A 1,148,390-nucleotide genomic window follows, 5' to 3' on the forward strand; every position below is an offset into this window, starting at 1 on the left:
AAGATTTCAGGATTCAAGGGTGGAGTGGAGGAGAAAAAAACCTCACATAGACTCAATTTACACACTTTTAAAAAGTTTATTTTATTTTATGGAGTGATTTTTTCCACGTGTTTCAATTTTCAGATGAACTGCACACTGAGAAGCAGAAGAAATAAAGAAAGAAACTGCTTCAAGCCTAAAGTTTATCTCTCAACTCGCAAGCTTTCACCAACTAACTATGGTTTAAATGTTTCATATTTGAACAGCCAACTCAGTGTTTGTACCTGCACCAACCATATATTCACAAATTCAGTTTCTGTTTCTTTCACTTTTTTTTTTTTAACTTTAGTGCTGCATAGTTTCCAAGAACAATTGGGAATAAATGAACTATTTTTCTGTTTTATTTTAATACCATTATAAACTTTTTCATGGTTTTGATCAGCTGATTGCATGTTTTAAAGTTTTTGAACTTCACTCTTCTGTTTTTATCTTTTTTATAATCTTGTTTTTGTCTTCGCTCAATTAACTATAACTTTGCATATATGGTTTTCTCCACAACTAATGATCCAAACATGATAAAATCACAGCTGTTAAACCCTGTTCTTCCACTGCTTCACCCTGAGTCCCTCCACATCTCAGGTAGGCCAGCTGTGTGAGCCAATCACAACCTCAGAGCGGGTTATTGACAGCCTGGCCCCGCCCCCACGTCCACCTGTAATCCAATCCGCGGCCCTGTCACAGGTAAAACCGGCCTCAATTTCTCAGCATTGCCCCAAAAAAGCGAGAAAAGCCGACAAAACCCGTTCTCTCAGTAGGGGACCTTGTTTGTTGCCGCAGCCCTCATACAGTGTTAGCGGAGGAGTCTTCCACGGTAAAGAAGACGGATCGGATTTTCAGTACCAACTAGAAAGTCCAGTTCGACCGACCGAGATGTCACAGGAGCATGACAGGTAAGTTGTCCTGACTCTCCACTTTTACCCTGCTCAAGAAACAGGTTGACACTATAAGCTTTTAATACTGACTCTAAATACTTCTTTGGATTTTCTTTTTACACTGTTTTTGCTTTTTCTGAGCTGATGGCACAGGTGGATTTTAAAAGCCCGCTGCGGTCCACCTCTGACCTGCAGCTGCTGCCTGATATTTTAAAAAAAAAAAAAAAAAAGTTCTCATAGCCTATTTGTACAGCATTTTATTGAATATTTAGGATTGACATAGCTCCTTTTTGTTGTTTACTGTAAGACTGCCTGCCAAGAGGGAAAGTGATTACACTGTCTCGTAGTTTCCCATGGTGTAACTCCGCTTATTTCACCTGTCATGTTCAAGCCTGTACAGGTGTATCTCCACCTGTCGTGCGAGCAGAGGCGCCTGTTAGAATAAAAAAAACTGTCCCATGATACAGATGGGCGGTTTAGTGTTTGATTTTGCTTTAAGCTCTAACAGTTATGTGTATAGTCTTAATGATGTTTGTTCAGGAATAAACATCAGCAGAGAGCTGTCAGCTAAAAAAAAAAAAAACTATCTGCAACTCGTTTTTATTTCCATTTAAGAGGTTTGATCATCCGATTCACTGAGCAGGATGTAAATAAAAAATTTTTCATGCTGTGAGAGATGTTTAGCTTATATGTTCTGTATGGTTTTTGAGGGCAATGAGAAGGAGACTTTTGACAGAGGTGAAACTGTACACCTGCTAGGCGTTGGCCAGACAGACAATGTAAGCAAGCACAGGGCTGTATGAGGTTTTAGTGGATTTAACTCAAATGTTTTGTCAAATTTGGGGCTTAAAAATTAGACAACTAAACACACACATCTCTAAATGTTTATACAAAAGAAAAATAGTGTATATTTGTGATATGTGTGTGCTCATGTACATTAAAAGTGACGTACGTCTGTGAACTCATGCTGCATTACTGACTTTATTTTCTAAATCTGAACGTTAATTTTTTTGACAGCCAAACAAACACTCTTTGTTTTACTAATGGATTGCATTTCATTGAGAGTTTTATTGCCAGTAAATACCGAATCTTATCAGGTTGCGCTTTATGAATGGCACAATTAGATATAGGATTACTAATTATCACTTTGCTTTGACCATTGAGAGGAAAAAGGCTGTATTTGTTGTAGATACTCCACTTGGAAACTGAGCCAGTCTGTTTACACTTTGTCATAATTACTTTGTTGTGGCAGAGAATCAGCAGATGGATTTTGGTGCCAGGATGGTTGAAGATGTGTTATAGGGGTTTGAAGTTTGACAAGGAGGGCTAATGATCTAGATGAAACTTTAATAGCAAGAACTCGACTGACTTTGATCTAGTCATCAGGCCTAACACATCTGAGTAAATATAAGCTGTGCAAACATTTACTGTAAATTTCAGTGTTGAAATGTTCACGTTGTTCTTACATGTTGAAACAAGGTGCCTTATCTACATTTTCACTTAAATTTAAGGCAAGTTCTGTAAGTTGAATTAACATATAACTTAACAAGCACCTGATAGACACAAAAAACACAAATGCTATGCCAGTTGTTTTCTTACTGGTCCAAGTCAGAGTTCAGTTTACAAAGCAGTGACACTCAAGGCCTCTCGATGTGCAGGAGGATGAGAAGGCGTCACCTAGGCAGTGACAATTATTGCTCACGATTATTTTTTCGTAAGCAGGATGTCTTACAAAAACATTAGCACAGAGCTGTTAAAACACAGGAATGTAGCAGAGTCACATGCGTCATTTGCGGTCAACTTCTCAGCCAATAGGTAATCTGCAAACGAGTCGTCACACTGGACAAGCCTGTAGAGCATCTTTCTTTCAAGAAACCCTGGCCGTTCGACGGCTGAGATTTGTTGCACAATCATTGAAAAGCTTGAACAACTGGTCCGATAAGAAAGATAAAGAATATCTATGTCGTTAATCTCTCTCTTGTAACCTGTTTGTCTGTTTTGAACGAGGCTGTGATTGTAGGTCTTGGCTTTGTGGACTTGTATGAAGTGAGTGAGGAGTGTTAGTCTGTTGAAAGCTTGAGGAGAAGCTCATGAAGGGATATATCATCCTAGGCTCTATATTATCTCTTGTAGTGTCCATGCAGTACTGTCTTCAAATGCTGACATTAAACATACTTTTTTAAAAGAATATAATTTTGATAAAAAGCTTAAAATGAAACCACATACGCAGGTATCAGCCTTAAAGTTGCAGTGTGTAGAATTTAATAGCATCTAGTGGAACGGACTTGGCAGAAATGGAATAAAATATTCATGAGTATGTTTTAATTAATCACCTGAAAATAAGAATCATTGTGTTTTCGTTACCTTAGAATGAGCACTTTTTATATAAGGAACGGGTCATCTTCCATGGAGTCCGCCATGTTGCACCGCCGTGCAGTAGCCCAAAACAGACAAACCAAACACTTGCTTTAGAGAGGGCCTTTCACATTTTTTGCGAGTTTCACAGCCACCGTAGGTTCTCCTTTGCGCTTGGAGGAGTATTCAGTTGTTTGCAATCTGCCACTTCAAAGCTAGATGCCACTAAATTGTACACACGGGTCCTTTTTAAGAGCTGCTTTAACTTAGTAATTGGTTTGTACACAGTAACTTATAAAACGTTCTTCTCTTGCAGCAAGCGTGCGGTCCTGGTTTCCGGCTATGGCGGCCAGCGTCGCTCCTTCACCACAGAGGACGAAGCCTGGAAATCATTTCTGGAGAACCCGCTGACAGCAGCCACCAAGGCCATGATGAGCATCAATGGAGACGAGGACAGTGCTGCAGCTCTCGGCCTGCTTTACGACTACTACAAGGTATCAGGAAAATGATTCTCCAAAAAAAAGATTATGTGAGGGGATTAGTTACCATAGACTGTAAAAAAAAAAAAATGGACGTAGCCATCGTGACATCACCCATTGTTTAGTGGACACCCATTTTGAAGCCTTGAATCTGGCATTTTGACCGTCGCCATCTTGGATTTTTGTAGCCAGAAGTGACCATATTTGGACGAGAGGGTGGGGCTGACCCTTTCGCTAGCTGCTAGCTGCTAGCTTTGTTAGCACGGTGCATTTACAGTCTATGGTTAACTGTGATAATGCTAATACTAATGCTAATTTTCGCTAGTGAAAAATAAGCTTAAAACCATTAAACAAAATGTACTCACTGGAAAAACTGAACATCAGACCCCTTAGAGGGTCTGAACAAAACTTTTCTAGGCAAACAAAATGTTGCAATTAACTTACATGAACTGAAAACACACTAAAATAGGGACGGCTATGGCTAAGCCTATACTCTGTGAATCTAGGGTTACGCCATGGTGATGTTACCTAACCAATGTTGTCATCATGGTAGCGACTTGTCAATAACAACATAGCAATGCCCTAAAGCATACCCTGCTGTATCATCTATTTTGCTCTAAATGGGACCTTAATTTATAAAATGAGCATCAAACTGTATTGAAGACTTGAAACTAGCGATTGAGACCATAAACTCATTATGAAAGTGTTTACTGAGGTAGTAAATTAAGTGAGAAGTATGGTCATTTTCTCATAGACTTCTATACAAATGGACTTCTTCTTGGAGCCAGTGGAGTCGCCCCCTGATGGCCATCAGAGAGAATGCAGGTTTAAGTCACTTCTGCATTGGCTTCAGTTTTCAGACCTGGAGCTACCTGCTTTTGAGTCACCAAATCCTTACAGGCTTTACCTATATGATCTTCCTTAATAATGAAATCCCACCAATACACAACATCTGCGAGGCAGAGCGCATGCCATGTAACTGATCTAGCTACCCATATAGACAGCAGGATGACCCCGGCTTGTTGGATGTGATGTGGTCAGACACTGAGCGGCTGTGTTTACCCTCCTATACAGGTGCCCAGGGAGAAGAGAACAATAACGCAGAGCAAGCCAGATGCACTGATCTCTGATGTGGATCCCAACAAAAGGTAAGCGGCAGCCCTCACCTAATACCCCCTTTAAAAATGAAAGCACAGCAGAAGGGAACCAGCGCATGAAGGGAATGGAGAGATTCAAGCTCTTCACATTCTCTCAGTTTTGTGTGCTCATTGCATATACGAGGGAGCTGGACATAGTAGAGTCTGCTCATCTAACTGCACTCACGTTTGTTCTTGTGTGAGCACTTTGCTTCTCCAAACCTTTTCAGCAAGACAAAAAGCCTTTTACAAGAGTCATTAATTAACAAAGCTGTCAGATCTTAGAAGAGGATGAAAGAATTTAGCTTGAAAGCTGTTTAAATATGTTAAAATGATATGCTTTTTTGGATAAAGTCGTATGCTATATATCATATTTTTCCCCTCTCTTTCTTGTTGCAGACATCAGCTTCAGGCAGGACACTCTCTTGCTCCTCTCCAGGAAGCCGGTATGGAGAGCAGAATCCAGGTCCTCAAGGGGCCCTTCAATATTCTTCAGCTGGCCCAGGACAAGAGGGCCCAATTCGCCTCACCAGGTCTGTTCACATTTAATCACATAAACAGATAAGAGCTTAAAAAAAAACAGAAAACCTGATCATCTGATTTTTGTCTGTGTTTTTTGTATTTCAGACACGACCGTCACAGTTTCCATTGCGACCTTGCCAAACTACACACCCATCAAGACGGAGGTGCCCACCCACGGCTTCTCAGTGACCGTGCCAAACAACTGCACTGAAACCGACAGCCACGTGAGCGTCTTTGACCGGCAGCTCACCCACAACTCGGTCCAGTTCAGCCCCAGCACCCACTCCCGCACGCCCCCCGACTCCACCTTCTCAGAGAGTTTCAAGGACGGTTCCCAGGAGGTGAGTGTTTCGATCCAATACCCCCTCTTTCTAAATCCCGCTAATGCTCTCCCACACCACCCTCCTCCTCCTCTCCTTCGCTTTCCTCTCCTCTCCCCCTCTCAGATCTCTCCCATCAGACAATAGGATATTCACCTGATCCCATGGAGCCAGCGGTGGGCTCAGCCTTCCCTGGTTTTATTTGAACATGCCAAAATAGCGGCCAGTGTGTTATTATGCCATTGTCTCACCAACACAATAAAGTGCTGTACTTTTCTCCTACAATAGCCAAAGCTCTTTCTCTCTCCTCTTTCTCCTTTTAACCTGGAGGGGAATTACCTCAGAAAAGAGTAACCCAACAAAACCCCTGTACAGGAGTGGGTGAAGGGGAGGGAAAATCCATTTGAACTAAAAGAAATGAGGATGACGGGGAAGAATGAGTTAATAAAATCACAATAAAACTGTGATAAGAGGTGGAAGAAAGAGAGAAAGTAAATCCCTGAGGGGCACTATAATAAAATACTGATTATTCCTCAGGTCATTTATCAGAATAAATCATTTAAAATCAAAGCAAGTAGCTGTTTAATATCCTTTTTTCCTGTATCTCACTTCTCCCTCTGTCTTTCTCTCTGTCTTCTTTGTGTGGTGCAGGTGTTTTCCTTCCCAGGGGATCTCCAGTTACGTATGGCCTCCATGGCGCCTGAGGACTACACTCATTTTGACACCGTGTCGGGGTAAGTCGTGCTGCCGCCGGCCCACCGCCCGGCTTCCAGCGCCACACCACCATTCAGCTCTGACACAACACTTGCAGAATGGCCTTATTCATTGCAGTCACAGGGGAGAAACACCAGACTCCACACCGTGTGAAAAGACAGAGTCTGCACACGTTATCTGGCCCTCGCTGTGACACCACACTGATTTTAGGTCACGATTAGGCCACAGCGGCTAAATGAAGCGTGTTACATTCACTTTTACCATATTGTTTTAGTTTCTCTTGAGCCATACATACATTTCCTGATTATATAATTGCAGAGTTATCCAGTTTTACATAAAAGAACTCATGTTTTTTCTTGATTTTTACTTGAGTCTGCTCTCTGTATGTTTTAGGAATAATTTTGAGTACACTCTTGAGGCATCCAAGTCTCTGCGTCAGAAGACAGGTGACGGGACGATGACGTACCTCAACAAGGGCCAGTTTTACCCAATCACCCTCAGGGAGATTGACAACAAAGGCATGCAGCAACCCATCACCAAAGTCAGGGTAAGAAATGAAGACATAAGAACTTCTATATGAGCATTATTGACAATGAAAAAACAGATTTACATGAAATTATTCGTATTTACAATTGTCATTCTGTTTTATTCCATTGCCAGAGTGTCGTGATGGTGGTGTTTGGAGAGGAGAAGTGCAGAGATGATCAGCTGAAACACTGGAAGTACTGGCACTCCAGACAGCACACCGCCAAGCAGAGATGTCTTGACATCGGTAAGAATATTGAAAGTTTTTTGATTCAACTAAATAAAAATGTGCAGTATTTGGTAGGAAAAAAAGTGTTATGATCCAATGATTCATCCTGAAACACTGATTGACTGACAGCTGAGGCATTTAGGGTTGTATTTTTAACACGATTAATCCTTGTGTGTCTGCACAGTTGAGTGGTTGCTTGAAAGGGCAGCTTAGTGGTAGCTGACAGAAAAAGGTGTGTTGTTTTGGTTTTGACAGGTTCACTTAGTCAGGCAGGAGATTAAATCTGCAGACTTTAAAACCACAGAAGGTCACACACAGTCACTTAGTAAATAATAACCAGGTGTTGATTTGTTTATGATTGAATTTTGTCTGCTGTTACAGCCGATTACAAGGAAAGCTTCAACACTATCGGCAACATCGAGGAGATTTCCTACAACGCCATCTCCTTCACCTGGGACACCAACGAGGAGGCCAAAGTAAGATGATAAAATAAACATCTGCACACTAACCTTTTCCTCTTCAGTATGCATGTAAGAACAAGTGTAGTGTTTGGTTCATAAGATCGCTGATTTCCAGACACTTCCTTCTCTTGAACTCTCAATATGAGCGGAGAACGGGGGCTTGAATAGAAGAGTGATGATGCTGTCAATCTGCTGCCCCCTCCACGTGTGTTTGGTCAGGTTACGCAGTGACAAGGAGGTGTGTGCATTCGAGTTTTCCTGCGCTTTGCACACGCTTTCTTGACTGGTCCAACCTGCCTGTCACCCCTATTGTGATGCTGTATGTTGAGGTATTTCCGCACAACCACACAGGAACAACAAAGAGTGTAGGAATGAGGAAACTCGGCGGGGGGCACAGGGACCAGATTGAACGGTTCTACCGTCCAGCCTGTTGAAATCCTGTTCGACTGGTAGGAGAGGTGACAAAGAGGAGGAATGAATTTCTTCTTTTCTCTTGAGTTGGCTTCCTCTTGAGTTTGTTGTTAACCTTCATGTTGCTCTCTGGCACTGTTAGTCTGAGATGGAAGATGACTGACAGGCTCACAAACAGATAAAGAGACAACATGGTGCTGCGGCTAATCTCTTTCGCAATAGTTTTCTTTAGGCTACTTAGTATAAATACAGTTGCTTGCACAAACATTCCTCTCTCGCTCTCTCTCTGTCATACACACACACACCCGGATGTGGGTCTAACTGTCTTATGACTTGAGGCTTGTGTTCATAGGATGTTCATCCTTGTGTGTGTTCATGACATTACTGAGTGTGTGTTTTTGTAAGCACCGCCACGCCAGGTTGTTTGAGCCTCTCATCAGTGAGGTGTTACATGATAGATGGAGATGTGTGTGTGTGTGTGTGTGTGTGTGTGTGAGCAGGTGTGTAACTGTGGCTTGCCCCCGGGGCGATTTCCCTGCAGTGTATATATGTATTTGCAAGGGGCAGCCTCTCCCTAACGTTAACCTGCTCTGGGGTTAAATACAGAAACTGTATATTTTTTTAACGTCTTTTAGTGAGAATGATCTCGTTTCAGTTGATTGTTTGTTTTCTGTTTTTAAATGTTTTGCCATGTAGCTGCTATAAGTGAAAATGTCCACTAAGAAAAATTAAACTTGATTTCTTGAACAAGGTAATAATAATAATCTAGTTTTTAAGTATACTGCTTAAATGCACAAATGAATTCAGGTACATGTATTTTTTTATTTTTTAAAATTAATCTCATTGTCTATATGCAGCGTAGCTCTAGGATCCACTCTGCAGGGTGTTTTCAATTGCTCTGTTATGATAGTGTGCTTTGTTGACACAATGATGTCAACCTGTTTTCAATACAAGCACCAGGAGGACAAAGGAGCATCCCTACCGTAGGAAAATAAGCATGTGATCACTTGAGTCGACCAATAGAGGTCAGCACAGAACACTGAAAGCAGCCTGATGACTGAACAATGGCAGTGCTTGCTGCAGAAACGCAGCTGTCAGTGATCCACAATGATGCTGCTTTGAAAACTTTATGATATAAAAGCTGCTGTTGTATGATTTAAGTATCACTAAAAGTTGCTGTTGGTTATTTTTGACAAACAAGGCTTGTAAGTGTTTAACTTTGTCACTTTCATTTTGCTTTTAACTCTAGTCTCCTCTGTCTAATTGCTCCTGTCTTTCTCCCCACTTGCTCTCTCCTCTAAACCACTACAGATCTTCATCTCGGTCAACTGTCTGAGCACAGACTTCTCCTCTCAGAAGGGTGTGAAGGGCCTTCCCCTCAACCTGCAGATCGACACCTATAGCTACAACAACCGCAGCAACAAGCCCATCCATCGCGCCTACTGCCAGATTAAAGTCTTCTGTGACAAGGGGGCTGAGAGGAAGATCCGGGACGAAGAGAGGAAACAGTCTCGCCGGAAAGGGAAGGTGCCTGAGCACAACCCTGGCCTGTCCTGTGAGTCATTCAGGAATAGTTAATAATATGATATGAATAAACAGGGGTGTGAAACTTCTGTTATTTGATCCTCCCTAACCAAAACCTACCCATTCAGGAGTATATTAGGTGTATTGTCATAGTGATGACACATAGATATGTAATGATTCCTTTGAAAAAACATCAGTTTTGGCATCGGTTACACTTCATGACAGACAAAGAAACAACAGTCAATTTGACAAGTTCAGACATGACTGCCTGCATGTCATCTCAAATCACCTAAAACACAGTCATAAGATGATCTTTTTTGTCTTAAAGCTGCACTATTCAATATTTCTATGTGAACCAAAGGTTAAATGTTTAATGAGAAAGAAAACCTAGAGAGAATGATCACCTGATTTTATAGTCTGTCTCAGCTGTATGGATGGTTTTAGTGACTTTCAGCTCATTGTTTTGGTTTTATGGCCCAAAACTTCACTGTTTGATTCACTTTCACCACTCTTGTGAACATCAACCTTGTTTCCAGGTGGAGCAGAAGTTGTTTTCAGCTAAAAAAAAACAAAGTTAGTGACTAGCTGGTGAACATAGTGGAGCATTTAGCAGCTAAAGTGAGAGGTTATTGGAGAGAGAGAGACAGCTAAAAGAAGAGTGACTATTGCACTTACTTTTGTCAGATAGCCAGAGGAACATCTTAAAATAAATGCTAATGTTGTTCTGTGCCTGCTGACACATTTACCAAAAACAGCTTTATGAGATTATAATGTGTCAGTGTTGAATTTACAGCTTGTTGTGCTGCCCCCAAGTAGCCAAAAAAATCACTTAATGCACACTTATTAAACTGCACCCTGTTGTGTCTTCTTTTTGGCTCCTAGATGTGGATGTCAAAGTGCCCATCCTCCAGAAACGCAACGATGTGACCATCTTCAAGATGATGACCGACATGGAGACCCAGCCTGTCCTTTTCATACCCGACGTTCACTTCTCTACCTTCCAGCGTCATGTGAGTGTCAGTTCACAGACATGAAGCTTGAATTTCAGCAGTGTTGTTTGTCTTTAATGGCATTTCTGATCATAAACATGTCTTTAGCTGTGTTGATTTAGCACTTATGGCACATCTTAGGTGGTCCATAAACAGTTTGTTTTTTTCCAGCCTCCACCCACACATCAGCAGCCAGCAGGGTCGGAGTGACCTGCTTGCTTGTTTGTTGGCAAGAATAGAGAGTTCTGGTTGTTCTGATAGGAGTCGTAGATACTGATGGCGGGATTTCAGATGCTTACTCACAGGATGAATCATTTACCAATGACTCAAAACAAACCAGGGTGTTTAGAAGATACTGCCTGCACTGCTACCTTTATGCTCAGAGCAAAGGGAAGAGGTTTTGTTAATAATGTGTGGATGCTAAAAGTGGAAGAGGAGAGAAGGACAGATATATATTCATACATATATGTATAAGTATAGAAAGATTTGTAGTTTGTCAAGTTTTTATCAGTGTTAACCTGCAGCAGCCATCTTCTATGTGGCTGGACTCTGAGCTCTGCTTCTTCCAGCTAAGATGAACATGTCACATGACAGTTACAGAGGTGTGTGTGTGTGTGTACATGTCGCCTACACACATATTAGATTTTTGGTTCATAATGAGGCTTTTTTTATGTTTTCCCTGAGCGGACATGTATGATGAGTTGTTTTATTTATGTGGAAGATCACTTCACAGGGAGAATGATTTACACCCATTCAGAAATTTGACTATTTGTGAACTTTGAGCCCCCCCTGCTGGTCACATTCTGAGCAGTCCGACCAACAAAAAAAAAAGGCTTCTCTCATTCTTTCTCTCACTAAGTGTACTTAGCTAGCAGTGGGGCAGAGAGGGAGGGACAGGAGGTTATTTTTGGTGTTACCAGTGACATTGAACCTGACTAAACCCTCCATGGCCCTGCTATCAGTTTCTGATAAACTGGGTTTACTGAGTTCCCGCTCAGAATAGAATTCTATTAACAGTAACGCCTGCAATCAATACAGTCGCAAGGCAAAAAGTGCAGAAAAACTGCAGCTTTCCAAGAATAAAAAATACATTTTTTTCCCCACTGACTTCATGCATTTTTTAAAATAATTAATGCGTTGAAGAAGATTTGTTCGCTTTGTGGTTTACAGCCCCTAAAAAAGGAGCAACTGTGGAAAATAACTGAATTCATGATGAGATAAATAATGTCCTATCCAATTAATAATGTTCTGACTCTCAGAAAGTAACCTGTGACCCCAGCGAGGTCCTGACTTGCACTTTGATCACTGTTTCTCCAGCTGTAACTGCACAGGCCTTGCTCCACATATAGCTATACAGTGGAGGAGCTGGATGGGATCAGTTCTCAGTGATGAATACAGAATAAGTGGGTCAACATAGAGCACATGTAGGAAACCTTTTGGACTTGGCTGCTGACATTTTCTTTGAACTGTTTAGCTGATGTAGCTGCTCCACACAAAGTGTTAGAACTGCAGCAGTTGCAAATTAGTACATTTTCAAACTGAACTTCCCTAAAAGAGTTCAAGCACGTTTCATACGACACACGTAGTCCCAATGTGCTTCAAGATAGCAAGAAAAATAGGCAAAGATCATACATGACAAAATCATACATGACAAAGTATTACATATAAAAAAACATACATATTATTAAAAAGGGAATAATAATAATAATAATAATAATACTGATTCTAAAATAAAAGTTTTAGCTGTTAACCGTATACTTTAAACCTAACTAAAAGCTTGTGAAAAATGTTTTTAGTCTGCTTTTAAAAGAAGACACTGTTGTAGCAGATCTTAGATCATGTGGAATTCCAGAGACCAAAATGACTGACGGCACCATAAGCTGATTTATTCTAGGTATAGTGAGGAGAGTTTAGATTAAAATCATATTTAAGTGCATTTTTATGTCAGTTACGATCACATATACAGGATACTTGGACACCTACAGCTGATATTTTTAGCATTTCAAGTTAATTTCTGATATATGGTTGGTTGTTTGTTACTTTTAAGTTAATTTCTGTCCTTCTGTTTCTCTTCCAGCCTTTCACAACAGAAGATGGAGAGGACAGGTGAGTTCATGGAAGCCCTGATTTCACATTTCCTCTTTTCACGTGCAACCTTTGGCAGCTTCCCAGTAAAAGGCATACAGGGTTACATACGTTGTCTCTGAGAAATATGTGTTGTGTTTCACAGCCTGTTAGCTGGTCGTAATTTGTGTATCTGTGTCCACTGCAGCTCAGGGATGAAGAGATTACCCTTCAGCGATGAAGAGTTCGGTTCTCCCCCCAACAAGATGCCGAGAGTGGATGAACCAAAGAAAGGTACTGTGTGTGTGTGTGTTGTGCGTGTTTGTGTGCACGTGTGTTGCTGCAGTGCAATGCTTCCACTGTTCACATGCTGATCAGGGGTCTTGCAACGATGCTCTTCTCTGGGGCTAAATCAGCATGTAAAAGAGTGTGCACATGCATGTGTTTGCTGTGGTCGGCCCCTGAAGGCCCCCCCCCCCCACCCCCCACCCACACACACACACACACACACACACACACACACACACACACACACACACACACACACATACTCTCTGGGCCATGTGATTATTCCAGGTCTTTCAAAACACACACACGTGGCCAAGGCCTCCAGTGACCCAACAAAATACTTCTGATCACTACATGCACACACACATGCAAACAAGCCAGTGCCCTTTACTCTAGATCCTATTCATAGGCAGACAACTGGCTGTTACTGTATGTAATACATACTGAAAGAAGTGTGAAGGAAAGTTTCAAGCAGCTTAGTACTTCCTTGATTATTAAAAGCTTGTTTCACATAGATTCTGCATGAATACACCTGAGTTTGTATAATCAGTGACAAAAGTCAGACTGGATCCAGTAAGACAGATTTTCACTGCCGGATTTGACTCTGGAGACTATCAAAAGAAACTCTGTTGAATCTGATCAGATACGAAACCAATCAGAGAACCACTGTGAGTGTTTAGATCAGTGATTCTCATCAAGAGGATAGTTAAATTATACAAAACAGTGTATACTCTTTCTGATTTTTCTTTAATATTTGCTTATTTTGTGAAATACTGAATACTTTCACCTCTTCAGGCCCCTAAAAATCCCTCTTTGGGATGAGTACACAACACATGTCCACACTAAGGCCAAAACCCATGATGAGACTCTGTTTATACTGTGTGAACATTTGCACATTTCCAGTCAATATCTTGTACAATGTATTTTTTTTTAAACTCTAATAGCTCTTTTCATTTAGAATATATTTTTACATTTTTGTGGAAAATTTTACTTGTATTTTTTATGATCACCTACCACAACACCAAGGCATGTATATGCAAACCTGCTCAGCAATAAACCTGCTTCTGATTCTGAATCTGAATCTGAGGGTTCACAAGTGGACATGACTTTATTTTAAGGAGCCACAAGCCAAAAAGGCAAAAAGGTTGGGACCCCAAGCCGCTGCAACTCAATGAATCTAGACACCTCGGAACCTCTGTACGAGCAATTTCTCACCTCAAATTTACTCAAAATCAAACTAAATTAACTGAAAGGTTAAGCGGTTACTTCTATAACTGCTCCACAACAGCTGTCAAGTTTTTTCCAGTTAGAAAATTGATGGTTTGTCAAGTAAGCGGAGAGAAAGGTTGTTATGATGATGTCTGAGTAAAGGAGAAAACAGTCAATCATCTGCTGCATAGCTTTCCTGAAATGACGTCTGTCTCAAACAAAGTTATGCGTGGCAGCTCTAGACTATAATGACCGAAACAAATCTGTGGCTTGACCACAACATAGCAGTATGAGGCCAAACATGACCACACAGTCATCTACGTTACTCTTCCGCTTCTTTACTTGTTTCATGTCCATACACAGAAGCGACTCAAACTAGCAAAAACGTCACTGAGTCTTTAAATAGAGGCATACATGAAAAACAGATTTGTCTTATTCAGAGGCCACAAATATCGCAAGTTCCTGCAGCAGGTTCGGAAAACAATACGAGAAAATCTATTTAGAGTGTGATCTATTTTGAGGAGACTCAGTGTAATGAATGAGAGGTCTGTTTGTTTGTGTGTGTGTGTGTGTGTGTCTCTCTTTCCAGCAATGCGTATGGTTTCTGGGTGTGCTTTGTCTGGGTCCTGTAGCACCTCTTTACAGTCTGGATCATTAAGTTGAAATGGCTTGCAATGTAATATATATTTTTAAATTTAATAATGGATCAAACATATGTCAAGCCTCACCACTTCAAAATCAAGACAGGGGTGCATCAAGCCACAAATCCTAAAACCGCAGACGCAAATAAACTTTCTACGTCTGCCAGTGACCTTTGTCTGTGGTTGAATGTGTGTTTTATATCCCATCCATGAACATACATGCTTTGCTTTGACATTGCCTGCCTCTTCTCATTCCCCCCCCACAGTCTTGCTGTACGTGCGCAAGGAGACAGAGGAGGTGTTTGATGCCGTCATGCTGAAGAATCCCACGCTGAACGGCCTGGTGGAAGCTGTAAGTTGTCCTCAGTTTGTTGGTATTACACTTTCTGTTTAATCATCGTTAGCGACCGTGCACACTGCAGCTTGAGACCTATAGTCAATAAATGAGCTGTGACAGGACACCGACCCTGTCCTCCAGTGTCCTGAGTACCAGAGGAGGATGAAATAATGGAGGGAGAGAATAAAAACAGGCAGTTTCTTGGGGATGATAAAATCAAGAGAGAGTACAAAAGGGGCTACTTGAAGGGATGGATAGGAGAAAAGTTGATAAAAAGAGGAGGTGGAGGTGTCCTGGGGGGAGAAAAGAGAAGAAGAAGGTGAGAAAAGTGTATGTAAAAGGTAAAAGGTAAATGGAAGTAAAGAAAGAGGCAGGTATAAGGTTACTTTAGGGGTTGCTGAGTGTGAAGACAGAAGGAGTTCAAGGGTCATGTACAGTAGTTATGGAGAACGGAATAAGGAGCTGATGAACTAAAGCCAGGTGCCTCTTAGATGGAACAACTGGCTCTTTTTTGTGTATGTTGTGTGTTCAAGTAAGAATTACTCTGTTTTTAAATGTTCCTTTCAAGAATTTAACACTAACTTGTATTTTTCTCTCAATCAGATTTCAGAGAAGTATGAATTGCCTTTGGACAAGGTCGGAAAGGTTTATAAGAAGTGCAAGAAAGGGTGAGTATCAGCCATTAACACATTACTGTATGCCTGAAACTTTTGAAAGACCAAAAAAAAAACCTGACATATTTTGAAATGAGTGAACTGATACAATTACTTTCACATCATGGTTTGTTCTCCTTCTGTAGGATTTTCCTCCAGGGTTTGCTCAAACATTTTTATCTTCAATATGCAAATGAAGCTGCAACCTAATTTATTCAAAATGAAAATAATGACGGTGTCAGTCAAACCAATGGTTTTCTCATATTTATGATTGGCTGATCTATGTCACATTCTCCGTTACTCGAAGGTCAAACACAGTGTGCAATAGAATCACCACCGAAAAAAGTGAGCATTCAATCATATTTCTAAAAGGTCTTTAGTTGGTAATTTGCAAGTTGATTGAGCTCTAGCAATCAAACTAGCTGCTGTAATACACATCAGCCAATCATGAGCTGCGGAGAGATTCATACAGGCTTGACTGGCATCGCCATAATTTGGATATTGAACACAAATTAACACAAATTAAATTGTGTGATGATTACATTTGCATATAGAAGGTAAAGCCACAGCAAATAATAAATCTTGTAGCAGTGAAACTTGTTGGATTTCTTTTACATACATACACACAGTTGACTGATTTCTTGGTTTCTTTGTGCATTCATTAAATTGTCAATTTATTTCCAAATAAGTCAGGATTTGTCCTTTTTTAAAGCTGCTTTGTTCTGTGGGATGAAGTAAACAAGACACTCACATTCACATCTGTCCTATAACAGGATTCTAGTCCACATGGACGACAACATCATCAAACACTACTCCAACGAAGACACCTTCCAGATCTCCATGGAGGAGCTGGGCGGCATGTACAAACTCACCCTCACTGAAATCTGATTGGACAGGACCATGTGACCTCACCCAGAACAGAACAGAGGGATGGAGGATGAATGAAACGGAGCCGCCAGGAGTAGTGGTTTACATGCCTCGCTATCTTAAATCATGTCGTCTCTGTGATGTAACAAACAGATTTTTAAAGTCCCACAAGAAGTATTTAAGAAGCCATAGCTCTTAATAAACCACAATGTCAATTAGAGATTAAGTTATACATTTTTGATTAATTTTAAAACCTTTTTGTGCATAGAAATCAACAAGTGAGGACCAGTTTGGTTTTTATGACACTTCAATTTTGTATTCAGTGAGTGCCTGGTGCCTTTTTTTGTAAAAAAAATGTGTTGTGCAGAGCGTTTGTGGCGCTGCTATACCTCATGCTATGCAAGCAGCAGTGTTTCTCAAATATTTGAACATTATGAGGAGAAACGGCTTGTCTTTTACTTAAGCCATAGCACTGATTATTACAATCTGTAAAGTTGGGTATTTAGCGCATAAAATGAAGGCAGCAAATTGTTGTTGCTGGGGCCCCTGTGGTTCAGTGTATTAATACTAAACAACATGGCAGTATTTAGTGTGTAAATTTTCTTCGCCATCATACAATTAGGGTAGCGTTGTATCGATGTTTGTTGTATTGTTTAGCATATAGGCTACATGCTGTTTGTGAATGAAATGGCTTTTTTCCTCAGATCAATTTAAATAATGGCTTCTTTGTAAGTATTATATAGGCAGTAAAGATAATGATAGTGATACTAAAATGCAGCTACCCTTCCCCCGTAGTGTAATTTTCTGAATGTTGATGAAAAAGGTCAATGAATGTCCAGCACAGTCCGCACAGACCGTACTGGAAGTGCAATATGATATTTAGGTTCAGAAAAATGTCCTCTGTTGCCATAGCTACAGTATATAATACATATTAACTGATAAACCAGATTTTTTATGAAAATATTGATGTATATATCCACAGAAAACATGCTAAAAGGATCTATATGATCCATCTTTTTTTATCTCAGTACTTATTGTGTATATATTTATTAAGAGAATGGATGTGGGTCATCATTTTGGTTTTTTTTCTACAATATATATCCAAATTTCTATTCTTCCTAATATAATGTTTTTTTTCCTTTTTATATGAAGTTATTCTAACATTACATGTCATGGCACAAAAGTTATTAAATATTTTTAATGGATGTTGTGTTCTCCATTTTTGTAAAGGATTTGATGCACAAAGTGCCCAATAAAAGCTCTTTAGCAGCTGTCCTGCTTGTCTCAGGCTTCTTGATTTACTGATGTTCACTCACACTATTTTATTCCCTTTCAAACATACGTATTAACAACTTTCCATGTTACACTAGCAGATATTAACTGTGCCCGTGCCAGAGTCTGTCCACAGGAGCAGATGTCTGGGCATCAACCCTAACCCTGTGGCCAGGAAACAGGCATGACAGGACGGCCTGCTGCAGAGAAGCTGCCCTGTCGGAAACTGGCCACAAATTCCTACATACACTCGCCTCTCAAAATGTCTAGCAGATTGATTAAATCAAAATATGGTCAATTGGATTATTTCTCAGGGTTAGGGTCCTTTTGGGGGGGGGGATGTTAGACATTCATGGTGCCCAGAGGATTAATCTAATTACTTTGATGAACTGTAACTTTTCATTTAGCATCATCGTCCGGTCAAATTATTAACTTGACTAACGCTTTCATTCCGATCAGCCTCAGCTGTGCTAATTAGCAAATTTTAACATGCTAACATGGTGAACATGGTTAACATTATACCTCACCCTACATTATACATTAACAGTCATCGTAAGTCTATTAAGATAAGGACACATAAGGCTGCCATATAATTTAACAGCAATACACATCATAGATCTCACAAACACCTAGATAAAAAGTAGTTTTACAATAAATTACTCAGGATAAATATTAGAAATAATAATAATAAATACTCTGAATTGTGAAATACTCAAAATAGAAGATAAAACACTCAAGAATCTCATCTAATATCTATAATATATGTAATCTGTTGCTTGCACTAGATTTGAATAACCCATCAGAATAAAATTTGGTCATCAGCTCTGAGTGTTGTGATATTGCTGTTAACCCAAGGTGACAAATCACTTTCCTCTCTCCTGATGTTTTATAAGGTGTCACTTATAAAACTGCGCTTCACGTGTTTATCATAAGTGTCACCTGTTGGACTCTGAGTGATGAGTGTGAGCGCCTTGCCGGCATCTGTACAAGCAGAATCATAAAAGATGAGGTTCAGGTGTGGAGGTACAGAGAGGCCTGAAGCCTCATTTAGTTATAATTTAACCAACCGGCGACGCCAACGTTACCACACTGTCCTCCTATTGCCCTTAAGTGCAAAGCCATCTGGTCTCTCCATCTTTTACTGTCTCTTTCGTTCTGTTTCTCTCTCTCTCTCCGTCTCTTCTTCCAGTTAACAGTTCATTCCTGAGATGTCCTCGTTTCAACCCACAGTTGGTGTCAAGATGCAGCTTCTGTCCTCGTATGGACGTCCAACTCAGACATATGGTCTCTCTTCTTTTGCTTTCTCTCATATTTTCCTATTAACAGTTTATTCAAACGCCACATTAACGAATTGGAATTAAGCATAACATGGATGTTGGATGGATGTGTGACATTGCTGGCCAAACATCGAATCCTCACGCATTTCTACATTAAACTGCTGATCTCTGGAAATTTTCTGATGGCTGGAAAAACTCCCCCAACACTGAAAATTCAGAAAGTCAAATGTAAAGACTGATGACTCACTGTTGTGTCCTGTCACATAGTTGGTGGAGCACTGCAAAAAAATGTAAATGTGGCTGTATGATAATCTGAAGTTGAGGCATTGGTCAAACTGTCAGTAAATGCATGTATTTATTGCACCTTATCTGCAGCCTTGCTTGTGTTAAAGCATATCCAGTCTACATGGCTGTGCAGCTGTTTTGTTTAAGAGCCTGACGTGGTAATTCACTCGCTTTTGTAAGATTCAGTCAAAACAAATGAGTCATATTTAATCTCACTGCTGTCTAGAGCTTGACGTCTCTGAGTTTTTCTGAGGTTAAATGCAGCAACAGTTTGGGTTCTGCCCTGCTCAAATTGCACATTATTATGACAGCATAGTACACTCCCATATACCCCTGTTAGACCAGACCACAAGTGACCTACTTTAATGCTGTTCAAACATCTCAAGTGCAACTCCGTTTGGTTTCGCACTTTGAGAAAACTAAACACATTCCTCCCGCTGCGCTGTAATCCTTCTCAGGTTACCTCTGATAAACGTGCTGTTCCATATCTGGTATCAGGCTGGAGTCCAGATAAACCTTTTTGCACATGCAGTTTAGGGATAATCTCTCCTTCAAAAGTTTGTATGAAATACCTAACAAAAGTCTGGTTTCTTGCACAGATGTGCAGATGAGTTTTAATTTCTTATATGAAAAATTACAGCAGTATGTGTTGCCTTATCTTCCTGTCCATCACAGATCTTGTTTTTTGATTGTTATTTGAATGTCAATAGAGACATGAAACTTCCAATCTTAATCACAGGGATTCAAAAAAAGTCTGCGTTGTCCTCTCTGTTTGAGTCAGTATGTTCCAGCGTGTCTCTGGATGATTCAGAGCAATTTTAACAAAGCAACTCTTTAAAGTAAAAAACTCCCTCCTTCTGTGAAATGATTCACTAGTACACTTGGTGACATAACAGGAAGAAATGGCTCTTTATCGTGCATCTGTGATTCAGTCTGTACTGAAAATAGCACTTATTATCGTGTCGATGTTGATTTTTTCAACACACTGAAAATAGTCTCACACCTACTGTACCCACACAGATCTATACTCTTCTCAATTGTAGGAGTGTAGATACTAACACAAAAACTAGCATATGTGACTATCAGATTTGAGTTTTTTGCAGATTCATAATGGGCTTTAGCAATCGCTCAATATGCTACTGTAGGCCTCTGAAAATTGAGGTGATGTTGAATGTTTTCCTTAGATAATGCAGAAGAACATATTTCTGTCATTGTATGCTGTGCGACTGAATAAAATTTCCCCGAGGCAAACAACCAGACTGAATATTACTGAAAGTGAATTATTTTTTAAAAATCACAGATTTCTGTGCCTTCAGCATCATCATTAGGCACCACACATGCTCACACCGTCTCCAGGGGACCTCCTCCAGGGAGCCCTCAAACCTGCCTCCTGTTCCTCATGTTGCCAGGACAACAGACAGCGAGCTAGCAGCACATGAATCAGTGTCGCATAGCAACAGATTGGCTTTAGAATCCAGTTCTGACCAATCAGGAGGCAGGTGCTTGTAGAGGAATCCCTGTTGTCTCCACTCTAATGTGCGGGAGGAGAGAGGGGGGCGGGGCCACGTGCTGTGTGGTACACAAAGCATCCTTCAGTGTGGAGTTTGATGGCTCGCACAACAAGTCATCTGTGGTTTGTTTTCTGACCATCTTTACTACCTATAGAACACAAAAAATAGAAATAAAATTGCCATTTGTCACTTAATTAACTCACCAAAAAATGCTCTCTAACATCGACTAAGCACAAATGAATCTCCAAATGATTACGAATTGTATGTAATGTGTAACAATGGAATAGTTTTCTGAATATTAACTAGAAGCTTCTGAGTTTCTTTGTATGAACTATCAAAGTACTGAGACAGTATTTAAATGACATCCTCATAAACATGTAACTTGTGTTTCAGTGTGGTTTGAAATCATGCCAAAGATTGTCAGTGCATAATCTGAATCTCTCAACTCTTAAAAACATGTCTTCGGTATTAAAGGGTTCCTCAATTAAAGTCTAACCATCCACTGAAGATATAAGGCCAATTTCTCAATATAGCTTTTAAAGCATATTCCAGATTTTTTTGTATTTTACTTAAAAGCTACATGATTGAAATGTGCATCTAAAACACCAATATTTACCACTTTATCTCTGAAGTGTTCCTTAATAGCGTTGGTTTGAAGTATGCACATGTGATGTGACCATAACATGAATTATTATTGAGTTATTGAGGTAAATTTTTCTTTCTATTTTTTAGTGAGATGACACAAAACAAGGGATACAAGACAAGACAGAACGTAATACAATAGAAGACATAACACAACAAGACAAAACATGCAGTTAGGACGTACAGCGGTAATGGCAGAAAAGAAAGAAATGGTTTCCTGTGTGTGTGTGTAGGCGTAGAGGAGCAATCGGGGGGGGGGGGGGGGGGGGGGGGGCTATAAGCGCAAAGAGAAAAAATAAAGAAATTAATAATAATTATGATAATAATAATAGCAACAAGTAAATAAATAAATAAAAACAAATAAATAAACAAATAGGAAGAGGAACAGAAAGGGAAAAAGAAAGGAAAGAAAAAGAGAAATTTTATAATTACAAAGGTAAGTGCTGACTATCTTACATGTTCTGCTTCTTTTGACGCCATACAAAGATTAGGTTACAGGAACTGAGCATAACTTACAGAAATTAGGGGAGTCAACATTCTTTCACTTTTTCAAGAAGGGCTCTTTCCCACGCTATCTCATAAACTTTAGATGTTTTCAACAGAAAATATCTGCAACAGTAAGCATTTTTTTTAAATGTTTTTTTCCTGCTGTGATTTCTGACATTTTTTATACTTAAAAACAGGGCAGAGTAGGATATTTCCATGTTTCTATGTCCGTGTCCAGTTCCGTTGATCTGATATTAACAGAACAACCAAAAAAGGCAACGAAAAGAAGAGCGGAAAGAAAGGAAGGCCGAGGGGTTCATTTACAGGTTTTCCATTCTCTCTACTCACTGTGTCCTTTCACCCAGATGTCAGCTTCCAGTGTTGGCGGGGAGGATCCACTGGCTGACAGCGTTTTACACAAGTTCAAATGACTTCACAAGGCATTCTGGGTATCTGTGTCACATTGGCATCTCTGATACAAACACCCTCACCATACAAAAGTATGTAATAAACAATAAGTGTTGAAGAGGTAATTTAGAGCCCAGCATTGTTACATTTATGGCAACAATAATCTGTAAGATCCATTTCGGCTCTGCATTCCATCAAAACAAAAAATGTAAACCAGTTGACAAATGCACGGGAGGGATTTCACAACACTAAAGTATTCCTCTTTTTGTTACATGTGACGCAGGTTTTTGTTTCGTTTTTTCCTTTTGCTGTCCTCCAAAATATATGAAATGATAAAGCTGGATATGACTGGTATGGTAACAGCTATCGGTAAAGATCACTGTACTCCAGTGCAGGCAGTATACCGTATACTAAATACAATTTCGGTAAAGTTTACCTGTAAATCTTTATAATATACAATATAACATAACAAGAGGAGGCATAAGAGGTATCAGCTAAGCCTTCACCCCCTCTATATACAGTGTATTATCTATATTTATGCATTAACATTTTAGCAAAATCTTTGCAAAGATGTGCATCTGTTGCCTCTATTAACTATTAGTGCAAGTTTAGAAGAAATAAACGTGTTTACTTTTACATAACTTCAAAACAATTTGAAACAATGTTAATGAATGAACATTTCAAGGCCTCATGCTGTTCGTCTTGGCAATTTATAAATGAATACCGCAACAAGATTAGATTAGAAGTTATGTGTCGATTATGGTCAAACTGATTCCGAAAGTGTAACTAACATAATCAAATTTTTCATTTTGAGTGGAAATACTTCATGTGGAAGTGACTCTCTTGTCTACATGACCCTGCTCACAGCTGCCTGTCAGAGCTCAGGGGCTGTTATTGAAATATAGCCCCTGGCTGGTAAATTTAACCCTGTTGGGGCAACTCCCCCCCTTTCTGAGTCCGCTCCTGGAGTTCCTGAGTAGGGGGGAGTTGGCTGGACACGGGAGGTGTGCATGTGGAGGCCCAGATAGGGCCAGCATAACCTTTCCTCCAGATTCCCTAACTAAGTTGAGGCGGACTGCCCCACTTATATCACAAACAGGCTGCTGTACTTAGGCCCGGGCTGCCTGTCATGCCTGTGTGCTAACTCGTTTTCCCTGTAGCTCCTCCTTCTTCCCCTCTCTTCTTGCTAACTGCTGGCATCGAAGCTGCTCCGCCACACCTCCAAAGCCCTCATTGCACCCTGAGGTCATGCTTATGTGAGTCATACCGAGGCACAGGTCTTCGTTAGCAGCCAGGCACTGCTAGTGCCCGGCCCACACACCTGCTACACTCCCTTCTGCTGCGGGCACAAACAAAAAGCAATTTAAGAGTGACATTAGGTAATGTGTGGCCATAAAAGGTTTGTTTATTTATAAGCAGGAGATGCAGAAACAGTATGAACTAATATGGCTGATGCACATGAATCTAATGATATGAATGTGCCTACTATTATTTTTAACCAAAGCATCTTGATTATATTCAATAATTCATGCTTTCAAAAGCATCTAATTGCCGCCCTTTTCATATCATGGCTTCCAGAAGTTTGTTGGGACTCGTGACACATTTTCCCCTTGTGCAAATACAGTTGGGTGGTGATATAACTTCATATATAGGTCAAGACTAACTTGAATTCCCATTAATGTATTTGTGGAAATGATCTCACAGAAATGAACAGACACTATGTTACAGGAAAAGTGACCTTCCATATATGAATATTTCAATAAAGTGTTAATTATATTTTCAATATCAGAGGATAAAATTATTTGCTTTGCAACCAAGTTAGCAGTTCATCTGCAGACTTGAATGCCTATGAGACACAAACACACACACAGACAAAACAAATGTCAAGATCATGACCAAGATTGGGGTAAATATCAATGACATTGTTGCCTAATTAATTTCCTAATGTAGAGTTTAATTGTTGACCTCTCCTGAAGTTCTTTGTTGTGAAACCACAAAAAATAACAGATGTTAAAATAACTTGCTTATAAATTGCTTTGGAAGAGACGATTATAAATTGATACACTGATATGGTGGTAACATGCATAAAACTGAGCATTTTACTCACTTTGTAGATTAATGACTTTGTGTTTGTGTTATGGGATGTTAAATGACGACAGTTAAGCATTTGTCTATCTGTTTTTTCTAGGAGAAAGCTGCACAACCAGTTCCAAAAAAACAAGTCAGAAACCCGCGCTTCATCTGGCACTTATGTTGCATTCACGTGTTGTGGGAGAGGTGATATATTTGACTTTCCTGCACGTCTCATCGCTCTCAGTTACACAATGCAGCTTGGCCTATATTTACAATCGCTGGTCAAGTAAAGCAAATAATACATCCATATCTAATAGCATTAAAAAACCCCACAATGAATTGTTTATGGGGTGTAATAATCTAGCCAACCACAACTTTCACTTTAAGTATTTCAAAGTGTGAGCTAAAAACTTCAAAGAATCCTACAGTAACAACAAAAGACTTTTATTTGTCCTTTTATTTCAACATGTACACATATAATACAGTAATAAATGTATTGTAGTAATTTGTTTCAAAAACATACATGATCAATTTGTGACCCACATTTGTGGATCCACAAAACCTCCTTGCAGAATGAAACTCTCAGCAGACTAGTTTGTACAGCAGAAACACTGCAAAAAAAGTAAATCTTCAGCACAGCACCGCAAGCCATTTATGTCCAATATTGTGCATCTTCTGATGGTGTAAAGGAAAAGACCTTTGGGTTTGTTTTACTATGTAATATTTTAACGTATAATTACACTTAGTCTATCAAAATCAAAATAAATATGTTGCTATATATTCATTTTGATTAGAATGTTTTTGAGCAAATAATTATGTTTATATAATAAGTTCTGATTTTGGTTCACTTGTACACTACTTCTAGTGGTGGAATCTAACAAAATATATTTACTCAAATACTCTACTAAAGTACAATTTTAATGTGCTTTGAGGTACTTGAGTTTTTCAATTTCACTAAACTTCATAGAGACATACTGTACTTTTATTTCACTCCATTAATGTGCGAACCATACTTTGCGGATTCAGATTTTACATACAAAACATGATTAGTTTATTAAATTAAATGATACATTGTTAGTGAACTACCCAACAGCATATAAAGTATTTGCTTCACCTCCACCAGCTGCACCATGAAAATGCCATACTTACACAGTAATGCAACAGTAATATTAATCCAATATTATTATATATAGTCACACTGAGAGGGGTTATTCTGCATAATAAGTACTTTGGATACTTTAAGTACATCATGTTTTACAATACTTATGTATTTTTACTTAAGTACATTTTTGAATTCAGGATTTTTACTTGTAATTGAGTATTTTTATATTGCGATATAGCTAGTTTTATTTAAGTAAATGACCTGAATGAATCTTTTACAGCACCAAACATGTTACACATATAATCAGATATGAGCGTGCGATAATAATAACAATTTTGTACTGCACTTTTCATTCATAGTGGATCTGAAAGAGCTACAGCATTAAAAACATACAACTCACAACATAAAGAAAATAATAAGAGTTAAGATGAAAAAGCCCTCCTGAATAGAAAAGTTTTTATGCCTTCTTTAAAAGAGCCTAGGGTCTGTGCTGCCCTCAGATGTTCTAATATTAACCAGATTGTTGTAACAATAAACAACAACAAATAAACTATGTTATTGTTGGGGTCTAGCTATTATACAGTTGGAAATGCCTCTACTATTTTATAGTTTCTAAATATATTCATCATGGACAAATAATCTAAGACACAATAAAGCAAATTCTGAGGAGTCTTTTTTCTAATATGCAGAAAAATAATTTTTAAAAATCCATAAAAATTTGCAACAATACAGTAGGTTCTCTTTTACTGTGAAGATAATATTTGGTTTGTGTTTTCCCCAGAAACTATACTAGAAACTCTTCAGAATCATCAAAATACACAATGTGTCTATATATATATATATATATATTTATTTCAATTATAATGCGCATGATTGCGTTTACACAATAACTTTCATTAATTGTAAACGCTTAAAAAATGTTTCATTGAACCGTTAAGTCGCTTTCACCAGGTTATTCCCACAGCCCGTGAACGCAGCATAGACTGGATCGACCTTTTGCCTAGTTTAGCGGACGACAGTTCATCGGGTTTACTTGACACTGCTGACTCTAACGGCCACGCCCACCAACGGCCACGCACCCTATTTCCTCCAACCGCCCTGCGAGCACGCACTGTTCACGCGCCTTCTGCCCTCTTATTGGCTGAAGCTCCTCACACACTTGATTGTGATTGGCTGAGTGTTGCCACCCGCCGGTGCTTGTTGTGAGTTTTGTTTTTCTTTTTTTTTTCTCCTCCTCCTCATGTTTTACACACACAGCTGAGAGAAAAGGGAGCCAGTCAGAGAAAAAAAACGACCACTGGACAGGCAGCAGCACTGGCAACCGCCGTCTCTTTGTTCTATACTGGCTTTGACAACAAAAAAAAGTGATATTTAAATATTTTGTTCCTCCATGCCATCGCGAAAATTTATAGAGATGGACTCACACGGGGTAAGAAAAATGTTTAAATACTTGTTTCAGTTTAGCGCTGTATTGATTTTTGTGTTTTCTCTTCAGTCCGCTAGCATCCAGTTGTTTACTGACTGATTTGAGATGTCAGTTAATCAAGCTATGTCACCAGCTAAATTCAACATACTGTATATCAAATTGTATCTATTTTTTAAATTATTATTATTTTGTCAGCGTCCCAGTGGTGCAAAACAAATTATATTAAATTATAATGTAAACACAATTTTTAAAAACTCATTTATTTACATTAAGCATTGTATGAGTCATGCCTTTGTGTGATAATTTAACATTTTAATGTAATTTAAACATATACGGAAGCTTGGCAGTGTCGACAAACTGTTTCATCTGAGAATCAGTCAGCTCCTGTAATATGCTTTGCTTACTGGAAAAAAAATATTTTAAATATTGTTTTTTAAGAAAACAAAGTTGTAATGTACTGTATAAGCTTACTTCCTGATGCAAACCCGCTTTATGGGGATTTCACATGGCTCATCTCGGCAGCACGTCACACTTTGGTCTATATTTGGCAATGGGAGGTGTCTTGGCGCTGAGCCAGAGGCAGTCCATGCTGGGCTGGGGTGTAGTCACCAACACCCCCCCCCCCCCCCCTCCCCTATTGGCAGCATCTTGCGGTTTGGCCCGGGAAGTTTAGATACAGGAATAGTGACGGAGCAGATGATAACTATTAGAATAGAAATTTTTTCTTTTGTCTGCGAATGTGTCATGATCAAATCTGAGTTACAGCGCACGGTGTATCATACAGCTGAAATTACCCAGTGATGTGGCACTACTGAAGTATTTATGTTTATGTCATTGTTCCTTTCAGACAGAGTACACAGACCACTGTGGGTCCCACGCAAAGAGAAGGAGGCATGACAGCGAGCAGTCAGTCTCCAGCGGAACCAGCAGCTGTTCCTCCGCTCTGGAGTACACAGACCTGGAGGCGGCTGAAGCGCTGGTGTGTATGAGCTCCTGGGGCCAGGGCCACTTCCTTGCAGGCAACAGACCGAGCCCTTGCAAGCCCAGACCCCTCACCCCGGCTTCGGACTCTTGTGACTCCCTCCTGCCGCCAGAACTCCCAGAACCCCCAAAAGACTTTGTATCCCTCTCCTCCTTGGTAAGAGATGTTTATTTCAGACAGATTTCTGCCTCTTGCTATTAATAATTTCAGCTGTGAGGAGGCACTGAAATGAAAAAGGGTGATGTTTGATGAGTAAACATATTCTAGCCAAGGTTTGTATTGAACCCCTTGGCCTTTTTAATGTGAATGTCTAAAGATAACTGAGGTTTATGACAAGAGGAGTCTGGGGCAGGTGAAAAAACCTTGATACAGTAAGGTGGTTTGACCTTCAGACAGAGTTCCTCCTCTCAGATGCAGGGTCATAAAAATCTCAGTTTATAGCTTAGAGTGATCATTATTCTTCTGTACCTGCTTGCCACCTGGGATACTTATCTCTGCAAACAGCAGCCCCTGTAAAATTAGACAAGAACATCCATTACCTCTGTTGATTTTGGTATTATGGATGGAATAGAGCACACTGTTTCATTTTTTTGTCTCTCCCTTCTCTTTCTAGTGTATGACTCCGCCTCACAGCCCCAGCTTTGTTGAGACTTCAACATCCAGCTCAGCGCTCCAGTCAACCTCCGGCCCGTCTGTGTCCACGCAACGCTGTGGGCTCCATCATCCTGGGCTGGCACCCATTGCTGAAAAGACCCCCTCCCTCCCCCCTCCGTCACAGCCCTGCAGAGCCATGGCGACGAGCGTCATCCGCCACACCGCAGACAACACCCCCTGCCAACACCACATTCCATTGGCCCCCAATCCACAGAAAAATAGAGACACGGTAATGGCTGCAACAGTCTGCCAGCAGCAACAGCAGCAGCAGCAGCAGCAGCAGCAGCAGCAGCAGCAGCAGCAACAACGTATTACAAAGACTGAGCTCATAACCACACCTCCATCTCCTCTTGCTCCTCTTACACCCACATTGTCCACATCAAAAACAGAGCAGCAGGTCAGTCCCTCAAAACCTTGTTTGGACAATGTCCCCATGCCTGCTCCTGTCAACACCCAACTTCAACACAGCCCACCCACTCCCCCTGCTCCCGCTACCCTATCCCCACCTCCAGTCACCAGCCCCCAAATCATCTGCCAGATGTTCCCTGTCAGCAGCCAATCAGGTATAATCTCAGCCTTCATCCCCAGTGCGGTTCAGGCTTCCAGTCCTGGAATTCGGACCACCACCACTCCCATCCTCCCCCAGCCCGCCTCAGCCAACACCGCCTCTGTCCAGCAGTCCCTGATTGTGGGCTCAGCGGTGCCCCAGGGTACGGTGATGCTGGTTCTCCCTCAGTCCTCCGTCTCTCAGGCCCCTCACTGCCCTCAGACTGTCATGACCCTGGGCAACACCAAGCTGCTACCTCTGGCTCCTGCCCCCGTGTACGTGCCAGCGGGGCCCAGCGGCAGCACCACAGCCACAAAGATGGACTTTTCCCGCAGGAGAAACTATGTCTGCAACTTCCCAGGCTGCAGGAAGACATACTTCAAGAGCTCACACCTCAAGGCTCATCTTCGGACACACACAGGTGAGCGTTTTACAGAGTGGTGTTTGTGCACTCATGAGGATGTGGAAATAAATGTGACTACCACAAATGAGTGTTGCATCCTGTTTGTAAAACATTCTTTCCTTGACCTTGTTATCCATGATGGGAAGAGAGTGAGCTCATTGTTGTATCTCAGACAACACACTAGGACGTACAAGATTTTTATGACTGCATCGTGACTCATTCGCTGACTCCCTGTTTTTTTTCTCCTTTAGGTGAGAAGCCCTTCAGTTGTAGCTGGGAAGGTTGTGATAAGCGGTTCGCCCGCTCCGACGAGCTCTCCCGTCACCGACGAACACACACCGGTGAGAAGAAATTTGTGTGCCCCGTGTGTGACCGGCGCTTCATGCGCAGCGACCACCTCACCAAGCATGCACGGCGCCACATGACCACAAAGAAAATTCCCTCCTGGCAGGCTGATGTTCGGAGCCTGAACAAAATGGCTGCTGGCAAAACACCTCCTTCAAAACCTGGCCTTGCCACAATAAGCATGCTGGTACCTGCAGGCTCTAAGTAGACAATAAACACTGCCATCCTACCCACTCCCAAGATACCACAGGGACGCTGGGAGCAGCCCAGCACGCAAGGCTGCTGCTATTTTACTCACGGGAATTAAAGAAAAACATGCACTGGACTCTATTTTCCTCTCTACTGCTCATGTGTACATTTTTTTGTTTACTTTTACATAATTGATAATATGTATGCACTCTTGCCAAAGCCTTTGTATGAAGTTTGTCTTATACATTTCATCTTCTCCACCCTTCCTTCATCTTTATTTGTCTTTGTTGTGTTAATACTGATATATATGTCTAAGTGAATGTATTGTTTGTTGTACTATGAGATGCATTTATTTGTCATATTTGGGAAAATGTTAACATGAAAAACTATGTAAATATGAATATTAATCCTCAATACTATGATTATACCTTGATTATATCTCCCTGTCTAACTTTTCATATTATTTAATACAAATTTGTAATTAAAATTAAGATTAAATGAGCCATTTTTGGTTCTTTCTGTCCACTTTTGCTCATGACCTTTCCAGTATCTAATGCTATGAAAAACAAGACGTAGGATGTAGATTTAGTCAGCAATCTTTCCCGGTTGTCTTACGCAGAAATGCAGTGAGTAGTACCTTCCCACATCCTGTGTGCGTCACACTGTGACTCCCTCCCCCACCACCGCCCTCTTTTGGTCAGCTGAAACTCACTCGTGTTCTTCCAAATGTGCTGACTAGCCTGTGGGTAGCTTCCTGCTGGCTGAATGAATTTTTGGTGTTATAAAAGCTCTGTTGGTGAGACCATCTGGGGACAGTGCGTCCTGTTCATTAGCTCAGAGCCAGAATGCTTGATGAGTCAGGACAGACAAAACAGACAGAGATTTGTTTTCCCTGTATTATGAGTTCATTAACAAGATCATTTAAGCTCATTCAGCTCTGTCACATGGGAATGAGGAGGAGAAGACGACGAGGCTGTGAGATTCTTGCATAATAGAATAGCAACAGCGGAGTTTCACTCATTCAAAGATCTCACATCTCTCTCCGCAGCCTGGTGTATGTTAGAAAACACCTGTTCTTGTGGTTAGCGGTTACAAATGAAAGGAGAAAGTTCGTGTTTATAAAATCTACCCTTTCCCCTAGAAATAACATGTAAGATGAGGAAGAAATTTAATTGGAGAAACTGCAGCGTTTTAGATTCAAGAGATTTATTGTCACATGCACAACAATACAGCAGATGACAACACTGAAGGCAGTTAAATTTACCTTCTTTCAGCTCTAGTTCCACTTAAAATATATGAGAAAGATTTTTAAAAATGACAGAAGAGGAGGATAAGAGAGAGACGAATTAAAATATATACAAATATACATTATATTGCACATTGGTACACAGGTGTGGTATTGCACATATTTATATAATAGTACATAATATTTATATAGGAAACAATAAACTATTTGGATGCTGACTGGTCATCTCTGAGGCTTCTATCTTCTGTCTTTCTCACACACTTAAAGCAGCAGTGGTCTCATACCCAGTAACAGCACACCTCTTCCAATCAGACAGGGAGAAATATGAACTGTTGGGGGTGCGACCAATCACGTCTCTTCCCTGCATACCCGCCCCTTTGCCTTACTGACCGACATACTGGCTGGCCGCGTGCCATCTGAGCTGTGGTCAACAGCGACACCTGCTGGTCGAGAGATGTCACTTCGCTGGTGATATTTCAAAAAGAATGTGTTTTAAAATATGTGTAAAAAAAAAAAAATGAGTGAAAGATAAACAGTGGATTTGTGTGGCTTTAGGCTGGGATTATTGAGGCTCCTTTCCCTTTTTTTCCTCCTCAGTTTAGCTTGTTGTGAGTTCTCTTGTGTTTTTCACTTGCTCCTTGAACATGTATTGTTGTTTTCAGTATATGAGCTCAAAGTTTGACAAAAATCCCACTTCTTAAAAAAGTACAGGTTAATGCCATTTGTTTGTTGTTGTTGATTAATTGAGGGGTTTTAGTGTATGAATCAACGGGGTTATTAATGAGTTGTTAATGTCAAAAGGTCTATTGTATTTATTCAAAGTCCATTACATGACCCCGAACAGAATACCTTAAGTTGTTGTAAATTTGACATTTAAAGGTAATTGTCTTTATAAACATTAATTAAATGCACAATTTTACATGTAGTTGTACGTTTTAGCACACAGAGACCCTTAAAGCTTAAAATGATAAATGTGATTTTGAGATAAAACTAGTTTTTAGGTAAAAAAAAAAAAAAAATTATTGGCATAAACGAACAGCATGGCAGGAGTGGGCCCTGTTTGCAGCATGTAGTGGGACACAGTGACTTCTGGAAACATTGAGCTCTTTAACTATTGCACTTTTTTGGTAGTTAAACCTATGACGCTAAATGACATGAAAACACATTTGGTTTTCTTTCTCTCTTCCTTTCAAACCAAATCAACGACTGAAATCTATCACTTATATAGACATTCAGGCTCTTTGTAACGATGCTCCAAGTTGAGCTCAGGTGCTTCCTGTTTGCTCTGATAACATTAAGACGTCTTAACATAATTCAGAAAGCCACCTGTGTGTGTATGTGGGGTCCCACAATCCACATCGCCAAAAGTACATTTGAGAAATTATTAGATCAAATCTATTAATAAAATACGTAACACCATTAGTTAATACTTTTTGAAGCCACTGTAGTGTGTGTTCACCCTCCACGCTATGATTTTATTTTTGTTAAGCTTATTTCTTTTTCGAGTAAATTGATAGTTTATTCTTAATTTTCTAATTTATTGTTGAAATTAATGTATTAATTAAAAGCTGTCGGAACTGAACTGTAAAAGAAACATATTTCTCGGGGAAGTGTTTCCTTGTTGCACCAATGACTCTCGTGTTGCTATGGTTACAGGAACACAACTGGGAACGTTAGTTTGCTGCCGTTTGGCGTTAGTGGTCGACCAACAGGAGATAAAACACACATTAATGTACATAAAACAAAACTAAAACAGTATTTTTCGGTATTTTTGGCGAGGACAGCTTGTGACAATTAATGTCTGTTAATTTAAACTTCGCGGCTGAACAATTTTTGGGCATTTAATTCACGGAAATTCACGAAAACATCATGGACGTGGGAGAAAAACTTAAAGAACTTAAGATGACAGCGGATGAAATCAGCAGATTCACTGATGCCTTTAAAGATGAGAAATTCAGGGAAATGCTGCGCGACTACGCACAAGAAATATCAGACCCTGCGAATAAGAAAAAATATGAAGAGGAGATCAAACTTCTGGAGCAGGAGAGAGGAAACAACATCGAGTTTATCCACCCGGAACCATTCAGGGCTCTCAGGACAAGTGTGAACGGCAAGCAGAAGTGCTACATCAACATCTGCGCCAATGAAAAAGTCGGTAAACCTGAATGTAAGTGGGGGGTGTCTGAGGAAGGCCGCAGAGGACAGTGCTGGTCCCTGCCTCACAGTCTGCACCCCGGGAGACAAGACACAGACCCAAAGGGAAACAAAATCATGATCTATGATGTTATTTTCCACCCTGACACCCTTCACATAGCAAGGAGAAACACCAGATTCATGGATATGGTGGATAGCACAGCCATTCAGGGGATCCAGGATGCTTTCAAGGTGACTCTGGACAAAAGCAACGTGAGAGAGATGAGCACCAAATATAAAGGCACACCTCAGGCTTGTGTCATGCGAAAACCCATACCTGGGTATAAAGCCAGGGTACCCTCAGAGCAGCCTGACCCTCTTGCCTTCCCATACCCGGATGAAAAAAAACCTACCACATCCCCAGCAACAAACAACAGCAAACCTATCCAGCCTCAGAAACCCAAAGAGCCCACCAAGCCAGACTATACAGTAAAATATAGATCATTCATCGATCTGCAGGACTTCAGATGTTCCAGAGACTCAGCCAGGAGCCCCAGGCCTAAAGCGATTGTGGTCACCATCTACGTGCCGCTTCTGAAGTCAGTAACAGATGCCAACCTTGAAGTAAAAGAGAAAAACCTGCTTCTGGAGTCCAAGACACCCGCCTACAGACTGGAGCTGCCCTTAGCCTACCCTGTGGATGAGGATAAAGGAGAGGCCAAGTTCAACAGACAGAGAGGACAGCTGACAGTCACACTGCCCGTTCTTCCTTCTGATGAGGCATTTGAGTTCGCAGTAGGGACCGCTCAGGCTGTTAGTGATGACGATGAGAGGCAGGAGGAGAAGGTGGAGGAGGAGGAGGAGAAGGAAGGTAACAATGGTGAGGAGGAGGAAAGAGAGGTGGAAGAGAAGCAGCAAAATAGAGAAGTGGAGAAAAGTGAAGAAGAGGACAATAAATATGAGATGGAAGAGGAGGAGACATGGAAGCAGCAGATGGAAGTTGAGAAAAGTGATGAGATTTATGAAAGCAGAGTGGAGGAGGAGGAGGAGGAGAAATTGAAAGAGCAGAAAACTGAGAAAAGGGAAGCCAAAGAGAGAAAAGAAACTGGGAAACAGAAACAGCAGGATGAGCTACATGAAGATAGAACGTTACATAACAGAGCAGCACTAAAAAAGGATTATTGCGGAACAAGTTCTCAGTGTGATACGAGTGAAAAGCACCAACAAACAATACAAAAAGAAGAAAAGACAACAGAGACTGTAGATGGAAACTTGAAGGTGAGTCATTTTGACAGATCCTGAGGTTGAAGACATTGTGCTCAAACTAAGCTTCTGTAAACTGTTTTTTCTTCTGTGCTAGGTGGAAATCCATGCCGCATCAAACCAGGAATCCCATACTGATGTTGTTTCTTCCAAACCTGCGACGACCAACACTTCAAGCCCAAACAGCGTGGAGGACTGCTGCGTTCCTGAGCGGGCCGAAGAGTCCAGCAAAGCGCCTGCACTGGATGAAGAGAACAAGTCAAGACTAGGAGGCAACAGGGTCACCCGCTTCTCCGAAGAACACACTCTGGGCTCAGAGGAGACAATTGAAGATGACCTGCCAACAGAGCAGATCATCCAAAACCCAGAGCCTGATAAGAAGCCGCCGCCTGTCTTATTAAGGGAAATTGATCAAGATGGAAATGAGACGGTCATCAGTGATCACTCCACATCGGCTGACTTCACCTTCCAAAACTCCCTCCTGTATGAGCTGGACTGAGCAGATTTTGAAAGTCGTATCAGTCAAAACTTCAGCAGTGTCTCATATTAAAAGGACGTTCATATTTTCACTACTTGTGACTCTTCTTCAGTCACTTTAATTCAGACACATTACAAAAAAACTCCACTCATAGCAATTTATTTCAAAGTCCTGGAATAAACTACTTAGGACAAGACAGTGAGTATTTTTATTTTATTGAATTTTCCACATATATTTCATACATTTTTTTAATATCATATAAAAAAAATTTGTGGGTCATTAGCACAGTAAAAACCAACTCCTTTTAGCCAACGCTCATGGACCCAGAGGCACTGTGTTCAGGCATTAAAGAAACTCAGATGTGTCTAATTTCTTTATTCCCTTGCCTAATAGAAGTAGGTCAGTAGGGGAGACAGGAAGAGCAGAAAAAAAGACGTGAGACTTACCGGCAGCACAGGCAAACCGTCACTTTGTGTCAGTGTAGCGGTCCATTATTATTACATTTTGTCACTGCCACTCTGTTACAGATGGAGCAGGTACAAAGGTACGCTTGTCTCCCCAATGTTTGATATGTGAGATGTGCATTATAAGTCAAATGTAAGTGTAAAACAGGTAGCTTGGAGTGCTTTTAAAAACAAAGCTTAAAAAAAAGAGAGTTAATACTGTCCTTTTATTTTGAAGGCGTTGCCACCAAAAATTGTACCTCTGCGCTATTCACTACTGCTGTTCCTCTCGTCTCCTCAGATACTCTCCTATGGTATTTCACAAATTGCAAAAACTATTGCAGTATCACAGCAATATCCAGCTGTCCGTGTCTTTGCTGTCAAACGAAGAAAAAAAAAAGTTTGTTCCTCCCTCATCTGATTCCTCTCTGGAGTGAGTTGTCCAAGAATTCCGAGTAGCAGGAGAGGGAACAGAAGTGCTGCTGCACCGGAGCATCTGTGCCTCCCATGTTGTCCACCAGGACCACTGTGTGGGACACTTGGTGAAGGTTCATGCTCACTGCCGTCTTGATGTAGAAACTGATGCACGCACGGCCACAGTCGCAGTTCTTGGCTACTTCAAGGTCCCGACACAAGTGGGCGGGGATGAGGTGAGGTCCGTACGGTATTCTGTAATGTAAATCAGAAAGAATAAGCAAAGTTGTGGCTAAGAAGAAAACAAAAGTATGACATACAGAAGGTGTTGAATTCTAACCTGAGGTTTGCCACAGCTCTGGAAGCTAGTTCTTGAAGTGGAAGGGGGAACGTGAGCTGCATTGTGTGGTCCAGAGGGTTGGATTGGATAAACGGGTTTCCAAACAAGTCCAAGTTCTCCAGACTCAGCTTGCGGAAGTCACCAGGCAGCACGGCCAGCTGGTTATGTGCTGCCGACAGGAACCTCAGCTTGGAGAGGCGGCCGATGTGGAACGGCAGACAAACCAGCTCGTTGTCGTCTAGTTTGAGGTTCACCAGTTCTCTGAGCTGGCAAAACTGAGCAGGAAGGGACTGCAGTCGATTCTGGCTCAGGTCCAGAAGCTGGAGGGTCCGCTGCAGGGTGGACAGACAAAGGGCTTCGCTGAAGGCCTCCAGGTGGTTGTTGTGGAGGATGAGCTCAGACAAGCAGCTGAGGTCGCCGATGGTGGCGGGGAGTTTTTTGATGTGGTTGTTACTGAGGTCTAGCTTGCGAAGAGCTGCGAAAACAAAAGAAACAAGAGCACAACTGAACGGAGAACTCTTTTAGTCCCTTGTATGTGGATCCTACATTTCCCATAATGCAATTCACCAAGGTTATTCTCTCAAACTTTAAAACAGAATGTAAAATAAAGCACTACCAAACTCTAAGAATATTTGGCAAAGAATAAATTGACACTACAGACAAAAACCGCACTGCATTTGTGTACCTTTGAGGGACAGCATTCGCATGTCCACACGAGACAGTTTGCAGTAGGAGACCTGCAGCTGCTCCAGGGAGTAGGGGAAGTTGGAGGTGAGCGGGTAGTCCTTCTTGGAGACGATAGTGAGTTTCTTCTTGGGTTGCTCTACATCTCTGGCGCGGACAGGAGTGAGCGTGGAGAGGGGGAGGCTGCTCGTGTCACTTCCTCTGTCGGCCAGACGAGCGGCCGAGAGGAAGTTCTTTAAGCTATTTGCATCAGCCTATAAATAAATAAATAAAATTATGTATTACATCTATAGTCACAGCATATCAATAAACAGAGAAAGCGGCCTCAGAGCGTCTTCTGAGGTGCTCCTTCTGTGTGACCAGATTTCTTGAATTATCTAACCTAAATTCACTGGCCTAAAATATCATGACACACTTCCTTTGAAAGAACATGATGAACTTTATGCTGTAGAGAATAAAAATGAATGTGTGACTCAGAATGGAAACTACTGGGGTTGGACACAATATCATGAACACCTCCATATGTATAATGCAGTACAGTCGAAAATCATAGATCTGTTCATTTAAATTTAGTCATTTATGACAGTATACGTTTGTGGCCAAGCAGGTCAGCAGGACTCAGTTATGGATTTTGTGTTTTCCCTGCTTACTCGCTGTCACAATGTCAGTTAGTTTGTGTATGTGAGAGTGTGTTTCTGTCAATGTGACAGGTTGAACTATGTTAGAATCTAGGTAAAAGGTCACCGCCGCTTCAAAACAACCAGGAGGGCTCAGCAGCCGCTGGAAACAATGCGGCTGCTATGGCATCTGTCCAGGCATCCCCTGCAGTCAAAACACACGTATGTGTGTCTGTCTAGTTGATAAATGAGTGAGTGGACAGTTTGACTGTTGTGTTGTTTTCTCACATGCTAAAATCTTATTTAAAAAGAGTTAACGTTTGTACCGTTTGTGAATCATCTGTGACAACACTTCCAAGGAAATGAGAATGAAGTTGCTTCATCATAAACCTGAAAATCTTGTTCTGGGCCAAAAACAGAGTCCTTGCATACAAACATCCTTCATATTGAGACTGTAATTACATCAGGCTGGCTGGATGTCATACCTTGCTCAAACAGATGTCAACAGCTGGTTCCCTTAATCTCACGGTGGCCTTGCCTTCTTCCACAAACCACGTGAAGAACTTCTCTATGTTGTCTTTTAGCTGCAAGACAGAGTTGGCACATGTCAGTAGTGGAAAAATCCATTTCACAACATCAGGGCACATCATCATTCACAGCAGAGTGAATCACTGTCTCAACAAGTTTAGACAGGAACAGTGAAGAAATTCAAACCTTTTTGTTTACATCTGGTTTTGAAATCTATGAGCTTTTAAAATCAGAAGTAGGGGCACCTGAAGGCAGCATTTGAACCCATGAAAACAACATCTATGGTTTCCAATCTGGGTCTATCTGGGAAAGATGATGATGAATAATTTAAGAAGTAGATTCAAGTGACTCCTGTGATTGAGCTCATTGAAAAGTAAGAATACAGTCAATAAAAGTTGATAAAAATGTTTTGAAAAGTTTTTGTTAATGCTGCTTTTATACAGTTAATTCAACAATACGGTTGAATACGCACAGTTTTCATGACTTAACTGTACTTAACTCATGTAATGATTATTACAATATAAAAATAATAACAAAAATAGAAGGCTTGTCTCGCCAAAAATGCATGCTGGGATAGTCTTCAGTCACCCTGCCACCTAAAACATAAGCAGACCCTCAAAATGACAAAAGTTTACAGACATGAGATTAGTAAATGTAAAGGGACCAGCGATTTAATACACTATATAGAAAGACAGATGCACCTGCATGTTTTGTGAACTATATTTCACATTATTATTAATATGGCGCTATTGTTTATTTACTTGTAAGGCATCCTCCTATTGCATCTGTGTATCCTGGGCAGTTTATGATGACGTGCCTTGTTTTCAGACATTGACCAGGCCTTGAATGCTAACTTATTTGGAAGGATGGACAACACGTCTCTGAACTACATCTGGATCGAAACAACTTAATAAAATATATATAACAAATATAACTTGCAATTAGCCTAATTTGGAAGAAAACAACAACAAACTGAGGACACACGCCCTTTAAGTTATGAATGAATGAACAGCTTCGAGCTTTGAACAGCACACCTTGTACTTGGAGCCCGCTCTGTCTTTAGCTGTGCAGATCATCATGTATATGCTGCTGCGTTGACTCGTCTTGTCCAAATGCTTCCCGATGGAAAGCACCGCTCTCGCCCCTTTCCCTCGACTCTTCATCCCGAACGTGGGCAGCATACGATTTACGACCTCGACATCACACTGGAGCTTCATTTCAATCACTTAACTATTATAAAAAAGACTGACTCCACGGCCTCAGCGCCCAGTCAGAGTGAAGTGAAGGGTTTTTAAACGCATGCCAGAGGAAAACTTCCGCGGAATGAAGCTGGTTAACTTGCTAGTGACACATCCCTGCTCGTCACGGATGTCAACAGCAGCTGGAACCGTGTCTGAACGGCCGCCGAGGACACTAAAGTCAGTCGTCAGTAAGGTATGTTAAGTCTTTCGTGTCCTGCCGCGGTTTGCTCGACGGTTTCTTGACAAATCGTGAAGGATCCTGGAGAGTTTTCGGATGACAGTTGGTCGGTGAGGCTACTGTTAGCATGATCCCGCGCGTGGGAAGTGACGTCACGTGGCGCCTGTTAACTCACCCCGGTCTCACGTTAGGTAAGAGACAGGCAGATAAACAGCTGCTGTGATGAAAGATACTCATTAAAACAACAGTCAGGAGCCCAATATGAACAGTTAAAGAGGTTTCCCTCACTGTAATCATTCCTCCTGTTTATACTGGCTGTTAAAAGATCCCCTTCAAATTGTGCTTTCAGTGTAAGTGATGGGGGCCAAAATCAACAGTGTCCACACAGTCATTTTGTGCAAAGATGCATTTAAAAGTTTATCTGAAGCTTATATAAGGCTTCAGCAGTCTGAGTTAGTCACAGCAAGTTGATATCTGCCACATTTACGGTCTTTTTAGCATCAAATTCCCTCTTTGTGTTTCCTTGGACAGTGTTTCCCTGTTACATAAAGCAAATTTGGCACAAAATCGACTGTAACGTTGAAAGATATCTACCAGATTTGACTGATTAGGATGGCTGAAGCTTCTTATAAGCTTCAGATAAACTTTTAAATACATTTTTGCACAGATGGAGGAGTGTGAATTTTGTCCCCCAATACTTACATTGTAAGTGCATTATAAAGGGATCTTCTGATGGTAAGTGTGAATAAAGTGTGAAGAATAATTACAGCAAGAAAAACCTATTTCAAATGTTATGTGGGAACCTGACTGTTGTTTTAAGATGGACTTGAAAAACTGTGAACCTGTCCTTTAACTGGAGGTGGTTAAGGTTATTATTATTATTATTATTATTATTATTATTATTATTATTATTATTATTATTATTATTATTATTGTTGTTGTTGTTGTTGTTATTAAAAAACAAGGTGTTTTTTTTTTAAATTAGGCTAATACATGTGTGTTACCCAGTGAAGATGTATGTCTCTAGATATGAACTAGATTTGGATACTTGGTGTGTTTTTTGTGGAAGATGTGATGAAACCTGGATTCATCTGTTTTGTGAGTGCACCTACATTAAAATCTTCTTCTGACATGAAGAAGAAGAAGAAACATAGCTGTTGATTTTAAGGAAACATTTCTGCTGTTCAAAGTTAAAAAGGAATATTTGAAAGACTGTGATGTTGTACACAGTGTAAACTGATAGATTAGATTATAATCACAATATATTGAAACACTTAGAAACGTTATTACCTTAACTTTTCATTACCTTTATTTTTAATTTTTATATTTGTATATTTTTTGTGATATCTGGACAGCTTTCATTCTGTGTTCTTTGTCAAAAAAGCTTCTTTGGTGTAATATTTACCCTTTAATTAGATAAATATATAATATGTAACACAATTATGTGGTGGTAAAGTCTCTCTGCAGAAAATATGAATAATAAAAATGACATTTTAACAATGCAGCCACATGAAAGAACAAAACCTTGTCTTGGCGTCACTTTTTATAAATAATGTACCTGTAGATGTTTGATTTAAAGGGACAGCTTATTCTGGAGCTTCTTCCTCTGCAGATGAAGCTCACTCTGATGTATCTCCATGGCAACAGTGGAGCAAACACCATCTACTGATGAACACTGTGAGATGTGGCTGACAGTTCTGCAAAAAGCTTGTAAATGAATTGTAATGGGTTTCATAAATGGTTTAGTAAACATTTCAATGAGACGAATACTTGAGTATATCCACAAAGAAATATAAAAACACATGAGCAGAAATTTCCTGCATAAAACACGAGTAAACATAAACATAAACATAAACATAAACATAAACATAGCCTAGTCTTTGGGAACTGTGGCATCTAGTGGTCAGAAGAAAGAAAGGCCTCCCCAAAAGGTCAAAAGGTATTATACCATATAATGCATATTATAATATACTATACACTACTGTACTATATTGCTTTATTATATTATAGTAGGCTACTATACTATACACGACTATACTATAGTGCTTTATTTTACTATACTAGGCTGCTATATTATATTGTGTGGAAAGTAAAGTTACTCAAGTACTGCATTTATAATTTTCAAACATTTTTACTTAACTTTAGTAGAGGTTTTACTCCACTACATTTGAGAGAAAATATCAGACTTTTACTTCACCACATTTATTCAGCAGCTGTTGTTACTTTGCAGATTTAGATTTCAGATAAAACATTACGCATCCGCATTGATTAAACAACTCAGTACCAACTACGGCATTAAAATGCTGCTCACAAATTAATACATCAATAATTATAATCCAATAATGTAAGTAATAATAATATAGCATTCTACTGTTGTTACTTTAAGTATATTTGGCAGGTAATACTTATGTATGACAGTAAGATTTTGAAGGCAGGACTTTTACTTGTGTTTTTTTTTCTTGTGGCATCGATTTGAAGTAAAGGATAAAAATACTTTCTCCTCCCCTGATCATGATTTTCTTTCTCTGCCCGTTGTGGTTTTCACTTCATCACACAGTGTAAAAATACACTGATGTCATGATAAAACAGAAATCTCTTATAATGGAGTTAACAGACTGAAATATTAGCCATGAAGTTTAAAATGAAGGTTCATGGCCTTATATTTGAAATACTCAATTCTGATGTTACATATACCTTGTGTACAAATGTCTATTAAGTTCATATGTGTTGAGAAATCTTTAACACAACAAAAAAAACTCATGAACATAATACCTTACATAATGTACCGTATATGGTCTCAGATTGAGACCATTTGAGGGAACTGTACTAAAATGCAAAATATTTTATTCTTGTTATCCATTAAAAAATAACAGGTTGTATTTTTATAGTCTTATTTTTTTCTAACCTATTTCTCTGTTTCTCTCCTCTGCTCCATTTGTTTCTTTCCTGCACTTTGTCCAGAAGCGGCACTTCAGTTAAAATTACTTTACTGAATTTAAACTTTTGTGTGCATATGTTTTATTTGTACCACCCTACTACAATGGAAAAGGTGTTAGTTGAAGTGATTGGATGTCAGTGAAGATATTTCTGAATCTATCCTCAGTGTTTCTTCCCTTATATTTATACATGAGGACAACAGAGGTAGCAGTGAGTTGTGAGACTGAGAATGTCTGACATCGTCACCTCAGATCAACTTGATCACAGGAAAAATCTTACTCTGATCTCTCTTTTCCATCTTTTTTTTTTTGCTCTTTTTAAACTTCTGACACACACTTTTAAAACACTCAATACTAATACTGTTTTGATGCATTTCCACTTTGAAAACATGCTCTTCATAAATCAAACTGATTCATAAATTAATTGAACGGAATGAAGTTATCCTTCAGAGTGACCTTTATTGCTTACAGTTTGACATTCACTTCAGCATATCTCTCATCAATAAATACTTTATAATGTTCAATACAATTCTTTGGAAACAAAAAAAATACTCTTTGGCTTCACCTTGCTGTCTATTAATTAACTAAAAGACAATACCTTTGGTAATAACATGCAACTTTTCTTTTTTTTGTAGTATTCTTACATATACCTCTGACAGGGATGTATATGCCAATTTTCAGCAAGTATTCCTACACACATACTTAACACAAATAAGGTCAGTGTAAGAAGTGGTTAAGTTTTGTTTCCCATGATCAAACTTTTCTGAAAAATATGGGTGGTAAACACAGTGGGATGCTCAGATCGTGCAGTTTTGTGTATCAGTGGCAGGTATCAGATTTAACAGTTATTACCGTAGTTACACACACTCCTGACAGAGAACGACACTGCCCAGGTGTGACACAACACACTGTTTGCCCCACACCTGTAGCTGTAGTGTGGACATGTGCGATACAACAGCAAGACTTTTTTGAACTTTTGGTGACAGATCAAAAATATAAAGTCTGTATTTAAGTTTCTTTTAGTTCATATTCAAGTGTTTCCTGAAAGAGCACAATTCCCCCTCTTATATCACTAATTGTCTCATTTCTCATCTCTCTTAACTAATCAATCAGTCTCTGTTTATCCTTCACAGAGCCGTCTCCACACACGACGACCCTCTCCGTATGTAGTAATGCCGCACTTCCCTCCGCTCCTCGCTGCCACAGCCGTCAGACCGATGCACAATGAGAACCGGGAAGAACCGGGCATCCCTGTAAGTGGGTGGACTATCACTGAGCGCCAGCTGACTGGAGTCTGAGCAACAGCACTGCTCGTCCACGCAGCAGGGCTCCGTCAGGTTGCTGCTGCGGCTCCTCCACGGAGCCACGGTGCGGTGGGAGCCGTACATGCGGCAGAGCGAGAAACGAGACGTGTCCGAGGACAGGTGGGAGTGGAACAGCGCTCCCCGACAGGAGAAGATGGAGGAGCAGCTGGAGCTGGTGATGGTCCTCCTCCTTCCCCATCCGTCCCCTTGTCCGCTCAGCACGCTGCACTGCTCGCAGTCGTCCTGGCTCTGGAGAGCTCCGTAACTCTGAGTCGTTTGGCTGCTGTCCAACAGGAAGCAGTTGGAGGATGTGGTGTATTCGGTGTCGTGTAAAGAGTTCGAGTCTGCTGTGCTCATGTTTATCAGCATGGCCTCTGAGTAGCTGGGAATCACCTGGCGGTTGCAGCGTATGTGCCACTCCATTTCAGTGCTGTCTAGTGTGTCTACTCTTGGAATAATGCAGCCAGTATTATTCCCAACAGGCCTGTTTTCATCAAGAGGAGAAGGGCTGCTGTGGCTGTACTCTAACCCAAACAGTTTCTCTATTCGGTAGTGAACATATGCAGTGCGGTACTCTATTAGCACTCTCAGAGGCCAGGACAGCATGAGGAGAGCTGCCAGCCAGAAGGCTACCTGTGAAGTGTACCAAGGCATCCTGTCTGGGTGTACATAAGCTATCAGGTTTTCCCTGAAGTCCATATTCTTCAGCTGCATCCCCTCCCTGGCCTCCATGTAATCATCCAAACCCTCGATTTCAGAGAAGAACCTGGCTCGCTGGTTGAGGTAATCGTTTTCTGGTCCGGCCTCGGTGAAGCTGAAACACTTGGTAAAGCGCAGGCGAGTTGCTGGATGTCCCTCCAATCCTCTGAGGTCACGAGATACATCTTTCATCCCACAGTGGCTGTAGTCAAACTCGCCCTCAGCCACATGCGTGTTGACCCTCTCGTGGTACACCTGTGTGGTGGTGTAGGCGTCCCCGTTACGGTACCGGGTGACTTGCCGCGTCCGCCGAACAAAATGGTAGCTGATAGCCTTCCACCATATGCAAGGCTGGGCCTGGCGCATCTGCAGCACGCGCTCATACACGCTGTCTACATCTGCTTTGCACTGCAGGTCGCTGCGAGCTCGGCAGTGCCAGCACTCCACCATGTACAAGACGTAGAGCATGAGCAGGAAGGCCAGAGGGATGTAGATGTAGCCGTCAGAGCAGGGGCTGTCGTGGTAGATCATTGAGTGTCCACCAACTCCCATCCCAGAGGCTCCCCGGAGGGAGGAGGTGAAGGAGGCTGTGAAGGAGGAGGTGAGGGCGGAATTGAAACTGATCTTCGTGACCCGGGTCAGCTGACACCAGGCCACCGCACCCAGGCAGCTGTACATGAGCAGGGAGAGCAGCAGGCAGCGCCAATGGGACTCACGGCAGACACAAGCACCCAGGGACTGCTTCACTGGACGCTGCTGCAGAGAGAGAGAGAGAGAGAGAGAGAGAGAGAGAGAGAGAGAGAGAGAGAGAGAGAGAGAGAGAGAGAGTAATGAGGAATAGGCACTTAGAGCAATGAGCCCCTGAAACATGGCGGTGATATCATGACTTGCAGCAGAAATGCAAATGAATGTGGCTGCATTATAAATTGCCAAGCTTTTCCATGCGTAAGCACAAAGTAAATCAAACTAAAGAAAGCTCAGTGGGATTCAATTAAACCATGTAGTGTCCCTCGGAGGCTGTGTGTCAATGCAGCTGACAGACAAAATATTTTATTGAGGTGTTTTCACACATCTGTCTCTGAAATTAATATAATTTATATTGCACAGGGGTAAATGTACTTGCTAGTAAACTTGTCACATTAATATCACAAAGTGTATCTTTAATCCTTAGATACTAAAATCTGTGTAATAAATGTCCAAACAATAGAACTTATATTGGAGCTATCTTTGCTATACTGTAACACTATAACCAGCCACTACAGGTTAAAACATGACACTCCTGCTGAATTTATTGATTAATTCATCAAATAGTAGACTCAAAAAATACATTTTAAACAATCTTGATAAGTGATTAATTGTTTAAGTAATTTGTCTGGGAAAAATGCCAAACATTTTCTGATTTCAGCTTCTGAAGTGTGAAGATTTACTGCATCTTCTATTATATATATGCTTTTTTAATTAAATACCTTTTAGTTTTGGACTGTTGGGTCCAGCAAACTATATGAAGTTGTCACACCAGGCTTTGGAAACTTGTAACTGGCATTTTATTTTTCACAATTTCATGATGTTTTTATAGAAGAATCAAAAAAAATAATTGAGCCATTAATTGATGACAGAAATAATTAGTTGCAGCCAAACATGACACACTTAGGCGCATACAGGCGCTTTAGCTTTCATGCAAACACGCACACACACAAATCTCTCTCTTTACACTTATCTGATGAGTACTGGGCGGTTAGCTCAGGGTAGACAAACAGAAACACAAAGTGCTCACATTTGCAATACTGACCAGAAGTCAAATTATCCCATTCAGCAAAGACACTGGCCTAAAGCCAGTAACACTTTCATCAGTAACACTGACAGTAAGAAGAAGCCAGTGTGTGCTGCTTTATACATGAAGAGATTCAATCAGAAGTGGATATTATTTAAGGTATGTATCTCTGAGTAGTTAAGGAGTTTCATCCATTAAAAAATGAATTTAATCCTAAATATTATCGAGACTTTAGAATCACTTTGTAGTTCTTTCTGATATTTTTTGTCTGGATCTTCCTCCCCATGAGATCCTGTTTTTTTGTTGTTGCAGCCTACCTCCTGTGTTTTATGGAGTGAAAGGATTAATGCTGACAACCAGCCATCCATTACTGCACTGACACAGGGGTGGGGATGTCACTTTGCTGGTTCCACCTCAGTTATTTATGGAACAAACAGGGATTTCATTTCTTGTGTACCAGAGAGGACGGACTTTTCTGTAGTCCAGGCCTCCTGACTGCAGATGTTATCGCCCATACATAGATTTTTACTAATTTACCTAAAAAAAACACACCTAGAGGTCTGAAAGTCAGTCGATCCACCACTTCGGTCCAGAATTATCTCAACAACTACAGGACGGATTGAGACAGAAATTTGTACAGATATACACGATGCCCAGAGGATTCATCCTAGAGACTTTGATGATTTCCTGACTTTTCTTCTAGCGCCACCATGAAGTTGACATTTGTGGTTTTGAGTGAAATGTCTTGACAGTTATTGGATGGATTACTATGACATTTATTTCAGACAGTCTGGTTCCCCACAGGAGGATTTGTAATCACGCTAAATGAAGATGTGTTAGCATTAAGCTCAAAGTAGCACTGTGCAGAGGTGGAGTCTCACATAGCATGGCTGTAGATTTCTGGTCTTGTTTACACTTTAGATCCCTTTATAAATACTTCATCTGGTGAAACATCCACGGAGCAGACTTGTACTTTAATCTATCCCACGCTATAAAACAGAACTTAGTAGTTGCATGCACAGTGGATCTGAAGTCATTTTACTATCTGTCCATGGCTGACTGCACACAGCCAATTCCCCAGAGTAATTACTCCATGACAGAAAAGACAGAGAGCATGGTAGAGCAAAGACACACACACACACACACACACACACACACACACACACACACACACACACATACACTCAAATGACTGGTCATCACTTGAAACAAAGGCAGGGTTTTGAAAAATAATTGGTGCAGAGACAGAATTTCTATACTCTGTATGCAACTCTCTCCAGAGCTGAATTTATGTTTGTCAGTGAGAGTAGCTTTCCACATCACTGGACTCTACTGCCACTACATGAAAGGGATTATTCTGGCATTTCAGCGAGCAGAAATGGTGTTTTGGCTGCAGGTGGAGGCACTTGCACTGTGATACTACAGAGAGCAGGTCAAAAGATAAGAAGGATTATTTTTCCAGTGACATACTAGGAAAAAAATCTAAATGCAGTGTTTCCACGTTTTATATTTTAAAGGAACATAACAAAATGAGGATAGGAAACTTGCAAACTATGGCCATATTTATGTTACACTAGTGAGTTTATGGCTCACAATTGGTTTCATTGTATATTTATATAAAACCTTTTTACAAGTCATTCATTCATCAGAATTATGTCTACTCCCAGTTTCTGTTTGTACAGTTTATTTTTTTTATTTTTTATCTCTTCTCTTTTAGTAGAGATAACGAACCGAGGGTCTGATAATACCTACCTCCTCCTGGACATCACTCTCAGCCGGTGAGCCCTCCTCCTCCTCTTCCTCCCCGTGCTGCTCTCCCTCAGCATCATTGGGAGCGCTGGCTCCCGTGTCTTCCGCAGAGTCCAGATCGGAGGAGAGCATCCTGCACTTTTCGCATGTCAGATTGTAAAGATCACTCCTCTTTATTAACTTGCTCTGTTCTAGGTTTCCCTCCGTTTGCTCCCCCTTTCAGCCCCGCAGCTGGTCTGGAGCCAGCGGGCTGCTGCTGCACGGAGCGGGGATCCCGCGGTGGTCCCGGCTGGGCGGACAGAGGGGGGCGGGGTTGAGGGATTTCACCGCAGCAGAGGCAGCAGAGGTTAACCATGATGCAGTCAGTGAAAGCGGTTCTCTGTGGCCAGCGGCAGGCAGTGCTGGGGAACAGTAATATAATATTGTTAGCAGTAACTACGTAATATAACGCGTTACTAATAGGATTTCAGTAATATTACTATACAGTTACTATGTCAAATGACGCGTCACCAGCATCGGTGCGTGAACCGGAGAGCTGTTAATTTGTTCAAACGGCGGCCGGAAGTCGCCGGTTTCCCGCTCACAGTAAATAAATCCTCACGTTTAACGGCGCCGCTGACCGGTTACAGTTTAACCCCCACGCTAACTGCTAACAGCTAACTGCTAACTGTTGTTGTTATCCGACGTTCTATTGACCGGAAGCTTCAAGTTCACAGCTTCCGGCCCGAGACGAGCCTGGTTCTTCAGAATAAAAGCACCAGTGGTTCTGCTTTGTTTGTTTGTTTCTTTTTTTTTTTTTTTAAATGTATATACCAGTACTTTAGTGCAGTGGTGGGGTCCTGGGACCCCCAGGGGTCCTTGAGGGGATTCCAGGGAGAAGAAACACAATGACAGAATGTATGACTATTTAGGCAGGCAGAATCACCTAATAAGACCCACTCATCATCTTTTACAAACACCACCGCAGCATCCAGATGTTGAAGCAATGTCCAGTATGATCAGTTGGAGGAGGAAGTAGAAAACCCTTCATGTACTTATCTGTTTCCTAGATTCAAATGACACAAATAAGCAAAAAAGCTCTGACATCAACTCAGCCAAACATCTCGGGCTCTCTAAATTTTGGGAGGAAGGTGAAGGAGCCGCTGACGTCATGCCTCGCGCTATCTTTATATTGGCAGAGCTTTTATTTTGAAAGTAGCGTGTGGTGTGTCATAGTAAAAATCGTCCGGGTGTTCGTACTTCCTGTCTAAATTCAAGACTGAGCCGCCACTTAACTGAAGGTTAGCCAGCGCTATTACAAACCATTTTAAAACGATTTTTAAAAAGCTGCTCTGTGGTGATACAATGTGTGATTAGAATGATTTTAATGTTTTGAATATTGCAGCTACATTAGAGGAAAGTCTGGGGCTTCAAGCTAACGTTAAGCTAACTGTTACGTTACATTCGTTCCCGGTGCGTGTTGGATGTAAACTTAAAGACATGTGAAAGCAACAAAGCTATATTTAAGATAGCTAGGTATAGACAGTTTATTTAGGTTAATTAGTTTTACTTTGTCGCTTCTCGGTTCTTTCTTACACTCCTAGATGACGGTAATTATTGTTTTTAGCCTCTAACGTTAGTCGTGGGCAGGTGAGACATGATGTTGAATAAGTTACACAATATAATCTTAAATGAGGATGCTATTCAATCTACAAGACCTAACCATCAGCTAAACACAGAGTAATGAAACAGAGGACTCCTTGAATGGGTTTTAATTCATTCAGATCCCATCTTTTATAAGTCATCAGGGGCGTAGCTGTTGTTCTTTGGGTCCCCTCCAGCTGTGGGCCCCTTGAAGGACCAGTGTGTAGGATCTAGTGGCATCATGGGGTGAGGTTGCAGATTGCAACCAGCTGAATACCTCTCCCCGTCCCCTCCCCTTCCCTTCAAAGTGTATAGGACAACCTATGGTTGCCACGAAACTCACGAAAAACACAAAAGGCCCTCTCAAGAGCCAGTGTTTATTTGTCCGTTCTAGGCTACTTTAGAAACTTGGTGAGTTACATGGAAGAGGACCCGCTCCCTATGTAGATATAAAGGGCTCTTTTCAATGTAACATAAATAAAACGATTCATATTTCCAGTATTTTTCTAAATAAAACATACTTATGATTATTATATTCCATTTCTGCCAAGTCCGTTCCCCTAAATGCCACTAAATTCTACACACTGCACCTTTAAATCATCATCACCTCTCATTCAAACAGTGATGGTCCTGTGTTGTCTCTTAGGTTATGGTTAAGATTACTTGAGATGACTGGTTGAGTTTAGGTTAAAGTAAGGGGAAACACATCATTGACTTTGTCTTAACATTGTCTGTGTCATTTGAAGGGATGTTGCGACGTCCCAAGCCAACTGACTCGGAGGCAGACCTCCTAAGAGAGCAGCAGAAGTTTCTGACCTCTGGTGCTCCATCTGCTGCCAGCGTTGTCCGCCGACCTGACAAGAGGAGAGGCGAGGCAGGAGGAGGAGGAGGAGAAGAAGACCACAACGGGGAGAATGGAGGAAGTCAGAGGGATGTGGTCACCATTGAAGGTTAAATATATGTTTGTTTTTCCTCATCCTCTCTGGGTTTATTTTCAGGGTTTATCATGGGACATTTTCAGATGTGACTTCTAACAGCATAATGAGCCATATATCAGTAAGATTATTAAATACTGAAACTCCACATCTAATATAAAACTGTAACATTTTCTCCAGATCTTCCAGACCAACTCCCTTCTCTGACGCCAGCCCCTCCTAAGAAGTCTCGCTTTAAAGCCAGCCGCGTCACCTTCGAGGATGAGGATGCTGAGGCAAGGCTGGACAGACAAGACACTCACATCAGTGCTGTTCTCTCCAAGATTGTTGTAAGCGTTATAAAACCGAACCCCTACTTTTCCTCAAGGTTATAATGTAGCTGGTAACACTTTACTTTATTTAGCATTTATAACAAATATATAAACATTTAACACATACTTTATAACACTTTATAATCTATTTGTAAGCTGATATAAGGACATTTTTTTAAAATGTTAATTAATGTACATCATTTGTCAACAATTAACTTCTCCTGTGAAGACATATTTTATAGTATTACAACTGTGTTTTACTACATTTTCATTCATTATCTATCTATATGTCAGCATCCAAGGGAAGAGTTATAGTTCTTGACAAATACTTTCATAAACACTTATCTGCTTACATATCTGCTTACAATTACATTATAGTGTGTTATAAACCATTTATTAAATGTTTATATTCTGCTTATAAATGCTAAATAGGAGGGCTTGCAGATTTCTCAGTTCTTCAGAGTTGGCTGGTGTCTCGTTTAGTTTTACACAATACACAGTTTTAGTTGTTATTTTCTTAATTTTTCCACTCATGGATCTGTAACATTTGTTCTTTCTTTCAAGGAGAGAGATACCAGCTCTACTCCAATATCTCTACCAGCATTTACAGGCATGGCTTTCCCCAAAGTAATGCACCGCTCAGCAACCAGCAGTCAGGTAAAAAGGCATTAATGACTATTCCTCTGAAATTTTGAATGTTTAAGTGCATAAAAAACTAAATTTGGAACCAAATTGCAATTTACTATTTAGACAGATTGCTTCTTTCTATGTACAGAAATACATATTATCTAAAAAGTACTTATAAATATGTGATATTTCACCGTTCATCTGTCAACCCTGTTAAATGATTCTGGTTTACATTCATCTTAATTTTTAAGCAATCCCTCTTTCAACCAGGTGCTGCCGCCCTCAGCTGGTGGGAAGAAGAGCATCTTTGCTTGTCAGATTGCAGCTCAGAGACTAATGGAGGGAAAGACACCATTACGCTGTGCACCTGCAGCTGCTCAGAAAAATGAACCCAGAGAGCAGAACCTTCCTCCTGAGACCAGTATGGATACAGATCGTAAGTAAAGTACTTGATCGTGTTATTCTGAATGCCAGAATAACTGATGCTGATGTTGCTGTGCTTCTTAATAACCAGTCTGTTTGCCCAGATCACCCTACACTTTTGCTCTATGTTTGACAACAAAGTCTGTGGTGAAACATGTCTGGAAATGTGTGTTTTTCTGTCCCCTTTTCTCTGTCTACTCACTCCTCTCCACTCTCCAGAGCCAACTTCAGTCTCAAGCCCAAGGTTAGTGTCTGGTCAGGGGCTTGTGGGCCCAGGTAGCTCAGGAGACATCGTGAGGATCCACAGGGAGAACCAGGCCAAGATCCAGGCGATGTCTCAGTCTGAGATACTAGAGGAACAGAAGAAACTCTTATCTCAGCTCGGTAGGTAATGATGTTGTCCACTCTGATAGTTAATAAGTGTATGTTGAAACGAAGACATGATCTGCATTGAGTTTGTATCTTGACTAGTGAAGTACATAAAAAACTTTTTCTTTCATTTTGTCGGTACTGCTGTGTATAACATGATTATTTCTGCGTCCCAGATCCTAGACTGGTGGAGTTCGTTAGATCTCGTAAAACCCAGAGCGTCCCGTCCTCTGCTTCCCCATCCAAACACCCCGAGGGCAAAAGCATCAAGGAAAACTTTCCTCTCGAAAATCGTAGCGCAGAGTCAGACTCCCCGAGTGCTGCTGTGCTGTTTCAGAAACCCCAAGAAGTAGAGATGGAGGAAGAGGAGGAACTGTCACCACCACCTGCTGTGACGGGTATGATGGATTCAAAATAAACCCTTTTAAAGCTTCTACCTTGTCGGTTGCTTTTGATCTCTGCTGCTGGAGATATAAATGAATCTACATCACTTCAGTTATATGTCTGACAAAGCTATATGATTATTTCATACCACTTCTTGCTTTTTTTGGCTTGGTGAAATTGTAACCTCATTGCTGAGCTTGTCAAAGTCTTTGTCAAAAAGAACAGCACACCTGACTGTCTGCCAGCTTCCTCTCCCTCCTTTCCTGACCTATCTCTGTTACCTGATCATTTTCCTTCCCTCTCTCTGCTTTCTCTTTCTCTCCCCACTCTATTAAGCATCCATTCTCTAATTGTATAACTAATGTGGGATGTTTCTGCTGCATGGCTAACATCCAAACATAAAGCTAATCGTTGGCTCCACTTTGTGTGATTAGTAGAAGAGCCAGAAGCAGCCACTCTCTGCAATTAAGTCACTGCAGATCATTCAAAGACAGCTCCCAGCCCTGATGAAAGTGTTGCTAATGGTATACTGCATATTATTGCATCGTGCATATAAAGACAGATCTTGCACATCAGTTAAACAGTTTCCAAAAAAAACAGAATAAACAAAGCTGTTTTTGTCACTTTGTTATTGTGGCTAAGATGATTTACTGTCTCCTCTTCGGTACCTCCCTTTCACAGAAAACCACTGTGTTAAGACTGCAATTGTGGATTGTTTTCACTGTGTAGAAGTTGTTTTTTTGGATTTGTCGCTTTGTTTGTGGTGGCTACAACAAATGACAGTTGTACTATGTGATCTGAGCAATTCTACATTGTTTCTCAACATGCTCTCGCCCCTTGTGTGTGTGTGTTTGTGTGTGTGTGTGAATTCAGAGAAGGATCTGCCAGTGAAGCCTCAGAAGGAATGGGTCCACATGGATAAGCTGGAGCCAGAGAAGCTGGAGTGGATGAGAGACTTACCTGCACCCAGAAGCAAAAGAACCAAGCAGGTAAGGAGTGATTCCTTACAAGACAGATACTACTTTGATTTATTTCTATTCAAATATGACACTCTATTTAGTTTAGTTCTCTTGAGTTAAACCTGAGTTGTTTACCCGAGCCAACACATTTTGTGGTTTTGTGTTCTGACAGGCTATGCAGGCTCGTTTTGATTTTAATGGGACTTTAATCCCCCCCACTGAGGATCTGCCCACCCACCTGGGGCTGCACCACCATGGGGAGGAGCCTGAGGTCAGTAGGCAATAAGTCTTTTTTAATGCTTTTGTGTCATTAAAAAAGAACAATACCTTAAAGTCTGTTACTCATGATGTTATTGTAGTTAAAACAAGTTGAAACAAGTAGAAATTTATGTTTAAATCATATTTGGTTTTGGAAATTTAATTAAAAAGTCGAAATAGTAATTGGATTGTTGCAGACAAAGACTGGATCTGACAGCCTCAGCATTAACCAACTCTTGATTGAATTGTTACTGGCCTTTAAAGAGTATTGTGCCTCTATTTACCGCAGTAAAACAGTAAAGAGTGAGGCACCATGACACTGAAAAGCCAGAGTCTTCTCAAATTGTGCTTTTTAGGCTGCTAATCTGGCTCTTTGAGACTGGCTCCTGCTCTTTTGGTTTTTCTTCTGTTTTAATTTCTGACATTGAGGCTCTCTCTCCAGCGGGCAGGTTACTCCCTGCACGAGCTCTTCCTGCTGTCTCGGAGTCAGATCTTCCAGCAGAGGAGTCTGGCACTCAACACTCTAGCCAACATCCTATCAAAGGTACAGAAACATGCACACACAGTCATGCGGATACCTTCAGTGGCACATACTCTGTTGTCATTCATGCTCAGCCTGCATGTCTTACCCTCTTAGGCACGTGCCGGAGAATACCTGCCAGTTCTGAAAGGCAGCGTGATGTCCACTCTGCTCGACGCCGGCCTGCTCTTCCTGCTCCGCTTTGCGCTGGACGATGGCGTGGAGGGAGTGATGTCTGTGGCTGTGCATGCGCTCAAAGCACTCCTAGTGTGTGCAGAGGATGAAGTAAGACCACTCTTTCAGTAATTTTCATTTACAAATGGATGTAACTCAGTCCACACAAATTTTCAGCAATTGTTGTAATTTCCTTTTGCTGGGTAGCTCCTACCAAGTTTTACCAAGTTACCTACCAAATTAATTTATCCTTTAACTACAAGAAATAAAAGAAATAATTGTTACGATGACCATTACAAAGAAAAGGCCCGTAGTTTAAGTGTTCACTAACAGCAAAGACTATTTGACACAAAAAATGTCATAAGAAACTAAATTAAAACTGCAAGCAGCGTTGAACAAGTCCTCGCACCTCTGCGCACGTTGGGCTGCGGCGCAATCGAAGGGCTTCTGTGACAGGCATGTAGGTGTCTTCAGACCCGGGCTGTTTTCAGACAGTTCAAGATGGAGATAAACATCACTTCCTTTGTCCTCCAAAAAGAAGAAGATTTTTTTCCCCCCAAACAGAGTTGTACATCCTGGCAGCCGAGCTGTTCCCTATCTGTGCAGCTGAACACAGCTGCTCGTCCGCGGACTATTTCACACCGATGGTCCTGGTGTTTCCTCCGCAGGCTCCACTTCACTCAGCTGCCCAACAGACCCGCTGCTTCTTCCCTTTTAACCTGAATAACTAACTGGGGCTCGGTGCTCCGGTTGGATCCACCTGGAGAGCCGGAGCTAACCTTAGCTGGGAGGCTAGCGGAGCATTGGCCGCAGCATAACCATAAAGACGCACGACCAGTTAGCTTCCGCTAGCCTCTCAGCTAGACCCAGCTCTCTGTTTGGATCCAACCACACCACCGAGCCCCGGTTTGTTATTCAGGTTAAAGTGGGAAGAACCAGCGGGTCTGTTGGCCAGCTGAGTGAAGTGAAACCTGCGGAAGAAATACCGGGACCATCAGGGTGAAGCAGTCTGTAGAGGAGCTGCTGTGTTCAGCTGCACAGATAGGAAATCCCTCGGCTGACAGGATGTACCCCTCTGTTTGGAAAAATATTTTACTCTCCTCTTTTTGGTTTATAACAGCGGTTGGCAACCAGCATATTAGGTGCATTACTGCCACCCTCCACTTCGGACTGTGTACCAATGATTAAATCCTACACATTATTCCTGTCTGTCTAATAAACTACAAAACAAAACTGCTGCTCCACCGTCTTGGCAGGTCCATTAAAGTTTTAATGCTGAGCTCCGGAACTCCAGTCTTCCTGAGTTCTTCCCTCATATAGCCTACAGTCTTTCTTGTTCATTAGTACAATATATGATTGCATGTGTAATAGTCTCCTCAGCCAAGTGGGAAAAAATATGTGCATATATGAACATCGGCAACTGGCAAAAATTCAAAAGTCAAAAAGTAATTGTGTTAGATAATGGTGATCTCAATATTGAACAAGATAATTTTGCCAAAATCGAGAAAAAACAACATAAATTGTGATTTACACACACACACACAAAGAGTTTAAATATGTATGTAATGAATTGTTTTCTTTAAGAAACTGTTACTTGAACATTTTTCAGTGTGCTCCTAAAGTTATATGTGTGCTCCTAATTTTTTTAATTTAGGAGCACATGTACTCCTTGAAAAAAAAGTAAGAATTGAACATTGCTGTCAGATGTGTAGAAACACTAAGTAACTGGAGTGTGGCGCAGTCCAAGGCCTTCTGTCACAGGCATGTAGATGTTTTCAGACCTGGGCTGACAGGTCTTACTTTATCCATCCACCCCTCCCATTCTCTCTCTCTCCCTCTCAGTTGGAGAGGAGAATGTCACTCTTCTTGTGAAACATCCTCATAAATCTCATGACTTTGGCCAAATCCTACATTAAAAATCACATTTTTAGGGCCTGATCCCCAAAGGGGCCCCAAAGGGCCCCTAAAGGAAATTTCGTCGCTAATCCATTGATACAGGTTTCAAAGTGGTCAGACTTAGAGTTTAGACATCAGAACCATTTGTTTGACACAAAGTCCATGCCTAGAGATTGTCTCCCTATTGGTTTACATTGTAAAGTGTGATGTGGCACTACAACTTTCAGGGCTTATTATATCTAAACCGTTCAAGTTATTACAAAGTTTTTAATAACTGTTGTTCAGCATAGTGTCATAAGTCATGTATTCAAGTTTGAAGCAGATACCATTAACGCCCTAGGAGGAGATAAAGTTTCTTGAGGGTCCAAAATTGGTGCAAAGTCATACTTTGATGGGCATATTGCGGACTTCCTGTTGGATTTAGGTCAGGGGTGTCAGCATATGATTTGTAGGTCTTGATGAGACGAATAATTGAGTTTTGGTTCGATCTCTCTACGACATTCCTACGGGCCGTGGCAGCCATATTAGATACATAGGTGGCGCTATAGAGCACATTTTGGCACTTTGGGGGATAATTTTTACATTTCATCAAATTTTTCACCAGACCTGATATGTGTGCCAAATTAAGGGTTGAAGTGGCGTAACAATAAAGAAAGAAGAAGAAGAAGAAGAAGAAAGAAACAAACACACAAAATACAGCCCTTTTGGGGCTCAGGCCCTAATTAAACACCTAATTGATAGAAGATTGAATAAACAGTAGCTTTCCATCACCTCAATCCAATATCTAGTCCTTCAGATTCAAAAGATTTGTTCCCTTCTCAGGAATGTTTGGACTGCACCTTCTCCTGGTTTCGCGGCCTGGCTTCCTTCCCTCTGCTGCCGTCTGCCCAGGAGGAGGAGGAGGATGATGAAGGGCTGGATGAAATTATGAAGGTGACAGCCAAGGAGAAGGAAGAGAGGAAGAGTGATCATGATGTGGCCAGGCAGGATGTCGTCAAGGTAAAAAACCCAACAATAATGTTTACTCTAGAAAAGCTAGACAGAAAGTCATTTTTCCTTTTTATCTTTTTACTTGTTTGCCTTAACTTTTCTGATTTATTATGTATTTTGTAAATCTAATAAAGGAGTCGTGTCTGTTTCAGGGTCTGCTAAAGATGAAACTGCTCCCCAGACTTCGTTACATCCTTGAGGTGGTCCGGCCCTCTCCCCGGGTGGTACAGGATGTCCTGGAGGTCCTGACCCGTATTGCTAGACACTCCTCCTCATCTGCCACTCGGGTAACAACAGTAACAGCTACAATACCAGTCACAAATTTAATTAACACTGTCTATATTTTTCTTCAAATTTCATTTGTTATATTTTATCCTTTCAGGTGTTGGACTGTCCTCGCCTGATGGAAACGGTGATGTCAGAGTTCCTTCCCACTTCCTGGACAGCGCCGTCTTTTCCCCTTCCTCAGTCTGTTTATGGACTCCCACTAGCCAGCACCATGAAGCTCTTAAGAGTTTTGGCCACCTCAGGGAGACATGCCTGTGCCAGACTGGTAAGTGCCATGTGGAATCTGTCAGGTTCAGTGCAAGGTGTTTGTTTCATCCTGCAGTATGAATGAGAACAGCCTTAAAGCAGCATGTTAGATTTGACAAGGTGCTACTTAGTGACCGAGAGATTATCATTATTCTTTATGTTATTCTTCAAGCCAACTGGCATGCATATTATCAATAACAAACTTTTGGGATTTATTATTTGTCTGTAAGACATAAAATTAAGAGTCAAGTCATCTAACCATCCTCTTTCGAAAAAAATCTTTATGACAAGTGCTATATTAGATGTAGTTTTAAAGAGTCATTCCAATTATTCCATCATTCCTATGTGTGTTAACATCAATAGTATTTCTTACTCTTTTCTCCCCCAGTTAAACTCTCTGGGAGTGAGGGAGCGTCTGTCTTGTCTGCTGAGTGCTGAGCCCAGTGAGCTGCTGCTGGAGCCGAGTGAGGCCCTCAGGATCACTACTGAGGCCTACAGGCTGTTGGCTTTAGCTGCTGGCTACGGACAGGCCTGCAAATTATACATGTATGTTACTTTAAAGCTTTATTAAGCATTTTGACCGTTAGGGGCAGAAAAACAATAAAAGAAACTCACAAGGCTTAATATATGCTTAATTTTCACCTCAGTTCCTCCCTTACAGTGCTTGTTTTTGATTGCTGTACCGTCATTTTTATTCCCCAGAGACCTGTATCCAGCCTTAGTGAAGGCGTTGCAGTCTGTTCACCGAGTGCTGGCCCCCTCAGATCCTCTGCTGCCTCTGCAGCTGCAGCGGGTCTTGGCCCTGCTCTCCCTGCTCACGCAGGTTACACACACCGCCGGCTGCCACCAGGAACTACAGGCTGGCATGGTCAGGTACAGAGGACCTACATAGACTGATGAAATTATTCATTAACAGAATCTTTAATCGACCAAACTATTTTCCTTCTCATGTTCCTTTCTCTCTTTTTTTTCAGCTCTCAGGGAGATGAGTGTCCTCCTCCTCCTCCTCCAGTGTCATGGGGTCATGTCACAGGGTTGCAGGCAACTCTGTTGGGGCATTTTAAGGGCTTTGTTAAGAGCCTTGATAATCCAGTTCAGAAAAACAGCAGCCTGACTCTGATACCAGCTTATCTCCTTTACCTAGAAGCTTACTACTATCAGCTCTCCAGACAAGTACGTCTTCCTACCTTGTACTCATTACCTTGCAGGGAAATGTAAGTGGTAGCACCAAATGTTGGTTGTTCATTGCCACTGGAAAGTCATGTAAATTAACATAAGAAGTTAGCAAATATAAGTGATTCTTTTCATTGCAAATTCATAAGACTAAAAAACAAACAAATACCAAGAAAGAAGATGCTTAAATTTTTTGGAAATCTGGCCACACCGGCATAATTTAACTACTAAAATTTACAAAACTACAAATCCACGAACAATATATATTAAATCAAGCAGATTGTTGATGAAGAAAAGCTTCTAAGTCTCATCATATACTAGCTCTGAGTACACTTCAATTGAAGTGTAACATGGAAAATACCAAATATTTACAATCATGTGTCTCTCTTCCTCAGAACTGTTTCAAGCCAGTGGAAACCCTTCAGGAACTAGAGCTGCTGACGTCTGAGGTTCTCTTCCCACTGCTGTCCCACAATGCTGTTCAAGACTTGATAAAGAACCTCAAGTATGTTTCATTTACTAAGAAGTCACTGTAGTCATTTTAGTTCTTATTACTCTGTTATATTGTCACATAATACCAATTTTTCTTAACTCTTTCATCGCTACTTTTGTGTTACACCAGGTCTTCCTCAGTGGTATGTAATGCCCAATCTCGTCATCTGGGGCCAGAAAGCATTCCTAGCCTCCCCAGTTTGGCCTGCCCAGGATGGAGGGACCGTCCGGGACTGGTTGTTCCCAGCTCCCCCTTCCCTCTTCTCACAGGCCTGGGCCTCCTCCTGGAAACAATCACAGGCATCCACAAAGGACTCAGCTGCAAGGTAAGTCTTTATCATGCTAGGACAAACATAGATTTTGCTGCCACCTTGTGGTAGCATATAGAAAATCCTGTATATTTATCTCAGCCGTCCCCTCACTATCTCTCACTATCTAGTTCACTGGTCTCCTCCTGTCTGAACCTGTGATTGGTTACCTGCGGAGCTGCAGTCAGGCCAGGCCCACCCTGTCTCACACCAGGGCCTGGCTTCTCCGTCATGAGCACCACCTTCTCTACCTGCTGCTGCGGCTGGCACATAGACTGGTAAGATCAAACTCCAAAACACCCTAAATATTTTTTTTTGAAGTTACTTGTTACTCATTACCTTGTGAGATGTTCTGCTCCAAGCTCATACACTCTGCATGTCTGTAGTAAATGCTAAATCACTCATTTTATATCATTTAAAGTCTTGTCCAAAAAGAGATCATGAGAAGGTACAGGCCAGCGTGACTTCCTTTCTATCTGATCTTTGGATGGTCTGTGTGTAATCTCATCTTTAATGTTGGAATAAACAGATTTTTCTTTATCCTCATACTTGGGTCCTGGACATGTTTCATCCTGAATCTGTGTTTTCTCACCTCACAAACCTCATTTCTGCTGTGTTCTTTCTCCTCCATCCTGTTCTGACTTTTCTCAGGTTCCCATTGAGCGTGAAGTTGCAAAGCATGCATCGCTGTACCACCAGGTGGCGCTGGTTCTGCTGCCATGGTTACTACCAGGCAGTGAATACCTGGCGCATGAACTGCTTTCCACCATCATCTTCAGCAAAGACTTTATATCGTGAGTTTAGCTTTAACTTGGCATTAAGTACATGCATGAAGTTTTCCAAATTGCAAGAAGAAAATAATCAACCAAAAGAGCCTAAAATGTCTATGTTCTTATATTCAATGTTGAATTTAAAAATAGCAGGCGAGCCATTTTCATCAAAAGTGATGTTCTACATTATTACAGCAGTTTATGTCTCTTTATCTTCCAGAGAGGGCCACAGCGGAGGGCCCGAGGCTGTCGAGCTGGGGGAGCTGAAGCTCCACGAGGAGACGCACCATCACGCCTCTCCTTCCCTCCAGACTGTAGGAGCTCTCCTGAGAGAAGCCTGCGCCCAGCTGCCGTCTATCCGGGGCTGCTTCCTCACTCACCTGGCCCATCTGGAGTCATCAGTGCTGGTGTCCCAAGACGCTCTCCTCAGCCGCAACCCGTGGATCAACTCCCATCTCCTCCCGGAGCTCACCGGTCCCACCCTGCCGTCTGATTGGCCTTTCCTCCCGCTCGTCAGCCTGTACGAGCAAACGGGAGTGTCTGACGGGGGCGGGCTGGCGGTGGAGGATCTCCCTCAGGGGGCTCTGAGGACGGTGACCCACTGTCTGCAGTGGCTGCTGCTGCTGGAGGTCTGGAGGGAGGAAGCTCTGAAGGTACAAACCAAAATTAATTCTGATTTTTAAAATATCTGCCTTTCAGCCTCTCCCTCTCAAGTTAAACTTGATTTAAGTTTTAAATATAGATATTAGAGCTAAATTGATACTGGATTGAGGTTTATTTATGGGTGAATAATAATAACGATATAACTTTGGTAAATAAACACTAATCATTAATACTGGTTGCCTTCTAGTCTACATCATATCTGTTTCTGTAACTAACATAAAGAGCATTTTGTCATGTAGGTGATCCTCCCCGTTGCCAAGCTCGCCCACCTGTCCTGTGTGTTCCTGTGTTCCAGTGACTTGTTCCTGGAGAGACCAGTTCAGAAACTGGCCTGGGGTCTGTTCAGACTGCTGACCAGGTTTGATAAAACATGTTGAATATCTTTTTATAGCACAAAGAAAGGCGGCTAAGCTCCTGATGATAAACAAAAGCTCTTCTGTACACAGGCGATCCAGGCTGGACTCCCTGGACCTGAATGTCCCTCCTCCAGGTCTAGCTTCCTTCCAGGATTTGTATTCTGCTCTTTTGGCTCAGTATGAAGCCGTGTCCTTTGGAGACCGGCTGTTTGGATGCTGGGTCCTCTTGCCCCTGCAGAGGAGGTACAGCGCTACCTTGAGGCTGGCTGTGTTTGGAGAGCATGTAGGGATGCTGAGGTCTTTGGGGGTCACTCTGGAACAGGTATTCAAGAGGATGTTACTACTTTTTATTTTCAACTATAAAAAAATGTCTTTTGGAGTCACAGTTGCTGTCTGTCTCTTTTCATAGCACACATATTCTATGATTATATAACACATGATTTTATTTTATATTTTCATCATCTCTTTGTTTCTTCATCCAAAGCTCTCCATCCCTATCGAGCGGTTCACCTCTCCGCCTGAAGACTCCCTCCCTCTCCTGCGTCTCTACTTCCGCTCTCTGGTAACAGGCACCCTGAAGCCTTGTTGGTGTCCTGTCTTGTACGTGGTTGTCCTGTCTCACGTCAACTCTTTCATCTTCTCTCAGGATGCTGCAGCACAGGTAAGGCACTCCACTGCAAACATGTAGTATTTGTGTGAAGCATTGAATGGAAAACATACCTTAGAACAGATGGAAATGTTTTATATTTGTATATCATATGAAAAACAGCTTCTCCAAAGGCTACAAACAGGGAATCCAATACTGTCTCTTGCCCTGCTTTCTCTGAATGATCTTATTATGTTAGGCTTGTGCTTTGTGGGTTTCTTTAATCAGCCACAGTGAAACAGACACATATGTGATGATTTAGCAAATCTAGAAGGTGCTGCAGCTGTACCGACTGGGAGGCTGGATTTGTGGGAAGCCGTCAGTGGTTTTATGCACATTTTCTGTGTCAAATATGAGCTCATTGAATGCAATATCTTGAAGATCTTACCAGTCCACAAAACCAGTCCTCATGTTATTGATTAACTGTCAATGGAGCAGCCTCAGAGCAGCTCCTTCAAGTCATGGTATGTGATTTTTATTTAACTGTGAGGATTTTGGGATTAATGTCCCAGAATAAGAAACACATTTGCCAACTCAAACTTATTTACTCCATTCACAAAGACATTATTTTAGAGCAGTGAAGCCGAAAACATACATACATGCAGGTGGACTTTTAGTAAATACAGAGACATAAACTGAAGTACATCAATGAGGCTTTTGATCTTTAATCCCCTGGTCCTTACAGGAGGTTGAAGCAGCTCGACATGGTATGCTGAGGAAAATCTACTACCTGACTGATGAGGTACTCCTCTCCCTCGTTTTTTTCTTCTTCTGATGTTTACACACTGCGAGTTGTTTATTCATTGTACTCAATGCTTCCCTCGCTGCTCACGTTACTCTCTGATGATGTTTTCTCCACAATCTGTCCTCATTCCTGTGACAAACCAATCTGTTTCTTGCTGTTATTCATCTTATTGACCACCGGCCAAGTCGCTGTTATCCTGCTGGGACTGTTTTTTCTTACCATTTATGGTTATGGTTTTAAATCTTCTTTTGTTTTTATGTCTCAGGCTTAATTATGTGTCATGATACTTTCATCTTTATTCTCTTTTTTATAAGTTTTACATCTCAAAGTTTTTGTTTGTCTTGTTTTTATGTTTTCAGTTTCTCTCTGTCTTTATCACCTCTTCCTAACTCTCTTCTCCTCATATCCAGGTGTTAAAGAACCACTTGCTACTTTTCCGCCTGCCCCAACCACGCTCAGACGTCGGCTTCGACATGTACGAACAGTTGCCTCCCATTAGAGCAAAGCGTTTGGAAAGCATTGTGGGACTGCAGGACAGCAGCGATGATAAAGGAGACTGAGGGGAACAGGGAGTGGAAAAAAAATAAAGGTAGTGAGCCAAAAACAGAAGATGCAGTAGGAATGACAGTATAAGACTGAGAGCTCGAGGAGAGGATGCTGGGAAAGAAAGGTCGGAGGTGGGAGACAAAGACATTTATTCCAACTGCTAAGAGGCGGCTCATCAAGATGGACAAGGAGGCAACATGGTAACAAGAACATTTTCTGTGGCCTCTTTTTCTTAGCGGAGACCCAACTTGAGGTCGATAGCCAGTCAAATTCTTGGATGATGAAGCATTTTCAAATTATTTTTAGCACTTAATAATACAGGACTTTCACTGGAAATGATATGAAAGCTTCTTTAATCTATTTTTTTTTGTTGGTTTTCTAAGGATACTTGAACATGTCTGAACTGCAACACAACCAAAGGTTAAATACAAATACTAAAAAGTGCAGTTTCAGAGGAGCATGGATTCCCTCAAAGGAAATGGGAGGAATTAAATGTTCTTCCTTGTGACTCCAGCTTCTTTTGCCACAGTTACTGTGTCTGCTGTGCTTGAAAAACAGCCCAGGATGATTCTTGGCATCTCAGAGTAATGACAAATGTCCTACTTTATAAGTGCCTGAAATTGTCTTTTTCTTTGTGAATAAAACATGATTCTAAATATGTGTAATGTTAACTTTTCTATACCGTTATCACTCTTGTAAGGCTCAGCACTGCAACAATAGACAACAACAATGCTTAAATTGAGCTTGTAGGGCAAGTTCTGATTGAGACATCACTAACCCTGAACACACACACACATTTTGATTACAATTGAAAGAAGAATGTTGTTCTCAAGTGTTTAAATAATTAAAGATTGGATTAAAAACCCAGCAAACAACTCATCCAGACTGTGTCTCTTGGGAACTATCGAGACAAGCAGAATGCATTGTTACTGCATATTGTCACTGATCAATAACACTCACTCTGACGTCCTTTTCCAACAAAGACCCTATTACTTTTCCATTGAAGCTAGCTTAAGTGTTGCCAGTGATCAGATTTGGAAAATGCCCATAAGGGACCAGTAGGTAGTATTTTCGGTGCATGTGTTTGAACATTCCCTGCTTGTGCCAAGTTTGATAAGTTGTGGGAATGAAATTAGTCCAACTGCTTAACAATAACACATTTTCACATACCCCATTGCACATACCAAACATCATGGCTATTTTTACAAATAACTCGAGGGAGTGAATATAGCTTTTGCGTTACTTGTGCATTATAATGTTTACAGTACAGGCACATTAGGCACATTTATGAGTCAGGTTTTGGTGATTTTAAAACCGTCCTCCACTCAAAAATGTGTATCGCTTCTTGTTACTTCATTTTAATGTTTGAGCTTCACTGTGTTGAAGGACGTATTTGCAGAGTTTGACGCTAGAAGGCTGGTTTCACATTCACATGATGAAGGGGGAAAGTTTCTCAGTGTTTACCGAAAATCTGAGTTTAACGTGTGTATCTATGAGCGTGATTTGTGACATCATCATCTTTTTTTTCATAGTTTTGAGCCAATCGTGGCAACAACTAAACTTGAAGCCTCTGGTGCACATACTGCACACTAAGATGGACTTTATAGTTAAGTAGGAGAAATCTTGTGTCCAGCGTTTAAACTTTTTTTTAATTTAAATATTTACAAATAGATTTTGGATTTTTAATGAGGTAAAGGGGTAGATGTGTTTTTTTAAGAATTTCTAATCAGTCAATTGAATTTTCTTTTTCAATGAAAAAAACATCAGACAACACACTCAGACAAATTATGAATCAAAGAGTATTTTTATATGTCTTAAAACATGTCTGGAGCTGATCTTGAATATTTTAATCAGTTTAAGGATTACATTCTCTGAGTAAAGCAAACTCTTGATTTACATTATATCCATCCTTCTATCTATTCACTTAATCTGGTGTACTGGAGCCTATCCCAGCATGAATTGAGGCAGGGTACATCTCTATTATAACATTTTTAAAGCCACAAAATGACCAGATACACTTGGGGGGAAAAGGTAGTTTTTCTAGAGGAGATATTGGCATGGTTCCCAGCAATAGCATAGCAACTCAAAATACACAACAACACGATACAATTACACGTAAGTAGAGTTGTTCTCCAACAGGAACTGATTTAAAATGATGGTCTCCAGGAAAAGGAAGCTCTTGCCAATAACAATAACTAGCATAACTCATCATATCAAATGAATATGAGCATAAATTCCTTGGCATAGGTCGCAATGAGGTGTGAAAACGACTGGACCCTTTTGTTTCCGTTTCTGTTGAGAGTTTTCACCCGGCAGAAGTTGATGTCGCTAAACAATTTCTGGACAATAACTTTCACTCTTCTGAACTTTGAATGTTTAACAGCAAACCTGACACGTCCAACACGTCTCATTAAGATTTTTACTGCAGCTGTAAAATCCACTCTCTCTTCTGGAGCGAGATCAGTCTATTCCAGGCTCACACACATTTCTTGACAGACTATTCATACAGTCATTTATCTGGTTTTGATGCCCTGTAAAGCACATGCTGAGATGAAATGAGTGTATGGAGAGTGTCATGTGGCTGCTGGTTTGATCCCTACAACAGGTGGAGTCCATCTTTGTCAAACAGAGCAGGATGTTTACAGTTAAACACCAAACTCCAGCGTGCCTTAGGGACGGAACAAATTCGTTCTTGCACTATATACGAGAACCTCCGCATCACAACCAAACACACAAACTCCTTATGAAACACTCATAGGCCTCTAATCCACTTTGTATTTGTCTTTCAATTCATTATGCAACGCCAAGGTTGTTGAGGGGAATTTCTGTTTCTTATTAAACTGATTTGTTTTCCTTTTTCCAATTTCACCACTGTGCAGATTTTTTCACATAACATGTCAGAGCATGGACTGGCACCAGGCAGTTTGATGTCATGTTCTTTATTCATTTCCTTTGTTTGACTCCCTCTGATTAAGCTGACCTGATCTTGTTTTCATAAGACAAAATGTCTATTGATTTAGCGTCTGCTCCAGATTCTTATTTCCCAGTGAAATTCTTTAGCATGTAATTAGCCGTTGAAAGACAATGGCACCTCCTGTGGGTACTAATAGTAGTCACAAGTTTCACTCCACATCTGGTCTGTATTTTGGTGTCATTCATGAGGAAATATGCAGAACTGTTCTGCTACAAAAGTGAGGAATCTGCAAACAGCCTCACTTAATTTAATCGTAAAGTTGACCAATGCAGCTCAAAAGTAAATTATCTACAGGGTTATAAAAGACTTATTTTCACAAATTAGGCAATTACTGTGACATATTTTTTCCTAATATAACACAATATTTCATAATGTGCCTCTTTATTTTGATACCAGTAGTAAATAAGTTTAATAATGATTGAAAATGACTGAAAATGATTTTGAAGACAATAATCCCTGTGTGTCCTGCAACTCTCAAGCCTTTTCCAAAGTCTTTTCACTGCAGAAAAATAAATTTGTAAATTCACATTTGGATCCACACTTGCTACCACAACAGCCCAGCTCAGTGGGACTATCACCGATTATCTTATAGCTCTTCAATGCAGTGATGATTGCATTGGAAGATTTATGAACATGTGCTGGACCTGGAACATGGATTATTGTTGATAGACAACATGCCTTGGCACACGCTACTTTCCATAAAGTCAGTGGAGGAAATAATGTGATTGCAGTCTTCGCCTGCTGGCAAAGTAGTTAGTTCTTTTAACGGTGAGATCATAATTTAATACTTCTAAAACTTAAGCATTAACTGAGCTGAGGACAGTTGGATTCATCTGCCTCCAAAGTCGTCAGACAGGATTATGTGTGATAAGATAGCACACGCAACAGTTTATCTCAGGGACGTCTCAATCTTCCATCAGCTAATAAAGCTTTTTAGGGTTTAGGATCAGATAACATATTGAACACTGGAGAATATTCAACACTCTGACATTGCTGAAAACTAATCTCCTCTGATTCACCCTCTTTCACTCAGCTGCTTTAACTCAGGAAATGAAAAAGAAACAATTGTAATATCCTGAGTAATTATTATTCTAATAAAAGTCATGCCTTAAAATTCTTCCCAGGTAAGTGGGAGCCAATAAATGCACCGTGAAGTGAAATCTAATTTAAAACAGTTTACCATTGTTTTCTCTGATAGTTCAGTCAATTCCTCCAAAAATGGGCAGCTCTGCAGATAGAGTTTAGTTACGAGCATAGATCTAGATGTTGTGCACCACACAAGGAGTACGCTGGCAAGGAAGCTTGCTGTCATAACATAAAGGGCTGGAGAAGTTGGGACGCTGCATGTTTCTTCACGTATTCACGGATCCTGCTGGATCAGCTCTAGACAGTGAAGATGTTACTCAGAACTACTTTGATACTACACCAAAGTTTCTACTGTTTGGTCCAGAAAATGATACGTGCCATTGAGTTTCAGCTTATTCTGATTTGACGTCTCTTACTGTTACCAATTGGCAGCCTACTAAAGGCCAATTTAATGTGGGGGCGGCTCTGGACTCCTGCCCTGGAGACGTTTTATAGGATCAGGAACATATTTCAGAGGAAAGCCATCATCAGTGGCTTCTCGACTGTCACTAGAATCATAATATGATGATGTGATTAAACTGTTTTTTATTAATTTTATCTGCAAGATTTTTTTTTTCCATTTCTTGATTGCATTGAACTTATTCTCATTTGTAACTAAACTGTGTATTTTCTGGTTTTATGTCGGTGAAGCTCTGTGTAAACTTGTTTTTGTAAAGTTCTATATAAATAAAGGATATTATGATCATTAATTATTATATCTTATTGTCCTACAGTTTTCTATTGTCTAAATTACTGATTCTGAGCAAGCAAACAAACAAAATGAGTTTTGTTTTATGCAATCTGTATGATGTTCATTGCTTTGAACATTGTTTTGTTTATTTCATATGTGATTTTGCCCACATTTCCATATGTGATATATACTTAGTATATAGGAAAATATCCCGACTTCCTTGAACATTCTGACTCTGATGAGAACACAGTAGTTTCGAAACGTTAGTGTAAAGGCTGTAAATTAATCAGTGTGCTCCACTCCCTGTTCTCTGGAGGTCTGTTGTCCTTGAACTGAGAAGTACCTGGCTCAGCTGCATTTTGCTGGAAGATGCATGGAGAACCCCTTTTCCTTGAACATGCTATTCTAAAAGCATTTTAATACCATGGTGGTGGATACCTGTCAACATTAATGATGTAACTGATAAATATTTTCATAATAACAGGTACACTGTAGAAAATAGGAAAAAGCAAACTATTTATCAAGTTATTGCTTCAATCTGCTGCTCTGCTTTCATTAATTCCTGTAGTTTGATTTGTAAACACAGCATGAGAGGAGTCATAAAAGGTTAATATATGAGGTCATCTTCCTGAAGAGCTTCTCCATGAACATGCTGAGTCAAAGAAAACTGCCAGCAGGGAAAAAACTGTTTTTATTTGGTATTTTACATATTAAAGGCTTCATCAGATACTCAACCTGGGTCTTAAATCTTGTCTTTTCTCATCAATATGCCAATGATTAGATATGGTTTGAAGTGACTGCAGTGCAAAGGTCTGATGTTCATTCCTGCTGGACACATAAGGCACGACGTCCAACAAAATGGCTACTGAGGTTTCTGTGATCATGAAAATCATGAGCTGTTCATTCAAGAACCCTGGAGGATTATTAACAGTACATACTGTATTTCTGACCTCAGAGTGTGCCTGTTATTTATGACCAGTGTTGTTTACTAAGTAAGTCCGCTGCACAAGTTGAATAATAATACATCTATGTTTGTATGTCTAAATGATGACACCCTTGAGCTCACAACTATCATCACTTACTGTTTTAGTTCTGCCTTTGGCGTAAAACATGTGAGCTTTGATGATTTGAATAATAACCCCTTGTAATGTTGTGTGTAGCTCAATCTCATTAGTTTCAGAATCACATACAGAGCATCTTCAAAGGTATGTCAATGCATGCTATGTTTAACATGCTAAGAGCAAGCGCCTCTGAATTTTATCACAGCATTATGATAGAGCCTCAGCTCAGGTATGAAGACATGATGGTGGGACTTTGGCCTCTGCTTACGTGTACTTAATCTGAAAAAGGTGATTATGTTAGAAAAAGGCAACAGTATCTTTTTGGCTCCCTTTATTTCAAATAGTTCAAATAAATCCTCTTGAGAGAACGTTTAACAATGTAGTGCCACAGATGAGATTGTAATTCATATTTTGTGTGTGTAGAGTGGAGCTAAAACAGTTGATTAATCAATTTGTCAATTGACAAAAATATTAATTGGCAACAGTTTTGACAAATGATTAGACAGATGTCCATGCCCCCCTCAGAATTAATTGTTATAAATTTAATGAACATGCTGAACATTACAGCTGCTAAACATCAGCATGTTTACATTGTCATTGTGAGCATATTAGCATGCTAACATTAGCATTTAGCTCAGAGCACCACTGTGCTTAAAGGGGATATATTACTTTTTCTAATTTTCTGTATTTATATACAGTTATGATGTTGGATATCTATGTTAAGTATCATCAAAGTTCCAAAACTTGAGGTTAGCATATGTAGAAATGTAGTCAAAAGCCAGGGCTTCAGCCTGCACTGAACGCTTCATCTGTGATGTTTTCTTTCTACCTCGCCGACAAACTGACGTCGGCTTGTCATACCAATGCATACCAATAAACAGATGTCTGTTTCATAGCTTTGATTGCTAAGGTTGTTGCTAAGTTGCTAATTTCAGATCGGATTCGACTCCAACATGTATAGATTATCTGAGAAGTTGACATTTCGAGTAAAAAACAACAAAAAGTAGTGAAATCCTACTACTATTGTTTGTTTCATGGTTTGTTGATGTAGCTTCTGCAGTTGGTGAATATCTATTGAGGTGCAGCTTCCAAGAACTGGCCAATCAGAACAGAGTGGGCTTATTGGGAGGGGGGCCTTAAAAGAGACAGGAGCTAAAACAGCCTGTTTCAGACAGAGGCTGAACTGAGGGGCTGCAAAACCTGTATGATGACCAGTATGAGATAAAAAAGTTTTTTGTACTATAAATCACGCACAGATAATCCACTAGAGCCCTTGAATAAAAAAAAAAAACCTTGTAAAAACCTTTGAAAATCTTTGTGTTTTAGATTGTTTGTAAGGGGAAAAAAACTATTTTTATACTTCACCTTGGACTCTAGGAGATTGCATTTTCCACCATTTTATAATCTTTATAGACTAAACGATTAAGGGAGAAAATAATCACTAATTAATAATCTTTAGTTGAGTGGAGGGAGAGGAAGAGCATTCCTCTCTCTCTGAAGTTAGTGATTTTGGATTTGCATTTTGGACAAATATTTTGAATTGTGTATATCCTTAAAAGCACCTCCAGACAGATTATTGTTGCTAAAGATTCAACTAGTGCCTCAAGTCAAGATAACAGATCTTCTTTGAAGAATTGGACAGTTTTGGAGCAAGATTTTTTAATAGTTTTTTAATACTTAGTGTTTCAAAGTGAAATACCCTCAGTGTAATTCTCCCGTCTCACCAGGAAGAGATGCTGTTTAGACAGCTGTCACTCTCTCTTCCCTCTGCTCCAACTTTCCAAAGTCTGAGACATGCAGAGTCTAAGTGGACTAAATGAGTGTCACCAGGTCCTAATGCCATTAGGCGCTGTTGTAATTCACTGAAACTGATTATATTAGAGGGAGGACATGATGCTCTCACGATGTCCCACTAACAAAGCCTGCCTTCAGGCCACAGCTACTCTTATGGCAAACAAGAAGAGAGAGATAGAGTAAGGGGAAACGAGGCTAGAAATGCAAATTCAACTTAACAAAGCTGCTGATATGAAACTTTTCTGAAAGGGGGTCTGTGCAATGTATATTGTTTGCATTTATAAAACCTCAGCATGCATTTGACTGTCTGTGCATGTTTATCTCCATATGTAGTATGTAAATTAACTACATCTATTAAAATACATAACATACACCAAAGCTTTAATAATGAATACAGATTTGTGCCTATTGCAGAGCCTCGCTGATGTCAGTGTTACATATAAATACACTGAATATATTAATGTTAATACTGGTGTGTGTTATTAATGTGTGTATGTGTTAAAAACTTATAATATACCATCACCTGCTCTCCCAAGGCCATTCATAAAAAAGTATAAAAAACCAGACAGAAAGAGGAGAGGAAATATTAATCAATGTCTACAATTAAATAGATAATATTTTATTATCCCAATAAAGCTGACTTTGTGTGCACCAACATCCTCAAACTACGTCATCTTCTGGGTACAGCACATAAAAGCACAGAAACACAGACTTGCTGCCACTTTGTGTTTTTGTCAGGTTTGCTGCTCATATCTCTTTCTTTTTTGTCCACTGCCTCTCCTCCTTCTCTGTAGTTTGAGGAGTATTAAATATTTAACACCCAGCTAATGAGGGCCATGCCTCTTGAGCCAGGCTGAGATGTGCGAGCTGAAGGGGCTGCGTGTCCCGGCATGAAAGGGAGACAGTGGGATTCACCAGATTACTCTTTCAAAGGCCCTGTCGAGTGATGAGATGTTCAATTTAAAAGAGATGAGTTTTTTCTTTTTAACTCGGAGCCACCTGGGAATTCCTCCACTTCCACTCTCTGTGTTGTGTGTTTGTTTGAGTTGAGAAAGATGTGTGTGTGGGAACGAGAGATGAAGATGAAGATAGGAAGAGAGGAAGATGGAGAAAACAGTAACATATGGAAAGAAAACAGTAACATATGGAAATGCACAAAGAGAGTTTCAGGGGTTATGTAACTTCAGTATTCCTTATTTTCTGTGCCAGGTATATGAACCCCGGTGACAATAGCCAGACACAGTGTTGATTATCTATGTAGGCTGGAAAGAATTAGACTGGGGTGTAGTTTATAAGTTGTACATGTGCACCATTGACCACCTGACCTACAGTGCATTTTTCTGACAATACTTTGCAGATCTTAATTGATTTAACATGAAAACACCCACAAGAGTTAAAGTTTAATTAATTTTTATTACAACTTGGGTCTCATTTTTTCTATCACTTTTGATATTGTACTCAGGTTTGGTAGCTGCACTGACAAATACTTGACTCATAAATTAATTGATTTTTTTTTGGCCACGTGGGGTAGCTGAACAACCTGTAAAAACAACAGTGACATATTATCACAGTATAAAGTAATTATGAGTGTTTTATAGCAAAAAAATACCTTATTATACATCAGCAGTCACTCAGCAAAAAATGCATTCATATGTTTTCACATATGTTTCACATGTTTGTTCACCAGCCGGTTGCTAACTTTTTCTTTCAAACAAAGTTGATGAGATCTGTGAGACTGAACCAAAACAGTAAAGCTGCGTGCAGGGCCATAAAACCAAAACAGTCATCTGAGAGATACTATAAAGCTCCACAGAGCTGAGAGGAAATGGAGAGTTGGATGATAATTCGCTTGTGGGTTTGTCACTACAAGTGACCACTTTCACTTTATATAGTGTCATTTGATCTGTTGTTAATATAAGGATATTGATTTACGTAATATGGTTCCTGGATCCTGGATCTCAGCAATTAACTTGCAGAGTAGAAGGTTATTACTGGTAGGAATGATGTGCTTGTGGATTTATGCTCTGAAACAACAAAGGATTCATCCTCCTATAACCTCTGTCAGTCTGCACTGCACAGCCCTGAATCTTCCATCAGCACCTCTTTGTTTATCTTTGTTGAACAGGAAGGATCCGAGCAACATGTGGATTCCTTCTGCATGAATTTCATTCAAACGTCCTCAGTGTTCATGAGGGTAGTTTGTCATCTCAATGTGCCCGTATGCATGAAGTTTCATGAAGCCTTTAAAGGCCACATATGCTCAATGATTCATCAATTCTCACTTGATTGCTGAAATGAAGCGACCCAGAGCCGAGTACGGGCTTCTTCTTTCATCTATCAAATTAATCAAGATAAAGCTTTTGAATTCCTATGAGTTACTGAGATACAATGAATCTCTCAAGATAAGACGGTTTCAGTTATTTAATGACATAATGGAATCCATATTAATGTTTTTTTTGTCTGATACAGTGTCTGCTTACATCCACCACATGTCCTGTGTCCTCCTGTGAGAAAAAAATCAGAAGACAAAAGGGAGATTTTTTTTTTATATATATATTTTGGGTTTCATGATGATGGCCCCAAGTTTTGTAGAAATTTTTTGGAATATCTTTCTCCGTCTGTGTAGATGGAGACCTTGTTTCTATACATCAAACACAAACACAAGAGCTACAGACTTTGAACAACAACCCACATTAGCTGCCTTGCTGGAGTCTCCTTCTTACGACAGCTGCTTGGACAATAAAGAAGCATTTTTGATATTTCCCCAAATACTTTCTTTTTTCCATTTAATGATTAAAAAGTCATTGACAATTTTAAAAAAATACAGAAGAACACTGACATTGTTTTAGACTGCAGAAAGCAATGACCAAATGTGACTTCAGATGGACTTTAATATCAACTTTAAGGAGGCAATTTTTATAACATCAGCTGTCGTATCTTGACAGTATGACTTTGCTACATTCAGTATGGAAACATTTTACAAATTCTGTCTTTGTTCCTTATTGAGGTTTTTGTATTGCATGTATGTGTGTAACTGTATCCTCGTGTACCAACCCAGTGATGGTCTGTCTGTCTCTTACAAAATAGACTATTGTTTGTGAGAGTGAACGCCTTTTGCTATCAATTTATCTCAAGAATTTACTCTAAAATACATCATATTGAAACCAACTGAAGATATGAATAGGAGGCATAATCATTTTAACACATCACATCAGAAATGAACAAAAGAATCCACATGTCAGCATAGTGTGAGAGTTCTTGTCTTAGTTCACTTGGCTGCTTTGGGTACTGTATACTTTACATGTTCAAGTGTTTAAACTTTGATGTATTTCTATACATTTTAAAATGATTGTGATCAAAAAACAAAGAGAAAATGCCCAGAGTGAGTTACAGCTGTTGTAGTTTCTCCCTCAAAGATGTTTTGATATAAACAGGCACACAAAAGAATATTATACACTCAGACTTTTGACAAATGTTACCTGTCAAAAATACACAGGTTAGACTTACAAACTCTGCTATATCACTACTGTTTTATGTCTATTGTTTCTCTGTGGGAAAGCTTCAAAATCTGACCACCGCCTCTCTTTATACATTTTTTTTTAGATTTGTTTGTTTTCTCAATTTGCTTTTAAAGCAGTGAATAATAAATGTCTGATTGTAAAACCTCTATTGTAGCTGACCAATGCTGTTCATTGCCATCCGGCTTAATATGACCCACTTTTGTATCAGTTCATTATCGAGTGTTTTATGTCTTTGTCTAACCTCCTTGGAAGTCACCATTTATTATTGGGGACATTTAAGATTGTTTGCTCATGGCATCATAGTTAAAATCAGCCATGCTGATTGTCTCTTTTCTACCCCTCTGAGTCTGTGATGATGGCACCGCAGACGACTGACCTCTGTTTACACGACTCCCTGAGAGTGTTAAAAACACATTAACATCCCCGTAAATGGAAAAGGTGGAAATGTAAATGAAGCTTTCCCATTATAGCCATTAACCTACAATAAGGACAACTTCACTGTGACACAACAGGAGGTTAGAGTGAATGAGTGAGTGCACACTAATTAATTAGACCCGAGTGTGTGTGTGTGTGTGTGTGTGTGTGTGTGTGTGAGTGTGTTTGTGTGTGTGTGTTAGGGCCAGTGTGTATGTATAGATGTGCTTATAAACCCATTAAAACAATCAATACTGAAGTGATCGCTTGGAACAACAGATTTGTGTTAATCATTACCTCTTAAACAGCCTTAGTGTGATGCACACACACACACACACACACACACACACACACACACACAAAAGCACTTTCAAACACACAGAATTGATTGTGTGCGTATGTGCAGGACGGCAGGATCATCCCACTTTAGTTGACCGAGGCAGCGACCCAGCCAAACCCAGGACTGTGTTTCACTGAGGCAGACTTTTGGAAACATTGAAAAGACACAGATGACTGAGCGAGGTTTTGCTCGTTGATTGATTTCAATATAATGAGTGTGACTGTTTTGTGTTAGTCACAGCTCTGAAAAATTGCATTTAAAACTGCTCTCAGAGTTACAGATCAGTTTTCATTGGAGCATTACTTATTTTTTACCAAAGAAAACATTCCTACGAAAACTGTTGACAGCGTGTTTTATGGATTATCCAGAGCAGTGGAGATAATGTGGAGTTCAACTTCACTTGAAAAGTTTTTTCATAGCATATTTTGTATCATTTGAATCGAGCCAGTCATGAGATCCCCTGACTTCTCCTGCACCAACCTGCAGGTTGATATTTCAAGGTTCAACTTTATTGTCATTATACAATACAGGACTACACAATGAAAAACACGCTTCTTGGGGGTGGCAGCAGACATATCACCTTTTAAAGATCCCCTCCAGACATGTTTCAAGACGTATAAAAATACACTGCTTTGACCAATAATTTATGTCTGGTATGTTTTTTCCTTAAAAATCCTTAAATTTACATTTCCTTCCTCTCCCTCACTGAAAAATCCAGAATCTCTGAATGTTTTTCATTTCAAAAGTTTAACTGCTAGGCACAAAATGTCTCCTACTTCACTGTAAACTTCATTCCCAAAGTCGTCCAATACAACATTACGACCTATTGTGTCCTTTTTCTTGGGAAGAGAGTCAGTGTTTGCACACTTCAAGTTTCCACATCTCAGTTGTGTAAGTTGCATACTGGACCATGACTGGCTCTAAAATTGTGATATAAATACACGCCTTAAATTTTTGGTGGGCAAAGAGAAACTTTCTACTTTAGGCAGATTAATGTGAAAACAGCTAAACTTGGAACAAGAAGAAAAACACATTTCTGACTGGAGGAGAACTTTAAGTCGATATGGTGAACTTTTTAGTAAACATTTGCCTATTTACTCATTCAACAGACATGGAGCGACATTATCATTCTTTAGGAGTTGTGTTTCTGGCCTCTTGATAAATACAAGTCCAATATTCACTCCCTTTTAGGTCTGCATTCGGTCTCCACCAAATCCTGACGGAAATATCTGGCTTCTTAGCCGCTAAAGCTCCACTGTGGTCACCAGCTGCAATCTTTGTCTTCTGTTTGGTGCTGGTTGTGTGGGTTTCATCATAGCTTTTTTAGCGGGAAACAGCTGCCTGCCACAGCTGAAAATGAAGTTGATGAAAGCAAAAAGACTGAAGGCTGGAAATCCAAAACAATGAGCTGAAATGCTCCATAGATCTGAGAGGAACTGTAGAGTCAGGTGATAATTCTCTACAGATCTGGCACTACAAGTGACCCATTAGATACTTTACTATTTACTTTGCTATTTTTTAATACTATTATATATATTATATACTATTTTTATACTACTATACTTTATACTTTAACAACTTTGATTATGGCTGCTTTAACTCCTAAAATAATCCTTATTTGAACTTTGATCACCAAGCAAAGCCTAAAGACCAACCAAACCTCCTCACTTTTACTTATACATGGATTTTTTTAAGACATTTTGTTCACATGGAAGTGCGAAAACACACACATGCACACACAAATATGTGTGTATGTTTGAACAACCACATACACACCACTCTGTGCACTGCTCTCAAGCTCGGCCTTTGCAGGCAGCTCATGCTGTTGTGGGGAAATCTGGAGTTTAACTTCCTTCCTTCCCAGCTATTTAACTCTCACACCATTTGACGTGATTTGTGATGAGATTTTAATTTGTTGTCAATTTGGGAGATCTTGAACCATTCAGGCTGAGATTGATAATGCAGTATAAATGTCCCCCCACCCCCTGCTGTTTTGGCTCTCTCTCTCTCTTTTACGCACTTACATCCAGCTGGCAGGCCGAGCCACATTCGTTCTGGTGACTTGCGTGCGTGTGTGTGTGTCATGTGTGTGCTTGTGTGTGTATGTGTTGACATTCCGTGTGTGCAGACGTCCATGACATTCCTGGCTCTGTAAGGACCGCATCATTCCCACCCTGCAAAGTCCATAAACTTCAGAGAGAAATGCTCCTCACATCAGTCAGAATAAACAATTCTCAGACCAGATTCAAGTGTAATTTGGGGCTGTGTCTTTCATGATAGCTTTGTGTCTGAACTGTGTACATGTTGTGGTTGGGAAAAAAAAAGAATGTTGTTGGTGAATAGGAAACCTGCAACATGAAAGAAATAAGTAAACAGAATGGAGCTATTTAATTTAGGAGCTATTTTAAACCTAAACTATTTGCATTTCTAGCCTCCTTTTTCTAGCCTTTTTCTGTTATGTGTTATAGAAATCTTGAGCTCGTTAATTCAGAAATATCAGGAGTCTTGGATGTCTTATGCAAAAAGATTTACTGAACATTTAATCAATTAAAGAGTCATCTGGGTACACTCAAAGTGCAGTCCTGACACCATGAATGCTACTCCAGAAGTCTGGAGAAAAAGCTGTCAGCCTGCATAGTTAAACTCCAGATAAGGATTTGCTCCTCAGATGGCCAATAACACCCTGAAGAGAGGTCAGCTGGATAATATGGACAATTCCTTCAAATTATGTAATGTGGACACTTTTTATATTTTTTTAAATAATTTGATATGAACATGTATGCAATGACACATACCTGTAAGTGTACACACTGTATATCAATGTGTAAAAAAAACAATGTCAAAAATATGAGAAGAAAAGAAATAAATGCAATTCTTAAATCAGTCACACAAAGACACAAATAGAGTAAGAAAAGTACACATTTTTGGAAGGTGACCTCTTAAAATACAGGATTAATCAACCAGATAGAATATTTTTTACAATATATTTTACAATTCATTGACAATTTTTCCATCTTCTTACTTTTTATCCCTCATGTCCAAGTTGTGAACCCCACAGAGATTTGAGCTGAGATTTGAAACGACCAACATCGTTCAAAATGATACATTTATGAAAATGTTTGGCATGATTTCTTCTAGGCAGGAATATCCTTGTATCTATTTCACTTCCTTTCAGTGCTAAATTTTGCCAGAAACACAGAGATCATAAATTATCTCTGAACAAGTGATCCCAAGACTCTTTGCTTTGACCGGAGAAAGGGGCCTGAAGACAAACTACTTGTGCTAACTTATCACCACACTCATCCATCACCCTCCAGTACACATTAACAATGAAATGCACATAAGAGAGTTGCACGGCCATTAATGACAGCAGCTGTGTCATTCCTGTCAGACCCATGTAGAAAACACAGCCAATGATATACTTTTAATAAATCCATCTGAGTGCAGGTTCTCAGTTCAGAGGAACTAGGCGAGATTCTTTGTTTCCTCTTGGACCAAAATCCTCTTTTTCCTCCCCCACTATACCTCCTGACATGAAGCTGACACAGCGAGGCATAGCCTCCTCATGCTCCACACTCGAGGTTTATATAGCTGTCAGATTAACCAGCTACTGTAGACCGGGTATGTACATCCTCATGGATTTATTTCCTGTCTTCTGTATGGTGATGCAAATACTGTAAAAGTGGAGTCCAGAGGGAGGAGACGTCCGTAAGGAATGGTGAAAGCCTGTCGAAGTTATTCCTTAAAGCTGCTGCATGTGTTCAGCTCACATGGAAAAACCCCTTGGATTTACAGTTTCTAGTTGCCTCTCTTGGCTCCAGCACGCAGAGTCAATTTGTTGTGGAATTTCACAATTTCCTCTTGAGTCAGGAAGGTGTCCCACTTTTTTTTAATGTATCCATGAAGACTGGCTCTGTTGATGTAACCTGAAATCTGATGAGTGACTGAACTGCGTAGTGTGTGTCTGTGTTGTAATAACAATTCCCAACCAGCGGTACTTCTGCAGTTGCCAGGGTGTGTATATGAAAAGATTGTGGAACAAATTGTATGATGCTGATCTTTAATATATTTACTGTCACAATAACAATAAACTACCAATATGTTTCCCACCGACTTGAGTCAACTGTAACACCTTCAATGAATGGTTTGACATTTTGGGAAATATTTGCTTTCTTGCTGACAGTTACACCAAATCAATATCACTCTCACTTCTGTATGCTAAATATAAAGCTACAGCCAGGAGGCGATCAGCTTAGCTTAGCATATTAGTTTAGCAATTGTTTAGTTTGACATTTTGAGAAATATAATTATTCGCTTTCTTGCCGAGGGTTAGTTGAGACTGATAACACACTCGCGTCTGTGCGCTAAATATGAAGCTACAGCGGGAAGGTGATTAGCTTAGCTTAGCATAAAAACTGAAAACAAGAGGAAACAGTTAGCCTGGTTCTGTCAAAAATTAAACAAATCTGCCTAGCAGCGCCTTTAAAGCTCACTAATTAACACCTTTGGAGTCTTGTTATCATAGTGAGGTTGCCAGGGAACCAGCGGGATTTTGTGCGGATTAAACAAAGATATAACGTGTTATTTAATGAGCTTCAGAGGTGCTGATAGGCTGGTAGGATAGCCGTTGCCCCGTTTTCAGTCTTTATGCCAAGCTAAGCTAACTGCCTCCTGGCTGTAGCTTCATATTTAGTGTACAGACATCAGAGGGTAATCAATCTCATGTATCTCTTGGCAAGAAAGCCAAAAAAGCATATTTTCCCAAAATTTCAAACTGTTCCTTTAACACCACATGCTGCAAATGAGAGTTTGTGAAAACAATTTATTACTGAGTAGAGATGTCAAAATAGATTGTTAAAAGTAATGGGAAAATGGTTGAAATGTCCAGTCTGCCACTCCAGATGGTACAGTTGTAGTGCTATCGTAAACTTGACCAAACATCAAAAAAGATAGACCAGTCATTGCTAAACACGGTAATTGTAACAATATACACTTTTATATGATTTATAATATTGTAATATCCATTAGAACATGACAATGAAAGTGTACGCTCATCTGATCGGGCTTTGCGTTTTCATCTATCCCTCCTCAGAGCTGAGAAAACAAACAAAGCTTCAGTTGAACAATTCACATCTTTTCTGTTAGTTGTTAGCACTTCAGTGTTGTTGATTTCTAATCAAAGGGTCTTTGTCTGTTGTAGGAGACACAGTTTCTGTGTGTGATTGTTGATCCTTGCTGGCAGCTGTTTATGAGTAAATATTGATTTAGAATTCAAAAATGCTCAAACATGGGGATTAACGCAGGCCATGCAGCTCCAAGTCTTTTATTGCTGTCAGATTAAAACGATGGGAGATATAAAACTGGGCAGCCTGAAAAGCAACTGTTGGTTTTGATGGGAAAGCAGTAAAAAAATGCAGTTTTAAACAAGCATGCCCATTGCCTAACTGAAACACTAGCACATGATATAAGATACAAGACAGAGTTTCTTATATCCTCAAGTCATCCATGTACACACAAAAATGTAATGACAGATCGCAAATGTGAAAAAAATACCAGTTACACTGCAGTATTCAGTGGTGGAAGAAGTATTCAGAGCCTTTACTCAAGTAAAAGTGCCAACACAGCAATGTAAAAAAAACTCCATTACAAGTAAAAGTCCTGCATGAAAAATCCTACCTAAGTAAAAGTGCATAAGTATTAGCAGCAAAATGTACTCAAAGTATTGCAGTAAAAGTCGTGGTTTGGTCCCTCTGACTGATATATTATTGTATATGACATCATTAGATTATTAATACTGAAGCATCAGTGTGTAAGCAGCATGTTACTGTTGTAGCTGCTGGAAGTGGAGCTAGTTTGAACTACTTCATATACAGTTAGCTAGTTTAGTCCCGTGGATCCCAACCTAGGGGGCGGGCCCCTCCAAAGGGTCACCAGATAAATCTGAGGGGTCGTGAGATGATTAATGGGAGAGGACAGAAGAAAAAACAAAGTTCTGATACACAAATCTGTTTTTAGTTTTTTTTGACTTTTTCTCTGATCTTTGATTTTAGGTGAAATATTGGATCATTTGAACATTTATTGAAATGAAAACATGTGAGAAGTTTAGAGGGAAAAATCACTATTTGGTGGAGCTGTTAACAACTCATAGACATCTGAAATGTGACCCCGACTGCACACTGCTTTTTGTAAGATGTCAAAAGCCAAAAAGGTTGGAAACCACTGGTTTTATCTTTAACATTGTGTTGTATTTTAATTTTAGCCTGTTATATTGTCTATTGTGCAAAATCTTTATCTGAAGAGTAACTAAAGCTGACAAATAAATAATTAAAAAGTTCAGTAAAAAGTACAATATTTCCTTCTGAAATGTAGTGGAGTGGAAGTATAAAGTAGCATAAAATGGAAATATTCAAGTAAAGTACAAGTACCTCAAAATTGTACTTAAGTACAGCACTTGAGTAAATGTACTTAGTTACTTTCCACCACTGGCAGCATCTGCTCTTTGGTAATGGCATAATCATCACATCAAACACAAAACCTCAGCTGACCGCTCGAAACACAACAGTTTCCACACATCTGTCCTGTATGACATGGTTCTCTTGGTCACAGAACGTCACTAGTTTGGTTTTCAAGGGATTAATTGATCTAGTATGAATAGAAAAGTCCATCTATGTGGGAAAGTAAATCCATGGCATCAAATACAATGCATGGATTTATTCCATTGTATGAAATACATGCAACAAGACCAGTCCACGCTGTGCCGAACGCAGATTTAAACCTCAAATTAGTATTTGCCCTGCAGGTCTCTCTGCAGTATGCAGTTTGTGTTGACTAGGGAGAATTCGCAGCATCAGATTTTTGCTGCTTCTGCTATGTTCAAAAGCCAAATCCTGGAGAAGAATGAGAGGTTGGCTAGGTGAAGGACAAGCAGGTCGCTCTTTCAGCCTGCATTCAGCGCCGTCATTGTATTCCTATTACCTCATCGCTTCCTTTAAGGGATAGAAAACAGACAGTCAGCATTTCTTAAGTAGTTACGCTGCACTCTTTTGGCTCCCCAGTTCGTGAAAGTTGGATACTATTCTGCTCTATTAGATTATAGATTTTTACAAAGAGAGCACTTGTGGAAATAAATACGAAAGGCAAAACAAGCTCATATGAATGAATAAACGCGTTAGTTGCACAGAAAAGGGCAAACAAAAGTAACAGTTGTAGACATGATTCAACAGAGTATTTGTTATATTTCATTTCAGAATTACAACTTTTGTTCAAATACAAATGTTCTTCTGAAGCTTTCATTACATGTTTATGAACAAAAATGCATTAGTTTTACCAGCTGTGGCCAAATTGTTAACATCTTTTTCCTCTCAGCTATTTGTTTTCAGTCATTAAAACACATTAGGTGAACACAGTTTAACAACCTCTAATAAATCATTAGTGACCCTTGTGTTGAAACATTAGGCTCACATTGCAGCCCTCTGGAGTTTTTCTGATGTTTTAATGATGCAGTGGTTGAGATATTGATGGTGTCCACATTTTCTATTGAAACCATTCCTATTTTGAGTCTGTTTTGTATCACTCTTTTGCACTGATACTGAACACACCAGCTGCTTGTAACATATTTATGTTGTACTTTTAGTCAATGTCCCTTGAGTTTTTGAGCATTTGACCCACACCCTTTTATAAATGAGGAGATGCCTTCATATTTACGTCTTTTTGAAGTCATGAAAATGCAGAAATGGATGCTCACTCTGAAACACAATCACATATTTCATGTCTCCCACATTGGGTTGTTATATTTGAGTAATTACTGAAATATTTCTTTATTATTCTTACAATATTACATCATTACACATCCACACTCTCTGAAGACTACAAACACAGTGGTGCTTTGAGCAAAATGCTAACGTCAGCATGCTAATATGCTCACAATGACAGTACTAACATGCAGATGCTGAGCAGGTGTAATGTTAGCCTTGTTCACCATCTTAGTTTAGCATGTTAGCATGCTAACATTTGCAGTACAGCTGAGGCTCATGGGAATGTCACTATTACAAGTCTTAAACCAAAGTATTAGGGCATGTCAAGAGATCACCAAAGTCTGTAGGATTAATCATCTGGGCATCAGGAATGTCTGTACAAAATTTCATGGTAATCCATCTAATACTAGCTATTTCGTTTTGGATCGAAGTGGCCGACCATTCACAGATTGACACCACTAGCTTGGCTAAGAACATCCATCAGAGCATTAAATATGATTTCTTTTTTCCACATTTCAGATTTTTATATCTCTATCCACCAATCTTCACTTTGTAACACTGATCAATTATTCTTAAATACATTTGTTACATGCACATCCTGGCATTTCCTGCCACAGACGTAGAAAAACATTCTGGCGTGTATTGCACATCTAAAGCCACACTGGTGTGATTAAAGGAGCCTTTATGAGGCATTGAAGTGCCTGCATGGCTTCAAATCGACATTTTAATGGAACTGTTTGTTGCAAATTGCAAAGGCCTTAACAGGTCAGTGAGCTTATTTGACTTGTTTTTAATTATGGCAATTATGCAGAAGTCTGGCTGTGAATAGCAGCGAGTTTCCTATTGACCATGATGCACATTGTCAGTTTGTGAGTCTGGTAAACAAGAGATACTAGTTTCAGGTCTGCAGCCAGGCATAAAGAAAAGAAATATCCAAGCTACAACCAGAAACCTCAACAACAATAAGTATTTATTTACAGAGTTTGTAAGAAACATCAGAACATACAAACATATCCTAACATGCTTACTTGTTAATTATTGCACTGAAATGCCATAAAAGTTGAAATAATAAATGCAATACATGCTGTATAATGATGTTTTTCAAGCTGAAAATATTCAAAAATCCCATAACATATGTGAGGGACTAAGCTTGAGGGCATGAGGTGGATTAAAAAAAAATCAGACCATTAGACTGTTTTCATTTTCAAAACAAATGGTAATATAAAGACACTAAAAACTAATCACTAAATTACAAATACAACGACACTGGACAATGTTTATATCAGTTTAAATATATTAACAATAAACCTAAACGTAAATAAGTATCAAAAAGCTAACACTATTAGTTTTACCTTGTTGTACACTTACTAATACAGAAAGTACCTAAATGTGCTCACAACAAATAGAAGTAATGTACTGTCAAAATACTAGACAAACTATGAGTATGATGTATGAGTCATATCATTTATCTGTTTGCTGATGTATGTGAATGTGATGTACATAAGGTCAAATAAAGTCAACTAAAGTAAACTAAATGAGGACAAAATGAACAACAAAGTGTAAACTATAGAAAAGCATGTGAGGCGTTTGAGTGCAGGAGGGTTACCGACATTTAAATTAGCTGTGTGGCTGCAGGTGCGGCCATCACAACATCTTTAACTTATCTGCTTGTCTGCTGTACCCTCAGAGTGCACAACGTGTCCAGACATAAAACGTCTCCATCAGGTTACTTACACACACTGCAGTAAACATTTATTGCAGGTCAAAAGACGTCTAGATGTCAAGGTTGAAACTGGGTTAAATTTGATTGAAACATTGTTGTTTTTTTTTTGCTTTATAGCCATCATTTCAATAGCATTTAATCTTCTTTGACAGCTTTTTTTCAGAGTGAAAAAGGACAACTTGTCCTGGTGTGACCATTAGGAAAAGCAAATCACTGCCCTTTTTTTTAATATATTTTCATAAAAGCTGTTCACCATCACAGTAAAGATTGCCTTAGGGTACCTTTTGAATAACTGTATTTCAAAGTGAAGCAGCTCCTAACTACACATTGAAATGGTCAAATTTTGCTCTGGGTAGATGTTTTGACCTGCAAACCATAAAAAATTAATGCTTAGTGGTAGGTAGCTGAAGTTTATTGTCAAAAAAATGACTCTGTCCTGTAAGCACAGCAGATTTACACAACAGTCCCTTTGTCACACTCCTGTCTTTTTCCTATTTGATGGATGTGAGATAAAATGAGATAACATACTCAAACTCTCTTGTGATTAAGATGGAGATGCTACATTGGTATGGACGATTTTATGGGCTGAAACTAAATATATAAATACATACATAATTATATAATTAAATGCTTAAATAAATGAATAATAATTATGTAATTTAATGCTTAATTGTCACCATGAATAAATAAATCACAAATTAAACGAGACATTAAATATATAATCTTCAACTTCGTCCATCAAAATTCAGGGGTTGGACTCTGCCCTGCGATTGGTGACTGAACTTCAATCTGTTTCTTTTGCATAATTCAAGATGGCAGCATCCGGTGTGGATCTTAATGAAATCTTGCATGTTACAATGGTAGATGTGTTGGCTGTAGCTGAACAGATGGAAGCAAATGCCAATGCCTATGCTTTTTTAGATCAGACTGAGGGCTTCGCTGAACAAATTGGAATGATGTCGGCCCTGACTGACACAGAAATGAATGGAGCTGTATTCACGATTCTCACGGAGATAGTACAGCAACTGAGGCTGCAGGGTGATATGATGGAGTGCTGCAACAGCAATGTTGATCGACCTGGCCGTCCTTCTTTTGATTCACAGGCTGACACAATTGAACATTACGTGCTGTGTGGCCTGAAAATCCATGATCTAGCAAAGCTGTTTGGTGCTGAGTCTGTAATACTGTTCATTCACCAATCAGAGGCTTTAACCTGCCCCCTGACTTTTGATGGAGCTGTGTAAACTCTTACCTGTGTTGCCTTTTATACCTCATTTATATCTGGTATTACATGTGATCTGTTTCTCGATATGTTATGTGGATAAGGAAAACAAATGTTAAAGCTAGGTGTAAATACAATCTGTACATCTACGTACACGCGCATCACATGCCCTATGTGTAGGGCAATAAAGAAGCCTAATGATCATCATGCACTCGCACCAGTGCAACCATGTGAAATGATTTATGCAAACTTTCCATCACTTTACAGCTGTTAACTGTTAACTACAGCTGGCTTCCTCCTGCACTTTCTGTTGTAACCTCTAGGAGCACTAGTTTTGTTTTCTGTTTGAACACTGTATCTTTGTATGAGACACAGAGATAGCTGTTACTCTTAACACGGACCAACCAAATGGGTGGTTCTGGTTCTGAAAAGTGAAGCCAATGCAGAAGTGCCTTAAACCTGCATTCTCTCTAATGGCCATCAGGGGGCGACTCCACTGGCTGCAAAAAGAGGTCAGATTGTATGAAAGTCTATGAGAAAATGACCCTACTTCTCAGTTGATATATTACCTCAGTAAACACTTTCCTAATAAGTTTATGGTCTCAATCGCCAGTTTCAAGTCTTCTTTAATACAGCATGATGTTTATTTTGTAAATTATGGTCCCATTTAGAGAAAAATAGACGATAAAGCAGGGTATGCTTTAGGGCATGACTACGTTGTGATTGCCAGGTTGCTACCACGGTGACAATGTTGGTCACGTAACGTAAACATGGTGTAACCCCAGATTCACAGAGTTTAGGTGTAGCTACAGCTGTTGCTATTTCAGTGTGTTCTCAGTTCATGAAATTAATTGCAACATTTTGTTCGCTTAAAAAAGTCTTGTTTAGTGTTTGATTGTACTAAAAGAACCTCTAAAGAGTTGGATGTTTGGTTTTTCCAGTAAGTACATTTTGTTTTAATTGTTTTAAGCCTGTTTTTCACTAGCGAAAATTAGCATTAGCATTATCACAGTTAACCATAGACTAAATGCACAGTGCTAACCAAGCTACCAGCTAGCGTTAGGGTCAGCTTCATCCTCTCATCCAAATATGGTCAATTCTCATCACTTCCGGCTCCAAAAATCCAAGATGGTAATGGTCAAAATGCCAAACTTGAGGCTTCAAAACACGAGTGCACAAATCAATGGGTGATGTCACGATGGCTAAGTCCATTATTTTTATACAGTCTATGTATGAGACACAGAGACAGCTGTTACTGTTAACATGGACCAACAAACCACCGCCCACCTGTGCTATGCTGGTTTCATACTGGAGCCGCTGTCATGAAACAGACAAGAGTTCAGAGGATGATATAAGACTTTAACTAATGTGTGCAGCATCAAATAATAATCCGTTAGACAAGATACAATGAAGTAAGTAGCTAGCAAAAACTCTTAAGTGGAGCATAACTTTTTAAAATTAATATTAGTATTGTTTTAAACATTCAGTTTATCTGGTGCTGCTGATTTCAATGACAGTAATGATGATGTAGCTTGATAGTTTTGATAGTTTGACTACTGATGTATTCACACGGCGTGTCATTTGTCCACAATTTCACACGTTTGTCTATTGTAATTAACAACATACAAGTTAAAGTTGTGCTTCAAGCTCACTCAGACTTTTAAAATAAAAGCTTTTTACATTTTCAGCTTGAGTGAAGGAATCAGGAGAGTGAGGAAGAATCACAGGATGTAACGGTGTTGAAAGAAAAACAAGGAGAAAGTAAAGAACCGATTCAAGATTCAAGAAGGAAGAAAAAGTTTAAGAAGGAAAGAGAAACACACAGAGGCAGCCCAGGCATCAGATGATGGAGAGACACAAACACATTCAAAGCAGAAGGCAGAAAAAACTGGTAAGGTCTGACTTGCGCCTTTATCCAGATGAATTACTGTTCTGGTAAATATTTTAAAGGCACGATCTGTTATCCAAATGTAAACTATATAGCCGATGTGGCTGAGGTAAAGTACGGTTTACCCAAGCTTTTATTTACCACTACAGCTATGCTTACAAGCAAACCAATTTCAAAGTCATCGCCAGATTCTCACGTACTGACGTTGATGGCTGAGTCGGTCAAGTCCATCAAGTCTGACAGTCTGACAGTCAGATCGCTAGATCAAGGACGTTTAGACAGATGTTTTATGCACTGTCACCATGGCTTCCAAAAGGACTCATCCTTCGATGATGATGATAACTGAAAGCCTTCTGTTTTAATCTTAATAGTGATAATTGTGTGTAATTTGTTATTTGTTCGTAGTTCAGTAAACATAAAATTAAGTATTATAAAGTGACACTAGCAAGATCAAGATAAAAGTGCAAAATCATTTCTCAAATCTCAAAGTATTATTTATAGGGCCTGGTGAAACTGGCATAAAGATGAAGGTGCAAATGAACTACGAACAAATAACAAATTACACACAATTATCACCATGAAGATTAAAACAGAAGGCTTTCAATTATCATCATCATCATCATCAAAGTCCTTTGGAAGCCATGGTGACAGTGCATAAAACATCTGTCTAAACGTCCTTGATCTAGCGATCTGACTGTCAGACTGTCAGACTTGATGGACTTGACCGACTCAGCCATCAATGTCAGTACGTCAGTATGTGAGAATCTGGCGATGACTTTGAAATTGGTTTGCTTGTAAGCATGGCTGTAGTGGTAAATAAAAGCTTGGGTAAACCGTACTTTACCTCAGCCACATCGCCTATATGGTCCTTAATATAATCAATGTTTGTAATATATCAAAATAACAAAACTGACTTATAGGGAATTAATTTGCTCAAACTTAAAGCCAAATCAAGACAACAGTTTGACTCATAGATGAATCAGCCTTTTGTGTTTCTTAACAGAAACTATCTGTCAGCTTTAGTGATGTGTTTACAACAGTTACTGAGGTCAACAACCTTTTATCAGCTTAAGAAAACATGTTAATAGAGTTGTTGTGTAGTGTTAATACCTGCATTCAAAGATCTGTAAGTTTAGTTTACCTTTAGTTTACATTTGGATAACAGATTGTGCCTTTAAAATATTTACCAGAACAGTAACTCTGGTGTAAGTCAGACCTTACCAGTTTTCCTGCTTTGAATGTGTTCATGTTTCTCCATCATCTGATGCCTGGGCTGCCTCTGTGTATTTCTCTTTCCTCCTTAAACTTTTTCCTCCTTCTTGAATCTTGAATCGGTTCTTTACTTTCTCCTTGTTTTTCTTTCAACACCATTACATCCTGTGATTCTTCCTCACTCTCCTGATTCCTTCACTCACTCTGAAAATGTAAAGAGCATTCCCTTTAAAAGTCTGAGTGAGCATGAAGCAGAACTTGTATGGTGTTAATTACGGTAATTGTGGACAAACGACACACAGTGTGAATACATCAGTAGTCAAGCTATCAAAACTATCAAGCTACATCAACATTACTATGATGTCATTCAGCAGCACCAGATAAACTGGAGGGTTAAAACAACACTAATGTTAATTTAAAAAACTTTAGCTCCACTTTTTGCTAGCTACTTACTCACTTCATGTGGTCGCATTCGTGTGAGTGCATGATGATCATTAGACTGTTGGGTGCCTCCTCCGGCACTTAGTGCCCTACGCACAGCGTGTGATCCACATGTATGTAGATGTGGTGCTGACATAATGTTGAATACAGCTGCAATTAAACCACAATCCACTGATTTATATTGGGATATTTAAGCCACAGATGACAGAAACTGCTCTTCTTCAGTTGAAGAGAATCCCAGATGGGTCCTTTGAGAGTATTAACAAAACGCTCAAGCTACACAGCAGTCACGAGTCTGTCTGCGTCACCTCTGTCACTGTCTCCCATTACTCTTCAGCTCCTTCATTATTTCATGGATGCTGTCGTCTTCCAGCCTGCAGTCTATTTTATGTGAGGCAGGGTGTTAAAGTAGGCCACTTGGAGTTTGAAGTGAAGCCTGGCCTGAGATCAGTAAAGCTGCTATTTTAGGCTGTAGCTGAAGTCTACGAGCCCCTGCCCCGGCCCCTCAGACAGGTCCTAAACAGTACTCTGCCTAAGCTAGTGGCTGAGGACTGTGAGCACTGTTCTGCGCTCCGGTTGTCTCTTCTGCTGTTTGTGCATGTCAGAAAAAAGGTCATACTCTGTCTTATACGACATCTGAGTTTGAAGAGTGTGAGTGTCACTATCTAATACCTGGGGTTCTGGTAGTGATCAAGGTGTTGAGGTGAAGAGTCTTTTACTTTGGCCCAATCCCAATGTCCTCTCCAAGCCCTAAACCCTGAACTCTTACGGACTTAATTGACGTCACCTGGTAAGTGCTTGAGCGTGAGAGGCTGCAAGGGCTCAAAATGGTTTAAATAGGAATAGGACAGCACTTTGCGACATATCATGTTACCTTGACGACACCAAAACATGTTATGATTGTGGGTTTGGGACTTTTTATTCAATACTTTATTGCCATATCAACATGACTGATTGGGACTTGTCTCAGTGAGCTCATTGAAACAAAATAGTAAAACCACTAACTCATAAAGAACATAATACATTAAACAAAGTATAAAACAGGTAATATACCCATAAAATAATCATGTGCACGACAGTCAAGTGAGGGACTGACTGTCTAATTTGAACATCTTCCAGGCTCTTGCCTAACAGAGTGGATGAGAGGAATTGTCAAATAATCAATTTACTCCTTTTTGTCAAAACAGCATCATCAAAAAATAAGAGATGTTTGATGAGAGATCCTTGTTAATAGCTTACCCCGGTAACCCCATATTTAACACTGATTTAACGTCACAACGCTATGAAGTGTGGGTAATTCCCTCAGGCAAAGTCTACAGAGATGCAGACTTACAGAAAGTGTGCATAAAGGGCTCAAAATGTCTGTGTGAGAGCCCTCACGCACTTGATGAGTTGACAGTGGGACAGCACTCCCAGACTTAACGGGAACACACCTCAAAGTCCGTGAGTGTGGACATTGGTACTGAACCTTTCAATCTACCAGCCACTCATTCAAAGCCTTCAGTGGAGGATTGTTCATGAGGTTGTTACAATAACGTGGCTCCTGTAACACAGTGGAGTAGCCTTTATCAAGCACAAACAAAAAGGTTCTACTAAACTAAATGTTTAGTTTAAGTTTAGTTTTAGAGGGTAGCATAATATTTGCGTGGCTGTTTAGTGAAGTCACTCATCTTTTGACATTTTATGTGACAAATGGTCACCTGTGAAGAAAGACAAAATTAGACAATGGCCTTATGTAGCAAAGGTATAACATTTTTTCAGCATGCAAGAGCCAATATATTGCTTTTCCACTCTGTTCTTCCCTCATCAAACTATTTGCGCCTGGACTTTTTACATCGTTAGAGGGTGAGAAACTCAAACATGGTGTCACAATCCTGTGTCTCCCTAACCTGCTGTCATTCCCTGAGTAGCTCTCTCCCTCCCTCTCCCTGTGTGTGTGATTGTCTGCAGGTGTGCCAGACTCAGACAGAGTCACACCAGCTGCACCTCATCTCAGTAATCAAATCCTCTACAAATACTCAGCGCTGCCACTTCCACTCTGCCAGATGGTAGACTCTGCTATCCATCAGTGTTACTACGCTTTGAGCCAACTTTGTTACCAGTTTTTCTATTTAGTTCTTGTTGCCCGTTGCTCTGGTACTCGTCCTGTTCTCTTGTTCCCTGCAGACCCATCTGCTCTGTCTCTTGTCCCTTGTCTCGTCAGCCCTGCTTCCCTGGCCTGGATCCCCGCTCATCTCAGCTACCTGCCCAAACCTCCCCAGGCCTGCATTCCCTTTCCTCCGCCTAAAAATAAGTACCTTGTTCCTACCATATCCCTGTCTCTTCACCTGTGTATGAATTTGGGTTCACCTAATCCACCCCACGTAACACATAGACTGGATTATCATCCACGAGAAGCAATGTAAACTAGGGCTGCTAACATTTTCATTGTTCATAAACCTGATGGTTATAAATATGTCGAAAAATGGTGAAAACTGTCTGTCACATTAGGACTTTTTCATGGAGGATGTATTACCATGTCACAGTAGGGAAAGCACAGGTGCTTAATGATGGCTGATTCTATTTAGCTGCTTCAGTTTCAGGGTCCTGATATTGTGCATCATCACTGTCATGGCTTATTGGTGCACTTAATTAGAAGAGAGCCATTGTTAATGTTATTAGTAACACCTGTGCTTTTCCTACTATGACAAGTCAAAATGTCTGATAAAGAAAAGCAGAAAATCGTCACAATTAAGAGGCTGGAAATAAGTAATATTTTTCATTTTTACTTAATAAATGACAAACAAAAATAATTTCAATTTTAATTGTCTAATTAATTAACAGACTGATAATTTAAACAGGTCTATTTGAACTCTTTTCACCAGCATCCTTGGTTAAACAAGTCACTTTGACAGTTACCTACTTATTTTGGCTCCTACTGAGCAGAGAAAGCATGCAAATGTTCTGATGGATAAGCCAAAAACAAAACCCCACAGATGTTGGCAGGATCTGGCAGAAAGAATGCACTTCACTGCTTAAGGGAAAAAAGTAGCATGTTATGACAGTGAATACAAAGTTGCTTGTTTATTGGATTTGTCAATAAAAGACATTTAAAATTCAAAATTAATCTTACATGCACAGTAATGAATACTTAACCATGTGCAAGTGTATGATGTGTAGGCTTCCAATGAATCATCCAAAATTGATTTATGTGCATGTGTTTATGTCTAAATTTTTAATTGTGTGTCTGTGGTTACTGTTTTGTCTGACAATGCAAAACCTTTCCTGCAATATACATATATTGCGATGAACTGATGAGAATATTTTATACTGTTTCAGAAAGGATTTTACCCCTACAGAGGCAGCGCTGCTCTACCTGGAATGTTATTGTTGGAAAAAAATAAGACACAATAACCGGGCCAACATGTTAAATATTTAAAATGGAATGTGGACATACCGTATCTGATGGAAAGAGAAGAGATGCTTTCTCCTGTGAGCTGAATGGTCACTGCCAACATGTGAGTAAATTGTGTGTTATTATGTGGATTTCTGCACAGGATGTCATGCTGGGAGAGACAATTTAGCCTGCTGGGAACTGTGGTCTAAGTACAGGTAATAACAAATACAAGCATGCCCACTAATGCTGTATAATGCACTCCCTTATGCTTGGTGATAGATTGCTTTATGCAGCTCTTGTCTGTGCCAAGACCTCCTCCTACTGTATAATAATCAGTAGAAACGGAGATATGAGCTGAAACAAACATTTGGCGGAATGGCAGATGGGAATATGTCTTCAAACACTAGGACAACATCTATCTCTGCAAATGCTCAGACACTAGAGATATGTCTGTGCATTTGCTCTTCCAGGAAAGAGGAACATTAGTGTGTTTCTGACTGATCGAACGTTGCAGTTTCCTTCTATGGAAATCATATTTTCCCCAGCTCTGTCTTTTTGACATTCAAACCTCTGGAAGGCCTTGAAAAAATATTCCCTGCTGAGCTCAAAATTCTTGTTCTCCTTTCTCAAAAGGTTTTGATTTGGGTGATTAGCAGCGTGGCAGAGCGAGCTGCTAAAAGTAATATTGACAGAGACCTGATCACAATGCTGGATTTGACCATTTTTTAAAATTTATTTATTTTTTTATTGGTGATACTGTTAACAAGACATTAATGGATTTGACCATTAATAAACACTGAAACACGCCCTCAAACATGTTCTCTGGCAGTCTGGTTCATTACATCAACTCAAATGATAAAGTTAATTTAGTTTGACATGTTGGGAAATACGCTAATTTTCTTTCATGCTGTGAGTTAGCTGAGAAGACTGATAGCACTCTAATATCTGTCTGAAACTACAATTAACAGCCAGTTTGCTTAGCTTAGCATAAAGACTGGAAACAGGGGGACACTGCTAGCTTATACCTCTGTCCAAAGGAAAAAAATCTGCATACCAGCACTTCTAAACTTCATCTATTAACACATTGTATCTCCTGTAAGCGTGAAAAGGACAATTTGTGATGTTAAATACCAGTGGTGGAAGAGGTATTCAGATCCTTTAGTTGAGTAAAAGTACCAATACAGCAATGTCAAAATACTAGTAAAAAAAATGGTTTGGTCCCTTTGACTGATATATTATATATGACATCAGTAGATTATTCATAATGAAGCATCAGTGTGTAAGCAGCATGTTACTGTTGTAGCTGCTGGAGGTGGAGTTAGTTTGAACTACTTTATATACAGTTAGCTAGTTTAGTCCAGTGGTTACCAACTTGGGATCGAGTAAAGAAGAACAAAGCTCTGATACACAAATCTGTTTTCAATTTTTGGACTTTTTCACCAATCAAATGGAAATACTCAAGTAAAGTATAAGTTTCTACAAGAGGGGGGTTGGACCACTGGCCTAAAATGTCCTCAGGTACCAGCTGGCCTTATCCGTGGGTGAGACACGTCTGTCGGTTGCCTGCTGGCTCGTCCTCCCCAGGGCTGGGGTCCTTTGGTGGGATGCCCACCTCTGCTGGTACCCTGATGGCACGAAATAACTGGCAGTAACTAGTCCCACCACAACCAGCCCACCCAACTGCTCCCCAGAGTACTGTTGTCTCCAGTACTCACACAGTTGGGCAGAGACATCCGTGACATGCTGCAGTACTCTGGGTGCTCTACTCTGTTTGGGGCTGGCCAGCCTGCGGCCACCATTCATGTTCTGTCTGACTCAGTTGGTTTCCTCGTCTTTCCCCGCTGGACACTCTGCTCTCCTGGACCCTCTGTGGCTGCCTGGAGGGTAATGATGCTTTGGGGAGACTGGGGAGCGTCACCCCACTTGTGGTTCCTAGTCACCATGGGCCTTCTCTCTCTTCCCATCTTTCCCCATGATTCTGCTATGATGTGCCGTTTCCTGGGTTTCATGACATATCTGTCAAAGTTCATTCCAAACCTCACTGAAGAAGGCATCCCGCTGCGGCAACTCCTCAAAAGCAAAGTGGAGTTTACATAGCTGCCAGCGCAGCAGCAAGCTTTTGAGAGGCTCAAAGAATTGTGCACACATCCTCTAGTGCTCAAATATAATGATCCAGCTGAGCCTATGGACATATTCTGTGTTGTGGTCTTGGTGCTCTCCTCAAGATCATTGACAGATCCTGAAACACAATATGCAAATACAAACTGAAAAGGAGACGCTATCAATTGTCCATGAATGTATTAAGTTTCATCACTACACATTTGGAGAACATGTCATGATCTATAACGACCACAAACCACTTGAGGATATGTTTAGAAAAAAACACTCCTCTCTAATCCTGTACATTCTGAGGATGCACCTCTGATTCCAGCAGTATGACCTCACTGTTAAGCACAGGAGGGGAAATGACATGGAGCTGCCGGATACATTGTCAAGAGCGCAGCTGAGTGATAGTGCTCTAGAGATGGAGCCCATGGAGTCCATGCTCAGCTACATTTCAGTTAGTGACCAGAAGTAGATATAACTACAGGAACATACGAAAGACAAGTTAAGCCTTCTCCAAAAGTTAATTCAGCAGGGCTGGCCAGATCACAGGCGGGAGATTCATCTTCCTGTTCATCCATACTGGGACTCAAGAAGCCAGTTGGCTGTTTCTGATGTGTAGTGGACATAGGACTGTGTATAGTGGTGCCTCCTGCAATGCAAGGACACATGCTAGGGCTTATACACCATTCTCACCTTGGAATGGTTAAGAGCAAACAGCGAGCCTGTGAAGTGTTTTACTGCCCAGGCATGTCTGCAGAAATAGAGGAAATGGTCAGAAACTGCAGTAAATGTGCAGAGTTTCAAAACAGCTACTCAAGCCGACAGAGACTCCAGGACTGCCATTTGGACAAGTATCCTCAGACATTTTTGAGTTTGAAGGAAAGCACTGGTGGACTACTACTCAAAGTTCATTGAAGTTGATTAACTGAAAGACCAGCACAGTTGTACTGCCACTGAAGCTTTAAAAGGTCAGTTCAACAGACATGGCATTCCTGTCATCATCTGAACTGATAATGGGCCGTAGCCAGGTCATTCCAGGTGGTCTCCAGAGGTTGTTATCTGACCACACAGTGTTCCCAGGTCTTACATTGTAAACAGCGTTGGCTGCAATCTACAATGAGTTCAAAGAGTTCCATCACAACAGTCAACATCTCTGAAAGAGTACACCAGCTGCGAACTAGGCTCGTTACATCATCCTGGATGAGCCTTGGACAGAGCCGGTTGATTCATCACAAGGCAGGGAACCACAATCTCCATCCTCCCCCGACTCACCCAGTTCACCACCCAAGAAACACCTGAGCGCCGCCCAGACTCAGCCAACTACACTGTACACCGCCAGACGAGGCAGAGTGGTAAAACACCCTGATAAACTGAACTTATAATTCATTCCAGCTTCAAGAGACTGTGTGATAGTTAGAGGCAGGTGTTTAAAGACTCCAAAGGAAGTGGTTGTCCTGGAGACCCCTCTTTCCAAGCTAGCAGCTGTGATGCAGATTGTATTATAAGTTTGTTGTGCATTCAGAGACACTTGCATGAGTATGTCGTTATTTTTGTAGACAGCATTAGTGACAAGAAGTATTTTGTTATTTTTGTGATATTCCTGAAACGTGCTGTAGCTGCATTTATTGTGGTGATCTTGATATTGTGTTGTATTTCGCTAGAAGGGGAGGTGTAATGTATTGTTGTTGGGAGTTGTGCTCTATTTGACTAGGTAGGCTTCCGTAATTGGCCTGTGTGTATTCCCCCAGAGTTATATTACTGCATGGTGTTAGCAGAGATTTAGCTGTAGGCTAAGTGCCAATAAAAAGCATTGTGGTTCAGCGTTAACTCTGACTCTGTCTTCTCTCACACACTTGGTATCTTACAGTGGGTGTGTATGTTTTTTCAGGCATTAGAGTAGTATCGATCTTCCCGTTTAACTCTCAGGAAGAAAATAAATATGATTTTTTCCCAAGGGTGGATTGCACATTAGCAGGTTTCTTCACAGAACAGAAAAGTACCAGCAATATTTCAGTCTCTCTGATATGATTCCTTTATTTTTCTTCTTTCACTTGGCTCATTGCTCTCTATGAAAATGTCTCCACCCTGTTTTTTTCTCTCTGTTCTCTTTCATGTGTCCTTCTTTCCTCTCTATCTCAGTTCCATATTTGCTGGGTTGCCCCTTGTTCTCTGCTTTGTTCTGTCAATTTCTGCTAATGTTATTAATGTCTCGTATGTTTCGGTGTATAATAGTACAATGGTGGAGTTAAGGTTAAAGGATAATCTTGTGGTATTATAAATTGTTCTTACTGTGATCAATTCCAAAACCACCAATAAATTGATTGATCCCACTCACAAGTATTGTCTGTGTAGCTAAAGAATAAAATAGCTTATTCCACTCCAGTGTTGTCAGAAAGTTTTAAAAACTCATCAGTGCACCACATCATTGCGTTGAGAGACATGTTTCTTGATCACAATTAACATGGACACTGTAGTTTACTTAATTATGTACTCACCACAGCAACAAATTTATGAATATGCGCTAATTTATTAAATTTTTAGGAATAAATTATTTATTTTCATTTATTTATATTTTTTACTTATTTTCAAATAACTACATCTTCAGTAAGAACAAATGGGTTTGGGACTGAGAGCCACAGACAAGCACATTGCAGGTTTCAGTCTTTTCATGAATTTGTTGGCTATTAAAAATATATAGAATAACATAAATCATATCTTTACAGGTTGAGTGAAGAGTATAACCATTTTCTCTTCTAAAATTCTCCACTCTGGTCCTCAGTTATACAATACCTTTAAAAGCCTCCCTTGACTGTTCAGGAATTTTCCACTTAGGAGAGCATCACCTCATTGTTTGACCAGCATCAAGGTCCTCGACGGCCCTTCCAACAATTTTAAAATTTGCCTCAGGATTTGGTGTTTTGCCAGAAAGAAAATCAAATCCAGTCATAGATTTTCCTCCCATGCCAAGATCTTCTACGCTATCAAATCTTAAAACTTCCAGCAGCAAAACAAACCACAATTTTGGAGAAAGTCTGATTTTTATTTATTTATTTATTTTTTAAAACTGATTTTACATTTCTGTAGTTCTGTTGTTGTAAATTAATTTGCACTACATGATGTCCTTGTAGGAGATTAAATAAAGTGATCCTGAGCTAATGGGCACAAAATCAACTGGGAAATGTGATCTTTATTGCCTTAGATATGGTTCTTGTGCAAACCTGCACAGATAGGGAATCTGATCTGCTTGGTATTAACTGTTCTGTCATGTCCAACAGTTTGGACCAATGAGACGGCAAGAGGGATGGGAACAAGGAGAAAAGAGAGATGAAAGAAATTACTTTTCCACCTCCTGTGGATGACATATAAGGTGGGTTTTGGTCTGTAAACTGTCATGTCAAACAGAGGACTTTCTTTGAACAATTCTGTGAGGCCTCAACCCCCACCCCTCCTCACACACAGAGACCCAGACAGCTCAGTATTTCACATTTATTAGATTAGACATCAAGAGCAAGTAGCTTCCTGCCGACTGTGGGGGTAAACAACATGTTCGCCGCTGCATGACAACATCTGTCAATACATCTTTCTGTTAGCTAATAAAGTTAGGTGGATTTAGAGAGGCTTAGCATATTGTAAACTTTTACAGTAAGTGAATAGGAAACACATGCATCTATAAATCAAGAATTCGTCACAGCTTTAAAGGTCATCCTCGTTATCTTCAGCTCCAAAGCTTTGTGTGCTACATTACTTTTTTCAGTTTTTTGGATATGCAGAAAAATAGAAGTAAAAATGCTGCGAACATATAGCAGTTTCTGGGTTGAATCCAACAGAAAAAAAAAAAACATTTCCAGACTGTGCACACAGGTAAATTTATCATCCTAAATGATGTTTTTGACATTTAACTCGTAATATATCATGACGAGCATGGACTTCTACAGTGAATAACTGTGTTCAGCTCATGTCATATTAGATATTCAAGCAATCTGCATGATCAGCAGCGTGAGTGGAAAACATTTCTGGACAGCTCAAGTCAGATTTAATGTACGTAGGAGGTTTGGCAGTGAAATTCCACTTCAAGTCATATTAAATTGACCAGATGTAGTGCACATTTATTTGGCTGCAGCTCTGCAATCAAAGGATCAAGTCGTTCAAGTCACTGCGGGATGCATCCACCATGTCTGAAGTGTCCTTGAACAAGATATCAAATCCCCAACAGCTCCATAAAAAATGTACTTGACCCAGAACGCTGACCTCCCTGCAGAGGAAAAATGAACAATAAAATGTCAGAATGGATATTCATGGCAAGTTTAGCTGAATGTGAATTATTGTATATATGTAACAAAGGTAAAACAAAAACAGACAATGTGATGTCAACAAAAAAAAGGCCTGTTTTAATCAATGTGTTTCTTTTTTGGCAAGTGATACATTCTTTCAAATGCACAAGTGGTCAGAGACTTTCCAAACACATTGTGTTTCCACACATTTTGTCCAAACAATGCTAAATGGAATAAGAAGAAAAACATGTCACATCATTGGACTCCAGGCTAATCAGATGTGGCTCATAGAAAATTTTAAAACCACATGGTTGGCTGGTGTAATGCAACTTTTTAAACACTCATCATTATATTGCAGTCTAATTTAACAAACTGTGTCAAAAAGAGTTTAATCAACACCTTTCTCATACAGTCAAATCAGATATTAAACATAATAAGCTTCAAAGTGATCATTTAAAAAGGAAAAAAGGAAAAACTTGCTTAAATTGCTGCATTTAAGTTAAGAAATACTGAGAGAGGAAATGCCTGGCGGCTGTCAGAGGGATCATGCTCCTCTAATAAGAAAAAGACGATGTGTGGTCTTGATTTCTCAAAATGAAGACCCCCTGTTTTTGTATTTCTCTCTCAATCTCGTCCCCCATCACCCATCCTGCTGCCAACAAGCCAGACTGCGTTCATGGAAGGAGAAATGTCATGTAATGAGACCTGAGACAAAGCCTTAATTCTGCAGGCGATTCAAAGTAATGAGGTTCTTCTAATCGAATTACATGATTAGATTTGAGATCATCCTGAGAGATGGTATACGTAGTCAAACAAAGGTCAGGGGAACATGGTGAGAGAGACGACAGCTAGGTGCCTTAATGCTGGACTAGCTGCATGATGTTGGAGGGTTATCACGAAATGCTCTCAATGAAGGGAAAGGAACAAATCCCAGTGACCGCAGAAGACCTCAGCAGGACATCACAGTGTGTAAACAGAGCACTGAGGAGTGTTGGAGGAGGAACCATGGATGTATAAAGAGAACTGGATACAGCGTCAGAGGCAGGGCCCTGTTCATTCCTATGAAAGTTGCTCAGTGGCGCATGAAGCCAAAAAAGTTCAACTTCTCCCGCATTGCTTCTGCATCTGTTGGGCCCATAAAGCAAGCACACTAGTGACTTTTGCTGGCCAAGCTGGCTACTTCCAGTTTAGCCCTCCGGCTAACTTGAATGGGGATAAAACAATTCAATCGTGCAACTCTTCTAGACTTTCCAAATGTGATCAGCCCGAACGGATCAAATTCTGATAGTGAGACGAGTCATTTTGCGGGGCTTGTTATGCTCAAAAAAATTATCTGCTGATTTACAGACGTCTCTTTCACAATGTAAGTCTATGGGAAAAAGTCTATTTGGGCCCAATATCATCACGTGACGTAATTACACGGCTTGGCCATTATGTCAAATTGGCTTCACAACCCGGCGCAGTTCCTGGGGGCTTGGGAGGAACCTACAGAGCACTCTGTGAAGAGTTCAGGACACTCCATAAGAACAGCCCGCCCTCAAAAGAAAAACAACAGTATAGGTCAAAAATTCAGCTGGCAAAAACGACCCATAGTTACGTTTGAGTGGCAGACACCATCTCACGGCCATAGTTGTTGCACGTTAATATAAGGTGACAAATTTCCATAATCAGAGGTGGCGGGCTGGGTGGCTGGCTGGCTAAATAGATAGATGGCAAAAAGTGGATTTATTTGCTAGAGACTGCTGTTCACTTCCTGTTTCCAACCGCAAGTGTCATGTTTCCAACTGCGAATCATACCATGTTTCAAGTGATCATTTTAACCCAAACCATGATCTTTCAGTCAATCAATAGTGATTTGTGATGGTTTTGGAAAGCACCAATAGAGGCGGCATATTAGAAAACGCTCCTACAGGTCACTCTGGAGTATATGGTGCAATTGACCTATGTGGTTGTTTAATTATGAGGATGTGTTGTGTAAGAATACTTTATAGGGTAGCGCAAAGAGACCCCAAAGAAGCATTTCAGAGATTTGGAGTAAAGCTCCAAAACATCTTAAAGGGGACATATTATGCTTTTTGTGATTTTCTGTTATCTGTTGCAATGTCAGATATCTATTACACATTGTCCAAGTTCCAAAACTTGAGGTTAACATTTGTAGAAATGCAACCTATAAGTTAAAAGCCCAGTTTTCAGCCTTCACTGAACACTTCATTTGTGACAGTTTTTTCTACTTTGCTGACGAGCTGACCCCATGCCCATAAATGGCTGTTTGTTGCTAAGGTTGTTCCATGTGTTGTTTGCAATGTCCACTTGCATACTTTGTGCAGATGTATTTGAGAAATTGACATTTTGAGTAAAGAACGTGACAAAAGTGGTGAAATCCCTCTACTATAGTTGGTTTCATGGTTTGTTTACGTAGCCTCTGGAGCCAGCGGAAGTCTGCCGAGGGGCAGCTTCCAAGAGCTGGCTAACCAGAAAGAGACAGGAGCAAAAACTGCCCGTTTTAGACAGAGTCTGAACTGAGGGCCCGAATAAAGGGACAGTATAAGATAAATAAGGAGTTATTTGAACTGTAAATCATGCAAATGTATTTCAGTGGAGCCCCAGAATATAAATATAGACCTGGAAATGTGCATTATATGTCCCCTTTAAACTTGCAATAACAGATTGTTTTTTGGCTTCTTGTGAGCAGCAGAGACAAGCTGCAAAAACAACTCTAACATATGGTGAACTTGTTAGCAAACAGCTGCTTATTTATGTGTCCAACACATACAGAGCAAAATTAACATTCATTTGGTGTCTTTAAACATATTGTATAACATATGGAAGCTGTATCTGCTGATCTTAATTTGTGTTAGCCTAGTAGGATAATTAGGCAGCACAATAATTATCTCTTTTACACACTGACTGGATACAGATGAAAATCCAGTCTCTGATACCACCCACTTCATTCCTGAACTGAGCTCCACATCTTATTGCTGGAGTTGGTGAATATTTTCACTTGTAGTATCTATGTCTATACATCAGCATTTACTGAATAATTACATTTTTCTATACATTATCACTTCCATTAAAACACATTGGAACCATATTGTCTGATCAAAAGTTTTTGGTTGATAAAACCAACTGAAACATATTGTTTTATCTAAATAAAACCGTACATACTGCACATACATTGGAAATAGAGAAATGTGATGATCCTACACCACCCGCCTGTCTCATTTTTCAGCTGGAAGTACATCAAATCAAGGAAAATCTTTCTCCATTGTGCATTCTCCATTGCTATATCTCCTCCTGGTCCATTTTAAAACATGTGGTGTCATTAACATCAAGTTGTAAAAGAAAAAGAAAGGATAACAACCGGCTTTTCTTTTTCTCTGCCTGGAAGAAAAGAAAAGCCTGATGGTGTTTTTATTCACACCAGCATCTTGTATAATTGTAACTTGAGCATAGTTTACTCTGCGGGGTTGAAGCTTTAGTGACAGCAGTATGTCGCTCCCCTCACCAAAAATAGCAGTGAAATTATCATTTTTTGGCATAAGTGGAGAAAAGAAAACATTGAGTTTGATCTTAACTGATTTTGTGTTTAGAGTCTGATGTTTTTGGAGTTTCAACTGAATTATGTTATGTCTTCCAGAGCCCTCTTCCATCAAGGCAGATAAAGGAAAATACTTTTTATTTTTATAAGTCTCAGTAATTTAAGTGAGAGATGTGTTCCATTACTGTGGTTTATAGGATTCCCTGCTCAGTAATCAAGGTAACTCATACCGCTGAACTAACCTGCTCTGTAGCGGGCTAACTGTCTAGCTTAATTTAGCTGTGTGTCAAACAATTTCCAACAGGTGGAAACAAAATCCCAGAAGGCAGTTCTGTCAAGTGTCTTTTCACGTTCATATCACTTTTGTCATGTCTGTGTTTGGAAACACAAGTTCAGACCTTTTTCTCACAATGTGACCAAGCATGAATTTATGTGTTTACTTTAGTTCCAAATAATGCATTAATAAAAATAAACAAAGAAAAACATGTCTTACCGCTTTCTCTGTCTTAAAAAGCCAATAGGTTAACTGACATAGGCCTAGGCTATACAAGTGGTGCATTTAAAGACTTGTTACAACCAACTATGGCATGTCCATTCCTCAACAACCTTGTGGATGAAGGCGCACAGATTCTACACAGAGTGTTTACACCATCAGCCCCAAGGGTCTTCAGAGACAGTTTGCCTATGTAGTCTACTGGAACCACACATAAGGAAGCAGACTCAGTGTAGCCAAGCCTTGACCACTGTTCAGTCTGTCTGCATAACTCTGTGTGTCTTTGCATGTGGGGCATTCTTCTACAGTGTTGGTGATGAAGAAGGCGAAGGCAACTGTGTGCCGGGAAATAAGAAGGGTATACCTTGCTCTAAAGCAGTACCTGAATATTTTCATCACTTTTCCTGGTCATCTTGAAACACAAAGAATCAAGGAGGCCTTTTACTCAGTTGCAGGTATGTGACTTAAAATGTTAAGTAGGCGACAGGTTGACAATCCTCTCCTTCAGGCTTCGCCAATGTTATAGACACAATAGACTGTTCCCATGTGTGTATCCAGGCCCCATCTGGACCTGGAAATCTTTCCATAGCATAAATGTACATGTATGTACTGGGAGCAGCTGTCCATACACTGTCAGGCAGAATAATAATAATTGGATTTGGATGAAATGTGCACATCTGTGATAATAGATCAAATTAGATGTCAACACTTCTTTGGCTTTAAATCCTGTTACCCTGGCAGTTGTTCACAGAAATGTCCATTTCAATGTCATCTTTACACAAAGAAGCAACTGTACTGTACAGAGATAGTGATTCACTTTATCTTATCAGCACAGATCAACGAATAAAAACAAAACAAACAAATCACTAGAACTCGTCAGCACTAACATGTAGCTGCAGAGGGCCTACGCAAAACCAGATTTGAAATCTTACACAATATTTTACATTTTCAAAGACACCACTGTATCCACCCTTCTTAGTCATGCTGAGCAATTTTTAATAAATGCTCTGCCAAGCAAAGTGTTCCACGTCATTAAAGGTCACTCTCTATGCTGTCAGATGATCTGCGATGGAAGTTGCCTGATTCGCCTATTTTATTTGAAAGTTTAGCATTTATAATTTAAGAAAAAAGTGCCAAAGTTGTTTTGAAGTTATTCTGAAGACCTTCAGCTGTGTTTATATTTATACTTGCATCTTTCTCCACTTTCTTTATCTCTCGATGTCCAGTTTCTGACTTTCAATGCCAATAAGCAGATGATGCTTGTAAATCGAACTGACATCCTGTGAAAGAGAAAATGTGTCAAAGAGTAGCTGATTATATAGTTGGTAATAGCAACATGAATAATTACTTACTTCATTCCTTGCTGAAGTACTTGTTTCTTCCGGTCAAGACCTGCAGCAAGGTGTATGGTTTTACATAATTTGAAGAATGCAGACACATCCAAAACATTTCACATTTGGTCTCTTCTCTGACGTTTCTATGACTGCAGAAATAGTTTCCTCATCAAGAGCTCTAGACATGCTGGCGTCATCTCCCTGCAAATAGAAAAACACTGCAGTTGTTAAAGCAAAAGAAGAAAGAATTGCATAAAATGCACATTGTTTTTATTGTTAAAAATAAGGACTACTCACACATGGTAAGCCTTGGGCATCTTGAGTTAGGGGATCTAGCAGGCAAATAGTGTCTCCACTCAGTGAATGATATAGGCCAACAGATCTTGCTGCTGCTCAGGACCAAAGACTTTTGTTAGCACTTAATCTTCAATATCATCTGCATAACAAATACTTCTTTTTGCTTCATTCACTTGTCTCTCCTGATTGAAATACATTTCACATGTCATTATAGGCTACTTACCACTCAGGAAAATGTTTTTATACTTCATTTTCACTCGTTGTGACATTCTTTTTTGGCTTTTGAGATGGTTCCTGTTGAGATGTAACAGAAGAATGAATAGAGGCCAAGGGTCACTATCAGATATTCTTCAAACACCTCACTGAATTAGGCTAATTAACAGTAAATGTATTGTAGTTATGTCAGTTCTTCTAAGTTAGCTGACACCACAATTTTAAACATACATCTGATATTATCAAGCTTACTGATAATATAGCCAGTATCTTCTTTTCAACAATCGCCTGCTCTGGGCTGCTTATGTACTCTGTGCGTGCGTACAATGCAAAATTGTTCAAGCCTGGTTTCAGTTAACATCGACAAGACACGGTTAAATTGTGTTGATGGAACAGCTTGAGCCCTAAAGTGAAAGTCGACGTTAATGCAAACCGGGCTTTTTCAATTAAGCGCAGATTTCATCAGCAGCGTTGATGGAATACTCCACTGGACTGCTGCAGAAACCACCTTACTGGAAAAAAATTGTGAAGCCATTTTCTTGTATTACAGTAGATTATCCTGAGCACAGGTTGGAGGCTGCGTATAGAAAGCTCTCAGCCTCGTTAGAATCCACTCCGGAAAGAAAACCATACTGTGTAGCTGTAGCAGCATGAGTCAAGCGGTGTTTATTTTGGATGTAAATCTTAAGAAAAAAAGGATGTGGAGACACTGGATGCTGAATAGCAGCCGTATAATTTGAACACAGGGAATTCTCCTTTACAACAGCAGATGTAGCGAGGAGCAATTTGAGGTGATTCATTGGAGACTTTGGTGGAGTGCTACATGAAACTGACACAATCAGTGGTTTACAGTGATTGAGGTCTGTAGAAACCACTGTGGCCAAATCCCCCTGTGGAAACACTTTTACTCTCTACTCTTTTTTTCTGACAGAATAATGATGGCAAAAGGATCCCACAGAGTACATGAGGGACATTTTGCAATTGGGTCGCCTTTGACAGGACAATAACTAAAACGCAAGAGGTCAGCTCTGCAGCTTTAGAGATGGCAGAATGTGGTGGAAAGAGGATACTCAGAAGTTGAGCCTATGGAGACACTTGCTGAATTTTCTTGTCAGACCTGCTGCCAACATTGGAAGACTTGATGTATATATTTCAAATGTGGTGACGACATGACAACTGAGAAGGAATAATCTCCCACTACATCTTCATGTTTGGCAGTTTGCTTAGTGCCAAGATGATTAGAGTTAAGGAGGAACTCAGAGGATTTGGTGGTCAGCTAGTGATGTGGTTTGTTTGTTGAAGGTTCAACTGCGTTTGTTTTTTTTTTTTTTGTCTGAATCTGATGAGACATTAGATAGTGGAGAATTTCTTGCCCTCAGCCATAAATTAAATTTAAGAAAAATATATCTTATTATACATGATCTATCATTACAACCTGAAATATAAATTGGACAATATTCCAGGAAATCTGGATTCCTTTCTATTCATTTTTGGAGAGACAGTGATCAGGCCCTGGTGGGTTTTTGTTTGTTTGTTGTTGCTTTTGTTTTGCAGCATTATGTTATTTGGGTAGGGGACATTATTGTGGTTTAAGTACTTTTTTAAATATTATGTTTGTGTTTATAAAGTAAAAAATGCATTAAAAGATATAGGATTAATATAGTTTAAGTTTTTATTACTGTCATTATTATGTGGGTAAGCACTTTCGGACTTAAATTCACATTTATGAATGAAAGAATGTTTTGTCACTAAAGACACATTTTGACGTTTTTTATTATTAAGTTAAATTAAATTCAGTTCACTGTGTTTCACCAAGATTTAAATCCCCTCAATATCAATACTGATTTCCAGGAAGTCTTGCATACAAACCGTGTGTTAAATACACACAAGCAAACAAATAAAACAGTGACAGTCTGCAGAGAGTCCAAATTGCAGTTAATAGTTTCATTTATATCTAAGCCTGAAGACTATTTTGTTCCCTCGTAAAAGTGTCAAGTTGATTGATAGATATTCATTAAAGTATGTTTAATGTTGTTTAAAGATTGTATCTTATTGACATAATATTGTGCAGGGAGATGACATTCAAACTGTTGAAAAGGACACATTGTTAAACAAAATGTAAATACATAGTTAGAAAGTGGCCAATTTCTTCCTTTGTCTTTGCAGCAGCTGACACCTCTCGGTTCAACCCTCTCACATCGGCCTTCGAGGGTGAAAAGAAATCAATCCTTTGCAGTGCTGCGTATGTTAAGAGGATTAGAAAAAGGATATTTCTTGTTGGAAACATCTCAGACCAATTTATTCAAAGCAGCAGGAAGCTGGCGTTTATCAGTAAAATGCCAAACAACTTCTGATTTGTGACTTTGTAGTAATTTTTGTTCTCTGTGCATATTACATGTGTCATAGTGTTGGTTCAGGCAGAGCACTGACGTCATTGTCTTCAGTGCTCTGTTGCTCATTGGCATCAGCTGTTACATTCATGCTACCCAATCATCATCTCATTCACAGCTGACTAGAAACATACAATCATATTCATGCGTCTGTACGGTTTGGCCATTGTAACCTGTTCTCACTACTGGCACATCCCAAATCTGTACTACATATTAATTCTATACAGCATGTACTACATACTGACTGTACATACAGCAGTATACTGTTTTAGTAGTTAGAACTTTGTTCTTTGTAAGATTTATTGCTGGTTTTTTTTTTGTTTGTTTGTCTATTTTCCAAGACTAGTCTGGAGCTGTCACACCACTATTTACAATTTGCTGATGTTTTTCAGCTGTGAGCAGCTCCTTCATTTCCTTTGTGCATTGCACTGTGGGGGAATAGAGTCAATTGAAAGCATTATTACAAAAAAGCATACATTTATACAAAATGCCATATTAATATGCATTCTGTCTGGTTTACATATATTTAAGGACCCCCCCCCCCCCCATCTGTGTTGTGAGAATGATTTGTGACTTTTCAGAGAAGGAGAGGATTTAAACTTTTGATATTAACAATATTTTCCTATTCTGCAGTTTTCAATGAGGGAAAAGGAGGAGATATAATTTTAAGAATTTTCGACGAGATAATTAATCTTCTTTGTGGAAAAAAACTTAGACATAAATCATTAGTCAAGTATTTTTTATGTCTTAAAACAAATCTTTAATTTTGTCACTTTCCCGATGTGACCACACTACGAATGAAAACCTGCTTATAATTAATATGTTGTATGGATTTGGGACACACTGTGCTGTTACACTCATGCATTGCCTTTGGCTGCTGCAGCTCCCTCCTTATATTTTTGGCACTGTTGTTTCAAATAAAATTGAATATTCATGTGTGTGTTTATTGAGCAGAGATTTGTTTTCCCAACGGAATCCTTGTTGCTGCTCAGATTATTTGAGAGCTTCCTCAAACAGCAAAGCTAACTGCGTAACTATAAATGATTGACTTCTTGACATAAGTATCTCCAGCTGACATACTGAGGTATATCAAGAAACCGCAATGGCGGGTATCTGATAAGGTGCATTTTAACATGATGTTCATTAGAAGTGTTTCTCACATTCAAACTATCCAAATGATCCTGTAGCAGAGTCTGAATCCAGGTGAGGATAGCTAGAAGGACAACTTGGACATCAGAGGTATCTGCCTTTTTCTTTATCAAAGACTGATGAGAAGCAACATCTGTGGCTGCTGCTGCACAGTCTGGTGCCACTGATTCTGGGCAAAGTACTAAATTATTAAAAAATCATTTCAAATCATATTTTGCTGTATTGGACAATTTACAGAGAAGGAGGAAAGGCAAGCTGAGAGTGTGAAACACAAACAACAAAGACTTGTCACTTTCAAACTGTGTGTCTTGGTACAAACATTACTTGACTGAGTCAGCAGGATGCCATCTGACTTCTTTATATTATCTTTACATAGAATGTCTTAAAAGCATTTTAATGAACAGAGCACATGGCGTCCTTATGGGTACTCTTCCTTCTGCACATTTCTTGTGCTTATCATTCCATGTGGATGCTGCATTGGTGACAAATTCTTATTTGTTATTCAGCGGCACGTTCATGCACTGTAGGTGAGTAAAGAGGAGTATTTGAAGAACTCTTTAGAACCCGTGGTCTCTTCCTACAGTGTTTTCCATTCAAAGATACATCTCCTGTGAGCTCTTGAAGCCTCTGAAAGGATGACCCTTCAAAATCAGGAATATGTCCTGGTGCCTTTCTAACTGCAGTGACAACAGCAGCATTTTTCATCCTTAAAAGAAGACGCTATTATTCTCCTCCACATCTTCTATGTTCCTCGATCCTGAAGCGATTTTCCTCCCACTCCTGAGCCACCCAGTCACTCTGCAAATCTGCAGTGTGATGTGCTCTGAAGGGAAATCCATTTTCCTCAAAATGTCTTTGATTGACAGGTTCACGGATGAACATAAAGGTTGTCTCCAGAGGGCTGATGAACAAAGCCAAGTATGACTGAAGTGCCAGCATCCGTTTGAAGAAGACAGAAGGACTTCCACATAAAGCAGTTGTTGCATTAAGAGAAAAAGAAAAAGAAAAACAGAGGGGCACTATAGTGCAGAAAGAAATATGTATTAAAATAGGATGTTTAGTGAGTCGGAAACAATTATCATTTGGCTTTTGCATATTTGTCCATTTTCTTCCTCAACTATTGTCATTCCACCTTTATACTATACACAGTAAGAGCAAAATTTATATTCTTTTTGTGTGTCCTAACATTGGCTGTGGGTTTCCATTTTTTCAGAAAATACATCACGTCAAGCTTCAGTACTGAATGTATTATTTGATCTCTGTAAAAACATAAAAAGTCAGAAAAAGTCGATGTGGCAACATTTCAAATTCTGCTTGATGTGCATCCATACATTTACTCATTAAAAAAACATTTCTTCATGCTGTCTTATAACATACAAACACTGCAGTATATTTAGACATTATTACATAAACATTAAAATTTACGTTACAAAAAGGTGTAAGTTGTGATTATATTATAGACTATACAAGACTCTGAAATACACCTGAATTATGCAAACTGAGCTTAAATATTATGTTTGTGAACCACATAATCCACACAGTTTTGCATGTTCACCAGTGGTTATTCGTGCCACATCTTCACTTCTGTATTAATGTAAAACACCAGTTGTCATTAGTCCAGGACTGTAGTATTTTGATCTTTGTTCTTCAAAGTTGGAAAACCTCTTCAAAACAGAGGTCATGTGTGTGTATATGTGAGTTTAAACAGTAACTGTAATTAGAAACACATGGCAGCACCTAAAAGGTGAAAAAAACATGGTTGAATGTTTGGAGTACAGAAAGTAACTAAACTAAACTTTTTTACTTCTAAGTAAAGAACATTTAATGCAATTTTCAGGTATTTTCATTTTATACTTCTTTATACTTTTCAGAGGGAAATATTGTACTTTTTACTGTCTTGACTACTTTTGCTCCACATCTGTTGTTACTTTGCAGATTAGGACAAAATGATCAGTTTATAACATCTGATGCATTATTACACAACAAACTACAGTGTAAGGAAATGACTGTACAGCTCCAAGAAATTACTATTTATTTAACAATTAATAAATCTTTTGATGTATTACATATTTTAAAAAGTGAACAGCCCAACAGTCCAAACCCCAAAGACATTCAGTTTACAGGGATGTAAAACTGAGAAAAGCAGCAAATCCTCACATCAGAGAAGCAATAACAAACGTAAAAAATTGTTGTCCGTTATTTTCTGTTAAGAAACAATGAGAAGAGCTCCTGCATGCTGTCTCTCTTACTGCTGGAATATTTATTTATTTCACAACTTTTTGGTCTGTCCGACCTTCATCAGGTGAAGCATCACAAAACTTCCATACATAACACCAATACATCTTACAAAATTATCATACATAAAACATGATATCATAGCAAACATCCGTATTACCCCAAACTGTTCAATGGTCAAGTAATAGAAAATTACAAGTTTTTAAGTATTGTTTTTAAATTAAGAAAATAACAATAATCTTTGTTTTTGTTAGTAACAATGTGTATCATACTGTAATTGCTTAAACTCTAAGAATTTCCTTCACCTTGACCAACTGAAACATAAAAATGTTGATAATGATGATACCCCCATTGAGCTTTTTAAACAATTCACAGTTCAGTGGTTTTATTTGTCACATGTTCATACAATCTGTCCAGTGAAATTCAAGGTTTCTTTTGATACTTAAAGTACATTTTACTAACACTTCTGTACTTTTACTCAAGTAAAATGTTTAATGCAGGACTTGTAACAGTGTATTTTTACACAGTGTTACTGCAACTTTTACGTCTTCCACCACTGTGAAAATAACATTCTTTGGTCTCCTCTCTCTGCTTTTGTGATTTTGGCTTTATTTTGTGCGACAAGCTGGTGTCACCACCAACACCCTTCATCAGCACACACACACACACACACACACACACACACACACACACACACACACACACACACACACACACACACACACACACACACACATACATGCATAGGATATACTATTCATATAATGTTCATATTATTGTTCTTGTGAACTGTCCAAATATTTGGACAAATTGCATTTTGATGCTTTGGCAACATTGTTCTGGAAACCTTCATGCCAATAAAGCCCCTTTGGATTGAAGTGAGAGAGAGAGAGAGAGAGAGAGAGTGAGACACACACACACACACAGAGAGAGAGAGAGAGAGAGAGAGAGAGAGAGAGAGAGAGAGAGAGAGAGAGAGAGAGAGAGAGAGAGAGAGAGAGAGAGAGAGAATGTGTGTGTCTGTCGTCACTAAGAGCTGCAGCAGCAGCAGCAGCAGCATCAGCAGCGTCACCGGAATGAGTAGCAGTGCGCAACTTGGAGAAACAACTACAGTGTCCGGAGGGGCGAGCGAGTGTCCGTTAACCGTGTTTCACGAGCCTGTTTGTGACGGTCTGTTGAACGTATAAATGAGGACGTAAAGGTGCAAAGAAAAACAACAACAACAACAACAACAACAAAAAACCTGCACGGACTTCTGCTGAAAAAGGGAGCCATGGATTATATAAAAAACCACACCACTTTTCTCTCCATCGTCATTTTGATAAGTAAGTAATTTTTTTTAAAGTAAGATGAAATATTTAAATCTCTGCAACTTTTCCTTTCTCAACCCCTCATCACTTTTTTTCTCTTTAAATTGCTGAATTAATCAATTTGCTAACAATGTGTCAAATTAATTGGCTGCTGCTGCTGCTGTTCTGCAGGGCTCTGTATTTTCATCGTGTTTAAAAGAATCACCAGTTGACTGTTTGGTCCAGAATTTAGTCTGAGCCTGTTGCAGGTTTTGATTTCAGAGCCTGTGAATGTGTAGCAACTCTCTAATTGCCATGCACACGTACAGTACATCCAAAGGTGTTTTCACATCCATCGTGAGAAACGGCATGAGGCGAGGTGTCATATTCTCTTGAAGCACAGTTTGATTTACATTCATTTACACTGCAGCACGACCACAAGACTTGGCAAGAAATGGGCTCTGCAACTAATCTCAGAACAGCTCATTTGCAGAATATTGGACCTTTAGTTTTAATTAGATTAAAATACAGAGAAAATGATGAGATATTCCTCTTTAAAAAATCAGAATATGGTGCTAATGAATGTACTTTTGTTAACTTTTGTGTGTTTTGTAGTAGCATAACTAAAAAGACTAAAAACAAATGTACACAGTGATCAGAATAGTTCACAGTGTCAGTTTCTGTTCACCTTTTCTTTTTGTATCTAATCCAAATGACATTGTATACTGGAGAGAAATAATGTTTATTCGTGCTCCTTGCTCACCAGATTTAATCAGGCTTAATGTCATATGAATGGAGTGAGTGTTTGCGTCCAGCAGAGGCATGTCATGTGGGCACAGAAATTATGATGAGCTCACTTCTATCACTGTGACTTCATCTGGCTTTAAATGTTCCCATGGAGCACTTTAGTTAACCTTCTACATGTAAGTGCGAGATTTGATCACCAACTGATTCTTCATGCTTGTTTTCTGAGAAATTGTCAGCAGCTCTGCACATAGAGTTTGCGCTGTTATTACACTATATGTGCTAAGCCAATCAGGATGAGCCTTATGGTATCCATTACTCCTTATCCACTTCTCTTCAGCAACACCTTATTTTACAAATTGAGAGACACAGGAAGCCTCCCCTCAGCTTTAGTAGCCACGCTGGCTAGACTAGTGTAAGTGCCTCTGTATTTGCTCACTGCAGTCAATCCAGTGACAGGAGAGAGCCCGGGGTGAGCCCTGCCAAAACTCACAGCATTATGTCAGATCCTCCTCCATCTTCTACCCTGAGTCGTACCCAGCATGCAGCCCAGTTTACCAAGCGGGTGAGAGAGAGTTCTCTCGTAGCAGCATGCAGACTAGGCTACTTGGCTGGATGCCAGTGAGAGCTGAGATAATGTGTGAGTGGTCCTTTGCCATGAGCGAGTTTGCAAGACAGAGTTGCTGCTCCTTTTATCATGTGACTGCCCTCATTATTCTGCTGCTTCTCAAGTAGTGGACATGTTAGAAGTCAGAAAGTCGAATGTTGTGAGGAAATCCACCTTGTTTTTGGAATACCTTAAAGGGGCTACATGTAAGAAGAGCCTCAGCCTGTCCTGTCTCATAATACCACTTTGTACCACAAGAGGCGACAGTGAGTTGCTGTAGCGTCCAGTCTGCCGTCAGTCTAACATGAGAGGATGAAGAAGAAGCGCTGCCCCGAGGGTGTATTCTAACCAACTGGCAGCAATGACTGAGATTTTGAGCATGTTGTAATTTTCGATCCAAGACCATTATTATGTCACTTTATTAAGTTTTAATATTTTTCAGGTGAGAAAGTAACCATTTAGATTCTTAATATGTGGTCAGTTTATCCAAATAACGCCTGGAAATTCGCTGGGTGAGACCAGCCGGTCATCTCGATTGCAAGCAGCCCGGCTCCTGAGTTGATCGGCTGGTCAGCATCTGTCGTCATACCGGGGGAGAACATGATCTGATGAACTGACCTGTGCAGCTCTTTGGTGATTTACCGCTGACACTAATGTCTCTCTAGCCTTTTGATATCTTGATGACGCCATATCACAGATTCACTGTAAACAGTAGATTTCTTCATCCCTTCATGTTAGACTGAGGGCAGACAGGACGCTGCAGTGACTCACTATCGCCTCTTGAGGTACAAAGTGGTATTACGAGACAGGACAGGCTGTGGCTATTCTAACATATAACCCCTTTAAAGGATTTGCTGGTGATTTTCTATATTTTTCTCATTGTCATGTGCAGAACCAAGCCAACAATGAACTGTACCTACTTACATGTATCATGTGTGTATCCAAAGTCTGATATATCATATTCCTCTGTTATTTGTACTGAAGTTCTTTCTATAATATAGTACAAAGTCACGAGGTTATAATATGTAGCACAGCATGCTAGTGAAACTCCAGTGACTACTGGCTCACAAAGAACTGCTCCCCGGAGACTGAAAACATGATCTCTGTTATTACTCTCTGGAGACATTTCTAAACAAACTACTGTTCACAAACACTTCTTAATACAAGAAACCTGTCAGCCAGTGCAGTGGTGTGGCTCACTGACATGTTTTTAATAGTTTTTGGCTGGACTGTAACAGTGGGGACAACCCTATAAAGGCAAATGTCTGTCCCTGACTGACTGACCAAATGATGAAGATGCACCATTGGTTGGCCAAAGGCAGCCAAAGCCTGAGACAGCCAAGTATCCCAGAATGCATTTCGCACCAACTGGCAGTGATGGCGGAGATTTTGAGCCAGAGAAAAAGCTGTTGTAATTGTTGCTGTAGGACTGTTATTATGTCCCTTTATTAAGTTTTAAGATTTTTTCAGGTGAGAAAATAACAATTTAGATTCCCAATATATGGTCAGTTTATCCAAATAATGTCTATTTGGAAATTTGCTCTGACATTTTTGGACATGTTTTGGAGCTGCTGTCTGGGTGATGTCTCAGTTGCTAGCAGCCCAACTCCTGACATGATCAACTGGTCAACATCCATCGTCATCCCGGGGAGAACATGATCCGATCAACCGATCTGTGCACCTCTTTGATGATTTATGCTGTAGCATTTTGATATATGATATAATTCCTTTTGGAAGACAAATGTTGGTCTCACAGATGAAATATAACAATTGTAGCTGCCACATTAGTTTGTCTGAATGTAAAGTGAAACTTCATGTTTTTACTGGACAGAACAACAGTGCTGCCTCTGGGGCTCCATATATACATATATCACCACATTTCAATACCTATAAATGTATTAAAATGAACCGATCAGTCTATATAAAATTTTGTTTGGATTTGGATTTTTATTATAGCTACATTACAGACAGAATAAATGTCAGGTAGTTGTGTTGAAACTGAGCTGCTGCTGTCAGCAAGTGCACTGCTCTTCCAGTTGCAGAATGACCGTACTGCATCCTCCCGTCCTCGGAAGTTTGTACTCTCGAGTCGAACTTGGCAAGTCTGAATTTGGAGTACTTGATATTGAGAAAAGCCCTGCGTCAAATTGGCTTTAGTAAAAGCCTGGTGCACTTCCTGGGGGCTTGGTCGCCATGTGTTGCCAACCATATACGAGGCTTTGACTCAGTCTTGTTAACAACAATGGAGGTCTACAGCACAGAAGAATAAAATATATCAGGCTTTGGATACACACACACAATACTTGCAAGTAGGATGAGTTCATTGTTGGTTTAGCTCTGCATGTGAGATATGTTGACAGTAAGAAAAATATAGAAAATTTCCGACCTTATCCTTTAAGGTATTCTAAAAAGAAGATGGATTTCCTCATAACGTTCAACCTTCTGACCTCTAACATGTCCACTGCTTGACTATAAGAAAAATATGAAATGAGATGTTGTTAAAAGGAGAACACAGGAGACATCAACATGAATATAGAAGGCGCCACCTGTTTTTGTAGAACATATGTAAAAAATATTTTATTAACAAGTTTGTACAAATTTATTTAACCTTTATTTAAACAGGAAGTTTTGCGAAATACATGATCTCTTTTCATGTATATTCATATGAAGCATATAGCACAACAATGAAGTACCTGAGAGTCATAAAGGAGAGAGCGCTTAATTATTTATTCATGTTTCTCAAGAGACATGTGAATGTAGTGTTTGAACATCTGGTATGAAGGAAATGTTTCCAAATGAAGTTTGTCTTGTAAATTATTCCATTATTCAACGCCAACAACATATTTGTCTTTTCTACGGTGCATTAGGATCCTGGCACATACCTGTATGAAATTGCTTTGCTTTGCAATTACTTTGCTACTATTATATCATGAAAATATTTAACATGTGGCTCCTTTTGTGGTTCATCTCAGCCTAGAATGGAAAGTTGTACAGTGCATACAGTAGTGCTATTAACATCACTGTTTCAGACCATTAACTGTTCCCTTCTCTCCTCCTCTAACAACTCTGCTAAAAGCCAAGTTACATCTTTTCAAAATGGCACAGAGGGGAACACGGCCAAAATGCAACTACACCGTTAGTCTTTCACGAAAGCATTTTTCACACTGACTCATGCCATCATTTCTGCTGATTACTAGGAAGCCTCTGCTAATTTCTAAAAAAAACCCTGAGGATCAGAAGGAATGGTTTTGTCATCTTGAAAGAACTTAAAATATGCAGAAAGATAGAAAAGTACAACCTCACCCTGTAATTCTGTGTCTGAGTGCATACATTCATGCGTGAGTGTGTATATGTACCTTTTCAGTATGCTACCCTGCTTCCTGCCTCAAATAACAACAGAAACCACAAGAATAATATATCCCAGTTTAGGTCCCAGTTTGGATTTGAATTAAGCTTTTAGCGTTATTGAAGATATCGGCTGACTGAAACAGAGCCTAACCAAACCTAATTTGAGGTTACTTCAGTGAATATGACTAACTCCTTCTGAAACCAGCAGGGTATGACTGCAATGAAAATATGTGCTTCAGAAATAAATATCAGGTAATAACTGAAGAGTCTGATTGTTGATTGAACAGCAATGACTCTCAAACAGCATTAACGTGCTGTGTGTGCGTGTGTGTTTGTGTGTGTGTGCATGCAGCTTTAATGATCCCTCTCAAACTAATCACCTGTGTTTATCTTGTACCTCTCAGTTTCCCGCGTGTCTCTATGAATGTTAAAAAAGACGGGCTGATGTGCACTTAATCAGAGGAGTTTGAATCTCATTAGTGCAGGCAGTGCACACAGGCGCAGGCAGTGTGTATCGCACAACCGTGTCAAAGCTTCTCAGTTAGTCAGCTCATCACTTGAGTGATTAAATTTCACCAGGTGTGGGCCTTTTAGAGTTCATGCTTTGATATATTTTGCGATAAATACAAACACACCTCCAACATTTACGTTTTGTTTAATTTCATTTAAATTGGATTAATGCTGTCGGTTGAATTTAGATACAGAATTCACCCTGAAATGAAGTGATATAAATGGTAATGTGATCTTTTCTTTAGAGATCAAAGGAAGCCTTAAAGGCTGACCCTACCTTGACCCAACTCTAAAAGAGGAGCTTGGTTAAGGCGAAAATTGATTAGGCCAAGTTTCAAACATGGTTTGGAACTAAGTGCTTATTCACTAGAACATCTCATGAGTCAGATGTCTTGCTGGTGAGTAATGTGATCGCTCAATTCAGCTGTTTCTCAGAGGTGCAAACTTGATCACTTTTGCATTTAACTTCATCATTTCCTTGCTGCGAATCCTCAGTCTGCCTCCTCTCAGAATTTCTCTGACAGGCTTTCGGAACAGATCTCATTTTCTTGTGATTGCGTCTCACTTTTGTCTTTGAGCTCTTTGTGTTTATCCGCCTCCTAAACCAGCAACAGTCTGTCACACAAAGAGCCAAGAGAGAGCATTTCCTCCTGTGTCCTTGTAGTAAAGTTGCTGGATGAGAGTCTAATGTCTGTTGCTCAGGTGTAGTTAGAGTGTAATGATGTTTCCACAGCCGGCAGAGAGAGAGAGACAGCAGATCAAAGCGCTGCCTCAGGGGCTGGGTAACAGACACATGAGCAGGCAGCTGTGCATCTCTCTCGTTCAAGGGCGACCAGAGGTCGAAGCAAAGCTAGTTAGGTGTTGTTTAAAGTTTTTTATTATTATCAAAAACAACAGAGAGAGAAAGAGAGAAGGATGAAAATAGGTAAGAACCTGCAACATTTAGAGATAAAACATGACATCAAGCTGACCGTTGGCAAGAAATTCCCATCAGGAGTGAGATACTTGACTTCTGCAGTATTTCACTGTTTCTTCCAGTGGCAATACTGAATAGAAATTCAAGCCATGAAAAGCAGGAACAGAATAATCGCTTCATTGATTCTGCTTTGTGTAAATAGGTTTTATAGTTCCAGGGCAGCACACTTTGCACTTTTCGCATATTTGACTTTAAGTGGCAGTAATCAAAACCATATCTGCTCTGTTTTGTCTAGCATATTTTATGACTGTTTCTTTTAAGTAAGAGCACAAATCAAGTGTTTTTTCTTAATTGTGCCTCTTTTCATAAAGGGTTAGTTTAATGCAAATACAAAAAGACAAACAAAAAAAAAGACTTCAGCCTGCTCTTTAAGCACCAGGGCTAATAATACAGGCAAAAATCCTGTGTTTTTTACTCTGGAAAGAGGCATTGCTGTTGAGTTTCTACAATTAATTCATTGGCACATACAGCACTGTTGGGCTTCCTTGAACTGAGGTTGACCGCACACAGATAATAAGCTCCAGACCTTAATAGATCACACCAAAACTATCTCAATAAATAGATAGAATTCCAAAAAATACTTTTTTCTTAGATAAAACTGTAAAATAATGACTCTCAGTGGGATACTATCAGGAGGACTATAGTGAATTAAAGAACATTTCTCAGTGAAATTGATCTTGAATATGTCGAGGCACAGATCGTGCTAATCTGTCTGTTGTTTATAGCTTTGTTTCATCAGGTGAAGTGAAACTGTCTTGGAGCAGCACAGTGAGCAGAGAAACAAGCAGATGGCAGGTCATTTTTCCTGTGATTTATGCAACAACAAATGCTAAGAGAATCTGTGTCTCTGGGAATAAAGTTGAGTAATACTGGAGAATTATAAGCTTGATAGGCAGTCATTATGCGAGAAACATATTTACATCCAAAAGACTTTTAGTGATGATGATAATATTTCAGCTTTATTACCCCTCATTTGATGTTTAACCTTCAGCAGGAAGCTTGACAATGACAGCCACAGTTTAGCTCACATTGATAAATACTTTCCAGTTTATATAGGAGGTGCTAAAAGATGATATGTAGATCTGTTTGTAAGAAAACGTTTTGCAAGTAGAGCTGAGAGTAGAGAAAAACTATTTTAATAACTGATCAATCATTTATTTGTGTTTTGCACTTTCGATTGGACTAAAAAATATTGAGGATTTAGCTTTGGGTTCTGAGAAGTTGTGATTAGATTTTTTAACATTTCATGTACTAATTGAAAAAAAATATTAACAGATTAATCAATAATGAAAATAACTGCTACTATTAATTATTTCATGGTGTGAAAAAAAGGAATGTTGTTTATTATTAAGATACTGTATGTAATCTGTGATTAAAGACATATAAGATATATATTACAGAAAGCTGACACTTAAGTTCTTGTTGTTTTTTAATGACTCTGTTTTGTGCATTTTCCAACATCTGTGCAACTGTCTTCCACTGTTTTTCTTCTTTTTTCTGTACGTGACATGGAGTTGAATGAAGCTCGCTTACAGACTTGAAATGCTTTGCATTTCACGGACCCCAACTTCCATGTGGCGAGGAATAACTTGGGAGTGACTTGACATTGTTGAATGAAAACAGGCCGCTGTCAGAGGAAGCAAAAGGACAAAACAGAATAACAGAGTGTGTGATGTCAAGGACTCAAGGTTACATGTTAAATTCATTACAAGACTTTCATGTTTGGAGTCTTTTCGCATTCTGGTCAATTCATTGACCGAGTTTCCGCCGTCACACAGCTGTGACTCCTGGCAAAAGTTTCAAAGGTGGAGAGTTAATAAAATGATAATATGACAGAATAGATTTGGGCTATTTGGTAGAGAATGAAAACATCAACCAGGGCAGTCACAGACCGCTGTTCGTCTCTGTCAGTCTATTAAGGAAATCATAAACAAGGTGGCTTTTTTGCATTTCTGGTGGTCAGAAAGCTCAAAGAGGAAAACCATATTTTGTAACCAGGCAGCATTTTAATATATTTGACCTCATGTTTTCAGTTTTCTTCATGTTACAGGAAACATTGCTTTAACACACCGTTAAAAAGAATCAGTCCTAAATTACTGGATAGCAGATATTCATTCATGTCCGCTAAAGCAAATCAGTGAGTCATACAGAAGACAGCACTGGCTCTGGTTGGTCACACTGATGTTCTGGCCTAATTTATGCGTCAGTGCTGAACTGAAAGACATAGTTTATGAGTAAGGTGTGTGCCACTGCTAGACACTGCTGTTTGATCTCAGTGAAGGAAGGTCAACTCACCAGCCCATTCAGACTGTGTGGGAGTTTGACTTTGTGGTTAGAGATGAGAAGGGCTGCTTTAGTCCCCCTAACACCCCTCCACCTCCTCAGGATGTTATCCAGACAGATGACAGTAGGCCACTGTTGGCAGAATTAATGGCTGCAGTGCTGCTGAAGTGCTCTCAAGCAGGGTGCTTATTTGTACATCATGACTGCTTTAAGTAATAGAGCACAGGATATCATTTCAGTAAGGAATGCCCATATGAAGATAAGACAAAAAGGACAGAATGTGATGATGGAGTGAAACGTGGTGATAAAGTAAAGCCAGCAGGTAGTTGATGGAAACTTGGGGAAACTTGGGGGAAGCAAAACAAGCTGGAAACCAACACTGACATATTATCGACTCACAAAGTTGATATGGTGGGTGTGTTAGCAAACCGTTGCCTATTTAAAAATCCAGCAGGCACAGAAACCATTAGCATTCATTGCAGTCATTTTTCTTTATTTAAGTCAAATATTCACTCTCCTTTTAACCTCATTTTTGGTCTCCACCATCTCCTGAAGGAAATATCTGGCTCTCTAGCAGCTGAATGTTTACACTGTAGTCAGTAGTCTGTTTGTCAGAGCTTCTTAGCCGAAAACATTGAGTTGAGAAGTTAGATTGATGAGAACGATGAGAGTGAACCAAAGCAGTAAAATTGTGTGCTGAAAAAAACACTACCTGAAACATGCTGAAACGCAACGTAGAGAGCTGAGTGGAACTGTAATTATAAGTTATTCTCTGTGGGATCATTACGAGAGACCCCTTTCACATTAAACATATTCATTTTTTCTGTTGGTGATATAAAAATATTGATTAGTGCAGCTTTAAAGTTTGGTTTGGTTTAGGCAACTAAAACTATTTGATTAAGATTAGGGAAAGATTTTGGTAAAATAAAAATAGAAACCATCCACCCCGATCTTCACTTTTTAACGCTATCATAACGTCACACTACTGTCATTATATGCTCGGCTACAAGCAGTTTTCTTGTCGGGGAAAACTTGAACATGAGTCATTTTAAGTGGTACAATAAACAACCATTGTTGTTGTTATTCCAGTAAGGACAGTCACCCAGTTCCAAGGCTGTTTCCAAGAAAGTGGCTGACTTAGTTATCTGGTACAAATTTGCTGTCAAACCCAGAATATGTCTTTTTTACTTTGGTTTATGTTCCAGGTTTCACTCAGCAAAGTTATCCAGATAAACTCACTAAACCTGGTACTTGCAACAAGCCCTTGTTTTACTTCAATGTATGCATTAAAGTATGTAATGTCAAAAAACATTACTGATCTGAACAGCCCAAAAAATACTAACTTAGAATTACGTTTGGGAGTGATACCAGATACTACTCCTGATTTTTGCTAGTGAGGTGACCCTTTCGGATAATAGATTGTGCATTTAACTACGGCAAAAGACAAATCCCCATATTTTTTTATGATTCTATTCTAGGCTTGGGTGATTGGACAAATATATTGGCTGAGTCCAATCTGCAGTTGTTTTTTTTGGCCGATTTTTGTCCTTTTATTTTGCTAACATAATGGCCTGCCTCCTTGGGAATCCAACTCGGTAAATAATTAACCTGTAAAGTGTGTGTGAATAGGAACTGGCAGCTGGAGTTGGGCCATATGCATGTTCTTGTTGCACTGATTTCCGATGAGTCTTTCGCAAAACAAGACAGTGACTGCAGTGACTAAATGACAACTAAGCCGTCTTTAGAGGTTGCTGTCCAATCGATTGGTGCTGAAAAGCAAAGTCAATTCATAAATCATATTTGAGAACTAGACCAAAAACTGTATGTGCAGTTGTGCACCCTGATCATTTAATAGCATAGTTTTGTTATCCCCACCTGTTTGTTCATTTGGAGGCTGCAAGCAGAGGCATCCTTCATCTGACGCCATCGAACAGCTGTTCAGCCTGTCTTTACAGCTTATCACTTAGCAAAGATCTCAAGGTGATTTATCTTGCTTAATTGAGAAGAGTAGCCTATAGGCTGTGATGTTTCAGTAAAAAACACATTAAAGACTGTGGATGTCAGAGGACAAATTTATTCGAACACAATAAATATTTGGTCTACAACAATCACACAATTATAATAATAATGATAATAATAATAATATAGGCTACGGCCTATCGTAATGTGGGCTATTGCTTAAATAAAGAACTATGACAAATAAAGTGCAAAATAATCATGCCATTTGCCATGCCAAAATAGTGATAATGCTGCTTGGGCCAAAAATGCCCTTTAGCTTATTACTTAAATAAAGAACAAAGAATAATGTAAAAATGAAATGTAAATGAAAATAAATCTAAAGAAATAGTAGGCTATCCCTATGCCAAAAATAAACAAATTGTGTCAAGGCCAAGACACTGAATGGCGTGTGTCAAAACAGCCGCCCCACACTGGCAGCTGTGTGCAACAACGCACCACCCTGCGACACTTCATGCCACTGTCCTGTTTCCAGCTGAAAAAATGTATGTTTTTCCCAATGAAAAAGCTGTTTTGTACTTCAATACAATGCTGGCCCAACTACAGACATTATTTGCTGGTTTGTTGCTTGCTTTTCAGTGTAGTTTTTAGGCTATGATGACGGTTGATGCAAGCTGAAAACCTATGTTTAAATAAGACCAATTAGGTGGAACAAATGTGCTTTATTAGTATTATTTCTGAGCTCTATAGACCTGGCATGGGTTTACCGTTATCAGGGAATGTAGTAGAAGGTCAAGGTCCTCGGAGTCGCCTCTGCCAACTATGCGCAAATGCTCCATTGACAGATCGGCATACACCAAAGGCTCGATCAGTGTTTGCTTTCTCTTTCTTAATGGCATTTTTCACAGCCACGTCAAGGTTATGTCCAAAACAATTAAGCCTTGGCTAATCAAGGTTCCTGATGGCATTAGCAATGTTGGCTCCATTATCTGTGTTGACACAAGACACCTTTTTCTCCATGATCCCCCATTCTTGAGCCCACTCTTGCAGTTCTTCAGCTAGCACCACAGCTGTGTGGTCATCGGGAACATGTGTCGTTTCTAGACATTTCACTTGCAGTTCCCAACTTTCAGTGACATAGTGTGCTGTAACACTCATAGTGGACCACATTGGTAGTTGACCACATGTCTGTAGTCAGCGCAACAACAACAACAGTCTGCTGCCTCCAGCTCTTCATTTATATCAGCCCTGATTTTATTGTAGAGATCTTATCAAAAGTTTTGAGCAACTCCTTGAAAGACTCCTTTTCCACAGTGTGAAAAGACATCATATCCTTTGCGAGATATCTAGACACAGCCAACGTGCATTGCAGCCATCTCAGACTGTCCTTCTTATATTTATTACTTTTGGCAAAAGCACCAAGGACTGAGGGCTGGTGAAGTGGGGCTTTTCCAGTGGCAGACTGCTGTCTCAGTCCTGCTCAACAGACAGACTGAGGAAATCTTTTGTCCCCTGGGACATACAGCCATTCAACTCCTCCCAGTCAATGGATTAATTGACTATTAATTAATGTGATGCTGCTTCTCCATTGCTACCCACACTCACCTGCTTTCAGTCATTAGGCTGCTGGACTGACAGTTACTGGCTATGAGAGCCCTAACCTGTATTTGTATTTGTTTATATATTTATCTCCAATTTCTACAGTAATTATTATTCTTGCACTATTAATCACCTTGCATGTGCACTACTTCTATTGGCACATATTAGTGACAGCTCTCTGTAGCAGTTCTGGTGGCTAGATAAGCTAGTGGATGCCTAAATTTCCTTTGGGATCAATAAAGTATCTATCTATCTATCCATCTATCCATCCATCTCTCTATCTATCAATCTAGAAAAGCTTTGATCCTCCAGAGCTTGACATTTACAGACATGTGCTGTTTCATGATACACATCATACAAATGATGAAGAATGCATTGCTAAAACACATCACATTAATGGAATGAAAGCTCTTCACCATCACTCCAAGCTTTTAGTCGATGCAACTCATCAAAATCACATGTTCTGCCTCCATGTCAGCTATCTTGCTGCAAGTCACCTTGAATTAAAATGCTTATTAGCCTATGTTACACTGCCTTTAATCTTCATATCCATATCTGCTTGTCAGAGAAAGGGAGAAAGCACACGGGGTGTTTTTGTTGAAAAAGGAACGTCTGAGAAGAACTGCATACCGGTACCGTAAACCAGCTAACTGAAGCCAAGCTGTAACCAATTAAAACATAAATTGAGTTATGGGACTTAATTCTTCTGGAAATACCAAAAGCCTGATTCACTGCACATGAATGGGTCTTCAGAAGTGTGTCTGGATCAGTGGCGGCTGGTGACTCAAAAAATTGGAGAGGACAGGAGGAAAATGAACCCATGGCGTCATGTTATTTTACACTAGTTGGCTACTTATCTCTACTTTCTTATGTTCAAGTTATGTTATGTTCTTATGTTCAAATGCAGTGCAGAGACATTTAGAGGGGCAGGTGCTCAAAGTTATAAAGGGGCACATGGAACAAAATTTTAAAACACCATACACCAACATAATTTTTAGCTTAACCTGTTGAAGTATAGCAACCCATATTCAAACTGAATGTACCATGGAATCTAACAACAATCCACATCATACTATGTCCCCCTCCTTGGATTTCATCGAGTGGGGGAAAATTTTATATGCCAAAAACCCCTGAGTGGTGAAAAGGCTTCTTCTTTAAAGACATTTAGCATTTACATGTTGTTTCTAAACAAAGAAGTGCTCATTTTAGCCCTGGAGTCGTTCAGATGTGTCATTTTACCAACAAAGTTAAACAAAGTTAACTTCAGATTTATAGTATTGTTCTGACTCGGCAAAAGATTTATGTTCTCATCAAAAACAGACAACATATCACATGATTCACATGTGTTTCCTATGTATTTTCTTAGTATACTGACATATATAAAGTACCACAAAGTTTATAATCTGATACAGGTTCAGATCAGTGCTGAATACTAAAAACATTCACAGATCTAAAAGTGTAAGTTCACATCAAAAAAGTATTAATACATGTATCAAATACATGACTTACACACTCTTATCTATATATAGTCATACAAAAAATAGCCTACAAAGTTGACAGTGTTAACACTGTTGTTATTCTAGTTGCTTTTAGTATTTAAAAAGTCTTAATTCTAGTTACTAAAACTTAACTACTCAATATAGGGCTCAGCTTAAACACGAACAACTCTGAGGAAATTCTCAAAAGCAAGCAGCCAGACGTCCTACACACTCATTCACAAATCACACAACATCAACTGGTGACTGAACAACCACTCAATTAAAAACTGGATAAATTCCAGTTGAATCAGGCTCTTTCCATGTGAGTCCAGACAGCTCACTGTAACTCTTCAACAGCTTCAGTGTCCAGGAAAACTACCTACAGCACATTATATGATCTTTGCTGCATTTTTGTTAAGGAAATGAATTCATACAACAGCCACAGAGACATTTAGCTAGAGAAGAAAATAGTGACCAAAGAGACAGAGAGAGAGAAGCTGTATCTAACTCATGTTATCTGATGTCATCTTCTTGTCATCTCATAACGTGTCACGTCATAACGTCCCGCTGCATTTGTGGCTGTTGGTCATCTTGTTTGTATCGCTGCTGGTTAACCAGTCTGATATCATTAGCAACAATGACCAGCAGCACTAACTCTCCCAGTTGTTTCATTTAAATTATGCTGTTAACTTTCTACTGTTGTAGAACCTTAAGAACATAATAGGGCCACCGCACCCCACCGTAGTCCCGCCTGGAGTCCAGCCCGGACAGCTGAGGCAGTGAAGCCTGAGGCCGTGCCAGCAGAGCGGGGCTCTGCATCCGCTCCCCACAGTCGCATCCTGCCACTGTCACGCCGCCCAGTCCAAATCCATTCTCCCGTTAGCTTAACAACAGTCCTTTACAGTCCTTCAGGGCTGCAACAACAAGCTAACTGTTGTGTTGGCTAACACAAGTAGCTAACATAAATCTGAAGAAAAAACAAAATAAGGAAATTTGGACTCTATTGAAAAGGCCTAAATAAAATGTATTTTTTTTATTGATGTGTTTAAAAGTAGTTCACAATTTTCATGTTATAATTTCTTTTCTAATATGCTACTGTATGAATTTATCTATCGCTTTACAGCATACAGTGATAGAGAGTTCAAAATTTTAAAACTGTCATTAGACCAACGCAATGTCTGTGTTGTGGGTGTAGGTGGACGTCCTCCCTCTGATTGTCATTTTACGTGTTTTGGCCAATAACAGATTAGCATGAAAAAAATTAAATACATTAAATTGATATAAGAGATCCCACCCTAAGGAGGAAAGCAGGAGCCCGTCCTCCCACTAACCCTAACCACTGACTTAATGGACAGAGTGGGTCAGTGTGAATTAATGGACTGGTATAATATTTATCTGTGAATCAGAGGAGAAGATATTTCCATACTGTTTATTCACTTCAAGTAGCTAAAGACATATGCAATACCTATTAGACACATATTATTAAGTTGCATAAATGGGAAATTTTAGAATTTTTATGCAAGTATTTTTTCTTTCTTGCTGGCCAATTTTCTTGCTGTATGTCGTTCAGTTGTCACATTGAGAAATCCCCTACTGAAATCACTGCAAAAATGACTCTCCTCTCCAAATCTATTTTAAGTCTTCACTGTCTAAGAACAAGGGAGTGTTTTGAGAAGTAAGATGTATGTCATTGAAGCTTTAACTTGATTTTTCTAATGTGTTTCTTCAGGGAGCTGCTCCATTTATTACCAGTTTACTTTCATAACCTTTTTTGTATGTAGAAGCTGAATTAGGTCCAGCGAACAATGTGATTTTTTTCCAGATGATTTCTGTTGTAGCCCTTAAGTGCTTAAAGATATAGAATTGTCACATAACTTCACTTGAACACAGTATAAAATACAAAAGAAGTGTTATAGACATTATGTTTCATAATGTTCAAGTTCTGCACTCTTCTTAACCAGCTCGTGTGGCCATGTGAGTTTTAAATGTAAGTTGTGTAAGAGCAGCCTTGTAGGTAATGAACAGAAGGAAAAATAGAACTTCACAGTCAGAAATGAGAAATCTTTGATGCTTCCCAATGAAAAGTTTTTTGTCATGGATTTTGTCATACAGCATTATGTTTATATTCTTCTTACAAATTACTGACAGCACTTTTGTAATTTCTTTATTCTGTCAATTAGATGAGATGTTTTTAGGTGTTTGAGGTGTTTTTTATTCCCTGTTTCTATTTTCCATTTTTAACAGAACATAATCTAATTCTAGTCTGTACTTAGATATGGGCTTTGCTAAGTTCCATAAGTCAGTGAGTATCATAGCACTTTTACACAGACGACAGTTTGACATGTAGGAAAAGCACATGTGTTAATAATAAAATGAATGATGGCTGAATTCCATTTAGCTGCTTCAGTTTCAGGGTCCTGCTATTGTGCATGCTGGCTCCCTGGCATGACTTAATGAGAAACTTGAATAAAACAGTTATCGTTGATGTTATTAGCAACACCTGTGATGAGTCAAAATAACTGCTGTGAAAAAGGCCCATTGAGGACACACGTCCTCTGGCTTGTTTCTGTTAATTTGAGGTTTAAATAACCTGAGGAGAAGTTACATAAAAGTTAACTATTAGCTAAACCTTGGCCCCCTGTTACTGTTGTTAAGCCTGTCAAGATTTCCATTCGAGCTAATATAGGAGGAAGATTTACCACTTGAAATCCACAGTCATTTTTGAAAATAGCGTGTCTTAGATATCATGCAGAGGTAGACGAACACAGAGCACAATCTTAAACATTTGCCATTCATTTCTGAATGTGTAAATCATAGACTGTATATAAAGATGAATGTAGCAAGATGTGATGCTACCCATTGGTTTGCATTCGAGCCAGTTTGAAGCCCAGAATTGCAGCTTATGGTCAGCACCATCTGTTCTGTTTGGAGCTAGGACCTACCACATAAGGAAGAAAGAAATAAGGAGTGCAGGTTGTTGCCTTCCACACTCTGGAAACACACCCCGTTACCTTGGACTGAAGCTAACAATAACTGACTGGGAACACCAAGCAGTGCACACTGGGGCTAACAAGTTACCTAACCAAAGTGTGCTAACAGGGCAGGTATCGTAATCAAGTAACTTTAAACTTATCAAAATATCGCAACAACAGTCCGACTCGAGTCTTGGAGCCGGGGAGAGCAGCAGGTAAGCCAACAGTCAATCACAGCTGTCAATCAACGCCCACACGGCAGACATCAAAGCCACTATAAGTCTTAAAATCTATTTAACAGAGCAATAATTTCCTAAATGACCACTAGCACACTTACTAGAGGGCCTGAATGTAGAGATTGAGACCATAATGACTCATTGGAAAAAAAATTGACCTAATATTTCTAGAGAGAAGTTGACGCTTTTTGAATGGGAGTAAATTGGAACCAGGGATTTTTTGGAGCCAGCATCACGGTACTTCCTTGGCTCAAGCCATGGTAGTTGTTGCTTGATGTAAATATATCCACTATATATAGTGCCATCAAAAATTCCAAACTGGAACAAAAAAAATGTACCCTACTTTCTGCTAACAGTCCCACAATGCAATGTGATAGTGATGAGGCAAATGATGATATTTGGTGAGTGTCCAGAGAGTAGTGAATGAGTGAAGGAGGGAATGATTTTGGACCCTGTTCAATCCATTCCTTACAATTTTGCCTTTGTACTTTTGGTTTTGGAAAGGTTAAAATGTGGTGAAATCCAAAGTTTGACAAATCTGCTGTACATAGTTACGGTTACTAAGTGATGTTTGGGGGTTGAGCAAAAGGTCAGTTAAACTGATTCTGTCATTCTTTATTCATTATTCTTAAATTTGGCTGTTCTAGGCCAAACACATACAGTAAAGTAAAGCTATTTTGTATTTCTTAACCAGAATTAGATGAGAAGGTTTTTAAACATGTTGGAAGTAGAAAGAATAAAAATGAATGTGAAAAAATACTCTTTTGGTGACTTGAAATTGGATGAGGTTGGGTCTCAAAATTTCTAAAATCCTGGCTACATCCCTGGGTAAGACACCTGACCTTCTACCAATTATGGTAGCATATAGTTTTGTACATACAAATACACACACAGCAGCCTACTGAAGATGGTCTAAATGTTCAATAATACAATGATGATTAAATAACTGTGAACATAACTATGAGCAAAGGTTTGCTTCAGTTTCCAGTAGTCATGAAAGCTGTCAGAAATTGCTCCCAAGATGCCTAAACATTGTTCTTTTATTTGCCCTGTTTAAACCTCAGAACACATTAGGACCCATTTGGGGGCCTTGAGAAAGTTTTTAGTTTGCCTGTACATATTTAATACCCCTATTTTCTAATAAACTTGCACATGACTGACATAAAATCAGAGTGGAGAGTAGATTTATGGTTCAGAATCATGCCGGTATGTACAAATGGTTTCCAAATATGTGTGCGATCGTCTGAAGCTGAGGTTTTTGGAAGATAGGAGTGTTTGCTTCTTTTGGACAGACCTCTAAGCCCAGAAAAGAGCACAGATGTGTTTTGCTGTGTGTGACGGGCAGATGAGAGATATGAAATGTCACAAATAATATGTTTAGAGTTTAGGTTTAATGTTTTGTTTAATGCTACATTGCTGCACATTGTAATTATAAAAATAAACCCTCAACTGTAATGATTACCATAATGTTTTTAGACCTGAAGCTCCCTCATATGGAAGGTTTTTTGACTGGTAATGTATCAAACACCTGTATAAACAAGCTATTCCCTTCTGGAAGAAAAACTTACATGCTTTGAGCTGCACATTTGGTGTCTGATATTACCGGAATTACCAAGACAATGTGCTGTACTTTTCCCATGAAAGGGTTTTGGAGGAATTTGTCTATTATCTGAGTCAAGGGTTTAAATTTCTCAACCTTTTCTTGCCTGTAACCCTATTTACATGTCATAAAATCATCATGACCCCAGCAATTTCTACAATGTATGTATTTTTAAGAGTGTGAATGGAAATCCAATTGATTATATGGAAATAATGACATGCTTTTACTTTTAATATATTTATTTTTGCCATTTTTAAAAGTTAAACATCAATGTACCACCCAAGGTTGAGAGGTTCTGGGGTGTGAGGGTGTCATGTGTACAGATTGTAAAGCCTATATCGGGCTACATAAAAGAAACTGACTTGACTTGACTTGACTGGAGGGTTGTCAAATACTATATTTGACTAATTCATCTATATTTTACAAAAACAAAAAGATAGTGCAGTTAGTGAAGTATGCCTGTATGTGCAAACTTGTTTTCTTAAAGTTTTTTCTTTATCTTTTTGTAACATCTTGCACTGAATCCAATACTGTAAGAACTAACTCACTTATGACAAATAACTTGCAGTATGCATGTACAAGAATTTAATTAGATCATTTTGAACTTTATTGATCTCAGAGAGGAAATTGGATTTAGGCTGTATTATTATTGCAACAATAAAGACATACTGTATAGTTCTACCATACAAGTTGAAGCTGAGAAAAATGCTTGTGGATCATTTGTTCCTGGAAACCTATTCATTCCCAGTAACTTATTGATTAATGAAATTTGCAACAAAGCAGAAGTTGAATGAATATTGAATGACTGTACACTCACATTTTTATCAGCATTGGGCCCTGACTCCAGATGCCACTAATTACTCCTCAGGGTCAGTCTCAGCATTGTGACTAACACTCGCTCGCTCTCTGGTAGATTTGTGTCTTTAATTTTACCGTAGGTGCATGAATTTAGTCTGTGATGAAACTGGAGTACTGAGAGGATATGGTTTGGAGTGGTAGAGAGGACACTCGGGAAAAATCAGGGCCAAGATGAGTCATCAAGTCAAGTCAGTTTTATTTGTATTGCCCAATATCACAAATCACAAGTTTGCCTCAGGGGGCTTCACAATCAGTACAGCAATACAACATCCTCTATCCTTAGTCCCTCGATTTGGATAAGGAAAAACTCCCCCAAAAACCCCATAAACAGGGGAAAAAATGGTGAAAGTTGTAAATCACTGACACCATGCCATGTGCCTTCCAACCAATGTTATGTTTTAAAAGATCAAGTAATGCCATGAGCATTGATTTAACTGATTTTTTAGCCACTTTGGGGAAACACAACATTGACCTTTGAAGGTTGATTTCTCAAACTTGTCATAGTTCGACTTGTTATAGTCTTGTTTGTGGCCACCTGGCCAATGTAAGTCCAATATTCACTCTCTTTTAGCTCTGTTTTTGCTCTCTACCAACTCCAGAGGAAATTATCTGGCTCTAAATGCTCTTCTAAAGCTAGTTGCTAGTGTCTGTTTGCTGTTTGGTGCTGAGCAGGTAGTGCACAGCTGCATGCTGCAGCAGAAAACAAAACAATGAGTGTGCTTAAAGTGAACCAAAACAGAAAAGTTGTGGGCCGGACAGCTAAACAATAAGCTGAAACTCACTATAAAGCTCTGTAAAGCTCAGCACTATGAGCGATGCCTCTGATATTACAAGTTGTCATTTGATACAATGTTTTTAAAAAATATATTGATTATAGTCACTGTAAATAAGTTCAGGTTCAAGGAGGGAATGTTGCGCATCGCCGTTCTTTATAAATGGTACGAACATGGAATGGGAGGGCATTGTTGTTCTGCCATTAAGCCAGCAGCGGAGGCGGTCACATTGCCGGATCAACGTCTGTGTTAAAGGGACAGCTGGCATGGCAGGACAACACTAGACTCTGACACTGTTGTGTTACGTGTCACGCCTTTGATTCTGGAGCTCCGGCATGTTATTGAAAATCACTCACAGGGGCGACATTATGCTGACTGTGTTTGGTTCAGTGTAAAAAAGCAAAGCTAGCATAATGAGGGGTGTTCTTTATGGCAATATTGCTCTAAAAATATTCCCTTTTGAAAACAAGTCCTGTCTGTTCACCAGACTCACCCACTCAATATATTTTGTTTTACAGTGTTTATTTCATTTTTTAGTGTAAAGAACTGAATCATACTTGGGTTTTTGTCCTATATCTTGAGTTAAATCGTATCCAGAATAACATTTAAAAAACCTCAACATTTTAACCAAGAAGAAATACAGTCTCAGATGAGGTCTTGGTATACCGCACTAAAACTGAGATTTGTGTCTAAGTATGATGTGCTGACATTAAATGGACATTGAAACTACATTTGATTGGATTGAACCCAGCCTTGAGCGTTGTTTCAGAACCTAGAAACAACCTCACATTCTCATCGAAGAAGATAAAAACAGACATTTATTTGAAATTGCTTTCCCAGTGAATGATAAAGTGAGTCTCTCCAATTTGTGTCCAGTTTGTGGCAGTGGGGGTTTAATTTTCTTCTCTCTGCGAAAGATACCTAGTAAATCATAGCCTTTAATTTTAAACATGTGCAGTACTCTGTTATACTGCAGAAACTGCAGACATGGCATGCCATGTCTGTATTGTAAACACAGTATGAAGCTGGAGCCAGCAGCTGGTTAGCTTAGCTTAGCATAAACACTGGAAACCAAGAAGCAGCTACTGGCTCTGTTCTAAGGTAACAAAATGTGCCTACCAGCACCTCTAAAGGTCACTAATTAAGGAAGTATCTGCTCTCAGCCAAAACATAAACTCGTGCAAAACCGTAGCTTGTCATTTTTACACTTCAATTTTTGTATGGATTAAACAAACAAGATGCATGCTAACATGCTAAGCTAACTGGCGCTGGCTGCAGCGCTAAGGCAAAGTGTCAAATGTCAAAAATGTCAAATTATACCCTTAAAGGGGATGTAACATACTTTATATGATATTCTGTCATTTATACACTGTTGTAATGCAAGATGTCTATGTTAAACATCGTCAAAGTTCCAAAACATGAGTTGAATGTATGTAAAAATGTTTGCTGAAAGGCAAATGCTCGTTTGCAAAGTTACTTCTACTTCCCCATCAAACTGACGTCAGATTGTTCGCCCACAAACGGGCGTCCATTCCATACTCTTTGTTGCTAAGGTCGTTCCGTAGGTTTTTAGCGTTGTCCCCTTGTATATTTTGGATCGTATTCAGGCTCAAGCATGTACGAATGTATTGGAGAAGTTTATATATTGAGTAAAGAACGAGAAAAAGAAGTGAAATCCTAGTACTATTTTTTTAATGAGAAGCCTCTGGAGCCAGCAGAAGTAGGCCGTGATGCAGCTTCCAGAAGCTAACCAATCAGAACAGAGTGGACTTATTGGGAAGGGGGCATTAAAGAGACAGAAAACTTGGAGAAACACCATGATCTTAACTGCCTTGAATACATGGACATATTGTCAAAGCTGCTGTAAGTATTCCACCCTGGAGGATCAACTTTCCATAACACTAACTGTGTAGAAATTGTTATGTGCTGCACTTTAAGCTTGTGTTCTCTGTTGCCTGTTTAGCTACTGTAATGTGTGACCTCTGGCAGGGTCACTGAACCTCTATGTTACTGTTTATGTGTCTGGTAGGCTGGTGTTCTCTCTAGCTCTGTCTCTCTTTACATTGTGCTTCTCTGAAAACAATTTGTGAGTGATTCACTGCTTATAAAAGAGCAACATCTACCTACGCACTCCTCTTACCTCAGTGGCTCCGCTAAATGGCAACGACGTATTGGAGCACTGTAATTTTACAGTCAGTTTTTCACGTCATCTCTTTGTCACCATTAAGCCATCTGTCTCCCAAGAAAACCCTCATCCTCTCCAGCTGTTTCAGTGATCTTGTTGACGCTTTGCAAACTTGTTCTTAGGGTTTGGTTTAGTGACAGACACAACATTAATACCCTCTGAAGCGGTGCTTTGATCATGCTGTAAAGTCAGTCAGTGCAAAAGTAGACTCCTCTCAGAGGAGATGATCGAGTGAACGTTTTGTGGGTGATGCTTTTGTATTTCAGCTTGTTTTGCTTCTTAAATGTATTTTTTCTTTCTCAGACTTTTTCGGAGGGTTCTGAGACACACTTAAATGTGTGTAACAGCTCAAACTCACATAGCTATGTTGACAAGGACATGGGTAAACTACTTACAATATAAGCCAGTGAGTACTTTTATTATGTGAGTTTCTATAAAAAAAGCTTTTTGTGTGTGTGTACATGTTTGTGTAGGTGCAAGTTGTGTATAATTTGTGTCCTGTGTGTTTCATTGCCATATGTTTTTCTTTTCCTTGTCAATGAATCCACATCTAAGCCTCCATCTGTCTCCATACTTGATGCAGTGAAGTTGTCAGTGGATGTTTTAGATTGTTGATCTCTCTATAGTCAGTTCAGCTGTGATTGTGCCTCTGTGGTGGGAATCAGGGATACACCTGGGAGGGAATGAGTGATTCAAGGGGATCAGGACTTGGTTAAGTAGGTGGAGAGAGAGATGAAGTTTGACTCTCAGATGATGACTCAGTGTACACAGGGATGGATTCTGGACCTTTTAGACCTCCTACTGCACTTACAAATTTGTTAAAAATGTTTTATTTCTTTTTGCAACATGACTCATTTCTACACTTTTGTGAGGTGCAAAAGCCACATTGAAATATTGCCAAGATGATGAGCTGCACCCCTGTTGTAAAGGAAATATGCATGAATTTCAATGCATGTTAATGATACAATAATCTCAGTTGTCTTTTTACGCCAGTGGCATGACTCTGAATGGCCATGGTGTCTGTCTGTCCACCACTTTGATCCAGACTGAAATATCTCAAAAGATAGGATAGATTGGCATGAAATTTTGTACATTCTTGGTCACCAGAGGGTTAATCCTACTGACATTAGTAACCCCCTGACTTTTACTCTAGTGCCACCATGAGGTTGACTTTTGTGGATTTGAGTCAAACATCTCAATGAGATTGATTGCCATTACATTTGATTCACACATTCAGGATTTGTTCACACATTTCCCCACAAGATGAACTATAATACCTTTGGTGACCCCCTGATTTTTCCTCTAGAGCCATCATCAGGTTAAAAAAAAAAAAAATTTTCATGGATACCTGCAAGACTAAAAATGAAAAGGAAAAATTTCCAAAAGGATAAACAACTAATTCCCACCAGCCACAAGCTGTACTTTATTTTTGCTACTTACCAAGTGTTAGCATGGTAACATGTTGAACAAAGATGGTGAACATTATGCTAAACTTCAGCATTTTAACACTGTCATTGTGAGCATGTTAGCAAGTAGCTCAAAACACTGCTGTGTCTAAGTACAGCTTCACAGAGTTGCTAGCATGGCTGTCAGATGTCTTTCATGGGTGCAAGAAGAGAGGATGTGATTATTATAAAGTGCTGAAACACTTGCAAAAAGGCTTTTGTTTTGTTTTGTTTGTTTTAGTTTGTTTTTTTTATTTTATTTTACATATGGCCTAGCTTTCAGTATTATTTGACATGACAACCAGCCAGTATTCACACAAAAATTTGCCAAAAAGCTACAAAAACAAGCCCAGATGTTCTCTATTCTCACACATTTCACTGTGGCGTGAACTAACATTCTGTGAGGGGAAAATGAAAGATGAGATGGAAGATAGCTGGAAGATGGTGAGGAGAGGAGACATATTGCTGGTGGCCAGGTCTATCAGTGGCAAAGTGGCCCTGGCTATTTTGCGACCACTGAGCATCTTGCTGCACTGTTCCAACTTTTATTACAGAGCCTTGAACTAAATTGAACTACATCCAGCAACCATTTCCAGTCCAAAAAAATGTTTTGAGTTTCTACAACATGACTCACCTTGACTCTTTATACAGCCTTTCTCCTAACAAAGTACTCAAAGTCAGCTTTTGCTTTCTATAGAACTGACAGCATTAAAAAGTCTCTGTTACAAAGCCCGTGGTACAGTAGCACAGCCAGAGATCTGGATCACCATCAAAGCTACTCTGCTGGCTTATTCCATCTGTTTCATGAAAGAGAGTGTCATCTTGTTTTCTTTTTAATTCTCTATCCAAACTGTAATAGGCAAAAAGGGAACAAGTGGGAGACTTTGGAAGGAAGTTGATTTGAATTTAAGGGAGATTCCCAAAGAAATGTTTGATATTTTATGTTAATAACAGTCTGTTAAAATGTTTTTTCTTTGGTCTGAATCCCCCCTCATTTTGGACTATAAATTGTTCCGGTTTCCGTACTCAGGAATCTATCCATAGCTCCTTTTATTCCATAATTACCAATGAATAGCTAAGCTGCCATTCAACTGCATGACCCCCCTAACTGCTTTTAATAAACTGTCTTTACAATAATTCGATTTGTCCTGCTTGACCTGTGTGACCTTTCCTTACAGGCATCGAAGCACAATAATGTCACTGTTGGGAGGCCATTACAGGGGTTAAGTTGCGATGACCCACTCAGATATGATCATCTCCCTCATTGTCTGCTGGTCATGCTAGTTAATGTGTTGAATGTCATGTCACGTGTAAAGTCCGCTCCCTCCTAGTCATCCTCCTTCAGCGTGTTAGTCCGCAGCCATGTCCAGTGACGTTTCTCTCAAAAACAAGACCATGTTTGTTGGCTGATGAGTGTTTGGTCAGTCTGCAATAACCCTATTTCTGGATCAACTCAGCAGTTCATACATCCATCAAATATCAATAACACTTTCTATTCACAGTTATGGGGACTGAGGCGACTCAGGCAGGGTGCACATTAGACAGTATACCAGTCTATCAATGGTTTAATGGAGAAAGACCAACCAAGGTTGTAGGTTTGGATTTAGTCATGGAGACTTGGGTTCTTCAAAAAAAAAACTGAGCAAAACATGCATTATAACACATTCGTATCAATCTAGCCAATAACACATTATGATTAAATTGTTTGTCATGGTTTCCATAATAATGGTAGTTTAACAAAAGAATTATAATGCTATTTAAATTGTTGTATTAGTAATGCACATGTTTCACTGAATTAATACTTAAAGGTGCAGGATTTTCCTAAAAAGGAGGGGCCAACTTTGAATGCTGTTTACAAACACCAACTGACAAATCCTGCATATTACACCTTTAATGATAATTTGCTTCTTTACTCTCTTTATTGCCTCATCTTCCATTGATGACAATGACAATATTGATGTTTTTCCGCAATAAACATCCAGAGGAGGTTGTAATTGGTGTTGTTGTTGTTTAGCCATACTAGCAGATGGCTAAAGGGATGGCAATGTCAGTTTGTTGGTTGGCCTACCACTTTGGTACAGGATGAACTGTTGTGAGTTTTGAACAGACACTCCCCAGAGGATGAATCCCTCTGATTTGGTTGATCTCCAGATGTTTTCCAGGTGCACCATCATAAGGTTTTGTGTGAAATGTCTCGAAAACTATTGGATAGTTTGTCATGACATGACATGACCTTCATGCAACCATCAGGATTATTTAAATTAACTTTAGTGATCCACTGACTTCTCATTTAACAACATCATCATGTCAAAATTTCCATTTTTCCAATACTTTGGTTTATGACGAAATACCTGCAAAATTTGTTACATTCTTATCATCCTCAGCTGCACCTTGTGTTTAGTACTAATTAGCAGATGTTAGCATGATAACACGCCAAACTAAGATGGTGATCATGGTGAACGTTACACCTGCTAAAAACAGCATGTAAGCATGTTAGCATGATGTTAGTATTTTTTTTACTCAGTCACTATAGACTTAGTCACTAGTTTTTGTTTTGTTACAGATCTTCCTGGAGGGCTGCACTTGGCCCAGACCAATTAAAGGGTTAGCCTTTACCTTTAGAGGCAAAACCCTGCGCAATGTCCGCAAAGTACTTGTGCTGCTCATAAATCTTATTGCTATGAGTGCATGATGATAACTGAAGGAGACCTAATCAGGAATTTTTATCAACTTAGTGCTTCTGTCATCTGTATGATGACAGCTGGACAGTAGGATGACACTGTTTAGACAGATTTTAGTGAGTAAATCAAACTGAACCAGTAAAAATGGAAGTACAAAAAATAATTTTTAAAAGTGTGGGGGACATGTCCACCCCTCACCCCTCACCCCAAGTGGAAATGATGCCCTTGCAGACAACATTATTCTGACCAGCATGTTTTTGGATGTCGAACCATTGAGCCTCCATATTGCCCTGCTATTAACCCATGTGCTATTATTTTCAATAATAAGGTTGATTATCTTACATAACAGTGCATTTCTAAACCGCCAAAGCAAATCTTGATTTGTAGGATTTAGAATAATAAGAAACTCTTAGCAGCTCCTAGCAGGAAGGGCATCAAATGATCCACACTACGGCGCTGGTAAATTGCCTCCATATTGCCTCATCTAATGCACTGGGAGGCTGGTCATAAAGTGCCATGAGGTAAACATGTTGCAGGGATTTCCATCGTGTTGAGTATTTTGTATAACACTAGTAATTGGTGGTTTGAAGGATTCTGTTTGTTGACAATTAAGCCTAATAAATCCAGTTTCATGTATTCAAGAAATGCTGTAAGTAAACATATTGATGTGTAAAAACATTGCTGTAGCTTCCTCCCGTTTCCATGTACAGATCGAGTAGGTTAAGTTGTGCCAGAACCCCACTTTGTTCTTTTAAAGGTTTACCCACAACAAAACTGATTAAATTTAAATTTTATTTTAATTTTATTGTTCATTTCATTTTAAAACTATTTTGAACTGTTAAACCATATTATATGTTATAAGAGAAAATAGGCCATTAAATCCCTTGAAAATGCATGTGTGATGTTTTAATGTTCAATGATCATTTACTAGAAAAAAAAATAACAACAACATAAAATAGCGTTTTAATTGTCACATGTCCTCTTCCCAATCCAAAACCTTGATGTAACTAAGTAGTCATGAAACTTTTATTTCAACCTGTCTCTATTCCAGCCATTATCTGTACCCACTTTATCCATTTGCAGGGTCGTGGGTCCTAGAGCTCATACCAGCTCACATTAGGTAAGAGGCAGAGTAAATCCTGGACAGGCTGCCGGTCTATCACAGGGGTGACATGTTTACACTGACAGTCACACTCACAATCATGCCAGCAGGCAATTTAGAGCTTGGATTTCACCTAACCTCTTTGGACATGTCTTTTCATTCTCTCAGTTTGGATTGGCAAATTCTCCATGATCTGCAGTTGGTGTCATTGTTTACTTCTGCTGTCGGGCCAGTGTAGTTGCAATTACAACTTAAACGCCTTGGAACATGAAATGCATTGTGCAACAGCTTTAATACCGTAAATATGACCTCCCTTCATGAGCAAAAAGTGAAATCTCTGTCTCTTTCTCTCTCTATGTTTGTCTCTCCTCAGTTAGCAGTACCTGCCATGCTCTTCTGGACAGATTTCTGGAGGAAAACTTCTCAGATCAGCTGTTTCCTCATCACTTGGACTCAGATGATGACAGCCAAAGTAAGAGTTACTGACATAATATGTATTACCATGATCATCATTATCTTCACTGGTAATGTTTACCTGCATCAACGTACGCAGCTTGATCTGATTGGCTTGGTTGGAAAACACAATTAAAAGGGGAAACTGTGATAGTGTGTAGTGCACATACACAGCACATAAAAACTTGAAATCTGTTTAAAGGTCAACTATGACTATGTGGCTAATCATCCACCACGAGAAACTTGACCTTTCAGGAATGGAAAACTGCTCAATATGAATTTCAGGTACAAGTTTGGCTCGAGGTGTAACAACACTGGGTTGTTAGATTGGGGAATTGAAAGAACAAAGCAGCACACAAGCAGCATGCTGACACCAGTGAAACTATTTGGCAGTGAAAAAGAAAAGCCGCCACATTTTTGGGTCATTTATGATCAAAGGAAGCTTATTTTTAGTTGATTTATGACAGACAGAAATGAAAGTGGGTTTCAAAAGAAATAATGATTTAATAATGCGCCTCATATTTCTGTCCTTTTATCCCCCAGAGGGATTCGTATGGCTGTTTGCCATATTAGTCGTAGTGGCAGTTTCCTCTCCAGCCATCACATGATGTCTCGCACGCCTCCTTCTTTCTCATCCTGTTCATCATTGTGTTCAACACAGACAGACACACAATCACTCAAAATGAACAAAGAGTCTGCCTGTTTGGCTGTTACATTTCAATTAAATTTAGACGAAATTTAGGCCATGGACCAAGGACTTGGAAGTCCCTAGTGAGTCCAGGACTTTTTAAAACATTATTTAGCATTATCATACAGATTATTTAAGCATTATTAGTGTGGACTACTACACTCACATGAAAAAAAACACTGGCACATGTATCACACTTCTGGATCCAAAAAGTTGAAAATTTCTAAACTTTTGTTTGTTGTCAAAATAATACAGTTAGAGGGTTTTGCAGGACTGGTGGACGGCCTCGTGTATTTACTTTTTTCTGAATGTTTTGTTATCTCAGAAAAACAGCTTGTGATGTTGAAATCATAAGATATATTTCTCGTGACCCAAAGAAAACAAACTAAAAACATCATCTTCGAAATCAGTTTTGCCTCGTTTTTTGGGGAGTCATGGATGCTGTTTGTTCTCTCCAAAGTTTTTTTGACTACTTGGTTTTGAAAATTCAATATTTATCCTGTTTTAAAATCCTATTTTTATAGCTAACAGCTGGCAAATACTATGTGGAATTTGGCAATTTATGAAAGTAAAGAGTGTATAAACATTGCTTTGGCAGCTGTAAGTCAGGTAAGTTTCATAGGTATACTTTATCCTTTGTTTCTGCTCCAAGCATTCATGTTTTGTGTAAACAAGACAAAAATGACATTTCCATCAATCATAGTGATTTCTTTATGTGTTTTATCCCAGCTTTTTTTTTTTTTAAAGTGTCCATATCTTTGAATAACAGTCTTTTCTTTATGTCTTACAGTTACCTCCTGTGATTTTGAGTCTGTTTGCTTCTGGACTTTATCAAATCACAGCCACCAAAGTGACTGGTCAGTGGTGTCTCCACAGCAACCAGAAAACACAGGCGCACAGGCTGGGATGATGCCTGTGACCGACCACTCAGTGGGAAGCTCTGACGGTAACAATACAGGGACTCACTGAGGTTCAACTAAATGAGTGCTTCAGGATACATGCTTTTTTCATTTGTAAAACATTTTTCGGAGAGAACATGTAGACTTCTGTTGGGAGAATTTACATAAAGCTTTTCTGAATTTGTAGTTGATATGTTCTAATACAAAGTCTGAAATTTTTCCTAATGTTGAACCATTTATCAAATGAATAATGGGGGTGACAGTGTTATGAGGCTGCTATAAAACTGTCAAGCATGAAATTTCTACTTTGTTTCATTACCCTAGGGCACTTCCTTCTCTTAAGTTCCTCCCCTGTCGCTGAGGCTTCTGGGAGATGTGAGTACCACTTGACCAGCCCGGTCTTGTCAGGAAGTGACCCGCACTGCATTTTGCATTTGGCTCTTTATGAGACTGTTCCAGCTGCGGGGAACCTCACACTCCTGATCAAACCAGTTCTCTTGGGTTCAGCTGTAAAGTCTGTGGACCTCAACCACAGGAGACGAGATGACCTCAGGTCAGCAAACACACTCACTGCTGTTTGTGCAGAATAATTATATATTAAATATGGTGCCTACTGCATTCTTTATGCCCAACATGCCCATTTAATTATTGTCAAAAAGCAAAACCCTGCATCTTCGCTGATTGAAGTGCTTGTCAAGTTGAGGTACAGCCTGTAAAATGAATAAAAGGGAGCTTAGATTCAGTGCAATGAAAGGTGACACAGGCTTTCAGGCAGAGCAAGGGCACAGAGACTAATACATTTTACTTCTGTGGTACTAAAGTTACATGAAGAACATTTTTCTTACCTGCCACATGGGACAGAACTGCAGAATTGTGACCATATGGGGACAACAGTCCCCTGAGTATTGTTTGGGAAATGTGGACAGGTATTTCCTATTGATCTAATGCTGAAGCACAGCCATCTTTAGACCAGCTAAAAGCATTCTTGTCTCTAGATGTAGACTCTGGAAATGAATTTATATATAATTGGTCAGGACAGAAGAGGGATGGGTGGGCATATGCAATAAGTTTGTACATTGGCTTTGTTAGTGTCTGTGCGGTAATGGACTAAGCAATTCCATTATGCGACGTACACAGACAGTGGTTTCATTTATTCAGCCCACTGTTCATCCCTTACTAACCTGTAGATCTAACTTGTGGATGTATTCTCCATTTAAAGCACAGTTCCCATAAGATGTGAAGCAGCTCTTACTGGAGTGCTATGTGTGTTGTGCTGTGACGTTTCACCTGTACTGACTGTTCTCAGAAGCCAGCAGCTGTCCTAACCTAACCATTTTCTTGCAAAACAAAGGCTTAATGGCCCAAATAATGGCCCCTAGATTATGTGCATTATCTTCATTTTACTGTATGCGCCTTATAGTGAGACATTACTCACCCACTCTACTGTATGTCTGAAGTGGCGACTTACAGGAATAACATGGGTGTATTTTTAGAAATGGGCTCCACTTCTCAGCTTCATTAAGTAAAGCTTAATGAAGCTTGCACTGGGAATTCAGGGTGACATACTGGTACAAAAAAGGCTCATCTTTATTCTGTGATGGTCACTGTAATCACACTGTTGCACAAGCGGAGATACTGCATGTGTTCTGCTTTGCACAAGTTGTGGCAGGAAAATTCTAAAGTGTCATGTGGGAACCAAACAATAACATCATAAGGTGACAGACGTATTAAAGGCACCCTGTGGAGGTTTTTTTTTTTTTTTTTTTTTTTTTACTACTGCTGGCACTCTAGAGAAATATAAAAGAGGTAAAGATGAAGATTGCAAACTCATATTAACAATACAGGTTTCAAAACAAGCCAAAAAGCCTTTGGAAATGTTTTATGAGGTAGTAAATGTACTCAACATGTTTGCTAGGCCTTCAGGAGGCATTTTGGCGAGAAGTGATGCATGTTTAAACAAAGTCTTTGTTTACAATAAAGAAAAATTCTCAAGGTAACCATTATACCTGGTTTCATTGAGCCTAACATATCACAACGCTGGTTGTAAACTGCCTCAGTTAATTCTGGGTTTACTGATGAGCTATGAGTTTATTCACATGAAGAAGGCAGAGTTCTTAATTACATGCAACGTCATCAGAACTATGAGCTGAGTAGTTGATATGATATGAGATGAAACGGTGATGCCCACAGGGAAATTTGGTTATTGCAGCAGCAAAAATGATATTTAGCAAAGTGAATGTATTCAGTGTGATTACACAACACCAGGAATAAATATTTAAAGTAAAGCAATGACTAAGTGTGAGAATCATCACATATGTCGGAGATGTTTATGTGTTCAGTAGTAAGCTGTGGAGTGAGTATTTTTTGCTTTTTTTCTCATGATGAACAAACTATTATGATACACTTAAAATGTCTTATGTCTTATGAGGTCAGTCTGGACGTGGATTTATTTTATCCTAATAAAACACAACAGTGGGTGTACCTTTATTTCCAATAATCATCACAAAATTACCTCATTTACAATGTCAGCCTGTCATGACTGAAAAAAACAAAATTCAGCTATAATCACTATTATGTTTTTAGTTCAAATATTTTCATTTCTCTTTATTACATGTCACTATTGTAAGCTCTATGCTACAGTTTTTCCACTTCAAATTTTGCAAACTTTTGCTTCAAGAGACGTTTTTGTGTATTTAATTTAAAAGGATTTTAAGGAAACTTGTAAATAATTAAAAATAAAGCTGAGTCTGCCCTAAATCACTGTGACTCGTCTTAAATGTCCAAACAGATACAAGCAGAGGCACACTTTTTATTCTCTAAGATGTGTTATAAAAATGGAAAATGTAGAAAATATTGGTTGTTTCTGTTTCTGAAGCCATTTTCAGCAATAATATCATAAAAAAACTACATCAGGTTTGGAGAGCTGCAACTGACATCCACGGTAACCTTTTTGTTTTTCAGTTTGCTAATGACATTAGCTAATGTTATTAACCATGTTAGCTCAGTGATTGACAGCAGGTGATTGTGGTTGCCTAGTGACAGCAAAAGGATGCTGCTGGTACATCTGCCTGTGCAGGATTTTATAAAATTCTCTTACTAATTGCTGGTACATGGATGTTTACTCACCCCTTTTAATAGAGTAACTTTAAATGTATCCATACAAGCCAAAATCACTATTAAAGATACATGTTTAAAAATGAAAAAAGGTAAGAATTCCTACAGATGACTTGAAAAGATACTTTTTTGTGATTGGTTGATGCAGGGCTGAGTGGGAAGTTCTGGAGACTGTGATTGGCCGGGTGGACGAGCCCTTTCAGGTGACTCTACTCTACACTGCCTGTGTGGGTGAAGACGGAGCCACTGTGGCTCTCGACTCTCTGGAGCTCATAGACTGTGAATCAGGTCAGTTCATTTTGTCCTCTGCAGCTATGATTTACAGATTTCTGTCCAAACTAAACACTTCAAAGGTTGTTTCTTCAGTTAAGCATCTTTGACCAAACAGAAGGAACCAGCTGTGCAGTTAAAACCTGCTGGTTCACAGTAGTACACGTTTTAGAACATCTGGTTTAGAAAGCAGATAAGTTCATTATTAAGATTTCCACAGTTTGATGTAAAGGTGATTACTGGCAGTAGGGGCTTTGTTGTTATGCTCAATATTTGCACAGCTTTACATGCCACCATAATTAAAGCCCAGGTTGATCCTGATGAAAGCCACAAGCCGAAATCCATCGTAAAGTCTGGCAACAACAGATAGTGAGGGATTACAACATGTAAGCATCCATTGTCCAGCGGTAGTCCATGAGTACCGCACAGTGCCGTCATTTTGTTCTTGCAATTCAGAAACTTGCAGGCATGAAGCATTTTATCTCGTCTACTCCAGCATAAAGTTACGCTAAATGCAGGCTACTCAGGACCTCACACACATAAAAAAGCCAATATGGAAGTTGCCCCGGATTTTCATTCAGACTCAGAGAAAAGCGTTTGAAATGATTCATGAAAAATCGTGTTTATTTGGAAAGCTTTAGGAGTGTGGCGCATCTTGTCCTGATATATGTTGTTTTGTGCAAGTTAGCATGAAACATAGAGCCACATTTATGAAAAATACACCAGGTTGAAATAAACTGGAATTATCCTCTAATACTACAAGTATTGTTGGAGTTGTGACCCATGCATTATTTTGAACGAATATCAGCGCACAGTACTGTATAAGACATTGTTAAGAGATCAGATCTGGTGTCAAGATAATCACTCAGATCACACACAAAATTATTTACAGTTGATTTGCTACAACAGGTACAATTGTCTTACCTGTTTGGCAAGTTGGTTGGCTTAACTTGTGTGAAGCAATAGTTTTACAATCTGTGAAATACACCTATCCGCTCTCTGGTGAAAAGTTAGATGAGAAAATCAATACCACTCTCATATTTTTTCGTCAGATATAAGGCCAGCAACCAGTTAGGTGAATTGTCATCTTTACAGCTTGGTTTTTGTTTGGGTTAAACAAGTGAATTGTGTTCATTAGTGAGCTTTAAAGGTGCTGGGAGGTGGATTTTGTTACCTTTGGACAGAATCAAGCTAGCTGTTTCCCCCAGTTTTCAGTTTTTAGCTAAGCTAACTACCTGCTGGTTATAACTTCATATTTACTGTTCAGAGATGAGAGTGGTATTGATCTGCTCATCTTACTCTCTGCCAAGAAACAAATAAGCATATTTCCAAAAATGTATAGCTATTCTTTTAAAGAGACATGCTTAAATGACTTCTAAATATGGAAATATGTATTTCAGTGGGTTAGAGTTGGTTCTCTATGATATAAAGGATGTGTGATTACTGCGTTGTATAATGACTGCTGTGTGATTGCTGGGATTCAGAACACCAGGACATCGAGCTGGATGTGGATTGTGGGGAATCTTTCCACTGTGAAAACTCAGGAGGCTGCATCGACCAGAGCCAAGTGTGCAATTTCCACACTGACTGTCCTTTAGGAGAGGACGAGGGCTTCATCTGTGGTGAGGTTTTGCCTTTTCTTTTAAAAAAATAACTAAATGCAGTAAAGGCTGCTGCTTTGAGTGAAATCAAGATTGTGAATTTCGATAAGTAATAACTTAAAAATGTACTTCTGCAGTTGCCTTTAGAGGTTTCCCCTTCTACAATGATCTGCACTGTTAGATTTCTGAGAGCGGGAGTGGGAGAACAATATGAAAAAACAATTAGGTTTGAATGTGTTAGTGCTTTAGATTTGGTGTTTGTGGGTAGAGAGTTAAGTGAGACCAGCAGTGCAGCAGTCCTAAGGCAGAGTGTGGGGCTACTTGCAGGCTGTAATCCATTTGCATTAGCTGTTAAAGTTTAAATCCATGATAAATTTTTAATCCGTTGACCCGAGGTACCAGATTATTCAACCAGCCAAGGGCCTCCGTTGCCCACACATTATATCTAAAATGCAGAAAGTAACTATTATATGGCCATTCTTCAGTCCATGGATAATTCAATCCAAGTGTTCCTATCAGCTAGTGTCTCATTAGCTGGAAATAATTATCCTCCATTTTCTGACAGTTTTCTCTTGAAATCATGCCTTTAAGATGTCCAAATATGAGATATTCAACAATTTATTATCCTCATGGATTTATTCATGTTTTGAAATCCCAGATTTGAAAAAAAAATGCTGCTGAGGGAAAAAAAAGCGTGTTTTCAAACAGTCAATCAATACCTTTAATTTCCTCCCACTTCAGTCCCAAATGCAACAAGCTTTCTCCCTTCTCTTAGAAAACATTAATCATCCAGTGCATAGAAAAACAATTCACCATACAGAATCAAAAGGCCTCGCTTCACTCAGTAATGAAATCAATGTAGTCAGGGCTATTTAGAGTCCTTGAGTTGTGGATCCCCGGGGGGAAAAGACCTGGGTCACAATGGTGGTGTAATTTCTTCAATGGCCCACCAGTAAAATCTATCCTGTGTGAGTGCTCATAAAATACTCTTTTTGTGATGTCAAAGGGACACTCCAACATTTTATATAATGCTTTTTTGCCATCTTATCCAAAATGAGATGAAAAAAACTCACCTCTTTTGGATGTTATCACTTGATTGAATGTGTGTCATTGGTTGTTATCAGCCTCACAGATATGGGTTAGAAGAGACCTGCTACACCTACTAGTAGGTGCATATCAGCCCACTGGATTAGGACCGTGGCACCTACCAGTTGGTAATATGCTGCTACGTTACGTTACGCTACAAAATAATTATGTTTTGTTGTGTGACAACGCTGTGGTTAAGGTCTAGTTAGGTTTAGGCACAATAACCACTTGGTTAGGGTTAGGGAAAGATTATGATTTGGGTTAAAGTGATCAACTGAGACGTGGTTAAATGTGGCAACAGTAAAATGCAGTAAAAATGTCAGGTTAAACGGCAGTAAAATGTGGTAAAAATGTCCCAACAGAGGCAAATAGTGGTCTGGAACTGTCGTCTCTTGCCTGCAACTTGTAGGTTCATCTAGCCTTCCACCAGCCAAATCGCCTTCTCTTCCTAACAAGGGAAAAATCATCCTATCAAGTCATCTTATATTGACGTGATCTGAACTATGTCACTTCCCCGGGTCATAATTACTACAGCCGCTAGATGGATGATAATAGATGGATGGATAATGGACGATAATGCCCTTCTGAACCTAGCTTGTAGGTGTAGCAGGCCCCTTCTAACTCATATCTGTGAGGCTGATAACCCCTGATAACGCCCATGCAATTGGGTGATAATATTCGAATCGTGTGAAAAATGTAATATGATATATTTATATATAATATATATATTTATTTAATATGAGAAGATCGACACCGTTCTCATGTTGTCAGGTGAACTAGCTTATTAGCATAAGGACTGGAAGTAGAAGGAACCTGCAAGCCTCACTAAAATTAAAAAATATGCCTATACCTCCCATTAGCCTGCTAAGCTGGGCTAACCAGCTCCCAGCTCTGGATCCATGCTTAATCAGTACTTAAGTAGAAGTACAGTACAAGTATTATCAGCTTGATGTAGTTAAAGGATTGCAGTAAAAGTAGTGGTTTGGTCCCTCTGACCGATGTGTTATTATATAGAACATCATTAGATTATTAATACTGAAGCATCAGTGTGTAAGCAGCATGTTACTGTTGTAGCTGCTGGAGGTGGAGCTAGTTTCAACTACTTTATATACAGTCAGCTTGTTTAGTCCAGTGGTTCACAACCTAGGGGTTGGGCCCCTTCAAAGGGTCACCAGATAAATCAGTGGGGTTGTGAGATTATTAATGGGAGAGGGAAGAAGAAAAAACACTGTTTTCAGTTTTTTCTCTAATCTTTAATTTTTGGTGAAATATTGGCTCATTTGAACATTTATTGAAATGAAACCATGTGAGACGTTTAGAGGGAAAAATCACTATTTGGTGGAGCTGTTAACCACCACAACAACCATGTTCAACATCTGAAATGATTTTATCTTTGACAATGTGTTGTATTTTAAAAGCTTGTTGTATTATCCATTGTGTCAAATCTTCATCTGGAAAGTAACTAAAGCTGTTAAATAAATGTAGTGGAGCAGAAAGAACAATATTTCCCTCTGAATGTAGTGGAGTGGAAGTATAAAGTAGCATAAAATGGAAACAAGTAAAATACAAATACCTCTTGTCGCTTTCCACCACTGTGCTTAACACACAGACATATGATTGCTATCAATCTTTTAATATTGTTCTCAGGAAAAAAACAAATAAGTGTATTTCCCAAAATATTAGAACAATGTCTTTAAACTGTGTAGACGTAGAAAGTCAGATATACCTAGTGGTTTTAGACACATTTCATATCAGGGGCACATTAGCTTCATTATGACGCTGTAACTTACCATATTAACCCAGTGACTTTTGGATGTATTGGTGACTAGCATGCTAGCTAACATGATACAACATGTAAATAAGACAGCTTTGGAGTGGTTGGAAGGTGTGTTTTTTCACAATTGACAGTTCCTCCTGCAACCAGACTAGACACATAAGCTGTCTTTCAGAGATAAAATAGATATTGATCATGTGACCGACTAACACACATAACTTCTGTACATTTTACACAATCAAAAATATGGTACTGCTCTTTTTCCTTGTCTTACATCAGGGAATTAAGATTCGAGGGGAATAGATGGATTTCTTAACAGCTGTAATCTCTGTTTCAGTAAAATATGATAATGATCTGCATCTTCCTCAGGTGCTCTTCCGTTTGGCTCACACTGCTCATTTGAATGGGATGCATGTGGTTGGTCCGTGTCCAACCAGCAATCGGCCTGGAGGAGGGTCGCTGGAGACAAACTCCTGGAGAACGAAGACATGCAGGGAGTCACTCTGCAGAGTACACAAGGTTGGCAGTGTGTGTGTGTGTGCATGTGTGTGTGTACATGTGAAACATATTAACACTTCTTACCCTTAATTTATTTGATGATATATTAATGTGGTGTGGAGAGATAGAAGTTAAAAACTCAATATTTAATCAATTTTCTGACCACAAATCTCACATTGCCAAGTGTCAAAACACATCACACAGGTTTTTCATTTATTGTTCTTTCTAGACCCAGCTAATAATAGGTACGCCTTGTGAGATTAATACCATATGAAGTTATACCACATGACCTTGAAGAGTTCATATGGATCATTTAAATCCAGCTGCAGAACATATTTGTGTTAGCAGAGCTCAAGATGGGTTTATATTTAACCCTCTGCTACTAACTGCCTTCATCCCTCTGTGTACAGTCAAAATGTATGTACAACATACAAGTACAACATAAAGTATTCAAACTATTCCTCTGTCTCCAATATCATTGTTTTCTTGGCAATTTGTTGTACAGTATGACCCATTAAGCTTTTTGCTGTCACTTTTACTGTGCACCCTGCAGGGCACTTCCTGTTTCTGCAGGTGAGAGAGAGTAATTCCCTTCAAGAGGCGTCCATTCGGAGCTCCTCTTTCCCTCCTCCAGTCTCCACTAATGCCTGCCAGGTCAGTTATATAGTAGCTAAATAATTCCTTTAGGTATTTTTATTCTCTTGTGAGGCTGTTCTTCAACAAAAGATTTTGTCAGTGTTCTAACTATTTCCTGAAATTGTGTTTATCTGTGCAGATGCGTTTTTCTTTGTACCTGTTTGGAGACTTTAATGGTTCACTGTTGGTGGCTATAGAAGAGAATGAGAGCGCCACCACGCCACTGGTCTGGGAGCGAAATGGTCCGTGGACAGACGACTGGGAAGATGTTGCCCTGCAGCTGACTGGCCTTCATCATGAGTATGTAATAGGAGAGCAAAAGGGTAGAGGAGCAGACAATTATGTAACAAATGAGAATCAGGAACGGTCTCTTGTGCCTTAAAAGAACTGCTGTTCAACTTAACTCACTTCTTTTCCTTCCCAATCCCTCAGAAACAAAAGTTCTTTCACATCAGGCTCTGTCATATTAATTTCCTTTATTTTCCTGTTCTCAAGCAGCAATTTTACAATCATGGTGAGGAGGTTGAGGATGAGTACATCTTTTAGATTGATGATGGGAAAGACAAAAATTGCTGCTTTCATCTAAGAAATGTGTAATCATCTTGAAGCATTTTGACCCATTCTCTACTACAAGCTGTGATTATACATTTACAGGATTTATCTCCTGTTGCCATGAGACAAAAGTAGACATAAAGACAAAACTATGATTCTCTGAATACACAAATGGTATGTGTTTTGCCCCAGGTTCCATATTAAGGTGACAGCTGTGTGGGGACAAGGCTCCAATGCTGACATTGCTCTTGATGATATTGCAATTGGAGCAGCCTGCTTTGATACAGGTAAGCTGCTGCTAACACATCACCATGATATGCTGGACACAGTTAAGTCACAGTTAATGGCTTTTTGGTCTGTTAAGTCTCAGTCAAGAAATCTCTTTGGCCACCTCAGTTTAGGAGTTAATAACCATGTAAGTTAGAGGTCACACGAGTTGTAAAGGGAGTGTGTGTAACCTTCGGATGAATTGTTAACAGCTCCACCAAATAGTGATTTTTCACATGGTTTCATTTCAGTAAATATTCAAATTATCCAATATTCACCAAAAATCAAAGATTAGAGGGAAAAGTCAAAAAACTGAAAACAGATTTGTGTATCAGAACTTTGTTTTTTCTTCTTTCTTCTCCTATTAATCATCTCATCATCTCATCCCTTTGGAGGGGCCCGACCCCTAGGTTGAGAACCACCGGACTAAACTAGTTATCTGTATATAAAGTAGTTGAAACTAGCTCCACCTCCAGCAGTTACAACAGTAACATGCTGCTTACACACCAATGCCTCAGTATTAATAATCTAATGATGTCATATATAATAATATATCAGTCAGAGGGACCAAACCACTACTTTTACTACAATACTTTAACTACATCAAGCTGATAATACTTATGTACTTTTACTCAAGTAGGATTTTTCATGTAGGACTTTACTTGTAATGAAGTATTTTTACATTGTTGTGTTGGTACTTTTACTTAAGTAAAGGATATGAATACTTCTTCCACCACTGGCCTCAGTGATAAGTGTTGAAATTCTATATCATTATCTCTGAGTTTGCAGTCCTGGATTTCTTCTCCCCTCATTCCTTGAAATGATCTGTACATACACCCGATGGAATCAAACTGTTGCTGACTGAAATAGGGAGTCGAGGAGCACAGAGAGTCCTTGAATGTTGAGACTTACAGATGACTTAACTGCTTGACGACTGCTGTCTTTCGTTCAGAGCTGCAGTGGTTTGTTTCTTTTACTGGCTGTGACATGAGGGTTACCGACATTAAAGGCTTTGCTACAAATGCATTACCACAATACAGCAGTAAAAATATGAGCCAACATTCCTGTGTTATTGTCATTATACTTTGGTTTTTTACTCTCAGAATTATGTGAAGACTTTTCAAAAACCCTCTACTGAATGCTAAGTGATGAATTTTAGTATTTAGTGTGGTATTAGAGTTGATACACACGTGTGAATTGCGATTAAAGGGATAAGTCTGTTTTTGTTTGTGTTTCATTGAAGGGAAGGCTGATTTTCAGTGGTTTATGACTGTAGCTTAGCTCCATTTGGGCAAGATCACAACATTTTCTAACTGATATCAGGGTCAATTCAGGGTCCTGGAGTAACTTCAGTAAGCCATAACGTAAATTAAACATTTATGTCCTCTCTCTGTGCTGGCTCATGCAAATTCAACAATACTGAATTGGTTTCAGGAAGGGGTCTGCTAAAGGACAGCACATTGAACCTCAGATCTAGGGTTGGGAAAAGTGAGAACAACACTAACCTGTAACAGTCAGCTTTTACAGAAAGTACATTGACTGACTGATAAATGTAAAGGAAATAAATGCTTCTTTGTCTAAGGAAATCCATCCATTTTACTTAATTAAAATTCTTTAATTTCCATTGATCTTTGATGATGCAGGTGGATGAATGTGACTCCTTTTCTCTCTTTCCTCCCACCTTTCTCTGCCTCTCCTCAGATCTCAACTCTCTCCTGCCCATGGCTGACTTGGAGGATTTCTTAAGCCCCCTTCCAGAGCCTTCAGCCTCAGGTAGTTACCTTGGTTACCTTGTAAATTTCCAAAGCGTCCCTTGTCTATCGTGTCATTTTCAATCCATTCTGCATGCAGAATTTACATACCATGTTGTGGACAGTCGCAATTTCCCTTGCGGCTTGAGGCTTTATCTACTGAATCAACCGACCAGAAGCGTTTAATCCATTCTGCATTCAGCACTCACATACCAGGTTATTCATGCAGTTTCTAGTGACCGTCCTAGACGCCATATGTGTGTTTCTTTGCTCCGATGTTCAATTGTTAATCTTTATTGTGTGACACTCACAGAACAGGACTTATTTCTTTGTGTACTTTATTCTTTGCATACTTCCACCCACAGTGTTTTTTCTTTTGTTTCCATTTTTCTAGAGGTTTCTTTGATGACATGGTGGTTTAACTCATGTGGTGCCAGTGGACCCTATGGTCCGACCCAGGCCCAGTGTGACAGTACCTACAGGAACAAAAATGTCAGCGTTACTGTGGGAAAGGAAGGCCCCTTGAAAGGAGTCCAAATATGGAGGGTTCCTGCTACTAACAGATACCTGTAAGTAATAGAGTGCAGGGATTTGATGTTCATCTATGTGAGATTTAAGGTTAAAGTTACCCCTGTCTTTGTAATCTGTTTACAGGTCTTGGGGAGTATTACTACTTATATAAAAAAAAGTTGTATAAAGCCTTTTGTGGTTTGGGTTGGGGCTGAAGACTACAAGTTTGAAAATGGAAAAAAATCTGAAGATGTGGAGTTAGAAAGTTAACAGATGTCTGGAGCATGGCCCTCATGTCTGCAGCTGCTTGAGTCTAGAAGGTCAAGGCTACATTAGCCGCTACTAGCATAACACACCCAAATTTCTGAACTGATCTTGTTGCATTTTGGGAACTATAGACTCCAATTTTTGACAAGGAAGAAAAACACATTGAATAAAAAATATATCTGTTTCTGCTGCATTGATTTTGAGTCAGAAGTCCATTGGAGTGCAGTGCTAAATGGGTGGAGTACTATTTTAAGAGAAAGAGTTAGTCTTTATGAATGTCATCCATGACGATACAAACCCACATACGTTTATACTGTTGTGTGACTCAGACAGCTGGGCTAAGTGACAATTTAGAGGTGCAACTGCAAGCTTGGGGAATAAATTGTTCTGGCCATGCTCAGTGTAACTGATTATTGTCCTGCCAAATCAAGACGTAAAGCAATTTGATTGTCTTTGCAGAGCCAGTCGTGGGACCTCATTACCACACTCACGACACAGGATGTGAGAACAGGAAAGTGGCAAGATTAATCATGGGATTTACAGGGTGTTAAATTACTCTGGCTAAATTACACTGTAGTCTCTGCCAATATCAACACAGGGCATCTTTATGGTCAAAGGAAATCTTTATAAAACCACAGGTGATTGTGTCTCCTGATTTGTGAGTTCTGATAGATGTCTATAACTGTTTTCTCAAGTATACTGCAGTGTATCCAGTATGATATATACTGTGGAGCCTGGGCCAGAAAGCAATTTCTCTCAGTCACAGCATTTAATCCCCTCGCGGTGCAATGATCTCCCTCAGGATCTCTGCCTATGGGGCTGCAGGAGGGAAAGGAGCCAAAAACCACAACAAACGCAACCATGGGGTCTTCATATCTGCCATATTTCCTCTGGAGAAAGGAGACATACTTTACATCTTGGTGGGCCACCAGGGAGAGGACGCATGCCCAGGGGTGAGTAGGGTGAGCGCGAAGACAGGCTGGATGGATTCGTTGATGTGTTTGATGTCCCGGTGGGATATCTTTTGCCAGAGAGAGGATGACCTAGATAAAAAAAATTTCTTGCCTGCTGGATTCATTTTTTTGTGTGTGAAGATGGCTTTTCTCTGAAGCTTGACTCTCCTTCTTCCTTTGGTGCAGAGAAATCCCCACACCCAGAAGATCTGCCTGGGAGAGTCGTCGGTGATTGAAGACGACCTCAGGGGAGGGGCGGGCTCAGAGTGGGCTGGAGGAGGAGGTGGAGGAGGGGGAGCTACCTACATCTTTAAGGTGAAAGCAAATACTTAATTCTGTGTTGTTCCGATATTGTGTTTTGCTACTGTGCGCTTGTGTCATACCTTGTAAAGGTTAAGTCTACATACTGAATGGCATCAAAATGTCTGTGGGCATACTGAAACGATTCAACGGTATCTTACACTTTAATCCACAGGTTTAAATGTAGATTGGACATATACTAGGGATGGAAAAGCAACTCTATCATATAATTTGCAGAAAAAAGAAAGAAAAGAAGGTTCTCGTCCATTACGATCTGCCATCTATAATAAAATGGAGCTTTCCTGGGTCACGTTCAATTTGCTCTAATTTGCCCTGCTGAGACTTATGCCTTGCAAAACTCTAATGCTTTCCCATTTGCAGTAAAGGATGTATGCATGCAACGCTAAGCATGTTAATAGTTGAAAAGGCCTCAAATGAATGAGATTTACTGTGATGCTGTGCTGCCAGATGGAGGGCAGTGAGCTGGTTCCTTTGCTGATTGCGGCTGGCGGAGGAGGAAATGCCTACCTGGAAGACCCGGAGTCCAGTCTGGACCAGATACCACTGGAGCAGTACGAAAATAGCACCATAGCTCCCAGTACCAACGGTCAAACCGGCGCTGCAGGTACTTCAATATAAGTTATATTGTTACCAATGCAAACTATAAAAACATATATTTTCTCATTTACCTGTAGTGGTGTCTCGCCATGCAGGTAGTTTCATTTTTATGTGCCCAGGTTTTGAGATATCTGTCTTTGAGATTACTCCTTCCTCTCTAATACAATGCAGGTAAATGGAATCTTATGTTTAGTGCTTACAACAATGAAAAATTACTTTTCAGAATCAGTGTTCATGTTAATCGGGATGTACAGAACATGTGGTCAAAAGCTTTCATAGGGACTATTTCTTTAATAAAAGTAGTTCTAATGAAAACTGTTGATGGTGCAAAATGGCATTAAGTTTACCTCTTAAGCAATAAACTGGACATTTTTTGTGGAGTATACCTTGAGAACAGCATACATTGAATATTGCACAAAAAATATATATTTAAAGATGAAAACTGTGTTTTTTCAGTATACTGTATATATAGTTTTAGTTTAGTATATACAATATTTGTTGTACCTCTTAAAACCCTCCAAATCATTCTGACTTGAGGAGGTTTAGGGCAACAAGTTCATATAAATGCTGCAAAAGAAAGAAATTTCATTTTTCATTGTAGGTGCATGAGTTATTGGTGTTTACATAATGGTTAAAATAAAGACTGTTTTACTGACACTTGATGGAGTATGGGCAGCACGAAAGAAAGAACAGAATAAAACATTAAATAACACATTACGTACAGTATAAATTATACATAAAATGACACTGAAAGATGGTTGCTATTTTTTTGGTCATGTTCTGTTATTTTTCTCCTTGAAACTAAGTGAGCTTGAACTGTTGTTTATAACTGAAAACATGTTCTTCATTTCTGTTAAAAGTAGCGTTAAATCCTGCACATCAGGACACGTTGGTTGAAGGCCACGAGAGGATTTGTTTGCTCTTTATATATACACACAGACACACACACACACACACAGTCGAAGCAGCACACATTGGCATGCGTGCATGCTCTCACACAGCAGGATGTGTTTGTCCTGTGGATAATGGGATCTATGTGGATTATATTTTTAGTTGCCTGACAGGTCTTGACCTTTGCAGCAGTACATATATGGCAGAGAGGTCTCTCTTTGCTCCTGGAAATGCCTGCTGGAACGTTCTTGGTAAATCCTCTCTGACCCGTGGAGTCTCAACACAGACCATCTATCAGCTCATCTCATTGAGACCTCTGTGGGACTGTTTAGATAAAGATCTGAGTGTCAGGGGAAATATGTACCTCTTAACAGTGTGTGTGTTTATGCGTGTTTGTGAGAGTTGCGTATTTGCTGGTGTGTATTTGTGAACTGTGTCTGGGGGTGTTGAAACCGCTCATCCTGCAAAACACATGAGTGTAGAGCTTCAGTAAACGTGTATGTCATCAAAAATCACAGGTGGGGATTTAAAGAATTTGTGAAATTTGCAAAGGCTTAATGGCTCCCGCTGCACGTCTGCGATTCATTTAAAATCTGCTTTTATGCTCATCAGCGTTGACTGGAGGCCTTGATCACCTGTGGATCTAACATGTTGATTCACTGTACTGTGATGACCATACACGCTCTTCTCTTGTATCCTTGCTCTCCAACACACAACTTTAACATAGTCTGGGACTGACATTCAAAAGTTTAATGTCATCTGCTAAAAAAGCTGCTATTCAACAATAGTATTAATCTGTAAGTGACATCAGTGTGAGTGGATTACTGAAAAGTGTTGACATGTTGTGTGCTGTTAAACAAAAGGCAAAAACAACAAAGACTTGTGTTCTCGTGTGACAGAGAGAGACTGAGTGGACCAGGCTTTACTGATTATCCTCTCATGTCTGCCCACAACCTGTCTTTAAATATACAAATTACATAAGACAACACAACAAAAACTGCTGGACACATCATGAGTTCTGCTTTTATTGCTGCTATGCTGCATATCTTACTTCACCATGTTCAACAAGACTGAGCTCCACTTTCCTTGAAAAATCTTACCTTCATTGAGACTTCCTGATAACTAACACAACAAGCTGAACCCGAACAGCTCTCTCTCTCTCTCTCACTGAATGCTTCCACCGCCAATTTAACCTGCTTGGAGCCAGACGCACAGCAAAAACTACTGGCGACTGTCAGCTTTGGCCCTTTCACCGTTCATGACACAGTAATCATTGCCGCCCAGACTGTAAACAGTCTCAATGAAACCTTTTGAGGTGAACTAATCAGACTGTGAAAATAGCTGCATAATGTCTTTTGTGGCTGTGGAGGCAATTTCGTCAAATCTAAGAAAAGTATTCAAGTGATTCAAGCGACTTTATTTATAATCGAAAGCCTGCATTACAAACTGGAGACGTGAAGTTTGACAGACATTGGTTTTCGCTGAAAGAACACTGTCAAGTTGCCTTATGGGAAGTGTAGGATCATGCATTTTTGGAGATGGACCGATAGGAACTAAAAGGATATCTCAGCCTCTCTGTGCATCATTTTAAAGAAAATCTACCTCTTGTGAATCCCCCATCTTTATGGAAGTGCAATTCTAATTTACTGGAGTACCCCCGCAACATCTCTCTCTACCCGCTCACTTCCAGTAGTTGGAATGAAGTTCACTCCATGTGAAGACTATCTAAAAAATCAGAATTTCTTCACATTAAGCTCTAATTGGTGAATAATTTTTTTGTCCATGCTGCAATCAAACTTTGCAAAGAATGTGTTTTTTCCTGCTTTTTTAATGTTTCTAATCAAATTTTCAAATCTCACATGTTACAAGCAGTGGATGACCCCAAAGGCTTCTAATGATGGATATGTTAGTGTTTAATTTTGGGCTCATGTTTGTTTCCTGGAAGGTGGAGGTGGAGGCTGGAAAGACAGTCCTAGTCCACACTTGAGGGCTGGCAAGTCTCTGGTAGAGGGTGCTGAAGGGGGGTCCTCGTGTCCTTTGGCCCTGTCCAAACTAAGCTGGTCCACCTTCGGGGGTTTTGGAGGTGGGGGCGGGGCCTGCACAGCCGGAGGAGGGGGAGGAGGGTACAGAGGTAACAATCTTCTGCTTTGACATGACATTAATTTACCATTTTTCCCTCCTGCACTTACAACAGAAATCACTTTTATGTCTACCCAAGTCTTTTCTTCTGTCTGTCTCCTTATTGATCTTCTGTCTCAGACACTCTACAACTCCTTAAAGACGAGTATTTATCCCTTTTGTGACATCTCTGTCTTTCTTAAAAGATTTACCCGTCTTTGTCTGAATCATACTTACATTTGGTTGCTCATTCTTGACAACTTTTGTGAGAAATTTCACATTATTAACTGAAAAAAAAATTTGTGGGGCATAATAGTCACTTTTACATCCATGTCTAAGTTTGCAATGTTATATCAAGGACAGTCTTGCAGTGTGTTTGGATAGTTTGTTAGTTTGTTGCCGTAGTAATGGTACATAATAGCTATACATTTTATTTTTGTTCATTTGTATTCTCTTATCTTTGAGTGACATAATAGCCAGCCAGAACTAGCGGGATGGAGGAGGTTAATTGTAACATCACTTTAATTTAATCACAGTTGTGTATCTTTCAACTTTCTGTTGCCAGGGTAACAGGTAGACAAGGTTTTGTGCAACATGGTATTTTTCATCGGGTGGCGACAAACTGACAAGCATAAACTGCTATAATTGGAAGGTTTTGACATCACTTGTAATACTGACTGATAGGAGAGTTCACAACATAAATTCTGTGACAGGAGGAGACGCTGCACTGACGGATGAGATCACAGCTGACGGTCAGGATGGAATCTCATTCATTCATCCAATGGGAGAGATTTTCCTCCAGCCTCTAGCAGGTGAGACCCAGTCTGACTCACCACGTCTTGTCATGATGATATGAAGACAATGGTAAAATAATGACCAGGCCAGATGAGAATAAAGAAGAATAAAATAGAATAAAGTGCAAAGAGAGCACACTGATGAAGACATACAGTTGAAAGCTCTGTATAAAAGCTAGTAAGTGGACATTGGGTTAAGATTATTTTGTCAAGCTAGAGTACAGTAGTGTCAAGAAGAGTAGAATAGAAAAAAAGATAACAAAATTCCATCTGCTAATGAAGACCATGAGATGCAGCTGATAGCCCCAGAAAAGGCGAGTTAAGTGGACCTTTAGTCACACTTGAATACTGCACCACGATTGGCTCCAAACTAGTTGTGATGTCACAAGTCATGCTCATTAGGTACACGCCTTAACCTTAGACTTTCAGTGAGCACAAAGAAACTTTTCTACTTCAGCAAATTAATGTGAAAACAGCCTTCTAGTGTCAAACTCTGCACATACATCATTCTGCACAGTGAAGCTCAAACATTCAACTGAAGGAACAAGAAAAAAAACACATTTTTGAGTGGAGGGGGACTTTAACTCCATCATCATCTCCATGAATGTTACAACTTATCAGTGGTGAGTAATACTGTGGAAGTACCGTTGAAGGTTTCATAGCACTAATAAAAAATTAAACACAGAGATGAATTTGTAGATAAATAGGAAAAACAAGTTCAAACAAACTTATACTACATAAGTATTGGTAGTCCAAAATTACTTCGATAGAAAATCAGGAGAAAAAAAAAATGAAATTGAAAATTGGCATAAAGTTTTTTATTCCTTTGCAATTAGGCAAAGCAAAAAGACACCCTCAATTTTTATTTTTTTTTGAGACAAATATATATAGAACATACAACATAAACTGTATGTACATAGATACACACAACTGTCCTCGAGGTCATGGCCAAAACAATCCCCTGACCACTAGTCTAAACACATGACATGATATGACCAAAAGAGTCAATCTAATCCACCTAAACAAATCACATATACAATACATACACACACCCACATATATCCACACAAATAATGTAATACATAATAATACACACACTCACACATACACACACACATACACAAATATAGTTGTATTAAATCAGAATATGTACAGAGGTAGGTGAACAGGCTAAAACAAATAAACACTCTGTGCACTTTGTTCTCCAAGAAATTGATCGAGTCAATGCCTCAGCGTGTACCAGTGTGTGTGTTTACATGTGCTTGAACCTGTTTGTGCCAAACTATCTGTCTGGGCAGTTAGCCTACACACTCACACATGCGCAGTGCACACAGATATATGTAGTGTTGTTTTTTTTTTTTACTGTGAGACTACCGGCCATCTGATTCTCATTATTTAGCGGGAGGAACAGGAAGGCAGTTGACTAATTCACAGCCTCATGGAGCCTGTTGCCTTCGGCGCCGAACATTCTCAAGAGAAAGACACTGTTGTTGTCACTGCGTGTGCTCCCAGTCATTGCATTCAAAACACAATGGCTGCCTCTGCAACTTAAAACACATTCAAAGTGAGATCTGGGAAAGAAAAAAAAACGGATTAACTTAAATGATCATAATTGAGTTTTCAGGCAAATATGTTTTTCCGTAATGCAGTTAAACCATCTTCTGATGGAAGTTTAACGTATGTCGCATATGGAGCACATTCTTCTTCATAATTTGCGTCTAGAAACAAATGAGCATTGTTTAGGTCAGAAGTTAGATGTAGTAACTTAATAACAAACTACAAACTGATGTATTGTGTTAATGCTAATCAAATATACTACAGAACTGGGGTTTTGCTTTATACATACTATTTTACACAGATGCACACAAAATCTATCACACACATACTTATATCAGATCCATAGCTACTGCTGCATAGTGGTTGAAAGTATCGTGTATTGTTCTTTGCTTTATACAGTTTTTGCACTTATACTAACGCCAGTTTCTTAAGTTACTGTACTTGTATAAGCACTGCAGACTGGTTATGTGCTGCTTATTGCTGTATTGTTTCCCTTCTGCCTATGTGCCATATGACACCATATATGCTTTGTACCTCCACAAACCAGTTCCCCTCTGGGATAATAATCAAGTATACCTTAGTACAATCAAGGAGAAAATGTAAAACATCTGTTGTATCTTGGTTTTCCATAGATTTAACGATTTCCCTCTAACACATTTTTGTCCGTGCATCTTTGCTTTCGTGTGTTTATGTGTTTGTGTGCGTTGTTTCTCTTAGCCATGGAGAGTCACGGCGAGTGTGAGATCAAGGTGCAGCTGAACTGCAGCCACTGTCAGACGCAGAGCTGCAAACGAGAGGAAGACACTCACCTTATCCTGTGTCTTTGCCACGATGACGAAGTCCTAGCCAGCGACAACGTTACATGTATCGGTGCTGTAGGTACGGAAATACATCCAAAAAAACTGTTTACAACAGCAGCATTTCTACTGTTTTTTTCTTTTGAATTGTTGCTATTATTTGATAGAGCTTTAATTTTTATGTCACACCATAATCCCTTAAAATTATTTCCATCCAAAAAAAATAACTCTACACTCTATTAAGCATATTATTCAATCATCTTTTCTTCCAGCAACTCCCCAAGGCCCGGCTCCACAGGGCCAGATGTCCACGACGTTGATCCTGGCGGTCGTGACCTCCACCATTGCGAGCGGCATTGCGCTGATCTGCGCCAGCGTCATCCTTAGTAAGAGACTCTTCCAGTTCTGTGTGCAGTCTGTGCCCTCCACCTTCCACCGGCTGTGAGCTCAGCTGGACGTACAGATGCTTCCATATGTTACTGATAGCAGAGACAGGAACAGCTTTGATAAGTGTTGGTTGAAGTGCCCTCCATTGGCTGTGCGCCAGATGATTAAAGGAGCCGTGAGAGAGAGATGGTTCTGAATTTTACCTTGCTTACAAATCTAGTGAGCACAATATGAACATTTTTATAATAAGCACTAATTTCAGGTGATTCTCTCCTTTCGCCAACTGTATGCAAATACAGTGGAAATAAGTTGTGACTTTTTTGTGCCAAAGAGTGCGAAACAAGATTATACTGTAGATGAGAAGTGAGATAATGGAGGTTAAATACCGTATTGTTTATGTGTCGTATTTAGTTCCTACAGTAGAACAATTGCTCTCATAGAGGCATGAAATGGCACTGTATGGATTTAATATGAAAATGCATCTTTGGCTATAAAAAGGACAAGCAGAAAGGTCTGACATTTAACTAGGAAGTTTCAAAGGATTCTCTCAGTTGGAGATGTGTTCTGATGAGTGAGATTACATAGCTGTAAATGTCAGGCGTTGCGATTCAGTGGCTGAGAAAGGAAGAAAAAATAGGAACAGTCATGATTATAAAGAAAAGAAGATCAGTACAAACAATATGGGAATATAGAAAACTGTGATGGAAGATTGTCATTTTGATCATTTTGGGATGTGCACAGTGTTAATTTGTTTATTTGAACCCGTGGGCATTGATTCTTTATGATAAGAGTCTTAGGATTAGCAGAATGACTTCAGCTGTGATACAGCAAAATGCTATTTACACAAAGCACTGTGATATGGAGTATTTGGAGGAGGGTAGGAATCTGTTTCTGAAAGATTTGCTCTGTTGTCTGCAGTGTTTCTGTAATCTGATACAAGCTGATTGTCAGATATGCAGTAAAATACTTTACTGATCATTCTTGCACAAATAAACGGCTTAAAGTAGGAACAATTAGGGAATTAACAATTAAACTGTTTTTGTAGTTTCAATTATACACTCTAGGAAAAGAGGAAAGAAAGACAACTGAGGGATAATTAATAACCATAATCTAATTAAAATATGTTTTATGATTATAACATTAGCTAATAATGTTGCATTAGTATTAAACTTCGTCTCAAAAGCTGCTATTAACCACAGACACTTTACATAAATACAGTTTATATATAGGACAGTGAGGGATCATACAGATAACAATACTTTTTTGCACATTTATCACCTTTTTCACAACCGTCTGCTGCAGAGAAATGGGAAGGGAATCCTGACATTTTGCTGGACCCACTGATTCTCCACCAGGTGCTGTTTCGTGTGTTTGAACACAGCAGATTCTCTCTTTTTCTCTCATCCTCTCCATAACCTTGTCAGTTTCAGCTCACTGAAAGCGCTGAATATTAAGTGAAGCTCGGCTGTGGAAGCTGCTCAATCTCTCTTTCCCACAGTCAGTGTTTGGTGAATCTATACATTGTGTGAAGGCCTCTGGAGGGAATCTGCATAGCGCTGACTTCCTGTAAAATATCAATTACGTTTTCAGCTCTTGGGGGTTTGCACAATGTCTGACAAGAAAAGCAGGCATGACAAAAGCAGTTTGAGTTTTGACTGAACCAGCACACACACAATTATATCACATTCCTGAAAGTAAAGTGAATCTAACAGCGTGAAGAAACTGTATTTTTCCCTAATGTCGACGCCTTTGGAAGGTTTCATCCAAACAGGAAATCTTAAAGACCAAATTGGCAGATTTAGACCAACATTCATGCTCCAAAGAAGTGGATTCTTTTCCATTGTGGACAATCCATGAGCTTTATTCTTTATTAACATTTATAAGTACTAGTGGTACACCATCATATGATATGATATTTATATTGGATGTGGTTGCTAATATGAATGTGTAAATGTTTATTGGAAAAACACTATTGCTTTCTTTACAACAGTACAGCAGAGTGGAGTACAGCACTAGAACAATTTGAGAAACAGTGATAAATCCTGCAGATGCAAACTATTAAAACAAGAGAGCTACTCTAGAGAGCTTTGTCCTTTCAGGAGACAGTCGTATTTTTATAAAAATAGAAAACGTATTAAAGTGAAAAGGACAGCTAGCTAGGGATCAGGTCGGCAAGGTCTGGAAATATTAGTCATCAGATAAATAGTCTTTTTAGCTGAACATACAGAACAGTAGATTCACTGTATAATCAGCAGATTGTCAGTGATAATAATTGGACATAAGGTGGTTATTTTGTTAATTATGACTGCAACTGCATGACATTGTATAATTGCAAACTGAGCTGACTTCTATGCAGAACATACTTGGGCAAACCTCTTATTTTATGAAAAATGGATGAAGTATTTAGAGTGACTTCTTCACTAGTTGCATTGAGTGTAATGGTGTGAATTTGAAAGTGAATAAATCAAGTACTAAAACAACGACTGATGCCATTATATTTGTTTAATTTCATACATTTGCTATCCTTTAAAATAAAAAGAGGAAGTTTTGTATTTAACAAGAGCTGGTTTATCAGGCAGCAAAACACACAAACACACACACACATACACATGCAAACCCTCCAGGTTAATGGTGTCTCTTCACCTGAGCTCTCCCCCATGCAGGGAGGTAGTCTGTTCCCTGGGCGCCCCATCTCCTCCTCTACCCCTTCCTCCTCCTCCTCCTCCTCCTCCTCCTCCTCCTCCATCTCAACCCTCCCCTGATCCCAACCCCCCCCTGAGTCCCTAGCATCTGCACCGGGCGATGGCTCGACGGCACCTCTTACCTGCACGCAACGCCCCCCTCCCTGGCAGACTACCAACCTGCATCGGGGACGTGGGCTGCCTCCACGGCGGGTGAGTCCAAACTCACTGGCACTCACTGGTCTAGGAGCAGTAACCAAGGAGAGGACATTCCCACATGCATTGTGCAAAACATTATATTTGTGTGCGGAAGGATTTGTCTTCTTGAGAACAAAATGACTGTCTGCGCACCTTTTTTTTTTGACAAATACTCTCAATTTTTTACAATCGAGAATATAGCATCCAGCGGTTTGATGCAGCTTGACCCCTCCTTGTGTTACCGCTCCTACAGTTAGCAGAGAGTCAGGAAGTTGCTTGTGTGGGGTCCTGATATCAGTCAGGGTTATGATTATTTAAAATTTCATAGACTTTGAAGTGAAACAATCTTGTTTGTGTCTCTGTCTTGACTTTGTCTCCAGTGTGGTACCGCAGGAAGAACGATCTACATGCAGTGAGGGGGCGTCTGCAGAGTCCAGAGTACAAGCTGAGTAAGATCCGCTCCTCCACCATCATGACCGACTACAACCCGAATTACTGCTTTGCAGGGAAGGCTGCGTCGCTAAGTGAGCTGAAGGAAGTGCCACGCAAGAACATCACGCTTCTTAGGTACAGCAGTACGTGGACACAATGTCAATACTAATGTTACACAGAGTGCCTGTGTGCTGATGTTTCCATCTAAACTGTTGCTTTTGTCACTTTATTTTTTGCAGAGCTCTTGGCCATGGTGCATTTGGCGAAGTCTATGAAGGGCAGCTTCTAGGAATGAGCGGTGATAACAGTCCCATGCAGGTGGCCATAAAGGTCAGCTCGGATTCTGTTAGGCACACAAGGACAACTTGTACCTAAATATTAGATGAGAGCACCTCACCAGGAGTTATGTTCATTACATGTAATCCACTCAGCAACACTCCACGGGGGTGCTCCTACTGATCTAAAGGTCACACATGCATGTAGGATTTAACAAGATGGGTTTTTGTGATGCATATATTGGCTTTTCTTATTCCTCCAGATGAAAATGTGATACAGTGGTTTGTTGTGTAATGAAATGAAATCACATACAGCGTGACTGCACAAAATGACTGATGATTTGTGAAAAAGATCAATGGAAATTTGTTCAGTCAGTGCCATCAGGCGGCTCAGGCTTATAAACTACACAAGTGTAAAAAAGAAAAAGCTGAGTGTGCTCCACATGGGTTTGCCTGCTTTTCAGTAGTCTGCTGATTGCGTCTAATGATGTCTTGCCCCATGATAATGGCAGTCGGTTATATTCATACACAGGCACACGCTTACCTCAAACTGCTTTCTGATTCTCTCTGCTCCACAGACTCTTCCCGAAATCTGCTCTGAACAGGATGAAATGGATTTCCTGATGGAGGCGCTGATTATGAGGTGCACCTTAATGCAGCTTTACACTTCCTGTGTCCATTACACACATCATGGCCACCAGATCACTTAGTTTACTCATCGATTCACCCGGCGCATCCTTCTGACATGTGTGAAGACACAAAAAGTGTGCTCACATCGTCAGACAGCAACTGGCTTTGTTTTATAGCTAAACATTTTCTTCTGAGTTACAATAACAGCTGGAGCGAGATGTGACACTTAACTTGAAGTTTAACCAGTACTAAAATGTAACATACATTACATATTGTAGCATATTGGCCTCTCACAAGTAGCTGTAACACAAGTTGTTTCAGCTAATTATCATCGAATTAGCCAAAACGCCACAGGATTATCGTGTCTGCTGGGATATATTTTGATCTCCGGAAAATAACTCTAATTCACTTAATTTAATTTAATTTTATGACCTGAGTGATGTTAGTCGATAAATACCAGTAATCAGTCTTTTTCCCAAACATCTGTTTGGCATTTTTGCTTTACTGGAGATATGTTTTTAGCGAAGGCTTAATCAAGATCAGAGAACTTTCCTAATTCAGATTAGATTCTGATCTGTGCTCTATTACTCCAACAGTGTGTTTCCAGCACAGGCGAACTCCATGTAAGAGCAAAGTAAAATCCATTAGGTCTGAACTGGAAGTGAAACATCATCCTTTTAGACTTCCCATCAGCTTTTCAATTTATCCCACTGTGAAAAAGAAACTGATATGGCTTTTTTTTAAGCTTGTCAGCAAAAAAAGAAGTTGAAAGGTCCCTTTTTACATTGTCATTGTCGCACTCCTCAGAATCTGCCAGAGCAATTGGAAAGAGTATTTTAAATTCAGAGAAATCAGAGAGAATATTTCTAACTGAGCATGCAACAAATCCAGATTTTTTTGCTCAAAACTTATATCATGCTGACAATTCTGTCCCTGTGTGTCTTAAAATTTCACTTACGGAGTGATTAAAGCTTGAAATTGTTTTGTGGTTGCTTCATAGTATTATCATTCATAAACTTCCATTAATTGCCAGGAGATTTGGGATGCATTTATCCAAATGTGCATCATCAATTTTGTAGTACTGCAGAGCACATCATACACAAATTGCACACTTGCTAACCCAGATTTTTGTCACTGTTTGTCTTTGCAGCAAGTTCAGCCATGAGAACATTGTGCGCTGCATCGGCGTCAGTCTCAACATCCTGCCGCGCTTCATCCTGCTGGAGCTGATGACTGGAGGAGACATGAAGAGCTTCCTGAGACAGAACAGGCCACGAGCTGTACGTCTTTCCTACACCTTGATTTGTGTATTTGTGTATCTGAGGTGTGCTTGTGTGGCACACACTAATTTGAACTGTGCTGTATCCAGGGCCAAGCCACTTCTCTCACCATGCGGGAGCTGCTGCGGATGGCCAGAGACATCGCTTGTGGCTGTCGCTACCTGGAGGAGAACCACTTTATACACAGGTTCGGATCCACACCCACTTATTATGGCTAAGAGTTCAATTTGAATATAAACTGAACAACCACTTTTCCACCCAGGCACAAAAACACAATATGTTACTACTGTTACGGCTGAGTGTGCAACTGTGAGAGTTATTAAAAGATTCATTGTGTAGTTCCGGCTGAGAGAATATTTTGGCTGAAATGATGCCACAGACACTGGGGCAAAAACACTTCATTAGGTCTCACTATTTTTTTTTTCACACAGGCAAATCCAGGAGTATATTTGTTCTTATTGTAAATGCTTAAAACTGTGTGAAATTCTGATTTAAAAAATAATATTACAAAAATATGGCAATGATTCTGCAATTTCACTGTCTTTTTTTTAGACTCAGCAAATTTTATACATTTTCCTTGTGAGTGGACCTAGTTTGCTGAAAAATACAATTGTTACCATCTTCTTGCAGCAACAACACACCATTTTTTAGCTGGATCTAAATCTTTAAATACATTTCTCAAAAAAATCATAAAATGGGTATTTATTAGAGATGTACCGATACTGATATCGGATATTGGCCCGATACTGACTCATATAGCTGGATCAGGTATCGGTGACATTGGGCTGATCTGGTATCGGATACCATTATTTTAATAAATAACAATTCAGTAAGTTTATATCTATGTATATATTTGTTAAATTTTGTTTTACAAAGTTAGGAAAACAATGCTTAAGTCAAGGCTGATTTTGTCTTACACATAAAAGAATGATCCCAGTCTCTTCCACACAGTGACGCATACAGCTTATTAATTAAACACTGGTATCGCATCAGTACTCGGTATCAGTCGATACCCAAAGCCCAGGTATCAGTATTGGTATCAGGACTGAAAAAGTCACATCGGTGCATCCCTGGTATTCATAAACCAACATACTATGAGCTTTATTTGTCATACAGTAAATTATATTGGTGTGTTTGAGAGTTTAGTGCAATCGTGAGGCTACAATATGTAACAAATCTTGTGTATTTCAGAGATATTGCTGCTAGAAATTGCCTGCTTACCTGCCCTGGACCAGACAGAGTTGCCAAGATTGGAGACTTTGGCATGGCACGAGACATATACAGGTTTGTCTGTCTCACTGGCAGTTCACACAGCAAAACCCACAAGATGATTTACGGTGATGTGTCTCATGGGAGCAGGAGTCCAGGCAGCACTGGGCTGATGTGGTAAATGGGGGGACCAGTTGAAAAGCAATCTAATTTTCCTCCACATTCTAAATTTGCTTAGAGAGTTCATGGCCTTTTGGTATTTACCTTTTCTTCTAAACTTGATGATAAATGGACATTCTTAAATCTCATAGCGCTGCTTTTCCGTTCCCAGAGCCAGCTATTACAGGAAAGGTGGCCGTGCCATGCTGCCAGTCAAATGGATGCCACCTGAGGCCTTCATGGAGGGAATCTTCACCTGCAAAACTGATACATGGTATATAAATTCAAATAATAATAATTCAAATAATGTATACAGTAAGGCTGAGTGCACAAAGAGGAACTGTTTCAGTTTAAAAAACTAATACAGCCCATCCATGCCAGATGCTGTACTTAACATTTGAAAACAGATTTGCATTGAAAAATATTTTCCATTTTCCAACCTTGTCAAAGAGTCAAATTGCTCTCTTGAGTTGTGAAAAAGTATCAAAGCACCAAATTGCAGCTAATTTGAAAGCGATGCGATGCAATCAGGACAACACAAGCTGAAGACATTTTCACAAGCATTTTTGCAAACCAAGTCATTTTTACATTTTAAACAAAACCAGGCAGACCTACAGAGAACCCAACATCCTAAGAACAGTGTTTCAAGCGAACATCTTTACAAGACACAACAGCATCTGTATTCAAGACAGAGAGCCAACTGGACAAAGAATGCCCTCCTACTGTTAGCAAAAGTACAGTCAAAACACAATTGGCACACTGTGGCTGTAATGGGAGAGTAGCGAATTTCCAAACCACTTCTTCTATGACAAAACAAGTTAAATATTTAGCTTGGGCCAGAAAAAAAGCAAAATTGGACTAGACAGGAGGAAGTTTGTTAACAGATTAACATTTTGAACTTAAAAGGCACAATCAGATTTTTAATGAGACAGTTGCAAGGATTTATACAGCAGTCAATAAAACTCATAGATCAGCATGAGCTACTCTTTGACCAAAAGTCACCACTGAGCTCTGCAGAGAGGCCTTGTCCCTTCAGACTTAAAGCTGTGTGGATGTGGAATCATTTTCAAACTTGGTGACCCAGAACAAATGAAAAAAACAAGGAGCGCTGGCTTGTGTGGCCTTCCCTCCACAGTTACCAGAAATCAAATCCACTGTGAGAACATTTGTAAAGGGAGTTATTGCAAACACCATCAGGGAGACTCTAACATGGAGCTGGAATAATATGGATTCTCAAATTCTGCAGAAACTTGTAAAATGAACGTCATACAAACAAACAGTCACAATGACACAATAAACTCTGATTATAGTGAATAGTTAACAAGATATTGGAGATTGTTTTAATGATTTAAAACGATATAAATATAACTGTCTTCTATAAACATTTTCTATTTGGATATATCAGAGTTCCTGGTAATGCACTCAGACTTTTTGGCCTAACTTGGTATACCATACTGTTGTAACTGCTGATGAGAAAGAAGTGGGACTCAGCTGTCAGAAAACTGCAGGATACAAACAATCATTTCACCAAAAGGAAAACCACATGACCAACTGCTGGGGAGGTTTGTTGTTTGAAACAAAGGAGGTGAATTTTTTCACCATTCACAATTCACCATCTGCTTTTAGTCTCAAAATGGCATTTCTGGCTTTTTCGAGTATTCTTTTGTGCAATTTACTATAATGATTCTGCTATTCTCATTCTGAGGAACACCAGAGCAGAACTTCAGCATGTGACAAACATGATGAAGTCTGCTCAGTAGTTGATCTGTGTCTCCCCCTGCAGGTCATTTGGGGTGCTGCTGTGGGAGATCCTCTCTCTCGGTTACATGCCGTATCCTTGTAAGACAAACCAGGAGGTGTTGGAGTTTGTCACCAGCGGAGGCAGGATGGACCCTCCCAAGGGCTGCCCAGGGCCTGTGTGAGTACTGACTGAGATGTGTCTGAATGTAAACATCAAGCAGGGCCAAATTGGGATGGTTTTAATCAGGCTCGCATGAGTTTTCGTCAGTGTGAAGCAGGTTTTCTCAGTGGAAATGTCTTAACGTCTATTGTCCCTATTTCAGCTCTTTATTGAAATGGGATGCAGTGATGATGCAAAATGGATCCTCAGTTTGTGGAGTCAAAGGTCTTTTTTGAGACAAAGCTAACATTAGAAATACATTTATAAAATGTTGTTGTGAAAACTATTCCAAAGTGGAGAAAGTAGCCCCTGCTTGTTTTTCACCACAAATCCTTGTGGAACTAATAGCTCAGAATCAGTTTGGTCTACCACCTTTGAACAGGACTTGCTTGAACTTTCCGAAACTCATCTCAACTTCCTTTCTTTGTTATAAGTGTTACATATGACCTAAACTATATGTCTGGACTCTGTATCTGTATAGTTATCGGATCATGACCCAGTGTTGGCAACACTGTCCCGAACACCGGCCCAACTTCTCAACTATCCTGGAGAGAATCAACTACTGCACTCAGGTATTCTTTATATTACAACTGTCTGTAGATACATAGAATTTCACTTATTATTACATAAATATATGTTGAAATATGTTTTTTATTAATTCTTTGCTTTTTTTTTTTTTAATTGCCTTTTTTAAGGACCCAGATGTGATCAACACACCCCTACCAGTGGAATATGGCCCCACCACAGAGGACGATGGCAGCACAGTAATCCGTCCCTCTGACCACACCCCCACCAGCCTCTCTCCACTCCTGGTGTCCCACCCTGTTTCCCAGGATGCCTCCTCCCAGCTGGGTCTCTCCCCTCTGGGCCTGGGTCCCACCCCTCTTCCTCCACAGCCCACCAAACCCCGCCTGCTCCTCCAGAGAACCCAACCTGTTCACCACGAAGTGATGTCGTGCCGCGAGGCACTGGAGCCATCCTGGGCCGAGCCTGTTCCTGCCCCCGGTTTAGCGCTGTCAGCGGCAGTGCCGGGTGTGTGCACAGGAGGCCACTGGCTCCACCCTGAGCCTCCTCACCACCGGCCGTGCTCCAGAAACAGCTCCTCCTCAGGGAGCCAGAGGCTGAAGAACAAAACTAAAAACCTGTGGAACCCCACATATGGCTCCTGGGTCTTAGAAAACTTCAGAGGGAAGAAAAGCCTTGCTCACACTCAGTCTATGCCACTCTCAAGCTCCACGTCCTCCACCTCCAACACACAGGCTCCACAGACCTGCAACACAACCTCAGAGTGCAGCGAGGCTGGGTGTGACAGCACCAACTGTACCCACCTAAGCCCTTCCAGCCTCTGCACTTCCTCATCTCCCTATCCTTCCTGCCAAGCTGCTCCAAGCACTTCCTCCCATAAGAGCCCAACAGGTGGCACCACTGCCAAAGCTGGCATGGACCTGGCTAAGCTTCAGAGTTTTCCCTGTGGCAACGTCAACTACGCCTATGATGAGCAAAGCTACGAGGCAGAGAGCCTACCTTTGGTTATGCCTAAAGCCCCAGAAGCCGTCACAAACACCAGCTCTGCCCCCAGTGTCTCCTCAGGGACCAGCCTGGGACTGGCACTTGGCCTCCATACTTCCTCATCTTGTATGCCCAAGCTGCTGCTGAAGCGTCACGCCAGCTACGGACACGAGGACGTGAGGAGACACACCAAAGCTGAGAAACCAACACGTGACCGAGACTCAGGCTTTTCTCTGTCAGAAGACCTCAGTGTTACTCCTATCTAAGAAACATTTTGACTGATATTAAAACTAAAATGTCAGCTGGAGCCCCTTTTCACTGTAGGACACGCAAACTGAGACTTGCGTTTGCTGGAATGAAGAGCATGACCACCAGGCCTCTGCCACGGTGTGAGAGGCGCCACATCGAATTATTAGAGCTCCTGGAATGCTGGAACACACACACACACACACACACACTCCTCTGCACTGTGATAGAGAGCCTGGACTCAGAGCCTTTTGGGCTTCTGGTACACTGGTAGCTGAACACTGACCCTGAAACACTGGACGAAATGCAGCCCTGCGCTTTCTCACTGTCTACAACACTGGTGAAAGCTGCCATAAAAAACACTTCTGTGGTTGGACTCCTTTCTGTTTTTCTTTCTTGAAAGCTTTAGTATATGTTGCATTATTGTAAACAATCGGTTGGAATTTGTAGTATTAACAAGCCACAAATATTGAGCCATTGGGAAAAGAATCTCCAAGCTTTATTATAACTTTTAATTTCAGACGTCACAAATTCAAAAAAGGTTTTTTTAATGTAGAGTAACTAAAACCCTTTTCATGTGTTTCATCTTCACATTTTCACTTTTGGAACATGCGGCACTAGTAGGTGCATTTAAGTGATTCTGATTTGCTTTCTCCCCAGATAATGTGAAAACACACATCCTCCCAATTTACTGCAATAACATGTATTTTCTGAAAATGTTTTCCTAGTTTTTCTACATAGATCTTGTGCTTGAAACAGCAGTAAAAAAAAACTTGGTGTTACTGAAGTTTTCAGACATGTCTTGTGGCCTTCCTCAGCAGATGGAGTTGCTCCTCAGTTGTCATAGAGATGGTTTAGTGTGTTATCACGTGGCCTAAGTATGGAAATGTAAGTGGTAACAGGTGGTCGTACAGTATCTGGGGGGAGAATGTAATCCCTCTCTCTGTTCAAGGATGGTCTCTGGTGTCAGATGTGAATGGACTTGTCTGTTTCCAGTGTTCATTCAGTCTCTTGTCCAGGGTCTTTTGCTGTTTTACTGATGTAGCAGTGTTCCCCACAGTTGTTGCAAGTGATGTCATGCACCACTCCAGGTTTCCCCTCCAGGGAGGTCGTGTCTTTAGGTTGCACCAGCAGAAGATCTTAATGGAATAGTTCAATATTTGTAGTCTTGCAGAGAGTCAGATGACAAGATCGATGTCATGTCTATAAAATGAATAGCTTAGCTTAGTTTAGTATAAAGACTAGAATCAAGGGGAAAACAGCTGGGCTCTGTCTGAAGACAACGAAATCCACCTACTATTAAATGTGTTATATCTTGTGTGTTTAATTGTGATTTTAAAAGGGTGGGTGTGTGTGTGTGTCAGTTACTATGTCGGGCGCAATGACTTCCTGGTTGCATGTCAAGTCACTGTGTCCCTGCAAAGAAATAGTCCTGCACGTAACCCCTCTGTAAAACCACAACTTCTCATTTCTACAGTTCAGTCTGGACTAGAACAAACACAATGTACTGTGTAAATTAGTGCTGGTAGGCAGATCGTCAAACTTTGGAAAGAACCAGGCTAGCTGTTTTCTCCTGTTTCCAGTCTTTGTGCTAAGCTAAGCTAATTGGCTGCTAGCTGTAGTTCAGAGTGGTATCAATCTTCTCATTTCAAATGCAAAGCAAAAGCAAAAGCAAATAAGCATGTTTTTGAAAATTCGCAACTATTTCTTTAAGATGTTGAACTGTAAGCGCTGACTCCTTGTGACTTTAAATCTATGGCTGGATATTTGTATATACTGTAATAATACTGTAATACTGTAATAGGAGCTTGTGCTGAGAATTATTTTGCCAAACTAGCTTACATTGATCTTGATTTATCTTTGCATAATTCAGAGTATTCCTGACTTTCTTTCCCCGTGTCCCAATATTTACTTGGACTGCAGGAGGTCTCATAATACATGTACAAGTCTAATATGATGACCATGCAGCTGTGAAAATATTTGCTATTTTTGTACTCACTTCCTTACACTGGACTAACCCCATTGCATTTGTAGTTGTTTATTCATTTATGTTTATGATGGATCTGTATTTGTAGTTGATCACTGCCATTAGATGCCACTGCACTGCATCGAGGGATGTAGTGCTGGTAGTACCTATGTTTACTCAGCAGGGGGAGGTATTCAGCTCTGAAATACCAAACAAGCTGCTGCAGGTGTCTCAGTCTTATACAATTAATCAAAGATTCAATTCAGTATTTATGTTTTAGGTAATTCTTATTTAATCGACTTGGTAGTCCAATATGTGTCTTTATTTTGAGCCTAAACATGTTGATAGTTTATTTTTGAATATGTTAAGTGAATGGTTAAATTTATATAAGGGTTCTGAAGGCTTACTGTATGTTTTTATGCTCAGACCTGCTGATGTTAGTGTTTTTCTTGGTTGCTCAACTTGAAAATAACTAAAGTACATCTTACTCTTATAGTTTTCTTAAGACTCATTTGTGCCATTTAGAAATAATTGATTACTGTGGAATTTCTTTTAGAGTTTTAATGGACGGAAGAAGAAATCACCCTCACCTTACTCACAGTGTATATTTTTTACGGCCTGGTGCATTTTTTTTTTTTTTTTTCACATTGAAACGTTTCTGTATTCTTTATGTAGCTGGTGGTGTTACGCCTCAACCAAAAGTGCAAAGACATTCTATGCAATATGCTGTCTTTTACACTTTCATCTAACCTAACTGTGCCCCAAATAAATCAACATATATATTGACCTCATTTGTGTGGGTTTGATCAGTAACACACAGTTTTGTCCCACTTATAAAATAAAAACAAGTGTCCTGGCTAACATATTAAGATACCGCAATAGAGTTTTACTATTGAAAATACGAGCAACAGTTTTTTCCCCTTTTTAATTCCACACATATTTTCATTCATGTCATTTGCAAAAAAACTGACATGTTGTATTCTGAGCTACAGTAATGACCCAGACCAAATAAATGTGCTCTAACAAACAGAGCAGCATCTATATCCAACAAGTTCTGCAACAACACAAGAAATTACTCTAATTACATGTTTGATTATAAGAATAAAATCAGTGAAAGAAACATAAATTGATATACAGTGAAAGACAGTTTGTCAAACAGCAAAATGGATGATCCACTCTAATCATTATGCAGTATATAGCACTGTAATGACCATGTGTTTTAAGATGTAGTCATGTGACTGAGGTCTGTGAGCCAGTCGGAGTTTCATATTGAACAGAAACTTCAACATTACACTCACAGATGTAAAAACAAGCTCAATGGATATGGTCTGTGATTTGTGATTGCTCATTTTTTCCTTGTTTTAATTCAGATTTTACGACCGTTCCCTTGACATGTAACATCTTGTCCCTGAAACTGAAATACAGAATCCCTACACTTTCACTTCTTCTCATTTTGTAGGAAGCTGAATTAGTGTCAGTTCATTTGCTCAGTCATTCAGTAACAAGCTGCCTCCTCTCTGTTCAGTGTCCGTTACTGTATATCTTTTCTGTCAGTTTAGTATCAAATATGGTCACTTGTACCTTAAATTGGTAAAAACCAGAGCCCGGGATTACTGTGGGTTCTGGTCATATCTGCACTTTGTTAATGAGCTTTATTGAGCTCTTCCTGGACTACACAAAACCTCTTTTTAACATTGCTCACAGAGCACCCAAAGCATATGTGACACCTCTCTGTGGTGTCCATTAAAACAGTCTGAGTTCCTTTCACGCATCTATAAGTCAAAGGTCACTGACCATCTGTTTCTGTACTTTGGCTATTTTCTTTGGTAACTGAGCAAAAGGTTTCCTCGCTGCCCCCTTCACAGCTTACAGACTCCAGTGTGTGGATGAGGTTTTCCAACCCCCACAGGTAACCATCTTCCCGGTTGCCCTCTTGCCAGGGAATGTCATGGTTTAATGTCTGGCCTTCTGGTAACGCCGTGGTCTTGCCAAAGTCAATAATCCAGACCTGTGCGTTGCCAGTGTGGTCATGGATGAAGAGGAGAGAGCTGCCAATGACCTGAGGAAAATAAGAAGAGTTTAATATTGAGCTTTCTTCTGCTTCTATCAATCTATCAATCCATATATGCAGATGGTGACAATAGGTGCTTTCGGGCTGCAGGAACTTTTTCACATTTCTAGGAACTGTTGGAGGAACTACCCCTTTTTTACTGCGTCTGCAGTGCAGGAACTGGGAACGCCGTTTTGAGGGACTTTTCTAACTCCTACTTCAGGGTAGGTACTCTCCCAACACAAGAGGAACCCTGAGTGACGTAAGTGTACAGTGATTTGTCGAACACATGAGCCAATGCAGCTCCAGAAACCACCATTTTTATGTATTTACATATACATATACATATTTTCATCTCCTTTCCAACTCCTTTCCATTATTATAACACACAACTCTGATTAGCATCCTCCATCTTTTTGTTGTTTTATCTTGCGCAGAAGTGACATTGCTATACCAACCGCCCGCCGGCTTACGTCACTTCAGCGTTGCTATTGGCGCTGTGAATGCAAACAGAAAAAAAGCCCTTGAAAGTATGTAGTTTTCAGGGGAGCTTCTCCGTGGGTAGTTCCTCACAGGGAGTCCCCAGAACTGTTTTGTCCAAAAGCACCTAATATATAGGAAAACCTGACCTCAAACCTGGCTCAAGACCTTACTTTTAATGTTAATGTTTGTTTTCCCTTTAATTTGTCACCCATATGAACTGTAAATTAGTCATCACCTCGTGTTGCTTGAAGAACTCTGACATTTTCAAGGCCTGCTGGATCTCCGTCAGTCTGCTCAAGTAGGACTTCTGTGTTATACAGAAACAGAGATGGATGTATAGTAAAATATTAACATCACCTGAACTTTAAAGCCATTAATCTCAAATAGCATTTAAACTGAAGTTAGAATCTAACTAATAATGTTGTAACATTAAAAGGTTTAGACACAGTGTATATTTGGGAACCTCCCATCATAATAGATAACTCAAACAGTATTACGGTGTGAATATTTGCTTTGTGACATGCGGTTTGCTTATGCAGTTCAAACACCTTCAAGCTGTTTTTATTCATCATTAGACTAGCTTCAACCTTCTTCAAATGTAAACACTGAATACACAAAATAATTACATGAATGTACACGGATGTGAGACCAAACTGATCTGGCATGTTTGTGTAGCCTTTCAGGTAATGCCTGGAAGTTTGCTCTGTATGTATGCACAGAACAGTGTGTTTTCTGTTTGTCCATACATGCATGGGTATGTACTGTGTATGTGCAGAAGATGACTGGCTGCCACGTACTATGATGTCGATGTTCCCTCCAACAAAGTCTTTGAACACCAGGATGACATCCTGCTTTGATCTGGTTTTCTTGAAGTCAGTTCGACATGTGCCATCACATTTCTGAAGAGAAGAAAGGGACTGAATAAGAAGATCGAACAATAAAATGACTTTAAACCAGGTCTTTTACTTAAGCTTTGTGCATGTGCTGTATTTCTCATAACATACAATATATTTTAGCATTTTGTGACTCTGCAGCACAGGTCAAGACATAGGCAGACAATGTACCTCTGATTTGACTGCATTTATATGCATTCTTTAAACCTGCAATGATATATTTGGCCACTTGGGGGCAATCTGTAAACAAAACATTGATATGTAATCACCTTATAAAAATTATTTATGCATCCAGTAGACACATAGAAACATTAGTATTAATTTGGAGTTGTGTCTCTGGCCACCAAACAAATTTAATTTCAATACTCATTCTTCTTTTAACTTTCTTTTAGATTCTGCAAACTCCTGATGGAAAATATCTGGCTTTTTTAGCTGCTAATTGCTCCACTGTGTTCACCATCTAGACCCTTAATTTGTGGCTTTCTCACATCTGGCTGCTGCAGCCAAAAATGACAGGTTAGAACTGTGGGACTGAGTCAAAACAGTAAGGTTGCTGGCGTAAAACCAAAACAATAAGCTGAAAGACATTAAAACTTTCAAGGAACTGGAGCACAGAGTGATAAGCATGGGCGGGTTTATCCTTATGAGCAATCTTCATCGCATTACACACAGTCATTTAACCCATTGTTCAACTAAAAATATTGAATAGAGCAGAATAGTGCAATTCTATGTTTTTAGTGCTTCATTAACTGTGTAAGTGTGTTTTCATTCATATTTAACCTCACCCCAGAAATCATCCAGTCATTAACAAGCTTTCCTTAGCTTTACACCATAATTATCCTGTTATTAACACTTTCATTGTGGGTAAGTGGCATATCACTCCCCATATTCTGTCTCCCTCTACCTTGATCCCTTCTATCCTGAAGCCCAGGGTGTTGGTGGAGCTCATCGTCTCCCTCCACTGCATGTAGCGAGGTTTAGTGACACCACGTTGGGTATGCTCCTGGGGGGTTGGCCCTTCGCTGTCTACCTCCACCATCTTCTTATACAGGTCCTCCCTCGGCTTGGGCCGTTCCCGCGCTCGCACCAGCTCCTCCTCCAAGTAGGTTCTGAAACAGAAGGAGGATGACTAAATCCTTCAGGTGCAGGAGCTGTATTTTTACATCTGCATTGTATCTTTGTATTTGTATTTGATCTGCATTCACATGAACAGGAATGGCTGTTTACTTTCAGGGTTTGTCTTGTATTCACACCTCAAGTTATCAACATGCAAGACACATAGTTAACAGACTCATGCTGTTCTTTTTATGAAGCCAAAGTGACTTCAGTATATTTGCATTGGATTAAAAAATTAAATGGTGCTTTGTTAAGAATATAAAAAGTACTTTTTGCTACAAAATCAACATTTTCAGTTCTCATTAAGAGAAGGAGGATAGATTTTCTTTTGCTGAACTAAGAACCAGAGTAGAAGGAAGAGAAGACACAAGCACTGCATAAAGATACCACTAATGAACTGCACGGCTGAGAGAAACTCTCTGTACAAGAATCCACTTCTGTTGAACAGTAGAGTAATGCACGTTCACACTTGGCTTATTTATATTAGGCAGTTATGGACAAACATGAAAATTTCAGTTTCAGTTTGTGAGCTGCACTTCCTCTGTGCTGAAGAGGGAAGCTGAGAGGAGACTCCAGAGCACAGAGTTTAACTATGTGAAAGTCTCAGTGTGTGTTTGTGCAAGTTAGCGGTTTTGCAACTTTGTGGTTAGAAGTGTTTTTGACAAAGGGGAGTCTCCAGGGACACCCTGAATGTGTGAGTGTGTGTGTGTGTATGTAGCTTCAGAAATACAGACATAGATTAGACAAATAAAGTGATTTGTTTATGTGTGTTTTATCATGTGTGTGTGAGTTTTGTGCATATGTGCATGTGTATTTGTGTCTGTGTGCATGATACAGTGAGGCACCCCGCCCGCTGTGGCAGGAAGCCAAGCATATAGCCTGCAGTTACAACAGGTGTTCCCTTGTAGAGCAAAAATGCTTTAGACAGCACGCATTGTCACCAGTCTGCACATGTCTCATTAATCCATTTCAACAGAATAACAGCATTAAACATTAATATAAACAGCAAATACATAAATAAACAAGGATATTGTAATTATCTGACATGATCATTTTAAATTTGCACTTAGTGTAGAAGAAATAAAATACAAAGAAATGAAACACGTGTATGAAAGATTTTAGATTATTAACTAATCAAAATCCATACAAAGAAATTAAACATAAAAAAATGAATATTTATCATAGCAAATAAATACCTTACTTCCTTACCTAATTCCCATCTTGCAGTCCATGACATTGGGAAGGTCAAAATTCGCTAGCAGGTCAGTCATATGAAGGAAAGACTCTCCGTCTTTCTCCACAACGCCATGGTAACCGGGTACAAATGAGAGCAGCGCGTCACCCTTTAGCTTCTCAAAACACTGCATCTCGTTTTCTGAGAACTTCTTCAGAATAGTGCCCTCATCTGCTGCTTTGAAGTTACCTGACGTGAGATAAAGGCATTATTGTACGAGCACTCAAGAGCACCAGATGTAAGAAAATGCCTCAGCATTTTAAAGATACCCTAATGTTTTTATCAAGCGATGATCCTAAATCTGAGGATTAGAGGGAAATTTTGGCTCTGACTTCCAGCAACTTCTCCTTCTTACAAATCAATCAATGCTTGCGTCATGTGCAGGGCAGCAGTGGTAAAACAACAGGCCAAGCTTCAAGCATCTATGACAGCAAGTGTTTTTTTAATGTCTGATCTATGACCCTCTTTTGTTCTTATTTCATAAAAATGTAGAAAGAAAATTTGACACAACGCAACAAAAATCACACAACAAGATCAAAAACAAATATCTTACTTTATGTTAAAGACTGCACACCAAATACTCACAGTAGAGGGAACAAGTGAAACAGGACATTAGATTTCATCACAAACAGTGATGATCTGAACAGGTCATACCTTTATGCCCAGCAAGCTGCACCCAGTTTAGTTTTCTCCTCTGCGTAGCACTGAAGGGCCAGTGGACGATGGTCTTTAACTTCCACCATGGCTTGCTCTGATGAAGAAATACAAACAGAATTGAATAGAATACAACAGAGGAAATTAAATGATCTAAATCTAATCAATTGTAATGTACTAAAGTGAAGCATTGTTTCAAGTTTTGGGTGTATCCGTGTGTCGTTGTTCACATAAATTATCTGATGAACAGGAAGAGATAATGCAGGTCACCGACCTAGGTCCACTCTATACTGTCTGAATAGGAATCTGATTACATAAGCTATTCTACCCGGTAAATCTGATGCCAGGGTTTGATTTTCCACTGTGGGAAACCTCTGATGTAGGTCAGCTAAATGCCATTTCTGTGGAAACTCATATCTGCACTCAACATCTCTATTCAGCACCTCCATTTCGGTGCGATGGTGGGCTCATAACTTGGATTCACACAGAGAGAAGCCTAAAATTAGGAGCAGGACCATGATTTTGACATTTTTTGGTTATACAGGAAAGTTCCTGCTTTTATACTCAAATAGGATTGAGAATTTCACACTCTAACATTGACATAATTTACAGACAAATCTGAAGGTTTGATGCCAAATAATCCAGGGTGACACTGCCCTCTCAACTCTGAATTTTCTTGGTGTCATATGATTGTTTGCAGCAAACAAAGTCCACACTGAATCCTGAACAAAGAAAAAATATGACTGAGGGAGCAAATTATCTTTTCTTTGCAGAAATGTTTATTTTTCATGGTTGTTTGTTCAAGGACTCCTTTTTCCCACCCTTTCTCCTTCTTTCTCTCCCTTTCTTACCTCACAAACACACACACACACACAGAAAAACACAGTAACAGCTTGTATATTTCACAGAGACACAGCAGTGCTTCACACTTATGGGGAACTGCCTGTTTTATTCCCTCCCAGAAAAAAAAAACTCAAATGACACATACTTAGCTCAAATGCAAAATAAACCAAATAAACTCATTCTCAGTCGTTGGAAAGCAAAACCAGTGTTCTTAGATCCTGTCTTTAGGTGTTGAAGAGGTCATTTCATTCTGCATGCTCTGATTGAAACAGGAAATGAAACAGGGACTCTTGTGTTAGTGAACACTGAGCTCATGTGTGTGTTTCGCAGTTCATCATTCACACTAATAGCAGAACTCTGCAGCAGCCAGCCAAGTCTCTCTTAAATGTCAGGCGATATGCTTCACTTAGTGCGTCTTGTTTACTGATAATATCACACAGCAAAGGTGTCAGACTTCCACACAGGGCAAATCATTGGCTTACTTATTGCAAGCAAATATGGCGAGGCACATATCAACTACAACTTGAGTGCATTTTGATTGAAATACAGTAGAGTTATTTATCCACAGACTGAGAGGGAAAGGAACACCTCGACAACACAGCAACATAACAACCCCACAGCTCTTTGGACAATATTTATATTTCAAACATAGTCTGACCGCGGTGTCATGGTCAACCTTGATGACAGAAACCACAAGACTTTGTATTGATAATGCTTGCAATAATACTGGTTTCACTCTCAAGCTAGAACTTAAATAACAGGACACAAATTAAAAGAAACTAGAGCTGCAAAGATTAGTCGATCAACAGAACATTAATCAGCAACTATTTTGATAATGGCTTCATCATTTTGAGTCATTTTTAATGGAAAAATGGCCAAATTCTCTTGTTCCAGCTTCTTAAATATGAATATTTTCTAGTTTCTTTAATTCTTTATTATAGTGAAGATGAAGATGGGTTGTGGACAGTTAGTTGGGACAAAACAAAGCTTTGGGAAACGGTGATTGACATTTCTCACCATTTTCTGACATTTTATAGGTCAAACAAGTAATCAGTTAATTGCGGGAATAGTTAAAATAATCGTTAGTTGCAGTCTTAAAAGGAGCTGAATATTTCAAGCAGACAAAATGTTTGCTTTCTGATTGGTTTCCTCAGCACCCTACACCCTGCTCTCTGCTCTGCCAGAGACTCCATTTCTTTGTAGCACCTGCCCTGACAAGCTGACACAAAACCGTGCTGGTCTGAGCAGCCAGAGTAGTCAACAGCAACAACATTTCCAAGACATTTCCAGGGAGTGATTAGAACAATGCTGACATGACGTGACTCAGACAGACTGGTTTTGTTGGCCAGCTAGCACACGTCTTCCACGTGCAGCTGTATTGTCATCTTGAAGCGCTAATGCATAAACCAGAGCAAGATTTAACAAATTAATCCTGCTGCAATGATGAGCCTGTTTGTCTGTTTTGAATCTCCATCAAGAAAAGCACTGTCTACTAGGAATTCATCTGTGTCATAAGTGCTTTAAAGTCTGAACTACTACAGGCTAAGTGCCGATACACAAGTGTTTCTAACTTCCTGAAGTGGTTCTTTGTTAAATGTCAAAGGACAAGGCTCAAATTGGCGACTGACCACAAAAAAACATCATTACACAATGACATGCTAGCCTTTGCCTTACTGTGTCTGTGTGTGTGCGTGTGTGTGCGTGTATGTGTGTGGGCTGATGTGTGGGCTGACGTGATCAACATATTTCCATTTAAATTACAATGTCCAAAAGAGCAAAATAAAGTGGCTGGAAAGAGCTTCTGTTTAGGAAAGAATTCACACTGAGAATGACTTGATTGGACAATGTTACATTCAGCTACGCTAAACTCTCCTTCACATGAAGGCACAGGCTTAAAAAGCAATGTGTATTCAGTCTGTTTGAAAGAAAGTGACAGCCACAGATCCTGTATGGCGAAGGCAAAGAGAAGCGATAAGAAAATAAACACACACACACACACACCCAATGATAGTCTGAAACAAAGTCTAATGTGGTGACAGTGTAGACAAAAAGCAGATTATGTTGTTAACTAAAGGGCAGAAACGCTAAGGTGACTCACTACGATCACACTTCCCCACAATTCACATGGAAAGATCATTTTAAAGCTTTAAAAGCTGCAGAAACATTTTTTTTCTCTCTTTGAAAGGAAGCAAATATCATTAGAGGTAAACAGCGCTATTCAAACGCATATACGAGCATGTTCAGTCAGACCGAGACTTGTCTGCCCCAAGAAGAGTTTTATCAGCCAAGAATGTCAAAGGCAAACAAATTTCCACCGTCAGCATCTATTGAGCTAAAGGCCAGTCATTCAACACTAGTGTGTGTGTGTACTGAAGGAGGGAAGCATAGTGTCAAAGGTCATACTTACAGTTCCAAAATACCAATTTAATGACTTGTTTTTGACATGCAACAGATGCATCTCTATTATTTTCAATGTGCATATTTTGTGCACTACTGTGCAAAAAACATGATTATTAATATAGCAGATGGCTCAAAGAATACTAAGAAAGAGGATGTTTGTGGTTTTTGAGTCATTAAATCATTAAAGCTGCTGTGTTTTATTTGTCATATATGCACCATGTGGTCGATAATATGTCACAACAAAGGTTTAACAGCTTCTTCGCTTCGATTTTTTCATGCAACAGCCGGGATCATTAAGGTGATGTGAAAGGTTTTGATAACCCATTAAACATAAGGAGAGATAACGTGATTTCAATGGGCACAATCAAATTACCTGAAGATTATCCTGCACTCTCTGTAGCATCAATCCTCAAGCTTGTCAAACGTTTCTTTTTTTTACATGATCTCAAACTGACGAGAGCGAATTAACATATGAGTCTGATCACTGCATCTGACGAATGAAATTTCCCAGATCTCAAAACAACATGAGGACAAAACAGATTTGCAGGAGAAAAAAAAACCCTCTGAAATGTGGAAGTGACTAATTTCCCAGGAGGAGTCTTTACTGGAGAGCTCACTTACACATTCTTATGGGGAATCTACAAACTTTACACAAATACTAACACTGTTATCACTCTGTAACTATGCCCCTTCTTTGAAGTCAAAGTGATCCCACTGGTCTTCCCGTGAGGAAGTTGAGTGCTCACTGTTGTCTATGTGCTGCTGTGCTTCACTGTTTATTGTTTTCAAAGCATCAGCTATTAGACCTATACTGTAACGGGCTTAATGTAGAAGATGCAGACTTGCAAAGATACACAGGAGGTCAAGAACCACTGCCAATTTCAGCTGTTGTTGATTTAGTAATGCATTACATAGCAGAAAGTAGAGGCAAAAGAGTGTATTGAATTATTTTATATATTCTGTTATAGGAAAATACCATAAAATCAAATAAAGGTGACCCCACAGAAATCCTGTCTATGACCCCTGCATGGAAAATCAACTTTGAGAACCACTTATTGCCTTCTTGCAATAAAACTTGATGTCTTTGCAGTTTACTCACCTCTCCAGTGTCCACCAGATGCTCTAGAGTGATGATGCCTTTACTTTTGCTCTCGTTGTCACTGAGTAAGTCATCCTCGGACTCCACGACAGAGGAGCCTGTAGAGGAGATGGAAGAGTTGGACAGTTTCCTGCGCAGGCTGCCGTCAACCGCATCATCCCAGTCCTCTTGCTGCATCTCCCGGGAGGAGCCGCCTCCCTCCGGGGTGATGGTAACCTGCGGTACCCGGCGCGCGTCCATCACCGTCGGCGCTCCGCTTGCGGACGAAGGGGCGACTTGAGCGGCTTTTTGAATGAGCTCATCGCAGATCTTGGTTGACTTCCCGGCTGGTCTTCGCTCTAAACGAGACCCCTCGTTGTTTATACCAGTCCCAGGGAGCCCGAGGTCCTTGGAAGTCTTCCTTCTGCACTCTTTGGGCATTGGAGCCCTGAATCCGCCGTGAGGGCGCACGACGAGATGCGCAACGCCGCTTCTCTTAAAGCTCGAGAGCTTTCAGATCAAATCATTTCACTTCCAGAGAGTTCAGACGCAGCCCGTCGTGAGTTCTGGTGTTCACTCTGCACTTCCTTGTTGTTTCTTTTCCGAGATTTGTCACTTAAAATGCCTCCGTCAGCCTCTTTACTTTTTGCGTGCTGTCGGTTAGGGGAACCCCTCTCTGATGGTGGTGGCGTGGCTCGAGCGTCTGCGTGGTTTTACCGTGCACACGCACACGAGCACGCGCCGGCGCACTCACTCACAACTGTACCAGGTTTATTATCTTCCGCATTGACTTCCCGACTGAAGCAGCTGGCAGGTTATGTGTTTGAAATGTAGTTGAAGAAGAGATCTGTCACCAAAATGACTTAAACTAGAATTTATAGTCGTCAAGTTGTTTAGCCCTCTAACATTTTTGTTATTTAAGTTGCTGCGAGTTTATTAGAGACACAACGTTTCGGTTATGGGGTGCCTGACGGTGCATGCTGTCTCTATAAACTCACTAGTGGTATTGTGCGGGAAATACATAAAAAAAACAAAAAATATTTGAACATTAAATTATCAGATGGGTGACGCTCCTGTGCTGTTATACTGCTGACACATATCTTCAGAAAATCCCTCAGAGCAAAGATTGAGTGTGAAGAATGTGAAACCAGATGATAAAACAGAACAAAAAACGAAAGAACTGAAACTTAAACTTTCACTGAAAGTGAGATATGTATCAGCATTATGTGTCACCAGGCTACATGTGCCTGGTTTTGATTCAGTGAGATATGATTAGGTTGTTTGTCTTGTATTAACATATTGTAGGCGTGACAAAGGCGTGATGTAGCAGGTCAGGTCATCTTAGATCTGTGAGGGTTCGGCTTCAATGAAACTGGGCTGAGGTGTGATACACAGTTAAAGAGTAATGATGAATGAGAATAGAAGAGAAGATGGAGTGACAGTGACTACACAGGCTGCTTCCTGGGCTTGACCTGGAGTTTAACTACACTCTGACTTTGACAGACTTGACAGTAGTGTCATGGAAACTGAGATGCCTACACAGAGCTTTCACTGATGGTGAGATAATGGTTTGAGAGCACATTTGATAGAGATGAAAACATCTTTCCAAAATGCTTAAAAGACATAGAAATTGAAAATAAATGTAGATTAAACTTTTGCATTTTGGGAATTCACTTATGACAGACCAACCTCCTGAAATCCATATTGTGGATCAATGTTAAAAGGCCAATTTAGGACTTAAAGGACGAGTTCATAATTTTTCAAGTCTGTATTAAATTAACAGTCAAGTACCCAGATGAACATTTAAGTTTTTCTTGCTGTAATTATCCCTCCTGTTCATACTGACCATCAGAAGATCATTTCATAATGCATTTAGAATGTAAATGATGGTGGACAAAATCCACAGTCCTCCTTCTGTGCAAAAATGTATTTAAGTTTATCTGAAGCTAATACGAAGCTTCAGCCATCCAAATGAATCAAATCAAATAGATATCTTTCAACGTTACAGTCTTTTTAGTGCCAAAGTTCCTCTTTTTGTTACTATACTTCCACTGCAGCTCAACAGGGAAACACTGTCCGAGGAAACACACTTAATATCCACTTGATATGACTAACTCAGACTGTTGAAGCCTCATATGAGCTTCAGATAAACTTTTAAATGCATTTTTGCACTAAATGACTGTGTGGACACACTGTGGATTTTGTTCCCATCACTTACATTGAAAGCACATTTGAAGGGGATCTTTGAATAGTCAGTATGAGCAAGAGGAATGATTACAGCGAGCAAAATCTCTTTCACTGTTCATAATGGGCACTTGACTGTTGTTTTAAGACAGACTTTAATCATTGCAGGCATCCATTGATTTTCACTAATTTTAAATATGTATGCAATAAAATAAATCAGCAGAGAAATCAGTTTTAAGCAATTCATTTAATAGTTTAGTGGTTAGTGATTTGAAAAGTCTGCTCTGCATTACTTTAAAACAAACATGAACTATGATGTAAAGTAGGCTTATATGTGAAGTAAATGGTCTAACTTGAATTTGACTTTAACTGTGACTCCAACTTTTCAATTGTCGTTTTTTCATTCCCACAAACACAAAACAGCAATTGAAAATTTGGATTTCAGAACACAAACAGCACTATTAGGAGATAAGATCTAACTTATACTATAGCAAAACAGTTTCTAGAACAAGCTACACAATTTCTAGTCTACACTTTCAAGGCAATGAGAAAGTGAATTGCAATAAGCAAGTTGGCGATCTGGATCTGTTGCTTTTGAAACATGAGGCATTTCGGAGACATCAATTAAACACATTATCACCACATGGACTGAATGAAGAGTTAGACTTGAGGTGTTTCCTTACTCCTTAATTGTTGGACATTACACTGGACTTTGATTTTTTGTTTGTTCTTTTGGCTGGATTGATTTGTTTTGATTTTACCACAAGATGGTGCCATAAAGTGTAAAGCAAACACTGATAACAATAGAGGTGACACAGATGATGATTTGATGACTGAATGATGTGATTATCCTACAGGATGTCTTATGTGATGTTTGAAAATGTATAAAAAGTGGTTTTCAACCCAATGTTCCTGTTTGGCCCCTGATAAGTTGAAACGTTGGACTTTGATTCAGCACAATGCTATTTGAATCAAGAAGAAGTTGAAACAAACAAGTCTGTGTGTGGTCCTCCTCCGTCAAGCAGTTAAGGCTACCAGCAGAAGCATACATTTGATGGGGCTGAGGTGCTTCTTCATTTGAATTAAATAGGCTAAAACATGCAAAACAGAATGGCCCTTTATTGTAATAGAGCTGGCGTCTGTTAAGTGAGCCAAGACCCTCTACTTGATAAAAGTGTATGAATTTGCAATCACCATCTATCTTTAATTTTTTTTTTTTTTTTTTTTGTGGTGTCTGCTGCAATGATATGAAAAGGTAAAAATAGTATTGCAGTGTTTTCAGGCATACTAACTAAACTATGGGAAAATGTGGCATTGTCATCAACTCATGTACATAGTCATATTGTGCATCATGGTTTTGGCCACACTGAACATCATTGCAAAATTTATATTATACTGTCAAGAGAAATGTGCAGAAAATGGACTTTCTTAGCTCTCTTGAGATGTAATGAAGATGTTTTAAAGAGGAAAAAATGCTTAAACATTACCTTGATTTCTAGAGAAATTCACAGTTTGACAGGACTGGCTAAACTGCATCAGTGCACACAGCACAGAGCACACGACAGCTTCATTATATTTTGCCAAGAGAGTCCCAAAAATCAACCAGTACTCCAGTACCTTTGACACACGACCCTTCCACATGACAAGTTAAAACTGGAGGAGCTAAAGGCACTTATGATTTCAGTTTATACTGTGTATTAGCATCCCAATCCCAAACAAATGTACAATTAAAACAAAGAGGCCCCTGTTTTGTGTGAGAGAACTCGGACATCAATCCAGCCATACTGATGGCTGACTCGGTGCCACAGTGACCTTGAAATCAGATCATCGGCATTCAATTTAGGGAACAACTATAAGGATGCCTGAGTCCTTATAAGTGAACATCATAATCTATTCACCTATAGAATTGGTAAAAAAAAATGCTTGATTAAGAAACTGTTGTCAAATGTACACTGTAATTCAGAAAAAGAAAAATTCCTATCATGTAGGTCAATTTTGCCTGAGCAGTAGGTCAATTTGGTCAAACATCTTTATTACATCTCAAGAGAGCTAAATGATGACATTTCTGAGACGTGGGTCAATTTTTCATGAGTGGAAATAATACTGACCTTTTGAACACTTGTGGATTTTTCTTGTAAACACACACAGTTATGTTTTCTTTTAGTGTTTATCTAGATATAAGTCTAGATCACTGATGTCTAACAAACGTAATGATTTTATTTCCTTCTAGTACAGCATTAGACAATATAATAGTAATCAAATATTGCTCCATGGAGCCACTAGTGGTCAAAAACTCCACATGATACCTTTAAGATACATGAGTGGGATGTGGAGTCTATTTTAATACCATCAGAATGCTTGATGTAGTTTGCTGCTGGTGGACATCGGTTCAGGTCCCACCCTGTACCAGGTACAGGGTGGGAGTTCAACTGACAGGACCTGAGGCGCTGGCTCCAGGGTGAGGGAGACTGCGGTGTTGATTGGACACCATACCTGCAGCACGTCTGCAAGCTGGAGGGACCACAGTATGAACAGATTAATTATTACTTCTGTGGCCTATGTCTGAAAAGTTGCAATCCACAATGAGATAATCATTGAGACAATAGAGGTGTAACAAAGTGTTGTCATCAGGAAGTGATTTGCATTTACAAGGTGTTTTCTTTAGTGGTTTCATAATGCTATCACTAATCTTAAATCATATCAAAAGGTCCCACAGCTCCACTTATTTGTTGCTTTCTGTTCCAAATATGAGTATAAGATAAGATCAAATGTAGCATATTATGTAGCATGGAAAGAGAAAACTGCAAGACTTTGTCTGGTCGCCACCAACATCCTCCCCACTGATGTGCTGGCTGCCTTTAAGAGAGCTCTGGGCCACATCCATGGGCTCCTGACACCTGCAAGAGAGTTACTATGTCATGGGGCCCAGGGTAAACATCTCTGTGGTCCAGCTGAATGAGACCCAGGTCTGTGCAAGTCTGAAGGAGATCGGCTTCACTCTGATGAGGCTGGAGGTTTACACATTACCTCAAGACATGAGGGTAGGGTTGGATAATGTGACTGGGGTGTTATTTGCAAAGGCAAGAAAGGAGTAAAGGACTAGTGAGGGGCAGAGAAGTTGGATAAAAGGAATAAAAGCAATAATAATGATTCAGATAAGAATATAATACACTCCACTTAGGTAGATGAATGATTTTAGTATCTAATCTTAAGCAAATCTGCTGTGTAATCAGTCAGATTGAGGCCTATTTTCTGGCAGTGTCCTCACTCCACGACAGTCCATATACATGTACAATCCTGAACAGTTAAAAACATCTTTAATAAATCTCACTGTCTGCTCTATTTTGTCTTAAGTTGCATCATTTCTGTAACATCCACGTGTATTATATGGAAATGACAAGAAATCCTTTACAATTTCTACTCTTTTACCTTTTGGTTCTCAAATAAAAAGTACAGATGGGAACAACCTGTACTCATACAGAAGAACTCACAGAATGACAAAAACACCAGCACTTCATTTAAGTTTTATTAGCAGTCTAGCATATACATGCTTTCTGACATCAACATGATGCAAGGAGGAACTTGGCCTTGGCTTCTGACCAAAATACCATCTCCTCTTCTCCTCTTCTTTTCATACTCATCTTACTTGTCACATGCATGCACACACACAGACCCACATACTGTACATAAACACCTGCATCCACATGTGCGCTATGCAACTTTACCCACTGTTATGAAAAAAAACATGCTGTGGCACTTTTTGTCCTCTTCTCTGTCTTCATCACAGCCCTGTCTTTACAGTTGTTCCCTTCCTCTTTTTTTTGGGACCATTCTTCCTCTTTGTGGTAGTGACTGAGATTGGCACTTCCTGTCAAAAACAGTCTCCACACATCCCATGTTTACCGGGAAAGTATTTGGACCTGGACCATACCCTCACAGATGACAATACAAATAGACAATTGATACATGCATTAGTAGATCCACAGCTGGATGAGTCTGATGCAAAGGCTTGAAAAACCAATGGTGATGTCCTTTAAATGAGCCCTGGTTTAACATAGGGGGTGTTTGTTAAGTTAGGTTTTTTTTTGTTTGCTTTGTTACTTAAATTTCATCAAATATATTAAACACAGATTTCTATTCAGGTTGGTGAAAGACAGAAGAACGAAAACAACGTTGAGAGTCACCACAGTGTGAACATGCATTGTAACCGAGGTTAAGTAACCACAAAAAAAACAACCTTCCCTTGGTGCTATAAAGCTAACTTTCATAATACTGAGGCCAGCAGTGGAAGAAGTACTCAGATCCTCTCTTTAAGTAAAAGTATAAATACCACAATGTAAAAATACTTCATTACAAGTAAAAGTCCTGCATTTGAAATCCTACTTAAGTATAGAAGTATTATCAGCTAAAATTACTTAAAGAACTAAAGTAAAAGTACTTGTTTTGCAGAAAATCAGACTGTGACTGATAAGTTAAATAAATTTACCAAAGTACATAATTAATACCAATGAGTCAGTGCATAAGCAGCATTTTACTGTTTTAGCTGGTCGAGGTGGAGCCAGTTTGAACTGCTTTGTGAGGGTCATGAGATGAATCTGAGATGAAAGATTGGGTTGGAAAGAAGAAAAAACATTGTTCTACTGTAAAATTTGGATACATTTTCAGAACATTTCTTGAATCTTTGCATTTTGGTAAAATATTGAAAAGTTTTACCTCTTTGGGCCTCAAACTGTTATTTATTTTAAACCATGTTGGAACTGCAGACATCTCACAGACATCTGAAACATGACAAAAAGACACAAATACACATATTTTTTGGAAGGGGCCAAAAGGCAAAAAGTTTGGAAACCACTGTTTTAATACATAATAATGCATTGTAATTTATAAGCTTATCATTATGTTATAAACATTTAATCTGAATCGTAACTAATAACTAAAGCTGTCAAATAAATGTTGTACAATAAAAAGTACACATTTCCCTCTGAAATGAAGTGTAGAAGTATCATGTAGCATAAAATGAAAATCCTCAAGAAAAGTTCAAGTACCTTAAAATAGTATTTAAGTACACTACTTGAGTAAATATACTTAGTTACATTCCACCATTGACTGAGGCAAGGCTGACCTCCAGGGGCCGCAAATGCTCAGGTTTACTCTGTCAAGTGGTTTGTGCTAATTCAATTCAAAATTTGTTTGGGAATATGCAGCACTTGTTGTTTACAACCTGGTCAAAAAATATAGTTTTAAGGAATTAATTGTTTCAGCTATGTATCTATCTATACGTTGGATATTCCAAAATCAATGTATTTAATAAAAATGTCCACACATCAAATCTGGAGTCGACTAAGATTTCAGCATAGAGAAACTGTACACAGGGACAGGGAGAGACAATAACGGATTTAAAAGCCTTCTATAAATCCTACTATAAAAATGGATACTTTAAAAGCAGATTTGTCCAATGTGCTGTCTAAATAATACAGAAAATGAGTTTAATTTTGTTTTCTACTGTCCTTTTTATTGGGAACTGTGCAATCCTTTGTTTAGTAAGATAAAAATATATATTGACTTTGTAAACATGGATGATGCACAAAGACTGAGTTGGCTGGTCAAATGGAAACATATGAATTAGCCAGTTACTTGGAGAAAGCCTGGGAGAAGATGGGGGGGAAAGCCCTTACAGAGATAATCTCTAGATATGTTAAACTTTTAATCTATGAACAGTTCATTTGGGATGTTTGTTTTGTATTGTTTCAATTATTTGTTTGTGTTTCTTCTCTTTTTCATGCTTCTGTTTATGTATTACTGGAAGATGCATGTTTTGCAAAATAGTGGTGTCTTGTAATCTCATACAGGATGGGCCAAATGTTTGGCATGACATAGAAATAAAAAATAAAAAATAAAAACTACAGGCATTTGGGGAAACTATATATCGTAGTTTAATTTACTGTATAAGCTGGTCTGTTTGTGTTTGTTTACCGTCAGTTTAGTCTAATGATATACACTCCAGTCCAGTTGGTGGCGATAATACGTCAAGATGGTACCGGAGATGGGACGCCTGTGTGGATGACGTTTGTGGTACCAAGAAATATTGCCAGAGTGAGACCTCTTGCTTCTGTCTTGCAGAGGGCAGCTTGGTCGTGTACAGATGGTAATACCAGACCCGCGAAAGGTCTCGCGAGAGTGATCATTTTAACCCAAACCATGGTTTTTCCCTGACCCTAACCAAGTGTTTTTGTGCCTAAACCTAACAAGACCTTAAGCACAGCATTGTCACATCATAAAACATAATTATTTTGTACAACGCACAAAATTAAGAAACAACGCAAACAACTCTCGCGAGAGTTTCTCAACTCTAGCTTTGGTAACCATCGAGACACGTCCGGGGCTGCTTCCCCGGGGTACCTATTACGTAACTTTCGGCACTATATTCTCCATCTCTCGGTCCCACAAGCAACATCATGTTTGCCGTCAGAAACGTCCTCCGCCTCGGATCCAGGTTATCCATCCCCGCGGTGGCGAGGAGGGGATGCGCCGGGGCTGCAATCCCGGTGGACGATGTGGTGAACGGACTCACCGAAGAGCAGATACAGGTTAGCCTAACGAGCTAAGGAGCAACACAAAGTCCACCTTTTCTCTGCAGTGTAACAGCTTGTGGTAAAAAAAAAAACAACTGCTCCAGTGATATGAAAACAAAGTTAAATTACAGGATGGTGTAAGTTTTAAGGACATAAGAAGGCTGTTATTTAAGGACGTAGTGCACATGACGTGATGACGTAACTAGCTAAGGGTAGCCCTTGATATTAGCAGACCTTGCTAACCATTTAAACAGATTTTAAGCACTCGACAGCTATTTAACGTAAATTGACATTCATTATGTGTTCGCTTAATTTAAAAAAATGTTTGCGGTATCAATAACTCATAGGGCCAGCGTTATATTTAGCTTGAACTAGCATTAGCCCTGGTAGCTAAAACAGCTGGCCGGTGTGTTTTGAAAAGGTAGCGAGGGGTTAAAGGTTCACACGAAGCTACTTTCCATTAAGATTTATATATACATTACAAGGTGACAAGAGGTCAGTGGTAGATAGTTGGTACCAAGTGGCAGTCTGGACACTGGTAGGGAGGAGAGCAGGGGGTGGGGTTCATATAAAGGATCTGATTGGATGAAAGGGTCTGCCCTCCAATCCTGGTCATTTATAAAGTTTAATATAATGTCAAGTAACACATTTATGCATGATTGCCTTGCAGTTAAATGAGGGGAAAAACAATGATATATATACATTTGTTAATTAATAATATATCCTTTGTGTCTTTTGCACAGCTCAGGCAGACTGTTCGTAAATTCTGTGCAGAAAAACTTGCACCTCATGCTGATGAGATCGACAAAAGTAATGAATTTCCAGGAATGCGGGTGAGTTGAAGTGCTTCATTGTGCACATAACCTGTTGTTCACTGGTTGAGTTGCATAATTCAGGAAAGTTCAACATGATCCACCCACACCCTTGCTGTATATCTTATGGAAGATCTGTATTTCCATTTAACATGAAACCTATTGAGCAGCATTTTTGTTTTGGTGATAAAACCATCATAAGCTGTTGTGGTACTGTAATTATCTTTTTATGTTGCCTTTCCACCAGGAGTTTTGGAAAGATATGGGGGAGATGGGACTCCTTGGGATCACTGCTCCAGGTAAGACAGCTGGAGGAAAAAAGTGATCAGAGTTAATGATTCAAAGCTGTTCTCTTTTGTTGTTGTTGGTGTTTCCCAGTAAATTTACACTGTATGTTTCTTTCAGTGGAATATGGAGGCACAGGACTGGGCTACCTAGATCACGTCATTGTTATGGAGGAAATGTCACGAGTGTCAGCAGCCATTGCTCTTAGTTACGGTGCCCACTCTAACCTCTGTGTCAATCAGATGGTGCGGCACGGAAACGAGAAACAGAAGGAAAAGTACTTGCCAAAGGTCAGGAACAAAGCAGCTCATACAGTTTGAAAAATGCCTAAAACACAAAAGGAAAGTTGATTTAATCCTTTGTTGTTATCTTTGCCTTTCCTTTTGTCAGTTAATGACAGGGGAGCATGTAGGAGCTCTGGCCATGAGTGAGCCCAACGCTGGTTCTGATGTCGTGTCCATGAAACTTAAAGCCAAGAAGCAAGGTGATTCATTCCTCTGCATCAGTGCTACATACTATAATTATTCAACAGTGTGCTGACTTGTTAATATATTTACTCTACATGAACAGATCTATATTCATTTATGTATATGGATGCCATCCTTGCCACTAAATAGTGCTAGTTTCTGTAGTTTCTCTGCTGTTGATCAGAATCATCATTTTTTTATTTTACTGAATCAAGGCTTTAAAAAAAAAACCCACTGATGGCAATTATTCCTTTTTACACTGAATATCACATTTACCAAGTGACTCTGAAACAGCAGGGAGGCATGTGTGTGCTACATGGCCAGACTGTCAGTGTGAGCAGTGTTTAGAGAGCTGAAAATATTTTCTTCAGAATTCTTTCAGTCAAACAAACAACAAAGCAAAACATTACAACCTGTTTATAATTTAGTCCTGTAGGGCCACAGACTAGTCCCCCCTGAGATAGATGGTCTATCCTGCATTGTATGTATTTAAGTTAACACCATCTCATGTCACATCGAGTCACTGACAAGCTGTGCACCCTGATAAGAGAACTATTTAGGCTGCTCATTTTGCAGCCCGGCAGAGGGTTCAGGAACAGAGAAGAAGTGATGTTTTAATCTCTTTCACAGCATGCACAGAGCTAAGTTTAGAACCTCCTAAGTTGTCTCTTCCCAACATTAACTGTGACTTATTTCACAAACCTGCTTCTAATTTGGTTTTTAAATTATCTGTCATAAGTGTAGTCTCTGTTTAGAACATAGCTACATTTGCATGCTAGTGGTGGACAAGTGGACGTAGACATGGATCACACATTGCTGCATAGATAAGTAATAAAATCAGCAATTTGTATTCCGCCAGCTGCTAAGCATGATGACAGCCAGTCAAGGAAACCATCAAAAGGAAACAAAATGGCATAAAAGAAGATACATAAACATGAATTTCAGATGACATGTCAAAGTGCCATCAGCTCTAGGATGTGATCATTTGGTGACTGCATCTTACCTCGTGCCTTATAAATACTATTTAGAAGCTATTGATGGTTTGCAAGGTTAATGATAGAGTAATGGTGAGTGTTATGATCTGTGCAGGTTTGACCAAAGAGATTGAGGTTTTGTCAGGATGAGAGAAGTTATTGTTGAGGTGTCTGAAAATGTGATTGCCTAAATGTTTTATGAGAAGGTACTTATTAAATGCACTCATGCTTTCTCTACTTAAGCCTGTGAGTAACACCTGTAAATATGTGCTCATTCAAGATTATGGTGTAAGGGATTTTACCATGGATCTAGACAGGTGTTTTCACAATCTTAATTCTGCAGTGTAACTCAGTTTTAGTTCCACTCGATCTTTATTTTAACTGAAGTTTTTCCACAGGTGACTATTATGTTCTGAATGGAAACAAGTTCTGGATCACAAACGGGCCAGATGCCGACGTCCTTATTGTTTATGCCAAGACAAATCCTGAGGCCCATCAAAAAGGCATCACAGCTTTCATTGTTGAAAAGGTAAGTCCAGTCAAGTGCAGATGTATTCTGTCCCCGCCTCAGGATTCACTCGTGGCCAAGGGGATGTGATGGTTTACATGTTTTCATGGTCTGTTTCCTGGTATGTGACTGCCTCAGCCGTTGAATGCATGTGTTTGTCCTGCAGGGAATGCCAGGTTTCTCCACAGCACAGAAGCTCGACAAACTCGGCATGAGGGGATCCAACACCTGCGAGCTGATCTTTGAAGACTGCAAAGTCCCAGGTGTGTTAAAGTGCACACTCTGCCATATTAGGGCTATGCCATATGACAATATACAGGCGGGTGACAAATGAAAGGAAAAACTGGTACAGGTCTGAATGCTTGACCCCTACAGTGAGGGGATCTGGTGGCTCTGTTATGCTTTGGGGAAGGGAAGGGTCACTGCGAATCAATACAAAGTTATTCTGAGTGATCACCTTTATCCTATGATGAAACATTTCTATCCTGATGGGAGTGGTCTCTTCCAGGATGACAATGCCCCATTTCATAGGGCACGAGGGGTCACTGAATGGTTTGATGAGTATGAAAATGATGTGAATCATATGCTGTGGCCTTCACAGTTACCAGATCTCAACCCAACTGAACACCTATGGGAGGTTTTGGACTGATGTGTTAGACAGCGCTCTCCACCACCATCATCAAAACACCAGATGAGGGAATATCCTTCTGAAGAATGCTGTTCATCCCTCCAGTAGAGTTCAGACACTTGTAGAATCAATGTCAAGGCGCATTGAAGCTGTTCTGGCAGCACATGGTGGCCCAACACCTTACTAAGACACTTGATGTTGGTTTTTCCTTTAATTTGTCACCCGTCTGTAAATTGTGTGACAATAGAAAAACGTCTGTCGTTTCATATTATGCTCTATCGTTTATTTCATCATGTTGCAAATCACACTGTTACTGCAATATTTGTCATCATTTGGACGACGCTTTGCGTTCTTCTGCACGGCACGGATGGCAGGCAGGAAATTTGCATGAAGGCAACACAAACGAACATGGAGGAGAGTGAACATGACACAGATCAGGGTAATTCTGAACAGGAGAAGGACTCCAACCAGCCAAGACAAAACGAAGAGCTTGTACCTAAAAGAGGGGCTACTTCCTTTGCATTGACGTGGTTTGGCTATGAAAAGTCTGACACAGACTAGAACTGTACTTTGCAAATTACGTTGCAGACCTTTCCCCACAACAGACTCGAACACATACACAAGAATCATGTCAAACAATAAGTTTCTACTTACCTTTTATATTTTATACATTAATATTTCATATTTTGTTACATGCTTAATTGAAAATTTGCACAAAGGTTCTAAATAAAAGGAGAAAAATAATCAAATAGTAAGTACCTTTTATTTGTGGAGTATATAATTCAAAATGTAATAAGAAACAGGCCTTTCCATGTGGTCATTATATATAAACTATTCATTGAATTTACAGAAAATGCACTTTATCGTGATATGTATCGTTATCTGGATATTAAATGACCCATATCGGGATATGAGATTTCTGTCATATCTCACAGCCCTACATCATAATGCACTTGTGTAAAACAGGAGGATCCACGGTTCAGTACCATCTTTGTTTCGGCTCATTTCTTTGCATGTGTGTGTGTTGTGTGATCCGTGTGCAGATTTAACTTCTTTTTTTTTTTTCTTTTTTTTTTCATGTAGACCTTTAATTTATTTTGATTTAATTTGTTTTAGAGAAGAACATCCTGGGTCCGTTGAACAAAGGTGTTTATGTGATGATGAGCGGCCTAGATCTGGAGAGGTTGGTTCTCTCATCAGGACCTATCGGGTAAGTTCATACCAGAACTAGGCTTGAATTACAACACGGACAGAAATATGAAAATGATGCATAAAATGTGACATGTCTGGTGTAATGTTTATGTCCTCTAGCATATTTGCAAAACATTTAGCTGAAGTTTTGCGTAGTGCTGTCCGTTAGTTGCCTGAATCCAGTCCCCATGCTCACTCATTCATTTTCCTAAGTAATTGCTAATTAATCTGACCTTTTGGTTTTGTGTATTGTACCTCGTAGCACTCCCTCGGGTTTTTCTTAGGAAGTAATTAAAATGTAAACACTGTGTCTGTTGGTTAGATTTTTATGGGTTTGACTGGAGCCAAAAACACAGTAACACAGTTAGTTTGCATGTACGTGCAGTTTACATGCGTCTGCTGTACATGAATGAGGATGTCAGTGTTTAAATTTTATTGAACCCTTTGTTACTGTTTAGAAATGGTTGTAAAGTGAGAGTTGGAACATTATTGCTTTGTTCCACATGCTTATGGAGCATGAAAGAAATGAGCAATAAATCCAAGAAAACTCCATAACAGACATCAAAATGAATGTTTTCACTTTTTTTGTTGGTGTCCCAGACTTAAATTGTTCTGCAGCCTTCAACAGTATCATTATTTTTCAGCATCATGCAGGCGGTTTTGGATTTTTCTGTTCCTTACCTACATGTCAGAGAAGCTTTTGGACAGAAGATTGGACACTTTCAGGTTTTTCAGTCTTCACTTTATACAATAAATTAAAGTCAAATAGAAAAACGTGTTTTTAATAGATAATACCTCAGATGTGAAGCTGTTAGCTACAGAATTAAAAACTGTAATTTGACTTGAGTGAAACTGACCTAATGTGTATTGTTCATCTGTCTGACAGCTAATGCAAGGCAAGATGGCTGACATGTACACCAGGCTGAGCTCCTGTCGACAATATGTGTACAATGTTGCCCGGGCTTGTGACAAGGGACACTTCAGTGCAATGGTGAGAGGATTTCTCGCTCATCTCCATTTTTAGGCATTATATAATTGGTATATAGAAAAAAAGTCATTTTTAAATTTAAAGCGTTGAAAGGTGTTCAATATAGATTATTTCAGGCCTTGGATCTTAAAAGGTATGTTATAAGCTTTGAAACAGTGTGTTTACTTGGTTTATGCTAATGCTTCTACCAAGAAAAATAAGCTTTCAAAATCCCAATCTGTTACTATTTTTCCCACCACTGCACACAATGACTGTGTTGATTTGTGTTGCCATTGCAGGATTGTGCTGGGGTGATTCTGTATTGTGCTGAGAACGCCACTCAGGTTGCTTTGGATGGCATTCAGTGTTTGGGTAAGTGCCAAGAAAATGATGACAACTGAACCTTAAACTGAAGGCAACTGTCATGTTTTTGTCATAGTAGGAAATAGAAGTGGAACAGGAGCAGCTTGGATAACTGGAGTTGGGGAGATGAACCTTTTGTGACATTTTCAATGGACACTTTGCTAGAGCTGCTTCCTGTTTTGGTTTGACTCTCTTTCGCTTTCAGTTGGTGTGACATTTTGAATAAAAATGGTCAGTTCAAGTAATAGCTCAGGTGGAGAGTTCCCTCTTAAATGCCTTCAGTAATCTTTCACTGGGGATAGGTCTTCCCTCCTCAGATGTGGCGATGTTAGCTGTGCTGATGTCTTTCAAGGACATGTCAGAGAGTCGTCTTCCTGAAGGTGGTCAAACTATTAACAGTGAAAACAAGCTCAAAGGGAGGGAAGATGTGCTTCTTAGATTTTAAACTCCTATGATAATAGAGAGAAATGGGAAAACACTATAAACAGTTTGGAAGCCAAGAGATGTGGCTTAGTGGAAGTAATGACTGAGAGTGTAGAGAAGAAATAACACTCAGTTTTACAGTGACATCCATTAATTGTATTGTTAACACCTACTGTGGAGTGGTCTTTCTGATTAAACTTTTGATAGATGTCATTTAATGAGAATGATTGACAGATGATTTACTTTTATGTCGCATGCAGTTTTTAAAAAGACTGAGATACTTTATGCTCATGTTGGACCACCTGTTGCTATTTTTTACCTCATGCTGAGCTGTGACCAGTGCCTTAATTTTCTGTATTTTATACAGAATGTAATAATCTGTGCAAACAAATTTGCATGTCAACTTAATTATGGTTTCATTTCATATCTTTCCTTTTTATAATCTTGCTTAATTTAGACCTCTTCAGCAAATTTTAAACAGCTCCACATGCTGCAGTTGGCTGACTTGATTAATGATTGCATGCTGCAAGTAATGATTATTTTTGAAGATTAATCTGGATTATTTTTTCGATTGATTGATTAGTTGTTTGGTCTTTAACATGTCAGTTTAGGGTTTTTTGTTTGCTTGTTTTCCTTAAAAAGTGACTTGAAATCAGTTGTCTAAATAGTCGGTGATTAATTTTCAGGCAATCGACTAATCGTTGCAGCTCTAAATGTTTGTAAAGTCAGTCACATTTTCAAATAGCAATTTATATATAAGGTTGAATCAGGCTTTTAAATGGATGGAATAAACTTTATTTGTGCAGATGATCACTATTTTAAGCAGCTCAAGGGAACATTGTGTGTATTGTGCACAAAAATGCACACTAACCTTATAACTTTGTTGCACTAGAATAAAGTTAAAGAGTAATGATCTATGTGTCAATGTAGCTTATTTTAGTCACTCTGTCTACCTCATCAACAGGTGGTAATGGCTACATCAACGACTACCCTATGGGACGTTATCTGCGTGATGCAAAGCTGTATGAAATCGGTGCGGGCACAAGCGAAGTACGCCGGCTCATCATCGGACGAGCCTTCAACGCCATGTTCAAATAAGCTGAACTGATCTCTAAAGACTGAATGAGCTGTTTGCCGTGAATGAACACAGTTACTCACACACAGGGCCTTACATCGTATGAAATGTTGCTGCTGTTAGGATGTTGTTGGATTGTCATATGTCTCAGAATCTGTCACCTAGGATTTTAATTCATATATATATAATGTACATGAAATCACTCAGTAAGAGTTAACAGTTACTGACAGGCAAAACAAATTAAATGATGATTCAATGTGAAGTGGCCTTGATGTCATTTTGTTTTTCATATTAGGCTAACTGTAGTCTCCGTTACAGTCACTTGATGACCATTGAAATGCCAATAAAGCAGTAAAATTATTATTATTTAACTTTTTAAATAGGCGGTATCGCACATATAATATTTTCCTGCCATGTCATGAAAATAAGTAAGCATGTTAAAATCTTTGAGGTAGTTGTAAACCAGTTGATACATCTTTTAATTTCAACTGGACTAGATGAAAGCTGATTTTTGTGCCGTGTTGAACACTCCTGCTAGAGCTCCAAAAACTACTGCTGCCAAGAGTTTTGGCTTCAGTATTTGGACGGAAAACATGTACTTTCTCCTTCATCCAGTCAAATTGGCATTTCAACTGCTGTAAGAACAAGTGGTTTCTGATTACTGTTCCATTATTATCAATGTATGAAATCAGCAAATTGATGATTTTGAGGCTGCAGGCTGAGCTGGTAGGAGCTTGGTGTCGCTCCAGGACACTTGGCTACACTACTGTTGCTGGAATAAAACTCAAGTACATCCAGTAATGACTTTCTCCAACCTTAACAGTGTTTATCACTACAGTTAATTTAAAAAAAGCCTCATGATTCTACTTTAATTACTCATAAATGTGTGGAGTTTTGTTTTGTACCTTCCCCTTGGGTTAAATCTTCAGAAACCTCCTTTCATGATTCAGTGCACACTGAAGAGTTTTTCATCAATGAGGAAAAAAGATGTCTGTGGGAACTCTGTTGTAGAGAATCATTAGAAACCTGTTTGTTCCTTTTTGGGAGCAAACATATTCCACTGTTGTATACTGTCTAAATCAGTCCAACAGGAGAAACCCTCCTCATTTGTTTGTCTTCTCCTCTCCAAAGGACTTTGATTTTAACTGTCAGTATGTACAGATTGTATGAACTGTAGTAGTTTTGTTTGCGGTAAATAAAAATAAAAACCTTTTTTTTATTTCTTGACTTGAATTTGTGTGAGTGGTGTGTTAGTCCTTAATTTTATGTCCCACAAGCAGTCAGAATTCAGAGTCTAAGCTGCATTTCACGGAATTCAATCTGCTTTGATTTATAATCAACTTCAGATGGAAGAAGACCTGTGGGGTGTTCCATCAACGCTGCTAATGAAATCAGCGCTTAATTGAAAAAGCCCGGTTTGAATTAATGTCAACTTTCACTCAGGGCTCATGCTGTTCCATTAACACAATTTAGCCGTGTCTTGTCAATGTTAACTCAAACCAGGCTTGAACAAATTTTGGTGCTGGACTGGATCAGCCAGAGGGAGGATTTACCAAACTCTTGCAAGATTTGTATGCAGTGTGTTTCTTCATTATGCATGTAAACTTAACTTTAACCCTAACCCCAACGTTGACCTCAGGCCTAACCCTAACCTTAACCTCAACACTAACCTTGACCCTAACCGTCACCACACTCGCTAAAGTTTGACGCTCCAGCTGATCCAACCTAACATTTACCTTGAACAATCTTATATTATGTATGTGTACAGAGTATATAAGCAGCCCGGAGCATGCCATTGTCAAAAAGAAGATACTATGTCGCAAAAAGAAGCAAAAAACTAGAGCTTCTGTTCTTCTCAGCAGTACTGCAATATTGCCGCAATTAACAAGCAGGGGAGATGGCTTGGCAAAAAATTGCTGGCAGATTAAATGTGTAAGTTATACTAGGCTACTTATTGTTTTATTTTTATTTTTTAGTAAATGAACATTCTGATCACTAGATACAGTAAGACTGTGGCTATATTATCAGTAGGCTAGATAATATCAGATATATGTTTAAAACTCTGGTGTTGCTAACTTAGAAGAACTGACATAACTACAATGCATTTACTGCTAATTAGCCCGATTCAGTGAATTGAAGAATATCTGATAGTGACCCTTGGCCTCTATTCATTCTTCTGTTACATTTCAACAGGAACCATATAAAGAGCCAAGAAGTAATGGAGCAACAAGTGAAAATGAAGTATAAAAACATTTTAAATATGTACCATTCTTGCCACCAAAAAAACAGATGCCACTGCTACTGGTGGACCTCAGACCCACCTGAAGACCTCAGACCCACAGAAGAGCTAGTGTTAAGCTACAACCAGGAGCACCCACTAATGGGGAGGGGACCTCATCAGACATCATTCTCCAAGGTGCTCTGGAGCAATATGTGGAAGCTATTGTCTACTGCTTTTCCTCATAAAGTAGGTCTCCGCTGGCCCACATCATTCACTGAGTGGAGACACTATTTGCCTGCTAGATCCCCCAACTCAAGATGCCCAAGGCTTATCATGTGTGAGTAGCCCTTATTTTGCAAAAACAATGTGCATCTTATACAATTCTTTCTTATTTTGCTTTAACAACTGCAGTGTTTTTCTATTTGCAGGGAGATGACGCCAGCATGTCTAGAGCCCTTGACGAGGAAACTATTTCTGCAGTCATAGAAACGTCAGAGAAGAGACCAAATGTGAAATGTTTTGGATGTGTCTGCATTCTTCAAATTATGTAAAACCATACACCTTGCTGCAGGTCTTGACTGGAACAACAAGCACTTCAGCAAGGAATGAAGTAAGTAATTATTCATGTTGCTATTACCAACTATATAATCAGCTACTCTTTGACACATTTTCTCTTTCACAGGATGTCAGTTCAATTTACAAGCATCATCTGCTTATTGGCATTGAAAGTCAGAAACTGGACATTGAGAGATAAATAAACTGGAGAAAGATGCAAGTATAAATATAAACACAGCTGAAGGTTATGGTTTTGACTTTATTTAATGTCCTCACAGCTTGAACAACATGAGTGAATGAATAAATTACCTCAAAACAACTTTGGCACTTTTTTCTTAAATTATAAATGCTAAGCTTTCAAATAAAAAGGGTTCACTCCAAAACAAAGATGACCATTAATAAAATGGGGATTAACTGAAATAGGTATTTTTGTAAAGGTCCCTCACAGTTCTTCCATCTATGGGTTCCTGATGGTCTGGGTCAAAGTCTTCCCATTGCTCTTCTAGCGACATACTGTGCAGTCTCTCACAGCGTAGAGTGGCAATGTTGTACAAGACTTCAAAGCCTATGGTGATATCACATGTCTGGAGTAACCCTGAGGCTTTTTAGGCACTGATACCTAGATTTCAGTTGGCCAAAAACCATCTCAATTCGTGAACTGGTTTGTGTGTGGGCATGGTTGAAGGCCGTCTCTGCTTCTGTTGCTGGATCTGTGTAGGGTGTCAGCAAGTACGGCATACAGGGATAGCCTCTGTCCCCAAGCAGAACTCCATTAAACTCCCCTACAGAATAGAGTTGTTGGTTAAATATACATGAAACTCTTAAGGTTTCATGTGGATTAAGTAAACTTGGGTAGTAACAACATTGTCTTGCCTTCTGCAAACCTCTGTGACAGTGATGATGCTCAAAACATTCTTGAATCGTGGACAGAGCCAGGCCATTTTGCTTCGATGTTGGATATCAGGCAACTTCCATCATAGATCATCTGACAGCTTAGAGAGTGACCTTTAATGACGTGGCACACTTTGCTTTATTAAAAATTGCTCAGCATGACTAAGAAGGGCTGATACAGTGGTGTCTTTGAAAATGTAAAATCCAGGTCAGAATTATCTGAACATTTGTCATGCATCCCAGAATAATATTTTGAACTTTGGGTCTGACATTGTGTAAGATTTCAAATCTGGTTTTGCAAAGACCTATGCAGCTACATGTTAGTGCTGACGAGTTCTAGTGATGACTGATTTTTCATTCATCGATCTTTGCTGATAAGATAAAGTGAATCACTATCTCTGCACAGTACAGTTGCTTCTTTGTGTAAAGATGACATTGAAATGGACATTTCTGTGAACAACTGCCAGGGTAACAGGATTTAAAGCCAAAGAAGTGATGACATCTAATTTGATCTATTATCACAGATGTGCACATTTCATCCAAATCCAATTATTATTATTCTGCCTGACAGTGTATGAACAGCTGCTCCCAGTACATACATGTACATTTATGCTATGGAAAGATTTCCAGGTCCAGATGGGGCCTGGATACACACATGGGAACAGTCTATTGTGTCTATAACATTGGCGAAGCCTGAAGGAGAGGATTGTCAACCTGTCGCCTACTTAACATTTTAAGTCACATACTTGCAACTGAATAAAAGGCCTCCTTGATTCTTTTTGTTTCAAGATGACCTTCTTATTTCCTGGCACACAATTGCCTAAGCAAGACCTTCCGCATCACAAATGCTGTACAAGAATGCCCCACATGCAAAGAAACACAAAGCTATACAGACAGACTGAACAGTGGTCAAGGCTTGGCTACAATGAGTCTGCTTCCTTATGTGATTCCAGTAGACTACATGGGTAACCCAAGCTGGACCTACAGAACCTGAACCTCTCCCACAGATGCTCATCAGTGAAACCAAGTGGATTACTTCTGTCTCTGAAGACAGTAGTTCTTTGGAACTAAAGTAAAGACGTAAATTCATGCTTGGTCACATTGTGAGAAAAAGGTCTGAAATTATGTTTCCAAACACAGACATGACAAAAGGGATACAAACGTGGAAAGACACTTGACAGAACTGCCTTCTGGGATTTTGTTTCCACCTGTTGGAAATTGTTTGACACACAGCTAAATTAAGCTAAACAGTTAGCCCGCTACAGAGCAGGTTAGTTCAACGGTATGAGTTACCTTGATTACTGAGCAAGGAATCCTATTAACCACAGTAATGGAACAGAAATAAAAAATTAAATTAGCGAGACTCATCAAAATAAGCCTGGATTTTCATTTATCTGTCTTGATTGCATACAGTTACGAGTTGTGGAGAGCGCTGTCCAGCCTGTTAAAAACAGTTGCATAATGTCCCCCTGATGATGTCATCATGTTATCTCCACTTGGAATCTTGAGGCCACATTTATAAATAAAACTCTGCAGGGGTAGGCTACTGACAACATGCAGTAGCTTAATGCAGTGGTTCTCAAAGTGTGGTCTGGGGATCCCCAGGGGTCCTTCTGGGGGGGTCCAGGGGGTCCTCAGCAAAAAGGGGAATCATTTATTTTCACTGTATTTCCATCCAAAAGTAACACAATGACAGAATGCACGACTATTTTGGTCATGGGTTTCATACACATTCTGTAATAAAACATCCTAAAGCAAAAATTTTATCTGATGGGGGACCCTGGAACAAAATCTTACAAAATGGGGGTCCGTGGTCTAATTTGTGTCAGTTTAGGGGTCCATGACGTGAAAAAGTTTGAGAACCACTGACTTAATGGCATCAACATACAAAACTACAAATAACACCATGATTCATACTGTCAGTGCTCATACTAAATTCAGTAAATTCAGAAATACTGCTGAAATGCCGTATGTGGAAAAAAGTGCACACCAACAAAAAACAAATTTGATCAAATGGAAACTGTAAATATCTACATCCTCATTCAGTCCTGTAGGTTGAAGGCACTCATCACACAGAGGCTATAATTAAGCACAGGAGCACTTTGAGCTAAATCCTGAGGCCACATTAGCAGTTTTAACAAAACAGTTTTAACAGCCCTGAAATGTGCAAAATGAAAACTGTGGGTTTGAAAAGCCAAAAAATACAATGGAAATGTAACTGTTTCTTCTAATTTTCTGAAAAGTTGAGGCACAAAGCTTCTTTTCAAAGCTTTTTTTTCATGAAAACACTTGTTTCTGAGCTGATAAAAAAACTCATTAATTCTGTGTAGGCCTAAAATAATTAACACGAATAAATAAAATAAAATTGAAAAAAAGTTTTAAGAGGTCTTGCTGTTGCCATGTCACACTCTTCTTTCTTGAATGGATCATTCTTGGATGAATACTCTTTTGGTCAGCTCTCTCTCTCTCTCAGCAACCTGCTGCAGAGACCAAAACTCTGTCCGTCACTTGTTAAAATGATGGATCATCAGCTTATTGCCTCTAATCCATCTATTGTCATTTCATTTCTGTCAGCTCCTCTGACTCAGGCTGATTGATGCGCAGAAGATTGTTTGGTTGGACTTTGATACAGCTCAACGTGTGTCGTAGTCAGCTCTCTGCGATAACAACACTGCACTGGGCTGAAGGATTAACAGTATTCAGAGTCTGTTGTTTTATTCTTTTACCCTACAGTGGCATTTCTGGCATTTCAGATTTGAAGATGCTTCTCAGCACGCTGCAGAAATGTAAAACACACTGCATCTTCTCTTTTGACTGTAATCAGAGATGACTGCACTTGCCCTGAAATATGGGTGAATTTATGGTTCAGATGCATCTGTGATCTAAAACAGAAAACAGTCTAAAGAAAACATACATGTTTCTGTGTATCTGCTGAACATAGAACTCCTTGAAAAGGCAGAAGGGAGCCAGCAGTTCAAACAATGATTGAACCATCCCAGTGCATTTGAATAATATATGGGAGCTCTGTTTCAGGGTGGAGTTTCCCTTTTACAGGAAATAAGTCAGCGTGTAAACAACATTATCTGTAACTGAGATGTTGTCAGTTAGAAATTAGATTTTTCTTTTGTGAGAGTTTAGCTCTCAAAAATCCAACCTAAAACCTTTACATGTGTTAGTGCAATAATGCATGTAGGTGTCAGAATAAGCCTTTTTCCCAGCAGACAGTTTGACACATCAAAGCAGGAAAAGCACAGGTGTAATCAATAACAGTAACCCTTCATGACCCTGGTACAGTGCATGATGGTTCTCCATTACGGCCTCCTTTGACACTTTAATGGAACAGAGACATCGTTAATATTATCACTTCCACCTGTGCTTTTTCTGCTATGATGAGTTTGTGAAAAAGGTTAAGTCAAGTTAATTTTATTTGTATGGCACAATATCACAAATCACAAATTTGCCTCAGGGGGATTTACAGTCTGTACAGCAATACAACATCCTCTGTCCTTAGACCTTTGATTCGACTAAGGAAAAACTCCCTAAAAAACCCTTTAATGGGGAAAAAATGGAAGAGCAACAGAGGAGGGGCGGGCAGACATGCAATACATGTTGTGTGTGCAGGAGAGAACAAGAAAGACAAATTACAGAAATACAGCATGGAAAAGGATAACAAAATTATGAAGGATTTATAATTTATATTAAGAATGTGATGAAAGACAAAAGGTCTGTTTGTCTCAGTAAAACTAATGAGTTAGCACACAGTAAATGCAAGAGATCACATCCTATTAATTGAAGGATATGGTGATTTTCTAAAGTGCAAAATTCAAGCGATATAATCATGATGAAGGGGATATATTTTCTCATTTTTATATTGAGAGAAGTGTAGGTGTAATAAAATCTGCTGTAAGCCTACACCTTTTTAGTCATACTCTTTAATTGACAATGATACATTATTTTTCAAAATGTAAGTAGTTTTTGTTTTCAATTTTTATAGTAATTAATCTTAACTTAAACACAAAATTAAAGATCGATCAATATCCAAGCGAAAGGTATTTACAATTATATTACAATTAAACAAGTTGAGTTTTATGCCCTCTCGTTTTTGGACTGATTTCAAGTTTAACGCAGGGAAAGAAGACCTCAGATAAAGTATTTCTGCCAGCTTTCTGTCCTGATGTGGCCAGTGGCCCGTTCTCCCATCAAGAACACAATGACAAGATGAAGGATGATTGTTTAGTTCAGAGATGATCGAGCATCTGTGGCACACAGCAGTGAGTTTATAGAAAACTAATCATATATGCTTGTCTTTTTGAATCTCTTATGATTAAGCATTGTCACGCCACAGTTATATACACATAGACTATTACTGATTAGAAGTTAATTTATAAATATATATTGTACACTTTATAGGCATATTTTCAGATTAGGAACCACTTTACGGTAAGCTACACAGTACTAATGAAGAGGTTCTAAGATGTCACTATTCTCTTAGGTGTTAATGAATCATTTAATGCTCTACAGATCAGTAATTAGTGATTATAACTTATTGCCAGGAGTCCACATCTCAGTGGAAGAAGCTCTCTTGTGTACTTTCTGTCAGCTCTTCATTAAACTGGAAGGAGCCCTTGCATTGAGGGAGAGATGCAAACTGAATTCCTTATTGTGAAGAGAAGATTTTCGATCTTAGTTCATATCAAGTCTAAACTTAGTTGATAAATGCTTTAACCTTGATGGCAGTCAAAGGATCCATGGGAGGTGTCCTACCTGATTAATAAAGAACCGGCTAAAAGGAAAACCAGGCTACTCTGATAGAGGATAGACATGAAAATGTGTATTTGCCAAAATCTGCTTCACAACTCAAAAGCGCTTTTTATGTCTGCATCATAATGGCTAATTTATTTGAGATAATGAATACCCTTTGAAGTAAGCACATAATAAAGATGAGAAGGGCATCTTGCAGTAGTTGTTTTTTTTTCTCTCTGTCTGCAGACTAAATGTTAATGTATGCAAACGTGTGTTATATCAGCACCTGTCTGTGTGGGGTTCAATCATGCAATGTCTCTGTCAGATGACTGCATTTATGATGCAGTGGTCTAAAATACATAGAAAATGAATGATGAAATGCATGTGCTTTTCCTTCAGTGTGGTGTAGAAATTGGGGGGAAATCTGAACAAGAAAGTTTCATTATGACAGCCATCACGTGAGGACAAAATATTATTCACACGGGCCTATTACGACAAAATCCCAGCTTCAATTAATTAAAATAACACTAAATACAATGTCACATGTAAGAGACAACTTCTTCTCTGCATCAGTGCTCCAGGAGGCACCATGCAGTCACATGTCAGAGCAGGTTTGGTCATGAACAAGGCGCCGATCCCTCATTCAGCCTCAGCTCTTTCTGTCACTGCTGCCAGGGTTAATACATGTGTCAAAAGAACAGGGCTTAAAGACATTAACTAGGTGGCAGCCATCTGTCAGCCACAGCGGGGGCTGCCGGGGACGGTGACATGTGGACGGCGCGTCCGTGGCCCTTTAAGAAACTCCATGTTTTCGCTACATGATGCGTCAACATAAAAAGCGGATGATGCTGTTATGTAAAAACATGCTGAAGTGAGCCGTAGTTTGCTGGAGCGCTGCTGAATGCTTGGCACACCTCATTTCGTCTTCTCAACCGGGATTGTAGTTGAAAGTGTAAAAACGACTGGCGATTTTTACGCGTAGCGCATGGAGCAGCGCAGTTTGGAGTAGAAAAAAAAAGGGCTTCAGCCGATCAACTCAACATGAGTCGCCCTCCACTCTGTTTTCCTCCTTCACTTGCGGGAAGCGTACACCTGACGCATCGCTCTCTTGCCCTGTGGAAGTGATCTTCCTTTTAAAATCGTCTCTGCTGGGTTATTCTCCAGTCTGCAAAAGCGGTAAGACACAAAGCCTTCAACTCTTTATCGCGTTTCAAGCTAAACTGAAAGTGTCAGGCAGGACAAGAGCGAGCGATGAGACTGCTCGGGGTTGGAATAATGTGGCAGCTACAGAAATAACACGATCCTTGGTCCTGCTGATCTTTAAAGCTCAAACTTTTAAAGATCCTTGTTATACATGTGCAAGTGGCACAGTCGTCTCTTTTTTTCTCGTCAAAATGGTGAGTATAGAGCCTCGACTGAGTCTCCGGCTCGTGATCGCAGAAAATGTCACACAAGCAGCTTCTGTGCGGCTCAAGTTTGAGGCTCGACTCTGCCGCCGTGGAGTTTTTGTTTGTAGGTTGTTTTGTTTTTTTTTTGGTTGTTTGCTGAAGATGAAAGATATGATGGAAAATAACTGCAGTGTTTTAAGTGTCTGGAAATACCAAAGCGCGTCTGCTTAGCCAACAGATGTAGAGACACTTTAAAGGTGCAGCTGGAATTTTACAGTGATTGTTTTTATGATCCAGAACTGAAACTACTGGACTGATCGATTAGTCAGCTGACAGAAAATGAATCAAAAGCAATGTTGATAATCGATTAATTGCTTATGTCATATTTTTTTTTAATTTAAAAAATGACAAAAGTGAATATTTGCTGGTTTTCTTTAGTCTTAATTGACTTTTGGTTTTGGACTGTTGGTCAGCTGTAGTAATTTTACCCAAGTATCCTATTTAGTACAATTTTGAAGTACAAGTACTTTACATGTGTATTTTTATGCTGAGTTGCTCCACTACATTTCAGGGGGGAATATTGTACTTCACGCTCCTTTGGGCTATATTTAAGTGACAGCTGTAGTTACTATGCAAATTAAGATTTCAAAAACCTCTAAGGAGCATATAAACTATGATGCATTATTATACAGTCAACTGAACTTCCCAAAAGCATTAGTTTCAATTGGCTCCACCTCAACCTGATATAACATCAAATTGCTGCTTATTTAAATGCTTTTGTAGTAATAACCCAGTGATATAATGATAAAACATTTGAATGCAAGACTTTAACTTGTAATGGAGCATTTTCACACAGAGGTATTTGTACTTTTACTTAAGGATCTGAATACTTCTTTTGTTGGTCAGACAAAACAAGCAATTTGAAGACTTCAGCTTGTGCTCTGGGAACTTGTGTTGGACATTTTACACCTTTTTGGACATTTCATAGACGAAACATTCATCAGTAATAAATTGAAAATGAGTCATTAGTTGTAGCCCTTTAGTATTTGGATAAAGAACATAAACCTCTACTTTGTTTAAAGTTTTTCACCTCCTGCTGTAAAGCACCACTGGAAAATGTGGCTTTTGACATGACATCAGGGTCATGATGCATGAAATACAAGTTGCCTGGTGAGTTCCTCAGTATAATGGCATTTGTAAAGCCTCTCGTGAACAGAAAAAGCCAGACAATAGAGCTTCAGTTTTGGAGGTCGTGGTAGATTTGTGTCTAGTCGGTTCTCCACAGCCTACCTTGACAAGCCTGTCATAGCAGCGTGTTGAATAGAGGTGCACTGCCCACACGTGAGCTATAAAGCTGGATATCAATCCTGGACATAATCCCATTAATTCTGAAGAAGTGTCCTGTTGTGGCTATAGACAGAGAGGAGGGGGGGGGAGAGAACGTGCCTCCTGTCACCCAAACACACTGTCCCTGCTGTCCTGAAGGAGACAAATACTTCCTGTGGTGGAAAGGAAGCAGACAATAGAATAATATGGAATACTGTAGGTGTTGATACAATATAAACAAACAGGAAGGCACTGAGATCGCTTTGACACGAGAACATTTTAAAAATCAGCGGCTCATTCTTGTCACTTTGCGCCTTAATCACTCACAAATATCTTTTAGTATAGGGAAAGATTTCCTGAAAGCGAAAACAACATGCCACACAGTATGAATGGCTTATTGTTCATAACGTTGCAGGAAAAGTACACAGAGTGATGTTCAAACAGGAACTCTGATGGCTCAATGGGTTTGGATACCACTCAGTACAGGACACCTGGTTCCTTCTTTAATGAACAAAATCACTTTTCAACCTATTGCTGTCACTTATTGATAATTACTTCCTCCATTTTCAGTCACTTCAGCTGCTAGAGTCACTTACAGCAGATGTAAGATGTGGCTGCAGGGAACTTGTGTATTTATACAAAATACACAAATACAGAGAATCTTACTAAAGATGTCCGAGCTTATGGTATGACATTAGTAAAAAATATGTTACAGCCTAATGTGAAATTGAATAATGTTTGCTAATTGCACAGGTTTCATTTTAAAGGATAATTCAGGTTTATTACATCTTTGGTCTTATTTTCATAGTTTTGGTCATCATTTCTATTGGTAATTATAACACTATTCAACAAGTTAATCACTGAGATCCAGGAAAACAGCGATATCATTAAAAAGACTTCCAATGGGGAAAGAAACACAAGCATGCAGGACTTAAACGACTTATTTGAAAAACGAAGGAGAACAGTAAAATTATGACCCAAACTGCCCGTCGTAAACATTCATCACAGTTTATAGACCCACTTCCTGGCTCAACTTTGACCTATTGTGTGTAGTTTTTCCTGCGTGACGAGAGATTATTATTACAGACATTTTGGGTGTGCCCGGTGCCCATTTGAAGCAGTGTAAAATAATCTGGCATGTTTACAACTTGTCTGATCACAACTGTTAGTTTCTTGCCTCACTGGACTTAGTTGTAGTTTGGTTGGCGTGTTCCCAGACCACAGCAGTTACTTATGTGAATACAAATTTAGAAATAATGTTCAAAACTCAGTGTTACTCAACCTTGGGCACCAGGACACCCAAAGGGTTTCTGAGAAAAACCTGAGGGGTCACCAGATGATTAGAGTGATAACTGAGAAAATGATATTTCCTTACTGGATGTCCACACTCAGGCCGTAACCTGCAATGAGGCATCACAATGGTTGGGAAACACTTTTCATAAATACAATAATAAGACCCAAGTATCTTTTGTGGCTACCATACGAACCACACAAATTGCAAGATTTTCCGCTTGTATGTTTTGTAATGTTAGTGAGTTTTGCAGTTGGATCTTAATCTTGCTCAGATGTTTGAATATTTCACCGGTTTGAATGAGCAGTGAATCTTGAGTGGTTCAGGATTAGCAAAGCCGTGCTGTAGCCTGTAGTCCTCTAAAAGCCATTAGCCAACCCCTTTCTCTCTCTCTTCTCTCTGTGTCTCTCTTTCCCTGACTCACCCTGGCACAATGCCCGAGACACAGCTGTGAAAATTACAGGTCTGTTTCATCGAAACATAGGAGAAGAGGAGGCAGGGTTGGTGGAGAAGGAAGGAGAAAGAGAGCATAGATCCACAGCTCGGCGTCAGCTGTCAGCCGGCCCACAGCTGCAGTGGATGTGGAGCTTACAGAGCCGGTGTGTCGATCACTTATCACACACACACTGGGATTGTTTACATGGGGTGGGAGTGTGTGTAGGATGGGGGGGAGGGGGGCATTAAACCCTGTTTGGCTTAGACCAAAACAGAACAGAAGCCCTCACTGTGACTGACAAACGTCAGACTCCTTCAGTGAAAAGCACATGGCACCAAGCGTCCTTCACTTTGGCAGATGCTAAAAGCATGACTGAGGCCCTGGCAGGTGGGCAGGCGGGCGGCCGTCCCCCTCCTCACTCCTTGCTCAGCTGGGTTGAAAATATACAGCGACAGGCTTCCTCTATCAGGGAGTCATTGTTCATGATGATGATGACAATCTCTCTCTGTCTCCACTCTCTGTGCTATCTCAATCCATCACTCTCTTGTCCCCCCCCCCCCCCTTCCTTTCCGTCGCTGTCTCTCACACTTTCTCTTAATTTTTCTTCCCTCTTGTTCTCGCTCGCTCTCTCACAAAGTCTATGTCAGACGTCTGTATCTTTGAGGAGCTGTCAAGCAAAAGAAAACCAGGAGGGTGAATGTGAAAAATTGCCCCTCTGATTTCCACCAAGTTTGACTTTTCTCCTGCTCGATGAGAGATGTGAGGTGTGAGATTCCCTCTCCACTTTCCCCACTCCTCTCTAGCACTTTTGCTTCGATCTTTTTTGAATTCAGTCGTCATCACTATCTCTCTCTATCTGGCTCTCTTCTCTTTCTTTTTTTTTTACCCTTCTCCCGCTTTGCCAGTCAGGCTGTCTGGCATCTTGCCCCGTCTCTTTGAAGATGAACAGTAGGAGCAGATAATTACACTTCCTGTCCTGCATCTGCTCTGTAGTGCTGAACTGTCATCTCTGCATCTGCGGACTACACGCTGAAGCTGAGAAATAACAGCTTACTACTTGTTCTATTGTGTAGCAAAGTTACGGTTTTCAGCTTGATGTGCTATTCTGTGCTCGTGTCAATTTATACCTTTTTAAGTTGTGTTTTGATTTTAAACATGTGCATTTAAGCTGATGGTCTATTAAGCTGAGTCCATACGATCATTTTAAGAATATTGACTTTCATCTACTTTTGCGGCATCTATGTCTCAACTATTTCCAGGCTTAAGCATCATTCTGTGTCTTCTCTGCTTCATCTGTATTTGCTTTCATTTTCCACATGTAGTTAATCAACTATCAGTTTTGTTTTGATGCCACATTCCAACTGATTTTATTTATCTTTTGTAAATTTCAAACAGACATGATAAATTCCAGTCCTTAATTTTCAGTATTCTCCCTCAAAAGATTTTATTAACCCACACAAACACTATCTTGCATGAATAACGTTGTTGTCACATAAACAAATTAGTCATGTATCACATTGCAGCTACCAGAAATTTATGACACTATTACAGCTGTATAACTGGCTGAATGACAGGTTGCTAAAGTGGTTAGAATGGATGAAGCCTTCCTGAATGATTTCACTGGTGTGTAGTGTGTGGATCATCATACTGACACTACATTTCTATTTAATAACAAAAATGAGCTGTACTCTTCCTCTCTGACTGTACGGTGAAATTGACAGTAAGCACTCAACCTCACATTTATGAGTACTGCCAGTCCATTTCCAACGGCTATTTTCTGCTTTACTCTATGTGCTGAAATATATGGCATTGACAGGTGGTTTAGGTTTAGATTTCAACTTTTGGTCCGTCATGCTTCTTTTTGTGATTTTCTGTCATTTATATACTGTTATGTTGTCAAAGTTCCAAAACGTGAGGTGAAAGTATGTAAAAATTTCACGCTTCAGCATGTTCTGAACACTCTTATTGCTCTTTTTCTACTTCCCCATCAAACTGACATCAGATCATTCTCACGCAACCATAAACGGCCGTCCATCCCGTAGCGTTTGTTGCTAAGCTTGTTCCATGGGTTGTTTACATTGTCCACTTGCATATTTTGGATCGCATTCAGCCTCAAACATGAACCGATGGATTTGAGAAGTTTATATTTTGAATAAAGAATGATAAAAAGAAGAGAAATCTGACAACATTTGTTTATTATGTAGCCTCCGTAGCTGGTGGAAGTCTGCTGAAGGTCAGGAGAAGACAAAACAGTGTAAACCTCTTCTGAATGGAAAAGCTGCTGTCATTGAGCGGCAGGAAGTGATAAATAGTACGAATGGGGATAGCTTACTCTTTTTGACAGTCTCACCTCACAGGTTGCACTCGGTTGTAGACACAAAAAGTAACAGAAATAGTTGAACAGTTGAGAGAAACTTTTGTACCCTGCAAACTTCCTGCCAGTCACTGTGTGAAGCGGGTGGGCTTTTTGTATTGTCAGTTTCAGAAAGTTACAAAGTTGTTAACTTAAGTTGGACACAGCTTCTCCGATCATGATATCAGGAAACGGTGCTGTTCCGACATCTGACAAGCCCTTCGTTTGATGCATACATTTAAACCCCATTGACATACTGAGTTTCCAGTGAGTTTCCAAGGGTGAATTTTGAGGAAATGTGTATAAAATGATGCTCAAGGCAGCTATAATATTTCAATTTGTTGGAATGATGCAGCCATAATGAATATATAGCTTCATGGAGAGATTAAATTAGCACATATATAAATATATACATGATACTGTTAGACTGTGTGTGATTTTTCCAACCTTAAAGCTACTTAAGGTGAAATAAAAGGAGAAAGGGACTCTAGCAGTTGCAGGATAATTGTAAGTGCTAAAATGTAACAGTAGCACATACTGTATTTAGAGGAGCCATAAAGTCAGTGAACTGACTTAGAAATGTCAGTTATACAGCAATATCCAGCTTAAGTATGCTAGCTGACATTAGCCACCATAAGATGTGACATCAAAACCCTTCAGAGTATTGAGTTGAGTATTTTAGTTTTTATGAATTCAACTTTTCATTTGTAAGAGGATGAAGGTTTTGCTTTAAGGGGTTAAATGCAGCTCTGCTGTGCTGTGATTCATACGTCTAACATCTTTTTAAATGATTAAGCAGAGCTCACATGGCAGCTGTTTATGTTTTTTTTGTCAAAGGTGCAGCTTGTCAATTTGTCTTTTTATATAAAAAAAATCTTTCAGTCCAAGTGAACTGAGCTGAACCTCGGGCAGCTCGAGGGCAGCTGGTCTGTTGCAGAATCTGAGCTCTGACTTCTCAGGCAGGGACGAGCGCAGAAAGGGATCAATAAAGTATTACAGTGTTATTTCACTGGCCTCATTGCTATCTCTCTACCTTCAGTACGAAGAATTAATCATCTTCAGCAAATATCTCCTGAGATGAGTTTCTGGGGGTAAGATCTTGTCGGATGGGGGGTACGTAGCCTAATGTAGATGAGTTTGGAGATGTCTGAAGTTGAAATGATCCAGAACACACCAAGACGACAAAAGACCATAGAGCTCTGAAGATATACTGTTGAAGAAAATCACACTGTTTGGTTTGCTTCACATTAGTTGGCACTTTAAAGAATCAGATTCGCAGGCTAGTTTTCACAGTGAATGCATACGCTCACTTTTATCAGGGAACAATCACAACTCCCACAATGACCAAAGTACTGAAACCCATAAATGTGTTATTTCTATAGGAAATGTGTCTTTAAAGCTTCCAGTATTTTTAATATGACAATGGATTAAATTGCTGTGTGTAATGTGAAAGCGACTTTGCCGTTTTGTTTGACTCTCACAGCTCTGATCAGATAGCTGGTGAACATAAAGGAGCATTTAGCAGCTAAACAGCCAGATATTTCCCAGATGGAGTGCAAAACAGAGGTAAAAGGAGAGTCAATATTGGACTTACAGTCACCAGGTCGCCAGAAACATGACTCCAAATGAATGTTAATGCTGCTCCGTGTCTGCTGGATGTGTAAATAGGCAACTGTACTGTCCATAAGTAGGCCAAAAAAACATTATTGCGGTTTAACACTGGATGAAGGAAGTATTAAATATCTTGTAAAAGCTTGAGATATGCACAAAATAAATATCATATTTAGCTCGAATGAAAGTGTCTTGATATCCGTCATTTTCAAAATCACATTTCAGTTGTGGATTTGTCTTTGTTTCAGTTGTTTGGACAGCATTGTCAGTCAAAATGACAGTTGTGCTCTGTGTTTTTAATTGTTTTTTTTGTTTCAGATTTCATTTTGTGAGAGATTTTAATTAGTATTTGCTTTTTTGGCAATTCTTTAGATGTCAGAACTGTTTCTGTATTATCACCAGTAGTGAGTGAGTGAGTGAGGAAGGAAGCATTTAGTCATGCGGGTCGGTGTTGTGCATCTCTCCGCGGTGTGTTTATTGCAGTGCAGGTCAGCTCTCAGCAGCCTATACTCCCTCAGTGCTCACGCCTCATTAACTCAACACATTCAGCTCGTTTACAGCTGTTAATTACACACTGTAAAGCTGATATTGATGAGGACAATCAGCATTTATCCCAATTAAGCTTGATTCTGACTACATGCTAACTTGATAACATAGTGACTTTCCAATTAGTTTGTTGTTTCAGGATCGAACCTGCTGTTTGATGCAGATATTGAAGTTTTCCTGTACTGTAAATTAAGTGACTCCAGCAGCTGAGTTGTCACCGCTGACAGGGTGTGTGTGTGTGTGTGTGTGTCGTAACAGGTCGATCTTATCTGTGTTTCCTCAAGAAGTAAGGTAATAAATGATGAGCAGCCACTCGCCGCCATTATCAGATTTCATGTATCATTAAGAGGATATACAGTAAATGAGTCTAATTAAGAAGGATGAATGCTTTTATTATCTGCTGTCATTAATCTGACTAAAAGAAATCACTACAATACTCCTCGAGGGTTTTATATCATGGATGTAACACTCATTAGTGAGTTGAAAGTGATCTTATATTTAAAGATGTTTATATTGCTGTTACACCGTAAAGGGATGTTTGTTCATTATGATCTTGTGTAATGTAATCATCATATTTTATAGTGTCTATTCAGGGCTCTGACTAACGAGTATTGTCCTTATTGATTAATCTACCAGTTGTTCAGTTCATTTAGTCTATAAAATGTCAGCAGATAGTAAAAATTGCCCAATGTGACGTCTTCAAATTTGTGTAACAGACTAAAACTCAAAGATATTCAGTTTACAACCATATATGTTAAGAAAAAGCATCAAATTCTCAGTGTTAAGATGGAACCAAATACCATTTTTGCTTGAAAAAAATACTCAAAGATGAATTGATTATCAGCATTGCTGCTCATAAATTTCTGTTGACCGACTAATCAATTATATGTTTATGTTGCTGTTAACTGTATACATATAGAGACTTACTGTGCTTTTTACATAGTGAGTTTATAGTGAATCAATAGTTTATATTATATTATATTATATTTATATTATTTCAGTATGGACTTAGACGTTCAATCTACTTTATCAGAATCAGAATCAGCTTTATTGGCTAATTATGTTAAAGCATACAAGGAAATTGACTCTGGTTTCTAGTGGCTCTTAATGTACTTACAACAATCTTCAGAAAGATACACAAGGATAACAAGGACAACAAGCTGAACAAAGATAATTAAATATAAACATATCAGTATTATGTAGAAGCAAATGGGTGAAAAAATACATACATACATATAATTAGCCGGGTAGTAAATCTATTCAGATGTAATTTTCTACTTAGGTTTGGTCTTTTTTTTTTTTTTTTTCCTTGCGAGCAAGGCAAGATTTGTAAGGAAATACTAATTTTAACCCACACCATGTTTCAAGTGATCCTTTTAACCCCAACCATAACCTTTCCCAACCCTAACCAAGCCCATATCTATACAGACCTTAACCTTACCGTTGTCACATCATAAAACCTGGAGATTTGCCAAGTGGACGGTGCTGTGACCCTGTTGTGTAAAGTAGTAGGTAAATACACACTTATCTTGTAAAATATTCCTGTACAAATACTTAAACTATGTTATCTGTTGATATTTTAACAGCATGGTTTAGATTTAGACGCTACTGGAATTCATATCCTGGAAATTTGGCACCAGCTGGTGACTACTGTGTTCTCAATTGTAAGGTAATGTTAGCGTGTATAAAGCCACACCGAGCTATTGTAATTTCTTACTAGAGAAGTGGTGCAGGTTTTACATTAATGTCAACTCTGTTTGAAGATAAACAACAGTGTGTTGAGTTGTGTAATCACTGGGAAGTTCCTCGTGGGTTTGATGGAACGTTTTGGAACGTTAGTGTCCTTTACAATTATACATTGTTTGTAACCAGGTTATTTTTGTGCATTTATGGTTGTTAAATATGTATTTATCTGGTTTTATTTTATGTTTTCTGTCGACAGTCATAGCCCACTGCCGTATTTTGTTTTCATTGTTAAAAAACTGCAACAATCTGTGAAAGCACATAAACTGTCAGTAGCTTAAGCACTCCGTTAAAATGCCCTGTTGAAAATGTGGTCAACAATAAAATTAAAGATACAAGAACTGCTGAGGTAATTGTGTCCTGAGTGGCATCTAATTCCACTTACTGTGCTTTATAGCTACAAAGTGAGTTTATAGTGAATCGATAGTTTTTTATATTATTTCAGTATGGACTTGTTAGACATTCAATCTGCTTTATCAAAATCAGCTTTATTGACCAAGTATGTTGTACAAGGAATTTGACTCTGGTTTCTAGTGGCTCTTAATGTACTTACACACAACAATCTTCAGAAAAATACACAAGGACAACAAGCTGAACAAAGATAATTAAACATATAAAATCACAATTATGCACAAGCAAATGGGTGAAAAAATAGATACTCGTTTTGCTCATTTTCCTGCATTTCTCGTGATTTTCCCCGCGTGTGGAGCTTATTTTAGGTGCAAAAATGAATTTCTTTCATTGCATGGCTACCAGATGATCACTTGTTATTTTCAAGGAGTGATTTTATAGCCTATTGAAGGAAGTTTGGTATTTTCCAGTGGGGTGTTTTTTTTTGCTCTCAAAATAGAGCTACTTTCCTCTAATAAAAAAAACGATATTATAGAACACATTGCAGGAGAAAAAAATACAAGTGCCTATTCTATTAGAGATTAAACATACTGTGAAGTGTGGAAAAATCCCCACTAGATGATTGCAGGCAGTTTAGTCCCTGCAGGACTATGACGGGAACATGATTTCGCGTTATACAGAGGGATGTCCCGGTGCATCGGCGAATGTGAATGCAGGCAGCGCATGAATATTATCTCCAGCATGCCACTTCGGAAGTAGGTCACCGCTCACCGATTTGTTCACCATGTCTCCGGCTACTGTGGGCTGCTCGGTCCGCGGATCGCTCCCCAGGTCGACACACGGAGCCCGAAACTGACCACCAGAAAACTGGACTTGATTTTTTTTTTTTTTTTTTTTAATTTTTTTCCCCTCTTCATTCCCGACGGGACACACAAGGTAATGATGAATCCGCGACTGTAAATTCCCGTCACAGTTGGAGATGATAGGGTCGGTGGGTAGCCTGCTTTCTGACAACTCGGCTGTAACACGAGCTCCTAATGATATTGGTATTAACTAGCAGCCCGCTCCCAAACCCACAACCCCGATTGATCGCGGATGTTCGGGTGTTTTTGACTCGTTTACCCCCGTTGAGGAGATTTTTTTTGGGACTTCTGATAGATATCACAGCCTGCACTCCTGCTACGGCATGCTGTCAGATTAACACTGTCCACCACCACCACCACCACCACCACCATGGCCAACTACAAGCTCCCGTTGGCGAGTCTGCTTCCACAAACCCTGCTTCTTTACAATATATGCATAACGCTGCCCTTAATTGCTTTTCCCCCCCTTTGCTTTGCTGTGTGTGTGTGTGTGTGTGTGTGTGTGTGTGTGTGTGTGTGTAACTGCTGCTGGTGCCTCAACCTGCATGGAGGTGGAGGATGGTGGTGGAGGATGATTATTATAGTGTGTTGGTAGTGTAGGACTGTACTAACTGCTGATTATTTGCTCCAGGAAAGTGTGTGAGTGAAGCTACACACACACACACACATACACACACACAGCACAGCAGTTGAGATGCCTGAGAGCTATCCTGCCTCAGGGCTTTTTTCTCTCTCATGATGACAGCTCTACACCATGTCCTTCTTCTGAATGAATCTGTGTGGCAGCCAGTCAGCTCCGACGCCTCTTCTGTGTGACATGAAATTACATTTAGTTAATCAGGAGGAGAGAGAGAGAGACATCCACGGTGCAATATTATTCTTAAATAGGCTTTTTATGTCTATTTTAAATATCCTAATTGTTGTAGGAAGGCTTCTCGAATTCTGTTACAAAAATGCTCTGTAATTAAGTACAAGTATGTGTTTCCATTTGATCTTAATCAGTGGTCCCCAACCCCGGGGTCAACATGGAGTTGCAGGATAAATCTGAGAGGTCACAAGGTAATTACAAAGATAAGGAAGATGTTATGCAAAATTATGTTTGATTTTTCTAACTTTTTTTTCTCTTTTATTGCTTTTTCACCCCTTCAAGCCTCTAAAAATCTAAAAAAAATTTAGGCCACAATCTGTGATGAGGGGTCACAAATTAACGTTGTCTTATTTTCAGGGGTCACAAGCCAAAAAGGTTGAAAACTACTGTTTTAAATCACTGGCTCCCAACTGTTTCTGGCTTGTTTTCCCCTTGAAACAACTACATGTGTGACTCCTCATCACAGGTGTAATATGTGTTTTGACCAGTCAAAAATAAGTGATTTTCCCTTCTCACTTTGTACCATTTGAATCATGTTTAGAGGCCTGAATGAGTAAAATTATTCAGGATTTCACAAGAAAAAAGAAGTTGGGCGGGTCTGGTCCACCACTGTTCAAAATAACAAAATTAAGCCTCAGAGATGTTACTTAGTTTGTACCATTTCTCGCACACCTGTAGGAGCTCTTTTAGGTTAAAAATAGAAGTAAAATTGTTGAAACTATGCACTTGAGTTTACCATTTGTTAAGAAAAAAAGAAAAAAGAATGTGTTTAACCAATAGTCAGTGGTTCATCTATACATTTTAAAGGTGAAAGCATCCACAGTTTTCTCTCTAAAGGGGGCAACATGTATTTGATAGTCTCTAGAAATATAAGAAATTGGTATAAAAATAGAGAAAATGTAAAAGTGTGATCATGTGTGTGTGTGTGTGTGTCTGTGGCTACAGGTGTATGTAAGGCTCAGTGTGTAAAGTGAAAAACACTTGTAAACTACCATCTCGATATGAGAAAAAACCAGCAAATATATGACCACTGTATTAATTTTACCCAAAAATCTATTGTGTTATTGGTTGTGGTCAGTGTGGTAAAGGTCTAGCTGGGAAATAATGACGATGTTCTTCAGTGAGCTCCTGTCCTTGCATTGTGCATGCTTGTCTTATTCAAATGAAGCAACTTGATTTGATATCCACAGACAGAAACTCAATGCGAGGCTCCTTTTGTCCTCTTGTTATCTGGAAATTAAATTTCTCTCTCATGGATTGCATTTCACGGTTCACTGAGTCATTCGGCAGTAAGGGCAAACTGAGCTATGAGACGGTTTTCGAGACGTCCAGCCGGAGAGTTCTGTCCACTCCAGAGTCAAAGTGTGTTTTCAGTACCACTGCGCTCAGGGTATGTTCTCAATTTTATGAAAAATGCTGCAACAGATCAGACAGCTTACATGAAAGTAAAGGATTTCTGCTGATTCCAAATGTTGGGAAGGATTAAAGGAGTCAAAATATATTCAGATTTTAGAGACATCCTGTAGATGTTTCCAGCATTTTTGTGGAGAATATCTTACATACGATGAATATTGTTAGTGACAGACAAAAAAAAAAATCCTGGAGGAACAGAATAAAACTCTTCACTCTGTCTGTTCTTTGGAGCTCTTCAACAAGAACCACACTTGGTTTTGGTTCTTCAGCCCTTCATTAGGTGTTACATGATAGCGAGTCGTCATAGTAAAAGAATAGCAGATTTGTTGCATGTTCAGCGATGAGGTGAAGTCGTGTAAATTCTTGGAGCTGTTGATTAAATGACGCTGTTGTTATTATTATGCAGTGCAGAAACAGCTTCTAGCAGAATTTGCATCTCTGAGTCAAAACACGTCATTATTCTCTTTTTTGACGCATTTTGCTTGGCTGCAAATGGTTGTTACCAACATCAAATCTATTAAAATCTAAGAAAACATATGGTACAGTGCAAACAGATGTGAGCATTGGGATGTAGAGCATGAGATTTTTGTCACGTTTGTCATTGCTCACTGCCACTCCACAATCATTTTAAGCCCAGTTGCAACAATGGGCACAAAAAGATTACAGCATGATGTGATGCACTTTGATTTATAGAAAGAAAACATCAGTAATGACATAAACATTGTTACAATGAGCTTGTAAGAGCTTCTTGCTTAACCATCAGCTGCAGTCAGTTATTGTCAATAGTAGTCTTCTACCTAGAGATGTTGCTGGGAATCATTTTTGCCCAGATTTATGATTTTTAGAAAAACTTTTCTGGAAATTTGACCCAATTGTCGAGTTAATACAGGTTATGTGCTTCAAAAAAAAGTATTATTGCAGATGAAGCCTTTTTTTTTTTACATCAAGTTGGGATTTTATATGTAAGATGATGCATTCTCATTCAAAAATAAAATAGAGGACATCAATATAACATGTCAATGAGGTTTCCATACTGTCTGCCTTTCAAGGTCACATCTCTGCACTTGTGGATCATAGAAAATCCCAACTTTCGTACAGCAACCGGAGAGCAGCATAAGGTTCGTTTGATTGATAGACTTTAAGTACAGCACAAGCAGTCTGTCTTGTCAGTCTGACATAGGAAATGTAATGTAATACCTCTTTTAAAAATGAAGTTTGCAGGTGCAGAAAGACTTAACAAAAATATATGAGATTGCTTGACAGGTACGGCTCCAAAGAATAATTCTTTTCATCATGCACTAAGCCTATAAAATATCTGAAAATGGTTTGCCTGTTACAATTTCCAGGAGCACGAAGCGTATCTGCGTCTTCACATGTTTTTTCCACAATCTAAAATCCAAAGATATGAAATTTACAATTTATAACAGATAAAAGCAGTAAATCCTCAAAGAATGTTTATCATTTTTGGTTGGTAATTGACTTAATCAATTGACTTATCAAAATTTCCAATTTATTTTTTGTCACTCCACTAATCGATAAATCAACAGCCAATCAAACAGTACGTATGCCATCGAAAGAATTTAGAAATGTGCTACTATAAGCAAGAGTTTTTTAAAAAATCAGTCTCCACATTGATCATACACGTGTCGGGTATTAATGGAAACCGAGCCGGGGACTTAATCTTTTCTGAGAGAGTGTGTAATTGTGTAAGCTCAATGGTTTTCTGGCTCAAGAGTCACTTAATATAAAATAGACCCATGTTGACTTAGTTCTTGGAGGTGAGGTGTTTTTGTGTGTTGTGAATTACGAGAGGTTGTAAAGCTTGTTATGCATCTTTTACTATAAAGTTGCTGGAGATGCTTTGATACCAGCCTGTTGACATGGAAACTGAAGAAGCTTATGTACCACCAGTATGGGTGGAATAATGATCAATTAACAAGTCATTTGATCATGTTTGTTGTTTAATTTCATACCACACAGTGATTTAAAAGAGTTTGTTGCCCCTTTGACCTTGTAGATGATTGAAATATGTTCTCCTTTGGAGTGAAACGGTCTTTTCATGTTTAATCTAATTACGTACTCTTTGGTAAGCCATACCAATTACTGTACTGAGATCAGCTGCAGACTGTAGCTGTAGCTAAAATTAAATTGGTGTGGCATTGTGAATTACAGATCCAAATCACTTCTAAAAGCATCCATCATATTGTACATTAAACACATCACCTAAATGCCTGATCTGTTTTTGTTCTGATCTGCTGTGAGTGGGTGAATACTTGTAATGTTGGGCTCCTAGTGGATTGTGTGAGTCATTAATCTGCTTCAATATGGGTTCAATGAGCTAAAAATGCTCTTTAGTGATACAAAGGATGAAAAGGCAGTGGTTTTTTATTATTTTGGCTGCAATCCTAAATTAAAACAGCTAGAATACAGAACAATTAATATACTATGATCTAAGTGTTATAATAAGAGCGGATTTTACATAACTACAAAAGAACTGACACATGAGAAAGAGGAGAGCATACAGCTTCAGGCTTAAATCTATACCCTAACACAATATTATGTGCTCTTTATCTCAATTTCTCCACCATCCTGTGTGTGCAGAGTATTTGCATGTTAAGGAGAAGGGTTGTCTAAGTGGTCATATGCCCCAGGGACCTGGAAATTGACAGCAAACTAAGTAAAACCGGTTGTTAAATAATTCATCAGAAGATCTTGTCTGATCCTGTCTCTTACATTAAGTCACACTCACATAAAGATTGCAGGAAAGGAGGGTTTATGTGTGGCTCGAGCTTAAAAGTTAAATGTCTACTCTTGTCTCTCCCCAGAGAGTGTATGGACCCAAGTGATGATCCGTGATGATGCTCGCTGAAGGGCCTCTTTGAGCTCAAACGCGCCATCGTATCACCCCGTGGATGAAGAGGTGGTGGATCTGCCCCAGGACAAGATCATGGTGAAAGCTCAGCGGAACCAGCCAGTGAAAGGCAGGACGCCCCGGAGGGAGAAGGGAAGCAAGGAAAAAAGAGGCGGTGTGAAAAAAGGGAAGGAGGGAAAGAATGAGCTGAGAGGAAAGAAACAGAAGGATAAGAAGGAATCACACAGACGTAAGAAGAAGACATTGGCAGTTGGCGATGGAGATGCACTGGACTGCTGTGTCCTGCTCACCCGTCTGGAGGAGAAAAGGGTTGTGGGTAAAGTAAAGGATGTACCAAAAACTGGGAAACAAAAGAGCATTAAAGTCAAAAAGAAGCTGCACTCCAGCTCCACTCAAAGAAAGACCAAATGTGGTAAATCTGGACTCAAGAAGACTTCCACAGCCAATCAGAAAGCACTGGAACCAAAAATCAACCAATCTGGCGCCTTACTCATGTTGCCCACGCCCGTCTTTGAGCCTCGCAGGCGGAGAATGGCCTCTCTTAATGCTGAGGCTGTCAATAGCTTGCTGCTCTACAGAGACGATTCTCTCACATCACATCTCATGAAGAAACGGCAGCCTTCCAATGAAGATTCCACTAAAGATAGTCTCGCTAAAACTGAACATAGAGATCATAAAACCAAAAAGGTTCCTCCAGGAGTGAAAGCAGACTTCAAAGAAAGACCTAAAAAACAGAAGCGGTCAGCAACGGAGGCTCAGAGCATCGACTGGTTGAGTTTGTTTGCGCCGACGCCTCGGCGTCAGGCAGGCCTCACTGCTGCAACGCTGCTCAAACTCACCAGTGCCCAGTACGGGACCAAGCGGCAAAAAAAGCCAGAGTCCAAGAAAACGAGTGAAAGTGAAGCTACAGCTATGACTCAGGATGAGATTAGCGGTAAGCCTGTGTGTGGAGGAACAACACAGACCAAAAGAACAACACATCCAAAACATGACGAGCAACTTAAGCACAGAAAACAGGGTACAGAGGATCCGGTCCATTCCCAGCTGGGCTCTACTGTCCAGGGATGCTGTAGTTTATGTAGGACAGAGGCTTTGGATCCAGAGTGGAAGGGTGCCTCAGGGGGGCAGGAGTGTCTCAAACATGCGCTGCACCATGGCTCCACGCTGGGATTCTCCTTAAAAACAATCAAAGAGGAGCAGGTAGAGACCGAGGTGTCTTCCTGCTACTGCTGCTCCCAGGAGAGGTGTGTTGAGTACTGTCACAGACTGGCCCTCTTCCTGGAGGACAAGACCTTCAAGGAACCCGAGGACGGTTCTGTTTCAGAGGTGTTCCACCACCACCACCACCACCATCATCATCATCACCACCATCTCCAGTCCCCTCACTCCGTATCCCACCCAGCAGCCATAACCATCAGCCCACACTCATACACCTGTTTCCCTAGCTACTGCGTTCACTTCAGCCGCCCGGACACCTCATCCTCCTCCATACCACCCCTCACTTTATGCCCAAGGAGCGGCAAGAGACCCAAGCTGCTCCCCAGCTCTGGTCCACAGCCCTCAGGGATTTCCCATCCAGTATACTGCTGCACCTCAGTGGAGGCGTGCTACGGAGAGCCCTGCAGGATCAATGGCTACTCCGCCTATACCAGTGTGATTCCAGCCATCGCTAGAGGAGGCTGCTCCTTCAGCCCTGCAGACTGCACCAAATGTAACCATGGCATCAAAAGAGGTGAGCATACACGAGGTTGACTTTACTTTTTGTGAGCATCCAGCAATGTATCAGAATTGTTTTTGCAGAAATCTCTAAGATGTGTCAATGCACAGGTATCTGTCTTTGGTGGCACACATGCACAAACACTGACAACTTCCTTAGTTTGAGGGCATTTTCAACCTGTAGTTCGTTTGCTCCAATCCAGATCAGTGGATGAGTTGGTGCACTCTCTTCTCACACAGAAAAAATATGTTAACCGATTGCGCAAATCTGCCCAAACAAATCGCACCAAGAGGGAAAACAAACCAGAGTCCGAACAAGGCAGGTTTTAAAACATCCTTAAAGGCTCATTCCTGACCTTAGAAATTGAGGTCTGACAAAAAGAAAAAAAAAAAACTACCAACGGTATTATTTGTGGAATAGTGTTTATTTAGTTGTTTAAAGGACCAGTGTGTAGGATTTAGTGGCATCTAGCAGTGAGGTGCCAGATTGCAACCAACTGGATACCTCTCCCCTTCCCCTTCCAAGCATATAGGAAAACCTATGGTGGCTGCAAAACTTGCAAAAAACGTTAAAGGCCTCCTACAGAGCCAGTGTTTGGTTTGTCCATTCTGGGCTACTGTAAAAACATGGCGGTGCAACACGGCGGGGTCCATGGAAGAGGACCCGCTCCCTATGTAGATATAAAGGGCTCATTCTAAGGTAACGAAAACACAACAATTCTTAGTTTCAGGTGATTATACACTAATCAAAACATACTTATGAATATTATATTCCATTTCTGCCAAGTCTGTTCCGCTAGATGCCACTAAATTCTACACACTGCACCTTTAAGCTAGAGTCTAATGATGTAAAGTCACTGTAGAATAAGCTGCAACATACTCATAAAAGGGGGGGTGTCTCTGTGTCCTAGTGGTCTACGACGCTGACCATGCAATTGCAACATCCCCAGTTCGATTCCTGCTAGGGACCTTTGTTGCATGCCATCCTTTTTGCTCTGTTCCCATGTAGATTAAGGCATTAAATTTGAGTGTCAGCTCTTGGAATATACTGGCTTGTGCAGATATTGAGGTAGAAAAAAACCTGCAATATTTGATTATACAGTATAACTACACTGCATGGCAAACGTGGGTGGTGTACAAACTGTTTTGTCAGATGGTGAAGACCAGAGATCATGAAGCTGATCAGATGGGCTGATTAAGACAATAGGATTACCTGATAAGTTTAAGTATTAACTGTTCATGAGCACACTGTAGGTTATTAGGTTATTCTGTATGCTGTGAACCCCTGTTATCCTGATGCCAAAGCAGTACAATGCACTGAGAATAGCATTTTTATCTCCCATTTTGGAATGTCACTTGAGTGGGAAGTAACAAAAAAATATCAGATAAGGACAAGACCTCTTTTGTCTCCGTTTTCAATACAAGCCGCCGGACGGTGAAAACAAGGCCTGTGCATTTGAAACCTAATGAGCTGATTGTATGAGTGTCAGCAGTTTGTGACTGAGCTCAAGTCAGAGATGTGAAGCAGAACAGGAAAACTCTGTGGTGTATCACACAAACAACGTATGCACATGAGCGTCTGCGTGTCTGCTCGTATAATGTGTGAATACATGGTTAACAGCACCTGAACGTGACCTCAAAACAGCAATAATTACACATGAACACACCCACATACACACACACACACACGTGCACACACACACACACACACAGACACTGTCTCTTTCTGTGGTCTCCAACAGTCAAAATCAGGTCAGGCTGTGAGGGTTGAGCTGCTTCACTTTTGTTTACAAGAGCGCTGTCAACCTTCATGTCAGTGGAAGTCTTTACAAATGAAATCTGTTGTGTGTGAAGCAGTAGCCCTTAATAAAAAAAAAGGGAGGAACAGTTGTGTAGCTTTAATGGCCCTACACACCAAAAGGTCATTTTCACGGAATCCATTTTGACATGTCACAGTAGGAAAAGCACAGGCGTAAATAATAAAGTTAATGATGGTTGAATTCCATTTAGCTGCTTCAGTTTCATGCTCCTGGTAGTGTGCATACCAGCTCACTGTCACCCTTTCATTTCTTATTAGGACACTTGAATAGAACTGAGCCATTGTTAATATTATTAAGAATAACACCTGTGCTTTTCATACTATGACAAGTTATTGTCATGGATCTCTGGGACTGTGTGGCCATGTACAAATCAGGTTTGATTGACATCTCCCTTGCTCCCTCTGTTGATTTTGTTACACCTATTGTGGCAGGACAACTTACACCTTATTAGTATGTGGATTTTGGTGACTGGATGTAATTGCCAGCAAGACTTCACCCACCTTCAACTTGAGCAGAGGTCTAATTAGCCAGTATGAGTGAAAACACCTGTGTGGAAGTAGATGCAAAGCATTTAAATTATAGCTAATAAAATAATTAAGTCACCATCTGTATTCCAATCTTTTACTCAAAGCATCACTTTGTAACTTTTGTCAGAAGAAATATCACATTCTTCCTTTTAAATTAAAAAAAATCACTGTTAGCAATAAAATGCACCATAGTCAATTTAACAGACTGGGGGTTTTGCTGCTACAGTCTTTCTTGGTCTGTGAGTAGCTTAATTACATAACATTGATGATATTTTTGTGTAACTGACATTACAGAGTCAGTTCACTGACTTTACAGCTCTCTTCTACTTGTGCTACTGTGATGCAACATTTTTGCATTTACCATCATCCTGCAGTTGGCACAAGTGGCCACTGCTCAGCAAAAGTTGCAGGGTCTTGCTTTAAATAAAAGTTGCAGCACCACAGTTTAAGATGCTTCCAAGTAGAACATCTGCATTTAAAGTTTCACGTAAGTAAATATAGACGTATTGGTAGCGAAATGTACTTAAAACATTGTACTCACTGGATTATCATTACTGCAAGCATTACTTAAATGTTGTAGCTAGTCAGGGTGGAGCTAATTTGAACCACTTTAGAGCATATACTTTATCAAATGCTTTGTACATAAAATCTTAATCTGCAAATTAAATACAGCTAGCAAATAAAGAGTAAAAAGTGCAGTATTTCTCTCCAAAATGCAGTGGAAACAAGTATAAAAAGGAAGAGTAAATGTACTTAGTTTATGATCTACCGCTTCTTCTTTGTATGTATCTAAAAATATGTTTTCCAGAAGTTCAGTTGGCTAACAGTTAACGGAAATGAAGGCTGCTGATGAAGTTTGTTTCCAGAGAGCTGAGAGATCACACACACTGAAATAAATTGATCATGAATTCACTATAATACAACAGTTGTATCATGGGAGTGCACATAACCTATTCTTGTTATCACACACACAGGAAAATGCTAGTGTTTGCGCTTTTCAGTGTCAGTTTTATGGGGATGTGCATTTGTGCGTGTGTACGTATGTGATTGTGCACGTGTGTGTGTCTGTCTGTCATATGCTACGTTTGGGGACAAATTTCAGACTTAAGACCAGTTAATTGGAGACAGCTTGTCCATTTAGGGACAAAAGTGTCCCCAATTGGGAAAAAGCTGATTTTTGGGTCAGTGGTTAAGGTTAGGGTAAGGGAAGGTCTCCAGGAAATGAATGTAAGTCTAGGTAATGTCCCCATAAGTGAGATAGGATAATGTTTGTGTGTGTGTGTGTGTGTGTGTACACATGTGGCTGCTCTGTTAAAAGCTATAATTGACCTTAATTGAGGCTCTGTTTGTTTTTTCTGTTGCTTCAGTGGAACTGATAACAACTGAGTGTCGTTCATGTCTATTTTGTAACCTTGTTAAACGCTGCTCATCACCGGGGCTGCTCCATAAAGGACTATGTGTACATGTATTGCTGTCACTCTTTCTTCTTCATTATCTTGCCTTTTCTGGTCCACAGATGATTATTCATCAACCCTCAATGACCATCACAGCCCCTCCTCCATCCCCATCTGTCCCAGCCCAAGAATACTCACTGGATGCCCCATTCCCACTGTGCCTCCAGCCGGCCAATCAGTGCCCCACGTTCAGACTCCGCTGTCCGACCCCAGCCAACCCCAGCCTCCGCTGCAGGTGGCGAAGGAGTGTCCGCAGAGTGCCAAGCAGCCCAGCGGGTCGAGGTCTGGCGCGCGCAGCACCGGCAGCATCAGCTCGGCTGTCTGCCCTCTCAACAGGGAAAAGAAACAGAAGCTCAGCTCTGCCAGCATTGGAGGGCGAACGGTTGCCAAGCAGCTGAAGAACGGCCGCCAAAAAACCACCAACGGCTGGCGGCCAGTTGGCCTGCCCTTTCAGAAGGAGGTTTTCTCTGTGGTACGTTGATAAAGTCATGCTGTTGTTTTTTGATGCAGCCATGATGGCGCCGCTTGTAATTAAATTTGGTGTAAATTAACTTGACTCTCCTAAGAGAGTTTGGAATGATTTATCACACCCGCATCATTGTCACATCAGGGCTTATTCACTGTTTTCTGAATTTCATCCAAACAACTGACTGCCCACATTACTGTGGAGACACAGAAGTCACTCAATACAAATCACATCCTGCAGCTTTTTACTCATCAGCCTCTCACAGCTTATCAGTTTCTAGCTGTGTGTGGAGTCAGTATTTCCTGCTGCCTGTGTTCCCAGGGAGAGGAGGCTCTGGTGCTGAGGAAGTGTTTCGAGGGAGTCCAGAGGGACGGGGAGCTGATTCGGGTCAGAGACACTGTTCTACTGAAATCTGGACCTAGGAAAAAGACTCTGCCTTACGTGGCCAAGATCTCAGCTCTGTGGGAAGAGCCAGAGTCAGGTAGGAAATGTACTGTAACACAATGTTTACTTACACCACAGGAAATGCAGAATTACTGCGATAAACACTAGATGAAGAATTGATGTTAACTTTATGTTTAAGTTGGCCTTGATTTGTAACTGTGTGTTTGTGTCTTTTTTTTTCCTCAGGAGAGTTGATGATGAGTTTGTTTTGGTACTACCGTCCAGAACACACACAGGGGGGACGAAACCCTAGTGTACATTGTGAGGTGAGAAGCAAATGACTTTGTACCAAGGCCAGCTAGTCAGAAAATTGTTTCTGACTAGTTGGTAGTTTATTAAAATTGTGTACTTGGGCACCTGAAAATCAGTTCTAGTCAACAGTGTGCATACTCAAATCAGCTGGCAAGGTATTTAAACTGCATTTAAGCATAAATACAATATTTATGCCTCATGCTGTGTTAGATTTTATGCCTGTCAGCTGAAACTAATATAACCATGAGCTTAAGTGACTACAGGCATTGTGGAGGACAATTTAAAAACAGCCTCCCTTTTCTGTTGAAAAGTGTAAATGTAAGTGCTGTATATAAGAAAATAATGGTCATGTAAGGATGCTTTTCACCCTGACCTTGAGATCGTCAGTCAATCTACCACTAAAGTCCAGACTGAAATATCTCAACAACTATTTGATTGACTTGCATGAAATTTTGAACAGACATTCATGGTCCCCAGAGGATGAACTCTAATGACTTTCATCCCCTGACATAAAATTATTACAATTCAAGAAAAGAATTCTGAGTTTTTTGCTTAACTCAGTGACTGACAATGTGACTCAAAGAGACACACACACACGCACATGTTGAGGAACTGCTTCTGTTGTGTTCGCTTCCTGTTGTCAGTAATCTCCCAGAGGAACAAGTTGCACTTTATTCAATCTCCAGAAACAATAAACCACATGAAGTCTGTCATTTCTGTTGTCAGTGCTGTGCTAACAAACAACAAACACATCAGAACAGCACTGTGAGAACAGTAATAGGGCTTTGGCTCAGAGGAAAAAGTATAACATCTTCCTCCTGTGAATCTGTCTTTACATCTGGAAGTGAAGTGAGACAAATGTTCACTGTCGGAGAATGTAGTCTTTCAAGGTCCCACTTTACATACGCAGACTGTGAAGGTTCACTGGGATCAAATGTTTCATTTTGAGCTTTTTTTGTTTGTTTCTCCAGAATGAGATCTTTGCGTCTCGTCACCAGGATGTGAACAGTGTGGCCTGTATTGAAGACAAATGCTATGTCCTAACATTGGCACAGTATTGCCGGTAAGAAACAGAGAATTTTTACACTTTGTAGTAGTGTTTTCCTTTGAAGTATGTTTCTTTTGCATTAAACATATTGCCGTTGAAAGATTACATGGCCCTGCTGTGAAAATACTACAGTGCTGGTTTGTGAAGCTTTTTTCAAATGATGATGTTTAATATAAAAAATAGGCTTGGTTTTCTCAGTTCTCAGACAGTTTGAAGCTACAAAGAAACACTTATTGTTTTTTCCCTGAATGCTTTTTGAAGGTGATTGAGTTTGATGTCCTATATTTTGCTGTTTCCAGATTTTGTGCCTTGGTAAAACGCCGTAGGGAGGGCGTACGCGACAGCGCCGCCTCCCTCGTGGTGCCACCTGTTGTTGGCAACACCATGCCCACCCACCACTGTGTGCCCGATGACGTCGACCCAGAGCTGGTGTTTTTCTGTCGACATGTCTATGACTTCCGCTACGGACGCCTCCTCAAGAACCTGCAGTAGCTTCTGACAGGGCATCACACATGCAGTATGCTACGGGACGTGAGATAATGTTACTCTGGTTTCATCCTCCACAATTTTAATTAGCTACATACCTACCTGCTGCTTCTGTGAGAGAGGAACTGGAAGTTTAGGATGAAGGATTTAGAGATGAGCTTCTTTTGTTTTGAAATTTCATATTTACATGCCACACATTTATGAAATAAGAATAATGGTCTGATGTGTTGTGTAAGAGTTATTATGGCAGTGTAAATGGTCTTAATCATACTGGTGTTGTAGCAGCTGTGTGCAGAACCTGGAACTTAATCTGCTGTAGAAAATGCTACTGTAGCTTGTAGACATGTGAGATTTCATAGATATGAAGAGAGGTCGGTGTTACATGTTGAATAATGTTACTATCTGCCTGACAGACAAAGTGTCTCAATGATACGCCATAGACAAAGAATATTTGAGGCATATCTGCCACAGCGGTTCTTGTGAAGAAAAGAGAAACCAAGAGAGAGATTTCTGACTGGCTGAAGACTTGATCACATTTGTCATTGGACTCCTCTGTAATTTACAGTTGCTCGGTATCTGTCTGTGAATGTAGGAACATGCAGTTTCCTACAAGGCACTCTATAGTGAAGCTTTACAAAAAAGCTCAAAAGCATTTTTTAAGGAATAGTTTTGGGAACGTGCTTTTAGGAATAGCTTAGTTTAGCACAAAGACTGGTTTGGACATAATCAGAATAGCTGTTTTCCTGTGTTTCCATTCTTTATGCTAAGCTAAGCTAACTAGCTGCTGGTTCTAGTATTTGCAATATTCACCATATAGACATGGAAGTGGTGTTGATCTTCTTATCTACAGTAAATCTGTGCAAGAAATCTATTGTAAGGTTGTAACTAACAATTATTTTCATTGCAGATTGATCTGCTAGTTGTTTTCTCAAATAATCAGTTAGTCGTTTGGTCTATAAAACGTCAGAAAAAGTTGAAAATGCTCATCACAATATCCTAGAGTACAAGGTCAGGTCATCAAATGTCTTGTTTTCCAAAACTGAAAATGTCCAATTTACAAATGTAAGACCAAGAAAAACAGTGATTTCTCACATTTGAGAACCTGGAACTATCAAAAGTTTGGCATCATTGCGTGAATGACTAATCAATTAATCAACTAATCGTTGCATTTCTAAACTATTCCTTTTAAATTTTCCATATTCATGTAATTGTGATTGACTCTGAGGTCGTTGAGGAACATGTCCGAAACCCTGAACGCAGCTGTGAGGAAAGTTGTTGATCAAAAGGTTTGATTAAAGGTGCAGTGTGTAGAATTTAGAGGCATCAACCAGAATGGACTTGGCATAAATGGAACATAATATTCATAAGTATGTTCTAATTAGTGTATAATCACCAGAAAATAAGAATTGTTATGTCTTCGTTACCTTATAATGAGCCCTTTATATCTACATAGGGAGTGGAGCCCGCCATGTTGCATCACCAGTAGCCCAGAACAGACAAACAAAACACTGGCTCTGGAGAGGGCCTTTTGCGTTTTTTGTGAATTTCGTGGGCACCGTAGGTTCTCCCACATGCTTGAGGGTTGGAGGAGGGGGGCACTATATCCTACACACTGCACCTTTAAATCCAATTCTTTATTACCACTGATCACACACAGCACACAATGAAATGCTCTTTTGGCCACATCTCTTGTGAATTTCTGGGAGCATTAATGGTTTTATGTCACATCTGTAACTCCAAAAGCCCAGTTCAGTTTGTTTGGTTTTGCAATGTGAAGATGTCCAATGAGCTGAGCATTGAGGGGATTTATGTTATGCCATTGCTGAGAAATATTTTACTTTCTCAAAGCTGTTTGCCAGAGGTGTGATTTTGACTTTGGTGTCAGCTAACTGTATATTTGCATTTATATATCTGGATGAGTGTCATGTTCACGGCAGATGGCCTCAGTTAGTCACCTATATTCTTGTTTCTTCACCGATGAGATGGTGAGTAATGTATTCAGTGTAGCATTTAGATCTGTGATGATGATTCATTCCTATGTTTGAGAGAAGATATGTATTTATTTCTGTACTGAGAAAATATAATTTATTTTCAAAAGATAATTTTAAAGAATAGAGTTTTAGATGAGTGGCTTTCATTCCTGATTAGAAAGGAGGTCGAGTTTGTCTCTCCTTCTTAGCTGCACTGTCTAAGATGAAAAGTGTGTGAGTCATTTGCAATAGTATTTCTGTGACTGATTGAGCTTGCTTGCCCAGTAAGAGCCTACTAAATGTTGTGTTGCAATGATGAAGTCCTCCAAGCAGATTTGAGGACGCATTTTGAGTTTTTGAAAGGATCTCCGATACAGTTTGAAGGACGTCTGTTAACATGTGACCAGAGATGCTTACCTGCAGGACCAAAACCTAGTTTGGCCTCTCCCAGCTTCCTGTCATTCTCCTTTCACTTCTCCTCAGATTCTAAAGCTTTGCCGCTTCACCTTTAAATGCCGAATGCCACAATGATTTAAAAGTACCTTGCCATTAGCCTGTGCCCTTGATCTTGCTGCCTTATAGAACATTCCCAGCCTTTCATTTAGAAATGTGCACCCATCTCAGACTGGAGTTTTGAATCTTCTTAGTGTGCTGACCTTGATTCCTGGATGCTTGAGACGCATCTGAGGTCCATCTCATTCATCTGATCTGTTTGCTCAAGTTTGAGTCAAACTTAAAATGGTTTTTAGTATCAAACTCGACACCTGTAGACTTAATGGCTGTTAAACAAATAGTTGTTTTGAGAAATATGCTTATTTGCTTTTTTGACGAGTTAGATGAAGCCAGTTAGCTTAGCATAAACACTGGAAACAGGGGAAATAGCTACATCAATAACAAAATCAACCTACTAGCACCTCTAAAGCTCACTAATTAACAAGTTATATCTCATTTCTTTAATCTGTACAAAAAGTAAAGTGTAAAAATGATCAATTATGGTTTTACAGGGGATGATGTGCTCGGCTGTTTCTTGGCCGGGTGCAGTGATTCTTTGGAGTCTTGTCATCACACTGAGGTTGCCAGATAACCACTGGAATCTAGTCCAGTCTGATGCATACTGTAAACTCCCATAAAACCCAAATTGTCGTTAGCTTTTTCCCCTTGTTTCCATTCTGTATGCTATACTAAGCTGACCTGCCCCTGGCTTTAGCTTCTTGCCCCTACATATGAGAGTGGTATCAATCTTCTTGTGTAAATCTCAGTGAGAAACCAGTTAGCATATTTCCCAAAAATGTCGAACCATTCCTTTAAAAAATTTTTTTGTTTCATTCCTCTCAAGTAACAGCAGCTGTGGTCAGCTTGAATTGTATCAGTTGTGACGAATTCCAGTCGTGACAAGTTTTCATGGCAGACAAAATGTATCAAAACGTCCGCAGAAACTTCTCAAATCATTTCTGCAGCATAAGCCACCTCTCAACTGTTTGACCGTCTGCTCACTATCTCATTTTGCTAAAATATGACACAACTTCTAACCGAGCTTCAAGGGTGATAGCACACAAGTTATGACACACTGAATATACTGGACATGCAGAGAGACAACAGAGAAGCTGCAGGACTGGTTTGAATCATTTCTATGGATATTTTAATACTTTTATTGAAACGTCATCATTTTGTATCTGACATTAGACAAGCTGACCACAGCCCCTAGAAGAGGAAACTGCAAACTATTTACAGCCACCTTACATACACAGGGGCCAGGAGGTGATTATTTGATAGTCAAAAGATAGATTTTGGGTGGAGTATAACTTTGAAATAACCACATCCTGCCTACTTCTGCTTTATTTCCTGCACAAAGTATGGGACTGACTCATTTTGCTTAAATTTTATTTAAATTACATAATGGATAAAAAATGATTTTCATATTACATTCAATGCCATTTGGCTGAATTGGAAAGACTCCAACCCATGTGAGTCTGCCTTCTCTGTAAACCAAAGTTTCTCAGTCAGTCTCAAAATGAAAACAAACCTTCTCCACTGACTAAATCATATTATTGAATATTGATTGATTGTGGATGTAGTGAAGCCCACATAGTACAAAACAACACAGCAAAATTAGGCAAACTACATTTGGTTTGATTTAGTTCAGCCATTTTAAATCCCACTGGGTGTTCTGGATCAGAGTTAGAAACCACACACAGCACATACTGTGGCCTTAGGAGTCACTCAGCAAACTAATTATGTTTAATCAAGATGTGTGATACTTATGTCTTAATTGGTTCTCTGTGCCTGTTCCTGGTAACCCGTGTATATTCCAAGTGTTTTCCACAAAGAGAAGGACAAGCAGTTACTGTTGTTTTTACGCACCTTCCAAATGCCTTTCATTTTTGTCAGATGACGCTGGTCCGATCTTGAATCACAGCAAAGAAATGTTGCACCAAAAAGAGAGAGAGAGAGGAGGGAGGAGGGTATTGACACATGAATTTAATTTCATTCCCAGGTGTACTAAAACCTAAACTTTGGTTCTTCTGATGTGAATTTATGTTCATATTCTTTGCATGGCATTTTGGAAATATCTTGGAAATATTAATCACAGCACAGATTATTTGTATGGTTTCAAATGGACCTCTGTAATATAAGAAAGATATTTAATTGTAATAAATAATATATGAGTTTGAACATGTGTGCGAGAGTTTTATTTATTGTTTTGTAATACTGTATATAGTATATATATGGCATAGGTTGACAGCTGTAGTAATAGTTTTTGTCCACATGGTGGCTCACTCAGCCAATTTTTTTTTTTACATTTGATAAGTTTTATCAAAAACAGTCATTGCAGTGACCAGGACACTGAGATTTTAAAGGGTTTAAAAGATTAATCCTAACATTAATGTGTCAAATAATGCATGAAACAAGTTGATTCTCTGCAGAAAAGGTTAATACAGGACTTTTAATTAGTTACATCTTGCAGCATAATTGAGGCAGTGAGCTGTATCCATATATTACAAACCTAATGAGATTTGTCAAGCTCCATGTGTATTCAAGATGGAATCAATTAATTCTCACAGCATCTAGCTCGCAGCTCTCTTTCAGCCACGTGTTTATTGTTTGTTTCTTTCTGTAGGGACGATTTAATTCGAAATCTATTCAGATTCCTGCATTGAGTCTGGGGGGTTTAATTGTGTTTGTGTTAGAAAGTATGTTCTTTTAGTCCTTATACCTCTTTTTGACACCAGCAAAAAAGATATAGCCTTCATCCCTCTTATTTGCATTTTTATTCAAGTGGATAAAAACACAAGGAAAAATATGTTTTATCTAAACAAAATGATATCACTCTCCATTTTCTTGTGATGCAACAGGCCTTTCCCTTCTGTTTCTACTTTTGTGACTCATTTACCTTTCTTTTTTGATGTATATATATTTTTAGGGGGCCTTTTTATGCTTTTATTATAGTGACAGTGGAGAGATGACAGGAAGCGAAGGGAGAGAGAAATTGGGGGTGACATGCAACAAAGATCTGCTGCCGGATTCGAACTGCAGACAGTGCAGTTATATGGCATCCTTCTTAGCCAGTGGACTACTGAGGTGCACCTTATCTCAAGTTAAAATGATCAAAAAATACATAGAAATTATAAAATTGAAAAAAATTGCTGCAGACAAGAAGACTCTAGTTGGCAGTGTGAAAACTTTAGTGAGCCAACAGCAGCAGAGGGTTTCTCTGTTTCAACATCAAAGAGCTCACAATCCACTCACATAACTGAGGTAGTGTATGTAAATAGAAAAAAATCAAATTCATTATTATCCAACAGAATCCAACAGCTCAAATTTAGCAAAGTACTGACATTAAACAAAGAAATGTCAATCAGTAAATTCATTCACAACCATGCTCTGTTGGTTGTCGAAGTTATTATTTTAGCCAAGACAAAATTCAAATTTACTTTGACTTATTATATGGTAAAATAGAATAGTGATGTCAGTCACTCTCAAATGTCAATTTTGATTTCCTGGAAAGGTGTGTACAAGTCATTTGTAAATATCAAGTACTAGCCGCAGTACATGAATTTTAAGTCCTTGTTTAACTCAAAATACAAATTCTGGAAATTATTCTGGAAAACTTCATACATGCAGACTTCTGTTTTTTGAATCCATAACATTTGGCACCATCACTTTCACAGCCATTACTGTGCACACATTGTGAAACAAAAATTTAACCAAGATTTGGAAGATTGTTGTTCTTTTAAAGAAATGCTGCAGGCTACAGTGACATGAAGGAAAAGTTTAATTAAATTTGATAGCGTTGTGGACAACGTACAACTTACATAAAGACATTGTCAAAAAGGCCTTATAGCACCATATTGTTCCCCTATACTCTCTCTTCCCCCACCTGAGCTCTGCCTCACATTACACGGACTTTGGGCCAATCACTATTGAGCTACGTTGGCCCACAGTTTTCCTCCAAAAATATCGTGAAGTCCCCCATATTTCAGATGCTTTCCTGGATTAAGGACTTAACTGTGTACTATCTGTCGTCTGGTGTTAAGTGCATCTAGTGAGTGAAGTGTTTGAAAATGTCTGTTATAGCTGATAACTATGGAGCTAATTTCCTGCCAAAACTCAACAAACAAAACATTTTTACAAATGCCCTACAATTCACTAACGAACACAGTGTGGTTTGCAAATACAAAACAGCATTAACAAACTAATGCATTTTGTTTTGCAAATACAAAACATACCTATCAAACAAATAAACAACATATTTCTAATACATCATGCTTCAGAAACAAAGTCAGTATAGCTTACAAGTACACAAAAAAAAAAAATCCTACAAAGACAAAAAATATCTTGTGGCTTTTACAATCTTTCCGCTGTCATTGTGCAGATGATTTTCTCATAAATGTCCTGAGTAATTCGCCCTCCACAACAGCAGGAGGTGATATGAGTCAATTTAAACCCACATGGAGGTTGAGCAGAGCAGATTAGATTTAACAGCCACTGCCAGCCACTGTGGACAAGAGGACTTTATTTATATAGCACCTTTCTTAACAAAGTGCTTTACAGCAAATAAAAACAAACACAGATCCTATAACACGAAGGGATTTATGAATTTTGTTGTAGATATTGAAGGTCTGAAGATTTGATTGTGAAAGTTGTTTAAGGTGCTTCTTTATTCTTGGACTTTTTCTGTTGTTTGGAAATGTACATGAATTACTTTGTGGTGTCCTGTAAGTATAAAAGAATAAATAATTGTATGCATGGCACAATAATAAAAAAAACATTTATTCATTCAAATTAAAAACTAGTTTATTAAAATTACTTTTTGTAGTAGGAAGAAAGGTCTAATTTGGCAAAAATATGTGAAGACCTGTTGATAAAAAACTACAGCTAAGGTTAATTGATTCCATCATGTATTGATTTTTATCAGGAAATTTAGAAAATGATAATAGTAATAATGAAAGAAAAATGGGAAACACTTCAACAATTTACACCTGTAACTAATAATATGAAAAGAAAGTTATACACGTCTCTGCTCATATTTTCACAGTTTATCATTTGGTCTATAAAATGTCAGAAAATAGTGAAAATACCCTCAACAATTTCCCAAAGTTTTCTTGGACCAGCAGTTCAAAACCCTCTGCTCTGCTCTGCTCAACATCCCTGCAGGTTTAAATGAACTCATATGACTACCTGCTGTTGAGAGCGAATAACTCAGGACATTTGTGAGGAAATCCTCACCACATCGGAAAGATAATACCAGAAGTCACTTGAACTTTTTTGTCTTTGTAGGATATATATTTGTGTACTTGTAAGCCACGCCATATGTGTTTCTGAAGCATGATGTATTAGAAATATGTTGTGTATTTGTTTGATAGGTACATTTTATATTTGTAAAACAAAATACATTAGTTTGTCAATGGTGTTTTGTGTTTGCAAACCACACTGTGTTTGTTGGTGAATTGTTGGGCGTTTGTAAAACATGCTTTGTTTGTTTGTTAAGTTTTGGCAGAAAATTTGCTTGATATATTACTATGTGCTGGATTTGTTCAGGGAGAACCTGCTGCAGGTGATCAATCAGAATCACACTGATGTCTTCAATTATTATGCCTTTATTGTCACCACCACAACCACAATCCTTGTACAATGGTCTGATGACTCAGTGGTGCTGTGTAAATGAACATAATAAAATCTGAATAAACATGTCAGAAATCTGTATGAAAATATAACAGGCACATGTTGACAATGTAAACTACATTGCTTTCTCAAATGTATGACTTTACACTGTACAAGGTAATACAACTGGCAAACAGCAACAGCATATTCTGTCTTAAACAGTGAATTAATATCCATCAGCAGCGCAACACCCCCCTCTATTGGCCAGTAGTATACATGCACAGCATCAGTGCCAGTGGCTGAACTAGCTGCTGACCTACACGTGTTGTGCATGCTCCATTAATTAATGAGCAGACGTACAAGCGGCCATTTGGTCCACTATTCTATGGGTAAAATAGTAAACCAATGTAAATCAAACATAATTTCCTAACGGTACACCTAACTGGGAATCCATATAGGAAGCGAGATGTGAGCAGCGCGTAAGCGTTCTGTCATCCAATCCACACTGACTCTGTCTTCCATAAGCAGACATCTGTCTATCCTGGGTAGCTGAGTGGATAGCGGCCGGCTAAATTGCTTTCCCCAGGCTGACAGACAGCAGATATTTACTGAATCAAAACAGTTTTCATGTCAGCTCCATGTCAGGGTATGTCCATGTCAATGGACATACCCTAATCCAAGAGAGTTTGCTGGACTGAGGATTGCTCTGGACAATATCCTGCCTAAAGATGCCACAGAACATTTTAAATCCCAGATATTAGTGGAATATCTGAAGCTGGAAGAAGCTCTGCTCATTGTTGACTCTTACAGCAATTCTCATTACCCCTTCACAGACACCATGGCTGCCTTGAACCAGCAATATGGGCAACCACATCAGCTGGCTCTTCAGCATATCGCAGAGTTTATGGATGCCCCCAACATCGACAGTGGTGACACCAAGTCATTCAGAATGTTTGCCTTGCGTGTAAGATCTTTGGTAAGCTTGTTGGAAGAGCTGGGGAGGAAAGGAAGAGTGGAACTGGACCATGGATCCCACATTTCTCGCCTTCTAGGTAAACTTCCACATGATCTAAGATCTATCTTAAGATGTTTCATCCACCATCCAAGGATACCTATCCCCACACTAACGATCTGGTTAGAATATGAGCTCCAGCAAGCAATCGCGCAACAACTGTGCCATCTTCAATCTTCTCAGTGCCATCAAGAAAGGCCTCCTCAAGTCTGCAAAGTGGTGCTCAGAAGTGTGTTTTAGCCAATCTAAGGGGGCTCATGTTCATGTGTTCTGCCAACTGTGTGGCCTCATATTAGTAGCGACTGTTACTCTCAGTTACTAGCTGTAAATAGGTATCATGTCTTAGGTATATTGTTAGGACATTATGTTTATGTTGGTTTACTATATTACAGATTAATTAATGACGCATGCACAACATGTGTAGCTCAGCAGCTAGTTTAGCCACCACTATTGATGCCGTGCATGTATACTACTGATAATAATGGGCATAAGGGCAGTGTTGCACCACTGTTGGCCGTTAACTCACTTTTAAAGAGGGATATTGCTGTTTCAGCCTTAGATATGCCTGTTTGATACACAACCACATTATTCATCTGCTGTTTGCTAGTTGTATTGCCTTGTACAGTGTAAATTTATACATTTGAGAAAGCAATGTAGTTTTCATTTTCTACATATTTTTATACAAATATCTGACATGTTTATTCTGATTTTATTATATTCATTTACACAGAACTACTCAGTCATCAGACCATTGCACAAGAATTGTGGTTGTGGTTTTGACAATAAAGACATAAAAATTGAAGACATCTGTGTATCGATCACCTGCAGCAGGTTCTCTTTGAACAAATCCAGCACATAGTAATAGCAAGGAAACTACACCTTCCTCACAGACATTGTGACCTCTCAATCATGGATAATATTTTACATTCATATAAAAAGATATTTAGCTATTGCAAGCTATTGCAAGAGTATTCTCCTCAGTTGGTGAACACTTGCGGACAGGAGTTTCAGCTCAATTGCTTGTTCCATTTTGCCCTTGGTTATGTTTATGGATTTTTTTTTGCCAACGTGCTGCCATTACATGTTCTTGTGTGTTTTATCTATGAATCACTACAAATGAGTCCTCTCCAGCGTTTTGCAGATCTAAGGCTATTTGTGCTTGTCAGACACATGACAGAATCTTTTCACACAGGTGTTCTTCTCATGCAGATTGTAAAGTCACCACAAAGTCTGAAAGCTCTCCCGCATGTTTTGCAAGTGTACGGGTCTCATCTGGATGAATTCTTATGTGCCTTTTCAAGTCTGGCATGTGACCGAATCTCTTCCTACTGCGTGCATTCTCATGTGGATCTTCAAGTGATGTCCAAGTCTGAAATCTCTTCCACAAGTTTTGCAATTATACGGCTTCTCACCTGTGTGGATTCTCATACACACTTTTAATGCTCCTTGCTCAGAGAATCTTTTCTCAAAGGTGTTACATGGGTACGGCTTCTCACCTGTGTGGACTCTCAGATGTGCATGCAATTTTGACTTGTACTCAAATGTTGTCCCACAAGTGCCACATTTAAAACACTGTTTCCCTGTATAGGTATTACCCCGAGTCTTTAATATGTCAGGGTTTTCTTCATTGTTGGTGTGATTTTCACTCTTGTGATGTCTCTTCTTTGGTTTTGTCTCTGCATTTCTTGTTGATCCTGAGTCTTCATGTCACCTGCGTAGCCACGGGTGTGCCCGGATTTGCCTGTGCTATCTAAATCTCAAGCTGGCACACACAGCATAATCATAGCAGCCTGTCACAGGCTATCAGACAGGCTGTGATGCTCAAGTGATCACTGTGATGTGACCCAGCTGATGCACTTGCAATGTAACGTTAACATCATTAATTACAAGTAAGACAACTCCTTATCTTGCTGAGAGACTTCTTCCAAGCACAGGACACCAACCAGCTAACAGGACTAGCTTCTGTGTTGTTTACTTCCGCTGGATGTCATTTACGTTTCCACCTGAAATGATTACGATCCCATTTATCTACATAGATCATGACAGGAAAGACAAGAGTGTGAGCATCTTGAAAGCAGACACAAGGAGACATAAATCATCTAACTTCAATAATCAGACCTCCCATGAATATTTATGAGGGTTCTGGCACTATTCAATCAGGTTATGAGGTTTTAAATGGCACAAGGAGGTAAATAATTTGCATAAAAAACAGCGGGCATGTGTGGGATGAGAGTCAGAAAGTTCAGCTGCTGCTTCAATTCATGGGGCCATGGTGTGAGTGTGTGTGTGTGTGTGTGTGTGTGTGTGTGTGTGTGCGCAATAATAGTGTGGTAAATGTGTGTTTATGACTTTGCTGCTATCCCTCTTGAATATATTGGTCCCGTTTTCTGCAGTGACAGCTAGTACAGATATTTTTTTAATGATTATTTTATTGAAATAGGCAGAGGTAGAATAAGTGCTCAGATTCTTTACTTAGCCAAAGTAAAATTATCAATACCACAATGTAAAAATACCTCACTACAAGTAAAAGTCCTGCATTTAGAATCCTACTTAAGTAAAAGTATAGAGGTATTATGAGCTAAATTTACTTAAAGTACTGACGTAAAAACACTTGCAGAAAATCAGACTGTGACTGATATTTTAAATAAATTTACCAAAATATATAATTAATACTAATGAATCAATGCATAAGCAGCATTTTATTGTTTGGTTGGTCGAGGCAGAGCTAGTTTTAACTGCTTCATGAGGGTCACAAGATGATTGGGTAGGAAATAAGAAAAAGCATAGTTCTGTTGTATAAATATGGATTCTTTTTTTCCTTTCTTTAATCTATATTATATATATAATATTAATTTCTGAAAATATTGGAATAATAAGAGTACTACCTCTTTAGGTCTTATTTATTTAAAACCATGTAAGGGGAAGTGTTTCTTTGGTGGAATTGCTCATAACTCATAGACATCTGAAACATGACAAAGAGGCACAAATAGATTTTTTTGTAAGGGCCCACAAGCCAAAATGTTTGGGAATCATAGGTTTAATGTTTAATTGTAATTTGTAAGTGTGAGTGTAGTTTATAAACTCATCATTATAATATTTTATGTAAAAAAAATAAAATAAAAAAAAAAGTAACTAAAGCTGTCAAATAAATGTTGTGTGGTAAAAAGTACAATATTTCCCTAAAATGGAAATACAAAAGTACAAGTACAAGTACCTTAAAGTTGTACAGTACTTGAGTAAATTACTTAGTTACATTTGTGATGACCCCTGTCATCTTTGGCTTACTGTTTATTCACCTCACTGTCTGCTCTGCTCCACAAGTGGCTCATTTGCTCAACTGCGGACACCTGGTGTGGTGTTCCCAGGGGATAAAACCTGGCCACAGCTAACAGGCTCTCTCTTATTCTCCTCCGACTGCTGGTCGCTGCTGCTTGCGGCTCTCTGCTCTCTGCTCTCTGCTCTCCCCACCAGATACCCATTTTGGTTTGGTTTAGTTATATTGTGTTAGTTATTTACTTTGTTTTCATGCACCTGAGGACACCTACACACAAACACCCTCTATTCATGCATCACGCACCTCACACTAACTACTAACATCCCACACCCCATATTGTAAATGTTTAGTTAACTTGTTAAACTTTGACAAGGTGTATCTCCCTTTTGTTGTGGCCACTTGAACCAGGTCATAACACATTCTGCCACTGGAAATAGGTAGTTAAAGATGTGACCAATTAAATCACTGAGATTATCCATTTTTTGGAAATACAAATACTTTGGAGGAAAAACTGCATTTGTCCCCAAAGTCTTTCAAACAAAAGATGTCAGAATTGTAGGAGAGGTGAGACACAGAGGCTTCAAATTCATGGCATGGCAGGGGTTGAGCTGAGTGAAAGTGTATTTCAGCAAGAGTCCATCTTGAGGTGTTAAAATTACACACTTGCCACAGAATGACTCATTCCAATTTTGCACCACTCTCCTGGCTTTTGAACTTTTCCTGGCCTCTGTGCAGCTGTATACACCAGTGATGTAGTGAATCACAGTCACATTGGCTTTACCTTTTGGAAAGTTTCAAATTATCATGAAGGTTTGGTGCTGATTTTGTCTTTTCTGCAACATTTACAGGAAAATCAAAAATGCTATACACTTTCTGCTTGTTAAGTTGTAAAAAATATATATAAAAATATGGTGCTGGTTTAAGAGCTGAAGCTGAATGCTTGTCACATATTTGTTTTTCTTACAGCTCTTTTTTGTGTGCAAAATCCTCTCCACATGGAGGCAGAGGAAACAATTAAGCCATTACTTCTCTAACATTCGAGACTGTCATGCTCCATCAAAACTCTCACTAATTATTCTGCAGTGTTTTAAAACCGCTGCCTACAGTTTACCCTCCAGGTGAATCTGTGACTCCATGGGAGGTTTTTTCTTCTTCTAAGAGTCTTGTGAGTCTAGAGGGAAAACAATGTTATACAAGAGCAAGTGAAAGCCTGCAGATTGTTTTCTTCAACTCACAATGCCCTGCAAGGTTTCTCCAGAATTGTCTTGTTTGATGCTCACTGTTTTGTGCTTGTCTCGTCAGACAATGAGAGTAGACATCAGTACAACACCATAGTCTTTTAAGAACTGATTTATATTGTTTCCTCTCTGCTCATGAGTTTTTCTTCCATTTTTCTTCGTTACAAATGCAAAGCGTTCAACAGCTTCAAAATGAAAGAGAATCATCATCACCTAAATTTATACACACGGCACACAACTACCGGCACTTACTTTATCAAGACCACTGACGTTTGAATGTGAAGACTTTATTAAGCCTGCTCACATTTGCATTTTCATAAAGGATGCTCACAACTCAAACAGACATGAGGACAGCAGGACACATTAGCAGAAGTGTCACTCCTTATCCTCTGTTACTCATATATTTAGACTCAGCAGCTCATCGCCACTTCCACTGCCTGCTCTTGGCAATCTTCTCCCAGACATCAGCTGCTAAAATGTATATGGTATATTTACTCTGTAAACTGGTCTGAAAAGGAGTTCTGTGTGGCTAAAATTTAAACACATATCCTGCAAGATTACAAATTTTGTGGGAGAAAATGAGATTCACAAAAAGGAGCTATTAAGAGAGTTTAAAATGCAATGCATTAGGTGGCTTTTGTTTTATTTTTTAAAATCACGACTCAGCTGCTTAACTTAATGTGGAATAAAGTGATAACTGTGCGCACAAACTGTTCTTTTTCCAGATACCAGACTGCATAATTGACTGCATTATATTCTGATATAATTGCACTTTAATGACTTTAGTCAACAGACTCACTCAGAAATATTACTGATTATTTTCAGTAGTTTTTCTTGTGTCTCATCAAAATGATAATATAAAAAAATACCTTTTCAAAAGATCTTACAAAATATGCCTTCTTTAAATGATATTTGGCTTTCATTAGAGAGCAGAACACCGCAAATGTTGAATAACATCAACTTTAAAGTGATTACTAAGAATACTGTTCTTGAACCTTGGTGTCATAACTCACTGTGGGCTTGCTTGAGAGGAAATTTTCCAGGTTGTTTCATATGTTAGGTTTGAAATATAACATTAATCTTTACATTATATTTAATTTGCAGCTCCATTTATGCTGTTGTAAGAGGAACTTACCGAAGAATGCCACAGTCGCATTTAGATGACAACTTGACAGCTCTCTAATGGCTGAGGTCATGTCATCTTCAGGCCCTGCAACGCTGCAAACAGGGTCGACAGGTCAGAAAATGCTGAGAAACTCTTCAATGGTGTCTTACTCAGCAGACTGCTAGTTTTCTTTGCTTGTTGTCAGTGAAAGGTGACTCATGATTCAGTAGAGCTGCTCTGAGCTGTTGTTGTTAGTGTTACAGTGTTACAGTGTTACAGCGGAGAGTGTGAAAAGCAATTGTTGACTCAAGGCCAGACTGAATTACAGAAATTGTTCATTCATTATCACACATACAGAGACATGTTCCTGTTTTATCCTTTTACCAGCATGAAATAAATGGAGAAAGAAAGATGATTTAAATCAACCTATTTATTGAGTGACATTTATCAAAAATGATGTAATATTACACATATACCACACTTGACATACAATAACCCACTACCGCACTGTCCCACTAACCCACTACCACTATAAACATACTCTCAGTTAAAGTGGGCAGCAAACAGCACATGCATATGTACATAAACAGGCTACAAAGATGAAGTACAGTGTAGAAATGCACAAAGATATGAATATGTACAACAATTAATTGAAGAACAATGAAAAATTCTAAAATCTATTGTGTATTAATACAAAGACAAGTTCAAAATCACCGTCTAAAGTATATTTTTAAGCTTACAATTGCACATATATAATATAATATCACAAGATGTTTAGTGTCAATGAAACATTCAATCCATAAATATCCATACATGTTAAGACTATAAATCATCAGTCACATAAATCCTTTTAATCATAGCAGGCTGATGTTTTTACACCTGTACAGAACCAGTTAAAGAGAACTTGTGTAGTTTTGTTTGTGACTCTGACCAACTGTATACACTGTGGCTGGTGTATCACTGTAAAGCTTTGCTACCTAACTCTGTGAATTTTGGTGTTTTTGAATATCAATGTGCTTTAAATAAATCCTCCTTTCAGTCCATCTGTCTGTCAGTATGAAGACAGACAACATTCCCATCACATCTGGAGTTAATATGCAATTCATCATATCTGATGCAACAATTTAACTGAGCTGCCAAAAACACCAATGTGTAAAATCATTGTGCCAATACAGCTCGAAATCATTTTAAGCATAGTTGTCAAGAGGAACAATATTATTTACAACAGCACCTGGTAAATCTGCCACAAAAGACGAAGTGTGAATGCGTGGCACTCTGTGCGACATTGTCAGGATGCTTGACCCTTGACCCTTGTCCTTTCCTTTCCCTCTCCTCCGGGACAGAAAATGACGACATAGGTAGGACAGGAACTTGTCGTGTAATGAGGCGTAAATAAAAGGGTTGTAGCAGGCAGAGCTCATGGCAAACAGGTGACTCGACACCTGGATGACGTTAACATAATTCTTCCCCAAGATGGAGAAGTCCGTGTCCAGGTCACGGATCAGATTCACCACCTGCAAAGTTAAACTACATTATCCAAAGCATTCATTCAAAGATGATTAATTCAATAATTAATTCTTTCAGGAATTTAAAAGTAGATGGATATTTTAGGAAATAAGCTGATTCATTTTCTTGCCGCAAGTTAGATGAGAGGATTGATACCACACATGACAGTACAATAATTCAAATATGAAACTATGGCCAGCAGCTGGTTAGCTTAGCTTAGCATAAATACAGGAAACAGCTAACCTGGCTCTGTCCAAATGTAACACTAATTAGCATGTTATGTCTCATTTGTTTAATCCATACAAAAATCAAAGAGTAAAAACAAAACCTTGTGGATTAATGCAGAGTCTCCACTTTTTGGCTGGCAACCTCACTTTGATGACTTCTTGAAGTAACTGTTCCCAGTCAAGAAATGGTCTGGCACATAACCCCCACAAAACTAAAACTTGTTGGTTTTGTACGGGTTAAACCGTGGACTGCATTTTACATAGCGCTTTTCCAGTCTCCCGACCACTCAAAGCACTTTACAATACATGCCAACATTCACCCATTCATAAACACATTCATACACTAATGGCAGAGGCTGCCATGCAAGGTGCCAACCTGCTTTACAGTGTTTCTAATGCCGCACACCTATTCAACCACACACTCACACACCATTGGGAGCAATTTGGGGTTCAGTATCTTGCCCAAGGACACCCACTCTACCTCCTGAGCCACAGCCACCCCAAAACAAAGTAGATGTAACCTGTTAATGGTAGGTGGATTTTGTTACCTTTCTATAGAGCCAGACTAGCTGTTTCTAGTCTTTATGCTACACTAAACTAACTGGCTACTAGCTATAGTTCCATATTTACCATTTCTCATCACAATTAACTTTTGGCAAAAATGAATGAACTACTCCTTCACTTATTAATTTTTTCACATCAAACCATCAGTCTTTCTTTCCATTCACCTGTACCTGTAAGGGGAGCCAGGAGAAGGCGAAACAGAGGACGGACACCAGCAGCAAGAAGAAGGTCTTCCTCCTCCTTCTGCTCCAGGTGGCCCGTGCAGATCTCAGCTCTGGACACGCTGTCAAGCCTGACATGGTCCTCTGCTTCAGCTGACAGGATATAGCACAGTAGGAAATTGAGACAGCAGCCAGTGGGACAAAATAAGAGAAGAACAGGATGAAACAGGAGTACATGAGACGGCCTTGCTCTTGGCCATCCCAGAACTCCTCACACACGGCCATATCCAGGCCCGCAGCCTGCAGGTCCAGGTATACGGTGTGCAGCGCTGTGGGTATGGATAAAGCCAGAGAGGACAGCCAGATCAGGACCACTAGGCAGCAGCAGAACTGGCAGCCTGCTCTTTTGCGGATGGGATATGCCACAACAACATAACGATCCACTGCGATGGCCATGAGGGACAGGACCGCCGCGTAGACAGCCGCAGACTGCATGACAGTTACAAAGTGACACATGTAGGGTCCAAACACCCATCCACGCTTGTCAAATGCGTAAGATGCAGTCAAAGGGACGCAGAAGATGCACATGACCAGGTCAACCAATGCAAGGTTGCTGATGAGGAAGTTGGTGGTGTTATGTCTTTTCTTGTTGTGCCAAATGAGAAAGAGCAGGAGGAGGTTGCCAGAGCAGGCGATCAGGACCACGACGGAGTAAAGAGGGATGAAGAGAAGCTTCAGGTTGAACAGGAGGTCCAGCCCGGAGAAGGAAGAAGCAGAGAACGGTGAGGTGGAGAAGAAGGGGCGAGAGGAGTTGCAACAAGAGGAGGAGAAGGAGGGTGATGAAGGAGAGACTGGAGAAGAAGAGTTCACCCTGGATTGGTTCTCCCAATCCATGACTGTAGACAACACAAGACAGAATAGCAAACAATTCATTGTGAGATCATTCCAAATAACCTTCTTAATATTTTACATATATACTGTAAAAGTATATAATTTGTTGAATAATATGATTAAACAAAGTTAGCCTATATCAAGTTCAAGATGAAATACAGCATGAAGCGTGCACTGAGACACATTTGGAGAGACTAATTAGTGATAATCTTCAAAACCCTCAGCCAGTCAATTTCATTAAGAAGCTGAAGTAGGGCTTGTATGTCCACCATTAACAATAATAAATCTGTTTACTTTCATCTTAACAGCATCTCATCCCCCTACACTGTTCACTCTACATCACCTTATATTTCTTTCTGCCTCTACAAGTCTTTTCCATCTCCTCTTTTCATCTCTCTCTCTCTCCTCTTCTTCTTTTCATAACCAGCAAGCAATCATCAGTCCAATCCGTGTGAGCTTTTTTTTGGCACCTCTTTTTCTCTTAGCTCCAAATGTCCTCCCTTACAATCAAACTGAGTCTTGAAGATTGTCATCCTGAGCATCTGCTGAAACACCTGCTCATGTAATCTACACTGACATCAAGGATCCAGTTATTGCTAAGCAGCAATACTCACAGTCTGACACTGTACAATCAGATGTTATGCAAGGGCATGAAAATGGGCTTGATTGCTGATTTGTTCTATATTTTTTCACAAAAGGTTTGGAAAGCGAGCTGTTTCTGACTTTGACTGAACTGTTTGGTTAAAAAACATATGTCAGACAGGTGCACTTCATTGTATTTTCTTTTTAAATTTGCAAGATTGAATGAGAATGATACAATCTGCCATCCTCATTTTATCAGTTTCATTCATAGAAAAGCAATAAATCTAATTGCATCAATTGTACAAAATCAACAAACACACCAGGATCTACAAAACACATATCGTCTCACCCGAATTCCAAATAGTACCAAAAGAAACTTGGAAGCTGCATCATTACATGTTCATCTGTAAATGAAAAAACTTCTCTGGCATACTGTAAAACATGAATAAGTGCTTATTAATTACCTACTTAGACTGAACAAGACCTCCTGACCACAGTATTTGTCATAATGTTATTCCTCTTGTTAAACTATCTGAATTTTCCCAAGAAGATTTGTTGAATCGTGTCCAAAACTGAGTTAGATCATTGTCTCATTGACCTGACCTGATAAGAAATCAATTGATTCACGTAAAGCAATGACTAAGACTTAAAGACATTAAAAATATTCTAACAAACTCCTAAATCTTATAATTAAATAAATGTTTAATCTAATCAAATCTAATGCAAATTTGACAGTTTCATAATTCTTCATTAAGTAGAAAATAAAAGAGTACCTCTGAGAGATGTCATGAAGACTTTTTTAAAATGACTTGCACAGTCCAGCACCTGTTAGTGTCCTCTGTCCGCAGGGAGTCCCACTGCTGTGCACTGCAGCCTGCTCTGCTTCAGAATAAAGAGGTGTGCTCTTTCTCTCCCTCTCACAGCATACAGTACGTATTCATGTGAGTCACCTCCAGTATGAAATAAAAAAACATGCCTTGTCTGTCATTTAAATATCACTCAGTATCATCCACAATGAATAGTCATTGTTATGATATTCCTCTTGGGACCTATAGTGGCTCCCTCCTAATAAACAGTGCATTTATAATGATCTTGCCCCTTTTTATGATTTTTTTTTTTTTTATCTCCCTTACAATCACTATAATGTTTCTACTGGGATTTATGTGTCGGTGGTATTAAACAGTCAATTTATAGTGACCCTGACACATTTTATGATATTATTTCTCCTTATATTGTCACTTATGTTAGTAGGTGTCCTAAATTTATCCTGTTACAGACATCTCAACTGAGTGAAAGACCTGGCTTTGTTTGAATATTATGAGGAGAAAAAAAACATAATAAAAAGTCTGCACCCCACGTACCATGAATAATTTTTAATGCTGCATGTTACATTTCCAGCTGAGATTTTTCAATTTGCAGCGACATTCTTGACAAACAGACCCAGAAATCCAACATTAAGGAATAGAACAAACAATTAACAGGTAATTGACAAACCACAATGTTTCTCCATGCAGCAGTACACATTTTAAATATTCATAATACTAAAACAGAATTGAAAATTATGATGCTTGTTACCAGAGCTATACCCAAAACCAGTGTGACGGTGTGATTCATCAAGCGAGTATCTGCAAAGGGTAGATCCAGGACAAAATTCATTAGCATAGAACTACTTGAAAGGAAAAGAGGGTTGATTGTTAATTATATTAAGTTAATTATGTCTGTGAACTGGAGGATGTGGAAAACATTTAAAGCACTTTTATCATCATTGATTTTATATGAATTGAAGAACAGCGTTTGTGGTCCGTCTCAGTCTTGTTTATGGTCGGAATCAACACAATTATGGGTAGCAATCAAATTCACAGCATGTATCTTCTAATTCTGATGTCACAGCTTATGGGCGCAGTAATGATCTAGTATTTAGTAATCGAGTAGAGCCACATTGTTCTTGGAGATATTGAAACAAGGATGTTATACAGTATATCACTAAGATTAGGCTACATTACATTGCAATCACCTTTTTCATACCATTGTTTTAGAAGTCATGTTAATCTAAATCAAAAGATGGAAAATAATTACAGTATTTGTTTTAGCATTTATAGTACATGTATCATGAATGTTAAAACAAATACTGTAATACTGTAAAAAATATTACGGGTCTGTAGTATTTTTATGTATTTTTCTGTTCAGTTCAGTTGCTCTGTTTGTATGAATTTTGCCTGATGAAGGTCTGAGGACTAATTAATGTGGGTTAAAATGATTGACAGTATGCAGGATTCTTCTGTTTTCAAGTTAAATGCTTTTGATCCTACACACTTGTCACCAGAACCTTATGGTGTGCAGTATCATCAAAGTTCAGTGCAATGTGTTAAAGACTCATTTTAGATAGTGGACTTCAAGATTCACCTGAGTGCCTTGGAGCCATTTTCCAGAGGATAGGATGGAGTTGTCTATAAGAAGAATCTTTGTGAGGAGCTGATGAGAAAAATTAAAATAGACAGTAAGTAAAAGTAAGTTATTCTGAAAAAAAATGCATTTAATGAACATAATAATACATATATAATCCAATTCTTTGGAAACTCTATAAATACAAATTATATAAAATATCATATAAATACATATACAAAAATCTATTTGAAGTAAAAAAAAAAAAAAAACTTAAAAAGAAAAAGATTCATTTTTTCATTATTTTCCCAGGGATGACACTCTTTTTTTCCCAAGAGACATCACAGGTGGATTTCCTCATTAACACCTTCCAGAGATGAAAATGACATTTTATTCAAATATGGGTGCCAAACAAATTTTTAATTTCCTGCCATTTGTGTCATCTGTCATCCCAGTCCAACCCACCATCACAAGGCAGGGGTCTATGAGACCTTGAGGATTGACAAGTCACTAACGATTCTTAATGACATCGTAAGTGTAACAAAGATCCTCAACTTTCAGTCCAAATATTATGTTGAGAAAATATAATGATTGAAAAATGAGGACAAACACTATTTTACTTGTGCTGAATTCATTTAATTCCACACTTAAAGTCTTCTGGGTTTACTAAGGTAAACAGCAGGCTAAAGACGGGGTCCCCAAAGGATTTCATGTCAAGGACCCCAATTAAAACTGATTCATAATAGAGAATGGAGCCATGTTTTCTGTCATTCAAATCTACTCTATTTGAGAAGATTTCCCAGTTTGATTTCATTCAGAATTACACTGTGTTGCCCGTTTATTAAGTATATGTGGCTAAAACTAATACAATGAATCTGCAATAAAAACTAACTTTGTGAAGTTATACTGTTTAGTTGTTGTTGAAAATGTTTTAGAGAGGTGTCAATTCAACTTTGTCATATTTTGAGGCTGCAGTTTGTGATATAGTACTGCTACTGACATGTGTTTCCTATGTTTTATCCACCCCATTTACATGGATGAGGGTAGACTAGTTTGGTGTACATAATAAACTGGCAACTTAATAAACATTGTGTCTAAACACTGTGTGAGCAGGAACTTTTACCATTCTCTTTCTACCAATTTTCAAACAATAATTTTCACTAAGTTACTATTGAATCAAACTTTTCCTAATATCTTGGAAACTGCCTGGGTATCCCCTCACAAGATCCTCAAATCTCAGTTTGTCAACCACTGGCCTGACAACAAAGATGTCTTGATGCAAAGGCTTAAGGGATCATTGCCTGGTAGTAGGGAGCAGGCAGAGACCAGGCAGAGACCTAAAAGCAGAGATACCCAGGTGATATATCTATGTTATTTTCTCAGACTTGACAAAGCTCCTCAAGAATTACACAAGACATTATTCTACTGTTTTCACAAGTGGTGTAGCACTCACTGAGACTTGTAAATTGACTGTGACGAGATCGGTGGAATTGTGATCTACTACTCATTGTGGATCAACAAAATTTAGTTCTTTTCTGCCATTTAAATATACTGCAGTCAAAAAGGTACACAACTGGGGACTGAGCTCTTTTCACTGACGCTGTATGTCCCCTTTCTCTCTCTCACACACACATACACATACACGTTTGGACTTCTATATTTGAGACATATCTTAATACCAACCCTTACCCTAAAACTAACCTGTAAACAGCCTTTTGAGGTTCCAGCCCAAAGCGAGGACAGGCCAAATGTCTTCACTTAGTATATCACTCATATTGGTCCTCTTAGAGATCGACAAGTCCACACACACACACATACAATTAAGTGTCTGCTTATGTGCCCTGGCATACAGTATTTCATAAGTTTCAATTGCGTTTCAACTTCTCAGACATCTGGCTAAATATAACAGAGCCCTTGTTTCATCTTAGAAGCAGACAAATGAATATAATCAGTTCTACTTGTTTTTATTGGATAAAACTTCATATGTAAAATCAACATGGCAAAAATAAAGATGTTACACAATATGTTACAACATTTTCAGGAACATATCACAGAGTATTCCTACACTAGATATCACAATTTTTAAAAAGAGAAAAATAACATCTCTGTAATATAATGCATTGGTTACATTGTTGTGAGTCTAATTTACAACATGATACTGCATGTGGTCCTGGATTAACATTTTCATACATATTTAAGAGTCATTCTTGTGACAGATATAGTAGGAGTCACAGATGAAATGCTAATTCTGCCATTACAGGATAAACTAGTCTAATTTCCAAATCTGTATTATATATTTTTATGGTGTGATGCATTGAAAGGATGAGTAGCAAGGACAAAAAACACATGTGACTGAAAAAGTACTTAAACACTCAGTTGCTGGGGATACAGATGATGATGACAGGCTGTAATTGCTTCTTTTACAACTGATAACAAAAGCTTTGGCCAAAACACAGCTGTGACATAACGCAGCTCAAAATGAGCGCACAAGTCACCTTAACTGAATGCACCCTTAATTAGTTCTTCTTTCAGTGTTACTATTTCAACACACTCATTTCTCAGGGCTGTGCTCTTCCTCAGAATTGTGTCTCTCTCCCTCCGCCTCCTCTCCATCCTGTGTTTGGTTTGGTCCAGCTGGTTCCGTATTCTGCGATGGCCTCAGGAGATATTCCAGCTCCTCTGCGCTGATGGCCACCTTCTCAGGAATCAACCACCGCTTGAAGTGTTCGAGAGCACTGTAAAGGGAGGTACACAAAATGTCAAGAGTATTAAGATGAAAAGTGGTCTATTTCAAGCTCTTTACTCTTTGCAAATGACACAAAGCCTGGCTAATTTAGAACATACTAAAGGAGAACTACACCTGAAATTAAATGTCAAGTGTGTAGGATAGAGTCTTTTATTTGGGCTTTAATTGGGCAGCAGTTGGCTGACTAGACAGTGAATTGAGAACAGAAGCACTATTCTACCAGAATGATCTTTTAGGTCATGTCCATGTCCTATCAGTGTGTCTGTGTGGCAGCATAGTCCCACCCTACCTCTCATCCATGTCACTGCCTTGGAAGAGCTCTGAGGTCTGTGCATCGTGCAGGAATCTATCCCAGCATTCCTTCTTGGCTTGAGACAAGGAGCGCAACATGTCCCTGGAGGTCACATCACTGGACTGGCCTTTCAATTTCTTCAGGCGGTTCTCTGAAGCAAAATATAAACAAAAAAAAGTAACTGTAAAACAAAGTTGTGATTGACATTTTTATTGGGGGGTCTAACTTTGTGAAGCACAGTGGGTTGAGTTAGTCTAGATGTAATCACATGTAGTGGTATATTTTGTATTTGTGGTTATTTAAAATGTTTCATTGTGGAGGTGGGACTCATGTTAGCTGAAATGAGTGTGGTTATTGTTTAGACTAGAGCTGCAACAATTAGTCAATTAATCAATTAGTTGTGTGTCAGAATATGAATCGGAAAATTAATAGCTACTGTTCTGATAATTTGATTAATGGTTTCAGCCATTTTTCAAGCAAAATTGCAAAATATTGATGGTTCCAGCTTCTCAAATGTGAAGATTTGCTGTTGCTCCTTTTTGTATGAATGAATGAAAGTTAATTGAATATCTTGACATTTTAGACTGTTAGATAAATCAAGTAAACTGAAGACATTGTGAATGTCATTTTTTCACCATTTTTTAAACATGTCATAGACTAAACTATGAATTGACTAATAGAGATAATAGTCTGGAGATTAATCGATAATGAAAATAATTGTTAGTTGCAGCCCTATTTCATAATGTATTTTACTCAGAAAACAGTCAAAATTCAGAAAAATGTATCACTGATCTGTAATGTAGGAAAAGACAACATGTCAGTTATATCATATATATCTACAAATGTAATAGACATAATAATGTGCAGATGAGTCTATAATGTAAATAATCATTAGTTGCAGCCCTTTTTCACACTTTCTATAATCTGATCTGTAGCTCATCCGTCTTAAAGACAAGGAAAAGACTGAGGGATATATGATAGATAGTATGATCAGGTGGATGGAAAACAAGGTGAGCTAAATGAGATATCAAATCATGAAGGGGACAGACAGAAGCAGGGAAGCAGGTCAATACCTAAACTGGCAATGTAAATCTCTGAATCTTCCATGGGTTCCCATTTGGCGCTGGGAGAACTGGTATTTGTCCCATTTGACTGTCCATTGACCTGCACTCCGACTTGTGCTGCCGGCTGGAATGAGTCTTTGAACTCAGTGTTGTTCTCCGGGGTTGCTTCAGCTTGCACCTCGGGCAGGCTAGAGCAGATCTGGGACCACAGCTCCCCGCTGGTGAGGACCTCCTTATTCTCAAAGTCGTCAATCATCCTGCTGCAGTGTCTGAATTAAACAGATGTCAACATCACTTATCCTATGTAGATTAATGGCGTGATTATTCTAGCAACATTAAGACAGGTGTGCTCTTGAGACATTCAGATAAAAGACAGAAACTGAAAATATGAGAGAAATCAAAGCTGATTTTAACTTCATGTACATTAACATACCTTAGCTAAACTGAGTTTAAACCTTTGTTAAATATATTTACGCATTTCAAACTGTTCGTCATTGTAATAACACACAAACATGCCTGAACCTCTTACCTGTGTTAAATGTTCGACAGGTTGAATAATATTTCCTCTAATGTTTGAATTTAAAGATTAAAGATTAGCCTCGCTAGCTGGCTGACTGTGTCCATGATCCACAATACTGCACAATCTTTTAACGAGCGACCTGCCCATGTTCTTATTTGGGGAAATGTGATTGGACGTTGTAGCTGCCCATCAATCTATTTTGCAATGTGATTGGCTCTCTACGGCTGCGGGCCAGGAAATGTGTCGCAAGTTGCTTGAGGAAACGGTGGCCAGTGACATAGGTAAACAAGCCCAGCTGACCTCCCCTGAATGACTTTAGTGGTGAGTGTTGCTAGTTCTAACAACTAATACCAATATTAACAGTTACTCTCTGATAGTGTCTGTTTCTAATGTAACGCTAACTACTTATATAAGCCGTAAACTGTAAGGTTGGAGCAGCTAACTGTCAAGCTTAGATTAACATATGAGTAATTTGCTTTGGCACTGTTTAATTTCCGCTTGCTTGGGATGATTGACAAACCTATTACAAATTACCTAGTCTGTCACCTTTATTACCACATGGAGGATACAGACAGACATTTAAATGCATGTTACAGTGATGTGTGTGTCATATACTCAGGTTTGCGAGCGCTGATCATCATGTCACTGCAGGGAGATCCGGTGTAGGAGATGCGAGCAGCGTTGAGCCTGGCAGCAGTGGCAGTCCCTATGGGTGTTCTGCTGTCCCGGACCATGGCGTGGATGTCCAGTGGCAAAACACATCCAGAGCTCATAAGCAGGCTGAGGGGTAATAGTCTGATGTCAGGGCCTTTGATAAAACCTTGACTACTTTAAAGGATAGGTTCACAATTTTTCAAGTATGTCTTAAAACAATAGTCAGATGCCCAAATGACATTTGAAATAGGTTTTTCTTGCTTTAATCATTCCCCCTGTTCATACTGGCCATCAGAAGATTCCTTTATAATGCACTTACAATGTAATTAACAAAATCCACAAGACATCCTTCAGTGCAAAAATGTATTTAAAAGTTTATCTGAAGTTAATATGAAGTTCCAAATGATAAAATAGATATTTTTCAACATTACAGTCTTTTTAGTGCCAAAGTTCCTCTTTTTGCTACCATACTTCCACCGTAAATCAACACGGAAACACTGCCCGAGGACACACAAAGAGGGAATTTGATGCTAAAAAGACTGTAAATGTGGCAGATATCCACTTGATCCACTTTAATAGCCAGTATGAACAGGAGGAATGATTACAGTGAGGAAAACCTCATTCAGTGTTCATATGGACACCTGACTGTTGTTTTAAGACAGACTTGAAAAATCATGAACCTATCCTTTAAGGTCCAAAATGTCAATATATTTATGTGTGAATGTTGGTGCTTTCATACTAGAGCTGCAACAATTAGTCAATTAATTGATAAGTCGTTCATCAGAAAATGAATCAGAAAATTAATAGCTACTGTTCTGGTAAGCAATTAATCGCTTCAGCCATTTTTCAAGTGAAATTGCCAAATATTTGATGGTTCCAGCTTCTCAAATGTGAAGATGTGCTGTTGCCCTTTTTCATATATGACAGTTAATTGAATATCTTAACATTTTAGACTGTTAGTCAGATAAAATAAGCAGGCTGAAGAAATTGTGAATGCCATTTTTCACAAATTTTTAGCATTTCATAGACTAAACAATTCATTTACTAATAGAGAAAATGCAGATTAATTGATAATGAAAATAACTGCTAGTTGCAGCCCTGTTTCATGCTGTATATAATCTAATCTGTATCTCATCAGCCTTAAAGACAAGGAAAAGACTAAATGTAAGCTATATCATGAGAGTATAATGATCAGAACCCCCCACAGAATAATCAAAACAGGATATTGATATACTACCCAGGTCAAAATATTTACCTTTCATTTAGAGTTGAAACAATTAGTCAATTTATTGACTGGTTGAATGAGAGAAATATAATTGGCAGCTTTTTTATTGACTAATCACTGAAGACTTTTTCTAGCAAAAGTGCCAAACATTCCTCATTTCTGCCTCTCAGTTGTAACTTTTGGCTGCTTTCCTTTGTTTTGAAATTGCGACAGATGTTTTTTTTTTTACTTTTCTCTGACAATTTATTGACAAAACAGTTAATCAAATAATCAAGAATATATCTGGCAGATTAACAATGAAGTTAATTGTGTTTTTTACTCAGAAAACAATCAAAATGTAATGCAGGAAAAGACAACATGTCAGCTATACCATGATATTATGATGACCACAATCCCATATAAGAACAGTTCTGATGATCCAAATATTATTAGTATATTGATCTTAAAAGCCTGCGTTCCTTTGTTTTCCCCTTCACATAGATTTAGAATCCAATGTTGGGTCATTATATCGCAGATTTCCTGAAATATATCTCGTGTCGAAGTCTTTTCCTTTCGCACAGTGTTTTCTGTACTTCTTATTCTCCATGGTTGGGGTTAGGTCAGGGTTAGAGTTAGGTAAAGGGAAACACAAACACAAAAGACTTCATTCTTCACATATTTCACATTTTTTCAACATTTTTGCAGTTCAGTTCACTGCCTCCTCTTTTCTCCTTCAGATCATGGGGTGATCCACAGCGACAGAGTGTTCAATGCCATGCTGGCTACAGACAGAGGGCTCTACTCCAGAGATTATCCTTATGCAGACTCTCCGCAGTCCATAGGTATTCATTCCACACATTCTTTACAAATACATAAACATACAAGCTTATCAGTGTGGTAACAGTTACTTAGTTACAGAGAGAAGCTGTTTCATGAGCAGTTATTTTGTAATCCTTAACAAATGACAGATGTGTGCTGTGACTCTGTGTTATTATGCTTCTTATCACAGGCTACAGGGCAACTATCAGTGCACCACACATGGTGAGTACCATCAGGTGTGTCAAATACTGTATCGCAGTGATGTATTATGCAGTTGGGAGAATGAAACATTTACGCATATACATGCACATCATTCACTGAATGTTTTCTTGACAGCATGCCCATGCTTTGGAGCTGCTGAGTGACAAACTACATGAAGGGGCGTCAGCTCTGGACGTGGGTTCAGGAAGTGGCTATCTCACTGCCTGCTTTGCAAGGATGGTAAGTTTTACAAAAACTGAGCATGTTTGTCACCATACGCTTATTACTATTGAGTTGTTATTTCCAGACGTGAGTTGACATAAAATACATGACAACAGCCGCATTTTTCTGCTGTAATGTAGACAGGACCCAGTGGCAGAGTGGTTGGCATTGAACACATTGATGAACTGGTTCAAATGTCAATAAAGAACGTTCAACGTGATGACCCAGAGCTGCTCTCCTCCGGACGCATCAGACTTTTATGTGAGTCAGAAGTTGAAAAAATCGTATCTTCTCAGATTTACAGATACACAACACTGTAATGACAATGTATGTGATGTGCTATTGTGTGTAGCTTTGTATTTTGTATTATGTGTCCTGTGTGTTTTTTGCTTTGTACTGTTTGTTATTGTGCTGTTATATGTTTAAATTATGACCCGCCGAAGGGACTGGAGATGAAAATTAGCTATAAGCTAACTCTGGTACAGTACATCAAATGGTAACATTTATGTTTAACACTGTACATTGTCTCAATAAATACATAAATAAATAAATAATAAAAGTCTCATCTACGTCTGTCCACAGTGGGAGATGGAAGGCTCGGGTACCCAGAAGGAGCACCTTATGATGCCATTCATGTTGGAGCAGCTGCAGCTACTGTTCCTAAGGCTGTATGTATCGCTTTTACTGTCATGAAAAAAGAAAAGCATAAAATAGGCGAAATCATTCACTTATTCACCAACTGCCACAGTCCTCAAACAAGCATAGTGAATACAAGGATTGAACATATTGCAGTGTATTTACAGCACATACAGTAGTACATCTAATCTTACAGTCTGTGGTCTTTTCTCAAGTGCTGTAAGCTGTGAATGAACTTTGACATATTGAGAACAGAAGTGTTTTGACTTTTGAACTGGACGATCACCTCATGTGAAACTCCTGCTTTCTTCTCTCTCTCTGGGAAGCTCTTGGAGCAGCTGAAGCCAGGCGGGCGGTTGGTCCTCCCAGTGGGCCCCGACGGTGGCAGTCAGGTGCTCGAACAATACGATCGTCAGAGTGACGGGACCTTTCTCAAGAGAGCTTTAATGGGAGTGGTCTACGTCCCCTTAACTGACAAGAGGCATCAGTGGCCTGGGTAATTCACAAATTACTCCCTATGATTCATAAATGAAAAGAGGGGAAAGATGTATTGCCAAAAACTTGCATTTTTGTGTTTTACCTTGATCAGGTGCAACTATAATCTTCTGTATTCAGTCATGAGTCACATCCACCTGCACCTTTTAGCTTGTTCTTGATGACATCCATGCAATCCTTCTCTCCCCAGAGGTGAGCTCTGACTGCAGTGTGGTTGCCCCTGCAGGAGGTGGCGTTGGTGCTGCATCTCCGGGTCCCCATAACCTCCTCATGTTTTTACTGAGCTCTAAGTCTTACGGCCACCTGCCCCACTGGTTTGTCACCTAGCAACGCACGAGGAGGAACTCGCTCTGTTTGCCTGACCAGATTGTCTTCCTAGAGTGCTAAAACAGTGAGTGACTGAATGACTGACCACATCTGAACCGTCTCCTGAAGACGAAGAGTCCTTGTAGTCAGAGAATAGTTGTAGACAAGGAGATAATGAATGACAAAAAAAGCTTGTCTGAGGTTTTAGTGATTCACAGAATTATTTGTGAAGTCTAGCAGTGTGAGCTTTGTGTGAGCTGCAATATAGCTTGAATAGCTACAGTGTTACATGTTTTCCTCTGGACGCTTGTGGGAAATTCAGATGAATGGTAAACTTGAATCTTGTGTAATCTTATGGGAATGCTTTGGTTTTGAATGCAGCCATACTTAAAGATGAACCCAAGTTCACGCCAAGGAATTTTTAATTAAAAAAAATAGCAAATTAACAAAGTAATTTCTATTTCATGGTAAGAATTGCCACTTACTTGCTTCCAATACTGTATGTATATGATATGTCCTGTTTGAGACTGTAACCCAATAGAACAGGGGGGAGGTTGTGCCAAAACATGATTCATTTAGGCACTTAGTATTTTGAGACTGTAAAATTGTTGATATTATATGTATGCTTATAAGATTTATTAATAAAACTCAAAACATTGATACTGTATTGTTGTCTATCTTTACTGAAAATCAATGCATGATTATTGGCACACAAGCAAAGAAAGAAATTTTCTTGTTACAACTGGACTGTTATAAAGGGGAGAGAGGTACAGTTCAAGGAAAAGGAAAAAATTATGTCAAATAAGAGCAGGATAGACAGAATGAAATTGTTTTCTACAAGTAATTAAAAAAAACACAGGAAAATGTTACCAATGTCCGCAGAGGAAACATAATAATCACTTCTGTGTACATATCCAACACAAAATTGAGGTAATTATTAAAAGTAATACACGTATAATGATCAAAAATGAGCAGCGAGATGAAGCATCTTACGTTACCTGCCCCCTTCTCACAATAAATAACATAAACGGTCTGCCGTAAATGTCTGCCAATACTTTCAATAACCTTTTTTAAAACATATGCTCACATCCAAACATACACACATTTACACAAACGACATAAGGCATAAGCATAACATATTAAGTTTTGATTTGATCATCATTTCCCAAAGATTTCCACAGACAAAACATTAGAACATGTTGTACTCGAAAGCCCTCACTTCTCACACAAAAAAACAAACCCTTCAAAACCTGAAAAACTGTGATCATGACCTCTGCTTGTTGTCATCCACTGGATTTAGTAAATATTTTTTTAAAGTGCTGGGTATGAACAGTTGGTGGTGATAATGTCCCGGTGAGAAGATTATTTGCAGTTAAGGAGGAAATAGAAGAAGAAATGGGGGGGACTACACGCTGGATTGCTTGGACTACATATTGACGTCATCACTACGCGCTTTTGGTGAAAAGGACCTTTAGCGAGAAAGCAATACACGTGAGTGTTTCTGGTTTTACAAAATATACCACACAGTCTTTCTTTTCAGGTGAACGAAACGGTGCACTTTTTGAACAGTTTCGTCGTGTGTAATTTTCAGAAAAGTTCTTTGCGTTGAAATATCCAGACTGAAGTTGTTCGCATCGACTCCCTCTTTAGTCTACATGATACAATTCAGCACAAAAGTTAACCGGCGCGTTTTTAATCAAGTGCATCGTCTTCTTATCACGCATTATAACGTAAATAATCCTGTTGGTTTTCTACGGTGTCAACAGAGCAGCTCGACGATGGAGCAGGCAGCTGTCGGCACCGAAACACCGGCGGAGGTAAACAACAGCCCGGTGTCATTGGAGGGAGTCACGGTGAAAGACGCCACAGTGACCGGCAAACGCAAAAGCGACGAGCCGGACAACCCCGAGACGAGTGGCCGGGGGAAGAGGCGCAGAGGAGCCGGAGGAAAGAAGCTCCGCCCGGGCGAGAGGTACATCCCTCCGCCGCAGAAGAGGAACCCCGGTGTCAGCTTCAGCCAGGAGCACTTCGACGAGACCTCTTATTACTTTGAAGGTGGCCTTCGTAAAGTTCACCCATATTACTTTGACTTTAAAACCTACTGCAAAGGTCGATGGATAGGGAAGACCCTTCTGGAGGTGTTCAAGAGCGAGTTCAGAGCTGAGTCCATAGAGTATTACCAGAAAGCTGCAAAAGAGGGCCGCATCCGGCTGAATGAGACCCCTGTGGAGGACCTGTCTGTGGTGCTCAGGGTCAGTATCATCAGTACAGTTGTGTGGTTGTATGTCTGAGGTTCTCAAGCTTGGGGCAATTATTACGCATGCATGGTTTTGTCAGTATAACTCAGGATTAAAGTCAAATCAGGTCGGGTTTCAGTAAATGTTAAGTTTGTGCCTCTCATGTAAGAGGCTTGAACTGTAACCACACAGTGTGCTTGCATACTGAAAATGCCATACATCCCTGGAGATTTTTGAGGTAACTAATTATTACCAAAATTATTCAGCAACAATTTTGATATTGCATACAAATGGCAGTAACACTTTATTTTACAGGTCCCCTAATTTTATTCTCATTTCTTGAAAATGTTTTGAGTCATTTTCAGGTATTTAATGGCTAATTTCTTTAGGACATTTGGTTAGGGCTGGGTAATATATCGATGTTATATCAATATCGTCATATGAGACTAGATATCATCTTAGATTTTGGATATCGTAATATGGCATAAGTGTTGTTTTAAAGTCTGCATTACTGTAAAGTGATGTAATTTTCTGAACTCACCAGACTGTTCTAGCTGATATGTTATTTGCCTTTACCCACTTAGTCATTATATCCACATTATCAATGATTATTCATCAAAAATATCATTGTGTAAATATTTTGTGAAAGAACCAATAGTCATCCCTACAATTGTTGCAATATTGATATTGAGGTATTTGCTCGAAAATATTGTGATATTTAATTTTGTCCACATCACGTAGCCCCACATCTGGTACAAATTATAAGAAAAAACTGATGTTTAAGTTGTGTTAAGTTGGTTTAGTTGGTAAGAACTCACTCGTTATAGGCTATTTGAGTTCATACATAGATGTTCTTTTTCAAAATTTTCTCATTAAAGTAGACTTTTGTTACTTCTTTAACTGAAAGACTCAGTTTCCAGTGTGTAGTTTTGTGTGCTAAACCTCATTAGCATATTAGTTTTTTTTCAATAACTTCCTAAAAGTAACTGCCGTGTAACTGATAATTCTTTGGACATTTCTTTGAAAGTGTAATTAAGTATTACAGCAAACGTGCTTGTTACAGAGTTTTTAAGGAACAACCTAACATGCCGATATGTAGTTTGACACACAAAACTACACACTGAAAATTGAGTATTTTATGTCAGTTACAGAAAAAATACCAACTAAACCAACTTAACACTGTCTTATAAGTTGTTTCTAATCATTTGTACCAGATTGCATCACCCTTTCTGTAAGATGACCTAAAAAATAACTGTCAAAAAATACTCAGATCATTTCCAGGAAATTAGTATAAAATTAAAGGACCAGTAAAATAAAGCATTACTAAAATGACAAACATTGGCTGGTTCCAGCTTCTCAAATTTGAGGATTTGCTGCTTTTCTTTGTCACCTATGATTATTAATTGAATAACTTAGAAAATAAAGTAAATAAAATTGAACAAGACTTAACAAGCAATTCAAAGACTTTGCCCTGAGCTCAGAGAAATTGTAATGGAAATGTTTTTCACCATTTTTCTGAAATGTTTAATCAAGAAGATAATTTACAGATAAATTGATAATGAAAATAATTGTTATATGTAGTCCTAGTGTTGTTTTCCTGTTTTATTATGTTTTTTGTTCTGAATTGTGATAAACGAATGTGTTGTCCAAGACAACAAAGTAACTACAGAGTCCGATTTCTCCCAGAATAATATATGAAATACTGGACAATGACAGGTCCAGATTATTTCCCATATAAAATCCTGTTCTTATGCAGTAAATTTAACTAGTATTTTTCAATATCAAATCTGTCGTACTCTCAGTTCCCAGGGACACTGAGCTAAAACTAATGCAGTCTGATATAATACCTCCACAATAAACTCTACCTTCATGAAGGTTATAGTGTTCAGTTTTTGTTCAAAATATTTTAGAGAAGTGTTGGTTCAACTTTATGCCCTTTTTTTAGTTTGTGGTGGTGTTCACTTGTATTGCTTTATACGAAGAGGTGTTTCTAATATTTTGTCCTCACCTTTTATATCAGTGAAAGTATACTTAGATATTAGAAACATCTCAGTGTTCAGCACTAGTGGTGAGCAAAAGTTTTCATTTTATTCTGTTTCTTTAATAACTCTCCGCAGAATAATGACCATATGAGGAACACTGTGCACCGCCATGAGCCGCCTGTTGTCGGCAGACCCCTGGAGGTTTTGGTGGATGATGGTGAGGTGCTTGTGGTTGACAAGCCTGCCTCCATTCCAGTCCACCCCTGTGGCCGTTTCCGTCACAACACAGTGATTTTCATTCTGGGTAAAGAGCGAGGCATCTCTGAGCTGCATACAGTCCACAGACTGGACAGACTCACCTCTGGAGTGCTGCTGTTCGCCAGGACACTGGAGACATCAAAGAAACTGGACCAGTTGGTGAGAGACAGACAGGTAAGTTCAGGAGTCAGGATTCGTCTGGGGCTATTCTTTAATATGTCCTATACTATTTGCATCACAATGTATTTGCAATATGATACAGTACTCCAAAAAGTCCTGTGTCTTTTTAACAGCTTGAAAAGGAGTATGTGTGCCGAGTGGAAGGGGAGTTTCCAGAGACTGAGCTGGTCTGCGAGGAACCCATCCTGGTCGTTTCCTTTAAAATTGGTCTCTGTCGCGTTGACCCCAAGGGAAAGGAGTGCCGAACCGTCTTCCAGAGGCTTAGCTTTGACGGAAAATCCAGCGTGGTCCGCTGTTTACCCCTTACTGGCCGCACACACCAGATCAGAGTGCACCTTCAGTACCTGGGCTTCCCCATCATCAATGATCCCATCTATGGATCCTCAGCCTGGGGCCCTCACAGGGGGAAGGGGGGACTGGTGGGAAAGAGTGATGAGGAGCTGCTGCGGGCTCTGGTGGAGGAACATCAAAGTCAGGAAAGCCTGCACCTGCTGGACATACCTGATGGCAGCATTGAAAGTGTACAAGAGGCAGCGAAAAACAAGACACCTGAGAAAACGGATAGGATAGAAGACTCCTGTGAACCTGACAAGAGTGGAGAAAATCATGAGACACAGACAGATGTGTGTGGTGGTGACAAAAAGCCAGATGCACAGGTGGCGACAGATTGTAGCTCTGGCAGCGAGACAGTGAATGAGGTGAGTCACAGCACCAGCTGCACAGACCTGAACAGTAACAATACCTCACTCAAAGAATCTCAAAGCCCTCTACCAAACAATCAAAGAGAGGAAACCGACTCTACTCAGAAAACCCCTCGAGTGGCAAGAGACAAGCTGTGTAGTGAATGTAAGCTAGTGCGACCAGACCCCACAGAGAAGGAACTCATCATGTATCTCCATGCTTTACGCTACAAAGGACCAGATTTTGAATATTCTACACGTTTACCTGATTGGGCCAAAGAGGACTGGGTTGAAGATGATTAGAGCCAAACTGATGAACTGCTGATGATTTATGAGGGTATTTAGGCTACTGCTGTCATGCACGTTTATCAAACACTTTGCAGTATGGACTGAAATCCAGTTTTGATTTACTGTGATGCATTTCTGTTTATAATTTAGTAACTTCTCTGGAGGTGGTAACAAATGCCTCAAAATAATTGATGATTATGAAATGTGTTTAGCATACTCTGTTTTTTCTAGAACTGAGCATGTAGATATATATTTCCTTTTCTGGAAGGTCTGCCTTAAGCATAAATTCAATATGGAATTGGATTCCCTCTCATTTTACTTTGGTTTTAATGTCAAGAATACAGATTTAATTTAAAGCTCCCTTCCAGACATGTTTAAAGACATAAAAACACCCTGCTTGGAATAATAATGCAGGTCTGTTATGGTTTGTTTGTTTTTTTAACCAAAAACGGTACAAGTTATGATGTTATAATCCTTAAAATGGCATCTACGCCTTCTCCCTCATTGAAAAACCCTGAATGTACAAATATGCAAATAATTTTAATTTCAAAAAGTTTTCAAGACATAAGATGTGTCCTTCACTGTAAAGTCTGCTCTCAGTGTATGTGTAGCTTGAAATCTGTCTGGCACTCCAACCAAGATGTAAAATGAATTAAAAACCAGTCTGCAGGAAAATAAATGTTTTATTTTATTCCAGTTTTGTGAAAAATTACAACATTGACACCTGTAAATAAGAGTGGGTGGTGACCTTTTTACTTATTTTGTTCATAGAAAGCCTGTGATTGGTATAATTCACCTCCAAGGCAGGTCATTCTGCTGAGTGATTTGTAGTGAAGGCTCATTGAAGAATTGTGATTATACAGTCAAGATGTCAAAAGCAAACACGTCTTACAATGAGAAACAACCCTGCTCATAGGCACATTTGACTCTTCTTGTTAAGGTCTTTGTGTTAAACCACCTTCTCTGGACCTCTGACACCTCTTTATTCCATACTTAATATAATATATAAGACTATAAACACATACCTTATTTTACTTTTGTAAAGGACACATCCTTGGCACAAAAACACACAGATACAGCTGTTTCAGCGTTCGAAACAATCTGTTGAAAGAAGTTTGGCACATGCTTCACATGTCTTCTGTACCATTATTTGAGTGGTAATGAGACATGTAGAATCAGCTGACAGTAGGGGAGGGAGGGGGTGTTAAAAGGCTTTCTGTTCCTTTAGATATCTGCCAGTTGGAGTTTCTCTTAAGAGTGCTGCAACAAGGTTTATGTACAAGTCAAAGCATGTGATGGTAAAACTACTGCTTTAGTAATCTCAATTAGAGCTCACTGCTGCTCACTAAAGGCAAAGGTATACACAGCCAATTGACAGATCCTGGGACAGTACGCACCAACTCACCAAAATTGTATAAACCCACATATAGTGTTCTATCTGTATTAAAACCCTTTTTTGCCTTTTTAAGTAAACATGACATTTGTGGGCACTGACACTGGAATAAACAGCATGACTTTTTCAATTTGACAGCGAAACAGTAAATGCAAACAAGCCATGACACTACAAACAACACATCGCAAACCGCAGGTTTCTGATTTTCTACATCATGGTCACAGAGGACATACTGTACACATTATCATCACAAACCCAACTGTAGGATCTTGGCTATAGTCAAGTCACAGTTGACGTGATAATGACTGGTTCTGGCTAACATACTGTATGTAATTCTGTATGCAGGCACATACAATGCAGCACTTTCTCTGTATTTCTCACATTTATCTTTTAACATGTTTTCAGTCAAGTCCTTGAATGTAATATGGCTTGTTAAGATAAGTTCGAGCACGGAGAAAGGCCAGCGGTTGGATGCTGGTGGCATTGTATTTGTTGTAACCCAGTCTGTGCAGATGTTAGAAAGTTCCAGGCACGAAGTAAATTCTGCAACAGCAGGCAGCAGGTGCAGTACTTGATAATTCTTTTGTTGACCACATACTGTAGCTTTAGTTTCTTCAAGTGTGATACTGGTGCAAGGTTAGAGCTGAAAGGAAAGCTTAATCTTTTACTGTCTTCTTCTGAAAATGCCGGGATGAACAAATCATGCTTTGATTTGACCTTTTGCTGAACAATTTAACTTTCATGCTCTGAACAGAAACGGTAACAACCTTAGCAGCAACACTAGACAAACATGCTGTCACATGTTAAATTTGCAGTTGGCTTATATTTCCCTTTAGTATTATACAAAAGGAACAGCATTGTGCTCCCTTTGTAAATCCTATATGCTTGTGTAAGTACAGTGATTCCTCTTCATATATTCAGAGCAATAAATGCACAGTGTTGAAAAAGATTCCTCCAGCTTTGCTCAACATGTATCCTCCCGTTGTCCGTCTCTCTTTATCCAAACGTCCGGCAAGTCTGGCTTACTGTTGGGTAAAATAACGACTTCTTCACTCTGGCTGCTGCGGCCCTTACCACAAGTCTCATAAACTGTTTCTTTCAATGAGAGACGAAGCGTGTCTCTTTTCCCATTTAGGTGTCCTGGTTGTAAATGAACTTCCCCTTCTTCTTCATTTTGCTGTGTATTTGAAGGCCCTGGTTCGATGTCACTCAGGCACGTTTCGTTGGAGTCCTCCAGACCCTCGCAGGAGCTCTGAGACTGGGAGGAGAGGTGATAGTGATGATGGTGATGGAGCTCATCTGTGGTTTGTTCCTCTTTGCAGAGGGATGGCTGGTCGATGGTCTCAAGTGTGTGGCTGATTATAGTCTCCTCTATGCTAGAAGATGAGGAGAAAGATGTATTGCTCCAGTGTTTCACCCCACCACACTGACTTCGGCAAGTTTTACACAGCAGCCTGTCCTTAGTTAGGTCCTCTTGTGCTAGACCTGCAGGTCGCAGAGTGTTCTCTTTGTAAGGAGATGAGGTCTGGAGAGCTGGAGGCGGTTGGCTGATCTTATGTTGACGACTTTGCATCTCCTCACTGTCCCCATCCACATCTCTCCCAGAGTACTCAATCTCATCAGAGAGCACAGAGGGCCGGTTGGACAGCTTACTGGTGCAGGTGCTGTTTTCAAAGCTGTCACTCAGCCGGTAGGCCAGCGGCTGCAGCTCGTACTGCTCCTGCCCTCTGCCCCCTCCTCCTCCCGCTCCACTCTGTTTCTGCCTCTGCTGACGCTGGTGGTTGGGGTACAGATAGCCACCTGCGTCTTTGTCATAACTCCTCCTCACTCTAGATCTGCCAAAGGCCCCATTAGCAGCTGAGGCAGATGAGGAACAAGGTTCTGCTGCTGCTGAGCTTGATGACAGCACACTGTCGGTCTGGTCTGAAAAGCATGGCAGCGTGATCTTTCCACAGTTTTTCTGGGGTCCAAAAAAGCAGCACAGGGACTGAAAAAAGAAGGTTGCAAATCCACATGCTACGCATTTCACCAAAAACAGGAAAATCCCAAGTTTTCTGAATAGCAGGACTGTGGCAGGCAACATGATGATCCCCATGCTGAAAAATGCACCAGAGACTATTGCTACAGGACATCCCATCCTTTTAGTGGAGTGTGCTACTTTCCCAATTTTGTCTGAATGAGGAGCGGAGCTGTAGGATATGCAGTAATTAGCAATAAAATCAACAGACAACCCTGCTGCCGATGATATAAACAGAGCCTCAATGCCACTCAGCTGCCATTCAAGAAGAACCAGGAGGCCGACCGTGACAAACACACTGCCTCCTACAGCCACAGTCCCATATATACTCAATGGAATATTCCATGTGGTTAAGAGAAGCAAAGCAAATGTGAGGGCCACTGAGAAGCCAGCTACCACCAGAGTCTCTGAGCTTAAAGACTGCTGTAGGTCAAAAAGAGACAGCTGACTTATGAACCAGCCATTCTCCAGCCCTTGTGGTGCCCCTGATATTTCTCTGTTAAACCACGTCAGGATATCTCTGTAGAAAAGACTGGTTCTACTAAAGTTGAAGCTGTAGAGGTATGTGGTTTTGAATGCCAACACGAGGGCAGCGACCTTGCCATCTGGCTGGAAGTACAGACCTCCACTGTGGGCCAGATGGCCCTCAGCGTACCTCTCTGCCAGCATCATACTGAGGCAGTTCTCAAAAACGCTGGGAGGGTAGGGGAAAGGGATGTCATTACAGCAGAAATGAAGGGCATCATCACTCTCTGAGCACCTTCTGACAGATACCCAATGTATAAGCTGCTCCACAAGGCAGATATGGTCTGTGGTTGCATCTTTATCCTCTGGTGATGGCGCAGCATAGAAGCTTTGGTTCTGAACCCGTACACATAGGTCCCTCAACCAAACCTGCGCGTCTGGTCGGCTCATGTTAAAGTCTGGGTCAAGAACCAAAGAGCCGTTGCTTCTTGGGTTAAAGTGATCCCCGTTATCAGTTGGTTTGACGCCCCAAACAAGCATTAACCTCACAGGCTTGTCCTCTCCATTCCTCTGTCTCTCAAACATAAACATGTGGCGATACTCTGCGTCGTATCTCTCAAACGGGTGACTGGAGCGGAAAAGCTGGGTGACCTTGCTGTCAAGGGTGGGCAGTTTCATACCTGGGTCAATGCAAGACATGTACGTACCACCAGCAGCAAGCACTGCAAACCAGCACACCCATATGTATCTAAACTTCACCACTCCGCAAGGCAGGATTTTGAGAAATAACAAATTGGAGGTGTCAGCGAAACCTCGTTTCAATTCTCTCAGCTTCTGCCCGAGAGTGAAGAGGCATCGCTTGCGTGAGCTTGTATCCCAGAAGCCACCAGTGTTTTTGGAACAGCATGGTTTCCATCCCTGCACTGCTACAGATGCAGAGGATGCTTCTGTGTAGCGCTCACGCAGAATGAAAGAGCACGGCAGCCACACTAACGCTAAAAGTGAACTGATGAAAGAGGAAGTTCCGAGGTAAACAGAAAAACATCTGATTGCTGTAATGCTGCTGAGATAGCCAGAGAAAAATGCTGCGCTAGAGGTTAATCCTGATGCTAAAATCAAATACCCAACTTCTTGCAAAGCTCTGTTTACTCTCTTCTCCAGGGAAGCCATGGGGTTCTGAGATAGCTGCAGATTCCAGAAATCAGCAAAGATGAAAACCTGATTGGAGCAACTTCCCAAGAGAATAAGAGCTGCGGAGAGGTTGACCAGGGGGAAGAACGTCAGCTGAAATGCTACTTTGTAGAGAAAATAGGAGGTAAGGAGGGAGCCTGCGATTGCTATCACAGATAATGCTACTATGAAGAGAGAGTGGAGATACAGAGCCATGGTGAAAAGAAGGGAAACAACAGCTAGGATAGGGTATACTGAATCTCTTGCCAGGTAATACTTGAAGAGTGTCTGCTTGATGCCAAAGTCCATGCCAGTGATAGTCGTGTTGTTGTACGTCAGGTCCCTGCCTTCAAGAGTGTTCATGTATATCTCCATCATGTGTTCTCCTTTGTCCACGGGTAAGAACAGAAGGCTGTACTTCAGCGTTGGGATTTGGTATTCAACAGTCTGCGGCCCAAGGAAGTCTTTATCAACCAGGAAGTGTAGGATTTGGAACACCACGCGGGATTGTTTGCAGCGGGACGGGACAGAGGAGCAGCTGCCATGTTTAGGTCTCTCAACACAAGCCTCAACCAGATGTCCCTCATGATAGTACAGAGCACACTTCCGGAGAAGGTTTAGAGATTCAGAGACCTGACGTGAAAAGGAGAAAATTGAATGACATTAAAGGCCTTGATAAAATCACCCTTCAAACAGATCATTAATGCACTCCAGGAGTTATGTTATAATGTAGAATTATAAATTATATCTTTTGTGGCATCGTTAAACATTTTTCTTATTGTTCACAATTCATATGAAAAGCCAAAACCAACTATTTATTTGAGAAAGTTTTTGTCTCTATGAATGTTAAATGGTGAAAAACTGAGAGTGGAAAAGAAGTTCAATTTCTTCTTTTTGTGTACGACTTGGAATTGGTATAATATACAATAATACCACTTTCTAATAAGCTTTCACCAGCTGAAGAGGTTTTTCACTGCCTTGAAACCCAACAGTCATTCTTATTAATACATGTAGCCTATTACTGATTGAGACAGAATTAGTAAATAATTTAGTCAGTTTATAAACCCTTTATAAAGGTATAAAGGCTTTAGAAAGTGGTACCAATATCTTGATATCACTCACATAGTTCATGTTAATTCTGTTATTGACAAGAATTAGAAAAAACATTCCTCCAAAAAACTAAATGGACCTTTAAATGTAAAATAAAAAATGTTAAATCAGTGGTAGAGTATACTAAACTCCAGCTTCATTTACTTAGCTATTTTAACTAAGTAAGTGAACATTGTGCTCAGAATATTTTACCACAGATATGTCTCTTATCAAGGTCAAGAATGTATCTGCATGCTAAAAAAATGTTAATTTGTACCATGCACCTCACATCTCACTTGCAGTGCAAGATTGGCTATTGCTTTGAACTTAGAAAAACTTTGTGGTAATTATTCCAATTAATGAAGTAATTTGTTTCTCTGGTATTTTTTAATGGAAAGGATATGGAAAAGAAAGCTACCTGGTGGGAGGTTAGACTGAGGCAGCAGGAGGCATTAGTGAGGACAGCCAAGTAATTGCCCAGGGACCAGCTGGGGCAGCAGCCGCTTCTGGACGTTCCCTCTGCCTCCACCCTCACATGCTGCTGGCACAGGTCCTGGAACTGGGCCTGGGAGCGTATCTGAATCAGACAAGGGAAATATTTTTTGAACACATGCCCAGTTTTGAAACAAATACACAAAAAATGAATTCATTTCATATGAGGTAATATACTGCACATAAAAATCATGTTTTAATTCCTGCAGAGAATTTAAAGGTTTGGATATGGTTAAGGCACGAAAGAAAGAAAAATGAAGTGGTGATTAACAGAAGATGGTGGCTAAAGAGATGAAGAAAGAAACAAAAAGCAGAGGACTAAAGGTGAGGTGGAGGGTTGAGTAAATCAGAGCGAACCCTGGATTGCTCCATCTCACACATGGCATGGATGGCCTTCAGGCTCCAGAGACTGGCTGAGTTTTCTGAACGAAACACCAGCTGGGACAAATGCTCGCCTGCGTGGAGAAAGACAGATGGATTCAAAGATGACTGGCAGTGAATCATCAATTTGTAGGGATGATTGGAAATGTTCAGAATAGCTTAACTGTTAGTAGAAGATTTACATTTTGGGGGTATAAATTAATAAAAATAAAACAAGGCAAAAAACATATTTCATGTGTCCTGCTGTCTGTTTTGAGTATAAATTAGGCTTCTAAATGAAATGCAAACCTCAAGGCTTGGAATTGCTAATAAATTCGTTTAGGCAGTTTCTGGTGTTTTTATGAGGCAGAAACAGAAATATAGTCTTTGATCCAACAGCAGTCTATTTCAAAGTAGAACTTTAAGAGGAAAATGTGGAGTAACTGAAAATGCATTCAACAAACTTCTTTCTTTGAAGCCACAACTGAAAGCTATTACACACATCTCAAAATCTCACTGTTTTTGTAAATTTGTACTTAACTAGTACGTTCTTACCGTTGTTTTTATGCTGCACTGTTTTCATTAGTGTGCTGGGAGTGCTGCTTAATCCCTAACAAGCTGAAGGGTTTTAATTTACATATTTAAAAGTATCTCAGCTTCTGAATGGGCTTTGATTACAGTGTTATAATATTTCCATTTCATTGTCTGCTCTGATGAATGTGCCGGAGCTAGCGGTGTTTATATTCCTCCTGGCAACTTGCTTGAATGTGCTATACAAGTCTAGATATTGCAATTAGGAATAGAATTGATATTTTATGCGAACTGATAGAATACTTCATTAACCCTAAATTGGAAATTGCAGAATGTATTTTGAAAGGTGTTTGTATTTTTATTGTTGCTGTTATCAATGGAGCAGCAGTTTAATTTATATATTTATTTTCTGTGATTTACGAGTGTGTCGGCAGGGATGAACCGACTAGGACTGACCCACCAGGAGCGTCGCAGAGGAAGGTATCTGGAGATGAGTCCCTGGCCAGCATCCTCTTTTTCCGAAGTCTGGAGGCGTCCTGGCTGCCGCTGCCATCTCTACTGACAGCAGCCCCGAAACTAGCAGAGATAGAACAAACACACACACACATTTAAAACATGATGTTAAAAAGTAATAAGGATCATTTTTAAATCTACATTAATTTATTGTTGGCCATTAGGTGATAGTGCAATAAGCTGTAAACATAATATATTGTCACCTTATAATGTTGAACGAAACAAACAGCAAACAGCTGCTTATTTACACATCCAACAGACTTGGAGCAAAGCAACATTATCATTCATTTGGCAGTGTGTTTTCTGGCCACCTGGCAAATGTAAGTCCAATATTCACTCTGCTTTCGGCTCAGTTTTGGTCTCCACCAACTCCAACTGAGAAAAATATCTGACCCTTTAGTGGCTAAATGCTCCACTATGTTTACCCGCTAGTCGCTAACTTTGTCCATCTAACATTTAGTGTTGGGAGTCTAGTGTACTGTGGGTTTATCAGAGCTTTTTCCATGAAAACTGCTGTCTGCTGCGACTGGAAACAAGGTTGATGAGAGCAGTGAGAGTAACCCAAAACAGCAAAGTCACAGGAGGGAAAACTGAAACAATGACCTGAAAGACACTAAAACGCTCCCTCAGAGCTGAAGGAGAATGATTTGATTATTGTTAATATAGAGCAACTTAAATCATTTATTTTATTATAAAGTTAATGATTGTGCATACTTTTAATTACATGTTCATATCTATAATAACATTTATTTGATATTTCTATATTTAATGAGCCTTTATTTTATATCTATTTTGAATGTGTTTTATGCTATATAAAGTTAATACATGTAAAGTTATGTATATTAGGTGCAGCAACAATACTTATAACCTATAACCCCACACCTGTATACACATAAGTTGACAGGACCACCATCGCTGCATGTGTACAGCTCGTTTCCATCTGTAAAGCATCTGTGTGCAGCAGTCAGTACTGCAGACCGGCTGTGTAGAAAGTCTGCATTCTGACCTTTTACTGAGCTGCTGTGGTAAAGGAGACAAAATTTTCCCCGGGCCAGTGTTCTCCAGCAGCTCAGACAAGCTGGACTGGCGGACTCCAATGTATGTTCCCCGTGGCTCAAAGCCCTGAAGAAAGAACACACACACACACATACAAACAGACATCAAAGCTAAAGACAGCGTGGATGCTGGTGCCCATCAATGCACTGCAGCATTTTACTGAATAAATCTGCATCATTTGTACCTTGTAATAATGTCTGAATTGCCATTAAAAAACACTCTTGGATTTTTTTTTGGTGATGTGTTTGATGTTATTTTAAAAGAAAAGAAGGAGAACTACTTGGACATCAGACTCCACACTTAAATAATCAGAAAACCCTTGTGTTGGCCCAATTATATTTAATTTGTATGTAAATCCTTTTTTTAATATTAGTAATGACTCATTGTTGAGATTCACATGCTGCATTTTCAGAATCATTCATTAATCAGTGTTTATCTTGTAAGCACCCATCTCAAAGGTGAGAAGATGTACTTAATTAAGATGACAGCAAGTGTGATCTAATTCATAGTGGATCATTGAATTTGAGATGAGGTTGAGGTAAATGGATATGCCTGAGATCATGAGTCATTAGGGAAACAGTAATTAACACTCAGCCTAAGGTGATGAGGGAGGTTTGTATTGTAGATTTGACAGTCGAGGTACATGAGCTGCACTAAGGGACACCATAGGAATAAATGTAATAAACAGTATGCTTTTGTATGAGCGTATGTCTCAGACATGCGCCTGTTCCCCAGAGTGATGACTTCTTCTAAACTGACTCACCAGCAGCGGGTCAGAGAAGTCTGGCAATGGACCAATGAAGAGGCCAGCCAGTGAGCAACCCAGAAGCAGCACAGCGCAACCAATGAGCACTGCTAAAGGGTAATCCACTATCACCTGGGAATAACTGCCAGATAGAAAACCACAGAAGAAGAAGCTGTCAGTGACACTGAGTAAAGATTCATTATTATGATCATAACAAGTGTGACATGCATTACCTCTGGGTTTGTAAAGTGAAAATGGGTTTCTGTGCTTACTTTCTAAGGATGCAGTAGAATCCTCCATCCCTGTTAATAATTGAAAACTTTATTATAATAATGATCCACACAAATTTGAAAAGGATGAACAGAAAATGTCTGTAAACACACCTGACTGCCACCACGTGTCGCTGCGTCGGTTTTTGTGTCCTGCCTTCGTTTGAACCGTGCAGCCAGTGACATCTCACAGCACTGTGACGTGATTGATGTGCAGAACTACAACTGTGTCCCATTTTGACCACTACAACTCCTTCAGCATGAGGCCCTGTTGTGTTTGAATGACAGTCCTGGCAGGTGTTTGGTTTAATTGGCTCCTGATGGCTGCAATGGGGACATTTCCGGGGCTGTAGCGAATCGTAGGCCCCGGCACGAGGACCCTGGGGAACCTAAAGAAAAAAAAAAAGATAGATGAAACAGAAATATTGCATATTATGATCTTCTCATAGAGGATTCTTGTTTCTTGTATCACTCATGCCCCAGTATTTTGAGTGACACACTGACTATTTTTGTCACTGCCTCCCAAATCCAACATCTATTTCTAACCTATTTTTGAGACAGTCCGACTTTTAATGGTTCCATATATATCTATCCTTAACAAGATACTGTACAGTCAGTGCTCATGCATACTTGGTGATAAAGCTGACAGGAGGAAGAGGGTCTGCCAAGGCTGCTGCAGCTGTCACATAGCTCCCCTTCAGTCTGGATGACTGTCAAATGGGCCTCAGCAGCACACACACTGTCGGGAGGGCACAGAGAGACCGCCGGGATCTCGCTGAGGAGGAGAGAGTACAGACGGGAGGAGAGAAAGATGGGTGTGAGGAAGAGAGGAGGGAGGAAAAGAAAAGAGAAGAGGAAAATGTGTCAGCAGAAGAGAAGAAATGATTGGCATATAGGCAACAGTTCTTTTAGACTGAAGGTGCAAAAGTTCTGTCTGTGAAACAGTGCAAATATGCAGGTGATGTCTGTAAAACTTAGGCATAACAATCTATCTCCCCCACCACACACTGATTGACATCTCAGTTTCTTGACTATATTCTTGGCTCAACTTTATCTCATATTCCAACGGAGAATTGAGCGAGCCAGCAGAACTAATGAGGTAAGGAATGGATTTCTGGGTAACGCACTGTGGCTAGTGGAAATAAGGAGGCCCAATTAAAAAAAAAAAAGAAAGGTATGTGAGAGACTGTACATATCATGTCAGAGACCCCATTATGAGAGAGAGGTAGCTGGCTGTCCAGGATAGATAACATGAGGCTGAGTGATGACTCATGGGTAATGGCAGCATTCAGGAGAAGCCTGGAGTGACAAGTGTAATGATATGTTTCTCCCCTCTGAGTAATGTATTTCTTTCTCATTCCTACAGTATGGCTAGGTTGCGCAGTTTATTAGTCCATGGAGTGTTGTGTTGGGCCACCGCTTTGGTCCAGACTGAATTAACTATTGGATATACTGACACGCAGTTTTATGCAGACATTTACGATCCCCAGTGGATGGAACTTAAAGTCCCTTGCCACTCAAAAATATGTTTTTCTATTCATTCCTACAGTTGAATGTTTGAGCTTCACTGTGCAGAAAAATGCATGTGCAGAGTTTGACTTTAGAAGGCTGTTTTCACATTCATCTGCTGAAAGTGGAAAGTTTCTCTGTGCTCATTAAAAACCTGATTTTAATAGGTGGGCCTATGAGCAGGATTTGTGACTTACAACTAGTTTGGAAGCCAATCCTGGTCCAATATTCAATTTACACAAGTGTGATGTGGAAACTTAAAGCCTCCATTGCACATAAACTAAGAATGGACTTTACAGTGAAGTAGGAGACAACTTGTGTCCAGCAGTTAAAACTTCTGAAATGAAACAATATTCACATATTCATTGATGATACTGTTTTAAGAATTTTAACATCGTAATTATACGGTTTTGTGGAAAAAACATATCAGACACACATTATTGTTCCAAGCAGAGTATTTTCATGTCTTTATACATGTCTGGAGAGGATCTTTAATGACTTTGATGGTCTCCTCTAGCCTCTAGCACCACCAGTGGGTCAATGTTTTTACTTATCCTGAGAAATAGCTCAATATTCACTACATGGATGAAAAAAACTTTGTACAGACACTGTTTTTGGTGATCCCCTGAATTTTCCCTTAGCACCACTATGTGGTGCACATTGTTGGTTTTGAGTGAAGTGTCTCAACAACTGTTGGATGGATTGCCATGAAATGTGGTGCAGACATTCATGTTTCCCTCAGGATGAACTGTAATAATTTTGGTGATCTCCCTTTATTTTTCATCATTACATTTAATTTTTTATTTGTCCAATACTTTAATAGTTACACAGGTTCAACTAACGTTAATGATGGCTCAGTTTCATTCAATTGTCCAAGGAAGCTATATACTGCTAAACCATGCACCATACAGGAGTTAATAAATTTGGACAAACTAAATGTGATTCAGCCATCATTAATGTTATTAATTGTAGCGGTGCTTTGCCTGCTTTGAAAATGTCTGCTGTGAAAAACATCTATTAGTCTAAATGTCAGCATGCTAACATGCCAAACCAAGATGGAGAACATGGTAAACATTTATAGGCCTACGTCAACATGTTACTATTATCATTGTGAGCATGTTAGCATGATGCTGAGTATATCAACTAAAATTTAGGGAAATCTGTATAAAATGAGGTACAAGACATCTATAAAATTTCCATTTGAGGAAAGATGATGTGCAGCCACAAGAACTTTATGTTAAGAATTGTTTATTATCACATTATAGGATTTTAGCTTCATTCAGCCTATTTCCAGATTTTTTTTTACATCTCATGATATTGAAACTGGACTAATTAGAGACCAAACTGAACTACTGAGTACTGTTGTAGTTACATCTCAGTAAAAAGAGGGCATGAGGTCTGTGTAGTCTACCACATGCTTGTTTTTCCACAGTCGACTGGATGCAACCGCACTTCTTCCTGTCTTGTCACTATGGCGACAGAGTAAGTCAACATAGGCTAAATGACCTCACACAGTTTTATTTGGATTCCATAATAAGGCGCACCGATGATGAGTAGTCTGTTGAACTGGTGGTAGACAGTGGCAGAGGGATTATGGAGCTGATTAATGGTGGAGCTCAGTGAGGAACTGAACCTCAGTATTTTGTCTTCGTATTACAATAAAACTGTAATGTGATCTAAATAATAAATTGCTTACTGTGTACTCAGCAGCTTTTAGTTACATAGCAGATGTTTTTCAACTGATTGAGCCTGTTTAGGTGCTGGACTGAGTAAATAATTACATTCAATAAAGGGGAAGTCAACACTGTCAACTCATTTAACACTATATTTTATTGCTGTAGCATTATAAACCCCATTCAGTACTCTACGTCGGCTACAATACACAGGTACACTAAATTATTAGCAAATACCGTGTACTGTAACCTGCTGTGAATATTTAAGCCTATTACTCCTCTTTCATGGCTTTTCACAGGCCAGCCAATATAAACACACACAAGAGGAAAGAAATTCATGAAACTCATCAATATTTCAGCAGATGAATACAAAAATACATCCAGGAAGGTGTCACTGAGCTGCTCCCCACAATAAAAAAGGACACTGACATTGTGCACTGATGCCAGAATGACCTCTGAGTTCACCTCAAAACATGCAAGAATACAACATAAAAGTTACTCTCATTTCATTTTAAATGCACTCAGCTGCCGCTTTATTAGGTATTTAATCATCATTCCCTCTTGTCAAAACTAAGCTTGACTGGTAGTGTCAATTGCTGAGATGCTTGTTTGGAGCCAAAGTAACGTCTAGGGGCACTCAAAAGACTCCAGCAAGGAGAATCACAAAGAATCTCTGAGGTTAAAGACCTTCATCTCTTTCTACTCTCTCCTCTGTTTGCCTCTAGGTCTCTGTCTCACTCTCTATCTGCATGTCTCTTTCATCGACTCTCCGGATGCCACTCAATGTCACGTCCTCGAACATTTCCTGAACCCCCAATCACACACACATGTACATGCACTAGAAGCTCAATCTGTATTCAGGAGGCAAACTATTAACCTTAAGGCAGAGATGGATCTGTGTGGGTATTATTAGAAGATCTGCCTTCTGTGTTTAGAAGAGGAAACAAAAAGAGGATATCTTTCTGGGAGATACAAAAATGAGGCGTGTTGTTGAGGTAAAGGGTGTCAGGCCTCAGCTGCTTCCAGCCCCACTTTCATGTTTGAAGCCCCCTCAGCCATTTGATGTTTTTTTTTTTACATGCAGGGCCGTTGCATCAGTGGGGAACAGAGTGAGTGACAGGGTGACATCAGTGACCCAGACTTCTCGCCTGACCAACAGAACAGATCTCTCAGATCTTTGTCAAGTCAACTGAGTGTGAGAAAGTGTGTGTGATGGATGCTGCCCTGATTTGTGGAGCTACCGCATACAGTAGAGCACAAAAGCCTATTTATATGATGATGAATTAAAGAAGGCACTGAAAGCATTGTCTCTCCTTTATCATGTTCCTAAAGTACTCGTGTACTAAATAATGATATTCCCTGAAATGCTGTGATCACTAAACATACATTTGTAAAAGTAAGTTGACAGAAGATCCTCTCTTGGTTTCACCACCAGTAGAAAGAGAGCAGCCTAATCAGGGGTTAATGATGTAGTTATCTTGTAAAGACAATTATTATAGTGTTATGGAAAAATAAAAAAGAGTAGAAACCATATCATGGCACACAATCTCATTGTCCACAGTATAAACACAGCTAGATTGAGTGCTGTTGAACAATAGCGGCCACAGGAGACACATTCACGTCTGCTGAATATCAATTTTTTCTGTCAATAATCAAGTTACACAGAGAGCTACAAATAAACCCACAGGCAAGAAAAAAACAACAACCCACCTTTGGCAAGCCTCTTGAATTCCCCTTTCATTTGTAGGAGAATCATCCATCACAATCGCATCCGTGCTTTCTCCTATTGTCGAGCAAGCATCCATCTCCCTCTGACTCGGCCTTAAAAAATGAAGCAAGAAAAAAAAGGCAATTACAAATGTCTTGTAATTTTGGACTGGGTTAGATAAACAGTCCCCATCTGCCCAGACTGAGTCCACGAGGATCAGAGGTACGGGCTTGTTTCTGCTACTACAGAGCAGCACCAGGGCTGTTTGGGTTAATCTGCCCCGAGCTGCGCTCTGATTGGCGGAGCCGCGGTGATGCTGAGGACGCTGCTTGGTCGCTGTCCAACCGGCCGCGGTGCTGGAACACAAAGTGACGGGTAGAAGGCATCAGTGCCTGGTTAATTGGCTCAGACAGGAGCTACAGCTGCTGTTTAATGTTTGTTATGAAGGTCCACAGACAGTGATGCTGTGTTCAATTAAAGCCATAACTTAATTGAGACCTCCAGCTGCTGATCAACGGTGCATCAATACCGAATGAGTTGGCAACATACTGTATTATTCTTGTCAGGACTGACAAGGTGAATTCAGGTAAAAGCCACGGTACCTCAACACTTTCTTTTATTAAAGCTTAACTAGCCAGTAAAGGTGAAGTCTGATTTAATCAGAGTGCACAAGGGCTTAAAGGATTAATTGATTAGTTGTTTGGTCCATAAAATGTCAGAAAATGATGAAAAATATCAATCACTGTTTCCCAAAGCCCAAGATGATGTCCTCAAATGTTTTCTTTTGTCTCAACCAAACAGTCCACAACTCATAAAGTTATTCAGTTTACTATCATAGAAACCAGAAAATATTTACATTTGAGAAGCTGGAATCAGAGAATTTGGACATTCTTTACTTAATTAAGACTCCAAATGATTCATCGAACATCAAAATAGTTGGTGATTAATTTAATAGTTGGCAAATAATCTATTCATCGACCAGTCGTTGCAGCTCTAAACAAAAGTGTAAGAAATAGTCTCATTACTTAGCCTACACATTGTCACATCTTTATTTAAGCTTTTAAAGGACCAGTGTGTAACCATCTGAATACCCCATCCCCCACCCTCCCTCCCTCCTGGGCTACTATAGAAACATGGTGATGCAACATGGCGGCCTTATATCTCCATATGTAGATATAAAGGGCTCATTCTAAGGTAACAAAAACACAACAGTTCTTATTTTCAGGTGATTATACACTAATTAAAATATACTTATGAATATTATATTCCATTTCTGCAAAGTCCGTTCTGCTAGATGCCACTAAATTCTACACACTGCACCTTTAAGTAGTATAAGTAGCACATAAGTACCAAAATTTAGTCTGAAGCCTGGTCCCTTTACCATCTTGTTGTATTAACGAAAAAAAAGCATTTAATGTCAGCGAGTCCATGTGATACTACTGACATAGTATTGAGCAGCATGGTTGGTACTTTATTCCTAATAAAACACAATTTATAAAGATATTACATGCTATAACTAGTGGTTTTGTCAATGGTTAATAAATAATTTACTAATGCTTTATAGATGCAGTTATAAACTGTTAATAACATATTTTGGGTTACCAGGTCATGACAAATCCATTTGAAGGGTTTACCCATTTACTAACATGTATAACTGCAGAGATGATGGATAAAAACATTTATTAGTTACCTATAAACATTTCTAGCTGCAGACTAAATGACTCATTAGAAAGTGAGAAATCCATTAGCATTTATTAATGGTTTACTAACATTATTCAACAGACCAGCCAAAGGGGTTTTTCACAAACTGGCAACCCCAAAAGTTGTTCCTATTATTAGCTTATAACTGTAGGCCTACTCTATAAAGCAGTTATAAATGATTCATTAACCAATAATAAATCCATCACTTGCAACCCTTTATGAGGTGTGCCACACTAGGAAGCTGTCTAGTATAATCATATTTATGAGATTTTCATTAGATGTTTTACATGCAACATTTTTTAATAAGCCTACAGTCATTACATAGTGAAGCATGAATAATATTTCCGTCTGAAATATGGCGGAGTACAACCAGAAGTGGAAATTCTCAAGAAGTATCTCAAAAATCTCTTCAATAGTGTATTTTATACCTTCCTCTGCAGCTAAAGAGATTTGGCTTTTTTTGGTAGACTTTGCCAAAAAAGGGAGTTCTTAATATTTTTTTTAAATGTATTTAAGAATGACATCAGTTTGACGGTGATGTATTGGCCAAAAAAGTAGCTTTAGTGTTTCTCAAGGAAAAAAAATTGGGTGAATTAAGTTTTGGTGGGTTTAGAAATTGTTCTATTTTTATCATAATGAAGAGAACAGAAAAAAAAAACAGACTATAACTTAAGGCTACTTATTAAGAAGTGAGAGTCAGTCGAAGCCGACTGGCTCAAAAGGAAAAGGAGAAACTGTGACACAGCAGACCTGCGAGACTCGCTGCTAATGAGGTGGCCGCTGGTCTGGCTCTGGTTATAAATATGAATCATGGCGCAGGACGCTTGTCTCTGAGGGGCCACCTTGGGGTAAAAAAAAAGGAAATGATTTATTGGAAGAAGAAGCAAAGATCAGGAAAAAGAGAGTGTGAGAAAGTTTTGTAGGAGAGATCAAAGTCCTATTTCAAGGTTTTAAATGAGAGGCAGACACAGTTGGAGGGTGAATATCTTTATTTTCATCTCAAAGATGTAGCCTAATAAAAACTGATTCATACATGTGTCTGTTGGGTTGATTAAGTGTTTGATGAGAGAATCAGACTGATCTACAATCAATCTGATTATGTAAGGATATGGCCTTGTAGAGGCTTTATGCTTCATGCACAAGGGATGCAGTTGAAAGCTCTGAATACTAGTAAGTAGATCTTTGAGCTTAGATTTTCTTTACTATATACATGATCCTGTTTGGATTGTTGTTGTGCACCAGTGCCCCCAAATTCTAACAAAAGCCTGTTGTGTTGTTGGCATGCAGTTATCTGAGCTGCCTGAGTTGCAGCTGACACAGCTAATGCCTTATTGACTTCAGACACTGATTAACTTACACTGGTTAACTGCTCTGCCTGCCAAACACACACACACACACACACACACACAAGAAAAAAAATAAACACATACCCAAAACCTGACCGTAAACCCAGATACACACACACATAATGAGAGGCTGCTGAGAAGGGGTTTGTCTTCTGGCTGGTAATGAGGCGACAGCCATTGTAATTTCCTGTGGCAGATCTCTGCCAGTAAGGGGTGATGCGAAGGGAAACGCTTCATTACAGCTCCAATGCTGCCTCAAGATCTGTAACACAGTTGGATAAATAAAGGTACAACAGGAAATACACCACGAGAGGCTGAGTGGAAACAAGGAGTACAAAAATGTGTTTATGTGTAAATTGGATTGCACTTTTTGGTGCCATTTCTTTCTGAACACATCAGTTTCTTAAGGTGAGAATAAAAAGGTGTTCTGCTGCCACCTGTTGGACAGATTGTGAAGGTGATACCAGTCCTCTACCTCCCACTGTGTCTCCTTCACACTGCAAAATAAATACATGCTGGTTGTTTGATGTGGAACAACATAATCACATTATCACTAATTGTATTTCGAGCTCAGTTAATCAGCATATAAACAGAACCACTTTGGCTATTTATGATCAAATTGTAAGTTCTAATTTAAACTTTTTTTTAAAAAAGTAAGTCTGTTTGAGTGTAAGTCTGTGTTCAATACAACATGTAGTATATTATCAGACTGTTGCATCTCTTTATACAGTCTGATTGCAGTTGTGAAGGCAGCTGTGTAAAAGTGCTTGAACATGCGGACTGAGTGACAACATGAGGTCGAGCTCTCCTGCAAAGTTGTTCAGCGGGTGTAAAGTTACGAGCGGACAGGACACACCTCTAGAGGGAGTTCCCGGGGAGGTGGAAACAAGGAGCTGATCACTTCTCCTGCAGAAAGTCAGAAGCCCTTTCACTTGTAGCGAGCGGTCGTCTCAGCCGGCGGCCGTGCGTCTTTTTCCCGCAGCAGTAGCCGTGCCACGAGAGGAAAATGCCCATAATGGGCAACTCTTTACGCGCGGCTGCCCTCCTGGCTTTCGTGGTGCTTTCTATTCTGGTGTCACTCTTGATTAGCAGCGTGCAGCAGTTTGGAGCCACAATATCTCACTTTTCCAATGCAACTCTTGCTGGTGATGAAGAGAAGTTTGCGTCGCTCCGCGGGGCGTTGAATTCCCAACTCAACGAGAGGCGCAAAGAAATTATCCCGCTGCTTTTATTCGATAATGATGATGATGAAAACGGACTACCAGGGGAAAGTCGACATTTTTCCCAACGTGATGAAGCACTAGAATCGAGTTTGGATTATAATCTGTGGAATGAAATCACACATGGCTCCAGGAAAGCGCATATGGATGAAATGGGTTGTGATTCTCTGGTGGACATGCAGGCGGTGGAGATCCTCGGCTCTGGATACACCAAACTGGTTGTCAAAGTGAATTTGGCTGGAGGTCAGCCCGTGGCGTTAAAACTGGTCAATGAGCAGGGCATAGATATGGGAAAGTGTGTGGAGGATTTTAAAGACCCTCAAGGCTGCCGTGAGCTCGTGTCTTACAAGTTGAAGAAAGAAATGGTGTTGTTGCAGAGACTGCAGCATCCAAATATCATAAAGGTAAAGAGCTGACTGCCTTCATTTTGTGCATTCATTTAAACTCTATTTTTTTATCCACTTGAGAAGTTTTACTGTCCAAATGCCAAAGCAACATTATGGAAAATATATAATTTAATTGCAAAGTTAAGGAATATATGAGAGATTCAAAACTCCTGCTCACTTTAAAGCACAACAGAAACATTATAGGAAAAATCCTGTGTGAATATTACTAAAATTTTCTAGAATTTCCCACTGCTCACATTTCCCTTTGTCTCGCACACAGTGAACTGCATGAAAAGCCTCCCTGGCTCTGCAGGACCTTCCCATGTAATTTAATTAAATTCACTGACCCTCTTCTGACCTTTTTGGGTACAGTTTTGCAAGAGCAGACAATGTGCCTCTGTCCTCTCTACTATCCCTGGTTGCATCTGAAACCCCTAGCGCTTATTCACTCAAACCATTATGGCCCAATCCAGAACTAGTTTGAAACTAAACGGATAGGTTTGCTTCTCACATCCAGCAGTTCTCCTCGACTGTGTGACAGCAGTGTGTCCAAAACAGCTCAATCGATTAATTTCATAGGGCTCATTCCCTTGGCAGGATAATGTGATTTTACTGTCACAAGTCTGCGCCGGAGAGAGCAAGGTTGGCAGAACATCATGTCCTTGCAGCTTACTTCTACGTTCAAGAGCTTTAAGACACTTTAGCCTGTTGCTTTCTCTAATTTCTGCAGTTTTAAAATCAGCAAAAAGTTGCAAGGTATTCCATCAGACAGTGCAGTCACACTGGCTCTGTTTTACTGCGACTAACCGCCGTTATTCTCCAACCCGCAGCTCAGAGGTCACTGTGCAGGAGATGCAGGAGGGCAGGGAGGAGGAGGACAAGGGGGAGGAAGAGTCACAGTCATTCTGGAGCAGGGGAATCCTCTCCAGATGATCCAGCTGCTCCAGAGCCCCTGGGAGGACAGATTCAGGGTAAGCACGATATACTACTGCTCTCAGCTGTTGAATACACATGCTCTGTGCTTTATCCTTTACACTACACTGCACTCTGGGAGGCCGACTGTGTCTCTCACACATATTGCACGTAATACATGTGCAGCCCTCGCCTCTTGGCAGAAGAGATGGAGAATGAAAGACGAGGGAGGCGGACATTTGAAACTCCTGGAGGTCTGACATCTGTCCCTCAGTGTATTTGATCAGGCCATGGTTGGAATGGAGATGGGTCCTGGAGTTAATCCACTGCAGGCTAGGAATGTCATTTCATCTGATATACACACACGCACACACACAAAGCTCTAGCTCAACCTCATCGCAGGTATGCTCACAGTGGGAGTCAACAGAGGCTGAATTTACACTCCAGGGATCCAAGAGTGTGTGTGTGTGTGTGTGTGTGTGTGTGTGTGTGTGTGTGGGTGGGTGTGTTCACGCATGGATGTGTTTGAAAGAGAATGAAAGAGAAAGAGAGAGAGAATTAGTGGGAGGGAGAGAAAAAAAGAAGTCAGAACACGCATTCTTCTGTTTTTGGATTAGAAAGTGTAATAACAAATTCTGCAAGTATCATGTCAACTGCGGGGCCTCATGCAACATCACCCAAATAGCCGTTCATAATACCCCCCTCGAGCTGGGCGGCCTCTTTCAGTTTCAGCTACGTTGCATCTGCGCAGGCTACAGTAATCCGGGGGTGTTTGGTTTCACCCACCCCTGTTTTTACAGCACTTCGATCCCACCAAGTGACGTCCAGGAGACCCAGAGCATTACCTAACACTGCAGCTATGTTTGTAGTGTGACAGTCATTTCATGCTCTGTCAGTGCGTTGCTAATGCCTTTATTTTCCTTTTAGTAGCCCACTTATTTTTTTATTATAGGATTTAAAGAGTACTATAAAAACCGTCTCAGGAAATGGCTTGCAAGTGTGGTTGGTGAAAAGTCTTAAAAGCCACCAGCACCGTGTTTTTGTGAGACCGGAGGTTTTTATATTTTACCATTTTTAGCTATATAATGAAACTTAATTATATTGTCAATATGTCACATTTTCAGGAAAAAACAAGTCAGTTTTAGCTTGAACACCACAATTTTTTTCAGTTATTCCAACTTTTTAGGTTTTTTGTTTGTTTGTTTGTTTTGTTTGTTGTTCCTAAAAGTTAAAGCACAAAAACTAAACCCAATATTGGAGCTAAAAGTTAGGCTTTAACTATAGACTATTATAATCATTTAGTTGTTGTTTTTTTTTAATTATCAATTTAATATTTAATCTATTACATCGCTGAAAATTGTGAAAAAGTTTCCAGAGCCCTAATTTTCTCTGACCAACAGTACAAAACTCAAAAATATTTCATTTGAATTTAATTTTAAATGGGGAAAAAAAACAAAAAAACAGCAAATGCTAACATTGGAGAGATGCAACCAATGAATGACTTGCATGATTAATCGATTATCAAAACTGTTGCTGATTAATTTTCTGTTGATCAGCTAATTGTTTCACTACTAGTTACAAGTTTCTTGGAGTTACAATGATCTTACTCCGTGACTAAGTTTCAGTGCTCTTAAATAAATCATCAGTCCAGCTGATCAGGTTTTGGCATGTCTGGTCTCCTCCCAGGTTTGTCTGGACCTGGTCAGGCTCCTCCACTTCCTGTCCCAGTCTCCACTGGGCTCTGTGGCTCTGCTGGACTTCCAGCCCCGGCAGTTTGTTACCGTTTCGGGTGAGCTAAAGCTCACAGACCTCGACGACGCCAGTGCAGAGGAAACTGCGTGTCAGACAGACGCCGACTGCTCCCTCCAGTTTCCACACAGAAATTTCACTCTGCCCTGCTCGGCTCAGGGAGTGTGTGAGGGCTTGAATGAGAAGATGAACATTTACAACGCCTACAGGTAAAAAGCTAAAAGTGACAGTTTTACTACATGATAAATGTGCGATTGATGATGGAGTGTGAAGCGGCTGCACGGCTGATTGCTTAAATACAGGCTCAGCTGACACCTAAAATGTTGTTGATAGCAAAGACATACAGCTGGAAGTTTGTGGTTTTGATGGAGAAGGTGTGATGAATAAATTGGTAGTTTCAGTGGAAAAAAAAGTCTTTTCCCTTTAAAAAGCCTTCAGATTTTTGACAGCTTTATGGACTTGTGTTTGTTTTAACACCAGTGTGAGACAAGTCATGTTCTGTGGGGACTATGTGACGGGGCTTGTCTGTCTGTCTGTCTTTCTGTCTGACTGACTGAGTTGTCTTTGCTTGGCCCCAGGTATTTTTTCACCTACCTGCTGCCTCATCAGGCCCCGTCTGGCCTCACACACCTGGTAGACCACATCATGAACTCCACAGGTGAGGATGAGAGACGTTTTGACATGACAGGATGTTAACTATTGAAGATCAGAAAGCAAATCATTCGGTTATTGTAGTTGTGTAATGACATGCCCTTTTCCTTAAGTGCCTCATTTAATGAGCTCAACAGGATGCTTCATGACATGTAAAACAAGGTAATGAATACAAGTTGTTATCTGCTGAAATCACACAGCTGGGATTAGACAGGAGAGCATAGCGAGGAGAAAACAAATCATCCATATTGGCTGACTATTACTTTATGCCTTCAGTCACTTCGTTTACCAGACTGAATGCATTGTGTGTGTCTAGGGGAGCTGAAAGCTGACATCAATCAGACGCTGGAAGCCTTTGAACACATCCTCCTCCTCTACAAGTCTGGCCTGCACCTGGACAACCTGCCTCCATCAATAATCAGAGGTAAGAGCTTTTGGAATGAAAGCTGCTTCTTATAAAGTACAGTGGGCTCTCTTGTAGACCCCTTTCTCCTCGGAGAGAATGCCTAGCCCTTTTTTTTTTTTTGATCCACTTTCAGAGAAAGAGGCAGACAGTCTACACCCCTGTTTTCATTTTGTATCTTTAAAAAGTGAAGGGGGGGGGATAGGTGGGTGTTTCTCCCGCTCCGGCTGTTTTGACAGGTTTATTAGGCAGCTGGAATGAGAGGACAAAACCAACAAAGTGGGATTAATCCTGCATGTCTCTGGCTCAGAAAGCACAGTCGGCGTTCATTTAAAAAAACAGTACAGGGACTGGCACACACAGAGAGTTTTGCTTCTCAGGAAAGTCACCTAGAGATTTTTTTTCCTGCATGCTTTTTCCTTCATTCATTTAAATAAGAATAATTTTACTTTACACCTAGTTTTTTCCATTTCAGAATATCCATACAGGGTAAATTTTTTTTTTTTTTTCAAACTTACCGTCTCGCTTTTGTATTCTCTCCATATAAGCACCGAAAGTCCTTCACTTTTCTTCCCTTCAGCTCGCCACGACTCCACTGCAAACCCCTCACCCCCTCCCTCCGTTCCTCTCAGCTCTATGAAATATTAATAACAGAATGACTTGGTTGCCTTCCTGTGGTGAGATTTTCCATCCCCCCAGATGCTGGACTGTTTATATAGCAGCACTTTGTGAATTTAATCACAGATTCAGGGTAAAGAGGCCCGGGCGCTGTGGCTGACACCAGAAAGGAATGTTTTAGCTTAACAAGGAGGTGCAATGAGTCAACCCTGCTGCTGAGTGTGTGTGATAAGACCTGCAAAAAATGTGTTTGGATATTATTTTTCCATATTGTGGGTTAAGCTAGAAACGGGTATGTTTCTGTGTGGTGGAAGAAGCCTGGTCACACTTTTTTTTGTCGTTTTATAGTTTAGTTTAGTTTAGTTATTTCCAAAGTTAAAGCAATAATTCAAAACTTTGGGAAATACGCTTATTAGATTCCTTTCCGAGAGTAATATAAGAAGATGTATACCACACTCTCATGTTTGTCTGGCTAACCAGCTGCTGACTGTAGCCTTGTGTTTTTATCCAAAGGGAACAAAATCTGCACCGCTAAATTCTGGTACATAACACCACCTAAAATCACAACTAGTTGCTTTAAAAATTTGTTTTTTGATGGGATTAAACAAACCAAGACTTTTGAGAATTTTGTGAGCTCCAGAGGTGCTAGTAGGTGTTTTTTTTTTTTACCTATGGACAAAGCTAGAACAGTCTTTATGCACAGCTAAGCTAACCAACTGCTGGCTGGTTATATATATATTTATTAGTCTTCTCATTTAATTCTCTGCAGAAAGCAAATAGTAGTTAGTGTATTTCCCAAAATGTCTTTTAAATCCCTTTTGCTTTAAAGGGACAGTTCACCCCAAAATCAAAAATACACATTTTTCCTTTTACCTGTAGTGCTATTTATCCATCTAGGTCATTTTGTTGTGAGTTGCCAAGTTTTGGAGATATAGGCCATAGAGTTGTCTGCCTTCTCTTGAATACAATGGAACCGGATGGCACTTAGTTCATGGTGTTCAAAGCACCAAAAAAATATATATTTGAAAAACTCAACAGCAATGTCAGCAGACCTTGTTGACAGCAGTTTCATATAGGAACTATTTACTTTCTATCGAACTACACCCGCCAACCGTCTCTCCGCGCAGAAGGAAGCGTGCATCTGCTCTAATGGTTGGTGGGTGTAGTTCGGTAGAAACTGGAATGAACTGTCGCTTTAAATGATTAAACAATCAGAGGAGAAAAACAAAATCACAGATTGTGCAATTGTGTATTAAAAAACACATGGGCTCATTAACAGGTCTCCCCTAAAAAGAGAAAAAAAATCAGAATGGCAGCCAAAGACACAACTATGCTTTATAAAAGAGGCCAAGAGGAACATATTGTAGTAATATATGTGTGTGTGTGCACGTGTGTGTGTGTGTGTGTGGGAGAAAGACACTTATCAGGTCCCAAGTCTTAATTTGAAATTGCTGACAGATGTAGATTCATTGGTAAAGTGGATGTAACTTTTCCACAGCTGAGATCATCTGGGATTTGATGGAGGAGCGCTGAGTCTAAGTTTCTTAAAAGGGCCGGTGTTCAGTTATGTGAGGCAAAAAGACAAAGAGTGAATTCATTTAAAAGTAAACTCTACAGGTCAAGCGGAAAAGATTCTGGACACTAAAATAAATAAGAAATATGTTTGACAATCTGTATATTATTATGAGAGGAAGACAGTTTCCTGTCCTTCATCTTAAACACAAAGAGCTTATATTCATACGTCTCTGTCTCCTCGACAGCTGAAGCCAGCCACCCTTTAGCTCCGCAACAGGCCTCATTTTTCTCTCCCCAGAGAAGGATCCTCTAAACACTCCTTTTCCTTGTTCCCTTTTCTCATACCCAGAAGGCAGATCCTCGTGTCTTGTTCCTCTTAACAATACCCACACATACACACACACACACACAGACACACACCGGCTCCTGCCATTTAGGAAGGTTAACAGTTTGTAACAGTGTGCCTCCTCCATACAGACTCACAGACGAGGCTTTTGTCCTGTTCTAGTGTGTGTGTGTGTGTGTGTGTGTGTATGTGTGTGTGTGTGCAAGCGTATGTGTGCATGCCTCTTTCTCGTGGCTTCTGCTAATGTGCAGCAGATGATTTAAAGCCAGATCCACAAGACGTCTGACTGAAAGAATTATAATGATGAATGTAAGACAAATGTTGGGGAGGAGAAAGGTGAAGTGATTTTTTTTTTTTCAGTTCATTGTGAAAGAACTGAAACAGATTTTTTTTTTTTACATAGACCAACATGGACTCAGAAGGTTCTTGGTAACAATATGTTTAAATGAAGGAAGAATTAATAAACTTAGTGTCCATCTTTTTTTTTTAGTACACTGTGAACATGTACAGTATGTGGATGTAGGAAAATATTTCTGGGTGTCCGGGCTATGACATTGCAAAAACTCTGTTTAAATGATTGCTTTTTAGTTTTTTTCATGCCAAGAACACATCCCCCATTTGTTAAAGGATGTGATATTTTATGTTTTTGTTATTGTCAAATCAACAAATTAAAGTGCTCCTGCTTATCGTAAGGAAGAAACACGTTGGCCAATCCTGCATGCTGCTTCTAACTGATTCTTGTTTTTTTTGGGTAACAGTGGAGCTTTATGGCACAGAGGAATTAGCTTTTTCATGCTTTGGCTACACAGATAATACTAGTTAGTCGGATCAAATCATTGTTGTTTGTGGTCTTTTCATGGAATTTGTTGAAAATAAGAAAAATATGGAATATCACCAGACTTAACTAACTGGATCCTGCTGTTGCCAGCAAGTGGCCACTAGACATTTTGATCAATGTAAAACCACTGAATTGAGTTCATATATCTTTAAGCTTTTAAAGCTGTCAGTCATAACCACAGTAATTCTCCTTCTACGTCAGTAGGAGCTTTGAAACCTCTTTGTTGTTCTTATCTGAATTCTCTTCTTTCGATGCTGCTCTGTATCAGTTTCCCCGCAGGGATCATTCAACTTTCATCTTATCCTCAGCGAGTGCTTCAAAAATCATTCAGTAGCCTCTTGTATTGAAGTGGCATCTCCTCCTCTTGTGTTTAGATTACACCATGATGCGAGGCATGGGGACCTCTGGGAATGTGGAGTACCGCTGCTGGCCGTCCTACAGCCAGCAAGGCTGCGTGCTGTCGGTCCACAGCGCCAGAGAGGCAGCGTACATCTGTAATTCTCATTCTCAATGCAGCAGCTTCAGTCTGAGTGGACACAAAACCTGGACGGGTTAGTAAAGCCACAAATGAACTACTTTCTTTCTTTTTCTTTTTTTTTTTTTTTTTTGCAAGTTCTCCACTCCCTTCTGCTCTGTTATCTGATACACAAGTCTGAGAAATGTTATGGTTTCCCAGCTCGCTCTAGTCTGAATAAAACGTACTACTTAAATTAAAGAGGTTTCATGGACAAACAGGGAAAATGCTCCACACTCAGCTGCTACTTCTTTAATCTGTTGATGAAGCTTTTAAAGTAGGAATGTATAGTTATTGTGATCATCAAGTCAGAACATGTTCCTTGTTAGTGTTGCTGACTTGTTAAACATTTTCCTCTCATCTGTTTTCCTGCTTTTAGGTCGCCTCCTGGCCTCTTTCAGGAGCAGCTTCAGTCATCTGGTGCCTGATGGGACATCGGAGGTGTATGTGAAGAAAACCAAAACTCCTGAAACTTCTACAGTGTGACGTGAGGAACGAGCCTGTTTCTGGAGTTATTAACAGAGTGGGACAAGGGGTAATGCAGCCGGCGATGTGAAGCAAAGCAAAATGTTGCGCTTAAGATGAGAACTGTGTCCTCCTCGGAAACATGTCGAATGCAGCTCGGCTCTGTGATTTGCAGGAGGAGCGTAGAGGCTGGGCTGAGGAGAAGGCGTTTGAAGTGAGGCAAGTGAATGTGATGTATTTATAGGGCTTCTGCTCAGTGACTGTTTGATCTGCCTGCCAGCTCACTGCCTCTGCCAACTACTATTTAAAGGGATTTCCCTTCAGGTACAATTAAGGAGGGGAGAGCCTTGTGCCCTCGCCATGTTTTTTTTTTTTTCTACCTTGTCTTTATTTTCCCATGTGTGTTGGCTTTTGTTGCAAGGCAGAGTCACCATAGTAGGATTTTTTAAGCCAAAGAGGCAATAAGAACAGCCGCTGCAGCTCGGCGTTTGAAGCCTGAGGACGAGAAAAGAAAACAAGCTCTTATACAAATACACTTTGATGTTAATGCTCTGAGGTTGCATCTGTTCTTTCATGGTTCCCTGGCTTAGCTGCGCTGTGGTATGAGACGGCAACAAGCATGTAAGCATATACACATCAACAATGAGCAACGATGATTAAAACCATTCCAGAGCAGTCTGTCCCTGCATACTTTTGTAAACATAGTTTATAGTGTTTAGTTCATTAATATTTATATGATCAAATGAAATGTAATTGTTCTTACATGATTGTGCATTATAGTTTATGTGCACCTTGTGGGTGAAACCTTTATTTTCAATGAAAAATTATTCACTTCAGTGTTTTTTTTATACTTCACTTATTGTAACTGTACAGTTTTACAATTTGTAATTTTATAAATGTATTGTTTCTACTTATTTTTTTGCTGTCGTGGTCATTTTTATTGTATTAAGTGTAACTATAACTAACAGCCTGTTTTTTTTCTCATTAGCACCTTTGTGTGTGTCCCTGTGTGTGTGTGCGTGTGTGTGTGTGTCTGTGGGGGAGGTGAAACTTGCATGTCTATACTGACTTGGTTTTGTGTGTGTGTTTAAGTCCTTTATCTGCTTGCATGCCCCCACATCTACAATCTGCAGCCCATCTGAATAGGTGAGACTGCAAACCTACAGAGCTCCGCAGAGTTTGCACAATACCAAAGGAATGCATTCAAATGCCCTGTCATGCTGGGCTCATTATGAGCCTTAATTAATACTTGTAAATGAGCTTACTTACCGTCCCTTTCTCATGGTGAGAGAGGGGGCATTACTGTAAGACAAAGGCAGTCATCAAGACAATCGGAGCTTAATCTGCGGTTTGCACACGAATGGGCTTGCCATCTGTGCCTGCCAGGAGGAGCCTGGTGAGGTTGAGATAAGGGCAGGAGTGCAGGGTGGCAGACAGAAGTATTTGTAAGGTCAGGACTTCTGGCATCAAGATTCAACAGTCACAGAGTTTGTGGTGGAAGAGAAAGAGCAGACCAAATACCTGTGATGTCCTGACACAACCCAAAGACTTTTTTCTTGTCATCTCCCACTCTTCACATGTTCCCTGTTGCATTTGTAAAGACAGAAACGATCAATAACTTAAATGGTGATGATCATATGACCCAGTCTCAAATAAGAAACAAATTACCCGCTCTTGGTCACATTGAAACATAAATCTTTTTAATGTTCAATTATGTTTAAATTGACCAACATCTTCGCCAAGACATTTTCTAAACCATGAAGAGAGGAAAATTGAATTACAAGAGTTAAAGTATAGTACAAATATCTTTGAATGTGGTGACTTCTTTGCCTCTGACTTGAAAGGACATGTCCTGTCTACAAATTACACTTTTATGGCTGAGACACTGGGGAGGCCTCAGGGTCCTCTTTGCCTCATGTTGGCCCCTTGTTGTCTGGACAAAGCTGGCTGATTAGAGTCTGATTATGGAGATAAGGAGTCTGAGTCAGATTAGATAAGACCAAACCAACTCACTGGGTTAACACAGCAAGACGGACTAGAAGGACTGGTTGCATGGTTGGGAAAGAATCCCCCACAGTTGTCTGTTTTATCTGTGCCAGAGTAAATATACCTAAAATCCGACTGGAAGAACTACAGATCGTTACAAAAACCTGAACACAAAAATCAACATTAAACTTGTTAGATTGTTTTATTTCTCCAGTGCACATATGTAGGTTAGGACTCAGCAGTAATATCTCAGTAATTTAGAAAAGCAACAAGATGGTAAATAAATGGTCGGCTAATATAGGCTAAGTCATTTAAAGGATGAAAATTTAGGGAAATTTGCTTTCATGCCGAGCAGTAGATGAGAAAATGGATACCATACTTTCATGTCTGTATGGTAAACATGAAGCTACAGCCAGCAGCTGGTTAGCTTAGCTTAGAATAAGACTGGAAACAGGGAACCAGCTATATTGTATTTGTGGTATTTGCAAAACCACAACTTTTTGTTTGTTCACTTTGGTTTTTGTACAGACTAAAACAAATGTGAAATTATGTGTTTGTTAGTGAGTGTAAGAGCTGCTAGTAGGCTGATTGTTAAACTTAATAAAGAGCCAGGCTAGCTGTTTCCCCCTGTGTCCAATTTTTATACTAAGCTAAGCTAACCACCTCATGGCTGTAGCTTTAGTATCAATCTTTTCATCTACCTTATCTGACAGTCAGTGTATCATCCTAGAAATGTCCAGCCATTCCTTTAAAAGTAGCTGTAAACTGGTCATGTTCCATAACTTTCCAACAAGCTACTCACAAATAAGATAATACAGAACATATCCCAGTTTCTTCAGTAATAGGCTTTAATTCATTGAAGCTTCCAGCTGGGGTTCATCCTCCTCCACATCAGCTCAGAGAATAAAACGTCTGGCGTCTGACTGGTTTGTCTTGGCACTGTTTTTGACAGAACTAACGGATGTTCTGGCTTCGTTTGAGGCTTGCACATGTTGTTTTATGCTCAAATGTTTTGAAGCGCATCACGCATGCAGAACACTGATAGATTAATTAAATTACTCAGTTGGATGTATATTCACTGCACAACAATGCATCTTTCTTCATATTCAGGTTTTTTGGAGAGCCTGAGGTTGGTGAATCAGCCCCTGCGGTTGTTTGAGAGGAGGTCTTCACAGCATAGTTTTTGTATTCTCAGTTAAGTCTGAAAGTATTCCCTTTCTTCCCCTGACTCTGTTTATTTAGCTGGAAAAAAATGGGTGGAGGTTTGAAGGTTGAGCTACTCTGAGCCTCTTTTTGTTTATTTTGTTATGAAAGTCACATTTTGTTTAGGGATGTTTTCATTTTTGCATCGCGGTGAAACATTTAAAATGATCATATGCTGTTCTCATGTTCATGTGTGGTACAGTCTTTCTCTGTTTTTAACCGTGTAATTGACAAGTTGCTCTTTTTTAAAGGTTCAGGGAAGGAGAGGGGGAGGAGAAAGTCTGTGTTTTTTTACTCAGCTCCATACCCCTCCATTTCTGTTTTTTTTAGTTTCCAGTTTCACCCGACTTGTTTCCGTCGGGTTTTATTCATGACCTCCATCTGGAAATAATATATGTTCATGAAAACAAGCCATCAGCAATTTTAGGGAAGAGTCTGTGTGTGTGTGTGCATATGTGTGCATGTGCAGGGAGGGGACATTAGGGCCTCTTCTGCGGAGTTCAGGCTCCTCTAAGGAACCACCGATGTAACAGTGTTAACACAGTGAGAAAGACGTCTATGACTTAGCTAAGAACCAAAGCCTCCATCATCCTCTCTTAAAATCCTACGGCAATGCATTTGTGGTCTGGCTAAAGTCTCTGATTCAAATGTAAAGTTAGTCATCAAATGTTTGAAACCGCAGCTGCTGGGAGAAATTATGTGTCAGACAGGTCTTTGGCAAAGTGTTTGACCTTGGCTCAGACTAGAAATATGCATTAACTCAATGAAAGCCTGCATAGTTCTGCAGGAAAGAAGATCTGGCTTGTGTTTGAGCTGCTTGCAGGAACGTATGCAGCCTGTGACGGAGAGATAGAGCAGATATTCACTCGACTCCAGGCTCACAGAACACCTCTGTGCCTGTCTGCCGCCTTGGCTGCGGCACACAAGAGACCGGCCGGTCACACCTGAGAGCCTCTGAAGAGTAGCCAGACATTTAGCCGCTCTGTCCCCAGCACAGAGGCCTCTTAGTTTGCAGGACACTGTCTGTATATCTAACTAACTATTTGTCAGTCTGCCTGTCTGCCTGGAGCCGATACAATCTCTTTTAAAGCCATAATGGCTTTAGCAGGCCCTGAAGGAGAGAGAGCGAGTAGGTGTGTGTGAGGAGAGGTTTTCATTTCTGCCTGTCTGCGTTGGGGTGGGGGTGTGGCTGGATCATGTTTTAAAAGCCCTGAAGTTAACCCCAGTCAAAAGGTTTATGCCTATACCACTAAAGCCACAGAAGCATCTTGAAAGGTGTAATAGCTCTGCGTTGTATCCAGTGACATCTCCATGGACCCACTGCATAGTTTCCTGGCGTATGATAAAACAGATTACTGCAGTGTTGAACAAAAACGGAGATAATTAAAGGATTTTTCATTTTTTCATTTACCAAGCTGCAACAGCAGATTCACATTTAGCTTTAACACATATTTCACAAAAGCCTGAAAATACTTAATTTATGTGGTGTTCAGTGTTTAGTCTGAGTGTCTGTGGTGTTATTGCAAAACTTTTTTGGTTATGAGATCCCCACATGTTCTGCTGCCTTGCATTCCCTCCCACTACATCCAAGCAGCAGCAGTCCGATTCATTTTTCTTTTGAAAGAAAGACAGACCTCTCTTCCTCACCAGTCATCCATCATATGGAGGCTCTGGAGCCTCCTTTCACCCCACCCATCCTCCTCTGCACTGCCGCTGGTCTCCCCTCTCTCTGAAACACTCCTTCAGCCCAAAACCTCGATAGCCTTACTATTAATTTAGGCCTCCGCCGCTGCTGTTAAAATTTTCCACTTCATACACAACTCCAACCTTCCATCGGTGTCCTCCTCCTGCCAGTCTTCCACTATTCCCTTCTTCTTCCAAGTCACAGCCCACAACTTCTATGAAGCATCTGGAGTTTCCCCTGACTTTCAGCTGGCTGAGACCTGAGGGCAGGGCTGCTGAGGACCAGGAACTGCGGTTTGTGTGTGTGTGTTGCTGCCTACCACTGCTGTTCAAATCAAAGTGGCTGCCTTTTGTTGCATGCTCAGGAATCCCCTCCGTCACACCTCGGTCGTTTCCCAGCGGGGGGGGGGTCTCTTGCCCCAAGGCAGAGGAAGACTTCCTCCTCTATAGTTAATCTTCTAGGCTACTAGAAATACATCCTCTGACCACCCTTCTGAGTTACAGGATTATACTCAAAGTGTATTCAACACTTTTAATTTTGATAAGATTACAAAGTCTTCAAACATAAACAAGTTTAACCATTTTCTTAATTTTTCTCATGACAGCTATGATGAAGTATAAGCCTATAAGGAAAAAAGCACATCAGAATTATTATCGGAATAAATAGTAGTACTTTCTTTTTCCTGCTATTTGATGTCTTTATTTTGGCTTTTTATATGTGTCTTACTGTATTTTTAAAGTTGGATACAGTATACAGCAGTAATCCCGGGTGGAATAGGCCAAACTTTTGGTATGACTAGATAAAAATTAACTTAAGTTACTGATTATAACTACAATTGCAGAAGTTGTTTGTATTCTCTCTCTCCCTTTGGCACAATTAAAGTGCAGTTTCAACAGCCTTGTTCAGGTTGTTAAACCTGTGGAGAGCCGTGAACTGCAGCTCTTTGCCACAAGTCCCCAATTTGGGTTCTGCCCACACGGTCATAAAACAGTTAGTGGAATCATTCGGAGGCTGTTAGATTTAACACTATTAAGAGTTCATTAGTACCTGCATACACAACTGCTGCTGCCATAGGAGGATCATTAACATACAGCCATTAAATGGGTATTTTTACACATATTAGTTCCCCTTTGGCTATCACCTGTAAAAAAAAATCAGTGGGATTTATTTTAATATATACACACATTTTAATTCACTCTTGTATATGAGTACATTACTGTTGTTTGATATGAAGCAGTCCAAACAACACAGGTTTAAATTTAAACTGCAGGTCTTAAACTGAATAATTATACCCTGCATAATTACAATTAATTAATATCAAAATAATTAAATTTACATTTAAATGCTAATATGAATATTGATTAAAAAACTATATAATGATAATTAAAGGACTTCTATTAAAGGTATTCTGGCTGTAAATAGAGTTTTCTAATATTATTCTCAGAGCTTTAAAGGCTTTAAAACCTTAAATAACATGAGACTCCTGAATATGTAGCACTATAACACATCAACACATAAAGATTACACTGCATTTATGTGCATAACATGATGAATATCAAAGTACCTGCTACAGTATGTGTCTACAACACAAAAATTGATCTGCAGATGAAAAACAACAAAACAAAACATCAGGATGAAATTATATTTACATCAATATATAACATTAAATAATTAAATGTTCATTAGGTCTATATGTCTACATGATATTAAACATCTGGCTAATTAATTTGAATAAATCCGTCATTAATCTTAATGTATACAGGCATTAATTTTGTACTTAAGTACACGACACTGAGAGACTAGATAACAGTTTAAATCAGCCATGTCTAATTACACATAAACACGGCTAGAAGACAAGCGAAAAGAGACAGTCTATACCCAGGAAAAATAATTAGGGCTGCAGGTAACTTGATGTCAAGGTGGACATGTGAACTGGAGAAAGTGGCAGCAAGTTGTAGAGTGACAATGAAAATAGACAGAACTTGCCAGACACAGGGGAGGGGAGAGAAAGAAAAACATCTCAGTTGACAGAGATTTAGCTACCGTAGAGGTCGACTAAACATGGAGAGAGAATAACATTTTCTTATGGTATCATGACAAAGTAGCTTAATAATAGGCAGCACCGTACACTCTTTTTTTTTATTTAGTAAGGGTGATTGACACAGTTGACCATGTACAACTCGCAGATACAAATCAAAGAGTGTAAATTTAGTGAATTTGTCCTCTGAATTTGTAGAAATTACCAAACATGTCTCACAAGGATCCATGTTGGGTCCCATTTTTTTTCCTATATAAATAATATGTCCTTAATCCTACATGATAGCATCATTTATTTCTATGCTGATGACATGGTTTTGCCGATTTTGTTAAGCTGGCGATTTAGAACATATAGTGTATGTATTACCGTTCAGAAGTCAGTTAACATGTTGAACACTTAAACTGATTAAACCAAATATTTTCAGAATTGTAAATAATCATATAAAATCATATTTACATCTCGGATTGTCACATATTTAACATGTATTATATCATACTGGATATATTTTGGCATTTGGCTTGATAAGTTGCTCAAGTTGAAAGGTCAACAAATGTAACACTTATTAATTATACAGAAACCAACTTTGTTTTTCTGCTTTCTATAATGATCTACCACCTTTTGATGCTGTTTATCATTATACTCTTGGTGTTACTCACCATGTCTTATACACAATGGCCTTCTTTGTGCGTAGAGGATAATAACATTGCTATTTTTTTAATATAAATCCAGTCGTCACAAGGTTCCTCCAGCCCTCACTTGTCTGATGTGTTGGAAAGTCATTTCCCACAATACTCAATCATCAGAATGACTCATATGTTATTAAAGTTCTATTGTAAAACTCTCAGCTACTTTTTCATCACCTTTTATTACCATTTGATGGCTTCTAATTTCTCTTGATTGTTCCTTTCACTGTTGTCAGTGTCTTTTTGCTGAAGTAGCAACTTTTAATCTCACAACCTGTTTTATCACTTTTTTGTGCTCTTATTTCTTCACTCATTGCTTCATTGTAACATGACACTATTAAAAATGAGGGATCATCCTGAGTGTGCTTTGCTGGATAAAAGTAATGTTACAGAATTGAGTTTTAAATTGTAAATGTGACTGGCTGATGCCATTCTTCTAAAGGTGTGTGTACTTCAGCAAACAGGTAGCATAACATCACTCTATTGATGTATATAAATATTTTCTCAGATTTTCTGCTTCTGCCTGACTTTTCCCAGTGACCTGGTTTCTTGTGTGCATGTTAAAATACCAATGCAAGATAAACCCGAAAAACTCATATTAAACCACTTAACAATCTAATTAAGCATAATTTGGGCACCATTTTGGACACTGTGTAGTCTATTACCTCAGCCGAAGTAATTGCATTTAATAGTCACAGTGGTGGATGCTCCACTTTCTGTTTGCCAGAGCGAGAGGGGTCAAGAGACCTTTATGGTGTGAAGGTTTGGGTTACGTTTGCAAAAGGACCCTCAAGCTCTTCTGCAAACAAGAGTTGGAGATCAAACATCAAAGCAAAGCTGGCCCCGGTGTGAAGGCAGGGGTGCTGTGATGGGTGGGGGGGGGTCACTGACAGGTCCTGAGGACAGATAACGGAGCAGGAAACCCTCCTACATCTCATCCCCCTGTGTTCCCTCTGAATCTCAAGATAACCCCGGTCCCTGGTCCTAAATCCTAACCTCTCTGACACTAGTGTTGCTGGACAACTATACCATCTGACCCCACTTAATCACATGCTGGACCTTTCCCTCGTGATAATCCTCCCAGTCAAGTGACAAAGGGTCAGCTGAGCAAGCTGAAAAGTAATTCAGGAACTAGTTTACGGAAAGGTTGGCGGTGAGCTTAGTCAAAGCTGCACAACGTTAAGTATGTTCTGAGGGACATTTGTACGCACAAGTGGGGCAGTAATCTGCACAGAATTATGAAGTGCCTGGCAAGCTCTTTTCTTTGTCTCCTCTGTTATGAAAGGCTTTAGCAGGAGAACCGAAGCCGGCTGTGGTCTTTTATTCTCCTGCTTTCCTCCTTCGGTGTTTTCACTGATTCTTCTTTTTTATGTTGCCTCTTAACTTCTTGTCTCTCTACCCCTCCACTAAAAAGATAACTTCATTTCTGCTTTTCTGTGTGCTTGTCTGTCTGTGTTTGGTAGACATTGGCGACTCTACTGATAAACATGGCCCCTGGTTTATTTAGAAGAAGAAGAAAAAAAAAAACATTGAGATTAACATAAGTTGTCAAGATTGCAGTCTTGAGTCGCTTGACCCTGGAAATTTCTTGGTATCCAGGCCACTTAAAGAACTGGAGACAACAAAGGATTTCTCCTTATGAGAGGGAGTTACTATTTAATGAGACACCAGCGCCCCTCACAGGAATGAAAAGCTACTACAGCTGACCCCCCAAAAATACAGAATCTTGCTGGAACAATGCCAGGTTTTGGCCAACCTGTCTTCTAGTGGATAAGAAGTTCACTGGAACTTTCTGTTATCTGCAAAAGACTGATGAGATAAGGAGAAGAGGCAAGAAAAATATGACGGAAAACATCTGTGGCTCTGAAAATGTAATTGCGAGTGTGTCATGAGAGAGTTAGGCCTTGTTTTGTTGCAGGCTACATGAAAAGAAAACAGTTTTCTTAGTTTTATTATATTTTAATGGTGTGATAAGTGTTGTAGACATATGAGAAAGTCAGTGAAATTATATTTAAAAAGGCCTGCCATATCTGAGAGAAACAGTATCCCAAGGGAGGACTGTTGGTTACAAATTTACTGTCCAATAGCACAGCGTGTGAAGTTTGATTGGCATATCCACTGGCCACTGGTCACCTTGTTGAGAGAATGTGAGAGAAAAGGAGGAAGGATAAGAAGATAGAAAGTAAAGTAAGAGAGCTGGAAAGCTAAGAGTGTAAAGCAGAGAGAGATATTAAAAACAGGGAAAGGTTATATACAGAAGAGGCTGCTGTAACTCAGCTAACAAGACACTGTCCTGATCCTCATCTATTTCTGTGGCCATGTCTGACTGTGAGGGGCTTCCTACGGGTAAGAGAAAACAGAGAGTTTGCATGTATGGAAATGTGCACATCTGTTTATGTGTGTGTGTGGGTGGGTGTTCATTCAAGGGATGCATGCCTGTAAATTGTTTAGATTGGTGCGGGTGTGTGTTTTCTGTCATTATGTGAGTGTTTGTGTATATATTTGAGGGAGGGGTGTTTCTGAGCCCATCCTGTTTTAGTCTGAGCCCTCCACTGGGACAACTCTCCCAGCAAGTACTCAGCTACAAAGGGGAGCCGGTTCAGTTTGGGCCCTTATATGGAAACGTGGAGTGAGTTCACTCTGGTTTTGTCAAAATAATACAGAATGACTTTGCAGATGTTTTAATCAGACGTATGTGGAAGATGAAAAAGAGGATAGAGATGGGGGGTCAGGTTGGATGGAGGGGGAGGGGGGGGGACATGCAACGTGAGCTACAGATGTTCTTAGCAAGTTCCCGTAAGAAAGATTTGTGGATATAACGTGTGACTTGGCTGTTGGGGATAAATGGTATAAAGATGTGTTGTGTGTACGTGCAGGTGTCTGCTTGTCTATGTGTGTGGCAGCGTGTGGGGCAGTCAAGCGTTAAGTGAAGGGTCATTTCCCCCAAGTGCAGCCAAGCTGAGAGGAGAGCTGAAGTGCTGCTACCGCCTGGCTGACACACCAACAAAAACAATCAGTTATAAATAGAAACCTTCCTCTTGTCTTGTTCTCTCAGTCACTCAGTCAGTCTCTCACTCACGTTTCATGTGGTGGCCCTTCCCTCTATCTCCTCTATCTCCCCTCAATGCCCTGTTATCTTCTGTTTTTCCTGTTTATCCTCTTTCTCATCCCCCTTTTGCCTCCCTCTCTGGTTCAGTCCATGCATGATTCCCTCTTCAATTTAATTCAAGATGACTCAGCGGTATGAGAACCGTTTGATGTTGCTCAAGCCCTGGCAACAACTGCCAAGATTGTGGTTATTACATTAGATGGGCAGCTGACCAGTCTCTGACCACACCTTCATTATCATATCATGTCAAAGCTTCATGCATTTAACAGGAAATTACATCAAAGTTAGTAAATTAAATCACTGATGCCAGAGCTTCTTTACCTTGCAGTTGATCCCTTTTTTGCATCCTCCTGTCCTGATTCACTCCATCAGCTGATAAAAATAAGCTTTTTGAACCCCAATATTACAAACAAATTTCCCTTTTGTACGTAATTTTGCACACAGTTTGAGAATATGTGTAGCCTATATTCTCTATCTGCTTATTGCAGCACTTTAATGAAAAAAAAATCATAGTTGAAGTTAATTAAAGGAAAAAACCGAGACAGGTCTGAATGCTTGACCCCTGCAGTGAGGGGATCTGGCATTTTGCCGTCATGGGGTCCACTTGTCCCCTCAGGGGGAAGGATCACTGCACATCAATACAAGTTGTTCTGAGTGATCAACTTTATCCTATGATGAAACATTTCTATCCTGATGGGAGTGGTCTCTTCCAGGAGGACAATGCCCCAATTCACAAGGCACAAGGTTACTGAATGGTTTGATTTGTATGACAAGGATGTAAATCATATGCTATGGCCTTCGCAGTCACCAGATCTCAATCCAATTGAACACCTACGGGAGATTTTGGGCAGACTTGTTAGTTAAATGAGGGAATATCTTTTTGAAGAATGCTGTTCATCGCTCCAAAAGAGTTCAGAGACTTGTAGAATCAATGCCAAGGTGCATTGAAGCTGTTCCGGTGGCATGTGGAGGCCCAATATCTACTAATACACAGTGATGTATTTTAGCAGTTCATGCTAGTAAATGGAAAAAGAAGAGCCTGATAGTGCAGACTCAGAGGAGCACCCCCTCTCCTGTCACAGAGGAGTTTCATTAAGTTGTAATTCTTAATGTTTTGTATAACATTTTAACCAAATGTTCCTTTATACAAATATTTGAAATACATGGAAACCTTGTAATGTCCCCTAGAATTTAATAATAAGTTCTGTAAGTGTACAGTGAACAGAGCAAAGATGCAGATGTAATGGTGGACCCACCAAGGATCTGTGGGACTGAAGAGGTTAACACTGTGTGTATGTTATAATTATCTAAAGCAAGCAGTACTTGTAGAAATGAACTGTTTAGAAAAAGAAGCCTTTAAGAGAGTCTGATACTGGGAATGACTTTTAGGCATTGCACAAAAAACTGCAGCATTTCAACAAATCTCCTGCAGGTGGCAGTATTAACATACTTTATGAATGATGGCACTGCTCATGGAGTCAGCACAGGGTTGTGCACATTGGGAAGTTAAATGGGGGGAAAAGAGAGTGGGAGTGGGAAACCAAAGGGGAGCGAGGAGGACAGGAGGTAAGGAAGGAAACAGGATGGAGTAGGGAGGATGAAGGAATGAAGAGCAAGGCAGTGTCTGTCTCCTAGGAGATCATGGTGAAAAATAAAATCAGCTGCTGCTGTGTGTCATGTAACTGAGACTCATGGGGGCATAAATGAGTGCTGACAAGTCTTCGTGTGACAGAAGAGAGTCATCAGCATCCAGTTGCCACCGCCTTCAATACAGATGCTGTATGCAGAGACTGTGTGTGTGTTTGTGTGTGTGTGTGTATGTGTGTGTGTGTGTGTGTGTGTGTGTGTACTAGAGTGAGTGATTTCTGAAATACAGATGAGAGATGAAGACTGCGTCACGGCTCGCTGACGTCAGCCCTCCATCTGTGCCCTGAATATGAGGACAAGTAGCTTTGCTGATGTTAAACCTATTCCTCATGTGAGCAAACTGGCTGAAAATGGGTCCTTTGTCACAAGAGTTTGAGCATAATCACCTGCAGTTTTGTGTGTGTGTGTGTGTGTGTGTGTGTGTGTGTGAGAGAGAGAGAGAGAGAGAGAGAGGGAAAGACAGTGCAGGGAGGAGCCTGACTGCCACAACATATGTATTGGAGCAAACTCTGCAGCAGACACCTGATTTCCTCAGCAGAGTTTATTTTAGGCGTTATCGATTGAAGGGTTTGAGCTCTGACTTTGAAAGACAGAGGGTGAGAGGAGAAACCGAGAAGTGCAGAGAGGAAGAGTCATTTGATGCAGAAAAAAAATGAATGAAAGAAACATGAAACAGAAAGAGAATTTATAATATAAAGCTGTGGGAGGTGGTGCATGAAAAGCAAGTGAAAGGTAGCACTGTGTGATAAAGGGGTATGCATTTTAAACTTAAGTCAGATCAGGTTTGTGTGTGCATTCACAGCATATATGTATACATATATGTGTGTGTGTGTGTAGGCTTGTACAGGGAGAGAAAGTGTGGAGCAGAGTTCTTGGTTGTTCAGGAAATGGGGGGAAGGGTGTACATGGATGTTTCAGCAGCCTGAGTCAGATTTGATTAATGTTGTCGTCGCTTGAGAGAACACACAGCCTTGCTTAGTCTGGGATACACTGTGTGTTTGTGTGTGTATGTGTGTGTGTCCATACAGTTACACACACCAGTGTTGATTTTCATGGTAGTGATGAGGTGGCTTTAGCTTGCCGTCCTTAAGATAAATGGATCATTTTCACATCAGTAGCGAGTTTGACGAATTACAGTGTCTCCCACTGACCTGTGAGTTGTTGTTTTCTGGTTTTAAATGGGCGTACACAGCAGCGGTCATATTAGTAGATTTCCATGGAGTGCAGTCCAGAATTACACCAATCTGGTTCTACTCCTGTGTCCGAGTTATGCCTCATTAACATATAGATTAGATGTAGAGAAGTCAGTGTACTTTCTCTGTCTTTCTATGGCATCATTAGTGTGCAGGCGAGGAGGTCAGGCAGGGAGGAAGGAGGTGGGAAGAGGTATTAAAGGTTGACACAGAAGCAATGAAGGCTCAAGTGATGCCTACAATAGGATTTGATATGGTGTCATGATGTTATGAATGTCATACATTAGTGCAGAATAATATAGCAGCTCCACTTAATTCTCAAAGTGTTTGTGTGCTACCTGGAAATCTAATCTCTCTCTATACATACAACATCCATTGCATCTCCTGGAGGAGGGACTCTTCTTCTTCTGCTGCTGCTAGCTGACACCGATTGATTATCACTTGACATTTACTGACATCATCAGTTCTTTATTTAGCACCATTTTCTCTGTAGTTAATAATATTCAGTTTGTTATTATCAGACCATTAGTTGAATTTTAAAGTTAAAGCTGGAGTGTAGGACTTTTACATATAAATGAATGTCTGTTACATTCAAGCCCTTTCCAAACGAGTTCACACAATGCTGATTAAGCCTATCACTGCCAGGTAAACCTCTCTGTATTTCACAGTATACAAAGTTTTTAAACCTGGTGTCTATGGCGACTTTCCCGCTCTGGCGCACTGGTAGTGGTGCGTTTTATGTCAACCAGCAATGATTGGGTTGCCAGAGCTGAAGGGTGCTCATAGAGCAAGTGCACCAGAGACTTCCTCCAGCCAGCTAACTTCTGGTTTACCGTGTTGCCAATTTAGCAACTTTGTTGCTGGATAAAGCAACCTTTCAGACCCGTTTAGCAACTTTTTTTCAAAAAAGTGGCTAACAACATATCTAGCTATCTATTTTTTGACAAGCCATAACTTCTCTTCTCTTCAACCAATCATCAGCCAGTGTGGTGAAAAACTGCCTTTCCATGATCAAACAAATGTGCCAGTGAGAGTGCAAAATTGACATTATGCCAATAAAAGACAGTTCCCAGGGAGTTAGCAAGAAGGCTAATCTGTGATATAGCAATTTGGTTTTCTGTGTAAAATGGTTAAAGGCCGCCAGGTCCATTTTTAGTGTGAGAAAAAGGTGGAAGATGCTGAGACAGTAATTTCTAAGATAAGTCACACTTGTATTATCACCAAAGCGTCAAGGTCACTTATGAACTCAGAAATAATGAACAGATGGTTGAATATAGTTAAAAAATGAGGTGGAGTCTAGAAACTAAGCTCCACAATAGGAGGGGTTATGAAAAGTATATAATATGAGGTTTCATGATTTTGCATTAGGTTTTTCTTTATCCTGAGATAGAGGCCTTGGTTTGCTCTGTATCTCTTTATGCACAGTAAACCTATTCACATTGAACTCTAACAGCTTCCAGTGGGGTTTTTTTTAGTTTTTCTCTTATAAGTTTTGAGTTTAATACTAAGTTGTGGGTCACCTGAAGATTTATTGGCCCATTTGAAGGTTTTTCCAGGACACACATGAATGAGCTGTGAACGTGCCCCAATGATCAATGATCAATCCTAATTGTTTTTATTCTGAATGATTTAACTTTACTATCTAAGTTTGATTTTGTTTTGTCAAAACAGAGAAATCAATAGTGAATTTATTCCAGTGCATGATCATTTCTCGATTCATGATACTTCATTTACAGAGTCAATACAACAGCCTGCATAAAACAGTTTTCTATTATTAGAGGTAAATGAACATTGAGGAGCTGCTTGAAAAAAATAGCAAATGATATAGCTAGTTACAGTCAGTTTAGTTTAATTCAACTTAATCTTCTTTAAATGTTTTAAAATATTGTATGTAATTACATCATGAAGTCATAGATATGCAAATTAGCAGTTGGCAACACTGCCAGTTCAGTCCTCTGCTAACTTGACTATTTAACTATTTACTCTCACTGCCAGAAGGGGGAGACAAAAATTCCACTATGCAGGTTTAAAGCGCATTTTGGGAAATACGCCTATTTGCTTTCTAGCACAAACATAGATGAGAAGATCAATATCACTCTTATATTTGTATGTTAAATATCTCCTGGGTCCAGCTTCACACCAATTAAAGCAGCATCATGCTATAATGACAGCTTGTGACAGTTAATGTTGGGAATCAACACTGGACAAGTTAATGATGCTAAGTCAAAATTCACAAATGAGATAGTAACAGGTGTAATTTATGTCATACAACAAATAATGAATTTGTGTCACATAATACTAAGCTGAGTATTAACATTAGAAAACCCAGTTGTTATCAATTAACCTACATGATAGAGATAAACAGTATATTATAATAAACAGATAGTGGTTTCATGATCTATAATGCATCAGTGCTGTTCGACTTGTGAGTGACAGAGTTGTATATTGCACCACACAGTGCAGAGGAGCCAGAGTAGGACATGTAACTCTGCTCCATAGCCTCAGGATTAGGAGCTATTTACAGCCCAAAAGCAGATTCTCCTCATCCACACTCACATGCCTTCTCCATCTCTCTCCTGCTCTAAAAGGTCTGTCTTGAGACGGCATCCATAGAGACTTAACAGGGGAATATGACCTCTTTCCTTTAGGCCTAAGCCACCAAACACTTTTAATATCATTCAGTTTGAATCCCATAAGACATTTTGTTTCAGGCACCATATCAGGGCCTGTATTTAGTATTTATTTTAAGGGCTTGCGTGCTGATCAAGCATTCCTTTTTACCGATACAGTGCTGAAAAGACAAACTGATCTGCTGACATTTAAAATCTTTAAAATGCGTTATCATTAAATTAGCAGCACAGTAAGGCTTGCAAAATACATGGTCATTACTCCCTCTTTCTGTAAAATTCTTAAATATGGGTAAATGTAGGCCTTTGTAGTCTGGCAGTGGATTTCTACATACATAATGCTATTAGAGACCATGACCAAAAGACTGCACTAAAAACACAAGTGGTGACCCAGTTTTCCTGAATCATAATATTCAACTCTCATTGTTTGTCATTGCTGCTGCTTGTGTGGTAGTTTGCTGCAGTGTGTTGCTGCCATTTGCGCATGGAGCTTGTGCTTGTGTCTATGCACTGTATAATCTTTAATTTTTTGGGGTATTTCAGATGAAATATTCATTTTTAGAAGGAGAGTTTGGTGCAACAGATGGCACAATAAAGTATTGATACATGTTTTCATATAATTTGATATTCTACATTTTTAGCTTTGCCTGTGATGTGGCTCTAATGTTGGTCAGTCCTCCAACTTGGCCCAAACTGAAGTATCTCAACTGTCGGATGAATTGCCATGAAATTTGGTGCGTAAATCCCAGAGGATGAATTCTATAATGACTTTGGTGATGCTCTGACTTTTCCTCCAGCAGCACCAGTAGGTCAAAGTTTTTAATTTGCCATTATGACCTGCAACCATTCTCATTAGCCTCAGCTGTACTGTGTGTTTAGTGTTGATTAGCTAATGTTGGCATGCTAACACACTAAACTAAGATGGTGAACATGGTAAATATTATACATCAGTATGTTAGTATTTCATTGTGAGCCTGTTAGCATGCTGACATTAGCATTTAGCTCAGGTGAAGCGTCACAAAGCTGCTAATGTTGACTCTTGTACAGTCTGTAAAATGCACCAGTGTTATTAGAACTAAAAATGTGTGCATTGTGATTGTGAGCATTAAGTTAGCATTTAGCTCAAAGCTAAGTTCAGCCTGATAAAACCACTAGCGTGACTGTAATTCTTAGTCGTGCTTAGCCTCTTTTAGTGAAATATGTCAGGCAAGATGATAAACAATATACGGGGACAGATCGTGTTTTGGGTTTGAATGCAGCATCTATGCTGCCATGTGTGATGCAGCACCTTCTGGTTTCTCTGAAGCCGAGCTCGGGAGAAAAAGTAGGTCACAGTTTCTCCATTTTCTCACATTTATAGTGACAAACATTTTCAAAATGGCACTTCTTTATGGATTTGGTTGTTCTGCTAGGTACACGATTTGTCTCTCTTTGACACAGGTGACAGAGGTTGTGTTGCCAGTTTCCTAAATAATGTTGGACCATCTATATATTCAGTCTCTTTACTTTCAATTACTTCCAGTTCTTTAAGCTAATAATGTCTGACGTGAAGGAGCCCTGGTTCATAATTCATGTGTCATAAAATGAGTTTTAATCTGGATTTGACGACTGCTCTGATAAGCATCTATTAGAAATGACAGGTTATTTTCCCCAGCACATGGGAAATGATGTATTTTCAACAGTCACTCAGCTGATTTACTCCCCACTCACATTCAATCTATCTCTCTGTGTGTCTATCTCTGCTCTCCTGTCCGGACAGTTAATAAAAAGGCTGAACCTGTCAGTCATGGACAGTATTACATCCTCTGCCACTGGCCTTTCCTCACCATATAGGTGCACAAGTAGCACAGTTACTGTTAAGAGGTGTCGCACCATCACACCTTGAGGATTGATCTAGGTTGTATCAACCAATAAAGATTAAGTTAAGATATGAAAAGATCAAACTTTTATGTTCCTAGTGGGGAAATATGGGCGTGTTACTATCAAGAAAAAAAATACCTACCATATATTTAAATAGTCATTCAACTAAGAGACAGCTACAGTCATGCTAGCAGCTCTGTGAGGCTTAGAAACGGAGGTGCTTTTGCTAAATGCTAATATGCTCACAGTGACACTGCTAATATGCTAATGCAGCAGGTATAATGTTTATTATTTTCACTATCTTAGTTAGCATAGTTATCACTAAACACAACTAATGCAGATGTGAATGTCATTAGTGTTGCAGGTATTAGGTCATAATTTCACATAAATTCACTGCAACCTAAGGGAAACATTATTGTGTGCACCAAATTTCATGGCAATAATTCTAGTAATTGTCAAGACATTTCAGGCAAAACCATAAATGTCAACCCCATGATGACGCTACAGTAGATGAAAAAACGAGAGGTCAACAAAGTCAGTAGGATTCATCCTTTTGGACCATTAACGTCTCAATTTCATGGCAATCCATGTGATAGTTTTTGAGGTATTTCAGTCTGGACAGAAGTGGTGGAACAACTAACTCATAGATGGATATTGCAATCCTCTGAACTATATATACCACAAGTGTGGCTTAAAAAAATTATTATTTCAGGTTACAAAAAATGAATACCAGCCCTGCAGTCTGTCACTGTTAGTTGCTACACTGAATGTGTTGGTATAATGGCTAGATATTTGAACTCATAAACCTCATGTGAATGTTATCACTAGTTAGTAAATGAATAGCAGTTGTTTCACAGTGAGGATATTCTGCTCACTGTTTCCTCTTGGCTCATTTTCTTCACCTTGGCACAGGCTCATATTGGGTGACCTTTACTACCTGCTGCTACATTTACATTTTACGTTTTACACATTCCCCTCTCATTTTTCAAATCACTTCAGTAAAAAAATAAATCATCCCAGTGTTATGTTTGACATGGGCTTTTATGAATTCTAATATTTTGTTATTTCAAATTATTCATTTTTTAAAAATCTTATTTCCTTATATCTTGCCTGTAAAGGACTGTAATTGACTGTAACTGATTGTAATATTGAACCAGTTGAAGCATATCTCAACTTATTGTTGTATGTACACTGGCATGTACAATACTTAAGTAGTAATGCAGTAACGCTGAGCCCAAGAAAAAAAATCCCTGAGGGGACAATAACATATATTTTATCTATATCTCAACACAGCAGTCCAAAAACATTGTCATGTATGTGTATACAGTATTTAGCTGACAAGTAAATCTATTTAAAAAAACATAGGCAACCTGGTCATGCATGTGTCCTAAGGCTTTATCTAAATTCTGTGTTTATATGAATCATTAAGACCCCAGGTTGGATTAATTCATGGTGTAAAGCACAAAGCAGCCCAATAACCAGGACAGACACACAGATGGTGGCTGAATCGTACAGAGGATTGACCTTGTTTCCTCTTCAGCTCTGGATTTGATTGTGAATAATCCTGGCCCACTGACAGACTGACTGATCATCTGTGGATAAAATGATTGTCAGCAGTTTCTTTCCTTTCTTTGGAAAGAAAAGAAAACACGTTCAGTTTGATTATGACCTTCAAGTGCCTCCTGAGAGCCAAAGCTGTAAAAACAGTCAGCAGGGCAGGTGAGAAAGCAACAGGGACCTACAGGCCTAACGCCAAGCCTTGTTAAAGTGCTCTTGTGCAAGACACTGAACTCCTGCCAGTTATATTATGGTATGATAGCTGGATGTGACTCACACAACTGACTTTTTAACTGAGTGAATTTTTGCTTCTGCATGATAAAATAGTCAAACCAAGTGGTAACTACCACAGCCTGAGGCTGAAGCCAGTGCATTGCAGATTAGTGCTGGCATAAAACGAATGAATGAATCCAAAGTGCAGATTCATTCAGCCCCGTTCACACCTGGCATTAAAATGCGTCTTGGGTGATCCTATCAAAAATGGACAGCTCTAAGTACAGTTGTGAATGCACCCAAGATGCACTGATGACACATTGAGATCTGATTGCTTAGACTACATTCGGAGGTGGTCTGGGCCACATTCTTTTAGTAGTGTGTACACGAAGGTGTCCTGGGCCACATTGAAAGACCGTCTTCAACTGACGTCCTCTGCATAAGCGGAAGTACGTTCTCATTTGTGCACCAACTTCATCATATTAACGTGTGAAACAACAAGAAGAAGCCATAACAACAGGCAAAATAGATTCTCGTGGATGAGATACACACGACATACACGCTCTGATTTCCATTTGGGACGAGGAGTTTTGTTTGCATTAAAGTGCAACGCCACCAATGGTCGCTAGATGCTGGCTCTCATTCAGAAAGTGCCAACTTCTCTCTAGAAATACAAAGTCAATAATGTTTTTCAATGAATCATTATATGTATCTATGTCCATCTTTACATACACTCTATGAGTCAAACCCAAGGCACCGTGTTTGATAGCTGTGTCATTACACCAAATGAAAATATTGTGGATTGGGCTTCATTTTATACACTTTTACACTAAATTCAGCTTTGACGCACTACAAATTCTTTAAAATTGAGCCAGTGGTAGAGTTTAAGAGATTGAAGTAAATATGTAAAAAGTAGCTTTCCCTGTTTGCACATTTGACTGGGGCTCACAGATTGTCTGTTTTTGGGACGGGCACTTACAGTATTTGTTAGTAACAGTGGGACATCCTCACACTCTCCAGCACCATCCTGTTTATTTTATAAGTGTGTGCACCCTCTGGATTCACTGATGGGCAGTGGAGACGGGGGAACAATGGGGGGTGAGGCAGGGTGGAGCAGCGGCGGTTCCACCACCTGCCACCCACTGTGTTGTAGGTGGGGTTTAGGGACCCATGGGGTGGTGGCTAGAGGGGTTGGGGGTGTTAGGGGGAGGGTGGTTGGCGGGAATACACTCCAGTTTAAGCTGCCTCTTCCCACGTGAGCATATGCACAGAGAGACAGACACTTACAAAAACCAGACCTGCCCCTAATCTAGATCCCAAATCTGCCCCAGAATGAGATTTACAATAATCTGAACCCCCTTCAGACAAAACACCAGCATGACTCACAGTCTTTGCAGCAAAACACAATAGATGTTTACAGTTTGAGCTGCTTGCATGGAATTTCTTTTTGTGTCCGAATCAAAACACTGGAATTAGCTGCATTTTAGTGGTTAAAAACAGATTTCATGTTACCTAAAAAAATGCAAATTACTTTTTCCACATTCTGTATTTGTCAATAAGAATTTTAAATGTAAATCCAGAAAAATAGAAATGTGTACAAATGGTGTAAAGGTCATGTTTTGACATTGTAATATCCTTGTGATTTCACAAAACAGCTATTGCACTGTGCAAACGCAACATGCGTCACAAAGAGCACCTTGTTTTCTCCCATAATCCTGCCCCGTCGCAGAGCTCGATAGATCTGTTGGTGGCTTGATGTTATTGTGTAATAAGTGAAGCGGAGTGCAGTGTTTTCCTGGGGGAGAGGAGGGAGAGACCAAAAACACGGGCTCTGAGGTCAACAACAAAAAGGCCTTGAACCATAAACTAATCAAGGCTTCACTCATCTGCTGTTAAAAGGTGCTTCACTGCATCCCTTTCATCCTCTTGTTAAAGGTCAAATCTAGCCGGGGACACCTTTGAACCAGAAAAGATTTGAGATATCATGACAGATACCTGCATGGAAAGAGCTTCATATTATATCACATCAGCTTGGCTACTATAAAAACATTGAATGAAACAAATATATGCTTAGAAGCTCTCTCTGCTTCTTTAGAGCAACTCCCCCTTTGTGTAATTTTGTCTTGTGATCTCAGAAGAAAGGGGGGAGTGTTTCCGACGTGAATATAGGCCACAGACACTGTCTTCTTTGGGCATATTATTTTTTCCTACAAGCTTGAACTATAAATAATGCAAAGAGGCCCCCCCCCTCACATGCACATACACACCCCCGCTCTGAATTAAAAAGATCTTTTTTTTTCTATAGGGTTTCCCCTCTTTCTCTCACTGAACTCCCTCCCTGCTCACTTTTTAATTTGCTCCTTCTCTCTACACCCCGCACCCTCCTCAAGTTCTCTCTCTCTTTCAGTTCTGTCCCCTCCCCCCTCCATCCCATTTATTTCTCTCTTTCCTCTCAACCCCCTTTCATTCTTTTCTCTCCCTCTTGTCCTTGTTTTAAGGATCCCTTCGTCTCTGAGCAGTCTGCAGCGGGGCAGATAAGACAGACAGAGGACAGAATGATAATCGTGTTTAGCCACAGCAGCGATCCTCTGGCAGTGTTCAGCTCCCATGTTTGGTGGCGGCTGCAGAGGGCGATGTGACGTCGGTTTGTTGTGGTGTCCCCATGTGACTCCATACCACTACAGTATGTGTGACTCCATGTCTGTGTTGGTGTGTGTGAAACTGCTCCTTGTAGACCAATAGCTCCTCTGTCATTTTGATAACTATTGGTTTGGTTTTCTTCATTTCTCTGCATTTTGGTGATTCCTCTCCCCTCCTCCCTCATCTATTTACTGTATCTCTACGCTCCTCTACTCTCCTTTCCTCTCCTACACTACTTTGACCTCTCCTCTTTTCTCCTTTCCTCTCCTCCTCTGTCCTCTCCTCCTCTCCCAAATCTTGTCCTCCCCTCTCCTCTTTTCTCCTTTCCATTCCTTTCCTCTTCTCTTCTCCTCTATCCTCCTTTTTCCTCTACTCTTTCCTTTCCTCTCCTCTCTTCTCTCATCTCCTACTCTATCCTCCCTTCTCCTCTCCTCTTTTCTCCTTTCCTCTCCTCCTCTCCCCAACCTTGTCCTCCCCTTTCCTCTTTTCTCCTCTCCGTTCCTTTCCTCTTCTCTTGTCCTCTATCCTCCTTTTTCCTCTCCCCTCTTCTCTCCTCCCCTCCTGTATCGTCCTTTCTCCTCTCCTCTTTTCTCCTTTCCTCTCCTCCTCTGTCCTCTCCTCCTCTCCCCAACCTTGTCCTCACCTCCCCTCTTTTCTCCTTTCCTTTCCTTTCTTCTCTCATCTTTAGTCCTCTCCTCCTCTTTCCTCTTGTCTCACTACCTTGTCCTCTCTTCTCTTCACTTCTGTCTTCTCCTCTCCTCTCCTCTTTTCACCTCCCCTTTCCTTTCATCTCCTCTCCTCTCCTGCATTCTCCTCTTCTTCTGTCTTCACTGCTCCTCTCTTCTCCTTTCCTCTTCTCTTCTCTCCTCCCCTCCTCTATCCTCCTTTCTCCTCTCCTCTCCCATCAAGCAGAGGAGGAGGATCTATCCAACAGGCCCAGCCCCCTGCGCTCTGACTCGTCCACACTGTGTGACAGGGGAAGGCTGGGCTGTCCCAAGCATTATCTAAACACTCTCTCACACACACACAGGCTCTGACACACACACACACACATATAGAGACACACACACACAGTAACTGCCTGTGCCAGAGTCCGCCTGCATGCACGCTCAGCTCAAGCCCTCTTAAAGCTGTTTTTCTGCTGGAGATCAGTGAGAGCTAACGACACACAGCTGCCTCTGCTGAAGACAGAAGAAGGACAAGAGGAGGGGAAAAGAGGAGGAGGAGAAGGGAGGAGAGGACAAGCACAGAGGAAAACAAAACCACCAGCAGCCTCTCTTAACTTCTGTCTCTGTGTCTCCGGCGGTCCAACGCAGTCATTCTTCAGCGGGGAGTGTTTGCTGCTGTAGTTTAGGAGTTGTTTTTTTTTTTTTTTTGTGAGAGGGGGTGGAAAAAAAAGAAGAAGAGAGAAGAGAGGTTGGAGTTCACATGACATAATCGGAGTGAATGGGTTGCCATGGTGACTCACCCAGGGAGCCTGACCCGTGCAGAGTGAATGGAGGGAGCGCCTTGGACACCAAGTGAACGATAAACTAACGGAGGGGAGTCACCAGAGAGAAAGAGAGAGAGAGAGAGAGAGAGGGAGAGAGAGAGAGAGAAAGAGAGGAGAGCAAAGGAGTGGTGGATAACAGAGGGAGCAGAGGAGCAGAGCACCGAGGGCTGAGAATGGAGGACGGGTTTTCCAGCTACAGCAGCTTGTATGACACCTCATCACTGCTACAGTTCTGCAACGGTAAAACTAACTAATCCTCTCCTCACTCTTTCCTTCTCTCCCATCCTGCCCTTCCCTCAGCTGCATGTCGTTTCTCTGGACTTGACATGTCACCAGCTGACTGGCTAAACTTGACACCAAGTGTGTGTGTATGTGTGTGTGTGTGTAACAGACATGAGCTATTTTAGCTGCAGCTCTTATGGGCTTTGGCAAAAAAAGGGAGTTCAGTCTTTATGCTCTTGTGTAAAATGTCTCTCACTGTTAAAAGCTATCAGCTCTTTACATTAACCAAAAGATGTAGAAGAGATTTAGCACGAGGAAGCATTTGATTTTGAATATTTAAGGGTTTTTTTGGACTGTGAATCATGCAAAGCTACTCTAGTGGAAAGAACATAATAGGTCCCCTTTAAATATTAACTTCAGAGGACATTTACAGAATAATGTCAAAAGTCTCTGTGAGCCAGCAGATACCAAGAGAGCTAATAAACAAAGAGAGAGGATGAGGAACAGTCTGTCCTGATTACTCTGGTTCATGTCTGATATGATGAAGGGGTATGTTATGCATATATTTCTCCCCTGTCGGCTGATTACGGATCTGTTTGCTGAATGAATGACGGAACAGAACACTATTGCTCATGATTTTCTCGCCATCCTAATGTAATTTATTTGCTGGCAGAGGGAGAAACCATACTTCAGGCTGCTAATGTTATGGGTGGGAGAGGAGTGACTCAGGGAAGAGAGAAAGCAGCATGACACATCAGTATGACATCAGTTTAGGATTTATTGCCAAGAAGCTGAATTTAGAAATTTATCACATGCTGTTTAGAGTATCACTAAACTATGCTCATAATGGTCCCATATTTAATTCCAGTTCAACATGTCGTAAGGATGTATCATTCAAATGATGTATTGTTTTTGAGTGATGCTCTACAGTTTGTTGCCCAGTTGGGTGATGCCATCACTGCCGGCATACTGAAAAACTGAGCCCCCTGCACAAAGGGGATTATCCCCAACACAATAACCAGTGTCTCTAACAGAGATTACTACTGTAGCAGAGGAACTTAAAAACAGGCTTTCCGTTAAATGAAGATACAAATTTTATGTTTATCATTTACAGGGTGAAACCCCCCAAAAAATCGTCACTCGCCCCCCTCAATGAGATATCACCATTGTGTACATCTATGATTTTTTACAGTGATAGCGGTGCTGGTTAGTGAGTGTAAGCTATCATTGTTGAACCACAGAGGAACGTAATTGGCATTGGTGGATAATGAAAAAATCAATAATATTTACTACACTGTCTAAGCAGTAGCAGTGGAGGGATGAGGGGATAGTAGTGTCTATCAGAGCAAATCATGAATGTGGAATTACAAAGAGGTACCTCCTGCCATAGATACATTTCATGAATCACTGATGAGATGAATCCAGTTAAAAGCTTTCATTCTGTATAGATTTCACTCATTAAATTTATAGCAATCATAAAAGAGGCAAAGAGGCAGGATGAAAATAAAGTGCTGCATTAGAGCAAGAATTTAAAGGTTTGTGAAAGTTGTAAATTGTACAAAATTAACCAAGGTTGACTAAAGATATCTCTCTCTATACTGTTATAAAGAGACATAACAGACGACTGTTCTCCTGTACCTGAACAGCTTCTCTTGGTACATCAAGGCTATAAATTACTAATTAAAATGGCACAGTGGCAAAGTTTAAGGTCATGAGTGACAAGGAAACTGGAATATCTAACAAAGGTGAGGCATCAGATTGAATCCAGTTCATAATTTGTATGTTGGAGTTCGAAGTTTTCAGATTTCAGTGACGGTTTGTTGCCTTCCAGTGAGGACAGTATGCATCTTTTCTACTCACATGTCATATTCCTACATGATAAGCAAAGTGCTGATGGCGCCAAGGATAACTTCTGGGGTGGGCCAGTTGGATTTACCTGAAAAACAGGTGTAGCAGTGGTGCACAGTGTTACAATAGTTTTACGAGTTCCTCTAAGGTAGTGACTGACCTTTAAAACCTCCTACAAACAGTGCAGTGGCAGTGGCACAGCTTTTCTGTAATACAGTATGAAACACCTTTATTGCTCATGAGGCTCGGTGGTTTGGTGACAGGCTTGACTCTTTTATTTAACATCTGGAAAATCCAAACTATCCTTTGTCTACTCTGTCTCCATTTAATAAGCAAAATATTAAGTCTCATTTTTAAGATTCTCCCTCGTTCTTCCTGCCATATCATGCCCAACAGCTGAGAGAGAGCCAGTGAGTTTGTTTGTAATCCTTCGCAATGTCATGTTTCCTCTACAAGAAAGTCGATGAAAGAAGACATGCTGCTCAGGGGCTGTTGCCAGGGATTTTCCAACCTCCAGCCCCCTGCTTTTTCTCCCTCTCTGTCTCGCTTTCTCTTTCCTTCACACACACACACAGAAACACACCCAACACAGACTTAACTTCACGCTAAGGGAGCAGCGCCTTGTTCGCTGTTCCAACAGACTGCTTAATTGGGTGAACTATAGTTCAAATAAGTGTGTGCGTCTGTGGCTGTCCGAGCTACAGCTGATTTGAATGTATGGAGCGTGCGCACACATCTGCAAGACCAGTGTGTGTGTATGTGTTTTTATTATGCGTGTGTGTTAGGTCCTTAGGCCAGAGTGACATCATACTGTTCTGCTGCTGCCGTCCAGATCCACACGGTGCAAAAGGCAATGATGCCATTCATTCCCTCTTTCTCTCCGTCTCTCAGCCTGTGTGTTGTGGAGCATCCAACCAGACTAATGTTCAGAGACTAGGTCAGCTAAACTGCAGAAACACACACGCGGGCTGCATGTTTGTCCTCAGGAGGTCAGGGCTAGCTCAGGCTAACTGAAAATTAGCCCCATTACACACTCGGACACACAGACACACACACTGAGGAGGCCTCTGTAAAGGAAGTGAATCCTTTTTTCTGTGTTAAATTACATTTGGGTTGTACTGGTTCCGGACGAGAGGACAGTTTTGATCGAATTAGTCTGTGTTGTGTGCCTGGTAATGAGATTGCTGTTGTTTTTATATAATTTGCCAATTTTCTGACATCAGATTGGCAGAATTCTTGGTCATTTTAAGGGATAGAAAGTGATCATTTGATGTTATTGTGACTTTAAAGCACCGTACTGGTTGTTTTTGTTGGTCTTAACATTACTTCCAACCATTTTCCTAATCCTACTATATCACATGAGTTTGATTTTATCCTGATTGATTTCCATTAATTTCTCTACAGTTTGGAAGTCGTCTGTCCAGCAGCATCCATTGTGCTGTCTGCTTATTGTTTATCTTTGAATTACACCATGAAAGAAATGCTTTTAGGAAGTTGAATGTCAAATAGCAGATGTTGGAGCATCCTTGAAAGCACCACAAAGTGATGTTTTAAACATACTCTTTGCTCACAAATGCATTACCAGAGAATGTTAATTTTGATGAATTACAATGGATATCATTGGACTGTTGTTTAATCTAGAAAGTATTTATACGATTAATCAATTATTTGTTTAGTTTATAAAGTGACAGAAAGTATTGAAAAATCCATCCATCACAGTTTCCCAGAACTCTTTTGTCTTATTAGAATCCCAAAACCCATAAAAAATATATAAAACAGAGACACTGACATTTGAGGACATGTTTGGCCTTTTTCTTACCTTGACTTAAACCCAATTATCAAAGTTGTTGGTGGTTCATTTTCAGCTGACTAATCAACTAATCATTTTAGCTCTGATATGAAGTAAGTTGAAATTTCCGCAAGTTAATTTTCATATCAGAAAAAATGAATAGAAGTCAATGGCTGCATGGAAGATAAGAAATCATTCTAAAAACCTTTAGGCGATGCTTTGGAAATTGATTGGCCATTATGTTGAGCACATGAGATGTGCAGCTAAAACATGCACGACCGGTAGAGCAAAAACATCCTTTAATGCGATTTCTTGTTCATTAGCTCCTGATGCACCAAAAGCTCCTGATGTATTAACAAGCAAATCTGTTATCAAGTAAATCCGGCTCACTTACAGTCCCCAGTCTCTCCATCCTGATAAATCCATTCACCTGCATTCATTCATTTACCTTTTGAGCTAATGATCTCTGCTCTGATTTGGATCAAACATGCCTTTATCTCTGCGCTCCACACTCATGCTGTACACCCACAGGCACACTGGCACTGCAGCACAGCTTACCGGCAGTGGCACTGTTGCAAGATGGCACCAAAAGACAGACAGCTGAGGGGGGCAGGGCGATAAACCAGTTAATGTGAAGTGCATAGAAAGAAAACCAAAAGATAACCTTTCTAAACAAAAAGCAAAGACAGATAGAAGTGCAGATGGATGAAGCAGACGAAGGTGAAGAGGGAAACTAATAAAGATGGAGGCTCATTTTATGTCTTGCTGTCAGCATTTTGATACACAGCAGAGGTGACATGAGTCCATCCGGTCTCCTCACGTTCTTGGCTGTACATCTATAGGTATCGCCATCCAAACCCGGATTGATGATGGCACGTGTAGAGGGATTAGGATTAAAGCCCTGCTCACGTTATCAAACACAGTAGCCAAGGCAGGATGGCAGGGAGGAGGAAGAAGAGGGTATCATGTGTGCAAAGCATATTGGAGTGTTAATACAGCAAAGTTTAGGGTCCACTGACTTGTGTTGACTCTAATGTTCATATAGTAGCAATAAAGTCTTTATTTTCTTTCATTTATTTATGAATCATGAACTTGTTATGGTCCAAAATTGCTTTCCAAATATCTTCTCCTCTTTCTCAATGTCTCCTTATTTCCTTTTCTGCCCTCTTTATTTTTTCACATTATCCACCAATGACGAGTAACACCCGCTGGGGAAGCTGACCTGCACTTTGATATTTCCTCGGGTCTCCACTCAAATAAAACTGCACAAAAATGTCAACGGAGAAACAGTGAGAGAAGGCGTTATTGGGAAATGATGTGTCTCTGTCCACCGTTACACATCTGTAACTTTAGCATGTATCAGAGCAGCCGTCTAATAAATATCGACCTGAATGGGCTAACTCATCCACTAGTGCTGATTCATTTAAAGGTTCGCATTGATTTCCTATAGCTGTATCAGTGAGAGCACATGCACACTCTCCATTTCTTTTTATCTCCTCTCTCTCTCGCTCTCTCTCTCAGTGTGGTTGTATTTCTTCTATCTTTCATACTTTGACTGTGTCCGTCCTTCACCTTGCTTCACATTCCCTCTTACACAGGCTGTGCTTCTTGCCATTTTCACTTCACCCTCATCCCTACGTCAGACTCTCTCACGCTCTTTGTTTGATCTTGTGTGAATGCCCCAAGTGGAGCTTAGAGTGCTTTCTGGGTTTTTTTTTATCTCCAGACAGTCAGATATTGAGCAGAGCAGTTTGGGTTTCTGTAGTCACGAGTCATGCTGCTGCCCCCCCTCTTCTTCTACTTATCTCCCTCACTTTTTTCCCTCCTTTTTTCCTGATAAGGGTTCACCCTGCACTTTCTTTTTCATGCTGCAGAATAGAGAGCCATTAACTGCTAACACTTACACAAAGTGACAGTGTGTGCTCATTAAACGTGTACAGCTTTATTGAATGGGTACAGCAGGCTACTGAACAAACCTCAGGCTCATCAGCTACACTGCATCTCCTGCTCTGTGGTGTATGTTGTCTAAAACAGCAGTGTAGAAAAGGCCCCAGTTAGATAGTTACGAGTTAGAGTATTAATTACTGTTGCCCATATGGGGCTTCTGTGTCTAATGTGCTGGCGAGTGTCTGTTTACGGGGAACCAACCCAGGTGCTGATGGTATATTTTAACTGACGTCACGCAGTTTAGGGTGCTTCAGTGTGTTGGTCGAGTGATGGACTATGGTTGTGCAGTGCAATAACTTTCATTAAGTGATCTGTGCGTGAATGAAAAAGTGAGTATTTATCCGCTGCATTACTTGTGATATTGTATTTCCTTGTGTTGATGCAGCTATAGATCACTTCTGTCAGCCAATGTGGATGAGAATTCGGAGCTTAGGTGCTCACCATGTGATCACTACACTAATTATTTCCAGTTTCACGCACGCTTGTTTATGAGAAGGGTCTATCTGCAGTCTTGCAGACCTACAAGACACACCCACTTTACTACATGACACGCCCACTTTATTACACGACCCTCCCCCACCCCACCCCGATGTTGTCACAGTAACAGCGTGCTAAATGACACCCTCCCCCCAACCCCTATCCTACTATCCTATCCACTGCTCATGCCTAACTTAACCAAGTTCAAAACATGTTCATGCATTTATTACCTTTTATTACTGTAAACACTGTTTTATGGTTGAGCTACAATACAAAGTGGCTAATGTCAAGTGTTGTTATCTGTACTGCTATTGAGGCTTTGCTAACTTGGTGACAGGACATAGCATTCCTGTAGATTTGTCACAAATAATTCATTAGCAGGAGGATTTAACACAAATCATAAATAATAGGACGTGTTATGTCAACATTAGCAGTAACTTAACAGTGTTATATCTGTCTGAGAATCCCATGTAATGAGTGTTGTGTAATGCTGTGATAGTGTGATTATTTTTTATATTAGGTTTGGTAAAATTATGCATATTACTGCATATGGGTAAACTAAATGTGTGCATATGTTATAAACACCCAGCTGTTATTGCATGACTACTGGAATATCTGTGTATGTGTTACTGCAAAGGGAAGAAGTAAACAGCACATCAACCATCTCTCAGCTCTTTGTTTCATACTGTGGAAGATTTGGCTTTAAGTGGTGTTGTGGCCGACACAGCAGGGTGAACCTAGTGAAAAACACAGAACTAGCACCCAGACTGAGCGCATTACTATTCTCTCCACTACAAGCAGATTGTGCTGCAGTAGAGTCAAGCTGCGTGTTTTTCTAGATCTGGTGGAGCCAGCAGATCTGTGGCTGGAAAATGATGCGACTTACATAATGAAAATAGTCCGGTGTCCTTTTAGTGCCAGCCCTTCGACACTGGTATCCTGATGTCCTCATGAGTTTTCTGCCTTAAATACTTTTACCATATCCCATGGATACTATACAAACAATATATACACAGGAAGCTTAATCTGCATTTTGGTGTATAATATCTGCAAAGAAGACTGTATACAAAAATAGGCCACAAGCCAGGATCATACTGAGCCAGGATCAAAGGATGCAGAATAGAAATCAGCAATGCAGGTGGGCATTTTGGCATAAATGTGTACAGACCCATTAATAAAGCGTTACTGACATGTGTATCTACATACACGCAGAGGTCAGTGAACAGACATTTTTGCCCCACAAATCTAAAGGGCAGCAATGAAGTAAAACCAAGTCTGAGTGAAATTAAGTGACGGAATAACTATTTTCATATTCATAATCTGCCTTCTTTACAAAAATATTGTGATAATATGAAATGTTTTAGGGTGAGAGGGGTATATGTGCAGACCGGAGCCAGCTCCAAAAAGGCAGGGCTTGAAGGGGATACAGAAATAACGTGTCTGTGATAGCTTAAGTCTCAAATCACGGATGACCCTTTAGGCAAACCAGTAAACCAAGTCGTAAAAATGCGCTCAAGCAGATAGACAGACTGATGATACCATTTGTGTGTGTGTGTGTATCATGTAAATTAAGATGCTGAAACTTAACTTATTTATTTTGTCAGTTTTTTCTTGTTATTTTCTCGTTATTTTCCTGTTATTACCATGTTATGCATGATATGTTATGCATGGTATGTTATGCATGGTATGATCGTCTTACATTTTATTCAAGGACAAGGTTACCAGCACGTCAGTGTGCTCATGGAAACAGCCTCTTAGTGAGCCAGCAGGCAGAAGATGCCATTTGCTGTCTGAACTGAGTATTTCCCCTCTCTGCTCTCTCTCTCTTTCCCTCTTATCTTTTCCTCCACTGACACACATTCACGCAGCCTCATCCCATGACCCACTAAAACAATCAGGCATGTAAAGCAGGAGTGTGCGAGTTCCTGTGCTAAATATATATACATACTCTGACTATGTGTGTGTATGTATGTGTAACTAATGCTTCTGGCAGTGGCACATGAGAGAGAGAAGTGCTTTCTGGTTATGGGTGTTTGTGTGTGTGTGTGTCCATCTTCAAGTTCACCATGCGTGTGTGTGTGCATACCATTAGAAGGTCAAGAGAGGAGACATGCAGGCTGCACGAGTCCTTGAACAGGATGTCATGGATGCGTAAAAATACCATGAAAGAGCCAGAAACAGAACTGTGTGCTCCAGCGGGAAGTCGAAAGCTTCCACTCTGCATGGTAACTCTAAATGTGTTAAACAGAGCGTTGAATTCTACCTGTGGGGGAGGGTAATAAATCATACAAGTCAGCAGAATCCCAAAGAAATGCTGTTATTTTTAGCCTTTGCTTGTTTCCTGAAAGTGTCATTGAAGCTGCTTTGTACATTCAAGACAACTGTAAACAATAACAGAGGGATTCAATTATGAATTCTTCAATATGACTATGAAGCACATTCAGTTATTCAAATGTGTTTCAAATTAGTATGCAAATGATTTCCAGCACAGATCATCAGTGTGTGTCTGTGTGAGCACAGGTATGCATGTCAGCATTCATGTGTGCACATGCATGTCTGTGCATAAATCTCCCTTTTAATCCCAGAGTGCATCACCAAACCGTTTAAGATTAATTAAAGATAAATTAAATTACTGTGACAAGGTGAGTGTTATATTTTATGGTAATGATCTCCATCAGCGTATTGTCTCCACTGAGGTTGAAGTCATGGCACATCGATTTGGTTGCTCCTCATCTTTGAATCCTGGCCAATATTTCTTCTGGCCAGTTGTGATGTGAACAGATATAATTAACCTCTCTGTGCCCGTGATGCAGCTCCCACAGACTGCTCAGCACCCTAATTGATCTCTTACATCTGCTGTTAATGGAAGAACCAAGAGGGGAACCCCAGCTCTCTGTGTGTGTCCCGTTGCATGCGTTCAACCTGCCTGTAACAGATGGAGAGGGAAAAGAGGAGAATCCCATTAGAAATTCCATTAAAAATAGATTCATCAAGAACACAGGTGCGGAGATGAGAGGAGAGAGGACGGACATGATTATTTTGTTTGTTTACCCCTCTGTTGTTGTCACTTTTAATAATGAGTTAAAGGGAAACCATGCATTAACATCGATAAAAATGCCTTAAAAATGTTCCTTCCTTTGATATACCATAATTCAGTTTGATTTCAAATTCTCATAACATAACTATCAAAGACAAATGTCACTTTTCGTTCCTTGAACCGAAGAGAGGATTTCCATCTAGACTCACACTTAAACAGTGACATTCAACAGTCATGCAGGTAGAAATCCATCATAGAAGATAAGAAGACGATCTCTCCACTGACTGTAGCATCAATGAATGTAGAATCCAATATGGATCAACATCTGTTACCTTCTAAGTAAAGAGAACAACTAGTGTCAGTTAAGCCACAGTCTTTGTACATTAATAGAATTAAAACATTAATCAACAAAAATGTTCATAACTCAATAATCAAATCAGTGATGGAGAAAAATGTCACATATTCTCTTGTTCTCAGCTGCTTTTCTTTATTTTATATCATTGTACATCGAATATTTGGGTGTTTTGGACTGTTGATCAGACAAAACAAGTCATTTGAAGATGTCACCTTAGGCTACAGAGATTGCCATAGGCATTTCTCACATTTTCTGACATTGCATAGATAATGAAAATAATCCTTTGTTGTAACCACAAGTACAACTCATTTTTGTGCAACGGAAAACTTTGAGACGTTTCACACTGTTACTTTTGGTTTGGCACTTTCTAGCTTCTAAAAGTCAGCCAAAATCTAGTGATTTAAGAGAGAGATTTACGTTGGGACAGCCACTGGCCCAGCTGAAAAGTGGGGTGTTAAGGTAATTACATAAGCATTTAAAAAACTATTTAAAAGCTATTAAAACAATCAGGTCTTGTAGATAAAACATAGCATGACACAAGGACTGTTTCTTGTCTCAAATGTATTCATAAAACTTTCCACCTTTTTCCATGGAAAATCTTAGGAAAAATATGACATTTGCCAAACAAGTTAAGACCTACAACAGTGAGTGATGTTTTAGTTTCATCAGATGTAGGAAGTGTTCAAGCTCGTGCATCAGTCAAGGAACCATCTTTTATACAATACTTGAACGGACACCTGTTACGAGGAAACTGAGCCTTTCAAGACAATGAGCAAGGAGAAACTTGTGTGATGTAGGTTTGCAAAGCTACTCGCACTCATGCAAAACATACAATGAGGACATTATCTGGTAAAACAGGCTGCTGTAGATGCAGACATGGCAGGTTTTGGGGAAATCGTGTAAAGCAAAATAGAAAAACTACGAAACTTTATCACAAAATCACTAGTGTGGAGGTGCACTACACAATAGAAACCAGTGTTGTTGTGTAATAATGTTGTGCCATTGTATGTTCTCTCCCCTCCAGATGGTAAATATACGACTGCGTGATGTTTAGTGCGACAGTCTCTGGCACACTGTCTATGTGTGTGTGAGTCCATTATCTCACAACATGGAAATCTGGTTTCCCATAACAACACAGTTAATGGATGGAACAACATGAGTACACACACACACACACACATTGGATGGAACAAGTGTCCCGCCTCCTGTTCCTTCCTGGTTGTTTGTTACTGGGGGACAATGCCCTGTTTTATGTGGAGAAAGGTTGAGACTGAGAAAGAGGCTTGTGTCAGAGCCTGGAGCCGCTGCCAGAGCATGACTTAGTGCTTCTGTGGTCTGATTCTTCCCTAAAAGTCACAGCAGTAAGAAGGGTGTCTTTCTTTTGAATTTACTCAATTCTAACTTGGGCAGAGACATATAGAGTTTAGCGTGTTGTGTCCATGTGTCCCTCAGTATCAACCTCATGTCTGACAAAAAAAAAAGGAAAAGAGGATAAATAAATAAAACATCTTACTGCCAAGTCCTCTTTAAGCGTAATCCTTTAGTTTCACTCTTTCCTCCCACATTCCTGTCAGTACATTTCTGGTCTTGTTTCAAGAATCCACCAGAGAGGGAGACAGATAAATACAGTGCAGAAATAGAGGTGAAAGATGTTAGGCAGAGTAAGACAGAGAGAGTATAAATCCAGCCTGCTGCTAAGCCCAAACCTCCTGAATTTAGGGATCACTAGCATTGAACAAGATGTGCTCCACATATCCAGCATAATCCCTCCGCCACACCATGAACACATCCTCTTTGACAGAGGAAAGAGTGTGTAGGAGTGTGTGTGTGTGTGTGTGTTAAGGAGTTATTCATGTATTTCTGCTTTCTTTTCTTTTTCTCTCCTATCTCTCTTCATTTTTATTCCTCACACTGTCTCAGAAAGGCTTGTGGCAGGCAGACAGAAATGCTGATTGTGTTTGTTGCGTCATCTAATTATGCTCTCAGCCCTCAAGTGGCTTAAAAACAAGCCGCACATACCAGGTTCAGCTTGTATATCAGTTTTTTCCCCCACATTATTTCCTCCAGTATCTCTCTTCTTGTATTTTTGCAAAAGTACACGTTAGTCATGTGTGACAGTGAGAGCAGCGAGGTGGGGGGAAGCTGCTTCTCATTTGACCTCAGTTTGACCCCGGGAAGGATGTAGTTGATGGGAGGAAGGAAGGGTTTAACATGTTGGTACCTGGTTTGTACAAGGACAGTAAGATCTCTCACGGGGGTCGTTTTGCCTCGCTTCGTGCTCCTCTCAGACCCCCATGTGTATACTTTATGACCCTACACTCATACATAATCACTCTGTCCTTCTGTCATTTCTCTCTCTATCCCTCAGCTTCTGTTTTGACATGGAAACAGGCTCTCCTGCCATGTGTCTCTCTCTCCCTGCACTGTTTTCTCCTCTTTAATCTCTACTTAGGTCGAGTGTGAGGGCTTCCCCTCCTCTGATCCACCTCTGTCTATTTATAGCTCTTAAGCCTCGGTCCAGCAGGAGACATCAGAGGGCCGGGCAGCTTGTAAACCAAGTGTCCGTCACCTTAATCTGGCTGGTTGATTAGCTAATACACCTCTGTCAGGTGATCCACTGCTCGCTACAGATGACACGTGGGATTGATGACATTTTAAGGGACACTTTTTTTCTTTCTTTTTCCTCCATTTCTCTCATTCTCTTTGCTCTCTCCAATCTCCTACTCAATTGGTTTTGCAATTTTTCATTCTGCTGACAGGTACCTGATAGATGATTTTAGACATAAGCGGGGAAGACTATAATTTTCTAAAAGTTGCATTTTCAAGCATGATATTTTTCTTGTCTTGTACTGTGAATGAGATCAGGGAAAAAAATGGAAGAATATGCAAGTTGACAACACATATTGAAATCGTTTTAGCCACATTGCTTGCAGCATGGTGGTTTGGTTTATGGTCAAATACCTGCAAAACTTCCTACAGCCTCAGTTGTACTTTTTTTGAGGGGGCACAGTTTCACAATGCATATAATGTTCACACTAATGTTGTTACCAGTAATTATCTCCTAGTGTCTATGTTTACGACCAAACCACTCCCCTATCAGTAACTATCTAAAGCTATAATTGAAACTTAAACTTATTAATACTACATGGCATTTAATAGCCATATTGAATAAGAAAATGTTAGCAAAAAGGCTTTAAGCTCAGGGGTAATGTTGGCTGGTTAGCTAGCAAACACTGTTGACTATTTAACATAAAGTAAAGGAAGCTCACAAACATGTAGCAACTGTTTTTACTGACAATATTTAGCTCTTGACTGTAAAAATCTCCTTATGTCCATCTCCCATTTTATAGGACACGTTTCAGTGCTACAAATTTGTTTTGACAAAAACAATAATTTAGCTGCTAATAATAGCAAAGCACAACAAGCTAACACTAATGTTAATTACTTGTGGGTTCTCTAAGTAATACTGAAGCTCTAAGTAATTTATAAATTAGGTCTGGCTGTACTCTGTGTTTAGTGCTAATTAGCTAACATGCTAACATGGTTAACATCATACCTGCTAAACATGTTAGCATTGTCATTGTGAGCATGTTAGCTCAGAGCATTGCTGTGCCTGTACAGCCTTACAGAGATGCTACTGTAGTTGTAAACGCTTTAGTTTTGATTTATTATAAAGGGGAGTCATTTCCCCGCCTTCATTCACTCTCATCCTTATGCCTGTCTCCCTGTCTGTCTCTAAATCACTGCCTCCTTTACTTCTTGGCAGAAAATTAAATCCTGTGTCCCACTTGATTATGATTAAGTCCAGACTTCCATTAGTGAAGCCAGCAGTGGACTGAATAAGTGTGACTCATCGGTCTTTGGAGAAATGGCTTTTCTGAAGACATAATCTGCAGCAGCTGAACTGGTACTCTGGCAGCACCCCATTTGGCCGAGTGCATCTGTGTTATGAAATTAAAACCAGTTGGCAGTGGGGACTTCTGCAGCTAGATAGATGTGCCAGCAGTGTGGTATCAGCGTTACGTCTCTGTCACTGAAAAACAGGAATCGCTGTCATAATGTTGTGACAGGCCGTTTCCCGTTGCCTCTTGTTTCTTTGATCTATTGGTTTTCCGCAAACACTGGTTGTGGTTTTTCAAAAACCTCCCATTGAGGTGCAGTTTAACCTGGCAGCTGAACTTTCCATCAAGTCAATTGAGCTTTATTGTGTGGCTTCTCTGCACCGCTGACTGAAAAGAAAATGGACATCAATCACTCCAGTTGTGGATTATTGTAAAAGTGTGCAGGAACACTCACACATGTTGCAACAGCTGGTTTTTATCACATTTCCACAGGGGGGATCTCTTTAATGCCACTTTTCTTCTATTCCTCCAGCATGTGTTTATGTTGTGTAGAGAAGTGCACGTCTATAAATGTGCCAGTGCATATGTAGTGAAGGAGTGAGTCAGCTAGAAAGCCAGACAGCACAGATCAGCACGGGGCTGATGCAGAAGATATTTTATACATGAGGTCACCGTGCATTGCCCAAAATGTGAAAGTGCTCCCTCTGTGTTGATCAACAGTGTTTACCCAGAGCTATTTTAGACGTTTTACTCCTTCATTGTATTGATCCTTGTTGCTGATGAGAGTGCAGAAGAGGGAAATGGGTCAGAGGACGCGTGTGCACGCTCCAGTGTTCATTATAGAGGTCAGTGAATGACTCAGAAATATGGAGGAGATGAAGGTAGGGGCGGGTGAGTGTGTTTTTTAAAAGCAAGAAAAATGAAGAGCTGAGTGCCTGTTTTCTATTTGCCCTTCATTGAGCCCCTGTGGCTAAAGTGATGGACAAGCACTTACTTTAAGCAGGCAGGTGGTCCTGCCAGAAAGACAGTGCCTTGCAGAGGAAGGTAATAGGGAGCAGCGTGTCACGATGCATTAGGTTGAGCAGATAGATAGGGCTCAGAGATCCGTCTCAGATTTGTGACTCAGCCAACATATTGACCAGATAATGAAAAGGGGGACAGGAAAAGAAAGTCGGGCAGATGCTGAAAAGGACTGACAGAAATGAAGTAATTTAAGCAGCCGGCTGACAGGTGTGAATAGCGCACTGGAGCAAGAGGAGATCGGTGGGGTGTGATGATCTGCTCTGTGGGGTTGAAAGAGGCACAGGGGTGCCCAAAGGCTGCATGTGGAGATGGATTTGTTGCTAAATGACGATTGACATCTCACTGATACTGACTCATGTGACCTCAGCCCTTGAGAGTGCTGTCACATCAAGAGCAAATTTAACCAAATCTGTACTGTCTGAGCTGCGGTCACATTCTTCTGTATGAAAACAAACACCAAACCTAACCCTCACTGACCTTTTTCTGATTTTCTTCCTGAATGTGGCTGTAAAACATGTTATTGGGCGTTAACTAGCCCCCAGAGGTTTTAACCGGAGAGCAGGGTGACAGAGACGGGGAATCACAGCCGTGACAGCCAGTCATTGTACTTCAACGACGGATGGTATCATGCTGTCATTGTGTCAGTGTTGGGAGCAGACCCACGACAGATGCTGAGCAGATAATAGAAGCCTTATCTCTGGATATCTCTCTCTGTGCCACATATTCATTTATGAACAAGGACTTGCTTCTAAGGAAGTGTCTCAGGTGAGCAGAAAGTATTCATTTTATTCCTGGGAAAGGCTTTGTCAGTGTTTGTTCAGATGAAGAAGCAAGATTGCTGTTATGAAACAAGACAGCATTTCCTTTGAGTAGGAAACGGTCTATAAGTGAACGTATAAGCGTATAAACAGAGCCAGATATATTTCTCATTGCTGGGAGTGTAATGTATTCTGTATTCATCTAACTCTGTTCCTCCAGATGGGGAGGTTTTCATTATAAGATTCTCACTTGGTGGGCAGGTGAGAATATTAGATGATGCATACAAACGCTGTTTCTATGAAGTGTCACAGAGGTATTGTTATCATAAAAAGGCAGCCTGTCACACTCTGTGAACCTTGAAGTCTAACTCCAGTCATGCTCTATTCCTGCTGATATTTTTAGCCACGCTATTGGCATGGCTCCAGGGGTGTCATTGTCTGACTGCTGGTCAGTTGGTATCTCAACAACTAGTGGATGGAGTTCCATGAAATTTTGTACAGACATTCGTTTATCCTAGAAAATGAGGTCATCTGACTTTGCTGATCTTCTGATTTTTCCTCTTGAGCCCAAATGAGGTCGACCTCTTTGGTTTGTTAATGACATGTTTTAACAGCTATTGAATGGATTGCAATGACATTCGGTGGACTACTGTCCCCAAATGCAGCCTCACAGAGCCGCTAGCATGTCTGCAGACTCTTAGTTTCAGTGTGATGCAGTGTCTAAATGAGAGCTGTGGATCTCTTCTTATGTGTACAAAGAGTTATTCATCACAACACAGCAATAATGGCTTTGACAGTGACTAAAGGGATTCCAGCTAAATAAAACAGGGCACAGGAGGACACTTGTGTGTGTGTGTGTGTGTGTGTGTGTGTGTGTGTGTGTGTGTGTGTGTGTGTGTGTGTGTGTGTGTGTGTTATTCAAACAGTAATTGGTTGATTCATTCTCTTCTACAACCGTCAAGCGTCCCATCTGCTTAATACACCAATTTACCATCCTGTCTCATCGAGGGTCGCTCCAACTAAAAGAATTCATAACCAGTATACAGGCAGACAGGTTTTTTTCTCACTAATGGAATTTGTCCACTCATAAACAAATGTGTGAAATTACTTTCCGAGTACGTTATGCCAATTAAATTGAAATGACTTTATTGGTCCTTATGGAATTATGTCCTTCAGAATATTGTTGTGAAGCATAAAGTCATGAAATGATATATGTGTGCAATTACACACATCACACATCTTTTTAATTACTATTCACACATCCAAGACAAAATATGTAAGATTGTCATGTTTTAAGTATGTGTACCAGGTTGATATTTTTGGGGATTTTGCTACCTGAATATTCTCAATTTGTATCAAATTTGACATGACATGTTTACAGCGCGATTGTATTTTTTTATAAGTTGAAATTGGTTTGGTTGTACCAACTACAACTAATCTACTATATTAACCATTAGTTAATGTAAGTAAGAGCAGCAATATATATTAATCTTACGTTTCTTCCATGATATTAGGTTGAAAGTCAGCTTAGTCATCTGGCAATAAAACAACCTATTGCTACATTTACACCATCTAGCGGCCTTAGTAATGCACTCCAGAACGACCCATAGGTCCGTAATATGCCGCTTTCCAAAACCATTACAATTCACTTTTAAAAAATAATTATGTTTTATGGTATGACAACATTGTGGTTAAGGTCTGGTTAGGTTTAGGCACAAAAAACACTTGGTTAAGGTTAGGGAAAGATCATGGTTTAGTTTTAAGTGATCACTTGAAACATGGTTTATACTTCTTTAAAAAATAAATTTCCATCCTGACTCATGGTTGGATACGGGAAACAAACAGTGGTCTCCTGCTCAGCAAAGCACTTTTTTTCACTACTAGTCAACTAGCTAGCCATCCACCCAACATGCCTCCTCCTAATAAGGCAAAATCATCTTATCAAGTCCTCTTATATTGACGTCATCAGAACTGCGTCACTTCCCTGGTTCATTTTTACGACGACTGTTAGATGGCGTAAACGTAACTATAGGTCGTTTTTGCCAGCCTGAATTTTAGACGTACACTGTTGTTTTTCTTGTGAGGATGGGCTGTATATATTGTGTCCCACATTTGTGTTGCTGCAGCAATGATAGAACATTTCTGGTAATATAAACAGTATTTAGTATTTATGTCAAACAAATATTAGACAAAGCTTTGGCCAGAGATGTCCTCTGAGACTCAGAGGTTCATCACCTCACTTTGCTTTCACCCAGTTGTCTGAATCGTCTCACCGTGTTTCACATACTGCTGTTTGAAAATGTTATTTACGGAAGTCAAGAGCTTCTTCAGATTTCCATAACATTACCAGGCAGTCTGGGTTTTAACGCAGATTCTCAGAAGGAACACACACTGCAGATCTGCCTAATCACCAGATGCCTGCTCTCTAATGCATAATTCATCAGATTGTTATTACAAGTCTGCAGGGAAAACACAGAAGTGATTTACATTAATATTTCATCAAGTCACTGTGACATCAAAGTCTTAATGGAGGAGACCCTGCATATGTGTGTCTGTGCTTGTGTGTGTGTGTGTGTGTGTGTTTGTGCGTGTGTGCTCATTAATAAAGCAGACCCTGGTGGCCAGTGCTTGGCCTCTATCAGGGTGTCAGGTGGAGAGGTGATAATAATGTGTTAAGTTAGTTTAAACTCAAAGAACAGACAAACAGACTGGTGAATAAAGGTTTTCTTAGGAAAGCCGTCGGCTCTTTGTCTCATGCGAGAGAAAGACTCTCACCAACAAAGAGTCTGAAAGTATAAAAGCATAAAATTGAGCTCCGGGTTTGAAAGGAGTCTTCCTGTTTGTATTTTATTCCTGGCTTTGCCCTTTCTATCCTTTTTAGTCTCCATCTGCATGAATTAAAGGAAAGGTACAATATAATAATATAATACTGTCAAGAATAGACTCTAGATATGATCTGCTTTAGGCAGATGCAAATATCAATATTTGAGTGTAAAAAAATGATAATGATATACCAGCTTTATGCAAGCACTTAACATAAAGAAACATTTTTTGAGAATTATCCTTTAAAAATGGTTATTGACGAGTGGTGACAGAGACATGTTGCAGTATGAGAGGGATATTTTGAAAAATATACTTTGCTATCAAAAATGATCAGTATAAATTGCACAGTAACTTTTCAACTGCACTCAACTGGATGTATATAATTATACTTCTTACAAATAACCATAGATTAAAAACACAAATACATACAAATATATTGTAAACTTGAAATCAAAGAGCAACATAGAAATGCATAAAAATGCTGCCCACAGACATTTACGCAACATAATTTCTATTTGCAGATATGTTAACTCTCCAGTCTTGCTTAGACGAGATGCAATAAAGTTTATTAAACAGAAGTGTCCTCTATGAACAACTCATCCTGCTATAATCAAAGCTATGGACAGCACTAACTGACTCATATTGGATATACACTATATGCCTGACATATTATCCTGCTGACGTTAGCTCATTGTGTTTCCTCAGATGACAGTGCGTCAGCAGCTAGCAGTATGGAGGTGACCGACCGCATTGCCTCCCTGGAGCAAAGGGTCCAGATGCAGGAGGATGAGATTCAGCTGCTGAAGTCCGCTCTGGCTGACGTGGTGCGCAGACTCAACCTGTCTGAGGAGCAGCAGGCCATGGGGTCACGTAGAGGACCCACCAAAGGTAACATACAGTACATAAGCTTATTTTTTCTTTTCTTTTTCATAGGGGTATCAAGCAACAGGATGATCAGGTTCTCTGGTATTACAGTTTCTTTTCACATTTACACAAAGAGGCCTCTTCTCTCTCCTTTTCCACTTTGTTCTCTTCCTCCTGATAATCCTGCTTATTGGCTGACTAGTTGTCGATCTCCTCTTCCTCTCCCTCCTTTCCTCTCTTCTTCTGGACTGTGTTGTGTTGTTAAATGTATTGTGCGTCACGTGTATAGACCCTGCTTTGATGAGAAAGTCTCCCTCAGCAGACAGCAAAATTGGGAAGCCAGGTAGGCTGACTGCACTAACCAGGCCTGGTGTTGTGTGTACAAAAGCAAGCACATTTCTGTCACTGCCTGCTAGTATTATGTTGTGTATTACATAGTATTTCACCAGGATACACACAGTTACTTTCAGTGCTACAACACCCGAAGTCAAAGATAGAGATAGATTTACTGTCAATGAGGGGAAATTTGTGGCCTTAAAATAGTCACTACACCTGCTTTTTTATTATTTCCAAGAACTCAATGATAATTTTAAGGCTGCTAAGAACACATTTTGCATTAACCTCTGTGTATGCAGCCTTTCTCTCAAAGGGCAATTTTTTCCTCCTTTTCCATATAAAAGAAAGCTGCTGTTGTTGATTAGCTTTGTAAAAGAAAAAAGCAGTTTGGCCTCAATAGTTCAGAATGAAAATCAGCTATATTGCAGGTTTCCTCACTAGTAAAGACACAATCCTTAACTCGAAAAGCATTCACTGTCTTGTTCCTTTTACTATTGCTCTCTCCGCCTGATATCACACACCTGAATGCAGCATGTTCCCATACAGTCTCTCAATAAAGTCTCTGTGAGAAAAATAGGGAACAGACATTACAAATGTAAATAACAGTACTTCATTACAGAAGAAGAATCCACATCATAGACTGTTGATAGGGTTGTGCTTTTTTGTAGTGGTTTTATTGTGCAACAGTTCTGCATGTGACTGGAGCAAAATCGATTTTCATCTGAGGTGTGTTTGTTACAATCTGTCTCTCGAATATAATCCTCACTCCAGAGGCTGATGAAGCCTGCATGTGAAATCAATTGCACTTAATTTTTGCGTTTTATGTCCAAAAATGTGCATTTGAGTGATGAAACTGAGGTAGATTTGTAGTCTGCTGCTATTTTCAGCCTCCAGAGTGACACTGTGGTCGGATGAAGTTTCCGTTTGATTTTAAAGCATGGGAGAATGACTCAGACTCTTGCTGCTTTCCCTTATACTCTTCTCCACTTAAAGCTGCAGGGAGCCAACAGCCTGCGTCCCTCTGCTGAAGCACAATGATCTGCTTCAGAAAGCTTAAGCCATGCACACAGACTGCACATGGACAGTCACAAATACACGCATTCATCTTCTTTAACACGCAAACAAAATTACATCTTCAGTTCGTCCCTGCTACATAATTACTACATGAAAGATAACAGAGCAATGTCTCTGTGTGTGTAGGCCTGAGTGTGTATGTGAGTGAATGTGTCTATCTGCCGGATGAAACGGTGTCTATTAAATATTTATCACTGCAGATAAAGCCGCAGCTTGGATTTGTTATTCTGGGCTTGCCTGACTGGTGTGTGTGTGTGTGTGCTTGTGTGTGTCGATGCACCTTTTCTGTTGTCACACCATTTCCTACAAATGATATGTGAATATATTGTATACTGTAGCATCTATAGCCTATAGAAAATAGCTTCTCCTGCTCTACTCTCCTGCGGACCAGACATAGTGGGGTCTCAGTAAATACACATTTATCATAACAGAAGTTTTTGGGCAAAATTTGCACTTTTTTGTTCTTAAAGCCACTGAAAACCTGGTTTTAAGTCTTTTAAGCATTTCTCTAAAACTTAAATATGACTAAGTATGCAACAATCAGAGTTATAATTTGAAAGAAAAACATTGTCAAGAGTTTAACAGTGAAAGACGTTAAGCTAACCTGCTTCATCAAGGCTGTGTGGATGTGGTTTGAACTGTGGATTGACAGTGGCTTGGCTACATCAACAACTCAATCAATCAATCAAACTTTATTCATACAGCACCTTTCATACAAGTTGAATGCAAATTCAAAGTGCTTTACAAGTGATTTACAAACACACAGGATGGTAAATATGGATTGGGAGACTAATGCACATCAAGATACAGGTAAAATACCAAAAATGACTGACTGAGTGACTTGTAAAATGTAAATCAAATGAATACTAAACTAAATAACAAAAGATAATAATAGATTAGAAAGAAAAGGGTTTAATAAAACCTACTCTGAATAAGACAACAATAAAAGATAAGTAAACTATCATCACAATTTGATTGAAATATTGCTCTGAAATACGTGACATCACAGTTTTTCATCTAAACGCTGGCCAATTCAAACCAGCAAGAAGAGCCCAAACTGTGGCAGTTTGGCAGAAAATGTTGTGTTCATGTAGGACCACATTGCTCATACTGTAGTAGGACGCTGATTGAGAAAGCAGGCTATCAGGGCCTATAAGAGAGTCCATGTTTGTGCATTATTTCCATTAAAAATGCCATTTTCTTTGTTTTTAAACGGAAAAAAACAATAGTCACAACAGTTTTTAACTCAATTATCAAGATTATCATGCGCTTAGAAATGCGACCTTTCTGACCAGCATACTATAACTAATATAACTGCTCACACACTGACTACTTGATCTGCAGTATATGAAGCCTTTTCTGAACATGCTCTGCTGTTGTCATTTTTCTTCCAGCCAGGCCAATGATCGCCACTCTGCCGTTACGGCCCACGGTAAACAACGGGACCATCCTACCAAAGAAAGGCACCAGCACTCTGCCCTCCCCATCTGGATCTGGATCCAGGAAGGACACCAGCACAGCAGCCAACAAGAGGTGAGAAAATTAGTCTTTTTTAAAGGTCTTTAAGGAGGTTAATCAATAATATTTGAAGAGAAATATTGACCTACTGTTAAGCAGATGATTGACTGGAAGGTTTATAATACTGTAATAATACTAAATAATAGTATACAGTGTGTTTTCTGACAAATTCAGCAGATTTTGTAGTGTTTTTTAAGTCCAGATATTGCTGCACGACGTCCAGAGTGTGAGGTCATATTTCTCTCTCAGCATTTTATTTGTCTCAAGACATTTTTTCTGTCAGCACCAAATCAGATAATTCCAGCGATAAATCGTCACATTTCTGTCTTTTCATCAGCAGAAGCAAGTGACATTTATCAGAGCTGATAAACAGAGAAACAGTATTGTTATCACTGTCTCTGCTTCTCTGTTGTGTGTGTGTGTGTGTGTTTGTGTGTGTGTGTGTGTGTGTGTGTGTGTGTGTGTGTGTGTGTGTGTGTGTGTGTGTGTGTGTTTATACATGCAAGCGGAGCACAGGTTATCAATCTTGTCTGTCAGGGGAACAATAGCCTTTTCCCAGCTCTGGGTGACATTACCATAATCAGATGACACTCAGCAGACAGCGGGGACCAGTTCCAGTCCAAACAGCTGTTAACTCCCTTGTGTCGTTGTTTCCTTATTTTTCCTCATCTGTACTTTTATTTCCTGCTGTGAGTCAGGGAGGAGATGTTTTCCTGTGGTGGGAGCTGATACTTTTAATATGCACTGTTTTTCATCATGAGGTTTACTGGAGAGGACAGAAAAGAAATAGCTCTGCAGATTGAAACGTAACCAGTACGAGGATGGTTGATGGAAATAAATCAGTTGGGTCAGTCGTAGAGGGAAACACCATGAAACACACCAAGCAAGCAAGACAGTATCAGTGCAGGAAATGTGATTTGGTCTTGTGTATTTCCTTGTTGTTGACAGAGGTTACTGAAGTTTTTATGAATTGCTTTAAGCTTGACTTCTTAAACATTGAACTTGTACTTAAAGGTAATTTGACTATTTGTTGACATCAAAGCCTTTTTCCGCATTCTAGTAGGAAAATTCTGTCTCCTTTATTTATTCATTCATTTATCAGCTTAGAATTTGTCAAATTTAAGTGCGAAAAATGCTAAAATTAGCATATAATATACTAGTTTAGTATGTTTTATTCCTCCCAGGTTGTTAAAATATTTCCAGAAAGAATACATGAGATTTGACCTTGATCAAAGATGAAGCTAATAAATGAGTTTTCTTGCTGCTGTGCTGAATGAAGTGTTTGAATTTTGACACATTTTCGTGACACAAACCACAATCCTCACCATGTAATCTGATTTCTGATTGCTATAGCAGTCAGCAGGAGATGGATTTTAGCTGGATTGAGTTTTAACAAGCGTGACGAGGCCTCAGTCATCAGTTGTCTCCTTTGTTTACTTCTGTGCGCTCTGTTGTCTGTCTTTCCCATCTTTCCTGTCCTGCCTGTTCCTGTATTGTCTTCTCTCTGATAACATCTCTTTTCCACTTATGATGTTATATCCTGTTTATATCCCATCCACCTACACTGTGATGTCCTGCCAGTTTGTCCTCTCTGTCCACCAGAATTCTCTATCTTCCCCTCAGGTGAGAGTATCACCGAGTTATGTCACTGGTCACAATAATATAACATCGTCATCACTACATCACAGCTACTATGGATACTAACCATCATCTCCTGTTAATAAATCTGTCTCCAAATTACATGAAAATCCATATGATGACCATTTTTTCATTCATTCATTGGTAACATTAACAGTTTGCTGTTTAAACTGTGGTTCTTTGGAGCAGTGTGTGTTTTTTTTTCTTTCTGTGTATCTAGGATTAGTCTAAACTGCAGATTGGTCACAATCCCATCAGTGTTGGCATACACATAACAGCCTTCCCCAATGCCCTGTGGCCCAATTATTATGATTCCTCACGGGATAACATAGCAAACAACACTTTCCCTCTTTTCACTTTTTAATTCTGCTCTGTTCTTTAGCGAACAAACACACACAAGCACTCCAGAAGGGATAACGGCCACTGGCCAGTTTCAGGATTTGAATAGACTTTTCTCCCATAGGGTGGATTAGGTGACTGGGCTTACTGGCCATTTGGATTGCTGATGGAGCCTTTTCATTGTTGCGAATAGGCAGGCTGTCTGCACCCCCAATATGCAGATCTGCACAGGTCTATACTGGTGCTGTAGTCAAGATCACCACAGCGGAGTAAACAGAGTGGAAGTGTGAGGAGGGAATAAAATATCTGCATTTCTTTCATTTTCTCTGGCTTTGGGGCAATTCTTTTTGATATCGTTGTAAAAGGGCACACAGTTTCAGACTTTTTTAACATGTGAAGATCTAAGCTGAGTTATGAAATGAGTAAATCGTCCCTGTGTATGTTTTTAAAAGCAATTTCTTGGATGAAAGCTTTTTTTTAGAAAAGCAGCGTCATGTATTTTTATGACCTATTTCTTTTTGTACTCCCCCACTCCCTTCTGTCTCTTTCTGCCTCTGTCCACCTTCACTCTCACCACAGCACTGTGAGGAGAGCCAACTCAAACGAACACGTGGGAACTCTCACGCGGAAAGATTCAGGCGACTCCAAAGGCAACCGGACTCGCGCCGGATCCACCGGCAGCAACTCCAGTGGCAAAAGAAGCGACAGGTAACACACGTAAATGATGAATGGAGCTCATGGTGAATCAGTTTTCCCCATTCAGGACGTTGCTCTTCTATTAAACCACTTTCAAATCAGAAACATACAATAAACATGGTTTATCTTGAGGGGGATACTGATTGACAGCTGTCTGTTTACTCATTTACTTTGCAGCAAACAGAGGGATCCAGTGTTCAATGCAGGTAAGAACTGTAGCCTGATAGTTTATAGAGACATGATACAACACAATGAGAGCCATTACACGCCATATGCTCAGTGGCTCCCTGTGTCAGTCACAGGTCAATGCATTTTTTTATTTATCTGCCTTTTGTATATTCCCAAAATATACAAAAGTTTGAATCAGTGCCTTGAACTGGTTTCTGCACACAGGGGACTACAAAGGGCTCTGGTCCATGAAGTTGTGTTTTAAACATCAGTGTGAAAACATTTGTTCTTCATCTATAATCCACTTCATCCATTACTACATCTTCACATCCAAACTCCCATTCATTCGTTTCTTTTTAATAAGCTCTTTCTGCATTTTTCAAATCTTTTGGTTGTGTACAATTTAATTTTTTTCCAATTAAGTTCAATGATATTATATTTTCCAGTAAGAGTCTTATTCTCCTAATTTTGGCCATTCTGACTATGGGTCATAATAGTTTTGTAACACCACCGTTGTTGTAGAAATTCAGAAAATCAATATTATATTGAGCAGTTTCTGCAGCTAGGAGACACACAAAAGAAGGAACTAAAAACACACAGGATCAGCCGCCCGTTCAACTGTGAGTTTAAAGTCTTCCCAGAAATATGCATAAGGCAAGTGGAGCATCTCCGACACTTTTCTGTAAACTCTTCTTTAAGCAATAATAGGAAACACATGGTAACAAGACAATAGTGCTGAATATGAAATGAAATGAGTATTGATCAGCATTTTCCTCTCCAGCATACTATTGATTTTGTGCAAATTGAACTGCTGTTTTTCATTTGGTTTACACACCTGGCTCCAGATTTCTGCAGTTTTGGCAGCATCCTAACAAAGCAAACCTCAGACTCACAGAGAGCCAGATGCATACAGCTGGCTGACTCAATCCTTCTAACAAATCACCTTTTAGCTTGAGGACCAATTCTAGAAAATATGATCATATAAAACAGACTTATGTATGTTCCTTGGATATTTGCAAACTGAAACCATCAAATTACAAAGCAGAAATGTTGATGCAGTCAGTATTCTCAGTAAGGAATCACATATCATCCTGTGACTGTGCAAGTCAAACCTGTTAAAGGTCTTTAAACCTTACATACTGTTCCATTTTTACATTTGAGAGCAGTAAAAACATCTTAAACACATTTTTTTAGCATGAAATTGTATGATTTTTCCTAAAGTGTCCCGGAATACACAAAAATAATTATTTATACATAATTATAAATATATAATTAAATATAATTATTTTATAATTATTTTTTTTGCAGCTGATACACTTTTTGTACATAGAGAGTATTCCAGGTTATTTATTCAGAAATTCAAAAATTGCCATTCAAAAATGTTTTCCGCATTCAATTAAATTCATGCATGTTCTCCTGTTTTAGGTAACATAGAACCATGATATAGTGAAATTGTGAATATTTTTTCTCCATAAATAAATAGTGCAAAACCTAAAGAATACACTCTCTCTGCTCTTTGGAAGTTTCATTAAGGATTAATCATCCATTTATTCATGACTGATGATGAAAAATAGATTTGTGTATCAGAAGTTTGGTTTAGAGACTAAATATGAGGGGATACTGTGAAGGGTCAGAATATGAACATTATGAAAGGGTTAAATACCTCTGAGATGGTTGCTATCTGATGTAGTATGCAAACTATTAGGAGAAACTGTGCCACAAAGATAATTATCACCACTGTAAAACACTTATTGGACATCTGAATTAATTATAGAGTGATAATATCCTGCAGAGCAGCATAATCAAGGCAGTATCACAGACATAAACTACCACTTGCTGACAATTAGCCGATACAAATGATAATTGCAGCTATAAGTTTTGTCAGTAGAACGCTTTTACCTGCAACACATGAAGTGATTACATGCAGAGTGGTTAATTTGATACAAAACAAATCTGTACTGAAAGCCAGTGCGAGCAGGTTTAGTAGTAGTAGTGAGCTTTAGTAGGCTTTTATACCACAAAGAATATACAAAAAACAACAGCTGATTCTTTTATGAAGGGGTACACAAAGACACTCACTACTCACCATGTAGGAGCAGAGGGTGGGACACCATTAAGCAGGAAATGAGCATTGATTCATTAAGACCGTTAAGGAAGGAGCAGTGATTCATTAAGACCATTAAGGACAGAAGCTGCTGTTCATTAATACCAGGAAACAGGAAGTTCACTCATATTAGGACAGACCAGGAAGTGAGGAAGCCATGCCACCCCTCACCTGGTGCTTGTGTCTCTCTCTGTGACCTTTACAAGGGATGCGACGTGTGACCCACTGCAAAGGTAGGCTGTCCCCTCCCTCCCCCTCCCCAAACGCTCCCCGGCCTCCACAGCCCTCTGGACACTGCAGATGATTTGTTGTGATCCGTTTACATGCATCACCTCGGCTCTGAGCTGCAATGCAGGGGCAAAGGATAAAATCTGGACTGTTGTTGCGAAATTTAAACTTCAAAAGTTTCCGCCTCAACATTTGATTCATGATTCCCTTTCGGTGCAGTGATCAGAGAGCTGTCAAGACAGGAGCAGGAGTGGGTTGACAAAGTGTGTGTGTGTGTGAAAGTTACCTTCCCTTGATTGTTTTGAGACTGAATTAACTAACACACACACGCATACACATACGCTGCGTCAGAGTGTGATTGCAGTGGTTACAGTTCACTTGTGTGTGCGCACACTTGCTGTCCAAGTACAGATGAAGCTGCTGCTTCACCAGACGTGTGTCTGTTTGCTCACAGCTTCACTCTCGCTCATAGGCATTTGTCACCATAGTAACAACACAAAGATTTCTGACACTTGCTTCCCCGCAGTCGCTTTGAGTTTTCCTGCAACCTCTTAAATCCTCTGTTCTGAGATTCCTCACTGCAGTTTGGAGCGAGTAGATTTGCCACTGCTCTTATTATCTTCTTGCCCTCAGAATGAATATTTGCATTACAAACACACTCAGTCTCTTTTTTGGGGACGTAGTTTCCATTGAAGTCTGTTTGATTTTTCTGCTTGTAGTTTTCTCACACGGCCTGAAGTGTCGTCTGTTTGTGTGTAGTCCCCTTCAGCGAAGTATTCACAAAGCTGCCAAGAATTTTAAAAAGACTGGGGTTTAAGCCGTGCTCATTTCCCTTACAGATATATTGCTGTTTGCCCAGTCTTATTACAGGAGGATTTATTCTTTAAACAACCTTTTTCTTAGAAAATCTGAACATTGTGTCATTGAAAGCATGTAGACCATTGGTTCCCAACCTTTTTGGCTGGTGATGAAGCTTCAACCCTTCGTTAAAAGTTGTGTACGTCTTTGTGTTGTGAGCAATTCAACTAGAGAGTGATTCTCCTGTTTTGGCCTGAAGAGGAAAAACTATCCAGTATTTCATAAGAAAAATCAAAGAAACTGTTAATTATCTCATGACACCTAGATTTATCCTGAGGCCCCTTGCAGGGGTCTCAACCCTCAGGGTGGGAACCACTGATCTAAACCAGTGAAACAAAAAGATAATTTTATTGAATTAATCCAAATGTTACTTCGTAAGCAACATTCTGGTGTTTTATAATATATATCAACTTCTGTAGTTTCCTTTTGATAGTCTGTGTTTTGCCAAATTTATGATGCTTTAACTAAATGTATAATGACAGGAGGAAAAAGCCATTTCTTTTGTCTAACTTATTCTACCAACCTCCTCCACCCTTGCTTCTTGGCTCCTCTTTGCGCCCTTGTTTGTCCCTTTTTGGCCCCTTCACCCAACTGGCCCCCCGACAACCTCCGCCACCCCTCTCCATCATCGGCTCTGTGCCCTCTCCTCTCTCCCCCATCTACAATAGTCACAGTACAGATTTACCTCAACTGCTCTGCCAAACGGACGGGGACCAGTGGCAGCCCTGTGGCTTCGGCTTCGGCTGTAACGGCGCGTTCAGCCGCCAGCCCCCGCCAAACCCCAGAGAGCAGTAAGGCCAGCACGGCCAGAAAGAGTGGCAGTGCTGCGAAGGTGCCGCCGATTAGAAAGCCCCCAAATTTTAACCTCCAGTTGAGGAAGTCAGGGAGTCTGTCATCATACTCCGCCCTTGATACACCCAGTTACCGCAGCCCCATCAAGTCTCCCAGCCAGTACTTCCAGATTTGTTACTAGCCAACAGGAGCCCATTTCTAGACATATTTGTTTATCAGTCGGAACCATTTTATGCCAGATTTGTACCATTAAAACCATCTTATGGAGGTCTCAAGATGTCCTCTCATATCAAAGAGAGATTTTTGAGCATCAACTTATAAAAAGCCAATAAAACAGGTTTCCAATTGCATCCATTAGTCCATAATTATACACTAATAGTGTTTTCTTCTAATGAATTTTGAAAAAAAAAAAACATGTCGACATTAATGGTTAACTTTGTTTGTTTTGGTTCCCTTGATGTTTTCTGCATAATTTGCTGTATTTTTCAGTGTTAGCATGTTTTAAATTGATGAGTATTTCTCATTATTTCCTTTTCTAAGCTTGGATTTGTTCTTTTTTTTTTTCATAACAATTCCATCGCTCTGCTTGTGTCTGCATTTTATGTTGGTTAACCTCTGCTGTGAGCTGAATATTTATGAGTTGTGAGCGTTTTTAACAATGTGTTTTGCAGTTGATTTTGCGCTCTGTGTTGTCACAAGAATGTTTTTTGAAATGACTAATAAAGTCAGTTAAAAAGCTCATTTGTTTGTGTTTGCAAGTTCTGTCATTCATTGTCTTTAATTTAGTCCTTTTTCATAGTAAAAAAAAAAAAACTCATCACATCATATCACATCACTCCATTATCCCCTAATTCTGTCGCAACATTCAACGTGTCACACTTGTCATTCTCATCAAAAAAAACCTCATTATATTACGCTTCTGTCTTGTCTGTGCTTCTTGCATACTGTCACACATTTTAAAAAGCGTGATACCGTAAAATCTGACATAATTCCACAAGCCTTATCTCTATTTGTCTACATGTGCAGTATATTATCTCACTGATCCTCTCTGTTGCTTTTTCTAGAGGAAGGTTATGTGAAAATGTATTTGAAGGGTCGTCCCATCACCATGTTCATGCCCAAAGACCAGGTGGACAGCTACTGCCTGGAGGCCAGAGTCGACCTGCCCAGCAACAAACTCAAATTGGACTGGGTGTATCCTTTTACAGCCTCTTTCCAGACAGCAAGAGACAGAGCTTAGTTTAGCTCGTATGAGAACACCTCAAGTTTTTGTTTTTTTTAATCCCACATAGGAAACTTAAAGTTCAACCACAATCCTTGTTCTGATTTGTAAAGTTTTGAGAAGCAATCTTCTGAGGAAAGTAAATCCAGATTGTCTTGTGATGTAGTTAAGAGAGGAAGCTACGAATGCGTCGTCTAGCTCTCCTTGCTTGTCAGGATAGATCTGCTCAGATGTTCATTTTCTCTGCCGCAGTCGGAGCTGGGCTCATCGCTCTGCAGCCCTGCAGCTAATAACCTGCACACAGCTGGCAGGCTGAGGCGCAAGCAGTCAGCAGCTCCTCTTGTGCTACTTTATTTTTATTTTGTTTCACTTGTGGTTTTCTTTCTCGCTGTCGTTTGTCAATGAAGGAATGAATGTGGTGTGTTGTTAAGTCTAGCGGAAACCCAAAGGGAAAAAGCCATGAGGGGAAACAAAGAAAAGATTAAATTTGAGGACAAAAGCTTGCACATACACACACACACACACACATACAAAGAAATAGATATGTGGGCTGCATATACTGTACAATATATGTTGAATCCGTGCAGCATGGACGGGATTACAGATGGTTTATAAGAATACATTAGACAAATGGACATCAGTCTTGCAGATAATATGATTTCATGTTTGACAGAATGTTCTGAACATGCATTTAATGTCTTTTTGTAGTTGCTGACCTTCACTTTTATTGAATTATTGAATTACAGAGCTTTCACCTGCTCCCTTGAGTGTCAGCAAATAGATTCTTGACCTTTTCACCCTTTGGCTGTCGTTGCTGTTTTTTCCTTGACCTTCGTCATGTTCAGCTACGGTTACCGTGGCCGAGACTGTCGCTCCAACCTTTACTTGTTGCCCACTGGAGAAACGGTGTATTTCATTGCCTCGGTGGTCGTCTTGTTCAACGTGGACGAGCGGCTGCAGAGACACTACACTGGACACACAGATGACATCAAATGGTAAGAGACACGAGGAACCGTTTCCACATACAGTCACTGTTTTCATCATCAACTGCAGCTCATATCACATCTGTCATCTACCTCAAGGCTCAAGAGTTTATTCACATTCATGTTTTCTTTTCCTGATAACTAAAAAATGCACACATACACACACAGCTGCAGAGTGAGGGAAGTAACAGCAACTAGGTGTATTTGTGTGTAAAAGTGAGACTGTAGAAAAGTGTGCAATGAGCAATGTCATAATTATGATATTACACTCAGGGGTTAATCAAAGTTCAAATTATTAATCAACAGGATTGCAGGCAGATTCTTCCTCCTTTGAAGAGTGTGTGAATTTGTCTTAAACTGCCTCATTTCCCCGTCACCACATTAGTGCAGACAGCATGTGGGAGCTAACAGTGAATATTGTATTCACAGCTTTATAAACCTCACTCACAAAACACACTCTTTCATGTTCTGTGGGCATGCTGCTCATCTTTATTCAAGCAGTCCTTTTGATGTTGAAAGGCTTTTTTAACAGTTTTCATGTCTGTTTTCACGTCTCTCTTGCTGCCAGCCTGGCCGTCCACCCCGATAAAATCACCATAGCAACAGGGCAGGTGGCAGGCACCTCTTCAGATGGAAAAGTAAGTGAGGTCTTTTTATTGACATTTTTTTTATCGCTTTAGCTTTCGAGATTTCAATTATTACTGTAGAGGGGAGTTATGGTTTTTCTATTTTCTTTAAGAAATTACGTTTACCACACGGGTTCAGACAATTCTGCTAAATAAACAGTGAAATATTCAACATTCACTCTGTGTTCTCTTATATATTCATTGAATTCAGTGTGCGCCTCAGTAACCCGTAAGCTTTATATCACATCATACTGATGATATACCTCTCCTGGTGTTTTGTCAATGTGTGTGTGTGTGTGTGTGTGTGTGTGTGTGTGTGTGTTTTTCTTGGCAGCAGCTGGCTCCTCATGTTCGTGTGTGGGACTCTGTCAGCCTCAACACCCTCCATGTTCTGGGTGTAGGTTTCTTTGACCGAGCCTTGGTCTGCCTGGCTTTCTCCAAGTCGGTAAGGAAACACAGTTGATGCACTTATTAAAGAATGGGTTCACAATTATTAAGTCTGTCTTAAAACAATAGTTGGGTGCCCTTATGAAGATTGAAGCAGTTTTTGCTTGTTCTAATCATTCCTCCTGTTCATACTGGACATTAAGAGAGCCATTCCTTACGTGCTTCCAGTGCAAGTGATGGGGGACAAAATCAGTCTTCGCTCTGTGAAAAAAAATTTTTTAAAGTATATTTGGAACTAATATGAGACTTCAGGAGTCTGAGTTAGACAAATAAAGTGGATATCTTCCCAAGTTACAGTCTTTGTAGCATAAAATAGCCTCTTTTTGTTGTTGTCCACCGTAGCATTCACTTGAATGGGAAACTTTTTCAATGCTCATGTTGGCGCCTGACTTCTTTTAATACAGACTTATCATTTAACAGGTAGTTTAAGGCCATTTCTGACATATTTTTGACTGTACTTAGACACTCAACATATTATTAACCAATTTGTCAGCAAACAAACATGGGTTGTCTGTTTCTGCATATCAGAATGGAGGAAACACGCTGTGTGTTGTAGACGACTCCAATGACCACGTCCTCTCCGTCTGGGACTGGCAGCGAGAAGACAGACTGGCCGAGGTCAAGGTACGTGTGTATATGTGTTGATATAGCATCACTTCATGCTCAAATTATTTTTCTATTAAACCAGTCTACATCTCAACTGCACTCACTGTTTCATGTTTTGTGTGTTTTGGTTTCAGTGCTCCAACGAGTCCGTGTTTGCGGCAGACTTTCACCCGACAGACAGCAACATCGTAGTGACCTGTGGCAAGTCCCATCTCTATTTCTGGAACCTGGAGAAAGGCATGCTGGTGAAGAAACAAGGACTGTTTGAGGTAAAACACCACACTCTTCCTCACACGGTAGCTTCATACTTACAATACAGTTTGATTTAGAGGCACAAATTCATTCACAATAACTTGTATAGACAATCATTTGTAGACTACATGTATCAAAACTGAAACTTACGTGTTCTTGTCTTATTTTTTTTACAGAAACAGGAAAAGCCCAAGTTTGTGTTGTGTGTGACCTTTGCAGAAAATGGAGACACCATCACTGGAGACTCAAGTGGGAACATCCTGGTGTGGGGAAAAGGTAAATTACAGTTCCCACAAAAAGTCACAAGCTCTATGTTATAATCATCATGTCTGTAAGGTAGATTCTAAGATAAGGAAGTTTTCCCGGAAAGTTTTGGCATGAGACAGTTTGTTGCTATGAACAATAAAAGAGAAGGAGTGAGACAAAACACCTTAAGAACACTGCGTCTATAAACTCATTTTGTGGTCATAAGCTCAAAGATGTTTCATTGTACTGGAGTTGTCAGGAGATCGGGGATCAGGGCAGGGTCATACCAAGGATAGAACAGAGCTGCGTCTTGTGAGCAAACATTTAGAAGAAGAAGAAGAAGGAGAAGTGCACTCCTCAGCTACACAATCTCTCACAGTCTCTGCTCTATCTATCGATCACCGCTCTGTCTGTCTGTCAGTCCATTAATCTGCTCTCCTCATGCGGTCGACCTTTATGTCTGACTCTCTGCTACTGAACTTTCTCATCCATCTCATCCCATCTCTGTTGCACAGGCACTAATCGCATCAGCCACGTCATCCAAGGAGCCCACGAGGGCAGCATCTTTGCTCTGTGCATGCTGAGGAATGGCACGCTGGTGTCTGGAGGTAAAGACCGCAGGCTCGTCTCTTGGGACAGCAGCTACCAACAGATACAAACGGTGGAGGTGAGAAGTCGACTGCTGCTTTCAGAAAAAAGCTTTTACAGATGAAACTCAAACTTTAAATAAAGAATCACACAACATGTTATGGGTGAGATGCATTAGTCGTTCTTTTAAACATGATTTAGTAGCAAATATGCTTTTTAATGCTCAGCTATAGGGCTCTGATCAGCTATAACTACCTTCTGTTAATATGTATTAATAAAACGCTAAGCTGCATATTCAGTTCTTTCTTTTAAAGTAGGTCTTGGATGGTTATATGAGCTAGAAACTGCACTCCTGCCCGAGGCGGCAGACTTTGCATTCTGAGCACTGCACCATATCATAAATATTACAGAGGATGAGATGGGTTTGTGCTCTCAGTGAGATTCATGGATATTTATAGTGACAAGAATTGTGGATCACTCATGTCTTATTTTCTCTAAAGAGGCCACATTATGCAGTAAAAGATTAGTTGATATTCATTCTGATAAATGTTGGATTTCAGGTGAACAGGTGGTTTACATGATTAATTATCTTTTTCTCTGCAGGTGCCTGAGCCATACGGTCCCATCCGGACTGTTGCAGAGGGCAGAGGGGAAACTGTGCTCATTGGGACCACCAAGAACTTTGTTTTGCAGGGCAGTTTGGACGGAGAATTCATGTCTATTACACAGGTAGGTGCAACTCCTTAAACATTCCTACATTTACGCAGATGAAGAAAGATACTGAGCGAAGATATCGTAAAAGAAAAAACTCACTTCTCCTCTCCAGGGTCATACTGATGAGTTGTGGGGTCTGGCTGTCCATCCCTGGAAGCCTCACTTCCTCACCTGCGGTTATGACAGGCAGGTGTGCTTGTGGGACTCCAGTTGCCATCAGCTCATCTGGAGCAAGAGCATGGAAGTAAGTTTAGTCAACACTGCCCCCTGGGGTCACTCATGAGAATCACGTAGCACCCAAATCATGATAATTCTACCCCTGTTTTGTAAGTAAGTAGTAAGTAAAGTTTATTTATAATAGGGCACCTTTCACAAAACAAAGCAAAATTATTAATAATAAGATCATAAAGAGCAGTAAAGAAAGAGAAGCAACAGAAAGACATTAAAAACATACAAAATTAGAAAGACTAGACAGCACATGCACAAGGTGAGACAAAGGCCAGTTTGAATAAATGAGTGTTCAGCTGCTTTTTAAAGGCGCCAGCAGAGCCCGCAGATCTTCTGTCTATAGGAGGAGCGCTCCACAGTGTCAGAGCCACAACTTCAAAGGCACAATCACCTTTTGTGTTTAGTCGAGAGTTAAGGACAACCAGTAAGCCCTGGTCAGAAGACCTACGTGACCTTCTGGTGATAGAGGGATGGAGCAGGTCAGAGATGTACACAGGTGCCTGACCATGCAGAGTCAAGTCACGTCAGTTCTGATGTCCTTAAGAAGCAGAGGGAACAGTAAATTTAGTGATTAAAATGTACACATGTACATGGAAACAACCATAATTTCAGATTTGCATGAATTTGGTTAATAACAAACCTTTCCTTTGTTATTTTTGTTGACATTAAATATCCTCTTATTCCTGTTTCTGACAGGACACTGCCCAATCAGCAGGCTTCCACCCGTCTGGAGCTGTGGTTGCCATAGGAACCCAGAATGGCAGGTAGGGAAACCCATCCTCAAAAAACACTTAGTGGCTATCTAATCCAGAAATGGATACGTTTGCCTGACTGCTTCGGTCAAAATCATTAATAAATACTTAATGTTACACTGAGAAGTCTGCATCAGCCGCTACAGTAGAGCGGAAATCATGAGACTTGATGATGAGACGACAGATTATTCAGCAGTCTGCCATTAATCCTGCAGGTGGTTGGTGCTGGACACGGACTCTAAGGATTTAGTCACAGTGCACACAGATGGGAATGAGCAGCTGTCTGTTGTGAGCTACGGGCCAGGTATGTTGATAGATGTCGACAGTGTGTTGCCAGTGTAAATGCAGTGTTGATTTATCATGAAGTTTACAGCACAGCATACAGCATACATCATGGAAAAATATTTACGATAATACAAAAAAGGCATTTGTTGTGATGCCACCGCAAGAAAATCTAGAAGTAATTATTTCATGTTTTAGAGAATAATATTTCTTAACACCATTAAAAACATTAAACCCAGTAAACTGGGAAAATATGGGTTACACATAGTCTTCCCTTATAGGGCAACACTTTCCACCTAATCTATCATTAATAATCAGTAAATTCAGGATATTCCGTATTTAACTGGTAGTTTAGCTCTATTTCTGAAAGCTGTAACCTCAAAACAAGTTAAATGCTTTTGCAAAGCTTTCTACAAAGTATTTAACCTCCAACCAAGATGAGACCAAAGTCACACCTGTTGTCAGATATACTGTGGAGAGTATGTGGAGATTTATTGGTGCCACATGGGAATACATATTTGAATAGGTTATCAAGATTATCATAACTGTAACTGCACCGTAATCCTTACACAATAACCATAATAATACAATTTTTGCCACATACTGCATCCACAAAGTACATCCTATGTAATAAATTAACTTCTGCAAACATTTACATGTTCTGCTTTCCTATCAATAATCTTCCTGTCTCCCTTTATTTTATTTAGATGGTAACTTCCTGGCCATTGGTTCCCACGACAACTATATCTACATCTACGCTGTGGCAGAAAATGGGAGGAAGTACAGTCGAGTGGGGAAGTGCTCGGTGAGCACCTGTATTTATAATCCCCCTTCATTTGTGGCTCCTTTATTTTTAGTTCCTCCCCATATCAGCTTTTATATATAGTTTCCCCACTCAGGTCTATATATGGGCCTCCTCTATGTACACTTTGTCCTCACTGTGTGTTGATAAGCAGGCCTAAAATGATGAATGACAATGAGATGAGTCATACGGTGTGGTGTCTATGTAAACATCATGACTAAGAGTTGGTATATCCAATTGGAACGATATTTTTAGGAATATGTCAGCTGCTTGAAAAACCATATTGCCTCCACTCCACTGGAGCACTGTGAAGTTTGTTCTTGTGTGTCTGCAGTAAAAATAATCCCTCCTCTTTATTTATTTTCTCAGGGTCACTCTAGTTTTATCACCCACCTGGACTGGTCAGTGGACTCTCAATACCTGGTATCAAATTCAGGAGACTATGAGATACTGTACTGTAAGTACATCCTCTTGTGTCATCCTCTCACCGCCTCTGTTATGATATCTTTGTAACTTTACAGTAGAATTAACACCAAAGGTTTCTGCCTCAGTTCATTTCTTTATCCTAACTTTTTCAGTATAATAAGCTCCAGGCATATCAATGCATGCACTGAGCACTGAGCGTGTGCAAAATTGTCAGTGTTAAAAATCACATGTGTAACAGTTCTTAGTGGACACACTTTCCAGTTGAAACACGTCAACACTAAATCACTGAAAAATGTTGATATGTTCATGATTGTTTTTTAAGAACCAATTTTCTGCTCCACAAGAAATATTACATTAACTGCACATTTTTCAGTGACAGTTATTTGAAGCTGACGTGCGTTGGTTCTGCTGTGGTGCAGGTGTGCCAAACCTATTAAAAACGTGTCAAAATAACTCACGGGTGTGATGGGCTTGCATTATATTAACACTGGCATACAGTAGTGTTGGTTTAAAGTACCCAGCATGATATTAAAGTACACTAAGACACGGTGTGTGTTTCTGTGTATTTTCTCAGGGATCCCATCAGTGTGTAAGCAGGTGGTCAGTGTGGAGACCACCAGAGATATCGAGTGGGCCACCCACACCTGCACTCTGGGCTTCCAGGTCTTTGGTAAGTGGGTTCTCTCCCTTTTTTCTTTCTACATATCTTTGTATGTATGTGTGTTTGTGTCTATTTAAAGTTACCACCGCCCTCTGCTCCTCTTCAGGCTTGTGGCCCGACGGCTCAGACGGCACCGACATCAACGCCGTATGCAGGTCCAACGATAAGAGCCTCTTGGTCACTGGAGACGACTTTGGGAAGGTCCACCTCTTCACATACCCCTGCTCACAGTTCAGGGTAAGTTACTGTGTACTGTTAGTGAACGTTTTCATCTCAGTGATGTTGAGAAGGAGCTCATGTGAAACTGTGATTCAGTAGTTTATGAAAATGTAAAAGGATGTCAACATTCATCATTTGTTTTCTCCTTTTCAGGCTCCTAGCCATTTTTACGGTGGCCACAGCAGTCACGTGACCAATGTGACTTTCCTACACAACGACAGCTACCTGGTGTCAACAGGAGGGAAGGACATGAGCGTGATGCAGTGGAGGATAGTCTGAGCGAGAAGTTGAAAACAGAAACTGTCGACTTCTTACTGCTGCTGGCGCCTGACACCCAGCTGAACTGAACTGCACTAAACTGAACTGAACCAAACTCAGACGCTTAAAAAAAAAAACGTGGATCTGATTGAACTGAAAAGTGAATTGACAGAAGAGGAACCTGCGGGTTTCCTTCCTGATCTGCTCTCAGATCCCAAATGAGATGAACTGTTGGAGGTGTAATGTGCGGTTGCTTGAAATACAAAAAAATCCTGAATATTTCTCCTTTTTTTTTTTCCATTCACACTACATGTAAAGAAAAAAATCTCTTCTCTCTCTCACGTTTGTACTGTAGCCTACTCACCAATGACACAAGACAAAACAAATCAAAACGGATCCAATCCAACAAAACAGAACCAAAGGCTGCATTTGTCCAGTTTGGCTTTCACTGTTCTTGTATTGTGCACACTCCTGCCACAGATAATGGACTGAAGAGGGTTTTCTGTTGTTTTCCAGCCGCTCCAGACTGAATATCATCAAGCTGGAGATCCAAGCGCAATGGAACAAAAACTGTGTATGGAAAGAAAGAACATAGTGATTTTCTAATTGTTAAACTTTCTTTTATATTGTATTTAACAACTCAGGAAAGCACTAGTGAAGCAGGATCCTTCCCTGTTGTTAACATTGACATATCAGAAGAACAAGCCTCTGGCTGCCCTTAAACACATCTCGCTAAAACACGGTTAATATCAGATTCAACTGTTATTCCACCATTATTGATTTATGTGCACTGACTAACTGTGTATGAAAACTACTATCAAGTCAGGACAGATGCTGAATTAGGAGGATATTAATAAATTACGGAGAATAGAATTGATCAACAGGATACACACAGGTACTGCATTGTTTATCCCTGTCAGATGTGATGTCAAGAAGCTACAATATTTTTGGGAAATTATTTAGGGCAATGAAAAATTACATTCTGAAATAGGATATGAACAATTTTCCACAACATTATCTCAACATGTTCCAAGTGTTTGTGCTTCCAGGTCTTAAAAAAGACACATTTTCTATTATTATTTATTGATCATGAGTCAAATCTTTTATCACCAATTTCAGTTCCTTTGAGGTTTTTTTTTTTTTTTTTCTATAGTAAATCCCTGTTTAGTTCCTGATGTGTAAATATACTGAGAGGCTTGAAACAGAGAAAATTTGGGTGAAATTACAGTATTTGAAACCATTTCAGATTTTTGGGATGAGTTGAACTGAGCTTATTTTATCTTGCTTTTATCAAAATCAAGCATGTATTTAGTTTTTGTTTTTTGTTTTTTTTTCACCGATGTGAAGCATTTTCAAATCTGTATCTGACCGAAGTTTATTGCACCCAGATCAGTTTAGGAAGAGGAAGGATGAGACCATAACACTGTAACTGTTTACGTCTGATGTGCTCCTCCGTTGAGCACCATCAGTCACTGGCAGGATATTTAACTGAACTTCTTGAGGTGTTTTTTTCTTTCCTATAATACACTGCTTCCGCCTGATAAACATACAGCAGGTCTATTTACAGAAGAGCAAGCAAATCACCATTTAGCACTTACTTTACTGGAGCTTTTCACACAAATTAATGATGTCTGCTTTCAACTTTCCAAGCTGTGTACCATCCAGTCGCATCTACTGTACGGCACATAGCATGTCACATTCCTTAGTTTACAGTTAACAGCAAGACAAGACGACACACGTGCATGAATAAAAAAAGATTTCTTTGATTGGGTTAAAGCAGATTTTAGTATGATGGTTTGAAATCCTGAAGGTTGTCTGTTTTGTTATCAGAGAAACCAGTGAAATCTTCTAACAGCAGTGATATTAAGTCACCACTCAACAGAGTGAATGTAAAATGATTTGTCTTATCACTTAACACTCGGGCTGCAGAATACCATTGAACACTTAACATTTGTCTGGAAGTAAATGCAACATGAAATTCCTATGATGCTGTGTCATATTTTCACCTTTTTTTTTCTTTATTTTTATTTTTATTTTTGTGTGTTTCTTGTCGAAGAGTAAGAAAGATCAAATCTTTGGTGTCATGTTTAAATATAATTCACTTTTATATTCCTTCAAGGGTTTATATTCCTTTATGAAAATGATCATATAGTTACGAGTTATGACCCAGCAGTCTTCTTTCTGTGCAAAAATGTATTTAAAAGTTTATCTGAAGCTAACATGAAGCTCCAAATGAGTCAAATCAAGTAGATATCTTTCAATGTTACAGTCTTTTTGGTGTCAAAGTCCCTCTTTTTGTCACTATACTTCCACCGCAGCTCAACAGGGAAACACTGTCCGAGGAAACACAAAGAGGGAATTTGATGCTAAAAAGACTGTAAATGTGTCAGATATCCACTTGATATGACTAATTCAGACTGCTGAAGCTTCATATGAGCTTCAGATAAACTTTTAAATGCATTTTTGCACAAAATGAGTGTGGCTTTTGGCCCCCATCACTTACACTGAAAGCACATTTGAAGGAGATCTTTTAAAAGTCAGTATGAACAGGAGGAAAAACATTTCTGTTCATTTGCTCACCAGACTGTCGTTTTAGGACAGACTTGAAAAAATTGTGAGCCTGTCCTTTAATCTTGGGGTGGGGTTGGGAGGGGGGGGGGGGGTCGTCATCGTCGTCATTCCCTGCATGTGCGTGTCTTCGCCGCAGGTGGGCAGCATTGAACCGGTCAGCTTTCCCCACCACCTCCCCCTCCTCCTCCTCCTCCTCCTCCCCTCCACCTCCTTCTTCCTTCGCTCTCCGTATTAGCATTTTACCCCCAAATCTCTCCACCTCATCACAACACTCCGAATGGGAAGAAAATATGGCATGAGGGAGACGGCGGCTGACAACCACAGTTCACCGTCTTCTACCGAGCGCGAGCCCCGCCTGAACATGGACTTAAGGATACGCAGCGGCGCGTGCGGAGAGCAGAGACAACGGAGCACAAAGCGGATGGGAGAAAAGGCTCGCGCTCTCGCTTAGCGTTTCTTCAACAACGACTCTCATCATCAGCTTGTATTATTCCAAGAGACGCGCACAGGCGACACAAGGTGGAGGCCGGCGGGCTGATTCCTGCCTCCCAGACTGTTCATTCAGACATTTAAAGCGGACTGGTGTTCATACCGATCAGCCTCATCAGTGCCATCATCTCCGGTTGAATAAAAAGACGAGAAAATGAGGTAAGCGGCCATGCGCTCTGTTAGACGCGTCATGACAGATGCGCACCGACACACAGCCCCTCTGCCTCCAGTCTGCATCTGCATTTATGCATTTATCTCATAAGGATAAACAACAGCTAATCATGTATTGAGGAACTGCAGCATCTTTTACATCTTATAGCTCATTTTTCTCCATGCAGGGACAGTATTTTGAGCATCCAGGGGGCCCACCCACCGGGCCTCAGCTCCATACAGGCGTCCTTTACAATTCGCTTAATATACAGGCGAAATATTTACATCAATTCTCTTGTCTTCCCCTCATTTGTCCATCTTTTGTCATCGCCGGACCCGCCCATTGTGCTGAATGCAGCATTTAAGCCGGGCTAATGTTGTCATGGAAACGACAGCATCACGTTATTTCTCCACATACGGTGCACCAGGTGAAATAAAACGCTGGATGTGAAAGATGCACCGGCCAGTGTAAGTGTCTGCAGGGGGGGGGGGGGGAGGATAAGTGAGGGTGCATATAACCAGAGGAGGAAGAGGAGGAGGAGTGTTTATTCTGGTGGTTGCCAGGCAGGTTATCATCAGACCCCCCCTCAACCCCACCCCTCCTCACACACACCTACATAAGCCTACTTACTCCACTACGGATCCTCATATGCACCGTTCAGCTTGTGGAAAATGTGTCTGTTTCCTAAGTCCACAGTCTAAATTGGAGCCTATGGGTGGTATTTTGAGCCTTTCCCTGCTTATGTTGGTATGCAGAATGCGCCGGGCCCCAAATCTTCTCCAGCAGCCTCCAGAGTCTCTGTATTCTTTTCTATTTATGAAACAGGCCTTTTATATTTCCCCCCCTGCGTGTAGTTTGACTCCTCCGTGTCTCTGTAGCTGCAGCCTGCACCATTCTGTTTTATGGCTTCAGATTTACTCTGACAGCTCTCCTCGGATACAAGTGCACTCTCCCTGATTTTACTGTAGCTACTGGTGTCTGTGTGTGTGTGTAAGTGTGTGTATTAGTACTGTCTTGGTGTTTTTTTTTCAGAAAGGAAAAGGGAATAAGAAAAAGAGAAAGCCATAGGTGCTCTCACATCTGGATATCTTGAGTGGACTGCCACTGTTCCAGTTATTTTTATTACATGTGCTGATCTACGCCGGTTTCCTGTAACCTCGCACAACTCAGAGCCAGTAGCTGAACTATTTTCTCAGACAGTAAACATGTAAGATTCATATCCTCCAGTCCAGTTGGATGAACACGCCTTCCCTGTAAAGCTGTGCTACTTGTGTCCCGTCCTGTGTGTTTGTTTTTGCCAGAGGCAGATCTGCTCTTTGACTCAAGCCCAAAAGGGAAGTCTTAAATCTCCATAAAGCAACAAGAAAGTGACCAGGTTTTTTTTTTTCAGGAAGAAAAAAGAAGAATTAAGTCAATGTGATAATTTGTTCAGCATCACCGCTCCCTTTGTAGCATTTATGTAAGCGTGCATGTGCATTTATGTATGTGCGTCACCATGTCACACGAGCGCGCGTGTGTGTGTATATATATAAGTTATTTTTAGTCTAGTAACGTTAGTGGTTTCATTATGCAATGGTAATTCTGTGTTCTCCTTGTCAGCCTGGCTGCTGTCATTTGGTTGCTTTTGGATGCATGTGTGTGTGTGTGTGTGTGTGTGTGAGAGAGAGAGAGTTAGAGAGAAGGTTTGGAGGGCAAAAAGCGAGGCGTCCATCCTGTACTATTAACGCAGGATGATTTCTGAAGCGCTTGTTGTGGTGACTCATCGTAACGAAGGTAGACTGAGAGCGAGTGCAGCCAGCGGACGGTAAAACGCTGAGTTATGCATCTTACTGCAGGCTGCTGCAAGCTGATCAGCTCCACGTGAGCCGGCTGACAACACTCCCATTCTCCAGCTTTTCCTTGACAGCTATAATATATTAGTTCAGCCTGGAATTCAGGGAGACCAGTTAGAATCAGGGGAGAGGAAAGTGCCTTTTAACCCTGATGTAACTTTGTAACTGAGTACCAATACCGGAACTGCTCCTCTCAATAAATGTTTTTCTACAAAAGTCTCTGTTCATTTACATTTTTGACGAAATTGTGATTTAAATCAGGAAATATCTGATTAAAGAATAAGTAAACAAGGTTTTGAATCTGATGACACGTTAAACACCAGCTTTCAGAACTTTCAGCAGTTTCCGATACTCGATGCCACGGACACATCTGAGTATTGGTTTGATATCCAGGCCTAAACACGGCTCATCTTATATCAGTTTGGATCCAATTTAGCAACATTTCTCATGTGTTTAGAGGTCTGGTAATCAACCCTTTTTTTCAAAGCAACATTAGTACAAATGGTACAAATTATATGTGTCCAAACTGCAGGTACATTTTTCAAAAAGTTTCTCATTTTACTTTAGTTTATATGAAATTATGAGAGGGAAGACGTATTATCACACAAAGAAAATAATGCTAACATACTGTATGCCAAACGCATGCCAATACAATATTCAGAAACTAGAGCTGCAATAATTATTGGATTAGGTGATTGACAGAAAATGACTGATTAAACTTTTAAGTCATTTTTTTAAAGCAGCAATAGCTTCAGTTTCACAGTTTTTCTTCTTCATGTGATAGTAAACTTTAAGTTTTGGTGTGTCGGTCGGAAAAAAACAAACCTTTTGATGACATAGCCTTGCGCTCTAGGAAATTTTGATGGGCATGACATTGTGATTAATTGGTTAATCAAGAAAACAGCCTGCAGATTACCCGACAATGAAAATAATTGTTAGCTGCAGCGCTGCTTGCCGGATACTGCTGATCAACATGCATCCTCCTTTGTAGCAGTGTTTATGATTGCGACTTATATTCTTCTGTTGAGAATCAAGCCATTTCCTCTGTACATGTCAGCAATAAATGTGAAGTGACATTGTATACAGTTCTATAGCACATGTAAAATACAAACTGTTGATATATTCAAATAAACAACCAACACAATGTTTGCATCATATTTGCATATTCTTTTAGTTGATCTTTATTTTATTTGCAGTGCATTGGTTCCTCAGCAAACCATAATTCTCCTTTCATGATCTCATGTTGACCTTATCATGCCCCATATACAGTTCATGCTCTGTAAACACCACAAAACCATTAAACACATACCCTTCATATTGTAATCTGCTCATTTCCTAGCATATCCCATACATCCTCATCATCATACAGGCTTTGTATTGTTGGAGATTTAATGATGAATCTGCATCATGCGTCCTTTGGCTTAATGGAGGTCCACCAGGCCACTTCAAATGACCCCACCACATCATGTGGAGAGCATTTACAGCTAAGCATGCTATTCTTTCTTTCTCTCTCTCTGAGCTTTCTCTCCCCAGGTTTTTGAATGCAGCATCCTCCAGTTGAACTCTACAATATGTGTTCTGTAGTTCTGGATCAGCTCACTTCTGTAATATATTTCAGTGAGGGAAGTGAGCGTGCATCATACAAACCTAGTTTTGGGAAAGAAGATTATGTTCTGTCTGACCTTCCAGGCTGAGTTTTAGATCCTGGGTCTGTCTGCATGTTTCTTACTATTTTCTAAACCCTCAAAGCCCTTTTAATCTTTTAGTGGACTAGATTGCTCTTTGTTTGTTACCCCACACCTACCTCGGCACGCTGTGGCAAAGAAGCTTAATAGCCTAAGTTTGCTTCAGACAGATGGACCATCGTTGAAGACAAACTGTGATAAAGCCACAAGGAAACAACAAATGTTGCACTTGATGAATGTTGCAAGAATATAAAACGCAATCATTACATCTGTTCATGCTGTTCAGTGTTGAGCTGGAATGCTGTTTCCTTAATGAAAGCCGAGCTGAATGAATGAACTGGTGTGTTGCTGTTATTTCCTCCTCTGTAGTTAACTTGTGATTGAGGGTTACGGTTGCATGCATGCATCTTTGACCGTAAAAATCCTGTTAGCGTGGAATCTCTTTAAAGCTTTCTAAACTGTATGTGCTATAGAGAGGCGGGTGTATACGCTCTCTTGTTGGCTGTATAGCCTAACATGTAATTTCCATCCAGTGGAAATGATTCCTTGGAGGTTGAAAGACAAATCCTCGCAGCGGAGAGAGGTGACTGGTCTGTACCGGTCACATGTTCTCTCTCTCTCTCTCTCTCTCTTTCGCATTCCCTTACTCTGTTGCAACACTCCTCATCTCTCTCTCTCTCTCTCTCACTCACTCCTTCCCTCCTACTCTCTCTCTCTCTGTGTCCCAGTCTTATGTCTGCTCTGTTGGCGTAGGGGATTTTCAAGCCTTTTTTAGAGGATGTGAAGAAGGGAAAGGTTGAGTTTTACGACAGCGTTGGACAGCATGTGCACCGCTCTCTCCTCTCAGGCTAACACTTCCCCCTCTCCTCCATAATCTCCCCCTTTATACCTCCTTTCATCCTTTGCTTGAGGACTTGTGGACTGTCTTCCTCAGCGACATGTATTCCCTGGACGATTTCGGGTAAGGCAACACAACTCCTTGTCATCACCTCTGTCTCTTTTATTTTTTTCAAACAGCAGTTGTAGGATAGTTTTGTACTGTGTTTCTCTTTCTCTCTGTATCTATCTCCTTCATTCTCGAGCTGTACAGTCTGTTGAATGGCTTTAGTTGGAGAGAAAGCGAGGGGAAAAACGGGAGAGGAAGGAAAATCTCCTCCAGGAATTGCTGACTTTCTCTCGTCTGTCTCCTTCTTTCCAGCCCCTCTGTCTGTGTTTTCTCTCGAGCCAGCTGTTAGCGGGGAAGCCTGATTGGTTACCCTCAGCCAGTCTTTCATTGGTTCAGTCTTTTCCTGGGAAGAAGGAATGAGTTTCTCCCTGGCTGTCAGTGTGTCCGCTCAGCTGCTCTCGGTCGTTCACAGGATTGATCCCATCTGACTCGTTGCATGTGTGTATGTGTGAGAAAGAAAGACAGGAAGAAAGGGATAGAGCGCGCTAATCTCTGAGTGGGACTATCAAAAGCCAGATGATAGAGGGGTCTCTGTATAATATGGTCTCGGTAGATTACAGCGGGGCGTGGTGATTTGTTGAAGCTCAAATACAGATGTGGGGCAGAAGAGATAACATCAGAGGTTTACGCTTAACCGCATGCACTCTAGTAATCTACTGTAAAGTATACAGTACACCAAAGTGAAATCCTCTCTCTCACAGTGTGTTCATTATTTATGAGGGACTGCTCATATTGACATGGTTGTGCAGATTAGCACATTGTAAAATACTACAAAAAAACCAAAATATAATTTAGAGCTGCAACAGTTTTTAGCTCATCTGTGTCATACGTGATGGTAAACTGAATATCTGTGAATTTCTCACTGTTCATCGGACAAAACAAGACATTTGAAGACGTCACCATGAGCTCTAAGACATTATAAGGGGTATTTTTCCCAATTTCATAGACAAAACGATTAATCAATGAATCAAGAAAATAATTGACAGATTCTTCCAAAGTTTGCTTGTCTGAATATATTTAAATAGTTCAGAAAACATGACCTTGAAGCTGTTATTTGTAGGTTGTTGAAAACTATCTCTGCTCAACTCCTCATCCATACTGTCCTATCATCATTTCTTCCTGTTCCCTCCTCAATTACTGCACTATATTCCTCATCTGGCCACTTTTCTTCTTCTCCTTCCCTGTCATCCTCCTGACATCTCCGCTGACAGATCCGGAAAAGCATAGTCACTCTGTCTACCGTAGGTCTACATAACCTATGAAGTATATTTCTCCAAATGGAAGCAGCGTTTCCCTTTAAGGATCAGGATTAGTGACAGGACGAGGACTGAGGAAGGCGGAGTGAGGAGGAGGAGGAGGAGGAGGAGGAGAAGAGGAGGTGGGGGAGGGGTGGCAGTGAAGTGGGGGTTGCTATCCATATTGTGTGTGTCCATGACAATCAGCTTGAGGGCCAATTGGCATCAGTGTGGAATGAATAAGTGATGTCATTATCGGGGTCGATATGTTGATTTCAACCTGTTTATTGCTCCTTGCTGTAGCTGTGCCATCAACAAATGACCTCCTTATATTAAGACAATGGTTTCTAATCAACCATTTGTCAAAGAATTCTTAAAGCTCATTTGAGATATTTACATACTGTATATAGCACCGCAACAATTGGTCAAATAATCAGTTAGTTGATGGAAAGAAAATGAAATTTTTGCTGGTTGCAGCTTCTCAAATGTGAGGATTTAAAGCTTTTCTTTGTCATACATCATAGTAAACTGAATATCTGTGGATTTTGGACTGTTGATCAGACAAAACAAGACATTTGAATACGTCATCATGGGCTCTAAAAAGTTATAACGGGTATTTTTCTCTTTTTTTCTGACATTTTATAGACAAAACAATTAATCGATTCATCGAGAAAATAATTGGCAGATTCAGCAATAATGAAAATAATCGTTAGTTGCAGCCCTACATGCATATCAATATGTATCTGATAATGCGATGTGAGGCAAGGAATATACATCTTAGACTTTATCTACTCTTTTCCTGGTCTGAACCTGGCTGCGTATACGTTCTTAGAGTTGTAAATTTTTAGATAATAATTATTCAAATAAAAAATATGTGCCATGATATGTGACATGATATGCTGATATCTTTGGAGCTCACAGAAAGAAAGAAAAAAGGAAACCCCGGAGCAAGAGTTTCAGTTAGAATCAGGGTATTAAAAAGTGTGTGAGGCCTTTTTCAGGAGCCGTATTTAAGAAGTATGAGGAAACAAAAAGGTCAGTTATGTCACAGAGAAAGATAACATCTTTAAAACACTGATATCCTCTCGTTTAGTATTTACACTTGTATTTTATCACCTAGGTTTGTCAATTTTTCCAACCATTACCTAAACTTATCTATAAATAGTGAAAATATTCAATGATTTGAAGACTAACATAGGCTGTATAAATAGTATTTCTTTTTATAGTATTTCTTTCTATTTCTAATAAGAATCATCCCAGGTTCTTTCCATGTCCCAGGGCGGCACATTGCTTCACATTCCCTCATTACCATCACATGTTTAATGCTCATTTTAATCTCTTACCCCCGGGGCAGTTTAGCTGTTGCCTGTTATCATTTTATGAATGTTAGTGAACAGGCAGTGTGCCCTCCTCAGGGCACGACAGAGCCTCGTCTGTCACAGATCAAGCTCGTTAACATTTGCCCGGCCGGCCACAGAAATGTCCTGCAGTCCAGCTGGACACTCAGAGCCACAGACGAGCCAACGTTAATTTAGCTTGGCGCAGGCGTTACTCCGAGCCCCGAAAAAGAAATCACTGTTGACTGGAGCTCCTCTTCGACCAATCAGTGTTGACTATGACGCTCATTTACCCAATCACGAGTGGCATTTTCTGCCCAGTCACACCCCCTCAGCGATGTTGTGTCATTTGTGTAGTTTGCTGTCAACGCGGCATATGAGGTCAGCCATTAGAGTGGAGGCCAGCGAACCAGAGAGGTCGAAGTTCAAAGATTAATATTCTGTCATACTAATACTAGAGTACTGTCAGTCCTGGGATTTGCATGTGTATTTTTAAAAGAGAGTGAATCTGAGTGTGTGTGTGTGTGTGTGGTATTCTTGATTTGAATATTTCGTGTTTTAAAGCCCGATTGAAACTGGATTTTTCAGTCTGTTACAGATATTTGAGAAGTTCATAATGATACCGTATATCAGCTGATAGTCTTTTTCTTTCCATTTATTTTTACATAAACATACACACACTTTTTTGACAAGGATCCATTAAATCTGTTTTTTTAAAAGAATTGTGACCAGTATACAGTATGTTCAGTCCACAGTGATGCTAGAAGCTGTACTTTGGCAGAGCAGTGCTTTGAGCTAAACACTAATGTCAAACATGCTAACATGCTCACAGCTGATGTTTGGCAGGTATAATGTTTACCATGTTCATCATCTTAGTTAGTATGCTAACATTTGCTAGTTATCACAAACACAGCTGAGGCTGATGGGAATGTCATTGGTTTTGCAGGTATTTGGTGATAAACCAAAGACGTTATGATGCTGGTAGATGAAAAGTTAGTAAAGGATCACCAAAGTTATCACAGTTCATTCTGAAGGAGACATGAATGTTTGTACCAAATTTCATGGCAATCCAGCCAATACAGTAATCATTGAGATATTTCACTCCAAACCACAAATGACAACCTCATGTTGGTGCTAGAGGAAAAGGATCACTTAAGTCAGCATGATTCGCCTTTTGAGGACCATGAATGTCAGTATAAATCTTTTTGCCAATCTATCTAGTAGATGTCAACCTGATGGTGGCACAAAAGGAAAAGTCAGTTATGTTAGATGTTTCACCGGATAAATGAAACTCAGTGGCAGTAGATGAAAAGTCAAGGAACTGTCTCCAAAACCTGAATGTCTGAACAAAATTTCATGGGAATCCCACCAATAGTTGTTGAGACTTTGGAGTTTTGGATCCACCAACATTGCAAAAAGGAACTTGTCAGTGCTCTCTGGTGGACAAACTCTCTAACAGAGACACTGTTTAGAAACCACCACAAGCATATCTTTGGCATTTCTCTACTGAAATTTCTTGTTAGTCATCAGCCGCCGTATATACCAATATATCTGTAATAAGCTAATATGGGCAGATACAGTATATCATCTGGGGCGATTTATCTGTCTAGTCTCTAGTTTTAATCTATCAGGATCACATTCTGATTAAATTCCCTCCAGCCAATGATCAGGCTCATGACTTCCAAAATGCCCCCCTGCTCCAAGTGCGTGAAATTGCGATTGAGTGTGAATTACTAAGTAGAGGTTAATGGGCATTTAGCACACACGCCACTTCCAGTTAATGCGTGTTGTACATGTTTGTGTATACTCACCCGCTACATCCGTCCTCTGAGGTAGAGGGCATTCCAATCAATAGGATCTGACCACAGTGGGTTAATTAACAACTACACAACTACACTGGGTTGTTAATTCAGACTCTGCTTAATACTGGGTGGCTATGGCAACAGCAGGCAGAGTCAAGAGGAGGGGGGGTTGACAGCAGCAACCCCAATATCCCCCCACCACCACCACACACACACACACTCACTAAACATTACTGTGTGTTGATGGGGGGTAAAAGCTGATTGAGACGGATATGAGGTAATCTCCCTTGGGTTAAGAGTATGACAATAGCACAGAGGTTTCAATGACACACACACACACACACACAGAGACACACACACAAGCTCATCTGTTATGCTGTCAGACAACAGGCTGGTCAATGACTTCATCTCTGCCAGTCTGTCTGTCATCTCTTTGTTGCTAGATGGATGGATCATGAGTCTCATAGTGGATGCAGGAGTGCAAGAATTCAAATCTGCGGGACGATTTTAATCTCATTCCATTTTTAAGTGGATGTTTTTGGTTGTTTGTACAGCCATCGCTCTTTTTTTGTCATTTATGTTACGGACCTTCTGCAGGAGGATTAAATAGCTTTTAATGAGTTTTAGTTTTATGGTAATGGGGCAGAACCAGAGGGAGTTTGTGCCATAAACTGCTGCTGCTGCCGCCGCCACTCCTGTTATTGTGGTTTTTCCTGTTCACCAAAATGGATATACACCGGCTCCAAGTGCTGCGTTACTGCCTCCCTCAGAGTGTCAGTGACTCGGGGTTGTTTTACAGCCACATCGCTGCCAGGTTTGTACCGACACTTTGTTCTGACAGCGTGTGAGTTTGTGTGCGAGCCGGTCACTCGTTTCGACTTCCAGTATTTGTCAGTGGTGAGTGATCGATGTTAAATGTCAAAGAAAGCAAGTGGAATCAATGCGAAGAGAGAAGAAAACATAAAATAAGGACCTTTCAGATTGTGTGCACTTGACGACTGATAGTAAAATTATTGTGTGCGAAGAAAAGTGTTGTGATATGTCAGCAGCACAGACGGACAAATCTTTCCCTGTTGTATTTTAATCAGAACTAAAATACTAATCTGTAATCTTAATCTGGCCTCAACAAACTGTCGTTTAGCCACAGAATTGAGGTTATTTTGGATTAGTTATTGTGCGCACAGATAATTTAATGTGGCACCAAACTGCAAACAAAACCATATTTTTTTATCTTGTGTTTAAGAGTAGAACTCAAGTGTCAGATATTTAGACTCTGATCTATTTTGATGATCTTTTTTGTGTGTGTGTATAGTTGTTTCCTCCCGCCTGGTCGCATCTTTTCAGTCAAAGCCTGCGATGCTGCCCGCGAGATGCAGCCCCGCTGTGTGACATTACACCGAGCATCTTCTTTATTCTAAACACTCGGCAGCCGCACATAGAGCATCTCTGAATAGCACGGCGCTGTAAGGGCTCCATACATGTTTAATTCACACAAGTATTGAAGACAGCATAGCTTCTGGCTAAAAAGACAGCCTTTCGGGCCAGTGCCCTTCTCTTTCTTTCTGTTTTCTGCCGGGAGAGGGGAGGATGGAAGATAGGGGGAAGAGATGGAGAGAGAGAGGGGAGGGAGGTTGGGTTGCTGCTGCTGCTGCCCCACATGAGAGCTATAGGATCAAACAGCTCTGTTGGCCGTCTCGTTGTCATGAGGGAAAGGAACAAGGACAATAAGGTTTTATGTGTACAGTATGTGCAGCTGCTGCTTCAGTATCTGCCAGGCCATTAATACTTAATATTATGAGTTATTTAATGATAAAAAAAAAAAAATCACAAAATTTAAACAAACATTTAAATTTTTTGTAGAATTTATGAAGTGCCAGTGGAGCCGTAATGAGAGTCATTAACGCAGCTGCAGTATGTGTAACTAACATGTATTTCAGTGAATTGTAATACATGCAAATCACTCAGTAATGGAAAGGCAGTATGTAGGTCATACATTGACTGTCACTGGGTTGTGTTTGAATTAAAAGTAGCAGCGCTGCAAACTGATACATCCTGGCATGAGATTGAGCTTTTTTCACAAAACAAGCGGGACATTTAGCTAAGAACATAAGCACATTAATGCGGTTTGCATTAATGCCATTAAGGCCGCAGTACTCTGCTCTGTTTCTCTCTCTCTCATACACACACACACACACATTATTTTGGGCTTAATTGTGCACAGTCGCACTGTACTTTATGTATCAGCGTGGAAAGGGTTAACACACTATAGTGTAGCACAGTGATCACAATCTGGACAGCATGATGGATCGGGGGCACTGAGGCTTTGCTGACATGTATAGATTATGAGAGTCTGAACTGCTTTGTGTGTGTATATAACAGGCTTGTTCTTAGTGAACTGTGATACATTAGTGGAAGAGACATTTTTATGCCATTAAAGCTTAGTTTTAAATCTTCATTATTCTGCTCTTAGTCACTGCACAAAGCAGATTCCTCTGTGTTCAGTACTAATGTCTCACATAGAAAGTATCATATTCATACAATAGAAATAAAAATGTAGAATTTGTCTCTATATGACAGATAAATAGGCCTTTGGTGCAGGAAAAGATGTGACTCTTCACCTTTTTATTGAGTGTAGTCGTGTTTGATGTTTGATATTGTTTTTTTCAAGTCAAGTCAGATTTAGTTATAGAGCGCATTCAAAAACAACAGAAGTTGACCAAAGTGCTTTACAGAAAAATGGAAAATACTATTAAATAATTAAAACAAAGCAAAATAAATAGATGAGTAAATTGTAATAGACAAAGTTAATAGTTTTATCATGCTATAAAAAATTAGGGGTTCTCAAAAACAATTCTATAAAGGTGGGTCTTTAGCTGGGATTTAAAAGTAGTGATAGATAGGGAGGATCTGACAGTGAGGAGCATATTGTTCCACAGTCTGGAAGCAGCGATGGAAAAAGCTCGCTCACCTTTTTGTTTTGACCGGGAATGGGGAACAGAGAGAAGTAACTCGTCAGAGGATCTTAGGGGTCCGGGTGTAGAATATGGACTGAAGAGATCAGAGATGAAGGCTGGTGACAAACCATTCATAGCTTTGACAAACAAAAGAATATTGAAATCAATTTTGTATTTCACTGGTTACCAGTGGAGGGAGGCCAGTACAGAGGTAATATGGTCTCTTTTCTTGGCGCTAGTGAGGAGTCTTGCTGCTGCATTTTGAACCACTTGCAGACAAGACAGGGAGGACTGACTGAGTCCCACATAAGAGTCAAGATCTGAGGTGATAAAAGCGTGTAAAACTGTCTCCAGATCGCCAAAAGAAAGAAAAGCCAGCCTCATGTCTCTACAGTAAATATGTAGCTGGAGCCAACAGCCAGTTACCTTAGCTTAGCATGAAGTCTGGAAACAGGCAAAATCGAAGTGTGAAAACGACAATTTGCCATTTTACGGGGGCTTATGTGCCAGGCTATTTCTTGGCTGGGACCAGTAACTTAGTGGAGTCTCCGCTGGTTGCCTGGCAGATGGTCCTGGCCAAGAAATAGTCTGGAATATAACTCTCATAAAACAGTGATTTGTTGTTTTTACTCATAGTGTTTTCTAGGTTAAATAAATGAAATATAACATGTAAATTAGAGAGCTGTAGAGGTGCTGGCAGACAAATTTTTGATACCCTCTGACAGAAGCCAGCTGTTTCCCCCTGTTTCCAGTCTTTACGCTAGGCTATGCTAACCTAACCAGTTTAGCTTAGCTAATGCTTAGCTTAGCTTAGCATAGCATAGGATAAATTTATGGTAAAACAACAGGATAAGACAAGTTACACAACCATTGGGTAAAAGCACTTCAGGAGAAACCAGTGGTGAAAAGAGGTGTCTTTCGTTTGAAAGTGTCAACAGATTTAGAGTCCCTTAAACACTCAATTTTAAAATTAACAAAAAGTTAACAAAAACATCTTACATTATTTTTCACTTGAATTCCCTAGTTGGGCATCCTATAAGCAGGGCCATCTGCTATTTTAAGCTAAATATCACCAAATTGAATTCAACATGCATGACAAAATGACAGGGAAAATGTAAGCTAGATGTAGATACAAGTAAAAGTACTTTAATAATAACTCAGAAGGACATTAAGTGACTCTTGTTTAGCTTTATTTACTGTGTTACATATAGTTTGGCAGCAGTGTTAAATCACATTACTGCAATCCCTGAAATCTGGCATCTATCTTATATGTCGCTCTTTCTTTTAAAATCCAGATGAAACGGCATTTCAAAAGTATCTAACTTCCACATTGTGACGTATTTTCCAGTGAAACAGGATAGACAGGTGAGACGTAACGTTTGGAGGTATTTGAAGATTGATTAATGGGTGGATGTCGTGATATTATTGGTTGAAATGGTTTGGTCCAATCCTACGTAAACACACATCATATTGTGTTTTACAAGAGAAAAACATGATTGGATTTTCATATTTTCATAAGAGTGGATTTTTTTGTATTTTTTGGCATATATTGGCAAATAGGTGCAGAATATAACTGGGGATGTGATCTTTAAAAGTTGGAAAAAGGCATTTCATCTCGACTTTAAACAAGCTAACTGTGTGTCGTTTGCTCACTTACAAATGACCAGGCTTCACACTGATTCTCAGTAACAAAGTGTGCTTGTGCTGTTTTTAGTTCCCGCAGGCCTCTTTCCCTCCTTGTGCCTGTGAACAGTACTTTCCCCATGGAGCAGATTAGAGGTCTTGTACGAGAGTTAAGTCCTGGTTAATTTAGATTTAAGACTGCAGTGAGGTAATGATCTGCCTGTCAGGCTCTGTCTCTAATCCAGCCAGTCAGACAGACCTCTTCCTTCTGTCAACTACACCTCAACACCCACCCAAACATCCATACGGTAAATGTATACACCCCCACCCATGCTATACACAGGCGGTGGCCCCAGAAACCTTGTGAACCCTAGAGGCTGTAATCCTCATGGTGAGCATAATAATAACAGACGACTAACTGAATCCATACACAGTAACCAATGTGTAAGTGTTTGTGTGTGTGTGTGTGTGTTTTTGTTGCCCTAAGCTGGCCTTTCACTAAAAATATCTGTGACCGTTATTTTGGGCGTACGTACATGTACTGTATGGGCACCATAATATACTGTGCGTGGGTGTATAATTATGTATTTCTGTTCCTGTTTGAGAAAAGAGAGGCAGGACATCACAACATACTGTGGAGCCTCAACAAGACGAGGTTTAGAGTGGAAATTGTACTTGAATCTCTGACTGTGTGATACGTTACATTTCGCAGTCGTCTGTTGGGTTATTGGGTGTGTTTGCATCTCTTCTGTCCAGCATGAGCACAAACAGGATGGATAATTTAGAAGATCGGTTTGCACAGACATAATTTTGAGTCTCCCTCCACCCATGACAGTGAGATATATGAGTTGCAGCATATTCCTCTGCTGAGATAAATATTGCCTACCTGAGGATGGCATTTTTTATTTACCAAGCATCCCCCGGACTGAGTCAGCTCTCCCTGACACTGACTGTATGTCTCTATTAGCTACAGTAGCGACCAGGGATGCATAAAACTGTGTAATTATCTCTCCTGCTGCACAGGAGGCCTCTCTGGATGCTGTTGTCTCCCTCAGCTGGCTTTTATTGTAAACAAGGTTATGATTTTTTTCAAGCTAGTTAATTAGCATGAAATTAATTGATTAATTCAGTTAAATGAAGCTGTCACCAGCTGTGAAGATCGACGGCTGCACCTCTAAGATACAGCAAACAATTTGGGTGGATTCTTAATCTGTGTATGTGATGTGACAAATGAGAAAATTACTCATTTGGATTTTCTGTTTGCGTTCATTAACCTAACATGTAAATGCAGGTGATGCCTCTAAAGACACACGTTTGGTTTTGAGGTCACTGAGATATTTTTTCTACTATGATCCAGAGTCCGAGGAACTCATGGATGCGTCTTTCCAGTTTCTGGATGTAGTTTGTATGATGATCGGTGAGATTAGCTTAGTTTAGCTCAGTTCCTGGATGTCTATGGGATCAAGTAGCAGTTGTGGTTGGAAAAAGCAGCCTCTCCAACACTGAGGGTTTAATACTTTGTTCTCATCTCAGCATTCATTCGTAGTTAATAGTCATCAGAAGTAATACAAAATACACGCTGGGAATGGATTGGACGCTGAATATGTTAAATCTTTGATAGTAGAGAAGTTATCGACTTTTAAGAACACAGAAGCGGTAGGGCACCCTGGTGGTCTACAGGTTTAAGTTGGAGACCCTGAACCGCAACATCTTCGATTCCAGCTGGGTACCTTTATTGCATGTTGTTTCCCATCTTCCCATTTCAAAGGATAGGTTCACAGTTTTTCAAGTCTGTGTTAAAACAATGATCAGGTCCTAAGATGAACACTGAAACAGGATTTTCTCCCTGTAATTAATCCTCATCTTCATACTGACCAGCAAAAGATCCCTTCATAATGCATTTTCAGTGTAAGTGATGGGGGATAAAATCCACAGTCTGTAGTCCTTGTTTTGGCTGCAGTTTTAAGACAGAATTGAAAAAATTGTGACCCAATCCTTTAAATGCCTAAAAACACTTTAAAAATAGAATATAGAAGTGGCAATCCATTTTTCCGTCGATTTTTGGAAAAAGTATTTGAGTACATTTGAGTGGCGCTGCTGTTTGACAACATAAACCCAGCTATAATTAAGCCACACAAGGCTAATTTCACCATTTTAGAAAACTTCTAGGATGGCAAATCCTCCAAAAACTGAACTATCACAGATTAATGACTCTCATACCTGTGACAAGCCTTGTTTTTGTGATTCCACATGAATAGACCTTTGCTGACAGCACACCTCTTTGAAGCTCAGATAGCCAACATGTTTTTTTAGGACATTTCGTTTTCATCACAGAAACAAACTGAACTGCTGTCATGAGCCGGGCTGTGCAGGGCTGTGTTGAATGACTCATCATTTGTTCGGGTCTGTTCGGGTGCCTTCCACTGTGAGCCAGCAGGACGAAACAATTACCCCGGCAACAAAAGCTAATTGCCATGATAACAGAAGCTCTGCCCTCGGGTGCTACCCAGAGAGGACATCCTGCCACCCCAACTCACTCTCTCGGTATGCCAAGGAATCACTTTCCCGGCCCAAATACGTCCAGACATCTAATCATGAAACTGCCCAATCTCACATAAACATGACATCTAGTATGCACATTCAACCTATCATTTGTACAGTATTATTTTCTGGACAGGATCAAGTTCAGGCATCATTTCTTTCAGCACTGAGAGTTCTTCTAATGTATTGATCTGGGAGGGAAAACACACTCAAAGTGTGTATGTATACTGTAGGATATGTGTGGAGGGGAGGGGGGGGGGGGCACATATGTCTAACCATGTGTGCAGGGAAGTGCTTTGCTTAATTCAAAAGCCTGGGAACGTGGCCTCCTTTTCACCACTCGCCTATGAGGCTTATTTGACATGAGGAAGTGCTCAGTGTTGCAGAAGCCTTCATATCCTCTCTGCTCTTGTTTTTCTCTCTGCTGTCTTTTCATCTCTTTCTCTCTGCCTGCTCTTTACTTCTTCTCTTTTTCTTTGCTTCTCACTCTTCTCAGCCTGTCTTTTGAGGTGAATATTATTTGTCCTCCACTGAGAAATCTGCATAGTCCAGCAAAAACAAGATGAAATGCAGACAGGAGCTGTTTGCCAAAACTGTCAGGTTGATCCTTTTTTCCAGGAAAGAAGAAGACTGGAACTTAAAAAGAAAAATCAAAAATACATGTGTTTTCCATGTAGAAATATAAATATATGGACAACTAATAAGAAATGCATTTTGGGATACAGATAGTCTGAAAATATGTACTTGCTTCATTAGTCTGTGAATGTGTTGGAAGTGTATTTCTTTTTTTATTCATAAGCTGGTAGTGGGGAAGGACTTATGCATTTTTAAAGATGTAGTCTATCAAATACACAAGAGAAAAAAGACCAGCAGGCTTAAACCTTCAGAGGATTGGAGTGTCCAGGAATGGAAAACTGTCCAAATGTTCAGTCTGCTGTAGTTCATAAAAGCATTCTGCACATTTATAAAAACAGCTTTAGTCACCTGTACAGAGCAGGAGTGAACTTTTGAACGTTACCCACTGACATTCTCTTGTTTTCTAGCCATGTTAGCAGCATAGCTCTAGGCATGACAGTGTTGGTTGGTCAGTTCACGCCTTCGGTCCAGACTGAAATATCTCAACAACTATGGGGTTGATGGGTTGCCATGAAATATACACATTCATGGTCTTCAGAGAAGCCTCCTAATTACTTTGGGGACCCCCTGACTTTTCCTCTTGTGCCACCATCAGGTTGACATTTGTGGTTTTAAGTGAAATGACTTGTTAGATATTTGATGGAAATTTTGGTTCAGACGTCCATGTCACCTTCAGGATGAAATTTTCTAAACTTTGATCCCTCAACTTTTCCTCAAGGGTCATTATCAGCTCTAAAAACGATTTTATCTGATACTTTTGTTAATGATCAAATACCTGCAAAACTAATGATGTTGCCATTAGCATCAGCTATGTTTTGTGGTGGTGTTAATTAGCATATTTTAGCATGCTAGTAAGCTATGACAAACATGGTAAACATTACACCCTCTTAACATCAGCATGTTAGCATGCTGACATTAGCATTTAGCTCAAAGCACCACTGTGCCTAAGTACAACCTCACAGAGCAGCTAGCATGGCTGTAGACTCTAGACTGTAGATTGCGTATCAGTTATCATCTGGAGCACACAGTCTTGTAGCAGCAGCAGAAGAGCCAATATAGAAGTATAGAATTTGGGTTTGTTAAATTGGCCACATAGTATATTATTTATGATTCATATAAATTCTAAAATAAAGTTTTCTAGTCCTTCAACTTGACCTTCAGTTGTTCTCTGAACATCAGGTTGATTCATCCTGTTATTTTAATGTCATGGATTGTGATTTTCAGCAATGGTTGACCTTTTTCAGATTATACCATATCGCCTGTCCTCCCTTCATCACAAACACACACTGTAGTCACTCTGTTTGTTTTGCCATCTCCTCTCTGTCATCTCTCCACTCAATCACCCTTTTCAAAGCTGAAGTGAGCAAATTGGGCTTCTCGATTGTTTTGTTTTTCCGTTTTTTTTGTGGTAGAAGCAGCTGTGATGTTAAGCAGCTGTCATGTGCCCTATTGTGCCTTGTCCCCTATTTTGCATGTGACCTAGAGAGTCCACCACCCTCAGTAAATAGATTACACACAGAACCATTTAGCACGCTGTCAGAAGTGGTGAGAAGTCTTTGTTTCACTGAAATTAGCTGAGCTGCTCTGCGATGGTCTAGATTAGCACGACAGCTCGTGAAATCAAAGAAACTAATGAACAGAAAGTCTCTCAGCCAGATCATCATCCTCTTTCTCCGCCTGTTCCTCTTCTTTTTTTTAAAAAGCTTTAAATCTCATGATGTGTTGATTGAGCAACGTACATAAAGAAGGAATAGTCGAGACGCCTCTTTATTTCTGACTGCTTGAAGAGAACTGAAACCGTCAGCATCAAGCTGGAGGCGCTCCATCCCTCTGGCCCAAACTGCTCCAGAAATAGGGCTTGTTTTTGTAAGAAGATCCATCACAGTGATGCAGCCACCTCCCTCCTCATTTCCCAGTGAGACTCTGGTGGTCTGTCGGGTCTCTGAAGTGGAGACAAGTGTCTGTTACGTGATTAGAGAGTCTGTAAAACTTATTTAGGGTTGTAGGAAACATGAGGTCTGTAGTTGTACCTTGTGGTTTTTCATTTAGAAGGGGAGCTTCTCCTCAATCTTAGGGGAAGGGGGCTTAAATCCATAATCTATAACCTCCAGCCTGGCTTATTAGTGATGAAATTGATTACTATTTTCTACTTTATGTATGAGAAGGAGGACAACGTTTGCTTGAGGTTAAGTGTGAACAGGATTTTAGATTTTATCTTGAGTGATTTATTGAATTTTACATTCCTTGCTATTTGTATTTGAGGAACTTCTGCTTGTGTTCATGACAAATGTGTTTCCTGTTTGGTTTGGAAGTTCCTGTCAGTCCCTTTATGGAGGGAGGTTATTGTGTAACCATTCTCCAGCCATCAGCATCTACATTCATGTCTTCTGACTTTAAACTCTCTTTGATTTCTGTGATTTAACAATAAACCGCGTCTGTGTGTTTAGAGGCTTTGTCTTGAATAAATTGTCTTTTGATAGCTTCGGTATAATATGGCTGCTGTTTAACTCGACAACAGTTGTGCAGTGGGGAGTGATGGATATTTGACAGAGGGAGGGTGGTTGTATTCGTGGGAGTTGCTGCTGAAATCCATCTGTCAAGTGAGCTTTAAAGGCTTCCTCCATAGGAACTACATGATGTGCTGTGCGGTTTATACTAAGACTTTCCAATATTGTTGCACGGAAATAAACATCTGTTTACAGCTGTTGTGTGTCAAATAGGCTCTTTTATGCAGAGCTTAAGATGAGAATAGTTTTAGAAATTAATATATGTTGACATCCAGCCATCTGATTGATAGATTATTTTGTAGCATTTAGAACATTTAAAATGTCTTATTCATAATGTGAATTTTGGGGAAATTAATCCAAAATTAACTCAATTATTATCAATTCTTCTTATCTGCTGGATATTTATGTCACCCCCAGAACCTTGTCTGACTTTAAAAGCTATTTATTGAAGAATATGAGGATGCAGCATTTGAGTGAAGCCAGTAAAAGTGCTGCGATCTCATCACTGCTGAGTTATTTGAGGCCGTTCAGATGACCGCAGGGGAACCGGAGAGCAGATGACAGCAGGAAAGTGAGAGGAAGCCGGCTGAGAGGGACCACATTATATGGATCTGGGGGGGAGGGGGGGGGGGGGTCTCTTAGGTGTCATGCTGTCTTCCTCCTGCAGAGCGGCACATTGAACGTAAGGTTGTGGGGGGGTCATGTGTTGGCATTTGAATGTTACTGGTGTCCTCTGGGCTTTGGAAACAAGTCCCTGATAGCCCCTCATAACTGCTATGTGGAGGCCCTCACGCACATCTGCTTATTCACATTTCTCCCTCCTCGTTGTGATTATTTTTGCCAATTTTATTGTTTGTGCAATTGTAGTTAATTGCTAAGGGTGTAATATTACACCATATTATCTCATTTACTTCAGTCTCTATTCAGTAGTCCAGTGAATGGAACAATCAGTTAAACAATGCATTGCTGTTGTAGGTGAGCTGAGGAGATATCGATTGTTTTTGTTGGCATTTCTGCCTTTTTTGTACTGTAAAGCGCTGCCTTTGTTTTTTCTAATACCTTTGCCTTATTGAAAATGTAGCAAATCACAAGAAAACTGTAACAGGTTATATGAAATTGTGAATTGAATTTTAAAGATGCAACAGTAAGTCAATTTATCAGTCGATTGAAGGAAAATGAATCAGCAACTCTCTGATAAGTAATGAATTGTTTCTATCTCTTTTTAAGCAAAAATGGCAAACATTAGCTGGATCCAGCTTTTCAAATGTGACGATTTTTTGCTTTTCTTTGTCATATATGATAGTAAATTAAATATCTTTGCGTTTTGAATATGTTACTTTGGGCTCTGGGATGCTGAACTTTCTGGCATTTCATTGACTAAATAATCAATAGGATAATCGTCAGAAGTAAACCTGCTCACTTTTGCTGCTGCAGTAATTGAATTTATGTTATATTTTATTTTATTTCATTTTATAGACACTATTGATGAGATTAAAGCACTAAATTGCCTTGACAGTCAGTGAGCATGTCAATAATGCACCTCTGCTTTTTGTGGCCCTGGCACCTTCAGACTGCTAATGTGAGAAACTCTAGAGTCTGACTGCCGGAGAGAACAGGTCCCTGAGGTGATGAAAGTGAAAATTAGAGAAGCATTTAGTCACTTCACAGGCTTTGCAAGCAGAGAGTTCACATCACCTCTCCACCTGCTGCTGTGTGTATTTCTATACTGAGGCTATTCTCCCACCTTCAGGCACATATGGTGCTAAGATCATGACAGTAGTCACACATTACACATGTGGCTCTTTATAAACTTATAGAAACTCAAGCTCTATGTGGTATCTATGCAGTTTTATGTCCTGAAAATGGTAATTTTGTGATATGATTTGTGATGGGGCTAAAACACATAAGTCGGGTGCCAAATTTGTCTTTTCTTAATGAATTAGCGGTATGTTTGCTGATCAAACACTTGTGTGTTTAACACACTGTATCATTACCAGACACATCACACACACCCTCCTGCGCTGATGCCTCTGAGCATTTCGTCTCCACACCACAGTAAAGGCCACAGGGGAAAGGGGGAATTTTCCGAGGTTCAGATTTAGTTTGAGGTTTTCAGTCGTCTTGTTTTATAGCATTTTAAAATGGCAACCCACCCTCCCCTCAGTACACACAAGCATAAACTACAGTGGCAGTGTGTTATTCCTGATGTGGTAACGTGAAGAAAGGTGTGGCTCCCGTCAGCTAACCAGATAATCATACAGTAATTATGTTTCCCTGGTTGTGTTTTATTTACCACCGTCACATTTGCACTGTTCAGTATGAGGATTAAAAGCACAGTGCAGCACCTCTATAATTGAATATTCTCTACTATATGGAAAGCAGATCTCCAGCCCCACTTAAAGGTTATTTTATGTTCCATTAGCGTTTATTGCTCAACTTAATTTCCTATAAAAGGCTTCTTTTATTGCTCTTTTTGAAAGACATGAGACTGAAGTTTTCTGTCGACATTCAAAGATAGACCGAACACGTTTCCTGAAAAGAACAACTTAATTTGGTAGTAATCATAGTGAAAATGGACACGTGCTTAGTTAGTACACTCCCAGTCAGAGTTACAGTGAATTAACAATCAAGCATGCGTGCAATTCAACACATGTGAATAATAAAGTTTCTAATAGTATTAAACGGAGCTAATGGGTTTAGATGGATCTTTCCATTTAATTTAATGTAGATTTGTGCTCAACTCTCTTATTTATGAAATGCTCGGGTACTAGAACTTAAAAGCCGAGAAGTCTGCACACCATGACTTATGTAGAAAATATTTCAGGCCGAGCCCCTCCTCACTGTGCCTATTATTAGAACTTCTTTGTCATGATGTGCAGGCTTTTCATTCAATGAAATGCTTGTATTTGCTGTAATCAATGTCAAATTATGTAGTTCTGGGGCGCCCTGGTGGCCTAATGGTTAATACCACATAACTGCAGAGTCCACAGTTCAACTCCCAGCCTGAAAAAATAACCTATAAATAATAAATGATGTAGGTCTTTCCAGGTAACTTCCTAGGAAACTATTACAAAATCATTAGCAAATTACAAACCAGTAAATAAAGCATTGTTATTTATCTACTAGGTATTTACCAGCCATTAAAATTTAAACTTTGGGTTTCTGATGGATTTGAAATTTGGGCCAGAGTATGTCAGAGTGGTGCCTTTCTTCAATCTATTATCCAGAACCTGGCCTAAATACAGCACTGGGTGTGCACACTACTACCTCTGTGCATCTTCTGTGGCCAAGACTTGGATATTTTGTTGTTGCTGATGAAAACAAAATGATCAGTATGTTTGTTAAAAGCTGTACCTGTAATTCCTGCTTCTCTTATAAATATAGGCAGGAAGACAGATGAAAGAAATCCTTTATGTGTAAATAAATTCACTGGATCTTGTGTCTCCACTGTCAACAGATTAATATTATGATTTTTAAATGGACTCTTCTCGTGTTTTCTCTCTTCTTCCTCCAGTGAACAGAGTATCTGCCAGGCACGGGCCTCAGTGATGGTCTATGACGATGCCAGTAAGAAGTGGGTGCCTATCAAGCCTGGGCAGCAGGGCTTCAGCCGCATCAACATCTACCACAATACTGCCAACAACACCTTCAGAGTGGTGGGCGTCAAACTGCAGGACCAGCAGGTGAGAGACGCAAGGAAGCAATCAGCACCACACACTGCAATGAAAGTCTGTAATGCTGATTCAGTTTAATGCCAGCAGTCAGTAGTCATGTCAGCGTATATGGACCTGATATTTTCTTCAAATTTAAAAAAAGTCCATCCCAGATACATGTTCATAACATGCCAAGATTTATTTTGTGTTAATTTTGTGTTTATTGTTTGATGTATCCACTTTTGCTCAAACAGACTCATCTCATCTTTCTTCTTCAGTTAGTGTTTTCCTACATATCCCATAATGACTTGTGCAAGTAGATTCATTGTAAGCTTTTTCTCAATTAAATATTTGTGGCTTTACTCATAATGCAACATTTCTTGAGGTTGCATTGCACTCTCACTTCTTTAGGCGTTTTTCAATGCAGAAATTGGTGACTCTTGCTGTTCTGTGGTGGATTACTTGAATGAATGTTACATGTGCAAAGTCATGGAGTCTTTGATTGACCACAAAACAGGATGCTTAAGTTCATGATTAAGGCAGTTGAAAGAAAAATCGTGCATTGGACAACAGAAACCCTGGTATTAAATGTTTAATGTGGGTGGGAAATTGAGTAAGACTCTCTATCTGCTCCCTCAAAAACTTACTACTGAAGTACGCCAACAATTCAACCAACAATTGTGTCAGCTATTCACACTACAAACATAACACACATCATCCATTTTTTTTGATCTTTAAGCACATCAGACCTACTTAACATTTCAATTTATAACTTCTGTCTTCCATTGAAGGTGGTGATCAACTACTCTATAGTGAAGGGTCTGAAATACAATCAGGCCACTCCGACCTTCCATCAGTGGCGTGATGCTCGCCAGGTCTACGGGCTGAACTTTGCCAGTAAGGAGGAGGCAACCACCTTCTCCAACGCCATGCTGTTTGCCCTCAATGTCCTCAGCTCACCTGACAGTGGAGGTAGGGATTCATAATAAATTAATAGTATAAATGCATCATTTTGTCATTTAATGCACTGTTTACTCCACCCTATTATACAGTTCAGTCTGAGATCCAGATTTGCATTTGACTTCGTGGCAGGAAAAATTATTCTAAAATATTTTCTGAATGTGTGGGTGAGATTAAATGGCTCATCTCCATAGAGAAATGGAAGTTTTTGAATCTTTTGCTGGTGTTGGAGACCTGCTCATGTGGAACCTTAAATGGACTTCAGGTCAAATACAAATAACTGTCTTTTACCATAAGTCTATTATTGTTCTCAGATGTCAAGTAACCACAATCAAATTATCTGCATAGTTTTGAATGTTTTTCAGTTTGATTTAAGTACCTACAGTATTATAGTACAATATTTCATCCAGGTAATCAATATACAGTATATCACACTATTTTTTAACTTTAAGGTTAGTTTAGGATTTCCCTTCAAGCATTACAGGAGACTAGAAAGTACACGTACACAAACGTGGTTTCCTAAAGTGCAAAGTCAGAACACACTGTTTTTTTTTCAGCTTTTAAGTTTTACAGAGAGAATAGATAAGTATAACAAAGTGTCCCCTTTGTGCAAAAAGAGAACAATGTACAATAAATAACCAAAAGAATTACTAAAATCTGAAATATTACCAGTCCAGCAGCCATCCCAGACTCACAGACATGTTCAAGTCAACAAAACAAAAACACATGATTTGTGGCTGTAATATATACCTGACTGGGCAAATCAGGGTGTACCTTACTGACTTCAACCTCATTTTGAATTAATTGCAGAGTAAATACGCTGATTCTTCTGTTCTGGGCAGCATATTATTTAGTATTCTTAACAATAGTCACCCCCATTAGATTCTTTTCAACTCTTCTCTCTCATCACATCCTGTTAAACCCTCCTCTGTCAAACTGAATGTATATAGGCCACTTAACCATGTTGAAGGAGATGAATATAGACTATGGACACATTTAAATGACTTGTTATACTGAAGGTCTCGGCTACACTGAGCATCATTGTCTACATTATTAATACACTGGGATGTTCAAAGCGTTTCAAGTGTAGCTGCTTAACTGAGCTGTACTACCCTCTGCTGGTTCATAAGGTTTACTGCAGCTACACTCCTCACAGCCAACCTGACAGGAACAGTATCAGGGACAGGAGGTTTCTGACTGCAGATCTGTTTTATTATCCCAATTTAAACCTATTGTTGTATTACTTTCCATTGATATTGGATGTATAACATAACAGGCCTGTTTAAAGGGGAAGCTGCAATATTAAAGATATATTGTATATTGTAATAAGTAACTATGTTTTCAGGGTTTTCATACATGGACAGTGATTTTGTGACAGTGATACATGTTTTTTTTGTGGAACCCTGATCTGCACCTGAAGCCAAACTCAAGCCTACTCTTCATTTACTAAATAGCCTCTGACCAGCTCTGGTTACGAGCTACTTATAAGCTGCGTGTGTGTGTGTGTGTGTGTGTGTGTGTGTGTGTGTGTGTGTGTGTGTGTGTGTGTGTGTGTGTGTGTGTATGTGTAAAAGAGACCAAGACAGAATATCTCTGAGTGTTTAACTGTGGTGTCATCCCACCCTTGTGACCCTCCTATTGGTGGCTAAAATATCACATAAGGAGCCGTAATGTCGTTCCCTGCTGAGCTCACATGGCAGAGCTCCTTTTTTTGGGTGCGTTTGGATGTTGGATCATGGCCCTCGTCATGCAAAGCAAAAGCGTCTCTGTTCATGGGAAACACTTCCTCGCTACCTTCAACATGTTGTTTACAGAGTTTCTTGTTGAAAGAAGTCTTGGTCTACTATCATACGGCACTAATCCTAAGTAGCCTGTGGAAATATAAATGGTAGGCAGGGAAAGTGTCACCATGCTGACTCCAGAGATTTCACCTGGTGTGCTCAGACGAGTTTCTTCAACCATCATCACCCTCAGTAAGTGTTGTGCCACTAGCCATGCATGCTCTCCATGGCAAAGGACTGCTTACCAGATGGAAGGAAGTTGAGCATCAGCCATTTTCTCACTATGATAAAGAGACCATTTGTTTGGTTGTGTAAGTAGCTGTGCATTATGTTGCTAACATACTAAACATTTCGATTGTAGCATTGCATATCAGTAATTTCTGGAAATGACACAGTAAATATGATGTGTTTTGTTTTGTTTTTTTTATCTCCCACCCGCTTCAAACAGAGTTAGAGGGAGACATGAGAATAAGAACTAACTAGTATATTGAAGAAGAGAATTATTGCCCAAATAGTGGCTTCTGATAATGTTGGGGGTAGTTAACCCTTTTTAAAGGATTCATTGTACATGTCTGCCAGGATAAAGGAAATAGAGCCCGAAAATGCTTTGAAGAACTCAACACTGTATCTGTCCGGACCAGGAGATTCACCAATCTCTAATGAATTTATGGAAATTTGTTCTTCAGTAACTGAGACAAGAAATCCTAAACTGGTTTAAGAATGATTTGGGGAAAACTAAGAGAATCAAAAGGGTTATTACAACACCAGAGATCTGCAGAGCATTCAGAAGAGTCAAAATCAGAAGAGACTTTTAAGAGAGGGCGACAAAGTGATTGTGTCCATCTGTCAGTGTTGTTAGTAATTCATCATCTTTTAATTGTGTCCTCTTGCATTTGTCTAAAGAAAGAAGATCAAAGTACATGAGGGAGGAATAATTGATTTTTCTTGATCACGATAAGATGACTCACATTCACACACACCCACATCAATCTCTTGAGGTTCCATAAAATGCCTACAAGTCTGATCAGGCCCTCTTTTCCCCGGGGCTTCCTGTTCTTCTTTGACCCTTCACCATGACAACAGCCAGAGGCATATACCACACGTCATGTCAGCAGTAGACAAACACACACACACACACCCGCATGTACCCATACGCATGGATACACATGCAACACAGGGTGATAATTGCCTCCTTCACATCTTCCCTATTAATAAAATGCAGATGGGGTGTGAAGTGTTAATAGAAAGACTTGCAGGTTATATGTTTGAAGAGTGAATCCCTTAAGTCTGATCTAACAAAAAAATTAATGTGGTTTTTGGCAGGTGGACCACAGAGTCAGCTGCATGCAGCATGTAATGTTTTTGTTGTATTTGTATCTTGATATTCTTGAATCATTTCTCAGAGATTTATGTCTCTGCAAGTAAATATGGCTGCTAGTACAAAAAAAATATCACGAAGAACTGAGTGTCACGCTGTCATCAGTCGCCTTCTTCTCAACATCTCATTCTTTGTCATCTGGAAGCTTATTCTAGATCAGCAGTGCTTTGCTATTATGTTTAGTCAAGCTCAATCAAAGCAAACCGTTATCATTTATGCGTCCTCTCTTCTTGCAGAGGGCGAGTTTGCTTTTAACCCTCAGAATATTTGCTCAATTTAATGCGCAGCTTTGCCAGCAGAGCAGATAATTACTATGAGCTAACAAGCAGAGTTCAGGGGAGTGTCAGAGAGCGAGGGAAACACAGACATCCTCCGGGCATCGCTTCTTTCGTCTGTGTGACTCGTTATTGTAACACCAAACAAAATACATTCACCAACCAGGTCGAATTTGTCATTATCAGCAAGTGAAACCTGCTTTTATTCAGTTACTGCCTAATTACAATAAAAAACACCTCATACACAATAAGGTTTTGATGCAAAAGTTAAGTGAATTAGCCCAAAATTAGAAATTTGTCTCAGAAGATTTTACAGTCATAACAGCACACATTATCCTCTACATAATGTATTATATGAAGTAAATATTTAGTTTAATAATTTAGAGTTTGAGGCAAAAGGAGCCTGTGTCATATTATAGCCAAAAAAAAGTGCATAAGACATTACTGGAAAGCTCTTGTAGCACCTTATGTGAAAATGACACATTTGATACAAAATTACAATAAATGTAAAAATAAAAAAGACTGAAATGAAAAGTGTGATTTTAATTTGGTTAAAAAAGCAACCTAACAATTTAGTGTTTTAAATAAATCACATGTAGATAAAATCAGACTGTGCTGAATCAGACACAGGTCTGTCTCATGTTGACTGACCCCATCGCTCCGCCTACCACCCCCCCCATGCTCCAGACCCAGCGAACGGAAATATCACCCGCGGGTGTTCTTGGTGTCACGGTGGGCGTTGAAGTTTAATGACCGGTATTCTGGTGATATGTGATAAGTGCTTTCCCTGCTGATGCTCCCTGTTAATAGCTGCCCCAGATTGAGGCTCTAACTCCGTCACTCAGAAGGGAGGGGGGGGGTCTGACTGTAGTTGGTCAACAAGCACGGCGCTAAACTGAGATGATCATGTGGCTGATGTTGATTATTCAACATTAAGCACCAGCTGTTAAGAGAGAGCCTGTGCTGACGTAACTTCATTCATTAAACATCGTTGACATAGTGACTGAAACACTGTCATTACCTTTTATTTTATGGCTCACCACTCCCAGCTATTTTCTACTCTTAAGTCTAGTAGCTTTTGTTCAATATGGTTTGATTTGGTTCGTATTTACATGATATTTCCCTCTGATATTCAATCTCTGTTTATTCTGCTCTCTTAGATCCTTTTCTACTGTGATTTACAGTTTTCTGTGGTTGGCAACATGTTGAGCAAACTACATTATGAACAGTATAAACAGCTTGTCGGCTCTCGGGGGCAAAGTCACAGAACCTCACATGATGCCTGCTGTGGTTTGTTCCTTCAGTAAACACTCACTACTGTTTGATATAAGATTCATTAAAACTTGACGGCTCACGCGTTTTACGACTGAACGTTTTTTCACATTTTTTTCATTCGGATTGAAAAAGAAAACAAGAGTAAGACGGTAAGGTGGTCGTCTTGTGCCTCTTGCACAAGACGACCACCCATTTCAACAGTAAAGGTGCAATAGAAAGCTAAGAGGTAATAAATGCAGAGTGAAAAAGCTGCTAATGCTGTTAAATACCGTATGTATCAAACAAAAGTTGCTTAATGGTCTTTTCAGTGAAGGACGACGCTGCAGGAAGAGGTAGAATAGAAAAAGGGAAGCAAAGAGAGAGTATGAGAAGAAAGAAGAAGGGAAGTAGAGCCAGAGGTGACAAAAAGAAAAACCAGAGGAACAAGAAAGAGGCAGGAAGGGGGAAGAGAGTAAATACAAATAAGAAGTGAAAGAGCCGGTTTAACAGAAAAAATAGGGAAGGAATGAAGAGAGGGAGAGGAGGAAATATAAGAGACGGAAGGTTGAGAGACACAATTTATAGCACTAACTAACCACTTGTCAAAAATTGGTGTGTTATTTATGATGTTGTGTCATTCAGTCATGTTTCTCCCTCTGTGGTGCTCTTAAATTGTATATGCTTTATATGTTTCTAATGGTGTATCCTGCAGAAAAAGCTAATAGTCAGAGCTGAGGCAGATTATAATGGAATTATTTAGGACTATAACTAATGACTTCCACTGTTTGTAAATCTCCACACCCAAAGATATTCAATTGTCAATGATTTAAAACAGAGAAAAGCGGAAGAAAATCACATCTGTGAAGCTTGAACCAGCAGACATTGGCTTGATAAACGACCTAAACGATTAATGATTATCTTAAACATTTTCTGTTGATTGACTGATTGTCTAATGGACTAATAGTTTCAGCACTGAAAATATCAAAAAGATTCATACTGTTTTCTGTTCACATGTAGCTGATCTGTTTTTTTTCACCCCGCTTTGTGTCTTTCAGGTCCAGTTGTCCAGCGCCAAAACGGGCCCTCCTCAGAGGAAAATGAGGCACAGAGGAGGTACGTTTTCTAACAAGTACATATGTGAAGTTTGCACAGTAAAGCAGACAACGGAACAAGACTTTTTAGATAGAAATACAGAACAAAGCCCCATGTTACTCTTCAGTGCAGAGTAATCCCTAGAAACCCCTTCAGATCTTAATTTAAGAACAACTTTTTAATGTTTTGTTAACCAGGAATAATAATGTTATAAACAGAAAGACAGTCAAGCTATACATTAGTCTTGATATATGAAGACAGGCTGATTGAAAACCGGTGTTAAAGAGCAGGGACATCTTTGCGATTCATAGGATGATGGAGCAACATCAGATGCAGGCACACAAGGAGAGGGAGCGACGAACGTCAGGATCAGGTAAACACACCCACACCCGGCTATACACACACACACAAACACACACATTCTCTCTCACACACACACATGCTGCTCCGGAGACCAAATTGAATTGAAGGCTGCATAGCTAAACAAAAATTTTAGACAAAGCTGCCAATGAAAAAACCTGAGAGAAGACTCCAATTGTCAATAAGCAACATTGCCGCGGGGGCAAATGGATATTTGCTTTGCTTTGTCTTTTTAAATGAAGGGAAGTTATCAGCGTTGGGTCAGGCAAAGCACGCTTTACTTTCCTAAAGCAAACAGGTTGTTTCATCATTGATAAATACCAGAGATTCCAGACCCTGATACAGCAGGTTTCTAGAGGTAAAAAGGCTCTCCCCGTGTGGTTTGTGTTCCCACTTTAGTTTCAACCACTGCTCCCCAGTCTGTATACCCTTATGCTTTTTTATCCATACACATATATAAATGTTCAAGTCTGCCCCTTAAATACACATTACAGACTTAAACATCCCCCTTTGTCCCTATCAGTGGTGATATCAGTACCCCTGCCCGTCCCTGCAACATGCCCTACTGCCATCTCTTTTCTTCCAGCTACTGTTGGGGGGAAATGCCATATGCTTTCTGATCATGGCTCAGTCATGTTGCATTCTGCTGCTTGTTCTTTTTATGATATTTTAATTCTTTCTTATTTGCGATCGGCTTCTGTTTTTTGGATTGCTCCTGATTTCTCATCTTTTACTTGCTTGGTTGCTCAGTTGGTTGCTTTTCATTCTTCTCACGTTTTTCTCTTTTCTGTTTTCCTTTGTTTGTTGCCCTCCTTTCGTCCTTCTCTTCGTCTGCATCTCCTCCTCCTCCTCCTCCTCTTCTTCCTGTCTCTCCTCTCTCTGTCTTTCTCTCTCTGCCCGTCACAGTCGTTTCCACCCTCCAATATAAAGTGTCCACTCCTCCCATCCACCCAGACACTCCTCCCGAGTACAGACAGTACAGAGCTAGCACACTGCCACCCTCCTACGTTCGCGTGGCCTCCTCCTCTCCTCCCTCCTCCGCCTCCTCCTCTCCCTGCCAAGAGAAAGAGGTGGGGGCTGCTAGGGACAAGGCCCAGCTCTCCTCCCAGCTCTCCACCTCGCTCGCCTCAGCCTTTTCCCCAGTCCAGGCAGGAGTGACCACCCAGGGCCGACAGGTCCGTCAGATCCCCCTGTCTCCTCCCACAACAGCCCGCCACCTACACCTCCAACAGCAACAGCAGCAACAAGACATCATGCTCCCCCCTAAACATGGCACCTGGTCCGCCTCTCATTTGCAGCAAATGTATGCCCAGTTGCCCCCCTCCACCTCCCCTCCAGTTATGATGGCCATGCATGTGAGGCAGGGTATGCCCCCGCAGCCCGTCCTCCCGTTGGCTCACCCCCTCCCACCCGTGAGCGCTAGGATGAAGCCCCCACCGCTTGACCCGAGCGCCGTGACAGGCCCCCACCAGTACCCCCACTCTCACTCCAACGGCCAGCCAGACGACTGCTACTCTCCTCATTCTCAGCACCTGCCACTCACCCCGCAGTACTGCGAGGCCATCCCCCTGCCTCCTCTGATAGGTCAGACTGGCCCAGGTCCCGCCCCCAGCCACCAGCCCCAGTACTCATCCACCTTCCACCCACAGCAACAGCAGCACCAGCATCAACAGCAGCAGGTGTACCACCAGCAGGCCCAGCCCCCCACCAACACTTCCTCCTCCTCCTCCTCGCCCCCCTCTTACACTGCCTTGTCTGACGGGGGCTCACCCAAGAAGACCCCCTCCCCCATCCCCCAGCAGGCCCCCATGGCCAGCAGCAGTAAGTATGAGGTGGAGAGAGGAGGAGGTATTCTCTCAGCAGAGGAATGTTAGATGTGTATACTGTGTGTGTGTGTGTGTGTGTGTGTGTGTGCGCGCGCGTGTGTGTGTTTGTGAGTATGTGTGTGTGTGTTTGTGAGTATGTGTGTGTATGTGTGTAAAAGAGTGTGTTGTGACTTAAGCTCTAGTGAATGCACCTCACCAAGAACATGAGCAACAAAAACATGCACAGTATAGCCCCACCCACACAGCTGTTTTCACTTATCTGGCCTGATTAGACCTCTTTAAGCTCTGTTCACACCTGGCATTAGTCTTGGGTGATCTCATCACAAGTGGACGGCTCTGAGTACGTCAGTTCACACTTGGCATTAAAATGCGTGTCCACATGCGTCTTGAATGACCACTTGTGATCAGATCTCACTTCCCCGCTCTGTATGCAAATAAACACGTACATCATTACCGTTTGCAAAGACCAAATGCACGTTATTGTTGTTATTGTTTTATTTTTATCAGTTTTTTTGTTTTGTTTTGTTTTTTTGTTTTTTGCATTGACTCTTCGACCCAAATAGGCCTCACTCGGGAGAGACTCAGCAGCCAATGTTTTCTGTTTAGAGGTGGCTGAGATTGTCACTAAATGAGAATAGCTGGTCCACCTTAAAGGTCAGTCCACCTTAAGGTGGGAGCGAGCGGATGTGTGATGGTGAGGCTGGCGACCTTAAGGTGGACTGACCTTTAAGGTGGACCAGCTATTCTCATTTAGTGACAATCTCAGCCGCTCTCAGACAGAGAAATGTTGGCTGCTGAGTCTCTCCTGAGATTTGCTCAGTCCCCCCTAACCCTAAAAGAATGTGGCCATATGCAGCCCAGACCACCTCCAAATGTGGTCTCAGCGATTGGATCTCAATGCGTCTTGGGTGTATTCACACTTGTACTTAGAGCTGTCCACTTGTGATCGGATCACCTAAGACGTATTTTAATGCCAGGTGTGAACAGGGCCTCAGGTCTGTGTGGGTGTGAACAGCCTGTGCCTGATCTCCCTCACCCTGTTGCCCTGACAGCTCACCCTTGTTATTATTATTAGTGCATAGAGTTTGGTGACATCATGTTTTCCAAGATAGCTCTACCCAACTTTAATCTGTCTTCAGGTCTAATCAGCCAGAGTGATTGAAAACGCCTGTGTGATTGTGCTGCGCCTTAAAAAGTATTGATAAACTTGCACAATGCATAGAAGGAAAAGCACAGGTGTTACTAATAAGTGTCACAGTAAATCATGACAGTGTGACAGTGAGCCAGCATGCACAATACCAGGACCCTGAAACTGAAGCAGCTAAATGAAATTCAGGCATATTTAATTTTATTAAACATTAAACATACCAAAAATGCAACCAAGGAGTTTTTATGACCCAGCAGTGCTATATTCTTGACAGGCCAAGTCAGTCACTTGACTTCAGTAGGTGTTTCACTTGCTTAAAACCAGAGAGAAGGAAAAAAAAACAAAAAGCGTAAAAAAGCGAAGACAGTAGCATCACAGGCACAGCAGATCATCACCAGGCAGGGTACCTAATGCGTCCTGATGTCTGCGGCTTGTAGACTCTAGCCAGTTATTAAATGCAAAGGCTCTGCAAACAAATTTTGAATATGATGATTTCATTTAACTTTACCCTTCACTGTGCGATTACTCTCTGTCCCAAGTACCATAAAAGGGCTACAATTTCAACACTGTTCATTAGACACGGATGTAAACAACCTCAAATTCAGGGTGCGAACTACAGGGGAGCCAGGGTGAACTTTGCTCCTCTTAATAAGACATTAGCTCCCTTGAAAACATGATTTGTGAAAATTTGGGGGGTCTCTAAAATATTGACAGTATGCTATTTTTGCCATGCATTTCGATTTTTCTTTATCTGCATCGTCATGGATCATGCATAAAATTAGGCTATTATTGATGTATGATTCATGCATGAAGATGATTCATCACTAACTCACTTTAATAAAGATACTGGCATGCATGCTATTTTTGCAGTCACCATCGAGGCAGCATAACATCATAAACTCACTTTATCTCAAAGATCAGGAAAAAAACAAACTTTTTTAGTCCCACTCAGTCTGTGCATTACTCTGCATTTCTCTGAATCACCATTACTCATTTCTGTTTTGTAGTCAGCACACAGATATGTCAAAAAGAAAACAAGGAAGCTTACTCGCAAATTTACCCCAAATTTCTCCCCCAATTTAAAAAAGAAAAAAAAAAAAAAGTGAGCTCCCCTGAAAGCCAAAGCATAGTCACACACTGCTCAAATTAAAACTGAAAGTCAGCACAACCTTTAATCCAGTAATTGTTTCATTCCAAATCCAGTACAGAAGCAACACAATTGAAACATATCATTGTCATAATGCTATGAATTCAATGCATTCTGTACATTTTACATATATACATTTTAAGATTGACTATTTGAATCTAATGAGTTCAACATTTTGTCACCATTATCTTTTCTTTATCAGTCATTCACATGGTAAAGCGGTTGCAGGCAGTAACTGTTTTGATAGCTCTTCTTGATGATGCACTCAAGGAGTTTTTTATTGTTTTATTTTGCTGCCACTGTCACTTTCTCCAGCTGCGTTGCAAACATAGACAGTGTGAAAAAGAAAGTATGCAGACTTAAGCAGTTTGCCTTGAATATTTCAGTTTCCCACAAGCACTTACTGAACCACCGAGTTGGAGTCAAAACTGTCCTTGTTTGTAACTGTGTTACCATGAGATGATAATGTAACTTTGCCAAATAAAAATGATTTTATAGTAAAATAAGCCAATACTGTGATGGATGACCTATCGCAAGCTAATTTCAAGTCTCTGCAAGTTGATTTACACACTGAAATGAAATAAAACTAATGGCTGCCACAGTTTAAGGCCAGTTTACCAAACAACAAAGGTCACTTCACCTTAAATACCTTTAATCACACCGCCAATCATTTCTACTTGCTTCACTAGCCCTTCCCAAAGACAAGCAGCCTTGCACTAAGCAGTTAATAGGTGTAGCTTATCATTTCTGGGACTGTGTTCAGTCAACCTTCCAAGGGGCAAAAAGGTCAGTCAGCTGATACTGTCATTAACCAGTCTCTAATTTTGCCCCTCCCAGGCCCCCCTGTCTCTGCAGGTCACCCGGCTATGCTTTCTGTGGCGCCTCCTCCAGCTGCGGCCCCGCCACCCATGGCTGGTCCTCCAGCTCCACCGCCACCGCCGGGTCCACCTCCCCCAATGGCAGTGCCCCCACCCATGCCCCCTCCACTGCCCACTGGTGGAGGGCCTCCTGGGGGACCGCCTGGGGTCCAGCACCAACCCTCAGGACTGGCTGCAGCATTGGCTGGAGCCAAACTACGTAAAGTTCATAGGGTGAGCCTCCCTGGTTAAAGTGTTTATTGTTGGAGCCTGTTAATGGTGTCTTTTTATGGGGAAATCAAGTGATCTATGTTCTGTTCTTCAGGATGAAAGCAGTCCGCCCGGATCTAGTGGCAAAAGTGACTCCAACCGGTCTAGTGGTGGCAGTGGTGGTGGTGGGGAGGGACTGATGCAGGAGATGAATGCCTTACTAGCTCGCAGGTAAAACAGCTACACAAACACACACACACCCTTTACCATTCACCCAAATGAATCATGCAAAGAAAATCCCTGTTCTGTCAGCCAGTTCATAACATATAACACCAGTATTTCCATTTTAGTCCCCCTGGTTCTCCGTCCTTGCTGTAAAAGATTATCTCAAGAAGGAAATAAGCTCTTTTGAAACAGTATTTTATCCACATCGCAATCTTGTTACTGAATCATGTTACTGTATAATACTGTTTGCTTACATTCCTAATTTCTCTCTCTCTCATAGACGGAAAGCCTCAGAGAAACCTGATGAAGTAAGTCTTGAGCCTTGATATTTGTCTGTGTGACCAAATGTTAGTTCTTCACTGTTTGTTTAGTGTTAATCACTCGAGGCATCATTTGCAGTTTATTGCCGAATGAATATTTTGAAATGATCATTATTTTCTCTCTCTCTCTCTCTCTCTCTCTCTCTCTCTCTCTCTCTCCTGTAGGACGACTCTGGTGGTCGGGGGCAGCAGAACTCAACAGGTACAGAACAGCCTGAATTGCTAGATTGTGCATTAGTTCCATAAAACTACAAGTTTTAAAATATATTCTCTTTTGAATACTTTATATTTGTGGGACTGCTTGACTTAACATAATTCATTCTCTCCTGCTTATTAGATGCTGTGAAGAAGCCATGGGAGCGATCCAACTCTGCAGAAAAGTCCTCACTGGTGTCCAGGTCTGCAGATAAGAGGGGAAGGGGGTGAAGGGAGTGTGGTCTGAATATGAAATAAGCCCCTTTCACACATGCACTGTCTGAATCAGTTGGACCAGACATTAAACAGACTTTATCCTGCCAGCTCCCTACTACAAAGTCCATGTAATGTCTGATTGAGCCCATGTGTAGTCCACAGTAGTGGATTTTTCGCAGAATTCACAGCGAGCAAGTGGGCAACAACTGCTCACTGCCGCAAGTGCAACAAAATCCAGCAGTAAGGGAGATAGTACAAGCAATTATCAAACAACTGTTGAACAAGCAGAACATAAACTCAAATACGACGTCTTTGACTTCCAGCTGTCAACTTCCCTCTAATCCACAGCCACTATTTTACATATGTGGGTGGTGCTGGATAAACACAGCAGGCCAGCTTAGCTGCATTGTTTTGACTGGGCCTATATGCTCCACTGTGAAGCCATCGCTGTGATTTCTCCTAAAATAAAAGCAGTTTTATTTTTGATGAAAAGCTTAAAAATGCTGAATTACAACCGCAGTGTATTTTTTTGCATCATGTCCTGCCTCCTGTACCCCTCGCCTAAACCAAACAGAGCATTTCCAGCAGGTGAGAACGTGTCTGACACGGACAATCTCCTGCTGTGTGCTACATGTGTGAAAGGGCAACTCCAGAAAATGTCCGCACCTGATTCTCAGGACTTTGTACAGAGTTCAGTGAAAACGGCTATTAACCACAGGGATTTCAGCATAAATCTCCTCTGTATTGCAGGAACTAGGACAGAGAAAGAGTCTGAACTGTGGTTACATTTTATAAAAATAAAAAAACCTTTTAACAACACATAACCCTTAAATGTGTTGTCTGTTATACTCTGCTAATGCTGCTTTTATACTCATCAGTTTATCCTTTTGTGTTGCAGAGTGAGACCCATTGGTAGCACTGGTGAAACAGACACAGAATTCGATAGGATGAAACAGGTTGGTTTATTTCTCCATTGTGTTACTTGTTTTATTACATACATGGTTTTATGGGTTTTACGCTTTTTTGTTGATTTTATGCACCCTGCATTGTTGAAAAGAGGCTCACAAGCAGGTCTTGTTTCGCAGGAAATTTTGGACGAGGTTGTACGCGAGTTGCATAAGGTGAAAGACGAAATCATTAATGGTAAGCAATGCAGTACTTTTAAAGGTCATTGCAGTATCCAGTGGTGCAAAGCTTGTTTAATCTTTATTCTTTCCCACACGCTCATTTTTACATCTCACTCGACTTGAACCCGAACATCAAAAAGCTTGTTGACATCATTAATAATTCATATCAAGCCTTGTTGTTTCATTCTCTAAAATGCCGTGCTCTTTTCTTGCAGCCATCAGACAAGAAATCGGCAGAATCAGTACATCCTAATCTCATCTGAGCAACAGTAGGAGGAGAGCAAGAGGAGGAGCTGGAGGAGGATGGACACACAGATGCACAGACACGAGGACCGGGGGGCGGGGGGGGGGGAATGTTCTCTCAATGTTTCTGTGACCTCACGTTGCCAAGATGCAAGTTGCAGAGATGTTGTGCCAACATTTGAGTCTGCTGGACAGCAAAAATGGAAGAAAGAAACAGAGATAAGAGAGAAGGGATTAATGAGAAAGAGGCAGCAGAAGGAACAGAAGTATGTATAAAGAAAGATTAAAGGACTGATGAACTCAACAGAGGATGAAAAACGTACTAAAAGATGAATTGAGGGATGGACGGACATTCGTGCTGAGTTTGGTGTTGTGGTCCTCTCTGTGCACCTATAGACTCAGTCAGCCCGGTGTTGCAACTCTTTGTTCTCTGTTCAGTCCAAGTCTTAAGAAGAAAATATTTTTGTTTTCTAAGTTTTTACTGTTTTATTATTTAAAAAAAACTGTGGTGATAATGATGATGCTGTTGATGACAATGAGTATTTTATTGATATTATAGAAGGAGAAAGGAAACTTGCACACCATTTATGTCAGCCTTTTATATTTTCTATTATTTTGTTTTTATTTTGTTTAGTTTATCCCTAACTATTTGATGATAACAAGCACAATATGGGCAAAACGGTGCTGCAGATACACCTGCCCTCAACTGGCATATTTTAAAAAAAAATGGCTTTTTATGACCTTGTTCATACTGGTGTTGTGTGTCTAACCTTTTCTCTCCAGAGATGTTGGAAAACTTCAATGTTTGAATCACAATTAGCCTTTGAAATTACCCCTTTCCTCCACATCCAAGGCATAACACGTTACAAATGAGCAATTTTTGGCAATTAATCAAGGAAGTCAATAACATGAGAAATAATAGTCTGCTCTATGACTCCAGTGTGACCGAGGTAAAGGTTTCTCTCTACCTGTTCAGATGTGTGAGATCATTTAAAACTTGGGGATCATTCACAAAACAGGCCGATAACTGTAAATGTGCCACCTGGTTTTACCTAGATATAAAACAATGTAGTACTATCTATTAGTCATCCTATACTTTGTGAACCTCCCGAGTATGCATGAAACCCCACCTCTATAAATTAGTTTTCATTTGGTTTGAGAAGTAATAAAAAGGAAAAAAAACACACAAACGGTGGTACATTTATTATAGTGGTTTGTTTCCATGAAGATTTCCCTCTATATATATGACATGTTGAACTTGATAATGGTAGCAATGTGAAAAAAAAATGAGGGGGTTGCTCTGGCAATATGCAAATTTTACCTAGATAAGAATGTGCAGAAAGTGAATGGTACAGTAGGCCTATGTGATGGTAGCTAAATGTGTCTTTGAAGGAAGGATTTGATTGAATATCGGTTGTTGCATTCTATCCACTCTGTTCGCTCTCAACTACGTTCTGATTTCAAAGCTGGAAGTAAATTCATTCAAACAAAACCAATAGACGTGTCAACCATCTGCGCAATATCCTGTTCTGTGTGTGTGTGTGTGTGTGTGTTTTCACTTACCATCTCGAGCGGAAGTCCCATGTGTTTTGGTACATACAGTATGTGTGGAAAGTTAAAGTGGTTTTCACCTTCAGGGTGTATTTTAAATATGTATGTAAATAAAAAAAGGGTCGCTTGAGAATAAGACATCTGGTTACCACAAACAGGAAATGACAAATAACAGTAAACTCATTATTTTTAGTAGTTATTTATAACAATCTTTTACTTTTTTATATAGGATATTTATATAGGACACAAGATCATGCTTATCATAACACATCGATTCAATTATACATACAGTGAGTGGACAAAATAACAAACACCATACAATACAGTAAACCAACACTACTAATTTGATTAAGCTCTTTTTTTAACTCAGATGGTCAGAAGTGTTGATTTGCTGCAGTTTGTGATGCTGTCATTATCCTGTTGGTGAGGGACTACTGCTTTTCTTTGCAAATGCGGTTTTCTTGAGACTTTGCTCCTCACCTTATTACATAAAATTGTATATTTTGTCCTGGACAAGCAATTGAGGGAGTATGTCCTATTTCTAGCCCTGTAGCATGTTGTTCCTGTATATTTGCATGAAAATGGTGATGGGTACTCATCCCAATAAGTCTCATTTTTATAAAATTGGCACTACCTTAACACTCTATGGGATTTTTGATGAGCAACATATGAAAAATGCAGCCTCAAAGATGACCATCAACTTCATTCAACACCCCTAAAACAAAAAACTAACTGAAATGTTCAAAAGAACTACTTTTTTGCATTATAAAGTTTTTGTTATTTTGTCCGCTCCCTGTAGACATAACCAAACAGTTTACAGCAAGACAGAGCTGTGAACAAGCAGACTGAGGCATCACTGAAGAAAAGGCTCCTCTTACTGACAGGTAAGTTTCAATGCTCATTTTCCACCTCAGCACTGTTCTGCGTGATGGATGTGAAATTGTATTGGGTAATCTGAGAGGCTTTGTGTGCCTAATTATCACATTGAGAAATCCTTAAGAGGCCTGACGTATTGCTTGTAGGCAGGAAAAGAAATCTATAGAGGCAGTCATGTCTGGAAAACTTAATGAGAATGTGTGTGACCTTTACCTTTAACAAAAATATGAGGTTTATTGCTGTTGAATACTATCATCTGTTGTCTCAAACTACAGATAAGAAAATCACAGCTTTTCAACATCATTTTGGGTACAAAGAAACGTCATCACTACAATGACGGGTCATCTGTTTATAGCAGGAATAGAATCATGAATAAATAATGGTGTGAAGAAACCATCCAAGCTGTATCTGAATTCTGCCCATTTTGATGAACTATGTATTACTGTGATTTAAGTTGAGGATGTTCAACATGTTATACGTTTTCCATACAGTGACAACCACACACTACGTGGGAAAAAACATTTAAACTAGAGGATATAATGGTATTTAACAGTAGTCCATAGATTTTTACGACTCAAATTCCCTTTCCTGTCTTGGAGGGAAACACAGTCACAGATTTATTCCTGCTTGCTTAGCTTGTATTCCCGTTTGATTCTGGCATAGGGGCCGATGCTGTCGTCAAACACAAAGTCCCATAATACCCGGGTCCAGGAGGTGTGTTGAGGCAGGGAGTCGTAATACTCTGCTGCGATCTGCTTCACCTGGCAACCAAAAAAAAAAACACGAGTGAGAATCAGAGCTTAGAAAAGTGTAAGAATGGAAATCAAAAATCACATAGAATACATCTGACATTTAAAATGCAAGTGTAATGTGTCAGGAGCACATCTCTAAATTCAACACAACACTTTATTTCACTATGACAATCAGATACAGACACATTGAACCGGAGCATGACAGTGCATTGCATGGTATCTATTTATAAAGGCCTCGTATCAAAACACCACCAGGTACATTTCTGATAATAGCAGTGGCCACAGGCATCAACACAGCCTGATTTTAATACTCTGCTGTTTTAGTACAGGATGACATTTTTAAGTGACATTTTGAAATAATATCCTGAAAAAGTATATTTGATAGTTCAAAAATGAATTATTGTGCCTAAAAAAAACAAATATTCCCTCTGTTAATATGAAAAATAGTTCATAAACTAAAGGTGTAGGCAGAGAACTCACTTTGAAACAGACCTCTTCATGTTCTAGTGGCGCTACAAAGGCAGCAGTTAATCAGTTACAAAACCTGTCCTTTCATCTGCTAAATATTTGCAGTTGATAGAAAAAATCTGATGTGTGGCATTTGCTGATACCTTTTTGTTTAGACTCTGAAAGACAGGAGAGGCCCATCTTATCTGCACACATCTAGCAGTGATGTTAATGTTGTAAGTGTCCTTATTGTCAACCACTCAACTAATAATAGTCTTGGAAAAAATGACTCCAGAGACCAAATTTTCCCTGTCATGGAAAAAAAAGCATGGTTTATCACAGCATCACAGCCTCACCTGAGGTAGTTTACTGCCAGGTATGCTTGGGAAGTCATGGTGCTCCATGTGATACCCAACATTGAAGGTGATCCAGTTCAGTGATCCATAGTAAGAATATGTCTCATGACCCTTCAGAAACATGTAATGCTCAGCTATGAAATGCCCAGAGATAGGATGCAGTCCCATACACAGGATAGATCCTGCAATGAGGTAAACGATGGGCTTCAGCCCCCACAGATAGTAGATAATTAAGTCTACTGTGAGCTGAACAACTGCATTCTGGATCTCCAGCTGTGACACTGGTTTGGGATTGACCACCAAGGGGCGCAGGGCATAGAAAAAGGGCTGGAGGAAGAGCCAGAGGATTTTCCTGGCAGGTGTACAGAAGAACCATCCCTCAAAGTCTGTAGGGATGTCGACATCCAGTTGGTCGCCTCCCAAATACCGATGGTGATCGACGTGGTACTTCTTGAAGGAGGCGGAGTAAGGCACCCCAATGGGCAGGTTGGCCCACATGGCAAACCAGCGGTTCCACTTTGCTAGCTTGTTGCCAAAGGCCACGTTGTGAGAGATGTCGTGGATAGCCAGGGTCAAGGAGTGGTTAATGCAGCCACCGAAGGCATAAGCCCAGAAGAAGATCCACTTCCAGGAGAGGTCGCGAACCAGGTAACAGGCCAAGAGCTGGGTTAGGACCATGCCTGATACCACCCACTTCAGCTGGGGGTCTGGACCCATCAGGGACTTGATCTCTGGATATTTGGCTGAGGAGAGAGGCAGGTAGAAAGAGATGGAAAGGAACACGAGGAGGTTGTAGGAAAGAAAAGAAGTATCAAATGTAGAAGGGGATCAAAGGTTTAGGAAAAACAACAGATAGGGAGGTGAAAAGCAGAGGATAGTAAAGGGAATAAAATGCGAAGGTGATGAAGAAGGAGAAAGAGAAAATGAAAAGGAAAATCAACAATAATTTCAAAACCTTGTTCTCATTTTATCAACCTGTCATAATGTGACACGATACTGTGCAGATGAACACAATGAAGCATGCTGTATGGTACCAGCCCTTCTCCTGGGAAAAGTCGTCTGACAAAAGTTATTTTTAATTGGCAGGGATGTTGTTTTACTGAGGGACATGAAACACGGGGAGATATAAGGGAGTGGTTCAAAAACAGTAACAATTACTGTTACAAAAAGAACTACAAAAAGACATTTCTGACATGATCCACTCATTTGGATGTACAAGTTCTGATCTGTTGAGCTGGTCACACCTTAATACAAGTAAAAGATTTAAAGCAAAGAAATTAGGAGAGGCTTGTCAGGGGATCCAAAATTCAGGATCATGGCGGGTGATGAGCCAACCCCAGCTTTAGATGGGAAAGATGCACCATCAGGTGATGGCGCATGCAAATCTAGCCTGCTTCTTTGCTTTCAGTCCAATTATGTAATGGCTCTATGCAAATTGGGCTCACCAAGGTAACAAAAGGTTTAGGACACCAGAGACTGGATTCAGTGGCATTTCTGCATTGCACGCTAGGTCTCCCCTCTACAACCAGACCCTATTTATTCAGTTAATGTTTAGCTAAGAGGAATTCCCTACAGTCTGTATTTTAATAGGGTAATTTGTAAATATACAGTTCCAAACTAAACTTTAGAGCAAACTCCTTTATAACGTACTGTATGATGAGCTCACTTTCAATTAGTTATTTGCTTGATTTACTATTAGCAATGTTTATAGGCTACACCTCTTGACTTGATTCTATTGTATCCCACCCATCCAGGGCATAAAGTTGAATCAATAACCAGACGTCATAAAAGAAAGGGCTTAGACTTTTTAAAGCGGCTGTGTGGAACACCTTGTACAGCCATCACTGGATTGCAGCTTCACCACATTAGAGAGACAAGTAATTTTGTTCAATTTGAGATACTTGTATAAGGTTTCGGCCTCAGGTTTCAACTAAAAATGATTTCAGTTAAAAGTACAAGTCAAAGCAAAGATTAAATTGTGCATTGTTCGGAACTCATTTTTCTAGAACTGCTGAAAATGATCAAATATCAAAAAGTGTCACAATAATTAATCCTTATGACCTCACAAGCTACTGTAATGGCAGGTGTTAATGTCCAGTGAATGTGCAGGATAATATGAGGTCTATGTGAGTTGAGCCTACACCTGCCAAACAACAAGCCATCCAGTTCATAAGACCACCTGTCCGTTAAAATATCCCACAAGACAATGTAAAAGCAAATGCAACACAGCGACCTCTGACACGCACATCCGTTTGCCTCTCCCCTCAGGGCAGGGCAGAGGATAATTAAAACAAAACGCCTTAATAATTCAAGGGTCAATGGTGTCAAACAACCCAACACCTTCTAGATCTTTCCTTCACACCAGAGCAGTCATGCAACAGCTGGACAAAGCCAGGATCAAATATATATTAGCAGGTTGAGACCTAATCTCTTTTTAAAATCGAATTACATAATAAATCACAAATTATATCCTTGATCATGCAATCAATACACAGTTTAGACAAGTATTCTTTTGCATTAATCACCTGATGACAGCAGCTGTGGTTTAAGTGAATAAATGGTATTGTTTCAGGGATCCTCTCACACCCACAAAGCCTTTCTTCTCACTTCATGCAGGGTTTTCTATCTGTGTTTGTCGTTAGCGGGGAATGTGTCTTGTTACTTAGCAAGCCCGGAGGCATTATGAACTGCACCTGTTATCAATGTGCTGTTATTGTCTGGCAGGTCAGAGAAAAAGATGACAGAGGCGGATAGGTTTACATAAAGAGAGACTAAACCCCTGCTTTTTATTTAATTATGAGCATTATCAAGTTTTTTAAGTAAGCTTCTGGTATTAAATAGTCACTTGACTGAGACTGAAATATTTCCACACCTCTCATACTTATCCGAGTATCTTAACTTTAACATCATGCCTTTTGCCCTGGGGTTGGGATGGGTGGGGATGGGTGGGTCGGGGTCCAGGAGTCACTTGTTTGTTTGTTTTTTATTTGTTTGTTTTTTTACAGGCACTTTTCTGACTTTGCTATTTCTAAGAAGAACTGACGTTTGCTTACAAAATAAAAGTAAGTAAATAAATGATGCAAGCCTCAAAATTTGAGTCAACTGTGAGAGGAGGCAATGTGATAAACAGCCATAAATGTGATCGATTGAAGCTCACATTTTAAAAGGAAATAATACTGTATTTTCATCTTTAAGATCCATATTCACTGAATTACATTAATTAATATCGTGACCTTCAAAATCTGCAGTTTTAAAGGAATTTTAACAGAATATTTCTTCTTATGCTTAACGCTCATTAACATGTAAGTTACTTCGTCGAAATGGTGTTCATCTTAATTAACAAGGCAGTTTCTATAGGATATTTCCATTGCATCCATTGTTGACCGATAGTTCGTTAAGCAACAGCTAGTAAACAGGTTTAACCGGCTACGATTTTATAAGCAGGCTAAGAAAAACTCACACTTAAAACTTCTCACACAAATAAACCAGAAATTCTCTCGGTGTTGACAAAGCTTTTTCATCCCATTAAGAGTTCTTACCCAGTATTTCTTTTCTTCTTGAAGTGTGCGGCTGGTCATTGTAGACCCATTCAAAGTCGCCTCTTCCACCTGTCTTCCCCATGACTGTCCCGTACTACTGTGTACGAAGCAACTGTGGCGTTATGTGTGTCATCAAAGCTTCTCAGTATCGGGGCACACCCACTCAACACAGGTCTGCAGGTTTGCAGGCTGAAGGTGTAACCACAAAAGCCCCTCCCCAGAGCTGAGGGAGGTACAAAGGTGGCTGTGCACCTGCTGAAATGCATACAAACTGGTGCTTTCTGACATGCAAAGTTTACATTGTTCGATGAGAAAATGTTATGATACTGCAATAAAAAATTTTTTTAAAGGGTTGCTAGGCTGCTACATTTAACATTTAAATGGAGCAATAAAAAAGGTAACACAGTACAGATAACATACTTCCACAATTTTTAATGTTTGTTGGCAACGTTTTGCTGTAAGCTGTTCATCAGCATCTCATATAGATGTTTAGGATTGCTTTATCACTGTGTAACACATGAACTTGTTAAACATCAATGGAATTATTATATATGACACCATAGCAGAAAGTTGTATTTTCAACCATAAATAGCCCACAGTTCCTTCCATATGATGGGCAGATCCGCATTGTTAAGTTTGACTTACATTACACAGTAAGTGTAGACTAGAGACGTATTAATTTTAATCATTAAAATTTGAAATCAGTATTAATTTGTTTAATAGCATAATGACTAGTAAGAGTTTCAGTCATTTTTTCAAGCAAAAATGCCAAGCATGTCTTGATCCCAGCCTCTGAAATGTGAGAATTATCTGCTTTTCTCTTTTTTACATTATTGTAAATGTTAATACCTTTGTTATTGTTATTACCTCTCATATTTTCTAGACAAAATGATTAATTGAGAAAATAATCAGCAGATTATTTGATAATTGATTGATTGGTCTGTTTGAACTCTTACATATCACATGGTATAAATAAGGAAGTTAAGAAGTGGTAAAGATTTAGAATAGTGGTTCATTTACAGTAGCTTCAGCTATCAAAAATGTTTTGAAGCATTTATACATATTCTGATTATTATGATGAAAAATGTTAATTTCTTTATTCTAATCAATAACTGATAACAAACACAATTTCTTCATGACCATAATTGTAAAAGATCCCATCCTGACATGTATTAAGACATACAAAAATACTCTGCTTGGAACAATAATGTGTGTCTGATATGTTTTTCTGAGAAAAAAAAGTATAATCACCATGTTAAAATCTTTGAAATGACATCTACTCCTTCTCCCTCACTAAAAACTTCAGAATCTATAAATATGTAAATATATTTCACCTCAAAAGTTTAACTGTTGGACACGATATGTCTCCTACTTCACTGTAAAGTCCATTCTCAGTGTTTCAAGTTTCCACATCACACCCTAGGCCTACACCCCTTAAAATTAAATTTTCAATGAGCACAGAGAAACGTTAAGCTTTCATCAAATAAATTCAATTGTATTCAGATTTTATTTGGATAGCACTATCTCATGCAAAAGCAGTTCAAAGTGCTTTACATAAAAACGAAACAGCAAAAAATGTGCTTATAAACAGAAACATCCATGCATACATACACATACATACACACACATACATACATGCATACTGTACAAATACGGTGTGTTCATTTAAGAAAATGCTTGACTGAAAAGGAAGGTCTTTAGTTTGCTTTTAAAAGAACAGTTTTGGAGCAAGTGTAAGATCAGCGGGCAAACTGCTCCTTTCTTTAGATGCATAAATGCTGTCATCTCACCAGACCTGAGAGCTGGGATTGTAAACTGATGGCATGTCTGAAATGTACTGTGGAACCAAACCACTAAGATTCAAGATGTTTATTGTCACTCCAGTTATACAAGTACAATTGTGTGGAATACTTTGGTTGGGAGCCTCCATTACAGAAGAACAGTACAAATAAATAAATAAACATATATATATATATATATATATATAGATATAGATATAGATAGATAGATAGATAGATAGATAAAATATAACAAAATATAAAAAGCAATAATATATATATATATATATATATATATATATATATATGCACACACAAAAACATACAAACATACATATATATGTAAAGATGGAATCAAGGCGCAAAAAGGTTGCATAAAACCTATACACATTCATCTTAAGTGCTTAAGATGAAAGTGAAAACAGCCTTCTAAAGTCAAACTCTGTACATACATCATTTGCGCAATAAAGCTCAACCATCCAACTGTAGAAACAAGAAAAAAAACACATTTTTTGAGTGGAGGGGAGACTTTAAGCTAAAAAAAAAATGTACAAGCTGCAGGTAATGTTTAAATGGACTTGTAGGTCCAAATCACGCGATACTTCATAACTAGAGCATAGTGGCGACGAGAGCAGTGAAGAGTTGTTGTCGAAGAGGGAGGAGGACGGCAGAGAGTAGAGAGGAGGGAAAGCAAGAGTGGGGGAAAAATACAATTTAGATAGGAGGAAATACAAAATTAATCATGGCATCGGGGGATACCCTGTACATAGAGACGGACGGGTCAGAAATGCCAGCCGAAATAGTGGAACTGCACGAAATCGAAGTGGAGACAATCGAGACAACAGTTGTTGGAGACGACGGAGAGCACCAGCCGATGATCGCCTTACAGCCGCTCGACACGGACGATCCAAACTCCATCCACCCGCACCAAGAGGTGATTCTGGTGCAGACAAGAGAGGAGGTTGTGGGCGAGGATGACTCCGAGCTGCACACAGACGACGGCTTCGAGGACCAGATCCTCATCCCGGTGCCCGCCGTGGAGGAGGACTACATCGAACAGACTCTGGTTACTGTTGCGGGGAAAAGCTCGTCGACGGGCCGGATGAAGAGAGCTGGAAGCGGGAAGAAAGCGGGCAAAAAGAGCTACATGAGCTCAGGAGAAATGGGCAGAAAGTGGGAACAGAAACAAGTCCAGATAAAGACTCTGGAGGGGGAGTTTTCCGTCACTATGTGGGCATCGGGTAAGTTGAGAGTGAACTGAGTGAATTCCTGCAAGCTGGCCCGTCGCTTTGTTCTCAGCGTGTGTGCCGTGTGACCGGGCCCAGCTGGGGCCTTGTCCTCCGCTAAAGTTGAAACTATTTTCCCGACTAAGAGCCACTTAAACTCCATTTGAAATGTTTTTGTTTTTATGGGAAGCCATGTTTTATGTGTCGATGGGCGCCGCCATATTTCCCCGGTCGAGAAAGTATGGCGGCCCGAAAAAATGGCGTTTATTTGGCCGACGAAGATGGCGGCGAGAGTGGGAGCGAGTGCAGCTGGCTCCGCTAGGCCGCTGTGGCGCAGTTCAGTTCAACGGTAACAGTGGTGCCTTCAGGAACCCCTCAGACTTTACATTGCTGAGGCTTTGAACGCACCGTACCCGTTTAAATTGTTTAGAAAGTTTAATTACAAGCGGACTGCATCCTGTGATCAAAAGTAATTCCTATGTTTTCTACTAACTTAGTGCTGCACAGCACTGGTCTAAATTATGGAGAGCATAACTCAATTTAGACGAGGTATATCCCAATTAATTTGTATCCCACTGTACAAAATGTTATCTGCAGGGTTTAAAAGAATAATAATACCTGTTATTTATATAGCACTTTTAATAATAAGGTACAAAGTGCTTTACATAAAATTAACAAAAAAAACAATATAAAGCTAACAATGTTTCTTTTTTAAAATCTTTCCTTGCACTAGTAAATGTACAACATATACTTACATTATATATGTCATTGTATTTACACATGTACCAAAACCCACAATAAGCAGAAGTTTAAAAAAACACACAAAAGCTAACAATAAATAATAATAATAAAATAAAATACATTGAAAGATAATAAAACCAATAGCAAAATCAACAAAACACATCTAAAAGGCGGTGTTCATAAACAAATTTAAACTCTACTGCCTAAAATGTATTTCCATTGTTAAATTTAATATTTGTCAGTTGTATTTCTGGATATTTGAAAAGTAAGTACACGTTTGTAAACAGTGAGACCACGTCCCCTTGAAGTTGTTTACTGATGTGGAGATTTGCCAAAAAAGGGTACAAATACAAAATTGTGTACACTCGTTTCACTGTAATAGCTACAAAATGGTGAAATATATTTTTAAAAACTCCCCACTGAATAACAATATCCTCAAATAACTATATTTACATCAGTAGTATGTATATAGACACTGTTTATAGTTGGTTTTGACTGTATTTTGTTGTATGAAAAAACTGATATTCTTGCTAAAACCAATTTTCTTTCATTTTTTTTCTTTTGGTAATAAATTAGTAACAGTAGAGAGCTAAATGAAACGCAGTAAACAGTAAAAGGAGGTGATGTGATTAAAGTGTAGCATTAGATGATAGCATGTGTTCTGGTACTGTTTTAATTATTGACGTCTCTTTCATACTATCTGACTCTCTCATCACTCAGATGACAAGAAAGACATAGACCACGAAGAGCAAATCACGGGTGAAAACTCGCCTCCAGATTATTCAGAGTACATGACGGGGAAGAAGCTTCCTCCAGGAGGCATCCCAGGAATCGACCTGTCAGACCCCAAACAGCTGGCAGAGTTTGCACGGTAAGTGTTGACACAGATGTTGTTGTTCACTCAGGCTGAATGATGGCGAGTCAGATTCAGTGGTTAGATATAAAACAATGTTACTCATACAGCACTTCTCAAAACTAAAATGTACTTGCTTCACAAAACGTTATTAAAAAGCAAAAGTTTGAGAAATAATGCAGTTATTAAACCAACTCTGCACACTCATTTTTAATGTGAAATACAAAAACTACAGTATTGAATATATGGACTTAAATAACAGTGTCATCTGACCTTTTACTCATACATGTTAAACCAAATGTAATGTTTTTATAAGCAAACATTTTTTGTATTTTCCTGGACCAGGAGTGTTGATAGTTGTAGTTTCTAAGAATGTGACCACTTTTATTTTTATAAACAGAATGAAACCAAGAAAAGTAAAAGAAGACGACGCACCCAGGACGATAGCCTGTCCACACAAAGTGAGTAGTGTTTCCTGCATTACATCATAATCAGTTTTCAGTTACGGTTTTCAAAAGATACCTTACTGTCATCTCTTCACTTTTGATATTACCTTTGTAAAAACACCGCTTGTACTCATTTTATTGGTTGGAGGAAAATTTCAGCACTTTCTGCTGACTTGAGTTTCTAAAACTACCGTGTTAAGTGATTATACCCTGCGTAATTAGCTTCACCCTGCACCTCTCTCCTCCTCAGGGATGTACCAAGATGTTCAGGGACAACTCAGCAATGAGAAAGCACTTGCACACCCACGGGCCTCGCGTGCACGTTTGCGCAGAGTGTGGAAAAGCCTTTGTGGAGAGTTCAAAACTGAAGAGGCATCAACTCGTACACACAGGAGAGAAACCTTTCCAGGTAGGTTCCTTTTTTTTTTCTCTTCGTGTCACACATTTTCTTCATTTTTGGATGATATACTGAAACATGAACTTGGCTTTGTGTCAGAGCAGATACAGTATTTGCAAACCTTTCTGTCATCTGTTGAAAAATGATATCAGTTTATCTGTGAGCCAAGTTGAGACATACAGTGGCGTTAACCCTATTCTCCATCTCTCTTGTCTCCAGTGCACATTTGAGGGCTGTGGCAAGCGGTTCTCTCTGGACTTTAACTTGCGCACACACGTGCGTATTCACACTGGAGACCGCCCGTATGTGTGCCCCTTTGATGGCTGCAACAAGAAATTCGCTCAGTCAACCAACCTGAAGTCTCACATCCTCACACACGCAAAAGCTAAAAACAACCAGTGAATCAACCCCCGAACCAGGTGAACAACAACAACAACAACAACAACAATGTTGAGCATACACTGGAGGATTTGAGCTGTATCTCCGCTCCTTGACAGACAATTAATGTCCCGTGGCCTGCTTTGTTGTGAGATAAGAAGTCCCCGTTGTATCGTCTCTAGAAAAAAAGGTTTAAACAGAGAAATTACCTTTTCACAGACTTTCCGATATGTATGGAGGTTTGAACAAGAAACTCGTGAGAACCCCGACCCCCTCAGGCCTCCTACTGTACCCTACTTTGGCGCTACCTGAATGGAACAATTTACGGTTTCTTCTTGTGAAGATGTTAATTCATGGTTCTGCACCTACAAACTTATTTATACCTTAACACAGCCAGATAAAAAAATGTTTTTGCAATAGAAGTCAAATTTGCATCGATCCTCAGCAACGACACCTTTTCAATTTTGTACTCTCCCCAAGTGTGCATATTGTACACTGTTTGACATAAGCTCTGTGGTAATGTATGTAGTAAGAAAGTCCCTGTAGCCCCTGTATGAAGAGATTTCACAGTTCCTCCCCCTTTCCCCTTCATGTGAGTGTGTTTCGAGGGGGAATTGGGTGGTCTTTGCATATTTTCATTTTGTACAACGCAATATCACAATTATGTAGATAATAGCCATGTGATTTTCAATAGTGATCAACAATTAAAATGTTTTTTTCCCCTTGCACTACCCAAAACAAAAAAAAAGTGTCATTTGTCTTAACAATGAAAACTTGTCTTAAAATATTATAAACATAACGTGTGTTACGTTTATAATGTTATTCAGGTGTTTTAGTAGCAACGCCATAAACAAGTCTAATCCTGTGGCTGCTCTGTAGACCTTGAATAATGGAGCAATTCAGGTTACTGCAGCATTGACGACAATGTAAATATGGTTTTAAAAGTTAATTTTTCTCTTGAAAATCAATAAGCATTTTTGCAGCTAAATAATGAATGTGTCACTGCTATTTCAGATTGCCTCCAGCAGTTTAATAATGGATGTTTGGGAGAGTATTTCATGTCGCATTTCCTCTTTAGTAAAATAGGAAAGTAACAAGGAAGTGTAACAAACTGTGGTTCTTTTATTCTTCAGCATATACAGTAATTGTATCCAGTAGTGAAACTTATGGTTTGAAAATGACATCTGACTGTACATTGTATAACAGTGAGTTGAACAAAGTCATTTTCTGCCTGACATGAGACACACAAGACATCACACAGACTTTGGAGGGAACATCAGATTTGCATTGGAAATTAAAGGATTTGTTCTAATGCTGTCTGTTTGAGATATTGTACTATAATGTCTCACTTTAAATAACATGAATGCAATCTAAACTGTTAGTTTTTGCTAATCTTTGTTAGTAACAGTATAATTTAAGTCTTATTTCAACACAGCAGCTGTTCAATCTAATATATTTCTTTATCACAACACTTCACCTCTTTAGCATTTGGCTTATTTCTGAAAACTGCAGCTTCACATCCTCTCAACTCCGGATAATCTCGAACAATCATGTGACATCTCAAAGTAAAAATCCATCTTTATTACATTTTCTCAAACAACACAATACAGGCAGTCTCTCACATTAAATGTAACTGATTTGAGGATTTACACGGTCAAAAGATAAAAATGAGTGCAAACACAATAAGCTGGTGGGTAAAATTGCTGAATCACTTTTAACCCACATATTTTTTTTACTACAGTGCATTTGGTTGGTTTACAGCCACAGAGCAAACGGCAACAAACCAATTTCAAAATCAAGTTTTACAGGTCCTGTCCACCTTAAACCACAAAGTATGTTCTAGCTTTATTACAAATAATGAGTTGCAAGCGAAGATGTTTGTCTTTAAATGAAATGACTTTCGTAACAGAATAATGTCAAAATCTTACAACAAACCAAACATGTCCATAGACATGCTAAATGCTAAATTTCCTTCATCTGAGGAGATTGTTGCATCCGGTATGCAGATTTTTGACTGACATCTAACGTAGCAATGTCTTAATATACTGAAAAAAACTAGAAATGCAGCACTTTTGTTTTTGCTCCCATTTTTCATGAGTTGAAATAAAATCTCTTTAGTCAATGCACACAAAAGAATTATTACCCTCAATGTTTTTTTTTTCCATAAATTTGTTTAATTCCGTGTTAGCGAGCACTCCTTTGCCAAGATAATCCATCCACCTGACAGGTGTGGCAGATCAAGATATGATTGAAGAAGTGCACTCATGCATGATTATCGCACAAGTGTGCCTTGGGTTGGTCATAATAAAAGTTCACATCGCCTTTGCATAGAGTTGATCAAGTTGTTGATTGTGGCCCTGAAAAATGTTGGTCAACTCCTCTTCAATGACTGTGCAAATTTACTGGATACTGGCAGGAATGGGAACAAGCTGTCGTACACGCCGATCTACAGCAAACAAGCTCAATGCGTGACATGTCTGGTGAGTATGCAGGCCACGCAAGAACTGGGACGTTTTCAGCTTCTAAGAATTGTGTACAGATCCTTGCAACACGGGGCCGTGCGCATCATGCTGCAACACGAGGTGATGGCGGGGGATGAATGGCATGACAATGGGCCTCAGGGTCTCATCATGGTATCTCTGTGTGTTCAAATTGCCATCAATAAAATGCACCCATGTGTAGTTTATGCCTGCTCTAACCATAACCCCACCGCCTCCATGGGGCACTCTGTTCACAACGTTGACATCAGCAAACCACTTGCCCATATGTCGCCATACACGCCATCTGCCCGGTACAGCGAACACCAGGATTCATCCATGAAGAGAACACTTCTCCAAAGTGCCAGACATCATTGAAGGTGAGCATTTGCCCACTCAAGTCAGTTATGACGACAAACTGCAGTCAGGTGAAGACCCTGGTGAGGACAACGAGCCCGCAGATGAACTTCCCTGAAACACTTTCTGACAGTTTGTGCAGAAATTCTTTGGCTTTGCAAACCAACTGTTGAATCAGCTGTCAGGTTGCTGGTCTCAGACGATCTTGCAGGTGATGAAGCCGGATGTGGAGGTCCTGGGCCGGCGTGGTTACACGTGGTCCGCGGTTGTGAGGCCTATTGGATGAACTGCTGAGTTCTTGGAAACAATACTGGAGACTGCTTATGGTAGCGAAATGAACATTCAATTCACAGGCAACAGCTCTGGTTCACATTCCTGCAGTCAGCATGCCAATTGCACACTCCCTCAAAACTTGCAACATCCGTGGCGCTGTGTTGATAAACTGCACATTTTATTAGGGTGGCCTTTTATTGTGCCTAGCCAAAGGCACGCCTGTGATATAATGATACTGTTTAATCAGAGTCTTGACATGCCGCACCTGTGAGATGGATGGATTATATTGGCAAAGGTGTGCTCACTAACACGGACTTAAATAAATTTGTGTGCATAGAAAAAGTCTTAGATCTTTTATTTCAACTCATGAAAAATGAGAGCCAAAACAAAAGCGTTGCGTTTATATTTTTGTTCAGTATATAAAACATCCAAATAGACCTTTGTGTACATCTAAGGTGATTGGTGTGTGTATTTCAGCATTATTTTAAGTTGTATGCATAGCAACCAGTTTATCCAAGCTTCTCATTGCTATATAGTTAGCAGCATGATTTGAGAGCACAAGATTACTGTTAACAGCCATCTGCCTGCAAGTTCATGTGTAAGAGATTCACAGAAAAATCTGGGTCAGATAAAATTCAGTGAACAGCAGAAATAGGCAACTGCAGTGAAGCAATAAAAATCCCACCACTAACCCTGATCTAAAAATATTTGAACAAGTTTTAAGCCTTTTGGAGGAAAAAATTGGTATGATAGAGAATTTATCCTTAAATGGACAGAATAGATGATGACAGATTCCTGCAGACTGTTAATAATGCAATGTTTCAATCTCAAACGAACATCTGAATAAAACAAAAAGGCATAAATTTAGAGTGTAGGCATCATTTTCCCTCCATGTCAGCATCCTGCCTTCGGCATCCGGCGCCTGGTCAGGATGTGTCTAATACCTGCTCTCAGGGTAGAAGCTGCCCTGACTGTTTAACTTTCAGGAATTGGGGACCGTCAATCAGCCAGAAGCACAGCCAGCAGTTCAGGGTAGTTTGGTGTTCCCCAGCCGGTCACCGGATCCCACAATGGTGCAGCACAGAAACCCTCTCCCTGAACTTGCTCGTCCAGGCAGCCCTCGTGACAACCTTCAGTCACCTGGAGACAGGAATGCATAGACTTCATGCCTACAAAATGTACTGCAGAAGCTTTTCTTCTTGCCTCTTCAAAAAATGCCTTACTGAATGTACAAGCTTACTACTTCCATCTATCATCGTGGTTAAGTAACTGAAAACCAGACTGTTTGTCTTGTGGCTTTCATGAAGAATGTTGCACAATACTGCATGTTTTTTTTGTATCGGATGCCTAAAGAAAGAATCAAATTTCTATGCAAGAATGATAACTATTTGACTCCTTGGGCTTGGGTCATGAAATTGTCGCTTGTATATAAACTCTACACTTACACATAAGTAAATAATATCAGTGAAGAGAATTAAATCTCCCCAAAGTAAGAACATAACTCCCAAAAGATTTTGGAAACACTACCGGATCACTACATCAAACAAATCTTAAAACAAGGAAAACATTCCTCCAGCGAAGAGCAAATACTAGAATATTGACTTACATCGAATAGAGCCTGTCCCTTGAGCTTGTAGAGACGAGGGTTGAGGAAGCCCAGGGCGGGCAGGCCCTTAAGCAGCCGCTGATCATTAATGAGAGACAGCATGCCGCCAACCACCGGGGTTGACGCCTGGAGGGGAGATCAAGAAATGTAATGTTGCACAATGAAGTGAGCATTCAGAAAAAATATTGCTTAATAAAACTATATATTCTCTCAGAAATGCTGATGGTTCTATATCTGTTGACATCTGTATTCTACCTGTAAATGTACAACTTTGTGTAGCCTATTACATTAAGCTCCTGCTCCAGCAGAGCCATACTGACTGTCCTAAAAACTAGGTTGAGAAAAATAGAGACAACTAGGGCTTTTCCATCAGGGCTCTGAGATCCCGTAACAACTTGCCTGAGGACTATAGACTAGCAAAAATATTATATTTTGAATGATTGACCAACATGATTGAACAATTGACTTATGAACATATTTTTGATATGATACTTTGCATGACATTTTGTGCTCATCTTACGTTGATTTCGTAAAGTTGACCAGTAGTTTTTACATATAAAAAGTACTTTGTTACAGATGTGTCCTCCTGTATTTGTATTCCATTGTGTCAAACCATCAATTCTCTATTCACTAAAAACTATAAATCAAGTGTGAAATATTTTACCGAAGTCCCTGAAACCCAGGGGACAGGTACTCTGTTGATGACCACCCAGTAATTATCAGACAGGGCAGCCATGTCTGGATAGGCCCTGCCGCTGATATTGAAGTACACCTGAGGTGGGAGGGATGTTGCTACCGTCTTCAGATAGCTGTCCACTGCACTGACCTGTGGGAAAACAATTACTCTGCTTAAATTACATTGAGTAATTAAGCATCAAGAAGCACATTAATGACCTGATGTGATTACCTGATAGTCTGGCATCTTGAAGACGTTGCTGAAGCCTCCTCCACTGATGTAATCTGTAATTTCATACGTCACTTTAAACGGATTCTTGAATGAGGTTCCTCCTACTGTAGTCACATAGGGGCTGAGAACAAGGAGCAGGACATAGGGCGTTAGACTTCTAGTGCTTTTTTGAGACTAGCAAATGAAGGAGTTTGTTTTTGATTCATTTGAATTCAGTTTAATTCCCCTATCACTAATATAATGCATGAGACAAATGCATTCAGAGGTCTAGTAGCAGTGAAGAAAGACAAGTTCAAGTTTTACCTTGAGGCAGGAAAACTGGGCCTGAAAGAGTTTTGCCCTTTACCCAAATGCTTACAGCCAGCACCACTGTCACCTGAACATGAAACAAGATCAGAGATAAAAAATAAAGATGTAACACATATTAAACATGATCAGAGAGATTGAAAATTATGTAACATGCAGCATATTTTACTGTCAGCCTCTAATGTGTTGTTGTAAGTCACGGAAAAAAAGGTCACATATGAACACTTTTTTCCAGAGCCACCATACCATCATGGGTGTTTTATTTGAAACAATAGTGGTGTATTCATGTTTCAAGTGAGATAATAATCTAACAATGAGAATGGAGCAAAGCCAAAGTCAGTTGACATGTTACCAAAGAGACCAAGGCGGGTCTCGTTTTCATCACTGGCTCACAGGATGTTACAAAATTATAGTTTACTGTTCCCCATTTATTATAATTATAAGTACAGTTTTTTGAGTTCTGCACCACTAAAAAAATAGGGATTAGTTTTTAACTGACTGGACTAGATGCATTAAAAACTAAAACAGACAAATGTGAAAGGTCACAGACCTTAACTAATAGGAGTGGTAAAACTACCGCAGAGTTTCAGTCGCCTCAGTTTTAGGAACTAAATCATAATCTGAAGATAATAGGCTGACGCTTTCCTGTAGACAATCAAGGCTTTATTCTGTGTTCGCTCTCTGACATTCATATTTTGCTGATACGATATGAATTAGGTGTTTTTTGTGAATGTTCTTGAATGTCTTTGTGTTCTATAAGTATACATTATCTCGATGAATTTTGCATACTTCTTCCTATTACTGACCAGAAGCAAAGAGCAAAGAGATGCCCCTGACGCCAGCCTTCATGAACTCTGTGTTGATGCGCATCATGTAGGCAGTAGACAGACTGTCCTCATCGTCCCCGTAGCTGATGGTGTGAACCCAGGGCAGGTCAGACATGTTGCTGAGCAGAACCATCCACTGGAGGAAAGGCTCCTGGGACTCATGACGACCTGGAAAACAATGAGGAAGTGTGAATGGGCGCGTGTCTATGTTGTTTCAGAATGTGACAGTGAGTCACATAATAATATCGTTGATAACTCCTCTCACTGATATCTTTACTTTTAACATCATGCTATTTTACTTTTGTATAAACCTTTTGGCTTCTTTCTATTAATCTTTCAATATGATTAAAATAATAGAACACAGAAACTGTTTAATGCAGCTGTCAAGAAGATCAGCAGGTAAACATTTTAATCTAATGCTTGTATGTTGTATGCAAATGACAAATACAAAAAATTCTTTTCTCCTATTTTTAATTTTATAGAAAGGGTTGAGACATTATACATGTAAACACACAAACACAACTTAAGCCTCACTTTCTGCTACAGACCTGGATTAGTGAAGACCCACGTGGAGACGTTAGCCCCTGTGCTCATGATGTACTCCACATCCAGACTGGCCTCCAGACCGGCCTTTCCTGCTCCCTGGGTACCTACAACCCGGTCCACCTGAGACAGATGCTGGAAGCTCCGACCAAACATCATCATGAACTCAGCCAAGTCTGCAGGGCTGTAGTACTGCTCCAAGAACTAAAAAGAGCAAACAGCCAGCTAAAGTGACAAAGTACACTGAGTTGTAGTGAGATTTTAGTGTGAGCTAACAAACATAATAGCAGCATTTCATCATGAACTGATACTGTGAGAGGGGGCACACCTGAGCGACAGCCTGGCTGTTGTTCTGAGCTTTTCCCACATCAGTTGCTGATAGGTTATAGCGGGCCCTCAAGATGGCAGGAGTCACTCCCAGGTGTATCCCGGCCTCAGGCTGCTTTTGCTTCCTGTCGGATGAGGCTTTGCTGGGGTCCTGACCTTTAGGAGGAAAGCGGTGAAGCCCTCCAACTGTCGCAGCAGGGAAAAAAAGAACAGTAACCCATCCCAAGTTAGTTCAAATATACAGCAGAAGATAGATGAACAGTTGACAGCTAAAGGAAAGGTGCTTACCAAAGTCGAGATGCTGGTGAATATCATCATGAACAGAGTACGGAGCTGAAGACCTCACTACAGTATGGCTGTCTCTGGCATAACGATGGAATTTGCTACCTGGAAGCAGTGTCTCTGCGACCCTTAATACACAATCCAAACAAAAACAATCAGCCTAAATGTCAAGAAAATGCATACCCACATTATGCAAAACAAACACAAAATTCCAGTTATGCATATGAGAAACCCATAGCTTATATCCAAAACTGATGCAAATCCAAAAATGCTCTCCAACAGTGTAGTTTTTTTTGACATCTAATAACCTTGAGCTAGATTTATAAAATTACAAAAACCTTACCCTCAAAGTTAGTTTGAGTTTAACCACAGAAAAGAGGAAGTGGCTCACAAGATAAGAGCCGTGTGGCCTTCGCATGATTTACACACTGAAGCAGAAAAGTACCTTTTTGTCTGACTTTACTTCAAGAGCAAGTGAAAATTACTGTTGAGTAAGCAGAACAAATTTTGCTTTAAAAAGATATGCTTACTTTGCAGTCATGGTGCACTGTAAAAAATCGTGAGTAATAACAGTCTGGCAGTTTGTAATGCCATGACTCTGCAGCCAGTGACGCACCACCTTCTGGGTCAGTTCAGATGGACGCACGAGGGAGGCTACTTCCTCCAGGTGGAGGTGTTTACCTGCAGGGGACAAAACAGGCTTCTGTCACTACATAACTACATTATATGAAGCAGTGAGGTAACGAAGGGTCTGTTTGTAGGAGAGAAAGAGGTCAAAGTTAAGAAAAGGCTCCTGTTTTATCAGATGAGAGCTGTTTTTTTTAAACTGTCAGGTCAGACCAGGCCGGTTATTTTTATACCCCCTGTGATATTCTGCTCACTATAAAGGCCATAAAAAGAAATACATTTGAATACATTACAAGCACTGCTGTAAAGCTTATCAAAGCAAGTGTATGCAGATTTTTTGGGTCACTTGAGGACAACCAGCAGTAATCTGACACAGTCCTACCATATTGAGCTGAGTCGGGGTCTGACACAAGTCTGAGTGTTTCCTCCAGCAGGTCGACGTTCTGCTGCTTGAGGGCAAAGGTCAGCTCCAGCTCCTCTTTTGGCTTGACCCGACCAACATGAGTCCAGTCCTCTGGTGTCCTGAGGAAAAGAGCAAAAACATTTTATTATCCTTTTACTAAAAGAGACTATGAAAACATTATTTGTCTCTACAGAAACTGAATATACAGCTACTAACCAACATGTAGAATTTAAACTGTATTTATTAACTTTTGGAAACCTCACAGTAATTTGACCGACCAAGTTAATGTATTAGTCAAGATTTTCACTCTGTCCTGCAGTTCAGAGATCTTTACAAGGTTTCCATATAGTTTACAAACAGCAGCCACACATTTGATGGAAGACATTACAGGTCCTAGACACAAAAAATGTTTAACTTTATCAAATCTGCACTAATGTTTACTTTTTCACAACTAACTGCGCAGCAGATTTGAACCTTTGGGTCTTATTAAACCCTACTTTATGTGCAAATCAGAACTAAATCCTCACATACTTAGAGCAGTGATAATACTGTAGATACAAAAACAGGCAGTTTCCAAAATAAACTATGTACACATCTTATTCAAGACCTCTGATTTAGGTTTTCACTGCAGTATTTGGCAGTCAAGATTGGTTTTAACTACGATTTAAGTGACACAGAGATAATGGAAATGGCTTTTAAAATAATTATTCTCACAAGACATCTTGATTATATTCCAGGTATCCACTCCAGACCAACGAGCTGGATAGCAAGGGGATGAAGAAGGTCAGCCTGCTGGGAGGAGAAACAAAACATAAAAGAAGACATTTCAGAGGTTCGTACGAACAAATGTAGCCGAGAAATATTAAAAACAGACCCTTACGTCAGTGTATTATCTCAGGGTCAACAAAACAAAGTCTAAATGTGACTGACTAGCTAAGTAGGTCAAATAAAACGCGTGTAAACACACACATGGAAGTGTTTGCTAAGTCACAGCAGCAGCTTTCACCTGCTATGTTAGCAGGCAGCTAAGTCGTTACAAAGGTGAAACACATGAAACACGAGCTGTGCTACGTTCGAGATAAAATAAATTAACGTTATCTGAAGAAAAAAATAATAACTTTGGACTCGTTTACAAACACTCACAGGGTGTTCATCATGTCCTCGGCTGTTGCAGAGGTCTCCAGTCAGCTGTTGTGTCTGCTGCTGGGCGGGCGGTTACAGACGCAGGAGTCACGTGACATGCGTTCACGTGATCAGCTAAACAACGAATTCTGTTATTCAAGGATGGTATAACCCCCAATAATGCGTTCACACAGGCCTAAAAGACTCAATTTCTGATGTATTTTACCACCTTAAAGTTTTTATATACTTTTTTTCTTTCTTTTCCAAAGCATTTAGTCTAGAATGTGTTTTTCTTCTTGTTCCTACAGTTGGATGTTTGAGCTTCACTGTGCAGAGTTTGATACTAGAAGGCTGTTTTCACATTAATCTGCTGAAAGTGGAAACTTTTTCTGTCCAGCAGTTATACTTTTTAAGTTCAAAATATTTGCATATTCATTGGTTCTGTGTTTTCAATGAGAGAGGAGGTGTCATTTTAAGGGTTTGTGTACAGAAACAATGTCAGACACTAATTAGTCAAAGCAGAGTATTTTTATGTCTTCAAACATGTCTACAGGGGATTTTTAAATGTCAGAGCCAGACATTATAGAGAAAAATGTGTGATCCAGCTCATATGCAGTGATGGTTATGTGTTTGAGTTTCAAATCTACCTGTAGGGACGTCCCACAATAAAGGATAAATGTGACTCTCTCAGATCTCTCTCCCAGAGATGGGTGAGTTCCTGGTCCAACCTGTGGGTGAGGAGGAGTATCCTCCAGATGCACCACAGAGCAGGGCCAAAAATGCAGGCATGGCACCTGTAGGACAGGTACTCAGATCTGATTGATGCGTTATCATTTCCTTACACTTATATGCTGGTATAATAACCTTATAAGACAATGGAATATCTGTTGTCTAGAAGTGCAAGGGCCTAAATAACAATAAGTCTCTACTAAATCATCACTAGTGAAAGCAGAGATATGTTTAGGTATTAACACAGGACACATAAACATCACACACACTTTTCCTGTATTACTATCACTTCTAAATATATTGTTAAGCTTACTGCAACAAGTTGTGGGTGATGTCAGACGGTTGACATAGTATGTCCATTAGTAAAATGTAGAGTTGGAAGGTTGAGGCAAATGCAGTTCTGGATCTCCAATATCATTAGGCCCATAAATCTGAGGGTTCACATGATGGTTAAATGGGTAAGAAAAGAAAGAAGAAAAAAAAAAAGGTTGTTTTGAATATTTGACTTTCCTCAAATTTTTGCTTTTCTCTCAAGAAATACTGGAAACTTTATCCTTTTCAAGTCTCTGAAAACTTTAAACAATCTGGGAAAGAAAAATCCTTCTCACAGTTCATGTCCACAGTTTGACAGTAGCCTGTGATGAGGGGTCATAAGTTAACTGTTTAGGAGTCACAAGACAAGAAGGTTGGAAAGCTCTGCCTTAAATGACTGTAAAATCTAAATGTATAATATATAGAAATAAACCATAACTAAGAATTAAAGAATGTTTATTAAAAAGATCATTACAAAAGACTCAAGACTAGGACTTTGAACAAAAAATGTATTTATAGAGACATACTAGAAGACAGCAGCATAAGTCTTTAACAGCATCTTACACGTCTTATAACAGAAACTATTTTGAAACAATTTTTTACACATTTTGATGTTCTGTTTAAAAAGCTCAAGCCAATCAGTTGGGCCAGTGTGTGTTTGTCACACTGACTTGAGATCCTGAGTTAACACATTAAACATAAATCACCCCACATTTCACACTCACATGTGAAAGACAGGGGAGAGCAACTGTAACTTTTTATTGTGCACATTTGATTAGTTAAACAAGAGAAAAAGTCACATCTCTGCTCGTTTCCACTGATTTCAATTCAAGTTAACAACTTAAGATTTTTTTTAAAAATCATGACATTTCAGCTCTGACTCCAATCAGTCATTGTCTGAGAAGTAAAAGTCCTCTTCCTCTCCACTTTCAGGCTCTTGGTCTGGGAACATCTCCCAGACAACAAAGGTATCGTTTTCTAGTGAGAAAAAATGAAAGAAATGGTTTGAGATGGAAGCAACATGTTACAAAGAAGGTGTTGCTGTAACAGGCTTTAATTACAACTTTTGAAATCTGTCCAACAAAAGACATTCATGTCAGAATTCCGTCTACATAGAGCGACATACCTGACACTTTACAATGTAATAATCATTCAGTAAATAAAAACACCCTCAAGGAACATCAATAAAACAGTTTCAACAAAAACCAGGCATTGTGGCATTTACTTTAACAGTGTTATTTTGAGATGTAGTGTGTAGGTGTAAATTCAGGATCAGCGCAATTCTTAGGAAACCTACCTGTGTTTCCACATCTTCTCATTTTTCGTTTCATCGTTGGCGTGGGTGTGAAGCTCTGTGAGAAACAAAAAAGCCAATTGTAATCTGTACACATTAAGTTTTGGTTTGTTTGTTTTTTTAAACCACAAGAATTTTGATTTGAATTTAGATATGCAACTGGTACCTTTGAAGACAAAGCTTGTTTGTTGACATTGAACTGATTTTTTTTCATCCTCTTCTGGAGTTGATAGACATACTTGTCACCATTGTTCCTTGAAATCAAGAACAAGATGAGTCAGTTTTGCCACCTAACAAGCTCCTTCCAAAACATACAAAGAAAGCTGACATTTGGATGGAAACTGAATACAACTCTTCCTGTTAGTATCTGAAAATTGGTTAAGCTAGAATACAAAAGTCACCTGCTTGGAGAACCCATCATGCCAGGAGTGATATGTAGACACTGAGGAGTCTTCGCTTCGAGGAGACGTGTCGACATGGGGGTCACGGGCTCCAGGTCTGACAATGCGATGTCATGGTCTTCACTCAGACACATGGAGGGGATCTATCCATCAAGACGGACACATCACTCATCTTTTATAGTGCCAAAATCACAAAACAGGGACTCCTCGCAAAGAAATACTAAAACTTAGATAGAGACAAACCTCAAACCGTTTATTCTGCATGTATGCCGAGCTGAAAACGTCCTCTACATCGTCTCTGGGCATGGCCTCCAAGAACTGACGCACCTGCTGCTTTCTCTTAAAGGTTCCCACGCCGGCAGATATCAAGGGACAATCTGGAGCTAGACATATGTAGATTCACATCTTGTCAAAATCTCAGCAGCTAACTGTGCCCATTTTTTTTCCATAAACATTTTGATAATTTCAGTCTTTTATCATTTTAGTTGTAGGGTCAGAGAACAAGTTAACACCTTACTAGATGCAATTATTCTGTAGGTCTCATTAAAAAGGTACAATATAATACAACACAATATTATATCCCCCACAAGAATAATCGCTTTGAAAACATTGTTTAATCAGAATGATGATGATGTGACTCTAAGGTACATTTTAAGACTAGCTCATAATGATGTTGTATTGAATTGTACTAAATTGTAAGGTGTTCCTGCATTCTTGTGTGCACCATCTTTATATTTACATGCATGACTTTTCATTACCTGACTTTTTTGGTGCTTCCACATTCTCCTTTCTGGTTTTCTTTGCTGTCTTGGCAGGAGTCTGGGAGTTTCCCTGCGATGTGTGCTGGTTGTGGCACTCCTCTGCAGAACGTGTTCCCACCATCCTTGCCACCTTTGCCCAGTAACCTGCCATATGCTTGGGATAGCAGGACACGGCCCTGGAGAACACAAACATAGAAAGACGCACACATAGATATTTACTGCACTGAGCCATGAGGTTACGATACAGAAATATATTACTCTATTCCTCCTAAAAGCAACTTTCTCACCCTGCGGGAATATGACACTTACTGTTGTAGTTTTATAAGTTCTGCTTCTGTCCACTCGTCTTCATCTTGCTCTTGTGGAATCACTTTGTGTCCCTTGTGTTTCTTGCTAGATTGTGTCGACTTAGGCAAAGGCTTTATGGGTGGTGATGTTTTGTTCTGTTTCTGTTTTGTTACCCTGGTTGTCTTCCTCAGTTCCTTCTCACTCTCCTCTGAGGACTGACTCCGTAAAGACATACGGTTTGGCTGTGACTTGTTAACAGCCTTCCCGCCCCTCTTCCTCTGCGCCCCTTTGTCCCGCTTCTTTCTCTTGTCAGTAAAGTCATCATTTGATGACGACGTCTCAAGACGCTGTGATACTTTATTATGAGACGCGGGAGATTCTGAGGGCGGATTCTTCCTCGAGCCTCTCACTGAAGGCCTGTTGGTGTCGTGCGTCTCTTTTTTGGACTTCCATGTTGAAGGCTTTTTTCGGCTGGACCTTCTTATATTGCCAGACCATTCCTCAGGGCTGCTAATGTAATGGCTCAGTGTCTCCACAGGAGGTTCAGCTGCACTGGAGGGCTTCTCTTCAGGGTTAACCTTGGCTCTGTGACGTTTGCGGAGTGGAGGTTTGACTCTTCTCAGTGGTACAGGCATCTCACCGTCACTGGTTGACTCATATTGTTTACTGCCTAGAAACAAACAGAGTTTGTCAGCATGCAAATCACAGCTAATCCCATAATATCAAAGCCATAGCACCTTTATGCTGCTTATATTTACCTTCACTGCAGAGCACTCGGGCAGGTTTCTGTGAACTTGCACACACCGTTGTATTGACTTCCTGCAAGATATAAAATAACTCATAATGACATTCATTATAATCAGGTCTATCAACTGCAAAACTGCAGCCCTCAAAGACAAAAACATCTTCAGGATCTTTATTAATGCGGCTCAATGTCTCTCTCCTCTGCTCTGTGTGCCTGTCTGCACGAGGGTGGTGCTGAGCCACACACCTGCACACGCACACAAAGAACAGACAGCAGTCTGCTGCAGAGCATAGAGTCCACAGCGGACAGAATGGAACGGACTTTACTTGAGTCGACCATGGCTGCTCGCTGCCCTAAGTGCAACAAAATCCGGCAGTGAGGGAGACAGTACGAGCAATTTATCAAACAACTGTTGAGCAAGCAGAACATCAGTGCTGTGTCTGCCATTTTCATAGCTTCCTTTTGGATGCGTGCTTATGATCTGGCACCTGGTCACTACGTTCTTATACACTCACACCCTGTGCACTGTTACTGGCTGGGGGCTACACACCCACTGCCCAAATGTTGCAACCCAGAAACATCCCGAACACAGCAAAATAATAATAATAATAATAATAATAATAATAATAATAATAATAATAATAAAAACAGAAAATACAGGTAGAGGGCTGGGTCTGTGTATATAAATACACTGCCGCACACTTCTAGTGGGTCAGAATAAGTGATGATTGAGAGGGATTACTTTGGCATGAGTCTATACATTGTTTTTTTAGGAAAATCCTGCATAGTACACCTTTAAGTAACCCATATGAGCTAAACGTTGGGTGCTTACAGGTTGGCAGATGGAGGTATCGTAACCTTCGTAGATGGTAACATTCATGTGCGCATCCAGAATGACTCTTCCTCCTTTCCAATACTCCAGAGGTGGCTTGATCACCCGACCACTCCGAGACACTTTTGTAGAAGAGGAGGAGGGGGCAGGAGGACAGGAATCAGCTGCAGAAGAGAGAATGAACATGCAAGTAAACAAAGCTGCTGTCCTTGAATACTCCTGTGCAGTGCATTTATTGCTGCTTTAATCTACTTCTGGAGCTTTTTTCTTGCACTTACGTGTCTTGAAAGGTTTTTGCTTGTGCTTTTTCACACTACAGTTGCGTGCAGAACTCTTAGATGTTGTCTTAGCCACAATGCTTCTCCCTTCACGGTTCCTTTCTGTTTCCCTGTTGGAGTTGCTACATCAAAACAAAATCCAGCTCTTCAGAAATCATCGTTTGAATGACCTACCTATTTGCAGATATGGTTATCATGCAACAGTCTTTTCATTTTATGCATTATATTCAGCATTCTCAGCAAAAGCAGTCATGTGTCTTACTTTCTTGACTCTGACCGAAACTTCTCATAAAGCTCCTTCCAGTTCGGAGGGAAACCTTTAGCGAACTCCTTCAAAAACCACTTGGGAAACTCTGCAAGAAAAGGTGATAGAGTTAAATACCAAGAAAGCATATTAGTCCATGTAATCATTACAGTTATATTGGCCTATGTTACATATATCATAAATGGAAATTATAGACCCTTAAAGATTCTGAATAAGTGCCAAACCAGCTTACCAGAGTCCGCAACCCACTGCATCTTGCCAACCAAGATGTAAACCCTGCCGGAGACAGTCTTCAGTACAGTGTTAGAAACTCTCTCCACAATGATGTTGCTGTTCCATGGTACGTTGCTCTCCCTGAGTAGAAGAAGAAATAAAAAAAAAAATCCTAGTTTTCACATCACACCAAACAAAGAAAAATCTGGAATCCAAACATGTCTGTATTATAGAAGCAATTAGAAAATTAACTATAATGAGCTTTGATTACATTGTGTTCTTTACAGAAACTTTTGAAACATTCACAATGGGCTGAATATTAAAATCATATCATGTCTTACTTGCAGAGTCCATCAATAAACAGGCCCCTTCGATTACTCCTCAAGAACCACTTTGTAAGATGAATCACACTCTCCTGCCAGAGACAAAAACACAAGCCCAGTAAGGAACGACAGACAAAATCCTCCAAGAGAAAACAATAATTAAATGTTTATTAAAGATGTATTCTTCATTAAACAAACTTCTACTCACGGTGGGGAATGTTGTCTGCTGGGACCATTTGTTGTGCTTAAACATAGCCTTGTTTTTCTTCGGGATGGAGATCCGTGGCGAATTGAGTACAAGTGAATCTTCGAACAAAACAGGTTGTGAAGGCACAGCAGGGGGTGGGATTTCAGATGGTTCTGTTTCTGACCGGCTGTCAGCTGACTCTAATCTGGACCGGTTGACTGGACTCACACTTTCTGAAACACCTCTGGAGGCAGCATCCTCCGTCTCACTTGTAATGTCAGCTGTGGAGAGCGGCGTGTCTCCGGACTGATGATAATTACCTGTGGGAAAAATGTAAGGTATAACCAGAACCAAAAATATAAACAATAAAATACACTTGGGAGCCTTGACTTAAAAAACAAGACAGAGAATTTGATTTTGTGGGCAACAAAGACTGTACATACACAGCTTAAACTAAACTTTATGGCCCATGTACATGTTTTGTCTTTGCTGGGTCGGACTCCACTTCATAATACACTCACCCCCATCCACGAGTTCCCTTGTGCTGCTGCTGACTTTATGAACTTCCTGCTGCTCTTGCTCGTTCTCCCTCTCCTTCATCCAAGCAAACATCTTGGCAGGAGACATCGGAGGAATTCTATCCAAAGCGTCTCTGCACCCTATTCAAAACAGCAAAGCCATAAACATCAAGCCAATTTGTTCCCAGTACAGATGAAACAAGAAAGAGTTTCACTGAGTTCAAAGCTGCAATAATCTCTCACATGTTTGTGCGATGGATCTCGGTTGTGCAAACGTGGGTTCATGGGTGATTTGGTTCATCTCTGATTGCTCAGCAAGTAATGAACATCCTCTGACAGTACCCAAATCCTCCGCGCAGATGTTGTTGTGAGTGCCATCCTCACTGAGAGCAGTGGAGCTTTTCCTTGCCCTCTGCTGACTTATGACTTCATTGCAGACCTCCTTTGTGCTGCTGCTAACTTTGTTCATCTCTTGTTGCCCCCATTTTCTCTTCCTTAAACTCTTCCTCATGGGGGAAAACATCTTGCCTGGAGACATCACTTTCTCCAGAGGAGCACATTCCTCCTCAGACATCCAGTTTCCACAGCCTTTTTCTACTGGCAGTTTCTTCACTGGAGTCCTGCTGGTCCCAGTGAAACCATTGACCAGAGGATGAAACACATCTGTTGACTCCAGGAAAGCTCTCTTTGTTGGTGAATGTTGATTTCTTGACTGCAGAGCATGTCCCATGTCAGTCACAGGTGGCAATTCCACAACAGGCTTGAAATATGAATAACCGATGCTTTTCTGAGGACTGGTTATGGGCGAGAGTGTCAAGGCCTCCGCTTCATTGCGATAAGTACCAAACCTCTGATTCTCCTTGAGCTCATCGGGCATCCAGGTGCTCTCTGTTCTCCTCCTGGGCGAATTAAAGTCTGCTCCATGTTTCTCTCTAACGTTAAACAGCGGATCCCTGCCTGTACAGATGCCCTCCTTCGCTTCTCGCTGCACTTTAGATTTCAGTTTGGCGAACACCTTGGCCGGAGATTCATACCGAGTGTTTACGTGTTGCGATAAATTAAGAAACGACGCCATAGTTATCGGGGAAAAGAAAAAAAGAAAGATTAATATGTTATCGGAGACGCATGCTAGCAGCTAGCTCGCTAGCTAGCCCGCAAATTTCAAATGTCTCATTACTGCCGCCTTTGGCTGGAATTATGTGACGTACTTCGAAAACAAACGCGTCACTTCCGGTGGAGTAGTGCGCAGCCGTTTGAATCTTCATGGATGTTATTATGAGAGCTTTTACATCCATGTTTGAATTACATAATGAAGAATTGTATTATAATTACTAAATAACCTTCATTAAAATGTGAAATGAGTATCTAATAATAATGAATGAAGTCTATTTCAAGTTTTTACTTAAAAGACGGGTTCACAATTTTTAGGTATATCTTAACCCTTAAACAGGCAACGTGCACCAGGAGATACACATTCTTTAACATCCTGTTGGGGGCATATTTGAAGGTTTTCACCCAATCAAGTTACCATTTATCAAAAGTTTTATCTAGTACTGGTATGCAGGTCACATGACTTTGTTCAGGTTATCTGTCGTTTATTTGTCAGCCTGATCAGAAATGTTCATGGCCGCCAATGGTACAGGACATGCTTACCAGGCGGTAAGTAATTATATTTTAATCATAGTTATTTTCAATAAAACAATATAAATTTATAACACTAACTATGACTAATGTCTTAATATGCTGATGAAGAAAAAATGTCTAAAGGTGTTCACGGTGTTATTCAGCAACTTTTGAAATGTATGTATCCCACTAGATACGTTGCCAGATTAGGGGTAAAAAAAAATTGGTCAATGTGTAGTATTCAAACTTTTGTTTCAAACTGGACCACATGTTATTTTCACTGCAAAAACAGATATTATCATGCACAGGTATGTACATTATGACAATATACCAATTTTATTTTACACACACACACACACACACACACACACGCACACACATATATACATATATACACATACATACATATATATGTGTGTGTGTGCGTGTATATATGTATGTGTGTATATTTATATTTATATTTATATTTATATTAGGAGTGTGCCCGAATACAAATATTTTATTTGGCAAAGCACAAATAGTGGGTTTTTAATGAATATTTGTTTCATAGAAATATTTTAGAAATTATTTGTTATCGGGAAGAAAAAAATTCCTTGTCAAATACCAGCGTGCAGGTCGGTTACATCCTATGTCAGTGTCTCTCCTCTGCTCCGCTGTTATGTCTATCAGCAGATCTCAATTAGGGGAGTCACATCCACCTGCTACATGACGCATATTTCCTTTTTTGGACATCACTCCTGGAGTTGGGGGTGTTCCCCAGAGATAAAGCTGAGCCACTGACACACACGAAGTGCTCCTAAGGGATTCTCCATAACCTGTTGTTCCTCCTCTCCTTTCCACAAAGTTAGGTTGCAAAAAATAGGCAATAAATGAAAAGTGCAAAGCAAGAATCGCCTTTTAAGTTCTTCCCTACACGTTATATGCTGTGCTGTCTGTGTGTTATGGTGTATAAATAGGTAGAGGTCTGTCTGCAATGAGGTGATGAGTAAAGTTTTAGCTCAGTAGTCAGCACAGTCGTCTATGATCTGGGAGAGTCCAGTTTGAGACTCGGAGTGGAGACCTCCTTCGTAAGGTAGTTTATTTATGAACACTTATTGTAATACTTTAATTTTGTAAAATTAAAAGCGCATCTTGGTGCCATCATGTTGGCACGGTGTTGGTAGTCATGTCTGGTATTTTGCTAACCTCAGTTGCTTTTGGTTGGTCAGGTGGGAAACTGCGTGCCAAGGTTTTGGTCTCAAGAACATAGCACTGAGCTTCAGTATTTTGGGGAAAAGAGATAGGTACACCGGTAGACCTTCAGGATAGGTATACTGGCAGAGGCCGGTGTACTTGAAGTCAATCAATGGCTTGAATCAGTTGAGATGGTTGTTCATTTGAGTGTGCCTTGTCCTTTTTAGAATCGGTAGAATTGATAGAACTGGATTGGAAGAACTGGGTGGTAGCCTATACTTTGATAGAAATGATGAAATCAGTTTAAAAACTAGTATGTGTGATGTTAATGACCAGGGAAACAAAAATATATCACTTCTCTTCATCAAATAAAACATCAAAATGTTTACCATTATGACCATTTTTATACCTTAATAGGGCAACATATCCTGAGAGATACAACTCATAAAATCCAAAGTATACAAAATATTTAGAAAATTTGTGTTGAAATGTTTTACTTAGGTGCAAATGAGATAAGTAATAAGTAATAACATTGAATTATTTTTTACAACTCATTTTCCACTTCTGCCTGTTTGAGGGTTAAAACAACAGTCAGGTACCCAAATGAAATTGAAACAGGTTTTTCTTGAAATCAGGAATAACCAGAGGGGAGCTGACGTGTTATTTATGGAGGCAGGATTAGGAAATAGGGATAAATTACATTTCATGAATCAGAAATCGGATGATTTTAATGCTATTGTTCTGCCCACTCGATACAGTGAGTGGTCCGCCAGTAAAACCAAGAGAGAAAAGAAAGAAAGAAAAGAAAAACCCTTCAAATATATTGTTATAATTCAGAGAGGGAGACATTGAGAAATACAGGACATGAGACAGGGCAGAAATTGAGTTTAAAATCATTACTGAGCAGGACAGGACTTCAGGGAAATGCATATGGTACAGTAGGTGGCGGTATGCACCTTTAAAGTTGGTTTGCGAGCCGCCAATAAAAACAAAGAAGAAGAAGAAGAAGGACTTAATGTTATTTTCGTGGTTGTTTTGCCACAGGTGGTAAATGTGTTGAGAATGATTGTTAAGGAGACTGTGAGAAAGATGCAGAGTGTCTTTGCAAAGGGAAACATACAGCATGGGAAGATAACTGTTCAAAGAGAGTAAGGGAAGCAGAAATAATCAGTGTCAGATCTAAGACTTAAGCATGAGGAAGTAGGTAAGAAATATTATGATGTGGGACAAGAAGCAAAGGAGGACAAATCAGTCATGAGGCATGATGAGTTTTGCCTTTTGAAAGGATCAGGTGAAGTTTTTGACAATGGTAATTAACTGTACTGCTGGCGTAGAAAGAAAATATGAGGAAATTGACATAATTGTAGATGCAGCAAGGAGATTTCTAGGTGTCGTGGGAGTTTCCGGAGAAGGTGTGCAGCAGATGTTGAGAGAAGCTTTCCGTTTCTCTCAAACACCTGAAAAAGAGTGGGAGAGGGGTGCAATCAGATTATTTCATTTAGTCAGTGGATATTTTAGTTTAAATCCAGTAGGTGGCGGTATGCACCTTTAAGGTTGGCTTACATCCGCCAATAAACACAACGAAGAAGAAGAGTAAGCAGGAAATATTTTAGTCTGAACTATCGCTAGCTTTATGTGTCGTTCAAGTTAGATGACATCGAAATTGAAAGGAGGTGTTAGAGTTGTTTTTTTTTGTTTTATTTATACAAACAATTGTTTTAAACCAGGCCGTTCTCACTTCGCGTATATTTTGGATATAAAGTGTTTTAAAGGCTCTTGAAGCGGTGACAGAACTGATGCAACATGTCAGCAGCTGCTGTCAATAGGTGTTTTCTATCAGCTCTGAGGAGACACACAGGCTGTCAGATCCGTGGACTAAACTCTGCGGCAGAGAGGACAGTCAGCCGCGTGTCCTCTGTCTGGACATGTAGCCACAGAGGAGCAGAGGGACACACCAGCCTGGACAGGAGAGCTGCAGCCGGGTACAGGAGGAGAGGTGGTCGGGACAGCAGCAGCTCTCTTCTCCTGTCTGTGTCGGTGGGTTTGGGGCTGTGTGGTGCGGCGCTTCTGGACAGAAAAGAAGACGAAGAAGAAGAAGAAAAAGTGGACGACAGAGGCGCCTCAGTATCCCAGAGGTTTCTTGAACTCATCCTGCCATCAGCTCACTGTGCCTCCCCCTTTAAACCTGACAGCCCCCGGTATAAATACAACTTTATTGCAGATGTGGTCGAGAAATCCACTCCAGCTGTTGTTTACATTGAGATAGTGGGCAGGTGAGCAGTCAATTAAGGTGTTATAAATTTAATAATCTACACACTGATTTATTTGGATAAAAACATATATAGTGGGGTCCAAAAGTCAGAAACTGGGAAAGTGGTCTCTGACTTTTGGACCCCAGTGTATCTACAGTATATCACAACTTAAATACAAGAACAGCTACTTGTTTTCAGATTCAGTTGCTATTAATAATAAGTCCAATGAATCTGTAATTCATGATGGACTTTTTGTCATCTGATTTGATAAATGACACCTGATGATGAATCAGTATAAATATAATTGTAAGCTGATGTCCTACCTGGCAGGTGTTACACCAAATTCTGTGACCTGTTTAGCCAGTGCAAGTGTTTGATAGGTGTTACCAGAAAAGAAGCCCCCATATTATTTGGATATGGTCATACATTTTGACCGCAGTTACTAAAAATTGTGACCCCATAACATTCAGATCTACAGAGGTCTGTCTGTAGAGCACCAACATCTAACCTGACACCTTGTGTCCACCAGTGTCACAACTATCAAAACTTGCAACACTATCTAAATATTATTGGGACACCTATTTTGGTAACATTTATTAAAATGAAGTATGTGATTGTATGATTTTTTTTATTTTTTTTAAGAAAAACTTGCAGTAACAACTTGTCAACAGAAACGTATGTGTCACAGAGTTTGGTGTAACACTTGTACAGTAGGACTGCAGTTGAAGATTATTATCAGTATCAAGTTGATAATTTATCATATAAGGTGCCAAAGGTCCATCATAAATTATAGCCTCACAATTTCTCGTCACTTGTTACTGGTAACACCTGAAAAATCCTGAGTGTTGTTTTAAGACAGACTTGAAAAATTGTGAATCTACTTTAATGCTTTAAAACAGCAAACATTTATTGTGACATAAGAAATATAGAGTAACAGGTTATAATTATTATAATTTGTTATTTCTGTCAAATAATCAACTAATTAAAGTCTTAAGCACTAAAAAACATCTTTAGTCATGAGTATTGACAATCAGTAGATTGCCAGACTGGATAACCAATTGGCCCTCAAAAGCCTCAGGTTCACTGGGAGGGTATCAGTTGTGTTAAGGTGATTAACTTTGTCTACAAACATGGGAGTGTGCTCTATTAACAGCACTTTATCAGCTGGCATTAGAAGGGCCTTATGACATGTTCTGCTTACCTCATCGTGCTGATGCTGCCTGTTTGTTCTCTTGAACCAGAAGTGAAAGGCAAAAATGATATTTTGATTTTCCTCTGTGTGCAGAGTTTTTTAGTTTTCCTCTGAAGCCAAATATGACCACCAGCTTTTACTGTTTTACAGGAACCCATTTTCAGGACGGGAAGTCCCAGTGTCCAATGGCTCTGGTTTCATTATCAGCAGCGACGGTCTCATTGTCACCAATGCTCATGTTGTGGCCAACAAGAGAGGCGTCCGGGTGAAGCTCACCAATGGAGAGATGTACAATGCTACTGTGCAAGATGTTGACCCAGTGGCGGACATCGCCACCATCAAAATCACTGCCAAGGTGAGAAAAAAACTAGGATAATATCTGCTCATGCCTATATGTTTATGTTTTTATTAGTGGGCTCCTGTTAGCTTGCATCACAGTGGTTGCTAATTTTCCTGGAGTCTACACATTAACACACAGCTCCTCACCACAGACACTGTGACAGAGAAATCAGAGAAAGTAAAGTAAATAAAATCAAGATAAAGGACAATAGTAACAAAGCTAAAATATGATCAAAATTAGTGACATTTATGTGGCATTTTAATGAGAAAACTTATGCTTTGTTCTTGTGACTGTATCTATCCATTAAAGGAGGGAATCTGTATGTATGTATGTCCTTTGCGTATCTCTTGAACCGTTCATCGGATCAACTCCACCCATGGTGGGTGTAATGCTGAGGACCCAAGGAAGTGCAGTGTTGAGTGTGAAGTTGTTTTGACATGCAACACGTATAATAAATTTTGAATAAACAAGCTAACAGTGAGCTGCACAGCTCCGTGTCTGAGTGCAACAGGGACTGTTTGATACAAACACTGTCACATCACAGCAGTGCGGGGCTTCTAGGCTCTGACTCGCTGAGCAGGACAGAGGCCCTCACCCCGCCCAGTTAAACTGCCAGAGAGAGAAGAACAAGCATACACAGGAGAAAAAAAACAGAGGCGGAGGCAGTAAAACTAGCCAATAGGAGCACAGACATGTTTGATTGGCAGCAGAATCAACCAATGGAAGGCCGTAAATGGCTTCTATGGTTCAACCTCAGTTTAGTCTCACTGGTGAAGTCTCTGCATTAAAATCATTTGATTTATTAATTCCTTATCATTTTAATATATACATTTGTCAGTTGATACATATTTATATGGTTCTTGAGAAATAATAAGCAATCAGCCCGTTCCGAACAGGCGCTGCACTAGTATAGTATAAATTCTAATATATTGTGAAGTTTTGCTATTTGTCCTCAAGGGGGCATGTTTATCTCTTAGATGACAAAAAAGTGCCCGTAAGCGTACAGTATATAAAACAATAAGGGTCAAGTTCCTCTCATACATCAGAGCATTGAACCTCTTTTGTGTAATCAGTTAAATTTTTCTAATAAAAATAACATTCATACAATCTAATGAAACAACATAAAAGCAAAGCTCATTAGCAGTCTTCTGTTTGTCCCATCGATAACGACTGAAAGAAAAGACTTCTCTATGTAGAAGACTCTTTGTTGCAATGTGTTGTATGCTGTATTGTGATAGAAAAGCAAAAGGTTAATCCAACATCTGTATATGACATCTGTTAAACTGCTCTTTGTCCCTGCTTCCTCTCCTCTGACATGCAGAATCCTTTGCCCACGCTCACACTTGGTCGGTCAGCTGATATCCGACAAGGAGAGTTTGTGGTTGCGATGGGAAGTCCGTTCGCCTTAAAGAATACAATCACATCAGGAATCATCAGCTCGGTACAGAGAGGCAGTAAGGAGCTGGGCCTGTCCAACTCCAACATGGAGTACATCCAGACTGATGCAACAATTGATGTGAGTTTTTCCACTATAATGCTATATATTAAGGTGTGTGTGTATATACTTTTTATGTATGCATTTTCACTTTAAAATAATTTGTTTTAATGTAGTGTCTGGTACAAATGTGTGATGAGTAATCAAAAATACGCAGACTCTGAGCTTAAGAGAACTGAGCTTACTGTGACTCAGAAATGTGTCATATACTTCCGAGTGTCACGTGTGACATATTTGTTTTACAGTTTGGAAACTCCGGAGGGCCCCTCATTAATTTGGTGAGTCAGTGATCCTGTTGAAATGTTGCCAAACCTGCTCTGGCTGCTGTGACGTTAAACATTTGACTGTACAGAGGATTTTTAAGGAAGGGTTAAATGTACTACACATACAGCTTTTTGTCAGTTGTTGTGGTATATGCATTGTATATACTGTATAGTGGGTGTTTGTACATTATGTATTTGTGTTTGATTACAGAAAATGAGAGATTTTATCACAGACTAATAGTATTTGTGCGAATAATGTTCAAGCATCCTATCACTATCAGTAAAACCACTAACTACTTTACACTGGCAATTACCTATTAGGTCGTATCTCATGCGTTACATTATCTGAACGCCTCATCTTTTATCTAATTAGGACGGTGAAGTCATCGGTATAAACACCATGAAGGTCACTGCAGGGATCTCCTTCGCTATTCCATCTGATCGCCTGAGACTTTTCCTGGATCAAGCAGCAAAAAGAAAGAGTAAAAACGAAAAGCCACACAAAACACCCTGTTTCTCTCTCTCTTCCATATTCTCTAAAGCCTCCAACTGCGTACTTGCCTGTCTTTATAAAAGATAAGTGAGAGAATCAGATGTTGCAAAAGAAATTATACTCATACCCTGTTTTTCCCATTTTCTCTTAGATTCCTGGTTTGGTGAGTCAGACACTAAGCGGCGGTACATTGGCGTTATGATGCTGACACTGACTCAGAGGTAAGTGCTTAAGCATCAGTAGTGCCTGCGGTCAAACAGCACAGTCTAGTTAGAGCAGCACTCTAATATGTTTTTTTTTTGTTTTGTCCTGTTGCTGTAGCATCATCGCTGAGCTGAAGTTGAGAGACCCGACCTTCCCTGATGTGACACATGGCATCCTGATCCACAGAGTCATCTTGGGCTCCCCAGCAAACAGGTAAGCTACTGTGGGTTTAGATGTGTGGTAAAGGATCTTCCTGCTCTTGTGGTTGAATATTTATCTTGTATGTTTCATAGTATTTTTCTTTAAGTCAGATTTAGATAAAAGTCAGTCAGCTTATAGACCAACTGAATATGGACTAGTAAGAAAATTTAACCTGCACACAGGCATTGTGAGTGAGTATTTGAACAGTAGGCAAAGTATTTAGCACGTATGATGAATTGTTGTTAACCCACAGTGCTGTCATCTTTGTTTCAGAGCTGGCATGTTACCGGGAGACGTTGTGGTGGAGATCAACGGGGTGAAGGTGTACACCTCAGAGGAGATCTACCAGGCCGTCCGCAGCAGTGACAAAATCACCATGGTGGTACAAAGAGGACAAGAATTGCTTCAACTGCAAATGACACCTGAATACACAGAGTGACACTAACCTGACGGACAAACAGCCACGTCACTAATTCATGTCTACAAAAAGACTATGTGAAAGAGTTTTTTTAACTTATGATTTTGTTGTTGGGTTACAGTTTTTGATGATTTGTTAAATATGTTGATACTGTATGGTAAATGAGTTATAAGACTGCGTTTACCGCCTCTGAAGCAGTCTGTGAGATTTTTCTTAGTTTGAACCATGATGTCAGGACCTGAAGACTTGGATGGATTACCAAATATCCCAGTTTTTATTCTTGGGTTTGTTAAAGTACATTAACAACAGTATTGTCTTAGTTTCTAGTAACTTCTATCTGGTGGAATAGCAAAACTACTGTTTCATGATATGATTTGTGTTTCTGCCACCTAACATGCAGTGTTTGTAAAGTGCAAGTTAATGAAACTTGAAACAATATACTTTAATAAAGCCATTTAATGTTAGACAGCAACAAGAAGCATGAGAGACCCACATATATGGCATGGACCAACAGTATTAAACTGACTACTTATTAACACAGCAAACAAGTTTGACAACTCACGAATGCTGCTAGGATGACGATGATCACACAGGTAAAATATGAGTTTTTGAGATCCCACTTATTTAAACTGGACTGTTTTGATTATGTCACACAGTAAAAGTAAAAACCAAAAACATGAATTCATTTCATAATAGAGAAAAATCTTTCATGATAAGAAGCTAACAAAAAGGTGAACAGATTTAATTTTGACAGTAAAAGTCAAAGCTGTGAAGCTGAACTGAGTAAATTAAAATTTCCCTGGTATATGTACAGTAACACACACTTACAGTAAAGTAATATAGTGAAATGTACTGGACTGCTACACAATTAAATGCATTTACCTCAAAGACTGATAGCTATTAAATGGAGATAACATTCAAACCACCTTAGGTTTAAACAATATGTTCATACTTCTGGACTAAAGACATCTTGTTAGGTACGAGTTCTACAACATACAAGTATGGGAGGAAAAATAAAATTGTTCAAATCCCATTAAAACTACTTTAAAAAGGCTTAATATATATTGCTGGTAATATTTTTCTTTTTAAGAAAATATAAATTGTGCGACTGAAGCTTACAATACACTGCTGGCAGTAGCGCCAGGTTCTGTGGTGACCTGCTGGAAGAGGGTCATCTGTAGAGGCGCTGTGTGCTGACAGACTCCCCGGAAGAGAGAAAAAACAAAACAATAACAAACAATTGGACATCTTATGATGCCTGAATCCCTTGCACCAAAACCCAGATGCTGCTATGGTGTTTGTCACGGTGGAATGCTGCGGAAATCACATGATGTGCGCAAACAGCAGCCAAACTATAATCAAACTCATACAGATACATAAATAAGGGGCAGTAGGGTAGAGTTAGGTAAGGGGGATGAGGAGGGGGGGAGGCTTTGGAGAGGGAGTGACAGTGTGAGGGAAAAACTGTAGTGTCCAGTCTAGTCCAGCAGTGAGCAGGATAAGCATTGACTCAGTTGACATGGTCCAGAGCGCGCAGCAGCTCCTCCCCCTGCAGCAGGTACTGGCGACCCTGTAAGGGGGCGTTGACCTCGCAGTCGTAGCGGGTGAGCTGTGGCAGGGTGAAGGGGGAACTGGTGCCCTCTGACGTGCTGCCAAGCAGACGACTCGCCAAATCTTAAAGAGAGAACAAGAAACATTAGACTTCTGATTCTTGTGATGTTAAGTGTCAGTATAAAGTATTTACAACACATCTAGTTTACTCACCTGAAGGCAGCAGAAGTATGGTCCTGGTTGTGCCGGAGTCTGAGGCCTTCAGCTTTTTGCCCTGCTCCAGTTGCTCCTGCAAAGATCCCTGGAAAAAAAAAAAATCATCAAATACATAAACTCAAATTCACAGTCTGTAAATGTGAAGTCTGATCTGTGAATCAGGTGTGGATGCGGAGGTCTTACATTTCCAAATATCTCCCTTATGTCACCCAGTTTTCTTTTGCGCTGTGCATTCTGGGCTGCCAGAGTCCTGAGGGAGACTTCTTTGTCCAACTGTGGGGTCCTGCAGCACAGTAATAATGATGCTTAGCAACCTCATAAAAGGCCATCTAAATATGTTTTATTACATAAACATGATGAAAACTTTACCTCTTAGCAATGATGGTGGCAAGATTAGGGGGGTTTACTGGTTCGGGTGGTGCTGGGGAAGAGGTCTGACTGCCTGGTGAGCTGAAGGGGGAGTTGGGATAGCTGGGGACTTCCTGTGCGACGTGGAGAGGAGAGCTTTCAAGGGATTTGACTGGTCCACAAGAAAGAGGCTCATCTGGGGTCAAACTGCGCAGCTGGAAGTCATCATCCATGGGGATGTAGGGTGCTAACATCTCCAGATCCAAGTCGTCTATTGCCTTGAAGTGAGGAAAAAAAGGTTTGATTATTCTGAATACAGACAGGTTTTCATTTATTAGATCAACTATGATCTATTACAGTGATCTCTCTCTCCTGGAATTGTTACCTGTTTGGTGAAGGGTGTCTTGGGTTGTGTATCAATGGCAAACAGCTTCTCCACCAAGTCTAGTTTGAAATCTGAGCTCATATCCGACTCAATGGGGAAACAAAAGTCCAATGGGCTGTCAGGCTGAAGAGGAGAGACACAGGTCAGAACATATTATTAAATGCACTAAGGGCTTGTTGTCTGTGCAGAAAAAAGCCAATAATGGATTTCAGTCAGTCTTACCTCTGAGGGGCTCTGGCTGGTTGATGTGGTGGACGGGGTTGGAGCAAAGCTCTCAGTTTTTGTGTCCTCAGAGGCGGTGGTGGTGACATGGAGAGGCTCACTGGGCGGCAGAGGGGAAAGAGGCAGAGCCAGCTTGTCACTGGTGGAGGGAAGCATTACATCGTTGTAGAGAGGGACATCCTTCAGCAGCTGGATCTCTGAATCTGTACCACAGGACAGAATGTGATTAGAGTGCTTTATCACCCTGAATATAAACACTGAAGAGACATTTGTGAGTTTAATTGAGTGCACGAACCAGGGCAGCCAAAGTCCAGGGAGATGATTGTGTCTCCGGCGGCTGGGGCCAGCAGGGTAAGGGCCTCAGGCTCTTCCTTCAGCTGATCATACAGGCTAACCAACGGCTTGGCATCAGCCGCCTGGGTGAACAGCTTGACCACATCCAGCTCCGGGGCCTTCTCCTCCTCCTTCTGCAGGATCGGTGACATGTCTGGCTGGCTGATCTCGACCACAGCCTTCTCCTCTTCCTGCTGCTCCTCCTTCACTGGCTTCACATCCTCGGTCTGCTCCAGAGACATGATCAGTTTCTCCTCCTGGATGCCACTGTAGAAGAAGAGAAACATGACACAGTTATGGTGCTGTACGATTGCCCTCACTGCCATTTCTCTGAAAACAACTCAGTTAGAACTGGAGAGAACATCATCATTTTTATTTTCAGCATCATATACATGCAAATTCTTTAATAAAACAGTCTACTCTGAAAGTACTGACTCTCTAGTACCTGAGCACAAAGTTGACACAGACAACACACTGTGGCTGAGAGTTCTTGTTGTTGTAGATGACAGTGGCCTGGGTTTCCACCCACACAAAGCCTCCTCTCTTGGCTAACATCCGGTATTGGCCTGTGGTGACTTGGCCCTTTGCGAACACTAAGAGCAAAAAGAGACAAAAAGGGGAAAAAATTAGAAAAAATTTGGTTTGGGACAAAATGACACAGCTGGAGTTCGTTCTAGACTTGCGAGACATTCCGAGTTTCAATTTACAGGAAGTCCCATGCACTCTTTGTGGTTATGCTTACAGTTGTGGTGAGTCTTGGTGAGATGGTCTGAGTCTAGAGCATGATAGTACTCATACACAGAACGATTCAGCAGGTCCTCTGGATCGTAACCCATCAGCTCAGTGATCCTGGAGAAGGAAAATAAAAAGGTGAATGTTTCCATCGACCCACGAAGGGAAGTTAGAGATCAAGCTTCTGCAGTATCTACACTGACCACTAGGTGGCTCAGTATGACTATACTTTAACAGCCTCAGCAATAATAGTCAATGAAAAGTACAAAGTCAGATTAAGAAGCTGAATCTTGTTTGATCCGTGTTAAGCTTTTTAAGCACAGAACATTCACTCAGAAAGGCAAACTCACCTCTCGTCACAATATGTGAACTTCATGTCCATCGTGTGGCGGCTGAGAAAGGTCTTGGTGTCCAGAGGGACCTCAATGTTGGAGGGGTGTGGGATGGGGTCGCAGATCAAAACCAGGTAAGGGACAGGTGGCTCCTTGTGGCCGTTGGGAGTCTGCTCAGTGTGGCTGTCATATAAGCGCACATGACCTGAGCAGTGGAGCACCTGGAGCGAGAAAACGAGATCAGGAGGGTCATAACACTTTATGACTTCCAGACTGCAATGATGATTAATGATCTCCTAATGCAGCAGACAGATGATTATTAGACTAATAAATACATTTGTTCAGACGTTCAAATAATATAATGACTCCGTGTTTTGGGCATGGGGGTCACTTTTGTGTCATTTACACAACAGCTGCATTTAGTGCTGCAGCATTAGTTGCATAATTGTGTAATAATTACAGATTCTTCTGTATAAGCAAAATCAGTTAGTGTTTTCCTTGTTCATTTGTACTTTCGCAACATTAGAGTAACGTCAAACTGAGGTTAAATTTCACATCATTTGACAATATGAGTGTCAAGCAGTTAAGTCCTTTGAGTTCGTAATTAAGGCTTGCAAATATGTTAGGGTTCTTTCAATCCATAATGTTATAATAAATCTGCAATGCTTGAAGTTCATCATTATTAGATTTCTCCTTTACCTGCTTACTCAAATGCTTTTGGTCTTTTTGATAGGACTGATGCTTGATCCATAACAGACTGGCAATGGCTACATCTAATGTAGGTTTTCTATGTGTATATACATCAATTATTACACTGATGACTTAATCGATATTAAGACTGATTTACAGCATAATGGTGCATTTCCTTTGTACATTAGGTTATTAGATTACTACCAATAAAGACATTTGCTATAATGCAGTTTGTACATTCTAGTTTGTGGATGCAAACTGCAATTCTTAAGTCTCACATTATCATTATGACAAATGCTGAACTTATTTTACATTAAGTAGATCTTCACCAGTCAGCACTTAGAAAAAAATCCTGACTAAAATGATTCCAGCTGCTTACTTGCAGTATTGTGGGCTGAGGGTGTTGGAGAACAATTAAAAAACCCATTAACTGTCATTAAAGAGCATCCTGATGGCCTCATAACTGTAATGAGATTCAACATGCCATACAATATTGCAGGGAGCCATTCATATAATATTTAGAAAGTTATAAGAATAATCAAGAAGATATTTCACATTTTCAACACAGGCCTTTTAAAAATGTTTTTAGAAATAATTGCCCTCACTAGCAGCTCTAGTGTTGACAAACCTTCTTGCGCATGATGACTAATATTAGTAGTAAAAGTAGTAATCTATTATGTCGGGTTCATTTCCTCCATGTTTCCACTAACACCCACCTTCCATGTAGCCGACTTGACATTGACAGTGCGGCCTCTGCTTGTGAGAGTGCACTTCATTCGGAGGAAGAAGCTGCGCTCTGTGTTTTGTTCCTTGGTCTTTTTGGAGCCTGAAATCACACAAGCAGGGGGAGAAGCAGTTTAAACCAGCGTCTTCTGTTGTTCTGTCATTTCTGTGTTGACTATTAGCTTTTTTCGTGTGTGGTTTTTGTGGGTTTTAGTGTGACGTTCTGTTTCCCCAGCAGCTCCGTCAAATTGTAACACAGCTACAATGTTTGAGGTTGAATATAACCGGTGGCCAAAAGTTCACATTTGCATGCAGAGAAAAGATTAAGTTGTAAAACCTTTGCACTACGATGAGCTGCAGCAAGTTGAATAAAGGAAGTGGCATTACCAGCCGTTATGGCTGAGATAATATCAGCGTCTACTAAAGTGCAATTCCTGGCAAAAAAAGCCACGTTGCCCTCCAATTAGTGTTATGAAGTACATTTCAGAGGCAAGCACCAGAGTTTTAGCTAAATGAAAACAAATTCTGTCCACTGACTCAAAACAAAAACTGTGTTGTTCAAACGAAGCAGGAAATGTGCCAGTGATGTAGCGTACTCTTCCAGTAAAGCAGAGTGAAGGGTCACTGAAGTTCACACACTGGCCAAAGTACTGCGACCTCAGTGGGGACAATGATAACTTGTTCTGACAGCCTCCTAGTCTGTATTTGCCAGCTCAGAGTGAACTGGGCTCCCTGCTGACTGGAGCACTGGCAGACCTAACAGAGCGCTTGTGTGTGGCCGTCTCTCCATTAGAAACGTCCTATGATGCGACACTGCTCACTTTTGCTGTCTCTCACCTGTTCTGTGAACCAGCATCTCCCTCAGCTCCTCCTGGTCACAGGGATGTGTGAAGTCGAACACACTGTGTCCAGTCAGGTCAAACTGTGACAGAGTAAGAACAGTCCTTTCAACATTTATATGTACATGGAACAGCCATAGTGAACATTGTGTGAAGGTTTCCAACCTTTTCCCATCAAAAGCTTAATGTATCTGTTGCATAACACTGGAAAACAATCATTTCTTAGCCTTAAATTTTCTGTTTCAGGCTCCTTTCCTCACCAATCTTATGCTCTTTCATCATTTTTGAGATGCAAGTCAAATCATACAAACCTGTGCCAGCCCCAGGCACTTGTTGACATTCTCAGAGAGATAGATCATATCTCCGTCTTCAGACAGCACCATGAGAAAGCCTTCCAGAGCCTTTAGGTAGGAGCTGTTTAGTTGGATATCCAGCTCCGTTTCCTCTTCTGCCACTGGCTCATCTGGAGAAGATAACAGCGAAGGGGGGGGGGGGGGGGGGGGGGGGGCAATGGGAATGAGAGAGATAAAAGGAGGGTAGGGAAAGCGAAGCAAAGCATGAATTAAAGAAGCAGTCAAGACTCTATAAATCAGGCACAGTGCATTTATAGTGTCTGTTGCCTGAAGTACACGGTTGCGGGGCAGGACGCTGCAGTACAAAGAAAACACATTGTACCAACAGTTGTATCTGCAAAGGAATCTATATCTGCAGGTGTCTGAGTCAATTTCTTAGAACAGCTGACTCAGTGTCTATCACTGATTTCCTCTGCATGTAAAACTGTATTCTCTATTTTACTAACTCTCAATAGGGTGTCCTTTCTTTCCTCCAATAGATCCTTTAGATTTTTTAACTGTGGCTCCCTACAGCGCTAAAAAGGTATATATAATAAAAAATTAAATACAACAATTTGCACAATTCAGTTGACATTTGGGACTAAACTGAAGAAATACAGATGCGCCTACACCCCAAAGCTCGTCCACTGTGTCTACAACAATTACAGATACTAACCAGTGCTAAGAAGTTTTCTCATGCGCAGGTAGCTGATGATGAGTCTCATGATGGAGGCCTTGTCCAGACTGGAGCTGACACTGTGGGGCAGTGGCAGCTCCTGGGCCAGCTCGTAGAACACCTCCGACTCCTTCCCGCGCCGGCATCGTGCAGCATCCCTTGACTTCTCCTTCCTCCGCTCCGAACTCACTCTGCGGGAGACAGGTGGTGGGTCAGTTTGGTCACAGTTTGGTTCTGAACCTACTATGTACAGTACGAGAGGTGACATCCCTCCTTCCTGACCGAGTGTGTGCACAGAGACTGGTCAGCCACTGGGGGAAGGATGCAGCTGGAGTCTGCAACAGCCAAGCTACCGTCTGAACCCCCGTCAAACTCATTTACATACATGGCTATCTGCGATCGTCTTATTGGCTGTTGACCAATGAAAGTGGAGTAGACCCCCTTGGTGATTGGCTGGGGCGAGACAGGCATGGATTCTCCTGCTTGACTCTTGGTGCGCAGCCAAGCTACAGTGCGACACCAATCATTCAGACATTTACGAGCCTGGCTCAACAGATCTGAGGGGAGGAGAACGATAATATTGGCACACAACACAGAGCACATACAAACAGAGAGAGAGTGATACCTTCAACTACCAACACACACAACGTCATATTTTCTACTATTTTACATTAGTATCCCTCATAACTAGTTACTGCTCATACAAGCTCCATTTTAGATCAAGCATTTATCCAGGCATTTATCCCAGATCTGGCTAATGGACTCTCACCACACTGTAAACAAGACCGTAAGACCTGGCAGTAGTTTAGACTGACAAAGTGCTACTGACTTTAAAGGGACACAATAAGATTATTCTCTAGATTTTATGTCTCTTCTCACAATGGAAAAAGAAACCCTGTCTTTTAAACTAAGCACCAATGAGTTTTTATTTGCATTGTAAACTGGCTAAATCTTCAACATTAATGCATTAGTCTGCCTGTTTGTGAACCTGAATGTTGCTGAATTTCTACCATAACTCTCCTCACAACCACTATCTCATTACCTCAAATGCATTTAGATCACCGTGGAGCGGCATCACGGCAAAATGGATGACAGTTTAAAAGCCCTTGGCTCCGAAATGTACACCTAATTGAAATCGATTTGTTATGCACTTGCAGTATTGACCAAGGCCATATTGTTATTTGAAGCTCTCTGACAAAAATATGGACCACCTAACTAAAATTAGCCTACTGTGTATCAAACCACCTGGCAGGGTGGCAAGATAGGTTTCTTTTGGGTTTAGACCAAACTTTCCCATGGAATACAGATGTTTATACAAATTATATAATTACTCCTCCGGGGTATAAAGATCTAAATAAGTCTGAGCATGCCCTTTGTCTCTCAGGAAGGCAAAGACCTGGCACAGACCTAAGCCTCAGATAATTACTTGCAAGTCTGTAAACAAATGAGGGTTTCTTGCACCGACAAATAGCACAGGTGTCTCCCAACATGGTTGCACACAGTACAAAGAATGCATTAGGGGGTTGTGTCCAGATTGTGCAGAAAACAAACAGGAAAACTCAAATAGAAACCACTTGCTGGACGATGGCCCTATTTTTCATAGCAGACATTTTGAGGTCTGGTGTCAGGTATCACCGATACACATTAACAATGACTCTATTCTATTCAAGTGTCCCTGTAAGACAGTGCGATAGCCTGCACAGCACCACAACCTTGAAACTGAAGCAGCTAAATTGAATTCATAATTTTATTATTTACACCTGTGGTTTTCTCACTGTGACAACTCGACACACACCTATTTGATGAAAAACGCCTGCAGACACGAATTAAGTGCGACTGAGATTTTTGGAGGTGTGCTCATCAGCTCTTTCTCTCAAAGATGTTTATGTGTACTGTAATATAAACATGCTTTGACCCAGACTGTATTTACAGCTACAGGCACAAACATACATTCATCCACATGTTTTCACATTCGTCAATACCACTGACAAATATTTACAATATATTCTGTCAACCCCACAGGACAACCCCGCAGAATATCTGGACACCATGTAAGGTGATCACAGTGTTATGCAACCAGTTCTGTATTGCATCAACAAATTTCCCTCTCTCTAAGTCTGACTTTTGGCTCCTACCGTAACAACAATCATCAACAGGCTCTGCTGCTGAGTAAAATCCATTCATGTAAACGTCAATTCGTTTGTCAAATTATCACAAGCCATTGTAAACAAGGCACACAAATAGGTAATGTCCTCTCCCTGAACTAAGCCCCCAACTAAGCCTCTGTTGATCTAATGACAGATAAACTCTGTGCATTGTCCTACAGTGTTTGCTTCCGTACATGGTGTTACAGACTGTTGCCATTGCGCACTGTAAACACACTAGGATGCTAGATGATTGATAAGTACTAGCCATGCACAAACTGTATCCAAATCCTGTTCAAATGAAGTTTAGCTGTAGTATTCCCCTACGACACCACCGCTGAATACAGAGGTACAATACAAAGAAAGACATTTACCTAAACCCACATTCAACATGACAAGCAGCACAATGTTTCAGCCACTGTATGCATTGCTACGATACCAACGCTCTATAAACACCCCTGAGAAAAGGAGATGTAGTAAACTTATGTAAACTTGTAAAATCAAAACATCAAAATGGCAGTAGATCATGTCGAAAGCATAACCTGCTATTACTGAAGAAGTGTACAGCCCTGCAACTCAGGTGTCTGTCTAAAACAAATCCTTGTTGAGTAAAATTTCAGCTTTTTGTGCCTCCAACTTGAACAAACTGCTTTTATTCCTTAACATGAAACATGCAATGAAAACCAAAGCGTTCCCTTGATGTTAAAACAAAGGCGAGTAGAGAGGCCACCGTTACATAACGTGATTAATGCACATGGTCATGCATGCCCAGCAGTCCTCTGCTTGACAAGCTTCACTGCAAACACAATCACATTTATCACTTTAATTATACTCCTTTTGTTTTCTAATAAGAACGAGTACCATTATATAAAACAACATTTGTTGGAGTCGTTTACAGATGTGAAAAAGTGGACATACAAGAGATTAGTGGAAAAATAAACCAGTTTACAATGATCATTTATCATTATGGCCAGCAGTACACGGGTTGCTTGTGTATTTTGTTACTAGAGGCTGACCTATTTAAACTAGAGAAATATCCTCACTATCTGTCAGTCCTGTTTAGTTTGACAGCAAACATGGTCTTATCTATTATATAATTCAGTTCAGGGAAACACCATAACTAAAACCTCCCTGCAAAAAAAGAGAGAAAAGCAAAGTAATACTGAAAATATATTTAACATAACAGGCAAATGAAGCCAGAGCTCCACATTAACATTTTGAGGCACTTGTAAGACATTTCTTCTTTCACTTATCCAGGCATAAATGTCACTTGCCCCAGTAAACATAATGCTCTAACTTCCGTTTTACTGGACTTTAATGCTGTCGCCATCCGGGATGTGAAATATCAGATTTCCACATAATTAGAAAAATAACAAGTGTGCTGGTATTAGTTCAGTTTTTTACAAAAAGAGTGCAACACACAGCATTTTTCCTGCCTGGCTGCAGAAGAGTTAACCATAGCGTCTGGTTCAAAAGTAGTTTCGTTTCTTTATTATATCATTCACATTTACATTGACCGAGGTTAAACATGGAACATAGATATGATAATATTACAATAAGGTTTCCTATGACCTAGGCCCAAAAAATGTAAATGTAATTATTTACTGGTCAAAGCAAATTATGTAAAATGTGTGTTTACAGTACTTACTGACTGTCAGGTTTTGAAAGGGAATGGACTGTGTACAGTTTAGACAAATAGTCTAAACTGTACACATATTGCACTTGTTACGTTCATGGCTACACTGCAGCTAACTATATACTCTCTGGTCCATCCGCCAGCCTCATGGTCACACGTCCACTCTCTCTCAACCGCACACAACCTACGCACTGAGCTATCCCAGTCTGAGTTGGACGTATCGTGGGGGAAATGTGCATCCGTTTCAAGTCGGCATTCTGAATGTATTCATTTAACTTAATAGCAGAGTAACGAGAGGCACATAACGTGAAAACACACATTATTTGTTTGTTTATGACTTTTAACTTGTCCAGTGGGGCAAGTAAATTTCTCTTCCAGTTGTCCCACAAAAAGTCCACTTGTCCCAGACAAGCAGACAAGTCCTAATGTCGAGCCCTTGTCTGTACTGTAATGGATGAGCAAATGAATATTATGACCTATTTTGGTCGCTGATCGCCAGTCGCCATGCCTGTTCAATACTGAATGAGTTAGAGAAAACCCAGACATATTGCGCAGCTAGAACCAAATAAAAAAGGACATGGTGAAGCCCATGATGCCGCTGTACGTCTTTCACTGCCATTCCTCTGAGGAGAACTGTGGGAGAGTACAAAGCTCTCGTAAAGTGTGCACCAATGCCAAGCAGGGGGTCCTCCCCCGCTGCAACATATGCCTGTGTGATAGCTTCACACAGCCAGTGGGCCAAACGCTGTGGTTTTCCCTGAGAATGCTCTCTGTAATGCACAAACAGCTGCTGTGTCTGTCTGAGGCCTGCTGTGCATGCCACATAATGGAACAACGTGCGCACTGGACAGAGGCAATATGATGTTTCTTCCATCTCATTCCTGTGAGGAGGGGAAAAAATCCTTCCAAGGAAATAACTCCCTTGCTCTGAAAGAGCTAGTTAATGACTTTGGGCATGAACGCAGGATTCTGCCTCAGAGTGGCTGAGCTCCCCTCATCTCTGATAATGACACAAGACAGAGACTGAGAGCACACACAGATCGCTTACTCTTTTTGCCAAAGTCAGGGCTAAGAGATGTGCTGGGACATTAGTTTTACAGAGACTTGCATAAGTGGTTCAAAAGAGGGTTTCTCCAGAGCACGTAAAACCAGGGGTAATTCCTACTGTGGTGCCAAGGAGTGCATAACAGGTCGCCGTCTTCAGACTCCTTTTAAGTGCTTTATCAGCGGATGCGCAAAGAAAGATCTCTCTCCATAGCCTTTATGACAGGAGAATATGTTTTAACCGATTTAGATAGAGCCAGCTGGAGGGAAATTAACACATGAGATAGAGGGCACATAGTGGGATCTGTGCCCCTCTCCATACACCAGCACTAAAAAAGTAAACCATTACGTTTTGTAAGAGTCCATTGCAGGGTCTTTGCACCCTGAATAGTGCGAACTTCTTCAGGAGGCAAACATAACCTTTCCAAGCGCTGACGTTCAGGAGCCAAACCCACAATCCACTATCACTGGTAAGTGTCGAGCTGAGAGAGTGCATCTCTGCACCAAGGAAGTTGCCATGGTTTCCCCAACAGAAGCTATATCATTCATAGACATATATACATCTATATGTCTATGGTATCATTGTCGGAAACTACAACGCACTTGTGTGTTCTGGAGCCACCGGAATATCTGCTAAACCCTCTTCCTGAATACACGCTAAAAGGCGAGGAATCAGGAAAACTGAGGGAAAAGTGTAAAGGAGAGCTCTGGGCTACAGTCGGTGGGAGAAGGAATCCACTCCCCGTAGAGGAACGTCCCATGCACTTATGGAGAACCACAGTGCACTCTGTGCATTTTCTTGTGAGGTGAACCAATCCACTTCTGCTCTTCTGATCTTGTCCCACAACATTTGAATAAGTGTGGGATTTAGCCTTCATTTTGAGAGGGACCTCCGCGCAACATCAGATCTGAGATATAAACCACTCTGATGTAAGTACATATCGCCGGGAGGTCACTTCCGTCCGAAACAAACAATACATGGGTCAATACGTCAAGAGTATTGACCCATAAGACTGGTAAAAACTGGTATTTTGGGTAGTGGCAATTTCTCAATTGTCAAAACTACTGGATTTCTGGTCGCTGCTACTGGAGTGTGTCACCAGTTATAATTACAACAGGTTACTTATATGAATATAAGAGAAGCAAAGTCATGTTTCTGTTTATCTCAAAACGCAGTATACCAGCCTTTGTGTTTAAGGCTTTCAACTACAGTGGTGCCATAAAGTCTAAGATTACAGTGTGTAATAATAATTTATGATTCCCCGTAGAGATTCTTGTCTCCACTGCATCTTCACTGGGAGGTCAAAACGTCCTTGAAGCTTGTGAGGATTCAGTGCAAGGTAGGCTCTAGTCCTAGCAACAGACTCAAAATTGTCATCATGGTGAATTGTTCACCAAGCTAATTTAACTTGTATTCCCTCCTACTATGCTCCACTCCTGAGAAACATTACGACATCTGCTTACATTTGGCCAAAATACATCCACTAAGTCCATCCTATGAACTTCCTCCAAAAACAAAAAGAGCCTCTCAGTTGGAGTTCAGCAAGTTTGACTCACCAGACATGATGTACACATAAGTCTCCAACTGACCCTGCATTTTTATTTCCTTCAGCCTACTACAAAGCGCCATCTTTGACGTGTGTTCAGTGATGAAGAGGTTTTTGGAAATGTTAAAAATGCTCAAAGAGAAAAACTGACCTATATTTTGCATGACCACATGAAAGGGCTCATTCATACATGTGGCATTTCGCAAAGGTATTTTTACTGAAATGCGTCTGGGCGCATTTTGGATTAAATAACTTAATTCACTTTACAAGACTAAAGTGGAAGTATTTTAAGAACACACCCAAAGACAAAAGTTAGCGGAGCACCACACTCAAGCAATAACAAATGAGACCAGCTGACCAACACACACAGCAAAGAAAATAACTTGATCCACAATCAGCTTTATTCCTAAAGCCCTTCGCCTGTACAGCAGCTCTGAAAACGATGGCTTTCCCCAGCATTAGTCTTGCAGTAGAGAGGCTGCGCTCCACTGCTGGAGACAGAACTCTTTTTGCCTTCTACACACAGACCTACTTCTGTTTTAACAAAAACAGTCAACCTCTTTCATTTCTTCATTCTCATACAAGCTGAAGACTGTAAGATGCTTCCAAATTTATGCTGTTAAATCTTCAAACTCTCACACACTTTCCTCTGTTTTTTTCCATTCGTTAGACAGGAACCAGACCAGTTAGCTTAACTGTCAGTTATGTTTTATATTGCAGTTCAGTGGACTAAGGACAAGAGCAAATGGTTTGGTGTCATATTGAACTGGAGCAGGAACCTAAAAATAGTGCCCCCCTTTCTATTTATTGAATCAATAATCGGTTGTGAACTGAGTATCAAATCAAATCATGAGATTCCCAAAGTTCCCCACCCCTACATACAAGAGCCAAAAAGGCATTTAAGCTTAGGAATGCATCAGGGCTGGTCCAGGCATAACTTACTGGATTGTATTGGCTGAAATAAACCTGATCAGATGCTGATCCTTTCTTTGCTGTACTCTCCCCTGTGTTTTGTCCACCTCAACCTTTGAGGATTGTTGCCCTGCAGTGTGAGCATTTCATTGCATATAGGAGTGAATGTTAAGGGCTCACTAGTTTGACTGACTGACACCTGGATTGGCAAAAAACTCTGATATCAAATCTGATATCAAATCTTGTATTTCTCCTCTCTCTTATTAGCAAAGACAACTGTACATAACATTCAGGCAACAGCTTCTCATTTTTTGCTGGCGCTGACTGTTGCTTTCACTAGTTAAAATAACAAACATTGCAGGCTGCGGGTCATATCAGCTGTTGCTAATTAACAATAATTCCATCTTGATGTCAGGCCAAATGAAACTTGGCTGTAGTGGTATTTCCTTCAATTGTTTACAGCAAAAGACAGTCTTAGCAGATGCTTTCTGATATGAACCTTCATCTTCCAGCAAAGAACAATCTTCCAATTCACCAAACCACTCAGTCTTCCCAGTTAAATCTTTGTAAGCCTAAACCTCTTATTTAGGAAGAAGCCTTTGCATTTTTCTAAACATAGTAACATGCTAACTTGATCTGTTGCGAGGACATCCACAAAAATCAATGATTCAGCAGGCTGGTAAAAGCAACCCTTCAGCAACACATGATATCTTAATTTTTGTTTACAATCACAAAACATAAAAGGGAGAAAAAATGAGCACACAAGCAAAAAAAAAAAAAAAATACATGTAATAGCAAGTAACAATTTCTTTTTCAAGTTCCAACTAGCCTGCATACAAGTGGCAATTGTATTTGAGTGTCTCAGGGCAACCTGCAAATTGCCAGCCAGTGAATCGCTACACATTTGGCCACTCCTATTGACGTCAAATCCTGGTGATTAAGAGATGAGACAGAAATAATACCAAGGGACCTCATAGATACCAGCCAAAACAGCATTAAACCAGCCCACAACTTGTGATTCTTTTTGGTGATAGAGCTCCAAACATATGCAAATAATACGACTCAACTCTTTCATCCACTAGTGCATTACACCATCACCCTTCATATCATCTCAGTGGGTGTTTTGCAAAAACAAAACTATATGGATTACGTTCTCAATGTGGATAGAACAAGGATCTCAGATTAATTCCATCATTTTCTCAATTTATCTATTTGTTATCTAGTCTATTACATCGGAAACTTGTGAAAATGAGCATCTCAATTTCCCAGAGCCCATAATGGTCTTCAAATGGCTTTTTGGTTTTTAATTATGTAAGAAAGGGAGAAGGGGAAAAATACTTAAATGATTACTAGATAATCCAGATAGTAGCAGATTCATTTTCTATCAAACAAACAATTGACTAACTGTCTAATTGTTTCAGTTCTAAATTTTACTACTCTTGTCTCTTAAGACACTGCCAAGAAAACCTTGATACAAAGTTCATCCTCCCTGTATATTGTGTACCACTCCCTGTAAGAGACAATAACAGAGCAAAGCTTTTTATTATAGAGTCCTCTGTGGGAGAATATTACTGTTGCTGTTTAACCCCAGTCTGACTGCAGAGGAACCTTACATCCACTGCACACTTATATGACTCTGCTGATCACCTGTTGATCACTTTTACCTCTATTTTGATTATCTCATGGCTCGTGTATATACAAATTATCTTTTTCTACAGCAAATATTAATTAGCCACCGATTACTTTAAAGAAATAGGTCAAGAAAAACCTCATGAATGCCACCAACAATTTACATTCAACATAGACTCTTCCGGCTTGATTCACTGTTATTGCTCAATGACAACTAGCGCAGATACAACTTGTCAATCAGTCGGTTAGACAAATTTATTCCATTGTTGACCGCTCTCTGTTTATTGCTTTTCCGTATTTCATGAGATTATAATTTTAACAAACTGGACCTTTTTTCTTGTTGGTCTAACTAAATATGTACTTCTAACACCACTTTGGGCTCTGATAATTTGCAATAGTCAATTCTATTTTTTTCAGCATTATATACATTAAATAAATAATCACAAGTGATCAATTAATTTAAGATAAAGAAAGTTTTAAGCTGACCTGTTGTTGGCTGTCACCTCATAAACCTGACTCTTGAAAAACTATAGAAACCATTGTCGTGCTCCCTGTGGTATGTGGTATCACTAGTTCCCAAAACACTTTCACTATTTTTTTTTTTTTTTTTAAGTAGATAGACCTTCAAATGATGCTTTGGGCTTCGATACAGAAAAACCTAGGAGCCACTCTCAGTAGTTTTGGTAGCTACTTTAAGTCCCTAAAAAAGTTTTGTGGAATTAACAGGTTCATTTTAAAATGTAATAACAAACTTCCCTGTGAGATTATAGATATGTAGATAAAGCAGATTACCTCTCTATCCAAACTTTACTATAAACAGTTCAAGAAACAATCCAGAAACATAAAAGAGACTCAAACCAAGGCCATCCTCACTAATCCTTAAATATTTCATAAGAAACCACACACCAGCACTGATCACATGAACGCTGCCAGCTTTTTACTTTCAATTTTGACAAGTCAAACCTCATAGTACACCACTGTTTATATAGCTTACTATTAATAGGATATTTTGAAAAAAAGTGTCATATTCAAAACTTATGTAAATAACGTTAACACCAGCGTTAGTTAACTTACCTCTAACGATAGGAAGTCTCAACACTGACCATAAAAAATGTAGTTTTAACAATAACTGTCAGGGTAAAAATTCGTTTCAAAACATATTTAATCAAGGTAAACAGATAAAAATCAATCAAACTCGCTACTACCTGTATCAAATCGATAACGTTAGCTCCAGTCTAGGCTATTTCTATGCCTGCTAGCTAACTGTTAGCCACATGCTAACGATAATAGCGTCGCTAGCAAACGCATTTTGTCGAACAAACACGCTTTAACTAGCAGACAACCTTCAAATAAAGCCCACAACGTCACAACAATACTAGTGATCAAATCCCAAATGAAGACTAAAGTTGTTCAGTCCGCTTTTTAACAACGAGATAGCCTACTGCGCAGCATTAGCTAGCGTCAACATTACCTTTTCTTTTCGGGTACAATTCCTGTGTCCATGTCAGGACGAAAGGACCTGAGTTGAGTCTCTCTATCGGTATCAAGCTGTATCCGGGCCCGTCGAGAAATAAACCAAACTCCCACGATTTTTCGCTGACGTGAATCCGTAAACCCTCAAGCGGGTCACATAAGAGTTATCACTGTGTATATTTCGTCAAAGAAATGGAGCTTTCCTCCTGTAAACGCAGCTCGGTCGTTGACTCTTGAGTAGCTACAGTGCCACGCTGCAGAGAGGACAATGTTGCACCGGAGTGGCTCCTGACTCCGCCCCCTGCCTCTGCGGGTACGCGCAGTCACATGCCTGCCCCATCGAGAGCGCGCAGAAAGTACAAGCCACCTAGTGTACACCAGTGGTTCTCAACATTTTTTGGTGTCAAGGACCCCCATACTCATACACATCAGGCCGCGGACCCGTATTTGATAGGATCTAGTCTCAGGGATGCCCATCTGATAAGATTTAATTATTCCATAACTGTCTATATTGTAGATTGGCAGATTAGCAGTGAGGAGTGTGAAACTTATGAACAGAATAGTCATTCTTACACATTCTCTCATTGGGCTAACTTCTAGTCAATGAAATAATTGTGAACTTATTATTATTATTATTATTATTAATGTGTTGCTGTTAAAGGCCTTGTTTTGTAAGTATCACAGGGGAGAGGAAGACTGCCCTTTTGGAGAGAGAGCGAGCTCACTTGGAAGCTGCCACTGCCACTACTTGAGGCAGGCCTCACTGCCCTTTTGGATATTTTACCAAAAACAGCTGACACTGAAACAGATTTATATTGCTTGTACTTTTCCTCTAATGCCTAATCCACCACAGAGGCACATATGGTTCCCAAACTTTTTGGCTTTGACCTTTTAACCCTGATCCTACCAACATATTTTAACATAACGACTGGGGTCGGGACCCCAAGAATAAACTACTGTAAGAAACAACCATCATTGCAAAATGTTAACTTATTTCTTCTCAAAACATTATTAGTTATGTAATTAACGTCATCTGAGAAAAAAACAGATTATCATTTTAGAAAAGTTGCAGTTAATTTGCATATTGTGTAAAATGAAAATTGATCCTTTTCTTTAATACAAATTGCAGTTTATCCCGAGTACAATCTTTCCACAAAACCTTCAAAATAACTGACATACTCAGTCAGCCCACTTCATTGATTGCATACGTCTACCAGTTGAAACCAGTTAAACCATACCTAATTTTTTTCCTGTGTTTATTTAGAATAATTTTTAGTGTCCCAAAGATATAAGATTCACCAGTAAGGATAAAAGCAAAGACAAGAGTGAATTAAGTCTAACTAATTAAGGCTAACTTTGTGTTGCATGCTTCCCTCCTTGTTAAAGATCTAAAGGCCTCTAAACTCTATCTTGCAACCCATTTTGGGATTCCATAGACAGGGCATAGACACTGCCCTGTCTGACATTGGATAATTGAGTTGGGTTTTTATATTTAGCCCTGTTCCTAGCATGTGTGAATAATTTTTAAACTCTTTATATTATATTCTGTACATCAATATTCTGGGAAGGTACGTCTTAACTTCATACCAGTACTGTGTTATTCATGTCACTTGTGATTCAGCTGCATTTTGTAAAAGAAAGAATGATTCCCCAACCCCCCAGCAAAGTTCACTTCCCATTAAAATTAGTCTTTGCTACATTGCCTTACCATACTCCACCCTCTAAGTAGGACATGTTGGTTTTTACATCTGGCTATGATCATGAAGTAAAACATTGGTTGTCACTTCTCAGAACTGTTGGCTGGGTGGTACAACACTCAGTCTGCAACTCCGAGACTTGAACTTGACATTTATTTGTTTGTTGGTTTCCTTTCATGCTAACCATGACTTTACTTGAAACATAAAGGAAAAAACTCCATCAGTTTTAATCCTATTAAATCCAGGAGCAATGAAGAAAGAATTATTATATGACCATGCAACATTTAGCCACATACCCTGAATTTAATTTTTAGGCCTATAAACCATGACATGGTTTAGAAAATCAATGAACAGCATAGATTATATACTGTGGCTTCTGGTTTTTACATATCAGTTGCTGCTTTTACATATGGATGTCTTAATGAAGGTGTTAATTTTTGCTAGATGCTAAACAATATTTGTGATGCACCTTTCATCTTAATCTTCTATCTGGATATTAATATACTAAGCTACGAACTGTACTTTAACAAAAGATGAATGAGCTTACAGGTTTATTTTTTTCCTAACTGGTTCTGCCTGTATTCAAAATGGAGGTCAAAATACAGTGTAACTGGTTATCGTAAGGATTGCTCAATTTTGGCACAGTTGTATATTTAGTCATCCATCTGAACTTAATGGTTGTCTGGAAGGTTTCTAAGGTGACAGCCACACCTTTTTCTGTGCTATTGGTCCATCAGGAAGGTTGGGCATGGTGCCATCTCAAACAATGTTGTATTTCAAGTCCTCTCAGTCATATTTTATAAGGGCAAAGGGAGTATGTGTGGATAATATTACTAGTGTGCAACAATACGAACACCCGATGGTGCTTATTGTAGCACAATTTTGTCTCATTTCCTAGATGCTCCATTAAAATACATTGAGGAGTCATCATTAACACAGCTTTCAAGGGGAAATGTTGAAATGTAGAACTATTGCTTTGTCATTGTAATAATGGGAAGAGTCTGGTCACTTCCGCTTTCCGAGTTAGTCTCCCAATCATCGTAGCCAATTCCTCGAGAGATTTGTGATCTAATTAACAACTACAGTCTGATGCACTGAACAAATGATATAGATATTTGCTGCTGATGCACAAAATGTCCAACAGTGGCAAAAATGAAGAATTCTACATGGAGGTGACGTCTTTGAAGGGCCTTTTTGATTATCTGTTGCTGCTTTTAGGTTATCAATCAAACAGGCTGGACAGCGGTGTCAAGCATTGATTCAGTCAAGCGGTGCTGAGACACTGCTGGCAGCCATCAGTAAGTCTCAGTAATGAAAGCTTAGACAAGGCTCCTACATCTTTCCTGTCACTCAGACAGTACCTGAGGAAAGCTGCCAAACAGGGCCACATTAACGGGTAAACAAGAGGTGAAGTCATTTAATCCAATGTCTTATTCTCTGGGCAACACACGTCAACATCTGCATTAAGGAAAGCTTAACGTAGATTAGTTGGCTACTGTTAAATCCCTGAGATCAATGCATTTGTAAACCTTGAGTTAAAATTATGTTTAAGGTGAATCTGAGAGACTAACAGGAATTGATGCACAATAGGAAGGGCTTAGCAGCTGTATTGGTCTCCTTTCAGTAAATATAAGTTTGCATGAATTTCATAAAGCAGCTCCTCGTTTTGTGCTGTCAAAGCAAGTTCAGAATATACGCAGCCATTTTTGCATCTGAAGCCACCAATTTATTCAGCCGCACAACCCTCCACAGGATAGGGGGCTGACGAGATAAACAGATGTAATGTGGAGCCTGAAGACTTCCTCCCTCAAACTAACAGGAAGTCCATCTCCGCTCTGTAAAGGGAGGTGCTGTTCATGTCTGGCCAGGTTAATCATTGTGTACCCAGCATTGTTCACAAAAGATTTCTCTCCACATAAGACTTTTTTTTTTTTTTCTTTTAACAGTTTCAATTTCTATTACGAGCAGCATATATCATTTTCACAAGTGTCACAGAAAGAGCATCATTCCTCCTTCTCATGTCTTCCTGTTTCTATCAAAGGCGACGGTAATGACGCTGTGTGGTTTCCTGTTTATTCTCTTCTGGTTTGCAATGACCCCACCAGATGATTGGCCTAACTGCAGGGCTATGGTTTCAAGCTCTCTCTCTTTCTCTCTCTCTGTCTACTTCCTCTCTGTTTCTGTTTATGCAAAGAGGGTGGTTTTAAGTGTTCAGCAGGGAGAATATTTAATAACTTTCTCGAATTTACAGTTTTGAAAAAGCCCCCCAGTGAGCTTCCAGTACCCAGGCAATCTGCCCACAGACCTGGAAGGTTTCAAAGGCCCTGTGTTTGTTAAGGGGAAGAGAGTGTGTGTAAGATGAGAGCAGCAGAGTTGAGTGATTACTGTTCCTCTTGAGAAACATTTAGACACACCGAGTCTCGTTTGATTCTAGCAATAATCAAATACAATCCTAGCATTCTTGCTCTGGCCTGGTAACTGCGTGGTGAAATCTTCAAACTTCTGAATATTTCACATTCAGCATGAATCACCACAGTGCTTTCAACCCCGATGAAATCTTGCATCATCCTCAACATGCCTGGCTGATCAAATTACACACAGAAGGCCCTAATCATGGAGAAGATTTTGTTACAGAGTGTGACTGATAAATAAATAATAGCCTATTGTCTGAAACTGACTCTGGCAACTCAGACAAAGCATCCTTTTAAATCTTTAATCTGATTAAAATGTTTACCTAACTTAACCTTTTTATATTAGGCTGGATATGCTGCTGTTTTTCAGGCTTCATTTAAGTTTTATCCTTTTGTGTGAAAATGAAGGGACTCAGTTCTCATCTAGCCAGCATGTGTGGGTCTGTGTATTTGTTTTTTTTGTTTTTTTCCCAGAGTAGAGTCACATCATCGAGAAACTATTTCATATACACAGTCAGTCGTTCCGGGATTTTAACTGGCAGCCCAACTTTTCTGGGAAACGCTGGCAGTCTGGTTAAAATTGACTCTTGATTCCACTCTCTGAGCAGTGCAGGAGCATAAATGAAACACAAACCATGCCCTTGTGCTCCAAAAGTGCTTTTTTCATTTGAAGTAACTGTAAGCAAACTCATCCATCTGCATGACAGCAATTGTACAATAAAACGGACATCTGTGGCAAACAGGTTTACAAACGTATCAACTTGTCAAACACACCCTTTCCACACAGACTTTTGCATGAATCAAACTGTATCAAAGTCAAAACTAAATGTCATTTTCAAAAGCTGATCACACACACAGAGAGTTTTCGAGAATTATGGGAGTGCTTAAGAGTTCATTAGGTGCAGCCTCAGTTCTTGTCAAGCATGTGTTTGGCTGACTCCTCGCCACTTTGCACCCTCATGTCTCTGGGGAATGTGACAGTGTCATACTGTATGTACCACTGGGAACAGTCTCAGACAAAGCTACAAACGCTCAGAAGAGTGAAACAAGTGCTGGCTGACTGGTGGATCAGTGAGGAGACTTTTAGCTCTCCAGCAGTTCAGGCGAAGTGAAGGAGAAGTTTCGGAACTCGTCCTGATTGATGGTAGGGATCATCGGGTCATCGATCGGCGTGAGGGTGGGCTCTTCCTGAGTAAAATCTGGGTCAAAGTTGTTGACATCCTCTGGTGTTTTCTGGGAGGGAATATTTAAGATTTCAGTTGCAGCCACAAGGTGAGACAATGTTTAACGCTGCATAATGTCTGCATATTGTCACTATCATGTAATAAAGGAAGTTATTTGTGTGACTTACGATTCTGGGCTTGAAAGGCGGCTCTATCTCTCTACGATTCAACTTCTCCCAATCGATTCCATCGAAAAAGGCGTGGCTAGTCAACGCGTTCTCTCCGCCCTCTGAGGCCACACAGCCCAGACGCCGAGCCGGGTTTTTGGTCAATAGCTGTGAAAGCACAAAAGTGGATGAATTCACAAACACGTCACACTAAACAGAAAAGAAAAAAAAAAAAAAGAAAAGAAAACATCATCAAGAAAACTGATGTAAGATAGGGTTGCGCATAAAAGCAACAACAAAGAAGGGTCAAACTGTTTGGAATCAGTGGATGCTGTCAGATGTTTCATTGAAGATCTGTACACAGGAGGATGCAGGAAATGTGACGCATATTATTGAACAGGATCAGACCAGACTTTTTTGGAGTAATGCCAAACTGGACTTGATCCAAGATGACATCCAGTCAAACCCCACCTCCCAACTTATGAAAAACACACCCATGATTGTATCTGACACCACCCTCTGTGACTTAGTTGGAGAGTGTTCAACTAAGTTCAGGAAAGTGCAGCTGACTGTTGTACACAATAAAACAATAGAGCAGTGAATCACATGTTAAAGTCCAACAGTTTCTTTGCTACGAAAGTCTGGTAGGTCTCTAAAGGGAGAGGCCAAAACAAAACAAACTCAAAATTAAAAAAACTTTGTTTTAACTTGCCTGTGGGAAAAAACTGGAAAAAAACCCCCCCACTAATGTGTTTTGGACAGCTCAGTGTGTCTGTGCACACCTTAGGGCCAGTGGTGACATTAAGACTAGGCTACAACAAACTAACGAGCCTCCGTCTCCACGGTGACAGTGGCCACATTAACCCGAAGTCATTGGAAAGATTAATATGTCTCACCAAATCAGCTCCAAACACTTTTAAACACTTTAACTGGCATAAGCAACTCTGCATTCCTCAGCAAAAACAGAAAAAGAGAAAAAGATGTTAAGCAGACAGAGAAACAGCATTAAAGGAGAAATGAAAAGATACAGAGAAAAGGTTAAACTAGTTTAACTAAAACTGTTGGTTTTATGTGTTTTGATCCTTTAACTACAAACCACATAAATCTTAAACACTAGTGAGAATTTTCAGAGGTGTACACAGGTTTTTAGATTGATATCTCAGCTTCCAGAGAGCTATTGTTGTTAACTGATGCTTAAACACTGTGATTATCATCTTGCACAAACTTGAATTCTGCTTGAAACAAGTGAAACATCACTGTGAACATCAAGACATCTCTTTTGGGGGAGGGCAAAGAAGCATTACAGTTTAATGCTACTAATGCAGTTGTGTGCAGGGATACGCAGCTGGGAGCATAATTTGATGACGTCATTTGTAGTTAAATGGTTGCAGTTGCATTTAAAAAAAAAAAAAAAAAAAAACCACTCCAGAACACCAGTATGGCCCTTGAAGTGGAAATAACTGAGTTACACAGACGAGCAGAGGTCAATGAGTTCAGGAGCGTACAGACCATAAAACTGGAGAAAAACTATTCAGCTGCCATCTTTCCATTGCTACACGTCGGCTGTGCCATCCTCACTACCAGACTAGCAATGTCAGCATTTCTACACAAGGATATTCTCCACTACGCCAGCAGAAAGACACAAAGCCGTCAGAAATGAAAGTATTGGTCAGATAATGACAATTTTGATTGAATTAATTAATCATTTCTGTCCTTTATAAAACAAAAATATTCAATACTTGCTGGTTCCAGTTTCTAAAACATGAGGACTGGCTGTTTTTATCAGTGTAAACTGAACATTTTTGGTTGGACATTTAAATATATCACATTTACTTTGGAAAATCGTGATTGGCATTTTGTACTGTTTTATGATTGAAAAAATAACAACAAACAGATTACTCAACAATGAAAATAATTGTTTGTTTTGGCCCTAATAAATAGCTTCATTTAATTATCAGTGTCCACCTTTTTATACACAAACTGCTAAAATAACCTTCAATTATTGAAGTATTTTTTCTCAACAAACATTCTAAATATTAGTCATGCTTTTTATAGAAATCCTCCCAAAACTCTCAACAACCTGATAACTGAACTCCACGAACTCGCTTATAGGAACAAGGAGAACCTTGCAGCGGATCAACCCTCAGTATAAATAGTGCAGCAGCGTTCAAATCCACTCACACTGACATGCATCTTTACGTAACGTGTGACACTGGGAGCAGTGACATGGATCAGCGGGGGGAGATTGGTCTTCCACTGCTTCCTCAAGCGTGTCTGAGTAACAACAAGAATAAGGGGTGAACAGGGTGCAAAGAGAGGAGGAATGGAGGGAGGAGGTGTCGTTGTATTTATAGCTTGGGTGCTGTGGCTGGGCAGTGGACCATGCCTTAATATAGTTATGTAAGAGCTGGGCCAAACAGCTGGCTGGCAAAGCTACGTAAGGCTGTCAGTCACTCTGGAGTCAGAAAGCGTCTGTCAGTCTGAAGTACAACAAATAACGAACCCTGATCAAAGTTAATCAGAGCAAAGCTGTTCAGACCTTTGCTATCATGTTACAGACTCAAGCTACACTATTCAGGAATTCCCCGTATCGCTCCTGTAGTAAATGTTCACAGCTTATTGGTTTTTCTCCACAATGCTGGTCACAAATCCAGGGAGAGATTGATTTCCTCTATCATTAGGTCAGTTTAAAAAAAGCTTCACAGACATTTCCAGCAATTGTATAACGTGAACAAAGTCCGACAGGAGCAACATGAGAAGAGTCAATGTCTGCCAAAAAGACAAGGACACCAGCAACGCCTGGCCTACATCCAACTTCATCCATCATGCTGTTTTCAGAATATTTACTGTTGATGAACCACTGAATACAAAATGATTAGAAACAGACTCACAGCTTTGAGTATATTCACTGCCTCTGCACTGAGCCAAGATGCGTAAACAATCTCTTCATTGAGGATGGCTTCAAAGAGATCATCTTCATTTTCGGCCTCGAAGGGGGCGTGTCCTGACAGCATTTCGTACAGCAGCACCCCGAGAGCCCACCAATCAACAGAAGGCCCATACAGCATCTCCTGGAGGATCTGTGGAAACAAGTCACAGTGTACTAATAAAGTTAACCATCATAGCACAGAGAGCATTAGAGAGTCCAACAGCAAACCACTCCATGAGGTTCAGTTAGGAGATTGGATTAGTGTGTTTCCAGTGGGGCTGCACTGAGGAGCAAGTGTTGAGGACAGCAAAGAGGCCTTTCATAAATCCAGACGCACAGTCTTGGTCAGAAAAAAATGCCTCAAATATGAGGACACACACACCATCTTAATCCCTCATTATGAAAACCAAGCACGCCCGTAAAGGCGCATTCTGATGAGGGGATCAGGGCATGTCAAGTCAACAGCGCCGTTCACAAGCTGACCTCACAGGTGCGCTGCCTTTCCAGTCAGTCAGGAGGGAGTTTGGAGTGACGGCTGTGACCACAGTGTTTGTTTTTAGAGGGGTGGTGTGATGGAGAAAGGATGGGACTGGGAACTACTTCATATGAACTCAGAAGACCTGTGTTAGAAGAAGCTAAATGTGGCTGCATTTATTCTTTGCTGCAATAGGTCCATGTCGAAATATATATAAACAGCACCAACATATCTGAAAACATCCTGTGTCACAACTCTGCTAGATAAATATCTGTCGTTATTAGTAGTTGTGGTTCTTAAACTGTGTGTGTGTGTATAAAATTTTCAATTTTCAAGGGTAGAAACTGACCTCAGGGGCAATGTAATCCGGGGTCCCACAGAAAGTTCCTGTGGCCACGCCTTCAAATATGCCCTCTTTGCACATGCCAAAATCTGCCAGTTTACAGTGACCATCTTTGTCAATAAGAACGTTGTCCAACTTTAGATCCCTGAAAGGCAACAAACAGAAAATTATTTGTTTTTGGGACTCTCAGCAGACACAAATGGATCAATATATGAAAGAGTAAAGGCTGAAAGCTAATCAGCTGCACAAATCCAATTGACGCCAGCAGCTGCTTAAATGTCAGTTTGTGTTCAGCTTCCAGTCACACGCTGTTGGTGTTGTTTCTAATAATATCTAAAGGTGGTAAAAATTTGTGGTGAGACAAAGAGAAAAGGTTCTCTGAGGACGGTGAAGCTGCAACACTGACAGACAACTCCCTAACCATTAAGAGACAAACAGGAAGTATGACACATTCAGATGACCACTCAGGCTTCCAAGAAGGAAAAAGTGTTCTCATGTCAATAATTATTTCTCTTCCAAGACAGACAAAGTTTCAATTATTGTTTTTAAAGCAACAGGTTCAACTTGCAGTATAGTGCTGTAAACCAGATGGTAAATGTAGAAGAGTGATTAATAAATAATTATGCATTTTGGAAAACCTTTTTCTTGGTTAACAATGTGGGTTGTTTTCCAAAGACATGCAAATGTTTAACAAATATATCACATCTGTCTTTCTTAGAGGAACCCACCCTCCTCCCACAGTTGATCTTCTGGGTGTTTTTCCCTGGGGTATTGTTTATTTCTTTGTTTGTTTTTTCTTGTTGAGTTTTTCCCATATCTGAATCTTTACTCAGAGGACAGAGAGGTTGTTTTATATTGCACTGACTGTAAACCAATCTGAGGCTCATGTGTGATTTCTAATTTTGGGCTAAATAAAACTGACTGATGGCTACTGAAATTGATCAGTTAGTTTTTAAATGTTATTATTATCAAAGAACACAATTATTATGTTTTGTGTTCTTTGTGTCACCAAACTGAAGAGTGACCATGTTGACAGAAATCATTTTGCATTTGTTAAAGTGACTTGCTGATAAAATGCAAACTCCTTTGTCTCTAAAGAAATTAATAATAATGAAAAGTCCTAAATAATAATATTAACTGAATTAAAAATAAAATCTTTTAAAAAGTTTTTTTTTTTAATTTAGTTTTTTTCTTTTCCCTCTTTTTGAGTTGTATGGCAGTTTTAGTTCATAATGTCTTTTGTGTTATTGTGTATTTTTTTAAAAAAGGAATAAAAATATTGCTTAGCAAATGAATAATAGATAAAATGTGGAAGTAACTTCCCATCGCTGACTGTGCATGTGAAATTGCTGCATAACTAAACAATGGAAAAATCCTGTTCATGTCAGCTGGTGCTTTGTCATCTGACAAAGAGATTAAAACGTGTGACCGTGGCCTCTGGAGTTGTACTCCAATCTGTGATCAGGTGATCCGACCTTAGACCAAGGTCATTTTACGGAGATGGACTGAAGCTAGACAGAGATGCACTAACGCAGGCTAATGCTGATAAATGTTGGTAAATTATGACATTTTGAAGATGCATACAACTTTGAAAGAACATATATTTTTTCATGTTCTTATTTCAAGCAAAAACCTTAAAATGATTTTGGTTTGATTTCCTCAAAACAGGAACAAAAGCAGAATCACAGAGAGACTGAATGTAAAAGTGCTCAGCAGACTGACGGTCAAGCAAAACTGGTTTGGTTGGATTAATCTGGTTTGCTCTTCCCTACCGTAAACTGATTGTGTAACACTGACTCATATGTTCATGGAGCTTGTCCCTAGCAGCCTAAAAACAGGCCAAAAGAGACCAACTCTGATGCCCACACACCATGACCACTCAGCCGTAGAGTACACAGATTAGAGCATGTAAGAGCTAAATACAACAAGGAATAACAACATCCGGACATGAAAACTGCTAACACGGAAACAAAGAGTGCTTTTCAAATTCTAATTCCTCAGTAAAATATAAGTAAAATTGTCTTATTTTCTACTACAGACGAAATGATCAGGTATTTGGCAAATGTTTTCATGCTCCAGAGCACTCAGCGCACCATGTGTGTATAAAGTCTAGTGATGAACCTCTGTTTTAGTTCCGTATTTCACAATGCAAATAACCCACTGCACCAGGTGCTCCTGTAGTCCTTCATCCACCCACCTCTTCACACTAGGAAGACAAAACCAGTTTCTATGAGAAGTGGGTCAGTCTGACAGTGTGGTACAGTAACACAGTACAGTAATAGTTGTGAATCAAGGGTCTAAAGACAGAGGATGTTGTATTGCTCTACAGATTGTAAAGCACCCAGAGGCAAATTTGTGATTTTGTGATATTGGGCAATACAAATGAAATTGACTTGACTAACAGTAAACTTCTGGAACCACTGACAATATCGAGGTAATGGACTTTACCTTACTCCACAACAACAGACTGTGTAAGAGATAGAGTTACACTAATATGAAAATTTCCAAAGAAGAGTAGAGGAAGTACTGGTGACTCTATGACGCACAGAATGAGATTTTTTTGTGATTGTGGTTAGATGGTGCATCTGGCCATACCGCTACAGCCTACTGAAATCTATACAAATAAAAATCAACTCAAGGTTATATCGCGGTGATACTAGCCACAATTTAGAAGCATCTTATTTTTCACGATGTGTTAAAGCATTCTTAATATAACATTTGGCGCTTTGCTGCACTTTTATTACACTTTAGAAATGTATTCTTCCTGTTAACATCAAACACTTGACTGGTGCATTCTCAAAAAAGACAGTGTTTATTGCAGGGCTTTGTACTGGATTGCATGAGATGTTCATGATATCATGTTCACCCCCTGCAGCTTGTACCTAATTGGCTCTCCTCACTACACTGTTGTTGAAATCAGCCAATTTCGGTTCAGACTTTCGGACACACTGTTGCTGAGAGACTTCAAATCGAGTCTTTACCTGAAGCTAAAGGAGAGATAACTAGTCGAGTCACGAAAAGTCCTTCATGTTACACAACACAGTGACATTGGCTTCGATTTTATTTTAAGGAGGCGGCTAAAGGTCTGCTCTACTTACACTGGCCTGATGTGCAAGCTGCTTCTTGGCTCGTTATTTTAGTTGCAGCATGTGGACTGCGTGTGGCCTCCTAAGCTAACAGTCATGCTATGCGGTGCGGGCTGACACAGAACACATGAACACACTAAATATAACTCAGGATCTTACTGTTAGCTCACATGATGCCCCCCTTTCTTATCATCATGCACTGACATGGAGCCCTCAGCGCTGCTACAGTAACTTGTTGCAAGTTAACAAAACATCCGAACACAAAGGATACAATCAAACATCTGAGTCTGAGATAAAAGCAAGGCCATGACTTCTTTATGAAAAATAAAATATTGATTTCTATTACTAAAGGTGAAAACTAAGAATTCTGACCATGCAGTTGTAGTGTATGAAAATCTATTGTTACACTGTGTTTGCTATTACAGGGGACATGACCAGAGTTCACTAAGGAAAATATACTGCGAATGATAATAATCTTTAAATTAAATAAATGCACAGCACAAATATACAGTACATATAAGAGGTGTTTGGAGAATTTTGATGGAAAAAAGGAAAACTCCCTATACAGTATGTTTTGTGGCCCCTAAAACTTGACTGATGTTTCAGCTGACATGGATGACGAACATGAGGAAATAATGGCTGAATGTTCATCTGAAAAGAGCACTCAAGCAAATCTTGTACTTCACTGCCATAAATTGAAGGATCTGAAAGAGACCGTTTTTAAAAATGGTCAAAATTGAAGCAATAAATGCCAAGACACAGTATCCTACATGTATTCCCTAGTGTGGGTCGAGCTACAAAACTGCTGAATCTTAAGATTTCCATTATGCAACTTAAGAGTGCCTTTTCATTAGACCGCCCGTCTGGCAAACGCTCACCTCTTTTAAACTTCATGCCATGGGTTTGTACCCAAGGTTTTTCTGTTGTAAACTTATAGTCTCAAAGCCCAAACTGAGATATTTTGTAAGACTTAACAAAGCAAGACTTTATACAGAGTTTTTTTACAGGCCGTGAAATATTCCCCACAACTAGTCATCTGATATTAGCTTGCAAAATAGGTGGACAACCCTTTTACAGTAACAAGCAATTTATTAGGTTTTTTTAGGCACAAGAGCATTTTTCCCAGAACAAATGAGCATTTAAACCAATGGGGTGAGATAATTCTACATGTTTCCAGCGCAGTTTCCATATATGACTGGGGATGAGCGCCAATATTCTGAAACAAGACAAGATAGGCAGCACCAAGAATATGACATTCTTAAAAAAGCTGCCACCAAATACTGGCTTCAGAAAAATCCCCCAACCGTGGACATTTTTACAGGAACGGGAATCGTATACGTTCCATGGAAAAGATGACTGATACTATTTGTCTACAGAAAGACAAGGGAGAAAAATACTGAAGGAAATGGGACTGTTACTCACAGGAAACAGGTACTGATTAGGGTTTTTTCCCTCTCTCTCTTACTGTAGACATCAACACTGAAATCGCTGCGCAATGAACTGTACCTGTCTACCTGTCTCTGATGTTTGTTGATACCAACAAGACATCATGTTCTCTGCCTCATGTTTGCATATTAAACTTGAAACGTTGTCAAAAATAAAAAGTTTAAAAAAAAAAGACTAGTTAAGATGGACATTTTATGGCAGTTAACTATTTTTTAAGCTTTAGATATCTTTCTGTGTACTATGTATATGTGTGTGTCTGATTCAGACCTGTAGATGATGCCTTTGCTGTGCAGGAAGATGAGAGCGGAGGTGATCTCCGCCGTGTAGAAACGTGCTCTGGGCTCTTCAAACTTCCTGGACTTCTGAATGTGGAACATCAGATCGCCACCATTCACAAACTCCATCACAAAGAAGAGTCGGTCCTGCAAAATACACGAGGAGGTGACATTTACAGCCACGTGCCTGCACACACACACACACACACACACACACACAGACACACACACAAACCACACTAGCCTCACAGAAGCTCCCATGTCATTAAACAGTCCAAGAAAGCATGACCGTGGACATGCTGAGATTGCTTCAAGGATGCTTCAAGGTCTACTTCTCATAAATGTCACATGTCTATATAATGGATTCCTGTGCATGTGCATCTATCTGCAGTTTAAAGTCAGCAGGGAAAAAAAAAAACACTGATCAAACCCATAAATCTTTCTTTCTCATTACAGGTTATGGTCGATATGTGATCTAGAAGATGAGAGCCCACAGAAAAAAAAAACACTGCAGGAAGACATGATGTACAGATCGGCCTATAAAGCTTCCTGAAGTGATCAGGGCGGGCAGGAAAGCCACAGCGGTCTCTGTTTAACTGCTCTGTGGTGTAGAGTGGTCTACTTTTTAACCTGAGATTATATGTATGATGTTAAAGACTGTGTGGCACAAGCGAAGCAGGCAGTACTGTGTGTGGTCTAACTGAGCGTGTGTGAGTGTGGAGCCTTTAAGTAAGACTCCACACTAGGACAGTTTCTACTGACTATTATTGAGTTTTACAATTTTAAAAAGCTGATCACACCGAAATATCTGAGTCCCAAGGTCTCAAAAACCTGATTCACTGTTTTACTTTAAAAAATGTAGTTCTACAAAGATAATTTATTTTTTACTCAAACATTAAAGTATCCTGTTTCCTGACATTTTTAATTCACAGACTCTGAATTTCCAAAGTGAAGTCATCCTAATGTATTTTGCAATATTTTCTCCCGACCTCCATGAACTTGATGAGACAGAAGCCTGGCTTTGCAAGACTGGACTTAATTTGCTGTTTAATAGTTCAAATGAGCAGTTGGTGATGTATTACTGTGATGAAGGAGAATTCTCCAAAGACATAAAAGAAAAAATATGTTACCAGTCCGCCTCACCCTCACCACAGGCTCAACCACTTCCCCCCTCCCACTGTTTCCATGCCCACTCACGTGTATTTTTCAAAACTCACAAAAGAGAGAAGCACAAAACAGATGCAAATTTTGTCTCGAAAGAGAACAGATGTTATGAAGAAATTTAAAACCACAGAAATTTTAAAATATAAGTTTGGTTTGTAGAAAATCTAAAAAATGTTCCACGGTGCCTTTAGAGGAAAATGTCAAGTCATTTTTGTGACTGTGGAGGGAAAGGGCATAGAGACACCCACAGTAAAGAAGCAAAGGGGAGGTGCAGTGCCACAATAAAAGCTGCACTTTGGAGGTGTGAATGGGTCAGGAGAGATCAGTTCTTCACTTTGTGCTGCTCTATTTTGATCCAGTGTGAAGTGGGTCAGTGTCGGTTCAAACACCTAAAGCAGATTAGGATTGTCTGTGGGTGGAAGAGCAGCTTTGCCATCAGTCACACATTCTGACTGAGTCTCCAATAACAAACACAAGACTTAGAAACTGCTGCCACCTGCTGACAAGTTCATGTATTTTACAATGCTGTGTCCCAATTCTATACTACACGTTAACCGCACATATACAGTCTATCATAGTATACTGGAGTTAGTATGCAAGCAATATGCCTTTTACTATCGTGTACTAACAGGAAATTGTGTGTGCTGGCAGATGTCGATCACTTTTGAAACTGCAGATTAAACTTCACAAAGACAAAGCTAAATGTTTTCTAAAAATAACATTTATCACAGTTTTCTAAGATCTTCCTGGAGCTGTCAGACCACTATCTGCAATTATTTTATTTAATTACTTATTTTTGCAGCTGTGAATAGCTTTTCTATTCCCTTTGTGCATTTTTTTTAATGGGACTTTAGTGTTCATCAACAGCAGTGGATTTATTATGCATAGTCACTTTTTTGAGTACATTTAATTTTCTAACTTTTCCAGATCTGCTTAGAGTTAGTATGAATAGTAGTGTGGAATTTGCTAATTATCAAGTTTGCTGATTTCCAGATAAGTAGAGTTGGGGTATTCAGTTTGTTGTAATCTGCAACCTCACCACTGGATGCCACTAAACCCTACACACTGGTCCTTTAAGAATGGAACCTGTGCCACACAAAGACCACCAAGGTACTTTAGCACTTAGAGGAAATATTTAAAGTTGATGTAAAGACTATTGGTAAAGAGTTTACACATCCAGCATTGGCTACTAAAACTGTAAAAGTCACCTGCAATATGTAAAAAGAGGGAATTGTAAATACGGAAAGAAAAGTGGTATTAAAAATGTGGTGTAATGGCAAGTAACATAAAAACTAGCAAACAAGGCATTTAAATTAGGTTAAAACTTTAACTAATGTTTTAAAATGACCTTTGTGAGCTGCTAGTGGGCAAGTTAACTGCAATCAAAATACTTGAAAGACAGAAAATACTGTATTTTACTGCAGCCTTTACTGCAGTTCCAAATACAGTGTAAAAGGATGTTTTAGAGTTTCACACTTGCATTTGGTATTGAAGGAGCTCTTTTCTGCACAGCGCTCTTTTTGTGTAACAGTACTTGTTTATGCCACAACTTGACCTGCAAACATTTCCTCAGGAAGGCAAGAGCGGTCTGAGATGAAAACTTTGCATCATTATCTCTGTTGACTTGCAATAATGCAGAGATTTCCCCTTATGAGGCAAATTTATTGACTCGAGAAATCAGTGTGCTTGTGTGGGTGTATGTACTGACCGGTGTCTGGAAGCAGCAGTACAACTGCGTGAGGTAGGGGTGACAGCGGGCCAGTGACAGCACCCTCTTTTCAGTCATGGTACACTCTACATCATCATCCTGCAAAATGATGTCTTTTTTCAACACCTTGACTGCAAAAACTCGATCCTTGCCGTTTTGTTTTGCCAGCATCACCTGCAGATACAACATACACACAGTCGGATAGATGAGAATTCACTTTTCCCAAATCAACGTCACCATTTCAACAGATAACATTGATTTATTCTGTAAAATGTGTTGTTTTGTGTCTTTTAAAAACAGACCAGACAAGAACCATTTGCTTTGAATAAACATGTTCTCACATTCTACCTTCTTCCTCATTCATCACCTTGTTCATCATTTCATTACAGAGTATTTCCCATCATCCTCTCCTATCATTCCCACCTTGCCAAAGCTGCCTTTGCCAAGCACTTGAAGAAACGAGAAGTTTGAGATGCCCAGCCGAGGAGCCTGCTGCTGAGTTTCTTTACTTGGCCTCCTTTCAGAAGGCATCCTCGTCTGCACCATGCTTTTGGCCTGCAAATGCAAAAAAAACCAAAACAACACCACCATTTTGATTCATCTGATAAATTTACGTGGAATTAACACTCATTTGATCCATTGCGAAACCACTGAGCTTTCGTACTACTGAGTTGCGTTTGGAGAGTCCTCCAGCCTGCAGTCCCATCTCTGCCAGCTTATTGGCCAGTTCCACACTGTTGACTCCACAGTTTGGCGCAACGTTGCCTTTGCAGCGGATGTGAACATTCATTTTACAGACTGGAGAGAGAAACCACAGACAGGAGGCATTGAGCATTCTCAAAGCGATGGAAGACAAACTAGGACATTTGAGATTGTGATTTTGAGACAAATTTTGACACGGTTCTTACTTTTGCAGTGCAGCCCCTGCCTGACTATCCCCCACAGCAGTGAGCCACAGTGGTCACAGAAGGTGGGAGACTTGTAGTTGTGGATGTTGAACTTGTGAGGGACGTTGATGCTGAAGCCTTGGTTTATAGGCTGCTAAAAGAAGACACAAAGAGACATATTGTAAACTAACCACTGAGTGTTCAACAGCAAGGCCAACCATGCATGTACATAATCTACATAACCCTGAACTGCCACACAGTGTATTGTGAAAAAATGTCTAGTTCCTATTTTTGTCATAGAGAGATATTGTTTCTGTTTATTGCTGCATTTGCTTCACTCTGAATTTCCCCCAGGGAAATTTGAAAGCTGAAATTCTGCAAAAGTGCAATTTTCTAATGCTAAAACAAGCACAAGTGTATTTATAGCAATATATAAAAATGCTATATTAAGCATATTTGGAATATAAGTATAGCAGTGTACAGTAAAGTGTTCTGGCTCAGTGACCAGCTCAACACAGAAACAGGAACCTTTACAGCCTGCTGATCACTGCAGGTGTTCAGAGGTGTGAGTGTGTAGGAGGGGCTGTCTAACAGGTCTCTTGCATATCCTGTATGAAGAGCATCAATTACAAAAAAAGACATGTGGATTAACAGTGACAACATGCCTTCAAACTCACCGATTACTTTGTTATTGATCTGATGATCCGTAAAGAAAATAAATACTGCTGTTGTACCAGCATTAATGATACTACTGTTGAACGGGAAGAGTGTTACAGTCAGCTATTCATACCTGTTCCTTCTCTGTCTTTTTCATGCGTGGACACACAGTGACGACCTGCTGGTGGCATCGTTTGTGAACCACACACGTACACACTGAAAAAACACGATCACTCAATGTCAAGTCCACAACTCATGTCTGTATGTTTGAATATTGTGTCAAAAGATGAGAGAAAATGAGGTCTGCTCACCTTGGCACTGGTAACCCTGCTTTCCAAAAACACCCCTATATACAGAGACAGAGACACAATCAGATCCAGTTTACAGTCCACACAGAATAAATGCAGGTGGCATTGATTCGTCCTTGCCCGACTTTCTCACCAGATGAACTCTTTGCAGTGAAAACAGAAGGTGGGCTGGCGAAGGAAAGTGGACATGAACTTGTGTCCGTTGACCTGGTGGATTCTCCGTCTCACCGCCCCCTGCCGCTTCCTCGTAAACTGCTTGTAGGTCTTCTCTTTCACTATGGCGTCGTCTGGAAACAAGATGAGAGAAAAAGGTTGTGTTCAAACACCAGAAGACGAGGTGCTGCTGATAATAAATCAGAAATCTCTACACTAATCCCTGGACCCAATACCATTAGAGCTTAGGTTTGAAAATATATTCAAATTTGTAATTGATCACTTATCATAATGTCAGTATATCGATTGACTAATTGCACATGAAAGAGGTCGCTATAGTGAGGAACCCACTGATAATTGTCACTCAGCGCGGCAGTTCTCCTAAACTCCAAAGAGCTTTATATTATCTTTCACCTCATTGTTTTAGTTTTCCAGGCTGCGACTTTACTGCTTATGTTCACTCTCACGGCAGGCAGCGGTTTTCAGCTATAAAACACCCACTTAACACCCACTACACGCCCTTTACAGGAACCAAACAGCAGACAGAATTAGTTAGAGACAATGCAGTAAACATAGCAGAGCATAGAGCAGCTAAAGAGCCAGATATTTCCCTCAGGAATTGGTGTAGCGCTCCAAAAGGAATACTTGCAAATTTGCTCCGTGCCTTCTGGATGTGTAAATAGCAGCTGTTTGCTACCAAGTTCACTGTATCAGCTTAGAAGGTGATAATATGTCAGTGTTGTGTTCACAGCTTGCCGTACACCGCAGGCTTAAAAATTGTGAATCCAGACACACAATTCTGTTGTCTAAATTAACCACAAAGCAATTATTGAGTCTGATTGTGAGGTTTCAAATAATCTTCTGGTCTAAAAGATGAACAAAAACATTAAAGATGGTCATTAAAAGTTTGCAGAGCCCTATGTGGCATCTTTAAATTGCTTGTTTTTTCTCCCAGCAACTCTCCAAAACCAAAAGATATTCAACTATATAAAAAATATGCAAAAAGAACATATCTTCACATTTGCATTTCATGGAAAAGCTGGCATTTTGCTTGATAAATGACTTAAGCAACAAATCGATTATCAAAATTGATGTCAAGGAATTCTCACTTGATGGACAAATTGGTCAACTTATAATTTCAGTGTTCCCTGGAATGATTTTTTAATACTTAACAATTGCAGGTCCAGCACAGTTTGACTTGATGTTACCAGTTAGCCCAATGTGTTGACACTGACTACAAATGATTTCCCACAAATAAACAAGTACTGTGATTTCATTTTCAGAAGAATATCATCCGTTATTTTTCTCACTTTCACCTAAGCTTAACTGTGACAAACATATCTTCAAACATATTTTTTTTACTTTTCTAAGGGATTTTAAGAAAGGTTGAACTAATCATAAAGGGATTATACTGTCTAAAGACATGTGCACATTTTTTTCTTTTTGTGCATGCTTGTGTAGTTAGACTATGTGTGTTTTAGCTCTAACTAATAAGTAGGCAGCAGCATGTAGTGGAGCTATTTGTGAGGTGTTGAAAACCACACATGCATATGGAAACTGCTCTGCAGAAGCCCCACTATGCCCCTGCAAATAACGTAGACATGTGGTAGTGGTGTCAAAAAAGGTGGGCTTTACTTTCTAACTAACATCTTCAAACATTCACTTCAAGCCCTTTGTCTTGTGCACAAATACTTCGATTTTCTCTGTAATCAGTCTGATAAAAAAAAATATCCAAAAAATAAATCACCTTTTACCAGAAAGATTTATAGTTTTGTATTTTCTTCCTACAAACATTTGCATGAAAATAGAGTTTAAAGAGCACACAGACAACAACAGGGCAATAATCACATTATTGCATTGTTATTATTTATCAACCTTTAGTGGAAGGTTTTATATTGTGATGATATTAACAAACTTCATATTAATAATTTCAAGGAAATTGTAATTAAAACCAACAAACTGGATCATTTACGTTTTTTTGTGTGCAAAGAGAGTCTAATGAAATGCACAGGAGGTCAGTGCATAAACATTAACTTTAATTTATTTTATTTTGCATACACTAGCTATATCATGACATATCTCAATATCAGAAAAATATTCTTATTAATATTGTGATATTGATTATCTCTCAGGTCAAATATTGACTGAAACATCAGCCAGAATTGTGCGATCACTTAAGAGCTTGTGTTTTTATATAGCATGTTTTGTGGCTGACTGTTAATGCTCAGTGCTGTTTGCAGCTACAAAACCCTTGAGGTTCAGCACCACTCTGACAATATTTTTCCCCTTACTTTAACGTCACCTGTATAGCTTTTCAGCAATAGTAACCTTTCAGTCACGTGACAGATACAGTCTGTACACTTTGCAAATATCCACATAAAAAGCACTAGTTATCTGCACAGTTTGGTGGGTAAACTGCAATGTTTGCTAGTAGTTATGAAAAAGAAACGGGCTATGCTGGAAAGCAAACATTGCAGTGAACTCTGCAGAGAATGCAATGGATAAAAAAGAGGCCATTTCACAATGTACAGTGTGCTGAAATATTGATCTTGAAAGTTCAAAAAATGTTGATGAAATCAACATTGAAGGCCAAAATGGAGACAGAATCTTTGTTAAAGTTGTAAAATAATCACATTTAAAAGTGAAACAATTAATCAGAAAAAAATATCATGCGGCCTTAAGTTTGGTGGGCAGTGAACCATGTTGGCAGGAGATAAAAAGCACAAGTTACTCGATCATGCTCAGAATATCAGAATCCCCCATCTGACAATATCTGGTTGAAATTCAACATAGTCAGGACACAAAGAAACCAATCACCAAATTATACAGAGCGTAGTCTAACATGGGAAAAATAAATGGGAAAATGAATTAGAGGCAGAAATTAGTAAGGAAGAATGGGAAGAAATCTTCTCACAAACTCATAAAGTTACAAATATAAGTATGTGGAGGGAGATTCAGTTGAAAATAGCAAGTAGATTTTTTCAGACTTCACACATAGTATCCAGAATGAACTCCAGGTAAACAGGTGAATGTTGGAGGAAGAGTGGAGAGAAGACGGCAAAACATACACATATATTCTGGACATGTCCTGTCTTTGATCAATATTGGAGTGAAGTATTTGACTTACTAGATAAAATTGGTTACCAGCTCCCTAGGGACCCACTGATAGCCATCCTTGGGGGTTTTTCCAGAGTAAATTGGGCATATTTATTACACACACTGCTGGCAGCTGCCAAAAATGCAGTAACACTGAACTGGCTCAAGAAGGAACCTCTGGCCTATGACAGCTGGCAATCAGTAGTTGAAGGAATTTACTCAATGGAAAAAATAACTTTTAAACTGAGAGTACAGAATGCACAATTTACAGAGATATAGTTAATTTGGCTGAAGGTAATAGAAGAAGACTGACCCTACACTGGCTATTCTGAGAGTTGGGTGCACTCATGAGTAGAAAGGTTGCAGATATCAAAGTAATAATACAATCTGATTGTTTTAAACTTTTCCTTGGTGTGATAGTTCTGGTTCATTTATTGTATTTGTTTTTGTGTCATGTTATTGCTCCTGTGTTATCTGTAATACCAATATTGAATTTCTTTTCCAGATATTATTACTGCAAGTATGGGATTGAGAAACATTAATGTTGGGATGGGGAATGAGAGAGGTGGGGGGGGTGAGGGTGGCTGGTGGGAGAGCGGGCGAGCGTGAAGGACTGACAGGGTGGATGGACGCCATTTGGGTGAAACCAAGATAGACTGAATAATGATGTGACAAATTAGTGCAAAATGTTGTTGCAGTGAGGGAAAGATGGTTGAGAAAGAGGGGAAAGAGAATATCTTCTTTCTTAATCTACATATTGAGAAGAAAATTTGACATAACGTCTAGAATGTACAGTGAAAATGTTCTATGCTATAAAAAAATAAGTTGCAAAAAAAAGAAAAAAAAGCGGAACATAACAGAAAGTGACAAGTCACCAGCTAATCGGACTTCTCCTTGCATACAATTTATTTGAGTGATATCTGATCAGCTGAAACATCATGTACATGTCTGAGCAATAGATGTTCTCAATGTTCATGTCCTTTTACATCTGAAGAAAACAAACGTTTGCCTCATCACAACGCATTAGCCAGACACAGCGTACCTGGCACATACCAACCTACTTGAGTCAGACACACACACAAACATCCACATTCATGTATGCATGCATGCACACCTATTTTCAGAGCCTCTATAATTACACAGGTGTACTTTGGGCATTTAATAGCTCACAGACACTAATTATTCAAAACAGCAGGGAAAACAGAGAAGACCGGGGCTGACTGAATAGGAACAAATGGTTTGCACGAGAGTGTGTGAAAAAGAAACTAGGCGGAGATGTTAACGCATGAGGAGAAACACTGAGCTGCATTTCAAAAAAGCGTAGCAGCCTTACCATCTGTGAAGGATCCAGTGAGTGTAATAAGGACGTAGACTTTGCCCTCTGGCTCCAAATCCATCTGCAGACACACATATGAACACACAATTATATTTCTGTATATTCAAATAGCTAAACAGGAACTAAGGAGGCACCACAGTTTCACCAGAGCAATTTATTCTCAAAAATGATCTGCAATTTAAGAGTGAATTAAATGTATGTCACCCAAACGAACATTTAACAAACAGTAAAGTTGCCAAATATGGCGTATTTCATACGTTTGAAATTATATTTGAAACACAGAAAGAGTTGTTGAAGAAAAGAAAGCTTTACGTTATAATAATAGAGTTAAAGAAAGGTATGTGTAAAGTTATCAGTTGACATTTGAGCATCAGTCATTCAGCGCTTGTATACTAAAGATGCAGCTATCTCACTGGAGATTTTTTGCATTCTTCAGTGTGTAAGTTATGTCGGAGGAATTTTGACACCGCGACAGAAAGGCAACAAAGCAGGCCCGGCAGGTCGGGCTGGTTTGCAGAGGACTGTGATGACCTGATGCTCAGCTGTGAAGGTTGACTTACAAAATGTCCAGGTATGCGTGGAGAACTTGTGTACACATAAGGGTTTTTCTGGAGGCGGACAGAGACAGGCAGGCAAAAAAGATACTTCCTGCAGCGACCATTGAGTGGAAATTTTGGTCATTGTACACTCAAATGAAGATCTATTTGTGTTACATGTACACCCAGCCTGGAAATTATGACTCCACACAACAAAAGGGTTTAAGTGGCCACTCAGTTGGCACAGTAAGTGCAAAACTTTCATTTCACTTTGTCGACATATGCACTTTTGTTCTCAGTTACCTGCTCATATCCTGTCTCAAGCTACAGTCTAGACAGCTAATTTGACTTGTCCATTGAAGACTTCCTCTGTGTGTTTCATCTTTGATGCTTTAACTCTTTAAAGAAAAACCTAAAAATTGCATTAGTGAAATGTCTCTCTTCTCTGGTGAAACAAGGAGTCAGATGAAGGAGGAGCAGATCTGATCTGATCTGACACACATAGATGGTGACAGCATGATGGTAAAAAGTAAAAAAAAAAAGCAGAAACATCTAGTGCTGTATCACAGAGGAGGAAGTATGTTTCTTTCTTTCTTTTTTTTTTTTTTTTTTTTTTTTAGAAACAGTTTCAGTCGAGCAAGCAGTACACTTGACAGGAAAATTTAAAGGGGGGCCACATTTAACCCACTTTCAGTTTCATCGCTTTGAGCCTGAGAAACCTCTCTGTCCATACAGACCTACAGTTATTTCAATACTGATTATAAACAACATAACGTAAAATAATGGGTAAATGACTGAGTGACGAATTAAAGACTACAATGTAGTGGCAGGTGGGTGGCAATGGAAACTGGCTTCAAGGTCACATGGTGAATGTGTCAGACAGCTGATGATGTCAGACGTGACATTAACTTCACTCAAGGTTTAAAAAAGGGAGATGAGTAATAAAAAATTCTGCTGAAGTTGAGCAAATGCCACTAAAACGGCAGCAGACCTTCAACATGTTGCGTGGTAATTTCATCAAACAGGAAGAGCATCCAATGTGCATTGAAGGGGTGAAGACACTGAAAAAAAATGTACAAGAGAAAGTGGAGAAGCTAGATATTAACCAATAGAGAGTGAGTGTTGTAGCAGCGAGCCCTCAAGCAGTGATCAGCGACGGTGGGAACGCTGCAATAAATAGCAGTGTGGGCGTGTGGAGGCTTGTGTCTTAATATTTGCTGCCTCACATGTGAAACACACCAAACCAGCACTTCTTCTGTGCAACAATAACCCTTCACAGTTCAGATATAGCAGATAACAACTTCAGCATTGTGTCCTGAAGTGAGAAAGCAAACTGTTCTGACAAATTACTTCTTCTAAAACTGCAGATCAAGTTCTACTTTTACACCACTTCCCCTCAATGCGGGGTCTTGGTTAAGATTTGCACAAAGCTGTCTCGACTGTTATAGGGTTTTTTTTGTTGGTTTTCCTCAATTGATTGGACTCATTCTGCCTAGAAATATATAGATTTATCATTAATTCAATGAGTGGTGGTGATTCGCTCTAATGAACTGCATTTCTTTAAGATGTGTTGAGCAAGATGTGTAAGTTTCACATTCTCGTGGTACTTTTCAGACCCCCTAATGTGCTAAGAGACATTCTCACGTAGTATTACAAGAACAATTCAGATGAGGGAAGTGATGATAAACTGTGGCCAAAGACAGGTGTTTCAATTGTCAGATTGGTGGTGGGGGGGAAGTTACGTCTTATGGTGTTTTCTTTTTTGGTATTGAGGCATTTGTCATTAATGTACAGTGTAAATTCAAAATTGAACAGTGAAAAGGCTGAAAATTTTGCACATCTCGCATTATTCGTTTAATATAAATGTTACAGTAAATTTCTTGAAAGATTCATCTTGAAACTGCTGTTGGTGTGACTGCAAATGAAGTGATACGTTGTGGTGATTCATCTCACTTAAAGTTTGCAGAATTTTTGGCTTAAGCAATTGAGAAAAATATATACAGTATAAATATTGGCTAGAGGATTATGTGTCTATAGAAAGAACCTGATGAGGGTGTCATGGTACATAGTCGATACCAACTCAACCTGCTCCAGGCCTGAACAGGTTCAGGTTACATTCTCCAACACCTGCAGTGGCTTATGGTCCTAAAGGGATGAAAGTCTGTCAGAAGAGGGAAACTCCAGTCTGAAGGGGCAGTTTTTTTTTGTATGACGAGAGTGAGATTAAGCTGACACTCTACATGAGGATTTTGAGCTGAGCTTGAATGAGACCCTTTGTCTCTCTGAATTGTCGACTTTGCATTTGAAGTGTTGAAGCGTGCATGTTTAAGAACGCTGTTGCAACCTTTACACCTGAACCAACTATGCCTGGTTTACCTTTCACTCTTCACAACTTCTAAAAGGAGTAGTGTGGGCTTTTGATGACAGTAAAAGGCTTCCGAGTCGATGTAGGCAAGACACAAACCACTCATCCAGTGCACTGAACATACATGAACATACATGAAGATGTGACTATGAAGTCCTTCAGTAAGCCTGAACTGGTTAGATCTCCTCTCAGTGAGCAGGAGGGGTGGGCTCAGTGCAGGTAAGGTGATGTTGATGTTTTCATGCAAAAAAAAAAAAAACAGGCCAAGTTACTCACAGGGTGAGTGTGTAGTGAACATAGCCCCAAGCATGTTTTGTATCTTGAACCTGCTCACAATTACTGTTCAGCTGGTGTCAAAGTTATCACAGAGAAACACCAACATTCCTGTGCAGGATAGAGGAGCAGTAAGACTCCAAGTACTCGTTGACTTTTCTAATCTAAATTTAACTATAGGAGCTTTTTATTTTTTTTGAAGCACAGAATGAAAATAAATATCAGATTGGACTGGTTATTGGCAGATACATACAATGACTCAAATCAGGATGAAAAAAAATGCAATTCCTTCTTTTGATAGAGTCTTAAGTCACTTCAAACTGAGGCTCTAACTTTAGGGGTCCCCCAACCCCTTGGCCTCGGAGTCAGTGCCCAGTAGACCCACAAGAGTCTACTGGTTCTTAAGCTCAAGGCTGGACTACCAACTGGGTAAAAAGCAACTTCCCCATTGGCCCCGAAAGCCCAAAGTTAACTGCATGTCAAGTGTTTCTTTTCTGTTTGAATAACTAAAAATTTGTTAGAAGAGTTGCATCACTAAAGTTCAATATCAACAAAAGCAGCTGCTGCCTTGTCGTCTGTGTCAAATAAAAAAGTAGTTTTACCTCCTTTTTATACATATTCCTAAATAAAGTTGTAGTGAATCAAATTAACATATTTTAATTCAAACACAGAAAACTTGGGTAGAGGTTTTGTTCCAGCGTTCAGGTACTTTTCAGGCTCTCTAGTAAAGGTGGGTGTATCAATACTACCATCTCTAAGTCTTGTTTTGAGTATCAATGATAGCATTAATCGGACCGATACAAAAATTTTTTCTAGACACGTGATGACTGTTCTTAGTGTGTGCAATGTCTGCTTCACTACTGCTGTTGTGTGATGCACGTAGTTAACTGTCTTGTGTGTTAATGCATTTGATTAAATAGCTAATTAAAAGGGAATTAGCAAAAAGAAATCATTTGGTGGTAATGAAAATGTAGCCTGTTACATTCAGCTCATAAATCATGACTCACTGCTCTCGCCCACATAATAATACATAAGCTGTTTTTAATTATAAAAAGTATTGCTATCCCCTGGCTGCACTCTAAACTACATTTCATCTGGGTCTTCATAATTTGATTTATTGCAAGTTTGTTTGAATTTTGCACCCCTGAAGTACAATATCAACTATGTGAGGTTCTCCAACTTGCAGCTTTTAGACTTAAATTGTTTTAGTTTATATTGTGCTTATTTGTTGTCAAGTTGTGTTTTATCATCCTGTGCACAGAAAAACTGGGGCAAGGTATTATTATTCCATCAGAGGAGCACTGTGAGCTGCAACCAACAATCATGTCCATTATCCAGTGTCCATTATCAATAGTATATAAAATGGAAGGAAATAGTGGGAAAATACCAATCACTATTCCCTGAAACCCAAGTTAACATATTCAAATTACTTGTTTTGTCTGTCATGACAAAGACATTGAGTTTATCATCATGGAAAACTTGCAAATATTCACATTTCAAAAAGACTAAAGATTTCTCAGTTATCAAAATAGTTGCCAATTAATTCTCTTTCAACCAACTAATCGATTAATCATCTAATTACTTCAGCTGTAGAGTACTACCATGTATAGCGGAGGTCAATAGGGGCTCATATGAGGTTAATAGTGGCGTGACTGGAACCCAACAACATTATTCACCCAGGGGCTCCCTAATAAATTAAACCTCCCCTTTTTTAAGGTTATGCAGGCTGTAAAACATGTTTACATCTTTGTTTGTGCCCCTGATAGATTCACCATTTACTCACCCATCCCTCGAAAGTCTCTCCTGTGTTGGAGCTCTTAATGTGGTCGTCAAACGGAATGATGCAGTTTGCCACAAAGTCATCATATCCGATTGGAGTATCGTGGAAAACAGCCAGCTCGATGTGTTTCCCTTCGTTCACATTGAGACTGAACTCTTCATTGTAAGTCGGCATGTTGGTTTTCTGTTTGGTGTGAGTTTGTCCAATTTTGAAGTCGTCCACCTTCACCACAATGTACGGGTCCAGGGTCGGGGCAGCCTTGTTGAAGATGACAGTGTGACGGAGGGAGAAGGTTGTCGGCTTGAGGTCCACAGCCTCGCCGATGCGCAGCTTCAGATAACCGTTAAACTTCATTTTCTTTTTACCTTTACGCGGAGAGTAAAAACACTGAAGAAAAAAGTCTATTAAAAAGCAAAACAACAATCATTTAAAAAAAAGCCTTCACGCACGCTTCACATCAACACTGAACAATAACAGTGCTGCAATAAATTCATACTCCATATCCTCTCATATCGGTGTCAAGTCTTGCGTCCTGACGCACTCATGCTGACTTCACCAGTGCCTCCTGACCTCCCGCCTCACAGAACACAGTCTCACAGTCAGCCTCCACCGCGCCGTGTTGTCTCACTTTGAACTGTTTCAACAAGTCAGTAAGAAGGAAGCCACAACACAGACATGCCGAGTAGGAGGCACAAGTTCCGCATAACTTGTCACGGAGCGTACACAATAAACACAAATACACACGCGCGCGCGCGCATACACAACACATAACCTCTAACCTGTCACTGTTAGTTTGGCTTGTCACATGGCTGAATTTGTAGTCCTTGTTTAAGACAGAGGAGTCAGGCACTATATTGACCATGATGCATCACTCTGTACGTGTAGTGACGGCTCACCTGTCCTATTGTTAGTGAGAAATTACCTCCACCTGGCGGCGGCTACCCGGAACTACACGACAGGACTACAAGTTTCTTTTTCTATCTTTCTCACCTGTTTGAAAAGTACTAAGATATTATTCTAGTAACCTTGAACTCAGTGGTAGAAAAAGTATTAAATTAGAAAAAAATAGAATAGAGACTAGATATATAACCATAACTATAACTATAATATCATATTTGCTGAGTATACACTGTTCAGTGATGTTAATGTGCTATTATACACTGTACATTGGTGCCCTACAAAGGCAAAGTGCAGTATATGCTCTTCAATCTGTTAGAGTTTCATTGTTTTACTGATTCATTTCCTGGGGATATTGGGGTTTTTAGTTTTGCAGTATCTGCAAAAATGCACTGTGAAACCACAGTTTGCCTTGGTTTCACCATGAAGAATGTCAGATACTGTAGTTTGCCTTCATTTTAGGACCAACTTTGAAAACGAGGGTGCTAGTTATTGCTTCTTTATAGATGACATCCTGAACAAGGTGACTGTCAAGATGTGAAATCTTTGACAGAAGGAAAAAATTCCTAAAGATGGCACTTTCCCGTGGCTTGAAAGCTAGTGGAACTTAAATTGAACTGTGAGGCATACAGAAATGGTAAGTTTTAACCATAACCAATTATCATTTTGCTATATCGCCAATGCAGTGACTAGTCTTGAGTCAGTTACATGTACAAACATAAATGTAGTAAAAATCAATATGAAGGTAGATGAACAAATGTGGTCTTGATAACACAACAAGAGTCCAGACAATTAAAGTGTGTTGTTTGATCCAAAATAAGCACAAATAAACATGTAAAATAAGTTTCTGAGACAGCTGTTGAAGATGCCCTGGCTGGTGAAAGTTACAGAATTACATGTGTAGGCCTGTCAAAGCATACAGTATTTATTAATTGATTATTTGATATCAATTAATTGTTCAGTTAATATTAATTGTTGTTCACATACCCAAACATACAGGCCTGTAAATGTAAGAGTTTGTTCATAACATTAAAAGACATTTTCATCTGGTAACTGTTTATTTTTGTTGTACTTCATTGGAATAGAATAGAATAGAATAGACATCTTTATTGTCCACTCAGTTACATTAAAAACTAAGATGTTCCTCCCACAACTCTTACTTACTGCAACTTATCACTGTTTGGCCATATAATTATACTGCAGTAAAACAAAGGCAAAGTGCAGTATTAACTATAAATCTGCCAAGGTCAGTCTGAAGGTCAGACTACAATATGCTTGAAATTCACTGCACTCTCATCTAATCAATCATACACTTAGTAGTTAAATATAATTTGATGCTTACACTTGGCAGACGCTGCACTTTGGCTTTGTAGGGCAGTGGTGGATATTGCTTATTGTAGTAAGCTGCATGATGTCCATGGATGTTAGAGTTGATACTTGAATAATTTAAACAATGTATATACATATGCAACAGTACATACTGATGGTACTTGAAAGATTATATACGGATGAATGTGAAACAGATGTGATGAATAATGTAATAAATAAACGTCCAGGTGGGTCAGAGGAGGCGTCCTGTCTCCCGACACCGAGGAGGACTGACTTCCTGTAATGTTCTCTGTCACAGCAGAGCTGAAGAAGTCTCTGACTGAAAGTTAAAGTATAAAAAATAAAAAAAAGTATAATATGATATTATGTGATCATTATCATTGATGTATTAACATACACTTTAATATTGTATCTGGTCATTTTAACTGCTTTATGTAGAGTTGTGCAATTAAATCTATACAAATACTAACTACATTATTTGTATCTAAAATCTATAGCCGTAAATTTACAGCCAGGCTATTGTACATTTTACCCCACTATATTTGTTTAAATAAATAATGGAATAAAAATGATTGAACTGCAGTGGAGAAGAAGTATACAGTTGCATAAAATGGAAATACTGAGGTAAGGCCAAAATGTAAGTACCTCAAAATTGTACTTGTTGGCCTGCTTAAGTAAAGTACTACTTATTTACTTTCCACCACATCTTGAATCCCAGAAGATTACACAATATGACATGTGATAGCAAGAAAAGCACAGATTAGATTTTTATTTTCTTTTACCAAAACAATTACATTAAATTAAAATATAATTAAGGGGTTTAGTATTTCATCCCTCCAGTGTTATTTATCTGTGTGCTTTGAGACAGTATGAAAGAAGGGAAGATAACATTTACAGAACATATTATTGAATGGTTCAATTAATAAATTAATGAAATGAAGAAAAAGTTAATTAATTAGAGGTGTTTTGTAGCTAATCAGAAATGTCCTCTGGGAGAGGAGTGGCACTGGGGGAATATGGATTGATGATGAATTTTGTCTCAGCAGGATTCTCATTGTCCAAGTGAACTGATGTGAGACAGATCAGCTGATCACAAATCTGTAGCAACCAGATGTGCTTCTGATTAATGCTCACACCATTAAGTTGATAAATTAGGGGTATGTCAGAAAACATTATACAACTAATCTGATCATTCAAGATTTAATATTCGCTGGTTCCAGTTTCTTGAATGTGAACATGGCTGCTTTTGTCTGTTTTATATTATTGTAAATTTAATTATCACTATAATTTGTTTTACTGTTGGTCAGCCAAATGTAATGATCTCCTTCAGTTTTGGAAAGATGTGCTGGCTGCTTTTCACTATTTTCTAACATTTTTAAGGCCAAAAAATAAATCATATAATTGGAAAAATATTCAACAGATTAATCAATTATTTAAATAATCTTGAAGTGCAGCCCTAGTTTTGATGACACCCTGTTTTGAATTATGCCACATTTTTATTTGAATATTTGAAGTAAATAAATTAGTGAATTGCAAATGAAAAATAAATCCTGAGGTGACAGCAAAGATAAAGACAAATATTTGAAATAAACGAATTCCCCTCACAATCTCTCCTTGTAGATGTTACCCTACCATCCTTTTCTCTTTCCTTCTTTAAATGCCCTCTCTCTGTCTCTCTCTCTCTAAGCTGTGTCTGCTCCATCCATAAATGCCACGATCAAAGTCTCCACTTTATTGGTGTTAGACTTGACCTCTCACCCCACTCTGCCAAATGTCAGCGCACCACATCTCTCTGCTCCAGCTGTTATAAATAAAAAACCCAGGTCCCAGATCTTACACATCCCTGGGATACAGACTGTCTTGTAAACAACCTCTTAGACATGACCTTACTGAGCAGAGAAGGTCACGATGATAAAGCTGGCAGATAGCACATCGCCTTGGTGCAGGAGTGTGAATAAACCTATCAGCAACAAGGCTGAATTTTTTTCTGTTGGACCTGGTGGGTTGAAGTGAAGCATTTTGCACCTGAAATTTATGATGCAGATCACCTTGACCAACAAAATAACATAATAGTATATTTGCACTCTCACTGCCTGCATTATTTGTGAAGGAACACCTTAGATTCAAGGTATTTTAATGAGTTTTTCTTTATTCTGTTGAATTTACAGTATAAAAGATGCTCATTGAAGATTCAACCACTGATATTTTTTTGAGTTACCAACTATCCAGCAGAGGGCAGAATAAGACCATTATTGTTTTTTTTGCCCATCACCTTCCACCCTCCTCTTCCTCTCTCTCTGACTCACTCTCATGATGAAGCAACTTTGTTTAAATCTGTATATTTTACTTCCTCTCTCTCTCTCTCTCTCTCTCTCTCTCTCTCTTGTTTCAGCCCGGAGCCAGAGCTGGCATTTTTACGTGCAGGATGATTTGTTTTGTGTCTTTGTTCTACCCGACAGTCCCCCTCTGTCAAACTCGCTCTTTGCCCTCCATCTCTTCCCTCCTCATTCCAGCCTAACTTTCTCTCTGTAAGTGGTTGTCATGGCCAAATCTTGAATTATGCTCCCATGGGAGAAGTCTGCAGCTCCACATGACTCTAGACACTGAACTAGGAGCACAGACTTGTGAGCTACATGTGTATATGTACACACACAGACACGTGCATGCCTTTAGACACACACATACACACACAGGCAGGAATACATGTATCTCCTCAAGAACATTTTATTGCACACAAGCACAAGGCCGGCTATCAAAAGCCTCGCATATTTCAGAGCAGACTGATTCTCTGTATATGACTTCATTTCAGCCACCTGTAGAGTTTCCACATTCACTTCACAGTCTACACCCCAATTTATGTCTGTGTAACCCAGGACAGCTCAATCCTCTGGCTGCCTGCCCAGGTACACCCTATAGCTGCAGCTAATGAACCATAGCATTGGTGCCAAACAGGGCAGTAGGGAATAAAGCGAGTATGGACTCGATATGGTGAAGGCCATTCCCAAATCTTTTGACCCCGGTGAGAGAAATCCTGTGGGGCCAGTATACACCCCCCCACCACACCTCCTGCACCACCACAAACTCAATTACATCCATCAGTCATTGGGTGGAAGTGACAGAAATGGCTCCCATACCTATAGTCAGTCACAGGACCCCAAAAAATCACCTCAGGTAAGATTTTTTGAGTCATATATAGAAAGCTTACATGATGAAGTGAGCCACACATACACACATATCCACAGGGCTTTCCCATAAATCACACCTGACCTGTAAAAGCTGATTTGGTGCTTTATTCTCAGGTAGTGTTTACTGCCACAGGAAAATGTGACTTAAGATGGCAATACTGTACTGAATTTTTCCCAAGATGTGGTGAAAAGGCCAAATAAGTTCTGTGTGTAATTTAGCTGATTGTGCACTTTTTTAAAGTAGTATTTTTTGGGGGGGTTTCTGTGGTTTATTAAAGCCAATAGGAAATGAGCTGAGAGATGACATGCAACAAAAGTCCCAAGCTGGACTCAAACAGGGAACATTGCGATTACATGGTCAGTGTCTTAAACTCCTATAGGCCGCCATTACATCCTCCTCTTAATCAGCTGATTAGAGAAAAATAAAGTGATAAGTATGGAGGATCAGTGTGGAGGATGAGGAGAACGGAGAAGACAAATTATAAGAGTGGCTTTGTGAAAACTAGAGGAATGCAACTGTGAGAGTGGTTGGAGCTGCGTTGGACAGTGGAGCAGTGCGTGGAGGGTGAGGAGGGGGTGGGGGTGGGGGTCTCTGTCACAGCCCCATGGGTAATTGGCTCCAGATGTGAGGCAGCGTGGCCCCTGCGCCAGCAAGGCGTCAGGGCCGCATTAAGAGCTCAGCCCAGGGCCAACAGGATCGCAGAGGGACGAGCTCACCCCAAAAACACAGACTGAACCCCATACTGAGCCACTGACCACTGGGCCTCCATCAGTCAGTACCCTTTCTACCTCTCAACCCCTGCTCATCATCTGCCAAAATAACCAAGCCCTGCCTTAAAACATCACAACTCCCCCTCCTCCTTGTTTATTTACCAAAGGCTTATTTCACTCTTGACCTTGATTTCTACACTGACAATATGAAATTGCCGCCATTCTCCCTCCCAGGCTTATTATGTCTCGGTGACTATGGTGACAGCAATCTTGAAGTCAAGTCTATTTTATGTCATTGTGTTGCTGCTATTGTGTTCGCCCTGATTGTGGACTGACAGGTGATGAGAATGTCAGGCAATTCTTCCCCTTAACGGCTGTTTTGAGAGTCTCTATTCAAGGCAGCAGCATGTTTGCTGCACACAATTTTTAAGCACTGGAGTTTTCAGTGTTTTTTGGTGAAAGACAGCTTTGTGAAACCGGCAATGGTGGGGAGGAGAAGCATGTCACTTAGTCTACATGTGCAGTATGTAGTGTCTGAGACACTGTCTGAAAAGCAGATGACAATAAAAGTCATGATGTTGTACATAAGGACCATTGAAGATAAGCACAGCCTGTTGAGCTGTTGTAAGAGATAATGCTCATTCCTTCCTGTTATAAATTTATGCTTTGTGTGCTGATATAGGAAGTCTTTCCTCATTTGTGGGCCTTCTATCAATACAATTTCACAGAAAGCATGTAGAAATATGAGTGTGAAAAGAGTAAAATTCTACTAAGACCGAAGCATCTGCAGTCTCAAAAAGAGTCCTCAAAGAGAGGAATGCTCTTACTGTGACACAAAGAGCATGTTTACTGATAGAGCATGAAATCGATTAAAAGCAGAAAAGCAGCATGGGGTTATGGAGACGCAGGGAACTTGGAGAATGGAAGGAGGGGGGGGGGGACATTTAGATGGAGAGCACTTCATCAGCGATGACGCTTGCGTATCGATGGCATTTGCTGAGTTGCAGTCTGCCACCATGACTAACAAGGAAAAGCACTCATCATGCCAGCCAGCATTAAAAGACTTATGTGAAAAGACCCTTGAAGCACCTTTCAGCCAGGAATGCCTGTTGAACAAGATTATGCGGGTAAACAGAAACCAGATGTTGTGTGTGCTCTCTGCTCTGCTGCAGATTTCTGACGTCCACTACCTGTGAAGGCACGTTGATCTGATGTTGTTGAAACACAAACAGGAAGAGGAAGTCAAATGTTCCACTGGCATTTTCTGCCAATACTAATCTGTGGAGGCCACAACCCCGAAGTCAAACTGAACATTTTAGACTGTCGGGTGCTTTCTGCGAGGAATCTAGCCTATGAAGACAGCAATGAAGCAATATGTTAATCTGTGTCAAAGGTCAATGTAAGGACATCGGGATCAGAACCAGCCGTTACTCAAAAATCCTGATTTCCATCAACAGAAAATAATTTTCAAAGAACACAGCCGACACCTCTTAAAACAATACAAGCGCGGAGGCTGCCAACAGGGGTTTAATTTCAGCCCACCATCGCTCCTGCGTCTCATTCCATCCTTTAACCCTGGGAGATGGTGTTGTCATACTGCTGGACATGGGCCCAGGGTGTGAGTGAGTTTAACTAAACAAAAACACTCCCACCCCAGGCTGAGGACACATGACCCAGTTCAGACCTCCATAAAAACAGCTCTGGTCTGCGTTAACATGCACGTTTCCAGCACATGATAAAAGTGGGAGAAAATTGCAGCATCTGGTTATCTCTTAGTTCCAAGTTAGGCTTTCATAAACCAAGCAAGGAATGTCAATGAAATGAGGGTGAACTGTGAGCTGCTGTGAACAGAGTCTGACAGTAGGTGGTAATCTTGTGTCACGTATGGGTTTAGCTCACTGGTTCCCATAGGAACCAGTGTAGGAGCGTCAGAGGGTGTTTTATTCCTGAAAGAGCTTGTGTCTTCACGGATTTCTCCTGATGATATCACTGATATTACTGACAGTGATGGAAAGTAACTAAGTACATTTACTCAAGTACAAATTTGGAGTACTTGTACTTTACTTGATGGGTCTTTTACATAAGAATCATATAAGCTTATAAAATACATTGCATACAGGATTGTTCATTTTAACCCAGAGGTTAACCTTTCTGGATTGTGACCCATTTCAACAGCTGTGTCTACTTGAAGCTCCTTGTCATGTTTCAAATATCTACGAGCTCTTAGCAAAGAGACTTTCACCCTCTTAATTGTCAGATGGTTTAATTTAAATAGCTGATTGAGGTACAAAGAGGTCAAAACAAAATATTTGACAAAAAAGCAAAGATTAGAGAAAAGCATTGCATAACTTTGTTTTTCCTTCCTTTCTATCCCATTAATCATCTCAAGACCTTTCCAGATTTATCTTGTGACCCTTTGGAGGGGGCCTGATCCCTAGGTTGGGAACCACTGGACTAAATTACCTCACTGTAGAGTAAACAATGTATGTAAAACTAGCTCCACCTTAACCAGCTATACAGCAAAATGCTACTTAGGCCTTGATATATCAAGCATACATCATAATAAATGTCTGTCACTGGGGCTGTTTTTCTGCAGAGTAAGTACTTTTACTTTTGATACTTTAAGTACATTTTGCTGAAAATTCTTCTGTACTTCTACTTAAGTAGGAGTTTGAATGCAGTATTTTAAAATTGTTGTATTGGTACTTTTACTTAAAGAATCCGAGTACTTTTTCCACCACTGATTACCACACACAGATCATCTTTAAAGCAGCCAAGATACATATTGAGTTGTTACTTTTCATGGGAGTGTCCTTCAGAGGAGTGGATGGAGGACGGGGATATTTCTGGGGAACCTCCTTTAAGGGGGCGTGAAGAGTGGGCAGCCGCTGCTCTCTGCAGGGACAGTGGGGCTGGTCTGCCTAATTCCTTAGATTAAAAGCAGCAGTCGGGTGGCCGTAGGTTCCAGAGGCAGCATGAAGACAATCTAAACAGCATCATGATTAGAAACGTACCGCGCATGTGGCTTTCATTAGCCACAGGCTGAACCCACTGCTCAACACTGAGGAGCAGGTCTCAGCATCAATACTGTGCCTGCCAATCAAATACACGGCAATGAAAGTGACATGTTACTGATGAGTTATCCACATCACTGATAAAGACATTTGGTCGTTTAATGAGCAAACTGACAGTAGGACATAAACAATGTATTTAATTTGAAGAATAATATGAATTATTTTTACATTATTGCCACACTGTAATTAAGTGGCCCAAAAGAAAAACTGAGTTTCTGTTTTTGTCACAGAAGCAGCAGCAGAAACTTTTATACATGTGGTTTGGACTGTAAGTGACAAATAAATCAATGCTTAATTAAAGGATAAAAACAAGAAGCTTAAAAAGAAAAAAAAACAAAAACAAAGTGAATAAACTAAAATCCCTTACATCATGGAGTGAAAGTTAGTCACTGTGTATGTAATATTGAAAATGTGCCATAAACAAAATTAGAGAAAGCAGTAAACCTGACACATTTATGGTTCAGACTTGGTCAACAGTTGTTTTTTTTAAATACTTGTGGAAGACTTTTGGTTTACACAGAACAATACTATGGCTGAAAGTTAAAATGGGAACGGAGAAAAAAACAAAACAAATGTTACTTTAAATAAATAGGAAGGTAATGGAAATGCTCGACACCTCTTGTGTTGTTCTGACACTTCACCCATCAGTTGTTCCATGCAGATTAAAAACAAACAAGGACTGATAGGCATTTGCAAACTTTCAGACGTTGCAAATCATCACCCTAAAATTGGGTAAAGATGTGTAAAAATGACTGGAAGTCTTGTTTTGCTCGTATGTGCTGAGTTTGGTCCATGTTTGTCAGTAACACAGTACAAAAAAACCCCATCTGTCTCATGTCTAATACTGAGAACAGCTTTACTACAAATAATCTGCCTGAGGTGATGCTGATTAGCATCTGTTTGTTCCCTTACTTCATCCAATATTCAGTTTCTTTGGCATGTTTTCCCCTTATTTGCTCTTGTGCTTGATTTTGGAAAGCAGACAGGGAGGGGGGGGGGGGGGGGGGGGGGGGGGGTGCTAGGAGCTTTGCGCCCATGTGATGACGATGACAGAGAAGCTGATGATTCCCATAATCAAACCAAGGACCACCAGAACCATCGCCTGCAACGAGTACACACACAATGTTAACATTGCCACATAAGAGGAAATTGTCTGCATATCCAAATTTTTAAGAAACAAACAAAAAAAAAGGTAAAGGCTGTAGTCAGCGAGTAAAAAGGCTCAAAATGTTTTTATATCTCTGTATTTAACACCACCTAAGATATATCTGAACAATATGTAGTTACCCCGATGGAGTCAAAAGTTTTGAGTGGCTGCCTGCTGATCTTGAGGTAGAAGATGCCGGGGAAGACAAACAAGAGGCAGCTGGACGTCGTCGATCCTGGGGGGACAAACAGGAAAGGCTCTTGAAATGTGCAGACACTGTACTGCATGTCTGATAATAGCAGCTTCATAAACTGTTTGAGCAGGACTGCACCATTAATTATGTATAAGCAGATACTGTGATTTTAGCCACCACGATCAATAATTGTGGAATATTGACATTTTGGCTGAGATCTTTTCTGTCTGCTTCTAATGTCTGCTGTAGTTGGAAACAGATCAGGATACACTATGTGAAGTCAAGAGTTACGTAAAATAACTGTTAAGTAATAATAAAAAAATGAATCATATATTTAGGTATGATTTATATATATAACCGTAATATCAAGCATAACAAACACTTTTTCTCTCCCAAACTCAACAGCACATACCGACTATTCCAAACACGTTTCTTATATCAGGGACAAAGATGGCCAGCATCAGCACCACGCCCAGGATTATTAGAGTTGCTGTGACGTGGATCAGCCATGAGAAGGGCCGACTTCCACACAGCAGCAAGATCACAGCCTTACGAGCCTGGAGAAGACACACACACACACAAAACACTCTTTAAGACCCGACAATCTACTGAGTTAATGGTTCTGTGAGCAACAGCAATGCTTGAGGAAGGGAAAAGGGAATCTGGAAGAGTGTTTGTTTGGATTGGATGACGGAGGACAACTTCTTCAGTGATAGTGAAGGCGTCGGTCTATTTTTTTATCCCAGTTGCAAAACAGGAACAGAGCAAGCACACAGGTAATATGAAATTCAGCTTTATATATCTAGAATGTGTGAGTAAAGTGCAGTTTAAAGGCACAAACAGTTAAAAAGGGGGAAAAAAGTGATCAATCGAATAAAATTGACATAGAATTGATAGGTAAACAAATAAAAAGTAATAAACTTTCAAAAAAGCGTGCAGAGATACAAAGATAAAAAGCAAGAGGACAGATAAAATATATTTTACATCAAAATTTCAAAGACCTTGATTATGAGTAGTTTAACAGAACTGAGTAAAGAAACGATTTGTTTAAGAAACTGTGAATACTTTACATGCCCTTCAGTACTTTTTCTTTGTGCAAGAAGAATTTTAAGGGGGCGGTACTCACAGGGAAGTGGATGAGTGGCACAGTCAGTAACACAGACACCAGGATGGCCAGCCGAACCATAATCACCATGATGTCCCGCGGCATGTACGCATCGTAGCCGAGCAGCAGCTCAGAGTTCACGTGAGCTACAAGTAAACAACAACGGAGTGATGTTTACAATAAGAACACATATAACAGGGCTTGGCAAAGTGGCTACAGTGATTTACAGTAGTTTCTTTCACTCTGTGGTGTGTCCCTGCTGGCTTACCGTAGAAGGTGAGATAGCCAAACAACGCAGAAATGAGGTACAGCAGGAAGCTGAGGCTAATGCTGACATTTGTAACGTTCTGCATCTTGGTCTTAGACGGTCTGAGAGACATGAGGAGAAAGTCACTGGAGTGTAATGTTAATGTACAATAGATTCAATGACTTTAAATTAAACAGTGAGAGTAAAAAAGTGGCAGCGCTGACCGGTCCAGTTCGCAGTAGATTGGCAGGATAGCTGTGTGGCACAGAAAGGAGAAGGCCATGGTGGGGATGCTGTAGGCACTCTGAAACACACATCAGTCAGAGCAGAGCCGTCATTAGCAAATTATCAGCTTACACTGTTACACAGCAGTGAGGGGGCAGGTAGGTCAAGGTATTGTTTGTATAGGAGTTACTACCATCTGGGCTGCAGAACGTGACGATGCAAAGCTCAGGTGTGAACTTCCTTTGAATATATTCATACACTAGATGTAAATATACACCTCTAAATAGGACACAGGCATTTTTTATTTTTATTTTTGTACAGCTGGAACCAATATGTGCTTGTTGTAATTCTGCATGCCACATGTACATATGGCCTTTACATGTAACATGAATGTGAGTGGCAGCTGCACGGCGCACTTGAGTTTCCAACATATATAGGCCATCTTTCATAGGTGAGAGTGCGACTTGTCACCAGAGTCAAACAACAGCAGCGGACCTACATTCAACAGCTTCTCACCAGCACCTCACTTACTCTGCATGTGCAGCGTGTGCAGAGAGAAACTGCCGGTTTCATATACAGTACGTACCTTACTGGAGATGACAAAGAGTTTGGGCGTACATTCTGAGTCAGAGGAATTTGATATCTGGAGAAACGGGGAGAGAAGAGGGAGCATTGTTATTTCCGAGAGGAGATGACTTCAGCAGGGTAAAGCTAAAAATTCCATTGCCTGGCTTTGGGGATAAAAAAAAGAAAACAACCTATCTAAGTTAACCCATGCTAGGTCTGGAGTTATAGTATGGTCTGTATAATTCCTAAAGGTCAGAGGTCATTTCCAGGCTCAGACGAGGTCACCTGAACTTCCTCCCCCTCAGGAGTGGAACCATTCACCATACACAGCTCTCTGTAGTCTTCTCTGGTCCTCATCAGCAGAAACAATCAGTAGATTCAATCTCCTGGGTTTTTCTTCTAATCCTGTGGCCATGACCGTCTGGTCTAGGCTACCTACCTCAGAGCAATGGCATCTTATGTATGTGTTTGTGTGAAGGAAATGGAGGTTGTTATTACCTGGAAATCATCTGAAAATGTAGTTACATTGTGTGGCAGCGGGCAGGGGATGGACCATTTCTTCACCACAACCTGAAGAAGAGACAGCACAACAGGTCAACAATGGAAGAGTTGGATAAACTAATTTTGATGGGGGATATTAAAACTCACCACAACTGTAAAGTACAGCATGAAGAAGAAGGCGAGGCTACTGGTGTAGCCCAGGAAGCCTGTGATGGTGAGAGACAGAGATAGTTGTAAGAGAGAGCGATTCAAACAAGTCAGGGCAGTTAATCCAGATGCTACTTGATCTATCTACTTACCAATCTTAGGCAATATTGACAGAGGTAGAACAATACATAGTGTGATAACGATCAGAAGCAACCTGCCATCTTCATACCAGGCACCTCTGGAAAACAGGGAGTGGACATGAATTATTAAAGGCCAATGCTGAATTCAGCCACATTTCCTATCATAGTATCCCTGGTCCCGAAATGTCAGGGACAGCAGAGATAAAGTGTCAGTTCCTTAAAAATGGATTGGCTTTGGAAATTTGTCTCCATTTCGTGCTCAAATACAGAGCGACAGATTCATCATGTGGTACGAATTAAGGGCTTTAGCCCTCGCAAAACCATAACAATTATGTAATTCACATGCAAACGTTGTGTCATTCCGTCAGATGAGACCACATTTCACTTGCCGGGTTTTTGGAGAGGGGGAATAATATTTTTCTTTGCTGAGGGATAGCCTTGGCGGTTTATTCGGGATTGGGGAGCTAAAAGAGGGGGGAAGAGGAGGAGGAGGAGGAGGAGGGGCGGTGTTCGAGGTGACACATGTGGAAGGCATGCTGGCTCCACTGGGGTCGAGGCCGGGTGGGAAGGGTGCTGCCTGGCGCTGCTGTATGTTGGACTGCAGCACGGGGTCATGAGGGACTGGCTCCACCACTCTTTATGGGGCTCCCACAGTCAGCAGCACCTGCTATGACCACATCAACACCCACTGACCCCTGTTTGGCAGTTTCACAGCTGTGGCGTTACCATAGGCGCTGATGGATTCGTCTCTGCGTCTACACATATTCTGCCCTGTAACTGGATGTCAGGGAGACCTCTGCTCTGACCCCGACTCTCTCTTGTCCAATCACTTCTACTCTCACCTAAGTTTAGCTGAGGCACTCTACCGAAGCTTAGCTAACCCCCCCCCCCCTCCACTTTTACAGACACAGGAGTGTAAAAAAAAAAAAAAGCTTCACCGCCATTAGGATCCATTCTCAAGAGGCTTGAGGCTTACTGTAAAGGCGCAGGATACCTAGAAGACCCATGAAATGTGGAACATTTCACGCTATAACAAGATGCAGGATAGCTCTCAGTTAAGGTTGGAGTACGACTGCCAATGAGCCAATCTCCACAAAGTGTTGAAGATCAGCATAAATCTGGCCAACGCAGCCCGAATCCACAGCTGTCCACTTCTTTGGCCTCGTTACTGAACACAACGGGAGAAACGCACTGTTTGTTAGCACAGAAGAAGACTACAAGATTGTGCACAACCGCTTTCGCTCTGCCGCATTATGATAAATGAGCCAGAAAAGAAGGAACGCGTTTTAACATAAAACAACTCGTTTATTCAGGCTTTGATGGACTTGAGTATGTGTCTGTTAACATCCCAAAGCCACTCATTAACAGAAATGTTTTGTTTCGCTCAGCAGTGAGCTGTAATTAGAATGGCAAAACTGATATCCCCTTGTATCAGTCTGATTCCGGAGAACATGTGCGAGAGATTTGGGGGGTGAAAGGAGAGCACTAATACAAAGCAGCTGTGTGAGGAAGATTCAGATGTTGACGGATCGGGCTGAAAGCAGCTACAACTCTTGCTTAAACCAGTGTGGCCAATAATAAAGTGATAGAAGTTACATTCTTGGCTTGGGATTTAGACCTGAGCTGCAGGCTGCTCCACGTAGACCAATGAAAGACACAGGCTGCTGATGATGGGTGATGAATGGCTCTCTATTGTAAATACATGCTTAACGCTATACAACACTGAGCACAAGTTTCCCTTCAATTGCTCACAAAGTATTAACGCAGTGTGGTTTGGTGAGAGATCTTCTTCCACCTCATTATTCATGCGTTTCTCACCGCTGGGCTAATTTCAGTTTGTGTAGCCTTGTGGTGCATAAGTGTCAAATTTGACTTATTTGAAGGCCAAAAGGTATAATCTACAACATCATGGGAACAGGAATGACTCATTCGTTATCTTAGCGCAGACTTTTAAAATCCATCCAGCTAATCTAAAAGAATGACTTGGTTTTATCTGCAGCTGTGACACATTTTGAACCAAATTTCCTTATTGGTGAGGGAGGCTGGATACCCACCCTGGGTTGTCTGGGCTCAGGAAGCTGTTGATGGCTGCAGGAAGCTCCGACTTCAAGATGAACAAGTAGGATGACATGGCTGTGAGAGAAAGGAAAAAAAGATTCAGAAACTGTTTTCTAAATCAAGTAAATGAAAAAAGCACACAATCATACCAAACTACTGAACAGATGACCGCCACAAGCAATCCTAAATTGCTGTGAGAGGGTGGTGTGTGTTTTCCAGCATAAGGAAATGGAAAGGCAGGGTGGAGGGGTACCACGGCTCTGAGTTAATGCAGATGGGTGGGGCAGGCAGCTCAAGGGGATCACCAGCAAAGCCCTCGGTGCAGAGGAGCAGACATTATGCAGATCTTCCAACTGCTGGAGACCGGGAGTAGCAGTCAGGATGAAGAGGTGTGAAGGGGAGGAATGCTAACAATAATGATCTCTGACGCTAATCCAGGTATTTCTCTCCCCCTTCTCCACCTCACGAGGAAACAGGATATTATCAGCCTCCGACAGGCTCCTGCGTCCTTCCCCGGACAGCCAATCAGAGGGGGGGGGGGTGTCTGGGTCACTTCCAGAGGGTCATACCAGCCCCAAAAACACAGTGAGGAAAATGTGAAGGGGAGATGGAGATTGCACCAGTAGAAGAGGATGTTTTTCTGGTGCGAAACAGGACTCAGATGCAGTGTGTGGTCAGCGATAAAAGGAGATAATGTAAAGGGATTTAAATTTGTGAAGCCAGGCATAGCCTGAGAGTTAGCTGGAACCTTTATTGCCCCGGGGCAGGTCTTGCACTCGCCGTTAAATAAGCCTGGACCATAATCCCTTAGATCCTGTGTTTGTTTATAAAAGAAAATTCTTCCAATAACCCTCCAGCCCACACAGACACAAGGATACTCTGAGAAGAGCTGAAGCCATTAATAAGCACTAAAATCTGTCAATAGCAGTTGCTTTTGTGTTTTAGCCAAGTTTCAATTTAACCAAATCATAAAAAAAAGAAAAAACACTTTTCTTTTCAACCACAAAAACTGATATAGACACACTGACGGGGATCACACAGCGGGGCATGATGCAATGGTTTAGTTTCATGCAGTTGGTTACTGTAAGCACAACACTTTCATGGGAATCCCTGGTGGGATAATACTTACGTCTCTAAACAAAAAGGCCCTTGAGTGAAGAGAAAGGATTGTTATTGGCCGAGTTGTAGGAAAACATATCCTAATAGTAAGAGTGCATGTAAAATTCAAGAAAATTGATGTAAACCTTCTGTGTGTGGTCAGCAAAGTAAGCACAGTTATGAGAGTGTGCTCAACATAAGACAGAGACACTTTCATTTCATTAGGAGCGAGGGGACAAGCAGGCTGTGAGAGCCCTGGGCTGGTCAGTAATTAAGGTCAATTGGCCCATCAGCCTTTGGCAGTGCAGATGAATGTTTACTCAGAGTGAGGCTAATTGCACTCTTATAAAAGGGGCCCGGGGTGTAGACAGATGCATGCTGGAGTGCTGGCTCTCACACTCTCATACATACTGCCCCCATGCTGGGAAAACCACAAACATACCAGAGGGCAGTGCAGTAATCCACTCAGCCGCGCCACTAATGACTGCGGAGGAGCTATCACCTCAGCTCACGACTGTCTGAGAAGCGCAGTTTGCGGCTGAGGGACGGATGGAGATGGCAGCAGTAGTAGAGAGAAGTGAGGGGGTGGGGTAATAAGGGAGGGGTCCCATTAGGTTACTCAACACTCAGAAGGGTGGGTGTGGGTTTACCATCAATGATCAATTAGACGAGAAGTCAGGTTTCATGCCCAGGGGAGGGGGGCAGAAAGGACAGCGGCTACTCTGGTCAAAGGTTATCAGGGAATCCGGATAATAGCCCTACAGAAAGGAGGGAGTTACCCTGACAGAGACGTCTGATCTCCAGTAGGAGGCGCTATCTGCCTCCAAAATGAAGTGGCCATAGTCTGACCCCCACAGCACTTCACCACTCTGCTTCTTAAAAAAACCACAAAATCGGTTTATGTCTGACATGTCAGAAATAATATATGCAACTGTCCAATGAAAAGGAAGTGGACTTACCACCAATATTTTGGATAACAATAACAATTCCAACCAGAACCTAAAAAGAAATTTGAAAGGGTGGTTAGTGTGAATGTGTTTCCCGGTCATGTGGAAGTTATAAGTGTGTAAATTCCCTTTTTTTTTGGACAGCGATCTCTCACACTGATCCAAAACACAATACTTACTTTTCCTGGTTTTTGCAAGGCTCGTCCTCCAAGGTCTTCATATGAATTGATACCTTTAGGAGACAAAACGACAACAATCAGACATTCTGAACTACTCAAAGATGGTTAGGATAGTAATTAATGACCTACATCACACTATTTGTCAGTTTATCTCTTTTTAATCTACTCTTTTGGCTGCATTGATACTATTTGGAAACTTATCTTAAATGTCAACTGATTCAATCACAAGTAGGAAGTGAATTAAGTCAATAAACAAAGAGACAGATAGCATCATTTTAAAACAGACAACATATCAGCTAGATTCTCTACACACTGATCTAATCATGAGTGAAGTCTGTTCAGGATGTGGGTAAAAAAGACCTGAACGAACCCACGGGGATGTGCTTATCTAAAGTTAGATTGTGTGTATGCATTGTTAGCCTCTCACCTGTATGGTCACATAGCTTCAGAAGGAGATGTATAGAGTATGCTGCCAGGCTAGACACCAGTACCAGCAGGATACTAGAGAGGAAAAGCAGACAGAGCAGAAATCAGTGTATCAATATATCTTTATCTGACTCAGCTGGCTGCAGCTGATGATGCGTTGAGAGTATTCTTACCAGAAACCAACTATGCCAGTACTCGCCATAGCATAAGCTAGACCAAGTATACCACTTCCCATGATGGCATTCATCAGGTTAAACACACATAAGGCGGAGGAAGCTCCTTTGGCTCTGCTCTGCACTGTTCCCTGCACACACACACACACACAGCACAGCACAGATAACACATAGATAAAAGATAAAGAGGTAAACCAAGGAGTGTGAAGACAGAGCAGCAGAAGAAATGTGATTATTTCTGTTAAAGCTATATGAGAATTGCTCGTGACAGTATTAAGAACAAGTGGCCAGCCCTGATGATGGATGTCATGAGACAACACTTCAGTGGCATGTAGGATCAGGGAATGGAAATGGAAATGGATGGGGTGGGATTTGAGCTGGTGGCTGTGGGACAGCTGCCTGAGCTCAGGATAAGGGGAGCTGCCCGCACTGCTTGACCTCTCTAATAGGGGATATCCTGGAGAGAACGAGTGGCAACTCTGGTGTCAGTGTCACAACAAGCTTGGATTGACCTGCAGGCTGCTGAATTTGATTCACCACGGGTTACAGTACTGAAAGGCAGCAAGTAAACTATGACACCACTTGGATGAAATATGGACTGGCTGCAACGTAAAATGAAAATGCAGCAAATTCAATAACTCTGATATACAAGAATGTGACTTTTCTAACCACTTGGAGTCTTGCATTCATACAGATTATTCCTGTTCAGCGTCACACCGGGGTCACCAGCACAACATAGTGCTGAGCAAAAGCATCAAACTTAATATTGACGAATCACAGCTCGCCTCACCTGGTTTCTTTTCTATTCATGTCTTTTAAATAATTATATTAAAACAGGAGAATTTGTTCACTGTAAAGTCATTTCAAATATGTTTTGCCATGAATGCTTCAATGAATTATCTTGACAATGATTAATTAAATTGCACAGCTATTTCTACAGTCAACACCTCCTTTGAGTGTGTGTTTCTGATCACATGGAAACAGCAAATGAATGACACTGTTTGATAAACCGAAAGGTGATTTGGGGTTACTGACATCCACCTAATATCACACATATACTAACTGCAAAAACCAATGCAATGGTTCCAAATCTCTCAGCTTCAGGATATCTATTGCTAAAGGTTTTCAAGGGAAAAACACCCTAAAATAACTTCAAAACACCCCAATATTGATTTGAAAGTTTGACCCAGTTACTCCTTTACTCAACACCACATTAACAGAGTATATGACAACAAGTTTCTGAGTCAAAAACTGGAAATACTCAATAAATGGTGAATACATGAAGACACACTGAAAGCACCCTTGATGGCTTTACTGGAACGTAGAACCATTTTCAATGATCAACTGGAAGATTTCAGGTGCTAGTTTGGTGTTAATGGACTCCAAACAGTATCACAATCAGTGATGATGAGTGTCAGTTCAAGTCTTGACAAGGCTGTGAGGACACAAGGTTATGTCCTCTGTATTGCTGCTGGGAATTTGGACATTTTAATGACTTGAGGAGGAGTTTACAAACTACAATATCTTTAAATGTGACTGTTTACAGCCCAAACACGTGTTAAAGTTTAATAAAATGAAAGGATTTAGTATGTAAACTTTGGATTGCTCCCTCTAGACCCACAGAACACATTATATAACAGTTTTACTGGCTGAGTGGCTTCAAGCTTAATGAGTAAACTGAATGTCTTGTTCCAAATGTCATGTAGAATTTATTTGTATTTGCATGGGAAATAAATATAACTACAGATATATACTCAGTAGAAAGTAATCACTGAAATACATGAGTGTAATTTCTGTTTGAGGCTGGACTTTCCTGTAAGTGCTGACAGAGGCAGAAAGCAGAGAGGAAACTGAAAATATGCTGTTTTTCAAAACACGTGATGTCTGTCATAACCAACATTTCTGCTGACAGTTTGTCTACATGTACATGCAAAAAAAACTACTGAAATTGTATCGCTGCAGTTCAGATATGTAACCTGAAACACTGTTTCTACGCTGTGAGAAATGACAGTTCTGTTGTCAGTACTTACATTTGATAATAAAGGAGTAGTTTCGTTGCTCTCTGTGTCCCCGGCGATGCATTCCCGGTAAATGTCTGCGTTTGCGTTTCCATTAATGCTCATTTTCTCCTCTCAGAAAACTCAGCGAACACAAAAAACCTCAGAGTCTCAGAGCTTCAGGTCAAACCTCACAAATACGTGAGTTAGCGCGTCGGCGGATTGGTGAAACCATCCTCTCTTCTGTCACTTTTAAACTCTCCTCTTATCAACTTGTCAGCTGCCGACTGTTGTTGTTGATCACTCGCATGTCACGTGATCACCCCTTCCGTCGCATTCGAGAGCGTCAGAACGGAGACCGACCAATCAGAGATCGGTTCTCCGCTCGTTCGACCAATCACGTCGGCTCTGGTCTGCCACTGATGACGCAGTTCCAAGCATGCTTAAGGACGGAGGATGTTGAGGTGAGCTCTGAATGTGGCTTTTCTCGATAATAATAGTGTATTTAACATTTATTTAGCCGTGTGTTATACCTTTTTGTCAAACTTTTGTTAGATTGTGTTTTATTCACTTTTATGCCTCATAACAGCTGCGTTTTTGTTATTTCAGGCTCCTCAGCAGAGTCCATCCATCTGTTCAAACGCAAATCAACCTTAAACTTGCTCAAAGCTTGTGCTCAGCCTGTCCTGATTTTGCTGTGAAGCCCATAATGGAGCCCAAACTGTACCAGCCCCCTGCAGAGGTCCGGGGGATGACCTCTCTGGACAAAGAAGCCTTCGCACAGACCATTACAGTCCCAGCTCTACGGGTGCCCACTGGTGTCTTAAACAAAGTAGTGAAGAGCCTGAAAAAGTCAACCATCCAGCGTCCAGGAGTCCCCAGGGTGGTCCAGGATCAAGAGGAGAGTAGTGACGTCCGGTTAGTGCTCTTGGACCCTCACAGAGTCTCATCGCCAAAGTCCTTCAGTGAAGCTGAAGCCGAGGCTCTGAGGTCTTTCGGTGTTGCTGAGGAGCTGCAGGACTATGAGCTGAGCTTGACCTATGATAACCTGAAGACCGAAGAAGTGCTGCAGGCCGTGCTCCCCCAGGGTCAGGATGTGACCTCTGGGTTCAGCCGGGTGGGACACATCGCACACATGAACCTGAGGGACCACCAGCTGCCATACAGGAACCTCATAGGTGAGAGAGGCCAGATGCTGTAACAGAAGGATTTCAGGCCAAAATAACACACAGACAGGTGACAAATTAAAGGAAAAAACAACATAAAGTGTCTTAAAAAGATGTTGGGTCATCATAAGCCTCCAGAAAAGCTTCAGGGCTCCTTGGTGTAGGAGCCTCTACTGGAGGGATGAACTCTTTTTCTCTCCTCTTTTTCCTAAAAATATTCCCTCATTCGGTTTTATGATGGTGGAGAGCAGTGTCTAACATATAGGTTTAAAATAGGTGTTCACTTGAGTTGAGATCTGCTGACTGTGAAGGTCATAGCATATGATCAACATCGCAACCTGTACATAAGTGTATGCATTCATTATGTTTCTCCATTTGTTTATTTACCATTTTTTCCTTTAATTTGTCACCTGTCTGTATTCAAGTGTTTGTCACCGTCTCCTCAGTAGATGACTGTATCCAAAGCTCTAGAAATTAATGAGAAAAAAAACAAACATGGATATTTAGAGAGTTTTTCTAAACATTTCCTTTCTGCACTGCACAGTAACTATAATAACGGATGATGTTTTGACCTCGTGATCAAGGTGAGACAAGCTGTGTGGTTGTGTTGGAGCATTTAGTTTGTTACCTCTTTTTCATTTCTCTAAATCTTTGGAAACCCACAACTGTGGTTCTTACAGTATTTTCATGTGGTCAACCAGTTCCTGGAAGAGGACGGAAAGATGGTATTTTTAAGTGAGATCCAGCAGCCGTCTGGTTTTGGAATTTATTACTTTAAGATTAGTTGACCAATTTAGGGCTGCAACTAATGATTATTTTCTGTATTGATTAATCTCTTGATCATTTTCTTTATTATTTGATTAGTTGTTTGGTTTATAAAATGTAAGAAAATGGTGAAAGATGTCAATCACTGTTTCCCAAAGCCAAAGTTTCAACCTAAAATGCCATTTTTTTTGTCAGTCCACAGTCCATAGATATTCAGTTTACTGTCACAGAGGACTAACAAAGCCAGAAAATATTCACTTTGAGAAGCTGGAAGCAGAGACTTTTACAAATTTTTCTCAGAACGATAAATCAAATACGAAAATAGTTGGCAATTAATTTTCTGTTGATAGACTAATCGATCAATCGTTGCAGTTCTAGATCGATTAATTGTTTCATGTATTTTTCAAGCAAACCCACCAAACATTCTCCTGTTCTGTCCTCTTATATGTGAGGATTTTCTGCTTCTCTCTGTTTCAGATAACTGTCGACTGAATATATTTGGGTTTTGGACTGTTTATTGAACAAAACTAGCGATATGAAGACGTCACCTTGGATACTGAGGAATTATAGTCAACATATTACTATTTTCTGAAAGGTTAAAGAAAAAACAATTTATCAAGACAAAAATCTGCACATTAATCAAGAATGTAACTATTAGTTTGTTGCATAGTGTCAACGTACAGAGAGCTGTGGCTGTACTACATATTATCATTTAATTATATATGTTTAGTCTAAGATACAGCTTTGGATTCTTCTTTAGTTATACATTTCTGATCAAACTCAAATGACCAGACAAGATTTCAGAGTCAGGAAATTATATTTATTGCTTCTTCCATTGCAGGTCAAGTCATCATGGACAAAAACCCTGGTGTTACCTGCGTGGTCAATAAGACAAACATAATCGACTCAACTTACCGCAACTTCAAGATGGAAGTGTTGGCCGGGGAGGAGAACATGGTCGCCAAAGTAGGTTAAATCACTAATGTGCAATGAGGTCATGTTAATAGTATAATAGTACACACATATACACATTGTGCATTTGTTCAGTCGTTCTCAAATATATTCAGAACCTGAACCGACCTGAACTCTGATGCTCATCTTCTCTGTCTGTGGTGCAGGTGAAAGAAAACGGGGTGACTTATGAGTTTGACTTTTCTCGTGTATACTGGAACTCCCGGCTGAGCACAGAGCACCAGCGTGTGGTGCAGCTCGTCAAACGTGGTGACACCGTGTTTGATGTGTTTGCTGGTGTCGGACCCTTCGCTGTCCCAGCTGCTCGCTCGGGTGCCAATGTATTAGCCAACGATCTCAACCCAGAATCCTACAGATGGCTGCAGCACAACTGCAAACTCAACAAGGTGGAGAGCAAAGTCAGAACCTTTAACCTGGATGGCAGAGCGTTCATCCTGGGACCCATGAAGCAGGAGCTGCCCACACTATTAAAGGGAAAAGCCAGTGTTCATGTGGTGATGAACCTGCCTGCCTTGGCTCTGGAGTTCCTGGATGCATTCAGAGGCCTCCTGCACCAGGAGCCTCCCTGCGATGACAACCTACCTACAGTGCACTGCTATGGCTTCTCTAAGGATGACAACCCTGACAAGGACGTGGTGGAGAGGGCTTCCCGCAGCCTTGGATTCCCCCTGGAGAACCGATGCTCTGTGCATTTTGTGCGCAATGTAGCACCAAACAAAGATATGATGTGTGTGAGCTTCACACTCCCTAAAGAGGTCCTCTTCAGCAGTGAACATGAACAGACAGGTGAGAAGTACAAAACAGTGAGGAATTCAGTAATAAACTGATAATGATGACAGCTATTAACTATGAAAGCCAAACTAAGCATTCAAACATAACCAAAAATGCCATTTATAGTATAGGAACTGTAGGATGCCTTACAGTGCTTAAAATGCAGTATATAAAAAGTGCTCTCTGTGCGAGATGTGTAGTTTTTATATGTGATGATTTGTTTTTATACATCAATTTAGGAATATGCAACAAATAAGCACAAAACCGAAATAATAAAGGTTTTAAAACTAGATTTTGACAAGGGGACTCTCTTCAAGACAGTAATTCAATTTCAATTCAATTTTATTTATATAGCGCCAAATTATAACAGAAGTTGTCTCAGGGCACTTTTCACATAGAGCAGATCTAGACCATACTCTTTAATTTAGAGAGACCCAACAATACCCCCATGAGCAAGCACTTGGTGACAGCGGCAAGGAAAAATTCCCCTTTAACGGGAAGTAACCTCAAGCAGGACTGGGCTCTTGGTGGGCAGAGATCTACCTTCACCGCTTGGGTTGAGAGAGAAAGAAGGAGGGACGGGGAGAGGGGAGAGAGAGACACAGAGAAGCATGATAACAATAACAATGATAATAATAATAGATATGACTAATAATAGTAATAACAATAACAACAGGAGAAGGTGTCTAGGCAGAACGCCCACAGGACCACGTCACCATCTGCGCACCATCCCCTCGGACTCTGAATTGAAAAGTTCAGAGTCCAGGGGGATCCAAAATTAGCTTTATTTGCATAACATGAGGGCCAGTATCACTTGACCTAACTCATTACTTAATCTCACTTATTACAATGCATCTCCACTTTTACAGGCTGGTATCGACTCTTTTCCGTCTGTGTTTTTGTTCTTCTGTTTTTCACTTGGCTGTTGGTGTTAATAGGAATCTGCCCCTAATTGATTTATTTGCAAATAAAAGTAAAAGTAATGAATAAATTGAAATGAACACACTCAAAAAATGATTTTCTCAAATTTGTAGAGATAATGTTTTTGTTAATTTTTGTCTGTTGTGTTTCATTACCTGGAGTATTTGTTGCCTTATGTGTGTGATTTAGTGATATTCCAAAGGCGATTTTCCACCGTTTGTACATAAAAGTTTAATTCTATTAGATTCTAAACTGTTTTCATTTAATTGTCCACAGAGCCCTCAGAGGAACCGGCCCCAAAGAGGCAGAAGTGTGAAGAGACTACAGATTCAACGTGATAATCATACAAACCTGGCATCACAAAGAGTGTGAGAGGAGACAGCTGAGTTGAGAAGTTTTTTTTTTTTTTTTTTCCCCAAACTGAGGTTTACTGTTGCTTTTATGTCTTTTAGTTCAGTAAATGACTCCACTTTGTTCATACATGTATGTATCAGAACTGTATCAGAACTCAGGATGCAATAACTTACATCCTGAGTTGTTTCATTTTTAAATAAATCTGTATAATAATGGGCAAACAGTCAGTGTTCATTGTGATTTATTTAAATATAAAAGTAACACAAAATATAAAACTCCATATACAACTTAACCCAAATCAAGTCTGAGCACTACACAGCAGCTTTTGCCCTCTCCGCGGCGGTGGCGGTGCTGTATTTGTAGTCCATTCAGTTCACTTTCCTACTCGGTTGCTGTTGTACCGTTTGAGCTCTGAATGGGTTCAGCCTTTCCAAAGGAACATCCCACTGAAAGCATCCTGGATGGCTCGATGACAAGCCAGAGCTGAGTTGTATCCTCCAGCTGTGTCCTGAGGCATGGCAGCCCGCACATGGTTCAGATACCTGAGAACACACAGAAAACCACTGTCAGTGACATCAGTGAGGCATTTTGTAAATAATGTGACTGACTGGCAGCCAAAGAGCTGCTTTCAAAAGTAGTTCCTGTGAGTAACGTGAGTGTAAGTTTATTCTTCAGAAAATCCACACTTCAAGTTGTTTTTTCTGGCTCTCCGGGACTCTTTGCCCTTTTGAAGAGATGGACGACGACATACGTACCAGTACACTAACACTGGAACACCTTGTGCCTAGAAGCCTCTCCAACATGGCTCTATTAAAGTATTATAGGTGTCTTATTTTTTAAGTGCTTACAGATGTATCCTGCCGGAGCCTCTTTGCAGGTTCTTAAGCAAAGCCAAAAGTCACTGTTTATTTTCACATTTGTGCACAGACAGAAAAAACAGTGGAGCTATTAATTTAGTCTCCACATCTTGTCCCTACAGTGATAGACGCCCCAGAAGTTACAAGTCGTGTGAGTGTTGTGGGGGGGGGTGTTGACCTGCGGCCCCACCCACTCTAATCCTTCCTCCACTGTTTCAAACACATACACACACACACACAGTCTGCATGTGTCGTACACCTCTCCTGTAGCATCTGTCTACAAAGCTAAAAAAGCAAAGTCCTCCAGCAACTGAGACAACACGTAGTCTTGCCCGTCAATACTGCCCCCCCCCCCCCCCTCCCCTTGCAGAAATCATAGTCATGGCAGAAGGGTCTAAAGCCCTCACACGAGTCTGGCTTTGTGGCCCCTGTTCCTGTGAGTCGGGGGGAGACTTCAAAGTGAGACGGGAATCAAGAGCACAGACAGCCCTCTGTGATTTCTGTGCCCATTCAAGCTGCTTTACAGAGTAACCTAACACCTGTGGGGAGGCTAAGAGAGACAGAGAGCTGAGCCGTGTGTGTGTGTGTGTATGTGAATGAGAGATGGACGGGGAAGAAAAAGGTGTTGGTGAAATTACACACTGAATAGATCACGCTTTGCTTTGGTGTTTTATGATTCTACAAGGTGCATTAGAGGTTTTCTCGTAACGCAATAAAACAGTCGCTAAAAATAAAGTTGAAACATACTTGCTAGCATGTTTATGACATCAAGTCAAACATTCGAGAATAGCACGCAACGTGACCTTGTCGGGTCTTACAACAGACGAGTGAAAGTGAGAAGAAGAGAAGCGAGAGATGTCAATCAGGTCTTGCACACAAAGACCACTCATCACCCACTAGAGAAACAACACGCAAGTTCAAAACAGGAGGCCCAGTGATTAATAATAACTTCATTAAGTCCAAGCTGCTGTAGCCTGTCCTTCAGAGCACTTGAGGGAGGTCTTCTCATATGGCTTCCTGCATCAGATGAGTGCTATCTATTGATTATATTGTACTGGGCCTTTTTAATGGTGAAAAAAGTGGGCTATTTACAGCCTGGCTAAGTCTGCTCTTCCTGCTAATCTAATCCCCAAGCTACTCATGTGGTCATTCCTTCCAAGAAAGCTGAGAGCTCTGTGTAACTTTATACCTGCCTGCCCCTAAGGAGAGAGAGAGCAAGAGAGCAAAAGGAGAACATGAAGGTGGGGGAGAGGGAGGAAAAAGGGTGAGGGGGTGAGGGGGGTGGGTGGGAAGTAGACAGAGGAGGGAGGATGTGAGGTGAAATCACCTTTGGGTATCATCATCACAAATACTCTTCTCTTAAACCAACCCTGTCTGCCCCTCTGCTCACCCCAAACACCCGGGGGTAGTTCAGTTCTGCTCCATTAATTTGTACGTGCATCTTCCTGTAAAGGCCAACCACATACATGTACATGCACAAGACCGGCTAGATGTTCGTAAGGCTGAAAGATAATTTTTTTTTTCTTTTTCTGACTTTAAAGACTGTTCTTGACAATGCCGACCAATCAGGAGTGGACTGACAACAACCAAGACACGCGAAGACACGAAATGCATTAAATATGTGCTGCATTCTTGCCTACGAAAACAGGCAGACTCTCTGCAGTGCTTTCAATCATAAAATGTAATGCAAATTCAGACCTACACCCTCTGCTCCGAGCCCCTCTGACGCTACTGTTTCAGTGTGTGCGCTAACACTCTCCGCACCCTCCCTCCCCATCACCGCCCACCCGTCCCCCTCTTTCTCCCTTTCTCTCCAAGGACTGGACTGCCTTTTGTTCGAAGGGCCCTGAAACCCAAGCCGTTTCGGCCGGTAACATCTTTCACTCTCTGGGCCCCACTGGAGCATTAGCTGCAACTCGATATGGGTCTTTTCAAAGCCTCATATTATTGGGTAAATATGGGTCACTTTGGACTGGCCCATTATGTCGCTTGGGGGGAGCGGGAAAAGACGAGTGCAGGTGATGAAGACAACTGAATGACAAAGTGTGACAGTGTGCGTGTCAGACTGCAATTGTCATTGGGGAATATGATGATGGGGGGGGGGGGTTCCATTATCATACAACTAAAAGGAATAAAATATAGTTTTTTTTATTTTTCCTTGCTATAAACAATGGGCATGAATTATTGTAATATTCATTTGGAATCAACAGCAACACAAGTGTCAAATTTATAAAATGTGAAATTGAAAATATTGACATCTCAAAATCATAAATGATGTGATCATACTACTCATAATGTCTGCTGCCATCCTGCTATTTCAAAAAACCATGTGTTGTTGGATCAAAACTGTTCAGAGCTAACAACATTTTTCCACTTGGGTCTGGAAGTCTGAATACCTGGGCAATGTCTCCTGTTAATGCTAATAACGGTCAGAGATTTCACTGACGGGACCCTGAAAGTATTCTCCACTCCTGCTGCCTGGAAAACACTGCAAAGCCCCATCTCTAATTCAAAGTGAAAAGATAAGTGGTGAAATGTTCCGGCGGGTTCTGCGTGATTTCCAGCTGAGAATGTGTGGCTCCTCTTTGTGTTTGGATCAGCGATGCCGCCGTGGAGTGGAGGGTGTCTGGGTTCTTCAGGGAAATAGCTGCGAGGTTGGGAATCCGGAGGGAAAACAGGAGATATCAGGCAGAGGTGCAGGCTGCGTTGGGCCCCTTGTCTAGACTCCATGTGTTGGCTGGAAATGGATTAAGAAGAGCTGTGGAAGACCAGGCTTGATGGAAAAGAGTCCTGTGATTCTACAATGGCTATTTCATCAGGAAGACACATAAGTCTCTTTCACACATGCACTGCAACTCTGAACTTATCTAGACATCACCTAGTAGGACTGTATGTGAGAACACATATGTCCAAATCAGTTGGACCGGACATTAAATGGACTTGTGTGAAAGGGAAACTCCTGACAATGTCTGGACCTGATTCTCAGGACATTTTCCGGAGTTAATATGAGAAAACGGCTTTAAATCAACATACAAACCACAGAACAGATGCATGAGACAATGGAGCAACCCAGATCGGTCTAAAACAACACTCACTGAAGAGTTACTGTACGTGGTTTGGCTGCGTTTCACACTTGAAAACTTTATATTCCTGTTTAATATACAGCAAGTTCAAAGGAGCTAAACAGTTCTTTGTAAAGCAATATCTGTATGAATCCATAAATTCTGAAGTTTTGCTGCTCTTGCATTTTCCTTTTAAGTCTCAGCACTGACCTGAGACCGGGCCTCAGCTTGGCACCTGTCTGCTTTCACAGCACCTTCACTGATCCAGGGTCAGCTCTTATTTTCACAGCACAAAGGATCAGAGGCTTTTTGGATTCAGCTTGTCATCAGCATGATTCATGACCCAAACAGGGTAAGTTGACTTTCAGGCAAGTTGGGAAGATACGCCAATATTCTGTTATATCAACACTGGAGGGGAAAATGACGTCTATGAAAGATTAATCAATAACCCCGACTCTACCTGAGACTGCTCCAAGGACTGAAGCCTCATTAACTATGTTTACTAAAGCAAAGGAGCTTAGACTGTTGTGTTGAGTCGACATAGAGGGCAGCTGACAAGCACAGGGCATGCTATATATGAACAGAGGCTGCCCCATACTTCTGAAAGGCCAGTCATGAGCCTGTTGGATGGCACAGTGAATGTCCGGAAGTCTTCCTTTAGCGCACTGCTCCAGCAGCGGTTGAGGATTCCTGGCCTGGGAATGATGGGGGCTGGAGGAGGGGGCCGCAGGAGGGGTAGGGGGGGTGCAGAGCCACACACCTGCCAGATGATTTGTCATTATAGAGGGGTCAGCACTCAGCTGTCACCCCCTAATCACCCATCCTACCCCCTTAAGTCACCCCCCCCCCCCCCCCACCCCTGCCTCTTCACCCCCAAACTCCACTCCGGTCCTCCAAAAACACCCCCTGCATTCCTCAGGCAGCTCCGGTTTCACTCACAGCACTGCTACCCCATCTGCCCCTCCTTCCTACACTCTACCCTGAGAGAAAATGTACCCCTGTGAGAGACACAGCACACTGAGCGCATTGTGTGGATGTGCGATGTGTGCTTATGCCCCTATGTGTGTGTCTACACAATTCACATGTGTGTGAATACATGTTTGTCTAAGGGCAAAGCTGTTTGTATCAATACTAACGGCGAAACCGATGGAGCAGAATTTTAGCAGCAGAGAATGTGTGAATTGGTCCAGGCTGCGGTCCAGAAACAAAACCCCTGCAGACAAGCCAAACACAGAGGACTCTCACAGGTATACTATATCTGTCAACAGCAGTCTTTCATCACCACAGGTCATAGGTCACACTCTTTTCCATTGAATGCAGCTTCCTCTGGGATGTGTGAGTGTGTGAGACAGATCCTCAGCCATTAGACTACCCACTGTCCACCAGATTATCTCAAGTTGTACTCTGTGAGTGTGTGAGGGGGGCTCCATGCGGTTACATCATATCCTCACGAGCCTATGGACCCCTTATCCATTATCATGTGTCTTATCATCATCACTAACAGGGTGAGTCTGCCCCTCAGGATCCCAAAAGAGAGGAGGAGGAGGAGGAGGGGGATGAGAGGATCGCTAACACTTAGTTAAGGGGGAAACATGTTTAGAGCGTTAACAGAAGCTTTGACACTTGACATTAACGCTTATAGAAATACATTTTCATGTCAAGTGACTGACACTCCTTAAGCTGTCCTCAAGATGGCAGCTTGCTGGTATCAGTGATAATGACTAAGAGGTACACTTGTTTTTGTGTCTATGAAAGACAACCTTGTAGAGGTGCCTTCGATAAAGGACTATTGTGCTACATGCACCCAAAAGCAACTTCACTTCCTGGTCCAAGCGTCACCTGTCACTACTCATCCAGAGCTCTCGAGTCTTGGCCCTGCACCTCCTCAGTCAAACCTGATGGGGGCAGTAGAGGTTGGCTGACTAGCTGAGCCACAAGCTTCACACCTAACCACAGCCGAGGGGCTTGGAGAGGCATCACACACCCTGCTAGCCACTTGATACACAGAGCATCTTTCTTTCGTCTCCTGAGCTGATACTTGATAACTCTGCCCCCTGGAGAGCTTAGAGGAAAGATAGGGGGAGGGGGGGGGGCAAACTGGACTGGAGAGGGAGGATAATGACATGACATCAGTGTCATCGTTAACCAAATAGGGCCGTAAACAATGGAAGAACATATGCTGTTCAGTGAATGGCTGCTAGCACATGGCACACCCATATACACACACACACACACAGAAAAGGAGCCTTAACAGTTAGATGTAACATTCTGGGAATAGAGCACTGATACAGAGTAGAAGAATAGAGTTTTCCTGGGGGGACTCTCCTCCACAGGTATCAGTTACAGAAGCACCTCAAGCACTGGGGAGAGGCAAAGAGGATTTCAATTAGGGAGAAAGATGGGAAGAGACCAAAGAAGGGGGGGATGGAGGAAAACAAAAAGATAGGGAAAGGTACAGCAGGGGGAGGGTCATAATTCATATATCATAGTGGAGGAGTACCTCCTTCTATTAGGTGTGCGTGGCAAGTCCCCACAGCCAAGCCTCACATGACGGGAGTTTGTTTTCTTTCTCCAGCTCTTAAGAGGGGAAAATGAGCCAGCTAATCCCCCTGTACATTGCCGGGCCCTTTGCCCCAGGGGTGAAGAGCAGGGGAGAGGAACAGAGTTCCAGTCTGTTGGTGTTTGTGTTAACACAAACTGAGTGTGCGTGTACGTGTATGCATGGTTATGAGCACCATTAAGCTTGAAATCAAAGCATGCAACCCTAGAGAGTGAGCGGCTGCTTTGCAAACCTCCACACAGATCAGTGTGTGTTAAAATAGTCAGGAGACATCACCTCACCCTCTGCTGGGTGTTGACCCTGTCGCCTCTAGGCTGTGACACAAATAAACCTGGAGGCAAGAGAGGCTGTTATCCCCGGAGTTCCCTGATCGCTGGTGTCTCCTTCACTGGCATTGGCCTGGTTTGGCCTGGCCTGGGTTCATCGCAGGAGGAGACTGCTGGTCTGTCTGGCACACGGCCCACAGAGGGAAAACAATAACATTAAAAGCGGTGCTCTTTCAGATGACCAGAATACACACAAGACAAATGTATTTCCTGCTCTGTCATTCTGTAATGCTCCCTCCTTTTCAGCCTGCTCTTTGGGTTAGAAATGAGTCACCCACAAGTAAAAAGCCTCCAGTCAACTACAGCGCGTGCTTATTTTGACTCATACTTCAAGAGAAGATCAATATTTGCACAGATCTATGGGAGGGAAAACAATAGTGATCTGGCCTCCACCAGCGCTGTCTGTTAATGGTCTGTTTACTGAGACAGACGGGATAATGGCCTGGGTGGGGGCTGGTGGGATTGGACGGTGGCCGCACTCCACTCTGTTTCTGATCTGGTTAGTAACGAGGAAAGTAAGCACCCACAGTGCGAGAAGCTGAGAATCGAAGCTAGGCGGTGGCTATGTGATGAGTGAAGATGGGGCATCCTGTTGACACAGACAGGTTTGCAAGTCAAATAGGTGTATTCAAGCCTCCACACTTTTATAGCGCCTGCAGTCTCTTTTGGCTATGCAAATTTAAAATCTGTGAGCCCTGTGGCTCCAGTCAAGCTTTTAGATCTGAGCTATGGAAGCACTTAAATGGTCAGGGAAGCACTGCATTGAAGTCTATAGTTTCTGCCTATGCTGGATCTAGTAACACAAGATACTGGCACGTGTGTAGTGTGGAAGAATAGAGGATATCAAATATCTGAGAAACCAAGTTCAGCTTTAGGTCTTGGTTATGGTGGCAACCCCAAAGTATTTGAGGGAAAGCCCTATTGTTATGCAAGAGCCAAATAAACCATTTTCCAATAAATAGTACTGTTGGGCAACATCACAGAATATTTTAATTGGTTGAATGAGCGCAAAATATGTGCCTTGAGACATTATCTAACAGTAGTAAAAGTAGATCAAAGACCACTGCTCTTGAGGGAGTTCATTTGAGGTCATGCTAACCGGCACCTCAGTCTCCAGCTCATAACTTAAGCATCAAAGCTGTGTTTGTGTGAGAGTGTGCCTGAGTGCATGACTGTTTGAGGCCCTGAATGTGAGACTCGTCTCTCCAAGGTGCCATCACTCTGCTCCCGTCAGTCTCAGCGCTCTAACGTCCCGGTGCTGCACCTCAGGTCCCCCGTGGTCAGTGACCTCTGATCCCTCCCCCCACGGCCCTTCCAGGCCCGTCAGGCCCATCAGATGGATATGTGCCCTGCAGGGATCAGAGAACTCGAGATACATGGAAAAGCTATTCATGGCCGTTTCTAGACATTCCTCTGGAGTGGCTGTCCTCTGCACATTTAGAGAAAAAGAAGAATATCACGGCTGACTTGCACTTTCATCACAGAGGGAGAGAGGGAAAGCAGGGGAAGGAAAGAATGATTTGTATGCAATTTAAACCTCATATACTCCAATTTGGTGATGGCAGAAATGGATTCAATAGTCCTCTATGGACCATGTTTAGTGGTCCTGCTAACTCCCAGAGCCAAATCCGGGGTCACTGGTAGTGCTTTTGGCCAGCTAGTCTAGAGCTGGGGAGATGGAGCGCTTAGACCTGGAGTCAGGCCAACCCGGCAGGGAGAGGCTAGCAAAGCTGACTGCCAGGAACTGAGGGCTATGATGGCACCACTGACTATTCTGGATATCTCCCTCCCACCAAAGCACTTAACATGCAGTATAAGCCAACAAACAAACAAACAAACAGACACACAAACACACCAATCCAATCACATAAACACGCAGACGCCACCAAGGGATGCTTGGAAAGCTCAAGCACACAGGCAGGAGGAGAGCATCACTCAGAGACCCATTAACCCCTGGCTCCCAACCAGAACAGTGAGCAGATGTCCTTTAAGTACACGTTAAACATAGCTAGACTATGTGTGTGCACAAGTGATTTATGTATTACTTTCATTTGTACATGTGTACGTACATATGGCCATAGAAAGATTGAGTCACATTAAATAAAGACTTGGGGGCAGTTTCCAGGCGATGAAAATGATTGGTTGTTCCATGGTTTAGGAATAAAGTTGACAGAAAACTACCCATCACTGTCTGAACCTTCTAGTTTAAACCTTCAACCTGACCAGTTGTCTGTTTTGGTGGGAGAAAGTGAGGACTACTTCCTTGTGCAGAGAAGTGCATCCCCAGGAGAGGAGCTCCAGACTAAACACTGCTCATTCAGCTGCTCCCCTTCACCCCACCGACAAGAGACGGATGCTTGACAAGCGCTCCCAACAGAAAACCTCACTTTTTCCACCAATTATAGAAAGCAATGCGGAGTGGGGGAGGAGGCAAAACTTCAAAATATTATACACACTGGCATTTGGCGAAGTGCATTGAGCAACCTCTGTCAGAGAGAGATGGGCTAATTTCAGGGCGACCTGTGCCAACACAAACAACTGTTCTGGCTAGCTTTCATTGTCAGCACTTGAGGTTTGAGTCGAATTTTTCAACGCTCTGCAGCCAATTTCTCTTTCCCCTTTTTTTCCCCCCATATGATTTGTCCTTGTCCAAGATCCCAGTCAGTCTTTCATCGCCGCAGTCAGAGCTTAAAAACTATTCTTGTAGAAAACAAACTCAGACCCAGATGCTCATCTACACACACACAAACAAAAATAGAAAGTGCATTTTTGCGCATGTCTACATGAGCTCATGTACATAAACAGACTTATATTAACTATAATGCAAGCATGACTTCACTGGTGCGGTGTATTTTGGTGTATGCAAGTGCTTCCACTCAGGTTATGTCCATCAGTAGGCTCAGGATCGGAGCGAGGGGGCAGGAGTTAAGACGACTACTGCTTCAATCTTTGTTGCTTTGTGCTGAGATTCATATCATAGCCATGTCAATGTAAACATCATGTGTTTCTGTTTGTGTCTCCAATAGAGTATTTACTTCTTCTTTGATTTTGTTTATTAAAGGCTTTTACTGTTCAACATAAAAGCAAGGAGCCATGGCAGGACATTTGGAGTACAGGCTGTAGTGTTAGATTCATAGTCTACTCATAATTCTTACAGCTCACGCATGGTTCTGGGTAGGTGCCAGTCAATGAGATGGACAGCACTATACTGGCATTATAGAAACATCACACAGTCGGGGTCCTATCCTCTGTGGCAAATCAAACGCACCTATGCACATCATGGGAGGAGCATTTGGATATATATATATATATATATATGTATATATATATATATGTATATTTATGTGTGTGTGTGTGGAGGGGGGTAGATGTTGAGGTAGAAGCTGAATGGGCACTTTTGGAGGCCCCTGTTGCCTGAACATGCAGCCTTTACTCTGCTCCAGTATTGAGGCAGCTGTCTTTAATATAAGAGCTCAGCTCAGCCCATATTTATTCAGGTACAGCTGACAGAGAGGGAGAGACAGTGAAAGAGGCGTGGCCCTTCTTTTTCCTGGCAGCCGTGCAGCACTCCTGCGGTTTTTTGGGGGGCAAAGGGACAAGGCGAAAAAGACACAGACACTGAGACAGAAGGAGAAAGAGAACAGCGGAGAAGAAAAGAGAGAGTCGAAATAAAAAGCATGGCTCCAGTCAGTCCTGTGTTAACTGGACATCCTGTGCAAGAGTCCAGCCCCAGAGGCCCTGGGGCCACCAGGGAGGGGGTGTGTGAGCTCAACTCTCCAGTCTCATTTGATGACTGTGTCTAAGACAAATCACCAGTGGTGCTGCTGTCACCGTGGGCCTTGACCAAGACAAACAGCCGTGTTTTAAAATAAGTACCTGCCCCCTCACAGGCCTTTCACCTCATCTACGCTCAGGCACATCCATATCTCCTCACACATTCAAGCATATTCCCTTCACAGGTCATAGGACTGGAGCTGCAGTCCAACGCTCCACACAGGGGACTCACTTTTCACTCTCTCAACGGTGTCTGCGTTCTCTCTTCTCTGCACACACATACTTGTGAATATTTACCACATCACACTGAGTTCCATTGTGGCTAAAATGCTGGGACTGCAATAATGGGGGTGAGTGTGAGTGCGCATGACACAAAATGTATACCAGGTTTAAAGGACACTCTCTGTGTGCATGTGTATGTTCAAGCTTGATCATCTATGTGTATCTGAGCTTGCATGCACAAAACCTCAAACTTAGCTGAATCACAAACTGCCAACTGCGCAGAAGTGTCAGCACTATTCCTTGCTTTTACTTAACAGCACATTGCATCTTGGGAGTTGTGGTTTGTCTGAACGGGCCTGTCTGTGTCGCTGCCTGCGGCATGCACCAGTGGGACTGGTGTTCCTCACTGAACTGAGCCTCATTTATCTCTGTGGCAGAGCCGTTCCTCTCCAGCATCGGTCCTCCTGGACCCCTGAACTGCTGACACCGGGCCCCCCCTTCTCTTCCTCCCTCCTCTGAGCACCAGCATGCGGCAAAAATTGTGAGATGTGTTTCATCTGCATATTGATCAGCCTGGCCAAAAGAAGTAGGACCTCAGCACTTCACTGAATACATAATGTAAATAAGTGCCAGTTATTCTGCTTAAACTCTCCTGTAATCCTTTACAGAGAACGTTTCACCTTATGTAGGTACTTTTCTGGTAATTAGGCAAATGTGATTGTGCAACAAAAGTCAATAACAACTTTTATCTTAAGTACAATACTGAAAAAAACTACAATGAAACTAGAAAACCTTTATCCTAAACATGCTGACATTATATTCAAATACGCACATCTCAGCCAAATGAAGGTTATTGTCAGGGTGAAGCAGTGCTGAACGTCAATGAGCTCGCCCAAAAAGAATATGACCCCGTTTTGCTTCTGTCACCCAATAAAAAAAGGCCGCTCTTAGTGTGTGGGCAGGCTTTAGTGCCAGCCAGTTGCACTGCAGACGGCTGGGCGCTAGGCTGTCTGATGGATGGCTTGCATTCGGTGAGGACTGGACCAATGGCGTCGTGGATTGATTGGCCCAAAGGGGCCGTCGGGGGAAAGCACTTCCTGTGTGTGTTAATGGACGCTCCTGCAGAGGCAGCGTGGCGGCTTGTGGCAGGGTGATGGTTGTTGCTCCCTCTCACTCTCCCTCTCTCTTTCTCTCTCCCAGTACTCCTCCCCCTAATTTGCTTTCACTCTCCCAGTTAATCAGAGGAGAGTCAAGTGAGACGAGCCAGGCTTCCAAAGCAGAACGGCTTTCGAGCAGCTCTCTAACTCTACAACAAAACCTTTACATTACACTTAAACTATGTGCAGAGTTAAAAGAAACTCTACGAGTGAAGTTTATTCAACATTCAGCACTTTATTTTACAAGTCCCATAGTTGCCTATAATTTCCTGGAGAAGAACTGATATGGGGCGTAAATTCACACAAGGTTTGCAGAAAAGGAATGGAATTTGGTACCTTTCATAGGGAAAAGTGAGACAGTTTTCAGTTGGTACACTTTCAGTTAATTAATTCCAATTAATTGCTCGTGTCAAGTTTTTAAGTTAGCTGAACATGCAAAAATGTGAAACTTTGTCTTTTAATAATACATGAATAATAAATGAATATTTACTTGGGATTAAATGGAGCATATATTTCAAGGAAATTCCTCTGGAAATCAACAACTGCTTATGAACTTGATACAAGTAACGAAACTAAACTGTCTCAGAATTTTGGCTACATTTTACCTACACTGAATCAAATTACGTAATTCTTTCCAGAAAACTTCCTTGGAAATTACGGAAAAGGTTATTGCTCCTTCTTCTGCTTATCATTCAACTTGACAACCGTGCTCATCTCAGTGTTAAATTAAAACTCATAGTCTACCCCCTTGAAGGAGGTGAAAATGACCCTGATTATGATAGATGTGTGGACATGAGTGTAAAAAAAAAAAAAAAAAATTGTACCCAAGTCTGCCCAGCTGCTCCAATTCAGGCACCGGAGGTCCATAGGTTTCAACATGAAGAGGCTTGTAGTGGTAAAGTGCTTCCTCTATCTTGGGCACAGCCTGGAGAGATACTGTCTGACGCTGAGAAAAGAAAAAACACAGAAACCAAACATTCAACACAGGACAGTAATCTTCATTGTCTTAGTTTATTATGCAGTGCAAGACTGGAAACTATGGCTATGGCACAATCAGGATGACACAAACAGAAAAAACAATTTGCAAGAGGCTTAATGTCAATCAAACTGCAACATTAGTAACCACCAATTCTTGACTGACTGGTTTGGAAACAGGAGTTTTTTCTGACAACATTTTCACTTTCCCCAGGCACTGCTGGTTTTGTGGAGAAACTAACTGAGACGATGACTGAGCATGTTTTTAGTGGTCAACACAGTGCTGGAAACTCAACAACTATTCCTGTTGGAAATCTGATCAAGAAGAAAAAAACACGACGTAATAAAGGATAATTATGGTGAGGTAGATTAAGAAATGTAATTCATGATAACATAAAGCAGGTGTACTTCCAAACTACTCGGCTATTCCCATAAAACTACCAAAAGACAAATCTACTGATAATGTATATTTGTAGAAAAGAGAGTAAATGATTATATGCTAACAGTGTATTTCCACTGATTCACCAAAAGCAATGTCTCCTACAGTCATAAGATCTGTTAGTGTTTTCCCTACATGCTTTCAACAGCAGCGCAACACTGTTGCTAAATGATGAACGTCACTGCTGAAATTCCACATTGTACATAATAATCACGACAGATGCAAACCACGTGCACTTTCTCTGCTTCAAGCAGCTGCTGGAGAGCGAATGAGAATTGGTGTCATTGCTGCAGCTTCTCCTCTCTGTCCTCTCCTCTGCTCCGTGTCTGTATTTGACCAAGGGCGGGGCCCAGCTCCTCCACACACGCACGCACGCACACACGCACGCACGCACGCACGCACGCACGCACGCACGCACGCACGCACGCACACACGCACACGCACACACACACTCACACACACACAGAGCGGACAGCAGAGTGGACAGTAAAATAGAGAGGCCGCGGTGGAAACAGTGATACAGGTGAAGTGAAAGGTAACAGTTAACTGGAGTTGATGACAGTTGCCCTCATTGTTGTAAGTGCAGTAAAACCTTCGTGCAGTAAAACCTAAGTGCAGTGAAAAGCCAATATGTATTTTATCAAACCACCTGTTCAACAAGCATTAACATGTAGAAAAGCAATATTTACTAAATATTGCTCTTCAAAAATGTACTTATTCTTGTTCTGCACGTTTTTCAATCGTTAACTACTTCTGCATTTCAGCTACAGAAACCATTCAAATATCAAAATGTTCAGGTCTTCAAGGGTATTCATGCTATGACTTTTCTTCTTTCTAGCATATTCCAGTGATTTCATATAATTTTTATATTAAAATTTATATATATATATATTATAATTTTATTAAACTGCTTTGCCCGCAGTCTTCCATTCACCGCTGGTATGTTTTACACAACCGCAGCGCGCTGGTTAAGCGAATAGCGAATTGTTACGCACAAGCTAAAACAAAAGCAGTCTGTATGTTGCCTAACTGTAAGCTTAGTTTGCCAAATGTTGTAAAATTTGGCAAATTCTTGTAAACTTAGCTACAGGCTGGGATGGCAGCCCTCCCAAACCAGCCCCTCCCTCGAGCAGTGAATCACACCAGCAGCAGAGGGAGGACGACAGAGGACAGGAAGAGTGATACTGACTGATGTCTGTGTTCTTTATTCTTTTTAAACTACACTCAGTATTTTCATGTCAGGAATATTTATTTTATTGATATGTTATTTTTGTTTCCAGTGAGATATTATTGAGTTTACATAGTGACTTTGCTGTTGTAAACATTACTGTTGCTGCTCTGGAAACAGTATTTAGTTTTATTTAAAATATAAATCAATTCTAATCCTGTTCTGAATTAGGGTTACTTCAGGACATAGCGCTTACTTTATCAGTGAGCATATTTGTTTCACTTTTCTTCTTGCTGATGTCTGAGTGTACTGAGAAAAACTACAACCAGTTGTTTTTTTTCAAAATATTGTAAGGTCTAAATTGATGTGAAAATGCATAGTTTTTAGTAAAACAACATCAAACTTTCTTGGGTGAGAACCCTGAAACCCCCTGACTGTGTTGAGGCATTTCATTCTTTGACATTTATTACAACTACAGCTATCTGGGCCTCCAGAGTCCTTCCGCTGTCAAAAGCTCCTGTAAATTATCACACACATGGCTCGATGAACATGAATAAACCTATCTGGAACAATTCCAAAGTACTTTTAAGTTATTTCACTGCTGGTGTGCGCAAATACGGGTCCTGGCAACGTGGGCTCTGCGTGTGCATAACACTACCACTGCTGAGAAAATCCTAGGGGAAACACTGGATCTGTGGTGTCAGGCACAGAAAACTGTCCATTTCTTCAATCCATTATTACTCAGAGTTGAGATTTCAGTCAAACTACTCCATTTCCTAATGCCCTTGACCATGGCGATCAAGTGAGAAATATGATACTTCTTAAGGACATTGTAGGATTGTTCGATTTGGGGCTCTGCCATCAAAGGGGAATTTCCACACAGCGTCAGACCGCTATGTTTTCTCCAGCATTAAGTAATCAGACTCAGAAGACGAGCCAGAGTCATTAAACAAACCTGAAATTAAAAAGATGATGTCTAAACAAACAGTGACTACTTTAGAGAGTAGCAAAGAAACTCGAAGACAAAGGAAACATAAAAAGATAAGAGAGAAAGCAAAGAAAAGAGTAGTGGGGGGAGTATAAACAACAGAACTCAGAGGGGAGCTGATGAAAACCAAACTAAACGAGTAACATGTGCCCCACGGCTTCAGACTGCCTGCCCTCACACATGCTTTGGCCCATGCAAGCGCACACACGGGAAAATAAAGCCACCTAAGCTGAACTGGAAGTTACAAAAGCACCAAGTGATGCACACTGAGACAGCAATGAATGTAGATCAACTGAGCCAAAAACAACATGGTGGTAATTATTCTAACAAAATACACACGCATAAAGAAACTTGTACTTGTAATGTTATGTACCATAAATATGTAGCGTTAAGGCATTCCAAGATTTATTTTGTGATTAAATGGACTTTTTACAACTGTTTTTAGCCATTTCAACATGCTTCATTTACGTTTAGATTAGTTAGTGGTTTCCGAAATTTCCGAGTAGTATTGGGCAATTTGACAATATATGCCGTTCGACAATATACTGTAAGTTTGTCTACTGTCAGAGATTTTACCATATCATTTATACCAAGTTAACTACTCTTTAATATCTCTGGTTGTATTAGACTTGATTTGCAACATTGCTGACAATGGATTGTTTTATGGCAGTATTAGATTTTTAGACATGATGAAAGACCTTTGTTCAGTATCCACTTTACTGAATTGGCCAAAAACAGATGTTTCTGTCCATGCATATTTTCCAAACAGTTTCTTACAATATATCAATCAATATTGCGATATAATCCATCCAACTCTATTCCCTGGAATAATTTACAACTACCCGAACAAAACAAGCCTGAACCTGTCTCATTCAGCGGTGGTTTATACATGCAGGTGGGAGGAGCAGCAGTGATAGTGACAATGGCAGTATATTAACAGCAAGAGAAAGCGTGGGTTTATCCAGTGAAGACATAGTGAAAGGTGAACATCAACTCAAAAAAAAACATGTCTCTTTGGCTCTACCTTACACTTATGACACTATCAATGGAATAACAGATATCGTTCTCTTTTTTGATTGATTTCTTTTCATGTGATAAATAACATCTGAGGATAAAAAGCTGTCCATTATAAAGAACCTCTTGCTCCTTGACTAGACAAATCCGGCAGCTGATTTATATGTTGCGTTCTCAAGCGCCACTGCCATTACTGCGTGTTCTACTGAACACATTTACACTGGCAGTGAAAGCGCATAGGTTTGGGTTGTTGGTGGTTAGCAGTCGTCTCTTCGGATAGATGAATGTACTGTGTGTAAATGTGGAAGTCACTGACTTTCATTTCAGCCAGGAAACGTAGCGCCGAGCTAGCCTGAGAGAGGCGGGGTGGTGGCACACCATTGGCCCATGTAGGCAGATCCCTCGGTCTTTGGTCGGCAAGCTGCTCAGAATATGATCGAAACATGAGGATTAAATGGTGATTTATGGAAGTAAATTGATTTCATGGAGTAGAGGCTTGTGGCTTTTACTTTCTGTTTTTTCCAAAGTTGACGTTTACTGTTGGAGCAGCCCAGAAAAGACGTCTAGCATTGTTAAAACTGGACTAGATTTCGTTGAAAGTTTTGTGGATTATAACTTTTATTTTCATTGCATTTGATGACTATGATTTCAACATTTGATTTTCTGACATATTTCATGACAAAAGCTCTTAAAAAGTGAAATCCCTTAGATACATTACAGTCTTAAATGCAGGTTTACAGTAATGGCAGCTTCTCTACTTCCTCCTACAACCCGGATTCGTCTGAATCAAAAATGTACATTTATCCATGTTTGGTCACTAATTTCATCCAAAATAGAAGACAACACCCAATTAAATAATGGCCCCACGAATGGATTGCCCATATCTGGATACCCACTTTTTAATCACCATTTAAATGTGTTTGGGTGGATTGCTAGATTTCTCCTTTAAAAACACATCACACACACGATTCTCTACGGTTTTTGCTCACCCTTTAACCTCAAGGTGCCAGTGATCCCCCCATCCTGTCCCATCCATTCATCCAACACAGTGGAGCCCCACCACAGGCTAATGAAACCCAGACCGGCCAACCCAATCCCAGTAACTCTCTCTCTCTTTCGCACTCCTTCAGTCTCTCCATCCATCTTCTTTCAGACTTTCAACACTGTTTAACTCCCCTACTGCGCCAATCAAAGAGACGCACCGGGACGAATGGGTGGAGGGAGAAGCGAAAGAAGAAAAGTCTACGATGGTGGAATGGTGGAGAAAGAGGGCGGCAAATTGGAAGTTGCAGATGGCTAAAGGGCAGTAAATCAGATTTTTAAGTGACAGACAGAACAGCCAACCCCCAGTCTAGAAACATTTCTGTTGCATTCCTTTGCAAGGGCACCTTGAAAACTGGCAGAGACACATTGGCACGAACAAACACAGCATAAGACATGCATACACAAGAACAGTCTTTGTTCTTCTGAAAATGTTAACAGAAATGTGTACATGTTACTGCATATAACCTGCTTTTGATACAAGACAAGCTGTCCGACTATCCATCTAACGCAGAGCTGTGCCCTCTCAGATCTGCTCCGTCCTCCGCTCTACCTAATAATACTGCTGAAACTTTCAATCATGGACTCATCACGTCCTATTAAAAGCTTGTGTGAATTACAGCATATGAATGTTGTTTTCCAAATGCTTCGGTGAAAGAAAGCAACAGAAGGGAAGAGAGAGACGGGACCCCCAGCAAGGCCCAGCAGAGCAGAGCAGAAATGGTTGAGGGACTACGGACCATTGGAACAACACTTCTGAGAGAGCCAACACAAACATCTGCTTTCAACATTACTGGGGGCCCATCTTACTACCTATACAACATTATGTACTGTATGCCCACATGCTGCTTTTAAGTTTGTGTATTATTGGTATTTAAGACTCTTATAATACCCCTGTGACACTAAAATGAAACTCAGGGGACCATCAATCTTAATAAAACCGCAGGGGAGGATGATTTGAGGAAATCACCTGTGCGCCAGAGGGAGTAGTCCTCCTTCTTCTGCCCTTGTGATCTTCCTACATCTACAGAGTTATAGTGATGTAGTTATACCAGCTTCAGTTTCCTGGTAGGAGTGGAACCACTTCAAAAAGGTCAAGTAAAGCCGACTTGGGTGTCTGTCCTGTTAGTGGTAGAGCAGACACGTGTGCTGGCCGGGAAAACTGTTTTGCACTTTGTGCCTCTGGGTTTTGGCTCGTGATGTACCGTCACATTACTCTTTCTTAACTTGGCTGTGCATCTTAACAGTACCATCTGGGAAAGAAACAGGGTTAGCCCATCTGACAGAGCGATATGGCAAGCATTCATGTGACTTTTATGGGGCAGGGGTCTCATAAAAGTCACATTACTTTTAAGGTATGAGAGGTCTATACCCAAGGCATAGTACCGACTGTGCCAAAGTCTACATTAAAAACAAGACACGGTTGCGTCTTTGCAATAGTTGCTCCTAGATGTTGGAATAATGTGCTTTGTAAACCTCACTTTTATAGATGCTTTAGCTGCTCTTGACCCCCTGTGCTTTGATGCTCCTTGCTTTGCTTACACTCCATCTACCGTTTTACCATTTATATTTTCAACATTTGTTATAAACTAGAAGCTTTTACACAAAAGAAAATCATTAGAAGAGCGCGTTGATCCAACAAAGACAGAGTCTAATCCAATGGTCAAAGTGTCAGTCTTGAAAGAAAGATCAAATTGTGTCACCCATCAGAATGCCACCAGAAACACGTGCTACACACACACACACAGAACAACACTCTATAGGCCCTCTATAGGCCCCATCTCTCCCCTGATTTTGCACCTCAGCAGGACACATCAAGGTCACTTAGAGACTAAACTCTCCATCAGCACCTCCCCACCAGATCCACAGACGCACACACACACACACACACACAAAACCACATTAGCCTGCTTGCTTCTCAACAGTTCGGGAAGCCTCAGCTAGCTAAAGCACAGCTCCAGAGGCAGTGGGAGCCTTTCAATAATGCACAAAGTGATAATGAGAACAATGGAAAGGGAAACAGTGGTCAGCATTGTATAGGGGATAAAATTAATAAGCCTAGTTAGGGGCCAGCCTAGTGCCATCCCATTCTCAGCCCACGCTTCCACCTTCTGCCCTGGCACTGCCAGTGCTTCTGTGTGGATAAAGAGCTTTGGGCTGCCCACTGGCCCACTGAGCAGCAAGTAGCAAGTGTAAAAGCTGCTGCCCGCACAGTGCCTCCCCTCGCCTTACAAGTTTAAATATAACCGCCTGACCAGTGGCAGCTGCCCCAGCGCAAAGCCCCTAAAGCTGACAACTCCTTTTTCCGCTGGGCTGGCCTAGGCCGGGCTGCCCGTGGGCAAGGGTTGCTGAGGCCAACCTAAACAGGGCCAAGCCAGGGGCAGGGGCAGAGGTGTGAATGCCCACATGTGCTGGTGCCAATCACAGCTGACGGTTCTCTTTACCCCCTGAACTGACCCCCTTTCCTCAAGCACCGGCAGCTATCAACCTGCGTGCCAGCAATCCAATAAAAAAAGAAAAGGCCAAAGGGCAAGGGTTATGCACTTTCCCACAAAAAAACATGCTGCCCTTGGTTTGTAAATTAATTATATGTCAAAAAGTTCTGAGTATAAACACAAAAAAATGCAAATTGTGTCTGCTACGATTTGTCTCGGAGTGTGAATAAAGGAAATGAAAATAACACTGAAGATGGTGAAAGAGTGAGTTAGGGTTGAAGGGGGGGGGGGGGTGGTAATGTAACATCAACCTCGCAGGCAAAACAGGTTAGGCCAGTCTGCCAGAGAAAAGTAAAGCAGAGCATGGCCTGCGCTGACGAGTACGTCTCACGAGCAGAGGTCACTGTAGAGGACAACTTAACCAAGTAAAACAGGCCTGAGCAAACAAGCTCACAGCATGAGTGTGTGTGTGAGTGTGAGTGTGTGCATTTGTGTTTTCTATGGTAGTCAAATTCCACCCCCTAAGTGTAGAATGGAATAAAGCCAAAGAGAACCTGAGGTTATTACAGCCAGCTACACATCTATGTTTAGGGATAAACTTTCCACCCACATTTGGCTGATTGTGTGTGTGTGTGTGTGTGAGTTGCACTTTGTTTATGTGTGTGTGCCTCTTGCTTTCATTAGGTGCCCATGCCGGCCTCGTCAGGTATGTCAGCTGCTCTGCCGCCTGTGAGGAGTGGATTGGGCCACAGTAGTGTTGGAACCTAGGACCTTTCATTTAAGATGGCGCTGAAAGCTGCCTCTAGGCGGAGAGATTCCCCATCGGTCAAACTCTTTCAGGAATGGGACACTGTAGCAGCTAACGACAATCCCCAACCTCACACATACACTACTGAAACAAACAAAGCCAACATCCTTAAATACAATCAAAAACTAAAACGTCATTATTACTTATGAACTGCTTAAACCAGATATAACTTATATGCTAATGATCCTAAACTCATGTCCATATTTTGCTCTGATCATGTGCCAACCGTGATGACTCTTGTCATTGTGACTCTTGTCACTGGGCCAGGTCTTATGTGTCAGACAACAACAAGCAACCTGTTTAAACAATGAATAGTTGCCTCCCTCCCACACAGAGAGTCTCTTTTGATATCAGTGGATGTGTATTTTTAAAAAGACACTTTATTCTTCAAAGGATGTTTACTCAGACTGGGTAAGGTTAGCGTGCGCATTTGTGTGTGTGTGCTTAGTGTAGTGTTTGTTCATTCACCTGCACACCGGCTTCGTTCAATAGAGTGCCTACAAAGTGAGGGATTAGTGAGCGATTTCAGACCATTCCTGAGGCAAGACCAGGCCCATCCCACCTCACATCACACCTGGACTGAGACTACTTTCCCTCAGGATCGGCTAACTTCCTTGAGCATCCATTCGACGGCATGTTAACACACAACCAGAATAATCGGGATCAGGGTTGGAGTCCCCTTCCCTGCTGTTGGAAAATCACCCCAAGTGTAGAGTAGTGCCAACATGGCTGAGATGTCTGCTTGCATGTTCCCAGTAAACAACATCACACAGCTAGATGCAACATTAGATCACTTTTTAAATAAAGACCGGAGCCACTGGGAAGCCAAGGGAGAATTGGCATCCTCACGTTCCATGGATCGGACGGCTCAAAGATAGGAAGATATGTCATTCCAACGGTGACGGCTCACCTTGGCCTGGGGAGAAGCAGCTGGCTGGAGTGCTAGGGGGGGCAGGTGGTCATGATGGGGGTGGGGTTTTGGGGTGCCGTGAATATCTGCTTCTGTGACTGGTGAACTTGCAGAGCACCAAAAACATCCAGATGACAAAACAAGAGGTCATGAGTCAGGCCCCTGTGTGTTCATAACTGTCACAATCTAACTGGTTTTCCTTTGTGAATGTGCCTCTTTTGATTATCAATTAATCTTTTTTTTTTTTTTTTAATAAATCAAGTAATTGTTTAGTGGAAATTGCACATCACAATTTTCCCCGAGTCCAAGATGACATTTGCAAATTACTTGCTTCCTCAGATCAACAGTAAAAAAAACAAACAAAACACATACATTTACAATGATATGAAAAAGAGAAAACAAATCCAAACCTCACATTTGAGGAGGTGGAACCAGTAAATGTTTGCCATTTTTGCTTGATAAATTACTTAAATACCGACAATCATAACTGTAATTATCTATCAATCAACTAATCCATTAACTGACAACACATTTCAGCACTAATTGATATCACCATCGCTTAAGAGAGGAGTACAAAACAGCCAAACTACAGATACAATGATTTTCTTGGATTGTAAGCTGAATAGTCTTGGGTTATGGACTGGTGGTTGATACAAATGGAAACAATTGAGGACATCAATTTAGGCTTTGGGAAACAGTGATGGACATTTTTCAACATTTTCTGACATTATATAGATCAAACAACTAATTGATTAATAGAGAAAATAATCAAAAGATTGATCGATAATGAAAATAATTGTTGTAGTTGCAGCTTTAAGCTGAACTGTAAAGGAATATCATAGAAACAGCCCAGCTCTACAAATGTGTTTTTACATTTGCTTCCCCTAATTTCTGCTGAAGAAAAACTGAAACCCTGTTTGGAACAAGGGACCACAACCTAGCAGATAAATGAATTCCAGCAATCTGCAGGAATCCACCGCTCTGTGCTGAAACTCCACCAAGTCAAACAGAAGTCATTCTTATGGACTCTGAGGTGGAGGGAAATCCAAACCCACACGTTCCCCTGACTCAAGTCTCTCAGTCCAGCACAGCAGATGCATGGCGAAAGCTCTGCTCCACCAACAGGAGCTCTGGGATGGGAGGATGAAGAGAAATGGGAAGAAAGAAGCGAGGAAAAACAGCCACAGAGGAAGCCAAGAGCAACATAATCATGCTGTTTCTCTCTCCATCAGCAAGTTTAACTTCATGCTGTATATCAAGAGAGAGAGAGTCGGAGTAACACATCCTCCATTTGGATCAATTCGATCTAGACCTAGTGCTTTTTCACTGGTTGTGGATAAGCCAGTTGTCTCTTCTGGGTTTAATAAAACAAATTAATGACTTTTATGCAGTCTAAGTGATTATCATCATAACATTCTTTAACCAAGAACTTTTGAAAGGCCTACTCCAGTGAGAAAAACATTCAAATGGGCAGGATTGTTAAACAAAGAGGGGAAAAGTAAGAGTTGGATTATACCTGAGTATGTCAAAACTTAGCTCCAGCTTGAGCCTAGGTGAGTACTAAGCACATCTCTCTCCCACGCACCACTGAACTGTGGGAAGACAACCATGCCTCATGAGGGTTGTTGGGGAGGGGGTGGGGGTGATGACACACCCTATCTCATCACAGTAAAATGAAAACAAACGACTGAAAACCTGAACGACAGCCAAATGGAAGGTCTCTCCAGACACGGTGAGCACAAAGCTGAGAGCTCGGAGCGACCAGAGCCTTGAGCCCACATGCTCTCTCTGTGGGTCTCATTGCTCGCCCAGAAGAATGTGATGACATGACTGAAGGGGTGAGGGCCTGTTTCCACACTGAAGAAGCACCAGACACGGAGAAACATCCTCCCTTTGAAGGTCTGGACTGTTATCACCACTCTTATTTTCAATGAGTGCTGCACATGAAGTTTAAATTAGCACTCAACTAAAATCACCACATGACCTTAACTGCTCAGAAACACTGAACCACCAGAGGATAGAAGTATAGAACCATGAGACATTGGGCTCACAGTAACTTTAATAGCCATTTATTATAGTAGGTATAGCTTATTTAAGCTGTCTTGTTTCTCTGTGCTCGTCTTTCTTGAAGCAGCAAAACCATATCTCAAAAATGCATGCTTTCCCCTCTGTTCACACATATGGACTCAAACACTGGAGACACAACAGAATACCATTTATTGTGAATTGAACCTTGAAAAATATGCTGGCACCACCGACCCAGACTCAAGACTCAAAAGTTGGCAAGCGCCACTACATGGGGACACGCAGGGACACCTATGACATGCGGGATTGACAACCTTGCAACAACCAATCATGCTTGTTTTGATTACCGTAGGAAACTTAAGCAGTTATTTTCTACTCTAATTGAACTACATAAAGCAAAATGGAGGAATAGTTGATCGTCATCATGGTTAACGGCTTCCCAGATCTCCGTGATAAACAACTAAAGGCACTAATGGGCCTAGAATAAGACAAAAAAAAATGCTTGAAAGCACATCACTCTAGAAATGGAGTACTTTGCTCAGCAGCGGTATAGTAGCAAAGGGAGAAAATAATTGCGAAGTCTGAGCCAAATATATAACTGATCGGCTCAACATTAAACAAAATGAGGCTTGTGAGAGGCAATAGAGTCTGCCACTTTGAGTCTTTATAGACTGAAGAAATGGACAGTTTTCTGTGCTTGACACTACAGATACAATGTTTCCCCTAGATAACCAAGATAGTTATAGTTTTGATAAATGAAGAATGAAATGCCCAAGTTCTCCCCCAAGAATATTTGATGTTGTTTGACTAAAAACTATGTATTTTCACATCACCTTACAATATTTATAAAAAAACCTAACTGGTTATAGTTTTTCGCAGTACACTCAGACATTAACAAGAAGAAAAGTGAAATAAATATGCTCACTGATGAAGTAAGCACTATGCCCTGAAATAATAATAACTGAGAACAAGATTAGAATTGATTTATATTTTAAATATAAATATTGTTTCCAGAGAGGCAACAGTAATGTTTACAACAGCAAAGTCACTATGTAAACTTAATAATATCTCACTGGGAACAAAAATAAGATATCAATAAAATAAATAATATTCCTGGCATGAAAATACTGAGTGAAGTTTAGAAAGAATGAAGATCACAGACATCAGTCAGTATCAGTCATTCCTCCTGTCCCCTGTCCTCCTACCTCTGTAATTCACTGCCTGCAGGTACCGCTGGTAGAGAGAGGGGCTGGTTTGTCTCAGCCAATAGCTAAGTTTACATGAATTTACCAAATTTTAAGATATGTAGCAAACTAAGATAAACAGTTAGGCTACATAAAGACAGCTTTGGTTTTAGCTTGTTCATAACATTTCACTATTAGCTTATTGTGGTTGTGTAAAACATACCGGCGTTGGATGAGAGACTGCAGGCAAAGCAGATGAAAATATCTCTTTTCTACATGTTTATGCTTGTTGAACAAGTGTTTTGATAAAGTACATATTGGCTTTTCACTCACAGAGGTTCTTACAGTAACTAATGTAGTTGTTGTCAACTCGAATAAAACATTATCTTTCACTTCACCTAATTCACTGTCTCCACTGGCCTCTCTCCTGCTGTCCATTCTGTCCGTGTGGGTGCGCTTAGGAGCTGAGCCCCACCCTCGGTCAAACACCGACACGGGGAGCAGAGGAGAGGACAGAGAGGAGAGGCTGCAGCAATGACACCAATTCCCTTTTGCCTCCTACTAGCTTCAGTCAGCTCCTTGCGCGTGGTTTGCATTTGTCGTGATTATTATGTACAATGTGAAATTTCAGTGGTGGTGTTCATCATTTAGCAGCGGCGCTGCACCGCTGTTGAAAGCATATAGGGGAAAAACTGAATGAACAGGGGGTTAGAGAGCTAATATGCCCAAAGTGTTGCACTCACCATGTGGATTCCAGTTGAAAACAGGTTGGTAGGTTTGACCGCCTGCTTCTGCTGCTCTATCTGGGTCTCCAGCTGGGCAGCACGGACCTTATGTTGGGCAAGCAAGATGGTGGCAGGAAGTTGAGACTGCTCCTGGAGAAACAAACAGGATAGAGGATTTTATAAGAATGGTATCTTATGTATGTGATACATGCAACAAAGTGCTTCATCTGGAACTTTTCTGCTCAGTAGAAATAGTTGACACTTGTACATGTTAAGGCCTTTTCCTTCTGTAACTGCTATATGTTGAGAAGAGATGAGAACACAAATAGTCTAACTGGATAATCATCAGCATAGGGTTAGCTAGGGTTAGCAGGCTAGCTTCCACATTATTGATGCAAGCCATATTCACAAAACTGTGGCACTGCAGGGGACACTGCTTCAAGTGCACTGCGCCGCCTTCACCTCCATTAAATGCAAGGTCGGACGTTTCAATTTCTTCAGTGGATTGTTGCCAAGTGCAGAGGTCTGAGAACACAAGCTTGGACACGTTCACTGAGGAGGTAGGGTATTTTTGATGGGGTGGACAGCAATGGTAGGACAGTCTAGAGGTGTCTTAGTATTTAAATATAAACTAAAACTGATTTAATGGCTTCCAATACTGATACGTCTGGCTGCAAAAATTGACCAGAAGTAAAATCAGCAGAAAGCAAATTTTCAGTAAGGTGCTGAAGTATATGTGCAATTTAGATTGTGGCTTAAAAATAACAACTAGGCTGAATTCTATTTCTTCGCTCATGTGAGTTACACTGATTTGGGTGCTTGTGTGCATTTGCTTTATTTGCAACATCACATCATATGGTTGACATGCTTCTCATTTAACAAAGATCTTGAGGAAATAAATGGATAAAATCCAGAAAAATAATATAAATTCAATGTACATCATTCTCATCTTTTACATTCACATTAAGTACACACAATAATCAACAAGTGTGTTCCAAGTTCCCAGTGATGTAGTTTTTCACTGCTTCAGGAATCAGCAGCAAGGCCCCCAGAAAGTATTTGGTGGTGTATTGCATGTGTGAGAACATTGAGCTTTCTGGCCACAGGGACATACAGATGTCAGAGCTCAGGAGAGTTCCCCCAGGGGGGTGAGAGCTGATCTCATCTGCCTACAGTCAACAGGCCCTGTGCCTTAAACAAACAAACACACAGCTTTGCCTGCTATCTGTGATGGTCCTTCAGTAGCCCACTCTGCAGGAACAATCACTTCCAAAAGCCTGTAGCTCAACACAATGGAGCCAAGAGGCTTTGGAATTACAGAATGAGAACAATGCAACCCCCAGCACAATGAATGGTAATAAGCTCTTAATGATCTCACAGCCATGAACCCTCAGGCTGAGCATGTGTGTGTTTATTTGTGTCAGACAGGGAACATCTGTCATAGTGTGGGTGCTCTTTACTTCACAAGACTAGGCATTCTGAGGACATATGTACATGCAACATCTGTGTATCTCACCAGTTCATCCAGCAGAGCCTGCTTGTTCTTCCTCTTGACCTGTAGCTGCCTCTGCTCCTCCTGCAGCATCTCCAGCCTCCGCTGCTCATTGCCCTGCTGCTCAAGCAACAGCAGCTCCTCAAGCTCCTCCTGCTCTCGTGTCTGAGGAGAGCAATAGAAAGAAACAGGATGTTGTCACTTCTTTGACCATAAGGTTCAATACACACCAGTTTTGGTAATGCCACAATGTATTTGACCCTACATTCTGACATCTCCGGTGGGGGGGGGGGCAAGTAAGGAAGAAAATTTCCCTCCAAGGTATAATTTATGGATAAATGCACTCAATACGTACAAGTTTAGCCTTATTCTTCTGGATGAGATCTCTGTTCTCCCTCTGGTACTGCTCCATCCTCTGCTTGGTGTCCTCCACATCAATGTTGTTTGTCAGGTTATATACTACACAGAGGAGACATAAACCACCGTTAACCTCTTTAACCAACAGATCCTTTTGTGGTTCCATCATGTTGTGCAGACAAGCACTGTTCAAACCCACAATACTGTTATTTTAAATTCTAGTCAAGATTCCAGTACACTGTAGCAAATGTGCCCAGCTCAAATGCAATGGTGTGTAACATGTTCAAGACATTTTACAATACAATTTTCCATTTGATGGTCATCAATGGGGAAAGCCTTAAAAATGTCATCTGGTAATTCAATATATTTCTCAACCGAAGTCAGATTTTCAGTGACATGCTGGAACGAGGGGATGTAGAACATTAACTTATATGTTGTTGTTCTAACTGTGAAAAAATATTCTTCAACTTCAAAGCTGCTTAAGGAGAAGTTTAAGGGGAATTGTAGGTTTACAAGGTTAAAAACAGAGGAGCTGGTCAAGGTTGAACATCCCTGCACCAACCTTAAGAACTAGCCCGTAAAAGCTGTCTTGCCCACTGTCAAGGGCTATAAGCCAGTCGAGATGTGTTGGTGTTGGCAGAGCTATCCCCTGATCTATGGCCCTGGCTGGCACTAATGCCTGTTAAACATCCCCCTGTGCAGTCAGAGTCAGGGAGAAATCATTTCACCAATACTAAATATCCCTTTAGTGGTCAGTTCGAAGCTGGTGCTCGTACCTATATCCTCCACTTCCTCCAGGTAGTCGTTGTATTCTCTCAGGCTCGGGAAGTCAAAATCTCTCTTGTTGTATCTGCAGAAGAAAAACAGAACTGATGATACAAATAATAAAAACCTGATAAAAGCAAATATGCATTACAGGTTGCACACTGTAGGCTAAATAGACATTAATAGCCTCCATTAAATCAACTGTTTTATAATACCATGTCCGCATACTGCCTAATAGACACACATTAGATGTCAATTAAGGGGCTATTAAAGAACAGATGAGAGGGAGAAAAAGAAGGCAGGGAGGGGCTGAGAAGTAAAAATCTGGCATGGAAAGAGCCTTCTCGTTTGAGGCCCCCCTGGGGAGACTCATTGTCTACAAAACAAACAGTGTAATGAGAAAGACAAAGGTGGCTTAAGAAGTGGGAGGAGGCATGGGATGACACATAAACACACAGAGCCGCACCCCTCACCCTCCTGGTTCCCCCTCACTCACATCTTCAGCACCTTCTTGCGAATCTCCACCTCCTTATCTACAGCCGGGTCTTCGAAGAGCTGCACGCGGAAGTTGCTCTTCCTCAGGGGCGTGTCACACTGCACGCAGTTGCCCGAGCCGCGGACAAAGAGCATCTCCACACAGTTTTCACATCTGTGAGGGAAAGAGACAACAAAATGAAAAAAAAAAATGAAAAAAACTAGAACCAAGCTGAGTTTGATTTTGGCAGAAGTGACTCTCCGAGACAGCTTGAGAGTCAGCTGTGTGTGTGCATATGTGGCTGCTGAAATACAACTTTCCTCACTGTAAAGCAAATTTCTGTTTTTTTATATCCCTAAGTTATCATCAGGCGCAGTGGGTGATAATGGGGCACTGGAATATTTCCTCTGAGTGCTCAAAGATGGCTGGGATTATGATTGGAATGTCGATTAGGCTGCCTCCCACTCTCAGACAAGAGGAAATTAGTCTGACACCCCATCAGTGGAGTGTCTGTCTGCACTGGAAAAACATTTGCTTTATTGTTATTTCAACAGACCTCAGTCATTCTGCCACGTTGCATAACATGATAAGATCCAGCTCAGTAATTTACAGTGTAGTCTATCATTATAAGAATGGGCTGAGTGTTACGTAATTCTGGAAAGAAATACAGATGGACAGTTGCCTTGTTTTGTGTATTCCTTATTGCATTAATAAATTTAAGTATTTTAAGCTGAATTGTCATTGAAGCTTAAAGCTTTCATTCATCCATTCTGAAAAAAGTATCTGAATGTCACTTTTTTGCCAAAAAAAAGTCCTTATTATTCCTGACACGATGCCTAAATGAAAGGAAGCTGTATCGTGGAGAGATTTGAGGCACATTTTTAAATACGGTGGAAATCTAGGCTGTTATTGATATAAATATCTACTATAAATCTGTTTAATGGATAAGATTACTTTCCGAGACAAAATATGTAGCAGTACAGCACAGTCATGATGAGTTTTTCAGGTGGCCTTTGGTTCCTGATATAAGCAACTATGAATCACAGTTCTCTTTGGTAAAGAGCATGCCTCTACACCAGTGACCAATACGGAACAAAAAGGCTGAAACGCTCTTCAGATAATGTTGGGGAATTTCAGGTAAAGCCCAGGTTCAAACAGGAAGGTTTACGTCATGCACCATCACGGTACGGCACCATGGTAACAAGCAGACTTACCTGAGGGCACAACCCTGAGCTTAGCCATCAATCACACCTTTATGCAGGTAGGCGTTTACCCATCAGTCACACTTAAGTGAGGAGTGGACACTGAAGACAATGGGAATGTTCCTAATTCTCCCCTGATGGGGTGGAGGGCCTGGATAAACGTTTGCACAGTACGCTCTTTTAATTAAGTCTCTGTGGAGCTTTATTTCCACAGGAATTCACCTTCCTGCTCTTGACCACCTTCACAAAAAATGGACAACATCTGGTTTCCAACTGTCATTATCTGCTTTTGAGAACTGACAGTTTTCATAATAAAATATAGCAAAGTTGAGGGGAAAAAAGACACCATACGTCATTGATGGTATGGTTGAGTCATTTCTTTCCAAAGTCAAGGACTGAGCTTGAGACTCTGGTGCCTAGTCAAAAGCTCTCTGGGGATGGAGTCTATTAGAACAATCATGAAGGACTCATCATGAAAGGCATTTCACTTCATCAGCAGGATTCAAAACAAAAAACAGCAGTTACAAGAGAAACTGCAGAGCCATGGAGTTTGGCTGTTTACGCATAGCGTCTCAGATATGGGTCAAACAAGCACAACCTGCCAAGTATGACACCAAAGCTTTTGCAGCCATACAACACACAGATATAAAATAGATGAGGCATTACGGGCTTACAAGCATGTCAGTTTAGCTTGGCTTAGATGAAGCGGCAAAATAAAAATGAAAGCTGAACTGGGGGCAGAAACATCTGCGTTGTCCAGTTGGTGCTACAGAGCATGAGGAGCCCCTGCTCGAGCCTGGAAGAGGCAGATGTTCACTGTGGCCCGAGGCTACGGGAGATGTATAGGCCTGGCCATATGGAGGTAGATGGAGGGATTCAGCTTGTTTCCACAGGCCCACAAAGAAGCCATTCATCAATACGGGGCAAGGAGTGGGGCGTAGCTTGCCCCCTGCCCCATAAATGGACCACACAACAGAACTTTCCAAAGGGGAAATCCTGTGTAACTCTAGAGCAAAGAGGTGAACGTCTAAAAAGGGAGGGAGGAGACTTTTAGAGTCAATTTGCCATCTTTCCTCTGAAGGGTGCCCTCACAGCACTCGAATTGTGTGCTTGTTGCAGTTTGTAATTAAAGGGACACTCAGGAATCTCTTTCTGAAGCTATATGGCTTGGCCAAAGCAGACATTTAAGTGAGCAGAAAGACCTCTAGAAGCTTGCCATCTCTGTGTCCCAGGGCTGTTGTCACAGAGTGAGTGCTCTTGACTCCTCCCTCTCTCACCTGTCCTGCTCAGAGCTCCAGGCTCCTATCTCTCCCATCTGCAGCTGTCAGCAGGTCAGAGGAGGGGGTGGTAAGAGGAGGGTAAACAGGGTCCTGGCTCAGCAAAGAGGCCTCTCTTCTACCTCCACCACCCCCCATTGCCCCTTGGTGACATTGCCTGCATCTTTACCTCCTCCCTAGGCTAGAAAGAGCGAAAACAAAACAGCGCTATAGACAGACAGGAGCTGTTTCAAAGCTGATGATCTTCTCTGTACATTCAGAGTCATGGCTGAGTCCAGACAGATCAGAACTGACTTTGTGTCAAATCTAAGCCTGCTGTCACACTCTGTCCTGCCCTGTGACCTACAATACCTGCAGCGGCGTAGTCAAAAAATGCTGAGGCCCAAGAGTATGATTGCTTACACAGGAAGCTGGCCGGCCATGTGTGATCTTGAAAAAATAAACCCTAGATTTGGTGTACTTTACACAGTCGCAAATTGGACAGAGATGCAGGTTCCAGATGTAATTTCCCCACTGTTTTCTTCTTTCTTTATTTTAATGATAATCTCAATGTTACTCAAAACAAAAACACAGTACTTTAATGTGGGAAACTGAGAACAAAACGCTAGCGGAACAGAAGCTAACCTTGAAGTGGGGTGAATGTAAGGTTCTCTATGAGCAGCAAAAACAACAAATGTTAAGCTCTCTAATTGGGTGCCCTTTACAACAATGTCCCATGGGACTTGTAGTTGACGTCTTTCTTAAAAGGAATAGTTCAACGTTTTTGGGAACATGCTTATTTGCTTTCTTGCTGAGTTAGATGAGTCGATTGATACCAATCTCATGTCTGTCTGTTCAGTATGAAACTTTGTATGTCGTTTCTTTAATCCATGTAACAACAGAAAATGTAAAAACGATCTGTGGTTTTACTAGGGAGTTAGAGGTGCTAGCAGGCAGATTTTTTTTAACCTTTGGACAATTAAGGTTAGCTGTTGCCCCCAGCTTCCACTCTTTATGCTAAGCTAAGCTAACTGTCATCCAGTTGTAGCTGTAGTTATGAGACTGGTATTAATCTTTTCATCTAACTCTTGGCAAGAAAGCGCATAAGCATAGTTCCCAAATTATCACCATTTCCCTTTGATTACCGATGTTAAGTTTGTAAGTATACAGTCTAATGTCTTGACCTTTCTAAATCTACAATGAAACACACTTATTTTAGCAAAACATCTACTTTTATGTAATGATTATGCAACCAAAAGAATGTAATAATTTAATCCTAGTCTTGCAGAAAATGAAAAGAGCTTTTACTTCTGGAACGCTGGACACCCGAAACTACTCTTCCCACTTTACAAGTACAGCGCAGTCCAGTATATATCAACCTGAAACATGTGGCTATCAGATACAGGAACAAGCTTCTACTTAATTGGGCGTGCCTACTCTGTCAACCTCACTATGTCCACCTGCTAATCAACACCGTGTGCCTAACCCACATTGTTTGTGCCTGCTTGTGTGCCCAGTGTCAAATGCCAAAGGACATGGGCCTAGTGTCATTGTACAAAGGTAATAAATAACGCACATCAAACGCCTCCGGTGACAGGGATACAAAATGTACTGTGGTGAGGTTTAAATTTAGATGCATGTTAGAGGTGGAGAAGCTCAATACTGCATTGCATCGCCAGGGCAGGAAGTCTGCTCAGCCCTGAGTGGAATGGCTGCTCAACCAAGCCAAGGAAGAAAGGCTACAGTTATTTCAATGAATGAACCAGAATAGAGTCTAACTACGGCTGCAGGTAATGGATATTTTCATTTTCAGTCACATTTTTCAATTAATCACTTTATTTAACCCATAGTATGACACAAAATAGTAAAAAATACAATTAAAAATAGTAAAAACAAATTCTCATTACTGCATCCTGTAGCCCAAGGTGACAAATTGCATGCTTTCTCCAACCAACAGTCGAAAAGGTAATCTATGTTACATTGATTATAAAAACACAGAGAAGCAGCAAAACCTCACATTTGAGAAGCTTCATCCAATGACTGTTTGGCATTTTTACTTGATAAATTAACAAACTATTCTATTCATTAGTTTGAAAGGAGACAGTACAGTCTAGTACCTTGACCTTTTTATACTTCAATGAACCACACGTATTTTAGCACAGCGTGTATTTTTTTGTAATGATTCTTCAATCAAGAGAATCGAATGCCCATCCAAGTCTTGCAGAAAATGAACAGACATTTTTGCTTGATAAATTACTTAAACAATGAATAGATTATTAAAACTGTTGTTGATTTTCTGTCACTGAACATAATTAATTCGGCACAAGTTAGGGCTGGGCAATATATCGATATTATATCAATATCATGATATGAGACTAGATATTGTCATAGATTTTGGATATCGTAATATTGTGATATAACGTGTTTTTCTTTTCCTGGTTTTAAAGGCTGCATTACAGTAATGTGATGTAATGTGATCTGAGCTTACCAGACTGCTCTAGCTGTTCTATTATTTGTCTTTACCCACTAAGTCATTATATCTACATTACTGATTATTATTGATCAAAAATCTCATTGTGTCAATATTTTGTTAAAGCACCAATAGTCATCCCTACAATATTGTCGCAATATCGATATTGTGGTATTTGGTCAAAAATATCCTGATATTTGATTTTGTTATATCACAAGTATATCAGCAAACAAGCCAACAAAACAAGTAAGTAGATGGGATATCTGGCAACCATGATTGTTATGGTTTACTTAAGAAATGGTGATAAAATCTGAAAGGACACATTCTCTTTTTTTTTAAGGAAACCTTTCCCCTACTAGTCTATGACTTTTAAACCTTCATGAACTGTTTTAAATGGAGGTATGTCACTCTTCAGATTACACAGACACCAAGTATTACACTTAGTATGTGGAATGATGCAGCTTTATAATTGTTTGTTTGTTAGTAAGTGGGTTTAATTATACATTTAAATACTGTATATGTGTATAAATGCACATGCCTTTCTAATTTGACATTTTTCATATTTCCCTTTCGTCCTTATTCACTTTTTCTGCACACAGTTGTTGATTACACCAAATGGGAAAACAGCGACTGTGAAATTGAAACACATTGCTCAATCTACTGTACAAAACCTCATCTCTATCAACTCTTGAAGAAGCCTGGCAGCAAATAAAAAGCCAAATGACATCAGTGATGAAATTACTAATACAGCTTGAGAGTACAGTAGTTTCCAAGTGGTGCATAAATTCCCTGTCGCACTAGCTCCGAGGAACAAACCCAAGGTGACCCCCGGCTGGGACATCTCTATCAAATTGCTTCATTGCAAAATCATTTTAATTTTCTGTGTGTGGCCCTGCATCCAGACAGAGGCGGTGAGTTATGAGCTCGCTGACCTGATGACAAAGCACGGCCACTTCCTGATGGTACGGTCAATAAACAGACAGGGTCGAAAAAGATGCTCTCATCAGGCTATCACCGTCACTGCGTGATGCTCGCAGAGAGCATGTCCCCTTTATTTAAATGACCAGGTTTTTAAACAGATGACAAGGTTAAATATTGAAAGATGCTCAGCAAACAAATTTTGCCAGGTACTGACGCGAGGCTGACTCACAATCAAAACTGTAGGATGATAATAAATAGGACTCTAAGCTTGTGCTAAAACAATTAGTATATTAAGCAATCATAATAAAGATTCCACTTGCGATAAATGATTGATTGATGAAGTCGTTCATCAAGTAAAAAATGTTTGCAAAGGTTTACTTGCTTTTCTTTGTTGATGTCATTCTTAATTAATTATTTGGGGGTTTTGGCTGTCAGCCCGACTATGTCAACAACTGAAAACATCTCTTTAGGCTTTGGTAATTTAGGATGGGCATTTATTTATTTTTCTATTCTATGCAAACGCATGAATCCCATCAGAGTTATGGGTAGATCTGCTGTGACTGACCCACAAACCAGGCCTATCATAGGGGTTTGCCATTTAATAAAAATTGTTTAGGTGTGAGCCTTGAGGTGGTTAGGTTCAGGTATAAAAGGTGAAAAAGGCTATGTTATAGTTCTTAATGGCAGTGGTAAGGTAAGGGTTTGGTCTGGCAGGGACTTCCATCTTTGCCTTTGGTTGAATCCATGAGAATCAGATTTACAGAGCACATGATTAATCAAATATGAGCAAAAATATATTAGTAGTTGTGATATAATTAAGCAGTACAGCCCATTTTGTTTAAGTACCTTTAAATTGAGACATTATGTTGAATTTTAAAGTAGATGCTGGCCTTCCTTGACAACTCTGGATGACTTTCTTTTTCATTCTGTGGATCAAAATTCAATTACACAGTTTATACACTTCTATTGGTCCCTCTTATGTCTCATAACTTCTTTTATTTTCCATAAAATGTCACAAGTCATAAGGAATGAGCACTCCTTCAGACGCTCACATAAAAAGCTGTGTATGATTAAAGCCCCAGCATTATGTTTGAAGAACTCCTCCATCATTTTGACAGGCCGAGGCAGATGTAAACAATTAAATATTTGGTTTAAATAAGAGCTAACCGGCTGCCATATTGTTTAATATCTCACCGTTGACATGGAGCACCTATACACTTGTTAATGTTGTCTTAAGTCTTTCTAGCCACATATTATGTTATAGAATTATGTCTATAAGCGACCTTTTACATTTACCAGCACATCTCTGAGCACAGCCAACGGTTTCATGACGCATTTTTAACGTTTTCCGTTACTCCAGCCAACCGTTGAGAAAGACCGTCAACGGTCAAAGACATTAAACTCAACGCAGAAGGAGATAATTTTAAAAACATTAGGAGTTTCTTGTGTTGATATGTGTCTTTTTTTGCACGTTTTGAAGCAAAAACCTCGTCGTCTGGAGAGGAGGTTTGCACTTTGTTTAGCTGTCGGATATAATACTCACAGCGTGTGTCCGCAGACGTTCACCATCAGTTTCAGCGACGGGTTCCTGTATTTAGTTGTTTTGCATCTCGGACACCCTTGGTCGTCCATTTCTGCCTCTGCAACACAAACTAATAAGCTTGAGAAAAAATGTCAACAACTCGCAGATCTCCTGTCACTTTCCAGGCGGCGAACCGCTGCGTTACACAGAATGTGGTCCGACGGGAAGCTCCGCTAATAAGATTAGTTCCTCTTTAATGATGACCTCTACAGCAGCGGCCGGTGGTCACACTGTGGTGCAGCCGCATCCAGGGGTCCCAGGAGAGCCCCGGGAGGTCGAAAAAAGAGCTGAGTAGTTTATTTTTCACTTATTCACACTATCACTCTCTCTCTGTCACACACACACACACACACACACACACACACACACACACACACACACACACACACACACACACACACACACACACACCATATACACATATTACAGTAACACAATGGCATACACATACCAATGATTGGATCCTTACTTCACACAATTGGCCACTAAGAATAACTGTTTAAATAACTTCTGTTTACACTGTTTACCACTAGTCACTTTAATTTATATCAGTATTGCACTGCATACCTGTTTCCCCACGACTATTTAAGACACCAACATTTCAGTCGATTACCATTATCATTACTCTTGTTATTATACTCCAGTCCTTATAATTACTATGCAAATGCTGTTTTTATTTTAATCACTAATTATGCCCACTTTTCACTTACTGCTCTTAACTTATTTTTTTCACTTATATGCCTTTTTGGTCAGTTATATTACTATTTGACTTATTTCACTTATTATATAAAGCTGAGTTGGCTCTGAGTCTAAGAATTTCATTACTTGTAATGATGTTACATTGTTATCAAGTATATAAGAATACACCTTGAGATGGTATTTAGAGAAAATGTATAAAAATGTCAGTTTTTAATTATTGATGTCACTGTCTCCTCTGTGCAGTACCCAATAGATTACCCCCATTTTCCATGATCTAATGTAAGTATGTAACTAACAACATAATTATGATGGTGTTCCTCAGGGCCTCTAAGTAGTTTCTGGTTGAGTGTGTAACTGTTTGGGGAAATAAATCACCAATGATAATGTATATATAATCTGATTAGACAGACAGAAATGTGTATTAGAATATTATATTGATAAAATAGTGACTTTGTGGCAGATTGGATGAATAGTTTTAATTAAATCCAGTATTTCCAAGTGCTACGGCTCCAAAAGCAGGTGCACTTTATTATATCAAAAAAAGCACAGACCTGTATGTTTTATGGATTTATTGACAATGTATAAATGTCAGACTCCAGAACCACATTAGACTGAAAATTATTATTTGCAAAAGACAAAAATTCCTCAGTTTTCAAGTTAAGTTTTGACAGACTAAACACAATGCTTCAAGACAAAGCCTGGGAACTTTTACATGTCTCGCTGTGGTCTTTAATGGCTTACCATTGCTTATTTTTAAAAACATCTTATTATTGCACATCCTATTTATGGAAGACAGATAGATTGGCTCTAAAATGAAATGTGAAAAGTTAAAATAACACTTCAAAGCTACTCTTTGGAAGACAGAAATATATCGAGAGATGGACTGAAAATGAATTAAGTGTGAAGATGTTTCCCTCAAATACTCCAAGGCCATATCAAACATATCAAAAATGAAGTAATTATGGATTGAGTTTGATCTTATATTGCTTCTTGTGATCATGGGTTAAGGTTAGGGTGATGTATTGTCTGGGTAGCTTATAACAGACAAATATTGTCAATATTCATCCTATAATGAACTCGAACTATTATAGATCTGCCTTAAAGGCAATTAAATATTTGGCCATTTGAAAAATCATCAAAATGGAAAAAGTGTTTGGAGAATATAAGTTAAAACAGGGAGAGTTGTGCACATTTTGTGACTTATTTTACATTCAGACACAATATTTCAATAGATATTCCCCTTGGATTTCCATACCTCCACATGGGAATTTAAAGTCTCTAATGCTTTTATGTTTCTGCATATCCACAGCCGAGGCAGCTCCTGACAATACAGACAACAAGGATATCCCGTTCCCACGATCCCAAAAGCACTCACCTTGCACAGGTGAGCTACGGGAATATACTGGAGGTTATATGACTGACAGCTGGAAACCAAACATTCGTGTCTGAATCCCGCTTGCTCCTCCCTTATGGGGCCCTCGGCGGCCAATAGCGTGGCTCTCCTGTAGATAGACCCCAGTGTGTCTCCTTCCAGCCCCAGTCCCCGCAGAGTAAAAGTCACGTTGGAAGGAAAAGGGGAGAGAGATATCTACTTACAGCTGCTGTCAGATATCCGATCGCATTCGCATGGCGAGGAGGTAACCTGATCGAGCTGGGAGGAGTGACTATACCAGGGAAGGCTTGAACAAAAAAAAATGTCTTCTTCTTCTGCCGGAGAAGTCACAACAGCTAATGACATCAAGAGGGAAAATGTGAAGGAAGTGGATAAGCGGGAGTGCATCAAGCTTGTGGCGCTGGACGCGGCGGAGTTGTCCATGGAGCGCACGACTCCCAGTACGGACGCGGTGCGCACGGAGCTGTTGGTGAGCGCCGCTTCCTCTCTGGCTTTCTCCCCGGAGCAAGTGGCGTGTGTCTGCGAGGCTTTGCAGCAAGGAGGCAATGTGGACCGGCTGGCCAGGTTCCTGTGGTCCCTACCACAGAGTGACCTGCTACGCGGCAACGAAAGCATCCTAAAAGCCCAAGCCCTCGTTGCTTTCCACCAGGCTCGGTATCAGGAGCTGTACAGTATTTTGGAGAACCACAGTTTCAGCCCGTCCAACCACACCTTTCTGCAAGATCTCTGGTACAAGGCCCGGTACACCGAAGCGGAGAAGGCGCGGGGGAGACCCCTGGGCGCCGTGGACAAGTACCGGATCCGGAGAAAGTACCCTCTCCCCAGGACTATCTGGGACGGCGAGGAGACTGTTTATTGTTTCAAGGAGAGGTCCCGAAACGCGCTGAAGGATCTGTATAATCAGAATAGGTACCCCTCTCCTGCCGAGAAAAGAAATCTCGCCAAGATTACAGGACTCTCCTTGACCCAGGTCAGCAACTGGTTTAAAAACAGGAGACAGAGAGACAGAAACCCGTCCGAGGCACAATCAAAAAGGTGAGGCAACAAAACGATGAATCCACAGACTGTTTCAAACACAGAAGTCTTATTAACCAAATTATTTAAAATATATACTTGAGTGCGCTGTGCGTAAAAGGCGCATAAAAATGGGCTAATTTTAACAAAGTATTTGAAAGCTTTTTTCGTGGAAGGACGCTTTTATTACCATTCACACGTCATTGTCAGTGACTGACTATTCTCAGTGTAATTCATAATCTCCCGTCGGACTCGCTTAAATGACCTGATAACACGAATCATTAACTGTTAATAATTAAGAAACAACAAAAAGTACGCGTAAAAGGGTTTGAGGCACGCTTTTAATGTTTTGAAATATGAAGCGGTTGCCATTCAGATCCGGTTTCAAGTGTGTTGGTGCTAAGAGGCATGGAAACCATAAGCAACAAAATAACATAGTAACTTACACACTCCAATGATTTGTCACACACACACAGTGGCTAACTTTAACGAGACAATTCAAAAGGTGACTTTTAGTTCCTTCTTCTCATGTATTTATAATGTGTGTGTGTGTGTGTGTGTGTGTGTGTGTGTGTGTGTGTGTGGCTCGTGCATGCGAGCCCAGCACATAAATCATTTTTATCATCACTTTTTGTTCTTCTCAGACCAAAAAGGATCCTAGAGCCTCCATCAGCCTCCTGCGTTTCATTTCATAATCCTCCACACAAACACACTGAATTTTGTCTTCTTTCATGTTTGCCTTTCTATGAACAAAGCTGACGCACACCTGGTGGAGGTGACCCCTCTCACTGTCTCTCTGTCTCTGTCTCTGTCTCTCTCTCTCTCTCTCTCTCTCTCTCACACACACACACACACACACACACACACATACACACACACACACACACATACACACACATGAACCATTATAGACAACCTTTAAACAGATACTCAAATTATTCTGAAACCATGTTTTATAGAAGTTTACAACCATTTTCAACAAACTTTGTTGCCACTTGTTGCCACACTTATCTGTTCATATATCTGTTCCTGGAAGAGGGGGGAGGTTAAGGAGTTTTTTTTATTTTTGTTTTGGGAGGTAGGGTGGGGGGAGGGAGGGGGGTGCAGCTGTCTGAATCACTCTTTAAAAAGGAGGCTAATAAATGAACTATAACAGCTTCGTTCGTCCATATTGTTCTTAAAACTGTTTATTCAACATTTAAAGATAAGGATTTACATTTTACATTTTAAACAGGGTGAGAAGGAATGCAAATAACCAGTTTCAGCCATTTGTTTTGTCACGCCACTAGCCCTGGCATTTTGTCACACCAGAATTTATTGCACCAAATGGTTGCACGGGTGTTGACGTTGGTTGGTTGTTGTCAGTGCAGCTCTCCATGAGGTAAGAGGGCTTCACATTCACAAACACAGGCTGCTCTTCAAAGCTGTGGAACAACTCAACAACCAATGTGACCCTTTCTGCTCTCTCACAGACAAGATATGGGTGGAGAGGAAATAAAAAACAACATTCAAAATTATATTTTACTGTATTTATTCTTTATGATTGTAATAGTGCTTCAGCATGTGTCTTTTCTCTTTCCCAACCTAACATAAATATGATATATGATAAAAGTGCTTTTATCTGTATCAGGAACATACACATTTTCTAATTTTGTTACATTTTTTTACCCCAAAAGCCGCTTAATGTTATCTTATAATAATTTACCACATATGATTCATTTTTTTATGTTTTGTGACACAAAATTTCCCTTTTTCCACAGTGAATCTGATGGAAACCACAGCACAGAGGATGAGTCAAGCAAAGGTCAGGAAGAGTTGTCTCCCCGGCCCCTCTCTAACTCCTCAGATGGGGTGATCACCCATGGGACCCTTCCCATTCAAACAGGGCCTCTGGACAGTGGGGTGGTCATCCAGCAGATTGGGGACATCAAGATGCCCCCCGGTTCCAGCAGTGGCGGGCTCTACAATGGCAGTCTAGTAACAAGTAACACCTCCTCCACTGTGTTTCACAATGGTGGCTCGTCTTACCTCCACACACCCGGAAACATCCTCTTCAACGGGCTCAATTTGGGCATCCAGCCCTTGGCCTTCAACCCTCTGAGGCCGTCTGGTGGGGTGCTGCTGGGGGGCTCCGGAGTGGACATGCAGATGCAGTCGGGACAAGAGAAGGGACTGGGCAGTTCTGCTGAGGACTCGGCCCTGCAGTACGCCTCCTACTCCGGCTGTGCGAACGGGGCAGAGGTGAAGCTGGAGGGCGTTCACACCATGGCCGCCCAGAACGGGGGCTCCTCCGTCCTGACGTTCAGCTCCTCGTCAGGTGCGCTCCAGCTGGGCGGCTACAGCCTGGTGCAGGTTCCGAGTGGAGTCTCTGACGGTGATGGCAGCTCATTACTCAACAGCGACGTAGGTCTTCCTCCCCTGCAGCTCTCCTCTTCGTCTTCTTCCTCAACAATAACTCCAGGTGGGTTGAGGAAATTACATTTTAGTTTAACAGTTTAACATTTCATGCTTTTGTACTTGTAATAACTTTGTTGTCATGTTTATTTGGAACATATATTTAGATATACTGGGTTAGAAAATGAAGCAGCAATGAAATATTACAATTTTTTTTGCCTCACAATTCACAATGCATTTAACTCATTTAATCAGTAAGGTAAATACATTAAATCTGCTGTAATGTAATGCTGTTACATTATTTTATCCATCAAGACCAGGGGAAGACAAAAATAAGATCCATCACAGTATTAGAATAATTTAAATCCAGATAAAATCTACTGTATTTATATATAATAAGATAGATAGATAGATAGATAGATAGATAGATAGATAGATAGATAGATAGATAGATAGATAGATCTCCCAGCCTGATAGCAGGTCAGTTGTGCCCTTTACCCTCCTTAAATGTTACAGTGCAGTGCTGCACGTCCCTGGTGGTTTGTCAACAGGTCTCTACTACGTTCACCCAATATGTCTGAGCAGCTTTATTCTTGGCTTGTCTGCGTTTGGGCCGTAGCCCAAAGGGCTGATACTACACATAACATAGAGCTGAAGAAACAGGGAAGGGCCCCACACATACACACATGCAGAAAGGAGGTGGTCCTTTGAAAACCCCAGAGATGAATAAAAACAAGTTCTGAAGTCACCATCACTCATCATCATTGCACTCTTGATCTCCAGAGCGCGGGGGCGGGGGGGGTATGTTTCAGACAATCAGAGGCCATGAAACGCACTAACAGGGAATAAGCCATTACAGCACTTACTTTGACATAAACCAGAGAATCCACACCGGGATGAATAATAAAGAAAAACAGAAATTGCAGCTTGCTCTTGAGTTCTGGCAGGCTTTTCTATCAGTTTTCTGAGGCACCACAGTGTCCAGCATTAAGAGTGCAAAGTGTGTTAGACACACAACAGCAACTTTTGGGCCAAGGCCTGCTGTAAATGAAACATATAATATTGTAAGAAGTGAGAAGGGGATCCAGCAGTGGGAATGGGAGCTGGTACGTAGATATACTGCTAGTATTGATCTATGATTATGTTACTCCAGGTACCATGTCTCTGAACAATGTAGCAGTGAGCTCCTCCAGCGATGACTCGTTCCAGCAGCAGGACAAGCTGACCATGTCGTCCTTGCACCACAGCACAGTCCTCTACAGCATGAGCAACGTCGGCCAGCCGTCCATCAAGAAGGAGCCTCTGGAGAGAGGCGTCTACTCCTCATACCACCACGGACTCCACCTGGACCCCAGCGGTCAGATCAGCTACACCACCCCCAACTCTGAAGAGATTCCCTCCAGCCAAGGTCCCGTCTCAGCCACAGAGGTCCCCGCCATCACATCGTCCAGCCCCGAGCCTGAGGTCTACACCACCCTCACCGTCAGCACGCCCCTGATGGCCCAAACGGACCCGAGCAGCCACCACCACCTCCAGCCCACGGAGTACCTTGGGGGCCACGAGGTCAGGGGGGGCCACCTGATGGGCCCCGGCATGAACAGCGAATACATGAACCTGTCGGAGAGCAAGGTGGACGGCTCGGGCTCAGGAGGAGGCGTGAACGAGATGGTGCGGGCGATGTGCGGGGAGATGGAGGCTGTGGAGGGGAAGGAGCTAGCCAAACTACAGACAGTGCAGATGGATGAGGACATGGCTGACCTTTAACCTCAATCTCCTCGCAGAAGCACTCATGTCCGCCCAAGCAGTAACATGGTGAAACTTTTTACTTTTGTGTGTGCGTGTGCGTGTGTGTGTGTGTGGTTTTTTTTTTACCATTCATTTCCTTTAAATGTTAAATTATTTGCAAATATTGTGTTAATTTGACTTTTACAATGCACTCTACTCAGAGAGAAGCCCTGCGAGAGGGCATTATCATTTTATCAAAAAAAAAATTTTAAAAATATTTTAAAAGCCCCGTTCGTAAGATGAAACATTACAACTGTTTCGTGCTAACAGAAGAAGTCGCTGTATATTGTTTGAGCCATGTTTAAATGTGCATTTTTTATAGACAGCACCTGCTACTTCCTGTTGAGTGGATTTGATCTGCAGAAGCAGGTGCTGGAATGCCTCGAGTCACGTGACCAGGATGTTCCTCCAAAACTAAATGCGTCATCTGGGTCAAACCAAAAAGGTCATTCAGTAGGGGGAAGAGGGAAAGCGTCTCTGTGAAAATGGTCAGTTAAACAGCGACAGCTTTACTGAAGGACTGCACACACATAGAGAATAAACACACAAAGCTGCTGATTTAAGAAAAAAAAAAGTGTCCTTCAGTGAGCACCTTAAATTGTCTGGATGCCTCGTAAATCACTGCAAAACCCTGCATTTATGCTTTATATCATACCAAATAAACTAGGAGTGTTTTAGCTGATAATGGGACTAGAGTTAATGTGCCTTTCTGCTACTTAAAATATACAATGGCATCAGTCTGTTTTGGCATTTGCACTACCACAATGACATTACAATGTACATGTTTCAAACAGCCCTCGTGTTGTAGGGTTTGTCAGCGTGACACGCCTCAACAAATGCACACTATTTCAGCAATGACTCCTATTTCAAGCCTCATCGTCGACTGTGAGACCAAGATATGAATGATGATCAAAAGGTCACACATGCTGTTCATCATATGTTGTTTATAATGCTGCAACTCATAGTATGTTAATTAGACGTGACGATACTATACTATATCGTGTTTCATTTTGACGTGTCTCTCCAAATGTCAGTAATCATGGATGATATTTTTCTATAAAGACAGATGCAAACATCTATGGTGTGTATGCTTTTCAAAATGTATAAGGAACAAAGGGATAGAAGTTACAAGTGACTAAGAGGAATTTTTTTTTTTTATGGTCCCACCTTTAAAACGGAGAGGGATTGTCATGATTTCTCTTTGCATGGCGTCATAATGTTTTGGACACTAGTGCCTTTTACTTTTGTTTTGTGAATAACACTGAAAGGAAGCTCTGTTGTGGCTCTCACATTGGTGTGTGTGCGTGCAGGCGGTAACATCTCAGCTTCAGAGATTTACCGCAGCCACCGCTGCCGCCGCCTTCACTGGCACATTTGTTGGGTGTCAGATGAGGGACAGACAAGAGAATGTGGAGCCCATTTGTCAAGTGTGTCCGGTGCTTTTCACAACGGGAGCCTAATTCCTCGCTGTCATACATGACCATAATAGCACATTTCAGCCTCACAGCCAACTCACACATCTATCAGTGGATCACAAGCCTTCATAGTAGACTTTTTCTTTGTCAGGATTCATGAAATAATCCCATCAATTTGAAAGGACATTTCAGTGAAATAATCCTCAGTGCTTTAATGTCATAAACCAAAAGTGAGTGACGGGCAAATAGTAAAACTGATGTTTGTTTTGTTTTTTTTTATCTTAGTTTGAATTATATGTTTGTTATCTGAAATTATGTGAATGTATTTTTCTAAATCTCCATACTGCAATAAAAGTTTATATTTATAAAAACATAAAACAGACATTTTTTTTAATTCTTTCTCGCAAATTTAGCTCCTGTTTGCACAAGATTTTGGGGACACAACATGTCTGTAATGAATGCGAGTTTATGACAAAAAGCAAATGTCTTTCCCAACATTTAAGATGCCTGTATGTAGCCAAACTGTGAGGATGAGGGGAAAAACTGACATGCATTAATCCAGCAAGCCTGGTGCTGCTCTCTGCAAACCTGCAGTGATCGTTTGCACATGCCTGGCAACCTGGACTTCATTAGCCCTCCTTTTCTCATCTCAGCCCCTGTAATTCAAATAAACAGCAATGAGATTTCCAGAGGTAAAGCTCCTCTTGGGTGGGGGGTCTTGCAGCTCCCAGTCCAATCCAATGGTCTTTTCCCTGAGCGAAGGCCAAACCACCCCCCCTCCCCTGCTTCCAACATGTGGAAGAGTGAATCTGAGGTGCTGTCACTCACAGACACAGAGTCTCTATCCAGAAAGAGACTGAACTCCACTCACAGCTTGAGGGGATTCTGTATAAATTCATGAATTTCCACTGAATGCTTGATCACTCGGTGGGCACCCGACCAAACCAGCAAAGAGAGATAAGATAGAGACAAGGTTTGACAAATGGACGAACAGCGGGGGATTTGATTTTACTCACAGCATGTCTGTGGTGGATTATAGGAGTTGTCCTCTTAGTGGATCCTGGCTGGAGGAGTTATATATGATCTATCTGATGACCTAAATAAACAGAGGCTGTTTGTCTGTGCTCACTGTTGAGAGAGGGAGAAAAAAAACGGGAGACTAGCGGGAAAGGGAGGGAGAGGCAGGCAACCGGGATAAAGTTACCTGTGCACAGGTGACCTCGTCGCCATGGGCAGTGGATTAGCTGATTGTTAGGTATCAGGTAACTCCTCCTGTAATATTGAAGAGGGTGAAAACAGCTTTGTTGGAGCCCTGAACAATATCCCATTCGCAGTAGGAGCCCATGGTCTATGGGTCTCACGGGGAGGGGGCCACAGAAAAACCCAAAAATCCACCTTTGTGTTGTGCCTGTAAATTAAACAGGAAAGAAGCTCAATTGTTGCTTCAATAAAGGATATGTTGTACATTTTTCATGAGGACTACAGCATGACATTAAGAAAATTTTAATTTTACTGCTTGTTTTATGCGTGAAAATCAGGACATCCCCATGTCTAAATAGTAGTGGATCTTTTTGTCCACAATTTCAAACATGCAACGTAAAACATACTTGGGTGCGCAGTAAAAGCAGGGAACTCCCCCAGAACTCTGGCCTTATTAAAAACACTGGCCTCTGATCTTTCAGATGGTTTCAAAGCTGACATTTAATGCGGCACAGCAGACTGCGAGCCATATGTAACATGACCTGGGGAGCACGGTACTCCACTGCTCCACGTCCCACTAATGAGAGGGCAGGGGTCAGCGGGTACCAGCCTGCTCATACAGACCCACCAATACCGGCTGAGCAGCTCCTGCTCCTCAAGCCAAAAAGAAACTGAGGCTACTATCAGCTGCTAGCAAGTTGTGGAAAGAAGATGTTTATGTGAATTATAACAGGCAAACAGTTTTTCTTGAAATAACTGAGTTGTTGCTGGACAGAGTAGTGAAAAAGTGTGGAAAAGAGAAGATGCAACCATAATGATTCACCGGTTGGTTCTGGACTACAAGGATAGAAAATATAAGTCATATGTGTGTGTTTGTGTGTGTGTGTGTGTATGTGAGGGGGGATGCACACACACTACCACCCACACACTGAGAGAGAGAGAGAGAGACAGACAGAGAGAGAGAGAGAGGCAGCAGCTGGGAGGCAGCATCATGTCCACAGTGGTCAAACGGTATTTCCCAGAGAGAAAAACACCACTTTGTAACAGGAGCAGAGCAGATGAAGCCCGAGCAGTGGAGATCATGGACACATACACACACACACACACACACACACACACCTGCTTCTCAACTGTCTGACTTCTAAAACTTTATCAACTCATCCTCACAGGAGTCACAGCATTGTGATGGCGCCCCCTCCCTGCCAGCAGGCACACATATGGGGAGCGCAGCACGTTGAAATCGCTCCTTTTGTTTGTTTACGTGTTTGTCCCGGCCGTCCGGTTTGTTTACCTATCTCAGCCCTGCAGCTAAAAAAGAACTAAAATAATAATTACCCCCCAACAACGTAAGTCTTCATCTATATGCCTGTGGCGTGTTTACCGAGCAGATCACTGTAAAAGCCGAGGCCGTAATTGCATATTTGTGGATGTGGCCCTCAGAGGAAATGCGTAATGATTTTGATGGAGGTGGTGGTGGAAAGGGGAGCGGGGGGGGGGGGGGGGGGGGGGGGGGGGTTCTAACTCCAGCGCACTTGTACCAGGTCTAATTTTCCAACATGACAGGAAACTCTGTTAAGCTGATAATTGCAGCTCCAATTTCATTTAACTCACTCATGTCAACAGTTGTGTTGTGTTTTGGAAGAAGGAGCTGCCTTTTTTAGAGCCTTTCACCTCACCGGAGAAACCGCTTTAAACTCTTAATTAAAGACACATTTAGGACACTTGAATTAACCAGAAAGTCTGAGTGGCGCTCTACTGATTAGATTAACTCATTTGCCAATTAATATGCAGCCTAAATTAGCTCGATGTTGGATGATATTCCTGTGGTTGGATTAAGTTTATTTCAGGAGTATTTTTTTTTTTTTGCTGTGTGGCAACACTTTTAATAAAACTGACTTGACTTATAAATCAAGACTAATATGCTGTTTCTGTCTCTGTTGTTTTTATGTTTTTATTTATTTATTTTTTGTGAGGTTTTCTTTTTTCCTCTCGATGTCACCAAATCCATCCCCCTTCCCCTAAAAAACTCCAAGCTAAATCCTCTGAGGACTGCATCGGACATTTTTCACTTCATTTGAACAGTATAGACTTTGTTCCAGTCGATACAGCTGAAATATCACTTTGCATTTAGATTTTTAGAGTGAAAAACATCTGTTTTCCGTTTCGGTTTTCCTCCATATTCTTTAAAATATAAACTCGCCGAATAGGAAACACGGTCTTTTTGATGATGACATTTTTATGAAGTGTTCTCTGGAGTTTTCACTTGAGCCCTTCTTTCTCTCATTTTCTGCCACTGGACTGCAGTGTCACTGTTTGTTTGTTTTTGTTTTTGATTTTTTTTAAATTTGCTATTGCTTCTATCATTAATTAACACGTTTTCACCACCGGATTTCTATCATGAAGTGGAATAATTTAACAGAGAAGGGATCACACACACACACCCCAGCTCGATTGGGCCTCACATTAAACTACTATTGAGAAATAGCAAAACGTTTATTTCTCGGGGTGAACTTATCTGACTCATTGAGTTTGTTTTTTTTTCCGGAAAAGCAGTGACTAAAACCTAGGACATCCATGATATGTAGCAACCCTGCAGAAAGGTGAGTTATTGCGGTTTTGGAGGAGAAAAAAAAACTGTAACGAGAATCAGAAGGCTACTCTCTGCTCTCTGAAAGTCTCCTGAAAGGAGTAACGAGTGATAGCCTACCTAAGTATTGCATTACTTGTCGGGGGTATAAGGAGTCCATGCACGCAGCACTGGCCGTGGCAGAGGCGGAGAGTCCACATCTTGAAATAATCTCGCCCCCCGGGCTGCTCGGGTTAAAGGAGGAGGCGCGGCGCAATGTGGTAGAGATATTAGAGAAACCCGAGAGCCGCTCATCAGACAGCTCATTTACTGAAGCACTGAGGTTTTTACACAGCCTGAGAGCAGCTAGACCCGGAGCTTAAGTGGCCTGAGAGTCTGCATGTCCACTAAGGGTACATACACATCAAAACTGACATTACAGGAACTACTATTTAAGTCTTTTTCAGCAATATATCACAATTATTCTGGTTGAGTCTGTACTGAAAATGTAAATGAATAAAATAATGATGACTTATTATTGCAGAATACTAAAAAATTCTATGTATCATATTAAAGTTTCAGGTTTATTTTTCCTCTGCAGGCACGTTTTCAACAGTAAATGCACAATATTTATTAAATAAAACAATTTAAATGAACTCCAAAAGATGATATAGTTACTTCAGGTGTGTTTCTGCCAATCAGCTGATGAGATAAATATTAATTTCATCATAGTGAGATAAGATGGTTAGGTCCAGTCTAGTATCTGGCAAAGAGTGAAAAGAAATCATGTAAAAAGTTGATGTTTTTTGGTTTCACACCTGACACAAGGAGCCAAAACTGAAACACTCATCTTCACTAAATTGAAAAAAATATATATATCAGTAGCCTAAATGTATGCCTTCATGCCTTTATATTCAGATTTTTTGTATTTTGCGAACACCATTTCAAACGTGTGTGTTGGTAAAATCTGTCAGGTTGAATTTGTTAGGTTGAATTAAAAATATCAGATTTTCCAGTTTGTGGCTGTTCAGAGAAGATGATCTCTGTTTTTTCAGGTGTCTGTCGCCTCAAAAACAAAAGTTCAAAGCAAACCTTCGCAGTAGAAATCTTTTAGGAAAGGGGTCATCTTCTCAAAATGTTTTGGACGAATTTGTTTTAAAGTGAAATATTATTTTCCTACAGGCCAAATCTTGCATCTTAACGTATTGAAAGGGAATCCAGTTTCAGACTGTGGTGCAGATAAAGAAATGTGATCTATGGCTCAAACCAACAACTGCACCACCAAGAAGTGTCGCAGAGAACTCATTTACTAATGGATTGGTTTAGTGTTTCACCCCACAGAAAAAAAACACTGGAGCCAGTGCGGTGCCCGTCTAATCCTTGAAATATAAATGTAGGCTGTGAATTCAGAAGCAGCTCTTAAAAAGAAAAAAAGAAAAAAGCAACAACAACACATGGTTATGTTGAAAACGAGAATGAAAGAGCAAAGAAAATGAGATAAATATCCGTTTATATCATATTCATTTTCAACTCTAGGTGGTCTTTAATGGGTGGAGATTTCCAAAAAAAAGTCTCATGAATAAATCAAATTGATAAATTGCAACTTGACGCCAAGGCCTGAATATATCTAAATTCAGACACTCCCTTGTTTTGACAGTTCACCGTATTTGAACCATGAAGATACTGAATTTGTGCGTATTTGCTCCAAATCCTGAAGATATTTGTCAAAAAGTCTAGCAGCACAAACCATCTGGTATTTCATATTACTCTCTCTCTCTCTTTCTCTCTCTCTCTCTCTCTCTCTCTCTCTCTCACACACACACACACACACACACACACACACACACACACACACACACACACACACACACACACACACACACACACACACACACTTAAGTGGCTTATTTCCTACTGGTGGTCTATGGCCCATAACACGTTTGGCAGGTAGTATGGGTTTCTCATATAAAGACGTGCGTAATGGCACGCAAAGACCCAATTATCATAGGAACTTATTAAATTATATCACCTCATAAAATAAACGGCCTCCGTAATTAATAGACTATGAAAGGCGGGGATACAATTAAATGTTCAATCTGCATGTGATTAAGGCGGTGGGCGTCAACCATGATCAGCATAAATGGTCAATAAAAAGGTGGGTAAGGAAGACCTCCAGTGGATGAAACAACAGAGAGGTAACCAAAAAATCAATTAAGATTTAAAATGTTTATGTCTTTGTTTTTATTATAAAATCTTGTATCACTATGTATCCTGTTTTAAGTGTGCGTCTTAAAGATGTTTCAGCCTTTTGAAGTGGATAAACTTTCCTCCACAAATAAAAAGCTTTGTGTTTTTGTGGGTTTACTCTCCATTGGCCATGATTACTGATAACGTACGGAGATGCAGCGTGCGGTTTGTCCCACGTGGGAAATCCAAGCCTATTTGGTCATCATAGAGGATGTATATTCAGAACATGTTAATAAGCCTTTTTAAGAGGTCTGTAATAATTGATTAGTGTTTAGGTGCTGCTCTGCTCCCTCAGCTGAAGCGGGAGAGGGACTGTGGGGGCGGGAGGTGGGAGCGCTCCTATTTCAGCCCCTGACGCACTGCCTCTGGGGAGGAAACGGAGCTGCAAACTCAGTCCTGCTCTGCTGTACAGGGTGCAGGGCAGAGGGAGAGCCAATCACCGAAACGCACAGGCTCCCTTTAAGCCTGACATATCTCCAACAGGAACAAATTGTCCCAACAATCAACATCCCAATCTGCTGCGCGCATCAGGGGCTGGAGTGGAGTGGATAGCCTATAGGCCTGTGCTGCGCGGACGGGCTGCGCCGGATTGCATCGCGACAAGAAAACTTTAAAACACAGAAAAATAAACGACAGCTATCGCTTTGGATACCAACGTTTCGGGCGGAGGAGTGAGCTCGGACATCATGTCTATTTTACCGTCCTTCGGCTTTACGCAGGAGCAAGTGGCGTGCGTTTGCGAGGTGTTGCAGCAGGGAGGAAACCTGGAGAGGCTCGGCCGCTTCCTGTGGTCTCTACCCGCGTGTGATCACCTTCACAAGAACGAGAGCGTCCTCAAAGCCAAGGCGGTGGTGGCCTTTCATCGGGGGAACTTCAGAGAGCTCTATAAGATCCTGGAGAGCCACCAGTTTTCTCCGCACAACCACCCGAAGCTGCAGCAGCTCTGGCTGAAGGCGCACTACGTGGAGGCGGAGAAGCTGCGCGGCCGGCCGCTCGGAGCTGTAGGGAAGTACAGGGTGCGGAGGAAATTCCCGCTGCCCCGTACGATATGGGACGGCGAGGAGACCAGCTACTGCTTTAAGGAGAAGTCCAGGGGCGTCCTGAGAGAGTGGTACACGCATAACCCTTATCCGTCCCCGCGGGAAAAGAGAGAGCTGGCCGAGGCCACAGGACTGACCACCACGCAGGTCAGCAACTGGTTCAAAAACAGACGGCAGAGAGACAGAGCCGCAGAGGCGAAGGAGAGGTACGTTTCACTGACACAGCCTCGGCGCTGCTTGTCATTTCTGCTGGTGAAAGAAATGTACGTCTTTACATGTTTCAGGCGCAAATTAAGTTTCAATTTAGAAGGAGTAAAAAAAAAAAGAGCCAAAATGTGGTTACAAACAACGAAAGTGTAAGAGAGTAGAGGAAGCAGAGTCACAACTCTCTGATAATATTCATACCAGGCCAGAAGTGACAAAGCAGGAAAAGAAAGTGAATTGTATTTCTTACAGGGATCATTTTGTTGCGAGTATAAGTTTGAATTTGTTTCTTCATTTTGGATGTGTTTGGTCCCCAAAATCAGACATGTCTTGCTAACAGTGATGGTGGGTAAACAGTAGCGTGTTGTTGACAAATGATGGACTTTCCTCAGTCTGAGCCTCAATTATAACATAAACTACACGAAATCTCAAGTGAATAACATATCATCTGAAATATAAATTATGTGTTTTTAATAATGATGGAAAAAATTAAAAAGCATGATGGTCACATTTTTGGAAAATTGTTTTTTTTTTCTTAGATTAAATTGTGTCACATGGGAATAAAATAACTCACACATCATATAATGTTTATATTAGTCATCCAACATAAACTAAAATACATCCTCAAAATTGTACATTAAGATGAGTAGTAAACATATCTGATTCGTTTTTCTTCAGGGCCTGTTTCCATTATATTTTGTGCTGTTATTGTAAAATAATTATGGTTGCCTTGTTTACAATTTTTACACCTCTTTTTATCTCCAAAATGTTTCCTACAAGCCTCACATACATACTGATTTAATGCTCACCTCTAAAATATCCGCATTAATTCCTCCTGTTGTCATTTCCAGAGAGAACAGTGAAAACAACAACGCAGGCGGCAACAAACAGAACCAGCTGTCCCCGCTGGATGGAGGAAAGTCTCTCATGTCCAGCTCGGAGGACGAGTTTTCTCCACCTCAGAGCCCCGACCAGAACTCAGCGCTTTTGCTCCAGGGCAACATGAGCCACCCCGGGGCCTCCGCTTACTCCATGCCCGGCCTCGGGGCCCCACAGCCGGTGCACGGCATGCACGGACACCCGCATCAACTGCAGGACTCCTTGTTGGGACCTCTAACCTCCAGTCTTGTGGATTTGGGCTCTTAAAGAGGCTGCCAGATGATTATATTTTACAAAAACCGACAAAAAAAAAACAGAAGAGAAGAAGACTGATAAGTGTATCAGATTGAGTAGCCTACATGTATGAAATAACACTATAGTAGCCTACCTTATAATATAGACTGACTTGTCTGTCGTTAAATTTGGTTAGAACAAAACTCCTTTATGCGCTTATCCTGTCCTCCTCTGTCAGGAGGTTTTTTCTCATCTCCTGCACACGAAAACACACAAACAAGACCTTTCTGAAACTCTAAACTCAACGAAACACTTAACTGGACTGCCCATTTGCTTAATTTATGATATTTTGTTAAGATTAAAAAAATATAGTAACTTCCTGCAATGGAAACTAAGAGGTAACGTTTTCATTAGAGTCATGGTAATTAGTTTCCAATAAAACAAAAGTAATTCATTTGTCTCTGTGTTATTTGTGTATTTAGAGAGAAAAAAAATAAACTATAGCAGCTTTAAACCTGCACAGACCAAATGAAACGGGAAGATAATTATTGACAAATTACTATTAATTAACTGTGAATGAAAGGAAATCACATTATTAATTTTCCTATTACGAGATGTTGGTGTTTACCTTTTTTAATTACGTTTTTGCCTGCTGTTTATGCTTTAAAATATAGACAATAATCGTCTAGTCGTGTAGAAATCGCATGAAAAAAAAATCTAAGAAGCAATCAAGTCAACACTGGTTAAATATGCATCTCTATCAAAAATATTAGGAGTCGTTATGCAGTAAAGATTAAAGCCTGCTCTACTGGTTCATTTGGCTTTTAACAATCATAATGGTAATTCAAAACATATCATTCAAACAGTCATAAAAGGGAAATTCAGTTATACAAATGTGAGTCAACAGGACCAGCTGTCTGTCAGGAGGCTGCTGTGTACACAGGAACCAGCACTGGTTTCTTTTGAATATCCTGTCTGTTCTTTAATACATGTTTGGCTGAAGGAGAAAGAGTTTTTTTGTGTTTTTTTTTTTTTCGTCATTTTTTAGCTGGAGTGCTGCGGATCATTGGCTTTTTTGTTGCCGTGTTTTCTTTGCTCTCTCCGAGAGTTTGCTCTGTCGGTTCCGGGCCATGGGAAAGAGCCACCACTCAACCTTTTACCAGCTCTGGATTTTTCTGACAAAAAAAAATGGCAAACATCCCATATGAGAGAAAGAGAGAGAGAGGGAAAAAAGTTAAAGTTCCCTGCCTGATGAAAATATCAAATATACTGTAGATGCCTCGCAAAGCAAAACAAAACATGATATGGGCTTTAAACAGCAATAGACCATAGGTTAAAGACCTATAAAACACAATCTGAATATTAGCAGACCCTTCCACCCTTATATATAATAATGATAATAATAACAACAACAACTAGACTGAAAGACACTGCTGTACATCTGTTGTACATTTGGAGGACAGAATATCAGAATATGGTGGCCTGAGAGCAGGAATCTGGTGAGGACATTGTCCCCCACCCCCTACACTCTTTGGGCTCATGTCAGGCTAAATTGTTTTGAGCAGAGAGCACCGAGGATTTCCTGAGCATAATCTGAAACAGTCGCTGCTAGCATTACTGCCTGATTGCAAAGATTGCCGGGCTGCAGGGCTGCAGCAGCACCCGGCTTCAGTGGAGGGACCCTGAGGTACTCTGCATCCCAGAGGCCTCTCTCTCTCTCTCTCTCTGTCTCTCTCCCTCCCTCTGTGTTTCTTTCAACCCCTCAGGTCTACTAAAATCACCCACAGCTTCCCATATGACTGTGTTTGAGTGATATGTCTGTTTGGCTGTCCTCAGCAGACCCTCCATCTAGTCAGTGTTTCTTCTCTCCTTTTTGACATTTTCAATCTAATCAGTGAGAATCAGTGTTGGAAGAAGTGTTCAGATTATTTTTTACAGGTAAAAGTAACAACATCATACTAGAGAAGAAAGTACTCCATTACACGTAAAAGTCCTGCATTGGAAATTTTACTCACCGAAGCAGCAAAATGTACCCATAGTATCAAAATGTAAAAGTTTTCATCATGCAGAATGGCCCCTATCAGTATTGTTTTGTTATTGCAGATGCACTGACATGTAGGCTACGCAGCATTTAAATGTTGTGGTTTGTCATGGGGAAGCAAATTTGAACTACTTTAAACACTGTTAGGCAGTTTAATATGTAAAAATGCATCATGTTTTATTAACTGTCTGTATGTTTTGTGTAAAATCTTAATCTGCAAAGTAACCACTTACTATAGATGTCAGATAAATGCAGTGGAGTAAAAAAAAAAAAAGTACAATATTACCCCCAGAAATTTAGCAGAGTGTAAAGTAGCAAATGGAAATACTCGAGTAAAGTACCTCATAATAGTGCTTAAGTGCAGTACTTGTGTAAATGTACTTTCCACCATTGCAGAAGCTCTGATATATGGGTTTAATATCAAAAAACCAACAGAAAAATGTGATAAATGTACAGTATATTACAAAATGACTCCTGGCATAAAAGTTTTTTAATAAATTATATTATATTTATATTATTATTATATTTTTACTTTGCCCTAAAGCCTCTCCTGACACAGCTGAGACAATGTAGATTATATGACCAGTATGAGCAAACTTAAAGCATCAAGGGATGTTTTTCCAACAGAGCAGTTTGTGTTGTAACCCTCCATATTAATCCAAACTAATCTAATTTATTGAAAAGACAAAGACTACAATGGTATCACATGAGTACATTTCAATAAAATGCATAATATAATAGTCAACAACTCAAAGTATCCCACAGTATGTGGCCCTCAGCAGAGGTCAGCAGAGAGCAAATATTCACAAATTAACAAACAGGTGATCACAAAGCCACCAAAGTGACTCCTCATACCTGTTAATCTAATGACAGCATGTCCTGCACAGTAGAGACACAGCAAGGATTAAACAGGCTCTGTGCCACATGACAGAGGGAGACCATCAGAGTCACCTTCAGGATGTGCAAGAGACTAAAATCAATCCTGTACGGAAACTCTGACAGTGCTTTTAATCATGCTCGAATCCCTCGCTTCCGACAGCGAGAAAGTCTGCATTCATAAATCTATCTGCTGCATCAGCCTGTGTCAGTGTGTCTTTCTCATCACCCCGTGCGCAACAAGTGCAAGTGGGAGGCCTGCTGCTCCCATAGCCTATATATGACAAAAGCTTGGAGGTAACGTCAGCCCCCGAGTTCTCCCGTGTGCCAGTAACAACAGCTGCTGATGGCAAACAGAGTCCGAGTCATCAAAAGGGCATTTCATTTGTCATAGGCCTAAGTGGCAGTGGCTCTAAATCAACAGCAGGAAGGGCCCTGACGTGTGCAAATAAACATGGAGAGTAGCCCGCATGAGCCTGCGCCGTCCGCCAAAGCTGGGTTAATGTTTTCTCTGGCATCTACATCTCCTATAAAGACTAAAAAATCCAAAGCTGAGGGACTTTCGGTGAATTGCCTCTCCATGGTCTGGTGCCTGCAGGTAGCTTTACCCCACATGGGAGCCGGGTGTGAGACAGTTCCAGGTATCCATAACCACAGGCTGTGTGTGTGAGGGGTGTGTGTCGGGGAGGCTTCGGGGGGGGGGGGGGGGGGGGGGGGGGGGGGAGGGAGGAGGAGAGAGGGGCAGGCGGGTGATGAGGGACAAAAGGATCTTTTCAGGTCTGCCTCAGAGGGGCGAGGGAGGGAGGGAGGGGGGAGGCGGTGGTGGTGGAGTGGGAGAAGGAGGGAAGGGGGGGGGGGGTTGAGAGATTTTCTTACCAATGATGCATGGATCTGACAATGTTCCTGCCTGGCCAGAGGCAGATGCAGGCCGTGTGTGTGTGTGTGTGTGTGTGTGTGTGTGTGTGTGTGTGTGTGTGTGTGTGTGTGTGTGTGTGTGTGTGTGTGTGTGTGTGTGTCTGTGCTCGCGCGCATATTCACGTGTACCAGACTTGAGAGTGAGGACATAAATCTGATTAAAGAAAAACTCACACAACATTTTCTAGATGGACGGCGGGCGTCTGTTGTATTTCTATGACATGAGACCATAGAGATCAGAGAGATCTGGGGAAAAAAGTTAATTATACTGATGTAGGAGCCAAACACCGCTTCCACTCACAAGAGTAGGAAGCCTTTTCGTCCGACAGGAAGCTCCTATGTGACAGAGCTGAAAGAAATATTTATCTCTTTCTCCCAGTCGGCTGAGTGATGCATGACCCAGAGTTCAGACAGGAGGAGGAGGAAACTCTGCAGATGATCCTAAACTATTAGGGTGTTAAATAGCATGTTGTGTGTCAAATGAAGGACAGCATCATATACATTACCTGATGAAAGGAGGAGGAGGAGGGTGGGGGGATTCTAATATACTACAAGAGGAGAAGACAGAGGACAAGATACGACGTGCGTGTAATGTCTACGAAAGAGGACTTGTATAAAAGAAATATGCCCAGGAGGCACAGGCTCATATAACAAACCCTTCCAGAGACAAAACCCAGCTCTGATTGCTGAGAATCAGATATCCATATATTTTTGGAGCTCGGAGAGAAAGGTGATAGTGGCATTAGTCTCATGTTTTTTGATCAGGAAAGTGACTTCAGTCTGGGATGTTTTTTGGGAACACTTTGGGGAGGACTTTATGGATTTTGTTGATGTTAGTTTCAGCCTTTTGAAGCCAAATTAAAACAGATGATCACACTGTTGACCGTAATTTGACTTTAAATATTTCTTCCTATGGGAAAAAGTGAACAAAGCGGGAGATATTTTAAAGTAGGTGGCAGTAGAAGCTATAAATAGGAGTATTATTAGTTTATTATCATACTTGAGTGGAAATAAAAAGGTGTAAATATTCAATACAGGAGAAATTTAAGGTGAAGTTCTTTTAAAATGTTAGTTATTTATATTTTAGGAAAATGGTGATTGTTTAATCTCAATTTTGCAATCTTTAAAAAGCTTAGAGGATGCATTTCACACTAGAGAGTTTTCAATGTATGGAAGAAATGGACATCAGAAATAAAATAAAGCCAGTTTGCTTTTTTTCATGGATGACTAAACATTTATTACAAATGGCTCCATGACTTTCAGGTAAGGGTGGCAACATGTTTAATCTCTAGTGGATGTAGTGAAGTTCATCAGTAAAAACTAACTTAAAGGACAAGTCTGGTGTTATTAAATTTTCCTTAATGTCAACAAATCCCATAAAAAAGACAAAACCAACAACACGGTTCTGTGGTCTCTCAGACTCAATCCCATTGGTTCCTATTGAAAACATACATCTGTAAAAAATAAAATTAAAAAAATGGGTCACAAAAATATAGTTTAATTTAAATAAAAGCCTCAGTAACATCCTAAAATATCTGGGCACTGTTTGCAAACTTTACTCACACAGAGGTAAATAGTGTATTTGTTGGGGACTATTTTCGGCGGCGGATTAATAAACGCTAGCGAGCATGTATAGCACAGCAGTGGGAGTGTGTATGTGGGATTAACTCAAAATAAACTAATGAGGGAACATGTCATCCAGCACAACAGTGTGGCTCATAGTGGGATCAATTCATTGTTGTTTTGGTCTTTTCATAAGATTTGTTGACAATATGAAAAATATAGAATAATCCCCACATTTATCTTAAGTTTACTGACTTAAAACCATAGCATACAACTTCACAAAAAAAGACACTAACTTATATTTACTCTTTCATCCTTAGACTAACATCTACTCTACTGTATCCAGAAACTTGGCTGTTACCATAGACAGAGTGAACATAAATCAGCCCTCATGGCTCTTCTAAAGAAGCCAGCCATGACCAGAGTCATAATGACTGGCTTTAATGTCATATTATAGGCATGATTTCTCAGTAAAATGAATAATTGATCATTCTGTAGACTGTTACCACTTTACTGCTTGTTGTTCTGCTTTTATATCCACCCTCTAGACAGATCCACTGGTCCAAACAGACGCATCACTGTTTCTGGCTCAAGGGGCTTTCTGAGAGGGGCCGGGGTGGCAGACACAACAAGAGGAACTGGTATAGGATATGGGATAATGAAATCTACCTCACACTCCCGAGGGGCATCACCTCACCAATCCTGGGGCTCACAAATAGCTCAAGTAACCGAGAACCCCCTACATGATCCACACACCCACTGTGCCCCAAACCACACCACAGCCACCCTCCACCAGAACCCTGCAGCCATGTGCAGTTTGTACTTTATTTGTTTGCCGAGGTTTGGAGTGACAGCACCCCGAATCTGAGCTGCCAGAGCTGAGCTGCTCCCCCCCACCTCCCCCTCCCCCCTCGCCCTTCATCTCCGTACTGCAGAGCAGGCTAAAATACCCGTCTTGGTTCCACGCAGGAAAAAAAAAAAAAAGAAAAACATTCAGGAAATGAAAGTTGTAACACGATCCTCTGTGTGCCAAACGTCTCCCTGAGCAGGGACAAAAGGCCCAGAGAAAAGCTGCTGGACCTATTTTAGCCTGCAGATGATAGAAGAACAGGGAGGGAGGTGAAGAGCAGTGGTGCAAAGTAAATAAGTACATTTACTCAAGTACAATTTGGAGGTATTTGTACTTTACTGGAGTATTTTCATTTGATGCTGCTTTATACATCCACTCAACTACATTTCAGAGGGAAATATTGTACTTTCTACTCCACTACATTTATCTGACAGCTTTAGTTACTTTCCCAGATGAAGATTTAATACACATTTTTTGGCTTTTGACGTCTTACAAAAATCAGTGTGTCGTCGGGGTCACATTTCAGATGTCTATGAGTTGTTAACAGCTCCACCAAATAGTGATTTTTCCCTCTAAACTTCTGCCATGGTTTCATTTCAATAAATGTTCAAATGATCCAATACTTCACCAAAAATCGAAGATTAGAGAAAAAGCCCAAAAGTAAAAACAGATTTGTGTATCAGAACTTTTTTTTTCTTCTTCTTTCCTCTCCCATTAATCATCTCACGACCCCTCAGATTTATCTAGGGACCCTTTGGAGGGGCCGATCCTTAGGTTGGGAACCACTGGACTAAACTATATAACTGTATATAAAGTAGTTGAAACTAGCTCCACCTCCAGCAGCTACAACAGTAACATGCTGCTTACACACTGATGCTTCAGTATTAATAATCTAATGATGTCATATACAATAATATATCAGTCAGAGGGATGAAATGAATTTCTTTTAATTTAATACTTTAACTACATTTTGCTGCTATACGTGTGTACTTTTACTTAAGCAGGATTTTTACATGTAATAGAGTATTTTCACATTGCTGTATTAATACTTCTACTTAAGTAAAGGATCTGAATACTGTTAAAGGTGGGAGGGGAGATGCATACAGAATAGAAGGAGAAAAGATGAGGAATAAAATAAGCATGAGTGAGGAATTAGGAGTTATTAAAATGCACAGACAGTGAAGGAGTGGAGGAGGAGGGGGAGGAGGAGGTAAGAGAGCTGCTGCGATGAACTCTTCTGTGCAGAAACCGGAGTGCTCCTGCAGCCCTCTGCGCTAGAGAGCCCCACATCCCACAGATATGCATGCACCAAGCAAAATAAACTTCCCATTCCGGCCCTGCAGTATGTTTTCCGACGGGCCTCTCCTGAGAGAAAGCCTTCATGACTCCTCATCCAGCGCTCACGGTCCAGTCGAGTGTATCCAAGATGGGGGCAGAGAAAGTCTTTAGATGTTCAACAACCAAGACAAGAAAATGGGGAGGGGGGGGGAATCAAACTTGCTTTCCACACCACCCACATAGGCTATTTATGAATGATGCAGTAATAGAGAGAAAAAGAGTCAGGGAATTATGCTGTTTGGTGAGAGCATTTTCCTCCCTCTCACCACTCGTGTGCCATGGCTGATCACCATGGTCATCCTGGCAGAGGGAGGGGGGGTTGGGGGGGGGGAATGCTCCACTGGTCCTATCACTGCTGACTGGTGCATTTGCGGCATGGTGTCAGCGGCCAGTGGTAATTACCAGGCTCTCTCTGAGTTACCGCTACACCAACGTGCCACCGGCTCTGGAATGCCAGCTAAGCTCTGTTATTAGGCACAGAGCTGCCACTGGACAGTAGGCGCTACTTCAGCAGACGCAGTGTCTATCTATCTACTGTATCTGTGAATGCATCACAAGCCTGTCTGTTCACATAACCTGAATGCATATCTTACTACGTATAAAGTACAGGCTGCAGGGGGCTAAATTAGTAGGATCTTTGTCATATGTGGGGAAACATGTTTATCAGCTATGGTGGTGCACAAAGAAGGTTGTTTTTTTCACTCCACCAATATAATTGAAATGTCTCAAATAAAGCTGTATTCAGAGCAGCTGGGAAACATTTATGTAAATCTGCTCACACATCAAAGATGAAGCTCTCTCATCATGTCCTGTAGAGAAGATTTAACAGTCAGCACAATCAAAAAGACACCATTGTTTTTGTTGTTGATTTTACTGGAATATTTAACAAGATATTTCATGTTTACAATGGAACATCTGCGCAAGTTTTAAATAATTATGCAAACACATTAGTCTGGAGATACAAACCCCCGAAAAAGTAATGATTGAGCAATGTAACTGGTTGAGACATTATTAATTAATTCCAACATGTAATCATCGAGTGAGAATAACTATTCCGTAAACACTTTGTAGTTCTTTTTTCTCACACAGTGTGTTCATTTTGTGTTGCTTTCATAAAGAATTCAAATGTTTTAGCAGAAATCTTAACTAGACATAAGATGCAAATCATTAGATTGTAGTTGGAGTCATTTGACTTTTACAGAAACAGAAGCTTTCAATGAAGTAATTAATTCACTTGCATTTGTTTTTATTAGTAATGATAAGCTTTTTTGCAGCCTGTTATGAAAAAGCAAATACGTATCCTGATTATCACCTCTCTGTTTTAAATCAGTGCTGGACATAATCACAGCCAACTTGTTCTTTTCTACAAACAAACTCCTTCCTTTCTGACCTGTTTGTGGATGTTATCGAGCTCTTGGACTGTTACAGAGTTGGAGCTGAAAACTATAACTGATGATGTTTTTTTCACTCATCTGTACAACATTTGCACAAAGCATTTACTGCAAGGAGGCAGATTCGAACCAAAAACTGGGATGAATAAGATATGACGATGTTGTTATGAGTTTCTCATAGAAAAGCTGTGTTGTATACTTAATCTTGTATATAGTTCTAAGACTCATAAACAGTTACAATAAAAGACAAACAAGGCTGCTTGAGAGCTTCTTGAAAATTCTGATTCTACGATAATAATTATTCAATTCTACAATAAATAAATATGCAGGATAAAAACAAACCGATGAAAAAACAAATAGTTTCCACTCCTTGTTGAATCCTTCATAATGTTATTTTAAATGATAAAAATGGGAGACAGACATTTAAGAAGAAGTGCAGTAATATTGTGATGATGCACTACAGATAATACATGTATGGGGTAATAATTAAACAGGTATTGTGACATTCAGAGGTGACTACAGTACAAATTTACAGTAAGTCACAGGCTGGAACTCAGAGAAGGAAACAAAGTATCTTATTATTGAACAGGAGTTGTTGGGACTTGAAGATATCAACTCATTTCACTGCACTCCAGCTACAATTTCAACTCTCTGAAGCTTCAAGAGATTCACCTGAAGGGCAGGCGGGAGTCTCTGCTTCCTTCTCTGTGTCTCAGAGTTTGGCAGGTTTATAACCGTGACCCGAGAGCATGACTGAGAAAGGCTCAAGGTGCTGAACTTAAACTTGGCGACAGCTGCAGAAACTAGAGACCAGAGAGTTTAAATATAGACCCTTAAAAATCCCAACTGGTGCCCTTGCCCTGCCTCAACACTTTCTTACACATGTACGTTCACACCCTGCACTGAGTAATGCTGTACTCTCATTTACACTCAGGTCCAAACTTACTTGTAGTGTACCTGGAGTTTGTTTGTATACACGGAAGGTCAAACGCTATATTTAAACAGCTTTTCTCACAGTTGTTATTCTTACTCTGTGTTGACCAATCTCTCATTAAGTGGAGCCTAAATGGAAGCCTGAATTTTAAGTTTAAAAAACACCAGGTTAGAGTAGTAGACATGTATACTACGTCCTCTCTGTGGAACTTTTTTTTTTTTTTTTTTTAAATAAAATCAGTCATTAAAGATTTTGCTCACTCTGTAAGGCTTCTGTTGTAAATGTTTTTTATGTACTTGTACAATAAAACAGAAGAGAAGTCCATTTCCTCTCTATCATAGGTCTTGTGCACCATCTTGTGGCCAAACAGCAGTACTACAATTACAGACTCATGACACACTGATACAATGGAAGACTGTGAATGGTCTTTTTTTCTTCTTCAAATAAACAAATAACAACTTGGTAAAACAGCATAGTTTTCATAAATACATACGCATGGCTTAGGTAGACAAAGTATAGTGTATCTACTATTTTATTAACAATCTTCTACAGATGTGTCTTACAGCTCTGCATGGCTTATGTGTTGTGTGTGATATTATCTTTTTTACTAACGTGTAACTAGATCTTTTAACACTTTTATCAAGATTAACATTATGATAATCATATTTTATTTAGGACTTACTGCTTATTTTTGCTCTGCATGCCAACATGTGTCATAAAATGGTTATAATCAGTACTGCTTGGTTGTATTTCGTTGTCTTTCTTTGCATGACTACATTTACCAAATAGTGGATATTGTTGCTGTATTGTCGTTTCTGTTGCTATGCATGGTCTGTGCACCGTCTTGAGAATGATTATTTTGCTGCTGTTGTCTTTAAGGCATCTTTGTTGTCTTCTGTTTGTAATTTTTCACTCGTTCACTTCATTGGTTTCAGAACATCTCGCCAAAGGACTGTAGCTGAAAGTTAGCCAGCTGGCTAACACTGGCACTTTTACGGAAATGTTAATTAATGTGCATTGTCATAACACATAAATAAATGAAATCAAATGAAAAAGCGTGAGTTAAATGGCTTAGTTGTGTAAGAAAGGTGGATAGTGACAAATACAATAAAAACAAGCATGACATGTTTCTGGGGTTTCTTGTAAAAGGAAAAAAAAAATTCAGTAGGAATTTTCTGAGAAAATTTTGCACACAAGTGACCCTTATATACAGCCACACATTGGAAAGAGAAAATACCTCACAAATAGTGAACTTTTTCATTTTCAGGTTAGAAAAACTGCTTTTTTGTTGTGTGTTACCGTAATTACCTGGTTCATGGCCACATCTATTGTTTGGCGTAGACCCATATAAACAATGGGACTCTATATGTAGCTGCAGTGTACTAGTTCAGGAGAAACATATTTGGATGTTGAATGAAAGATGCCCAGAAGAAAGCAAATTATTAAAAACAACAATAAGCACCAATATCGGGATAAAATACAGTAAGGCTTATTTAGCGAATCTCTTTCCTTGGTCGCTGTCTCCATCTAGTGGTCAAAAATTGTACTTCAATAACTGACCTGAGAGATTCACAGCTTTCATTCGTTGTCTTGGCATGTTCAGGTTATAATTAACATGAGGAAAGAGATAAAACAGATATGTAAATAAGCACTCACCCTGATCTTCATGTCATCTGTAAATAACAAAGCAGTGAGTGCAGTTTCACGTTAGACTATAGTTTACTGACAATCTGTTTTTGTGAGACTTTATATTTTTATGTTACTTGGAAGAACACATTGCAGATATGTTTTTCTCCACTGCCTTTATCTGATGGCTGAAAACTGCTAACGTATCATAGAGCTGCTGAACTGTGTGTCAAATCAGTAAACTGTTATGGCAACATCTGTACAGGCTGGATTACCAACCAGACAAAATAGGCAACTGCCCTGCAGGGCAGCCCCAAAGGCTCCAGGTTAGCTGTGTGGCAATTAGTTTGTGGTAATTTGATTATTTGCAAATGTACATAGCAATATGCACCACTAACCACTACTACCAGCTGAACTGGTAAAGTGGCTCTTAATCTAATCTTTAGGCCCTGTCTTGTAGAGCGGCCCTGTGTCAAATTTGACTTATCATGAGTCTTTTTCACAGCAGACATTTTGATTTGTCACAGTAGGAAAAGCACAGGTGTTACTAAAAACATTAACCTTGAATCTGTTTTATTCAAGTGTCTTGTTAAGCTATGACAATGTGACAGTGAGGCTGTACTCACAATACCAGGACCCTGAAACTGAAGCAGTTAAATGGAAATTCAGCTATCAGCAATTTCATGATTTACACCTGCGTTTTTCTTACAGTGTACATGTCAAAATATCTTCTGTAAAAATGCAGATACCTTTAATATTTCAGTTGTTATTAAGTCGACACAGTGCATATTTTCAAATACATTTGTGTGCAGTTAAACAATGATAAACTAACTTGGGGACAGAGGTGGGGGAGCTGAACAAGGGCCCAGCAGCTCGTTTTTGTCAGTGGGTTAATCCTTAAAATACATATACTTAAAATACTGTTTCTTAACAATAATAATAATAATGATAAAAGAGACAATAGTTTTTATTGCAGAACATTTTCCAAGATACTGAAAGTCCTGTTGTATGAAAAAACACCAATATATAACAGTTCTTGAAAAACACAAACTCTTTTTCATGGAAGAAAAGCACAAGTGTAAATAATAAAATGAATGATGGCTGACTTCCATTCAGCTGCTTCAGTTTCAGGATCCTATTATTGTGCATGCTGGCTCACTGTCAAACTATCGTTGCATTTTACTGCTACTGAGCATCTATGATATAAAATACAATTTTGAAAGAGTCCTGCTGCTTTCGGTGGAATATTTTCACAGTTAGTAATATAAGAAATTTACTTTACTGCTCTGAGACTCACCGCCCTCCATCCATCTGTTCTCTGTCGATATTTCTCTCCCCACATTACACCCCGACTGGACAGAGAACGTGTTTTCTGGTCATATTTTCCTTTCATATTTGTTAACAAAGGCCACTTACAGCTATAATAACTGTTTGACTCAGGGAACAATCAGCGGAGGATCCTGGCTGGCATTAGTCCGCTTTGTGTGAGCGGAGCAGCCTGATGATATGAGCATTGACTGACTTCACCGCGCTCACACCGGCCACATAATTGCCTCACATTGTCTGCATTGTATCTGCTAACAAACAGCGAATTTGTGAGCAGAGCAGACGGGCCAAGGTGGAGATGTATTGATTGAATAATTGATCCGCCTGCCGAAACACAAGAAGCACGACTCGGAGCCTGAGCAGATGATTTAAAGCAGAACTAAAGGGGAGAATTAAAGTTAGAGAACTCTCCTGAAGTTAAAACCTGTAAGAATATGAAACTAGCGGGTGAATATGATCGATGAGTATGTGGGATTTCCTTAAAGCTGAAGCAGTTGTGAACCTACTTTATATAAGAAATTGAATTATATGTGAGACCCAGTTGGATCAAATCAAGAGAGAGAACAACATTATAGAGAATCACTGCGGTGGTAATTCAAGAAATAGTGATTTTGTGAATCATTTGTTAATAGCATGCACCTCCAAAATGACTTAAAAAATACACTATATGATCTAAACTAATAAAGGGATACAAGGAAATCTTAATACAACAGCTTATTGAAGGCCCTTTCTGGTTTCAATATGTCAATAACCAGAATAACAAAACATAAGGGTCGAAAAAACAAATAGTTGCAGGTTGTTGTGAAAAAACTGGACTGGCCTCAACCCCATCCAACAGCTTTGGGATGAACTGGATCGAGCCGGGCCTCAAAACCCAACATCCGTGGACAAATCCCTGCAGCCAGGATCCACAAGCACGTGGCTTTGGATGTCCAGTCATACCTCTACTATATGGGGGTAATAATCTGGTGTCCATATACTTTTGGCCACGTATGATAGTCTGCTATATTTTAGGCTTGACTATGCGTTTTTGAAATGGTTATGTGATCTTCATACAGGTCGTTGAACTGAATCAATCCACAGAGAAAATGGGGCAAAATAACTTAAAATCTATCGGAGTTTAGTTTTTACACGAGAACAGTGAAGGCACCTGTTGATACACAGTTCAGTAGACGACATTGTTCACAGTCAAAGAACCACACATAGTTTGTTTCTATAAAAAACTGATCTGATAAAACATAAACCAGATTATTGATGACTTGGTGGAGACTAAATTGTTTGTGCCTCTGTCCGTGGTGCTGAAACACTTCACTGTTGATCCGGAGGCTGAATGAATCTATTCGTACAGATCAGAGGAGAAATGAACCCGAATTTAACTTCTATGGAAAACAGCTGACTAAATCCAAATTTTTACTGAAGCCAAACCATGTATTATGTCAAAGTCCATCTTTAAATCAGAGGACACTATGGCCACTGTGATCGTTTCAGAGAATTTGAGGATTTAAATGTCTTGAGGAGAAATTCATATTCTATCCTAATTACACAGAAATCACACATTGTGGGGTTTTTAAGGCTGATTCAGATATTCTCTAGAGTCAATATCTTTAAATGTGACTGTTTCAGGCAGAACATTTCAGTTAAGTTAAAGTAAAGTGAAATATTGTTTAGAGTTAGACCGTATTGTGGGGAGATTAAAAAAATGTACAGAAAGTATAACTTAACAATTTAATGAAAAAGGCGAAGTGAAAACCCTAATTTATAGAGTTTTAGTTTTGTTTTATAATGCATGTACTTATGTTTGTACATATACTGTGTATATGTATGTATGTAATATTATTTTACTTACTATTGATTCACATTATCAGATACAATTATTGTATTATTACTATCATCATTATTATTATTATTTCATTTTTAAGGACTAAAGGAGGAGTAGCTGTTGTGCTGTAACAGTCAATAGAGATCCAAATCAATAAATAATTGGAGTTTGTGGTGCAAAACACCAAAAACTCAAATTATTAGCTATAGTTCTATGAATCCAATTAAGCTGTGTGTTGTTGTTTTGTTTTGTTTTTTTTGTTTTTTTTGTTTTGGTCTTCTATAGTCTAGAGCACCAGTGAGCTCTTCACAAGCAGCTGAGACAATGGGACAAACCTTACAATCTATGAATCTGTCAACAAAGTCATATCAAGTCTATCGTTTAATTCTCAATATGTTTGGTTAAAGTTTCGTCTAGTCCAATGGAAAAATATGGGGAGTATAATATCCTACATCTAATATACAACTTTATCTTATTTGTTCTGGATTGAAATAGTTTGAAAGCCTAGCAGGTGCTGTATAAACTTGTGGGGTCGCTCATGTTCTGTGAGTGACCACCAGGGGTCGTCACTAACACGTCTTTTTTCCCATTTTCAGCTCAACATGATGGCGACACTGTGAAAGCAGCTACACACCAGAAATGAGATAGTTTTAGGGGTTTTTTGAAAGGAAAAACTCTCTGATGGAGGGGAAAACATCGGCCAGGCTACAATAAGGTGGCGAGGTACACACACAAAAGCCTCAAAATAGTTATCCAAGGTTGGGAAACACTGGCGGGGGTTGCATATTTTTGATATATAGTACATTCAGGGACTTTTGCACAATGAACTGATACAGAAAAGAAACTGCTGATTTCTTTGGGTCCTCGGAACAAAATATTTTGATGGCGAAATTTGAAAAAAAAAAAAAAAAAGATAACTCAGTGAGTTGTGGTTTAACCTTGTAGCCAAACAACAAGCAATGGTGGTTTGGAGAAAAAAAAAGAAAAGTTGTTGGAGTGCGGACAAGATGGAAAGTGGTCTGCTTGAAAAACGAGCAGAGCGGAGGACAAAAGCCCTGCTGAAAAGGACAAGTTTCCCCTGCTGAGTGACCTCCATCACTTCAGGAGGCGTGTAGAGAGGGAAAATGTGACAGCCCGACTGACATGTAACAAAATGTCACTTTGTGTCAAGAAACATGTCTAAGACAATAAATAAGGGAAAGAATTTTCCTATTATTATTGTTATTAGTAATATTATTATTGTTAGTAGTAGTAATGGTAGTGTTATTATGATGACGATGATGATGATGATGATGATTAAATGCAGCCGTATTTACATGATCACATAGTATAAAATAGTATAAAAACAACATAAAATAAACAACAACATACAGAAAAATATGATTTTACTGTAGATTTGCTCCATAGTGGAGATTATCAAGAGAAGGTGCGTGTCTGCGGTTCTTTCAGGTAAAGTACTGGTGCGTTTATCAAAACTGTCGCTTTGACATTAGTCATCATGAAGGTGTTTAACACGCCTGACAGCCTGCAGGTGCTGATTTAGTTCATCAGTAGAAATAGTTCTGCGTGCAACACTTTTTTTTGCCGGAGTGAATCTGTCATGATGCCATTAGATTTTTTTTTCCTGGCAGATATAAAACAAGCAAAAGTTCAAGATGAAGCAGCTTCTCCAAGCAGAGGATCCTTAAAGCTGGGGGCCCTTTAAGTTTGTGTCCTCTCGATCAAAACGACATCGCGTCTTAAATCGGTGGAAAATAGTGAATTCGTGACACAACAGGATTGATTGGAGTTCTTGCAACAAACAATCTGGTACCGAACATCAACAGACTACAGAGAGTTGACACCTCAAAGTGTTCATCTCACTCAGGAAAAATCTGAACACTATTCAGCTCATCAGGAGGCTCGTTTTTTTCTGCGTCTGTTAATGTGACTGAAAGAAGCAGCGATTCAAGCGTTTTTGCGTCCAGTCACAGTTTGATACAGCGACTCGAGACAACTGGACCATTTCTACAGCATCTCCTATCTGTTTTTCTTCTATCTGTAGAATATTGTAGATATTATATCACATTACTTCATTTTAAATTCCTCTGGCAAGAGGAGTCTGCATGTAGGACCCCTCGCTGTTTGAACACTTTCCAGGACAACAATATAACTATGCACCAACACTAGATGTTACTCGTTTTATTGTTTTTATGTGATTTTTAATTTAATATTAATCATTTTAATTTAACCTTTTTTCAATTCTTCTTCTTTTTTTGATTTCATAGAGCTGCACCAAAGCAATTTCTTTAAAATGTTGGCAATGCAATACAATTATTATTATTACTATAATTATAGGTTAATAACACATAATAGCAGTCTAGTAAATATTGTGTGATCAATAAAGCATGAAATACAGTATTTAACTAGTCTGAGGCATTATCATGAAAAAGGCATAGGCCTATAATATATATAATGAGATGCAGGCCATACAGAAGTTACGCACACAGTTCCCCGGGCTGTAATGTGTGCTGACAAACTATACTGCGCATCAGAGTATGTGCGCACTGAACAATTTTGACAGATTAAATCACAATAAAGACGCATAGTCAAGACTGCAGTCTGCCCTTCAACACACATCACAAGCAAGGCTGAAAGAGTCTCTACTTATGCAACTTAACAGTACTTATCTAACAGGCCCTTAACTTGTCTAAATACTCCACTGAAATACCTGGAAAACTTCTGCACTCCACCCCAGACAAGCAGAAGATCAAATGTTTCCTTTACAAGATCAGAAAAAAACCCTATAAAACATATAAAATAATGTATGAAATTACTGAAGCATAATCAATGTGCTATGTCTATGAGGAGGCTACTACAAGTCAGCATACAATCAACCGGTAATTAAATCCTTTTAATAGGCCAAGCCATGAGCTCACACTGTAGCGAGCGCGCACACACACACACACACACACATAGACCTACACACATACACACACACACACACACACACACACAAAACACACAGAAGTTGTGATTTCCGTGGCCCAGACTACCCTCACAGGAGTCTTTTCTTTAGAGAGGGACCCGCGGTCGCTTCCCTTCACAAAACAGCGGCAGGGCCCCTTTTGTCCAAGCAGGGACCCCAGACCCATCATTAGCACTGATTACCGCTGACCAGTTTGACAACCTTATTGACTGCGAGAAAGACTTTTTCATCTAGTCCCCCCGGTCGTCCTTATTCTCAATAGAAACGGAAATATTCAGCCATTTTGTCCCCGTGGTTTGAAAGAGAAGCAACAAAAATAACAAAAAAATAACAAAAAAAAGACCCCCGACCCCATTTATTTCCCTTCACTTGTTTCCTCTCTCTCTCTCTCTCCATACAGATTTAGCTTCTGTGTTGTTCCAGCTGAAAGGCTTTTGTCTGTTTCAGAAGTTACTGTAGCCTAATTAATTACAAATTGGGAGGAAAGCAGGTGTCTGTCCCATCAGTTGCAAAAGCTGAACTTTAACTTCTGGCTTTGCTCACTTTGCTCTTATTCTGTTTTTCCACCACATTTAAGTCTTTACTGGAGGCCGTTTGTTATGATTAAAAGCCTGTTTATAATCCAACAGAAATATTTAATAATGTAAATATCTTTTAGTGATTGTCTGTTTTCACTCCGGAAGGGAATATTTTAATCTCAGATTAAATTTTTTGAAGGATGCTGAAGATGTATTAAGATACAGTAAACAACAATATTAATAATAAAAACAGTCTGTGACAGAAAATACTAGAGTAGAATTACACCAATAGGAAAAAAATATTATGGTGGATTTTCTTTGGGAGTGAAAATTTAATTTGAGGATTTAAATTTAAAGTTATTAGCCTGCAGTCAAATAAAACCTATAAAACAAAATTACATAATTTGCAATTACACTGCATGTGTGTATTAAATCAATCCAAATTCAGGCGCCAATTACATTGATTTAACCACAATTAATTTATGCATTTGCACCATGCACAGCCTGTTCTACATTATTAACCGGGAGGCTGTGTTTCTCTGGGAAAATGGACACTTGCACAGTGTAAGAAGTGGTGTTTTTTCCACACTGCCTGTGCTCCTCCGTGAGCAGAAATAAAGCCCATTTCCACAATCCGCTGTGTTTTGATGCCTATGATCTCTCTCGCAGATCATCCGGGTTAGTGAATCGGCCTCTCTGTGACCTCTCGCTGTCACCCTGCATTACAGGACGCAAAGCATGTTGGCCAATTAGGCCTCGCTCTAAAACGTGTCAGGGCGCACAGCACTGTGGCGTTATAATCACGAAAAGTTGTCTCTCCGTGAAAACACCCGAGAGGATTTTATAGCCTATTAGAACAATATCAAAATGTTCAATTGCATTCACCACTCTGCGTCTTTTTCCACAACCAAAAAATAAAAGACTAAACTGTAAACTCTCTTGATCAACAATTATTTTATTAAGTTATCTTTACTTTTTTTTTTCCTTTTACTGAAACACAATTTCACTAAAGCGCGCATGCTCAACAGGTTCACCTGTGTACAAGGTAAGTATTAAAAACACCAAGCAAATGAATATGAAATTCGAAGAGACAGAGCAGATCGTTTTTAAATAGGCAAATAAACATTATTTATAAAACTTTGAAAGTAAAGTAAAAATATCACAGTTCTTTTTCAACATGAAATACCCACAGAGAACAGCAGGTTAGGCGCTCGGATGCCTTCATCCCTTTTTTTTTAAATGTTTTCTTCTTTTTTTTTTACTTTTCATCTCGGGGCGTTGGTTTATTAGTCCGTGAAATATGTTTCGTCCGTATTAAGTTCAGTTATCCACACGTGGGTAAAACGCAAACAATACGAAAGTATAGGCCTAAAGGATAAAGACGGGCAGTCCGCCGCAGATCACAGATCTCCTCATGTTTTGGCAGCCGTCATATATCCTTGTATGTGTGTGTGTATGTGTGTGTGTGTGTGTGTGTTTGTGTCCGTGTGTGTGTATGTGTGTGTGTGTATGTGTGTGTGTGTGTGTGTGTGTGTGTGTGTTTGTGTTTTAACTCAACGGAGGCACTATGACTTGTTTTATTAGATTGTCTTTCACTCGTATCCCCTTTTCAATTCATCAAACACCGTCGATCTGCCCGTCAGATGTCACATTCACTGTCGCTGGAGGTGATGGAGATGGCCGAGGCGGCTGCTTTGCTGGACAGACTGGCCTCCGGACTGGACGAGTTCCCCAGACGGTCCACGGTGCCGTCCTCGTCCGCCAGGGAGCGAACCGAGCCGCCGGACAGGACCTGCTGCTGGAGCCTGCAGAGGACAGAGAGACAGCATGACATGAAAACCAGGACAGCTGACAGCGCGCGGTTTATTATTTACAGCATCATAATAAATATATATATATATCAGTGCATTCTGAAAACAAGAGAATGAAATGAGATGAGAAAATTGTCTTGCTGCAAAACAGTTTCTAGAGGCTCATTTTATTGACACATTTATGAAATGTAATTTTCTTCTGTCTGAAAAAACAAATACATCAGCGCACTGACACCATTTTCATTTTCTCTTTTAGAAAGTACTGAATATTGAACTAAATCAGTTGGAAATAGCTTTGCTACAGAGTGCACGCCTGAAAATATCAAAAATAAATACTGCTCTGATGGATTTTAGATTTTGTTCAAGTGCCACAAATAAAACTCAAATTGTTTAGCCTGATATATGATTTGAATATTACAATAAGTCAACACAAGATTTAGACATGAACCTCAGTATTAAAAATATTGCTTAAACCACTCAATGGAAAATTACAGGTTATTTTAGCTTTATTAAAGGTGACCAATACAGCTATGACTTCAACATACACTGCAACAGGCCTCTCAGATACAATAGTAATTAGCAATAACACCAAATTACCTTTTAAAGTACATTATTAATTATTATTATTATTATTGTTATTATTATTATTATTCATATCATTATTATAGCATTGGTCTACTGATGCAATAACAATCAACTAAGAGTAAATAGTACATTAATGTAGTTTACTCTTCATGTTATCCTGCATTGTTTTTCATCAGTATTGTGTTAAAAGTTAAAAAAAATTAAACCCATTTGTTCACAGCTTTGTTTTCAAGTGCATTCACGGAAATTATAGAAAGTCATTGTTGTATTATTGTCACCACAGCTGGCACACATTTCCTGCATTTCAGCTCCCTGAAAACACAATTTCATGATGTTTTAAGCGTGATTTGGGCCTATTAGAAAAGAAAAAAGCCCGCTGATTTTAGGATTACAGGATGATTCTGAATCTAATATCCAGAGACGTTGTGTCAGAGTTGAATGGCTGAACCCCATGTGGGTTACGGCCTATTTTACTATCATGAACTGACTGTCTGTTAAATTGCATGAAGCATATATAGAGTCAGGATGCATTGTGTTTTTTTTAGTTAGTTCAGGCAGCTATCATGATCAGAAACCATCCAAAAGATGCATGCAGCCTACCTGTTCTTCGCAGCCGCTGCTCTGTCTCTTTGTCTGCGATTTTTGAACCAGTTTCCTACTTGTGTGGGTGTAAGTCCTGTAGCCTGTGCAAGCTCCCTCTTTTTACTGGGATTCGGGTAGGGATCCTGCAAATACCATTCTCTTAACAAGTGCCGGGTTCTCTCTTTGAAGCAGTGGGTTTTCTGCTCTCCATCCCATATGGTTCTGGGTAGCGGGAACTTCTTCCGCACCCTGTATTTGTCCACCGGCCCCAGCGGGCGTCCCCGCAGCTTCTCAGCCTCCTGGTAGTGCGCTTCGAGCCACAGCGCCTGCAGCTTCGTGTGCGACTCTTTGGTGAACTTGTGGTTCTCCAGGATGTGGTAGAGTTCACGGAAATTGCCGGTGTGGAAGGCGACGACGGCCCGGGCCCTCAGCACCGACTCGTTCTTGTTGAGGACCTCACAGGCCGCCGGGGCGACGGGCAGCGACCAGAGGAAGCGGCCGAGGCGATCGACGTCCCCGCTCTCCTCCAGAGTCTCGCAGACCCCGGCGACCTGCTGGGGGCTGAAATTCAAGATGGGCAGCTGAAACATGGAGGCTTCTCCTGTGTTTCCCTCTCCCCCTCCTTTCTCCTCTCTCTCTCCTCCGCGTCGACTCCTTCTTCTCCCTCTTCTTCTTCTTCTTCTTCTTCTTCCCGTGCGCCGAGGCAATCCAAGGGACCCCCCTCCAAAAAAACAAGGCAATCCCAAAGTTACCGAACCAATCGTCTGACCAGCCGTGAAAAACGCAAACGCCAAAAAACGCCGCGGAGGAGGAACGATGCTGCGTGGGGAACCGGCTACCGCATCCTCAGGCTGGGCAAACTTGGCAGGCAAACGGCTGAGGGTGCAAGAAAATTAAAGCCGGAGCCGCGATGTATTTTTCAAGGTAGGCTGGGATTGAAAGTACGAAAGAATTAAAGCCGGAGCCGAGATGTATTTTTTAAGGGGGGAGAAAAAGACAGTCAAGCCCCCTCCGATGATTTCCTATTGGACTTGGCAGATTGGCTGCCTGGTTGCCATGGCTGCACGTCAATCACTGTCAAGTTCGGCCAATCAGGCGGAAAGGAGATCTCAGCACCTCCCTTCTCAAAAAAAATAATATAAACATTTTGACCTTTTTGCTTCGCGTCTTCAAACGTTTAGCTGCCCCGCCGTGCTTTGCAAACACCCTCTGCCTTTGTGTTACAGAAAGACTCTTCAGTCTATATAGTGAAGTGCAAACACGCTCAGCTCACTCTCCCTTTAGAGCTCTTCAAACAGGCTTTACCCTGCAAAATGCCACATCCATCCAGGCTCCCCTGTCCTGCCTTTAGGGGAAAATCAGTAGATAATATTATAGCAATTTTAGACAAAATATAACATTCCCAACAATTTACAATAACACTGTATCTGCAGACCCGATAAACTGCGATTTAAGGCAATCTTTTTAATTCACTTTAGTCCCACTGGGCCTATAATACTCTAATATTCACATATCATAAACCCATAGGGGGTTCTATAGCTAGAATTTTAATGTATGCCTTCATTAAAAAAATAAAATTAGCCTTTAGTTCGTTTTTTAAATATTCAAATGATTAAATGCCTATATCGTGTATCAATGCAGAAGTTAAACTGGTCAATATGTTCTTTATTTCAACAGGGCTGCGAATTTGCAGCCAACCTTGAACATGAGGCTTTCCGCATTTTTCAATCCCACGTAATCTTTAATTATTTATCATAATAAATTATATCAGACCTTAAGTTGTGATGATGCATGCTCTTTTATGGGGGGGCGGGAGCATGAATGGCCTAAATGCTTTTTTTCCTTGTTGTTTTTGAAAACACAGGCTAATTGATTGCTGTTATATTGGCAGCTGTGTTGTGTGTACCTTTTTATATACAGTAGCACCGGGCTCCATCACTGCCGACAGCTTCAGCGCAGAGAGGGAGGCTGTAAACATAGCAGAAGAGACACGTTATATTTGTGTATATAGGATTATCATGGCCCTGCCAGGCTACTCGGCTTTAGTATCAGACACACTCCGTTTTGTGCACAGGCTGATTTAGTAAATAAGAGGGCGGATAGATAGCGCAGATGGTTTGAAGTGTCGGGTCAGATTATTTCATGGCTGGATACAGTAGTAAAGTTCATTCTGACGGAAAAGCCTGATATTATTTTCACAGATACCCCCCCTCCTCTCTCCCCCCCCTTCGCACTCTCTCTCTCGCTCTCTCTCCCTCTCTCTCTCTCTCTCGTGCACGCGCACGCACGCATGCACGCACACAAGCCGCACAGAGCTGAATCCCCTTCTGGCTCTTTTTGCATGAATTATAGACTCATGATGCGGGGTTATGAAACGCCTTCTGCACAGGAAGCTGTTCATTCTCTTGCTGGTTTACTGGAGTCCGCATCATCATTGCATATTTAAAAAAAAAAAAAAAATCTTAATCCAGAAGCCAGATCTCAAAATTTGCATATCATGTTGATGTGGGCTATTTGTTTGTTAGAAATAACCCTGCTCTGACAAACAAATACAGCCTATTAGGCCTCGTCATTTTTATGAAATTTATTGTAATGTATTGAAGATAGTGGCCACTATGGAAGAAGAGCAATGAACGGATTATAGGATGATTAAAGAATTGTCTATCAGGGTCACCATTCATTCACCCATGCTATTACACCAGCCGGTAAATATAGGCTATTGGTAAATAAAGGATAAGACCTCCATCAGATGCAGCAGTGGAAGTAAATTGCGAGGGCGACTGACAAGGTGCTGGTCTGAAATATTTAGCTATCTGTAAATATTTCATCCTTGCAGGCTGCCAGTCCCAACCTAAATTTACAAGGACTCAGACTTTTTCTAGGAAGCGCGCATCAATAAAATATAGGCGAGTTTTTGACCTCTTAAACGGAGGGCTGGAAATAACAATTGCAGACTTTGCTCTGTAAGCAACACGTCTATAGCTTATAGGCACTGTTTAAACATTTATAAGACAAAAATATGTCCGGACACATTTTTTTCTCATAGTGAATTTGTGGCAGGTGTCTATGTTAAAAGTTTATCTTGTGGGAAGAGACGCCATTTAATTAATTCATTAATTTGTTCAAGTGATCTCATTTTATGTTTTTCTTTTCTCTATTTAATGTCCTTATTTACCTTCCATAATCTATGATATGAAATGCTAAATATGCTCAGTTGGTATAGGCTCTACTGTATCTTCATGAGTCCAGGCCTATGTCACTGTGTCAGGAGATAGTAGGCCTCCTGACACCAATATCTCCGCAGATTCAGCACAGCAACACAGTGGATCTCATTCAAACACATCCATTTTTTTTTTCTCTTCTTTTGTCCATTTGTTTCATGGATCCCACTGCCATCTCATCAGACAGTCCTCTGTCATACAAAACAGAATTTGATGCTGTTGTGTGTTTCTGTGTTAGACCTGTGGGTGATTTGCAGATGTCTCTTGTCTCTGTTTTTATTATTTTAATGAAGATTCACTTATTTATGTTTGTGTGTGTGTGTGTGTGTGTGTGAATGGTTATAACCACACATATTAAAATCTCTGAAAGATGAGTCTGGAGATCAGGTGAGGAAGATGCACGCTTGTTTAAATGAGATAGGGGTGTGAGGTAGGTGGTGGGTGAGGGAGGGGGGGGGGGGGGGACAAAATAACAGAAACACCTCACAATATAATCCAATCCAGAACAATAACACAAACTGAGGCCTGAAAAAGGAAATTGGATCAACACTTCTCTAATACAGCCGCAAAAAGAAAATACTGTATAATTGCAGGGTTATTGCCTTCGGCCTATATTGTCAGGTGTTCCTGTTATTTTGTCCACCCTCTGTAGATGTTAGACGGCAGCAGAACGCTTCTTAATTTAACCAATTGGAAGCAATATATATATTACAAGAAGTCCTCAGGGACAAAAAGAAAAAAAAATACAATTCAATGACCAAACTCTGCCTGCTGATGAAGATCATGAGATATTATCGAAAGCTCCACAAAAGCTAAACATTTAAGTGAGATTATTTGGTCAAGTGCAAGCACAAGAATGAACTTTGAATCTCGGAAATATGAATTGGCTTTCAAATGAAAGTAAAATAACACTACAATCTTGTTTATTATTGTGTATATTTTTTAACAAACCGTGAAGAACATTAAAGGCTCAGTTTCACTTCATGGACACAATCAGCATCTCTGCATTAAACAGTTTGAGAAGAAGCTTGTGGGGGAAAAAATGGCAAGATGGACATGTGTTTCTGAAGGTGTATGTCTGCAGCAGAAAGAGGACTACAAGGTGAAGAGAGGAATGATACAACACCGAGCGTGTGATGCACCCTGCTGCACACACACACACACACACGCTCACTTTTCTCTCAATTCACGATAAGAGACAAGTACATTTACTTTGTGTCATCATTAGCATGTAGCTGGGTCGTAGCTTGCCACGGGCAGAGGGGAGGGAAGGAGTGGGGAATAGTTACATGTGAACAGGCTGGAAATGACCCAGATTCCCTGGGATCACTGGAGCAGACGAGACGCTACAAGAGCCTGTCACCAACAGCCATCCTGCCACTATCCCATACAGACCTACACTACCTTTCTCTCTCTCTCCATCTGCCCTCCCCCGTATCACTGCTACTCTTCAACATCCATATTCAGCTCACAGAAGATGTATGCGAACAGGCGCACTAAAGAGTTTGCTTGCATCAAACATCGCTGGTAAATCTGAGATCGGAAACACATTAATATCACCTTAACTGTTACTGTAAATATCATTTGATGTGTCTGCGAAGCCTGTTTAAAGCACTTCAAGAGGAGGCAGACGGTGATGTAAAACAGTGCTACACAATGCTGATGTATGCTGTTGGTTGCCTGGGGCGGGTGGGCACTTCTGCTTGGCAAAGACGGAGGGATGCAAACATTGATGTGCAAGTGCACAGAGCTGCCTGCATGGCTCGAGTGTTTTTGTTGACTTCTCTCCGCATGACAGACTGTTTTAACTTAAAGTCAGCTGTCCCTGCACACAGGATTAACTTTCCAATTAAGATATCATGTCAGCAACATTCCCCATAACCCCTGGATGACCCGGATGTATTTAAAGGCCAGCCTCGTTGCAGCAGGACTTAAAGAGGAGTCACTTCGTTCATACGTTGCCTCGTGGCTCCAACAGTGACAGGAGGGTTAAGCCAAAGCTCTCTGAGAGTCGTGTTTTCAGACCCATTTGCCCTCGGGGCAGCACTAGCTCTCGACGCTGCGTTTAATCTGTGGATTTGTGGTAACAGAGAAGACTTCTTATCCAGTGACCCATTGGCCCCTAGTGTACGTAATCCAGTGCCTCTCTCTCTCTCTCTCTCCCTCTTTCTCTCTCTCTCTCTCTCAGTCACACAGCCCTGCTGACACGGATAGAGGAGAGCCAATGCACTGCAGCAGTCAGCGTGGGGGCGCACACACATGGCCGGCCCTGTCCTGACACACATACTCCTCCCCCCAAGCTTTTGTTTCACAGGGCACATATACACACAGCAGCACAGCCAAGAACACTGTTATTATAGTCAGTGCACGTGATATTTGACCTTATATCCACTAAGCCAATTCACACTAGCACGGCGTAGCTGTGTAATTCCATAATGCCTATTTCAAACGTGAGATTGACAGCAACTCCGAATATCCACAATGGAGTTTATACACAATGCTGCCATGAAAAGAAGAGTAATTTTACCGACAGAACAGTACATCGCATATACGCTGCGAGGCCACACAAAAGCGAGAGGGCCATTACACCTCGGTCAAAAAGATGTTCTGTTGTGTAACTCTCTGCCGTGTTCGTGCACGTGATGCCAGGCTTTATTAACCATCCGCGGCCTGAAAATGTAACTTGATTGAATTTTCATGCAATATAAAATGAGACCCTGTATCGAAGGTTTCCCAGAAACTCCCATGTTTCATGTCACCCCCCCTAGGTCGCAAATGTAAGTGAGAGAACTACGTTGCAAACAAACAAACACTGAGAGACTGAAGCTTGAATCCTTGACAGAAGCCATTAGGAATACCTTGAATCCGACCCTTTCCCCCCCTCTTTTTTCTCTTTCTTTTTTTTTTTGGAAACACATTTACAAAGCATGTTACAGAGTGCATGCAATTATTACATCCATTCCACTCTTGAATGCAGTCAATTTCTGGCCAGATAAAGGGCTAAATGAAAACTGGGGAGAGCACATGTTGCACACCGCCACTATATATTACCAGTGTTTGTGAGTATTTGTGTGAGAGGCAGAGCGATAGAGAGCAGAAATAGCAAATGAACAAATGCATGCATCACCAACAGCACTTGCACAACAAAGTGATTGTGTGTGCGAGGCAGCATTTCGCTGTTAGAGCTAAAATGCCACCCTGGTAATTATGAACAGTAAATCCTCTGTTCACACAAGTCATATAGGCTACAGCATGCTTGAAACTGAACACAGCAGTAAGTGATTTTCCACATGCCGAACATATATAAAATTGGCGTCCAGTGGTGTGCTTTTCTTTTCAATCACTCCTTGGTTTTCAGGCACAGTGAACTGCAACTGTGCAGTGATGGACGAACGTAAACTGTCCAAAATCGGTGTTTTTTAATGTCCGTAACAATGGTTCGGCACTGTATGAGAAGATATTTAACAAAATCAAGGAAAGCTTTTCAGTGAATGTGCTGTATTGATGCAGCTGCAGACGAACTGTCAAAACAGGTGGGTTGATTGAATGCTTGGTCTTTAGACCTTCCTCTGCAACCACCCACACACTATCTCTGTCTCCCTTTTTTCTATCTTATTCACTATCAAACACTTTACAATGCATCAGCTCTGCACTAGAAAGAATATCAGGGTTTTTTTTACATAACACCTCCAAAGATCCCAATCTTTAAATCTATTATGAGCGCATTGAAAGTTTCTGACTAAGTTTGTAATGGCATTATCATCAGCCTCTACGAATAGTTTTTCAGTTATTCAGCCTGTGTATGACAACAGGCAGGCAGTTATTTGCTTTTTGGTGTCTTGATTGTGTCTGTAAAGCCAGGGGAAGATTTAGTGATTTAGTGGTCCCAGGCAAACTCTGTCTTGCTTTATTTTCAAAATGCTGGTATTGGCAGTTATAGAAGAAGTACTCAAAACTTTTTTCTCAAGTAAAACTATTAATACTGCACAGTAAAAATACTGCAAAAGTAAGTCCTGCATTCAAATTTTTACTCAAAAGTGAAGAGTGAAAGAGAGGAATTATCAGCACAATGTACTTAAATTACTTAACTTGTGTTCAACGTGGAGCTTTTAATTCTTATATGATGCTGGATAGTTTAATCAATAACAGTGCATCATATTTCATTTGTTATATTTTGTGAGTAAAATCTGAACCTGCAATGTAACATTTATCTTTCAGGTAGTGGTACAACGTTTTCCTTTGAAGTAGAAGTATACAGTTGCATATTTTTTTAAGTGCTTTGGCGCCTTTTGTAAATTATTATATGTTAGAATAGTAACATAATTCAATATTTTTCTTATCTAAACATCATAATAAATCTATGGCTGTTTGGTGTCCTTGGGCCCCAGGCAGTTGCCTACCATGCCTAATGGTAAAGTCCACCCCTGTGTAAACCATGGAGAAAGTGCTTGCCTCCTCACTGTCTCTCCTCTCTATTCGTCACTGGTGGGGACAGTGGTCACCCGTAGAGCGTTTTAGGCAGCAGAAAAGCACTCCCTCCCACCCCCCAACCCCCCCAAAAAAACCTAACAAAAGAAAAAACAAAATCCTGTCCATGTCAGAGGATCTTGACAACACCCAAAGGTGACAGGAGTCAAAACTCATCATGGTCAGGAGGTCCTCTGGCACCAGGGAGCTACATGATGCGTGAGTCAGGGCACAGGTCACAACGCCGCAGCCATGCCGCCTGGGCCTCACCTCCACTTCACATTGTCTAAGAGCCTCTGCTCCTCCTAGTTACTGCATGCACACACACACACACACATAGATGACTGTCAATAAATGTCTCTTCTAGCGACAGACTTTGCTCTTTTGTCTGCAGTATAGCAGCTTTTTCATCAGTGACCTTTACACATAGTCTCTTTAGGATGTGTGTGATTTAATGTGTTGTATGTGGTGTAGAAAAGAAGCTTGTAAAAAAAGCAGCAGCTACATCACATACAAATACCTCTTTCTTGAACAGATATGGCACGCAGGATTAATTTCATGTATTTATTTGTATGTATTCCCCAAATAACTATCTACATATCTTCAGGCAATTCGACTAAGAAGAATAATAAACACAGAAGCCTGAATTGTATCCATTAGCTTGGGGTAATGATTCATACGAAGCCCCTCATAGTGCAGTGACATCACTCTGAGCTCAGAATTACTTTATAGTAAATGGTACACTCATCACTGCATTACACTCTCCACACTAAGGATCAAAAAGGCTCCTTTAAGGTGATTACTGTAAAAAAAATGGCTGTGATATCCACAGTAATTTACTGTGTTTCTGCACAGTTAATTATTGTGAACACTTTTGCAGTATAGTACTGTGTATTAGGCCTAAAACACAATAATCAACATAAAACTGTAGAAATAACAGTGGTGAACACAATACTGTAGAAAATCACAGTAAACATACCACAGCAGAAAATCACAGTAAACACTATACTACTGTAGAAAATCACAGTAATAGTCATACTACTACAGACACCATTATGTAACTGTAGAAAATCACAATAACCATTATACTACTGTAGAAATATATTCATACTACTGCAGAAACATTATGAAATTACAGTAACCATTATACTTATATAATGGTACCATTATAAAAATCACAGTAATACTCACACTACCGCAGAAACCATTATACTACTGTAGAAAATCACAGTAATATTAATACTACTGCAGAAACATTATAAAATTACAGCAACCATTATACTTATATAATGGTACCATTATAAAAATCACAGTAATACTCACACTACCGCAAAAACCATTATACTACTGTAGAAAATCACAGTGATATTAATACTACTGCAGAAACCATCATTTTACTGTAGAGAATCACAATAATATTCATACTAATAAAGAAAATCATCATGCTATTTTAATTAAGGTAGCAGCTGTTTTTTCCCTTTTGTAAAGAAAATCACTAATTTTAAGTTCCTAAGATACTTTTAAATAAAACCTTCAAATTAATGGTGCAAATTAAATTTAAATATTAAAAATTGAAATAATATTTTTTTATATGAATTCAAATACCTCAAGATGGCCTTGTTTCAGTTTTTATCAGGTCATGACAGGCTGTCTATGAAGTCATGAGCTGATTGGTTGAGCCAATGAAATGAATCACATGATCTGAAATTTGAACTGCGTTACTGTCAGTTTAGGCGCCAAAGTTCTTCACTGCAGCTGGTTTGGGACTCAACAGCTTTTTGGATTAACTACATTATTATTATTACTATTATTATTTTTACCTTAAAGTATTTTCTTTTTAAGAGTGCTTGTGTTCTTGTCTGTTTTTGCTTGGTGTAAAGTTGTCAGATGGTATCATTGATGGATATTGTAGACTTTCTGACATCCTACAGCTTTCTAACTTTACCAGTTAAAGGTGCAGTGTGTAGAATTTAGTGGCATCTAGCGAAACATATTTAGCAGAAATGGAATATAATATTCATAAGTATGTTTTAATTTGTGTATAATCCCATGAGAATAAGAATCATTGTGTTTTCGTTACCTTAGAATGAGCCCTTTATATCTGCATAGGGAGCGGGTCCCCTTCCATGAAGGCTGCCGTGTTGCACCACCATGTTTGTACAGCCCAGAATGAACAAACCAAACACTGGCTCTAGAGAGGGGCTGTCACGTTTTTCACAAGTTTCGCGGCTATCGTAGGTTCTCCCACTTGCTTGAAAGGGGAGGGGGGAGGAGTGCTCAGGTGGTTGCAATCTGCAACCTTACCACTAGATGCCACTAAATCCTACATACTGGTCCTTTAACATTTGACTGCAGACTACTCTGAAATTAAGGGCACAACAAACTTGGAATATTCATAAATCTGCACTGGAAGATATGGAAGACCACAAGTCCCCAAGAGTTTAAAATATTATATTTTTGATATGTGTGTGTATTTTTGCAGTGTGGACAGTGCACTTCTTGCAGCGTGGTGAGGAGTAAACAGTCCGGAGCAGCAGCAGCAGGAGTCACAGAGACATCACCAGCTGATCAGTAAGTGTCTTCACCAGTAAAACACTCAGTCCTGACTAACACCAGACATTACACCAAGCTAGTTTTTCTAGTTAAATTATTTACATTGATCTCTGGCTGCTCAGAAGTGTGTTGTGCTAACATTATTTCGTTAGCTATTGGTCTATTAGCTAACACAAATCCATAGTTAACCTGAGTGCATTGTGTTAAACTGAAATAGCTTCATGTTACAGTAAAAATCTAACTTGTCAACATACTTTAACGTTACAGATGTTAGCTTTGTATCTTCTGTGTTCATAGGGTATGTGAAAGCACTGTAACGTGTGTTTAGCCTGTGTCACCCCCTGGCTAACTCAGCACTGTTATCCCAGGTCATTAACATCACCCTGTTTTTTTTTATCTCTGTAACTTAATAATTAATTACTCTGAAGTTAGGTCTGATAGAGGTGGCAAAATGAGGCAAAGAAGAATATAGTCTACCACCAAATTGTGTGAAATTACTGTGTTCCAAGATGCTTTTGTATTTATTTTTGTATTGAGTCCTCTTTATCCAACTCTATCCAGCTGGATGTAGAGGTCGATGTAATTAGTTTCTACTCACACAAACAATGTTGTCTCTGTTGTGTAAGTTTCTTGGTTTTCACAGAGAAAATAGCATTTCAGGTAATAGAATTGTTGTCAATTTCAGTGTTTGACTATAACTCATCAGGAGAACCTGAACCTGAGATCCTATGTTCAACCAAATGGATGCTGTTGATGGGGACCTGACTTCATCACCACTTGGCTGTCCTCTTCACATTTTACTATACACTGTTGAATATCATGAGGAAATGACGACATCGCTGGAGTCTGTTCAAAAGGTATTGCTCACCAACGTTTTTACATCACATCTTATTTCCTTTAGATTCTTTTTATTTGCATTTTCCCCATGATTTCTAAGATTGCTATTTAGATGTCTTTAAAAGTTTTTTAGTGTAGGTAATTAAAATCTTGTTGGGTGTAACCTATTCTACAAAAGTTTGCTTCTATGTTAGATTGTCTTAAATTGCATGTTTCGATCATACCTTGGGTATTACACAGACAGTAAAACATTTTAATTTTTCTGTCATCTACAGTAGCTGTCATTCAATTTGATGAAGAACACAAAGCAGCAGTGCAAAGTCTTTTGACCCAGCGGACTTGTGTTACAAAGTGAACCGAGGTGGGCTTTTGAACTCTTTACAGACAACTACACATCCACAAACACCATTTTAAAAACTCTATGGACACCTGCCTACCCTGGTGACATGACATGATCTCCTACAGTTGCATATCCATGTTCAGATTAACCAAGAGTATTTTGTTTGAAGGAAATTAGTGTCTAGTATATTGTCAAGTTCAGTGATTTGATTTTCTTTTTACTTGTAGTGGGCTTAAGAAATTACATCAGTTTTTTTTTGATGAAGATTTGTTTAACTGTGGTTACAGATTTAAACAAGCTTTTTACATATTGGATTTTTAATGTTGTCTTTGTAACATTTGCTAATGTTTGTAATATATATATTTGAAAACTTTGTTGACCTTTTGAGTTACAGAATGATTTTAGAGGACAGAAAGTTGGTGCTGTGTTTATATTTACAGTAACTTAACTGGCAGCAATTGACAAGTAACTTAATGTAAAATCAATTACAGTAAGTTTCTTATCAATTGCTGCCAGTTAAGTTACTGTAAAAATCACAGTAAGTTTCTGACAGTGTAGTTTCTGTAAAACAGAATTGTTTCCTATACTTGTTCCTTGTGTTTTATTAGCGCAAACCACAGATGAGCAGCAATCTGTGAGCCATAGCCAGGCTTAGGTCTGTGAAGAGCCTCTGTGTACAATGCGGCACAATTACACTCAGTGTCCATTGAAAAATGAAATGTTTTTCATTGGCTGAGGTTGTTTTTTTCAGTCAAGGAGTGGATTTTTTATCCATTAAATACAGTTTAATGCAAAATAAAAGGTTTCTATCTGCAAACATAGATTCAGCATATTGTAAAATATGGTCAGTGCACACAGATTTGGGCCAAACAAATTCTGAAAAAGTGACAGATTATGTTCAGACTGGTGTAACATGGATATGAATGAGCCCTAAATTAGATCTATAAGAATCTACTGGCTAATCACACATGGGAGCACCAACTCAGAATTGGGAGTTGTTTCCACTACAGGGGGCAGAGGCCAGGGATATGCTGGATTTCCAGAGTCTTAATGTCTGTCAGCTGTGCTTTATTGATGGCTTATGTCAAATGCCATTCTGACAGAGCTCATTAGGATGAAGGGAGTCGTCTAGGTAGAGGCAGGAGAAGGCAGAGCTGGCGAGCTGCCTGATCACTGTGTGCACATAGCTCACCACTGTACCTAGAGGGTGATGCCTCTGACAGGAGTTAGCTGACAGGGCTATCTGTGTGTGTGTGTGTGTGTGTGTGTGTGTGTGTGTGATACACAGAGAGTGGTGAAGGAGGGGGATGGGGGAGAGAAAGTATATGTGTATGTGTTCATGTCATTGCTTGAGTTACCCAGTGTCACTGAGCAGGTCCCTGCTTGATGCCACGACTCCAAACACAACTGACAGGCTGAGAGTCATCTCGCTTTCGCCACTCACACGTACTCAAATATTTATCCATGCGCAGCCCTCTCAGTGCACTGCGTGGCATCAGCAGTCTTGTGCTACAAGGACAAGGCCCTGTGGAGACTTCAGAGACCTTGAGAAGATGAGTCAAATGATTTCCTCACTGGTCCCTGCCCTTCTCTGTTGCACAAAAAATATATTATCTTGCAATACCTTTTTAAGAAGACACAAATATTACATTTCATTTGCAACTGGATTTGGAATGCATCTCGTTTGGGGAAAAATATACTTTACACATCATCATTCAGTGAATACGCTTAAATAACCAGCAGCCGGAGTCTAATACTATTCTAAATAGCCGAATCCATATCTGCTATGGCCAGCGGCACTGGTGATGAGCTCAGACTGTTATGTGACATCTTAATATACTGATTAAAAATGCATGTTCGGAGGGTAAGCAGAGGGGTGCTCTGGGTGCTCCTGCCAGGGAAGATTAAATCATTCTACTTAACAGACACTCTGAGGATTCGGGTCAATGTAAATGAGCAAGCTATAAGACACCAAAGTCAGCAGTGGATTTTTCAAACGAGGCTAAAATAATATCATAGAAAAGAAGAGGATATGATCAATAAAAGTCCTGGCTGTGAGCCTTGGTAGAGGCGAGCCGTGGTGATGTTGATACGGCAGTGTTAATTCAGACGCTGAAAGCAGCCCAAGCTCAGTTTGGTTCCATTAACATTTTCTTTTCATTCAGCCCAAGAAAGAAAAAAAAAATCCATATTGAAATCAGCTATGAAGGTTGGATTATAAATGTATCAAAGAATTGAATGTACGAGTCATGTAAGTGCTAAAGAATGTGATATACAAGTATGTTTGTGGACTCATCAGCATCCAGTGTCATTAAAGTGCTGCCAAAAAGTTTGGCAAGCTGCAGCACATCAGCACTGACAGCAGCAGGGAGCCCGAGCCAGTAAAACCTGAGACGGTGTTAATGCCACCTTGGCTTGGAAGTTGTAGGGAGCCCGGCCAAAGAGATGTGCTGGATAATCCAATAAGATAAAATAAACAACCATATAGGCTTTGAGCTGAGATAATCGATAACTATTTCCATTTCTTTGCCAGATACACACTTTTTCACACACATATAGACTGACCAAAGCCAAGTACTAAACACATGATGAAATATGAGAATATTTGTACAACCTAACGGTGAATGAAAAGTCTCTGAAATCAAGTTTTACAGTTAAAATAACTAAAGTTAAAATAAACACTGTAAATGTAGAAAAATAATCAAACTAAAAAGTCATGAGAACAGAAAATAGTCCCATGCAGTGCACATAGCTCTACAATGATTTAGTTATGTTTAGATGTCTAAAAACTTAATTGGTTAAATATTTAATTTATTAAATATTTCACATCTGCAATGCTGACTCATTCTAATGGTTAAAATTTTATTATCCATATTTAACACCTAACAAATAACAAAATAATACTTCTAATTTGCTCATGAATATCAAACACTTAATTAAAATGAATGTTAAATTTTCTGTTGTTTTGTAGATTCCAAGGCTGATCTAAAAATAAAGAGTCAAAGCTGAGGCAAAATTCACTGAAAATCTTAAAGAGTCCAGATAATTTACTGGAATATTTCCAGTAAGGTCACAAACATCTTCACTCCTTATTATATCAAAAGCAACATATACAAACTACTCTGTTTCCACAGCTTCCAGGAGCTACATTGAGGGTTATTTTACTATCAAATGTGAAGCCTATATCCTGTTTCAGACAATTTGTTGGCCTCCTACATATAAAAGGAAGCTATTGTATACAGTATCTTTCTTCTTTTTGTGCCTTGGTGGGTTCCTGACAGTTTTTAGCATCACCATTTACAATCTTCCAAATGCTTTTAGAAACACTGACTGTCATGGCCTTGTGCTGAATAATACAGCTTTAGAGAGAGCAGGGGAATTTTCCTCAGGGCACAGGTGTGCCCTGATAGTCTCATAAGCCCCGGGCAGCACAAAGGAAGAAAGATGCTTTCTTGGTAAAAAGGAATAGGGAGGCACGAGGTGGAGAAACAGATCAACAATGGCTTTTTCGTTTGGGTGTATTTGGTTTTGACCTTCAGAAAGAGCTTGAAATAAATGTGACACTGCGGGGGAAATCAAAAATCCCGATGACCCTGAATTTCTACACCCTACGCTGGCATGGAATGAATAAGTGATGTTCAAAGATGATGGGGAAAAAAAAGTCTAATTCTGAAAGTGTAATACATTTTCAGACAAACGGGGAGACGAAGTGTGCGGGTTATGCCTCTCCACAATCTGCAGCACCAGCAGCCACAGTCATTTCTTTTTATGTATTCATACTCTCGAAGACAGATGCAAAAAAAAAAAGAAAAAAAAAATACATAAAGCATGAAGCCTATCGTGCATGTGACTGTGACTCAACACTGACAGCTTTGTAAACATTAATGTAAAACCTACTATTATTAAATCAATCTCTTATGAAGCTTAAATCTGCTCAAGAGCAGTAAAATACTATTTGTGGAAAATTAAGAAACTGCTTAAACTCTTCTTCTCCATTTCTACCACAGTCTGAACTTGTGTCTGCAGATAGTCCACTGAAAGGGCCAGTGTGTGGCTGCATGGGGCTGAGATGCTTGACATGCGGTGACGGGGTTGACAAGGTAAGTGGTCAGACTGCTAAGTCAGGCGGTCAGGAGATAGACAACACACTTGTCGAATGAAGAGAGAGCTGAGGGAAGTGTTTGCTCAGGAAAATTCAATGAGTCTGTCAGAAAAAATCGAAATAACCTCCGTATTTGCTCTGATTATCGGCTGAATTTCGATTTCAACACATACAAACTAATCCTTGCACATATCTCGGATTGTATTTGAAAATATCAGGATTTCAAATGGCAAATCTCCCAAGCAGCGATGCCTGTAGGGAGGTGGGGGTTCAGAGAAATCCTGCCTGTCCTTGTGTGTCACTTACCAGCCCCAGGAAAAGACTTTTTTTTTTTATGCTGATAGCGCAAAGTGTCTCCATGAGGCTAATGCTTTATGTCAGATTCTATACTAACTAGCACATTAGAAAGAGGCAATCCACCTTTACTTTTCCCATAAAAGCATTTTTTTCTTTTCCCACAACACTTAGCAGTAAAGTTTCTAAAGTATCGACACAGTTGAAAGCTGATGACTGGGTTCTTAGTAGGTGCTAGAGGTGTACTGTAGAATCCTCCATGATTCACCCCGTTTTGTCTATTTTCTCTTCATTTTATTATCTACACTTCAGCGACGAGGAGGGCTAGACAAGTGAATTGATGGGAGGGTGGAGCAGAGAGGGAGGGGGGGGGGCGGGGAGGGGGTGATAAGGAAGAAAACAAAACAAAAAGGAAAACAGACAAGGAGTGCCAAGCTCTGAAAACTGGCATGCTGCAGTTGTATGTCAGTCACCTAGCAACAAGTCCTCCCCATCACTTACCCCCCGCTTCCCTGTCTCCCGCTGCGCTCTCTAATTCAACAAATCTGCTCAGAATGTATGGCTGCTCTTCTAACAAAACGCATTCTGCGCTGGGGGCTAAGGATGTGGGCCTCCGCTGAACACGCCACTCAGCTGCCCATTGACCACCGGGGCCTTTCTCTGCACACACTAAGGAGCGAGGGACAAAGACCCTGAAAGCAGGGGCAGCTCCACAGAGAAAACATTTGCTTGTAATTGTGTTTGACTGCATAATGAAAATGATGTTCTTTTTTAATTTGGGCTTGTTAAGGCCACACTATTTTCCTCTGGTCACCTGATTATTGTAAAGAAGCACCCCCTCACTTGCCCTATGGGGCACAGAGGGGGGAAATATTGAAAATGGCCCAAAGACCTCCCCTCTCTTTACTTTAACCCCTCTTGTGTTTCAAGTGTTCTCTGGCAAAAACATAAATATGTAGTCCCTGTTCATTACAGGATGGAAGAGTATGCTAGATTGAGTTTTTTCTCTTTTTTTTTTTCCTCCCGAGAAAGGATAATGACAGCGAGGCGCACACACACATGCACACACACACACACACATACACAAATGGGAGTGCTGCCATGCTTGCCCTGAGTTGTGAAGCATTGAGAAGGTTAGCATTCCTGGTGCTACTTCAGTGAAACAGACCATTAGTGGGAGCATTGGGCTAGCACCCAAAAGAGTGCTTCAATGGACACATTCACATCCAGTGATTATTTGCATTTTTTAGCCCCTTATTTCCTGTTTTATTGACGTGCGTTTTCCACATTCTCCTCTTTTTTTCTCCTCGCTGCTCTCCTGTGGCAAAGGTGAGCGGCATTCAGGTAAATGTCGAATGTTAATAATTTAACTCTCACATCTCTTTGTCGAGTCCTGTCACGTTACATATATGATTCGACGTGTTTTTGAATTCTTCAAGGTTTCCCCGTCACCCTCCCTATGGACGAGCTATTCAGTGATTTAATTGGTTTAAGTCGGGGTCCAATTTCCACAGTCCTCTCCGGGAAACCCCTTGATAAAGCACGATTCTGCCGAGAGATCACAGGTGAGAAAAAACGGGGCTGAACTCTGCACGCTGATATTCAGGTGTATTATTTAGGCATCTATGTCTGAGGCCTGGATGGGAGGGCCGCTTCTGTAACCCTGACGCTGAACTGTAGCCCTCCAGACAAACCGCAACATCGTTTTCTGCAGGTGCAACATAGGATTCATTCATGATCCCGGCTCATGTTATTGATTTTCACAGTGCTTATAGAATTTATAGAATTACATGATATATGAAGACGTCTTCCAGCATGACGCTGAGAAGCACATCAGGCAGCGCTCAACATCCGCCTGCTATTCACTGCTGTCCTGGTTATCATCATATATATCATGTATATTTGGATGAGGGACTGGCTGATATGCATTAAACCTTCTATCATTGTATATTTAACTTTGTATCACAAAAACAAAAAAAAAAACACTCAGTTGCCAGTTTATTAGGTACAGTCTTGCACATCAGCCTTGCAATAAAATGTTACCGTTATGAAGGTTATAATGTGAAACTGTTTTAAAGAAGTGTTTATGGTCAACTTTATGGTCAATTTGGTGGTATTTCTTGTATTTTATTTACTACATTTATAGCTCTAACTGTAGATTAAGGATTAGAAAGACAATTCAGGCACCACAGACTACAGGACCCAGATGAATAACCCTCATGAAGGTAGTGTTTACTGCAGGGCTGCTGTGTAGCTCAGTGGACTTAACAAACTGAGGCCATACTGTACTGTGATACAGTACCTTTTCTGTCATTTCAATTAAAAAAAACATTTATAGGTAAAATCTGCTAGTGAGAATGTGTGTTTTTAGGGTTTCCACTAACTATTATTTTCATTATCGATTAATCAGTCGATTATTTTCTCAATTGATCAATTTTTTTGTTCAGTCGATAAAATGTCAGAAGATGGTGAAAAATGTCAACCACTATTTCCCAAAATCCAAGGTGACGTCCTCAAATTTCTAGTTTTGACCCGACCAAAGATATTTAGAGGACTAAAGAAACCAGAAAATATTGACATTTGAGAAACTGGAATCAGTGAATTTGGAGATTTTCTTCCTAAAAAGTGACTCAAAACGATGAATCCATCATCAAAATAGTTTCAGATTAATTTAATTGTTGGTAACTAATCGATTAATCAACTAATTGTTGCAGCTATAATATTTTTGACTAATCCAGTGAATTAAATACTTGACAAATCAAAGTACTATGTAAATCTAAAGCTCATAAGGAAGTCCTGCTGTAATGCAACCTAAGATATTAAAATGAGAGCTACCTTAGTAGAAAATATAGTGAAATCTACTCATAGACAACTCTGTCTGTGTAAATTATTATCACACAGTCTTAATTTATGAACTAGAGGATTTCACACAACATGATCAGATGAGTTTCTTCCTGTGGTTGAGATTCAAAGCAAATCTCTCATGTCATCTAAACTTGGCCTACATTGTGGGAATTGAGCAGGTGTAAAAAAAAAAAAAAGAAGAAGAAGAGGAAGAAGAAGAAGGGTTGAATAGTCTGCGGGGTCAGATGGGACTGACTTAAGTTGAAGGATCCTGTCAGACTGGAGTGGCTGGAGGGCCTGCGGTGACACCCACCTCACACTATAGATTAACAAGTTTCACCACCACACTGACGAGGCCCTGTTTCATTTATTTGTTTTTTTTTTTCCAAGTGTCAGCAAGCGAGCGTGTCTGTCTGTGGGTATTTTCAGGACTTTCACCATAAGGACCCCAACTTTGACACCAATTAAAGAGATTATGTCTTAAGATGAGAGGAAAACTATAGCCGTGTGTTACCACGGCAATTGCTTTTGACAAGGTCACAGGGTACCGTGCAACAGTGCATGACCTCAACAGGCAGCTGCTGATTTTACTGGGATGAGAGCAAACACAAAGAAAACGATAACTTAACAGACTCTGGGGCACAATGTATGAAATATTAGCCAGTGCTTACAGATAGATGAACTTTCTACCTCTGTGAGAAAAGAATGTGATTATCTGATGGCAAAAAAATATTTAAAAATATGAAGTTATTAAAGTGCAGAGAGAATTTAGTATGATGTGGTGTAATGTAGCACCCAATAATGAACTTTACTGAGCTTTCCTACCCGTAAGACATGTCTCCTTCCAAAGAAGTCATCATTAGATGACTAAAATTGCAATATAACTTGCATTCTGCCTGTTTATGCAAATATCTTTATAGTAGTTTGTTTTAGGTTTTAACGATTTTCTCTCTGATTGTTTTAAAAGTGTTGGTGCAAAGGAAAACTGTCAGTTTGGGTGATTTTACTGGATTCTTTGGAACTTGGTGCAAAAGTGACAGCTGCAGAAAGGGCTCTAATGCAACCTAGAAATGCAGCTTATGAAACAGAAATGACAACTGAATGTTACTCCAGTCTATTATTGCTTAATGAGAATAACAAAATTAAGCCATGATTAAGCCTTTTTAGTTTCATGTTAATTTCTCTGACCTCCCTGCGCCCTTTTTATGAGTTATAACTGCTAGTTTTAATACTTGTAAAATCAAAAATAAATGATACATAAAGACACAAACACTAAAAAATTAAACCAAACGAAATATGGAGCAAAGCTGAATGATGTGACATTTTTAAAAAAGGACAATTTATTTATTTAAAAAACAGTAACATGCACAAAAGCTGCGTCATTTTGAATAAAGCGTCAGCCTGCGGGTTTTTAGTACTTTATTGTCTCTTATTTAAGTAACTGAGTAAATAAATAAATAAATAATAAATAAATAAATAAATAAATAGTTATGCAACAGGGGAAACACGACTGTCACGACACTAAACCAGAATAATGCAATTCACAGCACTTGAAGTAACCCGAGTTAAAGTCTGGTTTTTGCTGTATGTTCGCTACATATTTAACCTCTAGCTCATTTTTGTGTCTTTTTTTCCTGCAAGTTTCTGAGTTTGTGATTTCCTACCTGGTCGTTGGAGGGCAGGTTCATTTTGTGCCAACAGGAGGAAACTCAGTGGCCTCCTCCTCCCTCCCACTCTGTATTTTCTTCTCTTTTTTTTGCGTGTTTTCACGTTAATTGGCAGCAGTTGAACTGTGAGCCGTAAATCAAGAAGTGCGGAGTGTATTAATGAGTCGGACCACCCAGGAAAACTATTTTCTCTGCACTTTCTTAGCGGACAATGTGAGGATACTCGAGTCTGCCATGCTCTGAAAACCATGAATGAACATTCACAAGAGCAGTGCTCCCCTGCTGCCACGTTTCCAGCAGGCCAAGTACTGATTAAAGTTTTTCAAAAAAAAAAAAAAAAGAAAAAAAAAAAGGTGAAGTATTCCGGACAAAACCAGAGATCATTTTATTTGTTGAAGTTAGGGTCCCTGCATGAGTGGAGCATGAAGCTGAGACATTAACAAATTACAACTTGAGCTTCAAGCTTCAATTTATAGGGAAAAAAAATAGGCTAAATTAAAATATGTGCAAACCTTTGACCAAATCTATAATTTGCACTTGTTGTGGCAAAAATAGCTCCAAAAAACAGAGCATGTATTAAGGCTTCTTTTTGTCCAAGAATAGTGCAAATTATTTTAATCACATTTTGCTAATAAAAAGCAATATTTATCAAATATTAAATGTAACAGAAAAGTCACGCAGGTTGCATGTCGTGATATTCTACATGCTTATACCCAGTAAAAATAAATACATTTCCATTTGTAACTCCTTTAAAAACCTGCAAAAAAAAAATCTTGCTATAAATAAATGTTTTTCTTCACAAGAGAGGACCCGCTGCACTGAAAGTAGTGCTTAATTGTCTTCCATTATGAAACCTCACAAAGCTAGACCACTGGCTACTAAAATACCAAGGTTAATCTTGATTAAATGTCTTTCCAGGGTACAAAAAGCATATTTTACATAAAACATCCTTCAAGGGGATTGAAGCATGATGTTGAAAAAAAATATATATATAAAATATTGCTGATGGCAAGGCCAAGCATCCCAACTCTCAAATGAAAGGTATCAAGGTAGAAGGTATAAAAGGTAGAAAAAACCATTACAAATCAACATACCACTAAAACGGCTTCATCTGCCTCCCCATTATCTTTCTCCCCAATTCAAGTCACACCTTAGCAAGCCAAAGCTGCAACTTTAATCTTTCCTTAAAGCACATTTTAGGATTTTCAGTGCATATACAATATACTTTAACATTTTCTGCTTTTGTGCCCAGCATTCATTGATAAAAGAGAAGTTTGTAAGAAGCAGTCTAATAGGCTAAGTGCTGTTGTAAAAGGTCAAATTAGACTAATATTATTCTCAATGTGTAGGTTTCCTGTCAGATAAAAACATACTGTGAAGGTGAATTTTTAATATAAGAGTTAATTCAAACAAATTCTTACAGATGACTTTAAGCTTTATGTATCATTGTCAAATCACAACATTTATTAGAGAGCAAAGACGTGCAATTAATTCAGCCGTATAAATGCTTCTGCACAACCAGCTGTATCAAGGCTTCCCTCTCTTCTTCCCTCTTCTGAGCAAGGAAATCCTCCTGCAGGCTGAATGGCCCTCGCCAGCGACTTTTGTTCTCTCACACTTACCCCACACACTCCAAACGTAACATCCTTCTGCAGAGAGAGAGAGAGAAAAAAACTATATTTCCTCCCACACCTGTTGATGAATTGTGTTTGTGTATAAGGCTCAGACGGGCCAATAACACGTGTCTTTGTATAACTGAGGCACGGACCCAAAATAGTAGTTTCCTCACATGGGTGGTGGTGAATGGGGAAGCCTTTCACAAAAAAAACAGCACAGAAGCTTGTGGTCAAATTAGAGTAATCGTCATTGACAAACAGAAAATAATTCCCAGTTTGGGCTGGAAAAAGTCATAAGATGCCATAATGACTGCGGCTGCTGCAGTGGGGGAAAAAGGCCTATTTGTGCTTTGTGGCTGGTGGCTGAATGGTGATGAATTTCTTGCCAACCCAGGCTGCCCCCCATGAACCCATGCAGCTTTATTATACCAAAAATACAGAGGAGCAATATAGGAAGTCCTATGGTGTCAGTCCACTTTCCTGAGGTTTCACCTACCTCTTAAATGAACTTTTTAGTTTTCTTCCCAGAGCCATTGTGTGTGTTTACATGTAAAATCTACATTTTGATGATAATAATCTGATTAAATGCTGATCTAAAAAAGATTCAAAGTAGCATTGTGGTTAATATCTACTTACTGTTTTGTAATGTTGCACTTTTTGTTTGTTGTGTCTTCTTAAAAAAATCCAGAAAACTGGATGCAATATGCATTTAAACATTTATAAAAATCAAACATTGTGAGTTAACCTCATCTTCTGTTTCAGCTGTCACTGCCTCAAGCTTTCAGAAGTGCAACCAGGTTTGCAATCATTTCCACTCAGATTTAGCTCATCCCAGTGACATGTGAGGGTGTGTTGGGTTAAACTGGATTCTTTTTAGCTACAGCATACATTATAATTTAAAATCACACAGACGACAAACTCCTGATGAGTGTTCTCCCTCTTCTTTGTAAGACATGACACAAAAAAATGAGATTTTTCCCATAGCAGTGGGTGTACAATAAGCACAAAATACAATCATGTACAGCATAAAGAAAAAGTTAAAGGAACTTGTGAAACTTTGAAATTAAACTGTAACGTGGAGCTTCTTCTTGAGCCTTAAAGCATTCAGTTCAAAAGAAAAATTCTTTCTATTATATTGAACTTTAATATCTTTGTGTTATGAGGATATAACATGTAGGCGAGGAAGAGAAAGTGCAGGTAAATTAAGATCAGTTGTGCAAACGCTCTCTCCACAACATTGTTGCAAATTCCAATAACATGGAAGAGTCCTTACAAGGCTGAAATGTTTAACAGTGGGAAACTAACCACGCAGTGACCTTAGTATTCAGAAAAATCTGCTGATATACAGCATGTGCTGAAAGAAAACTATACAGACTGAAATAATTGTGGGAAATTTAACAATTTAACCATTGGAAAGCACTGAAAAAAGCACTGGAAATACTATTTGTGCTCTTTGGTGTGAAAATAAATGACACATTTTTCAATATAAGATCCACAAATTGTGATTTCAACAAAGGTTTTTTTTAACCAAAACCTCAAAAAGAAGAAATAATTTCCAGAAAAAAGCCAAAACTTGACTAAATGGGTGTATTTCTTATTTGACAAAGACGGGTAAATGCCACACTATATGTGTTTTAAAGGCTGTGGGAATACATAGTTTATACAGAAAATGACATAGTGTGAAGTCTACGAGTATAAAAATCAAAATAAAAAGAATCAATTAGAGAACAGTTTAGCCCAGCGATATGCAGCAGTTGACATTTAGCGTCACATATTATTCACTTATGTGTACACAATGAAGTCATACATCCATTCAGTAAACTGAAGCTTCATTGGCAGGCTGCTCAGTTCCCAACCTTCTCCATTCTTGTATTCTGCGTAATTTGGTGTAAGCAAATTGCAGTGTGTTACATGAGAACCAGTGTGTTTGTGTGAGGTAGGAAGAGCGACATCATGGAGGATAATGGCAGAGACAAAGCGAGCAGAGGCACTTAGCCTCTTAGATGTCACTTAAAGGATGGGAGGTCACCTCGTCTTAATTCGCTGCTGACCTAAAGCACATAGCTACGATGGCTGACAATGTCTTTCACATAACACAACATACAATATAGTGACAGCTGCGTTCAAGGTTTTATTCGTTGACATAAATTTCAATGTTATGGCACTCAGATATTCCCGACAATCCCTTGGGTTACAAGCATGTCTTACAGATATACAATACAGTACAGTTCAGTGTTCACTTTTGGACTTGTAAGTGCTGATGGGCAGGCTGAGCTGGTTAAATACTTTGTGGTCAACTACCTGCTGCCTGCTCAGTTTGGGGAGATTCAGCCTTAGAATGAGCAAATCAGCTTAGCACCATTGTTTACCACAAACTATTCACACTGAGTCTTGTGTTGAGGTCAGTTGTCAGCTGAGGAACACGACCCACTTGATTCCTTTTGAGTCGAACACAGTGGCTGCAGGATGGATGGAAGGCATTGAAAAACTACACTGAAAGCCTTGCTTACAGCACATTAACATATTACAAAAGCCATATCCTGATTTTAAATACACGTGGAGATTGAATACACTGTCAGGGAGGAAACATAATGATTTTCTAACAGTAAACCATGGAGAAGAACATCACATATTACTGTTAGAACTGCATTTACTGGCTTAGTTTATTGGGAAATTGGATTCAGTGTTACTGGTGTATGACGTAAAAGGATGGAAATTTGATAAAAAACAAAAAGGTAACACCTTGGTAGCCAGATATCCTGACTAAATATTTGTAGGTATCTCTGATCTATTCTGCCTGTTCTTGTACTACATCATATCTTTTCAGTTCTTGAGCATTGCAGAAACAAAGTATCTTGTGAAGAATAAATAAAATAAGCAGGATTTAGCAGGAAAGGTTCAAACTGATGAGTCTCCCATTAACTGCAAGTAGAGACACTCCAAGAGTGATTTTTAGGGCCATGAATGTTAGTTAGAAGTAAGAACTCCAAAATAAAATCCCCTATGCACCCTCATACACTGACATAAGTTGGATATTTATCTCATTTGTGGGGATTTTTAATGACTTCACTCAACTTCTGCCTACAAACTAATTATGTCCAGAATATGGAATAAAACAAATGCAGCTTGAATCCTCTCATGGGGCAAACCTTTCACTGCAGGTGTCATATCCTTAATTCTAGCTGGCCATGATGATGCTGTCCTCTATAGTTTCCTTTTGGTTGTGGTGAATTTCACAGGTTTGTACTGCTGCGCTGAGAATCAGCCTGTATCTGCGCCTACGGCCTCTACACGTCCTCTCTTATCTCTGTAATGCCTCTAACCCACAATCTTTAATAGCTCTAATGTCTACTTTGCAGGAAATGTTAGTAGGTGCAAAAATGAAAGTGAAGTCTTACCTGAATTCATCAATGATGCATTAAACTACTGGTCGGCCTCAAAACAAATGACAGTTTCTTTATACTGTTAAAGAGAAATACACTATTTGAAGTCAGGGCATCTTCAAAACTATGTTATGTGAATCCTTTCTAAGCAATAGTTTGCCACTTTATTGGCATGATCAGAGAAAATAAACTACATGATAGCAAACAGGTTGATTTCCCACCATTGTAGAGACTTTTATATAGTATTTAAATTAGTATTTAAGCCACTGTTTGAATGATGTTATGCAATGTCAAAAAGAGATGTTAATTTTAAAATGGGTAAAAATGATGGAGATCACATGTTGAAGGACTAGTTGGGAATATCATATGTGCACATGGATGAGAACCACATTCAGTAAAAGATGAAGTGAGAGTGTAAACTTCATTACGGTGATGGACATAATGTGGAAACAAATGCTTGCTGTACATCGTCTGATTAGTTCTTGTTTTAGCTGAAACCACGGAAGAAGAGGATGTCTGGGTCCTGGGGAGGAGAAGAGCAGGATGGAGATGAAGTGAAGTGTTATAGAAACAGATGAAGTCAAGTGACGGCATGCGGGAGGATGCTGCATGCTGATAGATTTCAGACAGCATGCAGCAGAGATGAAAAAGACCAACATCTTGTGACGTGATATTAAAAAAAAAAACAATAATAAGTTAAATGGAGACTACATGACAGACGGTCGTGAACATTTCCATCTCAGCACAGCCTCGTGACAGACAAGAGAACATGCTGGAAACGAGAAAAGGCTACACAGGTACAAAAGAAAAACAATTTGCTATCAGTCACATCAATACATTTTCACGGTAAAGGACAATACTTGGTCTTAGACAAACAGAGTAATGAAGAAAATTGCTGGTATGGATTGACAGAAGACAGCAACGAAGCTACTGAACAAATACTGTACGCCTTTAGCAGTGCCTCCAGAAAATAACACCTAAGAAAACCTTATAGATTACTGGGTAGTTAACCAAATGTCTTCCTGACTAAAATTGAATTTCATCTAATTTCTACCCATCTTCAGACTAAATTCTGCTGGGTTTTGTTACGACCTCAATGGTCATTTTTGAGGCTGTGGTTTGTGGTCTTATCCCATCATTTGACAACTGCTCTTTATTGCTAATGCAGTTATTCTGTTGGTCATACATCACAGTGTATGTTGAGACTCCCACCCTTGATAAATTACATTATTTTTGTAGTTTTTGCTAATGATGAACCAACAATTAAAATGGAGCTACACAAGCAACACATATCAAGATGAATTCCAATCAACACTTTATTTATTTATGTTTATGGTATTTTGGGGCATTTTTTGCCTTAAATTGATAGTGGACATTTCAACAAACCCCTCTAGCCTCACCCCTTACAAATCAAGGCAAAACTATTGAGCAAGTTTCTTCTAATAAACACTTAGGTTTCATCTTTGATTAATCTTTCTGTTTTAAGCTCCATATTCGGCAACTTATAAGAAAGCTGAAGAGTTTATTTTTGCTAAAATTTAGCTAAAGAGAGGCTTATTCCAGCTATTTTCCTTCTTGTGCTTGACTACAGGGGTGTGCTGTATATATGCATGCAGTACCCACATTATCTGGATACTGTACATCATGCAGCTGTAAGATTCATTACAAATAGTAAGGCTGATTGTTCCTCGTCCACCCGGGTAAGCTGGTCCTCTTTAACCTCCCGTAGATTAAAGCACTGGATTAAATTCATCTATAAAGTCATTCTGGGGTTACAGCCACCTTATTTATGTAAGTACATTGAACAAAAATGAATTATGTAAAAGACTTTTGTGTATGCTGAACCTTCTGCCTGGAACCTTTGGATACAAAATTGCAAAATGTGGTTCCACTTCGGGATTTGATTCTTGAACTGGTTGTTGATGTTTTTAAGGGTGTTTTAGAACTTAATATGTTAAATTTCATTGAGTCACTGCTTTAGATGGTTGTTTTCATTCATTTATTGAGTTGTTTTAGGGAATCTTACATTGTCTTCAGGATGCAAGATTTTATATGAATGTATGAAAATTCCATTCATGATTTACATGGCGATGTTTTTCACTATTGTGACGTAATGTGATGACATATTTTGTGTCACTTGTTTTCTGTTGTTTGTCTGTACTCATCGTTGTTGTAGCCTCGGCCAGGACACTGTTGAAAGAGAAATTTTTAATCTAAATGAGGTTTTCCTGGATAAACATAAAGGTCAGGCAACAAGCTTAGAGAGAAGGGGAATGATAACGAACTTCTCCAGTTGGATTCGAACCGGGGACGTTGCAATCACAGTGTATGTACCAGTTTCACTACAGGTATGATAATCACCATGTTTTACTCAGTTTTCACAGCAATGTAAACAAAACAGGCAGAGAGAATTTGATGCATCGCTTAACAAAACCATTATGAGAAAACCACCGAAGGACTATCATATTGTATTGAAAGGGGGTTTCAGTTATTTTGTCCATCCCCTGTAGCTGTGACACACAACTATCAGCCACTTGGGGACGGGAGTTATTCTGAGAGGGTTTTTTCCCCCGCTCAACACAATGAAATATGGATAAGAGTGGTGGGGATAGTGGTCAGCTGTCAACAAATTCCACAGCTTCCCGCCACCACTGATCAATCAGTCCGGTATATGAACCACAACAGCGCTGACCCGCTGGCTAGACCTGACATTAATCCTAAATCTTCCAGTCAGTGCGGAGGAATGACAGGACACAATGTGGTGGTGGGAGTGAACGCTGATACGGACTCTAACAAGGAAAGGTGCTGATGCTAATGAGTAGATCTGTGGCTCTTTAACGAGCCTGCGTCGTTTGATGTCCTAATTTACAATGAGCTGTGTCTCAGGGGTGCGGGATAATGAGCTGGCCCGGGATTCCCAGGGCAGCAGCTTGTGTAACCCACCTCATGCAGGGGACACTCACTCCCACCGAGTGTAAGTGAGAGACAGAGAGAGAGAAAGAGAGGGAGAGAGAGAGAGAGGAAGGACATATTGGATGTCTGTAGGAGAGAAGAGGGCGTGAGGGAGGAGGGTGCGGTGGTGGGTACATGTCATCTCTGCCTGATATGCTTGTTTGTACACACCAATCATTGAATCGCTGCAACCAAGTGAGAAAAGCTTGTGTTCTCTGTGACAAACTGACCTCGGGCAACAAGAACACTCAGAAAGAGGAAATGGAGAAGGAAAGCATGGAGGGTGGGAGGGAGAAGTATAAGCTGTAGAGCGCAAGTGTTACAGTTGAGCCTGAGCTCGTGTGTGAGCCACGTCTTCGGCCATGAAACGCATTCATGTCCAGAAGCCTCTCAAAGACTCCCTTTTTCCATTGCTTTCCTGCGCTCAACTCAATCAAAATTTCCCCTCCTCTTTTACTGGGTAACCCTGGAAAATATGGCTCCTACAGCACTCCAAAGCAAATTAGCAAATGTGGAGCTCAGTGACCTCAGTGTGGAGACCATCCACAAGAGTATGCGGCGTGCCCTACCACCCCCACCTCTTACTGCTGCTGCTGCGTCTGCATGGCTGCATTAGTCAAGCTCAAATGGGTTTTTTCCGCCATGAGAAGCAGAGCATGACATGCGCTAAACAATGGCAGGCAGATGACGAGCCAGCTCCATTTGATGATGGCCTCTGCTGACAACGTGGCAACGTGATTCATTAGGGGTGCACAGGTGGCCTGGGATCTAATGAGTCACATTTTGTGCGGTTCTAATGTGCAAATGGCTCAAAGGGGGGGATGTACGATCTTAAAAGCAAGCTTCTTTTGGACAGTTATGATTTTTTTTTTCCAAGTTAGTGGTGGCGTGTTAGATTTTTTTCAGTATATCTAAATTTAATACAATGCAAGACAACATATTTAATCCTAAGCATCATTTTAATGCAACTAAATGCTATTAAATAAACAGACACTGGCTATTTCTATCAATTAACTTACAGAGATCTGTTTGTCAGAGTGAGAATGCCCCTGCTAGTGTTTCTAATCAGTCTCACCCATAAACACTGCCCCCCTCTGGCTAGCTGGCAGCCTGATGAGGATTTTTGTTTTTGCGTCAGTCATTAATTGAGTAAAAAGAGAAAGACTGTGGCCACAGGAGGGGGGGATTTTGTTCCACATCCAATAACGGATGCTCACTAGATGATAAAAAGAAAAAGTTTTCAAAATAAACACTCAGATGTACATTTTTGAAGTTGCAAAAGTGTCCTCAAATGTTCAAACTAACCTGCATTTAAATCTAACCTCATCTCAGTATCTTCGAATACTGAACATGCTTCAGAAATAGCTTGTTTTAGCATGCTAGTCAATTCATCACAGGAGCCACAACAATCCAAATTGTACCTGATCTATTAACTGCTCGCCACTGAGCACCGTTTGAACGTTTGACCTTCTAACAAAGCTCATGACATTATGTTGACATTTAAACTAATCCCTCCCACGGTTCTTAATCCCAGTGGCCGTGGACTGCCCTGACCCATCCTCTGAGCTCAAGCCCCCTTGCATGCACTCACCACACACTGACAGTAAAAGGCAGGGAGAGAAACACCACTCTGATAGCTGGACAAGTCAAGTTCAGAGAGCTCATGGGGTTCCGAGACATGCAGGCGATGAAAGGGCTGGTTAATTATCAAACACAAACTCAAGTATTAAAGCACACATCAAGATGAGGAGAGCCTCAGTCTGTGGCTCTCATGTATCACCACTACATTCAGGTCACAGAGCCAAGAATCTGATTTTCTGAAAAAATAAATAGGGAAGAACCGGGTCGAAAGTAACACAGCGATTTCTTCTGAGCCCATACTAGTCTGAAATGTATAACTGTCAGCAGGTGGAAAACTTACCAGAACTGTGAAAAATTGCATGGATACGTCAAACTTTCACAGAGTTGAAAAGCTGTTTTCGATCACGGTAGGTAAATTCACTCAAGTGGTACATTTTCTTTGAATGACAAATTGTGTTTATTGTTTCATGTGTCACAGTTATGATCATTTGACAGATTATTTGGTACTTTAACACATCCTGAAGTTTGCCATGTCAGAGTTTTTAAGTATAGAAGCAAGTCAGGTTTAATTGTCGGGTCGATTGTAACAGCTGTTTCTTTTGCCATCTATTGTAATGAGTTTTTATTTCACTATAATTATAATATATATTTAACTGTAAATCACTAAATATGACTTGAAGCATGAATTTAAGGAAATGCAATGTGTTAATGGGCTGATCTACATAGTTCGGCAAATGCGCATCATTGATTGTCAGGCCCAATGTTCTAAAAATGAAATTTAATATTTTTTTATTAAGATAAAGGACACAATATGTTTACAATTACATATTAACAAGGACATTGTTGGACATTTTTACTAAATTCAAGAATACTATAAACCAGAGTTTTTCAAAGTAGGAGGTGGGTCCAAATAGTTTCAGGGGAGGCTCAGTGAATGGAGGTGAAAAAGAAATACATTAGTTATTACATTAGTTATCAAAAGGAGATCACAAAAAGCCTAAATGTGTGTGATTTGGTTAGAGAGATATTTCAGAGATACAGTAGTTTTGGGGAATTTTACTGTTTTTCCCACTTTCCCAGAGTCAGAAACTAACAAATGCTTTCAGTCAGACCTTTTTTTTATGTATTTGGTGTAGTCTGAAGTCATGTCAAACAGCAATATCAGGCTATCTTGGCTCAACTGTTGAGTGTCTGAGTGTCTATGGGACCAAATAAGATGGGGGGAGGGGGTTGTGTTACTTTTGCCCCGACTGACGGGGTCCAAAGTAACAATGTGAAACTTCCATTCAAAGTCAAATTATACCAACATCTTTCCACATTTGTATATGTATAAGTATATAAATGAGTTGTTGATCAAAACGAAAATTAGTTTCTGTCTGTAACATTATCTTTTATAATGGCGTTGAAAAGTCTGAAAAGTGTTACGTTTGTCCTGGTTCTCCCTTACACTGAGATCTTTGAAAACAGCTCTTACCACTGTTACAAAGATATTTGCAGAATCCTCAATGACTCTTTTACCATCTGTATGAGAAAATGTTTCATCTGCTGCACGATAAAAAAAAGATACTTATCCTGCTTCTCTTCTCATCCCAGCTGCTGGAAATAACAATGTCCTTGCTCTTTTTGTAAAATACATGTGAAACAGTAACACATTATTTTGTATTAAGTATAGAATTTTGGAAAGAAACATAAAAATACACCAATAAAAATGATCATAGCAACTTTTAATGTTGATTCACATGGTATAAATTGGGCAAGGACATTGTCATTTCCAGCTGTTTGGATTACGAAAAAGAGGCGGAAATTTTTTGAAGAGGTTAAAAACATTTTTTTTTATCATGCAGTAGTTAACAGCACAACAGTAAGTGTTGTTACATGAACTTCAGTGTTATTATTTTTTGTAAAATTGGATGCTTAGCCGCACTGTAATGGTAAGACATGAGAGGCACAAACTGGGTCTAACATGAGGACTGCCAGAGAGTGATTTACAGGACACATAAACACTAATATGTCAAACTACTCCACAGTCCGGAGGGAAATACAATCACTGCTATTTCTGCAGCTTCTTTGTAGCCTCTTCTTTGCCAGGATATAAGAAGAATTATGAACAATGTGTGTCAAGAGTTGCCTGTGCCTCTGTATGTTCATGTGGCACATACAGATATGATTCAGCCCACCTGTTATTACCAGCAAGCATGTTTGGGTTTAATATCTTCTATTATTCATCCTTGACATTGTTATATAATCTATCTTTCTGTAAAACTGTTGTTATAACCGTCAAGTTTTTTTTCCCTTTACAATGGTAAAAGTTTCACTTGTGCTACAGGCTCAAACAGATTAAAAAAAAGTGATGAAATGAGAGGTACAAGATGACAACCCATTTATTTAGTAATACATTCTGCAAACTAGAAATTTTATTCAAACTTCAAAGGCTAAAAAAATGAAAGAAAGGAGGGAAAGAAGGGGAGAAAATTTAAGGAGCAGAGAGAGAAATGCATCAATTCACAAGCAAGGAATGCAATTTGTTCAATCGACAACACAAATAGTACAATTTAGTTCAGGGAACAAAGCTTTTTTCAACATTTTCTTTTTTTTTTCTGCCATTCCTTTGGAGCTAGAACATAATACAAAATATACAGTTATTGAACTTTGTAAAATAACTCACAGAGGCCTCTGAGAAGCATTTGAATCAACATTGACAATACTTATCTACAGCACTCTAAAGCTATTCTTGAATGTAATCATAAATATAGCAGACATGAATGTATGTATGCACATTTTTGAATGCTTACGAGGTTACCATGTTAAAACACTTGCATTTGTTAAAAGTATGACATCATCTGCAGTGAAAAATTAAATAAGCTTTTCAAGACTGAGATTCAAAAAAACGGTATCATGGGGGGGGAGGGGGGAGGGGGGAAATAGCATACAAACCAGTGATGGTTGAAAAGTTGTACCTTGTGACAACCAGGACAGAGTCACTTTGTTGATAGTGTAAGTACCCTAACATGGAGACAGTTTTTAAATCTATAAAGAGTGTAATGTCAGCAGCATTACTCTTCCTCATAGTGTTTTGTTGAACAAGTACTTCAGGGGGCAACATGAGATTGGGTAAGGCAAATCGGTGAGCTTATTTATGAGCTGAAAAAAGGTCAGCAAAGTGAGGCTCAGGTCGCAGGGGGCAAATAAACCACCGCTGCTAAGGGTCACACAGTAAACGCCACAACCGAGGTACATCAATATGTACAAGAGGGCGCAAGCAATTAAAATCTCTTCAACTTCTGCCAGGTAGTCCTCCGTACAAGAATATACAGGATGCATTCCAGGCAACCAAACATAACTCTGTAAATAGCTTTAAACTCTTTTTTTTTTCCTCTACAATAACATTTTCTGAGAAAAGCTGATTATACAGATGATCAGTGCATATGACTATTGTCATGTAGTCACACCTATTTTCTCACACATCTCACATTTCTAAAACCCTGAATTCTTGATACAATTCTAGATCTTTTTTTTTTTTAAGCTAAGTGAGCATCACACAAGTGGACAAGTTGGTGAAGTTACACAGGTGAGGCGTTTGAGGGCGTTTTGAAGGGGCATCAGCTTATACAACAAGGCCAATAGTGTTTCCTAGATGCTAAAAGAAGTCGTCATTCGCAGTAGCCACTTAAATCGTTACTTGTTTTTTTAACATTATTACAATTCAGTCAAATACTATACATGAGCACAGGCTTATCCCACTCAATAGTGTGTTCAAATCCTAAGTTCTAGGGGGGAAAACCACAAGAAAAACTGCTCTCATTAGTCTGCACACATGAACTGCTTTCTGAACAGTTTGGATCTACAGAACACAAGACAAAAACACTTCCTATAAATGTTATGAGGTATTTTAGTTTCATGAAAAATTAAAACAAGGAGAAAGGATGTTGGGATCTTTTTTTTGTTTGTTTGTTCTTTTTTTTTTGTTGGGGCGGTGGGAGTAAAAGGGATGCGTTTGAAACTTCACTGAAACAAAACACCCTTACAAATCACAGCCAAGCCACTGTAAATATCTGCTAACATTCCAACTACAGCAATTTTGAATATTTAAAAAAGTTTATTTCTACATTTATGTTCATTCTGTGGAATGAGTTGTTAACCAGCATCGTCTAAGGGTCACATCCTAAAAAGTAGAATTTGAGGGGCAAGTGCAGGACAGTCCATGGGGGGTGTGGGGGATATAAAGATTAGGTGATGGCCCCAAGTGGCAAAGAAATATATGTTTGTTCCTTATTGAGCTTGAAAAAAAAAAAAAAAAGCATGAAAGGTTGCTTTCAGAGTCATCAAAACAAGCAGCTGGTTGCTGAAAACTAGTTGATAAGAGAGACATTTAGTGCACTGGCTTAAAAAATACAAGCAATGCAGCGCAAAATAATAAAACAGCTTCCAGATGCACTATAAACTGCTTATCTAAATTCACACAAACTAATACGTTTTCTCCAATCTTCTGTTATCAAACAATGAATGAGTTTTCCTTTTACATGATATAAGTACAGTCAGTATATAAGTACTGTGGTAGAAATACAAAATTGTTTTCCAACACTGAAGTGTGGCGGTTTTGTCTTTTTCTTTATTTCTGGAAAAAGGAAAATTCAGTGAAACTAAGCAAACAAACACACAAAAATAAATTTTCCCTATTTCACGGACATGTTTTGCTTTAGTGAGCCACCACTTTAACAGGGAATCTGATTTATTACAACTGTGCTGCTATTTACGTTTTTAGGAGAGATGACACTGTCTGCTTAAAAGGTACCAGATGGAGTTTCCACTTTAAACTCAGAATTTAATTTACATGCAACATATCTTTCCAAAATGATTTTTTATGCCTTTAAGGCTTAACAAACATGTTCACTGCCATTCCACGTCTCATGAAACCTGCACCTTTTACATTAGCTTGCAGTCTTATCGTCTTTTTTTCTTTTAGGTGCATTGGCAAATTGCCGCAACCATTTGTATACACATTACTGCCCCCTGCAGTCAGAAGCGCACATCACGTCACCCATGTTCGTGTCCTGTACGTTCATTCTTGCTAGTAAAGCAAGGACCCGCTCATCAAGAAATTTCTCAACAGCACCACTGGTGGTCAAAAACTCCACAGAGTACCTTTAAAGTTAAGATGACTCTCTAACATCTTTACACTTTAACATCTTCTACCTGGTTACAGCTAGGTTCTCTTTTATATTAATAGTTCTTTTCATATAGGCTTTGCACTTACAAAATCTGGGTGGTCTTTGGCCTTTTTGCCACTAAAGCATATTAGAAAGCAGCTCATTTAGGATTCTAGTCAAAGTTAAAATCTATGTTCTGTTTAACATTTCATAATTTGCTACCCACCACAAACCCAAATGTGGTGAAATAGTTAGGATTGTCATTTTGATAGATGAAGAATTACATTTTTAGTACATTATTACCATCATGTTCTATGAATGAAGCTTTCACAAAGTGTAGATCAGAGACACCAAAGTGATAGAACAGGGAAACCATTTCCAAAGTATTCAGCTAACCATCCCGAGACAAACCAGAATCACATTCTGTCCATGGCAAAAAGCTAACTCAAGCGACATGATTTATTCCTTGAGAGTTTAAGTCAAAAATATATACATACATAAATTTCCAACAATGCAATTTTAGACAAAAAAAGGCAGAAAATAAATCTGAAATAAAACCATTTCTCTTCAAGAAATATATCTACTGTGTGTGGTAAATACAGATTTAGTCAGTGACTATTCATCTTTTCAGAGGGTAAAATTTGCTGAAAATCAACTCGCGAATCAATAGCAGCAAACTGTATTGTGCTCTGGCTTGTGGTGCCGTGGAGGGGGGGAAGGTTTTTGAGCAGAACAAACCCAATGGGAATAAAAAGATGCTATACAACCATGAGAACTCATTGAAGTAAGCGGATTTGTTCTTAGTTTGAACGTCCAAATAAAGACCATGTAAAAAAAAAAAAAAAAAAAAAGAAGAAGCCTTTTTTAGAGTCAATAGTTTATCATCAGACTATTAATGGGTGATTTTCTCTAAAATAGTCAGTGCTTAAGCTGTTTACATCAGTCAAATTACCAGATAATGTTAAAGATAGAAGCTAAAATAGTATCTGTACCACACACAAACTGAATCTCATGAAAAAAAAAAAAACTTGGCATAGGCTGTCATAAAGCTGAAACAAGTGATCATAAATCATATGGCACCCTCAGTGGGCACTGCTAACAATGAATGTTTTAGAAACTGAAATTAAAATATGACACAATAGATGTGTAAGCTAGTCGAGACCTGACTAGCTGCAAACCATTGTACACTGTGGGTAAATTGAACTACTTTTGTCATCTCAGGTTACAGTATAGTTCTGGCTTGAAGTTGTTCAAATAGCGTAACAGCATGTAAACTCTGTTATCCAAAGCTTTTGGAATAAGAAGTAGTGAAAACCTGTGTCGGGTCGATATGAAACACCAGCTGAGAAGGGCAGACAATGGGGTAAGCGCATTGGGATAGCAATTCCCTTAAACTCCAGCCTGGTCTGTTGTCTGAACCACCTTAGCAAAAAATTTTAAATTAAGAGTTGCACATATAGATCTGCCTTTAAACTAACACACGTGCGCACACACATACACACAAGCACCCACGCACGCTTGCAAGTATCTATCTGACAAACGTGTTAAACAGGGGTCTTTTTCATCAGATGCCTCGAAGAAATGAAAAGGGAAAAAAAAGAGATTTTTTTTCACTTCACACGTCCAAAATGACTGAAAAACACTTTGCAATTATTATTTGAGCATGTACAGAAAACCACTTACAAAAATAAAATACAATAAAAAAAGCACAGGGAAAAAATAATTAGGATTTAAATGGTTTGATATAGAGAGCTTACTGTGCTGTCAACTATACAATTTACCCGTTTCTTAAAGGAGCATAGACTAACTGGAAAAAAAAACAAACCCTAAAGTAAAGTAAAAGCGCAGAGACATTGTGCCTGGAGGACAAGCAGTAATATTCACTGAATAGACATTTGTTAGAATTCCAGAAGAGCAGGAAAAGGCAGATAGTGCATAAAAGGTTCTCTTTTTCATTTCTTTCATTTTTTAACTTAAAATCAAGCTGCATTAAATACAGGCTGTTTGTACAGGACAATTGCACTTCACAAAAACAGAAATATACAAACACACATAAGGAAATGTGAATCAAATTAATTACAGCAAAAAAATCTTACTACTTAAGCTGATTATTTAACAAAAAAAAAAAAAAAAGAAAACCTTGTGGACTCACTTGTTATGGATTACTTTAGAGGAGAGTATTAAGGTGGGTGAACAAAAAGGGGAGACAAGACGGTGGGGATCCTGAACTCCAGAGTGGACTTGGTGCTGCACTATTCCAGGTTTGTGTGCATGCAACTCCTCTTCCTCCTCCTCCTTCTCCTCCTCCTCCCATGAAATTCCCTTCTTAGAAACCAAAAGCTCAGAGTGACGGAGAGACAGACTGCTGAGCTGAGCTGCTGTGGGTCTTGAGAGGATGGTGGTTTGTAAACTCTATGCTGTGTTAGTGGTAGGAGGTTGTGTTACCACATGTCGTCTGTGGACGCAGAGTCCTTGATAAGAGAGGAGAGGAGGGAGAAACCCTTCAGACTCTGGCTCTAAATCCATGAGATCTCTATCAATAGCTGGACAGGTTTAAGTATTTATGATAAAAAAACTGACAGATGATGTAATCATCCAGGAGTTGATAGAGATAGTTGAGTATCAACAACACTTTTTTCCCACCAACATTTTTGATGCTATTATAAATATTTCTACAAACAGACGATCTGGAGATGAAGAAACATAATATTCAATCAAATGTGCCTTCGTTGAAGATACAAGATACCTATTTTATATCATGGCCACAGAAAATACTCTTTACTGATTGGCTGGCAGGAGTTGACACACCTCAAACATTACTCTGATAAATAAAGGAGGCCTTGTCATGCATTGTCACATAAAAAAACAACTTGTTTCTTAAGTTTCTGGCCTTAAAATTCTTATTAAGTCTCTTAAAAATAGAATCATTGAAGTTACTGGTGCATTTTGACCTTGTTATTTGTTTCAAATATAAAGCAAACTAACAGAAAATTATAGTTTTTCTTTTTCAATTTTAACAAACCGAACCATCAAGTTCAAAGTGTAATAAGTGCGGTACCCTCTCAACCAGACAGCAAATCAGAAATACAGAATCTACAGATTATGAGTCAACCAATATCTATAAATAGTGATAATAGAGTGGATACATTTTGATATGTTTTAACCGATATTAGACAGCAGTAGAGCATGATCTCACAAAAATATGAATGTTCAGAGCATACGCTTTAAAATCCACAGATTATTCATTTATCATACGATAAATATTTGGTTAAGTATTTGATTCGGGTTTGTAAAACAGGTGATTTCTGCCGTATGACAAACATCTAAATTCTTTAGATGGCTGATGAGGCATTGACTCTATTTTAGAAGTTATTATTTATGTTGAGTAATGTTTACATCATATTTAAACAAATGTTCAACTGATTGATATCCTCACTACACAGAAACCCTAAACAATTTTTAGGTATGACACTGTAGTTATCAGGGATTGGGTCCAAGACCATATAAACTCATCCATCTAACAGGAGATGGTCTACGGCCAAGAGAAACAGACACTGCTGGAATTTATTAACATCTCATTTAGACCGACACAGCAACGCACATCACACCTGCGTTGGTGGTCTATCTGAAAGTGTCAACTGTCCTCCTTTGGTGACCTAGCGTTGCTACCATAAATGGAAATGAATTCAATGACACCCACATTTAAATACCATTTAACCGGCTCACCGAAAAAAGAAAGAAAGTAAAGAGAGAGAGAGAGGTAAATAGAATGGGTGAAACAGAGAGAGGGAGCATGTATATGAACAGAAAGAGGTGAAAGTGAAATTTAACTTGTATTTGGTAATAAATGTAATTCAGTGTCATTCTGAAATGTATGGGACTACAAAGCAGACTGGAGTCTCTCTAACGGTGAGAAGTAGGTTGACAGCTGACTTAAATGAATGTGCTGAATGCGGGTCAAAACGGCGTTGAGCAGACTCACCCTATACGCGCCTGCTGTGTGAGAGCGGTATTATATGTACTAGTGATTGATTGGGCTCAGGATACAATCGGTTCAGTAAAGCAGAATCTAAGACACATGACAGCATTATGGTCATATGATTCAAAACCAAATACAGATGAAAGTAAAAATGTGCAAACTGAAAGACGGTCATGAAATACATGCGTGACAAGAGATACCAATCAATCGATAAAGCATACTAGTAGCTTCTTACAACAAAGAAAATGTAGCAAATGCTCCTTTTCTATTTGAGGTTTTTCTCTATTTAAGGTTTAGGGTTGTTTTAGGTCTGTAAGAAAGCGGCAATGTGTGGAAAGCCTGTTATTAATTTTCCACACGTAGTGGCTATTACAAAAGAACTTTGTTACAAATTTGATTGTGACAGCGCTGTAATAAACAACACGTTTATGTATTAACTTGTTTGATTGACTCACGTTTAGTTCAGGCTTATGTTCTGCAGATTACGTTTTGTGGGTCAAGTTTAGTGGCACAACACAGACAATGTCAACCTCTTAAAGCACCATTTAGCACCAACGTAATGACCTTAAATATAAATATGACATTGATGGGTTGGAACAGTAAATATCAAATTAGTCTACAAGATTTACTTTGTACAATAATTATTCTAAAAGCTAAAGGATATAATCGCAATGACTACCATAATTTTCATGACTGGAGTAACATCTTATTTCAACACTATCTGCAAGATACACCACTGACTATCATATTTACTGTATGCTGTAACTTAACTTGGCTACAATGAGTGAGCTGTCTGCCATCAGTTAGGTTGCAGGTAGCCAAACTAGCTTCAGAAGCTTTCAAATTCAGAATGTCAGTTTTAGTAAAGGGCTAAAAATGATGCAAACAAATAGGTAACATGTCTGTTTGTCCTGCCTGCATCCTGACTATTTCCCAATTTCCATTTTGTATTTTTACTTTTACTATTTACCTTTAAAAATGTCAGTATTTACTTATTTACAGAATTTTTTATAAAACAAAAATTTCCCTACAAAAATTGACGCAAAGTTTATTTTTTTCCTGCCAAATTAAGATGTATTGTTAATTACTGTAATTATATTATTTACTATCTACATACTTTTTTGATTGAATGATTGACTTTGAAAAGAAGAGAGGAACGCCTCAGAGGTGACATACTGTAAAAGCAGTAATGGATATCTCAAACTAGGTTTCTCACACTGTTTAAATATCCTGTTGCTGCCGTTTAGAAAAATTAGCTTCTGTTCTATTACTTCCACTTCTTTGGTGTGGACCACAACTTTAAAAAAAGAAACAGCTGAACCCAAGGATATAGTCCTGGCAGTTGTTTGTAAGTGTGATTGTTTCTGTTGCAGGCAATGTCATTACTCTCTAAGAGATAATGCAAAATACCTACCGCAGAGTCTCCGAGGTAAGTCAAAGATCACACACAAAGCAACAGAAAATTTATTCAGCTGGGCTAACCTGTAAGCACCTACCACAGTATGCAGTCATTGTATTCTTGACTGTCTCACAATCCTTTTTTATAGAGATGATGTGCTTTTACAAAATATTGTTTGTGCCAGAATATATAGAACAAATTATGCGATAAATTACACTGCCTTTATGACATATCTAACCCCCTTGACCTTTTCTGTATTTTGTGGTTAGAGCAGCATGGGCTATTAGAATTTCTTGCCACAGATAAGGATGTGTGTCTTCATAATAGTTCATATAGTGTAGTGAATGTCTTTTATACTCAGCCAGACATTACCTATTAATGTGAAGGTCTCATCTAAGGAACTAAGAAACAAACTTAGCTGAATGGGTCCATCCAGGAAAGGATACAAGACAACTTCTACTATGTTAAAATTCTACAAAGCCCAGCAGGCTCCATTACTAAAACAAAAAAATTAAGACTTCATAAAGGTGCTTGTTTATCCAAACTGAGCAACGAGGTGAGTCAGACAGGTACGGACCTCACTAGAGAAACTTGGGGGTAAAAATTACAAAAAAAGGTAAACAAAACAAACGGTTGCATGATAGCAACTGTTTGAAAATTAGGCTTGTGAAGACTGAGAGCACAAGAGATCCTGTAGTCTGATAAAAAGACCACTAAACTCTTCAGCCATAATGCTACATGTTGTTGCACATGGTGCTTACAGAATCATTCTGTACAATTGTTTTGATGCAGCAGCTACAGGTATACTTGTAACAGCTGAAGGTAAAATTCAATGCTAATACAGTGCACTAGAGGTGTAACAATACAGTCACCTCACAATTAGATACCGTACATAAGATTTTAACAAAAGAATGAATAAAAAAAAACAGGTTTAATGTTCACCTAACTTTCTTTAAGGTACAATTAAGAGTAGCTAAACAGTTTTTTTTTTTAATCTCCATGATGCATATCACATATTTAACCGTGGAATACTGTGCAACAGTATATTGTTGAGCCCGTCCTTATGAATACAGCCAAATCAACACTGGACTAGCTTCAGAACATGAATGTTTTAGTCTTTCAGTGGGAAAACCGGAGCCTAAATTTGAATTTCATTAAAAATTATTGTAATCATTTGAAGAAAACTGTTCCCATCCTATTTGAACAAGCTTGAGTAAGTCTGCAAACAAGTAGACAATATTCAGATGTATCAAAGAAGACCTGAAGCTACCAAAAGTGGTTCAAAATAGTTCTTGCTCAAAAAAGGTTGAATACAGTAATGAATACTGTATAAGATTTCTATTAGTCACTCTGAATTAATTTGCAAACATTTCTAAGAACTTAATTTCACATTCTCCATGGAAAGCTTTGTGTAAACTGGTGGCATAAAAGAATCTCTATTTTGCCCATTTGTATCCAGGCTGCACCACACAATACAAAGAAAGTCAAGAGGCTTCACAGCTTTCTGAGGGCATCCTAATTTTTGAGATAACTCAATGCGTGAAAATATTTTAAAAAGTCCATCTTTATACAAGCACGAAATACTGAAGCAAAGTGCCAATTTTCACTATCAAGGACAAGATAACGTGCAGAATTAAAAGTAGCTGGCCTAGTGAGCTTATCTGATTAAAATTTAAAAGCTGAATATCTAAGTGAACAAAGCACCAGCTTTGTGGTCTGTTTGTGTATAATTGAATGATGAGCAACGTTCCTTTTAAACCGGTATGTGAGAGAATGCAGGTTTCTATTCCATCCATACAAACAACTGACAATTTCACTTATTAGCTCTTTGATTTAAAGGCAGAATGAGTAGGATTTGTCAGTTGCGGTTTGTAAACATAACATTCAAAGTTGGCCCCTCCTACCCGGCTCAACGACATCAGAAGCACTACACCGCAGTGCTATGTTGCTACGTTTTTATAGAGTCCTGCCCTCTAACCCTGTGCGCTGTTATTGGCTCAGGGCTACACACTCACTGCCAAAAGATTGACACCCAGAAACTTCCTGAACATAGCAAAATAAGAAAATACATGCAGGGGGTAGAGTCTCTGCAGATACAGACACCGCCACACACTTCTAGTGGGTCATAAGTGATGATTGAGAGGGATTTTAGAAAATCCTATTCATTCTGCCTTTAAGGAGCATTAATTATTAATATCAACTTATGTTGTATGAGACTGAGCCTTTTGGCACAGGATCTGCATCACAATTGTGTTTGTCAAAATTAAAGAAAGTTATGTGACTGAACTTTTATTAGGAGTATTAAAGGTGAACAATTGGATAATTTTCTGCGGTTGACGGTCATAGAGAAAAACTATAGTAGTACATCAATTTTGGGCAGAAGGCAAAGGAACATCTCGAATGAGGCACTAGCTCATCACAGAGTCAGTTTGTAACTTTTACTTGGCACCAAGCCTACTTGCTTGTTCTTTCTTGTTTAATACTAATAACATGCGTAAAATTGGTTAAAATTTGCTGGTCACACGTCAAAAAGCATGCATACTCCAAACAAGGCACTCCTTCAGGGAGTTACACATATGGGACGACAAGCTGGAATACTTACTGTGTCATCACTTCGGTAGGGGTTGAGTTTGTTGTACACCGCTTCAATAACACTTCGTCTAGGGGGGGATACAGAAATATGATTAGTTTTCACAAACATTTACAAAAAAGTGAAAAAAGACAGTGATTAAACTGACAGACAGAGTAACTTGTCATTAATGGTGTAAATCATTTTACTACAAAAGTCACTCACTTGCTGGCCAGTTCTCCACCAGGAGGGAGGTTAGGGATGCTCTCAGATGCTAACGTCCGCATTACATGGACCAAATCTGGGACACCTTCATCCCCCTGCTTTTTGATGATCTCTGTTGGAAAACAAAATAAGATTCTTTTGGATTCATTTACAAGAACACACAGGCAGAGATTTTCTAAAAATATATTTACAGTAGCAGTCAAAAGTTTGGACACACCTACTCATTCAAAGGTTTTTCTTTATTTTTACTACTTTCTACATTGTAGAACAATACTGAAGACATCAAAACTATGAAATAACACATATGGAATCATGTAGTTAACAAAAAAGTGTTAAACCAAATGTGTTTCATATTTTAGATTCCTCAAAGTAGCCACTGTTTGACTTGATGACATCTTTGCACACTAATGGCAATATCTTAACCAGCTTCACAAGGTCGTCACCTGGAATGGTTTTCAATTAACAGGTGTGCCTCGTCAAAAGTTGTCAAAAAGGTGGAATTTCTTGCCTTCTTAATGTGTTTGAGTTGTGTTGTGCCGAGGAAGTGTTGGTGTGCAGCAAACAGCCCTATTTGACTACTGTAGTAATCCATATTATGGCAAGACTCGACTAAGTAAGTCCATCATTTCTTGAGACATGAAGGTCAGTCAATCCTGCTCTCATGAGGACTTCCCCAGGAAAGGAAGACCAAGAGTTACCTCTGCTGCAGAGGATATGTTCATTAGAGTTACCAACCTCAGAAATCGCCAATTACCAGCACTTCAGATGAGAGCCCACATCAATGCTTCCCAGAGTTCAAGTAGCGCACACACACATCTCAACATCAACTGTTTGGAGGAGACTGTGTGAATCAGGCCTTCATGGGCGACTTGCTGCAAAGAAACCACTACTGAGGCAGACCAATAATAAGAAGAGCATTGCTTGGGCCAAGACACACAAGAAATGGACATTAAACCAGTGGAAATCTGTACTTTGGTCTGATGACTCCAAATTTGAGATTTTTGGTTCCAACTGCTGTGTCTTTGTGAGATGCAGAGAAGGTGAACGGATGGTATCTGCATGTGTGGTTCCCACTGTGAAGCATGGAGAAAGTGTGATGGCATGGGGGGCTTTGATGGTGCCACTGTTGGCAATTTATTCAGAAGTCAAGGCACATTTAACCAACAGAGCTACCACAGCATTCAGCAGCAACACGCCATCCCACCTGGTTTGCGCTTAGTAGGACCTTCATTTGTTTTTCAACAGGACAATGACCCAAAACACACCTCCAGGTTGCGTAAGAGCTATCTGACCAAGGAAAGTGATGGAGTGTTGCATCAGATGACCTGGCCTCCACAATCACCTAATCTAAACCCAAATGAGATAGTTTGGGATGAGTTGGACCGCAGAATGAAGGAAAAGCAGCAAACAAATGCTCAGCATATATGGGAACTCCTTCAAGACTGAAAAACCATTCCAAGTGACGACCTCATGAAGCTGGTTGAGATATAACAAAGAGTGTGCAAAGCTACCATCAAGGCAAACAATGGCTACTTTGAGAAATCTACAATATGAAACATATTTTGGTTGGTTTAACACTTTTTTATTTACTACATAATTCCATATGTGTTATTTTTTATAGTTATTTTTTATGATAGTAAAAAATAAAAAAAACCTTGAACGACTAGGTGTGCCCAAACCTTTGATCGGTACTGTAATTTATATGTGCAACTGAAAAGCAATGATAGACTGTTATGACACTTAATGCATAATCCCACTGTGCTGTGTATCTTGTGTGTGCAACAATGTGCTGAGGTAGAGATTTATTATTGTTTTTTGTTAATATTGTATCGATTTCAATATTATCATACTTGACATTCTCCTTCATTGATTAATACTTATGAGAGTGGCAGTAAGATAGTAATCCTGTATAATACATGTACACCCATAATTAAATACTGCTACCTTTAATACATAATTCGAAATGTTATGTTTTCTATGCTTACTGAATGTATGTAATGTAACACTCTTAGGGAGTTTTAATGGTCATTGAGGCTGCCTTTGGCCACCTACAGTACCTACTGTAGAAAAATATTAACCAGAAAAGGGTTTTATAGACGAGTGCTTCTTGCCAGTTGTCAAGTCAGCATAAAACAACAGTTGTTAAAGTTTAATACTCAGATGAAACCTTCCTCACTTTTGACTTGCATTCTTTCAAAAAGGGCTGTCACCATGGATTGTTACAGTTATTCACTGGTTTGAGTTTTTTTTTGTTCAAAACATATTTAATTGATGGTTATACATTTTAAACTTTTGACTCTTAAGCTTTATGAAAGTCTACTAAGTGAAATTTTCCGGTCAAAAAAAGTTATTCAGTGTGGGGGGGTCTCTATCTTCTTCTAAGAATTAAATTTTCCCTCAAAATAATAGGACTTCAACTTACAGCACTAACAGAAATCTACCTTAAATTATCCATATACAGGTCTATTAAAGATAAGCCTGAGATGTTGTATGTGATCTGAATAAAATACATTAGACAATTACAAGACCCTACATTTAGCTATTATCAAGCAGATAACAATAACATTAGTGTTTGCCTATTTCATATTTTGTTCTTCCTGACCACAGTACATGCTCTCAGAGTGCAGTTGTTTTGCTTTGATTCACTTATGGTCTAACAGACGGGTTTGTGATTGTCTGCCTGGCTCTACACACAGCTGTGGTATATAAACATTGGCAAACTTAATGCTCCACCCCATCAACCTAGGTGTTATTAAGTCCTACATTATTTAAAACTTGGAAAACATGGATTTTACACACTGGAAAAGGAAAATATCATAGCCAAAAGGAAAAGGATCAGGAAATCAAAGACTGAATATGTAAAAATATAATTTTCTAGTTTCCCCCCTACCTTCTACTCTGGCCTCCAGATATTTATCCAGCTCAGCCTCCCGTTTCACCGCTTCTGGAGACACCTTTGGGGCCCCAGGAAAGCAGATTAACACAACACTCATATTGTCCCGGCTTCCCTGTGGAAAAATAAAGAACAAACACAGAGGTTATGAAAATCAACCATAATACCAAAACAGACAAGTGTGAAATAAAATCTCACTGTAGGCTTTGTGGACATGCCATACCTTGTACAAGCAGGTGTCAACAATTTCATTGCTGACTCTTTCAAGATCATCCGTCACCTCTAGCCTTGACCTGACAAAGTCACACAGTTCTTCATTGGCCATGACATCCCAGATGCCATCACAAGCTAGAATAATGAATTCATCTTCCCCCTCGGATCTCTCTATTGCATAAACTTCAGGCTCAGGAGAGACAAGCTGCTCTGTCGGGCCTTTTCCATGCACACACTTGTAGTCGAAGTCTCCCAGAGCTCGAGACACAGCTAGGGACCCATTAACTCGCTGGATCATGACTGAGCCACCGGCATTCTGGATCCTTTCCTTCTCCAGAGGGTTGCTGGGTTTGTGATCTTGTGTGAAGAAGTGGACAGCTCCGCCCCGGCTGATGAGTCCTCGTGAGTCGCCACAGTTAATAAAGTAGACATGGCTTGGTGAAATCATCACTCCCACTGCAGTAGAGCCGCTGCGGTCCACGCCGTGCTTCTTCTCAGAGATGGTTCGCATGTGTTCATCAATCTGCAGGAATCCTGTGCGGATCCCTTTCTTCACGCTATCCACGGAGGGGTCCTCCTGCAGAGCACTCTGGAAGTCTGAGTTGCTGGTGATGTGCTCCAGCAGGTGCTCACAGCAGTATTTGGCCACCTGCGAGCCAGCGTGCCCATCATAAACAGCAAAGAACGACCAGAGGTCGAGACCATGAGGCAAACCAATTACTGCTGTGTGTGCATCTTCCATCTCTACCCGCCAACCCTGCATACTGCTCAGCCCATACCTCAGGTGATTACCCTCACCAAGGGAATTGTATTTTTCCATCTTTGGTTTGTCCAGAAATGCCCCCATTGTGTCCCTCTTAAAACCTACAAAACAAATGAAAAGAAAGACATCTATATTCAAGACATGGTAGAAAATTTTCTGTTTTAAAATACACCCAACAATTAAAGAACTTTGTGACAATTTACAGTGTCTAGTTATTTTTCACAGGCATGTTGGAGAAAATCAGAATAATCTTCCCAAAAATATACATACTGTACGTCTAGTGTTAAACAGGGGCACACATCTTTCTATATGAATTGGGTTAAGGCCAACAGCACGTCTTCCATCCATTCGTGTCAAAAGATTAGCATCAGCAAAGAGTTCAGGCTGCCTGCTCAAGTCTAAAAATAGTAGACCTGTGTCCACATTTCGGCTACATATTAGGAGCACTGCTGGTGTGGATCAAATTGAAACGCCCTTTTAACCACCGGCTGATCAAGTTTAATATTTAAAGTAATGACACGAATTATTATTATATTATATTTTGAATTCATCATTGGGCTCATCTCTCTGACCTTCGCAATGCAGAGCACTTCAACATACCAGCAAGTCGGGTTAGAAAATGAGTTAAATCTTTCGTTACATGCATGCAGAGCTAACGTTACCAGTTACTCGATAACCAGCCACAATTACAAGAGACTTGACAAATCAAACAGTAGCTAATGCTAACGTTGTGGTAAGTTAACGTTAAAGCTCATTTACATCATACAACCGTTAAGTAAAGGGATCTTTTTGCAGCTGGATTAACGGGAAGGAAAGTTAGCTATGTAGCAAGTTTAGCCCACAACCCAAATAAACAAACAGCCTTGCCTAGTTGCGGGCCTTGACCCTTGTCCCTCGCAGCTAACTTTGACAGGCCTCCCTCTCACGTTGAGGCAAGCAGAGCCCTCGGCCTTGCTAACATACCGTCGCTGAATGCTAACGCGGCTAGGCTAAGCCAACTGCCCAACGTCCCTCAACAGTTACTGGCTCGAGAATAAACATTTTATGACTTACCAAATATCCGAAATACCAGTTGACAGCAACAGAAGCTGCGACAGTGACTGGCCGCAGTTCACACCAGGGAGGGTCACTTACAACGACGGAAAGTAGGGGAGTTTGCGGCGGATCAGCTAAGGCTAGCTTGGCCAGTTAGCTAGCAACGAGCAATCGTCACTCAATGCTCATATAAATCGTGTCAGTGCGGAGGTCCCTCTTGGCGTACGCCCCTGATGCATTACATTATCTCAGCTGGCGACCTAAAGTATATTCTAACAGATTTTCTTGGAGATTTGTGTGGCCGAGACAGGGGGGAGGGGAAGGGGGGGCTGAAACGTCCGTCCCAGCCTCTCCACTTGACAGCTTGACAGCTTGCTAGCTAACGTTAGCCGCTGAGGAGCGCAGGACCCGGATGTTGCAGGTTGCGTACTCGAAAATATGACATCATCCCACAAGAGTTTTGTTTTTTCTCCAATGAAGGTTGTTTGGGTTTTTTCAATTTTATTAACAGCAAAGTAATGTTACAAGACAAACAACAGTACAGAGTATTGGGGGGCAATACTATATGTACATATATATATATATATATATATATATATATATATATATATATATATATATATATATATATATATATATATATATATACACACACACACACACACACACACACACATATATGTGTATATATATATATGTGTGTGTGTGTGTGTGTGTGTGTGTGTGTGTGTGTGTGTATGTGTGTAATCACTGTGTAGAATGATACATGTTCAGAGTTTGACACTTTAAGGCTGTTGTCTCATTTAGTGGAAAGTTACTCTGTGCTCATTAAAAATCCGATTTTAAGGGGTGTATGCCTAAGAGCAGGATTTATGACATCACAACTATAGTTTGGAGCTAATCCTGGTCCAATATCCAATTTACACAAGTGTGATGTGGAAACTTGAAGCCTCCAGTGCACATACACTGAGAGAGGACTTGGACAGTGAAGTAGGAGACATCTTGTGTCCAGCATTTAAACTTTTGTAATTTTTAATGAGGGACAAGGAGGAGATGTAATTTTAAGGATTTTAACAATATAATTTAACTTTTTTGTGGAAAAAACATATCAGACACAAATTATTATGCAGAGTAGAGTATTTTATATACATCTTAAAACATATGGTGGGGGGTGGGGGGGGGGGGGGGGGATCTTTAAGTTAAAAAGAAAATGAAAAGAGAGTAGCATGGTCTGAGAGATATTACATTATTTACAATGACTATTTACAATGATTATTTACAGCACTCCAACAATTATTCACAGAGCTTCTAATGAAGTACTGGAGCAGAAGTTGGAAGGAGATATTGCACATAAGAAAAGAAACAGATATTGCACCATCAGGGTATGGATATTGCAACACTAAAACAGTAAGCCACTGGGGAAAAAAAGCCAGTGTACCAGCATGTTATATATATAGCTGAACTGATATATGCATAGCCTGCACATCATGACATAGATCACATCGTGACATAGATCCATAAAAACCTCCAGCAGCAGCAGGAACAGCTTCTTTCCAGAGGCTGTTGCCCTATTAAACAGCTGAACTGTTCTGTTATCAAACTGGACTACTTTGTGTATTTATTTATTTTATTTTATTATTATTATTATTAGCTTTCTTTTATTCTATTTTGATTCTTCTATGTTGCTTTTGTGGGAGCAAACGCCAAGACACATTCTTTGTATGCTGCATACTTGGCTAATAATTTGATTCTGATTCTGCAGAGTTTGACACTAGAAGGCAGTTTTCACATTAATCTGCTGAAGGGGGAAAGTTTCTCTGTCCCCACTGAAAACCTGAGGTTAGGGCGTGTACCTACGAGCATGACTGGTGACATCACAACTATTTTGGAGCCAATCGAGGTTCAGTATGTAACTTACACAAGTGTGATGTGGAAACTTGATGCCTCATGTGCACATACACCAAGAATGGACTTTACAGTGAAGTAGCAGACATCTTGTGTCCAGCAGTTAAATGAAAAATATTTGCATATTCATATTCTGGAATTTTTACTGAGGGATAAGGAGTAGGAGTATGCCAATTTGAAGGACTTTAATAAGATAAGATAAGAGTTGGCATTTTTTTCAATAAGGTCTCCAGACACATTTTTCCATCTCTCTCTTGGTTATAAGGAGCTTTATTTACTGCACCAATGCACATTTTAACATGGTGACCATAGGTTATTTTGGTCTCTCCTCTGAAATTAGTTTGGAAACAATAATCACTTTTGGAGAACCAGTAAGCCTCTGTGTGTAACCGTTGTGGTTGAAGTTCATTATTGCAAAAAAGCCGACATTCACTGCAGAGACAAAATCAATGTCAAGATAGACAGACAGACAGATTGCTCTATTACCTGATCTTGACGCCCTGTTATGAGGAGGGGTCCTGCTTCAAAATCTAGTTTTAAGACCTTCATTGTTTCAGTTGATATATGGATATATGGTGCATATTCCTAAATTAATGGATTTTGATTGAACAACATTAACCTGGGGCCATTTAATATTCCACAGGAAAACTGTACATGTTTTACAAAGAGGGGGAGAAATGGAGGGTTAATGGAGCTCAGCAGCAAATTTTGCTGCAGGCTTGCAGGTTAATATGACTGATTAATATGATTAATATAAAATCTATTTTTACCTCAGGACAGCTGAAGTCAGTGGTTCCCAAACTTCTCACGTCAAGACCCCTAAACTGACACAAATTAGACCACGGGCCCCATTTGATGAGATTTTTGCCTTTAGATGTTTTATTACAGAAAGTGTACGCTGTTGGCTTAAGTAACCTACTTGGGAATCCATTCCCCCTGTGTAATGTGTGTTTATAATTGATAGTTGTTATCAAAGACACATTTAAAATGATAACTATTGATAGCTAACTCATCTTCATCATCTTCCACTGCTGCTGCTGGGAAGTGCCGAACTTTAAATGTGAAAATATCAGACCGGAAGTGAGGTAATATCCTTTTAGCTACTGTTTTGTTATGGTTCAAACCTGATTATAGTATTTAACAGAAGTCCTAAATAAGTCTGTGTCGTGAAGCTTCATTTGCAAAAACAATGGAGTTCAGCTTTGTCTCCGCTCTGTGGTGTTTTATTCCTCTTTACTTTTTCATCCACCTCCTGTGTTTCATCTTCGCGGATGCTGACTTCACTCTGTTGCGGGCAAGTCTGTTAGGAAGCAGGCCAGGTGAGTTATGAAGCTGCACCTGTCCTCGTGTCTTCATTATTGTGTCCCGTTTCTTATTTATTATATAAATGCGTCATGACAAGACGGGGACTGTCCGTCAACGTCAACCCCCAACGACCCCGCTGAGCACACTATATATGGAAGGACAGTGTGACTTAAACAATACATTCATTATCATAATTAGCTTTTCACGTTTGATCTATGACTGTAACTCACATGGTGCCCCTTTGAGCTCCATAAGGGTCAAACAAACAGGCCAGCAAAATAATTGGTTCACCCCAAATACCCTTACTGAACTGTACACTCGGTCAGTGATCAGGAAGGTCACTCTGATCAAGCAGGACCCCTCTCACCCCCTCCACCAATCCTTCCTGTTACTGTCATCAGGTCGACGCTGCAACTAGCCCGGAAAAACATCTACAGAAAATCTTTTATTCCCTCTGCGATCATCACCCTGAACAAACTAAAATAGGCACTGGACTTTGTCCTGTTTAATGTTGTCCTTGCCAATTGAAATTATGACTGTAGTATGTGTTTTTAAATGTGTTTTAAATGTGTATTGTTGAGCCTTGTCAAAGGGAAATTACTGTTACTTTGTGACAGTAAATGATCTTATCTCATCTCCCCTTGAAAGTAAGAGATCTGCTGCAGACATGTATTAAGACTTATAAAAATACTCTGCTTGGAATAATCATGTGTGTCTGTAAAGGTTTTTCAACAAAAAAGTATAATTACCACTTTAAAATCCTCCTCTCCCTCATTAAAAAAAAATCCAGAATCTGTAAATATGTAAATATTGTTCATCTCAAAAGTTTAACTGCTGGACACAAGATGTCTCCTGCTTCACTGTAAAGTCTATTCTCAGTGTTTGTGCACTGGAGCCTTCAAGTTTCTACATCACACTTGAGTAAATTGAATTTTAGACAAAGATTGGCTCTAAACTAGTTGTGATGTCACAAATCATGCTTGTAGATCTGCCTCTAAAAATCTGATTTTCAATAAGTGCAGACATCCAACTGTAGGAACAAGAAGAAAAACACATTTTTGAGTGGAGGGGGACTTTAACATTCCAGTTGAAGTGACAATGCCACAATAAAAACTCTGTTATAAGTGCAAGCCCTGAATGCCAACTTACATTTAAGTAAAAGTACAAATATGTTATACGGGATGGTCCATGTCAGACTGTACATTATTACTGCAATTAATGTGCAAGCAGCATGTTGGTCACAGTGGGGCTAATTCAAACTATTTTATAGACTGTTGGTTAGTTTAATCTATAGGAATGCATCATATTTTATTATATGAACACTATGAACACTTGTTTGGTATATAAAATCTTAATTAGTAACTATAGCTGTCAAAGAGGTATAAAGTAGCAAAACAGTTAAAGTACTTCCCACATAGGTGTTTTCAGTTATTGTGGCTGATCAGACCCCTGCTCAGGTTTATGTGGGCGGATCTATACTGGAATTACATGACGTCACCAATCTCAGGGAGTAAATTGTCCCACCCTGATAAGTTCAACAAAACTGGAAAAAACAGAAAAGTGAGACAGGGGTCAATCATGTACAGTCTGTCCACACCCACACAGTCCTGAGAAATGGCTTAAACAGGCAAAACGAGTGGGTGTACTGTGGGTACGTAGAGGCTTTAAGTACATTACTTAAGAAAATGTACAAAGTTGTTTTCCACATCTGTCAAGGACAAGAAACAGGGATGAACATTAGTCAAAAAAACCCACTTAGCTTTTTGTTTTATGGAGCCCCATGCATCAAAAACAATTTTAATTTGCTTTGAATTAATAAACCGTTGTGTTGTAAGTCAGGGGATAGCAAAAAACATGTCAACAGTCATCCTCATACAGCATATATTCAAACCTTTCTCATTTCCGTGGAGTGAATAATGTAAGAAAATAAATATTGTTCATTTTCGGAGCACCTGATGTACAATAGAGAAGTCTCAAACCCGGCATATGATATATGAAGTGTTGACAGTTGTTTTTTTGTTAACCAGAGGCCAAGCTGAAAGGGCTGGTGGCATGGGTAACTGGAGCCTCCAGTGGTATCGGAGAGGAGCTGGCCTACCAGATGGCGAGGTGTGGGTCACGTCTCATCCTGTCTGCTCGCCGTGAGGATGAGCTGAACAGGGTGAAACGTTCGTGTTTGGGTGAGAGAAAGGTTTTACTTATTTGCAAGTTAATGTATAGTAACCGTTATGTAATGCTGTATACAGTGTAATTCAGCTGTAACACTGCAGTATTACACAGTACTAACATTTTTAAAACGTTGCCATAGGAATGAGTGATTTTTTTCTTCCTTGCAGCCAGTCATCCTTCTCAAACCACCAATAAATATCCTAGCAGTTTCCATACTTCACTTGAGTTTGTATAGTTTTCAGTCAGTCTCACTCACTTGTGACCGACTGAATTCTTTTCATCGTTTATACTTCAAGAGTGCTCCAACCTCCGAGACGAGGATATTCTTGTACTTCCTCTTGATTTGTTGGAGAGGGCGTCCCATGAGGCAAAAACAAAAGCTGCAATCAAGCACTTTGGACATGTAAGACCCCTGCTATTACTCATTTTTAATACCGTCTTTTTTCATCATTTCTTTCATTTATTTTTTTATTGAAAACTAAATCAGAATATTTTTACTTACTGGTTTCTAGTTACATAGTGGACATACTCTTTATACTTTATTGTTGTATGGGTCTCTTTTCATGCTACTGTGTGTGAATTGAACTATGCTCAAACTATTCAGTCAATGCATTGTTAATAAAAAATAAATTATAATCTAAATCATGTTATTTTCTAATTCTCTGCTCCACTTTTTAATGCTATTACAGATTGATATCCTGATCAACAACGGCGGCCGAAGCCAGCGCTCTTTGTGCTTGGAGACTAGTGTTGAGGTGTACGAGGCCTTGATGGAGCTCAACTTTCTGGGTACGGTCTCAATCACCAAGCAGGTACTGCCTCACATGACACAGCGAGGCACCGGGAGCATTGTGACTGTCAGCAGTGTTGTTGGCATCGCTGGGGCTCCCCTGTCCACAGGATACTCTGCCAGCAAACATGCTCTTCAGGTAAAGACAGCGGTCGTTTGGACCTGAGGCACAATAGTCACATAACTTTGTGTTTTCCTATAGTTTTCTCTCTGATTTATTTTTTGTGCATGGATGCATTTCATTTACTAAATATCAGCTTGTGTAGAGTGTGCATAGTTGTTCTGCGTGTTTTGTTGTACACAGTAGTACAGAGGAGCAGGCCTGGTTCCTCTAGATCTCTCTATTCGGCCTATATAATGAATAAATACCTTTACAAGTGATTACTTGCCTGGGCTCGTGTACATCCAGTTGCTGATAGTTACTGTATTGTCCACAGGGATTCTTTAATTCCCTGCGGACTGAGCTGACTGATTATCCAAAAATACTCATCAGCACCGTGTGTCCAGGGCCCGTGCAATCACAGATAGTCCACAATGCCTTCACAGAGGAGCTGAACAAGGTAATGCTTTGTTTTTTTTTGAGAGAGCAGTTGTGTCAGTAGTTTGGTAATATTAACCTCCTTTTCTTCTATTACCTAAGCCTGTGGCCGTAGCTGGTAGCCAGGAGTACAAGATGTCAACAAGCCGCTGTGTGCATTTAATGCTGGTGGGAATTGCCAACGGTGTCAAGGAAATGTGGATTGCACAGCAGCCCTTCCTCCTCTTTTACTACGCCTGGCAGTACACGCCCACATTCGCCTGGTTCATCTCAAACGTGTTGGGCAGGAAGAGAGTGAAGAATTTCAAAGCCGGTTTGGTAGGTATATAACATCCTGATAAGAAATCTATGTGTACCTTTTAAACCTAACCATAGGCAAGTTGTTTGACATTAGTTTCCCTGGTTTAGAAAATAAACGTGTGTGTTTTTTATCCAATACATCACTAATAATATGGCAGTAAGTGACAAAACCACATAAATCAGTGTATACTTACTGCGTGGCTGTTAGTCTTTATGAGTTGGTAAAACTCAAGATACACTCATCTTAGGTTAACCTGTTTTAACTGTTACATCATCTCACACCAAAAGCTTTATCAGCACCAGTAAGCACATTTGTTATAAATGTATGTAGATATGCAGGGTGTGTTTTTTTTTTTTTTTTTTTTTTTTGTCCAACAGAGGACCACCTGAAATGAATTGACTTACTTATCCTCCACCTCACCCTCAGGCCAGTTCTGTGTGCACATACTGGCACTAACGAGGACTAACAGGTGGTTTAAATGGATCTTGTCATGTATAAGTTGGGTGGAGCGATGTTTGGAGTTCAAACGTTATCTGTGGGGTTTTTAACCTCTAGTAGAGTGAGGGAGTGGGTCTCCACTTTGTTTGCGTCATGCACGTGGGTGACAGTCCTACCAATCGTTTTCGCACTATTCTACCGTAATGTGCCGAGAAACACAGCAATGCACCAACAAAGGCAGAGAAGAAGAAGACTGCAATGGATGTAAACAATACAGGATTTAAAATACTTTTAAAAAATCTGTTTTGCAAATGTTTTATGAGGAAGGAAATGGACTCAACACATTTGTATATCACATGGATACACACAATGAGTTTTGGTGAGTAACTGTAGATGTAAACTTTTGTTTACAAGAAAACTCACACAGGGCACCTTTGAGTATATAGAGGTCACTTAACTCCTTAAACCAGGACCCCAAAACTGAAGCAGCTAAATTGAATTCATCCATCATTAATTTATTATTAATACCCATGCTTTTCCTGCTATGACATGTCAAAATGTCTTCTGTAAATGATAAATGAGCTGCATTTATATAAAGCCTTTCTAGTCTTCCGACCACTCAAAGCACTTTACATACATGCTGACATTCATCCCTTCAAACACACATTCATACACTGATGGTAGAGCCTGCCATGCAAGGTGCCAACCTGCTCATCAGGAGTTCAAATGCTTCTTCTCACACAATAATGGCACAGCCTTCAGGAACAATTTGGGGTTCAGTATCTTGCCCAAGGACACTTTGACATGCAAACCGGAGGAGCCGGGAATTAAACTGCCGATCTTTTGATTAGTGGACGACCCACTCTACCTCCTGAGCCACGCCACCTCTTTCACAGACTATGCACACTCACAACGACCTACAAAGAGTTTTAATCAGCCAAAACTGCTAAAAACACCCTTTGTGTAGGTGTGTAAGGACGTTAATAAGATATCCTTTACTTCTCTACTGCTACGGAATTCTTTCCTTGACGCCCAGATGTAAACTCAGTTGAGATTCAGATGAAAGGTCTCAGTTAACACAGAACTCATCAAAAAGTGCTTACATGTGAAAGGGTCTGTTTCTGTATGTTTGGCATTGCTGTTGCATTCTCTATGGTTGACCTTGCTCTATTAGAACTGGGAATGAGGGATTCTCACTGTGTGAGCGGTCTGAAAATACTTGATTAAGGCACTACATGGCAGACACTATGCAGAGCTGTCTCTTATCAGCTGGGGGGCCTCAGCTGTTACTGACCTTGCTTGAGTCTAATAAGAAGAAGGCGGTGGCCAGGGTATGACAGTGAGCATGACTACTTCCCCATGGGCCTGACTGACTGACTGACTGACTGACTGACCAGTGTGTCTGGTGGCCTCTGCTGGACAGTGACAGCTGAGGGCCATGCAGAAAGGTCATGTTCCAACTGGCCAGACAACGGAGCGTCACATGCTTATGCTTTAGTAAGGTCTGTGATGTAGCCTTTTGAGACAAAAATAAAAAAGAACCTGCTGTCTGGAGCCTTTACAACTTAAAGTCTTAACAGTGAAGTCCCTGCAGTTAAAGCAATGTCAGGGCCAAGCTTGTGATCACAACACAATTACTCCAAATTTCACTGGGATGCACTATACTAAGATGCTTGAATGAAAATTGCAAAATTTTGATTTCATTCACATAACTTCAACATCATCAGTGCTAAAAGCAAACTTTTTCTTTTGCAGGATGCAGACTCTGCGTACTTCACGAAGCCCAAGACCTCCTGAAGAGGAAAGACTTAAGTTGCATGTTGACCTGGATAGTCATATGGGTCTCCTGCAGAATTAACTTTGTCTTTGCTCCCATCTATAAGGAAAATATTTAAGGGCTTAAATGCTGTGAGAGCTCAGAGTTCTGCTCACAGGGCTTGACAAAAATGGGTACCTTTCAGTTTTCACCTTTTTAACATTTCTCTCTAAGACATATTTTGAATACAGAACAGTGCTTTCATCTCAAAATATTAAAGAATGTGCTTGTTAATGTTATTTTTGTAAGTTTTTTTTTTAATGTGGCATAGAGCACTAACCACTTGTATGCCTAATAAAATTCAATTTCAATCAAATTTCTGCCCTGGCAAGTTTGTTTAATGAAATGTACAAGAAAACTGCTTTTGCCAAGCTATTTTATTATAAGTATATACAGATACACATATAAAAATTAACAATATATACAAGAGACTATGGACAAATTCATCAAACTTTTCATTCTAAATTGTAAACAAGTGAATTGTAAACAAAACAATAGCACTAAACACCTTACACATACAGCAAGACATACCCAAGGCACATCCTCGATATCTTAACAAAACATTTAAATTTCTTGTCCCTTTTTAGTGGACATGGAGGGGTGGTCACCTGAAAATTGTGACATCTAAAAAGTACAATAAAACCAGAGGTATTCAGCAGGTGGGTCCTACAGGGGAGGTGGGCAAATGTATTCACTTCTTTTTTAAGCACAAACATTAATAAGCAAACCACAAAACGTATGTGCTTCTGTGGAAACCAATCTGGTTAATTCTGCTTAAAAGATCCAAAAAAGGAAATGTATTTTCTTGAATGTGCTGTTCTAGGAAGTAGACCATGTTGTCAGTTAGAGTCTGTTAATAGAATTTTGCAACTTGTTCCAGGGAACAGTGGTGATGCCACTGCTTCTTCCTCTATGGTGCAGGACCAAAGCACCAAAAAGTCAAAATGTGGAAAACAAAGTAGGTTTCCATAGACATTACTCCTGAACTTGTGTTTTCGCAGTTTCAAAAGTAAAACTCCCAAACTTTTGAAACTGAAAACTTTTCTTGACTTTGCTATAGTGTCCACGTGGATTTCCTAACAACCATTAACCTTGGAAATGGACATTTTGCTGCGGACTGAAAAGCATCGTCCTCCCTCTCAAGAGTTATGTTCAGCAGAAAAGGCAGAAACCAAAGGTCAGAGGCAGGGGAAGTGGAGGGGCGCAGAGGAGTAAATGGGGTAACCTAGAGGGGGATCTGCTGCCTGAACAGTTAGGTTCCTCAACATGAAGGGGTGAGCCTGGATGCTGTAGCGCTCCTCGTCATCATTAGTAGCATACAGAAGCTCCCAGGACAGGTTTGCCCACTGGCCTCGCACCCCTTCTCCATTCAGACGGCCCACCTGCACCAGCTGCTCCTGCAAGGACAGGACTCGCCCTGTGTAGGTACCCTGTGAACAAGCACAGTCATATTGCATTTCCCTGGGATTCACTTCTCTAAATTGCAATTTTAAATCATTTCAATTTAATGCCAATGACTGAATAAGAGAGGGCTGTATGTAAGGTAACAAAAGAAATTTTGTGTGTGTAATTACCATAGCAAGGTCATGTCCTAGAGAGAAGAGGAACGGTTTCTCCTGAAGGACGCTGTCATGCCAACCTTTCTCTGTCACCAGTCCGATGTACCAGTCCCTTTCATATTCCTCCAAGGTGCTGAACAGCTCTTCTGGGGACTCCATGGGCCCTAAGCTTGCTTGATCAAACAGCAGCTTGAAACTGAACCTGGAAATAACAAAATCACAGGTGCAGAAGTCAGTGAAATCATGGGTCTTCTGGCAAAAATAAACTCTATTGATTGAATCCTAACCTGCAATTTTACCTGAAAGCCCGAAGTGCAAGCTGGTAAAGTTCTTTACTTGAAGAGAGCCAGTCGAGTCCTTCTGTCCATGGCACATCTCCACAATAGAGCCTGTAGACGTAACTGGGGCTGGTGAAGGCAGACTCTGCCCCCAGGGAGATGAGACATGAAAGTGCAACCTGAGCGTGCAGCTCTTTCAAGGCTTCATCCTCCTTCAGAGCTTTGGTCATGTCCTCGGAGGTCTCGCCCTGCACAGCAGGCCCAAACCGCCCCAAAGTAAACCTAAACCAGTCCTCTGGGAACAAAGGCCTGAGCTGCAGCAGGCGGGACGGTAGTAACGGTGCTGTCCTCCATCCTGTTGGTACATTGAACACCTCTGACTGGGGGCAGCTGAAATTTAGATGAGGGAGAGAGCCTGGACTCTCTCTGAAGACCTCTGGGTTACAGCCTTTATCCACTGCTGGCATCCCGATGCCCAGTCCCAGAGGCTGCAGCGGCTGCAGGGCCGATAGAGCCATGTTCTCAAAAAGACTGTCCATCTCCACAGAGCCTGGAAGAGAGGCCCCCGTCTGCAGCATTGTGTGTCCAGGCTGGGCTTCTGCAGTCACTAATGCCACTGTCCGCCTGGCTGGTTGGGGTCCAAATAAGTCATCCTCATCTGACCAGTCACCAAAGGATGTCAAGCTGGAGCTGTCCTGTCTGAACCTGAGAGAAGATACATTAGATTCCACCATGACAGCCTCCGGTTGCTGGTTGCAAGTAGTCTGGGGCAGCTGTGAAGACTGGGACTTTCTGCCTCCGACACCTGGCCCTTCTTCAGTGCTCCACAGGAATCCTTTATGCTTCTGAACACAGTATCGTAGGAGCAACCAGACCAGCGCTTTCAGAAAGTCATCCTGAAGTTTCCTCAAGTTGTCATGAGAGTCAATGATGCCGGAGAGCACATTTCGGGCGTCGGAGTAGACTCGCACTGCAAGGGCGGCACAAGGCGTTAGAGCATTCCCCCAGTGCAGGTTGAAGCCCTGGATGAAACCGAGCCGCTCGGGACGCTCAAAAGCAGCCTCGAACACCTCATCCACCCTCCGTGCCTCTACCGTGTGGCAAGATGTCTCCTGAAGCTCCAGACCCTGTAACAAATCACATCAAACTGTGTAAATATTGTTATGAATAATTGCACTGATTTATAATATACAAACAGAAAAAATACCTTAATGTTGACAGTGCAGTAGCCATATCCTCTCTCCAGGATCATTATCCATACCATGCGGTCCTGAAAGCGGCCCAGAAAATGAGAGCCTGGGGCTAAAGAACCTACAGTAGGGAGAGAAAAATCATCAGCCATCCATGAAGCAAACATGTTAGAGAGATGTGATATGTAAATTGAGGCCAGGAAGAAGGAAAACACACAACATATACATCATGTAATAAGTAAGGGACTATTGGCGCACATCCCTTTCATTTTGCATCAGCTGTGCATCTCTGCTGACTATGTGGATAACATGGAAACAGGATGAGCTGCAGTGAGACATGTACCATCACAGTTGTAAAGGAAGGTCATGATACTGTTTTCACTGGCTGACTGCACAGCGATCTAAATATTAAATCTCTTCTTGGCCTTAGATTTCCATTAGTCTCTAAAAATTCACTCCTTTTATCCAACATGGGATTTTCATTTTTGAAGACAGGAGACAGCAGACAGCAGACAGACGTTTAATTCAAACACAGATGAACCGCAGTGGCAAGGTGATGGAGGCTTTTGTTTTAAGTTGACTAGTGCTTGCTTGGCTCAAGGATAATGTCATGTCCCATAACGACGCCTCAGAATAGTCCCAGCCTCTACCTCATGATGGGAAGTGACATGCTGGGCAGACTCCTTTCCTGCTCATTGCTCACTGCTCTACAGCCCCCAGTGTGAGCAAAGCAAAAGAACACTACAAACTGCCATCGTTAGATTGTGAGCATCAACCTAACAAGCTCTTTTTCTGAATTATACATCACAGCTACAGCACCCCCAAGCTCACAGAAAAAAAAAAAACCAATAAGATTGAGTGACGACATTACTTCAGCAGTATTATTTAATTCTGAATCATCAATCCATAAATAATGATTTTCTACTTGCACCGTTTTTTCCCCCTCTTGATCGAGACACAGAATAAAATTCTAGAAGCAGCTCCGTTTGGCCTAAGAGTATTACGTGGTTAATGGTGTGGAAACATTTGGATGTAATGAATACAGATCAGAGCTTTTTTTTGGGGTCACTTGACAGGAAGCTCAGCTGGATCATACGAGCTCGCATTGCTGCCAGTAACTCCAGAGAGCTGCTCACAACAACATTCCTCTTACTGTTAGACCATATGAGGTGATGTTTCAGTGTTATTTGATCTACATACAGTCCCTACTCGGCCCACTGGAAAGTTCAGTCACTGCAATTATAGCACAAGTCAAAATATACTGTACTAATGAAAATATTTTTTTTAATGATTTTGAGCTCTGTAAAGATGGCGTTTGTGGTGCTGGGGGCTGAAAAGAGCGACAAATCTGAGAAATACTGTGTGTGACTGAAAGCAAAATCTATATTGAGTTTGATGAGATTTAATTTTAGATACTGTACTGGTACTTTTGATTAATTTGTCAATTAACTTAAAATAATCAGTTAAAATTCTGATAAATGATCATTTCAGGCACTCAAGTAAAAACGCCAAACATGTGTGGTAACACTGGGTTTTTAGGCTGTGGAATAGACTAAGTAATTAACCTGTGTTGAGCATATGTCATTATTTTTTGATATTTTAAGTTATTAATTGATTATAAAAAAGATTTTTGGTAATAAAAACAACTAATTATTAGCAGTCCAACTTTGATGGAAAGATGTAATACATGTGAAAATATTCTGGTGTACACTAACCAAACACTACAATGAAACATGAAATTTAGATTTATAGAAACACTTTTTACTCAGAACATTTGAGGAATAAAAAGAAACAAAAAACATCACAGAAAAGATATAAGGCACGGACAACTAACCCAGTGACCCTCTTGCAAAGGCCATCCTCAGAGCAGAGGCCAGGCTTCCACTCATCTGCTGGTAGAAGATGGAGTCCGGGCAAGGACAGGCGGTACCTACGGGGCCTGGCCAACTGCGCTGAGGCCTGGGGAACCCCACCAAGAAGATGGGCAGCGTGAAAAGGGGCAGCAGAGGGGCAGAGAGCAGGGCAGATAGGGTCACCACTGCCAGCAGCAGCGGACAAAGGGAAGCGTTAAGAGCCAGCAGAGTTCCAGCTGACTGACGGCGCTGCTTCTTCTCAGTCCAAGATGTCACCAACACAGTCAGGGTGAACTTTAGCTTGGCCAGGAACTGGGTCAGTCTGTCAATCAGGAGGCCAACCTGGATCACACAAGCAGACATTACTGATTATACTAAACTGCCATGTGGTCTTATCAGCTGATATCTGTGTAATAAAATGTATGTTTTGGTGATTTTATCTGCAAAACAACTCAATTTTTGGCAAAATAAAGTCTGTTTTTAAATGCATACACTATTTTACTGCAACAAAGATGTTATATTTTATTAAAAAAGGCTTTTTAATAAGCTATAAATGTACAGTAAGTTGGAAAACGTTTTGATAGGTTGGAGAAAAATGAAGGTGGTAACAGTATCCATACTCAAATTTTCCATGAACAGTAATATTCAGAGAGAAACATATACCATATGTGAATATACCATATGTGGGTGATGTAGAAGCATTGTTTTGGTCAGTTTTAATCCTGTGCAGATATGATATATAGCACATATATAGTATGGAAGGGTCTTATGTGTTGAGATAAGGGAACACGTTATGTTGACCTCACCAGAAGGAGCTGAACTCCAGTGCCCAGGTTGTCCCACCCTGGTAGCATATTGTTTCCAGCTGCGAGCCGCACCAAGATCACCACAGCCATTTGGAGGAGAGCATCCTCTGAGTTCTGCCACACCTGCACATCAACAAAGAGCCAACCACTGTGCTGAGCACCACAGGCACAAAAATCAAGCATGTTTTATGTTAAGCTGAAAAAAACAAACAAACACAAAAAAAAACCCTGAAACTAAAATCTTGCAAAAGCAAAAACAGACATGATCTTGCTGAAAAATAACACTGTATTTAAAGATGACAATAATCCATTAGTATTGTTTCAGCTTTCTTTTGAACAGGAGTTCTGTGGCAAATCTGCACCGAGTTAGAAAACAAAGTCCTTATTGTAATTGCATGCTTTGTTCACATTGATACTTAATAAAAGCTGTCAGCTAGAGTGTTTTGTGTGCGTACCACTCTAAAGGCTCGTGTGAATCCCACACTGAGAGAAGCCCTATGGAGCAGCTGCAGGGATTTGTCCATGGACAGGAAAGCAATCATTGCAAATGGAGACACTGTGAAGATAAACACACTGTAAGTACTTGGTGACAGACACAACACATTCACATACACTGTTGTTTTCATGTAGAGAGAGATGTGTAGTTTGGAAAACATCAAAATTAACATTACAACAATCTCACCAAGATAAAGAAGGACTCTTCTGATTGCTGCAGCAATGAACAATCCTCTGTTCCTCTGCTTGAAAGTCTGCACACTGGACATGCCTTTAGGGTACAAGGGATTGAGCAACACCCCTCCAAAAACATAAGCCCCCTGGATCTCTCTGAGAGCCCAGCAGAGGGAGAAGAGTACCAGGAGGAGGTAGCTGACAGGAGCCTGGGGTCCAGTAATCAAGCTCTGGGACTGAGCTGAACCAAGGAAGTGATGCAACAGCCCTGCCCCTGCCATTGCCACCAGTAGCAGGCTCAAATATAGAAGCAGCTCCCCGCAGCCCAGATTCCACCCAAAGGAACTGGGAGGAGGAGGTGGTGACACTCCTCTACGCAACCCACGGTCCCCACATGCTGCCCTGGAGCCTCTGCAGAGTGTGCCAACCTGGCTGAGGTCCAGGCTCAAGAGAAATCCCGTAGAGATGGAGAAGAGAACCACACCCAGCGTTGATGGGATAAAGTAATTACACACAGCTACGCCAGCAGATACGCCAAACATCAGCAGCAGCCTGTGGGACAGAGCAGACAGAAAAAGTCAGGGCTGATGACACACTGATGATAGAATCTGATCAGGATTGGTTTCTCACATAATGCTTGAACAGCTGATGTAAAAACTTTGAAGACGCTGCTTCGGACTTGAACATCAAGATGTCAGACTCACATTATGATTGGAATTACAGTATATTCAGCTAAGGCAATGCGTACTGAAGCAATCAAGAGACATGGAGTAAGAGTACAGGAAATGCAAGAAAGATTAATACAGATATACCACAGACAAAGGAGACAGGCGGCTATTTTTAGGGAAATTTTAGATAGACAAGTGCCATCTAATAAAATACTATGTTTGAAATCAGAACTAAAAGTTCATGGTGAAATGATAGCCATAAATAAACTTCATAGAGAAAATACGATCTAGTGTTACAATTGTACTAATACCAGAACTTCAAAAAACTAATAAAATGGTGATTGTTGTCTTGACACTATTAATTATGATATAAATATTTAGCTTGCACAGACACATACAGCATACTAGATATATGACATGACAAATACAACCATATATTTCATCATAGCCAGAGATTCTTTATATTAATCTCAAGGAATAAGAAGGATCCACTGGTGTCATTTGGAAACATGTTGTGGCCATTTATGCACATTACTACTTTCAAATTTTCAACTTTTTTTAAATTCTTTTTTAGCTCTTTGTAATTCTGTTAATTTCAATATGTACCTGAGGTTGCTGGACATGGGGGAGCCTCCTAATCCAAACACGAGAGCCTGCTCCATGCCCCAGAGGAGCAGGGCATCCAGGGGAGGCAGTATGCCCAGCGCCCACAGCAGAGGTAGGAAGAAGAAAAGCACGTGGAGAACCTGGCTGGCCAGTTGGAGCTCAGGCACAGGGCCTGAGAACCTAAATTAGAGGACGAGATTGACAGTGTTATGGCAGCACTTTCTTAGATGATAAAATACAGCAGAATGCTATAAGAATTGACAAGATAATTATGTAGCAGTGGCTCACCTATCAGCCAAGTCCACAGCAATGAAAATGAAAATGTAGAGGGGCCGGGTTAGTGGGGTGATTTCATAAGTGTCCTGTGCCTGGAAAGTGGCTGTCTCTGTGGCTGTATTTACAATGAGGGAATACTCCGCTATACACAGAGTCACCCAACTCAGGACAAAGACTACCAGGGATACACCTATGCTGCCGTAGAGAGCAGTCAATCTGCCAAGGAACAGATACCATGTCCCGAAGCCACAGAGCACCCCAGCTAGTACTGTATGCACCACCATGTTCAGCCCAAACCTCTTCCCAGGGGCTATGAATCGCACTGTCTCTGGGCTGACACAGTGGGTAAATTCTACTTCCTCTTCATCAACTAGGATGTTGGGCGCACCAAGTCTCTCCACTGTGCCACTCCTCCGTGCAGCGTACAATGCCAGGGCCTGGACACCCGCTGCAGCCCCGAACATAAGCATACCAGAGAGCACTGCGGCGTGGAGTTCCTGAAGCAGCTGCAGCTGGCAGAGCAGAGTACCAATGCCCCCAAAAAGCCATGGTGTCAAGAAAAGGACTGCCTGATTGACATAGACATACGGCGGGGCACAGTAGCCCAACTTGAAGCGTGGACCCCCCAACACTGTCTGGGGGAAGCGCTTCCAGAAGAACTCCTGCTTATACTCATTTAGAAGGGGCACATCTGGCCCCATTCTGACCATTCCCGAAAGGGTGGCAGGTCATCTCCACACAGCTGAGGGAGGGTTTCCATTCATCATCCCAGAGACAATGTGAAATCTGAAATGAAGCACACCTTTGGTTAGGCATGGAACAATAATTGTTACAAGAAAACTTGAGATGCACCAAATACACCATCATGCAATGATAATAATAAGAAGTATAATAATACATTTAATTTGTACCAGACTTTTCAGTCATAGTGAAACTGAAAGTGCTACAGTTTTAATAACACAGATTACACAATATAAAGAAAATAATAAGAGTTAAGATGAAAAAGGACATATATTACCATCACACAAACTCAAGCTACAATAAAAGTGACTAATAAAAGTTTCAAACAGCAATAGGATGTCAAATATTTTTGCTGCCTATATTTGGGTGATTTGGGAATTTGTGGGAACTTCTCACAAAGTATCAAAGTCACTTATTACAGCTGTCAGACTATAATTTTACAAAACCATCTAACTACCACTGCACAGGCATGTCTGAAAATCCTAATTAATATGCACTTGGACTAATATTCTTAATCGGTTGATAGGTGAGAAAACAATAGATATTGGTAACGTTAAAAGAAAAAAATACAAATCGTTATGACAACATCCACGAAACTCTCCGTGAATGGGTTGATTTGTTGAATTTATTGTCGGCATTATATGCACTAGGTGTGCTTTTGACGGTCAGTTTTAATAACAAAGGATCCATCAGTAACCTAGGTTCATCCAGAGGAGCAACAGCTACTGAGTTGCCATGAAAACATAACACACAAGCAGCACTACGTGGGCTAACATGTTAAAGCTAGTCCTCCCTCGTACAGCCAAACTAGGTAAAACGAGAAAAGTAAATAGTTTTTCTGGTCCTTTCTGCTTCTGCTATTGTCTCTTTACCTTAGCTAGCTAACGTTATATTATTGTTAGCAAGCGAAGCCAGCAAGTCTTTTTCAGTTTGACCATCCGTTAGCTTGCTGTTACTAACAGGTAAAATATCAGCGACCTGCAGTGTCACTGGTGTGCCATAAACTTACCGTTAACAGCAGAATATCCAACTGCAGACACGCTTTGTGTAATATTTGACGATATAGGTAATAATGTGTGGAAACAGGCGGAAATCGCAAGCATCAACATTAGCGGTTAGCTAACCGTTAGAAAGCCAAGCAACACACATCGGCATGGACACAGACAGATTATAGCCAATGACAGTGGAGACAAGGGGAGAGCGAGGTCTCTGATTGGACGGAAACTTATAAACCCCGCCTCCTAAACGCCCAACCCCGTCCCTTCAATAACTACACACACACACACACACACACACACACACACACACACACACACTTACTATTACAAACATTAACAATAGAAAAAGGCATTATTTTTAATCATGAATATTTACAGTCTCATAGTGCTGCATTACAGAAATACTCGAGGAGCGCCAAAAATAGTGACTATAAAAATGTGTTTGGTTTATAAGGAGTGAATCACATTCATACACAGTCGTACAGAATAGCTCCACTATAAACTGTATTGTGCAGAGAGTTGACATACCTAGCAGTCAGATAATAAAAGGGTATATACCCCTCCTCAACAAACAAGATTTTACCACTCCAACTTGATTTCCACTGAACAATGAAAAGACCATCACTCTTTGCAATTATAATTACACCAAATGACACATCCCACAAGGATGTTTATCCTCCTTATTCTAAATAATTTTTTGATTTGGCACTTGCCAGCATCTTTAAATCCTGAATCTAATGCGCTTAGTTGACCCCCTGAAATGACATAGGATTAGAAATATTAATATTACATTCTAAATCCTTGTTATTGCGTTCTTAATACAAAAAGAGCAAATCCTAAAAGTATTTTATTATTTCAATATAATGAAAGTGATTGTGGCCAAGTGTCTGCCTCCTCAAAATATTGATTTACTTAGGAGGAAGAAGGGCAAAAAGGAGGATCATGAAGTGATCAACTAAAAAGGCCACAATATCAACACAACAAAAGACAATAATCTAGAGCAAAGGAGATTAAACTTGTTGTTGTTGCTATTCTTCATTGTGGCTGAGGGGATAAGGGTGGGCAGGAGGTTGTGTTTCCTCGTCATCTTGAAAAAGCAATTTCTGCTCTGTGTAGGATACAATAAACCATAACAACAGAAAAGCCCGACAGTCACAACAACATGTATTGCACCCTATAATCCTCCCATAGCACCGCTCATTCAAAATAATTGCTCCGTTTTTGTTACAGCTGCCTGATGAAGAATATCTACCTGAATAAAGACTTAAGAGTCATTAAAGGAGAAACACAAATGCAATTAAAGCTGCAAGAAGTGATGGACAGGCCCTGACACCTCACGCCTGTCGGAGGTAGCAGCAGCCATGATATCGCAACTGGAGGTCAGTTGACACACAGCAATTCATTTACCAGAGGGCAACTGACATAGATATACATTTTCATGAATATTGGATATTGCATGTAGGTGATAACTATCACTTCCTGTGTCCACTATGTGGTGCTAGAAAACATGCACCAAATGTACATTATGTTGCTGCATATCAAATGTAGATCACACACTTTAAATTTCATGTAAATAAAAGGAAGTTTGCAACATACACTTCCTTTTGCCATTGGGCAGTGCTACACAAGTGGGTCATTAATGCAGCAATACATGTAGTAGAGGTCACCTGACATGCATATGCATTTTCATGAATATCGGACGTTGCATGAAGGAGTTAAATATCACTTCCTGTGTCCTCTATGTGGCACAAGAGAGCACTCACTAATTATATGTCATGTTGCTGTATATCGTGTAGACCACACCATGTAAATTTCATGTAAATCAGATGTTTCTCACATAAGATCGACTTCCTGTTGTCAGTAGGTGGCGCTGTGACTATGACTCAATATGAGCATATGTCACCAGATGTCTCCAGGCCTGGACTTTTATCCAGCATATGAAATTTGGGGCAGATTGGGCAAAGTACAGTCAAGTTACAACAGCTTCCTCTCTCATGATGAAACATGCAAATTTTCCACATCACCACTCAAAGGTACTCTGAAAAAAACTCAAAACCTTCACAATTCGGCACTTTGAAGGTCTTGAGATTTTACTGATCAAATTTGAGGTGGACCTGTTGAGTCTAGGAGTTTTGAAAAGTTCCATACCTGTAAAGTGCTTAAATGGTGTGTTGTCACATGACCTACGACATCATCATTCGAGTTGTCAACTATTTCTTAACAATTTAGTATCACATTGGTCTGAGCGTTATACCAACCAAATTTCAAACGAATCTGATAAATCCTCTAAGACAAGTTTGAAAAAATTCATATTTAATACAGGAAAAACACACAAAGTTCAAAATGTCTGACTTCAAGTTGGGCAGAGCTAATGAAAGCCAATGTGAAATGTGTCAGAAATGATGAGAGCAACATGGTACCAAATTTCATGAATATCAGAGCAACTTTATCAGGACTACGGCCTCCCATAGGGTGCATTAAGGGGTGTTATGAAGCCCGCTAAACACGCATGAACCCAATCGCTGTATATTTTTGCAATGTTCGTGGGTTCTGATGTTTCTTTAGTTGTTAGATACCCCTAGCACCTCAAAAATACTAAAAGTAATTAGGGGGAACTATAAAGCTGACGTGCCACGCCCAAGCCTTAGTTTGAACATGGGTGCATTTCATGAGTTTTTGTGCATCCTAAAGGCCTCAAACATGTGCTTGTAAAATAAAAACTGATGCACGAAATTCAAATGTATTATGTCCAGAATGATGAGAGATCCCACTGAATTTCATGAACATCAAAGCAATTTTATCCCAACATGGTCCTGCATTTGGGGGCACTATGGAGCCTGCTGACCACACCTGAGCCCAATCACTACAGAACTTTGCATTTTTCGCCACTTCTGATGTTTGTGCCAATTTTTGTCTTTTATCTGTCTTATTCCCTTTTAGCTTCTTTTTATTTCCAAATTTAACTTTTTTAATTGTTTTTATATGTCTTTTTAATTGTATTGCTTTTATATTCTGTTTTGATGCCTTTTTATGCTCTATGTAAACACTTTGAATTGCCTTGTTGTTGAAATGTGCTATACAAATGAACTTGCCTTGTCTTTTGTGAGTTTTCGAGCAACTCAAGTTCCTCAAAAATACAATGGCGTACTAGAATAATAACAATCTCCTAAAAAACAATAGGTACCCTGCACTTTCAGGGCCCAACAGTCCCCGGTACTTTGATACTCAGGCCCTAAATATCATAGAGTAAAAAAAGGCTGATACCAAATTGGCCTATCTACAAAAAGCAGACCATCTAACGGTGCTCTGAAAATTGATTCCTGATGAAATTACAAAAAATAGGTTATTTGTCTGTTGTTTGTTATTGTGTTACCTTGTTTTTTTTGCATTTGTACCAAGGAACACACTTTGAGTGATTGAAATAATGTGATAAATGACACACAAGTTCAATAATGTGATAAATCACACGCACAAGTCCAGAAATGAATAGCAGTTAAGATTTAATGCGCCCGCATGAGGCGTGCTCTCACCAAAAATGTTTACACAAAATAAAAGCATTTTCCTTTTCATTCTAATTGTCACTCTCAGTCCCTTCTTTTATCTGTATTTTCCTTCTCGTTCCCTCTTTATTCCAGGGAGCCTCACTGGAAACAAATTACAGGAAAATGACAAGCGACAACAATAACTCAATGACAGATTTCAAGAGAGGCAATATGGCAAGATTGTTTTTGAATAGAGGATGTGTGTGTGTGGGGATGAAAAATGAACTGGGGACATAATATGCACCTTCTGAAAACAAAATAATTTATATTTTGCTGATGACCTGTAGCTGGTTGCCATCAGTAGCCAAATGTCGAGAGAACATTTCATTTTTACAGCCGCAATTTCAAGTCAAGTGAGGATGTTGGTGTAATTGTAACCTCCACCGGAGCACTTCTGAAGTTAATACAAGCTGGTAAATGTGTAATGCAAGTGGAGTTTAATGTTGTTCCATCCATTACGTATACTGCGCATAATGCTTCGATAAGCATTGCACAAGATGCAGTATTATCTGCGGCATCAAACATCAATCAATGTCCTCATCCCTCTCACTTCACCCATGACACAACCCCCAACACTGGAACCTGAGTAGATAGCAGTGAAAACATGGTCCATTCAGCAATTATTCACAGAGTCTTGGACTAATGGTGCTCTGAATGCACAGACACAGCAAATGTAGGGAGTTAGTGGACCAGCAGTAATGGCCCCATACAGAGCATGTGTTTTTCTATGTGTACATGTGTGAGTGTGTGTGTGTGTGTGTGTGTGTGTGTGTGTGTGTGTGTTGGTGAGGATGAGAGGGGGGGGGGGGGGGGGGGGGAGAGCATCATCTCTAACTGATTCACGACAAGCACAAACACATCTAATTATGAATCCAGATTACAACAGCAGAGACCAACTCCCTCACCGTCTTTCTCCCCCCTCTTCCCCCCATCTCTCTTTCTCCCTCTTGTCCTCCTCCCACCCGGGCCGGGCTCCATATCAGGCAGATGAAAACATAACCTGTCACATTCCATCCCATTAAACCGGCTACGAACCATGTGGTCTGCTCACATGGAGGAGCGAGGAGAGAGAGGGAGGGAGATAGACAGAGAAAGCAGTGCATCTGGGTTCACTCAGAACTGATGAATTATTCACAATCTTTATGCTAATGTCATTTTAATGTTAGAAATACTGACAGATATGCAAAGAGAAACATACTGTATGAGGTGGTATACTCACTATACGCTTACTCTACATAGACATACAATTGCATTAAAAACATTAATACTTCTAACATATCCATACTGCACATACTGTACACAAATATAAAATGTGTAATTATCCTTTGCAATACCTAATGCATTAGAGCACTCTCACTGAGCCCCCAAATCTGTGCATTAGTTTCTTTTTTTTTTTTTTTTTCAGTGTGAGTCCATCAGATGCCATTTGATGTCAGGCAGAGCAAGGTAATGACAGTGCACTCACTTGCACAGTCATTAGCCCCGCTTAATGCTGGGAATTAACACAAATTAAGTGAAGTTAAGTACATGCATTAGAGAAGCTTGTTTGGGGAGAGCTTTTCACTTTTGCTGCCTAGAACTGGATGTTGCCTAACATGTTCATCAAAGGCTACACAGACAAGAAACACAAATACACAGATCCGTCTTCCACTGATAAATTATTACCTGCAGGGCTAAAGGTGAATTCATTGATGGCTGGTTAGCAGTGTCATACAGGGAGAGCTAATGGAGCTCTAAGGACACCTAGTGGTCACACTGACATCACTGATGCATAAACTCCGCAGCTGAGGTTCGTGGAAGGAACATTAAAGGAAATGTTGCTTCTTTTACCTTCAATATTACAACTCGTAAACCAATTCAAAGTGGTGTCCTTTGATGAAATGCTGATTTCTTTGCTTTTGGTGTTGTTTCATTTACAATTTAGGACATAGAGAATATTATCTAAGACTGGGTCCCAGCTAAATTATGTGTGTCTTCTAGGCACACAAAAAAGTACAGGTTTCAGGAAAAGTAAGACAGTAATTTAACTTAACAAAAGGTTGTTCAGACTGGTAAGAGCGGTCTGCACAGTGACAGTGAGAACGGCTTTCTTTCTCTGCATTATGATATTCATGCCTCAGTTGATGGATGAGAATGAATGTCATATTATCTAAATATTTTCACCATACATTTATTAGAGGTCCCAGAATGAAAAGGTTTTTGATCACATAGTACACGTCATATCTTCCACATTTACTGTGAGGATCATACTGGTGTTTCTACAGGACTACTAGACTAAACTGAAAGGATGTCAGGGAGGATTATAATCTCATGTGCAGCAGAACTAACATCATAAATGTCGAGTGGAGTGGGTGACTGGTTCATTTCCAGTTACAACACATGAGATTTGCCTATTAGAGGCGAAACCGCGGTGGGCTTTTCGAAAAGAGGCTAACATGATGAAACTGACAATCTCTGAAATCCATTTGGACCTCATTCAAGATTACATCTTTATCTGAGTGATTGCAGATTATTGTCCGCAGAGAGGTGTGCTAAAGCTGGATTATCCACTTGTTGGGGATGCATTTGACCCGATGGATGCAACATGCCAGCCTCACACGCCCTTACATCTGTGGGTGTTTTTTCACTTGTTTTGGGCCAAGGATGGGATAGCACTAGAAATGACATCAAAACCTCTCATCCTCAGATTACCATGGTTAGTGATCCACATATGTGGGTAGAAAATAAAATCACAGTCATTATAAATGCATTTGAAAGGGATGCACTACATGCACCCTTTAAGAGGCCTAATTTTCTTTATATATATATATTTATACAAATATTTCAAAGAGCAGCAAGGGTTAATTTATTAACATGTGAATTCCATCAGTTTTAAAAACTTTAGAAAGTTATTTATTGTTATGTTAAAAAAGAAAAGGCACTTGAATTGCCCTAAACTAAGAGAGGTATTTAGATGCTCATACTCATCAAGGAAAACTTAAAAACACCATGTGTATATATATATATATATATATATATATATATATATATATATATTTTGTCCTGCATTCCATGGCAGGACAAAAAACATACTATGGTATTTTACCACATCACAGTCAAGTCTGTCTCATGTTCACCTTTGGATTGTGTACTGATTGACACGGAGTATCTTCTGGCAGCTACATGGGTGGATGTTTACCATCATTTGGGAATCTAAAATACAACAATGTAGAATTTTAGACTTTTTCTTTTTTCTTAGACAGGTCTGACACATTTTAAGGAAACACAATCATATCTCTAGAAATTGTGGCTTTACCAACCTGCTGTCTTGCTCCTGGTTGGGATATGTGATGATGACTCTGTTCCCATCCAGAAGGAGACCTGCGGTTGGCAGGTTGCTTCCTGTTCTTCGGATATGTCTGAAAGTAATGTCACTTTGGCCGCTTCGAGCAGCATTACTGTGCTTGTGCTTCTTGTCTGAGATTGGGAGTAAACATAGGGGTAAGGGTTGGATAACTGGAACCAGGAGTGCCAATTATTAGGTACACTGTAATACTGAAAAGTCAGTCCTTTTTACTGTGCTAGAACTTGAAGAAACACAACCCTCCATTTAATCTATACATACCAATCTCAAGGCTAATGTTTTGCATAATTATAGTCATCAAGAAACTCATAATTTGCAAGAGGAGAGATGTCACACTCACACTTGTATGTGTAATGAGGTTGGGCCTCGTCCATGTTACTTGGAAGGATATCGTGGCCATGCATAAAGTTCTGCAGTCCTCCACTCATACTCATTCCTCTTAGAGGGGTGTTACGAGGCATGAGGGGTAGAAGTCCAGGTAGGTTTATTTCAGTAGCAGGAAGAGACGCTCCGGGGGATTGGGGCCATGGCTTTAAAGAAATATTAAATAAGGACCATAAGGGAGACAAATAATACTCCAGTATACATAATCAAATATTCAGATTATGTGTAAAATCGATCTTTTAAGTGCCCTAGGGGCCACATCAGTGTCTTTGCCCTTTCTAACATGTAACCCTGTTTCTCTTTTCTCCATCCTCCTATGTCTACTACTATCACTACAGTGTGCCCCTTCCACCCACACACTTGGCAGGGGATTTGTGATTAGATTGCTTGTCGTTCCACATATATAAGCATCTTATAGGGGAATAGTAATTACTACTCATCAACAACAATGTTCAAATTCAAACAAAATCAGATGCAGGAATAAACTGAGAGTGACAACTGAGATGGCAGTTATGAGAGTCAATAGGGGGTCTGTGTTTGTGTTTTTTAATGAGAAAACCCAGGATCCCTGCTCTGTCATTTCCACATCTACGATTAACAAGCAGAGGGGGTCGTGTTGACCTGGCTAATAGGGGGTAAATCCACTGGTGCATTATCGGCCGGGCACATTTCATCTAATCAGCAGGATGATGCCAGCAGGCTTAGGCTGCTTTTAATTCAGAGCTGCAGGAGAATTACTGCCCTGGTCTCTCATTACATGAACATCAAATCAGTCAGACTAAAAGAGTTTGATCCATGCTTTTCCCTTTTTTGGATTGCTGCTGTTGGTTGTTGTTATTGTTGCTTCTTTTAGTTGGACTAAATCTTACACGATATGGCCCATTATGGGGTTTTACACAAAGAGGGTCTTTCTTTATTTGTAATTCAGTCATATTCACTGTAAAATACAAGGAGGGAAGTAGAGCAGGAAAGTGTGGAGATGAAAGATTCCTTTCCTGCAAACTCACACTCCCTAACCATACACTTCTGTTTGATATGAAATGTGTATATGCATGTATGTGTGTGTATGTATGTATCTGTATATGTGGAGTTCTCACTGATGCATCTGCACTGAGGAGTTCAGCTCTGGTCCTTTCCTCCAGTGTGACCATCACTCCATCCAGGACCTGCAACCGTGACAGGCGAAGCACAACTGCTGGCCTGTGGAGAGAATTACGGGCCACCTGAAAGAGAAAAAATGCACCTGTTTTATGAAATAACCAGTAATACATTACTCTGACCCTAACTAACATTCGGCATTTTAATATTGGAACCTACTGAAGCCTGCCCTGAGACATCTGGGATAAATATGATGCTATGTGGGTCCCAACATAGTAATCATGTTCCTAACAGCTATTCCAGTGACCCAGCTGACAGCAGCAGATAGTTCCCTGCCCAGCTGAGGGCACCCTCTGGTACCCTCTGGGCAGGGTACAAATCCAGCCTGTCCAGCGACAGAACTGTTTGTTCCTCCAGGATACTGCTGCTGTGACTAAGTTGTGAGTGCGTGCCAGTGGATGTCCAGTGGAGAAGAGGAGACAGACTTTGGCGAGGGAACATGGGTGAAGTAGAGATCTCATGCGGGCAACAGCAGGAGTATTGTCTCGAGGGTGGCTGTTGGCCTCTACCCCCTGGCAGGATTAACCCCCCCTTATGGGAGGAGAAGGGGGATGGGGTCGAGCAGTAAAGAGGCCACCACAGCTGAGCATGGCCCTGTGGACGATGAGGAGGCCCTGGGCTGCAGGCTCTGCTCAGGCCTGATCCATGAGCTCCAGATGGGTGATGTAACTGGTCCAATAGCGGCCTGCCATTTGGTCAACAGATTTGTCTCTGATGCCGGCCAGTTTGAGGCAGAGCAGACGGCCCATCATGTAATCGCTTAATTTGGAACCACAGAGTTGCACTGGGTTAGTGTTATGGATTGTGTAAGTGAGAAACTGAGCCTATAAGCTTTTGATAATTTGTTTGAAAGTGAAAGAGTTCTAAGAGTCCTGTGACTGACAGCTACTGGATTCATGTCAACTGTGCAAAGCTTCCAATAGCAAAAGGACCACGGACACACACCTCATTCTGTTTAATGCACAAACAAACTGGGAATACTCACAGGATTGCCAACAACAGAGAGCTCGGTCAGCGAGGGAAGAACTTCTAGTTTGTCGAGCTCTGTGATGTCCTACAAGAAGTAGAGAAAAAAAGATTTTTTTCAAGTATTTTTTTCATTCCATACCTCCTCTTTTACCTTTACTTTCCCACTGGTTGTAGCTGGCTATGTGTTGATAATGGAGACATATGCATCAGGGCGGAACCTTTCATAATTTTGGTGTAGGGAGGATAGAAGCAGCTGATGGGAGAGATTACATGTGTGAGCTCTCATTAATCTCATGAGAGAGTTTGGGCACGCAACAGGGCATGGGGGTGTTTTCTCTTATTCCCAGATTTATGGTTGGACTTGGCTGTGATTCAAAGACACCCCCACTGTGAAGACCGGTGTGCTGGGATGATTGCTGTATTTTAAGTCTTAATTGAATGCATGAAAACATTAAGGAAGTGAAGGAAAGAAGGAACTGACAACAAAAAAGCAAATCACTCACCCTGTGTGAGAAGGAGATGCAGACTGAGAAGCTGATTACACGTTGTCCTGATTGTTCCCCTCTTTCTTCATACACACCGCCCTGACCTTCAATCAAACTTGATTCTCCTTAATGCTACCCCTCGCATGCCACAGTGGGGTGGTAATGACTCATGATTACTATACTTCATGTCTTACTTTGCAAATGCAGGGGAAAGTAATACTGCTGCGCGCTGAATAAAATATATTCTTAAACATCTGACACATTTCTCATATGAACCAATCAGTAGAAGTTGGTCGTAAACCAAAGAACTACACAAAAGCTGACTGTGACCTTGGTCGTCATCTCAGGAAATTACTGTGCAGTGGCAATTTAATTGAAAGTCTGAATATGCAGTTTTAAATAAAAATATGAATATGCATAGAAGAAATCCAGCATGTGAGGAGGCCTGACAGTGTACCTGCAGCTTGTTCATGCTGAGGAAGAGCTTGCGGAGTTCCGTCAGAGGATCTAGATGGTTGAGCTCCCGGATCCGATTCTCTGCTAGGTGCAGTTCTAGCAGGACACTCTGGGCTATGAAAGAGTTCTCAGCCAGGGCTTTGATCCGGTTCCTGTCTAACACAAGCTCTCGGAGCTGGTGAAGACCCTCCAAGCCTTCCACCTGGCTGATCTCATTACCTAGAGGGAGAGCAAAACTTATCAAAACAATAGAAATTAATCTCAAACAATAATCTAATATTTTTATAGACAAAATAGAGTAAAAGAGAAGAAAAAAGAAGAAGAGTAAATTACACAAATTCCCCCAAAATTGAAGAATTTAATTAGTTTAAGGCAATACAAACATTTGCAGGGTGTTTGTTGTTTTCCACTGGTCTAAAAGGCACTGAAATTACAGAGACAATTTTGAAGGGTTTCTAAGCAAAAAGGAAGAGAGGACAACTGCTGTAAGGTCGCCTTTGTGGGACAAATCACCCTGACAAAGCAAAACTCAATCAAAAGCCATCAAAAGCTGTTGAAAAGAAAGTCAGTCATTCTTTTCTTCAACTCTCCCACCTGGCCTAAGGTCTATGGGAGGCTTTTGCTTGCAGTGCTTGCCTTTTCACAGGCTCTATACACAGTACTTTCAACAGGCTTTGTATGGGAGGGGTGGTACGTGAACCCTACATACCTTGAAGGAAGAGTGCTTTAAGATTGGTGAGCCTGCTGAGCTGCAGATTGGCCATATTGGAGATGCCATTGTAACTCAAATGCAACACCTCCAAGCTGCCCATCAGCGGCTCGAGGCTGCCAGTGGGCCCAGCTTCCCTTAAACACAGTCACAGAATGACAGTTTACAACCTCTGTGGTTAAATGAACATCTCATTCTCCCCCCCGCTGCCTCATTTAACTGGTCAGACCTCACAGGTGCAGACCGCCTCAAAGCAATCACAGTCAGGGCGAACAAAAGTGTGACAGTCAGAGCGCTGCTTATGTACTAGTTTCTACAAAAGGACAGTGTGATTATTCCATTATTTACATGATATACCTGCAATATAGAAACTTCAAAAATATAAATTGATGTTTCAATATTTAGTTTATTTAAGGGATAATATGGTATATATAAACCAATGTTTTCACCTAGATTTCATTTGGATTTATGGGCAACAGCTCTCACTAAAATGTGGTTTAACTGTCATGAGAAGGTTCATACATTAGCTGGTCAGTGCTGCCCCCTAATGGCCACAGTCTACAATCGTAAGTTGAGGTAACTGTAAAATGTAAAAGGAAACACGTACATCTCAGTTTCATGTAATAACCCTTTTTGACCCTTTACTGAAATACAAACTATAATATTACCTGTTGCCTTTAGATGGGCTTTGTTGGCCGTAACCACTGGAGTGGACTTTGCTGTATAGCATCTGTCTGTTTGTCAGATGAGTCTTCTGCCTGGGCAGGATGGACTCAATGTGGTTGTAGTTTAAACACAGAGCCTGCAAATAAGACAACAGATATAATTTAGTTGTCCAAGGCTCAAGTGTTTGTCATTCTCATTTTTGAAATTTAGTGTAATTTGTACTTTGATGTTGGGAAGGTAGATGAGGCCCGAGAAGGAGGTGAGGTTGTTGTGGTCTAAGTTGACACTGCGCAGGCTACAGAACAGGTCAGCTGGGGATAGATCAACCATCCTGTGGGAATGAAAAGCGCTTTTTCTTAGCTTTGTCTTTTAACACCTCACTTTTTAGTATTGTAAATTTCAGATCCAGTTTATCACCTTATGGAGCAGGACTGCAGGGTGAGGTAAGTGATGTCTATGTAGTTCGAGTGGCCCAGCTTCTCTGCTACCATGTCAGTGGTTAGGCGTCCTCCAAACATGTCCTTCGCACTTTCACACTCAGTCACTTCCTAGAGAAAACAACAGCAAATAAAACACACTGAATATAATTATGTTATCACCACTACATTTTTTTAACAGGTTTCATCAGTTGCGGTTGTTGTCACATACCACTGCAACCCCATCCAGTGCTTTTAAGGAGGGCAGGTGGAACACCACATATATCCGGTAGTTTTCTAGTTTCTCCACTAAAGGATTCCCATAAAGATCCAAAATGATGAGATTTGTCAATCCCTGAAAAGAAGGGATTACATGTAAACCAAAAGAAGAAAGAACTACAGTATATGAGCTCAGGCAATACAACAAAAATAGAGGCAATACAAGTATTTTTCTAAAAAGTCATGAGATGTAACATTTTCTTATTTTTACAGGTTATTAGATGCTCACCTTCAGATAGTAGATGTCTCGTGATGTAGAAATCTGGTTGTTGCCGATGTAGAGCTCAAGAAGGGAGCGAACTCTCTGGATACCATGCAGGGAAGTGATACAGTTATTCTCCACAGACAGAAAGGACATGTTGGGTAGCTGGTCGAGGACTGAGGCGTCCAGACTAGAGAGTTGATTTCCATCCAGACTCAGTTTATTTAGACAGTGTAGGTTTGAGAGGCCTAGAAAAGACAGATAGAAGAGACACACAGTAATAAAGATGGCTACTGTGCTTTTAGGTCTGGGTTTCAGACATTAATAAAAAAATTGTAAATATCTTAATGCTGTGATTTTCCAACTTCATTGTCAAGTTGATATTGTGACTGACCACTGAGTGTGCTAATGCTGTTGTTGTTGAGGAGGAGCTCCTCCAGCTTCACGCAGCTGTCCAGCCCCTCCACTTTAGAGATGTCATTATTGTTAAAGGAAGCCCAACGCAGGTTGACCAGTTTATTCAGATTGATCAGCTTAGAAATCCTCTGGCTGTCAAGGTTCAGGGTGGTGATCTGGTCAAAATTCAGGGCCACAGGCACATCAGAAATGTATAGAATATTGAAGATGTTAATCATGTGATCCATTTTAATTCATAATTGTCATGTTATCAATATCATGCACCCCCTGGAGGCAGCAATCTTCTGAAACATTAAAAATGCATTTGTGTAATCACTCCCTCACGAGGAAACCTACATGCCCTTAGCTCACCTTTGCGGTCCAGTCTGGCTCCAGGTCTCGGCTGAGGCTCCAGGGTGCTGGACTGAGTAGACACAGGAGGTGGGCTGTTGACAGCAGACTGAGACTGCGAGGACGTTCACTGTTGGTACGTGAGTGAGCCAGAAGAGATGTCTGCGAGCAGAGTGTCAACAGGTCTGATTGAATTACAGCACATTCTGAAATATCAATGTTCACATACTGTAACCTTCTCTGGAGCATGTAACTACTTCACTAACGGTTTACACTTTGCATAGAAAAGCCCAAAGAAAATAAAAACTATACATTAAATATCTGTATGTAAACATTAACATCTGCAAAATCTTCACCTGGTTAATCTTGGACCCAGCAGCCATCTGAACAGCATCAGCAGCCTCTTCCTCTGCTACCAGCACATCATCCAGGTGTGTGAGAGTCCTGAGACGGCCCAGTACGGTCATTCTGACTGCCTCCGACTGAAAAGGAGCAAAAAAGCTTCAGTGTACATCCAACATGTGCCTTGCACACCATCCATAATTACAAGCCACTTACAGCATAATGCAGCACATACTGTATGTATATGCTGAATATGCAATTAGTATTATTATTTTTGAGCTTCAACCTGTTTGTATTTAGATTTAATTCCATTTTTGATCACAGAACGCACCCTGTTCCAGGGGTTGTATCGGGTGTCTAGTTTCAGCAGGGCAGGTGTGTGTTTTCTCAGCACAGCCGTATCCTCTCTGGCGTTGGTCAACTTGTTCCAGCGCACGTCAAGCTGTTTGAGCTGCCCCAACCCTCTCAGCCCCTCTAGGGTCACTAGGCGGTTATAGCTAGCATCCAAAAACTCAAGGTTGGGCTGCAATTTAGGTAAGAGAAAGAATGAATGTTTCCACTTAATACTATGGTCCAAAACCATAAACAGTATTTGCAAATAAAAATGCTGCTTCTTTGTGACTTTAAACACACTCCTTAGTTTAATTTTCACTCTTACCATGTGAGAAATGTCATCCAGGCGTGTGAACTCATTGAAGCTGATGGTAAGATGCCGCAGAGCTGTGAGGCGGGAAATCTCCTTTATCTTGCTCAGACTGTTGCCGTGGAGGTTCAGCACCTGGAGATTCAACACATTGATGACAACTCATTATGAGTGTATGAATTGGCTTCAATATCAAACTGTCATTTGAAAAGCCAGAATACTTACAGTGATCTGACTGAGGACATTGGCTCTGGCCACATTAAGGAGAATTTTCTCATCCAAGCTCAACAACCTGGGCTGTGGTTTCAGCATAGGGTCCATGTTGAGGACTTCCTTGTCCAGGATGATATCATTGGAAGGAGTACCATGTCTGTCTGTGTTACGGCCCAACAATGCAGGATGTTCTCGGTCCTAATAACAGCATGACAAAAGGCTTAAACGATGAGTATTCCTAGATAGGTTCATAATTATCAACTTGTGGTGAGTGTTGTGGTGAAATCAATTATAAAATGAATGTGCAACCAGTGAAGAGATATAAAAATCAGAATTATGTGTTATCATCTGTTAGGTAGGAACACTTAGGATTTAAAAATTGGCTTCAATTTTTCAAAAAATGCAGTAGAATAATAATACATCCAGTGCTTCCACTATATGGTTGTGCATAAAGTTATCTGTAAATTGTATATTATATAGAGATGCTATCTCTACAGGATGTAACTATGAGGAAGTACACACAGAAAGAATATAATTAGTCCAGTTATAGATGACCCATGTAACATGTCATGTTATCAAACAGTAAAGAAACCAATTGTTTACCCCAGTGATGTATTCAAAATATATGATGTACTCAGGCAAGACAAGCTCATGGTCAAACACAAACCACTGTCTTCGTCGGGGACTGCACTCAGAACCAGTGTGTGTTTTGGAGGAGCGGGGTCTCTCTGAATGAAAAAAACAATAAACACAGATTACGACACAGTAGTGAGTGAAAAATCTTTGTTTTCGTGCCTTCTGATATACCTTCACTCATTGCAGTTCTATGCTTAGTGTCCACATTGCGATACACAGAGAAAGCTCTGGGATAGCTGCTTCTATCCACCGGTTCTCCCTCTCGGATTGGCACGCTGTGACCCACAAACACTTTGCAGACAATAATCTGCCCTATGGAAAAAAAATGTAGCATTTTAGCTTTTAAGAAAAAAGTCTCAGCTAAGAGGAATTCAACGATATGATACTAGGAGCAAAATTAACCCACCATGTCTGAAGGGGATTGCGTCTGTAGTGTTCTTGGACAACCCTTGGTGGGTCTGGCTGAGTGTATACTCAATCCTGGGCTGTTCGGTCACAATCAGGCTATTGGATAAAGGTATAGCACCTTCTCTTCCCAAGGCCTAATTCAAAGTCAATATGGTAAAAATCAGCAAGATTTGGATTTCACGGAAAATAAGATAGATATTGTTTAAGTACTCGTGTAATTATTTCTGCACATAACAGAGGGGGATTGAAGGTGATGTGTAAAAATTCACAATTACAGTAATATACACACCTTTAATTGTTCTGGCGTTTTGAAGCCTTCCTCTAGAATGGACAAAATGTTGTCCTTCTCACTGCTTTTTTCAGGGTCAGCAATGTGGAACAAGTGCTCCAGCCGCCGTCTGTAATTCCTGCTTGAAAAGTTTATATTAGATTCAAACTAATAATATATGGTCCTGTAACTGTTACAATGATGACAAAAGTCATGTAAAGTTATTGGTAAAACCTCAAATATCATTGCTTTTCATTATAGCCCAGTTTGACTTACTGTGAAAAGGTAACAGACTCTTCACTGGCTAGCAAGGTATGAAGTCTGTCCTCAAAGCAAAGCCTCAAAGCACTGTTGTGGATGCGGATAACTCTATTGATCCTAATGCCAGTGATGCTGTGAATCTTGTAGTCCAAATGAGAGAAGCGGGAAAGCAAGAGGTCGCAACAGGAAGTAAACCTGTTGAACATATATCACAGAACATTGGGGCGGTCAGTGAAGTCTGCTTTAGATTTCCCCTTTACAACCATTAGTTACATGAGGATTGTAGTTACTGTACAATTAATAAAACCACATAAGTACCATGGGTCTGTGGAGCAGCCTTCTTCCAAACGAATATTTCCAACACTTTCTAGCTCCATCAACAGAAACTGGACAGTATACTCCATCCTGTTTGTGGCTCGGGCCAAATCCCGCTCATACCAGACTTCAATTCTGCATGTAGAAAAAGAAATATTACTTTTATGCTTGTAAGAAAAATGTAATGTATTGTAGGAAGCATTTCTAAATTCTCTCTGTATGTGATCTAAATATGCAAACTAACTCATCCAGTCTCCTGGTCCATAGCATCAGCCTCTCCTTCAGTAATTCTATCTTTCGGAGTATTTTGTGCTCCATGGTGGGATCACAACTGATGTCAGTTGTTGGGTCACTTCTGTCAGTTAAACCTTCCACCAGGTGGGGAGGTCCATCTTCAAATGTGCAGGCAGACTTCTTGCAACCAGCCGGCCTCTTGTACAGCTCACGTTCAAGCTAAGAATGCATTCAAATAAAAACAACTCTCTTAACACAAGAACAGCAATCTGCAGCTGAAGATCAGAGCTAAATAACTTACTTACCCTATTCTCTTATTACAGCAGCTAAAATAATTTCTAAAATGTTTCTAGAATTGTACGTACATTTTTGAGGGTGTGATTGAGTGTCCTGATGCATTCTTCAGGTAACTGCAACAGAGTTTTCTTCTTCTCTGTAAGACTGAACCGGGTCTCTGCCAGATTCCTCTGAGCAGTGCGTACACGCATGTTGTAATACATCATCTTCTTCATTACAGTGGACTAAAAGAAAAAAGAGAAGACTTTATGAGGGCTAAAAGATTCAACAAGATGCATAGATACAACAGATAAAAAACCCACAGAGCTTCATTTTAAAATGTGTATTTGTGATGCATAAAACAGAGTAAATGAACCCAAAAGAGACTGAGAGGAGCTCAGTTTAACGCAGGGTATCAACTAGTCTTCTCAATACCTCGGCTGCGTCCTTGACTTGCTTGCGCGAGACTTCGTAGGTGTCAAGACGCTGGAGGCCCGGCATGTGGTAAAGAACGTGTGTGGCATAGTTGCACAGCAGACACACTGGGTTTGGGGTTGACGTGGGGTCCTTCAGTGCCAGTTCTCTCAGATGGGGTAAACGGGCAAGCTGGGTCAGCTCCTGTTACAACAACAACAGAACACACAGGCTTGTTAGTCAGTAGGGTTTCTGTCAGTCCTGAGTCTGAGGTCGTGCCCTTAAAAAACCCCACTGCTCCCCAAAAAGAAATTAAGCTTTTTGATTATTTTTGTTTCATTTTAAACCAGAAAACCAGAAAATGTAAAATTGGTTGTTAGAAGCCAGATGATTTGGCACTACTGGAGAGATATGACATTTATTTTACAATGTGCCAAATGCATCCTTCAGTTAGATTATCAGTAATCAAAGAGATGGGTAGTACAATAGACAACATTTACATCAATCAGATGTATTGTGGCAACTTCTAAATGTAAAATGTAATAGGTAAAGTATTACAAGGAACTGTCGATAGCTCCTTTCCTGTTGACTGCACACTGAAAGAAACTTTAAATATTAAACAGATGCCATAATAAGTCAGACACTTCTTTTGGAACTTCCGTATTTTTTTCTCCCATTTCCATGGTGCAGCAGCTAAAAAGAAATGTCACATTGTAATGACAAAGGGACTTTGACGAATTGAAAAACACTCATGTTTGATTTCACATTTGTTGCAATACCCCGGGCACTCAGTGCAATGAAAGATATTCCCACAATCCACCTTTTGTCCCATTCCAGCCTTTGCTTTAAAGAATGCAATTATTGTCCGAGGTCGAGGTGTTAACTTCAATCACAGCTAGAGACACAAAACTTTTTTGTTTCCTGTCAGAATGTCCTTGAACAAGACAATGACTTGACTTGGTGTAAATGCTCTGAGTGAGGAAGTGTGTCTGCTACAGTATATGTCTAAAATGTATAACTGAATAAGAAGAACTCAATCCACATATAAAAAAAATTATTCATTTGTTTAAATAGATGCAGTTATGAATGCATATCATTGAATCTAGAATAGCAAATAATGAAATTATTCTTCTCAATACCTCAATGAAGGTCTTGTGCACCCAGTCAACTGAAGAAATTGAAAACCTGAACTGGCCAAGACCCTGACATTTCACAATAATTTTAAATGCCCTTTTTTCAGATCAAGGATTTTGTTAAGATTTTAAAAAATAAGTATGAAAACTTCTTTACAGAAGGAATTTGAAAGCATATTTCTGTTTTTAATCTCACCTTAAAGGAGCTGATCTTGTTCCCGGACAGATTAATAGTCTGAAGGCTGACATTAGGATCAAGGCGATGCCCTTAATAGAAGTAAAGAATTATTTAATCTTTTTCAAACAGCTCACTGAATCTCAATCAATCTTGGCAGAGAAAATACAGAGGATTGTAAAAACCTACCAATCTTTTTAATATTATTGTCAGCAAGGTTTAGTTCTTTGAGGTTTTGAAGTGTGTTCAAGCCCTTCAGAAAAAAAAAACACAAAACAGAGAACTGATCAAAAGTGGGAGCATGCTACTCTGACAAAACATTTACGGTCATATTAACTGATGTGATAAATTGTGTAAAAATTCAATTTTGGTGAGCTAAATAAAAAAAATCAGAAACTAAATTCCCAGAGTAACATAGATAGATAGATAGATAGATAGATAGATAGATAGATAGATAGATGTTCTCCAAACCTGTATCTGTGTTATGCAGTTATTGTTGAGCCACAGGACTTCTACGTTGATCTGCAATTCTAAATTATTTATTTCACAGATTTGATTATCGTATAGATAGAGTTTCTCTAGTTGAAGGCAATTCTGCAATCCGGATATTCCCTGCAATAGGAAGAAGATGGTGAAAATTACATATGTGCAGGACCTACAACATACACTCAAAATATTCTTTTCATTTGATTGCACAGAGGGGGAAATCATGATTACAGAACCCCTGCAATGAAACAATAAATTGTATTTATTTTCAATATAAACCTTGGGCTGTAGTAATTAAAAGAAGTAAGTATTATTGTTATGAGTAGGGTAACATTACTTGACATTTTACCAGCATGAAAAACTTACAGTCAGATGACACTGGACTACCCAGAGCTCTCGGAGCAGAGGACAGCACTCAAGACCCTCAATCTGTTTTATGTTCTGTCCTACTATGGTAAGTTGGCAGAGCCTTGGGAAGAAGGAGAGCCCAACCATGCGGGGAAATCCAGAGAAGAAGATCTCCAGGGAGCTGATATTACTCCCTTCTTGAGCTATTTTTTCATAGGAGACTCCATTGACCATGCACTGTTGAGAAAAATAATTGTTTTTAGCAAGGCCTCATCACTTGTGAGGAATAAACAGAATGCAGTAAAAACATAATGACAATGGAAAAACATTTTAACGTTTCAGCTCTTGTATTCAGTTGTTGGAAGTAGTTAGTAGTAGTTAACATTGGATATTAACCTAACTTAGATACCATTTATAATGTTATACTCACCAATTCTTTAACTACCTCCTCGTCACCGCGTTGTTTGTGTTTCTCACTCTGTATCATAACTTTCTGTACTGAAATTGAGTGCAGCTGAGCTAAAACTAACTAATTAGCTGCTAAAAAGCACATACTTGTATTGTATTTTATTGATAAGTCTATTGGGAAACTAAAAGAAAAGTCGTGACAGTTAGCTCGCAGAGAGGCACCGTACGTTACCTGTAACTGAAGTCAGTGAGCAAAACACAAATTAATGTCGCCACACATGAAAGCTAACTGTGGCTAACTGTTTAGCTCACGTCTCAAATGCCTATATTCACCTAAATTAATTACAAATTCAACCTTGCGTGGCGGAAAGAAAGCACTTATTTTCCGAGACGAATTGCATAACACACAAACTCTCCGGCTCGTCTCAGTTCAGCGGTGTTTGGCATCATGTCGGTATCCAGGTAGGAAGTCTGGTTGCTAGGGAGCCATGTTGAAACTTATACCTGCCGCGTGAGGGCGCCACACTGCAAGATATTGTTTTATTTATTTATTTATTTATTTGTTTATTTATTTATTTTCTTATAACAAAACCATAAAAACACTTACATACAGTAATGTATTCTTTTTATAGACAAAAAAAACATTACACGTGAAATTCGCACAGTTTAATTTATCTTACAGACCCGCTAATTCCGCTGTCTTTATAAATTTCACTGACTTCTGCTTATAGAATCACTCCATACCAACCGTAATATTGCTGTCATTGACAAATACTTGACCTCATTTGAACATCTTTCATATTTTTTTATACATATATAAATGTGTAAATAAAGTGCCAACCCTGAGCCTCTCGGACAACATGACGTCACCGCCGGAGCACTGAACTAAAAACAAATCCACCTCACTCCTCTCCTCTCCTCTCCTCTCGCTCACCCCCCGACCGACCGACCGAACCGCACCGTCTACAAACACCCAGCTGACAGACGCCAGCCAGCCAGGAGCCGCATTGTTGTGTGTGTTTATGCGTGTGTGTGTGTGTGTTTGTCTCCGTCACCCATCCTAGCGCAAAGGGTCGCCACCGCTCATCTAGTTTACCGCAACAGCCCCTGTAAACGGCAGAGAGAGAGAGAGGGGAAGGAGCCCAGTAGCTAGTAGGCTAACATCTTCTGTCCCGACAACAGGAAAAAAAAGCATGTCTGCTCAGCCCGGTGAGGAGCTAGGCTCAGAGGGGAAGTGGTTTGGGGACGACTATGAGAGGAACGGTCTGCTGGGAAACACACCGACCCGGTTCGACGAGCTACGGGAAGATTTTAAGCCGAGAGGCGGCGAGGAGGCGAGCGACCTGGATCAACAATTTCATCCTTTCCAGGACGACGGGAAAAGGCCTCCCGTTGCTATGGAAACTGCATCTACAGGTAAAGCGGGCACTTATCGCGGTTAAGTCTTAATATTTATAGATGTTGTCGTATTTCAGCCACATTAGGTTTCACTTGACCGCCTATCAAACAATCCCACATCGTAATTCAGGTGCAAATACAGCTAGACAGAAGCAGCCATTTGTGACAGATTTAGACGGTCTGTCTGCCAACTTCAGTTAAAAACTTCTGCGTTTGAAAAAACACAGAAACAAAGAGAAGCGACTAACTTCCAAAGAATTAAAGTAAATCAGCTGTCACAACAGTTATACGTCTTAGTCAGACTTGGTTGCAACACCAGCCTTTGATAATAACGAGACATCAAATATGGCCCACTGTTTTCCCCCCACTGGTCTACATAACTAATTTTATTGATGAGATCTGAGTCTGTCGAAAGGGTTCAGATGGGATGCAGCGTGCATTAACAAATAGCCTGTTGAACTCTGGTATAACTGATGTACCAGCTCTCACATGAAGGCCTATAGATATAAATAAATACCTGCATTGTTGATATAGTGAGAGTAGAGAGAGAATAAGTAGATTAAAGGCATAAATCCCCCAGATTTCATAGCCAGTGAATGGATAGAAAATAACTTAATCCTACAGTTTATCAATAGACCAAAATATGTTGTTATTATCCTACATTCCTGTTTTGGTGCCAATGATATTGTTACATTATTTGTTGAAGAAATGATGAATAATGTGATATTAAAATGTATGATGTTTATTAAGACCAGGTCTTGTAGAGGCAGCATGAGGGTCTGTGTCTCTGCTGGGAGGATATTGTAGTTTTAGGGTGAAGATAACAGCAAGGTCACAGCAGTAGCAAAAGAGCATACGGTTGCATACCATAATTGAAACTTTCTCTCACTATAATTGGACAATGGAAGCTGTGTTTTTGTTGGAACATCATGCAGACCTCAGTTCTAAGTCCGTCACTCTCCTCAGCGCAGCCCGGCTCATACGCTGCTATTTTTAATCCTGAAGAAACAGGGCTCACTATTCGCCTGGCGAGCAAAACTAGAGCCCTGCACTTTCATTCACGAATTCACTGAAAGATTCATGAGATGATGATGTTTTAAAAAAAAAAAAAAAAAAAGAAAAAGAAAAAGCTGCCTAGTTTCCTCTCTCTGCTCATGCCTTTTTAATTTCATTAGCTGCTGCTGGGCCCAAACAAGAAACATTATTATTATTTTTTATATATCCATGAAGCACAATAGCATTATTAAATGCATAAATCAGACTTTAATCCTTTTTAGGCATAGAATTTGGCAAAAAATTAGAAATTTAACATCCAAAGCCAGTTTACTAGTAAAGCTAAAAATGATCCTCTTGAAGCAGACTGAGCGTAAAATGTGTGTGAAATGATGAACTGGCTAGTCCGTGTTTGGCCTACACTTTCTAGAAGAAGTCAACAAAGTACATGCCCTACTTTTATAACAGTGAGCCAGACAAGACCAAACTTTTGTAGGTGCACACACACACACACACACACACACACACACGCACAGAGAGACTGTGTTTTGATTCCTAAACGAGGGCTGTCTCTTTTGCTGCGACTCCCGCTGAGCTTCGTCCATACGAGTGAAGTAATCTACTCTGTCACTTAGGTTCTTGGTAGGAACAGTGCAGATCTCATCACATCTTAGCAGGGCAGGGTGGATATTTTCCTCTTGACCAGACATGTTATAGTCTCTTCTGATCTTTGTCAAAGGCATTAACTCCCAACAACACCCCCCCACACACACACACACATCACACACACTTTCCTCCCCTACTTTACTGGTAGATAAGCACAAAATAATACCTCAAGTGTCTGAAGTTTGGCCTTTGAGCAGAAACCGTATCCCTTCAAGATGTCTAGAATTGCCTCTCTCAGTAATCGATCCTTGCCTGTCCTAAATCTTGTTCACAACACTTATCTGGCCACAGGACCCTGATAATGCTGATTTCAGCTGTATTAAATTACCACAGGGCAGAACCTTAGCCTCAGATCACAGACAGTACAGTATATCCTGTTTTATCTTCACAAGTTTCACGCCCTGTGAAGTCTTCAAGAGGCGTCGTGACGAGGTCTAAATGTGTTGTAAAAACCCCACAGTCAAGTTTGTTATTAGCAGATGGTGAGTCTAATAGCTCTCCGCTGCTCTCTGGCATAGAAGAAGTGTATATTTATGCACTGTCACTTATAAACAAACATAACGAAATCCTTCTTTTTTCCCAATAAGCTCTTTCTCACCCCTTACAGTGCATCATAATGGTCACTTTATCATTTCTTAACAAAGTGCATCAGTCATGAGAAACATCTCCCATAATCCAGTGCCCGGAAGGTGGATTAAACTCTCCGTCTCAGCATATCATCGGTGACAAGGATGAGGCAGCATATGTCTGGCTGGGTCTCTTCCATATCTTTTAGATAGAGAAAGCACTTAGTGGACTCGGCTGGACTGCATTTGTGCCTTTAGCTGGTGAGAGCTCTGCTCCTGTTCCCGGGGGGGGGCAAGCAGTGCGAGGTCTTTTCAGACTGGATGATAAAGATGCAAGATAATACAGGGGAGGAGGAAAGGGAGGAGGAGGAGGCAGGGGGGGGCAGCTTAATGGCAAGAGAGGCGAGCCTGTGATGAGAAGGCTGATATTTCAAATGCCCAGACCAGATATACAAAGAACTGCCCTTTCCTTCACAGACACTTTCAGTTCAGTGTCTTCCTCTCAGAAAGGCTTTTAGATGTCTGAGGTCAGCAGAGAAGCTGCCAGTCCGAAAACCTTCTTCATCTATTAGAACTTGTGGTTAAAAATATGTTGTCTTGCACCTTACATAATTAAACAAGGCTTAAAGTGTGTGCAATTCATGCTTTTGTGTCTGCTCTCCAGGATGATTTTGGCCCACATCCTATGTGGTACCTGCCGGGTTTATAATCTCATTCATTTTCATCTGTGTCCAGGACCAATTAGCTAATGCTGAGGGATAAAAGGACAGATAAAAACATAACAGGCCGACTCCAAAAAGCTTCACTGCGGGGGGACAACAACAAAGCATTACTGCTATCATTATATCAATAAATTATAATTTTTGATCCCATGTGTTTACCCTGAATCGAATTAAAAGCCAGTATGTGAAATATGATGCTGTGTTTGCAATTATTCTGTCTCAGTCCGGCTCTTTAGCCTGTGGGCAGAGTAATCCCTGAGCAGAGTATTGCAAAACTGCTCATGGGATTAGAGCTACTATCAGCAGAGGCACTTACAAACAGTATAGTCCATTTATATATATAATTTTTTGTTTGTAGGTTATTGTAGCCTATGCACGCCTGCTACCCTGCTTGCGTCTGTGTACTCTTGAGTGCCAAATTCTGTCTGTACAATGAAAGCGAAACACCAATCCAAAGTCGCAATGAATTGACAGCTTTGACCCAAAGCAGACAGCTCGCAGACACTCAGTCTGGATCCTCCCACATCCTTCCCATTCATCCACAAAGCTCTATCCAAGCAAGAAAAATACAATCAATACAGGGAAAGGCAGGTCCTACTGTAAGTACCACGGCTTCGGAATCTGAATGGGGGCAGATTAGCTCTTATTTAAACTGTCTCCAGATTGATTTATCTTTGTCAAAGGCCACTGGAACAACAACATTTCTCCTGTGTGGCCTTTGGTGATTTTTTTTTTTTTTTTTTTTAAGAATGGTGGACGTTTCTTACAGTAATTGTATGTCTCTTTTGTCTTGGATCAATGCAGCTCAGAGCAGTTGAATCCCTCAGCACAGCTGTTCTCTTATCGACCTCTGTTAGTAGTTTTGTTTGTACCTCAGCTCTCAGATGGCCTCCATTTCCTGCTACTTAACAGACGTTAAAGTGGTATAGTTAGTCACTAGCATGCATGTGTTTGTCCAGCCAAGGATATTGTAATCAATACATTATGAACATAAACATCATAACCAAAGCTTAAAACCAGAGACCATTAAAACTATGACAAGTAAGTCACATAATGACAATAGAATCACAGTATGAATCACATTTTGATTCAGTTCTTTTATTCCACATTAATAATAAAAAGATAATACTAAATGTAACATAAATTTCAATATCAATTAGATTTTTTTTTTTACTTATGATCAACCGTAAAGTAACTGCATATATAGCAAATTTCTTATTAGAGTGCGACAACAGTGCGACATTGAGAAAATGATTACACTAACAATAACAAAGCTACAGCATATTATTTAATGTCAAAGGCATAGATGGCTTTTGAAAAGGGAGCCCTGTAAGCGTCTCGATGGATTGGTTTCCACAAGGTCATGGAGTGAAACAGAACTCCTGAAAGACAACACCACAGTCGAGAAGGTCATGGATGGAGTCATCCAATCGTTACCGTGCAGCAGATTTACAGATGTTTAAAAGAATACTGCTGAAATACTGCAGGGATGAATGATGACGTGTGCTTGGACAATACAGACTGACAGATATTGTTCCTTTGAAAGTCAGAGCAGCTTGTTGGAACCAGTGGCACCATCTCTTCTGTCTCTGCACTGGACTCGTGGCTTGCAAGAAGTGAGACAACATGACCTTCTCGAGTGTGAGAGACACTGATATTTCTCTCCGCAGTTCCTCAATTTTAAATCCCTTTTATGTTATCCAAATTAGTTGATTTACTTTATTACATTTTGAATAGCTTCAGCGAGTGTCTTGAAGGGGGGAAAACCCTACTGCGCACTGAGTCCCACATGCAGCTCAGCTAACCCTTCATTTCAAAGTGATAATATATTCATTTTGCAACTCGGGCGCTTTTGATATTGTCTGCGCTCACATGTTTTTGTCTGTAGCCTGATAATTAGGAGCCCATGCCTGGCATAGCACAGATTGTCAGGCTGCATTAGTTTCGGGGCTGCACCAGCTTTGCACAGAGGACAACAAAAGGACTGCCCCTTCACAGGACTTATTTATCTAACTGCACCATCCTTTCAGTGACATGATTACGTTGTGTGGCCACAGTTTGAGCCGAGAATTCCTCTGTTGTCACATCCAATCCCATCCGAGTGCAGTAAAGCATTTGTCTCCGCCTTGTGGGGTTTTTTTCCCAGTGTCTGGGTGCTACGCCATATCAGCAGATTCAAAAATGCCCTCAATCTTAACACACCAAGTTTGTCAGAGCGGCTGCACTCGTGGCAATTAAAGATGAGCATCCAGCCTCTTAATTGATGCAGATGACTTACGCAACTGCTGGTGAGTTTACTCTGTGTTGTTACGTGGAAAACGGGTTGGACGGGGGAGAGGGGGTGTGTCGCCTACAGTAAGGACTCAACAGGATTACTGGCAGTTCACCTCTCTTCACAGCTAGTAGTGGCTCTGAGTGCTTCCCACATCTGCACAGTAGGTATTTGTACAGTGAATCAGTGAGTGTTAGATTATGATGGTGTTGCCAGGGTGATGACTGAAGGGACGTATACCATCGTAGTAGACTAAGAGGATTATACGTTGGTTTGCTTTAGTAGTTCACCAAGGGCATTTGTGTCACTGAAATGGTTTTGTCTCAACAGCTGTGCTCATCTATTTTACACACCGTTTGGATCCATAAGCAGTGCAGTTCTGTAAGACATTTGAGCATAAATACAAAATAACCTGAAGCACAGGAGCATCTGGGCTTTGCTTTTTCACCATGTCACGCCATCCCTCCGCCTTGTGTCCCAGCTTGGGTGTGTAGTGTTTATGCCATTGTACTGCAGTGTGATGTGTTGTTATTGACTGTGTGCAACAACATAAGCAGAGGGAGCAACAGCAGTAGGAAGGACAGCAGAGGGGAAGGGTGGTGGGGCTTTTTGGAGGAAGCAATGGGAGGGACGGGACGTCCTGACCTGTTGGGTCTTCTGTCAGTCAGTCTGCATCCTCCAGAGCTAACCCTAAGGCTGCTATTTTAAATCTTCCCCCCTATCCAGCCCAGCAGCTGGACTCAGCCTATTTAAAGCACTGCCACTGCCCTGGGAGAAGCAGGGCTGGAGAGCAGGAGGAGGAGCCCAGTTCGTGAAATTGTAAACTCAGACTTGTACACAACAGAAATATCAACATTGTGTGTTAATGTGTGGGTACTAAAGCCTTGTTTCTTTGTGTGCGAACATGTGTGGGAGTGTGTTTTTCTATGGAGTTAGACCGGAAGTCAGACATATTTGAATATTTGACTTGACCTTGACTTCTGATCCGATGATTTAAAATAACATTCCTATCAAGTCTGTCTCTTCCTGTTTTGCAACACATATGTAATACCAGCGTCCTTAATGCTTCCCTGCAGCATTGTAACAAATTATTCAGTGAGATGTTGAGTGATAGTTCACAACAGAGCAAACGCAAATTCACAGCTAACACCAACACTGGCTGCCCATTTCAGATTCTTAATGTAGCTGTAGTTGAATTAACACTGCGATTGTGGCTGTGATTAGTATTATTTCAGGTTTGCATGTGTGTTGACAATGACGAGTGTGTGAAATATTCATTTTATACATTTATTATTAAACTGTTTTGTCAACCTAGCTTTAACCATTACATTTTTTGAAGAAGCTAGATACTAGCTTGCTCAACAGTATATTGTTAACATCTATGTGTGTGTGTGTTCATTTTTGTGACACTTGTGTAAGTTGTCAGGGGAGATGCAGGATTAGTGATTACAGAACAGAGATGTGACTATAGACAGCTCTTTGCCTGCGTGATTCAGAACAGACTCTGGTTGTGGCACTGTGTTTTTTTGGGGGGTCTGAACAATCTCCCTTTGTACCACACCGGGTACAAGTACCCTCTGTTACTGCTGCCTCACTGATCTGCACAGCCATGCACCCAGTGTGACTGTGCTGCTCTCACAGTGCCACAGTCCCTCTCCCTAGCAGTGCCACCAGCAGAAGCGTAGCCTTGTTTAACTAGATGTTGTTATTAATCAAACAGCTCAGGCACAGGATGGTTTGATTTGAATGAGTGACACAGACGTTGGTGTCAGTCTGTTGTTCCAAGCAACCTTCCATTCAGAAAGTATAGCTGAACCAGTTCATTGTATGATATGATGATATGAGAGTGTCTATTGTCAGTGTTTCACTTCTTTCTTCTCTCTTCCTGTTGGTCTCTGTAGATGACTCCATGTCTGGCCTGTTTAGGAAGCCTATGAATGACGATGGTGATTTGTACACTTCCCTGCGATCCAATCAGAGCTTCACATCAGACAGAGAAGCCTCCTACTTGTCGGACGACCTGAAGCCCTCCAAGCCCTCCTCTGGCTCCTCTGACCTGGATCACTTCTCCACTGACACCTACAGCTTCAGCTCCAGCACCAAGATGACTTCTGACCTGGCCGATGACATGCCAAAATCTCTGATGGGCTTGGATAAGACAGATTCCTACAACTACATGGACATCAGCCACGGGGATGAGCGCCATGATCAGCACCAGGGGGCTCTGCACAGCCTGATGGACACAGGCTCAACTGGACGTGACCTGCTGGGCAGCTACATGGATAAGAACCCTGGAAGAGATGAGGAAGAGGAAGAGGAGAACTTAGGTTCAGCACTGGGCTCCTCTTCTTTCCCCTACGTGGAGGAGCCATCTGATGAAGAGCTGTCAGACTACCGCTCCTACCGTAACCTGGGCGGCACTCCGCAGACAGCCAGCCCAGTTAAGATCACTTTGACCGAGTCCCAGCCTCCAGCCGTCAAGCCCGAGCTCCAGCAGCCTCCCCCTCCAGTCACTGTGTCTGAGCGTGAAAACGTCCTGAGTGTGGGCTTACAGGGTGTTCCCACCGTGACACTATCAGAGCCAGAGGACGACAGCCCTGCTTCCACTCCCAATGCTTCACCAACACGTAGGCACAGCACACACACACACACACACACACACACACACACGTGTATCATGATAATGAATATATCTGATAATAGATTGTAACTCATCTGGAAAATCAATTGAGAAACTGTTTACGGGTAAATTAACCAGATGGAAATCCAATATAGCCCATGATCATTTCCCACATCATCTTCAATGACCTAATACAACCAGAAATATTGAGAAGGATCACTAACTCAGCACAAACAGTGTGGCAAAATCTCTACATCTCACAGTATAAAGCATATTGTCATGTCTAGCGCTGCAACTAACGATAGTTGTTTGGTCTAAAAAATTTCAGAAAATGTCAGTCACTGTTTCCCAAAGTCTTGTTTTGTCCTGACCAACAATGCACAACCCATGGATTTTCAGTTTTCTATCACAGATGACTAAATTAACCAGAAAATATTCACATTTATGAGGTTGGAACTTCAGAAGATTAGTTGTTTCTTTAAGCAAATCACTCAAAATGATTAATCGTTTATCAAAACAGTTGGCGATTAATTTTCTGTTGATTGACTAATCAGTTGATTAATCGACTAATCTTTGCAGCTGCATATCCCCCACCTCTAGTCAGATATATTTCATATTTATGTTGTAAATGCCATAATGAAGGAATGCTACTTTAGCACTTGTCTTTGACTGTATGTCTGGATTTATAATGTGAATGAAGACTCTAATGCTTATTTATTTTTCTACATTTCTCTGTGAGCAGAAAAAGAATTCCCCTCCCATGACATGTTCAAGGCTGACGCAGTGAAGCCTGCAGATCCCAAGAGCAGTCCAGGCACAAAGGCTAGCAGCAGGGAGCATGATGGCAGCAGTGCAGAGTCTGGAGACTCAGAGATTGAGCTGGTGTCCGAAGAGCCTCCCAAGGCCATCAGCAACCCATTTGCCCAGCCGCCTCAAAGCAAGGGTACTTTCAGCCAGCCTAACAGCCCTTTTGACAATCCCCCGGTCGCCAAGGGTGGTTTCGGCCTGGCTGGCAACCACGCTCCACCCACGGCCTACAGCATTCTGAGGGAGGAGAGAGAAGCAGAGCTTGACAGTGATCTCTTCATTGAGTCTGCGTCTGAAGAGAGCCCAAAGAGAGAGCAGGGCTTCAGTGGCCCCAAACAGGGAGTAAGTACTCCCTCTCCCCTGGTTCCCAGTACCGTCCCTCCCCCCAGTGCCCCTGAGACGGTGCCAGCCGAGCCCCTGATCACAGAAAAGGTCAAGACCCCAGTGAAAACAGAGGAGGATCGCCTCAGCAAGCCCAAGCCCCCTACTGCTGCCGTGCCCCCAGAGGTGCGATTGGAGAGGCCCCACCAGGACGACATGTTCAAGCACACCACTGAAGGCAAAGAAGACCTAGGAAAACCTGCTGCCTCAATCTTCCCAGAAGGCTTTAACAAACAAAAAGGTTAGTCGGATAAATCTGGATTTTTAAAATCTTTTAGCCATTCTTATTCAAACTCTGCATTCTACTTCTTCTATTGTAAGAATTCACATTGTTACTGTTTCTTTGTGGAAGTATTAAGGTTTCACAAAACATGTCTGTAATCTTTTCATTGTTGCAGTGGTTTCACCTTGGCTAATATGCCACTATCTTGAGTACTGGCTTTCCAGAAATAATGCAGTCAGCTTGTGGAACAGGTAGCGTTGTATCTGCTGATGTGTCTTTGTGCCTGAGTGGAAAAGCTACCGCATGTGCATTTCTGTTCTAAACCTTCCCCATCATATTTAGGGATAAATAAAAACAAAAAACAGCTTGGATATCACTGACAGCATATTTCTAATCAAATCACGTGCGCCAGACTTGTATTTGTTTACCTCCCGGTAGCAACCTGCATGGTGTGCTGTGGCTTTGTTTTGTTGACAAGGCCGGAAAATAAAAAAAAAGACTGCTAAGAGAGATGGGATGTTCCACTGCTGTGTGTGTTTCTGTGCCAGGGGTGGGTGAGAAGTGCTCATTTTGTGCTTGCCTGAAGTCTGCTTCCCCCTGGTGGTGCATTTGAAGGGGGGGGGGGGGGGGGGGGGGCAGAGTGAGGATGAAATGATTCACGTTCTGGCAATAAACCTGACAGCTACACTGTCAAACCTATAAACAGTCTTCTCTGATCTCAGTGGAAACATGCACAGAACAAAATATAGAATTGCAGATGCTGTGAAAAAAGATCTTTCCGCATCTTCTTGACAGCATCTGGCTCCTTACATCACTCGTTAACATCCTGGGATTAGATAAGTCAGACGTGCCTGTCACAGTCAGCAGGAGTTAATGCTGTCTAAGCTGCACATTTGATATTGGCAAGAGCATTTTGACTTCTATTGGCTGCTCTCTCTGCCCTTGTAAACAGTGAGTTTACATAATCCTGTGATGCCAAAACTGGGGCACGCTCCTACTTCTGAGCTGTGAAAGCCTCCACTTAAATTTCAGCTCAACAGCTAAAGAAATCACATTTAAATTAATGTTGTTATTTGCTTTGTGGCCTCCAAAGAGACGAGTGCATAGATGTCCCAAAACTTACAAATGAGGCTCCCTGCTCCAATATTACGTGACGATTGAGTCAGATGAATAGTAACATGTTTGAAATGAATAATTTAACAAGCTGACGTAATTGAATACCAGCTGATGACGCTCCTCTTTGTTTTGTTTACTCAGACAGAGAAGGTTCTGGAAATGCTAAAAAGCAGGTCACGTGTATTTTTTTGTCCGCCACTAGAGGGCGCAGTGCACCTTTGTCATTGCTGCTCCGATGAAGACTAGAAGATATTATTCTCATCACTCAGTGCACTTCCACACGGGTTGCCATGGCAACAGTGATGGGGGAGTGTGTTCGGTCTGTCTCAGAGAAATCTGTTTTTTCTTGGTTGGTACTGGCATTGAGGCCTGTCACGGCTGCAGCAAGCAGTAGGTGTGAGGTGTGGCTGTCTGCAGTGGAGGGGGGGACAGGAGACAGTCCTAACGGCTTTGATAGGGTTGCAACATGACGTTATCCCCCTAACTGTACTCGAGGGAATCGTTTTCCGTTCGATGCTGACACCACAGTGACTGTGCTGTTTCGTTTGCCCTCAGCTTTCAAGCATCCTGCGTCGCTTTTTCAGTCACAGGCCATGGGGAGGAAATCGTAAAGCACAAACACATCCTGAAGGCACTAAACAAGGAGGATTGTGCTGTAATGCACAGTGTCTCTCCTCATAAATTATTGAAGCACAAAGTACTTTGCCTCTTCAATTATCAGTGAGTCATAGTGGAAACAGCCATTTGAATCTCTCGCTACAATCTTAAATATTGTTCTGTGCAACTAAAGAGCAACAGAGGTGGGTGTTTGCCATATTTTCCCTCAGCAACATGGTGTCAAGTCCAGCCATATTCAGCCTTCATAAAACACTATTGCATCCTGTCTGGTGTGTGACATGACATCAGACTATTAGAAGACCTGCCGTCATTCTTTCTGATTGCACAGCACGTGGTATCATGCAGTATTTGTTGCTTATATTAAAAAAAAGTTACACCAAAAAAATTTAATTATTTTACACTGTAAATATCAACAAGCTACAAGGAAGGTTAGAAAGTTAATGAGTAATGCATCCAGCTGTTTTGGTGTCTCATCAAAGCGTATGTGGGAACCCTCCCACTATTACCAGTCAGTTCTGAGACCATGTTAAGGGGATTTATTGTAAACACGAGGGTACCTTCCCTTTCAAGAAAAAAGCTTATCCTCAGACTATCACCACCCATCCTCTCACCCCTCTCTTAATCACTGCATGGATGGTTTGCTGCAGCAGCAACTGTGGTGTGGTGTTTACAATTTGACCCCCCCCCCCCCCCCCCCCCGGCCCCCCACCCTACATCCCCCCCCACCCCCTCCTCCCCCAGCACACACGCACACAGACGCACTTTCCCTGCTCCTTCTGTTCTAGCCAGCGCTGCTCCACGGCATCAGTCTGTGTGCTCCGCAAGCCGGCAGCACCTTGGAAACCTTTTCCTCCCTCCCTCCCTTCCTCCCTTCCTCCCTCGCTGTCTATTTGAGCCTCGCTCCCCGCATCCTTTTTTTCGACCATTCATGCCTTTCTGGGATGAGTGAGTGAGCCGGTGCGACCGAAGAGGGAGACAAAGAAGAAAACGGAGACGATACAGAAAAAAAGAGAGAGTGGGAGAGAGAACAGGGACAAAACTGATCACCAGCATGCAGGCCACTGCAGACTCAACCAAGAAGGAAAGCTCCTGGAGCGGCTGGAAGGGCCAGGGTACTGATGTGTTTACTGTGATTTACTCATCAATTATCTGTGTTTTTGTGGCTGTGAGAGATGGACTGGTATCTCTGCATGTAGGTTAAATATTCATGACACTTTAGGCGTGCAGTGTTGAACGTGTGTCTGTGCGTGTGCTCTGCATGTGTACATTTGCCATCTAATCATATTTGTCAAGTCTCGAGGAATCGAACAATGCCGTTTACCTGCGCCCCCTTTTACAAGGACACGCCCTAATGACAGATCCTTTTTTGCTGCATGTGTGTGCGTCTGGAAAAAAAAACAAAGAGGGAGAGTGGGTGAGAGACGCTGGTGGGTGTTTTGGAAAATAAGTGTATACACACTAGCATGCTGGGAGCCATCTGTTTTGGGTGCATGTTAATATGGATGCCAGTGTTGTAGACTAAGGCGTGTCATTGTTATCGCCCTCCCCGCTTTGCAACCGTGCAGGGGAGCTGGTTTTATATGGCGTATGCTCTGTTTTTGTGTAACGAGGCAGCCAGAGCATCCGGACGGCACTGACAGACTGTCTCCATGGTAACCGGGGCACACCCATCCTGATTACATCAGCCCTATCTCCTCGGCTGCCATGGCACCTTGCAGAGACTGGGCCGGAGAAGAGCATCCTCCGTCTGCCTGTTTCCATAGCATGGAGGGCTCGTATAAAAGGGAGCATGAGAGAAAATGGCGCCTCTTCCTCCACTCTGGTTGTGGTTTATTATCTGCCATCTTTTTAGGTTTGGGAGAGCAGCGGAAATGCAATCGATTAGTCTGATTATTATTTCCAAACAGAGACCACAGCAGTCTCTGATTTCTAGATGTGTAGCAATCAAGCAAAAACATCCCAATGTCAAAACCCCCAGTTGTCATTATTCCACTGAGTCATTAGCCATTTAATTTAGCCGAAACTGATGTCAGAGACTGTGAAACACAATAATCTATCAGATCTGAATCTCTCCACAACGTTATGAATGCATCAAATTAAGCTGATACAGTCAGCACAGCAAAAGGATGAAATTGAGCAGATTTATTTCCTGCACTTGCATGTTGATACATCAGCCTGAAGCTGAAGGCATTTTTATGTTTAGTCATTCTCATTGCACAAGCACAGTGCTGACTCACTGCCACCAAACCACCCAGGAATGTTGACAACGATGCAGATATATCCAAAACTGAGTCATCTATGTATGATTTATTCAAAATAAATTATACATCAGGGATTTAAAATGACACATAACCACTAATAGATCTTCTAATGCATGAACATTATACTCTACTGTTTACACGTGCCTTGCGGCGGATGTGTGCCAACTTGTGAATTGGGGTAGCCTACATATTCTTAAATATACGACAATAAGTGTCAACAGCACAGATAGTTAGGTGAGTGGATGTGGCTTTGCTTAATAAATATGTTGGCTGCACTGGTTTCTATACTGGTTTCTCAAAAAAAGTGAACATAGTCAAATCTTAGAGATTCTCTGTGGTCTTACGTTGCATATTTGCAACTTTGTAAAGACTTAGGAATACTTTGATTTGATTTGCGGTTATTTCATATTATTTATATGCATTTGGCAATATTTTGTCTTTGACACTCAGAAGAGAGGAATAGTTCGGATGTTTTGACTTAACATGGTATGATTTATGCTTAGAAGGCAAAAAAGTGAAATGATACAGATAAGTCTAAGAGGAGAATCAAGCAGTAGAAATACATTCAAGATTGTTTCCTGTCGAGGATGCTTGAAATTTTTCCTGCTGTTGGACAAAATGTCAGATTGCTGACACACCTTTGTCCATCATGTGAGTAACTCAAACTATTTTACAAATCCCTTTCATAACAAAAATTGGACATTCATAATCGCCATGTCACCCTCAAGTCCAGGTTACAGTCTCAGTCTGACACTCAAGTCCTACATGCTAGCTGAAGTCCCTTTCCATGTTTGCTCACTCCGGCTGACGGCTTGTTTGAGGCCACAAGGATGTTCTCGGTGATTTAATGAGGTCAGGCTAAACTAGTTTCACTAGAGAAAAGGGGGAGGGGGGGAATCATATTATTGTCACTGGTGTTAATCATTTGCTCTGGTTTTCTCTCGGTGTGTGTTGAATATCAGAGGAGAGAATCACGAGGCTGCATTTGCACTTCCTCTGTGCTTTGATCCGACATCCTGTGTTAGTTCTGCATGACATGAAACTGTCACCTGTGCTGTCTAGTCAGAATATAACTGGGTTTTCTATGTCCAGTACTTGCCTTAATATAAATATCAGTATAACTGAATGTAGACACTTGAAATGTCAACAGAAAACCAGCTGCACCACACAAATTAGGCAGCGAACCTCTTCAACTGTCAGAAATGAGACTCACAATTCGGTCAAATCTAAGCTTTATAATGTGACCCTGTCTGTTAACATTCTTTAAGGCTTTCACACACACCATTTTTCTCATTTCTTCACACACACTTGGCAACTAGCTGGCCTGGTGTTAAACCTGCCTTTGTCCTTTTGTGTCTCACAATAAAGGGAGTGGCTGTCTTCATGAGTCGGGGAGTCGAGACACATAGCTGATTCCCCAGATTCGGAGCAAATCAATCTCTCCCCGCTCCCAAAGGAACGCTCTTTTCGCCGCTCCCTCTTCCTCTTTCGGCCCCTCCCTTCCTCTCCGTCTCTCCATCTCTCCATCTCTCCCTCTCTCTCTCTGTGTGTGTGTGTGTGTGTGTGTGTGAGCGGTGGGGAGAAAATGGAGCACGGTAACTATGGTAACTGCATCAGGCAGGTGCTCGGCAGATCCTTGCCACCCAAGCGTTTTAATGGAGCAGTAGAATATGGCTACGGTCTGCGCGGTAGTTTTCTCATCTTTCGCCACTGAAGTCGTATGATTTGGTCTTTATATATATAAAGAACTCTAGTTTTGTTTTCCATTTTGATACACTGTCTTTTATTCTACTCACTGCTTGGCAGTCTGTCACGTGTCAGCGGGGCTGCCTGAGAATAAAAGAGCTCACAGAGAGTGTATGTGTGTGTGTATATGTGTGTGTGCTGGATTGCAATGTGGTTCTTTGGCAACCGCGCCCCATAGACGCCCCCCAAACCCCCCCCCCCTTCCCCTCTCCCTCCCTCCCTCCCTCAGTCCCCCTCTGTTCAGGCGGATGCTGATTTGCTGGTGTGGCAGTGGCCCCTCCCCTCCTGTGCAGGGGGGGACTCCCCCTTCAGTGCTCTCCTTTTGTCCGTGAATAAAGCAACTGCCTCTTTCCCTGTTCAACCATGGGAGCCGCAGGTCAGTACATGCTTCTACTGCACTAGCTAAAGCTTTTCAGTCTGCGTGCAGCCTGTGCGGCGCATCACAAGGCACGGTCACTGTCGCCGGTCTACACCTGTCTCTCGAGCCAGGGCTGCTGTGTCTGCGGATGTGTCTGTGTGTTGTTACAGCTGCTGGATGAGCTACCTGTGCCTGTTTGTGTGTTTGTGTGTGTGTTTGTGTTCCTCTCACAGCATCTCCATTCAAATTTTCATTCAAATCAGTCAGTTTGGCTTCTGTGGGGAGTGGTGCATGAGAACAGCAGCGAGGGCACATGGATCTCACTGTTACTGAATGATAGTGTTTGATTTGATAGTGGGGTGGGAGGAGGGCAGATAGGTATGTCATTATTGTTTTTTGATAAGAGAAGACATGTTTTATTCTTCAGTGTAGGAACAGTTATGGTGCGTAGAGAAGTAGAAGTAGAGATTCACATAGCCACAATGACTTTTCTGCCTCCCAGGTTTAGCCTGCCTTTTTGGCATCCACAGATGCCTTTTAGTGGAGAGCAAAGATGGCCGTCATCACTATGCTGCTCACAGCTCCACAGCTAAAATTAGAGCAGGCCGGCAGGCGGACAGCTCAGAGAGGAAGAGTAAGACACACAAGGGATCTCAGGAGCTGTTCTCTTCAAAAACTTCTTCTGCTCGCCTCCCTGTGACATGAAGGATTTCCAGGTTTCCGTACTTGCAGAGGAACAGTGAGCTCAGCTAGTGCTGTTAGAGCTGCAGTCGTAGTGGGGGAGGCAGCTGGTTCAGCAGAGGTAAAACAAGCAGCCGACAGTTCTCATGGAAACAAGCCAGTGTTGCCAGCCGACACAGACGACTGCCAGAGGACGACCATGTCGGCCACTGGAGCTGTAATGGTACACTGGGCTAATCCTCACTTCTCACTTGTCTCTCATCTGTGCTAGCGGCTTTGAATTACAAGCCCGACCAACCAAAGAAGACAAGAAATATTAGAATGGAAGGAAAAGAGTGCAGTATGATGTACGGGTGCCTGTGCTGGTGTTCAGACGTATGTATGAATGAGATGGTTTGGAGGAATCGCATAGGGAGTCACTGCATACTGAGATACTGCATTGAAGCATCGTCATCCTTCATTATTGACCACAGGAAAGCTTTTCTGGCCAGGTCACATTGAACCGTTATCTGAGCTGCTGATAGTGCGTCTATTTCTACCTCTGCCTTCACGGAGCTATAGGTCAATCATTAATTCTGTACTGCAAGCCGGCTGTGCAGGTGTACTTTCAGCGTAACACGGTTGCCTCTGCTTGTTTGTATGTATGTTTGTGTACGTATGAGAGCAGACCAGGTGCCACTTTGGCGATAAGCATACGTCAGATGCAAATATGAAGCCCCACCAGTCCAGCGACTGCTCCATATGTGAGAGTCAGCTATTATCTTAGCAAAGGTCGCTCTATATATAGGGGTAAAGGAGCCCGAACTGACGAGTCGTCACTCAGACACCTTCACCTTCCAGATCCACAGCTCCTCAGTCTAACCTAATGAAAAAGCTGGGTTAGGAAGCTGGGTTAAAACAGAATCACGTGACAGCCGGAGCTCTCCAGAGGACGTTGGGTTGTGAACAGCTTCCAGTTATTTGACCCAAATGTGTGGTGTGTAGCGCGCTGCAGCCTAATCCACTTTGAAAAGGATACGGCTTACAGTACATGTCACAGAGAGTGAGGTCAGGTCATTCGGTGGGTCCTAACTCTGTTTCTCCTTGTTCTGTGCTTCTTTCAACCCCCCCTACAGCTATTGACCTGCTCTACTGGAGGAATGTGAAGCAGTCGGGAGCCGTGTTCAGCAGCGTGCTTCTGCTCCTCTTCTCCCTGACCCAGTTCAGCGTGGTCAGCGTCGGAGCCTACTTAGCCCTGGCAGCCCTCTCTGCCACCATCAGCTTCAGGATCTACAAGTCTGTGCTTCAGGCTGTGCAGAAGACCGATGAGGGACATCCATTCAAGTGAGTAACAGAGAAGGTTGAAGCACAACAGACTGTGGATTTCATTAAACGGTCTTTGGCATTCAGGTGTTTTCTTTGTTTTCTGTCCCTGTATTTGTTACCAGAGCCTACCTGGAGATGGAAATCGCTCTATCCCAGGACCAGATTAGCAAATATGCCGACAAAATCCTGCTGTACACCAACACCTGCATGAAGGAGCTTCGCAGGCTGTTCCTCGTACAAGATCTGGTCGATTCCTTGAAGGTTTGCCTCATACTTACTGTACATACCATCACTCTTTGCCTTTTCACTCTGCTATCAAGGGGTGACATCATCTGTCAGTTGGTTTAATTATGTAAGGATCAGCTCTCAGGGCTTTTAGCTTCAGCAGCAAATCATAAAACTAAGAAAGCTGAAACCAAAATAATCTGATAACACATGTTTATAATGTCATGCGGGCAGGCTAATTAGATCAAACTGTCATGTATGTGTGTGTTTCAGTTTGCTGTTCTGATGTGGCTGCTGACCTATGTGGGCGCTCTTTTCAACGGCCTGACACTGCTCATCCTAGGTGAGGTCATCCTGACTTGATACACTTCTCACTCTTCTCAATTTTATCCAGTACAGACGTCCAGACACCGCTGCTGTGACTGAGTGACACTTTAGTTTTAGTCTTTTCTGTGTCAGAAGTTCAATCATCTCATGAAGACTTGGATATTTTGTTCTGTTCATTCTTTTATGTCAGAGCTAAATCTGTTTGTTTATCGGACACATTCACTTCACTGCCAAATATGTACAATATGTTTACTTTTCCAGTTTACATTAGATAAGTGTAGTGGTTGAGGTGCGCCGGGGAACTTGCTGACACCAGTGTGTTCTTGTTTGAGCATATTCTCACTGTAGGTCAGAATGTTTTAACCTTTACTCTCTCTCTCTCTCTCTCCCTACAGCTGTGGTCTCCATGTTCACCATGCCTGTGGTCTATGAGAAACATCAGGTAATTATTTTCCATGTCATGATTTCTTAAGTCAAATGTGGTTTGGAAAATGTATTCTGATATTTATATCCTTTCTTTTTTTGTTCTGTTTTCAGGCACAGATCGATCAATATGTGGGACTAATACGGACCCAGGTCAACTCTGTGGTGGGAAAGTGAGTGTTTGCCAGTCAGACTTTTTGTTCGAAGTTCACATACAATGTAAGAACAAACTGTACCTGTAAGCTGCAAGAGACAAACAAGAGGAAATGAAATAGGGTACAGTGCCTACAGATAAAGTGAGAACTTTTTACTGACTGAAGTCTGATCATGATCCGACAAAACATAAAAGAGAAGCTCCTCCTTTATTAGAACCGCTGATGTACTTTTGAGCAAAGTGCTTTCACAGCACCAGTGAAGCTGCTCAGTGGCCAAAATGCAAGACAGGGCAACTTCCAGGTGTTAATCTGTGTACCTGAAAATGTGTGGATGAGGGTGTTGCTGAAAATAGCATTCGTGCTCAGCAAACCATCTGTGTTGCTACCTTCATTCATCTCACGACCAAACAGTTTAGAGTATCAAGTCTGTTGAATAAAAATAAGGGTTACAGATATTAACAAAATGTTTTTGACAAAAAAAGTCTGAAATGGGCTATTCTATATTCACTGGGTCCTACTTAACTCAGAAAATTCAAGAGTTAAGTTTATCTGTAGGTATCAAAAGGGTCAATTGATGCCAAATTGATGGTTAGTTTTTGCACAGACCATTATCAAGTTTCCAATTTCAGTAAAACTTGACTCTTTAGCTCTACTGCCTGCCATAAAAGGAGACAGAACAAAAACAGCAGGTGCAGAAGTAGAACAAACACATCTTAATCTTGAATAAACATCTTGTTGGAAACATGATATTAACGCTGTTTTTTTTCTCTGTGCAGGATCCAAGCGAAGATCCCCGGGGCCAAGAGAAAGGAGGAGTAGACCTGTCTGTCTCACAGAGAAGCTGACAGTCCAGTCCAGCTCAGAGGCAGGCAGCCCGCTTACTGTTGAAGAGCCTGGTGGTCATCTGTGGAGCGTAGTGCTATGTCATCTTGGTGTTCTCTAAAAGCATCCACTGGAGAAGCCTTCACCCTGTCTATAGCAGTCTAAACACTAACACACACAAGTCACACGTACATAATCCTGTTTCTAGGGTAGACAAGTTCACGACTCGAAACAAAAGAAACTGACTTTTTTTGTGTTGCTTATTATAAAAGTGCATGAAGTCGAGCCTTGGGTAAATAATATTTGATATCTTTTGTGCCGTTTTTAATATCACGCTACATTTTTGCTTTGCAGTGCTTTTACCACAAACTGTACGGTTTGGCACAAAAAAAGCTTAAATGCCCACAGACGTGCTCTGCTGCCAATGTTAAATACTGCTTCATGTTTCTGAGTTAGCAGATGGGGCTTCTCTCAGTATATGTCAATATATATAAATATCAAAAATTATTTCCTTTTGGTGTTTCCAAGCACAAAATAATTTAACAATATGCGTCTTAGATGTGGTAATTGTAGGGTTTTTGCTTTTGTATAACCATAAGGAACAATACACACGCTCATGTTTAGGTAGTTGTACGACTACTATGAAGACGAGGAGTATCTGGTGATATTTAGCTTGTTTGAATAACTGTCCAACTTTGTACTATGTTCAACTATACTCTGTAGTTCTTTAGACCCTGGACTCTTTAACTATTTGCACTTACAGTATGTATTTAATTACAAGAATAAGAAAAATAAATGTACCTTGATGTATAACTCTCCTCAGCCACCTTTACTGACAAGTTTGCCTTCATAAGACGACCATAAGTTGAAGATGAGTTTGTGTATGACGCTACGGCTAAGTTTGAGGTGATAACGCCTCATGGAACTGTGCAGAATTTACAGTATACAAGGAAAGCATTGGACGGGACACTTGGAATGGGGAGCTATAAATACATGCCAGTGAATTCTGGCACTGACACACTTCTGGTCTCGTAGTAGGAGAGAGAGAGTGCGTGTGTGTGTGTGTGTGTGTGTGTGTGTGTGCGCGCGCAACAAATTTAACTTGGGTTACAATGAGACTATGTTTGAATGGAGACTGATTGACAAGCCTCATCTGTTGCAAACAACTATTTTAATGGACCAATGCTGAAGCACTGTTACAACAGGTTACACAGGCTGAATCTCATCAGCCAAAATTAACTTTTCCTTAATAGCAGCCACTTATTTAAACAGTGAAAAACTACTTCAGTGACAGTTGCTAACAACAAAGAAGGGATTGCAGATTTTGCAGTGCTGCTGAAGGGGTCCCATTTGAAATTACAAAATAAAATGCTCTTCTGAACATAATTCAGTCAAATTAAAATTCTGGGACTGCTAGTATAACAACATTCAAATCATTTCCTTTTCAACACAAGTGTAACAAGTACAAAGGCTTTTTAGCTGTTGAGCAGAGTGACAGGATGCAGCTGGAAGAGAACTCCTCTGGTCTTTCCAGCTCCAGGCTCCACAATATCCATCCTCAGAGAAGGATCAACCTGTGGGACCAATACACAAACACGTTTAAACACAGAGCTAGAATGATGAAAATAGCATATAGAAGGGTTAATGGTCAAATGAAAAAAGAAGCACTAATGTGTCCCATACCTGGTTCCATTTGTCTTGTTTCTGGTAGTACACTGGAGTGACATCTTCCCGTGGTGGTGACTTGATGAACAGTCTGCATTACACAATATAAAGTTCAGATCAATAATTGCGCACACGTCGTTTGAATATTTAAAACTTATTACTGATTTCTGTGGCTGTATGAGAGTGACCTCATGAGGCGCTCCCGGCAGTCCTCCTGCAGGTGGCTGATCCTGTCGGGCCCCAGATGCAGAGTGCCACTGGGCCCTTCACACACCAGACGGTTTATAGCCACTCGCAAGGCATTAATCTGAGTAGAAGGAGAACCCAGAATTAAACCCAGAATTAAAGGGGACCTGTTATACTTTTCCATATTTTCAGTCATATATATATATATATATATATATATATATATGATAAAATAATGTGTTACAATGTCGGATGTTCATATTAAACTTGCCCAAAGTGTCAAATAACGAGGTAAACATATCTAGAAGTAATCCCTGTGAGCAAAAAGCACCAGCTTCAAACTGCTCTGAACGCTCCGTTTCCAACAGTTTTTTCTACTCTCAGCCTGAGCCGATGTCGACTCATGATGGATTTCTTTATATGGTCATCTGCTCCACAGCGCACCAGTTCACTGCTCCGCTCCAATAACATTATGGCATTCCTCCATTGTTTTGGGGGTAGTCATGTCGAGCCATGACTTGAGTCGAGTTGGCACGCTGTGAGTGTTTTTCCATTACACAGCAGGGCAAAGTGAAACAAGTATTTTACCTGTTGGAGGTGTGCTGGTCATCTGCAGCTCTGCATCAAACAACATCATCACAGGCTGCTTGTACTATTGCTCCCTGTATTATTTCTAACTGATCTGCTGAACAAAGAGCTCCAAATATGTTCATATCTTGTTGGGTCGCCTGGTTTTTAGCACCGCTAATGAGGCTCTGCTAATTTGGTGAGGAACACGTTTCATTTCCTGTAAATTCTTCACAATAAATCACAAAAAATCTCCTGTTATTTAGTCATTTAAAAGCTTTTAATTTTTAAGCAGTAAAGCAGGAAATGTTGGGTTCAAATCAGCGTTAACTTAACACGACTCTGATACGGCTGCCCCTCAGCAGGCTTCTAGAAAGCTAAACAATCAGAACAGAGTGGCCTCATCGGGAGGGAGGCCTTAAAGAGACAGGAGCGAAGACTGCCTGTGAGAGACAGAGGTTGAACTGAGAGGCTACATAAAGGGCCAGTATAAGATAAATAAGGATTTTTTTGATCTGTGAATCATGCAAAACTAATCTATTGGCGTCCCAGAATAAAAATATAAAGCTGGAAATCAGCATAATAACTCAACTTAATACACATTGGGGAATGCTTCAACATGTCATACTGACATTGGCGAACTACTGTAACTGAGTGCCGTATATAATCAGCAGCATACATACAAATATGATTTGTAATATGAAGACTTTGATTGTAATACTGCTAGTACATCGAAGTTTTATTTTGGATATGTACTATTAGTTACTGGGGTACTGAGAATTTCTCAAAGACTTACATTCCATGAAGAAAACACTTCCATAAACCAGGTCAATTCCATAAAGTGACAGATAAACTATTGCTCTCTCTCTTAAAGAAAGAAATGCTTTTTAAATCCCATGTATTTCAGTGATGTAGCATTTCCTGTGCAACTGGGCTGTGTTTGGTTGTTAATGTGGCGGAGGGGAAAATAGTCTTAACTTTTGAGGAGACACAGTGTGACTCACCTGTCAAACCCTCAGAGGCAACCAGTGACAAAGGATCCAGTAAACTCAATCGATGTTTCTATCTACTTTTTCACTGCATTCAATCACATCACATCTGTCTCTCTCCTCTTTGGAGACGACTGTTACCTCAGTGATGTCTTCAACATCAAACTTGACATCAAAGGCTAGTTCGATGTCGTGCTCAGGTAGGATGCCCTCTTGTGTTTGACTGTTCCAACCCAAACCACAGAGGGCTCCAGTGTAGCAGGTCCTCTCTTCATTAGTGCTAAAAAAAATGACCAAAGAAAATATTAGCATGTGTGTTTGATTGTGCCGTCTTTAAGGTGTTAAGTGCTAAGTCTGTGTGTCTGACTGACCGTAACTCCATGATGGGGGTGAAGAGCATGGTAATGAGTGCAGGCAGTCCAGGGATGTCAGGCATGAGGGACGTATCTCTCAGGAGAATATGTGTACCTACAACACAACCCTGCAGTAACTGATTTGACCACTTAGAGGAAGAGGAATTCCACAACAGACTAAAAAAAACCATACAGCTCCTGACATTCTTAAGATTTATAAAATCTTTGTGGCTAAAGGGTTAGCAAACAATGGCCTAATTAGACATTCCGCAGACACAATTTGGAGTGGGCACATGCAAGTCCAATGTTGTTGGTCTCTATTAACTTGTTAGGTAAACATCTGGTTCTTTAGCTACTAAATGCTCCAGTATGTTCACCAGCTAGTTGCTAACTTTGTCTGCTGTTTGGTGCTGGGCAGGTAGTGTTTTTTTTAAACTTTTTCTAGAAATAGCAGCCTGCTATTGCTGGAAACAAGGTTTAAATGAACAGAATTTGAGGTCTGTAAAACAAAGAGAGACTGCACAACTCGGTAGCGCTAAGGGGAGCTCCAGAATAGGTTGATAATTCTCTGTGGGGTCGTAACAACAAACAACTGAAAATTAGTATCATTTATTAGTATCACTTAAAGCTATAAATTAATGCCCATTTATCCCTGAGTGCAGCGTTATCTGGTACCTGTAGAGTTGACGGACACAGTCCCAGCCACCAGCATTCTCTGATGTTTATAGTGAGGGTTTTCATTCAGAGCCAAGGAGTTGATGCTGCTCCTCTCTATACACACTGTCCTGGGAGGACGACACACCCATGAGTAGTTAGGGGTGGAAACAACAACCAGCAAGTTTCATTTGGTCTTGTTGTACATGAGACTTACTTGTAGGTCTTGTGGCTAAAGCTGTGGAAGTTGATTTTATGAGGACTATGTGGCCCATGCAGGTGAACCTAACGGTGTCAAAAGGAAGGCAGCATTTAGACACCACATGATGTATTTAAGTATCGACTGATTATTGTGATTCACAGCTCAAGTCACTGTCGTCATTGTTCTGGCTGGCAGACAGAATGGGTGTGCCTCTGGCTTACAACCACAAAATGAACAGCACCACATGGTCTGCAATGGCTCCATCTGCTGGACAAACTGAGAGAAACACATAGTGCTCTCATAATGCATCTCATGGATGCCATCATACACCCAACAAAGTATCAGTATCTCAGGCACTCAGATAGCGTCCTCTTAAATCCCTCAAAACCAATTTTTATTTTACAGCTTTCTCTTAATCCCTGTTAGTTTTTCATTAGATTTTCAACCACTTGTTAACATTGCTTTTGAAAAGTGTAACGTAATCAACGATAGACAGATATTTTGCAGCTTTTTTGAAGACTAGATATTTTATATTATCTTTTATTAAGATACTATCAAAATGTGCTTTAGCCTGCGGTGTATCTTGCCTTTGTCTTGGAATAAGACTGGCGGCTCTTGGAGAAGTGGGCAAGCAGGTTGTCCATGAGCTGCTTCTCCTCTTTCTTGCGCTCCTTCCAGGAGCTGCTGGCAGCATTGGGGACATATGTGCCTGCTTCCATGTCTTTGTACAGGGATATCAGCGCCTCATGGTTTTGCTGCAAGAGCACACAAAAATATGCAGAATGAAGAAGGCACACAACCCCGGTACATGGCTGAGGTATTTTAGTTCAATTGTATGTTTTGTCTCAACACATCAGGTTTTCCTGCAGTGCTTTACAGTCGACTTGGGCCCAAAAATCCCCAAACAACTTCATTATTCATTCCTTATATTTTCATTAAGACAGGGCAATGTTGCTTACAGCATCCTACAACAACATCTGCTGGGAAAGATCAGTACTACAAGTACAAAGGGAAACATTTTGAAGAGTCATTGTGTGAGCAATGCAATGTTAAAACACACACAATAATTACAGCATACCTGTAAAAACGTCACAAACAGAAGCAGTGTATTTAGTCATATTTTGTTTCCGACAATACAGAGCATTTAGATTGAGAGCAGAGAAGTGAAATGGTACCAAAGTGGTTTATGAAGTTTGAAAACATAATGTACATTTACACTTATTAATTTCATATTCACTATTAACTTCTGTCCAAAGCAACATACAAATGAGGTACAATCCAAGCTATACTAGATCGAGGAGGAACCATCGAGAGTGACTCAGCATTCAGTTCCACGTTTCACCTGACACAAGCACTTGTAGGTGTTTGCAGTAACACATAAACACCAAGCAGAGAAATGAGAAAGCGAGCCTGAGAAGGATCGAGTATATCAAGTGAGAAAATACTCTCAGAGGAGGTAGCTCTGTTTTCAAGCAATTTTTGTAGATAAAGAGCGATTCTGCTGACCAAATCGAGTTCAGCAACTCGTTCAACCATCGAGGGAGCAGGTAGATGGGTGCTGTGGTGGATGTTGTGATGTTGTTTTTCTACCCAAACGTGTCACCTTTAGAGCGCACTGTAACTTACATGAATCCTTGCTGACTACAGTTGCTCTTCTCTCAGGAGAAAGAAACTACAAACTGTGAACACACTTGTCTTTGACTCTAAAAAAAAAAACACATTTTGCACTGCCTAACTAATTTAATGTGAAAATCCCAACTGTTTTGTCACCTTGGAGTCAAAGTTCTCTTCGACATTCACTGCATGTCCCTCCGCCACCAAGATGTCTGCCACGCTGGTGTTTGTCGTCTCTGTGTTGATGAGCAGCTGCACACGCATCACACCGTGGAGGATGGAGTACAGCGACACGATAAGTGAGCGGCCTTTCACCAGCGTGATGAATCGGTCGCGGGCGCGGCTGCTCCACTGGTTCCCCAGGATGATGGACTGGGCTGACGGACGCATTCCAATAACTTGGAACTCCTGAGCCTGAGACCACCAGCAGAGTGTCCTTGTTACTATTCATTCAGTTTGGACAGAGAGCATAAGGATGCATTTGTTTACTTGAAAAATGCCTCTATTTATAGTATTACTACCTGGAAGGGGTGAGACAGGAGGTCAGAAGGAAGCTCCCTGAGGCTGCTGCAGGCAACAACTGCTGTGTTGCCAAAGTCCAAGAAGAACACCTGCAGAACAACAAGATATACTTTGCTCTGCTCATTATGTAACATCAACAACTGCTATTATACACTCCTGTTGAGAATGATTTTCCTATGTTCAACCCAACAGTGTCAGTGGTTGACATGATCAGTGATGCTTTGAATATTGTAGTTTTCTACTTATTCTTTCTTTTTCCCTCTGCTTTTCTTTCAATACCTTAAGCTTTTGCTGTTGCACGTGTAGTGAAACACATGAAAGACGCTGTATTGAGCTACCACAAACACATTAATGGAATAAAACTGTGTAATCCATTCTTCCAACATGTCAGAATTCTGCAAGCATTGAAAGAATAAATATTAAGTAACTTGCCAATAAAATAAACATACAGTGATATGATTTTTAGAGTTGCAATGACTAGTTGATTAGTCAATTAATTGACCGACAGAAAATGAATTGACAACTATTTTGATAATGCAATAATCGTTTAGTCCGTTTTTAAACAAAAACGCCAAATATTTGCTTGTTTTATCCTCTAAAATGTGAGGATTTGATGCTTTTCTGATATTTTATAGACAAAACGATCAATCAAGGAAATAATGGGCAGATTAATTGATAATGAAAATAATTGTTAGTTTCAGCCCTAATAATTTTATAAACTGGCCTTTTATCACCAAGCAGGCCATTAAAAGTCTGTATTTGCTGGAACAAGGGTAGGAGCACTGGACAAAAGGCAATTTAAAATTTTAAATTAGTAATTTAGCTTGAATTATCTTCAATTTCTTTATCACACTACAAGTTGTAAGGAGTGTGAAAGCCATAATGTGCTGACAATGTTTCTCCTTTGGCATGATTAAATAAGAGAGGTGCTGCCAAAAAAAAAAAAAATCAGACAAGAGAGAAGTAAAGGAGATTGTTTTAAGTAATTAATGGGTGCCAGAGAATGGTGTGTATGAGTGATAGATACCTCGACTGTATTGCCACGCATGTGCAGGATCTTGGCGCGGTAGTACATACTCTGCTCATTGATCTCAGAGTAAGGAGCCAGACACAACAGGTTGGGGTAGAGTGACACAGTTACAGGATGCAGCGTACGTATGTTAATCTCTGCTGTCAGATGGCGCTGCTTCTCCAAACTGGCTTCATCTGCCTGGAAGCCCCAGAAATGACCCACCTCCACCACCTGCAGAGATCAGAGATCATGAGAGGTTAATTTCTTTATAGACTTAGTCAAAACCCTAACAGCAGCTTAGATGTAGAGGACTGACCTCTGTGATGTTGACAACGAACAAGCGGCTGAGAGGAAGCTTGTCTGGGTCAATGGTGCTGCTCACCACTCCCACTGGGCAGACGGTCTGGCTCTGGAAGTCTACGTTCACCCTGCACATCAACATCACACAGAGAACTGGGTGTCATTGTGATGTGTGCTTTCACTTGCACTGAGCTCAAAATGGCAAACTGTATTTACTGCTGCTTTGACATTGTCTGTCATAACATTATTTTAATTATTTTACAGAGCTGCCTGGTAAGTTCCTTTGGTTAAAGGTTGAAGCATTAAAAAAGATGCCAAATAATCACCATGGAAAATGTATGACATTACTGAAATATGGCAATATTATGTAATATTTTTTAAATATTACTGTTAAAAGGAACACCCTGAGAATAGTCAGTGAGCTGCATTGTTGTTTCATAGCTAATAATGTGCCAGTGTTAACATATCTCCTGCCTACCAGAAGGAGGGAGGATAGCTGGTGCTGTCTCTGCCTAAAACTGCCCGTCTTTGAGTCCAAGTGATTGCTGTGCAAAGTCATGCAGAGTGCTAGGATGTCAGATTACATTAAGGCTCTGTGCAAGGGCACTGACCAACGCAGCCTGTGGTGCAGTGGGTCCCACTTTCCAAAAAGACGGTCTCAGCCATCAGAAGAGAGACAAAGCTGAACCTTTGTTCTTTGTTCCTTTTAATATAATATTCCTTATAATATAACATATTTGAATTCATGAAGCACCTGATTTCACTCACTCACATAGACAAGAAAATAGTTTTTTTCCATAATGTGTGAATAGAGCTGTACCGTGAGTATTTCAGGTGAGTTATGTTTCTATTCCCAGCACAGTTTTCTATTTGTTCAAGGGGGTAAACAGACAGCTCCATGGGAGGATTCTGCTGGGCCAGGAGGAGGGCAAGCGACACCTCAGGCAGCACCCCCGAGTCCTGGGATGTCCTGTAGAACTCCACATATGCTCTGAACACGCACACACAGAGTCAGATCATGATGAAGTCTGTACATTTCAGTGTTCTACATAAAAAAGTCATCAGAGTAGATGCTGAGACATGATGTCAGATTTAGCCTTCAGTACCTGGAGCTTTCAAAGGAAATGGTTTTGACTTGTCCACACAGGCGGAAGAGAGACTGCAGCTGCTTGTAGTACAGAAAACTGTATGGAGGGAGGTTCCTCACCTGGACACAAAATATAGCCTGATGTTACACAAAATTCCAGCTTATTATATAGCAACACTAAATGGTCACACTTTATTTTATGGAATACTATTAAGACGTACTTTGCATCAAAATCGACAAAAACTAGAAATATGTTCTTTATTAGACAGTAAACAAACAGTTAAAACCTAATTAGACACCATATACCTAAATTATGCTGTAATTAGAAACCACATAATGCTGTATTAGACCCAAAACATACTATACTTGGAGAGTATTTTACCAAATTATACTCTAGTCGAACCAAATAAGAGATCCTAATACACTGTTAGACACCATTTTACAAGATCAGTCTAATTAGAAATCAAATATAATGTCATATCAGATCAAAAATATGCTTCAGTTAGACACTATTCTACTCTTAGTACCAAATTATGCTGTAATTAGACACCACATCTAATGCTACCAACACGGGCCTATCATTGCTTAATTAATTAGACAACACAGGCTGTAATTAGGTGAATTTAATGCCACATTGGGCATAGCCTTTATAATAGTGAGACCAAACACTGAGAGCTCAGAGGAAAATACATTTACATGACGTTTATTTAATAGTTTCACTTTCTTACAGGGTCATTTGTTGCTCATTAGAAGAAAACTCACTAAAGTCAAACCTCATCAGGTCACATCTAGTCGCTACTTCATACGTCCCTTATAGCCTGGATGTTCACTGGAGTCCTGTGGAGTTTGTAGGTGGTAAACCTAATACATGCTTCCTCAACGCTCTACTTACATACTAGTTAAGACATCAGACCCATGTCAGTATCCGACCCCAGTAACATTAGGCTATGGAAGCTGCCAGACATTGCATCTTTATTTCCCACTGTTAGACCCTTAATAGACTTTCTTAGAGGTAATTTGCAACACATTACAACAGCACTGTACCGTACACTAAAGTGAAATCACATATCTGCTACTTGAGACACTGTAGTCTAGTAACAAATGCTGCAGGCTACTTAGACATCAGACTGTTTAATGCTGTGTCACTATCTAACCCCAGTAACAGAGACTTAAGACTTTTTTAGAGGGTAATTTGTGACACTTTACAACAGAACTGTAAAGTAAAGTGAAATCACATATTTGCTTTATGTTTTAAAATGGTCCAACCAAGTATCAATTAACAATATGAAATGTTCTGCCTGCTCTAAAGATTTCACAACTGTGGGTCATACCATCACTGTTGTTCTGGGGTTGAAGCCACTCAGCTCTCTGGAGGCCAGGTCTTCATCCATTTCCCCCTGAACAAAGTAGTTGGGGTAGTAGGCACCAGCGATAACCACCTAAGACAAGGAGAAGTTCAAACAACTGTTTGCTATGGGTGTGTATATAAAACTTGGACTTGGGAGATCATGATGTACATCCCACCATCCATGTCTTGACCAGACTCATACGCAACACTGACTAACTTGTAGAATGAACTTCTGTTTGTGTATGCTGGTATAATCCGAGGGTTGAGCGTTATCCGGCACATGCATGTTGAACTGGTGCACACGTCTCTTCAGGTCCTCATACAGCTCTGCAACCTGGACAATGAGGAAGGCTGAACTACAATATTCTACTGGCAGCTTAATTTCAAAATATTAGCTCATTGAGAGTGGAGAGTATTTTTTACATATGAAAAACAGAACTGTGCAGCCACAAGCTATAATCAACAGTAGCATTCAATTTTAGCAAACATTTAATTTTAAACTTAGTCGATAATAACTTTTACCTGACTTAATCACATCTGACTTTGTTTACACTTGTCAATGAACTTCTTTATAAACTGTTTAAATCTTGCCATTAAACTTTAAATGAAAAAAACATAGGAAAGTTTTTAGCTTGGCCGCACAGCTGCTACTGAAAAATGACACTGGCTTATACAGATGACATATTCCCAGTCTGTACCAACTTCAGTAAAGCCTCTGAAAAACACCAAAACTGGGGGAAAAAACTCAACAAAATCAATTTCCACTCCAAGTAACATGGCTATACACTGTAGGATTAATGCCTATCATTGATTTAAAGACTAGGATGGGTGATGACAAAGACTTCCTGTAAAATGGCGGCATGATTGTGACCCAGCTCCTTACCTCTCTGATCCTCTTGATCTGAATGAAGTTCTCTTTTCCCCAGTCCAGCTCGTCCTAACAGGAGAGAGCAGCAAAGGCAAAGAAACATTAGACTTCATGGAAAAATACAGAAGAGGACAGGGTGCTGGACTATTTATGATGCTCAAATCAAATGTTTTAATATTTTAAATTTTAACATAGGCAGGGAGACAATTATCCTCAACTTATTAGCGATTAAATAAACCATCTAAATAGGGAAAACACTCATTACATCTACTACTCCTTTGCAACTGCTCTGTAAGCTATAGGACTGTGCCATAGGTCGTTCACACAGTACTATATTAATTCATTACCAAGGAGACAGATCAATCGTGTATATATTTCATAACCAATCTTGAAAAAAAATTTGGATGAATAACTGCAGTGTTCAGTGGTGGATTTGTAAAACAGCAGGAGAAATTAGTTATTTTCTACCTGTAAATAATATGATCAGCACATTTTTATGTATTTGTCTTTACAGTGAGTTCATTTTTGGTTGTTTGTTTTGTTCACCTTCGGATGTCTGAGGTGTCCTTTCTTTTTGGAGGAGTGCCATGCCTAACAGTAAGAGACAACAGGGAAGTGATGTCAGCCATTAGGCAAATATGTAAATACCTCAAACAGCACCTTGCCATTGAATTGGCATCAAACACATTACCTTGAAGACGTTGACAAACGCTATGGAATCACTTGGAGTGCCACGAGCAAAGGCCAACTTGCTCCTGGAATTTCAAATAATTCATTACGTAGAAAAAAAACTGTGATGGCATTACAAAGGTAAGTGAATGAACTCTGTGGGATTACACAACAACATGATGTCCCAAATACCACTTTGTTGGGACACAAAAATTATCTATAATGACAGCACGAGAGTCTGAAGCGGAGCAGCTGTTGAATGTGACTCACCTTTGGCCGGCAAGCTGCTGCATGGATGGTATGGCAAAGAAACTCTTCAGAGAGTGCGAGGCAGCTGAGGATAGGAGCAGTTGTTATTGGAATTTGTGCAAACAAGCGGGCACAAAAATATGTTACATGCATACAAACATATTTCCAAAAGTGCAGTCATGATATATCGATGGCTGAAGAGCAAAACCTCCTATCTGAAAAATGCACTTTTTTGAGAAAACTTGTTTAAACAAAACTTGTTTTCTTGCAGAATGCTATTTGTAAAGGATACCCAATACATAATACACTGTTTTTGGACTATATTACTATATTATGTGGTATTGTTTACGGTATGTTTGTATGGTTATTATGGTATTGTTAACACATAATGTAGTAATATAATCCAAAAAGAGTGTATTATGTATTGGGTATTCTTAACAAATAGCATTCAGCAAGAAAACAACAGGTTTTTTTTTGTTTTCTCAAAAAAGAGAGCTCTTCGGCCATCGAAGCTATGCCTCTATGATTGTGAACACTCATATGCATAACTGCAGCAAATATCAGTAGGATGATGACAGACTGACCTATGATAAGACACTCATCCAGACAGCCAAAGATGTAGCCCAGGACAATCATCTTCCCTAGGTACAGGTCCACAGGCAAGTGGGCCAGCACTCGGCCCAGGAACGTCAGCTCACCATCCTCATTCTGGCCCCTACCATCACTTTTCGAAGATAGGGCACCCATCTACAGAATAAAATATCCAGCTAGTGTCAAGTCAACAGATTCTTCACAAGTTAAAAGGTGTCTAACCAAAGTGTTGAATGCATTTCCTTCCTCATAAAGCATTTGCAAAGGCAATTTTTAAAATATCTTAAATCCTGCATTGTTTAAATTCATGTTTACTAGTTTGCAGTCTTCTTCCCTGCCTTTTCTGGCACATTGCTGTGTTTCTTGGTGAATTACAGCCACCAGTAGGTCACTGAAGTATTGTGAAACCATTGGCAGGACAGTAGAATGCATCACCCACGTACACGCTCGCTCATGTTTGTCCCTGTGCGATTTTCAACCTTTCATCTAATTTTCATCTTCCCAAATATCTTGCTTGCAGAGGTCAATCTACATATGTTCTTGATATTGTGAATATACTTTATCATTTCAGTAGAGATAATAAAAAGGACAGTGTAGAGGCCGATTGAAAACGAAGGGGGAGAGAGGAGTATGACATGCTACAAAGCCTCCCGGCATAAGCCTTGGGGTTCATGTGTTTGGTTGTGTGTGTCCGTGTGTCTGTCTGCAGCTAGTCTCACACACTACTGGACCCATCAGCCTAATATTTTTTGTGCAAATTTATAACTATATGCTCAAGGACCTCTCGTGGTTGCAGTGATTCACAACTGTTGAAATTTATAATGAGTTTTCCGCCGTCACTGACTGCTGACTCCTCACTAGGGCTGAATAATTAATTGAATGTTTATCGAAATCAGAATATGTCCTACTGCAATTTTCAAATCACAGGAGGTGCAATGTTATCATGTTAAGTTACCGCCGATGCAAACCCAACATTTCCTGCTTCTGCTTTCCTGCTTTATATTAAAAGCTTTTAAATTACCAAATAACGGGAGACATTTATTGTGAAGAATTTACAGGAAATTAAATGTGTTCCTCACCAAATTAGCAGCGCTTCATTAGTCGACACAACAAGATATGGAGAAATTTGGAGCTATTTGTTCAGTGGATCAGTTAGAAATTATGCAGGGAGGAAGAAGACACAGTGATGATGACGTCTGATGAAGAGCTGCAGACAACCACCATCTGCTGTGTGTGCAGCAGATGACCATATAAAGAAATCAGTTACGAGGTGATGTCAGCTTGGGCTGAACATAGAAAAAAAAACATTGGAACTCAAGCATTCAGAGCAGTCTGATTAAATATTGCCATGCTGTAGAAATGTCCTGGCCTCCACATCATATTCTATAGACTTAAGAAAATATCTTTGTTTGATAAAGATCCCTGAAAAATCACACCATTATCATCGTAATGTTTTTCAATTAAATGAGAATAATGATGTGAAAATTATCATTCCCGCTAATATCACAAATCATATCGCAATTGCAGTCAAAATAATCATAATTAGATATTTTTTCAAAATTGTTCAGCCCTACTCCTCATTCCTCTTAACCAGCTGGTAGGGGCCGGAAGTGATCAACAACCACAGCAAAAGGCATTTCCGGCAATTGGCTATGCTAAAAACAAGGCTGTTGCAGGCCACATTTTTGCCTTTGTCATGGCTCAAAAACGACATCCACAGAAAAGTTTGGTCTCATCTTGAACCAGAGCATCTGCAGATTAATTCTATACCCAATATAATATGATCCATTAAAGTTAGGTACAATATGAGATGAATAAATCCCCATTTTTGTTAGCTTTACCGCCATCTTGACTAAGGGAACTGGGAGGGACAACTGAGTGAGATTCAACTCTTCTTTGTTTGGGAAGGGAGGAGGTGGTAGGGAGGGTTTTTATTTTGTGTAGCATGTTACAACAAAATGGTCTAAATAAATAACAAAATTATCTAAACAAATAAGAATGTTTAAATTGAGAAGTCTGAACTTGTTGTCCCATTTATTGTTACCTTATTAAGTTTATACAGTTAGGAGAACCCAGGAGGACACTCAGTTACAGTACCATTATACTATTCAATGCATTTTAAAGAAAACTGAGACTGTACATGCCCCCAGACACACCTAGCAGAGATCTGCACTCTACTGAGTGCACTCCACTAGTTATATAATAAAATGTTTATATTTGTCAGTGATAGAAAGAAACCAAAAACAAACACTTCTCCCACTTTCCCTTCCCACACAAACACACAATGACACAACTCTGCCCTATATAACTCTCACCTAACAGACTTGACAATAGTAACCATCGCTGACTCAAAGCTCCAGTCGGAGAACTCAAGGTCTAATGCTCTGTGACAGAACTGGGTGGTCAGCTGCCCGCCCAAATAAATAATAGTCATCATTACAGCCATGCCTTCATACCTACTTGAGTAGACATTAATTGCTCTCTCAGGGGAGAATCATCAATCTGCACCATTTTTGTACTGACCTCTTTGAGCTGGAGCACAGTCCGCACTATGTCACTGAGGTTGGGGGGTGAGAGAGCTGTGGAGAGGAGCGAACGGGGATCTCCCATGTCCAGAAGCTTCACCTTTAGCATGATGGTGGCCAGGGGGGCGAGCTGAGAGGAGGGGATAACACAACATAGTGTGATCGTCAGATGAATGCTTAAAACAGTGTTAAATAATCTCCGGCCAGTGGCACATACCAGCATCTCAGGGATCATGTAGTCTGGGATTTCATTCCTCCAGAACTCTTTGGTAACAAGACGATAACAGTAGCCCTTCGACACTCGACCTGCCCTTCCTGATTGAGAGAGCAAAAAAACATGAGGACGGACGTGAACAGATACTTACACTTTAGAGGTCAAGTTCTGTGCTGTAGTTGTTGTACCTCTGCGCTGGTTGCAGTTGGTCTTGGATGCCCAGGTGAGACGCAGAGACTGATAATTGGTATCTTGGTCACAGACCAAGTGGCGCGCCAGGCAGAAGTCGATCACTGGGTGACAATAAAAGAAGCATCAATACAATTATGATTTTTTTAAAAACATAATCACCCTAGCTAACATTAAAGCTGTAATCCTCCAGATTTCATCCTGGTTGATTTAATGTCATCTGTGGTTATCATGGTAACAGCAAGTGCAGTTTAATACTACAGCAAACATTCCTTGAGCATCTACTTAAGTCAGAGATACAACAGAAGAACTCACCATATTTGACGTCTGGAACAGTCACCGAACTCTCTGCGATGTTGGTGGAAAGGATGACCTGTGAAGATGAGGAGAACATGAGTACAGCAGGTACTGACAACACATGTGAGGCAAAAATAAAATAAATGGTTCTTACCTTCCTGTATCCAGGGACAGGGAACAGAAACACACCATTCTGCTCCTCCAGAGTCACGGTGGAGTGGAGAGGATAAACCTGCAATCTAAGAGGTAAATATAAACATTCATCACAAGTACTACGTAATGTAGGTTAAACACTTGGCTCAAAGAAAATAAAGCCAGCAAAACAGACAAAAGAGATTAAGCATTAGGTCCCATGTCCAACAGAAACCTCAAAATTAGGTATCTAAATCAATCATCTTACACTTTGTACTCTGGTCATTTTCAATGCCAAACTCTTAGCACATTCTAGAAAACAACAGTGGTCTTTCCTTCCAAAATAAAAAACAGCTACTTCTGTGCAGAAAGATTAAATGAAGAGGTTAACTCAAAGCTCACCTTTTGTGGACCAGCTTGGCCAAGGCCTCCTGCATGTAGCTTATCTCATGTAAACCAGGGAGAAAAACCAGCACACTTCCTCTCTCTGCCAACGTCCTGCCACCTTCTTTCTCTGCTTTGCTGCTCACACACAAACGCACATTTCAACACATGATTGACAGGCGGGGGACAACAATGTGTCTCCCCTTGCAGTTAAGTGTGCTAAGACACCAAGAATTCACCTGGAATCTTTTCCTTCCATCTCATCAAAGCTCTGAATGAGACTGATGGCAAGATTGTAAATCTCAACAGAGATATGAGGGTCATCTGAATTAGGCAACTCAACCTGGTAAAGAAAAACATTAAATACACACAAACACTTTGGCTACACAATATAGAGAACAGCAGCATCAGCAGACATTTACCATGTCCTTACCCTGCATGGGAACAGGTTGTGGAGATCATCCAGATAAAACTCCTCAATGGCATAAGGTGCCCCCTCCACTTCAAACACATATGCCGGGTTCATCTTTCCACGGACTGGAGTGCCGAAGTACTCAGCAAACTGTCTGCAGTTAATGGTGGCTGACATGAGGATGATCTGAGAAAACACAGCTTCTATGAGCGAGAGTTCAACTAATGCCAAAAGAGGGCAGAAGAGGGATGTTAACGTTGATCTTGCGATTACCTTGACATAACGAGAGTTTGAATGAAGAAGTTTCCTCAAAACCAGCAGGAGAAAGTCCATCTCCTCAGTGCGCTCATGAACCTTTGGCAAAGGCAGAATCGATAAATGGCCAAAAAGCCAAGAATCACTGATTAGATATTAGGATTAAATGATGAAACTGTGCCCCTGCAGCAGCATAAATATAGATGAAAACAGAGGAAAACCAAATAATAATTACAACTAAATAAAATGTCATAAAAAAAAGTGAAGGAACTGTATTTTTACCATTTACTCATAAATGGATAAGAATATTTTTGATTCAGCATGAAATATTCTAATTTGGCCTACTAAAAAAACAGAAACTCAAAATTTCCCTTATAAAAGTCAAGCTAACAGAGAAATGAACATTTACATTAGAAATGATCTGTCTCATGTTTATGCACCTCATCTAGAAAAATATGGGAGTACTCCGTGAGGCACTTGGCTGAAACCAGTTTTTGAAGCAGCACTCCTGTAGTCATGTAGATTAGTCGAGTGTGTTCAGTAGCCATCTTCTCCAGACCAACCTGAAATACAAATATGTAGCCTTGCATTCATAAATCTGGACACAAATTCTTATTAATAATTATCCCATTATTCTTAATTACCAAAAGCACTGTGTTGAGTAATATATTGTGACTGTTGAATGACTCTAAATTTCATCTCATGGTCTTCTCATGAATGCAAATAATTTTGCTTTTAATTTGTCAACTAGAAATTAATCATGTAAGCTTGTCATTGTGGGTGTATGTGATGAGCTATTGTGTGTAGCTTTGTATTTTGTATGATGTGTCTTGTGTGTTTTTTGATTTTTGATACTGCTTGTTATTGTGCTGTTATGTGTTTTCATTGTGACCTGCCAAAGGGACTGCAGATGAAAATTAGCTGTAAGCTAACTCTGGTACAGTACATCAAATGGTAACATTTGTGTTTAACACTGTACATGGTCCCAATAAATACATAAATAAATAAAAATCTTTTCTTGAAAATGTTAAATAGGTCATGTTAAAGAAATTAGGTCTCTTCCAGTCTCAATCGATAAGGTTATATTCTGCTTCCTCAGAATGATATAAAGGATTAGCCACAGTATGCTTATTCTACAGTACATTCAGACCTCATGCCAGTGTCTTACAAACTACAGTCTGCCATTGCCAACATAACTATTCTGGTCAGTCTTGGAGAAAATACCAGTGACCTGAGAATAAATTCACTGCAACCCTGCGTCCGACCACAGGGAAATACTTTTTGGTTCACCGACTCAACTCTGAGCACAAAAGAACTTTCCATTTACTGAGTGCATGACTTTCACAAACTAAGAGGAAAAAACAAAACAGGAAAGGGGACGAGCAAAGAACTCTCCCCTTGCAGCAGATAAAGAATATGCTTAGGATGTGCAGCATAACCTGAACATTATGTCTCCCATTAACATGCACACTAATATTTGACTATTATTCCAAATATGACAATATTCTGAATTTGATACAGGTCACGTAAACAGCATATTCTGTTTTGCTATTCCAAATGTAGCATGTAGAAAGTAGCATGAAGACAGACAGAGAAGAGAAATGAGGAGAGTGGAGAGCTGTTCAGGGCAGGCTGGAAAAACAGAGCGTGCCTTCTCCTCGACGGGGACGGAGGGGATTGTTTATTATCCTGACATGCAACTGTGGACTGATGGTGATGACTCGGTGTGATTCACCAAAAACACTCAGCGGTGTTGTAAACATTATAGGACAACCTAGGTACTGGATGTGCCTGTAACTATAAATACATAATAACAGTCATATCAAAAACACTTATAAATAACAGGCAGCAGCTCATGAATGTTTTTCACCTCACTGGTTTATTTCACTGCCTGCGGAGATCTTGTGATTTCCATTCCCACTATTGCAGAGGGAAACCCTGAAAACCCTCTGCGTGTAAACGGGGATATTAGCAGAATATTCATTTTCATCAGTCATGTAAACAGCTTAGTAGGAATATTATCTTTTTCAGAATAAAGACAAAAACTGGAATATTTTGTGCATGTAAACATAGTCATTGCTCCCACTGTCAGTGACATCATCTTTAACTCCAGAGGTCTGCAACAAGCGGAGGAGACAACAGTCATTAGATGTTCTGTTTCAGAGCTCTGTGCAACACAGCCAGACATCCTGACAGCAATGCACAGACATGAGCTCGGCAAATATGCGTATACACACTCTTTCTGAGTTGTGAGAGGATGTCATCTGCCTTTTGAACACAGTGTGATCTTAAGTGAATCACTGCAGGTTAAGGCTGGCTCAGTACAGACTAACTACTGTTACATGACCTCTGCACAGGGCTCTCTCTCTCTTGGATATTATGGTTTAATTATTGTGTAGGAACTAAGAACATATTGTAAGTGCAGGCCCATGTATGTGTCTGCACTTCACAGTTTAAGTAAATCAGATTTTGTCTGAATGTTGCACCAACCTGATATCCCACCAGACTACCCAGGGTACACTTCCTCTGTGTGGCAACCCATCGGGCAATACTGGTGGCCCCAATTTTGCGTGGTTGGGTGACCACAATGTTGCACGAGGCATTTTTCTCATTGTAGTGGTCCAGAATGTACTGTGGCAGCTGGGTGGTCTTGCCACTGCCTGTGGCTCCTCGAATGATTACTACAGAGTTGTTTTCTATGAGAGAAATCAGCTGGAAGCAGGCAAACACACACAAATACACAACCACTCAAAAAGAGAAACAGTTCACAAAAATAGAAACCTCATTTGGCTATTTGCACTAATATCATTGCAATAAAAAAAGATATTTGAAAGTAAGTCCTGAAAGTTATGAAACTACTGGATGTGATGGATGTGCTAAGCTGATTTATTACAAGAAGTCCAGACTTAATCATCTGCATTAAGAAAGTGCAGCTTACACTGTGTCCTAACAGCAAGCGACTATCGACTATCACGTCACATCGCATAACATCGGACGCTCTCTGTCCATACCGAATCCATTAAATATGCACTTCTGTTAATCACGTATTTATCAGCTGTGCACTCAAAATCAGACTGGAGACGTAACCACTCAAGTAAAAGATGGGTGAGTACTTGCTATCCTTAGTTTGTACTTTTCAAACAGAATACACGTTTTATATTGTGATATTTAGATGTTTCTTTACTGGAAATGACATACAATATAGCCAACAGCAACTTAACCAGAAACTTCCAGCTCCCTGGTGATCTCCCTCCAGCCAGTTGCTACCTTATTATGTTTCTGTAGTGAAATGAGGAGGTATAGTACAGATAGCTCCTCATTTCAACCTAATGAATCAGCTGTTCCTCATCCATGACTCGCTTTCAACGCGAGCGATAGGTAGTAAATAGAAACAGGGCGCCCGACAAAAGTTAAGCTCAAAACGGCGCGCCGTATAGCGCTGCGCAGCGTCGCTTGAAGCCAGTTAAGACATTCCAATAAAAATTAAAGCAATCAAACTGATTTTGTCACTGATGCTCACGTCACATTCAGTTAGGACACAGTGTTAAATGACAGCATGAGCTAAAATATTCAGACACCATTCTCTATTAGTCGACATAAAATTTTAAACTAGTGAATTTAAAGTTAGCTGTTGTCCTGCAGCATTAAATAACTTTGTGTTTGTCTTGAGCAAACAGTAAAAGCTTAAGTGCACCAATGTCCTGAAGACATAATGACAATCTCAGAGAAACTCCTAACATGAATGAGGACTAGAGTGAGAGGGCACTTTCAGACCATCACGCAGTGTGGTTGAGTAGTAGACTGGTACATTTTACCTCCTGTCTGTTTTTGGTTATGGGCAAGCTGGGGTACTCATAACTCGCAAGTGGAGGAGGAGTGGTACCTGGGGATTCAGAATCGAATGCACAAGAATCAGTGTTCATAGTCTATGACAAATTCTACATTACATTTAACTATGTAAGTTTATATGATGCAAGAAAAAATTCAAGTGAAATTTTAATACTCACTCCCAGTAGGTACTTTTTTTCGGAAATGCCCTCCATCAGAGTTTACATTTTTCAGGCTGCCTTCATCAGGAACCTCTGATGGGCTGAAAAGAAACATAATAAAAGCAAAGTTTAAGCAGTTTGTACATTTTGAGCTTCCATTAACCAAGGAACTGGAATAACGTCAACAGTCACTCGAAGACAAATGGGGAAAAAAAAAAAAAAAAACACAGAACAAATTTGAGTCACTATGCGTAGGACTTGAAACTCATATGGAACAGCAAGTTTCCTTCTCTCTACTCACACAGTATGTGACAGACATTTCCTCTTCAAGATTTTAATTCTTCAAAACGATGAAAAGTGGAAATAAAGAATCAAGTGTGACAACAGTTCAGCTTACACCTGCTAGTTTCATCTTCGTAAGAATGCCTGTCAAAAGTAACATGGGTTTGTCACTATGAACAAATCATTTATATAATGCTTGAAGTGTGTTTTGTTGTCATAATCAACAACAAAGCACTTCTCTGTTAACCCTGACTGCCACGACTCTAATTTGAAAGCTTGAAATTTGAAAGCTCAATTTCATCAAACAAGACAGTTTTGTCGGTTTGAGAGGATCCTAATTGAGTAGTATGGTGGAAGGGCTTGTATCACGTAGTCGTGGTTCCAGAAGTAAAAATAATTTAAATGAATGTATAGATTACATAGGGGGGTTTATTGTGTGTGTCTTTTTTATATATATATTTATAGACAACAGATGACAACCCACTGGAGAACTTACAACATTTGGATGGGCATGAGGGTTGGAAAGCCAATTACAAATCAGAAGAAGCATGTTCTGGTAAAGGCAGGCTGACATTAGATGCTGAGCTTTACATAAATTATTAAATATATTTAGCACCTTTAATCAATTAACTTTCACGTCCTGGTTCAATGGAGCAACGGTGGTGCTGCTTTTTATTTCTGATTGCAATCATGTGTGGCATTCTGGATATACTAGAATTTGTGCTGGCATCTACATTGCTACGTCCATTGCGGTTAATGGGAAATGCAGCATCTAATGCTATTTGACATACTAGACAAAGAAAACGGTATTTCTCAGAGACAAAGATGAGGTTTTTTGACCGCATTGCCTGCTACTCTGATTCTATGTTGAGCCACTGAGGTTATCATTAAAAGTTAACTTCAAATGCTAGCTCACAGTGGGATAAAATACCAGGAGCTCTGTCCACTTCACTACACGCTGCCATTTCTAACTTTGCTCCGAGTCTCTGCCTCCTCTCGTCTTTCCCTCTGGCCGGCTCGACCAGGCCCACAGCACTGTAGCTCGGAGAGCATTCCCAGTTGTCTCTGCCCCTCCCTCTCTCTCAACAAGGGGAGGATTTTATCGCAACAGCAGGCACAAACCCTGACAGTACTAAGAGGACCTCAAACACAACACACACGTGGCTTGTGGGCACACACACACACACACACACACACAAACACTCTCGCCCTCTCCCTTTCTCTCCAATGCACACATTTCATGCAAGCTACAAAGCAGCTGACCTTACAACAAAGCTGCACAGTGCACAGAGGAGAGTATGGTGAAAGGAGAGGAGAGGTGACAGCTCTTAGTCAGTTAGCAGTGTGTGACTAACTCTCCTGGGAAAAAGTCTGCATGACAGAGGCAGTGGGAGAGATAAGACAAGGACAAGACAATAACTACAACACAAAGAGAAAAACGTTTCCAACAACCAAGACAGTTGAGGATCGCTGCCGACTCTCGAGTGATCTGCTCCTTTGATGGCATTTGACACCAAGGGATGTAATAGACAGCGAGTGAAGGGATGAACATGGACAGACCCATGGACACAAGGAGCTCGAGGCTGTACTCGGTGATAAGCTCATTTTTGATCAAATTCTGAATATCTCACAGAGACGTCAGCGGTGCAGTTTTCACCTGTAAGTACAGATCTTTCCTTACAATTTACAGCCAGATGTTATTGTGATAATTCCTTCTTACACATTGGAAGACTAACAGTAGTTCAAATATGGATTTCTTTTTTAAGTACTCAACCAGGAGTTAGGTTAAATACCTGAAAAGCTCTGTTTTGCTATCTTACAATGTGTGAAACCACATATACAGTTTGTGTTCGTGAGGCTGACCTATGACCCTGCAGGCTGTGTAATCCATCTGAATCCCAGGTGGAAGCTGTGTTGAATCCATCAGCCTGCAAAAAGGGCCAAATACACACACCTGGGACATTGTCCTTTGAAGAGTTTGACATGAACTGAAGGCAATCATAGCACACATCAGGCAGGGACCAGAGGTCAGCTTAGTTATGGTGGGATCATATTTCACTGTCAACCTTAAATTTTAATCTTTCACACAATTCTGGATAAAATGAAAATCATATATTCCAAGTAGAGGTTGCGATTTTCTTGCATAATTCTCATTATGGTCTTTGGGGCTGAAAATGTGACCCTGTTTTTAGTAAAAGGTGCAAGCTTTTGTAAGAACTAGGGTTGGATAAATTCACTTTGTTCTCGTTTTTTGTTTATTCTCTGAAGGTAAATTTCCATCATTACTCTTTTTTGTTGATTTTTTGTTCCTGCTGCATCTACCTTTGCACAACTGGTCTTACTCTGTCTTGCCAGTACGTGCAACTTGGGAGAGAAATTCACACTTAGCTTAAAGCATCAGATATTCCAGCATATGTAAATGCAACACAACAGTGCTATAAAAACATCATGGCCTCACAATCCAGGTTAACATTTCTTGTTTCTTCAGTTTCTCAGGACTGTCTGCTGTGACTGCCATGCCATTGTTCAACTGGATGAAATGGTCGCATGAAACAAGCGTGCAGGATCAGGATGAAGCACCATCTCTGAAAACCCCAGGCGTCTTACCCAGCCGCATGTTGATCAAAGAGCTCCTGTGGCATGTGGAGGAACGCGAGCACCTGGCGAGGGAGCTGGAAAGGGAGAACAGGCTGGCCTACAGCGCCTTGGGTCTCCACTGGTTTCAGAGGTACCCCAGATTGCGGACCCTCATCCCCACATCAGAGCTACACCAGCTGGAGTTCCTGTGTGCCCAGATCCCACCTATCCACGTAGCCAACGTGCTCTCCAGGTATTTTGAAGCAGCCATGCCATCCTCCATCCTAACATTAGTATGCTGTCAACAGCGACTAGCTGCTTCTGCATCAACACGCGGCCTGACAGCAGGCGAAGCAGAGAAGACCCAAAGGGAAATGGAGGCAGGGCAAGCTGCCAAGCAAGCCATTGTGTGTTACTGTCACAGAGGCAGGCGATGTAGGGTGTGAACATGCGAAGGTGAAGGATGCCCTGTAAGGCTTAGTAAAGACAGACTGCCAGGGTTTCCTCTCGTCATCTCTATGTTAGCCATAATGAAATAAAATATTACATGATTGAGCCCTGTGACCTACTTATTTCCCATAAAACTCACTAGGTCACTACTGTGTTCTTGCATAACAACATTACCCAACAATAACACTACTGTACTATTTTCAAAACATGTTGTTGTCCCAGATATGTCTTTCTTCTAACTATTCTTACTATGAGACAGAATTAATAGGTGCAAGGGCATATGTCTTAGATTTTGTGATGGATTAAATAAATAAAAATCAGAAACTGCCAACTGATAATGTGGGACGTTGACATTGTGTTGATGCAAATCCTTGCGACTTCGACAAGTGTTTAATTAAGTCAAAAAACAGATGCTTGGAGTGATGCTTGGGTGTAGAAAGGTATCCCTCTGGTGCTCTTCAGTTTGGGGATCCTACTAGTTTAGAGTTACTGAAAAGATCTGAAGCACTCAAGAGGTTAATAAATTTAAAAAGCCTTTAATACTTCATGGCTACTTGGTCATAGGTAAAAACATGCCTATGCATTTCAGCCATTAAGGCTTTCATCAGGGCAAGTACAAAATGGTTGCCTTTAGACTGCTTCCTATATATGTCTTTAATTAACTCCGTTTGTCGCATCCTTCCACAGATTTCGTGAGGTGCTCGCCACTAACAACATAATGCCCTGGGAATTGGCATCTGTCTTCAAGCGGGTGCTCAGGGACTTTTTGAGCCAAAAGGAATATGACGAAGAGGACAGTCTTTCAGTGCAGCCAGGGCCGCTCCGACCAATGGAGTCTTGGACCAGCCGTTACAAAATGAAGCAGCGCTTTGTCACACCTACGGTCCCCAACTGTACAGACCACCCAAGGGAGGAGATCCCAACAATCTCCGGATATGTGGACCGGGCCATGAGGCACTCCAGCTCAGTCACCGTAAACAGGGACTGGAACCTTCCATATTACTATCCAGTTCCTCTCAGGCCCACAGGGGCATATAACACTACACTGTGAGAGGACACACTCCTCCATAAGTCTGTGGTCTTGTATCACAAGGAAAATCAGTCATCACATAAACAGCATGGAGACGTGATGCAAAGACTTAATTATTTGTAGGACTGTTAATTGTAATTTTTAAATAATTGCTTGTGACCAAAAACGTGAAGATGACTTTAGGCTAGGTGGACAATGTGTTGAACTGTTTTATTACTTTAACAGGTCACCAGATCTTTACAATCCCTAAAGAAATTAGCATAATTTCTTTAATAGATTGTTTAGTCTTATTGCCTGTCTTGTTAATCATCTTGTCATAGCTTTTTATATTTTTATTCAATTTGTTTATATTTAATTATTGTGTCCCCTTAAGAGTTTCTGACCTCCAGGTTAGAAACATTGACATTTCTGATTCAGTGGCCAAGCCAGAGCTGTAATCAACAGCTGACGTTTTGTGCTACCTTTGGCAAATTATGAAATTTGAAGTCACTGAAAACCTTTTGACAGCCAACGTTACAGTAAATTGAGGGTATTCAAAAATAATAAAAACTGATTATAACTGAAAATTAGTCAACCAGGTAGCGTGTAAAGTGCTATATAAAATAAAATTGAGGTATTCATTGAAATCTTGGAAAACCTTGAAAAAGGCTTGAATTTAACGGTGGTTCATTTATATGTTAAAGTCCTGCACTCCAGCTTTAATGAATCAACACACTGTCGAACTAAAAGGATTTGACATTAGCATTATATGTTGCTGTGACACACTTCGACATGTATAAAGCTGGTGGCAGCCATTTGAAATGCTAAATATGTTAATGTTGGAAAGCTACCTAGCTAATTACCGTGCGTTAGCTAAAACTCAGCATCCAGCACAGCTCACATTTTTCTAATTTTGCATGCATTTTCTTTAATCTAGCGTTAACTCTTCCGGCCGTCCTACTGTTTGTAGCTATGAGAAAATAAATTTATGTTTTGGCTGAAATAAAGGAAGTGACACTTGTAGCCTTGAATATTTTTTACTTGGTTAACCACTAGCACAGGTGACGCGGGATGCTAGCTAGCTTTTAGCTAACGTTAACTTTGCTTCAGCTTATCTTACCGGGTCTCTTTAAATGACAGCTCATCGAACTTTCTTTCAATCCCTTCTTCTGTGAGTTTAATATTGGCAAACGTGGTCCCCGAGGTGAACCAGTCTGAAATTTGTTCTGCAGTGAACACTTTCTTCATGTTGCAGGTTTTCTGAAATATCGACATTTTCCTGTTGCGTCTCCAAAGAAACGTCAGTTGGGAGGTGGCTCATTTCGCCTCCTGTCGGTTGCCGTAACGACTGCAAATAAAGTTACAATCGAAATTCTTCCATTTACACAGCATGTTGTTGTTTCTGTTAACCCTTACATACTGTTCAGGTCGGTCAAAAACCCATTTTGACATTTGAAAGCAATAAAAAAAATACCCTAAATTAACTCCTTTAAGCCTGGGATTGTATGATTTTTCCTAAAGTAGCCCAGTACAGAAGTCCAGAACGGCAGAGCTTGCAATTATTCTTTTAACGCCATTACTCGAGATCACGAGTTAATTACTTCGTCATCTCGAGAAAACGAGCTTAACCCAGAATATACAAAAAATGGAAATATTTCAAAAGTATTTATTTTTGTTCAGCTGGTATACATTTTTGCACATTGCAGGTGTTTGAGGTCAAATTTGACCCATATTTATTAAAAGGTATTTTAAAGTCATCAGAGGGGGTCAAATAAAGACAGAGTGGTTATGAGGGATCTTGAAACAGTGAAACTATAGACTGGCTTGTGTGTGTATTTCTGTCATGGGGACAGAGTGCAAGAGGGACCATGACACTGTCAGAGAACTGCCTGTGTTCCCTCCATCCACTAGACCCACTCAGGTGTGCTCCTGTAGACCTTTGAAGTGTTATGGGGGGATCGTGAACCAGTGAAAGTGTAAAACTGTGCATAAGCAGCATCATGCATTGTGTACATACAGTAGGGACATAGGGCATCTGCACCTGCAAACAAGCCTACCCAAAATAACAGATCAAACTCATCAATTACCAGGCAACCAACATAGTGGGTATGTGGCTTACAGGCAGTGTTGATTGATGGTTTTAATGGTTATAATAAAACCTACCATTCAAAAATATTGTGGCATCCTTCACTTTCAATAAAATTAATTGAAATAATTATAGCTGTTATGTTCTCCTGTTTTAGATAACAAAAGATCATAATATAGTGTGATTGTCAATGTTTTTTCTCTATAAAAGAAGTGTCAGTCCTAAAGAAAACACTCTGTTCTCTGAAACTTTAGTGAAGGATTAATCACCCATTTATTGAGTGAGATGATATATGTGGATACAAAATACATTTGTGGTTCAACATTTGGTATATTATAAAGGGATACCTTGTCAGGTCAAAAATGACCTGTTCCATACTGTGAAGGGTCAGAATATGAACAGTACGTAAGGGTTAAATGTTACAAAAAATATTCTGCTAATTTGAGATATATTTTTAATTTAAAGACCACTGGACCTCACCTTTTGATTTACTACCATTAGATGACCTATGACCTGCATAAATGAGAATTATCCACAGGTTATTTTCTGTAATTAGATTGTTTTTTATAGTCCTATTACTTACACTGTTTAGGTAAGGAAACCACAAAATATGAAGAGGTATTACAGCTAACAAGAGGTAGCAAAAGTATTTTTAATTACAGTATTTAAAAAAAAAGAAATGTCCATTATGCTTGGAAAAAGACAATTGTGATACACCTCAGTATGCTGGGGAAAATACAGCGTAATACCGTGGATACAACTCAGATGTTCAGTCAATCACAGCATCAGAAATTAGCACCGAAAATTATGAACATATAAAAAGTCACAGTTTTTACATTAAGATATTCAGCATTGTTTTTACCATGCAGTCTGAAAAAAGTGTGACTAGATATACTACAGTACATCAAAAGCAACCCAACAAGACCTGGAAAGGAAGTTTGTATTTTTAATATGTTAAATCACAGCTGGTTTGTCCCTACTCTTGTAATGACAGGTCTATGGAACAGGTACAGTACGCCTCCCGGAAACACTTATAGACATGTGAGAAATATAAATGCAGATTCCCTCAATGAAAAGACAAAATGTATCAAAATGTATATGTACTGGACACTATTAAAAGGGTTGATCAAGTCAACTCTGTTTGATAAAAGAATTAGAAAAGAATTTAAAAAAATAAAAAGACTTTGGGGAAAAACCGCCTCCATACAAACAGTTTAGAGATTCACAGCATCTCCAGCGCCAGACATCCATTGCTGTCTCGCATTAAGCTGATCTCTGATCGGAGCTTTTCATTTTCCTTTGAAACAAAATAAATGCACAGATTTGATTAATTAAACACAATTTGATCTATTAACAATATTCACCAGGAGAATTATCCTATGCAGAAATGATCGTTACCTCCTGAAGTTTGGTGTTGTCCTTCTTTAGCTTCACCAGATATTCAATCCTCTGTTTGTGGTTCTTATGTCCCACAAGTTTTCCGTTCTCCTCTGACAGCTGAACATTCTGCTTACGGAGAACCTCATTCTCCTGTAAGACAAAAATATATCAGTACAGTTGGCTCACCTGACCTGTTAGCTTGGCAGAAATTTATGAAACAAAAAAAGGTATAAATATAATTGTGTTGTATTCTATTTAATGTCATCTGAAACTTTCTGTGTCATCCCCCTTGGGAACCATCTTCCAGTTTAAAATATCACTGACCAACCTCAACCTGGAACTCATTACTAATCTTTCTCTGATGATGATTGATACCAAAACTCCATGGCAATATTTTGCTTGGGACCAAAGAGCTAGATGAACAAACCAACCTTGCCATCCTTTCACTCTGACATAAGTGGCAGAAAACATTACAATAGTGTGATGGATTATATTTTATTGAATAGAAAAGAGCTACATCACCCCAAAATACTTTTTCCTTTTTTTTAAAGTAAGAGATATACTCATCTACTCTCTGACCTGGAGCAACTTGTCCTCTTCCTGTACCCTCTGCCTCAGCTCTCTCAACTCTATACAGCGGTCCCTCAGCTCAGTGGTCAGCTGCTGAACACAGGTCTGAGAATGGGCCAACGTTGACTCCTGTGCCTGCAGTCTACTCCACAGAAAAAAGAGATTTTATTTATCCTCAAGCATAAATGAATGATAGGAATAACATGCAATAAGCAAAACACTGATTAATTCACTTAAGTACAGCGCTCCATATATGTGCTTACCGTTTTTGAGTGTCAGACAGCTTCTGCGATACTTTGCCCTGTTAATGAACCACAGACAACAAATTATACATAAATCATTCTGTCAAGAGAAAAAAATAAAACCAGTAGAGAAACAAATACAAACCTTCTCTTCTCTCTCCTCTTGCAGCTCTTTGAGTATGGACTGCTTAATACTTTCAATCATCACCTCGCTGAAAATCACAAGATAACACTATTAACTTTACTTATGCCATCAGCCATGGGTGGTCTGGTATCTTGTAGGACAATAGATGGCAGAATGAAAGAATGAATAAACTCAACCTATTTGTTTTTCCATTCTGTGTCGGTTGGTTCTCTTTGGTATAATACTGGTCAAGCAAAGCCTGAATCTCCATTCGAACCATCTCTTTCTCAGTCAGCTGCGTCTGAGGACAGAAAACACACAATACAGAGTTCATTAAGACCCTTGAATTTACACTCTAATAAGTTTTCAGTCTAATAAGGAATTGCTACAAATTCATTAACTTTGGCCAAACACAATACCTTCAGCCGTTGGATCTCCTCATTCTTGGCAGTTCTCTCAGCGTTCAGCTCTGTTAAAAGAATCTCCATGGTCATCATGGAGGAGCGTCGATTCTCCAGCTCCCTCTCCTGGCTCTCTAACACCTCGGTCAGGTTCCTGTTGAAGCTTCCTGGGGTGTGGGGAGTCTTGAAAAGCAGAAAAAACCCAAATATAAATAAATAAATAAATCAAGCACCACATTTTCCATTTGTAAAATCAGTAGGACGGTAGTCAACCAAAGAAAATCTTGTCAACTGAAATCGTACATAATTCTTTGGGGGGGTTGGATGTAACGAGACAGAGTGCACAGTGAACTCTGCAGTCACACATTTCTCCGCGTCGGTTATGCTAACCCATTGTTGCTAACTTTGGAGCTATCTCCCTTCACTTTTCCAGCACTTGGGGAAACAACAGACTTGACTTTTTAGCATTTATAAACTGTTACACTGAAGTCTGTACTATACTGCCAGACTGATGATTTACTAACTTACTAACCTTTTCCTCTGCTCCGTTCGCACCCACCATCACTTTCCTGCCGCTCACTCTTTCCCGCTCGATACGCCGACATGCCGTATTCCTTAAATTACGCTATCAATAGTTTCCCAGGCAACGACATGGAGGTAGACTCACGTACCGGAGCAGCGCTGCACAGACACTCCCAATGGATATTTGGCGTTATTTTTGACATTAAAAAAATATTTTTTTGGCCTGGCGGGAGTTTTTGTTGTTGTAATTATAGGAGAAACACTACTTCAGTAAACGCTCAGTGAACGTTTGGTACAGTTAGACCCAGCAGTCTCCATTCGGTTGGGCGAGTTCAAAGTTGTGAAAACAACGGGGGTGTTTTGAATACCCCCGTTTTCAGGTAATTTGTTAGTCTGTCCCTCCAGCCGCAGGAACTAATGGATTAATCCTGGAAAGCTATTGATGTAGCACTTTTCTCCTTATGAAAGTAACACGGCAATTATTCGACCAATGAGAATTTGGTCGGACGAGAGCATATCGACCAACTTATCGACCAGGAGACTACAGCCCTAAAAATCAGATTTAAAAAAATAAATAAACCATGGTCTTACCCGAGGTAATGATTTCGGTGTTGACTCTACAGGTTTTCCATTTCTGATCGTTTTTTCAACAGCTTCCCGTTGTTGTTGAATCTGGTACAAATGGAGAATTTTAGTTAGTCAGTCATTTTATTAGATGTTATCCTTGAACTTTTAACTAATTATTTTGAGTCCTTGCTGTTTGATAAGATGATAAAAGAATTACCTTCTGCTGTAGATTCTGTATCATGACCTCTTTCTGGGTTGTTTGCTCCTGAGATGCTTGGAGGAGGCGGTTTTGCTCATCTAAGACCTTTGTGAGTCTTTCAACTTCCTCTGTGGCATAAGTCACCTCCTCCTGCAACACCTCAACCTGACAGACACACACATAACTACGGAGTCAGAATATTATTCACCTCCAGTAAGTCTACCAAGAAAAATGACAAGATACACCTGAGGGACATCAAATGTATACTGTATGTCACAGAAACTAAATTTATGTATCAGTTGTGGTGTTTAATAGAATCAATCTTACCTCTATTTTGTTAGATGCCACATTCCTGTCTAACTTTTCTTTAAAGTCACAGATTTCTGTTTGCATCTTGGAGTTTTGCTCCCTGATATCCTCCCGTTCGAGGCAGGCAGCATTGTACTTGGCCTGGAAGAGGTGTGATGTCATTATAAAAATGTAGTGACCAATTCAAATATTATGCATATCTATAGCATGAAGTTACAAGTGAATGGTGAAATAGGAGGAAGAGTAAAGTACTGTGATGTCTTTGATATCTCCAGACAGGTGGGTAATGGTCTGATCCTTCTGACTCAGTTCACTGCGGAGGTCTCTGGTTTGGTTAATCAGATCTAGAACAACATCCTGTCAAACAAAACAAGAGATGTTCAGAAGGTTAGTGGACATACTGTAATTACAGTTTATCAGAGGAAATGATCAGACAGGATTATTCTCTTAGGCTTACTTTGTCCTGTTCAGTCTTCTGCTCCAAGCCTTTTATGATTTCATTGGCAGAGGTGAGATTTTGCTCAAGACTGACAAGTTTGGACACCTTTGAATATAAAAAAAAAATAAAAAAAATGAAACAACCAGGTTTAGACACTGAGCTGCAATTACCATTATGATAAATATTTTCAACTTGCAAACATGCATATTGTTCTCAGGACTGACCTGTTGTTGATTTTGTGCCGTCAGGTCTGAGACTTGTTTTCTAAGCTGTGTATTCTGCTCCACGGTTTCAATGAGTTCTCTGAAGGCATACAAGGTCATTCATGTTATTTTAGGAATTTTATAAATAAAGAAAAAATGTTATATTTAACCAAAAACTATAGACAGGTTTAGCCTGTGATGTACTCACTTTGATGTGCTTTCTTTGTTTTCTTTTAACTGGGTGATCAGGGTGCCTGTTTGCTCTTGTTCAATTTGCAAAGAACTACTTAATTCCTACAACAAAAGAAAAAAAAAACAAGAATAGAAAATATAGACAGTTAAGACATTCCATCTTATATTTTGGGAAGAAGGCCTGTAGTTGAGTTAATAAATTCACTAACCGTAATCTTTGCCTTCAGTTCATCAATCTCCTGCTGTCTGTCCTGCAGCTGCTGTCCTGCCTGATCAGCTTCAAACTTGGCCTCTGCTTGCAGCTGGTCAAAAGAATCCTGCAGTGTCCGATGCTGCTCCAGAAGCTGCTCCCACTCCAGCCTGAAAAGAGGACACGGTAGTTGTGGGCACCTAAATACATCCGATCAAAAAGACTCACAATGCAGCAGTATAGACTGGTGCTTACTGGACTTTGTCAAGTTGGAGCTGTGTGCTGATCAGACTGCTGGAGAGCTGGCCCATCTCTCTCTGCTGCTCGCTCTGGCCGTCTTTCAGCTCATTCTTCACAGTGGCCAGCTCCTTATCGGACGACTGCAGCACCAGGCGTAGATCACGAATCTCACTTCTCAAAACTGAAAGGAGAGTTGACACCTTGATACACTTGTCCCCAGTTCACAGACAGCAGCACAAGTCCATGCAGACAAGCAGGTGAAAATCTTTACAACAAAAGGAGAAACAGCACCTTCTGCAGCTTGCTGTTCAGACTGAAGGCTTTGTTCCAGGTTGCTGATAGTTTCTTGCAGGTTGAGCTGATCTTTGTTCCTGTTAGCTCGCTCAGTAGAAAGTTGCTGCATCAGGTAAAGGTCAACATGTTACTCTAGTCTCTAAATTCCCAAAGATCAAATGAAAATAATTTCTTACATCTCATTAAATTTGAATGAAGATGAAACTCTAAATGATCCACAGAGCAAAATTGTAAGCACCACTGTACATAAATGTGAGGAAATATCCCACCTCATCCTTGCGGTCAGACTCTTGTGACATCACAGCGATCTGCTCCTCAAGTTTTGCAATTTGCTGCAACAGCTTGCTGTTCTTTATCTCCTCCTCACCCAACTGTGTCTGGACACGACTCGCTTGCTCCTGAGGAGAAAGTATGAAACACTGTGTGGTAATGACTTCATATGCATTTAAGTACACACAGTTGAGGGTTAATCCACTCTGCTGTACCTGTACTTGACGCAGTTCTTCAGTCAAGGCCATTTCAGTCATGTCTGAAGGAGGCTCCTCGGCCCAAATGTCATCTGGATTATTGTTCATGCCATTCAAGTGGTCTGGGCTGGAGAGAGACACAAGACGGGACCGCAAGTTGTACGCTTTGGTGGGCGTGGAGAGAATCTGATATGACAGATATTTGAAGGATGAAAGATAGTTATTATTCATATCATGAGACCAACAGTGGCAGCACACAAACAAAAAAACAGGAACAAAGCAAAACACTTTCATCTTTGGACAAATGACAAAAATGCAACAAATTCTGACAAGAATCTGCAAGAAAACAAAAGCATATCATCTCCTCACCTTTATAGTTTCAACATGAATTCTGTTCAGCTCAGAGACTTCTTGTTTTTTGTAAGTGTTCGTGGCCTCCAGAATGTTTTCCAAATGCCTGTTGGACTTGTCGAGGTATCTTTTCTCAGACTCCAACTGAGACATCTGTTTACTGGAAAACAAAGCACCATCCTAAAATCACATTAAGCTCTACAGAACTTATATTAAAGGCCTATTGAATGAGAAATGGCATCTTTCATCAAGCTCACAAAACAAATCCATATAATAATGAAAGAAAATATGATATTCTAGTGGTCAAAGTAAAAAAACAGATCCTTCCTGCAGCTGCAAAACAGCATGTAATAATATTTTAATGAACAAATAACACCATCGAATATATGCAACAAATTGAGATTCCCTCCATACATCTCCATATATTTCTAGCTTTTGAAGGTGCTTGTTCCTAAACATAATAATCCCCATGTGAATTTTGTTTTAGATACACTTTTCTTCATCAAATGTTGTGCTTACTTGGTGACTTCTTTGTACTCCTCAAAGGCCTGAAGGGCTGCTGTGAGGTTGGACTGTTTCTGAAGCAGCTGAGCCTTCAGCTTCTCATGTGCAGTGGCCGAGACGGTGTCTGCAGCCACAGGTGTCGAAGAGACTGCTGGAGCTGTAGAGCAAAATTAGATTATTCACATATACTGTATGTAGATGGCATGATTTCTTTCACTGTCTCAACCTTTTCTGATGCTGCTGCTAATTATCTTACTCTCTGTGAGCTTTTCTGTCTCCATAGCCCTCTGGAAGGCCTCTTCCAGCTCAGCAGCAACTTGGGCTGCAGCCTCTTGAGCATTCACCACCGATTCAAGGGAGCGAAGCTGATGGTTTTCCTCCCTGAGGCTGAAGTTCTCCGCTGCATATCGAGTCATCTTTGGGTGATGTTCAACCTTAAAGGGGCACAAGTGCGTACACAAGAAATGACAATGAATAGATTCAATTGTACATCCTGGAGTTAAGGAGAACTGATGTTGGATGTTAGAGGAAAGAAATGTTATTAGAGCAACTTTAGAAGGCAAAGAAGGGTGTTTTGGCATCTGAACTATAGGTCCTCCAGTGTATCTACACATTATACAGATATATACAGACATCAGCAGTCAGTTAAGCAGTGTGCAAGGGTCATTAGATTTTGTACCTGATCTTTTAAAATCTTAATCTCTTCCTTCAGCTGGTCGATGTAAGCCTGCGACTCCTTGTCTGACAGTAAGTCATGTCCTGCCTTCATCTTTTTCTCAAGGCGAGAGATGTGGTCCTCTCGAAACCTGACAATCATGCGGCTGGAATGGATGAATTTGTCTTTCTGGGTCCAGGCCTCCTCCAGCTGAGCCACTTTCTTGAGCAGCACCTGAGTGTAGAGTCAAACATTGCTGTGAACATCCCTGCACCAACATTATTTCCTAACAACAACAAAGTGCCCAAAAATCAATGACAGTGTACAAAAAAACATTTTCCATACCCTCTTCTCCTCTTCTCGGTTCCGCCACAGACGAACAGCAGCCATAAACTTTGCCTTATATGAGACATCATGCTGACTTTCTATGGATGGGCCTGGTGAAAAAAGCCATTTTATTTTTTTACATATCAGTTATGACTCAATTAAATATAATAACCTGGGAGTATGTAAGTAAATCGATTTTACTTGAATTCAGAAAGTATTCAGACCCCTTCACTTTTTTCACATTTTGTTATGTTGCAGAATATTGTTTCTCACAGTCTGAGAGTCCTTTAGATGCTTTTTTTGCAAACTCCAAGCAGCTTTCCTGTGTCTTTCAGCGAGGAGAGGCTTCCATCTGGCCACTCTGCCATGAAGCCCAGATTGGTGGAGTGTTGCACTGACGGTTGTCCTTCTGGAAGTTTCTCCCATCTCCACACAGGATCTCTGGAGCTCAGCCAGAGTGACCATCAGGTTCTTGCCTACCTCTCTTACCAAGGTCCTTCTCCCCTGCAGCCAGCTCTAGGAGGAGTCCTGGTTGTTCCAAACATCTTCCATTTAAGAATTACGGAGGCAGCATAAATGTTTTTATAGCCTTCCCCAGATCTGTGCCGACACAATCCTGTCTTTGAGCTCTGCAGGCAGTTCCATTGACCCCAGGGCTTGGTTTTTGCTCTGATGTGAATTGTCAGCTGTGAGACCTTATATAAACAAGTGTGTGTCTTACCAAATAATGTCCAATTAATTGAATTTACCACAGGGAAAAAAATTAATTTAAACGATTTTAGCATAAGGCTGGAACATAACAACATGTGGAAAAAGTGAAGGGATCTGAATATTTTCTGAATGCACTGTATATTTCATCCCAGTGTTATTACCCATGTGGAGTTCTGGTCCTCCTGGTGCTACATCTCTCCCATAGTCAATCGCCTGAGAGGCAAGAGCCTGTGCAAGCTGCTCCTTCAGCTTCTTAACTTCAGCCTGTAACTGCCTCACATTTCCCTGGGTGTCTTCATTGATAATGGCCTGTAAAAATAGAATAATTGCACAGGGGTGAGATAATAAGGTGCTTTAATGTTGAAATCACCAGAACTTGGATAAGTCTAATTGGTTTTAATACATAATAGAGCTGTGTTTGAGGACTGATACCTTATTCTTGATCAGCTTTGCTCTCTGGGCAAACTGCAGAGTAGACAATGTTTCTCCAAAACATTTTGATCCAGGGTGTACATTAGCTATGATGTAAGTCTTTGCATTTCCTCCAAGAGAGTCCTGAAATAATGAGACAATTGTTACAGTGCCTATATTTATAAGCGAACAAACCTGAAATATTTTAAACGTAAGCACTATGAAATGCAGTCACATGACAAAAAAGTTTGTCATTTTATTTTTTGCATATTTCACTGCATTACCCAAGTTATAAAGTGTAATCACGTCTTTGAATATATATATAAATATGAGTATATACAATGAAGTGTTATATTCTGAAGTCTACAATATTAAAGTGATAAAGAATGTGAATCTGATTGATGACAAAATGAATACCTGCTTGTTTTAATTTGAACCAAATCACATCATCACCAATATACAAGTATTCATATTTAGGTTGTGTGTGTATTCCACAATGTTTTTCAATCGAAACATTGACATAAAATGTAACATGAAAACATGTACTTTACATTAGAAACATGTAAAAATGATTCACATGAAAAACACAACACCTCTATACCACTCTACCTGAATATACAATGCCATTATTCCTGGAAAGTAAACAGTTTTCACACCGACATTCACAGCAACATTAAACAATCTCCACTGAAACAGCAACCCAAAAGGCATTCTGCATCTACAGTCACTCACCCTTAACAAGAAGGTGAGTTTTGAATCCCTGTAGCAGATGTGGCGGTTCTTCCCATTGGACACATCCACCAATGCCATGATCACCTGACCGAGGCACATGAGGGAGCGATTGATACTGCTGGCCTCCTGAAAGAGGAGCAACGCAGACAAGCGGCTGTAAGCAAAAACAATATACCAGATGTAGTACCTCATTATGAGCCTACATTCAGACATGAATCGTCACCTTGAGTCTGGAACCTTCTGTGTGTGTGTCTTTCTGCCTCTCAGACCCTGCCAGATCCACCAGGTTCAGCTGAGACATTCGGATGTTCACCACTTCATTGATGGACTCCTTAGACTCCAAAGTCATGGTGAACACAGCATGAGATCTTGAAGACTCACGATTCATGGAGGTGGAGGCCACTCGACGATTACGCCAGCCCATAGACAGGACCTAAGTGGTATCAAACATAATGGCACATACAATTGGACGTTGCTCAATTACAACACACTTTGTATTGCACAAGATAATTTTAGACAATATGACAATGTAGTTCGATTCAATGTGCATAGGGATCAAGTATTTCATCACAACAGGGAGAAAATCCTACCTGGTAGGCTTCAGCAGCTGAGTTGACAAACTTCTCCACAGCTCCCTCAACAAACAGACCCTTCTTTATGTTCTCCCTGAGAAAAAGGCTAGCTGAGGCTGTGTCCAGGAGGTCATAAATTTGTTCATTGTATATCTCAATAAATGAACATTTGCAAAGGAAACTCTTGGACTGGGAAGACTTTTGAGAGAAAGACAAAAAAAAAAAACAAAGCAACTACCTCATTAATTAACAAATATTAAATATTGGTTTACAACACTTTCATGGTGATGAAACGTTACCGCTCACCCTTTCCACTTCTCTGTTGATGAGGAAAAACAGGTACTCAAAACTTCGAGGAATAACCCCCCGCAGTTCATCTGTAAAGTTATCCAACTCAGATGGTCCTAGCAAGAAAAATAAAAAGCACCACTGCAATTATTCCATCCTTTTACAGAATGTGTAGTACACAGCGTAACTTATATATTGAATTCTCACCAAGCATGGTAAATGTTTTCCCTGAGCCTGTTTGTCCACTGCAGAAACAAAAGAGGAAACAGTTAAGGAACTGAATGTTTGCTGCAAATGAAGCACAATGCAGGGTAGTTATGCCATAAAACATTTTTGATTTCATACTTCGTATAAGCAATATTAAGACCACTTACTAGGCAAAAATAGTACCATTGTATCCATTCATGCATGACTCAACAATATTCTTGGCCACACTGGAGAACACAGAGTCCTGTTGGAAAATGACAGATAAATATCACATAACTATCAGTCATACCAGCTACATCCCACACTGACAAATCAGGTTACCCTCCCAGGCTAATTCTACCATTACTATGCCAGTGGTACAATATGTAGATCATACAATGACTGTGTTCCTCAACCTGAGAGGTGTCCATGTCAGCGACATGATCATAGGTGAAGGTTCGTGGCTCTGGTTTTGAGAGCAGACGAATGGTGTTCGGTGAGGTGACTGTGAGACACAGACTATGATCTCCATCTGTGGTCAGCCCGGTGCCCTGGGTCAGAGGACGCACTCGCACAAAGACTTTGATAGAATCGCTGTCACCACTGTAGGACCAGAAAATAACATCAACACTTGTAAAACATAAAGATTAAGCTGCTGGTGGTGAGAGTTTAATATTGCCAAGAAAAGAAAGATCTGTTACTATAGCTGTCCTCTAAGTTTGAATGATATAAAAATGTTTGTATTTATGTAGCCATTTTAATTGCATAATCTCCTCGGCCAAAACAACATTTAATTTCATTATTTATTTGTTCCACTCATGGTAATGCACAGCTCCAAAAAAAAAAAAAAAAAGCGATTCATGAACAAAACACAACTCAATTTCCTTGCACACATTCCACGACCGAAAAGGAGCAGGGAGAAGAAAACCTTATTTTGTCTGCCCCTTACTCAAAACAGAAATAAACAATAGAAATAGATGGTCTGTCAATTATAGTTACTTAACAATCATTACTTACAGTAACATGAGAAAAAAAAAAATCAAGTCATACACAATAATTCACCATCAACTAAGAAAAGCCATTACCTGTCAACTTCATACAGTCTAATTATTCTTTATTTATACATTTGCTTGAACTGAGGAATATTTTTTATGACCCTTTAAATCATTCTGTAGAGAACTCCACAGCTTGATGCCACATACTGAAATACACATACGCTTAAAGTTAAATTTCCCTCTATGGCCCTCGTCCTCTGAACTAAAAACAAACAACTTCCGTAAATTTTCAGGCAATGCTCTGCTTTTTGCCCCTGTACATAACTAATAATGTCGGTAAGTCAACAAAATCTTTAAGTTTCATTAGTCCTGATTTAATAAACTGTTTGTTCTCTTGAATCCACTTTATGAATAATTCTTACTGCTTTTCTGTAATATAAATAATAGCTTTTATGTTGCTCATGTACGTGTTGCCCCACACAATGACTAAAATATGGCCAAAAAAAAGAGAACAGTACAGATTTCGCATTGCCTTATAATCTAGCTCATACTTTGCTTTGTTCAAAAAAGAAATATTCTTGGACACCTTTGTTTTTACATATGCTCTCTCTCTCTCTCTCTCTCTCTCCCTATATATATATATATATATATATATATATATATATATATATATATATATAATGCTATATATGATTTCCATGTAAGTTTAGAAAGAAAAAGGTAACCACATGCAGATAATATACATATCACAATACTTAGGATAAGGTCCTGGATCAGAGATTAAGGGAAATCAAGACTGACAGCGTCGCATATGTTTGTGTTTGTGGTGATAAAAGTACAAGTTACCTGGCAGCAAGTTGGGTTGAATCGCCAGATCCTGTCAACAAAATTACAAGATTGTTAATGTTTGTTCAGTTGATAGTTTGACTTCTTACACTGTGTTTAACAGTTAACTTATACACTACAACCGTTTATTAGCCAGCTTAAGTCAGTGTAAGCGTGACGTTAGCGATATAGAAGCGTTAAAGAGTGATAGCTAGCGTTAAGTCTAGTTAGCTAATTACAACAAGCTTGCTAAGATTACCAAAAACAGCCGTAACGTTACATGTTGCCGTCTACAAGTTAGATGACCGTATATTCGGTGCGTTACCTTTTCCGTTGGAATTCATTGTTGACAAAGAAATATTCGCCGTTATGTAGTTAAATTAACTTTCTTCATAGCATGTCGATCAAGAAGAGGGACGACACTGTTTACATCCTTCGAAATTGGCGGGCAGGTCTGCCCCTACTTCTTCTTCTTTGCTCTTTATGGCCAAAGTGAAAGGCGCCTTCCGCCCGCTGCTGCCACCTACTGGAGCAGGGTGGCGTGGCTTTATATTTCACATTCAATTATGTTGTTTGTCCCATATTTCTATTTCTGACACCCCTCTACTTTCCTCTAAACTTTACTAGCCTGTGCATTAGAATTTTGAGTGTAATTTCAAATAATTCACGCATCACATGAAAAGACAAAGAAGCTTGAGCCAATGTAAGAGCAATAAAGTCGGTATATGCTGTTAGTAAATGGCAAAAAAGGCTGTCAAACAGTGAAATAGTTGATTGTAGGGGTTTATTTATATGCATTTAACAGCGTATCACTAATTTGTAAAGCTAAAATTTTAAAACTAAGTGGGGTTAATCAAGGACAAAATTGATGGCCAAAATTAGAGGTATTTCAGGTTTCAACAGCTGCCCAAAAAGTTTGTTTGATGTTTGTTGCACACAAGACTGGCTAGACAGTGCCTGACTTATAAACCATAAAGTCACTTTAATAAAAGCATACAAAGAAAAAAATACTATTGTAACGAGTATTATGAGAAAAAAGATACAAACTCAAAACAGATGCTGTAATAAACTTCCTGTTTTTGTCTCTTTGAAGGTTTGAAGCAATAAATTTAAATGTGTTTTGGTTTTCAAACTGAGATCAGTGTCAGCATATATCCATGGTGACCATTCTTTGGTGTAAACAAAGCATAAAAACAGCGAGAGAAATCTCCCCAACACACGCACCACTTCGCTTTCTTTCTTTCCTTCTTTCTTTCTTTCCTTCTTTCTTTCTGGCAGACTTACAACACTACAGTGTCCCTACTTTCGATTTCGTCTGTGTATTTAATATGGATATCAGTTTCTTATCTTTGAATTTATAAATGTTTAGTATATTTTGAATGTGAACATGGAACGCATCCCCAATTTTTCGCGCATAAGCGGAGTGAAATTGTCTGATTGTCATTCAGAAATCTGCCATAAATGCGGTACGTTGTGTGGCTTATGCCCTTGATGCCATTTAAATGCCATTATTGTAGTACACAAATTTAGCCAACAGATTTTGGATTTACACACTAAAGCCACTGAGGTTTTTGTTTAGCTGCTGCTGTTGTCAAAGCAGTATCTTGTCATCCGTACTATCTTTGACGCTGCTCTTCTGAGCGCATTCGTCGGTTGGCTCATATCCGCTCTTAAACATGATTGGCTACTTAACCAGGAAGCGCGTGTGCTTTGAATGTTTCTGGCGATTTTATTGGTGAGTTTCAAGACTTTTAAATTCCTAACGGTTATCACCAACAGAAGGCGAGGGTGTTTCAAATGCACATTAACTTACTCGACCTCCCTGAAGTTGCATGCTTTTACTGAAGACTTGAAATCTGCCAGTTTCATCTGTTATTTTGAGGTAGGTGGTGAATAAAGAGTTTTAAATAATACTTGTGTTTGTTCACTTTCGCCACGTAACGATTGTTTTCGTCATCTGTTCGCAAAACGTGTTTTGTTTTCTCCGCTAACGTTAACGTTTGGTTACTTTCTGGATAGGTTTGCTAAGCTAACATAATTGTTTAATTACTGTTTTAACGCTAATGTTCGTTGTCTCAAAAGTTTTTAGTCTAACTTACGTGTCAAAATTGGTTGTGGCATCTGTGACAAATGCCTAAGTTGGTTAAGTTAAGTTAACGTTAACGTTAAGTTATTCCAACTTAACGTTAAGTTCAAGAGAAGGGTTAGCGTCTATTTCTCACCCAGCTGGCAAGGTTAAAGCATTGTTTAATTGTCCAGATATCATTTGATGATGTATTATTTGATGTTTAACTCTATCGTTAGCTAACCCAGGTATCAGCGAAACGTTGGCACAATTCGTCTCGTGACATCAAGACAACGGAAAATGTTATTCACAAACTGCATCTGCGCACAAGCTGTGAGGGGATGTTTTGGGATTCATCAGTCTGTTCTTGTGTTTTGTTACTGGCCGACATTACTAGCAAATTTAGACCTGAACTTGAGAACTGGTATTAGGACAATAATTCAAAAGTTTGTCATTACCGACAGAATTGCTACTCCAAATGAAATTCATCGTTGAATTGTATTTATAACCTTCAAAATAATCTAAAGCCTCCAAAATCTTTAAGTAAACTTTGGCCAAATTAATAGGAAGAGAGTTGGAAATCACACCAGACATTCCCAGTCCAAGTGATTCACTGCCTTAAGGGCATGTCAGTAACAATGCTGTGACTGTCTTATTCAGAGTTGATAGATCAGGTGGCCTCAATCCTCAACCACTGCATTTTGATTTGATATTTGAACACTTGGTCTTTAGCCAGAGTAAGTAGCCTACTTCTAGACACACATTGTTACTGTTTCTGGCTGCAGCTTCTCTGTAGTTTTTAAACATCAAGTAGCCATGGTTCACTTTTTGAAAAGGAGTCACTTCTCTCTGCTTTTAGCCCTTTGACCACAAGAGCCTTCCTTATAGAGAAGTGCCAGTGAAAATTATAGGCAACGCAGAATAAATCATTTTGACCTGACGAAGATTGGAGTTGGATCAAAATCCTGATTTAACATTTTGTGGCTTGGAGTAGAAGTGTGCAGGCATAAGTTTTTTTTTTTCATTGATGCTGCTTTCTAATAGCATGGCACTTACTGTACATGATGTGCATATAATTACTCTCCTTCAAAAGGCAACTAAGATTAACCAACACAAGTACATGGTACGGTCACATGCATCTCGATTCTGGTGTTAACTCTATGTATCATCTTTCTCTGTGCACACATCAGTAAAACCCACAACCAAGAAGTGTCTTATCAGCTGGGTGCAGCTTTTACGATGACACCACCCTCTGAGGGTAGCCGGGTCGTCCCAGCTCTGTAAGTTACAGTATGTCTCTCTGTGTTTGTACAGGATGAGCTCTGTTGATGTGAATGATGAGAACCGTGGGGTCTGCCCTGGAGGAAAGCACAACACCTCAATTAACGATATTTTTGCCCTGGATCAGCCAACTGGAAGGCCCTCCATCCTGCGTCAGACAGAGAACTTGCCCAGCAAGACTGTGCCAAAAGGGGCGAAGGTACAGAATCAGTTTGTTTAGTTTTCTTTGGTCTTCTGTAGTTCTGCTTAACTTTAATCTGATTTATAGTCAGTCAAAATAACTGAGAAACCCTGTGTGGGTTGACAGAGATACAGAAAGGATACTTTCAGACATTCTAATAGTTCTTTCTTTCATATTAATTTTGTATTCAGTTAACATTTCCTATACTGACCAATTATTTGTGTGTGTGTGTGTAGGTTTGTTTTCAGACTCCAAGAAGAGACCCCGTGACTAAAAGAATCCTGTCTCCCTCAAAGTCTTTCAAGATGACAAGTATGGACGAATGTACAAAAGCAATGGAGTGCTTAAATTTGGATAAAACAAAGTAAGCAATGTTACTCATATAACAACATCCCTGTGATCAATTTACATTTCAATTTAGGTGACCAAGTCTGTTTTTGTTTTTGTAGCACTTTGCCACAAGATACCCTTGAGAAATCTGATGGGCCCAAACAAGGTAATTCATCCAACATAACAAGTTAGTTCCCTTGAATTTTTCTGCAGTCAGAAAAATTAATCTTTTTTCTTTTTTTTCCTTACAGAACTGTCATCCTATCCTGATGACGAAATGCCAATACAAAGCAAAGGCTACCAGTTGGATTTTGACAACCTTGACGCTATTAATCCATTTCAGGGATCTAATAAGATGGTTCTCTCTCCACCAAGGTCTGCTGTTGAAAACCCTACCACAGATCAAAATGAGTCTCAAAATGGAAAACAAGAGAATATCTTGGAAGAGCCCACCAAAGTAGAATCAGCACTCGATGAGACACTTCCCTTCACCCCCTCCGTGGAAAACTCACTGGCTGACATCTCTGCCGACATCAGCTCCACAGAGAGCAGTGTGGTCACAGTGGTGAAGGTGCCCGCAGTCGAGGAACTGGATTCATGCACTGCCACACCTGATGAGAAACAACCAGCTAAAATGTCCTCAAGTGTTGATCAAGACAAAGCTTCAGGCAGTTTTGTGGAAGAAACTCCACTGCCACCTAAAAGTTCCTATAACTTTGATTTTGACAACATTGATGCAATTAATCCTTTCCAAACCGGTGGGTCTAAAATCCAGAATTCCCCTGTCCTCGGGAGAAAGGTACCGGATGATAACCCACCTACTGAGAAGACGCAGATTAAGGAAAATAAATCTGCAGATATTGTTGACGTACCTCAGGTGGCCCAAGAGACACCTGTTCAGCCTGAGGTGAAACCCAAAGATGCAGTGGCCCTGATTTCCTCTGATGCTAACCCTCCAGCAGCTGAATCCATGCCCCAGCCAGCTGCTTCCCCAAACAAGGAAGGTCCAATCAAACTCGAGTTCAATTTTGATGATGGGAATGAGGTTAAACGGAAACCACCACCTAAGAAATTTGGCAAAAGGCCACCTTCAAAATCCAAAGAGGGAAAGCCAGCATCTGACATCAAAACACAGAAAGAAATTCCAGAGAAGCCTGTTGCTAGCGATGTTGCTAACGTTATGGCTCCCAAAGGGTCTTACTCATTTGACATTGAAAAGTTTGATGACGTAAACGTCAATCCCTTCGGCACAAAGTCAGTCATAAACAACTCTCCGAAATCCAGCAAGAAATCTGGCCCTGTGCCCATGGAAACTGCTACTCTAAAGCAAACGGATACGCCTGTGGAGAAGGAAGCTACATCATGGTATGTTAACGTTTTTTCTGAGCGTACCAAGTACTTGCCAAACCTAATAATGCATCTCACCTCAAATTTGTATGCTTTTCTCTTTAGTGCTGAGGAGAGCATGCCAATTGCTGAATCCAACACTGGAACTGTAAGAGAAGTTATTCAGTTTGATAGAAATCTTAATACATTTTTCCATTTCACTTTCATTTGTGGGTTTTTTGTTTTGTTTTTTTCAACATAAAATATTTTCTGTTATTATGGAATGACAGAATGCTGAACACAAGGCTGCGCCTGACCATGACAAGGGATTTCAACCTGAACCTGTACAACCTGTGCAGAGTCTTCCTGAACCTGAGCAGACGTCTCAGCCTGGTCTGTCAGAATTCAATGAGGAGTTTGTTCCTGGAACTATGTGTAAGTAAATGTTTGCATTAGCTTTAGATTGTCTGGCTTAACAAGGATATCTGAATCTGGAGTTTTTAGAAACACATGGTTTACCCAACTCACTTGTGTGTCTGTGATTTCATAGAAATTACTTTTCTATTGAGGAAATTACTTTTCTATTTGTTCTGTGTTGTCAAATTGTATACTTTGTGAAGCGTCATTAAACGGAAAGCTCATTTTGATGTATGATCTTTATTTCTAGTCATGGCCAATGACTTTGACGGACAAATCGACTACCTTGAACAGTTTGGGTCCTGCAATGTGAGTATTTACTTCATGTACCTTAAATAACTCTTTGATTGTTAATGCATGACCTAAAAGTTTTTAAATTGACTTTTTTGTCACCAGTTCAAGGAGTCAGCACTGAGGAAGCAATCCCTGTACCTTAAATTTGACCCCCTTCTGAGAGAGAGCCCGAAGAAATCCGCAGGCCCAGCTGTTCAGAACCTCGTCGCTCGTCCTGCTTCCCTTCTTTCACAGTATGATGTTTTTCTGTTTTCAGTTACTCTGATCACCATTGTCACTGGATGTTACAGCTGAATTTGTTTTCTGTACAAAAGAAACAATTTGTCTGAATCTAACCACGTTTTTTTTCCCCTCTCTCTCCAATTCAGACCTGAACCTCCAAAGATGGCAGAAAAAGAGAAGACAAAAGGGCCTCAAAATGATTTCAAACTGTTTGATGTTGCTACAGAATCAGTAAGTCATTCTTGAACTGCCACCAATGACTGAATCTTAAACTCAGTGTTTGCTACGTTGGAAAAGCGCCAATGCTTCCTTGTTACATTTCCTAATGTCATGTATTTACGCTGTTAACTTTCATCTAGACTCCTCAAATACTTGAGAGCCTCGTTCCACCTTTCCCCCAGCCAGTAAACACAGAGGACGCCATCATTGAGGTGCTGAAGTACAGTCAGAAAGACATGGATGCAGCCATTGCCAGGGTCCAGGCAGAAGTACGTCCCATTCAATTTTTGTGATTTGACAGTTAACACACGTAGTTTCAGACTGTTTTTTCATTCAAAGTCACTTTTTTCGGATTTGTACAGGCTAAAATAACAACATTAGACCTTGTTGATAGTATAGTTTTAAACCCAGCAGCAATTTAGAGTAAGAACATACTCTGATTTAACTGCAGCACTGTGCATTGTTGACTAAACACGCACCTAATATCAAGTAAACTATTAAACTTATTTAATAGGAGAAAAGAGTCAGTGGCAGCTGAATCTTGTTTCTACAAAATTATTGGCAAAACTAAGAAATTAGTTTATAAAGGTATCAATTGTTTGATTATTATGGCAAAAAACACAGTAGGCACAGTTCCCAATTCAGTAGCGAATGCAATCATCAGGAATGTTGCTAATCTTCCCAAAATTGTTGTCCATTGAGAGTCATTTGTTAAACAACTCAAGGAAGCTGTTGTTGCCTAATGGTTCGTTGTTTTTTTAGATTTTGAAACACGATTAGACAAACCCCCAAGTTTGAAAAACAAAATGTTCCTGTTTTTTTTAAGCAAAAGGTTAAATTGGGAAAGACCCTGACTATTTACTTATAACTTGTTGCTTTTCTGAATGACACTCAATATATGTATCTAATTCAAGTGTGTATTTTCTCAAACAGGCAAAGGTGAAAGAGGATCAGTGGTGTGCAAAGTATAACAAGTTACTTGGCGATGGTCAAGAAATGAGGTGAGCAATGCTTTGATTTAGACTTTCTCAGTTTTATATAATTTATGGCTTTACATAATATGAGTGTTTTCAGACAGCTAACATCTTTTTTGTTTTTACCACACAGGAAAATAATTGCAGAATTTGAGCTTGTTATTGCTAAAATGACAGGTAAGTTAATAAAATATAAACATGTTACACTCTTTAGGATTGTTGATACAATGGTGATTAATTAAAGGGAACCTATTATGCTCATTTCCAGCTCTGTATTTTTATTCTGGGACTCCACTAGAGTAGCTTTGCATTATTCACAGTTCAAAAAACTCTTTATTTATCTTATATCGGCCCTTTATGCAGCCCCTCAGTTCAGCCTCCCAATGGCCAATGAGCCCACTCTGTTCTGATTGGTTAGCTTTCTGGAAGCCTGCAGAGGTGCAGCCATATCAGAGTCATGTTAAGTTACTGCAGATGAAAACCCAACATTCCCAGCTTAACTGCTTCATAATAAAAGCTTTTAAATGACTAAAAAACAAGAGACTTTTATTGTTAGAATTTATAGGAAATAAAATGTGTTCATAAACAAATTAGCAGAGTTTCCTTAGCGGCGCTAAAAACCAGCTGATACAAGATCTGGAGATATATTGGAGCTTTTTGTTCAGCGGGTCAGTTAACTCGACTCGAGTCATGGTTCAGTGCAACAACCCCCAAAACAATGGAAAAACGCCATAATGTTAGTGGAGCAGATGACAGATCCGTCACCAGTTGATGTCGGCTCATCTTGAAAGTAGAAAAAACAACTACATTTGAAACCGAGCGTTCAGAGCAGTCTGAAGCCTGAGCTTTTTACTCACAGGGATTCTGGGTTCCCACAGGTCCTTGAAATCCTTGAAAGTTTGAATTTGAAATAGATATGGGTCATTGAAAGTGCTTGAATTTTTATATTTTGTGCAAGAATATAATATTGTTTTGCTGTGTTAGAGACCACATAGTCTGTGAGCTTCTGTGAAGCCTGCTAGTTCTCATTATAAAAACTGTTGTAACAGTAATTAACCTTGATCAATGTCTCAAACTATGTGTGGGGTCCTTGAATTTGAAGGAATTGGGCCTGAAAAGTCCTTGAATATGATGTTTAAGAGGGTGGGGATTACTTCTATATGCGTTCACCTCATTATTTGAAACTTTGGCCATGTTTGATATAAACATCCAACATTGTACATTATTTTTTTAGATAGATAGATATATGACATGACTGAAAATAAGGCAAAGCATAATAGGTCTCCTTTTTTAAAAATGGTTTCCTAATTTTCTGGCATTGTTCAGATGATCAAGAGAAGGAGAGGGAGGTGGCTCAGACGAAGCTCAAGGAGGCTCTGCTGGAGAAGGAGCAAGTGTCCAGTGACCTGAACACCATGGAGAGATCTTTCTCTGATCTTTTCAAAAGACTGGAGAAGTACAAGGATGTGGTTGAGGGTTACAAAAAGGTCAGAATTGATGGAAACATGAACGCTGTCATAAACCATAAATCCTTGACATGTCTTACATGATTTCAACAAAGCTGCAGAGGTTTGTATGGTTAATTGTGTTGTGTGATTTCCCCAGAATGAAGAGACTCTTAAAGGTTGTGCTCAGGACTACCTGGCAAGGATCAAAAAGGAGGAGCAGCGCTACCAGACCCTCAAAGCCCACGCTGAGGAGAAAATTGGCCAGTAAGTAACACTAGACTCTACTGTGTAAGTTGCATAAAACCTTGAAAGATGTGCATTGACTGACTGTGATTTATTGTTCATCCTCAGTGCGAACGAGGAAATTGCTTCGGTGCGGTCAGGGTACAAGGCCGAGGTATCTGCACTTCAAGCCCAGCTGCGCCGGGAGCAGCTGAAGGTGCAGTCACTGGAGAAGAGCCTGGACCAGAAGGTGAGTGGAAATGTGAACTAGATGGTCTTTTTAAAGTAAGATATCACACATCATCCTCATGTTTTCCTTATTTTATTTATTTTTACAGGAGAAAGAGGCTGAAGAGCTCACCAAACTTTGTGACGAACTCATCACCAAAGTCCAGAAGGGTTGAGCTCAGTTGTAAATACTGTTTTTGATTTTCTTTAATTGTTGGTGTCCAGATTTTTTTGTGTGTAGTATGTTGCGTTTGTCTTTTATAAATGTTCTTATAATACTGTAAAAAGGTTAATAAAGATAATTTACTAGTTGTAGTGAATTTTTGGTATTATTATTATTACACACCAAGCTGAGCCACTGCTGTTTTTTAGTTTCTGCATGATCATCTAGTGTGTGAAACCACTAGAGGGCAGTGTTTACATTCATAGTGTTTACAGTCTTCTTATCTGCGTTTTGGATTTAAAGAATTACTTATGGATATGGAACTAGCATTGCTGTGTGTAGCTCATAAAAAGTTTAATTCTTTGTAAAACATCTACTTCAAACACACAAGCTATTAAATGTATTCTCCCCTCACCTGTCTGGAGCCAGAGCTCATCCTCATCCTGCGATGCTTACAACAAAACAAGAGCTCGCCTGATACAATGCGCCCCTTCTTTCCTGAGCAATCACAGGGTCTTGTCACATCACTCCCAGAGCAGGACAATGCACTTCCTAAATGGTGAAAGGAAATCCTACCTAGATTGGAGTTGAATGAGGTGGTAGTGCGGACCAGGGGGAGGGGAGGGGGCTGATTCACTTAAACGGAGGAAAAGATGCTGGTCATTCGGTGTAGTCTTGCAGGGGCCATCACTCATCTAAAAAGGACTGTGAGACTGCTCTTGTGTCTGTACGCTATCTATTCAGTCATTCATCCCACCAACTTCTGCCCCTCTGCTGGCTGCCCTCTGTGTCACCCTCAGCAGACGCTTCGACTCGCTCAAAGGAAGAAAGCTGACCTGTCTGTACCCGGAGCCTCCCAGCAGCTCTCATGTTTGGACAGCTAACTGTCTCTGAAGGCAACTTATTCACAAGCACTTTTACGCCTTAATCAGTGTCCACAGCTTATTCAAATGTGTCCCGTGTGAAAGAGTAAATACATTAATCTGCGTGAAGCATTCCTTTCAGTTCATTTAATCAAACTACCAAACCACCAAACTTTAGATGATTTAGTTTTTGAGCCTTGAACAGAGTACAACATACAAGATTGTCAAATATAACCAATTGCATACAGAAATACCTAAAAATAATGGCTTAAACTAAATGTGATTAAACTGGGTGACAAAATACTCAAAATGTACTATACACGACAACAAAAGTATACTTTAATAACATTACATAGATATGTAAAACGCCTTACTCTGAAAAATAAACTTTTGATACATTTTTTTAAACAAAATAAATTAAATATTCATGACTCAATTTGATTATAAATGACTACAGCTTCATTAACTGTTGTTGGATAAAGGTGGCGGTCTAACAGACCTCTGCTGGTTGGAAAACATTTACTGCATCTCAACGTGCTACTGACTAGTGTTGGGAACCTACTTAAAGAGATAAAACGATGAAGACCAGTTATTCAGTTAACACTGAAACATAATTCTTCCATCCCTTGCAGTCTCAGGCAAGGTTTGCATGCCTTAAAAAAAAAGGCTTTATGAAACTTACCAGTCTATTTTATATCTGTACTAACGGAGAACAAAAGTGAGGGATGGAGAAAGGTAATGTAAAGGATAGTGGTCAGCATTTCAAACATTATGCATCTTTGACAAACAAAAGGACTACCTGAGTAGGAGCATAAAACCAGCCCTTTTGTAAATCTTGAGTACCATTTTCATCTTCATTGCCAGGCAGAGCGTTACAGAGCCCTCTGCGCTCCGACAAGCTGTTTCAGTGGAAGGTAAAAAAAAAATCTCCCCTCCACGTTTCAGCGACGCCTCAAGTAGGAAAATCCAAAAGTGAACTGCTGAGGAAAACCTGAATAGCTGCAATTTTACTCACACGCTGCAGAATTCCTTGTCCTTTTTGTATTAAGTGCACAACAAGGATTAATGGATTTTTTTTTTTTTTTAGTGGTGTGAGAATCTGACAGGTTTAAAAGAAAAAAAAAAAAAAAAAAGCACCAAATGTGGACGTTTGGATGTAGTAACATGTGGTGTGTATCACTGGCCGCTGTTTTTTTTTTTCACATGTTGTGTCTCCCAACAAAGTCCAGCTATGAGAAGAGTCTGACAGTTTTAAAGAGTAATGCCAGGTGAACGTCACTCAGGAGCTGCTGTTCAGTCCGCAGCTCGTTGTCCCTCTGAGATACCGGAGCAGTCAGTCAGTCAGTCAGTCAGTGGGGGATATTTGGCACTAACGGGGCTAACACTGAAAATGAATGTGTTGATGCTGATGTACTTTCCCGTCCACGTGGGAGTGAGTGTGTGTGTGAATGTCAGTGTAGATTTTGGGGTAGATTTTTGGAGGGATGGTAGGTCCTGCTTGGCTGAGGAGGAGCTGCTGCTGCGCCAGGTACTCCTCATAGTTCATGGAGCTCATGCAGTCTTTCTCCGGGCTGGATGAGCTGGACGACGGAGCCATGTAGGCCCTGTCCCGCTCTCGGTACGGCAGCCGGTGGGAGCTCTGCAGTACCTGCGCGGCTGCGGCCGGAGCGCTGGGAGGAGGACAGTGCTTTCTACTCTGGCAGAACCAGAGCAGCACCGTGCCAAAGATGAACACTATTCCAGCAGGGATGCCAATGATGACAGGCCAGGGGAGGGAGCTGGAGGCTGGCGAAAATATGGGCGTGATGGGAGGCTTTGTGTCTGCAAAAAAAGACGGGCCAAAAAAAAAGAAAGATCAAAACAAGTTTCCAACTCTTAAATGCTACCACGTTTCGTTTTATTGCAAAGGTTAAGTACTTTAGGGCTTTTCTGATTAATCAATTTAATTGTTTAGTCAGTTAAAATGTCAAAAAATTGTGGAAAAATGCTTGTTTTGTCTGACGAAGCCCAAAGAAAGCTTTACAGCCAGAAAAGCAGACATTTTTTCCTTGATAACTGACTTAAAACCCCTAAAAACTTGGTTTCAAATGTTAAGTACATCTGACGTTGAATGTTCATGACTAAATAGGCAAATTTGAAAAAAAAAAAAACATCTTTAGTTGTCATTATTATTAAGACTGTAGCTCTTGAAAACTCATCTGATCTGCTTCATCAGGCCTGTGTGGAAGTGGTTTAAACAAGATTTGATTTACAGTACTGGCAAAAAACCCACAACTGTCATCACATTTTGATTCAAATGTTGCTGAATCTTGACTGGTGAAGAAATGTGAAATAACAAAACAGTTTTGCATTTGGCAGAACATTGTGTTCATGTAAGAGTCCATCGTTCAACATAAAAAGCAGACAATTGGTTTTCAGGGAATTTCATGGATTAATCAATTACCAAAATTGTTGCTGATTAATTTTCTGTCCACTCAAACAACTAATACATACAGAAAAACAGTAATGCTTTGGTAAAAGGATTATTTAGAATAGTTTGGTGAATGAGACAGGTTTTTAATTATTTGGTGAAGATTAAAACATGTCTGAACCATATCAAAAGCTAATAGATGGGTGCTTAGGTGGTCTTGGGGTTAAGGCGCCAACCAGGAACCACAATGTCCCCCAGTTTCATTTCTTGTCATCTCTCAATTGTCAGCTGTCCCATAACAGCATAAAATAGTTTAGTTTAATAGTTTCTTCTTCATAAGTACTTTTTACTGACATATATAGTCTCATTTTCATTCCACATTCCTCTGATGTTACTGTGCACTTACATGAATTCTTAAACAACCAACATAGAATCTACAAACTGATGCCACAGATGTTTGTCCGAGCTGCTAATCTGTTGCTCCGCAGCACGTTTTTTGTGACGCTGCCTGCTGCTGTGAGACTGATACACAGTAAACAGACAGGCCTCACCTGGCAGCACAGTGAGGAAGGCGCTGCGGAAGCTGTAGCCCATGGTGTTGGCGCCTAAGCAGATGTACATGCCAGCATCCTCCTCCTTGGCGCGGGTAATGAGCAGCTTGTTGAGGTAGGAGCCGTCGGGTCGTGACCACACCTCCCCCGTGGGCAGCACCACGAACCGGTGGTCTCCCACCTCGATGGTGGAGTTGTAGCGGCTCTCCTCGTTAGTCTCCACGCGTTTGAGCCACTGAATGACCGGCTTAACGTCACTCCTCACTTTGCACTGGAACGACGTGGTGCCTCCGTAGTCCACCGTCGTGTTGACCGGGTGAGTGCCGGTCAAAATAGGCTTGGAGTTTGTCCTCTCTGCGCGCACACACACACACGCACACACACACACACACACACACACACACACACACACACACACACACACACACACACACAGAGAAACACTGTCAACACACACACACACCTTTTGACATGACAGGCCTTCTGTGGATAGAGGGGGTCTTAGTTGTCCATACTGTTATTAGCCTCGGGCTTAGGACTTATAATTGACAGAGAGGGAGGAATACCACATGTAACACAAGAAGTATGTGTGATTAGTTTCCTCTCTTTCTTTGCTCCTGGTTGTACAGCACACATTTCTCATGGGACGGAGGGGGGAGGTGGGGGGGGGCAGTGGGTCTGGCAGACAGCTGGGCTTTAATCAGCTCCAGATTGGGTGGAGGGTCTCTGAGTTGAACAGCCTCTCTCTCTCTCTCTCTCTCTCTCTCCCTCTCTTTCCCCCTGTGCAAACACCAGGGCACAAGTCCCCCTCCCCACCCCAACCCCATCCCCCTTCTCACATGATTACACAAGCACATTCATCCATGCAGCGGGGATATGAATAAGACCTGCTGATCGCAATCAGAAGTCAGGAGTAGGTACATCAGAGAGAAGATTTTTTAAAGGTTAAAGTTCTTCCCCCAAATCACATCCACTATTACAGTGATTACACTGTGTGAATGTGAACTATTTTCATCTCCTGTAATGAAGAAGTAAATTTGAACAAACATCAGTAATCACTTAAATTAATTTGCTTTACCTCATCTCTTAGCGTTAATATTTCCAGGTGAACATATTTGGTGGGATACTCACGTATGACCTCAACTTTGTACGTGGCGTTGATTTCCCCCGCTCGATTGGAGACCCTGCAGGTGTATCTGCCACTGTGCTCTGGCGTCAAGTTCTTCAGACTTAGAGTCCACTTCTTCTGGCGGCCCTCGCCGACCTTCTGCTCTGACAGCGGCTGGTCGTCCTTCAGCCACACGATGTCCGGTCGAGGAGTCCCGCTGGCCGTGCATTTGAGACGCACCGAGCTTCCCACGGGACGGGCTATCACCCTCTTCCTCATCTTAGCGGGCTGAGTGAAGCGGGGACGCACTGTGAACCGAGGAACATAGAAATCGTGTGAAAACTGGAACATTTCATCAATTACGTAAAAATATAATTTATGAAGACTGACTCCAGCTGACAGTTTACCCTCCTTTTTATTTACTACGGGTTGCATGACAGTAGACTTACCAAGTTTTTCGGACAAGCCATCAGTGCCCAGCTCAGACTCTGTTCCATCAGCGGCCCCGGGTCCAGTCTTATCAGAACCTGAGTCATCTGTTGACACAGCAGGACAATAATTGGTCTAAAACATTAAGAAATCTTGCAGCACGGAACACAAACCAGTGTAAAAATGATAGAATGGTCGTAAGAGGTCTTAGAAATAATCAAGAGAGTGGTAGAGTTTATATAAGGGGCGACTGTAGCTCAGGAGGTAAAGTGGGTCATCCACTAATCGTAAGACCAGTGGTTTGATCCATAGCTCCTCCAGTCGGCATGTCGAAGTGTCCTTGGGCAAGATACTGAACCCCAAATTGCTCCATTGCTGTGTGAGTGTGTGTGAATGCATTAGATTCTCCTCCCAATGAGCAGGTTGGCACCTTGCATGGCAGCCCCTCGGTGTATGAATGTGTGTGTGTGTGAACGGGTGAATGTTAGCATGCAGTGTCAAGTGCTTTGAGTGGTCAGAAGACTAGAAAGGTGCCATATAAGTGAAGTCCATTTACCATTAAGGTTGACTTGTACAAAGATATGTGTCCATATCAAAGAGTCAATCAGTGATTTCAGAGAACAACTTTTTGTGTTTTGGGTTGTTTTTTTTCACAACTTGCAGATCAGATATTAAACTTCCATAATACTCATAATAAAAGACATTATATTCTTAAGGTTCACCTATGAGATTTTTCCAGAGCTTTAAACTGCAATTCAAGTACTAGAAAAAGCTAGTATTTAGACATTGAGTTAAACTATTGAACTGTTTCCACAAAAAACTAGATGATAGTTGTGTAATGTGACCCTGTACTTCACCTAGACATTTATTTAATCTGAAGTGTCATACAGTAGTAATTTATTATTAGCTGCATGCTTTTCAAATGACTACAGATGTATTTTTCAGCTCACGCGGCAATTTCAAGGAAGGATTACACTACGATGTTGTAGGTATTCTGCTGCTTCTGAAGCCTGTATTAACTTTCCATTCTTAACTTTTGACAGTGTCACTTATGACCGCGACACAACACCAAACAGCTTTAGCGAAGTGTTCTTGGCTCTATCTGCGTAAATTGAGCATTTATAGATAGGCTCCTCTGAGTGGGGTGCATGCTCAGGTCATACGCTGTAGCATTTGGAAGTAATATGATCAGTTTTCATAAGCCCTGTTCCAGGAGACAGCTGTGGAGTTTATGTCATTGGCTGACATCATGCAGCGGAGCTAAGAGGGGGCTTAGAGAAAATATAATGAGTGAAACCTAATCGACGGTTTGTGATGCCTATCGACTTTTCGAGTTAAGCATTGATGAATAAACGGAGCAGATCGGGTTCCGTGCCAAGAGCTGCCACTCTGTCCAGAAACAGACATTAAGAAGATGATTATTAAAGAAGGGCTGCTGTTTGAGGATATTAGAAGATACTACTGAGGCATCTCTTCACATAACAGTGTATCACATTAAATTGCAATGTACAAACATATAAAAACCAAGTTAACTGTGTGCAAAAGTCAAATCTACCATCAAGTTCTGTACTGTACCTTGCGTACCTCTTTTTCATTTCAAGTTCAGTGCAGCCTCACATCAAATTTGTCTAGATGCACTTTGGCACATTTGATTCCCTCTCAGGGTTTGATTGGGTCAGGTAAAGAGGCCAGATGTGACTTTTAACCCCCCTCGTTCTGCCTCCTTGCGAGTCCCCCCAAAACCCTCAAAGCTCTCTAGGGTTCTCTGGGTACAAGCCCTCCTTTGTTTGTCCCCTGCAGCACCAAGCCCAGCCATGATGTCATGGCTATTTGAAGGGGTTTAACTGGCCAACTATAATAACCCATTCCTTTAAAAAACAACCTCCACGGGAAGAAATATTTCTCTGTTGCTCACTTGGGCTCTCCACATTCCTCCCGGTTCCTGAACCTCCCAATCCAAACAGAACATGGTCCCACACTGCCGGGGTTTTCTTTTTGACTTTTTTTTTTTCCTGAATCTATTTCCTCTCTACTTTTTGGCAATTCTGGGGAACAATGGCGCCCTTTATACGTCTGTCTTGTAAATGCTATCCCTTGCCACTATTGTCTTTACACAATGTTGGCTCTTTAGACTGCAGACAAGGGCGAGGTAGGCTGCCTTATGATTGTTATTTTAGGAAGATCGAAATATAAAATAATCGGTAAATAAGGAGTGTCTGAGAGGCCTTGGAATATATGAGAAGCCTCCTTCTTGTGTACCGGAAAATGTGTAAAAGCTGCAACTTATTATGGAATCGGTGATCAAATGAAAATCCTTAGACTTTACGTACTGTATGAAATCAAAACTCCATTAGAGGAGTCAGGATTCGAGTGCACGATGATGCAAGTAAATGCTCACAGTCAAACTATCAAACTGTGTAAATGCAATCAGCTTTCTTCCGTACAACTTGAATCCATTCATGGTCTGGCTACAGTATTTAGGGTCTGACGCCATCCCCTCCCACTTCATTCACAAAATCCAGCCACAGGAAACAGGTCACTACACACTCTCCCTGCTGGCCTCCCGTGCCAGCTGAATCGCAGGAAAAGGCCTGATGATTTGGGGTCACAATGAGCTCCAGATGTTGATGGGGACATTGTAATGTCCAGGGAAAGTTATGCGCAGTGGCCTTGCATCACACTCTGGAAATCTCCAAACAGCTACCACATGTGATCAGTCACACGCGGGTCAGTTTATCCAACAGTTGGCCTGACCGCGTCTCAGGAGAGGAGTGAAATGAAAAATGTGCCTCAAGAGCCAACATATTCATGTAAAAATAATCAGTGCTGCCAGTCCTGTATTAGCCCTGTAATATATTATCTGTGCAGACATAAACATTCAAATCCAACCCTGTAAATGTTAATATGACAATCCCATGTTAATGCTAATATGTAGCCTGCTGTAGCCCGAGCAGCTGAGGATGGAGAGGTTGCTGTATGCATCGGTCTATCCTGGTAGGGGGAGCTGGGAGGTGATGGGGCCAGTTGTCAGGAGACCACCCCAAACAGGGCCCAAACAGCCAGCTGGAGGGATTGAGGAGGCGCCATGTTGCACTGACTGACCAGATTCTTCAGATAGCTCAGGGAGGACAGGCTGTCCGCTGGCAGATGGGAAGAGGGATATCTCTCCAGCCACTGAGGAACCCCCCCCCACCCCTCTCCCCTCCTTACATCACCCTGCAAACCCCTCACCCTCTCACTTCCAATCTCACTCCATGTCTTCGCTGTCTCTTTATCTTACTGTCTTGGCTTCTCTGCTGGGGCTCGCCTCTCCCCACTCCAGCTCCCAGGCGATGTTTAAAAAGTTATGCTCTCCACGTTGGGCCTTGAACTTGAACAGCTGCCAGGATTTTGTCGACCCTTCTCCCCTGACCGGCACTATAACTGACTGCAGTTGCCTCTTGGACTTTTTGGTTCTGTGATCCAGTAAAAATAATAAACTGACATGATGGATACTGTATGTAGAGCTACGCTGGAAGCTACTCCTCATTTACAGTGTTTCAAATAAATAATCTCTCTTTTCTCTGACCTTTCAGAGTAGTGTGGTGGGCCTCCCAGCAGGTCACCACACTTAACTGCATGCAACTGAATTAAAATGGCTAACAATTAGCCGATTCAACGTTAATGGAAAGTGTTGCTCAGGATAATTGCAGACTATTTGGCTGAAGAGGCCCCCTAATCTTTGCAGTGAAAAAGGCACCCAGAATGCAGTTCACCCCTGATGGAACAATTATCTATAAAAACAAACGCTGCGGTGATGGCCTGCCAGTGTCTAATGGGATGACGGACAAGAGAGCAGGAACTTGTGAGGAGGGGGGAGTTCTTGTGAGATGAAGACTGGCCACTGAGCATATAGAGTCAGTTTGTCACGCACTCACCACCACCAGAGGACCCGTAGGAAATGGAACAAACCAGATCAGGATTAAGAGTCAGGCCAGGAAGTCTCTAGGTAACTCCATAAAGGGCAAAAACACACTCCTGATAAAAATCTCACGGAAATATGCTTCCGAGAAAGACTTATGATTGAACTTCCAAAGGTATTTTTTCCTAACGTAATCACGCTGTGGGAGTGGAGCAACACATGCAGTCAGGTTGAACTGATTGTCACGACAATCCCTGCCAGCTTCATCGCAGCAGTCTTAAAACTGTTTTCATTCAAGGTTCGTTCTCACTCAGTCACACTGCAGCAGAAGCAGAACCAAACCAGACAAATGACCTGTCACATAAACACACCGCAGGGAGAAAGTTGTTATCTATCACTAAGACTAATTGTGTGTGTGTGTGTGTGTGTGTGTGTCTGTGTGTGTGTGTGTGTGTTGGATTTAATTTATCACAATGATCATTCTTTACCTCCCAACTCTGAACCAATATTTAAATCCAAAGATAAATCCAATACATGCTCAGTATTTGGCTCTGCTGCAGAGACAAATACTTACATTTAAAAAAAAATAAGGCGTTAAGGCATTTACAGAGCACAGCGGTCAGGGAAAGTTTTTTCCCTTTTATTTATATTTGCTTATGTTTGCGCAAGCGCTTTCTCAGCTTACAAAACCCTCTAAGAATATCGCAGCCAAAACTGTGAGCTAATTTCAATCCTCTTGGTTTGTATGAAATAATAAATCACAACACCACCAGGTACATTCAGCAGAGATAGTTATTAGGTCTTTACATATTTCCCTGAACCATCTTTTTCAGTATCTAAAATATATTAAAATGTGAAGTTTCAGCTATTATGTTGGTATGATTACAGCCCTCAGAGTTCATTTGAGGCATTGCAAAACAGCAGAGACTCCAGATATGGAAATGTTGGACAAATGCTCAGTAGATTAAAAGGTAGTTTGGAAGATTGTAATTATTTATGTGTATTCTGTTTCAACCGTAGCTAATCTTTATTTTTAATTGTGGTCTGGGTCTTTCAGTTTTGCAAATGCTTCTTCTATTTATTAATGTGCTCGCCCTCAAGGACGCAAACCCATATTCTCGTAATTTTTTGCTTCTTCTAGACATTTTTCTTTTCAGCTGACGCTTCAACTTCCGTTTTCTCTCAGTTTATACTCTTGAATTCGCACTAATTTCTTTCACAACTTCCACTTCAACTGACGTTTCAACTCCTTTCAGTGCTTGAACGTCAACTGAAACCTCGACTTCTTACAGCACGGCCATTTAAACTTCTGTCACTATTTGTATTTCAACTGCCGTGTCAACTAAAACCTCAGCTATTTCAAATGTTTCAACTTAATTTTTCTTTGCTAGTTTATTTAATCCCTTTATTTTCTACACCATGTATTGTAATGTGTATGTGACGTAAAGATCTACTCACTGCTGTGACAACCTTTTATTTAAAAATCAATAAAAACACAAAAATGCCCCCCCCAAAAAAATCTTTTCTCTTTCCTATTTTTTCTGTTTTGATTAAAATGTCAAAAATACTCAGCTTCCTTTTGGACTGTGACTGATCTCTATTCACATCGACTCCAAGTTTTGTTTAAGTCCCCCACTTGAAAGACTCAACATTTACTCTCCGCAGTGGAAAAAACATTAAGTTGACGTACTCCATCACATCAGATACAAAACATACCAAAGATTGTGACAGCATCCAATCAACAGGACCTTGAAACAAACAAAAAAAAAAAAGACACAGTGCTGGTTATCCGTCACATGATTGATTCTGAATGCGTTCAACTCAGAATGCCCTTTGAGTGCGGCGCAGACACAGACATACCCGCGTCTGACTTTGATACAACAGTATATAGCACAACTGTAGTATGAACCTTGACATTATAGCTGGCTCTCAGCCTCGATCTCCAACCGTTCATTTTAGCACAATCAGCAGACACCCTCTCTTTGAACTCACCGGCAACTTCATATTGAGGGAGACTCTAAAATAAACTTTGGTCCGATCTATTCCCGACTCATGAGCACGCTTTATGACAACAAGCTCCGTTTTCTGAAGTGCTCTGTGTTTTTCACATCTGCCTGATTATGGGGCTGTTCCTCTGAAGCACGGCTGTCACAAGACCAGGCTGCAGCTCCTCCTGCGAGGGAGAACGCATACTCTGGCCCTAATTAGGCATCTTAGAGTAATTAGACTAAACACAGCCTTCACGCTCCACTCCGCTCATTCATCATGCTCTGCTCTAGCGCAGAGGAAATGCACTGTAAGCACATGCACAAATACACACGCGGGGAACGCAACTCGAACAGCTTGGTCAGACTTAATCCTCTAGGCCCCATTCAAGAGCTGTGCCAGAGTCTGAAGACAAACCGGCGCTATTACACTGAATGTGTTCCTTCGGAGCCGTGGAGCTCCTGCCTCCACTGAGAGTAGCCTAAGGAAAAGGAAGAGCTTGAGATCCAATTGAGTCACAGAGGATGAAGTAGTATGAAACAATATCCCGTGCCGCTGTTGACTTTGGGTAGAGAGAGGTAGGGGCTGTAACACATACAATAGATGGGAAGATCCACCACTAAACCTCCATAAATCCTCTTGTTTTAGACCTCGACCTCTGGGAGTGATGCTGTATTTTAACATTTGAACTCTGCTGAGATTTTTGACCGCAGGGAAATGTTACAAATATGGCTTTGAAACGACGCTGCAAATGATGATGTGATCCGAGAGTACAGATCTGGACCGACTCACTGCTTTGGTCTCTGGTTATAATTACCAGACAGGTGACTTCATGTTTTATAAAAGCTAAATTAAACGTAGATTTTTAACAAGAGTGATGCATTTTATAGCCCTCGATGAGCTCATCTCAGAAACCTCATGGAGTGGCAGGTTATAAATATATATCTATCTATATATAGCTTACTGATGACGATGAGGGTGTAGTTGATGTTGACGCTGCCAAAGCCGTTGGTGGCTTTACAGATGTAGGTGCCCGTGTCGTCTGCCTCCACCTCCTTGATCTTCAGGCCCATGCGGAGGATACGGAAACGGATCCAGCCGCTGTGGATGTTGCGCCCGTCTTTGGTCCACATAATGAGGGGAGGAGGGTCTCCTTCCACTGGGCACGGCAGCTTGATGGCACTCCCGAGCCGGGCCGTCTGTCTGTGAGCAACCTTCTCAGACACCCGCGGAGGTCCTGAGGAGACACACACACACACACATATAAAGAAATTAACTGTAAATTTTATGAAACCAGTTTCTCAAAACCCTAATATGGTTTTCGAAAGCAAATCATGTGGTTGAATCTGCAGCCAACAATAACATTGAAAATGGGCTGATGATATTTATTACATGGTGCTACATATCTGTAAGCATATCTGCAAGCCAAAAAACATAGAAAGTAGGCAGGAATTCCCCACTCTGTTATTCTTGTAATGATCGAACAGACAATGACACATCATCTACACCAGTTATTCCAAACCTTTTTGACCTATGACCCCTTAAAACAAAGCTATGTTTACTTGTGACCCCTTGTCCACACGTTGAACACGTCTTCCAGATGTGACCAGTTCAACAAGATATCATTGTTCCTTCTCAGATTTTTTTATTTTTCAATGATTGTTAGAAGTGAAACATAAAAAAATTCCTAAATTCCAAATTCCTAAAAAGAAAAAAAAACAACATTCTGCCACAAATTATGTGTTTTTTTTTCTATTTGGCAAGACAATCTCACCACAAGCTCCATTCAATAGCCGTTCTGGATCCTAAATCTAAAATTTAGTTCTTAACGTACCCAGGGGAGCTGTCACGGAAATTTGAACATCTACATTTCCACGAATAAGATGTCATATAATCGAAAGCTCCAGACCCTCCAGGCTGGGAACCACTGATCTAGACCACGATACATAAAACTGTCCAGAGATATCCAGCAGACTTCTATGTGGGTTAATAGCTCTTAAGCTGTGGAAACTCACCTTACTTATGAAGTTGTATGGAAAAATTTGTGATGCATACAAATGCAAAAAAAAAAAAAAACTGCTCGGGAAATAAATAGATAAACTGCAAAGAAGATATTGTCAGTTTTAGCTTTTGTGTACTGTAGGTATAAGAGACAATCCTCCTTCATATCCAACAAATGTCAAAAACATAATCTTAGCCACTAAATTTAATGGATTTACTAACCAAGCGGCATTGCCACAGACAGCTAATGAAATAAAATATCTGAATTTCCTTGACTAAATAGCTCTAAAAACAGCCAGTTTATGTGCAGATGGAATGAGATAGAGGTAATTTGTCATCTTTTTGTCTGATTACTCAGAGATATTGAAACCAGATTGTAATAATTGGACAAGCCCCGTCGTTCACTGCCTGCACAGAAAGGGTAAAGTGTTCTGGCTCTGGTTTTGCGTAGCGTGCAAGAGATCAAAGCGATGAGGGGGGCGGGTCGCGGTGAGACGGACAGCAGCCTGTTCTCCCTTGCTCTTAATTGGCTCAGGTCTGCTCCTTCAGATCTGGTGAAGTGGAGCGGGCCGAAACACCCTGTGATGGTGTTAGGGAGCCTGCGCTGCTGCTCGCACAGCACCAGGCATGAACTAACCTCCCCCCCCCTCCACCCTCCTACAACCAAAAACTAAACAAAACCCTGAATTACTGAGCAGACTAGACACCGAAGAGAAACAGGAGATTGGGGGGAGTGAAAGAGGGGGTTAGAAATGCAACTAAACCCTATAGCTGCAACAGCCCTCAAAAGTACACAGAGCTCTGTCTGTGCTGCAGAACAAATGGCCGGTCTGGTAGCAGTAAAAACAATGGGGAGGGTAAGTACACATGGCCTCTCCCAACACATACACACATGCTCAAACACACACACACACACACACACGGAGGCACATTCCTGTGGTGCATTTCACACATATGGTAAACAAGAACTTCATTATACTGATGGGGCTGCAGAAGGGGGGAAGGTGACACAGGTAACTCCATCTGGCCGTTTTATTCATCACATTGCCGACAGATGTATCTCAGCTGCAGGTACAACATCTGGTCTGCTGGGTCACTAAATCTCTGACGGTATCAAAGCTGGACGCACTCGTATTTTCTAAGTGACTCAAAAAGAAAAAAGAAAAAAAAGATTTATACTGTATCACGCCACAAAAACTAAGTGGAAAAAAAGTGAAACTTGTGAGCGCAACCCAATAAAAGCCCCTTTCCTTTTTTTTTTTGTTTCTATGTCTTTCTCAACCATGCATGAACACACACTCAAGAGTTTTCCTTCCTCTCTGTGGATGGCCTTTCCTGGTCCACTGCATGCACAGGAAATTGGAAGTGTCATTGTTTATGTCTGTGGAGAAAACGTGACCGCAGTCTTTTTGGCTGTTGTCAGCTGGCCCGTATCTCACTCCTCGGCTACCAGGAAAGCAGAACAGAGGCGCTCACTGTTCAGTTTCTCCTCTGCAGTCTCCGCTTTAGGACCGCAAACATTCGAACAGCACTGGCTTTGGTGCTTCATATGGACTGAGTCGATCCGCCTTGTAAAAACATAAATACATTTCTGTCAAATCTCAAACAAATAGGCTTCATTTATCTCCTTATGGGATTTATGGTCCCGTAAGCCACTCAATCATGTGTTCCCTTTTGGAGTAATGGAGGGAACTGACAATGCCTGATTCATGTCAAAAGTTTACTTGAAGCGAGGTGCCAAAACACATTGACCCTGCATCGGCACTGCTTCTGTCAAACAAAGCTTCCTGAGAGCTGAAAGGAAATTTTCTTGAGAATTTGAGGTTTGCAGCGTGTCCATCCTATATTTTCTTTTTTATATTCTTAAGAACGGAAAACTTCTTGAGTGTTGATTTTCGGAGTATTAAGACTCTTCTTGTACGCTCAACCCTCGCCTTCTAGAGGAGGATCCTTGTTTAATTTTAGCTGTTCAAGTTCCTTTTAGTGTTTTTCTTGTAAGGTCAGGAGGCATTTATGTTAGTGATACAGTCAAATTTTGGCTAGATTAGCAAAGTGATGTATTTTAAACAAACTGGCAGTTGGGGAAACACACATATTCACTTTCTTGCAGAGAGTTAGATGAGATGATCTCATGTCTTTGCTCTAAATATAAAGCTACAGCCGGGCTAGATGGTTAGCGTAGCTCACCATCTAGCCTGGCTCTGTCCAGATAGCCGGGCCGTCCAAAGGTTATATCTGGTTGCGTACCAGCACCAGATATAAACTGTTTATTAGTGGGGAGTAGTATCAATCTTCTCATCTGACTCCCAACAATAAACCAAATAAATGTCGAGCTAAGATTATTCCTTTGAACAAGCTGTTTCATTTTGTTGTGTGACTGGTATTTACTTTTATTTTATTGGCATTTTTATCAACGTCACTATATTCTGTAGGTAGTTTCAGGCATAATCGTGATAGAGGTGTACATAATCTTGAACGTTTGTTATTCAGGACCATTCCAGCTCCTCAGCTTTTTGGCTTAATAAACTCAAAGGGTTCGGCTGGTTCTTGGAAGTGCATGGAATGTGCAACAAATTATTTCCTCCCTCCATCTCCGCTCTTAAAAAAAAAAAACCTTTTGAAGTCCTTTTGAAAAACAAGGCGTGAAGAGGTGCTGAAATCAAGGACAACGTCTGAATAACTTAATAAGTGTTTGTGCTGTGTGCATGACCGCGATCCTTTCTTCAATAGCGACTCTCCTCCGCCTTCTCCACCTCCTCCCCTCTCAAGGACAGGTTCTCTTAACCTTGGAGTTGAAAGCTCTGCAACCGCACAGAGGCCGTCTGTGGCGAAAAAAAAAAAAAATCGGGAGAAAAACGGGAAATATTGCCTTATCTGCTTGATTCTTAGATACACAGTTCAAGACATCCAAATGCAACATGTAATCACACCACACTGGAGAAAAATGTACTGTTGCTGCACTTTTCTCTGCTGTTTTAGCTCCAGTGCTTCCCAGTCTGTCTCCTAGTTGCTGAACTAAGCATTATGGTCCTCTACAGAGGCTGTGATGAATGGGAATCTGCCAGATTTATGACAAACTGGTGAGTGTTTACTCAAATTGTTTGAATTGTTAGCTGCTTTGTAAATGGAAAATGATACACATGACCATATGGGCTTTCCCGTCTTGCAGCGTTGGTACGGGCTCCTTATTATAGCCGAGCTCCATGTGTGAATGGAATCTTTCATAACGCAGGAAGAGGAGGAGGAGGCCTGGCGACTCACAGAATTAGCTCTGTTTTTCTTTGCTCAATTTGGTGATGGATTATTTTAAGAGAAAGGGGCGCATTCAATAAGAGGCATTCTTGTGATTCAGACTAAATATAGACGTTTTTACGAAACCTTTGCGAGCGGGTTAAAGAACTGTTGATCTGACGTGCAGGCATCCGTGGAGGAAAGTATGGTATGAAATGTCAGAATGCAAATGAAAGAGGAAAAAAAAAAAAATTAAAGACTACAAAGGCTGCCAGCAATGTTCAGATGTGCTGGCACCTCTCTCCTCATTTATTTTCTCTTTTGCAGAACACCTGTGGATTTGTAATGATGTGTACATGCCATTTTTCTCCAGAACAGAGCGCTTTGGGTCTTTCTAGCCATTGCAAACATGTCAATAAAGGCTGGGCTCGGTTGATGACAGCCGCTCCAATAGCGAACACCTGGAACTTAGCCAACCGCAATGAGAACAACTTGATAATGCACGCAACACCGTCTACCCAGTACAACACATGGTTACTCAAACAACACTGTAAACATCTACTAATAAAAGGATTTGGTCCTTAATCTGCAACCGAGTGCAAAAATGTCTTGTGCATCAAAAGGCTTTTGCACACTGCCAGACTGTAGTGATTTATTACTAAGATAAACACTGATCTGAGTGAATGTGTCTTCAATATGCAGTATTTACACAAAGGATAACAGGCAGAGAGACAGATAGAAGCTGGAGAATGCTTCCTCCTACTCAGCAGCACTGTGTTAGCTCAGCAGACCGTACAAGAGCAGACAGACCTCTAACAGAAGAGAGGAAGGAGTTTAATGGAGCCTGTGCTTCCAGGGAAATATTCTATCATGCATCTCTTAAAAGCTCTGGAGCACTTGTACAAAACAAATCAACAAAATGGATGGGAAAAAAAAGTAAGAAGAGTTCAAGGAAAGTGGAGCGCCGTGATAGCCGAATGGTTACAGTGCATGCCATATAACCGCAACGTCCCTGGTTCAAATCCGCCTGGGGACCCCTGTTGCATGTCATAACCCTCTCCTCCCCCCCCCCCCCCGCTTCCTGCCTGCCTCTCCACTGTCAATTGTCGAATAAAGGCAAAAAAAAAAAAGCCCAAAAACATATCTTTAAAGAGAGAGAGAGGAAAAAAACAGTTCAAGGAAAGCAACAAGAGAGGGAAGAAAAAAAATGCAAAAAAAAAAAAACACTCCCCCAACAAACCATGAAAGCTAGAAACTGAATCCAGGGCCGGTGACTTCACTTGAGACCGGAGGGGTTGGTTGAAGGCGAAAGGTGAGGCAGACACCGCGGCTCTGGGAGTGTGTGAAAGGCCAGAGCTTCTGTTCAGAGCCTGCTGCTGCGCTTGGCTATACATTTCACAAGCAAGAGATAAAAATCGGTATAAAACAGTGAGAGAGAGAAAGGAGTGGGGGGAGTCACCTTGGCAATTCAAGAAAGAAGGCGAGGTGAGGGAGGGAGGGAGAGAGGAGGAGGCGGGTGGGGTGGGGTGGGGTGGGGTGGGGGGGTAGTGACAGGGTGAAAGGGGACGGGATATGTGGAGTGGCGGCCGAGGCTGTTCTGACAGCAGCGGGGCAGCGGAGGGTGAAGAATGCCGTCTTTTCTTACCCCTCCAGACGTCCTGCCCAGCAACTTCACCCAGTGTGGTAATCAATACCTGTTATTTTCCCCTCTCGGCTTTCCAATCAATAGATAAGAGCGGGGTAAAACCAGCCGGGACAATGGCTCTTTCTTCGGCACCATCTGATGTGGGCTGAATAGCAACTGCTTCGGTGGTGGGAATGGTACAGGAGGAGCTATTGGGTGACATGAGGGGACTGGAGAAGCAGCAGGAGAGGGTGGAATAAAAAGAAAAAAAAAAAAAAAAAAAGAGGTAAAGAGAATAAGATGCTCCAGTCGATCTGATTAAAGCAGAATCACTGGAATAACACCGCTGCTTGTTTTCAGCGAAATGCGTGTGTCTGCTTCCTCCACTTATGGCTCCAGAACAACAGGCTCCTGCCGACTCCATCAAAAGAAAGAGAGAAATTACTCCAGCGTCATAAAGCTTCTGGAAACATCTCCATCACGCGGCCTACCCCTTAACAGGCCCTACTGTGGAGCCTTTGAACTCTAAGCTGCTATATTTCATTAAACTTGACTGCCGTCTCCCGGCCCCAGCTGCCTCTGTCGGAGGAAAGGAGCATGTGTGTGTGTGTGTGTGCGTGTTTTTGTAGAGTCCGTACTAGTGTCATCTGTTGTTACAAATATCCACCCACAATAAATCAGTCGATAAATTGTGCAGATATTGTTAATTTTTTTGAACGCTGGTCATTAATCATTGAAGAAAAATCACCTCTGTTAACATAAAACATTAACTGTCAATGGAAAAAAAGCAACTATTTCAAGTTTGAGCCTATTAAACTGATCAGGAGACGAGATGTGTCAGGTTTCTGCCTCAGCTTAACAATTTCCCGGATGAAATGCTCCATTCAATGATTTATTGATACATTGCTTAAATGAAAGGCCTCTTTTAATTCAGGTTAAAGACTTTTCCGTAAGGACCCCATACTTTTCCGTGCCTGTGGAAGTATGGAAAAGTATGTAGAGACCTTTTTGGAAACCTGAATTAAAAGAGGCCTTTCATATAATGTTTGGAGCGGCCATTTTCTTTCTTATTACTGGACGGTGTTTAAGTTGCAGTGGATCCATTCGGTGTTTTTCCTGCTCTACGACTGTGAGAGTGGACGTTTTCTTTAGAAAGTGCTCACAATTATAAGTTATTACTATATTAGTAATACTGCCTTTCTTTCCCTGCTAAAAATACGACATGACAGCTCTTCAGTAACTATAGTTCATTCTTATTTTCTTGTTGATTTTTTTGTTTGTTTGTCCTTGATTTCCTTGTGTTTTTAAAGCTTCGATCACATTCTGGTTATGTATATGTTCACTTTAAGAAAGAAAAAGAGGACTAATTTCATACCAGTACAAGAGTGTAATGTAAACGGTTTAACTTGGCTCTACTCCGTCAATAAAAATGTCAAAAAATAAATGAAATTCTTAAGAAAAATAATATTGCACACTTGGTATGTTACTGTTCAAATATAATGAAGTAACTGCTGACTGACTATGAGAAGTTTCAATCCAAAAATATCAATATAAACCTACAAAAACTTATGAGTCCAACACTGACTTCTCCTGTTTCTGATGGAATGACAGATAAAGTCGATTTTTCCTAAATGTTCTTAATGAACAGAAAACACTGAAACACATTGATTCGCTGGCGTAACTTTTCATGCAGATGTGAGTCTGTAACTCACTGGTCTTGCTCCGTCATACAGAGCGCACAGTGAGTGGCACTCTAGTCGCTTTATCTCACTCCATTAGGCTAAGGCCCGGTGCACACACAGGGGCTGAGTGTGTGCTTAGGGCCACTTATCAGGGAAGAGGCAACAGGAGGGAGGCTGGGAAGGGAGAGAAAGGCCAGATAGAGTGACAAATAGAGACAGAGAGAGGCAGAAAAGAGGGGTCAGAGGAGGGAAGAGGAGGAAAATGAAGCTGAGAGGAGAGAAGTAGCGGCGATGGGGTTAAAGCGAGGAGGGTTGATTTAGAGAGTGGTGGGGAGCAGAGGCAGAGAGGCCTCCTTTAACACGCAGCTCATACGGAGAGGAGGGCTGCATGGGGGAGTGAAGGGGGATTAGGTGGGCCCAGGCGGCAGTAACCAGGAATCCCAACAATCTCACACCCCACTCCCTGGCCCGGGCTCAGCCTCAGCCACATGACACACTCAAACAGACCTCTCTCTCCCGTACAGAGCAGGGCACCAACGAGCACCTGTTTATTACTGTCTGTCTAATATGTTTGGAGATGGACCGACCACTTGGCACTGAATGGGACATTGTGTGAACGCTCACACATGCTCTGGACCACCTGTGTATTGTCTCTTACTCTCTCTCTCTCTGTCTCACACACACACACACACACACACACTAAGAGATGAAAGTTAAAAGGCAAAAAGATGTGCATGACATTGTGCTTTGGTCCACCTGCCTCAGATAACAAAGGGTGTTAAAGGATTAGACACCTCACTTTAGCATTTGACCACAAAGTCCTTCCTCCAGAGCAGTGGTTCCCAACAACTTCCTGACGGGTTGTGAGTAAAGCTGCAGCTAACGTTTATTTTCATTAATGATTCATTTGTCCATTACTTTCGTAATTAATTGATTAGTTGTTTGGTCTAGAAAATGACGGTGAAAAATGTTGATCACTGTTCCCCAAAGCCCAAGATGCAACCTCAAATGTCTTGTTTTGTCCCGACTAAAGAAACCAGGAAACATCGACACTTAAGATGCTGGAACCAGATAATTTCAGTATTTAGTATAGGCAATTCATTTTTCTGTCAATCGATTAATCGATTAATCATTGCAGCTCTAGTTGTGAGACAATCAAAAGAGCAGGAAAGCAGGAAAACACATTTATGCTCCTCAGTGTCACATTTTTATTTCTGATACTTCTTTATTTGTGTGATTCCCAACCAGGGGATCGGGACCACAAAGGGGGTCCTAAACAAGTCTGAGTGGTAACATATTGATTAAATTCATATTATAAAGAGGAAAAAGTTTCCATTACACCTAATTATGTTCATTTTCTCAAACTTTTCTGTAATGTTTTCTTTTTTTTTTAGTAAAATACTAAATGTGTATATTCAGGTGTGTAAACCTTCCTCAAATTAAACAATGTGAGAAGGTGAAACAACTCTTAGGATGAACTGTTCACAGACCATAAATCACACACAGACATTGTTTTATTTTAATGGAGTGAACACCAATAAAAAGGTCAGGAACAACTGCTTTCATATTTTTTTGTGAATTACTGAATAATCTTAACTTTTCAGGCCTAAAAACGTATTCAAATAAAAGCTTATTCAATAATCTGTGTTTTGGTATAAGTGCTTGATACGTTCTTTGATACTTTGAGGAATATGAACATGTTTTTCTATAAGACCCTTTTTTCATTTATCAAAAAGAAGACATATCTCAAATGTAACGTTGTCTCAATACAAACAGTCATACAAGAACTTAACCTGTCTCAGAATCTATTAAAAGAATAAAGCATTAGACGTCAGCTTTTGTCATCTGTGCTACATATTTCACTATAAAAAAGAAGTATTGAGATTTAAAACCCAGCCCATCTCTTTGGTTGACCTGGTCGTATCCCATAAGCACACACAACTGACAACGATGAGTCACAAGAAGAAATTGCTTTGTTTTAAAAAGGACACAAGATAAAATAAGTTGGGAACCACCATGCTTCTTGGACAATACAAACAGTGGCGGCCTGTTACATTGTCTCTTCACTACAAGACCTCTGTTGTTGTTCTTTCGTGGCCTCCATCATCAGTCAACAGTGAGGAGCATCCTGCCACTCCCTGCATGCCTCCTTCGACTTCCCTGACATTCCACAGCGGGGAAAACTAACTATTTAACCTGTGTTCAGCTCATTGTGTACAGTCGACACAGTGGGAGTCCAGTCTGGAGGTGCAGAATGAGATACAGATGTCTTATTAAGTCAAGTTACCGTCGCTCTGCGTTGGTCTGATGTTCTACTGACTGGCGGAGAAGCTCATAAGCTATAAACAAGACCATTTTGAGCCAGACATGCTGTCACAGACGGGCCAGTGTGTGTGTGTGTGTGTGTCTCTGTTTGTGTTTTGGTGGTCACATCAGCGTGATGACGACGATGACCGAGCCTGTCGCCGAGTGCTGCTCGTTTCTCCGTCTCCGGGAACCCTACACCCCGGCGTACAGTCTGAGGATCAGCCAAATCTCCATGACACTGGGAAGCGCTTTACACCAGCACCTTTGTCAACAAGGCCTTTTCAGGAGAGGGCCACTGACAGACTGTGATGTCGCCGGAGTGTTTGGGCAGAATGGAGCGATTCAGACAGGGGCAGGCGGGAGGGTACGGGGCTTGGAAAAGGAGTGGGTGAGGGAGAGAGAAAGGCGTGTGAGACAGAGACGAGACAGAGTGGGGGGAGAGAGAGAGTGGGTGGGTGGGTGGGTGGGGGGGGGGTCGAGGCGAGACAGAGGGAAGGGGCGGAGGAACTGGCAAAGCTCTCACTGACAGCAATGGGGCCTCCTGACAATCCAGGAATATTGTCTGAAATCAATCTGTCATCGTGGAGCTGTTGAGCCTGTCATTACGATGTGGTACTCGCCCTTTCACAGTGACAATTTGTTCAGTGCTTTCCCAGTTCACCTTACTACTCAGCTGTACAAAGGTCACTGCCCTCTATCCATCTCTGTCTGCCAGTCTGGCTGTCTCTCTCTTTGTTAATCAACTGTCCACACTGAGCTATACAGTCCTTTTACCAAGGTGCCCTGCACAGAAACAGGCAGCTGATGACCAGAATAGATGTACTGCTGCAAAGGACTTCTGTTACACCATCTAATCCTCATATTTCCTCTTGCCAACTACTCAAAAAATGCAAAAACATCTTTAAAAATAATAAAAATAAGCAAAAAAAGAAGTACCTAACAGTCAATCTGGACACAGACTAACAGTATGAATGGAGCAGTGCCCCATCTGCCAAGCCTCTAACTCCAAGTACATCCAGGTTGGGGCTGATCCAAAGCCCAAACTCACATCCCCGTGCATGAGGAAATCAAATCAGTTTCACTGCATGGTGCAGAATTCCAGTCTGGGATAGCAGTAGCCTTGCTATAAAATATGACAGATTATAGTCCTTGCTCCTGAAATGAGTTTTCCTCCCTCGTCCTGTTCCACTCTTCAAGTCAAAGTAGGGACATATTTTTCCGTTCATTACAGATGCAATGGGTCCCCTGCATGAAAAACCTGGGCCTCTTTGCCTCCTCGTCTCTGCATGTTGAGAGAAACTGCCGCTGGAAACGGACGCAAACAAATTCCACCATGACAGCTTACAACTCTCGCAGCGAAAACTCCTATTTTGATGTATTTTGACAAGCAATCGCCCAGACCGGACTCTTTATAACCTCTGTCAATGGGGACAATGCGCAAAGAATTTCCGAGGTTGCTCAAAAGAATCCCTAATGAAAAACAAAGTGGGAGCAAAAAAAAGCTGAAAAGCCATGTGGGGTCTCATTGAAGCTCATCGGAGGTGAACTGAAAGGGGGTGGGGAGGTGGGAGGGGGGGCTCGAAGAGGAGAAGAGGAGGAGGATGGAAACTGGGAGGGAGTGTGTGTCGAAGGCAGCGGAGGCCTCATTCAGAGCTCGTTATCCCAGCTGGTCCCTGGCTCGGCTTTCTTCAGGCCCGGCCAGCCATCGCTGTTGCCACCACCATAACTTTCAATCAACCTTTAACTGCAGAACAGCAGGGTTGGTGCGTGTTTGTGTGTGTGAACGTGTTTGTGTGAGGGTTTGTCAGGACAACAAGTGATTTCTAATGAAACCCCCAGAGAGAGAGAGAGAGAGAGAGAGAGAGAGAGAGAGAGAGAGAGAGAGAGAGAGAGAAAGGGGAGGTTAACAGGAAAACAAAGACCAGGGAAAACTTTCAGTGTTGATTTCTGGTATCAGATCATAAAGATGACTAACAACCTTATACAACACACAACTGCTATCCAAAATCATAAACAGAGGGAAAACAATAAAAGACAAAAGAAGAGAAGAAGTGGGAAAAACAAAGAGAGGAAGTTCATCTTTAAATGATATGCAACAGCTACCTCCTGGCTGCCTGATTTGGTATTCTGATAAGTAAGCGTGAGACTACAGCAGCACAGATTCAAGCAGGCTGTGGCAAGTACAGCAAACAAGCACACATAAGATGGGGCAGATAATATTTCTGCCGTTTAAAATCAGCCTTTCATTCACTAACATCACAATGTCAACTCTTGTCCAACTTGTCCAAACCTGCTCGGTCCAAGCTACATCCTGAAGGCCACCATCATATAAATACAGTATAGATATGTTTTGTCAAGACAGAGAAAGGTTGTCATGGCATAGTTTTTGTTATACTATACATATTGTGTTGCTTTTTTTTTTTCAAGGTGGCACAACACTGAAAAGGAGGGATTGGGAGGGGGGGATTGCAATGAGATGCCAAAGCTGAAGGAAAGTTATTGAGAGGAAAGAAAAAGATCCAAAAACACCAGGAGTTTCGATTTCTGCACCCCCTGCCTGCAGCTGTACGCGGACTCACGATCCGAACCATAAATCTAAATGTTAAAATCTACAGGAAAACCAAACTGGCTTCTCCTGTTGAGGGGTGAAAGAGGAGAGCAATTGGAATCTCATCATTTCACTTACTAAAGTGACTGAGCGAACAGCTGTGGAGTACAAAGCGGGGAAGGAGGGGAGATGGTTGGGGAGGAAAGGAAGAAGGAGGAGGAGAAGGAGGAGGAGGAGGAGGAGGAGGAGGAGGAGGAGGGGGCGGAGGGGGGGCTTCTCTCCCCGCGTCTTGGCTCCTCACAAGAAAAAGAGAAAACAGAGCGAGGACTGGGGTAATGAAGGAGGCTTAGAAAAGAGGGGTTGCGCAAGACAAACACTTCCCACTGTGGAGCCGAAATGTTATTGTAAGGTCACTTGTAAGGTTCCAGCAAAGCAGACCCTCACCCCCACCTACGGGCTCGCTTCCAGCCACTCAAGTCCGCTCTCTCGGGCCAAGGGTGTAACACAGCAGCCTGGCCTGCGGAGTCTAAACAGTGTCCAGTATCATCGGATGCTTATTTAACACCAAACAGCTGACAATTAACACAAACCTGTTATTCATTTGTCTGCTAAATCATGCAAGTCAGAGCGGTTGATTGTCATCTGAATCGCTGATTGTCTGACTCTGTGGGTTTTTTGTGAAGGTTAACGGGAGCAAAAGGAATTCTATTTAACTGAACCGAAATCCATTCAGCCAGCAGGAAGAGTGTGTGTGGTCTGAAAACACATCCTGAGCCAACTGCCCAAACTAATGAGCATTGTATATATGTAGTCGATAGGATTTTCCCAAAAACCGGAAAAACAAAAGGAATAAAGAGAAATTCTCCTCATGTGCGTCTGAGCATTAGCATACAGGTGACAGTGACAAATACCGAAAGTGGACAAAGCCTTGTTGAAATTCCACATGAATGCTAATTGAAGTGGCCATTAAAGTCAGTCAATGAGAGAGTGTTGCTCACAGGGATTATATGACCCTGCTAAAGTAAACACCAACTGACCTCCATTATGACTACTTATCACAGCTACAGCCCTTTCCTTTCTTTCCCCTGCGAGGGGTGAAGTCTGACACATTCCTCTCTCCGAATGTTTCCTCCTGAACTGACGGGGTCAGCGGCGCGTGGTGATAGATGAGAAACACGGATTGTTATAGCGGTGGTAACATTATTTCCGTGATAGAAAAAGAGGGATCATAGCGGGAGGAATATTATTTCCACCTGGTTTTGAGAAGAAATAGGTGGAGCGGGAATAGTTGTTGGTGTACCTCTGAGGTTTTCCAAATTGCCCTGCGCTCCTTGGATCTCTCATTATCATGACTTTTTCTCAGGGCAATTTCAGGCTGCTTAATAAAACACATGCATATATTCAGACGTACAAAAAAAAAAAAAAGAAAAAACCCCAGCTCTCGCTCCCTCCTCGTAACTTCTTCTCACGCACCTCTAAATGGCAGCGCCTCAGTAAAGTGAGTCCCCCGTCTGCTGTGAGCTCTAATAGATGGCAAATACGTCCAGTCTACAGGGATGAGGAGTGTTTAAAATTAATTACTGCTGCCCTGTCCAACCTGGGGGACCGCCGCACATAATAATCCACCCATTGTTCTCTGCAAATGGACCCAGACTCTGTAAATAGGGGGCTACAGAGAGCTGAGAAAAGGCTGGGTGGGAGTAAAGGTCAGCTCATGCCTTGTTTTAACGACAGCACATTAACTTAACTCACTTCCTTCAACTTTACACTGGTAATAAAGGCGAGGAAATGCGGAGAGAAGCAGGGAATAAGAAGGGGGACGTGTGTGAGGAGGACGGAGGGCAGTCCTGTGGGTGTCTGGTGTGGGAGAGATTGGAGGTGATGTGGTGAAGAAGACGAGGACGGGTGTTTAACTTCACTTGAGTTCTTCTGATAGGTGTGGGCAGAAAAACAAAAACGTAACATGAAGCTGATTTTATTTTCTAATACCTAAATGGAGCATTCAAGTGTGAATCCTGCAGGGATTACAATAAACATCGTACACAGCAGCAGCACAGCAGAGCTTTTTCAGAGCAATTCTTTCTCTTTTCTACCCCCTCAGTCTTAGTCCCAGATGGGCCCATGATCCAGAACACCACTGTTACACCTTCTTACTATTCAGGAGCTATTTAAAAAAAATAAGAGGACTTTGGGGCATTTGCTGAGAAACTAGCCTCATTACGGTTAAAGGAAATGGAAAACTGTCTGGACGCCAAATGGCCTTGTGATTTTAAAAGAGCTTGGCATCCAATTTATCTCATAGTACCTTCTTGTTATGAAACCATGATGTAACTCTCCTATAAAATGTATATTTTCCAACAGGGTTTGCGGAGCAGTTTACATGCTCTAAATTTGTCCAGATGGCTCCAGAGGTGAAGCAAACATTTATGTGGTGTCGAACTCAAACAAATTCACATACATACATGCAGCGAAAGACAAGACTGAATGTGATGCAGCGTTCACCTGATTCTAATTAAGATGCATCAAAACAGCACCGTTCGGCCTCTGTGTGTGTATGTGTGTGTGTGTGTGTTCATTGTTAACTAATCCTGGTACATAACAGAGACACCTGGTGCCTCTCTTTTTCTCCCAGGGTGCATTTCTGCAGATCCATATGTTCAAGGCTGCTGCATTCCACAGTCATTGGAGCCCAGTGGTCCCCGGGCCTGTCACCACATTAGAGGCTCTGCTGGGACACATCACTGAGCACCTCCTCCAGCTGCTGGGGGTGGCGAAGCACCAGAGGGGGGAGGAAAGGCGCTGGGATAGAGGAAGTGCAGGGGTTCCTGTTTGGGAGGGGGGGGGGGGGGGGTCTTAAGAAATAATTCTTGCTTGGCCAGTCGCAAAGTCTTTCCAGTGTAGAGAGGGAGGGGTCCATATGTGTGTGTGTGTGTGTGTGTGTGGCACAAGGATAGGGGGTCTGGGGTCAGATGTCGCCTGATGAGTGACAGCAACAGGCTTAAAATCTTTCACCCAAACTCGCTGTCTTCTCAGGTGTATTGTCTGAAATGTTTAGATAACACTTCCAATGGGTTTTTACTGTTTCACACATAAGTCAAAGGAGGCCTGCCCTTTATAATTTAATTTACATTTGTCAAAGATGTCATCATACATTGTTAAATTTTACAGGGACAGTTTTACAGCTTTGCTGGCCTTCGCTTCACTATAAAAAGTTTCGAGTCAGAGCCTCTGACTGTATTTCACAGGATGTCAGAGTCAAGCTGTTGGATTTGGACTGTAACACAGAACTCAAAGTATCGCTGCTTCTGCTGGGAGAACTCTGGGATATTTACACTTCACAGGCAAAATTACGCTTCATTGTGCAAAATCATCTCGTACAGACTGTCTGCCAACTACATATCTGCTGATGTGTCTATCAGTCTGTGCATCTGCAACCACTTTGGTGGGAGAAATTATGAAAACCAGGCTGTAAATTCTTCCTTTTTGTCTGAGATTGAATCAGTGTTGAGCCATGCATCCTCTCCTCCCATCCCATCGGATTCCCCTTTGGGTTTATCCCTCACTGACATCTGTTAATCTGTAAACATACAAAATTGTCTAATCTTATTTAGCCTTCACGTCTTGTTTACTTTTGGTTTAGTCGTGCCGTGAAGGCACGGCCGCCACGCTGTGAATGAGGCTTTGTCTCCAGACCCACAGATCAAATCTCCCCCTCTAAACTGCCGCCAACCCCCTCCTGCCCCCCACCCCCGCTACCTCAAACCCTGATAGCCACATGCAGGTATTGTACCTATCAGACGCCTCTTGAATTCACTACCATGCAGAGCAGGAGAATAAAGAGAGCGCTATAGAGCCTGCTTGTTTTGCCAGTGCGTGGTCTTCCGGGGAAATGTGTCTGGCTTTCAGATCTCTCTCATTAAAGCCCCAAGTTTCAAATTTTGCCTCGGTCTTCGACTCATGCCACTGGATTGCATCAGACATGGTTCAGTAGTCAGTGACGCTGGATGAAATCATAGAAATTGCCTCGACAGTTATTCATGACCTGTTGACAAGCTCACTGCAAGTTGTCTTTATAAAGCAAAGTATTGATACTGGCACAATAAACAGTGTAGTGAATTGTGGTCAGACTGAGGTCTCCCATTCTCACCACTTTTTCGGTCATGAACACACACACAAAATACACACACACGCACACACACACACGCACACACACACACACACAGGCTGATGTGAGGCAGTCCCTTGGCCAGCCGCGGGAGAGCTGGACTCTTTACACTGACTTGTGTTCTTTCACCCTGGGAAGCTGATGGATGATGTTTGTTTGGTTTAGCTGTAGTGAATGTGCGCACACACACACACACACACACACATACACATACAAAAACACACACACACACACTACCCTGACTACAACACACACAAACTAGGGGTAGAGGCTGGCTTGCCCTCTCTCATTCCCCCTGCCCTGTGTTGATTTTGGGCTCTGTTTAGAGGTTTTTTTTCCTAGTTTTCCGTCTCTTACTTCTCTGTGCGAAAACGTTAAGAGCCAACTGAGACTTTCTTCATACTCACAAGAAAAACCAGCCAACCAGTCAACTTGAGTTATAATGAGCCGTGAATCTGGAGTTACCTTCCAGGATAAAAACATGCAATATCAAACCGAAAAGACAGAGAGAAAGAAAAGACAGTTTATGATGCTCTCACCTCTTGCGCAGTCGCTCAGTAAAACAGCCTCAAAGATGAACAGCACAATCTTCAGGACTACCATACTGTCCAAAGACAACTTCATGCTCCCTAAATCTGAAAGACACATGGTCACAGTGACACAGTGCATGTGCACGCAGCAAGAGAAATCCACGGAGAATAACATTATTATTACAGAGTTTTGGAAAATACATTGCTCAAGCCATTTCTACATACATGGCAGATATTTTTTTTAAAAAGATGTGTGAATGTGATAAATGAGGAATTATATTCTTTGATACAATATATCAATATCTGGGACAATAATACTACTATTTACAAGTCAGTTTTCATGTCACTAACACAGTTTTTCTGACTTTTTCTTTAGTTGACCTCAGTGGTTTCCAAACTAGACTCCAGGGACCTTTTGGGGTCAGTGAGAAGGTCTGAAGGGTCTAAAATGGATCCAAAGTGGAGTCAAATTGTAAATATTGCTAAAACAATAAATAAGTTTCATATATAGTAACATTACAGCTAAAGTCAGACACTAGGTTTGAGGGCTGTCTGGGACTTTTTTTAGGGTCCTAGTAAAGTAGGCTAATCATTCAAATAGCTAACAAAGGTTTGAGATTTTAAACTGTAAATGAAAACGTCTTTTTTTTGCTAGTTTATACTTGCTGTACATTTGCTGTGTATTTGCTTCCAGTAAACTATCACTACTGCCCATTTGTAGCTTGTATAAGCATGCACATAAATAGGTAGTGCTAGATAAAAAGAGATAAAAGTTACCCTTTATTTATGTAGCTGACATACCTGGATGTTGAATGAATGAAGTCAACCTTGTATCAGCCTCTTGACAGAAATGCTTTCAGCTAAAGTCCGTGTTGAGTCCATGAATCAACAGTGACAGTGGCCGACTCTTCGCGGACCTCTAACGGACCTGCGAGCGCTTGTCTCTGGGGTAAAATAACGGATTCAAGAGCGGAATAAAACAGGAAACTTCCATAAAGCGCAGTAAAAGTCCCACATGCTAATTTTGAAAAACACGGGGCAGTCCGGTCTGTGTAGTCCGCTTCGTCTACCAAGTGACTTTTCCAGTGAGTGCGCACACAGCGGAGGCTTGTTGTCCGTCCCAGCGCTGCTACTGCGGGCCAATCAGAGCCCGCAGAGGCCGGACGCTGTTAACTCTTTATTCCTCTCTCTCTCACACACACACACACACACGCGCGCACACACACACACGCACACACACACGCATACACGCACACACAAACAAAGCCGCAGTAGAGTTTTAATAACATGCAAATATCACTGCAACATGAATTCCTTATGTGCAGTGGTGGAAGAAGTACTCAGATCCTTTACCAAAGTAGAAGTACCAACACAGCAATGTAAAAATACTCCATTACAAGCAAAAGTCCTGCATGAAAAATCCTACTTCAGTAAAAGTACATAAGTATTAGCAGCAAAATGTAGTTGAAGTATTAAAGTAAACATAGTGGTTTCTTATATATGACATCATTAGATTATTAATACTGAAGCATCAGTGTATAAGCAGCATGTTACTGTTATAGCTGCTCGAGGTGGAGCTAGTTTCAACTACTTTATTTACAGTTTGCTAGTTTAGTCCAGTGGATCCCAACCTAGGGGGCGGGCCTCTCCAAAGGGTCACCAGATAAATCTTAGGGGTCGTGAGATGATTAATGGGAGAGGAAAGAAGAAAAACAAAGTTCTGATACACAAATCTGTTTTTAGTTTTGGACTTTTTCTCTCATCTTTGATTTTAGGTGAAATATTGGATCATTTGAACATTTATTGAAATGAAACCAGGTGAGAAGTTTAGAGGGAAAAATCACTGTTTGGTGGAGCTGTTAACAACTCATAGACATCTGAAATGTGACCCCGATGACACACTGCTTTTTGTAAGACGTCAAAAAACAAAAAAGTTGGAAGCCACTGGTTTCATCTTTAACAACGTGTTGTATTTTAAAAGCTTGTTATATTATCCATTGTGTCAAATCTTCTTCTGAGAAATAACTAAAGCTGTCAAATAAATGTAGTGGAGTAGAAAGTACAATATTTCCCTCTGAAATGTAGTGGAGTGGAAGTACTTGTACTTTACTCGAGTAAAGTACAAGTACCTCAAAATTGTACTTGAGTAAATGTACTTAGTTACTTTCCACCACTGCTTATGGGAATATTACAGGGAGGTTAGAACACTTTACTGCAATTCTTCTACATGAGATTAGAAACTTTTTAGTGTTAGAAGTCTTCACATTATTATTAGTATTATTATAGAAACATCAAAGTAAGTTGTAAGTTGACATTGAAACTGTGCCCAAAATACAATAATTCGGACATTTAAAGGCAAATAAATGACAGCATATGGTTCAGTACTGCAGCTCTCTGTACTATGACTGATGACCCTCATTATACCACATAATGAACAAGTGCTGCCACCCAGTGGTCCCAATATTGCCCATTACTCTACCTAATCTGACCAAATCAGTTTCCAAAGTGGTGTGCAGTGATTCCCCAGCACAATAAGTTTTATTCTTAGTAAAATAAAGGTTTTCTTAAGTTGATTGAAGGTTCATTGAATAAGCTTGTGGCTTCTTGACCTCTCCTGTCACATCTGTTTTATTTCTATTATCTGGTTTTGTGCTGTTGTATGTGCAAATAAAAAAAATCTTTAAAAAAAAAAGAGGCTGAGATAATCTTACTTGAGCTCAAGCTGAGCTCAAGCTGTAAAAACACTGGATCCGATTTTTTAGTACAATGCAACAACATCTTTTTGTTAAACCCTCTAGACCCCATGTCTGGTAATTCTCCACATCGTTCAAAATCTTTGGCCTCAGTTTGTCACACAAGCTTTCTGTAACTGATTTGCTAGTCTTCATGCCAGAGCCAAGATAAGACAGGATTTCTTAAACAAAGCTCCCTCCAGAGCCACGGAGGACATTATACAACTGTTGAGGTTGAGTGGTTCTCCTCTTGACAAATTAACCCCTTTAACTGTATGGAAAATCTGAAGCTCTGATAATATCAGTCCATCTCTCCATAAAACTTTAGTGTGTTGCTGCTCATCTGACGTCTGTTCTGCCTACTCAACTGGCAGGAAAAGCTGACAAAAGGTGACTTAAGGATCGCCAAGCTGTGAATGAGTAGCTGAATATCTACAGTAGCCAATATTCAAATCATAATGCAATGTTTTTTTTTAAATAATTTTCATCCATCTCTGTTCTTTGTCTCTTAAAGAATACAAATCAGTTTTAAAATGGTTGCTGAAGAGAATCAAATTGCACTTCTTAAATCTACAAACCAGGAGACAAAACTCGTGTGATGTACACACAATCTAATCTGCATTCAAGGTGAGGCTCTTCTTCCTCTTGCTCGACTTTATATTAGACAGTAATTTTCTCAGAGATTGATCCGTCCAGGACACAAATCTATTGATGCAATTCAAAACAGAGAATCTATGGTCCTCTAAACAAAAGTTATCAGTCAACCTTTTTAAACAGGAAAAAGTAATTTATTTCAATATACATTGCATTTAAAACTATATAACATTATTTGTTTGTTGAATATTTTACACAGCTCTTATCATGGAAATGTACTGGAATTTTACAAAATAAGACCAAGCTCTGACATAATAGGATATCCCGCCCTTTAATTACTGCATGATTTCTTGTTTTTGTTTTTTACATAAAAGTAATATAGCTTCATACATCATTTTTATTCTTTATAAAAGAAAAAAACATACATTTTCAAAGTGAGTTTATATGTTCTTTGATGAAAATAAGATTAATCCCAACAGTAGTGAGTGTTTTTTGATTATGTAATGCCTGAGAAACTGCTTTAAGACAGAGCAGAATGGACATAGTGTGATATTACATTATTGTTGCTCAAAAGGTCCATATTTGTAGATTAGCCACTTCAGCTCATTCAGATGTACAAACTGTAAAGTATTATGAACACGGAAGATACTTTGTATGTTGTCATTGCAATGGAAGCAGAGTTCATAGCAGAGAGGAAGTCGGGTGCAAATGATGTCAGTCTGGGAACAAAACACCTGTTCCAGTGTGACGGTACCTCAAGAGCCAAAGACGGAAATAACCGAGTGTAAACACAAATCAGCGCAGTGTCGCTCTTTAGAAACGGCCTATAACTACGATTTAAATAGGAAAAGGTTGTCTCCACTAAAATGTGCAGGACCATTGCAATTAGTAGTCACAATATTGCACTATAACAAGTGTGAGGAAGAGAAAGCCAATGGGCAATAATTGGCCTGTAAGTCTGTAGGCCAGCACCTGAGAAGGCCTCTGGGTCAAAACAAATTGTACACATCACGGTGCTGATGGGAGCACTAAGCGAAGACAGGTCGACTCTCCACTAGGGGGCATTACAGACCTGACAGTGATGACTAAGGAATCCCTTTTATCCATCTCAGTGTGCAGTGGAGTCCCCAGAGAAAACTAACATGCCATGGGTGCGACTGTAAAAGCAATGGGCACAGCCCATAATCATCTTTAAGAGGCAAACGGTTGTCTCGTCGGAATCTCAACCCCATTTTACAAACTGATACAGAATTACACATTCATTGCCATTAAAAGCATGAAGGAATCTCAATATAAAAGCTGTCCGTTACTCATTTTTGCGTTGCTGGGACTGGTAGCCTGATGAAGTTTGCTTTCCAGCCCCCATATAAATAGCAACTGTTAAATGAAGACATTGTAGTGTAGTTATTACCAGAATTATCCTTATTTACATGGTTATCATGACTTACATTCTTTTGAGTAATCCGAGTCCCGTGGGAGCTCTGGCACAAATGTAGGAAGCTCGCTAAAGCATAGGAAAATATGTCACAAGTCCTTTCATATACACCTAAAGCAATTAAACAAACAAGGTGGCCTGTTCTGATTTTGTGCTGCACAACACCAGTTCAAAATCTGCTATTGCCTGTTCATTCTCTCCCCGTTTTGCACCTCCACGGTCAGACAGGCATGTGTGAATCATTTGTGTGTGTGTGTGTGTGTTGGCTGGAAACAGAAATCCAACCCTTTGGTTCTCATTTAGGCACCAGCATCTCTGAAGCAACAGAAACAGGTCGAATCATCACTTGGTCTCTGCTCTGTCATCTATAATGGTCTTATTCTGGCGCCTTGCTTAGCAGGTACGATGACAACCGTTAAGGTTTACCAGTGCAGTGTGGCGTTTCGCTTTGTACACAGCCTTGGATCTGTCCATTGCATATGTTCTTTTTGTGGCGGACTGTGTGCTTTCAGTGATAATCTGGGGTCAGATGCCGGCCTTGTCGCTGTAGAAGGGTGTGACATGAAACATGTAGCAGTGTGTGCACACCCTGACGGGCTTCACCTGGCCGTATCGGGGCAACGGAGCCGAATGGGAGGAGCAGCGAGAGCAGAAGATCTGAAAGGACACAGAGTATAATGTATCAATCTGCATCCATATGATGATGAGGTACAATGTGTTAGTCATCTGTTTGTTCAACAACACATTAAACTGAATAATAAGGGAATTCTGCCACCTGCTCCCTTAGACAGGAGGAGAGTGATCGTACCTTCCCACAGCTCCTACAGTGATGCTTCCTGCGGATGACAGTGAAAGGAGCCTTGCAGGCAATGCAGGAGTTGCAGGCTTCATCTGGGACCCAGTCGGGAGGGTCTACACAAAGCCAAGAACAAACAGTTAACACAACAGGCCTGTCACCATCAGTAAGTCTCCTCCTGAGGAAAGGGAGAAAAGGAACACGCTGACATTTCAACTAAATTCTGTGTGGTTCTGTTTGTGGATTTGCTGACCTTCGAACTGGCCCTCCCGGGCCTTGGCTGCCAATTCCGATGAGGAACTGGTCTCCTGACAGAGAGCACAGTCCTCCAGCACTGCACTTCGCAGAACAGGACCTGATAGGCACCAAAGAGGAAGAAACTAAAACCGGTGTAGTGCATAACTTCATTTTTTTTGCAATGTTTCCTCTTTATTCTATTCTATTATATTTATCAAGCAGTTAATAATAATAAAAATTTACAGAGAAGTATTAAATAATGAGAAGCAGATTTAATACTTTGAGCAATATGGCACATCAAGTTTGTGTAGTGTTGCGTAACAGTATCTGGGCCAGCAGACATTCTCTGCTTTGTCATAGTTCAGTTTCAGTTTTTGAGATCTATTTTGTTGTCGCACTAAGTGAGTTTTGAATTTCGTCTTATATTAATAAGGGAAATACAATGTAACATATTATATACTGAGGGTTCGTTACTCACCTTTCTTTTGCTTATCGTTGTCTCCCAGCTCACACTTGGTTGCCATGACTTCAAACAGTGTCTTGAGGATGCCGCGAAGGTCACTCGCATAGTTGGTCTGCAGCTGATCAGCAACACCTGCATCACACAGGAGCACATAATGGATATCAGCAGCAGTGAGACAAAAGAGACGAGGGGAGAGCGACTAAGAGAGTTGCGAGCTTTTACCTGATATACAAACAAAGAGACGATGGATGAGGTCACTGCTGCTGTGGAAGCGCGATCGGATCTTGTTCCTGGCGGCCACCTTGGCGTCTTGCAGGGCCAGCTGGATCTCCTGATGATCAAGGTCTTCTGATGTCCCCGAGCTGGGAGTGATGCTGCTGACAGGGCTGGAAGGAGCGACAACAGACAGGGGTGTTTTATTTTTAAGTTTTACACATTCAACTCATATTTTATGCATTTTAGATAATTAATCTTTAAGTTAACATAAACTGAAGAAAGAAAACAAATACACAGTCTGCTCCTTGCTTATTTCCCCACTATTTTTATGCACATGACAAATTGCCGTGCATGTTCTGTTTTCATTAAATATACTCAATTTACCTGCATATATACACTCCAAAATCTGTCTAATTAAATCTACAGTCTAAGCCAGGAGGCAAATCAATGATGCCACCTGTAGCCCACAAGGGAAGGAGTGACTGACACATCAATCACACGCTGAATGTGAACTGCATAAAGAAATGAACAAAGCAATCTTTTCATCTATCATGCAAGGACTCTTTTTTTAGTCACTATCACAGCGTGGGCAGAAAAAGACACTCACAAACATATGACAGTGATTAACAGTTCCATGAGCGATGAGTTACCTGGGAGTATATGCACTGCTCGATAGACTACATGTGGTGACCGACACACTCTCACAGTCACTACCTGACACAGAGCTGAGGGGAGAGTTCTGAAAACTAAAAACAACCAAAAAGTAGAAAAAAAGAAGAACAAACACAAAAGACAAACACAAAACAAACTCTTAAGGCAACAGAAGGTAAAATGAGAAACAATTCATGAAAGTAACAGAATCATTTTAAGTGTGTGATGAAATAAGGCAAAATAAAACATGCAACAGATATTTATGTAGATGAAAGATTGAATCAAGCCTCTCAAACAAAACAGATTAGCCCAATATAAATGAAAAAGCAAGTAAAATGAGTCATAGAAATTATGGCACACCTGGAGCTCTTCCTGCTGTCCTCTTTGGTGTCCCTCTTGGAGTCTTTAGTTCCTTGCTTGTCCTTATCCATCTCCTTGTCCCTCAGTTGGCCTCCGCTGGCCTGCTGTCTCTTTTCAGCCCTCAGCTGGTGGTTGCACGGGGAGGGTTCATCCCCTCCGCTGGAGCCACAGTCCTGAGCGTGATGCCCCGGCCACGGGGCCACCACCAGGCACTTCTCACAGAGCTGAGAGTTTGCTTCCTCTTCCAGGGGCTCTGTAGAGCAGCAGGAAGAAGGGGGAGTCAGCTGGGAGAGGTCCCCCTTACTGTGAGGCTCGTGACCTCGTGGGGGCAGCCGGCAAGCAGAGGATTGGATGACTGTGCTGGGGGCTGGGGTCTTACAGTGTTTGTCCAGTCCCAGAGCGAGGCCTAAGCCAAGTCCTGTGGTCTCTGTGGTGATGGCATCCTCGTGGCCATCCTCACAGCTCCCACAGCAGACGCAGGAATTAAGCAGGCAGTGAGTGGCCACAAGGGGGCCGCAGGGCTCAATCTCAGAGGGAGCGGGCCGCGGCAGTAGCAGCTTGTCCACAGCCAGCTCTGTCAAGCTGGGGGAGCAAGGGTTGAAGATGACTGTGGCAGACAGCTTCATTCCGCCCATACGATGAGCGATGACTTCCGCGGTTTCAGACGCAGTCCCTTCTAAACCCATCTCCCAACCGTTAGTGTAAGGCAGACTTTCAGAGCCGGGGGCAGAGGTACAAGGGGGACGCTTTGCATTGGGACAGTGTGTGTTCTGGCTGCGTGGCTGTGGACAGGGCTGCTCTGAAGGGGCTTCGGGGGAGTACCAGCCGTTTCTAACAGTGTCCGACTGCGGTCCTGGTTTGCGCTGCACAGGACGAGCAGACTCTGGTGCTTTGGAAGGTGAGGCGACACAACTGCAGGCCTCTCTTGACATGCTGGTGATGCTGTCTCCTGCTGCGTCCAAGTCCTCCATGATGAAGACCCTGTCGTCCTCTTCTACATAGATGCCTTTCCTTCCCCGGCTCGCCAGGACCCTGAGGGGAGAGGCCTCAGTGCTGGAAGCCCCACTAGCGCCTCCAGCCTCTCCTCTGCTGGGGTTGTGTGCTGGTGACTGACTTTGGCTGGGAGGTGATAACAGAGTGGACATCTCGTCTCCCACGCGGTAAACCATCATGTTGAGCTGTTCCAGTTCCTCCTCGTCATACTGCATGGAGCAGGCCAGCTCGGCCTCCTCTGCCTCCTCACACAGCAGGCCCTGCTCCTGCTCTTCCTCCCCTCTCTCGGTTTTCACCTCTTCCCAGCCTTTTTCCACTTCTGCCACCTCCTCCTCCTGGCTGGGACAGACGAACAGGGCTAGATGCTCCTGCTCCCCCTCGCTCTCCACCTTGGCGGTGTCATTGGCAGGGCTGCAGGATGTGTGATTCTCTTGGACTAGTGCTGATACGGTGTTTGTGGCCACCCCCTGGCCTGTGGACAACTCCCCGTCCTGAGAGATACAGAGGTTTCTCTCCAGCGTTATCAACTCCTTCTCCGTCAGGGTCTGTAGCAGGTCTCTGGAAAATCATTGAGAGCTAGTTGTAGCATAGTGATACATACAGCATTATTGCACTGTCACATGAGAAAAGATTATAATTTGTGATGTTTAATATTCATAGATTGTACCTGATTTTCTTCAATAAAGTGCGAAATGGCCGAAATAGCTCAGACATGTCCTCTGATTTCCGATCTAAGTTGAGAGGTCCCTCTGAATACACAACCAGCCCACTGAAAAATATGTTTAAAATTCTATAAGAGGCCAGGAAGGAGTACAAAGGGGTGGGCGGAAGAATGGAGAGGACAGGCAACACTTACCACACAATGGCTAGTCTGGGAATTGTAAACATCAGTGCAGGTTCATAGTCATCGATCATGTCTTGTGTGAGATAGCCCAGCTTCAGGGCCCTGAAACAATGGCACAGAGGAAAACACACCACAAAATTATCACCACATATGTATGTAGATTCTGGTAAATTCCAGATGAAGTCAGCGGTGCTGTACAGACTGCTGTCTTCTGTTTGTTCCTCTGTAAACTCACCTCTCCACAGTCTCACAGAAGAGCACAATCACCTCCTGCTGTACATAGTATTCTTTGGGAGACTTCACAGGCACCATGGCTGACACGTAGCTGACAAAGAGTAGGAAGCGGAATGTAATAACATTCACAGCTTTGTCAAATGTTTTTGTCAAACTTGCATCAAAAATTCTGAGAGAAATTATAAATGTGAACTATTCTTGTTGCTACAATTGCCAATGATGTCTGGCAGTAATTTACCTGAGTTCAAACTCAGCAAAAAGGCTGTCGAAATGTCGCAATGCGTCCTTCATGCGGTCTGTGTACAAGTTGAGGTCTCTCAGGGCCTGGTCTCTGGTGATGTTGCGCACCTCCTCCAGGCTGCGAGTGAGGTCCTTAGCCAGGGGTCTCATAGCTATACTCTCTATCTCCCTGTTCATGATGATGGAACCAGCAGCCAAACACTGCACAAGAACATGTACATCATAAATAATTTCACCTTGCACAGATGGTTAAACTTAGAAAATTATGTTTACAATGGCACCGGAAACACTGCAATTATTAAAAATGAAATACAGTATGTATGTACAGTATTAAGCACAAGTGTAGGACTTGTGCAAGGTTGTGTTCTTCCCTGATGCTGGAGGGAATACACTACCTCAGCCCCAAACCACAGCTGCCCTGCCAAGTTGTCATGACGAATCTCCTCGGGGAACTTGACACAGAAGTCTCTGTTGGCCCGGTCGTTGGGAATACATTCATCCATGATCTGATTGATAATGTTCAACACATTGTCCTGCGGATGAGCACAAGAGTGACAGAAAACAAAATTGAACAAACTAGTTAGAGGGCTAAATGTGAGTGAGTGAAAATCTGTTCCTGAAAAGCCATTTTCTCAGCGTTTACTTTGATTAAGAATGTGGGTTAATAATCCCGAGCTTAAAAATATGTCACCTTTTTCAATAAAACCATTGTGTTGCACCGTTTAAAGACCATTGATTAGGAGGTGAATGAAAACAATTTGACAAGTACATGACACCATTAGGACCCTTGCAGCTACAGTCTCCCTCAATAAAAACACTAAATTATAGTCCATAATTCCGGCAGTGAAAATGCAGTGTCACACACAGCAAGAGCTAATCAAGAGCTTATGTGCTGCTGGCATGTACAACAGCCATAACAATGAATTACAATGAGCCTTTCACTCAACCGCAGCTGCACTGTGCACTGTAATCTTGTCAAGCACAGCACTGCGTCTTTCTCTGCTAGCCCTGAGGAGAAAGATTAAAAAGCTTTGAGAGAGAGAGCTTAACCATTGATTCCTTTATGGCAGTGTGCTGTGCGTGTCTTGGCCCAGTCTGAGTACCACCCCACTGTCTGTCAGCTTCTCCCAGCAGGGGACACCGGTGATAACCTTCACTACTCTTGGTTTCAAATCATCTAGGGGTGGTGACTCCAGCGTGATACCTGCTTCTGACAAAAGACTGGCTGGCACTTTTTTTTTTCCCCAGCCTATTTCTCTTTTTTTTCTGTATTTGAGTCTTTCTCTTCACTTGTCTCTTGTGTACGCCATCTAACTCAATCTCTGACCATCTCAAACACGCATTCACTCGCCTGTTCCAGCAGGCCGCACTGTAAGAACAGCCATGCCAACATAATATGAGCAGCATGCCAGCAACCCCCACAGAGGCCCATGAATAAGAGCTGATAGCTACAGTGGCAGGTTCAAGTGCAAAATTTTGGCTTGAGTGCACTTGCCTTCTATTCTCGGGGCCTCAGGGCAGTGGGATATCATGCTGCTTAAAAAAAGCCCTTGAGGAGACAGGCCACTGAAAAGACTCCTCTCTTTGAGTTTGCTGTTAAACATTTTTACTCAAACTTGTCAAATGAGAAAATCAGAGAGTGATTTGAAGTACGGACACGACCTAACAATAGCTGTTCATTCATAACTGCTGAGAAAGGTTTTCTGAGCTAAAGGCTGAGAGTTCGTATCACAGCCTCATCGATTTAACAGAATGAATTTTTAAAACTCAGTAGAGAGAAGTAGAAAAAAAGAGGAAGAAGGAGAGCAGCAGAGCAAGAAAGAGCAAGAAAAAAAATAGGTGACACACTGGTAAAGGGAAGAATGAGGAGCAGAACAGTCGGGGATCAAGTGATGACCTTATTAAGTGGTTCTCCCCTGTGTGCTGTGGCGCTGGGGGGAGGCTAAAGCACAACGGGCCAGGTGACGATCTCCCTCTACCACCTCCAGCTCTCTCCGCATGATGCAGCATGGCAGCCATCACTCATGCACAACATCACCCTCTAAGCTCCTCTCTTCCCTGACCGTACAAAGACCTGAAGCAATGGCCTGTATCGCTTTAGACAAAATTTACCATACGTTCATATCTTATGACTCTCAGTTTTTGTTTCAATCAGTAGGCATTGTTGAGAATAAACTAGATATTACAATGCATGAGATTATTAAAAAAAAGAGACCAATTTCTAAACCAATGCTTGCTTCAAACACAATTATCTCAATCAAAGCTGCAGTTGTAAAATGCTTCCTCCTAAAGAAGCCACTCTTGCAACCATTTACTAATAACCCACATGACACACAGCCCTGCGTTATCAGAGCAAGATGAGTGTGTCCACTGGCTGCCTCAAAACAAAGTCTACTTATCTCACCTTATCAGCAGAACTGCTTGATGTACGAACCTGGCTGAGCAATGTTTGGTAAGGCAATAGTCCTATCACCACGCCTGTATCCGAGCAGTGGTGATAAAGGTGTTGCTTATTTTTAGCTTCTAGGCCAAACCAAGGTCCAGTCAGGTGATTATGTGAATGAAAAGAGTCTAAAATAAACATATAAATTCATGGCTAAGGGTCAAATCTATGCTGGTAGTTAATTTAACTCTATTTCAGCTTCACTCCACTTCACATCAACAATGAAATGCACAGAAAGAGTGTTCTGGTTTTCTCCAGACAGACCTGACAGGAGCGGAACTGGTTGACCAGCAGGGTACATCTCTGAGGGTCCTTCCTGCCGTCGAGGCTGTCCAGCTCAGTGGCCACCTGGTTCAGCTCTTCATCGGCGTAGTAGAACTGGGCCAGGAGCTGAGGGTCAGTTCTCTGCACAAAAACACAAGGAGACACATGGAGTTCATTTACCATTCTGATAATAGCTGTTTATGAGCGACCATAAAGCAGGGCACAGGATTTTCAAAACAACCAACAAAAGATCATTAATAAAAACAACTGTGGTGATTAATTACTGGGTTTGAACATTATCTAACCCCTCCTTTATGTTTTGTTTGAGTTAGTGTTTTGGTTCTCAATGATTGTGTTATTTCTAATCACCTTATATCCTCAAGTACAGTAGTTTGCAGGTATTATTTATGTTACATTCTGTTGTAATTTCTGTAAACTATAATCTGAATTTGAATTCACACTAAAATCCAAAGAAAACTAAAAGTCCATCTCCATTTAAGACATGTACTGTAGCCTCATAGACATTATATTTCTCTCTGGACGTTTCTTTCATCAGTCTTTCTAAAAGGGTAAAACGTAATACTGGGATTTTCTGGCCAATGACTAACTATTCCTATAGGCCTTTATGACATTAGACATACTGACTTGTCATAGTAGGAAAACCACAGGTGTTACTAATAACATTTAATGATGGCTCATTCTATTCAAGAGTCTCGTTGAGCCATCAAACTGTGACAATGAGCCAGCATGCATAATACCAGCACCTAAAGCTGTGACGATAACTGCGGTCATGTGATGTCTACCATGGGATTGAGCTCATTACTGTCATCACCACACTTAAAAAAAAAAAGTTAAATACAACTGTCATATACGGTAGTCTAATGTGCTTGTGCATATACTGTGTGATTTACGGTAATACAGTGGAGACATGGGAGGCGACGTGATACATTGGAGAATCTGCGTTGCCTTGACTTGCTCTGGGCACCAGGCCAAGGTTTCCGAGATTGTTTTAAACAATCTAGTTAAGAACTCCACTGGCATCTCTCCTAAACATCTCCATGCCTCCACAGGTATGTCATTTGGATCAACTGCCTTTCCACTCTTCATAGCTGTCCTCACTTCCTCTTTGCTAGTCCACCGCACCTCCTGACTAACTATCCCCACATCTTCCAACCTTCTCTCTCTCATTTTCTTCATTCATCAGCCCCTCAAAGTTCTCCTTCTACCTACTCAACACACTCTCCTTACTAGTCAGCACATTTCCATCTCTATCCTTCATCACTCTAACCTGCTGGATGTCCTTCTCAGCTCGGTTCCTCTGTCTAGCCAATCGATACAAGCCCTTTTCTCCTTCCTTAGTGTCCGACCTCTCATACAACTCACCATACACTACTTGCTTAGCGTTCACCACCTCTCTCTTCACCTTACACTGTATCTCCTTGTCCTCATGTCTACTTTCTTCTTGTGGACACAAATATCAGAGCGTTAAACAGCCATGAAATCACATCCGCCAACCATGAGTAGATGCACACTTCCTTCTGCACAGTGAGACAGTAGGCCAGTGTAGTTCAGTAGAAAGAAATTAGTTCCCACATGAAACCACTCACAACAAGGTCTGTGAGTTATCTTGTCATGATTTCTGGAAAGAGACATTGCTGTTGAGTTTTTCAAATGTATTTTTTTTGGCGCTTTGAGCACCACAAGTTGAGTGCCATCCAGTTCCACTGTATTCGAGAGAAGGCAGACATCTCCAAAACTCAGCAACTCACATTAAAACGATCTAGATGGATAAATAGCACTACAGGTAAAAGGAAAAATATGTATTTTTGATTTTGGGGTGAATTGTCCCTTTAACAAAGGTTAATATAGTGTGAAAGCTCCCCAGAAGAGTGGGTGTAATTAGAGAGCATGGCCCCGGTAGAGGATTTGTATCATTATCTCCCACCGTGCTCCCCTATGTGTGCGGAGAACAGCACAGTGGAGCAAATCACTCCGCCGCTGAGCGAAGCACACAACATATACAGTAGGACGCAGAAAAAGGTAAACACATCAATCACCTGGCCTACAAAAAAAATTGAATTTAAAATAAATTGTCCAAATATCTTTAAGGGAATATAAAAATAACAGAAACCTTGACACTAACAGACACTCTATGCACACACACACACACACATCCCGGGGAGGGCTCACGTTGATCGAAAGGTTAATGGTTTTGAAAATGGCGACCGCATGCCGGCATGCATCATCACAAACCACAAGGACCCAATGACGGTAGAGGAGCTCAGCCATTAAAAGGACAGCGTGACTGTGCAGACTGGAAGAGAGGAGAGCTACAGTACGTCGGTAAACAGCCATGCGCCGACTGTCTGGAAGTGTTTTTTCATGAAGTCACACTGAATATTGGTATTTACCGAAACCTCTCACAGGACCTTTTCCCTTAAGTTTGCAGTGCTTCCTGTTGCGTGATGCTCTCCCCCTGTGGGCCCTTGCTTCTCTCTGAATATGATACATGGTGCTGCTTCCTCACTCTCTCTCATTAATAATGAAACAAACAGCAAGGAGAAAACACTGAGATATAAGCTGGGATACTTGTCGCATTATTACAGTGAAGGGAAAAAATACATTTGAACATCTTAAAGGTTATTTGGAAGAGATGTCATGGCGTTAGATTTATGATTTTAAACCACTGCTATGGTGCTTTAGTGTGTGAAATCCACACTCAGATCCCTTCCTATAGCTTTTCACTTGCCCACAGATAAATCAGAGCTACCTCAGGGTGAGTTACAGAACAGCAGCACTGGAGTGGAGCAGATTGGCATTTCTCTTCTTGCTCAAGGACACTTCAGTAGGGCAAATAGTTGCTAACATGAAACCCAGGTTGTCTCCCAGCTCAATACTCGACCTCGCTGCCTTTCTATTGTCAACCTGGACATCGTGCAAGTCCTGCAGAGCAAAATCAATAATGTTCCTTTCCATTTTGTTCATGTGAGTGAATTTTGATGTCTCTGCGATGTCATGTTTACTGAATGAGTTGGAAGAGAGACGCAGAAAAGGCATCTATTCCAAAGTAATGCCCCGCAACTCTGTGTCTGTTACAGTTAGAAAATATAGGAAGGGTTTCAAACTCCTCTCAAGTGTTCTTTCTTAACAAGGTCACATACATTCTCTTTATATAAATCATCTGTAAAGAATGAGAATAGACAGTCATGGTATTATAGCAAGACAACAATTATCAACAGAGAAAATACTGTAAATACCGCATTTGGAAATAAGGGAAATATTAAATCAAATTTAAGTACAAGGAAGCAAATAAACCCATCACAAGATGAGATATTTATTATTTAATCTAAATTTAATCTCCCCTGTTAATGAGGAAAGTGAGATATCACCAGCCAGTGGGCAGATTTGACTTGATTTTCCACAACTGCTGGACAATGATTAAGTCTATGAGACAAATGTCATGATGACCAAACAGGAAACAGGAGTAGGAGACATTGAAAGACCTTTTTTTTTCTAGCACAGGCACAACACGACCCACAGAGTGGTGGCATTCAGTTTGAGATCTGTGAAGCATATAGGCCAACGCTGACGGAGGAAGAAAAGAGGCATTTGAAACAGATGCCATCCTATAGCCTCCTCCTGCAGCATTCCTCACACAAGAGGGAACATTCCTGCAGCATTGCATCATGGGGAAGAAGTCAAAGGCAGGCAATGTTTAAGACGTGCTGATTTACTTTTAGATAGGCAGCAATAGTCCAGTTGCTTGATCTAAAAGCTTAGTGTATTGTGAAATAACCATTCATCAAATGTCAGAGAGGAGCTATAAACCCCCAATATCGATACTTCATAACCCTATCAGAGCAATGACACGTACCATTTCTGACTCCAATGTGACAATGTAGGTCATAGCCAAAGTCATGCTACTTAAACAACTATTCAAACTCAGCAGAATAAACATCACTGGTTAACAGGGCTACAATTAGGGCAGCTTTCTCTGAGAAATTAGGCCATACGAGTCATAAAATACTACAAAGTAAAGCCTCCAACAGTAATATTTACCTTGTTACATGGACTATGAGTCAGAGATGATGCTAGACATAAAACGACTTGGCTCTGAAAAGCAAAAAAAAGGAAACCTGTCTGTTGAAATAAGTGCCTGTTTTCATCTCCTTACATAACCCGAATTGGCACAGAGTAAAAGTATTGGCCTGGACTCTGATGGTGCAGTCCATGGTTAAGAAACATTTGGTCTTACAATAGCTTGCAACTATGAAACACCTAAAATATTCAAACTTTATGAGCCTCAGAACACGAGATGATAAATATAAATTTACAAAAAACAGACCGGTCAAAAGGAGCAATGAAAAATACCTTCCAACCAGGGTGGTAAAATTGTTTAAGGCCAGAAAGAGTGTGAAAATCTGGGGATTTGACTCTGAACTTGCAATTTGTGTCATCACTATAAATGACAGCTCTACTTCGCGTAAGTGAGGAAATGATTCAGCACTTTCAGCTTGTCCCCTGTGGCATGCCACTCTCCTGTTATACTCCTGCTGTCAGTTGTCCTGGGTGCCCTCTCTTTGAGATGACTCAAAAACTCGATCCATTGCGGTCACAAACCCATCATTTCAGACTATTACGCTCCCAGAAGTTCATCCAGAGTGACAATTACTGTTGAGCCCCCTCAATCACCATCGTTTCACAATGACTCTGTGAAATTTCTGTCCATTTTGTTTAACATTAAATCAATAAAAGGCAGTGACCATTTGACTCTTATTGAAACGTGTTCCTGACAGTTGCCTGCTGTACGATCAAAGTTTTTATCATCTCAGCTTTCTCCTTGAGCTGCTGATTCTGGGCTTCATCTCCATTCAGACTGTGCGGATGATGGAGGCTGTCAGGTTAATGCTTCATGAACATCCATAGCATTGGTGCGTGCACACTGAGCCCACTTAAGGGACTTATGAGAAACCTTGCCTCTGCCCTCCATACTCTATTCCAGGCTCAATTTGCTGCCTTCTGGCTGCCTTCCAAGGATCAGAAGCAAATATTGTAGGGGGGGAACCAGTTCTGCTTCATCCAGTCAGTTGGCAGACTGGCAAAAAATCAGCCGGATACAGTTCATCACCTTATTTATTATTCAGGACTCAGCACTAAAGCCCTGGCAAGAGTGAGCCAATCGTTTTGGTAACAAACACAGAAAACTCCTCAACCATTATTTATATTAAGTTTGGCAGAATAAAAAGAATTATCTTTCTTAGAATGCAGTGTTATGCTGAAGTAGGTTAAGTTGTGTTGAGTCATTCCTTTCATGTTCAGCTTGAATCAGGAGTTTCTTTCCTCTCTGTGTTGTGTTCTCTGGCTACTGGCAGTGCCATCTCAAGCATCCAGTAATTTGGTTGCATTTTAATAAGTTCTTAGATTTCCTATGAAATGAATGTGCAATGAACAAAATCAACAGAACTAATCATAGACTGCTCCGGAATATTTCTGCAGATCAATTTTATACTAACCAGCTGGAAGTTGAGTTGGATCCACAGCAGACTGCAGACTTAACTCTGTCCACTGACTCAATATATTCAGAGTGATCTGCCCATCTGGACTGATGGTTTAATCTGTGTGCTTGTCTCTTCTCTGAGGGCTGCCCTAATCTGGCATTCGGACTAAGCAATGACCTCTGCATGTGCCTGCCACATGTTCTAGTAGGACAGGCTGAGGTAACACAGGGGCTGCACAGAGGATTTACAGTAGGTGGCTAAAGACGTGTCAAGGATGCCCTGATGGTAGCACGGTGACACGTGGGGACAACCCTCTTGCCAGAAACCGCAGGGAAGTTCTTATGCAAGAAATAATCTGGTTATACAATCCAGAACTGGCTGTTAAATTGCAACTACAGAGGAAAAAGTGCATTTTAGATTGAAAAAAATCAGCAACTTGACATTTTCTACATGAAGTGTATGAATCGTGCAAGGATGCCAAGATTGGTGGAGATGCATGTTCCATATCCAGATACTTAAAGGGGAACTCCACTGATTTTACAAATTAAAGTCTGTTTACAGATCTTAGGGAGTACTACTGATTATGTTTAAAAAAAGTTGTATAAAGCCTTTTGTGGCTTTAGAGGGAGTGATGTCACTTGTTGGTTGGTCTGAAGACTACTAATTTGAAAATAAACAAAAAATCCAGAGTTAGAAAGAAGCAAAGTTACCAGACTGTTCCTCATCTCTGCTTGAGACTAGTGGCTCAAGGCTACAGTAGCTGCTACTAGCATTACACATCCGAATCTACAACCAAACTGTCAGCGGTCAAGTTGAACGTGTGGAATTAAAAAAAAAAAGACAACACCAATAATAATCCTGTTTTTCCTTAAACTGTCCATCAGGAGTCTGACAGTGCTGTGCTTAATCGGTGGAGCACTCTTGTAACATTTAAGAATTTTACTGAACCAAATGAAACTCTAACAAACACACTTGTACATGTACTTTCATGATTCCTCCCTGTGATCCTGACCCACATCCCCTCTTGACCGTCAAGGATGTGCATGACTCAGTCAGTCTAATTCTGTCCACTTAACTTTTAATGTTATGAACTGTGACAGAGCGCAGACATTGCCCAGGCTGCCCTAAATGACACACGATGACAGTTATGGACCAAGAAATTACAACGGCACATGTGTTTTTGATTTCTACTGGACACTATCTGTCCAAAAGAACACACTTCAGAGGTTTTTGTGGTGGCGCCTGCCAGTAGAGATTAAAGGGGACTTATGATGCTCATTTCCAGCTCTATATTTTGATTCTGGAACTCCACTAGAGTAGCTTTGCATAATTCACAGTTAAAAAAAATCCTTATTTATCTTATACCGGCTCCTTATGCAGCCTCTCAGTTCAGTCTCTGCCTGAAACAAGCTGTTTTAGCTCCTGTTTCTTTAAGGCCCCCCTCCCAATGAGCCCACTCTGTTCTGATTGGTTAGCTTCCATAAACTGTGTCACGGGAGTAGCTCGGGAGGCTACATAAACAAACCATGAAACAAACTATAGTTGTGGGATTTCACTTCTTTTTTCTCGTTCTCTACTCGAAATATTAACTTCTCAAATATATTCGAACATGTTTTGTACATGTTCCAAAATATGCGATTGAACAACACAAATAACACATGGAAAAACCTTAGCAACAACCTTAGCAACCAAGGCAACGAAACGGACGGCCATTTATTTGCATGTGCAACAATCTTATCTGTCACAAACTAAGCATTCAGCACAGGCTGAAGCTCTGGCCTTTGACGTGCAGGGAGCATTTCTACATACGTTAACTTCAAGTTTTGGAATTTTGACCATGTTTAACATAGATATCTAACATCATAACAGTATATAAATAAAAGAAAACCACAAATAGCACAATACGTCTCTTTAAATGTATGCACATGCCTGTACAACTGCAAACTAGTGTATAGAACGGAAAAATCTCAACCTAGCTGTATTTCTGCTTGCATCTTCCATTACAGTCTTCCAAACAGGTACTATCAAATAACATTTTTTTACTTTTCCTAGCACTACTTTGTATTAAAACTGTCATTCTTATACTTTCCTCTTATCTGCTTGACAAGTTAAATAGACTATACAACTTTTAGCAAATCCACCCAACATGCTTTATCTATTAATTATTTTCAGCCAACAATACTAATTTGTAAGATATTTTCAGGATAGCACTCTTCCCTAACACCTTTACTTTAATTGAGTTGCTCAGGCATGAGAATACATGTATTTCAATATTAACCTAATGAGTACATATACTGCTTTCAATTAAAACACTTAAACATCTTATCTCTCCAGTAGTGTTGATTAAAACTGAAAAATGCTATTTTCTATGTGGCACAAGTCTCTTATCTTCAGTGTTTACTCAGAAAATCTGATTATCAGGTGGTTTTCTGTCACTTTAGACAGCCATACAAATCTTAAATACTAAAATATATATGTTAAACAAAAATCTTGTTTGAATTTGTCCAATATTTAGAACCTGAGCCCTCGAATCCAGTGAGAAGAAACACAAGTGTATGAGGGCTGCTAAAGAGCGACATCCTCTCATCTTATCTCCGGCAAACTGTAACCGAGGCCAAAATCTAATCCGAAGAATACAGGCCTACAGTTCTCCTCCTCTCCTTCCCGATATCCCCTGCTGGTACGACAAAGCCCTGAGCAGGGGGGACAGTATTTCATTACTAGCTTTTCCTAGAGCAGTCACACTCATAATATAGATAAAGGATGCCTTGAGTGCATGCTTTATGTTTATCATCAGTGACAATGAAGAGAGGAATACAAAGAGCCTTTGATCAGAGAGGGTACCAATTATTGCCAACAACAAACGGGGGTGTAGAGAATGAGTGCGAGCTCTCAGTCGATATCAGGACAAGCTGCTTCCCTGTGCTACCTTTAAATCTCACATCTTCCACAGCTACCTTCCTTCAATCACCGCCTCCCCACACCTAGGACAGTGGGCTCTGATTCCCCAATCCTGCAATGAATTTAAAAAGGTCTTCAATCGCCTGGCCTGTCTCGATCTGCACTAGGGTCAGCTCTCTAAATCCAGGCAGCTGACATCAAATCAATTACCGCATGGCTGGTGGGTAAGCAGAATGGGACATCCACAAAGAACCCCCCGAAACGAGGCTAAATATGAAGCCATGCTGGCCACTGCTCAGCAGTTTGCTGCTCCCTCTTACATCGACTCCTTGCCAAATGTGCAGAGCCCACTCTGCAAAGACGGACCCCTAATTGCTTCATCTCCTCTCAGTTCTTCCATTTGCATGTTAGCAATACTCACAAACAAACCAGGTTAGAGGAAAATGACAAATGACAAACAGAAAAGAAGGCACGGTTAATAGCGTAAGGAACAGCAGAACCTACTACAGGAAGGCCTGTCATACTCCCTAGAAGTCGAACAATAATTACTTATTAGGAATCACCAGCCATGATTCACCAATTTCTTAAGAGCTATGACAAAATATATGCCAGGAGGGGAAATGTTGCTCTGATGAAAATCTCAATTGTCGGTCTGAGGTATTTTCATTACCAATTAATTTGTTGATCAATTGATCTCTTAATCATTCAGTCTATGAAAAGTAAAAAATGGCCTTTACATGTTCTGAGAGCGTAAGGTGACGTCTTCATGTGTCTTATCTTGTCTAAAAGTCAAAAGAATTCGATTTAAAATCATATAAAGCAAAGAAAAACAGAAAATACTCACATTTGAGAATCTGAGATCATCCAGTATTTGGCATTTTTGGTTGGTTAAATGAAATGAAACAATCACAAGATAATCCAATTTGCTGCTGGTCAATTTTCTGTCAGAGATTAATTGACTAATTGTTTCAGCTTTAGTCAATAGGACGAGCACAAACCAAATAATTATTTCACATAATTTAACATATTTGCTGCATGATTACAAATACACTGAGAACAACTACCTGGATTTAGAAAAATATTCACACCTTCAAATTAATTTAAAATTCAACAATCAAATTAGCTCATAGATATCAACTTAAAAGAGAAGCATTAACAAAATACTAGCAGCCATGTACAGTGATTTTCACTGAATTTGTGACTGAAAATGTCACAAATTCAGGTTTTCATCAGCACTGTTTTTTTAAAGCATTAAAAATATGCAATCTCATGGTCATCTATAACCCTGATGACCCTGCCACCATGTCCGAACAGATTTTTTATTTGTTAAGACATATACTTTATATATAGCGATAACTGCTGATTTAACCACGTGTCATAACCACCTCTTCAGAGATGATCATTTCCTTTCAAAATCAAATTCTACTGCTGCATCTTAAGTAGGGCCCACACAGCTGGCGACAGAGGCAAAGCTGGCTCCTGAGTAGATGATAAGTCAAAATGTGTTGCTTTGTTGAAACCATCAGCTGTCAACCTGCCTGGTTTGTTTTCTGACAGTGTAGACAAACATCTCTAAAGAACCTTTTATGGCAGCTTGACAATGATTTCTGACTGCGGTAAATACTTACATGCCTCTTTGTGTCGTATTAACATAAGTAATAATGATTTCACACCGTTGTTTTGTGTATGTAACAGATACACTAAAGGTTTCCTTATTATGAGATTTTACATTAAACCATGAAACATATACAGACTTTATTTTTTAATAGGTTTGTCCAAAGTTTTCGGTCTAGAGCTTAAATGATTGGTCCAACGACAATTTAAAAAAATAAAAGATTAATCATTAAAGTAATTTACTCAAATGCCAAAAAAATCACTGGTTCCAGCTTCTTTGATAGTACAGTAATTATCTTCAAATTTTGGTGTTAGTTAAGCAAAACAAGCAATCTGAATGAAGTTGGGCCTCAGCAAATGGTGATGGACAATCTTTCATTATTTTCTGACATTTCATAAAATAAATGATTAATTGATTAATCAAGAAAATAAACATCAGATTAATCATAATGATCATATCATTATTTAATTTTAGTATTGTATTGCATTATATTGTAATGGTGTTTATACAGTGTCCACTCCCAGTATGGATTTCATATTTATAGATAGCATTTTTTCCCACTCAAAACAACTTTTCATTACATACATTTAATTAATGAATTACAGTTCAATCATTGAGGACTGCTAAGATTCTAAGAGAAAACCTTGTTAACTTGTTTGATATTTTACATGACAAAAGCCAAATTTGGTCTTTTATTTTATTAAAAACTAAAGATAGAGCTGCATAAAAAACATGTTTCAAATGAAATTCACCATTTAAAATCTAAAAACATGTACAATATGTGGAGGTCAGAGGCAGAAAGGAAGCTTTTGAGGCTAAATTAAATGAATAAATATTAAATAAATAATATAATAAACACTGAAATTAATGGAATATGTGAGAGAAATAAAAAGGTAAAATTAGGAAGTTACAAAGAAAAATGACTTATGACCTGAAAACTTTTCTCACGGTCACATCTGTTAAGATTTCTGACCATTATCTACCATTTTATTTTATTTTTTTATGTTTTTTTCCTAGTTCTCAAGAATCAGTGAACTGTCAGTTGTATGACCTTATCAAAATAATCAGGCATGAGCATTACATACGTTCATATGCTTGGTAACAGGCTGCATTGTTACACACACAGACATCTCTTTGACATATCGATAAGGAGGAGAGCAGAAAGTATCAGCTACCCACGCGCTAAACTGTCCTGTGGGTAAAAGGGGGGAACGAAAGGCAAATTAGTAGCATCCTGCAGATGGAAGTGAGCGCGCCCGGCCAGGTGTGAGCTGTGAGCCCGTCACACTGACTGATGAGGTGGTGTGGAGCTGAAGGTCAGCTCCTGAAGGCCTGATGGAATAACAACCAAGAGAGGAACACAGGCTACAGAGGAAGTGTACAGGTTTAGCCTCCTCCTCCCTCTCTCTTTCTCTCTCTCTCTCTCTCTCTCTCTCTCTCTCTTCCTAGCCATCAGTCACTCTGCAAGTTTGCAGGCTGATGAATGAGAGGTGAGGAGACAGTGGCCATTTTGGCTGCTCCGAAACCTGAGCCAGGTCTCGTCTTTGTTTGTGACTGCAGAGATGTGCGATGAAGCACATTTTCATGAATACCCCTCCCCTCATTTCACACTTTCCTTACCTAAAAACTCTTCCCTGCACAAATGTAGAGTGAAAGGTCAACAAATCAGCAGTCAAACGTTAAATACCTAGAACAAGTCTGAGATATCCCCTGCAGATATTCTGAGAAATACAGGTTAACTATTCACACAAAAACCAGCCAGACTGGTTTAGAGGAACAAAACAGAATGTGAAAAATCTTACCTTACAACAGTATATCCATACTGTGGATCATTTAACTATTGACAACCTTTTCACCTACAGCCTCACAGACGACCGGGACAGTCTTACACATTCGTCTTCTCCTACAAGTTGGCACTTTGATGACAGAGTCAAGGCAGAATAGACGGGTACATTATGTCCCGCGCAGAGCTGCACACAACCCTCAAACACACTAGGAGGGGATTGTGTAGCAGGAGCAAAAGAAAGTCCTCCTCAGTGGGACTTATCTGGGTAGGTAAAGATGAGCTCTGGAAATATCAATAGCTCTGCTTTAGTCAAGGGAACATGCTGATTCAACACTTTTCTATCTCCAGGAGAACATAGTTCAATAATAAACAGCTTACTGTTGACGCGACGTGACAAAGCTACGCAGTGTTAAACAGTAAATGTCAGAATATGTGGGTTGGGCACAGATTTTGATTACCACAGAAATATTTCCCCTCTGAGCAAAAATGAAACTATTTGCTAGCTTAACTGCTGCTCATTTGCAGGACACTAAAATGATCTGTACCTCCCTTTCATTACTGTTGTCCTTTCATAGCAATTGGCATAATTACAGAGGCTTTTAGCACTTTTCTCTCCATTCCTTTGAGGCAGAACTGGTCATTTAAAATCCGCAGATAGTTCTGTTAATTCCTACCATGGCTGTGATTTGGCAGAAAAGGGCTCTGATGTAATAGCTCAGCACTTCAGAGGCAGTCTCATTCATGAACGTGACAATACTCTGGTGAACCCCAAACACTTAGGCCTAACCCCAACAATGGGCCGCAGAAATGCTGTGACAGCAAACACGGTTTACCAGAGAAAAGGAGAATGACGCAGGTGTATGTATGCAGTAAGGAGCATGGGGATTATATATAATCCAAGGTATTTTATTTTATCCCTGTCTGATATTTCTGTTGCAAAAACTCCAATTACTGTCATCTGCCAGGTCAAATCATATCATATGGCAGCTCAGCTGTCTGCTACAACCAGAGAAAGACTTATCAACTTATACTGCCAATTAGAAATACGTTTTAATTACAGCAAAAATGTGATTTACTCTGCCAAGAAACACAACACTGCACCACAGTCTACAACTTGTTAATCTGCTTTTCAAGATTCACAATTTACAGCAGTTATGACGCAAGGTCAACCTTTTTATGTGCAGCTCTTACACCAGTCTACAGGGAAGACAAACGCATTAAAACACACTAAAATGTTATTCACGCCCCTCGACTTGCTCTGAGTTTGAACTTTACACCTTCAGCTCTCTTTGTTAAAAGTCAAGATTTTTAATCAGGTACAAAAAGTCGAAGGAATTCAATTTCCAGAAATTCTATATGGTTTTTATGCAAATGCCCTGCAGTCGATAATAATAACCTTTGTGCACCCCTCCTCCGGAAGAGGCTACATTAGAATAAACAAGTGGAGTGCATCATTTCGCAATTTCAGTAATAGTTGCTCAAACAGTCTTCTGAAAATAGGAAAGTTTCCATAAGAGCATATGAGTAATGGGGACAAGCGGATGAGTGTATAAAGCCTGTAAACACACATTAAATATTACAACATCCAAAGCTTAGAATTTCTCTCTAGCAGCAGACCAGGTAGGTGTTTCTTAATCTCTTTTTTTAACTCATGTGAAACTAAATGTATTGTGATGATACAGCACACATAAATGATATGTTGATCAATGCTTCCTGCCTCACATTTAAGCGGTTTTGTGTGAGTGCAAGTTGTAGCATTAAGTAGTTGACAATCCCTCCTTCTAAAGTTCAAAAGAATTCCCTCCTCAGTGAAACAGTCACATTCACTCATCCTAAAAAGTGCTGCAGTTGGCATATATTAAACTGTTCATTTAACAAGGCAACCAAGCCTTCAATACTTCCACTGCTGTGTCAGGCATGTTTCCACACTCTTGAGCTTGATTTAAAGAATCACAGCACATCCATTACTCGTTCGCTCCAAAAGTGATAATTGTGCCTACAAATGGTGTGTACAGGGGCCTGAGAGCAGCTGATTTAATGTGTTTGGGATTTTAAGGATCATTAATGAATGCAGTTTGGGAGGATGTCAGAAACTAACAAAGAAATTAAACTTAACTGGTATCGAGCTGCAAAGGATACCCGATTAATCTATTGATCAACTGACAGAAAATTAGTCATCAACTATTTTGATGATTGATCATTTGTTTAAGTCATTTTTCTTAAATGCCAAACATTACTGTACCTGGCAGCTTCTCAATTATGAGAATTTCATGCTTTCCTTTGTCTCATTTGATAGTAAATCAATACTTATGGATTTTTTATCTTTGGTCAGACAAAACAAACAATTTATAGACATCAACTTGGGCTTTGGGAAATTTTGATTGACCAAACAATCTCTCAATTAATCAAGAAAATATTTGGCAAATTATTCAATAATGAAAATAATGGTTATTTGTAGAACTTCTGCCCTATATTTACATATATTTAATTTTGCATTGTAATTATATCAATTTTATTATTGTTGTTTTTGTTACTGTAGCTGTTGCTGTTATCAATGAGTATATTATTAAGATATTACAAAGAGTTAATTACAAAAGCACCAAAGCAAAACCGGTTTAACAACATCTAAAATTAATGACAGTGTCAGCTGAAGGCAGTGGTAAGTAAATCAGTATAATTCAAGCACACATTGCCGGGCTTTGTTAGCCTTGAGTAGCGCTTGAAAACAAAAGCACCAACAACAACAAAGGGGGGTAGCTGCTGGATAATACAGTGTAACATCAGGAACACAGGCTAACGTTAGCAGATGTTGTGGCAGTAGATGAAGTGATCAGGCTAGCCAGCGAGCTTCGCTAGCTATCTCGAAAGCTATACATTTTTTAAAAATGACTGACTGCAGGGTTGACACACCGTGTGAATCCGACATAACTTACCTTGGGCTTGTACAGCCACTTTCGAAAGCGGTTCATCGTTACCTCGCCACCTTCCTTTGTCACCAACCCCTCCTCTCCTCTCCTGTACCTGAGTGTCTGACAGTATCAACGGTTGGCTGCTAAGCTAGCTAGCGGTGGTGAGGTTTCAAAAACGGATAAATGTACGAAACACAATGTACGGTAAGTTTACAAAACGGCTGTGTACGCGTACAAAGGAGATACACGAAAACAACGACTTATTTCCATCATTCCTGAACCCAGAGGTTGGCTGCCTGTCTCCCCCGCCCGGCCACTTTCCAAGTCCCGACAATACAGACGAGCGGAGCACCGACGGCTGCGCTGCTCTCTGCCGCTCCAACGTTACTGGATGACAGTCACGTTGACAACATTCACCTCCCACTTTCCCAGGAAATGATGCCTTCAAGTGCTGCTCACACACACCGTGGACCTCCTGCTTTGGCTCGGGAATAACAACAAAACAGACCCCGTAAGTGTTTAGTATATGTTTTAAGACATATACATTATTTCACTTTGAATATTTTTGTCTGATTTTGTGTTCCATGAAAAAAAATTCAATTACTTAAAAAAATGAACTACAGCCAAACTACACACACACACACACGCACGCACGCACGCACGCACGCACGCACACACACACACACACACACACACACACACACACACACACACTATCTAGATAGATAGATAGATAGATAGATAGATAGATAGATAGATAGATATGCATAAATAGGCAGCTACCCTCTCTATTTATTTTTATATATATATATTTATTATCCCATTTATTTTTTTGTTTTGTTCTTTTTCTACCCCCTACTTTATTTAGCCTTAATATTAATAATATTAATCTTTTCCCTTTCTCTTGAATTGATTCTTACATACAGGCACGGGGTATTGGCAAGTTTAAATGCACACATATGTGGCTTTAAGGGTATATGTGCACGTATATATGAGTATAAATAGGAATGTACTGCTCTTGTTGTTTTGTGGAGTTTTTGTTGTTGTTGTTGTTGTTGTTGTTGTTGTTGTTGTTGTTGTTTTGTATTGTTTTTTGTTGCTGTGTGTTTTCTTTGTTTGTTTGTATTTGTAGGGGATGGGGGGTTCAGGTCATGCTGCATAACATGTATAACTGTACAAAACCCTTGTTCCAAATAAAATTCAAATATATAAAAAAGATAAAATAGGAAAAATTCAGTTACTCTTTCTTCTTCTTCTTAAAATTACATCTTCTTCTTCTCTGTTTGAAAAATGTGGACTCTATGAATAGCCTATGCAACTATTTTTAATTTCAAGTTAATTCTTGGACACAAGATGTCTCCTACTTAGACACTACTGAAAAGTTCAGTAAAGTGTATTGAATGTGTTTCCATGCCACACACTATATCTTAAAATATATTGCCTATTTCAAAAATAATTTGTGATAACACAATGCCAAATGAATGACTTTGTTTACATGCCCACAAAAAAATCTGATTATGTTAATCAGATTAAGGTAGGAAATCAGTTGATGCATTGTGAGACTACTCTAAAACCCCAGTTTGCATGTGATTTTGTCAGTAATCAGCTTTTCACCACTAACCCCCTCAAAACCGTGATGTGAAGTTAGTTACTTTTCCCTGCGACATTGCAATTATATTTGTAACAATCGAACAAAGACCTGTTGCCTTAATCTGATAATAATCACTATTTTTCCTGCTGTGGGCTATTTATCACGTTTGTGGTTCATTTTGTGTAAATGGCAATATTTCCAACAGCACGTGAAGGCAGCGTAAGGTTTGCACAGACGTCACAATATGCTACGTCATAATTTATGTTATGGCTGCCAACAAAGGATCAAGATGACACGATGACACACTGTTAATCTGTCTCCGATGGATTAAAAACATGAATGGTTTCATATAATGAATAAAACCTGTCCAGAAGTGGAAAAAATACATCTCATTAATTAAATATGTCTATTTGTAAACTACCTCTCATTTAACTTCAGGCGTTCAAGCTTGGATACATGTCTGTTTACACCAGTGTGTTGCTAAGCAACGAATGAACATGGCAACGGTTCGAGCTGAAAACAAGCCGCTCTGTGGAAGTTCTTGAGAAAAATGACTTTCTAAATCTGTTTTTTTTAGTAGAAACCACCTGGATCTCTTTCACGTAGAACACATTTTTTGACACGAGTATTATTAATATAAACTGTGGGTCTTTCTGCTATAGATGCGCTCTTTTTCCACTACTGTCATCAATCTCCAACCAGCTTTCTGCAGGTCGATATAAAATGGCATCGAGCTATGGATCACTTGTCAAGGAGGCCGCTGTGCTGCTGGATAAGTTCAGCACAGGCAGACAGTGTTTGGATGACTTCATGGAAGATGCTTCAAAGAATCTGCAGGTACAACAGGTAGACTCAGATCAGTGTCCAGATGCTGCAGGATTAACATATCGACCCTAAAAATGTTGTTATTTGTTGCAGCACATGGATACTCAGCCTAAGAAGTTCATACTTGATGTTGTTTCTGGATGTGTTGAGTACAAAAAGTTATTGGACGTAGTCATCAATGCCTTCTATGGCCAGAATGGGAAATACTTATCCAGAGATGATCGCAGCCAGCTTGTCAGTAAGTTAATTAATCTAAGACATTTAGATTTTTAGCTCTGTCTAAATATAACAAGACATTTACATATTTATAATATTGTTTTCAGTTATCTGTTACCTCGCCACATTTGTCCTTGATGACCTTGGACTTCAGAGTTTTAGCAACGTTGTCAAATCTCTGGACATCAAGAAAATGCACAAAGTAAGAAAGTCCTTTTCTGATCTGAAACAGCAGTCAAAAGCTCTATTATGGTGCACCGTGTGTTAGTGTGTGCTGTGTTTGGTTGTAGTTCCTGAGTTTCTTCTTCACAAACCTCACCACATGGATACAAGAGAAATGGAATAATATCTATGATGCTGCCTACGTGGAGAAACACTGGATTGGCCCTCTGCTAAGGTGATAAAAGCAGTCCAGGAATAATATTTTTAGGCATTAAGTCAAGGAATGAATAATTATATCTATCATTTCTGTCCTTTAGATGGCGCCCTGAGATTGATATTCTCTTGGACCAGCTTGCTGTCAAAATGTCTCGTGGGAGTCAGGTCAAGAAAGCGCCAATCAAAACCACTGAGCCCCAGGAGTTCTCTCTAAACAAACCTAAACCTCGAGCTTTGCCAATGCCTGAGCTCATCCCACAGCAGGAGAGACATAAACCAGTCAGTCAGCCTCATTTACAGTTATATCCACTATTTCCTTCAAACATTGTCACACAGTTACATGTGTGCAGTTTTCTTCTGTTTCTGTGCAACAGATATATAGAGCAGACAGGTTATTGAGCTGTATACTGCATAGAGGGTGTGATGGATGTATAACTCATAACACTTTTTTTATGTAGGTACCAAATAGCACCTACAAGGCTCCAAAAGAGATGCAGATGATAGAGGAGATCAAACAAAAGAACCATCAAAAGACTGAGGTAAAACATCTGCTTTTACCATTATCAAGAGAAAAAAGCTACGACATCTAAAAGGCAGAAGGTGGCCTGTTATATGTCTGTAATAAAAAAGAAAACAACAGAAAGCAGCTGTAATTCAGCAGCTGGCACAACCAAGAGTTGGATTAAACACTGGAATAAATATGACATTACAGTACATTAAAACAGTTTTATTATTAACAGTATTATTTATTTAATACATAGATCATTCATACTGAATTCCTCCCTTTTATCCTGTCTGTTCTTCACTGAAGGAACTGCTGTATGAAGCAAATATGAAACAGTTCAGATGTGCAAATCCACATAAGTCTGAAAACACAAAGGTAGGGACTATTTTCTTTTCTTTACAAAGTAATGTTATTGATTCATGTTTAAACTTTATATAAATAAAAAAACAAGATGTTAATGTTAATTTTCTCACTTCTAAGCAAGTCACTTTTACTGACTATTTAATACAGAAAGTGATGTCCCAGATCAAGCAAGACTTGGATTCAGAGCTCAAGTTCAATTCAGTTCATTCAGGTGGACGTCCTCCCAGTAATAAGGTGAGATCAAATGATTTCACCTGCTTCGGTGAATCAGTCTTCGATATATTATTCATAAGTATTAACTGAAGTGATAATGATTCTTCTGATTCTGTTAGAACAACAGCTGGCCCATCAAACTCAACAGTGCAGCCATCCTGAGGCAGGGGGCGCTATATGACCGTCAGGTGGAGGAGGAGCTGCAGAGGTACAACACAGGATTTACCTGCCACTCCTTGATTTATTTTACAGGGAATATGCATCTCAACATGAAACAAACTGTTAATTTGTGTGTGTGATAACTGCTTTGTGTGACTGAATTGTCTTGTTGTGATGGTGCATATATATATAAAGATCTTGTTATCTCAATAAGACCTCCTGAATGAAGCTTAGTTAAACTCATTTCTGTGTCTTCATGTGTGTATTGACAAAGAATAGAGCGTCTGGTGCAGGGTGCACGTGAGCCCTCTTCTTTCCTGCAGTGGCAGAAAGAGATGCGAGAGAAGGATCTTCAGGAGGAGTTGGCGAAGATTGAGAAGAGGCATCTGGAAGGACGCATCAGTTATGAGGAGGCGGCTATGGCCCGCACTCGTATAATGGAACGCAACCAGAAGACTGCTCAGCTCAAGAAAGAAGAGGTGGGTACAGATCAGTCAACTACTGATTACAAAAGGCATTGACAGAGGATTACGCAGAGCTTTACAGTGTGTAACGAGGAGCGTAATTAGACCAAAACATGTCTGTTTTAAGGAGTCATTTTAAAGGGATTGACAGTTATGTGTGAAAGTGTGTTTTTCATGATTTCTTTGTTGTTTCTTGTATAGACAGCTCAGCTGATGCGGAGATACGCTGAGAAAAGGCTGCAGGAGGAAAAAGAAATGAGAGACTTGGTGCAACAAGTGGCAGAAGGCCACAAGAACTCAAAAACAGCTAAAGAGAAGTTGCAGAAATTCAAGCAAAGTATTGGTAAGCCCCCGAAATTAACATGAAGTGTGACGCAATGATCATTTGTTCATGATTTTGTTTTTCATTCTAATCCACTTTATGCCAACGTCACAGTGAAAGAAGCCTCGGAGCAAAGTCGAGAGCTCCTGCGTCAAGCCCTGGAGGAGGCGCAGGCGGAGCTCAGCAGGAAATTTGAAATCATCTGTGAAATCCGCACCATCGAATCACTTCCTCACATCAGAGTCAAGAATTTTGACAACACAGAGGTGAGCGAAAGAAAGGACTGATGTCATCCTCACATCTCGCACACTTTCACGTACGTCTCTATGTCAACTTTTTTGCGTCCCTCGTCAGACTGCGGGCCACGAGCTGCTGGGAGAGATGTCCCTGGTGGAGCTGAAGGAGCGGCTGGCCCTTCTGAAGGAGGCGCAGCAAACGGAGCGGCAGGAGAAACGGGAGCACATCCTGGAGGAGAAGCAGAGCAAGAAGCAGCTGCTGTTGGAGCAGCTGGACACCATCAACATCCACATGAGAGCGCTGGCACAGGCCTCCGCCATCAGGTCAGAAAAATGTCGGACTCTAAGGAAAACAAGTAGACCCGTCAACACACACAAACGCAGACACATGTACGAACACACAAATATCGCATTCGTGATGGTTTTGGCACGTTGCAGGAAAGAGGAGAGGAAAGCCACGCTGGGTTTCCGGCAGGCGGCACCTCAGGATGAGAGAGTTTTGGCTCTGCAGAAGAAGCTCAAAGAGAAACAGCAAGAGCGCCAAAGACTGAAGCAAATTGAAAGCGACAAGGCCAAAACCTCTGAGCAGGCAGCAGCGCACACAGTCAGACACACAGGGACACACAACAAAGTGAGTATGAAATCCACAACAAAGAAAAACAGTGTCCTTTCAGTGAGTGACTTGTAAGCTTTGTCTGTTTTTGTTACTGTTGAGATTTTTCACGCTAGTCGCAGTAAATAATATTCTCCTCCTCACTTCTCTCTGTGTTTCTTGTTTCAATAGAAAAGCTCAAAGGAGAAAAACTGGGAGGACTTGGAGCGGAGCTTAGAGCGTCATATCCAGAAGGAGGCTCCTGATGTTGTTTCTCAGAGGGAAACGCTCAAGACGTAAACATGTACAAAATGCTCCGAAGGATTAATTATAGATCAGACAGATTATTAATTATGTGCTGCCAGAAATGTGTGTGATGAATCATCATTTGTTACATTCTGAATTTGACACATTTACCATGAAAACTGAATAAAATTGACTGCCACTGTGTATTTAATGTCACGCACAGTGAGACCATCCAACTGTTGCTCTGAGGTTTGCTATTGTATGTCTGGTTAGTTAGTTAGTTAGTTATGGTGCATGCATGGAAAAAAACACCAAAATATAAAAACATGAAATGGACTTCATCTTCAGTCTCACATAAAACACATAGAAAACAGTCTGTTCTCTCCAGGGAGTTTCTATAGCTAATGGTAATTTACCTAAATGTAACTGTGCACACAGAGATCTTTGACCTTTGCTGTAGTTGTTCTTCATCAGATAATAAGTTAATTATTACATTTAACACAAGTTTCCTTGTATGAAATGCAATAAATATCAGAGCAGTTTCACTTCTCTCCAAAGTAAATTCCACCCACCTGCTTGTGTGTGTGTGTGTTGTGTGTTTGGCATGAACAAGGATCGACCTTCAACTTATGACTCATGAGTTAATTTCACTTCCCTTAAACAGTGTTATTGTTATTTCTGTAACTCCAGTAAAGAGTTACTGTACAAACAATCACTCATCATTACTCAGAATATCATGAGGTCGGACCAGTGTCGTCTGTTTGGAAATACTCATAAAAAAACAGAACTATTTATGTACAGTATTCATCCCTCTAGAAAATACTTTACAGTATCCAAACAAGAAGCAGTAGCGCCCCTACTGGCTGTCCCGTGCAACGACAAGAGGTCTGCCTTAATTCAGCCCATTTTGCTCAGTTTTTCCCCTCTAAAGCAAAATCACATGATGTGTATTTTGTCATATGACACTGATGAGAGGACTGATCCCACAGCGATCGAGCTTCATTGACGTCCTTTGTAAAAACAAAGGCAGCTCGACCACTTTGACAGGGGCGAGATGCTGTAGCTCAGCATTGTTTGGTGGTAGTTGTCAATAATATCTGGAGGATGGACTGTCGGGGAGTTCTGCCTGCGATAGCCGCCGCTTGCTTCCTAGGTAAGGTCTATAATCTTGTATTATTATGGGTGGGAAAAAGCAATATTCTTACAAAATGTTATAAATATACATTATCCCTGTTTATTAAGGAGCTATTATAATACATAACATGGAATAAGTCATCGCTGAGGATCACAGTCCCAACTGGAGTAACCTTAAGCAAGAACTATAAGCTTATTAATAGATTTTTGCTTGTGGACTGGAGGCTGCTTTTGCACATTGTGAGAACATTTTGAGTGCAATAAAAAAAAAGATGCATGAACAAAGATTACATTTGGAGATTTGTATGTTAGGAATGCTTTATAAATTCAAGTACACAAGTTGTTTTCCTTGTAGTTAAGATCATTAATATTGAAAAGCAGATTTCTCAGCACACATTTCACAACAACTGTATTTTTCATGTCTGTGCCCAAAACTTCATAACAAACTTTAATCTGGAAAATCACTATAAAAATGACTTACTGTGTTTCTGTCGTAATTGATAATAGTATTAATCTTATTTTACATCATTGCATCTTGCTGTGGCGCCACTTTAATCTCTTTTTATTGGGATCATTTTGCAGACATTTATATCATAACCCTCCAAACTTCAGGATTACAGCAGTTCTTTCCGCCAGTTTAACAGAGGCTTATGTCTAAAAGTTTGAAATAGGGATGTTGCCAACCCTGCTGAGACTGAACTAGAGCAATCACATGACCTCCTTTCTGAATAATTGCATTTCATGAGGAAGATGGCTCCTATTCAAGAAAGCACTTAAGCACATGGCTAATGTGATTACTAGCACAATATGGGCTCTGTTTTACAGATGTGCTCTTACCTGTTGCCCCCATTCTCTCAGTGGTGATGTTGAATGTTATATCTTAGATTTTTGAAGAGTGATTTAAGATATCACAGTGACACCGTTATAGCTTAATAAAGAAGTTCTCTTTTATATAAAATAATACATGCAGGGCCAGCATGTGACATAGACCAACCAGGCAACCGCAGAGGGCCCTCATGTATCTGCAAAGCTTTTAGTTTTGTTTTTCATACTTTAGTTGTGTTTACAAGTCTAGATTCTTGTCTGAAGACCATAACAGAGGAAGATCTATTTTGGTGATATGTATTTCACGCATTCATTCCCCTGTCTAAGCAGTACAGTGTGTGAAATTATGAGCAAAAACAACTCAAACGCAACATTTCAGAGAGATCGAGTGAACAAGAGATAGAAAAATCAAAGGCACGTGATTGAGCCACATAGATTTTGGACTGATATTGTATTGATAGTGAAGCAATGATTGGGGGCTAAGATGTGGAGAGGGGGCCCAGTATTTGTCTTTTGTGCTTCCACTGTTGTGTTAAACATTTGGCATCAGACAACACAGTCCAAAGACCGCAGAGAGATTGCATGAATTTTTCAAGAGGTCACCTGCCGGTCAAATCAATAATTCACTTGCATTAAGCATTTTGAGCAAATGAAACAGTCATGTTTTATATCATTCTCTTCCAGGCATGGTGGTGAGCCAGACCACACTTACGCCCGCTGTAGTGAACACCACTCTCATTGAGAATGTGACCGGTCTGACTGTAACTCCCGTGATTCTCAGCAGCACGACCCCCGGCTGCTTTGCATTCAACACTTCTACTTGTGAGCCCTGTGCACCAGGATCCCAGTACGACAACAGTGAGTCAGTGATGGTGTCATCTGACATGAAACCACTCTTTTTTGTGTGTGTGTGTGTGTGTGTGATGGTTGATCACAGAGACATTTTAATTTTTTAGGATCTTGCAGTAACTCTGTCTCATATACTAGATCCTGTCTGAAAAGAAAATGTCTTACTACAGTGGTTAAAAATGTAAGAACAGATAATACAGTCTAAGCTCAGATCCTCTGCCTTTCCCCAGACACCCTGCTGTGCGTGTGTTGTCCTGACCCCGGGCTCTGTCTATTTCCTGGAGCCTGCCTACCGTGCAACAAAGGCTTCTATCAGTCAATGGCTGGACAGCAGCAGTGTCTGCCCTGCGACCGCGGCTTCTACACAAAGTAAGGATGGAGGTATTGCCAACATACTTTTTTAAAAATGCAAAACATTTCTTCTATTCTAATGTAGTTCACCGGTCTATTTCTTGTATATCTACCACTACTGTACAGTTTCACTGGAAGTCCATTATGTCACCCCTGCCCTCCTGGATCCTTCAGTAATAACACTGGTGGAGAAAGTTGCACAAGTTGTTCACCAGGTGCGTTTATTTAAGCCACAGACAAAAATTAGTAGTAGTGTTGTAACTCAATAACTTGTGAATTTAATTTAGACTGAAACAACAGTTTGCTTGTAGTCAGAAATGAGACCTATATATTTAAAATTCCTTCCAGTGTTAGTGTGTTGCTGTACAGTGCTGTATGTTATAAAATATCCCCTGGCAGCCTAACTGACCTCTGATAACTGTTCAAATCAATTATCTACTAAATACATTCTCCAATAAAAGGAAGTTAAGCTTGCTAATGAGCTTATGAGCTACCTACGTAGATGTATCGCTATTAATAATCATTGAATGACCTGAATACATTTTCAAAACTTGAGAGAAAACAGGACTCACAGTTATTGAGTTATTCTCTGTCTGTCTTTCTGTCTGTCTTGCAGGTTTCTTTTCATCAGAGCAGAGTTCCACTTCATGTGCACCATGTACACAAGGAAGCTTTTGCAAGTAACTTGCACTTGAATGTCACTGGGTTTTGACATCTATTTCTGTTGTTTCTTTTGTTGTTTGTAACTAGGATTCAGAAATCAGTGAGGAACTTTCATAACTATCTCTGTTTGGAAAATCACTCAACCAGATCGAACATCACATGTTTCCATCCCATGGTTCTGCTTTGCCAGCATAGATGCACCCACACACGCACACACACACACACACACACACACACACACCACACACACACACACGCATGCACACTCAACCAGTTGCACAGTTACCGCTTCAATTAATCAGCAGTTGGCATGAAAATTTAAGCAGCATGTATGATCATGTCTTGGCGGATATTAATGCTGCTTATGCAGTCGAACTGGAATTGGAAATGTAAGATGGTGTGTCATCTTCGATCAAACTGAGGGAGTGAAGAAGGAAGGAGTGAAGGAGCAGCAGTTAACCTGAGCTCCTCCCTCATATCTGAGCTCATACACGCTGTAAAAAAAAACAGATTTAAGCATCTTGTATCTGTGATGTCAGTCAAAGCTCAGACTTGTAGGTGAGGGTTGGAAGCTCTTCACCAAAAAAAGTCTCATAAGCTCTTAGAAACCAACAAAAACTCTTCTCCATGACCTCCCACAGCTGAGTTCTTTCTCTGTGCCAACAAAAACTGCAGGTACTCTGGCCACAGAGACTGCTTCTGGTATGCCAGTACCTCTTCGAGTGAGGGGAAGAGTCATATGATTTTGCCAAGCCCCAAAAAGCCTGTCTCCTGCACGGCTGGCATCCATCAGCAAGTTCTTGGGTTGCTGCCACGACAAGCAACAATGTCCTTCTGGCCACAGCTCCAAAGCTTGTGGTCACTGATTGAAAATGCATTGTACATGGACCTGGGTCATCATATTTGACCTTTACATTGACTAAGTCTCCAAACCACTTAAACTGCACCCATCTGAAACAACTGACAATTATATTTGACAACAGGCAGACCTGCTCCTAACTATTTCTCATGTACTGTATGTCTGTTAGCAGTGTAAACCAGCCATAAAATTCATTGTAGTTTGTCCATTTACAGTCAAAAACAAGTGTCTTTTTCTCTGACAGCTCCTCTGGTTGTACCCAGTGTCAGACGTGTCCTGGAGGAACAGAAGCTCTAAAGGCTGCTGCTAAAACCTGCTCACCATGTCGGCCAGGTAAACTTAAAGCTACAGGCCTCTAACCGGTAATGTTAATGAATGCTGCAGCTCATATTAGAAAAAGAGGAAGCACCATCCAGGTGATATCTGGTTTTGGACAGGCATGCACAAGGCTCCCCATGAGACTTTGTGTCAGATCTGCGGCAGTGGCTATTTCCAGATCCACTGGGGCCAGGAAAGCTGTGACGTCTGCCCAGAGAATCACTACTGCCCTGTGAGTACTGAACCCTCCGGACGCTATGTGACACGAGATTGTGAAAATGAACCAGTTCGTGTTGGAAAAATAGGTAATACGTTTGGTGAAAGAGTATATTCTGTTTTCAGAGTCCAGATGTGAACCCCATTCAGTGTCCCAACGATGCTTTCTGTCCAGCGGGCAGCTTGGCTCCAAGCTACTGCATGGAGACTTTCTTCCGCAAATCAGGGGACACTTGTGAACTGGCCCCTGTCACTATTGCTCTGTTAGTCATCGGAGGAGGGGGTAAGTAGCAACGCTGAAACAATTCCATATATGTTTTTTTAACAGAGATGAAGGAATATTCAAATACAATCACGTTTTTCACTCATAGATCTTTTAACCGTGTCACAGTTTTAACTATCCAGTATGAATTTCAGATATTTCAGAGCTTCTATAGAAATGCATCTTGCCTTAACTTAACACCATGTTAAAGACACTTATGCTTTTCCAACTGATTGCCTTTAAATTTAACCAGCTTCAAGCTGCAATGTCCCACATTTCTATAATCTGATTATACGCAAAACAATTTCTTTAAAGTAAGTATTAATAACTAGTATTTGACACAGTAACGGTTCATAGCTCCTTTTGGATAACATTAGGCATGCCTATTTTCTATAGTTCAATGAAACAGAGCTTGTATGAAGTGGAACTTTCCACTCTTGACTTAGAATTGGTGCATTGAAACTATGTAAATGCAAATTAACCTTGCTTATCCAAATGTCTTTATGAATATGATTATTATAAATAAACAGGTCTACTGAGCAGGGATTTGTTTTTTCCTCTCGACAATATGATAGATTTCTGACTGCACGTTTCATATTTTAACTACAAATTTATGTCCATAATTGAAGTTTAGATTCTTCTGAGGGACGTGTCCTCCCCCCAATGAACCTTTTGGTCATTTGGTCTCATGCAAAGAGTCACGCTATTCTTTTTGCACACTGGAAATGTTTTATTATAGATTATTGTTCTGCTTTTGCACAGAGTCCACATGATGCACAAACAGGACATAATGAAACAAAATAAGACTCATCCTTGTGTATCAGTGCACTCTTTGTCAATCTCTAATAAGCCCTACAACAGATCCTCTCTCTTTTGCAGTGGCCTTACTCTTCATCATTTTAATGGTACTACGTCAACGGAGGGACGCTGACGGAGAGCTGACTATGGCTCGAGCTCCGTTATTACGCAAAGAACGACCTCAAGGTCGATACTACGGGATACCCTGCGATGCAGAACCTGTATATGCTGGCTGGTGAACAAAAGGACCTCAGCCAAGCTTTCCTAAGTGCTCAGATGGACAAAACCAACTAAAGTCTTTTTTTTCCACATGAGTCTCAACTGAAGACAAAAGAACTGATAGAGGAAGACTGATGGTAAAATCCTGGACCGCCATATTTTTGGTAAATGGTGCCTTGAGAGTACTTTGACAATCCACCAGCTTTTCCATGTGACACATTTGAATATAATATTAAGAGACAGAAGTTGGCTCTTTTGTGAATTCTTGTAGTTTGACACTTTTACAGTCGTTCTACTCAGAGATAAACTTTCCTCTTCTAAACTAGGTTACTGGATTATGAGAGGTATGCTGGAGCACTGAAAACGAGATGCGTGCCTCAGCTCGGTGGGAAACTCTCTCTCTTGTGAAAAGCACTTTTTTTACCGAGGTAATTGATTTACATTGCACTCATGTGTTAGCAGACCTATGGGTGCCTCCATTAACTCGTGTACTTCCTCGTCAACTGTGGGTCGTGCCTGGTGGGTTTTTTTAATGCATTTGATTACAATACAATGTGTTGTCTGTAGTTTGATTGATACCTTGGCTTAATGTTTTTCACCTGCTTTTTTTAAGATTATATTTGTATGTTTTAAAGGAAAATAAATGATAATGAGTGACTTGAGCCTGATTTCTAACTCATTTAACTTGTAGCCTCTTACAGACTCAATAATCAATTCAATAGTTTTCTCTCAACTGCCTCAAATTAGGCATTTCAAATTTGTGGGCCAGACCTTGACGTGTGGTTTTATTTAAGTAGAAGCACTATGTATAGACTGTGTGCCCATTTTAGTGTAATGGTAATAACAGCTTCTCTGGCCACAAGTAATAAATCACTGCCTATATTTTAAGTCCAGGCTGTGCTGTAATGTTCCACACAGCTCGACATCTTTGACCTCTTAAGAAGCTTTACGGATCACTTCTCTCCTCGCTGCTGAAGATTTTTGTCATAATGCAGTGAAAGCTGTATGATAATTTAAAACAACATTGTTCTTTTCATTTGAAGGACACAAATGTGCCGTGAAAGCAGCCATGTTGGCTGTGCACTGTTTGTCCCAACACAGCTTTTGTGTGTTTTTGTAAGTGGACCTGATATTGTCAGTCTTGTGCCTCACTGTCTACCTACTTTTAATGCAATTGATCAGGTATTTATATAGTATTAATATTGGTTCTGGCACAAGGAGAAGTAACGGTTTAACAAGCTCTTACAGTGTAGCAGGTTACATCCAACAGTATTAATTATACTGTTAGGCAAATTCCACTAACATGGAATAAAAATGTTAAATCTTCACCAAATTATTTTGTATGAATGATCTGTTTACAACGATTCATTGAAAGCAATAACCAGGAATGAATATTGGTGAGGAGTATTGCTTTCTGTTTTTTTTACTATTTTCTGTCATGTTTTGTGTCACTTTGGTATAAGATATAAATTATCGTGAGACATATTTTTAAAACTAGTCTGATAATTAATTTCCCTGCTTGTAGGAGGCTGTGATGAAGCTGTGACATCTGACTGTTATTGTCAAAAAAAATAAAATAATAAAGAGGTTTACTGCACACTGCAGACCTTTTTTTTTACAGTAGACCTTTTGATATGACACAGCAGGATAAGCACAGGTGTAATTAACAATAGTAATTATAATTGCATTACAGTGTCCCAGATCAAAAGCCCTGATATAGTGCATGGCTGCTTTACTAATGTTATTAGTTGCACCTGTGCATTTCCTGCTATGACAAGTGAAAATATCGGGCACGTGTAGGTCTGTTCATTGTAAGCAGTGAGGTTTACAAGACTAAAGAAAAGAGAGAGTCAGTCTAACAAGGCTGCAGTTAGGTCACACAGTGCTGAACAATTCTTTCCACATTATATGCAAACATCCAACGGGAGACTGTGACAAATGGCAGATCTCAGGATCAGTTAAACACGCTTACAGAGTTTGATGACCATGGAGTAGAGAGACACAGATACGGCTGAAAGTTGCATACAAGAATGTGAGCTTGAAAGTCACATCATGCGCAGAAACAGAAAGTAGACACTGGAGTATGTAACAGAATTTCCGATGGCTGAAATGTGCCTCCGAAATGATTTTAGGATTGTCTGTGTCAATATATTTATTTTTTATTTCATTACCACATTGCAGTGGTAGAAAAGTTACTTAGATACTTCAGTAAAAATACTAATACTCCATTAGAAGTAAAAGCCCTGCGTTCAAATTTTGACATAAGTTAAAGTATATTAAGTATTTGTAGCAACATATAGGCCTACTTAAAGTCTAAAAGTAACGGTACGCTACTGATTATCCAGAATGGCCAGTTTCAAAATGTCATATTACTGCATATATTTTATAGGTGGATTATTATTATTCATGAATTTTGTAAGAAGTTATCATTACTTCTTACAAAAAGTTATACATTACAAAAAACATTTAAGTATTGTAGCTGTATGGCAGAGCTGATTTGAGCTGTTTTATATGCTGTGGGATTGTTTAACCAAGGCCTATACAAATGCATCATATTCTTATTTTGTATGAAAATTTAGATGGCAACTAGCCAAAAAGTACAGTATCTCCCTCTGCAATGTGGTTGAGTAGCCTACATGTATAAAGTGATATTAAAATAGTCATGTAGATTGTAGGCCCGCTTTAGTAGTAGCAGTGACAATAACTTTTATTTGCGATAAACAATGAGTAAAATTGGTAGATATTTTAGGGATACGCACTTAAAACTATAGTCAGGAGCACAAATGAACACTGAAATAGATTTTTATTGCTGTAATCATTCCTCCTGTTCATACTGACCATTAGAAGATCCCATAATGCACTTACAATGTAAGTGATGGGGGACAAAATCCACAGTCCTCCTTCTTTGCAAAAAATGTATTTAAAAGTTTATCTGAAGCTAATATGAAGCTCCAAATTAGTCAAATCAAGTAGATTTCTTTCAACATTACAGTATTTTTAGAGCCAAAGTTCCTCTTTTTCTTACTGTGCTTCCACCCATAGCTTCCACCGCAGTTCAACAGGGAATCACTGTCTGAGGAAACACAAAGAGGGAATTTGATGCTAAAAAGACTAAATGTGGCAGATATCCACTTGATATGACTAACTCAGACTGCTAAAGCCTCATATAAGGTTCAGATCAACTTTTAAATACATTTTTGTGGACACACTAGATTTTGTCCCCATCACTTACATTGAAAGCACATTTTAAGGGGGTCTTTTAACAGTCAGTATGAACAGGAGGAACGATTACAGCGAGGAAAATATCTTTTAGTGTGTATATGGACACCTGACTGTTGTTGTAGGACAGACCTGACACATTGTGAACCAGTCCCTTAACAGTAGCTAGGCGGCGGTAATGCACTGTGCAGCACTTACGTTTGACGCCGCAAAACATGAGATTTGTCCCAACCAGGACCCCGTAGTCACACCGACATTGAGGAAGAAACATGGCGGCGGCTCTGGCGAGGACGGTGTCCGGTGTGTATCTACAATTTGACATTCATACTTTTCCATTTCCATTTCATTATCCACGTCGTAATATACTGAATTGTCGACATATCATATATTCTTATTTATTTTCTTGTTAGCAGCACGTGAGGCTTCAGTAGGTGTGATTTTCTCTTTCTGTGTTGTCATGTTTTCATGTTGCCCTTGTGTCTTACAGGGCTGCTGAGGCCGCTGTCTGTCTCAATATGCGCCAGGACACCAAAGATGTGTCAGTTCTCCAGCTTCATCCAGCCTCAGCCTTTCTACAGCTCTGCTGCAGCCGCTGTCCGCGCTCCTCTGCGTGCTGCAGTGTGTCAGGCACCCCGGTTTAGCATCCTGCAACGGTACAGACCGGGGGGGCACTTCACACTTCTGTCAAGTCAATATGATATTATAATATGATATTATAACCACCTGATAGTAAGCTGGTCCCCATACAAGCCCATAGTACAAAGGTGTTAGCAGTTAAATATCAGAAAAACCGACGCTGAAGTACGCTTCTGATTCAGGACCAGGGACCAGTGTGCAAGATTTAGGGGGGTCTGTTGGCAGAATATGTTTTCATTAGTGTATACTCACCTGAAAGTAAGAATCGTTGTTTTTATTAGGTTAGAATGAGCCCTTTATATCCACACAGGGAAAAGGCCCTCTTCCACGGAGTCCACCATGTTTCTACAGTAGTCCAGAACTGACAAAGCAAACACTGGCTCTAGAGAGGACCTTTCATGTTTCCCGTGTGATTTGCAGCCACCGTAGGTTCTCCTACACGCTTGAAAGGGACGGGTTGAGGGGCGGGGGTATTCAGTAGGTTGCAATCTGCAGCCTCACTGCCAGATGCCACTAAATCCAGCACACTGCACCTTTATGGGGGTAAAAGGACCAGTGTGTTGGATTTAGTCAACCACCTGAATTCCCGCTCCCCTTCCAAGTATAGGAGAACATAAGTTGGCCATGAAACTCATGTAAAATGTGAAAGGCCGTCTCTAGAGCCAGTGTTTGGTTTGTCCATTCTGGGCTATTATAGAAACATGGTGGTGCAACATGTCTGGGTCCGTGGAAGAGGACCTGCTCCCTCTGTAGATATAAAGGGCTCAATTTAATATAACGAAAACATAATTTCTATTTGCAGGTGATTGTACACTAATTAAAACATACTTATAAATATTATATTCCATTTCTGCCAAGTCTGTTCCCCTAGATGCCACTAAATTCTACACACTGCACCTTTAAGGGAAACATAAATAATCATATTTAGCGGGTGATTCTCCATTTTTTAACTCTTCCTTTAACCCTGCATCAGAAGCTGCTAATCAGAAGCTAACTTCAGCGTTGTCGTCCAGTTTGAGGGTAAATGGTTGCAAGAGGACAACCACAATTTTCATGGCAGATTAAAACTTCACATCAGATAAACACTTGAAGCTCTAAAATTATGCTGGAATGTCATGAATAATTAATTAGATTGTGATAATTAAGATCTGGACATTTTAATATTCCTCCACCTGGCAAAAAGAATCAGAGCAGAGTTTTATCACTTGTAATAAGGGTTAAGAAGCATTAGTGTTAGGGAAAGAAAAATAGGATGGAGTTGGAACTTAAGTGATTCTGTCAGGACTACAGCTAAAATGATTAGCTGACTGACAGGAAATTAATCAGCAGCAAATTTGACAATCAATTGTTCATTAGAGGCATTTTATGTGAAAATGGCACAAAAATGGTTCCAGCTTCTCAGTTTTTTTAGGTGATCTTAGTCTTGTACAATAGTAAATTGAATATCTTTGGGTTAGTGACAGGCATGTTTTACTATTTTCTGATATTTTATAGACAGAACAAATAGATTCATTTTAAAAATTGACTGTAGATTTATAAATAATGAAAATAATCATCAGTTGTGGCCCTAGTAAGAACATAACTTAAAATGATTTTAAAAAAAAGGGAGAGAAGGGGGCAAGATTAGGAAACACTGGGGATGAGATGCTTGTTGAACAGAGGATTTCTCTCTTAATACCAGCTCAGCTCTTTAAGGGGATAGAAAGTAACAAGAAAGCTATCAGGGAGGCAAATTTTGGCAGCCGGGAATGTTGTAGGATTATAAAATGATAATTAGCATGTCCGCTTAATCAATACTTGTTCTTTAAAACTATTTAACATTTGATGAACATCAGATGAGGATTATACCATGGGCCGTTTTGATGAGATGTGGCCCTTAGAAGCCAAACGGGAAGATTTTTTCTGTACAAACAGTTGTCTGTAGATGGGAAACAACAGGAGAGATCACTAGCTAATAATTTAACCTGGTGACCTTTTGTACCCCTGCCAAGTGCTCCTGGCAGACCTCTGGGTTCAGGATCCAGTAATGTAGGTTTAGGATTGCTGCTAGAATAAAGCTCAGGATTACAGTTAATCATTTTATTGAACTCTAGGAACAAATTATTTTACATATATTATAAACCGTGTTGCTTTTGTGATTGAAATTCATTTAAGTGTCGATTAACCCAAATTAAAGATAGTTTTACTTTTATTTGATCAGGTTGAGATGTCTACTGCCGCACCAGTAAACACAAACGTGAAAGGAATTTTGTTTGTGCTGCTCACAGCATTGAACAATAGACATTTTGAAAAGTTCAACAGCAACATAATTTAAGAGTCAGTGTCGCTTGTTATTCTGGATAATCAACACGCCTCGCTGTTAACTGTTTTTATCAGGTACCATTTTCTCAGAAGAAAGTAGTTCCAATGAAAACTGTTTGCAGCAAAGTCTGTGGATCCTCCTGAGTAACCTGAACATTGTTTCTGGGAAAATATGTTGCCACAGAATTTTTCAAAATGTAATTTTTTTAATTGCTCTGAGCACCAGAAATTACATCTTGGCCTCTTAGAAACAGATATGTCATAACCTGGCAAAATAAAACCAAAACTATATACAGGCTACATACAACCAGAGGAAAGTGAGAAAATGACACTAAGTGACACTTTCAATTAAACATTCTTTAAATAAGAGTTGTGCCTTTTCTGACTCTGCCTCTTTGTGTTTTTGCAGTGTGTCAGCTCTTGCTCCGTCTCTGACTCTGCAGCCCAGCAGAAGTCTGACGTACTACAGTCTGAAGAAGGGAAAGAGGAAGAGCGTGAAATCTGTGACAGAAAGGTTCATGAGGCTGCACTGTGGCCTTTGGATCAGACGCAAGGTACAGATATTTCACTGTTGACTGCCAAAAATCAATGGGTTGTTTTCTCAAAGGGCGGGTTCACAATTTTTCACATCTGTCTTAAAACAACAGGTGCCCAAATTAACATTGAAACAGGTTTTTCTTGCTATAATTATTCCTTCTGTTTATACTGACCATCAGAAGATCCTCTCATAATGCACCTACAATGTAAGTGATGGAGGCCAAAATCCTCATTCTGTGGAAAAATATATTTAAATGTTTATCTGAAGCTAATATGAAGCTTCAGTCGTCCAAATTAGTCGAATCAAGTAGATATCTTCCATCTCTCTTCTATCTTTCTATCCTTTAACACCTTAAAATCACAGTGTTGCTAGTCTAACTTAAAACATCCTTTTTTCCCTTTTTAACAGGCTGGATACAAGAAGAAACTGTGGAAGAAGAAACCTGCCAGACGAAAGCGCCTGAGGGAGCATGTCTTCTGTAACAAAACACAGAGCAGACTTTTGGATAAAATGACAACATCTTTTTGGAAAAGGAGGAACTGGTATGCAAATGATCCATACCTGAAGTACCATGACCGGGTCAACCTTAAAGTGTAATGTGACGATTTGTGCGATGGCATCTTGTTTTCTGGTTGAATATAATGTAATGATGTAATATACATAATAAAGTCCTGTCTAAAAGGATTTCTGCTTATAAATGTTCTTTTTAAGAAAAAAAGACACACACACAAGTAAGGTTTTGCTTCATATTTAATGGCTGATTTAAGCAACAGAAATATTTAATCAAATGGAACAATAAATCGATAGCCATAAACCATCATGTCATTACATCACTGCTTTCAGTTTTATTTCACATTTAAGTTGTAATTTAAGTAATTTGACATTCTGGCCTGCCAGAACAAAATTTCCTCAGATAACTAAGTCAAGTGGTGTCTTCTCATCAATAAAGTGGCTAGTTTATCAGTAAATAAGACATGTCACTCATATGTATGTATAGCCAACTGATAGTCATAACATATCCTGTTCATCCAACATCGCAACTGAAAATGACAGAATAATTCAGGCATCTGAAGAGGCCAACAGCTTCTCACAAAATCACTTAAGAAATCCCAATTTTCCATTACAAATTAATAACAAATATCATGCAATGATGAGTTTATCGATCTACGCACAAGTTTACAAATCTGCTACTTAGCGACACATTTTTTTCTGTTTCACTTTGCATGAATTTTAATAGAAGGAAATCCCCTCCAACACTAACACTGATACTACTAATGCTGAAACATATATTCAGATTTTCATGTTTGACTATTATATTTTTTTTCTCATTTCATGTGCATAACGAGTGTATCTACAACATCAGAGTGAATGACGTGTAAACAGAAACTTTTGTACCTGAGAAGCTTTTGTTTCAAACTTCAAACCACTGTGAATGATACAGATACAATGATGAAAATGATGAATCTAATGCGCAAGTCCAACCATCAACGACTGACACAGTAGTAGTTTGTGTAAAATGTTGCCGAGGCTCAGGCTCAGTGAAGAAAAGTTGAGGATGAAAACATACATATACACGTACAAGTGTACTGTATCGTCACCCAGTATTAACTTAAATGTGAGTTTGTAAACCTGCAAACCAATATAGTCACTCTCATGAATTCCAAAAAAAGTAGAAGAAGCGAGAAGAAGGTAAGAACGTTGGATTTAGAGTTGCTCAGTTAACAGCAGAATATTACACAGTGATTTTAAAACATGGAAAAGGAACCCATGTTTACATATATTTAAATTATATCCTATTTCTGCTACAGCTGAACGTGACACATTCCTAATTGGCTTTAAATTGTCAAATAAATGAAGAAACGTGCCGAGAAAGTGAACAGTAGATTGTCAAAACAGTCGGCTCCACTGAGACCTCTTTATCTGTGATACATATGATATCACTTGTTATACAAGTCGTTATATCCCAACCACAGAAGAAATAAACAATAATTATATTATTGGTGATAATATTCATGATTATTGTTCATTTTTTTGGCCATTTCAGAGTATTGAGGGCAGTAATTTTTATTCATAACATAGTGCAAAAATGATTGTTTTATGAGAACATACTGTTTGAAATACTTATCGCCATGTGTAGAGACATTTGTTTCTATTTCTATGTCTCTGCTATCTCTTTCATTAAGGCTTTAATAGAGAGGTAAATAACAGAATATTTCTGCCAGTGCTGTCTGACTTTTCATTACTACATGGTAGGGTGTGTTTTGTGGATAATTTCTCAGTAACATAGCTCGTCAGTGCAGAATTCAGCTGCTCACTGGTGTTTTCTCCAGAACAGACTGAAAAAGGGTGGAAAACAGCTGTGCCTTTTCTTTTGATCCTTGGCTCGTAACACATTCTCAAATCAGTGACCGCGTCACTCTCATTGCCAGCTGTACTATTCAGTGACAGTACATTCTGTTTCATTAACAGCAGACTAATGACTGGGAAGACACACATGCAATTGCCTACCCAAACCTGATATATAAAAACAATCAAATCAGAAAGATGAAACACACACTGTACATAAATACATATTCAATTACCCATTAACTAAAAATGTTCTATCAGCATGGAGCCCATTCATTCATTTGTTCTATATCAGTGTCACAAACCTCAATTTTTAAATTATGAGCCACGAGCTATATACTGTGTATAGAGGGGTCATCATAGGTCACTTTGGTAATACCTTATTCCAAAGCAAGGCTGCTTCAGTCATGTAGCTTTTGGCCATTCAGTATTTTTACTTCTTGCAGCAAAGGCAGCTGGAGTAGTCTTGAGGACAGTTTCACATGGCTTCATTGTTCGAAGAAAGAGCACTCCTGGATCTTGTGAGAGGCCTTAAGACTCTAAGAGGTGGCTAGAAGGAAGGACAGATGAGGATAAAAGCCAAGAGGGAGATGAAGATTAGCCAGCTAGTAGCTACAATGAGTTGCACTTTTATTTAAGGGAGCAGGCTGGTGTTATTCTATATTTTTCTTATTGTCAACAAATCCCTTCCCTGACTTCCTGGATCCTATCTGTGGTTTCAAGCTCCAGGCTCATTTGTTCCTACTTAAGATGTAAATCTTTAAAAACAGGAAACATATAATGTCATTTGCCGCATCATTTACAGAAAGCCTCCGTAATTTCCTAAAACAGCTGGGCACTGTAGTTTTTAGGAAACATTTCTAAAACAGGAGTAAGTAGTGCATTTGTTGGGGACTATTTTCAGTTGCGGATTAATACACATTTGGTGCATTAGTGATAATTTACTACTTCGGAGTGACTCAAAATAAACAAACGCAGTGCCAAAGTTCATGGTAATGAATTAATATGCCAGCCAATGCAACGATATGGCTGATTGGTGTGTTTCTAATAGTTTTTGGAGCTCTTTGCCACAGAGGAATGAGCTACATCAGACTTTGGCTACACGGACATTACTTGTTAGAGGGATCAAATCATTGTTGGTTATGGTCTTTTCATGGGATTTGTTGACAGCAAGAAAATAAATAAAATTTCTAGTATAATCCTTTAAACAGTGTTGCTTTATTTAGTCGGGCACAACCATGCCAAACACACTGATATTAGATGTTGAAATGTGTGATTGAATACTAGTTCATTCCTGGGACTCATTTCACAGAATCATTTATATAAACATGAAATCAAAAGTTAAAGTTATTATCAGGGGGTGACAAACACTGGAGGGCACCCGTGTTTGGCCTTTTCCCATGCTGCGTTTCTAAACAAGTGAGCCACTGCAATCACACATTCATTTGCACTGAACGATGATTCCAGTAAAACAAATGCATGATTCAGATTCATCAGTGCAGAAATCGTATTAGAAGCTAGACTCTCCACAGTTGCAGAAGAACTGAACCGTGGTGATTCATTTATCTACACGGCAGTAAAAATTAGTGAATCAGTGAGTTAGATCACCACTCTCAAGGGGCAGTTAGGATCAGGCAGCAGCTGAGCAGCCATGATGACGAGGCGGTATACCTCAGGAGCCTTCCTCTTAACCAGCCTGAGCTGCTGAGAGCTCGATGCCGCCTGCACCCCCTTCTCTACCTCCTCGGGCTGCTCCGGAGCTGGAGGAGTAGGAGTAGGAGGTGGAGAGGGTGTGGAGGGCGGGGTGGACTGGGGTGTCAGTGTGGAAGTGAGGGTTGTGGACTCGGTCTGGGACTCAGAGGGTGTAATGGACTTGGATGGCAACTCCTTGGGCTCCAATTGGTCTAACCCCAACACCTCATACTCAGTCATGTCAAATTCATGTCCTGTATCATGGAAATAGGTCGTCGGGAGGAATGAAAAACACAAAAAATCCTCTCTCTGGCTTACTGAACTGACAGTCAGATACTTTTTGTGCAATCGCTGTGAGAGCTGCAACTGATTTTGGTCAGTTGGGACTATAAAGGTTCATATCAGAATGCATTATCATTCTCCAGACCACAGAGAAGAGGCTAAATAGCATATTATGATAACTGGGAACCAATTTGTTGCAGCACAAAAAAGCCACAAACAAGCCCGGCCTTGTTAAGATCTCACTGTACTTCTTTTCAGTATCCACAGAATTGTATCCACTCAGGCTAGTTTCCATGTCATGTAATACAGCAGAAATCTAAAACATACCTTTGACTGTTCAAACGGTATTGAAAAATGCTAGAATAAAGGATAAATCTGGTGATCTATATTTTTCTTATTGTCAACAAATCCCATGAAAAAAACAAGCAAGCAAACAAACAATGAAGTGGTCCCACCAACAATTATTGTCTCTATAGTCCTCCATTTTTGCCCAAAAACTATTAAACCACATCAGTGAGCCCCGCCGTTTCATTGGGTGACATATTTCCTCATTATGATGAACATGGGCACTGTAGTTTATTTGAAGTCACACACAACATCCTGCTGCTGCAAATACTTGCTATGGCACCAAATTCACTGCTGAAAATATTCTTGAAGGGCACACTGTTTGCTTCTGTTTGCTAAAATTGCAGTGCCCAGCTGTTTTAGGCAATTACTTATCATTTGAAAAAAATCTAACTATGTATTTGTGACCTTTATTTTTAAAGATTTACATCATAGGAATGAGTGGACCACCACAACAGAGTAAGAAGGTCAAAAAGTATTGAGAGATAGACTAAAGCACGGTTGGTTTTGTCTTTACATGGGATTTTTTAATAATAAGAAAAATATAGCATAACAACAGATTAATCCTTTAAATTAGCGACAACCAATGATTGAAAGTCCTAAACTGACAGCAGAATGTACTCAGCAGATATTAACAGAAGTAATCTCATCAGAATTCCTTTCAATAAAAAGGTTGGTTGTCCCTAAAATGTACAGCTATTTCAGTTATGTCTCATGTTATCTACAAAGGAGCAATTATCAGGTTGAAGAACAACCTGATCCAGAAAACAAACTACAACTGTTTGCACATGATGTTAAACTGGGAACAAATCCCTGCAGCCTCATGTGAGCTTTATCACAGGATGGTTAGCCTGGCAACCCTGAGAGGCCTGACTTGCTCCAAACAGGAAGGCAGGGACTGAGGTTAGGGGGCCACTCAGGAAAGCAGAAGTACTAAACAATATCTGTGGGGTTAAACAAGCTTGAGCAGGAAGACAGAAATCTACATGATAATCTGTCTTTACACAAACCAAACGAGCACTGCTGTGCTGCATTATTGTTGCACCGTTATAGTGAATGTGCTCTGTGAACAGGCAGTATAGAACGCATTTTTATCAACACATTGTGTGTGTTTTTTTTTTATATGAATATGGCTGAATCATTCTCTACAGTGGCTTTCACTATCCAGCTCTAGATGGTAAGCGGCAATCAGCCTGTAGTGTCTCCTCACCCTTGCTGTAGCTCTCTGTCTTGCTGCGCGTCATAGATCTGCTCCGGTGCTGTGTCGGTGCCGGCTGTGTGGTGCCAGGGTCGGTGTTGTCGGGGTCGGACTGGTAGGAAGACAGATCCTGCATGCTGAAACTCCTCAGTCTGTCAGACAGGACTCCTTGACTCTTTGAAAAGAAACACCGGGTATTAATTTTAGTCTCAGCAGCAATGTGAGACAGTTAGCATGGCAGAATTTTTTTTTCTTTACAATCTAAGGTTGTCTTTAAAAAATACAAACATCACAATAGTGGATTTTTTTTACCTAGAAAACAAACATTTAAACCTCTATTCAATAGGCCTTCTTCATTATGTGAATGGCCAGAAAACAACGAGCTCGATACCCGTACCTCCAAATGCCCTCTACTGTACCCCCAGGCCAGTACAAAACAAATGTCCAGAGTCTGCAGTACCTTTGTTGCAGCCATGACTGCAGCTGTGGCCGCAACGTTCAGCCCTTTTCTCCCAAAATGCACCAGGGTGTCATAGCTTTTGTCCTTCGCTTGGCAGATGTAGTCATCAATATCCTGGCACAAGGGCAAAAACAAGCACATGAACACTGCAGAATCTCTTTTTATGATTGTGTAACATGTTATTTTATGCACCGTGTTGACAGGTGTTAATTATATCGCCTGATTGCGTCATTTCATTCTGTGACTACTGATTTACGTAAAACTCACTCATCTGTTTCCTGATTCACACACAAGAGGAAAAGGGAAAAGGAGAAATGGAGGAATATCATGATCTTTGCTCTTTCTCTCTCCTGCCCAGCAGAAACCATCTTCAACAGCTAAACTGGAAGAGTGAATTGGCACAAAGGCACTTTTGTTCTCTAGACAGCTGAGAAGCTCAAATTCTATTAGTCACAAAACCACAAACGCACGAACCTAAAGCCTAGGCTGAATGTTTTCACCTAAGCCTTTCCTTGAACTTGCACCAGAGGAAGCAGTGGACGACACAACAGAGGAAAGAGATTTCACCTTTTCTTTTGAGGAAAGCGTGGGATGTACAAACTTCCTGTAGAGCACACTGGACCCTTTAGTGTAAGGGGACAGTAGCCACACCACAAAGGCTATCTTCAGCTCATAATAGAAAGGAAGCCTGCAACAGAGACACAAAATAATGAAGCCATTCCTACTGTAAAATGTCACCGAAAACATATTTTACTTGCCAGTGACAAAACGTCACAGTGAAGATTTCTTACAAGTGTGTATAATCAGTAACACAGGATATGTAAGGTTACTTACCAACAAAGAAACATATCTGTAAACACCTCCACAGTGGTGAACATGGCAAATATTATCCAGTACATCATCCATTTCACCTAAAATGTAACAGAACAGTGAAAGATAGTTTACAAACCTGCATATAACATCTTGTAAAATCATGTTTATGTGGTTGGATATCATTACATAACTGAAACAAACAAAATACTCACATATTCTCTCACATCTTTCGACTTCACAGCTTTGTAAGATGAGTAGGCGGGATATAGTGTACCAAACACAAGTCTAGAAGAGAGAAAATGTGCCAGTAAACAACAAGAGCAAAAAAAATATGAGACTACAGAGTCCAACAGATATTAAAATGTGCATGAATAACAAATCGAGCTGTTTCAGATGTAATATATAATAATTTGGTAGAATTTTAAAGACTGGTTTAAAGTCATGTTTTGAAATTTGCCCTTGGGAAATATATCCTGGGATGTCAAATGTGTATGTGCGAATATGTGAATTAATATAACCATAAATAAAAATTGCTCTAGAATTTATAGAATAAATTATAAAATGGAGTAATTCCTTCATTATACTATCTGGAAAGATATTTTTTATCTACTAGTTGTCTGAGCTGCAGCGTGCAGAATGAAGGTAAAGACATGTTGTCAGGTGAGATCAAAGTAAATAATTTCCCCTTTTAGAAGCAAACTTGTCAAACCAGCAGTGCGTAAAAGTCAGGACAGACTTGTGTGCGCCATGGCTGATTTGGCAACACAAGCTATCCAGGTGACAAACTGCAAGGCGTGAGTTAAAATTAGCCCACATATGTTTTCTTCTTCTTTTTTTTCATTATCTAAATTTCTATTCGTGTGTAGACACCTGTGCTGACACTCTGTCCGGGACAGAGTTGAAGTGCCACAACCAGGCAACAGCTGTGAGTGCAACCTGATCAAATTACTGACCCACATCATGTTGCACCATTCCGACCTAACTGTGAGTCTAACAGAGTTTAGAGAGGACACTCAACATAAATATATCGACGCATCTAGACCTTTCTGTTGGGAGACTGGATCCCTAACGACCCACATATCCAGGGTTTGAACATCCAGGGTAAAGACAGTCACATCTCAGTAGCAAATGTAATTGTAATTGCCTCACTGTTTTGAGGTCTGGGCCTGCTGTTGTTACACCGTCTGTAATGGCGCTGATTCATACTTTATGCAGGTAAAAATAACATACTGTAATAAAGGTGATCCTATTGTTTTATTTCATTTAAATTCTAAAAAATATATGCACATCCCTGCCTTAATACATGTATAACTCTTGCATTGTAACCTGAGAAGGATGACCCATCCCTTTTGTTTGTTTTTCCAATATGGGACATCAACACAGACTATAGCTCCTCTCAAAGACCGCTCCTGTTATTCAGTCACCTCGCCACTGAGTGACATTTAGACTTCTGACTGTAAAAGACGCCCCTGATTTCTGGATCTAACTCACATGATCATTTTGCAGATGATAATAGATTATTCAGCCGATCACGTCACCTCTTTGTCTGTAATAAAAAAAAAGCCACTTGATAAACACAAAGAGTGCCAGGCTACTGTGCGCTGCCAGCCTGTTAAAAAATACAGTAGGTCTATACAGGCCCAGCTCAGCATTTCTGCTCAAATGGCAAAGTACCATCCAGTGCAAATCAGACTATTTTTCAGTGAAAATTTAATAGACCGACATCTGCCGCTCCTTACACACTGTCGTGTCATATTCTGCTGAAATATTAGACAAATTGCGGGGGCTTATAAAGCGCTGCGCTCCTGCACCGCCAATGTGCGGCTCAAACCCCCGCAACAACCAGCAACCTGCAATGTATTAATATTCTAGTCAGTGTCGGAGTGTGTGAAATTAAATTGAAATAAAATGGACTTACACCACAAGTCTAGAGATGATCCAGGAGACCATTGCGCTGGAAAGGCGACAGGACGCGCTGTCTGCGGGGAGGAGTTTCCTCCAGATGACAGGCGCGTCCAGGCGGCAGCGTCTGGACGCACACAGGCTGCAACGTGATGCGGGATAAACAGCGAGGGGACTATAAATATTATCCATAGATGGCAGTGTTGCGTTGCGCAGACAACGCTAAAGCTAACTTCCTGGCAATCAAATGGGATACGGTTGTATGCATGGACTGATTAACCTGTTAAGGGTCCTGGGACAAATATTTACTGTTGAGTACTTATTGATATCCCCTCTTTCTCTTTGTAGAGTGTTTGTACCTTGTGGCCTCCACGTTCCCATTAAGTGCACACAGAGGACAACACATGGAAGCCAAATTATGTGGACAGAGATCCAGAACTCATACCTGAAATAATACAACTAAGCCCCAGGATTGTTTTTATGTCTGAGTGTTAACTCTAATAAATCACAACACTATTTAGGAATATGCACCATGAGACATGAAGGCAGCAACTAATAGTTTTCATTATCACTTAATCTGCAGATTATTTTATTGATGTAATCCTTATGTTCATAAATAATCAGAAGATAATGAAACATGTCCATCGCAGTTTACCATAACTGAAGGTACACATTGTCAAATATGTTGTTTTTTTTTTTACCAACCATCTGTCCAAAACCCCAAAATATTTAGTTTACAATGATATAAAAAGAGAAAGGCAGTAAATCTTCACATACATTTATGTTATGTTCATTTTATCATCTCAGCTCTGAAACAAAATAAATTAATGAAGCTCTTAAAACAGGACCCTTGTACAATACAGGGCCTTAATATTATTGTAGCTAATAATGCAAGACCCACCTGAGTTGACCCTGTTCTCTAAAAAAAAATGCAATTAATCAAATTACCCCAAAAAAATCAGCTAACAATTTGTTGCACTCGGGGCTTTTAGGTCTCCTGGGGCAGTTTCAGGCTTCTTTCTGTTGGTAATTCAGCCTTGTTGGTATGTTAAATAATGGGCAAGTAGCAAAGTAAGCGGATTAGAGAGTCAAACGGTGGGTTTATTTCTAGTTTGGTGATCACCATGAAAGTAAGCAATTAGGAGTACATAGAGGCAATTTTTATGACAGCAAGTGACCAAGTTTATACTATGTAATATGTTCAGACTAAATTTACATGATCAAATAACTTCACCAGAGGTTTTCCATCTGGTACTGTACATATTGGGCAAATAACCAACTAGTAGACATCTACCGAAATTTGTGTGAAAATGCTTCTGAGTGAGATTTTGCCTGGCCTTTAAACTTCTAAACCTCTGGTCACTAACACCTGAGAGCATCTGCAGCTTGAGAGCTACCTCACCTTTGTCCAGCCTCTGTCCTACATACTGGAGCAAGAGAACAGAGGCAAGGTTTTGTTACAGTACAACAAAAGCTGCCGAGGGCGGGCCGTGGCTGGTAGAAATCTAATCCTTTTGTCCACTTTAAAGCCAAGGGAATGGCTTCAAAACATTACATCTCAGCTCCTTTAAAAAAAACCCCCCCGAGACTCTACACACATCAACAAGTTGTAGCACAATGCAATTCTACACACAGGTTAAAAATAAAAAGGCCTGAAATGATTGACATAGTGTCTGAGTCACAGCTGATTATTGGTAGATTGTAGTCTCTGAACTGCAGGATGATGAAAAGCAGCACTGACAGGAAATTGAACTCTTTACTGCACATACAGTTTGGCCTCTGAACTTCTGAGCAAGCTATTTTATGTGCAGGCAGATGTTTGTTTCAACCAAATCAGATGTCTGTGCAGTACAATGTCTGACCTGCTGAGTGGGCTGTTGCTTGCCAGCAGGTTCAGATTTTCCCAAAGGGTAAAACACACCCAACATTTAGTGTTTATAGAGTTATAAAGCTCCTCATGCACCTTCTGATAAACCTTTATTCACTTCTTTCATTCATTACCACATGCACAGGCCCTATTAAAGCTTCGGGCACAACAAACAGATAAGATACATTCTTCATATTGGCCACTGTCACCTTTGTTCTTAAAAGTTTTATTTCATTATTTCGTCCCCACTCACATAGAAAAATTATACACACAATACTTCCACAACACATATGTCCTGCACTAACCAAGCTTTCCATTTCCTTTGCATCTTCCTGCTGAGAAGGAAATCAATCATGATACAAAGTCAAACATTTAACAAGCTGAATGTTAATGCAAAAACAAACAAACGAAAGGTTAGGGCAGTATGTGTGCATTTTTCTGATAAGTGTACTATACATGTAGAACCACATTTAGTAGAGATACATTTTGACTGTACAGAAAATTAACTATCAAAAAGAAAAATCCACCCATCACCTCTAGTGTTTTAGAAAATGTAGGCTAATTACTGGTTAACAGAACAGCTGTTGCGTACAAAATATATTGTAACAGATTAGATCTACTGCTGAATAATGATCTAGGATGATGCGATTTGCACTGAACATTTCTGCAGGATGGTTTCCATCAACAGTTACTCAATCACTTGTTTGGAACATAAATACCAAAGTACGTCCACCAGGAGTCCATAACTTAGGACAGAAGAAGAATATGATGAAGCACTGTAGGCACAGCAGGCTTTTCATACATACATACATTATATACACTTTCTTAAACCTTCTGTTTGACTTTGGATAATAGACTTACCTAGGGTTACCCCTGATAATAAAAGACAAAAAGCAAAAAAAAAAAACCCAACGAAACAAAAACATGTTTCTTCTGGCTGAGTAGACCAAACGTTCTATAAAAAAAACTTGTCTTTTTAAAGACATTAACTCTCGTAGCACAACGTTAACCCCAAATGATTATGTGAAATAATTATAATATGAAGCAAAGAGGGAGGACGCTCAGAGCTGTAAACTCTGCACCAAAATTGTCTCTGTCCTTACATGGAGTAAGCAAACAGACTTTGACAGAACAGTGGAAGTTCACCTTAGCTCCTCAGAGCTGCCAGTCTCGACTGCATCGCTTCAATGTCCTCCTCTGACTCATCATCTGAGGCCGCAGCGGCTCCGGGGGGCTCCATTTCAGGCAGGGCGTCTGTGACTTTGCTCGGTGCTTTGCCAAGGGCGCCTAACAGAGCAAATACAACCAATAAACACAACTTTCAGTATAACCGATCTGTTACAATTCAATCTCTGGTTCCATCGAAAAGTTAAGATACCAAAACAGGAATGTAACAGTGTCATTTATTTTAACAAATCTGTTCACCTGCTGTGATCTCAAAGAGGATCTTGTCCACTTCCTCCTCCGCTGCTTCCTCCATCTCCTCTCCATCTTCCATGCTCTCAAATGTGTCTTCTAGCATTTCCTCAATGATGCCGGCCTGAAAGATGAATATGTGAACATGATGGTGAAAATAAATAATGGCAAATGGAAACCTGAGTCAGGAGTAGTGTAGAAACTTGATTATATACAAGGATTTATGAATGTTGGGTGCTGCTGCTGACCTTCATCATCTCCTTTGATAGCTCCCTCATGGTGGCCTGGATCTCTGGGATCTTGACAAGGCTCTGCATGGCTTTCATGACCTCTGTGCTCTTCTGCAGGGCTCCAGCTACACGCAGTACAGCTAGAGACACACAAATACGTTCCCTTCACTGACACTACAGAGCAGCACATTATGTTAAGCGCAAATGGTTCAACTAATGACAATAAGGGATTTTACATGAATAACATTAAAGTCATCTTCCCCAGTCTAATGACCCAGCTGCTGTGTTCCCAAACTCACAAAGCTGATTCTTCATGCTGAGTAGCACAGAGTTCATCTGGGCTTTCGAAGCGTAAAGTTTTGAGACAGCTCGTTTCGACTGAATCATCTCCTTTGCAAGGATGATGCACACATCCTTTTGTCCCTTTTTGGCAGCGTCTTTGATGGACCTTTTAACTTTTTCTTCTTCTCTTTGAATATCTGAAACACAAGAGCACGTAATTACATATAACACAAAAACTCATGTCATTTATATAATTAAGTCATTGATTGTCATGTATAATAGAGTCATATAACAATACAAATTTACCATCTTAATGAGTCACCACCTCAATAAGCCAATAAGGTAACTCAGTAGATGTAATTTCAAATTGATGATTTTCTTTTCTTTCTCCCTTTTCTGTTTTGCTTCAAGATACTTCAATTGATATAATTGGTAATGTAATTACCTCTTCTACTTTTTTTAATAGTTAGAAAAATACAGACTATCCCTAAAATCACATGAAGGTCAATGTAAACTGGATGGACATTTTACAATTATAAATGACTCTTTTACCTTACCTCGAATTTGTCTGTCAATCACTCTCATTTCCTTCCTGATCTTTTGAGACCATTCATTGATCTGAAACAAAACACATTATTTCAAACTGCATTAACATTAGTCTTACAATTACGATACGTTTCTCACAGACATCTGAAACATTAGTTAGGTTAAAGCAATTTTAAAAAGTTAGAACAGCTAAACTGTAACAGAAAATGGTGTCTGCTGGGGCACAATCAGGGTTTGTTTACATCGAGACGACTACTTGTATGCTAACTAGCTGCTCGGTTGATTTGGCACATAAACAAACGTGTGTAACGTTATATAAGGTAGAATTAACGCAGTTAATGACACTGACACTGACACTTATCTTTAACCAGACTAACGTGAGCTACTCAGCTGGTAAGAAGCAGCAACAGATTGGATGAAGCAAGCGGAGTTAAACAGACAGCTAACGATAGCAAGGTTAGCAAAAGGCGCTATGGTTTTCTTCTTACTACGGGCCAAACTCTCAAAGACAACTCGGCTGTTCAGCAGTCAGCACTTACCAGATCCTTTGGTGGTTTATCCGGTGTTCTGCCGAACAGCCCCATTGTGACTACTTCGTTAAATGCCAAGCTAACCTACCTGACTAAAACCTAGCTGGCTAGCTCAGCTTGATCAACCAGCACTTCCTGTGTCGCGTGCTGGGCTCGGAGTGCTCGGGCTGAGTCCCAACATGAAGGAGCAGTCGGTCCCTCCGCGAGGAAACAAGGAAACAAGTGTTCCGGTTAGGTCGAAATCCAACCAGACACAAAGTAATTAGAGTATGATGGAGTATTAGGGTCACACTGAGAGGAAAACATTATGAGATTTCGAGAATATTGTAATATTAGGCCCACGAGAATAAAGTTGTTATATTACAAGAATAAAGTTATAGGGTGAATTAGTGTAATGTGGAACACTGACAAATGTGATACCTGAGCTCAAATGCATCTATATCTTCTTCTAACAAATGTTAATGATTAGGACTGCTGTCAAATTTAACCTCGGGTGTCATGTAATTAAAATTGGGTGACTTCAACAATGTGATGTCATAGATTGGGGCGGGGAAAACATCCAACAGGAAGTACTTACTGTGAAGTCCAGTTAAAGGTCAGTGACAAAGGATTTTGAGTAATTTAATGTTATAAATGTGTCATAAATGAGGCAATGTTGCCACTTGTTATCAGATTGTGTTCATGCCTCGAAATATGCTATAATATGGTGAAAACATATTACAATTTTTTTTAATTTCAGTCCATTTTTCATTGTCCCACTTTAGAAAATGTGAGACAGAATGGTTTTACTAATGTGGAACGGTCATATATGTTATGCGAAATATGCGTTTAAGTACATTAAATGTGCAATACCAATAGTTATTTAGGGGTCTAAATCTTGTAATCCTTCATTTGAATTTATTTTTAGGCAGGTTGCAAATTATATTATTACTAATATCAATAAATAATACACAGTAGGCTATAATACATTATTATACTATCTGTAACAGCAAAAACATTGTAATTTCTGAAATTACCAAATGTGGGCATGAACTTTGGCCTTGAGTGTTACTGACCAGATTAATTAATATGATTGAGATTTTTCAGCCTCCCAGTACGTGTCCCAGATTTCAGCCTGAAGCGTCCCACATTAGGAAAGGCACATAATCTGGGACAATTTGGCAGAAGGAACACTTTTATATTTGCCATTTCTTCTCTGAGTGTGATGTCTACATTCTCATTTCTGATATGATTAGAAAACACCATAGGGATTTCAGAATGGTAGGCGTACTGGCTTCCCACTGAAATATGTTGCTGAAATGCCAATTGCAAAAATTATCCCACATTACTCTAACTCACCCTATTACAAGAATAAAGTAGTAATTTTACAACAAAAAAGTCGTAATTTTATGAGAATAAACTCACAGAATATCAGAGGAGCAATCTGCCGCCTGCCTTAAAATGAGGAATGTGGAGCTTCTTGTGAAGTTGTACTTTACTATTGATTTCACAAATAATGGAATAGCCTACTTAATCTTTTGGTACAAAGCCCCATATTATTATGAGTATCACGACTTTGAAACAATTGTGCAAATGATTGTGTCTATTCTGAAGATAGAACCACATAGACTTGGAAGAAATGGCCTCTTTTATGGAAGAGGAAATGGCTGGAAGTGCTCGACTGGTGGTTACATCTGATATTAAGACTTTTTTTCTTGTGGAATTACAACTTTATTCTCGTAATCTCAAAAAATACATATTTTCTCTCAGTTACCTCATTAAAAGTTGTCTTGTTTTTTGGACAAATGGTTACTGCACATGCCACATAACCACAACGTTCGTGATTCAATTCCAGTCAGGGACCTTTGTTGCATATCGTATCCATCTCTCTCCGCTTGTTTCCTGTCTGCCACTTCACTATCCTCTATCCAAGACAGGCAAAATGCCAAAAAGGATCTTTTTAAAAAAAGTTTTCTCATTAAAATCTTTAAAATGACATGTCCTTCTTCTCCCTCATTAAAAATCCCAAAATCTATGAATATTTAAATATTGTCCATTTCAAAAGTTTAACTGTTGGACAAAAAGATTTCTGCTACTTCACTGAAAAGTCCATTTTCAGGCTTCAAGTTTCCACATCACACTTGTGTAAATGGCATGATGGACCAGGACTGGCTTCCAAACTATTTGTGATGTCACAAATCATGCTTGTAGGCCCGTCTCTTAAAACCATATATTCAATGAGCACAGAGAAACTTTCCCTCTTCAGCAGATGAATGTGAAAACAGACTTCTAGTGTCAAACTGAACATTCTGCGCAGTGAAGCTCAAACATTCAAATGTACTATGAACCATAGTATATAAGCAAATGTGTTACATGGAACGTGTTTGGAACAATTTTCAAAAGTTGGACACCACATTTGGACACCAAAACAAGAGTGGAATTTCAACTCTGGTTGTTCTTAAACTAATGCATTATATATACTGTATATATTTTAATAATAGAATCATATGGAGGGAAATGTCCTAATAACAAAAGGCTTATTTCATTGATCAATCTCCAATAAGGCTTATTGTCATAAAAAAATAGACCTATATAAAATCAGCCACACAAAAGCATACTGTAAATAGCCTACTAATCAAAAAATCTTCAGGAATGTAGTCTTTTGCCACGTGTATTTAAAAAATATTATATTGCAAAAGACATTATGGAGAATAGATTAATAGAATATAGAAAATAGGTTATCATTTTAAATAACAAAAATGTTAATTAATGGGTACAATTGTGATTACAGGCAAATGGACACAGGCCATGTTAGAATGAAACACAAAATAAACAGAGAAAATACTGAAATTCAATCTTGATGCACTTTACCTCTTGACCTGTAGTGAGCCCATCTGAGTGTTCATTCAGTACTCCTGTTAGGATTATGCCTAGATTTAATACCCACTATGCAATCTGTGTTTTCTACTGCTAGGTCAGATAATTTGATTACAGTCTGCTGTAGTAATTCCAGTTCAGCTAAGCCCCTTATTCCAGTTTTCTTTGCTCTTTCAAACTCTCATTCCACATCTAATACATCTTTCACTCTCAATGATCTCATTACATCCCATAACGCTGATCTCCTACTCCTTACTGAGCCCTGGCTTAAACCTGGGGAGTGCTCCCCTCTAGTGGAGCTCTGCCCACCCAGTTATAATTTTCTGAATGCACCTTGTTGTACAGGCCGTGGTCGTGGTATTGCAGCTGTTTTTAAGAATCATATCACTTATACTCCATTCAGTTTTGGTTCTTTTAACAGTTTTGAAATCTTAACTTTTAAAATTGTGTGTGATAACCCAATTTGCTGTGTATTCACAGCATCAACTCCCCAATTCAAATATGAATCAATTAATTTGATTGGGCCATTATAGTCGGTGACTTTAACATTCATGTTGACAATCTTTTAACTCATTTGCCACAGATTTTTAAAACATTTCTAAATCCTTTAACCTTGTGCAGCATGTCTCTGGCCCCACACATAACTGCAGGCACATTCTTGATTTACTTTTTACTCTGTACATTTCTCTTAATTCCCTGAATAAGTTTGATTTTGTCTCTGACCACAAATATATTACCTTTGATGCATCCTTACTACCCACTATAATAACTCAGAAACGTATAATCCACTGTCACATCTTTTAATGAGCAGTCCACAACATTCTCCAGCTACTTTTCTAGTCTGGCTAATTGCCCTCCTCATTTCGCTAATATAAATGACCTAGATAGCTGGTTCAATGAATTGTGTACGTCAGCTCTTGACTTCTCTGCTCCATACACTTCCAGCGCTGTCCCAGTTATTAGTACACCCCCATAGATCAATGACAACATCAGACAGCAAAGAAGGCAATATAGGAAAGCTGAACATAGTCGGAAAAAATCTAAACTTGAAGTTCACCACCTCCATATGAAGAAGTCATTGATTAAACTGAACCAAACCATTAAAGATGTGCAAGCTGCCTACTTTTCTGGCTTGATTAATGGTAATAAACAACACCCAAAGTTTCTGTTTAGTACTATCAATAAATCCCTCTCTTCCTGCCATTCCTGCTTTTTATCTTTATTTGTTGGCAAGATCGATGGTCTGAGGTCCAATTTTCCCCTGAATGTTTTACCTCACTCAACCACACTATTTTAATTTAATTTAATTTTGTCTGAATTTGCTCTTATTTGCCTGCAGTTCTTTTTAAACACTGTAGCTCATATGCGTCCCTCCTCCTGTCCCTGTGATACAGTTCCCACAAAATTTCTAAAATCTGTCCTACCTGTCTTAGGTCCCAGCCTGCTCTCTATTATCAACTACTCTCTCACATCCAGGTCCGTACCTGATTTTTTAAAAATTGCTAGTGTTCAGCCACTCCTTAAAAAACCCACGCTCAACCCATCCCAGTTAGAGAATGATAGATCAATATCCAAGTGACCTTGTTATCAAAAATCCTAAAAAAAGTCAACTCCTGAAGTTGGTTGAGGGTCATAACATCTTTGACAAATTTCAATCATAGTACTGAGACTGCATTACTAAGAGTGACCAATGACATTCTTATGCATTCCATCCTTATTTTACTCGATTTAACGGCTGCCTTAGATACCATCGATCATGCCATTTTACTTGATAGGTTGCATAACTGGGTTGGTATTTCTGGTACAGCTTTAAACTGGTTTCATTCTTATTTGACTAATAGATATTTTAATGTTTGTATCAATAATCACGTGTCCTCAGCTCCCCTGATGTGTGGAGTCCCTCAGGGGTTGATTCTTGGACCAATCTTCTTCTCATCATACATGCTTCCTCTGGGTCATTTGTTCAGCCACTTTCAAGATGTGTCATATCACTGTTATGCTGATGATACACCGATCTATTTCTCTGCCAAACCCATTAACCTGAATCAACTGTCCTCCCTCCATGATTGCTTAGCCACTACCAAAGATTGGTTGTCTCTTAATTCTCTCCACCTAAACCCTGACAAAACAGAAGTTCCTTTAGTTGGACCTGATAATGTCGCCACTGCAGTTGATCAGTTTATTGGTCCATTTCACTCAAATATCAGTTTTACTGCTAAGAATCTTGGTAACATCTTTGACCAGTGTATTACTTTTGACCATCATGTTCCAGTCCTATTTTCTTCAAGTAAGAAATATATCTTGGCTCCTACATATCTCAAACTATTCTCCCATTCAGATTATTGTAATTCCCTCTACATGTGCCTCAGTCAAGCTGCTCTAAATCATCTACAGTTGGTTCAAAAGGCAGCTGCCAAGCACTTAACTAGAACTAGCTGTAGGTCCCATATTACCCCTGTTCTTGCATCCCTCCACTGGCTTTCTGTAAAATACAGAATAAACTTCAAGATCCTGTTGATAACATATAAGGCCCTGCATGATCTTGCCCCCAGTTACATTTCTGATCTCCTCGTTCCTCATTCCACTTCTCGACCACTTCGTTCCTCAAATCTCGGCCTTTTATCCATTCCCTGCTCCACTTGCAAGACAAAAGGTGACCGTGCCTTTGTATTAATTCATTTTGCTTTATTTATTCGTTTATATTTTTCATGTGTGTGTGAAGGACTTTGTAACTGTGTTTTAAAAAGTTCTATATAAATAAAGTTTGACTTACTTACTTACTTATTAAATAAAACATAGAGAAATCCATGTTGTATAAACATTATGTACTTAGGTTGTGCATTTGTTATCATTACTAACGAGGGGTGGTTACAACTCTGTTTTCACTATTTCTTTACACATTTATAAAAATTAACATATTTACTACTACATATTAATATATGAATGCACAGTACATCATATGGCCAGACCACACCTGTGTCCATATCAGTTTGGACTTTATTCCCTGGGTAAGGCCTTTCAGGCAGCATTTGATTTCAAGGAGTGTGCCACTCCCAGCAAGCTCCAGATATTAATTAGATATATGTAACGCTAATTTTATAGATATTGCAATAATGTGCACACATCAATACGGAGAGACATCGAATTTATATACATAAACTGTGCCTAACAGACGAAATTCAGGGCTAAATGTATAAATGGTCACTACTGTCCGTACTAGCCATACTGTCTGTGACGTACCTTACGGTCCCCTTTCCAGTGGGTTCTAGATGTTTCTGTTATCGATTGGTTGTTGCACCAATCACGTAAGGACAATGGGTGTGACGCAGCCAATCACAGCCGTGTGGGGGCGGGCTTTAAGAGCATCGGTCTGTCAGAGCCGCTGGGTGACGTTAGGGAAGCCTAGGAGTGGGAGAATCCGCTTTGGCCATCATTGCTCCCTGGGATTACTCTGAATGAGTTTGCTATAAACAGCTTGACTTACATAACAGCGAGTAATTCTGTTAGTGCACCTTCAGCTAGCCGTCTGGTTTATTTTCAGAGGAGAGGACGCGCTTAATTGCATTTCATTTTGGAATAGAGCGCCATTGTATATATACATTTTTTTTCTCATAGGTGTCAAGTGCGGTCGTTGCGAAGGATAACTTACTCAAGAGGTGAATTTTAAGAGCGCTCATTATGTCAGTGGTAGGCATTGATGTGGGTTTCCAAAACTGTTACATCGCTGTGGCAAGGAGCGGTGGCATTGAAACCATTGCCAATGAATACAGTGACAGATGCACACCGTAAGTATAAATGACAGACATCATCATCACCGTGAAATGTGGTCTGACTGTGAGTTTGTTACGCAATGTTTGCGTCTGGAGGCGCACTGGCTGGGGATAGTGGCAGTGGTTGTGATGAGGCCTGTAACTACTGGTTTATTCACCGTCAGAGCAGGTTAAAATGGGAAAAATATATAAATATAGGGCCAAAATGTCGCATGTGGCCGTCGCGTTCTGAAATGACACTGTATAATACTAGATTGGCAGTTGACATTTTCTCCTGATAACCCTGACCACAGTGCTGCGCAGTGCGCCTCAAAGTTGGCTGAGATAAGCAACTTAAAGAAGACAATATGTTATGTAGGCTAAACAGCATGTTAATATGTTAGTGTACATGCGCGGGAAGGGAAATAATAGGTTTAGACATGACATGGCGATAGCGCGTCTATTATGGCCTGCCAAAAAGCTACATCCTTGTTGTCTTCCAGGACTAGCCCAGAAATGACAAGCAAATAAAGAAGGTTGTATCATAAAAGAAAAAAATGTTTTATTTATAGTGGGTATAATTTCATCTTATAATAACAAGAAATGATCATGTGGGCCTTTTTCTGGAGAGACATTTAGCAGGTAAAGTGGGATGCATTTGCTGCGGCATCCAGCAAACAGGGATGTGCAAGTGGAAAGGAGAAAGAGCATTGCACCTTTAAGTGAATGGGGATATTTTTGTGGCAAGGTGAAACTAGGGAGTGACTTATCACTGCCAGCCAATGTGAAATGGATCCCTAAACCTCTTGTGATCAGAAGCATTCATCTTTGTCAGTTAACACAATGATTTGGTCTGCTAAAAGAGTTATGTTTTTTTGGAGCAGGATGAGCTCACTTTTGAAGGTGAATTATTCTGCCTCACTGCCCCAGTTCTCTGTAGTTCTTCCTCAGACTCCCATGTGAAATTCCTTTAATCGAAAACTGCCTCTCAGCACTCGACGTTTAGGTCTGTCTACAGCAGTCAGTCAATTACAGTTCTGCCTCGTCTGCCACATCTGTTAACAGGTCTATTTCTGTTGTGACCTACCTAATTTACTGATGTAATTGTCTTCTCTCATCAAGGGCTTGTGTGTCTTTGGCCACCAAAAATCGCATGATTGGAAATGCAGCCAAGAGTCAGGTAAGAACATGAATTATATATACCCATTTGTCTGGTTTCTGTAATAGAAGTAACATTACAAATCAAAATAATGTCACTGTGTTCTTTTAACTTTAAGTTGTTCCGAGAAACTGTAACAATTATCTTATTTCAGGTTATAACAAACTTCAAAAATTCAGTCCATGGCTTCAAAAAGTTCCATGGCAGAGCATTTGATGACCCATTTGTCCAAGGGGAAAAGCCCAAACTGCCTTACAACTTACATAAACTGGCCAACGGAAATACTGGAGTTAAGGTAAAGCACTGTACAAACCTCCAGCATGTTCTTTTTCACTGCTTTCTGTTTTTTTCCCCCTTTCTCTCTGACCCTGACCATTGTCTACTGTCATTGTACACCTTTGTTCTTGTTATTCAACCACAACGCTGACCATGATAATGCACAGATGTTATTTTTTTTCCACGGTCTTTCACCTCACGTATTAGCTTCATGGATAATGGCTTTTAATTTCCCCTTGAATTGTGTTTACAGGTGCGTTATTTGGACGAGGACAAAGTGTTCACAGTGGAGCAGATAACGGGGATGCTGCTCACCAAGTTGAAGGAGACGTCAGAAAGCGCCCTGAAGAAACCGGTGGTGGACTGCGTCATCTCGGTGAGGGATGAAAACATTGCAGATGAGTGTCAACATAATTCACAAAGTTCGTCAATGAAACATGTTGATTCGTGCTCTGTTTTACAGGTCCCGAGTTTCTTCACAGATGCTGAAAGACGATCTGTGTTTGACGCCACTCAAATCGCAGGGCTCAACTGTTTACGGCTAATTAATGATACAACTGCAGGTCAGTGCTCTTGGAAAAATTGGTGGTAGTGAATTTTCGGGAATAGGAGTATACTAGGGCTAAGGTGGAAGGCTAGTCAGCAACTTTTCACATATGCTAGGGTCATATCTTTGAGGTAAAACTGCAAGACATCAGTAGAAATCATATGTTTAATAACTTAAACCAACAGCAAAATATTTTTGCCACAAACATTTGTGTTTTATTTACATTTAATTTGCGTTCACAGTGGCTTTGGCTTATGGGATCTACAAACAGGACCTTCCATCTCCAGAAGAGAGGCCCCGAAATGTGATATTCGTGGATATGGGACATTCATCATACCAAGTCTCCATCACGGCCTTCAACAAAGGCAAACTCAAGGTTAGCCTTTAACATTTTATTCACCTGAATCTACATCCTACACCCGTATCTTTAAACTCTGAGCTCAACGGCACTCTGGTCTGTCAGGTCCTTGCCACAGCGTTTGACCCATACCTTGGTGGGCGTAATTTTGACGAGGCGCTGGTAGATTACTTCTGCGAAGAGTTCAAGACCAAGTACAAGCTGAACGTGAGGGAGAACCAGAGGGCTCTGCTGCGTCTGTACCAGGAGTGTGAGAAACTGAAGAAACTCATGAGTGCCAACTCCTCCGACCTGCCTCTGAACATAGAGTGCTTCATGAATGACATTGATGTTTCCAGCAGGATGAATAGGTACAAATGTTTTTTTGTCCTTCTTCATCTTGCCTCTCTATGGTGGAAATACAGCATTGTAAATGTCTATTTAAAACTTTATTTGTAACCCACAGGGGCCATTTTGAAGAGATGTGTGCTCAGTATCTAATGAGAGTAGAGATGCCACTGAAAGCAGCCCTTGAACACTCAAGTATGTCCCTCAGATTTGGTTGGATTTACTTGGGAATGTTGTTTTAATATTATATAAGTGACAAAGCTGTTCAACCTTGTGTGTGTTTTGTGGCAGAACTGAGCCGGGATGATATCTATGCAGTGGAGATAGTTGGAGGAGCTACGAGAATGCCAGCTATTAAAGAGAGGATCACCAAATTCTTCGGCAAAGACGTCAGCACCACACTGAACGCAGACGAAGCTGTCGCTAGAGGCTGTGCACTTCAGGTATAAATTCTCCTCTAACACTGACAGTTTATTTCCCAAATTTACTGTACGAACATACTGTAAATCAGTAATATATAATGCAGCTAATGTGCATTTGTTTTGCGTTGTGTGTGTGTGTGTGTGTGTGTGTGTGTGTGTGTGCTGATTGTTTGGGTGTAGTGTGCAATTTTGTCCCCAGCATTTAAGGTGCGTGAATTCTCCATCACTGATGTCGTTCCCTTTCCCATAACTCTACGTTGGAAATCACCAACAGAGGATGGTTTGGGGTAAGCACATTTTACATTTAATTAGCCATATGAAAGTGCAACTTCACCCCCAGGTCTCAGCCTAACTCCACCCACTGCATAATTTTGGAAAATACAAAAAAATGGGCAAGAGGTTGAGAGGGCAAGTGGGGCGTGGCCAGAGAAGAATGATAATAATGATGCAACGACATTTAAACAAGCCAGAAGTCATTTTTAAATAAACCTGTCTGTGTTTTTAATTGGTTTATTTTCACATGAAGACAGTTAGTTTAGCTTCAGGCACTAACAGCAGCGCTGACCTGCTGGAGGAAATCTCTTCATCTGTGACTGTCTGCTGCTCCACAGCGGACAGGTTCAGTAAGGTTGGAACTACGGTTACACTGTGATTTAATGTTTTAAAACAAGAATTTACCAGCTGATAAGTGCAGGAACAGACAGTCGGAGAGTTAAAGAGCTCCGGGACGAGATGCGAGGAGGATTTCTGTTGTTTGTGGCTCCCAGAAGTGTTTCCTGGACAGTCACAGACAGAGAGATTTCCTCCAGCAGGTCAATGCTGCTGTTAGTTGCTGTTAGCTGCTGAAGCTGAAACTGTCCTGATCAGATTATATTTGAAAATGAACACGGAGCTGGGAGAGGAGGACGTTAACATTGTACCATTTCATGAAATAGAGAACCCCCAAACAGTCGACTCTAAATTAGCATTGGCCCCGCCTCTTTAGTATTTTCATTGACACCAAATATACATTCAGTGTCTATGTCAATATTAACACCAGCATTGATGTGTTATAAGTCATCTAATTTAGTTAACAGCTCAAAAAACATGCCTAAGTGTGCAGTACCTCTCTCAGTAATGCTATATAAAAAAAGACCCAAATTTCCCTGTAGTCATTCCTCTAAATAGCAAATCAAGCAAAGTCAGCCACCATGAACACACAGTATGTGCTGACTGTGTTTCCACAACCTGACTTAGCTTTTTCCTCTCGCTGTGTTTTTGTCACAGAGAGTGCGAAGTGTTCAGTAAGAATCATGCTGCTCCATTTTCCAAAGTGATAACCTTCCACAAGAAGGAGCCCTTCGACCTTGAAGCCTTCTACAGCAGCCCTCAAGAGCTCCCATACCCGGACCACAGGATAGGTAATGGTGCCCTTTCAAAGTTAAGTATGCCTGCTAGTGACCCATTAGTTCTGCCCCCAGAGAGACGGATGCACAGATTTCAAGATGTGAAATTATGCAGAAATCTGGCTCCTTTTACAAGCTACTCACGTCTACAGCGAGAGAGGTGATTGATTCATGTGTCCCAAATAGTTTTTCTGGGTGGCCCATTTGTGGCTGAGTCCCCTCAGGGACCTACAACCTGGATGGTAGAAATAAGGAGCAGTCTCCCACAGATGGGTAATGAGTCAGTATGTGCAGGTTGTGCTGGTAGGGCGTGTGCATACTCAGGTGATTTATCAGTTTGTAATTTGACATCACTAGCCTCCTACCTGTCTGTTAAGGGAACTTGCTTAAGCCCTGTAATTCAAGCTCTTTAACAAACCACTCATTTTGTTTCCGTCTGTTACCAGGATGCTTTTCTGTACAGAATGTGGTTCCTCAGCCGGATGGAGACAGCTCTAAAGTGAAGGTCAAAGTGCGCGTCAACGTCCACGGCATCTTCAGTGTGTCCAGCGCCTCTCTGATTGAGAAGCAGAAAGGAGAAGGAGAAGACATGCAAATTGACTCAGAGCCAATGGTGCAAAATGAAGGCAGAGCTGAGGACCAGGTAAAGTGATATTTGTCACAGTGGCTCTAGTGATGTCAGTCCATCACTGTGTTGGTCCCACACTTTAGTCCAGAGGGAAATATCTCAAAAACTATTGGGCAGATTGCCATGAAATTTGGCACACACCTTTGCTATGTACAGAAAATGAATCCTAATGACATAAAGGTTTATTACCACAATGTTTTGTGTAAATCTCCTCCTGCTACTCTGATGTGGCAGTTTCATGGATACTGTAGTTAAAATCTTTTTTATAAAATTAAGATAAGAGGTCAGTGGTTCCAGAGGTTGCATGTAGCCTGTGGATTAGTTACTATATTGACCATCACAAAAAGTCTTGTGCACTTCTTCATATGTACAGTAATCCTTAGCAGACTGTGCTGTAGCCTTGCATATTGTTGGGTTTTACTGCAAGTGTTGTTTAGAAATAAATATGATTTATATTGTTTAAAAGACAATTCTCTTACATTTGTTGACTGTAAAGTAATCGTCTGTGTTGCTCTTTTAAATATAGTTAGAATATCAGATCTTGTGTTACTTACATGTAATCTGGCTTGGATAAAAATATCTGAATGTGTGTTGTGACTCAGACCAAAATGCAGGTTGACCAGGAAGGCCAAAACCAGGGAGACCAGCAAAATGATGACGACTGTTCCACCAGTAAGGTTAGTTGGGCTTGAATTAAAGGAAATGCCTATTCAACAACCATATCCTGTCATAGCCTGTATCAGACTGCTTGATACCAATAGAGACATCAATCTTGCAGGTTCATAATTACACTGATTCTGTTACAAATTTGACAGTTGTATTTGGGAACAAAAACCTAATAAAAGGTCCCAAAATGTCAATTCTACAATATTAGCAGTATTGAACCAATACTTAACCACTGCTGAGATGAATTGTGTCAATTTATGAATCAAGAATGAGACAAAAGCATATTGATCAGTCTAAAAAATATACTAATATTACTGTACTGTAAAAATACAAAAACAAGTCATATAAGCACTACAGCTAAAAGGCTGGATTGTGTTTTCTGGTTTCCAAATCCAGGAGTGTGCATCTGGGGAGAAGCAGGATCCGGCAGCAGGGGGGAGCAAGCCCAAAGTCAAGGTGAAGAGTATTGATCTGCCCATCGCAGCCAACAACATTCGACAGCTCGACGGTGATGTCCTTAGCAACTTTATGGAGTACGAGGTGAGTTCCGCCGGTGGCCTTTGGAAAAGCTGAGTCATGGTCTGATTACCTGTGCCCAAATGGAGGGAGTGCTATTAAAACTTTATATGCGCTTGATATGTGTTGTACTGGACTTTTATTGTTCTCAAAAAAGATTTATGCTTGTATCTGATATCAGTTAGTTCATGGTCAGTGTTTCTGGACTGTGTCAGAGAGGTGTTAATAAAACTCTGAGGTCATTTGTAACGCCATAGTTTGTGCTGTTGTTGGTTGGGTGGCATGATATTATAAAGGTATTGCTGTTATTGTTTTCAAACCTTGTATTTTGGCTATTATAACACAATCTCTTGTTTGTGTGGATTTTCCTCACAGCGTCAGATGATTGTCCAGGACAAACTGGTGAAAGAGCTGAACGATGCTAAAAATGCTGTGGAGGAATATGTATACGATCTGCGGGATAAACTTTGTGGGATCTATGAAAAGTACATCACAGAGGATGTAAGTGTTGCTTTTTAATAATAGTCACCCTGACACTGTAAAGACTAGTATACTGGGAAGATGTACCAAGCTAATTATGTGTATTTCTTAATATTCTTGTTAAATTTGGCTCTGACTAACAGGACAGTAACCGGCTATCACTGATGCTGGAGGACACAGAGAACTGGCTATACGAGGATGGAGAGGACCAGCCCAAACAAGTCTATGAGGAAAAGCTGGATGCACTTAAGGTTTGTTTTTAGTGTCAGTTCGTTTTAGTTTACATGCATGCACATTTTGTTAATATGAATGCTGATCTTTTCCAGAGGTTGGGTCAACCCATTCAGGACCGGCACAGAGAGCATGAGGACAGGCCGAGGGCTTTTGAAGAGCTCGGCAAGAAACTACAACTCTACATGAAGTTTGTGGATTCCTGTAAACAGAAGGTAAATCCTTTTGATCTAGTGATGCACTGCATTTAGATCTGTAATAAAAAAAATGAAATGAGAAAGAAAGTCAGTATGTTTTCAAGACTGTTTTTTTTTTTGTACAGAGGTTTGCAAATGTCTTAGTCATCCACTGCTGTAAAGGTTTTACCACACTGATCTGTTTTGTTGCTCAACCTTAGCTGTGACACTTTCTACAACATCTATTGCCATTCTTTTGTTTTTTTAGATGTAATTTTTGTAAAACCATAGAGGTGAATTCTTAAATGATTACGGGTGTAACAATTGATGAAATATAAATACGTAAAATACATTTCTTGTCACAAACTCTTTTCCAGGATGAGCGATACCTACATTTGAGCGCAGAAGAGAAGAGCACTGTAGAGAAATGCGTGAATGAAAGCATGGGCTGGATGAACAGCAAGATGAACGCACAGAGCAAACTCGCTATTACTCAAGATCCCGTCGTCAAAGTAGCAGACATAATTGCCAAAATACAGGTATGTGAATGACTGTTTAAAGTTGAATTCATTCTTCCATCAGCAGTGATGAGATCTGCTGATTTTCTTATATCAACACACTCTCACCAGGAACTGGAGGATGTATGCAACCCAGTGATCAACAGGCCAAAGCCCACAGTGGAGGAGGCCCCTGAAGTGAACGACCAAAACAGTGGCGCTCATAACGGCCCGACAGCCAAGCAAGACGCCAAGGGAAGCCAGCAGACAAAATCTGGCACGAAAGAGATGGAGGTGGACTGAGATCGTTGTCTGACGAGCAACATCACTGACCATTTAGACAGTAGAAACATGAATACCTGGGACCATTTCTCAATCCTCACCAGCCACTTTTGTGGATCTGTTTTTTTGTGTGTGTGTGTGTCCCCCATCGGACTTTACCTTTTGAGGTTTCTCTGTTTTCACCCTTTCATCCTTATGTGTGACAATGGTGTGCTTTACTCTCTCAAAGGTTTGACATACTTAATAAAAGAAAGAATGATGCAATAGATCAAACTCTGATTCTGATGTAAAACTGTTTCCTCTGTACCATACAGGACGGTAAGCTTTTGTGTTTGCGTTCCACGTGTCTCATAAGCATCCAGTAACAGCAGTAAATCCTATCACCATAAGAGAAATAGAAAGTGCTGTCCAAACAAATGCTATTGCAGAACTATTAGTTTGTATGCAATAATACAAATTATATATATTTGTATTTAATGAGTTTGAAATGATGTCCATGTCTAGAAACTGTAAATACTATTTTAGTAAATAAAAGCAGCCAGCATATACAGCATCAGTAAAAAGTCTGGACACGCCTTCACATTCATTTAAAAGAGAAAGTGTGTCCAAACTTTTGACTGGTGCTGTATTATTATGTACATAAAGAACACATTCCTAGTGTTACAATGGCAATGCTTGACACACCAAATCTCTTTAGTAAGTGATTGGTTGCCTATTTCCTTTTTTTTTTTGTTTTCTTGCATTTTTCCATATTTAAGTTATGGGATTTAAAGATGGCAAAAATAAATTCATTTGTCTGTAAGACAAAATGTCTTTAGTCTGAAATTATTTTATTTTCAGCAGCTGAACCTGAAAGAAATCAGAAATCTTTATCTGTGTGAAGTTTTGTAATGTGATCAGGACAATTCAAAAATGTAAGTGTTTAGGTTACTGAGATTTGAATCCCCAGTTAAGAAAAGTGAGATGCACATTGGTTGCTTACAACACATGAAACTATAAATTACAGTTATCTGCAGAGTTAAGCTTGAAGTCATAATGTTTGGGAGACACTAAGTATTAGAAATTAGATAAATAAGGCATAGTGGAATCATATGAATGAATAAATAATAAATATGTAATACATCCATAAAATGATCAAATAGTCCAATGCATTTTTAACACTCAGCACGTTCATATGAATTGTTATTTCATCTGGCTTCTTTCCACAATACACAATGGTTTATTAATAATTTTTTTGTTTTTTATTCCAGCAGTTTTATTTCAAAATGTCCCTTTTCCAATGTGTGTTTCATGTTATAATCCTACTTTTTATCAATCAAGACAAAGTGGCAGAGCAAGTTATGTGACTGACATTCCATAATAACATTGATTGGGTTTTCCACAATTTTATGGTTATATTAAATATTTTATCTGTATTTATTCATATAATTATTTATTTCATAATGTCTTTTGTACAGCTGCAACTAAGGATTATTTTCATAATCAATTAATCAGCAGGTTATTTTCTCAATTAGTCATTTGGTCTATGAAACATAAAGAAGACTGCAAAAAATCACAATATCCTGGAGCACAAGGTGACGTCTTCAGATGTCTTATATACTCTGATATACAGTCCAAACCCCTAAAATATTTAATTAACTATAATGTTAGACCAAGAAAAGCATCAAATTCTTACATTGAAGAACCTGGAACCATCAAACGTTTGGCATTTTTGCTTGAAAAAATAACTTAAATGATGATTTGATTATCAGAATAGTTGCTGATTCATTTTGGATCGACAAATCGATTTATTGACTAATCATTGCAGCTCTTTGTGTTTATTTAATTTTGGGTTTGGGTCTTCATAGAATGAATGCACAAACTTTACATGCAGTAACTTAAATGTTTTGACCAAGGGTTCAGATTTAAAATACTAGAAGCCTGCAAGCAGATAGATAGATAGATAGATAGATAGATAGATAGATAGATAGATAGACAGACACAATAAAGGCTAAATTATATACAATAACTAAATAGACTAACTCAAATATAAAGAATAAATAAAAACGAAAGAGACTAGAGATATAACCATAACTATATATCCTATTTACTACGCTGTTTAATTATGTTAAAATGCTAAAATGGTAGTGCAAGAAGTTTAAACGTACAAGCTTTAATATATAAGCTTATAAAACTCATTATAAGTATAAAACTCTACTTTCAAGTACACTTTTACGACAGAGTTTGTAGTTTTATATGTTAAACCAGCCCGCGTGAGGGAGCCTTACAGGGGGCGTGGTAAACCCTGCTTGTTGTCGTATGACGTAGCGTGTGACGTAGCCACGGATGTAACGGGCGCATATTTTCAAAATGGAAGAAATGGCAAAGTTTTGGAGGGTAACACAAGAACAACATTTGTTTGCCGTCTGAGAACTCCTGCACCGACTATCGATGAACTCAGTCGATCGAGGAACATTATTACTCTCCTGCATGAATCTGCAAGACCAAAACCAGGCACGATGAGTGTTTCGATTGGCGATAAGATTGAGGTGAGTTGTTTTGTCGGGCTAACGCCTGCTGCAAGCTAATCTAATGTCAACTGTGGCTGGTAACCTTGCTGGAGTTAATAATTAGCTGGTTATGCGTAAGCTAAGCGTAGTTTCTTCCAACATGGTGATGTTTAAAGTGTAAAGAAGGCATTCAGTTCAAATACATTTAACTGAATTATATGAAAACGTTTGGCTATCCGCTAACGTTAGTAAATACTGTAACGTTACTGACGCTAACGCTAATATCGTTTGTTTTCATACATCCCGAGATGGTTTGCTTCTTTGCACAAAACGCCATTATTATTATTATTATTATTATTATTATTATTATTATTATTATTATTATTATCATTAGTAGTAGTAGTAGTAGTAGTAGTAGTAGTAGTATTAGTAGTTGTTGTTGTCAGCTTTATGTGTCAGCCTCAGTGCTCGGGTGTGTAACCTTACTCCGGGCTCTCTCGGGACAAACAGTGTTGTTTCTTCTCTGTGCATCATTTTGGTTGCTCCACATGCTGCTTGGAAACGGCTACAAGTGGTCCTCGTTAGCGGGAAGACAGCCGGGATAATTAAAGGTTTTGGTTGGCCATATGACGGCGTCAGGTGTTGGTGGCTTGTTTGTCAGTTATTCGTTTGTTGTGGGAGGATTTTCTCCTGTGTGAAGTCGTTAGTGGCTGGATTGTCTGTCTCTTTATAACTGTACATCCAGCATGTCGCAGGCAAGAGGGACGGTATTTGATCAAGTTATTCACTGTTTCTTCCAACAAAACCTCACTATTGACACCCAAACCAGCAGAAATGAGGAGAGTAGATTATTTTATGATCAGGAGCTCAGGATCCAGGTCTGTCAAGGGGTCAAATAGACCCATTTTTAAATCTAAAATGATTTTCCTATTTTTCTTCAGATATGATTTGTTGTTTGGAATCAAAAAATGTTTGTTTTTCTATCTTGTTGTTTAGGATTTTAAAGTCCTCACCCTCCTTGGCAAAGGGTCCTTTGCATGTGTTTACCGGGCAAAATCGGTGAAGACTGGTCTGGAGGTTGCTATCAAAACGGTAAGAATCGCTGACCCTACAATTATTAGTCTTTGTTAGTGATATGTGGTAATTATAGCATGCTTTACCAGCACCCAAGCTGTTACCAGTGACTGACAGTTGAAGTGTAAACTGGAATTGTTCGGTTATTAACCCCTAATTGTCTCCCATGGGTGTCTTGTGGTCCCTCAACTCTCCACAAATGGGGTCTGAACAGTTCACCGTCTTTGTGGACGGCAGATTGGCTATTAACAAACAAACAAACCTAAACACCCAGGAGCAGAACTTTACCGCATTACATGTTGATCCCGTGAGTAGGTGGTGTATAATTATCTCTGTGGTTCCCGTCTGCAGATTGACAAAAAAGCAATGCACAAAGCTGGGATGGTCCAGCGTGTGACGAACGAAGTGGAGATTCACTGCCGATTGAAGCACCCTTCCATACTTGAGGTAACGTTGGCTGGACACGTCTAATTTCTTGTGACTGTGTACTGTGGGTTTTTATTACATCCCATGTCATAACACATATATTTGTTCTCCCTTAGATTTTCTGTGTGACATTCATGTTTTTTTCTGTTAAGTGTACAATACACATGGAGATGTTGTGTTGGGTTTTCAGTTAAATTGTAGGAATTCAAATTTTTGTTTGTAACCCTACAGTTACAGCTTCCTCCTCTCATCCCCCTCAAAAAGCTTCAGCTTTGTTTTATTGTTGTCATGGTTATATAATGTGGAGAACTTGCCCCTACCTCTGGTAATTGCTTTGTTCAGCATTAAAGTCACTGTTTTCCACTTTACATTATTACAAATTGGTCAGTTTGGTCAGGAGTGGGCTCTTTTGTTTTATCTAGATATCAGTGAATGTTCAGTACTGTAACTGTTTTTAAGCACAACAATATGATATTTAGATCATGATTTTAGACTGATAATTCATAGCTGACCACTTTTTCAAAGTCAGTTGTATCCCTGATTTAATGTCATTTGAGAATCTTACATATTTTTTTTATTTTTTGTCTTCTAACTTTTACATACTAATATATGCTGAAATATATATCATGTCTTTTTTTTGTGAAGCTGTACAACTACTTTGAGGACAGCAACTATGTGTACCTGGTGTTGGAGATGTGTCATAATGGAGAGATGAGCCGATACCTGAAAGAGAGGAAGATGGCATTCTCTGAGGACGAAGGTCAGGCAGAATTTATACTTGAAATGAAAGAAAGTCTTTGACTTATTAACTTAAAGGTTCTCTGTAGCATTTTCCTGACAACAAACAAAAGTTATGCTGACATTAAATGTAAATCACCAAAACTCATTGTGTGTAACCTTGAGGTCTAATTAACATGTCAAATCCATTTCCAAAACATTCAAACATTTGCAAAGTAGATTTTTCTTAAAAGTTTGAATCCTGCAGTGTTTACATCCATGTTTACTAGCTGGCAGTCGTCTTCTTCCTTGTTTTTGTTGGTGCAGTTGTGGATTTCTTGGCACATTACAGCCACCTGTAGATCAGTGGAATAGTGTGAAACCATTGGCAGGATTGTGTATTATTTAACCACATGCATTTGCATGTGCAAGTGCGTCCTCATGCACAAGACAAACAAAATGGGGACCCACTCGTGAAAAACTGCTCCATAGTGCTACTATAGGACACTCGACACAGTTCCTTTTTAAATCTGAATTGTGTTGGTTAACTGCTCTGTGCACTGCCTACTTTTAATTTTTTTTTTTTTTCCACAGCAAGACATTTCATGCATCAAATAGTGAAAGGAATGCTGTATCTACACACCCATGGCATCTTACATCGAGATCTGACCTTGTCAAACCTTTTGCTGACCAGCAACATGAACATTAAAATCGGAGACTTTGGCCTGGCCACTCAGCTTAAACTCCCAAATGAAAAGCACTTCACCATGTGCGGGACACCCAACTACATCTCCCCGGAGGTGGCCACCCGCAGTGCTCATGGCCTGGAATCAGATGTCTGGTCACTGGGGTGCATGTTCTACGCCTTCCTGATGGGTCGGCCTCCGTTTGACACGGACACAGTCAAGCACACCCTGTCTAAAGTGGTTCTTGGGGAATATGAGATGCCCAACCACGTTTCTCTAGAGGCTCAGGACCTGATCCATCAGCTGCTGCAGAGGGATCCCGCCCAGCGGCCCAGCCTCTCTGCAGTGCTGGACCACCCGTTCATGACCCAGAGCCTGCTGGACAGAACCAAGGAGCTGCGGCTGGGTGATGAAGGATCAATAGACAGCGGCATCGCCACCATCTCCACAGCCTGTACCTCCTCCACCTTAGCCAGCAGCAGCAGCCGCCTCCAGAGGAAAACCAGGCACATGATTGGCTCTGCCCTGCCTAACCGCATGACTCCCATTACAAGTCTTCCACACCAGCCCAGCAGCGCCTGCTTTGAGGACGGAGATCAGTGGCAGCAACAGCCGGACAGATTTCACAGGGAAGGCAGGAGGAGGGCGGTTCATGTTGAAGAGAGTGGACAGCCTCACTCTCGCTACCTAAGGAGGGCTCACTCCTCAGATCGTTTCGGCTCATCTGGACCAGGCAAGGGGTCGAGCCATGCTGAGCTGGGGAGATGCCACTCAGAGGAGACTCTAACAGACGTAGGAAGACCAGTCTTCCCCATGTCCTCCACCCAACACCCATTTTCAGAGCATGGACGGTTACCCTCTCCTCCTGTCAAACAGTCAGCTCAGTAAGTAGTCTCTCCATTCATCTTCTAATCATTTTTCATATTAACCTGACACTAAAGATTTCACTTTACTGTTTTTCAGCTCTGGGTATTCGTTATCGACACAGATGGCATATCCGCCAAACTTTCAATTTCAAGACCTGGAGGGAGTCACTAACTGGCTCAATAATGAGGGTAAAAAAATGATGCGTTTCTTGTTTTTGATTATATGAACACATGTGGTAGATTTGTCTCATCCAGAGCAACTGTTAGTGAGTTTAGTGGCTTGTTTGGGAAGTAAAAGATCCCTGTAAAAGAAATAATCTTTGGTTATTAGTTGATTTAATTTGAGATACAGACAGTTTTTTTGAGCCAGAAAATGAATGAAGGCATATAAAAATTCATAAATGGATCTTTAAACTCTCCAAACACCATTTAAACCATCCGGCTCAAGCAAATCTTTACAAATATTTTCTCTTCTTTCTCAGGTTCTGGGCAAAGGCCCACAGACAACAGCGCTCACAGCAGTAACGGGAGTTTCCATGGCAGCAGAGGGCCTTTGGGGGTTCACAATTCCTGGACAGACAAGCCCATGAGCCGAGGCGTGAATCCTAATCACAACGTGCACCACCTACACCAACCCCATCTCTCCAACCCGGACTCGTGCAAGGAGAATTTTCCCGGAGCAGAGTTAAAACTCCCCTCAGCCAAAACAAGCATGGAGAAGAAAACGCTGAGAGACGTAGTCCCGCCTCTGTGCGCGTCCAGACTGAAGCCTATCAGACAGAAGACCAAAAATGCTGTTGTAAGATAGCGCTCATGTTCATGTTTTTGATAATATATTCATGGTCTCAACTTCAAGTGAGAAATTTGTTGATGTCTAATTTCTTTTTTGTGTCTTTTTTACAGGTGAGCATCCTGGACACAGGTGAAGTGTGTATGGAGCTGTTAAAATTCCACAGCGGTCAAGAGAGGGTCAAAGAAGTCCTTCGGATTTCCTGCGATGGCTCAATGGTGAGCTCACTGTATTATATTTCTAAATTTTTCTTTTCTAACTGGCAGGGGTAGTATAAAAACATAATATGACACAAGCTTGTTTGCATTATTAAATCAGATTTTTAAGAATTATTACTCCTGTAAATGGAAGCTTAATATTATTATCATGTCTTTTAGGTGACAATATACCAGCCTAATGGTGGAAAGGGTTTTCCTGTGCTGGACTGCCCCCCTGCTCCACCCGAAGATATTCTGATCTGTAGCTATGAGGACCTGCCAGGTAAGCTGATGGACATAATACACCCACTAACATCAGCTGATGTAAGATGAGAAATTGTGTCTCAATTAATTTCTTTTTTTTTGTAATAGAAAAATACTGGAAGAAGTATCAATACGCCTCCAAGTTTGTTCAGCTTGTGAAATCCAAGACTCCTAAAGTGACCCTTTACACCAAGTATGCCAAGGTCATGCTGATGGAGAACTCTCCCATAGCAGACCTGGAGGTTTGCTTTTATGATGGTGAGTCAGATTTCTATGGACGCGGATCAACACCGACCATTTTCTCTCTGAATTATTTAACAATGCTCTGTTAACGCCTGTGTTGTGTAGGAGCGAAGACCCACAAGACGTCAGAGCTGGTGCGAGTGGTGGAGAAGAGCGGGAAGTCTTACACGGTGAAGGGTGAGGTGGGGCTGAGCGGCCTGAGCCCAGAGAGCAAGCTCTACGTGGAGCTGTCCGACGAGGGCCACAGCATGTGTCTGTCACTAGAGGCCGCCATCACAGCAGAGGAGCAGCGCAGCACCAAGAACGTTCCTTTCTTTCCCATAACTATTGGCAGGTGAGAGGAAGACGCTGTCATTTTTATACTCCTGCTGCTCCTGTGTTCCTTTTCCTTTGTGGCTAATATTAGTTTTGTCTGGGTCACTTCTAGAAGACCTACAAACCCAGACACTCCGTGCTCATCGTCGCAGCCCTCCCACCCGGTCCCTCCTGACCCAGCTTCACCTCCTCAACCTCCACAAATCACTCCTTCGGTGAGTGAACCACAGCCTTAAACTGCTGGATTAACAGAGAGATTATAAAGCTTTAACAATCGGTATATATTATATTTATATATTGTATGTATTTATACGCAGATGATCTCCTACGACGGGTCTGATTTCACCTCGACCAGCCTGGGTAAGAAAAGCTCTCCAGTGCGACAGGACCTCGTGCAGAGCACAGGAAAAGTGGTGAAATCGATATTCGTGCCCAATGTTGGATGGGCATCTCAGGTAATTAATAAATGAGTCTCTTATTATGTTGTAATCAGCTACAGGATCGTGTTTCTCAATAAAATCTTTTTGTATCTGCAGCTGACGAGCGGAGAGGTGTGGGTGCAGTTCAACGACGGGTCTCAGCTGGTGGTTCAGGCAGGAGTTTCCTGCATTACTTACACACATCCAGAGGGGCGGATCACCAGGTATGAAACATGTTAGAAATGTTGACACTTTATTGACTCGTATGTTTTATCAGCTTTGTCTTTAAAGAAGACAGTGGCAACTGAAAACTGGCGTCACAAAAGGATATCTACTATCCACTTTTACACAAAATAAAGTCTATTTTCACAACTGTGCACCATGTCCTTAGTCCATATATTTGCAGAACTCATATGTGCAAGGGTTCCAAGTGAATCTCAATAACTTCTGTCTTCTTCACAGGTACAAGGAGAACGAGAAGTTGCCCGAGCACGTCAAGGAAAAGCTGCAGTGTCTCTCCTCCATCCTCGGACTGTTGGCCAACCCGACATCACATCACCTACAACCTCATTAACACTGTGAGGTTAAAACATCTCAGCAGGGAGCAGAAAGTAGCATTTAGAGCCTTTTGATAACTTCTTTTTGTCTGGTGTTCTTGTAAATATATGTTTGTGTTTCTTTTTTTTTTTTACATGTACAAAAGACTAAGATTATGAAAAGATTTATTTTATTAAGTAACCGTTTTGTATAGTGTCTCAATTGGCCTACTGGAAAACATTTTGTATGTTTCTGTTGTGTATTTTTTACTGTGTATGTCTCCGATTCTATGAAATTCATAAATGCTGAGGCAATAAACATCTGGAGGCTGAACGGAGAACTGCTGCACTTTGTTTTGCAGTCTTCTCTTTTGCACTTGATATATTCATGGATGACCACAATGAATCTTTGTAGAAAGAAATTAAAGTATTCAGAGCTACCTTACAGCTTCAGTAATACACTTGGCTAAATGTTTACATAATTTAAGTGCTAATTCTGATCACATAAGACTAACATTTGGGCTTTTTAAAGCATTACTTCTTACTCTATTCAATGAAATAACCTGCATAAACACTAGAAAACACAGCATATACCCACAAATGATAAATTAAAAAACGTAGAGCTGAATTAAACACAGCAAGATATGGTTTCACATGTTTATTTTGCCCTGTTGGTTTGGCGATTTGATTTTTTAAAAAAAGGTCACAAAATTGTGGATTCCTTTCAATTACAGAACTGATACAAAACAACATACTGTACGGATGTAAGCCTAGGCATATATACACATACTGTACAAGACGCCCAAGGAGTAAACATTCAGGTTGAAGCTGGGAGCATGACAACACTGTCAAGGGGGTTGCAGAAATGACCAAGGGTAGGATTAACCATTTATTTCCCATTTAGAAGCACAATAAAGAGCACAACATAGGACAAACAGCATACTGGTGTACACAGATTTCAGCCCTTTCAACATAGACGGGGTTGCACCCTCGACTTCTCCCCTACTGCTAGGTGAGGAAACACCTAAATCAGGGGAAAAGGATGTGAAAATTTCCCCGAACCTGCTGCTTCATGTGCCGTCTTTACATGTTGAAATTCTGCCGTTGTTACTTCATCACAGACACATGCAAATTTGAGAAATTAAAGGAACTAACCTTGAAATATTCTCACAATGTGTGTCTAGTGAACAGTTTTCCAAATGTCAATGGTATTCTTTCAGTTCATGTCCCAGAGAGATGCTGGTGAGATGGCTGCAGTGACATTTTTTATTTACGATCACAGGGAGGGTGAACGAGAGGACAGTTGGTTCCCTCGGATACTTATGGAGGAAATAAAACAGCTTTAGGAGCTCTCTGGGACAAGAGAAGAAGAAGAAGCAGGCTCAGAGGAATGCAAAAATCTGTATGCACTGATTTGGCAGGTTGGCACGCCTTCCCGCTAGATGCTAGAGGGAGACAACAACCAAAACATCATCTGTCCCTTTGACACCAACTTAAGTTTTGTTGTACAACCTGACCCAACTGCATTTTTTTTTTACTACTCCTCTAGTAAATATCCATCGTTTGTTCAAAAACATTGCGTGCTTTCTTTTATATAAAACTTTTTTTTTTTTCCCCATAAAATCTCAATAAAATAAAGTTGCTCTTAGTAGATGTCAGGACAAAGATATTAACAAAATTGGAGTAAAAAAATCTCACAGTGAACACTGGGAATAAGAGCTGGACTCCCTCGATCCACTTCCCCCTCCAAATGATTTTAACATGTGACACAAATACAGCAGCTGGGACAGAAGACAGGTCAGAGAATTAAGCTTGAAGCAAATGAACCGACTGGACTGCGGGTCTCATTAAACTGCATTTTGCAAAGAGTAAAGAGGTGCACTTTAGAGTGAAATTAACTTGAACGGAGACAATAAAGCTGAACAAATTCCTCAATCATCTAGTTGGAATTTAATGGTTGTAATATCGTCTCATTAAATAGTCATTTAGCTGGTTCCAAACACATATTTCACCTGCATTTTAGGAGAATAAATGAATTCCTAGTTAACAAAATGAGTTTAAAAGTGATTAAGCGACAAAACTCCACAGCAGCCACAAGTCTGGTGATAAATCAAGTTTGCCTCAGGAGAGAAGTTTGCTCACATTACACATACAAGCATTGAAGACACTGTTTAAAGGAGAGACTGTTTACGGAGTCTTCAAACTCCATGAAGTTATGCGAGAAATCTCACAAGATCCCACTGGAATTTTGAAAATTACATCATGGAATTCTCTGAAAATATCCACAAACAAAAGCGGAATGTGATCCTCGTCTTCCTGCGCTGGGAGCGACTCAAAACAGGGACGCAGTTTGTTTGTTGAACACCTAACATCCGGCGTCTGACATACAGTAAAACACTCACAGACCTATAAACATTGGCGCAACAACAATCATTTAAAAAAAAACAAAACAAAAAAAAAACTTGGTCACATGGTCATGAAGATTCACTTTTTTTTTTTTTTTTTTTTTTTTTTTTTCACCGTCTGTCCTACGCTTGAAGTAAATTTGATGGCACTCGGAAAAGTAAACGGCTTGTTCAAACTAACAATACTCAAAACTATCTTGTCGTTTGTGTTCAGACTCATCGTGTCCTCTGCAGTCGGTTGGCCACAGTCACATAGCAGCCCGGGATCTGTGGAGTAGTGTTCAAACGCCTGGCCGGCCACCTCCTCTTCCTCCCCTTCACTTTGTGCAGAGGAGTCAGTGGTTATTGACCAGAATGCAAACGCACACATCACTGGCAAGGTCTGTCGCGACGTAAACGCACCTGTTTGTGTGTACATGTGTGTGTGTGTGCGTGTGTGTGTGCGAGATATAAGGGATCATACATTGCACATCTAGTGGCACATCTTTCTCCAGTCCTGATTCGGCCGTTCCCTGTTAACTACCTCATCTGGACCCCTTTCATTACAGCAAACTCACACAAGAGAGAAAAATAAAATCAGCTATTAGGCAAAGTTCCTAAAAGTTCACATTACAGTACTGTTAAGTCTCATTAGACAAAACGAAAAATACAAAAAGGCAGAGAGAAAAAGCTTACACCCAATCACCATCATTTTCAATAACTATATAGGAAAAGGTTTGTTTCTGATTAGATATATTATCATCATTAACATCATAATTATTATGATTATTATTCATTATTATTGTCACCATTGTCATCCGTTTTCTTTTTTTGTTCAGGGATCAAACGGAGTGGGGGGCTGGGGATCAGTCACTGGGAGGAAGCCTTGGTAGCTATCGTGGAGACACAGTGCTGCTGGAAGTTGGGGGACATGGCCGAGTTGCAGCCAAGTCTCTGACGTGGGCCCTTCAGCCCTCCGTCGCCCTCTACGATCCAGGGGCTGCCGCTGGCCTCTTTGCCCAGCATGCTGCAGCAGCCGGGGGCCGGCGGGGCGGGGCTGGGTACCGTGTTGCTCACCGGCAGGCCTTTGGGCTGCTCGCTGGCGGGGCCGATGTCAGGGCTGTGGCTCTGAAGCACGCTGCTGATGTGGTTCAGGAGGTCGTTGAAGAACTCCGGGACGCCCTCGTAACCTGAAAACACAGGACGATGAATTGTAACAAATCAGCTTTTGACTGTATGCCGAAACGTCATGTCAACTAGCCTGATAATCAAACTGAAATGCCATTGTAATTTGACGATAGCATTAATAAGCAGAAGCCTGCAGTCCACATTAACACTGTGGCTGAGACCCGGTGCATGTTTTGAGCTGAAAAAGAGGTTTCAGGATAACACAAGTGACAAAGGAGAGACATTGGACTCTGTGGAACAGGTCTCATGACAGTATGACGTCACTATGTTTTTACAGTGTGCACCAGAGAGTGACACCTGAGAACCAGGTCACTCCAGGAACTCTGCCAAACGGGCATGAAACTTTCTGTCCTCTTCATAATGTCAAGACCAGAGAGATGAGTGTCATAATTTAAAACACACCTTTCCTGACAAAACATGCCTCAGTAACACCCTGTTACCCCCGTAAAACACTGACTGTAACATAAGGCAGCATGTAGTGGAGCAACACCTACCAGGGAATGCATTGATGTCAATGACGGCGTGTTGGCCTGTTAGGTTGTTGATGATGACGTCGATGCCAAACAGGGACACACCCAGCGCTTGTCGCAAAGACCTGGACAACTCTCTCATGACATCATCGCTGGGTGGCTGAGACACTCCCTCTACATTCTCTCTCTAAAAAAAAACATAAAACGTTAAAGTATGTCTGCAACACAACTCGTCATAAAAATCAACATCGGATTTCAGTCAGTGACGGTTTGGACGTACCGAAGTCAAGTCTGAGGACGACTCCGGTTTGGAAACGTTGTGGCTGTTGAAGAAAATGGCTTTCCTGTCTGTAAAAGAAACAAAGAACTTAGATGACGCTTGCTTTTCTAATGTGGTCATTTATATACATTTCTCATCACAGCCACTAGATGGCAGCAAAGCTCAACGAGTCACTTGAGGCCAACAGAGCTCTTGACTAAATGAACTCTTAATCTACTGATTTCTACACCTGGTGTAAAAAAAACAAAAAAAAACAGAAACCTAAAACTAAACCACAACTATAGAGCGAAGCCTTTTAATCTTTAACCCTCTCAGGTATAACTGCTGTCATGCTGAGTGTTCACCAGGAACAAAACAACATATAACTCGTGAGCCTCGGGCGAGGGCTTTTCTTTGAAGCAGTGATAAATGTTGACGGGATTGACGGTTGAATATATTGCCCCTTTTGTCTCCGTTATCATTAATGATTAACATAAGAGAGTGTTAGAGAGAAGGAAGAGGGTTGGGGAGTGCAGAGAAACAGTAAATTCCATCACTGTCCAAATAAATATGCCCCCTCGGCTCGTAGAGGGGTCGCGGTGATGAAGTGCGAGGCAGATGGAGTCCTTCGTTCCCAGAACCAAACACCAGTATAACTCTGAAGCATTTATTCATGTCTGAAAACAGACCCTGTCTCACACCTTTATTTTTAAGTTCTATCCTTACACAAACACTAACCCCTACCTACCTTTTTATCTTCATAGCTACTCCCTCCACTTACTGGATACAAAACACGACACATAGCTTCGGGCTGTGGAGCACAATGATTTGAACGCTGCTGTTGTGCTGCTTTATGTGTTTGATGAGGGCCGTGCTTTTCTGTCGTACCACTCGGCATTCCAGGCTCAAAGCAACTGTTCTCTCTCTCGCTCTCTCTCTTTGCGCTGCTAGACAAAGCAGACTACTACACCACTGGTCAAACTGCTTTGCATGGGGGCCTCGGCTGTATCATATGCAAATATCGGTGGTGTAATTTGTATCGGGAACCCTGTATTCAAAGCTGCATCATGGGTAAGGCTTCTGACACGTTTATGGTGAAATACGCCGCTCCTCCTGTTTATTTTCAACATGTTGGACAGCATGTACTGGCAAGGCAAAACTCAATTACACTCTACTGCACCCCTTTTAAAAGGGCAAATAGGTTCAATCACAGGGACTGTAAACCTGTTTTATGAGGTCTTTTATTGAGTAATTTAGGAGAAGCCTTGCAACTTGTACAGTCTGGCTGGTGTGGACTTCCCCGCCTGTCTCTCTCTCCACCTGCCTGCCTGTCTGTCTGTCTGTGTCCTCACCTGCCGGTCCAGCAGGGAAGTTCTTGAGGGAAGGTCTCTCCACTACAGTGTAGGAATCTCCTACCACAAACACCTTGTACAGCACTGCGTTGTGGTTGATGAAGCTCTGGATCACACAAGGAGGCTTCACGTCCTTCAGGTCCTCTTCACTGAAGATAATGGCCATCTGCGGACAGGAGGACGTGCTGTTAATGCCGCTTATAAGCTTCAAAGTAACAGCCGCTTTCAGATAAAAGTCGAGTTAAAACCTAACTTAATTCAGTGCTGCGAGTGTGGAAGAATGAAGACTGTTTGGCTAGAATGACTTCACCGACTGAGTATTGATTTCAGTTGACACACAGAGATACAGGACATGAGGTACAGCGCCTTATCTGATTTTGCTGTTTGGACTCGACTTAAATGACAATCCTGTGACAGGACAAGTGTTACTGCTTGCACAAAGCAAACTGTAGGCGGGGTGACCTCTGTGGCCTCTTACCTCGTGGGAGTTGGTTCCATGAGCCACCCGTGTTTTACAAACTGTGGAAGAAATAAAGGTGAGGACAAACAGGTAGAGAATTTAGTAAGTTAACCCAGCAGTAATGACACAACAGCAGAGGACAAAACTTCTCCCAGTGAGGCCTTTTCTTATACTGTGACACAGAAATAAGTGGTTGAAAACTGAAATATCGGAATTTACACGCCAACGTTTCATAGTACAATTAGTGTTTAACAGTGCAATGTGAGTCTAAACGACCTGCAACCTACAACTCTGCATTATCTAGAAGACTGAGACTTACTGAAGGGGAATGTGAGTCCGTGCTTCTTGATCTGCTCCAGCACATCTGGGCTGCACTCTGTGTTCAGGACCATGAATGGAGGAGAGCAAATCCTCTCATCTAATAAAAAGAGAAGTAAAAGAACGAAGAGGGGATTGGTAGGGTTAGAAAATATTTCAAGAGGTCTTGTTAAAGTTCAGTTAAAAAATGGAAAAATGTCCATCACCATTTTCCAGAATCCGAGTTGACGTCTTCAAATTGCTAGTTTAGTTCAACCAACAGTCCAAAACCTGAAGATATTTAATTTATTTTGATATGAAACAGAAAATCACTGTTCATACACAAACCTTAAAGCAATTTTTCATCAATTTACATGATTTACTATATTTGTGAACACAATAATGGCCACAACCTGTAGTTGATGTCCATGTAAAAAGCACATTTTCTGATTTGTTACACTTATTACTTATAATAAATCTGCTTTTGGAATAACACTTACACTCGTTGATTGTCAATTCTTTCGGTCTAGTGAACAGCTTTAGTGGATGGTGATTTATGTTTCTGGATCAACTGTCCAAGATAGTTAGAGTAACATGTACAACTTTTTTTAGTCTCTCTCCAGAAATAGCAGCACTTGAATCTATTCTTTCCATTATCATTTATACCCTACTTAGAAAAAAATGACAGGCAGCACATCTTACTGTAGTCTGAGCAAACATTTTCAAGACCTTGGCTTGACATGGGAGAGCGGATGAGTCTCTCTCAAACACACACAGACACACCTTATTTAACGTGATTTGGCTAAATAGTTATATTTATATTCCATCCCTGTGACTGGTTTAGACAACAAACACAACAGAAGCCATCTGAGGCCCAGGGGGATGAAAGACAAATGGTCCAAATTATTAAAGCAGAAAGCTGCCAGGCCCTTCTGCTCCTCCCAAACAAGCACACACAAGCACCCACACACAGGAAAATGCTGAAATACAGGAAGACACACAATCTCACGAGGAACCACAGACAACTCAAACCAGCTGAGGACATTACAGAGTCATCAGACAGATCACTTGACTGACTAGCTTGATTGACAGCTCACTGGTTGCCCAAAGCTCAATAAATCAGGTGCAATTACACAAAGTAAACTATGCCGTAACTTGATTAAACATAATTGAGGCCAGCACAAACATTCAGCCTCTGTCTCACCTATCCCCGCCATGTTTTTACATCATCATCGTGTTTGTTTACATCATCTTTATTGCATCACATCCTGAAGGGTTTAGGCTGGTCAGGCAGTTTCCGATAAGACTGAAAATAACAAACATCCTGTGGCTCCGTCATACTTAACGATATCAGTGCTCAGGATGCATCAATATTAATGCCCTGGCTTCTGTAATTTCCCCTCCACAGTAGGTACATGGGGGTGATAAGGCAGCTGGTTGGAGATATCGCCGCAGGAAATCAGCGAGGGGGCCAAACCGAGAGCTGGCAAATTGCTAATGACACAAAACAATAGAAACACGCCGGTCTTTGTGCGCTTGTGGGCCTCAGCGGTGGCAGGGCTCTCTCTCCCGCTAGTGCTGAGGTCAGGAGAATCTCATTTGCCTACATTAACTCCAGTGCTGAGTGTTGAACTCTGGAGGTACGCTGGGCCCCTAAATACTCACAATAACTTCTGGAAAAAAAAAAACGCCGACATAAAGGCTGAAACATGAGTTAAAAAAGAAATTTTCAAAGGCCCAGAAGTTATCACAGGTTCTAGGAAAGTCTGCCAAACAGGCTGCTACTGCGTGGGGTGATAAGGCAGCACATACAGGAGTCCTCTGTTACTGTAATGGGGCATGGAAAATGAAAGGAACCAGTAAAATTCGCCAGCCAAAACAAATTTCTCCCATTTTTTTTTTCCAGTTGCGTGACTGACATACACAGAATACTCCTATTCTCTCTCACAGTCAGTGAAATACTTGTTCTGTGCTCTATAACCTTCCCATGTGCAGCTGGGCCCATTCCAGTGCTGGCTCCGCAAACCAGTCAGTTTTGGGAGCAGGAAGCTTGCAGGGTTACCCATCATTCATCCATGTGTTGGCTACAACCACGCTCGTCATACTGATGTTATTTTACCAGGCCGGGAATAGCAGCAAAATGTCTTTCAGAAAAACAATCTGGAGGGGGGAAAATATGTCCATTACATCACTCAGTTCCCAAAGAGATATGGGTTGAAATTTTGTCAAACAAAAACCAACAAAAGACCCAAACCTTGTCAAACGAAAGACATTTTCAAGCTCCGATTTAAGGATTTATAATAAAGAAACCGGGGGGAAATGGTGGATAAGAGCGTGTGGCCGAGTTTGTATTAGCGTGCATGCTTGGCTCTGCAGGACTTTGACGCTTTTAGGGATAAGAGGGGTGGGAGGGAGGGGAGGATCAATCTCTGGCTCTGTCTAAACACTGCATGCTCGCAGCAGACCCAGCGGAGCCGAGGACGACGTTTACGGGCCTCTGCGATGAGATCCTTTTTAAATGTCATTATCCAGTTACATTTGCTTTTTTTGGGTTTCTCCTCTTCTTTTATCTCATCAGGACATCCGCTACATTTCCTCATGTGTCCGCTCTGTTACATCATATTCTTGAGCCCAAATAAATAAACCCCAAACTTATATGTTTACTGTAGCAACGACTGGCCCGAGCGCCTTGACGTGCCTGAGAATGTACGCAGGAGAAATTCCTCAACAGGCCTGTTATAACACCTAATATTCAGGTCAGATCTTCCTTCTGGTTTGAGGTATTAGGTGCAGAGAACGACGGAGAGAGCCAAGTTACATTAAGCTTCATAAAGTGTGGAGCTGTTTACGCGGAGGACTGGACTCCTGTTGCTATTTAGAGCTTGTTTCCTAGAAACCCCAGCATCCTCTCACTGCTCTGCGTCCCTCTGAGGCAAAGCAGCAGGATTTTCAATATTTTAAATTGAACTCCAAACACGGCTATGCCCTGAGAGCAATGCAATACTCACTGTCTCGCTCTAAGAGGCTTACCCTCCTATTACAATCATTTATGTTGAAAAAGCAAAATTAGATTGTTCTCTCACAAAAAGGTAAATCCTACACTCTTTTGATGAAATGTTCATCTAATGATTGTGACAAAGCGCAGTCGTACGGGTCATCCCGACAGACGGGCTGCTGCTGCTTTGCTCATATGACTTAGACGAGTGTCTGTGGTCTTAAATTGTCTCACACTGTTTGTCTTTCTCATGCTGCAACTATGATTAAATATTGATCTGTTGCATAAACGGGACACTGTCTCAACAGGATTAATGCTAGTACAGGCACCTCAGGACTGTCTGGTTATACAAATGAACCCGGAGAGGTTTCCGTTTGATCCAGAGGAATTCACTTGCATTAGGAAAAAATTCTTTCATCCTGAGCTGGAGAAGAATAAGCTCAAGACATTAAGAGAGGCTTTCGTTTTATAGAAGCGTTGACTTGACGACGGTTTCTGTCTATAAAACACAGTCCAAGATATCGAAACTTATGTATACACAGGAACCAGTAGATTCCACTAAGTAACATAAACAGATACCTTGCTCTGGCTTGCATTGGAAACACAAAACCAAGTTGGACAACAGAGCAGCGCCAAAGTTCCAATAAGCACAACTATGAATCAGTGACACACATCTATTAGTGTTAGTGTGGCTCTTGTCTGGCTGTTTCCTATGAAACATGACTTAAAGCTGAGCTCATTCTTGTATTTGTATCATTTAAACAATTCAGAGAAGAGCAGCTAAATGCACTGTGACTGAGACCATTTAACATTGAGAGACCACTTGAGTGATAAAATAAGGTTCCCTTTTACAGAGAAAGCACAAGCGCACCTCAAGTGCTTCCTCCTATTGAGTACTATTCTGAGGAGACTGCGAAGCATGGCAGGCTCTCTATGGCCTTTTAGTACTGGGTTGCCTTGGCAGCTGGAGCTGATCCAGGACTCCATGGTCTCTGCTGATAAGGAGGAGGAAGTGGCTGTGCCTATGAAAGCAAGGTGGACTTTCCACACTCTCACACCATCCTCTATTTTACTCTTAACCTCAGTCACTCTCATTTTGCTGACATAAGAAAGTAGATTTAACCTTGGTCAGATGCTGTTTTTTTCAACAGTCGCTCTGGTGTTGTGTAGGATTATAATGGCTTATTCTCCATGTTTGTATCTGAAACAACCATAATTGTCAGGGATGTTTGGTATGCACCACTTGCATTAATGGACTGGTGTGAAAAAAAAAAAAAAAATCTTCTATAAATGCAGCAAGGCAGCCATCTTCCCCTTCCTCTGATTCAGCTTATAGTCTTTGTTACATAACAGCCATCGTGTCTGTTTGGATAAAAAAAAGACATCTTCTTTGTGGTTCTATTTTAAGAAACCACTGACACCACCGACATGCTAAAATGCTTCTGATCTGTTGCTTTGACACCAGACAGCCGCGCCGCACACACTCATGGACGCTTGGGTGAAGTAATATTTTTAAAGGTTTATGCTCCTTGCCATGTATGGGGGTAAAGGAAATGTGGATGACTCACAGGTGTGTTTACAGCATGTGTGTGTGTGTGTGTGTGTGTGTGTGGGTGTGGGTAGGGAATGTGCTCCTGTCGTCACTGCATTTCTTTGCCTCCAGCTCAAAGACACGGCCCGCTGATCAGTTTATGGGTTCAGCGACAGGGGGAAGGTGTCGCTGGACCGACTCAAAAGGCGAGATCTGCATCATTTGTGAGAAACCCCTCGCAGAGCAGAGTTCAAAACGGGTTCAGGCAGAGCGGGAAATGAAGAGCAGCTTTTGTCGTGTGAAGGGGAGGAGAGGAATTATGATATCAGCCTCGTGCTCCACCGGCAAAAATTAAACATCTGCTCGGAAGCGTCGAGTAACATATTTCAAGCGAGAGGTGTCGGTGCCGTCATATGTTACCCACGTGTCCCTTCTGGAAGTGGAGAGGAAAGACAGAGATCCTGCAGTTACCACAACGCTGTCCTCTTAATAATATTAGACACGTTAAGTATGTTAGAAGGCAAAGTCTATACAATCAACAGTTCCTTTATCATTTTTTACTACTTCTGCTTTCTAGTATAGAGGAACAGAGACATTAATGTTGCAATTTGGACCCATGAGACTGCATTTAAGGTGTTCACGGGTCTTTGTTCCTTATATCTGACGTGGACTCAGGCTGACTCCCGATTGTATCAAGTTTGATCAGGTTAGGTTTTGAGTATGTGTCATTACGCCAAATAGTGGGCCATAATCATCACAGGAGATTTGACAAAATGACTCCAACTCTGGTCTCATTTACTAGCTTTTTCCGGGGCTTCCAACCATATCAGACAGTCTGTGCCAGAGGCTTGAATGACTTTTAAATTGTGGAATATCATGCTGCTGCCAGATGTTTTATCTCTTTGTTTGAGTCAACAGCAATTTGGATCAGATTAGGTCTCATAAAAAAAAAAGAATAAAATAAAATAAGAAAAAATAAAAGTATAAAATTGTGCTTGTTGGGATCAGGTGAATTTTCCACTGAACCCGCTCCGACCTCTACTATGTAAGGATGTTAAACAAGGAGGTCAAAGTCTAACTATCTCATCAGAAACATCTTACCTTGCATACAGCTCTCTATCCTGTGGATGAGCTGGTAGGATTTGCAGCGGTCCAGCAGAGTTCGGATGGCTGGAAGGGGGTCCAGGACGATGGTCTCAGGGTGGGCATCGATGTAGTCCTGAAACACATACATGCATTTTAATAATTTTGTTGAAATCAACATTACAAAACCAAAACATAAAAAGTGAATATTGCCCCATTATGATATGAAACCACATCCTCAAAGTGCGAGCGGAGGCGCCTCCACCAAATGTGACGACTGCTAATGATTAACACGAGTTCTTAAAACTTGTATTGCATCTACTACTTCAACAGTGACGGTGACATTAACAGCTGGAGTGTTTGTGGTACAAGGTTAAATATAAAAAGCCAAACCACAGTTTATGAGGCAGTCCACCACATCTGCCTTGACACATGACACACACTAAAACATACACATACAGAATGTTAAAACAAATATATTGGAGTAGGCAAACTGCAAATACAAACACTGAGTTGAAGGGTCAACATGCCTCACTCTGTGTGTATGTGTGTGAGCTAGAGAGAGCATGAGACGTATGCCAGCGGGTCTATGTAGGTTACATCACTACATCTCTGCACGCCCGGCTGTTAGGTCAGCATGAGGTTTGCCGTTTTACATAACTGCACTCCCTTCTCTTCTCTTGTCAGCTCTCCTCTGGCTCTGTCCCTACACCACCTCCTCTCCACTTTGCAGCTCTCTGTGCTCTCCACATTTCCATCTCTGCTCTGTGGATTTCTCTGCCAACCTTTCCTTCCAAGCAATTTTTACTGACTCACAAACGCTGTTAGGTGGAGCCGGCTGGCCTGTACATTACGCAAACAGGCTGCCTCCTCCCATCACAGCCCTTTAAAAAAAAAAAAAAAAATACCACAGTTCCACTGTCATACACGTTTGCATGAAATTAAACACACACTGCAATGTCAGACACTGAACACACACGTACAATGGAAAAAAATGCCCGTTTGCGAACAGACTCTTGTACACGCACACACGCATAGTGACGCACACCACACGTAAACAAATGCCTCTGCCTTGACATGGAGGACCCATCTGTAGGATTTGTCTGGATCCAATGCTGATCAAAGCCAGTGGAGCTATTATGTAAGTCAAACATGCTGCCGCCCCAAAAATAAATCCAAACTAATCTTCCAGGAGTTTAGAGAAATACTCTGCTGATAAGGACTGTCACTTGCTGATTTGTGCATCTCAGGAGAAGAAATACGTTTAAATACAGACGAGAGGGGGAGTTGTGACGGAGAGGAACACTGGCTAGCAGGTGCTAGAGAGGAGAGAGCCAAACGTATGTCTGTGTGGGTGTAAGAGAGTGGGTGTAAAGGCTGCAAATTTTCTTCTTCTTTTGTTTTTTTTGGGGGGCGCAGATCTATTTCCAGAGGGAAAAAAAACTGTTCAAAATCATAGAAAATATGGTCAGGAGAGGATCTAATCTGTGCCAGTGTCTGTGATGCTACTGGCATCAAACCTGAAGTGGCAAATCATTTTTAGCACTTACATTAACCACAGCCAGATGGGTGTGATTTGCCACATCAGCTTCAATCACATAAGCTGTCAATCACAGAGAAGCACATGAGACTTAAAGTATGTTTGTAGCAAACTGGATTGTTTATAAATATCAATATCTGTTTAGGATTTAGATTTTTGCTTTCCAAATGTAAAAATATTGGTATATGCCTTCACTGCCATTTCATACATTTTAATTTGTAGGTGCCTGATAATGCCAAAAATGCTAATAATGATGCAAAATAATTTAGCTCTTTCAATCACAGCTTCTTACAGGTACACAGATATCACTTCACTCATAATCCTGAAGCCCTGGAGGAAAACTGTGAAAATATGTTTGTCCCTGGTCTGCTGTGCACCTCATGCCACTGAATCACCAGAGCACATCCCAGCCAGACATTTTGTTTTAAATAAAGAGCTATTTTAGAGAGGAAGGCTTCTTCGTTCCACCACACAAAAGGTTATTTATGATCACAGCTGTGTGATTTTCTAAATGTGCACACACTTTTATTTCCAACGGAAATGTAATCATAGATGACAGTTGTGTTCAGGTAAAGAGCCAAAACTACGGAGGTACAAAACAGGGCTGAACCACAAAGCTGAGCTCTTGATTTATCAGCTAATACTTCATTCAACCCTAATCTATAGTCACCAGCTTTGAGTAGTGACTAAATAAATGACGATGCTGAACGATATTGAAACTACTGCCCCTCCCAGAGTCGTTTTACAATTATGTATAACAGAAAAGAGCTGATACTCACATTTAAGAGGCAGGAAATTGTTGGCGATTCATTTTCTGTTGATCGACTAATCGTTTCACTAACATCTTGTATTAGGCGAGCCTGTAGTGTCAGTGTAACAGTAGAGTTTTACATCAAATGATGCTGGAGATTCACTGAACACAGTTTTTTTTGGACACAGCTAAGAAGCCCTGTTGCTGTCCGTGCATAGAGACTAAGTTAAAAACCAACGACCGCTGTTAAAGGTCAAATAATTTGAGATGAAGGCTATAAATGACTACCGGAGAGTGACAGGCTATGATATTTAAGGTGCAGTATCTATAATTTGGTGATTTTTCTTGGGTTACACAGTGATTTACAAAAAAGAAGGTGCGTGCATTCGTTTCAAAAACACCATAAAAGTCTGCAAACGCAATGCCAATATTGACTATGTTCAGCCATTTCATTTGCTCCACACTGACATCCTGTTTGTTCTTCTTAATTGAGCAGTCAGGAACATGTTGACAGAATCGCATGACGCTGATCACGATCACAGCTCCTCTGGGTTGTTAACAGACAGAGAGGGAGAGAGCGAGAGACGGCACGGGAGCTGGTGGAATAAAATTAATTTTCACACCATCTACAGCACTGTCAGATTAATGAAGGAGATGTGTCTCACTTCAGGAAGAACAGGAAAAAAAACCCTTAAAGAACAATGAATGATAGAATTCAGTTTTCATAAGTCACCACATATTGGTATGAATCCAAATAAAGCCATTAATGTTCTTTATGTTGCTTCAGCTGAGACGAGGCACTTCCAGCTCCTCCTGGGGGATCCCAAAGCTTTCCCAGGCTAGAAAAGATATGTTGTCCCTTCAGCGTGTTCTGGGTCTGCCCTAGGGTCTCCTACCAGCTGGACGTTCCTGGAACACCTCCAGAGGGACGCGTCCATGAGGCATCCTAACTAGGTGCCCAAACCATCTCAGCTGGCTCCTTTCCATGCGAAGGAGCAGCAGCTCTACTCCGAGCTTCTCTTGGATGTCCGAGCTTCTAACTCTATCTCTAAAGGCTGAGCCCAGACACTCATTTTGAGGAAACTCATTTCGGCCACTTGTATCCGCGATCTCATTCTTTCAGTCACTACCCTAAGCTCGTGACCATATGTGAGGGCTGGGACCGACTGGTAAATTGAGAGCTTTGCCTTCTGGCTCAGCTCTTTCTTCACCCCAACAGTCCGGTGCAACACCCTCATTACTGCTGATGCTGCACTGATCCGCCTGTCAACCTCACCCTCCATCTTACCCTCACTCGTGAACAAGACCCTGAGATACTTGAACTCCTCCACTTGGGGCAGCAACTCACTCCCAACCCAGATGGAGCAGTCCACCTTTTTTCAATTTTATAAAAATGTTTGGATGTTAAATGTTTTAGTAAATTGACCTTTGAGTTGAGATTATTTGTCATTTTAAAAGTTTGAATATGGAAGTTCATGTCTCACTTTTGGAACTTTATGTGTGACAAAGCATGTGACAAATCTAAAAATGCTCTCGAATACACAGTCATATGTGTATTGAAACTGACTAATAGTATTATTCATACATTTACAAAATTATGTGCACAACCTCCGAGCTTTTCATTTCCACCACTTTCCCAGATCTCTGTTCTTGTATACATGAATATACAGATGATGCAAGGGGAAGATGAGACGGATGCATACCTGTACTCTTTGCACCAGCAGCACAGCCTGGGAGTCGTTCTGGTCAGCTTCCAGGATGAGGTCAGTCAGTTTGTGGATGATGACGTCCAGCGGACCCTGCTCTTCCAGAGGCTGGCTGAGGTCCAACTATGGAGAGAAGAACATCCTTCGGTCAGAGGTTGACTTTTATTGCTAACTGCTTTGAAAAACACGGCATTGATTCATCATTGTTATATGACAGTACATACACTCAATATAACTTTTATTATTCCTTATTCAAGCGGTGATATTTGTGTAATTCATTACCGGTTCAATTTCATAATAGTGCTTTAGCTGTCGTGGTTGTCTCTTTTGTCTTCAGCAGACAAGGGGGAGAAGAGTGAGCCAACAGCATACTCCACTAAATTGACATCAGCATGTTCTCACAGGCTTTTGACCCAAAAAAAAAATCAATTCAATCACCACTGTTTGTTCAGGCCTCGAGTCAGAACTTGTCAAAATTTTGCCACAGTCTTGTTCACTGCCCAAATTGCACTGCAGCTGGTCAACAACGTCATATGTATTTTTTTTTTTTTTTAACCAAAGTAACCTTTGGGCGAATTGTTTCTGTTTTACCTACTGTTTATTCACAAAACACTCATCTTATTTGCACATTGAGAAAACAGAAGAGGGAAGTGTATCATGTGTATTGAGCTGCTTCATTATAAACATATATATGCACTAATGCACCGACCAGGCACTCTAAACAGGACTTAGTGATAATAATTGACGGTATGATTGATGGTATATTGAATATCTGAGCCTGAATCATGACTGCACCTGCCCATGTTATTGAAAACCACTAGTGTCATATACAGCAGGGGAAAAAGTCTACAGTAAAATACAGAATTTACAAACATTTAATGCATTTCATTTTGCACTGAAACTAATTATATCAAGTTATTTCCTTTTTATTGCTTTTTCAATGTCATGCATTGCTTTGTGAACAGAATGGATGTAAGCGTATTAAGAAAGGGTTTGGGGAATTTATCAACATGATGTTGTTCTCATTACTCATACATCTAATCTGATGATAGAAAAAAGTATTCTGGCCATCCCACAGGGACCAATAATTCTCTCTAATTTTCTGTCTTTTCAGTTGCCATAAAAATGGTATGAAGACTGGTTCTAAATCATTTTCCTCCTTTTCCATTTGTTGATGGCCAGACGTCCAGTTGCAGTGAGCATATTCGACAGCCTTTGAGAAACTGGCAAATTAGCATTCGTTTGAAGTCTACTGCAGCCGAAAGACAGACTGCACTGGCCGAGTGCTTCACAAGTCGTCAAACCAGCTCACCGAGTATAATCGGACTTATGTGGGTCACACCAAGCGCACACACACACACACACACACACACATACACACCCAGCAACATTACAAGAGATAGAAGAGAGATGCAAGGTTTTAGCAGCCAATGACAAACACTGTGCTGGATGAATATGTTAAGTCCAAATCACAAGAGGCCTCTACTCTGGCTGCATGTATCCAGTCTGTCGTAACAAAAAGGACAGAGTCAAGTAGAGTTTGCGTGTGTGAGAGAAAATTAAAGTTAGAAAATGCAAGGGTGTTAGGAGCTGTGACTGCTTTATTCGTCGATACACAACAAAAGGCCTTCTGAAGTTGAGAGGCAGAGTTGTGTGAAAGAAGGACAGAAAAGCATAGAGCCGGATAAAGTGACCTTCAATATAAAGCTCAAAGAAAAGAGAAGGGTGAAAGAGGAGTGAAAAGTATACTTTGAGACAAACAAATAATCAGAGCACTCTAGCTAGACCTTGGGCTATGTATTTTCTAACAGCAGTAACACAACTGTTGCAATCTTGATTTATTTTATTATACTGAAGTCAATGTGACAAATTGTTTTAAAGCAAATTATGACTCCTCGAATGTGTAAAATAAAAACATGGGATCCTAAGAGACAAATGAAACCAGAGCAAACACATCAAGATTGCACTGAAAAGACCATGTCGAAACAGCAAACTGTGTTGGTTACGTAAGACAGCCGTACACAAACTCATTAGCTACCCAGCATATGCACATCACCTGATCCTTACAGACAAGGGACAATTCAGCAACACCTGCGCAAATAAACCAGACACAGGCAGGAGCTCACTGTCCTTTGTGCTGTCCAGACAGTGCATTAACTGAGAGCGAATACACCTTAGTCACACGGGTGTAGATCAATGTAAGAACTGTAAAACTGTTCAGAGTTTCAGTTGGTTCAGGGTTGGCCGCAGTCAGAGCCAACATAACCCGGTTAATGATTGGGAGAGGTGTGATGGATAGATGACTGATTAGTGTACCCTTGGTCCTGCCCTGAAAAGTCAATTCCATCGACTTGTAAATCTGTAAAATATCAGTAGATTTAGATATCATGCTCTTTTGTGCAGGTTTCACCATAGAGAACAAAATATCCCATTGTAGTTCAAATCCTTCTCAATTCAAATAACACTCAGTTTCGACAGTCTGGCATCAAATATATGCTTTATTCGACGTTGAGCAAGCACAACCTATTCTACACATTGTACGGCGTGTGGACAGTATACCAACACTGCCTGCAGTGTTCTGTTCAAGTTGTATTATCTTAGGAGCTCGTTGTGCTACATCAACACAGCATTTCTCCCTCTGCCCATCTTAACGTGAAGAATCTCATTCTCCTCCAAGCTCCATTCCTCCTGCCTGTAGAAACATGCCTTACAACTCACATGCAACGTGCCAATATGTTCTGCAAAAATATATACAAGAAAATGAGACTGAGGTGATATTTATCGATTTTTTTAATGCATATTATGATATAATACATTTTCTGGAAACCCGGTTAAGAAATTAAAATCAGCTAATCTAGAAAAATACCCAATAATTCAAAGTGTTTTACCACATTGATGTAAATTCATGTTCAAGACCGTTTTAATAGTATTGTAGTTTAAATAGTTTTTGCAACATTGCCCATGATGGCCTTAAACACCAGAAATGTTAAAGGGATAGCTGCAAAATGCAAGTGCAAAATCTTTCTGCCAAAAAGTTACTTAAAGAAGTACTCCACAGATTGAGCCCTGCACTCATGGATGCAACAATCCCAGAGATAACTTTTTTTTTTTTTAATTCCACACATTCTTCTTCACTGTCAAAAGTTGGTGTGTCATGCTAGTAGCGGCTAATGTAGCTTCGAACAACTAGCCTCAAGCAGAGATGAGGAGCAGGCTACAGAGTTCTGGTAACCTCACTTCTTTCTAACTTCATGACCCCCCAATTTTTTTTCATTTTTTTTAAACTTGTAGTCTTCAGCCCCCATCCTATGTCAGGGCAGTGACATCACTTCAGGCAGTTTGTCAGGTTTTGTGCAGCTCCCTCTGGAGCCACAAAAGGTTTTATACAATCTTTTTTTTCATAGCAGTAGTACTCCCCAAGACCTGTAAACACACTTTGATGTGTAACATTTGTGGATTTCCCCTTTAATTAGAAGTCAATGCTAGAAAACAGTAGCTGATGCAGATTTTACAGTATATACTGGAAGATCTTGATAAAACTGTTTTAGGAGGTGATAGACTACACTACAGTGAAAACATCAACCAGTACGATTGCATAAACCAGAAAAATAAAACCCAGGTTTAAAAACAATATGTGGGGGTTTTGGTGACTCACTGTATCTGCAGTCCAGCAGCTTTCTCAAGAATCATGTGTGGTCGAGAGACACGTAGACAGAGGTGTAAGCATATGGCAGATTACATAAAACACACAAACATGCTGTCATGACCTTAATAGCGCTGTGTTGGTAAGTCAACACCCATAAAATCTGTTGTCACCTGTGGATAAACCATTGCTGGGTCTATGACACTAGCTGCTGTGAGCAGCAGTGGTGACAGGGCCTCAGCAGCGGCGCTGAGGTACAGCAGGTTGGTAAAAAACTGAAGTGGTTGCTTTGTTTTCTGTCTAGCTAGCAGTGTCAGTGTGACAAGGCTGGGTGGAAGGGAATTTGTCTGTAGTCCACTGAAGCCACAGCTTTTAATCTCTGGCTTACACAACACAGAGGGCCCGTCCACAGCCTGGCCCCTCCACAAAAACAGGACTCTACACCGTGGGGATCAACACCCACTGGCAAAGACACATCGCAGGGAATGAAGCTCTCCTCTCCTCGTGCGTACACTGAATGACCCTGCTTTAGAGCTCATCCAAAAAAACTCAGCAGTTAAGTCAGTGATGTCCTGCTAAATGCTAAAAGCAGAAATGTCAGCTGACGTCTGTGCAGATCCCTCTGGGAATGAGTGCTAGGAGTCGGCTATGGAAGTGATGGACAGCATAGAAAACACGCTGGGTCTTAGGGTGAGAGGGTAGGTCAGGGCCAATATATTTTAAGCTTTGATGTAGCTCCGCAGTGGGGCCAGGCTATACTCCGGGGAAATATAAGAACGCCAATGTCAAGCAAACACAGGGGACAGAGCTCACATGAGAGCTCACTGTTCAACATAATTGTGTACAAGTACAAAACAACGAAAACTGGACAAAAACTGTGCAAAGCATTGTCTCCTTTAGATGTCTCTTTCTAGTTACCCTCAGCTGGATATAATCTCACTTGGCTTTCACTTTGTTCTCATGCTAGCCCACAGAGAGAGAGAGAGAGAGAGAGAGAGAGAGAGAGAGAGAGAGAGAGAGAGAGAGAGAGAGAGAGAGAGAGAGAGAGAGAGAGAGAGAGAGAGACTGTGCACAGACAGACATGTGATGAATGATTTATTTCATATGCAATGTGGCACTCGACACCCTAGTGTAAGAGAGCATATGTGTCTGAGACAAACAGTGGCTGCTGGCCACACCTCACATGAAGTATAAGAATAAACATGAGAAGGGATCAACATGAAGGTGATTCTCCAGCCAAAATAACATGGAGGGTCAAACTGGGAGCTCATTAGGCTAATGGTCGTCTCCTCAGCATCCCTGGACTCCACAGAAAAGAGACTTTTCTCATTGCTGACTATGTTGTGCAGTAAAAGAACTGGCTTGTGAGGCATCTGCCTTTCAGGTTTTTATCATAACTGCACTTTTGTCAAGGATAATATTGGATTAGTCACGTTTAATGTGCATGACTAAAGTGACTCAGCTTAAAAGCTTTTACGTGGGATGGAAAAGAATAGCTTCAGGTGTCTTTTAAACGGAAAGGAGAGGTAGGGAGTTTTCTCTTCTCCACCAGGCTTAAAGTGGATAGTTTGGGTAGTAATGGAAAAGGAGACTCTGTAGGTTATCTTGGTTAAAACGATGAATGTCTCATTTATCATCATCATCATCATCATCTACAACCTGTCCGAGAACTGTCAAAAACTCTGCCACACACAGGTGACATTTGATTATATCATGACTGGATTTAAATCAGTCATTTCAAGTGAAGATTAGTCAAATTAATAAAAGGAAAATGAACTTTTTTTGTTGTTAAAACCTCACTGATGAATTCCTCTGTGGATCTCTAACCAACGGCTCCTTCTTAGCTTATGCTTCTACATGTTAATACCCAATAATGGCCACCAAGCAGCTGTCTTTGGAACATGGTGCACTGGTAGACCAATAAATACCTTCTAAAGACAATCTCTTGTTTGTCAGCCTCCACAAAATTCAATATGTGGGTGAGATACATTAGCATGCCGGATATTAACTTTAAATTCCTAAGCACTTACCATATAATAAAAACTGTAACTCAATAACTTTCCTTGGACAGCACACTCAAACGATGGCCATTTGCTGTGATGGGTTCTCTCTCCTAGAGCGAATATGGGCTCGAATGGCTTTCTCAAGGCCGAGCCTGGTGAGTTAATCTCATCAGCTCTGTGATATAGACGGGCTAATGTCTCTCATGAGGTCGGAGCTAAGGGGTCAGTATTGATGAGTTGGTGCAAAATCGCTTGGAAAAAAGAGAGGAAGGATGGGAGGATGAAAAGTGGAGCCATGGTGAGCGTGACAATGACTTACTTAAAAAGGAGTTGGAGTGGAAAGCTGCTAGAGACTGAAGGAGATATATACAGTAAAAATCAAACAAAGAACCCTCTGTTCCTTTTCAGTTCTGTCATTCCTGATGGGTATATGCTAATGGTTTTCCCACACAAGAACTGGAAATTTAAAATTAACTCCCCGGGGCCTCCAGATTTAGCAAAGATCTGTTCACACAGGGTGACGTCATAACCACTGACAAACGTCTGGAGGATCCAACCTCTTGTGGAAAATACCACACTAGGTGGACTTGTGGTTTGAATCATCTATACATCATTTCAACTTAATTTACAATCTTTGATTTAGTAGATTGTAGGGCTGCAAGTAACATTTTCATTATTGATCAATCTGTCAATTTTTTTGATTCATCTATGAATCAGTTGGTCTATAAATTATGAAATAGTAAAAACTACCCATCTGAATATCATGGAAAACCCAATGATGCCTTTAGACAGTCCAAAGCCAACAAATATTGAGTTCAGTATAATATAAGTAAGCAAATTCTCTCATTTGAAGAGCTAAAACCAGAGAATGTGTTTACTGTGTATGGATTTTGCTTAAAAATGACTTAAAACACTTAATCAACGACCAAAATAGTTGCAGATTAATTTTCTGTTGATTGACTATTTGTTTCTGCTCTGGTAGACGGCTGTTGTTGCAACAAATCTGTAGTTTTGACACAAAATGGATTTATGCTGTAAGCAACATGAGCTAATAGTTTATTCTGACAGAAATAGGCTAGCATCAATTCATCCTTGAATTTTCAAGGTTGAGTTGTTACAACCAGGGTCGGTTAGTCTGTCAGACCACAGGGACACGGTTCAATGAATAAACTGATTGTATATTCTACTCTAGCCTTCTAGCGAGGGTTAAATGGACTTAATATCCACATAACAGCAACACTTTCACCTACCCTCTAAGAAAAAAACAACAACATACGAATCTATGACTATCTGCATCAAATATAACTTTCTAAAGTTGCAAAAATAGTGCTAAACAAGTTACAGGGCTAAATGTTTTCCTTGTAATACACCAACATTAAATGTACTTTTTCCAAAACCTCAACAATCTCTCTTCATCACTCTTATCTCCCTGTTTCTGCCACATGACTCTTCTTCGTTAATAGTTATTTAATTACTTTGTTTATTTATTGTCTCAATGGACATTTTGTCTTAAGCTTCTTAAAAGTTGGTCTTAAATTACAGGAAAACATTACAGGATTGTGGGCCTACAATCATACAGGAGAAACTACTTTTTATATCAAGGCTTCAAAGACATAATCCAGCTTTTAAAAAAAAAAAAAAACTGCACAGTCTTAGGGAAAGTCTAAGGATCACTGAGCTGAGAATTCACTAGTTGAATAGGGGAAGACAGCTTTGTACACAGACTTGTGTAACAAGGCCAAAGCATTACAATGGCTGCCATTATCTTCACTTGTGATGCGGCCATGACTGTATAGGCAGTGACTGGCATTGGGTGCATCTTGGGCAGCCGAATCACCGGCGTGAACTCAAAAACACCTCTGGGTGTCTGTGTAAACTGAGCTCTCTCAATCTGCAGAGACAGCACAGCTAAAAATATAGAGAGTTTATGCTGATTTGTAGAAAGAGGAAAAACTCAGTGGACAACAGGTAGTGCTGGAAAGACAGAAAAGGGAAATGCTGGAGGAGGGGTGCGGGGATATAGAGGGCTGTTCAAGTCCCTGGGTGCCCCTAGCTGAAGAATCTGTGAGGATCTGCTGTCTCCCAGGAGGGGCTGAAAGCACAGTGGGAAACAAAGCCTGCTTACTTTGGGACTATTCCCAGGACAAGGCTCTTACTGGGTGTGCTATCGTCAGCACAGTGAAAGGAAAAAAAATAACCTCAAAGCATAGGAAAAAAAAAGAGAGAAAAGAAACCCCCCAAGAAGACAAGAGACAGCATTAAAAAGGAAAACAGAGCGACTGAGAGGAAAGTCTAAATAATTTCCTCCTCAATAGCAGAGAGCACTTTAACTGACGAGTACTTTTCAGCACTGAGCTCCCAGGACTTAGGAACAACTGTTACTATGCTACTGTATGTGCTGTGTGTACTTCATGTGGTGTAATGTGCAATATCCATTAATGACAGCATCCTTTACTTCCCTGGGGCCTGTATTTACCTGAACATAACTCAGCACCCATCCTCTACTAGAGCTGAGTAATTACTACACAGGCTATTATTTCTTTTAACACAGAGTACCTTTTAGTCACTGTAATTATCATCATCTGGTCAAATTAATAAAAAAAAAAAAACTGTAGCTGCTCACATTTATGCAATTTTATTTTTGAGCCACACACTCACACAGAGTGAGGAGCCCCAAGCGGATTCTTCTGATGTAGGACAGAGTTAACAGAGGTGACGTCAGGTGTTGAAATATCGTGCAGGGATGAGTTGCATCACAGCTTAACAATGAACATGGCCTGCTCTGGTAGACAATGATTTGTGATGCTTACAGACTGAGAATAACACTAGAGTCTCTGAAGGAACTACATCAGACATGTAGGAGAGAACAAACTCGCGGCAGTGTGCTGTTAAAAAAAAAAAAAAAAAATCTGTGAAAAATGTAAGTGTAGTGGATGATCTGGTTTCAGCTCTGCCTCAATGCTTCGAAATACAACAGACTCTCAGCAAGGATCTAAACGTACATTTGCAAAACCAGACAATAAATGATTGTTAGAAGAATTAAAAAGTACCCGATAAAAGATGTCGTCAACTTACCTGAACAACTTCTATCCCTCTTTTCCTGAAAAACAAAAAGACAAAAGTAACAGTCAATAACTATCAAAAAAAACAGGAAAAGATTTAAATGAACTGAAAGACTATAAAGGCAAAGAATCCAACATGAAGCCAAGTAATGAAAAAACCATATGTTACAACCATGTATTACTAAAAAACACACCTTTTTAAATTACAGTTTACTATTATTTACTTTCCTGTTGCGAAATATAAAACTATGTAAAACATGTTTTTGCATTAGTTGTCCTCAGTGGATTTCTTTCCATTATAACGTAAAGGTTCCTTTTAGTTTTTATGTAAATGCATGTCAAAATACTTCCTCTCCATAAGAGGAATTAAACAGAAACTCACAAAGCTCTTTAGCGATTTGACTATATTGACAGTAAGAGACATGGAGAGAAGAGATCTGACCCACCACATGTCAAAAACAATTTGAAAAATGAACCTAAATAAATTTGACAGCAAAGTAGGATCATTGTGACCGAAACACCAAATCCCCATCCCGGAGCTGGAGAATATTATACTTTTCAGAAACAGCACAGACTAGTCTTCGGATCAAAATCAGTTGCTTGGCAACCAGCAGACCCCCCTATAAGACTGGAGTTCTCGGTGGAGGTGACTATCACAACACAACTGTTCACATGAGGAACCACGTGGACAATACGCAACAGTATTTAAGCAACTGACCCTTTGTGCAAACATTTGAATGTGAAATAACTTTCATTTTTGGGTTTTCTTCTCCATTTGAAGTTTGTTTTTCTAGAAATGAGTCATAGGGAATGCCCCGACATTTTTAAACCCGTCATCTCATAGGGAATCATCAGATTTATGCGAATGCCACTCCCCCGCTGAGACAAAAAATGACAACAACAGGGTGTACAAGAAAGGGCATTTGCACAATTCTGGTGGGGCAAGCTTGTGAAGTATCTCCTTTTTCTTAATTGTGTCACAAATTAACTGAGGGAATCCAGCAAAAAAAATAACTAGAAAAACCTGAACAATCAAAACAACATATCCCCTGGTTGTAGGGAATTAACAGTGAAATATACATATAAAAAAACCCAAAACAGTCTAACACCACCAACTCGGCTCGCCCGGACCAGTTGTTTTTGAAGTTACAGCCCCATGGTAACAGCAGCGCAGCCATTCAACGCTTCACAACAATGTGGATATTTAATACTGCAGCTGGCGCGTTTCATGCGATGTGAATGGGGCCTTCAGTTTCGTCCCGTCTCAGATATGGAGATCGTGTGCTCTCTTATATTGTTACACGGCCAGCGCGGTGAAAAGGATGAAGGAGAAGCTCCATTAGAGAGTAACAATCCAGGGACACAACTTTTTCCAACAGGTGTCACACACACACAAGAACACGGAGGTGTGATGGAAAAAAACAAGACTCTCTTTATTAAACCACTTCATACTAGCAGACAGTATCATGTGTCCATTAACTCTAACTCAAACGTTTGGTATTTATGACACACCAGAGAAATGACTGCTGCATGACAGTATGTACACACCAGTTACAAAGATTACAAGTGGGTATTTGTGATAGTGTTGACATGTGGAACAAGCACAGTGAGTAAGATATCGGGGGGAGGGAGGGGGGGTTAACATTTGTTTTAGGAGTGATTTACAATCAGTAAAAGTTAGTGTGATGAATACCACTGTAGTTACAGGCGGAGACAGATAAACCAGCCCAACCAGGTTTAGCGGATTTACATGTTTGTTCTGTTTATTTGTTGAAATTCTTTCATGTCAGTTCTTTACATGTTAATAGATTTTAAAGTGACACTCGCCACAGATTTTAAATAATCTCAGTCACTGATGGAATGAATAAATCATTATTACGTCCAATGATAGTAAGTAGAAAGAAAAGCTTACAGTGGATGTAGCTTAGCATAATCTCATCAGAGTCAGACGTGTGGTGTCTTAGAGTGCAGTGGCCTTCCCTTGACAGGACTTAGTGACAATATTTTCATATTATCCGATGTTGCTCAGGCTGGCTGCTCTCAAGGGCGCTGCATTTTGCCAAAATAGATTTACGAGAGCCAGTAGGAAGTCTCTAAATTGTTGCACAAACTTACAGGACAGGGACAAGCCCAAGTGGCTCTAAAGCATCACTGAGCGTCGCCTCTGACCAGCAGGATTCTCCTCAAGTCCAGCTGTACGAGACAGGGTAGAAGCACTCACAATGTCAGCTGTGTGCCACATGATGAGATGGGAACAAACCTGGTCAGTTACTATTTGGGGTGTAACCCTGGCACATTTTGGTGAGGGGAAACATTTTGTTTTTCTTGCATAAGTCAAAAAGCTGTGCCTTTTCAATCTGTTAAGTAAAATCAGGGTGCATGAAAGGAAATTCAAAGACTGTGTTAATGCCAAAGACTGACAGGCCTCCTAGAAAGAGAAATGCCTTTAAAAAACAGATGATGGTTATATCTGAAAACCAAGCATATGAGGGTTATTTTAGTTCCATCTTTTCCTTCCTCTTGAAGATGACTTTTGTTTTCTAATAAGCTATATGACAAGGGAAACATGTCAAGAAAAGGAGAACTAGTCGATGAGTCCGAGTGACCGCCTGGGGAAAAGCCATCACATGGTCAAGTAAAATGTGGAAAAAAACGCACATTAACTTTGCAGCTCTTTTGCATTTACATGTGATGGTGTTTGTTGTCCTTGTATAAAAGGCGATTAACTTGTGATTGACTTGATCTTCTGTCACAAACACCACCCTTGACCCCCACCCTTCTTATTAAACAGCCCTCAGTCCGGCTCTTGAGGAAGGGAGGGTGGGCAGGACGTGGGATAGGGCATGCAGAGGGTGTTGCTTGGAGATTTATGAAGAGATTAAAAATGTTTTGTGGATTAAAGTGTGGTAATCTGCGCTGGCTCAATCAGGTTGCGCCTTTGTGAGGCAACAACCCTCTCTGAAAGGTGAAAATCCTGCAAAGCAATCGCCTGCTACAATCCACACTGACAACATACCTGACCTGCCGGGGCACATTCTTGTAAAAATCAAACGACTGAAGACTATGAAATGTTGTTGTGCGCCGCTGTCATTTTAACATCTGTATTTTCAGATTAACTGCAGCCATCACACAGCACAGGCTGCTATGTTCTGTGACTGCTGTCACATCTTGGGGCCCTTTTCCAATCTGATATATAAGGAGAGTTCACTTATCCCACAGTCACGTCTGCTGAGGAAATCCATGCCCTACTTTACAACAACTTATATAACCTTTTACTCTGCTGAAGATGGATAAGCTATGCACAACACTCACATAGCTGCCCCTCTCAAGCGCGGAGAAACAGGGGGCAAAAAAAAACAACTGGTAATATACACCCTTGAACAAGTTGATATTATGACCATCAATGTAGACAGATATGTCTGCTCTTTGTAGATAACTAAAGGGTTTCGCAACTAGTGACATGACGCCAAGAATGGTGTCTGTGATATCACACCATTGCAATAACACTCAATATACATGAGATACTTCAGCATTCAAAGGTTAACTTAAGCAATAAGGGCACACACACCTGCTTCATTAGTCTCACTGCTTCCAGACCATTAAAAGCAACAAAATATATATAACACCTGTTAATGCTGCTTGTGCACCTTGGGCCACTAGCAAAAGTCCTAACTACACACATTCATCTGACTGTCTTCTGGCTCTGAGCACCATGTCTCAACAAGCACGGACTCAAGACATAACAAACACAACCTTCGACACCATTCACCAACAAAGAGTTTGACTTTTACTTGTACCCCAGGGACGTTCATACATACTGTCTTAAGAAAATCCCCTTTGCAATACAGCAGGGAGGAGAGAGGCTGAGCAGCTGCAGGGCCTTATCAACTTTTAGTGTGACCTCGACACATGAGCGGGGAGCGACAGTGATGCTGCAAGTGTCAAAGAGAAAGTTGACATAAAAACTGCATAAGGGCTATTTCCTGTAAGAGGATGTAATCAAGCCTCTGTGATTAGTCATTAAGAGAGAGTACACCAACACACCTCACTGCGACATAAATTGTTGAAGATGTAGGCCCTGGTTTGAGAATGTGTGTCAAGCTGAAATCACTTGAATTTGTGTTACAGCCACATACCTGCACAAATCAGCAAACGCCTGAAAATTGAGCTTCTTCATCTTCTTCTCGCTGAGCCAGTAGCCGACTCTCCGGCCTTTCAGGAAGGTCTGCATCTCTGCTGTGCTCCTGTTCCTTCTCTGGACGTAAATGAAGTGTCTGGAGGCTCGACCTGGGCAGGGATAAACAGGAGAAAAAAAAACCTCCATATAGTCTTCACAACAGCCTTAGCAGGGTAATGAGGGGGAGAAGATTCAACTTCACGACTCGGTTTGTGATACTAGTCTGCCTCCTGGAGCTCAATTGGTCCTCATGGCTGACATTAAAGGGTTTTCAAACGTAATATTACAGTGAATGTGGTTCAGCATCAGCAAACCACACGCACTGACCCCGTTAAACTAACCTCACTTGCTAACGTTAGCTGGCTAATAGTGACAATCTGCAAAGCTAACCGATGGCATGCGATTAGGAAACGTAAGCTAGCTTTGCTAACAAGGTTGACCAACGTTAAATGGCTGAATAGATTCATGCCACCCCCAGCAAAATATCTAATAAGTTAACTAACGGTGGCTTACCTTAAAAAAACAGATGAATCAACTGACTTAACTACGACTAAAGCTGGCAACGAGAGGCTGTGTGGGAGCTAACTAACCTGGTAGTTTTTTAGCACAGTTCCCTCCTGAATTTTTGTCCTCTTCAGAAACTAGCTCGGGTAGTTTCCCATTCTCGGTCCGCCCAGGTGGAGGAAGAAGTTTTCTTCAAACAGGGTGACAGATGAAAGGCACAGCTGGACTCACGGTGAGATGTTCCTGGTGTATTTCTTCTCCCTCAGTCTCTGAGCTCAACTGGCTGCACACACCCAGGATCCAGGAGCCTGATGCTGCATTCATGAACTGCTCGGAAAATACCACTTCCAAGAGAGCAACACTGACAAACGGAAGCCGGCAATAAACTTTTCGTTCACCATAAAGCAAATCAATACTAAATCATTAATTTGATTTTATTACTTGCACAATCACATATTCATGAATCTAAGTTTTCCAAGCATAACCCATCTTTTTAATTTTTGAAAACAACACATTACAACAATCCTTTATTCTAAAAATAGGAAAGCTATTAAAACCATACATTTATGCACTCCGTATAACGTTTTGTGAGCTGATTTATGATTTCTGTCTGTGTTTTGGTCCCCTGGCTTTATCTGTTTATGTTTTTTGTATATGTTTACCAAGCTGTTTGTTAATAATAAAATAAATAACTAAAAAATAAATAAACTTTTTGTTCAGACTTGTAGATTTTCTCAGGAACAGAGTTTGTTTGGCATTGATCCGTGCTGCTCATCTCCCTTTATTGAAGTTTTAAAATGTGTGCATCTGTTAGACAAAGTGAATGTGAAAATTTATTGAGTGCACAATCAAAATCCTTCCTATGCAGTTAATTATTTACATTCTGTTAATATTGTTTGATGTGTGTGTTTGTCCTGTGGAGGAAAGGAAACAGTTTGTTTAGCTTTTGCATACCTGGACAGGATCCAGTCAGTGATGCTTTGATTTATTTCACAGTCTGTCTAGATTTCAAGTGCTGCTGTGCTTTCATTCATTTTGTTTAGATTAATCTGCTGATTATTTTCTCGATTAATTGTTTTGCCTGTAAAATATGAGAAAAAACAATCACAACTTCTTCAGCTCTCATGTTTTGTTTTTATCAACAGTACAAAACCCCAAAGATTCAATTATAATTTTAAACATGAAAAGCAGCAAATCCTCACATTGGAGAGACTTGAGAAAGTTCTGCATTGTGTCTCAGATATGACTCAGTTGATGAATAGATCATTATTTACAAAAGACTTGCCAGTTAATTGTTGGTCAGTCGACTAATTGATTTATCAACTAATCCACTCAGCTCTACAGAGGTCAGAAACAAAACATGTCCAATCAAAAGAATAATGAGGAGACCTTGAATGATGTGGATGTGAACTGGACACGTAATTGATGTTTTTATTAATTCATCAATTGGATGTTGTTTGAACTACTTAAAAAAAAACATACGTTGATAAAGTAACAGTAGGCTATTATTATCACTGAAATGTTGACTTTAACAGTTGTAGTTTCATCATTGGAGTCAAATATACCAATTCCAGGGGCCCAAAACATACAGATGTTTTGTCACTGCATGTTTACTCCTCTCTTTGGGCTGTTCATGGTGGCGCGCCAATATTTTCCGACAGCCTCTGAAGGCAACCGGGATGCGGTCAGAGAAGTTCAGCCTGTTCCCTGCGAGCAACGCTTCACTGGCTGTCAACTCACACTCCGACCTGTTTACAAAAGATTAACACAAAATGTGGATCAGTTAACTGCTTTGTGAATTTATACACAAACCACCTATGGTGTGCGTGACCAATTGATTCTTTATTTGTGTTGCAGCTTGCATAATGACAACACGCTGCTCAATGCACTAGTCTTAACTGCCCTCATAAAGTGCACCGGTGCATTTTTTTTCTTCCTGATAGAAAAAACAAGTCATAGTGGCGCCATCCATTGGAAAACCACTGCAACATACAGCTCATATTCTCGCTTTCTTGAGAGGGACCTGACACGAGTAAAACATTTGTAAAAAGTGAAATAATATGTATTTTTCTTGTCATGAATAGTTTTTCTGTAGCTTCCTAAAATGTGTACACTGGATAAATATGATATTAATGAATGTAGATCTATATTTAATTGAGTCAGTCATGATAGGCTATTATTTTATTATGATATTATTATTATGTACTATAATGATATAATAATATTTATATTATTCAAATCCTTCAGACTATCCGCATTGGTCCGGCTTTCATAAATGAGGGTCTTTGTACATTATGGAGTTCTTTTTATCTGTGAAATTTAATAAATGAGATTGAAAAGATTCCCGAGATTCTGATCGCAGGAATAAAATCACTATTATGTTCTGAAAAAAACAAAACAAAACAAAACATTTTCAAAAATACACAGCTGCACCAACATTGCTGAAGTGGCTGGAGGATCTACAGTACCGACTTCCTGTCCCTCTACACCTCTGTCTACCACCACGACAGGTATAAAAAAATCCTCAGTCCTCTTCAAGTCACTTTTTCTGCACCGAAAATAACTGAATTTCATTCTTTTAAGGCTGTGCTGTATGTGGTTGAGTTGCTTAGTTGTTTTTCCCTTCAAGACAGTGGATTTTTTGTTGTTGTTGTTATTTGGAGAAGATGCCAACTATAGCATGTGTCTGTTATGGTTACAGATCCATTAGACATATAATGCAAGTCAGTGCCAATAGAACGCAACTAATGTACTATAGTTTACTCTATATACTCAATTTATGAGAGACAATTTAGGTCAATGATAAGCTATGACCTGGCTTTTTTTCTTTATGAGTCTTAGTAATGATATCTGCTTAGTTACATGATTGTTAGAAAAAAAATGCTGAATGCTAATTTAAGATAAGGAAAAGGTTTGTGTAACAGGTGTTTCTTTTTAAATTGCAAAACATAAACAAAACAAATGTAGCCACATATCAATGTATTAAGCGTTATAAAAGCACACGTTCAATAGATAGATAGATAGATAGATAGATAGATAGATAGATGGGTATTTTTCCAATGTTTATTGAGAAAACATTCAAATATACAAACAGTGCAAACATGTGCTCAACATAATGGTATACAAAGGAACAAGGATATGAATTTAAATACATTAAGAAACAAAATTGGGATAAATAAACTTCATTAATACAAAATTATGATAAAAACATACATAATTCTTCTTTAAAGAGTTCACCATTTAGTTTTACAGATTTGTTAATTTTTTTTAGTGTTTATAAGTTTGAGAGTCTTAATATATTCTTTAAATTCACATAAAAATCCAGTGAAACTGGGGGTAAATAACTTTTATCATTTTGCATTATGTATGTGAAACTTATCATATAGAATCAATACGTTTACAATTAGACAGACAGACAGACAGACAGATAGATAGATAGATAGATAGATAGATAGATAGATAGATAGATAGATAGATAGATAGATTAGATTAGATAGACAGACTTGTATGTTAATTGATCCGGATGCTGCGTCACTTCCTCCACGTGGTGTCGGCCCAAACTCCCGCCCGGAACAGACATTTGTCAACACTGTTGTGCTCAGACAGGCTGAGTGAATATTTCTGTTGTCTTCACTCTCCTCCTTTTTCTCCCAGAATGGCAGCTAATAAAGAGGACTCGGACACGGACGATATTCTTGCAAACGAAGAAGAGCTGGAGCAGGCTCTGTGCGTGCTGGCTGGAAGCGACCCGAACAACTGCTCTTATTCCCGGGTAAGAAAAGCCTCCTTCACCGCAACATCCCTGCAGCCTCTATTGTCGGCTCGACTCTTTCACCACATCAAAGCACAGCAGTTTGTAGATGTAATATCGTGTATATTTAATTTCGACTGTGTATTTAACAGAATCCCCCACTGTAATTTTAATATTTATGTTATTATCATTTATTCTAAGGTGTTTCTGTGCAACTCTTGCAACTCAAGAGTGAAATTATCATCCCTTTGCTTTGTGTCACTGCAATATCCCCAACTTTCCCTCATAGTTGAAACCCTTCTTTCAGAGAATACTAAATAATTACTACAGTCCTTTTTAATAATCAATAATAATGTGCATACTGCTGCATATTGTGTGTGATCTTTGCAGGGTTATGTGAAGAGACAGGCTGTGTTCGCCTGCAGCACCTGCACCCCCAGTACTGCAGAGCCTGCTGGGATTTGTCTGGCCTGTGCCAATAAGTGCCATGAAGGACATGAGATCTTTGAACTGTATACCAAAAGGTAATTTTTGAAAGTATTTCTTTGTGTGTTGGACTGACAGTGAACTGATCAGACAAATTCAAGCTCACAGTATCCTGTTTTTCTTATGTAGAAACTTTCGCTGCGACTGTGGAAATGGCAGATTTGGAGACTTCCAGTGCCAGCTGATTCCTGTGAGTCCTCTACTTTTTAACAGATCCCTTTGTTTCCCAAATTGTCTGCTATGCATGTTCTGATTGTTCAAGTTATTCCATTTCATATGTATTCACAGGCCAAAGACAATGAAAACAACAAAAATCTCTACAATCACAACTTCCATGGCTGCTACTGCACGTGTGACCGGCCGTACCCAGACGCAGATGATCAGGTATTCTTTTTCTTTCATTTGCCCTTTTAAATGGTCTCTGAGCTCATGTAATTCAGTTTATTTCTGTGAAAACTACTGAACTACTCAATTTTTAATTACCCAACAGGTCAATGATGAGATGATTCAGTGTGTCATCTGTGAGGATTGGTTTCATACCAGGGTAAGCACGGGTCCTGTTGCATTTCTAAGCACTTATTTCATTCTCATTTACAATTTAGCACAACTATGACTCTTCCGCTTTCTATGCAGTCATTTTGTTTATCTTTGACAGCACCTGGGCTGCTCTATGGTGGAACCTGAGGAGCTGCAAGAGATGGTATGCGAGGGCTGCATGAGCAAGGCTCCTTTCCTGTGGACGTATGCTGCTCACTTTGCAGGTAATTTATTCTTCTGAGCTTCTTCTCACAGGCTGCAAAAACAAAACCGTATGTCAAACTTTGCAAATGTTAAAAATCCAGAGAGTCATTTTTTTATATTTGTCTTTCCCCTTCAGTACCACCTGTAATCAGTGTCAGTGAGGAGGAGGTAGAGGTTGATGTTGTGGAAGGAGATGAAAAGGAAGAAGACTCCGAGCCCGGTCAGATCAGTGATGAAGAACCTTCCACCAGTCTTGAACACACGAAGCAGGAGGTGAGAAACAGTACATATGAGACCACTGCGTCCATTTGCCGTGTTTAAAGCTAACCAGATAGCGAGGAGTTGAAGTGAGAGATATAAACTGCTAACACTGACCATGGACGAAACGTACATTTAGGTTTCTTCTTCTTTACTTTGCCAAATATCATTTTGGTTATGCACATAAACTTTTGTTGTATTTTGCCTAAACTGTGCTGATTTAGATTAAGAAAAACATCACTTTTTTCTTGTTTTTGTTCTCCCATATATGCTCAAATCAATTCATAAGATGGTACATGCTCATTGTTTTGGGGATGTGTTGCATGTATTTTGCATTTGCAGACACTAGAGTTGTGTCTGAAATCACTCTCTCGTTCACTAATAGATACAAAAACTGTATAGTGAGCAATAAATTGAGATTTTGGACACTTACGAATTATCACATTGCGTCATCCTTGATAGGTGTAGCATTGCACGACTGTAATGTTCGTATTGTATGGTAGGGTTGTTAGCAGAAAGTAGTGTACGTGCCATGGACACGTGTTTTTTTTGTTTTGTTTTGTTTTGTTTTTTTAATTCCATTGGGAAAGTGGTAATTTTTCAGGGAACAATATAATGCATAAATTTCACACTCAGGATTCAGACACTCAGTGAAATGCCGGATAGTAAATATAGTGGTCTGTGTAGTAAATAGGGAGAGTTTTCGGACACAGCCTAAACTCAAATTAGCCTTCTTTTCTAACCATTTTCTAACCCATTTTTCTTTTATTATAGTCTTCTCCGTTTATCAACGGACAAATGAATGAACTAACTTAAGGCTACAGCTGCAACGATTAGTCGATCGACAGAAAATAAATCAGAAGCTATTTTGATAATTGAACAATTGTTCTAGTCTTTTTTTTTTTTTTAAAGCAAAAACGCAAAAATATTGCTAGTTGCAGCTTCTCAAATGTGAGGATTTGACACTTCTTTGTCATACATGATTGCAAACCGAATACCTTTTAAAGTTTGGACTGTTGATCAGATGACACAAGGTGTGTGAAGACGTCACCATGAGCCCTAAGAAATGATAACTGGCATTTTTCACAATTTTCAGACTGAGCAAGTATTGTGTGTATTTTTTTTTAACCTATGGAGTATGGCAAGTGCCTCTGACAGTTTACTCATTCATTTATATCCTCCTCCATAATGCAGAAGCCCTGCACAGCTGTGAGTGTGACTTCTTGTGGAGTAGGTATGTAATGAAGAGGAAGTGGAGAGGGATTTGTTTGGGAAAGATATTATTATTATTATTATTATTATTATCATTATTATTATACAATATTTTGAGTGTTCACTGTAGTCATCTCTATGGCAGCGGTTGCTTTTCTGTCGCCAGCCTGCCACTAGATGGGGCTGGAGGGTAATGAGCGGATTATACCTGCAAGAGCTGCAGGCTCCAAGCTCCTGTTATCATGCTTCCCCCTCCTCTGGGTAATTAGAGGAGAAATGACCCATGAGGCACTGCTTCTCCTGCTCTGTAGACGGCTTTGGCCAGCCTTCACAGGGCAGCTTACTATAAACTGGTGATTTTCATCGCCCAATCATGTCATCGTGTCAGTTGCCTTGAGAATTTCCCTGGATGAGTCTGCAGTGCTGTGTGCAGATGTTTTACAGAGTCCAGGTGTTCTCGTCTGCTCCCCCTGCCCCCCACCCGTATAACACAGTGACTCACTACTTCCTGTGTTATTGTTTGTATCTTAGGAAGCGGTAAACAGGAGTATCCCTTGCAAACGGAGCCACGAGGAAATGACAGGCAGCCCTGGAAAAGCCACGACCAAATCTGAAGAGTGCAGGCTGAAGGAGCTGCAGGCCCAGGGGCTGGAGAGGCCGAGACAGGGAGCGGTGTTCTGGCCTTACAGTTGGCGCTCCAAACTCTGCACCTGCACAAGCTGCAAGGTAGACCACAAATAACAGCTCTCAGAGAATGATACTGTTTATGCTTTAACAACACCACTTTACAGGAGTCAGCTGTCCATTTGATCCTGGTTCACGTGTCTGTGAAGTACTTAAGCATCTTGTGTTTCTTCTGTGTGTTGCGTCGGTGCACAGAGGGCTTACGTGGCTGTCCAGGTGCAGTTTCTTATGGATCAGTCCGACACCATCCTGGCCTACGAGAACAAAGGCTTGGATGAACCGTTTGGGCAGCACCCGCTGATGGCACTGACAAGCTCGCTGAGCCATGTACAGCAGCTGGAGGTCATTTACGGTGAGCATCGGGGGAAGATGTGGGGTCAAAATTAACAGCAGAGTAAAATAAATTTTCCTCCAAGGGTGTAAAGTGAAATTAGCCGGAGAGGCGATTGATTGAGACTTGACGTGTGACTAATTAATCATGTGTTCGTCCCTTAGGTTACAACGAGCTGACAACTGTGATCACTGCATTTTTAGAACAGTGTGCTGCTGAAGGAAAGGTGAGAAATGGAAATCCAAGTGCAAATATAGATTGGATAGTTAGAATTAAATGTAACAACACCCACGAGGTACTCAATCTGTTATTATTGCTTATTTACCCATGGGCGATATTGGTTTCATTATACATGACTAAAATGTGCAATTTTGCAGGCAAGAATCATGTTTTGGTGGACAAATGTAAAACATGACCCATTTTTTCCATCTCTATCTCTCAGACAGTCACAGCCGAAGCCGTTCATCAGTACTTTGAGGAGCTGCGGGCTCGAAAAAGACGTCGAACCAACGCAGGATACCAATAATAAGGAGGCTGTGCTGTTACCATCATATGGTGCTCTGACTGAATGTGAGACTTGGAAGATGAGCCTTTTTCCCCTGTTGAATAAAAGGGCTTTTTGCTGCAACCAATGAAGCTTGAATAATTAGTGCATAGTACTGACTTCCAGTTATTGTTGTGAAGGATTGAGAAGTTGTGTTTTCAGTTCCATGTCCAGTTTTTTCTATTGATTTATAATGATGCCTTAACTTTGAAGCTCATCATGAAAAGTTTCCTTGAAACATTGATGTTTTATGCACATTAATAAGTTTTTATGAACAAAAGAAATTTTGATTCAACACTGTACACTTGAAAAAGATTGTCTGCTTATAATAATGTGAGAATTCTCATGTGAACACGATGCTGCATTGTGCATTCCTGTGAACTTGTCAAGTACGTCTGTGTGTTTACATGGTGAAGAGGTTTCCTGTTGGTGGCCAGTTAAAACAAACTTGTTTTAAAATAGTGACATCATTGTTTTATGTGGATGGATGTTCCCAATAAAGTTATCGTTTATAGTCCACAAAACAACCCAACGGAAGTGAAGTGAATTTCATAATATCAAACCAGTTTATTTTGAGGATGCCCAAGTTGACCACTGTTATGCACCTTTTGAGGTGACAGTAGAAAAATAGATTCAGTGAAACTAAATGCAACTTAATATCAATCTACAAACATTGTTTTCTATGATACCATACAAGTACAATGTACCTGTTACAATTCAACACAAGCAATCACACATTTTCAGATGGTTCAATTTCAAAAGGTGCTAAATAACACTATGTACACAAAACAAGCTACATGAGATTTCAAAGAACTATTTGATGCAGGCTGGTAAGCTGGTAGAAAAGAGCTTGCATAGACATCAAAGTCACTTCTCCAATAAAAGCCCAGCCGCAGGCGGGGGAAGGCACTGACTTCTCTACAGCAAAGAGCAAAACAAGGACTTTTATTCAATGGAACATTGTCCTGGAAAATTAAACAACTACCCAACATGAACATGGGGAGGAATCTGGAGTTTTGCATTTTTTCCCCATGAAGCAAGCTAGATGATGGAAAAATGATTTTTCTGCTTGGCAACTTCATTAACTAGAGAGAGCTAATATCTTCAGATCCTCTACATATTCCTGTTACTTTTAAAGTAAAGGAAAACAGAAAAAAACAAAACAAAAAAAAAAACGAACATCTCAACAAACATGGTAATCCACACCACCTACAATATTGAACGAACTGCCCTAAATGCATTTAAACATTTAAGAACAAAATAGATTCTGAGACACAATCTTTATGTTTTATACCACACATTCGTAGTGAGATTTCATGACAAAGACAAGTACACAGTGTTGTCCACTACAGTAAAAACACAAACCTTCAACGACCACTAAAATGTGATAGAAACCATTAAAAATTCATCAGAACACGTGGAACTCAATTCATTATATACAATTTCCATTGGAGATATGAGCCAGCAATCGCCAACTTTTCTTCAACACAAGATTCCTTTTTGTTCAAAATTCATTTGTTCCTTTTCCCTTCGACTAATAAACAGGTGGCTCCTACAGTGCAATGATACTCTTATTGTGAGGTTGTACGCCAGCTGTTGGCGGTAACAGACTTTTTTTTTTTTTTTTTCTTTAAACGTGTGTACTTGCAGGGTTCTGGAGCTACAGTTGCTGCGGCTCTTTAACAGTATATTGAACAGTATCAACACTGACTTTGCAGGTCCACAATCTCCCATGAGGTGGCGAGATGGAGGCCTGATGTATATATATATACATGGTTTAGCAGTTCTACCACCCGCAAAACTGCAGTGTATGTGTCCGTAGCGAAAAGAACAGTCAAATAAGCAATTAACTGGGGTTGCAATATAATGACATCATACTTAATTGAATAAAAAGGTAGCTAAACTGAATATTCCAAGCACTGATTAAGGCTTTAGATTTGATTACTTGATGCTATTGGATTAAACAAAACAAGAGGGAGCTCTAGCACACCGACCGCTGCATCCTGTGCCAAAGACTCTTCTCAGACTCTCTGATATGTACAAACAGACCTGACTAAAAGATGGGAGAGTACAGTACTGAGATTGTCTAAACACCTGTGTGTATCAAAGTTATCCTTGCACACGGAAACACACGCGCACACACACCTGCTCAGCTGCAAAACCAACAAACCCCCAGCACTCCATTTGATCACTGTACGTCAGTTGCCATGGCACCCCTATATTTTCCATTGTATCTCAGTAATGAATCTGCTCACAACCCCTCCCCTCCCCTCCTCACTGAAAACACCAGGCTTCTGCCTCTAAGCTAGACACTCAGAAGCTGTGGTAGTTAAAACCTGACACAATTATCTGACTGGGTTACTGGAGAATGACGAGGTCTGATGACCTACTTCCTGTCAGATCCAATTCCTGTTTTGTGTGACCAAGCCTTGGCCCATTACTCATCAGCGCCGCAGCACCGGGACCTGGGAGTGGCGGGAAACTAGTCAAGGTGGATTGCTATAGGCATGCTACAGGAAGAAGTGGAAATACAAGTCATGGGAGAAAAGAATACAGCCAGACATATTTACATTTGATTTTATCACAATACTCTGTCTCAGACTGTGTGCCATTGTTCGCTTGTGTAAATTAAGATTACTTCCCCGCCATCTCCTCCTTCTATGGTAACAATAATCAACAGACAACATGAATATAGTCTTTGTTAAACCGTCAGTTCGTGACTGAGCTACATCGAGTGTTGTGACCTGCGGGATTCACACGACATGGAGCTAACCTCTTCCTTTTTTTACAACCACAGTCAAGACAATCCATCCCCAGTAGAGCCTGAGTCATCCTCTAAACCAGCAGGACTAGGCAGGCTTGAAGAGATCAATTACAAGCATCGACAGTTAACCTACAGCTCTTATTCTTTCCATACTCTGACTGTGTGATGGATAGCACAGTGTGATAGAGGTAGGACAAAAGGACAGATCCTATAAATAGCAACCATCGACCACCCCTTTTCCCTGCTCCTCTTTAACACGCACACACACATATACACACAGGCACACGTTTAGTGCTTTGCCACCCATTATGATGGGACAGCCACTCATCACTTTTTCCCTTTTCTTAACTCAACCCCTGATCCTCAGCTGGGGTTAAAGTGCAGATTTCTTGTAAGGGTAGTCAGGCTTGCTGGGTGACCTGCGGTCTCTGGTGATCTCCTCGGTGACACTGTTCCTGTGAGGCTGCTGAAGGGACCCCGGGCCTGATGATTCTCCAGCTAGAACCATCTCCTCCGGGGCGTCTCTAGGTCCTGTGTGCCTCTCCTCATAGCCATCCATGTTTCCACTTGGGGACCGCAAATGGCCCAAGCCATGAGTCAGGTCTGTCTCGTTTGATCGTCCCCTCGGGATATGTCCCATTCTGGGCTGGGCTCCAGAGGGGCTGGCAAGGACTCCATCGTGCCTCTGAGAGGTCATACTGAGGACATCCAGCCGTAGTGGGTCTGGGGCAGTCCGTCCCTGCGGGTGGCCCTGGGACTGAGAGTCAGAAATGTAGGGGGGTGGATAGGGGCTGGAGGAGGTGCAGCTGTGGCTGTAGAGGTCTGGTCCTGCAAAGGATGGCAGAGGGTGACTGGAGGTCGGGGTTGCAGGTCGGCAGGAGAAGTCATACAGGTCAGGGAACTCGGCTTGAGCCTCCAGCTTGGGTTCAGGAGCGTGTCTCTTGCAGGAGTGGCCATGTCCAGGACCGTGGCTATGGCTGAGGCGGACAGAAGGACAGGGTCCATGGGGCAGATGGTGGCCTGAGGGGCCCATGGGGCTGTGAGGGCCTTCCCTGTCCATCTCTGCCATGTGCTGCTCCCTCAGGGACATGACTGAGACACCCAGCGCGATGTCAGGCATGAACTCTCTCATAACAGGCTCCATGCTCATCTGCATTGGAAAACAGATAAATTTGTGACCGACAATTGAGCCATACATGATCCCAGGCACAGACATTGAGCTTACATTTGAATAAACAAAAACGTAGCATAAGGACACTAAGAAGTAACACTAACACTCACCGCTTGCTGGTCTGAAAGCAAAGCTCGGCCCATAGCCTGCGGGTTGGTGCAGTCTGGGGGCTGGGGCCTGGGCACGGAGGAGTAGTCTGAGCTGCCATGCTTGGCAGCCGCATGGCGCTGGATCAGGGTGCGGTTGCAGGGGTAGGAGAAGGAACGGGTAGGTGTCGGCATGGGAACACGGGGTCGCCAGGCACCCTTGAGCTGGGCATGGCTGGGTGTGGCAGGAGGGTGGTATGGGGGAGGTGGAGGAGGTAGAGGAGGGTGGAAGCCTGCTACCCCTTCCAACTCTGTGAACATGCTGTCCATGGCTGGGCTGCTGTTTACCCGACACCGACCCACCTGCCGCAGAGCCAGAATTGGACTCTCATCTCCAAACCGTTCATCTGGGAAGAACTTGTACGGATTCTGAAAAGATAAAAAACAAAACTGAGCTAAAGAAGTCCACATCTATTGTGACACTGACAAAGCAAACACAGTTTTTAAGATCTTTCTTAGGATTTATCTGCTTGGGGTTATTTAAGATCTGTGTCTGCGGCATTGCTGAAGTCTGTCTGTGTCCTCAGCCTTACCATCCTGGTTAGTATCCCACCTTCAGCCCTCTCATCCCCCTCTAACCCCCTGGGGACAAAGTCTGCTTTCTGCTAACCTGCAGTAGCTCAGTGGCTCCGTCTGCCAGACCAAATTCCCGCAGCACCCGCAGCTGCAGCTCATAGCTGACGGTGGCTCCCTCGCCACAGTTGAGGGCATAAGCTCTCTGGACCTGCTCTGTGTGTCTCAGTTCCTGCAGCCTCCGGATCATCTCCTTCACCACTGACAGCTGAGGCACTGAAAGATACACAAAATACAAACACACATATTAAGGAATGTAGTGGATCCTGTAAGCTTTGCAAATCTGTGCATTGGTGACCAAGTCAAAACTGAAAAAAAAAACAAACAGATTATTATATTCATAATAATCATATTAATACAATAACTTGATATTTAATTGATTCACAAATATGTCTTAGCTCTTTCAGGGAGATCAGGATGAACTACGAAACAGCATTATGTTAAAGGATGTTTGAGAAGTTTTGACGTTTGCGCAACAATTTTATTACCTGGAATTTCATTGGCCACAACCGATGGAGCTGTGGCTGAATTAACTGACATTTGCTGGTGGTTAATCATGTGACAGCACTGCGGCACAGCGTTGTTGACCATGTAGAGTGTGTCTGGGACGTTGGACATGCGCACTAGTCGCAAACGCACCAGGTCCGTCTGCTCCACCATCATTTCGTCAAGCACAGACTGAGGAAAGGTAGAAGAAGAGAGGACGAATTAGACCAGAACTTCTGAAAAATGTTCTATATGCAACTCAAGGACATTGAGAGAGTTTGCAAATTAGTTCCACTTGATTGACACTTAATCTAATAATGACTCTCTCTGGTCTGTGGATATGTTCATAAATATTCATGGCCCTAGGAAGGCCTATGAATTTCAGTTAAGATGATGGAGGCAACTATAAAAAATGGTGAGTATGTGTGGCAACAACTGAGCATGGATGACTTTAGGTCCACAAATTTTCCTCAGGCTGTTAATAGTTAGTCTGCCCTCTTCACAGCACCTCTACTATCTTTGATAATAGCTATATAGGGCACAAATAATCCACTGCTTCCTGCATTGTCTGGAAGCCCCATTAATCAGAAGCAAACGAGCCTCACCTTAGCCTCCTCCACATAAGGAGAGAAGAGACGAGGACGCACATAGATGCCTGCGTTTTTCTGCCGTAACCAGGCATTGGCCTTTCCCCCTTCAGCCGTGGGCAGCATGTCTGAAGGAGGGGTGCTTATCAAACCCCTTTTAAGCTGTGAACGAAGTGGAGAATGTGGATCAATGCTCGGTTTATAAAGGTTGCAATGACTCAGGTACACACAATCACACACAACCACACACACACACACAAAGCTGAGAAAAGGCAGTCAGGGAGTACTGACCGCATCAGTGAGGACGTCGCTGTGTGGAGGTAAGATGTGCTCAGTTCGAATGAAGGGCAGGAGGGGAGACAGGATCTCCTTTAGCTCCTCCACATCTAGGTCTCTCCTTTTCACTCCCCTCTTGTTTACGCTGTGGGCTGTGCCGCTCAACAGGTTGGGCTCTGGGTAAACGAGGACAGAAACAGCCATTAGCAGCGTTTTAATATATTGCATATAACCGTGACTATCTATGCAATGACGATGCTTTTAAGTTGACCTGCTGGCTATTTTTCACATTTTAACCAATTTCAATTTAACAAATTATGGATAAATAATACATTAACTGCAATTTAGTTAAGCTTTCTAAAACAGATTGCAAGCCCTTAAAATATGATAACTAATAACCTTGATCATAAAACCTACTGAAAGTAGTTGTTTACTGGGTCAGAGCACACAATCACGTGCCCAGTCACCATGAAGCCACTTCTTGTTCAATTCATTTCTGGGGTAAAGTTTGGCTTCTTTTTGTAATACTTTTAAGTGAATTTTGGAGGCTCTGGTAAGTGGGTAATTTCCTCAGAGCCATTAGGGGGGCTGCTCAGAGGGTAATTATAGAGTGTATTATCTTACCCCTGTCTGCCATCCTCTTAATAAGCTGCTGCTCGCCCCACTTAACAACATACTTGAGAATGTCCTGTTCGCTTGCCTGTGAATGAACCAGCATACAGAGAAAGAGAAGCCGAGAGAGAAATAGGACAGGGAGAGAGAAAGACACAAAAGTATTATTAGGATAAGGTTAGATATTGTCAAGAACAAAACTGGGAAGCTGTTAAATGAGGATGAGGTGAAAATGCAATATGTTCAGCCGGTGTTCAGGCAAAGCTCGAGCCTGGAATGGTTTGTTTGTGTAGTTGGATTACAACACTTCACCTCAACCATCTGGTCGGCTGCCCGAGTAGCTTGGCAGTACAGATGACAGCTCAGGTTTGATTAGGTTCTGGCTTTGAAGGCACTGCCTTTAGGGAATGTTGTACTCAAAACTCTTGAGAACCTGAGTGAAGTGTGTGTGTTTGTGTGTGTGTGTGTGTATGTGTATATGGCAAAGCATATTATTATTGAAGGTAAACAGATTAGAAATGTAGCTTCCATATTGTGGGGTGTCATCAAGGGTGAAAACGGGTGATGTTCTGTTTCCTTACCTGTAGGTAGTCGGACTGGATCGCGCTGAGAAGATGCTCCTTGCTAAGCTCATAGAGAACATCTGAGGTGACGACCTGACTGAACTCCTCGCAAAGGAAGTGCATGGCCTGCCTATAGACCCACTTGGAGCCGTACGGCTGGGAACTCCACTTCAGGATGGGGACAAGCGAGTCCAGAGACAGGCTTTCCACAACAATGTCCTCACAGCCTGGGAGAACCAATGAGACAGACAGACAGTTTAACAATTTGCACCCAATCGAGTGTATGTGGACACCAATGATTCATATCCCCAAAATAAATACATTAAAGCCAGGAATGTACTATATCAAATCTAATTTGAGAGGGATTTCAGTTTGTGTTCGTGAATACAAGACCATTGGTGGTTTTGACTCATATTCACTGACCCTGGGAGTCTCCCTTTACAAGCCCCCACATCCTCCTTACTGTGTTTCCTCAATCAGAGCACATACCAGATTAGCATGCTGTGGTTTAACTCTGTAACACACCAACCCACAGAAATGCCTTTGATACCTTGATGTGTTTCAGTCTCAAGCTGCCTCCTCTTAACCGTGATAAGTAAACACAGCAGCCTGAGGAAATGTGCTGCCAGTGCACGAGCATACACACACATACACACACACACACACAATTTGCCAATGTGTACACACTTGTGTGTATAAATCAAAAATGCATTAAAAACCACAGTAGGCTTAGGGAATTATGTACCTGCTGCTCTAGCCACTTAAAAAAGAGCTAAGTTGTCAAAAGTCGGCCTACACGGGCACTCAAACTCTGTTTAGACAGAATTAAACCTCCTAACATCAACACAGATTAACATATGAGTGATTGGTCAAGATATCTATGCCAACCCCCAAAAGCCAGAGCTTCAGTGGCTCTTATTCTCTGTCTCTTTATGATCAATAACGTTATAAAATAGACACCCACGGAGATGAATCCAGACTGACTGACATCCAGTCCGAGCTGCCCAGAACTGACTTCCTCATTCCAGGCCGCCCTGTCCATCAGCTCTTGGTTGGGTAATATCTGCCAGTAGCAACGATCCTCTGGGAAACTCTTATCTTAAGCTCGAGGATCTAAGCTTCCTCTCTGCCCCCAAACCACCACTTTGAACATGCACTCTGGGAAATTGGACGCCAGACTTCAGAATGATGACTCCAGCGATGCTTTTGCTTCTGAATCAGACGCTTCATATTCATCGAAACATCAGTCACACATTTTTGAGATCACACCGACACACACACGCCGGCAATAATGTACATGCAAATATGCAATAAATGAACACATAAACTCATGATGCACTTCCCCTTTAGGCATCTTTAGTTGTATCAGCAAGTTACAGAAATGTGAAGCAGGCTTCCGCAGTATTTTTAAACTAAGGGTGGAAATCCTGCATCGTTAACAGGACAGATGAAGTTGAAATGTGGACCCAGGCACTTTGCCTTTTTTTATATGCTATAAACAGACTGGAAGAAGGGATGGAGTCCCAACATCTGTGCCTCTGTCTCCACCACTCGTCCCTGTGCTGTCGGTCTTCCGAGAAAGTGCTTTTGCTCACTTTCAGTCTCTCACCTTTGCCCTCTCCTAAAAGCAGACACACACACACACAATGCACAAAAGGCAGACAATTCCCCACTTTGAACCAGTGGCGCAGGAAAACAAACAGTTCTGCTTCACATTAACCCATTAGAATTCAAAGCACCAGCCAGTCTTTTAAAACACAGCACTTTTATTGTAAGCTGGAGATTAGAATCAGCGTTATATCTAATAACTAACCCTCCTCCCCTTCTCTCCACGGGTGGTACACCATATGCACCGCAGCCTAGCTGACTGACAAGAATATCAACACAACTGCAGGAACAGCAACAGCCAGTTCAACAATGCACTGACTTTGGAGGATGTATGCATCCTGTCTTGCTGTTATTATTTGGAGCTCTGTGTTTATGGAGCAAGCAGTCTCCAAATCCACTAAAAACATCAGCTGCACTTACTGGCCAGTAAACAAGCCTGTGGATGTAAATCATGTCTGATGATGACTCAGGGACTGCTACTTCAGTCAACACGCTCAAAACACAAGATAGGACACCGAGAGCACCGGTCATTCAGTGAGCAGGAAGGGAGAGAAGGTACCACACACAGACATTGAAACCACACCAGCTGGCTATTATCTCTGCGGTGCACTTGAAAAATTAATAAGGCTTTTAATATTGGTTGCCATTTGAGTGAGATGGAGTCATAAAGGGATACACATCTTGAGAATTAATATGGAAGAACGACAGAGAGCTCAACTGCTCCAGGAAAAACCTTCGTGGGCCAAATCTTCCCACAAGCCGGAGGGCAGCAGTCGAGGAGCAGTGAGGGGGGGGTGGAGGGGGGGGACATTGTGACAGATGAGAGGGCTCTCTCCATATAAAACCTCTGACATAAGCCTCTCTGCTGCCTCCTGAAGAGACATGGCAGCTACCGAGATCTCCAGCTGCGGGATGGACTCAGACAAATTTCTCAGTTCATAATCAACCCCGTAGATGCCAGGATTATTTGACGCTTTGGAGTATGCAGGATTTTTGAAGAGAATTGTGAAAAAAGGGCATGATTTCAAATAAGGGAATAACAGGAAGCTGCAGAGCAGAAAAAGAGAGGGGACTTGGACAAACGACACCGGGTCAACCTCAACCATCTCACCACATTCCACATTGAGGTTTCATGGGAACTGATTAGAGCTGTGCAGCTCAGTGGGAGAGGGAGGAGAGGGGATAAAAATACCCTCGAGTAGGGGGTTGCTGAATTGGGGGATGGGAGGGAGGAGGAGGTGATGGTGCGTGGGGATGACACTGTTTGCCTGCTCGCCGGCTTAAGCTGCCGGAGTGACCCTGAGAGTGACACTACAGCTTGAAGGGTGGGAGGTGGTGTCTAACCAGCTGTGTGTATGTGTTACTGTACAGCACTATTCAGATCGCTGCACTTAAAAAGGTGATTGATTCTTGGCTCTTCAGTCAATACAGCAGCTTCCCACAACTAATCCTGCGCTTTCAAAAGATTTTATCCAAGCGTGTTTATAACTGTAGGGTGCAAAAATGTGTTATGCTTCCTGTTTGGACAGGATGCATTTTGCTGTCATTTCCAAGCTTACAGAGTCCCATATCCACACCCATTGAGGATGCATGATGTTGCAGAAAAAATACTTGAGCTGAAACAATCAGCAAATTAATCAATCCACAGAAAATGAATCTACAACTATTTTGATAATGGAAGTCATTTTTAAAGCCCAAATTTCCAAACATTTGATGCTAATGGTTGAGAATTTGCCGCTTTTCCTTGTCTTGCGTTACAGTTAATTGATTTTGTTTGGACTTTGGACTGTTGCAATGGGAATTTCCACGGTTTTCTGTTGTTTCATAGACCAAATGGTTAATCAATTACTTGAGAAATAATCAGTAGATTAAACAATAATGAAAATAATCATTAGTTGCAGGCCTAGCCAGGAGGATAACTGACACTATCATCTGAAAAACTGTGTGGAGTCATACAACCTCTCTGGATCCACACAGTCATGAAAAAGACTGCTTCAGGTATCGCATATTGCAGAGATTAACTTGATTGAAATGGAGGTATGCGAGGTGTGTTGGAAACTAGACAGCACTCAGACATGCCACTACTGGGGAGGTGAGAGTGTCAAAGATCATGTCAAACCGCGGCTTTAACCTTTGGCATGTTACTGGGGTCATTCAGTCAAGAAGACAGTGTCATCCAAGTAAAGATGGGCCAGTGATGAAGTGCTGACAGAGGCTCAGATGCACTGCATGTATCAGCCAGTAAGCTGTCTGCCCCTGGAGACATAGACAAACCCTACAGCCTTTATCAATCTGTTACTGGCAGCCGCAGCGCTAACACTCATCACAGTCAGCCAAGCTGTTTCACACTGGTCGGGTCTGAACGCAGCCGTATTACACATATTTCAACATATGCATAACCTGGTTTTAAGGGATTCAAGTAGGCTGAAGTCTTGTGAAGCGATAATTCACAAAAAAGATTCGAGACAGTTATGACAAAATCCAACCCATATTATGGAGTCCACAGAACGCGACACTATATTTATGACAGCCTGGACTGACAAATTAACTTTGAAATTCAGGACAGAAGCCATTTAACTACATTATCACAGTGTGCATTGAGGGTTTTAAGCAATTGTCCTTGCCGAGACCCTGGCAGCATCGAGACTCATGTAGTCAGTGGACAATTTATAAAAGGGATGAAACCAAAGAAAAGCCAAAGGCAGACTATACACACAAATAGAGCTGGGCAATAAACCAAATTCATCGAATTATCAATATTATGACTCTCTTACTGACTTAAATTTGCTTATTTCACAGTTGTCAATAAATGTCTATGAACTGACAACAGCGGACATCTAACAGGGAGGTTCACAGCCCAGTATTTTAATCGTCATAAATAATAATTATTATTACATTTATGGTCAGGTTAATCTGTCTTGATAGAGATTTTAGGTCATGTTGCCCAGCCCTGCTCAAAAGCATCACTAAGTGCAGTCAACAAGTCAAGTGTCAATATGGCTGTAAACATGTCTGAAAAGAACCACACCTTAGTTTATGTCTGATTGTGTTTTATTGATTTATGTGTATGTGTGCTGTAAATGTGTGTCATTATGACTTACCTTGAGCCAGCATACTGAATTCCAAGAACAGAGCAATATGGTACAGCTCCATGGCCTCTTCTGTTCGTGTGCTGGCCCCCCGGCCCCCGGACACCAGGGCCTGCACCTCTCCGAGGCTGCCTGCTGAGGGGCTTCCCCGCAGCACCAGCCCGAGCTCAACCCCATCTGTGTACATGCAGTGGAGAATAACCTGCACATATTTCCGTGGGATGATGGACTCATCCAGCACTATGCGGGTAGGAGTCTGCAACGTGCGCTCTGTCATTTCCTCTCCTGTGCGGATGCGCCTCTGCAAAAGGTTCCGAAAGAAAGGTGAACGTGCTGAGAGGATAGCCTTATGAGCCCTAAGGTCCTCGTCTGGGGTCCCTGGGCACCCGTTGCCTCCTGAGACACCAGTTGCTGCTCCAGCCACAGCCCCTCTCTCATTGCAGCTCTCTATCATCTCAGAGTCTGAGGAGAAGCTAAGCAGAGCGTCGTAGTAACACATGTAGTCAAACAAGCCCTTCATGTCTGCCTCCAGGGAGTTGGGGGTACCAAACTCCTCGCTGAGCTGCACCAGTACATCCACGTTCTGCAGCCTGGTATCCTCTGCTCCGCCCACCCCAAACTCCCCTGTGTACAAGTAGTGAAGTAGGGCAGAGAACATGGGCACATCGATGCCAGCTGTGTCGATGTCCATGAGAACCTCTGCTCCATAGCCAGGGGACGAGGACAGCAGAGTCTTGAAAAAGGGGCAGCGGGCAGCCAGGATGGCCCGGTGGGCTGGGAAGCAGGTACCTTGGAAGATGAGGTCTACATCAGTGCAGTACTTATGCTGGTAAAGGGCAGCCAGATCTCGCTGCAAGCTGGGTGCCTCGGCACGTGCCAGGCTGGCCTGGAAGCTCAGCTCCTTGAGGGCTGCTGTGCCCTCATATTCCTCCACCAGGGCGTTTGTGTCACGGACGTCCCACCCTGACAAAAGCTCCCGCATCTGCCGCGCATGATCTGCCGAGCGGCTGGACTTCCTCCGTTTGATGAACCGCCGTTTGAGGGTCGCCAGACCAAGGCTCTTCTTCTTCCTGTCTGTGGGCCGCTCATGGCCGTGTTCCAGACTGTATAGCTTAGACTCCCAGCCATATCCCTGATGAGAGTAGGATGAGGTCCCTGAAATGAACACACAAGCATACCCAAATGTAAGTTAGCTACACCAGAACTTTAATTTGTTTTTAAACAACCAAAAAGCTCAACATATAAAGTGACAAATCTGTTTATGCTATTAAATAACTGTAATAGGGTTTCCTAGAGATTTCTTTTAAAAAATGTGTCTTCTGGGTAGACCTGATATTTCATAACCACAACACCACTTAACTCTTAAGTCCAGACTGCTAGAATCACAATCTGTCACTAATACCACTGTAATGTGGCCAGTTCTGTCAGGCAAAGAACACACTACCATGACCTGCTACCAAAACCTTTGGATCTAGTTCAACAGGGAAAAAAAAGACAAAAACGGAAGAAGAACCAGACAGAATCTTCTTAGTTTGTTTTGTTTTAGGACAAACAATGATGCATCACAGAACCAATTAGCTCACAGAACACATTGTCCTGCTTTGTACTCCTTAATGAACTCCAGTCCATTTGAATACTTCAGCCCAATCATTTACACTAAATAGCAGTTATCTTTGGCATGAGTGACAGGTCTCGTACGTCAGAGAAAGCTATGCCAAGGAGATCCTCTCTTCCTCTCAGCATCCATCAGTGTGACCCAAATAGTAATCATTCTAACACTGTGAATCATCCGTAGCCCAGGCCAGCTCAACTGAGCGGCTAGGAAGCTCAGAGCAGACCTCAGAGGTCTCAGGGCTTCACTGATAACGTGGCTCCTTTAACAATACTTTCACTTTAAAGCAGAAGTCTGCAAAAAGCTCAGACCCCAGTCGCTTTGAAAGTGAAATTAGGAAGGTTTTTCATGCAGTCTCTCTGAACTGTCATTCAGGACTGTTGGGAAAATCCACAGCTATAAACCAGAATAGGAGTGTCAAAGATGTCTCCTAACATTCCTCATAAAAGACAGTGATCTCTAACAGCCAATCAAAAACAGTACTGGAAAATGACCCAACTCATACAATCTGATAGACCCCTTATGTCAGACTTTTTTCATTGCATGCAGGTACAAACTAATGGCCTGACAGTAACACACTAGCTATAGTGTATAAGTACTCGCTGACAATAATATCAACTCTGTTGAAATTGGAAAAGTTAAAAAAAACAAAAAAAACCCCTTGCACATGAAAGTCTCAGAGTGCAGCCGTCATGCTATTCTGCCTGCACGACGCCTGGCCACGGGAACAGAAATCATGACACCAGATTGGCTCACATCCAATCTGATAGTCAGCAGTCTTATCATAATCGCATAACACCACAAGCACATAAAGCTAAGAAAAATAGTGCAAGGCTGGTACTTTTTTTTTTGGCTACAAATTACTTTGAAACTGATACTAAGTACTTTGGCCCTGACTTAATGTGATTTTTGATACCAACCCACTTTGGACACAAGTTTCTTTTTAAATCTTGACACTCATACAAATGTGATACTACATAAAATCCATATGGCAGAGACAAGCAGATACATCACTTTATTTAAGGCTATGAGTCGATGGCCAAGTTCAAGAGCTCTCACACACAAAAAATATTCACACCATTAGTTGTCATGGAAGCAGGTTAATGAAAATAAAAGGGTGAGTTTGGCTTTTCTGGACCCCCCAATGTGTCTTTGTGGCCAGGGTGCAAGGTGCCAAATAGGTTCAGGAATATGGCATGAACGCTTTCAGCCAAGCAAAGCAATCGCATCTGACATTCAAATCAGAACAAAGTGGGAACATCATGTTTTATAGCTCCTCTAACATGTTGAAAATACAGAAGCGTCTGTTGGAGCTGACTTTGTGTTAACTGTGCGACCGATCACAACACAATTAATTAAAACCACCTACCTATAAAAGTCTGCTGTGTCTGTGCATTTCCCCCTATGCGTGGGGAGCATGAGTGTGGATAGCTGGATCCATTGGCACCCATCCTCACTTCTCTTCACTTGCTATTTGGGGGTCCCCCCTCTTGCTGAGTCATTCTGCTCAGACAGATGTATTCCTCTCAATCCTCAGTCGTGGGTCAGGCACGGATCCTCTGAAGCGTCCTCAGAGCCCCGGGCCCAGCCTGCCATGCCTGGAGGAAGGATGATGAAAGAGGACAGAGAGAACAGTAAGAAAGATGTTTAAGCCAATGAGTGATTGAGTTTTAAATGTTGCTGAGTAATATCTCACAGGAATTACAACATAATGAGTTTGGACTGTTTGGACTCTGTCAAAGATAACGAATGGCTCGGGGCGTCAATGTTAAAGAAACTGAACAGAGGGACATCTATTACTATCTATCACACTGTTTCAGCCACATTTATTTCAACGCAAACATGAATCATAGCTGTCTTGGCAATTTTACAGGCTTGAAACGCTAAAAAAAATTGTGTTAAAAGGGGATTTTTTTTTTTTTTAGAATGATGGTCCTCATCTGAAGACTGTGTGTTCAGGCTTCTATCTATAATCTTCAAATGCGACTTAGGTTAACCAGAGACTTCCTCTGCTTGGCCCTCAGGAAATACTAAACTGGCAGTGAACAACAAATCAAATGCAGACGTACGGCGATTTTTTTTGGAGTGAGGCATAAACCAAGCACAAACCACTCTGCCTTTGCTCATCTTCTTCACTTGAACAGTTTAAACATTTGTAGTCTAATGAATGTTGTTGGTGGTTTTTCTAGTTTAGTCTGTATATAAATCTTAGTGGAGTATTTTTTGCTGCAATTTTAGTGACAATTCCTTGACCGAGGTCTTATCTTAGAGCCAAGCAGCTTCATACTGGAGCTAGATTTCAAACTTTGCCTTACTTTTCTGTTCATGTCAGTACAGACAGACTCAAATGCTTGTAGTTGTTCAGTGAAACTATGTGTTTAACAGCTTTCTTTCATAAAAGTACTATGATGACAAATGTCAGGTTTGAGTGCCATTTTAGTGCGTGATGTGTAATAGAGGTAAGCGATATGATAATACACACAGTGAGATGATACAGTCAGACATTTGGCCTTACTGTTAATACAGTGGAACTTTTCCCTGTAATGTTTCTTGTCATATTAGGCCACTGTGGGTGATCTTGCAATGAGCAGAGCAGCTTTACGGCAATATTGTATTTGTATATTATGATTCTTGCATCAGTGTGGTGAATTGCTTTGATTTGTCGGGTATTTAAATAATTGGATTTGCTGAAAACAGTCATTCCTGCCTCGTTACTTTATCCATTAACTATTTCTCAACAAGCTTTTCTTCTTTTTCCACAGATGATATTTTGACATGTCACAGTAGGAGAAGCACAGTCGCGAATAATAAAATGAATGGTTGCTGAATTCCAATTAACTGCTTCAGTTTCAGGGTCCTGGTATTGTGCATGCTGGCTCACTGTCGCACTGTCACGGCTTAACGAGGCACTTGAATAAAACAGAGCCATTCTTAATGTTATTAGTAACACCTGTGCTTTTCCTACAATGGCAAGTCAAAATGTCTGCTGTGAAAAGGGCCTATTGAGTTACGTGTATTACATATACCTTGATTGAGGATTTTATCCATAATGCACACCCCAAACATGACATTAACACGGCTGTTAAATGATATGGTTGGGTCACCCGAACATAATTCAAAGACAGAAAACGATGTGTTCATGATTGGGACAGAGGTGAGCGACTTCAAATAGCTGCACAGAGTCTTTTTAGCCCAACCTAAGCTATTCCTGCCAACCGTGGCGCCAGCCAAGGCGCTCTCAGTAGCTTTCTGTTCTCTCCTTTGTACGGTCACTGGCTACTATCTAACAGAAAACAGGGCAACTCATTAACTGAGAATACTTTCAAATAATCAGGCTGTTACCTAAAAGTTGAGTCTATCTCGGTTCATTTCTACCAGCAAGTGGATTTGAGATTGAAATTATTTTTCAAAACTAGAAGGACAGCTTCTCAAGTTTCCAAGGCACTTACAACAAGGATAACATTGCATAAACATGCTCTTTTATAAACATTATTAAGAGGCTTGTAAATTTTCATTGCTCTGGATCTTTAAATAGCTCAATATAAGAACGGATCACGCATGTACACACACACACACACACACACATTTTGTCTCTTTTCTGTGTGAGAGCAGACGGAGAACTCAAGTGTGATGGGAGATCTGTTTTATCTCAGCCTGCTAGTTTTTCCTACCTACCATACTAATAAATCATTGTGTCTGCCCCTGTAGAGCAGCACTCCACAGACTCCCAAGGGTTCAATGGAAAACTACAGCCTCTTACTACACACACACACACACACACACACACACACACACACACACATACACACACACACATACACACACACAAATAGTCACCAAGCAGTCACACTGGAGCACTCCAGTAAAAATGTTGGTTGATCTTTATTTCATTAGACCGCTTTAAATAAGCCCCATCTTCACAGGGAATTCATTTGGACAAAATTAGAAATTGAATTTGAATATGTAGGAGAGAGGAGGAAGCCCTTGAGATATATACTGTCTTGTTTACAAAAGGGGGTGGGTGGGGTGGGGTTGAGGAGGTGGGGGGGGTAGTGTGGGGGGTGGGGGGGTGTACTGAAAAGGAGAACAGCAGCGGCAGAATATAACAAAGCAACCAACACATCAAATGAACAATACGCAGATTCCCAGCGAGGCACACTCACAGCTTTAACTCATTCAAATGAGTGAACCAAATTTAACTTCAGCTGCAGTGCAGAATTCTAAAAGCATAATTTAGGACAGCTACTCTATTTCCTTGAGACCTGACTCACACTGTTCAATAAGAAGCATCTCTGGCATAATCTCTCTGATGCTGAACATTAAGACACTTTTCTGCAGTTTAGACTGAAACAGTGTGCTGCTGTTTGTGTGCTCGGGCCGACAGCAGAGGAGGGCAGTGCCACAGACGGGGGAGGGCAGTCGCCGGCCGAGCTGGACTATGCGTCCCTAATGAGAGGTGACAGGAGACACTCCCTGCCCCCACCTATCTCTCTCTCTCTCTACGCGCACACACACACAAACACACACACATACACAGAGACATATGCAACCTTTCAAACTCCTCACCTTGCTTCAGTCATCTGGATCGTTTTATTTTAAAAATCAGCTACTTGCAAAGGTTTTTAAAGACAGAACCCCACCCTTCTGCAGAACATTCCCATCCAAAAATGCCTGGCACAAGAACAGGACCGATGTATTATTCAAATGACAGTCAAGGCACTTTATCAATCATTTATGTGGATTTCCTCATCACAGCTAAAGAAAAGGGTTAGAGGTAGGTACCTGGGTCCCCTTTTCTATCTGCAACCCCCAGATTTCAGCAGTACGTTCTTACTATTTCAATGCAGACCTTTACAGGTCATCCCCCTTAACCATCAGCTAACGACACGCACTCAACCAACGTTTTGAATCAAAGTGACAGCGGTAATGAGACTAAAATGGCATGACAAGACTTCAACAAGACTTCAGCAATCAAGAGTGATGTGAAGAATTACTTAAGCAGTGTAGCAGTGGATAAAGAATTTTCTATTTCATGCCTTTCTGTAATTGTATGCAAACAGTTTATGAACCTTCAGACACGCACTGTTAACTCAAACGGCACAAAGAAACCTGTGTCCTCATGTGTGACCACTGTTGATCCTATGAATTAAATGATGAAATCACCCCCTTTGATAGTCATCTCTGTTAGGCTCAGCGACACAGACCCTAATCTTCTGCAGAGGAGCAATCACTGTGTCAGTGTCACAGTTAGGCTTGAATGAAAGGGCAGCAACAGCAGAAATGCTGAAATATGTCCCCTGAACACTTTCCTGACTAAAATTACACAGAAACTGCAAAGCGCTCTTTGTGTCAAAACTCTCAAGTACAAAGCTCTTTGTTAAACAGGGAATTTTTTATTATCTATTACAATGCAAGTATGCTATTATCAAATTAAGCCTCATCACACTGAGCACAGAAGAAATGTAGATAATTTATTTATTTGACTTGGATACAAAAGAAAAAGATGCAGGTCTGGCCTGATTCATATAAAAAAAAATACAATCCAATTCTGTCCTAATCCCTACTTACAATTGCAGTTTATAATAAGTTTATGAGGATAAAACTAAAATAAGTTTTTTGCTGTCATATAAGCTGTTAAATGACCTCTCTGTGGGGAGAATTGGCCATTATGTTTTTTTGCTAACCAAGCTGAACAAAAATACTGCTTCAGACAGTGATTATAGACTGTTTGACTCTTTGGATATCTGATACAATCACGAGCGCTCTAAAAGGGTCATAATAAGGCAGCGGCAAGCCGAAACCAGAACTTTCCAACACAGTGACCTCCACGGTATTGATGTGTCTGCACACATCCCACGGCGAGATGTAGTGGAATATGGAGGTCAGGTGGAAAGAAAACAAGAATAAACGACTCCCTCTGAAATAATAATGATGTCATACTTCGTAAGAAATGATAGTTGGAGAGACTAAATTCAGAGGCAGAGCGGACTGCTTACTTCTGCAGTGTTTTTGCCAATCAGGTCAATCAGTATAACAGTGAATCAGGCCATTCGACTGATTACAGGCTCTGCCGGGAGAGCTACAGGAAACTGCAGGAATCAGAACCGGCTAGAAAACAGCAACACACTGACATGACAGAGACAGATAGAGGAAACAAAAGTCCCCACAATGATGACTCATGGTGGGCAGCCTCTGGATTAGCCTGTGTCAACCAACAATATGAACTTTAGTGCTGCATATTTGGCATTTCACTGACTCTGTTGTCAGCTGATTTAAATTTTTTTTTTTTTTGCTCTGGAGGCCATAATACACAAAACTATGGATGGTATTTCATCGGCTTTTATGTGATCTTTTCTTTTAGACCTTTGGTTGAATAAACATGATGATATCTAATGAATGGATGAATGACACACTCTCCGTCTGCTTGCAAACAAGCACAGAAAAGTGCCGTCTTTTCAATAACGGATGTTAAGTGTGCACACTCTAGTGACTTTACACACACAGCCCGGCAGTCAATATCCAGAGAATGAATGGCAGCTCAGGAAACAATGAGTGCTTATTTTGAGTGGGATGTCAATGCCCCTTGTTGAGTTCTCTGTCCAACTAACCAGGGTAAATAGCATTCAGGCCAAAGTCCGGCTCATTCAGTTACTCTGAGGCAAGTACTTGCAAGCATGCGGCTTTTCATGCCAGTCATGGACTTCTGAGCATGCATCTCCAATAATTACATGTCATTATATGGCCCTGGAGCGCTGACACAAATACTTAACCTGGTAAAATGAGAAACTTAGATGCTGAAGGGTGCAGTAAACTAAATGCATCTTTTCCTGAACTGAGACAGAAAGAAACACGTAGATCGCCTTTACAGTGGATGACAACAGGATGTACTAAATGCTGAGTCTAACCAGAATTTCAGTAAGATTACCACAGGATTATCACAGTGTGCATGTGGCTCCTCACCACTTAAATGGACTGCGATGCCAGCAGACATCACATATGTTTTTAGAGGACACACTGAATTTCAAAACCTCATGGGATAGCAATACAAAAACGATTCTTTATATAGGTTAAGTGACTAATAATTAAGCACTTGAACTAGACAGGATATCTCCAGTGAATTGCAAAAATGATACCTGCAAATCTACAATTTAGGGCTTTAACAATGATTTTCATTATCTTGATTAATGAATTAGTTGTGTGCTCTATAAAATGTAAGAAAATGGGAAAAAATGTAGATCGTTGTTTCCCAAAGCCCAAGATGACATCCGCAAATGTCTTGTTTTGTCCACCACCCAAAGATATTCAGTTTACTGTCATAGAGGATTAAAGAAACCAGAAAATATTCACATTTAAGAAGCCAGGATCAGAGAGTTTTGACTTTTTTTCTTAAAAAAATACCCAAATTGATTAATTGATTATCAAAATACTTGCTGATGAATTTAATGGTTGACAACTACTCGATTAATCAGTTTATCATTGCAGCTCTACAGCAATTGCAGACCTCTAGATTTTCTCTCAAAACTATGACTATTATTGATTATATGTCTATGATACACTAATAAACCCTTTTCCACAGTTATACCACCGACTGCAATAATCAGATGACAAGCTATATTGTTACCATAGCACAACCTATCAACAACCATTTATCAGGGAGATAATTCACAGCAACATGTAGGTTGATCCGCAAAGTGAAAATACACATCTATCCTTAACTTTTTTTTTTTTTTTTTTAAATCGACCCAGCCTCAGAAAAAGGAAAGACGGGCTCCAGTCTGTGAGCCGTGTATCCAGAAATCGATCATTTGCAGTGGCTTTGTTAGCCTAACGTTAACGCGGAGCTCCTTGAGCTACTGGTGGGCTATATCGCTGCTCAGCGAAAGCCTTGGTTAAAAGTGCTTTTAAGAGCAAAAATCATGTGGGTTGTGTCTCTCAGCTGATGAAAACGGGAATTAATGTCCAAATATTCCGCGACAGCCTACCAAAGAGGAATCATATTCACCACAGCCCTGTAATTAGTAGCATATCCTAAGAGGCTAGGGTAAGCTATCTCTGCTGTGTCGCTTTGACTTTACCCCTCGGAAACAGCAATTTACTTCGAGTAGGATGCGATGCAACTGTTTAAAGCGTTAAAAGATATTTACCAGAGAGTAGAGAGCGTCGTGGGCATTATTTTTCTTCGTATCACCTCTTAGTTTAGGCAGCACTCCGACCCAAGTTGTCCCTGGCAGAGAGAGAGAAAAAAAATGCAGCTCAACACCTTCTTTTTCCAACTCTGCTCATTACGCACGGCTCGACGTCAACGTTCACATTTAATCCCTAATATGCAGTATTTTCCACTTGCATCCACTTTCAGGTGGATTTTTCAACATTAACCTCGACTAAAAACTAATCCATAACCGTTTTTATATTCGGTTCGGTTCGGTATTTCCCCATAGTAGCACAACGCCTTGTTGGGTGGTTGTTATGGCCTATCCCAACGCTATCCGTTTCAAGCTAGCCAAAATAAGAACGACTTCCGGTTGTAACATTCAAAATAAAGCGTTGGACTATAAAATATTTTCACCTATGGAGATTGTACAGTAAAATATATGTCTGATAAAAGCCTCATGTTCTGTATATGACATTGAAAAGTGATTCAACAAAGAGCTGTTGGAAAATCCTGGAATCCTGGAAAGAGCCGTCAAAATCAGCGAAGGTAAGAATGCCCTGCGCCTCTATCGCGCCTTTAGTTTGAAGGTAAAATCACCCAACTTCCGTTATTTTGGTTTAATTGACAGAGCTCTCAGTGCTGAGAGTAGACTGGTCCAGAGGCCCGTCACTACTGCAAACTGGTTGTGCAAAAACGCATTTGCCAGCGCTCTCTAGTGGTTTGTTTCGGGCAGTGGGGATGTGGCAAAATATTTTACAAACCTACTGCACCGTTACGTTTTATTTTTTGATGAGATTGTAATTAATTTTTGTGAGAGAAATATTCAGTGGTAGATCAGAAGGCAGTGAACCATTAGCATCTTTAGTTAAATATAGTTTAATAAAAATACTCATTTAGCCCGTCATTCTCCACTGACACCATATTTCTTTAAATTTAATTCTTGAAATCTTCTTTCATTGACGTCGGCCCATGTGCGATTACTGTGATGTATACCAGAAAAATTATACCATTAAAATGTATGTAAAACTAAAAAATCATCTTATCTATGGGTGCCCTGTGCAGTATTTACATGCAGCTTGTCCCGTCCCCCCTTACAATCTACTGTTTAGTACTAGTAGTCCTTCGTAGTAATTCTTTTTTTTTAAATTTAAAAATCATTTTATTATATATTTATATGGAGGCCATTATTCTAACAGTTATTTCATTAGTATGGCCTTGATGGCTCAGAGATTGGTCGCTCAGTTTATTGAAGTTCTTTTGGCCTCCTGTTGAGGGCGACACAATACATCAAATGTATAGGCCAAAACATCTTTGCAGTAGTCTACACTTTATACAGTAACAATCATGGACTCCAAAAACAATTTCCTGTTTTTCCTATACATTCAATATGATATGATTTATTTATGGATTACAGACACAAAAACAAAAATCCAAGGGATAACATGTTAAAATGAAAACACTTATTTCTAACATGGTCCCAAGATGTTAAAAAACTAAGAAACATAAATAAGTGCGAGAAATTCAACATAAAACTAAATAATAGAATCCTGAAATCCAAAAACACATCACCACAATTTAAATAAAAAATTATAATGTCCACAACAAAATACAAGGACAATTTGATAGCTGAGGTAAAAATGTAACTGAAGATTTAGTGATAAATCTGTGACTCTATTCCATAAATAAGTCATAACCTGACTTCTATAAGCCTGTTTCATTATGAACAATAGTGGAAGTCTATTCCACAACATAGCACCAGTGTAAAAAAAGCAACTTCTGTCTACATTATTTATTAGAGGGACTTTACATGACCGCACACTGGCCCTGGGCTTATAGTTGTGCTGAGTATGGACCACTGTAATCTGTGAACACAAGTATTGAGGAGCATACAGACTGAAAATATCATACATATGATGCAGCGTTTGTTGTTCTCTGAGCTGTACAGGTTGCAGTCCTCCTGAATTTGTCACTAGTTCAAGGAGATGCATTTAATAAATACAGAATAAGATTATTTTGCATCACCTGCTTTTCTTTCCTTAATGAAGTTGTCAAACCAGAAGAGGCATAATCAAAATGACAGACATATTCTGAATTTCATGCATTAAAACCCCTTGAAACTTTTTGAAATGACAGAGAATACATAACTTTAAGGTTTATTCAAGTCACAGCCCCCCTATTCAGGCAAAGTAAAGGAAATTTGAGTCATCAATTCAGAAAATTAAGTGATTTGGTGTTCATATGACATTGTATAGATAATAGGATGATGAACTTTTTAAGCTTTTTTCCCCCCTATGAGTGATCGGATTTGGACATAAACTGTTTTTTTCTTCATGAATGCATAGCATCTCTTATTTTCTGGCACAGACTCAGTGGTCATTCTGCGTTATCATTTCCCTCAAGAGCCTGCAGCCATTTCCAGTATGACTGGTTTAAAATCTTCACTCTGCATTTTTGGTAATTAAGAAAATATTTGTCCAAATGCATGTCCAAAAATAATTACAAAAAATTATAAGAATCTCTCTTAATGTGCAACCAAGAATGTTTATTGGTAATTACTCTGATTGCTTTAAGGCTTATCACTTTCTCTAATGGTTAGAGTCAGCAGTCCTGGTAGGATTTGCCTGCTTATTTCTCATGAAACAAGTGATAAGTGATTCATGTGTTAACTTCTTGGTCTATATCACTTGTAGATTTAATAAGAACCAAGTTTTGTAGAAATGTTGGCTCAGGTGGCTGCTGTTAACTATTCAATCTTAAACACACCATAAAAAAATAATGTTCATTGTAATCTATAACCACTATTTTTCTTCATTCAGCTCATTTTAACCTTCAGTCTCACAGAAGAGGCCAGATTTTTTGTCCTGACAATTTATGTTTACATGAGTGTCTCTGGGCCATGGAAGTGACTCCTCCCAGGAACATAGATGGGAATTAGATGAAAGTTGTAGCTGTCTGTTAGTATCTCACAGGATGTGAGGAAAAAATTCCACAGAAACATTTCCTCTCAGTCAAGGAGAGTGTGTGAGTTGAACCAAGCTGAAGGATGTACTCTGTTCTTAGGAAACCCTCACTGACCAAGTCCGTGTTCCTGAAAGCCATTCAGCAAGATCACAGGTCAACCATCTACAGCAAGCCACCTAAGGAAAAGATCGGGCCAGTGGTAGGACTGATTATCTTTGTTAGTAGCTGCGAGAGACATTTAATAGACAGACATCCCTGTTTTGAATGATGTATCAAAATGTAGGACTACAGCAGCAGGATCTCTGTTTTTACCTGCACTATCAAGGTGTTATATTACAATTAATCTACATTTGAAGATCATGATGACACTCAAAGTCAGTCTTGGAAAGTCAGATCTGTGATACATCACTTTATTGCCTCTAATGTGAGGAATTCAAGCGAAATGTGCTCCCCAGCCTGCAGAGCGGGAGAGATGTTTTATTCATTTCTTATCCATAAGTCAGTGGCAGGCTCTGGTCTCCGTAAAGGGATCCTATGATGGAACTGCAACATAGCGGCTGGTGTTTATGCCACTATAAATCTGTTGATCTGTCCTCAGGGACAAACACAGGGGCTTTCACAAAGCCTGGCTCAGGTTAGGAATACTGGAGTGCCGCGGGACAAAGGGGATATAATGTTAGGAAGATTTAAATGGGGGCTGCTGTTTTATCACCTGATGAGTCACTGAGATCAGGAGCCTTGGTTGTGGACACAGGTGTTCAATCCCCTCCATTCAACCCGTAGCTGATGACAGGAGAGCTGCAGTGGGCTTCTGCTTTAAAACACTGCTTTAGTGTCATTACTAAATATCATCCTTCATGTAGTTGTATAATTTTATTACAAGAAACATAAAAATGCCTATTAATCAACCGTTTATTTTAATATTCTCATTGACTCTCTTATAGCAATCCGTCTTTGCCATGTGTGTGTTTGCTGTGACTCTCTTGGCCCCGGCCGGATGGATCATGCATCATATCCCAGACTACCGGCAGAGATCACCTCCACAGCCCTGACTGATCTGCATTCAGAAAGACAACCTATGCAACATTATAAATGTGTGTGTGTATATCTATCCAATGTGGAAATTTTTTAATGAGGGAAAATAAAACCTTTGTTGGATTTGAAACATGATAAAACAGCCTCCTTGTGTAAATCTGCAATATGGTATCCTGTTTTATTTCTAATCCGAAAACAAGCACATATTTTAAAAATGGGTAATTTTGATACATTGATACAAATGGTTAATATTTTTAATGAATAGCATACAGTAAAAAGCACAGGGGTCAGTCCAGGTGAAGACTGCAGGGGCAGGATGTTGCTCCTCATCAGCTGGAGATGAGATGGAAATACTCCAACAGTTCTTGGCACAAACCATAATGAAAAGAGTCTGTCGGTCTGTCAGTGCTTCAGACCCTGAAGTCTGTTTATCTTTTAGCTGCATTCTGCTCGTAGGAGAATGTGCAGGACTTCATTAGAAAAATGTTGAATTAGAGCACAGGCTTAAAGAATGTTAACACTTTATAGGGTACAAATAATATACTTAAGTAATGCTTAACATGATAAATTCATGCATAGATTAATGCCAGATGTATCATGAATTCCTGTTGCTCACCATTAACAAATGATCAAGTCACCATGATTTTATGTGATTAGTTCACACTTCAATAGCCAATTACTGAATGTTAATTCATACATTAATCAATAGTTTTTATACCCACAGTTAACGTATAAGATTAAAGCATGATACAACCTGATCATGTACAATACATCAGTCTAGTGTTGCTAGCTTGTAAACATGGCAGAAAGACCACTGGGTCATGCAGCAGCAACATGAAGATGTTTGCATCTGAATACCAGTTTGTTAAAGGAAAAAAACAGCTTCACAAAGGCTGATCAAATTCATGGGTTTAAAATACCCTTTACTATAACTGGAATTCAGCTAATTTGGTTGGCCTATCAATTAGCATAATGTATGAAGTAACTGTGAATTAATATTCATTAATTGGTTATTAAGTGTAAACATACTGCATTAATTCATACACGAAACGTTCATGACTCATGCATTAATTAAGTATTACTTAAGCATATGAGGTGTACTCTTATTATAAAGTGTTACTAAGTATTTTTATAAGGTTATTTCTTTATTTACTCTTTAATAAAATAACTCTGGTGATAATAAGAAATAACATAAAGCCAAATCATAGACTTGCATCCACTGCCTTTTACCAAAAATGGGGAAATCAAAGTGTATTTATAGCACAATTCATACAGTGGAAGTGCTTTACATAAAAAAACATAAAGATTAATTACTAATAAAATGCAGGAAATATTGCGTATCACAAACATGATAAATGATATAATTTTCCTCCAGGACACGTCATTCTTATGTTTATGAAAATGTGACAACCATCTGTTGCATGTTTAGCCCTTTATAATGCAGCACACACACACACACACACACACACACACACACACACACACACACACACACACACACACACACACACACACATACACACACGCACACACAACACCAACAAGGAATATTTAGGCAACTACACTCAGGTCTTTAACAGTATTTCCCTCCCATAATCAGCTCAAACAGGACTGATAGGGTTGTTGGAATTCTTGAATGACAATTTGTCAAAGCCGGATCAGTCCATTTGGAAAGGTATGCGGTGGCAGATGCATATCAAGGTTTCCCTTCCGCCGTGAAAGAATAAAAAATCTTCAAATGATAAACTGACTCGCAAAATGGGTCCCCGTTTTAATTCAACTAAAAGCTCAGGAAAAACCCACCGCACCACCGCTAAAAAAACACCCCACAGTGTATAAATCCATCGCGCAGAGTGGTACAATCAAGCCGAGCCTGGGCTGCAAGGGGGGTATATTCACTTTTTCACGACTGAGGGAAACACAACGCCGGGGAGGAAGAAAACCACTAAAACAATTGACAGTCTGGGTTATATGTTTCCCCAAGTGTCTACGAAATGTCTACGAAGGCAGAGCAGTGTAAGTACGCCTGTGTGTGTGTGTGTGTTTGTGTGTGTGTGTGTGTGTTTTTCTGTCTTGTCATAGAGGGGGGTTGTTTAGGAAAACTGGAAACGTGATTTTTTTTTGTTGTTTAAACCAAGAAACCGAATGAGGGGAGCTGTCCTTGGTGATGAAACCGCGGTTGCCAAGGCAGGTTGCAACACGTCCTCCCACTGCAGAGGATGGCTGGAGGGCTCAGTGCACGCAGGAAGCCACCGTATCTGCCCGCGTTTCTCTCTCGGATATTAAAGGAAAAAAATAATTTCGAGGCTACACCCTATTATCACCGTATTATTTGTTGTTTGATTGACGTGGCTGGATGAGGTGCGTGCGGAGGGGGGGGAGAAAAAAAAGCGAGGTGTAGCCTATAGAGTATACTGCTGGTCTCAAGGTCGACCTCGCTGATTCTTTACCGAACAATATGGTGGCATTAGATTGATCAATAATGTGGTTTGATCACACCGTCATGAGGGCTTGAGACACTGAGGGCTGTTGGTGATTTCCTCCTCCTCATCACCTCCGATTGCTTTCTGAAACAGGTGGAAAGCTGCCTCTTCTATATCATTGAATAATCTCTGCACACTTTTATTCAGCTGTTGGTGGCTTTAAATATATGAAAAATATGGAGTTAAACTTGGTGTTTGGGGGCTTTCATATCAACGTGCTCAGAAAAAGATGAAGCCTGCTAATCTCTCTGCATTTTCAAATGAATTTGGGTGTTTGGGGGGGATCAAAAAGGTGTAGAAAATATAAGAATTTGCCATTCAAGATGTTCATATTTATGTGGAGAGAGGCATGTGTGCTACAGTGTGTATTACAGCACAGGCTATGACCACAATAACACACACATACTCAGAGCCTGCAGCTGTTATTTTTATTTTTGGGGGGAGTTTGTCATTTACAGGTCAAGGAGGAAGCTAAACACTACTGTCCAAAGTCACAGAAAACGGGTCAGCAATGACCCACTGCAACTTATTTTAACTCTTGTTTAACCAGGTAAAAATAAATAATAATACATTTGTAACCAACCAGCAGACCTGAGGGAGTAGTGCAACAGAGCAGCCAGGGTTAAGTGCTTCAATTTCATTTGTTCAAGGAGGAGTAAGCCCTCCCCCCCCCGACCAGATTTTCCCAGCTTGTCTTGGGACTTGAACTGGCAACCTTTTGTACACAAGCTTGTTTCTGTAAGCAATAGGTTACTGGCTCCTCCAGGGTTTCCTGTGACCTCACTGCTATACCAAAAAGGTCACCTGGTGAAGGCCAGAGAGCCATGGGAACACAGCCTCTTTGTTTAACTTGATAATTGGAGCATCCGTGTTACACGCTGACGGGCGTCTCACAGGGACGAAGAAAACAGCAGCAACATACTGTGTAGCTTCATGCATGTTCAACCGTTTGCTTCATCTCTGTGCTCAGATTCATATATATACATATATATATATATATTTTTTACCCTTTATGGTAGTCTCGCTAGTTGTTGATCTGCTTGTTTACTCTGCTCTTTATTTTGTCCAGTTGCCTCTAAGATACGATACTTGCAAGAGTATCACAACCGTGTGCAACACAATATTTACCCTGTGCCCTCCGGAACAGACATTGCAAACACACTGAAATACTTTTCCCAAACCCTGCTCAGGTAAGTACCCTGCTCGACAGCCAACAGGTGAAGTAACAGACTGTAGAATGTTTGATATTTAGCTTCTCCTTCATGATCAGATGAGATTAGTTACAGCAGGTTGTTCTGACTCACTTTCTGAAAGGGATGACAGTGACACCATTAAATTGCTAATATGAATTGAAGTGGAAGAATAAAGTAGGGAAGTTAGCGAAGTAGCCAAATCCATCCTCTGTTCTAAAAGTGCGATAGCTGTATCAATATGAATACTCAGAGAAGATAGAGATTGATGCAGGTTTCCTAAGGAGTTATGGTGTTTTGCTAAAGCAGCAGCAGATATAGATGGCTCAGTGTTGTTTATTGATTCCGTGGTCGGTTGCTAGATGAACGCTTCCCTGGGGCGGCCTGTTGTGTCCTTCCCAGAGGGGCCGGCGGAGGGCAGCTCCTCAGTTGCAGGGTCAGTCTGCTCCCCTGGGTGCTGTGAAAGCCTGAGGAAGGAACAGCATGTTATTTCCTCCTCCAACACGGGTCAAGTAGGCAGCCATTTTGGACACATCTAATTTCACTATGTGTCACCACCCCCACCCTCCAACCCCAACCCCCCCCTTTTTTTGCAGCTGGAGCTTATTTCCATATCCAAAATACACTGCAGTGATAGGACATTTCTGTATGTGATTGGTTTAGTGTTACTGCCCGCTGGCTTCATAGAAAATAATAGCGCTGTCCTGATTTATTAGCTAATTTATGAAAATGGTGGGATTACTGGAAGCTGAACTTGTATGCCCCACTTTTATCATTATTATCAGCTTACGGTACAATCTATTTGAGATTGGCCGCTGGCCTCAATTCTACAGTTTATGCCTCAGCCCCATAAGGATTATTCCTCCGCTGAGTGATGCTCGCAGAGTATTCTGGATACTTCATGCTTTGCTGAGGGGCTGTCCAGCACCAGCAGCTACGGTGCGGTTTTAAACATGGCCTCTCATATGTCTTTGGCACACATGGAGCACGACGGGGGCAGCGACTGTGAGAATCAGTGTTAACTCAAGTGACGATTTTGCCTCTGAGGGGCAGTGTCATCCGAGTGCGAAAGGACTCACTCTCCATGATGCCACAGTTAGCAGTCGCTTGATATTATCCCCCGAAGCACAGCCTCTCGCCCACAAATCCTTCTCCCCGCAATTAGAGTGGTCTGGTTTCCTCAGCAGGGGACTCCAGGATTATCCATACACCTGTGCCCTTTGAAGCCTGGGGTGAAGAGACAGAGAAAATAGAAAATGTAAAAGAGAAGAGAGAGTTAGAAAGAGGGGAGTAGTAAGCCTTGAAAAGGAAAAGGAAAGTGGAGCAGGCATGTGTCATGTTCCTGGAAAGAAGAACTGACATCGCCAGAGGAGGTGGTTGCTGATTCATATACCGATTTTAGGTCAGGTGTGGAAGAGAAAGACAAAGAGGGGTTAAAATTTTCTATTCGCTGCTAATTATATATGCCTCTGTAAAGATGAGGCATAGCTAAGTCATATTTCTCCAAGTCAATCTGAGCTCTCTGCATCACTGAGCCACGCTGACTTCATGCCAAACTGTATCACTCATAAGAACAACTGCAGGGAGCAGAAATCATATCTAGTGCTGTGTAGACATTTCATTTTACAAGTAGCACAGTTTTAGTATTTAGCTTACCTGAGGAAGTCTGCTTGTGCTTTGAATTGCTGCTACACACATAGTCAATGATTTTTGTATTGACAGTGCAGGGTTTGACAGTCAACGTATGTCATGTGTCTGTACCAGTGCATTTCTACATGTGTTTTATGTGTCGTATATGTAACTTTTTGTGTCGTTTGTTTTGTATGTATGTATGCACATATGTGTGCGTCTTTGTGCGTATATGTTTAATGTATGCGTGTGAGTGTGTCAGTTTGTGTCTATGTTCATTGTTCAAATCAATGATGTTTTCTATTTGAGACATGGGCAGTGAAAAAGTCATACTCTGAGATACAGTCTGTTGTTTGCGTGTTGAGTTTATGCTGTACACTGACACAGCTTTATGAATGAATCTACACTGACTAAAATCTTGCAGAGTATAACTTTGAGGGGATAAGTCAGGAAAATGTTACATTCTGCTGTTGACAGTATAAACTTTTAAGCTATAGGCTCAATATTATGCATTTAATGTAATGTCAAAAAAATCCCCTTTCTCACTTGCCAAATGCTGTAACTCAACTTTTTGAGTGACCTTTGAAAAAAAAAAAAAAAGAAAAAAAAAAAAAAGAAAAGACAGTACATCAGCATTTATAATCTGGGCGCTCATGATAAATCCCAATCATTTGCCTGATAGAACAGCTTAGCTCTTCAATAATGTGCAGTAAAAGAGCAATGCTCTCTGGCCCCCTCCCCTCCCCTCTCCTCCACCCTAGACGCTCCACACTCAACCCAACTAGTTTTTTGCTTTTGTTTTTCTTCTCTTGAAAATTGAATATGTCCACCACCTTCCCCAGGGGACAGCAAACACAATTGTCCATCCTGCATTAGTTCACAAACATAATGCTACCAGTCATCCCCCCCCTCCCCCCCAATACAACCTATTCCTTTGTCATTATAGTTTTTCTCCTCTACCGTAGATTAGTTGTTACATTTATTTTAGAAACCTGAATCCATATGCCTGTTGGATCTCATTATTTCTCCTGATGATACTGGTACAGTATCATAACGTATGCATACGGACATTATTTCTCTGGTGCAATAAACATGTGCTGTGACCTAGGAGCACTTGATCTAACCTCACACACATGTTTATTACTGGCTGAAGCATGTTTCAAAAGTGTCACCTCTGTATTTTCCCGAACCAATTTGGTGTCACTCCCATCCTTGACAGCCCCACTAAAGACAAGGAAATTTCTTTCTTTTTTTTTTCTTTCTTTTTTTTAAATTCCACGGCTCATTGGCCTTTTTTTGCATGGTAGCCTCTGACCTTGCTGATTGGAAGACAGCAGCCATCGAGGGACAGTCATTTGCACTGTCCCTTTTTGGAGAAGTATGGGGTTGCCACTGAAAACATGCCATTTTTTATATTTTTGCTCCTTGTCACCAGATACGCATGAGATGCAGTGATCATTGCAGTTTGTGCTCATGTTTTTTTTGTTTTCCAAGTTACACAAATCGAGATAAATTGAATTAAAGTCACTCTGAACAGATAAAGCAGGGAAAAATTGCCCGTGCCTTCAGTGATACAGTCAAATAGTGAGACACTGCATCCTATGTGGGGTTTATCTGGGTTTGTTTTTTTCTATTTACGCTGTCTCTGTAGTGCCATTTCAATGTAATGTGCTGTTTTTTTGTGTCTTTGTTGTCTCTTTTTTTCCCTTGTTCCCCTCCCCTACCCTCCCTCCCCTCCCCTCCCGCCCCGGAGCAGCATTCTGTCCCGCACAGGCAGGAAGGAGAACCAGGAAGCTTCCAATTTGGCCGTGCCCATGACCATGTGTCTTTTTCCTGTGCCATTCCCACTCACCCCATCTCTAAGACCACAAGTCAGTTCCATCAACCCTACAGTTACTCGCTCCCTCCTTTACAGCGTTCTGCGCGATGCCCCGTCAGACCGCGGGGGGCAGGGGCAGCAGAGTCGGGACGCTCAGCTCTCAGAGTACCCCTCTCTGGACTATCAGGGCCTCTATGTGACCCTCGTGACCCTGCTTGACCTGGTGCCCCTGCTGCAGCACGGTCAGCATGGTGAGTCAAGGCCCAGTGCACCACTGTTTGTCATCATCATCCCCGAGCCGTCTGGCCTGCATGAAGCCACTGCTGCTTTTTTGGCCTCTTTTGTAACGGGAAGAGAGAAGTCCTGCTGAGGATCTTGAGGGATGCATGGGGGTGATTGGGAGCACGCTGGATCCTGTCAACTTAATCGTTCATAAGCCATTGGACACACCAGCCATAGGCCTTCTCTTCTGTGCATCATACTTGATTGCATGTTTGTTATGTAAAGTGGGAGAAATGTTTTACTTATGTTGTCATGTGCAAATATATAAGCTAAATGGAAACCACATGTAGGAAAATGTAATGTTCTATTGTTCTAATACGTCTACTATACATCAAAGAATGACTTAATTCCACACTGTTTTTCACGGGCCCACGGCTGCATCACAGTCAGTGCTCTTATTTTTCATGAATATTTTAACCATTGTTAAAAAAAAGCTCAAAAGCATGAAAACCCATCTTCTTGACTAGAATGGTCTACTTTTCCTGAGGGCAAACTCCACTTCAGTGGCTTTTAAAGAAAGCTCACTGCCTTCAACAGAAGCTCATATTCCAAATGGTCTCTTTTTTCACACTGTTATACTGTTAAATTACTGAAATTTCACAGAGGTTTCACATTTGTGGCTGCATACAGTATGTGGATACTGTATGTACAGTTCATTGAATGAGTGTCTGTGTATCTCTCTTTGTCTTTTTTTTTTTTTTTTGCCTTTTCCCTTTCTCATCAGATCTGGGACAGTCCATATTTTACACAACAACTTGCCTCCTGCCCTTTCTCAGTGATGATATTCTCAGCACTTTGCCCTATACTATGATCTCCACTTTAGCCACATTTCCCCCTTTCCTCCACAAAGACATCATTGAGTACCTGAGCACCTCTTTCCTCCCCATGGCTATATGTAAGTATGACCTATCAATGGGTAATTAAGACAACATATTCACTTCCTGTAATAATTAAACTCAACCTATGTGGTGGGATAATTGGTGATATGTATGGAAAATTAAACAAAATGCTCTTAGATTACAGTTTCTAGGCACTGAAGCTTTGAATACCACCCCAACATACTCTGAATTACATAAACCAATGCTACAATCTACACAAACACCTGGACCACAATGTGAACATGATCTTTAAAGTTGTTTCTCTTTCTCTCCTTTGCTCATTTGTAGTGGGCTCCACTCGGAGGGAGGGGGGAGTCCCGGCCTACGTCAATCTGTCTGCCTCTTCTATGCTCATGATTGCAATGCAGTACACGTCAAATCCAGGTAAATCATCATGTTTGCTGCTTTTGGAGCATGCATGTAAATATGACAAACACTGACATGTTGTGAAGTAATGGCTCTCTGCTTAATTTCATCTCTTCTTCTTTCCAGTATATCACTGTCAGTTGTTGGAGTGTCTAATGAAGCACAAACAGGAAGTGTGGAAGGTATTATCCCTCAAAATACATGATGCAGATATAAGAGTTTCATTCCAAATTTAAATTTTGTAAAAACTCTTTACAGAACGCTGTATTGCCCTCTTGAACTCTTTAAACTAATAGTTCGTTGCTTGGAAACATACTAATTTACTTTCTTGCTGAGAGTTTGATGATAAGATTGATACCCCTCTTATGTCTTTGTGCTAAATATGAAGCTACAGTAAGTAGAGTGTTAGCTTAGCTTAGCTTAAAGTCTGGAGGCAGGGGGACAAAGCAAGGCTCTGTCTAAAGTTTTAAAAACTCTTACCAGTAACTCCAAAAGCTCACTAATTAACATAGTATATCCTGTTTGTTTAACAGAAATGTAAAAACAGGAAGTTGTGGTTTTAGGGATACTTATGTGCTGGTTTTTAGCAGTTTCCTGCTTCCAGGCTTTAAGCTAAGCTAACAGTCTCTTGGCTCCAGCTTCATATTTAGTGTACAAACGTTAGACCTGTATTCATCTTTTCCTCTAACTATAAGGGCATTTCCCAAAATGTTGGACTATTCTTTTAATTATAAAACTAATAAATATATAATGTCATCAAAGTTTTTAAAATATTGAGCAATGGACATCAGGCAACATTTAGTCTTTACAAAGTGGATATAAAGCATGTTGGAATGAAAATCTTAAAACAGTTTCCTTCCATTCACTAATTTGCAAGTGTATTTGAATATCATCGCACATTTGAATAACAGTTTATGTTTATACTGTGTGCAGGACCTTCTTTATGTCATATCCTATGGACCATCCCAAGTAAAGCCTCCAGCTGTGCAGATGCTGTTTCATTACTGGCCCAACCTGAAGCCACCAGGAGCCATCAGTGAATATAGAGGACTGCAGTACACAGGTCAGATTCTCCTCATGTCACATCTGCTGCTTTATCTGTCCTTGAACTGACTAAAGGTCTAACCAATCCCCCATTTTTTCTTCTTTCCTCCTCCCTTACTGCCAATCTTCCGCCTTTCACTGGACAGCCTGGAACCCAATCCACTGTCAACACATCGAGTGCCATAATGCCATCAATAAACCTGCTGTCAAGGTGACCTGAGTCTTAAAAAATATGCCCTAAACATTAACTCTTACATGACTGGTATATATTTTGGTTGTTGGATGCACAAAACCAATTCCTGAACGTCTACAATGCTTTGTTACTGTAAGAGGATAGATTAGCAGTGCACTCTGCTCCTCTTGAGAACTTCATGGGGAATGCATGGGGCATGTGCCAGATTGTTCAACCGCGCGTGTCAGCGTGTTTGCTTTTGTGAGCCCCACGGTAAATAAATCAGCGCACGCCCGGGCTGCTGTGCGAGTGGGGTAATGATATCAGCCTCTTTGCACCAGTCTCTGCTGCTGCTGCTGCTGCTCTGCTTTATCTGCTCTGCCTGCCTTTACTCAACTGTGCTCAAAACTGACAAATAGAGTAGGAACAGGGGCACGGACGAGGGCCGGATTTCAATTACCAGGAGCAGGGAGGGGGTATGTGGTGGAGGAGGGGGGGCTTAATTGGAAGCGGTGACCCCGCCTAGCCCTTGAGGATAGGGTGGCATCAAGTGAGCACAGTAAATTACAGTGCACCATCTGAACATTGAGGACATGAGCACTGGGATTTAGCACAGGGCCAGGCACAGGTTGCAAGAGTGCAGAGTGTAGCATATGCAGGCAGCCATCCACACAGAGGCGTGGGGAGACAGGTATAGGTGTCACATGATTTTCCTGGGCAAGGCCATGATAAACTACCCCTACCTACCTACCTACCTACCTACCGCTGTGTGAGAGGGACAAATGGGAAATGTTAGCAGCATTAACTGTAATGTGTGGTAGTGCATTTAAAAATGAGCAGAAATTTGCATGAAAATGAAACATCAAAGTATCAATATGTTCACCTTTGAAATACCACATCTATATTTTGACACTACTTGTTTTACTTTTGCAGATGTGTATAGATCCCACACTTTCTGTTGCCCTGGGAGACAAGCCCCCTCCTCTTTATATATGCGAGGAGTGCAGCCAGCGGATAGCAGGGTACGCCATCGGTTTTATCTCTTTTCTCCATCCCTCATTCCTCCCCCTCCTTTAGTAAGATGCCATTCCAAACATACATCACCTACTGCCTGCTTCATTATTCCTCTCTTTAACTCAGGGGAAATACATCGCCATGGTTACATAATTCCCTCACGCCAATAATGAGATCATCATCACAAAACCATGCAGCCACTTGTTTCTCTTTTCTCCAGCATGTAGCATATTATAATTGCATTGCTCTGCAGTTTTGTATTTTCTTCGATACTGAGGGAACATATTTTGTGTTCCAACTCTGTTAGGAAGTATGTAATACATGTGCTCAAGGGAGAACTTTGCCTATAAATCAATTATTGTTTATACATTTCTTTAACCTTTTCAGAGACCATGCTGAATGGCTTGTTGATGTACTCCTGCCCCAAGGTGAGCGTTCACAAACAAAAAGGTGTTGAGTCATCCTCCTCACAGACAAAGACATGGAGTAAATGGAGTATATAAATATTATACACAATGTACACTATACAGAATATTTTTTGGTTTTGTATAGTTACAGAGATTTGTTTGAATACTGTGGCTACTTCATAGCTGTGGTTAGAGCTGGTAGGGGCTTAAAGTTGAGTCATCTGAGAACATATTTTAAAGAGCTATTTTCCCATAACTTAAGGGTACATAAAAGTTATCTCCTACTTTCCAAAATTGTTAGTGCTTTTCAATTAAGTTAGATTTCAGGTAGTGGGTTATTTCTATAAAATTGAAATATGCATTTAAAAAAATATTGATGTTTATCTGAGTTGTATTTCATGTATCGTGTGTCAGCTGCTTTATATTGTAAAAAATTCACAAATTCTGCTTCTCTACAAATTTAATCGTTTTGTTAATTTGTCTTTGCAGCTGAAATATCTGCCATTTGTCAAAAGAAGGTAAGATAATCACACTGTAATGTGCACATTAATGTCGTTGTTTACTGTCTCATTTGTGCATATTCATTGTGATCTATCCCATTACAACATTTTGGTAATGGTTTTATCAATGAATACAGAAACGAATTCAGCCTGTTAACCTTGTGCAAAATATGTCATCCAATCATTTTTTTAAAGCTGTGATTCATAGTAAGGTCATCTATTTATGAACCTGAAATGTTTTCTCCATTGAGGAGTCAATACATTGAGGTGGCTCAGTAAAGGCCAAATCATTTCAAATGAAGCTGCTGGGGCGTGATGTTTGTTCGCCTTTGCACTGCTGAGGGCGCAAGTGCTCCCTGATGGTTTCCAGGGAGACACCGGGAAAGAAGTGAGAGATCATCTCAGGTATTCCTGTCAGGCTGAGCAACTGCCCGGCATTGTCGGGGGGAAACAGCTGGCCTCCATCCTTGTTTGTCCGGCAGATATAATCCATAGCCGCCTTTTCTGAGCAGGCTTTGTTCCACTCATCACAGAAAGCCCTTTAAACTCCCACCTGGATTTACACCAGTGCTTTCATTATTAACTGACACATTACTCTTCATCTGTGGAGTCATTATGTGTCTTTTAAGATTAATGTGTTACCATAACACCTACTTATGAATACACCTCGATTCCCAAGTGAGAACATATTGTAAACAACAGCAGCATCAGTGATATTAACATTGGGGTATTGACAGTGTTGAAAGCTGGGTGGGTGAACGAGAGAGCTGACTGTCAGAGGACAGATATGTTAATTTAATAGGGAGCACTGCATCCCTCTAATGGCATAAGATTAGTGGCTGATCAGATTAGGATGGTTCTCTAGTGCCATGCTTTTTATTTTTAGAAACCTGAGACACTGTGGGGACACAAAGACTTTTTCTATCCCTGCAGATGTGGAGTGATCAAATACTTATTGAAGAGGGAGATATTACTTGTAGGAGTAGATAGATGCTTTTGAGGCCTTAAATATGTCTATTTTAAGAGGCTTGTCATAAGGCCTTATTGGCTGTGATTGTAGCATGTTTTCATTTTGTTGCCTACAGCCCAGAATAGAAATCAAGTAATCTCTCCTCCTCCTCCTCCTCCTCCTCTTCCTTTCCCTTGTTCCTTGGCTTCGTAGAACTGTAGCTCTCACGTTAGAAGGGCTGTGGTCACCTGCTTCTCGGCTGGCTGCTGTGGGCGCCATGGTAACCGGCCTGTCCGCTACTGCAAGCGTTGCCATGTCAACCACCACAGCAGTGAGGTGGGGGCTGCGGCGGAGACCCATCTGTATCAGACCTCGCCCCCTCCCATCAACACCCGGGAGTGTGGAGCAGAGGAGCTAGTTTGCACTGTGGAAGCTGTCATAAGGTACATTCACAGTGTTTGCACTGACGTATCACAGCCACTGCCACAGAGCATATGTCTGTAAGGCACGTTTTTACATTAATACATAAGCAACAATATGGAATGGAATTAGATTCAAATGTATATGTAGTGTCAGGATATATTCTGTTTGTATTTTTATTTTCTCTCCTGCTCTTTTTCCATCCATATGCTTCTCTTCTGTCTTCTCTCTGCCTCTGTGTATTTTCTTGTATCTGTCTTATCAACTCAGCCTTCTCAAAGAGGCAGAAATTCATGCAGAACAGCGTGAGTTTGAGCTGAACAGGCGTCGTCAGATGGGCCTGTCTGCCTCCCACCACTCTCTGGACAACATCGAGTTTGACAACAAGGAGGACGACCAGCACGACCAGCGCCTCCTCAGTCAGTTTGGCATCTGGTTCTTGGTGTGTAATCACAGGCTGTTGTTGTGTCTGTCAATAACTGAGAGGCGTGAGATAAGGATGTGTACAGAACGTGGCCTCTTATCACTACTCGGTTGAATTCACGGTTATCTGACTGATTGCTTTGCTCCTCTGGCCTGCAGGTGAGCCTGTGTACCCCTAATGAGAACACGCCTACAGAGAGTCTGGCGCGGCTGGTCAGCATGGTGTTCCAGTGGTTTCACTCCACCGCCTACATGATGGATGATGAGGTTGGAAGCCTAGTGGAGAAGCTGAAGCCTCAGTTTGTCACCAAGTGGCTAAAGACAGTGTGCGACGTGCGTTTTGACGTCATGGTCATGTGTCTGCTGCCCAAACCTGTGGAATTTGCCAGGGTAAGGTCAAGACCCACGTCAAGAATTGTGCATATAATCAACAGTAAAGACCCTTTAATATCAAAATGAAAACTCTACAAAGATCTCTACAAAGGAATCTAAATTAATTACAAATATAATATACAAAATACTTGCTTTCATAAGTATTCAACCATTCCAAGTTGCCATTTAGCAGATTAACCTTTGGCAGTCTGTGTGGATAGCTCTCTATCAGCTTTGCACACTGCAATTTTTTCCCCATTCTTCTTTGTCAAACTGCTCAAGCACTGTCAGGCTGCATGGGTTATCATGTATGAACAGCCTTTTTCAAGTCCATCCACAAATTCTCCATTTAATATATATGATTAATTTAGATCTTGAGAGATCTGTTTTCACTTTGACAATTAAAGTGTCTTTTTCTGTTCAAAAAATACACATGAAATCCCCTTTGATTCAATGTTGTAAGACAATAAAAAACTTCATGGTTGGAGAATTATACAGGATGCACTGGGTGCTGATAGTGGATGTGGAGAGTGTTGGGAAAAAGGTTATGAGACAGAAAACACAATGAACATTAACATTGCAACTCCAAATATTCAGCCAAGACACATCCCCGAGTTATAGCATATTAAGCTATGACTAAATTCAACAGCTATGAAGAATGAATGACATGAAACCACAGTGTCGCTGAAGACTGAGGTTTATTAAAATTATTCAGGGCAGGTCACCATCTGCACTCTTCCCTTGGCTGTATTTGAGCTAAACCATTTTGCGCGCTTTTTCCCAGGTGGGAGGTTACTGGGACAAGTCTTGCAGCACAGTGACCCAACTGAAGGAGGGTCTGAACAGGATCCTGTGCCTGATACCTTACAATGTCATCAGTCAACCACTGTGGGAGTGCTTTATGCCTGAGTGGCTAGAAGCCATCCGCACCGAGGTGCCCGACCACCAGCTCAAAGAGTTCCGGGAAGTTCTTAGGTACATCCAGTCCACCTCCTTCAAATGTTTTTGTTATTCTTGTAATAAATACATTTGTTATTGCATGCGAGCAGGTGTGAGGGTAATAAAATATTTCCTTATTAGTTACTTATAGCTATGCTTACCGTGTTTCATCAGTAAAAAGCTACGCAGATTTTTACTATGGCCTAAAAGAAATTAATCAACAATTTTTAGAAACACATTTGCTTTCTTGCCGAGAGTTAAGGATTGATACAGCTCTTGTGTCTGTGCGCTGAGAATAGTGCTAGTACGAGGGGGCAGTTAGCATATCTTAGCGTAAAGACTGGAAGAAGGTGGAGAAAGCTAGCATAGCTCTGTCCAAAGTTAAAAAAAAATATGCCCACCAGCTTCTTTAAAGGTCACTGAGTAACATTTATCTTGTTTGTTTAATTTGTACACAAATATAAAAATGACAAGTTGTTTTTTTAAGGGAGTCTTCCTGGAATCTTCAGGTACTAGCAGCCAGCAGAGACTCCACTAGGTTTAAGTCACTGCATCCGGCCATTGGTAGCTTAGAAAAAGTTATGCGCGTAACTCCCTTTAAACCACAACTTGTCATTTTTACATTTCTGCTTTTGTGTGGATTAAACAAACAAACTACAAGGTTTGGTGTTGATAGATGTGTTAGAGAAAGCCAGGCTTGCTGTTTCCCTCTGCCTTTGTGCTAAAGTAAGCTAATAGCCTCCTGACTCCAGCTATAGTATACTAAGAGTGGTATTGATCTTCTCATCTTACTCTTGGTAAGAAAGCACACAAGCGTCTTTCCTTACAAGGCAAACTGTACCTTTAACCATGCCTAATTTTAATTAGCCAGTCACCGTCAATCAAAGCCCACTTCTGTTCATATGGATTAAACACCATGTTGCTATTGCTATTGCTAGCAGTGTTCATCCACTCTGGAAAATGTATTACATAAGTGAAACCACCAACTGAATCAGTATCCAAAGTTTTACTGTCTGCATAAATGCATAAACATTAAGATATTATTTTTTCTCTTCCTTCTCCCTACAGCAAGATGTTTGATATTGAGCTGTGCCCCCTTCCCTTCTCTATGGAAGAAATGTTTGGCTTCATTAGCTGCAGATTCTCTGGCTACCCAGCGTCTGTGCAAGAGCAGGCTCTGTTGTGGTTGCATGTAAGCATAGACACACATGCACAGACACACACACACACACACACACACACACACACACACACACACACACACACACACACACACACACACACACACACACAGACAGTCCTGTGTCCTGTTTCCAGCTCCACATCTTGTGGTTCTATCCACAGTGCGTGTGAATTGAACAGGTTGTCATGGAGTGTGACAGTCTGGGCAGGGGCCCTGCTGAATATGGATCTGGGTCACAGAATGAGACTGAGAGAGATAGGAGGGATTTTGACTTCCATCCCATATGCACTCACAGCTTGCTGCCCTGTATACATGGATCAATTTCAAGTTTTCTGTCACAACTGTAATCAAAAGATTGCATTAATTTAGCCAGAGTAAATAGGTCACATTTAAATCAGACAGAGAAGTGGTGCCCAGTTTGACTCGGCACGTCTTTCTCTGCATGGTGTACCTCTGTCATATCCTGGAGGTAACAAGTTTGTATTAAAGTGTCAGTTCATCCAAATCACAAAAAAACATATTTCCCATTTTTCTGAGGCGTATATACCAATGCATGTAGTTCTCTGTTATTTGTCCAGGACACCCATTATTTACAAAAAGGTAAATAAAATCTTGTTTGTGGTGCTCAAAGCATTGAGAAATTACATGTTAAAAAGTAACAACTACAATTTCAAGTTAGTATGGTCACTTTCTGGAGAAGCATTTTGCCATTGAGTCTTTTTTAATTCTTAAAATTGTATTCACCTTCATTGTATTGGGAAGGTACGGTGGTAAATGTGTGGTAAGTAGAAAAAGTATAGATTTTGTGATTGTAGTCAATGGACCTTTTAGATGTTTATATGTCTTGTTGGTCCTAGGTGCTGTCAGAGCTGGACATTGTGGTGCCTCTTCAGCTGCTGATTGGGATGTTTTCCGATGGTGTGAACTCTTTGAAGGAGCTGGCCAATCAGAGGAAGGCACGCGTCTCTGATCTAACTGGCAACACTGGGGCTCGCAGGGTGAGAGAGGCTGAATATGTAAAGATATTTACATCTTATTTATTTTCTTTCCTCTTAATTGTCATATCAGCAAAAGCCAGGGCATATAGTAAATCAAAGCAATACCTGAACTGATGTCATCACACTTTTGGGAACTGATTTCAGTTTGTGGACATTTTTTAGTGTTGTCCGGCACCTGTTTAAGGTGGAGGTACAGTACACATTTGTTCTCTGCTTGGGCACTATATTCTACTATTCATTGGGATATATTGTATGTTGCTATGGTAACTGCTACAGTCTAAATATAACTCCCTTATAGGGCTTAATTGAACTTGACTGTGATATAGATTTATCACTGAAATTTATAGCCAAGCAACTGTGTTCTCATGTGTCATTATAACTGGTGGTATCAGGGGAACTGTGACGATTAAAAGGCTGTGCTAAATGCTGCTAAATACTTTGCTTCTAGGTGAGCGTGGTGTCAGATCCAGGACGTCGTGGGCAGCACAACACCCTCAGCCCGTTCCCTAGCCCCTTTAGGAGCCCGTTCCGTAGCCCTTTGCGCTGCAGTCCATTTAAAAACCTGGGTCACGCCACTGGCCACTGCGCCCTGGACCTGGACTGTGATGATGACGACATGAACCTCGGCTGCTTTATCCTCATGTTTGACCTCATCCTAAAGCAGGTGACCATACTGTCCTGATGGAAATTTGTTATTTTATTCCTAAATGGTCTAAAGATCTGTTTCTGATGCTCTGTGGTGATTATATTTCTACTCTATTGATTCATACCGTCTAACCAAACATATGCCAAGGTGTACACTGAAGTGTTACACACAATATGCACTATATAATAGTTTAAAGACAATTATTGTTCTTGCTCATTCATATAGAGGAAAGTAACACAATGCAATGACAACAATGCACACAGGTGGGATGTTGGGATTTCTGTGTCGTGCTCCACTTTCTGTTCCTGTGTTTTTACGGTTGTCTCCCCCGCTGTCCCAGATGGAGCTCCAGGATGACGGTGTGATGCTGGGTCTAGACAGTAGCCTGGGGAAGGATATCGTGGGCATCATCAACAACGTCTTCCAGGCCCCATGGGGGGGCTCACACACCTGCCAGAAGGATGAGAAGGCCCTGGAGTGCAGCCTGTGCCAATCCAGCATCCTGTGCTACCAGCTGGGCTGTGAGCTCCTGGAGAGGCTGACCCCCCGGGAAGAGATACGCCTGGTGGTGAGCGACACAGCATGCATTATTATGCTCCAAAAATAAATGAACCCTGTGCATCAGGCAGTTAAAGCTTTGAAATTAATGTCAGGTAAGCCCCATGTCCCAAATCACAGTGCCAAAAACACCACTGCATGTCGGATTGAGCTAACTTTGTTGTGGAGGACATGAAGCTTAAAGCATGTTCATAAAAATCTCTTTGAAAGTAATTCTAAAACTGCTTAAGTAATATCATGCTCAGCTGAATTATTGATGACGTGAAACATATAAAGGAGATGTTCTGACAATGTTTGGTTTTCTTTGCAGGAACCCACAGACAGTTTAGAGGAAACTTTACTTTTGCCACAGACAGATTTTTCCTTTGGGACGGAGAACGGAAGTGAGGAAGGAGATAACCCGAGTGGTACACACACTGACAACCCCATCAACCACTCTCCTGATAACGCACGTGAGCATCAGTTCTGTACACCATGTTGGCAAAATTAAAATATTACATAAAAATGATTGAATGAGTTGACTGAAAAACTGAAAAAGTCTCTGAATATTTGACAGGTATGTCAGAGGAAAGCACAACTTGAATAAAAATGAGAAAACTCACTGCACACTGTCTCTCTTACTGATGGGATATGTATTAGTTTGTGATGTTTCAATCTGTTTGACCTTCATACTTGATTTTTATTCAAATGGAACTGTTAGCTGCCAGAAGAATACCAATAACCCTTAAAGGAAAACACTACATATGCTAAACTAACTGGCTGCTGGTTGTAACTTTATATTTAAAGGAATAGTTTCACATTTTGTGAATCATACTTAATTGCATTTTCTTGCCAAAACTCTTATGTTTGTATGTTAAATATGTAACTGGAGCCAGCAAGTGGTTAGCTTAGATTATTTTTGGACAGAGTCTTTTTCTCCCTGTTCCCAGTGCTTATGCTAATACTCAACATACATGAGAGTCACATCAATTTCATCTAACTCTCAGCAAGTAACTGAAAATTAGCATGATTCCCAAAATGTCAAACTATTCCTTTCAGACTCATGTTTGCATCTATATCTCTACAGAGTAACTTGAAAGTTAAACTGTATCTAACCCTACAGTCTTCCTTCATTCCAGCCATGAAGAATAACTCTGATAAGAAGTTCTCCTACCAGCAGCTCCCTGTGTCTTTGAAGCTTATATACACCATTCTTCAGGTACTTGTTCTGCATAACTGAATATTAAAACTGAGGCACAAATCGTCCTGAGGCATTCTGCAGTGTTTCCTGTGGTTTATTTGAGCGTACATGAGTCACACATCTCCTCTTTATTCAGGAAATGTCCAAGTTTGAGGAGCCTGACATCTTGTTCAACATGCTCAACTGTCTGAAGATCCTGTGTCTCCATGGAGAGTGTTTGTACCTTGCTCGTAAGGATCACCCCCAGTTCCTGGCTTACGTCCAAGAGAAGATGCTCATCCCGAGGTGTGTGACTCTCTTCTGCAAGAAACATCATAGGGGATCATTCTGATAGAAATATTGGTTTGCATCTGTTAATTTAGCCTTGATGGCCACTTGTGCATGTATCTAATTTTGGTGATGTTTGTGTTTCAGTCTGTGGTCCATGTTGAAGTCAGAGTTTTGCCAGCTGGCCTCTCTGGCTGTGCCCCAGCTCCTCCACGCCCTCTCTCTATCCCACGGGGCGGACATCTTCTGGAACCTCATCAACACAAACTTCAACAGCAAAGACTGGAAAATACGATTCGAAGCAGGTGAGAGATAGAGTTACTGTCTGACATTACGTACTGTATATTGTGTGTGTATCTGATATCTGCAACTGCCTCTCAAAAATGATTATATACAGTATAAAGCCTCATGTGCAGGTATAAACACCGCATCAAGCTCTAAATGATGTGAATGAACCTTCCTCAATGGCAGTTCTTATTTGTGGTTCTCAAGATGTGTTTTGTGAGCGCGGTAGTTGCGGCTGTATGAATGAAACGTTACAGGAAGACCCTCAGTCTGTTTATATAATATGCTTCCTAAACCACCGCACCACAGCCTGCCCGCATCTCCCCTTTGTGTTGTCATGGTTACCATGTGGCTCAAACAGGCGGCAGCGAGGAATTGTGGGATTAATAATGGTTTTCTCGCCTTGTGATTGGCAGAGAGGAGCTGTACGACCTTGAGACAGAGGCAGAGGACATTTCCTCTGACTCAATGTATGGATATAGAAAAAAACAGGAGAGAAATTCAATTGACTGTAGCCCAAAATATATGTATTTTGTAGAAAGTGTAAAGTTATCGAGTTGCTGTATATATATGCTTAACTCCCTAAAAAATGGTCAAATAAATTATTTGATCTTTCCGTCTGGTTAAATAAAACATGGTGATGAAACGCTGATGGTCTATATCACCACCATGAGCTCTAATAATGTTATTGTACCCCCTTATTAGTAGTGTTGAAATTATAATGTTTGTTGGTGTAATTTGTACAATTTGTCTTTTTTAAACTTCAAATGTGAGAAAAAGACAATCTACCTCACCTCTCACTGCACTGGAATGTCTTGTAACTCCCACACTGACACCCAGTGGTCATCACTGGGTTTTATCCATCAGCCCAGAGTGGGTGAGACTTAATGGATTTCAGAAAAAGTGTTTATTTTTAGATTTTTAAGTTGAGCCATGATAAATAATAAATAAAAGCCTAGTAATTATGGTATGGATGATCTTATTCGAAATGACTAAATGCACTCCTGTTTGGCACAATGACACAGGAGATGGGGGACGTGTTATTGTCATTATGGCAACTGTGAAGACAATAATTCATGAGCCTTACATGATAAAACTTGTACAACACCTGTAAAACAGATTACAGACTACCTTGCTTCACAAATGTGCATATTAATTATACAGATGCATTGAGCAGATTTTATATCATCGTTATGTTCTGTAATTTTTGTTATTTCTTTAACAAACTAAATTCATATTTATATACCCATATGAAGACAAATATGGGACAAAGACATTGTATGAATTCATCTTAATTATCTTCATCACTGACCTCATGGCTGGGTCTGTTTATGATATCATGGTAATTAAGTCGGGACATCTGGCAGCTCAGTTGCCTCTTCTCATTGTGCAATCTGTCCGTGTTGCTGATGATGATCCCCTTTCACTCCGCGTTCTCGTGAAAACTCCCAGTGGAGAAGGTGGCGGTGTTGTGTCGGTTCCTGGACATCGGTGCGGTGACGAAGAACCACCTGCTGAAGTACTCCCTAGCTCATGCCTTCTGCTGCTTCCTGGCCTCTGTGGAGGACGTCAACCCAGCTGTGGCCACCCGGGCCAGACTCCTGCTGGACACCATCAAGAGGCCGGCCCTGCAGGTGACCCGTCCACACAGTCAATAGGAAATTTAGGTTCAGAAAGACATAAATGTGGAACATGTGATTTAGTAAATAAAATGTAGCTCTTTGATTTGTGAGGCCCTATTTAAGACCAATAGTGATATATAGTACAAGGCTGTATACAGAGATGAGGCATTTCTTCACTCCTGTTTTGGGAGTGCAGGGTTTTTGAATCATTTCTGCTAAATAGTCATCATATATGCTGAAATAGGATTAAATAATAGGACTGTATTTGTGTTTGCATTTGTTGTGTACTGTCTAGGGCTTGTGCCTCTGCCTGGATTTCCAGTTTGACACTGTTGTGAGGGATCGGCCCATCATCCTCAGCAAACTCCAGCTGCTGCACTTCCTGAAGAAAGACGTCCCTGCACTCAGCTGGGAATTCTTTGTCAACCGCTTTGAAACTTTATCTCTGGAGGCTCAGCTACACCTGGACTGCAACAAGGAGTTCCCTTTCCCTACTAGTACGTAGCTGCTATGTCCCCATTCTGATTTTTACACCTGCTCCACCTACACTGGCTGCTCCTTTTTCAAACAGGAGTTCCCTGATGTAACAAAAACATTAGCGTTTTAAATCAAATTTGTGACTTTTCTTTTGACAGCCATCACAGCTGTTCGAACTAATGTAGCCAATCTCAGCGACGCAGCATTGTGGAAGATACGACGGGCCCGATTTGCCAGGAATCGTCAGAAGAGTGTGCGTTCCCTCCGTGACAGTGTGAAAGGAGGCCCGACGGAGTCTAAAAGGGCATTTTCACTCCCCGAGTCACTGAGCAACCGCCTTCGTGAGTAGCACAGATCAGCAACTCTGTCCATCAGTTTGAATCTAATCTTGTGTCACTTTCATTCAGTCTGTGGTCAAACTGTGTTTGCAAATAGCTTTTGAGACAAATGTGTCTAAATAATCATAAATGTGTCTTAAAGAGAAATCACATGATACTTTCCCACTTTTTCCTAATGCAATCATCACAATCCATTTTCTATTCCTTGTGGGTGAAACCAAATGCTTATTTATTTGCAAATGCTATTTGGGCAAAGTCTGGTCCCCTTTTCCTAATGTTTCTCTCCTCACTTGTTTACATCGCTTGTTCCAAAATGTCATTTCACTTGAATGATTAAATACCACGTTGTTTGAAAAAAACAAAAACTGAGGAACTTCTGACCATGTCATTCATTTTATCTCTGTCTCTGCACAGAAGGCTGTCTGAGTTTCTGGATGATACTACTTGTGTTCAAACATGATGTCATCGTTGGATATATGTGATTCATTCAAATGCCCTTACTCACTTGGATTCATACTGTTTTGAGGCGATATAGTGTGTTCTTTGTGAACAGTGTGTGTGTGTGTGTGTGTGTGTTTGTGTTGGATGATCATGAAGCTCAGACATGCGTCCTGTGCTACCTCCCGTGTACATTCTCCTAAATCGTGTTCTTCATATGTGGTTTTTAGCTCTAAGGCTTACGAGGCAAGAGCACTCTGCCCCGACACTGGGAGATATGATAGAGAAAGTCCTGCCAGGTAAATAACAATCCAAATCTGAAACATGCAGTATTATTCTTCATAATCACATCGTATTGGATGAAAAGTGCCATATGGATATTAATAAAGCTATTATCTGAAAATATTGAACGCACTATGAAAAGGCAATATTTGCTCTGTGGTGACAGTCATTGCTTTTTCATCCTGCCTCAGACTTAAACTGATTCTGACACTGGAAAGAGTGAAAAGCAACACTCTTGCTAACAGCTAGTGGTCATTTTTTGTGTTTACATATTCCATGAACATGTTGCACTGATGTATGTATACTGCATGATGATGTATCCATCTCTCTTGTCAGAGATGTGGACAGATTGAGTTGACCCCCTCTACCCTCTGTGTTGCTTCCCCCTGCTCCTGCACCCCTCCCTCTGTCCCATCTTCTCCCTTGTCTGCAGCACGTTTCCTCCCGCACTTTAACCCTGACGCTTCAGCCCCTCTCGTAGGCCAGACCCCATCTCCTGAGGACGACGCCGTCATCAGAGACCTGCTTCCGGAGGACGCGGGCATAGATCACCAGACTGTTCATCAGCTGATCATGGTGCTCATGAAATTTATGGCCAAAGACAAGAGCAGCGCTGAGGCAGACATCGGCAGTGCCAAGGCTTTCAACACTGTTAAGCGTCACCTGTATGTGCTGCTGGGCTACGACCAACAAGAGGGCTGCTTCATGATTGCACCTCAGAAAATGCGCACCTCTACCTGCTTCAACGCCTTCATTGCCGGCATTGCACAAGTGACTGACATTTAACCTTAATATCACCTTTCTTGATATTGTGTGTTTTTTGCTGGAGTTTTACTGGAATGTCTAGTACTTGACTGTGAGGAATATAACAATAAAAAATGCGGGCTAATGAAATGAAATGCTGTTTCCTGCAGGTGATGGACTACAATATTTGTTTAGGGAAGCAGTTGCTCCCCCTGGTGGTTCAGGTGTTGAAATACTGCACATGTCCTCAGCTGAGACACTACTTCCAGCAGCCACCTAGATGCTCTCTCTGGGCCCTGAGGCCGCATATCAGACAGATGTGGCTCAAAGCCCTCCTAGTTATCCTCTATAAGGTACTATTTGAATTACTACTATGTGTCAGTAGGGTTTCATTGCATGAGTTAATCTCTCTTCATTCAATCTCCAAAGATGTTTTAATGTTTTTCTAAGATCTTTTTGCATTGAATTGCATTTTTTAAATATCTGAATTACTATGAGAATAAGAGCTATACAACATAATCTTATAATACTTTTTTGCTCTGTAGTATCCTTATAGAGACATGGACGGCAGTAAAGTGGTTCTCCATCTGATCCACATTACCATCAACACTCTGAATGCCCAGTATCACAGCTGTCGTCCCCACGCCACAGCAGGTCCCCTCTACAGCGACAACTCCAACATGAGCCGCTACAGTGAGAAAGAAAAAGGTGAGACACTTTTATCTTAACAGCAGATCTCAGTAATGGTGATTTGCTGAATAGGCCATAAAAAGAAAAAGAAAAAATGCTAGCTTACATATAATCAGCTGATATTGTCAGAGGATGAAACCTGGCAGCTAGCAAGAAAAATAAAAAAGTTTGGAAACAGAGAAGAGAACTGCCTGAACGTTATAAGTGTTTGTGCTTTATAATTGTGGGTTTTAGGTTGAATATGTTTTGAGGGTTACCATTGAAGGATATAGATCAGAATAGCATTTTAGAGGAAAAACTTGTACTATACCTTGTATAAAATAGTATAAAATAGAGTGAAAATGAAGGATTCCCAATCCTGAAGGTTTTTGATAATCTATAGGCTACTAAAATCATTCATATTTTTTCTCCATTTCAGAGGAAGACAGCGTATTTGATGAGTCAGACGTCCATGACACTCCGACTGGTGCTGCTAACAAGGAGTCACAGACCTTCTTTGCCCGCTTGAAGAGGATTGGTGGCAGCAAATCTGTAAAATACCAGCCAGTGGAGCTGAATGCCAAGAAAAGTAAGGAGCAGAGGCTCTAAGTGTCAAGCGTAGTATTACAGCACATCGATCTTATCTTTTTCAGCAGAACATATTTTTGTGATTGCAGGAGGCTTGTTGCTTTCACTGGGATAAAGTCTCATTTTTCCTCTCAGGTGAAATTGAGCTGTCAGAGTACCGTGAAGCCAGCGCTCTTCAGGACAGCATTCTGCACTGCGTGAGGGAGGAGAGCACCAGGAAGAAGCGGCTGCAGGCCATGCACAAGCAGAAGTCTCTTGACATTTCCAACACGGACTCCATCCTCTTCAATTTGGACGAACATCGGCGCAAGTCCTGCATCGACCGCTGTGACATGCAAGTGCCCCCTGTGGTCCTGCCACCATCCTCTGCCACATCCCACGGCAGGCATCACGGCAAAGGATCGTCCGATGGCTCCTCGGTTCGAGTGGAGGGTTGTGATCCTGTGGACCGGCGAGGTTCTCGAGGTGGCCAGTCCGACATCTCCAAACCTGTCATCCCAGAGGTCCGCCTCAGCTGCATGGAGACCTTTGATGACAAGCTGGACCAGGGCTCTCTAGGGGGATCAGCTCAGGGGAAGGAGGACCCAGACCTCATTGACCTGTCCTCTGACTGCACCTCCATTCCAGAGAAACACTCATTGCTCTCTATGTCTGACAGCGACTCCTTGGTGTTTGAAACGTTGCCTCCTCTGAGGATCGTGGAGAGTGATGAGGAATTTGACCTCAACACTATCATAGGCTCCAAGTTCAATGGCAGTCCAAAGGTCTTGGCTTCCCCCGCAAGCAGTAACACTCTGCGGATGTCCCCTGTGGTGCAGGTGAGTGTGGAGGACTGCTCTAGTAACAAAAAGACCCCAGACTTCCCACAATCGCTTGTGGAAAAGAGGCAGAACCGTGTGACTCCCTGCACCTCCCTGGACCTCCCTGATCGATCGGAAAACGTCTGCCATGAAAGCCCCATGACCCTGAAGCAGAAGAGAGACCTGCTGAGGAAGACCCCACATGTCCCCGATAACTCAATAGACGACACATCCGTGACCTCTGAGGAGGTGAGGACCGGGATGGGACCCGGGACAAGTCCCTCTAGTAGGACTATCTTCTTGGACATACCAGAAGACAGAGCAGAGCCTCTGTCCTCACCGGAGAAGAGCAAGAGTAACAGCAACGACGAAGAGGAGGACGGCGACGATGAAGAGGACGACGACATGGGTGATGACAGTGACCCCAAACCTGATGACGAGGACGACAATGATGAGGCAGAGTTTAAGATCCAGATCGTTCCTCGACAACGTAAGCAAAGGAAGATAGCCGTCAGTGCCATCCAGAGGGAATACCTGGACATCTCGTTCAACACGTTTGATAAGTTGGGTGGTGAGCAGGCCGCAGAAACTGGTAAGAAGGAAGGAAAGACAAATATCTGATGCTTGAAGAAAAAAAATGTTGCTCTTTTAGTGATCTTGTTGCATGGGCTCATTGTGAAATCCTTCTACTTTACCAGCGTACTCATTGGCTGTGCAATTTGTTTCAAAATGATCTTTTAAGGGGATTTCTAAGATTTGAGGAGACATATCAAATGCTTTTTTAAAGGCACAGTACACACAATTTGTGCTAGTTTAGTTGGAAGTGTATATTTGAACTAGAGATTTTTAAAAAACATAAAGGACCATCCCAGTGATTTGGCAAGTTTTAACCCATTTAAAAGATTCTTTGTATAAAATTTCTGTCACAGCTAACCATTTTGTAAACCATGCTGATTGTCTCTATGTTTCCAGGCTTCCATTGTTTTCTATCCAGTATGAAAAGGAATTAGCAGTCTCTTAAAACTTTATCAAAGTAACATCATCAGTAAGAGGTGATGCATTGCAAATCAATTTGCACATTAACTACATTATCACAGAATGAAAATGTAACTGACAAAAATTAATACAGGCTTGAAATGAATATAGGCTGTGATCTATAACACAACTCAAGCTGAGTCTACTATACATCTTCACACCGTATTCCAAAAGAATGGAAACCAATGGCCGCCTGGAACACAAAGGAAAATACATTTACAAACAGAACAAAAAAGTGCATAGTATGCATTTGATAATGGACAGCATAAATGTCAAGTATACATGATTTGTATTTAATGAGGTAAATAGTTTTTTTTAGAAAACAAATGCACTTTGAAACATGTGCAATGAGTCTCAAATCTGTTTTTAATTGACCACTCCAACCTTGTGGTGTCCTGTGGTGTGATCTATATGTATTTGTCCACTTTTCCTTTCCTTTCATACAAACACGCCAATAACAAGTACTTCAGAGGTTTTTGAGTGCACATCAGAAGCTTTAAAAATATTTTACCTAATATAAAAAAATAGAGGAGTGAGAAAGAATTTAAACATACATCGAACAACTTTTTGTGAGCTTTCTAAAAAACACTAAACTTAACATAACAAACCGTAATTAAATTAGCACTAAATAGACTATAACTATTCACTAGACTCTAACTATTCTTTATTGTTCATTATTATTGGATGTCTACTGGCATATACTGTAGGGGCATACATTCTGATGCCAATGTCCTGCCCATGATTCACTCATATTGCCTTACAGATCACAAAGTTCTGTCTACCTTGGAAAAGCCACGAGAATCTGCCTCAGCCCCAACGCTTGAAGCTGCTATGCCCGAAACAAGCCACCGCTCTTCAGTATCAAGTAGGATCCAAATACTTTACTTCTCAGTCTCCTCATCAACTTCGAGAAAATGAACGGTTGTTGTCGTCAAACATTATGCGAGCCTTAATACTAATTTTTTTGGATTACTTGTGTGCTGTCTCAGTGCGCATCTAATATCTTTGCAGACAACAGAAAAGTGTTGGCCTGTTTTTTTCCTGCAAATTAACTTTTGTAAGCTTAATATTAGAGCGACTAGTATGAAATAAAAATCACATAAAACGTATTAAATTCCTAAGAACGCTGAGAAAATACCTATCTAAGGTTTGAACAATTAATTTACCAATTAGTAACTTATTGTTATAATGGTGTAGTTTCTCAAAAAGCCTCAGCTCAGAATTAAATTTATGTTTGTGATATAATATAAATAACACTGACCATCTCTTTTCATGTGAGCGTCTTATTTCCGTGTTAACTGCTCACACTTGTTGGTATGGCTGAAATACGTTAAGCGAATATTTGAACACAGATGTTTTTTTTCTGTGTCTGTGATCCTTTTAGCTCAGTACCGTCAAGTGAAGCGAGGCTCTCTGGGAGCTCTGACCATGAGCCAGCTAATGAAGAGACAGCTGGAGCATCAGTCCAGCGCGCCACACAACATCAGCATCTGGGAGACGGGTCAGTCGCTGCTGCAGCACCTAATATCTGAATCTCACCAGAAGCTTGCTGCTTTTTTATTTTAATGACTTCTTCCTCTACAGGTCCTACAAAGACCAGTTTGCTCTCTGCACCAAGCACAGTCAGCATGTTTGTCCCTGCGCCTGAGGAGTTCATTGACGAGCAGCCTACAACAATGTCTGACAGGTGAATTAAACTACCTCTCTAGACAAGCTACCTGTCTTTAAACAAGTCATTTCAATGCTCAAACCGTCCTGGTGTATTTCCATGTGATGCTCTAGGTGTCGGGATTGTGCAGCTGTGCTGGAGGAATACGATGAGGAGACTCTTGGCCTCGCAGTGGTGGTTCTCTCTATGTTCATCCACCTCAGCCCTGATTTGGCCGCTCCGATGCTTCTCGACATCATGCAGTCTGTGGGCAGGTACAGCAGCTCCTGCAATCTACATCCACACAGCACTTCACCGTTAAATGAAGTTTCATAACTCACCCTTAGAACTCATGCATAATTCATTCCTGAGTCCTAATCCACCACTTTAACTTCTTTCAGGTTGGCATCCAGTGCCAATTTTTCTGGACAAGCCGAGAGGTATGAGACATTAAAGCTGCCGCACCGGTGTGCTCATATATTCATTGTGCTTATAGATGAGTTTAATAATAGATATGAAGTGTGACTGCCCGTCCAGCAAAGCTATTCTCCATGTGATGTTTTGCAGTATGTTGATCCCGGGGAATGTAGCAGGTGTAGCCAAGCAGTTCCTCCGCTGTATGTTCCACCAGCTTGCCCCTAATGGCATCTTGCCCCAGCTCTTCCAAAGTAACATCAAAGGTCTGCTCATACCGCTTAATGCTAAATTTAACAATCCTTAAACTGCACATGCACTATTTCTATAAAGACTAACAGCATGCCTTAGCTGCTTATGTTTGTGTGTTTTGGCGTTATTGTATTCAATAATAAGTAACCTATAGTAGATGTATGTATATTTAAAAATGTATTTATATATTTCTTTTTATGTAGGCTATATATATATTTTCCATAATGATAAGACTAACTTAACAAACTCCCATTGGACATTTATCCTGATTCCTTCTCTCTTTCTCTCTTTTTTTTGCAGATGGAAGTTTTCTGAGGACTCTTGCATCTTCGCTAATAGATTTCAATGAACTGAGTTCTGTTGCTGCCCTCAACATGCTGCTAGAGGTGAGATTTTTCTTCATGTATCCATGTGGAGTCATATAACCAGCAGGAGGAGCTCTTGTCAAAGCAAAAACTCTTCTGTGGTTCCAGCTACATGCACAACATAAGCCTATCAAAACCAACAAATCCTATGGGCATTCAAGAAAACCTGCCTTTGCGCCACTGTACCAGTTTATTGTTATTGTTAAGCTAAATGAATGACATAGATAAGAACCCACTGATGCATGAGCCCATCCAAGTGATCATCTGTGCTTCAGTGTCCTAAATCCGCTGCCCTCATCACAAGCATTGGGATTGATCAGGACTGAATGATCAGTTAAATGGAAATATCTTCGCTTATAGAGTTTCATTATATAACCCTGTTATGGTTTATGCCTCTGTGCCCCCCCAGGGCCTGAACAACAAGAAGAGTCTGCCAGCAGGGGGCACTATGCTGCACTGTCTTGACAATATTGCCACCTTCATGGAGGCTCTCCCCATGGACTCTCCTAGCAACCTGTGGACGACCATCTGCAACCAGTTCCAGACCTTCCTCACAAAACTGCCCTCTGTGCTTCCTCTGAAGGTAGATATCGACTCTGCCGCTCACTTAGTCATGCTCTGATATGGTTTAATGTGATTATGGCTGGAGGAAAAAGCATCTACCAGCGCCCTTGTCAGGTTCAATAGGACAGCGTCTTAAGATTGTAATTGATTTGACTCTGCCACTTTTGACCTTGGAGGTCAAATTAGTGCATTCTAACCAATTTATCACTGCAGACAAATTCAAAACACCAAGTCCAAGACTATGGTTATGCATCATGCAATAATTTTCTGCTTTTGCGCAACATTTGCACTTTCAAACACAGTTTAGATTCTTAACTTATTTTGCAATTTGTGTGTCTCATTAGTGCCCCATGGACTCCAGTTTGAGGATTATAATTTGCCTACTGAAAATCCCAACCACAAATGCAACCCGGGTAAGCCCATAGCATAATTTTACATTCAGATTTGTCCAAATCCTGGCCCCCAACATCTCACCTTTTGTCTTCCTCCTCTGTCCTGCAGAGCCTCCTGGAGCCTTTCTCCAAGCTGCTGAGCTTTGTCATCCAGTACGGCATGTTCAGTCTCTCGTACCTAGTGGAACTATGTGGACTTTGTTACAAAGCCTTCAACAAGGTACTCTTGAGTGTGTTTACACTACTTACATTTGTGTATAAAAGTAATAAAGGTAAATAAAGGTGTTCATCTGTAAGAATAAAACATGTGCTGGCATCCAGGATTTACGCCGCCTTGAAAGAGTTAAACCTTTTAAACTAATTTGCAGTGTTAAAAATGTTGAGATCCTGTTTGCAGGCCTCTCGGTCATCACTCTTTTAGTGCAACACCTACTTCCCTGACTCTCCAGTCAGCCAGAAATGTGGCCATGTGTCACAGATGATTAAGTAGGCAATCAGCCAATATTGATTAACATGATTAGTTGGTGTGCTAGAGCTGAGGATGTATGGTGTGTTTCTGAGTGGCTGTCTCAGACAGAGATGGAGCCAGGGCTGTCTGCACTGTTCGGCCAGATGAATCCTCAGTCCTCCACCACTGTCAACGCTGCATGCTTTATGTCTCCTGCAGTATTGATTTTCTTCACCCTCTTTAATTCCTCACCGTAGAATATCCGCTTTTCAAAACCCAGAGTCACTATGAGCAATTGCTTTTGGAACCTGTCCTGTGCAGTTGTTTTATGGTGAGGGGAGGTTTCTGGGAAGCGCAGGAAGGTTTTTTCAACCGGCTCAGTTATCTTTGGAGGTCAGGTTTTGAGGACACAAAGTCAGGCCTTCTAGACCCACTAAAGTTTGTCATACCATGCAGCATTTGTCACAGTTGCACTGCACTACCCAAATACGACCAGGCCCTTCAGCTTAAGCCTATGATTTGCTATTTACCCAGCGGACATGCTCGATTAACTTTTAATTATGAGAATGCCACGTACAGGTATACGCATTAGCAAGCTGTACAGTAAGAAATGTCAGAGGCAGCTCTGCATTCTGTAGGAGCGGAGGAGCATGTGCCTGCACCTAACATAAGCAAACATGACTGCATAGAGAAAGAGAGAGGCAAAGTGGAAGCCAGAAGATGACAGTGTGGTTTGTAAACAGGCAGCTGGGCTTTGTGTGGAAGGGATGAACAAAGAGAGCAGCCTGTCCTCAGGGAGGGAGAAGGCAGCCTGACAGCCTCATCTGAGCTGCCTGGGACTCTGGGAGGAGAGATCTGGACTGGCCTAAATCTACTCCTCAGCCTCTCCATTCTCTTGTCTATTCTCTGCCTCCCTCCCTCCCTCTCGCTGCCTGTCCTTCCCCCTCTATTCAGGCTACACAGTTTATGCTCTCCTCGCAGCATGAGTAAGGGAGAGTGATAATAGAAAAAGGCAGTCTTGCTGCATCAGTACATTTACTCCACTCTATCCCCTCACATCCAGGAGAGAGATAAGTTCTACATGTCCCGCATTGTGGTGTTAGAGCTTCTGCAGGCTCTCAAGTTCAAGTCTCCTCTGCCTGACACAAACTTGTTACTGCTGGTCCAGGTAAAAAGAATCTCTTTTATGCACTTCAGTCTGCAATAACCATATACTTATATTGGTGACAAATCAGTGTTTCATCCTTGTGCTGTGGTATTTGTCAGTTCGTTTGTGCAGATATTGGTACACGGCTAGCAGAATCCACCATCATCCAAAAGCACATGATCTCAACGCTGCCCGGGGTAAGATTTTAGTCGCTATGCGTTAGAATCTTATTAGAATCAGCCTCATAAAACAGCAGGAAATAAAGATAGATCCCACTGTGATTCCCCCCTTAAATGTTTTTTTTTGTTCTTAACAGTGCACAACTGCAGCAATGGAATGCATGAGACAATACATAAGTGAGCTCCTGGACTTTATTGCAGATATGCACACGCTAACCAAACTTAAAGTAAGTGTCCTCATGTGAATGCCACAGTGTGCATGCTGTTTTATTATGCGCAGAGTTTCTCTCATGCAGTCTCTTTCTCTCACTGCAAATGTGTTATTCAGAGCCATATGAAGGCTTGCTGTCAGCCGCTGCATGAGGACACTTTCGGGGGGAACCTTAAAGTGGGCTTGGCACAAGTCGCCGCCATGGAGATCAGCAAAGGCAATCACCGTGATAACAAAGCTGTAGTCCGTTATCTTCCCTGGCTTTATCATCCTCCCTCCACCATGCAACAAGGGTAAGACTGACAAGAAAACATATGATATTAGTAACAGTTTCATGATGTAAAGTTCACCCTGATTTACATAAAAACATATTCCTGCACATATCTCTAGTGATATCTAGTCATGTACATTGTTTTTACTTTATTTGTCCAGGTTTTGATATCTGTCTCTGAGATTTCTGCCTCTAGAATTTCATTTGTGGTGCTCACAGCATTGAAAATATACATTAAAGAATTCAGCAGCAACATCTGTTTTCTAAATCAATGTCCTTGTCTTGATGATACACAGACATTACTGTGTACAGTTTTCAACTACTTTCTACCAAAGTGGAAAGAGAATAGACCCTATAAAAACTGTTGACAGTGTGTTGGTGTGCAGGCAAATCTCAGAGACAAACATGTCAAAACTTGGACAAATTAAACCGAAACTATCCCCATGGCTAAAATATGAGGCTGCTATAGTAAAAACATATTGTGGGCTCATTTGTAAAATAGTTTTTTTTTTCATCTGCAGGCCAAAAGAATTCATCGAGTGTGTGTCCCACATCCGTCAGCTGTCCTGGCTTCTTTTGGGCTCCCTGACGCACTGCGCGCTGCACCAGGGCTCCACCTCCTGCATGCCCATCCCTCTAGATGCTGGCTCCCACATCGCTGATCATCTTATCGTCATCCTCATTGGCTTCCCAGAACAATCCAAGGTCCGGCAGAAACAAATCCCTTTAAATGATCCTACCCAGGTTTTATTAATATGATCTGTAACCACCTCACCGGCCTTTTCTGCTTTGGTCTTCATCTCTGTCCCTAGACGTCGGTGCTGCACATGTGCTCTCTGTTCCACGCCTTCATGTTCGCCCAGCTGTGGACCATCTACTGCGAGCAGGCAGCTGCTGCTCCGTCAATGCAGAACCAGAACCAGACAGAGTTTTCCTCCAGTGCCATCCTCACCGGTCTGGAGTTCTGGAGTCGTGTTACACCCAGCATCCTACAGCTCATGGCCCACAATAAAGTGGTGAGTGCTCTGCTTTCTCTTTTTCCATCAGTGATCTACCTAAGCTAGCTAAGGTAGGAACAGGGGCCTGAAAATATGGTTTGCGTGTTCATACTGTATGTGAAATGTGTAATATGAAGAGAGACGTTTAGTTTCTACTTTTGTAATAATTTCCTCTTTTGTTTTTGGCAAGGAAACAGTAACTGGTAATAGAGGAAATCTGAGTTTTTATTGATGATTTTTTTCCTCTCAGATGGTAGAGATGGTGTGTCTTCATGTCATTAGTCTGATGGAAGCCCTGCAGGAGTGCAACTCAACCATCTTTGTCAAGGTTTGCTATAACTCACCATAATTCTTACCATATGATTAATATATGATCACCAAGCTACAACTCATCCATCCCTTTATTCTTCCCTTCAGCTAATTCCTATGTGGCTACCCATGATTCAGGCAAACCTTAAGGTAAGGCCTTCAAAGCTTTCTACCATACAGAATGATACCACGCAAGTAAATACTGACACTTTAGATGATTTTAAACTACAACTTTGACATCTTCCCTTCATTCCTTCCCCAGCACTTATCTGCGGGGCTGCAGCTGCGTCTCCAAGCCATCCAGAACCGGGTGAACCACCAGTGTCTGCAGGCCCAAACGCCTGGAGCTCCGCCGTTCGCTCTGCGCAAGTGGCTGCAGTGTACCCAGTTCAAGATGGCTCAGGTGGAGATCCAGTCGTCTGAGGCTGCCTCACAGTTCTACCCCATGTGACCTGCTCTTTGGTCACCTCGGGGTCATCTGGGTCCATAGACCTGCATGCATCCACCTCTGGCTGACCAAAAAAAAAAGGACTCTTATGTAAAATGACGCTGTGTGGGATTCATTCAGACTGAATCATTTCCAGCACCTTTAGTATGATACTTGTATATGTACAGTAAATCTGTGCTATTTTAAAGTACTAGGACTGGAACTGATAATTTAAGGTTCGGTAGACTTGTGTGGGATAATTGTATCAGGTGCCTAACTGTTGTATTCAACAGATCTGAAGAGTCAGTAGATGACTAAGAGTATTTCTATAGATCCATGTTAGTGATAGTGAGTGTCTGAAAGCTTGTTGAATCTTATATATGCTCACTCTGTGACATTCCTATTCTATCACTTTTTAAGTTGCTTGGTTGCAAGCTGGATAATAAAAGTATGAGTTTTTCAGATACCTTGTCATTTCATATGAATTGCTGACCCCTTCAAAATTCAAATGTGACATTTACTGCCCTTTGATGTCCGTACTGATATGGAAAATGTCCAGTTTACCATAATGCAGATGGCAGAGCGATAAAATCAGCTCTGTTGTTTACTGTTCCGGACTAGGAACTGAACCTCAGGTGTCTCCGGGAAAATGACACGGCATGCATTACCCAGCTCCCGTCTGAGATCCTTGTCAGACTGTCAGTCATGTTGCCTCTCGCCATCAGAGCTCAGATCGATCAGAGGCCAATCTGAGTTGCAGTAGCAGCTTTATAACTCGATAAGGTGGAGCCAGACATTGGAGGTAAACAAGACTATTTCGGTGTACCCCCCTCCCTTCCCCAAAGTGGAAAGCCCCCCCCCCTCCCACCTCTTCCTCCTCCATCCCCTCTTCATTGGCAGCAGCGAAACAGATTGGCCCACGCGTATACCAAGCAAACACAATTACCTTTGGCTTAATGTGGTTTGTTATGATTAAGCATTGTTGTGAGGTCTAACCACATTACCACGAAGCTCTTGTCTGAGAATAACAGATGACATGACAGCAGGGCTAGAAAGCTGAACAGCACATTAATCTTTGTTTTGATCTTCACTGCTGCAAGGATTTCATTATCAAGCTTTAAGATGAATTAGATCTGATGATATTAATGTATTCTGCATGAAGAAATTGGTTTATTGGACAAAAATAAGACAAATTTGATTTGCATATTTCTTCTTTTAAAATTGTATTTTTTTTAGTAACTGCATGTATAAGAGGAACCATGTTGAGAGGTGTGTGCCAAATGAGTCACTAGTATAATGATTTCACACACCGTGACTAATGAACACACACACTGGCGGACATATACACACACACACACACTCCCCGGTGACCCCAAGCGAGCTAAATCAGGTTGCAGTGCCCCTTCTCATCAACCTTTAGTCTTGGCTCATCAAAGAGCCCCTCTCCTGCTGTGTGCCTCTGTGTGTGTGAGTGTGTATTAAAGTGATTCTAGGTGCAGGTGTGTATGTGCATGTGTCCCTGCATGTGCACAGGTGTGCGTGTGTGTGTGTTTAATCAAGTCCCCCTTGCTCTGGGGTTGCATCTGTCAGCCACTGCCACCGTCGTGATCGTTTGAACTCGCAGCCCTTTTCGAAAGAACCTCTCTCATTAGCAGCAGCTTATGTAATCAGTGTCCCACAGGTATCCAGCACTTTCCCCGCCCCTGCCCGCCTGCCTGCTGCCTCCTGGAGGACCATATGGGAGCGCTGACCTGATGAGCAGGCAGCTGGAGGTACTGAGGGTAATTAACGCTGACCAAAGGCCTCTCAGGCAGAGAGGGTGTGAGTGGGTCCTCAAAGATTGTGAAGGTCAGCTTTGAAAGCACTGAGTGTGAACTGTTCCACACACACATACACACTCACGCACCAGCAGGATGTATCACCAGGTGTGTGCGTTGGTGACATTCCTTGATTAAAGATCAGGTTGATGGAGGTAGTCTTGTACAGACTGCAGCAGATCAAAATAACCAGTAGTTTTGGACAGGAAGAATTTCAAGAACCCACACTTAGAGAATCTGTGTATCAGCGTCCTTTTCGCTTCATGGAAATACCTTCTGAGAGGCTCATAAAGCTTGTTGAGACAGTGACAATCCCTGGTCCCCCCGCCTAGTGCTGTCACATTGCTTTTATTACAGTGAAATCCTCAGTGCCCTGGCTGGACAATGCATGAATGTTTAAATTGCTCAGAATGTCCATTGGCATTACCATCAAGTGGCACATCTAAAGCAGGGATGGCAAAGTACTCTATGGCCCCTCATTCACATTATAATTCATTGACATTCCTCTTCAGTGCTCTTCTGCATCAGCCTGTATACTACAGGTTTGTCCCCCTTGCTTGTTTCGCATCATTAAGTAAATGTATAATGTGCAAATTAAAATAGAAATGGGAAAATGTCTATGTGATTTAATGTGAGTGACAGAGGTGTTTCGAATCGACTCCATTCTTTTAGCTTCCTGTAAAATCCTAATTCTGTTGAAGCCGTTTTACAATTTGTGTTCTCGCTTTTGCTGCAGAAATCCTTCACACACATTTTTGTGACATTATTATTGATTGAGCCCAGAGCTAGCACAATATGTGACCTATAAGTTTTCTTATTTGCGTCATTAAGCCCCACGGAGTGGAATACACTTGATAATCGCAGTTCATTAAAGATGCACTGTGTGAGACAGACTGAGAACATGTCCTCCACTGTAGGGAGGGGGGCCCAGGGGACGTGGCCGGCACAGCTCTGCCCAAGACATGAACGGCACAACACAGCATAGAGCAGACGGGATGGGCACAGGCTAAATATAACAGATTCACTTTTATCACCTTCGTCACATATGGGCCAGTTTGTCTGCCATCACATAACAGATTTATATCTGCAGGGGCTTCAAACACAAAAGACTGTAGGTCTGTTGTTATGTACAGTTTTATTTACAACTGAAAAACTCAGCAATGAAATCAACTTATGCACATCTTTCTATCTGTTTGATATAATGCATAAATTGTGTATGTACTATTGATTGCCATATATACATTAATGGCTTGCTCCATCAACATGACAACATTGACATAATTCTAAATGGTAGCACATTGTTTAAGTTTTACTATGTATAAACATATGTTCTGTTACACTGTACATGAATTAACAGTCCAGAAGGCAGATATTTAAATATCAATATTTACATTCATGCATCCATCATTTCTCTCATATAGGTACATGGTGGGGTATATTGTTAGCTAATACCTGTGCATGTTTAGATGCAAGCATGTGTTTTTCCAAATTTCAACAGTTTAGCCAATATCTATACTTAACTGACAGCCACAGAGTACAGCCCACTCTCACTGAGTACACTCATCTGCATGCACACTCACAGACAGACAGACAGACACACACTCACACACACACACACACACACACATGCATGCACGCACACACAGACACACAGATTTAATGTAAAAAAAAAAAAAAAAAAGCAGAGCAGCGTTGAGTGATGCTCTAGTTCAGCTTGGTTGTGTTTTTTTTTTTTTTTCCAGCGGGGATGTGGAGGATGCCTGTGACAGCACTGAGTCACACACACATCTTTGCTGAGGCCATCCTCTGTGCAACCTGATCTCTGGCTATTGGCTAAGTCTCCTGTCTGTCACCAGTCACAAGGTCAGCCCTGGGCTCATGTCCCCTGTTTCTATAGTGATGGGCTAAGCCCTTCTTGACAGATAGAAAAATGAAGATTGTCAAATCCAAACAAAACGTGTCTGAAGGCATCTAGCTGACCCCCAAGACTTTGAAACAACAAGATTTAACCAGATGACAGGTGTGATGTGATTTAGGGGGCTTGCATTGAGTGAATAAACTAAAAATGGGGACTGGCATATGATGCTGCACAGAAATAATGATTGAAAAACACCCATTCACATAGCACATCATAGAGACCCCTGACTTTTTTTAGCTGAAGTCTCAAGGAAACAGAGAAAAGCATATCAAACGACCAGAGACAAAGCAACTGATACAAAAACTCTTTGCAGAGCAAGCGTGTTTTCTGCATCAGTGTCTCAACAAACTGACAGCAGGCTTAAAGCATCGGAGCATCACAAATGAATTATATGCTTTATAAATAATCCACTTAAAAAAAACCAGAGCTATCAAGAAATAAAATGAATTCTTCAAGACGTTCGTCAAGATTTGTCAAGATGTGAAGAATGTACGAGACAGTTTTTTTTTCCTTTTAAGTAGAAAAATAAATTCAAAAGGTAGATAAGTAAATAAATAGAGCAAATAAATGATGAAGATGAATGATTGAAGTATATTACATTGAGCCTAAGTCTTCAGTGGCATTTTTGGCATGGTAAAATAACCAGAACGTCCCATGTTGATGTCGTTGCTCCTCTTTTTTTTTTCTTTTTTTTTAAAATATGGATTTCTTTAAATTGCATAGTCAGATGAATCCACATCTCAGAGCCTGGACCAAAAGTCAAATCATGCCTCTCACAAAGCATCTGTCTCAAAAATGGAGAACAAAAGATGGACAGTGTGAGCATCGGAATATAAAAAATGTTGCATTCTCTGTAAAAACTGCATGCATGTTATTTATTGTGTGTGATTGGCTGTCCTGTCTAGCTGCCCCATGGGAGTGTGGGGCTGCTTCATTGTCCGTTGTTCCATTGCAGATGTCAACAGTGTGTGTGAGGTCTGGATCTGCGGCAGACTGGCAGACAGTCCCTCTCCAGCCAGCAGCCAACCAGCCTGTCAGCAACACTTGCTGTTACTAAGAGCATAATGTTCAGCCTGCTGTGCCACTTTCAACACCATGGGGGTTTGTGGATCTTTCTCTCCTCGTCCTTTCTGCCTTGATTTTTTTTTCCTTCCATCTTTTTTTTACAGCCCCTCTTGAGCTGAATGGTGTCTTCAGTCCGGGCAACATGCCAAGCAAAAAGGAAAGGTTTACCTATTTGAAAACCTCGGGTAAAATCCTGTTGCATTCTGGGTGAGAAGGGATTGTTGTATTTGGGGTTAAGGTGAGAGACGATAATGGTGATGTCACTTCCTGCGTCTACCCGGAGACAGTCTATACCACAGTGTTGTTGGTACCCATGGCTTTCTTGTTACGGATACTCATGGCGTATTCCCCGCGACTTGTCCCGTTCTCTTCTTTCCGTAGTGGTTTCCTGCGGATAAACATTTTCATAAAGTGAGGATATATTCCTTGACAGGAGAGATTTGGCGTTACACTCACTCTCAACTAAAGGCCATGTCATTAAACAGAGTTTCTAGACTGTTAACCTTTAGGGAGATTTGATTTCTTGCGCTCCTCTGGGTGGATGCGCTGGTCTCAGCGATCCTTTCTAATAAGCTCAATGTTCAAAGGTCACTTTTGCAAGGAGACAGGAGGGAAAGATACATCGCAACACAGGGGATAAGGCAATTACCTACTCTGACTGGTAGATGCAATCTTCCCTCTAAGTAATGAGTATGTATGTGGCTGTCAAAACAACTTGGGAATAACATCGATACATAACCTCCTGTGAAATTCCCTCTCTACACTCGGGTCCTTTCTGTGTGTGAGTACGTTCTGGTGCAAAATAAAGCTGCAGCACATGATCCTCTTGCTGCTACTGGCCTGTGAAGAGCAGTATCATTCAATGCAGCCCTTTTCATGCGCTCTGCGTGCCTTTGTGGTTATTATATTTGTCCAGTGTACTGTGGCTTCTGTACCGACCCCCTCAGCTGCTCTCCCCTGCTCGGGCTTATGTAACTCAGAGACAGATCTGAATACAGTTAGTACAGTCATTGTCCCACTCAACACTGTACAGTGCCTTCACTGGCACAGAGGACCCTTGAGCGACATCTTAGCTCAGTGTCTCCTCTCCTCTCCTCTCTTCTCCTTCTGAAATCCCTGCCTGGCCAGTCCGACTTTGACGAACAGTCATTCTCAGTCAAGTCCAGCACAGATCTTTTCCTTTCTCAGGCATCGTGCAGAAAGGGAATCCTTACAGTGTCAAATGAGCTCATACATGACATAATTCAATGTAACACAGAAACAAAACTATCTTTGTGACATTTAGAGTGTTTAATTTGTGGTGAGACTGTGTCAGAGAGGTGTGCATTCAAAATTTAAACACTTGTTAGGACAGCATTTTGTGGTGCTGTTATGCTATAGTGGATTATACAGTTTCTGTTATTTTGTCCATGGACTCAAACTATGGGAAAATTTTTTATATTATGTGTTTGACAACTGCAGCATTAAAGGATGAGTTCACAATCTTTCAGGTCTGTCTTAAAACAATACTCAGGTGCCCATGTGAACATGGAAACAAAACAGGTTTTGCTCGCTGTAATCACTCCCCCTGTTCATACTGACCATTAGAAGATCCCTAGCTTATTATGTAAGTGATGGGGGACAAAATCCGCAGTCCTTGTTTTGAGCAAAAATGTGAAAGTTTTTCTGAAGATAATATGAGGCTTTAGCCATTTGAGTTAGTCATATAAAGTGATTATTTTCCACAATTACAGTCTTTTTAGTAACAAATTCCCTCTCTGTGTCTCGACGGACAGTGCTTTCTTGTTGAGCCGCAGTGGAAGGATGGAAACAAAAAGAGGGGATTTGGCACCAAAAACACTGTAACTTTGAAAGACATCAACTTAATTTGACTAATGTGGGCGACTGAAGCTTCGTATTAACCTCAGATAAACTTTTAAATACATATATTTGCGCAGGAGTGGATTTTCACCCCCATCACCTACACTGTAAGTGCATTATGAAGAGATTTTCTAATGGCCTGGAGAAATGATTACAGCAAAAACAACATGTATCAATGTTCATTTGGGCACTTGACTAATGTTTTAAGACAGAGTTGAACATTTGTGAACCTCTCCTTTAAAACATTGGACTGTATTGCAGTTCATACTGCTGTGACACTTGCTGATTCATAAACCAATCTGAGACTGTAAAACAAAAATGAAAAGCTACTGTAAAGTCTTTAAATTTCACATTACATAAAATGTACAAGCTTCAGATCAGATATGGTTGATTTTTTTCTTTTCTCTAAGATATTGACTATACTGATATTTCTTGTTGGTAAATGTTCTGTCAGGTCTTTTTTGTGCACATGCTCAATTATGCAAATTTCTCCTGCTGTCAACTCAATTTATCAGCTGTCTTTTTTGGTTGCTCCCATTCACTTAAGTCAATCTGATTTTGCCACACCTATTAAACAGTCATCTCGGTGCTGTCAGCGCTTACACCTGTTTCTGTCTGGACTGTTTTCAGCTGTCACTTCAGTGCCGTGCACCTCCACCCTCCTGTGTTCATCAGAGCTCCTCAGAAATCCTGCTCAGCTTGAATCCATCCAGCTGAAAGAACTTTCATCTGTCACCAAAGTCACTCTCAAGAACATCAAACATACGGACTTGAATGTGTTTCCACCCCAAACAATACAATCTCCTCACTATTAACTCAAGCTTTTTTGGATTTTTTTTTAAACCTAGATTGGTTATGACATCTGTGTTCATATTTGCATGTATCTGTGTGAGCAGCTGATAAACAAAACCCTGCAAAATGAATGAGAATACTTGTCCCCCAATAAAAATGTCAGTCTTTGTGGCCTTAATGTGAACATACGGACACGCTGCATTTAACTTACAGTGGTCCGGGGTTGTTGGAGGTGACGTGAGCTCTCGGGCAAAGCTGTAAACAAAACGTCTATGACTAAGCCTAGAACTCTGTCAGCTGGAAGGGGTCATACAGCTCAGGACACCAGGGATATATGCTGGCCATGTAGGACAGATGCTGCTTGCTGTGTCCCTGTGGGACCCGGGGAAAGCCTGAGAAAGGAAACTGTCCGGCCCTGGGGTGGAAACACATTCTGCTGCGGGGGAGAAGATTGGCTGATGCAGTTGCAGCTAAGGGAGAAGGGATATACCGAAGTTTTCTCTAGGGGACAGGCGGTATTGTTTACAGCCAGTCTGGAAAATCTCCTACTCAGAAAAGAAAGTCAGCGGGGGTTGATATTCGTTTCATGTTATGCAACGTCCCTGCGGCTCACTAATGATTTTAATTTTGGAATATTTTGGGCAGGTCAGTATCTCATGTGTTATGTTGCAAAGGACTGCTGTTCAGTTTGACACCAGTGATCTATAACCTGCTGGAAGGTGCTTCAGCTCTGTTTATTTCTCCCAGGATTGTAATCTCCAGTCACACTGACCATGTCGCTTCGGGGCCACCACACAGGGCCGAACGCTTGGGGCCTCAAACCGACCTCTACCCGGGCTTTCAATAATAGATGCCATGCTGTTGACACATGGCAGGTGGCAACACAACACTTCACAGGTTAGATGAATATTTCATATCAAAGCTGTGCAATCACAGCGCACATTCCTGTTTGAAGTTTGGGGAATGGATCATGGTGAAATTGGGACATGTGTTGTGCTGTTTACAATTACTCCAGCCATCTGGAAATTAGAGTAACATGCTATGGTTCAAAGAAAAAATATTAAAAAACAGACTGTAAAAATCTGTCACTTGTTTTGATGGTGCTGGTGTAGTAATTTTGAAAATAAGAGAGGAGACAGAGGAGATTAATAATGTATCAGTAAATATTGGATTTTAAACCATTTTGCCTGACAAGTCCTTTTATTGTATACTATCTCTAGTTGAGTATTTTGGATATACTGTGTTACCCTTGGACAGAACCAGCTGTGATGTATTATCCGTCTTTGGACAAGCCTCCCAGAGCGGTAAGTGATTGGAAAAAGCATCTAGCTTCATTAGTCAGTGGGTTTGAGTTCTGTTTGTTTTGGCTTCTTGGATGGCTGACAGCCTGGACTGCAGCATCATGTCTTTTGCTTTGGATGGCACAGCAACACTGAAACGCAGCGTGTGTCTGAATCCTCTTCTCTATGCTTGCACACACCAGCCTCCCTGGTGCTATGGACTCTGAATAGAATTGTATGGAAGTGTTTTTTTTCCAGGCCCTTTGCTTCTGACAGATGAGTGGCAGACAAAGATTATAAAAAATAACAAAAGGCCAGGAGGGCTGGGACCTGCAGAGCTAGCTACTCTGCTGTCTGTGGAGCTCAGGCCCTGGCCCTTGGCCAGCTGATTTTCATTGGGAAAGCCCGGAGCACTGAGGGGCTGGAAGGGCTATATATAACCGGCTGTGTTTTTCTCACTGACAAACCCTCTCTCACATTGTTATTGACTAAGATGCTCAATTACTGCCTTTGCTTGCTTTGGTAGACAACATTTTATCTGTCCTTTTCGCTGTGCTGTTTCCTCTCCCTTCCTTTCAGGAACTATGGATGATTAGGGCATCCATGACAGATGTTAAAGGAATCACATTTTTCCTTAGACTGCTCTCCTATAGGCTGGTGACTAATGAATGTCTAATGAAACCAGCCTGGCTGGACTTGTGTATTTTTCCCTTCTCATTCAGAGTGGAGGGCAGCTTGGCGTGGCACAAAGTCTGCAGTCTAGAGCCCACAGAGCTTCAGGACACGACCCGGTTGCATGTATAAAAGATGTGGCCTGCGACTGAATGACTGCGCAAATTAATTCATAAATAATGACTTGGGTTTGGGGCTAGAGCCCGTATTGCAACAACACTTTCCTACCACTGCTGCATTAAAAAAGGTGCCCCTTGGCTACACAGGGGGCTGGAGAATTGCCATAATGAATTCCTGAGCCAACCACCCATTACTTCCGCTGCCTGACTTTGCCTATTTGTTGTTTAAAGAAAGGAGAAATAGAGTTCTGCTGAGGAAAGCCATATCTGGCATGCAGGCTTAATATAGTCCCATAAATATAATAAGGTATGATACTAAATCTGTTTAAACACACATCAATAAAACATAGAAGTAGCTCCCTGATTTAGCACACACATCTGTGGTGACTCTTACATGGGTGTGTGAGAGTCACTGTTTATGCCGTATTTTATAGAGTGTGTAAATATGTCAAGATGATATATGTACGTATGTAAAGATGTTGTGTGTTTATGGATGGGTGCACACAAGTATCCTTTGAGTAGCACTCTGTGCATGTGCAGTGCTTTGCACGATGTGGACGTGTATGTGTATGTGTATGTGTGTGTGTTTGTTGAATGTCTGTGAACATTAACGTGTAAGTCACAGTGCATGTGTGACACCGTGCTGCCAGAATGTCACACAGAGAATTGGGTCTGGGTTGTGCTGCGGGCTAAAACCTCACGCAGCCTTTTCTTTAATAAGCCAAATGGGGGAAACAGTTCCCGCTGCAACAGCAGTGTCTTGGGATTCATCTGCTTGCCTCTCGCTTTCACTTCCATGAACCCAGCTGCCATTCTAAGAAGCTTTAGACACTTATGTAAATTAAAACCAACACAGTATCGTAACGTCAGGTCATCATGCACCTCGATGAATTAATTTAGAGTGTGGGATGTTTCTGCGTGACTCAGTGTAGTGGATCATCCTCGGTGACATTTACAACCCATTCCATTATCTAACCTCTGACCTCAGTGTGACCCGGCAGGGTGATGACAGGGTCAATACTTCTGCATCATTCTAACAACAAAACCTGGAGAAATGGTACAGTTTCCCATGGGTCATATTACACATGATATGCTGAGTAACCTGCTTGTGACAGTTCCAATTTAAATCTGTTCTCACTTTAAGATATTTCAGTGATAAGTGACAGTATGATCTAACTGGGACAGAAAATAAAATATTGACATCCAACCTCTTGATGGCCTTGTAGCAGATGATGATGGCTGAGAGGAGGAAGACAACTGAGGCACAGCCCACCGTTCCAAGCACTATAATGTCCATCTCCATCCACCAGGGCCTCAAGGGCACTTTTGGCCCTACCACTTCAAAAGGGAGAGAAGAGGGGGCAGGAGGGAGAGAGACGCACATACAGGAGGAGAGAATGAGCAGAATGTCATAAACACAATAATCTTGTAACACCACATGAAAAACAAAGCACAATGGCGGTGATTTTCCTCCCTGCTCTCTGAGCTGGGAAGCAGCCGTGTCCTCGCCTGTTCTGTAGGTCTTAGGTTCAACGTTCAAAGATATCCAACCCGACACCATGAATCATTTAAGGTCCCGTCAGCCTTCCTTACACCAGCACTCTTGTCCACACCAATTACTGTTGCAGGAACCTCCTGCTCTTTCCACATTAGATCTGTGGAGTAAGACCACTCACCAGAAATGTTGTATAACATTATGTGCATCAGCAACTTTGTGTGTGTAATGCAGAAATTCTCCTCTTTTCTCTTTCTACAGCATTTGATGCACTCCCACAATCCATAAATCAGTTTAGTCATGTGCATATCTATCTATCTATCTATCTATCTATCTATCTATCTATCTGAAGGTTTGTCTCAGTTTCATGTCTTGAAAAAAAAACACACTGCACTGCATATACAATAACAAACTTGTAACCCCTGCATTTACAGTTATTTTGTCATGAATGAGAGGAAGGTTTACGACATAGCAACAAATACTCCTTAGTAATGCTGTGGACTCTTTTCCAACACAGCACATTTCGACGGAGCAAATAACAAGGCACGGCTCTCCCCGGCACAGCGCACGTCATAAGTCACTATGATTTTAAAAGCTCCTCTCAGCCAAACTTCCATTTTAATCCTGCGTTTTGTCAACGGCTGTAGGATTTAATTCAGTCAGTGGTAAGGATCTACTTCATTGTGATAAAGCACGCTCCTTTGAAGGGAAACCATTTTTAGCACACACAGACGCTTACTTCGCACTGCCAATTGCTCAATTTTTTCAGACTTTTAGCAGATAGATAAGGTCTCAGCCATTGTCCCAGTTTTTCATGTTAGCCATGCATATTCATGGCATTTTTAAAGACTACAGTTTAAAGCAAAAAAATTCAGCTGAATTATTCATGATGTCTCCACCTACTGCAAACAAATCCGTGTAAAGTTAAGAAGGAATAGAAATGGGCCTGTTTATCATATTTATTCGTGACATACTGCTGTTTACGGAGGCATCAAACAGTGTGGATACTGTGCTCAGACTTCCTCTCATGCGTTGGACATAATTGGGCATTCAAACCCCCACATAGCTTACAGTCAGATGGTCCTGGCAGCATTTATGCAGTGACCTTGACATCAATCACAGAAGGGTCTATAACTCTCGATTCATAGGTAGCTCACATGGTGAGTCGGGGGGAAAAAGAAAGAGGTCTACATCTAAATTGACCAGACAGAAAAAAAAAATCATTGGAACGGATTGATTAAAACCTTTCCGTTGCTGTCTGTTGAGACTTTGATGATTAAGTACACCTCCCTAGTCATAACATTAAGGGCTCAGGGTGAGTGATTCTAAAGAGTCACAGTAATAGCTCACAATGGCTGCATCATCAGCAACGCCTGTCCCATATCTCAGTGTGCTGTTCATTAAGGTGCTTGAGACTACAAACAAATCATATCAACTTTCAGCGAGCAGGCTGGTGAAATATGTTAGCCTATCTGTCAATAGATTTACCATCTCTGAGTGGGACCAAAGAGGGAGTTTTGGAAGGGGCAGGGGAGAAGGATTTGCTGTAACAGGCACTGGATCCTCACAGATATGCTCGCTTGTTGTATACAAGCACTCCGGCATGCACAACTGCAAACACACACACGCACACACCCTCATTGCCGCCAGCTCAACTTCAAAACGAAGCCGGAACTACTGGGCTGGTTCATTAGCCCCTTATCTCTATCAAATTAAAGCTAATTTAATTAACTCATCTGTGTTTTAATCAGGGGTCCTCCGGGGGAAACCCTTCCACTGAACCACTGTGCTTGGCAGCCCAGCAGGCATGGATTTCACAGGCAGCTGGGTACTCCCCAAGGTTAGACCCGGCATAAATTAGCCCTGTGTTCAGCTGTCAACATCCTGCTGGCTCTATAACACGCACAGACACACAAGTGTAAAAACTGCGCCTATGCATGGGCACTCGCACGCTAGTCTCAGAGGACTGATGGTACATTTTTCCCCCTGTGCGCAAAAGGAAACACTTCAAAACAGTTTCTCCAGACTATAGCCAGTTGCTTGACACCTGCACCTGGTTTGGAATATGAGATCCAACTGTGGGGCGAGAGCAGACTGAGAGTGAGACAGACAGTTGTGGAGCCAGACAGGTGTGAAACCTAGGAGTGCGAGCTGGGATTATTACCTGTGGTGCCCAGTAGCCGCGGAGGAGGCGGTGGAGGCGGCGGAGGAGGAAGGGGAGGGTATCTTCTACAGTGGCATGCCAGCTGGCACTGTTCACTAACTTTCTCCGCCACAGTCCGTGAGCATGACCTCTGGAGTTCTCCCTTATGGTGAGGGAAAGAGAAACACAAAGGCATTGAAATGACTGAGGCACTGTCCTTTAATGCATTACTCATAAGTACCATCAGCACAACACCGTGCAGCACAAATGGAGATGCTTGAACACTCAGCAGCCCTCTTAGTTAGCACCACTGTGGATATCCTCTCAGCGTTCTTTTCATATCACAAGCTCCAGTGTTGTTGTCACCGGGGCTGTTGTGTATGTAGTTCATGCGGAATAGTAGCACGTCTATGGCTGCAGCCCGCTCCCTGTAAGAAACCACCCACCAACAGAGTGGGCAGCAGGCTGCCCCGAGGAGTGTGCGTGGGTGGACTTGGAAACTCAAGCAGATCACATTACACATGAACCCTGGCAACACTGCGTGCGTGTGAACAACAGCTCACCACTATCTGTAGGCAGCAGCACAGGGCAGAGGTTAGAATACTCATCACTAACATATGCCTGCTGCGGGGATCCTAGTGGGATAACTGAATATTGTTATCATAAAAAACACAGTTGGCTACTCCATGTTCCCACTACAAGAGAGCTGAGTGTTTGTCTCCCTATATGTGTGCATTGCTATATTTCTCATGCCTTCCAGGAAACTCTACACATGCATGTCTGTCAGTATTTCCTAAACACAGGTGTGCCATGAACTGGTGACCCCAACATCTGGTGCAAACACACAAACAGTGCATTATAGATTAACAGTAGCTTAATAAGGAAATAAGTTACTTGACTAATCTCATCAGCTTCCCACTCCATCCTCGTAGTGAACCATTAAATCAAACTCCTCTTACATTGGTGTAACCTCTTCTCATGCGTAAACTGACAAGTGGCGCGCCTGAACATGATCCTTACCTGGCATGAGAGTAAAAACAGTGAGAGAAGGCAATGACCGAAGAAAAAAGGCCAAAAACTTAAAGTAAATGGCATTAGATCTTGGACCAGCATTCCTCTTGCGCTGTTCTCGAAGATACTAGGCAGCGTTTCCAATAAATGAATGCAGTATACATAGGCTTGAACTGTTTGGGAAATAACCATCCACCCTGTCCAGTTCAGCGGCGATATCTGTGACAGGCGTCTCCAGAAATAGTTTATGCCACAATCATTTTCCTCTTGAAATCCCGTTGTCGATAGCATAGGACAGGCGAGCCGGCGGGAATGAGTAGCAAATCTCGATAATTCACATCTCGAAAGTAGTTTCTTTGCTTATTGGCACTCAGATAGCGACCTGAATCACGCCGCTACTCCGTGCAATGTGAGGGCGGTAGACGGCCCGTACCTTACATCCCTCCTCGGCTGCAAGCATGAGTGCAAATGGGCCACTCAAGCCATCGAAGTTGAAGAAAAAAAACGGACAGAGAGATCCTCAGGAATATCGTGCGGTAGGATTCCTCACAATAAGCTGACACATCCCCTCAACTTATCTAGGCTGAATACTGTATGGGCGAGTCCGGAGGGCAGAGCCGAGGGTTAAACTGATGCATCCCCCTCTGTGCCAAAATACAGTGGGCTGTTTTATACGGGAGCATCACCACCGCGCACTTGATGCAGCGCTCACATCAGCTCATCCTGACAGCGTGTGCTCAAACAAATTCAACCCTCCGCTCCTCAAAAAGTCCCCAAAAGCACTGGGAGGGAGGAGAGGGAGGTAGGGTGGGGGGTGGGGGGAGGAGGGGGATGTGGTTATGAAAGGCGTTGGTAATGTCAGCTGGGTTTTGTTTGTTTTGTTTTGTTTTATTTTTTTTTTTTATTGTGGTCCAGGCAGAAAGTATAGTCTACAATGCGTGGAGGCGAGTCCGTAAGGATGACGCGTACTAGACCGAATTAAAGTCAAGTGGAGAGAGAGGGAGAGAGAGAGAGAGAGAGAGAGAGAGAGAGAGAGAGAGTGCAAGACGCCTACCGACTGAAAACATTGCCATACCCAGTGTTTGATGTGCTGTGTGCCTGCTAGAACACTCTGTGGTCCAATGTCCCAAAGTAGGCTGAGATAAACAGCACTGATGTAACCTGGCACTTACTTGTAATGCTGAACAACAAAAGACATTTATAAGATATGTATTTCTAAACCTAAGCTTCATATATTTTTTATTTTTGTCACTATACTTTACTGATGTAGTTTATAAGATGATGGTGATGTAGGCCAGAGTGCAAAGATTCAGAGTGCAATGGGTAGTTTTTTAAGAGGAGAGAGTTGCATAATAATGTTGGTGGTCTTCACTAGGCACAGTTATGAAATTACCCCACAGCCCTCAGCCATGTACATGGTACTAGGATGCCAATGTGACATGCACTGTTTACTGGGATTTACTAAAACAGTTAGCTGACAGTGGGGATATAACCTTAGTGTTCACCCTGGTGTCATTAAAAAGTGCGGAGGGAGGGCAGGGAAGAACAAGAGCTGATACACAAGACGTCTTTTTGGATCATCTTGGACACTTTATCAAATAATTAACTGACATCACCGCATTTATATAAAGTAGCATCTAGTCCCAGTACTAAGAATATTATTGTCTATTGTCAGAAAATGAATCTGTAATGATTTTGATGATCAGCTGATTGCTTATGTCATTTTACAAGAAAAAGTGCAAACAATACCAAGTTATTGATTTTCAGTTGTGAAGATTTGCTGCTTTTCTCTGTTTTGAATCACTATAAATTGAAAAACCTCTGGATGTTGGACTGCTAATAAGACAAACAAGACATTTACAGATGTCACGTTGGGCTTTAGGAAATTGTGGTGGCATTTTTCTGACACTTTATAACAATTAATCCTGAAAGCAATCTGTAGATTAATCAATTACACAGTTTGAATAATTTCTCCTCCTGTATCCTCCACAGGGAACTTTGTTCTTTAACCTCACTTCAACAGGGGTTATATACTTGCACCTGATATGTGTGCTTTGCAGGATAGTTTCTATGCTCAATATACAAAACCTGCTGCACAGGCCGCATGTAATTTTCATTGCTTATTCATGTTTCATAGGTCCACGTTCATTCGTTTGCACCCACAGGATTTGTCTTTCTGTTTCAAAGTATTGCCTGTGGTTTAAATAACAGAAGCAACAGCCAATTGTGTCATATCCTGCTTATATTCCAAATAACACAAATAGCATCTAAGCCAAGTATTCAAAACAACTTTGGATTAAGATCAGTGAATTCAGCATGGAGCTCTGCAGCCTTTTGTTGCGGCTGAGCGTTTATCACATCTCCTGCTTATCAAAAAACCTCTTCACAGACAGTAATGGGGTGAGCTCATGCACAAGAGCTGTGGATGACTTTTAGAGTGGAAAATCCACAGCTGCTGTTAAACTGCATTTGCACATACACAATGCAGACCCCCCCTCCTTTTTTTCCAGAGTTTTTGAAGTGTACAAACCTGGATTTGGCATACGGTCTACCCAGCGGTTCAGCTCGTCCATCCTCTCCTACAGTCTGTCCCAGTATCGATTATCTGACAAGAGAAAAGCACTACATCCTCCTGGTTCCTTCCTGCTGCCTTACCTCACTCTAACAACCTGCAATCAGCCACAACATACATCACAGCCCTTTTAAGCTCAGATAAGGAAACCTCTTAATAAAATTGCTGTGGTCTTTCAGTGAGATTATTGGTGCCAAGATATCTAATCAGCATTCACATCTTTGCAAACACACATATTGTTTCCTTCCGACCAAAAGTCATTTGAAAACCCCCTCTGCCAATCAAGGAATATTAATGTTCAGAGAAGATTAACTCAACTGCATTAAGCTTTGCAATCTGTATTTCTTCCCTAAATACAACAGTCCTGCTTGGCTTCATCATAATGGAGGTAGATTGCCATCTAGTGTCAAAATCTGGCAAGTCATGAAATTAAGGTCCTTAAAATAAAAACATTAACAGATCAGATTGGAGAAAATTGAAAAATGAGTTATTTAAATCAGAGAACTGTCCCGGAGTGTCTCTCAGTCTGAAGAAGGTACCCATCACAAAATACCTGAAAAGCCATTATTATTCAGGAATATGAGGAAACTGCATACTTGCCTAAAGTTGGATTTTTTTTGCACATATTGTACTCATTTTACAGTCCTTTTCTATTTACTGTATACTTGTCTGTACTTATTTTGTATATGTATATAGCTTTTGTCACTTTTTATTCATAAAAATGTAGATATACTGTATGTTACAGTAGAAAACAAAGTTAAACAATAAAGCATGGAAACCAAGCATGGAACACATTTCTTGGTCAATTGTTTTTATAGATCCAGATTTTGTATAAGGTGATCCATTTTTCCCATTTTCTGAGAAAGGCCAGGCTGGTTTTTTCATCACATATGCAACCTGTTACTTACTATGCCCATCTATTGTTTAAGACAATGAGGTTCAGTTCATCGGAATTTTTAAAAGATACAAGTTGCATCTTCAAACAACTTCTTCTGTTATCAATTTACTGTCCTCAGGAATCCCAAAAATGTCTCTAAGGATTAAAGATATTTTCTCCCCAAATATGTTAATCTGTTCACATGATCAGAAGATGTGGAGATGTTTGGCATACATGTGTGCGCCCACACACTCTCAAACAACACTGCTGTTGAATATGGAGTTTTTAATGTGAGGTGTGACGAAGAAACAAATTAAATTCTTCCAACCAAATTTCCTCCATTTCCTGGAATTTGTAGATGTGTGTTGCATTTCGTTCCTCCTCTGATATTTCTATATTTAGATCTGATTCCCATTTTACTTTGATATATAGAGAACTATTGGGTTTATGGATGTACCAGCCCTGATACTGTATACTTTTAATAGACTTTGATTTATGATTCAACTCTCCTTATTTTTATTTTCTCTGATCTATTTTTATCTTTGTCTGGTCTGTTTCTTGTGCCGCTGTAACCCCTAATTTCCCCCTTGGCCATAAGTGAAGTGTTATCCAATCTTATTTTTGCTATTTTTGAGCAAAAAAGTAATAAAAGTGATAGAAAAAAAGTACTTATATGCATCACCGTAGTTTTGCCAAGGGGAATGTATGAACAGAGTGCACACGACAGCAGAATTAGAGATCCACTTGACTTCTACTAAATAGATATCTACTTCAGTATGCAAACAAGGTGATTGTACATCATCATCATACAAGACACAAGCAAACTCTTGGCTGCTGCCTTTTCTGCATGGAGTTTGCATTTGCACCAAAGATATGCAAGTTAGGTATACTGGAGAGACTTGTCTGTAGGTATGAATGTGAGTGTTTGTCTATCTGCGCTAGGTGGACTGATGTGAGATGAGTGAATATAGAAATTAGGCAAAATGTTTTTACATTGAGTATTATTCAGAAGTTGAATCCACCTGTCTTGGCGCAAGGACAGCGACACATGGTGGGATCTATGGATGCCACTATGCTTCCTCTTTCTCATTCTCCCTCACTTCAAAAGCACAGGAGTGGGGTGACAGGCCAGGGGAGGGGAGCCCCATTGTTAATTGGCCTTTTCAGCTGAACAGAGAGGTGAAGGGAAGAAGAAGAGAGGAGGACAATAGGGTCCCATTGCCTCTCCACAACAAGAGGGATGCACCGCCTTAAAAAAGAAAGAAAGAAAGAAAGAAAATAGACCAGTCAGAGCACATATAGACCGGCAGGGCTCTCCTCAGACAACCCCAAACTGACTGAATGGGACAATCAATCATGTTGCCTACAGTTCACTCAAAATAAATGAGCTGTATCCTTCATATAGCCTGAAGAATCTAGAAAAAAAAGTGGGAGACTGATTCAGGCTGTATGATATTAGGGCAGCATAAAGCGCAGGCATGAGGTGTTACTTACCAGACAAACTGTTTCCTCACATCTCATTCCACTGCTGCTGCGGTTCAATGGAACGATAGGTACTCTTTTCCCACTTCAATAAGGGGATGAAGCTCAATTAGCATTTCACAAGTCCCCTTTTCCTCCTCTATTGCAACCTTCCCCGCGGAGCCCATGCTTTCTCTGGGGATTGTCCTGTTTTGGGCCCTTGTTGCCGTTGGCAGGGTGACAGTATTCGAGTGTGCAAACTTGTGCTATTGTCCGCGGGCCAGAGGGAGCCATGGAGACCCCATAATATGACACAGGAAAATGTTTGCTGATGGCAATTCTATGGGCTTTGTCCGACTCTTTCTCCTTCATGACGACTCGATTTAAGTCTCTAAATGTTTGACTACAAATGCAGGAGTGCTATCCAGCTCCTTTCCCTTTGTCCTGCGAGGTTTGAATGAGTAATTCAGCCTTTGTGTCGCTCGATTGAGGGGGCAAACAGAAAGACAAGATTCTTGAGCGTTCAAGCCCCTTTCCATGGTTATGCACTCTTTAGATCCCCCCACACCCCCTCTCGCCAAATCCTACAGCTGACATCACTCTTGGGGAGGGTATGAGGGGTATCTATGTTAAAAACTCAACTTTAAACAGCTCCCGTGTGAAGTTACAACGCATGCATATTCTAGCAGAATTTGCACTCATTTTTATTCATGCACACTCCGGATTTTAGATGTTTGGCCAACGAGGAGAAATCACCGTGTAAGAGAAATATCGCATCCCCTCGGTGGCTTTTTTTTCTTTCTTTTTTTTTTTTTTAACAGATCTCCATGACAACAATTTGCAGTGGTGAAGAATTCGATACCAGGGCGCTTGGAGGCTGATTGGGGTGCATTGTGAGGGGCCTGGGGTCGCTGATTGGTTCAAGGAAAGCACCATAACTACAAGGAGTTTATATTCATTCAACTTGTTGAAGTGCTCCTACTGCAGCCTGGAGAGAAGTCTGTGCTTGGACTGTGGCTTCGCGAGAGTCTGGATTCATCCAGCAGTGGTGGGTGAAGGGTTATTATTTTATGATATAATACAAATTGATAGATATCATATACAATTTGTGCTTAATTGCATTATTTCTTTAGCAGAAAAAAAGAGAACAACGCGCGCAATTACGCACTGCTTACATTTGTTTTCTGATTTCCTTTCAGATCTTGATTGTGGACTATAACTTTTTAACATGGACTGATTTAATAAAAGTCTTGGCAATATGGCAAATGCAGACAGTGAGGTCAAAACGTTGCTGAATTTTGTAAATCTGGCATCCAGCGACATCAAGGCGGCCTTGGATAAGTCAGCTCCATGCAGACGCTCCGTGGACCACAGGAAATATCTGCAGAAACAACTGAAGCGTTTTTCTCAGAAGTACTCCAGAGTCCCAAGATGCCACACGCACAGGTCTGCAGAGTATGGGTGTGCCAAACCGATGGGGACTGTTCACCAGAGTATGAAGGTCGCAGAAAAGGCCGGTTCAGATGCGCAAAATGTGGAGAACGCGGGGAGCGCTGTGGAGCAGGTGCCTATGAGGAAACGCCAACTACCAGCCTCTTTCTGGGAGGAACCCAAGTTGACCCAGACTAAGAGGGAGCACTCACATTTAGGATTGAAAAAGAGCCCCGCAGACACAAGTGAGAATGGAGAAAATGAAAAGAGGAAAAGAGGTTATGATGATGATGCAAAGCCCACATTGTCTGCGTCCAGTCGACGCAGCTCTGCGGACAAAGAGACGCTGAAATTGGACCTGACCTCTCACCACTGTGTGAGTGTGTGCGGCTGCTGCCCGTTCCAGTATCACGGACACCAGGTCCTCCACAGTCACATTGTTGTCCCCCATCCGCCTCTGGGACTGTGGAGCAAGGCAGCAGGGACTGAGACAGAGAGACTTGAACATCCTTATGGACAGAAAATTCACACACACGTTGTGGTTAAACCCATACCGACCAAGCCCACCGTCCAGTCACCAATATTCAGTGTGTTTGGGTTCATTTAATTAACATATTAATGGACCAATCACAAAAAAAAAATGTAAATAGGACTAATTATTTTCATCTTTTGTTCTACACAGCCAACTTTTTCTCTTTCAGTATTTGAAAATGAGACACTTCCCCAAGCACTTATTGGAATTAGTCATCTATTTTTGTTGTTTAAATCTAAAGGACTAAATTGCACTTGCAGAATAACTTCATCATGTTCTCTTTCATGTCAGTCTGATGCCACCAAGTATCTGAAATTTGACAGTAAGTTAAAAGGTTTCTACTTTTAGGTTTCTTCAGAGCTACTTTAAAAAAAGAAAGAAGAAAAAAGCAGTCAAGGTCATGCAAATGAATGAAGACATCCTGTTTTAGTTTCCTCTTTCAACTATGAGAATAGAATGTGGCACATAGATTGCTTCTCTTTGTCAAAGTAATGTTTGATAGACACATTTGATACAATGATTTTTTATTTTTAAATAAATGATTCAACTTCCCTTAAGAACTCATTTGGGCATAAGATCATTTTTACCTTTCAACAAGGGTTTGTGTGAAACTACAAAACATTCAAACAGACAGAATAAAGAAACGTGTTGACACATCACATGTCTTATAAATAGATATCTTATACGTAGAGAATCGCTTTGAGAATTGGACCATTTACACATTCACAATATTAGATGCAGCTAAAAAAAGAACCACCTATTCATGGCTCTGATGCTTATGTTACTTAAAGTTCATCTTAAAGTCAGTCAGTCAGACTCAGGTATCTGATCAGTTTGTCTGGCAGAGGTAGGCTTGTGAGAGATCTCAGTCTTTGTGTCCCCACCTGGGTCCGGATCCTTAGTCTGCAAAGGTGCAGCAGTGGACGAGGTGACGCTATAAAGAGACAAAGAGGATTGGATGTAATTTTGCTTTTTCGTAGGCTAATTTTGTGTTCCCATGCATGCATGAAGGACAGAAAGATAGAGGAGATGGAAGGATGTAAGTGGTTTATGTAAATGTGTAAGATTTTGTTTAATACTTACACAACTTCCTCTTAACAGCGACCCATTCCTCTCTGCTGTCAAGGAGTTGAGTGAGCTTGCTGCACAGTTGAACATGACTAACATGCTCCAGCAACAAGTCTATGATCGGTCCTGCCCATTTACACATAATCGATGTTGAAATCCACTCACAGAACTAAAGAGGAGAAGAATCACACAAAAAAAAGATAAATTATTTCAAAAGAACAAACAGATTTCAATTATTGTGATTTCATAGTACTGTTTTTGCTCATTTTTCACACCTGTGTTGCTTTTTCTGGTGGTTCAGTGCAGTTTAAAGGAAGCATACTGTCGCTCTGCAAATCATATCCGTTACTGCCAAAAGTTCTTGAATGGGATTCTGCTGATGTTGGGTGACGGGCACTGCCGTATGTACAGGTGAAGCAGGAAAGGGCATCACAGCCATTGTCCAAAAGGCACTTGAGTAGAGGCAGGTTATTCATACAAAGTGCAACAACAGCAGGAAAAGTTGTGGCGTAAGATGGGATTCTGGTGTTGGCATCGGCCCCTCTCTCCAGCAGTAAGGACACAGTGCTGACGCAGCCCTGCCGTACTGCCATCAGCAGAGGACTGACCGGGTCCAGGCTTAGACTAGCGCCAGCTTTCAGTAACATTTCTGCTGTCTCCGTGCTGCCGTTGGCGATAGCAAAGCTGAGGGCTGTTGCACGTCTATCAGCATACTGGATGGAGTGATTGTGGGCCAGTGTAGCATTTACATCTGCACCTGTCTTGAGAAGCACAGCTGCCACAGTGTGTCTGTTGTGCTCAGCTGCCAGGTGGAGGGGGCTGATCCAACTGTGGCGAAGCCTGGCTCGACTTGTCACTGAGACGAGCAGGGACACAATCCTGAACACGTTAAACAAACATTTTTAGTAAAAATACTTAAAGACAACAAATAGAGAACACTATAACTGTTATCATAGCACCATTTAAAATAACCACTCTATTACTGTTCATTATAGGCATGAATTTTGCATGAATACAAACAGTGTTTTCAATTATAATGACTAATTAACAAGTTATCTTAACTTACTCGTGGTGTCCATATTGGGCAGCAACATGTAGAGGCAGCAGTCCTGAGTTAGTGGGTTTGTTGGCATCTGCATTTTTAGTCAACAACACTGCTACGATTTCTTTGTGGCCATTTTTACTGGCCTCATGCAGTGCTGTGACACCATCACATGTCTGCATGTTCACATCAGCACCTGCAGAAAAACATTCGTTCTTTAAACCCTTTTAAAAATTATTAGGGAGATTAGGGGGATCAGTATGAGAAGTAGGTAAAAGTATACCTTTTCCAATAAGGTAGCACAGTGCCCTCATCTGTCCTCGCTGAGCTGCTACAATGAGCGGTGTGATGCTGTATGTATTGGGGGGGTTGATCGCGGCTCTGGCTTTTATAAGTATCTCACAGATCTCTGTGTTGTTCCTAGATACGGCCTCATGGAGGGCTGTCCAGCCCTGACCACACCGCTGGTTCACAGTGGCCCCGTATGAGAGAATGAGACTCACCATGTCTACGTTCTCCAACTCACAGGCTGCAGAGACACACAAGACATGTAGTCATATCAGACCAACATTTGGCTATAACATGATTATCCATATATATTTCATATTTTAAATAGTTGTGCTGTGTACAAGTGATTTAACGCTGAACCTTTGTACAAAGGAGTTTCTTTGTTCTTGCTGCCGATGTCGGGGTCAGCGCCTGCCTCCAGAAGGCACCGCACACATGACAAGTGTTCACAAGACACAGAGAGTAGCAAGGCCGTCTGTTCATGCAAGGTACGTTTGTCTACTGAACCTGGATGGGCTGAAGCAGAAAACATACATATCACACAAACTCACACTGAGTGACTCATTCAGCATTTTGAAAATGAACAAACAGTTCCCCAAAACACCTCTTTGAATATATCTAACAGTATGTTACCCTTACAGATTAAATGAATATGTGTCATACCCCTCAGTAGGGTCTTCAAACACTCAGTCTGTCCACAGAAGGCAGCGTCATGCAAAGGTATCCACCCATCTTTGTTCTCCTTCATCAGGCTGTGAGGAGCGGATGTTGCCAGATCATTAACAGCCTCCACATCTCCTCTCCTGATGGCAAAGACCACCTGGTCAACATCCCTTGAAAGGAGAAGAAAAATCACTTTAATTGACACACATAAATTCAATCAAGTGTAATTTCAGACATCCATTAGCACAAGGCTATAGTTTAGATGCAACCATGGACTCTAACCTTTATATTTAGGTGATTTATTTGACTTTAATTAACCTAAGTAAGAGTTCTAACTGAAGGGTATTAAACCAATCATGATTAAATGTGTCTTACTCATATTCTATATTGACACATAGGCTAAGACCTCACTTGCACACAAAGACCCTTGACACACATACACACTCTCACACATAAACACATGCAGCCTCCGTGTCGAGCAGCCCACAACAATAAAGACTCACTCCGGCTCTGACGTTACGTCGCCCTGACTGTCTCTTCTCCTCCTGTCGCCTTGTAGTCGCGACTGAACATTTGTACGTCTGACCCCTGCATTACGAAACTGCGATAAATATTCGGAATAGCTGAATTTGGTCATTACTGGTGGTAGATGTGACGGCAGTGTGTCATTCAGCGCGCAGCGCGGCGACGCAGCGCAGCGCAGCAGCTGTGCCCTCCTCCCCCAGATTATTTTGGGACCGTATTGTCAGCCAGCAGGGTGACGGGTTTATCCATATATGTCAAGAGACTCGGACATCCAGAGATAAGACAAAAAGCACTGGAGATAATGCAGGCCAAGCCAAGCTATCTTTCCTCTTGTGCAGCCTTTCTTTCACTGGCCGGTTTCCAAGTTAAACAACCAGATATACAGAAGATTGAGCAAGAGAAAAGCGCAAGGACGCACAAAACTGACAATACTGCACAGGATAAAAGATAGACCCGCAATTAATGAGTCACTATTCACTTTTAATGGCTCAGACATTGTCACACTGTACTTTATGTGTCTACAGGGTCAGTTGGGCTATTTGGATTTTACTGCTGTGATTAACTCTCATTTTTTATGGGGGGCGCAGACAAATCATAAATGATGGCCGAAAGCTCCTATGATGAAATGCACTATTACCAGGGCTGTAGCCAGGAGTTTAGAAATACTGGAGTCATGAGTCCAAATCCCCCCAGTGTCCCCACCCCCACTTAGACAATTCTGACTGTTGTTCAGATTTATTTAATGTTACTAATATTACATTTTCTTCAGTATAACTATGCAACCATGTAATTTTATCTCCCAAAGTGAGGGTCTTATCATTAAAAAAAACATTTTATTTAATTTGTTGAGTCTAAAAATATGATAATCAACTTTAAAAACCCATCATGTGTAATTTATGATTTTGTAGAATGTAAACTTCTCATGAGGCTCCTGTGTTTTAGGGTATTTGCTGAAATTATTCTGTTGTTTTTCTTGGGAGGACAGTCTCCCTGGGTATTTATCACAAAATAATGAATGTGAACCACTGGCTTTAATTTAACCCCAAAGCTTTCTAAGAAAATGACTTTCCCTCCCAGGCTTCTTAAAATGATTCAAAATATTTCCTAAAAGGGGCACTGGTGAGAAAAGTGTGTGTGAACGCAGTGTTTCTTCTATAACATAAGGACTGTTTAAAATGTGATTGCTACATGTTTTCTCCAGCAAGACTGTCCAGTAAAGAGATTTGTGTTTCTTTCGGGTTAACCACCAGATATTAGTTAGTGTCTACAGAGTGGGCACAATGACACAATTAACAAAGTCACTAATTAATGTTTAACGGGCTGCAGTTTCTCCAACAGAGGAAGGTGTTTCATCATCAACAGACCAGCTCCACACCTGTCAACCTTCACCATCTACAGGGAATTAAACCAACAGCAGCAGCAGCAGCAGCAGCAGCAGTTTAGACCTGCAGACATTTCAAAGTCGCCTCTTACAGGAAAAGGAAAGTGTTTTTTTAAGTTACTCTTTTTTTCTGTGTGTGTCTGTGTGTTTTTGAGGGTTTAGATTCATTATTTGTGCTGTTTCAGCTGAAATTAAATTATAAATACAAATTGAGTATTGTTTACACTTCACCTACAGCGGATGTTTTATAACGCTGTAATGCTTCAGTTCAGCTTTGTTGCTGTAAACACCAAATGTTGGCTTTAGAGTTTTAAAAGTGAATGTATCATTTCATTTCCTTTCCATAAACCAGATTAAACATTAATCTGACCATCAGGAGTTAATTGTCTGGAGAAACAGACCCCTTTCACAGCAGACATCTTGACTAGTCACACTTGGAAAAGCACAAGTGTTACTAATAACATTAATGATGGCTCTGTTCTTTTCAAATGTCTCGTTAAGCCATGACACTATCATGCAGTACGCACATTACCAGGACCCTGAAACTAAAGCAGCTTAATTTTATCATTTATACCTGTGCCTCTCCTACTGTGACATGTTAAAGATGTATTTATATGCCTTTGAAATGTAATTCATTACAGCTTTATAAAATACCATTGAACTAAGTGATATCATGTATCCTCACCTGAGCAGATTTGCTGTGGTGTTGGGTGAAGTGGGGAGACTCAGGGAGTAGGCAGCCAACCTGTCTGTGATATCCGCATTCAGTCTCTTGTACAGAGACCTGGATCTGCTGACTGCGATCATCACAGAAGGAGATTTGTTGCTCAGTCTGAGGACCCTGTCATCCAACAGCGTGCTGCTGTGCTGTTCTCCTCACAGACCAGTGATGAGGCTGATGATCCAAATCAGAAGATTAGAAAACTGCAGTCAGAACACTAAAAGTGGCACATTACACGGTCCCTGACGAAAAATAATATATCAACAAACACATATTCTGCATATTCATACTGTGTGAATCACAGACCAAGCTCATTTGAAAGAAGTGAAATCTGCACTGGCAGACATCAGAGTGCAGCAGCTCAGGCAATGAGGCTACATGCCTTTTAAGGGCATGTTGAACTGTGTTTGGTTCCACTTGATTCTGCAGCTCCAGAGGAAACGTTGATGTGAGGTTATATATATGTTACAATGAGTTATGCAGATTAAGATTGGTATAAGAATTACGCATAAAGCTTTGGTCACAGGTTCAAGTTTATTCGCTCAACTATGACTCATGATAAAAAAAAATAAAGAAATGATCATATGTTTAAACACAGATGAAACACACATACACACACACACACACACACACACACAAAACCCTATAAAACTATATTTTAAACACAAACAAAAACATTGCTTTAAAGACTTCAACTCACCTTGTGCCTGTGTATCTCGTCTCCAGTCACACTGCTTTAATATTGTTGAATGTTTTCACACAGCTTGTTGACAACAGTAAAGCTGCCTTGATTCTTGTATGAGCTCTTCCTGTGACAGAGTAAAGTGTGAAAATGTGCTTGACAAGCACACAACAATGAAAGACAGATGATTTCTGTTTCACAATCACTTCTTCAGAAGTGTGTTTGTGAAAAATGCTTCCTGCATCTAAACTGGAAGTAGCCCCTGGCCTTTGTCTAACACAAAGTAAATAAAGGAACTAGACTAGACTAGCTCTATAAGGCTGTTTCCAATTTCTGAGGAACCTACATTTTTACCCAACAAAGACAAACTTGATGAAAGTCGCGTCATTCTTTGATTGCAGGTAATGTTGCAAAAACATCAGCATTGTTTATGACTGTTCAGTTCAAACTGTGACAGGATATGTAGACACACTAAGCATCCATTCAAATAAACCTAAGCTACTGTCATGACCAATCATCATTGTATTCAAATGTGTTTTATAAGATATGTAGACAAATGCCAGTGCATTTCCTTGGTATAGTCAAAACTTGATTTTAGATTTTAAGTATTTCTCTATAACGTTAAATATTAATGAAAGTTAAAGTGAAAGTCAAAGTTTGGATAAAAAGCTCCTTAGGTAGGTAAAGATCAGCTAGTCTGCTTCATCAGGATTGTGTTTGATCAAATTTGATTGACAATAATAATGATAATAATAATAAATCCTGATTGGGGCTCATAAATGTGTGACATCACCTTTTTTCTGAAGCCTGTATGTCAAACTAGTGAGAAAGGTTTAAACTTTGGCATCAAATTGTTAATATAATTGTTAATTAACTCATAGTAAGAAGCTGATTTAGAATAAAAAGGTTTTCAGGGCCTGTTTACTACATAAAACCTTAAATCTAAACTAGAAGATTTGAATCCACAATGATGCATCCACCTTCATGAATACATGAGTGGGCAAAATATTAGAAAAGCCTCTCAGTATAACACACTACAGTGTGACAGCATCAAAGAGGACCAGTTAAATCAACACCTGTCTAGAACAGTCCCAGCAAATCATAACCCCCCATGAAAGTGAGATTCATAACAGGAGCTGCATTAGTTTTACATTCTGTTGTCTTACTATGTTATTTGCACATGAGAAAGTGAGAAAGAAGATAATGGGTAACATACTCAGCCCTGTCGTTACCTGTTTAATAAGTAATTATAGACTTTTTTTTTTTTAAATGTCAGACTTGTCATAACAGGAAGAGCTCAGGTGGAACTAACAACATGACCGATGGCCCTGTTTCATTGAAGTGCATTCCAGTGAACTATCGTGTATTATACCGGGGTCCCGAGAAAGGCCTTTTACACAGTGGATATTTTGACTTGTCATAGCAGGAAAAGCACAGGTGTAATTACTAGAGTTAACTGGCTCTGGTCCATGTAAGTGTCAGTAAGTGTTGTCAGTGAGCCAGCATACACAGTGGCAGAGCACTGAAACTAATAAAGCTAAACAGAGTGAAGCTTTCATTAATAATATTAATTACACCTGTGGTTTTCTGCTTGTGGCCAAATGTCTGCTGGGAAAAAACCTAATATTTCTAAAGCCCCGTTCATGTAAAAAAGTGTCTTATTTATTGTTACTTCACTTCACCTGATTACTTCACTGTGAAGAATGACATATGTGCAGAGTTTGTCACTAGAAGACTGTTTTCACATCCGCTGAAGGGAGAAGTACAGCAGATGGGGAAGTAATTGTTTTTTTCCACAAAAACATTTAAATTGTCTCATTAAAATTTTGTAAAATTACATTTACTCCTTCTCCCTCATTAAAAAACTCAGAATCTATGACTATGCAAATATTGTTCATTTTAGAAGTTTGACTGCTGGACGCAAGATGTCTCCTACTTCACTGAAAAGTTCATTCACAGGCTTCAAGTTTCCACAACAAATTTGTGTAAATTGCACACTGGAGCACGACTGGCTCTAAACTCTAGTTGTGATGTCACGAATCATGCTTAAACTCAGATTTCACAAACTTTCAATCTTTCATCACAGTAATCATCAGCTTCTGCACTTACATCCTTCTGCACAGTCAAGCTTAACCATCCAAACATAAAGCAAAACACATTTATGAGTGGAGGGGGACTTTAAGACCCTAAATATAAACAAGACAAAGCGTATGTTTTTCTGTAAAACCATGGTACAACCTCCTAACGCTGATATTCTCATCAAAGGTGAAAGGATTGACATAGTCACTGATTGTAAATATCTTGGTGTGACACTGGATCAAAATTTGAACTTTAAGAAACATGTAAAAAACAAACATACATTTAAAACCATAAAATACAACTTAGCGCATTTTAGACATATTAGAAACTGTCTCTCTTTGGACGCAGCCAAGATAAATGCATGCTATGATTATTTCCCATATGTCTAATTGCATCACATGTTGGGAGCAGGCTGGAGAAACAGCCATAAAACCTCTTGAGTCCTTATACAAACAAACTTTAAAGACTCTTAACAAAAGGCCAATGCATCACTGTAGGGTACTGGAGAAACACAATTTACTGAGCTTTGAGAATTTTAGATTATTCTCAAATTTGTGCCTAGTTTATAAAATTTTAAATGGTTCGGCCCCTCCTCCACTATGTGACTTTGTGTACACTCACTCAGTGAGTTCTATTAGATCCTGCAGAATATCCTCTTTACGAGATTGTACCATTTCTTTACACTGCATTTGGGCAGTCAGCTTTCTCTGTGAAAGCCACAACTCAGTGGAACGTCCTACCTGACGATAGGAAGAGCTGCAGTTCCATCAGTATGTTCAAAACCAAATTAAAAAATCTGCTAAAAACTACTCAGCTCTGTAATCACTGACTCTGCATTTCATCTCATAGTCTTCTCATGAAAATAATCTTGCTTTTAATTTGACAAGTTTACATTATTCATTTCTAGTTGGCATTGTGAGTGTATATTATGTGCTATTGTGTGTAGCTTTGTATTTTGTATTATGTGTCCTGTGTTTTTTTGCTTTGTACTGTTTGTTATTGTTCTGTTATATGTTTACACACGCAGTATTTTTTTTTAAGGCCTATATGTCACATGTCTGGAGAGGATCTTTAATGCAAAGTAGTAGCCTATCTGAAGTCTCTTTTACTGATGCCTGACTGAATATAGATGTCTGGTGTGGGCACATGCATGCATGTTGGTTGGGATGCTCTGCTTGATAAGCTCCTTGTCCTGGCAGGAGGATGTGAAGCCTTAAAGTTTTTACGTTTCATTGTATGCCCGTAAAGTGAAATTAGGTCTAATTATGGGACTTTTTCCTCATTTTCTCTTATGTAAAGTCAGACTCCCTGCACAGTTTACTGGAAGCAGGACGGAGTGAGCGCTCTCACCTTTCTCCGTCTCTCCGACTTCTCATTTCTATGCCAGTCAGTAAAACAGAACCGCCTCCCTGGCAGTTGCCATGACAACGGAGAAACGATCCCGGCACATTCCCTGTTGTCTCGCCTGCGGTTTCCAGGCAACAGAGACACCGATCCAGGAAAACATCCGGAAAGATCCTTGATCGTCCGAACGTGGAATAACTGCAGGACTTTATTTGTTTACTCATCAGGATTCCTGGACGATATATCTGCAAAAAAACAAACAAACAAACATGACGACTTCTCCCCTTCCTTTCTTAGACACCAGCGACCCCCGTCTAAAGCTCAGGGTGGAAAACAGAAGGAGAAACATTTTTGTAACACAGCCGGAAGACACCAGGTAGGCCTGTGCTTTTAGGCGTCATTTCTGTGTCAAATATGTCAACTTCATTTCTCTTTAAAACCCATTTACACATGTTTTGACTGGGCGATTTTAAGACTGACAATCCATTTTCTGCACAGGCATAGAGAGGAGGAAAATGTCAATCTCATACCAGTTGTAACAGAGGTAAGACTGAATAATGATTAGAAGCATGTGATTAAAAATAAGGGAAAAAAATATTTGTTATCAACTTGTGCATTCATGAAAAATATTGCTGCAAATTGAATTTTCTTGCCCACAATCACTTTAAGGGGGTGTTCCAGCAATTTAGTACCATATTGCACTTTCTAATGTTGGTGAACTTGCAAGAAACAAATTTTAAAGATATTTTCACTTCTAGTCCCCAAAAACTCTGGATCCTACAATTCCCATAATGCAACTCAGTAGTATCTTCCAATAGACCTTACCTGTCTGTTAATACCCTCATCTTTTAAACTCCATGACCCAATTTGCAGATTTTCTGTCAAACATTTGAATACTAAATACTCTCAATAGTATTCTTCACAATGAGTAAACTGACTGTTGCGTGTAAAATCGGTGAAGTGCCCCTTTAAGTTGTTTTAGTAGTGGGAAGAGTTTCATTCTTTATGCAATATAAATGTTTTTTTTTTTTTTTTTACATGCAGACTTCTAGCAGAGTCCTTGAGGCAGGAGTGAACACTTTGCAAAAGACCCTGGTTCTGAGGAAACAGGCTGAGTTGGAAGAGGTGGACAAACAGCTCACACTCAAAAGGCAAGAATTTAAGAGCTGTGTGCAGGTGCTAACTCAGAGAAGATCTGAACTGGAGATGAAACAACAGCAGGTGAGTTTTACACAAACTGAGTTTAAGAATTTAGCTGACATGCAAATAACATTGTCCTAATACAGATGCCCTTGGGATTTGTTTGTTTTTTAACCCAGACTAAAGAGAGGGCGATGAAATTTGAAAAGTTTGTGGCTGAAAATGAAGCGAAGCGACGTCAAGCGCTGAAGAAGTATGAGGCTGCACAGGAGCAGAACATTTTGAAGCAGAGAGAGATCGAGGAGCTGACGACACAGCTGAAACAACTTAGAGCCAGGTGAGAAGTCTAAGCCTGTAGGCCTTGAGTGAGGACGTTGCTCAGTAAGTCACTTTTCATCTCAGCTTTTCCACATCTCAATTCTTGCAGACAGCAAGTTTTAAAGGAGAGGATGGCAAAATACAAAATCTATGAAGATTACTTGATGAAAACACTTGATTATCTTCCCAGCAGTAAGTCCAAAACTGACTTTTTTGTTCTACTGACTTAATTACACACTGGCTGTAAGAGGGACCAAACTGTGCAATCCTTTTTTAGATTACCTTGAGAATGGGTCTGAATCTCTGGTTATGCCCATCATTCGGCGCCATGAGACGCTGTCCATCACCCACCAGGAGCTGCTGCAGCGTTTGTGGCATCTGGAGGAGGAGGTGGATCAGGGCCAGCGACAGCTGCAGACCATGAAGCAGGATCACAGCATAAAAAAACTGGTCAGACTCTTACATACAGATGTGTAGCACACCTTGTCCCTCAATTGACAGTGCTTGAATGAACAACCTGGAGTTTTTACATCTGTTGCAGATGGCCAACAAGGAACTTTCTGAACTCCAGAGTGAGTTAGAGAGCCTCAAAGAGAAGAACAAGCAGGCAGAGGTTAACCTGCTGATGGAGCAAGGCCAGTCCAGACAGAAGGTTATGACTTCACTGTTAGCTAATTTATAAACTGGAGTATTTTGGACAGAAATAATGTCATACATGTCATTATCTCTCAGGTTGAAGAAGAGGGCAGCTTACTCATGGCCATCAACAACCTTGCAGAGCAGTGTTATCTGCCAGCATATGGACCTCTGGAAAACATGAACGTATTGATGATGATGGACATGGTGAAGGTAATATCTTAAGATCTATTAGTATTCATATACTGTTATTTATATCGCTTTACATAACTCTTGACTAATCAAGTGTATGATTTCAGGAGTACATTCTAGACAAGGCAGATACAGAGAAGAGAGCCAGGAGACTGATGGAGTCTGGGTCTGCAGTGACGAGTAGAACCGCTCTGACAGACAAAAGAGAGAGGACATCGATGAAAAGCATCGGCAGCAAAACACAAATCAAAAGTCCAAGTAAAGTCAGCAGGAAGAGTGAGACATTTAGTTGATGTAGAAATGTTATGATGTATAATGGCTTGTAGCAATTTAAGATTATAAAGCATGAAAGTTCATTCTTGACTTTGGAACAGTAGTTTGAAAAAAATCTTGACAGAAGGTTCATTTACTATTAAAATGGAGAACAAGACAACTTTGTGTCAATTTGGCAAATGACATCCACTGATGAAGCTCTGGTAGAAGTTATAGGAAATAGACTTTGTATTAAGATTTTTTTGTCAAACTAATACATGATTGGTTTGACTGTTTTTATAACAGAGTTTCATTGTGTTAATAATGCTATGCACTAAACTGTGCACTCAGTAGATTATGAAATGAGAAAAACTGTTTTACACGAGGTAATCAGGTTTATTGGAGTATCAGAACTTTGGAAATGTTTATTAATGAAATGTAACTTGTTGAATTTTAAAATAAAAATAAAATCACAATTAAATGATGCTGTGAGACCAACTAATTCTCATCAAAACAATGGTATGTATGCTAATCTCACATATTTAGATTATACAAATAGCTATAAGAAAAAGATTTGTGATTTACATAAAATGTATTATTTGTGATATTCTGCATTTTACTTACTGAATACAGTGAATACAGCAACGTGCAATTGCAGAGAGACTCAGGCTTTTCTACTGTAAGTGCTACATATTGTGCATGGCAAAATATTGCATCCATTTCATTCATCCATCTTCATCTTCATCCATTTTCTGCATCTACCACAAAGTTTGTGCTTGTACACAGCACATCAATCATTAGCAGTGAAGCCAATCAGCTACAATCCAGCCCTTCAGCTGTGTTGTCACAGATTGTTATACCGGTTTTCTCACATACTTCTGGTGCAGACAGAGATAGTCAATTATGTTGACATGTCAAGCCATGCTTTTAAGAAGTTTGTTTTGGCAGTAATTTGCGTTCCTAAGGATTTAACAATAATCTGGGTTGTCAGATTGTGAGCCAACATTTCAATGAAGGTGTGTGTATCCTCTGCCACAGTAGCTTTCTTTATCTTTTCTTTTTAGCTGTCTCTTCATTAATCAGGAAGGACTGTCTGGACTATGGACTGTCTGACCCCAGCCTGACCTTGAGGAGGGCTAAATTTACCCAACAATTGTACCAAAGTACAATTTAAAGGTACTTTACTGGAGCATTTCCATTTTATGCTAATTTGTAGTTCTACTCTACAATATTTCTCCATGAAACATATGACCAACAAACAAAATATGGTGCATTGTAAATGCATTCAAATTCTGCTTATGCATCGATAATAAGAATCTTATACCAAGTTTTGAGCTAACACAGGTTACACTGGTTTATATTTTTTAAGATAATTTTAATGTTTTTCGATATTCCATGTTACAATTTTGAAACTTCGTATGTTTTTTTTTCTACTAATGTACATCATGTCTTGAGTATAAACAAACCCTGTACTGTCCGTCAATTTTTTTTCCTAGGATGGTGAAGACATGACCCGCCCTACTCTGCCTCTGGTTGGCTAGTACTCGTTCACTTCGTTGGTTGGATTGGTTAGGATTAGGGTAAGAATATCAGTGTAAGCCAAACAGAGACAGAGTAGGTCGGGTCATGTCTTCGCCATCCTAGGGAAAAGAAAATATGGTACTGTCCCTTTAACATAGCACGTGGTACTGGCAAACATCCGGTATACGGAAAATGGAAACAAAATTGCAACAATGTATTGACACACAGCTTTGACGTTTCGGTGTCTTGCCAAATTTTTATTGCGTTTTCGTATAGTATTTCCATGTTGCTGACATACGACGGAATGACGTACAGTCACCCGACCCTTAAAACCGTTTGGACTCGCAGATAATGACGTTTGTTTCTCGACAGATGGAGGCTGGCAGCCTTGTCTCATGCAGGGAGGACATTTCTGCGGTGTTCCCGGAGGAAACGCCGGATGCCAAATATAATGTAGGCTATTCAGCTGGGGGTGGGTGGTGTACTGCAGGTGGTCGTAGCCACTCCAATTAACTTTAACATACCCGTGCCGCAAAATAACCAGACGTATTGTCCTTTGTTAGGATTTAAGCAGCCAGTTTTCCTCCGTGAGAAAAGTGCGCGGGGATGGAAACTGCTTCTACAGAGCCTTCTGCTTCGCACACATGGAGTCAGTCCTACACAGTGCCAGGGCTCTGCAGAGGTCAGTTATCATCATCAGCCATACGCCCTAACTAAAGTCATTTAAAATTCAAGGGAGTGTGTCAAACACTGCATTATCGAGGGGTATAAGATCACTTGACTAACTGGTTTCATTTTCAGATTCAAGGACCAAATTATTCAAACCAGCAAAGACTTGACCTCTGCGGGATTTGATGAGAGTTCCTTCAGGCACCACCTGAACACAGTAAATAATGTATTTCCTTCACCAATCACACAGTCTGTTGAATTTAACAGTTACGTAATTCAGGCACAAATTCTAATAATAGTGAATAAAAAGCACTTTTTTTCTGTATTAAAAATAAACGAAATTTTCTGCTCAGATAGAAGCATTAAGTCTAATTCAGGCTATGAACCACTCAGAAATTAATGTCAAGCAACAAAACAAAACCCAGTGGCGGATAAAAATGTAAACTTTGTGGAGGTAACAGCAATGACAAAGTAGCCTGAGATCATAACAGATACCTCGATCACTCCAGTTAGGCCCTCCATCCTGGGTAGTACTACATAACATTGTACATGTGACTTCTCTTATTACTTGAATGCACCATTTCATCAGAGTCCACATTTACAACTGCAATTTCGAAAGGTACATGCATACAAAAAAATGTGCATGTTACTGAATCGTGTCTTGAGGGAAGCAACTGAAATAGAAAAGTCCCTGTGATGGCACACAGTCTGGCCTATTAAGATCCTCTGCCATTTAGGTAATGATCACCCGGTAGAGGTACTGTAAATGAAAACCAACTGGACTTGACATCTTAAGACTTTTTGGTGCTCATCTAAGAACATTAAAAACCTCTTGGTTGAATGTAGGTAGTTCTGCGACTAGGTCTCTCTGCCTGGTAAAAGGTGCTTGCAATGAAACACAAAGGATTCAAGCCTGACTAGCAGCACTAGGAGGGAAAAAAAGTTTGTTAAACCAACGTGCAATTCCTGAATTCTTTCTCTTCCTTTGAAGGTCATAAATGTTGTAGAGCAGTGCCAGGCTGATGAGCAGGAGGAAACACTGTTCAGGCTCTTCAATGAGCAGGTGACCTCTGACAGTGTAGTGCAGTATCTCAGGCTGCTCACTTCAGCACACCTGCAAAACCACGCAGACTTCTTCTGCAACTTCGTGGAGGCGCCCAATCTGCAGGTCTACTGTCATCAGGTTAGTAACGAGGTGTTGCTGCCCTCTAGTGGGAAAAACAAGTAGATGATTTTTTTTTTGTTAAGGAAATGCAACGGTTAAGTGCAATAACGTCTACCTTCTCTTCATTCAGGAAGTGGAGGTGATGGCGATGGAGTGCGACCATGTGGACATCCTGGCTCTGACGCAGGCTCTGGACGTTTGCATCCACATCGTCTCTATGGAGGGCGATGAACAAGAGTTGGCTCACCACATCATTCCAGAGGGCGCTGAACCCTCCCTGCACCTCCTCTACCAAACTTCACATTATAACATTCTCTACCCACGACCTCGACCCTGACCACTGATCCCTAAGGAATCAACTCAACTCAGGAATATTGACTTTTAGTTGAATAAAATCCCAACTGGGCTTGAAGACACTTATGAAAATAGCTTTTTTTAAAAAATAGAATCTTGCAGTGTAAAGTGACTCAAAAAACATCTGGAGATACATTTTTTTGCACACTGAGCAATAAGTATGTAAAGACGCTTTGATACTTTAAAATGAATTTATATGAAAATTACATAAATCAACAATTACATAAATCCTGTGATAGTTGCCTTTTTTTTTTAAATACACATTTCCATAAACAGATCACTGCTGCTGCTCTTCTTTCTTCTGCTTCTTCTGTTGTAGCGGAACGCCTTTCTTTAACTTTTGTCTCTTCTGTATTGAAACCTTGGTAAGGGCGCTTTCCCTCCCTGCGAGAGGCATGTGAGGCAGGGAGAGCTTCCCCATTTGAGTTGGGTACTTGGTCTTTATGACATTCTTGAACACAGGCTGGGAGATCAAATGCTTCAAATGCTTTTTCATCCCTTTCACCATCTTCTGCTGCTCCCTGTCAGCTTCATCATCATTTGCTCTGCCTGTGGACACAGATGTAATATTCAGTCATCTGCAGTTTGATCATTTCTGAACAGATTGAACATGTTTTACGACTGTGGTGTGGTTATGATTGTCGTACCAACTAAAAGTTCATCATCCAGGTCCACCTCCAGGGCCTCTGCTGCTTGTCTGAACCAGGAGTTGTGCTGTTTCTCCCTGCTGTTGTGGAACTCAATCTTCTCTATCTTCCTGGCTAAGTTAACACGTTCCTGTGGAGCGATACATACATAAATATTCAAATATAAACGTTTTAAATCAGCACATAAATACAGGACCTAATGGTGATGGTTCTCACCTTGATGGCTTCCATGCATTTGATCTCTATGGGAAACATTGGAAGCTCCTCGTCCTTTCCCAGAGTCTTGTAAATCTTTTTGAAGTTCATCATGTCGTCTGGGCCTATTAGTAGCAAACTGAGACCCTGTTTGGTGGCTCTTGCTGTTCTGCCACTCCGATGGACATAAGTCTCAGATGTCCTAGGAACCTGGCATTTACAGGAAAGCATTGGGGAGATAATTATATCAGGTACAGGAAACCTCTTTTTAGAGATAATGTTGCAGTAGAGTATCGACAACAGCTTCTAATACACTACAGCAGTTAACAGAGCAGAAAAATCCAATCATATGTAACTAATAATGCTATTTTCATTGATTAATTGAAGACCATAAATGAAAAAATAACTTGGTGACCAAAATTCTGCTTGACAGTAGAATATAACAATGCTCGTGTCTTAGCTAGAAGCCTTTGATAACTGTCAAAAAGCTTACCTGGTAGTGAATAACATGCTGAACATTGGGGATGTCTAGTCCTCTTGCTGCCACGTCAGTTGTCAGCAAAATACAACTGTGGATGAAATGATCAGATTTAAGTGTCAGTTCAGTAAGTTAAACTATTTATATACAATAAAGGTGTGAAATTTCATAAAAATATTAAGTAATCATGTTTTAACTTTACTCTAAACAGGCAAGTCCCACTGTAATTGTTTTTTTCCCCCAAAGAAAATGTGGCCTGAATGCCAGCAGCATGAGCACATGTACAGACAAGATTGTACTAGTTACATCACCATCCAGCTCTAGGAGTGATGAAAACTCTTGTATGAACTGTAAGTCTGTCCTCTGAATGAAGATCTTCCTCAAAAAAAGGTTTGGGTAATGGTTTAAATTATAAACTACTTTGGTTGAAAATGTGCAAGTTATAGAACATATTCTGCAGTTATGCGTATGAAAAGACAAGAATTCAATTACTGATAGGAAGTATAATCCAGGCCTTTTCAGGCATACAGAATGAGTCATAAGGGTTCTTATTTCATCATAGGTTCATAATGAATGTAAACTTTAGCCTAAGGCTGACACCTTCTGACCACGACTGCAAGACTCACCTCTCCCTCTCAGCAAACCTTTCCAGGTTTTTGAGGCGTTGTTTCTGGTGCATGTTGGCATGTAGAGGCAGTGGAGTGCAGTCTAGGATAACCAGCAGGGAGTTCAGCCTCTTGATACAGTCTATACTGTTGGCAAACACCATGGTGCGCCCAGGGTACTGGAGCAAGAAGTAATAGAGGAAGAAGTCCTTATCGTCCTTCTGACAGTGGATCTGTGTCTCAGTCAGGGTCTCCACGGTTGCCTCCTTCCTGGTAAGATCAACTATTTTGGGTTTGGACTTAATCCCCACTCTCTCCATGAGAATTTCTAGCTTGCTCCTCTGGTCCAGATTCTTCTTCTTCTTCTGCAGGAGGCGGGTGGGCAGGCTGCGAGCCATGGTCAGTGTGGCGGAGAACACAAAAGTTTGCCTCATTGGATTGAAGTGAATGGTGTTCAGCATCTCCAGCAGACTGTCAAGCTCTGCAAAGTGACCTCTTTCTACCATACGATCTGCTTCATCAATGACCAGGCACCTGTCCAATAACACAAAAGATAAATGGAACAAACCAGCATCCCTGTATCACAGTTGATATTCATCACACTTTTGATGTTTGACAGCCCTCCTGCAAACAGCAATTATGTGCATGCAGTCAAAACTGGATCCCTTTTCTTAATTCACACTTTCTCTGCAAGCATTGTACTTAAGTCCCTACATGCCAGGGTTTACATTATTTTATGTATTTTTCAGTGTAACTGCAAACAGGCCATTGTTGTAATAAAGCATGGATGCTATGCCGAAATAAATGAAAAAAAACTTCAAAGAAGGAGAATACTCTGATACTCTTTGTTAACACCTAACGACTGAATAACAAACAACAGCTGTGACCTACTTGAGTTGTCTGAGGTTGAGCAGATGTGGATGTCTCTCCTTGATCAGGTCCCACAGACGTCCTGGAGTGGCAATAATGATCTCTGGCCTGCGCTTTAGCATCCTCCTCTGTTTTTCTTGTGCCATCCCACCCACCACTATGGCTGTTTTGATATCTGTACAAAAGTAATAGTTTGAGTGTCTGATACCAAATTGTTGAGGTTGATATTGATATGAGAGAATTTAAAAAAACAATAAGATAACGATATATTGTCCAACAGTAATTTTTAAAACTTAAATACATACATAAATTAACAATTTTGAGTGAGCAACTACAGCTCTGTAATTGAATTAATAACTCACCAGTGAATTTTGCGACAGCGTCAATATGGTGTTTGACCTGTACAGCCAGCTCCCTGGTGGGAGTGAGAACCAGTCCAAGCAGAGGCTGATTCTGACTAGCAGCGGCTTTCTCTTCTGCTTCGGCGGTGACGTCAAAGTCAAAATCTGCATTTTCAATTACTTGAACACAACCAAGCCTTTTGTCCTCATCATCTTCTTCAGCGCTGTGATCATCCTCGCTGGCGTCTTCATCTGAGTCACCTTGATCCTGCTCAGCGCCACTTTCACCCTCTTCCTCAGCATCCATGTTTCCCTCCTCGTCCTGTTCTGATGTAGATTCGACACTTACGTCTGCTTCGCCTCCTGCTTTCGTAGACTCATCAATAGCAGGTAAATACAAGCTCTCCAGCTTTGTGGCTGGCTCCTTGTTGTCATCAGCAGGTCTTTCTGAGCCTTTCTTCCACTCCAGGATGGTGTGGATCATGGGAATACCAAAAGCTAACGTCTTACCGCTTCCTGAAATGACAGCGCTTACATTAGCTTAACTTGCGGAAATGTGAGGATTGATTGTTACAGGACAAAACAATAACTTAAGAATTAAAATACATTTGCTCTTACCTGTCTCAGCTGCCCCCAGTATATCCATACGATCTCTGATGGCTGAAGGCAACGTCAGGGCTTGAATAGGGGTTGGTGAGCCAAATCCAAGACTGCTCAGTGCCTTCAGCACAGCGGAGGGAACAAACAGGTCTTTCCATGCACTAACATCAGCATTTTTGACATCAGAACCAGAAAGTGCAGCATTTGTCCAATTCTTTGCTTGCTTTTTGGGCTGCTTTGTCACTTTATCTTGACTGGATTTGTCTTTTTCCAGAACCTGATGTTCAGAAGACGGAGACTCAGAGTCTGGCTGTTCCTCTGGGGTTGTATCCTTTTCTTTCTGCTGCTTCTGTTTCTTTTTCTTGTTTTTGTTCTTCTTTTTCGTCAGTTTTGATTGAGCACCATTTTCTGAGCTAATGGCAGAGGAATCTTTTGAGGTGTCTTCTGCGGCTGTTTTATCTTCCCCTCTCCCCTCCTCACCTACACCTGCATCCTCTACAGAATCTGGTTGGACTGATTCTTTTGCAGCCAGTTTCTTATTTTTCTTCTTCTTCTTTTTGGCTTTTTTCTTGGCTGGTTCAGTTGTTTTATCTCCCTCTTTGCTCTCTGCATCTGCCTTCTCTCCACCCTCCTGCTCTCCCTCACTGACTTTCCTCTTCTTCGCCTTTTTCTTTTCCTTTTTCAGTTCTTTCGCTGCTTTAGCCGCAGCCTTTTCAGAGTCTATCAGACGGTAATTTGTCAGTTCTTCAAAGCACACCAGACCCTCCATGCCCTCGTCGGAGAAGAGACTGGGATCCAGCTCGATAGCTTTCCATTTACCTTTCACATGGATGCTCCGTTTGTCTGGTTTGCGCAGCCCGGAGGACATACGCCTGTTTTTCGGATTCATCTTCTTTGTCTTCATTTTCCTACAAATCGTCACAAGTATAAGTGATCCAAGTCACGCCAACACTGACTGGTTAAAAACGTATCCAACAGTTCAATGTTTGCTTAAGCTAGCTTGAAACTGCGTGCCGAAGCACACACTTGTTAAATGTTGCTCGTAAAAAAATATACATGTATACATATATATAAAACTCGGATACAATTACATAACTATACGCTGAAAAAAATGTCTTACCTTTACTTTGTTTGGCTCCTTGAAACATCAAAATATGACTACACGTAAAGACAACCACGCATGACACGAGGACGCTGCCATGACAGTGTTGATCACGTGGTTTTGAAAAACTTTATTTGTCGAACAACGGGAACAGTGCCATCTAATTTCAAACTCCACTAATATTTAGAGAGGATGTGTTGCACCATTTTTCTCCTTCCAAATAAGTTACCTTAATAAACGGCTTATAAATTGTCATTGGGATTTATTGATGGTTAATAAACACAGAAATATCTTGCGGTATTAACCAATAAGTCATTAATTAAGGCTCATGAGTTTCTCATTTTCTAACAAGTCATCAAAACTGTCTAAACTACTGTCTAAAATACAAGGTAATAAACAGTCATTTCTGTAGTTATACGTGCTAATATGGTTACGAGTTTCTCCACTTTCTAATAAGCCATCAAATCTGCAGTCATGCCTCAAAGCAAGTTTAATAAAATGTAAAAAAAAAAAAAAAAAAAAACAACAACAAAACTTTCATTTTTACAGTTATATATAGCAATAATGTCATTAACAAGGACCATGATCATGAGTTATCTGCATGCAATTATAAATAAGTCACTGATAGTTACGGGTTAATGAATAATTATGGGTCTTTTTCAGAAGTTCAGCAGTGTATTGATCCTTTGGAGTAATATGTTTGTTTATTTAATATATTTAAAATGATTGAATTACTGTGGCTGTCTCATTTATGTACCCAATATTGTTCTAATTTTGTATAACTTGAAAGCTGGAATAATTTGTTACTCATTAAATGCAAAAAATATAAAAATAAAAATGAAAAAATAAATAAAAAATAAAAGGCACAGTAATGTTAAGTCTTTATTAATATGGATCACATATAGGTTTCAAACCAAATTTGAGATTAAAAAATACATCAAAACAGGTTTTTAGAAACCTGAATAAACACAGTGTCATGTGCAAACACTTCTACCCTTGAACCGTACAGTCATGACTGTTAGTATTTGCTGGGGTCAATCACCCTGCCCATGAACAGCAGACAGTTTGTGTCTTCGTGGTATATGAAGAAGAAAAATGGTTTGTTGATGTAGAAGGTCCTTGGTAAGGAATATGCAATAATGCCAGCTGTTGTAGCAGCTGCTGCGGTGGTCCCTTTCTCATCCACCTCAATCACAGCCTTGTGCAGCACCTGTGATTGTCCACAAGAGATAAAAGTCATCATCTGCAATCTGGAAAATGCAAGGATGTTAATTATAGCACTTTGAAATTGAATACCAACCTCTGACAGTTTGAGGCCTTTGTTCTTACTCAGCCTTGTCAAATTGGCTGAATAATTGAAGATACTGGCAACACCCATATGGGGTAGAAGATTGTGCAGATGATACGACTGCTCCATCTTGAATTTGGGCATGTTTATCTCCAGTTTCCTGTGAACACAGTGTTTTACTCAGTAAATTAAGTTGTATTTTTACAGCAACCATTTCAGAAGTGCTTCACAATAAAGATAAAATGCAATGGACATACAATTATACAATACCGTTGGAATATAAGAGAGTAAAGCTAAACAAGTTGGTTTGACAAATGACATTTTTCCATGCACTAACGTTTTTTCCAGCTTTTTGATCCAGCTGAGGAACCTTTCAGTGGTGATCTCATCATCAATGACAGTGTAGTCGACACCTTTGTTGGGTAGCACGATAAGCATGGAAATACCTTGCTTGTATGATAGTTTCAGGACTTTGACACCAAGAACAACATCTTCCATTGTGTAGAACTTATCCTCTTTAAACATCATCGGCACTTGCACAATATTATAGTTGTCAATGTAGAAGGAGTCATTTCGTGTGAAATTGGCATTGAAAGGCATCTCCCAACCTCCTGTGGAGGATATAATAATGTTTGTGTTATTGTGTAGGCTGGAGGTCAAAGGTTAAGGTACAACTGGGAGTCAATATACAGATGTTAATAACCAAAGAACTTACCCTGGAAGAAAATTGTGTTGATTAACATGAGTTCGGTCATTTCATTAAGAGTGGAAATCATGTTTGTCACTTTGTCCTCAGTCATGTGCCTTATATACTCATTGATGACACTGATACTCTGCTTTGTGTCTGTAAAGTTTAGGCTTTTGATGTCCGCATGAAAAAACTTCTGGATTCGGTCCTCAAAAGCCTGCTCTATGTCGAAATGCTGCTGGATGAAGAGGGCCATGGCTTCGTCCACTTTCAGCGATCCATTCTGTGTGATGTTCTCATGAAGGAGCTCGAACAGCTGTGGAATGAGTTCGGGCTGGTCGGCCCGCTCCAGCTGATCCAGCTTGAATGCCTTGAGTATTTCTTCACGTGTGGCACCATCAGAAGCCATTAAGAGGGCAGCAAAACTGGTGGAGATGCTCAGAGGTGAGAAGAAGATGTTCTTGTCGTGGTAACTGGATATTTCCTGGTAAAGGTTCATAGCAAAATCCATATTTTTGAGGGACAGATCCGAAATGGTGGCGCTTGGACGTTTTGCTTGGTGGACAGGAGCGAGGAAGCACATGTAGGTTATGATAAAAACAAATGCCATCTTCATTTTGTTTACCATCATTATTTGTGTCTGGGAAAGTTTTGCTGCACAACCTGAATCATGAAGAGAAGTACACATGACAAAAGATATCAAGGAAGCATAATTGAACAATCACTAACACAACTCTACAAACGATGATAAGGCAGGTTACATCTCTTAAATAACAGTTGTGACTAAATAAAGTAAGTCATATGATAATATTTTTTTTCCAAGATGGACTAACTGTCATACGTACCATTCAGCTTGGGCAAGATTACATCTGAAAGCAGCATCTATTATTTGGGGAACCAAAGTGCAAGTGTGCTCTGAGTGTTACATATTAACTATGACACACAGCCTGTGGTGTTGATCCAAATGCTGTCAGAGCTGTTTTCTGAACATTCAGGACCTCACAACACTTCACTGTAACAAAAATCAATAGCTGCACATTAATATGAAAAGAAATGAGATGTGAGAAACTTTAGGAGGAGTGAATGTTGCTTTAATCCTGGAACATTACCTAATACATTAAAAGAAAGAATGTGCTGTTGTAACATGTGAAATATAACCAAAAAAAGGATGAATTAGTACTTATTGTAAGAATGTAGTGAGTGAAAATAATGTAATCATAAAAACCCGCCTACCAACATTTTATATTCTTTCACAAGTGCATTTTAAATAGAAAAAACAAGCCTAACAGATCCAAAGAAAATGAAAACAACGATGAAATCATGGAATCCTCCTGGAAGTCAACCAGCACAAGAAGTCAAACTTTACATGACATCCAGTATGTTTGTGGAGGAATTGTTTTAAAGATATATCCACGCTAAACTATAGATGTTTATGCACTAATAATTGGTTCCATGAAAACACTGTAAACAAACTGTTTTAATGCGTAATGGTCTGTTCATTAACATTGTGTGTTGTAACCAGAATTCAGCTTGCAGGACTGAAATTTGTGGAAGAGAAATGAGAGAGATTTTAAACCAGCTGTGGGATTCAAGGATCAAATGCAAAAAAAAAAAAAATACAATGAACTTGTATGCACAGTGACATTTTTGTTGTCTTATTTCTCTCTTTGGATTTCAAATTACAAGGTTAAATAACAGTCACCCTTTAATTCTCACTATTTTTCTGTGACCAATCAGCCAATGTCTTTAACCCACAGTAACCTCAGTGCAAATGAATGTTTCTTTGCACAACTAACGTGCACAAAATTGCTTCAAAGTATTACTGGAATACATGATAATTCAAATCAGTGCAATTACACGAGTATTTCAGCAGCTGTAATAAAATAGAGGAAACAACTGATTGTACTTTGTAAAGCGGTGTCATCAAAACAGAAATCATAATTTTAACAGTCATTTCTTTATAATAAAGTCACTAAAATGTTATGACAAATACTGATGAAGAGAAACAATGTATGAAACCATTTGTCAGACTCTTTTTGGTTTGAAGTGATCCGTACTGTGCTGGAATAATGAACTATGTATTCATCTGTCAGCTGCAGTTTCATGGCGTTTACAGATTGCAAACTTTGTTCCCCATTGCATGTCAACTTATTTTGGGTGAGATATGAAAAATATGCGTCATTCGAAAATCTCTTAGATGCAGCTAACAGCTCTATAGAATTATTTTGTTCAATGGCCATCCAAAATGGTGTTTGTAGGATGTGAAATCTTAAATGTCATTGTGTCTACTCGTTTACTTAAAGGTAATAACAAAGCCACAACATCAAAAATATGTTGCTGTCTAGATACCTTAGGAGTTCACTCATGAGTTCCCAAGTAAAATGACTGATGATGTCGTGATTAAATGACCCACACATTAGTACTGGCTAAAAGATATTTCAGTACATTGCAACAAGGAATAACTTCAAAACTACACTGGTGGTCTGATGGGGTGGGCTTTGGGATCACATCTTATGGCCTACAAACCAAAGTACAATACAAAGTTAGGAGGCTCGGTCATCTTGTGAACTTTTATCTGTCATCTAAACACTGGTCTCCTATGGCCTTCACAGAACACCAATCTCTGTATGTATTCACCTCAAAACAAGTAAACACACCCTTTGTATGCTGAGGATTCCTTTCCATCTCTTCCAGAGAAAAAACAAGAATAAAAAACAGTATACAATAGAAATAGAAGGCGCCATGGTAAAAAGGCAAATTGCAAACTTGGATTAACTGCATCATGAGTTCTGTGGTCACCCTCTTCCCAGCCTCAGTGCCTCACCGAGTTAGATTAGACTAACTGCTGCCTTTTCTTTGTTGTCGTTCTCTTCTCTATAGCCTGTCAGCGAACTAACCAGGGGAAATGTGTCAGCCTTCTGACTGTCCTTATGTTCGCATGTGCAAAAGGTTAGAGGAAGGAGCAAAGCTAACCCCTTTACGGGGTTGCCATTCCAGGCAGCTGGTAAACAATGTAAGCAAACCTTTGATAACTTCACTGGCTGGGTTTTTGTTGTTCGTTCACCTCAGAGCCAGTATTCTCTGAAAATAGAAAAGCAAAGAAAGCTCAAGTTAGTATATTTCAAATCTGAACTGGACACAGTAATGATCTGCATTACATTTATATTAAAATCAGTTAATTAATGTGCTCACCTGAGCCACTTGTTGATTTTGTGTTTGGTTGTTGAGGAATGTTCGGCTGAACTTGCTGCTGCCTAAGTAGTCAATGAAAATGCATGCTGTTATTTTCCATTTACTTAAAGGGGTTGGACACAAAATCAATCATACTACTGCATTACACAGTACACACTTATATGTACAGCACATACTCATGTAGTTGAGTATACACATATATATACATATAGCACAACTACTGAACTGGATTGCTAATAAGTGTTTACAATATTGTGTCCACACCCTGTACAGTATTCACCAGACATGCAGTTGAACCTACCGATCAAAGTAGGCTTGTCTCCTCTTCCTCAGTTCCTCGGCTGTAAGCGTCTCATTCTGGCCGTCTTTTTGTCCTCCTGCAGCACTTCCTGCTGTCTGGCTCCCTGACTTCACATTTCCCACCTCAGACTCTGAAGACTTGTTGCTCATCACTGCTCCTATATTATTATAAAAAATAAATATCCAATTTTCAGGACTGACAATTTGCAAAAATCCTGATAAATACTGCGTATGCTTAGTGTACATATATTACTCTAAAAAATTGTTTTTAATGTAAACCTGGAATTAAATTTATGAGAATAAAACTGAAGACTAACTGATTAATTGACATGATTCATGGTAAAAGCCTGATTAATACCGCAATGTATAAGGATATAGGAGTTTAATAATAATAATAATAATAAGAAGAAGAAGAAGAAGAAGAAGTGATTTGTTGATTTCATACACTATTTTTTATAAACTGCAAATAATCTGGATGAATACATTTCAGAATATTTAAAAACCTTATGACTCATTGTTTTACCTTGCATGCTAAGCTGTATGGCCCTGCGAAGATCAGCCTCTTCATCTTCTACATCTATATCCTGTCTGCTGAGTGCCAGAGCTCTCTTCAACTCTTCATCATCATCCACAACTTCATTCTCCACACCAAAGTTCATCTCTGCCTGGCTCAGAGCTGCTGACCTGCTGCTCAAAGTAAAAAGCTTAATCAGTCACCACAAGTAAGTCAAACATTTATTTTAATCAACATGAAAAATAAATGAAATACTGTATGATCTGTACATTCATACCCTGCACTTGTCTGGGCCTCATCTTCTCCGATAAGCCTCGGCCGCTGCTGCTGCTGCACTCTCATGATCCCAAGAATCTGTTCCGCTTCACACTCAGGGAGGTTTCCTCGGATCACAAATATGGAATAACCTGTACAAATATAACTTCTATAATTAGTTCTGAGCTGAAAAATTGAAAAAATTAAATATTTTGGTCTGTAAATAATCACATAAATCTATACATTCTATAAAAATAAGTCCATTTGACATTACCTTCTTGTTGTAATTGTGCAAGGAAAAGGGCTAAATAGGTGTCTGATATCAACTCTGGTCCAGTCAACAGTGAATTCAGGTTAAACCACTGTAATAAAAGCAAAACAGCGTTTTTTAGTAAATCAAGCTATATTCAGTGGTGGAATGTAAGTACTGTACTTTTTACAAATTTGAGGTACTTCACTTGAGTATTTCCATTTTATGCTATTTTCCAATTTTACTCCTATACTGTACATTTCAGGAGGGAAATGTTGCACTTTTTTTGTACTTTTATTTTGCCACTTATTGTTACTAGTTAGTTTTCAGATTAAGATTTTAAATTAAATTATGTATTCTAATATTCTAGCTTTTTTTTTTAAAAGAATGATTAAATAAATAAATAGTTATGCACTCTGAGCTGCATCAGTGTGTGACAGGTGCTATATAAATTAAGTGTATTATTATAATAAAAAAACATATGATACACTTGTAATATAATATAGTGTGATGCTGTACTATTACTATTAATCTACCCAAAATGTATAAAATTGGCTCCACGTTGATGGAACTACAGGATTAAAATGCTCTTACATGTATCTGTTAGTGATAAAACAAACAATATAATATACTATAATAATACAACACTCTAAAAGAAGCCAGTCTGCATAATGAGTACTTTTACTTTTGATACTTTAAGTACAAATTGCTGATTATACTTCTGTACTTTTACTAACATTTTGAATTCAGGACTTTTTCTCGTATTGGAGTATTTTTAAACCACAGTATTTCTACTTTTACTTAAATAAAGAATCTGAATAATTCTTCCAACACTGGCTATATTACAACTGTTTATGAAGACAAGTGTCTCATACCTGTTGTCCAAGTTTGCGTATAGTAAACCAGTGCTCCTTGTAATTGCAAATGAAGGCTTTCTCATTTCTGAAACATGAAAGTAGAAACAGTGACAGAAAGAAAAAAACAAACAAACATAAACTGCAAAGCATTTATGTGAATACAGATGAAGACAATACACAATCTTGACAAAGAAACTTTACATTGGATTTATCATCAGGCTCTGGTACTCCCGGCTGTTGAAGAGGATAAGCTCCAAGCCCCACACTCTCAGAGCATTGCTAATAACCTGGAGAAATTATATGACAGAAAAGACACATTTATATTAATAACTTGTACAGTTTATTAATCTGTAAGTAACCATAAAAAGTGACTCTCTTAAACTCACTTGTATTGAAAAGAACCCGCTGTCATCCATGTTCCCAGACGGTTGCTTGAAACACAATCACATAACATAAATGTATACACTGTTTGGTTACAGCACGTATAAACAGACTGACCATCTGTATCTCCTCACCTGTAAAAAGGTCCTGTACTCCTCACTGCCCATGCCTCCCTCGGCCATCCTCATCCTCTCCTCTTCATCAAGCTGTTGAGCAATGGAGGACAGGTCCACGGGAGTGAAATACTCACCCTGCAGCAGGTTGTTGAGGCAGTGCTGGGCGCACAGAGAGCCCTCTTGCTACAAATAAAGGATAAGTTATTTGCGCAAATGACACTTCAAACATGACAGCACGACTTAATAGGTTTCTTCACAATTTAGCTTAGGAATTGGCTAAAAATTTTGTGCATTTGGTCTGTTTCCCCTCCTGTAACATTCATACTCAAGTATAGCCACATACAGCTAGCTTACAACACAACTAACTGTTTTTTTACTCCTCTGTCAGGCCAGATAGCTGTAGCAAGTGACCCCATTTACTAACTTGACAAAAATAAAACGCTTACGGCTGTCACAAAGTCTTTAGCGTTATCACTCCTGATTGAAAACAAACGTTTCTATTATCTTTGGCTAGCAGGTGGAGTTAGCATTGTTAGCTGTCTGGACAACAATACTGCCAAACAGCACCACAGATCTCGTAACACCGGCTCGATAGGCCCGGTAAACAAATCACCGGCATGAGATCCAAGGTTTAACAAATGAACGAAGCGAATGGCTTGTGGTTAAATGTTTTAAATTAAACGTTTTTAACTTACTTTCTCATGAAATATGGAATCCATATTCAGCTTTCTGTCAAACATTCAACTCTGACCTCCAGCCCCGCTGTGTTCCGTCACCATGGAGAGAAGGACACTCTTTACCAGCGCCCTCTAGCGGCTGGGCTCCTCATTCAAAACATTAACTGTATGTAAAAGTTAAGATTAAAGGTTATATACAGTCAATGATTCAAACCTTAAAGTCCCCCTCCTCTCAAAATGTGTTTTCATTCTTGTTCTTACAGTTGAATGTTTGAGCTTCCCTGTGCAGAAGGATTTATGTGCAGAGTTTGACACTAGAAAGCTGTTTTCACATTCATCTGCTGATTTGAGATGATTCATGACATCGCAACTTGTTTGGAAGCTGGTCCAATATTTAGCTAACACAAATGTGATGTGGAAACTTGAAGCCTCCAGTGCACAAACACTGAGGATGGACTTTTCAGTGAAGTAGGAGACATCTTGTGTCCAGCAGTTAAACTTCTGAAATTAACATTTTTGCATATTCATGGATTCTGGGTTTTTCAATGAGGGTGAAGGAATAAGAATCATTCTAAGGATTTTAATGAGGTAATGGGACTTTTTTGTGGAAAAAACCCCATATCAGACACAGTTTTGTTCCAAGCAAAGTATTTTTTTTTATGTATCTTAAAACTTGTCTGGTCTGGAAGGGATTTTTAATTGACGAATTTGTACATTTTAAACCAGATATTGTTCCAATTATTGGAATCGGTGGCCTGTGTGGGATACACAGAACAAATGTCAGTATACATCAGATTTCTGGAAAAAAAAATTGAGGATTATTGGATTATTTTGACACTCAAACCAGCCTATTCAATTAAACTGGAAAGCTAAGGATGTAATACTATACTATGAAAATTTCACACCAGAAAGTTCAACCGGGAAAATTTCATATCCATAAATCCAAGTTCTCAAGGTCCCACCATTTGAACTTTTCATGATTGAATTTAGAAAGTATTTTGAGTCTATCTTATTTAGGAAACCAGAATCAGAATCTGTTTATCAGCAAGTATGCAGCATACTAATAATGTGTCTTGACGTTTGCTCCCACAAATGCAACATAGACGAATGAAAATAGAACAAAAGTAAGGTAATAATAATAATGAAATGAACAAAGTAGTGCTAAATTTAAATGAAAATTTCAAATAATTAAAAATCTATCCACAGAATAATAATAGTTTTGAAATGAGATATAAAAATGCAACGTACAATCTTAAGTCCAGTTTGATGAAATATATGAAAGTGACCAGTGCAGGGATTAAATGAGGGATGTGAAATGTAAAGTCCAGTTTGATAACAGAACAGTTCAGCTATTTAGCAGGGCAGCAGACACAAGAACAGCTTCTTTCCAGAAGTTGTTCTTGTGTCTGCTGGTGGAGGTTTTTATGGATCTCAGTCTTTTTCCTGAGGGAAGAATTTCAAAGAGTCAGTGACTTCTTTTAAATCACTTCTTAAAACCCATTTTTTATAGACTTTCTTTTTTTGTGATGTCATCTTTTATTCCTTTTATTCTTCTTATTTTTATTTATTTATATTTATATTCTTCAATGATTTTTACCGTCTTTTTTAATCTCTTACTGTGTTTTTAAAAAAAAAACTTTCGTCTTTTTTGTCTTTTCTCTACTGTGTTTTTGCATCTTTTGTCTTCTTGTTTTAAGTTTTTTATGTTATCTTTATTTCATTATGATGCCTAGTCGTTCTCTGTTATTGTCTTAATGTCACACATGTTGTAAGTGAGGCTTTCTATAAATAAAGTGATACACAGGTCAGTGTAAGGGCTATATAAACCTTGATCACTATAGTGTCGTTGTTAGTTAAAATATGTCCATACAACGAAGTTTTAACAAAAACAACATTCATAACTTATTGACTTAAAACATCATGAAGTACTTACACGCTGCCACCAGAGGGCGCGTGTATTTTCCATCTAACAGGATGTTTGGTTTACAACATTTTGACATGAATTAGAATCTGAATCATCTTTATTGGCCAAGTATGTTTACGCATGTAGAAATTTTAGTGTCTGTCAGTGTACTTCCATAAAAAAACAACACAAGAATCTTCAGATATGACTATATACAAGTGAAACCGTTTCTGTGAACTGTAAACAGGATGAGAATAGTGCAAAGAAGTGAAGAGTGCTGAGATAAATATTAAATGGTAAAAAAAAAAAAAAGTCATGTTATTTTATATACATGTAGTCAGTGGTTATGTACAGTATATACAGCCTGGTCAAATATACAGTAAATAAGAACATTACTGATAGAAATACGGACACATCTTCAAAGGAGTGTCCTATTTGTTCAATAAATGAGTGTTAACTACATATAAATATATTTAACTCCCATCAATTATGGTCTAAAGTAGTCGCAAAAGGTTTCTATTACAGGGGGAACAGTCTCCTAGCGACACCTCCTCCTTTACGGCAAATGGAATATGGCGGAGGGTGAGAAATCCCTCAGCGGACTGGAGCTCAGCAAGGTATGATTTTCAAATAGCTGATATACAACTGACAGTGAATACTGAGAGTCGGGGACAGAATATAACAAATTATAATGCGCTAGTAACTTTATACAATATAGTTTGATAGTGCAGTGAAAGGACACCCGACTTGTCAAGCTAGCAATTGCAGCTAGCTGTTGTGCTAGCTACCTAAAATGGTTAAAATGTCTCTGCGGTTCCTTAAAGGTCTGCTCACGGACAGTGAGTGGATATGTTGCGGGCTTTCTCGGAGTCAGGACTTGCTTGAGCAGACAGCATTGTCGGTATAAACATGGCCACCGTGAGTCCCCCGTGTTGTGTAAATTTCTCCTTGTTATGTTGGTAGCCGCTTTTGTCCAACGCGCTTCAACATTAGTAAGTTAGCCGTGAGTCAATAAAATGTGAGCATCGCTGTTTTTTTGGACCTCAGACTCTTCAAACACCATTGTTTGAAAGTGAAACTGACTTGTGTTTTCATGTCGTTAAATATTTACAGCTTGACACTCGTGGTGAAGTTGACTGTATGGCATAAATTTACATGAAACAAAACAGAAATGACTCGCATTGCTTGTAGCAGACGTGGCGTATTATACTGAACTGTTGGCGCAAGTTATTGCTGAAGCAGCAGAATAAAACATGCAAATTTACTTGATATCTAGTGTAATTCTAGCTTCCACGTACAGTGCGTATGCCACTACAGTAAGTGATTGCCAACACGAATGCTGTTTAAATGAGCACATCATTTTTGTCTGCACCAACTAACCCTCACCCATCCAAACACTTGGCTGCTGTGACTGGAAAAAAAAGGCTTTGCTAAAAGAAAACTATGTCTAAATTCAAATTCAGGCACAGCTGTAAGGACAGTAAAACAAAATTTTTCTAAGAGGAAAGTATGTCAACTGGTTATACCCTTTTTTTTTTTTTTACATGGAAAGGATTCACTCCATCTCTTATTGGCAGTTCTAATTAAGACCTTTGGCCAAAAAAACATGGTGCACCTTCCAGTCACTGCTTAACCAAAAGTAACACTGTCTATGTGCTGTATATATATATATATATATATATATATACTATGATATATATATATATATATATATATATATCATAGTATACTTTATAGATGTGTCAATACCATTATTAGTATTTTTTGTTAACACAGATCTCACCAAACCAACTGGAAAAACTATCCTATGTATTTGTGCGCACACCAGCAAGCGTCAATGTGCCACAGTAATTCAGTAGACATGTGGAAGAAGCAGTGTGATTTATTCCTTACTAATAACTCAACTAGTCACTGCCTGTTATTTTGTATTTACTCTCTTGCGTGTTGAATGAATTCAGGCTTTTCTCTTTGATGCCTGGCTGGTTGCGGTGCATTGCTGATTTCAAAGACATAACAAAGTGAATGTTTTGTGGTGGCATAATCAGTCAGTGCAAAATAACTTTTATTTCTGCCTTTATCGCAAGTAACACTAAGAGTCAAAGCTTACATTGATTAGTAAGCATGATGCATTGCTAAAGGTAAATATCTGCATATGATCCTTATGATAAAGACTAATCCATGCAGTTGTGTGTCATCAGGTGGAGACAGATGTGAGTCATTGCAAAACAGGTCACGCTCTCCTTTGTTGCCTTGCAGGAATGGCAGGAGGCCACAGACAGCAGGGCGGACCTGCTCCGCTACCTGAAGGAGCAGGTGCCTCAGATCTTCTGCCTGAAGAAGGAGTCCAGCCCTCTGGAGGAAGAGGAGCTCATGCAGAGCCGACTCCTCCACCCTCTGGAGTGCTTCCTGTTTGGAGAGGATCCTCAGGAGGGTTTGGAGAAGCTCAAGCAGGGCAGCACCTCCTCCCAGCTCTGTGGACGTGTCTTCAAAGAGGGAGAGACTGTCTACTCCTGCAGGTCTGAACACATCCTCTGATCAACTGTAAAGTTATTACAACCATACAGACAGTAGTTATTTTAGTTGCCCTCATTAGTTGTTTTGACTATATGGTGATAAATGTCAAGATCTACAGTGTCATAGGGCATCCCAAAACTATTGTTTTGATTGTCACTAAAATTTAGCATGAAATAATGCAGATATCAGAATGTATTTGAACAATACTCAGCCCCAGTGGAGTCTGAGGTTACTGGATAAAGTATGAATCCACAGAGTTCAAAGATAGGAATATATCATAGAGGGTATTTGACTTCATCAAGCCACTTCTATGGGAATTGCCTTGCTTCCATAGGTTACAGTTTGCTCCAATTACGCTACAACACCACAGTAGTGAGGCTAAAGGCCTTTACACACTGGACGTGATTTTTTTCGTGCCATTAATTCGCACGTCAATATATTTTTTCGAACTGTTGTTTGTGTTATGAGTACTTACACACAGAACGCGAATATTACGAGGCGAAAAAGCAACAAGGTCGATTTATCTGAGTTTTCACACAGCGAAAACCAAAAGTGTAATCTGCACAGACAGCTGTTTCTTGCTACGGCCTATGTGGAGTGTTGAATATCCTGCTGTATGTTTTGAACTTATTTACCGTATCTATATTGATTGATCAGCTCCAGGTCTGTCTGTGAGCACTGCAGGCAGACAGGTAGGTTCACTCGCTGCAGTGGGCGGAGAAATAAAGCCAATGAATCAATACATTGATGTATCATGTATCATATGCATCATCACCATGTATTTATAAATACAAACACTGTGGATTTCTTCCCATGGGGCGGACATGCAAACTGTTTTGGTTCAGTAACTTCCTGCTGTCAGTCAGCCTGGTGAAGGCAGTTTGTCCTCTCAGATTCGCAGGAGCTGCAGCTGACAGGCGGCTACTTATGTGGACATGAGACGCTGAACGCAGGTCGGAGATCATCATCATCACTGGAGGATGATGTCAACATCCTCCAGTGATGATGATTTTGTCCTTCTTCTCCTCACTCGACAAAAGAAGAGGAGAGCTTTATATCCGCTCAATCCACACCGGCTCCGACCTGTGTTCAGCGTCTCTGTCCACAGAAGCAGCTGCTGGACAAACTGCTTTCACCAGGCTGACTGACAGCAGAATGAGCTTTCACAAATTCTGTCGCAAATTCGTATTGCTGCCGGTGTGAATAGCTTTGATGCGAACTATTCGCAGACGATTATTTCGCAATTTCGTGTCGTGTATTTGCATTGCTGTGTATGTGTAAAGGCCTTAAGCTGCAAAAAGTTTGATAAATTGCAACGTCTGTCCATCGTGAGTTTGACAATGTTATAGGAGCGCACCCTTATCAATTTTACTTTAATCAATCAATCATTGTGTATATCTACACCAACCATTTATGTAAGTTAAACTGTGCTCAGCAAGAAGCATTCACCTCGTAACATTTCTTAAATGTGGGAAACAAAATGTAGCCTATAAGTTGGCAGTGCAGCTATTGTTGATCTTGTGATTTTATACTGTTATCTTCAATTGTAAAGTGGCCTATATTAACCTGCTTTGTCATTGTGCATGCACTTACAATAGAGTTTGTGGATAAATATTGTGTAAACTGTGTAGTTACTCAGCTAGCATTCACTGGGTGTGGCCAGCCAACTGTCTGTGACCATCGGTGTAGATACTGCAACAAGATTCAGCATTTCATCTCAAGCAAGCCATTTAAAAAGATTAATGTCAGAAAAATAAGTGAAGAAATGTGAGTACTTCTTGGTGGCAACACTATTTAATTTACATAATGTAATACAAAAAGGACCAGACAAATATATACTGTGCTGAACATAAGATAATTGAAGACTTTCAGAAGGACACCTACATATTCTCTTCCTGTTTTCAACATCTGTGGTCACCACCACAACAACCATGACACATTCCCCTGAAAGCCACCAGATAATACCGTCTCTGGTTAAACTGAAACATTGGTCGACCGATTAGAAGATTAAAATAGAAGTGAAACTAAAAGTATAAAAGTGCTGGCAACAAAATGAACTCTGCACCTCTGGTTTCTGTTTTTTAGGAGCAGATACTAAACACAAGGTGATGTCTGAATAAACTTAACTCTGAATAAATAACTATGATAAAATTGCTCATGAAAGTTAGTAGTAGTTCACTAAAACTACAATAAGTACTAAAAAGCACAAGAGATTAGGTGAAAGTTGAGTAAAAGATGAATGTGATATGTAGTGAGTGTAAAAAGGTTGCTCCTCTCCCTTTTCACTAAGCCTTGGTTCCCAACATTACTTGTGTTTTTGTGTTAAATCACTAATTTCAGTCTAATGTTTGTGTTAATTTCAGTCATGTTGCACAAATGTGATACGGGTTTCAGTTGAGTATTTTGTATTTCACATTGTTACATTTTGTGTGTGTTATCAGTGTAGCTCACCCTGTGGTAGCCTGAGATGGTACGTTCTAGTTAGGTGAGGCTGAGAAGGTGAAAAGCCAGTCACTGGTCTATTGAATGCAATAGGGAAGAGAGTAGGTGGCAGCTTGCTGTGAAGCTGCTGATTTTATTTGTTTGTTGCGATGGCGTAAGTTATTGTTGTTGAATTTCCCAGGGTTCGTTTTTGCCTCTGTGTCGTTCATACTTTTGTTAATAAATGTCACTTTTTGTGCACATACTTCGGCCTGCCAACCTGTTTTTTTCCAACATCCCTTTAAAGGTTTCCTGTGCTCAAATACCAGCTTCTGCCCTTTATACGGGGTGGCGCCACTACAGTGAGACTTGTATGTACTTGTATGTTTGACAACACAAAATACAAAATAATAATAAAACTGAGTTGCTCAATTTGATCAGCGCCAGCTAACTGAAGCAGCATGTCCTCTAACATCAGAAAATACATTTTCCACCTTACAAGAGATGATCTTTGCTTCACTTTGTTTATTGCAGTTAGGGTGAAACTGCACTCAAGAGGTGGTACAAGTTGTTGACATATGTCCAATCGGGTAACAAATCCTTTTCAACTCATTGCAGGGATTGTGCGATAGATCCCACTTGTGTCCTGTGCATGGACTGCTTCCAGGATAGTGTGCACAAAAGCCATCGTTACAAGGTCAGTGTCAATGTAGATGTTTACATTTTTATAATGAAATTCAAATCATGTCATGAGTGTTTAATTGTCAATGACGCTAATCATGATTTTGCCTTAACAGATTAACAGATTTTATTTGAGTTCGAGTCAGTCACAGCCAACTTGTTGCTAGCTGTCAATCACAATTTCATTAGATCATTTTTGTGCATCCACCTTAAATTTTGGGAAGAACACTTCAAAAAGCTATGATTAGTTCAGATTTAGTGATTGAGTTCATGATTTTTGGAACAGAGTGTCACATAATAATGCATCCCCCAGCTAAAGCAGTTGCATAACTTAATTGCGGATGTGTGTATCCATTACTTATCAGTGACATACAGTATATGCATTTTTCTCAGATGCACGCGTCATCAGGCGGGGGGTTCTGTGATTGTGGGGACATAGAAGCCTGGAAGATTGGCCCCTGCTGCTCCAAACACGACCCAGGGGCAGCCACTGCCATGGTAACGGTGAGTTACATAATAGAGCGGAAAGAGGGACGTGGGAGGGGCGTACTTGTCCCATTCTGTGTCAGTGAACCCCAGAATGCTTATTTTCCCATCTTAGGCTTGATGCTGCTCTCTTAGCTGCAGCTTTGGCTCCGGAAATGAGAAAGAAAAAAACACTTTGTTGACCTGCATCAACTGAGAAAATTTATAACTACTTTAAGAGAGGGGGGGGGGGACTGAGAGCAAATAAACTAGTGGGAAAAAGTTGTGGGTGAGACAGATTGAAAGCAGCCTTTCTACAATTGAATGGTGCAGGGATGTATTCAGTTTAATGCTTGGGTTACAGCTTTTCCCACCAAACTGCCACCTGGTACACATTTTGATCGGTTGTTGCTGTTCAGCACTTGTTTGTTAGGCCTATCTTTGCTGATCACAGCGTTTGGGCTTTCCTTTGATAAGATCATGTTCAGGGGCTTTGAGCAGACATGCAGCTTGACAGCTCTGTGCCTTTTTTCCGTAAACAGCAGGTGCCTCTATTAACACAGACATCGCTGGCCCCGGTCCGCCAGGCTGCTTTGTGTTCTCTACCCCAGATCCAAACCTGTGCTTAACAAGCAGTGACACATCACATGACCACAACAGCATCTCCACACTGAACATGAAAAGCCCATCATGCTGTTCCAGACCTCTCGTTGTTTAGATTGGGGTAGATTCCAGTGCTTTTTCTCACACAGTAGTGTGACGTAGAGATTGATGTAAATATACAGACTCACTGTATGTTTTGTTTAGTTTGTGTGTTAAATGTCAGACATTTGTACGAAATACTGAGCTGCTATGTGGAATGTTTGCTCTCAGGGGATTTGATATTAATGTTATCAGGCCAGATGTTTATTTTTCTCTTATTAAGCCAAATATGCAGACCAGTTCCTTGTCACATTATGGAGTCACTGCTAGTGACACAGGAAATAGGGATTTGTAAAGGTTATTACAGGAAACATTTCAGTGAAATTGCATATTGGTGTTGAAATATGTCTCTGTCTTTGCACTCATGTGCTTGTAGTGATGCAGCATTTTTATTAAATCACTTTAGGCTTATTATTGACATAACTAACAAATGACAATTTGCAATGTGTGAGAAATGTTTCTGTCAAGTGGAAGACAATGTTTCAAGGAAGTTATTTTTGGAGAAGTAGAGCTCTGGGGAGTGCTGGTGCTGTGCTCAAAAAATGTCCTGTGTGATTCTCTCCTCCCTTGCAGGATGAGTGTGTGTTGGAGCCTGAGTTATACGAGCGTGCTGAGAAGCTATTCCGGGTATTACTGTGCTACGTCACAGATTTCCTGGTGTGGGAGGAGAACTTTGAGCTATCAGCTGAACTCCAGCCGCGGTACGGCCTGTGTGATCACACACACATATAAAAAACCATATGCAAAGTGCCCAGCTTTACTTTTAACAGTGTATTTCTCCATCCATGCAGGACAAAAGACAATGCATACTACTGTGTGCTGTACAATGATGAGCACCACTCATACGACCATGTGATCTACACCCTGCAGCGCTCTGTTTACTGCGATCAGGCTGAGGCACAGACACACACATCACTCATTGACAAGGAGGTATTTTCTGAGTTTCATCTGCTCGTGACTTTCAGTTTACATTACTGCCATGTTAAAGGAAGCTATGTAGAATTGCACTGTATTATTTCACTCAATAGCAGATAATCTCATTTTGTAAATATTATTAACCGTTGCACAGGGTCGGCGGGCAGTAAAGAGAGGAACCTTTCGATCATGCCAGCAAGCAAAAGACCTCATCAAGGTAAATACCAGCCACTGATTTTGTGCCAATTTAGACATATCAATATTAATTCTTGAACCTGAGGCCATTACTGTTCAGTTTTTCCACATTTCACTGAGCTCTAATTCTTTCACTGCTGTGTTGCAGTCCAACTCCGAGCACATTTCCCTGCAGCCACTACGTGTAGAGATCCTTCATGCAACAGTGATGGCTCATCAGACGTTTGCTCTGCGCCTCGGCTCCTGGTTCCAAAAGATCATCAGTTACTCAGGTGCTGCCATCATCGTCACTGTACTTGCACTAAATAAGTCTCACAGCTTTACATACAGTTTGTGTAACTTTGACATGTGCATTTTCTATACCTGGAGAGACTGCAGTTACTGATGATTAGTGATTAGTTTGCTTGGGCTGTTTTTTCTAGTTACTGGTTTCTGATGGCTATAGTGCACATTTGTACATGTACAGTTGTATGTCTTGTGACTGGGAACCTTTTGTGTGTCTTGTGCAGTGGGCTTCAGACAGGCCTTCTCACAGGTGGCACTGGAGCCCAACGAAGACAACCCTTGCCTCATCAGCAGACTCATGCTTCACGATGCCAGGATGTACAAAGGCAAGTACATCTGACATTGATTTTCATACATAATAGCAACTTATTCTCACCTTGATTTCATACACTCACACAGAGATTTTTTTCTTATTTCTTCAAGGAGCTCGCAAGATAGTACATGAACTGATTTTCTGTAGTATGCTTATGGAGACAGAATTCAAGAGGCTTTTTGCAATCGAGTTTACAAAGGTAAAATAAAACAATTAGAATGTGTATTTTATTTTTTTGGAAGTTCTTTTGCATAATTAAATGAGTACATGTCCCATCTTTGTCTTTTCAGCACTATAAGCAGCTGCAAAAGGACTTCATCCTTGATGACCATGACAAGAGTATATCCATCACTGCACTGTCTGTTCAGATCTTCACTGTACCCACACTGGTGAGTGTTGTTTGTTGTAGGAGCGTCAGAGTGGGCTGAATATGGCATATCTTTAATAATTGTGCCTCTTCAAGAAGACATTATGTATCTGTGCCTTAACATTTTTGCCACACTTTTGTTCTCACATTCTTGTCCTTTCTCCAGGCCAGACAGCTGATTGAAGAAGGAAATGTCATCAAAGTGATTGTTGATACAGTCACAGCATTGCTGCATGAACATCTGGATGATAACAATCGCTTCTTCTTCCTGGGCTACAACTCTGACAAGTTCTCTCGCATCCAGGTCATTTTCCACGACCTCAGGTGATTAAATGGGCAATAGATTTTAACAAGTCCTTTGTTCCCAACTCTTTTGGGAACAAAGGACTCTTTTATCTAAGATCTAACTCCTGTCTTAGGTATATTCTGATCAGTAAACCCCCAATGTGGACTGAAGAGCTGCGGAGAGAGTTCCTAGAGGGGTTCAAAATCTTTCTCGGGCTTCTCAAATGCATGCAGGTAATTATGGCAATGCTGATTCATTCTTTAATAGCAGGACTACTACACCAGGTTATGGTAACTCAGTAAACCAGATAAATAATGAATCTTCTTTCACTTTTTTTATCAGGGCATGGAGGAAGTGAAGCGCCAGTTTGGTCAACACATTGCAGTAGAGCCAGAATGGGAAGCTGGCTTTTCTCTCCAGATCCAGCTCCGCCACATTCTTGCTATGTTCCAGGACTGGTGCGCATCTGATGTGAGTTGTCATGCATCGCATCCATCAAACCATTATTCCACAACTAGTGGGAGTGCATCTGTTACCCCCCCCCCCCCCCTTGTCAATTCCCTTTGAATGGACAGAAAAGACAGTAAGAAAGAGAGGAGTATATTTCTGCTTCACTCAATTACTGCTTATGTTTGCCCCTTCAGGAAGAGGTCTTGCTGCTTGCATTTAAAGAGTGCCACAAAGTCCTGATGCAGTGCAATAACCAGCCCTTCCACCGGGAGCCTACTGACTACTACATGTGCAAGCACATCCTTAATGTTCGTCCGTACAAAGTGTCTCAGGAGCCTGTCAGCATACACCTGCCCATTTCCAGGCTACTGGCTGGTAGGAGAACTAATATTTGCAAATCTCAGTGATTTATATCTGTATATTTTCTGTTAACTGTGAACTTAATACTGTGTCCATTTTTTTTTATCTCTAGGCTTGTATGTACTTCTCTGCAGAACAGGGACAATTGAACGTCTGCATGATCCTGTAAGTCATGTGAAAAATGGTGTTTATCACCATTTGTTCATCCCTAGTGATAAATGTTTAGTAAGCTTCCACTGTCAATGAGACAACAATCAAATACTCAATGATTGCACTGTTGTTGTACTTAATGAGTGAAATGTCTTAATCGCCAGTGTTGTCATTCATCTTAATGTTAAGCCTGTTTGTTGCAGGAGAGCTATGACTTCACCCAGCTGGCGGAGCATCCTCTGCGCTGTGTGGTGCTGGCTGCACAGGTCTCAGCTGAAATGTGGCGGAGAAACGGGCTCTCATTGGTCAGCCAGGTATATTGCATTTTATTTTTGGAAATTCAAGGCATTCATTCTCTCTCCCTGTGTTATAATATGTTTGACTAATAATTAACAAATTTAAATTTTTTTTTCACATGATCAGGTCTATTACTATCAGGATGTGAAATGCAGGGACGAGATGTACGATAAAGATGTTCTCATGCTTCAGGTTGGTGCCAATTTTCCTCATGCTTTTAACTTTGAACCTTTTTAGGCATGTAATGTGGTGATATCATATGAACCCTGCCCCCCTTCTGCAAATTGTTTACAGATAGCTGCTTCCAAAATGGATGCCAACCACTTCCTCATGCTGATCTTGTTGAGATTCGAGCTCTTTGATTATTTTAATGGAAGTTGTTCAAGCAAAGACCAAGTAAGGAACACCTAAAGTAATCATTCATGGAAAAAAGGTTTTGTGCCACTAAATGCTTTACTTTTAATGACATGCGACTTAATTTACAGGATGAGTTGATACAGTGGAATCGACTGACAGAAGAGATGCTGTACCTCCTGATCGTCATCGTTGGTACCGTGTTACATGCTACTAATCAAAATTGGGAGGTTACTTAGTTGATATGAATCACACAGTAGTGTCTGATCAGTGTTGTGTTTCCAGGTGAGCGCTATGTCCCAGGGATCAGTCAGGTGACGAAAGAGGATGTGACAATGAGAGAGGTCGTCCACCTGCTGTGCATTGAGCCCATGGCTCACAGTAGCCTGGTCAAAGGCCTGCCAGAGAATGTAAGATACTGTCTTAATTATAGATTATTAATTATAGTCTTAGTTCTCACAATTGAAGAGTCATAAAATAAAAACAAACACAAAATGTTTTCCTTGTAGGAGAGCCGTGAAACTGGCCTGGAGAGTGTAATTACCAAAGTTGCCACCTTCAAGTACGTAAAGAGCGTGAAACCACTTGTGAGTTTCATCTTGACAATAATTTTTGAAGAAGTTTAATCTGTCTATTCTGCTTCTGTTTGTAGAAAACCAGGAGTGTCAGGACATGGATTATATGAAGTGAAAAAAGAGCGTCTGGTAGAATTCAACCCTTTCTACTACCATTATTCAAGATCCCAGCATAGCAAGGTAACTCAATGCCTCAACACCAGTTTCACTTTAAATGGACACAATTTATGTTGAATATCCCTCACTTCATTCTTATTTTTGACCTGTTCTAGGCAGAAGAGTCTCAAAAGAAGAGGAGAGTTCAGGAGGGCAATGATAAAGGTGATTGCTCTCTTGCACCAAGAAGTGACCCTCTTCTTTACACTATTTACTAATTAATAAACTCTACTAACGGTGCTTTTGTCTGTGTTTGTGCTCAGCTCTGCGTCCTCCAGTGCCCCCAGCCTTCTGCCCAGCTTTCTCCAGCATCGTGCGTCTTCTCTGCTGCGACATTATTGTCCACATCCTCAGACGCGTCCTGCAGAGAGCTGCAGAGGACCGAGCCACTCATTGGACAGAAGCAATGATCCAGAGGGTAAACACTACATTTATCTTTATCTTTCCAGCATTACTATTTGCTACGCAGACCACATTTAGTAACAAAAATGCACGTTGTTATGACACAGGCCTTGCACCTGATCGGTCAGGCATTGCTTGAAGAGAAAACACAGCTTGAGGACAGCACTGTGGAGGATGTGACCTTTGATTTCAGTGTTAAGGCCCGAGGTAAGTGAAAACAGATTAGCAGTTGTTTTATCATCATTCACTAACTATCTTTTATAGCTATCAGAGGTATGACCTGGCTTGGTAAATTTTTATGACTTTAATGTCTCTTTTAGGAATTGGTTCAGAGCACAGCAAGTCAGTGTTCCTCTTGTTGTCCAAGATTAAGGCTCTTCCTTCCCTTGAAGCCCAAAAAGACATGGTCAAATGGGTTCTACAGGTAGGCTCATCAGTTAGCAGTTTCCAAACTAGATTTTTATTATTTGCGTTGCATAACTTTTTGTATTTTTTTTGTAGATGCCTCCAACATTTTGTATTAATGTTTTTGTGCTAGATGTTTGAGATTGTCAAGTGCCTCAGAGAGAAGTCCAGTCCAACAGCCTCTGTGAGCATGGAGACAACCAAACCAGAGGAGGTAAAAGAACAATGAATGATGAATTTATTAATACACTTGATGAGACTTGATGGGACCTACAGTAGTTCTATAATGAACCAGCCATGGGCAGTGATTTGTCTTCGTTTCCTCAGACATTTTAAAAGAAATTAATCTATCTGCGTTACACACTGCAATTGGGCATTTAAATATAAGTTTGTATATCTGTATGTAAGACAATCTACTTAAGTGAAAAACAATAGCTAACTGGATCAAGTGAGATAAATACTGATTTCTGGCCTCCAAGAACCACAGACTCACTCAACACTCATACTCATTTACATCTCCGTCATCACTTAGGCTTACATCCACTTCACATAAAAATATCTGACCATTTCTAACCTCACCCTTAGTCTTAACAATTGTGCATCCTCTCTGTATAAAAAGTCTCTGACTTGTTTTTGCTTTGGTCCAGAGTGCTCAGGACAAAGAAAAAGCTGAGCGGAAAAGGAAGGCGGAGGCAGCCAAACTCCACCGGCAGAAAATCATGGCCCAGATGTCAGCGATGCAGAAAAACTTCATTGAGTCCAATAAGATGCTGTATGACAACATGCCAGAGAGCGGGGCGCAGGGAGAGACTGTTACATCTACTGAGAGGTGAACATTCTAAAAATGGATGTTTCCTGGTCTGAAACTGAATCAATTAAACAGAATCAATTTGATTAATTCCACTTTGGGTAATGTTTATTCATCTAGCTGTGCCATGGAGCACAGGGAGCTGTGTGTAGCCATCGGACCCCACCGAGGCTCCACCCCAGCCGAAAGGGAGGTGCTTACCTGCATTCTTTGCCAGGAGGAGCAGGAAGTGGCGGTCCAGGCTCCCGCCATGGTGCTGACTGCGTGTGTCCAGAGATCCACAGTGCTGACTCAGTGCAGAGGAAAGATACCAACCAACAGAGCAGATGGTCAGTTTCATTCACTGTAACTGCAATTTTATGGGAAAAATCAGACTCAAACTTATCTGACTCATATTTTCATTGTATTTTTCCTCTAAAGGGACGGGGACATCATATCCCCTCTTCATGCCTCCTGAACTGGCTGTGGGGGCCCACACTGGCAGCTGTGGACACGTCATGCATGCCACATGTTGGCAGAAGTGAGTCATCACAAAACATATTTGGCCATTTTTGGAATTATTTTTCTCACATTGCTCCTCTGTTTTTGGTCTACTGGAAGGCACATATAGTTATCATCTTCTCTGTTTTTTAGATATTTTGAGGCAGTCCAGAATACAACCAGAAACCGGCTCCATGCCGAACTGATCATCGACCTGGAGAATGGGGAGTACTTGTGTCCCCTGTGCAAGTCACTGTGCAATACTGTTGTCCCTCTCATCCCTATGGAACAGCTAACATTCAACTAGTAAGTCCAGTCTACCTTCCTTAGGCCAATCTGCAATGATATGTTGGAGGTACAGATACGTAGAGGCTATCTTAATGTTTCTGTCATTGTGTGTAGTGAAAATGCAGAGATAATTGGCCAGCATTTGACCATGCCTCGCTGGATCCAGATCATCTCTGCCAGGATTAAAGGACTCAAGTCAATCACTCAGGATAATGGCAAGACAAGCGAACATTCCATACATGCATCTATTTCAACAACTCTGCAATTTAAAGCTGGTGATCATGTGAAATAACAGGGTCATTTTTTTTCTGTCTCTCTTGCAGATTGCAACACAGAAAGCAGTAGTGGTGATGGAGACGCAGGGCTGTGTGGAGAGGGCCAGCCAGACTTTAGATCCATTCTGAGCTATGGCGTACAAGAACCGTGAGTGACACCATCCACTCCGTCAGTATTACTCAAAGTTATGTTTCTTGTAGCACAGCAGTCCGAAGTCTCTTTTGCTGCTTGTTTTTAGGAGAAAGTTCTCAGACAGCGTAGCAGAGATGCTGGTTGTGTGCGCCACCACGGTCCACAGGGTCGGTCTGCAGACGGCACCCAATGAGATGTGCCCACGTGTGCCCCTTATGGCTTGGAACACATGTGCCTTCACTATTCAGGCCATTGGTAAGACTCCTCATTTTAGCTTCTCTATATCCTTTCTTTCATTTTTAAATTATCTAAATATATACGTGTGTGTCCTTGCAGAAAACATATTGCAGGAAGAGGGCAAGCCACTCTTTGGGTCCTTACAAAACAGACAGGTACTGACTAGCACACAGTTCTCACATATAATGCATGTCATGATTTGAATTTTGTTAGATATCGTTTTTGTGAAATACTTCTCCATTTTAGCATGCAGGTCTGAAGGCGATTGTTCAGTTTTCAGCAGCCCAGAGATTTAAGAGCTCCCAGTCTGTCATCCAAAGGCATTTCACCGATATGTTGGGAGGTACCTGGTCCATCTAATCATAATTAAAATGCATTATAAAGCAAATGGAGTTCTCCCTTGTGTATGAAATGTACAATATAAGTTAATTTTGCCTTTGCCTTGGTTCTCTTCCCAGTCTTGCTGCCTGTCCTGAACAGAAAGACCTCCCCCTCTCTTCTGGAGGTTGACTTCTTCCATCTTCTGGTAGGTCTTCAATAATGGGAACAACTGTGTCGAGAATAGACTCCAACTTGTCTTGTCCTCATCTCAGAATAAGTTATTTGACTTTATTCTGTCACACAGTAACTTAATTAATGTATTTTTTATGTGTGAATCACTGTTAATAAATACAAAATAATGATTATAGATATGTGTTCATGCTTTCAAAATGCGCAAACTTGTTGCCAAGAGTTTTGTTTTTTAATATAATCTTGATTTCTCAAATTTGACTGAAAATTAATTAAAAAAACCCAAAAAACTAGCTCTTTTAGGCTTTTACTTGAATTTATTCATTTGTCAGAATTGGTGTAACCGTTTTGTTTTGTGTGTGTGTGTGTGTTTTGTCAGGTGGGTTTGGTGTTGTCTATACCCTCACTGTATCAGGAGGAAGCTGTAGACTTACAGCCGTCTGCTGTCAGCTCTGCCTACAACCATCTGCACATCCTACATCTGGTCACCATGGCTCACGTGCTGCAGATCCTCCTCTCCTCTGCAGGTACAAACAGTCAAAACTCAACAATACAAACTGGTCTATTAGTACTGCTGATATCTACTATTCACTGAACTCCTACGGAGTGCTTACAAGTAGCAGTATATAGTGATAAAGATGATTATGGTGATTAAATAAAGGATGAATTTCTGTGCAGATTTCCCTGCTGTAGCGGGTGGAGAAGACACAGAGGAGGCCAGAGTGGCAGGAGAGCTGTACTCTACAGTGTCACAACACACTGGAAGGTACAAATGCCACACATCATCCTGTCAATTATCTCCTGAAATGCTGGAGCATAATTCTTTTATAAGTTGTTTGTTGTTGGATATAAAACAATATTGATAAAAGACACACTAGTAAGCTAAGAATTTTTCTTGCAAAAAAAGTGAAAGTGTTAAACTACGTCCAAGGGGCAACTTTGAGAGATCTTCATAATCACAGACTAACTGACTTGAGTGTGGATCATGTAGTCCAATAAACATCTGTCTGTGTGGATTAGATCACAACTGTTGCAGTGTTAGTACAGAAAGCAGCGCCATTGTTAAGGGTTTTCTTGAAGGCACAGACATCTTTTGTCAAGGAAAAATATACTGGCTACATGTTCCCTCATGAGCCACCAATAATTGCATTGAGTATGGAGAAAGTTTGTTGTAGCAGGCGGAAGGGGCCAGTTATTTTTCATTTCCCTGTTTTATAATCAAACTTGACAGGAATCGACCACACCCGATGTAATGGAGACTCATGCCCACGCAAACATTGCTCCTTGCCATCAAGGCCATGCTGCATGCTCAGAAGTATATGTACGATAATGTAGCTTATTTTACAGATTGTTCTGTGGTTTCCCCATCAGGCTGATTCCAGATGTGTCCGGCAGCTCTGTGGCTGAAAGAGTGAGGAGAGGAATAGAACCTTTCCTGCGCTGTGCTGCTCTCTTTTTCAATTGCCTTACAGGAGTACATCCTCCTGAGGATCTTTTTAGTTCTTCTGGTAAGTGAAATGTAATTGCTATATCATCATATCATGCTGTATACACTAGTGAATTCAGGCTCGACATTTGGTCTATTGCAGTTACATCTCAAGGACAGGTGGAGGCACTATGCAGTTATTTGGCACTACCCTCCAACGTGTTCCAGCTCTTCCAGGAGCACAGAGACACTGTTACTCCACTCCTGCACACGTAAGTGATAAACATTGAAGCAAGGTCAATGTATTTAATCTGTGATGTCTTAGTATTCAGGCGAGTAGTTTTGTTTCAAAAATGTTTATTTTCTCTCTAAGGTGGTGTGGGAGCCCAGCTATAACCAAAGCCCTGAAAGGCAAAATCCAGACAGTCAGGTAGACTTGGTGTTAATTCAGTCCCCCTTTTTGTTTTTGTAATTGAACATCTCCTAATAATTAATCAATAAACTCATATTTCTACAGATATCCTAGAAGAAGGAATCGATTAATTGAGCTTCCTGAGGATTACAGTGCTCTCCTCAATCAAGCCAGCCATTTTCAGTAAGTGGAAAAAAAAACCCAGAGTCCTTTCATTCAGTGAAAAATTCTGCCTCTGATGTTCACCCTTCTTGTCTTCTCTACACTTTGTCCTCAGATGTCCCAAGTCTACAGATGACGAGAGGAAGCACCCGACCCTGTGCCTGTTCTGTGGGGCCATGCTCTGCTCTCAGAGCTCCTGCTGTCTCAGTAAGCTGGACGGGGAAGACGTGGGAGCTTGCACCGCCCACGCTGCTACCTGTGGCGCAGGAGTGGGCATGTTCCTCAGGTAGGTCACTGGGACCTAGAGATCAAGAGTATTATTTTTCAGTTGTAAAATGTGCTTTTGATCTTCATTTTATTGATTTGATGTTGACAGGATAAGAGAGTGTGAAATCGTACTGATGGCCAGTAAAACCCGAGGAAGCACATATCCTGCTCCTTATCTGGATGATTATGGAGAGACTGATCCTCACCTTGTGTAAGAATTGTTGATTTAATTGACTTGGTGTCGATATATATGGCCACAAAGTACATATTTTCATCATTTCAAATGTATTTTTTGTTCTCTTGAACAAACACTTTAATGAAATAGATCCTCTGTCTTTTCATTTCCAGGCGGGGCAATCCATTGCACCTTTGTCCAGAGCGTTACAGGAAGCTGAACCAGCTGTGGCAGCAGCACTGCATCCTGGAGGAAATCGCCCGCAGCCTGGAGGTGGTCAACGTTATGTTTGCATTCGAGTGGCAGATGTTGTGATGATTGGTCCAGCTGCGGCGGCCGGGAAATAAAGAGCACAGCCATAGAGCACAGTCTGCTCCAGTGCTCCCTAGGCTTACACACACACACACATACACACATACATACACACCCAAACAACTAACCCTCCTACAATCAAAGGAGGCCTGAGTGGCCAACCCCTCCCTGATGAAACCCCTGCTGGAGTCCAGAGAGATGGGACGGTCAGATGAGGAAGAGGAGGATGAAGGATAATGGATGGTGATGGATAATGAGCAAAACCGAAGTCGCCTTGTTTTAATTTGATTGTCTGCTCTGAGAATGAGTTTCTCCTAGAGTAATGTTATTTGCAAAGAGGCTCATTCAAATAAAGACAAACATCAGATACACACTAACATGTTTCTGTTATCAGTTTATGGATTTGATTTCTGTCCTCAGTAATGCTGTGAATCTTATGAATTCTCTTTTTGTGTTAGAAATTCTTATTTGTCATAAGTTATAATTGTTGATTTCTGCTGTTGTGGAGGGTACATTCATTTGGAAGTTTTTTGGGATGGCCAGAGACCATTTTTTGCTTTTTCCCCATTAATTATATAGATGGTCCAAATTACAGGGCCATATCTTACTATCACCTTTCCTCATATATGTATGTATATATATATATATACACACACATATATAATGGATAAAACATTTATAGAATATACATTATTTTCAAAGTTGTATTGAAACAAATCCAGTATTCTGAGAGCAGTATACTGTACCCTGCTTCCATGATTTCCTAATCTAGATGCAGTTAATGATAAGTAGCCATTTTGGCACATTTAAAGTATTTCTTTTGTTTTTGGTTGAATATTTCAGCCTTTTTTCCCCCTCACTGAGCACCAGAACCAATGAGTGAATTATATGAATTTATACCACAAATAATACTGTGAGATGCCCTTTTACAAAAAAAACTCTAAACATATTAGGTCAAACATATCCGGTGTTTACTGCATGTTTGTAGTGAGTAAAACCTTTTGAGGGGACCACTGTCCAACAGATTATTAATCACATTTCACCATTTGGTGTTTACTCACTAAACTCACTCTTAAATTGAATTTAAGAAAAAAAACTATGTCAATATTATATTTAAGAAAGAAATGTAAATTTTATTGACAAAATCTAAGGTAATATGTTATCTTTTTTCAGTTACTCCATTCATTATTGCTCAGCCTTTTCAGGAAATTATGTGTGAATATATCATTTCTTCCTTTTTGTGTTGTTTGACAGTACTACATGACTTCCAGGCTGTGGAAATAAAGACACTAGCCTATCTGCAGACAAACTGTTCTTGTGCCCTTAATTAATTTGAGTGTAATACTTTGCAATTTCTAATATCTTAAAGCATAGAGCACATAGAGCGTAAAGCATCAGTTTAAAAGGAAGTGATCAAATTGCCTCTTGTTTCGCCCACCTAAAGAATAAACAAATGATGATCCATTTTTTGTCATTAAAGGATAGGTTCACAATTGTTTATGTCTGTTTTAAACCAATATGCAGGTGCTCATGTATCTTGAAACCGGTTTTGCTTGCTGAAATCATTCCTTCTCTTCATACCGACCATTAAAAGATCCCTTCCTAAGGTTAAAATGAGTTAATCAGAACAAGTGAGCATCTTCCAAAGTTAGTCTTTTTAGTACAAATTCACTCTTTGTTACTATCCCTCCACTGTAGCTCAGCAAAAAAACCCTAAAAACAACAACAACAAAAAAACTGGAAATATAAAGAAGAGATTTTGTACTTAAAAACAGGCGAACTTTGGAAGATATCAGCTTTAATAGTATAACTCACACTGCTGAGGCCTCTTATTAGCTGCAGCTAAACTTTGGAATATATTGTCAGAGAGAAAGAGGACTATGGATTTTGTTCTCCATCACTTACATCAGAAGCACATCATAAAAGGATCTCTAAATGGCCAATGTGAAAAGCAGAAATGATTACAGCAAGCAGCAATGATTTGATTGTACTGATGGGCATGCTAGCTTACCGGTTAATATTGTTTTGTCAGTCATGTGAGATCCCCAGATGAGGGACAAATAGGCAGAATTCTGTTCTTCCAGAAGCGTACAATAAATTGCACATTTATAACACACATAACACATTAAAATGCAAAAGACAGAACTGCAGCTTAATTAACTTAAAACAAGCTTTAATTCAGAAACTTCCAAGTATCCAACTTATCCAAGTGACATTTTTTCCACCTGCTGAAGCCATAATACTCCATCTCAGTTGCCATGTGCTCTATAATTTCTGAAAATAAAGGCAGAGAGAGCAGACAGTTCCTTTGACTTGCCACAAGCCGACATTTTGAAGGCTTTGTCATTAAAACGAATTACATTAAAACAACCATAATAGCCTAGTTTGCAGTGTGCCGGTCTGTAAACCTCCCAAAATAATGACAAACAATAAAACCCAGCCATAACCAGCCCATAAGTTTTATTGTCACGCTTTTGGTAGCTCATTCCAGCAAAGATGACTGAGGTGTTTTCATTAGATCAGTAGACCATGGTGGCATTGCTGAGGCACATTAGATTTATTTTATTGTTGTGATGGCTTCTAGAAGATCTATCTGTTACTCATGGATTTCTGTCTATGCGAGTGCTTTTAACTAATGTGAAAGCATGAGCATAGAGTATTTATCACATTGTTTTCTACTCTCAGCAAAACCTATATTTGCTCAGGTATTTGAAGCTGTATTTTTTGGTAAATTTCACATTTGCTGTTGATTTAAATCAAGCAAAGAATACACAGAAATGACCAAAAAAATGTTACAAAAATGTTGCAAAAAAACTAATGTCCTTGCAGGCTTTATAAGGCCTATTTAACTTGAAGCCAAATCTCTACGTGCCTTGATGCGTGAAATGTGATTTATATTTTCTACGAACTCTTGATGGAATAATTTTAATTTGTTTTGACTGCATTTCCTATCATGCGTTGAGGCTAAATCAGTCCAAAAGCAAAGTATGGGTGCTTCAACTTCAGACCCACATCACTAATTTGTCTTCATCAAGCAATAATATATTTTAAGCTACATTTCAAGTTCATTTTGACTCCAATGTTTTAAACCAACAGGTGTATGACACTGTTTTGGACACCTGTTGCAACATGATACACTGTAACAGGCAACAAGATAACAATCGTAAATAGTACATTACAGTACAGATGTGCGCAGATGTCCAGAAAATGTATATTTATGGTGATTTATGATTTATGTTATGTAACTTGTGGTTGTTAAAAGGCATTATCTGCGCTTCAGAAAAGATGTACCCCGTCATTCACAGAATTGCAACAAAATATTTCATTTTCCTCACACACAAACTAACTCCTCTGAAGCTTTTTCTCAGTTTTAGCTCTTGACCAAACTCATACAGATAAAAATCCATGAATGTAATGTCCAACAACTTTCATAAAGTAGCCTGGGTTAACACTGAAAACCCTTTCTGGCCTTTTAGTGTTGTTGTTCACAGAGGCCTGAGAAGGGTCAGCTGGCTACAGGTATTTGCTTGGGTGGCACGTTGTCTGGCCCGTAGTGCGCTTTGGAAGTGGAAGGAACGTTAATGTTAGGGTCTCCATTGTTGGCCGTGTCTATCTGGTTGTTCTTGCCGAGGCTCTTGATGATGTTCAGGTTGGTGCGGGCAGTTTCCATGAAGCTGTTCTCCAGCAGCCAGCCATCAGACTCAGAGTTGGGGTCGCCCTGTCTCAGCACGTTTTCCAAGGAGGTCTGGAGATAACGAACCCCCGTCAACACCGACAGCTAAAACAAGACACACAGACTCATATCAGTGACAGGATCACGCAAAGACATGAATGCAAACCATATTACAAAAGGTCAAATAAGTTGAGTAATATTATTCCTCCATATGATGTGGTGTATTTTTGTATCTGTATTTTATAATGTTTGTGACAAACAGTATGTGCATCTTTTTTGACAGATATATTTGGGAAAATAACACAAAGTTAAGGAGTACAGGTAAGACTACAGGAGCGTCTGCTCCAAGTGCTGCATGGATGACCCAGAGATAATATGACAGTAGAGATTTACTCAAGGATTAGTACTGCAAGCATGCGAAGTGAACGTGTAATAGCCATGTTAATACAAAGACAGGTGACACTGATCATGTCCTCCAGTATTGTCAGTAAAAAAATCACAGTAGCCTATATTTCTTTAACTGTTGAAGTAATTTGACCAAAGATAATATAAACTCTCAACTTCAACTTCAATATTGGGGACCTTCTGTTAACAACTTGTATTTCCTGACCTCAAACAGCCAGGTGATGAGGACTGTGAGGCCAATGGACTGCACGATGTGGGTGTAGTACTCCAGCAGCGCCTGGCGACACCCTTTCATCCACAGGTTCAGCTCTTCCGTCTGGTGTTCATAGTTGAAGTGAGCGGAGTTGTTGGTTATCTGCCGCTGGATGCAGGGCCGCGGGGAGTTGATGTTACAGCAGCTGAAGGGGACACCGTCCATCAGGTACTTCCCCTCCACGTTACTCCTCAATCGGCTAGAGAAGGAGAGAAAAAGAAGGAGTTTCAGGGCCGTCTTGTGTGTATTAGATAAGACGTCAGTGTTTTTATTCTGCACTTTGTACTTACTCCATCACATCTTTTTGGGACATATCTAGGTAGCGGCTGCTGATCCACTGTATTTGAAACCAGTCTTTATAACCGTTGTTGCCACAGCACTGGAACTCTATCTGCAACATGTCCACAGTACGCTTCAGGAAGCATCGTCCCGGTGTGTCCGTGTCCTTATAGAACCTCATGGCCTCTGTAAGCCCCAGGTTCAGTGACTCATCTAGCTCCCCGCGCATGGTGTAACACATCAGAGCTCCCACCAGCACGCAGAAGGTGAAAAAGAAGGTGAATATAATGTAGGGCAGCATGATCAACTTCCAACGCAAGAACTTGGTGGTGTCCACGCAGTCGTAGCAGATCTTGCCCCCCAGGAAGTTGATGGCACAGGCGATGAGGCCCACAGCTATCAGCATGTTGGGCACGTACTGGATGTCCCTCTCGGCCATCAGCTCTTCTCGCTTGTTGATCTCCACCTTGAGGAAGAGCCCCAGGCTGAACAGGATGGCCCCTGTCACCACTGAGATCCAGTTGAGGATCCATAGTACCTGGGCCAGCTTGTCCCTCTTGGTCTTGGTGAACTTCACTCTCAAGACCGCCATCCTATATCTCTTCTCTGTGTTTTTCCTTTAAGTCCAGTGGGGGATTAAGGGTGGGATACAGGTAAAGCAGGGGAGAGGAACAGGCTATGCAGGGGGTGTGGGGGACCAAGAGGAGGGGGATTGGTTGTGCAGTTCTCTGAATGTCCTCTTATAAGCAGCTTAGCCAGGTAGTTGTGATTGATATTTTGTGGACACTGCATTATGGTTACACTGTTGGTGCTGGCAACTCTGTGAGACTACAACCCTGAGAATATATAAAAAAGAACACATCCTCACATTACTTGCTGAACAGTGTCTTGCAATGGAAAACACTATCAGGACAAAATGCAATGAAGTGTCATCAGCTGTTCTACAAGAGCAGGAAAAAATCTACATCTGAGACAAATTGAGAAAAGATCAGCAAGATCAGATCTATAATTTGGTGTAGAAAAAACACAGTAACTTCCTTTAAAATGCAGTGTCTAGCATATCTGCTTAGACAGAGTAAAAGAAAAAGCTGACCCAGTGAAAGTACAAGTCCACTGAACCTACCTTAACCTGGTCAGCATTTACCTGGCAAGTTTGATCTCACTCTCCTGCCATTTTCCCTTTGTTTTCTTGCTGACATCCTCAGATTTAGTCCTTAAGAAAGGCGAGTAGTCGTAGTGACACAGATAGTATGAAGGCAGCCGCAGCGGCATCAGTGTAAGACTCGTAGCCAAGTCCTGACCCTTCTTCTAATCCCCTTTAACCATTAATCAGCCCTGGGCCCCACGAGGGATTTGGACCCACCTTCTGCCACCTACGCAAATCTGACCTGTCCCAGTGCTGTGAAAGTAATGGCTGATGGCCATTGTGTCTATGTGTGTGTTTGTGCGCGTGTGTGTTTTTCATTGAGTCAAAAGTAAAAGCAATCAAAAAGCCTACATATCATGGTATACTTTCTGAAAAGTGATGTTATATTATCTACGACATTATTATTATTGTACACAGTTTGATTAAGACTTTTTTTTTGATACATAAATACATAAAATGAACTTATATTCAAGCAAACATGCTGCCTTTTAGTGCTTTTTATGATTACAATCTAAAGTCTAAGTCATGAAGGGCAAACTAAAGGTAAATACTCACTGAAACAAATATAGAAGAAAAACACTACTACTGGTGGAAACCTTCCAGACTTTGGTGGTTTTGGCTATGTCCCAGTCAGTGTTGTTACAGCATGTGTTTTTGTCTTTTGCCAACTGATGACAAAACCTGTTCTGACCAAAAGTGCCACATATATGAAAGATTCAAGCTCAGCAACAGTTTTCTGCCTTCAATGATTTAAATAGTTCCTTCTCAACCTCTGCACCTTCTGCTATCATCTCACCCCTGCTGATCACACCTATTCTGTTTCCTCTCGCAAACACACACAAACACACACGCATAGAAATACTCGCCGCGCTGCAAATCAGCCAATGAAATGTTAACTGAGAATGAGATTAGTGGATTAACATGTACCAAAGTAGCTTGTGTAAGAAGAGAACGTTACTGTAGCCGCTGGGTCCAGCCAGTAAATCCACGGGAGAGACAGAACATGCAGCATGGACCAAGAGTGAAGTTTAACTGAGCTACTTGACAACTAGACCACTGTCTCAAGTAAGTATTGAGAAGACAACAAATCTTTTGATTCCTTTGTATGGAGGCGCCTCAAAATAATTACTACCACCATCATGCGTTAGTCTGTTCTTGCATGATCTATTGATCTAATTAAGGAAACATGACTGAGAATGGTTTTCCAGGCTTAAGTGCACAAGTTATTTAACTACTCATTGAAATACCCTAAGATCATTACATTAGCTATGGTTGAAACACCTTTAGTATACACTGTGTGAAGGTGTCATGTTAGTATACATGTATAGTATACGTACAGTATAAATGTGGAAATAGGAAATAGTCTTGTATTGTACTATATGTATTTTTTTTCAGTAATGGAACCCGGTTCACACATATGAGCTTGTCTTGGTGTTGACCCCGTGACCTGAGGATAGAGGCTCAAGCATCATGCTGGAAAGCCAGTGGTCCGAGGCGTTGGCCAGCAACAACATCAGAGCCATCATCCGCTGGCTACGGAAGCTTACAGCTGAAGGTAGATCAGGAACATTTGTATTCTGTAAAAACTTAAATACTCAAAGGTACGTTGTTTGATTCGACATTTAATCTCCAATAAGGTGACATCAGCGGAGAGGAAATCCTTCCGACTTTCAGCTGCTGGGTACAGAGGACGTCAGAGTTTGCCAAAAAAGAGTTATTAACCCTATGTAAGTGCATCTCACTTAATCAGTGACATCAATTGAAATGGGAAATATACTGTAATTTCAAGTGCACAAGTGGGATATTAGTATCTCTTGTGTATTGTTTATTCACGCAGGCTTCAGTCGCTGTCAGGGACTGTGGATGTTTCTGGATAAAAGTTCTTTCACCAGGGTGCACATGCTGCTCCAGAGACTGGGGAACCTGCTCACCCTGGCCCAGTGGGCGAGGAGACATCTCAGTTCAGCCCACCTCTGGCACGGTAACACACTTGAGAACACACACAGCATACACCTAGAACAACATGATGGTTTGCAGTTGTAATCCTAACTAGAACTTGTATATCTCTGTCATTTAGGTGTGGGGGTCCCGTGTGTGGTGTGCAGGGATACATACGGCTCCTCAGAAGTCAGACGTGGCTGTTGGAATCGAGCGCACAGGGCTCTGAGGCAACACATCTGGCTGGGACGGCTGGTTCAGTGGTGGGGCATCATGGGGCTCTTGCCCAAATACCCTGGTACAGATATCATCTCACACCATTATATTGGCATGATGAACTGTTATCACGCCTCTAAATGTTTGTCTGTTCTCTGCTTTTGCTGTCAGAGGCTCACGAGGTGAAACGCATCTCTCAGATGTGGAAGGAAATGGATCACAGCCATCGAAAAGCTTGTCTTGAGACACTTGGGTAAGTCATTCTTCCAATTTCTCTAAGTCTCTCTTTATTTCCTCTCTGAATGTCCTTTTTTAATTTTATTTTTTACATTTGACCAGATGGGAGGAGGTAGGAGTGGAAAGATGGAGCTCTTTCATCCAGGGTATGGTGACTCAGCTGAACAAACAGCATGGCTGTTTTTGGACTTCTGAGGACTGCACAGATCAGTTCTACCCTCCTCCTAATCTGCAGGCCCTGCTGAAGCTTGTGCTGGTGCCTCATATCGACCACATGTCAGTCCAGGCAATTGTATCCATTTAAGTACAGCTTGTACAAAGCTTTCTGTGTACAGCAAACTGTATGTCCTTTTGTCTCCTATTCTGATTTATCCTAGATATACAGTATATTTGATACAGATTAAATAATCCTTAATCTACATATGTCACAGCTCATGTATTTCATTCTGGACATGGCGAATTTCCTGCAGTGCAAAGATGACCTCCTACAAGCTTTCTGTCATGCCTTCACAATTCCTTCCAGCTTTTCCCAACAAATTAGGGCCCTGTGGATGCTTGATCATGGACACGTCAAGGTATAAGACAGCCAAGAGGCAAAACAGCTATTAGGCATCAGACAATTATAAAATTATACCAATTATAAAACTTACATTGATGAAGAACATGTGCACACTGACTGTGAAATAGTGAGCTTCAAGGACCAGTTAACCATCCTGTTGATCACATTAGTGTCCCTGTTGAAGCAGCTATAATAGTCTGCAGGTGACACTAATGGGCCACTCGAGTAGTGAATATGATTAACGTAATAATTTTTTTTTCTTGACAGCTCATTCTCTCTCTTGCTTGGTATACTGCTTTCATGGATAATAAGAAATTAGCAGATTTCCTGTCTTTTTGTGCATGTACTTTACATTTCTTCTCATATTTATGTATGTTAGGAGACAACATCTTAAATGCCATTCAAAATAACCGTATGAAGTTATTGTATGTTATGTTACACCCTACCTAGGCCTCCATGGAGCTGCTGCTGAGCCCCAGGGCTGCTGTCCCCTGGCTCTCCTGGCAGCATCGTTGCATCATCCACTGCCTGCTGGCGAGGAAGCAGCCTCAGTTGGCGTTAAGGTACCTCAACTGGACCACGCCTGCAATGGAGAGTGCCGAGGATGCCAAGCTCTGTGCAGATGTGCTACTTCAAAACAGGTAGATTCTGGCACGCTTAATGGCTTCCTACTCATACTATGTGTTTGATTACCTAATATTATTAAGTTAAATTTGATTAACTGGCTTTTTTGCATGTTGCTGACAGTTATGTCTCTGATGCCTGGGCTCTGCTGAAGAGAAGCCACACAGAAAGTGATGACATGGTCGTGCACTTCCTCCAGGCGTGTGAAGGATTTGGTCTGTTTGCAGAGGCTTTAAAGTACATTCCTGAAGGATATAATGTGGGTGAATCTCTTGTAACACACACACACAGCAAAACATACTGTATATACCAGAGATGCACAGCTTAGAAAAGACTTTTTTTGTTTAACATTTTTATCAGGGTGAAGGAGACAATGGTAGGATTGAGACTGCAGGCTCACAGTTGCTACTTATAGAGAAAGGTAAGGCAGAGAATATTAAATGACATAAGGACAGAACAAAGTGCATTATATTTCACAATGAGAATTTATTTCAACAGACTGTTCAGGAGGGAGGCCACCCTGTCCGCTATCCGCCAAACTGTATCAGGCTCAGAAAGTGAACTCAGTGTCCTCAGAGGAACTTGTCAAACTAGTCAGAAAGGCCGTGATGGAAGTGAGAGAACTACATCCCAAGATAAGGTACTGAATTTGTAGAAGATTGCATGGGGATAAAAGAGTTGAAGAATGTTAAAATGCATTAAAATGTGTTGCCCTAGAGATCCCAGCAAATAATTTCTCTATGTCTCTCTTTATTCCAGTGAGGTAGTGTGGCCAGAGCGCACAGAGAGAAAATTAAAAAGTAGAGAGATGTTTCTGTCAACCCAGGCTCTGCGTCGTCTCACGCCCAGCCCATCCCCGGTAGACATGGCTGGTGGAACAGAGTACACAGCACAAGCAGATGAACCAGAAGAGGAACAACCTGTCATTGATAATGTATATAGATTCAGTGTCCCTGCTAATGGATGATTTATACAATATGTGATTTTATTAAAAAAACAATTCCTAACCTTTACATGTGTTCTTGTCTCAGCAGCAATCTGAGACACCAGAGTACATTTCTTCCTCCGAGTCCCCACTTGTAGAGGATCTGAGCTCTGAGTCCGTCTCCTCCTTCACCTCGGCCTCCTCATTGCCTCTGTTGAGACAGGACCGTCCTTACGTGTATCAGAGTACCTTGACTCTGCAGAGGATCTCGTCTCTCCTCACTGATGGAGAGAACCAAAGCAGGGAGGAGGAAGAGGAAGAAGAAGGAGAAGAAGAAGAGAGCAGAGCCCCTTCATCATCGGATGTCTTGATAGATTGCCCTGAGCCAACAGTGACACTAGATGGCACCACAGACCTTAATTCCCTCAGCAACTTGAACAAAGACAGTCTGGTTGAGCTGATGCTCTCAGGAGAGGGTAAGTGTTGAGTTGCATTTTCATTACACACCATTCACACTACCTCCAGTACCTTCCGTCTTTGAGCCCCAGGTGGAAAGTCACAATTTCCTCTCACCTGAATACGGTACACAGGTACATTCAGCTTGAGTGACACAGATATCTCAGGATATATTTTGGTCTACTGAATGTTTACACCACTGCATGAACTTATATCTGCAGAGAAAATGGCCTGCTGTAAAGGTGTGTCTGAAGAAAATGTTCATGGTCTCCCAAATGTCAGCACTCTATGGAGCTCTGGAGTGTCACTCAACCAAGACGACCAATCAGATTGCATCCCTCCTCAGAGTTTAAGCTTTAGTGGGGCAGCCACACCTGACCGTTTCCTGGAAAAGGAACTTCATCAGGTAGACAATATCTCGCTTTACCTAAACAGTACATACTTTAGGTTGATTGTTATAGTACCTGTTTTCCAAACAGGGCTCTTAATGTCTAATAATTTTCACTGTATGTGTCCAGGAAGCATGTGAGCATCGTCAGCTAGAGGAAGCAGGGGGATGCTTCACTCAAGGATTCCACGATGTAGTGGACCAATTTGAGAGCCTAACTTCCTGTGCCCTGTTTGAAACCACTCAGGATCTACTGTCTGACCTTCACCAGAGCCTTCAGATAGAAGAGAGTACAGACTGTAGCTCAGGGGCCTCAGCAGGGATGAGTGAGCCAGGAAGCTCCCTCCTCACCCCTGTGTGCAGCTCCATGCAGCTTCCGATCCCTGCCTCCAGGGCATCTTGCAACACACAGACCAGCTCTGCTCCTTGTGACACTAACCATGAAAGCTCCCTCAAAGCACAATCAAAGATGGATGAAGCCTGTGTCCAGAGCGCCTCAGATCATTACAAAATGGGCAGCTGGTGGAAACAGGACCTGGAAACCCATAGAGCTTCCTGTAGTCTCTTAGCTGTCACAGAGCCTGGAGCAGCTATCAAATCAGGTGATTTTTGGGGGGATATTTTTAGTATATGCAAATAAACAAACTAGTACTACATATATACAGCCGTACAGTCTACAGCACTCCTCACAGATACTCAAATGTGTGCAACCATTTGCCTAGCTGACATTTAGAGCCCCTACAAACATTGAACATGGTCATTAGCAATATTCTAATTGAAAAAAAGCCATTTATGTCATTGCCAGCAAATGGGCTGAGGATGAATAATTTGTGTTTGTTTTGGCCAGACATAATTGTATGTCAGAGGTGCTGCTGTCCCCTGCAGGGTGTAGGATGCAGGTACGTGTACCCAAGGTGGGGGGTCTTGGCTGCTAGGAGAAGGACACTGAGGAGGAAGTGAACTGTCAGAGATTGGTTCCCTTAACCTTGCTGCAGTCACTCATCTGTAAAACAACGCCCTCTCCCTCCTTCCACGCTTTCTGTGGGGGGTTTACTGTCTACCACTTCAAGCAGACTTCCCTCCATCTGCCGGGCTGTACTGATCACCACTGGGCCTCAGGGATCTACGGCCTATTGCCCCACACTGATGCCCCAACCTTGTCACTGGTACAAGGGTTAAAGACATAATAGTGGAGCAATGTTGCATAAAATTAAAAGAATAGTCTCAGATCGATGGACACCCATTTATATGATTGTTTTTTTCCCCAGTGCTGAGTGCTAACATTGTAACTTATGACATTTCAATGGAGAGTGGTGCTGACAATGTTTTTTTTTATTCTTGTGTTTCTGCTCATTCACAGATAAGAAGCCTTCTCTTGTTCTAAATCAGCCATATTCCTACAGTCTGGTCACTACTAAGCAAAAAGCAGACAGCAGAGATGGCAAACAGGTAAGTCCCTCTCATCATACAGCACATACGGTACATTGAAGCTGTGGTGTAACAGTAAAGGCCAGACTGCTCAGTAGGGGTCACTATTGTTCCAGTTAAGAAGCTTGTCACCGTCTCCTCTTCGGATGATCTCATTTTTGATCCCTGAGGATTTTGCTTCATCACAACCCAGCAGGTGCCCACTTTACTACCCTTCTACACCCCCCACCCCCCCACCCCCCTCTCCTGTCCTCTAGCATAAACATCAATGCTTCGAACATCTCCGCCTACAATGATGTCATTTTCTAAATATGAAGGCAGTATTTCAAGGGACATGAACCAGTTGTAAATCTGTAAAAATACAAAGCAAAATGTGCAAGAAATACTACAGAATGCACACAGTTATTATTATTATTATTATTATTATTATTTATTTATCAATTGTATAATGCCAGATTTGACCACTTCCTTGTGAAGTAATGCTTGAGCATTAGCCTGAACATTACACTGCTAAGCATTGTCATATCATTGCATGGATATGATCAGGTAATTGTTTTACAGAGGTTTCATTGGATAATTGTTTAATTGGGATGCAGTCACCTAATTATTTTGTTCAAAATTGGGGACCATATGGAGCTTGGCAGGTGAAATGTAATTAGGCCGTGTTAATTTATGATGATTATACCTTGGGCCTGAGTAGTCTATACTGTACCAACAGTGTGTGTCTATCACGGCTGATCAATTTTGGTTGTATAGTGCATGTTTCTGGTGATGGCATTACATTATGTGTTTCCAGGGGGATTACAATGAAAGAAGTGTTGTTAGTGTTATCTAATTGTTCATCCAGGCCAGAAAAAGAAGCTGTGAAGGATTCTCTTAATTGGCAGATTGAGAGATAGTAATGAGTAATGTGTGAAAATGAGTTTAAGACAAAATATCTGATCAGACGGTCATCTTTTTAATGCCAAGGCAGCTAAAGATAAGAAAATCAGGATATTAAACAGTTATTAGTATGAATTTTCTTCTTGTTCTATACGACCTCATGCATGACTGTTTATGATGATTATTGTGGCTCAGTTTTGTCACAGTGGTGACAATAAAGTCACTGATCAAATCGTGGAAGCTCACTAAGAGATCATGCCCATTTTAAAAAGATATCAAAATGAAATATTATCAGCTTTTTCTGTCTTTATGATACAGAATATCAACATTTATACAGAGAGCGGTGGGGGAGCGTAGCACTGGGTGGTGTTGCATGTTGAAACATTCAAGTTTCAAGGGGAGATGAATGGCCTCTATTATGAGCATTTAATCAGTGGCTGGTCCAGTGCTTCCAGTCTCCTACACCCCCTGGGGAAAATTAATGGGTACAGGATATTTCATCAGACCCTCCACATCAGTGCCCAGGATATGAGGCTGTAATTGTGTCTGTTTTTGCTGTTGTTTTGTGTTCCAGGCAGACAAAGTGCAGCTCGCAGGTTGGAAGGTTTCACAGGGTGCCATAAGGAGTGGAAGAAGGAAAGGCAAACGAGTGAAGTGAGCATGACACAAAGGACATGGAGAACTGAAATGATTGAGAAAAATAATTTTCTATCAGCGATGTCAAGTCTTTTGACATGATCTAGACATGCATTTGGTATTTGAATTTGGGAAGGATCAACTCATCTCAAAATGAACTTACAGGTCATAATACAACCTTGATGATCACCACAAAGACTTTTCACCTTGATGTGAGGCATCCCCTCCTCATCAATCAACTGGTCGGATTCTTCTGACAGCTGCTGCTGATTTTATAAGTAACCGTTCCCACCCAGTGCTGTTGTCCTGCCACACCCTTTCTCTCCCTCTGTAAAACACCACATTTCTCAAAAACGCTCACTCAATAATAAATCTCTCAGGAATTATTGATGAAACATAAATTATTGAATATTTTGCTAATTAAAACTCCAGTAAAACAGACCGTTTTGGTTCACGTTGTGTGTTTTTATAATGTTCTGGCCGACACTGCAAGGCTGCATGGTGGGCAGTTTGAAGCACAAACATTCACAATGCAACGATGGTGTCCTTGAAAATGATTCTGCACTTTAGATTCTTCACTGGTTTCCTGCTCTTGAAAAAGGATGTTTGCTTTGCTGCCATTGCATCTCATGAAAAATGGATGACCTCCCAGTGCTTTCTGCTGCCCATCGCTCCCCATATTTGCACAGAGCCCAGGGACTACATTTGGGTTAGCATCTTCCACCTCCCTCCCTTCCTCCCTCCGTCCCTCCCTCCCTATGTGGTTTGTTCTGGGGGTGAATAACTTAACACATATTTCAGCTTGACACACTTCTGCTCTGGGTCTCCCCTGGGTGCCCAGTTCACGAGCCCACACATGCTGTATTATTTAAAAGTGGGGTTTGGAGTTCTGTGTGTGTGGATGCGCATGTAATCTTCTGTTTGTGTATTGGGAATACCTTATGGAGTTGTTAGGCCTTTCCTTGTGACCTTGCAGGTGTGGCAGCACCTCTGATACCAGATGATGTCTGTGGTCTAACGTGCGTCAACATAAGCATGTCAGCACAGTAAAGATTTGAGCTTTATTTTTTAGATTTTCTTTTTTTTTTGCAGGTCTGTGCTTTGATCTTTGTATTAGAAAAAGGAGAAAATATTGTTTCACAAGCAGTATAGTCCTCCTATACTGCTTGTATAGGATGTTTTTATGATATCATATATCATAAAAACAGCAAAGTGATTTATAATAGGAAATAATAATCTGGGCAATTTATCAAGAATAAAGATCTGCCAACAAAAATGCCCACGAAGCATAAGTAGAAATACCTAATGATGTTAAAAACCAAAGCAGCTCAGAGTGTCGAAATGAAATCAACTTTCTGGTCAAGACCACACACACACACACACACACACACACACACACACACACACACACACACACACACACACACAGAAACACACACAATAACTCAAGCTAATCTGAGAACTGATAACATCATGGAAATCAGAGTGCTGCGGTGCAAAATGGCACATAAATCATGTGCAGGGAAGGGGATGCAAAATACTGCAGTTTGTATGATGGATACAAATAGCTGTCTGATGTCTGGAAAGCTCTCGTATAAATACTTGTCTTTGTGTTGCATGGGTTTTTTTCCCCAGGAAACTGCAGGACTATTAATATCTTCAAATGAAAAATTAGTCACTAGTGATGCTGTCTCTGTTGCAACTTTGTCCTCATCATCTCAAAATTAATGTTTTTACATTTTGTATCTCTCCATCCTCCCATTCTGCAGCAGGCTATGTGGTGGCTAATCAAGGAAATAATCATACTTCCAACATAAAACAGGGGAGGTCTAGACTATGCAGTGAGGTGACAGGCAGCAAGCACCTCGCCCACTGGAGGGCACTGTGAGTAGTGCAGAGGTTGGGTGGCTGAGGAAGGGGAGAGACACCTGGGCCGGCCCACCAGATGGGCTTAGCATGTCAGATGGCTGTGACAGCTACCTGCCCTTCCTTAAGGACTGTCACCGTGTATAAATAAACCATTACTCTAATTTGTGAGCAATGTGTGAACAAAATATGTGTGTGTACACGGGTATGGTTGCATTGAACCAACTGATGTACATTTCTTAAGTGTTGCATAAACATTCATTTTTTGCTGTTTGTTTGTGGGTATTTGTATTAACCTCTTAATCCTCAGTCAGTGCAAACTCATTATACTCAAATCTACAGAACTTTATTTTAAATTCTAGAGGAGATTACAAATCTTCCAAAAAACAGCAAACATGTCAGGCTTAATTTTGGGGAAACATGCATAAAATGATGCACGAGACATTTATAATATTTGTATTTGATGGAATAGTGCAGCCATAATGGCATGGAGCTGGAATAAGCGGATACAGAAATACACAGGTACCTGATACTGAAGTTGTTTTTCCCAACATTTTATGTGCTGTACTGTAACCTACCTAAGAGGATCACGGGGAAAACTGTGTGTTAAAGGGTTAAATGTCATAATTATTTGCTAAATACTTGACCAAATGGGAACACCAGTGAAGAGGAATCTCCACAGCCTGGTTGGAGATAAGATGGAGAGCCCTGAAGGCCTCAGTCTGCTCATTAATTTGCAGCAGAGCGCGTCGTCGGATGCTGCGCCTCCGCTCATCGCTGCCTCCACTGCGCAGCCGCACTTTCTCCAGGACGCAGAGCCCGAAGAGGGAGACAGAAAAATGGCCCTCGATAATTTAATTTTCGCCCAATGCATCCTTTACTTTTTAGCCTTCGTGTTCGGTTTCATCGCCGTGGTGCCTCTTTCGGAGAACACGGAGGATTTTGGAGGGAAATGCCTGCTGTTCACGCGGGGTATGTGGCAAAATGAGAACATCACTGTGTCGAAGCAGCGCTTCATCGTGGAGGAGTGGGGACCCGAGTCCTCCTGCAGCTTCATCACTTTTGTCGGGATAGCGTCCCTCATCCTGTCCGCAGTGCAGGCTTGGAGACTGCTGTTCTTCCTGTGCAAAGGACACGACGAGTGAGTGACCGTTCACTTGTGCTCGTTCAACACAATTCAATACCAGCACTATAGAGAGCTCGATAGGACCCGCTATATAAAGCTTTAACGGCTCAGTGAAAATGTGTCTTTTCTGTCCTTCTCCCACGCCCTTGTCTGCACGCCGCTCTGACAGAATCATAGAATTACAGAATCACCATTAAATGCGTGTATTAGACTATAAACTGTGGTATAATGGTTGGATTTTGAATGAACCTATAAAAACGACTAGTCACTGTCGTCCTTCTTTAGAAACATGGAGGAAATACAGTGTTGTGTTGCCTTTGAACAATTAACATACCAAAGGCTGTCAGGACAGCTGTTTTTTTTTATCTTGTTTTTACATATTTTGTGATATTTATCCATCATGTAACAGTGTATTTTTTCATGTGTCAATGAAAGGCATCATTCATCACCAAATGAATGCTGCAGCTTGTAACAGGCCTAACTGTATTTCAGTGACGAGCCTACAAGTTACAGAAAAAGATGACAAGCATGTCTTTAAACCTTGATAATGTGCCAGTGATCGAGACGTTACAGTTTTCAATGTTTCTGTTCTCTCCTGCCTGCAGCTCCATCTTCAACGCCTTCCTCAACCTGCTGATCAGCTCCCTCGTGGTGTTCACAGTCTTCCTGTCCAGCACCATCGTCAGTGTGGGTTTCAACCTGTGGTGTGACTCCATTACTGAGGGCGGGACTATGCCCAGCAGGTGAGAGAGCAGCACACTTTTCAGAGAATTTCATTATAAAGAAGAGTCATCCTCCTAAATGTTTGTTTATGTGCATTGTTTTTTAGCTGTGAGGACCTGCAGGACACTGACCTAGAACTCGGGGTGGACAACTCTGCTTTCTACGACCAGTTTGCTATAGCTCAGGTAAGACTGTTTTTTTTTTGTGGTCATATCATCCACAAAATCCTGAATCTCATTCATAAATACAATGATTTTCCTCCTGCAGTTCGGCCTGTGGGCTGCCTGGCTCACCTGGCTTGGGATCGCAGTGATGGCCTTCCTGAAGGTCTACCACAACTACAGACAAGAGGACCTGCTGGACAGCCTGATCCACGAGAAGGACCTGCTGCTCGGCCGCTCCTCAAGCCGCAGCTCTGACCTCAAGACCGGCCTCATCTAGAAAACCAGAGGACGCACAAACACACACACACATGCTCACAAAAATCGTACAGTCCTCTCGCCTGCCATGAGAAACACCAATGTTTGCCTATGTAGACAATCAAAATCAATTGGCTTTTGCTCCCATTGACCATGGATTGAAGCAAACTGAAGGGTTTCGCTTTGTTCTCGAAAGGTAATTGATTTCCCCTCAAAAAAAATCCACCAATGGTTGTTAATCCTTGAAGAGTCCTGCTTTATTGAGTTCATCCATCCACTGTGTGTGCATTTCTCTTCAAGACACACAACAATAGGCTAGTTAAGCTCTGATAGTATTAAAACCATTTAATGGAACCCCAGTTTTTCTTAAATCATGAATTTCTATTCAGTAAAACAGTATTAATGGCTTGGACAGATTGTCTGATGGATCATGTTGTCTTTGTGAAACTTCTGCATGGACCTAATGCATGACAAATTAATACGGTGGTTTTTAGATGTAAAGGGATGTTATTTTGTTTTATACACCAATAAATGTGTTCATTTCTTCCTGGTAGGGTCCGCACTGCGTCACGGTGAAGCGAGAACTCTTTGCATGCTGCAGCAAAGTAAAATGATGTGTGCTTTTGCAGTGTATTCACACTTTTATCAACAGTTATAAAAAGGTGTTTTGTAAAGACAAAAAAAAAAAGAAGTTCAGAACATTCATGTATTGGGCAGCCTGTCCAAAAAATGCTTTTAGCGACTTGTGTGAGATAAATAACAAATCCTATCTTGTGCCATATAGTAACTCAGGCTTCTCCTTCACACTCTATAGGCTACAAACCTATATACTGTATTACTGTGAATAGACGCACAAATATGCCTGCATGCATCTCTCTCCCTGTTACGTACACATCACGCACTCAGTTATTGTCAGAGATTACAGGAAGGAAGCAAGTCACCTGCTTGACTTTGATAGGCAATGACAGTTTTATTTAAAACAATTGAAATCATAAAACGGTAGGAACTAAGAAAACCCTCCATAAAGGCACTTCTTTCAAAGTGACCATAAATGTTATTTGGACAGCTGTGAAATGCAGCTACTGAGCTAAATGTGCATATACAGGACATGAGTTCACTGGGTATTGTTTTATTGCTAATGACAATTTAGTTTGACAGTACAGAGTCAAGAGTATTTCTTCTTATACAGGTGTTATTAGCCTCATATTGCTTTGACATTCAAATGTGAAACCTCAAAAATCCTACGCTTTCCTTTGAGTTCCCTGAAACCTGTTATATAAAGAACAATGTTTTACTGGAATCTATGTGATGTGTGTTATTGCTCATAACAAGAGGTCTGTGGGATGTGCATCACTGCGCCCTTTGATTCCTAATCCATTTGTGTGATGGTTTTGGCTTATTGAATTTTATTCGCTTCATTTGATAAAGGGACTCACAACATGGACATACAGTATCCCGCTCTGTTATATTTCTGCGTTTGGCCTCAAAATAATAGTAAAGAACTCGATATAAGGCGTACGTCTTCCAGCCCACACACAATCCATACATTTGTCCAAAGCTTGATTAGCATTTGACATCACGATTAAAACCTGAATATTGTTCTGAAATAGAAATGTAACAAAAAGTTTAAAAAATTTTAAAAGAATCTAAAGTTGGATATTTGCGTAGATGCAGATACACAGTATAGAAGAATAAATAACATTTAGAAGAGAGGAGGATATTTTGGTGAGATTCAAGCGGTTATAAAGAGGAACACTGTCAAAAGCATAAAGCATTCATTCAGTTTGAGTATATTCTCTTCGAGGATAGATAAAGAGAGAGAATTCATAATATTGTGCTGCAGATCTCCTCAGTGGGACTAAGAATCAGCTGAAGACAGTCAGCCATACAGAAGACCAGACAATATAAAGTCTGTAAAGAAAGAGGTGTTTTTTTTTTTCATCTGTTAGTCGTTCGCCCTGGTACTGGGAAGTGATGCAGCCCTGTGTTGTCTTTCTCACTGATCATTATGGAACAGCTTACACATTTGTTCTTCCATCCTCCTCCTCTCCTCGCATGTGCCGGTCAAAAGCCGCTTCCAAACATATCTACATTCATTTATGTGCAATTACAAGGCTGAATATTGTGATAGTCCTTAAGTATATTGAACCACATATACACATTCAGTTCTGTGTAATATCTGATATACAGAAATCATGTAACAAAATAAATATATGCATTCCATGGAAACATTCACTCACATACAATATAGACTGTGACTGTGAACTGAAAATGTTATGGTGATCAAGTGAGCATTATACGTGAACATTAACATTGCGAATGTGCAAAAAAATGTCAGTACAACTTAAATAAGGAGTGGCTTTCCCACCACTTCAGTACATATTGTATATACACACATGGACATGGAAGCTACATATTTCTGGGATTACACATTTTTTCCCTTTTTCACTGTGACAGTGTACAGAGACCACAGACAGTGTAACTTACGGAGCCTTGCCAAATGGCTGAGGTGTTTATAGGCCTGGGCACCTTCAAAGATAGGAAAAAGAGGGGTCTGAAAAAAAAAAAAAAGGAGGAGGCTCCACGTCTCCACCTGTGGTCGGTCTCAGTCACTGCATGGTCAGCCATATCCAACAGCCCCACAGAAGCTGTTTCATATGCAGCAGGTAGACAGCCAAAGCGGCCTCCAGCTCCTCGCACACCCTCTGCGGGCGCTGGCGGTCCGTGCAGTACATGGCCACGCCCAGGAATGACATCATCAGGAAGAGGCAAGTGAACAGGGCGAGGTGGGGACGGGACGGTGTCGTCTCATAGGCTACACAAACAAACACACACCCAAACACATAAAACAAGACCAGTGTGTTACAATGAGCATTTGAATTGTCACATGCTTAGATTTCTCACTTTGCTCTATAACAAGACCTGGTGAGAAGCAGGTTTTTGATGGAGGATTTAATGTGATTGTGCCTTGTCACACAAACTGTGCTTTCTGTGTCTCAAACATTGTTAAAAAGGGTGTTATAGTGAGATGCAACACTCCATATTGCATTGCAACAAAGTTAATCAAAAGTAGAATTTAACCTATGTTTTAACAACCAACTTAAAACCTCTGTTTTGATGCTTTTCTCCACACATAATTAGATCCAATGCTCTCTCTTAATGAAAAAGTGCAGTGCTGTTTCCTCATGCATATTGTGATTCTGTATACTTCCAGATAGACTTACCACCTAAACAGTCACAGTAAGGAATGTCTGTGAAGCCGACAGAAAAGCCGTCAGTCAACATGAGCAGCTTCAACGGGCTGCTGTGCCCCTATAGACTCTACTATCTCTCTGGGACAGACGCCATGGTGCCTCATTTGCATGCATAATTAATTATGAAGAGTAAATCACTTGCTTGTGTTTGGACGTCTCTCTTACATTATTTTTAAATAGTGCAGAATCCCCAAAGGACATTACGTTTATGATGCAATCTCCTGACGTTTTAATGCATTTTGTTCATTCTGTTTACTGCTGTTACATGTGGGTGGAGGGGCCCGTGTGCAGTTGGGATAGCAGGGATTTCGAGGAAAATTTTACAAACAACTGAAATTAAAATTCATGTGGTTACTGTATGATTGCATTCATGTATTCATGTTTCTGTAAATGTAGAGCTGAGATGGACAGGATGCAGAAAAAACATGGGTGGTATGCAGCCCGTCATTGTAGTTTGCTAAAGGTGTTAAAGCACCAGAGGGCAGCATGGTCTCTAAGGTTTGCACAAACACAAACAAATCCTCTTTTTTCTCTGCACCGACTGTGACTGAGCAGGATGTACTCTGTGCAAACTTTTTACTTGTTTGCATTTTCTCACCATGTACTGTGGTCTCTGGCTCCCTGAATCGAACCCTCCGCTCGCCTTTCCGTCTGTGGGTGGGTTCTGTGTCTGACCCGTAACTGGGGCTTGGCCTCTTTAGAATAGAGGTGGGAACTTTGCCATTGGTTATCTGAAAAAGATACAATTCAGGATGAGTAGGACTCATTACAAGACATTTCAAAGAACCAGCAGCAAACAGCTGGAGGGTACAGATCTTCTACAAACAAACTCATAACTTGAGTAACACTGCTGAAGATGGCTGCAGGTGTTGTTCTCTTTACCATAGGTTTTGGTGTGTCCTCCTGTTGGTGGTGGGTGTCCTTTCTGTGGCGGACCTCTGAGTGTTTCTCCCGGTGGGAATGAGGAAGACAGTTTACGGTGTCTCTGATGGATTCTGCAGCAGCAAACCGTTTGGACAGCGCAGACACACACTGACCCAGGGAGTCTAACAAGAAAACCATGACCATACATGTGTATCAATCCAGTGCTGCTTCAAACTGGAGACTGCACAGTCTGCTCTGAAGACAAAGTTAAACATACAAAGTTAAACTTGCAAATGTGTTTGAGAAAACACCCATGTTAACTCTGTCATCTCCAGGTAGAGCTAAGTAGGATCAAGTTAAAAACACTGATGCAAAGATGGTCAAAAACCCTCTGATTCCATATTTGCACTATTAAGTCAAGACTTCAGTAATAATCCTTCTGGTGATACTCACCAAATGTAGTTTTAATTGATGTCATATTTTCTAAAAAAAAACATGTGCCACCACCAAAACTCAGTCTCAGCTCCTTCATTTGTATTGTCTAAAAGTTGTGGATTCCCCAAACTAAATACTGTGGGTCTTTTGCCAACATTGTCTCTCAACAATGGCTGATGAATTAGTCACTTGCTGACTGCTCAGTGATGTAATCAATTGATAAGTCAATCTATTCTGGGGAATTTTCAACTAGAGTACCTTGAATAACTGAGTAACCAAAAGCAAACAGTTTTATCTGTTAAAAACAATATAAAGATTTAAATTAACAACCTTTTCGCATTTTTGTAAAACTGACGCAATGTTAAGACCAATGCTTGATGTTAAATCTGTCAGACATTATTTTCTCACTGAGGCCAGTGGAAAAAAACACAAATCCTTGGTTAATTGGGTCTGTTTTCACTTTTATTAGACAGGAAGAAGCTGCATGGGCTAAGGCCAAGAGAACTGGGTAGCTTTTTGGACTACACACACACACACACACACACACACACACACACACACACACACACACACACACACACACACGCACACACGCACACACAGGTCATTAAGAAATATAGTACTTGAGCACTTTCCCATTCACTTGAATGGGAAAGTGAGTACAAACTTGTACTGTAAATGCACTTGATTTATTAAAAACAAAACAAAACAAATGTTAATACAACATTAGTGAAAATTTAATAAAGCTGCCAAATTTTGAAACATTAAATTTCCATTTCTATTACACTAGCCATTACTATATTTTTTGTGTCTTTTAAAATTGCACTAAGCTTAAATCGAGGTTTGCATATTTAGGGACAGCTGAAGATATCTCTTCACTGCTTAGTAGTTAAGCTTATCATCTTTTCAAAAAATGACCACATACTTCTACAGATCATACTGATCAAACTACAGTTAATATATTCCAGTTAAACTTGCAAATAAACACAAATAGCTTGTTGGCTTTGTGACCGACCCAGTATGCAGTGAAGGTTATCTAGAGCACAAGAGATATAAACACTTGAACATGCCTCTGTTGAAGCATGTTACTGTGGGTCAAAGAGAATTCCTCTGTGTACAACACAAAATGAAAGGTCACAGAAAGCGCAGAGGGACTGTTGTGTGTTGTGAAACTGTAGCTGCTCTCTGATTCCCCACTTTTGCTCTATTTCACCGAATGACCATCCAAGCTGAATAACAAGGAATGTTCTAAAGCTTTGCCTTTATCTATACTCCTTGTCTTCATGTACTGGAGCCGGTCCTGTTCAGCACCACTGCCTCTGAAAGCTGACTCAACTACAATGCTTCGTATTGCTTTTAACACCGCAGCACAGCAGTCCTCACAAAAATGCAGAGTTCAGATTCGGGCAGAGAGTTGCTTCCTCTTAATGCAAGCCAAGCATACAGTATGTACAACAAAACAGTGGCCTCAAACTGTCACAAAGGCACTTTTCTTTTTTTGCTCTGTAAAACCACTCTTGTGTCCAACATGACTACGACTGTTTATTAATTTAACATTTTCATGGGCTGACATAATTTTAAAGGCTAACTAAAGTGCTTTAAACCACAGTCACACTGCGCTGTGTGCTCTCTGACTCAGAGGAGATAACTTGTTCTTCAGATTAACATCACTGCTCTGGTATCGTCAAGCCTCACGAGACAAACAGGTCTCCACCCTCATGATTCAGACAGAGTTGCAGCAGTGTTATATATACTGCTGAGAGAGGTGTCCTCCATGTTGTCATCCAAGTAACATCACTTGATAGTCAGGATGACACAAAGTGGCACAGTGGCACAGGTGAGTGTTTACCTGAATATTCAGTCTTGCCAATCTCAGCATAGACAGTAGCCATAAGCTCCAGGCTTCTGGCTGTAATTGGGTGGTCGTTACCAAAGGCTCTCTGGTGGATCTTTGTAGCCTGAAAGATGCAGTGAGATGGGAAGTTAAAGCTAACACAGAAGTGACATTAAAACGTCTTATTTGTTCAAAAATCTCGAGAGAATAACAAAGAAAATGAAATCCACATACCTTACCGCTGTATTCTAGAGCAAGATGAGGTCTGAAAGGTAAAGGAAAAGAAAACAGCATTAAACAAATGTGATACACCTCAACTTTTTCTGTGACACTGAGATAAGAAATACTTTATACCTGCTGAAAGAAAGATGACTCTGATTTATCAGGTGAAGTCTACAATCTGCACATTCCTTCTCCATTTAAGCATATAAATAAATATTTTCAGAGATAACAACAATGCCTGACCTTAATGAAGTGTAGTGACCCGTGCTGGATTGTCAGGTGAGCATATCTGTTTCAGTGTTTGGAGCACAGCAGCGTGACAAATCTAAACATGCGTGTGCTGTGATTAGACACAGGCAGCAGGGCTGTTGGTACTCAGGCGCCTTATAGAGGAAGTGGAAACCTTCTGCTCCTGCCAGGACTGGCCACTCCTGTCTATTCTCTAGCGTGAATTAGAGAGGGCATGGCGCTTACAGGTTGGTTTACCCGCCCGAGCCCTTACACCACTCCTCTGCTTAGTGTTAAGCTAGTTGAACATAATGTGGTACACTGAGGATCTGCCAGCTGTTCTGCTCATATCTACCCTGGAAAGCCAGCCAAGGACATTCATCACCATCACACCCCTCACATGTGCCTATAGATGTAGAGCAAGCTCTGTTTAGTGTGACACATGTCAGCTTGTTGTTCCAAACCCACACTTCCCTTCAATTAGTAATGGCCAGGTGTCGGTTTGCACTGCTTTAGAAGGTCCGTCTTAGGGGACATCTGATCAGCAGAGACAGAAAAAGCCATTCACTGTCCCAAAGGACTTCCTATGACATCGCTGAAAAAGTCAGGAAGTATCACAACTTCCTGTCCACAAGATAGAAAAACTGGCACTGAGGCTTATGGTGGAGGCAGTAAGAGCTTTGGGACCTTAAGACTATTTCCGTACTTAGAGTAACCAAAGCCAATTTGTGTGGTTTTTTTTTTTAAGTTCATCATTTTGTACAACTTTTATAGTCTTCAAAGGGCAAGTTTCTAAAAGAGGAAAGATCAAAGAGCAGAATCAAATTCCTGCTTGTCCTTATTTATCCAGAAACCCAAGCCTCTTGATACTGTCATGCACAATCAGTACCATCTTGTTTAAGCTTAACTACTGTATGCTCCTTGCATTAATGAAGCACTGTGACCAGCCCTCCACCGGGCCAACCTTCCACCCTCCGTCACCCTCTCTGGCAATCAAGTTAAATGGCCTAATCCAAACAATGACAACACAGGCAAAGAAAATAGGTGCATGCTATGGCCTAACAAAGTACCCCTGCAACAGGAGACACCAGATCTAGTTAAGGTGTTCCTCCTGTAACACTCACGTAGAGTGCGGTGTCTCTTTTCTCCACATCTACAGGGAAATTCAACTCTGGCCGAAAAGACTCAGAGCTGGAGTTTATCTAGTCCGAAAAATTTCCATTCCAGAAAGGTGAATGTGTGTATGTGAAAGGGCAAAGCATATGCGTATATTTCTTTGCCATCTTTCATAAAGTATTCAAAATATTTTAAACAAGACCTGTGACTATGACATGTTGATAAAAGCAAAGATAAAATTGAGTGAATACTTTAAGTGGAGATTTAAAAGTCACACAAATCTACCCTACTGTTCACTTTCATTAAATTATTTATCTCAAGATTATTTTCAGAGCGATTTATCAACATTTTGCTTGTGTAATAAAACTGACACAAAACAGACACAAGTGCCAATATACTGTTTGCTTTGTTACAACTGAATTTGCATAATTTTCACTTCAGCTCTGATCACTGCTGTGAAATGATGACATTGTAAGCATATAGTCCAATATCTGTATACAAAACTGGTGATAAAACAGTAGTAAAGGTGAATTTATTTAACTATAAATTCACTCATAAAGTGCCCACTGAGCCATTAAACTCACGGAACATGTAATGCCCCATTAATTACAACACAATGGAAGCTACAGCAGGACACAGTTTTACCTTTTGCTCATGATGCAAAGCTGGGCCAGCCGTTCGAGGTGCTGTGCCTGGGAGGCCTGCTCCGAGAGCTCCTCTGGGGTCGTCCATCCTGCGGAGCCCAAAGTAGCCTCCTCCTGAGGCCCTGTTACACAAACACAGGGCATGGAATCAAAGTCAGCCTGCCAACCACTCTGCTTTCTTTCTGCTTGCCAATCTACCCCTTTTTCCTCACTATCCCTTGCTCTCTTTACCTCTCTACTACCACTGCAACGGGTTTGAAAAATAAAGCCCAAAAAGTATCTTGCTACAAGCCCGTTTGGCACTGCTGCAGACTTTAAGCCTGAACAGCAGAGTGGAGCCAACTGAGGACTGGAGACAAGTGAGCAGAGATAAGGACAGGGGAGTGCGGATAAGGCAGTCAAACAACATACTCACCACGCCCACTGACACGCATGCACACGGTGACAAACCACAAACATACAGTGTGTACTGTACACATTGAACACACATACAACAGTGGAAGTGGAAATGAGTTTGGCTTGTAATCCATGCCACAAGCAAGTGCAAATAAATCATTGTAACAGGTAAATACTTTAGTTTGCTTTACAAAAAACAAATAATGACCATTATTTCAGCTGTCCGTCGGGAGATAGAGAGAAGGGCAAACTTGAAAAAGACACCAGAGAGAGAAAGAAAGCTTGTAAGCTGCAGCCAGAGTGCCAGCTCTGCCCCTGGAGAAGTCCAAGTGAATGCTGAATCAGAGGCGTCAGTATTCAATATAGTCCCTTCAGGAAATTGCCATCTTATGATCACAATAATTAATACCAATTCAACCAATCCTCCCAATATTTGCAGGGGCTTGCAATTTTGAAAAATTCCCATAATTTCTCTGCATTAAAAACGCTACTAGGAAGATTTTGACATCAATATATCATTATAACTTTAATTTCCGTAATGTGCAATGAGAGTGAAAGACAGTTGAGACGAATCCATTGATATCCTCTATTTCGTATTGATATTGTGTGCGACCAGGTTGGATTCACAGGAGCTGGCTGAAGGCATTACGGCACAAAGTAAGCCTTTCGAAACAAAACTTGCTTTATCAACAAAAATAACTCCTCATTTACGGTTAGCAAGGCTCTTCAACCTTTCCTCTCCTCATCAAAACAAACCCCATGGGTAAATGCTAGGTTGGATCAGCCAAAGGGATGAACTCTCCTGTGTGTGGTTAAGGTTAGGGCTAGGCTAAGGTCAAGGTTAGGGTTAGCGTAAGGTTCGGGATATGTGCACAGTGAAGAAACACAACTCGTACAAATCTCACAAGAATTTTGCAAATTGGCCCTCTGGCTGATCCAATCTAGCCAAGAGGGTCCGACTGCAGCACCTCAGACCCTCCTCAGTCCCCTCTCATGCAGGTGTTATCACCCTGACAAGAAGTGGACTTAGCTGCAGGAGACCACTGTACACTTCTCGTTTCCAACCACGACTGTAACATCTTGTCGTGGTGTTTACTGTTGCCATGACAATGAAAGTTGCAACTTTAAGGAAGTACTAACCATGTTTCAAGTGATCATTTTAACCCAAACCATGGTCTTTCCTGAACCTTAACCAAATGGTTTTTGTGGCTAGACCTAACCAGACATTAACCACAGCATTGTCACACCATAAAATATAATTATTAGTTGTAGTCGTTCGGGGCTTTGCTGCTTTGAGAAAGCAGTGGCAACCGGCAGTGCAGTAGTGCCCTTGCCTTATGAAAGTTGAAACAAACTTTTAAATTATACCATGTAGATCTAATATGAGTTAAAATTCAGCAACTGGATTGCTTATTTCTTGCCTCAGATTTGTTCAGAAATAGATTTTGGTGGACTGCTAAGGTGAAATAAGTGAAAATGTACGTACTTTGTACAATGGAACCCTACAAGTCATGCTCAACCCCCATTGGCTCACAGAACTGGGGGCCTCAGGAGGGAGGTCTGAAGCTGGACCCCTCTCAATCTAGCACCAACTAACCCCATGCCAGTTGGCAAAACAGGAAGTGATAGAGTTTGTGGGAAATGTGGTCTTATCATGGGCATTAAAAAAAAAAAAAACACATTTTTTTCCTTGCAATTTTTGCCAATTCCCACAAATTTTCCGCAAAAAAAATCACATAAAACTTCACAAATTGCATCACAATTTTTGAGAAAAGCCACTTCAGAATCAAGCATCTTTGATCACAACAAACACAAAAAACCCTGCAAAATCCTAAAGGGAATATAGTGACACACAGCTCCTAATGAGATAGTGCAAAGCGTGGCCATTTGTCTTCTACTATGTCTGTCCCCAATCTCCTCCACTGTGCCCACGCTTTGCTGGGCTGCTGCCTCAGCAGCAGACAGAGAGGAAGAGGCAGACGTCTGGAGCAGCAGATGATGAATGACCGGCCTTGCTGAGAAAGCTGGCTTAAAGCTCCACCAGGTATATTGTAAACAAAGATGGAGCTGGGTCAAATGTGTTGTCATGTCATATTACCTTAACGACATGAAAAAAATAAATAAACAAAAAGATCTTCAGACTGTAGAAACATATAGTCTAAAAATCTATATCTTATTTGGAGGTTAGTTTGTAGATGTAGGTCACTTTGGAGAACTGCCTACTACAAACACAGCCCACTATCACTGGATCAACTGGCTATTTGGTACTTCTGTCTCAAAACTAAATAAATTAGACAAAAAACTTTACAGTGAGATGTCAAGCAATACAAGCAATATATGCCCAGAAGTATTCATAATGTAAAATGTACTTGCCTGTGCTCCCCTGAAGAGCCGTGAGCTCGATCAGTGCCACTTCATAGAACATTTTTTCAGCCTGAATGAACTGGAGGGCCTTCCCATCTGTTTATATGGGTGAAGGATCAGTCTCAGTTGTCAACAGGATTAGTCAGTTGTTGAAGTTAAAAACAGCCTCACTCCCTATCTCAACATTGTTTTTTTCCCCTGTTTTCTCCCTACCCCTCTTGAAAATGACCCCAACAGCCGAACAGAAAGTGTCCAAAGCAGATTGTTGACACTGAGTTCTGGATTTTGCAATATAGATTTCAAGCACTGGTGCCTGAGTCATTGTTTTTGTGCTGTGTTCCGAAGCTGAATTTTACAGTATCTGATAACACGTCATTGCATCATCATATTCCTATTTTAACGTTTGGTTTTTATCTTTTGTTTTCATCTTTTGTACAGACTTCTGTTGATTGATCTGCATGCCAGTTTTGTTTCCATAGAGGTACTCTCTATTAAAAGCCTCCCTAAAAATAGAGCTTGTTCACTTTGTTAAAAGTATTCTGCGTGCTGAGAGTCTGTCCCCCTGTAAAATGACACCATTGATGCTTGTCAGGTAAATTTAAAGACCAATGGGATGGAGAATGCTTAAAATAAACACAGTCCTGCCTGTCTAAATGTCCTACTTAACGACAGGTCTCATGTGTAAAACTATAAATTCCAGCCTAAGTTTTTGTCACAGTGGCCACACTACAGGCATATTATACTTCAATATATTTCACATAAAACTATCTACAACTTTCAGGTTGAGGTTGGAAAGACGGACAGTAGGTTTCCACTTTTATAGAACAGTTAAGCTTGTTACTGAAAATCACAACAGCTGGTTTCCTTCATTTTGTCACCAGGATAATGTTAGCACTGCACACTGTTGGAAGAATGTATTCGGTGAGTCACAGATTTGCTGGGAGACCCAAGACACATGATTTCTACATATGATCATCACCTAAAGGAAGGGGCAGTTTTCTGTCAGATGCATGAAAGATAAAACATCCTCTAAAATGTTTAGAACTGATGAGTACCAGAAGATACCAGAAAAGATCATGGATGGTAAGGGATGGCTGTTAATGGCCCGTTATGGTTCCTGTCTTAAGGGCTGTCAAATCTGACTATTTCAATATACTTTGCATCAAATGGAAGAGATAACAACAAACAAGCATGAAAAACTCAGCATTTTTAATAATATATTGAAAATCCCTATTTAAATGTAGCACATAATGCCATGAATTTCTTTTGAGTGACTATTAAAGTAAATATTACAGGATGGTTAGACATGCATTATACTGTACTTTTCTCAGCTCCTGGCTGTCACGGGGGAATAAGGTGAGTATGAGGTAGACCATCTGGAAGGGAGGATTAGGGGAGCAGCCATCATCAAAGGTCAGAGCACTACTTCTGCTGGCTATTTTTAGCCAGGCTGGACCACAATAACGACACAACAGGAACCTCACACAATCCTCTCCGGGGAATGTGCTCCACTATCCCCACACACACAAACATGCAGACACACACACACACACAATCACACACACACTCCAAAACTCGACAAGAACTTGCAATAACACTGGCACCTTCAAAGGCACGTCTGACTACACGTGCTGCACAACTCTGCGTGGGAGTGCACTAAAATAACCTCGTGAAGTACACAACACACACTGTAGGAACGTGGAATTTCTTCTAGCATTATACATGTTGTTATATGTAAGTTTAAATGTGACAAAGCTATATTGATTAGCTTGTGCTTGTTTACTTTGATATCCACCTTTATTTGAGATTAAAGTCAATTTGTCTGGGTCAGCATACTTTCCAAGAAACATGTATCAGTAAACACTCAGCAGCCAAAAGAGCTTTTGGCTCTGAACAAAGGTCACTTGTGGATACTGCCAGCTTTGATAACAATACATCAAGCCTTAAACGGCAGCACCACTATCAAATGCACCTAATATATTGTATTTGTCTGGAGTAAAGCCAGTACAGCAGCATGGAATCAGGATACTTTGAATATGTATATTCAGCTTTTTTCCCTGATTATGGATTTTGTTAGACCCATGAGACAACATGTGAGGACACACTGCAAATGTTTCCTGTGTTTTCCTGTGAAACTCCATGTTGCGCTCCCAGTATGAAAATGGTCCCATAATGCTGATGAGAAATACCGAAAAAAATTGAAGCAACTTTTAGAAGCATTTAACCAAAAACTTTCAAACTTTGCACACAATGAAACTGTAATTAACGTCCTCCACCCCCCACCCCCTCCCTATCATAGACCCATTTCTGACTTTTTTAGGGTGGGGCAGGGGATGTTTAGGGGAAGATAGCAGGTCAACAGTATATGCCACATAGAAATGGTATACATCATCTGAAAGCTGAGAACCTGAAGATTAATTTGAGATACAGCCCAGCACTGTGTGTCAAGGTTTTCTCATCATAAATCTGTAATAAACATTGTGTTTTGGTTAGGCGCCTATTCAAAATTTAAAGGTTTAGAGTGTATAAGGTCTTCGAGCATTATGATGGGACTATATGATGGCCATTCCCATGCTCAAGTTATTGCAGTAATTTTGGGGTTGATACCATTAGTTACACAGATTTAGTGCAAACTTTAACCATTTTTGACCACTCGAGAATTGATAAAAACGTGATTTGGTATCAAAAACTTTTGACATTTGGAGATTTCTGTAAGAATTGCATTTTTCAGTTGCTGGATGGTGAACAGTTCTGTTCGGGAAAATGCTCAGATCCCCTCATTGTCAATATACATAGGAAAGCCATACATCCTCTGAATGCCTGAGATCTCTAGTTTGTGGTTTTAAAGTTTCATGAGGCTGTGATTATCCTAGAGGTCAAAATTTTATACAGTGAGGTTAAATTTCAAAAAATGATCTCACTTCAATGAAATGGCTACTGTGGGGACTAACATCATCACACATGAATACAATCGGGCTCATTGAATCCAAACAAACTCAGTTTGTGCAATTCCAGTTCAGAGCTGGGATGATTAGTTGAATAATTGATTGGTTGATCGACAGAAAATTAATCGCCAACTATTTGACCATCAATTACATTTTTTAAGAAAAAATGACTTCTCAGATTCCAGCTTCTCACTTGAATATTTTCTGGTTTGTTCAGTCTTCTATGATAGTAAGCTAAATATCTTATGGACTGTTTTATAGACCAAACGATTAATCGAGAAAATAATAGACAGATTAATCATCAATGAAAATAATCATTAGTAACAGTCCTATATATTATGAATACTTACAATACTTTTAAAGTCATCATTTCAAATAGCTTCTGTCTGCTACTGACTTACAAAAAATAAATGATGTGGTTACATTTTTACAGTCGTAATATTACACTAAAAGTAAAACAATGTAACACGGTAAGTCTATCATACATAAAATACGACTGTTGACATAACACAACACCATTACTATTGATGACAGTATGTAATAATGCTGTATGTCAAAAGATTTAACCCTGCCGTGCCAGATGACCCTCTTGAGTAGATACCTTTTCACGCTGAGATGGGCCTGCTGATGGTTATTGATGAAGTGAAGCTCAGCAAATCGACCTATTTTGGAAAATGGACAGTGAGGGGTAAAGCCTTGCTGAGGCAGATAACCTGAGCTGGCAAGTTAAGTGTAGGAGTGTCTCAGTAACAGGGAGAGGAGCCATGGAGGTAATATATCCTGAAACGCAACACCTCTCTATTATCTCTATGTCCTATACGGCTATAGTTTATAGAAGCAGTGAAGTGGCGATGCACAGTCTAGTCAGTGCAGATACAGGTTAATTAGTGCTCTCCCACTCTGTTGTGCTGAGATAAGAGCCTACAAATCCTCTTAAGAGACAGACACACAGCCTGAGCTACACACAAAACGTATGGCATTCTAGGACAAATGTGTTATTATGAACTTGCCCAAAAGACATCCACTCATCCCCCATTAGTTTACACTGCTCTCTATAAAGGATCTGCATCCTCTATTGTGCAGGAATTTGCCATGACTGCATCCACTGGTATGTTCGCCTCATAGAAATAGAATACTATAGTACTATAGATAGGCTGCTTGCTAACACTTATAGGACAGTGAAAGTAAAAGTGCCAGATGTGACCGACTCTACTGATTTTACCAGTAAAGGATACAATTCTTTTCAGTGATGAAGAGTTCTGCAATCTGTTAAAGCACAGAAAAAAACAACCAAAGGACATGGTTAAGGGTTTCATTTCCAACATCATTCCCAGTTGTGTGTGTATGCATGATGTCATGAGTTGTCAAAACAAGTAATTCTGCTCTCCTTGCAGCACCGCTGGTCTGGTCAACATCATGCCACACGTTCCAAAGTTCTGGAGTAAAGGCTATGTTTTGACACCAGGGACATTCCTTCAGGCACTACTAAACCAAATTAAAATTGTAGCTCTGCCTTTGTAGGAAGGCCTTGGGCATCATGTAATCCGTTGAGATGGGCATCACATTGCCAGAACATTAAAATAGCAAAACATAACACACACAATGGAAGAGACATTAACTAAGTACTATTTTAAACTGTGTGAGGTGTCTAATAATACTGTTACTGTATATTACTGCTGCAGCCAACACCTCATTTAGCAGCATGCACACTATCAGTCCTACTGAGATGGAAATTATCCTGCATTGTCAACACAGGCACCCATGATGGACAGTGCTGTTAGATTTGACATTGCTGTTAGTGATATCAAGGTTGAACGTATCCTCTGTGCTGTGGTATGTAATTATTTATGATGCTCTAAAGGATAAGTGATACAAATGTGTCTATAGAGCTATGTAAATACATGATACAGCAGAGTTTGTAGATGCATGTGGTGAATATATACATACATGTGTGTGTAAGACAAAGAAAAGGGGGGAAGAAACATACTGGTTGTGTGTGTGCTCAGTCTTCAGGCAGCTTTCTCACCTGGTGTAGGCAGTTGGGCAGAGAGGTGAAGCTCTGCACATGGGTCAGTCCCAACAGGCAGCTGAGGAAGCAGTGGAGGGCGGCCTGGTACTCCCCCTGCTGCTGGAGCTGCTGTCCCAGCTCAAACAGGCCCTCCCTCCCCCCGTTCAGCATCCCCAGTCCCAGCCAAAGCCAGCACTGCCTCCCATCAGAGCTCCACCGGCCGAGGACAGACGCTCCTCTCTTCGCCACTCCACTGAAGCACCACAGGTAGAAAGAGACAGCCACACACAGTGAAATATATATATATTTTTAAAAAAATGCAGCTGCTCACATAAACACAGACAGAAAGGTGCCAGAGGAGGAGTGAGCAGCACAGCTTCCTTTCAGTCTCGTCTGTGCACAGTAAGTCAAGGACAGGTGGTAAGGAGCAGGCTGAGGGAGCTCCGGCGACTCACATAGAAAAGATCCATTCCCCTCCCTCCTCCCAGGCTGCACCAGGAAAGGAGGACAGAGGAAGTCAGAGAGTATTTGCTGCTTGAGTGGCAGAGCTTTGGACCAATCGCTGCTCTGCACACGTACAGTAGCTCCACCAGCATGTGTTTAGCACATTGGGTCTTTCTCCAATCCCTGAAAAGGGAAATTGCAATGTGGTATGTTTTGATGATGAAAAGCAAACATAATAAGCACCTGTTCTGTGATATCTAAACGTGGTATACAAAAAGATTTATATCTTTCACTTGATTGTCTCTGCTATTGCACATTATGTTTTACAGTGTGTGAGAGAATCATTTCGAGTCTTAATGCCCCACTTATGATTTATAGATGAGAGTGCATGGGAATTATGCACCAACAAGCAAACCAGAATAAATGCTGTGCGAGCATGTTTTACATTACCACAGAGAAACCAAGCATTTGTAAATTCTCTAAAGCAAACCAGACGCTCAATGCAAACATGTGGTCATTAGGAGCAGTCACTGTACTGTATGTGTGCGAGAGAGAAAGCACTCTCTTTCACTATCCAAACAAGGACAACAAATATTTATTCACGAGGAGTGCCTCCTGTGGATGTTTGCACACTTCCCTTCACACTTGGCTAATCAACATTAATATGAGGCCAATCTGTGCCTGTGGAGAGCGGGAAAGGGAGGAGAAGAGAGGATACAGCCACAACACTTAATCTATTGATGATCCAGGGGATTGTGAATAGGTTCTGACTTTTAGAGGAGCACTCCTTCCTACTCCTGCTCCATTTGGACACAAGCATGGTAGCCGGAGGAAATGAATGGGTAACACAAAGCAAATGGGCAGAGTCAGTCTCCATTAGTGTCCGATGCACCTAGGTAAGGGAGATGGGATTTTAATGGTTGTCAATGCCAGAGGACAGAGGATCAGAGAGCATTAAACTTGCACTGGCAGGTCAAACTCAGGGAACTGTGAACAGTGCTCATTTTGGACTAACAGCATCTAGAGCAGCCGTGGCACTTGATTATGCTGATGCAGGCCACTCTAGTTGCAGGACCGGGGAGCACAGACAGGTGATTCTGCTCACTTTACTGTGCTGTCAGTAGAGGTGAGTTAGAATGCAACAAGAAAGTAAGCAAAGCTTCTGATGTTATTGAGTTGGAGGGTCACGGGCCGACTCCTCAGTGTTCAGTCGTAATTGAAAGAGAGTGGGTGCCATCTCCTCATTACAGACCAGTCAAGCTGAACAAACACACATCAGGCACTGAGGAGGCAGCACTGGATGTTCTTCTCTTCGTGTTAACAACGTATGACAACAACCATGCAACAGGAAACCCATCCAAGCAGGACTGTAACCCTTTCAAGCTGAAAAAGTGTTATATTTACTATATAATGAGGCATAATGCAATATTGGATATGATGACATTACAGCAATATATGCTTTTTTGTAGGAATCACAGTGCTTGCTATGTTTGGTTATGTTGGAGAGGAAATAACATGAAAAAGATTGTCTCCCTCCACTCAAAAATGTGTTTTGCTTATTGTTCCCTCATTTTGATGTTTGAGCTTCACTGTGCAGAATGATGTATGTGCAATTTGACACTAGAAAGCTTCATCTGATGAATGATGCAAAGTTTCTCTGTGCTCAATTTGAATTCCAGTTTACCACATGGATGTATGGGCATGATCTGTGACATCACAATTAGTTAGGAAGCCAGTAGTGGTCCTGTATGCAACTTACAGTGTGATGTGGAAAGTTAAAGCCTGCAGTGCACAAACACTGAGAACGGTCTTTTCAGTGAGGGAGGAGATCTCTTGTGTCCCGCAGTTAAACATCTGAAATGAAATATATTTACATATTCATCGACTTTGCATTTTTTGATGAGGGAGAACGAGCAGATAAAACAAGGTCAAACTTGAACTGGAAAAACCATATCAGACACAAATTATTATTCAAACAAATATTTTTTTATGTGTCTTAAAACATGTCTGGAGGGGATGTTAAACAAATGTATTTATCCAGTTGTGTACAACATAAATCATTAAAAAAGTAGTAATTAAGGAGAGTATGAGGATGATGTGCAAATACTGCGCATTCAAAGTAAAATTAATCCCCCATGGGGTTATTTTTTAGGGAGTCCATGGATTAACCCTATATATTTTCATAGTCCATGGGTTTTACCTTTATCGTGAATATTTTGTAGATTTTTAACAGAAAGAGCTTCATAATTCAGGGATTTACTGGCTTTAGAATAGTTTCAACTATTCTAAAATCAATGCGAGGATGAACATTGACAATACAAAAAGCTACATTAGTGTAATATATATAGGCATGAATACAGAAATACATAAACAAATATATGTCAGAAGGAAGTTCATAGCTGTTCACTTTCTTTTACCCATACCGCATTATATCTCCACTGTAATTGTCATTTAATTACTTTGTCCAAAAAGATTCCTTGCCGTAATACATTTAATGTTGATTTATAGCCATAACTATTATGCTGCCTTTTGACGTTGCTGGAAATGATCCAAAAACCTTTTAGATTGGCTGCAGCTTTGCATATTGGAGACTGGACAACTGTTCAGCAGTGAAGATTTGCATTTCACCAACTGCAATCTGGTTTTCTAAGATTTTAATGTAAAATTGTTGCATGCAAGATTGACATTTATTGTCTCTAACCCTTACCAGCGCCAGAAAGCTGTAAATCATTTGCTCACATACTACTCCAAACACCTCTTTGTACATATGCTGGCAATCATTTTGACATAGATATTGGTTGATGTTCACTATTCTATGGTGCAAGAATGGAAATCTACCTGTAATTGGAATATTGATTGCCTGTCTTATGGACTTGGTAGACAAATACATCAGTATGATCAGTGAACACTGTCCACAGCACTTGTTCTTACAGAGGCCAATACACCAGACTAATGTGAATGAATGGTACGCAGACCCTGCAACAGAATGCAGAGTAGAATGAAATGATGTCTTTCACATCAGCAGGTTGTTTCAGTGAATCTAAACCTCAGTATATTCAGTTAGTGTTAATGCTTTGTGTAATCCATATTAACACTGTTCTACCATGAGCACATCTGGTGCTGGTGTAAATATCACATTAAATCCCCAGTTAAGTTTGTAACTACATATAAAGTAACTACAAAATTTATCAGCGTGTTAAAATCAAATGTGGCCTTCTGTTTTGTTCTGAAAAGCTCCACAGCTCCAGTTCTGCAGTGGATATATGCACATTCCTCTTTTCACCACTTACCACATAGTCATTAATCTTAGATGATTTAATAAACCATTTGTTACAATAATACATTTTGCATTGTCCAGCAGGATTGCAGGGGAACATTGCTTCTCTTGTGTCCTCATGTCATTTCACGACACTGCGCATGGCCCTACATCAGCATATACTATTTATATTTCCTGCATTGTGCACATACAGTAAATCCACTCCATGCAATTTTGCTGTAGCCTAGAGGCTTCTGGTATGCTCTCTGCTACTCTCTGTGAGTGACAGCGGCTACATCCCCAGCTACAGTATGCCAACTCCAATGATGTGAGAAGAAGATCAAGAATTCTGTTGGAAATAAAGCACGAATGAGATCCTGCAGGACTGAGTATACTCATGTAGAAGTCTGCAAAAACAGCAGATGCACTATTGTAGACATGAAACCTTGCATCCTTGTTAACACATACATGTGTCTGCACTCTTGATGTTGGAGCCTGTACTCTTGGCCCACTGTTTAAACCTCTACTTTCTTGCCCAGGCAGCTGCATCCCTCTAAGATTCAGGCTCTGGCAGTTTAATAGGCTTGGACCTGACACCCCCAGCTACTGAAAGGCAGTTTATGACCTCCATATAATCAGCAGTAAATGCTGCCACCATCTGTCTCTTTTTACTCAATTATCTGACCCAGTGACTTTTACTGACAAACACTGTCCAGGTAAACACAGTAACACAAATCCCCCAGCTAAGATTATGACACATCTATGCATCATCCCGCACTCCTTATGATTTCTTTTTGGTCAGTTCTCATTGCAGCAGTGCATCGAAAGTAATCACTGTCCTTCAGTTATGAGAATATAAGAATCACCAAACACTGTGTACCATTACAGCTGTGTGGGTGTTATTACTTTGATTCTCTTTACTGTTCCACTGTGAAAGTGTCGCATACAGTATACACCACACACTCAGCATGACTAACACTGCAGAGCTGGAGCTTTATTTAAAAGTTCTTACTGAAAACAACAACTTAATTGGATTTATAATGATTCATCACCGTCACACTGTGTTAAAATCAATTCATTAAGAATCGTTGATTAAAGGGAATGCTTTATCCAGCACCTCCGCTGGGCTCATTATCTTTTGCTCCGCTCTTGTACCCCCTAGTGGACAATCCATAGATGTTAAATTGACTGACATACTGTGGGCACTTAATTCAGCAAACCTTTGCAAAGCAGGGTGGGGATTTTTTTTTATCTCTGTGTTTTTAAAAAAAAAGTTGATCTGCACTACATACATTTTTTCCAAGTCATTCAAGTCAGTCGTCACTGGTGAAATAGTTTTTTTTACTTATAGATATAGTTCATTCAAACAAACTACTGTAAATATAAAAGTAAAAAACTGAAATAAACAGAGAATGAACATTTCAGTCATTTCAGTCTAGACTATGTGGATCAATGCTGATATAAAGGAGAAATACTGTACCTTTATTTATGAATGGTCTTTGTCAAGGTACCACAAGAACCTGCTAGAATATGGGTCCATAAATCTGAGTGAAACAACTAAAAATGTAATCACCTGCAAGGAGTGATTGATTCTCTTAAAACCTTACAGATCCACACATCTCATGGCTCTGAATGCTCATTCTGAGTGCACAGAGCCATCTGTTGGCAAAGAGAGAGTAGGAGCTTTGTGTGTCTGTGTGGGAGGTTGATTGAGAGACAACATCAAGCATCAGAGGAAAGAATTTACTTCTTACTGTTAAATTAATCTGACAATTACATACAGTAAGTCACAGGTGACAGCCAATCACATCTGACTGCCAGCTTTTTCAGACTGTCACTGACTCCCACTCATCTTCTGATACTCCCCCATCTTTCACATTTATCTCTTTCTATTCCTTTCTCTTCTGTTCCTGCTTTTGTCTCAGCCATTGTGAAGATAAGAGATAAGATAAGATAAAACTTTATCGTCCATTCACACGAAAACTTTTCTTGCATCCAAGCAATCGTTATTTTAGGAGGCTCAAGCATGTGAGATGCCAGCTGAGCAGCATCATGAGGCTTGATGTCAGGGTGTGAGATGGCAACAGTGACACTCACAGCTGCTTACTCATTTCTAACTGGGATATCATGATGCTTGCAGTCACAGGATCTCTGCCAGGCTTCATAGGCATAACACTTTTTATGATGCCCACTGCATGGTCATACATTACTGCACACAGCACCATTACCAGCAAGCACCTGGACATCTTTTGTTTGTTATTCTCCCACGAGATTTGCATCATGAGTCATGAGTCATGCCAGGCACTATTTAACTTGACTAACAAGAAGAAAAATCAATTATTTCTGCATTTCAACTACATTCCAAAACAAAAAACCCCCAATGAAGACTAAATGAGTGGCACATTAATGCAAGAATATAGGCAAAAATGTTCTCAAGCTATTTACAACAGATCACCTATGGAGGCAGTTGTGGTAGCTACATAAATTGTTAGATTTTAGGATGTCAGCATCGATTCACATGAGGTTGCTATGCCAACCGGTATCAGTCTAGTCAAGGGTCTCTCTGGTTGTGGAGCAGGTCATTGGGTTAATGTCTGAGAGGAATTCAAATTAGACCACATGTCACCTGTCAGTACGGCTCAAGTGTTAACAGGACACCTGCAGCCTCTCTGGCCTTGTTGCTGCTCATCATTTCATTTTTGTTCTCCCATGTTCCCTCTCTTCCTGCGTAATCATAAAGGTGTGGGCCACTCCATCAAAGCTGTTGCATTTGTCTGTTCTCTCCTCTCCAGGGTGACTGCGTGGACAGATAATGATGAGATCTGGGAGGCTTTCATAACTACTACTAAAGCCCAGCGATTTCTCAGATATATGCTGAAGACAACTAGATAGCTTCAGTCAGCAGAGCACTCAAAGACAGACAGGTGTATAAACCGGAGACTGAGAACAAATGAAAGAGAAGTGGGAGGGGGAAAAAGGGAGACTATAGACACATCAACTGTTTTCAGTTTTCACCACTAGGAGTCTAAATTGAACCACAAAGTGCCACATCAGAGTCACAGAGTCACTGTGGGATACTACATTACAAAGTGTCATTATTGTGTCATTATTATAAAGCTGCTCATGTTCATAACATCACACTTAAGAAAATTTCCAATCTAAGTACAAATAGTGGATATATTTTGATGGAGACTGCCAAATCATAAAAATCTGATTTATAATATGTTTCTTTGTATATTACAGAAAGTCAACTGCAATGGGAAATAAGCCTAAAAGCAACTGCACCCAAACGTGGGAATATTTCTAATGGAAATCCCTGTACATGTAGAATAACAACAATCTAATTAAATGTATCTTCAAGCTATCAAATCAAATTCTTGGATTTAAGATACTTGTTAAAAGGTTTTGACAATATAATCCTCTTTGCTTTGCATGTAGCACAATCATAAACCTTTAAAACACATGTATTAGCCTACTGTAGCTAATTTCTTTCATTTTTTTAGCCATGCTAGCATCATGGCTCTATAGGGGTTGTACTGTCTTTGGTCCAGACTGAATATCCAGAATATCTCAACAACTGTTAAATGGATTTCCATGAAATTTTGTATAGAAATTCCCCACATGATGTATTGTGATGATTGTAGTGTGCTCAAAATTTAAAACTCATGACATTCCCATCGGCTTCAGCTATACTTTGTGTTTAGTGCTAATTAGCAGATCTTCACACTAAAATGATGAACATTATACCTACTTAAAATCAACATGTTAACTTCATGAGGATGTTGACATTAACATTTAGCTCAAATGTGCCCTGTTACAACCTCACAGAGCTGCTAGCATGGGACTTTTAGTCCAGTTAAAGTGTGTAGACTCATTTGCGTCCTCTTTTGTCTTTGTTGTAAGAGATTTCCTGAGACTATTGCATGTTCCTAATCTGATAAACTGAAACTTTTTGCAGAACCCATTTCATCTTTACTTTTATTCCATGCTTGGTAAAATGGTTATTTGTTGGATATTATACTGTTGATCAAAGTAGCAGAGTCTACTCAACCAACACTATCAGGCAAAGCAGAGCTCTGATAACAACTTCTGCCTTTTAATGTAACGCTGAGAAAACCTTAATTTAATCTGTTCCTCCTGCATGACTTCATATCAAAGGAAACAGGGAAAAACATCTCACAGGCTTAAAGGAACACCAATGATAAAGGTTAAGCGTTTCTCTTCCCATATTCAGTGGCCCACGGACATGACCATGACTGTGTTGTGCTGATGCCTCAGGAGGAGCTGTGACGACCAGTGTTACAGTCAATCAACCACTGATACAGGCTTCAGAGATACACACCTCACTTTATGATAACTCAATAGGGAGGGGTGGTTATTATGGAAGGGCAGAGAAGGCCTGTGGCCAGCAGGGACTGGCCATACAGTAAATGTTTATGTGTCATTATTCATCCTCCGAGAGAAGCTCTCCACTTCTACTCTCAAGTTCTTTTTTATTATGGTCCATTCACAACCAGGATGAGAGGCATTTAAATTTAATTGTTTGGAAAATTTGGTCGTTTTGGTTTTGGTGGCGAACCAGTGCTACTGTACGCACTTAATCTTGGGAATTTTTAGCCGTTTTACATGTGAGTGGTTTAGAGAGAGTCAGGGAAATTGGCTCATCGCTCAATAGAGCTGTGAGTTTTCTGCTGATGACATTTCCATTAACAACAGAACATAATATGTTTATAGATCCCTGTTTGCTTGCCCCCTTAATTTCTCCCTCTGCAACACAGTTTCTAACAGCTGCATGGGCGTGAGGAGGGAGGACTTTATAGATTGTCCATACAGTGGATCTATAAGCAGTAAATTGTGCTGACAAAGCATGGTAAGGTGACTGATGTGGAAAACTACATCTCATGGTGACTTACAGAACATGCAGCACTTAATTAAGACAGTATAGTAAGTATGCTGTACAATAGGATACTAGTTATTTTAAAAAGTACACTCTAGGAAATAAATTATTCATGCTAGTGTACTCTTGACCTCTTGACCATTTGGTGTACTGATGAATACATTTTCAGATAATGATAGTGGCACCATGAGGTCACTGTAAAAAAAATTGATTTTCTAATTCTCTAGAAGAAGAAATCACTGATGAAAGCTATTGCAGCAGTTTCCAGATTTCCTGTTTCTGTGTTATAGCCCACTTGCCAACTGTTCTGGTGTTAACAGACAGCTCCTGCCACATGATGTCCATTAATTGACGGAAAATCAGATTAAATTCTGTATGACCAGGTCTGCTTATTGAGTGTAATTGGGTTTGTGAGGCCCTGATGATATGTTCCTTCCATGGGAAGGAGACTGCTGAATTTCTGATGCGAGAAAAAACTTGTAGCTTTTGAGTCGGGATTATAAGAAACTGGCAAGATGTGTGCAGAACCAGAATAAGCCTCAATGACATGACAGTTCACCTGAGGAGCAAAAGGGTGTAAGCTTTGATTTCAGAAGTGGAGTCTGAGGTTCTTCAATTGGACTATTTATTTAAATACATTTACTGAATATTAAGCCTGCAAATAACACAATCTGATGAAATTGGTCTTTGTGCTTTCCCATAAGAACAATTTCCTTTCATTTATGCACTAACCCTGAAATTTATATTTAGTTAAAAAAAAGAATAAATAGATAAATAAATAAAGCCTGCAAGGATATTTTGAATGAAATATACTTAAGTTTTAGTCACCAAAAATCAATTCTTGTCTCAGGAACTTTACTGTTATTATTGATGTTCAATTAGCATCTTCATTTTAGAATCATAATATTACACATTGTCACCTTTAAATCTTAATATAACTATTTTTTTCCCACAAAAAACATGAAGAAGTGCTTGCTATTTTTCTGTATTTTTAGAAGTGAGTGGGGACATGCACCATCCATCCCCAGTTAAATTACACCCTGAGACCAACAGACACGGTCCCTTAGGTCGTTGAATGGATGCAGGTGGTGTTGTTATGTCTCTTTGAATTGTTACAATAGTAAAGCTGTTGGAGCACTACACCTGGACAACCACATCTGCCCTGTGATGATTACACAATAATAATTACATTGGTCACCAGAAGCCAAGAGCTACTGCTCCATGAACTGTTTATTTACGGAGTCGTCATCAACCTCTGGACAATTTCATCATGGGAAATAAACAACCAGGGTCACGTCCTTCACTAGTGAAATATGTCAACTCATCTGTGAGTCACCACGTTAATAAAACATTCTGGCACAGAGACATAAAACTCAAATAGTGGGCGCACACTCACACTCACACAGACACTCACACAAGGTTTAGACTACATCTAGCCCCAGTCTAATCGTCTCAAATCAGTATGAAATAATAAAATGAGAAGATTGTGCTGACATTTCAGTGCACCTAATTAACAAGATACAGCTGGGATGGCAGCTTTGACATAATTTGGATTTTCATGTGAGTGAGAAGGAGGTAGAAATCTCAGAGTGTGCATAATGAGCTTGAGCTCGACAACAAAGAATCATGTCTATTTAAATGAAAAAAAATTGAAACATAATCCAAAAGTAAAGAAGAGTAGACAATAAATTGTCTGAAATCTTGAAAGTATTAAAGGTTTGATCCAGGTAATTATATGATACAAAGCAAAAAGTGAAAAAAAGCGATTTATAAGTACTTTTATGGGGTAAGCACTACACACTGTAAATGTTGTTGCATTGTTATACTGGTTTGAGAAATTGTCTCTCCCACTGTAGCTCCCACACCACCTGCCCCAGTATTGTGGGTTTTGATGCATGAATCAGAAGATGGATTAAAATACAATTTGAGCTTAATTGCTTGTCTGTGAAATGAATCACGCCGTTCATTCAAAAGAATGACGTGCATGATTGGCATGCCGATTTATAGTATATCCTCTCGTTTTGTGCTAATATTTCAGCTGCATCTGAATCCCAGCCTCGCTCTCCCCTCCGCACAAAACACACCTTTTTAAAAATGGTGTTTTAACTGTTCTCATCTGGCTGTGATGCCCATAAAGCATGTCCACTGAGGACGCTGTGTGGTGGCCCGGGAGCCCTCATGGGAAATCTAGTAGTTTGTTTGGCGGGAAACAGGAGGCGTAAACAAATGGAAGGCAGTGGAGGATTTACAGCTTCCTGATGCATACATCTCTGTGGTGGGACAAACCCACCTACTCAGCCATGGCTCATTCTGACAGGCTGCAAAGAGGCAGTCAGAGAAACTAACCTGCTGCTCCTGTGAGTGTTAGGACGTACTGCTGCTCTTCTGTTGTACAATACTGAGGTAAAATGTACTGAAACTGCAGAATTACCTTCCATGCAGTAAATTACACCGAGGAAGTGTGTGGGGCTAGCTGAAAAACAGCTGGAAGTGAACTTGTGTCTGCTGTACAGGTTAAAATAAAGAGCCAAGGCTGCCCTTTAGCTGGTTTAACATATATATTTTTGGGGACATTCTTTAAAAGGTAAGCCAGTTTCTTTGTTCAGTTGGCCATTGTGAATAGCAGTAATTTTGGGTTTTTATGTAGCAGGAACCTTGCCATATCAGCCGTTTCCCATCATTTATGTCACTCTAAGTCCCATAAAAATCAAACCAACATGCCAGTATTTTCAAGAGTAAGAGTTAAATTAATTTAAGTTATTAAAACAATAAAAAAGTAAAAAGATGAAACAATAAAGAGCCACTTTGTGTGTAATAATATGCAAACAAAGAGGACATTTAAAGGAGACTGATATCTTGAGTTGTAAGAAGGACAATTTTCAGTTTGAAATTAGCATCAAGAAAAATGTAACCTATAATCTTATTGAAGATTTTATTAATTACAATACAAACTGACAGAATATAATTTCACAGTTTAATTCAATTATTTCTTATCTATTAGCTTTTTTTCTGTTGTTTTAAGATGAACAAGTGTATAGTTTACGTACAGTAGCAAATTTACAGAAAAACTGGTGGACGATCAAAGTCAAAGCTGGTTTATTTCTGATTGCTGCAGCTCATGTTAGAAAGGTCATAATCTGCTACACTGTGGGACATAATCCTCTGGACATTAGTTACAGTATATCTCACATATAAAACAAAATATCAAAAACTGTGGCTACATACTGTATAATATGCATTACATTAGTATGCAACCACTGATGCATTTATTTTTTTTTATTGCAGGTTCCCTTCACTATAAAGCTAGGCTATTGTATTACATCTGAGATAGTGAGGTGGTGTTTTACCGTGAGCTAATAAAAACCAACATTCATCTGCAAACGCTTGACAGTTTCCCCTCCAGGAGAAATACACTGGGCATATTGTAAAAATCCAGGATAATTATCTTGCAATATTGGTTTTATTACTGGAGGATGTATCCCAACCACATGCTGTTTTCTGTTATAATTTCAGTGCTTCACTGCCATATCAGGAGGGGAGGATTATACCCATGAAGCAAACAGACAAAACCTACAAAAGACCAATCTAGACTTACCCTCTGTACAGTACAGAAAATCATGACCTTAAAGTTAACAGCTTAAACATTTTAACGTTTTAACAACTTCCTGGTGATTTGAAATGATGTATTATATTTCTAACAGTGTTTTGCATACTTCCTTTTCCTGCTACTTCCCATCTACTGAGAGACTGTAAATCCACAATAGCACTGAAGCAAAAAAGTCATTGTTGTAGGTTAAAGCTATATATCTAGGAACAAAAAATATCTGCCAGTCTGAAGCAGGATTATGCTTTTATTTATTTCACTTTAAATTTCCTCTTTCAAATTAGAAAACATGTATTTTCTCTTTGTAGAACTGTATCACATACATACTATTCTTTACATGTTCCAACATTAAATTAAAGTTATACAGTATGAAACTGATTGAAATATTCAAACCCAAGGCACATGTATTTTTTGGCAGCACAAATAAAATTAATCTACATCTCAGTACTCAGACTGACATGTTTGTCAGCTTTGGAAGCAAATGAGAATTAACAGGATATAGTCTATACTCTGTGGATGGCAATTTCTGATGGTCCAGACTGAAATATCTCATTAATATCTATCGGATGGATTGCCATGAAATTTTCTACAGACATTTATGTTCCCCTCTGACCCTCTGACTTTTTCTCTAGTGCCACCATGAGGCTGCCATTTGGGGTTTTGAGTAAAATGTCTGAACAACTATTGAATGTACTGCAAGCTGCCATGAAATATGGTACAAAAATTTATGTCCCCCTCAGGATGGATTATAATAACTTTGGTGATCCTCTGACTTTTCATCAAGCACCATCATGAGGTCAAACTTTCAGTTTGTCCAATACTTTATGGTTTATGACCAAATATCTGCATTTATTCTGAGCATTTTGCTGAAGTACAGCCTCACAGAGCCGCTAGCATGACTGTAAACTCTTAGTTCAGTTTGAAAATCTCCACTTGAATTAAATAAAATTCTTCGGTTTTGAACACATGTTTTTCCTGACCGGCCCTCTGGTGGGGTTGAAGAGGCTAATTCAAAATTAATTGAAATGCAGAACACAGTCTCTTGTGGAGAATCCCCTTCAAACACCTTACAATGATCCATTAAAGGATCTAACTGTACTCTAGCATTTTACATGAGATTTCTTGGGATGGAAATACCTTGTGCACAATTTTAAGTGTCTCTCACTTGATTTATTCTTTGTCTTGTTTTGCTGGTGCATCATGGGGGGAATCAACTCTGAGGCAGCGTGAAGTTCACCAAAGCCAAACATTCATCTCACAAGTCAGTTTCTCCTCACTGCCAATATATATGGGGGTTTAGCATGCCTCTCGCCTGATTACCTTCTTGTCAGGGAAGAATGGACCCAAAAGGAGGGAAACCTCAGCATGACCTGCACCTAACCCTCTGTGAGGAACAATATACTGTAAGACTCAATCCCTGATCCCCAGCTTCCCTACTGAAACCATTCAACTGTAATGTATGTGAAGATATCTGTACACAACTGCACAGCTTACTGCTCTGAAGATTGAAGGTGACTGTGTATAATCCTGAAAGAAACTGGTATGAGGCTCTGTTACTCACCTCCCCCCGTTCTGTTTTCATCCATTTTTAACTAGAAGGCCTGTTAATAGCAGAATAAGACATTTGTCAGAGATCACAGAGGTTCTGTGCATTTATATGTGTGAGGCTTGCTTTCTGATTTGACAACCATTTAGGTATTCCATTTTTGCCTTCTGACTTACAATGATGTCATATTTTGAATTCAATCCTGAAGGGATTGGTCGGGGTAAACTCCACAGTGTGTAGGCAGCACAGGATGGGGCTCCGCCTGGTTAAAAGCAGTCTGGAAGCTAGTGCAGTTCAGTGGGGCATTAGGCCTGTCATAATTGCATCCACTGTCTGAGGTCGCAGAAGGCCAGTGAGTATTGGGCTGAATGTGTATCACTGATGGAACCTTGTGGAATGAGAGGAGCCCATTATTGCAAGTCCCAGACACAGGTGAAAAATGAAATGGCTTTTCAAAAACTGGGCTACTGTAACATTTTGGTGCCATATAGTGGTAGAGTAAGTGTGTCAGTTGCAGCGGGGGGAGTTGGTGAGGAAGTGGGCAGCTCAACAGGCTCAGGGAAGATGGAGTGATATGAGAGCGAGGTGTAATTTCCTGGGTGTCCCCCAGAGAATCCCAGCTCCTGGATGGGAATTGTCACAAATTGCTGATGCACTGCCACACACATACACACACACACACACACACACACAAACACACACACACACACACACACACACACACACACACACACACACACACACACACAAAGCAAGAGAACCTGATTTCTGCTTTGCGGTTCTTCTTTTTTACTGAGGGAGTAATTGGCTCCAGCAGCAGCTACAGATGCTGGTGGGGAGAAATGGGGCAAATAAAACAAATCTAATTGCAAATAAGTTACCTGGTGAGTTCAGTTGGATATTCTCCTTCAGGGCCTCTGAGGAAGGAAAAAAATAAGACAAGGGGGGGGAGGGGGGCATGATACAACCAATGCTGCACCTGCCACACCTGTTAGGTTAATTAGATTTTTTGACATTCAGAGAACACCATGTTGAATCTGATCATCTACAGTACACTGCTACTTTTCATATTTCCAAATGATTTTACAGGCCTGAAGAGGGCAGACGAGTCTTCTTTTAAACATGTGGGGTGACAATCAAATACACAAAGTGTTTTACCCAAATGCAGCCAGAGACATTTATTAATTTGTACAATTTTTATACAATAGTAACACAGTCTGTTAATGTCATACAAGGCATTTCAAATTAAATTACATCAGCTCATTTTGAAAACCTAATTTCATTTTTCCATTACAACAGACAGAATTTATCATAAATTATTTAGAATATTGAGCACCTGCCGCTCCACAAGAAAGCCACATAAACAGCCTTGTAGTCAAATGTATGGCGCTGGGCAAACACACTCCTATCAGATACATTAGTTCCACCAACATAACAGTGACAATAGCATGATAACTGCCCAGCAGGCAACAGCAATCAGGCGAAATAGAAGTGTATTTCTCTGTGACGTGAGCCATAAAAAGCACCCATCCAAAGAAGTGTGTGTGTGTGTATTCAGACAAAAGCCAAACACAGTGGCACATGGCAGGAGAGCAGAGAAAACACCTGTCTTCTTATCTTTATGATGCTGCAGCGCTGGTGCTTCCCATGGCTAAGCCTTTTACTGCAGCAGGAGTTCCCTTCATTCACATCCTTTTCGTTTTCTGTCCAGGAGAGTTAATGTCAGCTACTGTGTAGTTACCATTCATAGGCACATGGGAATGCAAAGCTTCACTTTTTGAATATGCAGGAAAACAAATCCTCTTCATATAATTATGTTAATAAAATATCCAGCATAATAAAATTTTATCTATAGTATAAGGTCCATGCTATGAAATAGAAAAAGTCACCTTTTCATTGTGATGGTTGGAGCCTTTTTATGCACTGATGGGAGCAATGAACCGCAAGGATCGGAAACTCATAAACTGCAGATTTAGCTGATGTCAAAGAGTCTAATAAGGCAATGGGACATTCGCGGAAATCATATTGGCTCTTTCATTAAGGACATGCTGGAAACAGCAAAAACAGAAAATGGCCATCAAGAAAAGGATTGTCCCTTAAATTGAAGGAAACAAGCGACTTAACTTACGACATGGCCCTTATTATAGAAAATGAGGTTATTGTGGAAAACAATATGGTGTAATTTCTGGTGAGGTAATAAGACAGAAATAAACACTTTTTCCTCTCTAATCACATTTATGTGATGTTAAACCCAGTGGTGTGGAGTAGATGGATGTCATTACTCTGTGGTAGATGTGTGGTCACCAGATCCATCGCTCTCACTGTAATAGTCCATAAAATTCTAGTGCAATCATCTCTCTTAGTACAGTAATGTTGCAATGTCTTTGAGAAACAATGAGATGACTCACACAAGATGATATGTCTTTGGATTCGACTTGTCTCCGACAAAGTAATGGCACTGGATGCCGCTCTGTTCCTCCCTTTCATAGTGGAAATGAAAATGAATCAGGGCAAAAGATAAAAGCTTGACAAGCACCGCAGTCAATCCTTCAGTTTAACAGCCAGAGAATTCACTACTGAACAAATGAAAGTGGGCTGCTGGGAAGAAGGGAATAGCATTATTGTGAAAGAGGACGGCATTGCGGGAACTGAGCAGTTTAATGTGTGCATGTGCTTTTGTTGCACTTTCTCACTTACAGAGAGAAAAAAAGAAAGAAGGCATGCATGTGTTTAGAGGATATGGGCTTTGAAAACTGAGGAGATGTCAGCTTCAGACCATCCTCAGAGAAGGCAGATTTGACTGGGTAAACCGCCCTGACTCTCTGAAGTCGGTTACCCGTCTCTCTGAGGGGGGACTGTTGTATTATTCACTGCAGCTCGGTGAGTGTGTGCAGCTCTGCTCGACAGTGATGCAGTGACTTATAATCGGTAAGTAAGTCTAGCATCAGCATTTCGCAGCAGACGTGCTGCTGTCTCTTGGGCCGCTGACCTAATCGCTGGAGCTAGCAATGAGCGGACTAATCCATCAATGTGACACCACCAACCCCCCCTCCCCCCTCACCACCATGCCCTCCACCTTCACAACACACCTCTACATACCCACCTGGTCATGCCACTGCTACACTTTCCCAGAGTAATCAGCCAGGCATAGTGGGTGTGAAAAATTAGGCATAGGGACACCGAGGATGTGACACCTAAACCCAGAGTCAAACGATTTCTGTTTAGGCTGTGTATTATTTGAGTGGTGGTCTTGGGAGTTCTCACAGTGAAAGGCTTCCAAAAGTTACAGTGTCCTATTCCCCCTAATCAGATCCCCTCATCTCCCATGTGAGGTCCTGTGGGCTCCACTAATCTTATTACAAACCCCCATGTGGAGGAGCCCCTTGGACGCCACACCTGTTCACACGACAGAGCTCCGCACACTGATCTAATCAGGTGATATGCCCATCATTGATTTCCAGCTATAAAATTTTGAATAGGATAGAAGTGGATTGAGGCGAGGAGGCAGGAGAAATGAGAAGAAACAGAAGATGGGATGGAGAGACCATTGACGAGGAAATGATGTGCGTGACGATGCAGGATCCATGACTGCTGTCATCTCCATATCCCCAGGGCCCAGACGGCACAAATTACTATGGAGAGGTGACTTAAAACAATGGAAAGTATTAATCTTAACAAATCTTCTAGTACTGAGCCTCAAAACCTCTGCATACAAAGTCTCAAAAGTCTGCATAACGGATTGTAATAATTCCATTGTATCCAATGCAAATCAACTATTTTTCTTGTATCATATATTCCTGAAATAAGTGTAGTGAATTTCCTTTTTCAGTTTTTCACTTCAAGTTTAGTACCTTGCATTTTTCTTTTGTGAGAGAAATTGCATTTAAGTTTAAATTACAATATTGTGGAGGAAGTTTATGCAACAATAACAATACTCTTGGTTTATCCACAGAGACACAAATTGTGGATAATGGCATATAGAGGAACGATAAGCACCAGTGACATTGTTTGCTGTATCTTCAAGTCCAGCTCATTAATGCCCACTCACTGTTGCTGCTCTTGTATTGTTGATTGGAGGGGTAGACACATAGCAGGTCTGTGGGACAAAAGGAGGATTAATGGGGAGTCAGCCTGGCTGCTGATATGAGGTCCAAACAGACAGAGGACTGGATCTCTCCCCCAAGGGACAGCTTAATGACAGACATTAAAAATAATTAGGAAAGACAAAACAGTCCTGCTTGAAATTAATCCTCCTTAAATCCAAGACATGTCCCTCTGTGAGCAGCATTCAGGCTGTTCAATTATGATTACTGCATCATGTTTATTACAGAAATGTTACTTCCAACATCGTTAAAAAGTTTCATGTTGCTGTGTTTACTCCTTTATAATACAGTGCGATCAGCCAAAATATTTGACTTGATTTAGCTCTAACTGAATCAAATCATATTCTTTTCAGAAATTACACCTGCATTTTTCATTGTCTTTCCCCCCTTCTGCCTTTAAATATACCACAAATCAATGGTAATGGATATGGAGCTATAGTGAGGCTTTACAAATGTATAAAAAGATGAAAAACTGTAATTAGAACAGCAGAAATACCATGCACATTAGCCATCTTAAGCCATGTTAGTGAGGATATATCCTGTATTAATTATTCAACTTTAATCGCTGAGTTGAGGAGGCTTTGCTTTGCTTAAGGCTGTAAGTACAATAAGTACCATGCTTAGTTTTGCATACTTATTAAATTCCATGTGTGTTTAATCTGGAGGGTATTTAAAAAAGAGATCTTTGACCAATACGAGTCTATGGACTATCTTATTTCATTTCATAATGTGCATCTCTTTAACGAGATTTAATGGCCCACATGTCTCTCCAATGTAATAAACAGCAACATTCATTGAAATGACATGACAATTAGGCAATGAATCATGGGAACGATGTTTGAAATGACTTAACTTGTCACTTGTTGCTTTCTTATCTAATTAACTTTTGGAATTAATACAAGAGTAAAGGCACTAATAGACTTTTTGAATCCAATATGAATACTGAATACTAAATGAGTTGGGAAAATCAATAGCTTGTTGCTGAAATGAGACCTGCCTATTGTAATTTCACAGTAGAGGACTCCATAAAAAAGAAAAAGTAGAGAGTAACGAGAGAAGATGGGTTTAGGGAAGTGATTTGTGTGGTTCTCACAACCATATAATTTATAGGCCGATGGGGAGTGTTAGTTAGAGTTACATGTCCAGTGGACGGCAGCTTCATATTTCCATAAAGCCTCCTTTCAGATCCCACACTGGGTATGAATGTCAGAGACATCCGTCTGCGCTGCTCTGGGGAGGACTGGGAAGCTGCCAGAAGCACAGTGGATCCCTGTTTCAGTCCTGTACCACAGACAGAGAGAGGATTGGTGAGGTGGAAACTGGAGAGGGCTTCTTCTCCCCCCTCCTGGTCCCAAAAGAAGGGATGTATTGGCACCGCCAAGCTGCAGACCCCCTCAGATAATTAAAAGTGAGGTATAAATCAGTGTGTAAGCAGTAATCACACAAGCTCCTGCCAACTCCCTGCAACGATCATAAATCTAGAGGAAAACAAAGCTTCAGCACTAACAACAAAGGCTCTGCAATCCCCACTGATCTGGGGTTGGATATGCATTTCACGGAAACCACATTGCCCTTCTATTGCTGAAATAATACATCTGTAATACGGAGGACATGGTTTTATGTTTAAATCGATTTAAGTGGATCAAGGAGCAGCAAAGGCTCCACCAGGGATGACTTCATACATGAGTTTTTCATTAAAGTAAATGCTTTTGTACATCACTACAGATGTAGAGCAATTTCAGTTTTAATGTCGCTCATGCACTCTTGATCTCCTTGGCCTGTTAAATATATTTAGCATGGAAGAAAACCTTTACAAGGGGTAGAAATAAAAAAAGGGAGATGATGCCTCTTGTGTCTGACATTTTGACAGGAACAAGTAAAAGCTGAATGGAGCCGATGTTAGTCTTGTACTGGTGTGGGGAAGGGGACGTAGCAGCCGAACAACACATCACGCACCGTATTGATTGGTAGAAAAAAAAATGTGAAAAGTGTGAGACATGAAAAGAAGTTATTGATCCTTACCGAAATCATGCTGATTAAAGTCTGGGCGGCGAGGGAGGTCAATAATGGTTCACCAATGAATGCATCCTGATAAGGTCAGGGTGAGGTACGACGATACACTTTATGTGCAAAAAAGAATCTAATTTGCTCGTATACCAGTCAGCGAAACATGTATTATAGTTCCTTTCCCATGCACAAAAACAGAACGTCTCTTTATACGTTACTGCCCCCAAGACATGATTTCAGAACATGAAAGATGATATCAACATCACATGAGAGCCTACAGTCTCTTTGTTCTTTAATTTTACCTTGTTGCTGAAAGAAAGTCCGGGACAAGGACCTCCAGGGTCAGGATCAAAGCTGGTCTCATGCGCTGAGCAGTCAACTGTAAAACACTATGCCTGAGGACTTACCCAGGCTTATATGGTGAAGAAATGACTCCCTCCACCATATGCCACGCAGTAAAATCAAAGATGAAAAGCTTAACACCATAAAATGTTATGAAATGAGATTCAGGAGTTAAGATCTGGTGAGAGTTTCAAACTGGACAACAAGGACCATTAATAAGCAAGTGTTTCAACCTGCTACAGAAATATAACAATACATTCCCCTAAAAGTCTGCTTTAAAAAACAGTATGTTTTCTTTTCAAGCATACTTAATCACATCCATTACTTTATAAACCACATAGCCTGACCTCTAGCATCAAGCAAAGCTGGGTTTTATTACAGCTTAATGGAGGAAAATACATGAAAAACTTCACATCTAAGACTGCTGGGCAATAGAGCAGAGACGGATTATAGCGTGACTAAACTATCCGAACAAACATGTTGTGTACTTATCCTTCTGCTAATCTGCAGGGATCAAAGCTTGTTACTGAGATTACCTGCTAATCAGCACAAAAAGCACAAGTGGATCCAACGGACAATGATATTACTCTGTGGGTGTGTGTGGTGTGTGTGTTCAAGCTCCCTCTGTGATCAATAAGGTTGTAAGCGTGCGTTTAAATCATGATGCCCTCTGTTCTTGGGTAAACATCCACGTGAATGGGAAAGACAGCTATAGTATAGTCAGTGTTTTCTCAGCCAGGCCCCTGATTTTAAACAATAATGACTTTTTAATGTGGACCTGTGATTACATTGTCATGGTGAAATATGGGTCTTCTTGACCGCATTGGAAATGAGGGCCTAAACGTGAATTACTACACCAGCATAGATTACAGCAGTGTGCCAGGTGAGGCAATCTTCATAAATTCAAATCTAATCTTAACAGAGCCAGCAGTGTCAGCCAGTGGAGGAGGACTGAGGGAGACGGGGCCAGTAGAGACAATGCCCAGCACTCAAGGCTACTTAGCAGAACCCTCAAGTCAAAAGAAAGGAGAGCTAAACCCTTAAAGGAATTGTTTGACGTTAAGGGAAATACACTTTATTGCTTTCTTGCCATGAAATAGGTAAAAAGATTGATACCATTCTCATGTCTCTATGGTAAATATGAAGCTAACATTATAGCCAGCAGTTGGCAGCTTACTTTAGCATAGATTAGCTTAATTTAATAACATGCCAATGGGATGGGATAGCACTTGTTTCCAGTTCAAATACATCAATTCAAATGAAATGCAAAGAATTTAAGATTGTTTTAGGAATCAAGTATGAGTTTCTACTGAAGTGATTTGCTCTTTGCATATAATCTAGATTCACTTGTTTCCAGAAAATTCCTTAAACAATTAAAACCACAATAAACAAGTGAAACTGGAAATAAGTTCCTTGATGGTGAATGTAAGACAGAGACAAACAGAGGAGGAGACTTTAATAAGCAATAGGATGGAGGGTCCTTAGCTGAGGTCATTACATACATATCATTTGTCCAGAATTACTATTTCTTGTTTCTTCATCCAGGACACGTGTCAATCGTATTATATTTTCTCCATGACGCGGTGACACAATGGTGTCAGTAAGGTGACAAATCACAGGATTGTGGTGTGGAGCAAAGCAAAGCAGGGCATCTGTCAGCACCTTGTCAGGGGCTGCTGCCCTGGTTTATCTATCCTCTGCCTGCGACCACAAGTGATCACAGTTTGATGGCTCAAGCCACGCTCCTCACAGGGACATTTCTTATTCAAGTCACAATGCTGTCATTGGCGTTTTAGAGCCTGTGGGGTGCCACGGTGATGATAGCACAGTTCCTATTAGCAGCGAGCATTCTGACATGCTGACAGAATTCTTATCATTATGTCGACAGCTTCAATATCTCACACTTCCAAATACAAATCACATGTGAAGAACCACCTATAATAAGAATATACTGTTCTCTCCTGCTCTCATCCCAACAGCCTCACCTCTCAATGCCCTCTTCACAAGTGGGGTCACCAAGGCCATGTTTTCTGTATTTTCTGTTTTTAAAGGCTAAGAGCAATATTTTCAGACAGAACTGGCTATATTTTAAAGGAACAGTTTGACATTTTAGGAAATGCAGTTAGTTGCTTCCTTGGTGAGAGTTAGATGAGAAGATCGATGCAGCTTTCTTATGTGGTTGTTAAATTTGCCATCAGACGGTGAGCTTTCATAGCGTAGCATAAAGACCGGAAAAGGCTAGCCTGGCTCTGAAGGTAACAAACCCCGCCTACCAACACCTCTAAAGCTCACTACAGTCTCTGCTGGTTGCCTGGCAACCTTATGGTGATGACAAGACACAGGAAGTCACTGCTCCTGGACAAGAAGTTGTTTGACACATAACTCCCATAAAGAAAAACAACGTTTTTTTTTTACTCTTTGGTTTTTGTATGAATTCAACAAACAAGATACAACATGTCAATTAGTGAGCAGTGGTGCTGTAAGGCAGATTTTGTTCCCTTCTGGCACAACTAGGCTAGCCGTTTCTCCCTACTTTTAGTCTTTATGCTAAGCTCAGCTGACTGGTTGCTGGCTTTAGCCTCATGTTTAACAGATTTGAGAGTAATAAAGATCTTCTCATCTAACTCTAGGCAAGAAAATGAATAAACATATTTCCCAAAATGTAAAATAATTTTGTATGACAGCATAATTTTGATAATGATATCAAAAATTGTACCAGTTAATCTCAGGTTGTCAAACATAACCCTCAGTATTTTCCTGGCTACAGCCTTAAAATGACTAACCTTTTGGATAAGTTTCCACTTCCCTGATGCTGCTAATCAAATATGAAATCTAAATGTGCATGCTTTTCCCTTAAGAAGGCATATCTATTATGAATAACCCTTTGCTCCACTGATACATCATACATTAACCTTTGCCGGCTGACAAGTCATTAACTGGCCTTGTTAACTGAGATACACCAGAAATCAGAAGTGCATTTACCAACCTTTACATCCCAATATAACCTCAGCTCCTCAAGTGTCTATTTCAGTGGTTCCACCAGGGGCTGGACACATACAAAATGAAAATAGTTGAGGGATTTTTGGAGCTCTCAGTGGCCCCTGGTCTAAGAGAGGCATATATATCTGCATCCCTTCACTGCATGACAGCGACACGGTAAAAGGTCAAAGCCCCTGAGCGTGCCACCGAGCTGGCAGAGATATTAGAGGCCTGCTGAAATCCTGCACCACCGGCTTTCATGGCTCAACGCTCCCTTCCCATGTTCTCCTCAAGCAAACAAATACATTTGCATTTCATTCCCACCCTGCAGATGGGCTCTAGACAGAATTCCCAGAACAAAAGAGATTATACAAGGGTGAAATACACACATTATCGTGTGTTTGTGTGAGTGTGCTTGTGTGTGTGCATGTGCATGAGTACAGTTAAGACAAAAGAAGATAGTGGAAAATTATTAAAAATAGGTCTGGTATTGGGTGAATCTGGGACTTTTACACGACTACCGTACAGAATTACACCTAAGTGCTCCCTGTCTCCATTTTAAGGTATATTGCAGGAAAGTATTTTGAGAATAGAGAATAGGGAATAAAGAGCAGTTGAGTGAAAATGCATCTCGTCTGAATCCCTCAAGCCCTCGCATGCAGCCATTATCCTTCTTGTGTATGATTCTCTGATGCCTCATATGCCCCGGTAAAGTGCTGCTCTCATTAAAAAACAATGTGATATCTCCAATTTCTAATTAAATAGGACATTATCTCAAAGACAAGCTGGAGTGGAATGAGGCCCTTAAACGAGTTATGAAAAAGACTAGCTGCTCATAGCCTAATCATGCTTATGTTGATCTCAGTGGTGTCTTCTCACTCAGCTGATACTCAGGGATAAAGCGGGGTTATTACACAGCTAATCTATCCAACAGAATGGTAATGCTTTTTCAAATCTATTGGTAATTTGAGAAGTGCTACTTTGTAGAGGATAAAACCCATGTGGTTTTGACCATTTGATATAAAACGAGCATGGTCTTAATAGGCCTTTGTCTTCAGCACTTCAAATGGTTTTCATCTTTGCACAGCATCATTGTCTCGTCCTGCAGTATTTTTGAAGGTAAACTCATACTTCATTGTGTAAATGGGGCTTCAGCTGCAGGAAAAAGTAGCCTGTCACCTTTACTCAGGTTTAGATAAGGGCAAATAGTGTGGAAGAAGGATACAAAAAATACCTGTGGCGAAACAGATTAGAGGTGAACAAAAACAAGTGTGATTCAGCACAAAGCAATACACAGTGTGTGAATCAGATCTTGTAGCTAAAATCTACTTGAACACTGGAAATACTGAGCAAACAGTCTTTACTGTGGGGGCTCTTTCACATTATTTGCTGTTCTTATCTATTATGGATTTAATCTTGGTAAAAGTGTTTATGTGTGTGTGTGTACACCCACACAGAGATCTCAATGATGTCATTTATTTCCAGCAGCACAACCTCCTGTATCCTGGGAGCCAGTTGCATCTCCCAGTTCCTTTTTTTTCCAGGACAGCGCTCTAACACCACATAGGAGAAGTATCCTGTTGCCACTGTGCTACAGCCTTGCTGACAACCAGAGCGGCTCATTGGCCTGAATATTCCTGTGAAACGCTAAGTGTTTCGCTGTCAGCTCACATCACATGCATCAAACATGATGGCTGCTTCCTGTGTGTGTGTGTGTGTGCACACTAGAGGCGAGTGGTAATGGGTTAAATCAGCTGAAATACCACTTTGGGCAGACAGAGGCTCCATTAGGAAGCACAGGTATAACAGTGAGATGTCTACGTTTACATCTGAGTGCTTGCAGTTCACAGACAGCAGTAAAAAACCTACTATTTCCATAACAGTTTCAAAAGGCATCTTTCACCATGAGAAGAAAGGCAATATATTTCTAGCAAGTTAATGCATTTTCTTTTTGTTGAAAAAAATATATAGTGCAACATGCTATAAAAAAGCTGCCATGATATGGTTATGTGGTGATGTGAAGGAAGCCAGTATAGCTTCTAGAAACATTAAATTGTGCCATCTAGCATGCATCAGTGAACTGATCCTCTATAAAAAAAAAGGATAACTACCCTAAAAGGCACCTTTTCTGTTGCAGTGCCATGGGGCCACGCTGGCACTGTGCTTCCTGGCCAATGTGCCATTCATGGAGAGATGACAAGGACACAGCCCAGATGACTTCTTCTAGTGCCCAGGCTGCCTGGACCTGATAAAGACCCATAATTACACAGTTCCATTTATCTCTCAGGGTCAATCCCGTTTCTACCTGATGATAGTAGGAACTCCCATGCACCAAACCCGAGTTCAATTTCAGATAACATTGTCTCCACCATTTCATTCAGCAGCTCCACTCTCTGTAGATGTGTATTGCAATGAACCTAAAAATAATGTCCTGGATGACGGAGAGGTTTTACAGTGTCAGGCTGGTTAACCTAAAGGAAGATCAGGAGAGCTCAGCAATGTCATCACCCCTCAGTTCATTTCTTACTGGTGTGAAACCCAATTACTGTTTTTGCTGTATGATACATGTGCACCCCACCAAGTTTAAATAAATAAATACACATATTCTCTCACTGCAAACAACAGTTTTGCTAAGCAAAATTCAAATTCACATTCTCCACAATGCAGTGACAGTGACAGTGGGAGTAAAGTAGTTGTTGTGAGGCTGAAGTTGAGAATAAAGCTTTCATGCTGACTGGGTAAACTGTGTACAAGATGGATGGGATGTAATATCTTCATTTTATGACTTTTGAAAAAAAAAGTTATTGACATAGACCTTACAGTAAGAGCTTCAAAAGTGCACTCTGCCTTTGGAAAAACTACAGGGAATATTAGAGGAAAACACAGCATCAGCAAACAAAATGTTCCTTCTATTACCTTGAAATTAAGATAATGTTAAGATTTTGCAATTTAAAAACAGGTTAACACAAAGTTATGAATTTGGCTATTTGTAAATGTAGCTTTAGCTATTGCTAGCTGTGGCTATCAAACCAGCAAGCTTTTGCTTTGACTGTTTGTTTGATTTGTAGCTCTTTTCTTTGAAATTATATCTTTCTATGGCACAAAAAAATTATGTTAAAACAAATGTCATCAGATGTCAAGTCATATTCTGGTCTCAACAAAATTTTGACGAATATATAGTTACTGTTACAATATATTAAGGCAGCGTTAAATTGACTATTTTTATTACAGCCGACAGAGTAAGATGATGCTTTGAGCAAATGAAATCTAACTTCTCCCTCATTTTGTGAGCAGTGGTCCTAATGAGAAGCAATCATAAGCCAAGAGTGAATTATTGGTAAGACCTTAATTGGTACTGATTGAGTCCAGAAGTGAGGGAAATGGGGTTGACAGGCCCTTTACACGCCATCAAGAGGTGTCACAATCATAGCGAATATATTTCCAGTCATCTTCTGAAGCATGAACAGTTAGATTGCCTCTCAGTTCCCAAATGTCTACTGATGTTTCACAGTTTCTTCCCAGAGCTGGAAACTTTATGGAGGTCTGTGGGGAGGTTGTAGAGGGGAGTTAGGATATATCCCGGGCCATATGAGCCTCCATGGCTCTCTAAATGTCATGGATTGAGATGGAAATAAACAACAAAGACTAGAGAGATGCAGCACAGTAAATCAACCAGAGATGTTCACATATACACATACACATTTACATATAAGTTATATAAGGGCTGTTGCTTGTTAATATTAAAATAAGTGAAGAATAAAAACCTGGGAAGCAACTGTTCAGTCACCTTCAGCGATGGACATCTTTAAGATAATATACATGATGTACAGCAGGTAGGCAATATATTGACATGCTTTTCATGAGCAGTAACCTACAAGTTTCAGAATCATGACCTGCATTGTAATTGTCTCCTAAACTGCAATTTATATTCATGGACCTTTAAAAAGCCTGTTACACCATAGGAGGCAGGTATTCAAGTCTTATGAACTCAGAGGGTTCAAGATCCCGTCACAGATTTTTATTTGAAAAAGGGGTTATTGTACAAATAAAGTGACTTAACAGACATTTTTTAAAATGAAAAATGAAAAACCAAGGGAGCATATGCACAAATAATCCTGAGACTAAAAGTAGCCCTAACTGACTGAGTTAAAAATTCTTAAAAATAAGGGATGTGTCAGTTCTAAGCCCTGTCAGTGTAAGAATAATTCATGAAGCATTTTAGCGCTAAAAGTAGGAGTGATATATATATATATTTAAAACCTGATTTTACTTTATTACTACTTTTATAATCCATAGCAACAGGGTTAATCTTTGCTATGGATGACAGGATGCTTCTCTTAGCTTTGGAGTTCTCTCAGTAGCTCTCAGCAGCTTTATGAAAAGCTCCTATGAGGAAACTCTTTGGCAGGAACTCCTAAGACATTTTGTGAATATTGCTCCTGATCTTCCTAAAAAAAGGAGTGAACTTCTGATGGTGCAGCAGTTACAGTGCCAGTCACAAGCAGATGTTTTTGCTGATGAAGCACATGTAGCACCACGTTTCTGTCTCCTAATGAAATGAAACAGGGATCCCTTCCACATAAACAGGAAGCTCATCCTACACCATCAATTATGCAACAAAGTTGGCCTCCTGCTACTAACTCAAAACACCGGAATTTGCTCCAGGTGAGCGATGGCTGGTGTGTGAATGTGCTTGTGTAACTCTCAGTGAATATTATTATTCACATCATCTATTCCAACATGCAGCTATTCAGTACTAAGATCATAACCTTCATTTGTTTGTTTTTTTTACATTGTGATAACCATGAACATACTACGCATTTCCAAAGATGTTTTCTTTTTCTGCAGAAATGTAAATTTGCATTTCACCTGGAGTTCTAAATATATATAAATAAGCAAAACAAGCCTGAATCAGATAAATTCAACATGTCTACATGCAACCGCAAACAAACATTCAAAACAAGTGCAGAGACACACAGGAGCAGTTGGCAGCTTTTCACCTCAAGGGAACAAACTTAGAGACAATGAAAAGTTCTTCTGGAAAAACTCAAAAGAGCCGACCTTCATTTTCATTCAGCAGCTGCCACCATGTACTATAAAAAAAAAACCTAGAATGTACCGTTCCAACAAAAATAACTGTGAATCTACACACAGTGCTCACAAATATGAAACGTTACCGTAGTATCTGAGCTTTTTATTTCCCAGTACACAGAATGAAAGAATAGACGCACTACAAATCCTCACAACACTGTCTCCTATTTTAGACCAAATCTCAGACACATTGTTGTCTCAGCAGTTGCAGTAATGGGTGCTGTTACAACATAGGTCATGGATGAATCAGATTTGATTGACAGTATGAGATCTCACTGTACGTCTGAAATGAAATGGAGGTGGATTACATTGCTGTCTGTGATAGATTAACAGAGAGTGGAGGCAGACTGCTGCACTTGTGTTCAGGTCTGGGACGGTCAGGTGTGAAATTAAACGGGAAACAGACATGTCCAAGGATTGTGCAATACAAAAATGGATAGGCCCTGCGGCATGTATAATTGATGAAAACATTTCAAGTGTGTAGTGCATCGTCTTCAAATGAATATGATGAATCAGTGAATTAAGTGAAATATGTGATCCAATGCCCTACATTTAAAAATATACACATATTGGTTGCTTGAAACACAAAGACAAAACATTAGATTGTTGCTCTTGCAAAACATGTTTCCATATTCAAGTCAATTAGATCAACTCTCTGATCCCTGCGTGTGAGAGAATGAGAGAAATGGGATTTATGTGCTTATAGCCACTGGTAGCCAGCACAATAGCTGAATGAGATAAGGAGGGAAAAATCATAGAGAGGAAAATAAATGTAATCTAAAACAAAATGTAAGATACAAGTCAGCTGTCAGTAGGAAAACACATTCCCCACAAGCAGCAATCACAATCCATATATCATTGTGTGTGTGTGTGTGTGTGTGTGTGTAGAAAGTGGGGGGAAATGCAGAGCATACTGAATTATTGAGTTGAATTTTCACGGGCTGAAGGTCAGTGAGCGAGAGAAAAAAACATGTCGGATTAAAAATAGATGTTTTCTTATTGTCTGCCACGCCAAGCGCTGAAATATCAAAATTTGCAGAGATGATTATTCCCAGAGTCAACATTATCAAAATCCTCTCCCATGACAGAATAAACATAGACAAATATGAGCAACAGGATTACAAAGCTTCAGACAAAATGGAAGTCTATCAGAATAACACACATGCCAAGACTGGCTGATACTACCCAGTAAAAATCTGTGATTATTAAGTAATAATTATGATTACAGTCTCCATTAGCACGTCATAATTGTTCTTTAAGGAGGTTCTGAGATTTATACGTCCCCTGTGCAGTGAAACTTTACTCCAATAACAAAGATTTCTCAACCAGGAGAAATCCATTGTGGACTAATTGGATTATCAGTAGAAAATTACAGAAGGATCTCACGGTTTTGCCAGTAGTCCCCTTAATGAGCTCTGTCCTCATAAATGTAGCCTTCTCTTACAGCCTAATTGATATTTCATTAGAACCTTTCTATTTATGATTTTAATGGCTTGTCCTATCACGGTACAAGGCAGGGCTTGTTAGCAGGACTAGCCGGAGGTTCCTAGTGGATATATTGTCAGCTTCAATGTGGTTGGGACGAGATCTAATAAAAAAAGCTGGAATTTATGCTTTTACCCTTTGGATACTGGTTTACAAGAGCACGGAGTCATTAAACAGATCTAGATGTCCCCTTCCCTCAAGTGCACGCACACAGACATCCAGGTACTTGATGTGTTAAATGCCGCACATTTTATTTCAGGATATATTCTCAGCCAGAACACAGAACTTGTCACTTTACACTTTCGTCTATAGTGTAATACTCACAACTTTCTTACTCCATCTCAAGTGGGGTTGGTTCCAACTCACTGGGCTCGCCTCATCACTGCTACACTTGATGTAATGTATCTCCACCCTTGTTAAGGCTTTTCGGCTGGACAAGCAATGGCTCTCCCTCCCAGACATGACATAACCCCCCATCCCCCCCGCCCAACTTCCTCTTTACAGCTTGATGAATGCTAATGGTGAGTGCAGAGCTTGTACGCTGGAGTGGAGTCAGATATGGTGGCTGTGCTGGTGCTGGTGGTTGGGTTGGGGGGGGGGGGGGGGGGGGGGGGGCGTTAGAGTGCAATGAAGGGTAACTGTTAAACTAGTTAATAGATTTAGCCTGCCAAACAGAACCTCTGTCTCCTCCCCCTTGCACCTGTCCTGAGCCCCTGGACCACTTGACAATTTGTCACACTCCTCTTTCCATTCTATATGGTCTCATTTGCTCGGACGACAACAAAATAGAGCATAATGGCTCCGCAGCCGTTTGGAGAGGCTGTGGGTGGCTGCAGACCTCATTAAGTGTCCATCCATGACCGAAACCTGCAGTATAGTGAGCACACAAATGTGTAAGAAAATATCCTTGATTTACTCTGTGGCTATTTGATTTAGGACCTTGACACATGTTGCCTCAGTTCTGACATACCCAGCAGCAGTACCGAGGATGCAGTCCATCACCCAGTAACAAGCTCCGCACCGGAGAAGCATCATTACAAGCTGAGGCCAGTCTTCTAATGACTTGCGTGGAGGCGAACCCTTGTTTTTGTTTGAACATGAAGACTTATGAGTGTGGTTGCTTATAGGGAGTGTCCACAGCTACAGTACAGTGGGGAGTAGAGAGCAAGGCATGGCACAGTGGATTTGCTCTGATCAAAGGGACAGGACTTTGATGAATGTTGTTCATTAGGCACACACGAGTGGTTTTAAGAGAGAGGACTTAGAGAAATCAAGGGAGGGATTCAAAGAAAGAAAGATAGAGAGGGAGGGAGAAAGAAAAAGAAGATGTGGTATTGAAGGGTGAGATGAGTAATATTATGCAACAATACGGAAACATATCATCTTTATAGTCGAAGTCCATTTCCAATGCATCCCATTCAATTTCCAGACTGGCCACTGGGTGGAGACAGCTGTCTTGTGAGTAAAGCCTCCCTCTGTTCAGCGCTTCATTCACAGCATGAATCCAAACATTACCCTAACCTGTAGCATTTTCAGCATGAATCTAAAATGAATGGGATAGTGTGCATGGAATTATGTGTTAATCTGAGGACATGAATAATGAGCAGCCATTAAACACACAGCCACTCTGTGGGCATAACCAACTGCCCTACAAGTCCACCTGACTGATTGCTTTATGGATGGAGGCTGACACGCACAGAATGGGGAATGACAGATGAACTCATCCACCACTCGTTAATATCTACAACTGGATTATGAGGTTAAACTCTGCTTCCTGTGTCTGTGCCAAAGTAAGGCTCGGTCACAGATGTTTGTGTATGGCATACGTGTGTCATTATTGTATAGGAAACTTAAGCTGGAATGGCTTAATGGGGTTCAGAGGCAGATTTTCAATGACTGCCAGCTGGAAAGAATGCCAAACAACAATCTGTCTCTTGTGTTTGCAGCAGTAGTGTACAAATTGTATTTGGTATGCTGTCCGCCTACAGCTTTGCAGAAAAATATGGAGAGAGAACCAGATGTCACAAGAAGTTTTCTGAGACACCTGAGATTCAATTCTGGAGATATGAATACCATTTTCGAATGTGTAGTGCGGAAATTAAATGGACAGACAGCAGCAAATGGGGAATCTGTGCCTTGGACTGTTATTTTAAAATGCTGTGCTCACAGAAGACTCTTCCATATATACTCAATTCAATGCCACTGCAATTCAATTTCACTTTATTTCTCCAGGATAATTCATTCAGTATCTATGGCGCTTTCTAGGGATACATATGGGTATATATAAGAAAAACAACACGAGAAGGCAAAGACACAGGATCCAAAACAATTAAAAATCAATAGCAATAACAGTCTGCATAATATTCCCAGATGCATGTATTAATGACCAGATTTGAGAATGCATGTGCAAACATGCAGATTAATTTCTTCCTTTCTAGACTTATCCGGATGTTTTTAGATATCATTATAATAGTTGAGGCTGCTCTTGAAAAAAGCATTTTTAGTTGGTTTTCATGTTGTTAATCTCAACTGCTACTTCCTCAAGGTTATAGGTTTTTAGTGTATTATTGCTTTATAGATGAAGTTAGATTTCACTTAACAATAATACACTAGCTGTTACTTTCAACCGCTGTTGCATGAGCACAAATTTCATCATCCTAAATAAGAAATAAAAAATTAAAGCACATAAAGTTCTTTCTAAGGTTGTATTTCTGGGATCTTCAAGGATGGCGGTTAGGTGTGAAATGTCTAACATCACACTCCTGTGATACGCACTGGCCAGGTGATATTTTACCTCGTTATACAACATTTTCATTATCTTTATCTGCCAACATTATACAACATTTTCATTAGCTTTATCTGCCTCAGTTGATTCTATTCGGAGGAATGTTAAGCAAACAGAATGACAGGCAATTAGCGTCCCATGACTTCATCTAAATTATGTATCAATTATGTGATAATGAGAAGTTAGACTCGTTCATATGTGACGATGGTAGAGGAATTAATGTGGAGCAAGTAAAGGAAGCAGAAATCCTAAAAGCAGTGTGTGTTGCACACAGGATTGCAGTGTAAAGGCAATGTAAAAATGTTTAAATAGCAGCCTTTGTGACAGGCTTTTCTCTAAATGGCTGTTCTTGGCTCACATTCTTGGACAAAAAATATATGCTGTATGTGTGCTTTTTGTGGAATTACATTGTCATATTATGGTGTCTTTAAATATTTGGTGTACAGGACTAAGAGATACATAAAAAAGTCAACTATCCAGTTCTCTTAGGCAATATGATTTGCACCACAAAGGTCCTTTGCTTTTGCTTTTAAGATGGATCTTTCATATGACAAAAAGGGAGGGCCTGAGCCACCTTCGAAGGATAACCCTGCACCTCTTCATTATTCTTTATACGTGCAATTAATGGAGGGTCTTTCCTCTCCTTTCTTCTTAAAGGGCATCTCACGAGTGATAAACTCTGGATGCAAAACGATTTTGAAATCTGCTGAAGTGGTTTGAGGGATGAAGGAGCATGGGGAGGGTGGGTCATAAACTGTGCAGAGAACAAAATTTGGATGTGAGATGAAGACAGCTAGTGTGAGTGAGAAATAGAGACATCAAAGGAAGGTAAAAAGAAAGAGGGGAAGCTCTCTGATGGTGGTGATTGTCTCTTGAGATGGTACCACTTTCAACCACAAGCTCTGCATTTGATTTGTCTGCAACTGTAACTGCATATACTGCTAAATTATAATTTTTTTTTTACCAAACCTTGTATAACTATATTCACAAAAAAGATTTGCTGCATTCAGTTCATTAAAAGTGTACACAGCAATGTTTACAGTACACTGGAGATTCACCGTACCAAACAATGCAAGCAGGTGGTGTCATTTTACTGGAGTTCTTTTCTCTATTTATTCACTGCATGAAAAATTTGTGAACTCTACAGTTTGAGAAGCCCTGAAGTCAGTGTAAATATCTATCTACTAAATCTATATATGTATTTTTTCACTCTTGTAGCAATCCCATAATGGTATAATAACCCTAAAGCCCTTGCTCACAGAGCCAAGTCAGATGATCCACAACAACCCTGAATCCGTCTGGGATGCGTTTAGCCTAATTTAGCACAAAGAGTGGATGCCGGGAAAAACAGCTAGACAAGCCCAATCAAAGATGCCTTACAATCATTTTAAAGCTGTCACATTTGCATGCATGTTGTGAAACGTGTAGAAATAAAAAAAACATTACATTGTAGTTATTTTCTGGACAACTGCTGGGTGCACAGCATTGCAGAGTTCCTGGCTTCATAGTGAAGTTGCCAGTTTTGCATAAATCAGAACAAATCCAAAGTAACCCTCGGATGGATTGGTAACTAGTTTTGTTGGCTCATCAGCAACAAGCAACAACATAGACACTTTTGGAGTTGAAGAAACATGATTATTATTGTCTTTACTAGTCACATGTATAATCAAAGTGGAAGATGAACTGTCAAACAAACAATAAGGATTTCAAAATGTTAAGCATCCCTGTATAAAGAATTGAACATTGGATATTTTACTGCTGCATTAGGACACTTTATGTGACAATATTAGAGGGGGAAACAGAAACATCTGAGATCAACATTTACATCAAAAATATATACAGTGGTTGTTGAGTGAGCAAATATTTTAAGCAATATAATGATGTAATGATGCAGCTGCTGACTGTGCCATTCTTGAAACTATTCATTTACTCATCTGTAAAAGATAAATTAACTTATTCAACAATTGTAAATGTTAACATACATCAGGGAAAATATTTATACAATACCAAAATGAAGGAAAAAATGTATATAATGTATGTATATACAATATAAAACAGGTCATAGTAGAATAGCTTCAGTGTGCTATACAGCTCATGACATATTGTAGTTTTTACAAGAACTTGTCACTTTGTTGGATGAAATATGAAACCACTCATCCCAAAGAAATTCTGACATTTTAGCATTTTGTCAATGGTTATAGAAAATACTGTCAGAAATTGAGTTAGATTGGGTTTGAGAGCTGGAAACTGAAAACACTTTTGGTATTCAGCACAGTTTAGTTTTTTATGCTGTATAAACCATGCAGCATACAGCACTGCATATGTTGTCAAGCATCATTATAAACAAATCCAACTGTTTGTCATGTTACTGATCTTAGAAAGGGGTTAATGTCTCGTTCCTTCTTAGGAACTCAAAAACAAATGTCAGAGCTTGCATCACAAACAAATCTTAAATACCTAAACTCAACTTCACAGACTTATTAATTATACATTAATTATTAAATAAATATCAATAACACTGTCCGTCTTGGAAAAGAGAATTGTTAATAGGTAGACTTTTTATCCTTTGAGAAAAACACATGTTTTATGCATGGTTGTTCCAATGGTTGCATCTTATATTTCAAAAATGTCATGGTTGCCTCTTTCTTCAAGATGGCTTCAGAGGCATCCATCTTTCTTTGGCAAAAGCTGTTAATCTCTGTATAAAAGTGTTTGGCAGTGCACACAAAATGAGCACACAGCACTATAATTAAGAGCACTGGGTGGTGGCCTGTTAGATCCAAATATGTCCGATGTATTTGTTGGCAATGGGCCTTCTAATTCACAGTGATGATCCAAACCTGAAGCCAAGACTCATCCACAGAGGCAAAACACAGGACAGCTGTTGACACATAGTATTATAGCACAAATGACACAATAAAGTCACCCTGCTTTCAAAAACAATGTCAAAGTAGGATAATACAGTAGCTACATTTACATGCATGTTCTGAACCTTGTTAAGATCTAGACGCTGCATTAGTAGCACTTATGACAGTTATTAATACTGAATCCTTGTGAGAAGCAGTAGCTGCAGCAGCTTCACCAGTCGACATTTTGACTGGTGGACCATTCTACCACTTCACAAGTGTGTTCTAAGTGGTTCAAAGTCATTGTGTGTTGAAATACTTTTGGCGTGCCCCAGTGGTAGTATCAAAAGAGACACTGTGACAGTGCAACACACAGACTGCAAAAGTTTTCACTGTCAATCTCAATTCTTTGCAAACAAAAATGAATGAAAGATGCTACAATCCCCTGGTCTTTAGGTGACCACTGGATTGCAAAAAAAAAGGACATTTCTTTAGTACAACTCATAGTGGCCTGAAATGGTCGCATTTTCAGTTAATGAATTGAAGCAAAGATCTAACATAAATATCTCATAAAGAGGTATTATATCATTTCAATCCTGTCAAAAGACTGTAGATACAGTATATTATAGTCATTTAGTGCTATGGGTCAATGTAAATCTTCATCATCAATCATTTGAATCAAAAAAAGAGTATGGCTAATAGCTGACCCAACCTGGACATAGTGATAATTGATGGTTTATTGATTACTGCATCGAACATAAATTCTTAGTTTCCTTGCCCCCCCTGCACATTGTCCACAAGGCAATCAAATTGCCAATTGGGTGAAACAAAAAAACAGCACAGAGCCCTGGAAGTGCAAAGGATTCACTCTTCTGGTAAAAAGTGCTTCAGGTACAGAGGATCTTGAAACTAGATCCTCACCTATTAAGGTTAGAATCCTTACTCACTGATATTCAAAGCACACAATTTCAAGACACAAGGGAGTAAGACTGTGAAAAAAAACTGTCAGTCAGGATTATACGTTTTGGGGATGTGGCATCTCATTATCTTAAGAGACCTCGATTAAGGCAAAATAGACAAGTGTGAATGACAGTAAGCAGTGTAGGTCTACGCCAACTGATACTAGATCAGCCGATATTCCATTGCAGCTCTATATCTAAATCTCTCTCGTATAGTTCAGAGCTGAGCCGCCGGTATTGTGTCTGGACTCATTCATTGGAGCGTAATCCCATATTGAGGAGTAATCCACAGGCTGAGCAGTCAAAGAGAGCTCTCCTTCTTTACTCAGCCAAGCCTAACTGAGGTGGCTGAGGGGATTTTACAGCGCTCTCCCTGCTCTGTCAGCAGGGTCAATGAGAGGTGAAAATAGACCGGAGCATTCACGAGGCCTATAAACTGGTTAAAAATCCCACACATGTAAAGCACAATGTCAGATTTCAGGGACAGACTTGGAGAAAGGTTGCAGTAGGACGCTGTAGGAATTTTGATTGGTTGGCATTTGTTGTGTGCTCAGCAGAAAACACTGGGGGCCATACTGGGTGCATATACGCGTGATGCATGCAAACACACAACTACTTATTTCAGGGCATATGGTAGACTGATTGACTTGTTCTGTATGCATCATTCATAATTCTGACTGTCTGTAAAAGATATATTCTTTGGGGGGAAATTCCCCACATCAGCACTCTGTGGTAATTTCCTGCAACGCTTGGGACATGCCACAGTTGAATGGCAAGCTAAATTGCAGCAGGGAGAATTACCTCCGAAAGGTGCCTTGCTAGCTCTTAGACAGGGCTATTAGCACTGGAGTGAGCCCAATGATACGGCGGCCCCCAGGGAGCAGGCGAAAAGAGAGGCTGTAATGATGACAGTCACCACCACTCTCCATCTATTTGTGCCTCTGCTCAACTGAGCTGGTAAATGTAAGACACCAATCAAACCGAATTTGCATGTCCATACTTTATTTCAACTTGCAACAGCTGCTGATTTTATAGTAGGTGAGTCCCATATCAAAGCAAACTGTGTGCTAACAGCACATGCTACTGTTACCCACAACAGGTTCATTCACATCATTAATGGACCACATGGTATATACTGTAGCTTAAATGTGAAAATTGTCACTTTAAATATTTTTCAATTGACAATTGATCAAATGGCAACATGTATGTGAAAGGAGTTGCTTGTAGTGACAAACCTACATGCCCAGCACTCAACAGCAGAGTCAACAAATAGCAGGTGAACATAGTCAAGTATTTAGCAGACATTTAGCTAATGAGAGAGAAGTCCAAATGAATGCCAATGTTGCTTTGTATCAGCTGGATGTGTACATCCAGTGTAGCATCTCTTTGCTAAGGTGATAATATGTCAGTGCTGTATTTATGGCTTGTTTCTGCAGGCTCCAAGTAGCCAAACAATTTTGTCTTTTGTCCTTTTGTCCTGTCTAATTGTGTATTGCAGTCCCCCTAAAATACAGACAAAAAACAGGACATGCTACTAAAAAAATTAATTCGTTTTTGGAAATTATTGACAGAAAACAACCTGTGGCACAATATGTCACTCACACCTATCTCTGGCTGTTGTGCACCAGAAGCCATCTTACCTTGCCTGGCAGTGTCTGGTACACCTGCAACATGCTCTGTCTGCCTTATCACCATTACCCAGACACCAGCCGTAACAAACAACCTGTAATCCTCTTAGAGCTGTAGAAAAACACTGGGTGCACAGACCCATATCACCATTAACAGAGTGAGACAAGAACTCTCACACAGTTAAATGCAGTATTTATTTGTCTTGTTATCAGTTCATTTGTTTTTTCTAAGGTTGTTTTCTGGCTTGTGGAAACTGGATCAATGGGAATCAGAATCCGTGGATATTGAGGAATATTTTCAGCCACAAACCCATGACTTACCAGGGGATGATACATTTTACAGGACCTGTTTGCTCTAAATTTGGAGTTAATTTCATGGTGTGAAACAATATCTTTAGAAAGCTCTCTCAGACTCATGGGACAGAGCCTCAGACACAACGCACAAGTGTTGGCATCCATGACTCTCTCTCTCTCTCTCTCTCTCTCTCTCTGTGTGTGTGTGTGTGTCTGCTACTAATGACCTTGGGTGTCTCCTGCATGCTTGCCACTGTCACCAGGCTGGCACAGTCTTTGATTAGGAGTAATTAATGCTCACACATCTGGTGGGAGCTCCCTCATCCCTTCTTAAATTTGGCCCTCTCTTGGTTTTCCGTCATTCCCTTCATGTACTTCCCCCCTTTTAATTTCTTTATCCATCTTTCTATCCAAAACCATATAGAGAACCATTGATTATCTGACATGTTTCTTGCCGCTGGGTGTAGAAGATATTCTCCATACCTCCCTCAGTCAAACTTACCAGAGGTTTGTATGTCAGTGTTGATATGAGCAAGTCTCTGTCATTGTCACCTTAGCTGTTGCCCAGCTTTTGATCTACTTTCCATGCTAACCCGTGCTGCTTCACTGTGCAAGAGATGAAACGGCTGGTTTCTGGCAACCTGAGCAAAGCAAGTCCCTCGGCACTGATCCTTAACCAGTTCGGCCTCTCCCAGGAATTATACATCACACGCCATGCTCACAGGAAAAGAGAAATAGAGCAAAATAAACAGTTGGCTTGTAACCGTCTCCCTCCAATTACAAACAACAGATGTGTGTCATGGTAGACACAGGAAGGAAAAAATTTCATATAGCACTTCATGGTTACATTTTATAGTTAAATAAAATTCAGTTTTAACTAAATGTATCTAATATTTAGTGTAACTGACTGTTTGCTAAGCCCTGTTCCCTCATTGTTGCTTTGCTTTGTCTGTTGAGCTTTCTGTTCTTGTATAGCACATACGCTGTTTACAATAATAACAGAGGCAGATTCACTCAGAATACATAGTCATTTTTTGAAACAATAGGCCTTTGATTTCAGACAATTTTAACAAAAGGAGGCTTTTGCATTTTGCACTGGCAACTGCCAGTCTTGGTGGCTGAAATGAACTGGCTAGCAGATTTTACTAGCTGTAGCTAGCTAGCTAGCTAATTGAGCTAATGTTAGCTTCATGAGTTGGTTAAAAACACTGTCTCAGGCTGTTTCCAGGTGACTCATGTTAAAATGAGAATCTTATAAAGGGGTCTTACATATGCATTTGATGGCTAAATGCAGTACATGATGTTGTGCTAAATACTGAGGCTATAGGTGCATTTCTTGTCAGCATCCTAGTTGATGATCCACAACATGGGCATAAAGAAACTGTATCAAGACAGAGCGTGTTTAAGTCCCGCCCACCCCAGAGGGGGAAACAATTGATTGCTCTCCACTGACTTTGTATTGCGTGAAGGTGTCCCCTTGTCACTTCTGTCTGCTAACAAACAACAGAAAAATGCCTAAAAGCTGCTGTGTGGTGGGATGCACTACCAACGGGATAAAGAACCCAGAACTAAATTTTTATAAGCTGCCAAACTGAAAACTTGATCCTTTACGAGCTGCAGACAGACATTTAAATCACAGAATAACTAACCTGCATTCAGCTAAAATGCTAAATGTAATGGGAATGGGAAATGATTGCATGTCTGTGTGTGTAATTTCCCAGCCTATGTTTACAAACTGTAGTCACCATATAAAAGTGTCATGCCTGCCTGCTATGTAGTGGAGTCAGCTATAAAGTTGGGCTATCTCTACTGTAGATGTGATGTCAGCCCTTGCATTCATGTATTGCATCTTAATGTAACAGGTGTCAGCATCTGCTACAAACTACCTTTTCTTCTGTGGTAGACATAGGGTGCTAAAATAATACCTTGACATGTTGAAATCCACCATTCAGCCCCATGCACACTGATTCAGCATGTGCAGAAATCCTGAGCTTGACTGCCGAGCCTAGTTACGGTTGCTAAGCTATGATCGGACAATCGCTGTTCGGGGGAGGGGTTTAGCGAACGGTGAATTGGTTCACTCCAAAGCATGCTTTATTGCTCAGGTATGAATTCAGAGAAATTTTTACTGAATGTGTGACATTTATCAATCACCGTCTCTTCTCTCCACCAAATGGAGACCCATTTGAAGCCCTAGCAGTGGACAATACACTGGGTCAGGTTACGCAAGGTAAACCATAAATGGCATGTGACCCGGGGTTTTGTTCCTGGACAGCGAGCACTCAGCTGTCAACACCAGTCCATTGACCGCTGTCCACACAGCAACACACCCTGCCTTTTTCCCCTGGCACCCTCCATTTCCCTGGCTCAGGACAGAGAGCAGCTGACTGCCAGGGAGAGGGCAATGTCCAGCTATTATCACTCCCAGCATGGGGCCACATGCAGACAGACAGGGCGTACTCTGACAGGGGGAACTCCAGGCGTGTTTATCTGCTAAAAGCAGTCTTTTCTTTCTGTACTTTATGTTTTCCTGCTCTTCCTCATTCACCAGGAGAAAACATAAGGGACCATAAGGGATTAGTTTTTGAAATCTGGGGATTTATTATTACCTGCGGCTACAAACTGAAAATGGATTAAAACCCTCATTTAACAGAGTGTTTTTGCTTCATTGTACTCCACCTTTTCAGAAATCCCAACCTTAAAATCCAATTTGATTTTTTTCAGTTACCAGACTCACCTGACTTCAATGATATGGAGTCATGGTGTTAGTGAGAGTAACACTGAAAATTTAGGGGGATTGCATCTATGGATTCGGTCCGGCAGGGGGTCTTGGTGCAAGTTCTCTCTATCTGGAAATCGCTGGTGTTGGGGGATGTGCAGAGATAAATATTCAGCAGAGATGCACACAGGTGAAAGGCCAGCAATGCATGACCGCATGAATAAACATTCTCCCCTGTCTCTCTGCAATTACAGCCTGCGAGCAAGTGGTTGAAGTAATTGATGCCCCAAAATGCTCTCAGAGCCACTGGACCAAACTGCAAATTGGGTTTCCACCTACATGATAACTAGTGATGGCTTGACCACCGGGCATTTCCTCCTCCCTACCTAGTCTGTTCTATTTTGGTTTTCATCCGTAATGGTTGGCTGTGTGTGAATGCAGTATTTGTGTGTGTGATAAAGTATGTGTCATATTAGTAGGCAATAACGAGGGAAGTTTTGACTGCCTAGACAGCAGTGACAAACTTTGCTATAGTTTGTATTTATTCAACCAGGCTCTGCTGTGGCAGTGGCCCTTGGGATTTTTGCTCTTGGGCAGACAGTGTACTTGTATACCAGGCCCAGCAGCAGTCCCAGTATACAGGCGGATCCAGGCCTACAGAGGCTCTGTGGCCCATGAAGAGGGCTGCTATGGCTGATAAGACCCAAATCTGGTGGGCCCCCTGGAGCTATAGCTGGCCCTCAACAGCACAGACCTGCAGTCAAAACACAAAGAAGACTGTGGGGTGCACAGAGGGGCTCTCTCTACATACTTTGCAAAAGCTTTTCTAGAAATTCACAGGAAACTCTGTCAACAATAAATCACAGGCATCATCCCTGAGGAGGATTGGATTTAATGAAGTGAGTTATTTCAGAGAAGACTGAGGGAGATTTTTGCTGTAGCATTAGCATTAATGTTTCAAAAAGAGGAGAGAGACTATTCAATTTAGAAATCCAGTCTTTTTTCGATCATTGAATGAGAGCTAATACATCAATAGCACGGTGAGTAATTAGAGGTTCTAGGCTATCTGTAGATGGATCAAGACATTAGCAGCCACAGGCACAGGAAATGAGCTGAGTCAAAATCATTTATATTGTTCAAACAAATTGAAGTTGAAAGCAGTCATCCACGGTGTGGCTCTGCACTGTTCTGAATTCACACAGTCAAATGAGCAAAGACCTGCATTGCATTTCAGAACAGTCCACAATTACTGGGATTTCATGGCACATTTAAATAGAATAAATAAACCTGGACAATTTAAAACTAATCAAGCCTGTTGAATTATGCAGTAAGGTGTGTGGTGCAGTTGACATCACCAGTTATTCCAAAAGAAAAAGGACGGGGCAATTTCTCCATTATCTGTGATTTATTTGATTATATAAAATGGAGGACAAAGGAGGAGCAGGCATGGGCAGCTGCTGTATGGTAGCCACACATCTAAAACCCTGATGGTCCCCTATGGAGATACAGATAAAACCAGAGCACGCATGAGAATGCAACATTAGTCATGTGGCAGTCTCACGGCTTGAAGGAGCTCAGTTCTACAATGCCCTGCTCCGTTGCATGAATCTTTTAGATTATAATGTTGCATTCTTTCCCACAAATTGTTTTCTTATGTTCTTTCTTCGATAGTTTGTCATTTTTAATGTGTTTAGCATGCAGTTAGAATAATTTTGCAGCTATACAAATTGCTGCAACAAGATTTGAAGTAGCACTTTCCATTTGAAAGGCTAATGTGTAAAACTGAAGTGCATATCCAATATTACACAGCACACTAACGTTTCATTTTCTTCTACCAGGAAATGTCCAGAGAATGGAAAAGCCAACAACTGATCAAAAGAAGAATGAAACACGTACATATAGCAAGACAGGAATCAGCTACATAAGTATGCATGCGCATACAAGCACAGAGCGAACATGTACATCACGCAACAAAGGCAAGACATCTCCCCAAGAGATTCCATTTCCAATTCCCAGATTACTGCCCCACTGGTTGAAAGCTGATTGAAGATTATTTAATCATCTCCAAGGGAATGTCTGTGCATATCTTAGACTAGCAAAGATTGAAATAAGATTCTGGTCCGAGACTCTAATTATGGAAATCCTGAGAAGAAATATTGAACTAATCACTAGTCATTTACATCTTCAAAGGAAATTACACATTACATCCACTTGATTCAACTGGAAAAGTATTAGGAATTTATTAACTGCCATGTATCAAAGGCTATACATTTTTCCACAGGTTGTGAAGAGCATTTTAAAGGATAAGAAAAGAAAGGCTAAACATCTAAGCCGATCTGTTGGCATGAATCTCAAACTTTCTGGCATCTTTTATAAGAAAAGTCCAGAATTTGATGATTACTAAATGAGCAGGTGCTAGATGCTCCATGATAATGGTCTTGTTTGTTTGCAACCTGAGGCAGCACTAATGCACGCTGCTGCTCAAATTGTAAAAAACACTTAAGCAATCTAAGCTGCACATTTCTCCATATTTCTGCATTTTGTTTGTGTGTTTTGCAGTCAAACTGAGGTTTTTCTTTTTTTCTACCTATGCAGCCACAATAGCTCCTGATACACAGAGCTGTGTGAAAATAACTGGATAAAGACACACATTTACATGCCATAAGTTCAAAGATACTTATCAATCACATCATACCGCAGGTTTATGCACAGAAATTCTGACAGGTTTTGATTGGCAGCTTGAAATATGCTTATTGAAACTCTAACACATCACAGTTCAAAGTCCTGGCCTGTTTTACTTCCATATAAACAAACAAATGCAAACAAATCTGCTGCTGAGGTTTTACATTCAACTGTTGCAATCAATCAAAACAATAGACATTACATTGCTATAAGTAAAAACTATCTTTCCAAAAGTATACATATTTTGTAAAGGCAGTCTTAAGAAATTACATGTAGAACAGGGTACACAATGTGACATGTTTTGAGTGTACCGCTGATGCATGAAATTAATGGTATGAATAAATGGCAATGGGAGTGCTGGTGACTCTAGACAATTTTTGTGATATTTCTCATTATTACACTTCTGCATTTGCAAAGCATGTACACAATCTGCAGCTGCATTTAGGCCTTAGTCTGATACATGTATATTGTTGGAAGAAAATTAGACATATGGAAGAGCATAAGAGACAGATATGCAGTATATTTGTGAAAGATCCAGTGTACTAACAACAGTGACACCAAAAATATTTGAAACTATTTAACTACGCCTACAATCTAGTCATTAACCATGACAATGATACGCTTGCTCTGTTGTTGTAGTTGGCTACTGTTAACTATACCTTAACCATACTGTAACCGTCATGTGCAGATATTGTACAAATAATTAACTAATAATCAAGCAGCTGTAGCTCAGGTGGCTGTTTGTTAAGTGATGGTTCTTCTCCGAACCAAGGGTCTAAGGATAGAGGGTGTCACATTCTGTGCAGATTGCAAAGCCCTTTGAGGCAAATTTGGGATTTTAAATACAATTGATTTGACCTGACTTGAAACATCCATTAACAAGACAATGAACCCAGAATTTCTCCCAATGTGTATGTGGAAAAATACACGTAATTCGGAACAAAAGCGTCTATGAAATGAATGTAATATAATGTAATATTTAATTCAAATGTGTTATAATTGAACATTTAAAGGCTTGAATGCAATCCGTGGTTTTTAAGCCAATAACCACGAATGGTTTGCAGACTCATTGGCAGGATGAAACACAGAGCAATTAACATAATTCTGTAATATTTTATAGGATTGCCAGTTGCACAGACATAGCCCGAGGAAAACATTAGTCTCGACTTAAAAAGAGAATCTCTTCTTGTGCAGCTCTAGAGAGGTATTGGAATTTTCGAGAGAAAAAAGTAAGCAGGAGTTGGTTTTCCGTCTGCATCCAGGAGTTATGTCCATGGTCATAAATAGTGTATTGGTCCTCCATGAGCCACCACATAAGGAGTTAAGAATGAGTCTTTACTGGTGAATGTGGTCTATCTCTGAACCCAATCAATGTTTAATATTTGAAGGAGCTCAGGTGAGGAGAGGCAACAAGAGTGTACTCGGACACACACACACACACACACACACACACACACAGGCACACACACACGCTATCACAACAAAGTTACTTAAATACACATATACTCACACCTGCTGTAACACAATCATTTACACCCGCTTCCAACCATCGCTTTGAAGCAATGAAAGTCACAGTCTAAAGGGAGAGAACAGTAATAGGATTGCTCAATTAGGTGCCAAATGGCTTTCTGGGGGCCAGTATTTCATCTCCACTGCCAGTGCAAGCAAAGTGGAAAGAGAAGCATAGGCTTCTGAAAGGTGAGTGCAGACATAAGCTGCATATTGGAGCGATTTTATTGGCTTTAAAACACAGGCCTGATACTTGCTACGGTACTGGGGCTCTCAAGGTCTATCACCCAAATTACCTGGATAACATGTATGCTGATGACGTCCTGAATCAGCCAAAGTGTTCTCTGACGATGTTGAAGTAAGATTACATTTCATGCAAGGCTGTGCAATGCGATTTTATTTGCGTTAATGGAGGAAGTACGAGGAGGAAAACACTCATGTGTGCTGACATAAAAGCATACAAATACAGCAAGGATGTCCTGCGCTTCACAGAAAAATATGCCCGACGCACTGAAGGCAAAGGCTGCTGACAATAATGACCACTCATTGTTCCACCTCCTTCCTCTGCATCAAATTCAATTGCTACTTTTAAATAACAATAACAAGAGGGAGCCAACAGTGGCAAAGGCAATTTAGAGATTTAAGCCTTCTTCTGTAATCACCCTCACACAGACAAATGTGTCACCCCCAGGAGCTAATCAGAGAGTAAAAGTTCAACATTAAAATTGGTCTAGGCCTGTGCTTGGCTTTAAGATTTGGCTACCCACCATTATGCTTTGCACAAAATACATGACACTGCAAATACTATACAGATTTACAGACAAAATACGTTAAATTTGAGGCAGATGCTATCCTCAGTTTAGCATTGCTTCCTACCCAGAAAGGAAATTCTGTAACAGGTGATTTCTGAAAACCATCACATATCCTTCTAAATAAAACAAAGAGAGTCAGAGAGCCTGTAATACCACCAATCCCTTGGTTATAGAGGCAATCCTGGATCAATAACATTCACAACATGTTTGTTAGACCCCTCAGATCCTTTAAACCTGAGTTTCTGTGACTCCAGGGCTTTCCATCCAACCAGTGTTTTATTTACCATATTACTAATTCAGTATAGCCTTGTTATCCAGGCCCTCTATGTGGCCTGCTCCTCCTGGGAGGCACTGCCCTAATTGTGTTCAGCAGATCTGTGGTGTAGAATAGCTGAAATCCCTGACCGGGTCAGAAATGAGAATATCAATAAAAACAGACCCTGGATGATCTTTGCTTGTGGCAAAACTGCACTGCTACACAGTACTGGATACTGAGGTTTGTAATTACATTCCTCTGAATAATTGAAATCACTGTCCTCCGGCTGTAAGTTAATCTAACTGAATGTTCAATATTACATTATTTTATATATCATATATTTTACATGCTGCCTCTCTGACAGTCGTTCCAGGAGACGTTTTAAATGTCACAGCCGACTCGGTGAGGAGGCCTTAACAGCACAGTCAACAGATGACGATGCCAACTTGGTCCAATATGTAACATGTAATACTGTAGTGAGTCCAGTTGTCTCTGTGCTCCTTGTTGTGACACCTTCTCATCTCATGTTAGCTGACACTACAACCGTGATCTGCAAGGTTGTGTTGGTTGTCTGTGGAAAGGGGGGAGGTGAACTGGTCACTCTGCACTCGTAAATTGCCGGCAGGGTTTATGGCAGTGCAGTAGCAGAGCAGGTCTTGTCAGTTCATTATCACAGTAGTATAGCTTTCTATTTTCATGATGTCTGCTCGCTCTGCAAGGATTTATCTCCAGCGCTGTGGATATGTATATGTCACAGTGCTTTTGCTATCTAACACAGAGCTCAGACACAAAATTGTTTCAATCATCAGCTTATGCTAAGCAGTGAAATTATTCACACAGATCAGCTCTAACCACACAGACAGTGATGATTGTGGTGCAACCGTCTGCGTATGCCAGTTTATTTTCTGTTCTTGTCCTCACACTGCTTACATTCAGCTACTATTAGATGCTGACCTTTACTGAAAAAAAATCGTCTCTTATCTCCCCCTAGTTTAATTAGCTATCCATGTGGTAACACCTTTACAACACTATAATTATGCTTGCATTATTATTGTCTTGTTATCAGACATTGCAGAGGCTTAATATCTTTCTTAATTCTCATTAGTGTCCAATAGCGGATGTATATGCACTACTGAGATAGCCTGAAAGTGGCTTTTCCTTAAAACGGAGACTATAATGCTGCTTGACTCTGTAGTATCTCCATGAAGCAAGCTTACATCAGCTAGATAACAAGATGTGAAGGAGGTATAAGGTGCACGCCATAAAATCCAATTAGTCACATAGTCGACTGAGAATACTCCTGGCTCATGAATTTGACCAAAGTACTCACTTTAATGCCAGCTTGTGAATCCAACTTGATTCTCAACCTGAGCGTTATTGGGCCTGACTCAAACTGTTGATTTGGTAAATGTGGTAAAAAAAACCAAAACAACAACAACAAAAAAACATACATGCAGTGGGAAAAATACATTAACTTACATGAAACATAGATCAAAGCAACATTTATTCATTCGCACATCTCACGGTTCACTGATGCAATTACGAAAGAGCAAAGTTCCCTGGCCGATATCAGTCATAGTGATTGTCTTGTGTTTGTCAGGTGTTGCCTTCCATATGGAAATATAAAACTGACATGGGAAACCAGCTCAATTATTTATGACTGTAAATCTCATTAAGTATGAGGAAACGGTGCAAGTACCGCACATAGAAGTATTTATGAATTCCCATCACAGTTTACTATGAAAATGTACTTTATACTTTAGTAAGTGTTAAACCATATAGGCTCAAATGGAAAGGACAATGGCAGGACATATTTTAGCATATTGTATATAGGCTCTGATTAATAACCCTGATGAAACAATATACAGTATACTGAGTAGTCCCCAGAGATATTACACTGGACAGTAGGTGTTTGAAATTATGAAATACAATCTAGTAATAGGAAACAAAAATGTTGTAAACATCTAAAAATAATGGTTATTTAACTAATTGTCTGTGGACATTTATAAATTATCTGGCTAAATGTCTCTTTCCAGTGTCTTTCTTCCTTGTCCATACTAAAGCAATTATGGACACTGTAGACTGTATGAAGTGCTAATCTCCAAACCAAATTATCCAGAATAATGCTCTAATTCAATTGTAAGAAACAGCTCAGAGAAGACCCCTAGTTCACTTAATGACCCGGCCGATGATTTAGAGTCTGAGTGTGATTCTAAGCCGTAGATTTAATCGCGCTCAGCAATTCTAAGAGAACATCCATTCCACATGCAGACCGCACGTGCAGCATGTGTGACCTTGGTTAATATGCTCAGTCTCACACACATATGGCCTTTCTTTTCAATCACGTGAGGGATTGATTCCGCACTGTGACCTGGAGTTCAAAGGAGGGGATGATTGCTGTTTTAAATATGTCTCATTATATACAGAGGAGGGTAATGTTCCTCAGAAGCATAACTCTGATGGCTAAACCTTCCTCCCCCGCGGAGGTGATTCATTTTTTACTATCCCATCAGTCATTGTGCTGAGTGGAGGCACACATCATCATCGCCAAATGGCTCTGACATCGGATTGGCAAAAACAACCAGTGCCTAGCTTGTGGTGATTACATTATTGCCTCAGAGTTAGCTCAATGGTCACACTCTGAACGTTTTAAAGGGGACGTATCATGCACATTTCCAGGTCTACATTTATATTCAGGGGCTTTACTGGTATAACTCGGCATGATTTACAGTTCAAAACACTCCTTATTTATCTTATACTGGCCATTTATACAGCCTCTCAGTCCAGCCTCTGTCTGAAACAGGCCTTTTCAGCTGTCTCTTTAAGGTCGCCATCCCGATGTTCTTATTGGCCACCTTCCAGAAGCTGCTCCTCAGCAGACATGGCTCCAGAGGCTTCATAAACAAATAGTAGTAGTAGGATTTCACCCCTTTTTCTCATTCTTTATACAAAATAGAAACATCTCAAATACATTTGTACATGTTTGAACTGAAATATGTGAGTGGAAAATGCGAAAAACCCATGGAACAACCTTAGCAACAACCTTACGGAAAGGAAGGCCCTTTGTGGGCATGCATAAATAATCTGACATCATCACGAAGTGGAAATAGAGGAAATATTGCAAATGAAGGTTTCAGAGCAGGCTGATGCCCTGGCTTTTGCCTTGCAGGGAGAATTTTTACATACATTCACCTTAAGTTTTGGAACTTTGACCATGTTAAGCAGAGATCTGTCATCATAACAATCTAAACATAACAGAAAATCACAAAAAGCATGATGCTTGCCCTTTAAATGTTGACAGTAGTTGAACAAGCAATCCCCTTGCATGGTCAAACAGCTACACCCGGCCACATAACAGCTATACACCACAGCAGGCGGTTAGTCCCTGTGGAGATTTCCAGCTGTACCTCCCACAGACATATACTGTAGAGGTGCATGTAAACAAATGACGCCAAGGCATAAATCTGCCCAAGAACAGCTGAATGTAAATACATCCTCTGATCCCTTGGGTTTCCTCTTAAAATGCAGCAAGAACACACAGATTGTGTCCCTAACCACACACATGCACACATACTCGCTTTGAATCACAGAGGGACCTGCTGGTCACATCCTATAAGTAAGTTTGCACAATGTATTAGAAAACTGGAACTCATACATATTTTGAATCTCAACAACACCTTATGCTTTATAGTAAGGCACTTATTTTGCTATTCATACCAGGGGGATAAAAGGCAGCAATCTCATGCATCGAGCTGTTTCCCTCTGCTTCTCTGTTTGTGTGCTAGCTCCTGCTTTGCTGATCAGTGGATGGGCTCTAGCTCTGGCCACAAAGCCCCTCGGATAAAAGAGAACAAAAACAGAGAGGAATAGGGATTACCTCCTTCAGGTGACCTTCCACAGAGGCAGAGAGAGAAAAAAAGAGAAAGGCATAGAGGAGAAAAAACTCTGAAAGGCTAAGACACATAATCCCTCTTTCTCTTATAGTGAGAGCAGGTCTATCCATGGATGGATATGGATGTTGAGGGCCTACATTGACTGCAGAACTATACCTGTTATCTCCACTCAAAGATACTGTAGGATTGGATTCAACCAGATTCAATCAGAGCAGGGCTGGTGATTTCACATTCCTAACATTCCTGGGAGGACACAGCAGTTCTCAGGTGTGTACCATACAATGAAGGAGTGGGTTTTATCAAGAAGGCCATTATTTGACACTAGCTAATGCACTAATACACACACACACACACACACACACACACAGAAAATATATGCAGAATACATTCCACACTAAATACAGACTACTTTACAGAGGTCTAGACAATGTTTTCCACAGAATCAAGCCATGAGAATGAACAAAACATACACATGCAGGACCACATAAATCAAAGTAATTTATTGCATATGTGACAGCCAAGACATAGAGTTGACATCAAGTCAGTTTTTACAAGCCTTGTGCATCAGAATAAAGAAGAATGAGTATCAGTGGGATATGTTAAACCTCACAGAGGGATTTGAATCCACGCTGAAACATTGTCTTCATTATCTCTGCCCAGGCACTCCTGGCCTCCAACTCTCAGCTCAATAAATATGGATATGAGAGGAAATTTATTGACAAAAGTTGGTGAATAAAGCCAAGCAGTAGGAAATTGGCTATGAAATATTGCTACACGGAAGAAGTGCGATGCCCTATTGTGTAAGACGTGATGAAATGATTTGTTCTGCCAAAGCAGGTCTATAGCCTAATTAGCCTGCTAATGCTGGTTTTATTACCTGGCTTTGTCTTTGGCCTGCTCCCACTAGGAAACACACAGCCAGCACCCGGAAAACCAAAGCAATCACTTACAACAAGGAGATGACAGCGCGGAGAGTCAAAACAAATTTGGAAGTGTGTTACGGTGACTCTGCTCCATCGTTCACATGTATTTGTAAGCCTTATTAGTGAAGAGGGACAGGTAATGTAATTGTGCACACTGCCCTGTGATCAGAGCAGGTGGGTAATCTGAGGAGTGGGATGGGAGCCAAGGTTTCATCCATACAGCATCGACTCAGTGGAGCAAGTCTCCTCACTTTGTTCATCAGGCCCAGAAATAGCTTTATTACAGGCAGCCTCTCAGGGTTCAAGATTAAACTCTGGTTGTCCCAGTCAGTGACTGGAAGTCGACTTTTAACCTGACTTAAACACATCCATCCATCACAGAACGCTGGCCAGTGCTAAGAGGTTAGTTTGCAGTTACAGGGCTGACACAGAGACCAAAGACAACCCTGTGCAGCTGCACCCTATAAATCTCCATTCCTGACAGCAGCCCAAAGCTTTTTCTCACTGGTTTCACTTGGTATGTACACAAAATGCCCAGTGTGGTTCCAGACACACTATGTTATTGCAATAGATGTTGTACTATATCTCACTGAAACTAGATAAGAGCCACTTAAGACTGAATCCCACTCCAGCTTACTGAATTTAACTAAAATACGACTCCTATTAGATGACAACAATTTCATTTTCTATGTCAAATTTGCTCTGAGATGATATGCAGTACCAGTCAAAGTTTAAACACACCTTCCCATTGATGGATGAATGAGAAAGTGTGTCCAAACTTTTGACTGGTACTGTAAATCTGCTGTATGATCTCTGTAAAAGCACCCTGTAATGATCTCCCTTCCTGACCATCTCAAATGAGCCTCCTCCTTTCCCAGTCATCCTCAGACAAAGGCTTCTTCTCTGATTCCTAAATAGACTCACACAGAGTTTAAAGCTCTACAACCCCTATGCTTGTTGCCTACAGAATCTCATAATGTCCTCTTGCTTCAATGGCCACCCGCACCTGTCAGCATGTTATTCTTCCATCCATCCCAGACAGTGAAACCACTCGCCTCCTGGTTGCCCGGAGCCTCCGATGAGTCTTTCATTAAGGCTACTGTCAGTTGTGTGGCCCATCTTTTCTCTCAGCCTTCTCAGGCTCTGAGGGCACTGCCAAATTGTTTAAGGATGGATGATCTGTCAGGAGAGTCCAGAGGAAATAGACACATCCCTATTTATCACCACACACACACACACACACACACACACACACACACACACACACACACACACACATACACATATACACACATATCAGACTAGGGTCACTTTTTGGGACATTACATAGACATACATTCATTCCTGGAGACTTACCCTAACCCTAACCATCACCCCAACCTTCACCTAACTCTAACCTTAACCACTGACCCAAACATCAACTTTTTCTCAATTGAGGACACAGCTTCTGTCCCCAGTTGGACAAGCTGTCCCTAATTAACTGGTCATAAATCTAAATTGATCCCCAACAGTAGCCTATGACAGACCACACACACACACACACACACACACACACACACACACAGAAAGAAACACAAATGGAGAGATCACATACATTCAGGGATGCATCTTGTGTACATCTAGCATTACTGTGCCTGCTGCGTTTCTCAGGCCCTGACCACTCTGCCAGGACCTGGCTCTGTATTCATTGTATTGACTAACAGAAGCCTGGTCTCATACAGCTCTCCACAGGGGCATGCCGGGCCTTTGTGCCAAGGCGCTACCACCTCTTGTGCAGTCATTAGACAAACTATTCATAGTAATAATGAATGAGCCTGTTGAACAAACAGCATTTCTTGTGGAGAAGAAACAGGGATTTGTCTGATACTCTGCAAAGAGCTGCTATTATGAAACAATAACATAAATTATTAATAGGAAGAGCTGCAGAGTAAACACAAAAATCTGCATGTGAATGAGATGTTATGAAGATAGTTTGTAATGGAAGTTCATTGAGCTTTGTATCATCTTAGCAGACTAAGAAGAGATATTACAACTTATGATAATAACACAGCTTTGATATCTTTCTTGCAAAGAGTAAAGACAAGTAATAGCAAACAAACAAAACCCTCTGTAGTTATCTGCTGCGTGCCTATCCTGTGTATCTGTATGCATGTATATAATGGTCAACCAGAGGGATAGTAAAGAGGCTACAGAAAGGGTTCCCTCCCTACCAAGCTTTGATCTCAACTTCCTTTCCAAGGGCTACATAGCACAGCACAACACCACAGCATGTCTCCAAACTATAATTGATCTTTTTTTCAAACACCCCCAACGCAGCAAGTTTCTATCATCCACTGGATCTTTGTTCTGGTAAAGTCCCTTCAGATTTCTAAAAGAAATCAATCAAACTAACATCTGTCAGCGAGGAAACGTGTCACCTCATAATATATTGTAGTTATTTTGAAGTTTAATTAGACTGCATGGCTAACATCCAGTAATAAACTATCAGTTACAAGTGTCAAATGCAAATGTAGTGCAAGTCTAAACTCTACGTATGACATGCGGTTACTCAATCTTTTAGTGGTGAGAAATGACTGGCAGGGAGACAGCCACGCCTTTGCTGTGGTACCCAAAGAGTGCTGTTATGTCTGAGGCCCAATCCACCATGACAGGTCAGGCATGACCTTTAGACCTACAAGACATTACCGGAGCATCTGAGCATGTCAGAATAGGAGGGTGGAGGCTAGGGGAGTCTTTGGGGAGAAAAGAGGGAGGGTGATGTGGAGGGACAGTCAACCTGGACCTGACAGTGTTGTTGGGGGATGGCTGGAGGAGGTGGCACCTTTGGGGGACTCACAGAGGTCAAGCGGTACTGGTGGTTATTAAAGAAGCCCCCATAAAATGCTGTCCTGATCCATGATTACACTGTCAGGCGGTAAGAGAGAGGATGCATGGGGGAGGAGATGCAGAGGGACATCTTGCAGATAAAAGGTGCATTTTTGTTCTCTGAGGACATCCCCTCAATGGGTGCAAAGTAATAGCTTAAGAAAAAAAATGTGTGATTTCAGTTCAGGCTATAATTCACATTACTGGCAGATATCTAAACAACATTTAAGGTAGTATTAACATTATTCTGCTCATACAATATCCAATATGTGGACGCAGTGGATAGATGGATATGTCGCCTATAACAGCTGCCCTGGCCTGCAGACTTTATTTACCGTATGCTTCCATTTGAAACCTGAAACAACATTCTTCTTGTCCATGTTGACAGATGAAAGTGTGACTCGTTCCCTCTCCAACAATTGTGAAGGACGTTGATAGGCAACCAAAGCCTTAGGCAATAGACTGCAGATTTTTCCTCTGAAATATAAATACATGCAATCTATTCTCCTGTCAAAGGCCCATGATCCACAGAAGGCAGTTTGACACGGTCACTGGGAAAGGGCTTTGGGCGATGAGGTGAGGTGTTTTACACTGCTACAATATGTGAGAATGAGGAGCACAATGCTAATGACATTTAAACCCATATAAGCTGTCAATTCTTTGAAGGCACATGTGTCTCAAGATTAAAATTGACCTGGAAAGCAAAGAGTTATCAAAATAGAAATTTCAACTGTAACAACACAATAATTGGTGGACAAATATGGTTTACTCAAATGTCCTGACCTCCCTTACTACTCCATGCACCTAAAAATTCTTGTTGAATGCAAATGAGTTTCACATGATGGAAAAAATTAAGTTAAAAAATTGATTATTGATCATTAATTTCACAGATAATCAACTGCTTAAATTTAAATTCATAGAAACGAAACACACAAAAACCTTTTTGAGAGGGGAAAGTAAAAATAGTATACATACTAGACACACTAAACACAGAAATATCAGTGTTAGGGTGTGCTGGAAAATCTACTGTATATATATTACTTTTAGCATTTATTCCTGTTAACCACTTGTTTTTCAACAGAGTGCTGTGAGGTCTTCTTCCAAGATTTCTGCAAGGGTCTCCAAATGTCAGGGAGATCACAACGGAGAACTTGATATATCAGGGTCTGGCTGTGTGGTGGCACTGTGGGACAGGCTAGTGTTTCTGTAGATGAGAAGGGCAGTTTGAGGACAGCTAGTCCTCCAGTAGAAAACAGGCTATAAATACAGAGAGAGCAAACAGAAGCCCAGGCCAGGTCCAGTGGGAGTGAGACTCAACTTGTGTGTGAGCAATTACAGTAGCACAGACACTGTGCTACAGCACTGAGTTAAGAAAAAATATTGTCTGTTAAATTACATAGCATATGATGTCATATCCTGCACCTTTTACATTATTCATAGACTCGACTGATGTTATACTGTAGCCAGGGTTCTCTTTTTATGCCACATTTTCTAGCTTTAGGCAAGCACAGAGGTGGTGTGGTCCATGTAAAATCAGTTTACACCAGAATAGATTCAGGACATTTAAAAAACATGCATTCACTCTTGTAGGTGTGGCTGTGGGAGACTAATGGCAACAGCTTAGGCGGAAAGGAGTTTCAAACCACACGACTTAGAAATTACAATGAAGGCCAATCACTGGTAGTATTTTAATGATTATACATTTTGAACACCCTAGGGAGGTGTGGATGTAGGCTTGTGGGCCAGCATGTAAAGGCTGGAGGATAGAGGGGGTTTGAGTGCTGAATTGACTTTTCACAGCACGCCCTCCGAGGTAATCAGTCATTTTGACTGGCAGTGTTTGTGTTAATGTTCACGCCTGTTCAGTGGCCTTCTGCTTCGCGCATGTTTGACCAGCATGTTCCTTCCTGCCTGGAAATTATGTTGTGATCTCTCACTCCATCGACTGCCAAAGGAGACAGTGCCACAGAGTGATGTGTGTGTCCTCTTTTTCCATGGTGGCAAGAGCATAACTGTAACCGAATCCTCTTACCTGCACTAGGGAACAGTACACAAGCAGCCTTTGTCTCTACCAACACACATGTCAGTGTGTAATTTCCCCATATCGTGTCCTCATTGGCTCAAGATAAGACAGTAATAGCAGAGTGAACATCAGTCTTAAGGGTTGAGTGTCTCTTTTGGTGGTTTTTAGATGAATGAAAACATTTCCTTGCTTCTCTCTATAAACATTATTAAAAAGTGTATCAGGGAGGATTTCTCGCCCCTCACCAGGTTTCTCTACAGCAGATCGGTCTATCTGCAGTGCCTGTGTGCTATCACTGACTCTTATCACTGTTCACTCCTCCCTCAAACAGGACCTGTCAACAAACAATCAGACCAGAGGATAGGAGGTCACCTACACCCACATACTGATGGCTCCCTGTGCCTCTGCCTCAGTAATGATATCCTAAAGAGAGAAATGGGCACATAAAGAAGATAAAGCCGACATATCCGGGACTTACACTGCTATATCTACAGTGCTGTAAAAACACACATTATTTAGGCTCAATGCAAGCATGAGATGGATGGTAAAGTGAAGAAAATAGGACTATGGTAGTAAAACAAAGGACAGGGTAAATGGAGTTGTGGAATTCCTCAATGTGATTTTTTATGATTCAATCATCGCTCCCAACAACCTCTTTACCTACTGCCTGGTGATGTCATTGTGCAGGTTGACTCTAAACACATTAAATTAAATTATTTGAGCTATTAATCCAATACACAGAAGAACAGATATTGCAGTGAGACTGAGTCTCAACAGCCATGTTAGAAGCCCTGTAAGACTGTACTTGGTCAAAATTATGCTTTGAGCTAAATGTTTACATCTGCATACCCACAATGCTGACATGCTGATGTGAAGCAGGTATAATGTATATCATGTTTGCCATCTTATTTTAGTGAGTTAGAATAATAACATTTGCTAATTAGCACAGAACACAAATTACAGCTAAGGCTGATGGAAATGTAATTTGTTTTGCAGGTTTTGCAAGTTTTGGATACATAACAATTTTGACCTGTTGATGACACTAGATGAAAACTTAGAAGGCACATATTATGCACATTTCCAGGTCTATATTCTTAATCTGGGGCTCTACTGGAATATCTTTGCACTATTTACAGTTAAAAAAAATTCATTTAACTCAGACTGACCCTTTACACAGCCCCTTAGTTCAGCCTCTGTCTGAAACAGGCCATTTTAGCTCCTGTCTCAGGCATACTTCCAGCTGCTTGGGAGGCTACATCAACGAACCATGAAACAAAGTATAGCAGTAGGATCCCACTACTTTACTCAAAATGTCAACTTGTCAAATATATTCGTACATGTTCGAGCCAGAATCTTATCCAAATTATGAGAGTGGGTAACGCGAACAACACATGGAAAAACCTTAGCAACAACCTTAGCAACCAAGGCTATGGAACGGACAATCATTTATGGCCATGCACAACAATCTGACATCAGATTGAAGGTAGAAAAAAATGCCGCAAACAAAGTATTCAGAGGAGGTTGAAGCCTGGGCTTCTGACTTGCAGTGAGAATTTCTGCATAAAAACTTTTTTTTCAAGTTTTGAAAAAATCAGAAAAAGCATAATATGACCCCTTTAAGGGATCACCAAAGTATTAAAATTCACCCTGAGGGGCACATAATTGTTTTTACTGAATTTTGTTGCCATGCATCCAATAGTTGGTGAGACATTTCACTTAAAACCACAAATGTCAACTACATACTGGTGCTAGATGACCTCTGGACCACAGTGGTGGACTGACCGATTGACCAAATGACCAACATTGCCATTCATATTGATAAAAAATACAAAATGTAAAATTACTGTGCACTGGAATCTAAAAAAAATAATTTAATAGGAAAACTACAAGATGCAGCTTGTCAGATTGCCACAATCAACTAACCACCAACAGATGAGCCTTTGCAAGTTGGAAATCTGTAGTGTTACCTAGAAAATGATATGGCAACAGGCCATTTCAGAAGAGTCACTTTATTCTGACCATGTCATTGGCTGATCTATTTCAGCCTGGTTGGACTGAGCCACTTGATTGACATGGCCAGCACAATGCTCCAGCACTTGAAACAGCTCTGTCTCCCTCTGTCAAGGACAATTACAGGACTCCATGTACAGCTGCCATCCACCAAAATGCTGCTACATGTATCCAATACAAACAAGCCAAGCTTGGAGAGATGGCAAATCTCTAGAACAGAAAGAAGATACTCCAGCAATTCAGTGTTTTCGGGCAACCGGCATACTGCTGATTGGTGTCAAAATGACCATTTTGCAAGAAGAGGCTGTCATTGTGCAGGAAGAGGGAAGAGTTTCTTAAATTGAGATCATTTGTTATCAATTGACAATTAAACATTAAAAATTATGTGTTATTTTTTTCTCCGATCAAAATCAAGTCTTTTATGGACGATTGAAAGCAAGTCTTTTATTTGGAGTCCCTTTGTGCTGTTACCATTGTCAAGGCACAAAACTGAACATCCATGGTTGGACCGCAGATATTGCTTTTAAGTGTTAAGTCAAACAAAAACATGCTTTCAATGTGTTTACTGTCTGCAAACATGACCAGCAGGAGATAAGCTGGGGAATATGGTGACCCCTGGAGACAGCATATTTCCTGGCTCAATGGCCATAAACCTTGAATTGATTTTCAATTTGTATCCCATTCGGTATGGTGACCTCACAATATATGATGCAGTTTCTGACTACCTTTCCCACTTGATTTTCCACATATTTAGCTATGTGTCCATTCTGCTATGCCAGCAGCTATGCTGAGAATCACAGGAAAACCCATGTAAAGGAGGACTATGTTATGCCTTCCATAACAATGGTATTATGAAACAGGGGTTTCTCTGATATGTGATAAAGGGTGTAAAAGAAGGCAAGCACTCATAAAACGCTGTTTACTCACTTGTCAAAATCTGAAATAACATTTAGACGGATCCCCTGAGGCATTTATGCAAAAGCTGTTCAGGTCCCACTGTTTATATGGGTTAGTGCGGTCTCACACTTTCTCTCTTGTCAATTTTGAGACCATTTGTTTTATAGGAAAATTAAACATGAAAACATGAACAGAAAATTTTAAAAAAGAAGGAATCAGTCATATAGTATATATATGCATATACACATTCACTGCATTATGGAGTGCTTTCAGTTTCATAGAGTTCCTTAGAGTGTAGATGAGAAAGAGAGAGCATATCAGTATATCAGAGAGTATATAATGAGAAATTGAGCCTTTGTAACACACAGCAACATGCCAGCGTGTACAATCAGTCAAATGTCAAATAGCAACAAAGTGGCAAAATTATGAACTGTCAGACGGCAGAGCACTATAAATGGCACCTCTGTCTCAGTGTTACAGTATTCAGGTATTCAATAATGTATCACAGGAGTCTGTGGCATGATAGATTTGCAATAATATCCCCTAATGCCATGGAAACATTCCACAGTGCAAACAGATATAACTGACTAAAAACCAAAAACATTCATGTTTGTTCACTGATAAACCTATTGTATAGTATAGTATACAGTGGCTGTTCTGGAACTTTCAGTCACATTCCATGATCTTCATCAGCAGATTTTGAATTGTAGATGTTAAAAATCTTTTTTTTCATGAGCATTTTAAGGACTTTTCATGTTCAAGCTTCAACCTTCATTCTTGATCTTGTAAACAGCCGTCGATGAAAGAATCTCACCTCAAGGTCCATTTAGTAGCTGTTCTGCAGCCATTGTTAATATTACATGATCTTTCTGTAGTATACTTGTGGAATTTGCAATAGTAAAAACTTGCTTTTGCAGTCCTAAATGGTCATGAATACAGAAAAACCTTATTAAACTTTAAATTACTTTTTGTTTTTGAAATTCATGCCTTTATTTTTTAAACTGTTTTTAAAAAGCTGTTTTTAATATAATCAATGAAAGCAATAACAAATCCCCAGATAGGTTTATTAATACAATAGAAACTGCACCAGGGCATTAAATAAACAATGTGAGATACTCAAATTCAATTTGTCACTCAACTCCAGGTAGCTTCCGGTACAATCACAGGTCAACAAGTTCACTTGCAGGAGATCTGCAGTATAGTTTTCCCTCCATGCCCTGAGGGATAACTTTACCCTTTGTAAAATCTATACTATATAAAAATACCTGTAGGATTACAGGAAAAGTGTGATGGTTTGGAAGAAAAGCCAGTTCATGCAATAGATAATGATAGTCATGAATGATAATTACAAATGTGCCACCTTGTTAAGTTGTCATTGCCTGTGCAGCTTGTAACCTCAGGTCCTGTTCTATCATGCAGGGCCTCTCCCTCCACAGTTTACAGTGTTGGTACCTGTCCTGTATGAGATGAGTCTTTCACAGCATGCTGTGCTCTTCCCTCCCAACCTGCACTCAACCCAAATGCAGAGAGCTCAAACAGAGGCCCTTTAATCACAAAGTCCCTGCAATGTTTATGGCCCAGTGAATCAGGAGCATGGACAGATTTACCCATGGGCCACTGAGGGCCTGTTCCCAGCATCTCCTTGACAAGAACAGACACAACCCCCTGCTAATGACAGCTGAAGGAAGTCTCAGTGATGGATGGCTTTTGCTAACAACACCATCTTATCTAACCTGATTGCTGCGTTGCCAAATCCACAATTTTACCAATAATTGCCACAATTGAGCAAATATTTAGTCTTAGAGGCAGAGCACAGGATTTACTGTAGTCTGAACTTGGTATTAGCAGCCATGGCATCCTCGAGCAGCAGACAGCAGACTTCTTGCCACCTGTTATGAGAGCAGTCCCACATGGTGCATTTTGGCTGGTTGATGTTCACACTATTCACTAGTGAGACTCTCTGCTCAGAAGTAGTGGACACTAACAGACACTTTTCCTTATCGATGCTCATTCTGTGTGTCATGAGGGAGTTGGAAGCACTTTCCCTGATTTTCCCACTTTTTTTGCCATCTTCTCTTTTCTCTTTATCTAGGCCTTATGTCTCCACGGGTTCTTCCCATTAGTCACTCTGCCTGCTTCCCACTCTGCAGAAGTCTCCTTTTAAATCAGACTGTGGAGTGACTGTAGCGTGAGGGCCTTAAGGGACTGCATCCTCTCCATATCCATCTTCCACCTGGAAAACGGCAATGGCCTTGGAAGAAACTCATTACTGTAGAATTCCTCTGTGGTTCTAAATTGTGATTGGAGGGATTGTGAATTTCTTATCAAGTTTTCAACAGAGCAAAGAGGCATGGAGAGATGCATACCATGTCTCCTAGATTAATCTGGGCTCGACTGATCCCAGCAAATGACAGCAACGGGCGTCTCCCAGACGCCAAGTGCTGCAGCTCAGAGGAACTGATAAACATGGAATTCAACGTACAGAGACTCTCACTGAGCCACAATATGTCAATGTTTACACTTGCTCCAAGCCATGTAATAGAAATCCTGCCCTGCATAATCACTGCCTATCTGGAAGTTTAATTTAATTCCCTGTAGTGTGTATCACCTGAGAAAATTGGGATCCAAACAAGCAGAACGAACTATTGCTGAATTTTCCTGCTATCAGGGAATGAATGTGAGATGAATTTAAAGTCTGAAATGAATCGAATGATTAATAATATAGACAGAAAGCTTAATATGTAAACATTCAGTTTTTTTAGGGCAATGCAAATGAGCAATTAAATAGCTCTAAATGTGAAGTAATGACTCAAAAACTCAGTTTTCTCAATTATCTCTAGCTAACTGTTTTTGCATGTGCATTCTTCCTCAAAGTGCAGGTGGATAAACTGATATATACTGCAGGAGGTATATACTGTAGATTGTGTACATGTCCAACATAACTATTACCATGTACATATTTTATGTGCATGTAATTAAATAATCAAATTCTCAAACTGCCCATTATGGATGTTTCAGCAACAGCAGGTCACAGAGGTACAATGCAGTCTACTCAAGAATCCTAATGAGCGTCATTTCAAACACATACATGGTATAAGCCTTTGTCAATCACTTCTGCACCAGGAGTGCTCCTTGTCCTCTCCTCTCTATTCATCTGGTACGGGTGTCCAGCTGGAGACAATTTAGTCTCCAATGTGTCTAATTTTCCGCGTGGTGGGTGCATGCTCCTCTTGGAGATGAGCCAGTCCTCTCCATTTCTCATTTACCTGACATTATTCAGTGTTTAAAGCCATTTCCTTTTCCCATGACCCTTGGATGTCTTTAACCTCATGTCATCTGACATCATTGCTCCAGAATTGAATTTCTAGACAACAGAGCATCCTGGCAGGGGTGATCTGAGATACAATGAGATTCTTTGAGGTCATAATACAGAGTGTTTGTGCACAAAGCTAAACTGCCAGTTGATTATATTCAGAAAATTAGAGACAAACCATTTACATCTGTATAATATGACAAGATGAAGCAGATGCTGCACTAGAAATCTATAAAGAAATCTGTACATTATCACTCATTGCATTGAGGGCATATACATGGAGGAGGATGGTTTACTTTCAATTATCCATAATTTCCAAAACATTTCCTTGTAATTTCTTAAAATGAATGATGCAATTTGGTACCAATAGCAGGGAAAAATGAAAAATTAATTTCTTTCTTGTAACCCAGAGAATATTTTAGTTATTACACAGCAGGCCATCTGAACATGGCAAATGTGCAATTCGTCTACAGACACACATACAATTGAACATTTAAGAAGATAAAAAAATAAAGAAAAAAACTGGGTTTAAATCGAGTATTTCTTTAAAGAAATCCACAACTGCTGATAAATTGAACATAACTAACTAAACTTAATTAACTTAATAATAAGAAATAGAACCAAATTACAAATTTATTTCCAGGTAACATCCTGACAAATTATAAGGAAATTACACACCCATAAAATAAAGTGCTTTTGATATTAACTACTGAATCACAAAAATGGTTTTAATCTACCTTTCTCTGATGTAACCTGGGATTCCTGAATGTTAAATTGGCCTTGATTTGCATTTAGTCACATATTGCAGGCCATTTGATTGTACACATCACAGCAAAACAGAATACATTTGAATTGGAACTGAAATGACTGCATAGCATTATTTTTCTGTGCAGCCTGTTTAATTCTCAAGGGAAATCAGCTAGGAGAAAACAAGCACAATAATCTGTCAATAATAGAGGATAATTTACAGCTAAGCTATGAGCATCTCCAAACAATAAAACTATTTGCTTCTATCCATTACAAACTATTTGTTATGTGGAGGCCATCTCCTTAATTGGACCCAGCGTCTAATCGATGTGATTTCTGACCAATTGACCATAAGTCATCATACAACAACAGTACCAGCAATCGCAAATTTACAGGAGTGTCAATACACTTTGCCAAAATGATATTTACTGTATTTCCATAGACATCAATTTTAACTCTGTTGATACAGTGTATTGATCTGTGTATGCCCTACAGAATATTAAAACTGTCTTTCAGGTACAGGAGGATGTCACTGTTTGGCTACAAGCCCAAATGCTGCATGACAACTGCCTGATGAGGATACTGTGGTTTAAGATTCAGGAAAGTAATGCTGCCAACCCATTCATCTGAATCTTATTATGGAAGTGTTCTTCCCATGAGAGGCTGACTGCACACCGTCATTCAGGATGCTAAGGTGTTGCTCCACTATCATTAGTGGTCAGTGTTTCTGGGAAGAACAACCCATGCAGCGAGGGAATGCAGGCATGGTGGTGAACTGAAGGGCTGCTGTTTGGAATGGCTCATGTTTTCCACCTCTTGGGTAATAGCTATGGATCGCTATGTAATCATCGCTCTTTGTTATGTGCTGCGACTTGGCTGCTATGCCGTGATGTGGTGGGGGTTGGAGAGAGATGAGGCTGCCAGTACAAACCTGGACCATAGTCAGGTTGAAGAAAACCCAAAGGAAAATACTTGAAGTTAATTGTATATCAAAGCGTTGGATGAGATGGGAAAAAAATCTTTCATCTGCATTTTAAGGGTTACAGAGCACATTTTCAAGCGGTGGAACCATAACTGAGTCATAAATTAGTTGTTACTTCTATGCAGCTTCTTTGAACAACAAGCAAAAAAAGCACAGGTGACCCAGAAAACAGAGAGGAAACTGAGCAAAATAACTATGAATAAAACAGATCATTAATTAAAAAGGGAGAGAGAGGTGAATTCATGTTGAAGCATCTTGCACCTCTGTGCCAAAATATTATGATTATCATTGCGAAGGGAGAAAAAATGCCTCTAAGAAGGGGCACCGGGTGCATATAGAGCATGTCTTCCCTCCGACAGATTTATTAGAGGGCATGCACTCATAATGAGACAGAGAAACTGCTTATATTTACTTTCACTATGATTTACAGCTTGGCAACTATCTTTTCCAAAACCGCCTGCAACAATTTCCTTTTTTATCTCCTTAGAACTGGCCAGCTGATTGATAAATGGTCAGGTCTTTATCATGATCATTGGATAAATTTAAAAAAAAAAAAAAAAAGTAAGAAGCTAAAGCATGCTTTCTTTTGAAGGAATTCTGTTATCACAAAATGTATAAGTGTATCTGTGATATTTTATGTGTAACTGAAAGTCTGCAAGTAGTATAAATGTTCTTTTGTATCCTTGTACAGAAAATGTGTTTAAAGCCCAATAAATAAGGACAAGAAACATCTCATGTAAAGAACATAAGCAGGACAAGAGGATTCTGAGGGACTTGAGCTTGACCATAGTAGTTTTTCCGGGTAACAACTAAGAAAGAATAAAAACAAAAAAACTGGTGTGTATTTTACCAAAATTATCAACAGGCATTTGTTGCCTGAGAGTTGAAAATGGACAGATACAGGAAAGACATGGGAGCAGGGAGAGATACGACAAGTGACGGAAGACCTGAACTGAATTAAAAGTCATGATGTCCCAGTCACATGGTCCATTAGACCTTAAAGCCATGGGATTCTTTTCTCCTCTTCTTTCTGCTTGCTTTTTATGGTGTCTTTGGTAATTTTACTGTATCCTAATATTGTTTTATTGAACAAAATATTTCCATGTTTGATCCTTGTCTCTGAGAATGTAGTGGGGGCAAGATGAAGGAATCGTAAATTACGACCAAGGATAAAACACCTGTGATGTCGGGTGAACCTCAAAGCAGGTGCATTATGTTATGGTATTAAAATATTTAAGTATCTTAATGTATTAATGTCCTTCTCTAGTAGAAAGTGTCTTGTTTTCAGAGTGAATTAAAATTAGAATTGTAGATTGGTAATACTGCCTCAGGCAGAAAGTTACACTAAGAGCACAAAAATATATTTCATTTAGTTCAAGATAAATCAGAATAATGTTGACCTTTAGAAAACATAGATGCATCATTTAGATTATTGCAGTTTCTGGTGGACTGAGGAGCAATCGTTCATTTGAAAAACACAAAATGTGGCCAGTATCAAAAGATATGCTAACTGGCTGCACTGAAGTAGCCACTGGGTCAATGCAGCATGCCCTCTATCTGACCTTTGTACTCATGATCCATCTGTTTACTCCCCTCACCTCTGAAACTCAAGAAACTTTCTGGAAATCTGAGAGCCATGGAGAACAAACTGCAAAAGTAGATTTTGTGAAAGCATTTGAAAGACTGTACTATATTATGAATTATGCATAAACCCTAACACAAGTGTATCATCAGACTGCAGATATTTGGCACAACTGCATAACTTTAAACCAATCAAAAGCATCCTCATCAACACACATTCCAAATAATTCTGAGAAACTTATTTCTGCTTTTGTCAAATTAGAGCACTGCAATTACAATCAGCACAATCCATACAAAGTAGTAACAGAACACACACTAATATAGCCATATAACATTTAACCACATAGCACCTAGTGCTATGGCACAGTGTGCAAAAATGTCACAAGCAAATCAAGAATCTCCACTACTTCCCCTCTAGGATTATGGAAAAGCCTGTTCAAATATCTAAATGTCAACTGCGCATAAACACTTTCCAATTATTCTCTGTGCAAGCAGCAGCTGGGGGACGGGGGTCACACATGCTTTGTCAAGCCTTCAATCCCCATTGGGGTTTGATCACACCACACACATACACAGAATTCACAAACACATCACAGAATGGAGTCACATCCACTGAAACAATTAATGTGTGAAATAAGATAAAGCTCAAGGGTAGACTTAGAGATATCAGTATCACACAGAAAAGGATTTTAAAAAATGTTCAATGTTCAATTCAAATGTATATCTGCTGATTTAAGTGATAAAACTGAAGATAAAAGCCTAATTTGTGATGGCAGCAAGCAGCAGAGGTCAAGTACCCTGTATTCCCTCTGTCTTCCCATGTGTGGTGGTGATGATGATGATGATGACTGCTGTCTGCCTGTCGTCACTGCTCCACCAGCACAAGTGTCATTATACTCACACCACATGATGGGTCATTTGTGCCTCACTGGTGTAACAGGCGCTGCTGGACCTTTTCTGACCCGTCTGCTAATTACACCCTCAGGACGTGGGGACAGCCAATCAAGAAAGAGCAGTTTGGATCAGTGCTGTCCAACAGGGGATCTCCTGTCTGGTTGCCAGTCGGATATGTGGCTTCTGTTGTTCACAAAATCTTAGGAAAATACATGAGGAGTTCTACTACAGCTTGGAGACACACTTAATAAGGCTTTAAAGAAGTTCAACTTGGAGTACTGGGCTTCTTAGGAGGTCAGCAGTGTGTTTGTCACTTCAAGTTCTCTGTTGGGGTGTCTGTGGAACTAATGCAGATCAGGTCTTTTTAGTTGTGTTTCCACAGGCTAATTGCCCAGGTTATTAGCATAAATAGCAACCCTTATGCCCCAGCCTGGGAGGAAGAAATCCCTGTCCAATTATTACAGCCACTGCTATGGTAGCAGCATGTACTCCCGGCAGCCAGGTTAATACTAGTGTCAGCTAACAGTTTATTCGGCAACAGATGACCGTCTGTTCTTCATGCAGACTTGTGAAACTGCAGAGAGATATCTACAACTGTCAAGCAGAGGAAGGTATGTATGATATGATAGCGATCCAGTAAAGTGTGTGTAGTGTGTTGATTAAATTTTGGTTTCGCCCTGCCTGACCTCGGGGACACCAAATATCAGTAGCTTCAGTGTATCCTTCTGTAGAACTTGGTGATGATTCAATATTATCACTTATAGACTTTAGAATTATACTTTAATGTTACCATTTCACATATGTCTATTGTTTAAATAAATGATTGTAACAAAAAACTAAAAGAATGAGTTGATAAAAGTTCTGTGCATCCAAGTGGGTGTGATGAGTTATTCTGGCTGATTAGACCTCTGCTCAGGTTGAAGGTAGGCAGAGTCATGTTGTATCCAAACTCCTTTGTTCTCTCATTAACTACTCTCTATATGATAGACACTTAATATTTCACTCTCTAGCGAACAGAATTTTTCCAGACTTTAAAGTATTATGATGCATTATCCTATCAAGCTATATGATTTTGCATCATCACCTGGCGCAGGTAGTTTTCTCATCTATATCACATCTTTACATTGCAGGAGCAGAGAGTAGTGTACATGCCACTGACACCATGCTCTAAATGAGTGTGTTTACATGCACTCTGGTATCTTTGTTATGATGGAGTTTTTGGGGTATCCTGGTTATGTTTTGTACATGTAAACACCTTATCCCGGTTTTGAGAAACCTGGGTATGCTGGATATACTCCAATAGAAACCAGGATGCTGTTGCATGTGAGTACCTTATCCAGGTTTCTTCAAGACACAACTGCTATAAATGCATATAAATGACCAGGTTTCTTATGTTCCATATAAATGCCATATCTCGAATATGATCCAAACTATGATAAGACTCAAAACTGGGATACTAGTGCGCATGTAAAAGCACTCCATGATAAAGCAGAAAGCTGTCTTGCCCTAATAAGTGTAACGAAGCTAACGAGTGAGCCAGGAGATGTCAATAAAAGAAGTTGTCTAATTAGCAAATAAGTGAAATCACCTGTGTAGGTGTACACTAACTACCACTGGAACACAGTTCACTGCACTGGAAATTAATTTTGTTATATTATATGCAATTTAGCCCACATTTTCCATATTGTGACATATATTGATATCAGAAAAATATCTGAATTACTATCATTATAATTACATATCACCTATCATATCACCTAGCTTCGTCCTAGCCAAACTAAAGGACATTATTGTATTTATTTGCAGATTATTAACTCTGTAGTCAAATGTACCATGGCAGTCTCTGGTTATATTTTAACCAGCTTCATTTCAGGGCTACTTTTCTGCAAATCTGTACTCACTGTTGCAGTCAGACTTTCAGCATGCATGTGCTGCAGCTTTGTGTTTGAATTTTCACAATACTCCCAAACTGACTAATCAAATGCAAAGAATAAACATGTAAATACTTATGAATCTGTGCATATAAGGTTGCTTCTATACACACCATGTATTGCACTCACATTGTACATACTGCATACATATCCCAGATGTCAGCCTACACACACATAGTTATATATGAACAGATCAGGTAATAAGACACTCCTAGGGTAAATTAGACACATTTTATTGACTGTAAAGTTGACAGAACTACTCCTTTACCAGAGTAAATCATATATTTATTTCTATTCATAGTACACCTAAGTGTAAAAACCTGCAACAGTAAAATATTATTCTGGCTTGAAAGGCTCAGCAGGGTAGAATATTTCAGTGATGTGGTCCACAGAATAAACTCTTTATTCACTCCTAACTCTACATGTTCAGCTGGCTGAACAGACAGAGAGAGGAGAGGGTGGAAATATCACATAATGATTCTCAAAGATTATACATAACAGTCAGCAGCAAGGTTAAATGAAAGGTAGGCTCTAAATAATTTGTTTGCAGAGTAGAGATGGCTAACCTGAGGTTAAATGGAGGTATACTGTATCTGTATGTGAGTGTGTATCCCCTTTATTGTAAAACAACAGCAACAGGTCAGTCAGGGTAACGAGAGAGGACAGCAGAGAATGCTGCCTTTATAACTGGAAAGAGGGATCCAGGGAGAAAATACAGACATTTTAGCCTCTTTCTGTTTTTTTTCACTATCTCAATCCCTCTCTTCTAAGACTGCTTAAAGTTCGGGCCCCGTGCCACATCAGATATGTGTGAGCGTTTCTCATGTTTCTCCTGAGGACATGCTCAATGTACAAATTATTCAGCACCCTTGTCCCCCTACCAACCCATCCCAAAGTCCTTTGTCAGAAGGATCACCAAGCTGCAGGGCATGGGTAATAATAATAAGCCAAGTCGAGTACAAGCACATCCTTGGGAACCAACATGGGCCAAGAACAATAAGACAGGCTTGCCCTTCATGACTGCTGTCATGTAAACAATCTGTTCTTTCTCTGCGCACAGTACTGTTTGAAATCTTAATCCCTATTACTCTTAGAAAAACACTAATTATACTGGATATCATGAACAGGAAAAAGTAATTCAGGCGTAACTGTGAGGTTTATACAGCTATGTGTCATTCAGTATTGCAGCATGTGTGCTTGGATCCTCTCAGTAGCTGGGCTGCTGTGTGTTGGTGCACGCCATTACTGTATTTCCCATTTAACCCTTTTGGTTTCATTAACTGCGGCTGGTGAAGTAGCATATCATATAATGTTCATCTGTTTTGTTCTTGGTGCAAGGCAGCACGTAGTTAAAGGATGAAGAATTTGTGCAGCACCAATGAAAAATGAAGTACTGCTGTGTTTCTTCCAGACATTAATGATAAAGATTAAGTCTGATGTCACGTTAATATTCAGGAGTATTTAATTTTGGCTAATCATGCAATCTATCAAAAAACAATCCTTTAAAACTATGCTATGACCCAGAACATATCATTAGTGTAAGAGAGACCTTTTCTGTCACTTATTAGGATATGGTTACTAATTTCCAATGCAACTGAAAATTGTGATAAAAAGCGACGAAAATGTCTTGTAAGTCTAACATTATTTATGTTACATTAGTTTCCTGCAAAATCAGCTGGCTTGAAATCTCTCTCTCAGATTCTAACTAAACTGTATAGAGCAGGACCAGTGTACCAGATATGATCAGGCATTCTGTATGTTAAAGCTAAGCATCCCAATCAGTCAAAGGACAATCTATCTCCATGTGTCGTACTGGAATATTGTGTTTTGATGCCCAGGCCCCGTTACTAAGCCTACACATCTCTCTATCCGTCAGCCCTTTTTCATTTATCTGTTTCAATATCCTGTATCCTGATGAGTCTGGGGACGGGGTGTTGACCTGACGTTTAAATCCCAGGCGAGTCCATTATGGTAAGACAAGACCAAGTGCTGATAGAGGAGAAGAGATACAGCACACGGGACAAAGGATATACATGGCCACCTGGCTTTACGGTCCAGTAGAACTATCTTTGTTATTGTGTATACTGTTAGTGTAAAGTACAGCTATATATGTGTCTGTGTGCGTGTGTTCATGCGATTGTACTGTTCTCCGTGAGCCATGGGGTCACCAGAGTATACCACATGGAGAGTTATGGTCAGCTCCATGGTGCTGCTTCCATTTCCCAATATAGCCAAATCTCTCCCAGCGGACCAAATCCTGTCAGATAAGAGCAGACAGCTATCGCTCCATTTCATCCACACAGACAGGCCAGCTCCATGGTGGGGGAGATTACGCCAAAGTAGAGGGTGACAGCCCTATCTCTAGGCTTTGGGGATCTTTGTGGCGGCGTCTGGCTTATCAGACCTGCTCTGATGTCTCTTTACCAATGCATTAACATTGACAACACTGATGACTGGGAGAATCATATTTATACATTAAGTGTATTTGAAGTTCTTGGTCATTGACAACAGACCTTAGCCAATTTCAAATAAATTATCAAGCGTGCAGCAATAACTGATAATCACTGTGACCTTTTAAGTCACTATATTTTGAGATGATACCCACTGAAAACATTTCTCATGAATCTGTATCACATCAATACCTTACATATTTGTCATGACTTAAAGAAAAAACAATATATTCTACATCCAGCATAATTAAAAATCTTTTTAAAAAGTCAGTATAAAGCCAAAAAAGCTCTCAAAATCAAGAAACCTATCATCTGAATGTACTTTATGTTATTGAAGAGCTAGATCAAGCAGATATCTGACCATTTAAATAATGAATTAAAGCCTTGTATTCACCCTCATTAACTCCGGGGTTGCTGGGGCTCATAAAAGGACATATAGTGCAGTAGCTTTTTGCTCTGTTTCGCATATTCATTAGTTTCAATTTTCAACAATAAATCTGACCTTGGAGCCACTGACCTATGGGCTTGTAAACATAAAGCAATTTCCGACATGCTCTTAAAATGAATTGCAAATTAGTAGTAAAAGGCACACAAGGTAATGAAAAATGTCCATCGAATATTTAGCCTTTAGCAGAGCTGTTTGAAAACACTGATACAAGGAGGTCTCTGAAGCACTGCATCATCTAGAGAAAAACGATTAAAAACATATGAAATGAGACACAAACAAGAAATAACTGAAAAGGGTTTCCACACAGTATTCCTCATATACTATACACTGTTGCAAATGTTAAATTACTTCTGCAGTGCACTAAAACACCACTCACACTTAACAGTTATCAGTATACTGGCTGCACTTGAGCAATTTAATATAATCCAATACAACAGCCCTGCAATAACATCTATTTTTGTACACTTTGTAATTGTTGGCACTGTGTCAGAGAGGTGTTGATTCAACTCTATGGTCATTTCTGAGGCAGTGGCGAGTGGTGGTGTTGTATCGGACTGAAGGACAGTATATTAAAGTGTTTCTAATAAACAGAGGTAAAACAACATAAAGCCTGACCTGTGGAACAATGATAATACAGGTTTTCCCTTCATACAGTATCTAAATCCAAATATTAGCTGAGGAAAAAAACAACAAAAAACTAAACTTAACTTACTGAACTAACTAACTTAATGAGCATCACAGGAACACACTGCTGTAAAAAGGAAGGAAACTCTTGCAGTAAAGATATCTGTGTTTGGGTATAAATTAGTCAGAATATACATTATTTTGTATGTGGACACTTTTAACCCCTTATTGTTGGTAGATTAGTTTAACTTGGCACTTACTACAGTTTGGATGAACATCCAAACACCCACCATTAGGACAATACCCACACTCTCTGTGTGCATAAAGCATTATGATAGGAAATCAAGTAAAGAACATAAAGCATCAAATAATGGAGCATTCCTGCATTATCAAGTGTTAGCACTTATCAGAATTTTGAATAATTTAGCTGCTGCATAATTAGCAATTTTCGTGGATCTTATAATTCATTTTTATTTATAACAGTAGACCAAACATTTTAGGAAAGCTCTTTTGTTCTTCAATTTACTGTCAGTCAGACTGGACTGAGTTTGGAAAGAGGGTGTGATAACTTCAGCTCCTGATAGTGCAGATGATATAGGCCATTGATTTGTTTGCTCATGCTCTTCCAGACATTGAAGAAAGCCCGGCAGCTCCTTTCTTCAAAAGTCCTGGTCCAGTGAACACCCACAACTATACGCGCAGCCAGCCACTTCACTCACACACACACACACACGCAAACTGTTCCACATGTCAGATGACATTATTAAAATCTTTTCTTCTTTTTTTCCTCTTCATCTGCATGCTGCTAATTCATAAAATGGAAAAAGCAGACACTTCCCATTTGTGTTACGTTGCTTTTTCAAAGACAGCGGCATTCAGTAAAGCCTGAGGGGATTTTATTAAAAACACAGGATTCTCCACAACAAAGCTGATGACAGTGATAAATGCACAGATTTCTGTCAATCATTATCTTGCTTTCCATTGTACTTATTCCATTTACAGAGTTAATGACATCTCACTACCACCAAAAGCACTGTAAAGTGGGCTTTATGGATGAAAACTCTGCACTCTGAGTTTGCTCTCCTTATCTTGCACTCTTGCACACACAGGTGTAATTGCAAGCTCTAATCCAACATTAAGCCACTCAAAATATATATAATGTAATTTCTCCTTCTTGTTTGAGATCCATTTTACAAAAAAAAATACCATAAAGAGGCACTCTGCTTTACAATTTTAGAGAATGCTGAGCTTTTACATTGTGTGCATTGAAAAGCAGGAAATAAAAAAATCCCTTCAGTAAAAAAAAAAAAAAAAAAAAAATAAGATCCCAATTCTAACAATTTGCAGTAGGAGAAATGAATGCTTATCCAAGGATATAACTCTGGTAAACTGGTAAAATGAAAATGTGATCACTCTTAAAAAGATGAAAAGCAAAGTTAAAAACATCAGGCAATGCCCGTTAAATAAAATGCACTGCTCACTATTTCGGCCAATTACATCACTCTGTCAGATACTCCTTAGTGTTACGTTTGATTCAAGGAAACTCGCTACCCTGAATTGATCATTGAATCACTACACACAGCATGACAAAGTATTAGAGGTGCTGATGGATAGCAGAAAATTAGTGGAGTCTTACTGGGGAGAAGTACAACACGGAGAGTAAGGGAGCGCTCTCTTCTAGCCGCTCAATCTTACTGAGAAAGCTTGGAGGGCAGATCCTATCAGCCACTCGGGAACTCTTCCCTCATAGCTGATGTTGTTTTATCACAGTCGAGCCAGGGGAGCTGGGGAAGGTAATCTCTACAGACTACTTTGGTACTCTCTTATTCAGCAGGGAAACCAAAGTACAGCAGTGATCAGCATTCCTGACTATTTAGGACATCACTCAAGGGCAAAAAAGCAAACAATGCATCCACTGGGTGGGATTCCTACTGCTCTTGTGTGCAATAAATAAAACCAGCAACAATAAAATCAATGTTCCCTCAAATCTAACACTTTAATGTTGTTGCTCTCTGCAGTGGAAAGACATATGCAGCAAAGATGGCAGAAATGCTGTGGATGTTCATTTTAAATTTGAATTTAGAAATATTTCAAAACCTGGACAGTGTTCCAGCTAATAAAACATACATATACATACAACTGAGCTTGTATGCTTGATTTAAATTAACTTTATCGGCCCTGCCAACAAAGACAAGTGTGACCTGATCAATATTTTGCCAAAGCTGAGAACATAGAGTATCTCAACCATGGTGTGCCAGTGGTTGCAATGCTCTACTATGTTTTGTGATACTCTACTATGCAGATGGCAATATTAATGATTTAGTAATTAATAAAAACATAAAAGATACCAGCTTTAAGAACGCTTCATTTGATTATGGCCACAATTATTTGCTTCCTGCAAAGGTAACTAACCATTTCAGATATCTGAGACAGCCCACACATTTCAAAGAAACGATGTCCTCTGTGTGGTAGACTGCTTTAAACCTGCACACTAGCTTCTCCAGGGCCAAGTCATCACCTCCAGTAAAGGTCATGGGCGACCATGATGGATGGGTGCTGCTGTGGATTTAATTTAAAATAAAGAGCAATAAACACAGGGCTCATGCTAGTGGCATGGAGGATGATGAAGGATCCATTAGTTAAGCAAAGGTCGCAGACTCCTCCCCTGACAGTGGCTGTCACCATGGCATCTCAAACAGTGACGCGGGACAAGGGGCCAAAGAGGGTCACAGGGCGACATCAGCTCCATAGAGGTTCCTCTCTGTCACAGCTGTCTTGTTTATCAGCCATGTCAGAGAGCACATACCTATTGGGTGAATATAAGGGAATGACCTAGAAGGAGACCCCCTGAGGATGTTACGAATGTCAGACATTGTTGTTAAGATTCAGAAATTGAGATGCACTTAAATGTCAGTTCATTGGCATGCACTGGGGGTAACCTGTAAGCACGGTATTCAGAGTAGCGCAGTAATCTTATGTTCTCTTTCAAAATGACAAAAAATTTATTGGCAGCAGGTGTCCCCTGTGATTTTAAGTACACTTTCTGAACGAGAGCACACATTTGAATTGGGATATTATCATGCATTTTTAGCATACACACCCTGCACAGTCACAACTGAAGTGAGTCTATGCTAAAAGCTGAAGATATTCAGTTCTCATAATCCATGTCAAAGCAAACATTTTGAAAATTTTAATACAGAAACCTTTGTAGCACATGGATAATTTGCTGCCTTCAAATGCTCCTCACTAATGGCATTTAATAGGTTCCGTGGGCCAAAATTGTGACAGAATGATGTATTTGGCCAACAAGCGAAGCTAATGACTGCCATCAAATGTGATTTCAGTTTTCAGCCTTGGTTATCTCGGTGGAGCCCAATTTATTTAGTGTCACCTTTTAACTACAATGTTTGGCATAGACACATGGCCAATGAAAACATGAGTGAAGGCTATCTCCTATTAGCGGCGCTCATTGGCTGATGATGGAGACATCTCAGGATTGTTTCCAATTTACAATATGAAGCCGTTTGCCGAAGGAGGAGGTGATGAATAGAAGAGGTGAGGGTCTAGACACAATGACAAGCAAGATTAACAGTTTAGGTTTGGTTGATTATGAAAAGTTTAGAGATGATTGAGGAGTTGTGTAATGTAGACTTGAAATGGCTCTATTATATTATATGTTGTTGTTATCTTTTTCAAAGGTCTAATGCAGACTGTTCACAGGATTTCATATTTGACATAAAAAGAAAACCAGACATAAACATAACTAACTTAAATAACTAAAATCTAAGAAAAACACTCGCCACAATCCGTTCACTATCTCTGCTTTATTTAGTGTCATTTGCAAAATAAGTATATTGGCTTACATGAGATATGACTATTCTCTTTGCACATGACATCTGAGCAAACAGACACTCTTTTATTATTGTCACACATTCCCCAACCGTGGCACATTCATTTTGCTCTTTTCCGTTTGACTTTCACTTATCAGATGGCTTTTTAAAAGTGGACCCTTTTTTTGAGCAGCCGCACACACTCACAAGCCTTTATCAGCTTACCATTCATTTACATGTATAATTATTACAGCCGCTTCAGGAGCCGTTTGCTAAAAAGCTTTATGCAAATTGTAATTAACGGTAATTAAAACCCAGCCTGCCTTGAATGGGTGCCACGGTACCAGTGCATCATTTACAAAACCAAATTGAATCTAATGACTTTACTGTGTGAAATCAGCAGGGGGGTTTGAGATGGGACTAAGGATGTCCTGTCTGACATTAAGACCAAAGAACACAGCAGTAGACTCACATTGCTACGTGTTTGGACATGAGCCAACTGTTGATGCTAATCTTTAAATGCCGTAATTGTTCAGTCAAACAATTAAAGATGCAATATGCGATATGAAAACTCAATGCCCTGGAGTCCTGGTCAAACTAGCCCTTAAACTTCTATTGATTAGGGTAGTAAATTATCTAAAGAAACACATGTCTGCATGTCTATGTGTTCATCTGGTATAGGTATTCACAACAAGGGCTTTCCATTATGTTTCACAATTAAGAGAACTGACTGATAAAGTCAATGAAAGATAATTATAATTACTATGTTTTCTCGTCTAGCTTCGACTGTAATTAGTTGTGCAACACTTCAGTTTCTCAATGAAAGTACAAGCTTGACTGTCAATCCCTACTACAGTTCATTCTTGTTTTGGATAGCATCCCAAGAGATTAGAGGCACACAGACATCCTTTTTAGGCCTGTAGCTAAGTTGCGTGTTGTCTCTGTCACAACTGTAGATGAACTCTTCCTACACAAGAAGTAGACAGGCAGATATAAAGAAGGTTTAACTGAGCACAAAAGCAGCTCATTGTCTCGATAGACCAAAACTTGATCTCTTGCTGGATTCCATCGTACAGAAATGCTGCATTAATTTCATATCAGGATACAAAATCACCTGCCAAATGGTGAAAAAACTACACATTATATCTGGGAAGATGCAAAATCAGAACAGAACTCCTAGACAGACTTCTGCTTTTAAACACAAAGGTGAAATGAAGTCTTCTTAAGCAAGGCAGCTTTAATAAAAGTGGCTATGGGGAGAGCAGCTATGCTAGTTTACAATAAAGCTTACTGTACTCCCTCCCACGAGGGATCAAAGAAATAAAGCCAGTTAAAAAGCTAATAAACTTCAAAAGGAATTCTTTATGTAAACAATATGGGCCTCCAGCGGTGCTCGTTGAAGAGGACATGCCTTTAAATTAGTTACAGATTTGCTGTGGATCAAATCCCTTGAAGGCAAAAAACACACACACACTGCATATTATAATGGTTTTGTTTTATAAAAGTGTTGCAGCCTCACACAAACATGACCGTACATATAAAAATAATCACACAGCCACACATGCACAAGTATGTAAGGATGACGTTCGGATGGCAGTGCAGGAACTGGTATCATCCAACCACAGTGATCCCCATGATTTGATTTGGTGGAGTTTGCTCTCTTTATCTTGCTGTGATATGCACATGCAGCATATTAAGATTAGATGCATATGTTTGGCCAAAGCTGTCACTCAGCATATGTTGGGCCAAAGTGAGATGCTGAGTGAGGATCTTAAACTATGCAAATCCCTCTTAAAACCCTGTGCTACAAAATCACATTTGGATTTCTGTTAATTCTTATTCACGGATAGTTTTGGCTGCATTGTATGCAGTCACTGGAATCCAAATGACTGTTTGTCACATCTTTCTACAACTTTCTTCAGTTGACAGTGAATTTACTCATAAATGGGTGGAAAGCTTGTCCAAATTTATCACTGTAAGCATTACTGCCACATTATTAAAGACAGAAATACTGGTCCACCTTATTTCCTGCCCCTTTTCTTTGCTGCTGTGTCCTGGATTGAACTTAGTTGCAGGCTTGCAGAAGAGAATGATACACCTCACACGTTTCAGACACATCCCCCATTCTTTTCAGTCCTTTTCCACTGCTCATCCGTCGGTCAGCTGGGTATAGATATCAGGCCTTTCTCTGCAGACTCTATACCCACATGTCTTAGGGCCATTAAACTGTCAGCCAGGATTTACTCAAGAAGGGCGGTGAGGAAAGCCAAGAAATTATCTCCTCCTGCACATGTAAGGGGACAAAGAGCGGAAAAAAGGAGCAAGATGGAGGCACGAGTGTAAAGAAAAATGCTTGAGAGTAAATAATGTGTATAGTAATACGTGGCAAGTGCCTCTTGATGGCCACGCTCGCAGCAGGAGATGATGATTATAGGAGGGAATTCAGTTACAATCAGAATGAAAAGAAAATGAAGAAAGAGAGATGAAAGCTTGTTGTTGCTCTTTCAATTAGCACACAAAACTCTAACCTTGGTATTACTTAAAGCAATAGCACATAGAGAGAGTTTCTTTTAACACCACGTTAACTTTTAATATTTTTTTTTTTAAAAACAGCCATTCATGCCTTTTTTTGGTTATTCTAAAATTTGAATTAAACTCTAAAGCAGATTTTTTTAAAAGTCTAGAAAACAGAACGATGACACCAAACAGGAAATGGTTTTGAAAGTGAGTGAGTGCCCATGATTTGAGGTGTTAACATGTGTGTTTTTGCTGCTGTGTAGCAGAGGTCTCCAGAAAAATGCTTGAGAGTAAATAATGTGTCCCTTTTGATGGCCACAATTGTGTGAGTCAGTGATGATGTTCTGATATAGACAAGACATGGCACAGGGCTATGGGGAAGCATGGAAGCTCTGATGCATTGTCGCCCATTTCCTGCAAAAATGCTCAAAAATCTCACACTCTGTCGATTTATTCATAAACCTCCCACTCACCACAACACACACACATACACACACACAGTGGAACAAGGTGTGACGGAGTGAATGAGGCCAAGGATGTGGATATTGATGGTTCTATCAGGATACTACTACTCATAAGACATCATCTGCTCACTTATGTGTGTAATACTGACAGCTAGAATAATAATGGCTGTCACACATCAGTGTGTATCACACATCAGAAACTGTTGGACCTTCACAGCCCAGGATGTATTGCGCTTGTTTGCCTTGCATATTTTCTTAAAAATGGTGGGTCAGCAGAGCTTGAGGGAAGGTGATATGCGGTCTGTCTAATGTGACGGCTACTAATGATCCCACATTTGCACACATTGCACTGAATTTGCATTTGCTCAAAGCACTGTGATGCCAGAAAAAAAAGCCATTATTTCATTGGATGACAGGGAGGAGAGGTTAAAAATCTGAGTTACTGATCCCTTTATAACGGCAAACACAACTCACTGAGGACTCCAAAGCTGATGGTCACGAGACATCTGCATCAAAAATTAAAAATGGCTGACTAAAAATGAGCCCTTTATTAATACTGTGTGAAGAGATTTCAAAAGAAGAGTTTCAAAGATAACTGCCACTTAAAGGGAGAGTGAAGTGCTGTAAAATGGTAATATTAGTCAGAGCACTTGGGGTTTGTACGTGTTGTTGAATTTCAAAGAGCTTTGAATAGAAAACATGAATGTGAAATATGAATTGTAACACATGAAACTGGTGTTCTAGATCTTGTTAGTTAGTTAGTTAGTTTGTGGTTTTATGAGGATTTCAGGACCTAAAGACAGGTCACAAAGAATTAATTTAGCATCCTCATTGTATACCATTCTTGCATTTAATAAAAATTCAAAAAGACATTGTTTAACATGTTGACATGTTTGTCTATGTTATCATATATTTGAAATTTTGTAGCTATCTTTTTTGTATGTTCTTTTTTTTTAACTCTTCGTTACATTTTATAATGTAACTACCTTATTATTTCTACATTCTTTTGATCCACTCCTGCAAAACCAAGTTGTTTTTTTTGTTGTTGTTTGTTGTTTTTATTTTTTGCATGAATAAAGGTTTTCATTCAAAATACCTTCTTATAGAATATGCTTTTTGACTTTAGTGTTTTTATATGCTACTGCATTTTGTATTTGCATCTGGATACATTTATGTCATTCTACCCCCTACTGCTCTCTTCTGCCACTCTCCACCACACTTACAGATATTAAGTAACCTTTAAAAAAAAATCTAGCTGCACAACACAGAGCTTGAAATAGGACAACTAGACGCACCTTCAGGCTCCTTATGTATTATGTGTTACAGCACATTGTCAGCTTATCACAGGGATAGGTGGGAATAGGCAGATTTAAGAAGATCAATCACTGAAGCAATACATTCTTGCATGAAAGGAATTATGAAAGTCTGTAATTGAAAATGCAATCTGACAAAGTAGGAATTTCCAACCTACAATAGGCTTGCCAAGATGTGGAGTGAAAGAACATGTGCTGCTTTATTGACAGCCCAGGGGAACATCATTCCCTTCAATGAATATCATTTGGCATATCCCCATCCTGTGACTTCAATAATTTACAGTATTGATTTGAAACAAAGTCGTACACTGTGAAGTAGATAGAAGAGTACAGTGCTTTCATTTAATGCTTTAGTGATCTGTGGCTTCTGATTTTGTACACAACAACCAACAACAATGAAACATACATCTGAATTTTCTCAGCCTGTAGGGATTTGTGGTGACACACGCATCTGTCAAGGTGAAATAGGGACTGAAAGAAGAAAGATGATATTCAACACTGATACCTCACATGTGACATCCTGATACCACCAACCAGCATGATGAAATGCATTATGTGCCAAATAAACACAATATAAAAAGAAATCTTTAACGTAATCCGCATTTTTGAAAAATCCTTCAAGTTATTAATGATATTGCCCCTCTTCTTTGACATTTCCAATCAATTACAGATTGTATCCAGGTGATTTAATTCGATTTCGTGTTGCAGTGGAGCGATTTTGGGATGCATGGCATTAATCAAAGAATTATGTGGAGTGAAACACAGGGGAGGCCTGTTGTCACTGTTACAGCCAAATCAATCAGACTCTGCTGAGCCCCTTCCTGAAACGCACAGACCATTTTTATTCTGCTGATATGTAGGTATCACTATGATACACAAGCAACAAAAGGCTTTTCTATTGGTTTGACAGTGTCTTTTAAACACAGGGACTATTTTAAAAACAATATATGTATATTCAAATCCTACATTTTAATTCAAACTTGACAAGACACTTTCAGAGGTGAAATTAAAGCATATATAACATTATTCTATACTTGACATTTATGCACTCGTTTTGTGAGCACCTCTTTCTTAACCTGAGAAGCACAGAGGACTTTTTCTATCATGTATTTTATGAGTTATAGAGTGAGCGGCTTCCTCTATCCCCCCTGGCATCTCAAAGTAAAAGGCTTATAGTGGTATTTTTCTTATTATTGAAATATCAAACATGTTTTATCCTTTTCCACAAGCCTGCCAGTGAATTAAACTCATCCCTCTAATCTTGATGGGTCTTATTCTTCTTTTTCGAGAAAGATTGATGCTGCTGCTCACCAGGTGAAAGTCATATTCTACCACCCACTTTGTGCTTGTATTGGTCCCTCTACTGTGTAGTTCTATATGCAGTAGGCAGGAGTCTTCTTCTCCTTCTCCTTCTCCTTCTCCTCCTCCCCCTTCTTCTTCTTCTTCTTCTCCTTCTTCTTCTTCTTCTTCTTGGCTGTTCCCATTAGGGGTCACCACAGCGGATAATCCATTTCCATCTCTTCCTGTCCTCTGCATCTTCCTCTGTGGTGTCCATAAACCTCCTCTTTGACCTTTCTCTTTTCCACTTGCATGGCAGGTCCATCTTCAGCATCCTTGTCCCAATATAACCAGCATGTCTCCTCTGTCTGCACATGTTCAAACCATCTCAATCTCGCTTCTCTCCCTTTGTCTCCAAACTGTCCAACCTGAGCTGTCCCTCTGATATACTCATTCCTAATCCTGTCCATCCTCGTTGCTCCCAATGAAAATCTTAGCATCTTCACCTCTGCCACCTCCAGCTCTGCCTCCTGTCTTTTTGTCAGTGCCACCGCCTCCAAACCATACAACACAGCTGGTCTCATTACCCTTTTGTAAACCTTTCCTTTCACTCTCGCTGGTACCCTTCTGTTGCAGATCACTACTGACACTCTTCTCCACCCACTTCACCCTGTCTGCACTCTCTTCTTCACCTCTCTTCTGCACTCTCCGTCACTTGACCCCAACAGTTGACCCCAAGTATTTAAACTCATCCACCTTCGTCACCTCCACTCCTTGCATCCTTACATTTCTGCTGTCCTCCCCTCCCATTCATTCCTCTCCTCTCCAGTGCATACCTCCATCTCTCCAGCCTCTCCTCAACCTGCTCCCTACTCTCACTACAAATCATAATGTCATCCGAGAACATCACAGTCCACGGAGACTCTTGCCTGATCTCGTCCGTCAACCTGTTCATCACCATTGCAAACGAGAAAGGGCTTAGAGCCAATCCTTGATGTAATTCCACCTCCACCTTGAAACCATCCGTCACTCCAACCGCACACCTTACCACTGTCACACTACCCTCATACATATCCTGCACCACTCTTACATACCTCTCCGCCACTCCTGACTTCCTCATACAATACCACACCTCCTCTCTCGGCACCCTGTCATATGCTTTCTCTAGATCCACAAAGACACAATGCAACTCCTTCTGACCTTCTCTATACTTCTCCATCAACATTCTCAAAGCAAACATTGCATCTGTAGTGCTCTTTCCTGGCATGAAAGCATACTGCTGCTCACTAATCATCACCTCTACTAGCTTCCACTACTCTTTCCCATAACTTCATGCTGCGGCTGATCAACTTTATACCTCTGTAGTTACTACAGCTTTGCACATCACCCTTATTCTTGAAAATCTGTACCAGTACACTTCCTCTCCACTCCTCAGGCATCCTTTCACTTTCCAAGATTGTGTTACAATGTAGTTAAGAACTCCACTGCCATCTCTCCTAAACATCTCCATGCCTCCACAGTATGTCACCTGGACCAACCGCCTTTCCACTTTTCACCCTCTTCATAGCTGCCTTTACTTCCTCCTTGCGAGTCTACCGCATTTCCTGATTCACTATCCCCACATCATCCAACCTTCTCTCTCTCTCTCATTTTCCTCCACTCTTATATGCCACCCTGTGCTCTTCCCTCTTCTTGAAGTATTTACCACAGCCATTTCCATCCTTTTCGCAAAATCCACCACCATCTGTCCTACCACATCCACATGCCCATTGAAGTCCACTCCAATCACTACTGTGTACCAGTAGACAGGAGTCTGTTTACCCCATATATAAAAACATTATTTCCCAGGCCCGACCTCCATGTGTTCAAAGTTGCATCAGTGTATAGGGTAGTTAAATCTGAGTATGCTCATAATTCACATGTCTGGAGCTTTTCCAAGATGCTTATCTAACTGCAGAGCAATTAGCTAAGCACTCCCAAACTGTTTCACTGTGTAGCTTATCTGAGCCCACTGTGAATAAAACCCAACAAATTTAAATGAAAAGCAAAAAAGGTCATCAACAGGAAGTTTCTTTTAGATACTGCGCATGATTATCTAATTTAATGGGCACAGACCTTTACTTGACTATCTCACAGAAGTATCACGCATGGTTTAAATGAGTGGAAGCAGAACACTTTTTTCTGTGCTGTCTGATGCTGCTCCATGGCAAATCATGTGGAAAGTTGTTTCTTTTGGTTTACCAGCAGAAATCCAACTGCAATCCCCCTGAGATCTGACTTCATTCACACCTCTGAATGACACACACTTCATCCAGACAGGGATTAGGAGAATAAATTATTAAATCCAAGCACTGTCTACCCTCTCCGCTACTTGAAATGTTGCACTTGGTTCATAAGAAAACCTGTGTTACAGCCAAAATGATGTTTGAATAAGTATCATATTGAGGGTGATAAAATTCTGACAAACAGTTAGCTAATAACACAAAGTGATCCTGTTTTTAATTTGACTGAATCTTATGGCGCCCCTCTTATCAGTGGTGTCATATGTTCTGTGTGATGCCTCTCCAACAACAGGCTCCCAGCAGGGGAGCGGAGGATTAGAAAAGGATTCCTCTGACATCTCTGGAAAGCACACTACACAGCCAGCTGTCTCCAGTCTACTGGCAGAGGCTGTAGTCCATTCAGAACCAGACCTCTGACTGAGGCAGGCGCAGGCCGCCAGGCCAGCTGCCCAGTAATTAGCCTATTAAAATGGAGATCCAGGTACAAGTAGAGCAGCAATATGAAGATCAACCACCTCCATATCTTAAGCCCCCGGCAATGTCAAAATGGATTTGTAGGGCACGTCTTATTTCTTTTCAGCTGAAGACTGAAGTCACATTGACCAACTGATTGGGCTTTCAGCCTCTGTAAAATTGTAGTTGATTGTATCAGAGAACTATGACTTCTAAGGTGAGTTGAGGCATAGAGTAAAGTTTCAGATGACAGCTTTAGGATAGCCTTTGCAAATACAATTTTTTGAACGATCTGCGCATATTCTCAGTTTAAAATAGAAAGAAATAATAGAAAATAATGAAAAATGCCCAAAATATGTTACCAGAGCTCAGTGTTATGCCTTCAAGTTCTTTGTTTTGCCTGACCAATGGTCTGAAACCCATTTATTCAATTTACAATGATATAAAACAAATAAAAGCAGCAAATCATCACATCCGAGAAGCTGGAACCAGTAATAGTTTGCTATTTTTGTTTCATACATGCTTGATAAATGACATATATTATTAATTGATTCTCAAAAGTGCTGTGAATTATGTTTTTTATTTAACCTTTATTTAATCAGGAAATATCTAGAGAGTCATTATCTCTTTTACGAGAGAGATCCTGCCAAAATGGCGGCATACAATAGGTGTCACAGAGTTACATAAGAACACATTAATTTACAACAATCACATCCAACACAACAAAACAGGATCAGAGAAATATGAGCAAGATAAAACTTGACTATTTAAAACAATCACATTTGTCATGAAACATTTTTTATGTGATGCTAGAATGACTGATTTGATATTCTGTTGATCAATTAATCTGTTAATCAACTAATTATTTCAGCACTACCTAATATACTTTGAGAATACCACCAAGGATAGTAAAGAAAAAAAAAAAGTCTGATCAACCACCAGCATGACATCATTAACTCCAGCAGGAGAGACCATCCCTCTCCTTGAGGAATTGCTGCCCAAGTGCACATCAGTTATAGAGGAGACATCAGTCTCTGGTATAACAATGTTGAATTGCTGGAGGTATCAACCGCCCGGAACGACAAAATTAAGCTCCTAAATTTCCCTAACAGTGTCTGATGAGTGATGAATCTCTCTGGCTCCCGGGCACTCTCACATCCTTTACCAAAGACATGTTGATTGTCTTTAGATGGTTTAGATGGTTCTCTGTCTGACACACAGACTGATAGACATTACTGTACACATGTATACATAGAGAGAGACAGAACAGAACAGATTAAAATGACAAAACTAAAATATTTGTCAAAGTACAATACAAAATGTTCCTATGACTTAAAAGCGTATTAAAAGCATATTAGAGTGGCCAAACAGTGGTGTGTGTGATCTGAATAAATTGAAACACTTTTAATGCTGCAGCTGTTCACATATCTGAACACATTAAGGCAGGCAGCTCCCATTAATGAAGAGTGCATTAGACTGTGAATTGGAAAGTGCAAATGAACAGAACAGATACATTAAGTACTGATTTACGCAGAAAAGCAGAGAAAATATATATGTTTCCCTGATTGGACTGGGAAAGAAATAAACCAACTCTTCCATCAAAAATGATTCAGCTTTTCTAAAATGCATGATGACAGGACAGCGCTGGAGTGCAGATCGTTTTTAATGAGCATCATGCAAAACTGCGCTGATAGTTGTATAACTACATGATTATGGAGAAGATTGCTCAGGTTAATTTTCCTCTGCCCTAATCTCCTCATGCTTGGGTTGGCAGCTGAGTGAGAAGCTGAAAGCAGAACACTAATGATGTACATTTAACACATGACCTGCAGAGACGTGCCAGCTATCCTGTTTGAGTTCAGAACATTGGATGAAAAATTTACATTCTAGATCACCTAGATCAATACTCCCATTAAGCCCTAATCAATTGACCATTAACAAGCTGTTTCTCGGCAAATTGCCGGCCAAAGATTGTCTCTGACTGGTTATGCAGAGCAAGCACACGCACTGTAAAACCGCAAAGTCAATTATATGAGACACAAATCGAAGCCAAGCTTAGCATACGTTTTGAAAAGAGAATGATGGCTATTCACTTTGATTGTTAAAGGTCATCACATCCATTTTTTTCCCTCTCACAAACATACCAATCTTAACATTAAATCTTGAGAAAAGGTCTGAAACCACCCTTTCATAGGCTGAAAGTACAGACATCTTGTTATTTCCCCTCAAATTCTCCAAAGTCATGTACCGCACTAAAATAGCATGAACAAGACTTTTGCCAGTGCAGTCAAGTGAAGAAACACAGAACGTCTACCAAGTGAATTCCTTATAATGAAAAGTTAAATTAAGTAGCTGCTCCCTGACAGTATTTTTCCCCTAAGAAGAACTGGATGACAGAAAGTAGACGACTGAGCTCAAAATCACATCTTTATCCAGTAATTTTGCCATTCACAACCAATTAATTTTCTGGTAAACAAGTTTTACTTCAGTCCTGTTTCAATCTACCGAGGCTTAATGCTAACCAGTGGTGTCAAAACAGAATCTAATAAGACACTCTCTGTATGGCCTCTAAATATGCACAAGAAGACTAATCCCGTACACACTGTGCCTCTAATCTCCATATAGAGGAGAAGTACACAAAGTGAACAGAGAGATGGTTTTATCCATGGATGCACTCTTCCACTGTCTGGGCTCCAGAGGTGTGGGCGCAGAGATAAACGAGATGGAAGGGGGATTAAAATGTCCCAAACATTCGGGCTGTTTAATTGAAACCTCCCCTGGGACACCACAGAGGGGACGAGAGGGCGGCAAGGGATGTCTAGGGAGTTACCGCTGGGGACCTTCATAGGTGAATCCATTCCCTCATTGCCTCTCAATAGGAGATGATGAATAGTGTGACATCAGTATCCCGCAGGGGATAGGGGCGTGCCACTGTCCGCTGGAAAACAGAGCGCTATGCGGTCTATATGTCAGAGATGGAGCACAGCGGCGGTGGTTCTAGTGTGATCAATAATTAATAAAAACATTAAAGGCATTTTCTTTTTTTGA

The 1,148,390-nt window shown here is 40.5% G+C and overlaps 66 protein-coding genes and 4 long non-coding RNA genes across 115 annotated transcripts; 36 read left to right on the forward strand and 34 right to left on the reverse strand.

Moving 5' to 3' along the window:
• The first annotated feature begins 717 nt into the window (after positions 1-717).
• On the forward strand, positions 718-17,909 carry grhl1 (grainyhead-like transcription factor 1). 2 transcript variants are annotated; one of them, XM_042388250.1, is made up of 16 exons: positions 718-929; positions 3,583-3,760; positions 4,820-4,893; positions 5,281-5,414; positions 5,509-5,744; positions 6,375-6,457; positions 6,831-6,984; positions 7,098-7,209; positions 7,573-7,667; positions 9,375-9,618; positions 10,470-10,597; positions 12,654-12,682; positions 12,849-12,934; positions 15,045-15,130; positions 15,719-15,783; positions 16,542-17,909. In XM_042388250.1, exons 1-16 carry the CDS (start codon positions 910-912, stop codon positions 16,654-16,656), a joined length of 1,839 nt encoding a protein of 612 aa, XP_042244184.1. In that variant the 5' UTR covers positions 718-909; the 3' UTR covers positions 16,657-17,909. The 2 variants fall into 2 exon arrangements, with proteins under 2 accessions (XP_042244184.1, XP_042244185.1); XM_042388251.1 differs by lacking the exon at positions 718-929 and adding an exon at positions 3,478-3,498.
• Positions 17,910-20,114: 2,205 nt separating this feature from the next.
• LOC121881108 lies at positions 20,115-24,771 on the reverse strand. Its single transcript, XR_006091701.1, has 3 exons — positions 24,624-24,771; positions 22,457-23,855; positions 20,115-21,128 (listed from the first exon to the last, which is right to left on the reverse strand). It is a non-coding gene; the product is annotated as an uncharacterized LOC121881108 (long non-coding RNA).
• Positions 24,772-26,910: 2,139 nt separating this feature from the next.
• Positions 26,911-30,738, forward strand: klf11b (Kruppel-like factor 11b). The gene is made up of 4 exons (XM_042388314.1): positions 26,911-27,120; positions 27,965-28,255; positions 28,713-29,721; positions 29,955-30,738. Exons 1-4 carry the CDS (start codon positions 27,082-27,084, stop codon positions 30,254-30,256), a joined length of 1,641 nt encoding a protein of 546 aa, XP_042244248.1. The 5' UTR covers positions 26,911-27,081; the 3' UTR covers positions 30,257-30,738.
• A 2,385-nt stretch (positions 30,739-33,123) lies between these two features.
• On the forward strand, positions 33,124-35,451 carry dnaaf2 (dynein axonemal assembly factor 2). Its single transcript, XM_042389086.1, has 2 exons — positions 33,124-34,894; positions 34,977-35,451. Exons 1-2 carry the CDS (start codon positions 33,353-33,355, stop codon positions 35,376-35,378), a joined length of 1,944 nt encoding a protein of 647 aa, XP_042245020.1. The 5' UTR covers positions 33,124-33,352; the 3' UTR covers positions 35,379-35,451.
• A 104-nt stretch (positions 35,452-35,555) lies between these two features.
• On the reverse strand, positions 35,556-39,981 carry lrr1 (leucine rich repeat protein 1). The gene is made up of 5 exons (XM_042389087.1): positions 39,418-39,981; positions 38,341-38,439; positions 37,240-37,492; positions 36,555-37,029; positions 35,556-36,469 (listed from the first exon to the last, which is right to left on the reverse strand). The coding sequence occupies exons 1-5, from the start codon at positions 39,598-39,600 to the stop codon at positions 36,214-36,216; spliced, it is 1,266 nt and encodes a 421-aa protein (XP_042245021.1). The 5' UTR covers positions 39,601-39,981; the 3' UTR covers positions 35,556-36,213.
• A 3,175-nt stretch (positions 39,982-43,156) lies between these two features.
• LOC121880770 (transmembrane protein 151B) lies at positions 43,157-49,173 on the reverse strand. Of its 3 annotated transcripts, none has more exons than XM_042388277.1 (3): positions 48,863-49,173; positions 48,265-48,662; positions 43,157-45,497 (listed from the first exon to the last, which is right to left on the reverse strand). In XM_042388277.1, exons 2-3 carry the CDS (start codon positions 48,391-48,393, stop codon positions 43,866-43,868), a joined length of 1,761 nt encoding a protein of 586 aa, XP_042244211.1. In that variant the 5' UTR covers positions 48,394-48,662; positions 48,863-49,173; the 3' UTR covers positions 43,157-43,865. The 3 variants fall into 3 exon arrangements, with proteins under 3 accessions (XP_042244211.1, XP_042244209.1, XP_042244210.1); XM_042388275.1 differs by having other exon boundaries at positions 48,772-49,173; XM_042388276.1 differs by having other exon boundaries at positions 48,752-49,173.
• A 50-nt stretch (positions 49,174-49,223) lies between these two features.
• On the forward strand, positions 49,224-64,619 carry rpap1 (RNA polymerase II associated protein 1). Of its 2 annotated transcripts, none has more exons than XM_042388273.1 (27): positions 49,224-49,541; positions 50,631-50,834; positions 51,000-51,148; positions 51,695-51,787; positions 52,028-52,193; positions 52,400-52,564; positions 52,726-52,947; positions 53,807-53,922; positions 54,065-54,163; positions 54,593-54,694; positions 54,788-54,955; positions 57,563-57,739; positions 57,883-58,017; positions 58,113-58,283; positions 58,653-58,810; positions 58,967-59,137; positions 59,239-59,437; positions 59,833-59,942; positions 60,060-60,255; positions 60,369-60,515; positions 60,889-61,031; positions 61,228-61,660; positions 61,910-62,028; positions 62,117-62,348; positions 62,511-62,687; positions 63,358-63,414; positions 63,828-64,619. In XM_042388273.1, exons 2-27 carry the CDS (start codon positions 50,633-50,635, stop codon positions 63,975-63,977), a joined length of 4,257 nt encoding a protein of 1,418 aa, XP_042244207.1. In that variant the 5' UTR covers positions 49,224-49,541; positions 50,631-50,632; the 3' UTR covers positions 63,978-64,619. The 2 variants fall into 2 exon arrangements, with proteins under 2 accessions (XP_042244207.1, XP_042244208.1); XM_042388274.1 differs by lacking the exon at positions 49,224-49,541 and adding an exon at positions 49,571-49,850.
• A 28,829-nt stretch (positions 64,620-93,448) lies between these two features.
• LOC121880939 lies at positions 93,449-99,851 on the forward strand. The gene is made up of 3 exons (XR_006091655.1): positions 93,449-93,714; positions 98,881-98,972; positions 99,726-99,851. It is a non-coding gene; the product is annotated as an uncharacterized LOC121880939 (long non-coding RNA).
• A 12,737-nt stretch (positions 99,852-112,588) lies between these two features.
• Positions 112,589-175,058, forward strand: ltk (leukocyte receptor tyrosine kinase). 2 transcript variants are annotated; one of them, XM_042388173.1, is made up of 29 exons: positions 112,589-112,850; positions 140,541-140,639; positions 142,099-142,254; positions 142,532-142,760; positions 145,470-145,609; positions 147,076-147,213; positions 150,422-150,571; positions 151,104-151,204; positions 151,326-151,486; positions 151,931-152,025; positions 153,707-153,778; positions 154,151-154,325; positions 155,336-155,486; positions 155,673-155,801; positions 156,255-156,411; positions 159,241-159,426; positions 160,127-160,225; positions 162,482-162,643; positions 162,834-162,947; positions 166,208-166,394; positions 166,499-166,589; positions 167,113-167,177; positions 168,315-168,444; positions 168,534-168,631; positions 169,636-169,728; positions 169,985-170,086; positions 171,596-171,730; positions 172,194-172,284; positions 172,408-175,058. In XM_042388173.1, the coding sequence occupies exons 1-29, from the start codon at positions 112,799-112,801 to the stop codon at positions 173,485-173,487; spliced, it is 4,638 nt and encodes a 1,545-aa protein (XP_042244107.1). In that variant the 5' UTR covers positions 112,589-112,798; the 3' UTR covers positions 173,488-175,058. The 2 variants fall into 2 exon arrangements, with proteins under 2 accessions (XP_042244107.1, XP_042244105.1); XM_042388171.1 differs by lacking the exon at positions 112,589-112,850 and adding an exon at positions 133,879-134,617.
• Positions 175,059-176,992: 1,934 nt separating this feature from the next.
• On the reverse strand, positions 176,993-187,103 carry itpka (inositol-trisphosphate 3-kinase A). Its single transcript, XM_042388174.1, has 7 exons — positions 186,206-187,103; positions 181,864-181,960; positions 181,185-181,398; positions 179,764-179,968; positions 178,764-178,865; positions 178,202-178,273; positions 176,993-177,492 (listed from the first exon to the last, which is right to left on the reverse strand). Exons 1-7 carry the CDS (start codon positions 186,623-186,625, stop codon positions 177,220-177,222), a joined length of 1,383 nt encoding a protein of 460 aa, XP_042244108.1. The 5' UTR covers positions 186,626-187,103; the 3' UTR covers positions 176,993-177,219.
• A 5,690-nt stretch (positions 187,104-192,793) lies between these two features.
• Positions 192,794-194,481, reverse strand: LOC121881358. Its single transcript, XR_006091760.1, has 3 exons — positions 194,342-194,481; positions 193,082-193,146; positions 192,794-192,963 (listed from the first exon to the last, which is right to left on the reverse strand). It is a non-coding gene; the product is annotated as an uncharacterized LOC121881358 (long non-coding RNA).
• Positions 194,482-194,714: 233 nt separating this feature from the next.
• ivd (isovaleryl-CoA dehydrogenase) lies at positions 194,715-203,866 on the forward strand. Its single transcript, XM_042389110.1, has 12 exons — positions 194,715-194,955; positions 195,684-195,773; positions 196,000-196,051; positions 196,158-196,327; positions 196,428-196,521; positions 197,877-198,007; positions 198,153-198,249; positions 199,731-199,824; positions 200,450-200,531; positions 200,692-200,796; positions 201,072-201,144; positions 202,523-203,866. The coding sequence occupies exons 1-12, from the start codon at positions 194,824-194,826 to the stop codon at positions 202,654-202,656; spliced, it is 1,254 nt and encodes a 417-aa protein (XP_042245044.1). The 5' UTR covers positions 194,715-194,823; the 3' UTR covers positions 202,657-203,866.
• Positions 203,867-211,835: 7,969 nt separating this feature from the next.
• bahd1 (bromo adjacent homology domain containing 1) lies at positions 211,836-237,743 on the forward strand. Of its 3 annotated transcripts, none has more exons than XM_042389031.1 (7): positions 211,836-212,219; positions 228,058-229,836; positions 233,684-234,093; positions 234,409-234,568; positions 234,718-234,797; positions 235,755-235,846; positions 236,131-237,743. In XM_042389031.1, exons 2-7 carry the CDS (start codon positions 228,180-228,182, stop codon positions 236,321-236,323), a joined length of 2,592 nt encoding a protein of 863 aa, XP_042244965.1. In that variant the 5' UTR covers positions 211,836-212,219; positions 228,058-228,179; the 3' UTR covers positions 236,324-237,743. The 3 variants fall into 3 exon arrangements, with proteins under 3 accessions (XP_042244965.1, XP_042244966.1, XP_042244967.1); XM_042389032.1 differs by lacking the exon at positions 211,836-212,219 and adding an exon at positions 222,235-223,024; XM_042389033.1 differs by lacking the exon at positions 211,836-212,219 and adding an exon at positions 226,259-226,350.
• A 14,462-nt stretch (positions 237,744-252,205) lies between these two features.
• prlh2r (prolactin releasing hormone 2 receptor) lies at positions 252,206-254,370 on the reverse strand. The gene is made up of 2 exons (XM_042389178.1): positions 253,486-254,370; positions 252,206-252,532 (listed from the first exon to the last, which is right to left on the reverse strand). Exons 1-2 carry the CDS (start codon positions 254,368-254,370, stop codon positions 252,206-252,208), a joined length of 1,212 nt encoding a protein of 403 aa, XP_042245112.1.
• Positions 254,371-259,279: 4,909 nt separating this feature from the next.
• On the reverse strand, positions 259,280-262,089 carry ccdc32 (coiled-coil domain containing 32). Its single transcript, XM_042389414.1, has 4 exons — positions 261,963-262,089; positions 261,443-261,702; positions 260,367-260,520; positions 259,280-260,066 (listed from the first exon to the last, which is right to left on the reverse strand). Exons 2-4 carry the CDS (start codon positions 261,687-261,689, stop codon positions 259,883-259,885), a joined length of 585 nt encoding a protein of 194 aa, XP_042245348.1. The 5' UTR covers positions 261,690-261,702; positions 261,963-262,089; the 3' UTR covers positions 259,280-259,882.
• An 86-nt stretch (positions 262,090-262,175) lies between these two features.
• pcmtl (l-isoaspartyl protein carboxyl methyltransferase, like) lies at positions 262,176-267,150 on the forward strand. Of its 3 annotated transcripts, none has more exons than XM_042389413.1 (9): positions 262,176-262,274; positions 262,573-262,740; positions 264,549-264,653; positions 264,821-264,852; positions 264,967-265,071; positions 265,194-265,314; positions 265,636-265,721; positions 266,016-266,185; positions 266,375-267,150. In XM_042389413.1, the coding sequence occupies exons 2-9, from the start codon at positions 262,623-262,625 to the stop codon at positions 266,385-266,387; spliced, it is 750 nt and encodes a 249-aa protein (XP_042245347.1). In that variant the 5' UTR covers positions 262,176-262,274; positions 262,573-262,622; the 3' UTR covers positions 266,388-267,150. The 3 variants fall into 3 exon arrangements, with proteins under 3 accessions (XP_042245347.1, XP_042245345.1, XP_042245346.1); XM_042389411.1 differs by having other exon boundaries at positions 266,411-267,150; XM_042389412.1 differs by having other exon boundaries at positions 262,605-262,740; positions 266,411-267,150.
• Positions 267,151-268,012: 862 nt separating this feature from the next.
• rpusd2 (RNA pseudouridine synthase domain containing 2) lies at positions 268,013-272,524 on the forward strand. The gene is made up of 4 exons (XM_042388350.1): positions 268,013-268,030; positions 268,257-268,742; positions 270,845-271,141; positions 271,261-272,524. Exons 2-4 carry the CDS (start codon positions 268,269-268,271, stop codon positions 272,128-272,130), a joined length of 1,641 nt encoding a protein of 546 aa, XP_042244284.1. The 5' UTR covers positions 268,013-268,030; positions 268,257-268,268; the 3' UTR covers positions 272,131-272,524.
• A 158-nt stretch (positions 272,525-272,682) lies between these two features.
• Positions 272,683-287,352, reverse strand: disp2 (dispatched homolog 2 (Drosophila)). Its single transcript, XM_042436753.1, has 10 exons — positions 287,108-287,352; positions 282,846-282,990; positions 282,330-282,604; positions 282,219-282,248; positions 281,965-282,088; positions 281,152-281,267; positions 280,093-280,208; positions 279,099-279,196; positions 278,668-278,826; positions 272,683-277,793 (listed from the first exon to the last, which is right to left on the reverse strand). The coding sequence occupies exons 1-10, from the start codon at positions 287,200-287,202 to the stop codon at positions 274,473-274,475; spliced, it is 4,479 nt and encodes a 1,492-aa protein (XP_042292687.1). The 5' UTR covers positions 287,203-287,352; the 3' UTR covers positions 272,683-274,472.
• Positions 287,353-291,067: 3,715 nt separating this feature from the next.
• Positions 291,068-300,683, forward strand: pkdccb (protein kinase domain containing, cytoplasmic b). The gene is made up of 7 exons (XM_042389458.1): positions 291,068-291,776; positions 292,589-292,729; positions 294,357-294,628; positions 294,998-295,077; positions 295,387-295,494; positions 299,165-299,341; positions 299,684-300,683. Exons 1-7 carry the CDS (start codon positions 291,159-291,161, stop codon positions 299,788-299,790), a joined length of 1,503 nt encoding a protein of 500 aa, XP_042245392.1. The 5' UTR covers positions 291,068-291,158; the 3' UTR covers positions 299,791-300,683.
• Positions 300,684-309,538: 8,855 nt separating this feature from the next.
• eml1 (EMAP like 1) lies at positions 309,539-363,730 on the forward strand. Of its 7 annotated transcripts, XM_042388381.1 has the most exons (24): positions 323,074-323,941; positions 342,528-342,710; positions 342,976-343,029; positions 345,491-345,629; positions 348,171-348,299; positions 348,465-348,493; positions 350,766-350,792; positions 353,502-353,631; positions 354,505-354,654; positions 355,211-355,280; positions 355,603-355,713; positions 356,244-356,339; positions 356,456-356,590; positions 356,750-356,849; positions 357,335-357,486; positions 358,011-358,136; positions 358,234-358,365; positions 359,046-359,113; positions 359,317-359,405; positions 360,091-360,188; positions 360,555-360,642; positions 361,186-361,281; positions 361,379-361,509; positions 361,645-363,730. In XM_042388381.1, the coding sequence occupies exons 1-24, from the start codon at positions 323,875-323,877 to the stop codon at positions 361,768-361,770; spliced, it is 2,526 nt and encodes an 841-aa protein (XP_042244315.1). In that variant the 5' UTR covers positions 323,074-323,874; the 3' UTR covers positions 361,771-363,730. The 7 variants fall into 7 exon arrangements, with proteins under 7 accessions (XP_042244312.1, XP_042244313.1, XP_042244315.1 ...); XM_042388378.1 differs by lacking the exons at positions 323,074-323,941; positions 342,976-343,029 and adding an exon at positions 309,539-309,709; XM_042388379.1 differs by lacking the exons at positions 323,074-323,941; positions 342,976-343,029 and adding an exon at positions 312,020-312,038.
• Positions 363,731-364,498: 768 nt separating this feature from the next.
• evla (Enah/Vasp-like a) lies at positions 364,499-403,820 on the forward strand. 5 transcript variants are annotated; one of them, XM_042388202.1, is made up of 14 exons: positions 364,499-364,968; positions 387,573-387,741; positions 388,503-388,683; positions 394,415-394,472; positions 394,763-394,824; positions 395,718-396,632; positions 399,769-400,022; positions 400,114-400,229; positions 400,504-400,531; positions 400,709-400,745; positions 400,881-400,941; positions 401,853-401,910; positions 402,040-402,097; positions 402,297-403,820. In XM_042388202.1, exons 1-14 carry the CDS (start codon positions 364,964-364,966, stop codon positions 402,332-402,334), a joined length of 2,040 nt encoding a protein of 679 aa, XP_042244136.1. In that variant the 5' UTR covers positions 364,499-364,963; the 3' UTR covers positions 402,335-403,820. The 5 variants fall into 5 exon arrangements, with proteins under 5 accessions (XP_042244136.1, XP_042244134.1, XP_042244137.1 ...); XM_042388200.1 differs by lacking the exon at positions 364,499-364,968 and adding an exon at positions 369,240-369,438; XM_042388203.1 differs by lacking the exon at positions 364,499-364,968 and adding an exon at positions 369,240-369,438 and having other exon boundaries at positions 395,766-396,632.
• On the reverse strand, positions 403,089-410,048 carry degs2 (delta(4)-desaturase, sphingolipid 2). The gene is made up of 3 exons (XM_042388206.1): positions 409,846-410,048; positions 406,307-407,049; positions 403,089-405,512 (listed from the first exon to the last, which is right to left on the reverse strand). The coding sequence occupies exons 1-3, from the start codon at positions 409,925-409,927 to the stop codon at positions 405,369-405,371; spliced, it is 969 nt and encodes a 322-aa protein (XP_042244140.1). The 5' UTR covers positions 409,928-410,048; the 3' UTR covers positions 403,089-405,368.
• A 2,173-nt stretch (positions 410,049-412,221) lies between these two features.
• On the forward strand, positions 412,222-416,990 carry yy1a (YY1 transcription factor a). Its single transcript, XM_042388225.1, has 5 exons — positions 412,222-412,864; positions 414,311-414,461; positions 414,844-414,904; positions 415,140-415,298; positions 415,506-416,990. Exons 1-5 carry the CDS (start codon positions 412,366-412,368, stop codon positions 415,686-415,688), a joined length of 1,053 nt encoding a protein of 350 aa, XP_042244159.1. The 5' UTR covers positions 412,222-412,365; the 3' UTR covers positions 415,689-416,990.
• Positions 416,991-419,108: 2,118 nt separating this feature from the next.
• Positions 419,109-425,834, reverse strand: tpp1 (tripeptidyl peptidase I). 2 transcript variants are annotated; one of them, XM_042388223.1, is made up of 13 exons: positions 425,743-425,834; positions 425,314-425,391; positions 424,579-424,718; positions 424,100-424,250; positions 423,576-423,697; positions 423,289-423,473; positions 422,966-423,164; positions 422,397-422,585; positions 421,588-421,660; positions 421,285-421,405; positions 421,042-421,203; positions 420,378-420,503; positions 419,109-419,911 (listed from the first exon to the last, which is right to left on the reverse strand). In XM_042388223.1, exons 1-13 carry the CDS (start codon positions 425,754-425,756, stop codon positions 419,771-419,773), a joined length of 1,701 nt encoding a protein of 566 aa, XP_042244157.1. In that variant the 5' UTR covers positions 425,757-425,834; the 3' UTR covers positions 419,109-419,770. The 2 variants fall into 2 exon arrangements, with proteins under 2 accessions (XP_042244157.1, XP_042244158.1); XM_042388224.1 differs by having other exon boundaries at positions 425,314-425,388; positions 425,743-425,829.
• Positions 425,835-427,201: 1,367 nt separating this feature from the next.
• Positions 427,202-434,076, reverse strand: mis18bp1 (MIS18 binding protein 1). The gene is made up of 16 exons (XM_042389082.1): positions 433,111-434,076; positions 432,871-433,008; positions 432,371-432,669; positions 432,181-432,254; positions 431,859-431,980; positions 431,624-431,714; positions 431,362-431,483; positions 431,084-431,247; positions 430,265-430,325; positions 429,528-430,176; positions 429,216-429,394; positions 428,701-428,840; positions 428,458-428,600; positions 428,223-428,310; positions 428,060-428,114; positions 427,202-427,740 (listed from the first exon to the last, which is right to left on the reverse strand). The coding sequence occupies exons 1-16, from the start codon at positions 433,940-433,942 to the stop codon at positions 427,649-427,651; spliced, it is 3,249 nt and encodes a 1,082-aa protein (XP_042245016.1). The 5' UTR covers positions 433,943-434,076; the 3' UTR covers positions 427,202-427,648.
• Positions 434,077-434,485: 409 nt separating this feature from the next.
• On the forward strand, positions 434,486-442,993 carry LOC121881350 (serine protease HTRA2, mitochondrial-like). Of its 2 annotated transcripts, none has more exons than XM_042389085.1 (8): positions 434,486-434,526; positions 439,258-439,462; positions 440,769-440,963; positions 441,188-441,220; positions 441,579-441,687; positions 441,850-441,919; positions 442,020-442,115; positions 442,377-442,993. In XM_042389085.1, the coding sequence occupies exons 1-8, from the start codon at positions 434,501-434,503 to the stop codon at positions 442,540-442,542; spliced, it is 900 nt and encodes a 299-aa protein (XP_042245019.1). In that variant the 5' UTR covers positions 434,486-434,500; the 3' UTR covers positions 442,543-442,993. The 2 variants fall into 2 exon arrangements, with proteins under 2 accessions (XP_042245019.1, XP_042245018.1); XM_042389084.1 differs by lacking the exon at positions 434,486-434,526 and adding an exon at positions 436,659-437,936.
• hif1aa (hypoxia inducible factor 1 subunit alpha a) lies at positions 442,960-460,582 on the reverse strand. Its single transcript, XM_042389083.1, has 15 exons — positions 460,284-460,582; positions 449,901-450,091; positions 449,204-449,355; positions 448,891-448,975; positions 448,047-448,156; positions 446,659-446,861; positions 446,319-446,425; positions 446,022-446,169; positions 445,539-445,843; positions 445,244-445,446; positions 445,022-445,144; positions 444,658-444,914; positions 444,472-444,571; positions 444,286-444,373; positions 442,960-444,195 (listed from the first exon to the last, which is right to left on the reverse strand). The coding sequence occupies exons 1-15, from the start codon at positions 460,313-460,315 to the stop codon at positions 444,032-444,034; spliced, it is 2,268 nt and encodes a 755-aa protein (XP_042245017.1). The 5' UTR covers positions 460,316-460,582; the 3' UTR covers positions 442,960-444,031.
• A 4,452-nt stretch (positions 460,583-465,034) lies between these two features.
• On the reverse strand, positions 465,035-489,371 carry prkcha (protein kinase C, eta, a). 2 transcript variants are annotated; one of them, XM_042388489.1, is made up of 14 exons: positions 488,544-489,371; positions 483,584-483,647; positions 479,135-479,288; positions 479,005-479,039; positions 478,827-478,909; positions 478,058-478,187; positions 477,814-477,947; positions 477,573-477,704; positions 477,150-477,323; positions 474,270-474,424; positions 469,477-469,615; positions 468,615-468,803; positions 465,745-465,891; positions 465,035-465,626 (listed from the first exon to the last, which is right to left on the reverse strand). In XM_042388489.1, the coding sequence occupies exons 1-14, from the start codon at positions 488,892-488,894 to the stop codon at positions 465,477-465,479; spliced, it is 2,037 nt and encodes a 678-aa protein (XP_042244423.1). In that variant the 5' UTR covers positions 488,895-489,371; the 3' UTR covers positions 465,035-465,476. The 2 variants fall into 2 exon arrangements, with proteins under 2 accessions (XP_042244423.1, XP_042244422.1); XM_042388488.1 differs by having other exon boundaries at positions 478,058-478,190; positions 488,544-489,370.
• Positions 489,372-497,817: 8,446 nt separating this feature from the next.
• slc38a6 (solute carrier family 38 member 6) lies at positions 497,818-509,206 on the reverse strand. Its single transcript, XM_042389459.1, has 16 exons — positions 508,920-509,206; positions 506,890-507,020; positions 506,718-506,791; positions 506,291-506,343; positions 506,124-506,163; positions 504,063-504,141; positions 502,021-502,106; positions 501,869-501,927; positions 501,719-501,790; positions 501,240-501,296; positions 500,653-500,732; positions 500,450-500,550; positions 500,203-500,327; positions 499,489-499,633; positions 499,024-499,118; positions 497,818-498,838 (listed from the first exon to the last, which is right to left on the reverse strand). Exons 1-16 carry the CDS (start codon positions 509,010-509,012, stop codon positions 498,755-498,757), a joined length of 1,374 nt encoding a protein of 457 aa, XP_042245393.1. The 5' UTR covers positions 509,013-509,206; the 3' UTR covers positions 497,818-498,754.
• Positions 509,207-509,286: 80 nt separating this feature from the next.
• Positions 509,287-513,842, forward strand: trmt5 (tRNA methyltransferase 5). The gene is made up of 5 exons (XM_042388961.1): positions 509,287-509,350; positions 509,496-510,064; positions 511,659-511,783; positions 511,936-512,575; positions 513,758-513,842. Exons 1-5 carry the CDS (start codon positions 509,343-509,345, stop codon positions 513,817-513,819), a joined length of 1,404 nt encoding a protein of 467 aa, XP_042244895.1. The 5' UTR covers positions 509,287-509,342; the 3' UTR covers positions 513,820-513,842.
• Positions 513,776-550,197, reverse strand: mnat1 (MNAT1 component of CDK activating kinase). Its single transcript, XM_042388962.1, has 8 exons — positions 549,987-550,197; positions 542,616-542,768; positions 542,131-542,204; positions 541,353-541,456; positions 541,022-541,162; positions 539,524-539,655; positions 526,618-526,739; positions 513,776-514,377 (listed from the first exon to the last, which is right to left on the reverse strand). The coding sequence occupies exons 1-8, from the start codon at positions 550,073-550,075 to the stop codon at positions 514,257-514,259; spliced, it is 936 nt and encodes a 311-aa protein (XP_042244896.1). The 5' UTR covers positions 550,076-550,197; the 3' UTR covers positions 513,776-514,256.
• A 237-nt stretch (positions 550,198-550,434) lies between these two features.
• Positions 550,435-559,103, forward strand: six4a (SIX homeobox 4a). Of its 3 annotated transcripts, none has more exons than XM_042436745.1 (4): positions 550,435-551,003; positions 552,034-553,152; positions 554,892-555,592; positions 556,679-559,103. In XM_042436745.1, exons 2-4 carry the CDS (start codon positions 552,419-552,421, stop codon positions 557,287-557,289), a joined length of 2,046 nt encoding a protein of 681 aa, XP_042292679.1. In that variant the 5' UTR covers positions 550,435-551,003; positions 552,034-552,418; the 3' UTR covers positions 557,290-559,103. The 3 variants fall into 3 exon arrangements, with proteins under 3 accessions (XP_042292679.1, XP_042292681.1, XP_042292680.1); XM_042436747.1 differs by lacking the exon at positions 550,435-551,003 and having other exon boundaries at positions 551,357-552,108; positions 552,217-553,152; XM_042436746.1 differs by lacking the exon at positions 550,435-551,003 and having other exon boundaries at positions 551,357-553,152.
• A 5,957-nt stretch (positions 559,104-565,060) lies between these two features.
• On the forward strand, positions 565,061-567,549 carry LOC121880985 (homeobox protein six1b). The gene is made up of 2 exons (XM_042388640.1): positions 565,061-565,984; positions 566,834-567,549. Exons 1-2 carry the CDS (start codon positions 565,425-565,427, stop codon positions 567,126-567,128), a joined length of 855 nt encoding a protein of 284 aa, XP_042244574.1. The 5' UTR covers positions 565,061-565,424; the 3' UTR covers positions 567,129-567,549.
• An 18,696-nt stretch (positions 567,550-586,245) lies between these two features.
• Positions 586,246-608,853, reverse strand: LOC121913934 (homeobox protein SIX6). 3 transcript variants are annotated; one of them, XM_042436793.1, is made up of 5 exons: positions 608,561-608,853; positions 601,015-601,247; positions 590,145-590,206; positions 588,257-589,583; positions 586,246-587,065 (listed from the first exon to the last, which is right to left on the reverse strand). In XM_042436793.1, exons 4-5 carry the CDS (start codon positions 588,826-588,828, stop codon positions 586,900-586,902), a joined length of 738 nt encoding a protein of 245 aa, XP_042292727.1. In that variant the 5' UTR covers positions 588,829-589,583; positions 590,145-590,206; positions 601,015-601,247; positions 608,561-608,853; the 3' UTR covers positions 586,246-586,899. The 3 variants fall into 3 exon arrangements, with proteins under 3 accessions (XP_042292727.1, XP_042292728.1, XP_042292726.1); XM_042436794.1 differs by lacking the exon at positions 601,015-601,247 and having other exon boundaries at positions 588,257-588,959; XM_042436792.1 differs by lacking the exon at positions 601,015-601,247.
• Positions 598,367-600,113, forward strand: LOC121913935. Its single transcript, XR_006100405.1, has 3 exons — positions 598,367-598,497; positions 599,186-599,336; positions 599,592-600,113. It is a non-coding gene; the product is annotated as an uncharacterized LOC121913935 (long non-coding RNA).
• A 1,168-nt stretch (positions 608,854-610,021) lies between the features above and the next one.
• On the reverse strand, positions 610,022-636,733 carry ppm1aa (protein phosphatase, Mg2+/Mn2+ dependent, 1Aa). Of its 3 annotated transcripts, none has more exons than XM_042387926.1 (6): positions 636,337-636,733; positions 634,531-635,384; positions 634,305-634,422; positions 631,415-631,526; positions 631,223-631,280; positions 610,022-610,212 (listed from the first exon to the last, which is right to left on the reverse strand). In XM_042387926.1, exons 2-6 carry the CDS (start codon positions 635,365-635,367, stop codon positions 610,051-610,053), a joined length of 1,287 nt encoding a protein of 428 aa, XP_042243860.1. In that variant the 5' UTR covers positions 635,368-635,384; positions 636,337-636,733; the 3' UTR covers positions 610,022-610,050. The 3 variants fall into 3 exon arrangements, with proteins under 3 accessions (XP_042243860.1, XP_042243861.1, XP_042243862.1); XM_042387927.1 differs by lacking the exon at positions 610,022-610,212 and adding an exon at positions 612,100-614,085 and having other exon boundaries at positions 636,337-636,730; XM_042387928.1 differs by lacking the exon at positions 610,022-610,212 and adding an exon at positions 620,459-625,713 and having other exon boundaries at positions 636,337-636,727.
• A 2,564-nt stretch (positions 636,734-639,297) lies between these two features.
• On the forward strand, positions 639,298-645,896 carry dhrs7 (dehydrogenase/reductase (SDR family) member 7). Its single transcript, XM_042389120.1, has 7 exons — positions 639,298-639,542; positions 641,556-641,708; positions 641,994-642,100; positions 642,387-642,626; positions 642,925-643,047; positions 643,128-643,343; positions 645,520-645,896. Exons 1-7 carry the CDS (start codon positions 639,413-639,415, stop codon positions 645,559-645,561), a joined length of 1,011 nt encoding a protein of 336 aa, XP_042245054.1. The 5' UTR covers positions 639,298-639,412; the 3' UTR covers positions 645,562-645,896.
• Positions 645,897-645,967: 71 nt separating this feature from the next.
• pcnx4 (pecanex 4) lies at positions 645,968-655,405 on the reverse strand. Its single transcript, XM_042389115.1, has 11 exons — positions 655,236-655,405; positions 653,498-654,271; positions 653,210-653,389; positions 651,949-652,487; positions 651,722-651,822; positions 651,267-651,389; positions 650,442-650,802; positions 648,625-648,728; positions 647,439-648,544; positions 647,155-647,341; positions 645,968-647,010 (listed from the first exon to the last, which is right to left on the reverse strand). Exons 2-11 carry the CDS (start codon positions 654,193-654,195, stop codon positions 646,759-646,761), a joined length of 3,651 nt encoding a protein of 1,216 aa, XP_042245049.1. The 5' UTR covers positions 654,196-654,271; positions 655,236-655,405; the 3' UTR covers positions 645,968-646,758.
• A 3,294-nt stretch (positions 655,406-658,699) lies between these two features.
• lrrc9 (leucine rich repeat containing 9) lies at positions 658,700-675,668 on the reverse strand. 5 transcript variants are annotated; one of them, XM_042389112.1, is made up of 33 exons: positions 675,163-675,667; positions 674,751-674,969; positions 674,370-674,510; positions 674,088-674,151; positions 673,920-673,990; positions 672,612-672,794; positions 672,266-672,421; positions 671,911-672,119; positions 671,670-671,801; positions 671,367-671,546; positions 671,112-671,232; positions 670,821-670,956; positions 670,586-670,726; positions 670,382-670,506; positions 669,791-669,976; positions 669,581-669,700; positions 669,254-669,445; positions 668,937-669,062; positions 668,602-668,742; positions 668,228-668,405; positions 667,861-668,081; positions 667,585-667,707; positions 667,354-667,484; positions 667,159-667,267; positions 666,939-667,072; positions 666,271-666,407; positions 665,563-665,780; positions 664,637-664,705; positions 663,591-663,716; positions 662,450-662,639; positions 662,066-662,222; positions 661,883-661,958; positions 658,700-658,868 (listed from the first exon to the last, which is right to left on the reverse strand). In XM_042389112.1, the coding sequence occupies exons 1-32, from the start codon at positions 675,217-675,219 to the stop codon at positions 661,925-661,927; spliced, it is 4,527 nt and encodes a 1,508-aa protein (XP_042245046.1). In that variant the 5' UTR covers positions 675,220-675,667; the 3' UTR covers positions 658,700-658,868; positions 661,883-661,924. The 5 variants fall into 5 exon arrangements, 4 of the variants coding, with proteins under 4 accessions (XP_042245046.1, XP_042245045.1, XP_042245047.1 ...); XM_042389111.1 differs by lacking the exon at positions 658,700-658,868 and adding an exon at positions 659,565-661,420; XM_042389113.1 differs by lacking the exon at positions 658,700-658,868 and adding an exon at positions 659,565-661,447.
• A 226-nt stretch (positions 675,669-675,894) lies between these two features.
• Positions 675,895-696,638, forward strand: rtn1a (reticulon 1a). 3 transcript variants are annotated; one of them, XM_042389117.1, is made up of 9 exons: positions 675,895-676,556; positions 683,659-684,384; positions 685,120-685,806; positions 693,684-693,891; positions 693,996-694,134; positions 694,372-694,441; positions 694,821-694,867; positions 694,963-695,021; positions 695,780-696,638. In XM_042389117.1, the coding sequence occupies exons 1-9, from the start codon at positions 676,334-676,336 to the stop codon at positions 695,820-695,822; spliced, it is 2,202 nt and encodes a 733-aa protein (XP_042245051.1). In that variant the 5' UTR covers positions 675,895-676,333; the 3' UTR covers positions 695,823-696,638. The 3 variants fall into 3 exon arrangements, with proteins under 3 accessions (XP_042245051.1, XP_042245052.1, XP_042245053.1); XM_042389118.1 differs by lacking the exons at positions 675,895-676,556; positions 683,659-684,384; positions 685,120-685,806 and adding an exon at positions 691,817-691,905; XM_042389119.1 differs by lacking the exons at positions 675,895-676,556; positions 683,659-684,384; positions 685,120-685,806 and adding an exon at positions 693,440-693,544.
• A 339-nt stretch (positions 696,639-696,977) lies between these two features.
• On the reverse strand, positions 696,978-722,785 carry tdrd9 (tudor domain containing 9). Its single transcript, XM_042388149.1, has 35 exons — positions 722,537-722,785; positions 717,117-717,199; positions 716,925-716,992; positions 715,600-715,821; positions 713,550-713,672; positions 713,128-713,208; positions 712,876-713,040; positions 712,682-712,785; positions 712,461-712,580; positions 712,081-712,165; positions 711,945-712,002; positions 711,629-711,733; positions 711,444-711,541; positions 711,225-711,356; positions 708,695-708,857; positions 708,132-708,195; positions 707,884-707,947; positions 707,739-707,783; positions 707,208-707,261; positions 706,542-706,658; positions 706,308-706,415; positions 704,996-705,096; positions 704,710-704,880; positions 703,906-704,017; positions 703,605-703,820; positions 702,577-702,666; positions 702,212-702,469; positions 701,029-701,196; positions 700,457-700,524; positions 700,261-700,370; positions 699,604-699,700; positions 699,374-699,512; positions 697,679-697,797; positions 697,509-697,581; positions 696,978-697,399 (listed from the first exon to the last, which is right to left on the reverse strand). The coding sequence occupies exons 1-35, from the start codon at positions 722,689-722,691 to the stop codon at positions 697,301-697,303; spliced, it is 4,035 nt and encodes a 1,344-aa protein (XP_042244083.1). The 5' UTR covers positions 722,692-722,785; the 3' UTR covers positions 696,978-697,300.
• Positions 717,394-722,530, forward strand: rd3l (RD3 like). The gene is made up of 2 exons (XM_042388151.1): positions 717,394-720,210; positions 721,095-722,530. Exons 1-2 carry the CDS (start codon positions 719,897-719,899, stop codon positions 721,456-721,458), a joined length of 678 nt encoding a protein of 225 aa, XP_042244085.1. The 5' UTR covers positions 717,394-719,896; the 3' UTR covers positions 721,459-722,530.
• A 1,349-nt stretch (positions 722,786-724,134) lies between the features above and the next one.
• On the reverse strand, positions 724,135-736,877 carry kif15 (kinesin family member 15). Its single transcript, XM_042388879.1, has 35 exons — positions 736,724-736,877; positions 736,420-736,450; positions 734,995-735,181; positions 734,767-734,843; positions 734,600-734,637; positions 734,411-734,508; positions 734,123-734,302; positions 733,756-733,965; positions 733,533-733,658; positions 732,822-732,944; positions 732,551-732,698; positions 731,697-731,788; positions 731,376-731,585; positions 730,953-731,130; positions 730,712-730,853; positions 730,211-730,352; positions 729,860-730,027; positions 729,644-729,772; positions 729,372-729,477; positions 729,096-729,261; positions 728,860-729,010; positions 728,667-728,752; positions 728,480-728,558; positions 728,274-728,360; positions 728,069-728,173; positions 727,835-727,957; positions 727,526-727,672; positions 727,333-727,413; positions 726,238-726,402; positions 726,016-726,119; positions 725,840-725,906; positions 725,716-725,753; positions 725,462-725,594; positions 724,901-725,032; positions 724,135-724,799 (listed from the first exon to the last, which is right to left on the reverse strand). Exons 1-35 carry the CDS (start codon positions 736,740-736,742, stop codon positions 724,725-724,727), a joined length of 4,143 nt encoding a protein of 1,380 aa, XP_042244813.1. The 5' UTR covers positions 736,743-736,877; the 3' UTR covers positions 724,135-724,724.
• A 1,271-nt stretch (positions 736,878-738,148) lies between these two features.
• tacc3 (transforming, acidic coiled-coil containing protein 3) lies at positions 738,149-745,925 on the forward strand. Its single transcript, XM_042388331.1, has 17 exons — positions 738,149-738,280; positions 739,778-739,943; positions 740,162-740,289; positions 740,375-740,421; positions 740,507-741,620; positions 741,708-741,750; positions 741,872-742,016; positions 742,249-742,307; positions 742,395-742,525; positions 742,661-742,745; positions 742,874-743,002; positions 743,667-743,734; positions 743,841-743,884; positions 745,034-745,194; positions 745,313-745,419; positions 745,507-745,627; positions 745,716-745,925. Exons 2-17 carry the CDS (start codon positions 739,779-739,781, stop codon positions 745,779-745,781), a joined length of 2,613 nt encoding a protein of 870 aa, XP_042244265.1. The 5' UTR covers positions 738,149-738,280; position 739,778; the 3' UTR covers positions 745,782-745,925.
• An 874-nt stretch (positions 745,926-746,799) lies between these two features.
• LOC121880803 (fibroblast growth factor receptor-like 1) lies at positions 746,800-776,222 on the reverse strand. The gene is made up of 7 exons (XM_042388332.1): positions 775,906-776,222; positions 775,114-775,209; positions 757,981-758,253; positions 751,150-751,236; positions 750,724-751,008; positions 749,593-749,946; positions 746,800-748,452 (listed from the first exon to the last, which is right to left on the reverse strand). The coding sequence occupies exons 2-7, from the start codon at positions 775,196-775,198 to the stop codon at positions 748,010-748,012; spliced, it is 1,527 nt and encodes a 508-aa protein (XP_042244266.1). The 5' UTR covers positions 775,199-775,209; positions 775,906-776,222; the 3' UTR covers positions 746,800-748,009.
• A 2,515-nt stretch (positions 776,223-778,737) lies between these two features.
• zfyve28 (zinc finger, FYVE domain containing 28) lies at positions 778,738-802,691 on the reverse strand. Its single transcript, XM_042388284.1, has 14 exons — positions 802,340-802,691; positions 787,607-787,747; positions 785,295-785,432; positions 784,898-785,100; positions 784,661-784,750; positions 784,438-784,527; positions 784,249-784,350; positions 782,589-784,139; positions 782,228-782,323; positions 781,584-781,747; positions 781,377-781,493; positions 780,915-781,016; positions 780,674-780,777; positions 778,738-780,522 (listed from the first exon to the last, which is right to left on the reverse strand). The coding sequence occupies exons 1-14, from the start codon at positions 802,373-802,375 to the stop codon at positions 780,391-780,393; spliced, it is 3,066 nt and encodes a 1,021-aa protein (XP_042244218.1). The 5' UTR covers positions 802,376-802,691; the 3' UTR covers positions 778,738-780,390.
• Positions 802,692-802,765: 74 nt separating this feature from the next.
• cfap99 (cilia and flagella associated protein 99) lies at positions 802,766-808,661 on the forward strand. The gene is made up of 16 exons (XM_042388285.1): positions 802,766-802,826; positions 804,609-804,743; positions 804,825-804,969; positions 805,055-805,149; positions 805,238-805,344; positions 805,427-805,604; positions 805,784-805,864; positions 806,137-806,205; positions 806,341-806,427; positions 806,526-806,614; positions 806,840-807,044; positions 807,231-807,372; positions 807,466-807,617; positions 807,706-807,911; positions 808,026-808,218; positions 808,372-808,661. The coding sequence occupies exons 2-16, from the start codon at positions 804,630-804,632 to the stop codon at positions 808,477-808,479; spliced, it is 1,971 nt and encodes a 656-aa protein (XP_042244219.1). The 5' UTR covers positions 802,766-802,826; positions 804,609-804,629; the 3' UTR covers positions 808,480-808,661.
• Positions 808,662-809,361: 700 nt separating this feature from the next.
• si:dkey-21a6.5 (proprotein convertase subtilisin/kexin type 5) lies at positions 809,362-815,581 on the forward strand. The gene is made up of 9 exons (XM_042388619.1): positions 809,362-809,578; positions 811,069-811,242; positions 811,464-811,602; positions 811,711-811,799; positions 812,201-812,264; positions 813,351-813,439; positions 813,544-813,656; positions 813,767-813,923; positions 814,782-815,581. Exons 1-9 carry the CDS (start codon positions 809,530-809,532, stop codon positions 814,937-814,939), a joined length of 1,032 nt encoding a protein of 343 aa, XP_042244553.1. The 5' UTR covers positions 809,362-809,529; the 3' UTR covers positions 814,940-815,581.
• Positions 815,582-818,328: 2,747 nt separating this feature from the next.
• mrpl35 (mitochondrial ribosomal protein L35) lies at positions 818,329-822,297 on the forward strand. Its single transcript, XM_042389385.1, has 4 exons — positions 818,329-818,438; positions 818,626-818,791; positions 821,485-821,629; positions 822,022-822,297. Exons 1-4 carry the CDS (start codon positions 818,408-818,410, stop codon positions 822,208-822,210), a joined length of 531 nt encoding a protein of 176 aa, XP_042245319.1. The 5' UTR covers positions 818,329-818,407; the 3' UTR covers positions 822,211-822,297.
• A 641-nt stretch (positions 822,298-822,938) lies between these two features.
• On the reverse strand, positions 822,939-830,771 carry reep1 (receptor accessory protein 1). Of its 3 annotated transcripts, none has more exons than XM_042389383.1 (8): positions 830,668-830,771; positions 828,962-829,034; positions 828,771-828,847; positions 828,504-828,624; positions 827,937-828,050; positions 827,489-827,651; positions 825,631-825,905; positions 822,939-824,498 (listed from the first exon to the last, which is right to left on the reverse strand). In XM_042389383.1, the coding sequence occupies exons 1-8, from the start codon at positions 830,697-830,699 to the stop codon at positions 824,448-824,450; spliced, it is 906 nt and encodes a 301-aa protein (XP_042245317.1). In that variant the 5' UTR covers positions 830,700-830,771; the 3' UTR covers positions 822,939-824,447. The 3 variants fall into 3 exon arrangements, with proteins under 3 accessions (XP_042245317.1, XP_042245316.1, XP_042245318.1); XM_042389382.1 differs by having other exon boundaries at positions 822,939-824,509; XM_042389384.1 differs by lacking the exon at positions 825,631-825,905 and having other exon boundaries at positions 822,939-824,509.
• A 1,957-nt stretch (positions 830,772-832,728) lies between these two features.
• chmp3 (charged multivesicular body protein 3) lies at positions 832,729-835,695 on the reverse strand. The gene is made up of 6 exons (XM_042388373.1): positions 835,532-835,695; positions 835,004-835,064; positions 834,464-834,643; positions 834,183-834,304; positions 833,944-834,058; positions 832,729-833,805 (listed from the first exon to the last, which is right to left on the reverse strand). The coding sequence occupies exons 1-6, from the start codon at positions 835,574-835,576 to the stop codon at positions 833,666-833,668; spliced, it is 663 nt and encodes a 220-aa protein (XP_042244307.1). The 5' UTR covers positions 835,577-835,695; the 3' UTR covers positions 832,729-833,665.
• Positions 835,696-841,758: 6,063 nt separating this feature from the next.
• On the forward strand, positions 841,759-851,083 carry hspa4l (heat shock protein 4 like). The gene is made up of 19 exons (XM_042436893.1): positions 841,759-842,163; positions 843,250-843,307; positions 843,441-843,581; positions 843,816-843,938; positions 844,026-844,125; positions 844,352-844,485; positions 844,573-844,817; positions 844,913-844,989; positions 845,086-845,237; positions 845,397-845,503; positions 846,483-846,616; positions 847,048-847,244; positions 847,832-847,906; positions 848,292-848,435; positions 848,787-848,912; positions 849,035-849,142; positions 849,218-849,337; positions 849,676-849,837; positions 849,928-851,083. The coding sequence occupies exons 1-19, from the start codon at positions 842,057-842,059 to the stop codon at positions 850,096-850,098; spliced, it is 2,481 nt and encodes an 826-aa protein (XP_042292827.1). The 5' UTR covers positions 841,759-842,056; the 3' UTR covers positions 850,099-851,083.
• Positions 851,084-852,393: 1,310 nt separating this feature from the next.
• On the forward strand, positions 852,394-859,433 carry plk4 (polo-like kinase 4 (Drosophila)). Of its 2 annotated transcripts, none has more exons than XM_042436892.1 (15): positions 852,394-852,605; positions 853,563-853,658; positions 853,992-854,087; positions 854,712-854,826; positions 855,378-856,353; positions 856,433-856,524; positions 856,818-857,134; positions 857,239-857,343; positions 857,503-857,605; positions 857,695-857,844; positions 857,935-858,163; positions 858,257-858,359; positions 858,462-858,599; positions 858,681-858,787; positions 859,026-859,433. In XM_042436892.1, exons 1-15 carry the CDS (start codon positions 852,576-852,578, stop codon positions 859,135-859,137), a joined length of 2,769 nt encoding a protein of 922 aa, XP_042292826.1. In that variant the 5' UTR covers positions 852,394-852,575; the 3' UTR covers positions 859,138-859,433. The 2 variants fall into 2 exon arrangements, with proteins under 2 accessions (XP_042292826.1, XP_042292825.1); XM_042436891.1 differs by lacking the exon at positions 852,394-852,605 and adding an exon at positions 853,212-853,444.
• A 2,145-nt stretch (positions 859,434-861,578) lies between these two features.
• On the reverse strand, positions 861,579-888,850 carry itpk1b (inositol-tetrakisphosphate 1-kinase b). Its single transcript, XM_042436894.1, has 11 exons — positions 888,591-888,850; positions 887,960-888,110; positions 883,837-883,861; positions 875,113-875,238; positions 871,137-871,254; positions 865,532-865,630; positions 865,231-865,271; positions 864,753-864,918; positions 863,422-863,489; positions 863,166-863,328; positions 861,579-862,673 (listed from the first exon to the last, which is right to left on the reverse strand). Exons 2-11 carry the CDS (start codon positions 888,052-888,054, stop codon positions 862,354-862,356), a joined length of 1,221 nt encoding a protein of 406 aa, XP_042292828.1. The 5' UTR covers positions 888,055-888,110; positions 888,591-888,850; the 3' UTR covers positions 861,579-862,353.
• Positions 888,851-890,925: 2,075 nt separating this feature from the next.
• On the forward strand, positions 890,926-897,038 carry LOC121880627 (putative E3 ubiquitin-protein ligase UBR7). Its single transcript, XM_042387986.1, has 12 exons — positions 890,926-891,014; positions 892,159-892,276; positions 892,646-892,779; positions 892,871-892,931; positions 893,030-893,125; positions 893,232-893,285; positions 893,397-893,502; positions 893,619-893,755; positions 895,484-895,678; positions 895,832-895,988; positions 896,132-896,193; positions 896,410-897,038. The coding sequence occupies exons 2-12, from the start codon at positions 892,160-892,162 to the stop codon at positions 896,491-896,493; spliced, it is 1,203 nt and encodes a 400-aa protein (XP_042243920.1). The 5' UTR covers positions 890,926-891,014; position 892,159; the 3' UTR covers positions 896,494-897,038.
• A 16-nt stretch (positions 897,039-897,054) lies between these two features.
• btbd7 (BTB (POZ) domain containing 7) lies at positions 897,055-918,688 on the reverse strand. The gene is made up of 11 exons (XM_042387985.1): positions 918,143-918,688; positions 911,368-911,596; positions 908,399-909,541; positions 903,708-903,916; positions 903,139-903,214; positions 902,530-902,690; positions 902,257-902,400; positions 901,654-901,843; positions 901,203-901,381; positions 900,557-900,961; positions 897,055-900,425 (listed from the first exon to the last, which is right to left on the reverse strand). The coding sequence occupies exons 2-11, from the start codon at positions 911,447-911,449 to the stop codon at positions 899,649-899,651; spliced, it is 3,366 nt and encodes a 1,121-aa protein (XP_042243919.1). The 5' UTR covers positions 911,450-911,596; positions 918,143-918,688; the 3' UTR covers positions 897,055-899,648.
• A 5,356-nt stretch (positions 918,689-924,044) lies between these two features.
• LOC121880919 (protein unc-79 homolog) lies at positions 924,045-957,230 on the forward strand. 4 transcript variants are annotated; one of them, XM_042388535.1, is made up of 51 exons: positions 924,045-924,162; positions 925,699-925,819; positions 929,205-929,518; positions 930,274-930,444; positions 930,716-930,811; positions 930,920-930,975; positions 931,727-931,856; positions 931,984-932,048; positions 932,943-933,031; positions 933,411-933,451; positions 933,920-933,948; positions 935,093-935,322; positions 935,570-935,741; positions 935,882-936,112; positions 936,879-937,069; positions 938,102-938,225; positions 939,074-939,214; positions 939,663-939,878; positions 940,201-940,428; positions 940,729-940,870; positions 941,537-941,616; positions 941,735-941,883; positions 942,013-942,170; positions 943,603-943,784; positions 944,068-944,269; positions 944,408-944,590; positions 945,256-945,324; positions 945,741-946,078; positions 946,222-946,404; positions 946,597-946,759; positions 947,160-947,309; positions 947,444-948,700; positions 949,907-950,008; positions 950,528-950,644; positions 950,728-950,830; positions 950,926-951,066; positions 951,193-951,231; positions 951,359-951,471; positions 951,758-951,843; positions 952,232-952,405; positions 952,731-952,799; positions 952,888-952,998; positions 954,290-954,394; positions 954,493-954,570; positions 954,690-954,779; positions 954,881-955,056; positions 955,556-955,739; positions 955,847-956,050; positions 956,283-956,360; positions 956,450-956,491; positions 956,604-957,230. In XM_042388535.1, the coding sequence occupies exons 1-51, from the start codon at positions 924,141-924,143 to the stop codon at positions 956,790-956,792; spliced, it is 8,124 nt and encodes a 2,707-aa protein (XP_042244469.1). In that variant the 5' UTR covers positions 924,045-924,140; the 3' UTR covers positions 956,793-957,230. The 4 variants fall into 4 exon arrangements, with proteins under 4 accessions (XP_042244469.1, XP_042244470.1, XP_042244471.1 ...); XM_042388536.1 differs by lacking the exon at positions 949,907-950,008; XM_042388537.1 differs by lacking the exon at positions 925,699-925,819 and having other exon boundaries at positions 924,143-924,162.
• Positions 957,231-959,701: 2,471 nt separating this feature from the next.
• Positions 959,702-976,709, reverse strand: prima1 (proline rich membrane anchor 1). Of its 3 annotated transcripts, none has more exons than XM_042436766.1 (4): positions 975,884-976,709; positions 969,951-970,092; positions 967,500-967,629; positions 959,702-961,956 (listed from the first exon to the last, which is right to left on the reverse strand). In XM_042436766.1, the coding sequence occupies exons 1-4, from the start codon at positions 975,908-975,910 to the stop codon at positions 961,857-961,859; spliced, it is 399 nt and encodes a 132-aa protein (XP_042292700.1). In that variant the 5' UTR covers positions 975,911-976,709; the 3' UTR covers positions 959,702-961,856. The 3 variants fall into 3 exon arrangements, with proteins under 3 accessions (XP_042292700.1, XP_042292699.1, XP_042292697.1); XM_042436765.1 differs by lacking the exon at positions 975,884-976,709 and adding an exon at positions 971,374-971,686; XM_042436763.1 differs by lacking the exon at positions 975,884-976,709 and adding an exon at positions 970,950-971,686.
• Positions 976,710-976,804: 95 nt separating this feature from the next.
• LOC121880859 (protein FAM181A-like) lies at positions 976,805-978,365 on the forward strand. Its single transcript, XM_042388431.1, has 2 exons — positions 976,805-976,898; positions 977,050-978,365. The coding sequence occupies exon 2, from the start codon at positions 977,109-977,111 to the stop codon at positions 977,886-977,888; it is 780 nt and encodes a 259-aa protein (XP_042244365.1). The 5' UTR covers positions 976,805-976,898; positions 977,050-977,108; the 3' UTR covers positions 977,889-978,365.
• LOC121880855 (ankyrin repeat and SOCS box protein 2-like) lies at positions 978,354-987,695 on the reverse strand. 3 transcript variants are annotated; one of them, XM_042388424.1, is made up of 10 exons: positions 987,613-987,695; positions 984,202-984,310; positions 983,466-983,675; positions 980,875-981,044; positions 980,572-980,727; positions 980,207-980,452; positions 979,948-980,119; positions 979,157-979,760; positions 978,897-979,050; positions 978,356-978,747 (listed from the first exon to the last, which is right to left on the reverse strand). In XM_042388424.1, exons 3-10 carry the CDS (start codon positions 983,585-983,587, stop codon positions 978,617-978,619), a joined length of 1,755 nt encoding a protein of 584 aa, XP_042244358.1. In that variant the 5' UTR covers positions 983,588-983,675; positions 984,202-984,310; positions 987,613-987,695; the 3' UTR covers positions 978,356-978,616. The 3 variants fall into 3 exon arrangements, with proteins under 3 accessions (XP_042244357.1, XP_042244358.1, XP_042244360.1); XM_042388426.1 differs by having other exon boundaries at positions 984,202-984,338; positions 987,613-987,688; XM_042388423.1 differs by lacking the exons at positions 983,466-983,675; positions 984,202-984,310; positions 987,613-987,695 and adding an exon at positions 981,378-981,577 and having other exon boundaries at positions 978,354-978,747.
• A 170-nt stretch (positions 987,696-987,865) lies between these two features.
• Positions 987,866-991,314, forward strand: si:ch1073-416d2.4 (coiled-coil domain-containing protein 42 homolog). Of its 2 annotated transcripts, XM_042388429.1 has the most exons (11): positions 987,866-987,982; positions 988,105-988,150; positions 988,651-988,827; positions 988,926-989,083; positions 989,174-989,256; positions 989,342-989,514; positions 989,606-989,716; positions 989,797-989,913; positions 990,000-990,663; positions 990,778-990,823; positions 991,209-991,314. In XM_042388429.1, exons 1-9 carry the CDS (start codon positions 987,876-987,878, stop codon positions 990,183-990,185), a joined length of 1,158 nt encoding a protein of 385 aa, XP_042244363.1. In that variant the 5' UTR covers positions 987,866-987,875; the 3' UTR covers positions 990,186-990,663; positions 990,778-990,823; positions 991,209-991,314. The 2 variants fall into 2 exon arrangements, with proteins under 2 accessions (XP_042244363.1, XP_042244362.1); XM_042388428.1 differs by lacking the exon at positions 990,778-990,823.
• A 461-nt stretch (positions 991,315-991,775) lies between these two features.
• LOC121880860 (ubiquitin thioesterase OTUB2-like) lies at positions 991,776-993,911 on the forward strand. The gene is made up of 5 exons (XM_042388432.1): positions 991,776-992,118; positions 992,229-992,347; positions 992,467-992,551; positions 993,326-993,517; positions 993,630-993,911. The coding sequence occupies exons 1-5, from the start codon at positions 992,017-992,019 to the stop codon at positions 993,834-993,836; spliced, it is 705 nt and encodes a 234-aa protein (XP_042244366.1). The 5' UTR covers positions 991,776-992,016; the 3' UTR covers positions 993,837-993,911.
• A 119-nt stretch (positions 993,912-994,030) lies between these two features.
• Positions 994,031-998,812, reverse strand: ddx24 (DEAD (Asp-Glu-Ala-Asp) box helicase 24). The gene is made up of 9 exons (XM_042388422.1): positions 998,710-998,812; positions 997,608-998,497; positions 997,011-997,505; positions 996,670-996,823; positions 995,800-996,312; positions 995,189-995,264; positions 994,717-994,905; positions 994,501-994,630; positions 994,031-994,402 (listed from the first exon to the last, which is right to left on the reverse strand). The coding sequence occupies exons 2-9, from the start codon at positions 998,491-998,493 to the stop codon at positions 994,131-994,133; spliced, it is 2,715 nt and encodes a 904-aa protein (XP_042244356.1). The 5' UTR covers positions 998,494-998,497; positions 998,710-998,812; the 3' UTR covers positions 994,031-994,130.
• A 107-nt stretch (positions 998,813-998,919) lies between these two features.
• Positions 998,920-1,001,642, reverse strand: serpina10b (serpin peptidase inhibitor, clade A (alpha-1 antiproteinase, antitrypsin), member 10b). The gene is made up of 5 exons (XM_042388427.1): positions 1,001,513-1,001,642; positions 1,000,695-1,001,330; positions 1,000,317-1,000,590; positions 999,992-1,000,139; positions 998,920-999,901 (listed from the first exon to the last, which is right to left on the reverse strand). Exons 1-5 carry the CDS (start codon positions 1,001,547-1,001,549, stop codon positions 999,710-999,712), a joined length of 1,287 nt encoding a protein of 428 aa, XP_042244361.1. The 5' UTR covers positions 1,001,550-1,001,642; the 3' UTR covers positions 998,920-999,709.
• A 94-nt stretch (positions 1,001,643-1,001,736) lies between these two features.
• On the reverse strand, positions 1,001,737-1,007,332 carry atxn3 (ataxin 3). The gene is made up of 11 exons (XM_042388430.1): positions 1,007,228-1,007,332; positions 1,006,551-1,006,715; positions 1,006,422-1,006,466; positions 1,006,237-1,006,322; positions 1,006,054-1,006,120; positions 1,005,203-1,005,290; positions 1,004,951-1,005,080; positions 1,004,683-1,004,846; positions 1,004,161-1,004,317; positions 1,003,860-1,003,921; positions 1,001,737-1,003,748 (listed from the first exon to the last, which is right to left on the reverse strand). The coding sequence occupies exons 1-11, from the start codon at positions 1,007,270-1,007,272 to the stop codon at positions 1,003,702-1,003,704; spliced, it is 1,056 nt and encodes a 351-aa protein (XP_042244364.1). The 5' UTR covers positions 1,007,273-1,007,332; the 3' UTR covers positions 1,001,737-1,003,701.
• Positions 1,007,333-1,009,626: 2,294 nt separating this feature from the next.
• Positions 1,009,627-1,028,199, forward strand: ubr1 (ubiquitin protein ligase E3 component n-recognin 1). Its single transcript, XM_042388421.1, has 47 exons — positions 1,009,627-1,009,729; positions 1,011,369-1,011,628; positions 1,014,666-1,014,744; positions 1,015,122-1,015,232; positions 1,016,469-1,016,596; positions 1,016,687-1,016,825; positions 1,016,965-1,017,027; positions 1,017,154-1,017,277; positions 1,017,515-1,017,616; positions 1,017,714-1,017,802; positions 1,017,894-1,017,992; positions 1,018,137-1,018,294; positions 1,018,390-1,018,489; positions 1,018,599-1,018,727; positions 1,018,901-1,019,081; positions 1,019,179-1,019,231; positions 1,019,420-1,019,530; positions 1,019,640-1,019,705; positions 1,019,808-1,019,909; positions 1,019,999-1,020,062; positions 1,020,153-1,020,277; positions 1,020,377-1,020,429; positions 1,020,520-1,020,622; positions 1,020,715-1,020,763; positions 1,020,862-1,021,016; positions 1,021,108-1,021,207; positions 1,021,321-1,021,424; positions 1,021,539-1,021,619; positions 1,022,053-1,022,234; positions 1,022,334-1,022,542; positions 1,022,634-1,022,733; positions 1,022,847-1,022,999; positions 1,023,096-1,023,196; positions 1,023,305-1,023,404; positions 1,023,496-1,023,644; positions 1,023,726-1,023,781; positions 1,023,873-1,023,969; positions 1,024,085-1,024,152; positions 1,024,516-1,024,663; positions 1,024,815-1,024,902; positions 1,025,508-1,025,644; positions 1,025,726-1,025,834; positions 1,025,936-1,025,992; positions 1,026,080-1,026,157; positions 1,026,252-1,026,422; positions 1,026,513-1,026,614; positions 1,026,752-1,028,199. The coding sequence occupies exons 1-47, from the start codon at positions 1,009,685-1,009,687 to the stop codon at positions 1,026,891-1,026,893; spliced, it is 5,220 nt and encodes a 1,739-aa protein (XP_042244355.1). The 5' UTR covers positions 1,009,627-1,009,684; the 3' UTR covers positions 1,026,894-1,028,199.
• Positions 1,028,200-1,029,269: 1,070 nt separating this feature from the next.
• On the reverse strand, positions 1,029,270-1,032,123 carry prph2la (peripherin 2-like a). Its single transcript, XM_042388878.1, has 3 exons — positions 1,031,512-1,032,123; positions 1,031,174-1,031,420; positions 1,029,270-1,030,668 (listed from the first exon to the last, which is right to left on the reverse strand). The coding sequence occupies exons 1-3, from the start codon at positions 1,032,090-1,032,092 to the stop codon at positions 1,030,396-1,030,398; spliced, it is 1,101 nt and encodes a 366-aa protein (XP_042244812.1). The 5' UTR covers positions 1,032,093-1,032,123; the 3' UTR covers positions 1,029,270-1,030,395.
• Positions 1,032,124-1,034,546: 2,423 nt separating this feature from the next.
• On the forward strand, positions 1,034,547-1,041,326 carry LOC121881098. Its single transcript, XM_042388737.1, has 16 exons — positions 1,034,547-1,034,628; positions 1,034,725-1,034,883; positions 1,034,973-1,035,054; positions 1,035,141-1,035,330; positions 1,035,470-1,035,613; positions 1,036,048-1,036,238; positions 1,036,345-1,036,480; positions 1,036,582-1,036,642; positions 1,036,720-1,036,861; positions 1,036,981-1,037,155; positions 1,037,256-1,037,622; positions 1,037,824-1,038,008; positions 1,038,121-1,038,592; positions 1,039,351-1,039,439; positions 1,040,875-1,040,954; positions 1,041,102-1,041,326. Exons 1-16 carry the CDS (start codon positions 1,034,547-1,034,549, stop codon positions 1,041,106-1,041,108), a joined length of 2,562 nt encoding a protein of 853 aa, XP_042244671.1. The 3' UTR covers positions 1,041,109-1,041,326.
• Positions 1,041,327-1,043,272: 1,946 nt separating this feature from the next.
• Positions 1,043,273-1,046,370, forward strand: LOC121913946 (transmembrane protein 179). The gene is made up of 4 exons (XM_042436806.1): positions 1,043,273-1,043,943; positions 1,044,534-1,044,671; positions 1,044,758-1,044,836; positions 1,044,919-1,046,370. Exons 1-4 carry the CDS (start codon positions 1,043,453-1,043,455, stop codon positions 1,045,090-1,045,092), a joined length of 882 nt encoding a protein of 293 aa, XP_042292740.1. The 5' UTR covers positions 1,043,273-1,043,452; the 3' UTR covers positions 1,045,093-1,046,370.
• Positions 1,046,180-1,061,761, reverse strand: c16h14orf180 (chromosome 16 C14orf180 homolog). Its single transcript, XM_042436804.1, has 9 exons — positions 1,061,399-1,061,761; positions 1,060,608-1,060,638; positions 1,056,437-1,056,523; positions 1,053,669-1,053,789; positions 1,051,692-1,051,722; positions 1,051,473-1,051,581; positions 1,049,207-1,049,370; positions 1,048,923-1,049,055; positions 1,046,180-1,047,885 (listed from the first exon to the last, which is right to left on the reverse strand). The coding sequence occupies exons 1-9, from the start codon at positions 1,061,549-1,061,551 to the stop codon at positions 1,047,680-1,047,682; spliced, it is 1,035 nt and encodes a 344-aa protein (XP_042292738.1). The 5' UTR covers positions 1,061,552-1,061,761; the 3' UTR covers positions 1,046,180-1,047,679.
• Between the last annotated feature and the right edge of the window lie 86,629 nt (positions 1,061,762-1,148,390).

This window comes from Thunnus maccoyii, chromosome 16 (assembly GCF_910596095.1).
Source record: "Thunnus maccoyii chromosome 16, fThuMac1.1, whole genome shotgun sequence".
NCBI lineage: Eukaryota > Metazoa > Chordata > Actinopteri > Scombriformes > Scombridae > Thunnus > Thunnus maccoyii.

Bases quoted from the DNA above. Each gene is read 5' to 3' on its own strand.
- LOC121913946 (XM_042436806.1), top strand. From the start codon at position 1,043,453: ATGGGAACACCAGTGAAGAGGAATCTCCACAGCCTGGTTGGAGATAAG. The intron at 1,044,672-1,044,757 runs GTGAGAGAGCAG...ATTGTTTTTTAG, and splicing joins GGCGGGACTATGCCCAGCAG to CTGTGAGGACCTGCAGGACA. The intron at 1,044,837-1,044,918 runs GTAAGACTGTTT...TTCCTCCTGCAG, and splicing joins ACCAGTTTGCTATAGCTCAG to TTCGGCCTGTGGGCTGCCTG.
- klf11b (XM_042388314.1), top strand. From the start codon at position 27,082: ATGCCATCGCGAAAATTTATAGAGATGGACTCACACGGG. The intron at 27,121-27,964 runs GTAAGAAAAATG...TGTTCCTTTCAG, and splicing joins TAGAGATGGACTCACACGGG to ACAGAGTACACAGACCACTG. The intron at 28,256-28,712 runs GTAAGAGATGTT...TTCTCTTTCTAG, and splicing joins TTGTATCCCTCTCCTCCTTG to TGTATGACTCCGCCTCACAG.
- bahd1 (XM_042389031.1), top strand. From the start codon at position 228,180: ATGGTGAAAGCTCAGCGGAACCAGCCAGTGAAAGGCAGGACGCCCCGG. The intron at 234,569-234,717 runs GTAGGAAATGTA...TTTTTTCCTCAG, and splicing joins GTGGGAAGAGCCAGAGTCAG to GAGAGTTGATGATGAGTTTG. The intron at 235,847-236,130 runs GTAAGAAACAGA...TGCTGTTTCCAG, and splicing joins ACATTGGCACAGTATTGCCG to ATTTTGTGCCTTGGTAAAAC.
- LOC121880860 (XM_042388432.1), top strand. From the start codon at position 992,017: ATGACGTTTGTTTCTCGACAGATGGAGGCTGGCAGCCTTGTCTCATGC. The intron at 992,348-992,466 runs GTCAGTTATCAT...TTTCATTTTCAG, and splicing joins AGTGCCAGGGCTCTGCAGAG to ATTCAAGGACCAAATTATTC. The intron at 992,552-993,325 runs GTAAATAATGTA...CTTCCTTTGAAG, and splicing joins TCAGGCACCACCTGAACACA to GTCATAAATGTTGTAGAGCA.
- tpp1 (XM_042388223.1), bottom strand. The intron at 423,474-423,575 runs GTAAGCACCTTT...CTGCTGCGACAG, and splicing joins TCACCAGCATCTCGACTTTG to TTGGAGGGCTTCACCGCTTT. The intron at 421,204-421,284 runs GTAATCACATCA...GTTTTCCCACAG, and splicing joins TCAAGATGCCAGACTATCAG to GTCAGTGCAGTGGACAGCTA.
- LOC121881350 (XM_042389084.1), top strand. From the start codon at position 437,467: ATGTCAGCAGCTGCTGTCAATAGGTGTTTTCTATCAGCTCTGAGGAGA. The intron at 437,937-439,257 runs GTGAGCAGTCAA...ACTGTTTTACAG, and splicing joins TACATTGAGATAGTGGGCAG to GAACCCATTTTCAGGACGGG. The intron at 440,964-441,187 runs GTGAGTTTTTCC...TTTGTTTTACAG, and splicing joins AGACTGATGCAACAATTGAT to TTTGGAAACTCCGGAGGGCC.
- lrr1 (XM_042389087.1), bottom strand. From the start codon at position 39,600: ATGAAGCTCCAGTGTGATGTCGAGGTCGTAAATCGTATGCTGCCCACG. The intron at 38,440-39,417 runs GTGTGCTGTTCA...TCTGTCTTGCAG, and splicing joins GAGCGGGCTCCAAGTACAAG to CTAAAAGACAACATAGAGAA. The intron at 37,493-38,340 runs GTATGACATCCA...ATTTATTTATAG, and splicing joins TTGACATCTGTTTGAGCAAG to GCTGATGCAAATAGCTTAAA.
- itpk1b (XM_042436894.1), bottom strand. From the start codon at position 888,054: ATGCAGACCTTCCTGAAAGGCCGGAGAGTCGGCTACTGGCTCAGCGAG. The intron at 864,919-865,230 runs GTAAGAGGCCAC...TCCTGTCCGCAG, and splicing joins ATGGAACCAACTCCCACGAG to ATGGCCATTATCTTCAGTGA. The intron at 862,674-863,165 runs GTAGGTGTTGCT...CTGTGTTTTCAG, and splicing joins TGACATCAATGCATTCCCTG to GTTACGAGGGCGTCCCGGAG.
- prlh2r (XM_042389178.1), bottom strand. From the start codon at position 254,370: ATGGATTGGGAGAACCAATCCAGGGTGAACTCTTCTTCTCCAGTCTCT. The intron at 252,533-253,485 runs GTACAGGTGAAT...TTAACTTTGCAG, and splicing joins TCTCCTGGCTCCCCTTACAG to GTGGTGAATCTGATCCGTGA.
- prph2la (XM_042388878.1), bottom strand. From the start codon at position 1,032,092: ATGGCGGTCTTGAGAGTGAAGTTCACCAAGACCAAGAGGGACAAGCTG. The intron at 1,031,421-1,031,511 runs GTAAGTACAAAG...CTCCTTCTCTAG, and splicing joins TCCCAAAAAGATGTGATGGA to CCGATTGAGGAGTAACGTGG. The intron at 1,030,669-1,031,173 runs GTCAGGAAATAC...GTCTTGTTTTAG, and splicing joins TCATCACCTGGCTGTTTGAG to CTGTCGGTGTTGACGGGGGT.
- tdrd9 (XM_042388149.1), bottom strand. From the start codon at position 722,691: ATGTCGATATTTCAGAAAACCTGCAACATGAAGAAAGTGTTCACTGCA. The intron at 702,470-702,576 runs GTAGTAATACTA...TGGTGGTCTCAG, and splicing joins TCCTGTCTCACCCCTTCCAG to GCTCAGGAGTTCCAAGTTAT. The intron at 699,513-699,603 runs GTCAGTCAGACA...CATTTTTTTTAG, and splicing joins ACCCCCATCATGGAGTTACG to CACTAATGAAGAGAGGACCT.
- itpka (XM_042388174.1), bottom strand. From the start codon at position 186,625: ATGCCCAAAGAGTGCAGAAGGAAGACTTCCAAGGACCTCGGGCTCCCT. The intron at 179,969-181,184 runs GTAAGGAAGTAA...CTTCTGTTTCAG, and splicing joins GACTGCAAGATGGGAATTAG to AACCTACTTGGAGGAGGAGC. The intron at 178,866-179,763 runs GTAGAGGGAGAC...TCTTCTCTTCAG, and splicing joins TCAGGATAGAAGGGATCAAG to AAATGTGATGGCACATGTCG.
- LOC121880855 (XM_042388423.1), bottom strand. From the start codon at position 981,511: ATGACCAAATTCAGCTATTCCGAATATTTATCGCAGTTTCGTAATGCA. The intron at 980,120-980,206 runs GTATACTTTTAC...GTTTTTCTGCAG, and splicing joins GTGCTACCTTATTGGAAAAG to GTGCTGATGTGAACATGCAG. The intron at 978,748-978,896 runs GTAAGTATTAAA...GTCTCTTTATAG, and splicing joins CGCTGTTAAGAGGAAGTTGT to CGTCACCTCGTCCACTGCTG.
- six4a (XM_042436745.1), top strand. From the start codon at position 552,419: ATGTCTTCTTCTTCTGCCGGAGAAGTCACAACAGCTAATGACATCAAG. The intron at 553,153-554,891 runs GTGAGGCAACAA...CTTTTTCCACAG, and splicing joins TCCGAGGCACAATCAAAAAG to TGAATCTGATGGAAACCACA. The intron at 555,593-556,678 runs GTGGGTTGAGGA...ATGTTACTCCAG, and splicing joins TTCCTCAACAATAACTCCAG to GTACCATGTCTCTGAACAAT.
- cfap99 (XM_042388285.1), top strand. From the start codon at position 804,630: ATGGCATCGAGCTATGGATCACTTGTCAAGGAGGCCGCTGTGCTGCTG. The intron at 805,865-806,136 runs GTAAAACATCTG...TCTTCACTGAAG, and splicing joins AGAACCATCAAAAGACTGAG to GAACTGCTGTATGAAGCAAA. The intron at 806,428-806,525 runs GTGAGATCAAAT...TGATTCTGTTAG, and splicing joins GACGTCCTCCCAGTAATAAG to AACAACAGCTGGCCCATCAA.
- rpap1 (XM_042388273.1), top strand. From the start codon at position 50,633: ATGTTGCGACGTCCCAAGCCAACTGACTCGGAGGCAGACCTCCTAAGA. The intron at 53,923-54,064 runs GTAAGGAGTGAT...GTGTTCTGACAG, and splicing joins GAAGCAAAAGAACCAAGCAG to GCTATGCAGGCTCGTTTTGA. The intron at 59,438-59,832 runs GTACGTCTTCCT...TCTCTTCCTCAG, and splicing joins ACTATCAGCTCTCCAGACAA to AACTGTTTCAAGCCAGTGGA.
- LOC121880859 (XM_042388431.1), top strand. From the start codon at position 977,109: ATGGCAAATGCAGACAGTGAGGTCAAAACGTTGCTGAATTTTGTAAAT.
- LOC121880627 (XM_042387986.1), top strand. From the start codon at position 892,160: ATGGCAGCTAATAAAGAGGACTCGGACACGGACGATATTCTTGCAAAC. The intron at 893,286-893,396 runs GTAAGCACGGGT...TATCTTTGACAG, and splicing joins AGGATTGGTTTCATACCAGG to CACCTGGGCTGCTCTATGGT. The intron at 895,679-895,831 runs GTAGACCACAAA...GTCGGTGCACAG, and splicing joins GCACCTGCACAAGCTGCAAG to AGGGCTTACGTGGCTGTCCA.
- zfyve28 (XM_042388284.1), bottom strand. From the start codon at position 802,375: ATGAACCGCTTTCGAAAGTGGCTGTACAAGCCCAAG. The intron at 784,751-784,897 runs GTAAATTACTGC...ACTCTTTGTCAG, and splicing joins TTTGCTGAGTTTGAACTCAG to CTACGTGTCAGCCATGGTGC. The intron at 782,324-782,588 runs GTGTGCCATAAT...GGTTGTTTTTAG, and splicing joins GACAGCAGGAAGAGCTCCAG to TTTTCAGAACTCTCCCCTCA.
- pkdccb (XM_042389458.1), top strand. From the start codon at position 291,159: ATGCCCATAATGGGCAACTCTTTACGCGCGGCTGCCCTCCTGGCTTTC. The intron at 291,777-292,588 runs GTAAAGAGCTGA...TCCAACCCGCAG, and splicing joins AGCATCCAAATATCATAAAG to CTCAGAGGTCACTGTGCAGG. The intron at 295,495-299,164 runs GTAAGAGCTTTT...TCTTGTGTTTAG, and splicing joins GCCTCCATCAATAATCAGAG to ATTACACCATGATGCGAGGC.
- LOC121880919 (XM_042388535.1), top strand. From the start codon at position 924,141: ATGTCTACGAAGGCAGAGCAGT. The intron at 929,519-930,273 runs GTGAGTCAAGGC...CTTTCTCATCAG, and splicing joins GCTGCAGCACGGTCAGCATG to ATCTGGGACAGTCCATATTT. The intron at 939,215-939,662 runs GTGAGAGAGGCT...CTTTGCTTCTAG, and splicing joins GCAACACTGGGGCTCGCAGG to GTGAGCGTGGTGTCAGATCC.
- yy1a (XM_042388225.1), top strand. From the start codon at position 412,366: ATGGCATCGGGGGATACCCTGTACATAGAGACGGACGGGTCAGAAATG. The intron at 412,865-414,310 runs GTAAGTTGAGAG...CTCATCACTCAG, and splicing joins CGTCACTATGTGGGCATCGG to ATGACAAGAAAGACATAGAC. The intron at 414,462-414,843 runs GTAAGTGTTGAC...TTTTATAAACAG, and splicing joins CAGCTGGCAGAGTTTGCACG to AATGAAACCAAGAAAAGTAA.
- hspa4l (XM_042436893.1), top strand. From the start codon at position 842,057: ATGTCAGTGGTAGGCATTGATGTGGGTTTCCAAAACTGTTACATCGCT. The intron at 849,338-849,675 runs GTAAATCCTTTT...ACTCTTTTCCAG, and splicing joins TGGATTCCTGTAAACAGAAG to GATGAGCGATACCTACATTT. The intron at 849,838-849,927 runs GTATGTGAATGA...CACTCTCACCAG, and splicing joins ACATAATTGCCAAAATACAG to GAACTGGAGGATGTATGCAA.
- prkcha (XM_042388488.1), bottom strand. From the start codon at position 488,894: ATGAAGTTTAACGGTTATCTGAAGCTGCGCATCGGCGAGGCTGTGGAC. The intron at 477,705-477,813 runs GTACGAAAGCTC...TTGCATTTGCAG, and splicing joins TCTCCAAACGCAACTCAGTA to GCCAAAAGCATGGTGCAGAC. The intron at 465,627-465,744 runs GTAAGTCACACA...ATTCCCTCCCAG, and splicing joins CGCCTTTCAAGCCCAGAATC to AAAACACCAGAGGATGTCAA.
- dnaaf2 (XM_042389086.1), top strand. From the start codon at position 33,353: ATGGACGTGGGAGAAAAACTTAAAGAACTTAAGATGACAGCGGATGAA. The intron at 34,895-34,976 runs GTGAGTCATTTT...CTTCTGTGCTAG, and splicing joins CTGTAGATGGAAACTTGAAG to GTGGAAATCCATGCCGCATC.
- ubr1 (XM_042388421.1), top strand. From the start codon at position 1,009,685: ATGGCGGAGGGTGAGAAATCCCTCAGCGGACTGGAGCTCAGCAAG. The intron at 1,017,617-1,017,713 runs GCAAGTACATCT...TATTTCTTCAAG, and splicing joins CGATGCCAGGATGTACAAAG to GAGCTCGCAAGATAGTACAT. The intron at 1,018,295-1,018,389 runs GTGATTAAATGG...CTCCTGTCTTAG, and splicing joins GTCATTTTCCACGACCTCAG to GTATATTCTGATCAGTAAAC.
- LOC121881098 (XM_042388737.1), top strand. From the start codon at position 1,034,547: ATGCTGCTCCAGAGACTGGGGAACCTGCTCACCCTGGCCCAGTGGGCG. The intron at 1,035,614-1,036,047 runs GTATAAGACAGC...CACCCTACCTAG, and splicing joins TTGATCATGGACACGTCAAG to GCCTCCATGGAGCTGCTGCT. The intron at 1,036,239-1,036,344 runs GTAGATTCTGGC...TGTTGCTGACAG, and splicing joins GATGTGCTACTTCAAAACAG to TTATGTCTCTGATGCCTGGG.
- pcmtl (XM_042389411.1), top strand. From the start codon at position 262,623: ATGCGAGCAGCGTTGAGCCTGGCAGCAGTGGCAGTCCCTATGGGTGTT. The intron at 262,741-264,548 runs GTAATAGTCTGA...TTTCTCCTTCAG, and splicing joins GCTCATAAGCAGGCTGAGGG to ATCATGGGGTGATCCACAGC. The intron at 265,722-266,015 runs GTATGTATCGCT...CTCTCTGGGAAG, and splicing joins CAGCTACTGTTCCTAAGGCT to CTCTTGGAGCAGCTGAAGCC.
- serpina10b (XM_042388427.1), bottom strand. From the start codon at position 1,001,549: ATGCTGCTTTCAGATGTAATCTTGCCCAAGCTGAATG. The intron at 1,000,591-1,000,694 runs GTAAGTTCTTTG...TATCCTCCACAG, and splicing joins CAACACAATTTTCTTCCAGG to GAGGTTGGGAGATGCCTTTC. The intron at 999,902-999,991 runs GTTGGTATTCAA...GGACAATCACAG, and splicing joins AAGGCCTCAAACTGTCAGAG to GTGCTGCACAAGGCTGTGAT.
- dhrs7 (XM_042389120.1), top strand. From the start codon at position 639,413: ATGGAGTTCAGCTTTGTCTCCGCTCTGTGGTGTTTTATTCCTCTTTAC. The intron at 641,709-641,993 runs GTGAGAGAAAGG...TTATACTTCAAG, and splicing joins GGTGAAACGTTCGTGTTTGG to AGTGCTCCAACCTCCGAGAC. The intron at 643,344-645,519 runs GTAGGTATATAA...TTTCTTTTGCAG, and splicing joins AGAATTTCAAAGCCGGTTTG to GATGCAGACTCTGCGTACTT.
- chmp3 (XM_042388373.1), bottom strand. From the start codon at position 835,576: ATGGGGCTGTTCGGCAGAACACCGGATAAACCACCAAAGGATCTG. The intron at 835,065-835,531 runs GTAAGTGCTGAC...GTTTTGTTTCAG, and splicing joins ATAAACCACCAAAGGATCTG to ATCAATGAATGGTCTCAAAA. The intron at 833,806-833,943 runs GTGAACAGATTT...TTGCTCTGTTAG, and splicing joins CCTCTTTGAGATCACAGCAG to GCGCCCTTGGCAAAGCACCG.
- mrpl35 (XM_042389385.1), top strand. From the start codon at position 818,408: ATGGCGGCGGCTCTGGCGAGGACGGTGTCCG. The intron at 818,792-821,484 runs GTACAGACCGGG...GTGTTTTTGCAG, and splicing joins CGGTTTAGCATCCTGCAACG to TGTGTCAGCTCTTGCTCCGT. The intron at 821,630-822,021 runs GTACAGATATTT...CCTTTTTAACAG, and splicing joins GCCTTTGGATCAGACGCAAG to GCTGGATACAAGAAGAAACT.
- LOC121880985 (XM_042388640.1), top strand. From the start codon at position 565,425: ATGTCTATTTTACCGTCCTTCGGCTTTACGCAGGAGCAAGTGGCGTGC. The intron at 565,985-566,833 runs GTACGTTTCACT...TGTCATTTCCAG, and splicing joins GCCGCAGAGGCGAAGGAGAG to AGAGAACAGTGAAAACAACA.
- ivd (XM_042389110.1), top strand. From the start codon at position 194,824: ATGTTTGCCGTCAGAAACGTCCTCCGCCTCGGATCCAGGTTATCCATC. The intron at 194,956-195,683 runs GTTAGCCTAACG...TCTTTTGCACAG, and splicing joins TCACCGAAGAGCAGATACAG to CTCAGGCAGACTGTTCGTAA. The intron at 196,522-197,876 runs GTGATTCATTCC...GTTTTTCCACAG, and splicing joins ACTTAAAGCCAAGAAGCAAG to GTGACTATTATGTTCTGAAT.
- eml1 (XM_042388381.1), top strand. From the start codon at position 323,875: ATGGAGGACGGGTTTTCCAGCTACAGCAGCTTGTATGACACCTCATCA. The intron at 357,487-358,010 runs GTGAGAAGTCGA...TTTTCTCTGCAG, and splicing joins AACAGATACAAACGGTGGAG to GTGCCTGAGCCATACGGTCC. The intron at 359,114-359,316 runs GTAGGGAAACCC...TTAATCCTGCAG, and splicing joins ATAGGAACCCAGAATGGCAG to GTGGTTGGTGCTGGACACGG.
- rd3l (XM_042388151.1), top strand. From the start codon at position 719,897: ATGCCATTGTTCAACTGGATGAAATGGTCGCATGAAACAAGCGTGCAG. The intron at 720,211-721,094 runs GTATTTTGAAGC...ATCCTTCCACAG, and splicing joins GTAGCCAACGTGCTCTCCAG to ATTTCGTGAGGTGCTCGCCA.
- rpusd2 (XM_042388350.1), top strand. From the start codon at position 268,269: ATGGAGCAGGCAGCTGTCGGCACCGAAACACCGGCGGAGGTAAACAAC. The intron at 268,743-270,844 runs GTCAGTATCATC...AACTCTCCGCAG, and splicing joins ACCTGTCTGTGGTGCTCAGG to AATAATGACCATATGAGGAA. The intron at 271,142-271,260 runs GTAAGTTCAGGA...TCTTTTTAACAG, and splicing joins AGTTGGTGAGAGACAGACAG to CTTGAAAAGGAGTATGTGTG.
- rtn1a (XM_042389117.1), top strand. From the start codon at position 676,334: ATGTCTGCTCAGCCCGGTGAGGAGCTAGGCTCAGAGGGGAAGTGGTTT. The intron at 676,557-683,658 runs GTAAAGCGGGCA...TGGTCTCTGTAG, and splicing joins TATGGAAACTGCATCTACAG to ATGACTCCATGTCTGGCCTG. The intron at 694,442-694,820 runs GTGAGGTCATCC...CTCTCCCTACAG, and splicing joins CCTGACACTGCTCATCCTAG to CTGTGGTCTCCATGTTCACC.
- reep1 (XM_042389382.1), bottom strand. From the start codon at position 830,699: ATGGTCTCCTGGATCATCTCTAGACTTGTGGT. The intron at 828,848-828,961 runs GTGAGTATTTTG...GTTACATTTTAG, and splicing joins CGAAAGATGTGAGAGAATAT to GTGAAATGGATGATGTACTG. The intron at 827,652-827,936 runs GTACTGCAGACT...TTCTTTTCAAAG, and splicing joins CAGTCATGGCTGCAACAAAG to AGTCAAGGAGTCCTGTCTGA.
- LOC121880803 (XM_042388332.1), bottom strand. From the start codon at position 775,198: ATGAAGTTGTCTTTGGACAGTATGGTAGTCCTGAAGATTGTGCTGTTC. The intron at 758,254-775,113 runs GTGAGAGCATCA...GTGTCTCCTCAG, and splicing joins ACTGAGCGACTGCGCAAGAG to GACCTCCGCGGGTGTCTGAG. The intron at 748,453-749,592 runs GTGAGGCCTGTC...CTTTTTTTGCAG, and splicing joins CTTCCTCACTGTGCTGCCAG to ACACAAAGCCTCCCATCACG.
- plk4 (XM_042436891.1), top strand. From the start codon at position 853,313: ATGTCGCAGGCAAGAGGGACGGTATTTGATCAAGTTATTCACTGTTTC. The intron at 856,525-856,817 runs GTAAAAAAATGA...CTTCTTTCTCAG, and splicing joins TAACTGGCTCAATAATGAGG to GTTCTGGGCAAAGGCCCACA. The intron at 858,164-858,256 runs GTGAGAGGAAGA...GGTCACTTCTAG, and splicing joins TTTCCCATAACTATTGGCAG to AAGACCTACAAACCCAGACA.
- LOC121880770 (XM_042388277.1), bottom strand. From the start codon at position 48,393: ATGCTCTCCTCCGATCTGGACTCTGCGGAAGACACGGGAGCCAGCGCT. The intron at 45,498-48,264 runs GTAGGTATTATC...CTCTCTCTGCAG, and splicing joins AGAGTGATGTCCAGGAGGAG to CAGCGTCCAGTGAAGCAGTC.
- disp2 (XM_042436753.1), bottom strand. From the start codon at position 287,202: ATGGATGCTTGCTCGACAATAGGAGAAAGCACGGATGCGATTGTGATG. The intron at 281,268-281,964 runs GTGAGTCAGTTT...TTCTTTCTTCAG, and splicing joins ACTTCTCTGACCCGCTGCTG to GGCTTTGAGCCACGGGGAAC. The intron at 278,827-279,098 runs GTTCGCTCTGAT...TGTCTGATTCAG, and splicing joins GTGAGATGGAGCAATCCAGG to ATACGCTCCCAGGCCCAGTT.
- c16h14orf180 (XM_042436804.1), bottom strand. From the start codon at position 1,061,551: ATGCTGAACGGGGGGAGGGAGGGCCTGTTTGAGCTGGGACAGCAGCTC. The intron at 1,051,723-1,053,668 runs GTAAAACTGTGT...TTTACCTTTCAG, and splicing joins CTTTGCATCATGAGCAAAAG to ACCTCATCTTGCTCTAGAAT. The intron at 1,051,582-1,051,691 runs GTATGTGGATTT...TGCATCTTTCAG, and splicing joins CTCTAGAATACAGCGGTAAG to GCTACAAAGATCCACCAGAG.
- kif15 (XM_042388879.1), bottom strand. The intron at 730,028-730,210 runs GTGAGGAGATGA...CTGTCATATCAG, and splicing joins TTCATGTTGAAACTATAAAG to ATTCTCTCCACGCCCACCAA. The intron at 729,773-729,859 runs GTACAGCAGAGT...CTTTCTCCTCAG, and splicing joins AAGAACTGCGTCAAGTACAG to GAGCAAGCGAGTCGTGTCCA.
- si:ch1073-416d2.4 (XM_042388429.1), top strand. From the start codon at position 987,876: ATGACGACTTCTCCCCTTCCTTTCTTAGACACCAGCGACCCCCGTCTA. The intron at 989,084-989,173 runs GTGAGAAGTCTA...CAATTCTTGCAG, and splicing joins CTGAAACAACTTAGAGCCAG to ACAGCAAGTTTTAAAGGAGA. The intron at 989,717-989,796 runs GTTATGACTTCA...ATTATCTCTCAG, and splicing joins AAGGCCAGTCCAGACAGAAG to GTTGAAGAAGAGGGCAGCTT.
- ccdc32 (XM_042389414.1), bottom strand. From the start codon at position 261,689: ATGATTGACGACTTTGAGAATAAGGAGGTCCTCACCAGCGGGGAGCTG. The intron at 260,521-261,442 runs GTATTGACCTGC...ATTTTGCTTCAG, and splicing joins GATTTACATTGCCAGTTTAG to AGAACCGCCTGAAGAAATTG. The intron at 260,067-260,366 runs GTAGGGTGGGAC...CTCCCTTTACAG, and splicing joins GGCAGTGACATGGATGAGAG to TGCTCTCGAACACTTCAAGC.
- hif1aa (XM_042389083.1), bottom strand. From the start codon at position 460,315: ATGGACACAGGAATTGTACCCGAAAAGAAAAG. The intron at 448,976-449,203 runs GTTTGTATGATT...ACTCTGTCACAG, and splicing joins AGTGCCTGGGGCTGGCACAG to TTTGACCTGACTGGACACAG. The intron at 444,374-444,471 runs GTAAGACCTCCG...TTTTTTTTCCAG, and splicing joins TAAGGGAGATATTTGGAAAT to GGATCTTTGCAGGAGCAACT.
- ppm1aa (XM_042387926.1), bottom strand. From the start codon at position 635,367: ATGGGGGCATTTCTGGACAAACCAAAGATGGAAAAATACAATTCCCTT. The intron at 634,423-634,530 runs GTATGGCATGTC...ATTTTTCCACAG, and splicing joins TTGACACCTGCTTGTACAAG to GGAAGCCGGGACAATATGAG. The intron at 610,213-631,222 runs GTAAGTATTCCA...CTCTCTCTGCAG, and splicing joins CCTACCGAAGTGATGACACA to AAGGATGTTACGTTTGGAGT.
- ltk (XM_042388171.1), top strand. From the start codon at position 134,485: ATGCAGCTTCCAGAAGCTAACCAATCAGAACAGAGTGGACTTATTGGG. The intron at 134,618-140,540 runs GTAAGTATTCCA...GTCTCTCCTCAG, and splicing joins GACATATTGTCAAAGCTGCT to TTAGCAGTACCTGCCATGCT. The intron at 153,779-154,150 runs GTAGTTACCTTG...CCATTTTTCTAG, and splicing joins TCCAGAGCCTTCAGCCTCAG to AGGTTTCTTTGATGACATGG.
- tacc3 (XM_042388331.1), top strand. From the start codon at position 739,779: ATGAGCTCTGTTGATGTGAATGATGAGAACCGTGGGGTCTGCCCTGGA. The intron at 739,944-740,161 runs GTACAGAATCAG...GTGTGTGTGTAG, and splicing joins CTGTGCCAAAAGGGGCGAAG to GTTTGTTTTCAGACTCCAAG. The intron at 745,628-745,715 runs GTGAGTGGAAAT...TTATTTTTACAG, and splicing joins AGAAGAGCCTGGACCAGAAG to GAGAAAGAGGCTGAAGAGCT.
- slc38a6 (XM_042389459.1), bottom strand. From the start codon at position 509,012: ATGAGCATTAATGGAAACGCAAACGCAGACATTTACCGGGAATGCATC. The intron at 506,344-506,717 runs GTGAGAGGCTAA...TGTCTCCTAAAG, and splicing joins GAAGCTATGTGACCATACAG to GTATCAATTCATATGAAGAC. The intron at 498,839-499,023 runs GTAACTACATAT...TACTCGTTGCAG, and splicing joins AAACTTTTGACTCCATCGGG to GCGATGGTTCTGGTGGTCCT.
- prima1 (XM_042436763.1), bottom strand. From the start codon at position 971,231: ATGCTATCGACAACGGGATTTCAAGAGGAAAATGATTGTGGCATAAAC. The intron at 970,093-970,949 runs GTAAGGATCATG...CCTCACCATAAG, and splicing joins TGTTTTTACTCTCATGCCAG to GGAGAACTCCAGAGGTCATG. The intron at 967,630-969,950 runs GTAATAATCCCA...TCCCTTTTGAAG, and splicing joins GCGGCTACTGGGCACCACAG to TGGTAGGGCCAAAAGTGCCC.
- atxn3 (XM_042388430.1), bottom strand. From the start codon at position 1,007,272: ATGTTTGACAGAAAGCTGAATATGGATTCCATATTTCATGAGAAA. The intron at 1,004,318-1,004,682 runs GTAAAACAATGA...ATAATAATATAG, and splicing joins CATACAGCTTAGCATGCAAG to GAGCAGTGATGAGCAACAAG. The intron at 1,003,749-1,003,859 runs GTGAGCACATTA...TTCTATTTTCAG, and splicing joins AAAATCAACAAGTGGCTCAG to AGAATACTGGCTCTGAGGTG.
- mis18bp1 (XM_042389082.1), bottom strand. From the start codon at position 433,942: ATGGCGTCGTTTCTTAATTTATCGCAACACGTAAACACTCGGTATGAA. The intron at 432,670-432,870 runs GTGAGTGTATTA...TTTTTCCCACAG, and splicing joins AAGGGAACTCGTGGATGGGG to GTAATTATCATCAGTCCGGA. The intron at 430,326-431,083 runs GTAAGCACCCAA...TATATCTTGCAG, and splicing joins ATACCTCCATCTGCCAACCT to GAAGTCAATACAACGGTGTG.
- pcnx4 (XM_042389115.1), bottom strand. From the start codon at position 654,195: ATGGTCAGAATGGGGCCAGATGTGCCCCTTCTAAATGAGTATAAGCAG. The intron at 648,729-650,441 runs GTTAGTTGTCCG...TCCCTACTGTAG, and splicing joins CTTTGCAAGAGGGTCACTGG to GTTCTTTAGCCCCAGGCTCT. The intron at 648,545-648,624 runs GTATTTTTTCTG...GATTTGTTACAG, and splicing joins ACTGCACTGTCAACATTAAG to GGTCTGGAGCTTCAGGAGAC.
- trmt5 (XM_042388961.1), top strand. The intron at 511,784-511,935 runs GTAGGTTAAATC...TCTGTGGTGCAG, and splicing joins AGGAGAACATGGTCGCCAAA to GTGAAAGAAAACGGGGTGAC. The intron at 512,576-513,757 runs GTGAGAAGTACA...AATTGTCCACAG, and splicing joins CAGTGAACATGAACAGACAG to AGCCCTCAGAGGAACCGGCC.
- mnat1 (XM_042388962.1), bottom strand. From the start codon at position 550,075: ATGGACGACCAAGGGTGTCCGAGATGCAAAACAACTAAATACAGGAAC. The intron at 539,656-541,021 runs GTGAGATACACA...TTGTTTCTCCAG, and splicing joins AGGCTCTGCTGGATGAACTG to GAGCAGTCTCAACTTCCTGC. The intron at 526,740-539,523 runs GTGAGTGCAACA...TTCTTTTCTCAG, and splicing joins TTTCAACTGGAATCCACATG to CGTCAGACAGTATCTCTCCA.
- btbd7 (XM_042387985.1), bottom strand. From the start codon at position 911,449: ATGGGTGCCAATGGATCCAGCTATCCACACTCATGCTCCCCACGCATA. The intron at 901,844-902,256 runs GTGAGGCTCGTT...ACCTTTCCTCAG, and splicing joins CTTATGTGGAGGAGGCTAAG to TCTGTGCTTGACGAAATGAT. The intron at 900,426-900,556 runs GTGAGTGTTAGT...TTTCCAATGCAG, and splicing joins TGCTTTCAGACCAGCAAGCG to ATGAGCATGGAGCCTGTTAT.
- lrrc9 (XM_042389112.1), bottom strand. From the start codon at position 675,219: ATGATACAGAGTGAGAAACACAAACAACGCGGTGACGAGGAGGTAGTT. The intron at 673,991-674,087 runs GTAGGTTTTTAC...ACTTCTATTAAG, and splicing joins CAATAATATTAAAAAGATTG to GGCATCGCCTTGATCCTAAT. The intron at 668,082-668,227 runs GTCAGTCACAAT...TGTCTTTTCTAG, and splicing joins CAGCATTAGCACACTCAGTG to GCCTCTCAAACCTACACTGT.
- ddx24 (XM_042388422.1), bottom strand. From the start codon at position 998,493: ATGAAGACAAAGAAGATGAATCCGAAAAACAGGCGTATGTCCTCCGGG. The intron at 996,824-997,010 runs GTGAGTTATTAA...ACTTTTGTACAG, and splicing joins CGCTGTCGCAAAATTCACTG to ATATCAAAACAGCCATAGTG. The intron at 996,313-996,669 runs GTAGGTCACAGC...GTTATTGGACAG, and splicing joins CTCAACCTCAGACAACTCAA to GTGCCTGGTCATTGATGAAG.
- grhl1 (XM_042388250.1), top strand. From the start codon at position 910: ATGTCACAGGAGCATGACAG. The intron at 12,935-15,044 runs GTACTGTGTGTG...CCCCCCCCACAG, and splicing joins AGTGGATGAACCAAAGAAAG to TCTTGCTGTACGTGCGCAAG. The intron at 15,784-16,541 runs GTGAGTATCAGC...GTCCTATAACAG, and splicing joins TATAAGAAGTGCAAGAAAGG to GATTCTAGTCCACATGGACG.
- degs2 (XM_042388206.1), bottom strand. From the start codon at position 409,927: ATGGGGAAGACAGGTGGAAGAGGCGACTTTGAATGGGTCTACAATGAC. The intron at 407,050-409,845 runs GTAAGAACTCTT...CTCTCTCCTCAG, and splicing joins AAGAAGAAAAGAAATACTGG to CCAAATATCCAGAGATCAAG. The intron at 405,513-406,306 runs GTGAGGCTGTGA...TTTGGTTGCCAG, and splicing joins CTGGCAGTAAACTACCTCAG to GTGAAGCAGATCGCAGCAGA.
- si:dkey-21a6.5 (XM_042388619.1), top strand. From the start codon at position 809,530: ATGGACTGTCGGGGAGTTCTGCCTGCGATAGCCGCCGCTTGCTTCCTA. The intron at 811,800-812,200 runs GTGCGTTTATTT...TCTGTCTTGCAG, and splicing joins TTGCACAAGTTGTTCACCAG to GTTTCTTTTCATCAGAGCAG. The intron at 813,924-814,781 runs GTAAGTAGCAAC...TCTCTTTTGCAG, and splicing joins GTTAGTCATCGGAGGAGGGG to TGGCCTTACTCTTCATCATT.
- LOC121913934 (XM_042436794.1), bottom strand. From the start codon at position 588,828: ATGTTTCAGCTGCCCATCTTGAATTTCAGCCCCCAGCAGGTCGCCGGG. The intron at 587,066-588,256 runs GTAGGCTGCATG...TGTCCTCTGCAG, and splicing joins GCAGCGGCTGCGAAGAACAG to GCTCCAGCAGCAGGTCCTGT.
- evla (XM_042388200.1), top strand. From the start codon at position 369,416: ATGTATTCCCTGGACGATTTCGG. The intron at 394,473-394,762 runs GTACGTTTTCTA...TGCGATTCATAG, and splicing joins GAAAATGAGGCACAGAGGAG to GATGATGGAGCAACATCAGA. The intron at 400,230-400,503 runs GTAAAACAGCTA...TCTCTCTCATAG, and splicing joins AATGCCTTACTAGCTCGCAG to ACGGAAAGCCTCAGAGAAAC.